General features: G+C 36.8%; 2 protein-coding genes and 2 pseudogenes across 6 annotated transcripts; 2 read left to right on the forward strand and 2 right to left on the reverse strand.

The window, feature by feature from the left end:
* Positions 1 to 33277: 33277 nt before the first annotated feature.
* Positions 33278 to 33492, forward strand: LOC148118776 (Nuclear RNase P; annotated as a pseudogene).
* Positions 33493 to 452958: 419466 nt separating this feature from the next.
* On the reverse strand, positions 452959 to 954701 carry Fstl5 (follistatin like 5). 4 transcript variants are annotated; one of them, XM_085682502.2, is made up of 16 exons: positions 954261 to 954700; positions 889365 to 889503; positions 827216 to 827246; positions 756582 to 756830; positions 683688 to 683884; positions 665888 to 666008; positions 622731 to 622897; positions 589849 to 589969; positions 552234 to 552395; positions 548364 to 548498; positions 530348 to 530374; positions 525477 to 525595; positions 506848 to 506997; positions 495287 to 495394; positions 491206 to 491330; positions 452959 to 455501 (listed from the first exon to the last, which is right to left on the reverse strand). In XM_085682502.2, the coding sequence occupies exons 2-16, from the start codon at positions 889488 to 889490 to the stop codon at positions 454799 to 454801; spliced, it is 2541 nt and encodes an 846-aa protein (XP_085538628.2). In that variant the 5' UTR covers positions 889491 to 889503; positions 954261 to 954700; the 3' UTR covers positions 452959 to 454798. The 4 variants fall into 4 exon arrangements, with proteins under 4 accessions (XP_085538628.2, XP_048280725.3, XP_085538629.2 ...); XM_048424768.3 differs by having other exon boundaries at positions 827216 to 827249; XM_085682503.2 differs by lacking the exon at positions 530348 to 530374 and having other exon boundaries at positions 954261 to 954701.
* On the reverse strand, positions 765584 to 774115 carry LOC146890101 (NHP2-like protein 1 pseudogene; annotated as a pseudogene).
* Positions 954702 to 1046722: 92021 nt separating the features above from the next.
* On the forward strand, positions 1046723 to 1122025 carry Golim4 (golgi integral membrane protein 4). 2 transcript variants are annotated; one of them, XM_048424449.3, is made up of 16 exons: positions 1046723 to 1047565; positions 1089766 to 1089840; positions 1091202 to 1091251; positions 1093145 to 1093198; positions 1095283 to 1095433; positions 1096793 to 1096875; positions 1097831 to 1097914; positions 1102778 to 1102933; positions 1105553 to 1105873; positions 1107237 to 1107493; positions 1108330 to 1108412; positions 1109686 to 1109795; positions 1112754 to 1112921; positions 1113244 to 1113312; positions 1119757 to 1119828; positions 1120210 to 1122025. In XM_048424449.3, the coding sequence occupies exons 1-16, from the start codon at positions 1047379 to 1047381 to the stop codon at positions 1120357 to 1120359; spliced, it is 2070 nt and encodes a 689-aa protein (XP_048280406.3). In that variant the 5' UTR covers positions 1046723 to 1047378; the 3' UTR covers positions 1120360 to 1122025. The 2 variants fall into 2 exon arrangements, with proteins under 2 accessions (XP_048280406.3, XP_048280407.3); XM_048424450.3 differs by lacking the exon at positions 1097831 to 1097914 and having other exon boundaries at positions 1046724 to 1047565.
* The last annotated feature ends 31408 nt before the right edge of the window (positions 1122026 to 1153433 follow it).

Here is a 1153433-nt window from a genome sequence, read left to right on the forward strand (position 1 = left end):
ACATTCATCCTTCCTCCCTTCCCCCCATCCCGGTCAACCGAGCTTTCTCCATTCCTCCCCTACTCCCTTCTCTCTAACCCTCTCCCCTTCCATCAACCCTCCCACCCCCCCCCCATGCACCCAAGGTTACCTGGGACTCTTGACTATTTCCTACCTCCTGGCGGATAGGTAAATAATCTTCATCAGGTTCGTCTTCTTATTTAGCTTCTCTAGGATCACGAATAATAGGCTCAAAGACCTTTAATTATGGTTAGAATCGACTTATGAGTGAATACATACCGTGTTCCTCTTTTTGGGTCTGGCTTACCTCACTCAGTAAAGCGTTTTCTATGTCCATCCATTTGCATGCAAAATTCAAGATGTCATTATTTTTTACCGCTGAGTAAAACTCTAATGTGTATATGTTCCACACCTTTTTTAACCATTCTTCTATTGAGGGGCACCTAGGCTGTTTCCAGGTTCTGGCTATTACAAATAGTGCTGCTATGAACATAGTTGAACAAACGCTTTTGTAGTATGTTTGGGCATCTCTAGGGTATATTCCCAAGAGAGGAATTGCTGGGTCCTGAGGGAGGTTGACTCCCAGTTTCCTGAGAAACCTCCACACTGATTTCCAAAGTGGCTGCACAAGTTTGCATTCCCACCAACAATGGATGAGTGTTCCCCTCATTCCACATCCCCTCCAGCATAGGTTATCATTGGTGTTTTTAACTTTAGCTATTCTGACAGGTGTAAGATGGTATCTCAAAGAGGTTTTGATTTGCATTTCCCTGATCGCTAAGGAGGTTGAGCATGACCTTAAGTGTCTTCTGGCCATTCGAAGTTCATCTGTTGTGAATTCTCTGTTCAGTTCAGTACCCCATTTTTTAATTGGGTTAATTAGGGTTTTAGTGTCTAGTTTCTTGAGTTCTTTGTATATTCTGGAGATCAGACCTTTGTCTGATGAGGGGTTGGTGAAGATCTTCTCCCAGTCAGAAGGCAGCCTTTTTGTCTTACTGACAGTGTCCTTTGCTTTACAGAAGCTTCTCAGTTTCAGCAGGTCCCATTTATTCATTGTTTCTCTTATTGTCTGTGCTGCTGGGGTCCTACTTAGGAAGTGGCCTCCTGTGCCTATATCTTGTAGACTACTTCCCACTTTCTCTTCTATCAGGTTCAAAGTGGACAGATTGATGTTGATGTCTTTAATCCATTTGGACTTGAGTTTTGTGCAAGGTGATAGATATGGATCTATTTTCATTCTTCTACAGGTTGACATCCAGTTATGCCAGCACCATTTGTTAAAGACGCTTTCCTTCTTCCATTGTATACCTTTAGCTCCCTTGTCAAAAATTAGGTGTTCGTAGGTTTGAGGGTTAGTATCTGGATCTTCTATTCGATTCCATAGGTCGACTTCTCTGTTCTTATGCCAATACCAAGCTGTTTTCAATACTGTAGCTCTGTAATAGAGTTTGAAGTCAGGGATAGTAATGCCTCCAGAAGTTCCTTTATTGTATAAGATTGTTTTGGCTATCCTGGGTTTTTTGTTTTTCCATATAAACTTAATTATTGTTCTCTCAAGGTCTGTGAAGAAGTTTGATGGGATTTTGATGGGGATTGCATTGAATCTGTAGATTGCTTTTGGTAGAATTGCCATTTTTACTATGTTGATTCTCCCAATCCAAGAGCAGGGGAGGTCTTTCCATTTTCTGGTATCCTCCTCAATTTCTCTTTTCAAAGGCTTAAAGTTCTTGTCAAATAGGTCTTTCACATCCTTGGTTAGAGTAACCGCAAGATATTTTATGGTGTTTGTGGCTATCGTTAAAGGTGATGTTTCTCTGATTTCCCTCTCCGTTTCTTTATCCTTTGTGTATAGGAGTGCCACTGATTTTTTGGAGTTGATCTTGTATCCTGCCACGTTACTAAAGGTGTTTATCAGCTGTAGGAGTTCTTTGGTAGAGTTTTTGGGGTCACTTATGTACACTATCATATCGTCTGCAAATAACGAAAGTTTCACTTCATCCTTTCCAATTCGAATCCCCTTGATCCCCTTATGTTGTCTTATTGCTATTGCTAGAACTTCAAGCACTATATTGAAGAGGTATGGAGAGAGTGGACAGCCTTGTCGTGTTCCTGATTTTAGTGGAAAGGCTTTGAGTTTCTCTCCATTCAATTTGATGTTAGCTGTCGGCTTGCTGTATATTGCTTTTATTATATTTAGGTATGATCCTTGTATCCCCAGTCTCTCCAACACCTTTATCATAAAAGGGTGTTGAATTTTGTCAAATGCTTTTTCAGCATCCAATGAAATGATCATATGATTTTTTTCTTTCAGTTTATTTATATGATGGATTACATTGATAGATTTGCGTATGTTGAACCATCCCTGCATCTCTGGGATGAAGCCTACTTGATCATAATGGATGATTTTTCTAATGTGTTCTTGGATTCGGTTTGCCAGTATTTTATTGAGAATTTTCGCATCGATGTTCATGAGTGAGATTGGCCTGTAATTCTCTTTCTTGGTTGTGTCTTTGTGTGGTTTTGGTATTAGGGTGACTGTAGCTTCATAAAAGGAGTTTGGCAGTGACTTTTCTTTTTCTATATTGTGGAATACATTAAGGAGTATAGGTATTAGCTCTTCCTGGAAGTTCTGGTAGAATTCTGCATTGAAACCATCTGGTCCTGGGCTTTTTTTGGTAGGGAGATTTTTGATAACAGCTTCTAGTTCTTCACGACTAACAGGTCTATTTAGATTGTTCACCTGGTCTTGGTTCAACTTTGGTATATGGTACTTATCTAAAAAAATGTCCATTTCTTTTACATTTTCCAACTTTGTGGCATATAAACTTTCGTAGTAAGATCTAATGATTCTCTGTATTTCCTCTGTGTCTGTGGTTATGTCCCCCTTTTCATTTCTGATCCTATTAATTTGCAAGTTCTCTCTCTGCCGTTTGATTAGTTTGGATAGGGGTTTGTCAATCTTGTTAATTTTCTCCAAGAACCAGCTTTTTGCTTCATTGATTCTTTGAATTGTTTTCTGTGTTTCTATTTTGTTGATTTCAGCCCTCAGTTTGATTATTTCCAGTCTTCTACTCCTCCTGGGTAAATCAGCTTCTTTTTTTTCTAGAGCTTTCAAGTGTGTTGTTAAGTCTCCAATGTGTGCTTTTCTGTTTTCTTTAGGTGGGCACTTAGTGCTATGAACTTTCCTCTTAGCACTGCTTTCATTGTGTCCCATAGGTTTGAATATGTTGTGTCTTTGTTTTCATTATATTCAAGGAAGACTTTAATTTCTTTCTTTATTTCTTCCTTGACCCAGGGGTGATTTAGTAGTTGACTGTTCAACTTCCATGAGTTTGTTGGCTTCATGGGGGTACCATTGTTGTTGAATTCTAATTTTAATCCATGGTGATCTGACAAGACACAGCTTTTCACTAATATTTTTTTGTATCTGTGGAAGTTTGCTTTGTTACCAAGTATGTGGTCAATTTTCGAGAAGGTTCCATGAGCTGCAGAGAAGAAGGTATACTCTTTCCTATTTGGGTGGAGTGTTCTATAGATGTCTGTTAAGTCCATTTGATTCAGTACCTCCAGTAAATCTCTTATTTCTCTGTTAGGTTTCTGTCTGATTGACCTGTCCATTGGTGAGAGAGGATTGTTGAAGTCTCCTACTATTAGTGTGTGTGGTTTGATGACTGCCTTGAGTTCTAGAAGAGTTTCTTTTACATATGTGGGTGCCTTTATATTAGGGGCATAGATATTCAAGATTGAGACTTCTTCCTGATGAATTGTTCCTGTTATGAGTTTGAAATGTCCATCTCCATCTCTTCTGATTGATTTTAGTTTGAAGTCGATTTTGTTAGATATTAGAATGGCCACACCCGCTTGTTTCTTAGGTCCATTTGCTTGGAAAACCTTTTCCCAACCCTTTACTCTGAGTAGGTGTCTGTCTTTGTGGTTGAGGTGTGTTTCTTGTAGACAGCAGAATGTTGGATCCTGTTTTCGTATCCAATCTCTAAGTCTGTGCCTCTTTATAGGTGAGTTGAGACCATTGATATTAAGTGATATTAATGACCAGTGATCGATGACTCCGGTCATTTTTTTGGGTAGTAGCGTGTATGTGTTTTCCTTCTTTGAGTTGTGCTTGTGGAGGGTCGCTAAATGTCTGAGTTAATGTAGGCAGTGTTGGGAATGTTGGATTCCTTGGGTTGTGATTTTCCTTCTAGTATTCTCTGTAAGGCTGGATTAGTAGCTACGTATTGTTTAAATTTGTTTTTATCCTGGAATATTTTGTTTTCTCCGTTGATAGTGAACAATAGCTTGGCTGGGTAAAGTAGTCTGGGTTTGCATCCATTGTCTCTTAGTTTCTGCAGTACCTCTATCCAGGACCTTCTGGCTTTCATGGTTTCCATAGAGAAGTCTGGTGTAAGTCTGATAGGTTTACCTTTATAAGTTACTTGACCTTTTTCCTTTGCAGCTTTCAATATCCTTTCTTTAGTCTGAATGCTTTGTGTTTTGATTACTATATGACGAGGGGATGTTTTTTTCTGATCCAGTCTATTTGGTGTTCTGTATGCTTCTTGAACCTTCATAGGAATATCGTTCTTTAGGATGGGAAAGTTTTCTTCTATAATTTTGTTGAGTATATTTTCTGGACCTTTGAAATGCAATTCTTCTCCTTCTTCTACTCCTATTATTCTTAGATTTGGTTTTTTTATTGTGTCCCACAGTTCCTGAATGTTTTGTGATGAGAATTTGTTGGATTTGCTGTTTTCTTTGGACAGAGTGTTTAATTTCTCTATGGTGTCCTCAGAGTCTGAGATTCTTTCTTCTATCTCTTGTATTCTATTGGTTAAGCTTGTTTCTGAAGTCTCTGTTCGTTTACCCAGATTTTCCATAGCCAGCCGGCCCTCGGTTTGTGATTTCTTCATTGACTCCATTTCAGTTTTCAAATCTTGAACTGTTTCTATTACCTGTTTGATTGTTTTTTCTTGGTTTCCCAGAATTTCATTTACGGATTTACTCATTTCTTCAAACTTTTTGGTATATTTCTCTTCCATTTCTTTACTCATTTCCTCAATTTTTTTGTTATACTTATCTTCCATTTCTTTACGGCAGATTTTCACCTCCTGTTTAATTTCCTCTATTATTTTCATAAAGAAGCGCTTAGAGTCAATTTCTTCTATTTCTTCTGGCGTAGGGTGTTCAATTCTTCTAGTTTCGAGCTCCCTGGATTCTGGCGGTGTCATGTTGCCTTTCAGGTTGTTGGAGGAATTCTTGCATTGGCGCCTGCCCATCTCTTCCACTCTGGATGAAACTCCTCAGCACTTTCTGGATAGAACTCCTCAGCACTCTCTGGGTAGGACTTCACAGCACTCTCTGGATAGAGCTCCTCAGCCCTCTCTGGGAAGAACTGCTCAGCAGGGCAACAGGGCTAGCTGGTCTTCCCAGGACTCAGGAGACAAAGGGCCCGCAGCAGTGGGGGGAGGGGAGGGGTCCCTTGGAACACCAAAGACCCTGCTGCAGATGCTGGGGGGGGGGCTGTGCTCTCTTCCTGGGCAGTGGTGAGCACCCACTCACCTCTCTGGGAAGAACTGCTCAGCAGGGCAACAGGGCTAGCTGGTCTTCCCAGGACTCAGGAGACAAAGGGCCCGCAGCAGTGGGGGGAGGGGAGGGGTCCCTTGGAACACCAAAGACCCTGCTGCAGATGCTGGGGGGGGCTGTGCTCTCTTCCTGGGCAGTGGTGAGCACCCACTCACCTCTCTGGGAAGAACTGCTCAGCAGGGCAACAGGGCTAGCTGGTCTTCCCAGGACTCAGGAGACAAAGGGCCCGCAGCAGTGGGGGGAGGGGAGGGGTCCCTTGGAACACCGAAGACCCTGCCGCAGAAGCTGAGGGGGGGAGGGCTGTGCTCCCTTCCCAGACAGGCAGGCAGGCTGCCCAGGCTAGCACCCACTCACCTCTCTGGGAAGAACTGCTCAGCAGGGCAACAGGGCTAGCTCTCTACATTTTCTTCATTTGGCTTTGGAAGCACTACATGAGAGAAATGCATTCGTGTACTGAGCTTTCTAGTTAGATCATGGCTTTGTACACTATAGAAAAGTACCGTGAATAAACATGATTAATAAGGGACTAGAACCACTGAAGTAAAATCTTTGCTAAACTGAGACAACTGATGCTGGTCACCTATAACTAAGGAATTAGCCGTGATTAAGAAGAGATGAAACAATTTGAGAAGTGCTTTCTCTGAGTTAGCATGCAGAAATTGCGTTCCAGTGGTGGCTAGGATTGTGTGTCACCCTGGCAGCTGAACTTTGTAGAATGGAAGTAACCCAGGTGATACTGGTTTTGAAGGCATGAAGAGGAAATGAAATGCACCAGAAATTAGCACTTTAATATTCAAGGAGGGTCACTGGAAACATGCATACTCTATAACAGTGCAGTCCCCAGGATTGAACGGATCCCAGAAAGGATCAAGGTCCCGTACAACCAAGAAAGCCTTGGAGGTGCTATAGGTCAACCCTGCTGCCACAGAGATCCAGCATTTTGGAGAAGCCAGTAAGATATAGCAGCAGTGGTGGCATGAGACTGCCAGAGTTTAGAAGACAAGTTATGTGTTCTACAAAGGATGAGGCTGAGATGTGACCCAAGACTTTTAGAGAATAACAGAAAATCATGAGTAAATTCCAGATGCTGGACAGTGTGTTACTTACACCCTAAGATTTTGTCTTAGCTTTGATTTGACTGTGACTGTGTCCTGGTACTTCCCTCTTAAAGCAAGAGCCTATTTAATTTGATTTTTATTTTACATAACCCAACAGTTGAGAAAGTTCACATTTTAAAAGACTTTGGATTTTAAAAGAGAGTATTTTAAGGCTGAATTTTGAAGAGTTTGAATTTGTAATGATTACATAACTTTTAAAATTTGGAATGTTTATATTCTAAAATGTTGATATTAATGCATGATCTTGGGAATAAAAAAGAAACAGGGTTATGGATTAACAGTGATATATTTGTTTGTCAAGTTGACAAAGAGCCCACTATTATGGCTAGTTTTATGTCAACATGGCATAAGCTAGAGTTATCGGAAAGGAAGGTGCCACAATTGAGAAAAATCCCTCCATAAGATCTGGCAATAGAGCATTTTCTTAGTTATTCATGAGGGAGCACCCTGACAATTTTGGGTAGTGCCATTTCTGAGTTGGTAACTCTGGGCTACATACAAAAGCAGGCTGAACAAGCTATAGGAGCAAGTCAATAAACCTTACTCTTCCAGGTCTTCTGCTTTAGCTCCTACCTCCAGGTTTCTACCCTATTTTAGTTCCCGCCCTGACATTGTTCAGTGGTGAACAGTGATATGGAAGTAGAAGCCAAATAACTCTTTCCTCCCCAGGTTGCTTTGGTCATGCATTTTGGTCTCAGTGTTTCACCAAAGCAGTGGCTATTCATGCATTCAATACACAAGGATAAAATCATACTCATAATTTCTTCTGGTTTTTATTTGTTTATTATGGTGCTGGGTGTTAGCAGTAGTTTCTGTCCAACCTAATCTTGCAATCATTCAGTTCCAAAGAAACACACAAAAGGCAGGAATAATCGTAAACTAGATGGCTTATTAGCTCAGGCTTCTTATTAACACTTACATCCTATATTCTTGTCTATGTCAGCCATGTGGCTTGGTACAATTTATCAGGGAGGAATTCCTTGATCAAACCTGATTTTTATTAACCCAGGAAGAATCCACAGTCTCTCATTTCCTGTGGAAACTAAAGCAAAACTCTTTTCCAAAGTAACATATCTTATGATTAAATTTTGAAGTCAAAGCATTTTTAAAATAAATATGTTTAATTAATCCAGCAGCATTTATAATCAAATATCTTTTAGCAGCTGTTGCTCCTTCCTCAGCAGTCACATAATTCAAAGACAAAACAATAATACACAGTATACAGATTCTCTGTATATTTTCCATCTTTATGTAGCTTTATTTTAAACTCCATTTCTTTTACTTTTATTCTCTCTTTTTTTTTAATGACAGGATTTCTCTGTGTATCTTTGGCTGTCTTGGAACTCACTCTGTAGACCAGGCTGCCCTTGAACTCAAAGAGACACACCTGCCTCTACTTCCCAAATTCTAGGATTAAAGGTGTGTGCCACCACACCCATCTACTCTCTCTCTCTCTCTCTCTCTCTCTCTCTCTCTCTCTCTCTCTTTTAAAGGACTTTATCCGTTTTCTTTTCTCTCCCAAGTCTACATATATTTTTAACATACTCTAAACTGTTTAGAGAGTTTTTTCATCTGAATCTATCTTTTCAACTGAATATATCTCTTTTTCTGACCACATGAGTCTTTAATTTGCTAAGTGATAGGCTTAAAGCCATGACTTTGACAGCTGGATTCATCCCATTCCTTAGCTTTCTGAGAGTGTAGTTTTATGGCAGAGTTACTGGCGAGAGTCATGTTTATTGCCACAACTCTATGGAGTCTCAAGGTTCCTTCCTCCACCAAGAAGCATGCTGTCAGCTATTCAAAAACACCATTTAAGAGCTATGTGGTAGAACCTCTTAAAAGGGCTGCGAGGTATTTGCTGCTAAACCTGAGTCAGGCAGACTCTCTTAAATGAGGCACACTTGCTTCTAGCAAACAGAGCCCACCTGGGAAAATGCTGCTACCAAGAAGCTGTGCTTACCTCTGTTCTTTTGTGTCTATAATCACTTCCAAAGCTCTCTCAGGTTGTAAGTGGATTTAGATGTCCGTATTGGTGCCATTTGTTGACAGAGGCTTCTGGCCCACCCAGCCCCAGTGCCATTCACTCCCAAAAAAACACACCGAGGTCTACTTTAATCATAAACTGGTTGGCCTATTACCTCAAGCTTCTTATTAACCCCTACATCCTATATTTACCCATAATTCTTGTCTGTGTCAGCCATGTGGTTTGGCTCCTTTTATCAGTGAAGCATTCTCATCTTGTTTACTCTGCTTCTGGGTTAAAACTGCAGACTGAGTCTTTCTTCCTCTCAGAATTTTCCTGTTCTTCTCTCCCTGCCTGTTTTTCCTGCCTTGCTACTGGTCAAATACCATTTTATTAAAATGCAAGTGACAAATCTTTACAGGGTACAAGACCATTGTCCCATAGCAGCTGGGGATTAAATTCAGGGCCTTTTTTCCATGCTAGATATCTGATACCCTTGTATTCCATCTTCAGTCCTTTCCAGTCCACTGTTGGAAGGCTCCCTACTGACCCTTCTCAGATACATCAGGGATTGCTTTAAGTAGAGCTCTAGAACTTACCACTCCAATTCCTTTCCTTTTGAGCCCCCTTGTCTTTCCTTCAGGTCCCCACTTGCTCTCCCACTCCTGACTTCTAAAATTCACATCTTCACTGTTCTACATTAGCCTTGGAGGCATCACCTTATTGGCTGTTTCAGTCAGTAACAACTTTTACCCCTACCCTTTATTAATGTCCTTTAATGATTTCATGCAATATAATATTCTCTGTTAACCATTATTCCATAAAAAAGAATGTTTTCTGATTATTGTTTCAGTTTTTGTGTATTGTATTTTTATTGCCAATCCATCTAGAGATGCAAATCTAACTGGATTAAGCAGAAATTCTGTCTATAGTTATTACTGTCTTTCATAATGGCTCCACTACATGCCCACTCACAGTACATAAGAATTTGTTTTATTCAATAGATATACTAACATTTTTCCCCACCTTTTGATAGAGGTCATCCTATGTGGAATTAAATGATATCTTTATGCTTTTGATATTTGTTTTCCCATTAGTGAGGATGACTATTTTATGTACTCATAATCCATTTACATTTTTAGAAATGTTTTTCATGTCACCTGTGTGCTTTTAAATTGAATTTTTTGCTTTTGACCATCCATTTGAATTCCATATATATCCTGGTTATTAATTCCTTGTGGGATAAATGGTTGGCAAGTATTTTCTCTCATTCTATTAGTTGACCTTACTCTTGTTTACTTTCCTACACAGAAGTTACTAGGGTTTATATATCCAATTTATATACTTTACTTATTGTTTCTACTTTCTAGTCGTGTGTGTGTGTGTGTGTGCGCACGTGCGTATCTATTTATGTATAAAGACTATGTAAAAAGATGCTATAAAGTTTTTCACTTAATTTTTTAATTAAGTGAACAATTAAAAATTCCATTTATTTTAAATATTCAAACAGGAACACTGCTGTTACATTCTCAGGTAATATTCCCTCCTTCTCAATGAATTTGCAATTTTCAGAAGAGAGAGCTTTGCGGTTTGGGGACCAGACACTTTTTACATTGTCCAGTACAGAGCTCAGTATTTATCCTAATAATGATAACTTCCTTAAAATTATATTCGTAGTTTCTGCTGATTTGTAAAAAACCTTTGCATTCAGTCCTTTCCCAGTCACTGGAAGATTTGTCATGTTTTCTGCTCCATTGAATCTCTCACTGTGAATAAGAGCAGTCAATAATAACCATGGCTTAGTTTGAATTCCGCTGCCTGGAAATTTCATATGCTGAATGAATTAGCTCATTACTACATCTTCATTAAAGTTCTCAGTACACATGTAGAATGCTACTAGGCTCTTTTTCAAAAATAAAACCTGAAAGTCTCGTCGACCTCTTTTCGATAGCCATAATTTCTGAAACACTGTGAGCTGGGCTTTCTCTGTCTATGTTCCTCACGGTATTCTGGCCTTTCCCTTGCCATTCTCTCAGCATCCTACCCACAAAGCTTTGCTTACTTCATTTGAAGATTGTTTTAGCTCCAAATTCAAACCTCTTGCACATTCGTACTGAAGACAAGTTCCAAAGGTCTGTAAATCTTATGGACAGATTTATTTTAACAACTCCCCCACTTCTTGGTAAACAGCTTTCTGTATTAGCTTTTTCTTTTTTCAATTTTGTGACAGTGAGAAGCAATGGACAATATAACTCAAGAAGAAATGGGTTTATTTTCCCTCATATTTTGAGAAAACAGTTCATCTTGGTGAGGAATTCATGTGGCAGGAGTGTGAAGCATCAGATAACATTGTAGCCCATGGTCAGAAAACAGAGAGAAATTCATAATGTTGTGCATGGAGGCCTCTCCTTTTCATCCAGTCAAGACATTCCACTCTGCAGATGGCATTGCCCATACTCAGGATTGGTCTTATTTGTACAATCAAACATTTGTAGAAATAGTGGTCTATGGACTTTCTAAATCCCATGAAGTTGACAGTTAACTATCAAAGCATTCTTTAGTTTTCTCTATTTGTAGAATTTTTGAATATCCTCATGCTTTCTGATTTTTATCTCAATGTATCAGAGAATGTATCTGTTATGATTTGATTTAAAAATTCCTTGCACCTTTTTGTGGCCTTGCATATAAGCATTCCACTTTCTGAAAGTGATACAAGGAATTCACTAAGTGTTGAATGAAATATTCTATGAGTGGTTTTCAGAAATTTTGAGAATCTATGTCTTCATTACTTAATGAGTTTCTTATGGGTTAAAAATTAAAGAATCACTATTTTAAAATCTGTTCAAAAATTATAAATCTTCTACTTAGGCTATTTAACACAGCTATTTGTGCCTGCAAATTTTCCAAATGTTTTGAATTTCTTTGTTGTTTTATTCCTTTGTTATTGAACTTGTATTTTATTTGCTTGCCTTATTAAGGGTTGAATCTTTGCTGCTTTCTTATGAATTCATTCCTGTGTTGAGATCTATGCTTGTACTTGCTTTTATGATGACAGCTAGCTTTAGATTATTATTAGGTGTAGAATATCTTTAGACATATTTATAAAAGTTGGTGCTGTTTACATATCTTAACCCTTATCATGTAAGTTATGAAAGTTTATACGTATACTATGTGTTCATTTAATGTTTTAAATCAAAGAAATTTTTTTAGTACTTTTGGAGTTTTCTCTCTTCCTTACTTTCTTTTTCTTCCTTCTTAATTTTAAATCAAACTAGGTTACTTCAAAAGATTTATTTTTTAGTTGGGAAATTCTTTTTCATACTCCATCTAATCTGTTTTTGAGGTTCACACTATATTTTTTATTTGTTTTATTGATTTTTTTGGCTCTAAAATTTTTGTTTGGCTCTCTTTTATGACCTCTATACTTTTTGCTAGACTTTTTTTATGAATTACTTTCTTGAGTTATCTTTGCCCATTTTCCTGTGTTCCAACAAGGACAACTGTGATTCTGGTATGAGAGTCCTCTCTCAAGTTAAACTTTTTCAATGGCTTCTTAAAGAGTATATTTTGAATGAGATGCTTTACATTAGTGTGGAGTAGGCACACAAATTCAATCTTGTATTAATTCTTCAGTCAAACAGTATCAATAGCCTGGACTTCTGAGTACCTTTAACTTCTGATGTTGATGAAGGTAGCAGAATGATATTTCAGTGGACACAGGTTTTGATGGGTGTATTCTTCCAAAAGCTATGAGGTGAATGCTGATCAATAGTCAAACCTAGTCCTTCTGAAACAACTGCGTGTAACTCTGAAAGACATGTCTTCAGGAGTTTTGTTGACAATTTCCTTTTGGTTTTGCACAAAGGGAGTGGCAGTAAATAAATCATCAAATTTAGAAGTTTGTCTCTCTTCCCTAGGTGGATGCCAAAGAGGGGGAAGAATCAGTCAGTTCTGGAACAGAAAAATATATAGATATAGAAGAAATGCCTCAGTGTGTAGAACAGGCCAGTTCCATCTGTTATCACAGCAGTTAGCAGAGATACTCTAGGGAGCATTGTCAGAGGAAGAGTAGATATTGTCAGAATTGGTCTCAAGATTGTAGGCCATACACATTGTGCTCAAAACCTGTGCTGTTGTGATGGTCTCTGTGAGCATAGTTACTAAAGTCCCATTCATTCATTCTGACTAGTTAAATATTTCAGATTATTACTAGTGTGCTTATGGGGGACCAGGGAATGAGAATTTGAAGAGGCTTCCACCTCCTAGGGCGGTATGGACTGCAGGAGTGGCTCTGCTCACAAATTGGTGCTGTAGAATCATAACCTTGGTTCTGTCAGTTTAGCAGACAAAATATGATTTCAGCCCTGAAGCTTAGATACATTGAACATTCCAAAAATTCTACTTCTGAGGTCCAACCATGTCACAGCTGTGAAATTCGCCTGTAGCGAGAATTTCCAGTGTACATGACATTGGCATTTTCTGGAATCTCCTGTTTGTTATTGCCTATGCAATGAGTAGGACTTCGGCTGGGGAGCCAGGAGACCTGGAAGTACTTTACTGCATGCTGTGTTTCCCTGTTTATTTGACATCATGAGACTCTGACTTTCCTGAATCCCTGGACTCTCTGGATGAGTTCCAAGGCTCTCTTTCACCCACTTGTTCACCACTCATTTATTATTATACTTTTTCTTTGAAGTGATTAGCACTGAGCATCTCCATTAACCTGCCTTGGAATTGCCTCATTGTGATTTATGGTTTGTTTGTTACAGTACACTTCACGTTTTAAGAAGTGTTCCTTTCTCAGTTGTAGATAATCTAAAAGGAAGGCTTGGGCATGATGCTGCATGCTGGTAATCTTGATATCATTTTAAGGATGAAAAGGTGCAAGCTTGTCTAACATTTACAAAAAGGTGCAGTTTGGACAAGACAGCAAACAAAGCAAAGAATGATAACTATTAAAATTATGAGTATTTTTTGCTTCCTAAATTATAGTTTGTTCTTACTTATCACATTTTTGAAAGCTTTGAGTTGATATGGTTGTGTTCCTGCTGTGCTCTGATGACATCATCTCCACTCTCACCACTTCTGCAAAACCAAAGACAATGAAAGTCCACATATAAACCATGTGGTGATGATACACACCATTAATCCCAGCACATGGGAGGTAGACACATCTCAGTGAGTTCAAGGCCAGCCTGGTCTACAAAGTGAGGTCAGGGCAACCAGTGCTATAACATAAAGAAACCCTGTCTCAGTGTAACACTTAATCTCAGAACCTGCTTAACCTGGATTCCATATCCCGATGGCAGTTTATCAAGTTATTTACATCTTTTAGTCCTGTTCTCAGCCTTTCAGTAAGGCTAACCGTGAGAATTGTTTGAAAGATATTACAAGAAAATTAGGTTGATTTACTCTGTTGCAGCAAAGCCTCAGAAAGATCACAGACACGAGCACTTTCTGGGTCATTCTGTCCTTAGAAGAGCTTATACCTGCTGGAGAGCATGTAATCTCCATGAAAGCCATGAATTCAGATTCTTAATCATGGCATTATTATAGCTAAACAGGAACTTTGGGACAACAGAGATCATAGCTCGACTGAGAGGCAGCTCTTTTTTCTTCTATTTTCACTTCTATTACCAGTCATTGTTATTGGTTTTGCTAACTTGAAATGTAAAATTGTTATATCTTTCTTCGAGCAGGTGCCAATCTTTCTGTGATAAAGCATATGCTTCTTGTCAACGGACAACACAGCTTGTTTTAACTTCTGTGCTATTTTCCCCAGCTCTGCTCTTTCTAGATAAACATTTTCATTTCTAATTCTGGGGTATAATACCCTGACAAATACAGCTTCTGGGAAGAAAGGCTTTATTCAACTCACAATTTCAAGTCACAGAACATCATTTGGGGTATCCAGGCAGAAACTCAAAGAACTGATCACCTCATGCCCACAGTCAATAACAAAGAGAACCAACCTATCCTTGGGTTTTGCTGCCTTCTTTCTTTCCTTTTTAATATAGCTCAGGAACACAAGCCTGGGCAGTAGTGTTGTTCACATGGAATGGTTCTTCCTCTGTTGAGAACAACCTCAGCAGATATGCTCACAGACCAACCAGATCTAGACAATTCCTAAGTAAAGCTCTCTTGAAGGATGATTCTAGGCTTTTAGTTGACAGTTGAAAGTTATCAGCAAACCAGATATGATAATGAATTAGCCTATATCTTCCCTGTAGTTTGCAGTTATTTTGTTTCTTGCATCTTGGTCTAATAGTTTTAAATGTACTTCTCTAGGTGCTATTGTGTTTGTTGAATTGATGCTCTGCCAAATTTAATCTGTACTAAAAGATTTTGCATGCTTTAGTTTTCCAAGCTTAGATTTTACTAATATTCTCTGGGTACAGTATTTACAAACTATATGCACACGTAAAGGCTAATAAGTCTTAATTCATTTCCTTAGTTAATTTTAATTGATTTCTACATTTTCTCATGACTTCTGAAGTACATTTTATTGATTATTACAGCCATGCAGCTAGGGAGTTTAGCTGACATAGTATTTTCCTGTAAACTTTTAAAGGACTTTTCTTCTTACTTACATATATTCCTGTCCTAAATATTATAGCCCATTTGGGGAATAGCCTATTTTGCTTTCATGGTCCAATACTTTTCTGCCCTTGGCTATGGCAGAATATTACAGGAGCATCTTTCCTGTACGCATATGTTTTGCACTGATTGGAATGTAGGTGTAAAAACTCCTTAGAGCTAAACAAACATGCTCTGTTCTTCATAGTAGCTCCCCATTCAAACATATGTGTTAAAAAAGAATCATATTTTGGTGGGTGAACAATTACTCCAGACTCAGTATAAGGGATTTTCTCGGGATTGTATCCTGTTTTGTCACGTTTGCTTGTTGTCTATTGGAGGCCTGCTCCTTTCTGAAGGTGGATGATGGGGTTGGGTCTGTGAAAAGCTAGGAGGAGTAGAGGAAGGGGAAAATGTGGTCAGAAATTATTGTATGAAAGAAGAATCAATTTCAACAGAAAAGAATCACTTATCACCTTGTAAATGATTATCTATTGCCAAGTGTCCTTTTCTACAAATGAAAGATTCTATAGAGGTTTACTTCGGTCACACTAAAAGCTCTCAGAATCAGTTGTTGGCAATTACATTGATTCATATTTCATCTGTTTTTGAGTTTTTCAGTTGCATTTAAATCTATCTTTTCTATCTAAACTCAAATGATGCCTCGTTGTGCATATTGTCTTTCAGTTTAACAAGACCAGAGGGAACAGCGCCTTCTCTAGGGCAAACATTTGCTTCTGATACAAGTTTTAATTATTATTTGTCAGGAAATTTACACATATTTTAGGGGTCAACATGTACACACACACTCACACACACGCACACACACACACATACACAGAGTTTCATAGGCAAACTATTTATTGTTAAAGCTTCCCCCTTCTTTTTCCTATCCTATGATCTCACCATCACTGGTAGTGGATTTGCATTCATATTTTTTACATTTATTTTTGTGTGTGTACTTAAGAGAAATAAGGAAAGTAAGAGGGGATGGAGCATGAGAGAAGTAGAGGAGTGTTATTAGAGGCTGTTTGTTTGTTCCCGACCACCCAGACTCGAAATAACCACACAGAAACTGTATCAATTGCAATACTGTTTGACTAAGCTTAAGCATTTTGACTAACTTTTATATGTCAAAGAGAGGGGTGAAAGAATAGAGGGAGAGAAAAGGAGAGAGATTTATATAAAATAGATGCAGATATTATCCAGGACTGTGGGGAAGGCTTTCAGTGATCACATATGACTTTTCCATGTGGGTTCTGAAAGGTTCTACATTAAGTTTAAAAAACTTTATGAAATTCCATGTGGGTCCAGAGAGGTTCTACAAAAAGTTTAAACAACTTTAGAGAATTCCAATACTTATCAACATACAGCACAATACATTTCACAAGTCCTGCCAATTAGAATTTGTTATCAAATATGTTCCATTCTGAATACTTACCATACACTTTTATGTACAAAAAATTTTTAAATTACATATATTAGTTTGCAAATGGGTAAGTATGAGTTATGATTCTAGGTGTGCCTTGCAATGTTTATAGACAGCTCTGATTACTTCTACTGCATTTTCTCAACATACACTACTTCATCGTGGAATATTTCCTCTAAATTAAGAGGAAACTCTATTAGTGAACCTCATGACTGAGATGAGTCTGGTGGACTGAAATTAGTTTAATTTCATTTACTTAATCATCGCTGTGATGCGAGATCATTTGAAGTGTACTCTGTTATGTATAGAGTTTCTACATTCCTTCTCAATTTCTCAATCCTAATGATTATTTTTCATAGGGTTCTTTTTGTATAGAGAAGAAAAGCTGGCTCTAATTTACTATCTAAATCTTACATTTTAAACTTACTTAGTAGCTTGCTTAATGTGTAAAATATTTCCTTGATTATAAGTATTCTACTTGTTCTAGTATGTAGCTACTTATTATTTGCTTTTTGTTGTGTTTTAGATTGAACATATTGAGTATAAAAATACGTTCCTCTTCAAGTAACTAGAATAATTTAAGGTAGTTATTTGATACTGTACACAATGAATATTTGGTAAGAAAATAAATGGGATTGAAAAGTATTGAAGTTGGATCCTCAGAGTTAGAGATACCGATAGAAAAATGACAGATAGTAAGTAGGCAAATAGAAAGATGGGTAGTAAGATATGTGATACATAAAATAAGCAATAGCCAGTAGAATTTGATTATGCCTTAACCAGTAGATAAAAGGTAGATATAAACTAATAGAAGCATAACAGATGACAGATAGACTCTTCCACTGGGAACTATTAGAGGCATTGTATTTTCACAGGACCACATTACCTTGAATTGTTAGTGGGTCATACAAGGGAACTTACAGTAAATGTCTCTGAATTATTCAATTCTTTTAGATATCAGCTTATTTGTATTAATTTCATATAGATCATTGTGAAAACAGATCTCACCAATATTTTTTCTCAAGTAGCTTTAGTCAGTTGCTGTTATTCATCTAAGTAATTTTTAATGATTACATTTTCAGTTTTTTTCAGAATTGAATTGTTAATATTTCCTTTGAAATCCAAAACATTTTCTAATATAGAATACTGCCATTTTTGAGAGATTATCTACTGCTGCTGTACAAAAAGTAACACTTGGGAATCAAAGATGATATTACTTAGTGAAAAATTTTGAAAGGATTTTTCACATATAGCTAAGTATAAATATTATATATATTTAGTATTTTGTGGCAAGATATTTTCATTGGAATTTTGTCCTGTATCGCACCTAAATAGCATGATACACTGCCATGATATTTATTAATATTTCTTATCCTGCAACTTGTAATATGTCATGATGTAAAACACATACTACAAAATTCCAGGCTAGTTTTCAATAGCATACTTTTAGTATCAATTAGTGAAAAGAAAATGGTCAAATCTCTTATGAAATTCACAACTGCACTTTCAAATTAAACTATAATCTCTGAAATTAGAATATTTCTACTAGTAAAATTGTTCAAATAATGTTTTTATGAATATCCTCTTTAAGCATGTGATTTCTGATACAGCTTTGGTATATAAAAATATATTTAATTGCAAGACATAGTGTTAGTTTTTTTGACCTTGTTGTAGGCATCTTAAACTTACTTAAGAAAAAATAAGAAAGACAAACAATTTAAAGTTTTGTTTGCAAAAAATTCTGATTCTAGTAGTGCTTAACTGAACATCTTGAAAGACAAATTAAGTTGGTGTACTTCTCTAAAGGGAAAAATTACAATGCAGTGTGACTGGCTCAGACCTGCTACCCTCAGAGAACTACATAATGTTCATACACAAAAAAATGACTTGTTTTACTGTATAAACACCAATACCTTCTGGTGGTAATTTCACAGATTAGAACATTTATATTCATAGCGATCCTCTTGTTTTTGTCTGAATTGTAAGAGATGATTATGCCAATTATATTTATAATATTCTCCAGTTTCAAAGGTAAAGTCCTATCAATGAATTTCATATATTTCAAATTTTATTAAAATTTTGATCCTCATATTTCTAATAAAACATAATCCCCTTGGTTCAATCTCTTTGTAAATGAACACATAGTGAATCAGAAGTGCCATGGAAGAATCATTCGCTCTAGCTTACCTTCTGCTTTGTTCTTTGTTTAAAGTTCTTTCAAATGCAGTCCTGGAAGTCCTGCATGTGTATGGCGTTGCTCACATCAATAATAATCAAGAAAATGTCTAAAAGGCTCTCCCAGTATGTCTGGTACATTTTTGCAATTGAGGTTCCCACTTTAAAAACAACTCTCATTTGTGTCAAGTTGACAGAAAAAAAAAAACTAAGCAGATATTGTCAAAGGTGTTGTTCTGGTTTCTCCTTTTCTGCTTCCTTTCTGTGTTTGTTCCTTCCCTTGTGATATTTCTTGTGTTGGTAATTTGGAAATTATTCTCAATTTCCACACTGATTATATTTGTCATCATAATTTCCAACCTAAAATACCTCATTCAATTTATTTTCAGAGGCTGTAAAGAGAGCATTAAGAATAAAATATTCAATGTGAGCATATATTGCATCTATATATGTTATATGTAAGAAATAGTTTTATAAAGATGATGTTAGTTGTCTGTTCCCACAAAGAAGTAATCAACCCAAATATAGAATATATAAGTACTAGGACTGCTGAAACACACTGGTTAAGAACATTTAATGTGCATTTATGAAAACTGGAGTTCAGAATTGAACACTCATACAATGTATATAACTGTAGTTATTAAGGGTCTTACCTTCTCTTCAGGCCTCCTTGTGCATATAGATGTGCCGAAATGTACACAGTCCCACAGACGTGCACATACACACAGGTAAATAGCTTAAAAATAAAGAAATTTCATGCACAAACTCTGGACGTTCCAATTACTAAATATCTGGCAGCAAACATTTGATTCCTTTGTTAAAAATCAACTTACAGTAATGAATTTCATATCTTTAAAATGTATTAGAAGGCTAATACTCTGATTATAAACTACTCCATGTCTCCATTTATAAGAATGTGAAAAAGTTTAAATGGGAAAACTTCTCCCTACGTTTCTAAGAATTTTCCACAGAGGGAGAGAAAATTGCCGGTGGTCCCTTGGTTTCATATGTAATAACAATGTACGGAGGATGTGATGCCATGAGTATCTCTCATGAATTCTTTGTGCTTTGGCAGCAAAGCAATGGACGTGGCCACAGCTATGAGAGAACGCTTTTAGTAAGAGTTCCAGGTAGATTTTCAAGCTTTCTGGAAAATTTTCTGGAGATTCGTGAAATTTATGTATTTAATGTCTGAATACAGTGACACTTCATATTTTACAATGGTTATATTGCAAATATTTTACTCAGAAATTGGAAAATTACTTCCTGAAAGGTCAAGGTTCCATGTCAATTATATAACTGTCATATTAAAAATATCAATCAGCATCTAAGGATGTAAGTAACAACTGAAAGGAAGCTCAGTGAGGGGAACACATTTCTGCTGGTTGCAACTTAATACTTTCTATTTATTGGATCAACTTAATACTTTCTATTTATTGGATCAGCTCAGAATTTCAAGCAAGATATATAATGTGTGTGTGTGTGTGTGTGTGTGTGTTGACATTGTTTTATTTTGATAGAGTTTTATATAAATGCTGCACATCAGCAATTTGACCAACCTCATATATTTATACTGGTAAATATTTCATCATGAAGCTACTGGTGTTTGTACAGCTCCTGTGAATTAACGGCTTGTTTCTACTCAAAATATGAACCATTAGCTAATTGAGAAGGATTTATATAATTAGAACCCTGGCTTATGGTGCGGTTGCTCTTTAAAATTCTGAAATAAAATCCATTTTAACTCATAAAAGTTTTGCGTTTGTCTATTAAAAGGGTATAATATCTATAATTAACTAGCTAAGTACCTCATTTACATGAAGAAAAATGCAGCATTTTTGTAAAAAGGGCATTGCATGGCATTTCCTCCGAGTCGAAACATTTCGTCATGTAAATAAGTTTCTCAAGGTTGGTGATGTTCTCAACCTGTTGGTCATGGTTGCTCATGACCCCTTTGGGGGTTGAAACAACCTTTTACAGGAGTCACTTAAGACCATAAGAAAACACAGAGATTTACATTATGATTCATAACAGTAGCAAAATTACAATTATGAAGTAGCGAGGAAAATAATGTATGGTTGGAGGTCACCACAGCATGAGGAACTGTATTAAAGGGCCAAATAATTAGAAACGTTAAGAACCACTGCTGTAAAGGAGGTGAAACATTCCAACCTCCAGGGAGAGAGTTATGCCCTATGATATTCAAAAGGCATCTCTGAGGAACGGGAAGTAAACAGCTCAATAGCCTCAAGGAAGACCCTGTAGCTGATCCAATATACTAGGCCTTTATACGTAGGATTATTTCAACAGTAAGGACTGCTTAGTGAAGCTCTCGAGTTATCAGGACTTAATGTAATGGGAGAGACAACCAAAGCTTCTTGCAAAGGCTCAGAATAACTGAGCTCCCTGAGAGAGGCTCCTACCTGGTGCAGTGTTTAGAGGAAAGCCAGGTTTTCAGCTACCATCAGTTGTCACCAGTGCTGTGGGAGCCTTCTGGCAACTCATCTGTCTTTGGGTCATTTCTACTCCTGTAAGCAAATTCTCAGCAATCTTATCTATGTTACTCCAGCACACCCAGTAACTCACACAGTATATTTTCACGGCTTTGGCTTCTGCTCATTTCCTTATCTTGACTATATATTTCTTCATGTCTCCTTACGAATCAAGTCAAAAACACATGTGCTAAATGAGACAAGGATAATAATATGATTTTGAAGACATATTCTAAGTGTAAAGTTGTTGTAAAGTTGCTTGTTCATTCCCAGCTGCTCAGCCCCAAAATACTCACAAAGAAGCTCTATTATTTGCTATTCTGGTTGGCCAGTAGCTTAAACTTATTTCTGGCTAACTCTTATCTTAAATAACCCATCTCCATTAATCTATGCATCACCACGAGGTTGTGTCTTATTGGGTTAAAGTTCCAGCATCTGTCTCCAGCAGGGCTACTGGCCTTCTCGCTGACTCCGCCTTCTTTCTTACAGCATTCAGTATAGTTTTCCTTACCTAGTTCTACTCTGCACTATCAACAGGCTAAGCCAGTTTCTTTGTTCATAAGAGCAACACAGAGACAGAAGGACCTCACACACCATAAAGTTAAGGTAATGTGATGATTAGAGAAAAGATTATGTTGAAAATATTCAAAACCATTTATTCCAGTTCTTTGGAATATAAATGATGTTGGTGATGGTGGTGGTCACTCTACAAATTAATCAGACCCTCTTATTTCTGTTTTAGTGGTAAAATGGCAACAGCTTTCTACCCGACTGCTCCTTCAACCTTCACCCTCACCTATGGTTCTCACTCTTCTATGAGCTCCAACATTTGATATTTCATCTGAATGAGGCCATGTTACGCTTGTTCTCCTGTGTCTTGCTTAATTTACTTAATGTAACAACATCAATTTCATCCAAGTTTTCAAATGGAAAGAAAAGGTTTTATTTCTTTTAATTAATGACTACTAAGACCATGGTGGATATAGTTTTGCTATGTCCATTTATCACCTGTCAGACATGCGGGTTCACCAGATTTAAACACTACATAACATATTCATCTATGAAAACTGACTAATAGAGTGTGAAATTTTATGTATCAATGAAAAGTAAATTGAATTTTTTCTGAGAAATTAAGTTTATAGTAGAGAATCTAATCTAGTAGCATTGGCACTAGGGGTGTGTGTGTGTGTGTGTGTGTGTGTGTGTGTGTGTGTGTGTCACAGAATTGATCCACATTACTTCTGTAACAGGGGTTAAAGAACAAATCACAAATACCTTTCTGATTGCCTTCCAGCCTCCCAGATTGCATGTCAGCTAGTAGAAAAACAGCATCACTTGAATCCTTTCCTAGTGCTTTACTCTGCATATTTAAACACAGTATACCTTACATGTAAGATATAGAATATATATGTGCTAATGGAAATCCCTTCAATACAAGTAAGGGTGAAGAAATGTTTATCTTTTGTGTTCTGACTAGAAGCACACACTTATCTATTCAATTGCTACGTTCAGGTTTTTTTTTTTCTTTAGAAGCACTTTCTTTTGACAGCCTAGTTACATTTTTCTCTCACGTTGTCACTGCAGGTCCTGTGTTCTATGTGCCCTTCAGCATTATCCTGCCACAAAATACTTTGCTGGAAATAATGTCAGCAGAAAAAAAACCAACCAAACATAAGGCACATATATATAGCATGTGAGTAGGTTTCCCATATGTGTTAGCTCATATACACACATAAATATGAGTACATGACCCATATGTGTGAGCATACATATATACATACGTACAGGTGCATCTGCATACACATGTAAATGCATACACACGTGTGAGTGCTGATTCAGGAGATGATCAAAATCTAGCCAATAAACATGTTCTCCTATATAGAAGACAGAAATAAACTTGTATTTCACTACTGAGTATCAGAGGAATAAGCTTCACACCTGATCACTTACTCCAGTAGGGGATTGTTTCAGTTAGGTTTCAGTCACAGGAACTTTGAGCTGTACCATAAAGTAGAGGGCTGGATAGAAGATCAAGATGCTAAGAGTGTGTGATGCAGTTTATTTGCAGACAGAGCCACCTGCAACCGATGAGGAACAGGAAGCAGCTAAAGGCTGCTGATTCCTTGCTTTCAAACCCTAATATTTAATGCTGGGTTTTGCACTGTTTCTCAGCAACACTCATAGCTGGGTTATGAGCTAAACAGAGGTGCGGAGAGAAGGGATGTCTGGCACCGACTCATTTTCTGCAACTGAATTTTCCCTGGAGCCACAACAACCTTCATAAAGGAATACTGCTCCTCGCCTGTGCCACCTTATATGATTTGCCTTGCTGTTTTGACTAAGCAGGAACTGGCAGCTTATAAAAGGAAGGCGATTTGGGATAGCTGCATTTTATGCCAGACTCGGGAATTCACAGTACAGATTTCAGAAACCGGCCCTTGTCAAATTGTCTTCTTACGCACTCCTTTCAATCACAGTTAGCCTCAATCTAAAGACAATTACGGAAGCAGGCCAGCTGTTACAGGATGGATCGTTTCTGTAACACAAGCGTACTGCTGTGCTTTCTTTGCTGCAGAGTCCAGCCGGGCCAGAATGCTTCTGTTTGGAAGAATGTGGTGGATTCAATATCCTCAGGCCTTCGACTATGATTGTAACACAAGTGTCATGGGCACGGAAGGCAAGACACGACAGAGACAAGCTATGGGTGCTATTCGACTTCCCCTTCACCAGGGCAGGACAGACAGTCCCACAGATGACTGAAGATAGAGCACCCGCTCAGTCATAGCTCGACTCATGGCAGGCTTGTCATTTGGCAGTCAGAGGAAGCTAATGCATGGTGTTGGATTCTGCACTAAACTCGATCCCTCCTGTTGTGACCTCACTATCTACAGGGCAGTTGGGAGGACAGGGTTGGCTGACATTGATGTGCTTACTGACTGACTCATCCTCTGCTGAGGTTGCTCACTCTTGAGCATTCTTACAGACTGCAATAAGTCATTCTCCAACAGGACCAATGTCTGGAAATTGTGTGTGTGTGTGTGTGTGTGTGTGTGTGTGTGTGTGTGTGTGTGTGTGTGTGACTGATCAAACGCCTGTGGAATATTTCAGACCAGTACTTTTTGTTGTTTGTCCTTTTGCAAAAGCAAAACAATAACAAGACAGCAGGTGAATTCTGTATAAAATATGGCCACTTGCAGTCTCTCTTTTTTTTTTCTTCTTCAGAACTTCCTTTAGTCAAGGACAAGGACCAGAACAAAAAGTAACTATAACATGGTGGCAAAATAGCTCTATATTTCTTTCTTCATCATTCAACTGTCGGAGTGAATCCTCTATGATGCAAGAGTCTGAGGCTGAGAGGGAGAATAGACATTGGGGATTTTCTCTGTATACTGTGTGATGTGTGCTTATGTCTTATTGGCAAAGTTAATCTCTGAAAAAGTAAGAAACTTTTACTTTAAATTTTGGTTAATTGAAATTACTTGGACCATTATTGTTTGATACATTTTAGACTATAAAATGTAAGTGAACCACAGTTCCTATAGTGCACGTCTATAAATCACTCCTGCAACAACGTTTCAGGGAACAATGCAGAAGAGGGAGCAAAAACAAGTAAGAGCCAGAGGATCAGACAATTTTCTGTGAGGTCTCATAGTAAGAAACTGCATTATGAGCTTTACCATAAACTCTTTCTAACATGACTGTTCAAGTGTGAGTTGAACAAGGATGATATCAAAAGACATGGCAAAGCAGACAAGGAAAAGTCCAAGAAAATTTTATTCTGCTGATTTTATCTTAATGCTGCTTAAATTCTCTAAATATATTTTATTGTTCTGATTAATTAAGATTATTCAACAGATTTGTATTGGGTTATTTATCTTAATCTCCTATTTTGTCCTAAATCAGACGGTAAAGGTTCTAAGAATCCATATGACTTGAAATCATCAGAGGTGTTTGCTTAAGGTATCTCATTAGCATATATTAACTTTAAAAATGGGGGGGCTTGATTCCACAGTGTAAAATATGGGATATATTTGCTTATATTTATAATCAATGCCTTCTTTTTGGCCACAATATACATAATAGTCCCTATAGTTTCTCTTTGTATGTTTTTTTCTAGCTTTTATACATCAGAAATAATATGCAAAACTTTTCTTTTTGAGTGTGGCTTACTTTTCTCAATGGTATACTACTCCATGCATTTTCCTGAAAATGTTAGATTGTTTTATTTTTAAATATTACTCAATTATGTCTTTCTGGCACGGTTTATCTATCCCCTCGCCCCTGCTACCTATCTGAGCTCGTTCCTCACTTGGATATTGTGAACACTCACCACAGACATCGCGACCCATGGATGTCTGTTGTATGCCGATTTTGATTCATTCATGTATATTCACAAAATTGCCCTCTTAATTCCTTAACAAGTCTATTCTCAGGTCATCGAATTCTTAGTTTGCTGTTTCTAGATGATGAGGTTCAGCTGCCCCTGCTCTGAAGTTTCAACCCAGTTCTCTTACAAATGAGAGCTGCCGTAGGAAATCGAGAGCCCTGCAACCTGGAGAAAGAAACCTATGTGTTCATTGTTTAACATTCTCTGCAAATTATTGTTTCTAAGCATACAAAATGGATGTGACAGAGTCCAAGTGTTCCACACATATTCTGGGTTCTGTGCACCTGACAGTAGACAGTAGGGCTTGTCTGGTATACATACATTAGATGTTGATTTGGAATTTTATAAAAGCTTTGGGATATGTATTTCAATCCCTACCACATTTTTCTCAATGATACTTTTATATGATGTCATTTATTTAGAGACAACATCAGGAAATACAAAAGAATAGTAAAAAAAAAGTCCACATATGAATATCGAGAAAAAAACTTAGAAAAATATACGCTATACTTTTTTCTGAAGATAATTTCTATTATTGAACACACAAAAGGAAAACATCTAGACAATATATAATCTCACTACAGTTATTTCTAGGGAAGAGCGCCACTCTGTTCTGAAGAGGAGTTTCTGGAGGGAGTGGATGAATAAAGCCAGAGAACTGCCAAAAGAGGTCGCAGGGACCTGCTGAAGCAGAAGCTACACACAGCTATGAATTGCCCCTTGTGGATGCTGGGAACAGAACTCACATCCTCTAAGAAAGTATTAAGCAGCACCTTAGTAACTGAGTTATCACTCTAGCCCCAAAGATATTGTTTAAACTTTGTATTCTATCTACAGAGGAGCTATCAGTGGAAAACATATTGCTTTGAATTACCTTTCCAATAAATTTATATATAAGATATTCAGAAATTAAATCTAACAAGGAACAAGAATAAGAGCAGTGGATATAAGAATAGAGCTTATCTTTTATATTCAAGGTTATTTATTAAATATTTGAGTAAAAATACTATTAAAAAATAAAAATAATAGTTACAAGTAGGTATCTTTATATAGAAAATAAATATAAACAATTCTTATTAGTATTTGAATTTTAAGAATAGGCAAATATAATTTAATTGACCAATGTTTTATTTATTTTTGCTAAGATGTAAATTTTAATTGCTGGAAAATAGAACCTAGCCATATAAATGTATGAAAATTTAGGATCATTTTCAGCAAAGAATACACCCCCTTCAATTTTACCTGCCTGTATTCATGTTACTTTTTTCTTTTATCAGATGTAAAATTACAAGGAAAGAACTAAATAGTGCATGTTTCATATGGATATAAAACATCAGGAAGATTGGATATGTAAGTGATGTATTTATGTATAAGAACAAGAATGTCAGGAGGTCATCCATCGCTAAATCAGCTGGGCCCATGATGTAGGACAGGGTCTAGGGAAGGACCCTGACTACTACAGTTTAGAAGGGCAGAGTGTCTGCACTGAGACAGAAATGGAGCTTTTATTTTAATCTTTAATATCTGTGAAATAAGTACATCTTTCAGTTTTAGAAAAGTGCAAGCAAAACAATACAAAATTTTATTTTTTTTGAAAGTAATTTTATTAAATTATAAAAAGTTTCCATTTACGCCCCTCCTCCCAACGCCCTCCCACTCCCCCCCTCCCTCTCCTCCTCCCTCTTTGTCCCCAAGGGCAGTCAGGGTCTCCTGCCTTAAAATCTATTTTAACATTTTAAAATAAGGGTTTATGTTTCTTTTGATTTAATGACACTTATGTCCCTACAATATTACTGAAATTGAAATGAAAGCATGTTTCATTGTGCAAATATTTACAGTGACTTTTTTGTAATTTGTGTCTTTTTCAATGTATCAAGCAAGGGATAGAACATCATAGAATAGAGTTCATTCCCCATATTTAATCAAAATTAGATTAAGGAAGTAATGGGCATATGACTTTACATAGAATGAAGAAGACTAGTTAAGTCTACACTGCTTCTGCTTTCTCTAGATTAAACTGGTTATAGGGCCTATAGCCAATTTTGAATATTACAAAAGAATCTCTTAACTTCTTTCAATTAACGTGAAACAGCATTTGCATGCTCTGCTGAGCCCTGGATTAAATGCCTAGACACATTGAGTTCCAAATTAATAGTGTTTCAATACTCAGAAGTAAGGCAGGCGTTGTGATTGCAAGAAGCTGAAAGTACATGCAATTATTTTAGCTTCCTCTTCATTGGTTTTACAGTTATTAGGTCCATAGACTGAGAAGCTGTGTGCTGGTGGCAAGTGGCCACCCTCTCAGTTTCACCTGTGTTGGAACTTATTTCCACAGATTTCTTGACTTTAAGGTATGGTGAAAGTTTAATTTGAAACATAAACTAGATTAACATTAAGAAAAGAAAAAAAAACCCTAAAGTTTTCAAAACAAAGCTATACGATTTTACACTTGATTTCTAATCAACATTTAATGTATGTTAAGTAGATTATTTCATTTATCCCTCACTTTGAAATCTTTATCTGACAGCAGATATTTTGATTGCAGACTTCAAGTACTAAGAAAAGAACTCCCAGCTTGCTGAAAGTACTGACACATATCAAAAGGCTTCAAAAAAATCCTGACAGTTTGCTTAAAACAAGTGGTGATTGCTTAATGTTGTTTCAGTTGATAATCGCATTATGCATATGTTTTAATGCATTGAAACTATCTCATTAAATATGATGCTAACAGGAATAAATTTACATATCAAATATAAAGTGAACCTATAATTAAAACATGGGTAAATTCAATATTAATAATTTAGATAAAAATGTGTTTGTAGAAAAATATTTTTGTAATTATATATTTTCTTCTTTTAATTTAAAGGGCTTAATTATTTTAAAAATTTACACATTATAAGTCCTAAAAGAATGAATTCTTGATTGAGCTTCAGATACTGAAATGCTTTTAGATACCATGTCACATTTCTATTTATAGAAGCCCCACTAATATTTCTCTTGCATTTCATCCCTCTTTCAAACTTATATTTTCATTTTTCATATGCTGTAGTGACATCTCTATTCCAGATGAATAGAAAAGGAATGCAAAATATCGAGATGAGCTCTCATCTCCCTCGGAACACTGTCAAGGCTTTCCTCAACAATATTGCCTTCCTAGTAGTCAAAGACAGACATAAAGTCAAGACTTGCTTTCTACAATATAATATAACTCTACTAAGTATATGAAAATATAGGATCTGAAAATAGTTCCTAAGAAAATTCTGATATTCAAGACAATCTCATGGCTAGAATAAAGTTACCCATTAACAATGGTGTTTAGTAAGTGTTCTAAAAAAAGGGTAAACAAAGAAAGAAAATCATATTTATTTTCCTCAAATCTACATGTATAATAAACTTTACCTCAATGGCATACGAAGGAACAAAATGAAGTAGATGCTGCAATGATTCTACAAACTATCCTACAAATATTTTTGAGATCTAAAATGTAACTACATTAAAATCTTATGGGATGAAGGCAAGATTTACTCATCATCCTATTTACAAAGAATTTAAGTATTTAGGTTATAACAATATTAAAGTTAGGAATGAATTTAGTGGAATAAGAGTTCTTCCTTAATAAAATAGATATGACAACTATAGTCAAAGACTAGGCACTTAAATGCATAGAAACAGGGGTGAGTTCAGTAAGAAAACAGCTTAACAATAGGATGCTGTGTTCTTCCAGACAATGCTAATAAATATAAACTAATAATTCTAAAACTTAAAGATGCAACTCACATCTCTTCAATAAATAGTATATAACATACTTCAGCAATCTCAACTTTATTATAAGATATGATTTTAATAATATCAGTTTCAAAACATGAAGATTCTAAATAAGTGCACTTATTAGGACTCTGACTACTTTTTCATTCACTTATGACCCCATTTTACCCTAACTGAAAAAAGAAATAAGAAAATAAGGCAAAGAAGTCACAGGAACTCTCTGCGGTTATTAAATAACGATTTTTGAGTAATGAGTTACTACAAAAGGAATCCTTGATTATTGTTTTCAACAACTGCTAGGGTATAAGTTAAGTTTTATAGAGAGATACCATTTTTCCCTGTTCTGAAGCATTAATCCTTCATTGTCTTAAGGCAAATAGAATAAATAAGTGTATTATTTACAACTGATAAAAATATCACCATGTTCACATAATGTAACAAGTGGATAAAATATTGTTATTTCCAATGTTTGTGAACCATTCACCTTATAATATCTGAAAAAATCTAATTTAAATATCAAAGGCACTTGAACATGTTCTGATTAGTCTTTTATTTATATTTTGAAGTGGTTTTATATTTGCAACATGGCCATATTTTCTAAATATGAGACATATTTTGTAGATATCTGCATTTGTATTTCCTTTTAAGAACCTTCAGATTCCTTTGTATAATACTAAAATAAAATGATAAATTTATCTAAATAATTGGATTTTTGTCTTTCATCAGTTACTTAAGCAATTTACAGAAGTAAGAATTTATTTGGTTTAAAATTCTAGAGTGATAAGAGTCTATTATGGCAAGCAATAATAGACAGTATGACATTATGAATCATCAGTCATAATGCAAGAGCAGAAATCTGAGAGACTATATCCCAACCGCAAACTTGAAGCAGAGAACTAAACATGCCATGAAGCTCCCCATCCTCAGTCTGTCCCTAGATGTTCTGCTCCTTCGTCAAGACTGTACCTTCCTATATCCTGTCAAAGTACACCAAGTACACCACAAGCACACAAAATTTTCAAATGTATGAATTCTGAAGGGGATTATTTCTTACTTAAAAACCACATATCAGAAATTATAATCTTTCCTACATTGGACAATAAATTTACTAAATTCCTTTGTTTTTTTTTCTTCTTTTTTTGTTTTTTTTTTCTCATTGTAAGTACGACCTAATTATTCTTTGAATTTCTTTCTGTGTCTGTTGTGATGTTCATTTTTTCTTTTCTGATTTTGTTTAATTAGTTATTCTCTCTGTCTTTTAGTTAATTTGGATAAGGTTTTGCCTACCTTTTTGATGTTCTCAAAGAACCCATTTTTTGTTTCATTGATTTCTTGCTTCTATTTAATGATTTTTAGGCCCCAATTTCCTTATTTCTGGCCTTCTACTTTTTTGAGTGTGACTGATTCTTCATGCTCTAGAGCTTTTCTGTGTGTTGTTAGTTGCCAGTATGTCCTATCATTGTACACAGGCAGTTAGCAATAGGAACTTTCCTCTTACCATCACTTCCATTGTGTTCCCTAATTTTGGGGATGTTCTGCATTCATCTTTAGTGATTTATAGAATTTCTTTAATTCCTTTCTTATTTTGTCATAACCCAGTAGTCATTCAGTAGAAAGTTGTTCAGATTTCATTAGTTTGTAGGCTTTGGTTATTTCTGTTGTTTTTGAACTCCTATCCACGATGGCCTGATAGGATGGAAGGGCTTAATTTAATTTTCTTTTATCTGTTGTGACTTGCTTTATGTAAGTATGTGTTCAATTTTCAAGTTAGTTACATGAGGCACTGAGATAAAGATATGTTTTTTTCTGCTTATTTAAAATGTTCTATAGATATCTATTAGTCCATTTGTTTTATAATGTCTACTAACTCCAGTATTTTTTGACTTTTGCCTGGATTATGTATCTTTTGGTGAGAGTAGTGTATAGAAGTCTCCCACTATCAGTGTTTTAGGGTCAATTTGTGATTTAAGCCTTAATAATTTTTTTTTAAAAAAATTGTGTTTGCTCTTGTGTTCAGAACCTATATTAAAAATTGAAATGTGGTCTTGGTGGATTTCTCCTTTAATGGAATTAAAGTATTCTTTCCATATTTTTTTGATTAATTTTGATTCAAAGTCTATTTGTTACATATTAGAATGGATACATATTTTCTTCTTAGGGACATTTGCTTAGCAAAGCTTTTCACAGCCCTTTACTCTGAGATAATCTCTATCTTTGATGGTGATTTGTGCTATATAAAGCAGAAGTTTGGATTCTGTTTTCATATTCATTTTGTTAGATTTTCCTTTTATTGTGGAATTGAGTACATAGATATTGAAAGACGTCAATAACCAATGATTGTTAATTCCAATTGTTTTATTTTGGTATTTTGGTGTATATGTGTGAAAGAGTGTGTGTTTCTCTCCTTTTTGTTTTGTGGATGTGAGATTATGTATGTGTTGTGTCTTTATGGATGTAGTTAACCTCCTTGAGTTGTGGCTAGATTTGTAGATAGATATTGTTTAATTTTGATTTTATCATGGAATACCTAGTTTTCTCCCTCTATTGTGATTTAAACTTTAACTCTGAATAGTACTCTGGTTTGGTGTATGTGGTCTCTTAGAATCTGTATAACATTTGTCCCAGCTACTTTGATTTTTAGAGTCTCCATTGATAAGTAAGCTGTAATTCTAATAGGTCTGCTTTTATATGTTACTTAGACATTTTCCCTTGCACCTTTTAATATTCATTCTTTGTTCTGTGTTGGGAGCCACCTGGAGGCACAGGTGGTCCTGCAGTTTGGAGGTAGCCACGTGGGGCTGAGCACCCTTGCCTGCACCCTTGCTTGCACATGCTCAGACCAGCAGAATGGCATTAACCAATCAGGACAGCGTTCAAGCCTCTCCACCGTTTAAAAGCAGCTGCCTCGGGACTCTACTTGCTCTCTCTAAGCTTTCTCTTGTCCCTGCTCTATCTTCCCTTCCCCCAATTTTCCTCAAGGGAATGCTCCGAATAAAGACGTGACCAGGGAAGGAATTCTCGTTTTTAGTGGCGTTCATTCCTGCTGGTCAGGATGCGCGCCGCAACTGGTGCTCGAAACCCCGGGACGCCGAGGGACCCTGACAACTACGCCGGGGGACCCTGAGAAGGAAGCGCCCAGCAACGTGCTGAAAGCCCGGGAGAAAAAGCTGAGATCAGACACCAGGACACAGAGAGCCATGAATTTCAGAACTCTGAACACGTGGAGCGGTGAGTGACGTCAGTTAAATCCTCCAGAAAGGGGAGGGAAAAGAATGGAAAAAGTATAGGCCTAAAAAGAAAAGAAAATACAAAAAAAAAAAATCAAAGTTAAGGTATCTGAAAGAAGGTACAGAAAGCAACGGGGAAGAAAAATCCCTTAAGTTCAGTGCAGGAGGAATGTAAATAAAAACAACAGCAAAAAAGGCGAGGTTTACGGTTGGGAGATCCGCGGCTTCCTCCGTCCGTACTCGCTGTTAGAGACTCAGAGGTAACAGTCTCGTAGGGAGGCGAGTTTGATCATGCGTGAAGACTGCCTTTCCTGTTCTTAAAGAGCCACACAGCTTTTAGAGGTGATTTTCGCCTAATTTTGATAAGAGAGCTCAGTCTCTGGCTCTCACGTACAGAAAACTTTAACTTTGATTGAGGAAGTAGCCAGCGGTGGTGGCGCACGCCTTTAATCCCAGCACTCGGGAGGCAGAGGCGGAAGCTGCGTGGTGAGCAGCAGCGCGCTAAAGACCTAAGACGGAGAGGGGCCAAACTCTGAACTGCGTTTCCATAGCAACATGGGCGGGCGGAGGAAGCTCATCGGCAGGACCACGTGCTGAGTGCTCGTCACTCCCCGGCCCCTGGGAAGGTCTGAGACTGGGGCCCCCCCGCGGCCCTAACCGGGCCCTCCACGCCTGCGCGGGCAGACCGGGCAGGAGAGGCCCCCCCTCGCCGGAGACTCATGGCCGGCGGTGCGAGTTCATTGCCTGAGGTGAGGCAGGGTGCACAGATCGCCCGCGGAAACACGCACGGCCCGGGGCGGGGCCATGCGGAGCGCACCATAATGGGCCTCAGAGGTGGAACTGTGGCAGCCGCTGCCGTCCACTGCTGCTGCCTCCGCTCACAGCCACGGTCGCCAAAAAATTCAGTCAGATAAAAACAGTTGTCGCCAAAAATTCAGTCAGATAAAAACATTTATCCCCCAAACATCGTCCCTTTGTCAGCAGGAAGTAGTCAGATCGATTGCCGACACCAATTCTCCCTCAAAGAACTGGTCCTAATTATCATAATAAAGGCGCGTCAACCTGGTTACCATTACCTATTGCCTCTGGCAACGGGTGGAATAAAACAATGCTACCTAGAGGTTTTTCCATCTGAATAGGGGAGCTGGAGAGATGGCTCAATGGTTAAGAGCACTGACTGCTCTTCCAAAGGTCAGGAGTTCAATTCCCAATGACAACTGTTTTGGTTATTAGACAATAGAGGGGGACTACCAGTGACAGCTTCCCCCAGAGAAAGGATTTCTCTTGCATTCTTTACACTTAATTTTTAATTCAAAATTTTGCTGGTACAGGCAAACAAGATTTGCTTTTTGAAACAGAGACCTGCAAGTCTCTAAGTTCAAAACCAGCCTACTTCCAGTACTGATTGTGCTGAATTTTTACTCTGAGATTTTTAGTACTCTTAAATGTTAATTTGGGAGGAGAGTTTTGTTTATGTTTTTCTAGGAATGCTGACATACATCTGGATGCCAGCAAGACTGACAAGAGAAATAAAGAAGAGAGATGACCCAGTGGATGCTGAGTGTCCTGCTGTGGAAGATTCGTGCGGAGGCAGCAGAGATGACCTTCTGGGCGGTGTCAAGAGCAGCTGTTTCACATCATCGACTTGAGCAACACCCTGTGCAACCTCTTATCTCTTAACAATTTTCTGACTGACTCTATTTTGCCTTTTCCTTCCTTAGGAATGGGTGGGAGCAGAGATATTCTTGGCATGCTGTGTCTAGTTGGAAGTGCTGTATGTCTTTGATTGGTGTGCTACCTGCTAGCCCAAGTGAGGTGGGACAAGGTCTTTGTGGCACTGGCCTTGGCAGCCTCGGAATGTGTATCCTCACCCCAAGTTTGGCTCTCAGCCTCAAAAGAGCTCATAGGCAATTAGCCATGCATAGCCTTTGTACCCTCTAGGGACCAGATAGTCCCACAAAGCACGGAGGAAGGTATGCATTGGCGGAGGGTGTGTCTTGTTTTTCTTTTCTTTAATCGGTCCACACATCATGAGGTGGGGACCAGATTGGAAAATAGTTTTGCCTTATTGCTCTTAAAGACAATAATAGGGGGAGCTGTTGGGAGCCACCTGGAGGTACAGGTGGTCCTGCAGTTTGGAGGTAGCCACTTGGGGCTGAGCCCCCTTGCCTGCACCCTTGCTTGCACATGCTCAGACCAGCAGAATGGCATTAACCAATCAGGACAGCGTTCAAGCCTCTCCACCGTTTAAAAGCAGCTGCCTCGGGACTCTACTTGCTCTCTCTAAGCTTTCTCTTGTCCCTGCTCTATCTTCCCTTCCCCCAATTTTCCTCAAGGGAATGCTCCGAATAAAGACGAGACCAGGGAAGGAATTCTCGTTTTTAGTGGCGTTCATTCCTGCTGGTCAGGAAGCGCGCCGCAGTTCTGTATATTTAGTGCTTTGATTATTATGTGGGAAGGGGACTTAGAACTTAACTGAAAGTAGAAAATAGTTTCTAAGTCTTTGATCTGGGTTTAGTCTCTTTTTTTATTCTTAGGTTTCATCTTCTGAGAGTGACCAGATATCCTGGATGTTTTGTGTCAGGAATATTTTAGATTCAACACTTTCTTGGACCGATATAACTATTTATTTTATTGTATCTTCAGCACCTGACATTCTGTCTTCCTTCTCTTGTATTCTGTTGGTTAAGTTTGCCACTATACTTCCTGTTCACTTAATAGAATTTTCATTTCCAGTATACCTTCAATTTGTCTTTTCTTTGTTGCTTCTATTTCCATTTTTAGATCTTGAACAGTTTTATTAGTTTCCATCAGTTGGTTGTTTGTTTTCTTGTCTTTCTTAGCTTTTTAAGGAATATATTAATTTCCTCCATTTTTGCATACTTTTCCTTGCATTCTTTAAGGGATTTATTCATTACTTTTAAAAGTACCTCTATCTTTTTTTAAAAAAAAATTGATTCAAAGGTCTTTTTACTGCGTTCTAGCTTTTTTGGAATATTCTGGTCATTCTATAGTAGGATAGCTTGTTTCCAGTGGTAATATATTGATTTGCTTGTTGTTGATTTTGTTCCTATGTTGGCATTTTGGTATCTGGGTTTGGGGTGATTATACACCTAAGTGGTTATTTATGAATTTGCCTTTGTTGGATGTGTATTTTGTTCTTTCTTTTCTGTTTCATCTCTGGTCTTTTGGCCTTTGTGGCTTGTTGTAGGCAGGGCTTCTGGTGGTTAGCACAGTATCCTGAGTTGAAGGCTTGGACATGACTGTTGGAAGGAGAGCTGGGATATTGGGGCTAGTATCATGGGTACACCAAGAGAGTGGAGGAGGTCTGTGGGTAAGCAGCCTATCTGGTCTCCTGTCCTGCCTGGGGAAGCATGTGCTTAGGCAGGTGATATTTGCTGGAGTTGGTAGATGGGACACAGTGATGGGGGTGAGGGAAAACTGAGAACTGGGCTTGTTAAAAGCTAGACATTGGAAAAGGTCCAGGGATGGGTAGCTACATGACCTTCTAGCAGGTATGGTCTGTGGTTGGTTACAGGGTGTCTGTTCAAGGGCACCAAGCAAGTGGGGGGAAGGTCCATGAGCTGCTGGCCTACCTGGTCTTCTTGGAGGCATAGTCAATGGTTGGACAAAAAGTGTCTGGTGTTCTGAAAGAATATTATTTAGTTATCTGTATTTTAGCACTAAAGCAACTTAAAATTTTTGTATTCAAGAAAAGGTTTAAAGTATGGCATTATGATAATACACAGATTTTTCCAACTACTTGGTTTAGATCAGAAGAATACAAATTACAAGTAGAAGAGTAGACCACAATGATAATTCCTGAACACTGAAAGATCAATCAAATTGCCCTTTCCTTTTACAGATTATCAAAATATAATCAGCATTAAAAATTTTTAATTCCCAGAATATGCTAGAGTACCTGAGTAATCTATGCCTTTGTATTTTTTTCTGATTCCTTCATTTCCATTCAGCATATAACCATTTTTCTGTCAATATATGTTAGTCTGTTTTTTCTAGAATTGGCTTCAACTGAGAACATAGTCACTAGGTAGTTTTGTTGTTGTTGTTTGTTTTTTGGCACTCTTTCTTCTGTTAGCACTATCATTTGTATATTCATATTTTTGAATCCAATAACCAATTATCTATAGTCTAAAAGAGATATAGACTAATCCAGCCATATATGTGATAATATCCATTGAGATATTGAACAGAGTATTTATTAGAATGACTAAAAAGAAAGCCCTGTAGATTCTCTCAAGAGGGTAAAAATAAAAACAATTCTTTTATCAGTTATTAGCAAGAACAAGGAGGAACTCATGTATCACTGGTGAAATTATAAGAATGGAAATTCAGTTTGGTAAACTATTTGACAGTTTTATAAAGTGATCTATTCTGCCTACTTTCTGAGATTATTTTCCTACTGCTATGACAAAAGTGTTCTTACAAGAACAAATTATGGAACAAAGGCTTTATTTTGACTCATTTCAAGGGCTAAGCCTATCATAGCAAGGAAGCCAATGGTGAAAGGGCTTGACGTAGCTGATCACAAGAGCTGTTCTGACGTAGTTCAGAACATGGAGGCAGAAATGCTAGTACTCAGCTTTCATTCTCTGTTATATGCAGTTCAGTATTTCAACTCAGGTAATGATGTCACCCACTTTTAGTGTGGGTCTCCGCACTTCTAATTAACCCAATATGTATGATCTCTCATTGGCAAGGCAAGAGGATAAGCAATCTATCACAAGCATGCCTGGAGATTAATTCCATGTCAGCCCCGGCTCCTGTCAATTCTATAATTAATACCATCACACCTTCATTATATCTTTATCCCATTTCTATCTATTTACAAAAGAAAAACTAAAGCTTATTTTCATTCAAACAAAATACAAGACTCTTTAAATTTGAACCCAAATCATATTACACACTTATCAAAAGTAATACATACAAAACAGCTCATGGACTCAAACAGTGATTGAGTAATGTGGTAGGCGATATGTGAGGATTTAAATTCCAGACTTATTGTTTCAGTAAAATACAGTTAGTCTAGCCTATCTTATGCATTAAAGACTTTGAGAAATTGACAATATTATTAGTTAGAGTTGAAAAGCTTTATTATTGTAAAAAATATAAGAACAATTTTTACCTTAAAAATGAAAGAGAATAAAAGCTGAAGTAAAATGAAATTTTCAATAGAAATCTCCACTTGAATCCCCTGAGCACTTTTACAAAGATCCTCACTTCCATTTCATACTCTTGCCAATTTTACTAGAATGCCTGTCAGTAGAACCCATGAGACTACACATAGAGAAGCAGGACAGCTGATGTATTAACCAGACACAATTATTTTCTTTCAGTGGAATGGTCTCCTCCATCAGCCCCAGATTAATGTAATTTTACTTTTGATATCCAGGAGTGAATAAAATGAAGATATATTTTATATAGAGAAAATAATTCAAAGATAGATTTCAGGAATAATATGTAGGTTAAATTATTTTATGTATTGACTTGGCACTTTTAAGTTTAAGCTTTATAAAGAAATGATATTAGCTGATGTACTTTTTTATATAGCAAATATTATTTTTTGTAAATTATTTATTTATTTGTTTATAAAATTTCCACTTCCTCCCCTCCTCCCCATATCTTCCCATTCCCCCCACTCCCTCACCCCCCCCCCCCAGACTCCCTCTCCTCTCCAGTCCTAAGAGCAGTCAGGGTTTCCTGCCCTGTGGGAAGTTCAAGTTCCTCCCCTCTCCCTCCAGGTCTAGGAAGGTGAACATCCAAACAGACTAGGATCCCAAAAAGCCAGTACATGCAGACGAAACAAGACCCAGTGCCATTGTCAATGGCTTCTCAGTCAGCCCCTATGTCAGCCACATTCAGAGACTCCGGTTTGATCAAATGCTTGTTCAGTCCCAGTTTAGCTGGCCTTCGTGAGCTCTCATTAGATCAGTCCCCATGTATCAGTGGGTGAACGCATCCCTCGCGGTCCTGATTTCCTTTCTCATGTTCTCCCTCCTTCTGCTCCTCATTTGGAGCTTGGAGGCTCAGTCCAGTGTTCCAATGTGGGTCTCTGTCTCTATCTCCATTTATCGTCAGATGAAGGTTCCCTCTGGTCCAACCTTTCTTGCTCACGTTCTCCTGCCTTCTGCTTCTCATTTGGACCTAGGGAGTTAAGTCCAATGTTCCAATATGTGTCTTCTCTCTATCTCCATCCATCGCCAGAATAAGGTTCTATGGTGATATGCAAAATATTCATCAGTATGGTTATGGGCCAAGGCCAGTTCAGGCACCCTCTTCTCTGCTGCCCAGGGAACAATCTGGGGACCTGTCCTTGGGACTGGGAACCCCTCCAGAATCAAGTCTCTTGCAAACCCCTGCTCTTGGATTGGGAGAATCAACGTAGTAAAAATGGCAGTTCTACCAAAAGCAATCTAGAGATTTAATGCAATCCCCATCAAAATTCCATCAAACTTCTTCACAGAACTTGAGAGAACAATAATCAAGTTTATATGGCAAAACAAATAACCCAGGATAGCCAAAACCATCCTATACAATAAAGGAACTTCTGGAGGCATTACCATTCCTGATTTCAAACTCTATTACAACAGTATTGAAAACAGCTTGGTATTGGCATAACAACAGAGAAGTTGACCTATGGAATCGAATAGAAGACCCGGATATTAACACACAAACCTATGAACATCTGATTTTCGACAAGGGAGCTAAAGGTATACAATGGAAGAAGGAAAGCATCTTTAACAAATGGTGCTGGCATAACTGGATGTCAACCTGTAGAAGAATGAAAGTAGATCCATATCTATCACCATGCACAAAACTCAGGTCCAAATGGATTAAAGACATCAACATTAATCCGACAACATTGAACCTGATAGAAGAGAAAGTGGGAAGTAGTCTACAAGATATAGGCACAGGAGACCACTTCCTAAGTAGAACCCCAGTAGCACAGACAATAAGAGAATCAATGAATAAATGGGACCTACTGAAACTGAGAAGCTTCTGTAAAGCAAAGGACACTGTCAGTAAGACAAAAAGGCTACCTTCGGACTGGGAGAAAATCTTCACCAACCCCTCAACAGACAAAGGTCTGATCTCCAAAATATACAAAAAAACTCAAGAAAGTAGACTCTAAAACTCTAATTAACCCAATTAAAAAATGGGGTACTGAACTGAACAGAGAATTCACAACAGATGAACTTCGAATGGCTAAAAGACACTTAAGGTCATGCTCAACCTCCTTAGCAATAAGGGAAATGCAAATCAAAACAAATTTGAGATACCATCTTACACCTGTCAAAATAGCCAAACTCAAAAACACCAATGATAGCCTATGCTGGAGAGGATGTGGAGTGAGGGGAACACTCATCCATTGTTGGTGGGAATGCAAACTGTGCAGCCACTGTGGAAATCAGTGTGGCGGTTTCTCAGGAAGGTATGAGTCAACCTCCCTCAGGACCCAGCAATTCCACTCTTGGGAATATACCCAAGAGATGCCCTATCATACTACAAAAGCATTTGTTCAACTATGTTCATAGCAGCACTATTTGTAATAGCCAGAACCTGGAAACAACCTAGGTGCCCCTCAATAGAGGAATGGTTAAAAAAGGTGTGGAACATATACACATTAGAGTTTTACTCAGCGGTAAAAAACAATGACATCTTGAATTTTGCATGCAAATGGATGGAAATAGAAAACGCTTTACTGAGTGAGGTAACCCAGACCCAAAAAAAGGAATATGGTATGTACTCACTCATAAGTGGATTCTAGCCATAGTTAAAGGTCTGTGAACCTATAATTCGTGATCCTAGAGAAGCTAAATAAGAAGGTGAATCTGAAGAAAGTCATATAGTTATCCTCCTGGATATTGGAATTAGACAAGATTGCAAGGCAAACTTGGGTGCACGGGGCGTGAGGGGTGGAAGTAAGGGGGGGTGGTTAGAGAGAAGGGAGAGGGGGAGGATTGGGGATGGCTTGGGGGAATGGGATGGGGGGAGGGAGGAAGGATGGATATGGGAGTAGGGAAGTATATATCTCAACTAAGGGAGCCATTTTAGGGTTAGCTGATGTACTTATATACATATTATTATTCAATATACTATGAAACAAGAACGTAGAACCATTTATTTATTCAGAAATTGATAAGTAAATATGAAAATCATGCTCGCATTTTTATCACATTCCCTTTGTGAATGGCTAAACATAAAATTTGAATTCAATTCCATATGCTCCTATACTCTCAGATAAGATTAAAAATACATTAATATTTTCTCAGGGATCAATCTTAAATATTTTTATATCGGGGATGATTATTATTTTTTCTTGACATCAAATCTAACCAAAATAAACACAGAGACTTTTCCTGCTGATCATATACTTTTAGGGAATTAAATACTGAACTCTAAGCTATGATTCATTGTATTGTATTGTTTTGTTTTTTAAATTGAAACCTGTCTATGCCATTTCTGCATAGTCTATTTATTACAGAAAACATACTTAACAGCTCTATATACTGTCTTTTATTTGAAGACTTTATAAAATCTACTTCAATAGTTTCTTGCGTCTTAGTTTCCTCCAATTGGCAGTTAGATTGAGAAATATCTGGCTGGATTTGGTTCGTTTTTTAGTTTCAAAGGGGATGGAGGAAGGCTTTGTTATTGTAGGAATGGGCCACAGATTATATCTGTCAGTTTGTCTGTCGGACACACACACACACACACACACACACACACACACAAACAAACTCACTTACTATTTTCTTTGTCTCTTAACCACATGGTACTTGTGGGTGTATGTGTCCTTATGTATATATTTCTAGGGAAGATTACAGGTTCTACGTCTATGTCTTTTCCTATTTCTTTTTAGTGAATTAATCTTAGACAAGGTCTCTTAATGATCCTGGAACTCACCGAAGGTGTCAGACTGTCTAGAAACTGACCACCAGAGATATGTCCTTCTCTCCATTCCCAGCTCAGGCATTCCCAGCTCATTTGTGACAGATGTATGCTACACCTGTCTCTTTCTGTGTACACTGGGGCTCTAAACTTTCATTTCTTCTCCAAACCATCTTCACAGGCTTTTCTATTTGATTTTCCTGTTGCTTTGGTAGTAGAACTCAGGAATTTTAGTCCTATGACTGAATTTTGCAGGTTTAGAGTGATAGTGTCCTAATTCTGAAGTTACTGTCTCAATGGTGAGTTTCAGTATCTCTAACTTGACTTAGGAAACATATTTCACAAAGGGATAATATTTCCTGTTGGCATAAATGTTTAGAAGAAATTTTACTCTGTGTGTCATACAGTCATTTAAATTTTCACGGTAAAGTTTCTGTTTTATTCTCTAAATCTGGTGCTCAATTCTGGCTGGCATGGAATAATTGCTATAAATTGCAATGTCACCATTCATGTTTTTATGCCTCACTCACATTTTGCTTATAAGTAGAAATTTATTTCTCTTTCCTTCCAGTTCAAATGTATTAAGACATGGCTTAATTTTTGCCTTTCTTGATTAGTTACTTAATGTGGAGAATGTGGTCTCTAAATGTTAAGTATTAACCTACAGTTTTGATAATTTCTAGGATGCTTAATTTTCATTACTTGATAGTGTCATACATCCATATGATGGATAGATTTGGTCCCTTTCATATAGTGTCCTTCCTGCCCTCATTCTCCTCAGTCTCTCACTGAAGTTCTTCTGGCATAAGAGTCCCCCTCCTCCTAACTTGCTTTATTTTATGTGTGACCACTGAGTTTAATTAGGATTTCTTGCTTGAATGCTCATTAAAAATTATTTACTGGAGCAAGGGTAGATGCCCAGTGAATGCACAACTGTAGAAAACAACCTCATTCCCTGGCCACTACTACTGGCCAATAAATCCTCAGGAAAGAATGTTTCCTGTTGTTTCATGGGTACCTCCTTCATCCATTATAAAATGTATGGATCATGGTGATATCTGGACTGTTGCTAAGGGCCATGTGTGTGTCCGATGTCCTCCTTTAAGGAAGGTCTGTATTGATGTCCTGTTGGCCACATTACCACCAAAAGCCAAGCAATGTCCATGGACTGGGCTGCCACCTGAAGTCAAGTTGACTTTTATGGATTGTGCTCCTGCTGAGGGCCATGCTGATCTGGGAGGTCGTTGCTGCCACCCGAGGAAATGATGATATCCAAGTCCCTTCTGCCACGGGCCATGTCTGTACTTGTGATCCTGCTGTAGCCCGGGTTTGTGTTGAGGTCCAAGTCCTATGTTACCACAGAAGTTAATGTGGATATTCATGTGCTGTGCCTTAGGCTGAAGCTGCTTTGACGTCTGAGGACTGTTGTCCACCAGGCAACATATCTGGGTCTGAGGTCCTACTGCAGCTGTGGTCTACATTGACATCCATGGCCCACATTGCCACCAAAGAACATTCAGGTGTTCATGGTCTGAACTGCAGCCTGAATCCATGCTGCTTTAGGGCTCGTATTGATGGGAATGGCCTGTATTAGTATGTGAAATCAAGTTGATTTCCATGGTCTGGGCTGCCTCCAAGGGTCTTGTCTGGGTAAATAATCTTACTTCAGCTGGGATCAGTGCCCATGGTTTGTGCTGTCACCAAGAATCATGGGGAAGCCCATGATCTGTGTCCCTGATGACTTTAACAAGCAAACAAGCTACGTTTGCAATTATAGTGATGATTGCAGGCATACTGTTGAGAATGAGGGACAAAGAAAGCCTACTTGCCAACCCTTACCCTCAATCTGCACTCAAAATAGTACCTGCTTAAATAGGAAGTCATCTCAGGGAACACTTAAAAAAAAACATAATGAGGATGCTGAGGTTAACTTTCCAAAATTGATGGCTACTGGCAAGGGTATGGGGAAGGAATGACTCGGTTTAGTTTAAGGGGCAGGCCAATGAAAGTTTGAGTATGCTCCAGTGAGCAAGCCTATCTGTCTCTTACCTGCCCTTGCTCCTAGTTGTACCAGCAGGAAGCCATGGTCTCCCACAGACCACTGCCCTAAACCACCTGCAGTGGCTCACTGCTGCCCCTCAAGGAACTCCACCACAGTATTTTATCATTACAAATACATCCTTAAAAAGATACATAATGACATTGCTGTTTATTCCAATAAAACAAATGTTTTATTTAAAAATCTGTAATCATATAACATTTAAGTTTTGTAATTTATTTCAAAAATCTTTTGATGTGGCATATTTATATTAACTTTGAGACTATCTTTCACGTAAAGACTTGCTACTTCTCTTCTTGACTTCACAGGTTTCCTCTCTAATGTGCTGTAATTAAAAACCACAGAAGCAAATAATGGACTCCTTCCAATTTCACTTCGTGATTGACAATTAAAATCACCAATGGTGAATTTCTGGGAGTTCAGGGGGTTGAACAGATCCTTGCATGTTCACAGTATAATTCTTGATTTAATTTTATTTCAATATGCAAAATTTATACTTAGTAAAACTGTTTGGGTTTTTCTCTGTCTATCTATCTATCTATCTATCTATCTATCTATCTATCTATCTATCTATCTATCCATCCATCCATCCATCCATCCATCCATCCATCCATCCATCCATCCATCCATCTATCTATCTATCTATCTATCTATCTATCTATCTATCCAAAATCCTAGGAGTTCTGCTCCTCCCACTCTCCTATGTATCCAGTCATTCTCCATTTATGTAAAATTCTCATGCATATATCAGAAGTAAGATCTTGTCTCATAGAGTTCTTACATATCATTCTATTAGGAAATTTCAATGATCTGAAGACTTACCACTTAGGGATATGTGTCACCATTCTTTGTTCCATTAAATGTTTTATTTCTACTTCTGTTTTAAAAATATTTTTACATTTACCTGATCGCTAAGGATGTTGAGCATGACCTTAAGTGTCTTTTGGCCATTCGAAGTTCATCTGTTGTGAATTCTCTGTTCAGTTCAGTACCCCATTTTTTAATTGGGCTAATTAGAGTTTTAGTGTCTAGTTTCTTGAGTTTTTTGTATAGTTTGGAGATCAGACCTTTGTCTGTTGAGGGGTTGGTGAAGATCTTCTCCCAGTCGGAAGGTAGCCTTTTAGTCTTACTGACAGTGTCCTTTGCTTTACAGAAGCTTCTCAGTTTCAGTAGGTCCAATTTATTCATTGATTCTCTTATTGTCTGTGCTATTGGGGTTCTACTTAGGAAGTGGTTTCCTGTGCCTATGTCTTGTAGACTACTTCCCACTTTCTCTTCTAACAGTTTCAAAGTGGTCAGATTAATGTTGATGTCTTTAATCCATTTGGACTTTGAGATACCATCTTATACCTGTCAGAATAGCTAAACTCAAAAACACCAATGATAGCCTATGCTGGAGAGGATGTGGAGTGAGGGGAACACTCATCCATTGTTGGTGGGAATGCAAACTTGTGCAGCCACTGTGGAAATCAGTGTGGCGGTTTCTCAGGAAGGTAGGAGTCAACCTCCCTCAGGACCCAGCAATTCCACTCTTGGGAATATACCCAAGAGATGCCCTATCATACTACAAAAGCATTTGTTCAACTATGTTCATAGCAGCACTATTTGTAATAGCCAGAACCTGGAAACAACCTAGGTGCCCCTCAATAGAGGAATGGTTAAAGAAGGTGTGGAACATATACATATTAGAGTTTTACTCAGCAGTAAAAAACAATGACATGTTGAATTTTGCATGCGAATGGATGGAAATAGGAAAGGCTTTACTGAGTGAGGTAACCCAGACCCAAAAAGAGGAATATGGTATGTACTCACTCATAAGTGGATTCTAGCCTTAATTAAAGGTCTTTGATTCTATAATTCGTGATCCTAGAGAAGCTAAATAAGAAGATGAACCTGAAGAAAATCATATAGTTATCCTCCTGGATATTGAAATTAGACAAGATTGCCAGGCAAACTTGGGTGTACGGGGCGTGGGGGGTGGAAGTAAGGGGAAATGGTTGGAGAGAAGGGAGAGGGGGAGGATTGGATATGGCTTGGGGGAATGGGATGGGGGAAGGGAGAAAGGATTGATGTGGGATCAGGGAGGTGTGTATCTCAACTAAGGGAGCCATTTTGGGGTTTGCAAGAGACTTGATTCTGGATGGGTTCCCAGGCCCAAGGAGAGGTTCCCAGGTTGTTCTCTGGGCAGTGAAGGAGAGGGTGCCTGAACTGGCCTTAGCCCATAACCATACTGATGAATATTTTGCATATCACCATAAAGGTTCATCTGGCGATGGATAGAGATAGAGACAGAGACACACATTGGAACATTGTACTTAACTCCCTAGGTCCAAATGAGAAGCAGAAGGAGGGAGAGCGTGAGCAAGGAAGGCAAGATCAGAGGGAACCTTCATCTGACGATGGTTGAAGATAGAGAGGGAGACCCACATTGGAACACTGAATTGAGCCCCCAAGGTTCAAATGAAGAGCAGAAGGAGGGAAAACATGAAAAGGGAAGTCAGAATCGCAAGGGGTGCGTTCACCCACTGATACAAGGGGACTGGTCTGGTGGGAGCTCACCAGGGCCAGCTGGACTGGAACTGAATGAGCTTGTGATCCGACTGGATTCTCTGAATGTGGCTGACATGGGGGCTGACTGGGAGACCATTGACAATGGCGCTGGGTCTTGTTTTGTCTGCCTGTACTGGCTTTCTGGGATCCTGGTTTGTTTGGATGCTCACTTTCCTGGACCTGGAGGGAGGGGGGAGGTACTTTGACTTCCCACGGGGCAGGAAGCCCTGACTTCTCTTAGGACTGGAGAGGGAGGGGAGAGGGAGTGGGGGCAGGAAGCCCTGACTTCTCTTAGGACTGGAGAGGGAGGGGAGAGGGAGTGGGGGTAATGGGAGGGTATTGGCAGGAAGGGAGGAAGTGGAAATTTTTTATAAATAAATGAATAAAATATATACTTTTACAAACATGTTTTATTTATAAGCAGATTTGTCCCCTTTCTCCTTTTCTTCAAAGGTTTCTTTTCCAACATACAAATATATGTAAGTACATTAACAATTCATGTTTATTTTTAATCTCATTTTTCTTGCCATTATGTCTTGAATCTTGATGCTCTTTAAGGTAACCTTTTACTCAAGCTTTGTTACTTCCAAAACCTATCACTGGACAAGATGCACACACACACACATACACACACACACATTTAAACATATATACATGTAATACACACACACATATATATATATGTAAACATTATATGTTGACATGCACAAGAAAAAATTTGTGACTTAGTTTATTAAAGGATGCCCACAGAGAATACTCCAATATTAAGCATATATACAATACAAACATAATTTTGCTTCAATTTATGAGACAATTTTTCTAGATTCATGTCTGTTAATCTCTTCCATGCCAATGGCTCTATTACTTTGGTTTTACTTCATATAACAGGTAAAATAAGAGAAACATCTTTATGTCTGCAAATGTTAACAAAAATTGTCCAGACATGTGTTCTATTTAGAAATTTCTGTTTGATATCTTTTTATGTCTTGAATTCAGATTTTTTCATTTATAAAATAAATGACCATAAAACAAAACCACATATTTTTATTATAATCAGTGTGTCACTGTAGATAGGTTGTTTGTGGAAAGGAAATCAGCCTCCTTTAATATCTTTTGAAATTCCTATAAATTTTGTATAGAAAGTAGCCAGTTTTCTCAACTGATACTGAATTTGTATAAGTTACTTCTTTAAACAGTATGAAACAGGAGATATATTCATTAAATTGAAGTTGCAAACAATTCATTCTTCCATATAAACTCTTGGTGTGCAGTTACATTTTGACTTATGTAAATTGCCAAATCAACTTTTCTTGAAGAAGATTTTTTTAAAATCCTTTCTCATAGATGCTACTTAAAAATACTTCTCTTTTTTTTCTACTTATCTTTTTCCTTCTATACATTTCAACTAAACCAACAGGATTTTTGTGTCTGTTGTGACTTTAATTTTTATATTAATTTCAAATGCACTGAAACCATATTTTGCAACTATATCTCTGCTGACTTCTACTTACAAAAAAAAGTTGACAAAACTATCCATTTAAGAATTCCATTTATGGGTACATTAAATAAACCATTATAATAAGTCATCTTATCAATAGTAAATGGAAATATTGTGAAAGACAGCCTGAATTCAAGAATGCTAAAGAAAAGGATTCTTCATAGAACAATGCAAATACTTTATCAGCTTTGGACAATTGCTTTGATTAAGAAATAAATAAGTAGATTATCCAACACCCAAGGAAATAAGTATGTTTATTCCTTATGTGGAAAAACACAGAGATCCTTCTCTACTGGTTAGTGTAGCTGAAATGTTGACTATCTGTCTTATTAGGGTTTCTGCTGCTGTTCTGAAACACAGTGACCTGAAAAGCAAGTAGTGGAGGAACTCGTTTATTTGGCTTATACTTCCACATTGCTCTTTAACACTGAACACATCAGTACAGGAACTCAAACAGAGCAGAGTCCTGGAGGCAAGAGATACAGAGGCAGCTGCTTACTGGCTTGCTTCCCCTGACTTGCTCAGTCTGCATTTTTTTATTTAAATAACATTTTTTTCATTTAATTTATATACCAACTACTTTCCCCTCCCTCCTATCCTTCTGTCCTCTTCCATTTACCATACCCCTTCCCCATCCACTTTTCCTCCAACTCCATTCAGAAAGAGGCCTCAGGTGGGCTTGCACAAAGCGTGACATATCAAACTGGGCAGTACTGAGTTCCTCTCCTTATGTCAGGTCAGGTCAGGACGTGGAAATCAAGTTTGGGGAACTGGCTACCAAAAGCCAGCTAATCTCCAGGGAGAGGTCCTGCTCTCACTGTTAGAAACCTTACTAGGAGACCAAACTACACGATTTTCACAAACAGGTAGGGTTTGCATTGTAATAGCAACCAAGAATACCAGCCCAAGGATGGCACCACCCACCATAGACTGCCCACCTTCATTGGCCACTAATTGATAATGCGAGCAACTCATATTATTTAAAAGGCACCCCAAATTTGTAAATTATAAAATAATAAACAGCAATTCTAAGGCACTGAAGTATTAAAAATATGATTGACAGGTTGATGGTGGATAACAAATTACTGGCTAATTTGTTGATACCATTGAAATGCATTTTGGATCTTATACTATTTCTACCTACAGAGATACTTCTCAGTTCATAAAAGGGCCATTTTTCCAATAAACCCAGTAGAAGGCAAAACATCATGATAAAAAATTCATTTAGCATCCTTAATATCATAACTTAACTTAGTATATATTAATGTCCTCAGGACAACTACTTTATCTACTACTAAGTTTATTCTATAACAATTATGCCACTGTATGCAATTTGTTGACTGCTATACTACTGAAAATAAGTGAATATTATGGTTGCATTAATAATGACGTTGCTGTTCCTTTCTCACATATTGAGGTATCTTAAAGGGTTTTCTTTATTTTTGAAAACTTACACATATATACAATGAAATATGACCATAAGCATCTTCTGTGTACCTGCAATCATGATCATTTTTCAAATTCAAGTAATTATTTTTTTGATAACCCAAAAAGTCAAATTAATGTTGTCCATATGTGCCTGTGCGGGGCCACCAAGTGGAGTATTAGAAACCTACCATTGTCCACATTCTATAAAAGAAATTTTTCACCCTTCCCACAGCAATTTTGACTATTCACAGGTCCTCAATAAGAAAAGAAACTTGAATCATATATCTTATCTATGCAAAAAAAATAATTGCTCCCTTGATCTTGTTCAGACAATCATGGCTGCCGTGCATTTGTGAGTACAATACCCATGTCACATGCAGAAGACAGCATTTCACAGTCCTCCCTGCATTGTCCAATTCTGACATTATTTCCCCCTACTCTTCCTCTGTGTTCTCATATCCTTGGTGGTAGGGTGTTAATGCACATTGCCGATTTACTTAGAAGACTCGGTCTCATGGTCTCAACATTTTTACCAGCTGTGTATCTCTGCACTGACTGCTGCCCAATGCGAAAAGAGGTTTCTGTGACCAATGTGGAGAGCAGCCCATGTTTAAAGGCATACACATATAGACTTACTAGGACATTTAAGTGCATATTCACTTAACAACTTAACACTAGTAGTTACTACCCTAGTCCCCATTGCCTTCCTCACTATGGGCTTTTGACTTCTCAAGCCATGGATAATAACACCAGCCACGAAATCCATCCTCCAATGGAGAATGGCAAACATCCAATCATAGTGTGGGTAATTCTCCCATAACAATTGTGACACAATTTCACCACGGGGCACCTTACAGTAATATGACATCCAGCCTGTAAGGGGCACCTTACAGTAATATGACATCCAGCCTGTAAGGAAGAATTTGAAGGGTCGGTGTAAAATTGATCTAATTACATCCTGCAGCTAAAATATACACTGTCTTTGTCAATAAGGTCTTTACCATGCAGGTTACATTGGGTACCAAGGGCAGTGGCACCAACTTGTGCTGCCTTGGAGGTCTCACTGAGCAATTACTCACAGGGAATATTGCATACCTCTTAACCAATGTTTTCATTTGGATAATTAAATGTTTAAATGTTATATACAGTAAGATAGTCCATTAATAATTAATTTAGCTCAAAAAAATCAAAATTTAAAAAAATCGAATGATGCGAAACGGCACAGATTGGGAGACTTAACTAGGCATTCGGGGAGGAGGGGTTATACAGAAGGAAAGAGGCGTATTTAACAGAGACCTTAGAGCCAGCTGTGGCAAACCTCCCTTGGAGTCATTAGTTAGGAAACATGAGAATCTTTAGACTGGTTTGCCATTTTTCTGGTTTGCTGTGCTGGCTATTTTAATGTCAACTTGAAACAAGCCAGAGTCATTGTGCAAGGGCACCTCAGCTTAAATTGGCCTATAGAAAAGTCAATAGAGCATTTTATTGATGGATGATTGATGTGGGATGGCATTGCTTACACTGGCAGCACTGTGTAAGGAGGTTGTTCCTGGGTAGAATGCAGACTGAGCACAAATGTCTCCATAGTTTCTGCTTCAATTACTGCCACCCGGTACCTAGCTTGAAATCCTTCCCTGCCTTTGCTCAATGATGGAGAATTATGCAGAAGTGTAAGATAAAACAATTCCTTTCCTCCCTAAGATACTTTTGACCACAGTGCTTTACCACAGCAATAACTAAGAAAGATGCCTTCTTGAAGTTAAAGGCAAGATCCTCTTGCTGAATATAGCACACAGTTTTTACACAAAATTTTACAGTATCTACCTGGAGCTGACATGAAAGTCTTTTCCCTGTAGACTGCATTTCTTAGGATCAGAAGTTCTTATGCGACTTTAGAGGGACAGGGGCAATTTATAATCATACCTTCCAGAATATGCTTGTGAAACATGACTAGTTGTCTAGAAAGATATTCCAAATGGTGTAATAGCAGCATTTGTATCTTGGTGATAAATAACTGTTGTCTAATTGCATTTAAAACTGGACTCAATGGGAGAGAATTCATGTTCAATACTCAATCCTTAGTGAGTAGAGAGATCACAGACCTTAGCAGAGAACCCACTATTGCCATTTTCCTACATTAATGTAACTTCTAACTGTACTCTGAATACTCATTCTTTTCCCCACAGCTAAGTATAATGCTCAGACTTCTGCAGAGAAACTTCGTTCACATCAGATAGAAAAAACTATAGAGATCCACATCCAGTCAAAACACGGAGAAGAAGTGTCCAGGGGCTACTCATCTTCTCCTGATACACATGCAATTAAATCCTACACATAGGGCTCAGGAAACACCACAGAAGAAGGTTCAAAAGTCTTTTAAGTGCCAAAGAAACAGGGGGAGTGGTGATAGATATTATCTCCTAGACACAGCAGGGGAAATGTGCCAATGAACCTTGATCAAAATGACTCTTTAAATTATGTATTCAATTTATGTTCCAGTGTATGTGAATGAGAGTTCACAAATTCCTACCCCAAGATGAAGAGCTATATGTTTTAAATAGATGGTGAGAAGGTGAATTATTTTCTTTATAAATATTTCCCAATTAATCTTGTCTAACTTTAAATTAGATGTACTTATTAGTATAGTAAATGGTCAGTAGGATATAGGCATGTGAGTGTGTGTGTTTGTGTGTGTGTGTGTGTGTGTATGTGTGTGGTATGATTGTCAATATTATGAGTGTGCAACAAAAGTAAAGTAATAATAAAAATAAAATAATATATAATTATAACAATAACATAATAATTAATAAGAAGACATGAATTTGTGGGAGGAGAGACATGGGAGGAGTTGGTTCCAAGACAGAAGGGAGCAGTTTAAATGCCATAATCATACATGAAGCATTAAAAATGTGGGTGAACATATATATATATATATGTATATGTATATGTATATATATTGCTGAAATATTGCTAAATTATTTAGGGAAATCAATCAAGTAGTGAAATGAGAAATGCTAGTAGTTCTAGACAATCCATTCTTATTTAGCTATCATATATTTGTTCCATTCAGAAATAATGGGAAATACAAAAGGCTTTCAGTTAGAGTAAAGAATTTTAAACAATATAATTGTCATAATTATCATGATTACAGTTTAAAATTGAAAACGCTTTTGCAAAACAAATAAAGATTTCTGTGTGAAAGTCACACTGTCACTTTTGGGAGTAAATTTTAAGCATAATGCGTGTAGCATTGTAAAGTATCTGTTACTCAATTTATAAAACTTGACCCTTGTTTTTTTCTCAGTATCTTCCACCCTGATACGAGGAGAGGAGTTGATTTGTATAGTTAAAAACAAAATACATGCTCTGTAATTAACACTTTTCTGTGGAATGAAACTCTGTATTCTTTTAATGAGGAAAACTTTTCATCAATATCCTTGGGGAACTGTAGGGTCTTCCTAGACACTGAACAAACATCTTATTCCCTCAGAAATCTATTAACCAACGTGCAAATGCAAACACCTGCTAATACTAATCGTCAGTGAAGTGCTTAGGGAAGAAAAGATTTATTTTAAATTTATGAATGTAATGGGAATGGGATCATAAGTTTTTCCATGTTTCATGGATTTAAACTTTATTTTATATGTTCTAAACCATAATTCAAAGTTGCATATAATTTGTAAAATTGCATATGTTTGTATATGGATGTGTGCATTATCTAAAACACTTGGACGTGTAAGCTTCCAATTGAAGCTTACAAATTTTGTTTCATTTTGTAAAATATATATATATGATATGAAATATTTTATACACATAAATAAGATGTATTTGTATATATAGAGATGATTCATTTCCTCATTCAAATTAAATGAGCACTTTTGAAAAAGAATAATTATGTTTCCTAATTGAGTTAATGTATTGACAAATTTATACATGTTTTGTTTTAACTTTATGTTAAATATACAAAACAATATAAAAGGAAATTTTGTGAAAAAGGTAAATAAAAATTAAGATGGAATAGTGAAACTAGTAATAAACAAAACTGACAACAGATTTAAAAGCCTATTTTTTAAGAAATTAAAACTCACTGATTCATCTTATTAAATATGATCAATAATGTTATATAAAGCTATCTTTTAGCAAAATAACATTTTAATAAAAATGATAATATTTTTGCTTTGTCACTTTATTGAAATCTGTTTACTATTCTTGATTTTCTTTCATATTCTCTCTCACTGTCTGTGTCTCTCACTCTCACACACACATACATCTAAAATGTATATCTCTAAATATTTATATAGGAAGAAAAATGTGTGATATTTTCCCTATCTTACCATATTTATATCTCATGCTTTCTCACCATAATTGTCTTTATACCCATCCATGTCAAATACAGACCAATATATATAATATGTAAATTTGGATTTTGCTTATGAGAAGAAAAAAGTGGCATTTGCCTTAAACTCTGTATTATCTTATTTAGCTTGAATAATTTTTTAGTTATCATAAATAAGATATGTAGGTCTGTCGTGTGCTAACATTGAGTCCACCTAACATGTACCAAGGGAATAGTGCAAATGGATTGTGGAGTAGTTTCATTTTAGCATTTAAAGTTCTTATCATAATTTTTCCTAAAAAACTCAATTTTATTAACTTTTTTCTATGTGTGTGTGTGTGTGTGTGTGTGTGTGTGTGTGTGTATACAAGTACATGAAATTAGGTCTAAGGTTGATGATGAGTGTTTTTCTCTACCACTATTCACCTTATTCTTTTAAGATACGGTTTCTCAGTGAACCTGCAGCTTTGGCTGTACAGTCTGAACTGAAAGCCCTTGGGATCTACTTTCTATGTCCACCCACCTCTAGGGTTCCAATTGACACTGCTTCATTATGCATTTTACACAGGTGCTATCCGACTCAGGTCAGATCTCATTCTATTAAAACTGCATTGTAATAAAAATAAATAGATGGAAGAAAAAAGTTCAATGACTTTTAAAGGCAGAAATATGTTTGTATTGAATAATTGTCATGTAATTTTATAATGGAAAACGTGCTGCAAAATGCACATTAAATTAAGGTATTTTATGCAATTTGTGCAGAGTACTGAATTAAGCATGGGAAAGTAAATTGCAGTGAAAAATACCCACAGAAAGCAAAATTCACGTGTGAATAATTATAGTCAATCATTTAAGTGATGTATTAATTTACATGCCAATGCTCTAGGTTTCCATACCCTCCCCATTCATCCACCAGCTCAGATCTCCCCTTGCCCTCCCAATCTACTTCTTTCATTCTCAACCCTCCCCCAAATGTGGCCCAATTCCATTCATAAAATCTACTCTTTTTCCCCCTCCAAGGTCGATCCATGTGTCCCCCAGTATTTTCCTCTATGCCTATCTCTTTTTGTCTATGAATTGTAGTTTGTTTACTTTATATTTAATGGCTATCATCCATATATAAGCAAATAACATAACACCACATTTATATTTCTTGGTCTGGGTTTCTCATTCACGATGAATCTTTTCTACTACTGTCCATTTGCAAACAAATTATATGTTATCATTTATTTTAATACCTGAATGATAGTGCACAGTGTAACTATACTATTTTTATCTCTTCTTCTTTTGAGGAGCTCGATGTTGTTTCCAAATTCTGACCATTTATCATAAGCAGAGCAATCAGCAATGAACTTAGTTGAACAAGTGTCTTAGTGATAGGATAAAGCATTCCTTAGGTATATGCCCAAAAGTGGTACAACTAGGTCTTGGAGTAGATTGATATTTATCTTTCTGAGAAATGGCCATACTGGTTTTCCTAGTGGCTGCAAAATATTCCTGTCTCTCCAGAAACGGAAGGGTGTTCTCCTTGTTGCACATCCTGGCCACAGTGAGCTGTTATATGTATTATGTTGTTATCCATTTTGAAAGTTATGAGATGCAATCTCAAAGTGGTTTTGACTTGAATTTCCCTGATAGCAAATGGTGATGAATATTTCTTTAAGTATTTCTTGACCATTTGAGATTCATATATTGAGAAATCCCTGTTCAGATCTGTACTCCCTTTTTAAAATTGGATTATTTGATTATTACCAAGTTGTATCTTCTGATAACTTCTTCAATTTTTTTCTTCAAACAATTTAAATTTTTATCATACTAGTCTTGTATGTGCTTGGATAGTGTTACCCCAAGTTACTTTATATTATTTGAAGATATTGTTGTTTTCCTGTTTTCTTTCTTAGTCATTTTTTTACGTAGGAAGGTTAATAATTAGTGTGATTTAATTTTTCATTCAGTTAGCTTGCTGAGAGTGCTTATCAGCTGTAGGATTTTTCTGATGGAATTTTTGAAGTCACTTATATATAATATCATATCATCTGCAAACAAGGATACTTATATTCCTTCCTTTCCAATTTGTATTCATTTGATTTTCATCAGTTGCCTTCTAACTCTAGCTAAGGATACAAGTGTTATATTGAAGAGGTATGGAAATAGTGAGAAACTTTGTATTGTTCCTGATTTCAGTGCGATTGCTTTGAGTTTCTCATCACTTATGTTGATATTGGCTAAGGGCTTGTTGTAAATGCCTTTATTATGTTGAGGCATGTCCCTTGTACCTCTACTTTTTATAGGTCTTTTATCAAGGAGGGTACAGGATTTTGTCATAAGCTTTTTGAACATCTATTGAGATGATCATGTGTTCTTTTTCTTTCAGTTTGTTAAATATAGTGGATTACATCTATTGATTCTCATTTACTGAACCATCCCTGGATCTCTAGGATAATGTTTACTTAAGGTGAATGATATTTTGATGTGTTCTTGGATTTAGTTTGAAAGTCATGTATTATTTTGCCTCTATATTCAAGTGGGAAATTGTACTCTAATTCCCTGAATACTCCAGTGAATACTTGTGATCTAATATTCAAGGACAATTTACACTGGTATAGATTTGTGTATAATGATACAAGTTCAAACTATATTTGTTATTTCTGTCTACAATATTTGTATACCTATGCAAAGTTATTTTGTCAGATTTAAGCATGTATGTTTCTGCCTCTGTTTAAGGCATTTGGTATATTTTTTAGGATGTACTTACCGTATTGCATTATATTTTTCTATCTCTGATTAAGATACTTATGCATTGTTACATTTTGAGGTCTTTGTCCTCATTTACTGCACAGTTGTATACAGATTATTTAATATTCAATAGGAAGTCTTAGTCTTTAAGTTATGCAGGTATTAGGTATTATAGATCAATAGTCACTCATGATTGTATTTATAGTCAGATTAATTATAGTTAGTTAATTTATATTCTTTAGATACATATTTTTTCTTTTGTTGTGGTTGGAGACTTTGAACAGTCCTTCTTTAAATAAATTTTATAACTCTGCTTAAATTGCTTATCTGATCTTTATTTTGCTTTGGTAAATGGTACCTATCAGGAAGTCTATCTGTTTCATTCAGCTTTCACAGTTTGGTGGGTATAGGTATTTAAAGTGTGTCCATGTGATTGTCTGGATATCCTCAGTGTCTGTTGTTATGTCCCCATTTAATTTCTGATCTTATTAAATTGGATATTCTCTCTCCATCATTTAGTTAATTTGGATGAGGGTTTGTTGATCTTACTGATTTTCTCAAAGAACCAAAAACTTGTTTCTTTCTACTATTCTCTCTCTCCCTCTCTTTTTATTTCAGTCCTGAGTTTGATTATTTCTTGCTCTCTATTCTTTTTGGATATGACGTCTTCTTTTGTTCCAGAGGTTTTAGATGTCCTATTAAGTTACTATTATGGAATCACTCCAGTTTTTGTTTGCTTGCTTGATTTTAATGTAGGAACTCAGTATTATTAACTAGAATCTTAGAACTGCTTTCATGTTTCAGCATGTTTTTTGTTCATTTTCATTGAATTTGAGAAGCTATTTCTTATTTCTGTCTTAACCCATTTTTAATTCAATACAGGATTGTTCAGTTTCTATGAATTCATTATTTCTATTGTTACTGTTATCTTTGATATCTTCTTTTAATTAATGGGGATCAGCTATAATGAAGGGTATTATTTTGATTTACTTTTATTTGTTGAGCAACTTTGTTTCTGAGTATGTGATCAACTTTGGAGAAAGTTCTATGAAATACAAATAAGAATGTATATTATTTTGTGTTTGGATAAAATGTACAATCTATATATGTACATTTGTGACTTCTGTCAGCTCCAATATTTCTTTGTTTAGTTCTTGTCTAGATGACCTATTTATTGGTAGTTTGGTATTGATTTCTCCTGCTATCAGGGTCATTATGTGAGTTAAGCTGTGGTATATTTCTTTTACAAACACGGCTGAGGCATAAATGTTAGAAATTGAAATGTCATCTTGGTAGATTTTATTTCCACATTTGATGAGTATGTTTTAAACCTTGCTATCTTTTGTGATTAGTTTTGGTTTGAAGTCTATTTTGTATGTTATTAAAATAGTTATACAAGTTTGTTTTCTAGACACATTTTTCTTGGATTAGATTTTCAAACACTTTATCCTGATGTAATCTCTGTATTTGATGTTGAGGTGTGTGTCTCAGATCAGTTAAAGGGTTGGCCCTGTTGAACAGCTAGTCAATATGTCTCCACTGAAGCAGAGACACCATATCACAGCAGACCCAGAATATCCAACATACCTGAAGCCCAAGTATGAAGTGCCATGCAACTTTTCAGCCCATTTGTCAGACTTTGTGATCACATCAAGATTAATATTGGTGTATGTGGAGATATTCAAAGTTGTTCTATGGGCATTTCAACTTTATGTGATCATTTTTATTTCAAATATTAAGAATAAATTGTGTATTCCATATGGGGAAACCATTTAAATATCTAAAACATTCAGTTAATAGTGTAATATTTGCAGTAAATTTCAAAGATAGCTGAAATATATATATATATTAATAGAATATTGTCTTAATTTATAAAAGACCTCATGATCAATTTCATTAGACTATATTTTAAACTTCTCTCCATATTTATAATATAGAAAGATTATATAGGACATAAATTTTTAAAGCATATTTAATACATGTTATGTTTCTGCAAGGCACAATGTTGAAACAAATCTGTCACCAAAAAGAAACTATACATATCATTCTAGTGATAATAACTAGGAAATTAAGACACATGAAAATTCCTTATGCTTCATAGATGGATAAATTTTTGAAATCTTATTACAGCCTATTTCACTAACAAAGAGTAATATTAGATATGATTATCATGGTAAAACGAATTTGTAAAAACATACTGGGAAATCTGGTATTTATTGAACTTAAAAATGTCTTAATCAAGTCTAGGGCAGCTCCACAAATAGTATTTTCACAAAAGACTTGCTAATGTCTATGCGCTAAAACACATGCGAAAGACTAAGCAAGTAAGTGTTCTCAGAAATACAGTGGAAGAAATTTAAAAAATACCTTAGCATCCATATATACTTCTCTCAATAGAAAGCATCCTTTGTTTAAAAATGGTCAGCCATTTTGATCCACCACATCCACATACCATGCTTAATTCCTAAAATTCTAATGTTGAGCAATTCCTAACACCACAGACACTGTGAGCATTAATGTATGCATAAATTTACAAAGCAAAATGACAGTAAATTAAAGTCTGATGGCTGATGTGAAAAATGAATATAATATTCATGTAACAGTGTAGTGATCACTTGATATATGTGAAGGAGTGACTGAGAGGTGTGTAAGTGCCCCAAGAGGGAGACATGGTACTGTAATTCCACACACAATGTTAGTAGTTCACTTCATGCATATATGATATATATATGTATATATATATAGTTGATAAATATAACTTTATAAAAACTGTGTCAAAGAAATTTTTAAAAAATATTCCAATTAAAGCTTAAACAACTATCACGTATATTATTTAAAGGAAACAATTTGCAACAAAATCAAAATGCCAGCAGCCCTGTCTAACAATCCCATGTTTTTCATAAGATGTTAAAACTTGATAGTTCTAATTTCTTAAAAACTTGATGGTTCTAATTTTGTAAAATCAAGGATTGTTATACTATCCCATGAACATAAAATCTGAATATTTAGGTCCTGAATATTTGTTATTGCTGGATAACAAGAGATTCCCTTGGATGACACAACATTTTCATCTACTCTTTCCAGATTTGGAACCTATGAAAGACTAAAATACGGAAACAACTGAATTCCAACTTGGTGAAATATGGGTGAGGGTTTACTTACGGGACCAGAAATGACTCAAACACAGCTGCATTACCAAATCCCACGACAGCACAGGTGACTACTCACAAAGACTAGGAACCCTGAATAAGCTGCGTATCCTGCAGACAGCTCAGAAATTTGGAGACTGTCCTTTGCAATGTTTTCGTCTAAACCCCTCTTCTAGGCAGCTCCTCTGGCTTTTGTTTCTTCCAGGAAGCTGGTGTGTTCTCAGATTCTTTATTCCCGCTTTAGTTGTCAGAGAGTGACTCTCATAAGTCTTCATAGTTTACTCTGGAAGGAAAGGACTTCTTTATTGTTTATTCTGGACGGAAAGGACTTACTGAATAAGGTCAGTTTCAATGATTCCCTGAGTTATTTTGAGTAATTTACCTCCTGGCTTAAGGAATTTCCCTGCAGTATTAAATGTTTCAATCTCAGAGCCAACAGCTGCACAAACCCCAAAAGATTAACACTGTTAAGCCTCTATCTATCACAAAATAATGAAAATTTTAAGCCCTACCTTGCAGACAAGATAGAAAAGGAAAACACAGAAGAGAGCTGAATGTATAGAGCAGGGACTTTTGATCAATCTTTGATTGTGCAGTGAGATCTCAAAGGCTGTGTTTATTGGTACTACTTACCATTACTCTTAAATGGTGCTGCATTGCTTCATAACCAAAGCTTCTTTTTTCTATTTTTTGTTGAAAATAAATTCTTCTCTCATATAATACATCTCAGTCATGGTTTTCCCTCCATCTTCTTCTCAGAGGCTCGTCCCCAAACAACCCTATCTCCCAGATTCACTCTCCCTTCTCCCAGATATACTCTCCCTTCATTTTCCTTCAGAAAAGAGCCAGTCTCTAAAAGCTATCAGCCAAACATGATGCAATAAGATACAATATGACCTGGCTGGAACTATGGCTCACAGGTTAAGAGCACTGACGGCTCTTCTAGAGGACCTGAGTTCAATTCCCAACATCCATCCGGTGGCTCATGATCATTTTTTAAAAGATCTGCTGCCCTTTTATGACATCCTGGCATACACGTGTATATATAATACATACATACATACATACATATACAATAAGACAAGGCACAAACTCATTTCAAGCCTGCAGTCCACTGGGAAGAAAAGGATCCCAAGAACAGGCAAAAGAGTCAGCAATACCCTACTTTCATTGTTAAGAGCACCACAAAACACCAATGTAACAGCCAAAAATATATGGAGAATAGATGGTGCAGACCAATACAGCCTCTGTGCTTGTCTAGACAGCCTCCGTGAGCCTGTAAGATCCCTGATTAGTAATTCACTGAGACATGTTCTTCTAGGTTCTTTGATACCCTCTGGTCCTACAATCTTTTCTCTCCCTCTTCTGTGAGGCTCCCCTAGATCCAAGGAAAGAGAGGCATCCATTGGACTCTCTCACTCCAAAATTGTTTGGCTGTGGGTCTCTGTCCCTGCTTCTATTTGCTGCTGAAATGAGACTCACTGATGATAATTGTGCTTGGCATTGATCTATGAGTATAGCATATTATATTAGGAATTATTATTATTGTTGTTGTTGTTGTTTTGAATAGTCTTGTTTGATTCTATCTTAGGTCTATGGGCTATCTATGCTTTGGTTCCTGGTCATCCTATCAAGTGATGGGCCTAGGGTCCCTCTTATGTCATGGACCTTTAGATAAACTAGTTATTTGTTAGCCACCTGCATAAGTTTACCCTCCCTCTGCTGCTACCATTTCACCCACTACATTCTCTTTCCCCAAGACCCACTGCTATTCTGCTTCCCTTCAGAATAGAGCCAGTATCCTGACAAGACAGCAAGATGCAGTAAGACTAGGCACCGTCATATGAACACTGGACAAGGCAAGTCAGTGGGAGGAAAGGAGTCACAAGAATAGAAAAGAGTCAGAGACACCACCGCTCCTACGATTAGGAGTTTCACAAAAAACACAAGTTAACAACTGTTGGTGGAAGCCACTTATTGGTTCCCAGATGCTCGGCAGCTCAGACCCAGAATAATCACACAGAAACTGTATTATTTGAAACACTACTTGGCTCATTAGCTCTAGCTTCTTATTGGCTAACTCTTACATATTAATTTAACCCATCTCCATTAATCTGTGCATTGCCATGTGGCAGTGGCTTACTCGGTAAAGTTCTGTCCAGCTCTGGCAGGGCTACGTGGCTTCTCTCTCACTCTACTTTCTTTCTCTCAGCATACAGCTTCGTTTTCTCCACATAGCTAAATTCTGCCCTGCTATAGGTCCAAAGTGGTTTCTTTATTAAACAATGGTATTCAAAGCATACAGAGGGGAATCCCACATCAAACAACCATAACATATGTGGAGAGGACTTGTCTCAGACCTATCCAGAATCCTTGATAGTCACTTTAGTCTCTGTGATCTCTTGAACACTGCTCAGTTGATTTGTGAGCCATGCTCTCCTGAGATCCTTGAACTTGCTGGCTCCTACAATCCTTCCTCCCCATCTTCAGTGGGATTCTGTGACCTGAGTCGAATGTTTGGCTGTGGGTCTCTGCATTTACTCACATCAGATGTCAAAGGAAGCCTCTCTGATGACAGCTGGACTAGGTACTAAACTTTGAGTTTAGCAGAATATCATTACAAACTATTACATCAACTTATTTTTTGCCAACCATATGTGTTTGGTTCTACCCTAGAATTCTAGATTATACAGCTACTACTTTCTGGCCAGTCAGGCAGTGTTGTGCATGGGCTTCTTCTCATGACATGGGCCTCATGTCTGATCAGTCATTGATTAGCCACTCCCAGAAATTCAGAGTCAACATTGCCCCAGCACATCTTGCAGGTAGGACAGGTGGTTGGTTGAAGGTTTTGAGACTGGGTTAGTGTCAAAATCTTGCCACTGGCATCCTAGCCTGGATACAAGAGATGACTGGTCAGTCTTTATATCGTCCATTACAAGGAGTCCTCTTTAGGTCTTAGGAAGTTATGACTGCACAAGGTTTCAACATCACCCCCCAGATTCACCCAATTTCAGTTCTCCCTCCATATACTATTTCCCTCTGTCCCTTGCACCCTGATCTGATCTCTGCTGTTCCCATCCTCACCAGCCCCTCAGTGCACAATAAAAATAAATAAGATAAAAAGCAAGATAAATCTATTCTATTTTCTATTTCCCTGTTCTATTTTCTATTTCTAATTCTTCAATTAATGAACATCTAGGTTTTTTTCAGTTTCTGGATGTTCTAAATAAAGCCATAGTGAACATAGTTGAGAAGAGACATGTGGTAGGGTGGACCTTCTTTTGCATATATGCCAAAGAGTTGTGGTATAGCTGGGTCTTGAGGTAGATTGATTCCCAAGTTTCTAAGAAACCACTATATTGATTAACACAGTGACTGTATAATTATGCACTCCTACCAGCAATGGAGGAGTGTTGCCCTTGCTCAAATTCACCACCAGCATGAACTGTCACTTGTGTTTTTGGTCTTAGTCATTTTGATAAATATAAGTTGGAATCTCAAAGTGGCTTTGATTTGGATTTTACTGATATCAAAGTGTGTCAAATATTTCTTCAAGTATTTTTCAGACATTTGAGATTTCTGTTGAGAATCCTTTTTTATATTTTTCTGTTTAAATTGCTACCCCACTTTTTAATTGCATTATTTGTTTTATTGATTTCTATTTTCTTGAGTTATTTATACATTTGGACATCTTTATACATTAAACATCAAACAAATGTGGAGTTGGTTAAAATATTTTTGAAATATGTAGACTACTATTTTGTTTTCATGATGTGTTCTTTCCCCTACAGAAGCTATTCAGTTTCAGGAGGCTGCACTTATTAATTGGTGATCTTAGATCCTGTGTGATTGATGTTCTGTTCAGAAAGTTGTCTCCTGTGCCAACTAGTTCAAGGCTATTCCCCAATTTCTCTTCTATCAGGTTTAATGTATTTAATTTTATGTTGAGGTCTTTGATCTACATTGAGTTCAGTTTTAGATAGGGTGATAAGTTTAGATCTATTGACATTCTGCTACAGGATGCCATTTAGTTATACCAGAATCATTTGTTGAAGAGTCTTTCCTTTTTCCATTTTGCATTTCTAGCTTCTTTGAGAACAATCAGGTGTGCCTAGGTGTGTGGATTTGGTCTTTGATTTGATTCCATTGATCAATGTATCTGTTTTTATGCTAGTGTCATAAAGGTATTATTACTATGTTTCTGTTGTACTCCTTGAAATTATAGACAATGATGCCTCCAGATATTCTTCTGCTGTACAGGATTCACTTAGTTGTGCTGGTTTATGTTTGTTTGTTGTTGTTTTGGATATTTTTCCATATGACTATGAGTTCTTTCTTTTCAAGGCCAATTAAGGGCTTGGTTTCTAAATGGAATTGTGTTGAGTATATAGATTGCTTTTGGTATGATGACCATTTTTGCTATGCTATTTCTATCAATCCGTGAGCATGGGAGATCTTTCCATCTTTTAATGCCTTCATCATATTCTTTCTTTACAGACTTGAAGTTTTTGTGAAACGAGTCTTTCGTTTGCTTGGCTAAGGTTATTATCCCCCCCCCAAATTTTTTATTTTTTGTGGCTATTTTGTAGTGGTTGTTTCCTGTTTTATTTTTTTTAACCTGTTTTTCATTTTTATATTGGAGGGCTTCTGTTTTTGCTTGTTTTGTTTTGTTGGTCAATCTCGTATCCAGATATTTCTAAAAGGTGTTTATCAGTTTTAGAAGTTCCCTGGTAGAATTTTGGGGATGCTTAAATATATTATTTTAACATCTGAAAATAACAATACTTTTTATCTTCTTCTTTTCCAATTTGAATCCACTTGATCTCCTTTGGTTGTCTTACTTCTCTAACTAGCAATTCAACTACTATACTTAATTATTATGGAGTGTGTGAAAAAAGTCTTGTTTTTGATTTTTTTTGGAATTGCTTTGTGTTTCTCTTTATTTAATTTGATAATGACTACAGGATTGCTGTAAATTGCCTTTATTGTTTTGAAGTATATTTGTTGTACCTCTGATTTTTTGGAGACATTTATCATGAAGTGGTTTTGGATTTTGCCGAAGGCTTTTCAGCATCTAATGAGATGATGAAAATGAAACACAATTAATAAAAACTCAGATTGAGAGATATTGGGGTTCAATCTGAACCCTAATTTATCACAAAGTGGTTTTTGATTTTGTCAAAGGCTTTTCAACATCTAATGGGATGATGAAATGCAACATAATTAATAAAAATTCATAAAGAAATTGGGGTTCAAAACTAAGACCCAAAAAGAAAAGCATCCAGCCACTAATTCTTACTTTGACCTTAGTCTGAAATGGCAATCCTGCCTCCAGAAATCTGAGAGTGATACTGTGTGTTGAGAGTATCCTCCCATTTTATAATTCGCTCTATGGCTGAGATTAAAGGTTTGCACCACCATTATTTAAGGCACGCACCACCCAGTTTTAAGGACAACTAGTGTGGCTTTTGGGATTAAAGATATGTGTTACCATTACCTGCTCTGTAAGGTTGACCAGTGGGTTGTTTTTTTTTCCTCAGATCTTCAGGCAAGTTTTATTTATTAAAATACAATTGAAATGACACTATATTCATGTGTTTTTTTCTTTCACTTTTTCCTTATGGTGGATTATGTTGGCCAATTTTCATAGATTGAACCATCATATCATCTCTGTAATGAGCTTGATTGGTCATGATGAATATTCTTTTTGATACATTTTTTTGATTTGGCTTACAAGAATTTCATTGAATATTTTTGCATCTAAATTCATAGGTAAGCTGGTTTTGACTTCTCTTTCCTTGTTGGATACAAGTGTGACTATGGACTCATAAATGAGTTGTACAGTATCCCTTTTGTCTTTCCTTCAAGGGATAGCTTGAGGAGTCTTATCTTAACTGCTCCTTGAACATCAGTTATTGGGGATATCTTGGGATGCACTTAATGACTACTCTAATTGCCCTAGGGTTTGTGGGTATCAATTTCTTCTTAGCTCCAGCCCATAATATTGCTTCTTCTGTTTCACTCTTCTAATGTAGAATCCCCTGCAGAAATGTAGCAATATGCTCTGTCTCTGGTGGGAAAAAATGTTACTTCTGTTCCACTCCCAAGGGAGTTTGCCGGCAGAGGTGTCAGTTGCTTCCGCTGCTCTCCTCCTCCAAGGTAGTTTCCAGCAGAGATTCTGCTCGACATTGACACAAGAACACCTGTGTCCAAAACTCTTTCAAGAGATTTATTTGGGAAGGAGGCAAGGAATCCAGGAGAGTGGATGCTTCTGCATAGGTGGAGAAGGAAAGCTGCCTAATGTACAGGCAGTTGGGCTTTTATAGGGCTTATATGGGGCAGATGTTATCCAGAGAGAAAATTTTCAGGCAGGGAATTCCACAGATTTCGAGCCTCCTGAGCTTGAACAAGCTCAAAATGGCTAGATTTCATGTTCAAGGATTAGTTGGTTTTCTACTCTGGGACCAATTGGTTTTTCTGATCAGGGATTGGTTGGTTTGATGTTTAGTTGGTCAGGGACAGATTCAACTCTGCTTTCACAGTCAAAGTCTGTTTCCTTTAATGGTCCTTTTTAACCTTTTGGCTCTATTGTCTGGGTCAGGTTGTGTTTCTTTTCCTGGCTCTTGTTCTAGGATCAGAGCAAGCTTGTTTGGCTCTAGTTTCAGGATCAGCATGTGTTTCTTTGGTTCTGGTTTCAGGGCCAAAAAGTTTCTTTCACTTCTCTGGGTTCAGGGTGGAGTGTATTTCTTTCACAGTGCCTGAGTTGAGGGACAGGGTAGGTATCTTTAGCTGGCTTTGGTTTCAGAGTCAGGGTGGGTTTCTTTCACTGGCTCTGGTTGGAGGGCCAGAGTGAGTTTGTTCCACTGGCTCTGGTTTCAGGGTCAGAGTGGATTTCTTTGGTTTGCCCTTTTACCTTACAACATATTTACAAAGGACAGAATACAGAATAAGGTGTGAAAGATATAGAGCTAAACATCATTTCTTTTTACAAATGTTTTATAATTAATGAAGTCACAAAGTTACCAACCAAATACTTAATATTTAAAAATCTTTCTATTAGAGACTGCTTAGAATTAGATCAAACACTGTGTGTAACAAGTTGCTTAAGATACCGAGAATTTCATTAGAGTTTTGAAAATTCATTTAATAAAAATGGCACTGTGATTTGTTTCCCTTGAAGTTGAAAATCTCTTAAAACATAGCTATATAAATATTCACCCTATTAAATGTCTCAAAGACTTCTAAATTAAAAGTATACATATTTTGAAGAAATAGAGTAACTATCAAATCAGTCTGCTATCAATCGTGAGAACTACAGCAGAGAACTGTGTGCACAATATGCTGGTGTAACAGAGATACGAATATTATGAAAGCAACCAACCAACATTTTATTATATTTAAAGCCCACTCAGTGAGGTTAAACTCATGTCTAACACTGCTAAAGAGGCCAATAACCTGAGAATGCATAGGTCATGGACCAAGAGGAAAACCTACTATCATTGTTCTGATAAAAGAACATAGCAAGACGTGATGCCTACAGGTCAAAAACTATGCCCAAAGATCAGTGAGTTACTCAGCCCCCATTAGAGAAAATCATTCCTGAAGTAGGTGGTTGCTAACACAAATGAGCACCCCTGGACAGAGTGCAGAGATTGAAACTCAGTCCTTAACGTGTTATCTTTATCAAAACCTTCCCTGAAAAACTCAGGCATCTATGTGGAAGAGAAGGTGGAAGATTTTTCAAGCCAGAGGTGACGAATGACTCCGGGGAACCAATCTCTTTCTGGCACAAAAGATTGATAACTTATAAACTAACAAAGACTGTGACAATATGCCTGAAACATGCACAAGATCAAATCAGACATAAATCCCACCATGAAGAAGCAGAAGTCAACACACTGTCCTAGCCCCTCACCCAGAAGCCATCTGTAATCTGTACTGGCTGGGGAAAGGAAGAATCACCTTTCTACTCTTTCTCCAATAGAGACTCAACTGGCTATATTAACTACACTTCAAGGTAGGCCTCGGGCACAGGAGCACATGGCCAACACATAATAGACTCCATGATGCGTGTGTGTGTATGTATGTGTGTGCGTGTGTGCATGCATGCTTGTGTGTGTGTGTGTGTGCTTCTTGTTTGGGTTTCTTTTTGGTATTTTTGTTTTATTGAGTTTCTTTTTTCTTTTGTACTGTTTTTTTGATTTTCTATTGTTTTTTGCTTTGTTTTTTGATGGGGAGAGAGAGGGCATAGTATGAAGTTACATGCTTTGGGAAATAAGAGGTTCTGGGAGGATTTTGGAGAAGAGAAGATATACACAAACACACACACACAAACACACATATCAATACCTCTGTTTTGATTGTATTTCAGGCTTTCTCTATAGTAGAGAATTGGGAATAGTGCTATAATCTATAAACATGTTAAAATCCATAGGGAGGAAAGCCATATGCCCTAGTGGACAATGTAGTGATGCTGTTTTGCTAAATTTCGTTAGACTGTGTTCTAAATATTTATACGTATATTGGTATATTTGTGCTGTTCTCAAACTTGATAAGAGAAGATTCTCATTGCAGAGGGTGAGGGTTAATGTAGATCCTCAAATCTCTTCAAAATGCCTACATTAAACACCGGTGAGTGCTTAACTGTAGATGAAAGACCTAAATCAAGAGCCCATATCCCCACTCCATAGTTCATGGAAACTTTGTAGAAGAGGAGGTAGATAGAATGCAGAAAGTGTGAAATGGAGAGAATGCTGGGAAACTTTATTTACTAGGCCTTGTAGCTTTGGATACACATGTACGTTGATCAGTGTGGAAGACCAAAACTTCCGGATTGGTCTGATAAAACAGAGTGCCAAATGTTCCTGGCAAAATTGTGGTTAGAATAAAATGGGTCTATTATAAACATGCAGGAGAAATATGAGCATCCACGCTTATATGTCATAATGATAGTATCTATTTTCATGGAAAAATAGGTGTAATTATAATCACAAAGCCTATTACAATACTATCAAATAGGTCACTGAAGAAGATAATGTGAGAAATCAGGTGGAAATACATGACTTTATTGTACAACAAAAATGAATGCAAAGCACTGTGTCATGGGAAATTACAACTTTTCTTGGGATTAGACTAATTTGAAGCAAACAAAAGAGTAGTATTTGAGAGATGTGTCGTACTTAAGAGCACTTACTGCTTTTGTGAGCGGCCAGGTATAGGTTCCAAACACCTATAGGGTAACTCACAGTCTTTAACTCCAGTTCCAAGGGACAAAGTACCCCCTTCTGTCCTATGTGAGAACGAGCCTTGTACATATTTGGTGCATAACACCTATGTGCAGGCATAAATTCACATGCATACAAACTAAAATTTATAAAACTAAATTAAAATTAACAGGTATCACAGAAAAGCTGAGATGATTCTTTGTCAAAGGAAAGAATCTGAATTCCTTTTGGCAGAGTTAAGCATACATGTGCCTTCTTGTAAAAGACAAAAATAATATTCATCCAGGAAAGATACTTGTTCAGATATAAATGAATAACTTGGTGTTCAATACAATGAGACTGGGAACTGAATGCCCTTCACTGTTGTAGTAGGCTGCTTTGTTGTTTCCCAGTCACCTGGCAGGTCAGACCCAAAATAATCACACAGAAACAGTATTATTTGCAATACTGTTTGGCCAATAGCTTAAGCGTATTTCTGGCTAACTCATAACTTATATTATATCTTATATCATATATCATATCATATAAATTAACCCATCTCCATTAATCTGTGTATCACCACGGGGTTGTGGCTTACCAGGTAAAGTTTCAGCATCTGTCTCCAGCGGGGCTACATAGCTTCCCCCTGACTCCGCCATCTTTTTCTCAGCATTCATTTTAGTTTTCCCTGCCTACCTCTGTTCTGCCCTGCTCTGCTAGAGACTCAAAGCAGTTTCTATATTAACCAATGACATTCACAGCATACAGAGGGGAATCCCACATCACTTCAAACAAGCTAGAAACTCTTCAGTCCAAGAAAGTACACTCCCTGTCCACACACAGTGCACTCAAAAGAACCTGCTTCTGCATCTGTAGTAAAATGAGACTCAAACATTCTGCCTCTTACTTCCTGCTCTTTAGGGCTTTTACTGTGATTGCATACTCCTCTAAAATCATTTTAAACTCATATATTTAGAAGGGAAATGAAAATCAATTAGGTTTATTTTTACATACATGGAAACCCTCTAACAAGAAATTGAAAAGCTTAAAATAGACTACAGTTCAAATGCCTTCCAGAGATGTGACCAGCAAGAATTTCATCTGCTTCAAGTGCTTCAGTCTCACAATGTGAAGAGGTTCATTTTCATAGAAGTCGCTAATATGTTTAATAGTATATGTTTAATCCATTGAAAGCATACGTTTTTAATATGTTCATTTTTGTCTAAATATTGCCTGTAGAGGCAAATATTGAATAAACTTGAAGAATAAAAACTAAATATAAAAAAATGTACATGATCAATAAACTATAATTACATATTCATTTTAGTAGGCGTAATTATATTTTTAAGCCTAAATGATACTTATAGAAATTTAAGATGACTCAGTGGGTACAGGCACTTACCATCAAGTCTGATGACCTCAATTTGATTCCTGGACCACATATAGTAGAAGAGAACTGACTTCTAAAAGTCTCCTCAGACCTCCACATCCTTATAGTGGTATACCAACACACACACACACATACACACACACACACAAACATGAATAAACCATAAATGAAAGAAATAATTTTAAAGGATAACTAAAATGTGTTGATAGGAATATCTACTACTGGCTCTGGGGCAGCACTCAGCATCTGATGTGCTCTCAGTGGCCCTTCTGCTAGCTGGACTGCCCCCACCCTCTGCTACACCCTATTCCCCCATATCCATCTGGCTACACAACCCCCACTGACCTCATCAACTTCCCCATGTCCAGTCCTACCCCCAAACTGTAGAAGACCCCATAAGCCCAGGCACAGCGCGCACCTGTCTGAAGAACAGGAGAGTGACTGGCCTCCAAGCTGAGCCGCTCTAATCTCCAGACCCCAAACACTAAGGTACATCCAATGCCCTCTCATCTCAGCACTAGCAAGGTTGCTGGGCTGAACTGCAACTCTGGTGGGATATCAGATTTCCGGTGTTGTCTGAACCAGCCTGAGAGCAGTGAATGCCCCTTCTGCTAGCTGGTCCCCTTCCAGCCACTGAATGCTATTCTGCAAAGACCCACTCTGCTACCCAAATTACCTATTCATTGAAATACTCAGAAAGCAAAAGAGTGAAAGATCTGTATGACAATAATTTCAAGTCTTTTAAGAAAAATTTGGAGAAGGTATTAGAAGATGGAAAGATCTCTAATGTTAATGGATTCTTTTAACATAGTAAAAATGGCCATTTTACCAAAAGCAATCTACAGATTCAATACAGTGGAAATCAAAATTTCAACACAATTCTTTACAAACCTTGAAAGAATCATACTCAACTTCTTGTGGAAAAACAAAAAACCCAGGATAGCTAAAACAATCTTGTCCAATAAAGAAAACTTCCGAGATATCACCATCCTGGATTTCAAGTCCTACAATAGTAACAAAAGCTAGAGTAATAAAAGCAGTATGATATTGACATAAAAACAGACAGGTAGAAAAATGGAATCAAATCAAAGACCCTACGTAAATCTACGTACCTCTGAAACCCTAATTTTTGACAAAGAAGACAAAATTATACAATAAAAAAAATAAAACGTCTTCTTAAACAAATTATGTCAGAATAACTTGTTGGTATGTAGAAGAATATTAATAGATACATATCTATTTCACTACACAAAACTTAATTCCAAGTGGATCAAAGAACTCAACATATATACTCTTACACTGAACCTGATAGAAGAGAAATTGAAAAATAGTCTTGAATGTATTGGCACAGGAGACAACTTACTGAATAGAACACCAGTAGCACAGACACTGAGATTGTCTATTAATTACTGGGATTCCAGGAAACTAAAAACTTCTGTAAGGCAGATAAAACTGTTAATATAACAAAATGACAGCCTAAAGTATGGGAAAAGATCTCTACTAACCCCACATCTAATAGAGGATTGATCCCCAAAATAATTTAATTTAACAAAAGCCAGTTAGAAACAAGTCAAACTAAGGCCAGGCTTTCATAAGTAACAATCAATCTCTGTGTATTTATTTGGAAGCTGTGTGGACATTTCCCAAAGAATGTAAAGAAAAAAATTCATCTTATACCAGTCACATGGCTAAGATCAAAAGCACTAACAACAGCTTGTGCTGGTGAGGATGTGGAGCAACTCCTCTGCTTCTGATGGGACTTAAATTTTTCCAACCACTTTATAAGTCAATATGGCAGTTTCTCAGAAAATTGGAATCAATCTACTTTAAGATACTTGTATTCCACTCTTGGGCATATACCCAATGGACATTTAATTATACCTAGCACAAGGACAGTTGCTCAACTATGTTCACAGAAGTGTTATTCATAATATCCAGAACCTAGAAACAATGTAGATGCCCTTCAATCTAAGAATGGATAAAGAATGTGTAGTATGTTTACACAATGGATTATTACTCAGCAGTTAAAAAAGATGACATCATGTAATTATAAGGTAAATGAATAGAATTAGAAAAAAATCATTCAGAGTGAGGTAGTCCATACCCAGAAAGACAAATATGACATGTAGTCAGTCACTCATGTGTGGATATTAGCTATAAAGTAAAGGATAACCATGCTATAATCCACAGACCCAAAGAGATTAGGTGACAAGAAGGACTCAAAGGGGGATGCATGAATTTCCCTGAGAAGGGGAAAGAGAAGAGATCTACTGGGTAGACTGGTAGTGGATGGAGATAAGAACACGAATCTGACTGATGGGCGGGAAGAGGCAGGAGTAATGAAAGAGATGACTTGATGAGGGAACATTTCCTGGTCAGGTAGAAACCTATTACAAGGGAAACACCAATGAATCTGTAAGGATGCTCCCAACTAAGACTCCTAGCAATAGTCGATAGGTAGCCTGGACTAGTTATCTTCCGTAATCAACTTGTTAACTACCCCAATTGCCATCAGAGAACCTTTGTTCAGTAATTTATGGAACAGATTCAGAGATCTATAGCCAAGCACTGGGTTAAACCTAGAAAGTTCTGTTGAGGAGGAAGAAGGAGTATACACACGAGGGGGTTAGGGTCATCACAAGGTAACCCACAGAAGCAACTAGCCTGCTCATTAAAGCTCACAGACTATGGACCCTTGGCTAGGAAGCCTGCATGGGAGCTGCCTAGGCCCTCTGTATGTGTGAAATGATTGTGTGCCTTGATCTACTTGTGGAACATCTGGCAGTGGGAGTGGGGCTTGTTCCTAAGCTTTGTCTGGCTTTTGGAAAACAGTCCCATATGCTGGGTTGCCTTTTCCAGTCTTGATACAAGAAGAGGAATTTATCCTACCTCAATTTGATGTACCATACTTTGGTTTTAATGGGAGACCTACCCCTTTCTGGAGAGTGGGGACAGAAAGAAGGTAGAAGGACAGAATGGAAGGGGGAGGGAGTGGAAATAAGAAAAGGAAATGGGAGGAGGGGGAGTAGTGGTCTGGATGTAAAGAAGATAAAAATAACAATTAATAAAAAATCAATTACTTTTTTGCTAAATAGACATTCATCAAACTGCCCTCTAAATTAGACCATTACAGCTCTCAGACTGCATCAGATATGCTTATCTGTGCCCTAAATAATGCAGAAATACACATCTTGTCAACTACAGAAAATAAGTGTGGGATAATAAACCAAAAATGGGATATCAGTATCATATTCTTTCCTGTAAAGTGTCATGGTCCACCGTGAGAAAGTAGAGAAGAGATTGTAAGAGAATGTAAGAGATTGTAAGAGAATGAAGTTAAACAATGCCTCTGGGCATGTCAAAACTATTACCCTCATAAAACTTGGGTTCCCTATCAAGAGCAAGACTGTCAACAATCTAGCATAGAGTAAGAATAGTTACATAAGCATCCCCACCTCTAGCTCAAGAGTTACCGGCAGTAGGTTGCTGCAAGGTAATTGTGAACTCATTTTCTTTAAGGATGTGGCCTCTGATTGGTTGAGCACACTTTACTGGGTAACTCCACAACCATGAGAATATGGTTGGCACTAATTGGAGTTATATAGTTTATTTTTTTGATAGGATAAGACATTCCTAGAAAATTTAAGGTAATTTTGTTGCTCTCAGAAGAGTTAAGAACAGCAGTATATAAATATGATTGAAATGTATTGTATTAGTGTATTGAAACAAGTATACTTAACTAGAAAGTTGAGAAAAATATTTATATCAGTAATCAATTTTCACCTATCACTAAACTGCCATAAAAAATTGTCATCAACATCACCCTTGCAGAAACTTGGAACTGGTGAGATGTGAAGTCAAATAAAGACACGCTACCACACTGATGTACAGTGCATGAGGATAGTAGTGATAGCTGTTGAAGAAATATGTGATAAAACACATCTTAGGAGGAAATCTCTAGCTAAAACAGGCACAGATGCATCATGCAATAAAATCTAATAATCAATTCTGTCCTCTCATTCCCCAAGTACTCTAATAGGGGTCTTCTATCTGTTTAGAGCGTACTTTTAAAGCTCTGACATAAAACAAATTTCATAGAACCTGAAAGCAAAGCATACCTGCAAATTCCTACACATTAGTGAAATTATGAACAGGAATGATATTCACTCACAATATATGAACTAGTGTTCTTCCTAGTATGGTAATCCTAGTGCCTAAGGAGTCCTTATAAGTCATTGTATAATCACAAAAAGTACATACAAAAGCAAACAAAGAAATAACAAACAGAAATGCACTTACTTCATGGGAAACATCTGGAATTTTGAAGATGCAGTAAGTAAAGTTGAAGAAACCAATTTTCTGAGAGGCAAATATTTTCAGTAAGACTCTCTCTTATAATAAGTGATAGATTGATATTTAGAAACATACTCAAAGGAGGTTTGGGTTGCTCTAGGGGAAGTGAGAATAAGATCATTTGTTTCATTTAGCATTGGAAAGTACTTAGTATGACAGAGCAGACAGATTAATCATTCTCATCTGATATGGCTAATTTCACTTTTGATTTAGCTAAAAAGTCTGGAACAAATTAGTCTTTCCATGGTTCAGACCACTCTTTTAATAAAAAAATAAACCACTATAATTTCAGTGTTAACAATTTTTAATTAATTCTATACATTCCAAATGTAGCAACACTCAGCATTGCTCATTTTACGGTTAGTGACTAATTCTCAAAGGAAAAATTAATAAAAGTTTAGAAGAACTATACAATTCTTTGCAGCACTCACATATATTTGACACATTATTTGTAGGTGTACAGAAACTGGATTTTGGTGGTAAAAGCTCTTACTGTGAAAATGTGACTATTTAAGGAAAAAGTTAGATTCATACATAAATTTACATGAAAACTAAGCATCAGCACCAAACAGTTCCATTTAGAGTGATTACTTTTATTTATTGTCCTTGTGATATGCAGGTTATCCAACATTAATACTTTATTATTGCTGCTGTCAGAGAATGTCTCAGTACAACAGGAATTTGGGGCAAAATTTTAAACTCTTGACTTTCCAACTGACTGTATGTCACTCCACACCAACAAGGTAATGGTGACAGACAGAGAAAGTTTATATATATGAAAGATATATAACTTATCTTTGTTTGTTAGATATATAAAACAGACATATATACATATATGTAAACACATATAACAAAACTATAGAAAATACTGCGCATTTATATACAATGCAGATGACAGATAGAAAACTCAGTGGCATATGACCTATGTGGGAAGACAGAAAGTAAGACAAGTTTAAGAGCAAAATTTGAAGTCAAATATTAATATTGCTGCCTTTATTGTGATAGATAAACTACATTTTAGGCATTCCTTAGCTTTTCAACTTTAAATGAGGTTCACAGGACACCTTTAAAGTTCATTATTGCTAAGGTACTGTGTGGTACAGTGTGAGTACTCAGCAAATTATAGATAATGTTAGCTATTGATAGCATCAAGATTCTTATACCAGTTTGGTGGTATAATCTTATGATGACATTGCATTGAAAATTCTGTAAGTAAATGTGCTGATGCAAAGGAATACATGTGCAAATCTCACATACTTCAGAAAATTTGTTTCCACTTTCATTGTATTATTGACTCAATATTCATTAATTCCATTATCAACATTAAAAATGTGGTAACCAATGAGAAAAGAAACTATTTAATTAAGAAAAATTTGAGGAAAATATTTTTGGCTCATTAAATGTCAAAGATTTTTTGGGGATTTGAAACTGCTAATGTCAAGAAGATGCAGCCTTCAGTATTAAACTGATTGCCTCATTGGGCTTAACTAACTGTTGGCCACTGAGAACAGTGAATACATCTTTATAATGTTTTGCTGGGACATTGACTTTGATCATCCTTACAAATCATCCCTAATTTCACTTGGCATTAAAATAATCTTAAAGATGAAGTAAAACACGTTTCTTAGTTTCCACCTTCTAATATTATCCTGGGGATGAGAATTACTCAGTAATCTTTGGAAATTTATTTACCAAGCTGTATTTTTTCCAACGTCTTTACCATAATGTGGTTTCTGCTTTAAGAGCACTAATCTGAGCTTCATAGTTGCTTTAAAATGAACAACTGTACTATAATGTGACAGCAAAGGGTCAGGTAAAATGCATATGATGAGCCAGGTGCTAGTGGTGCACACCTTTATTCCTAGCACTCAGAAGATAGAGGCAGGTGGACCACTACGAGTTTGATGTCAGCCTGGTCTACAAAGTGAGTTCCAGGACTGTTACATGGAGAATCTCTGTCTTGGAAAAAAAAATCATGTGAATAAAAACTGCTGACCTAAAACCAGATTTCTTAGTAGCACTTTTTTTTTGCACCTATTACAGAATCTCTGAACTATGTATCTAAATATAAATAAGTCGTATTCAAATTCGACATCTTAATGATTAACAGAGAAAGAGAGGTCAAATTCATGACTGAATATTTTCAGAAGAAAACATTCCATTTAATTCCACATAGAACAAAACGTTAAGAACAAATTCCTCCTAAATCAAAATAAATTTGCATTGCTTAACAATTGTTCTCTTTTCTGCTCAGTCACATCTGCCCTTACTATGCACAAGCCAGGCCTGGATACAATTAGACAGAGAACGTTTCTTTTTTTTTCTTCCTGTGACTTCTGCAATTAGCTCAATATTCACAAGTGAATAAAGTGAAAATATTTAATTATATTGTCACCCTTTATTGGGACTGTTAATGACTACCACCCTTCCAATTTTGACAAGAGGTGTAATTTTGTCGGCCTAGTTGGCTAGCAGACCTCTGCCTACAGTGATGTTCTCGTCACACTCTCTCGCGTGCTCCCTAGAAAGTAACAATTATAGTTAATAGAATATTCATCATTATTGCAGAGCTGGAACTCTTCTCTACCATACCACTGCTAAGATCTGAAGCTAACATTTGCATTCAAATTAACCCTAGAGGGATTAAATGACAGTCTTCAAATCCTAATGCAGCATGTGTATACACCTAACTTAATACAATCGCAATTATTGATTCAATTATTTATGCATTTCAAACATGCCAATGTTGTCTTAACTTATCCACTTAGAATAAAGTCAATATGAAATGCAACTAACACATTAGGTTCAATGAAGTTATGCATAAGTTAAATAAGATGAAACTGACTTTGCTTTCTTTTCCAATTTTAGCTGTCTTCCAAGTGCATTCTCTGGCAGATAAATGGTAGGTGGAGCTATAGAGTGAACATTTGAGTCTCATGCTGCCACAAAGTTCAAGCCCTACTCTCTCTTTGGGTGTTCTATCTGATTTCCACTGCTTTGAACCCCTAATGGTAAATGGACAGATTAAGTTCTCCCACCCATGAGCTAAAAAGGCTCCATGTAGCCTTGATTCTAAGACCAGGTACATTGAGGACTCGCTGGTGATACTGTTTCCTACCCCAAACCTCCATTTGAAATTAACTGATTTATAAGCCAGGCATAATGTCTTCCCTTAATCCCAGTGCACAGGAGGCAGAAGCTTAATGATCTGCATGCATTTGAGGACAGCACTGTCTGAAGAGTACAGTCTAGGACAGCCAGGCATACATAGAGAGACCCCCCTTAAATAAGCAAACAAGACATAAAACATGACTGACCATACACAGTATCAATTCATTCTACCTTTGAGAAAACTTGGAATTCTCTCTTGTTGGTCCTCTAAGAATCATCTTGAGAGCAAGCACCTGTCAGTTCTTCCTTCCAATATTCATTTCTTTTTCTTATCATTTAGTATGAGTCATGGAGTTTGCCTTCATGATAGAGAAATCAATCATTTGTTACTCAACTTATACTTATTAGTTTTAGGAAAATTACAAAATGACGGTTGATTTTATTTTTTTTAATCTATTTTCCAAAAGTTATGCGTGCAACGAACAGGCTCTTTTTCTTTTTTTTTTTTTTGGTAAAACAAGCAGGTGTCTTCAATGGGCAGATTTAACTTTAACAAGAGTTACAAAGCTGAGATGTAGCCAATGAGAATCATCAGTGCAGCTTAGGTAGTTTCAGGAGGGCCTCACAAAAGGATGCAAATCTGCATCTAGCAAGACACCATGTATCCAAAAATTTCACTTAGGTACATTTAGTGTGAATTTTATGTCATTGATGCTGGTATCTGATCAGATAAACAAGGATTTTATGTGTGTGTGTGTGTGTGTGTGTGTGTGTGTGTGTGTGTATACGTGTATGTGTACATATGTGTGTGTGTGCATGTTTAATTTTGTTGGCTAACACACCTCTCCTATGGTGATGTTCTCATCACCACTCTCCTGCATGCTTCCTGGAGAATAACAATTAAAATTAATAGAGTATTCATTATTACTTAAGGAATGAAAAAAAATGGAACTCTACTATACCTTGCAACTGTTAAGATTCTCACTTTTGCATAATCTTCTCAAATTTGCATTTCTTTTCTTTTCTATGCTTGCCAAGATTTTCTATATTCTGTGTTCTATCATATATGTTTATTTATATAAGCGACCTTCCTCTGTATATCACATCTCTAACTTGTAATGTATACATGTATACAATGATAATGCCCGTGAAATTCTCACCTTCTCTTAGATTCTACTTTCTTACTTTCCCCATCTCCTCTTCCAATTTTCTGTCTCCACTAACGTTAGCTTTAGTTTAGGGACAATGTGATTAAGAATTATTTCATTAGTAGTTCAGTATTCCAATTATGTTCCCAAAGTTATAAATGTGATTACCAAAATTGTTCTTAGATTTAATTAAAATTCTTTTAATTGATTCAAATATCTGAGGCTAGAAATACTCCTAGCAATTAAAAGTGTGTCCTGCCCTCACAGAGGATCCAGGTTCAGTTCTAGGCAATCACAGAAAGAAGTTCAAAATGGCCTGAAATTTCAGTTCCAGGGGAATGGACACATATGCCCTGCTAGTAGAACTATATCCATGTGAACATAGCTAGATACAGGCACATATACACATGGTCTAAAAGTAAAACGCAAAATTCGGAAAACATAGTATGCTTTATGATATTATTATTTTATTTTTATTCATAGTTCTCTGAATCAGAGAGAAGTCATGTAGCTCCACTAGAGATGGATGCCAGAATTTTAGCCAGTAAGTCTCAGCCACATGGCGATACACAGATTAATAGAAATGGGTTAAATTAATATGTAAGAATCAGCCAATAAGAAGCTAGGGCTAATGGGCCAAATAGTCTCCAACATGGTTTCTTTCTGACTCTTCCCGCACTCAGTTTAGTTTCCCCTCCTACCTCTGTTCTACCTTATCAGGCCACGTCAGTTTTCTTTATTCACCAATGGTATTCATAGCACACAGAGGGGAATCCCCCATCACTTTCCCGCCACTAGCCATCTGCAGTGGACGGGAGAGCTGGCCCTAAGGTCAAGAAGGTAGGAGAATCGGCACTGCCCTCCCAACTGGTAGCAGCGCTTAGGAGAGCAGGCAGTCCCTGCACCTCCCTTGGGCTGCACACTAGAGGTGACCTTGTTGGTTGGGGTACAGGTGCACTAGGCCTGTGAGTGTGAGACTAGGTGAGTTGTCCCTGTCCCATCCCTGGTATGCCTTGAAATTGCAAGTGTAAGGGAAATATGCCAACCCCACCCCTTGCCTCCTGTGGCAAGTGGAAGAGCTGACATTGGGCACAAGAATGGAAGAGATGTTCAGCAATCTGGAAAGAGGGCCCTGTACCTCATCTGGCCAAAACAGTAGAGCTGGCCCTGATGGTGTAAGTGTGGCTGAGCTGGCCCCAAGGGTGTGAGAGTAGACCTGGTCCTTCTCTTTGTGTTTGCTCTATCATGCGAGCTAGCTGTGGCAGTGTTAAGAGAGCTCACCTGGGTGGTGACAGTGAGAGAAAGCTGGGAAGCTGACCAACCCAGCTGCCATTCAGGTTGAGACCCAGGACTAGGAGGAAGTCCACCTGAAACCCTACCTCATCTGTGAACTGCTGACAGATGTGATGGGGAAGAGGGTGAACATCCAAAGCTACAGGATCTCCATGACACAGGCAACAATAGAATATCCAAGAGGTATCCCAGTGAGGTCCTGTATGGATGGTTTAGGAAACCAGAGGCCACAAATCAGACCAATGAGTCATTGCTACAAACACTCACAGGTAAAGATGTATGAACTAAAGGGTACTCTGTGTGACATACTGAGCCACACTAGAGCTGCCAGGCTGAGATTCTTTTATTTGTTTGTTTTATTTTTCTAATTTTTGCTTTATTTTTAAATTGTTTTTTTTTTGTGGGTGAGATTAAAGGGCAGAGGGCAGAAGTGAGGGAAAGGAGAGTGGGATTGGTATGAGTGATATCAAATCCTGAAAAAATCAATAAAAGGCTTAATTTTTTTTTACACTCTTTAACACAGACTGTCCTAGAACAATATAATCCCAACTGGTAATAAATTTTCAGTTGTCCTCCTGTTTCAGCCTCTCCAGTGCTGGGATTTATGGCGAAATCCACCAGGCGGAGGCCAAGATTTTATAAAATATTTTTATATTTTAGATGAGAAATGAGTTTCTGAGAATCATCAAGAAAAGAATGGTATAGTCTCCATTATGAAGAAGCATGTCGGGAGAATATACTGTGAGACCCCTGGAGTTGAATCAAAATAGTGTGAATGGTAGTCATTAGAAGGATGGAAATGAAATAAATATAGTTCTTATGTATAAATTTTATTAAAAAATTAAAAAATAAATTAGAAAAAGTTTATAAACTTAAACTAGATTTCATCTTTTACACTGCACATTATTCCAAATTTTCTACGCTGACATACACTGACACTTGTCATTCAGTTATGGCTCCATACAGTATTCAGTATAGTAAACAGTTTATCCAGGTTTATGTCCTCCAAAGGATAGACAAATGAAAACATATCCATATCTATCACCCTGCAGAATATTCAACTAAAGTGGGTAATAGATCTCAATATAAAACCAGATACATTGAACATAGTCCCTCCACTTGGAGCTAAGGATTCCCCATGGAAAAAGGAGAGAATGAAATGAAGGTGTCAAAGAACATGGAGGACACAAAAGAACATGACCCATAGATTTCAACTAAGCAGAGCTCTTAAAGGCTCAGAGAGGATGAAGTGGCAACCACAGAACCTTAATGGACTTCACTAGGTCTCATCATATATGTTGTAGTTGTGGTATAGTGGTAATTCATTTGCATTTTAATAAATTAAGCTTGCCTGACGATCAGAGAGTAAAACATTCCCTACTAGTCAGTCTTAAGATCAGGTAGTGGTAACACACACCTTTAATCCATAATAGCCACAGTAGTTTGCCATAGAAATCAGGCAGTGGATGCCCTTAATCACAGTGATGCATGCCTTTAATCCCAGCCTTAGGGAGAATTATAAAATGGGAGGAGACAGCTCTCACTCTCAGTCTCATTCTGAGATTCCTAGAGGCAGGATCGCCATTTTTAGACTGAGATCAAGGTAAGAGCCAGTGACTGGCTGTTTTGCTTTTCTGATCCTCGGATTGAACCCCAGTTTCTCACTCTGAGTTTTTATTAACCATGCATTGTTGTGGAGCTTGTTGCTTTTGTACTAATCCTTACAGTAGGAACGGGGGTGTCTCTGACTCTTTCATCTTCTCTTGGGACACTTTTCCTCCTACAGAGTTGCCACACCCATATTAATTTGAAGGGTTTTTGGTATTTGTTTTTTTGTTTTTCTAGACATGTTATCTCTGTGGAATAGCCCTAATATCCGGGCTATTCATGGGAGGCCTGTTCTCTTTTGAAAGGAAACAGGAGGAGTGAAACAGGGTAGAGGGAAGGTGGGGTGTGAGAGGATGGAAGGGAATCAAGGGAGGGGAAACTAAGTTGGGATGTATTGAAAAAAAATAAAATTAAAATTAAAATAAAAAATAGGTTTCTAAGAGATATCAACAAAGCGTAACACAATAAAAATATAAAAAGATAAAACTAAAACCAGCACATTTCATTTGGAGACAGCAAATCAGCAAAAATATAAAAGACAAAGAGAAGGCACAAAAATTAGAGAACCACTTGCTCTAACACGCAGAAATTCCATAAAAATAGTAAACTGAGAGCCATGGAATAGGGATTGAGAACCTGGAGCAGATTCTTGCAGGCCCTGTTTATTCTGCTTCAGAGTCTTTGAGTTTGTACGAGTTTTGCTCATGTTGATTTAGAAGGTCTTGTTATCCTGTCCTCCATTCCCTCTGGCTCTTAAAGTCTTTCCAGTTTCTTTCCTGTGGCATCCGCTGATCTACTAGGAAAGGGGTTTGCTGGAGACATTTGATGTAGAGCTGTGGTCTGCAAGGTCTGCCCCCCACTTTCTAGTGTCTGGATGAGGGACTGTGTAATTTTTCCAATCTGCTGAAAGAGGAAGCTCCTGTAATGATGGCCGAATCAAGCACTGATCCACAACTATAGCAGAATATTATAAATAGTCATTTTATGTTTTTGTTTGTTTGTTTGTTTTCTTCAATGCAATAGTATTTGGTCTTAGCTTAGGTCTCTGAGCTATTTGGTTTCTGGTTCTTGGACACGCCAGCAGTCTTGGGTGTGAGTTTTCAACTCATGGATCGTGCCTTAAAAAATGAAACATAATTGATTATGCCCTCAAGCTATGTTCTATCATTGCCCTCCCAAATTATGAAGGCAAGACAAATTATGGATCAAAGATTTTGTGGCTCTGTTAGTATTTATGCTTCTCTTTCGGTAGACTGCAAAGTACGCTCCTGTATCAAAGACATTAGAACGGAGGAGTGAAGGTTCTATATAGGTAACAGCTCTACATGTCTCTGTGTTCAATGAGTTGTGTCTGTGTTTTCTTCAACAAGACAGACTTACTGGGAGTTTTTGGAGAGTAAACTATTGTCTTGGCAACAGCCTTTGTTACTTGGGGATTTCCATGGGACCCCGTTGAAAAATATCCCAACTGAATGTAAAACAATTCTGATACTAGAACTCAATTTTTTTGATAAAAGATGACCAATAGTGATTCTATCTCCTTCACTATTTGTAGACTTCAACAGCAAGGCACTCAAATATTTTGGGAAGTTTCAGCTGCACTAGTTTCCATACTTCACCTCAAGTGCCCCTTACTTCTAGTTACCTTTCCACATATTTTCTCGCTCAACATGTTTTACCCTCACTATCCCCAACTGAGGGATGAATTTTCATTTGAGTATGTGCCCAGCCGTGGTATAGATGGATCTTGATTTGGATCAATAATCAGCTTCTAGAGAAACTGCCCTCTTGGTTTTCTTAGTGTTTGCAAAAGTTTGCACTTGCAATGAATGAGTGTCCCCCTTATTACACATCATTGTCAGTGTGAGCTACTGGTTGTGTTATTGATCTTAGCCATTCTGACAAGTGTAAATTGTAATCTCAAAGTGTTCTTTATTTGCATTTCCCTTATGATGAAGGATATTGACTATTTCTTTAATTATTTTTCAGCTACTTGAGTTTCCGCTATTGACAATTCTCTGTTTAGATCCGGATCCCAGTTTTTAATTGGATTATTTGGTTTTCTATTATCTACTTTCTTGGGTTCTTTATATATTTTTAATATTAGCCTTCTATTGGATGTAAAGTTGGTAAAAATATTTACTCATTCTAGGGGACTGTCACTTTGTCTGAATAACCATGTCCTTTGCCTAACAAAAGTTTTTTTAGGTTGAAAACACAGGAAATAAATAACTTCATAGCAACAAGATCAAACAAATACAGTACCCCCCACTACCACAAGCAATAGAAACAACGAAACATCAGGAATTAACAATCACTAGTCATTGATAACTCTCAATATCACTAGACACAATTATGCCTCCCTCTCAAAAACAACAACAACAAGAAAACACAGACTAATCAAATGGATGCATAAGCTGAATCTGCCCTTCTGCATCCAAGAAACACACCCCATCATCATGAGTAGACTTTACCTCAAGGTAAAGCGTTGGAAAAAGCTGTTCCAAGCAAATGGACCTAAAAAGCAAGCTGGTGTAATCAATTTGATTTCTAGCAAAATGATTTTAAACCAAAACTAATATATAAGAAAAGGTACCACATACTCTTCAAAGGAAAAAATTCACTAAGATGGCATTTCAGCTCAGAACATCTATGCCCCTAACACAAGGCACCCAATTTCATAAAATACACACTACTACAGCTTAAATCGCATATTGAAGCTCACACACTGGGAGTAGGAGACTTCAAAAACCCACTTTCACCAACAGACAGTTCATTCAGACAAAAACTGAACAGAAAAATATTGACACTAACAATTGTTGTAAACAAAATGGATGTAAAAAGTATTTATAGAACATTTCACAAAAACACAGAAGAATATACCTTCTTCCCTGCACCTCATAAGCTGTAATACATTTTAATCTGTTGTAAAATTGACAGATTCTTTTAACAAACTATTTCACTCTAGGTTAAATTATAATATTGCCATCAATTGGGAGTTTACTATTTAATGGTTTCATTTAATACAGTATTTTATAATATCAACAATTTAGATTTTTTATAGAACATAATTGTTTTTTGTTTAATTTTTCATAATTCCATTCTTATTAATTACATGATAATATGATTTTTTATAATTATATCTATTTATACATCATTTATCTAGCTCTTTCTTCTATCTACCCACTATCAATCACACACCATATATACATGTATGAAAAGAAGCAAAACTAAAAATTATACTAAAGAGATTTCTACCCAGGCATGATGGTGCACACCTTTAGCCGCAGAACTTGGAAGGCAGTGTCAGGTGGATCTAATTGAATTTGAATCCAGGCTGGTGTACACAAAAATTTCTAGGACAGTCAAGGCTACAGAGCAACCCTGTCATGGAAAACCAAAAAGAAAAAAAGAAAAGCATGTGTATATGTACATATACATGCATTCCATATTTGTATATGCATGAATTTACATATATATTTATCTCTCTAAATTCTGATTTGTAAACTCATGCTTTGATGAAGATTTGTACACATTTATATCAATTCTTTTTAGAGAACCCATCATAATTCCAAATTCATAATATATTTATAAATCTTGCTCTAAATATCTCATTTAGATACATTCAAATTGATGACTTTTATCCTGAATTTCTTTGTTTCTACAAACCATGTCTTTATTCTTATTAGTCTGATAATTTTGGGCATGCACAAGTGATGGAGTTAAACGGCTTCAATCATAAATCATGACTGAATCAACATTTTCATAATACGCTATCTTTGTACTATCAAGCCCTATTCTTTCACAGTTGAATATGCTTGTTTTGTGGCCAAACTTTTTCTGAGGAGACACAGCACATACATATACTTAACAAAATTTGGGAGCTCAAAATCGACCAAACTACACGTTACTACCAAAGACCAACTTGGTGAACCAATGAGGTTTATTTGGGGTTATATTGCTTTCCGTTTTTATTTAATTGAGTAGATGTTTCTTAAGCAACTGCAGTCCTATCAGCAGTAACAACTCCTCAGCCACCACCAGCAGCAGCTTGATTGTAATGGCCATGCCAGGTGGGAATTCTGTTTTCTAAAGCACAGGCTCTATCATGACAGCTGAAAGAAACTTAATCTAGATTTCTTTCTCTCTTTAGAACACAACATTCAAAGATAGAGGAAATTATGCTTGCTCAGAGCAACTGAATAGCAAGTAACTAACCTTCTCTCCTAGCTGGAGTCTTGTGATGGTGCCCTTCTACTAAGCCCCCACTAAGAACCCTAGCTATACGTGGTACCTCCCTAGCACTTACTGTAAGCTAGTTTTTCACTCAGCCTCCTGACCCCAGGTTAATTTTAATCAAACAAATGTAACATGTCTTTGAATCATTAAACAAATATTTCACAGCATAAACATATATAATGCATCTTAAATTAATATCCCACAATAGAGTTACTTAGAGGAATATGTTGAGAGGTTACTTACAGAAGAAGAAATGACTCACAAATAGCAATCCTCCCAAAGCCCACCCCAGTATGGGAGAGGGCTCACAAAAACTAGAAACCTGGAACTCACTGCATAGACTTCACACAGCTCAACAAGTTGAAAAGTGTTTGTTACAGGTACTTTTCCAGGCAGTGCTTCTAGTTTCTACTTCTTCCAGGCAACTGGTCTGTTCTCAGAGTCTTCTTTGCAGGTTGGCTTGTCTAACAATAATATTTAGCTTTATTGCTACTCAGGGCTGTAGGATCCTAGTGAATCTGATCAGTTCTTGAAACTTCCTGAAGCTTTTTTGAGTTGTTTGCATATCCTTCTGCTTAAAGAGATTTCCTGAAGAACCAAATGCTTATTTCAGTGGGAACATATACAATATTGCTATAAATTTTATTCCGTTTTTTGAAATATGAGATTGTAACACAATTACAACAGTCTCTCCTTGCCTTCCCTCACTCTAAACTCTCCCATATGACCCTGCTTACCCTTCTTCATATTAACAGACTCCTTCATTACTAATGTTATTGCATACATGTGTGTATATGTGGAAGAGAGAGAGAGCCTTCTTGCCTCTGAAGCAATTGTGAAAAAGAAGGTGACCTCAGTACCATCCAGTGGAGACATCAGTTAGGAGTGCTCTCTTCAGATAATCCTACATGCATCATGCAGGACAAAGAGAAGCCAATTGAAACAGTCATAAGATGATAATTCAGGTTTATAGATACTTTCATCTCAGCAAAAAGTCAACTCACACTGAAATACACAATACTATCAATAATAGGTTAACATAAAGTGAACCTTTAGTTAATTCTTAAGAAAGAATGCTTTTTAAAAAATGAACTGTGTTTTCAGTGCAAAATAAAATCTCACAAAAAGCTATTCTGTGATAATAGAGTAATATTACATCCTTGAAAACGAATTGTTTAAAAGTGAGGAGAGCAATGTTCTGTAGAATTGGCTCTTAGATATTACCAATTAGCAAGTATTTTGACAAGGCTTCTGGTTCCAAGTGTTTTGGGACACACTTTGCTATATGCTTCAGAAATCTCTTTAGCATGATGAATTGAAACAGTACCCTCAGCCTGCATGTTTTTATTTCTTTTAAAATTCATTTGGTAAATTAACAGCAGTGGGTATATTGTGCGAAGTAATTAGTTTTGGAGTGTCCTGTCAGTTTTGTTTTTAATGCCAGTAGTGTGAAAACCTGCCACATCTAGGTAATAAGCAGTTTCTTACGTTTTCTAAAGAACGTTATCAAACTCTTAGTCTGGAAGCTCTATAATTTTAAAACAACTTGACTCTTCTAAGTCATTAGGGAGCACTTAGTTCAGTAGGTCAGTAATTCATGGCGTCACAGGCACTGCTGGCTGAGTGTGGTTAGAACAGTGTAATTTACACTTGGGGAGTAGTTCCTACACCTGGAAGGATCTGAGCCACTACCTATTTAATTGACAGGAATTTTTAAGATCGAGATGGAGCACCCTAGTTTTTACATGAAATGAAAATTGGAATTAAATTACCTCTTCAAGGTCAGAGAAAAATTAATCAATGAAGGAAAACAGAAAATATTTCTCCTTGATGTAATACTTAGATGAAACTGCTACTTAATCTGACATGATTCCTGTGGCTGTTATTCTGGGCCATGTCTTGGTTCTGGTTTTGAAAGACACAAGTTAGTTCAGTTTTATTTGGGGGATTCTGGGGCCTATTTCTCAAGTAGATGGTGACTTGAGCAGTATAAGTACTTACTTTCTAACTCTGGGGGGTTAGCAAGAGAAATGACAATACATTGTATGTTTTGTGACTCTTTTGAACAGCCCTGGCCAACAATTTCAGAGGGGGTTCTCATGTCTGGTACTGGGGGTTTTATTATTGATTGTCTATGGCTTTTGGATAGAGAACTATCATCAGCCCAAACATGACTTGTACAGGATGACACTAACTAACAGACCAAACTGGAGAGGAGACTTCCCATGAAGGCTCAAACTAATGCAAAACCTACAGAAAACTGAGTAAAGTTGAGAGTAGGGAAAGGGGTAGGTGACCCTACCAAGGAAAGAACACACTGATGATGTGCCAAACTCTTAGCACTGAAGCATAAAGAAGCCACGTTATATGGATACAACTAGTTATACAAATATAATAATTAGTGAAAATCTGGGAAGGCTTTAATTTGAAGGAGAGTGGGGAAGGATTTGAAAGGAAAAAGGGAATTTGAAAAATATTGCAATTAAATTAAAATCTAAGAAATAGACAAAAAAGACTTTAGATATATCTATTACATTTTCTCTTTATGTAAGAATTGAATTAAATTGTGATGCCAGCAAATTGTGTACAAGTCTTTTCTTATGTCATTCTTGACTGACTTGACAGGTACTAATAATTTGATTCATATGATTGGTTTCATGAATGCTATATAGTCAAGTGACTTTCAACATTAAAAAATACTTTTTCTACTCTTTAACATCAAATAAAAAAATAGGCTTAATTTTTGAGACTAAATATTTAATTTTATGCCCTATATTCACGCTGACTATAACATATTCTAACTTTAAATATTAGGTGGAAGTACAATGAACTAAAGTCAAAAATGATTCAAATATTTCATTTCCTATTCACAGAACTTTGCTATGTATTTAAATTTACCTCTATCATTTGATATTTTTTAGGTTTACATAAACAAAGACACACACACATAAAATACATAGGTGAGCTCACATGATTCATATCATATAAGATTTATTATACTATATTATAGAAAAGTAAAAACATAATGAAAAACAGAATACAGTGATTATCAGAAATAATCCTAAAATATAAAAATCACACTTAAATAAAAGCAACAAAACTACTTCTACTAAGAATCCATGAGTGTAAGAATCTTCCTTAAGATGTAGAAAATACAGAAAAACTTTAAAATATCTTTTCTTTTGCCCATTGCTTTAATTTTATGGAGGTCTGCTGCATTCTCTCAAAAACATGGAAAGATGTTTTACTAACAAGAGCACCACATTATAAAGATAAAAAAGATAATATTGAACTTTCATATATTCTCGAGATCTGAGCAGGATCTCTGGTGACACTATAGAATTCCTAGATGACACAGAATACATTATCACTGAGATGAAACTTTCTGAAATACTTGACAGTTACTATGTTCATGAATAAGGTCAAGGATATGGCAAGAGACTTGAGACATTCGTTTTCACAGTGGTGCAATGACACTAGATGTCTGTTCCTTGTCTGCCTTTCACACAGCTAAAAATCCACAGCTATTCAGAGAGAGAGAGACACACACAGAGAGAGACGAAATTTAAATTTTGATATCTCTTACAAAAACACTGTATTTGAGGGGCAGGTAGAGAGAAAAAACATCCAAACTGAAGCTTTCCAACAACTACTGCACAAGTAAGGTATTTGCCATGAAGACGCAGTTGTGTTTCTATACAAATGATGAAAATAAGATGCAAAAGTTAGTTGAGAGAGAAGCAGGGGTACAAGGAAGAGTCAGTACCTTTGGTGGAATGGTGCAGGAGAATTGTCTGTATTCTGTCAATCATATTTTAAATAAATGCTGATTGGCCAGGCAGGAAGTATAGACGGGAAAACCAGACAGGAAGTACAGGTGGAGCAAAGAGAACGATACTATTCTGGGAAGCAGGAAGCTCTCTCTGCCACTCCTGCCCAGATCACCAAAAAAGCAACATGTGAGCTGACAGCTGGAAAAGGTACTGAGCCACATGGCTAACACAGACAAAAATTATGGGTCACTGTAAGATGTAAGAATTAGTTAATAAGAAGACTGAGCTAATGGGCCAATCAGTTTATAATCTTATGGAGTCCTGTGTGTGATTTTCTTTGGGGCTTGCTGTCTGTGGGGTGTGGGCAGGACAGAAACCCCAACAAGCCTGCCCTCATGTTACAGTGGAACAAAGCAGAGGCTTGTCGTCATTGCTAGGAAAGGCAGGACAGACACTCTATTCCATTTGGGGCATGCATAGTCAAAAGACAACTTTATTCTACAAGGTTCTAAGGTTCTAAATGCATAGGAAACACTCACCAAGAATGTTATTAGAACAATGCTTTCAGAAGGGAGCTCCCAAAGATAGAACTGCAAGTGATAACTAATAAAATAATCGACTAAACAGTCAGCATTTAACTGATAAAAGAATTAGAGTGTCTTGATATGAAAGGGACATATACAGGAGAATATTGAAGAAAGTTCTCTAACACCTAAGACTACCTATTACACACTCCACCAGTGAAAGGCTTTTATGTCTATATGCTCATTTACAGCGATATGATTTTACTGCCTAGAATGCAGTGATAAAGCTGTACTCAGAATATTTGGGAATGACCAAAAAATGTTGGAAACCACCAAAAGACGAACAAATATGAATAATAAGTTGTATAAATATTCTGCTATATAATAACTGTAAAAGTTACAAAAGGTATTCTTAGAAAACGTTCAAAATAAGCACAGGTATATTCAAGAAATAAAAATTTTTTGGGACAAAAATAATTATAAAATTGTTAAAATAGGGACATGACATGTGAAGAAAATATAATAGAAACCAAAATAATCAGAAAAAGTATGTTCATTAAAATTCCAGATATAATTTTAATGAGATAAAGAAATATGGATCAATTTTTAAAGCAATAATGACTATTGTTCCCCCAATTTAATAAAATACAATAAAATTATAGATAGAAAAGACCCAGATAAAGATGAGTATTTTGAAAAAAACCACACCTTACTCAAGAGTCTGGAAAGTAAAGTTTTATATATGGAAGACTTCTAAAAGTATAAAGGAAAGCAGAAACTTTACATGGAAAGAAACTGGACTGAAGACACAACTGTCGGCGCATAAGAAATTTTGGAAACTAAAGAATATAAAACTTTTAGAACATATTGAAGGTAATGTGTAAGAGAGCAGAGTAATATATTCATCAAACTTCTTTCAACATTCACAGAAAATATGGACTTTTTAAAGAGAACACCAACTGGGAAATTACTCTGCCAATATGCCTACACTGTTTAAAAAAGTGTATTATTGGCTAAAGACACGGACATGTGATCCACAGAAAAGAAGCGGAGAAGTGTATAGTTGGAAGAAATTATGGAGGGAGTGAAGAAAAAGATTAATATATATCAACTTATTTTATCTTTAGAAAATAATCTGAGGTATATAATACAATATAGAATTAAATGAATGTTAACAGATTACTACAAAAATTAAAAATTTTCTCCTTTTAAATTGGACTTTTTTAAAATAAGAAGAGCCTAATTTTCAACAAAGCAGGTTTTATCATCAAGATCTACATAGTTCAAAAATTATATCACTTTACAAAAAGAAATTCAACATTTACATCAGCTAAATTGAATACAAGGTTAATGTAAAGGTTAATGATGAATGTCACATGTTCAGATGTCAGTTATGTAAATTAAACAAGTTTACTCTTTGCTTTAAAATTATTTATTTTATTGCATATTAAGACTCACCCTAGTTTTTCAATTTCTCTTTACAAATGTGTATTTCGGTTCTTTTACACACATTCTCATACAAACTGACAATTTAAACATAGATTATCATTAGTCACCAAATCATAGGACTGGTTATGTTGTGATACTTCTAAAATTCTGAATAAATCCCAGACATGTTAAGCTTGTAGTGTAAGAATAGTCCATTGAACATAATAGACATACAATAAATAGCCACTTGGAAGTTTCCATTAAAAAGGAACACTTCCAAAATGAATATTTTGAGCCCTATTTAGTGTCCTAAGTTTACATCTACAGATATCATCACATAGATTGCCTTAGAAGAACTAAGTATAATTGAATTCATAATATAAATTTAATAATAATTAAATTTAAAAATGACTATTGGAAACTTTACAATATTCAATTCTAATTAAATATTTTTCATATTATCAAAATGTATTACTAACTAAAATTTGAAACATATTTCATATATGCTAATTCATACAGGCGTAAAATTTCACATTTTATCATGCTGTAATCTTGATTTATGTGCAAAGAACCTGATATTTAAAATGTACCCTATTCCTAATGTTAATAGGAAATACATGTCTAATTGTGGACTTTTAATCATATCATATTGCTATTAAAATCACTGTAAGTTCAGTTCCCCCCCCCATTTAAACCCATAATTTAAAAATGAAAGATAAAATAATTAAAAATTTTGACATTCTAAAGCAATGCAACTTCTCAGACTTGTTGAATAAAAAGTTTTTTATTAAGAAGTTTACTAACTGAACGACCATTGTCTTATGCCTGAAATTTGTCCTTATACAGTAATTAAGTATTCTCTGGGATACTAGTGTCAATACACACTGAAATATAAGAATCAGAAGTTCAAATTAGACTAAAATACATTGTAAGTGTTATATTAAGCAATTAGTTAGCCTCCAAACCCACCTGTGCTTTCTTAAATTATGCATCTCCAAGTACACAGTGCTCCTTATTGAAGGACCTTCAACTCAGCACATGGGCCCAGTCTCCTGATAGAAACCGTTCATCACTCCTCACATCTGTGTGTCAATGATGATCTTTCCATCACTAAGCATTAATAATACAATAATATCTGACTTTTGTTCATGAAATTAATTCTCATAAAGACTATTCATCTCCTCAATGCACTCAGATTTTAAGTCTGCCACATTACACATTCACCTGGAGGCACAGAGACTTCAACAGCTATTGCCTTCCATTTTCCAGCACTCACTAACCCAATATTTTGCTGAAAATAACCTCCACCTTAATTATTCTTTATTGACACAATCTCAAATTCTTTTTTTCTGTTCTACACCATTCCCAAAATAAACTCTCCGCCTTACTAATATTATTCAGAATGTCATTCTCTATATCCTCTGTTCGTTTGATCAATTACTCTACAATTCTCAACTCATTACATTCTCATTTCTTCCTTACCCATTACTGAAATTAACTTTCTCTTGGTATTCATTTATTTCTTAATTATTGCTACATTGCACCAATCTTAAGGCATTGTGGGGGTGAAAAGCCAATGGAGTGAGGATGGAACCTTTGAACATATATTTAATACTGTATATGGAAATATATGGGAAAGGATTTACAAAAATAATAATTTATTTAAATGACGTCTATAAATCAGATAGTATATGGAAAAATTAATCACTATAAACTCTGTTTTACATATATTATGTTTATAATAAAAGACATTATTTTTAAATAAAGATCCAATGATCATTTTTAGATGAATTAGAATCATATATGTAAAATTTCATAGTTTTTTGGGATAAGAAATTCTTTAAATTCCAGAACTGCTCTTAGAACCCCAAAATATGGTTTTATAAACAAATGTGGTTAATGGGTAATTTGGTAGAGAAAAAAAAATACTATTTTATTTTACATATACTAATTGTAAAAAATATAGACTAATATTAATAAAATATTTCATATATATGCATATATGCATTTTTCAATATCTGTGCTTGTGAATGTCTGGATAGTTATCTTTCCAAATATTTGTGCAGATACTTCATGCATATCTAAGTTTGCTGTGCATCCATTCAGAAAAGTATATGGATGCCTTATAAATACCTGTGTGGTTACCTGAGCTGTCACCTGTATGGATGCCTAAGTAGAAACCAGAGAAGTTACCTTGTGGGTACCTGTTGGGAGCCACCTTTTTGGATGACTTCAGCCACTATAGAGCTGCAGAAAGTTTCTATACATTCCAGGTGAGGAGCATGAGGATTAGAAATCTTAGGTAGAAGAAACAGAGATGAAAGAGGAACACATAGACACAGAGTCATAGGATAGTATCAGAAGAACAACTCAGTGCCTGCTGCATATTGAGTTCTGAGTTCACACGCATTTATTTTTCATACATTTTTATACCCCAATGCTAAAGGGGAAAGAAGGCAAAAGACTGCCTTAACAGGATACGAAGCACAATTAGAACACTTACTTGCTCTAATACTTGAAACATCAAGCAACTAAATCCTGAGTTAAGCATTTTGTTGTTTAGGCAATGAACACACCCTAGACCAAGTATCCTGAAGGCACCAACTCCCTAGTTCAAACCTTATATTTCAAAAGAAATAGCAGAAGTATGCTTGAACTCTCTGACTTTTGGTCAGAGTGGAGCAGATCTACGCTATGGGCCATCTTAATGTCCAAAACACCAAGTAACCACACCCTAACTCAGGGTGTGTAGCCACACTTGCTGTCAACAACTTTGAGAGAGCAAAATAAACTCAAACTCTTTGACTTTCAGACAAGGTGGAATAGGCTCACATTGTTGGGTCTTGGCAGGTACCTGAGTGGATAACTATATGGATAACTCTGTGCAGCTGCCTGTCTGAGTAATCATGTGAACACTTGCATGTAGATACACATGTAAAGAGTATATGGATATTAATCTAGATATTTGCTTCTTTTTACCTTTCTCTCTGTGTGTGTTTTTGTGTTTGTGTGTGCATGTGTCTCTGTGTGTGCATGTGTTTCTGTGTGTGCATGTGGTATTGTGTTACTAGTGCTTTCCCTCCTTTGGCTTTTGTTGTGGGTGCTGGGAATCAGAGTCCAGTCATTCTGCTTGGGCAGCAATCACTTCCCTGACTAAAAGGTCCCCCAGCCCCTGCCTTTGCAATTATTTAAGCATAATTTAGCTCCTCATGGAAAGTTTGTTTCAGTAATGTTCCTTCTTATCTTCTCATGGCCTTCATATAAAAATGATCTCTCATTTTCTACAGGAATGTATCAATTATTATATAATATCTTACATTCTGTGTAACATGACAGGGGCCGGCTTGTTGGGGTTTCTGTCCTGCCCAGTACCCCACAACTGGCAAGTCCGAAGAAAATCACGCACAAGACTCCATAAGATTATAAACTGATTGGCCCATTAGGTCAGGCTTCTTATTAGTCCTTGTAACTTACATTAATCCATTATCATTATCTATGTTAGCACATGCCTCTATACCTTTCTCAGCTGGGCAAGTTACATGTTGCCTCTTCAGTGATCTGCGCAGGAGTGGCAGAGGAACCTCCCTGCTTTCCAGAATTCTCCTGTTCTCATTGCATCACCTCTACTTCCTGTCTGGTTTTCCCGCCTATACTGCCTGCCTGGCCAATCAGCGTTTTATTAAAATATGATTGACAGAATACAGACAATTCTCCCGCATCAATTCTGCTTTGGTAGATTAAAATAATGTTAAGCAAGTAAAACAATCACAAATTTAATATAGGGAGAAATGCTATTAGAAAACTTCCATGGTCTTAGGAAGAAAAAAGCCTCTTTATTAGTGACATTGTTTTCCAAAGTCAGATAATATGGGGATATTGCTATTGTCTGTTTTATTCTACTTATATTTGAGCTATACACAATGTTTTTGTTTTCACAGAAGGACAGGTATAGAATTTGCAAGTGTTCCTTTGTTTTTATAAAACTAGTGATATTTTCCTAATAGTTATACAACAGTTGAGAAAATCGTTTTCGTAAAGATTGTTGATATAATTAAGTATATATTACTTATTAAGACATAAAGAAACAATGGATGAGGTCAGTTCAGACTTTACATTGTCTTTTGTGGAGCTCAATTTAATGACAGCATAAACCTAATTAGGAAATGTTTTATAAATGTAGAATAAATGCTTGAGTGTGCAGTGACAAAGTTATGAATAGCAAGTCACACTAATGACTGTTGTCTAAAATTTACAGCCTGCCATGTTTAATGCACACCAGCTGAAGAATAGGCAATCCACAAATATCATTTGCCTATAAAAGGTGATTCAACTTTAATCCTCTGAATTGAAATGTGGTGAGCCACACATATTAAGCAAACTGCTATAGTCTATAATTGAAAATAGAGTCATGAATTCAAAAGGAAACATTCATTAAAAGACAAGGAATGGTTTTATTGAGAGAAAATCACTTTTAGTATTTTTAGCAAGCTCATGAATTTGTTAGCAAAATTAAAGCATAGCCTGGCAATTCTTGTCTGATGCATGTTGCTCTTTCTTCCAACCATTTTGAAGCATTAATTTTCTTGGCTCAATAATGATTTACCCAGACTCTTTGCAGCTAAAGATAGCTATTCAGTCTAAACCAATGAGATGTAAATGAAATCCTGCTGTGTAATTTTGGGAAATCATTTGTAAGACAGCTTAAGGCTAGGACAGCATAGATTATTTTAAATCAAAGGCAAAGGAGGAAACAAAACATGCTACTGCTAATCATAGAAGTCTCTAGATGCATACATTACTATTCTCCTGCTCTTCCTGCCTTATCTAGTATTTCTAATCTATACAATTTCCTGATTTACAAGTACATTTACAAGATGACCTAAATGAAGGTGAAAATCAATGGTGGAATAAAACAACAGAAAAAAATGAGTTTACTGAAGAAATTTATGACATTATGAAATTTGCATGCAAATGGATAAACCTAGAAAAAAACACATCCTGAGCAAAGCAATCCAGAACCAGAGAGACAAACGTGATAAGTTCTCATTTATAAGTCAATAGTAGCTGTTATATAAAGCATAATCACACTACAATCCACAGACAAACAGAATTTCTATATAGATAAGAGGCCTAGAGGTGATGCAAGGATCTCTTTGGCAAGGGGAAACAGATTTTGCGAGTGGACTGGTAGCCAGTGGTTATGGGAACAAAAAGGATCAGGTGGGAGAGAAAGTTCTGGAGGGATGACAGCAGAGACTACCGAAATATTTGAACATTTAGAGACAATGTGGAAACCTAGAGTAGTGGAAAATTCCTCAAACCTATGAGAGTAACCCTTGCAAGAACTCCTAGTAATGGGAGAACCAACTGATGTGGGATGCATCTCTGTATGCTGTGAATGCCATTGGTTAATAAAGAAGCTGCTTTGGGCCTATTGTATCGCCAGAAAAAGGCAAGGAGGAAAATTCAAGAAGATAGAGGAAAGAGGGAGTAGGCAGAGTCAGTGAAAAGCCGTGTACCCACCGGAGGAAATAGATACTAGAAACTTGCTAGTAGGCCATGACCTCATGGTGATAAACACATTAACAGAAATGGGTTAAGATGTAAGAACTATCTAGAAATATGTATAAGCTAATAGGCCAAGCAGTAGTGTAACTAATATAGTATCTGAATGATTATTTCAGGTCTGAGCAGCTGGGAAACAAATAAGCCATCTCTGCCTACAACCAGCCATCTTCTGTAACAAGACAAGGCTCACAATGGAGAGACTAGAACACCAAAACAGCCATAAAACCTAGGACCCATAACCAATCACGCCTCATAGTTGTGCTGAGGCATTAGTGGCAATGAGCTTGTGAGAATGACCAACCAAGGAGTGGTCAAACTTGAGGCCCCAAGCCACAAGGATCATCTCATGTCTAGCTCTCTATAGAAGGAGTCTTTTCTCCAACACACCAGATTTGTAAGCAGAGACTGTGCTATTGTTTCCTAGATGCACACTCCCCAGTAATCACTTGTATTGAGTACAAACTGTTTGGTCGATGGCTCGGGTTTTATTATTTATTTATTATTACTTGCTAGCCCCTACATCCTTAATTAACCCATTTCTATTAGTTTATATTTTGCCACGGAGCTTGTGGACTCATGGCTTCTTACCTCACCACATCTTGCTTTCCCAGTACCTATATGACATCTCCCTGATTCTTCCTTCTCTCTCTTTCTATCTCTGTTCAGATTTCTCACCGAGCTTTACTTGGCTAAGCCATTCGGTGAGACGGCTTTATTTAACAACCAGTAAAAGTCATGGTTATACAGAAGAATATCCCACATCAACACTCCCCGGAAGGCCAAGATCTAGAAGCTAGATAAATAACTCAATAGACAGAGGATGTAAACAAAAATGAGTAACAGAAAAACTTCAATGAAATTATTCCTAATAATATTCTGCTATACTCATAGATCACTGCCTAACATATTTGTCATCAGGGTTGCTTCCTTTAGTGGCTGATGGGAGCAGATGTATTGACCCAGAGCTAAACATTAGGAACTCAGCACAAGAGGTGGGTGCATAGAAAAAAATGTAGAACCCAGAATGATTGAGGACACCAGGAAAAAAAGGTGCAAAGAATCAAGTAACCATGGCTCATAGAAACTCACACACACTTAAGGAGCAATCATGGAGCCTATATGAGTCTATGCTGGGCCCTCCACATAAATGCTAAAAGATTTGGGTTTTCACTGTACTCAAAACATTGAGAAAGGGTGTGTCTCTGACCCTTTTTTGTGGGATCTTTTTCCTCCTACTGGGTTGCCCTGTCCAGACTGATAGATGGGTTTATGCCTAGCTTTATTTCCTATTATGTTATGATTTGTTGATATCACATGGAGGAGGCCTGCTCTTGTCTGAAGAGAAACTGTGCATCTGGGGAAGAGGGGATGTGGGGTTACTGGAAGGAGAGGTAGGAAGGGAGGCTATGACAGGGCATGCCTGACGCAATATCAGTAATATCTGATTTTAAAATAGGCAAAATATCACATTCTATGTGGATATCTGCATAGATAACTCTATGTATAATTCTCTGTAGATGCCTGTGTGAATAATTGTGTGTACACCGTGCTATTTGAATTCAATACAGACTATAATAAACATTCATGTAAGAATAAAAAAATAAAAGAAATTTGCAACAAAATCCAATGCAGCCTCCATTTGTTTACACTATAATGTGAGATACAAAATAAACATCGATTAACCTGCAAAACTATAGTTAAAATTATCAAAGTCTCATGTTGGTATGTAATAAAAACTGGTTTATGGTTTAAATTGCTTGCGAAAATTTGTATATAGAGAGTAAATGCTCAACTTGGCTCCAGTTTTCCTATTTATTTTGCCTAAAATATTCATTGATCCAATTGAACTATTTTATTTTTGCAATTGAAAATCCAATTTAGCATTTGAAGCCTTACATAAATTTTCCTATTTAGACTTGTTGATACAAACCAGTTCTTTATTTTTCTCTGAAGAAGTCAAATAATCGTTTTTGTTGGTCAATTTTAAATCTTCTTATTTTATATTATTACTTGTCATTCTCTTGCAGATTCCCAAAGTACTAAGTAAAAAACCTATTTGCATGTAAAAACTCAGAGCTTTCCATATAATCATCTTAAATTATGGTAGTTGTGTGGAATATATGAGTGTATTGTAGTCACACACTAGTATCACATATATTCAGGACTTAATATAAAAGAAAGAGGGGAAGCACACTTTAGTTGTGGTTGATTTATTGGATGAATTCAATTAATAGAAATATTGAGTCAATACATTTTCTAGACCTTGTTACCTGTATAAAATATAGGCTCCCTGATAAAGATTCTCGTGGGGGTGTATTGTCAAAAACATCTTATTTTAAAGTAGAAAAAAATTAGCAGAGATGTAGTTACTTAAAGAGTTGTTTGCTGTAATCTTTTTGAGTTTGTGCCCCTGGAGGTATTTTCACATGATCATGAACTGATCCTGAATAACAATGAACTTTCCTTTAAGAAGTCTATTAGTGACCAAACTTGGAAATTTTTTGTTCCCTATCCTTTCTGTGTCTGTGGATTGTAGCATGGTTATCCAATATTTGGCAGTTAATGTTGTCTTATGAGTGAGTACATACCATCGTTGTCATTCTCGGTCGGGGTTATAGCACTCAGGATGATTTTTTTTTCCAATTCCATCCATTTGCCCTGAAATTTCCTGATGTCATTGTTTTTAACAGGTGATTAATTCTCCATTGTGTAAATGGACCACATTTTTTTTTTCATAAATTATTTGGTTTAGGGACATCTACATTGTTTCCAGGTTCTGGTTTATACAAATAAAGCTACTGTTAACATAGTCAAGCAAGTGCACTTGTAGTATGATTGAGAATTTTTTAAATATGCCCAAGATTCATTTGGCAGGGTCTTGAGTCAGATTGATTTCCAATTTTTTAAATAATCACCATATTGATTTCCAAAGTGACTGTGCAAATTTGCACTTACACCAGCAGCACAGAGTGTCCCACTTGATCTACATTCTCTTAAGTGTGAACTGTTGCTTGTGTTTTTGATCTTATCCATTCTGAGAGGTGTAAAATGGAGTCTGACTCATTTTGATTTGCATCTCCCTGATGGCTAAGGATGGTGAACACCTAGTGTGTTGCAACCATTTGAAATTCTTCTGTTGACAATACTTTGTTTAGGTTTGTACTCCAATTTTTCTTATTTATTTATTTAGTTTGGTTTTTCAAGACAGGGTTTCTCTATGTACCTTTGGAGCCTTTCATGGAACTCACTCTGTAGACCAGGCTGTCCTTGAACTCACAGGGATCTTCTTGCCTCTGCCTTGAGATTAAAGGTCTGCCACTTCCTAGCTGATCTCCAGTTTTTAATTGGATTACTTTTTTGATGTCTAGTATTTTGAGTTCTTAATATATATTTGAGATCATCCCTCTCAGATGTGGGGTCGCTGAAGATTTTTTCCATTCTGTAGTTTGCCATTTTGTGCTATTGATAGTATTCTTTGACTTATAGAAGCTGTTCTGTTTCACAAGGTTACATCATGAATCGTAGTGTCTGTGATACTAGTGTTAAATTCAGGAAGCTGTCTCGTGTGCCGATGTGTTCATGGGAATCAAAGATCTTCTGAATGGACTAGGGGTCTGTGGACATAGGAACTTGAAGGAGTTGGTTTGTGGGTGGGCAGAGGGGTGGAGTGCTGAAAGAGATGACTTTCAGAAAGAGGGGCTTTATGGGATCAGGTAGAAGCCTAATGCAAAGGAAACTCCCAGGAGTCTACAAGGACAGCCCCAGCTAAGACTCCTGACAACAGTAGGGGCATAGCCTGACCTGGCCATCCCCTATGATCGGCTGGGTGACTACCCTGGTTTTTCATCAGAGAGCCTTCCTCCAGAGACTGATGGAGACAATTCAGAGACCCATGGCATAATTGTGGATCAAGCTAGGTTAGTGCTGTTGAGGAGATGGTTTGGGGACATCACAGTAAAACTCACAGAAAAGGCTCTCCTGACTCATAGGAACTCACAGAGGTTGAATCAACAAACAGCTACTCTGCATAAAACTCACCTAGAGCCTTCGCATATTTGTGACAGTTATGTGGCTCAATCTATTTGTAGGACTCCTGGCAATGGGAACAGGGATCGTCTATGGTGCATTGATTGGTTCTTGGGAACTTATCATGCTGCATAGCCTTGTCCAGCCTGAATACAGGAGGAAGTGTTTGGTCTTAATTAAGCTTGACACGCTAGCTTTGCTGATGCCCATGGGAGGCTTGTGGCTTTTCTTCTGGAGGAAGACTGGGTTGAGGGGAGAATGGAGGAAAATGGAAGTAATGAGTTTGAGGGAAGAAGGTAGGGAAGGCTGGGATCTGATGTAAAATAAATAAATAAATAAATAAGGAAGCTAATGAGTGCAATCTGGAAAAAAATAAAAGGAAGTCTATTAGCTAGTCAAGGCTTTTGTCACAATGCTCGAAAAATGATTAAAAGGGCCTTAAAATAATTGGAAAATTCACTAAGGACCTATTCTATGGGGAAATTACAGCATCTTTTAAAGAAGTATTTTGTTCTGGATTAAAAATCCAGAGCTCTTTCCCAGCTTGTGAAAATGAGTAAGTAAAACATCTTTCTCAATTGGATGAAACTCGTACAAGTCTGAGGAAAGATTTTTCTTTCATAGTATCAGATTGTACATACCGTAACCTCATTCCAAGACTGACCTGAACTAAATAATAGACTGTTCTGTGAATACGGGTCTTTGAGTTATGGCGTAAACAGACTCCTTTCTTCTCACTATTTAGGAGGTCATGATGCTTAACAACTCTTTGGGCTAAATCCGTAAAAGAGCTGTCTTAGAAGCTTGCATTTTCCCCGTCTTTATTTCAGTGTTACTGATAAAATATATGCAGAATAAGGAACATATGTGATGCCTTGATATTTGGAGTAATTTTGCTGTATTTTAATTCTACAAAATTTTTTCTTTGATCAGATTTTAGAATACTACTTTTGAGTTCCTTAATCAGATATTTAATTTGTATTAATAGTGATAAACTTAAATATAATCAATGAGTAAAATAATAGACAGGCATTCAAAAAGCTTTAACTGAATGATAATAAGCATATCAATACTTAGAGTTAGTCATACATGAAAAATTAAAATAAGTCAAACTGTTAAATTTAAATTTTTTATTTTGAGAATTTTGTGTATGGGCATGTATTTACATCACTTCCTCTCATTTCTTCCTCAAACTCTCCCTGAAATTCATGGTCTCTTTTTATGTAATTATAAATGATTTTAACAGAGAAATGTGAAAAAATATAAATTAAAGAAATAAGGATTATCTATGATTCTATTTTTTAAAAAACACGCTAGGGGAAATGTGAAATATAAATTGATTAAAATAATGGAAAAATAAGGAGATAAACTTATACTGTTAACCACCAGTGATATAAAATAACAGGAACATTATAAAATAAACAAAGAAGAAATTTTGCAAATTACCATTATCAATAATGAATGTCATTGCAAATATAATAGACAATAAAAGATATTATAAACAGATGTCTAGTAATGTCTTTTGCACATTGGTTAGAATGGAAAAATCTAGAATACTGGTAGATATATAAATAAGTTGAGACTTTTGAGGATGAAATAGGTGTATCTTGCATTTTAAACTCAGAGAAAAATATAATGCAAGTTGAGTGTGATTTTGTTATTTTTCAATGGATAATTGTGTTCAAAGTCTTGAACTGAGGGTGCTGTTTTCAAAAAGGGAGGGAATATTTGGGAGTCAGAATCTAGGAGGGACTCCTTTGGTGGCTGAATGCATGGCCCGCAAAGGCTCTGTGTGGCCAGACTACCCTCCTGTGAAATGCTTCTCCTTTCATTTGCATATGTTTCTGTCATGATTTGTCACCCATTATTCTATCCAGAGATCAAGACAATTTTGATTTCTAGTCTTCAATTTATATCTTCCAATACTGTAGGTAAAATTAACATTGATTATCTGTACTAATTTGATTCTTTTCTTGTGTGATAACTTATTAATGCATATATTATTCATAGATGCACATCTTTCCATTAAATTTTACAGAAGAAATTATCCTATTATTAAATATTATCTCAACAGCTACCTGCTTAGGGATATCACTCAGTTATCTCAAATTTGAAGAATTATGTCTATTTGTTTTCCTCTTTTCCTCTGTTTACCTTTTTATCCTTCGCTGTATATCTCTCACACTTGGAAATAAGCTATGGGAGGTAGCTACAAGAACTGTTTTGTTTATTGTTATATTATTAATGTGCATAACACACTGATACATAATGAAATCTCAGTTGTTCCTCAGTTAAGTTAGGTATTTACCACTGACAGAGTTATAATAAGTGATCATTAACACCAAAAGCAAAAGTTCAGTAAAAACTGAAAGGCATATGTGTGTGGTTTCTTGGAATCTGAAAGAAATGAGGTTCAGCTATGTAAGAAATATGGCATTACAAAATCCATTTTTTTCATAGGGCCACAAGAGTTACAATTTATCCTAATAGGTAGTATGTCATCAACAATCCTACTCAAAAGGGCATGAACTTTCCCATGTGTTTTCTCTTTAAGTATAAATCAAACAATTGGTTTCACTTTCTTTCTTTCTTTTTTTTTTTTTTTTTTTGACTTAGCACTCTTTAATATCAAATAGAAACCTTTTTGGTTTCACTTTCTATACATAAAAATACTCATCAGTCTTATACCAATCTGAACAGTTCAAATTATTTACAGCTAATAAATCTTGAAGTTAAATTTATACATCAAATTTTGTAAGACTATTTGAAACACTTGAGAATGGACACAAAACTACAAGTCAATTGTGGTTTTTTAAAGAAGGCAAACTATCTTTTCTCATTATACATACCAATCCAAATTCCCCCTCCTTCCTTTCCTCCCATTCCGTCCCCATACTTCCCACACCACCCCTATCCATTCTTCAGAAAGGGTAGGCGCATTGCTTTGGGAAAGGTCCAAGGCCATCACTACTATATGCTGAGCAAAACATCCATCCAAAGAGAATAGGTTCTCCAATAGCCAGTACAAGTAGTAGGGATATATCCTCATGCCACTGCCACTGGTCCCTCAGTCAGTCCCAGCCATGCAACTGTCAACCACATTTAAAGGGACTAGTTTGGTCCTATGCTTGCTCATTCCCAGTCTGGCTGGAGTCGGTGAACTCCCATCAGCATAGGTAGACGGTTTCAGTGGGTGTACCCATCATGGTCCTGACCTATTTGTTCATATTTTCATTCCTCCTACTCTTCAACTGGACTTTGGGAACTCAGTCCAGTGCTCCAATGCAAGTCTCATCCTCTGTTTCCATGAGTTGCTGGATGAAGTTTCTATGGTGATATCTAAGACAGTCATCAGTCTGGCTACTGTTTAGGCAACTCTCTCCTGTATTGCTTAGGGTCTTTGGATGGGGTCATCCTTGAGGATTCCTGGGACTTTATCAAGAACCAGGTTTCAAGCACACTTAAGGAAATGTTCAACATCATTAGCCATCAGGGAAAGGCAAATCAAAACAACTGTGAGATATTATCTTACACCTGTCACAATGGCTAAGACCGAAAACACCAATGATAGCTTATACTGGAGAGGATGTGGAGTGAAAGGAATACTCATAAAATGCTGGTGGGAATGCAAAATTGTGCAATCATTTTGGAAACCAGTATGGCGGTTTCTCAGAAAATTGAGAAACAACCTACATCAGGATCTAGCAATACCACTCTTGGGCATATTGCCAGAGATATTTAATCATACTACAAAGACATTTGTTCACAGCAGCATTATTTGTAATAACTGGAAACAACCTAGATGTCCATCAAGTTAAGAATGGATAAAGAAAATGTGTCATATTTATATATGAGTGATATTCAGCAGTAAAAAAAATGACATCATGAATTTTGCATGCAGATGGATGGAACTAGAAAACACCATCCTGAGTGAGGTAACCCAAAAAATGAATATGGTGTGTATTCACTCCTAAGTGAATACTAGCTATAAGCAAAGGATACTGAGCCTATAGTTCATGATCCTAGAAAAGCTAAGTAGCAAGGTGAACCCTAAGAAAAATATAGAGAGAGCTAACTGGAAGGTCTGAATAGAGAAGATCACCTTACAAAATTGGGAACATGGGGGTCAGGGGAGAAGGGAGAGTGGAAGGGGAAGAGGAGGGAATATGGGGAGGGTGAGGAGAACTTAAGGGAAAGGGATAGTCGAGATGGAGGAAGGACAGAGATGAGAGCAAGGAAACAGATATCTTTATCTCCTGAGTAAATTGGGAGCATGGGAACCTTGAGGGATGGGTTAAAGGGGGAAGGCAAGAAGCAGGGAGAGGAGCTCAATAAAAATCAATAAAAATTATGAAAAAAAGAGGGAGCCATATGAGGCTTACAAGTCAAATTTATACAGACAAATTTTACAAACACTTCATGGTGCACACAAAACTACAATCGAAAATTTTGTCTTAGTTTTTCTATTGGTGTGATAAATACAATGGCCACATTTTCCAGACAAGCCAAAGCAGGAACTCAAGGCAGGAACCAGGAGGTAGGAACTAGTCAGAGTCCTCGGAAGAGTGCTTCTTACTGGCTTAATCTACATAGGTTGCTCAGGCTCCATTCATATGTACCCCAGAAAAATATCCTGTAGTTGGGCACCCCACATTAATCATCTATCAACTAAATGAATAATTAATTAAATAGTTAAATTAATTATAAATTAAATCAATTAATTTCACAGGCTTGTCTATAGCGACACGGGGACATTTTCTCAATTGTTGTTCTTTCTCCCCAAATGATACTAGTCTGTGTAGAAGTGGACATACAAAGTAGCCATAACAGAAAAGTAAAGCAGAGAGATAGTTGGAAAATTTGAATGTGAAAAAATGAATTATGAACTTTCTAATAACTTACAAGATGGTCACTCAATGAGATTAGTAACCATCTAGGTTACTCATGAGTAAGAGTTCATCTAGGGAATATAACTGTGACAGTTGTGAAAAACAGACAGTTTTATACATTCAAATCAGTTAATGTATAAAATGTATTCTAGAGTAATACTAGTTCATAAAAATGTTTATCATATCCTTAAAGTTAGGAAATATAATGTATACACAAACAAGTTTAAATAATAGAGTGCTACCTGATTTCTTTGCAAATAGTACTAATTCAGTAAATTAAATGTCTCTGTACTCTCTTCCCTAATTATTCTCTCAGAAAAAAAACTAGAGTTAAAACTAGGTCTATAGAGAAAATTGACCTTGCTGCTCCTATAGAAAACTAGAGTCAGTTCCCAACATCAAGTTCAGTAGCTCATATCGACTTATAACTCCAATTCTGCTGGTCTGATATCCTCTTCCGGACTTTATAAGTACCCACACACACACACACACACACACACACACACACACACACAGAGAAGCACACTCAAAAGTAAATAAAAATTAAACATTTTAGATAATGTATTCATGAAAATTTAGTAGTATAACGTACCATTAACAGAGGGTAGGTAGTTTGGGGGAACTTTACCAAAGGAAATTATTCACTTCAAATCTAGGCTCTAAGTGGAAAGTGGCCAGTCTTACTAAACTATACATTTTTGTAAATATTCGCATGATATTAAATTACTGGTAGCATTATATTCATGGTATATCATGGTTAAACATCTTTGATTTTAGACTGTATCACTATGGTGATATTATTGAGAATTATGTTGAACAATTAACATAGTTTCTTTCTTTTGAATTAAATTGTTTTGCCATTAATTTTAATACAAAGTAGTATTACCTTGATAACTTGACTACTAGGCTGTCACAAAATTTCTTCCAACTAGCTAAGTGATGATGGTTAAAAGTCAATAACAAAATGCCTGTTCCCACACTAGAGCTCTCTATTGATGAAGGTGGAAGAATAAGTTCAAGTTCTCAGCATTTCTAACAGACACACTAGAATAATTATTTGTGTCAAGCATCTCTTGTAAAGGCTTGTGCGATCATTTCAGAGAGTTCACTCACTTCTTGTTGATTTTTTTTCAGTGTGAAATGACTGGACAATTATTTGAAAGGAACCTCAGATACAAATGTAGCTACTGCATTCAGGAAATATAAAGCCTGCAAAATAGCCAGACATGGAAATGTTTCTAAATATGAATACACACACATACATACATACACACACACACACACACACACACACACACACACACACATATATATGCATATATATTTCTGTGAGTGCAGAAAAATGTTCCTTCATGTGAAGACAATGGTGTGCTATCAGATTTTGACTTCTAAATATATGTTTGAATCGTGACAATAATTTAAGTCTGGAACAATACTTACAACAAAAACTTTAATTACTGAATGTTTCTCTTTATTACACAATTGATATTTTGGTTAATCTTCTTACAGATATGCCCTCTCTCCTTAAGACTTTTTCAAAATTCTATTTGAAACATGGAGTTTCAAGTTCAAAAGTAAGAGACTAAATCGCAGAAAAAGGTTGCAACAAAGTACACACTTGGAGAAAAGTCAGGCATGGTGTTACAGGGCTGTAATCCCAGCATTAAAATACTGAGAAAAAACAGAATTAGGAGATCATGGACAATCTAGGCTGCCTGAAACCTTGTTTCAAAAAAAAATTCAAAAACCTAAAAGAAATTAAAGATTATTTTGGGGACACAGTAAATAAAGTGTAGGTGCAACATAATGTTTTATGTACCACTTTGTCATTTGTTCACTTTGTCATTTGTTCCCTATAAAATACATACTTCATAACATTGCAAGATCCTAAGGAGAGTAAAGATGTGGAACTATATAGTCACTTTTATTTTGAATTGAAATAAAAACCACCAATAACTATGGATTTTTCACACTATTTACAAAAAATATACTTTTGGACTTTAAATAATATGTAAATAAACATATTTAAATATTTAAATAATCATATAAGAAACTAAACTGTAGCAGGAAGGATGAACATACTTAAGTTATTTTAAAAATAAAACATTAGACCAGCTAGCCCTGCTGCAGTGCTGAGAAGTTCTATCCAGAGAGATCCTTCATCTGGCGATGAATGGAGATGGAGACGGAGACCCACATTGGAACACTGGACTTAACTCCCTAGGTCCAAACGAGAAGCAGAAGGAAAGAGAACGTGAGCAAGGAAGACAAGATCAGAGGGAACCTTCATCCGATGATGGATGGCCATACAGACGGAGACCCACATTGGAGCACCGGACAGAGTCCCCCAAGGTCCAAATGAGGAGCAGAAGGAGGAAGAACATGAAAAAGGAAATCAGGACCGCGAGGGGTGCGGTCACCCACTGATACAAGGGGACTGATCTAATGAGAGTTCACCAAGGCCAGTTGACTGGGACTGAGCGAGCACGTGATCCAACCAGATTCTCTGAATGAGGCCGGATTCTCTGAATGTGACTGGCCCGGAGTCTTTCTGAAAAGCCATTGACAATGACACTGGGACTTGTTTCCTCTGCATATACTGGATTTCTGGGATCCAGTCTGTCTGGATGCTCACCTTCCTGGACCTGGAGGGAGGTGGGGGAGGAGCTTGAACTACCCACAGGGTGGGAGACCCTGACTGCTCTTGGGGATGGAGAGGGAGGAGGGGAGGGTATTGGGAGGGGGGCGGAAATGGAGACTTTTGTATTTTAATAAACTTTGAGAAAAAAAAATAAAACATTAGTTTCCATCATTTGGTGTGGAACTCTTTCTCCATCTTTGCATGATTCTTAACTTTTTGCAAAGGTATTTTGCAATATAAATGTCTAATTAGAATCTTGTTGGTTAGGTTCCATCATCGGTTGACATGACGATTCTTTGGTTATGTTTTACATTTTGTAATGCGCTTTGGCACAGGATGCTTACTTTAGTGAGACTACGTATCATGACAGAATCATCAATGTCAGTTCTGCCTCTTATTGCTGGGATAGCTTCCACTAGAATGCCGTGTGCAGTGACAGGGCGGAAGGAGATGGTGAGTCGTGACATGCCTTGGGATGATAGATTGATTTTCCGAGTGTGCTGCCACGACTTCGATCTCGGAAATCTATTCTAAAGAGAAAAGAAGAAGTTATTTTAGAATTCCACTAGATTATGTATCTTTCTTGTTTTTATTTTTATTAAAAATGTCCACCTCCTCCCCTCCTCCCATTTCCCTTCCTTTCCCCCCACTCCCCCTCCCCCTCCCTCTCCAGTCTTAAGAGCAGTCAGGGTTCCCTGCCCTGTGGGAAGTCCAAGGTCCTCCCCTCTCCATCCAGGTCTAGAAAGGCGAACATCCAAACAGATTAGGCTCCCACAAAGCCAGTCCATGCAGTAGAATCAAACCCCAGTGCCATTGTCCTTGAGCCCTCCTTGTCAGCCACGTTCAGAGACTCTGTTTTGACCACATGCTCCATCAGTCCCAGTCCAGCTGGCCTTGGTGAGCTCCCTTTAGAACATATGTATATTTCAATCTTTATAAAATACAATGCTTGAATTATTTGTGGATGATTAAAATGCCAATTTTACTTTATTTGGGGACTTATTTTGCTATGCCGTTTGGACCTGAGATTAACTATGACCTGTAGAACCATAAGCCAATGCTTTCACGTGTTTATGAATACAATCTGTACTGTGCAAATAGTAAGTGTTCATGCTTTGTCTGGCATTTTGTATCAAAATATCAGGGAAAGAAACCATATACAGGTGATTAATGTGTCATCCACCACTGATAAATGTCAGCTTTCTTGCACATGAGGTTATTTGGTATTATTATTTAAAAACCACCTCTCTTCATTATACCTAAGCATGAATGTTAAAATCCAGTAAAGATTGCCACTTACGGGATGTAGCTGTATGAAACAGATTAATTCTGCCAACATAATCTTTATTTATTGTATTAGGATAGTCAATTTTAAATAAAAATAGCTTGCTTTTCCAAAGAGTATTATTAAAGACAGCATTTATAATCTGTTCCTCTTATTTTGTATTTAGTTAATTTTTTATTTTTTTATATATCAACCATTTTCCCCTCCCTCCTCTACACTCGTTCCCCCATCCCAGATTCATAAAGGCGCAGGTTTCTTATGGGCTTGAACAAAGAATGGCATATCATGTTGCGGCAGGACTGATCTCCTCCACCTGCATAAAGTCTGGGCAAAGTAATCCAGCATGGAGACCAGGTTCTCAAAAGCCAATTAAGCTCCAGGCACAAATGCTAATCTCACTGATAGCAGCTTTACAAACAGATCAAGCTGCACAGTTGTCACACAATTGTCTATTACTCTTAATACACTTGATTAAGAAAGTTGAAAATATATCCCATTTTTGTAAAAACATCTATTATTACATATACTTATTAGATTATTACTATCAAATTTATTTATTACATGTATTATTACATTTATTTATTACATTCTTATTATTTATTTATTATTACATATATTACGTTTATAAAATAAGGATATTGACATATAACTCTAAACACATTTATAGTAAATTGACTTTAATAAATCCAAAAGTTAACTGTTTTACACCAGTGGAATGAATTCTGTCTCCTTTCTGGAATCAAGAGTGAGTAATGATGCATCTAGCAATGACCAAGAGGAGATTGTCATTGCCACTTTCTTTAGTGTTGTGAGGTTCTGCTCTGATGTCCTCCTATCATCTTACCTTCTGCTGCATACAAAATTGAGGAGAACTGGAACTTTTAATTGAATGACATACTGTTCCTCTTTATTTCACCCACTATGGTTACATCTAACCTTAGCTTGATACCCATAATATCAGTTTTTCTTCTTTTCTCCAAGAAGAGTAACTCAAACTTCCATTTTTTTCCTCCATACCTAAACCATTCTGACTTGCAAGCTCCCTCTTCTCAGTCAAATCCAAACTGTACAGTGCAGTGAGCTCTGACCCTCCAAGGACGGAAAGGGAAATAAAATAGCACTTCATACGTATGTAGCAATTGTGTGTTTACTCGTTTGGTTCTCATTACTCCTTCTATCCATGAGTATGGAGATATTCTTACTAGGTTGCTTCAAATGTCCTTACACAGGCAATACCTACACTGGTCTATGAGGTGAAATTTTCCCTAATTCTTAAGAATCTGACCTCTTACTGATTGTAGATTTATTGATCAGAACAGTGCTATAATAAGTCACAGAAATGCTGTATTTTTCCATATATATTTTTCTGTACTACCTTGGTCATGGTAAGGTCACACAATAAATCATGCAACCTATTGATTCAAACACAACTCAATTAACAATGGCGGTTTCACAGTCACAGTTTGTTGGGAGCAATGAACCCGCAGATCCTGAAACAACTTGTTTTTCCCAATCTGAGTGCCTACAGCTGCTCTGAGCACGAGACCCTCAGGAGTTCCTGATGGCAGGGGAATGGTTTCTGGTGTGTTTGGCTGGGACGTGGCTATACCTATATAAGCTGCCGCTGGACACACTAAAGGGGGCATTCTTGAAGCATTCCTGTATCAAGGATGACCCGTGTCTCTCTCTGTCTCTCTGTGAGTCTTTGTGTGTGTTTCAATCTCCAGCCCCTTGCCTGGTTCACGACCTGTATGGTGGCACATAGAGCACAGATGGGGCATAGAGCACAGATAGGGCATGGTGGGCCACCACAGTCATCCAGTTCTACCAGTGCCCTGTGCAGACGTAAAAAGTACTCTTTAGAATGACACATATAAAGTCACATCTTGCCTTCTGCACAACATGTGATCCCTTTGCTACGATTTGTGATTACCTTTATGAGTACCATGGTGTCTGATTCAAGAGACATGGTTTAGAGGACAATATTTCTTTAGCTGGAAACTGCTGTGGAGACATATTTTAATCCAGTCTCTTATTGGCACTTGGAAAGTAAATGGATTAGTTGATAACATGTTATAACTTCTGATATAGTTCTGACATTATCTGCAAAGTGTCCTTAGTATCTTTGCTACTGTCTTAGTATAAGTCATATCAAATGTATCTCACTTCAGAAAATATCTCGTGACATGTTCATAGTTAAGAGACCTGTAAAAGCTTTAGGACTCTCAGCAGAGAGCATTTCCATAAGGCTTAACCCTGGCCCCAAGCATTCTCTTATTTTACTGGTGAAATTTCCTCAGCACGTACTGCCTGCTTATCAGACTGTGAACTTTGTGTGTTTTAGGAGTGGAATAGAGTGTTCTTCTATAGAAAAGCAGAAAGTTAAGATCCCTTCATTTTGTATGCATGAAAGCTGCCACAGCCACAAAAAAGAAGGGAGGCATGCTCTCATTCCTCCTGCTCACAGACAATTGGTTTCTTCATCCATGTTTATTGTTTTGGAGAAGAATATGTTTGCAATCTCTTTCTAGGGAGTTTTTTAAATCCAATGTAAACATGATACATACATACATGCCTCTGAAGCTATTGTTGTCTGCTTACATTTTAAATAAGATAGTTCTTGCTGATTCTGTCCAAGTCAAATATGCTAGTTAAATGTAGATCTAATTAGAAGCATCCTGTATCTTTCAAGTCATAAATATTATCACTGATTTCTTCAACAACTCAAATAATTACTTATATTTTGCATTCAGTTACTAGAGAACAGTTTGGTTAATGTTTCTCTTTCTTCTATAACATAAAGTAGTTAAGTTGTCAAAGGCAAGAGATCTAAAACTGCTTATTAGATTTGTTTAAATGTCAAGAGTCTCACTATGAGAATTGTGCAACAGAAACTGATCAAAGATTTCATATGCATTGCAGAGTGTCCTGGATACAGAAAGATTAATTTAGGCAGTGCATAGCAGGGAAGTATAGGAGTTCTTTCTTGGGTATAGTTGGTTTATATTTTTTGCTTTATTGTTACCAAAACTTCCCACTAAAACAGTCAATGTTAGTATATTATATATTTTATTTAGAAAAGAATTATTTTAAAATAATTTCTTAGACAATCATTTTCATTTGTAAAGACAACACGATCAATTAGCCATAGTAGTCATTGTGGGAAAAAAGAGAGATTACCTTCTCAGCCATGCCCCTTATTTGCAAACTTTCATATTTATTGTCTTTTTTTCCAAGCAGGGCTTCTCTGTGTAACATTTCTAGCTGTCCTGAAACTAACTCTTGTAGACCAGACTGGCCTCGAACTCACAGAGTTCTGCCTGCCTCTTCCTCTCGAGTGCTGGGATTAAAGATGAGTGCCACCACTGTCCAGTCTATTGTGTTTTATATGTAAGGATAGACAACAATTAACCATCATCATTATAGAAAAGATATAATTTGTTACGACGAGTTTGGCTTCCCAGTCAATTCTCCAAAAGTATATTTTTCCACTTGGTATGAAAATATAGAGGTGTTTGAAATTCATCTAGTATATAGCCAGCCTCTTGCTCAAGACTTAAAAATTCTCCTATGGGAATCAAATATCAGTCACAGGCTAAAGAATAATTTGTGTTTTGAGGGTGTTTCCTAGGCACACAAATATTCTCAATCCAGACCAGATGTATACAAGACATTATTGCTATAGCCTTAAAGTTCAAATATTTTCCATGTCCATGTGTTTAAATTATCTTATATGCAAGATTTAGGACATGTACAGTGTGACCTTTTGTGCCCCTGTAACACTAAGACAGAATCCAAAACAAAGATATGTTAAAAGGGTTATTGCCCATCATAATTAGTCAGGCTTAGTTTTGATGCTACTGTTTGCTTGCTTTAAATAGTTATTAAAGTCCTCCAGCGTTCAAATATAAGAGATGGTAGGGTATGGAGAAGAGTCGGGATTGTCTTCAGTCAGAACTCATTTCATTTTGGAATATTCAGGCCTTCTTACTGGGAGATTCAGTGAGATGCTGGTTTTTAGAAATACACTGTGATTGCTTCGCCACACATCCGAGGGATGAAAGGCAGTCTCAGGCTTTCCTTCCTCTAGTCGTCTTTTATATCCAGGGTGAAAAGACTGGAGCAGAGCCTTTGTGGAATATGTAAGCCTGGACAAAGTCACCTGCAACAGAGTATAGAAAGACTCCTTTTACTGTTATATATACTGTTTAATCTTAGATCAAGTTCTGAGGGGCAGGGACTCTGCCTTAGAAACCAGAAAAGTGTTTTCTTAATACACAGTTGTACAAGTTCACTAAGCTGAACTTAGCTTTAAGGGACAGCCCTAATTAAGATCAAACAAGAAGTAAAGCTGTCCCGTTTAGATGCTTTACTTGGAAACTTTAGTTTCTGCTCCTTTTTTATGATTTCCTTTTTTAGCATGCTGAATTTGTTACTGAAAACATAATTTTCCTACGGTAAATTCTACAAGGTTTCTTCTCCTACTTTATCCAGATATTTTAACATCCTTCTCTTCCAATTCCAAAATGCCTTTATCTCTATCTTTAGAAAACAAATTCATATTATATGAATCTGTTTTTTCTGTAATGTATGATGTAATTTAACTATATTATTCATTTTCTTTAAAATGGTAGACCTTCACCAATTTTGTCCAGAAACTCTCTTATGTGATCAGTTTCTTAAGATTTGTTTATTGGTATAGTTACTGTGGAGAGACTCATTTTTTTTTTTATCTTAGATGCCTGCCTCTGTCCATTTACTGGAACATGTGTGTGTTCCAGTTGTTGCTATTTTTGTATTTGAATCTGTGCTACTAAACTGTTGGTATGATCCCCTTGAGAATTCTTTGTGTTTCCACTGTGAATGTAGCTTTGTATTCAGCTTTCCTGTTGTAAATTGCCGGACAAAGTTATTGGATTCCATTCATGTAATTGTGGAAATTTAACAGACACAAAATCTTAATTTTGATGCAGCAAAAAAAAAATCAGAATAAAGTGAAACAAATAACAATTTAAAACAGCATAAACACATGCATTCACACATATAAACATCTACAGAGACACACATAAACAAAGCCCATAAAAATACAAAATTGGAAACCATAATGTACACAACACAAAGGCCCAAATACAGAAATATGAGACAAAAATATCTTCAAAATTACATTTGTGTTAGCTATCTATGGCTGTATATTGAGCCTGCCCTTAAATGTGGTTTGTTTACCAGTGAGACTCTATTGGAGAAACTAAATTTTTCTTTATGAGTGGTTGTCAGTTAGAGAGAGTTCTTGGTTAGGATTTGGATATCACGTCCACTGCCCCATTCAGTGCTGGGACCATATCAAGCTGGAACCTGTGTAGGGTTTGTGTGTTCTGCCACAGGCTCTGGAAGTTCCTATGTGCATTAGTCCTGTTGTGCATGGAGCATGCTGGTTCCTTGATGTCCCACATTTCCTCTGGTTCTTATCATCTTTCTGCCTCCTCTTCAGAATAGTTCCCTGAGCTTTTATGAATGATTTAAGGAAGATATTACATTTATAAATGAGCATTCCATTTATAAACAAGTGTCTCTCACTTTCTGCAGGTTCTCCAGCTGTGTGTCTGCTTTAGCTCCCAGCTGTCGTTCTTTGCAAAGAAGTATTTTGGCTTTTCCATTTTCCCCCTGAGTTTTGGTCTCCCTGATTAGCATATCTTCCAAATTATTTTCAATGTTTTTTGCATAGTCTTAAATACAAAAGTCATTGCATTTTTATTCTGAAAAGAAAAAAAAATCCTTGAAATCCAAGGAAATCCGAGACTCACTTGTGGGGTCTTTAATTTTCTTAATAACGAGTTTAAAATGGAAGCTCAAATGTGACTTTATTAGAGTTTGAGAAAAAAAAAACAATAGAATAGGAATTTTGTAAATCAACAGTATTTATAAAAGAGGAATGAATTTCCAGTTAGGATTAAAGAAAGCAGAGAGCTGCGTGATGGAAAACCCAGGGTGCTCTTCAGACAGAAGGAGTGAGGGAGGGAATGTTAAGGGAAGCAGGCTTAAGTTTTGGTAAATCAATATTGAGTGATTTAGCCAAAGAAAGGAAAAGAAATCACACAGTGTTCCATGACTCTCTCTGTTCAGTAGTAGAGAGTGTTAAAGTTGTCAACTTGTGCCTCTGCCTAGCTTTGAGGTGGATGCTATTGTTGTTATCTCTGGTCCTCATGCATGCACAGCAATCTTTTACTTCCTGAACAATCTCTCAAGGGAAAATGAGTTTTTATTACCTCATTTGGCATCATTATAGCACACACTGTGCACTGGCATTCCTCTTGCAAAAAAAAAAAAAAAAAAAAAAAAAAAAAAAAAAAACAACTCCCATAGGTGCACGGTCCCCAGTCAAAGCCTTTAGCAGCTGATCTGAGAAAACTGGTCTGGTGTGGGATTTCCCTCTGTAGGCTGTGAATACAAGTAGTGAATAAAGAAACTGCCTTGGTTTGTTGATAGGGCAGAACTTAGATAGATGAGGAAAACTAAATTGAATGCTGGGAGAAGGAAGGTGGAGAAAAAGTGAAGCTGCCCCTGGAATAAACATGCTGAAACTTTGCTGGTAGGCATAACCTAGTGGTAATGCACAGATGAATGGAGTTGGCTTAAATTAAGATGTAAGAGTTAGCTGATAAGAAGCTAGAGCTAATGGGCCAAGCAGTGATTTAAGTAGTAAAGTTTCTGTGTGATTATTTCAGCGCTAAGCAGCTGGGAATCAACAAGCAGCCTCCTCACAGCACTAGTCTGTTGAAGTGGATTGTATTAAAAATTTCTAAGATGTTAGGTTCCAAATTAGAGCAATTACTATAGTCATGAGCAGCATAATTTAGTTAAAGTTCATGATTTTTCACAAATTATCCTTGGATTGTTCAGAAAGATGGCTTGGTGTTTTTCCATTGGTGATGATGCTGCCCAGAATTTTCTTTTGTTCCGTATGTGTTTAGAACTGATATAATAAAAGCACCACTATGAACTGTACCAGAGTCAATTTTCTGTCTCCTATGTTACAAGTAGCGTTAATTGATCCAAGGTGGATGTGAGGACGGGGTGTCAGTATCAATGTTGTAGAAAAATAAGGAACAGGCAGGGGAATTCTAGAATGTTTGCCTTAGTTACTTTTCTATTGTTATGAAGAGAAACCATAGCCAAAACAGCTTTTTAAAAAAATATTTAACGAGGGACTTCTTTACAATTTCACTGGGTGAGTACATGCCCATCATGGCAGGTTGCATGGCAACAGGCAGAAATTTCTGGTTCTGTAGTGGAAGCTAAGAGCTTAATTCTTGAGACATCAACCAGTAGACATAGAGGAAAAAGAGGAATACCATGTGTTTTTGAACCACAAAGCACACCCTCTATTGCACACCTTCTCCAATAAAGCCATACCTCCTAATATTTTCCAACAGTTACACGAACTGTAGCACAAGTATTCAAATACATTAGTCTATTTAGGCCATTCTTATTCAAAGAACCATATTATCCATGCTTAGAAATTTTTATTTATAGTTGTATTCCATTTAAAAGGTTTTCTTTCATCTCTCCTCTTTACAATTGGGCATCACTATTCATTGTCCTTTTTTTGTTCAAAACGATGCAAATTAATCTGTTCATAATATTTTTGCTTTGTGATTGTATGTTTTGTATTCAAAATTTGGTAGGTGATTTAGCAACAAAGCAGTATTAAATAGATGCATTTTCTAAGTGGGGCATGCTATCAACCAATCACCATATTACATGACTTGCTATTTCAGTTGCAAAGTCATTAAAACTATTGCTAAAACTATAAAATTTGATGGAAAGGTTTTGAAACTCCAAAGCCATACAATCCAATAATTCTAAGATGGGTTTTTCAAAATTCACCTAGCTATTTAAAGTAGTAGTATTTTAACCTTTCTTCAAATGGTACACAAAAGAAAACTCCTTCACACCATAAGGAACATAAGGAAAATCATTCATCAACCCCACATAGTGAGTTCCTTAGGATATAAGCTTTACACTATGGGATGAGCAGTCTGCACAGTGTCACCAGAAACTCTCAAATCGTGAACTCATCTATTTTTCACGTATGTGAGGCTTCATGAGAAAATAAAACATTTTAGGATGGTGATAAAATATACCAATCCATATTTAAATAATTCCTCTACTACTGATTGAATTCCTTCCAAAGTGTCTCTTTCAGGACTATTCCTTCTTCCCAGACATCCTAATTTCGTTTTTAAACAAAATTCAGCATTCATAATTTGTTCACTGAATAATTTTCCTAGGCTTCAGTTTCCCATATTTTCTTAAATCTATTTAGAATGCAGGGGAATATTTCTTCAGAGGGTCACCAACACTTGCGGCCTCAAGTCTTGTTCTGGTAGCCTTTACATGAAACTGTTCTCCTTTAGCAAAGGAAAGTATTTTAGGGTTAATTTGTACAAGTTTCTTACCGACAAAGGACTTAGAAATTCTAGCATATACAGTAAACAAAATTTAATATCCACTCTCCTAATTGATAGCCATAGGTAGGAGGTAAATTAGTTTTGTATTCCTCTTGATATTCCGATAACATCTGCAGCCTTTGCAGTGCTCTGAGGTAATTGAGAATGACTGTACTGTTGGAATCACCATTGGCCAGGAATTTCATGATCTGATTTTGTACTGTCAGTTGTACACAAGGTTCTTATAGGAAAGTCACACTCAACTCCAAAAGATAAAGGTGGTGTCTGAGAGCATATAAATTAATTATCTGAATCATAATTCTCTTCCTCTGAATCCACAGCTTTTTCCCCCTTTCTTCTGCTGTGCAATCCTTTGGAGAATTCACTTTTCATCATCACTGTTCATTGAATCATGCAGAGCCTTCTTCTCCCAGGCAGTTTGAATGACCCACTTCTCTTCCTTCCCTTTTCTTTCTTACAATGATGTGGCCAAAATCACATGTAGTATACTATAGTGTTCCTTGTCTTTTTTCCCCCTGCAATATGTGGCCAATTTTCAACCACTGAGATGGGGTTATTTCTACAGTCCCTTCCAACCAGTGGAATTTTAGTATATCAGGTGTGTTAAGTCCTGTAAAGGTTTGGCTAACAATACTTATGTTTCCTGGATCCTGGATCCTCTTTTGACAGTACATGTATTTGCAGTACACTTCAAAGTTTCCTTAAAAAATTGTAATGGATGCGCATGTGGTTTTTGTTGTACTTCTTGCAAAGTTTTTAAAATACTTGGCTTGAATGTCCAAATTCTTACTTCTTCTTGGATGGACTGAACATAGTGATTTGTCAATTACTATGCTGTTTGGAGTCTAGTTATGTTCAACTAACAGAACACCTTCTATAGGTAGGAGGTTCTGCTCCTAGTCTTGGTGAGGAGCTGTATCTCCTCAATAACCATGCCTATTGTTTTTTTTTTTCGCTTCTACTATTTAATAAAATATTTAAAAGGCTTGACTGTCTGGATGGATTGATAAATGATAAAATTAGAAAAACAGTCATTTTCTCTATGCTTCCAAATAGTAATAAAGTTCAAATTGAAAAACGTGTGCAAACCTAGAATCATCCTATTGGCTGTTCATTCAAAGATGCAGCTGGATAGTGTCATACAGAGTATTTTGCTGCTCTAAATCAGAAAGTTTCCGGTTGATTCTTAAACATCCTTTTCTCTTTTCACATGGTAGAGACAGCCCAGACCTGGCAATGCCTTCCTGCACTATGGCCCGTGGCGGTACAGCAGTTGGTAATGCTTCAAGTTCAGCAGGCATGGTTAGGGATGTAAAACACTGAAAAAAAAACTAATGTCTTTATTTTCTGTTTGTTCTTGACTTTAGATTATGAAATCTTGTCTTCCCTCCTCTGAAATATCATGTTAATACTTTCTCTTTTCAAATCTTCCTTCTTTAATAGCATGATACCTAAATATAAAACATTTTATCCCATTTTTCTGAATTATAAAAATGAATTCAAGTAATCACATTAAGAAATGCAATTATGAGCAAGAGGAGCAACTCAAGATGTTGTTTTTTCATCTATAAGCGTGAATGATGCTTTGCACGTAGATTATATATCTTTCTTTTCCACTAATAAAAACACCAAGTCCAGAGGCCCCCTAGACAATGATGTTAAATACATTAATAACTTCTTAGAATACTGATTTTTGTTTTAGGTAAAATCTGCTGCTGACCTCACTGGCTTTAGAATCAGTACATAATTAAAAATGAGTTGGAATTCTTGAAACAAACAAAAAAATGAATTCAAACTATGGAATAATTTGATAATTTTAAGCGATACCATATAACCACTTTTCACTTCACTAGCATCTTGCTGTATTTACGCAATCTCTTCAATTGTACAATAATCCATCAAATCTCTCATATACAACCAGAGCTGTAATCTGCTGAATTCATGAGCCTTTAGTGTATCAGATATCATGCTCATGTTAATTAAAATAGCCATCTATCCTGGAAATTAAAAAGTAATCATCAGGAAGTTGAAAATTAAACAAAGAAAATGATTATTATTCAAGTGAACAAATCTCTCAAAAATTACAAACCTCTATCCAAAAACTGAACAAGAATCCTATCCAAACCTCAAAAAGTATAAGTTGTTCACTTTAGTACTGCAAAATGACCACAAGACTGTTTGAATGAACAACCATCATGCCTTAAATGTGGAAAAAAGTAAACTATGATATAAATTTAAGCTATAAAATATGCATTTTTCCAAACAAATGCTCAAACTAGATATTATGAATTCTCAAGCAATGGAGCACACAATACACACACACACACACGCGCGCGCGCACACACACACACACACACACACATACACATACACACACTTATTGATGACCCTCACACTCAGACCTAAACAAAGACCCATGGTGCAAAGAACTAAAAAAAAAAATAAACTAGCTTCTCTTCTTTTCTTATCATTACCTTCAGACAACTGGAAAACAGATGTTTTTTGAATTCAGAGCTGTGAACTCTGTCTGTGTGTCATCTAGCACAATATTCTTAGTTAAGGATATGGGTATGAAACAAGCGATTGAAAGCTACACCATTGACCCTGTCACCTTCATTTCTAAAACTAAACAAGCTGGCAAGAAAGGAAGCCTCTTCAGGTGTAGCTGTTTCTGTGTATTACAAGGAAAAGAACTTCCTTTGTCTTTTAAAGGTTTGTTTTTTCTTCAATTGTAGTATGACATTTTCCAATTTTATTTTGTATATGCATGTGCGTAAGCACATAGTATACTGCATGTTTGGAAGTCGCAGGACGACTTGAGACATTGATTATTTCCTTCCACTCCCTGGAACCTGAAGATAGAATTTAGGGAGTCCAGCTTGGCAGAAAATGCCTTTACCCAGTGAGCCACCTTGGCAGCTCAGCTCTTTTGTAATGAGGAATGGATCGGCGTATGGAATTCAGAAAGTACTGTCAAATGTCGAGAGGCATCTGTTCCTGAGCAGTGAAGCAAATGCAGCCTGGTCTAAGCAAGTCACAGTCATTCACCTTTCAGGTGTGGTCCCGGGATCAAGGTTTCTAAGTGTGAACTGAATGGATATTTAGGAAAAGGCACAGGGTAATCTACAATTCTGAAACCAGTTACACTGAAACCTGCCCTCTAACATTCTACTAAGCATTTATAAAGCCTATTGCAATTATTTCTGAAACTATTACCAAAATTACCCTGAAGAATGATTTACAGATTGAAACGGAGTTATCCTGAGGTATGATTAAATAAGGACTGGGAAATAGATGCTCATTTTACAAAGAGTATACCTACTCTTCAGTCAACTTCTTATTGACTTCTTTCATAGCACTGCCTCACCTCTCTTCTTTCCTCCTGGTGCTTCTTAAGAGACTTTCCAAGACAAACTTCTGGAAAGATATCCCCTTGATGAAAGAATATCACTGTGTTCGTGACACTTGCACGCTCACATCTCACACTGAGACAGTATATTTGGAAACGTTGGGATATTATTAAGGTTAAGAAAGTTTTTTGGATACATTAAGTGTTTCTACTCTTTTTGCTTCTCTCCATATTTAGTTTTATTCTATGTCCAATCCATTAAAAACATTTATACTTTTTTTTCATAATTTCCCCCTGTATTCTGCCACTTTCTACAGATTTCTAATTTGATGATTTCTACCTAGTGCTTGGTTCCTCAAGTCGGGTTTACTTGGGAGCTCATTGTGAATTGTCTTTTATTATAAATCTCTGTTTTCAAAATTTCTTGAAGGCGTATATATTTCATCAACAAAGTACATCACTAATGGTATTTAATGTCCATTTCTTTTTTTTCAGGTGATGAGTTTTTTTAATTAATTAATTTATTTATTAAAAATTTCCACCTCTTCCCCGCCTTCCTTTTCCCTCCCCCTTCCCACCTCCCCCTTCCCACCTCCCCCTCCCTCTCTAGTCTTAAGAGCAGGCAGGGTTCCCTGCCCCTTGGGAAGTCCATAAAGGTCTATAAAGGTGAGCATCCAAACAAACCAGGCTTCCACAAAGTCCGTCCATGCAGATCACCATAGAACCTTCGTCTGGCAATGGATGGAGATAGACAGAGACCCACATTGGAGCACTGGACTTAGCTCCCTAGGTCCAAATGAGGAGCAGAAGGAGGGAAAACGTGAGCAAGGAAGCTAATGTCCATTTCTTTAATGAACTTCAGTTTTTAAATATATTTCTATTTCCCTTCTACTAAGAATTTAATTAAAATTTCTACTCATACTTTGAATTCATAATTTTTAAACTGAAATTCTTAGTGCTTGTTGTGTTCATTGAAAATAGTTGACATTTGTCTTCTGTTGAGCATCATTTAATATAAGATATTAGAACTCCTACATTGGGAAATCTTAAACACTTTTAGCTCTTTTTCGTTTCTCCTATAATATTGAGGTTCACTGCAAGATACTGTTTATCTTGCTAGTGGTATCTTAAGTGAGATGTGTAAATTTCTCTGACACACTGAGAAAGTATTTTCCTTTCAGAGATCCTCTCTATATCAGCAATATCAACATGTACACTTTTACTACTAATCACTTATCTCCTTCTCATTGGCATTATTTTGTCATGGAGGGAAGGCATAGGTCTGACAGAAGCTGTATTTTCCTAGGACTTTTTCACATAAATTTTCATACCCTCTCTTTAATTTTAAGTATGATCTTCTCCCATTTAAGAGCTCTTTGGGTACTTTTAGGTTGTGAAATCAAATTTATTTCTTTGTAAGGTTCCTTATTCCTAGATTAAAATACAAATTACTTGCAATTTAAAACCCCATTACTTTTGTTCTGATGTATATTATTTTGCAGCATCTTGTTGTTTTAATTTGTTGCTTTCATTGTTGTTTAATGGGACACAGAACAGAGCCTTGAACATACAAACATTCTCCTATTAAAATAGAGCCCCGATACTTCCCATCAACATTCAACCTACAAAATTTTCCCTCTATTGAAAGATAATTTTACAGTTATTCTGGTGAAGTCAAAAGGAGCAGAGAGAGATGGATATTTATAGTTTGTTATTGTCTACTAGAGCTGCATCTACTGCTTCTTTTATTGACTATGTTATGAAAATTCAAAATGTACATGCCTTTGATGTTTTAAAAATTGATTGTCCTCAGTGACTTTGTTTTACTAATTTTGTCTGCCTTCCAGTTAATGAATGGAAACTAACAATAATGAACATCTTTTACTGACATACGATGGTGCCCACTACTTGAAGAAAAGATGCAAAATGAGGGTTTAAAACATCATTTCTTTGCCTTCCAAATTATACTAGGTAGGTCTTAATAGTAGCTGGTTTTCTAACACTTGAGAAATTCTACTTTTCTGTCATTAATCAGTTTAAATTAGGTAGCACTTTCTAAGATTAAGAGCTATGTTATTATGGGAAGTTTGTGTAAAAGTGATGAACAGTAGATATTTACGGGTGGAATGAACTCACAGAAGAAACTATTAACTGTTGTAAGATTAAATAGTGTGGCAAAATGTAGTGATAGGAAACATCTGGAAAATCCTCAAAAAAGTCATTTGACTCCACTCTAAGAAAATAACAAGATCCAAGTGATGCAGAAAACAATCCAACCATGTTTTATGAACTAACTATAAAAGATGATAGTTCTTTCTGAAAAAAAATCACTTTATTGGTTTTTTTTTAATTTGGAATGTGGGAACCAAATTCAAAAATCGATATGTTGCATACTTTGATTTTGAAATTGGCAATCACGTGCAGATGTGTGCTGAGATTACAGAAAGAAACAAAGAGATTTCAGTGGAATAGAGTAGATTAAAATGAACGTGATGCGAATGTTCTGGGAATTGAACCTGGGACCTTTGGAAGAGCAGCCAATGTGCTTAACCTCTGAGCCATCTCTCCAGCCTCAACTGCACTATAATTTGAGGTCAGGTATTGTGACAACTCCAGTCATCATCTACTGATGACTTATTTGGTTATTTCTGATTTTTTTATAGGTCTATGTAAATTCGTGGGTGGTTTTTATAGGTCTGTGAAGTATTTTTATGGAAATTTCACTGAATATGTAGATTACTTTTGATAATAAAACCCAGCCATTTTACTACAAAAAAAGAAAGAAAGAAAGAAAGAAAGAAAGAAAGAAAGAAAGAAAGAAAGAAAGAAACCAGAGAATAACATACAATGGTTTCTATTTCCGAGAGAGACAATAGTAGCAAGTGAATTTATCTGGGGGGGTGGGGCATCCTATGGGAAGCAGACCTATAGGGGTGAGAATTGGAAGCCAGCTGCACTCCACAGCTCAGCTGAAGTTAGGAGCAAATTAGGGAAATTGCTTTCCCTCGCATATGTCCTGCCATTTAGTGGGGGAACATAAGACTAGATATGTAATTGAGAGAGAAGCCCCAAAAGCTAAGATGTTGAAGCAGAGTTCAGGGCTCAGCTGATACTAGTGAGAACCACAAACAGCAAACTGCATCATAATTTTCTCCCCTGCTTACATACCAGGGCCACGACCCATCAGCCTCAGGAAAGACTTGTGCCAAAATACCATCTGGGTGGGACCAGGAAACAGAAAACACATCATAGCCAGAGAAACAAGGGGCCGAATTTAACACCAGAAAGTTTCAGTTATTATTAAGGTAAGTGAGAATAGGCAGCAAGTGTTCCTCTCTATCCCTCTAACACTATGCTATCAGAAGTATTAAATTTTTGTTATTTTTATTTAATTATATGATCATTAAGCTTTCATTGGTGTGTGATATTTCCACATAGTCAAAATAATACCATACTTTATAACTAACTTTATGTACATTGAATCTATTTTTCAATGCTTGTCTCTTAGGATTTAGACTGAATGCACATTTTAATATGACTTTATCAATTACATATATCTGAATACTATCTCACATGTAAAAATTATTAATGCATGAATCATTTTTATAAATTTTGCTCTTTGTCTATCACAATAGAAGTTGCAGTCTCAGTTCAACTGTGTTCATCATTCACAGGCCTACGAAGGAGCGGCAAGCATCTGCCCTGACTGTATGTTTTGAGGTAGGTTGTTTCCTAGTTTTCTGAGAAATCGCCATACTGATTTGCAAAGCAGCTGTACAAGTTTGCACTCCCACCAGCAATGGAGGGGCGTTTCCTTTACCCCTCACCCCTCTACAGCATAACGTGTTAGCAGTGTTTTTGATCTTGTCCATTCTTACAGGTGTAAGATGGAATCTCAGAGTGGTTTTGATTTTCATTTTTTCTGATGGCGAAGGATGTTGAGCATTTCCTTAAGTGTCTTTCAACCATTTGGGATTTGTCACTTGAAAGTTCTCTGTTTAGATCTGTACCCCATTTTTTTATTGGATTATTTGTTCTTTTGAAGTTAAGTTTCTGGAGTTCATTGTATATTTTGGAGATCAGTCCTCTGTCTGATGTCGGGGTGGTGAAGATCTTTTCCCAATCTCTAGGCTGCTGTTTTGTCTTGTTGACTATGTCCTTTGTTTTACAGAAGCTTCTCAGTTTCAGGTGGTCCTATTTATTAATTGTTGCTCTCAGCGTCTGTGCTACTGGGGTTATATTTAGAAAGTGGTCCTCTGTACCAGTGCATTCAAGGTTACTTCCCACTGTCTCTTCTAAGAGTGTCAATGTGGTTGGTTTTATGTATAGGTCTTTGATCCTTTTGGACTTGAGTTTTGTGCATGGCAATAGATATGAATCTATTTTTTCTTCTACATGTTGATATCCAGTTATGTCTGCACCATTTGTTGTATATGCTTTCTTTTTCCATTTTATGTTTTTAGCTTCTTTGTCAAAATCAGGTGTTCATAAGTTTGTGAATTAATATCTGGTCTTCAATTTGGTTCCATTGGTCTCCCTGTCAATTTTTATGCCAATACCAGACTGTTTTCATTACTGTAGGTCTATAGTAGAGTTTGAAGACCAGGATTGTGATGGCTCCAAAAGTTCCTTTGTTGTACAGAATTGTTTTGGCTTTCTTGGGTTTTTTGCTTTTCCTTATGAAGTTGAATATTATTTTTTCAAAGTCTGTGAGAATTTTGCTGAAATTTTGGTGGGCATTGCAATGAATCTGTAGATTGTCTTTGGTAAAACTGTCACTTTTACAATGTTAATTCTATCTACCCAAAAACATGGAGACATTTCCATTTTCTGGTGGCTTATTCAGTTTTTATCTTCAAAGTTTCATCTTGTAATACAAGTCTTTCACTTGTTTGGTTAGAGTTACCCCAAAATATTTATGTTATTTGTGGCTTTTTGAAGGGTGATGTTTCTCTGATTTCTTTCTCAGCCCATTTATAATATGTATAAAGGAGGGCTACTGATTTTTTCTGAGTTAATCTTGTATCCTGCTAAATTACAGAATGTGTTTATGAGTAGTAGTAGTTCCTTGTTTCAATTTTTGGATTATATATGTATCCAAATATATATATATATATATATATATATATATATATATATATATATATATAATGATCAGCAAATATTGAGAATCTGAATTTTTTCTGATTTGGATGCCCTTGATCTCCTTTTTTCCTTATTGTTCTAGCTAGAACTTCAAGCTTGTCTTGTTCCTGATTTTTTTGGGGTCACTTTGAATTTCTCTCCATTTAGCTTGATGTTGGCTGTTGGCTTGATGTATATTACCTTTATTATGTTTAGTTATGTTCCTTGTATCCATACTCTCCCCAAGACTTTTATCATGAAGGGGTGTTGAATTTTGTTAAAGACTTTTTTGGCATCTAATGAAATGGTCATGCGTTTTTTTTTTCTTTTAGTTTGATTATTTGGTGGATTAAATTGATAGATTCTTTCTTTTTGTTATTTTTGTTTTGTTTTGTCTTGTTTGAGACAGGTTTTCTCTGTAGCTTTGGAGTCTGTCCTGGAACTAGCTCTTATAGACCAGGCTGGCCTCAAACTCACAGAGATCTGCCTTCCTCTACCTCCCAGGTGCTAGGATTAAAGGTCTGAGCAACAACTTCCTGCCTATATTGATAGATTTTTAGTATTGAACCATCCCTACATCTCAGGAATGAAGCCTACTTCAGGATGACGTTTCTGATGTATTTTTGGATTTGGTATGATAGTATTTTTAACAACCAGTAATCACTTGCTTATAGAACAGGTAACACTACATTTAGAAAGACATCAATGACTAAGGAGCAAATAAATCAAGACACTTACACACTTCTTCGTCAAGTACATTAAGTATCATCTTTTAACATTTTATTACTCAAAACTTAGCTTACTTGTGTATCAGCATGATTTTTTTCTGATGTAAATTTTTTTTTGTTTTCATTATGTTTATAGGAATTTGCCTGCATGTATGTATGTATATACCTAGTGCTCGCAGATACCAGGAGACGTCATTAAGTCCCCTGAAGGTGGAGTTACAAAAGGTTGTATGCTTCCATATGGGTGCTGAGTAACAAACAGGTTGTCCACAAAATCAACAAGCCTTCTCAACTGTTGAGCCACATCTTCAGCCCCATAATTTGACTGCCTGATTGTTTGAAATGAATATGGTGTCTTGTATCTGTTAAAGAAGCACTTTAATATACACCAGACTCTTTTTCTTAAATGTAATTCATTAAAATTTTGGAAATACAAGAAATTAGAAAGGTTAATTAAGATTTTATTATATTACCAGCCTATGTCACTAAAAGAATAGATATTATATGTTAATATTTGTAACATAATTATTTCTTATTGCTTTTATGACATAGGTATCTACTGACCTATGTGATAGACAAAAATGATTGTATAAGACTTCTTTTAACTTTGTTTTTAATTAGGTATTACATAATAATTTATGACTGCAGCCTCAGTGTATTTCTTAAACAGAGGGATTTAGTAACTAACATTCTTAGTGAGTGCTTGCTATCGATCACTACCATTGTGTCCTTTGTAGTAAATTGACTTTATCTTGAAATTCTTTTGAAAATACCCTTCTCAGATCTTATAGCTTTAATCAATACATCAGCCTTTGCTGTCAAAACATCAGAAAGGAAATCAAGTGGAATTGCATTTTATCAAGGATAGAAAAATAATGGTCACAAAATTGGTGCCAATTATTGTGTTAAATTTTCTTATTACAATATACAGTTCTGAGCTCTTTAAATAGTTTTCATTTAGTCTATTCATCACTAAATTGAATGCAGTAAAATTCAAAAGAAATGATGCGTAACGAAGGCATTTACTCAATTGACTTGTATTGCGAGACCATGTCTGTAGATATGTATACAGGTTTTAGTAGTTAGCTTTTCTTTGGTTTGGTTATTAGAATCAATAAAAAAAATTGTTTCCCTAATACCACAATTCTGATCTAACAAAAATGAATAGGCACAAAATTCAATATGCTGAAAAATAACATGTTTTCATGTCTGACTGGGAGTTATTTTTATATGATCAGATAAGTTTGACTAGGAAAATACCACCAACCTTCACATACCAGCGAAATTTTCCTGAAGAACAGCAAATAGTCATGTAAAATATTTCCATTTGGGAAAGTATTTATATTTTCATAATTTCAGACATACAGAAAAGTTGTAACAAACAAAACAATAACTAAAGTACACACAAGTCTTTTCTTCTGCAGCAAATAACTATAGAGATACATATGTGTGTATGCCTTTGTTTTTTATTTACTAAAACCAAAATCTGTACTTGAATGCCCGAGTACATATGGATTAACAGCTTCTGGGGTAGGGAGACTCCGTTATCCTTAGGAGTGTGGTCCCTGAAAGGTATACCATTCTCCACTGGATGAGGCAACACCCGAGAGTATATCCCCATCACAAATTAATTTAGAGCCTGATCTTTGGAATTATTGCCTTTTCTGTTAAATATTAACTCTCAGGACCCAGGATGACAAATAAATATACAAACTGTTTAAGTAATAAAAAAGGAGAGCAAAAAACCTATTTACTGAAAATTCTTGTCTTCAGAAATGTGATTTTCCGTTTTTATGATCCCAACTATCTGGAAGACTGGAATAGCAGAATGACAAGTTCAGAACCAGCCATGGCTAATAAGTATAATCCTCTTTCAAAACAGAAATAAGGAAACAGACTGAGAATGCAATTCAGTGGTATAGTACCTCCATTTCCTGGGTGATGACCTAAGATCTAAGCCCTGTATCACAGCAGGAAAATAAAATAAAACTTCAAATGTAGCTTCAAATTCTCAGCCTTTCATCTCTAATGTGGGAAATTATGAGAAGTGCTGATTGCTTGCTTTTCTCTTGTAACTAAAGCTGAAATCGCATTACCTTCATAGCTGCTTTGAATTCTGTGTATTCATTTAAAATATTTTTATATCTTTTCACCTTTTTCTGTGGAGGTTTGAGCTCACCACTACTCAACACAGTTAGAGCAACAAAACTAGGAAAAATGAAACAGTGTCACCTGTGTTGCTTAAAAAATCAGAATTTTAACTGACATCACCTACAGGAGCCAGAACAATGTACAGGAAGCTGTACCACTACATTAAAACATCTCAGCAGATGCTACCATCTACGATGATTTTGAGATAGAGGGTCTACTGATGCCCTCCCCCATCAAATGTTATCTTTATAAAAGCTTATGGAAGGGAAGAAGCTGTCACTTTAAAGTAGAGTTGTTGGGTCCAACCTCATGCTGATGCCCTGCTAGTCAACATTTATAGCTGTGCCATGTCCAGAACTCAACATTTTAAAACATCCTAATTCTGTCTATGTGTTTTGAAAGAACCATTTCAACAATAGACAAATTGTTATGGGTAACTAATGAGATGGTTAAATGCAACAAAGCTATTCTTTGATCTACAGTTTTATGACTATTTTCATATAATATCTGTATCATTTAAATACAAAAATATTTAAACTATAACAAAAAGTATTATTACTTGCAGTAAATCTCTGTAAATAAAAGAAACAAGTCTTTCTTAAACAATTAATGGTCTTTGTCTCAATGGAAAGGCACCGGAGAATATCTACTTACACTCTGAACAAATGTTTATATAAAGAAATCAAGAAAATGGTCTTCATTTGAATTATCTTCTAATTTTCAAACCCACATGTATTTTTTTATAGTTTACAAGTTTTGGTAGAGATATTTTAAATTCAAGAACATTCTTCTAGAGGAAAATTGCTAGTTACCTCTCAAAATTATCTCCTACATAGCATGAAGGTCAAAGTTACTATTACTAAAACTTCAGAACTTCTTTATTACTGATTTCATGAAAGTATTATCTTGTTTCCTTCTCATCAAATACATACTCTAATTAAGTTATTCAAAGAAATTACTTGTCTAATTTTAACAAAGTATTGGAAACCTCTGTCTGCAACTTCACGATAAAAATAGAGTTTCTTTGGGAGATGTGCTATGTGCGCATAGCAACTGTGACAAGTCTTTTCAATCAACACAAAAGATGATGTTTCCAGACTGTAATATCATTTTATTATGTACTAAAATGTAAACTGGTGATTACTCTGATAAAGCCTTCTAAATTAAAGTAGATTAATAGTTTATACTATTCTATTCTTAGTTCTTAATTGTCATTAAAATCTGTGTGTTTGCTCAAAAGCAGCATTTAAAAATTTGAATATAAGAGAAATCAAAGCACACTACAGATATTTTATTCTAGATATTAATAATAGTCATTATAATAAATAGGTAAAGCAGGCAGTTATTGTGTGAACGTTATAATTTTTTGCTGGTAGATATTTTTCACGCAAATGCAGATAAAAAAGATGATTTGTTTTATTTTCTTTTTTTTAAGTAATTTTATTAAATTATAAAAGTTTCCATTTCTGCCCCTCTTCCCAACACCCTCCCACTCCCCCCACTCCCTCTCCTCCTCCCTCTTCGTCCCTTAGGGCAGTCAGGGTTTCCTGCCCTGTGGGAAGTTCAAGTTCCTCCCCCCCTCCCTCCAGGTCCAGGAAGGTGAGTATCCAAACAGACTGGATCCCCAAAATCCAGTATATGCAGAGGAAACAAATCCCAGTGTCATAGTCAATGGCTTTTCAGAAAGACTTCGGGCCAGCCACATTCAGAGAATCCGGCCAAATTCCGAGAATCTGGTTAGATCACGTCCTCGTTCAGTCCCAGTCCAACTGGCCTTGGTAAACTCTCATTAGATCCGTCCCCTTGTATCAGTGGGTGATAGCATCCCTCGCAGTTTTATTTTCTTAAACCTCACTGAAGTGACTGCAAGTTTTATTTTGATGATATGTGGTCTTATAAAAATAGAAGAGTCAAAATAGTGAAATTACTTAAACAATTAGGATGCGTTAATTGTTATGTTCGACAATAATGCGTTGCATAGTACATTAATTGTCATGGTGGGAAAATTAACCAAAATATAACTGCTGAACTGCAGTACAAGCTTGGTCTGCATTCATTCACAGAATCTCCCCGTATGTTTCTTGGGAGAACCATGGTTAACATAAACTACAAATAAAATAAACTAAGAAAAGATATCTTTCTGTGACTTCCAAAATCATAAGCTTTCATTCTGTGTGGATAGTAGACTAGGGATGCTTTGGCATAATCACCTCGTAACTCAAGGGAGCAAGGTAGTGAATGCTCAGTAGTTCCTGGGAAAGTCTGACTTGTCCATAGCTCTTACATCCTCTCTTGGCTATCAGGGCCTACAGCAAAGCTTTGGCTTTTGTCTCCATACTCCAGCTTTTCTTCTAGTTGTTCTTATGCCAGTAAGAAGGCAAAATCCCTCTTGATTTTTGGAGAGTAGCCAATCTACTAACTATTGTGCTTTCTCCAACGTAAGGACTGTGATCATGGCCACAGTCTTAAATTAAACCCACTACTAGTCAAGAGACACTGAAAGCAAAGCCTCACTACAGCATTAATGCTTCAGCACTAAAAATTAAAACCGAGGAAAAAAATTGGAAACTGAAAAAAATTCTAATGTGAAAAAGTAATTGAAGCCTGTCACAACTAGCAACAACCCATCAGACCAAGAAAGAATTACGAGGAAATAGAGAGTGGAGAGCAATGCATTTAGAAGAAAACACCTGTGACTTTGGTGATATTATAATTAAAATTCTAAAAAAAACCCAATAAAATAAAATGAAACTTTCATGAAAAACACAGTATTTATTATACTATAAATTAGAATACTTAGTATCAAACATTTTGAAGATATATTTTCTGAAATTGCACCTTTGAAGAATAGAGTAAAAAAATTCAGCTCAACCAGGGCCTGGTGGATCACAGCTCTAATCCCAGCCCTCAGGAAAAACTGACAAGACAGCTGTGATACTTATGTGAGAGAAAAAGTTACATTTGGGTTAAGTTTCTCTGCCAGCTTATTTTACACATTTCTTTCTTTTCAGAGCAGAACTGTGTTCTGTGATACTTTTCTCTAAATAGAGTTACTGTGAAATCATAACATTTGCAAGAAAATGGGTGTGCTTGGAAAGTACAATAATAGAGGTGATCTAATCCCGGAAAGTAAGCCAGCACATTTCCCCTTATTTGTAGAACCTACCCTATAAGGAAACATACATACATACATACAGACAGACAGACAGACAGACGGACAGACACATATACATATGTGTGGTTGGATACATGTGAACATATGGAAAGACTGGTATGTGTGATGTAGTAAAACAGTAATAACTGGGACCAAGACAAGGTCATATTTGGTGATGAGGAAGAATGGGATGTATAGCCTAAGGACTGTATGAAGCTAATGGTTTTTCTATTCTCTACTCTACAGTAGATTTTTCTTTTCATTATTTGTTGGTGGGAAAGTGAAAATATAATTGATAGTGCAAGTATAAAACCCTAGTTGAAGCTCAGTTTCTTAACTATTTAGTCTATGTAGTTCACTGACATACAGAATTTGGGACTAGACAACTGCTTAATTTTCATCTGTCCCTAATAGTCCTGTATTAAGAATTGTAAGATAATTGAATAATGTGGCTTGAGTTTTCTCTTTTATATGTTTTATTTTCAAAATTGTAATATAATTGCATCATATTTTCATTTCCTATTATCTCACCCCCCATGTACCCCACTTTCTTTAAAACTTATGACTTTAATTTCGTTAATTATTTAACACATATGCATTTTAAAATACATATATACAATCTACTCATTCAATACTCAGTATATCATTCAAGTACATGTGAAAAGCAATGACAGCTTAACTTTAAAGTTTATATCTTACTTTGTATGCAATAATTTATATTATACCACATAGAAAATAGCACAACTAAAAAGCACTATTATTTTTATTTAAACCTGATATCCATACATGAAATTGAGTTAATAATATATTCAACATTTTGTAAATCTATTGAGTTTCCAAGGCAACTAATCTTTATATTTTTCATTCAAAGTACAAAAGCTTTTTGCAAATTAAAGACATTATAACAGTACTTTCATAAAAAAAACCAAGATGATTAAATTGTAATTTTTATACCCACTTTGTTAGATGCCAGAACACAGAGAGTGTCACTCCACATAAATTGCAACATATTGTGAGAAAGTATAACAATTTTTCTTTACCAGATTATATTCACATGATATCTTAAAATTAAATATGTATATCTTAAATATATATTACCAGTAATATATATATATATATATATATATATATTTAAAAACACACACACACATATATCTCCAAAGAAAAATTCCAAAGATAATTTTATCCAATGGCCATTGCTTTTTAAGTGGTGGTTTATACTGAAGAAAGCCAAAAATATAAAGTACATAAAAATTCATATTTAATTGTAGCCAGTGGTAGTTTTGTGCTAATGTAGTCTCAAGATCCTGGAAGAAGATCTACATTTCCAGGAACGTCTCCAGCTGTTAGTTGGGCTCTCAGGTAAGCAGGACTCATCATTAATCTTCCAGTTCATTGATTCTTTTCATATTTTATATGATCATATTCCTTATTTCTGTTAGGACCCATGTACTTGCAGAGTTTCCTCTGTACATAAAAGTTGTTTACTTTCTGTCTGCTTGTTTCTTTTGTTTTATTTAAGAAATAGATGCCAGTGTCGGGTTCATTTAATTATTTATCTATTTATTTATTTACTTACTTTACTTATTGGAAAAATTAAAAGTATTCATTTACAATGCAAAACAGTTCTGCAATAAGTTCTGAATATTAATGGTAGTTGTGGGAATAAGAGTAAGACTTTAATCTATAACAAAAAAATTAGAAGATGAAGTAGAGGGTTATTTTCAAAGCAAAAAATATCCTGATGTTGTGAGAGTTATCTCTGTGTGCTGTGATTACCATTAATGAATAAAGAGACTGCTTTGGACCTATAGCAAGGCAGAAGTTAAATAGGCATGGAAAATTGGACTGAATGCTAGGAGAAAGAAGGGCAGAGTCAGAGAGACGCCATGGAGCAACCAAAGTCATACATACCAAATCTTTGCTAGTAAGCCACAGTCACATGGCGATATAAGATTAATAGAAATGGATTAAATTAATATAAGAGTTAGCCAATAAAAAGCTAGAGCTAATGGGCCAAGCAGTGTTTTAATTAATATAGTTTCTGTCTGATTATTTCAGTTCTGGATGGCCGGGACGAATAAGTGACTGTCCACCACCATCCTCATGTTATGAACTCACTAAGGTTGACCAAGGCAAAAAATACTTATTTTGTCATAAGAAATATATATATATATATATATATATATATATATATATATATATATATATATATTCATATATATATGAAAACATATATACATGTTTTCAAGGGTATAGAGCATTATGAGACCTTTAAAAAGAGTCAAAATGTAATAAATATTATATTTGTAAGCATTATTACATAGTGATATTAAAAATCCAGAAATTAATAAGCAGTCTATATACTATAGCTTATATAAAAGGTAAAATTATATAAATTATATTAAATAGTAGTAACATTGGTTCAGTCCCTTCAAAAGACTAAAATTTTATGATTATATATATATAATTATCAGTTGTGAATTTAATGAGTCTATCAATATAATATTAATTAAAAAATAAAGCCCTCCAAATATTCTTTAAAATTTTATAGAAATATGTATTTCACTATATGAAATCATGATCTTTTCTATTTCTCATGCCAGTAGTATAAGTAGACTTTTAGAAGCATCAGAATGGTTTAATTTGTAAGGAATCTAAATTAAAATTCAGTAGAACATGTGTGATTTTACTTTATTTTTTAAATATTTTTTAAATATTTTTTAAATAGCAAAACATTGTACATGTTTTATTATTGTGCATCTCAATGGCATATTAGACAGCATAATTTGAAAAGAAGAAGTGTGTTTGTGGAAGAGAAAATGTTAACACCTCTAACACTTTCCATCATGTTGCTTCAGTCTTTGCCTAGTCAGGCAAATGTTGTTGACACCCAAAACTGAAAAGGTCTGAGATTTGTGAATAAAAATGTTACTAAGTCAGCCACAGTAGCAAGCAGACATGAAAACAAAACACTATGTATATTTATTTTATAGCATGTCATATAAAATGTAAATACATACATACACACACCACACACACACACACACACACACACACACACACACATATATATATATATATATATAAATTATTGCAGTATGGTCTTAAACACATGATGGTTATAACTTTATTGCTAGTCATAAGGTGTAAGCACACATTAATCAGGGCCTATAGTGATTATGGTTTAGTAGTATGAGGCTATATGTCACTGCAATTTTCATTCCTAAGGAAGGAATTTCCAAAAGTCAAGACTACCCAATATAGACACAGGTTCTGCAAACTGGAAGGCAAATCTTACCTTAAGGAAATTTCATTCACTTTAATAATTATGAATATTGGAATGTGAGAGACACTGATTCAGACAAAGTTGAAAGGGTACCTGAAAAGTAGGCATAATATTTCATCAAGAAATACTTCTGAACTCTTCCACGCATTGGTCGCCTGTACCTTGAGTACAGCTGGTTCATGATACTGGTTTGTTTCAACGATTAATCTTTTTAAAATGTGACCAGAATTTCTAAAATCTAGAAAACAAAAGCATGAGTTTCTCATCGATGATTATGTCTCTCTACAGATGTATAATTGTGTTCTAGTATTTGAAGATTCATCTAGTTAAGCTCTTCTATGACAATCCATGTAAATAATCAGGTAGCAACATTTTAGCAAGTAAGACGACAACACAGAAACAAAAATCAATAACATCGGTAATTTTAAGAACTCTGAATTAACATTGTTGAAAAGACAGGAATGTTTTATTTTGTTTAATTATTAGAATCCTGATTTGTTTTCTTTTTGATTTTTATTGAGCTATACATTTTTCTCTCCTTCCTTCCCTGCCTCTCCCCTCCCCTCTTCTACTCTCTCCTGAGGTCCCCATGTTCCCAATTTGCTCAGTAGATCTTGTCTTTTTCTACTTCCCATGTAGGTGAGATCTATGTATGTCTCTCTTAATGTCCTCATTGTTGTCAATTTATGCTGGAGAGGTTGTGGGGAAAAGGGAACACTTCTGCATTGTTGGTAGGAATGCAAGCTGGTACAGCCCCTTTGGATGTCAGTGTGGCTATTTCTCAGAAAATTAGGAAACAGCCTTGCTCAAGACCCAGTAATACCACTTTTGGGTATATATCTAAAGGATGCCCAGTCATGCCGCAAGAACATGTGCTCAACTATATTCATAGCAGCATTGTCTGTCATAGCCAGAACATGGAAACAACCTAAATGCCCCTTGACCAAAGAATGTATAAGGAATCTTGATTTTTAATAGTGAAACATTTAGTTATATTCATGGAAAAATTGGACATTGTAAAACTGACTTGTTATTTGTGGATATTAAGGATTATTGTTAATTTTTAATTTTTTTGAGAATTTCTTACATTAGTACTATATTTATATCATTTCTGTCCTCCTTTTTCAACTTCTAACTTGTTTGATGATCCCCCAGATAACATTAAATTACACATATGCATATAAATTCTACATATTTATGCATATAAATTATATATTTATACATATAAATTATATATATGTAAGCACAGAAATTTTATGGATATATTTAAGGAAATTTAGTTCCTTAAAAGTTATGTACAATATGTTCAGTCATATGCACTGCCTCTAAACTCTTTTCAGATACTTCCCTTTTTTCCTTCCGACCTTCAAAGAGGGGAGGGGTAAGAAAAACAGAATATTCTAGAAAGTATGATCTTCCAATGGAATTTGGTGCACATACCGGTAACTACAGAAAACTACCTTTCTCTCTCCCAACAGCAAAAAGACCAATAGGTGCAAGGCCAACACCCATCTCCTAGCTGAGTTCTCAATATTCACAACATGATACCAGTAGATGAAGCTGTTAAATGAAATAGGCCAGTTGCAGCGAAACAAACAATTCAGAGTGCCATGAAAATGAAGTATCCAAAGTAGTCAAACCAAAAAATATTCAACATAGAATGTTAGCTCGTAGGGTCTGAGCGAATGGGAACCTGCTTTTCATCGGTTCCAAATTTTCAGTCTTACAAGGTAAATAAGTTCCAGAAATAAGCGGTACAGTGTAGTACCTGTCCCTGGAATGCCGCCTTCTGCATGCAAATATGGGCTAATCATGTAGAGGTTGTGCACACAATGCTGTAATTGAGAAGTGAAATTACTTCAAACTGGTTTTCTTCAAAAATTTGTATTTTAAATATCCAAGGACCACATTGTTCTGGGTCAAAGAAATCTGCAGCCTTTAAAATGAACTATTCATCAAGTTTGGAATTAATTAATTAATGTTAGCTTTCTCTTCTAAACCCAAAATCATGCAGGAAGAACGTGATACTCAGGTATCCTGAGTGTGGTTCTGTTGAAGAAGGAAAGGTCCAAGCAAGTACATATTGTTCTAGCGCCCTGAAGTTTAGGGCAGTAAATTCATACGGGATTGACGGGAGTGAGAAGCCAAGAGGGAGAGCTTAGTTATGTACATAACTCGAGGTGAAGGAATGAAACAGGAATGATTCCGCATTTAGATTAACTTGGCTCATAAACATCTGTTTGCTTTATTAGCAAGAAATTCTGAATAACAATTTCTATGTGTTTTCACACTCCAGTTCTGAAATTCATAAAACCCAGTCACCTCAGGGTTTATAAACATGCTTGTTTGGTATACATATGACACTGTATTTCCCTTGGTTTTCCTAAACACCATGCAATACATATGGCCAATTTGTCATTGTATTCCTTTGGCTTTTCATCTACACACTTGAGGAAATTAATATCAAAATACTATTTTGTTTTATAAGTTTTCAGAACAGTAATATTTTTAGAAGGCCCTTGTAAGCCTTTTGATTATAAGATTGAGAATCAATCCAAATTTTTCCGGAATCAAAGGTCAGGTGGTCTCTCCTACATATTGAAGCTTACAAATTATTTTGAGTAATGATACCAACCAATGCTTTAGTATATGAATTATTCTTTTCTGTTCTCCTCCATTTCTTAGGGTTAATACTGTAGGAAGCTCCAAAATATTTGGACTTAGAGAAATTTATCAGTACAACAAACAGTCTTTACATATGTTATTCTTCTAAGAGGTGTTATGGACAAAGTAGATTGCAAATCACCTTCCCTAAGAATTTCTCTGGCTCTGCAAAGCAGAATATATGTACATCTTAGTGTTTAATTGATTAATTAATTAATTCTTAAGAATGATACACAGAATTGTGAATCTGCAAGTTGTAGATCTAGATTTATTCACATTTTTTTATCAGAGAAGTTCATGGTATAGTGGGGAATCAGAGGAATTAGATATAATTTATGAACCACAGGTACAGCACCATCAATTTTCTGTCTCATCTTACACTGTTTGGATATCAGCAAGGAAGGGCATAAAATCTCCATGGGTTCAGCAACTCCATTGACAATGACATTATCTCTCCTTTCACGACAATAAGTGCACGGTAGGAAAAGTATGTTCAAATCGATGCCCAGAGTTAAAATCAACCGACAGTATAACTTGATAATGCTAACGTAGAACCAAACAAAAATATGGTTTTAGAAAAAGTGAAAAATCTGTCTGATTTTTTGTTTTGATGGCTGGCCAGATAGTTAAGAAATCAATAAGTCAAATTACATGAGGACCTAAACAAATGACATAATATAGTGCTAATGAGAGATGACAGACTATTATCATTTTATTGTACCTAATGGCTTTCTCCCTCTCGCACTGCAGAATGTCTGAGTAACTGCAAAAGTTAAGAAATGCCAGTATGATATTGGCAGCTTCTATTAAGTCTATAAAACTTCTATTAGAATTCTGTCAGTCAGTGTTCTCTCACTCTGTAGGGCTGGCAAATATCGTTTTAATTAAGGATCTGGAGATGAGAGCAGAAAAGATTAGTGAATTTATTATTATGATAATCATTGTCATATTATAGCTCTTGGCAGTTGGCAATTGTCACAGTAATAATTTGTAATTATTGCTGTGCTAATTTGTTGCAGGAGAGAAGAAAGTATATCAAGCTCCTACCAATATCAGTTTATGATGGACAAAGAGTGAGTACACAGCAATTCAGCAGACGTAAAGTCTATTATGACTAAAGAACTTAGGACCCAATGTAAAGCTCAAAAGAACACAAGAAGGGTCGAAGCTATAGAATCTAGTTTGGAACACAATGATTAGTGGATTGCAGAGGATGCTAAAAAAACAATATGGGGATCAAATATGACCTAGGTTAAGATTCACAGTTGTTAACTAGATTGCACACCCAATGACACCAAAGCTGCCCATCCTGGGAGAAAGCCCAGTCTCTCCTGGTATAGGCTTCACAGGTGTAGGAGATTTCACAAATTTCAAATCACATGGGATGCTGTAGACACAGCCAGGAGAGCTGAGCTGCCATGGGTGGTGTATATGACCCTCAAAGAAAGATTGGGAATAGATTGAGGAAGAAAACGTCTCAATCCTACTACACCTTAGTTCTCTCTTGAATATCACAAATCTTTCTATTGTAATTTTAGATACAGGAATACTTTTTTCAATAAAAAGAACTCAATCAATGAATTAATTCTAAATGTTAAGTCCAAGCACAGGAGAAAAACATGGAAAAAATCAAGATAATATGAAGAATGGATAAGTAAAATGTGTTACATTTACAAAATGGAGTAATACACAGCAGAAAAATTAATGATATCTTGAATTTTGCAGGAAAATGCATAGAGCTAAGAAAATATCATTTTGAGTGGGGTAACCCAGACCCAGAAAAAACAATTATCACATGTACTTACTCATAAGTGGTTCTTAAACACAAAGCAAAGAAAACCAGCCCACAAATCACAATCACAGAGAACATAGACAACAATGAGAATCCTAAGAGAGACATGCATAGATCTAATCTACGTGGAAAGTAAAAAAAGACAAGATCTCCTGAGTAACTTCGGAGCATGGTGACCTTGGGAGAGGGTTGAAGGGGTGGGGAGATGCAGAAAGAGGGGCAGAGAAAAATGTAGAGGTCAACAAAAATCATTAAAAAATTGTCTTTCTCCCAAATTGTTAATTTCATAGTAATATCTTTTAATAAGAACAATATCAGTGGGTTTCCAGTGAAACAAATTAAAAGAATAATTATAACCATGTTTAAATAACCCAAAGAAGACATAGATTAACATCAAATAAATCAAAAAGAGAGAGGAATGGAAAAAAGTAAACCAAGATGTGAAAACAAATTTCAACAAGGAAATAGGATTTCTGAAGTAAAGTCAAACTGAAACTATTCTGTAAATGAAAAATCTCAAAAATGTACACTAAAAGCTAAGTGGAAAGCATCATCAATATAATGTATGATTGGGAAAACACTATTACATCTTGACAACAATTTCCAGGATTGAATCATTCAGTAAAGCTCAATAAATTTAAAATCATTGGTACAGAAGAGATCACTAGGAAACCTTAAAACACCAGATCTTTTCATTATGAGCATTGAAAAAAAAAATACCAGACCAGAGAACTTAGAAACTATTTTCAAGCAATTTATCGAAGAAAATAAGCCAAATCTAGAGAAAATGATGCCCTGCTACATACAAAAATCTTATAGAATATCAACTAGAGAAGATGAGCAAAGAAGTTCCACATGAAATATTATATATCGAACACGGAAAACATGTAGGAAACACTATTGAAATCTACTAATGAGAAGGGTCACATAGCTTGTAAACGCAGGCCCATGGGAGAAATAAAATCACCAATAAACAGTAGTACATGGAGAGATATATTCCAAGCTCTGTATGACAATTTACAGTCCAAGCTATTACATTAAGAAAAATGTTATGTATTAACAGTAAGTGATAAATCACATTTTTCATGATAAAACTGGCTGAAAAAATATGATACTAGATACCAGAAGGAATATTTCAATATGAAGAGTAGAAGAAACAAAAAAAAGTTGCCACAGAGATAAATGAGTAATCAAAAGAGGTCTCAAAAATACACTAAATCTCAAAAAAACACAAAGTGAAAGGAATTAAGGCATAAGTTTAATAACTCTAAGTATTAATAATCTCAATTTCCCAAGAAAATGAGACAAACTAGTAGATTGAATTTAAAAACAATATTCACTACTGGGCTACATTGAGAAAATAGTCCCTCATCACCAAAGGTAAACACCATCTTGATATGGGATTCCCCTCTGTATGCTGGGAATACCATTGGTGAATAAAAAATCTGTTTTGGCCTATAGTTAAGGTAGAACTTAGATAGGTGGGGGAAACTAATCTGAAGTCCGGGGAAAAGCAGGCAGAGTTTAGGAGAAGCCATGGAGCTACTGCTGGAGATAGACACACTGAAACTTTGCTGGTAGGCCATAACCTCGTGATGATCCAAAGATTAATAATGGAGATTGGTTAAATTAAGATGTAAGAGTTAGAAAATAAGAAGCTAGAGCTAATGAGCCAAGCAGTGATTTAAATAATATGGTTTCTGTGTGATCATTTCAGGGCTGAGCAGCCAGGAAAAAAACAGTGACCTTCTTACAAGACCACATCAGGGCAAAGGATGGAAAAACTCATTTCTAAGATAAATAAATAAGAGATGGTGGTGGAGTTTAGATACCAGTGATTGCTCTCATTCAATAATGGGGCCCTGCATAATCAGAACTCCTGAGCTTTCTGAACAGACTCAAACCTGGAATTTCAATGTGCATTTACTAATTATAAAAATATAGGTGGCCAAGTGCACAGTGGTGGGGGAATATATCAAAATGCATTAAACACATGCAATGAAATATTTTCTGTCATGAAAAAAGAAATTCTAACATGCTCTACAACATCAATGAATATCAAGGACATTACTCATTGAAATAAACCAGTCAAAAAGGAGCACATATGATCCCACTTATAAGATGGGTCGAAGACCAAGACTAGAACAACAGTGCCAGGAGTTGGAGGAGAAAGGCATTGTTTAATGAACAGAGTCCCCTCTGCATGATGAAATGTTAGAAGACGAATTATGTTGACTTTAGCACAATGCAGGTGCAGTTAATGTCACTGAGCTGTATATTTAAAATGGCCCAGGTGATAAGTTTTAGTTATTGTGTATTTTATTACAATAAAAAAAGTTGCAAACAGAAAAAAGCACAAGCTTAAATCAGGATCAGATAAGCAATTTAAACAGAGACATAGATGCAGTGAAATTGTCTTGCAACCAAAATATGTATAAGTCCAGATGGTTTTACTTCAGAATTATGACAGATTCTCAAAGGAGAATTGATTTCAACACTCCTCAAAGTATTTTTTAAGATTGAAATTGAAGAAACATCAATAGTTCTATTTTTAATTTTACACTTATCCTGATAAGTAAACCAAATAAAGACCCAACAAAGAAAGATAATTGCATAATGATTTCCCTTATGAAAACAGATGCAAATTTTTTCAATAAAATACCTTCAAACTGAATCCAAGAACACATCAAAAGATCATCCACAGTGATTAAATAATCTCCATCTAAGAGACATAGGGATGGTACAACATATATAAACTGATGAGTGTAATCAACCACATAAACAGTCTGAAAGACAAAAAGTACACGATCATCTCATTAGATGCAGGAAAACACTTTGACAAAATTTAACACTTTTTCCTGATTAAAGTCTTGAACAGACTGTGTGTTCAGTGGAATACCTCAAAATAATCAAGACAATTTACATTAAGGGCACAGACTGCATCAACCCCTATGTTAAGAAACTCAAAGAATTTCTGATAAATTGAGGAATAAGACAAGGTTATCCACACCAGCCGTATCTATTCAATATACTAGGAACCTTACCTAGAGCAATAAAACAAACGAAGGAGATAAGATGGATGCACATAATAAGGGGATGATTAAAAGTATCTTCATTTGCAGATAATTTAATTTTATACAAAGTGACCCAAAAATTAAACCAGAATATGCCTATAGCTGATAAACACTTTCAGTAAAATAACAGGATACAAAATTATTATGCAAAAGATCAATTGCCCTCCTATAAACAGATAACAAATGAACTGGGAAAGAAATTGGTAAAACAATACCTTTCATAATGGCCTTGATACACAAAATATCTAGGAGGGGGTAACTTTAATTAAGCAAGTGAAAGACTTATATAATAAAAAACAGAGCATACGCACATAAAACATTAAGACATTGAAGATATTGAAAAAAGATATCAAAAGGTGGAAAGACTTTGCATATTTCTCATAAATGTTCATTGATGCTCTGTTCACAAAAATCAGAAATTAAAAACAGATTAGATGTCCAACAGTGGATGAGTGAATAAAGAAAATTGGATCAATTCGCGCGATGGAGCATTGTACAGTAATTAAAAGATAATGAAAATATGAAATTTGCTGGTAGATATATGGCATTAAAGAAAAAAGTGTTCTAAGTCAAATATGCTATGTATTTGCTTATGTGTGGATGTTAGCTGTTTTTTGATAAGCAATCTGTATAACCACAAAGGTTAGATGCAGAGGAAGGGGGTAGAGGGCCAGGACAGATCACCCTAGGAAGAGGAAATAAAACAGATAGTTACAAATGGACAAGGAGTGAGGACTGGAATGAGAGGATTGAAATAGAAGAAGTGATAGAAGAGGAAGGAAAGGGGGGAAATACAAGGATGGAGAGCTAAAACTCAGTGCTATCTGAAGGTTTTTATGGAAACCCAATATAGTAGAGGTTTCCTAACATATATGAAGGCAGTCTAAATTAAATCACCAAATGATGAGGGACATATAACCCCACTCTGGCTTCTATTTTTCACTAACTGGAACATCTTGTATCTGGAATGGGTTACATATAACCAAATAGTTGACCAACTGGGCCACAGAAACCCCCCAAACAACCCAGGATACACCCAAGGCTACTGCTTGCTCTCCACAAACTGACTACTGAGCACTGTTTCAGAAGACAATACCGACATAACTCATCAACCATGGAGAAGTTGAGCTGGTGCCCACCTACAGCCTACACCCTTTCTGAGTAATGACCATAGCACTGCAACATACTCTTAAGACAACTAGAGGAGAAAGATAAACACAAATCAAGATACAAACCTTTTGATCTACAATGATGATGTGTCTGTAATATACTCTAGCTCCATAGTTGCACAAATTTTGTGGAATAATCAACAAAAATTTGAATGGATTTTGTTCTATTCCATGAGATGTAAAGCACCTCTCACACTCCTATGCTGGCCAAGAACTTCAGACTAGATAGACAAGAGTCCTAGTGGAAAAAAAGTACTACTTTCTGCCACAATAAAATGACTCCTAATGGTATTCTCCTATGCACATAGATTAGTGCCTTGCTCTGACATCATCAGAGAAACTTCCTCCTGCTGTAGAAATTGAGGAATACAAAGACCCACAGTCAGATAATGTGCAGAGAATGACAAACTCAGTCCTAAATGAGATGTTTCCATTAAACACCTCCTCTCAGGGATGCAGGGAACACTGAAGAAGAAGAAACAGAAAGATTGTTAGAGACAATGTTTTCTTTAACTGATCTATGATATAAAAAACAATTTTAAAAATAAAAATCTGTGGATGAAAACAGTAGAACACATCAAATTGCTAGGTTCCCTTCCCATGAGTCATGGTAGCTCTAGGCACATCTCCTTACAGACTCAGACACATAAGAAGGAATACACACTTGTAGGATAAAAATGCCCGAGAATATATAGACACACACACAAACACACACACACACACACACGGAATAATAAATAAAAAATAAGATTTGCCATATCTTATTCACCATATACATTTATAAGATGCTATTTTATATTCCATGCAACTAAAAATTCTCTCCAAATAAATGTGTTAACAGAAGCTTCTTTTTGCCAAACTCTTTCTCGGAAGTCTATAATTAATATCACAAACAAGACATAATTGGACAGCTTAAAAAGAGAGACCTGTTGTGATGTGGAATTAATTAACAAGAAATTCTTTTCCTTGTTCATCTGAAATTACTAGGGAATGATTTGATTCAAATGCAGAATTATGTGATTATGCATAAAATGTGTTTTCCCAAAGAAGGTCCAAGTTACCCTCCAATAATACAGGGAATCAGTTTCTGAGTGAGCAAGACTCCAGGGCTTATATTACTCATATACAGCAAAAGCTTCTCTGACTGGCGGTCAGCTTCACACAAGCTGATGCAGCTGTCATTCTTCTCTCCATATTTTTACTATAGAGAGAACGTCAGCACAGTCTCCTTGGCTGTGCTGTGAACTCTGAGGCTGACACTCCACCCCCACACGAAGCAAGCTCTTTCTGCTGAAAGCTTCTAATGCAAAGATTCTCAGGGTTAAGGCTGTGATCTTTTGCTACTTTTCCAAAAAAAAAAACAACTTGAAAATGCCTTTATAAAATCTTTTCATGTCATATGAAAGATATTTATTCCAATTTGAAAGTGTTCCCACTTACTTTCATGTGTATTTATTCTAAATATGAAAGTACTGTGCATGGTAAAAGTAAGGGTGGGTTAGTGCTTAATGTTATTCAGTGTTGTAGATTTGTACAATGTGGTCACTTTCACAGCTGAAGGGGGAAAATTGTACATGGGTGTCTCCTTTGTGCAATTAATAATATTTACTATTACAATGATCATTACTGTAGTCATTTAATCTAATAATGGTAATTAGATTAAACATAAATATTTATTAGCTTGACAGTTACACAGAAGAAACCACAAAGTTTATACACACCTACAAAGATTATTAATATCTCAATAATTACGTGTTAGTGTTTGTTTGCAAACACTTCATAAAGTAGATTTTATACAAATTAAATGAAATAAATTATTTAAAAGTTATCACTTACTAATATAAATGAATTTATTAAATTATAAATTATTAAATATTTTCATTTTATAGAACCAACCTGTGCGTTTTCCCATTCATATCCTTGGTAGCAATAATAGAAGGGGAGCTAATGGATATTACTGGGAACTTTTAGACAGCTTAATGATAGTCAGTGGATATTTTGAAACGTTAACACTAGCTTTAATATGTATTGTCCTTGATAGCCAGTTTTCCTCCCTTGTAGCATCCTATACATTTACGGGGAAATTATTGTTAAACAAAAAGTAAACATTTTCTCCCTAGGTATTTAATTTAACAATATTACAAACAGAAACTAAGCTGTTTGGTTCTATACTTCGGCTTATAAAAGAAGTGCCTCAGGCAACAGCTCTTTTGCGCATGGGAAGGGCTGTAGAGAGCTCTATCATATATATCTTGTTTGCAAGCAAGATGAATTAAGAATTCAGCTGTATTAAGATCCATGTTGCCATAATATAATAAAAATTCTGAGAGTCAACACTAAGACTGAGAAAACCAGCTTTGGAAATTACATAAAATTGAGTTACTCCAGAATAAAAGAAGGAAATAGAGCACAACGCTATAATTCATACCTTGTTTTTGAAATCTGATTTTCACCCTCCTCTTGAGATAATCTATAGTCTAACTAAAGAGGCCTCACTGTGATGATATTAAGATGGAACAGAAATAGTACCTGGGAAATGTTCAGTTTCTCATAGAGTCTTCACTGTACAAGAAGACCTGAAGGGGTAAAGTTCTGATAGGGGTAGATAAAGCAAGTAAGCATCATGGTAGGCATACAGTTCCTGTACACTAAGTACACGTTCTCATGCTGTAAACCTAGTGCCTGATTACTCAACTGACGCCACGTTACTTACAATTAATAACATGCCTGGGCACCAGGAACAGCGATGCACACACGTAACCCCAGCACTTCAAAACTTGAGGCAGGAAAATAAGGAGTTGAGCTAAATTTAGCTACTCAACATGTTCAAGACCATTTCCAGCTGGTCACCATGGGGGTGCTAGCCTGTCCAGGGTCAGATTTTCTGACTTGGTCTAAATGCAGAGATTTCGAATGCTAGAGCTAAGATGCATGCTTCCTTCTTTACGTGAGTATTTTCATGTTTACTCCCTCCTTTGCAGTGAAATCCAGCACTTATAAATGTCTTTTGTTTATGTATAGCTTTGGATTTGTTCTTTTTCCATGAAATTCGTATTTTGAAAGGTATCATCAATCACAGTTTCTAAATCAACTCAGGCTTTCTTTTAAATCAATAAATGAATAAATAAAAATGAAAATAAAATAAAAATAAAATTCATCCCTGTTGTGGTTTTTTTTTGGGAGGGCAGGTAAATTTAAAATAAACAATGGGAAATCTGGTTTTGTTATTATTAAAATCAGTTAACATAACTCCATTACAGATGATCTGTGGTAGTCGGGTTTGGTTGTATGCACCTGTGGTCTAGGCTGCCAAGCCAGAGGCAAGAGAATGGATGGAGTTCAGGATTACAGGTCACACCTGGTAATAACAAACCAAGAACCTCTGTTGTGATTTGGCTGTAATAACACGTGGTGGCCAGCTAGTGGCGCTGTTTTGGTTACAAAGGGTTAAGTTAAGCCTTTGTAAGTGCTTTGCTAAAGGCTGATTTCAGGAGTTAAGAGTCGGCTTAAGATGCTTACTGTCAGGAGTTCTTTCATTTATAAAGAAAAAAGTAACTTATACAGCCCATTACAGAAATGAAGAAATAATTTAAAATCTTCTGTTGGACGACACAAGATGTTTTTTTGTTGTATTTTTTTCTGAGTGGTATATTATGGTTTGCCTAATTAAACCGGGTAATTTCCCAATTGTATCCACCAGTGTTACTTTCCTTTTCTCCTCCTTCTTGTCTTCTATCTCCTGTTCTGACTTGGTTTGGGATTTAAATACACAAACCAACAACAAAATCTATTTTACGAAGTAGCAAATTTCCATATGGAATTTTCATACGTATTTTCCTTTGGGTTTCTTGTGCCACCTTCTTTCATTAATGTACAACATTCACCGGTTTACTCCTTCCAATCTTTTCTCCTGTCCTTCCAATATCTTATGTTATGTTCCGTCCTGGAGAAAATACCCGAGAACTCTAATACCAACCCACACACTTAGGCCATAAAGAGATATAAAGAAAATTAAAAAAAAAAAAAAAAAAAAGAAGCTACGTGTTTTTTGTGATTGTCTGGTAAGCAACCGAAACACAAATCAGTGCCAGCGAGATGAATCAAAACAAACTGAGAGAAAAACTTCCTCTTTTGCTTGGAAAGTTGCTATATGTTTACATGTCTTGGACATTTATTTGACTTACCATTTTGAAGCGTGTGGAGATTTACACTACCAAGGTGGAAGAAATCTCTAATCTTATGAATAAACTGTTTTCATTTTTAACCCAAACATTTTATACTACTTAATGACTTCTGAGTTGCTTTAGTCCATAAACACTCGGTCATCAATTATGGGAAATGTACACAAAATGCATTGTTAAATAAGTTAAAATTTCATTTAAAACCAATAATTATAAAGAAACCCTCTGGCAGAAACTCAAATTAATCCATAGTTCATATTTCTTTAAATTTCAATATGGTCAAATTACCCTTTGCCCTTGAAACTGTGACCCATTGTTTAATCCAGTCAATAGGTGCAAAGTACTAAACTTTTTTGAATTAAGACTAAAACCCCAAGTTCAATTAAACATCTCTGTACACCGTTCTGCAAGAGTAAAACTTGCCAGTTTTCCAAAACACTTGACTATGTAATCATTTTCTTGGAACCCTGACTCATTCCTTTCCTTATCCCTGATGTCATGGGCAACACCACCATTAACATATTCAGCAGTGGGCTGGGAGATGGAAGAATCTTTTGTTTTCAATTCCTTCCACTAGTAACCCTTTGACCCTGTTAATCACAGTGACTGAAGTGGTTTTAAAACTACAGATCTTGCTGATTCTACTTATATGACATTCTATTTTTTTTAAAAAAAAAAAAAGTTAACTTAGAGACAGAGAGTTCCGTAGTGCAGAGTTTGGGTGGAGAGGAAGGAGCAATAGGGCAGAGAGAGCTTTCTATGATATGGTAATGATGGACACATAACATCTGACACAAAACACACAAGCTGTGAAGCATAAAAATTCTTTTATAAAACTTTTTTTGGCATGGTGGCACTTTTTTTCTCCTTTCATATAAAATCCCATGATTGGTAGGCAGATTCAGAATGATTGTGTGTTCAAGGTAAAGCTGAGCCACACCACACTGCGAGATTCCATGCCAAAACCTAAAAAGCTTTTGTATTTAGTAACATATAAGTAGTAAAGTTCTTACACAGCATAAAAAGCCCCAAATTCAAATCTCAGCATTGTAGGCATTGAAGCCTAAGCCAAGCTATAGGCCTTTGTGCCTATGATTGGTTAAGAATTGTAACAATTGTTCTATACCTACCTAAGATATTAATAATAGAAGGAGCAGAGATATGGAGCCACAGGGGACTTGAAGAATTCAAAGACTCCTTAAAAGTAGATTTATTATAAAACTAAAATTGTTTAAAGGTAATAAGATTGTTTGTGAACCCCATGATCTTGTATCATTCCTTAGAATCTGCAGATTCTTAAGGCCCCCTGGCTGGATCTCATACCTTGTCCCCTACATACATGTACACACATGAGATACAAAGTGTCTTAGCTGGGTTTTCCTGGTGAAGAAAGATCAATTTATAAATTTGGTGGTGAAATAAAATGAAAAGTCAATTAAAGCAATTTGCCTCTCATCTTTGTTGATCATCTGAGAATGATGTTCCAGAGCATGTCATCTCTCAAAGAGAAAGTGACTATTCACCCACAAAATATCTGTTATATGCAAAAGAATATGTTTTTACAATAGAGAAGGAATTGACCATAAAGTAGCATAGCACATCATCTCACACTAAAATTACATTTTATTATTATATACAAAATATACATTTAAATATATAAAATATAATGACATATAAAATTCATTAGTTTTAGTATAAAAACAAAATTTCTGTGACACTGATTAATCTGTCTTATTATAACACACATATATATAATAAATATTACATGCATAATTTGAGGTAGGAAATTAAGAGTCTAAACTCTGTCTGGGTAAACAAGGAGATCTTCACTCAAAACTAAAAAAATGAATGAATGAATGGTAGCAAGGTTTTATATAACTTATAGTTATTATATAGTTATAAAATATGTAAGGCTACAAAATTTTAATATGAAAAAATAAAACTGTTCAATAAATTTGACACGGCATTACCTTGTTTGCTGCCCAACCTTGAATTATTGTTGCTGTTGCTCAAATGTCTCTTAATCTTGAATACATATTTGAAATATGTGCATCATTATTTGATCAAATGTACTATCTTATAGTATCTTGAAACATGTTTCCAAGTTTTACAATATACCTTTATTCGGTACATACATAGTAAAGGAGGCTTCACATCTTTCAAATATACGTTTTAGAATTCCATATTTAATCGGAGACATTCGAATAGCATCTTCCTGAATATTCAAAGGGAAGAAAATAGGCCATGTCTTTATCCAGGCTCAAGTTACACAGCACAGTGAAGACATTGTAAGTTTCTGCTCCAAATGCAGAAGTCGGTTCTTGCTGTTAGATAGGATCCATAGCATCGCTATAGTGGCCCATAAAGCGGACAGAATAACAACAGACGCTTTTTTTCTTGCTTCACGTAAAATGGAGCAATAAGTATGAATCACCCTGGCCCCCTGGGAACTCTGCTTGCTGAGGTGACATTCTCTTCCATTATAGTTTCTGCAGGTGTCTTGCACTTCTTCATGGTATAAACGCTAGCATAACTGTCAGGTGGTGGAACCGCTAAGAGATATGGGGTTACTGAGATTGATCACTTTAAGGTGACTGGGGATGCAGGTACTGACAGGTTTTTGTTTTTGTTTTTGTTTTTGTTTTTGTTTTTGTTTTTGTTTTGTTTTGTTTTGTTTTTTGCTGAACCTGACTTAATCAATTAGCCACATAAAACACTCTCCATAATTCCCTGCCTCAGCTTTGGGCCAGAGGCAATAGGACAAAAACAAGCAAACTATCAAAAACAACAAAAACTAAAACTTTAAAAATTTTGACCTAAAATAATACTTTTATCTCAAGTTGATTCAACTCAGTAATTCATTTCACTAGCAGAAGCTGTTTCAAACATATATAATTGTTATAATAGGGAAAAATATATTCTGAAAATTCTCTTTCCTATATATATCACATATTCCTAGCACAATAAGCATTTATGCTTTTCCTAATCGGAAATGATATTATGTTATAGTAATTTATTGTTCTTAGGGAATGAAAGAGAATAAACATATACTTTATTTTAGAAAAATACAGATAAGAAGATTATTGTGTATATGGGTAATTAAAACGTGCTCTGACTTTCAGGTCTTTCAAAACCTCAATGAAGACACTTTGCCCGAAGCATATGAGTGCACTTCAGAATCTCTGGGAGAATACAGCTTGGCTGTGTTGCTTTGTTCTCTCACAATCAAGCTTATGAGGGACTTCACAGGAGGCCCAGCCTGGAGCCAGGTATGGTTTGAATGCCTGCCGTCAGAAGCACAGTATGGTAGTGTTCATATCACACCTGGGACAGATGCTCAATGGGATGAAAAGCATTGCTAGAACGTTGTTTTATTTTAAAAGATATATTGAGCTCTCTGTTTATAGTTAATCTGAAAAACTGCATGTGATGTTCCCAAGTCATAGTTATAAATCCCAGAGCTTCTGTGCATGTTAGGATATACTTAGACAATTAAAGTTATGAAGCATTTGTTTTGTCATTATCCCTGAATGAAAAAGTACACAGGGACACAAAGTGACTTCATTTTTATTTTGCAATTTTGATTAGGCTAATATATCAACTGACAGTATTATAAAGGTGATATGTCATCTCCATTGTTGTATCTTAATACAATTTACTCATACCCACCTAGAGAAAGCCACCAGTAATGCTGATTAGTAACATTCTACTTTATATACTGTTCTGTGTACTTTGTGTTGGATACAAATCTATTCATACTAAATGTGATGAGGAAAAAAAATCACAGCCCCCAAAAAAGAGTTTTGCTTGGGGAAATATTTTCTATATAGTTATATAAGGGACTTATTGATTTAGTCCGAGCCTGGACTACTATATTTGCAGAGAATGTTTTCGGGAAATTTTTTCTCATCTCATTATTTGTGATATCATGCTTTTCTTCTACAGCACATTTATATTCATAATATGAAGCATCCCACACGCTTCCATATCTATTCTTTGGTGCCTGTCCCTCTTTATTGCTTGCTTAATGAAATCATCCCAGAAGCAAGCCTAGCTGACTAAGTCAACAAAGGTTCACCATGAAAATGACTTACAAATTCAATCTGTGGCCATGCCTGCAAGCAAGATGAATCTAATCATGCATGCATCTGTGTTGGCAAAAGGTGGGAGTGCCTGTGGACTCATAGAATTAATTGCACAAAGAAACCTGAAAATATTATACAGTTCACTATAGAAGACAAACAGAGATAAAGATTTAGGGTTTGTACATAGAAAGTATTTTAATAGATTGTATAGATTTAGGCAAATTTATTTGGGTAATCATCTTCTATGTAGAATAAGGTATAAAAATATATGGAATCATACAGAATAAACAATAAAGTTTCAATTCCAAAGCCTACTCCTAAAAATCAATGCTGAGAGACCTAAGTTGGTCACTTACCAGTGAGTCTCCAGAATAAAATAATGATAAAAAGATTAAGAGATTCTTGTTCCATTTTTAGTGCTTTATACAGAAGAATGACATGAACACATGCCCATACGACACAGGAGAACTATAACACCTCAGGCCAAGAGCTCTTCAGAAGAGTTGATGAAAATTGCTGGTAAGCACTGTAGAGAATAAAGGTGTTACAGGAGAAAATTATAATCACTAAATTTAAAGTAATTTCTGTGATGTGCTATAAAATTATGTACAATTCAGTTCCGTTTTATCCAGTTGACCTTTAATTAAGGAATATGAAAATCACTTCTGATAGAATGCTTTTGTAATCTTCCATACATGGAATATAGGAAAGAAGCACAGAGACATTTTTAATGCTCATTTATCTGAGATGCAATTACTGGAAAAGATTAGAGTCATAAGAAATTTAAAAATCATTTCATATGACTCTCATGTTGTCTCAGATTCAGAGAACAAAATATTAAAGTCTCCAAACAAGGGTTTTATCACAGATAACAAGAATACCTTGGAAACAAAAACATAAATTAAGGGACATAGAGAGGAGTTGTGTGAAGCATGTGGACTAATTTGGACATGAAAACACACGTTTTAAAGAAGTAGTTCAAACCCATGACTGTAATAAATCATTATTTATATTAGAAACATCAAAATTTACACTGAAAAATTATTCATAAAGACATTGTCACACCTGAACAATAAATTTGATACATTATAAAAAAATTTTTGTAAGGTTAAAAATATTTTGTTGTAGCCTGGTGGTGCATGCCTTTTATCCCAGCACTTGGCAGGCAGATCTTTGTGGGTTCGAGGCAAGGCTGGTCTACAAGAGCTAGTTTCAGGCCAGGCTCCAAACTACAGAGAGACCCTGTCTCAAAAAACCAAAAGAAATTGTTGTGAGTAATAGAAATATTGAACTAAATATTAAACATGAAAAACCAGTTTCCACTCACAGACATATACACCAGGATCAAGTAGTGATACAGAAAGAATCAAAGAAGACATAGAAAATATGCAATAAGGATCCAGAGACAAGGGCTGTAAATTCTGGTAGAAAGTCATGACTTGTGTTTGAGCCTCACCACCCAGTGATAAAGCTTGGCAAGAAGATCATAGGGGATACAAAGAAATAATTCCTTGGGTTGAGAACTCCTCAGGGTAAGCAAATGAGATAGACCTATGATCTCATTATGAGCATGCATATACATATACCTTCACCTTTATATACTAATTATATATATAATGCATACATGCACACAAAATACAGATACCAAGTTCATCAAATAGACCAGATGCTCTCAATGTTCTTCTAGGAATATGTGTGAAATTTGGATTGGCACCACATGAATTCAGAGTTTTTGTTTATTTGATTTGTTGGTTGGTTTTTGGTTTTGGGGTTTGCTTGTGCTTTGGTTTTTTTTTGTTGTTGTTGTTGTTGTTTGCTTTTTGCCTGTTAGATGAATTGACTTTAGGCATTTTAGATCATAATGGAGAGGGATGTGGCTCAGTGGGAAGAGTGTTTACTCATACTGCATAAGTCCTGGGTTCAATCCAAAGCGCAGCATAAACCAGACTCTGAGGAGCATGCTGATACTCTCAATACTTGGAGGGAGGCAAATGGATTAGGAACTCCAAGCCATCCTGAAACATAATCAATACAATGATGAAATTAGCTATCAAAAACATGTTATAAATAAATTATTATTATATAAAATATCACAAACTATATACACATGTTATTTATGATGAATTTATTGAATCTACCTCCATAACCATACATCATCATAATTTGTGTAGAGTTGATGATAGCTGACACAATTTAAAGTTTTCTAGGTCACAACTTTTCCATATTTGGTGTCCCCTCATTTTAATGAAGTCTGAAACATGCATCACAGTAGCCACTAAATGCACAACATTATCTGTAGCTGGAATCCAACATGCAGCATCTTTCCTTAGTCTGACGAAAAGCTTATATGGAAGTTCTCTGGATATTTCTGATAGAATGAAATTACATTCAATGATGGCCATCATTTTCTCTTTTCTGCTTAGGAATTACTGTGGCTTACAGCATTCATGAGTTAGCAAAAGAGAGCCTTGAAAATAAAGTTAAGAGAATCACAGAGAAATTGATTCTGAGCAGCATCCTTGTTGTCCTATTGAATTATCTAATCTTAAACAATCTACCTCATAGTGTCTGTTCTGTGATCTTACAATCAAACAAAATCTTATCTCATTTACTCTTGTTTTTCACACATCATATATGTTTTTCTTGAAAATATCACCATCATTGGAAAATGAATTGCTATTAACAACTAATTCCCTGGGTTCTAAATTCTTACATAAGAAAGATAGGGCTAGGGATACAGAGAAAAGAAATTTGACAATGGTAATTTTTTAACTATCAAACAAGAACCTAAGTACATCTGTTTGATGTATAGGAAAGAAGAAAAAGGGGAAGAAAAGAGCAAGAAATCGATGTGGGAAAGGAGAAGCAGGATAGGAAGGCAGGAGATTGCTGTGGGAACTCCTTCACCCAATAGGCTTTATAAAACTGCCCCCCTTTGGTAGTGATCTCATGTACTGGAAATACAGATGACAAGCCCTTGCAGGCCTCTTGGTTGCTGGATTCAATTCCAGTTCACAGCACACACAGAGAACGGCAGATCGCAACATTTTCTGTCAGTTTATCCCCGGATAAATAAGCCTTTGCTATACTCCATTCCAAGCTACTGCGGAACTCTTTTGTATACAAACAAATTGGCACCCACCATCTGGGCCATGGGTCCACTTAAATCATAAAAACAGTGTAAGAAATAAAGAGGGCTTCTAGACTGACAAAAAAGGTAATTAAGTGAAGCTTTTTGGTAGTCATATTTTTTTTCAAATAGGCTCTGTTTGCTGGCCATTAGCAGAGAAGCAGCTCTTTTCAGAGCCAGCCCTCTGGTTCATGCTCGTCTTGTTACAGAGCATTAAAATGAGGTCTGTGCACAGTGTTTTACAAATTGTTTAATGGTGGGGTAGACTTGCTGCATCCCTAGAGTTGGGCTGGTGATCATGGCTTGAAGAAGCAGTGAACATCCCTCTGTCATGTTGAATTGGGCAGAACAAGCACTCAGGGCCATGGAGTTGGTCCTATCAATGTCTGCTTAGCTTTTTAATATTAAAGAAGGCATTCCTGGTGAAAAAAAAACTATTGCAGGTATGCAATAAAGACAGATTCAGAAGAAAGCAGGCTTCTGAATGGGTCACAGTGTTGGATAAATGTAAGTAGACTTGGGAGGCATAATAAAAAGAATATAGACTGCTATAAAAAGAAACAGTTTAAAAATAAAGGAAAGGCTTTAAAAAAGAGAGTAAAAGTAATATAAAAGAGGATAGACAGTCATAGATTAAAGGAGTAAAGAAAAATAAGCCACATGAAGATGGAATATACACAGAGATTTTGGACTATGCATATTATCATACTTTCTTTGAAATTTTTTTAACTGCAGAGACATATTTGATTCTCGGATCTGCTAAGCTAAACCAACATATATATTTTAAAGGTATCTTAACTTCAATATTTGAGTCAAAGGATATGTTGCTTTGGAAAAGAGGTTCTGATTCTGTTTTCACCGAAGTTGAGAACCTATGGATTCCTTCCTTCCAGGCTAATGTGGTTTGATGGAACAATAGCCCCCAAATATCTATGTGAAACCTAAAAGTACTTTGCCCAACAAACAACAGCAAGCAGCTTGTAGAAAACAACACCCAAATTCACAAAATAATTTATTATAAATGTTTGTTTTCATTTAAAGGGGGTTTATTACAAGTAATTAGTAGTCACAGTCAATTTCTAAAAAGTGATATGGGAGATATGATATAGAGATAAATACTTTGTATTGGTATGGAACTTGGTTATTGATACATATTTATGATTGTTTTTGTTATACTGTGTATAATTATTTCTGTTCTTGTTTGACATATTATGCTTGTTCAGCTCACTAAAAAGATAATATATAATGAAGAAACATAGATTAATAGGTAAACATTTATAATAGTCAAACTTGTAGTCATATTAGTTAGGTTTTCTAGATGTACAGAGACATATTTCATATGGATAGGTATTCTTCAGACACTTCAAAGAACTGTTGAATATGGCATTTAAATAAGTTAGAATTCTGTTGACATGAGACACAATTGCTCCTGGCAACACTTATCTATTTCTGAGTCAATGTTGGGCATCAAAGACACTCTACTTGGAGCTTGTCTTCTTCTCAGCAAAACTGGAATTTGGGCAAAGAATTGCCCCTGCCCTGACCACTGAAAAAATCTATGGTGTCCAGACTGGACAAGCAGGATGTAAGCAAAAAGACTGCCAAACCTTTCCAAGACATGGTAGGATTTTTTTTTTCAAATTTTGCTGCCTCTGAAAATGGTCTGTCAGTTATTCTAGGTCTTAGCTAAATTTGTTTGCCCCAACATTGCAAATGAGCCTTTAGATAAACCGTTGTCTCTGTCATTTCTTGTACCCTTTGGAAGTTGCTTGATTGCAATTCCTGTTTACTCAAGTGATATTATTTCCTTTCTCAGGTCTTTGATGGGGTTGAAGACTAGAGAGTCATAGCTACTTTCCTCTAGTGACTTAGCTAAGGCATTTTTAATATAAGACTTAGATTCCTTAGGATAGGATAACTACGGAAACATTTAGCATGTTTCTTGTTTGATGTTGTTCATGCTGGCTGTAATTCTAACTCTATGTATGTTTTTGCCTCTTCTTTTCCCTGGAAAATACTTGATATTTGTTCTTATTGGATTAGGCTTAGAACTTTTTTTATTAGACAAAAGAGGAAGGTGCCATGGGAACTCCTTCAGTCAATAGTCTTTAAAATAGCAACGCATGCAGGGCAGTGGTGGCACACGACTTTAATCCCACCACTCAGGAGGCAGAGGCATGCGGATCTCTGTTAATTTGAGACCAGCTTGGTCTACAAGAGCTTAGTTCCAGGACAGGCTCCAAAACTACAGAGAAACCTTGTCTCAAAAACAAAAACAAAAACAAATAGCAACCTATGTTGAGTGTGATCTCATGTACTATAAATGGAGATGAAGAGTGTATACGGGCCTCTTGGCTGCTGGATTCAGTTCCAGTTCAGAGAAGTGTCTACACTTCAGAGAAGTCACTACAATTTTGTGACTTTATCCCCAGATAAATAAACTTTTGTTTTAATCCATTCCAGGCTATTGTGGAACTCTTTTGCAGGCCAACAGGAGAAGCAATGTCACCTGCACACATGTCCAGAGGACACTACAAGTGCTTAAGTCAGCTTCCTTTACTCTGAGTGTGTTCTACTTTTCAGTAATCTGTATTCTGACTAAGTGAATAGTAGTCACTTGCTGTGAAATAAAGGGATAATTTAGTTCATCTTTGCATGATGACAAGTTGTAGCTTTATTGAGGGACATAAAAGCTTAAAAACAATCTTAATTTAAGGGATTCATAAATTCCTTTTATATGTTAGTTGTAAACATAGACTAAAATCTTTTATTCAACATAGTTGAAAAAGTTTTTTGTCAGTCTGGAAATTATATTAGCAAACCTTGCCTAATATAAATTCCATATGAGTCTATTGGTTAAAGAAGGTGGGGAACATATACACTTCAGAGTTTTACTCAGTGCAAAAAACAATGACATCTTGAATTTTGCATGCAAATGGATGGAAATAGAAAACGCTTTACTGAGTGAGGTAACCCAGACCCAAAAAGATGAATATGGTATGTACTCACTCATAAGTGGATTCTAGTCATAATTAAAAGACATTGAGCCTATAATTCATGATCCTAGAGAAGCTAAATAAGAAGGTGAACCCAAAGAAAATCATATAGTTATCCTCCTGGATATTGGAAGTAGACAAGATTGCCAGGCAAAAGTGGGTGCATCGGGGTGGGAGGTGAGGTGGGTGTAAGGGGAGAGGGGGAGAGAAGAGAGAAGAGGAGGATTGGGGAAAGCTTGGGGGAATGAGATGGGTGGGATGGAGGAAGGGTAGATTTGGGAGCAGGAAAGTAAATATCTTAATTAAGAGAGCCATCTTAGGGTTTGCAAGAGACTTGACTCTAGAGGGGTTCCCAGGTCCAAGGAGATGTCCCCAACTTCTTCCTTGGGCAGCAGAGGAGAGGGTGCCTGAACTGGCCTTGTTCTATAGCCACACTGATGAATATCTTGCATATCACCATAGAACCTTCATCTGGCGATGGATGGAGATAGAGACAGAGACCAACATTGGAGCACTGGACAGAGCTCCCAAGGTCCAAATGAGGAGCAGAAGGAGGGAGAACATGAGCAAGAAAGTCAGGACCGTAAGGGGTGCGTCCAACCACTGAGACGGTAGGACTGATCTAATGGGAGCTCACCAAAGCCAGCTGGACTGGGAGTGATGGAGCATGTGATCAAACTGGACTCTGAGTGGCTGTCAATGAAGGCTGACTGAGAAGCCAAGAACAATGGCACTGGGTTTTGATTCTACTGCATCGACTGGCTTTGTGGGAGCCTGGTTTGTTTGGATGCTCACCTTTATAGACCTGGATGGAGAGGGGAAAATCTTGGACTTCCCACGGGGCAGGGAACCCTGACTGCTCTTATGACTAGAGAGGGAGGGGTAGTGGGGAGGGGGAGGTGGGGAGGGCGAGGGAAAAGAGAAATGGGTAGGAAGTGGACATTTTTAACAAATAAATAAATTAGATTCATGCATATGGTTTTTATGCAAATGAGCATTTCCAAAATGTACCAAAATGATTAATATTTTTTGCTATATTTCCAACACAATGGCACCATTAATAAACACTTATAACGACATAAATGTTAAGTAAACTCTTGAAGTCTCGGTTTCCTCATCCATAAAATGAAGTGGTTTTCATAGTTTCAAAGTTCTATTCCTCATCTCCTCAATTTGTTTTGCTCAATTTCTGTATATATAAATTCTAATTAGAATAAATATCTAGAATTGTTGTATCTTGAAATAACTTCATGTATTTCCATCACAATGACAAAATATCTGAGCGAATAAGCTCCTAAAGAGAAAAGGATTACTTCGTATAACAATTCTGTAAGTTTCAGTTCTATTCATTAGGGCATTTTTCTGTGTTTAGGACGAGGAAAAAGCAAACTATTGAGGTGTAACTATCTTCTCACTTCCCAGTAATAAGGGAACAGGAAGAAAAGAGGGGCCAAGTTCTCAGAAGCTCTACAAGGTATGACCTGCAAAATGTAAAGAATTCCCATAGGCCCCAACTTCCAACAGAACTACTGCACTGCAATTTCCATGTGTTGAGAATATACTTTGAACTCCTAGACCTTTGGGAAACACTTATGATCCAAGAATAGCCCCCCATCACCCTCTGTAAGGAAGAGAAAAAGTGAATACCTGATTTGTACTCATGGTACAGTACATGATTTGATGCCAAAATAATTTATATCAGCAACTAAACTCTGTTTACCCAAACCACCTAGGTAAGAGAGGAAGGTTGAAATTAAGATCTTATATTTAATATTTTGTATTTAAGAATTTAAATTATTTTATATTTAACAAAAATAAGTACTTTTTATATTCCAATTATTTATCTTCATTTTAAAATCAACACTTAATTTTGAAAATAAATAAAACCTAACAAAAAATAATACCTAACACATTCTTGAATGAATAAATTAATGAATGAAGATAGGGGTAAAATGAGAACATTGACATAAAGAAAAATCAATTTGAATGCGATAATAACAATCATTTTTATTTTCAATTGTATATTTCTTAATTTTTAAACTTTTTCATACAATATACTGTTATATTTTTCCTCTCCTATAACTCCTCCCAGATTCTCCTACCTTCTTCCTTTCCAACTTCATATTCTTTGTCCAAAAACAAACAGATATACAAAAATAAAGCAAAATCTGAACATAAAAGATAAAAGAACGTCAACCCCTAAGAAGAATAAAAGAAAGTATACACACTGAAAACTGAATTTGTTTTACTTTGTGTTAGCCAACTACTCATGGATATGGGATGTACCTTAGGGTGTGGTTGATATAGCCAGAGTCACTCTACTGGAGAACACTGATTTCCTTTTTCCAGCAGATATCAAGTACAAATAGCTTCACGATTAGGAATGAGACTGATTACATTTCCCCTTCTCCCGGCTGGGATTTGTCGGGCTCAGATTTGTACATGTCTTCTGTGTGTGGGCACAGTCCCTATTAGTTCATGTGTGTAACAGCCCTGTTTATCCCCTCTCCTTGATAAAGAACTGAGTCTTGAAAGGAGGGCTTTGATAAAGATATTCCTTTTAGTGCTAAATGCACCGTGAACGCTAATTGTCTACACACTGTCCACTTCGCTTTCTCAGAGCTGGGATTCTGCCTGTCCTGAACCTGTACAAGTCCTTTGAGTACTGCCACCGTTTCTCTGAAATAATATGTCCATCTGTCCTGTTGTTTTTTCTTGGAAAACACCTTTTCCTCAGGGTCATGAATCACATCTAGCTCTTAGAGTATTTCTCACTCCTCTTTAATGTATATCTGAGCCTTGAGGAGAAGAAACCACCGCACCATGCATTGTGCTAGAACAGCACCTGAATTCTGCAACCTGATCTGCAGGCTAAGACAAAGAGACTTGGCATGGCATGGGTTTTTGAAACCTCAAAGCCTTCCCACAGCAGCACACTTTCTCTTTCCTCTAACAAGGCCTCAACTCCTAATCTTTGCAAACAGTTCTAGTCCCTGGGAACTGAGCATGTGTGTATATAGTTCATGGGAGCCATTCTTGTTCAAACTAGCATAAGGCCTGAGGATAATATAGATGGAACTTGTGGTATACCAATTTTTAGCTCTTTGAGAAACCTCCACACTGAACTTCATAGAGGGTGTACCATCTGCATTCCTACGAACACTGAATAGATATTCTCTTTCCCCACTTCCTTTCAAACATGTGCTGTCATTTGTTTTAATAATCTCGGCCATTCTCCTGGGGTAAAATGTCATCTCAAGGTAGTTTGACTTCCCTTGATTTCTCAGGATGTTCAACATTTTGAAGTGTTTCTCAACCATTTATCTTTCATTACCAGGCCTCCTTAGCCTTATTTCCCAGGAAAAGGTGAGAGCACTAACCGCCTCATTCCAAAGACCTACAGTGCAGGACAATCAGACAAGATGGGATGCCAAGTCAAAGCAGGAATTCAGTTTATTACTGTGAGCGTCAGCTTGTATAGGTAAGCAACATTGTGTGATGTGGGGGTACTTCCAGCCAATGAGAGACAGAGAAGCCTTCCCTCTGGCTGAAGGGGCATCTACCTTGATTTTGCTGTCTCATCCTCACTTGGTAGCTTTGATTATCCGTCAAACTCGTGCCAGGCTTTTCTCTGTTCTACAAGCCTCAAAATAATACAAGCCCTGAGATAATGTTAGTCAAGCATTTCATCTTTTATGAATTCTCAGTGGGGCTGGAGAGATGACTCAGTGGTTAAAAGCTTTCCCTGCTCTTCCAAAGGTCCTGAGTTCAGTCCCCAGCAACCATATGGTGGCTCACAGCCATCTGTAACGTGTCTTAGTACCCTCTTCTGGCCTGCACTGTATACATAATAAATAAACAAATATTAAAAAAAGAATTCTCAGTTTACTTTAATTATGTGCTCCATTTCTAAATTGGGTTATTCCTTTTGCTAAGTTTTTGTTGTTGTTGTTGTTTGTTTGTTTGCTTTTGAATTCTTTTATATATTGTAGATAGTAGTACTAAATGATATGTATAATTTTAAACGAATTTTCTCTTATTTGGTAGTTTACTATTATTTTATTAGTACTATTTTTAGAGCCTTTTAAGATTTCTGATATTTCATTTTTTAGTTATTGTCTTCAGTGTCTTCCCCTTAGTGGTACTTCCAGATGGTCCATTCCTGTGTCAATGAATTCAAGGCTATTTCACATTTTCTCTTCTTTCAGATTCAAGGTGTCTGATCTTTGTTGATGTTCATGTACTTGAGTTTTGTGCACGATAATAGACATTGATATATATTTATTCTTCTATATGCAACTATCCAATTAAATCACCATCACTGTTTCCTTATATCAACACACTCATATGTATTTAATATTATTGGAAATTTTCATAAGCGTACAAGAATCTTGAAAAGTCTCTTCAATATTATCACACTGACTAAAGAGGAAACTACCTTTTTAAATATCAAGGAAGCTAAAACATTGGACAACGACAGTATCCTAGAAGTCTTTCTTGTATCTTGTTGACATTGACATTTCAGTTCTCTACAACAAATAGCAATTGTAATAGTAATTTTGGCTTTTACTTTTGTGTTTCATTTAGGTTTTGACAAGTATTATTGTATCATAGGTAGCAGAGTCGTGACTTAGTGTTTGTCATAGCAATTTTGCTTCTGAGTCTGGAAACAGGCATTCTAGCCCGCTTCTGGTTATCTTATCAGGTCATTTCCCTTGCATTCATCTTTAGGAAATCTATCAAATTACATTCCTTCTCTGCTTTCATTACCATCCATATAGCAATATGTACCCACTTACAGATATGCCTAGATGGATAGAGTTGTTGTTCAAATCCCTATAATTTCACCGTTAGATTTTTAATTCATTTTCCCCGTAAACAATATTTATAGCAACCACAATAAAGTTCATTAAATATCTCCCCCATACTAGGTCACTCTTGAACTACTGTTATTAATAGTCACCACAATGTTTTCTGTAATCACATGTGTGCATAGTTCTTCTTGACTAGACAGCCCCCCTCCTCATTGGCCAGTGTCTTCCTGCCCAATTATTCATTCTTATCTTTCATCAGCCATTACCCCTTTAAAGGGTCCCACGATCAGAGGTGCTCTCATCCTTCACATCCTGCTTCTGTAATTAAAACTGCTCCCTCTCATCTACCAAATGCGAGGCCCGCTGAACCATTTCATCAAAATTTGGCACAATAGGAATTAGAGTTTAATGCAATCCATTATTTCTTTCAAACTGGAATTTAACAAAGCAAATTGGGAAGAAAGAAATTCCCCAAGCTTTTTAATGAATGAAAAAATCTAAAGTGGCTTTTATACTGCCCGATAACCAAACTATATATATTTGATCTACTGATTCCCCTGTGACCCTAAGTATTATTTCACTTTTTGCTTTTTCCCCATATTCCTTCCAACATTTGCAATCCCATTTACATAATTTCCAAATCAGTTTACTTATTTTAAAAGCTGAAGACTCCAGTAAAGAACATCAGTCCACTCCAAACACTGCCTATAGTTTTAAGCCAGTATCTGCTTAAATATAATGTAATTCTTGCCTTGGTAGAGTGATGATGTAATTATGTAGCTATATATGTCAGTTGTATGCTCTTTAATTACCTATTCAACTTTTCACTAACATTTCTGTGCCCCCTCCCATTTTACTAAAGTGTTTTTGTTTGTCATATATTATTTCAAACAATGTTGAAACATTTAAACCAGATCTTCTACTTTAAACAAAACATTTAGATCTCCCTTCTTTAACATTCTGATTTGTCTTTACGGAAAAACTTCGAGTAGTCTGATTATCTAAGGAAGAATATCAGTTTCACGTTCTTCTTCTAAACTGCATATTTAATTTGACTTAACCAAAGAAGTTCTCCCTGATTCAAAACGGTAATTCTTAGTTTAGCAAAATTCCATTAAATATATGTGGCATTTGCCAAAGTCATTTTTGACTATTAGTGACATCCACCCCTTACTTGACAGTCTTCCATTTTGAATATCCTCCAGAATAAAGGTTGATCCAGTTTTGTCTTCGTTGGTGATTCACTCGTCAGTCAAACATTTTTACTTGGCTGCTTTTCAGGGATATATGCAGTTGATAGCCTTTTCCATATAAACTCATCTGTGTAATAATCTTATGCATGATGGTCTTTGTAATCACAGAAGACTGTACTGTCACCTCGGATTCATGTGGTTTAGATATACCACTCACAACGTTCAGACAAAAATTTGTCTTGGGCAGATCTGGGCATACAACCCAAAATCTCATGCATGCTAAGCGTGTACTCACTGTTCTAGTGAACTGTATCACCAAATATTCATTTGATAGTTGTTAAACTTCTCTTACTGGGGCAGAGAAAAAGTTTGTAAGCTTCCCTATAAATATATTGATAATTCTTTTTGACAAATAAATGCCATTTGATTGAAGAAAACTGCTTATCTATTAAATTCTTTGAAAAAGATACACCATGCATCAGATCTAGAATTCCATAATATGAACAATCTTTGAATGTATGTGAATAGGTCAGGAAATATACAAATTATTTAATATTCCGAGTAGAACAACAAATTTAATATCCTATAAAACTCAGCAACACATATCATACATACCATTTAAAGCCAATTGATGCTCTTTTTCAAATTAGTTAATCAGTGGTTCCACAGGGAGAGAGCATGGACGCTGTCTGTGGATCATTAATTTAGCCAGCATGACTCTTAATATAATTGAGATTGAAAAATTTGCTTACAATTAATCAGTTATTTTCATAGACGGAATTTTCTCAGTAAACATATGCCTAGTATCCTAATACTAAGTTTGCAAAGGAAGAGTGAGACTATGACAGGAAAGATGCAAAGTCTCTCTTTTTTATTTAACTGGAAATAAAGAATCTGATTCTACACAATTACGGTATTGAATAGTGGTCATGAGAAGTAAGGAGTGCTAAGGGCAGGGAGGTTAAGTGAATTTATCAGACACAAATGTTGCAATATTTAACCAAAGGGCTGTTAAATATGTTTTAGGATTCGACAGCACTGTCTCCTGCCCTCAGTGATAGAAAACAGAAGGGATCTGAAGCTAGATGGGAGGCATTTGAGGTCCAGGAAGATATGTCCTTGAAAAGAAATTGGTGTTTAAAATGTTGAAGAGCAATTCATATGAATGTGTGCCTAGTCTTTCTTTAGTGGGTTTGATCATGTAATGAATTAATATTCTTTATTTATCAAATCAGATGATTTGTTATAATTAGTTTGACATTAAAAGGCTAATTCATTATTAGAGACTTTATTTATTTATTTAATTTTTTATATTTTGTGATGTTCATGGTGAGATGTGAACGGATGTCTACCACTGACAGGGAATAGGCAAATGACCATAAAGAATCAATCTAAATTTTTCTTAGCCCTGGGATTAAATATCAGAGTACAGAAGGCTTAAAGGCAGCTGTATCCTTGAAGAGTCCATACCAACAATAATGGCAGTTCAAGAAAACTATCTCCAAAGGACCTTACATTACCTGTGGGCAGATTAGGTTTTATTAAGAATTCCTGTCCCAAACAATGGTTATCACATGTGTAACCTTTAATCATCATTGTAAATTTTGTAAGTTTGGGGAATTTCCAGAAACTTGTAGTTTTAGGTAACTCCCTGAGTCTTGACCATTATATTTAAACCCTTATTATTGTTTATCTGTTATTTTTATCTTGTAGAGGTGAATTTGAAAATGTAAACACAGATACAACAAAGAAACATGCAGACCTTTGTCAAATTAATCCCAATATTCTTTATTTATCATTTGTGGATCTGTGATTTTCCTGATGCAAATGAAAATGATGTATCTATATAACATAGTGTAGGTAATTATAGATAAGAGGCTTGTATTTAAGTGAAAACATGGGGAAACCCCATGACAGATATGTTCAGAAATATCTCAAATATATCAAAGTTAGCCATTTGTGGAAAGCATGATATTCAGTTAAAATGAGGCAGTAGAGCAAATCAACAAGATCCTGGGAACAGTAGAATGCAAAGGTGTCTTTCTTCTCAGAGTCAGTTTGAAGTCAGACCACCTAACTAACGATAAGGAAACCCAGTATCCTGTAAACATATCTTGTAATCCTTGCAGGCATATAATTATTATTATTTTCATATACAAATATTTTATATAAAAATAAAATAACCCAGGCTTAAGGCTCTAAAGTCTGTGACCTTGAGTAGGACCTCACTCATTCCTTTAAATATTCAGAATTCAATGCAGAATTTACACTAAGCGTACCCTGCCTCTGACATCTCTGTGAACCAGAGTTTTACCTAATTGGTTGTAATTCCCTCAGGTGCCGTCACTGATAAAACAGCAACATCAAACTCTACTATACTCAAATATTGATAATATTGATTTTTATTTGAACAACGAAGTGAGGTCTCTTTTAAGGAAAATGCACCCACACTTGAGTGTGTCCTACTTCCTGCAGAGCATAGTTTTCTTCTAGCAATCCTAAAGATTAATCCTTAATTAAAATCCCATTAACAATATCTGCAACTCTACTTCAGGGACTGGCTAGGTTTGATAAATTTTCATCACTGAGCTGTGAATGAATCTTGATTCACTCTGAACTAAGGTTCCTAAGTCCCGGGGGAAACTCCTCAAACTGCAGAAGAGAACACTAGGAAACTGTGTATCCTCCATGTGTGCCTCAGAATGATAACAACATCCCCTCGGGGTGCAGGGATGCTGAGGATCTACTTGGGTCCTTCTTTGTTCTGTCATGACAGGAGGAATTAAAAGAAATCAACTTAATATGAACAGACATAACAGCCAGCTCAGCCTCCCCTAGAATGTGCTACTCCCTTCTCATCTGATTCTGTTCCACCGGCATACGCTATTTCCCAGTAAGCTCTAAAAAACGGAGATTATAAAGATGCTGATAGTATCGACACTCTATAAATTCATACTAGAAACACATAGACCACGTAGAAAAGAGAAAGGAAAAGTAATTCAAACAAAAGGACAGAGACTGCCATGTGTTCCATTTCATGTGAACAAACGGGGGACTCTTTTCCTGAACTCTTGGGCAGATGTAGTGCCAGGTATTTGACGCTTGCTTGGGGACTCTGTGGAAAGTCCCTAGGTTTTGATATGCGTTAGATCCAGCTGAAGGGTCCAGATGGGGTGTCATAAAGGATGAATGTCCTCACTGCCCTTTGCTCTTGACTGAGCTTGTTTCCATCAAAGCTAAATGTGGTCCGGTTTCCTATGGCTTCAAAGGTTTCCATGCTGTATGTGTTTGTGCAGTTCCTTGAAGTTATTTCAAACAGTCCTCTGAACCAAAGGTCTTTGCTCCGTATGGGTATCATGGAAAGAAGCATGTCCATTGCTAGTTAAATGTTTGTTTATTGATTGATTGATTGAGACTGTGTCTCTTCATGAGTCCTTCCTGTTCCGGACCTGCCCAATTTCCAAAGTGCTGAGATTGCAAGAGTGAGTCACATACTCCGACTATTACTTCCTCTTAATTTTAATGGCAAAAAGAAAATTACTGTTTTTGAGAATTTAAGACCTAATACTTGAGTGGGAGGACTTAATTTCACACCAATAACGACCATTTATGTCGTTAACTTTCTCAAACACATTAAACTGCATCTAGAGTTGTTGATGTTCATATGGAGATTTTTATAGCTAATTTTGTGTTAAGTTGGCACAAGCTCGTATCTGATAAAAGGGAACCCCAATTGAGAAAATGTCTCTGTAATACTGGGCTGTACGTAAGCCTGTAGAACACTTTCTTAATGGAAGAAGGGCCAACCCATTGTGTGGTACCACTTCTGGCGGGTGGTTTTGGGTTCTATCAGAAAGCAGGCTGAGCAAGCTATAGGGTTCAAAAGCCAGTGAACAGCGCTTCACCATGGTGACTGCCTCCGTCATCACTTCCTGCCTCCATTTCTGCCATTTGTGCTCCTGCCCTGACCCTGTCAGTGATGAACTGTTAGCTGAAAGTGTTAGCTGAAATATTCCCATTCCATCTCATGTTTCTTGGGCCATGGTGTTTCATCACAGCAATAGTGACCCCAGCCATGACAGAGATTAAGAGCAAGGATGCATGTAGAATGTACAAAACAAAACAAAACAACTATTCAACACAGTAGTCAACCAATGCACATAGTAAATGTCTCCCAATAGAGGTAGCAATTGTCAAGCTTTGAGAATGACAACATTTTCATTAAAATGGAAGGAGGAAGTCTCAGAAACTCTGAGAGAAGGTAATAGAAATATTTTTTAAGATTGAGGAAAACTTTACTCGGATTTCTTGTCAGTAGATTTTGCTGTCTCATTGGGTTTTATATGGTTTACAGATTTAATACCTTTAAATTGTCAGACAATAACAATGGACTTAAAATATTTGACACATAGCGATGATTACATTTGACACTCATTTGCATCCAAAAAAGGAAAAAGATAAAGAGCTAGAAGGAAAAGATGAAAGTTGAAAGGGGAAAGAAAAAGAAAAAGGGGAAGGGAGGGAGGAGTTGGTAGGAGGGAAAGAGTGGAGGGAAAATGCCTGGGTCATCTCCTCAGTCTGGCCTCTTCACCATACAGACTATGTTAAATACACACATTCACATCGATTCCATGGCTATAGCTATGGGCTATGACTAAATGGAAGTTAGATACCCAGCTACTAGCCTGTAGTCTTCTCTGAAGCACACACCTCAGCTTCTAGGACAAAACACCTAAATAGGGTGCATAGAATCATCTGTGCTTGAAATCATTTGGCTCTGGGTTTCTTCATCTCTAGGGACTCAGAACAACTTTTATCCCTTTGCTAAAGAAAGGCTTGCTTTGAATTTTTTTAAAAGCATATAACCTTGTCTCCAAGAAAAGGCTAAAGCACTTTTGTGTTCTTTTGTGCCTTTGGCTAAATTCAAATACAAAGTGCTTTACCACCACACAGCCTGTGGCCAGGAGTACAATTGCTTTGCCTATGGCTGTTCTTAAGAACTTACCTTACTTCACCTTTGGAATTTTTAGATGTCAAGCTGTGTACCACTTCCCTGGGAGCCAAGGTTCTCATTTTTACCCTCTATTTTTATTTGGGACTAATATAGGTTCCTTTCCCATTTATTTTCACCCATGTCTGAAGAACAGATTTATAGGATTGAAAATTTCTGCTATTTCAAAGGCTCCTCTAGTTGTGCCTAAGCCTGTGATTCGTCTTCCATTCCTTCTTTCTGCCTCTGTTTACGAACAACCTTCTCTGCACTTTTTTCCTGGGCTTCATTTATTGTGAAACCTAGGAAAAGAATCAATTTTTCAAACAAATCTTTTCTATCTTCCCTCCTAACTTCGATAATGCCACCCGAAGGATCCAATTTATCCACTTAATATCAATCCACATCACAAGATCAATCCACTGTTGTTCTATTTTCCTTCCCCAAAGAAGACTTCATCTTTGCCGAGACACACCTCATACTTCTAACCTCATAAATTTCCCTGTGGAACAGATAGGGAAGATTTTGCCTCCTAGATCAAACATTTGGATGTGTTGGTAATATAATATGGAGTAGTTTATGCTGAGAATGCCAATATTTTTTCAGCGAAGTGATATAATTTGGAAAAATCAAAGATTTTCTTATAGTCAGGAAAGAAAGGCACAAGACAGATGTCAGAGAGAACAAGTATATTTATTATCCACCATCTATAAAATAAAACACACAGTAAAGTTTCTTTATTAGTTCCAAGCTACAATGGATAGGTGTTTGTATACACTCTACACTGGTATTTGAACTTTAAAAATTACCATAATGCTTTAGGGCTTTGTCTGTATATATTTGTTAAAAAGTCCACAGATCTCAACTTTTAAATATGTAGTCCATGAGTATGTTTGTATGTACTTATTACTTGAAGAAAATTATTTTCTTACTCTTTCTATGAAAAGCATGTAATTAGCATGTTTATAAGTATGCATGTTTACACAAGTCTACATATCTACAAACAATTTTTTTCCAAGCTATCAGTGTAGTACGAATTAAAAGAAAACAAAACACTGAGACAGATACTGGGTCTCAAGCTGAACATCAGAAAAGAAAAGCAGCAAACGACTGGAGAGACCTTTTACCTCTACCAAATCTTCAGATGGAAGAGAGACCCTGTTTCCAGGAATCCTCAGACTTCACAATCCATGGATTTCCTGTCTCCTCTGCTTTATATTCCTCTCTCTGCCCAGCCATACCTCTCCTGTCTCTACCTACCTAGTGCTGGTATTAAAGGTGTGTGACTCCCAAACCCTGGGATTAAAGTTTTTCTGGATTGTTTCTGGATTGATCTTGTGTAGCCTAGGGTAGCTTCAAACTCTAGAGATCTGTCTTCTTTTGTCTCCTGAGTACTGGGGTTAAAGGTGGGAGCCACCATTCCCTGGCCTCCAGGGGCTTAGCTTTGCAATCTGATCTTCAGGCAAGCTTTATTTATTAAAATACAAATATAATCTCACTACATATCTGTGTTTGATTTGGCTTCAAAGTTTACTTCAAAGTCTTTCTATTTTATATTTTTTGTAATGTTTAGGTGTAAAATATATCTGTATTGTCCAGAGATCCAAAATTTATGATTTTTGAAAAGCTGATCATGGGAATTTTTGTTTTCTCTGCTTTACCAGTTCCTAACTTATCGCCAATGAAACTCATCATTAGAAATATGATTTGATGAATTTTTAAATACTGAATACATTTAATAAGTGCATTCATTGTGCTTAAATGTGTAGCAAACACCATTAGAAACATGGTAGAAGCACCGCCATTATCCAAACAAGGCAGAGTCTGCCCTGTAAAGTCAGAAGCCTCTGCTCATATGTGAAGTAAGCATTCATGGTGGAGTTCACTCCACTGCCTGTGGGTAATTGTATCACTCACAAAAATGCAGAGAGATTTTCTCTACCTGGAGATGAACATTGAGGAAAAGAAGTCATGCTTTTTTTCTTTTATCTTATTTCCTCTCTAATAAGTTTTAATGAAAATGTGGCTGATTATATAGTAATGTTATTGTTTCAATATTAAAACATTTTTATTTATAAGTCATAGATCAAAAATATGAACACAGTGTCTATTGATACATATGCATGCATATGTTAGTAATACTCAATCAATAAAAATAGACTATTATAGTTCTTTGTTTTAACTGGTGTCTATTTATTTCAAACTTCCTACATTGTGTTGCTTTACATTTCTGCAGATAAAAATTAAGACAAGATTACATTGTTTAACACAAATATTTACCTCTTATACTTGATTTTTATATGGAAATATTCTGTAACCTTTTTCATAACAAATTGTATCTAGGGTGGTTTTGTTTGTTTGTTTGTTTGTTTGTTTTTTAGGGTGGGAATGAGAGTTGAAACCAGGCCACTGTGTACATTAAATCCTCCCTCTGACTAGATGCCATGAACAATTTTAATTGACTTGTTCTTCCTACGTGGTGTACTCCAATTATTAATGGTGTCTTAGTTAAGGTCTCTATTTCTGTGAAAGAACACCATGATAATTGCAACTTTTTAAAAGAAAAAACATTTAATTGGGGATCACATACAGTTTCAGAGGTTTAGTTCATTATCATCATGGTGGAACATGGCATTGTGCCAGAAGACATGGTTTTGGAGAATGAGCTGAGAATTCTACTTCTAAATATGTGGGCAACAGGAAGTGAACTGTACGCCACACTGAACGTAACTTGAGCATAGCAAACCTCAAAACCCTCCCCCCAGTGACTCACTTCCTTCCACAAGGCCATACCTACTCCAACAAAACTGTAACTCCTAACAGTGCCATTTCCTATGGGAGCCATTTTCTTTCATACCACCATTAAGGACCTTATCAGTACATTGAAATTTTTCTTTGGAAGCACTTTTCATGTCTATAAAGTTTAATTTTTCTTCTGTTCCTGACATTGCTGATACTGAAACAGAGCCAAGTTTTTTTTCTTTAATACTATTTTGAAGAGTGTACCTCCAATCAATATCCATAAACAAGAAGCTTTACAACCACTATGTCCTTTTATCTTTGCTTTATTAACCTTTAAAGAAGTAAATCTATTTGTGGTTAACTTATCAATTAAAAACAACAAATATCTACAGTATATTATTGTTTAATACATGCATTAAACCTTCTAAAATCAACTAAAACATATGGGAACCACTGTATTACATTGGTATGTAGGAATCAATTCTGCTCCCATGGTTTTCTTCTGGATGTGGAAAATTCAAATCCATGGCTTCAATTTCTACTAACCATGGCAACATTTGATTCATAGTCTACCATGTAGAACTCATTAGCTGTTTTGAATTTCAGATCTACTTTCAAATTTGAATTTCTGGTTAATTCAGGTGGCTAGGAGTTCAGTTTCCTGGTGTCATTACCTATATGTCACTTCCCCCAGAATGCACCGGTGTATACAAGATTTGTCACTCATGCAAATTTTGCACTGCCTCCCTCTCCAATTCATTCATTGCATTACTTAGAACATGAGTTTCCAACTTTCCTGATGCTTCAGTCCTCTAATACAATTTCTCATGTTGTGGTGACTCCCAACCATAAAATTATTTTGTGCCTCTTTCATAGCTATAATTTTGCTACTGTTATGACTCCTAATGTAAATGTTATTGAAGACAGAGTTTTGCCAATTGGGTTGCAACTCACAGTGTGAGAACTACGTACTAAGAACTGTATCAAATAGACTAGATCAGGCTTTTGGTTTGTTTGTTTGTTTTTTAACATTAGATAATTTCAATTGTGATTTCTAACTTTATGTTTCAAAGGTTTTCATAAGACTATTTTACAAAAAGACTGGCAAAATTAATTTTAATTAATAAGCATTAGTCAATGAAAAAACAAAAAAAAATCTTAAGTGTTTTAAATTTGATTTTGGAAAAAGATTATATACTACTAAAGAAACAGTCTGAAGTATACTACATTCAGTATGTAATTTTTTGTCTTATTTTGGAGAATATTGATATTATATAAATTATGATTTTTTAAATTTTTAAACAATTTTTATAATTCTTTCTTGTTGGATTTCATGTCTCTTAAGTTGTGAGTTGATCCTTCAAGATGCAGGGATCTGCCTGTCTCTGTCTTCCCAGTATTAGAATTACAAGGATGTGTCACTGTGCTCCGGTTTTTCACATGGCTTTGGGAGACTGAACTCAGAATCATACTTTCCCTTTAATCTCCCTATTGACTGAGTCATCCTCCCAACATCGTATTTTCTGAAGCACCTTATACTGACCGTTACCCTTGACCAAGTGGCAAGCATTCCAGTTGTCCTGATATTCAGCATTGCTATAGTTTTTTTTTTTAATTAATTAATTTATTTTTGGGGCTCTCATGTAAGTAGCCACTAGGAAAGATAACCTTCTGCATCAAATACCTAACTGAAGAGAAATATTAGGTTCACATGTCACAACGAGGTGAGATACAAGGAAGAGGCGCAACAAAAATGATTTAAGAAAAAGAGGCTTATTAGAATTTCAGAAGGGCTTGAGTGTTTCCAAGTGGTAGAGAGCTCCCAGCACACACAGAGAGGGACAAGTGAACACAAGGGACAGGATTTGATCAAAAGTCTACTCTCCAGATTGTCTCCATGTCTTTGGAGATTGGCAGGCTTTATGGAAAATATAAAGAGAAATGAGAATATCTACTGTCCTCTGGTGTCCTCTTTTGGGTTACATGTACGGTGGCTGTGAAATTGGTTGAGTTTGAAGTTAGTGAGAGAAAACACCCAAAACAAAACTTTTCAGGGCGGGACAATTTTAAATTGACAGAAGTTGATGATATGCATCTAGGTTTTAAAGTTAGACCTAAAGTTGAAAGGTAATAACTATAGCAAGCAAGCTAAGGACAATTACCATCACTTCCTTCATTCATGCCATAAATGTCAAAATTTGCACCGTCTACTAGCCGGTTTCTCTAGCATGACCCTGGCAAGCTTAGAAGCAGTACATTCACACCAGGATATTTCTGTTGACTTGTGAAAGACGTTGCCGTCTCAGTGATAAATTTGGTAACCGTGTACACAAGTCCCCACGGGTTATCCTGTTTCTACCTCCCTTCTCACTGTAGGACCACTAGGATTTTACACTTGGATGCCACTTTGTCTGGGCAATAAATTCTGAGACTCAAACTCAGAGCCACAGACATGCTTGGCAAGTATTTTACTCGGGTCTTCTCCCTGGTCCCACTAAAAACTAGTCTTATCAAGATTGTTAACTTATCTTGCTATATGAACTAGTCTCCAATTCAGTTATAAAATAAATGTAAGAGGGAAATAAAATATGAAACTTTTATAAGAAAGCATAAAAAGTACAAAACTACCTTTCAAATCTTTAGAGAACACAAATGCAGATATGATCTGAGAAAACACAATTTATGAGTGAGAAAATGTTAAATGACCTAAAGTGAAACAATAATCTACTCTTTTAAATCATCATAGAAATTAAAATTATAGACTAAAATATTTGTAGCATATTTGATAATGTTTTTAATAGCTTGTGAATAACTAATAATCATTACTGAAGAGGTAGATAATCTACTATAAAATGGGTAAGTATTTGGAAATAACACTTCATACACACATGCATAAAGAATGAAATTATCATACACAAAGAAAAAAATTATAAAATATGCTTAACTTCATGAATCTTTAAGGAAATAGTTGTTCAAATACACTGAAATATATTGACATGCTTATTAACATAATTATTACTTTAGACACTATTAATATTAACTAAATCATAGAGAAATTTGGTGACAATGAAAGGTATCTCATTTGATAGCAGGGTACAAAGTGTATAAAATTCTTTTCATGTTTCTGACAAGATATCTGACAAAAGTAAAGAAGAAGAAGTATACAATGCCTGAGGGTATAACTCTATCAATTTGGGAGTTGCGTGAGAGATAGAAACACCCTGCAGAAGTGGGGGAAAGACCTTGCATATCATCTTGGCTACATCTTTGAGCATTAGGGAGCTGGGAACTCGGGAAGAGATGGAAACAGATGCTAGCCTCAAGACCCTCAAGAGTCTATTTCTGGTATCAAGAAAACAGTTCCAATGGTTTTACAGAATCTTAAATGGGGTAATAAGACTAGGATTAAGTGTTTGCGGTCATGAGCATAATGAGAATAGTTTATATTCACATTCTAGCAGCCTTTTGTGAGGGCGGAGTACTGACTGTAATAGAATTCAAGGATTCAGACATGCTAGACAACTAGTTCTCTGCCACTGAGCTCCCCTTACGCTTCTTGAGACAGTGTTTTACTGGGTCGTCCTGATAGCCTTTTTAATTTTAATGTATATACTTCTCTTAAACTATAATAAGGTGAGATATATTGTTTTGTTCAATAAGATTATAGAAATTTGACAATTTAAATATAAAATTATAAAGGAAAGACTCATTCTATTTCTAGGTAAATTGAAGCAAAAATAACTATTATGGTTTGTAGTCATTGTCTACTTCTCAGTCAATCCAGAAGGAAGAATCGAAAACTGGTGACCATCTGAAGGTAAATTCCACCTCCTGTAGAGCCAAAACTCAAATAATAGCAGTTCTTACCATAGAGAAATTGCAGAATAAATACATTTATATGAGTGATGCTCTTAAAATCACATAAATAATGTCATGACTTTTAACATCACCCTGGAAATAAAACTCATATATTTTCATGGCTACTCCATTTCTATACCATTCTTCTGCTAAAATTGATCTTTGCAAGACAGAGGAAAGCAAAAAGCTGGCCTCAACAGAATCAAGGCTATGGCAGAGAGTACAACAAAAACAAAGTAGCAATCACTGAAGGGATTTTCTTTTAGCAATCCGTATTTTACTATTCTATTAAAGAGATGTAATTTCTTTCATAGAAATTGGTAAAACAATGGGGTGTGTTAGAATATAGAGAATAGTTGCAATATTATAAATGTTTTGAGTTTAAAAAGAAATTTTTCTGATGTAGTCAATAGAAATTGCTTGGCACCTATGATATATTATTTATACTGAACTTCCAAATTACCAAGCTGAGCAGGAATCTTGATATTTTTTTTGTTTGTTGTTATTTGTCTGTTTGTGTGGAAGAGTGAATACTTTCTAGGCATGAATTATTCTGGAAATCAAAACTGTAAAGTAAACATCTAACTGTTGTATTAATTCTTGTTTTATTTCACTTTGTCCTTACTAAAATTAGAACAATTAGCTAGCTCAAGCATGTGTCTGTTTATTTCTCCAAGCATCCTTGAAGACCTTCATCAATGCTGCATCGTAAAAACAACTGCTTCTCACAGTGAAGATGGATGAATTAATATAATTAATATGGGGTCTAACTCACTTTGCTTTGCTCTTTCTCTATTTCTCTTTCCTGTCTTTCTCTTTCTTTCTTGATAGGTTTGTTTTTTGACAGTTCACCGTTCATATTCACCCCTCCCTACCCCTGGCCACCCCAAATTCGCCTGTTTTCCTGCCCCCACCGCTGCCCCTGCCCCCACCGCTGCCCCATGGTACCTCCTTCCACCACATCCAGCCTTGTGAACTTTTACTAGAACTTTCAAGACAAATTGTGCTCTCTTTCTAACATTGTCCCTTGTATGGTAGAGTCACTTGTAACCAATGCATCACAAACTTTCATTTATATTAAGCAGGACATTTATTGATATCAGAAAACAGTTGTGAATGGTTACTTATAATAGAAAGTGTTAAATAACATGTATTGCCTTATAATATAAGTCAGTCATTCAGGCCAGGGTAATTTATGATGATCACTACTTTTTCAGAATCCGTTTAGTTCCTTCCTGTTCAATTTTTTTTTTTTTTTGGTTCATGTTTCAAAGATCTTCCATACTGATTGGAGGAGTTCTTATGCTCTCAGGGTTTTTGTAAAGGGGAGAAGAACATGCAATGGCCTCTAGTTTTCAATGAAATTTTTAGTAAGTTTTTGGCTAGGCCACTTGAGACTATATGTCCAATCATTTGGCTGTTCACTGATTTCAGCAAAAACTTGCAAACTAAAGAGACAAAGAGACCCTGGATATGCATGAATAACTTTCCACTTCCCCTTCCTCAATTATACTGACTACACATCATCCTTGGGACTCATTGTCTTTTAACCTACTGATTTCATTTTTTGGCATATTCATGATAGTTTGACAGTTCTGCATTTAGCACTAATAGGTAGAATCACCAGGGGTATCTATGGCATGCCCTTTTTTGTATCTCACTTCTTTGGCATGTTTTCTGTCTTACCATTTTGTCTCATTTGTAGAAGAATAAAAATTGTCTATTATCATTCATTTTTTAAAAAGGAGATTCTTAGCAATTTGCACTGTTATTAAATATATGACATATCCAGAAATCACATCTAACATTAGTAAATTATATCAACTATTTTTTCACTGTTCTGTTATTTCAAATGGTGAGGATTAAATACCAATTGCTTCATTCTTCACTTTGTAAATCATAATGAATCTCCTTTTCATTATGACAGCTCCTTAAGCATCATTAGTGGAATCTTGTCTCAATAGTTGCTGGGGTATTTATTCTTAATTCTAACTCTGAAGGAAACTGGGTTAAAAGGTAGTACATCTGCATGGAGTTTTCATGAATATTCTGCTGTTGCAGCTGTTATTCTAGGGAATCACATGGTAGATCTGGGTATGGTGGCAGAAACCTTTAATCCCTGCACTTGGGAGGCAGAGTTAGGCAGGCAGACCTCTATGAATTCAAAGCCAACCTAGTCTACAAATAAAGTTCCAGGACAGCTAGGGCAAAGCAGAGAATCCCTGTCTTGGAAAATAAAAACAAATTAAACACACACACACACACACACACACACACAAGAATGGCAACAGATGGAGAAGAAAACTGATTGCCTTTGAGTTTTTAATTTGACATCAATCGCTAATCAGATTCTTAGGGCAACATGGTATTTCAGATTCACCATATGCCTATCATCAGGTATATTTCCATGAATACTGTGGACACAGGAGTGAGAGTTACTAACAGTGTTTGGCTGCTGATGTTCTAAGTAGCGCTATGTTCATCTGGTGGTCCTTTGGAAGACGCTGTCAGGTATTGCCAAACTGTGCCTTGACAGAAGCAACAGTAATGATGTCACTCACTGAGTTTCTACCTGTTGAATTTGGTGGGATTTTGGGGTTTATGCAGGTCAATTCTATCAGAAAAGAAACTTAAAAAAAGAAAAGAAAAGTCAAACAGAAGACAAGGTACAACAGGATGATGTCTCTACATTGTGATAATAAACTTTGTAGATCAAAAGGACTAAATCAGACATATTCTTTGAAAATATTCTCTGGTGGGATGGGAATGTGACTTTGTTGGTAAAGGTATATATTGACAAGAGAGAAGATATTATTTTCTGTGTACACACATGATAGAAGAAGAGAAATAAAAGTTGCATGTTGTCCTCTGATATGCCATGACATGAGTATACACACACACACACACACACACACACACACACACACACACACACATGCATGTGAACACAAAAAGAAACACAGAGATAGAAACACAATATTTTAGCTGACACTGGTAGCTCTTTTAATTCCAGTTCTTAGGAGGCAAAGGCAGGCAGATTTCTGTGAGTTCAAGGCCAGCCTGGTCCACAGATTTCCCCAAAAGGCTCCAAAGCTACACAAAGAAATCCTTCTTTTAAATAACAAAAATAAAAGAAATTCCATGTGTCTTAAATGTTCCTGTAGATAGACACATACAGAAAATAACATTTTATTTTTATAAATCATATTGGTACATTTATGTTCTCTCTACTTGGTCTTAACTGACTTTCTTAAGCATTTATAGTGATGAAGAACTGAAGCCATTAGGCACTCCGTTTAGCAAATGGAAAAACATTTTAACAAATTCTTGAATTGACTTCAACTTGGCATTGCAAGAGCATTTGAAGTGCATCTCCACTATCTGTACTGAAGGAGAAGATGAGGATGCAGGATTTAGACTGCGTGCTCATTTGTGGGCTAGTTCCTCAAATCCTCCACTCAGTAGAGTTTAGGGAAAGTGAGATGATTTGAGAATCTATGAATTTCTCTGGTGCAAAAGTGTTTTTGGAATAAAATAGCACTGTCCTGTTTGATATATTTTCCGTTGAGGCATGAGTAATAAACACAGATACATGGAGAGAAGAATTTTATATCAAGTTTTAATGAAAGGTTAATTACTTCAGCATCAATAAGTCATTTACTCGGAAAGGTATTCTAATTCATAACTGCAAGATTTGATATGCACTTCTTTTTATTAAAATGTAAGGAGAGAGAACTCAATAAAATCAAACATAACATAGTTATTAATAGCTTGATGATTCTTGATGCTAAGAAAGTGCTGTCAAAACAGAATTTGATTTCAGATGACCTTGGTCAAAGTCAACGAGTACAGCAATTCAATTAACTGCTACATTAGAGTAGTAATGAGTCCACTTTATTACAGGGTGTAACATCCAGAAGAGACAAAACCCAAGGGTCCAGTTGGTAAGTCTGTCACGGAAGCAGCAGCAGAGTACAAGAAATGCAAGCCCCTTAGAACCTGGTGTAACAGGTGTCCTGATGCAGCCCTGAGTTATTGCACCTTTACAGAAAACTTCGGAACACCTGAGATGTAGGGATGCTGCTAATAGTTTCTTTGTCCGTATGTAAGACTGCGAGGCCGTTTTGATACACAGGACCAATTGTCAATATATTTATGCTTTCTTTCACTTTTTTCTTTTCTATTTTTTTTTTCCTTTTTGTCTGCAGCCCCAGATAGTTTGGAACTTTCAATGTAGCCCGTAATAGACTAGATCAATTTGCAGTACTACTTGATCGAAGGAGTAAAGATCATTTTCCCCATGTTTTTGCTTAGTGACATTTGTATCGTGTGAAGGCTTGCTTTGTTTAATGAGCTTATAAGAGCCTTGGCATTTGCTGGCAAAGAATGAGGCACAGTGATGTACTTTAGTCACTTACAGTGCCCTTAATTACTTCCCTTCCTTACTTGGATGCTTGAAAATTTGTGTTTCGTGTTTTTTTTTTTTTTTTGCATTTTTTGAGGCAATACGACTTGTATCTTTCTCAGACTGGTCTTGTACTTGCTATGTAGAGAAGGACTACCCTCAGACTCTGATTCTCCAACTTGCACCTCCCAACTGCAGAAACTGAAGCAAACACAGCTGTGTCAGAAGTATGTAGTACTGAGGATTGAACACAGAGTTCCATGCATGCTAGGCAAACACTCTACCTTGTAGTGATATTTTGTTTACTTTTTAACAAATAAAGCTTGCCTGCCAATCAGAGTGCAGAGCTAAACCTCTAGAGACCAGGCAGTGGTGGCACTCACCTTTAATCCCAGGACTCAGGGGCCAGAGGCAGATGGATCTCTTTTAAGTCAAGGCCACGCTGGGTTACACAAGACTGAATCTGTTTAAAAGAAAAATAGAGCACACACAATGGCGATCCCAGCACAGGAGGCAGAGACAGGAGTGATATGGTTGGGTGGAGAGAGGACTATAAGACAGAAAGAGACAGGAACTCAATGTGCTCTGAGGTTTGGTGGAGACAGTTGCTTTCCAGAGTTTAGTGGAGACAGCTGCAGTCTGACGCTCATCATCTCTGCAGTCAGAGGACAAGGTCTGAGGAGACATCTGAAGACAGGATCGCCCCTTTGGTCTGAGCATTGGCAGAGGGAAAAGGTCTCTCTAGAGGCTGACTGCTCCGCTTCTCTGATCTTCAGCATCAGCCCCTGTATCTGATTCTGGGTTTTTATCATTGATACCAACTAGAATTTTGCTACACTACAGGAATACATGCTTCTATATAAAATAAAGAAGATCAGATTTGCCAGAAATAAGAAAACAAGTGAAGTAGGAATTCCAAAGATTTATCATGAGTGGCAAAATAAGAAAGAATTCACACAAACTCAGCAAAATCAGAGTTCAGCTCTTTCCAGCTTGGGTTTCTCTGCCTGCCCTCAGTGTGGCCAAGGCCTTTAGGATGGCTATGTCCGTGCTGACTCAGTGAGTTGTGAGCCATGAATTCGCTAGTAACAGGTAGTTGATATTATTGATATACTGTGTTAGAATAAGTCTTCCTCCTTTATTCCTTTCTTTGTTTGTTACAACTAAAAGAAACAAAAGCTTCCCTTTTCCTGTATACATCTGGATTGCATATGAATAGCTCAGGTGATATTTATAGTTAGTAACAACAGAATTAAACAGAGAAAGAAAATCATACCCCCATATAAATGCTTAGTTCATCACAATATAGAAAACTAGTTGATGGAGGAGGGTTATCTGTCTATTGTGTTATTTTCATTGGTCAATAAAGAAACTGCCTTGGCCCTTTGATAGGACAGAAAATTAGGTAGGCGGGGTAAACAGAACAGAATGCTGGGAAGAGGGCAATGAGGCAGACGCCATGGAGCCAGCCACCAAGTCAGACATGCTGAATCTTTTCCGGTAAGCCACCACCTCGTGGTGCTACACAGATTTTTAGAAATGGGTTAATCAAGATGTGAGAGTTAGTCAGTAACTAACTTTCTAGAGATAATGGGCCAGGCAGTGTTTAAATGAATACAATTTGTGTGTTGTTATTTTTGGGGCGAAGCTAGCCATGCAGGAGCCGTGTGGGATGAAAAGCAGGCCTGCCCGCAGCCCCTCACTACAACTAGTCCTGCTGAAATATTTAATGTATTTCATTGTTCTCTTACTCCAATGGGAATAAAGCATCCTAGCATTCCCTGCTGTACCTCAGTTTCCCTCACAGCCTGGACTCAAATACAATATAGGCAGAGAGTTGACTGCAGAATCCCATCTTGTCTATTTTTTCTTGGCCTTTGTAGGTCAGAGTGTTCCTAGCACAGTGATGGCCTGTAGCAAAACTGTACTCCTGTAGGCTTTCTGAATGAAGCCTCTTTCCTTTTGAGATGAAATTTGCTCTACAATAAAGTTTAGTCTGATAAAGATGCAAAATATTTCATCGATCACATATGATTCTTCATGAGTAATTCATGGCGTCTTGTCAACAGTCCTTGGTGACTCCACAGCATTTCAGAATGGTTTGCCATCTGTCATTCTCAACTCATTGCCAGTTTGCTATACCCCATATATTCAGGACACTGCAAAAATAAGTCTCCAGGCATTTTCTGTTTTCGTCTTAGTAATGACAAACCGAAGACATGTTTATTTTATCAAAATGCTAACCACTTCATTTATGTACCTACATATATGTATGTATGTATATGTCTATATAAAATGAATGCATACTTCAGTCATGCATTGCTTAAGATTTTCTTATTCTTGAAATAGATGGGCATAAGAAAGTAAGGAGATAATTTGCAAAAAAAAAAAATAAATAGTACGAATCAATTTAAAAAGCCTTCCGCTAGGTGAGAAATATCCGTTTCAGGTGAGGATGCCAATGCCGGAATGGCATTGTGAAGAGTGAATGGAAGAGTGAGAGGCCCCCAGAGATACCAGGTGGGGATGCAGAAACTGTGCGCACTGCCATGAGCATAGAGTTTAAGTCCAGTATATGGAAGCAATAAGCTTAGTCCTGGGGGCTCCGAGGAAACACGGATCTGACAAGGGCAGTTAGTGAATACTGAAGGCGATGTCTGAATACAGATGAAGCAGTTCCAGTACTAGGACTGGATTACTGGCTAGAGACAGAATGCCCCGTTTGAGTCCAAGCTGAGAGTTTTAAATTATGTGATTTTTAATGCCGACCAACAGATTTCTGTTCCTCACCTGTAAATAATGAATACTTTCACCTTTAGAGTTGTTGTAAATGCTTCACATTTTATTTTATTTTATTTTAATGCAGCTTGTTTTCTTGCATGTATTTGAATTTAGACTGACCAATTGGTACCAGATAAGCAATAGGAGGATTCTTCCCTGAGGAAAACCCCTCCCCTCCTGGCAGAATTTCTTAGTTGGTTGCAGTTCTTTTTAAGAGTTGTGTCTCATCAGATTTACTCTTTCTACATTGACAAGACTATTAGTTTCTCTCTTGTTTAGGCAGACATGTTATTAGGACCATTACACTGACTAAACAGACTGTTGCTATATTTTATGTATTCAGGAATATATATCAACAATTAAAAGAAAAAAGGCCAGAGGTCATGAATTGGAGAGAGGGCATGTGGAGAATACATAATAGGGTTTGGATGGAGGAAAAGAACGAGAGGGAGGTTGATTAATTACATAATAATCTTACATTTTTAAAAGCTAAAATATTTATTTCTGGAATATTCTGTCTTCTAAATTTCTGACCCTGTTTACTGGCTTCTGAACATCTGCCTCTTTCTTTCTGTATACATGTATGTATATATGTGTGTGAGTGCGTGTATGTGTGTGTGTAGTTGTGAGTCTAGACTTTAACAGCTGAGCCATCTCTCCTGCCCTTTCTGTGTATATAGATTTTAAGTCCTTGAACATTTCTGCCTGCTGTCTCGTGATCTATTTCTTCATTTAAATTCTCTCTGTTCAAATGTCAGATCCTTAGTTAATCCCTAACTTAGTAAATCCCTTCATTTAAAACAAAGCCCTTCTTACCCTTATCTCTCTCTATATTTTTATATCTCTGTATGTTTCTTATTGACACTTTTCATCATCACTTTTCCTTTTCAATTCTACATAACCTGGAATATTCTGAGAAAAGGAACCCCAGTTAAAGAAATGCCTCCATCTGATTGCCTGTACACAAGTCTATGAAGAATCTTCGTAACTAAATTTTTGATGTCGAAGGGTCTAAACAGTCTATTGTATTTTAGAAGTATCTAAACAGTCCATTGTGTGTGGTGTGACTCCTGATCAGGTGAACTTGGTATGTATACGAAAATAAACTGAATTTTAGGAAGTCCTTAATTTCTCCATTTATTTCTTCTTTGACCCATTGATGCTTCAGGTGAACATTGTTTAATTTCCATATGACCCTCACCTGAAGAATGATTAAGGAAAATGTGGTACATTTACACAATTGAGTACTACATGATGGAAAAAAAAATAATGACATTTTGAAATTTGCAGGCAAATGGATGGAGGTAGAAAACATCATATCAAGTGAGGTAACCTAGACCCAGAAAGACAATTACCATATGTACTCACTCATAAGTGGTTTTTAAACATAAAGCAAAGAAAACCAATCACAAGCCCTGAGAACATAGACATCGAGGACCCTAAGAGAGACACACATAGATCTAATCTACATGGGAATTAGAAAAAGACTAGATCTTCCGAGGAAACTGGGAGCATGGGGACCTTGGGTGAGGCCTGAAGGAGAGGAGAGAGGCATGGAGGGGAACAGAGAAAAATGTGTAACGCAGTAAAATCAATTTAAAAAAAAGAAAAGAGAAAACAAATTGACCAAACTATAAAATGTTAGCAAGTAAGAAATGTTTCTTTTTGGCCTTGGTTTCAGACCTTGTCTTCAGATTTTAGCCTTGATATTGTGATCAAGTTTCCTTGGTGATGAACAGAACTGTGTTCATCATCAATGAGCTATAATCTGAAATAGTTCCTTTCCTCCACAGGTTACTCTAGTCATAGTGTTTAATCACAGCAGTGGAAACCTAAGACAAGAGCCAACATCAGATTGTGAGTTTATGACTTTTTCACCTTAGTCTCTGTGCTGGAAAATAAGAAGCTGTCGATTTTTATCTTCACTGTTCCTGTTGTTCACCACTTCAAATCCTTCCACATAGAAAACGCGGAACGGTGCTTCCTGAAGGGAAGGCGGGATGCAGCCAAAAGACAGAGTCTGGGAGCTGCAGGAACATGACAACAGCTGTCACTGAGGCCTGAGACAATGTGATCATAAGACCAGAACTGGATTAAGAAAACAAAGAATGGCTCCTCCACTGTCTTGCAGCTCCAGTTACAAAGTATTTGGTATTAGATAACCAATCGATGCAATTGCCCTGCCCTTCCTTGGAGAACACTGTTCTTCCAACTCCCAGTGTTCCTCAGTTGGCCCCCTGATCTGCCCCCATCCACTTTGATATATCTACTGGTGTTTTCCTTGTTCAGCTCAGTTTTAGGCAGTTGTCTTGGTGAAACTTTATGGTTGTGCCCTCTAATATTGCTAGAAGACACAATTTCACAACAACCCCCCAATCTTCTTACTCTTACAATTTTCCTGCGGCCTCCTGATTTCTGCCAGCATGCTCTCACTGCTAATGCCCAAGCTAACATTTTGTTTCCCACATTCGGGATGTGGATAGTAGGAGACAAAAATAAACACTGTAATGCATAAAAAAAGTATGTAACTGAAGAGAAGAAGGAAATATGTTAAACATATGTTGTCAATATGTAATTGGGATATCAAGACTTAATGCGATTAAACCATAATGTTATTGACTTCACATATTCATCCATGACAACATAAATGATTGTTACTTCCCTAAGGATCATAATGCACTTTATTTCACATCTATAGGAGAAACATTGGCTTGTGGTGTTTTGTGTAGATAATTATATGTAAATTTAGTTAGTTATTCTGTCAGCTTTCTAACCCTGTAAAAACAAAACCAAAAAAAATATTAAAAAGTAATCTTAAAAAATAAACTTCTTTGGTTCACAGTGTCATTGCTTTGGGACATAGTCACTTGGATTCATCACTTTGGGCTTGACAACACATCGTGACAAACACTGATGACAAAAGAAAAACCAACAAGCGAAAGCCCACTTGTTTAATTTGGCTAAGAAAAATAGAGAGAGGAAAGACTGGGATCCCAATTTCAATCAAGAAAGTGACTCCACTGAATGACTCAACTTCGTTCTACCAGTCCCGACCTCTTCCCATAGAGCTGATAGCCAAGCCTTTATTAATACATGGCTCTTGGGAGACATTCCATGTCTATGCAATATCTGTTATACTTGCTGCAATAAATGAAGATAACAGTATAATTAAGTAAATTTGAAATTTGGTTAATTTCTAATATGTGAATCTTCACCAAGTCTGTGAAAACTGGTATTTCAAAACTAAATGTTAAACTTAGTGAATTTACAATACTATTTGTGTTTGAACTTCTTTTTCAGGATGCTTGAAAGCTTTAAAAAAGGAACTAGAAATGACTATTAATCCACCTGAAATTTCCTGGACTTTACCTGTCTATAAATGAGTAGCATAAACACTTGTTTCCTTTTCTCTGATTTCAATCTTATTTTAACAGAAATTACAGAAAGTAATAGAAATTCAAATAAATCCCATTATTCACTCTTACAGGGAATAATATCCAATAATATTTGCAGTCAATAATTTTCATTGCATATTCAGAAATTGCTATGGATCCTCTGCCATCTGATTCCTAGTTAAAGTACTGGTAACCAACGTTTTTAGCACAGGGACCAACCTCACACCACGATCAGGACAACAGGCACAAGACAGTCACAGTTCCTGGGCTCCGAGTCTCTGTTTTAGGCATCTGCTGTCTTTTGCAAGCAAGACGAGGAGCACTGCTGGCCCTGTCTTAGTCACAGACCTTTTCGGTCCCTCCTCTGACAACTTGGAGTTTGAGATAATGAATGTAGCTCTTGAAGCAGGAAGGAGAATGGCAGTAGGGTTTGAATGAAAGTTATCAAGAACTGACAATAGGAGCGAGAGACTCTGCATGCAGCTCCCTTTATAGCCTTTGCAGCCCTGGCAACTGAGATGGAAAATCTGCGTGGGAGAATGAGGCACCAGCATGCTACCTTACCGTCCTGTGGCTGCTCAAGATTGATGGCATTTTGTTCTTCTTGAACCGCACGTGGGATGGATGAAAAGGGTATGTGGTTTGCTTAATGCACTAGGTTAGTATCTTGATTTATGAGCCACACAGAGCTTTCCATCAAAGTAGCAGAAAAGGTTTTGCTGCTGCTTAGAGTGGCATTCCGACTTTTGTCTAAGAATGAAATGTGATTTAAAGTGTATCGCCTTCTTGATGGAAAACACAAACCCCTCCCCATGGCGTAGTTTACAACTTATTTCAAATAAGTCTCTCTAGTTGGTTTGTGGCAAGTATATTTTCAGATTTTAGAGATTTATTTTGGTTCAGACACTAACATGGAGAAATAATGGCTGTGTTCTAAAAGGGAGGTATTTCCTTTTGCCTTTAGTAAGGTAACAGCTTAGCAAGGGGATAATGTTCAATAACTAAATGTCCACTCTGGTGGACAGAAGTTGGCTCACATAGAGGAATTCAGCTGACAGACAGCATAGTGAATGTAAAAATCTAAAGAGTGATAGTCTGAACATTGCAGGTTAAATTTTTAAAAATGATTAATAATTAAGCAGGAAGATTTCTAAGTCTTTTACATATAGCTAAGAGACCAGAAAGACCAAATACACAGACACAGACACACATAAACACACACACTTAGAGATGATTAAGTTTGCACACTGCCGCATTCAGCAAAGTGGCATATACAAACATACAAAATCAGTAGTTTTCTTATATAACAATGACCACCATACCATAAAAACATCAGGGAAACAAGCCCATTCAAAATATTACACACATCTACACAAACATGTTGGAGTTAACCTAAGGAAACCACAGACATCCACAATAAAACGTTTAGAACACCGAGGAAAGCAGGTAAGGAAAACATAGAGATGGACAGACTTCCCATACTCTTTGATCAAGAGAGTAAAGATTACAAAAATACATTCTACCCAAAACAACTTGCATATTTAATGTAATATCAATCAAAGTTCAAGGACCATTCCTCACAGATATAAAAAAAGGAATATTAAATGGTACATAGAACTACAAAACACCAAGGATAACTTAAGCAATCTTGATCAGAAACATATTTTATATAAATATTTGAGTAAGAAATTCTTCTAACTCCTATTCTTTCTTTTCTTTTGATGAACCAATGAGTTTTATTGATATTAATTGCAGGAGTATAGGTGAGGGTTGCTTTTACCAGCAGAAATAACTGAAAGACAGCTGCATCACCAAAAGTCCATGAAAACATGAATGATATGGCAGCCAGGAACAGAAACACACAGCATAATTTTAAGGTGCATCAATGTCCTGGATAGGTGTTCTATCAAGGCAGCTATGTTGGTCTGAGTCTTTTCTACACAACTTGTCTTGTGTAAGACTGTCTCTCAGCATATTTATATATGATTGGAGAAGGTGGAACCTAGTGTATCTGGCTAGTTTGAGGGGCTTCCAGGAGCTGTTAGGTTATTTGCTTCTTGAACCTTGAGGAGGCTCACCTTAGAATGGAATATTTTAACTCAATACAGAATTTGCTGTGCTTTAAAGAGCTTCCTTCCAAGATGAAATCTTTCATCTCATAAGAAACAATATACTAAACTAACATTAGGGAAAGAGAGCATTATTTTGAAGGTAAACAATGGTCCTGCATATTTTATTGAAACCATGACAGGGGAAATTTCTCCACCTTGGAACAGATATTTAACACATTTTAATGACCTAAAAATATGCTAGTCATCAGTTATGAAAAATACATTCAGAATATCACTAGAACATCTTTCTAACTGCAAACTTAATCAATCCTGCTTGCAATTTTGTTTTTAATGTTATATGGCACAACTCCTATTCTTAATAATTAATTATATTTTAAAGAAATAGACATCATAAAAGAAGCTTAGCATATTGACATACTTTTTGCCTTTTTATAAAAAGACTTTTATTTATTTTTTTTATTTATTTATCTGAAACTATTTTCCCTACAGCCAAGGGAGCAGGTAGGCTAACTGTAGAGCATCACCTCTTCCTCCTCTCCTCTAAATCCATTCCCACAGTCCCAGGCTTGGAGCTGTAGCTGACCACCTGCTGCAGCCTCCTCTCTGGCTTTGCCCCCACCTCCAGTGGGTTCAAAGATCCTCCTTTCCTACTTCTCTCCCCCACTCAGAGTTTTATCCCAGTCTGCTACTCCAGACAGCATTCCCTGGATGCAAACACTCAGTCCAGCTAGGTAGTTGGCCTGAAGACCCTCACCTCTTCTTCTTTCCTCTAATTTCACCCCCCAAATCTCACCACCAAATCTCACCACCTGCTGTGGCCTCCCTCTTCTCTTGACCTCCATTTCCAAAGGGTCACACAGGTCTCCTCCAAACTTCCTCCTCTCTCATCTGCATTACCAAAGCTGACAGGCATTATTTAGGAACTGGCTAACATGTTGTGGATTCCCCTAACTCTCTGCACCTAGGGGACTAACTAAATTCTGGTGGAGAACCTCTGCTTTGGACCCTCCTGTGGATGTCCTCAAATCTGCTTTCAAAAGTATCAGCCCCAATACCTAAAAGGTCATTTTATCTGGTACTCCCATTGATCATGCCCAGGAGAATCCCAGAATTCCCTGCGGGCAAAACACAGCCAGTACAGTCTCTTTAGAACCAGAGAGGGTCGCAGGAACCAAGGGACAAAAAATCCACCCAACAAAGACAAGAACAGACATCAGCACCTAGAATGACAATCTTCTCAAATTCAGGTACCTAGACTCCAGCATAAAAACACAATAACAGCCATGGCAGTGGGAAAGAGCACAGAAACCTTATCACAGTCGGTTCTGAGTGTTTCAATGTAGCAGAAGCACAAAGCAAAAGCCTTAAAATACCCTAAAATAGGTCCTAAAAGAGAAAAAATATATGAAAACACAAACAAATAATGGAAGAAAATGAATAAAACAATTCAATATCTGAATTCTATATTATCAATAAAGGAAGCCCAACTTCATGAAATATTGAAATGAAAATTTAAGAACTCAAACAGAAAACTGCATCAGCAAAATACAAGAGATAGAAAAGAGAATCTGAAGACAAGGTAGAAAAGGTAAATACTTCAGTCTAGTATGCTAATTTAGAATATACTAAATCTAAATGAATTTGGGCCAAAATCAAAGGAAATCAGTAAGAACTATGGAAAAAGACAAGGAACCCAAACCCAAATGTATAACTACATGATAACAAAGAGGCACCATAACAGATGTCTTAGGGTTTTTACTGCTTGTTGTGACATAGCAACATGACCAGAAGCAAGCTGGGGAGGAGAGAGTTTATTTGACTTACCCTCCCATATCACTGCTCATCACTGAATGAAGTCAGGAGAGGAACTCAAATAACGCAGGAACCTTGAGGCAGGAGCAATGCAGAGGTCATGGAATAGTGTTGCTTACTGTCTTCCTCACCATGGCTTGTTCATCTTGCATGTTTATAGAACTCAGAACTACCAGCCCAAGGAGGGCACCACTCACAATGGGCTGGGCACGCTAACATAAATCACTAATTAAGAAGTGCCCTTATAGGCATGCCTGCAACCAGATCTTAAGGGGGCATTTTCTTGAGTTTCCCTTCTCTCAGATGACTAGCTTTTGTCAAGCTGAAACAAAACGATTCATCACAACAAAAATAAAAATCAACTTTGTAAAGATAAATAATTATGAAGAAAATTTCATAATTACATTTAATCATAGGAATAAAAGTGATTATATTTTTAAAGTTTAGCTGCTGAAAAAAATGTAGGAACACTATGAAGAATCATTCAATTTTAAGTTTAAAAAACAGCTTAATAAAGACTAATCACAAAGAAGCTTCCTTGTTCCACTTTTTATATTTCAATTTAAACAAATATTTAAGGAAAACTATTTATAACTTCCCTATAAGACTATAAGTAGATAAAGACCCATCCCTACATTGTTTGATTCACAGTCTGTCAATATTGCATTGTCAAACTCCTCAGTACAGAAGATGAGAGGAATGCATCTTCCTTTACTTTGTCAAATGTTTCTTTCCTACCATCTCCTCAAAGATTTTCCCCAGCACTCCGCACTCCACCTTCTTTCTCTCTCTATTTAGAACAGAAACAGGAAAATTAGAAAATAATAATAAACACACAAAGAAAGGGAGAAAATATTGCTAAAAAATCCATCAATCGGAAATCTTAAGATAAAAACAAAAGACTAGTAAAACTAAAAAAAAATTTCAAGCAAAATAATATTGTACGAAGAAAAAAATCTACAAAAATACTATTAAGTTCATTTTGTGTTGGGAATCCCTTGCTGGGCATGGCCCTGCACTTAGGTGTTATATGCAAGCCCAAGGATACTCCATTTGAGAAAATAAATTTTTATTTACATGCAATTATCAATTGGAAAGCTTTTTATTTAGGGATGGGAAGTTGTGTCCACTCCCATTTCGCTCCCGACACATCTGGCTTGAAAGCATGCAGACTCCATGCAAGCTGCCACAGTCTCTTTCCATTCACAAAACCCTTAATTTGTTCTATAAGATGAATTTGATGTGTCCATTCAATAGAAGTCTGATTTGCTTCCTTCTTAGTCTATCATTACTTTGATTAAATTTTTAAAAAATGAAGCTAGAGTGCTGTGGCTGGTTAGTGCATGGTACTTACATGGATTTGACATGTTTCTTTTTAATTTTAATGCAAAGAACACACTGTGCTTAGCATAATTGTTCCATCTAGTCCTTGAAAATAGCAGTAATAAATCAATAATTTACTGTCAGTATTTTTAAGACTTGTTACTAGAATGGCAATCATTTTGCAGTGGAACTTCACACATACATGAATATATGGGAAGCACAACCTAGACTGTGTGGATAAAAACAGAAGGCGGCACAAACTTGGATGAGTAAGGCAGGGGAGGGTGGATACAGGGGAAGTTAGGAGGGGTGAATATGGTTCAAAATTCACTGTTGAAATTCTCAATGAAGTAGTTAAAAACATGCTGACATACTGAAGAAAGATAAACTTAAAACTAAAACGAAACACATTATCCTGCTTCTCTATCTCTATACAATTTAGAGATTTGTTTTGATTTTGAAATTATAGACTAACCCCTTATTTTAAAGCAGTTCATCCCCCTGTGTAAATTAGATCAGAAATTTTCATGGCTGTTAATTGTTACAATGCTATTAGAAGAATGAATGCTACATTTAAGGGATAATCATAAGGAAACTCAGAAAACTAATGGTGATTGTCACTATGCCTTAAACCCATCATCTGTTTGTTTACACAGCTGTCATTGCAACAATTGCAAAATATATCAAGTTCATAATCAAATTACTTTTGTTCAGGGTGTTGCTTAAGTACTGATACAGGTAGGATGATGGTATTCAGAAAATGATTGCCTTGACACATTATTAAAAATAATTTCTTTGTGCCGTAGTAGACGGCGAGTACTGTAACAAGTAAGTTATAAACTGCTTTTCGGTGTGATGCAGAACTTTGCAGATAATCCTGATTAATGCTGGAGGAACTCTTTGTGCTGAGTACTCAAATATTGTAAGACACGTGATGGTAGGCTTGTGTAATGCAGGCAGAGGCTCCACTGCTAAGCTCTCGCGTCTCTGCTTTTGATTAGCTGTGTGCACAGAGCAAAGGACCTAATCCTAGTCACGTTTTTTTTTTTTTTACAAAATGCATAAAATATGCTTCTTACATGATTTTTGCAATCATCAGAAAAACAATAAGAAAACTTACTTGTGCAAGAGAAAAGATGATGGGTGCTCTCGAAATAAGAATCAAAAGACTGAAAATAAGATTTAGATTTATTTAGATGCATGCATTTGTTTGCTCCTATTCATTATAATAGGCTAAGTTTAAAGAAGCAGAATGTATGGTGAAGAAATTTATTCATCCAGTTTGCACTGTGATTTGTTTGATGAAAATGCATATTGTCTGTAATTTTACTTCACCTTCAGAATAACTCAATCATGCTGTCTCTTCTAGCCAGCAGTATGCCGGCCGGCTTGCTGTTTCCAAACTGCACTGTTGATCTTCTTTCTGTCATGCCCCAAACTTTTCCTTCTTTGGTGTCTGAGCTAAATTCGTGATTTTACAAGTTCTTGGTCTATACTAGAAGATGAAAGGTGCCTTCAAGTAGGTGTTCACTTGTACACAGCGTTAGCTTCCATAAACTATTCGTTCAGAAACTCACCCACCGAGCTCCTTGTTTATATGTACAGGGTTAATTTCCATCCGTGCAGTCCCGTCATCTCTGCACAACTGTCACTTGTGAATACAGCCCCCTCCGCTCTCCTTTTAGGTAAAGGGAGCCATGGAAGAATGTCTGTGCATCCAAGCTTTGTATCACTCTCATCTTCCTAATTCTAGCAATTTTTCAAACTTCTTGAAATTATCTCATTATCTATTCTAGCCAATATGTTTATATATGACAATTTCCTTATATCTAACATGTATAATTCTGTATCTCTGAACACATAAACAATTATATTTGTATTTTTCTATCAAGTGTCTGCGCACATGTCAATCGTCATCTTTCAGGAGCCATTAGGGATTATTTCCATGTTTCCACAGATTCCATACTTTATGAGTGCTCAAGTTTCTTATAAAAATAACAAAATTTGATTACAATCTGAACATATCATTCTATGGAATTTTTAAATATTTAATATATGGTTTCACACTACGTGCAAATCTGGATTTGCACATCTTTCAATTTATCTCTCTAAGCTTCCTGAACTACAACACGGGTTTCATCATTCATATTTTCTATAATCTCCAAATTGCTTATAATACACAGTCTAATACAAGTGAAAATGAGTGGTTTTATTTTTTTTATATTTTAAAAAAGAAATTCATTTTATATGCCAACCCCAATCCCTTCTCCCTTCCCTCTCCCGCCCTTCCTTCAAAATGAATCGTATATATTAAAACATTCACAAATCTTAAAACATAAAAATCATGTAACATTACTTTTATGTCAAAAATACTCTATTTTATAAAAACGTTCAATAAATTTTGAGCTATGCAATCCTCCAAACTCATTTTTCATTTTGTCATTATGAAAGAGCTGACAATTCATTAATTTCTTAAGAGTGTTATGATGCCCTTTAATTATGTCAACTCCATTGACGTAGATTTCACACGTGGCTGAAAGCATCCAGCCTGTGATGTTGCTTTTGCTCAGAGTGATAGCAGCATTCAATAGTGTGGCTAATATCATGATATGATTAGCATTCAAGATCTTTTTGTTGTTGTGTAGTCTACTTAATTACTTTCTTATTTTCTTTCTCTAACTCATTCTCATTTCATAAGATGTATACTTATCAAATATATACATTATTATTTTGATTCCATCACTCTGGCCTGTTCATAATGGAACTTCTGCTTTAAAAGCCCATTCTACCTAGGTACTAGCCTAACATTTCTGACAGATGAAATGTCTGTATTAGCTAAGAATTTTTCCTGCCCTCACAGAAAATGGCGAAGACAGCCTATCTCAATAACATAATGGTTGGATATGCATTTACTGGAACCCCGGCACAAACATCAAGAAACCCAATACTCTCCTTTCCTGTGAACAGTAGATGGCGAGTTTGTTAGATTTATAAAATTATATTACTTCACATATGGTACAGGTTTATCGATATTTTCACTTGTACTTAAGTAAAAATGAAAATTTGTCACTGCAAATCCACATTAGATCCTTTTGGTCACTATCAACCTAGCAGCAGCATTTCCACAGACCGAGTCTACTTACTGTTCTCTGTGAGGGAGGAAGGCTTTGTGTTTTACTTTGATGCTCCATAATGATTGGAGTAGATGCCAAAGATAAATATCCTCTGTTCTCCAAGAGAGAGTAGTGGGTGCTATAATTTTATATAAAATTTTGAAGTACGCGTAATTGTTTCAACAATTTAGTTTAAAAAATGTTTTATTAGAAATCTTCTATTCTTTAAAAGCAATAGTTTTTTAAACCATTTGTGAGATGTAAAATTTGGCAGATATTATGTATCATGCTTTGATTAGCATTAAATAAAATAAACTGAAACTTGATGTTAATTTTATTAAACTGTCTTTTTCTTTTCATTTTGAGTATAATACTACATTTAATTATGTTCATCAATTTGAACAACTTACTGGAATAAATGCTCTCTGAAAAAATTAAAACTACATTAATAAAATGAATCTTCTGAAAAATTTTATAAAGAACCATTATAATGGGTTTCAGTAATGAAGCAACAGCAAAATAGAAAATTGCTAAATAGTGAAAAGGTTTAATGAACTGGTAGTAAAGTGACTAAAAATGTCTGTTAAAAATAGAAAAATTATCTTTTTCACTAATGCACTCAAATAATTGAAATTTCATCACGTAAACATGGTATTTTAAGAATAGAATGTACTAACATTCACATTAGACTTCAGATAAAATTGTAGTTAAACTTTATAAAGGGTATATATAGTATATATATTTATATAAAAATAATTTAAATATTCATGGATTTTATCACATTATTTCAAAATGCAGAAAGTACCTTACATGGTAGAATGTACAGAATTGTCTAGTGTAAACACTTACATGTTCTAATGTTAATTGATGTCAGAATGTAAATATTTTATAATGTATATACATCAATAAAATTTCATCATCATTATTATTATTAAAAATTCATTATATTACTAAGCTAATTTTTTTAATAAAGGTTTCTCTGTAACTTTGGAGCCTGTCCTGGAACTAGCTCTTGTAGACCAGATGGCCTCAAACTCACAGAGATCTGCCTGCCCCTGCCTCCCGAGTGCTGGGATTAAAGGCATGTGCCATCTCGCTGAACTGTTAAGCTAAATTTTGAAATAGGGACACAGATATTTATTTTGTTTACATGAGAGATGCCAAGAGGGAAGAAAAGCAGGAACCTGGAGCCAGGAACTGGAGGAGAGACTCTGGAAGAATGTTGCTTGCCGGCTTGCTGGCTTGCTTCTCATGGCTTGCTCAACCTACTTATACCACTCAGGACTAACTGCCCACAGGTAGCGCCACCCTAGTAGACTTAACTATCTTAATTACTAATTAAGAAACTGCACCCAGATACTTGCTCACAGGCAATCTTCTAGAGGCATTTCTTAGAGTTGCTATTCCTCTTCCCACGGACCCTAGATTATTTCGGGATGAAAAAACAAACCACAAAAAAAAAAAAAAAATTGAAAAACCAAAACAGCAACAACATACAAAAACATCAAGACACACCTTCCTGATTAATCGTAAGATTCTCAAAAGTAAACATTTTATTCAAAATATCTTCTTATACCCATGTCTTAGTTCAGATATAATTTGTAAATAACCTCTAATAACCTCTACATGCATGTACACCCAAGATTTCAAATAAAGAATTCTATGCTCTTTCAGGTCTGTCAATTAGTAATGACAGTGATAGTGAACATGAGACTTTATCATTTTAGACCCTGTGTCCATTAGGATGAGTGGTTTAGGAGATGATCAATTAACTACATTTAAGCTCAGACTCCTAACATGATAGAACCTGTGTCCTTATAGCCCATGTTCCCACATCTTGCCACTGTTCCTCCTACATGGTGGTATTCATCTTCCACCATTTTGCTTCTCCAAGTCTCTTGGGATTTCTGGTATGACCCACTGTCTTTTTAAAAACATCTTACTGTTCCAGTTAGGCCTTTCTGGGTGATCATTCATGTTACATCTAATCTTACCAAACTTAAAGCTGCTAAGTATTTTAAGATTGCAAAGGAATTGAAGCATTAATATCATAGTTGAAAATAGAAGGTTTCATGTCAATTCCATGATTCAAAGCATGCATAGTTACCTCCAATATGCTTGTGTATCAAAGTAGCAAGTATATATTACCTTTTCATTCTAATAATAGTCTTCTTAATATTTATGAGGTTTATATTTAGAGAAACACTGAAGATAAATTGCACAGGTCCCATATAACATACTCCATTTTTTCCAAGTGATGTTTTAATAGAATATCCTGTGTGCATGCTAAATAAATTTTCCTGGAGCATACGTTGATACACTAGACAGTGCTACAAACCAGCATGGAGAGACTAGAAGTGCAAGCTGTGCACTGAGACTTTACAGAGAGCAAGAGGGGTGCTCAGAGGACACACGTGCAAAGTGTGCAGTCAGAGAAGTCATGGTGAGTGCAGTTTCATCTTATTAAAGGAATATGTAGTTTCCTACCGAGAAGCCGACGTTACATGTAGCAATACCTACAAAAGCACCACCATGCAGAAATACAGGCATGCACATCATTTGCATCCAGTCAAAACTAAGAGCAGTTTACATCAAATCAAGAATTTTTATGAATTCTAACGAATTTCACCAAAATGAAGTGAGAAATTTATTGTCGAGAAAATTGGCTGTGGAATCTCTGAAAGGTCAGAGAGCTCTCTTCACACTTTTTTCTACAAGCCTAAAACTGTTCTAAAATAAAGCTACAGTGGAAATTTCTGGTTTTTTTTTTTCTGGTTTTCTTTAACCTGAGATCTGTTTTCGTCCCTATCATTTTCATTTTGCCAAATATCATCTGAACGGAGCCATACAGAATGCAGCTTCTCAGAGAACAAATGTGCCTGTAACACTCATCCGCGACTCTGCCTCACTGGATAGATTCTCCTTGGATGCTGGTGCTCGGTTGCTCTCCTTTAATCAGCTGCTCACTCAGTGAAAACCTTCCTGCTTCTTCCAGTTTGTGTTGCTATGTACAGAGCTGTTTTAAACAACCATGTGCAGATTATAAACGGAATGAATTAGAATGGAACTTGAGTGAAATTGCTGCATCATGAAAAAAGGCTAATTTTAGAAGGAAGTGCCTGTGTTCTGCACGTTTGGCCTGATTTGCATTTCCTCAGCTATATTCCAGATTGCATCTAATTGTGTTATTATTTGAGTGGTTCATTTGTTCATTTTAATTAGATTGTCTATTTTCTTAAAATGCTCTTTTAAAAATCTCATGTCTTGGGTTGGGCATGACAAGGCATACCTTAATACTCAGGAGGCAGAATCTAAGGATTTCTGTGACTCCTGGGAAAGCCAGGTCTATATAAAGAGTTTCAGGAAACTGTGTTTCTCAGACACAACAGGAGGGATGAATATGTGAGCTTACAGATTGTGACAGTATGCGTAAGACCTACAGTAGCATGAGCCAGGCAAAATTCCAGCATGGAAGAGGGGAAGTTAGCATAAAGTCCCACCTCAAACTGAGGATTCAGTAGAAACTGACTGTTTCTAGAATATGGAGAAGACATCATCCCACATGGGGTAATATCTGGCCATTTTTATCAACAAATTTAGGAAGGGATAGACAGATAAAGAAATACAGAAGCAGAGAGAAATGCAAAGTTGAGCAGTATGAGGATGAGGAGGAGTTGAGGAGTTGAGGGCATGAATATGACCAAAATATATTGGAAAATTTCAAAGAATAAAATAAACATTTTTTTAATAGCAAAAGGCTGGCTAAATAGATTATTGGTGATGAGGAAAACCTCCTCAAACCTCAGCAGAGAAGTTTCTTATTGCAGTGGATAGGAATTAGCAGAGAAACCAACAACTCATCAACTTGTGGGAAATAAGAGACTTTGAAGGCTCAGCACTAAGTGGGATGCCTACATCATATCCCTCTTCTCAAGTTTTAGCGATCTATGTGGAAGAGAGAGATGAAAGATTCCAACAACCAGATGTGTTAGATGATTTCAAACTGGAGTGAAATTGCAGTATCAGGTAAAAACCTAAATTTATAAGGAAGAGACTATGTTCCACACATCTGCACCAATTTGCTCCTCTGTTGAGGGCTGTGTGATACACTGTTCTATGGCTATGGTATTAAGTCATTAAAAGTCATTTTGTTATTATAGCCATTTAGTAAAATAATAGTGGTAGATTTCCAATAGGGACAATAACCTATCTAGCTACCGGTTCTTGGCTTCATCATCAGTGGGATGGGATCAAGCTAGTGGAGTGGGCCTTAAATGTATTAAAAATGATTTTATAATAATGGTTCCATTATTGAACCAGTAGGCATATCCCTTCAGTCAGGACTTTAATGTAACGCTTGGAATTAGTAGATATGTGAGCTCACTGGTTACTTCTCTCCTGCAATAGAGTATATAGCACCTTCCAGTAACATGAACACTAACCAGTACAGATGAAGCTTCCAGCTGAAAGTCTGATAGCTCTTCCATGTTCTATGACTCAAGTATGTTAAAATTTCAGCAGTGGCATCTGATACCATAAAATTCCACAAGGTGACCCATAGAACATTCAGGGACCTATAATGTTTTCAGCAGTGGCAGGGTAGTGTTGGGGTTTTACAAAATTTTTCTTCTTGTGCTGTTGTTTGATTTTTGTACATTTCCACCATACACACATGCTATCATATAAATCATTTTTGTTTTGTATAAAAATTATTTTTAACAGTACCTTATTGTGGTTTCATATTCTAATTATCAGTGGCTGATATAGAATAAGTCAGTAGATTTATGGAAATTGATCCTGTGTCTTACAAATTTTTATACATGTTCATTATTTATATAGTTACAGTGTTTTGAGGAATTTTCTACAAAGACATAACAATATATAAAATTTTGTCTCTGTTTCTCCCTCTACAAGCTGTGTGTGTTATTCTTATTTTTTAATTATCATATTAATAGCATGTTTGAGCAGAGAAATAAGTGACAGTATTCTTGTCTTCCTCCCAGACAAGATAGGACCACTTCCAAGCAGTAATCAATCTGATGCTATCAATAGATTCGATTTAGAAATTCCCTAATAATCCAAAGAAGGCTTCTGTCTACAAACACTGAGATGAATTTTTAATTTTTTACTCTTTTTATTGAAATATACTTTTTTTCATATAATGTATTATTATTATTGTTTTCCCACCCTAAACTCTTTCAAAATTTTTCCTATGAAGTCAACCATTGAAATCCATATCCTTTCTTTTTTTTTAGAAAACAAACTGATTAAAAAAAAGGAAAAAATAAATCAGGTATTTATTTTTTTAATTAAATAAGACAAATAAGATCAAATACAATAAACATGCCTGATTAGGATAAAGCAAATAAATAACCAGAAAAACAAAGAACTGAAGAAAAGCTATAAGAAATATATATAGACATAGAGATACATGCTTGGCACTCACAGAAATCCTCTATAAGCACAAACTCAGAAGCCATAATATTTAAACAAAGACCAATAGGTTAAAAGAAAACAAAAAAGAAAAAGAAAAAGAAAGAAAATATCCAAGCAAATCATTATGCGACAAACAAAACTCCAAAAACACCACTGAGTTATTTTCAGGTTGGCCATGTACTGGTAGGAGCAGGGTAAGACCTTAAGAGGGGTTTGCATACTCACTGAAACTCAATAAGAAAAAAAACTATTCTTTTCTTTTTTGGAGTGGTTACCAGTTGAAGATAGCTTCTGAGTTCAGGATGGAGGTTTGTGTCCATTTTAGTTCTCAGTGCAGGGACATCATCAGGTCCAGACCAGTGCAGGCCTTGTGCATTTTGCCCCAATCTTAATGAGTCCCTGTGTGCTGTCCACCCTGCTGTGTTTCAAAGGCCTTGCAGCCTTGATGGCCTGCATCCACTCTGGCTCCTACAGCCTTTCTACCTAACCTTCCACCGGATTCCCAGCGCTGTGAGCGCTGTATACAAATACCTCGTTTCCAACCATGTGTTCCAAGGTAACTCACGATAGGGGAACAAAACAGTTCCTTTATTTATCAATGGTAATCACAGCATGCAGATGGAAATCCCACATAAACATACAGAAAAACAAAAAAACCCAGAATTGCTAAAAACAATTCTGTACAATAAAGGAACCTCTGGAGGCATTGCCACTCCTTATTTCAAACTCTAATATAGAGTTGTAGTAGTAGAAAAAACAGCTTGGTATTGGCATAAAAACATGCACGTGAACCAATGGAATCAAACTGAAGACACTGACATTAATTCATTCAACTATGAACACCTGATTTTGACAAAGAAGCCAAAATTGAACAATGGGAAAAGGAATGCATCTTTACTAAATGATGCCAGCATAATTAAATGTCAACATGTAGAAGACTGCAAATAGACACTTAACTGTTTCCATCCACAAAACTCTAAGTCCAAATGGGTCAAGGACCTCAACATGAATCCACTTACCTTGAACCTGATAGAAAAAAAAAGTGGGAAGTAGCCTTGAATGCATTGGCACAGGAGACCACTTCATAAATTTAGTCCCTGTAGCACAAACACTGGGAGCAAAAATCAATAAATGGGACCTCCTGAAACTGAAAAGCTTCTGCAAAGCAAAGGACATGGTAAATAAGACAAGATGAAAACCTACAGACTGGGAAAAGATCTTTACCAGCCTCACATCTGACAGAGGGCTGATCCCCGAAATACATAATAAACTCAAGAAACTAGACATCCAAATATAAAATAATCTAACTTTAAAATGGAGTGCAGAGCTAAGCAGAGAGCTCTCATCAGATGAATCTCAAATACTATATTTTTTAAAATAGGTCTTTTTATTGAACGTGATTTTTTTTGGTGTTCTGCCTATTAATACGGTGAACTCTGTTATTGGATTTTGCATACTGAACTTGTTCCTAACTATAAACAGAAATATTATCTATTTTTATTAATATTATTTAGTAATTTTTTATTTATTTGTTTATAAAAATTTCCACTTCCTCCCGTACACCCCATACCCTCCCATTCCCTCCAATCCCTCTCCTCCTCCCCCACACTCCCTCTCCTCCTCCCTCTCCAGTCCTAAGAGCAGTCAGAGTTTCCTGCCCTGTGGGAAGTTCAAGTTCCTCCCCTCTCCCTCCGGGTCTAGGAAGGTGAGCATCCGAACAGACTAGGATCCCAGAAAGCCAGTATATGCAGACAAAACAAGACCCATTTTCAATGGCTTCTCAGTCAGCCCCCATGTCAGCCACATGCAGAGACTCCGGTTTGATCACATGCTCATTCAGTCCCAGTCCAGCTGGCCTTGGTGAGCTCTCATTAGATCAGTCCCCATGTATCAATGGGTGAACGCACCCCTAGGGTCCTGATTTCCTTTTTCACGGTCTCCCTCCTTCTGCTCCTCATTTGGAACTTGGGGCCTCAGTCCAGTGCTCCAATGTGGGTGTCCTTCTCTATCTCCATCTATCGTCAAATGGAGGTTCCCTCTGGTCCTGCCTTTCTTGCTCACGGTTCTCCCTCCTTCTGCTTCTCATTTGGACCTAGGGAGTTAAGTCCAGTGTTCCAATATGTGTCTCTGTCTCTATCTCTATCCATCGCCAGATGAAGGATCTATGGAGATAAGCAAAATATTCATCAGAATGATAATGGCCCAAGGCCAGTTCAGGCACCCTCTTCTCTGCTGCCCAGGGAACAATCTGGGGACCACTCCTTGGGCCTGGGAACCCCTCTAGAATCAAGCCTCTTGTAAACCCTAAAATGACTCCCTTAGTTGAGATATATACTTCCCTGCTCACATATCCATCCTTCCTCCCTCCCCCCATCCCATTCCCCCAAGCCATCCCCAATCCTCCCCCTCTCCCTTCTCTCTAACCATCTCCCCTTACTTCCACCCCACAACCCCTGTGCCCCAAGTTTGCCTGGCAATCTTGTCTACTACCAATATCCAGGAGGATAACCATATGATTTTCTTCAGGTTCACCTTCTTATTTAGCTTTTCTAGGATCACGAATTATAGGCTCAGAGACCTTTAACTATGGCTAGAATCCACTTATGAGTGAGTACATACCCTATTCCTCTTTTTGGGTCTCGGTTACCTCACTCAGTAAAGCGTTTTCTATTTTCATCCATTTGCATGCAAAATTCAAGATGTCATTGTTTTTACCTCTGAGTAAAACTCTAATGTGTATATGTTCCACACCTTTTTTAACCATTCTTCTATTGAGGGGCACCTAGGTTGTTTCCATGTCCTGGATATTACAAATAGTGCAGCTATGAACATAGTTAAACAAATGCTTTTGTAGTATGTTAGGGCATCTCTTGGGAATATTCCCAAGAGTGGAATTGCTGGGTCCTGTGAGAGGCTGACTCCCAATATCCTGAGAAACCGCCACACTGAATTCCACAGTGGCTGCACAAGTTTGCATTCCCACCAACAATGGATGAGTGTTCCCCTCACTCCACATCCTCTCCAGCATAGGCTATCATTGGTGTTTTTGAGTTTGGCTATTCTGACAGGTGTAAGATGGTATCTCAAAGTTGTTTTGATTTGCATTTCCCTGATCGCTAAGGAGGTAGAGCAAGACCTATTTGACAAGAACTTTAAGTCTTTGAAGAATGAAAATGAGGAGGTTACCAGAAAATGGAAAGACCTCCCCTGCTCTTGAATTGGGAGAATCAACATAGTAAAAATGGCCATTCTACCAAAAGCAATCTATAGATTCAATGCAATCCCCATCAAAATCCCATCAAACTATTTCACAGACCTTGAGAGAACAATAATCAAGTTTATATGGAAAAACAAAAAACCCAGGATAACCAAAACAATCTTATACAATAAAGGAACTTCTGGAGGCATTACCATCCCTGACTTCAAACTCTATTATTTGAATGTGCCTTTTGGCCATTCAAAGTTCATCTGTTGTGAATTCTCTGTTCAGTTCAGTACCCCATTTTTTAATTGGGTTAATTAGAGTTTTAGTGTCTAGTTTCTTGAGTTCTTTATATATTTTGGAAATCAGACCTTTGTCTGATGAGGGGTTGGTGAATATATTCTCCTAGTCCGAAGGTAGCCTTTTTGTCTTACTGACAGTGTCCTTTGCTTTACAGAAGCTTCTCAGTTTTAGGAGGTCCCATTTATTCATTGATTGTCTTATTGTCTGTGCTACTGGGGTTCTACCTAGGAAGTGGTCTCCTGTGCCTATATCTTGTAGAATATTTTCCACTTTCTCTTCTATCAGGTTCAAAGTGGTCGGATTAATGTTGATTAAGATTAAGATGAATTAAGATGAATTAAGTCTTTAATTCATTTGGACTTGAGTTTTGTGCATGGTGATAGATCTGGATCTACTTTCATTCTTCTACAGGTTGACATCCAGTTATGCCAGCACCATTGTTAAAGATGCTTTCCTTCTTCCATTGTATACCTTTAGTTCCCTTGTCGAAAATCAGGTGTTCATAGGTTTGTGGATTAATATCCGGGTCTTCTATTCGATTCCATAGGTCGACTTTTCTGTTCTTATGCCAATACCAAGCTGTTTTCAATACTGTTGCTCTGTAACAGAGTTTGAAGTCAGGGATGGTAATGCCTCCAGAAGTTCCTTTATTGTATAAGATTGTTTTGGTTATTCTGGGTTTTTTGTTTTTCCATATAAACTTGATTATTGTTCTCTCAAGGTCTGTGAAATAGTTTGATGGGATTTTGATGGGGATTGCATTGAATCTATAGATTGCTTTTGGTAGAATGGCCATTTTTACTATGTTGATTCTCCCAATTCAAGAGCAGGGGAGGTCTTTCCATTTTCTGGTAACCTCCTCATTTTCTTTCTTCAAAGACTTAAAGTTCTTGTCAAATAGGTCTTTCACTTCCTTGGTTTGAGTTACCCCAAGATATTTTATGCTATTTGTGGCTATCGTGAAAGGTGATGTTTCTCTAATTTCACTCTCTGCTTCTTTATCCTTTGTGTATAGGAAGGCAACTGATTTTTTTGGAGTTGATTTTGTATCCTGTCACATTACTAAAGGTGTTTATCAGCTGTAGGAGTTCTTTAGTAGAGTTTTTGGGGTCGCTTATGTACACTATCATATTATCTGCAAATAACGAAAGTTTAACTTCATCCTTTCCAATTCAAATCCCCTTGATCCCCTTATGTTGTCTTATTGCTATTGCTAGAACTTCAAGCACTATATTGAAGAGGTATGGAAAGAGTGGACAGCCTTGTCGTGTTCCTGATTTTAGTGGAATAGCCTTGAGTTTCTCTCCATTCAATTTGATGTTAGCTGTTCGCTTGCTATATATTGCTTTTATTATATTTAGGTATGATCCTGGTATCCCCAAACTCTCTAACACCTTTTTCATAAAGCGGTTTTGAATTTTGTCAAATGCTTTTCCAGCATCCAAAGAAATGATCATATGGTTTTTTTCTTTCAGTTTATTTATATGATGTTTGACATTGATAGATTTGCGTATGTTGAACCAGCCCTGAATCTCTGGGATGATGCCCACTTGAGCTTAATGGATAATTTTTTTATGTGTTCTTGGATTTGGTTTGCCAGTATTTTATTGAGAATTTTTGCATCAATGTTCATGAGTGAGATTGGCCTGTAATTCTCTTTCTTGGTTGTGTTTTTGTGTGGTTTTGGTATCAGGGTAACTGGAGCTTCATAAAAAGAGTTTGGAAATGACTCTTCTGTTTCTATATTGTGAAATACATTAAGGAGTGTAGATATTAGCTCTTCCTTGAAGTTCTGGTAGAATTCTGCATTGAAATCATCTGGTCCTGGGCTTTTTTGGTAGGGAGATTTTTAATAACAGCTTCTAATTCTTCATGACTGACAGGTTTATTTAGATTGTTCACCTGGTCTTGGTTCAATTTTGGTATATGGTACTTATCTAAAAAATTGTCCATTTCTTTTACATTTTCCAATTTTGTGGCATACAGGCTTTTGTAGTAAGATCTAATGATTCTCTGAATTTCCTCTGTGTCTGTGGTTATGTCCCCCTTTTCATTTCTGATCTTATTAATTTGCGTGTTCTCACTGTCATTTGATTAGTTTGGAGAGGGGTTTGTCAATCTTGTTGATTTTCTCCAAGAACCAGCATTTTGCTTCATTGATTTTTTGGATTGTTTTCTGTGTTTCTATTTTGTTGATTTCAGCCTTCAGTTTGATTATTTCCAGTCTTCTACTCCTCCTGGGTGAATCAGCTTCTTTTTTTTTTTCTAGAGCTTTCAAGTGTGCTGTTAAGTCTCCAATGTGTGCTTTCTGTTTTCTTTTATTGGGCACCCAATTAGTGCTATGAACTTTCCTCTTAGCACTGCTTTCATAGTGTCCCTTAGGTTTGAGTATGTTGTATCTTTATTTTCATTAAATTCAAGGAAGACTTTAATTTCTTTCTTTATTTCTTCTTTGACCCAGGGGTGATGTTGTAGTTGACTGTTCAACTTCCATGAGTTTGTTGGCTTCCTGGGGGTAGTATTGTTTTTGAATTCTAACTTTAATCCATGGTGGTCTGACAAGACACAGGTGGTTACTAATTTTTTTTGTATCTGTGGAAGTTTGCTTTGGTACCAAGTATGTGATCAATTTTCGAGAATGTTCCATGAGCTGCAGAGAAGAAGGTATATTGTTTCCTATTTGGGTGGAGTGTTCTATAGATGTCTGTTAAGTCCATTTGATTCAATACCTCCAATAGGTCTCTCAATTCTCTGTTTGGTTTCTGTCTGATTGACCTGCCCATTGGTGAGAGAGGTGTGTTGAAGTCTCCCACTATTAGTGTGTGTGGTTTGATGACTGCCTTGAGTTTTATAAGTGTTTCTTTTTCATAAGTGGGTGCCTTTATATAAGGGGCATAGATATTCAGGATTGAGACTTCTTCCTGATAGATTGTTCCTGTTATGAGTATGAAATGTCCATCTCCATCTCTTCTGATTGATTTTAGTTTGAAGTTGATTTTGTTAGATATTAGAATGGCCACACCCGCTTGTTTCTTAGGTCCATTTGCTTGGAAAACCTTTTCCCAACCCTTCACCCTGAGCAGGTGTCTGTCTTTGTGGTTGAGGTGTGTTTCTTGTAAATAGCAGAATGTTGGATCCTGTTTTCGTATCCAATCTCTAATTCTGTGCCTCTTTATAGGTGAATTGAGTCCATTAATATTAAGTGATATTAATGACCAGTGGTTGTTGACTCTGGTTATTTTTTTTGGGGTAGTAGAGTGTATGTGTTTCCCTTCTTTGAGTTGTGTTTGTGAAGGGTCGCTAGCTGTCTGAGTTATTGTAGGCAATGCTGGGAATTTTGGATTCCTTGGGTTGTGATTTTCCTTCTAATACTCTCTGTAAGACTGGATTCATAGCTACGTATTGTTTAAATTTGTTTTTATCCTGGAATATTTTGTTTTCTCAGTTGATAGTGAACGATAGCTTGACTGGGTATAGTAGTCTGGGCTTGCATCAATGGTCTCTTAGTTTCTGCAGTACCTCTATCCAGGACCTTCTGGCTTTCAAGATTTCCATAGAGAAGTCTGGTGTAAGTCTGATAGGTTTACCTTTATAAGTTACTTGACCTTTTTCCTTTGCAGCTCTTAATACTCTTTCTTTAATCTGAATGCTTTGTGTTTTGATTATTATATGGCGAGGAGATTTTTTTTTTTTGATCCATTCTATTTGGTGTTCTGTATGCTTCTTGAACTTTCATAGGAATATCGTTCTTTAGGTTGGGGAAGTTTTCTTCTATAATTTTGTTGAATATATTTTCTGAACCTTTGATCTGCCATTCTTCTCCTTCTTTTACCCCCATTATTCTTAGATTTGGTTTTTTATTATGTCCCAGATTTCCTGAATGTTTTGTGATGAGAATTTGTTGAATTTGCTTTTTTCTTTGGTCAGAGCGTTTATTTTCTCTATGGTGTCTTTATATCCTGAGATTCATTCTTCTATCTCTTGTATTCTATTGGTTATGCTTACTTCTGTAGTCTCTGTTTGTTTACCTCGATTTTCCATATCCAGCCAGCCCTCGGTTTGTGTTTTCTTCATTGCCTTCGTTTCAGCTTTCAGTTCTTGAACTGTTTCCACTACCTGTTTTATTGTTTTTTCTTGGTTTCCCAGGGTGTCGTTTACAGATTTACTCATTTCTTCAAACATTTTGTTATATTTCTCTTCCATTTCTTTACTCATTTCTTCAATCCTTTTGTTATACTTCTCTTTCAGTTCTTTAAGTGAGTTGTTCATACCCTGTTTAAGGGACTCTATTGCTTTCATAATGACACTGTTTTCCACTTCTTCCAGAACAGGGTGTTCAAGTCCTTCTGTAGTATGATCGCTGGGATCTGTTGTTTTCATGTTGTTTTTCAGATTGTTGGAGGAATTCTTGCCTTGGCGTCTGCCCATCTCTTCCTTCAACTGTTCTCTAGTGGATCTTCTGGTACTGGGTCAGGTTTCCCCCTCTGATAAATCTTCTGCTAAAGATCAGCTCCCCTTGCTGGCCAAGATTCTTGCTGAGCTGATGCAGGGCCTACCTTTCCACCACCGGCAGGCAGGCTAATGAAACACAGCCACTCCCTTCTGCCGGGGTTATACTTCCAGCCCAGTCCCAGCCTGCAAGCGGGCTGAGCTGGGTGTTTTTATTGCTCCGGGGAGGAGGAATGGAGAAATAAAGGAAGGGGTTCCTGGATGAAAGATGGGATGGGCTAGGAGGCAAGAGCGCTTAGCCCCTGCAGAGTGGTCAGGGAGTCAAGGGGGACTGGGAATGTCTGAGCTCCTCCTTGTTGGGCTTCTGCCACGGGTCAGAGCAAACTCACCCCAATGATGAATCTGCTGCGAGAGGATCAGTGCCCCTTGGTGGCCAGGATTCTTGCTGAGCTGATGCAGGGCCTACCTTTCCACCGCCAGCAGGCAGGCTATTGAAACACAGCCACTTCCTCCTGGTGAGTTACACTTCCAGCCCACTCCCAGCCTGCAAGCCAAGCCGGCTGCTATTATTTAGTAATTAAGTAGGTATTATTTTAATAAGACTTTGAGTAAATCAATGATTGTATTGTTTATACTTTCTCTTATAGTTATACCAGTTTGGTTTTCACCTGAGTTGTTATTGACATCATATAATTAATGAAGAATTTTTTTTTGTTTTTGTATTGCTTTTTGTTGGAGAGCATATGCAACATTTTATTTTTTCATAAATGTTTTATAAACTTACACCAACCTAATGTAGACTAATGTACTTATTTGACATTTATTAATCTCACTGAATTTTTTTTCTATCTCACTCCATTTTTATTCAATTTAGAAAATGGAAACTCATCAGTAGTGACTGAAAACCAAGCAGAGTTTTCCCAGTGGGCTGATGCAGAGAGGGGGACAAAAGAGAGGTGTCACTGAGAAATATAAGAAAACTTTTGGGAGTGGCAATTATGTTCAATATTTTGACCATGATGGTGATTTCACGGCTGGGTGTGTTTGGATGACAAAACTTATCTAAGTATACACTTTATGTGTGTGCAGTTTGTTGTGTTTCATCTGTTCCTCAACAAATTTGTTAACCAACATTACAGCCACCAAAAGCACTTAGCCACATATTGTAGGGGGGAAAGAGTGCACAGATATCTCAATAGAAATTAGGAACAGGGGGAAGTTACTAAAACGGTGAAGAAAACCATCTCTGATCTATGCGACACCACTCAAATGTCATCCTTACAAACAAACAAACAAACAAAAAAAAACAAAATTGGGAGAGAATTCAAGGGGGCTGAGAGCAGTTCAAAGAAGTAATTATTGAAAAGAATCTCCTTCATTTTGTCAAATATGCCTTTTTTTGCTTAAAAATCTAATGCAAACAAGAAAATATTCATACAGGGATTGGGAGCCAACACAGAGAAACACCACCAGTATTAGAAGATATTTATAAACATTATTCATCAGGTAAGAGGTTAATTTCCAAAATATACAAGGGGCCTAGGACCCAAAGCCACAAATGTTTCCAAAAACAATTTAAAAGGGTGAAGGGTATGAATGACATTTCTCTATAAAAGGTTATAGAGTTTGATGAACAGATACAGGAAAAGGCACTCACGAAGTACACCAACCAAAAAGGAAATGCAATCCTAGACCACAGCGAGATATCACTGAATATTTCTTAGGATAGCTATTTAATTAAAAAGACAAGTACCACTGCATTTGTGTAGAAATTAGAACACTGGTCCACTGTTGTCAGTGATGTGAAGTGCCTACTCCTGTATTCATTGTAGTAGTTGCAATCATCCCTATACAGAAATAGCCCAAATGATTATGGATGGAGTATGTGAAGTATGGCATAAACATAATTGAGTATTATCTAGCCCTTTCAAAAGAAAAAATGTGTATTATTTGCAATACCATGGATAAACCAGAAAGACATATTAAGTTGGTTACAGAAGGAAAAATATTACATGTTTCTACTCATATGAATTATTGAAAACAGACCTATAGATAGCTTTCATAGAAAATAGAATAATGGTCATAGAATAATGGAGGAGAAGAAATGAGATGTTCAGTAGCTATGAAGTTCCACCTACACAGGATGAATGTGTTCCAGAGGTCTGTGACACAGTGTGGAATCACTAGGGGCATTGTCTTTCCACAGACAAGGAAGGGAAGGACCCAGAAAACCTGTAATATTGTTGGGTGTGTAGTTGACATATTGAATCTCACTGAATTTTATAATCAGTGCAGTATTAACAAGAACTAAGTTGAGCAGTAGACAGGACTGAGCTATTGAAAGTCAGCGGATTCACTTAAAGCATGAGTACAGCAAATGAAAGTCGCAATGATGCCTGACTGTCATCACTTAGTGCAATGATACACACAAAACACTGCTAGCCCTTAGAACACATCCATGCTTTTAATGGATGTTCTCCTTTCCATGGTTGCTGGAGGAATCAGTATGTCAGCACAGAAATTATATAGTTTTTTTCTTTAAATAAAAGTTTGTAGGCCTGAAGTTGTCAGTAGTGTTCCTTCATAACAAGTTTTGACTCATTTTAAGGCTAGGAAAAAGTGACTCGTGTCAATTAAGTCCTTCTAGTTGCTTATTTGTCTTTTCTTCTGTGTTGCACTAAGTGTAATTTAAGAGCAATAGTAATTGCATTGATTTTTTTTAAATTAATGACAATTGGACAGTGCAGATTGGTATAACTGATCAAATTCCACATTCACTTAACATTTTTCTACAACCTAATCACTAGCAGTAGCAACAAATTAGATTTTCATCTAAAACAATATTTTCTGTCTTTTTCCCATCCTATTAATATTTATTCTGATATACTTTGAAGCCATTTCACTACATAAATATTTAGAATTACAATGTATATCAGAAATATTCACCTCTTTACTGCTTGATGTCTCCTAATTATTATTACCCATCTTTCACCATCTGAAAACTGAGATGAAATTATTACAGCTATGCCTGTTATCTTCTCTAATGGAAAGGTGGCATATATTTCTACATTATTGATTAGGCCATGTAAGATTATGCCTCTCATGTAAGCTTCTTACAGAACCTACATAACTTGATGTAACTCTTTTTTTTAAAAATGAATGGCCGCTATAGTTAATTCTGTGTAGATAGATGCTTCATTTTACAATGAATATTCATGAAATAGAAATACCATCTCATGCCCTGTTGCTTTAATTCTCTCTTTTTCACCATGTTATTTCTTCTAGCTTTTTAGACTGAAGTTGCTCACTTTATGATTTCCCTTGAATTCTCTTAATATATCTATTGTGCTTTAAAATTATTTGGTATATCTTAAATTTTCAAATAATATGTAATGGTGATGGTCAATATTCATTGTGAACTTGACTGAATTTATGATTTTTTAGGAGATACATTCCTGGGTATATCTGTGAGTGCTCTAAGAGAGGCTCACCTGAGAAGATAAAGGCCTACTGAGGAGCTGTGCAGTACCTTCCAGCTGGCAGCCCGGATGGAAGGACATGATTTTTCAGGCAGCTTCTGCCTGTTTCATGACTTCTGGAGCACATGTATCCATTTCTTCGTTTCGTTGTCACTGCCCTCTGGTGACATCAGATCCAGCTTCTCTGAACGGGCAATACAGACTCAGTACCGGAGACTCACCCAACTGGTAACTTCCCAGTTTTCAGCCTCAGATTGTAAATGTTGAGGTATCTAATTTAATAGCTGAATAGCTTCACTTATATCACCTCAATGACTGGAGTCTTTCTCTCCTGGCATATTTCTTACAGTAACAGTACAAGGCATAGTGTTTCCATTTAATAAGAAAGTCCACCCTAAATGTGGACAGTCCCATTCTGTGAACTAGGTAGAAGAACTCTGGAAAAGCAGGCGAGGAGAGAGCATTCATCACTGATCCTGATTTCAAATGCAATGTGACAAGTTCGCTTAAGATCCTGAGGTCATGCCGTGCTCATCATGGTGGCCTGTGTACCCAAATAAGCATTTTCTTCCTCATATTGTTTTTAGGAAGTGTTTTTTTTTCAGCAACAGAACAAATAACTAATTCAATGGCTATTAAAATAAAAGGCATAAATCTACTCCAGAATAGTGTTATACCACATGCAGTACATGTTGTTTTCACCAGAATATTACAATTTGTTCCTCCACTACTTGTAACCCTGCTGCTTCTGTTTTATTTGCATATATTCTTTAATCTCTCATGAAGCACAACTAATAAAATCTCAGAGAGAGAAATTGGAGTTCAACCTGAAGACCAGAAAAGCAAAGCAGCCAGCCACTGACTCTTACCTCAATCTGAGGCTATAATGGTGATCCTGCCTCCAGGAATCTCAGAATCATAGACTGACACTAAGTCCCAGTTTTATAATACTTTGTAGGGTTGAGATTAAAGGTGTGCACCACTGGGATTTAAGGCGTGCATCGCCCGTTTTCTGTGGTAAACTATTGTGATAATTGGAATTAAAGGTGTGTGTTACCACTACCTGGTCTGTAAGGCTGAATAGTGTGGCTGTTTTACTTTTCTGATCCTATTTGTTGATATATTAAATTTATTTATATATTAAAATACAAATGAAATGCCACTTTAATTGAATATGCTGGACCCTCTGTTTCTTTAAACAAAGACTTTTCTTGTTGATATTATAAGGATTATATTATAAGGAGTAAAGCTATTTTACTTTACTCTACAGTGTATGTTCTCTGATGTAGTCTTTCATTGACGTTTCTTCTTACTGTCACTTTAGTCTCCTTGAACAATTTCTATTAAGATTTCCTGTACATCAGATTTGCTAAACAATAATTCTGTCCTTGTTTCCTACAAGACGATTCTTTCATAACTCTTTCTGTAGGATCACTTTGCTAGGTTAAAAAAAAATCTAATGTGATTTTTATTTGTTTGCTTGATTTTACATTCCAACCACAGTCTCTCCTCCCTCTTCTCCTCCAAGTCCACCCTCACATCCCCTCTCCCACCTTCCCCTGTCTATTCTTTCTCTTTTTCTCTTCAGAAAGGCCAGGCCTCCCATAGATATCAACCTGTCATGGTATATCAAGTTGCAGTGAGAATACTCGAAATATCTCTGCCTATTTTCAGTTTCCTTAATGGCTTTAGACGAGGATATTCTGGTGCTTATTTTCTCTGCTATGTATTGAAAGGGTCATGTCATCTTCATTCCTCTTTACTCCACTTTTGTTTTTTTGTATTTAGAAGATATGCCAGACATTTTCTTCATTGTTGCATCATTGCGATCCATCACGGATCGTGTGGTGAGCAACACTCTGATATTAGGGCCAGGTAGTGAAGCTCCTCTACGACAGCAAATGTAGAGAGCTAAAGGCTTCACCATCCAGCCCCAGTGGTCTCCAGCTACAAGGCAGAGCATATGTCATAAAAATCCACAACCTTATAAACCAGCACCAACAAACGGTGGCCAAGTGTGCATATATGTGGTGCGGGAAAGGCATTTTGAATTTATTTCATTGCAAAAGTTATAAGGTCTAGTATGTTTCTTTTGTTTACTTTTGTTTGTTTAGCTTTCTTAAAGTTCAGTATATATTCTGCTTGGTATTCTTGGGGCTTCCTCAGCTTGTGATTTTATTTATATGCTTCAACTATTATTCTTTTCCCCTCCTACTCACAGCATTTCAACTGTACTTATATCATGAAAATTGAAGTGTACTATTTCACTTGAATGGAAATTCCTCCTGCAAACTCAGCTCTCTACAGAGTCTGAGAAGATTCAGTGGCATTTATTTTATCTAAAAATGCTGTAAGGATTCAAATCATGTCCTACAGGCCCATTATACCCCAGAGCACCTGTTCATATTTTGCCACAGGTGAGTTCAGATCTTGTCAGTCTTTCTAGTTATCAACTTACTTTTAGTGTATTAATTATTCTGTATTTTCAAATGCTATTTTTAAATCAACTCACAATTCTGTTTTCTAACCATCTACTGAATTATAGTGTCCCACATTAATATTCATGAAGCATCAAATGCTGTGCTCATATCATAATAGAATTGACACAACAACTGATTTCTACATTCCTGATGAGTCATATAGTTCTTATGTAAGTAAAGCAAATGCTTATCTATAAGAGGAAATTTTATTGGCCTCTAGGAAATAATTTTAATTCCAGAATAGTTTTCTTCAAACTGATATGTGAAACCACTTTCATGAGAGATCGATCTTTGATACCCAATGTGAAATTTTCAAATATATCTTGGAGAAGTAATAAGATGGGTTCAGTTTTTCTAAAGCAAAATTAAACATCAGATCCTTTGAAAGCAGTAAGAACCTGAGAAAATGTGATGGATCAGGTAAACTGCAAAAAAAGTGAGCAAATTATAAACTTTCTCTGAATAAACATAAAATGAGCACCAGCTTTAATTTAAAACAACAAATCTATAACTTTATAAAGTATCTCACAATTAGAGAACAAGTCTAGATATGCTTCACAATGAAAGTGATTGCTAGCCAATACCTCCAGAAAAATCACTGAGCTAGTCCTGATAAAAAGTTAATGATTAGTTCATTTCAAAAGCAAAAACACAAGCAAATGACAACTGATCCACCTGACATTGCACAGGTGCCAGAAACATGTCTGTAACTAAAGTAAAATTATATTAACTTTTATCTGAAGTCTTATTCTACAAAAATCACTTTGCTGATCTTTTATTTTCATCACAAGAATATGGGTCTTAAGTTATAAAAGCAGAATGTAGCAAAATTTGTTCTTCATTGTTTGGACTCTGATATGAGGCTCGATCTGAATTCATAAATTGAATTATGTAATCTAGAGCACAAACTCTTATTTAGAGGTGATAAACCGATCACATTACTTTGGTTATTTTCAAAAATGTGTTACTCATATGTAATATTTTAAACTTCTGTAGATTTTGAAATTGAAGAAATTTAATGTTTAGTAGATTAAAAATGTTGAAGGCCAGATATGTGGAAAAGCAATGACATATTACTGAACAATAATTGCGCATTAGCAAGTGTTTTAATAAAAGTTTTTATAAGTTAAATTAATTATAGAAGAAGTCTCCCAACATAATTTAAACAGACACAAAAAAGATAAAATATCTAAAAACGCTTAATACAAAGGTTCTTGATACAATGACCCTCGGAAAACAAAAGAATGTGTTCACCGAGAACAGAAAAACCTAGATGATTCCTTAAAGTGTAGTTTTCAATCCTTATTCAGCATGGAACAATTTATTCTGCTTTTAATCGGTGATACTAAAACCAAATATGCTCATATACTAAGGTAACTAGAATTCCCAGTCGAGAGGCATATGGCTGATATTATTTTTTTTAAATATTTCTTACGTGGTTTTGGAACTACAGAGATGATGCAGCTGTGAAATGCCTGTCCCTGAAGCATCCAGTTCTGTAGCACCTGAGGGAAAGCCTGGTGGGTGGTGAATCTGTAACACTAGTGCCAGTACTAAGGAACTGAGATGGACATATAGCTGAAGCTCACTGCCTAGATTCTCAAGTCTAATGAATAAAGCTTTGATTCATTTGGAGATTTCATCCCAAAACTTATAATGATGGGGAGCTATCAAGGAAAGACACCAAACATAGGCTTTTATACTTGGTATGCACACATCCATACTAGCAAATACATGTAAAACACATACACACTACACCACACACAGCATATTATATATAACATACACTCATAAAATTAAAATCAGTAATTAAGAAATGAATAGATTTGGTGTAGGAGGTTTTTCTGTCTATATGTTGCCTTCATTGGTTGAATAAAGAAAATGCCCTGACCTTTTGATAGGACAATACTTAGGTAGGCGGAGTAGACAGACTAGAATTCTGGGAAGAAGGGCAGACAGAGAGCTGACAAGGAGCCACCAGGTCAGACATGCTGAATCTTTCCCAGTAAGCCATGACTTCATGGTGACATACAGATTATTAGAAATGGGTTAGATCAAGATGGGAGGGTTAGCCAATAAGAGGCTACAGATAATGGGCCAGGCAGTGATTTAATGAATACAGTATCTGTGTGATTATTTTGGGTGTAAGCTAGCTGGGCGGCCAGGATGAAAAGCAGGCCCACTTGTTCATGTTACATAGATTCAACTATTCTAGTTGAAATATTAGAAGATCAACGAATGAAAAATATGTAAAGTACAGACATAAACTTAATATATAAGAGATCTTTTACCATGAATCAAGGCAAACTCATCAGTTTTTCAGAGTAAAGTAGAGTTGAAAGTATTAATAAATGAACATTAATCTGACCTAACTGCACATAAAAACTAAACGGAAATAAATACTAATGTAAGTGAATTACCAAAACTAGAATATTTCTGGAACTAAACATATCAAACAAATATTTATGATCACAATTTTGTCAAATATATCAAATGATGTCAGTTATTTTTTATTGTTTTTATTGCGCTATATATTTTCTCCACGTTCCTCCCTCCCCAATTCCTTTCTACCCTCTCTTGTGATCCCCATACTCCCTATTTACTCAGGAGATCTTGTCTTTTTCACCTTTCTATGCAGATACATGTACATCTCTCTTAGGGTACTCTTTGTTGTCTAGTTTCTCTGGGGTTGTGGCTACAGTCTCAATTATATAAATATATCATTTATTGCATAAAAGTAAAAACTAATAACTTGGAGTTTATATTCATTTGTTCCCCTGGCGTGCAACCACAGTTGGCTTAGAAGACTTTCTCAAAGTTTATATAATATAATTGAAAGGGCATGTAAGGTCAATGAATAGTTTGTTATTCATTGCTGGTATGCCTACACTCAGGACTGAGCATCATATGAGTGAATACAGCCTAGGGTCTCCGAAAGACCTTCACAAATAAGGGTTTTCAAAAAGAAAACTAGTGCTGAGTGTAAAGACGCATGCTGTGGCTCTTGAAAATTATGAACTAATTATTTTGGAAACAAATGGGCATTTAGTTTCTGCTAAAACAGACTTTCTGAGCTTCAGCTAACACAGCTGCCCCAGATTTTGTTAGTTCATTACAGTTATAAACTTCCACAGAGTCTCTGTTATTGATGTTGGGACCTTGCTGCTTGGTCTCTGAATATCCATCTATATTTAAGAATGAGGAATGTTTCCTAAGCAGCGGTTAGAAAGTGAAATTTGGAGATAAAAGGGGGAGAAGAAAGCTTTGCTAACTAACCTGTTTAAGCTGCTTTGCGTTTTCATTAATCTCTTGGACACAGGAAGTGGTAAAAGTCTCAAGAGCTGTAGTGTTCAAAAGGAGGCAGGGTTTCCCTTGCTATGTTCCTATTTGCAGTAGTGAAATGAATACGTATGTTGGGAAGGGAGAAAGGACAGTTTGTTAATCTGGATTAAAATGAAGAAAAGATGAAGCTTCATCAATTGCAACCAGACAGCCTAGTGTTGCAGGGTAATAAGATGCCAACTCTTAGTTTCTGTATATAAAATGAAAATTTCACTGTGTACACCCAAGTGGCAAACACTATGTGACCCAGGAAGTGATAGAGCCAACTGATATAAAGAAACTAATTCTATGTAATCACTTCCTAAAAGATGTTTAATATTGACTCAGAGTCCTAATGAATATGAGAGCATACATTAAATAACACTCATACAAGGCTCCACCCTTCAATGATTGCTGAAATAGTAAAAATTTGTCAGTCCCTTTGAGAGGACCTGAAATGCTATGTAATACCAAGTGATCAGTCTTAAATAGAAATAAACACTAAAAATACTCAGAACGTTGCTTTATTTTTTTCATCTTCACCTATTATCTACCTGTCTCTTTGTCTATGTTCCTAACTACCTATCTATCTATATAGCATCTATCTATGTATATCTCTCTACCTATCATCTATTCTTCTTTCTCTCTCACTATGTGTTTATAACAACAATGATTAAAGAACTATTGATTTTAAAAAAGGACATAATTTTGGAAGGGAATGTGGAGGTGATATAGGAGGACCAGGAGAAAGATAAGGATACGCAGAATAATATTAACTATTACTTTTTATTTTATTTTTTCATGAGATTAAAAAAGGGCAAATGGCAAAACAATAAATTAAAATTAAAAAGAAAATCCAGAATGAATTATGTAGGAAATTGGTAATGACTTGTTCTTTCATTTTCAGGCTTTTAAAGGTTGAAATCTCTCTAACTGATGTCAATTGGTAGCAGGGATAATGACTGTGAAGTGGGCTAGTCTTCTTTATAAAATTTAAGCTGTTAGAGGCAGGCAGATCTCTATGGGTTCGAGGTCAGCCTGGTCTATAGAGAGAGTCCCAGGATGGGCTCCATAGATGCTAGGAAACCCTCTTTCTAAAAACAAACAAACAAACAAACACAAACCAAACAATCAAAAAGTAAACCTGTGTCAAAACATTGAGTGTAAATCTGAGAAAATAAGTAGTTTGCTTAGGGAAGCAGCTGCAATGCATTAGACTTCTATGCTTGTATTTCTGAGAAACCCCAGTAGGAGAAATACTCACTGACTTCTGTGATTGTAATTAGGGATTAAATGCAATACTGACTCAAAAATTAGTACTGTGCTCTTTGCTTTTCAATTCGTAATACCTGAAAGTATTTTAAGTTCAATATATTAGCTAGCAAAATATTATTAAAGTTGATAACAAGAGTTTCACGTTGAAATAATCTATTAGAGTTTAATCAGAAATGGTTTATTCATTGGCAGATGAAAATATTGACTCTTTATGATTCTGTAACATAAGAAAACTCTTGGAGAAACAGATCAGCTTGCAATTCCAGTAGGAAACATATCTATCTCAATAAAGTTAAGCAAGCCCCCCCCCCCACTAAAAATACTTAGCATAGGACACATAAAACAGTAGACTGTATATCTTATATTTAAATTCTTGGTGTAAATGTATATTGCCTCCCATGGAAATATAAATATTTGCTGTTAAAATTGCTCACTGTTGAATTTCACAAGAATTCAAAAAACACTTTTCGAAATTGTATTAATGAGAATATCCTTTCTCTCTCTCTTGGCAGTACCATGTCTTTCTTCATATTCAGGACAATGCTTGCTGTTTTGGTGAGATTACTACCAAATGATGTGATTTGAAATTCCATGATCACAAACCCCCTGGAAAGGAAAGAGGCTTATTTCACCCACCGTTCATCTGTAGAAGCAGTGAGAGCAGGGACCCTGGTAGAACCCTGGAAGCAGGTGCTGACTCAGAGGCCATAGAGACACAAGTGTTGCTTACTGGCTTTCTCACGGTGGCTTTCTCAGTCTGCATTTTTAGAGAACCTTGGGCCAAGAGACCATAGTTGTCACCACCCACAATAGAGTGAGTAGTCCTCCATGCCTCACTAATAAAGTACCATACACCCAGACCGTAAGAAGGCATTTTCTTCATTAAGTCTCCCTCTGTTCTTGATTACTCTAACTTGAGTCAAGCTGGCATGGAATTAAGCAACACACAATGGAGAGATATTCTATATCAGAAACAGCAACAGCTATATTTGTGAGTCAGAATGTATCTACGTCATTAATTACTACCAAAACTCAATTATGCTCAAAAGTATTAAGAAAATTTAGTCATGATATCAATTAAATAGCACTAATCTCTAAAATTATTTCATATTTTAAATATTTTTGAAGTTTTACTTTTAAATATTTACTATGATTTGACTGTGTCTTCTAAATCTAAGGATTAATAGAATTTATCTTTAATTAGTGTGTTTATGATAGTTAATGTTGGGTCCTTCTGGCAATAATTTAAATTAGAAGCTGTCACTCCAGCACACCCAGTAGAGAGACCGGTGATCTCACAATTGAGGCTGCAAGCAGAGCCTGGCTGTATAAGTTTGTGTTTCTATCGATTTTGGGGTCTGACAGAAAATGTTACAGTTCCAAGACCTGACTGGGCTACAGCGTGAACTTAAAGTCAATCTGTGCAGCTTATTGAAACTCATCTAGTAAAAATTTAAAGCTGATCTATTCCAAATGCACTGAAGATATAACATGACTATAAGAGTTGACTTAAAATATGCAAGGCCCTGCATTCTATCTCTGGAAACTGATGAAAAAGAAGCAGGAAGAAAGAGAGAGGAAGGTGATAGAGAGAAGGAGATGGAGAAGGAGAGGGAGAGAGCGAGAGAAAGCATGGAGAAGTTCTGATTCAGCATGTGATACCCTGAATGAACTTTGCAAAATGAGGCCTCCTGTTGCCCATTGCTTCATGTACCCCATTTACAAATCACAGATTTATGCACTAAAGAAACTTCTACCCTTTAGGAAAATATCTCATTTGTTTCTGAATGGAAAACAGAATAAGACTATATTCATTGTCACACATTTTATCTCAAGAAAATAACATGATCTTTAATGTCTCACTTACAAAAATGAATATTTCTACAACTACTAATAATTTGAAGTTATTAATATTTTGGTAAAACTAAAAGGTAACAGCATGCTTATTTTATAGGTTAGTAATCATTTCAACAATAAGGGAACAACTTTTTTAAAAAAGACACTGAATTTAAAAATACTTATTTCAAGACATACATCAAATGAAATATTTCTTGATTTTTAAACATGTTGCTTCAAAATTTGTAACTGCATTGGACCTCTCAAACACGATGCTGTTTGTAAATTTTATTAGCAATGTAAAAGAAGAGTATTTGACCATTATTCCAGAAATAAGACTTTGTCTAAATGTATATTTATTGTTATCTTACACATTCTATCTCAAAAAATAGATTATAATAAAAATTAGTTGTTTCAAATAACTAATTTATATACTTTCTAGTAGAAGAAATAGTGAAAATAATAGGTAGGTGTTGCCTAAACAAAACCTAAATAAATCCTACATGAACTGAAAGCATTTAACTTAAAGATTAGACTAAGATATTTTGTGTTTTCTTACAAGAGTTTAGATACACCATTGGAAACTGTAGTCATTATAATATAAACAGTATCAGCATGCCTGAGGATTGTTTTGGAGTTTATCTTGAAATCACAAACTGAATAGGTATTAGCCGTAAAGGAAAAATACCAAAAAAAAAAGAAGAAGTAAATTATTTAAACTGTTATATAAAATCTTAAGATGTCTGAAATATCTTCTCTAAAGAAAATTATAAAAGTCAATTTGTCATTGAACAGTGTACTGAATAGCAGATAAATCTTCATGGTCATACAAAGGATAGTATTTGATAATTTGTTAGTATAAATTATTACTCTTATTTCTAAACTTAAACATTTAATATTTCATTTCCGTCATTACAGACAAGGAAACCATCCATATTCTGACTTGAAGAAGAGTTCTAATGATTCATTTTTAAGAATCAAATACTCTGTAGGATACTGGTAACTACCCTGTTGTAACGGAGGCTCAAACACAGTTAAATCTTCTTGCCTTTAAAATAATTTACAAGTGCTTTTCTTTTTCTTGATTTAATTGTTTGCCCTTTCATCTTTTACATAAGAGGTACATTATGACTCTTTTTTTTATTATTAAATTATAAAAGTTTCCATTTCAGCCCCTCCTCCCCCCACCCTCCCACTCCCCCCACTCCCTCTCCCCCCATTATGACTCTTATATTTAACCAGAAATGTTTTCTCTGAAGGTCATAGTTAAATTTATCTTTGAGCCTTCTATTGTCTCTGTCTCCCTCTCCGCTCATTTTCTGAGTTTTTACAGTTCCTTATGCATTGATGACCCACTGAGTTGGTGGTTCCCATGAGATAGGATTGAGGGGTTTTCATTTCATGGATATTGGGTTTTGCCTCTGCTTAGCACCCAAATAGCTCCCTCTTGAACTATTTAAAATTAATGTTCCTGTTTGGATTTTCATGGGTTTTAGCAAGGAATGGTCTCAAGGCCCACGTCACTGTGGGCTCAAGCTTGTGTTTACTAATTCTTTTTAGAAAAATAATCTCCTTACAGAAACCTTTGCTGATAAATGCCGCTTTCTGTGTTGTACATGAAGGTTGCTTCCCTCCCTCAGAGAAGGGAATCTTTCTCCCACAGAGGCCATTTCTTCAGAAGTGTTTGACCTTGTAGGGTGTCCAGAAAGAAAATATTAGGCAGGACAGCTTTCTTCCTGTCCTCAACTCTTAGATGGCAAACCCTTGTGTTTGGTCACCCATGTGAATCTTAGATCCCTAAACTACACACAACAGATAATAAGGATAGGTATACCTTTTCCTGTTGATACATTCCACTAGTCAGAGCTTGACTTCCATGGCTTGGAACTTTTCTCTGGAAAGCAGTCAACTTTAATGTTCTCTCTCTCTCTCTCTCTCTCTCTCTCTCTCTCTCTCTCTCTCTCGTAATTCTTTCTCCATTCACAGTTATCTTTAAATCCAATGAATTATTTTACACACACACACACACACACACACACACACACACATCTATATTTGCAGTGGCATTGCTAATTTTGCATCATTTGTGTCCAGTGAAATTAGTTACTTCTACACCTCAAAGAAGAATCACTATTTTTTTCATGTATTGGCTGACATATTAGATTGAATGACTCCTAATTTTATTCTAATTATTGTTGTGGGAACTTCTTCAGCTGATATCTTTTAAGATACTGGCCCACTTCGGGCATGGTCTCATATACTAGAAAGGCAAATAAAAGCATGCATGACCCACCTTCCTGTTGGATTCAGTTCCCAGCATAAGCAGAGGACTGTGGATCGCTACCCTTACTGTGATTATATCCCAAATAAATAAATCTTTGTTATACTCCATTCCATGTTATTTTGGAACTCTTTGGTACAAATACAGATTATATTGATTAAAGATCTTCCAGTTAATTGACTGCCTACCTGTTTCATAGTTAAGAACATGGTTACTTTACTAATGTGAACATTTCCTGAGAGTCAAGCAGCAGGTACAACTATAGATTTGTCAGATGCTAGAAATTGAAACGATTACATATGAAGGTTAATTAGATGTCATGACTCACTCCCTATCATGCTTTGACCACATATTTTGAAGTTAAAGATTTTATATTCAAAGTAACACCTTTTGGAAATCAGTGAATCTTCATGTCAACTTTATGAGTGGAATGGTCATAAAGTAGAATCCTCATGTTTTCCCTACTTTGGTATTATTAATGTAAGATGAACAAATGTTAATTTTGTTTAGACATTTGTTTTACCTATTAAATACATTTTGGAATTTCAAAGATATTTTGACATACACATAATTATAACATAATAGTTTTATTGCATTATTTAGTATATTTTTCTTTCTTTTTTATGAGAAAGTAATTTTATTAAATTATAAAAGTTTCCCTTTCCGCCCCTCCTCCCAACACCCTCCCACTTCCCCCACTCCCTCTCCTCCTCCCTCTCCATCCCTAAGGGCAGTCAGGGTTTCCTGCCCTGTGGGAAGTTCAAGTTCCTCCCCCCTCCCTCCAGGTTCAGGAAGATGAGTATCCAAACAGACTGGATCCCCAAAGTCCAGTATATGCAGAGGAAACAAGTCCCAGTGTCATTGTTCATGGCTTTTCAGAAAGACTCCGGGCCAGCCACATTCAGAGAATCCGGCCACATTCAGAGAATCTGGTTGGATCACGTCCTCGTTCAGTCCCAGTCCAACTGGCCTTGGTGAACTCTCATTAGATCTATTTAGTGTATTTTTCAGACAAGAATGCTTAAAATGAATTTCTATAGCACATTTCAGTTAATGTCATTGTAAGCTATAACTCTCATGACATGTAAGAGGCTTCCAGAAATAACACAACCTTTAGCAATATGTATCCTTTTTGACCAGGATCATCTATCACTCCTTCTACTCTCTCTTCAAGTTCTTTGTCTAGCTCTGTAAAAAAATGTAATTGCAATTTTGATGAGTATTCCATTGAATTGATAGGACATTTTCACAAATACAGTAATTTTCAAAATCAGTATTTTAAGATTTTATGAGCATGGAAAGTATTTCTATCTTCTGAAGTATTCTGTAATTATAATTCTCAGTGATTTTTAAAGTTTTCATTGTAGACGTCTTTCATCTCTTTGGTTACTTTTCCTAAAAGATATATCATTTAGTGTTTTGTGATAGATTCTAAGTTAATTTTTTTCTTGACTTCTTTGTTGCTACATATAAAATCTAAGAGTTTTAAAATTTTGAAATTGTATTCTTCTGGATTTCAGTATGTCATTTTTAGCTCTAAGAATATCCTGATTTAGTTTTAAGCATAGGAAGTCGATATTTGGAACATATACTTTTACACTTGTGATAATTTGACTGATTTTTCTCCTTTTATTAGTATATAGATCTTCTGATGAATTTTAAAAAGAAAATTGATTTATTAGAGATAAATATATAACCTTGGTTCTTATAAGCTTTTCATTTACTTCATAGAGTGGCATTCCTCTTTTTTCTTGGAGTCAGTATAAATTTTTGCTACTGAAGTGTTTTTCTATAGACTATAAAACATTTTCAATTCAGTCAAGTAATTGGTGTTTATTTATCAGAGTGGAGAATTAAGAATATTTCCATTTAGGATTAGTACTGGGATGTTTATAAATACCTATGGTATTACGGCTCATTTTTTTGGCTTAGTGGATTTCTTAGTTTAGTGTTACTATTAAGGTTTCAATCATTTACTGTGATGGAAGTGTCGACAGATACCATCCTATCGCCTTTTTGTTTATCCTTTCATCTGATGATTTTTTTCTTTCCTGAGTCTTTGTGGTTACTGTTTTATTTTTCTTTATGTTAAGGGTTTCTTCATGTATCTTTTGCACTGCTGGGTTTCGGAAGGGGGTAGTGATTAATTTCTTTACTGTGTGCCTGCTATGAAATGCCCTTATTTCTCTCCTCTTTTGAAAGATCACCATGTGAATTAGGCAATCTTAGTTGAAAATTATGTATTTTAGTCATTATAAGAAAGGAAATACTTTTCTATTATATATTTTTATAAAGTGTCTTTATTTATAATTTGGATAGGTTAACTGTCACATGTTATTGAGAAGTTTTTCACTGGCTATTCCAACTAAGGATTCTCATTGTCTCATATAATTGTCTGTTTATTTATTTTTCTTGATATTTGGAATTTTCTGCAATAATTGAATTGATGTATTTCTATGTGTTTAGCTTTTATCTCAGGTCTTTCTTTTTTCTCAATTTTTGATGTTTCTTCTTTCTCAATTGTCAGATATTTTGGTGTTCCTCTTGATACTTTTGTTTTCTTTTTATGGGTTTTGAATGTAGCATTGACTTAAATTTTCCTGCCATATTAGACACTTTTTCTCCTGTCTTACCTAGTCCATGCTAAGTCTATAACTTTACATTAAATTTAGTTTTTTTTAAACCTCACATTGCTGGAGGCTGTGGGAGTATACAACAGGTAACAACTAATATTCAACAAGTAAACCTACCAGATGAATAACTCTTTGATGGGGACCTCACTTGGAAAAAACAATAAGTTCACTGAGTGTAAATGACCGGTTGTTTCTGTCTATAGCTTTTCTTATGTTCCACTATGGGTATTTTCTCCACTGCTTGTGTGTTTATTTCATGAAAATATTCTATCTACTGGGCACACATATAGCTGCAGATGGTTAGGAAGAATGATTTATTCACAAATTGTATAATTTTGGTAAATAAAAATAATACTACGACAAAGACAGGTAATTTTACACTTCAGAACAAATTCAAAGCAAACTAGTTGCCACTGGGGACAAATCCACAAGGACAAATTCCCAGAGATTTGTTACTGGATCAACATCAGACATGAAACAATATTGACAGACAGAATCCCCTGCAGCAATGAACTATCTGTACATACTCCTAATATCAAGGTTCAGCCCACTGTTTATTGCTTAAGTCCTGAGTTTCAATGTTACATTCTTTCTGCTGTGGGATAATGCCCTTTTATCTTGTAAAGATTTGTCACTTGTATTGGTTTAATGAAACGCTGATTGGCCAGTAGCCTGACAGGAAGTATAGGCAGGGTGATGAAAATAGGGGAATTCTGGGAAGAGGGAAATCTCAGTCTACTGTGGCCACCCAGATGCAGAGGAAGCAAGATGAGACTGTTACATTGAGAAAGGGTACCAAGCCACTTGGCTAAATATAGGTAAGAATTATGGGTTAATTTAAGTTGTAATAGCTAGCAAATAATACAGCTGAGCTCAAAACCCAAACTGCTTGTAATTAATGTAAGCCTCTGTGTGTTTCTTTAATACTGAATGACTGTGGGAGCAGGTGGACAAAAGCTTTCATTTGCAAACTACTTAGAGCTATATCCTTAGTCAAGTGTTACTCACTGAATGGTCAGTGTGCTATCTCTAGACTAAGAGAAACTGTGTGATCAGTATGACTCTGTTATTTATTGTTTACTGAAGAAGTGCTATGTGGTCCTAAAAATATGATTCATATTTTTCAAGAGGCTTTGATATAGAAAGAAAAATGTGAGGTGAGTGTGTGTGTGTGTGTGTGTGTGTGTGTGTGTGTGTGTGTGTGTGCTCTGAAAGGGGGATGTAGCAGAATGTGCAGAGTGAGAAGTGTGATGGAGAAAGAAGTATGAGAAAGGGTGAGTGAATGAAGGACAGAGCATGTGGGAATATGAGAGTGATGTTGTGAGTGACTGGGTGAATAAGGGAATGGTTGAGTGCATGAATGCTGTAGAAGAGAGATGTAGCAGACATGTGAAGAAAAGTAACCGAGTAGAGTGTATAGAGGAGAGATGTGTGGAGAAAAGACAAATATCTGGATGTAAAGAGATGTAACTGTATAGAGAGATTGCCAAGAAAAAAATTATTTAAGGTTGAAGTAAAACAGAAGGTTACCATCAGGAAAGTGTGTGCTTGTTCCTTTTTTCTTAAGTTACTATTAGAAAAAGTCTGTTTCCTTATTTACCCCTTAGATAGAAAAATCGAGCCCTGTGATAGAGAAGAGGATTTTTCTAAATCCTAACTACTCTGTAGGCATTTGTTTTGCTATACTGGGTGTAGTCCTGAGAGCTGGCCTCCCAGGCTGCGGTATCATACTCCTTTTTTTTTTTTTATCACTTTTCTTCCTGTATTTCTCAACCATTATGCTGAGTTTATCCCATATGTTGCTGGATTGAATATCATTATCTTAATAATGTCACTATCTCTTTGGATAATTCATTTTTTGTTCCTTCTGGAATTCATTGATTATTTGCGAAAGTACAGTTTTTAATTATTTGTCTAGCATTCCCACTGTCATTATCTTTGGAGTAAATAATCGAGAAGTTACCTCATTATGTTCCCATGTCATGGCATGCATATTTGTTTATTTTGAAATACTTTCAATATTTACTCTGAGTTTTTCTTAGTGAGTAGCCTACTGATTAGCTTGATCAAAAATACACCACAATAAGGAGAGAACAAAATTCTACACTAAACTTAATAAGATACAGAAATACACTTAAATTTTATCAGAACCCAATATCATACCAACAATGATCATAGAATAAAAATGTCAAAAATGGCAAAATTATAATATATAAATAGTATTTGAATCAGTTAAAGGGGTAAGAAAGGAAAGGAGAAATAGATTAAACAATATTAAATTTGATTTGGGCTTCCCCTCTGTATGCAATGAATAGGTATTATTCTAATTAGTGAATAATTAGCTGCTTTGGCTATAGGAAGGGTAGATAATAGGTTGGCTGGAAAACAAAACTGAATGTAGAAAGAAAAAAGGCAGAGTCGTGGAGATGCCATGTTGCAGTCAAAGGAGTACACCTGATCCGTTAGTCAGTGTTTCAATTAATATAGTTTTGTTTGGTTATTCTGGTCTGGGTGGCCAGGAAACCAAAAATCAGTACTATTCACATAACTAAGAGAAAGAATTATAAAGGCTGTTGGAATATAATGGCGGGGAGAAGGTAGCAACATATGAAATATAGATATGTAAAAATAAACGAGACAGCTAGAATGATAGGTCAACCAGTAAAATCCTTGTCATGCAAAGACATGTAGCTCACTTTAAACTTTAAAATCTGTGTAAAAGGACAAGCCTTGTGGTGAAACATACTTTCAGCAATGGAGAGGTAGAAATGGGTGGGTATCTAGGACTATAAGTAAGGAATTGTAGCTACAGAGTTCTCAGTCTCTACAGCAGTAAACCTGGTGGGATGTCAGGATCCAAAGCATTATCAAAACCATCAGACTTGAAGTTGAGCTCTATCAGATGATAAAGCTAAGGGGAAGTGATAAGGTCTGCATTAAATCATATGGGAAGGGACTTGCTCCTCTTGTACACATTATTGTTTCAGTAAACTTCCTGCCAGATTACTTTTCTTCCAATTGACTTTCCTTCCTGCTCTTCACCAGTGTATCAGGGACCTGTCTTCAGGTTGACTTTAGGATCTCTAACATGAATTCTTTGTTCTCAAGTCCTCATTTAACTCAGTTTGGAAGACTAAGTTTCTGTTCCAAACGTCACCTTGTTACAACTTTCAGAGACATGGACTGCGATGTACTGGTTCCATAGTTGACCTTTACATTCAGAGTATCATTGTCTCCCAAAACGTCCCAACTGGAATAAGACTTGCTTGCGAGGTGTGGGTATTTATTATTTAGATAAGATAGTGAGTCACTCCTCGCCAAGGCCATCTGGTTTACCTTTTTCACTAGGCTTTTGCCAGTCCTCCTTGAGTGTGATTCTCAGTTGAACCCTGTGCTGCTTCAATCTTTGTGTGCTTTGTTCTTGTTTATGGGCATTTTACAGCTGTGCTCTAACTCCCTATGAAATCTTTGATGTTTTTCTTTTCTTTGTTGGAATAGTCCTTCTGTTGTTATTCTGTCAGTTCTCTTTCTTTCCATCACAAAGAAAGTGTTTCTCATCCACATTGTACCTAAAAGTTTTTTCAGTTTGTATTCCTTTAATAGATATAACAGGGCTAGTATGAGAACCATGCTGACGTTATTTTAGTGCATCTTCGTAGACGCTGATTTAACTTTTAGATTTAAAGTATTTTCTATTTCACTACTTTCAAGTCCATATGTCAAATTTCCTCCTGCATCTCCAACATGCCTATGTTATGCTAATTTGGTGACTACATTAAAATGAAGATCTATATATCTTTTATTTTTACTTACGTTGATTTATGAACCTTAACTAAAATACACTTTCTTTTCTCCCCTACTTTCTTTTTTGTTATTGCTGTTTTTGTTTTGTTATGGTTTTCATTTGTTTGTCTGTTTCTGAAGACAAGGTTTCTCTGTGTAATATTGGTTGTCCTGGAATTCATTCTGGAGACCAGGCTGGTCTCTAACACAGAGATTAACCTGCTCTGTCTTCCAAGCACTGGTATTAACGGTGAACACCACATCTGCCCAGAAGAAAAAATATTTCAAATGAAGAAAAGAGCTTTGTTCCTCACTGAATTTTTTTTCACTATGTTTGTGTTTTCTATAGCTTTATATTACATTTTGCATACATGCAGTTCTATTCATAATTTTATTTTATGATAATTATTAATTTGCTTATTCAATGTGGAATAATATGTCTTACTGTTTCTTTTGTAACCTCCCTCTACTTTTTTTAAAACAAGAAATTGATTAAAAAATAAGAATTAAATAAAGGTTTCATCTTTGTGTCTTTTGCTAATTGACAATATAAATTAGAAGTAAATTATTTAAAGTTTGAAATTTGGCATTGTTTTCAATAATTGAAACATCATTTTCTGAGCTGTAACTTGCTTCTGCTTATAAACAATATTACTCAACTATTCAATGTCACATGTCATGCCCTTGAGGCATGAAAACAGTGAGAGAAATAATGTAATATGAACAGAGAGATTATTAAATCATAAAAGCATGTTTGGCTACATATTTGATTATTACTGATGCTTAGCCATGTATTTATCACTTTCAGTCATGTCTCTTAAAACAAAATAATTCTCCAAAGCAGCACAAGCACAGTGATATTTGCATGCACATAATTATTTAAATATGCTGTTGGACACCATCTCTGCATTCACTTAACTTCCTTAGAAAACTTGTAAAATAAGTATTATCATTATCTTACTTGGCAGAGATGACAACATTTCTTCATAGGTGTTGTAGTTAATTAAACTCTGTGTTCTTACTTTTTATCTAGATGTCAACACATCAGTTGAGAGTTAGGGAGGAAAAAACACAAGGAACAAGAAATGAAAAATATATACACTTGCATTATAGAGGTCAGTGACTAGCATAACAATTTGGTTGAGTATAAAATGACTTTTAAAAACATAGCTTTTAGGCTTCGTATGTTTTCTTTATAGCCTTGTCTTGATTGAGGCTCTCAATCAGAAAATATATTATAATCCAAACAATTTGAACTGAATCATATTTGTTAGAACATACTAAATAGATTATGGAATTGGTATATTACTGCAGAAAAAATATCAAAGTTGATATTCCAGAATGTGTTCTCAAATCTACAATGAGTAACAAGGGTGGAAAAGGACTTGATTGCCCTGAAAATATTAGGATGGGCTGGTGAAAGCAAGAGATTTCTGTTATTAAAGATGTAAATGGTGCAAGCAACTCAGTTCTGAGCTGCAGTGCCAACTACTTCCTGTTCACTGACAGAGCTATTCTTCTGTCATTAAACTGTCCTTGTGCCCCGGTCTCACACCATGACTGTGTTCCTTACAGCTGATTTCTGCGAAGTAGACTAACCACCCCGCTTTTCTCACAAGTTATGCTAACAAAACGCATGTTTTGCTTCCTGTTCATTTCTAACTGAATTGTGCTTTTCATATGATTACATATGATAAGAGACCTAAATATTACCCACAGCTTGAAGTAAAATGAACTGGGAAATTTTGATTTTGATTTCTATGCTTTCTAGGGAAGAGCAGTCACATCAGGAGAAAATCTGAGTAGATCTTATATGAGTAACACCCACAACTACACTAGACTTTATTACTCCTCTCTTCCTCCTTTATCAATTTAAACTGAAAAAGCATTACATAATTGAGTCATCTTTGTACATAGCTTTAAAGGTTATACTATTCCAACAATGAAAAACTTAATTGTCTGTTCTAAAAATCAATGTGAAAATTAATAATTCATTTTGTATGACTACAATAGAAAAATGCATCACTTTGGTGTTCACTTCCTTTTTAAGTCACTCTATATGACAAGGCACATCAGCTAAAGCTTCATACGAAATTCGTACACATATGTCTGAATACATTAATGGTAGGCAATGTTGACCACATTTTATAGAATTAAACAACTTTGTTCAACAAATTGTAAAAAATGGGAAAATTTCATATTATATAAATTGCCTTATGAATTCAATTTTTCAAGAAATGATGTATAATATACAAAATGCTATAGTTACCATTACAGTTAAATAACTATAAGAGTCATATTCTTTTATTGACTTCTCATAGGCATGTAGATTAATACGCAGGAGAACAGTGTTTGAAATGAATTGCTAGAACAGCTGTTTTTGAAAAATACCAACAAACAAAACCCATAAAATTTTATAGTTCGAACAAAAATTCTAGACTATGGTGTTATATAAAATGTAAAATTACACCCTCAATCACACTTATAAAATCTCACCATGACTAGAATTCTTTTTAAAATGGAAGGGCCTTACATGAGTGTATTAAATGTGTGTGATCACAATCAAACTCGCGGAATAATCAGCCTATACAGAAGGAAGGCTACTTTGACTCACAGTTTTGTGGCTTAGATAGCATGATTTATTTGTCACAGAATTTGAGCCTGTCACCCAAGGCCACAATGTGTGGCACAGCACAATTCTGAAAAGATAGAAGCTGTGGAAGACTTCATTCCTCTTCACAAAAACAGCAGGTGAGAGGGGGCTGAGGGCCTCACAGTCACCTTCAGCTCACCTATCTAAGTCCTACAGGAGGCTCCACTGTCTCTCAGTAATAACACTCCATGAGCTATCGTTCTATGCTGTAAGAAAATACCATGGTCAAGACAGCTTAGCGACGAACATTTATTTGAACTTATTGTTCCAGAGACTTAGTCTGTGATAGCAAAACAAAGGCATGGCAGGAGAAGCAAGAGACTGCTGGCTCACATAATAAATGTGAAGCATGAAGCAGAGAATGAACTGGACATAGCATAAATCTTTAGCCCTCCACATCCAATCTTAGTGACATACTTGCTTCAAAAACACCAACCCCCGCTAAACCTAAGAAAACAGTGCCACCAGCTTGGGACAAAGCACTCAAACTCTTGAGCATAACCTCATTTGAACCTCTACAATTGCCCTGGGGACCAAGTCGTGATGTGTGGGATTTTAGGAACTCTCCTACCATAGCAAAGAGCCCACAACTGTAAATTTTGCTTTGTCATCATTTTTCTCTTATCATTGAATAAATTGATAACTGTTACTTGCTTTTCTAGTAGTTTATGATTTCTACTCAAAATGGCTAATTTTCAGGGTTTACAGACCTACAGAATTTGTGAGTAGAAGCCAAATATGATTATGTTGTTTTATTATTTTATGTGTATGAGTGTTTCACCTGCATGTGTACCACATGTGTGACTGGTGTTTGTGAGGGTCAATATAGGGCTTCAGATTCCTAGGACTGGGGTCATATATCACTGTAAGATTCCTTGTGGGTGCTTGGAATCAAACCATAGTCCTCTGCAAGAGCAACAAGCACTCTTAATAACTGAGTCAATTCTCCAGACAAAGCCTATCATGTTTGGACTGCTGCTTAAATACATAGACAGCAGGACTGCCTCCATAGTCTACCTCATGTGAAAATCAGAGGTGCTTGGGTGACTAGAATACAGCTAAGTGTTGTAGTGTTTATTGCCTGTATTTACAATGGACCTTAGCAAAGGACTAGGCCAGGCATTTAGTGAGCTTTAAAGTAGGCAAAGTGTACCTCCAACACTTCAGGTGAAGCCTTCATTCCTGGCTATCAGTTAGGATATTTTTGTTTATCTAATTACTTCCCCTTTTAGGCACTATAGCAAGGGTAATGTGATAGTGGTAGCTATACCTGCTTTTAATTGTTTTATTTTTATTTATTTGTTTAGAATTTATTTATTTATTTTATGGTTTTTCAAGACAGGGTTTCTCTGTGTATCTCTGGAGATTGTCCTGAAACTCACTCTCTAGACCAATCTGGCTTCAAATTTACAGATATGTACATGCCTTTGTCTTCCATGTGCTTGTGTTAAAGGTGTTTATACCTGCTTTTAAATGTCCCCAAAGACCACATAAAGTCAGAATCTATGTCATTAAACTACATAAGAACTCTTCTTTGGATTCTTCTTGTATGACTGTGGTCTTAAAATGTCATACGTGAAATCTAAACTGGAAGTAGAAATAGATTTTGCAAAATGACAGGATTGGAAAGATGTGTTTGGAAGCAAGAAATTTGTCCTCGAAATTAACTTGAACTTTCCACATTTATTTAGGTCTTTGCATGAATTCTTCTTGATAATAGCATGCTGATAGTTCCGTGATTCTTGTAGGCAGTCATATCAGATAATGTTTAACTTTTCATTGACAGGTAAGGTTTTCTAACGTCCTGTGAAAAAATCTAATTTTTCATTATCCCTCAGGAAATGACAGCAAGCTCCCTGCTCTAAAAGCATCATTCTTTGACTTTTTTCATCATTTTGTTTTTGGGGAATTATGTAGAATGTACTCTGATCATAATCATGCACCTTTCCCAAATCCATAGAAATTCAACTTATTTGCCATTCCGACTCACCCAATTTTTTTCCTTTCTTTTTTATCACCCATTCAACTCAAATTTATATTTTCCCTTAAGGGTATGGCCATTCACTGAAACATGGCGTGCCTCAAACATGACCTAGGCAGGGATACCTCCTTCAAGAAAGTGACTCTTTCTCTTCCAGTAGTTGTGGAATAATTCTTCTGTACCCTATGAAGATGTGTCTTTGCCAAGGAAACTTATGATTGGCTTAGTAAAAAGCTAAATCACTAATAGCTAGTCAGGAGGTATAGCCTGTACTTCTGAAGAAAGAGAGTTCTGGGAGAAAGGCAGATATGTCAGTTAGATTCAGAGGGAGAAAGATATACAGGAGGAGAATTAAAAGCCACTAGTCATGTTGCGACACATAAATAATACAAATGAGTTAACTCAAGTTATAAGAGCTAGTTGAGACAACCATAAGTTAAAAGGAAGTTTTCATAATTAATTAAAAAAAATCTCCATGTCTTTTTTTAAACTGTCAGACCAAAGAAAAACCTATCTAAAATAGCTAAGCTCAATGAAGGAGAACAAATTCGCAGAGCTTGGCTTTGCTATCACATTGTGATTTGCTGCCATCTACAAAGAATCCTTCAGGCATTTTAAGGCAGTGGCTGACTGTCAGGGCAGATAGAACTGTCTCTATCCACAGTCATACCTTCCACGGTGTAAATCCTACATAAAAGGTCGAGTATGGAAACAGATTGAAAAATCTTCTTGAAGTAAATTAATTTGTCTCTTAATATTAGAGAGCATAAAGTTCAGCAATGAGTTCATAAGTTTAAAGAACTAAAACCAATTTATTGACATGGCAAACCTGACAAAGTTCACAGTGTATCAGAATTCTAGGCAGCGAAATTATGCTCTGGTCTTCCAAACTTGTGTCTTACTGAGTTAGAAAGCATATTTCCATTTCTTACTTTTAAAAATAATATTAGTTCATTAAAAGCCAATACATTAGCTTGTACGATTGAAACTGTTCAAAAGTCCATATTTTTACTCAGACTATACATGTAATACAAAATGTTTCCCAAGATGAACAAAAAAGTCATTTAACAATGTGCCTTATCAAAATACAGAAAATGAGCCATTTTCAAAATAAAAAATTTGAAACATACCACAGAAAGGGTATAAAAGAAGTAAAGTGCACAAAGCGAAACAGCACACACTTCAACAACGTGAGCCCTCCAACAGCCTCATCCCCTGGCTATCCCTCAGATATGTTTGAGTAAGCTTTAAGTACTTCACTCTAAGACAATGTCTGATGTAACAAGGATCTTTGAATGCTTCCTTTATATAGTCAAGCTACTTTGGAATTATTAGAAAAGATATTTGTATCTCTTTCCTTGGTAACCATCATAAAATTCTTTATATAAAGTATTCAAAGAGATAAAAAATACTATCGATGAGATAACATTCAACCCAAGGTTTCTTTCTAAAGTAAAAAATATCTTTTTGAGACCACCTTATCAAAGAAGGAGGGTAATGGGTGATGCAGGTAGACCTACAAAAATATAAGGTAACGCCAAATAAAGAAGGTCAGAAACTACATGGGGTATTTTCAAGTGTGCAGACACATCGATATTAATGATAAACTTAATAAATCTGGGATAAACATATCTTAAGATAAAAGACAGTGATTGTTGAGAAAATATATATTCTTATTTTAAAATTTTTCTATTTATTACATTTGCTCTATTCTGTCTGCATGTATGCCTGCATGCCGGAAGAGGGCATCAGATCTCTTTCTATGTGATTTTAAGCCTCCATATGGTTGTTGGGAATTGAACTCAGGAACTCCGGAAGAAAAGCCAATGATCTGAACCTCTGAACCATCTCTACAGCCTGGAAAAATATATTTTCTAAGCATCAGTCTCAGTAGAAGGGATAAATGGACACTATTCAAAAACATTAATTCTTCATATTCATGTGTCTTCTGTAAGAGATGCTGCTGGTTCTGGAGGGTAAAGCAACATTACTGACTTTGTACTGTAAGAAACATTGTAAAGACAAATAATAAAGTAGTGACTCAAATTCATAAAAATAGAAGCCAGGTTCTTGGTTAGTATTTCTATTTCTGGGATGAAATACCATGACTAAAGAGCAAGTTGGGGAGGAAAGGGGTTATTTGGCTCACATTTCAGATCATAGAGCATAACTGGAGGAAGTCAGAATGGGAAGTCAAGCAAGGTTGGAACCTTGAGGCAGGAACTGGTGCAGAAGCTGTGGAGGGGTGCTGCTTACAGGCTTGCTTCCCATGACTTATTCAGCCTACTTTTTTATAGAACTCAGGACCATAGCCCAGGGATTGCCCCACCCACCCTGGGTTGGGTCTTCCCTCATTCACCACTCATTGAGAAACTGCTTTATAGCTGGATCTCACAGAGGCATTTCCTGAACTGAGGCTCTTTCCCTTCTGATGACTCTAGCTTGTGTCGTGTTGAACGCCAGATTTTTAGAAAACATAAAAATTGCTGCTACACTGGGTAGGAAAGTTTAATTGCATTTCTTCAAAGGTATTCATCCTGATGGATGCCCTTAGCCTCTGAAGATTCTCAAGCACAGTGTACTGACAAGAGTCTTCTTTCCTCCTTTAATTCTCTTAAGTTTAATGTGAAAACTTGGGGGATATCTTCATTTAACTGAAAAATAAAGAAGTCAACTCAAATTTGCTTAATGTTAGCTGCCATAGGCTTATAATAAAATAAATAAAAGATTCTGTTAGACTACGGAGTAATCCTGGTTTCAGTTAATTACTTGAAGGATTGAAATACTGAAAGTTATTATTCTTCTGCCTCATGTGTGGTGAGAGGAGAGAGAGAGAGATTTATTGTTTTACTCCTTGACTTCAGAAAGCCATTTTAATGACAATTCTTTGCATCTGCATTCTTGTTCTTGCTCTGTAGACTTTGATAATTTTTATTAGGTACTTGGCTCAATGCAGTAACTGATAACCTAAAAAAAAAGAAGAAAGAAAGGAAGAAAGAAAGAAAGGAAGGAAAGAAGGAAGGAAGGAAGGAAGAAAGAAAGAAAAAAGAAAGAAAGAAAGAAAGAAAGAAAGAAAGAAAGAAAGAAAGAAAGAAAGAAAGAAAGAAAGAGAAAGAAAGGGACTTACAAAAAATTGTCTGGCAGACAATTCCAGAGCACACAGTCCATTGGATCAGAGGAACTGTGTGGGATAGAAAGAGGAGGTGACTGATCACACTGAAGTTCCAGATAGGAAGCAGAGTAATGAAGGCTTGTGTTCAGTGTTCAGTTGCTTGGTCTTTTACCCTAAGAGCAGACTCCAGCCCTTTTTGTTATGATTACATTTAAGATGGGTTTTCCAACCTCATTGAACATAATCTAGATTGTTCTTCACAAACATACTTAGAGATTTGTTACTTTAGTAATTCCATATCCTAACAAATTGTTAATATAAATCAATAAAAGTCCATCCTTCTTAACTTGTCATCCAAATATATCGATTTTATAATAAAATAAAATCTACCAAGGTAAAATTAATAGTAATACATTGAGATTCAACAAAATAAAGATACAGAAGGAAAATGAAAAAGTTAAGGCACAAAAAAGAGAGATCCACTTTTGCTTACATTCAAGCATCCATACAAAACACTAATCTGAAGTCATAATTAATATATATGCAAAGAAAGCAGTGTAGATTCATGCATTCCCTAAGAATACTGCCTCAGTCTCTCTGAGTTCACATGTGTTTTGATTATATTGAGTTACATGGTATTGTATCCCTGTGTCCTCCATACTTTATGGTTCTTACACTCTTTCATCCCCACTCCCTCAGGGTTGTCTGAACCCCAAGGGGAAGAATTTCCTGAAGACACTCTGTTTAGGACTGAGCCATCTAAGGTCCCTTCCTGGTCTTCATAATGTTTCCTTGTGGATCTCTGCATTTCTCTTCATCTGCCTGAGGAAGAAGTGTCTCACATGATGACTGAGTAAGGCACTGATCTATAAATATAGCAGAATATCTTTAAGAGTCTTTTTTATTGCTACCACACATATTGTGGGTCACCCTGTGATGTGACAGATATCACTTTTAAGTTGTAACCTTCTAGCCCCTCTCCCAGTAAGCTCATAGTCATTATAGAATGCAAAACTGAAAAGTACAAGTTCGAGGGTTCCCATAGTTTCTAACATTTTAACAGTAAAAAATGTAAAGCGTCTTTGAGTCTTAACTGTGAGTACCTATCAACTAAAATCAAAACAGAATGAATATAAGGGCCTTACATACTTCTAGTATATATTAGTGAAGAATAAGTATCCTTACTCCAAAGTATGGGGCAAAATATTTTGAACTATGTAGCTTGTGAAGGAAGATCTTAAGTAAAGTTTATTGCTGAAACCAAGGTGGGCTATTCAAAAGAAGATTTGATAAACCTGAAAGTCCTGCTTTAGATACGGACAGTAGAAAAGTTATACTTAGGGTTTAACTTATTGGTTTGACGTCACCAATAAAGACATCACCTTCTGAAAAATGCAAATTTCTTTGATGGCTTTTAATAGTTCTAAACAATAACCATGCCATAGGTTTAAAGGTATTGTGCTTTGAAATTTCCTCTGCAAACTCATTAACTCATTGCTTTAAAATTCAGTTTCTGACAAGTTCTCAGTACACAGGCAATCATAGTCTTTGCTAGAATATAAGATGAAGGACCTCTAGCTCAGTTTTGACTTCATTTTTTCTAACTGAATTCTCATGATCCAAGACACACCCTGACCTTTGCTGAACATCTGTCCTTCCACACTGCCATCAGAATGCCTCCAGAATTCCAAATTCTTCCATCCATGTCCTTCCCACAGAGCAGTTTCAATGCTTGAGAACCACATAGTCTCGTTTAGTACAGCAACAACCTTATGTTTTCATGCCAAAATTTCTGTATTACTTACTTTTATTAATTCTACAATAAAATACCTCACAAAAGAAACATAATAGAGGGAGGATTTCTTTAATATATAGTTCTAGTCTGTATCTTCTGGGAGAACATGGAAGATATAGAGATTAGAATACATAGTGGCTGGTCACATTGCAATCATAACTAGGAAACAGACAGTGGTAGAATGCTTATGGTCCACTTTCTTTTTATATTTGGTCTGGGTTTCAGCCCATGGGAAAACGATACCCACATTTACTGTTATTCATTAATCTAATCTAAATTTTCCTTTAAATCTAAATTTAAAACAGGGGATTGTTTCTTCAATGATTTTAGATCATATCAAGTTGACAATTATTATAAACCATAGCTAGTTGTTACTTTCTTTAAATAAGATCTTTTTCTTATTTTTGACTTCTTATCATTTTATTATACGATTTAATGTAAAAATTTGTAGATTGATAGTTATTTGGACCTTATGAATCAAGGATTTTGTATGTAACATTCAATGAGATATAAAGAAATATCTATTTACCCAAGAAAAAGATAATACCTTAGACCAAATAAAGGATTCTTTCCTAATATCTTTTTTGAAACAAATGATATTATTAGAGATATTTTAAGGAAGCACAGACAGTTATATAATAACACGATCCTCCAAGTAAATTGTTTACCTTTTAATAATGGTGCCTTGTGCATTTGAATTGCTTAATAACTTTTATTTACTAGTCTTTTAGATGTTTTGCTAAATCTGTAAGACATTCACAATTTAGCACTACATCTTCTATGTAATTTTTTATAATCATAGTATGTCAGTGTAACAAAGAAAGGATCTGGGTTCTCACCCTATCAGAAATAATGGGATGGTGAAGTCAGAACTAATGGGGTGGTAAAAGTAATCTTTGTCCATTTTCATTCTTTACATATAAGTGTCAGTTGATCTAGGGACTCAATGTCTAAGATGCTTTACACACACACACACACACACACACACAGAGAGAGAGAGAGAGAGAGAGAGAGAGAGAGAGAGAGAGAGAGGGAGGGAGAGAGAGAGATAAGGATGAATATAGCCTGAAAAGTATCCCTTGCTTGCTGAACAAATATTTGATTTAGCATACTATAATTTATGTTCATTCTCTATTAGTAAACCTGAATCTGCCTTTTGAAATGACTTAGTGTACTGTGATATGAATAATCTTTGGCTTTACAAGCTTGCACTTCACCTAGTCATAGAGTATTACCTTCATGTTGTCAAGAGAATCTTTCTAACAGTCATCTGATAGCTGCACCCTGGTGGTGTATATAAACCCAGTATTCTTGGGTCTAGAAAAGAAATGTTCATAGAATACTCTAAGTGTCAACCTTTATAACAAGCTTAATTTAGTTCACCTGTAACACATCTTGTCTATATACATTAACTGTTGCCAGTTCCCACTTATTGAGTGGGGTATCATTAATTAAGAAATGTTGTAACCCTAGGATGTCTCATCCCAAAGGTGTTTTATTATTGCTAGAAGTTTTGCATTTTAAAATGGAAGTCTCTGGTACTGTTGCACAACATTAACATGTCATGGTCACCGTAGTAGGCTAACAGCTAGAATAATTCCCACCCCATGACATATTCATTGTTTATAATTAATGGCACAGTGAGAATCACTTTTTATCTTCCTGTTTTGTCCTATGTCACATATACTTTAAGGACATTGTGAGGTTCAGAAGCAGAAGACCTGAGACTCTGTCTGTCAGTCTTTACTAATTACTCTGGCTTGATGTTAATCTTGCTTTATAATTACCTGGATAGACTCATTTGCCTATTTTTTCGTTTCACATACACTGAATTTTTTAAACTTTGCTTACCAGCAGACTAAAATTTTATTGTATGTAGTAAAACTACATACAATAAAAAATAATTTCAAGTGTTGTCCAAATAGAAAGGAAGGGTAAAAGCCTTAACGAAATGCAAGCCACATACAATAAGAATAATCCAGTCTATAAGTAATTGAAAAATTATAGAGATTATTCCATTAGTTGTCCTCTCCTGGAGAGTCCAAAGTTTTGTGCCTAATATAGCTTTTGCCGAGATTTGAGAGAACTATAACTGTCAAGTATTCAACCCCATCACTTTTCTTTGGCCCTGCTTCTCTAGTTTGGACAGCATTGTGTAAACAGTCCAAACAAGGAGTGTTTATTGTCCAAATGTCTAGCTTTTGTCACAAAAATTGCAAACTCCATGTAGAGTTTCATCAATGCCTACCATCATTTTTTGAAGTGGATGGTGTTGCAAGGAATAGACATATCTCACGTCATGATAAGTCTCAGTTATTAAAGCATTTTAAATGTCATATTCTGAAGTTCTTCAAAGTGATTGAAGATTACCTATCTATCTAAAATATATCTCTGTGTGATCTTGAAAACATAGCTAAAATTTCAATAAATTTGATAGTATGGGTGACTATTAACCTGTATTTCTTAATATTTTAGTTTGTAAAGATAAATTTCTTTTTATTATTTATTTATTTATTTATTTATTAAAAATTTTCACCTCCTCCCTGCTTCCCTTTCCCCTCCTCCCCACCTCCCCCTCCCTCTCTAGTCCTAAGAGCAGTCAGGGTTCGCTGCCCCATGGGAAGTCCAAGGTCCTCACCCTCCATTAAGACAAAAAGACAAAAAGGTAAAGATAAATTTCAAGGACTAGAAATTTACATTACATTGTTAAATAGCAGTATAGGTGCAATATCTTAAATAAAAGTAGAAACTCATGTATAGTGTGTTCTAATAAAAATAACCTTAAATTTGTATCAATATATTAAATATATCATAAAAGGAGTAAAATCATACATACTTTATAACAAGAGATCTTAAATTTGTCTCAATATACAAAAATTAAACATTAAACATTAAAACAGCAACCTAGACATTAAAATTGACCTAAAATCTGTCCTACCTATTAGATATGCTGCGGCAATCCTGTGGGAATGGCCAGTTAATGCCTAATTTAAATTGAGTCCTGCTTCACCAGGGAGAAACAATGCTCACCAATGCTTGGATAACTATGCACCAGAGAATGGATAGCCCAGAGACAGGGAGTAGAACCAAACAGACAGGTCAAACAGAGAAATTATTCCTAATGATATTCTAATATAATAATAAATAGGTGTGTTGACCAATTATCAACACAAGACACAGAGACTTCCTCTGACACAGATGGGAGCAGAGGCAGAGACACTATGACCCACACAGGGACTGACACTATTAGAAGGTGTGGCTTGACTAGAGTTGGTATGAGCTTGTTAGAGGAAGTGTGTCAGTGTGGGGCAGACTATGCTCTTTGACACAGTTCACTTCCTGTTACCTGTAGATGAAGTTGCAGAACTCCAAGCTCCCTCCCCAGTACCATGTCTGCCTGCACATCACCATGTCCACCATGATGATAATGAGTTAGACCTCTCAGCTGGAAGCCACTACTACTAAATGTTTTGCTTTATAAGAATCCCTATCCTCATGGTGACTCTTCACAGTAATAAAAATCCTAACTAAAACAGACCCACAGCCAGACTTTATATGAATAATATCTAAATTTGATGTCTCCATCGAGTCTCTCACCTCAGAATTTGGGGAATCCTGAGCAAGAGGGTCAGAAAGATTGCAGGACTGAGAGACTATGGAGGACATTAGGAGAATGTAGTACGTTTAATCAACTAAGCAGTGCACAGATGGACTCACAGGGTCTGATGTAGCAACCATGGTGTCTGCAGATGTCTGGACCAGATTCTCTTTGTAGATGTTGTGGTTTTCAGGTTGCGTGTTTTGTGGAACTACTAACTGTGGAAGCAGGTGCGTGTTTGTCTTATTTATGGTCTCTTGGAACTCTTTGCTCCAATTGGGATTCTTTGTCTAGCTTCTGTGTGAGGGCTTTTAACTTGTTTTCTTGTGTTTTGCTTTGTGGTCTTTGGCTGTTTTCTATTGCAAGTCTGCTCTTTTCTGAAGGAGCACAGATGGAGAGCAGCTCTCGGATAAAGGAAGGAAGTCAGGAGGTGGGAGAAAATGAGGATGGGAAAACTCTTGTTGGTATGTGTTGCGTGAGAGAAGAAAGTATTTTTTTTATTAATTTATAAAAATTTACACTTCCTCCCCTCCTCCCAATACCCTCCGACTCCCCCTAATCCTTCTCCTCCTCCCTCTTCAGTCTTAAGAGCAGTCACGGTTTCCTGCCTGTGGGAAGGAGAAGAAAGTATTTTGAATAAAAAATAGATAATAACTTCTAAATAGGTCATGAATTTAACAGGGAGGTGTCACAGGGAGTAAAAGGAGGGAGAGAGAATAATGGAAATGCTATGTACAGAATTCTCAAAAATAAATAATATTATGTAGAGATATTACTTTCCTTGTCTGCATAAAAGTTATCATGAACTTAGAAATAAATGTGTTGTATGACTGACTTCTTATTTTAATGTATAAGTTATCATCTTCATTAAGTTCTTAAGCCATTTTTTTGGTGTTAATAAGACACAGTTACAGACTGGTTATGACAAAAGAAATATATTTATTCTGGTTCATGATTCTGGTCAAGCATCATTATGTAGTACCAATCCTATTTTTCAGAAACTTCCATTAACTCAAGAACTAAAGACTGGAAAAACAGGAACACATCTCCTAAGGCTTCTGCTTTTCTCTTGAAATTAACACTGTTTAAATACAAAAAATAAAACTATTGAATTTGTCTCAGCTACTTATCAAAGGCCCCACTTCTACATAAAATCCTTGGATTGAATTTCTACCATCTCAGGAACTCACACAGGAGATTTCACTCCCACTTGAGAGTTGGAGAAACAAAGCAAGAACAATAATGCCACAAAAAGTTCTTCTGCCAGTCAGTGATAGTGCCCACCTTTAATCCCAGCATTCAGGAGGCAGAGGCAGGAAGATCTTTATGAGTTCAAGGCCAACCTGGTCAACAAGAACTAGTTCCAGGGGAGGCTCCAAAGCTACAGAGAAACCCTGTCTTGAACTCCCCCCTCCAAAAAGTTCATCTGTTAAATGAATAATTGCTTATTTTATGGAGCATCTTTTTTCTTTCTATAAAGTATATGTAAAAATATTAAATAAGTGTATTGTGAATAGGAAGTCATTAGTATGCATGTTGAAAGTATGCACTTAATAAATGTATTTCCTTACCTTTTTTTATGTGTTTGTCCCTAATTTTTTGAAACAATATGTAGGTTACATATACAGTTCTTTCTCTAGTGTGTATATTCCTGGTGGAGAATTCCTATAGTTCTAATAGTTACTAGTAATTTTAAGGTACTATCAGTTTTTATAAAAGAGAAAAATGTATGAAGTTTCCAGGTGTGAGGGAGGCAACCTGACTGTGTCTTATGAAAAGTGAGCAAAGACAGCGCGTCAAGAAGTGGGTTTTCTGAATGGCACGTAGAGTCGCTAACACTCCCACAGTCACTGGTTAGAAAATTGTGGAGCAGTCACTCTGCAAGATAATTTGCAGTGGGGCAGGCGATTGAGGAAACTCTTTGAAAAGTAATGAGAAATCATTATGGGGAAAATGTAGGAAAAGAAAAACGAGCCAAAATGTGTTGGAGCTGACACTCCATGGATTCTGTATTCTTGTAGTTTAGAAATCAATAGCAATTGATGACCCTTTTCTGTTGTTGACCTGCTACCCTTATGTGTTAAAACAGTCCCAACACTTAAAATTCTGGTATGCACAGAAGCACAACACAATGCTATTGATTGCATTTTAGGAAAATACAATCCTATTAAAACTATCTTTATTATAAAACTAAAATATCTGGCATTGTGAAAAAGAAGAAAATTCTAAAATATTACTAATATGGGAGTAGGTATGTGGTGTTTTCTAAATCGGCACTGTTTTTAAGAATCTCTTTAATGGTAAAGAGAGAATTAAAAATGTAAATAGATTATACAGATTAGAATTTTCAAGGCAGAAAAATTAAATAAGCTTACCAGAAAACAGAGAGCATTTATTATATCCCTAGACACCTTAGAACCAATTAAATGTGTCTGAAGTTTTTTATTTCTTTTTCATTTAAATTTCCTATTACAATATACTGCATTTGCATGATTCAAAATAAAACAATTAAACATGTAAATTGAGGAAAAACTTTCAGAACTTTCTATATCTAATATTTCTGTAACAGATGATTTCCTTTTCTGCTCTCCAATATAATCTTGTTAGGTTTCTACTAATAGGCATATTTGTACTCCCTCAAACGGTTTAAAAAGTACTTCAGCCATTTCATTGTTTTAGTTGATTATGGAAAGCTGATGAAACATTCTTTGCTCTTCCATTTTTTGTTGTTGTTGTTGGTGGTGATGTATCCTTGTTTTGCTCCTGTCTGAATTTATCTTGTTTCACATAGCTCCTTTGACCTTTCGTTAGATGGTTAGATCGTTAGATTCAGTTCAGTGCTTGTTCATTGCTCCATTTTGGAGAAAGAAAGGAGAAGTATTGGGTTTCTAAAACAATGATAGTCATTATTCTTGCACCAAAATTTCAATCCGACTATTGATAAAAATCACCCAATTCTTTCTTTGACCTATGATCACATATGCAATGTAATATCCCCAACTACACACAGAGTAATGAGGTACAAATTCCATTACTAGGTGATCATTAGGATCACCTTCATAGATACCAGGAACTTTCCACTGAACCATATGTCACCCTGAACCCTGAATGCCCCAACAATTCCAGCCACATCTCCTCCAACACCTGATTCCCCTCTGCTCCCACTCCCATTCTGCCTACCCTCAATCCTCCCACAAAATATGTTTTCCAGTCCTGGGGAACCTGAGTCCTTTCTACACCTCTTCTTTTTACATAACCTCTCTAAATCTCCATATTATATCTTGATTATCATTTATTTAGTGGATAATATCAACTTGTAAATTAATACCATATTTGTTTTGTAGGTCTGCTCAGATTGATACTTTTCTATTCCATCCATTTGCCTGAAAATTTCATGATGTCATTTCTTCAAAAAAGAAATAAAAGAACATAGTAATACTCTATTGTCTAATCTAGCATATCTTATTGATCCATTCATTTGTTGATGAACATCTAGTTTGTCCAGTTTCTGGTTAATGAGAATAAAATCACGGTGAATATATTGGTTGATCATGTGATTTTTGTGTATATGCCCAAAGGTGATGATACAGCTGCGACTTAATGTAGATCAATTCCCAAGTTTCTGTGGAAGTGCTACAATGATTTCCAAAGTGGTAGTAAAAGTTTTCACTGTAATCACAATAGAGGAGAGTCTCCCTTCCTCTGTATTTTTGCCAGCAGGAGCTATCATTTGTGTTATAGATCTGACAGGTTTAATATGGAATCTCAAAGTAGTTTTGATTAACATTTCCCTGATGACTAAGGATGTTGAATATTTCTTTACATGTTTTCAGACATTTGAGATTCCTCTATTGAGAATTCTCTTTTCAGATTTTGAACCCATATTTATTTGGAATATTTATTTATGATGATATCTAGTTTCTTTGTTCTTTATACATTTTAGGTAAAAGTCCTCTATTAGATGTGAAGCTGGTAAAAAGAAACATCCCATTCTGTATTTGCTGCTTTGTCTTATTGATGGTATCCTTTGCCTTACAGAAACTTTCAGATTCACGAGGTCCAATTTATTAATTGTTGATGTTAATGCCTATCTTACCAGAGTTCTCTTCAGAAAGAGTGTCCTTTGCCAATATGTTCAAAGTTATTCTCCACTTTATGTTTTTTTTTTTTTTATCAGATTCAGTGTATTTGATTTTATGTTGAAGTTTTTAACCCACTTGGACTTAAGTTTGATGCAGGGTGATAAATATGGATCAATTTATATTCTTCTACAAGCAGACATCTAGTTTGACCAGGATGATATGTTGTAGATGCTGTCATTTTTCCAGTGTGGATTTTTTGGTCTTTACAAAAATCAGATATCTAGAGGTATGTGGAGCTATGTTTAGGCCTTCAATTAAATTCCACTGTTGAACATATCTGTTTTTGTGCCAATACCATGTGGTTATTATTACTAGATATTTGTAATACAATGTGTAATCAAGAATGGTGGAACATCCAGCAGTTCTTTTATGATTCTGGATTGTCTAAGCTATCCTAGGCTGTTGTTTTTCTATACGAAGTTGAGAATTTTCCTTTTCATCTCTGTAAATAATTATGTTGGAATTTTAATGAAGATTGCATTGAATCTGTAGAATGCTTTTGGTATGATGGCCATTTTTATTATTTAATCCTTTCAATACATAAGCTTGGGTTATCTTTCTATCTACTGATGTCAATTTCTCTTATATGCTTGGTTAGAGTTAGCTTAAAATATTTTATATTATTTGGGACTATTTTGAAAGGTCTTGTGTCTGTGATATTTTCCCAGTTCTTTCTGTTTACATTTTCTGAAATAATTTGAGAAGTATTGGTGATAATAATCCTTTGAAAGTCTGATAGAATTCTCCACTAAAATAAAGTCTGGCTCTAAACAATTTTTGGTTGGGAAATTTTAATGACTGCTGCCATTTCACTAGGAGTTATAAGTCTATTTAAATTGTATATCTGATCTTGATTTAACTTTGGTAAGTAGTACCAAATGATTATGAAAATCATTCATTTTTCCTGGATATTTCAATTTGGTAGCGTACATGTTTATAAGGTATGTCCATGTGATTCTCTGGACTTATACTGTTGTTATGTCTCCCTTTTCTATAAGTCGGTTTTTGTCAGGACTGTTGGTTCCTAAATAAATAATATGAAGGCATTATTTGTAAATGATTAACCAATAGCTTAGGCTTATTACTAACTAGAGTTTGGGTGGAATATTCTATTAATGTCTGTTAGGTCTATTTGTTTTATATTGTCTGTTAGCTCAAGTATTTCTCTGTTCAGTTTTTGTGTGGTTGTTCTAGCCATTGGTGCATGTGGGTATTGAAGTTTCCCATTATCGGTGTGTGAGGGCCAATATGATCAAAGCTGTAGTACAGTTTCTTTACAAGGTTCAGTGTCCCTGTGTTTATAACATAGATGTTAGAATTGAAATGCTATATTGATGGATTTTTCTTTGATTAATATGAAGTGTCCTTCCCCATGATTTTTATTAGATTTATTTGAAGTATATTTTGTTAGATATTGAATAGCTACACCAGTTTTCTTCTTAGGTCCATTTGCCTGGAATATCTATTTCCAACTCTTTACTAAGATATAATCCTATCCTTGATGTTGAGGTATGTTTCTTGGATGAAACAGCATCTTAGATACTGTTTTGACATCAGTTCTATTAGTCCGTGATTTCAATTGGAGAATAGAGTCTAATGATATTGACAAGTATCAATGACCAATGATACTTATTCCTGTTATTTTGTTGTTGATGTTGGTGGTGGTAGTAGAAGTAGTATGGTGTAGTGTGTTGTGTTGTGGTGTGTGTGTGTTTGTGTGTGTGTGTATGTATTTCCCTTCCTTTTGTTTTGTTGGTATAAGAATATTTACTTCCTGTGCTAATATGGGTATAGTTAACCTCCTTAGCTTAGAGTTTTTCCTCTAGCACTATCTATATCTGACTTGAGCTTCTGAAACCTGAAAGCCTACCCCCATGACATACTTCTTCCAACAAAGCCACAACACAAATTATGCTACTTATTATGTATGTATAGTAATCATTTTCATTAATTCAACCACATTTTCCTGTCTAGCATTCCCTCAGTTTGTTTGTTTTTTTTAACTTATTGATTCAATTTATATTTTCATGTCTTGAACAGTTTTGCTTTCTTCAGCTGTGTGCTTGTATTTTCCTCACTTTCTTTAAGAAGTTAAATGATTTCTCATGATTGTTATTTTTTTTGGGTTTCTTTAAGGTATTTATTCCTTTCTTTCAATAGTTTGCATTTTCCTGGATTTCTTTAAAGTGTTCATTCATTTACTCTTTAAGGACCTCATTTCCATATGATCTTTTTCTTTCTCTGCAACTATGTTAGAATATTCAGGGCTTTCTGTTTTTGGGTAACTGCTCTACTTGAGATATATTGCCCTGGATACTGTTCATTTCATTTTTGTGCTGTCATCTTGGCATCTGGGTTTGGGATTATTAAAAGTTTTATTGTTGATTTCTGAATTTTTTATTTGTTGGGTGGGTGATTTCTTCCTTGGATTCTGTTTTCCTCTCTGGATATTCATAGATTATGAAGGCTCTGTTTGTCTGTTACAGTGCCTGTTGTAATCACAAGTAATGCCTGTTTCTGTCGGAGGCTAGGTAACTGGGAGGTGTTGGGCAGAGGAATGGAGGAAAAAGTCATTGTGATCTGTTGGAGATGGGGTCAGAGCGGAAAAGGATGTAGAAGTAGGTTTCTACCTAGAGAACTAGGGATAAGAATAGAGGACTGTAACTTATGAGCAGTAGAAGAAGTGTTGGTCTGCTTTCAGCCTACTTGTCAGGGGGTTGAAGGATCCATGGGAGGTGTGGGTAGGAGTAAAGAAAGCCTGAAGGTGATATTCTGTTGCCGTGCTAGGGACAAGACTGGGACATTGGGTCTGGAGGACTAGAGAAAGCACCTTACTACATTTATCTTCATACACAGAGATAAGTGTAGTGATCACTTCCGCTTATGTTTACAATAAACGGAAACCATAACACAAACTCACAACATGACACAATGAAAAGTTTAACAGAATATGCAGAACCGACCCTATTGGATACATCTAGATCACAGATCCTGAATCTGTGGCTCAAGGAACATCAAGAGAAAAAGGGGCGGAGGAGTGCAAGAACAAGAGGACCAAGAATTTGGCTGTAAAATAGCTATATAAACAAGACAAGAATAATGACAATATCAATGGACATGGTAATGTGAAAAAAAGGAAACTACATGGAGTTCTAGCACTAAACCAAATCTATAGGTAACTAATGACTGCAGGGATGAGCTCCCATATTGGTATTCCAGTACAAAGTAGCCTTCTCTGGAACCATACATACTTAAACAATAAATTGGACTTAGCAGGGAATATTTATAATTTGCACATACATATATATATATATATATATATATATATATGCAACAATAATAACCAAGATTGTGGCTATCAGTTTGAGACTGAGAAGGCATTAGAGAATACCAAGGTTTTGGAGGGAAGCAAAGGGGAAAACAGATGTAATTCTATTTTAATTCATATTTCATAAATAATTACAGTGAAATCATATAGTTCATGTTGCCTCTAGAAAAGTAGAATGTGTTGAGTGTGTTTATTCATGTACATAGCTCTCATGGTCCTCATTTTCTTCTTTTCACTTATCTATTTGTGTATTTTGTTTATGCAAATTTAAAAAGATACCGTTGTGTGTCAAATATTGCTCGAGAAACTGTATATGAAATCTTAGTCCTTGTGAGTTAACATTATAAGATAAATAGAAACTTATAAGTAGCATCAAGTAAAGATTTAGAGAATTGGAAATGTAGTATTGTAGAGAGTTGCTAGTATTTTGCAAAAATACAAAGCTTGAGATATTTTGAGTGCCAAATATTTTCAATCACACCTAATTTAAATAGATAAAAATAAACATAAAAAGTAGGGATTAATTTGGTTTTATGTAAATTAATTATTGATCATAAATACTTTAATATTTCTCTTTGCATTGAAATGTTTATGTTCCTGTGATATAGACTTTTTTATTTTTTTAGAAACAGGGTCTCATGTTTCCAAGGCTACCTTGAAACTCAACGTAGCTAACAACTCACTAAAGATGACATTTATCATTCTGACTCCTGAGAGCTGGTATCACAGTGCGCCTACACTCCATGCTCAGTTTTGTGGTGCTAGAATCTAACCCAGAGTTCTCATACATTTGGCAATGACTTTATCATAGGACGTTTTTCCTTAGCTCTAGGAAGAGAGATAATTTATAGTAAATATGGCCTTTTATATGGAAATAATTTTAAAGAAAGAATAGACAATGACTACTTTAATATATTGCAAAATTCAGTTTGTCCTGCCTCTTCTTCTTTTCTATCTCTCTCTCTTTCTTCTCTCCTTTCCTCTCTCCCTCCCTCCCTCCCTCTTTCTTTCTTTCTTCTTTCCTTCCTTCCTTTCTTTCTTTCTTTCTTTCTTTCTGATTATGTTTCATTTTATTCATCATTTCTGTTCCTGTCTCTCTTACACAGTCCCTCTTCTCTGACTTTCTATTTCCAGATATTTCCCCTCCCTTTTCTTCTCCTTCTTTGTCATCTAGTATCTCTTCTCCATTCCAAATTCATTCCCTTATTAGTGAGTTTCATTATAGCCTTAGGACAAAGATTGACGACAGTTTTTCAGAAACATTCCCTAAAGGTATTAATGAATAGCTTATATTCTGAGCTTTCATTCCATCACCTGTGGACAAAGGCAGTAATAAATCATTCTGCAAACAGTAGACTGAATAAAAGACAAATACAAATTCAGCTAGGATCAGTACCCTGGGGTTCCCTATGTGTCTTATAATTAACCTTCAATATAGCTCCTTTGGCGTCTAAAATTAAACTTGTTTATCCAAAGGAAATAAAACAATGAAATATAAAAATTATCATCTAATATTTACACCAATTTTTTCTTAAATATAAAAGGTGTGTGACAGTTAGGTGACACGGTCGGTTACCACTTGAACTCTAACTTTGCAGTTCCACAGCACGGAAGCAAATCCAGTCAAGGGACTGTCGAGCTGCATTCTTCGCTTAGAATCTGTTCTACCCGATTAACAGAAAAAACTCATTTTTCTCTTTCATCATTCGGCTTCTGCACACTGATTATTTCTACATTAAAAGTTGTGCATTGTTTTTATGTAAATTTATGGATGACTGGTTATTTAAATTTTTCATTGTAAAACAGTTTTTTCATTATAGCACAAAATTTCAACATTTAATGGGTACAATTGGTTTCAAACTGATGTAGTAATGATTGATACTATTATTGTAAGCTCTGATTTCCCCAAAAGCCCTAAATTTGATTATCAATATTTTCCAAATATCTATTAAACACTTTCAGAAAGATCTATTCAGATAACATTAGCACCATTTATAACTAGTTGAAACGTTACTATTTTGAAGATAATTGCTAACATAAATACACATGATAATCATCCTGATACTCTCTGTCAGGAGGCAAATAATTTCAATTTCACAACCACAAAAATATACAGCAAAGGAGCATTGTTATTTTCAGTGCATAACTCTTCGCTACGTTCTTTAATATTACGCTGCTTTTCTCCCAGATAAACCAAAATTAGCAATCGAACAACAACAAATGTTTATTTTCTTCACTTGAAACTTTCATTTTCAAGACCAGGAGTGCAGCTCAATGTTAGGTTACATAAAGCTTTGAATTCATCCTATGCACACAGGAGTAAAGTGGAAAGAAAAAGGAACAGGAAACTCTGTCAGTATTGAATAGTAAATATGAGGATACTGTTGTAATGACTCCTAAATCTGTTAGTTGAATAACAAGTTTGAACTTATTCTAAATTATTTATATCCAGATTTGTGATTCAAATCTTACTGTGACTATTTTAAATGAAGAAATTAGCTCATATATTTAACTAATATCATAGAAGTGGTACGTTTGTCATAGGAAGTGTGATTGTAAATATGGCAATGAAACCTGTAGAAAAAAGACTTATTTTCTTAATAGACCACATGCATGTGTGGTGCCAGAAATCATATGAGGCATTAGATAAACAGCCAGATGAGCTGAATTGAAAGAAATCTTTCTAAACCAAAGATAGAATAGTTCTAATATGGAGAAGTCAGCTCTAATTGATGAACTCAAATGAACCTAATGATAAAATGTTAAATTTATTCTTTTTTATCTTTAAAATATTCATTCACCAAAAGCACAGAACTAATAAGAGCAATTAATAAAAAAGGGGACTACATGAAACTGAAAGGACACCATTATTAAGAGAAAATGGCAGGCTACAGATGAGAAAAAATTATCAACTTCATAAATGATAGAGGGTTAATATCTAAAATATATTAAAGAACACACATACCAAAAATAAAATGGACATCAAGAAAACAACTCAATTAAAAATTGGGTTAGATATAAAATAGAAAACAAGGGTTGAAAACACTTAATGAACTATTCAACATCCTATATCATAAGATATTGCAATAAAATGTCTTTCAGACTTCATCTTAAACTACTAGAATGATAAAGATAAATAAAACAAGTAACATCTCAGTTTGGTATGGATGTGGAGTAAGGGGAACTCTCATACATTGCTACTAGGGGTGTAAACGTGTACAGTCACTATGAAAATTATTCTGGAAGTTCCTCAGGATGCTGGGACTAGACCTACCTCAACATCCAGCTACATCACTCATGAGTTATACCCAAAAGATTTTAAATCATATTACAGATACACTTGCCCAAACTTGTTCATTGCTGCTCTATTCCTAAGAGCCAGAAATTAGAAAGAGCCTTGATTCCTATCAATGAATGAATGAAGAAAAAAAATGTAATTCAGCTATTTAAAAAAGAAGCAAAATCATGAAATTTTCTAATAAAGAGATAGAGCTAGACAAAATCATCTTGAATGAGGTAACCAGACCTGAAAAGACAAATTTGGTATACATTCACTTATGTGTGAATATTGGAGGTTAAATCTTTGATAAGCAATCTATAATTCATATAACACAGATGCTAAATAGAGAATACTGGACTGTGGAAAAGGGGAGAATCTTTCTAGGAAGGGGATGTATAATCAATAGATATGGTTGGAGGTGGAGCAGGCACAGACTGGAACAGTCGAGCAGATGATGAGGGGGATGCAGCAAGGAATAAGGGTGGGAGTATGGTAATGGACAGCTGAAACTCAGGGCTATTTGGGGGGGGTGAAATAAAGACCTAATAACCAGAAGCTTTATAAAACATATGGCATAAAAGAAATATAAAGTGAATACCAAATAATAGAGGAGTCAAAACTCAACTAGACATGTTGTGTTACAAGTAATACAGTTGTTGACCAAAGGGGCTACATGGAAACTCCAAACAAACCCAAGCCATTGGTAAGGCTATTCGTTGCTCTCCACAAACTGATAATAAGTTCAATTGCTGGAAAAACAACCTAACACTCATATAAAGCATTGAAAAAGGAGAAAGAGAGCTGGTATCTACCTAGAGCTTTCACTTCTACTAACTAGTGTTTATGGTAGTGGAAGGTGCTCTGCACACTCTCAAGGGAAACTGGTAAACACCAACCCAGTTATATGTTTTTTGACCTACAGTGGTTGCCTGGCTTCAAGATACACTGGGATAACAGTGGCAAAAATATTGCAGGTAAAACTAACTATCATCTGACAAGATTTAAGATCAATTCCATGAGATGGAACCCATGTTCAATGTTGTTCAGAAGACAAAGAACTTGCCTAGACTAGATAGGTTATGAATCTAGGGCAAAAGAAAGTATTACTATTGTACTAAAGGATAATATTAATAAAATACATTTGTAACAGTATTCTGCTATACTAATAGATCAATTTTTGATCAAACATAATTAGAGAAGCCACCTCTTGCAGTCGATAGAAACAAATGCAGAGATTAAACAACTGGACTGTATGCCTACTAGACACATTGTAACACAGCCAAAATGATATAGCCCCATCTTATACCTCTCCTCAAACAACAGGGAAGTTTGCAGAAGTAGAGACAGAGTGTAAGAGCCAGTAAGGATGGAACACACACGTATGCACACACACACACACACACACACACACACACACACACACACAATACTTTCTAGAAGCAATGGAATTGATGAATATGTGAATTCATAGAGACTAACAGCATATAGAGGGTCTACAGAGGTCTAAACCAGGTATAAGTTCCACCCACCACTGAGTGATAAAGTAGATACAAACCCCCATCCCTAAACTAGAAGTTGTCGCCAATTGATAACTGCTCATGATGGAAAAATTATTTTTCTCCCATGCAGTCTCACTGGGTTTGCCCAGGGACAGACTCCATGCCCAACAGCAAATGGCCAACGAAACAAACTCTCTGGTATTTAAGAGAGTTTTATTGTCTTTTGATGCTTTATCGGAGGATCTTCTTTCCTTCCTTCCTTCTTTCTTTGCTCTGCCCCCTCTCTCACTTTACAGGTCTTTGGATCACCTATATGGTTTTACAATATGTGTTGTTGTTGCTGATTTTTAATTTGTGGGTGTGTTTCTTCTGTTTTTCCTTTGGTTCTTTTATTTTCTTTTTTGTTTTTATTTTGTCCTGCTCAAGTTTGTTTTTTTATTTTATTCTTTTTTCTTTTTTTAAAAACGGATGCCTGCTTGTTTTCTCATTAGAGTGCAGGAAAAGGTATAAATTTCGGGAGGTGGGAAGGTGGGCAGGATCTGACATAGGACAGGCACAGGAAACTGTAATTGGAATCTTGCGTATAAAAAATTATATTCTGTAAAAATCATAAAAATCAAGTAAAAATGTTTATTCTCAACATGTCATGAAAGCTGCAAATGAACTATACCGCTTAACAAAACTAGAGTAAGCGGTTGATTTTTCAAATCATTTCAGTTTCCAGAAGTGCATATATACTTTACACCATTTCACATGAGTATATTCACGTAGATGTTGTAAGATATCATTAAATAATAAGATTAGCGAAACAAGATAATGGATTAAAGATAAAAATCCAGTAGTGCAAAGAGAAAGAAAGGTGACAAGAGTATACCCTGATGCACAACAGATAAGAAACAGCTGAAACTCCAGGCAACAGACACTTCCGGTCCAGAAACCACTGCCATTCAGATTGAAACGTACTTAATACAAACCAATCATGTTCTTCTTTTAAGCTAGTATGAATGCCTATTTTGGTTGTTTATTTCTCGAATAGCAAGGAGTGGAACAAACAATCCTGAGAACTGTGATACAGAAGTTCCCAGGATGAACGATTGCTAAGTGACCACTCCCAAGGGTGGCCAGTCTAGCAGAGGTACAATTGCCTGGATGTCATATTCCCTGAGAATTCTGTGGTTTCAATTTCACCGTCCAATACATCTAAGCGAACAACAAACTTCAAATTTAAGTATTTGTAATGTGCTGACACTTAAAATGTTTAGTACGTTGCAAATACTTTAAATAGCAGGAAAAAAACCACAGAAAGCAAATATCTTTGTGGACAGTGTACAGAACAAGGTTTCACAGTTTTCTGATTCACTGTGTGAAGCGATGTTAATCCTAGGCAGTAAGAAGATTCAATCTTGAGAATAAACTGACAGCTGTTAATGATACAAGTAAATTTGTTCAACTTCAAAAAGCTTGCATATATCAGAGTGTTTTCCCATACATTATGATCTCTGCATAGAACTTATGTGTTCTACTGAAGAAGCAATGATACAACATAGCCGGAATCAATGGTAGACACATGTGAATAAGACTGAGTGGAGACAATAAGATAAATGTTTTCCCATTCTCAGTTTGGATAAAGCTTAGCAGATGGATAGTGGCCGTGGAGACCTGTTTCTGTGACACACCTTTCACACATTATATACACTCACTGTTACCTGCACACATTATATACACTCACTGTTACCTGCACACATTATATACACTCACTGTTACCTGCACACATTATATACACTCACTGTTACCTGCACACATTATATACACTCGCTGTTACCTGCACATATTATATACACTCACTGTTACCTGCACACATTATATACACTCACTGTTACCTGCACACATTATATACACTCACTGTTACCTGCACACATTATATACACTCGCTGTTACCTGCACATATTATATACACTCACTGTTACCTGCACACATTATATACACTCACTGTTACCTTGCACACGTTATATACACTCACTGTTACCTGCACACATTATATACATTCACTGTTACCTGGACAAGTTGTATGCCAGAAACTAAGTTTGAAATATTATTTTTGTTGGTAATATTGTATGATTCTTAAATATTTCTAATTTTCTCATGTGATGTTTTCCTTTGATACAGAAAGGGGGATGTTATTGAGATTTATAACAAGAAAATTTTGGAACTGATAAGATTAAAATGCATTATAATTTATAATTGAGTCATGGGTATAAAACAATAGTTTCAAGAAAAAAAGTAGATATAAGTAAAGATACCACTATGAAGAATGGATGCTCATATAGTATACCAATAAATACATGCCTGATTTGAATGACTTAGCTCCAGTTAATGACCTTAATTTAAGTAGTATTTATCCAGATGAAAAATAATGGCAATAAAATTTTTGTTAAACAGGTAAAGGTATTTAAAATCAGTCCCCACCTTTCCCTATGTCTTTCTTACCCCAAAATATTTATGTATGATAAAATATACAAATGTGTGTATATAAGAGTACACCCACCCACCCACATATATTTATATATAATGCTCAAACATTCTTTCTTAAATAAGCCATGCATAAATCTATAGTGAAACATAACCATGTGTCAGTTCTTGCATTTATATTTATGTGAGAGTTTATATGTGAATGTATGTGTATGTATCCCATTAAAATAAGTGATGAATAAGATTCAGTCTTGATTTTAATTCTGGAATAAGTTCCTTAGAGAACAATAGGTAGATTGATTGGTAGTAGATTGATTCATACCTCTTATTTCACAAAAGGCTTTAAAGCATCTGAAAGGTGAGGAACAAAAGAAGAAAAAAAGCCTGCTTTGTATAATTTGAAATATTGGGTAGAACTGTTAAAGATACAACAGTCGGGAGGACAAATCAGTGTGGCTGAGGTAACATATAAAGATAAATTTTAAGAACTTGAATTAGCTAAAAGTTATGAATAGAGTTAACCAGTAATTAATCCAGTGGTTTTAATGTAAGTTTATTATACCTTTGGTTTAGTAGTTATTCAATATAGCCTAATTATTCAATGAACTTTATTTGATTGCTTTGGAGAATGTTTTATATGCACTAGAAACTTTATGTGTATTCTGGTGGCATATTGTGAAGATCCATTGGGTTAGTGTTCTTGATATCATTTTCCTACACCTAATATGTCTAGTTTTTAATCAAATATTTAAGAAGTCTATAATTTATTTTATTATGTATTTCTTCTTACTGTTTACCTCCTTTTTATTTCATGTATCTGAAGCTTTTGGTTTGAGTGTCTTGCATACTTAAACTTTATTCTTTTGTAAAATATAATAATATTAAGCCCGTGTTTGGTACTACTCTCTGACCTGAAATCCTTCTATCTGATATAAACAAAATCACCTTATTTATCTAATGTTGAGTGTATATTTGGCTAGTTTCATTCTATTTAAAGTTTGTGATGACTTAGTTCCTGGAAAATTTTGTAGATGTACATTAAGCATTCTGATTACCCCCTTTTCCAAACCTATCTCATCACCCTACTATTTATCTAAATATCCATTCTGCACCAGCTGATTGTTTCCTTAGTACATAAATTTAGACTGTGTTTCATGGTCCATTTACATAAACAGAGCCATCTATATAGACCCTGGACTGGAACTGTCCCTTTAGCCTGGTGAGATAATCACTGTGTATACAGCTGAAGGCCGTGACATTTTCCTTCCCTGAATCTGTCTACAGGCAATAGTTTACCAGTAAGTGGTAAGGCCCTCCGAGTCACTTCTCCATATGTTCCTGACAAGTCATGGGTTTGTTCTTGGACAGACCCAGTGCAGGGAAAGTTAGTAGCAGGGGGGGTGTCTTTAATTGCAAAGGCTATGGATTGTCAAGAAGGGGGTCTTTCACAGATCTTCTCTTGTCTTTTTACACCGACTTCTGGAATGTTCTTTGAACCACGTAGAGGGGGGTGTAAACATCTTATTTAGGACTAAGCAGCCATCCATTACTTTTTGCTATATTTCATTAAAAAGAGGCTTCATTGACCAAGACAGAGAGCACTGATTGTCTATAAAGTTTACAGCAGATATAAACATACACACACACACACACACACACACACACACACATGCTAAAATCCAGTTTTTTGTTGAAGATGCTTTCTTTTTTCTCCACTTTATAATTTTGGCCTTTGTCCTAAATCTGGTGTCTATCAGTGTACATATTTATGTCTGGGTTTTCAATTCTATTTCACTGATTCACTTGTCTGTTTTTATGCCAATACTGTGTGATTTATGTAATATAAGAGCTTAAGTCTAGAGTGGTAAAACTGGAATTTCTTTTTTTTGTAAAAGATTGTTTCAGGTATCCTGAGTTTTGATTTTCCATATGAAATTGAGTATATTACTTTCAATATCTATAAAGCACTGTTCTAGGATTTTAATAGGATTTGTATTGAATCTGTACATTTATTCTGATAAGGTGGTCATTTTTACTATATTAATTCTACTGATCCATGAGCATGGAAAATCTTTCCATGTAGACAACTAAAGGAGATCATGAGGATACAAAATGGAAAGGAAAATATCAAAGTACCATTATTATTAGATGATAAGCTAGTATACATAAGTGACCCCAAAAATTCTACCAGGGAACCCCTACGGCAGGTAAACACCTTTAGAGAAGTCACTGGATACAATATAAACTAAAAAAAGTCAGTATGTACAAGATACACACACACACACACACAAATAATAATAAAAAAATCTTGTTACTCTAACCAAGCAAGAGAAAGACACAAATGACAAAAACTTCAAATCCTTGAAAAAAGGAATTGTAACAGTTCGTTAATCATGATAGGTTTTATTTACCAAGTTGAGGAGAAGAAAAGACCAACATTAGACTAGCAAGTCAGATTTTCTGACACACTCAATTCTTTATGTGGAGGCATCCTCAAGGACATTTCCTCTTTGTATGAAAATTTAAAGTAGTTTTGGAACATACAGTTCTTTGCTGTACATTCATTTCATTTAATTTTTAAGCATTTAGTTTATGCATAGAACTAGAAGATTTTTGTAGCTATCTTTGAACTTTAGGGACATGTACTTTTAGTCAGCTGCTTTATTCTATTATCTCCTGTTCTTTGAATCAGTTTTATAACTACATCTTAACCACAATGGTATTGTCTTCTTTGGCATTTTGTTTTTGTTGTTCAGTTCCTCTAATTAAATGTTTTTTTTCTAATATTGTAATTTGTATTTATAATTTTCACTTGGCTTTCTGAAGTGCCTTTCATGTCTTTCCTCACATGTGGTCTCCTTTACATACTTACTCATATTTATAGCTCATTTAACCTCCCAATTGTATCATTTATATTATTTATTAATCTACTTATAGTCACCTTTTCTCATTTATAAGTCACAATTCCCTGCTTCACAGAAGACTACTATATTTTTGTTGGACATCATGTTAAATAAAACTTAGTGATTTCTTAGTTTTTCAATTTGTAATTATTTTTAAATGTATCAATTTTATACATTAAGAATGTGACATTTCGGTACATTCCCTAGCTCTTCTCATAACTGTCCCTCTGTTTTCCCTGTCTCTATTTATCCGTATGCTAGATTTAAATTGATATTTTTTAATCACCCACTTACTGGGAAGAAAATAGAGTACTTGTATTAACTTAAAGATTTATGTGTATTTTATCCTTTGTTAAATTATTTTCAGATTAGACTGATATTCTGCTCTGTATGTATGTGTCAGTTTAGTCTACTGCTTATTCTAGTGGGAATGTTTATCTCTGTGCCTAAGACGTCTGTGTATCTGAGATATCACTGTGAATATCTTACGTGATCTAGTAACAGAATCTACCCACGTTTGTTGATAACATTTTTAATATATTCCTAACCTAGATTAAATCTGTGGATTAATGCTTACAATGTGGTTTCCTAAGTGTTTCACAGGCTTGCAGGTGATAATATAGCAAAGTAGGAAGACAGGAAGAGCACACATTTCCTACAGGTGTGCCTTATCTCTCTTGGGAACAAAATCTTGTTCATCCTACTGTTCAATATCATAACACAGCAATTTCTTATAGATCTTTTTTCTAGCTTTTCCTTGGTTTATCATAGGAATGTATTATTCTTGTTACTGTCTAATAAAAATATACCACCTTCTTCAGACCTACTATATACATTACGTTTTCGAGTGATTTTAATCATAAAATGTATTAATATGTAATGAAGCATCTGGGTCGAAAACAATATTTCTTCACAGTGTCCATTTTCACTGATGTATATTAAATCTAATATTAAAGAAATATGTAAACATGATCTAATTTCAAAGGTGTCTATTTTTAAAGGGACCTAACTTTACAGAAATGAAACTAAAATCCTTACGTTTAGCATAAACTCAGACACAAAGATGTGAGAGCATCTGGTACATAATGTTTTTGACAAAAAAAATAAAGTATGTTAATAGTAATGCTTGCAAAATGAAGTGAAGGGTAATGTAGGCGCTAGCAAAACTAAAGTACATAAGGGGAGTAAGGTGAAACATAGCCAGACTATTTATTCACACAGAAAGTTTTATCTATTCAGTAACTGACAGTAAGACAATTTGTTATATGAACTTAACACTCAGTCATTTCCCTTTCTTTTTGTCTCTTTTATTTCCTCTCTCTCTCTTTCTCTCTCTCTCTCTCTCTCTCTCTCTCTCTCTCTCTCTCTCTCTGTGCCTTCTATATTTTTTCCTGGTTAAGTAGACCTAACTGAAATAAATATCAGTATGTACTATTAGACTGCATAGTTCTCTAAAACTAAGTTGTTTGTCTGGGCTGTGGTCAGCTATGCAGATTTCACAGCATCTTGACACAATTGCTGAGGAAGGAAATTCCTTAGCTCTAATCTAACCCAAGCTTCCTGGTTTAAATCTGATGTTAAGAACTTGACAATCCCACTATTTATATAAATATGAGAAAAAAAGATGGCGCTGCTAATGTGGTGAGCTCAGCTTGGGCATTTTTCAGGTGAGTGGAGACACTTGGAAGAATTTTGTGACAAGAGTGGTAGAAATGCTTGCCTGAATCAGTGGGAAACAATATTGCATGGCAAAATATAGACAGGTACACAGGATAGCAGGCCATAGTCAGGTTCATTAGGAAGTGTGTTATTTATTCCAAGATTTTCTCTATCCTGGTTGTGTAACATATCCATCATTCTAGTGGGAATTTACCACTGTGTAAAAACTTTGAGCAACCAAATCACTTCAAATGACTTTACAACTAAAGGAGAAGAAAAGTCCTACATATTTATTTAAGTCTTATATTTTTCTATCTTTATCGAGAATTTGGCTTGATATCAATTTTTCAGATAATCAGAATCTATAACACAAAGCTTGAAACCTGGCTCAGGAGTTAAGAACACTCACTGCTTCCCCTTCTGGAGATCTGGGATTAATTTTTAGAAGTCACACGGCAACTCATAACCATCTATAATTTCAGCCTCAGGAGATCTGATTCTTTCTCTGATATCAGTGAATACTGGGAACACATGTTGTACATAGATTGATATGCAGGCAATACACTGATACACACAAAATAAAATCAAAACATTTAAACTTTAAAAGAACTATAATCCAATATATCTTCATAATTGTTCTATGATATGAGAGTTTTGTTCATCTTCACAAGTGTAGCAATAGATTTAGACACACTCTACATTCCAAACATAGCAGGGTTTTCTTTTGGGCCACCAGCCAGTTCCCTAATCATGACACAGAGACTTATTGAATGCTCAGTTATGAATGCTCAACTGTTGACAGAGGTCTTTCTGTCCTGTCCGGCCCCACAGTCGTTCATCCCCAAAGAAACACACAGAGGCCTACATTAGTTATCAACTGGTTGGCCTATCAGCTCAAGCTTCTTATTAACTTTTTTCTTCAAAGTTTATTAAATTATAAAAGTTTCCATTTCCCCCCCTCCTCCCAACACCCTCCCACTCCCCCCACTCCCTCTCCTCCTCCCTCTTCGTCCCTTAGGGCAGTCAGCGTTTCCTGCCCTGTGGGAAGTTCAAGTTCCTCCCCCCTCCCTCCAGGTTCAGGAAGGTGAGTATTCAAACAGACTGGATCCCCAAAATCCAGTATATGCAGAGGAAACAAGCGCCAGTGTCATTGTCAATGGCTTTTCAGAAAGATTCCGGGCCAACCACATTCAGAGAATCTGGTTGTATCACGTCCTTGTTCAGTCCCAGTCCAACTGGCCTTGGTGAACACTCATTAGATCAGTCCCCTTGTATCAGTGGGTGATCGCACCCCTCGCAGTCCTGATTTCCTTTTTCATTTTCTTCCTCCTTCTGCTCCTCATTTGGACCTTGGGGTGCTCAGTCCGGTGCTCCAATGTGGGTCTCCGTCTGTATCGCCATCCAACGTCGGATGAAGGTTCCCTCTGGTCTTGCCTTCTTTGCTCACGTTCTCTTTCCTTCTGCTTCTCGTTTGGACCTAGGGAGTTAAGTCCAGTGTTCCAATGTGGGTCTCCGTCTCTATCTCCTTCCTTCGCCAGATGAAAGATCTATGGTGATAACCAAAATATTCATCAGTATGGTTATGGGCCAAGGCGGTTCAGGCACCCTCTCCTCTGGTCAGAGAACAATCTGGGGATTTCTCCTTGGACCAGGGATCCCATTTATAATCAAGTCTCTTGTAAACCCTAAACTGACTCCCTTAGTTGAGATATATTCTTCCCTGATCCCATATCCATCCTTCTTCCCTCCCCCCCAATCCCAGTCCCCCAAGCTTTCCCCATTCCTCCCCTACTCCCTTTTCTCTAACCCTCTCCCTTTCCAACAACCCTCCCACCAATCCCCCATGCACATAAGATTATCTGGGACTCTTGTCTATTTCCAATCTCCAGGAGGATAACTACATGATTTTCTTCAGGTTCACCTTCTTATTTAGCTTCTTTAGGATCACGAATAATAGGCTCAAAGACCTTTAATTATGGCTAGAATCCACTTATGAGTGAATACATACCATATTCCCCTTTTTGGGTCTGGTTTACCTCAATCAGTAAAGCGTTTTCTATTTCCATCCATTTGCATGCAAAATTCAAGAAGTCATTGTTTTTTACCGCTGAGTAAAACTCTAATGTATATATCTTTCACACCTTCTTTAACCATTCTTCTATTGAGGGGCACCTAGGTTGTTTCCAGGTTCTGGCTATTACAAATAGTGCTGCTATGAACATAGTTGAACAAATGCTTTTGTGGTATGATAGGGCATCTCTTGGGTATATTCCCAAGAGTGGAATTGCTGGGTCCTGAGGGAGGTTTACTCCCAGTTTCCTGAGAAACCGCCATACTGATTTCCACAGTGGCTGCACAAGTTTGCATTCCCATCAACAATGGATGAGAGTTCCCCTCTCTCCACATCCTCTCCAGCATAGGCTATCATTAGTGTTTTTGACTTTAGCTAATCTGACCGGTGTAAAATGGTATCTCTAAGTTGTTTTGATATGCATTTCCCTGATCGCTAAGGATGTTGAGCATGACCTTAAGTGTCTTTTGGCCATTCGAAGTTCTTCTGTTGAGAATTCTCTGTTCAGATCAGCACCCCATTTTTTTAATTGGGTTAATTAGAGTTTTAGTGTCTTGTTTCTTGAGTTCTTTGTATATTTTGGAGAGCAGGCCTTTATCTGATGAGGGGTTGGTGAAGATCTTCTCCCAGTCAGAAGGTAGCCTTTTTGTCTTACTGACGGTGACCTTTGCTTTACAGAAGCTTCTCAGTTTCAGGAGGTCCCATTTATTCATTGATTCTCTTATTGTCTGTGCTACTGGGGTTCTACCTAGGAAGTGGTCTCCTGTGCCTACGTCTTGTAGACTATTTCCCACTTTCTCTTCTATCTGGTTCAAAGTGGTCAGATTAATGTTGAGATCTTTAATCCATTTGGACTTGATTTTTGTGCATGGTGATAGATATGGATCTACTTTCATTCTTCTACAGGTTTACATCCAGTTATGCCAGCACCATTTGTTAAAGATGCTTTCCTTCTTCCATTGCATACCTTTAGCTCCCTTGTCGAAAATCAAGTGTTCATAGGTTTGTGGGTTAATATCTGGGTCTTCTATTTGATTCCATAGGTCGACTTCTCTGTTCTTATGCCAGTATCAAGCTGTTTTCAATACTGTAGCTGTGTAATAGAGTTTGAAGTCAAGGATGGTTATACCTCCAGAAGTTCCTTTATTATATAAGATTGTTTTGGCTATCCTGGGTTTTTTGTTTTTCCATATAAAGTTAATTATTATTCTCTCAAGGTCTGTGAAGAAGTTTGATGGGATTTTGATGGGGATTGCATTGAATCTATAGATTGCTTTTGGTAGAATTGCCATTTTTACTATGTTGATCCTCCCAATCCAAGAGTAAAGGGGATCTTTCCATTTTCTGGTATCCTCCTCAATTTCTTTCTTCAAAGACTAAAAGTTCTTGTCAAATAGGTCTTTCACTTCCTTGATCAGAGTTATCCCAAGATATTTTATTCTATTTGTGGCTATCATGAAAGATGAAGTTTTTCTGATTTCCCTCCCAGAATCTTTATCCTTTGTGTATAGGAGGGCAACTGATTTTTTGGAGTTGATCTTGTATCCTGCCACATTACTAAAGGTGTTTATCAGCTGTAGGAGTTCTTGGTAGAATTTTTGGGGTCGCTCATGTTTACTATCATATCGTCTGCAAATAATGAGAGTTTAACTTCTTTCTTTCCAATTCGAATCCCCTTGATACCCTTATGTTGTCGTATTGCTATTGCTAGAACTTCTAGCACTATATTGAAGATTTATGGGAGAGTGGACAGCCTTATCTTGTTCCTGATATCACTGGACTGTCTTTGAGTTTCTCTCTATTCAGTTTGATGTTAGCTGTCGAATTGCTGTAAATAGCCATATTATATTTAGGTATGATCCTTGTATCCCCAATCTCTCCAACACCTTTATCATAAAGGGATGTTGGATTTTGTCAAATGCTTTTTCAGCATCTAATGAGATGATCATACAGTTTTTTCTTTCAGTTTATTTATATGATGGATTACATGAATGGATTTGCATATGTTGAACCAGCCCTGCATCTCTGGAATGAAGCCTACTTGTTCATAATGGATAATTTTTCTAATGTGTTCTTGGAATCGTTTTGCCAAGATTTTGTTGAGAATTTTTGCGTCGATGTTCATGAGTGAGATTGGCATGTAATTCTCTTTGTTGATTGTGTCTTTATGTGGTTTTGGTATCAGGGTAATTGTAGCTTCATAAAAAGAGCTTGGCAATGACTCTTCTGTTTCTATATTGTGAAATACCTTAAGGAGTATGGGTATCAGCTCTTCTTGGAAGTTCTGGTAGAATTCTGCATTGAAACCATCTGGCCCTGGGCTTTTTTTGGTCGGGAGGTTTTTGATAAGTGCTTCTAATTCTTCGTGACCAGCAGGTCTAATTAGATTGTTAATCTGGTCTTGATTTAACTTTGGTAAATGGTATTTATCTAAAAACCAATCCATTTCATGTACATTTTCCAACTTTGTGGCATATAAACTCTCGTAGTAAGAGCTAATGATTCTCTGAATTTCAACTGTGTCTGTTGTTATGTCCCCCTTTTCATTTCTGATCTTATTAATTTGAGTGTTCTCTCGCTGCCATTTGATTAGTTTGGCTAGGGGTTTGTCAATCTTGTTGATTTCTCCAAGAACCAACTTTTTGTTTCGTTGATTTTTTGGATTGTTTTCTGTGTTTCTATTTTGTTGATTTCAGCACTCAGTTTGATTATTTCCAATCTTCTACTCCTCCTGGGAGAGTCTGCTTCTTTTTTTTCCAGAGCTTTCAGGTGTACTGTTAAGTCTCCAATATGTGCTTTCTCCGTTTTCTTTAATTGGGCACTTAGTACTATGAACTTTCCTCTTAGCACTGCTTTAATTGTGTCCCATAGGTTTGAGTATGTTGCGTCTTTATTTTCATTAAATTCAAGGAAGACTTTAATTTTTTTCTTTATTTCTTCCTTGACCCAGGGATGATTCAGTAGTTGACTGTTCAACTTCCACGCGTTTGTAGGCTTTCTGGTGTTAGAATTGTTATTGAATTCTAACTTTATTCTGTGGTGATCCGACAAGACACAGGTGGTTACTAATATTTTTTTGTATCTGTGGAAGTTTGCTTTGTTACTGAGTATGTGGTCAATTTTCGAGAAGGTTTCATGAGCCGCAGAGAAGAAGGTATATTCTTTCCTTTTGGGGTGGAATGTTCTATAGATATCTGTTAAGTGATTTGATTCATTACCTCTAGAAATTCTCTTATTTCTCTGTTGAGTTTCTGTTTGATTGACCTGTCCATTGGTGAGAGAGGTGTGTTGAAGTCTCCTACTATTAGTGTGTGTGGTTTGATGACTGCCTTGAGTTCTAAAAGTTTTTCTTTTACATAAGTGGGTGCTTTTATATTAGGGACATAGATATTCAGGATTGAGACTTCCTTCTGATGAATTGTTCCTGTTATGAGTATGAAATGTCCATCTCCATCTCTTCTGATTGATTTTAGTTTGAAGTCAATTTTGTTATATATTAGAATGGCCATACCTGTTTGTTTCTTAGGTCCATTTGCTTGGAAAACCTTTTCCCAACCCTTTACTCTGAGTAGATGTCTATCTTTGTGGTTGAGGTGTGTTTCTTGTAAACAGCAGAATGTTGGATCCTGTTTTCGTATCCAGTCTCTTAGTCTGTGCCTTTTTATAGGTGAGTGGAGTCCATTAATATTAAGTGATATTAATGACCAGTGGTTGTTGATTCCGTTTATTATTTGTGTGTGTATGTAGTAGAGTTTGTGTGTTTTTCTTCTTTGAGTTGTGGTTGTGAAGGGTCACTAGATGTCTGGGTTATTGTAGGCAGTGATGGCAATGTTGGATTCCTTGGGTTGCGATTTTCCTTCTATTACTTTCTGTAGGGCTGGATTTGTGGCTACGAATTGTTTAAATTTATTTTTATTCTGGAATATTTTGTTTTCTCTGTTGATAGTGAACGATAGCTTGGCTGGGTATAGTAATCTGGGTTTGCATCCACGGTCTCTTAGTTTCTGCAGTACCTCTATCCAGGATCTTCTGGCTTTCATGGTTTCCATAGAGAAGTCTGGTGTAAACCTGATAGGTTTTCTTTTATAAGGTACTTGACCTTTTTCCTTTGTAGCTCTTAATATTCTTTTTTTAGTCTGTATGTTTTGTGTTTTGATTATTATATGGTGAGGGGATTTTTTTTTTGATCCAGTCTATTCGGTGTTTTGTATTCTTCTTGAACCTTCATAGGAATATCGTTCTTTAGGTTGGGAAAGTTTTCTTCTATAATTTTGTTGAATATATTTTCTGGGCCTTAATCTGCAGTTCTTCTCCTTCTTCAATCCCTATTATTCTTAGATTTGGTTTTTTTATTGTGTCCCAGATTTCCTGAATGTTTTGTGAAGAGAATTTGTTGGATTTGCCGTTTTCTTTGACCAGAGCATTTATTTTCTCTATGGTGTCTTCAGAATCTGAGATTCGTTCTTCTATCTCTTGTATTCTATTGGTTATGCTTGATTCTCTAGTCTCCATTCATTTACCTAGGTTTTCCATATCCAGCCGGTTCTCCGTTTGTGTTTTCTTCATTTCCTCCATTTCAGTGTTCAATTCTTGAACTGTTTCCTTTACCTGTTTGATTGTTTTTTCTTGGTTTCTCAGGGTATCATTCACGGATTTACTTATTTCTTCAAACTTTTTGTTATATTTCTCATCCATTTCTATACTCATTTCTTCAAACTTTTTGTTATACTTCTCATCTAATTCTTCAAGGGAGTTATTCATATCCTGTTTAAGGGACTCTATTGCTTTCATAATGGCACTTTTTTCCACTTCTTCTGGGTTAAGGTGTTCAAGTCCTTCTATTGTAGGGTCGTTGGGATCTGGTGTTTTCATGTTGTTTTTCAGATTGTTGGAGGAGGTCTTGCCTTGGCGTCTGCCCATCTCTTCCTTCAAATGCTCTCTATTGGAACTTCTGGTACTGGGTTAGGTTCCCTTGTTGGGCAGGGACGTCACTGACAGAATGCCCACCTTTCCTCAGGCATGCTATTGAAGCACAGGCACTCCCTCTTTCCGGGACGCACCTACAGCACAGGCCCAGCATGCAAGGCAGCTGACCTGGGGAAATTTTATTGTCCCAGGGGGAAGGGATAAATATAGGAATTTGTACCTGGATGGAAGCTGGGATGGCAGGTGCGAGAGCTTGGCAGGGTGGAGCCAGCACTGCAGGGTGACCTGGGAATCTATGGGGTCGGGGGAAGTCTGATCTCCTCCTTGCTACGCCCCTGCAGCAGGCCCGAAGCAAACTCACCCCTCCAACGGTCCTCTGGATGGAAGCTCCTTATTAACTCTTATATCCTACATTAACCCATGATTCTTTTCTGTGCAAGCCACAAGACTTAGTACCTTTTATCAGCGAGACATTCTCATTTTGTGTCCTCTGTGTCTAGGTGATGACAACAGACTGTCTTTCCTCTTCCCTGAATTCTCCTGTTTTCGTCACTGAACCCATATTTCCTGCCTCTTTGCCTTGCCTATACTTCCTGCCTGGCTACCGGCCAATCAATATTTTATTAAAACAATACAACTGACAAATCTTTACTAAGTATAAGACCATTATCCCACAGCACTCAAACTTGGATTATGCTCATTTCTGGCTAGGTTTCTTTTTTTCTGTAACTTAAATTAACCTGTTTCTCTTCATGTATGTTTTGCTCAGGGGCTTTTTACCTTTCTTTATGTATATCCTGCTGTGTGTCTGCTGGCTGGTGGATGCCTGACTTGCCATGGGCTTTTCCCTCTTTTCTCCCTCATTTTTTCCTCTACTTTCTCAAGCCTCGATTTCTCCTCCTAATTTTTTTTCCCTGCCTGCCACCCGCACCTTTCCCTCTTTTGCCTAGTTAATGGCCATTCAACATTTTATTAGACTAATTATATACTTTTGGCAGGCAAGGTGAAACAAATGCAATGCACCTTTACATAGTTAAAGTAATATTACACAACATAAACAAATGTAATACATCTTTGCCTAGTTAAACTAATATTCCATAGCACTCATACAAACAAAACAAAATAAAATAAAATATTTAACATATGAAAGAACTATAACTCAAGATATTTTCAAAATTGTTCTACCGTATGATAGTGTTGCTCATCTTCCTTAAAAGAAGAATAGGTGTAGACATAATCTATATAAATTCATCCAGAGTTTAAGTATTCTGCCACTATACTTTTGGAAAGCATTATAGACTTGATTTTGCCTCTGTGTGGATGCCTGCTCCTTACTGAGCTAGTGGATTACATGTATACCAACCTATTTTCCCATTGTGAGTCCTTCCGTATCATGCTCTCTTACTCAGTCTGCCTCCCATTTCTACTGCAGTGGGGGCCTGAGTATCTGTTAAACTCAATTATTGTGCTAAAGGGTTTTGTGTGTGTGTGTGTGTGTGTGTGTGTGTTCAGAGCTGCTACTACAAAACACTATTTTTTTTTGTCTAGATCAGAATTCTCAACCTGTGGATCACCACCACTTTGGCAAACCTCTGTGCCCAAAAGTATTTACATTATAATTCATAACATTAGCAAGATTACAGTTTGAAGTAGCATGAAAAATAATTTAATGTTTGGGGTCAACACAATATAATGAAGGTAATAAAGGGTCAGAGCATTATGGAGGTTGAGAATCACTTCTCTAGATATTTCATTTCCCTATTGTATTTCCTCTCTTAGGGTCAACATTAGTTAATAAATTGAGTACAAAATGTGAAGCTTCTCATAGGGTGATTGAAAGAGCTTCTCTGAACAGATTCCACTGAAGAAGTGTCTTGAAGAATGCTCTGAGCTAGACAATTAAGATAAAAGAAACAGTAAACCAGAGATGTGAGACAGAACCACTCCTGATGCCTCGGTGAGAACAGCAATGGGCCTAATTCTTTGCTCCTAGGCATAAAAACTTGACAAGAATATAGTATAAAATATCTCCTTCAGTAAAATTCTTAAACCGTTAGCTTGTGCACCTTCATGCTGTGGGATGTCTGTCTATGCATGTGTGGTACATTTTTCTGCTACGAATGAAATTTATTTTGTGCTTGCCTAAACTGGAAATAGCTAAAGCTATGTGGAAAGTGTGTATCTGCTGGATTGATTAAAATATTCCAATGCTATAAGACAGACCCTGACAGCTCTGTGTCTCATATTCATTGACCAAAAAAGTTGGCTTAACCTTGTCACATAAAATTTATCATGACTGTAGTTCTAGTGGAGAGAATTTGTCAGCTATCTATAGTGAGGAAGCTTCTACTTCTTTTATATTTGACTTCTCGAATACTCAGAAAGAGAGAGGAAGGGAGGGAAAGAGAATATTTCTATTATGTGCCAATTGGAGATTAAAAAAATTTACTGGAGGAATAACCCAGAAGCACCTTTCAAATCATATATAGGGCCCAATTATTCTAAGAATTATTGAGACATGTTTGCTCAAAACAAGAAGACAAATTAGAAGAGAGCTACTTAATCTCAGAGACAATGAGCCACTATTGGAAATTCTATTAAAGCTCCATTTGGATTTTTCTGAAACTAACAATATTTTTCAAGGTATAATTATGTAGTGAACAAATTATATTGGCTCTTTCAGATTTTTTATTTACTATTGATTGTTATTCAATATACATTCTAGAAAATTATATTATAAAATATTCATCCTAAGTAAAATTAAACTGAATATTATTTTATAATTTTACATGATTAATAGTCTCTATCTTTTATTATTGTAAACAAACTCTTACTACTACTGGGTAAGTTTGATTTTGTTAGAACCAAATTGGGTAGGATGTAATAGCTGTTATATCTGACTTTACAGTTTATCACAAGCCTTCTCAGTCATACTGTGTTCCTGTTGAGGGTTACTAGAAACACTCTGCTCCAACAGACACTCAGAGAGTTTGCATCCAATTAAACTTCTTTGTTCAAGTGCAGGTTAAATATATGTAGACAGCATATCAGAATTTTTAGACCTATTACAGAACAAGATAACAGACCATGACCCATCTTCAAATTAACCCAATATTAATGACATAAGTTTTCAATGACATAGATAGATTTTATAAAAATTCCATTGGAAGGAATTTTTTTAATTTGGCCCATATTTTAATGAACAGTTAATAATAACCTTAATATTTAGGTTATATCTCTAAGAAATATCCCAGGTCAGGCATGAAGTAATGTAACACTAAGTACGGCTCAGAGTTGTAGGAGCGAATTTTTCAGTGAGTGATTACTCAACTCCTAATAGTTCACCTGTGGCTGTGGGGAAACTATATCCTTATTATAAACAGCAGACACCCAACTCCTATGAACAGCCCTTGTACTATTAGAAACTGAATACACTGTAAAATTAAAAGGTTGAGTATTTAACAAAGTCTTAAATTGCATTTTCCTTTTTGGTCATCATATTTTTATGTAGTTGGATTCTCTGTTTTTGAGTTTTACTACAAGAGTTTAATAGAAACCTTGTCACTCTTTCTCATTGGTTAGAACTTACATAGCTAAATATTCAGTCTCATTACCCTCAAGGTCTACCTTGCACAAAACAGTAGAACAGCGATATTTAATTTTTATTTGTTTTGTTTAGCTTGTGTGAGACAGGATTTCCCTTTGTAGCCCTGACTGTCCAGAGACTTACTCTGTAGTCCAGACTGGCCTCAAAATCACAGCAATTGACTGGCCTCTGCCTCCTGAGTGCTAGGATTAAAGACATGTGCCAGGATTTTAAACCACAGCGTTCTTTGGAATATCGTCAATCTTGTAGTTTTTAATAGTGTGTTCATTTTTTAGTTCATTCTCATCAAAATCTCAAATTCCTAGTAATATGTATTTGAATGCTCTTGTTTTTCTGAAGAAGATGTGAACTTTTTATTGGATACCTGTGCCTTTCTGAACCTTCATTAGAATCACCTTGGGTGCACGCACCTGTGAATGTTTACCTTTTTGTATAATAAATTCTAATTATCCTCTAGCTTCGACCCATTACCCAACTTCCAAGACACTTTCACAAACTTATTTGTTAGGGTACTATCGCATGACTTTCTTAGGTTTGACTGCCATAACAATATTAAATAGATTGAATGGTTTGAAAAGAGAGATATTCACTTCTCACAGTTTCAAAGACTGAAAGGAAATTCTATGATCAAGTACTAATAGTCTATTTAGCGAGGACCCTAGTCCTGGCTTAAGGAGAGATACCTGTGCAAATGAAAGAGATGGATAGAGAGAATTAGAGAAAGGAGATGGCGTAATGTAGGATGTGAAGAAGGGGGGACAATAAATGGAAGTGAGAATTTACTATGACTTCCTTCTCGTAAGGACACCACACAGATCCTTGTGAACACCACAATCATCTAACTTTAATTATGTCCCAAAAGTCCTACTCAAACTGGACAATTTGTGATGGAAAGTTTCAAGATAGGAATTTGGGAAGACACAAATTTCATTTCATAATGTTCAAAGAATAAAGCAGATGAAGTCGGATGACATGGAGAGTTCAACTTAAAATGGTTGCAGCTGCTAGCATCCATAGGAATGCAGAGCCGCTCCAAGGAGACTGAAAGTCCCATGAAGGCCCCAAGAGGAGACTTGGTATCTCCTGAGTAAGTATTCCCTAATGGTATGAAAGGGTATAGGACATTGGCACTACCTGCATACTTCAAGCACAACATCTGGACCTGGTGAGCCAGGCACCAGGCACTGAGGGCAGAGAGGTATGCAGCAGCCTGGAGCTCATGCAGATCCTGCGTCAGCAAGATCACCATGACTCTGGAACAGCAGACTACCCAAGACTAGTCTCAAGAATGATTTAATATTATTGTACTTTAAAAGATAAAAACCTTGAACCAGACCAACTATTCATTGCCATGAGTATTTGCACATAAAGCTATTTGAGAAAAAAAATAAGTAGACTGTATGACACTGTAGTTGGCAATATCTCCTTGGCAAACAAATATGTAATGGAGATGTGGGAAAGGGGAGGGTAGGAGCAGTGTGTCTGGTGACGAGAGGCAGAATTAGAGATATAAAGGTATTGACAGGTGTGGGAGAAGTCTGCTGTGCCCAGGAGGGCATGTCTGGGGAGTAGGTCTGGCATGGTGGTATGGAGCAGTGGGGAGCTCATGAGGGCTTTGCCTTGGAACACGCTGACCATCTGGGTGATAGCACTGGCTGTGAACAACTACAGGACGTCTGAGATGAAAATTGTTCATTGGGCATCCTCAAAAGACCTCCATGGTCCTTGTGCTGCTGGAGGCCATGTTGGTGTCCTTGATTCTTGCTCCAGCCCCAGGACACATTGATACCTGTGGTCTGTGCTGTCACCCGAAACCAGAGGATTTTCTTGGGCCATGAAAGGGCACATGGATGTTTGTGATTCATGCAGTCACCGGAAACAACATGAAAGTTGACAATCCACACTGAGGCTGACTTCTTTTATTTCAATATCAGTGAATGTAGCCTCACAGATGAGAATGAGAGACATATATGGGTTCTGTGACAACCTCTTCTCTCCACCTCCACACACATAAGAAAAACAGTCTGAACAGGATGTCGTAGAAGGGAACTCTTAAATTGATATAGGCTTGCTGAAGTGTAGCTCTTTATAGTTGATGGCACCTGGTTGGGGTAGGACAAGACTCAGTTTGCTGTTGCTTTGTTTTTATTTTCTAAAGGGCTGGACACTGGGAGTTCCCATATGCTCCAGTGAGTATATGAGCAATATAAATTAGATTTGATATATATTGTCTCTTTTTTCTCTTCTCCTTTTTATTTGTGGTCACAAGGGTGAAGGGATGGACCTGGGAAGACTGGGAAGTGAGTACAATCAGAGTGCATTGTGTAAAATACACAAATAACTAATAAAATATTATCTTTGAAGAAAATGATACCTCCAAAATTTAGAAATGAATTTTTACAATCATAGAAGTCTCTACCCATTGAAAGTCTCATTCAAAAGTTTGTGGACATTTTTAGACAAAATTCAGAGAACTAAGTTTGAAGCTTTCTACTAGGAAATCATTTAAATTAAAATTTTCTGATGGTGAACATTTCCTTAAGTGTCTTTCAGCCATTTTAGATTCCTTTGTTGAGAGTTCTCTGTTTAGGTCTGTACTCCATTTTTTTATTGGATTATTTGTTCTTCTGATGACCAATTTCTTGATTTCTTTGTATATTTTGGAGATCAGACCTCTGTCTGATGTGGGGTTAATGAAGATCTTTTTCCATTCTGTAGGCTGTCGTTTTGTTTTGTTGACTGTGTCCTTTGCTTTACAGAAGCTTTTCAGTTTCAGGAGGTCCCATTTATTAATTGTTCCTCTTAGTGTCTGTGCTGTTGGGGTTATATTTACGAAGTAGTCTCCTGTGTCAATGCATTCAAGTGTACTTCCCACTTTCTCTTCTATAAGAAAACATTATTTTGAGTAAGGTAACCCAGACACAGAAAGACAATTTCACATGCACTCACTCATAGGTGGTTTTTAAACATAAAGGAAAGAAAAACCAGCCTACAAACCACAAGCCCAGAGAATTTAGCCAACGATGAGGACACTAAGGGTGACTTACATAGATATAATAAACATGGAAAGTAGAAAAAGACAAGATCTTCTGAGTAAATTGGGAGCATGGGGACCTTGGGGAAGCACTGAATGGGGAGGCGAGAGGCAGGGAGGGGAGAAGAGAAAAATGTAGAGCTCAATGAAAATTTAAAAAAAGAAAAAAATTCTGATGGATGGAAATAATAGTTGACAAACTCAAAGATTCACAGAAAGGTTGATATAAATAAAAATAAGTGGCAAATATAAAAGTTTGTTTCCATTTCACTTTAAATTGTAGTTGACTAGTGAAGCAAGAATAAATTCTTTTGAGGAATGGAGCCACCAAAGGAAAGAGTATGACAAAGCCATCCATCTTTATTCAGCAGGTTCTCAGGCTGTAGAACCCACGTCTCTTTCCCACAAATTGTAAAAATGTCATTAATAACTAAGACTGGCTCTTCAAAGCTTAAAGTTAGATTATTTCACTGTACACTCTTTTCTCCCCTCCCGCCTGCCATCTTCCCCTCCTTCCTTTATGTTCAGTAGCTAGGAATACAACTGGGTACCACTATGCCAATATTTTCCACATTTTTGATATAAATATTTTAAAATGTGTGTCTTGTTCTCTTGAAATTATTAATTATTAAAATTTCAGGTCCTGGGAAGAAAATGTATTATATTCTCCAGTGGTTTTGTATACACTGGAAGAAGTATGAAAGGATGTCTTTATAGAGATACTGACATAGATATATTCAACAAAACAGGAAGGAAGACCTTTCCACTAAAACTACTTGAAAAAAATTACTGTAAAATAAAGAATATAGTTAAAGAGCATCCAGAGCTGTGATCTCCCTTTGCTTTTAAAGAATGTGCATGGGAAGGGATTTGGTGTATACAGAGATGATCATGGATTAGCCATAAAGGCTTGCTATGTCCATAAATGGTCTTGCAAAGAAAATATGCAGTCAGTATCAACTTGCATAGTGCTGAGCTTCTTTGATGATCCAACTGTGAGCAGAGTGTCTGAGATCACTAAATGGCTCTACTTGTGCTATTGATGGGAGAAAGTGCATGGCAAGAAGAAAGACAACAGAATAATTAGCATAGGCACATTTTTCTCCCAACTCATTGAGAGCAGTTAACTGGAATATCTTTATTCTATAAATTCAGTTATAGGTTAATTATTTTTATGTGGATTAGTACTTGTTTGTATGTATGTGCACTGTAGCTATACAGGACAAAAGAGGATGACAAATCCCCTGGAACCGGAGTGACAGATGTTCATGAACTGCTATGTGAGTGCTAGGAACAAAATCCAGGTCCTCTGCAAGAACACCAAGTGCTATTCGCTGCTGAGACATCTGTCAAGTCCCCAGGTTAGCTTTTTTTATTATGTTAGAAAAAAATACCTCTATGAAAAACATTTTCAAAACTATCAGAAAGGGAGAAACAACTAATTGCTTTCTTCTCTTCTTTCCAGGAGATACTCAGTTAGTGGTTTCATCTCTCTTCATGTTGTCATCAATAGTGTTGGTCCGGTTTCCAGGGAAGTGTGAGATACTATTAAGCAGTATATTTAATCATATTTATTTATAGAAGCTAAATGTGTAATTAACATGTCCAGAGGTGGTAAAGTAGGTGTTGACTTCAGCCTATTAAGTGTCATCTAATCAAATTCAAGAATTAATGCTCCCAGCAAGCAGAGTCTCTTGGGGATGGATTGGCTAAGGTGTGAAATGGAGAGACAGATACATTGGAAATCATTCCTGTACCAGATAATAGGCTTTCAGGTTGTTTCTCACTGTAGACAAGCCTAAAGGCCCCTTGGATAATAAAAAGTAAAGAAACGATAAATGCACAGCCTTCTTGACTTCAATCATTATCTAATAATCTCCCATTTCACAGTCATGACCCACTTGCAATTATATCCCACATGTAGGTGATCACATTACTGGATTTTGAAAATTATATTTAATTAGTATGTGTATGATTCTTTATTTTGTACCATCTCTCATTACTGATATCTGCCGCTGTTTTTTTGTAATCCTATAAATATAGTTCATCTTTAAGTTTGTGGGAGTATTCTTCCTTCAATTAGACATTTATGGTGGAGGAATACTAAAATGAAACATTTCATTGGAAAGATCATTAAGTAACTCAATTTATAAGCAAGACTAAATGCTTCTTTCATAGCATGGATATGAGCACTAAAAAATTTTCTTACAGATGTATTATTACTGAAATAAAACAGAAAATATATGTTTAAAATAAATTATCCCTAACTTGAAGCACAGGAACCTTAGGAGACAGAAGGTTATTTAGTTTTCCCCTGTATGACTTGTAGCACATTAGCTGACTTTGATCTTCAGAAGCAGCCTTTGTTCAGTGAGACAAATTAAGGAGCTAGAAATCTGTATAGGAAAGGTAATTACAAAATGGAGAGTTTTAAATAATTCCAAGACAGATATCTGTACAAGTCTACGGCAACCATTGATCAAGAATAGGATTTTGATCGTAGGCTGTTTCGGTTTGAAGAGGTATGGTGTAGAAAGACTCATGTGTTTGAATGTTAGGCCCATGAGAAATGGCACTATTAGGAGACGTGGCCTTGTTGGAGTAGGTGTGGACTTACTGGAGAAAGTGTGGTTCTGTGAGTGCAGGGTTTGAGGTCTCATATATGCTCAAGCTACTAGTAAAGTCTCTCCTTCTATTGTCTGTGAATCAAGATGAACTCTCAGCCCCCTTTCCAGCACCATGTCTGCCTGCACGCCACCATGTTTCCTCATGAAAATAACGGACTCAACCTCTGAAACTGTAAGCCAGCCTCCATTGCATGTTTTCCTTATAAGAGTTGTTGTAGTTATGGTGTCTCTTCACAGTCATAGAAACCATGACAATGACATATGTGTAAGAAAATGATATCTGTTAATGATAATCAGGGTACAAAAATGTTTTTAACCTATTTGAAATTTTGCCTTCTACCTAAATTTTTGAGAAAAGGAGAAAGTTAGTACCAGTAACAGATAATGGTAGTGGGTTAGTCTTCTTTTTTGGTGCTCTGAAAAAACTTTCTAGCCAAATCACCTTGAGGTGGGAAGAGGTTATTTCACCTTATACTTCCAGGTGAAAGTCCGTCACTGAGGGACGTTATGATAGCAACTCAAGGCAGAAACATGGAGGAAGTAGCTGAAGCAGAGAGCAAGGAGAAGTACTGCCTATTGGCTTGCTCTCTGGCTTATGTTCTCTGAGTTTCCTCCATTCACAGCGCAAGCCCACCTACCCAGGTGTGGTGCCACCCACAGTGGACTGGGCTCCTCTCACATTGGTCATGAATCAAGGTAGACTCTAACAGATGTGGAAACGAGCGGAAGCTTCTGGGCAACTCCTCAATTAAAGTTCCCTCTCTACAGGTGACTCTAGTTCATCAAGTTGATGGAACCCCACCAGCAGAGGTGTTGCGTCAGCATTTTTTCATGCAGTAACCCTTACCTCTGTATTATGACTAAACTTATCTGTTCTGTCATTTTAGTGATAATTTTGAATGACATGTATGACTATAAATCACTGGAATTAGACCATATTATATATCTTCAACTGTAACTTGCACACTATGCCCTTTGTCTGCATATTCTACTTTATCCCTCAGACTTCTCAAGTAAAATCCTGTTCCAGAAAAATAATTCCAGGTATCTACTCTCATACCTACATAGCAGCATCATTCTCTATGTTTTCAGCATATCTTGTGTTCCTATATAACATATAAATCTTAGAATACTGTTTAATGCCCTTCAATTAAAGCCTAAGACTGTGACTTAAACAAACAAAACAATGTATTTCCTTTTATATGTTTATATATCCTGGATATTCTTCCTAAGCATACTTGCTGCACATTTATGGTCTTTTATCATTAAATATCCATGTATTTTTGAACTGTATATTTTCAAACCACTATATGATTTTTATGCGTTTTGGAAGACAATTTCTCATGAATTTAGTTTCTGAAGTTTATAAAACACACATTTGTTTTGTCTGTATTTGTTTCTACAAGCCCTATAAAATGACATTTTTATTTACAGAACCTCCATTATTTCTGACGAGTAGATAGAACCTTGTGATACTGTTTCTTGGTATACAGCATTTTCTTTTCTCAGAATTTTTCCAATTATCTTTGATTTCCAGTTGAATTTACATGAATATGTGTTTTGATTCCTTTCTCTCATGCTTAGGAAATTGTTCTCTATTACTTCTCAGAATGTTCAAGCCTGTCCATAGGTTCATATTCTGGAACTCTTGTTCTACATAGACCAAATTGGTTCACTTTATCCCTCAATTTCCAACTGTTCTGTATATTTTTATTTCAACCTTATTTTTCTCTGTCATTTAGCTAGTATCATTTCTGTGAACAGAAAAACACAAACATTTATTCCAGTTATTGTAAATATCACTTCTAGAAGTTTCTCCATTTTGTAGATGTTACTTCCATGTGTCATAAAATGAACTAGTAATTTTCAATTGTTGGAAAACCCCTTTATTTCCATGAACTGATAAATAGGCTTAAACTGGTTGTCTGCTATATCTAAAAGAGATATTTATAGTTTGATTTCTACTGATTTCTTATTTATTAACTGTTAGTCACACCATACAATTTCTTTACACAGTTAATACTTTAAATTATTTTGTGATAAAAATTATGCATGAGGTATTGTAGAGTCTCAAGATAGTACTAAATTTTGAAGCACATTAATTTCTTCTTGCAGAGCTTAATTTCTGGATGGGTACCTCATCCTCATAGAATTTTTGTTAGCATACTTTTGGATGGATTATGAAAAACTGAAGTAAATTTAGGTACTTTATCCCTCTAGGTTCTATTGTGTAGCCTGTTCAGGAACTGATTTTTAGGTGGGGTAGGATGGATTGACTCTAACTTCCTTTTTCTAAATATTTTTTTTTATTATTTTATATGCCAATCCCAGTTCCCTCTCCCTCTTGTCCTCCTGCTTTCCCAGTTTTCTCCCACCCCACCCCCATCCATTTCTTAGAGAGGGTGAGGCCTCCAACAGAAAGTCAAGTTGGTCATCACTTGAGGCAGGACCAAGGCTCTCCCCACTGTATTTAGGATGAGCAAGGTATCCCTCCAAAGGGGATGGACTGCAAACACCAGTTCATGCACTAGGGATAAATACTAGTTCCACAGCCAGAGACCCCACAAACTGCACAATTCGCACAACTGTAACCAACTTTCAGAGGGCCTAGTTTGATATTATGTAGGTTCCCTAGCTGTCAGTCGAGAATCAGTGAGCTCCCGAACTCGGATCAGCTGTTTCCGTGAGTACACCCATCATGGTCTTTACCTCTTTGTTTATATTATTGCTCCTGCATCTCTATGATTGGACTCCATGAGCTCAGCCCAGTGCTTAGCTGTGGATCTCTACATCTGCTTCCATCAGTTACTGGATGAAGGTTCTATGCTGTCAATTAAGGCAGTCATCAAACTGATTATAGGGGATTGGCACTTAGGACATCCTATGCACTATTGCTTAGACTCTTAGCTGGAGTATCCTTGTGGATTTCTGGGCATTTCCCTAGTGCCAGGTTTCTTTCTCACTCCATAATGGCTCTCTCTATCAAGAAATCTCTTTCACTGTTCTCCCTCTTTGTAATTCCCCCAAGTCAACCTTCTCAATCCCTCGTGTTCTCCTCTTCTCTCCCATTCTACCCTCCCCCACAATATTCTCACTTTTTTCAGGAGATCTGATCTCTTTCCCTTTTACAGGGGGATCCATATATGTCTCTCTTGGGGTCCTCCTTGTTTCCTGACTTGTCTGGGGTTGTAGAATGTGGGTTGGTTATTCTTTGCTTAATGTCTAATATCCACTTATGAGTGAGTACATACTATTTTTGTCTTTCTGGGTCTGAGTTTTCCTCACTCAGGATGGATTTTTCTAATTCCATCTATTTGCCTGCAAATATCAAGATGTCATTGATTTTACTGTGGAGTAGTACTCCATTGCATAAATGTACCACATTTTCTTTATCCAATCTTAGGTTAAGGGGCATATATATTGTTTCAGGTTCTGTCTCTTCTGAAGAGTGTTGCTATGAATACAGTTGAGCAAATGTCCTTGTGGTATGAGTGTGTATCTATTGAGTATATGCCCAATAATGGTATTGCTGGGTCTTGATGTAGATTGATTTTCAATTTTCTGAGCAACTGTCATACTGATTTCCAACATGTCTGTACAAATTTACACTCCCATCGACAATGGAAGAGTGTTCCCCTTACTCTACATCCTCTCCAGCATAAGCTGTCATTAGTGTTTTCAACTGTAGTTATTCTGATGGTATAAGATGGTATCTCAAGTCATTTTGATTTTGCATTTCATTGATGTGTAAGGATGTTGAGCAATCATTAATGTATGTGGAGACTAGTTTTTCATTTACTGACAGCCTAGACCTGAATAATCACACAGAAACTATATTAATTACAACACTGATTGATGTATTTGCTCAGGCTTCTTATTAACTAAATCTTACATCTTAAATTAACCCATTTCTATTAATCTATATGTCACCATGATGCTGTGACCTATCAATAAGGTTCCAGGGTGTCCTTTTTCAGTAGCTATATGGCATCTCTTGACTGCATCTACTCTTCACTGTTTCTCTCCCAGCCTGGCTATATTCTGCACTGCTATAGGCCAAATAGCTTTTGTACTAACCAATAGTAATAAAATATATTCACAGCACACAGAGGGGAATCCCACATCACCTTAAATGCCTTTCAGCCATTTGAGATTTCTCTGTTGAGCATTGTCTGTTTAGATCTGTACCCCATTTTCAATTGGATTATTTGGTATCTTGAAGTCTAGTTTCTTGAGTTATTCATATATTTTTAGAGATCAGTCCTCTGTCAGATGTGGGGCTGGTGAAGACCTTTTCCCATTCTGTAGGCTGATGTTTTGTCCTATTGATGATGTCCTCTGCCTTACAGAAGATTCTCAGTTTTTGGATGTAGAATTTACTGATTTTCGATCTCAGTGTCTGTGATACTGGTGTTATATTCAGGAAGTGATCTCCTGTGCCCATGCATTCAAAGCTACTTCCCACTTTCTTTTCTATGAAGTTCAGTGTAGCTGGATTGATGTTGAGGTCTTTGATCCATTTGGACTTGATTCTTGTGCATGGGAATAAATATGGATCTGCTTAAATTCTTCAAAATGTTGAAATACAGTTATACCAACACCATTTCTTGAAGATGTTTTCTTTTTTCAGCAATAAAATTTTAGCATCTTTGTCAAAAATCAGGTATTCATGTGTGTGTGGATTAATATCAGGGCCTTTGATTCAATTCCATTTTTCCACATGTCTATTTTTGTGCCAAGATGTTTTCATTACTATAGCTCTATTATAGATCTTGAAGTTAGGAATGGTGATACCTCAAGAAGTTCCTTTATTGTACAGGATTATTCCGGCTACCCTGTATTTGTTGTTGTTTCATATGAAGTAAAATATCATTCTTTCAAGATCTGTGAAGAATTGTCCTAGAATTGGAAGGGTATTGCATTGAATCTGTAGATTGCTTTTGGTAACACACCACTTTTTTTCCTGGGGTCTTGACTGGTTAAAATATCAATAAGATGATATTGATGACATGTCTCTACTGTGGTTGTGTTGGCTTATGTTTAACATAATGTTTAACATAACATTATGTTATGTATTATGTTTATGTATTGGCTTATGTTTATACTTTACCCCAAACTCTAGTGTTGTTGCTGTATGAGACTCTTGCATTCTTGTGTTATATATATGAATCCTAATTCGTAGGCTTTGGGCTCTGAGGAAACCTCACTCTTGTTTCTGGGAGTACTCTGTACACAGCCTGTCTGTGGTGTCTTTATCCACAAACTATAAGAGCTTGAGCAATGGTGATCCCATGTGTCCCTCTCATCCCCGCTTCATCACTGCAGTTATGATTAGAAATCAGCTTGTTTAACCAGCAGATTTGTCCTGGCAGAGAGAGAGGTGACTGTGGATCTCATCATTTCAATTTCCACAAAGGTCAAAGTTTGCATTTTTGTTCTGTCTAATGGATATGCAGGTTATGCAATGATAATATGTTTTGTCTTTTTATTAGTTAGAGTAGAGGATGTAGGCTATTGTTACTTTATCATTTGTAAAAATGAATCACAGTATCTCAGTGTTGATTTGTAATAGTGGGTTTAATTATGTAATATCGACTTTGAAAAATATATTTATAGTTCACATAATAACAGGACATAAAGAACTGGTATTCTCATTTCGGTTTTCCTAAAGAAATGTATCAATAAATGATGTTTAAATTTGTGTAAAATAGATTATGTTAATCAAAAATCATCTGGGAATTTTAAAACATTATGCATATTTCTCATTTATTAAAGTAAAACATATATAACCACAATAATACCAGTAAGATAAATTATTATCTTTTATGACAGAAAGTTACTAGATCTTATCCAACACTGACAAATACCAAATTTAACCCACACATAAATCATAGATGGTAGAACAACACAGATGAAAGTGTCATTCTCCTTTCTAATATGTTTTCAAATATTATAGATTAAAATATATATAAAGTATATCTATCTCTATGTACATACATACACATAGAAATGTGTATACACATAAGTATATACATATACAATAAAGTATATGATATTAAATAAATCAGAATATACCGTCTGTCTTCTATTCATCATTGATTATTGATTGATTTTAGGTTAAATGTTAAAAAATGCTGTTGGACCCCACACGACTATACAGTGAATGCACAGCTGGCAGAGCAATAGACAGGCCCACAGGAAGTGTGTACGCACATGTCCACATAAAACAGCCCATTCTGCAGAGCTGTGGGAACACTCGTCTTTTGGAAAAGTCACTGTCATATCTGTGGAAACCTTGTGAAGCCATGATTCTTCCCTTCAAAATGGGATTCATTCTCATAACAACTTGGTATCTTTCCACAGGGACAAGGGAGTGACTTTGTTCCATTCCCCCACATCAGGAGGCCTTGGAGGGAAGGTGTTCACTCTTTGTCCTAGCAATCAAATTTACGTATTGAGTCAATCCCACAAAATTACCTGATAACAGAACACATAGAAATTTTTATAGAAGACAGGCACTGAGCAGGAAGGCAGCATGCCCCATCTTTGCTCACAAACAAATATGTACATCCCCAAGGATGATTATCACAAAAGAGATTAGATGAGGAGAATGGTTAAATCCAGGATTCAGGACTATTAAGTAACTTTATCTAATGGTTTGAAACCTCAGGTACTTCCCCTTGAATGCTGGCTCTTGCCTGAGTCAGGCCACCTGTCCCAGAGTACTGTTTTGTCAGCTTCTTCTGGCCCCTTTTTGTGATTTTGATATGCAAATAATTATTGTCCTTGTCTATAGAATTTTCCAACTATGTTTGTAAAAGTCAGAAACCTCATGGAGATCACATTTTATTCTTATTTCTTCTCCTTCTCTTCTCCTTATTCCTCCCTTATTTTTCTTCTTCTCCACATCCCTTCCCTTTACTTTTTCCCCTTGCATAAAAAATAAAGAACATTCAGAGTTAATTTTTCATCCTCAGATCCTTGCCTGCCTTAAATATCTAATTCTCAACCCTGAGAGGGTACTGTGGCTATTACTCATGGCCCCCAATAAAATGCCCCCTTTTATTTCTTATTAATGATTTTATATAATTTTAAGTGAGTAAATGAATATCTCATTTGTATGTTCAGAGTGTTAACAAAATCAGTCTAACATTTAACAGAGGACTTGACTTGTATTTTTTTTATTTCTTTTATTTTGTTTTTTTTTTAAAAAAAGAACAATTGTTTTTTATTTTACATACCAACCCCAGTTCCCATTCCTTCCCTTCCTGTCATTTCCCCCACCTACCCATCCCACCTCATCCCCTATCCTCAGAGAGGAAAGGGCACATTGCTTTTGGGAAGATCAAAGTCCTCCCTATTATATCTAGGTTGAGTAAAGTATCCATCCAAAGAGAATAGGTCCCCCCCCCCAAAAAAAACAAGTTCAAGCAGTAGGGATAAATCCTGGTGCCACTACCAGTGGCCCCACTGTCTGCCCCAGCCATAAAACTGTTACCCACATTCAGAGGGTCTAATTTGGACGTACACTGATTCCTTCCCTGTCCTGCTGGAGTTGTTGAGCTCCCATAAGCTCAGATAAACTGTTTCAGTGAGTGTCTCCATCATGGTCTTATTCTTATTTCTTTTCTCTTATTCTTACTTCTTCCACTCTTCAGGTGGACTTTGGGAGCTCAGTCCAATGCTCTGATGTGGGACTCTGCCTGTTTCCGTCAGTTGCTGGTTGAAGTTTCTATGGTGATATTTAAGATATTCATCAGTCTGACTACAGGACAAGGCCAGCTCGGGTACCCTCTCCTCTATTGCTTAGGGTCTTAGCTGGGGTCATCCTGTGGATTCCTGGGAATTTCCCTAGTGTCAGGTTTCTTGCTTGCCCCATAATGGCTCCCTCAATCAAGATATCTCTTTCATTGCTCTCAACTCTGTCCTTCCCTCAAGTTCTCCTTACCCCTCCCCTTCTCTCCTCTTCCCTTCTGTCCTCCCATCTCCCCCTACTCCCATGCTCCCAATTTTGTCAGGTGATCTTGTTTTTTTCCCATTTCCAGGTGGATCTATGTATGTTTTTCTTAGGGTTCACCCTGTTACTTAGCTTCTCTAGGATCATGAACTAGGCTCAGTATCTCTTGCTTTACAACTGGTATCCACTTATGAGTGAGTATATACCATGTTCATATTTCTGGATCTCAGTTACCTCACTCAGAATGCTTTTTTCTACTTCCAACCTTTTGCATACAAATTTCAAGATGTCATTGTTGTTTTACTGCTGAGTAGTACTCTAATGTGTAAATGTGCCACATTTTCTTTATCCATATTTCAGTTGAGGGGCATTTAGGTTGTTTCCAGGTTCTGACTGTTACAAATAATGTTGCTATGACTTGAATTTTTATCTGAATGTTTTCCAGTAAATATTTGAACAGAGTGTATGTATAAGGTTATGGCCTTTTCCATATTTCTTCAGTAGACTGAAGACACTTATAAGCCACTTCTTCAAAATTACTCAAGGCATACAAGTGGTGCACTTGTGTGCCAGACAATGTTTTCCAAAAAAGCTCTCTGCTTTTCCAATGAATTAATATTCTATTTTAGAACGATACCCAATATGTATATAGGGTTACCTATTTCATTTGCCTCATTGATAAGAAGTCATCTTATAAATGAGACCACTGATAATAGGATACTACACAGAATAATTCAAGAGACTGTATAATTTTAAATTTCATATTCTTCATCACCATCAGTTGGATGTGATACATGAAGCTTAATGGTCACCTTGGGGTAGTTCATTATCAATTATTGATTGAGATTGTTTGCCTCTGAAAAAGGAAGTAAGCAGGGAATCCCAGGACAGGGTGGCTTATGATGTCATTTGGAAGATGGCAGACTGACATGTGCATCAGAGTAGAGTTCTGAGTTAGTAACAAGTGCCCTAAATATACTTATCCTACACTGTGCTATAGTTATATTTTGTAGAGGACCGCAACCACATTCGCCATTCCAAGATGGCGCTGACATCCGGTTCCACCGCCTGGTGAACAGGATAACGCGCATGTGTTGGTAAATTTCCAACGCTGTAGTCCCTGCCTCTCCCGAGGCGTCATCTGGGATGATGGCAGCTGACCAATCTGAGAGTGACACGTCCGAGGCGGGGACTGTTTCCTATATAAGGGCTGGGTTCGCCTCGCTCTGGGTCTCCACCATGTTGGCTTATGCTCTCGCTCTCAAGATGCATTAAAAAGCTGTTCTGCAGAAGGATCCTACGTGCCCTGCGTTGTTCTTGCTGGCAAGACAGTAGTGCGGGACAATATTTATATAGTATTTTACCGAATTTGGCCACAGGTCAGTGTACAGGATAGTTTTATATAATGTGAAACAACGTAGAGTCACAGGAGTATAGGTAGCCTGATTTGAGGGGAAAAAGCCGCATAAGATCAGGCTGATGTCAGGTCTCTAGGACATTACTTAATTAGTGATTTACAGGGAAGGTTCCACCAATTGTGACTGAGGTCACCACTGGGCTGCTAGTCCTGGGTTCTGTAAGAAATCAGCTGATATAGCCATAGGACACAAGTCAGTAAGCATCTCTCTGTCCTTTACATCAGCTTCTGTCCCCAGGTTCCTGCCCCACTTGAGTTCCTGACATAACTGATTTTGATTGTGACTTGTTATATGGAACTGAGTGGAGTAAACTCTTTCCTCCACAAGTTGCTTTTGATCATGGTGTTGCATCACAGCAATAGCAATTCTAACTAAGACGATCATAAGCACTCTACTATACAAAATGAGCCAGCATTTTTAACATCCTGCTATTTGCTATGCATTGTACTTTCTTCATACTTTCTGAAGTTTATCCTTGCAGACTTGCTGACACTGTACATTATTCATAAAGTTTTAGCATCAGAATTTAAGTAGAAAGGTTCATTTTCCTAAGATGATTCTTGCTTAGTTTTATTTCACACCACTCTACATTTTATGACACAATATAAAATATCATAGGACGGTAGCATCCATGAATCATTTAGTGTCCTAGAATATACGAACATAATTGTAATCTAAGACAATAGAAGACACATAAAAGAAACTCTCAGAACTCAATGAGCATATCTTAAATCCCCAAAATATTTGTTGCTCATAGAACTCTTTATCATGGTATAATGAGAAAGAGAATGTACAATGTGTAATTCAATAATCATCTGCATAAAAAAGGCAGAATTCACACTGAGATGGTTATTTAATAGAGGAACAACTCCTACACTTAATATGCACAATGCGTGATATATTATTCAAGGTACCCCAGTGTATTTCTCTTTGGTAAGACACATTTTGCTTTAAAATTTGTCTGAGTTCGTCTGCAAGGAATAGGTAATTAAAACTGAAGATGCAAAGCTTGTTCCCATCACGAATCATACCTTATTGCAATGCACACTTTTAGATACACATTTAAAGTGTATCCATCATAAATTTTTATGTTGTACATGAAGAAAAGTGGTTAATATTGTAGGTAGGTAATAACTTTATAAATTATATGGAAATGAATGGCACAAATGTGCTAGCTTCCTTTTATTTTAGAAATACACAGCAGTTCAATTCATCAACCGCAGAGATCCTCCTCCTTGCTTCATCATTCAAAAGTCCTCCTCCACCTTTAGCGTTGACGTTTATTAATAAATAAATAGGTGGAAGATAATATTTAACAATTATGCAATTTTATCCTTGGTTTTTGGAGTCTGTAGACAATTCTTTCAGCAACCATTTCGTGTAACAAACAAATTTCTTGTTCCTTACTGTTTTTTTGTTTGTGATGAGTTTTTATGTCCCAATAAACCTCTCCACTGATGCAATAATCCAAATAAGACCAAATCAAATTGAATTAAAAGAAAAATCCTGGGTTAAATGGATACTAACGTTCCTGGGTGGCCTCCCAGACCCTCAGGAAAAAGATGGGGCGGGGGGGGGGGGGAAGACCAGGAAACCATGTGTTTGTTCTCTGGGGGTCAGTTTAAATATCCCATGGGGATGGTCTCGACTCTCTCTGGGGGAGAGGTCACCATTTGGCATGCTTTCTCAGAGGTGAACTCTGGACTGAGGCAACTCCCAGAGGAGGGGGCTTGGGATGGAACTTCCACTGGAACATTCCATACTCTTTGGATATATGGATGCCAGGGGTTGTAGTGTGGCCTTAACCCAAACATTACAGACTTGTTGGATACATGGATACCAGGGGCTGATGTGAAGTTTTTACCCAAATATTCCAGACTGTCTGGGTAAAGCAGTGCCTGGGGATTGGGTGAAGCCTTAACCCAAACGGTTTGTTTCTTTTTGTTGTTTCCTCTCCTAGAGTTTCAGAACATGAATAGATTAGTCAGGAATAGGGACTCCGCTGAGAGATTGCTGAGGGAAATGGAAGCTAGGTTTGGAGTATTAAGCAGTGTTGTGGGAGAGAATAAAGGCTGCTGTCTACCATGCGTGTGTACATAAACAAATGATCCTTTTTCACAGATACAGGAGCTCAAAATGTATATGACTGGCCTTGGGTGAGGCAGGAATGAATTTTTTGCCCTTCAGGCTACACATCCTAGGGCCTCAGCCTTCTCTGAGCAGCATCTTTACCACTCAGGACACAATATTTGTTGTTTGCAAATTGCTGAAGAGCAACTGGAAATTGATGTGATGACTCATTACAGTAAAACAAAATTTGACCAGAAATTGTTGCGGAAAGTTATGAGCATTGCTTTATTTATATGCCGAAATTTAGTTCTAGTCCTTGTAATAAGGAGATAAGAAAGGCCATTTTCTAAGATTATAATAAAATTTTAATGAGGAATTAATTTTAAATGTCTTTGATTGCCTCTTAAAAATAATAAGCTCAAAATGAATGTTAGTTTTCTTTCTCTAAGATTCACTAACATAGCTAAATAATTCCTGATGTAATCATGGGGGATTCCAAACAATAAGACACAAACTGGAAATTGCACAGACAGAAAAGAATTCTTTAGTAAGGACAAAAGATAACAAGCTCCATTAACTCAATACAGTGGTTTGAATGAGAGTAACTTCCCCTTACAGGCTCATTTATTTAAATGGTTGGTGAAGCATTTTTGGAAGTCGTAGGAGGTGGGGCATTGCTGGAGAAAATGCATCATTGGGGTGGGTTTTGAGGCTTCAGAAGCTCATGTCACTACTCCCAGTTCTCTCTCTCTCTCTCTCTCTCTCTCTCTCTCTCTCTCTCTCTCTCTCTCTCTCTTTGCCCCTTGCTTGTAGATGAGATGTAAACTTTTAGCTACAGCACCAGGTCTGCCTCCTTGCTGTCATTTTTGCTACCAGACAAGTCCTGTCTAGATTATTTTATTTTCTCCTTACAAGAATTAATCTTTCTGCATATACTATAATTAATGGATTTTTCTTCTATTTTCACTTTAATAAACACCAATACAGTGATCTGTATAGTCACCAGCTCTGTAAAACCATACATCTATACTAATAAATAATCTCTTCTTTTTCTTGTTTTAATTTCTTGCTGAGGGACTTTTGGAAATTTTACCTCAGTGTGTTCACTGAAAATCTGCATTGTGGAATTCTGCCTCTAAGGATTACTTTTCATCATTTTCCTACGCAACACTAGTAATACATAGCCAAGGGCCTTTGCTGCAAGTCATTTCACTGGGCTAAAGGAAAATCTTAGAAAATTTAATATCTCTGAAGAAGGGGGAAAAAGAAAAACTGGAAAAGAATTGAAAATTTTATAAGGAAAGTATATTCACCATGAGTCCATAAAACAGAGTGTAGAAATCAATTAGGATATTTTAGGGAATCCTGAGGATGAAAAAAAGCAAAGAAAACAGCAAAATAAAAAATGGAAGTGTATGTAACTATCTTTTAGCCACCTGGCATAGAATGCCAAGACTCAACTCTGCCATGGATTCTGACTACTAACATCTTCATGTAACAAAGATAAATTTCATTTTGTCTGCTTTGGGGCAAAAAAAGATACACAATTACACAGTGCAATTCCTAATTTTGGATATTTGATCACTTTTTATCTAAAGATCACTTACTTGTAAAAGCTTCATTATAAATTATTTTATATGCTCTTTGAGGTGTATGTTTTTCAATTTTTCCAAGTTTTACAATATAGGCCTGTATTTCTCAAGAACGTGAAAATATTTTAGTAGGAAACATGCTATGGAATGCTTTATAAATCTGATTGTATTTTCAGTTCTAATACTTTCATGAAATTTTATATTCAGGTAGTGGATGTGTGCATAAAATATATTAAATTCTAAATGCATATTCTAAGTTCTAACTGTGTAGAATTCCACTGACTTGCGTAGATTTTGAAATGTGTGATACTCTTATTTTGATACTCTTGTTTGATGTGTGATACTCTTATTTTCTTGAAATTATTTACAGTAACATTTATGAAATTTTAAAAGAAATAGATGTTATGTTCAATTTTTATTCTATTGTAATAGTCTCCAATCAAGTACTTCCCTGTTTGACTTCAAAAGTTTTTTTTTTGGTTTTGACATTTTATTACAAGATAATTTTTCCAGATTTGCATTCATTGTAAGAGCTAAGAAATGACAATTTTTCAATAATTAAATATTTGAAAATAAACAGGAAGAAAACAGTCTGACAATGAAAACTGCCATATGTTTGGGAACTTTTAAAATATCCTACATGTCTTATAATCGCCGTCATTGCCTACGAGCAAGACAAATGACTCAGGGGTATACTTTAACAAATATATATTATTTTTAGTTGCTCAAATACCAGGGATACTGTAGTACTAATAACCATGAACACTTTAAAAGCTTGGTTCAACTATGCGAAACCCTAGATGTTCATATTTCTGCTTCACCTATTACACCAGACAATACATCTGTAGACATTGTGTGGCTGTATTTAAAAGATGCTTCTCTGTGACTGTGACTGTCAAATAAACTACTCTACTCACCACAGTATAGCTCAGCAAGCAAGGCTTTTTTGATCTTACCTTCAATTTCCTCAGAATGTAGGAGTATATTATAATACCAAGAATATATTATGTATCCACTTTAATATTATGATACACTAGAGAGTACAGGATATTGTTTCATCTTGGACATCACTGTCAAAACCAGACAAGTTTTACTCTTTTTGGAGGTGATTTTATTTCTTGAAAGATACATGTGTTAAATAATTTGTCTGAAGGTAAAGATAATATAATCTCAATTTAGCTGTTCTGAAAAACAATGTTATTGTAAATCATTATTTCCTTCAAGTAGCTTATATATGCAATATGTAAACCTCACTAGTGCTGATTCCATTTAAATGGTTTTACTTTACAAGAATCAGTCAAAAGGGAAATAGAAGATAGATGTTAAGAAAGAATCAGGTTCTAATAACATTTGGTTAGGATATCAATTTACATACTTTTGCCTGGAAAATACTATCAAAATGAGTATGCATACATTCAACAGTGCCCATAATAAAAACAGTTAAATTACGTTAAAAAAAATTCTGGGAGGGATAATTAACTCCCTAAAGAAGCACTTCGCGTGTTCATCATTGTCTCTATTCCCATCTGTTTCAATATGTGTAAATATGCCTTTTATTCCATGTTAAGAAAACAGAGCTTCCTGCTCACTCTGGAGAGTCCCTCAGCTTGTCAATAATTTTTCTGAGATCTTAATGAGAAGCTTTAAATTTCAGTAAAGAATGCTTTTCCTTTGGGGAGCTCATGACGAGCTTACAGCAATTCACTCTCAGACAGTATTTCAGAGCACCACTGAGACAAAATTCCCACTAAGTTATTTTCCTAAAGAATTCTGTAATGACAGAGAGCTGTAAAGAATTGTACTGATCTTAATAGTATGAACTGACTCTTATCAACCTTCAAAAATATTAGCATAATACCACTATATTGTTTAATCACAGATGCTACTTTTATTCTTTTCCATTTATCAATGCATCAGTCAAAAATAATTAGGCGAAAGAGCCCACGGATTTTATTTGTAAACTAAATTGTGATGCACATTTTTATATTCGTGAAAATTCTTTGTTTGTACTCTTTGATTCACATATTGGTGGGTGAATAGCTTTTGTGCCCCCAATAAACCTTTCCACCAATGCAATAATCCATGTCAGACCAAATCAAATTGAATTAGAAAAAGTCCCGGTATAAAGGATATCAATGCTTCCAAGTAAACTTTCAGCCCCCCATAGAAGAGACTGGAAAGGAAAATTGGAAAAACACGTTTGTTCTCTGTGGTACAATCTCAATACCCTGTGGGAGCAGTCTTGAGCATCTTTGGGGAGGAGTCATTGTTTGGCAGACTTTCTCAGAGATGGAGTCTAGACTAAGGCAATTCCAGGGAAGGGGGCTTGGCATGGAACTTCCACTGGTACATTCCATACTCTTTGGATATATGGATGGCAGGGGTTGTGGTGTGGCTTTACCACAAACATTCAAGACTCTTTGGGTATATGAAAGCCAGGGGCTGGAATGAGGCTTCCAACCAAACATCCCAGAATCTCTGGAGATAGGGGTGCGGGTTCAAGCCTGGCTACTTCCTGCGGGCATAGGGCAATGTTGGGGAAGATGGGAGTTGATGGACTCACAGTCAGCGGGAGGTGTGGTTGGAGAGGCACGTGGTTAACGGCCATTCTGGAGACCTTAGGCATCTGTTCCTTGAGGGAGATGAGAAGTCAGGTTGCTAGGAGAAAAAGCAGATTATTATTACCGGTCCTATAAATGGGGCTAGTCATGGGAAGGGTGATAAATTGCCATTAAAAAAAATGTGATGGAGAATTGCCCTGATTGCACAGGCAAGACAAGGGTGAATGAATGAGATGAGAGCAAATACGCCCTTTAAAACCAGATTTCAGTTGCTGAGTATGTGCCTATTTGAGTCTGGAGAAGTGGTACTAATGGTGAAGTCCCAGAAACTGGTGCAAGTGCTGGCATTATCTAGAGAGTCCTTTGAACGCTGTTCTTGGCCCAGACAGTGGGAGGGAGACCTATAAAATATGCTTGAAAGTGGGTGGAGTTAAAATAAGACTGTTAGTTTTTACCAGACCTGATTTTTGATACAGCAGCAGAATGTTTCCCCAGGATCCTGTAAGTATCTATAAAACAACTGGAACAGGTTTACATCTTGCTGTCATAGCAACAGGCTATGGCTTTAGGTTAAAAGGCATGAACATTTTAAGAGAACAATTAAAGGAAATTGGAAACTCTGAAGATACTTTTGAAACCTGTTCATTTTGGACTATGAAGCCTGCGAATAAGGCACACCTGTCTGTACTTTTAGCAGTGAATTTGCCAGAACCTTAAGTCACCAAATTCCATTAGACAGTTCTAAGAGGGCTAAGTAAATGAGCAGAAGCAAGACAGCTTTTTTAGCTATGCAGGCAATCCCAAGTCTCTCCATAGTCTTTGGCCAATACCAGTCTTAGAAGCAGTACTTGCCTGTAGCTGATGAGCTCAGGAGGCTTATAGATTTTCTTGTGGGGGTAGCGTTCATTCTACCTGTCTTGGCTGGATGAGACAATCAATCCCCCAGTTAAGTATCCAGGAAGTTGATGAAGTAGAAGACAACTTTTTGCTCTTTGCTGTGTGGGTGGTTTTGCCATATCCAAAGGCCAACTTCCAGGTGGAAGGTCTTCTACAACCATGCATCTTCTTAGAGGAGCTATAGGATACTGTCAGAGCAGGCCTGTCTTTCTGTCGTAAGCAGCTCTTTTGTTAAATGCCAAACTCTCAGATCTGTCAAGGCACTTGAGAATCAGGGTACCACTACCTGTTCGGTATATCTAAATTAGACATAAGTTAAATTTGGACATATAGTTTACCCAATCAGTTACAGCTTACCAATGTCAGTGAAGGCAAGAAGATTAGAAGTAATATTTTAGTAAGCCAACGTATAGTGAAGGCAGAATGTCTCCTTGGTATATGCCCAGCACTCGTGGGTGCTCTTATCAAAGATGGCGCCGAGGTTTTCACTTTGACCTCAACCAAAAACGATGGCTATGCACATCTTTGCATTTTTCCAGAGCTGTTGTAATCTGGAGTTATAAGTTTTACAGATTTTAAACCAAGCACACATACACACATAGACATAAAACAAGCATATTGTGGCCACATTATTTACACATATATATTAACAGACAGACAAACAAAACTTTTTCCAAGAAACTATGTAAACTGACCATTTTAAAAATTCTGGTGTAGGTTGCTGAAGCCAGGCCAGCACATAGGTGATCCAAGGGCCAGATCAGTAAATGCTCTAAAGGGGAACAGAAACGTAAGGATCTAACACCTATGCAGTTTTAGAGTGGAAAGACAGGAGGAAAGGATCCTTTGTAGGGAGAATCTCACCATGACCAGATCACATGTCAGAAATGTAGATGATTAGCAAACAGCTAAAAGAAGTGGGAAGTGGATGGGGAGGAGGAGAAGGAGAACAGGGGAGGAGGAGAAGGAGAACAGCATCCAGAAACCATGGGCAAATAGGGGGAGAGTTGTTTACTTGTTCTCATGGGGGCAAAAATTTTTAGGCATTAAGGGAATATGGTGTCAGATAGCCTCAATTTAAAAATATTTTGCAAAAGGCAGCCCAAGGGCATTTGGAGATTAGGCCTCGAATTGTAGGTACCCATTTTGCAAGGTCTTTGCTGGGACCCATAGCCTAATTCAATGTGTTCATTGTGGTAAACTTTGGGTCATATAAAACAGAGTCGTATGTGAAATACCTAGAACAGGATGTCTCCTGAAAAAGGAATCCTGCAGGGACGAGGCAGGTCATTGTCCTAGTCAAGTCAGGTGCCTGGCAAGGCTGCATCTTCCCAAGGACAGTCCGAAAATCACGAGTCCCTGGACCTAACGCAATGATTTGGTACTCAGAACTTACCCAGATGAAGCCCATCTTAGCCTGGCAGAGAACAGGTGCAGGGAAGGATGTTTTCTTACTATGTGGTACTGGTCCAGTGAGAAAAATAATCCCTTGGTGGAACCTCCAAGATGAAAAGTTTTTGCTCCCCAATAAACCTCTCTGCCAATGCAATAATCCAAAATAGACCAAATCCAATCAAATTAGAAAAGGCCCGGTTTAACGCATCACAATGAACTTCGAGTGGTCTTCCAAGCCCTCAGAGAGGAGACTGGAAAGGAAGACTGGAAAAACATGAGTTTGTTCTCTGGGGTACAGGTTCAATACCCTGTGGGAGCAGTCTTGAGCATCTCTACGGAAGGGCCATTGTTTGGAGGGCTTTCTCAGAGGTGTAGTCTGGACTGAGGCAACTCCCAGAGGAGGAGCTTGGGATGGAACTTCCACTGGAACATTCCATACTCTTTGGATATATGGATGCCAGGGGTTGTGGTGTGGCCTTAACCCAAATATTGCAGACTCTTTGGGTATATGGAAGCTAGGGGCTGGGGTAAGGCTTCCAACCAAGGAGTGGGAAAAATAAAATTCTTAGAGCCCAATTTTGAGTATTTATGTCTAGAAACACTAATATAATTCAATCAGACTTTGCTTTCACTTTTTAAGCATTTAGATACTACATTATTTCTGTATTTCCTTTGTATGCACCAAATAATGTAATATCTAAGACTGACTTGATCTAAAGAACTTCTCTTATAATAATAATAATAATAATAATAATAATAATAATAATTTTAAATTTATTTTATGTCAGAATTCAAACACTAAGCCTTTGCTAAGATATTTTCTGATAAATTTGAGCTCATGGAAATGCAAGTAAATGCCCATTAAAAACAGAAATTATTAACATGGATTCTTGAATAAGGTTATGAAATTCTACTCAGAGATATAATGGAAACTGTCTACGTGGCCTGACTCAGCTCTTAAGAGTTAGTTATACTCATTTAGTAGTTTTATGCCACTAATTGATTGGGGGGGATTTCAATACAATCTTAATTAGAAAGATGCTTTAAGTTACGCTGCCATAATTATACAAACATTTAAGTTCTTGAAACCTGTTTTTACGTAGTCCAGGTTGGACTTGAACTTGCTATTTAAATGAGAAGGACTAAGGATCCCTCTGTATCTTTCATCTACTGAGATGACATGTGTGCAGTACTGTTGACCAACTGATGGGCATGTGCATGGTAAACAAGCACTCAACCAACTTAGTTATACTCCTAACCTGTTTATATAAACCTTTTGAAGCAGAGAAAACAAACCCATGATAGACTCAGAATATATAGCTCTAATGATAGGCACTGACTAGGAGTAAAGAGTAAGATGTTTCTTTGGTAACTAAACAGACATTTCATAAGTTTATAACTGGATCATGATATACTGATATATTCATTAATATTCATTAGTCAAAAGTCATCATTTTTCCATGATATGTCTTAGTTCTTTATATGTCAATTTTCCCTAAATATTTTTACATATCATATTAAAATGCCCATTTATTGCACCCCTCCCCCACCAAAACCGTCCACAGCAGCAGGGCAGCAGGCAAATCTCCTGTGGTGAGTCCACTCCACCACCATCACCAGCTATATCAGAGGACCCAGGAGACACAGACCCCACCTGCACAGAAAGGAGAAAGAAGAGAGCTTCAGCTCTCCAGGTTGGACAGCCACACTTGCTAAACCCTAGCTCAGAGACACTTCTCATGTCCCTCCCCCACCCATCCAAGCCCCAGCAGAAAGTCAGCAGGAAAGTCTAGCTCCACCATCCCCAGCTGCATCAGAGGAGCCCTGAGGCACAGCCTCCCCCCTCAACTATACTAACTGGTGGAAAGCTGTATCATAGAAACCCAAAGGCAAACATCCATGAGCAATGATTGGAGGAAGAGTCCCAACAGCCAGTCAGTAGGCAAGACTACCTGTGCAAGCCACTGGACCACAAGCCCCAGGGGCAACAGAGGCCACCGAAAAACACAGGCTCCATCAGCATCCCCTGAAGCATAGACACTACCTGCACCAATTGGAGGAAGAATCAACACCTGTATCTACAATTACGCCAAACAAAGATGGGAAGAACGCAGTGTAAGAACACATTCAACATCAGAAAGAACAATATGGCACCACAAGAACCTAGTAGTTCTATAACAGCAAGATCTAAACTTACTAACACAACAGAAGAAATACACCACAGCAGAAGAAAATGATCTTAAAAGTAACTTTATGAAGATGAAGAGGCCCTAAAAGAGAAAATGAACATCAATAATAGCACTGGGACCTGTTTCTACTGCATGTGGTGGCTTTTTGGGACCCTAGTCCATTTGGATGCTCACCTTCCTAGGCCTGGATGGAGGGGGGGGAGGACCTTGAACTTCCCACAGGGCAAGGTTCCCTGCCCTCTCTTAAGGAGGGAGAGGGAGGGAGGAGGGTGAGTTGGGGAGCAGGAGGGGAATGGAAGGAGGAGAGGAAGTGTAAATTTTTGAATGGAAAATAAAAAAAGAAAAGAAAATACAATACAAAATTAGAAGAATCAATTTTTTAAGAAGAGATAATTTTTTAAGAATGCCTTAAAAACTTGAAAATTGAAATAGAGGCAACAAAGAAAACATAAGCCTAAGGAATTCTGGAAATGGAAATTCTGGGTAAACAAACAGAAAGCATAGACGAAAGTGTAACCAGCAGAATACAAGAGATAGAAGAGAGATTTTTCATGCATTAAAAATATTATAGAGGAGCTGGTCAGTGGTGGCATACTACTTTAATCATAGTACCCCAGAGGCAGAGGCACACTGGTCTCTGTGAGTTCAAGGTCAGCTTGGTCTACAGAGACAAACAATCTGGACCAAAAAGAAGGTGCCCTCAAAAGATAATAACCAAAACACTGAAAGAGGATAAAGAAAGAATATTAAGAGCTTTAATAAAAAGAAAATGCCAGGTAACATATAAAGGTAGACCTTTCAGAATTACACCTGGCTTCTCAGTGACTATGAAAGCCAGAAGACCTGAACAAACATTTTGCAGACACTAAGAGATCATGGAAACCAGCCCAGACTACTATACCAAGTGACGTTTGCAATCACCAGAGATGGTGAAAACAAGATATTCCTTAAGAAAAACAGATTTAAACAATGGTTAAATTTAAACTCGTTTAAATAATTGATGTTAATTGTGGAATTAACCACAATTAACTACAATTTCAGCCCCACAGAAAGTGCTGAAAGGAAGACAACAACCCAGGAAAGTTAGTTATACCCACAAAAACACAGGCAATAGAGAATCTTACACTAAAAAATCCCAAAGAAGGGAAACACAGACACACTACCACCACCAACAATAAAATCAGAATATAGCAAGAACTAACAATCACTGGTCATTAACATCTCTTAATACCGATAGACTCAAGTGGTCTATAAAAAGACACAGGCTAAAGGAATGGATACAAAAACAGGATCCATTCTTCTGCTGCATACAAGAAATACACCCCAACTCCAAAAACAGCCATTACCTCAAAGTAAAGGGTTAGGAAAATATTTTCCAATCAAATGAATTTAAAAAACAAGGTGATATACCTATCCTAATATCTAACAAAATAGACTTCAAACGAAAATTAATCAAGAGAGATGGGAATGATATTATATATTCATCAACATTATTCATAATGGCCAGAATCTGGAAACAGCCTAGATGCCCTCAGCTAAAAAATGGATTAAGAAAATGTGGTACATTTACACAGTGGAGTGTTATTCATTGATAAAAATCAGTGACATCTTGAAATTTGCAACCAAATGGATGAAACTAGAAAAAAACATAAGGAATCAGGTACCCTAAACACAGAGAGACAAACGTGGTGTAAAGTCACTCATAAGTGTATATTAGATGTAAATCAAAGGATAACCAGGTTGCAGTCCACAACCTCTGAGAAGCTAGGTAACAAAGAGGACACTAAGAGAGACAGACATACATGCATGGATGCCCCTAGGAAAGAGAAATAGATAAGATCTCCTGAGTAAATTGGGAGTGTGTGTGTGTGTGTGTGTGTGTGTGTGTGTGTGTGTGTGTGTCTGTCTGTCTGTCTGTCTGTCTAGGAGGGGGTGAAAGGGAGAAAGGAAGAGAAAAGAAGGGAATAGAACGGTTGAGTTGGGGAGGGACAGAGAATGAGAACAGTAAAGAGCTACCTTGATAGGGGGAACCATTATAAGTTTAGGGAGAAACGTGCTGCCAGGGAAACTTCCAGTAGTTCGCAAGGATGACCCCAGCTGAGACACCTAGCAATAGTGGAGAGGGTGCCCAAATTGCCTTCCGCTGTAATCAGATTGATGACCACCCTAATAGTCATCATAGACCCTTCATCCAGAAACTGATGGAAACAGATGCAGAGATCCATAGCTAAGCACTGGGCCGAGTCCAGTCAAAGATGGTGAAGAGGGATTATATGAGCAAAGGGATCAAGACCGTGATGGAGAAATTCACAGAGACAGCTGACAGGAGTTAGTGGGGGCTCGCTGACTCTGAACTGAGAGCTGGGAGGCCCTCTGAATGTAGGTGACTGTTCTGTGGCTTGAGAAGGCTATGGGGCCACTGACAGTGGGCCCAGAATTTATTCCCAGTGCATAAACTGGCTTTTTGGAAACCATTGCTATGGAGAAATACCTTGCTCAGCCTTGACTGAAATGGGAGGGGCTTGGTCCTGACTCAACATAATATGGCAGACTTTGTAGACTCCCCATGGGAAGCCTTACTCTTTCTGAGGAGCAGATGGGGGGTTGGGTGGGGGGAAGGTTCACGGGAAAAGAAGACAGACAGGAGACAAACTGCGGTTGATATGTGAAATAAAAAAAAAAAAACTTACATAAAAAGTTTTTAAATGTTCATTTATTCTATTGAGCATAGAATAAATTTATCATAAAAGTCAAGCAATGGATGAGTGCCCTGAACGATCAGACTTTGATCTTGACGCTCCGCTGCTTGCTATGTGTCTGGTGATCACTGGTTTTTGTCGCTTTTCTTCCTCATAACAATCTCCGCTTGCCTTCATTTGCACACAAAAGTGGAAGAGAACATAAGCCCTGCCTCAAAAGAGTTGAATTGAGAGCTCTTGGAGAGCTGGTTTAATTTGCCTTTTCATCCATAAATCGTGAGATAGAATCTGCTAACCCCTCCATAAAGATTAACCTACATGGGGAATTCATTGTTACTGACACAGAAGCTTAGGGCAGTCTGACTTTAGATTCAACCGAATCTGGAGAGTAAAATGGTGATATTTAGACTAATTTCCCTTTCCGTCTACCAACTACGGTTTCTTTGCATTTTGTTCTTTTTTTCTGCTACGCATGAGTCATGCCAGGAAAGCCGCTGATAATCTAGTTACTGGCACAGGTATTTATGTTAAAAACATAAATCTTCTCCCTCTTTTGCTCTGATCACCTGGATATCTGATGTGGAAATCCTCTATAGTCATTTCATATGCTGATGAGAGATGATATGAGTATGTGCATGTGTGTTATATTTTATATATATATATATGTGTATGTAATTTATATATCATACCTCCAAAATACATATGAACAGAATTTCCCAGTAGACAATACTATACCTATGTTAAAAGTTATGCAACTGTGACTGATTACAAATACTGTGAAAAGTAAAGGGTTCAGAGACAAATTTTCAGAGGTTATATTCAGTATCTCTAATAGGCGTTCACTGCCCAGTTCTCCATTTGATCTAACTTCCTAGTATAAATGTTTGGAAATGCACCACAGAGCTAAGAGTGTGGTCAGATAGTTTCTGAGGCCTGTATTACAGATCTCTCTACTCTGAAGTCATCTGCTTTCCTGCCAAAGGACTTCAAAGGTGCCTTTGAATAAGGATTTCTTTTGGTCTTTTACTGTAGACACTTGGGGAAGCTTTCATCATACTTGAAGATGTATAACCTTAAATATGTTCTTACCTGTGGTTACTCATGTTTGCCTCCAGAACAACTCATTTTTGAAGTATTGCATGGACATACACATGTATGTATATAATTATGTATATATACATACACATATATGTCGGTTATATATATATGCATGTACAATATGTATATCTATACATCTACAACACAAACACACAATTATAAATATAATACATCAGTTAAACCTTTATTAGTAAATTTTCAAGCAAATTACACATTTAATTTCTCTCTGGTTTTATTTTTTTTAAATATATTTATTTATTTATTTATTAAAAATTTGCACCTCCTCCCCACCTTCCTTTTCCCTCCCCCTCACCACCTACCCCTCCCTCTCTAGTCCTAAGAGCAGCCAGGGTTCCCTGCCCCATGGGAAGTCCAAGGTCCTCCCCCCTCCATTCAGGTCTATAAAGGTGATCATCCAGACAAACCAGGCTCCCACAAAGTCAGTCCATGCAGTAGAATCAAAACCCAGTGCCATTGTCCCTGGCTTCTCAGTCAGCCCTCATTGACTGCCACATTCAGAGAGTCCAGTTTGAGCACATGTTCCATCACTCCCAGTCCAGCTGGCCTTGGTGATCTCCCATTAGATCAGTCCCACCACCTCAGTGGGTGGACGCACGCCTCATGGTCCTGACTTCCTTGCTCATGTTCTCCCTCCTTCTACTCTTCATTTGGACCTTGGGAGCTCAGTCCTGTGCTCCAATGTGTGTCTCTGTCTCTATCTCCATCCATCGCCAGATGAAGGTTCTCTCTGGTTTTATAAATTTACTTAAACTTTTGTGTTTCAACTGTTTATTTTATAGATATAGTAATATTACAGTTAATTAAAATCTGTTTCATGTTTGTGCTCATAGCTATGAACTTTAAACCTATTTTGAAGCCTATAAATGAATCATAAAGCCATGGTATTAAAATGTTTCTGAATGTCCATCATGCTAAATAAGCCTTACCTCTTGGGAGATTACCCATTTAATGATATAAAAATAGACATGATATCCCCCATACATGTCAGTTTGAGAAGATGCATGTAATCAAATTAAACAGTAAAAATCACAGTACCCTCTAACAGTTATGACACTGTAGCTACAAAATTGTTAATTGGCTGCTACTGCCAAAGAGAAAGTTGGCCAGTTAAATTATTGTCATTAAGTTCACTATCTCCCAAATGTCAGACATTGCATTTTAGCTAAAGCTTGCCAGATAGAGGTAGCTATCAGGGTTTTAGACTTCAGAGATCTCAATGGAGTCATTTTGATTTCACTGTGGAACGTGATTACTTATCCAGAACAATTTGAAAGTCTAGAGACCTCAGTAAAAACCCTTTCTCTTTGGTCTCTTTATAGGGTTGCATATAAATACAGAGCCACTGTGATATTTTGTTTTATGTTGTATTAGCTGTGGATCAAACAGGTGCGTCCCACTGAGCTCTTCGATTACATCTTGATAAAAAACTAAGAGTTCTTCACCAGTACACTTCAGACCACAGGTAATTTCCTTTGAATCCTTACAGAGTCCAACAATTTTACACTCCTCACTTGAGGGAGCCACTTCTGCTGTTAAAACAAAACAAAAATAAGGTACTAAAAAGGAATTCAGTGCCTGCCTTACTTTCCAAAGTTACTTACATCCGCAGCTTGCTCCAATCGAACACAGAACAGATGTAGAGTCTAAAGACAAGTCAGCAATCAAATATTTTCTAAAGCCTTTTTCCAATACCCTTGTTCATTTACTGCAGCTTGCCCTATGCCACTAAGCATGGAGAAAATAAACAAACAAAAATCAAATTAGATTGACTACATTACTGTAGCCATAAAAGACAGTGTTTATTGGCAAAGAACATGGAAATTTATTTCTATTTGCTTCTAGAAGCATGCTAAAGAAATATAAGCTTGCATTTATCTGTGAAAGAATCTAAAATGTGTACCAGTACTACCCATATTCTACTTTATTGTGGCCTTTTACAGTGCGAGGCATGATGAACAAACTTGTTTACTGTGAAATACTGCTTGCTCTGTGGCTTCTGTATGGTGAAGAAAGAATACTGGAAAATGGTTGAACAGTTGCACTCTCTTGTGCTCCAAACGATCTATGCTTTCTGGACCAAAGTCCCTTATAATTAAACAGTTGACTTATGACAAGTTAAGATAAAAAAAAAACTGAAGTATTTGCTTTTATGCAAACAAAATTATTATTAATCAAAGTTTTGCTTTGAATCCATGCATTTCTTTGTGTTTACATACAGGGTAGTGATTAAAACAATGCTTATCCATCCACATGATAATGCTCTGTTGTGTGTCCTTTTGCAGAAATAATGAAATGCTAATTTTGTTTCCACCAGATCAAAAGAGTTGCTTTCCTTTTTCTGGACACATATTTACTTAAAGGGGAGAGCTAATAAAATAAGTGATGTTTACCAAATGTCTATCAGACATCAAATATATATATCTGATATATATCTTTGGAAGGTTTGCATGGAGTTATGCTGCCATCAGGCAGAGCTCAGATGGGATCTAATCTGTGTGATGACCTTAGGCAAACCACCTCCATTTAGCAATTTATATGAAGACTAAAAATATCATCAGTGACTTTTAGGGATTTCCATAATAGTTAATTTAATTAACTTGTAAATCTTAAATATAAAAAGATACTCAGTAAAATACCCACTGTCATTACACCTTCTTTCTTTGTTTATTCTTCTCAGAAGGTTAAATCATTCAGCCATGTGTGACATGCTCCTGTTTTGATAAGGAAAAAAAAAAGAAGAAGAAGAAGAGTCCACTCATCCATGTTACTTTAGGACTGGAGAACTACTAGAGATCCTCTTTGGCAGGATCTCAGTCTGACAATTAAAACATCACCTCAGAAGGGAGCTTGAGATCAACATTTGTTTTAAAGCTGGAGAGCAAACCAACAGAATACAAAACCTTTAATGTCAACAGCGGCCCTGAAGGGGCAGAAAAACAAGAGGAGAAGGAATGCCAGGCATTCAGAAATGAAAGGCATGGAAGTAGACGAGCTCACCATTGAAACTGTAAGCAGCACCTGTATGGAAGGCAGAGAGAGTGTGAGCACCCACAGGGTCAGAGTAAACAAGCTCGGGGCTTTGGCCATGGTAGAAAGAAGGGGAAGAAAGGTTGGAAAAGGGAAAATTATGCTTTTATTGACTTAGAGCTCAGAAGCAAGACGCAGCTGTGACAGAAGGGCTTTATCAGCAACTGCACCGAGGAAAGGACTTCAGGGATCATGGTGACACACAAAAAAAGTCATCCAGAAGAAAATAAAAGCGTTTATTCTGGAGGCAAATATGGGTGACCATGTCATGAGAGCATATATCTGAGTTCCCTGAATACCATCTGCCAAGGTGCTATCATTTTTGTTAAGGTTTCATAGTGGAAGAACTAAAGGAAATTATCAATCAAGACTTTTTAACAATATATATTGATAAAGATATCAAGGAGGAGAGTTACAGAAAAGTAAAGGAAATCATTCTTAAAAGCCTGAGATTTTACCTGACTCCATTTTTAACATTTGAGTTAGTAGAAGCCTGGTGTCTGTTAGTGTCTTCACAAGATAACTAAAGGTTACTCAGAACATAGATCAAACACAAGGTGGACAATGAAGAACAACTAAGTGAAAGAAGATCATCCCAGATAATTAGACTCCCAACCTATAGCATTCTCTTTCCCTAAAATCTGAGACATTCTGTTAAATTAATTAGTCATGTAAATTGTTTAACAAAGATTGTTCTTTTTAAAAAAAGATAATTCAGCCCACAATGAATAAGCATATATCTCATTAAGGGAATAGTTCTTCCTCCCATCTTCTTCAGAGAAGTCACCCTTTCATGAGAAATTTCTACTATATAAGTGGTTGAAATGCATAGATTAGCATTTTTATTTGTTTTGAAATTGTATCTCTCTCTGCAGCCCAGGATGCCCTAAAGCTTACTATTCTTACCAGAATAGCTTTAAACTTGCAGTGATCCTTCTGCCTCAAACTCTGGAATTACAGGATTGCAAGCTGGAGTCACCCCATGTCCTACCTCCATGTTGGAGATGAGGGACAACAGTAGCAATTTCTCCTTTTTAAACTCCTTGGCAGGTTTTAAATGCCATGTTTCCATTCAGAGCCTGAGGTACAACTCAGGTCTTATTCTTTTGTTCCCCAATCAAATAACAATCAGATTAAAGATAAATAAAGTAACATTTCCATCTTCCTAGAAGGAAACATTTTCTTTTAGTGGGCTTCAGCACCCGCTCTTTCAATCTCCAGCTTCCTCAGGATCACATGACTTAGGTCTTAAAGAGATGATGTTTGCTCCAGTCTTTAACTCCATACTTCAAAACACTAGGAGAACCGTTGTGATACTTTTAATTTCTTGAAATTTTTGCATTGTTAGGGAAGTAGGTTCTAAAATCAATTTTGAAAGCTGGAGGTAAGAGTCAAGTCTATTTCCAATGTTTTACAGTTCTCTGAGTTGTCTAACGAGCTGCCTGTTTCGTAAAATGCTATCGCTAATGACAATGCAGTCACCTAAGTGTGATGGCGTAACGGTGATCCTACACTGAATCTCTGGAAGGAAAAGAAATATTCAAAGGAGAGATGCTATGCAACTCTCTTCTACCAGACCATTGTTTTTCAAATGTGTTGAAATCAATGTGTTGATCAGTCATTCATGACTTGGGACTTTGATGCTGACCCCAAAATTAAAGGCTCAGTTAATTTTCATCCCATTCCTGAGTCACAAAACAGAGGGAGCATGGCTAGTTAGTGACAGGCCCTAGTGGAAATCATGGCCATCTGGAACCAAGTAACCTCATTCTCTAGAACATAGCCCCTGAATAAGGTGATCTTTAAATTAGCCTTCCTGTTCCTGTGTAACACATCAAGAGACAGATAGCCGAAAATAATAAGCCAGCTTGTACCTTCTACCTTTTTCCTCAACAGCATCTTCTAAACTCCTACAGAGAGATGCTTGAGTGGCACCATTCCCCGAGGTTCCTCCTGACCTATGAGACTTTCTCTTTAACTCTGAAACTAGCTGATTTTGTGTGCCCTCGTGAGTCTGCTGCCTTCATTCTGTCGTCCATGTGAAACAGCACAGGTAATGTTAGTGCAATTCTGGATTCTTTGAAGATTTGTCAAACGACCCCCAAACATTAGTACAAGTGCCGGTCCATCTGCCACTATCATGTTAGAGATTGGATTATGCCATCTCTCTCATGTATCTTGCATACCCAACTGCCACTAAGAGCACCTAGTATGCTGTCACATCATAAGATTCAGGTATAAGCTGTCTCTTGTTGGTCTTTGTCAATCACTTAATCTCCTATTTGGGAGTGGCCAGAAATGTTGGCTAACTACAAACTTAGTTCTTGTTCAGACTGATTTTTACTTGAAATGGATAATTGAGGTGTTCCAGCCAAGACCACTCAGGGAAAACAAGAAGGTCTTTCCTCAGTCTCAAACTCAAACTGCCTCGTCATGAATGTGTACCTTCAAAAACATCTCTATCTCCCTACGTTCTGTCCATTATTCTCTGAAACAAGGGTGCTCCAGAGATTTCCTCTGCAATACTGTCTTGTGTGGCCTTGTTGAATTTCCACTAACCTCCCCTGTGGTATTATGTCCAATAATTTGAGGGTTAGGAACTGTCCCTTTCTAACATAAAACAATGGAATCCTTCAGCAGAAACAGATGTGTTCTCTTTCTCCAACTACAGGAAAAGAATCAGTGTATTGATTTCTTAATAGAAAATTTCAGACCTTCAAAATCCCATAGTTTCAGGTGTGCAGATGGTGAATATAGCAGGTTGGTTTTTGTTAAGATTTTACCCTAGGTTGCTTTACCTAACAGTAGAAAAACTGCAGGAAGAAAATTGTCATTGTCACCCTAAGACTGGATCAGAAATAAATATTTCTTGATCATTTAGCACATTGAAAATGAGTATTAGAAATCTCTCCCTGGGTCCCTTCATTGTACAAGGAGTTGATCTGGAAGCTTTCGTTTGTATCTCTTTACTTTCTATACAATGACTATCTCCATCTTCCCTTGGTACTAAAAGACAACTTATAGTACTCTTTCTACTTTATCAAATACATTTTTCTCCTGATGGTGACTCAAAATATCTCTTGTAGGTTGTCTATAATGTTGGCTTGAGAAATTGTAACAGCATTATCTGGATAAAGTAGAAATTCTGAGTCCTTTCCTTTCATAGCTTGCTGGTACCAAAGCACAACTGTGCTGGCATGCCTGAGTCTAATCAACCCCCAAGAACATTTTGCACTAAAGAGTGGATCTTCCCATGGTTCACAAATAGTGGGAAGTCAGAGAATACCTTGAACTCCAGGTAACAGAAGAAGAATGAAAGCCCATCATTTTTACTTTGGTATTTTACAGCCAGGAAAATTTTAATCAAATTCTATCCCTGTTTCTTCTCCTGTGGTATACATACTCAGATACCAGAAACATTTGGACCCTATATCCAAAAGAAAATATGAATGGTGCTTTACTTCAGCAAGTCTTGGTCAAAATAACAAATTAGGAGATGGGGCAAATGACCCATCCAAAGGGATGATATTTTGAGTATGAAATAAGATGTTTAAAAAAATGTATTGTTGAAACCAAAAGTACACAGAGTCTGTCCTAATTGTCAACAGAACCACTATATATTGGACTATCCCTAAGAGTGAAGGCCCAGAGGGAAAAGAAACAAGTTCATTCTGGTCCAGTAAGAATAGAACTTAAGAGGCACAGGGTCATCCTAAAATATGTCTACCTATATTTTTATATGTACCCAGGTAATTCTGACAATGGAGGAACAAGCTACAGTTATTTTGTCAGAAACAGGAGCATTTCTATCTCTTATGCACTAAAATTCTGGTCTTCTTCCCAATAGTGCAACCCTGGTAATGGTCCCAGAAAAGCTAATGACTTTCTACCACAATGTTTTAGTTTGAATGAAAAGTGTACCCAATGGGCTCATGTATTTGGAAACTTGGCTTTAGTTGGTGATGCTGTTTGAGATAGTTATGGAATTTTTCTGATGTGTACTCTTCTTTACTAGAGGAAGAATGTCACTGGAGGCAGATGTTGAAATTTTATGATCTTTCTCCATTTTCTGTTCTCTCCAGAAGAGAGAATTTTCCTCTTTGTCGTCAAATATTAGCCATCTTCCAGGTTCTGCTGCCATGATTTTTCCTGATTTATGATGGACATTACTGCTATGTTAGACTTTCCATTTGTAACCTTACACTAAAATATGTAATTTTATCCTTTTAAAGAATGTTTCATCATAGCAACAGAAAACCAAATAATACATAAATACTTAAAGTAGAATGATTACTATGGTAAATTTGACTATCTTATTATTTGAGTCTTGGTTTTCATGGAAGAATGTGGATGACATTGGAACTTTAGACTACAAAAGCAATTAATGAGCAATTCTGTTGGAAGCATGAGATAGAGAATTGCAGAGAGGAATGCAAAATCTTGAGGAGCGTAGAGAGGAGTCTATTGGGTAAAGGGTAGAAGCCGTTCATGGGGTATTTTGTCAAATAATCTGGCTACATTCTGCCCATTCTCTGAGAGTTTGTCTGAGTCAGAATTAGATAGTAATTGACTGATTTCTTTGCGGAGGAAATTTTAAATGAGCATAACTGTGAATCGATGGCATGGCTAACACACTCATGTAAGTCAACAATGAGAAAGAGGAACACGTATGGCAGAAACCGACTGAAAATGTGCAGTTTGGAAAGGAAATGGGCTCCTGGAAATTAGGAATTTTTCACAAACCATGAGATAGAAAAAGGATGCCATTGTAAAATATTATATCCATTGAGCCTTTTGCTTTGCACTGGGTCAAAGGGAACTCTGAGGAAAGACACTACTCAGATAAGGCTCTAACTTGTCTAAGTGGGAGATTAAAGTGTTTTTTCTTAGTATAAAACAGATATACAGGGAAGTTTTTGTTTTGTTTTGTTTTTCCCAGAAACAGCATAGAGAAGCTGCTGGAACTGTGGTCCAAGGTGTACAGGCTTCTTATCATGCTAGCAGCCAATCTTGGTAGTGCTGTCCAATTGGTAGTGGATTTGGAGATAAGAAACAAGTTAGCATACAAGAATAGAGGGATATTCCCCAATGGTTTCAAATATACACTTGGACCTAACAGCATATGGCGTGGTCAGAATCTTTGCAAGAAGATCCTGAGAAATCACAGTGTGGAGCGCTGAAGGCTGCGGTGGAGACCTAAGATATTATTGATGGCGTAGATGTTACAGTGTTTCAAGCCGAGTTGTTGCATACACAGTGTGGAACAACCTGAAAGACTGAAACCAATCAAACAAAACCCTATAAAACAAAGAACTGAACAGAAAACAAAATAACAAATATTCCAGGTCTGAATATGGATGTGGTGAATATTTTACTACCCACAAAGTTCTTTGTTCTCTCCCCTTTCAAAAGTAAGTAGAACTGTCTGGCCATTAAATTTTCACATTTATGCCTTTGGTTCATGACATTCATGAGTCATGAGATCGCACAATAAGGAAAAAAAAAGACTTCTAACACCTATAATTGCCAATTTGACCGAACAAAAATAAATACATTTTTCCTTTACTGATATCTACTCCCTAATTTTTTGAAGAGCAGGAAAATTGAGGTTGTGATTTTTATGAACAGTGCACATGGATCTTTCATTAAGTACATAACCCTGTTGTTGTTAAAAAACCAACTATCAATTACAGCAGCACAGAAAGATGCTATTTGGACAGTTCTGTACTTGCTGATCCAGAACAGCAATGCACTCCATTTTATGCGTACCACTGTGCACTGGTGTGGCCAAGTACACAATGCCTACTACTATGAATATCCTTTATGTTTTTCAAACAAGAACGATATTTTCAAAATAGACCTATTTTAAAATGATATATGATTGTGCATTGAAACCTTCATTAAAGAAAAGAGAATTATAAAATTATGAGAAATAAAATAATTTGCCTTAACTTATTCATGTAATTAAAATAATTTGAATCCAATTCTGTAAAGCAAGTTTCTGTTTAATTGAGGCAATACTCTCAACTACTTCTCATTTTCTGATGTCTGCTAAATAACAATTCTTCTCCTACTATGCATTTTGTTGTGAGCATGCAGAATATAGACTTTAAGTTTAATGCATATCATAATAAAATTCTCATTTAATGGCTACTACCAGTACTTGCTGGGTAGAGTATATAAATGAAAAATTATTCCAATTAGTTTTCAGGAAATCTGTAAACAGAGTTAGTACTACATTTTATATGTTACTAAGAAATTCACAGAGGTTAAACATTTTATTATGTCAAGGCAAGCAATGTGAGGAAAATTCATTATTCAAAACCATGTCTACTGAACAGTAAAGCTTTTTGATATGATCACCAAACAACATTGTCCACAAACTGGGTTCAACATAGTTAATCCCGTGCCTTTCAGAATTACTTCTGCAAGCATGAGCTGCCCCTTCCCTGTACTCTGAGATAACTTACTGGTCATAGAACATAGTTACTACTTCTAGCTTTCATCGTTCCATTAGCAATATTAAAGATGTGAAAACTGTAAAGGCAAGTCATTTTCTACTTGTTGTTGTTTCTCCATATTATCATAGCTGCTAAATTGTCTCAGTTTCTGATACTTTGAAGTAGAGTAACCGGAGGTCTTTTTAGGCAAGGAAGATGGATTTCTGGACCTTTTACAAATTGATACATCCAAAGAAAAAGACAGGCTCATTTTTGAGCATACTATCACCTACAAAGAATGGGACAGAAATTTCTAACCATAAATAATATCTCTAAGAATTCTCAATATAGTTAGTCGTATTTCACAATTTATACATCCCAATACAATACATACAATAAACTTACAGTAAACCAGCATAAAGTTGGACATGCCAGTCATCAAAATCTTAAATGCTTGTGTGAAAGAACTAGAATGTGATTTTTTTTTGTCAGTACAACAGACTCTTTCACTCAGTTGAGAAATCTTAGAGAGAATATGCATTGTGTGGAGAAAGTTGGTACTGGTGCATTCTAGAAGTCTTCATGGGGTTAGGATTGTGGACTGTAAAAGTGCTGATAATCACAGGCTATATACCTCACCAAAGAAAATGCCAATGATTTCCTAATCAGTTCATCATATCTTCTATTTAATAACATTGGTGTAAATCTAATAGGTCCTGCTAAATAATGGAAATATGATGAAAAATATGTTGGAGCATTCAATAAGGAAAGGCATAGAAAGACACAGTGTTTACTGTAATTACCCATTATGGGGCTCTAATCTTATTTATACCCATTATTTAAAAAATGACATTGCATCCAAAACGTGTTAACAGAAAATTAAAGTTAAATGAAGTATGTAGGGAATGATTTAGTATGATTAACTATTCTAAAATTCAACTGAGTAAAACAATTAAATATGTATACATACATTGTTGTGCTCATATCTCTTATAACTTCACATTAATTAACCAACCTTAAACAAAGATCATAAATACAGCTACACACATAAACTGAATAATGAGAAGGGAAAAAATGATGCATATTTTCATTGTCAGCTTTAAGAATAACTTTTTGACCAGGCAACATTGGCATATGCCTTTAATCCTCACACTCTGGAGGCAGAGAAAGGCAGATCTCTGTGACTTCAAGGCAAGCTTGGTCCCCAAGACGTAGTTCCAGGACAGCCAGGGCTGATACACAGAGAAACTGTGTATTGAAAAACAAACAAACAAACAAAAAAAGAAAGAATAAAGAATAACCCTTTGAGGTAGTAAGAGGTCACTCTTTGTTCTGGCAGCTCAAACCCAAAATGACCATACAGAAACTTCATCAAATCACTGATTGGCCCATTAGGCCCATTAGGCCCAGGTAGGCCTACAATCTAGCCTTGTTCTTCAATATCCCAATAAAATATGTAGATAGTAGAGAAAATAAGAAATAGGTTCAATATACCCATACTGAGAAGAAAAACAAACATATCCAGTCGTACAATACCCCATGTTCTAACTTCTGGGTACCAATTTGAGATTTGCATTTAGATATAGGCTATGAATATGTATCACTAATTAGTGCTGAGAATCCTGGCATCCCACACATCACTGATACATCATTGCCTCCCTTCCAATCTCTCCAAGTAACCTGGTATGTTTTCAGAAATTCTTGGAAGATAAATTTATCTTCTTGTTAACACTAGTTTCATCATTTTCCTTTCCCAACATGAGATACCTGGTGGAATTCCAGTTCTTTGGGTACCACTATGTGTAGCGATGTTTGTATTTTAATAAATCAAACAATCTGAAGGTCAGAAAAGCAAAGCAGTCAGTCACTGACTCTTACCTCTACCTCAGTCCGAAATAGGAATCCTGCCTCAATGAATCTCAGAATGAGATTGTGAGTGAGAGTTGTCTCCTCCAGTCTTAAATTTTTCTCCAGTGGTAGTGCTGAGATTATAGGTGTGCACCACTACCACCCGATTTCTATGGCAAGCTAGTGTGGCTACTGGGATTAAAGGTGTGTGTCACCGCTGCCTGGTCTATATGGCTGATCAGTGCAGTTGTTTTACTCTCTGGACTTCAGGCAAACTTTATTTATTTATTAAAATAAAAATGAAATATCATTACAACTATGTCTCAACCATTTGGTAGTCAAAGGGAAGGCTGCAAGTGTTCCATTCGATTAAATCCCTTCTTGCCATGATATTGGCATCCTTGGCCACAGTATTATCAAATGATTGTCACAGATTTTGGGGGTATCTGTATCATTTTAAATGTCCATGATTCTCTAGAAGATAGGATGTGGTGGTTTAAAAATTATGGCCTCATAGACTCATATGTTTAAATGTTTGGCTCATAAGGAGTGGCCCTCTTAGAAACTGTGGCCTTGTTGGAGTAGATGTGGCCTTGTTGGAGTTGATGTGGCCTTGTTGGAGTAGATGTGGCCTTGTTGGAGTAGATGTGGTCTTGTGCATCATCCACTGTTTTGTTTATATTCTGTTTCTTCTATTTTATCTCTTTCTACTTGTGTTGTAAGATTTCGGGGGGATAATGTTATCAACACTGCAGGAAGAAACAGATGTAAAGATAAGTGACTGAGAAAATTAAGATAACAAACATGAAATGTTATGTTTTCCTCATTAGTTACTTGTCTTTGGTAAAGCTTACAGGTGAGACTAGGTATATCTGATAGTTTTGCCTGCCTGTTTTCCCTTTTGTAATATACATAAAAAGGTGCACATAAGTCCTAAGATGTGTTGGCGCAACTTCTGTATGTGTGTGTGACTGTCTAATTAGATCAGTATACCTATCTCCTTGAATTCTTATAATTTCTTTCTTTATTTTAACTATCTATGCTTAGTTAATTCAAGTTTCCAATCATATGGAAGGTGAGCTCTACAAAACAGATAGCACTGAGCACTACACCAAGTGATGCCTTTTCATATTTGCACTCCCAGGGACCTGCCTGTGACTTGCCCTATTGAAGAAACAAATGGGCTTCACAAGTCATAAGCAGAAGGATATGACTAACATAAGTATTTAGTATGTCCTTTCAATTGAACAGCTCCATTTAGTGGACTACCTGTAGCCATGGATGTGTGACACTAAGGGAGCAAGAGGATTGTATAGAAAACTGAAAATAGAGGTAGATGTTTTAGAAGAATGGGGCACACTGTTGGAGTAGTAGGTAATTTTCTGAGAAGCTAGGCAAGCAGAATGTAGTCCTCTGAATAGAAGTGTCTCCTAAGTCAGGACTGTTAACTGTCATTTCTAGGTAATAACAGCCACACCGATATCCATAGATGAGATTGTCTCAGTGGGAAAATGCCAGAAAAGTTGTGAAAAATATTGGCTCTGTTCTCTACTGCCCATTTCTAAACAGTAGCTACTTCACACTAGAATAGTGATATAAATGTCCACCAAAGGGGAAAAAAATGAATGTTCAAATATCAGCCTTGAATGAATTAAAATCCTAAAAAATTTGGAATGCAAGGATTTTGACCATGCCAACTCCCTGCTTTGAGTCATTGCTGATGCTTACGGAGCTCTTTGCTTTTCTGTAGTTGACTCCCAGTGTCTGGGCTACAAGTGCAGCATCCAAAGACTCATTGTGTTTTACCTTCTGTGCTCTGCTCCCCCTCACATCCCTGCAATTATGTAAGCTGGCTAGTATTTAATGGAAAAGCTGGAGCGTCTCTCGTGCACTGGTTCCATCTGAGTGTAGCCATAAACACACATGCACCTTTTGTGAAATTAGCAAAAAAAAAATTCTTGTCTCCATTCAAATTTCATTAATAGCTGGGACACTTTAAATTCTGTGAGTAAGCAATTGTATTTTTAACACAATCAAACTCAGCTGAAACTTCCTTTCTTACATATTGAAATAGGCTCACATTGCTCATAATTAAAAATAGGTATATTTAAAAGAACTTGCTGTGATTGTTAATCTCCTGTCCAAACGCCATGAAATGAGTTATTTAATTCCACCTGCAAGTGCTTCTCTCTCTTTTCTCTCAATACTTCCCTCCTGTGTGACACTCCATTCACATCCTGCCTAAAATATAAGAAAGAAACAAAACGCAGCACCCACTCCTTTGTGTATGTCTTTTGGGTACTTCTGAAGAATCTGACGGCAATTCTAGTAAAAACTTCTTTCTTTGTACTCCATGTTATTATGTCTCTCTTGGAATCAATGTAATCTTAAAACCTCTTCGGTCTTATTTTCATGTTTTTTCTATTGTCTAGGTTTTAGTACTCCTTAATTTAGATTTCTTTTCATTTGGCATAAATTCTAAAATTTCAATGACTCCTCTATTTGTCATTTTCAAGAGACTTTAGCTAAATCATTTATTTTAATTGACAAATAATTATGTATATTAACAGAGTAAAACCCAAAATTGTTTGCTTTGGTGCAGGTGCACATTGTGCAATGACTGAATCATGTAACTAACATCTCCTGCCACTGCATATACTATTTGTTTCATGGTAAAAAACATTTTAAGTCTATTCTCTCAGCTATTTTTAAAAACCTTAGAATACCTGTGGTAACTATGCTGTACAAACAATTTTCAGAACTAACTACTTCTAAATACTTGACCCCACTTAAACAGCACTTTATTACAGCCACTCTTCCCTCAGAATATGCTAGTTACCCGTCTGCTCTCAATTTCTGTAACTTCCACGTTTTTGCATTCAACAATTAAATGAGTTGAGAATATGTATCATTCTCCAGCATATCTCCCTGACATAAGCCTTCCCTGCTCCCCTCAGAAGTTTGGAAATGGAATTACTTCATCTTTTATGATCTATCAGTTGTCACTCAGCTGTAATTGGACCCAAGAGAATGGAGGCGATAAATGAGGCCACTAAATCTCATGTGGGAGCCAACTTTATTCAGAGCCTCAAACTATTTATACTCTGAGGTTTAAGGTCACGTGAGTAAAGTATGAGTTCAAGCTGTTTACAAGCAAAAGGAAAGCACATGGCAAAACATCATTTTAAGTAGAGGCATATAAAGGATAGTATAAACATTTAGCCGAATAGCATCAGCTAACAATGATGAGCTATCTCGAGTAAAGTCAATCCTGTCCACTGCACTGGGGAGGAACACATAAACACATGCTGAGAACAATTCGGTGTTTTGAAGACACTGAGTTCACAAGACTCTTGTCTTGTTTTCTTGGAGTGTATTCAGAGCACTGGGAATTCTCCTCACTTAACTTCATTTCTGTACCATGTTCTGACATCAGTCACAACTGCAGTTGTTTCTGTGTCTTGGCTGCCATCATTCAAACCTACGAGTCACTTCAGATTACAACACTCTCCGTAGCACAGTGCAGGAGCATTCTTTGAAAACAAACGTAGGCACGGGATTCCTGATAACAGTGAATCTGTTTTAGACCAGTCAGAGGATATCTTTTCTGAGTGATTTTTCAGAATCTATTGCCTGAAATTGTTTTTCGTCTTTAGGGTAAAGTGTCACTTTTGTCCAAATTAGTGAGTTGAAATTAAACAAGATATTCTAATGAAAAACACTTGAAAATTAAGTGCTTAAACTCTTTCTTGTCAGAAACTTGGGGGTTTTAGAGTTGTTAAGTATATTTTGCCTCCCCCAATGTGTAACATCTTACAGTGAGGATTGGTAGTGGGGGAACCATTTGTGAGTTATCTCTTGGTTTTATTTGTTATATCCTCTACTTTCCAGCGCTGGAAGAGTAGGCATGCTTGCCTTCCTCTAATTTATAATGGCTTCATGCATGCTAGGTAACACTATACTAGTTGAGCTTAGTCCAGTAAAAGTGTTTTGAGGAATTAAAAACATCAGAGAGTCTTACTGGCACATTTGAAAACATATTATAGTAAAAAAGATTATTACTTGACTATATGGTACTTCAGCTGAAACTCCAAGGCTTTTTATGAATCAGTCAAAAGATGAAAATATATTATACGATGTTAGAAAGAGTGAGAGAAAGTAAGGGTGTGTGTGCATGTTTTTCTCACTCTTACAGTGCTTATAACCACATTAACAAGCAATGCATTCCATATGCTTAATTTGTTCTTCTGGAAATAAGCCACAATCCAAATAGAGATTAAAAAAAAAAGAAAAAAGTCACAAAATTGAATATGAATTTTGGTTAGTTGGCAATAACAACAAAAGACGTACTGAAAATAACATGGAAGAGCCATGTAGTAGAGCTGTTTCTACTAGAACAAACCTTAGTGGGTTCTACCCTTTCTATGAGTTTTAAAGTGGCTTGTTTATTCATTGCTGTCACAGTCATTCTTAATAGTCGATAACATTTTTCAAATTAAAACATGTACAAAGTCATATTATAAAACCAAAATATATCTTAATTTCTAAGAAATATAGGAGTAACTCCCAGATTCTTTGCTTTTAATATCAGTTTAATTTGAAGAAGCAAATGTCAGCATTTTCTATCCATCACACAAAGTTTCTTTTTTTACTTTCCATATGAAAATGAAATATTTTATTGAGTTTATTAATTATATGAGAATTCCAGGTGTGCCAACATTTATTTTAATACTATGATTGTCACCATCCCTTTAAGGTTTCTGACAGATTGGTATATGTATGCTAGAACCTGATTCCATTCTATTTAAAGTGTTACAAATACCATCAGAGATTAGATTTAAAAAAAAATACTTTTGAACTGGAGTTGTTAAAGAGTTAAAGTTATATGTTTACTTTTCAATGAATTAGCTTATATTGCAGGTATATTTTAAACATGTCATGTAAAAAGAAGAACACTAGCAGAGATTCATAAAAAAGGTAATAAATACACTTTAAGTGGTGTTTATGGGTTATTATTTAATATATTTTGTAAATCAAATGTTATATTGTTCATAGTGAGAAAAGTTTGGCTATAATTTTGGTAAATAATCATTTCAAAGCTCAGTGTCTGGAGACAGAGAAATGCCATTAGTTTGTTGTTTAGACTCATCAGAAGAAAACAAATGTGTGTGGACTTACAAATTTAAAAGGACAAAATGAAGGAAAAGTTAATGTTTGTTCTGAACTGGTGACAAAGACATAAAGTACAGCAAAGAAAGCACTGAGGGCGGTATCACAGTTCCAGTCTGTGTTTTCTTCTTTATTAGAAACAAAATTTTATTTCTCAATAAATGTTCCATTATTCAGTGTCAGGCATTATCATTAAGTTTCCAACAGTTCTGAAAAAACAGGGTATTAATTAGTACTCATATTTTATCAACTGTATCCTATACTTTAACTAACATGCACTTAAACTAAGACCGTATCAACTGTTTAATTGTTCACTTTTTTAAAGAGAGCCTCTATTCTTACACAAGTGCAAACTCAGACTCTTCGTGAGTGCAGCATATTAGAGTGATCAGAGAGCCCTGAGCTCAGTTAGTGTGTGTATATATATATATATATATATGTGTGTATCTTATAGTATATATTTTATACTAACTGTATATATAGTCTTTACATTATTACACATTTTTATATTATATTATATTTATTATAGATTATATTATATTTATTAACATAAATATTTTATTTATATTATTATTGTTTAGAAGAAAAATATTGTCAATAAACACTCTAACACTGTGATCACAACTTAAAATCCTTCATTCAAATATGAGTTCTCAGTGGATTTTATTTGCATTTTTTAGTTCAATCTGATAATGGGAAAAATCTACAGAAATTTCATACAATCCATGCCATACGACAATATCTTTCTGATATTCTTTCATTCATCACACTTATATTTCTAAAAACTCTCCTTTGATAAATTGATGGCTTCCACAATCGAATGCTGAAGATGCACAGGGTGATATTTCCAAAGGGCCAATATCTATTTTTTTAATTTAAAATTAATAGATACTACATAAAAACCATCATTGTTTTAGTCTAAGATGACCCAGTTTCTCTTATAGGACCCCCCAAAAAAAATTAAATTGGAAGAACAATGAATGAATATGGAAGCGTCAGAGAGCAAGTTAAACTGCAAATCCCAAAAGTATGCTCCTTCTCCTTGATACCCACCAGTTCTTATTTTGCCTAACAACAAACAGAAAGCCACAGGAACTAATGGGAATCCTGACTTCTGGAAGCACTAACTCCCTCTCAGGATAATCCATTAGCACTTAGAAATGTACAAGGCTAATCTTTTGTTTTCCATAATTTACATACGTCTTTCATGCAAATACGACTTTTATTCTCACACTTCTGCTCCATTAACTACACACAGAGTTATTGCTGACACCTGCTTTTCTTAGAAAAATATCCCTGTGCCTTAGATTAAATGAGACATGTTTCTAGCAGTCATTGCTTAAATGTGTCAAAAACCTCAACAGAAGCACACTGGCAGCTGATTAGAAAGGTATGATGGGAAAATAGACCTAAGATGTAAATTGTCTTTCTGTGTATGGAATACATGACAAACGAAAAAAATCAATAATATACAGAAACTAATATTATTACTATGTTTTTACCATTTCAGGCCCAAGCTGACATTATATATGAACCTCTAATTACCATGTTTTGCTTAGTTCTATATCTGTATACTGTCATTTTGTCTTGGCCTTACATAGAGAACAACCATGTAAGAAGGAGAATAATACACTTTTTGTACTCTGGCGTTATTTGAGCTATATTGACTACAGTGACAATACCATAGGGGTAGCCACCTATCTCAAAGCAAAACAAAATATAAAAAGATTTAAAATTAAAAAAGGAAATCATGTAAATGTAACCATATATGAAAGAATGATGTCTGGGAAGCACTGCCAACTGACAGGGGCAGCATGGCAATCTAACCATCTAAGGAGGACTCACCTCAGAGGGCATCCAAGTGCGACACAGGATTCTAAGAACTGGAGAATTTGCATGAGTCTGGATGAGAGTGAACATTCAGGCCTGTCCATTTTTGTAACCTAGGTCTCTACCCTAGATATCTCTTCTACAGATCAAGCAAAATACAATGTTGTCTTCACAGGTAACTATGTCGCTCCACTCTTGCTCTGCACTGCTTTTTTATTTAAAAAAAAATCATGCTGAGGAGGCAGGGTAGATGACATCTAACTACTGCCTGTAATTTCAGTTTCATAGAGTCCAACATGCTTAATCTGCATGCAGGTGCCCATGGGCTCACTTGTGAAGTCAGGATCAGCAGAATGACAGTGGGTTTCTCATGAGAAACTTTTAAAAATGAGAAGGATAATCATTTCATTGATTCAAATTGTGAAAGACCACAGTTGTCAAAGCAGACTACAAAAACCCAGCAAAACTGTCACAGTCAGTGAATGAATATATATAATAAAAATAGATTAGGTAAACTTAGCTCTACAGATGATACCGGATGGACTTTTTAAAATTAATTAATTAATTAATTAATTAATTTAAAATTTCCACCTCTTCCCATCCTTCCATTTCCCACCCACTCTCCCCCCTCCCCCTCCCCTTTGCTCTCCAGTTTTAAGAGAAGTCAGGGTTCCCTGCCATGTGGGAAGTCCAAGGCCTCCCCTCCATCTTAGGAAGATGTGTATCCAGATTAGGCTCCCAAAAAGCCAGTACATGCAGTAGAATCAAAATCCAGTGTCATTATCATTGGCTTCTCAGTCCACCCCCATTGTCAGCCACATTCAGAGAGTCCAGTTTGATCACATGCTCGTTCAGACCCAGTCCAGCTAGCCTTGGTGAGCTCTCATTAGATCAGTTCCACAGTCCCTCACTATCCTGCCTTTCTTTCTTATACTCTCCCTCCTTTTGCTCTTCATCTGAGCTTTGGGAGCTCAGTCCAGTGCTCCAATGTGGATCTCTGTCTCTATCTCCATCCATTGCCAGATAAAGGTTCTATGGTGATATGCAAGATATTCATCAGTGTGGCTATGGGAGAAGGCCAGTTCAGGCACCCTCTCCTCTGCTGCCCACGACCTACTTGGGGAAATCCCCTTGGACAACTGGGAACCCCCCTAGAGCCAAGACTCTAGCCAACCCTAAAATGGCTCCCTTAGTTAAGATATCTTCTTCCCTGCTCCCATATCCACCCTTCCTCCATCTCAATTATCCCATTTCCCCAAGCTCTCCCCAATCCCCACTTTTCCCTTCTCTCTCCCCATCTCCCCTTCCCTCAACCCACCCCAAGCTCCCTGCTCCCAACTTTTGCCCGGCGATCTTGTCTACTTCCAGTATTTAGGAGTATAACTATATGTATTTCTTTCGGTTCACCTTCTTATTTAGCTTCTCTAGGATCAAGAACTATAGACTCAATGTCCTTTGTTTTATGGCTAGAATCCACTTATGAGTGAGTACATACCATATTTCTCTTTTTAGGTCTGGGTTATCTCACTCAGTAAATTGTTTTCTATTTCCATCCATTTGCATGCAAAATTCAAAATGTCACAATTTTTTTACCACTGAGTAGAACTCTAAAGTGTATATTGCCACACATTCTTCTATTGAGGGGCACCTAGGTTGTTTCCAGGTTCTGGCTATTACAAATAGTGCTGCTATGAACATAGTTGAACAAATGCTTTGTAGTATGATTGGGCATTTCTTGGGTATATTCCCAAGAGTGGAATTGTAGGATCCTGAGGTATGTTGACTCCCAGTTTCTTGAGAAATGACCACACTGAATTCTAAAGTGGTTGCACAAGTTTGCATTCCCACCAACAATGGATGAGTGTTCCCCTTACTCCACAACCTCTCCAGCAAAGGCTATTGTTGGTGTTTTCGAGTTTAGCCATTCTCACAGGTGTAAGATGTTATCTTAAAGTTGTTTTGGTTTGCATTTCCCTGATTGCTAAGGAGGTTGAGCATGACCTTAAGTGACTTTTGGCCATTTGAACTTCTTCTGCTGAGATTTCTCTGTTCAGATCTGTACCCCATTTTTTAATTGGGTTAATTAGAGTTTTAACATTTTGGTTAGTTAATATGGAAATTCCTTTGCATATTACAAAGAATTTACCTAGTAATAACAAATCTTTATGGTATGGTGCCAAGGAGGGCAATAAATGGATATTAAGAGGCTAATGATGGCACGTGATAACATGGCTCTGGGTTCCCAACATTTCAGTCTCTCTAGATCACTGATTTTCCAATCAGTCAAGTCCCATTTTAACTCGCAATCTCTTTCCAGGTACTCTCATTTTCATACCATTTCTATATCTAGAAATAAGTCATAGAAAGCAGAGAAAAATACACACATACAGAGAGAGAAAGACAGAGATAGACAGACAGAGCCACAGAAAGACAGAGATGGGACAGACAGAGACAGATAGTCAGACAGGAAAGACAGACAGACAGATGACAGATGGACAGACAGACAGACAGACAGAAAGACACAGAGAAACAAAGATGAGACAGACAGATAAAGACAAGCAGAGACAGACATCAAGCACACAGACAAACAGACAGAAAGACAGAAAAACACAGAGACAGAGACAGGGACAGAGAACAGGGAGTGAGGCCAGGCTATAAAACCTGAAAGCCCACATCTAGGGTCATATTTCTCCAACAAGGCTCCATCTACCTCCTAACAGTTTCATAAATTTCCCCAAATGAGTCCATGACCATCATAGATAATTAAATAATAAAGTCTGAAACATTTCTTAATCATTTTCAGTGCATCTTAAAATTGTATTGTTTGCTTTTTTTCTATTGCTGGACATGTCTACTTAAACCACTAATATATGTGTGCATAGACATGTATATTGCAGGTATAGATTAAGACACTATAAATAATGTTTGTAAACTGAAGTAAACTTTCTTAAGACATTAACATAGTATCTTTGTGTCTATTAAAATCACATAAGTCCTTAAAATAATATTTTCTAACATAAAACTATTTATTGTTCTCATAGAGTATAAATGTTATTAAAATATGTGATTTAGCATTAACTATGTGACTTAGACAGTAATTTCATTCCAAAACAAATTCTGAAAAAGAATCATTGTTTCATTTTTCTAATAGTCATGGCCACAGAGAAGTAAAATGGTCTATGACAATCAAAACACCTATAAGTAATTTACATCCAAATTTCTCCTTTTAGGCTAAAAGATTTTTCATAAGCATTCTTGATATATGAGGGCTAAATCCAATATTTGTACTAAGGCAATGATATATTTAAATTGATTGTTGTATTTGTTTATCAAAGAACTTTGCATTAAATTTCAAATTACAGTGGTAATATTTAAAGTCTATATAAGCTTATGAAGTGTATAACTGAAGTCTCTATATTATTAAATCTTAAAATAATAATAATTAGTTTCTAACATTTGTAAGATAAAATTTAATGTATTATACTAAGCTGCAAATCTATTGCCATTCTTTCCCTAATTCTGTCTTTCAAACGCAAGTTTTTCAAGGTTATTTTCTTTCCTAATTTAAATTGGGATGTAAAAAGTATTATTTTAAAAAGGAATCTGGTGATATTTGGTTAGCCTGCCTAAAAGCCAGCTTTGTCTCTGTGAATTGGAAATGCACTATCTTCTACTGTGTTTAGGTCTAAAGTTGTATCTTTAGAAGTAAAGATTTTAGATTGAGAATTGCTGACTGCTATGGAAGAAGGTATTAGATAAACAATCTAAATATAAAGCTGAAGGACTATTGACATGAGTACATCTATAAAATATGATCTGAAGCATGTGTTCTTTATCTTGCTGCAAGACTATTTAAATGAAAACCTGTGTGTGCATAGTCTCCTTGTGCTTATGTATCTGTATGATTTCTCTGGTTCAGTTTTGGTTTACCGGTAAATGATCACATGGTTTACTACTGTTAATCAAGTCAACATTCCCTTGAGACAATTATAGAACTAACAGTATAAAGCAGAAAACAGAGTCTATTTGATTTAATAGCCTTAGAGAAGATATTATTTCAGTTAATGTTATCTTAGATATGATTCTCAAAGTGGTCCGAGCAAATCTCTACTCCTCTGGATATTACAGACAATAATTGTTCCTACTTCAGAAGTTTTACCTTCAAGTACATTAACTCTAACTGGGAAACAGGCCTCTAAGTTCTGCTTTCCCAGAATCCAAAGACTGTGAGAATGATGCATCTCTATGCTTTCAGCTTTTCTTGAGTAATTAATTTGATTAAAGAACAAAAATTGTGTTTTATCAATGCAATTGCTTATAATTTGTAATGAATGTATTAAGCCTATGATTAAAAAAACAAATCTTAAAAATAATCAGGATTCTTTCAAACTTCTTTTTCTATGAAGCTCTTACTGTGTTATACAAGAGCTAAATTTTAACTCTGATCATAGTAGTTGTACAACTGATCTTCTGGGTGTTCAATGATCATGCTTAAAGGTCAAAGTCAATCATCACCTCAATGGTCACTTATCCCACACTCTCAAGTCATATATGTTCAAGGGGAAAGGATAAGATGGGATGCCTCTTACATGACTCTGTAGATGATTCAAATAAGTCATTGGTCCTCTTTATCACAGAAACCTTTGGAGACTAAGAGATTGTATATAACCAGAACACATTCTATAAGAAAATAATCAATAGAGAAGAACAAATCCATGTTAATTAAAAATCATATAACAGTATTTCTTTAATGCTGAATGAAATTCTGTTGTAAATATATATCATATTTTCATTTTTCATTCATCCATTAATGAACATTCATTTTGGCCCCATTTTCTTGCTGTTGTGAACAGAGCAAAATAAATACAGATATTAAGTGTTCTTATGGTCAGAGAGTATTTTTAGGATATGCTTAGGAGTAATATAATTGAGTAGTATGGTAAATCTACTTTTATCTCATAAGAAATCTCTACACTACATTTCCACTATTTTGTATACCCCTCGACATAGATTAACAGTTATCTCTGCCTCATATCCTTATCAGGATTTGGAGATCCAAAGAACCTATACACTCAGGATAGTAATGTTAAGTCACCAATGTGCAAGTTTAGGGCAAATACTTCTCACACCTAATACTTCCTTTTGATGTTTAGAAAACAAGGATTCCTTGTTGAATTTCTACCTCATTGAATTGAATGAGAAGCACATCAAAAAAATTATAGAATTTAGACACAGAAAATTAATTAACTGCACAAAGCAAAACAACAACAACAACAGCAAAATAAAATCCTGGGAAGCAGGGTCAAGGATCTGCAGGCATTTATTTATTAAGTTGCTTTCTTCAAAGCACCCTCTAACTCCAAGTGTGTATAAATTTAGAGTTTTCTCCGCTTTTAAACACGTTTCTTTCTTTCTTTTTTTTTTTTTTTTACAAAGATGTAATTTCTCTTTAGAGGTTGCTTTCTATGTTCACAGAGCATTAAGGTTTTGATCAATCAAAGATGTTAGAAGAAAATGTCTTTTTAATGTATATTTTTAAAATGTGAGTTCATTCAGATTTAGGATTGACTTGGTTTGCTTTTATAAATATTTTTGCTATATTCCATCAAATATATCTTTAGTTAGCTCTTATTCATTAATAATATTTTGTGTAAAGTTATTTTCTGTTCCTAAATACATCTACAGATAAAATTATCTATTATAGGCTATGAAATCTAATAAGGTATTCCAGAAAATGATTCATAACTTTTCCATGTGTTGATACAAATAATAATTATGGTATATTTTAAAAATTAATGAAATTAGAGAATATTAACTGTTGATACATAGCCATTCTAAATCTGTACTGAGAGAAAGAAATGTACCTAAATGAATATATTTAAGCCTGTACCACCACATAATACATCAACCAGATTGTGGTTTTAGACCATTTCTAAATGAGTAAAGATACATTATTCATATATATGACAAAGAATACGAATATAATATGAAATATAACCTGCAGAACCTCACATCATTTTAAAAGAACATAGAAAGTAAGACTACTTTTGTAACTGAAAAAAGAAACCTTAAAATCTCAAATGACAAAGTACTTACTTTATAGCAGTTAGTTTCGAAAATTAAGGAATGAAAAATGAAAACCTTCTTATCTATCAAAGTAATTATGCTCATAATAAAGACAGAATATGAAAGCAAAGATGTTTATGGCACCAACCTTGATATAATGGGTGTGCAAAGAGCTTTAAATAAACGTTATCATCATGCTTTACACAAATACTGATTTATCCTAACACCGTAGTGCTATAAAAACAGCACACACCTGAACGCCACTGTCAATTACAACACTGTGTGCTTGAGGAATATGCACAGAATGATCTGCCCTATTTTTATTGCAACATTAAGTCCAAAAGGAAAAACAAATCACAAACAAGATGATTTTAATGATGTGTGATAGAAGAATCACAAGGCACAACATGTGCAGATAAATGTAAAATATCTTAATGGAGAAGGACTAGCTAAAACAATGTGGGTTTTTTTTAAGACTCAAATCTGTACACACACACACACACACACACACACATATATATATATATATCAGTTTTAACTGGTTATATATTTGTGGGTTTTATTTGTTTTAGGGGCAGTTGTATAAGTTTATATGATACTCAGGAGTTAGTTCTTAACCACATTAACTGTATAGAAATATCTGAATGTGGTACAGGTGCCTGACACCAAAACATAGCTCCTCATTGATGAATTCACATTCTCATTGCATTTTATGATAAGGGTTAATGATTATGGTACAGAACATTCCTTATTTCTTTGGCCCAGATGGCTTTGTTGAGCCTGGTATCAGCGCACACACTTGGAGTTCTGACCTCCTTCATAGCAAATCTTCAGCTTTCCTCAGGTGTCTAAAGAACATTTTTCTCATGTGCTTGTGTGTGATAAAGAGGTCTTGTTTGTTCTAGATGCTGTTTTTTTGTGTGAATCATTCTACTTGTCCCAATTTGGAAAGGCAAGTCATAGTGTTTTATACTGTGTTTCTAAATGTAAAGAAATAACCATAAATCATCCCCCAAAAGTTCTTCACCAACCCCACATCAGGCAGAGGTCTGATCTCAAAAATATATAAAGAACTCAAGAAATTGGTCACTAAAAGAACAAATAATCTAATAAAAATGAAGCACATACCTAAACAGAGAACTATAGGAGAGGAGTATAAAACGGCTGAAAGACACTTAAGGAAATGTTCAACATCTTTATTCATCAGAGAAATGTAAATCAAAACAACTCTGAGATTCCATCTTACACATGTAAGAATGGCCAAGATCAAAAACACTAATGACAACTTATGCTGGAGAGGTTGTGGGTTAAAGGGAGCACTCTGCATGGGTGGTGAGAATGCAAGCTGGTACAGTCCCTTTGGATGTCAGTGTGGTGATTTCTCAGAAAATTAGGAAACAACCTTTCTCAAGATCCAGCAATACCATTTTTGGGTACATACCCAAAAGATACTCAGTTATACCACAAGGACATGTGCTCAACTGTCTTCATAGCAGCATTGTTTGTCATAGCCAGAACCTAAAAACAATTTAAATGCTCCTTGACTGAAGAATGGAAAAGGAAAAGGTGATGCATTTCTACAATGGAGTAGTACATAGCAGAGAAAAATAATGACATCTTGAAATTTGCAGGCAAATGGATGGAACGAGAAAACATCATACTGAGTGAGGTAACCCAGACCCAGAAAGACCGTTATCACATGAACTCACTAATAAGTGATTTTTAAACATAAAACAAGGAAAACCAGCCTACAAATTACAATCCTAGAGAACCTAGACAACAATGAGGACTCCCAGAGAGGCATACATGAATCTAATCTACTTGGGATAATGTAAAAGATAAGATCTTCTGAGTAAATTGGGAACATGGAGATCATTGGAAAAGGTTGAAGGGGAGGGAAGAGGCAGGGAGGGGAGTAGAGAAAAATGTATAGCTCAATAAATTCAATAAGAAAAAGGCCAGGAAAAAAAGCATTATCCCAAAGAAAACTGAATTTACCAAGTTCTGTAATTATCTACAATATGACTTTCAATAACTTGTTGGCTTCTCTGTGACACTTTTTTCTTTTAGAATCTAAATCATAAAAAATTATATATAATATGTAGCATTTGTTTCAATATCCTTATTTTTCTATCCTGTCCTATGCTAATCTAGATATATACTGAGTAAAAGACAGATTTGGCTGTAAGGAGACATAGACAAATGTGTCAATGTTTACAAAAAAAGTGTAATGTATGCAGGGTCCTGTGAGTTCACCCTGTTTTTGTGTTCAGGAAGAAAACCTGGATAAAGACTGTCAGCCTGTGTCAGGGTGTCATTGTAGATAGAATGCTTACACTCACCCTTAGAAAACGGTTTCAGTTTTAGATGAGGAAGGAAAAGAATGTCAACCTAGCAGAGAAGAGATTTGTGATGCCAGAGGACATGAGATTGCCAGGTGCGTGTTGTGATGAAAAAGATAAGAGAGAAGTAAAAAATGAGACATGGCACCAAATCCTAACTCTTATCCATAGAAAGGTTGAGGCAAGTGGCTTATGGATTCATGGATGGCTTGGACTATCCATGAAAGAGAAAGAGAAAAGAAGAAAATAAAAGGAGAAAATTGGTATATAACAAGTAGAATTGCACTAGCAACATGAGAGTTGGAATGCTCTAAGGTAAGCACACTAAGACTGCGACTGGAGACTGCTTTTGGAATAGTTAACATGCATTTGCCTTTCAGACAATACTTTGCTTATCTGGGCAGAATGGATGAGCATGCAAGAAGTACAGAATAGGAATCAAATGTAGATGTTTAAGCCAAATGAGGATGAGCAATCAATCAATAAAATATAAATTAGAAGGTGAGTGTGCAGCAAAAAAATGTAAGAAGGTTCCTGTGTGTCCAGGCTGGTCAGTGGGCATAGATACAACATTCATGGCCTAGATAAATATAGGCACAGTGAAGATTTGGGAGACAGAAAGTTTGAGATTGAAATACATTCTGTTTCAGTTGTCAATGAGACATTTCAGTGAAAATGCCAGGTAGACTTTGCCTCAAAAGATGGAATTAAGTTTAGATTTGCCAGTGCTGGTTCTTAAGGATCGGTTGGTTTACTTTCTGTGACTAAGACAAATATCTGAGATGATTGAAAATGAAGGAAAAGTTTCAGTTCCCATTTGAGAAGTTTCTCTTTATAACTGGTTAGTAGGCCTTGCTGCTTTTGGCCTGACATGAAAGAAACCTGCTCACTTGACCACAAGGAAGCCAAAGAGAAAACAGGAAGTAACTGGTGTTCCACCATCACCTGCGGTGGCACATGCACTCGGCCTAAAGGCCTCCTGTTGGGCCCTAACTTTTGAGTATCTAACACTTATTGAGAGTTAGCACCAGCTAAGGACTATTATCTAACATTCCTTTCAGGACATCAAAAGTCTAAAATACGGCAATATCGTAATCAGCCACACACAGCTTGAAAATTACTTCCTACTGTACCTCATCACCAGATCCTGAGTATTTGGATTGATCCTATCCTGGGTGGAAACATAAAAAAAGAATGGTTGTAAGCAAAATAATGGAGGGAAAACAGATAAAAATAATCACACAGGTTATCTTTGATAATTAAAAGGTGTTGACGTGGTTCTAAATGCTAAAAATGCTCATTATTTGTCACAGCTAAATCTAAAATATAGTTATGTAAACTCTAGTAAAAGTTTATACTATGTACAAATGAATAGATGATGTGTATATAGGTATGTATGTTCATATATTTATTATACCTGAACTAGATTGCTTCAAATATATAAAATAACTAAAAGGGAAGACAGTTCTAGAAGAGTCATAAATTATTTATATCTATATCATATAAGAATATATTATGAAATTAAAAATGTAGTTATCATGAGTGATAGGAGGATAACTTTAAAGCAACTTGAAAGCATATTTGAATAAATCAGACTGTCGTTTACTTTCTTCAGCTCACTATAAATATTTTCTATCCTATTACTCCAGCCTACAGACTAAATTGCCACATTTTTCCATTAGTGAAATTCTTCTTTCTCCTGTCCACTTCACCTAATCCAGACATCTTTGAAACACACACTGGCAAAAAATTTCAATCAACTGTCACAAGTTTCAAACGTCTCATGAATTCCTTTTATAGAAAATAAAGATGTTTCTTGCATAAAGAGTAGTTCACATAGTCTTGGTATGCCTTTGGCTTATTTCTACAAAAGGAAAATGTGCTTCTCAGGTATTATATGAACATTTTTTCATAATGTATATAGAATGAATAGAACAATAGAATCTATACCTCTGCATAAGAGGCTTTTATACGTCCCAAATGAAGATTTGCTCTCTTATAAACAACAAATGATTATTTTATGACTTAATAGCTGTAGCCATCTGAGTACACAGCTTCAATAGCAGATGAAATCAGGCTGCTGGAAGTCTTCAATCAAGAAAAAAACCCAGAGTCCTGGGGTCATAAAAAGTGCAGTGCAATTAGGGTTTCCACTGGAGAAAATAGCGTAATCTAATTCCATTTACAAATAACAAAGGGAACAGTGATAGTAATTGATCATCACTCAGTGCTAAGGAAATACATCACAGGGAGCGAGCAGAAATACTAATGCTGGAAGGCTTGTGTGCTGGCCTACTAAACCACTGTGGGTTTGGAACTTCGAATCTGCTTGCACTTGGTTTATTGCTGAAAAATAAAATCAAATTATTGAAAATTAAAAATTTTAAAAATCTCAGGTTTATTGATGTGTAACAGACAGAACTATGCATATTTGAGATGTATAATTGTTGACATTTGTGTATATTTGGAAGTGATTACCAATATCAAGCAGGCTAATATATGCAGTGCTTCAGCTGTTTACCTACAGTGTTCATGTGCTTCTGTCATGAATCCTTTAAAACATGTCTAGAAAGTCAACATACTGAGAACTCACTTGCTTCCTTCCCTGCTCCTCCTCCTCTTCTTTTGTTAACATTTTAAAAACAAGTTTATTTTAAGCGTCAGCGTGATGCACAAGCATGATAAACTAGTAGTACAGATATCAGACAAGTGAAGATCTTGAAGAGAACTGATACCTTGAAAACCAACCTGTCCCTTGGGTGGATTTGGAAATTTAGAGAAATATTAAAAAAATAAACAATAAAGAAACAAAAACTAAAAACACCCTAAAACAGAAGAACATAGTTTGACTTGGACTGCCCACTATGGACAGTGCAGACACTGGAGGGTTTAGTGACCCGTTATACTTGATAAAACAAGACAGTGAAGTCTGTGTCACCAGACATACAGGATGATTCCCCTGAAGACATGCTGAAATTTAGACTGCATGATTCAGATCCTCTGGAAAACAGAGTGAAGAAGGAACCCAGCTGGCAATTGCTCATGCCCAAGTGAAGGCCAGGTCATGGGACCATCTTAAAAAGATGCCACTAGACAAATTTAGAATGGTCAACTCCCAGAAAACTGACATCACCAAATTCAAGAGAAGATAAAGCAAAAGAAACCCCTTTCTTATTGATGAGGACATCTAGTACAGTTACTTAAAAAGGCAGGCTTCCAGTTTCTGAAAATACCTGTAATCCATGAATCGCCATTTTGTGTGTGTGTGTCTACCCAATAGATTTCAAAATGTTTCTGAATAGAAAACTGTATTCAGATACTGCTAGCCACTTCCTTTATAACTGCTAAGGTATGCAAGCAACCCAGATGTCCTTCTGTGGATAAATGAACAAACAGACCCCGTCAATGGTGTTCAATACTTGACACAAATGAGATATAGGGCAGGAGTGATGGCATAGGCATGCAACCCAGTTACTTTGAAACTGAAGCAGCAAGATTACACCTTCAATGCCAGACTGGGCTTCAATATTAGTTCAAGAAAACACTGAGCATTTATTAAGACTTTGTCTTAATGAAAATAAAAAAAATACTCATGTATATATTCAAAATGTTTAAAATTTTTTTTGTTTGTTTTGTTGATTCTTTAGTAATTTCACATCTTGCACCCCAATTTCACTCATCTCCTAGTCCATCCACATCCACTCCTCACAAAGGAAAGCTAAAAAACACATATTAAAATAATATAAAATAAAAATTAAAAATAAATAATAAAAATAAAAATAAGAATAGCAATATCAATTAAAAATAAATAAATCAGAAAACAAAAAAAAGCCAACTAAGCAAGTTTATCAATAGAACAAAGCAAAACAAAAAACCAAAGAAACAATTCCCTCCTCTGTCTTTGCCATTTCTCTATTGCTTCTTCATTGTCTTAGTGGCACTGGAAGCTGCAGTGTGTCATACAGTGGACACTTTTGTCCAAGCAGCTCTACTTTCAAATTTTCATTGCCTAGTGTGGTTGGGTTGTTGGTCAGATTCAAGGCTTTTTCCTTCTGGTACACCGTTAATACTGTTCCCTTATGGAGACTACTTGGATACCCTGCTGTTGCCCGAGTCATGAAGATTGTCATCTGCACCAGTACATATATGGGGTAGATGCCACCTCAAAAAAAAAAAAAAAAAGGGATGAGGGTGGCCCTTGGGTTCATCCTACCCACCCAGGGCAAATTGTTTCAGTGTTCTAGGTGAGCCTTGTGAGTGCATCTTCGATTCTCGGTCCTCTATTTCCTTTCTCTTAAGCAGTAGTCCACCAACATGCAATAAAAGCATCTCTAAAACCTCACCCTCATAGCTCCTAAAATTTTTCCATGGAGTTTGCAAGATAAATCCAGAAGACACTGGTCAGCAGTGATTTGGTAATTTGTGGCTTTCAACTCACTAGTACCTCAAATTATAGCCCGGCAGAGGCACAAAAATCTCTGTCACTATTGAATACTGTCTTTTCCCTCGTTAACAGTAGATGATATACAGTCTTAGAAGGCTTGTTTTCCATACGATGAAGCCTAAGTTTCTTGAAAGTTACTACGAAGATCGACTGAAACTTTCACAGATGATCCTGTCTCAAAGCACTCACTGTTGTGTTTTGTATAGACATGAGTCATCACTCCAGTAACTAGCTTCTAGTTAGCTTCTAGTTGTCTTATTGTGACAATTTTGACATTAACTGGGAAAACCCTTATAGTTACCTTCCAATATTTGCAAGATGAATACTATCACAGATATTTAATATTATTCTTTGTGCCAGGTACATATTGGGGTACTTCAAAAGCACAATATAACTTTCTGCTACATTTACACAGGGAAAACAAATTTAAATTATTGAAATATTACCTAATTTTATTTATTTATACAGGTGGGAATTTTGCTTTTATATTATTTGGGTTTTTGAAGCCACGTTGCTACTCCTTGGGCAATTTTGCATGCCCTTTCTTTTGGGACTGTCAAAGTTTGTCAGAAAAGCACATGAAATACATAATAGACTCTAGTGCATTGAGATGCTTATAATATTCATCTTCACACAGGCATATGAAATCCTTGCTAAAGTGCAAACAGTCTGTGCTACATGAACCTGTGAATGTTAGTTTTAGTATGAAGAATTCCTAACCATTCTTTCAAATCATGTATCTAGTTGTCTGGCTATCAATCAGTCCACTCATGTTTTCAGCTGGCACAACAACAAAGCTGAATTCCAGTCTCTGGACAGCAGGACACATCCATTTAATCTCTGTCAAAGAAGACATTACAATTGATTCTCACAGTGAATAGTTTTCTATCTTTCAATCCTGGACCCAAATACCATGCCTAATCCCCATACCATGCACATAATTCTAGAGCCTAGTGCTATAGATCACAGTATGTGATGTTTACTCTTTGGGTCTCTATCCCCAAACAGGGTGAATCAGCACAGTGGTGAGCAATTCCTAAAACAAGGACTGTTAGCCACATTTGGAGTCCTTAAGATATTTCTGCTGTATCAAAGCAAAATAAAATCTTAAAATTGGGATTTTATAATAATATACTATCAGTCTGCACATAAAAAACATTACATTTTAAACAGTAGTTTATTGAAGTACGCAAGAAACTGCAGTGTATTGAGGAATTCCTAGTGCCCTTTCTAGGCTTTGGAAGAAACGAACGAAAACAAATCTGTTGAGGAGTTAATCTAGTGTGCCATATCCTGTGTATAGTTGAATCAGAAATTTACTAACTGAAGAGTGAAATTTCCAATGACACACACAATGTTAAGATTTACCATAGTTATCTTTGTGTAGTGGTCAGAGGATAACAAAAACACGTCTGTGCTATTTCCCGACAGGTTCACTGCAGAGCAATGACTTTTTTACACCACCAGTATTGGAATTCTTATCCCATGAATTAGTAAAACGGCAATTACGGTCTTTTCTTAGAAAGTTCTGAAGAGGAGCAAGAAAGCTAGGGAAAAAAAATATTTCAAATATAACTCTCATAGAAGTATACCAAAATATAAGAAAAACATTATATTTTATAGCATTTTTAAGCCTAATTCTCCTAAAGGTATAAAACCACTTTGTCTTGCATTTAAGAAATCTATATGAATATTGAAAGTTTCATTCAGAGATGGGCTGTAGCACAGTGTCAGAGAAGTTGTCTAGCGTTCACGATACCCAATAACAACACAGCGCTGCTTTCTGCAACCCTGGAAAGGAAGAAAGATGGGAAAATTACTTGGCCAACAAGATGTTTTAAATAGGTAAAGATACTCTTCACTCGGTCTTAGAACCGAAGTTTTCTCCCCACGATGGACTTCGTGAAAGTGTAGGGATTCCTACAATTTACTTTTTCCTCCCTTCATCCACACACATGTGCCATTGATCTATGACCCCCAAGAAAGCTAACTAAATTAATGAATAAATAAATAAAAATTTTAAAGTAAAAAGTACTATCCAGATCATATCTTCTCTTTTTATGTGTGCCTTCCATGTTTCCTTGTTTCCTTATTGCAAGTGTACTGTTTATTTTTCCAACATCTAGGACTTTCTTTCTTCTGGTAAGTTTCACTGGTTTTCTGTTTTCTAGTCAGAGAACCTCTTCCATTCATTAGCTAGCCATTTAGCAGAACATTTTTTCTGTCCTTAGTATTTCCATTTCTCCTTTTAATGTCAAGGAATTTACACCTTTAAAATTAGTTCAACTACACTACTGCTGCACACTCAAAAAGATAAAGGCCCTGTATGTTCAGTTTTATACCCATATTCTATCTTCCCAGTGGCATGAAAAATATCTAGACCATGATTATTTATTCAACACAGCAGAACTATATACATTAATAAAAACAGCATAGTTAATTATAACTGTACCCTCTGTGAATCATTTCTGAGCAACCTCTTTTCTACAAAACACTATCTCTTCTCTCACCCAGTATTTCTAGTTAAATTGGCCTAGTTTAAACATTTGAAAATTATTTTTCTGCAATAAATCAATATAAATTCACTAATAATTTATTCAGTGTTCATACACATTTTGTTTTATGGTTTGATCTCAATACAGTGACCTAGCTATTTACACTCAGTGTTAAATAACTTAAAAATACATCTTACTCATAGTTACAATATAGAACATGAATGGGAATGACTGGTTCTCACATAAATTGTCATAAATCATAAACCATAGTCATGCATAATGAAATGTTATGACAGAGACAGCAAAGAAGTTAAATGAGGGCCTGACAGCATTAGAATTCAGTGACAGGTGGCAGAAAGCTGGAATATGAATTAGAAAGTCACTCTGTAAAAAAACAATAACCATCTTTTGTTTAATGAAAGATACCTTAGTCTATCTACAGTTAGAAATGAGATTTATTGGAAAGATGCACCATGAAGGAGTAACTGAGAAAGCTAGAATTAATGATAGGCTGTTAAAGGTATTGCATTTATAGCAAATCAACTATATGTTTTTTAGTAAACATGGTTACAGGAATATTATGAGCATCCCTGTATCTGAAGGGAATAAGAGTTGACTCCATATCTCCAGCGTCCAAGTCTCTACATATGCTTCTGTATTTTGCCCTAGCAATTTCTGACTTTTAAGTCTTACAATAAGGTTGAAGATTCATTTAGGCTTAGTATTTGTATACAGAAAAAGAACTAATTCAGTGTTTTATGCATAACCTTGTGTTTTGAATACCACTGGTTGGAGAAACTGTCTTTTACCCAATGTCTTCTTTTGACACTTTCATCAAAAGCTGTTTGTAACTGTGTAGTTAGATTTTTAGGGGGTATCTATTCTATTCTATTGATCTACATGTCTTTTTTTTTCTGTCAGCACAATGAAATTCATTACTATGGCTCTATAATGGAATTTGAGAGAAGATATTGTGGTATTTCTAATGTCTCTCTTTCATGTTGGAATTGTTTTTGCTGTTTAAAGCCTTTTGTCCTACCACAAGAATTTTAGGACTCTTTTGCAGTTCTGATTGAGTATAATTGAAATTCTGGTGCATCTAACTTTTATATCAATTTTAATAATATACCTAATTCTTTTCTGATCAATAATCATAGAACTTTTCCAACTTCTAGTATCTTCATCAGTTTCCTTGGTGTATAATGTTTTTATAAAATAGGTCTTTCATGTATTTTGTCGGTATATTTCCAGAGAGGTTTTTAGTTTGTTTGTTTCAAAGTTAATGTTAGCGAAATTTTCCTGGTTTATTTCTTAATAATTTTGTTATTCTTATACTTACAATAACTATTGATTTCATGTGTATTTCATGACCTGCTTATTTATTGGGAGGCTGTTCATAATAACTAGGAAATGAAATCTAGATTTTCATCAACAGATGAATGGGTAAAGAAACTAAGTACACACAAATAATGGAACTGAATTCATCAGTAAGAGAAAATTAAATCATGAATTTTTTAGGAAAATGGATGGAACTATAAGTTGCAGTGTTAAATACAGTAACCCAAAAGAAGAAAGACGAAGACTTCTTCCTTTCTCTTGTGAATGAAAGTTCCCAGAAATAGGCTGCAGATTCATTTGGAACTTCGGCATATCTGCTGATTGAAATTTCAGTGACTATTGAGAGATGCGAAAGCAGAAGATCCTGAGCCTCATTACGATTTATCTTGTGCTGTCTTTAGCCTCCTGAATAGATATTCTGTGCTTACCTCTGTGTGGGATCTAACATTCTGTGTGTCACACATAAAAACCATTTACAATGTATTAACAAAACCATACTTTCCACCACTCAAAAGTCTAAGGATGCCACCATGTAGTCTTTGAAGCCTCTGGCAGAGGATTCCTGGCTTTTCTTCAACCTACATATTTGATATTTCCACCACTGCATTTACAAAGTGCTTTTATTTATGATTGTCTTTGTTTTGCTGCTGCAAAAGCATCAAACTGTTACCACAGTAGAGCATGGAATACGAGGAAAATAAAATCTGTGTTTCCAGGCTATTTTCATACACAACTGACTCTTGAGCAAACGACCTTTGAACACTTTTGTTTTTGATCTAGAAGTTCTGTTTTTGTGAGGTCAGTCCCTAGTGTTGCTTCCAGATAAAGTAGTCCTGTGTTTCAGTATGATTGTGTGTGTGTGTGTGTGTGTGTGTGTATAAACTACAAAGGAAACAACGAGAGAAGAGAACACATTATTGATGAAAGAAGATCAATAAGAGCATAATGGAATATGTAAAATATATAGGCAGAAACAGGGTCTATTTGGGCATACAAAGATGTATGAAAGATCAAGTGAGGCGAATGGTAGATGGAGAAGAACAGGGAATACATATATGTGTGTATGTGCATAAATATACACAAACGTGTATGCATATATATGTTAAATATATATGATATATGTGATTAAAGTTATCAAAATTAAACTCATTAATTTGTTGACTAACTAAAACTCTCTTAAGAAAGGGAAAAGTGATTACTACTTGGACCAGGGGTATTGAAATATAAATGGTCCATTCAAAGTAAATTGTTGTTTTCTAAGAAGTAATTCAGTGATGGAATCAGTTGGAAATGTTATGTGTAAAAGTTATTACTGAGACAAGTGAATAGAAAGCAGTGGTGGAGAGAATACCAGAAGCTGACACATGAACACTAGCAGCCATGGGAAGACTGACGGTTCTTATTTTACCTGGGTTTCATTCAATCAACTAAGCAAGCCCTGAAAAACTGGTCTGTACTACAAGAAATTGAGAATGGGACATACTCTATTAATGACCATAAAAAGTCAGTAAAGACCTCTACCCACAGCACTTTCCCCTTTCTTCTTTCTCAGAGGCTGGCAAACCTCCTCCTGCTATCCCCATGAACAAAGTATCTCTGTTATTAACTCTCCATGTGTCTGTTCCATTCATTGTGAAGAGACAGCAGAACATTGTAGCTTCAGTTTCTGCCTTCCAGGTTCTGTTCTATGCCTGGTAGATGATTAAAAGCAAAATTTTACCACTTTTCAAATATTGGAAATGAGGCCAGCAAAATAAGAACCTCTGTCAACAAGTTGGTGGCTAATGACTGTACTGGCTGGATTTGAGTATAATCTTGACACAAGCTAGAGTCATCAGAGAGGATGGAATTCCAGTTGAGGAAATGCCCCTACGAGCTTCAGTTATAAGGTATTTTCTAAAATTAGTGATCAATGGAGGAGGGTGCAGCCCACGGTGGGTGGTGCCATCCCTGGGCTGGTCTTCCTGGGTTCCATAAGAAAGCAGGCAAAGCAAGCCAGGAGGAAAAACCTCAGTAAACAGCATCCCTCCATGACCTCTGCACCAGCTCTTGTTTCCAGCTTCCTTCGCTGACTGAATTCCTGCCCTGACTTCCTTTGGTGATGAAGAGCAGTATGGAAGACTAAGTAGAATAAAACCCGTCCTCCTCAACTTGTTATTTTGGTCATGGGGTTTCATCACAGCACTAGGAACAAAGACAAGGGCTGATAGAATGAAGTTACAAATTCTTGTACAAATCTAAAGGAAACCAGAGCACCAGCAGTAAACTTTTATCCAGTGCAAATAGGATTAATCAACGCTTGTTTCTCTAGCTTTGTGTACTGTGTGTGTAAATGCCTCTGTTCCTTTTGGTGAACCTCTGTGCATGTTTTCATGGTCTATAATTCAAGAGCTTTGGGAAGTTTTGTAGGGAAATTAAAAGATGTAAGGGATTCCCTGAATTGAAATAAAAATTGCCATTTAATAATGCTATTTGGAAAACCTGGTCACAAAAGTGAACAGCCCTCTAACCCAGTAACTTAAATAAATAAAATGCTCGAATAATCATCTAAAGTGGATTTGGAATAGTCTGTTTTTCATCATAGTGTATGTAGTATGAGATGTTTTTACATAATTACTTGACTGGATAAAATTTAATCAAGTGAATTACATGTGTGGTATTATTTATTCTACTGGCTTTGCTTCCATGGTCTGTCAAAAGAGAACCTGGTCTTCACAATGTGTCAAAAGAAATCCATGTTCTTTGAACCTAATTGAAATAATAAGGATTTGTATGAGGAAACTAAGAAGAGGGCATCGAACTCCCTGTTTGTTTTGAACCAACTGCTCCAGAGTCACTGGTGATGGCAGAAATGTCAACCATGGCAACGAATCTCTGAGTAAATTTTGCCAATGTGGTTTTACTTCTTCTACTCCTCCTACCCCAGTTTTAAGGTCAGTAATTATGAGGAATTCCTCGGAATGCAAGACTAGCAGCACCTGGTTCCTTATTTGCTCATCTGACCTCACCACCATTGTTGTCGCTTGTGGATGTCATTTCATGCTTTGCTGATGCCTATCCTCCTAAAGTCGCCACATGAAATTATGAATCAGAAAGTGCATGTGTTCTAGCTGGAACATAATTCACACAGCACTACCGTTTTCAGACTGCTTTCCTTTGTGAGCCCTTGTTTATTTTCTTTTTCCCTTTTAGTGAAAACAGATTCCTGTCTCGTACAATATATCTTGATTATAATTGCCCCTCCCTCTACTCTTCCCATCTTATCCCATCCACCCTCCCTTCCAGATCCACTCCCTATCATTGGAAAGAACAATTTCTAGGATATATCAAAATAAAACATAGTAAGGTAAAACGAAAGTCATCACATTAATATTGGAAAAGGCAAAGTAACAGAAGGAAAAGAGCTCAAGAAAAGGCATAAGAAACCCACCTGTTGCCACACTCAGACATCCCATAAACACTAAACTGGACGCCATAATGTATACAAAGGAGAGCTGGTGCAGACCTGGATAGTCTCCTTGCTTGCTGCTTCAGTCTCTGTGAATTTATATGAGCTTTTTAAAGTTGTTAATCAGGACTTCTCCTGGCATCCCTCTTTCTCTCTGACTCTTATTTCTTTCTGCACATCTCTGCAGGAACCCCAGAGCTCTAGGGAGAGATATGATGGAGGCATAGATCTATAAGTATAGCAGAATATAATTAGGAATCGTTTTATCATTACTGTGCTTGTTTGTTTGTTTGTTTGTTTGTTTTAGGCTAATGATTTACGAGTTAACCCTAGGTTTCTGGGATAAGGCACATGGGATAAGGTGAAGAGGAAGACCCAAAGGATGCTGGATAGAGAGCAAAAAGGAAGACTGTGGAATCTTAGGTATGACAATCACACAAGCATCTAGGAATAACTGGAGAACAGTAATAAGCAGCAATGCTGGGGCATAAATGCTGCTGCTGCTGCTGCTGCTGCTGCTGCTGCTGATGATGATGATGATGATGATGATGACGATGATGATGATGATGACAACGACAATAATGCTGATCAAGTGTCTGGTCTATCATTTCTGGTTCTGTTACCTAAGTCAAGTTGAGTGTGAGCTTTGTCTAGTACATTGGGACTTAAGTCAACTCAGACTTGATTTGGTTCGTTAGCTTGTTGGATTACTCAGACAAGCTTTGTGGTACCATTGTCCTAACATATTTTTCAGGTAGAACAGCATTGTGGACCAAAGTTTTTGTGCCTGAGTTGGTGTATACTTTCTCTTTTGGTAGCCTACAGAGTATCTTGCTATATTAAATATACTGGTACATAGAAATGAAGGTTCTATGCTTACAACAGCTCACTCTCTCAAGTTCAATGAGTCTTGAATGTGCTCTATGAATTATTTGTCAAGTACTTGCTTAGAATGGCTCACTGGTGTTTCCACAGTACAGAAGGATCTACCCACAATGAAAACTTAATCATGAAACCTTTAAATTTAACTCAAATAAAATATGTCAGCATGAAGAGACCAGCCAAAATAATGAATTTCCTTGATATCGTTGAACTTTAGTCTTATAAACTCTAAACTATTAAAATATGTTTTGTAATGTGACTATTTAACTTTTTAATTAAATTTCACAATCTGTTTAATCAGTAGCTGTACTATGATTTGTGCATGTCAGTTAGCTCTGATATTTTTAATTCAAAGTAAATACATTACAAAAGGGATTCAGTTTTTAACATAAGTATGAATTTGTGCTAAGTATTCATTGACCATTACAAATTTCAAAGGTCAATACATGCCAGTACAAAAAAAATCATTCCCCAACCCATGACTATTATTCTTTCTTTAAATATCAACAAAGCATAAACAAAGAGTTTATGAAAAATGATGTGTTGACCCAGCCTTGACATAAGAGTATCTCCATAGATTTCAAACTTAATGTAAAGCAAACTTTCTCTCATAACAGGAAAGTGATTGGCACTTCAAAGGACACTGAGAAAATAAATGTCCACACTTATTTTCCTATTGTTTCTGGAATGTCTGTTCCATGGGGAGTAAAGATTTTGTGCAGATAATTATGCCTTCAGTTATTTGATGTTAATAAAACTCTGTACATAAATATGAGGTGATAAGAGTATATATTGGAATATTAGAGAAGGGGAGGGAGTCTGTGCATAGTAATCTAAGAAAGAGTGTAAGAGGAGGGCAAAAGAATGTGAACGTGATGAAATACAATGTGTGGCATCAGCAGAAATGCAGTGTAAGTCTTTAAAAATCCCACAATTCTGTTAAGTATTCAAAATAATAACTTCAGGGACAACTTCAGGAAATGTACCTTTTAATAGCAAAACTATTCTAAATTCCTTTTGGAATTGTTCACTTTTAACTATCATAAAGCATGTATTAAGATATAAGATTCAGTACATAATCATTATCATCATAGAACCGTGACTTCCCCCTAAACATACCTATTAACACTCACAATTGCTATAGTAATAAGAAAGTAGCCAAGACTGAACATTTTCCTGTACTTTAAAACCGGTCACTTAGTTATGAGTTTAGTTGCAAATGAATCTTTTATAATGCTCTCTAAGGAGCTGAAAATGCTTCTGCTTTTTGTCTTTCACAGGTGAGAAGCTTCAAGTGTTTCCCACCGTAATTTCACTTGAGCCCATTCTAACCTTTCAAGCAGGTAAAAGGAATTTGAAGAGCTGTGTTATTCATCATTTAGCAAGAGTTAAATGTATATAACATTGAAAAATGAAAGTTTAATTTTATTTGCCTTAAAAACTCTTAATGGGTCTTTATCATAGTTTATCAATTTACCTAATACAGGCTGTATTATTAACATATTTATTATTCTGTCTTTGATTTCAAGTAAGTTTTGTTAAATTAATATTCATTCACATTTGGAAATATTTCCTTACATTTATGAATAATGAAGGGAAGTAACACCTAAAGTAATACACGGTTTTCTAAATTATGAGCAATCTACTTTGAATGGCAAAACAAAATCCAGAGATTTCTGTGACTTATAAAAAACAAAAAATTCAATTCCACATTTAGAGCTGAAGAGTCAACAAAAATAGTTGGAAGTGTCACTGCCCCCTGAGGTTTGTATACATAGTGTGTAGATTGCTGTCATCTAAGTTGAGTGTTCACATGACAAAGGAGGAAAATATATGTAAAGATTATAGTTCCATTCAGAAGCTCAGCCATCATAAGTTAACCCGTCTCCCCAGGTCTCATCTCTTAATTCCATTAATTTGAGTGTTAAGATTCCAACACGAATGTAAGTAGTCATATTCAAATTGCACAGGACAGGACAGTGGTGTAGAGGCAACTCAAACACCATTGGTCTGTATTAGCTAGCTATTATCAGGGATGTATAAGAATTTATGTCCAAAAAGTGATAACATTTAAGCATTACCATCATGTTTGTATATTTATAGAATCACTGTGAAAAAATGAGAGATTATTTTGAATACCTGATTATACTTTTGAAGTAGACTTAGTTGAGATTTGAATTACTTTCCTAAATGGATCTGTGTATTTACTAAACAATTTGTTTCAAGGGTTTTTTCTTTTTTTAGTGAGCCCAAAAGTTGATATGGTTTGAATAATAAACTATCTTTATGTATCAGTCAAATCACAGACACACTCCTACAGGTACTCCTTGTCAATAATTAATGTTACCAAATGCATATGCAATGCAACCTATATACAAGGACAAAGATTAATTTGGAAAACTGTGCATTCAGAGAAAATCAATTTTCTATTGACCTAACAACATCCTTGATTTTTTTCTGAACTTCAAACAAAAACTTAATTTTTCTTCCTGCTAAATGGCTAGGACCTCTTTCCTATCATTGCATTTACAAGATATATTTAATTAACAAGATTGTTAGGTGATAATTTTTCAGTGAACATTTTGTCTTTCAATGGACTCCAGAGTTTTTGATTAAAGAACATTGGCAGAGGTCGAAGGCTGATTCAATAGGGAAGAAGACGCTATAGAATCTAGAAAGAGTTTTGCTTTGCAGTTACATATGTTTGCTGTATCTCTCATTTGCTTGTAATCCAAGGTAAAGAAGCTGCAAAGGCCCAATTTACTCCATAAACCTGCACATGACAGGTTTTCTATCTGTGGAAAACAGTATGCATCATTGTGTGGTCCACTCTATTCAGACCAAAGTGATAGAATGTTCAAATCCCACCCCTGTGGCCCACATCCGGTACCTATGCTAAATGACACTACAGGTGCTTACTTGTCCTTTAGAGAGAGAGGTTAAAAGAATCAGTGTTAAGAAGTTCTGCCATCCCTTTCCAATCCAGAGATTATACATTTCCGTTTGGAATATACATCTTAACCCCCAGATTTAAAGACAAAATTGTGAGGAAATGTTTCCTTGCCAGAGGTCTGTGTTGAAAGGAAGTCACTATACAGGGACCAGCTTAACCTGTGCCAAACTGCATTCATATCGAAAAATTATTGGGATTATCAAGGATTCAGTGTTTATAAAATCAGATCACCAGTACCTGAAAGTCTCTTGAAATTCTTGAGTTTCTCCATATGAAAACTATAACCTACTTGATGTATAATCAAACTAAATCCTAAGAAAATTGTACAACAAATATCTAACCTTCAGAAAATGTAGATTTTATCCAATCATGATGAGTAACCAAACTATCATTCTGCCTGGTAAGTCACATGTCATTCAATGGCTGAAATCAGAGTCTCTACCATTCCCCTTTCTGACTGTTTTAGCTGTGAAAATTTCTGCACCCAAAGTTGAGTAGATTCTTCATTAATGATACATATATAAGCATGATTCAATCATATATATATATATATGTGTGTGTGTGTGTGTGTGTGTGTGTGTGTGTGTGTGTGTGTGGTCTCTATCTCCACATTACTATCGCAAAGTCTCAGGATAAATATGTTTTCTTATTTTATTTTCTTATTTCTCACTGGAGATTTAGCATACACGTTCTTTATTTAGAAGATTTGAACATATAACTGTTAAGAAGAGTGTTGGAAAAGGAACAGTATCCCCCAGTCCCCCTGCCCTGTTGAGAAGAATTCCCAAAGACACAGAGAAAGATGAAGAAAGATAGATTAAATCAAAGGCCACTTGTCAGGACAAGAGAGTCTTTTCAGCAAAGATCAGCACAGGGGACCTGAGATTCCACTTTTCCTCTACTCTGTTCCCTATTGCCTAGATCCTCCTGATTCCCACATTTAAAATATGCTCCCTCCCTTCTGTTTCCTTAGATCTACTTTAAATTAAAAGTTTCTTTATTTTTCCCATAGGTCACTTAATATTTTGTGACTGACCTAATGATTCCATGTGGTTAGGAAATCATATTGCTTTGAAGTCAATGAGTCCTGTTATTTTTAAAGTGAAGATCCAGTAAAGCTGAAGGTCACTGTTTTTTAATAGCTTGTCAGGATGCACATACATGCAGTCACAAAAACATAGTTTAGATTGTCTTGTAGGACTTTCTACTCCCAGCTCCACCATCCACTCATGTCTGTATTCTACCTAGCATTAACAGGGTATATGGTTTTTGCACTGTATTTCTTTACATGGTATAGTGGTCACTGTCCAACTCTTGAAAATTCTGCTGCTATTTATCCCAAGCAGAAGTTAAAAAAAAATTACTTCTCATTATTTTTCCTTCTTTGTGACTTTTTTTCCTCTTAATTACTTTATATTTTTAGTTAATATGACAAGCCAATAGGACAGCATGCAAAATCAAAAAAACATAAATCAAAAGCAGCTACTAAGTTATAAATCCTTGACAGTTGGATACAGTACTCTTTATAAAATAAAATACACTTTTTATTGTTCTGGTCTTGAACCTCACTTAGTCAAGATGTGACCTGGTTATTGAGCACTAACCTGGCCCAGAAGGAAGAAGACAGGCCCAAGCATGGCTAGGACTGAACAAAGGTCCAGAGCAGCAATAAGTACAATGGGAGAAGAACACTAACGAGATTGTATCACTGGACAGTTTGCTTATTCAAAGGGAGACAAAGACACTTACACACTAGGATGAATGGCTGGTTAGATTTAAGTGGTGGTATGCCATTGGTTTAGGCAAGAAAATTGAGGATGCTTCATTTGCATACTAATAGGCAACAAGGCCAAGGGAAGGAAACTTATTAGGTCATATAGAAACTCCAGCCCAGTATGTTTAGGCTATCAGACAAGCAGCAACAAGTCCCTGTAGCCTTGGCAATATATGAGCTAAATGATTGCCACCTGTGTTAGGCATGTCTCCATTCTGAGAAGCCTAACTGCTGTGGTTTTAGCTGAGCAAGACGGCAAGAGCAACCAAACTCCTGCGTAGCACAATTTCTATTGGGTCCTGATAATAAAAACCCAGAGTCAGACATAGGGGAAAATGCTGAGAGATCAGAGAGATGAAGGAGAAAACAACACTCACCTTACCTACTCAACTTCCCAGCCACAAAAAGAATGAGCTCCTGCCTCCTCCTGCCTTACACTTCCTCTCTCTGCCCAGCCATATCACTTCCTTTATGTCTGTGCAGACCTCCAAACCTCTATGACTAGCTCTAATGTTTAGCTCTGCCCTCTGATCTTCAGGCATGAGAAAACTGGGGTTCAAGCATTCTTTGACCCCATCTTAGCTTCTGACCAGACCTGCATTGTTGGACATAAATTCTGTCAGTGCTAATAGTCACTACCACCAAAAAAAAAAAAAGAAAAAGAAAGAACACAAAAAAGGCATTTAAGTACCAAATCCAAATCCAAGCACTGTGGTTTTCAGAGCAGTAATTTATTTGAGATAAGTTAATTTACCTTGAAATTATACAGTTTCTCCTTTTAAATTGAGTCCCTCACACATATACATCACTCTGATTCACAGATATAGGCAACTGTGTGGGCAGGAGGGTGACTCTGGTTGGTTCAGAGTCAGGTAATATTCCAATGTCTGAGGAGCTTTAAGAATCTACCTTAATCAATAGCCACATCAATCTCTCCTAAGTACTTACAAGAAGTTAATTACTCACATAAAGATCAGACCCTCATAATCAGTCATTTCAAGTCCTCGGGTCATTCCTTGGATTTAGAATCACTGGATCTTTTGTTTTGATCTAACGTCACATATCCTTCTTCCAGCTTAAAAAGATCTTTTCAAAATAGTTGTACTTTAAAAAATAACACAAAAAACCCCTGGCTTTTAAGTAATCTGCTCATCTACCGAAACCACGTTTGTGAATAAAACATTAGTAAATTTGAGGTCTACTGTCTTCTACAAAAGACCAACCACAGAATGAGCTCTCAGATATATGTTCTGGTGCTTGCCACACCAGTAAGACATCTCCCATTAAGTTCTGTTCCTACTAGTTGTTAATGAGTTTGTGGCCATGCAACTTTATAGAGGCATCGATCCACCAATGCTGTACAGGTAAGGCAACAATGCTTAGATTCACAGGATTTCAATATTTTTGCACGGAGGCTATTGTAAACCATTCCTTAGGGTTGCTCGGTGCTATTCTCTGATGCTGAGGTATTCATAGTATGGGTCACCTGCCTGGAGTCACATAGTCAGTCTATTACAATGAAACACACATGTTAAACTACTTAGCCCCATTGGGACTGCTCATCCAGTTTACAAACCACACAGGTGCCATTAGGCAGGTTCAGAAATATTTGTGATTTTACTCTGTTTTCTGGGTACAATTTGAATACCAAAGTTGATATTGTGTTGGTTTTGAATATGTGATCATTAATTTTGCATAGCCAAGAATTTTTACATAACATAAAAACACATTAAGTAATATACCAAGGCTTGTAAATTATAGATTTGAATAGTGAAAACTAAAAACCTTTGGCTTTACTTAAGCAAACCTAACCAAAATCTCCAGGTTTTTTATCCTTTTAAGAGTCATAACACTTTACTCCCTATGTTGACTTATACAAACCAGAACCACACAATTTAAAGCCTTTCATTTATATAACCAGCAGTAGGTACAAGAGGCATTTTCTTTTTTTCTGAAATTCCAGGTGGTTTATAGTCTCATTATGTCAGATGATCTTATTTTGATTTATATTTGAGATTTTAGAAATTATACATCAGAAGGAAGAAATATTTTCTGTAATGAATTTCCTGGTATAATTTTCAAATGAGAACTACTACCCTACATTTATCATGTGGAATTAAAAAATTTATGTAGTAGTTCAGTTATACATTTTATTTATCTAGTTATCCCATTTGGAAATATGAATATATTATTAAACCTAAGACAATAATTACATGGCAACCAAGTGTAATGAAATATAGTAGGTACTTAGAAAATATTTAAATACTGTTGACATTTGTTTCAGATAATTTGCAAACAAGGTCAATGAATATTTATCATTATTTTCTGAAGTGCTAATTTAAGTGTTTTCCCTGAATATCTTTAGTTTATAAACATCAATAGCCATTCTAGTAAGAAAGCTTTATCCAATTACAAGTTAGTTAGAAAGCAATCTCATGTAAATAATTGTTTCTTTCCTTTGTGGGTCCTTATAGTACAATACTCCTGGGCAGAATATGAAATGCAAAACATAAAAGTAATTTTCATATATTTATTAATACAAGATGTACAAGTTTATTTAGCCTCCTGTTCCTAGTTGATTAATACTTGTTTTCTCAGTCTTGAGTTGAACAGTCTACATTCATGATTTTTTTCAACAGGCATAGAGAAATACATGAAGAAAGTTCAGGAACAGCTTGAAGAATCGAATTGGTAGAAATGATATAATTTTGGACTATTGAGCTTCTGTAGATAACAGATAGAGTAAGGAGAATGCTGTATTTCAAAATCACAAGCAAGTCATGATGAAAAAAGTATATAACTATAAAAATGCTTGTGTGACTTTTAAGTAGTATAATAATGATATATGCATACTGTATTTACACAATAAAATGAAATCAAGCTATCATGTGTTGTGTGATTTTTCCTCTGAATGCTGTGATTACCATTAATGAATAAAGAAAACTAGCTTGGCCTGATAGGGTAGAACAGAGCCAGGCAGGGAAAACTAAACTGAATGCTGGGAGGAAGAAAGTAGAGTCAAAAGAGAAGCCATGTAGCCCCACCGGAGCCAGACCGAATTTTAACCAGTGAGTCACTGCCACATGGTAATACACAGGTTACTAGAAATGGGTTAAATTAATATTTAATTATATTAGCCAATAAGAAGCTAGAGCTAATCAGCCAAGCAGTGATTTAATTAATACAGTTTCTGTGTGATTATTTCTGGTCCAAGTGGCTGGAACCAACAAGCAGCCTTCCTCCAACAATCAAGTTATGAATTTTTCATAGATGCTCAATCCAGAACCAGGGATAATCATTGCTTAATCTAGTGTCAAATTTCCTTTATTTTAAAAGATCTCCATAATAAAATGCAAAAGTTAGAGAATAACACACTAAATGTATGCATTATTCAATTAAAAAATTTTAATTTAGGGATATCTTAAATCTTGTAAGGATTTACTCCACCTCCACTTTGAACATAACCTTGTAACTTGATTTAACAATATAGAAGCATAACAACCCTGTGATAAATTAGCAGAGACTCCCAAAAATGTCATCAGTATAACCAATGAATATGGAAACCATCCCCTTAGGAAAGAAGTAGACATCATGATTCTACAGGGAACAGGAAATGTTAAGATCCTACTTGTTTCATCTAGGGTATTAGAAATTTGATTTCAAGTTATGATTCCATTCCATCAAAATAAAATCAGATATTTTTATGTGGATAGGAGACAGAAAGAAAATTGGACTGTCTTTAAAAGTCACAGTTATAAAGATCAAGTTAAATAGCAACACTGCAATACAAATAGTTTATCTATTCTATGCATACATACACACTAAAATGTTTATTGCTTCAAACGCTTAGATCATTACTTCAGCATAAAATATTGAGTGATTGTTTTAACACAATTGTCATGGAGGAATGGGTGCTGCTGAGAGCAGAAACACACAGGAGCGGTTTTCTCTCTTTCATGTGTGATATGCTAAGCTGAAACATGCTACAATGAATACTACAAAAATGCCAGCTTCATGTAACTTCCAGCTATGGCAGAGGCAATTTACTGGCAACAGAATGATCAGCATCTTAAGATGACATGAACTCATAGAGCTCTAAGTGAAGCAGCGGGGTCTTGTCACCATTTAACACAAAACTTTTTTTTTTTTCTGAAGAAGTTTCTCAATACATGCATTTATACAGGATGATTTTACCTCACCTGAAACTGATTAAATACTCAGGTATCTGGTCTATGGACTGCTTTTTTTTATGACTCCAGACATGAATTTTAAAGTAAAGATAGCTATTATAGACTGAGTATTATGCTCAAGAAGTTAAGACTTTGACTGTTGTTATGAATTCACATGCAATTTTGGGTTACTTTTCCATTTCAACCTGGTTTGACACAAATCTCGTTAGAGCTGTATACTATACAAATACCCACTTGAAAGCCAAGTGAATCGATCAAGTTACACTTATAAAAATTGTAATGAAATTTATATAAAGTTCTCAGTCTCATATAATTGAAATTCATGCTCCCTTTCTGATATTAATTTTATTCCTATTGAGACTTTTATATAAAGTATATCCAATGAATAAGATAAAATTTTAGCTTCATTTGTACTTTCATTATTTCATAATTGAAAAGCATTTAAACACTTGCACTTTTTAGGAATTTGTATTACATATATACTCATGTGATAGTTCCAGCCAATAATTCCATTATAGAATTTAATATTTAGCTTGTGTATTACTTTTATATTATGTTATTGTACAGTACTTTAGGTAAGATTGAATTTATTTAGTACACTTACCTTTTGCGATTTCTTTCAGCTATCAATGAACTTGTCTCATACATTTCAAAGCTCAACATTGTGGCATACATGTCAAAGGTCCCAGGTATTTCTTGACATATGCCATAATAGTTTGATCAGCTACTGCTAAATTTTCCATGTAGCTTTGTCATATAAATTTAGGGTTGGTGTTTGAGTTGACTGTTTTATCTGCTATAGCATTGAGTACTCTCATCTGAAGTCATGAATGCTAAAGTTTTCATGTCAAGCGAAGCCTCCATGGCGTTCCCACTTCTGCTCAAATAAAGTTCCATAATAGGTCACCTTTTCAAAAATACTGTGAAAGATGTATATCCTACCCACGACTCAAAAATTCCATCATGAGTAATTCTAAATACACTTTTCTTATATACATCAGTCTCTCAATTGACCTTCCAGCAGGAGCTTCCTTTCACTGCATCTTCAGCCCATTAAATTAAAATGCTGATTGGGATTTTCTTGGCACATTTCTGCAAATATTGCATTTTTACTTCTATTTTCATAATGTCCACAACTGTCACTTCAACCTTTTAATAGTGGCATGGTCTAAAGACACGGCATCACCCAAATAGTCTGTGTTTTGTTTACTAGAGAAAGCCTCCAGATTAATGGTGAAACTGCAATCAAGAGAGATATACAAATGACTTATTATATATTGCAAAAGTTGTTTCCTAGGACTTTGCTATAAGAAATAAAAATGGGAGTGTTTTAAAGTAAAATTAACGTATACTTGAAACTAACGTCTGCTTATAAAATGCATTAACAAACATTAATAAAGATAATTAGATCATAAACAGAAAATGTGACTTGTATGTCTTTATGCTTTTTATTACTAAAAACACAATTTCATGAAATAATCAATGTAAAGCTACATTGATGACTTACCATAGAGAGCGATGTCGTTTGCATGATACAAACGAGAAAGGGTGGAGGAAATCCATCTTCATAAGATGAAATGGTATACTTGCCCCTTTCATCGAAGCACAACACAGAGACCTGGAAGGAGGGCATTGACACAGGACTTTCCATCAACTGAAAGTGAAGAAAAAGAGCAGCATTCAGTGTGGTACCGGTGTTAGCAGGAGAGGCCATGAACAAAAACAACAAAGCAAGCAAACAAAAGAGAAAAAAACGCTCACTTTTTGACATAGGGTTCCATTTCACGAAGACCTGTGTTACCGGGTGGCCCACTCCCTCTCTGAACAGCAGTGTCAGGAAACAACACAAGGGTTATGCATGTGACTGCTAAGAGATTCTTTCTGACATAAGCTCTTCAACAACAAAGAAAGTGAAGGCAGAAGATGTTTCCGTTCCACTGAAGCCAGGATAGCTCCTGAAAGGCTTCAATCCTCTGTCTGGTTTGTATTTTCATTGTACACCTTAAAGCTAAAAGGTGGGGTAGAAAAGCAAGCAAGATTGTAGAAAAGCAAAGGTGGCAGTCAGCATCTTGTTAAGAGCAACAAGCCTTTGTTTCTGCCATGCCCCCAGGTCATTGTTTTTCAGGTAGCATGCCAAGTCGTGCTTGGCAAATGAGCAGTACAAGCAGTGATTTAAAGAAGTAACTAAATAAATCAGTATCTAATAATTGGTCTTTTCTTCCTTAATCTACCTCAGAACCATTTGCTGAAACATGGCCAGCAGAATAATGCTAGGCTGTGAGAAAACATGTAAGCAGTAGAAACCTGGTAGGGGGCAGAAAGCTCAGGAGAATTTAGTACATGGTAGGGATCAAAAGCAGACAGAGCTAGCACTGGGAACTGGACTCCTGAAGAAATGTTCCTGACTGTGACAGTCATTTGACATCTCCTTTCAAGGAACAGGCTGGCTTGGTTTGCAGCATCTTAATGTCTGTGCTCCTTGAGAGTTGGAATCTGCTATATTAAATAATTATATTTATGATATTTCTTTTTTCTCACGCTGTTGACTCTGTACAGTTTCCTTCAATATTATTTCTCTCTTTTAATTTTTTGTTTATTTGATTGTTGAGACAGGGTTTCTCAGCGTAGCTTTGGAGCTTGCCCTGGCAAATGCTCTGTATACCAGGCTGGCCTTGAATTCTTGGAGAGCCACCTGTCTCTGCTTGCCCAGTGGCGGCATTAAAGTCATACACCACCTCTGCCCGACTCTCTTCTACTTATTCTTTTTAGTCTATTAATAATCATTAGTGTACCTTTCTATTTGACTTTTCCACTTGGATCTACAATAACAAATGTGTACTACACACAGTGCAGTCGGTCCCTTTGCCTTCTAAAATAATCCACGCTTAATAGATAACTTCTTCATATCTAGCCGTTACTGTACCTACACAGTGTGCCTATTATTATGATTCTAGCCAACCAGCATGACTGGCATTTCCAGGTTCTAGGACCACGCATGTGCAGACAAGACTTCAGGCAAAATGCCTAGCCACCCCGGGGACTTTGCATGGCCCACATGAGGCATGGTTGCATCACTTACATATGATGAATCTATGTAAGCTCTTGCGTGCATGTGTGAGCTCCGTCATCTGCATATGACATAGCTATGTCATTTCCCTGTGCACATGTGCTAGGCAGCCTTCAAAAGCTGGACATGCGATCTTCAGACCTCTTTCTGCACATGGGCTTCACCAGGCATGCACATGTCTACTCTAATAAACACCTAAGCGGGTTTATTGCATGTTTCATGCTTCCTTCTTACTTGCACCAGGTCATTTCACCTACCCTTAAAAGTGATTATTATTGGAAACAATGTCCTTAGTCTCAAAGAAGTACTGAGGATGGAGCCTAGGCCTCTGAACACCAGTCTAACGTAAGTGTAAGTTTTATAGTTCTATTATTATACCCAGCAAATGCTCAATATGTGGTAGCTATTTTTACTGCTGTTTTCATCACTTACAGAGATAAGAAGAGAAGATCAGAAAAATGGAATAGAGATGCTTTTAAACTACTTCCAATTATCCGTGTTATCAGAGCTTTCTTGAATCCTTTTTTGTCAGTCTTTTTTAATATTGATTTTTTTATTTATTTTACTTACCTACCAGTTTTTCCTATCACCTCTCCTCTCATTCACTCAGCCCATCTCCTTTCTATCCTCCTTCCCATCCACTACTCCTGTGTCTCCATTCAGAAAGGGGTGAACATCCCATGGGAGTTAACAAAGCATGGCACATCAACTTGAGGCAGATCCAAGCTCCTCACTCTGTATCATGGCTGAGCAAGGCAACCCAGTTTGTGGAATGGATTCCCAAAATACAGCTCAAGTGCCAGAAACAAGTCCTGATTCCACCGCTAGGAGCCCCACAAATAGACCAAGCCACACAACTATCACACACAAGCAGAAGGGCTAAGTAGGTCCCATGCAGTCTCCTTAACTGCTCATTCCAAGTCGGTGAGCTCCTGGGAGCTCAGGCCACCTGACTCTGTGGGTTCCCCATTATGACCTCCCTGGCTCATATAACCCTCCCTCTACCTCTTTAACAGGACACCAGGAGCTCGGCACAGTGCTTGGTTGTGGATTTCTGCTTCTGCTTCTATCAGTTACTGCATGTGTACTATCTGATGAAAACTAGGATAGTCACCAATCTGATTACAGGAGTCAGTTCAGCCACCCTCTCCACTATTACTAGGAATCTTTGCTGTGGTCATCCTTGTGGATTCCTGGGATTTTCCCTGGCACCAGGTTTCTATTAGTATCCTCATCCTGTTCTCAACCAGTCAAACCCGATCTCTCATGTTTTATACTCACCTTCATCCAAAAACTTAGGAAGCATCAAAGAGTACAAAGAAGTGAGTTTGGTGGAGAAAAAAAAAAAAAGAAAAAAATCCAGGAGACCAACACTGAACTGTCAAAGAAAGATAAAACCTGAGAGATGTCTAAGTGAACTTCTATTGACAATTTTTTACATATTAGCAGCTTAACAAAGAAGGAGATCCTGTTCTAAAAAAAAAAATTCTAAGGCAAAGCATGATTTATCATAATATTTAATTTGATTTAAAATCTTTGACTTCATTGTTTGAAAATTTTATGGTAGTTCAAGATATCTCAAAAATAGCACTTGCTAATTTTGCTTTTTAAATTTAATCATAGTTGCAATTTAAAATAAATACTGTTTTGGTTTTTGTATCCAAAAAATGATAATATCCAACAAAAACCTTGTGTGACTTCTGAAAATTTATGTTTCCAGATCCCTGCATCCCCAGATATCTGTTAGCCATAGGTACTTTGCTGTGTAGAAGAGGTGTGCACAGCCTGATCCCACTCAGAAATAACACCACTACAGTTCATACACCTGATTCCTCTTCACTCCTGCAGAGAAATCTCTACCGAGGTAAAGTGGAGGAAAAAAGGCAAGGAAGAAAGGTTAGGAAAAAAAAAAAACATTTTTCTTAGAATTCCTTTAACAAAATACAAAGATTCGGAATCTAGAGTCAGCAGACAGCAAATCCCTCTGTAGCTTCCTTTATCCTCACAGACAACAGGGGAGGACGAAAGTCCCCAAATTACTCTTAGTACATAAGTATAGACTCGAGATAAGAGCAAGACTTCCCTCAAATCCTTACTGAGAAATTAATGATCAGCGTGAAAATGAGGCCATTTCCTCTGCAAGCCAAGTCAGGAAGCTATTTCTTTTCACAACAAAAGAGCAAAGTGAACTGGGCACTAAGTACTCAAACTTCATGTGGAAGTTTTAAATGTCCTTCAGGGTCATCCTTTTTTCACTGAAATTTTGAGAGAAAGAAAACAACTGAGAATATCTTCCTCCCATGATGCTTTGAGACATATTGAATTGCACACTTCCATTTTAACTTTGTGTCTGGCATTTTTTTAGGTTTATATAGAAATAAGATCATTATTGCATAGCCAGAATTTATAATTAGTAATGGAAAGCTAAAATGTTTGCCAGTTTTAGGATACAATATAATAAATGAGATTGAGTAACCTTTACAAAATTTTAAGGGAATTTAGAAATAATCTTCTATCCTAAAACTGTAAGAATTTGAAGCTAGAAAAGTCTATTGCTTTGGAATTACCTTAGCAATGAGCAATGTAATCCAAATTTTCTATTCTAAAGCATTAGTCTGTATATTTCTCAAAAAATCATGTAATATCTTAGTCATAAATTACGCTGTGACAGTTTTCATTTTGTTATCTTCTTACCTTGTGGGCCATCTCATTTATAGATTTCTCTTTAGCCGCTAGGGACATGGCAGTGGTCAGGATTAGGAGCACATTTTAACTTGAACTTTAAAAAAAAATAACAATTCTTTTTGTTTTTCTTTCAAGACAGGGTTTCTCAAGCCAGGTGGTGTGGCGCAAGCCTTTAGCCACAGTTCTCAGGAGGCAGAGGCAGGTGGATCTCTGTGAGTTCAAGGCCATGCTGGTCTACAAGAGCTATTTCCAGGACAGGCTCAAAAAGCCACAGAGAAACCCTGTCTCGAAAGAAACCAAACCAAGCCAAACCAATCCAAAAAGAACAAAGAAAAGGTTTCTCTCTGTGTAGCTTTGGAGTTTGTCCTAGAGCTTACTCTGTAGATCAGGCTGGCTTCAAAATCACAGAGATCCACCTGCCTCTGCCTCCTGAGTGCTTAGACAAAATGCGTGAGCCACCACAGTTGGTTACCGATACATTCTGATATGTCTTGTGTTGTATTAATGAGATACCTGAGCTTGGATTCTTTATAATAATTGTCATATAAATACATGCTGATGCTCCCACCTGCAGGGGATGTGTATTCATATTCCAGGGTAGCAATCAAGGCCTCACTCCCTTTGTTGTTACTGTCTCAGTGTAAGAAAAGAAACTGTTAAGTCTGAAATAATTTCTTTTTCTTTAGAAAATTTTAGAAAGAAATTCTCTCTTTAGATAAAATATACAAACATAAAGTTAGGTCTATACTTAGTGCCCAAATGTTGATTATTTTCAGCTGGATTTTGAGCTACAGAGCTCATACGTTGTTTTGTTTAAGTGAATCAGTATAAGATCTACGTGTAAGCAACACTGACTCATGATCTTCAAACTTAAAAACATTTCTTTTTAAAATATAAAAATAAATATTAAATGTTAAATCACAGTCAAAGAACATAAGCTTAGCAGGGAGAAAAACCGGGTTTGATTGTAGATCTTGGTAGCTGTCTCTGCTTCCATTCTTAAGGCTGACAAAGGTGTTTCCATCTTAGGTCCTAAAGTCTGTCTCCTGTTTTTATTGTCACTATCAAACGAATAATAAAATTTGTTTGATTAAAAAAAGCATCTTAATATTTTGAAAGACAAGCTTGGGCAAACCATATAATTTAACACCTGTGTTTATCTGCACCTTTGTATAATATACAACATTTAGAGAGTGGACAAAAATGATAACTCTTATATCTATCTATTTGATTACTCTGATCTAGACCCTTCTAAGACACTCTTCCCAAAAGCTGATGAGGATAGATGGTAAGAACACACCTTCTTTAACCCCTGTCAGTGGCTTTGCTCCTACATAGGAGAGCTACATGGGAGATTTATGCTGCATGAACAAGTGAGCATGAACATCCATTAGACATTTCATTTTACAGAGGTTGGCAAAGCTTGCTATAAAATTACAACCTACACCACTGATTGGCTGTTTTGTGTTCACTAAATAGAGGACGAGGTTGGTTGTAAACTTTACTACAAATTAGATATCACTAAATTCTTGAAAAATAGAACATATTTCTATTTCTTCTGCTCCTGCTGACTTGAAAAATAGATAATATTTGGATCAAATGAATTCAGAGTTCATATCAACTGCTAATTCACATGGGTGGGTGCAACACACATATTGTTAAGACAAAATGAACATAAAGGTCCTTGTCTTTTGCTCTTTCATTAACAGTGTTTGTTTAGAAAAACTTCAGCAGTATGATTTGAAAGAGCTACATGATTTTGTTGACAAAACATCTTAGACCATGTAAACAACAATGGCAGGTCAAGTTACATATACAAAAAAATAAAAAATCCTTTAGTGAGGGTTTAATTGTATACCTCTTTATGGAGATACTTTCACATATAATTCTATCAACCTCCTTTTTTTTAAAAGCAAGTTTTGGAAATGTCTTACTCATTGTTCTGTTGCTGTAAAGATACACCATGGTCAAGGCAACCCTTATAAAAGAAAGTATTTTATTTGGATCATACTTACTCTTTCAAAGGCTTAGTCTATTCTTATGGCAGGGAGCACGGTAGCAGGGAGGTGTGGTGTTGGAAAAATAGCTGAGAGCAGCAAGGTGATCAGCAAGCACAGAGAATGAAGCTGAGCCTGGCATGGGCCTCTAAAACCTCAAAGCCTACCATCAAGAGCACGCTTCCATCCATTTGCATGCAAAATTCAAGATGTCATTGTTTTTTTACCGCTGAGTAGAACTCTAATGTATATATGTTCCACACCTTCTTTAACCATTCTTATATTGAGGGGCACCTAGGTTGTTTCCAGGTTCTGGCTATTACAAATAGTATTGCTATGAACATAGTTGAACACATGCTTTTGTAGTATGATAGGGTATCTCTTGGGTATATTCCCAAGAGTGTAATTGCTGGATCATGAGGGAGGTTTACTCCCAGTTCCCTGAGAAACCGCCACACTGATTTCCACAGTGGCTGCACAAGTTTGCATTCCCACCAACAATGGATGAGTGTTCCCCTCACTCCACATCCTCTCCAGCATAGGCTCTCATTGGTGGTTTTGATTTTAGCTATTCTGACAGGTGTAAGATGATATCTCAAAATCGTTTTAATTTGCATTTCCCTGATCGCTAAGGAGGTTGAGCATGTCTTTAAGTGTCTTTTGGCCATTCGAAGTTCATCTGTTGTGAATTCTCTGTTCAGTTCAGTACCCCATTTTTTAATTGTGTTAATTAGAGTTTTAGTGTCTAGTTTCTTGAGTTCTTTGTATATTTTGGAGATCAGACCTTTGTCTTATGAGGGGTTGGTGAAGATCTTCTCCCAATCAGTAAGTTGCCTTTTTGTCTTACTGACAGTGTCCTTTGCTTTACAGAAGCTTCTTAGTTTCAGGAGGTCCCATTTATTCATTGATTCTCTTATTGTCTGTGCTACCTAGGAAGTGGTCTCCTGTGCCTATGTCTTGTAGACTACTTCTCACATTCTCTTCTATCAGGTTCAAAGTGGTCAGATTAATGTTGATGTCTTTAATCTATTTGGACTTGAGTTTTGTGCATGGTGATAGATATGGATCTACTTTCATTCTTCTACAGGTTGACACCCAGTTATGCCAGCATCATTTGTACAAGTGAGGTAACCCAGACGTAAAAAGAGGAATATGGTATGTACTCACTCATAAGTGGATTCTAGCCATAGTTAAAGGACTTCGAGCCTATAATTCGTGAACCTAGAGAAGCTAACTAAGAAGGTGAACCTAAAGAAAATAATATAGTTATTCTCCTGGATATTGGAAGTAGACAAGATTGCCAGACAAAACTTGGGTGCATGGGGGGGGGGGTGAGAAGGGGTGGATGTAAGGGGAGATGGGTAGAAAGAAGGGAGAATGGGAGGATTCGGGAAAGCTTGGGGGAATGGGATAGGTGGGATGAAGGAAGGGTGGATATGGGAACAGAGAAGTAAATATCTTAATTAAAGGAGCCATTTTAGGGTTTGCAAGAGACTTGATTCTGGAGGGGTTCCCAGGTCCAAGGAGAGGTCCCCAGATTGTTCCTTGGGCTGCAGGGGAGAGGGTGCCTGAACTTTCCTTGTCCCATACCCACACTGATGAATATCTTGCATATCACTATAGAACCTTCATCTGGCGATGGATGGAAATAGAGACAGAGACCCACATTGGAGCACTGGACTTAGCTTCCAAGGTCCTAATGAGGAGCAGAAGGAGGGAAAACATGAGCAAGGAAGTCAGGACCACAAGGGGTTTGTCCACCCACTGAGACACTGGGACAGATCTAATGGGAACTCACCTAGACCATCTGGACTGGGAGTGATGGACCATGTGAACAAACTGGACACTCTGAATGTTTCTGCCAATGAAGGCTGACTGAGAAGCCAAGGACAATGACACTGGGTTTCAATTCTACTGCATGGACTGACTTTGTGGGAGCCTGGTTTGTTTAGATGCTTACCTTTATAGACCTGGATGGAGAGGGGGAAGACCTTGGACTTCCCATGGGGCATGGAAACCTGACTGCTCTTAGGACTTAAGAGGGAGGGGGATGTGGGGAGGGGGAGGGAAAAGGGAAGTGGTTAGGAGGTGGAAATTTTTAATGAATGAATTAATTAATTAATTAATTTTAAAAAAGAAGTAAAAAAAGAGCACACTTCCTCCAGCAATACCATACCAACTCCAACAAAGCCATATCTCCTAATTCTTCTGGTTCTTTCAAACACTTTCACTCCCTGGTGATTAATCACTCAACTGTATGAGCCTAAGGTGGCTGTTATTTCTCTTAAAAAGAGAATAAATTCAGAAAAAGAGGTCAAAGGAAAGGATTGAACATAAAAAGGGAGCTAGAGAGAGAGAGAGAAAGAGAGAGAGAGAGAGAGAGAGAGAGAGAGAGAGAGAGAACCATAAGAGACATGATTTAGTGTTTCCATAGTGACTCTTACTATTAAATATTTCTTTTCAATTTCCATGACTGGCATCAGTCTGGGCCACTTTTTTTTAAATAGTTTGAACTGAAGGATGAACTAGGTCAATGAGTTGCTTATCCTAAGCAACTGGTCTTTTACAAGGCAGTTTATGGCACAGTGGATATGTGGAATCCCTTAGACTCAGGTTTTAGACAGGTACGTACTACTTAACATAGCACAATTTAGGTACATGCTTAAGGGAGTTGTGTTCAGCTTTTAAAACTTTTTTTTTCTTTCAGCCAGAATTCAATCAGTGAAGGAGAATTATATGACGGTTTTCTCATGACAACAGATTTATGAGGCAAGTTTTTTAAACTTCTGGGACAAGCTGAGAGATCAAATATTAAAGAGAGAATTAGAAGAATAAAATGATACTGTGTTTTCAACCTGAGGAAAGAAGCATGCTCAGGGAAATTTACAGAGAAGACAACACATGGATAGAATGGTCCTTAGAAAGTAAGTGATGCTGGTTCTCATTTCTCTAGGTCCTTGGTAAACCCTTTGGTAACAGGCCTGCTGTCGGTGGGCTCAACAACGACAAGGACAGCTGCCATTGAGGAATGCTTTTGCTATTACACACAAGTCATCACTGGAGCGTCACTTCTGTTTTCCAAATATTACACCCTATCAGTTTAACCAAGTAAAATTTATTACTGTACAGAGAAAGGGATTATACAACACAGGGTGCTAACTAGCTTGATTGCACAGTTGAACACACAGCATCACCTCACTTTTAAACACTAAAAATAGTTGTTACCTGAAACTGCCTTTGTAGTGGAGACCAACTGAAGACAATGACCACATTTTAGAAGGCAAGGGAATGAAAAATGATGCATGTACAGTAGAGCATTGGAACTGAACTGAAGAATTTAAGACTCTAAAAATTTCTTTATAGAGAGGTGGCTTTTTATCGTGACTTTGAAAGATTGGGCCCTAAAAACTGACTTTTTGGGAAAAAAATTCAACATCATGGAAAGAAAACAAAAATGATTGAAGAAGAATATTTTTCCCAGGACACATGGATAAGAAAAGATCTTTCACCAAGCATTAATAAAAACTTAAACAAGAAAACAGATGTTAAAACAACAGACAACAACAACAGCATCAGTAGCAGCAAATGCACCAAGTCCAGTAAGAGCAGGGAAGCTGAAGGAAAGTAGCAGGCAGCCCTGGGGCTGACACAGTTTTAAATATCATTGGCTAGCATGGGAAACAAGGCAAATTCTAAAAGCTGAAGAGCAAAACTAAATGCCAGGACAGCAGAGGTCCCGGTCGCAAGAGCGCTATTTTTTGCAAACATTTGAGCAGTTGTTAATAAATAGAAGAAACAAATAAACAAGATGCTGTTTATGAGTAGATATGTGACATTTATATATGACTATATATATATATATATATATATATAAAAAACATATTATTCTTAATCTTTAATTCATGGCCATTTCCTTATTGTATTGTTATAGACTATTTCAGAATTAGCATATATTTACTAAGCAGAATCTGGTAAGTAATTCATTTGTTGTTAAAACAAGTACCCTGCTGATACTATTAGAAACAGTTAAAAATACCCTTCAGCAGCTGCCACATTGACCTTTGTCGCAGTCAGCCGTGAACTGGTCACAACGGGTGCCTGTTCTAACAAGGGCTTTATGTAGGGTGCTGCGTAGTTCCCAGCTGTTCTTTCACCTTCGTTTATCGTCACGGTTGGAAGGTAAAACACTGTATTTATAGGTAAAGATCCTCACAAATACGGTTTCAATACAATTTGCAGCCTAAATAAATAGTGCTTTCATGAGGTTCGAACATTTTCTTGCACTCTCAGTGACTGCACACAAGATCTCACTATATGTGACTATTTGTAGCTAGCTATTTAATTTGCCTGAAGTTTCGTGGATGGAAGCTCAAAACAGAGAATGTTCTGACATAACACATGCAAAGTTATTTACCATAAAAGTATCCTGCTTTTCAGCCAGTATTACCACCCCTAGACTACTTTATTAAATTCTTCTTCAAGGAAATAATTGGCATGGATTCTTGCACTGGTTTCTTAAGCTATGATGCTTCATACTCTAAAAGCTTTGAGAAACAATCATTTAGGGCATTGATTATAAAAGTTATAATCTTTGCTTGGTCAGAGAGGAAAATGTGGTGTTACACTGTCGGAGTTTTAGGAGACCTTTTCTAGAGGGACATTATACACATCTACTTACTGCAGACCAAAAAACTATACCACTTAAATCCAATTTGATGAAGTAATTAATTTGTAGAAAAGGCTAACTGGAGAATAATTTATTGGTTACCTTCAGGATCAGGGATGACTGAAAACACCTTCTTCACTGCAGAGCCCACACCAGCATGGTCAAAGTATAACACAAATGGGAAGCTGGAGCTCTCTGTAGCCCCTACAGGTGGCTTAGCAGATCCAACTTCCTCCTCTCTACAACTTGTCTGGGAAACTTCTCTCCCAGGAGTTTGTTTCCAGAGCCTGTGGTTGAGGAGATCTATTGAGTTCTGAAATTTTCGCTTTCCCAGAAATGAAGTCAGTTTATTTCTCAAGTCTCACAAAACTCCTCTTTAACACAAACAGTAAAAACCCAGAAACAGATACTGGCGTTCAACCTGATGATCAGAAAAGCAAAGCAGCCAGCCACGGGCTCTTACCTCTGTCTCAGACAGAAAACTGGTGAGATCCTGTCTCCATGAATCCTGAAGACTCCATACCTCACACTCCACACTCCACATTCCACTCATTTCTTGTCTCCCCTTTATATTCCTCTCTCCACCCAGCTGTGTTGCTCCTGTCTCAGCCTCCCTAGTGCTGTGATGAAAGGTGTGTGATTCCAAGTGCTGGGATCACCTTTGTGTGAGCTCTGTTTCTCTTTTAGACAGACACGAACATCTGTAACCCATTGTGGCCTTGAACTCACAAAGATCCATCTACTCTGTCTCCAGTCTCCAGGAATTAATGGTGTGTGTTACCACTCCCTGGTCTGTATGGCTGACTGTTATGGTGGCTTTGCTCTCTCATCTTCAGGAAAGCTTTTTTTATTAAAATACATATAATATACCACTATATTCCTCTCTCCTCCTTCCTGGAGGAAAGACTATAGAGTAGAGTGAATGATAGCAGTACATTTCAAACTGCAAAGAAACTTGAAAAACCAGACATATGGGCTTGCTGTAAACTTTATATGGCTTTATCTCAAATTTCCAAAATACCATTTGCTGAATTTACAATTACGATAAGGCATGTGTGTTAATTTTTGAAACATGCCTAAAAATGATTATTAGTTATATTCAATATGTATACTTGTAGTTATATAAACATTATTTCTTGCCCAGAATAATGCAGCTTTTTGACTTTGCAAATTTGAGCAAGAAACAAATTGAGAAAATAGAACTTAATTCTTTATATTTCCCAACCACTACAAATACTTTTTCATGTTTAATATTAATGGCATAGCAATATGATGCTGTTGCTGTTGGTCACCCATATTTCTTTTCAGATTACAGTGTTCACATTTGCCTGCTTTTCCTCAACTAAAACTAACCATGGTCATAACTAAATATTTCAACTGCCTTTGTCCTATACAAATTAGTGCACACATTAGCAATCTCATACACAGCAGCTGTCTGTTTCTGAGCTCACCGTGCTGGAACCTCAGTGTTCAACATAGAACATTTATCTCCATGGTAGAGAAACTGTTTCCTCTGTCAGTCTCCTTTGCCCATTCCGTTACCATATCCACAACTATGAAACAAGGTCTCAGCCAGCCTCGACTTCCTTCCTAGCCTAATTCTCAGCTCCCAGCAGTAAATTAAAAAATGGAAGCTAATAGCAGCCCCGCTGCTCCTCTCCCTCCTCAGAGGCCTTCACCTGGTTGTGACCTTGAGCAGTGGCTTCCCACAATCCTACTCTCCTATCTCTTGTGTGTTTCCAGGAGTTGATCATCACTGGGCTGTCACTGTCTTGCATCTCACCTAAATTAACAAGTTTTTCAGTCATGGAATGCCTGCAGTAGCCCAGCTAAAACCACACTGGCTTGTACAAGCCAGAAAGTTTGCTAGGCCCTGATTTCCTGCAAAGTATGTCTTTCTCAGTCCTACCACCTCCTTGGTCCTTGAGCTCTTCCTCTCCTCCCATGCCCCTCCCTCCCCACTTTAGTGCCTTTTCCTCCCTGTTCTTATCGTGGAACTTTCCTTGTCTGAATATTTCATACAGGCATAAAGTGAGAAACCATCCAATACAGTAAATCGTTTCCTCTCTCAAACTCCTGCCCAAACTCTGATATTAAAGTCAGGTTTTTTTCTTTTGGGCACAGCGACAAGATTTCAGATATCCTCATCTGTTACATTCCTGGAATCTCCTTAATGTTACTCTCTGGAACAAGATAAGCAGCCTTTCAGAATTTTTGGAAACCTACTTAAACATGATCTTCTGAGAGGTATCTTCTTATTTTTGAACAACAGGAGGTGAGAGCTTCCAGGCAACTAAATAATTGTCAGCAGATAGTATCAGACTATTTTACCTTCTATAAAGAAATGCATGCTGATTACAGGGCCTCTCAAGCTGCTCCTCAGGCACACACACTTTGAAACTGCTAATTTCTCAGCCAATCTTCCTGACCTGCTATTTCAATCAACAAGTATTTCTGAAAGTATTACACAGATCAAAAACGAGACAGAGATGCATTAGATGATCTTTTGTGTGTGATACCTGCTTCTTTCATGTGGTTTCCTTCTGAGGGGAAAATCCTTTCATGAGGCTTGGAGTGCAGTCAATTATAATAAGTGTGATTTGTGCTTACATTTTGGCTTTATTTTGCAAGACAGGAATTAGTTCTGAAGGAATAGCAAAAGGTAGTTTAAAATTTTTAAAAAGAAAACATATATTTAAGAAAGATATGCAAAGTGAATGTGTATAGTTAAGCATAAATATTTAGTCATCTTACATGCATTTGCATAATTTAAAAATAATCAACTATAACTCCTATTTTCTTGATTTCATTACTATTTATTTTATTTCAAATACTATCCTTCATCATGCACTTAAATTTTACTGAAAACAATGGAAACATTAGAAAATCAAGTGCGTCATTCCCTAAGTATGATATCTAATTTTAAGTGGTTCTTCTGCTTTTTTTTTTATAAGAAAACATTTAGTATCCATATTTGGCAATAAGTCTCTCTTTGGGTATTTGCAGAATCACACTTTGGGGAACATAGAACAGAGTGCATCTGCAAGTATCACACATAAAAGTCACAGGGTCTGATCACCAAAGTGACGAGTGTGACCAACACAGAGAGGGAAATGAGATGGTATATACCTATTCCAGACCCTAAAAAAAGTACTTTAGTATGTCATCACATTTATTGGAAAAGTAGCTAATCCTTGTTTCGAATGCAAACTATTGGATATAAGTCCATTAATTTCGAAATACCTTAGTGCCCCAGGATGACTTGCCCCCAAGATTCCACATATAGTTATATAAAGCCAAAGAAAATCATCATTTTTCTAAGAATCTGAAAAAAGATTTAGAAACATTATATAATATTATATATACACACACATATATGTATAAATAATATAATACATATTATAATACAATATAGTATTCTAATACATATTATAATTTATTATAACATCTAGTCATCTAATTCAATGTGTGATATGCATATTGAGTTTTACAATAACACTCTAAAATGCCACACACATCTAAAATATATGGGCAAAAGAAATCAGACTTGGTAGGTTAAAAGAAAAGTGTGTGTGTTTCTATGTATTGATTGAGTAGAAAAGGGGTATTAGATCTCAGAGACGTTGGCAGGAATGTGTATGTGATCCAAATCCAGACAAGAAAATCATCAAGAAACTCAATTTTAAAAAATCAATAAAATACTATAGCTCTAAACAACAAAATTCAAGGAATCCATATTTCAGGAATTGGCAGATTTCTAAATTCCATCTCTTTTGACTTCTTATATTAAATAGAGCATAAGAAACAAGGTCTCTATCAAAACTTATGGGACATGTATGTAGAATTGAACACTTCATGCGGAAAATGTGCAAGATATTCTTCGCAAATTGTAAAGCACTGTGCTTTGTTACTATAAAAATATTAATACAAAATAAGAGAAAACCAGGAGAACTCTTGATTTTCAATTCCAGTTCTTAAAAACCGAAGTTGAGCAAATAAATTACACTTTTACTTTATATATTCGGTATTTCACAGACACAAAAAGAATAAATGTTTCATCTGGATTAGATAACATTAATAGATTCTGTTGTTTTCTTTGATTTGGTTATATGTGTCTGTGTATGTGCAAAATGGGAATCTCCAAAGCATAAATGAATAATAAATAAATAAATAGGATATTTTAATTAAATATTTTCAACTGATTAGGAAACTTTATGTAGTTAGAGTGCATTCCCAAAGTTTGGCATCCTCCATGTCTATAGACTGTTTTCCCCATTTTCTCCAAAATAAAACATCTTTTGCTGGAAGAAATGTGTAGCTATAGAATTCAGGAAGTAGCAAAAGTGATAACGGTCATAGCCTCATTGCTAAAACTTGCACCAGCAAGTTTTTGGTGATGTAGCCATCAAGGATAACACATGCTTCTGTAGGTAGCCAATAACATATGTTCCCAGCAGTGCTTCTTCTCATAAGCTCTATATGTGTATAGATAACCACGATAAATTTATTAGGGTGGGAAACTAGACATGGGTGAAACTATTCCTTTATTTCATCAGTCTCCTATCTTGGGTGAATATATTTTCAATGTAATATTCTTGAGAATACACTAGTATATTCCAAGATTCTACATACCTAATTCTATCTATTTCAATATATTCTGTATTATTGAATGAAAAGATGATGTATTTGAACTCAAGATTAGTGAAATTCTCAGATATTCAATATACCAAATTGCTTTTAGAAAAGAAAAAGAAAAATTCTAAAAGTAGCTGGTATATAGTAATGTATAATGAAATATATATATTCATTTTTGAATATGAATGTATATGTTAAGAAATTTTTAAAAAACAAAAATATGAATCAGACTTTAAACTTAAGTTCAACGTAGTTTAAATTTGAAATATACTTAATGATACATGTCTATTTTAACATGCCATTATAAGTAAAGTACTAAATATATATTGTATCTCTTTTATACATCCTAAAATCAAGTAAATAAAATATATTATAAATGCACTTATATAATAAATAATGTAACAACTGCAAGATTTACTACAGCATAATATAAATATTGATTATGAAGAAGTCAGATTTCTTTGGGCAAATGTGACATATGGAGAACTAAGAAAAAACTTTTATGGATATCAGAAAGCATAAATTCCACTGACTATGCTGTTGAACTTAAACCTACATTCATATTTTTTCTATGTCACAATCCTATGTTCCTGTAAGTCTGAGCCCTAAACTACATAGGTAATGATTTTCTTTTTTTTTCCCTTATTTATTTATTTAAAGAATTTCCACTTCCTCCCCTCCTCCAATACCCTCCCGCTCCCCCCCCCACTCCCTCTCCTCCTCCCTCACCATTCCCAAGAGCAGTCAGGGTTTCCTGCCCTGTGAGAAGTCAAAGTTCCTCCCCGCTCCCTCCAGGTCCAGGAAGGTGAGCATCCAAACAGACTAGGATCCCAAAAAGCCAGTACATGCAGAGGAAACAAGACCCAGTGCCATTGTCAATGGCTTGTCAGTCAGCCCCCATGTAAGCCACATTCAGAGAATCTGGTTTGATCACATGCTTGTTCAGTTCCAGTTCAGCTGGCCTTGGTGAGCTCTCATTAGATCAGTCCCCTTGTATCAGTGGGTGAATGCATCCTTCTCGGTCCTGACTTCCTTTTTCATGTTTTCCTTCCTTCTGCTCTTCATTAGGAACTTGGGGGCTCAGTCCAGTGCTCCAATGGGAGTCTCCGTCTCTATCTCCATCCATCGTTGGATGAAGGTTCCCTCTGGTTCTGCTTTCCTTGCTCACGTTCTCTCTCCCTCTGCTTCTCATTTGGACCTAGGGAGTTAAGTCCAGTGTACCAATATGTGTCTCTGTCTCTATCTCCATCCTTCGCCATATGAAGGTTCTGTGGTGACATGCAAAATATTCATCAGTATGGTTATGGGCCAAGGTCGGTTCAGGCACCCTCTCCTCCGCTGCCCAGGGAACAATCTGGGGACCTCTCCTTGGGCATGGGAACCCCTCCAGAATCAACTCTCTTGCAAACCCTAAAATAGCTCCCTTAGTTGAGATATAAACTTCCCTGCTCCCATAACCGTCCTTCTTCCCTCCCCCCTCCCATTCCCCCAAGCCATCCCCATCCTCCCCCTCTCCCCTCTCCCTAACCATCTCCCCTTACTTCCATCCCCACACACCCGCCCCCGTGCACCCAAGTTTGCCTGGCAATCTTGTCTACTTCTAATATCCAGGAGGATAACTATATGATTTTCTATAGGTTCACCTTCTTATTTAGCTTCTCTAGGATCACGAATTATAGACTCAAAGACCTTTAACTATGGCTAGAATCCACTTATGAGTGAGTACATACCATATTCCTCTTTTTGGGTCTGGGTTACCTCACTCAGTAAAGCATTCTCTATTTCCATCCATTTGCATGCAAAATTCAAGATGTCATTGTTTTTTACCGCTGAGTAAAACTCTAATGTGTATATGTTCCACACCTTTATTAACCATTCTTCTATTGAGGGGCACCTAGGTTGTTTCCATGTTCTGGCTATTACAAATATGGCAGCTATGAACATAGTTGAACAAATACTTTTGTAGTATGATAGGGCATCTCTTGGGTATATTCTCAAGAGTGGAATTGCTGGGTCCTGAGGGAGGTTGACTCCCAGTTTCCTGAGAACCCACCACACTGATTTCCACAGTGGCTGCACAAGTTTGCATTCCCACCAACAATGGATGAATGTTCCCCTCACTCCACTTCCTCTCCAGCATAGGCTATCGTTGGTGTTTTTGACTTTAGCTATTCTGACAGGTGTAAGATGGTATCTCAAAGTGGTTTTGATTTGACTTTCCCTGATCACTAAGGAGGTTGAGCATGACCTTAAGTGTCTTTTGGTCATTCGAAGTTCATCTGTTGTGAATTCTCTGTTCAGTTCAGTACCCCATTTTTTAATTGAGTTAATTAGAGTTTTAGTGTCTAGTTTCTTGAGTTCTTTGTATATTTTGGAGATCAGACCTTTGTCTGATGAGGGGTTTGTGAAGATCTTCTCCCAGTCAGAAGGTAGCCTTTTTGTCTTACTGACAGTGTCCTTTGCTTTACAGAAGCTTCTCAGTTTCAGCAGGTCCCATTTATTCATTGTTTCTCATTGTTTCTCCTATTGTCTGTGCCACTGGGGTTCTGCTTAGGATGTGGTCTCCTGTGCCTATATCTTGTAGACTACTTCCCACTTTCTCTTCTATCTGGTTCAAAGTGGACAGATTAATTTTGATGTCTTTAATCCATTTGGACTTGAGTTTTGTGCATGGTGATAGATATGGATCTACTTTCATTCTTCTACAGGTTGACACCCAGTTATGCCAGCATCATTTGTTAAAGATGCTTTCCTTCTTCCATTGTATACCATTAGCTTCCTTGTTGAAAATTAGGTGTTCATAGGTTTGTGGGTTAATATCCGGGTCTTCTATTCGATTCCATAGGTCGACTTCTCTGTTCTTATGCCAATACCAAGCTGTTTTCAATACTGTAGCTCTGTAATAGAGTTTGAAGTCAGGGATGGTAATGCCTCCAGAAGTTCCTTTATTGTATAAGATTGTTTTGGCTATCCTGGGTTTTTTATTTTGCCATGTAAACTTGATTATTGTTCTCTCAAGGTCTGTGAAGAAGTTTGATGGGATTTTGATGGGAATTGCATTGAATATATAGATTGCTTTTGGTAGAATGGCCATTTTTACTATGTTGATTCTCCCAATCCAAGAACAGGGGAGGTCTTTCCATTTTCTGGTATCCTGCTCAATTTCTTCCTTCAAAGACTTAAAGTTCTTGTCAATAGGTCTTTCACTTCCTTGGTTAGAGTAACCCCAAGATATTTTATGCTATTTATGGCTATCGTGAAAGGTGATGTTTCTCTGATTTCCCTCTCTGCTTCTTTATCCTTTGTATATAGGAGGGCAACCGATTTTTTGGAGTTGATCTTGTATCCTGCCACATTCCTAAAGGTGTTTATCACCTGTAGGAGTTCTTTGGTAGAGTTTTTGGGGTCACTTATGTACACTATCATATCGTCTGCAAATAACGAAAGTTTAACTTCATCCTTTCCAATTCGAATCCCCTTGATCCCCTTATGTTGTCTTATTGCTATTGCTAGAACTTCAAGCACTATATTGAAGAGGTATGGAGAGAGTGGACAGCCTTGTCGTGTTCCTGATTTTAGTGGAAAGGCTTTGAGTTTCTCTCCATTCAATTTGATGTTAGCTGTCGACTTGCTGTATGTTGTTTTTATTATATTTAGGTATGATCCTTGTATCCCCAGTCTCTCCAACACCTTTATCATAAATGGGTGTTGAATTTTGTCAAATGCTTTTTCAGCATCCAATGAAATGATCATATGGTTTTTTCTTTCAGTTTATTTATATGATGGATTATATTGATAGATTTGCCTATGTTGAACCAGCCCTGCATCTCTGGGATGAAGCATACTTGATCATAATGGATAATTTTTCTAATGTGTTCTTGGATTCGGTTTGCCAGTATTTTATTGAGAATTTTCGCGTCGATGTTCATGAGTGAGATTGGCCTGTAATTCTCTCTCTTGGTTGTGTTTTTGTGTGGTTTTGTATCAGGGTAACTGTAAGCTTCATAAAAGGAGATTGGCAATAACTCTTCTGTTTCTATATTGTGGAATTTATTAAGAAGTATTGGTATTAGCTCTTCTTGGAAGTTCTGGTAGAATTCTGCATTGAAACCATCTGGTCCTGGGCTTTTTTTGGTAGGGAGATTTTTGATAACAGCTTCTAATTCTTTGCGACTAACAGGTCTATTTAGATTGTTCACCTGTTCTTGGTTCAACTTTGGTATATGATTCTTATCTAAAAAACTGTTCATTTCTTTTACATTTTCCAACTTTGTGGCATATAAACTTTCGTAGTAAGATCTAATGATTCTCTGAATTTCCTCTGTGTCTGTGGTTATGTCCCCCTTTTCATTTCTGATCTTATTAATCTGCATGTTTTCTCTCTGCTGTTTGATTAGTTTGGATAGGGGTTTGTTGATCTTGTTGATTGTTTCCAAAAACCAGCTTTTTGTTTCATTGATTCTTTGGATTGTTTTCTGTGTTTCTATTTTGTTGATTTCAACCCTTAGTTTGATTATTTCTAGTCTTCTACTCCTCCTGGGAGAGTCTGCTTCTTTTTTTTCCAGAGCTTTCAGGTGTGCTGTTAAGTCTCCAATATGTGCTTTCTCCGTTTTCTTTAATTGGGCACTTAGTGATATGAACTTTCCTCTTAGCACTGCTTTCATAGTGTCCCACAGGTTTGAGTATGTTGTGTCTTTATTTTCATTAAATTCAAGGAAGACTTTAATTTCTTTCTTTATTTCTTCCTTGACCCAGGGGTGATTTAGTAGTTGACTGTTCAACTTCCATGAGTTTGTTGACTTCCTGGGGGTAGCATTGTTGTTCAATTCTTACTTTCATCCATGGTGTCTGACAAGACACAGGTGGTTACTAATATTTTTTTGTATCTGTGGAAGTTTGCTTTGTTACCGAGTATGTGGTCAATTTTTGAGAAGGTTCTATGAGCTGCAGAGAAGAAGGTATATTTTTTTCCTATTTGGGTGGAGTCTTCTATAGATGTCTGTTAAGTCCATTTGATTCAATACCTCCAATAATTCTCTTATTTCTCTGTTAGGTTTCTGTCTGATTGACCTGTCCATTGGTGAGAGAGGTGTGTTGAAGTCTCCTACTATTAGTGTGTGTGGTTTGATGACTGCCTTGAATTCTAGAAGAGTTTCTTTTACATATGTGGGTGCCTTTATATTAGGGGCATAGATATTCAGGATTGAGATTTCTTCCTGATGAATTGTTCCTGTTATGAGTATGAAATGTCCATCTCCATCTCTTCTGATTGATTTTAGTTTGAAATCGATTTTGTTAGATATTAGAATGGCCACACCCGCTTGTTACTTAGGTCCATTTGCTTGGAAAACCTTTTCCCAATCCTTTACTCTGAGTTGGTGTCTGTTTTGTGGTTGAGGTGTGTTTCTTGTAAACAGCAGAATGTTGGATCCTGTTTTCGTATCCAATCTCTAAGTCTGTGCCTTTTTATAGGTGAATTGAATCCATTGATATTAAGTGATATTAATGACCAGTGGTTGTTGACTCTGGTCATTTTTTTGGGGTAGTAGAGTATATGTGTTTTCTTTCTTTGAGTTGTGTTTGTGAAGGGTCGCTAGCTGTCTGAGTTATTGTAGGCAGTGTTGGGAATGTTGGGTTCCTTGGGTTGTGATTTTCCTTCTAATATTCTCTGTAAGACTGGATTTGTAGCTATGTATTGTTTAAACTTGTTTTTATCCTGTAATATTTTGTTTTCTCCGTTGATAGTGAACAATAGCTTGGCTGGGTATAGTAGTCTGGGCTTGCATCCATGGTCTCTTAGTTTCTGCAGTACCTCTATCCAGGACCTTCTGGCTTTCAAGGTTTCCATAGAGAAGTCTGGTGTAAGTCTGATAGGTTTACCTTTATAAGTTACTTGACCTTTTTCTTTGCAGCTCTTAATATTCTCTCTTTAATCTGAATGTTTTGTGTTTTGATTATTATATGGCGAGGGGATTTTTTTTTCATACAGTCTATTCAGTGTTCTGTATGCTTCTTGAACCTTCATAGGAATATCGCTCTTTAGGTTGGGAAAGTTTTCTTCTATAATTTTGTTGAATATATTTTCTGGACCTTTATTCTGCTATTCTTCTCCTTCTTCTACCCCTATTATTCTTAGATTTGTTTTTTTTATTGTGTCCCAGATTTCCTGAATGTTTTGTGATGAGAATTTGTTGGATTTGCTGTTTTCTTTGGTCAGAGCGTTTATTTTCTCTATGGTGTCTTCATAATCTGAGATTCCTTCATCTATCTCTTGTATTCTATTGGTTATGCTTGTTCCTGAAGTCTCTGTTTGTTTACCTAGATTTTCCATATCCAGCTGGCCCTCAGTTTGTGTTTTTTTCATTGCCTTCATTTCAGTTTTCAATTCTTGAACTGATTCCATTACCTGTTTAATTGTTTTTTCTTGGTTTCCCAGGTTATCGTTTACGAATTTACTCATTTCTTCAAACTTTTTGTTATATTTCTCTTCCATTTCTTTACTCCATTCTTCAATCTTTTTGTTATATTTCTCTTCTATTTATTTAAGTGAGTTATTCATACCCTGTTTAAGAGACTCTATTGCTTTCATAATGACACTGTTTTCCACTTCTTCTGGAACAGGGTGTTTAAGTCCTTCTGTAGTAAGATCGCTGGGATCTGGTGTTTTCATGTTGTTTTTCAGATTGTTGGAGGAATTCTTGCCTTGGCGCCTGCCCATCTGTTCCTTCAGATGCTCTCCAATGGCTCTTCCTTCCGCTGGGTCTTCTGCTACAGGATTAGTGCCCCTTGCTGGCCAGGAATCACTTTGCCTGCAGTCCTACCTTGCTGCAGGCAGGCTATTAAAACAAAGGAACTCCCTCCCATTTGCACTCACTACCCTGTCCTGGAGGCGCCCACACAGGTTGAGTTGCAAGATTTTATGCCCAGAAAAAGGGAGACAGGAAAGGAAGGGGTTTTTGGCTGAAAGCGGGGATGGGGTAGGAGGAGAGAGGGTTTAGCTGGGGTAAGTTGCCCCTTCGGAATACCCAGGGAGATAAGGATGGTGGGAAAATTGTGTACTCCCTTACTGGGCTTGTGTGGCGGGTCAGGAGCACACTTACCTCTCCATTGTATCTTCTGCTACCTGGTAATGATTTTCTAAACAAAATGTCACGAATGTGTGGTCTCAGGAAGAAATTCCCTATTCTCATTTGTAAGAAGTAGTACAGATGGTCTTGAAATGCTGAAATGATGTATGGAGGGAAATGAGAACACTCAGCCTGGAGCGCAATAAACAGTGTTTAGCTCCTTTTCCCAGTCTCCACACAGCAGCACTGGAGCAGTTTCCTAGGGACCATCTGATGGAGTGGGGGGATTGCCGCATCCATCCTTTATAAAAGGTACTGTCACAATTGTTCCAAGTGACAACCACCAGTTCCTAATTTTCCTGACATCTCCTTGGTATTCCCTACTGGTTATCTAGATTTGAAATTTAATTTTTAAGCACTTATGTGCATTTGCATTTTATGACAGCCATATTTTTAAATCATATCATTAACATGGGATAGCTGCTCAATGTGCTATGTGTTCATGTGTTCATTGACTGAGATGGGATTATGTTATGTAGGGCCTCTATTCATTTCAGACTATTCAATTAATTATTTTTTTTCTATTTTCCTTGGTAAGAAGTTATTGTAGTGTTTTGAAAGCTCTACCTACAACAACATATATATGTTTCTTTATAAATAGGAGTTCAATTTTAAGAGAATGTTGTTATATGGATGACAATGAACATAATTTTATGACTACACAATAGAAAGGGGATATTGAGTGTAGAAAAGCCAGAAAGCCGACTCAATAGAATGTGAGGAGAGATTTGATTCAAGACTCAATGGTCACTGAGCCATTTAGCAGTATTGAGTTTCATTTGTCATCAAAGTTCACCAAATAAATCACTTCTTCCAATCATGAATTTTTAACCACTGTATGTCCGTAAAATGGATTAATATAAACCACACAAACAAAACCAGTATGATTAGTATTCTGAACTCTAAAGCACTTGAACCACAAATATTAGGAAAATAAATATTTTAAAAAGATTATACCACAGAAAACAAATTACCCCAAAACTTCTCTGACAGAAAAACCACTAGCCACAGCCTGCTCCTACAATTCAGGATGTATTAGTAATTTACTGACAAGAAAACTATTCTAAACTTTGTGTACAGAACTGTATAACTTAGAAAGAGAATTTTTTCTCTAGATATTGTTTTCCTATCTACTGATTAACAGTATTAAAGCATAAAACTTATTATTCTTTAATGTCTAATGTGCCTATATACACAGCTAATTATTAGACTAATTAATTTACTATTATGTGACTGCTATTGAAGCAACCCCCAAAACTGATATATAAATTTAAATCAGAGACTACTTCCAATTATAGGTCTATTATAATTGGTTTTGTTTCACTTTACAAATTTAAAAAGCATGAACAACATAAGGAAAACCTTTCCTTATAAAATCCCACATCATATACTATAGATCTCAAGCCAATATGAACACTATGTAATGTACCCAAATAACAATTATAGGTCTTTATATACCTAATAAACACATTTGTTTTATAATTTCAAAAGACTGTATCCTTTAGAATACCTTCAGACTTCCAGAAATATTGAGATCAACTGACTCTGTGAGATATTTCCACTTTCTCCATATCTCTTCAACATAGCTTTTGAAGTTTTAGCAATAGCAATAAGACCACAAAAGAAGATCAAGGGGATTCAAATTTGAAAGGCAGAAGTCAACCTTTTGTTATTTGCAGATGATATGATAGTATACATAAGTGACCCCAAAAACTATACCAAAGAACTTCTACATCTGATAAATACCTTCACTGATGTGGCAGAATATAATATCAACTAAAAAAAAAAATCAGTAACCCTCCTATACACAAAGGATAGAAAAGCTGAGAAGGAAATCAGAGAAACATCACCTCTCACAACAGCCACAAATAAAATAAAATATCTTGGAGAACACTAATCAAGGAAATAAAAGACCTATTTGACAAGAACTTTCAGTCTTTGAAGAAAGAAATTGAAGAAGATACCAGAAAATGGAAAAATCTCCCATGCTCTTGGATAGAAAGGATCAACATAGTCAAAATGGCAATCCATTCGAAAATAATCCTATTTGAAAGCCATCTATAGATTCAATGCAATCCCCATTGAGATATTTCATGATCTCTTAAGATTAGTGAGCGAAGATCATCATTTTAACGATATTAAATCTTCCAATCCATGAATATAAAATATCGCTTCGTTTGCATAGAAGTTTATTTCTTTAAATTTTCCTTCTAGTTTTCAGAAAAGGTTTTTATCTATTTGGCTAAATTTAAACTTAATTGCTCAAATTTTTAAACTGTTGTAAACTCATTTTTTCTCAATAATTGCAATTGCATTGAAGGTATGCATTAAGTTCATTTCTTAACATATTAACCTTGTATTGTCCAATCATTTTTTCATACTTTTTATTTTAAAAATACTTTACATTTTATATATGAACCTCAGTTCATCCTGTCTCCCCTTCTTCCAGCCCCCACATCTCTGCTATGAGCCATAAGACCATTCAGTAATTAATCAGACTCATTTTATAAGGTCGACGCATCAGAGCCAGGAGCTTTGTTTGGATGATTAGGCAAGGAATGTTGGAATTATTGCCTTGTGAATAAAGTGGCGGTTTCTTGCTGTAGATTTCTTACTGTAGCTTATCCCCTTCTGTTACAAATTTGCAATTTATCTCCCACAGCTCAGTACTATTTGATCATTTACTGGACACATTTTTCCCTATGCATTTGGGATTTACTGATTACATCCCCTAAGTATGTGGGAAAACAGTCACACAGTTAAGAAATCTGCTTCCCATTACCAGTTCTCTGTTCCTTTATTCAATATAAACACAGATCTCCCTTCCTGAAATTATCTTTATTAATAGGCATTAGATCAGAGTTTAGGGTACAGGCACATGTATACCATAGAAGAGACTCTGATATATCCAAGGACATAGAATTGCTACATGCCCAAGGCTGTTGATTCACAGCTGCTCAGAGAGAAAAAATTAGCATGCCCTGGTTTTACCTCACTTATAGTTAAGAAAAGCAAACATCTAAAACTAACTTTGCATTAAAAGATTCCCAAGTCCTCATGTTCACTTTCCCCTCAGTTTACCGATCATTGTAGTTCAGGAGATTTACTGTTTGTGTCTTGCTCGCAGGAAAAATAATTAACCATTTACCCACAGCCCAGAGGAAGGCAGACCTCCATTGGTACCTCTGATAGGCATTGAGGCCCACATCTGATAATTTAGGAGTTTCCCTCCTCTTTGCTTCAATTGCTTAGAGGAATAGATGTCAACTTCGGATCTAAAAGTCCCTCAGAGCATTTGGAGTAATGTGCTAGTGGATCAAAAGCCAAAAACTTCCTGTGTCTGTTTATGTAGGTTTCCTGGTTACTCTCTATGCCTGCAAGATTTTGTGGGTCTTTGTAGCTGGGTAAGAACAAAGAGAATTAACAAATGCTAGAGCAGAAGTTGGAGCAGAAGTCTCCTAGAAATTATCAAAGATAGGAAAATGAAGACGATATCTAAATTGAATCACCAAATAACAGGGGAGAGGGAGCTCTAACTAGATATCTCTTGTCACCAAATGGAAACTCTTGTGCCAGTAATGAATTTCATCTAACTGAATCATTGACCAAATCCATGGAAATCCTCAAACAACTCAGGCTATTGACAAAGATATTTGTAGCTTTTGAAAAATGCTATTTAAAAAAGTGCTGTTACTAAAGACATTACCTTTATAACTCATAAAACACAGAGAAGTTGAACTGTTCCTACTTAGAGTCATAAACCCTACCTATTAGTTAGTGTTCATGGTAATAGAAGAACTCTGTTGGCTACCAGAGAAGAAAGTAAACACCAAGATACAGACTCTTCATTCTACAATTATGATCATTCTTTGAGATACAATGGTGAAATAGTGGCGAAACAGTTTTGGGAGTAACCATCCACTGTCTGATTGGATTTAAGATCCATTCCATGAGATGGAACCAATACCTTATACTGTACAGGTGGCCAAGAACCTGAGACTAGTTAGGCTACGAATTTGAGGAAAATCAAATACTACTGTTATGCTAAAGGAGCATAGCAATAAAATGACTCATAACATTATTCTACTATACCGACAGAGCAGTGTGTTACTCAGCTATCATTAGAGATTTCTCATGCAGGAGATGGAAATAAGACCAACAATGGAAAATATGCAGAGATGGAGAAAATTGGAACACTCAGTTGTAACTGAGGTATCTTTATTAAAATTCTTCCCCTTGAAGCTTAGAGAGCTAGATCAAAAAAGAGGCAAAAAGACTGACAGAGCCAGAGAGTTGAAATACACCAAGGAAACTGCCTTCCACATCCAACAGGACAGGACTAAGTATTTACAAACTCACAAGAGAGTGGAACCCAGCTAGTTAGGGATCCTCTTGCTGAGAGGTGAAGTGGACACTCTCTGTCATCTTTAACCAAAAAGCAATCACCAATTGGTGACTGTATGCAAAGGAAAAATTAATTTCTCAGAGAGGCTCATTGAGTATACAAACCATATTGACGGAAGATCCCATGTCCAATAGTAGATGGCCAATTCAAAAAAACACTCGATGGTATTTTTGGTAAATTTTTTTCTTCTCATAAAACTTTGTTTCTGCATTTTTAAAAAACCTAGTTGGTCTTTTGCTAGTGTATTAATGTTTCCTATATATTTTCTGTTTTTATAGGCTTTGTGTGAGTGCATGTGTGTATAGTTCTGTGATTGTATGGTTTTTTTTCCTCTTTTTTTTCCCCCGTCTGTTTTCTTTTCCTTTTTATTTGCTTATTTATTTTCTAGGGAGAGAAAAGACATGTCAAGTCATGTGGGTTGAGAGGATCTGGAATGAGATGAAACATGGGAAACTGTGATCAGAATATAACGTGAAAAAGAGAAGTTATTTTCACTTAAAACATTTTACAAACAGAAAAAGAACTGTCTTACGGTTACTAGTGCTATGATGAAACATCATTACCAAAGCATCTTGTGGAGGGAAGACTTTATTTGGTGTATTCTGCCATATCACAGGTCTTCAGCAAAGGTCAGTACAGGAACTCAAGCAAGGCAGGAACCCACATGAAGGAGATGATGCAGAGGCTACAGAGGGGTGGTGCTTATTGGCTTGTTCCTCATGTCGAGCTCAGTCTGCTTTCTTATAAAAAGCAGGACCAAACCCAGGAGTAGCACCACCCACAATGGGCTAGGCACTCTGCCATCTATTACTAATTAAGAAAATGCCTCACACTCTTGCTTCCAGGTTTTTAATAGGAAGGCATTTCTCCACTGAGGCGCCCTCTTCTTTGATGACTCTTGCTTCTGTCAAGTTGGCATAAAACTAACCAGAATATTTTCTTCTTTTTAAAATCATAGTTTATTTTTAAAATTTATTTATTTATTTACATATTTTATATTGTATATCCTGGCCACAGTTTCCCCTCTCGCTTCTCCTCCCAGTCCCTCATCCCCTCTCTCTTTCTATCTCCTGTATTTACTCCCCCTTCATTTTTGTTTAGGAAATGGCAAGTCTCCTGTAAGAAACAACAAAATATAGCATATCAAGTTGCAGTAAGATTAATCACCTCCCAGTGTATTAAGACAGAAAAGAGAGCCCCAGCATGAGCAGTCGGGTCCCAATTGCCTTTAAAAGAATGAGGAGTAGGGTACCAAAAGTGAGTAAAAGAGCTAGAGACAGTCCCTGTTCCCACTGTTAAGTGTCCCAGAAGAAGACCACACTACACAACTGTAACATATATGCAGAATGCCTAGGTCAGTCCCATGCAAGCTCCAGTTCAGTCTCTGTGAGTCCCGTGAATCAAGGTTAGTTGAGTCTGTAAGTCTTCCTGTGGTGTCTTTCGCCTGTCTGGGCCCTAAAATATTTTCTCCTCTTCTATCCTCTTCTAGAGGATTCCCTGAACTACACCTAGTAATTGGCTAACAGTCTGCATCTGTTTCCATCAGTTGCTGGAGGAATCGTCTCTGATGACACTGGGCTAAGCACCAATCTGGTTACAGAAGATAGTTCCGATTATGTATCTGTCATTGCTAGGAGTCTAAGCTGGGGTTTTATTGTAGATTCCTGAGAGAATCCCTTGTGCCAGGGATTACCTGACCCTAAAATGCAGCGTCTCCCCATTCCAGTAGTCTCTGACTATACTATTTCCGTCTACCACCTTCACCCCCACAATCTGATGGCTCATACTCCTTTTCCCATTTGTACTCAACAAAGAATATGGGAAATAATCTTGAAGGCATTGGTGCAGGAGACAACTTCCCGAACAGAACACCAATAGTTTTGGCACAAAGATCAACGATTAATAAATGGGACCTCATGAAATTGATAAGTTTCTGTAAGCCAAAGGGCACTGTCAATAGAATAATATGACAGCCTACAGAATGGGAAAATATCTTCCACCAACCCCACATACAGCAGAGGATTGATTTCCAACCTATATAGAGAAACTATATATCAGAAAATCAAATAAATGTGGCACATTTACACAATAGAATATTATTTAGCTGATAAAAACAACAATGCTAGAAAATTTGAAAGCAAATGAATGAAACTGGAAAAACATCATCTAGAGGGAGGTAACCTAGATTAATAAAGATAAACATGGTATGTATTCATTTTTGATTTGATATTAGCTGTAAAATAAAGGGTTACAGTGCTACCATCCACAGATACAAAGAGACTTGGTAACAAGGAGGATTTGTGGATGGACAACAAGATCTCCCTGGAAAGCGGAAATATCAGAGCATTATCTTTTATAAGAATTGCCAGGGTCATGATGTCCCTTCATGGCAATAGAATGGTGACATAGATGATAACTATTACTGAAAGCTTGAACAATTATCTCAGATTTATCACTTTATTTAAATAAAGTGGTTAATCTGGTGCACAATTGTAAAGGCTTTAATCCATGACCAAATAATCATTGTTTTACAAAAGAAACATCATGGCAAACATAGGTAGTGGAACTGCTAAACTCATGACTAGGAGGAGAAAGAGGAACAGACCTGAGCATGTCTAGAATAACATAGCATGTCACAATAAAAGACCACATGCAAACTCTTTAAAATCACCTCCTGCTACAAACATCACCCTAGAGAAAAAGCATTAACTCCTTACTCTGCAAGGTCCTGTATAAGCCTCATCAGGCAATGCCTTCTTACCAGTGATCAGCTTCACAGTTTCACAGATAATCATGTACTATAATCTTGCTAAAGGGATGCATTATACTAATTCTTACAGACCAGAGCATCATGCATGTATTCACCTCAATTTCATCACCCTAAAAATGGATATTACCTTTGCCTGAGTATCACTCTGTCTCCTGCATGTTAACATTTCTCTATATTCATTTGCCTTAATTTTTCTTATTTTACACCCCCCTGAATCTCTCAATGCCAGTTCCTTCCTAGGTTTCTGGCTTTTTAAGTCATATACTATGAAGTATATCTTTGGAACTGTATAACTACACCTTTGCCCATTGATCAGGGAAATTACAGTAAAATACAGCTTTGTACAACTTGATTGTTGTGAGGGTGATCAACATCTGTCCAGTAACCAAAAAAGAAAAATTCATGTTATTCTGAGAAAAATAGTTGTGTTTTTTGCCAACACAACTGCTTTACAATTCCTGTTGTTCCACATTTCCAATCACATTTCTAGATTGAGAAAAATAGTTGTTATTTCCAGAAAAGTACTGTATTACTCTCCTTCTTCTCAGATGACACCACCTCCCTGTTAGAATCTTTCCGGTTCCCATGGGTCTTCCCTAGAACACTGTTTATTTTCTTTTAAGAAGTTCAGAATGTAACTCCTGTTCATTACAAGGTGATTGAAGGTGATACTCTGTCAAATTCTATTCATTTTAGATAAGCTATCTCTCTCAGAATTATAATTTTTAAAAATAAACATGGCTATTTCCAGCCTGCCACTCAAATCTTCTCTGAGAGTTTCTTTTCATTGGTAGAGCATGGCCCTGGATAGCTTTTCTCTTTATTTTACTATTTGATTTGTTCATTTAGGCAGAGATTTCAAAAACAACTACAAATGTGGTAGGATGAACTGTTCAAATATGTAGATTTCATTTTTTAAAGGTTTTGGACATCGGTGGCTTTAAAATAACACATTAGCATGAAGATAAAGCTACTAACCATTAATAAGACAGATATTGAAGCTTCAATTTCAATTGAGTTTTGGATGAATTTAATGTTACACATACATTATCACACCATTTTGAATGCAAATGGAGTTGAAGGTGCTGAACACAGAAAAAATTTTGAAGTGTAAAAGCTCATGAGGTCACATGCTATATGCTTTCTACTATGGGTGGAAAATATTCTCATTTCTCAGTTTCAAGGCTAAAGCTTCTAATTCATAACTAGAGATGAGATGAAAGCACTCACTGTATATTTTTGATCTTACCAAATCAATACTCTGTGCATTTTCTTGACTCAATAGCTCAATTTAGACATGCAAGCTATTGATATATGCATGTATATATAATATAACATCTCTTATAATTACCTAAATTCTATAATTCACTTATTACTAAAAGTGAACCACAAAACTCTTATAGACCAATTTTATGTGACTGACAATGAACCAGATGTTCATATCTCTTACTGATCTTCTTCATTTCTGCCTGTTTACCTCAACACTTTGCTTCTCACAAATAGAGTTCCTGCAAACAATACTTACTGAACTATAGGGAAAAAAAGGTCATTCTTTGTTCTTCAGATTTTGAAATGATTCCAAATTTCTAAGATTAGAAATCCGGTTTCCTACTAAAAAATTTGCCTTTATTTGTTATAGCATTAACAATTTTTCTCATAAAGATATAAAATCAGAGATAATTATATGAAATTGAATTCTATATCCTACAAGCTATGTTTAGAGCTACTATTATCTTTAATATTCCCCTATAAACACTAACATAACCAAATCAAACTCTATTCTATAAATTGACATTCTCAGATGTAGTATTTATTGATCTGTGGCTCAGGCTAGACAAATATGCAAACCATAGTAAAAACCATAAAGTTCCTGAAAGAAAACCATCTATTAGAATTTTTGTCTTAAACACTAGATTTTTAATCTTCATTAAATCACTTAAATTATAAGTAGTTTACAATTTCTTACTCTTACTCAGTCATCAAGAAAAATTATCATCCCCTAGGCACTTACAAATTTTATGGAAGTAAAAAAAAATTCTTACTGGGATGTTCGTTGACAATCACAGCTGTCTTCTAGTGTCTTTTCTCCGATATAATTAACTGTGAATTTTCCAAGTCAGCAAACCTTATCTAATTATTTAGTTAATCTATAGTTGTAGCAAAACATCTTGTGGGTCTAACAACTACATATTAATCTATTTAAATCAGTTCTTCTTATCACCAATATGAAATCATATCACACTTGCCATTATAACAATTTATACTTCAAGATTCTCATATATGAATTAAGAATGTAGTGATCATATTAACTTCACAAATTTTGCTGCCCATATGTTTCAATACTCCAATACTCCTAAGTATTGGACTCCAATACTCCTAAGTATTGGAGTATTGGAGTATCCATCAGAGCATCAATAAGTTAATTTACCAGGAGACATGCCCTTAAACACAAATGACTCTCCCCACTTAGAAGTCAGCAATCCTCAAGAGATCCTTAACGTAATAGGGCTTGTGAGACCCTAACCCTTTCATACCAGAAGGTCTACTGTTACAAAAAAATATCCAACAATTCAGGAAAATTATACTACACAGCCAAATAGGGCTAGTTCATACATGATTGTCTGGTTCAATGTTTGAAAATCATTTAACTCAGCTTGTCTGAATATTACAGAAGAAAAAAATCACATGATTACACTGATAAATGTGGAAAACCCACTTGAAAAAAATCTATAGGCATAATAAAAAAAAAGAGCCAGAATGAAGTTTCTTTAATGCTGTGGAGAGTACCTGAAAGAAATCTGGGTCTAGCATCACATTTATTGCTAAGAAATGTGAAACTTTGTGACCAAAACCAGGAAAAGACAATGATGATCCTCTTACTGTTTTCAGGCTCATAAGAACAGCAGTATTATATGGCAATTCCCTCATATAAAGCACCTCACGTTAGAGGGGAAGCTTGCTAAAAGACAGGATGTTTCTAAGGGAGGTAAAACATTGCATCCTAAATAAAAACTCTTAAACTCAAGAAGTAAACAACTTGATAGCCTCAGAAAATCCCTGAAACTTACCAGACTCTACAGACCCCTCTCTCCCCAATATATTGAAACAGTGAAATTGATGCGAAACATTCTCAGAGCAGTTGGACTTCCTTGAAGAGGCAGATCAACCAAACTGCCTAGAAGAGACTTGAGTAAGCATGGGACACAGGAAAAGAAAAGATAATTCACACTTTGAGCCACTTGCAGGATACGTAGTGAGCTATGGTTTTCCAGCTTTCAAGAGTACCACTCATGCTAGAGTGGTCAATTAATGACACCACTCTCTTTGAGTCATCTTTTTCTTGTAAGTAACCTCTCAGCCATATTCAGTAAGTACTCCTAACCAACTCATTGACTCATTTGGTCTTTCATTGGCTTTCTATGTAGGGTGAGCAGATGTCTTCTCATGTCTGCCCAGGAGTAGCAGCACACAACAAACAGTAGTGCCAGCCATGGGGTAAGTGCACTCACTAGCAAGGAGAAAAGATAGGTAAGTAGGCAAAAGTACTCCTTCTTTTTCCTTAGATCTATTTATATCTTGGGCTATTAAAGCCCATGACAGGGAAAAGTGCTTCTCACTTTGTTAATCTTTCTAGATATTATTTTCACAGATTTTTCTAGAGGCTTATCTCTTAATTAACTCTGATCCCATCAGGGTGATGACTTAGGTTACCTATCCCAGTGTTCATGAAGGTATAATTTTATTGGATCACAAGTTCATTCAAGCATGAGGGAAGTAAGGACACAATTTCACTGATCAAAGAGTACAGAGAAAAAAATTTCTTAGCACTGTTTTGAGATGCAACTTGAAAGCAGCTAAAATGGTTTCCCCAGATAATACAAAGACAATTCTGTGGAATTCACATTTGGTAACCTCAACCCATGTTCCTGGGTGTGTCTTGCCAGTTCTCTAAAAGTCTCTCTGTTAATCTTGTGCTTTTCTTTTTAATATGCTTCAATTTTGCTCCATACTCTCTTGTCTTTAAATTCTTTTCTGTGATAAACTCAAAGCTCCAGTTTTGAGTAGATGCCACTAAATGATAAGGGAACCTTTCAGGCTTCTTTTAACAGATCTTGGTAATGTCTCCCAATGCACATCCACTAACAAAGTGTGTAAAATGTGTTTATAAGTTTATCCAAACTACACAGTCACAGGTTCCCCTTGCTGTGTTGTCTCTGTTGACACTTGTTCTCATGGTAGCTACGGATTCATCCTGCCCACATCACTGCTGCCTTTAAATAATCACAGGATGTCTAGCATCAGCAATTATCAGTGAGGATATAACAAAACAGAAACAATTCAACCAGGTAGGTGAATGTGTGTGGGTGTGTTACACGTAACAGAAACTATACTTCTAACAAACAGAAACAAACCAGTAAAAAGGAAATACCTCATTAAAAATTAAGCTAATCATTGGTGAAGTACAACCTGCAGCTTTTTAAAAATTAAGTCAAATTTCATAGTTCCAAATAAAAATTTATAGTCAGTAAGTATTTAAGGAACAAAGTGATGTTATGAATGAAATCTCTCAGAGGTTCAGTTTCAATATAAGGAATCTATCCCAGACTGTTGCTGCAGTCATCTGGCTTCATTACTTCTCTTCAAGGTCTTCAAGAATGTTTAACACTAAGTTTCTAATCGGCCATATACAGCCATCCCTGAGGAATCGTCACAGCCTATAGACTTACAAGGACTGGTAAAGCAATACTTCCACCTCACATAGTTTAAATATGCTGAGACAACCCTGCAAAGCCATTTCATTATCTTTTCAAATATGCACATATTTTCTTGAACTGTTGAGAACAAACATAATGTGAACTCAGTGAAATTTCATTGTTTGTTTTTACATGTTACAGTCTTTTATATAAAAAGTCACTCTGCCCTTGAGTGACTGCACTGTGGGACCTTATAATCTTTTATGCACTTTTTATGATGTAATTTATTTGCTTCTTTGATAAATATTTTTACTTTGCAGAAGATAATATGTTAGTAAAGCCCAATATGTTGTAGAATCACTCTATTAAATCATAGGCATCACCTCACATACTTATTTTTTGAGAACATTATTACATTTAAAATATATTCCATCAGCAATTGTCAGGCACATGGTTTATTTTTATTGGTAGTAATCTTCCTTTTCTATGAATTTCCAGAATTTGTTCTTCCTGTCTGGACAAAGCATACCCTCTAACCAGTGATTCATCTACCACACACTCCAGGTCTAACTGTAGCAAAGGTCATTCTATCCATGACTACTCTGAGTTTATGTTTTTAATATTCCACAAAAGTGGGGTCATGTCAAATTCACATAGCTATGTCATATCTATTTTCACTAATCTTAATGTCCTCCAGTTTAATCTCTTTTATCACAAACACAAAATCTGTTTCTCCTTCAAGCTAAAAATGTTCAATAGGTATCTTACTCACATGTCTAATATTTTTATCTGAGAAACTTTTATAGTTTCTTCAATAGATGGTGTACTAAATTACATCTCCATTACTAGGGTGTGTCTATTAAAGGTGTGGTCCTTAGATGCTCAGGTTGGAGATTTAATGGATGTGATGGAGACTGTTACAGGACCTTGTAAAATGTTATTAGAACTTTGGAGGAGTGCAGGGCCCTGGCTTCCTTCCTCCACTATGCTTTTTGTTTGATAAGCACAACACTTTATTTCACCTATTCCAGCCACAAACTCCTTTGGTGACAGTCCTGCAATAGGCTGTTCCATATTAGGCTATAACCTCTGTACCTTGTGATTATTATGGAAATGCAGCACTCAGAAATGCAAGTGTTCTCCTTTCTCTGTATCCTTGTTGGTACTTATTATAACTTGTCTTTTGGAGAAAATCTTTGAATTTTTAATGATTACTGATATTGAACATTTTCTCCAGGTAGACATTGTGTGTCTATTTTGGGATGTGAATTTTCATGCCCTTGCCTGTTTTTTTATCCAATCATTTCTTTTCTTGCTATTGTGTTGAGTTCCTTAAATATTTTGAATATTAACATGATCACATATGTTTACAAATGTTTCCTTCCATTCCGAGGTTGGTTCTTCACTCAGTTCATGTACTTGATCTGATGAATCTTTTAACTTGATGCTTTCTCTCATTTTCTTAAAATAAAGTTATATCATTTCCACCCTTGCCCTCTAATTCTTTCTTCCAATACTTGTCACCTCCACTTACTCCCTCTCAAATTAATGAACTCTTTCTTGTTATTATTGTTTTATATACATACATACATATACACACACACATACACAACTACATATCTAAATATGAATATAACTGTTAAGTCTGTTTCCTGTTGTGTGTACATACATAACTTAAGGATTGACCATTTAGTATTGGAAAATCAATTGGGTACTCATTTTCCTTTTTAGATGTCTACAGTTTTTTATCTAGTAATATATGCTTCTATGATATTTACCCTTTTCCATGTTGACTACTCTGAGTTTATGTTTTTAATATTCCACAAAAGTGTTGGGGGGGGTCTTATCATATTTATATAGCTATGTCAGATCTATTTGCACTAACCTTAAAGATCTACAGTTTCATCTCTGTTATACAAAGAAGCTTTGAAGAAGATGGGGGCCATCACAGAAAAGCAAAACTGGCCAAATTACAGAGGACAACTGATTATGGGGTGCTTGACCCTAATGGATGCATCTACAACAAAACTCATGTCCCTGCCACTTAGGATACATTGTAGATGTGAAATGGAGAAGATTGTAAGTGGCAGAGAATAAAATCTGCTATGAGAGTGTGTCTCCTTGGAGAGACACAGAAGTTGTACCAATGGTATGTTAACCATAAGGCTGTCTAACAAGTCCTAAGCAAGTACAATATAGTAATTCATTTATTTTTATGAGAGCAAATAGTCACCTATGCTCCTGAGGGTACATCCAAAACCTACTGACCAACAGTAATCTCAGGAAGATTATAGGCTTTAACAAGTCTTTTCTTTATGGGGTTCCGTCTTTTTATTTGCTCCACATTATTCTTAAGATATAACCCTAGTATATTTTATGTTCCGTTAAAGAGCTGTTCTGTCCTGACAATACTGAGGGGCTGTATTATGCTATATACTGAACAAATTACCCCTACTAAAACTCAGGAAATGTTTCTAAGAAATTGACCAGCTCTAAGGATTTATGTCGACATTTAATGTACAAGTAGAGCCTAGTATAATACTTCATTATTTACAGAATGTTACAATGCATTCAATTAATATGTCTGTTAATCCTAGTGAAATCAAGTAACAGAATATTTCTCTGATCAATCAGGGCTACTTATAAAACCTGGAATCCAAGGTTTAAAAGCACTTAAATAGTTTTTCTTTTCTTAAATGATTTTCTTAAATATTTAACACATATTCTACAACAAAGAACCTGGGCAGGAAACCCTGACTGCTCTTAGGACTGGAGAGGGAGTAGGAGAGGGAGGTGGAATGGGAGGGTATTGGGAGGAGGAGGAAAAAGTGGAAATTTTTATAAATAAATAAATAAGTAAAAGAAAAAAAAAGAATATAAAGTCTTTATTGGGGAACTTTTTGATACTTTACTAACCCTATTCTGGTGGTTTTCTTGATCTGTTTGCATTTTAATTGTGCGTGAGGGAGAGTATATGTATGTGCTGTGTGTGCACGTGTGACAAGTAGAAGACTGTGCGTGCCCTTTTCTTACAGGCTCTGACATATTCCCTTGCGGTAGTCTCTCTCTAAACTTGATGCTAGTCTGGAAGCTAAAAGGCCCCCAATGATGTCACTGTCTCCAGCATCCAAGGCACTGAATTTGCGCGTACTCGCTTTCATGCCCTATTTAGGATTTGAATTTAGTCTCTTTGTGATTTCATAGCAAATACTCTTAACTTCAGAGCTATCTTCCCAAACTCTAGAATAATCATTTCTTGAAACATTTTAAATTATGTTGATAAAATATTTGAATTGAATAAAATTCATTTGAAATGCCTCATTAGGAGGGAAGGGGTAACAACACTGAATAACTGAGAAGATTCAAAAACAATATCTAGTCAGGAGATTCACCACTGATAAGTTTTGACCTTGGATAATCTTATTTCTCTCTGTTGTCATTTTCTCAGATATGAAAACAAGACTCTATAATGAGATTAACCTTGAAGTGTGTTGTTTATGTTGAGATGCTTCAAAGGGCACTATTAATCCTTGGAACTCTCGTGACTATTTTTCTCTTGATACACATATATTTCCATATTATTTTGACCACTGTGGATTTCATATCATTTAAGAGAAACTTACTTTATAAATAACATAAGTTATAAAGCTGCACGTCACCTTGTGATAATCTACATTCATTTCTTTGCTATTTTCTCCATGTAAAACAATATTTTTACCAGTCCTTTGCTGTCACCATTATACTTGTATGCAAAAAATTCATTGACATTGATTGCAAATATCAATGTTATTATGAGACAATTAGAAACAAATAAGAAAACTATTTAGTGTATGCCTCAATTTGTATAATATTTTGTTTTGTGTGGCATATAATCTTGGGATCATTCCCATCACAGCAAAAACCTATAGAGACAAAATAAATAAATAAATAAATAAATAAATAAATAAATAAATAAATAAAAGCTGATGTTTTGAACAAAAATCAATTTGGCTGTCCAGTAGTGCCCTGTATATCCTGTACTATTATTTGCAAAAGGAAACATAATTATTTTGTGGTATGAAGAAGTAGTTAGCACAGGATATTTTGAACTTTTTGTTTTAAAAATAGTGATGTCTATTAACACCAGTGCTCAGACAGTATTTCTGAAACAAAATAAAGTCATACAACCCCCCTCCATTGAGTATTCAAGACAGTCAATCATTGCAACTGGTAAGAATTATGGATGAGGAGAGAAAGGCAGTATCTCGCAAAGATTTTAGAATAAACAAGAAGCAATACTCCAAGAAGCAATGGTGAGTTCTCCTAAAGGGCATTTGTCTATTTCACAGTTAACAATCTGGAGCAGCATTCCTCTGCTCTATCAATCAAATTTAATATCACCTTTCCATAAGAAATAGTAAAAGTAAAGCAGAGGGTACCAGCTCACAGTATCAGAACAGACAAAGATTTTCTTGGGTGTTTTCAGTCATTAGAGGATGGGAAAAGCAAAATGAACAAACACCCAGAGAAAAAGTATTAATGAGGATCAGGCGTAAGACTGATGCCTTGATTCTAGTTTGTCCGGGGAATAAAATGTCATGAATAAAATGTGTATCTGTGATGTAGGAAACATTAAAATAGTCATCATGGAAAATTAGACTGTTCTTTTAATGCTATACATGAAATGTCTTTCAAAATATATTCTAAAACATATTTTGATTTTATATGTTTTTCCTTGATGTTGGTATTTTCACTTTGCTTCTGTAAAGGGTTACTTCCTGATGTTTGATGTTTGGGTTGTACCTGACCACCGAATGATATAATATTCATAAACATTAAAATACAGAAGAAAAAATATTTCTCATTGAGATTTATGAATTTAGGAAAGAATAGAAACAAACATTTGCTAAATAAGTAAATATTAAGAAAAGGCACAACAATTAAATAAAAAAACATTTGTTACATTTTATATTATATATGTAAATAATATATGCTATATTAGCACAAAATTGAAGTTCATTTAAGTTTAAAAACATTTGAAAAGCAAAATTACAGATGTAAATTTATGGGAAAGTTACAAACGTTTTAAATAATTACTTTGATACATACATATATATATATAATTTAAATGTCTTTAAACTCTTCTACAAGTATACTTCTGCTAGTTCCTTTTTACAAGAAAGAAGATGGCTTTAAAGAATATAGGGTTGAAGTGATCAGGGTAAAAATTATATACAACTAGCATTCTCTCAGATTACAGTTTCCAATGAGGTAAATGCTTTTCTAAATAGCGTTCAAGGTGAAAGTAAATGGTACAAAAGAAAAACTTAAATAAAATGAAGTATGCATATAAATCTCAGCAACCAAGGAGATTATATTATGAACACTAGTATCTTTATAAGCTCTAGACTCTCATGTATACGGCAGACTTGAACATATAAAACCTTTCTTTTCCTTTCCAATACTGCCCATGTATAGCTTGTGCTTGCCTTCCAGGATGTTTCTGGCTTTCATATATATATATATATATATATATATATATATATATGTATATATATACATATACATACATTTACATGTGTGTGTGTGTGTGTGTGTGTGTGTGTGTGTGTGTGTGTGTATTGGAGACTGCACACATCTTTCCACCACTCACCACCAGCTATCACCATCATGTAATTGCCTGTCTACCATGTGGCTGCTGACAAATTGGGTAGCTTCCTACTTCCTTCTCTATTTCTCTTCTTGGCAGCTTTGCATTCTACTACTTGTTGCCCTGTTGTTTCTCTCTCCTACTCTACTAAAACTGTTTGTCTTCGTTAGAGTTTTCATTGCTGTGAAGAGATACCAGGATCAAGACAAATCTTATAAAGGAAAAATCTAATTGTGGCTAGCTTACAATTCGTAAGTTTAGTTCATTATCATCATGACAAGTGTCATGCAGGTAGACATGGTGATGGAGAAGAATCTAAAAGTTCTACATTTTGATCCATAGGCAACAGGAAGTAGTATAATCACTGGGTATTACTTGGACATATGAGACCTCAAAGTCCATGCCCACAGTGACACCTTTCCTCCAACAAGGCCCTGTCTACTCCAAGGAGGCCACACCTACTAATAGTACCATTCCCTATGGGGAACATTTTGTTTCAAACCACCACACTGTTCTTAAGTTCCCATAGAAATCTCTTTCTAAATTATTTATATTAACAAAACTAACAACACAAAAATGAACCATAATTCATCTATTAAGTAGGATCCTTGGGAAATTTCAATATTTTAGAGTCTATCATTTTAATAGTGTGATAGCCAAAGGGAAGGACAAGGCTGTCTATACAAATTCATACTTCCTCCATGATAGTTACCATTCACCATTCTTTGATTGAGACCTGAGTTTTGAAGTTTCAGAGTATGCATTTTTTTTGTAAGAAATATGTCTATACCTTAAACAGATGTAAGAAACAATTTATATTTTTGGTTGTGAGCCTTTTTATTGAGACCTCTAAGAGTCTAGCCCCTTTCTGAACATAAAAAGAGAAGGAGTAGATTGGGGAAAGGAGAGAGAGAGAGGAGGTGGTAGAAGAAGATAGGAGAAGAGGAGAGAGGGAAAACTGCAGTTAGGATGTAAAAATAAATGAATGAATTTAACTAATAAAATATGTAAGTAAGAAAGGAAATAAATAGAAAAAAGAAACTGTATATTTTATTCAAAGTTTATAGACATTCATTAGTGTTACTTAACCATGGTAAGAAAAATTTCTCAGTAACCCTTTGACTATAGTGACTTTTAGAATGTCAGAAAAAAGTGACTCCACTTTTGTTGTAGGCTTTGAAACACACTCTTTCTAAAAGAATGAAAAATGTTGGGGTGTCTTCAGTTTGAAGAAGACTTTCTTGGCTCTTAGTGAGCTTCCCTTAGGAACTAGAGTACTGAGATACATGGTAACCACTAAACCAAACCAAACCAGTGAATTTTAGGCTCTTGTGTCACAAATTGGCAGAATGAAGTTGAAGGACCCCCAGCAGGGGTGATTCATTCAGAGATTACTATAAATTCAGAACTGGGAGATTAAGAAAGTAAAACGGCAGAGCTCTAGTATAAAAGGAGTGACTCACTGGAAATGGGATACTTCTGACGGAATTAATTAAGGACTTTTAATTAGAATTGAGTCAGGAACAGGGACAAAATGCTGGGTGGAGATACGCAGGTCTTTCTAATTGGCTGGACCATAAGGTGCTTACTTTCAGTATCAGTAAAACCCTCACAAACAGCATCTTGTCTAGGATAAGAGAAGACAAGGAATCAACTATCGCCTGAGATTCCTGGCCTCCAGAAAAGAAAGCCTTAGCCTGTTGCTTTAACATACCTCATTTGTCTGACCTCTTTCAAACTCCTAGTTCTGGGATTACAGAAAGCTTCAACCCTGGTTAGCACTGCCTTGTTTTAACTCTGACAATTCTCCTCTATTTGTCTCTAAACAAAAGTTTCTAAAGTCAACCCTATTTAGTCTGCTGGTGGATTTAACCTGCTGGTAGATTGATCTTGATTTTACTTCATCTAAAGGATAGTATTTTCCCTAGTTGGTCTCTCCTTAACCTATATTTGTTGGGGTAATTTCAGTCACCAAGTGATTAGTCCCAGCAAGCATCATTATGAACAATTTGTAAGTAGTTAAGATATATAGATGAGATAGTTCTTAAATTGGGCTTACCCATAGTCCATTCTTAGAAATCTTGCATGCCCTGTGAGTAATAACTGTTTAGGATCTTTCTAAAATCTGTGCTTTTGAGGAAGGCTAACTGGACACAGCTACAGGTTCACAGAAACAAGTAATAGAAGCAAATACTGAAAGAAAACCAATCTGAAAACTAAATATTTTTTAATATTTAATATTATATAAACTATATATATTGCCAATATAATCCTTAAGTGAACAGGGTCTAATCTCTGTTTCATTGTTGAGTACACAGTATTAAAGCATACCCAATTTTATCCTGATTGAAGATAATAGTTATGATATCCTAATAGTTAGGAACATGTAGACACAGGCTGGGGAAAGTTAATAACACCAATAATTCTTATTTCAATGACAAGTAAGCAAAGTGTTCTTCTAAGCTTTTTATCTTTGAGAACATACATATTATAACAGAGACATATATATATATGTATATATACATATATCATGTAAAACAGTCAATAATATTTAGTAATTGCAAGGAAGCACACAGGAGTTCTCTATGCACTAATTTTGCTTAAACTTTTCAATCACACTTTAGAATCTTTGGCTCATTAGGACAATAGGTGATGAAGGATGCTTTAAAGAAATCCCATACTAACTCAGAATTGAGTTCAATAGAAGGTTATTTATTTAGGGGAAGATTCAGAGAATACAGTCCTCTGTCTGAATGAAGAACAGCAACTGAATCCAGCAGCTGGAAGAGAGAGACCAGATGTGCGCTTTACTTTGCCATATATAGTTTAAGAGCCTACCCCCAAGTGGGCGTGTAACTTAAAGGCTACTGGAGGTTGACATTTCTACAGCTCCTCCCGATTTTGTTTAAATAAGAAAGTTCTAAGCATAATACAAAGTTATATAAAATAAGAACAAATATTAAGTATAAAAATTAGAATTACAGCCAACATAAACAATATCAAGCAAAAAACATGTAATAAATGTTTCACTAATTATCCTATCCTAAAGAGTTTAAGTCTTGTATAATAAATAACACGGCCAAGTCATTCAAGGAAAGTAACTACAACTCTCTGGTATTTGACACCAACAAAGACCAGAGGATGGAAATAATATTACTTGAATAAACAACAAGAGAAATAAAGCTATTTCCAAAAGGTGTAGTAAATGACAGAGCCACAATTTTCTAAATGGACAGATAAGTATTTCAGGTGGATAGGAATGGAAGAAAGAAAGGCAGAGTCAGAGAGAAGCCATGTAGCCCCACTAGAGATGGACACCAGAACTTTAGCTGGTAAACCACAGCCACATGGCAATACACAGTTTAATAGAGATGGGCTCCCTTAGGATGTGAGTTAGTCAGAAATATGCTTAGGCTATTGGCTAAACAGTATTGCAAATAATATAGTTTCTGTGTGATTACTTCAGGGCTAAGCAGCTGGGATCTAACAAGAGGCCATCTTAATACAAATAACACTGATGAGACAGGCCTTTAAATATTTAAGTAATGGTACTAAATGATCATTAAGAGACTCATTTGGGGATGTAAAAGTGCACATCATATATAAATAACCAAGTGTTTATTTCATCAAGACAAGTTGATGAAGACCTTATGAAATGGAAGATTGTTCATGGGACTGTTTTCTTTTTCTATTGTGTCACCTGTATGATAATGATTAATAATAGTTGAAAGAAAAAAAGAATCCCTTCATCGTTTCATACATTGACAGTCAATACATATTATGTATTTTAAAAATGATAACAAACGCCAACCTTGATGGCATACCTTTTTAACCCCTGTACCTGAAGCAGTCTTAGATGGATCTCTTTGAGTTCTACATGTTCGAGATCGGCAAGACTTCAGACTCTGTCTCAAAAATAAAGTAAAGTAAAATATAACAGAGCACTTATCACAAATATTCTATGAGTTAAATATGCATGTCTTTAACTCTAAATATTTTTGGATGATACATAAAATTCAGACACACAGCTCTATATGTCTTTATTCACCAAAAACTGGGGTTTTGAATATATCACCTAAGTTTCTTTTCTTATAAGTAGCCATGTAAAAGACATTAATGTAGGTGGTTTGAAATGGCACATCACTCTTAGGATGATTGGAAGGTCATCTCATAGTGTGAAGGACAGTTTGAAGGATTTAGTTCTACTGAAACAATCGATTACAGTGAACATGTATGCCAGTCTATTTTCATTAATAATTTAAGGGGATATAATATACTGACCCACATTAATGATTGTCTGCTGTTTAATCTAAAGAAGAGCAGTCACAGTCTAAATCTGCATATTGTGGATATAAGGACATACTCCTTGCTCCATTATATTGTCAAAACTGAAATTCCAAACGTGGTTATAATATGAATATATCCAGAATTTCAAAACATTACAAGCAGGTTTCAAGAGGGTGAATATTGACAACATAATTCCTGTAAAAAAGTTAATGAAAATAATATTTCAGGACAACTTTATTCATTCAATTCTTCAAGAAGTTTTCCTATACAAATTATAATGAAAAAATTACTAATAAGACATCCCTTTCAGGACCTATTCCCAGGGATCACAGATCCTGACAGTATCTTTAAGCACCAGAGAGCCTAGAAATAGGGGACAGTTGCAGAGAAACAGTTCTACCTATAAAAGCAACACATATATAGAAGGACTTCCCACACCACATGCACACACACACACACACACACACACACACACACACACACAGGACAGGACAGTCATACATAGGAACACACATCTGTCTATAGTTGTCAGACAAGCCTTAGAAACCAAGTGGCCTCTTCCCTTGAAGCTTCTGTTCTTAAGTAAACCACAGAAGTCTTCTGGCTCTAGCAATGCCGGGCCAAAGAGAACCATCTCAAAATAACGAGTTGCTGTCACTCTTCAGCATGGCCAAGGAACAATGAAATGGAATCCTGGGAATGGTGGCTGAGCACCTTAACTGATGCAGCAGGCCAGCAATAAAGCTCGCAGAGAAGGATTGGAAAAGGAGATTTCTCTTCTGGAAGCTGAGAAACATGAACTGATTTGCGAGGACAGCGACGGGAGAAGCGATCCTGTATTGCAGAATATTATAGATAGTCTCTGACACAGATGGCAGCTTTGTGGTACCTGATGAAGGGGTCCCACAGGAACAGCCGGAGTATTGAAGAGCCTGGACCACTAGAGCAACATCTGGATTCTTCACTCATAAGTATGCACTTAACTGTTAAATACTTCCTGTTATTATTCTTAGAGGGCTTACTGGCTTCTTTTCATAAGCAAAGTTCGGCTCTTCTTAAAAATGAACTTTGTTATTTGCCATCTCCCTCCAAGTAGAGTCTTCTCTGATGAGGCCTTAAAAAAAGAAGGATAATATGCAGAGAATAAGAGACGGTGAAATGCTCAACCCTAAAGGAGACATCTACATCACAAACAGGAGGGTTGTGTGTGTGTGTGTGTGTTTGTGTGTGTGTAAGAGACTGAAAGAGCTGAAAGAAACTGATAACCAGTAATAGTGAATAGCTACAGTGAAATCGATTTTCCCAGACAGGACAGGACAAATATACACAAAATTCATAGTGGTTGTGACTGAATATAAAAGACCTGCAGATGGAGAGTCAGTCTAAATAAATTTCCAGCAGGGACAAGGTAGAATATCATGAAGTCCCACACCTAGGTGAGGAATGATTGACATTTGCTGATTAGCTGAAGAGGGAGTGTAACCTCTCTTCAGGGATGTTGCCTTTAGGAAGCCATCCATTCTCTAGTAGATGATAGCCTTTACCCATTTCATATTCATATAGCACAGAGTGAATACAGTTGGGTTAAAAGGGCATGTAGGCCTGAACTGCTGTCAAGGGCCATGCCTGAGTATGTGGTGATGGCTATGACATGGTTAGCACAGGGATCATTGGAAGGAACCATGCTTTGCCAATCTGGACCTGTCCTTCACTGACTCTGGAGTCACTCACTGGTCCTTCCCTCCTTCAAATACTGCAGCAGATGAGCTAGCCATAACCATTATTTTATATAAGAGGAAGGCCTGCTTATTCATCCCGGTAGCCCGGCTAGCTTAGCCCCGAAATAACCACACAAAAATTGTATTAATTAAATCACTGCTTGGTCCATTAGCTCTAGTTCCTTATTGGTTAATTCTTACATCTTGATTTAACCCATTTCTATTAATCTGTATATCACCACGAGGTTGTAGCTTACCAGCAAAGATTCAGCATGTCTTACTCTGACAGCGGCTCCATAGTGTCTCTCTTACTTTGCCCTTCTTTCTCCCCGCATTCAGTTCTGTCTTCCCTGTCTACCTAAGTTCTGCCCTATCAATAGGCCCAAAGCAGTTTCTTTGTTAACCAATGAAAACATCATAAAGACAGAAGGACCTCCTACACCAATTCTACTCTATTCTTTTTCTGTTCTGTTCCTCTACCCTGATGCTTCTCTTCTTTTATTCCCTTATGGCTTTCTTCTAACATTTTAAAAATTTTTCTCTTACAGCTTATGTACCCCTGCAAAGGTTTCAGGCAATATAGAAATTACAATGTATTTACCTTCTAATTTTAAGTGACTAATTTACAATGAATACAAGTTAAAAACAGCATGTTTTCCATATCCCTTACATGATTAAATATTTTGCATGCTACAAGTGAAAAAAAATTATCCTCAAGGACCCACATGCATTCATGTTCACACAACTTGTTATAGATAAACAAAGTGTGGCAAGCAATGTTGTTCTCTCAGTCAGTTCTTTTACTGGAAGGCTGCATTTTTTTGAGATTGAAGAAAGAATAAATCACATTATTTATCTCAAAAGGTAATCTTGTAAAAAATCTTAAAATAATTACATATCTAAACTTTTATATATGAAAACAATCAGTCATTTTCATTTTATGTCGTCAGGGTGCATATCCACTCATCAAAAGTTTTTTTTTTTTTACTCATATCAAGAAGCTGGGAACAGAAATGAGTACAAGGATTTAATGATCACTTTTGGTCACCAAGCCATCCTAGCAAGAAAGGTACTCCAGCTAGAAATAGCCAGGCTGCTGGTGCTTTTGTTTCCCTGACTTCAATGAAACCCTTGCTCAACTATTAAGTATGACATTCTAAACTTTAAATTGTGCCCCAAGATTTTCTACTTCAGAGTCATTAATCAAAACACCTTAACCTAATGTTAAGCTATTATCTAAACCTTTGTTTTGCTGTGGTGTAACTGAAACCGATGAACACATTTCCCAACATTAAGATTAAAAGAACTTGAGCTAGCTTCTAAGACTTATAATTAACCTACGTCACAGTCTAGATTGCTCCTGAATAGAAACTCATAAGTCTTAGCTGGAAGATATTTTCTTGTTCCTACTTTCTATCCTCAGTAGCCCCTGCTTTGTCAGGAGCAGAGCAGCACTATATCTTACTTTTGCCTATACTAATTTTTCCACTAAACTAACCTCTACCATAATCCCTTACTTTATTTGTCAGATATCTTTAATCATCAATATTTGAGATAATCACACTACAGTAAATGGAGTGGGGATTCCTCCTCACACCCATTCACACCATGCCAGATATCAAAGAAAAATGGCAGTGATACACATGTAAAGAAAGACACAGCAATATCAAGAGATATTCTGGAATCAAAGCCCTCAGGGCCTCGCCTGTCAGTGATTCTTCCATCAGTGCCTTACATTCTAATAGGCAAAACTCCCAGATTCAAGTGCCACCTGCTGATCCTCTGACATGACCAATTGTATGCAACCTAATGTCCACCAAATCTCTGAACTTCTGGAGCACACGAAGGAGACAAACTTCCAGATCCAAAACAGTCGGAACTCCATGACACAGGACAACAACAGGATATTCAAGAGTATTCCCAGTGAGGTCCCATTACTGGTGATATAGCAGAAACTAGAAAGCACGATCCAGACCAATAACTCCTGGCAATGAACATTTGCAAGTGTAGATGAACTGGATAAAGAGGAAATTGTGAGTCTCAACCGGCCACACTACCACATCCAGATTAATATTCTTCTTTTTTTTATTTATTCTTTGTCTTGTTTCTTTATTTTGTTTGTTCTCAGGTTTTTCTTTAAAATCCAGTTTTGACTTTTGGAAGAGGTTTCAAAGGCAGAGGGCAGATGCTAGGAGTTGGGGAGATAATTGAAATGAATGATGTGAAATCCACAAAGTCTAACTAAAAGTAAAAAGTAAAAAAAAAAAAAAAAAGAACTAGTAGGCTTGTTTTGTAGTCAACAGCACGGTTTGTGGGGTAAAAATAAATGCAGCACTATTTGTTAATAAACAAAACAAAGGAAAAACAAAGGAATAAATGTAATTAAAAGAGAACAGCGGTGTATTAGCATCTATTTGGTTCATCTGGAGAAGGAAGAAACTAGCTATAGGGCTCACCGTGTGACTGCTGATCAAACTGGCAGTGTGAGAAGATGTTTTCATGGAAAAGATATATACGTAGATACTCAATCCTCAACCACAGAGACCCTGCTGCCTCTGCCTCCCTGGAGCTCTATGTGTTAAAGGTGTGTGAGCCACTACTACCCCACTAAATAATTTTTTTAGAATAAGTTTATGTGTATATGTCTATCGCCTACACATGTGAATATATATATTGACCTCTGTTCACAGCAAGCAGCATGGTTACAGAGGTTACGGTTACAGAGAGTATGTTGCAATCCTTAGATATTTGAAATAAATAGCTGAGTGAAAATGTGGCATTGCTCTGATTTTTTTTTCCCCAACTATCACCAAATTTTTATATAGTATGCTTTTGGGAAAATGAGATACAGACAGTTTTGTTTGTTTCTGACTATGACATCTTGTGAAACTTGTCTATTTCTCTGTGATTTGAATGGATATCAAGTTCCATTTTTGGTGTCTTTTAAATTACACTCAATACATCTCTACTCAGGTCTCCTTAACCTCTGGGGACTTCTCTGACCTCTTAAGCCTTCTGCTAGGAGTTGGAAGTACAGTGTGAAGGTGATCATGCTGCCGTATCATTCCGAACCTCTAGCAAAGGCAGTGATCAGGAAAGGTCAGCATTATCTTTGGATCTACAGAGCAGCTCATAGCTCTCTATTGGTATCTGAATACTTTTCCAGCATTCTTCTCTCTTTGAAGATGAAATTCACTAGTGTATTCCAAAACGTAATTTTTTTCCTGAAAAGACAGTACTATGATTGAATTAATCAGTATTTAAAGTAGTTAGTTCTTCAGCTCTTCCTCATTTGCTTTGCACTTAAACCATCTATATTGGTTGAGTTCTGTAAAATGTGTTATCCACAACTGAGATTGCTCAACACTTCATGTATTTGTATTGATTTGTGTTTAGGGGCAGTTTATAGCATTATGTATGTACAACATAGGTATTTTGTGACAGATGGTTCTGTAATGCATGCTCTTTGTGGAATTCGAAGGCAACCACATTTCAGCAATTAAGAAGCCAAAAGGGAGCAAATTACTAGTTATTGATTATGCAGACACACACATTTTAAATTAGACAAGCTGACAAGAGCAATTACAACATTCGGTAGTTCAAAGAATGCAAAGTGATATGAAAAGTGGACGTATGAGAAACAGCACTCCCCACTCTGAAATAACAAAATGTTTATTTTGTTTATTTTATCATCCTTCAGAACTTAGAGTCAGCCTCAACAACGGCAAAATACATTAATATAGGTAGGAGTGCATCATCTGCGTGTATCTATGGGCAGCACATGAGTTCCTGTTGCCACAGGGATCAGAAGAGTGTGTCAGATCACCTGGAATTAGAATAATGCATGGTTGGGAGCTACCATGTGGATGCTGGGAACTGAACCCAGGTCCTCTACAGAAGCAACAACTGCTCCTAACCACTGAGCCATCATATGTCTGCATATTACATATACATATATTATTGCTATTATCAATGATTATTATATACACTTTTAAATGTAAATATTTTTATTCTTGATTCCAAATATAAATGTCCTGCTTTCCCCACAGGAAGGGTACTTCAGAGACTTATATTGTATAATATTTACCAGCCTAGTCTCTATTACTAAATTCTTATCCTGCTGGAATAGGGATCCCCTCACTTTCCTGATGGCCTAGTCTCTACTATTAAATCTTTATCCTCCTGGAGAGGAGATCCCCTCTGTTTCCTGATTGTTGGGCTCAGTCGTGCACCAGACTGCCTGTAACTTTTCAACCTTATAGTTGCCTGAAAACCCCTAAACCAGTAGGCACCAGCTGCTGGCAGGGAAGTCAGGAGACTCATGCCTCTGCTCAACTGTCATTCTTTGATGAGTCATGAACATGAACCCAATTCATCCAGAAATGGATAATTATTTATTTAGCATTCATTACTCAGGTGTTTTTTCCAGACCACAAGAAACAGATTAAAATTTACACCTCACTGTTTTCGAAACCATTCTTAAGTTTAATTCTTAAATTCTAAATTTCTTTAATTCTTAAATTCTAAAGAACTGGAAGAAGCAGCAAGATAGTACAGACAAGGTATTTTCTGGGGTTAAGCAAGTCATAGCAAAATAAGTTGATATCTGATATCTGAATATTTTTGTTTCTCTGTATAAAACATTTGACAGAACCCTACTGGCTCAAAACCACCAAAATAAAAATTTAACCTTCCCTATCATTCAGCAGATGCCCAAATGCTTAAATAAAACAACAGCTTCCAAATTCACAAGGCTTGTCAATTGCACAGTTACTCCAAAAGATAAAGTCAGTCACAAAGGAGTAGTTGTCAACTGTCCAGAAAGAGTCCAAAAAGCTCCAAGGTGCCCCCTCAACACATAATGCAAAAGTATCTACAGGGAGAAACCTACCAAAGATAAAACTTTACTGAGCTCCTAACACAAAAACCAAAAACTGATTTGTTCTCTGTAGGTTAAAAGCAGCTGATGCTGAGTGAAGCATGAGGATTAAAAAATCCTTAAAATGAACCGATTGCAGCAGTTATGTGAGAATGGGGAGTCCTCTCTATCAGGTCCAACTGCTGCAAACAGCTGACATCAAAAATGTGGGGTTTTTTTTTCTGGCATGACTTGAAATCACTACCACATTCTATCAGTATGAGATTCTTGGGAGAAATTTCAATGTATTGGGAATCATGGTTTCAATGGCCCGATATTCAAACATAATGATGCACAGTTTTACTGTAACCTGTCTTAATTCTTAGCAGGATTGTAACAAGGTTCAAAAAAGTACAGAAAAGACCAGGCACATTTCTGAACATAAATATTTGTGTTTTAAGCCATTGCTATCGTTGGATTGCTATTGTCATTTGCTCTGTGTTTATGGCTTCATTGAGATACTATTGGGGACAGTTCACAACTGTAACCCTGCATTCCAGAGTCTGAAATTTGAGTTATATTCTGAGACCCAATCAGAAAAAAATGAACACAAAAATGCTTTCAATGAAAATTTTTATATGTTATGGTATGTAGCATGAGGGGCCGGCTTGTTGGGGTTTCTGTCCCGCCCGGTACCCCACAGCCGGCAAACCCCAAAGAAAATCACAGACGGGACTCCATAAGATTATAAACTGATTGGCCCATTAGGTCAGGCTTCTTGTTAACTCTTATAACTTATGTTACCCCATTATCCTTATCTACGTTAGCCACACGGCTCAGTACCTTTCTCAGCTGGGCAGCTTACATCTTTCCTCTCTGGTGGTCTGGGCAGAACTGGCAGAGGGAGCTTCCTAGAATACTCCCAGTCTCTTTGCTCCACCTCTACTTCCTGTCTGGCTTTCCTGCCTATACTGCCTCCCTGGCCAATCAGTGTTTTATTAAAATATGATTGACAGAATACAGATAATTCTCCCGCACCAATTGTATCTGTTATATTCTATGTACATACATGTGGACATGTCTAAGAATGCCAGTATTCAAGTCTTGATAATTTATTTTCATCAGTAAAATGTGTTCTGTGTGCATACATATTAGATAAACACACATACATGTGATTAAATTGGTTGACTAAAATAAAAATCCAGAAATACCTTTTAGTGATTGTGGCTCATCTATAGAGAGTTTATTCTTCTATATAAAATCAGTTATTCTTACCTTCCTATTCTATTTTTCATCATACTATGCAATGACAAGGCCCATTTTATATTAGACAACAAAAAATTCAGAAAGGTAAGTTTAATATTAGCAGCATTTAGAGTAATGCATGTGAAGTTTAATCTAAACATGAATTGTGTCAAGAAACTATATTTCCACTAATTTAGCTTTTTTAAAATCTCTTATTGAGTGAGTTTTTTCTTCTTCAACTGTGGATTCCTTCATTATAGAACAAGAAGCTAAAGAAACATTCTAATTTGTTTTAGGACTAGTTAAAACATGATTTACAATACAATTATTTTTATATAGATGTTATCTCTCATCCATGCATACACAAAGAACTAGAAAAACCACTTAATAAAAGATGAAGCATTTTGGGGGTAAGCTCTTAATCTCCTTCTCAGTGTTGATATATCAAGGAGGAAGTAGCTACTGAAACTTGACAGTCATTGTTGATGGTCGACTTCTCAGCATCATTTAGAAGAAATGAAGATATAAGGTGTTATAATTCTAATTGTCGTATAGTCCCCTCCTTTAGAAATATGGGATGGTCACCGGTACATTTAATATAGAGTCAATAGTGTCATTGAATTCTTAAGTGCGAAGAGCACAGTTGGTGTAATATTGTTTATTGACCTCACCATTCTGAACAATTTTAGAATAAATCTTGCTGACAGAAGTTTGCTAAAGAAAATTAGCAATGACAGTCTCTGTAATCATCCAATATGAGAAACAAAGATATATTGCACTGAATTCTCAAAGATGCCACAAAACACCAGTTATACCGAGCTTGTAAAAGTCTGTGACATGCAAATAGTAAACAATACATGACTTCAAATAAGAACAAAATAGCTGTGGGTAGAAGAAAATACATTGCAGGTCAGTTGGGTATTTGTGCCTAGGATGACAAAATTTGTATTGATATTGAAAATTTCTAAGACTGCATTCACACTACTTATTTATCTTTAAAAATAATAAAAGAATAAATTTTGGAAAATATGTCTTCTATACAAATTCAACTTAGAGTAGTTTGTCTTTGGGTCACAAAATAGCATGTCATCCCCTCTCAAAACTTATTTCAGTTTTTCCAATGTTATAGAATTACTAACATTGTTACATATAAGGTGACCAGTAATTGCATTACATTGTCATATTTATGTTGTAATGAGGCTGCTAGTTAATTTCCAGCCATGCAGCCACAAAATAATCACACAGAAACCATATTATTTGCAATACTGTTTGTCTAATAGCTTAAGCGTTTTACCTACCTAACTCATAACCTAAACTAACCCATTGATATTAGTCTGTGTATCTCCACATGGCTGTGGCTTACCAGGTAAAGTTATATTGAGCATCTGTCTCTGATGGGGGCCACATGGCTTCTCCTCACTCCTCCTTCTTTCTCCCAGTATTCAGTTTAGTTTTTTTTTTCTGCCTGCCTAACTTCTGTCCTATCAAAAGGCCAAGGAAGTTTCTTTATTCACTAATGATATTCACAGCATACAGAAGGAACTCCCACACCATATTTACATATTTTTGGCCTTCAAATCATGTGAGTTTTCTGAATGAGAATTTCTATCCTCTGTTTTCACACAACTTTGACTTCTCTTGCTGCCTTACATGCTCTAGGCACTCCAGAGGCTGCATTTCCAAGTTTAATTTTCACTGACATTGTTTTTAATTTTCATTTTTTTAAAAATGGAAAAAAATCTGACCTTGAAAGTACAGTAACAGGAGTTATTGATTATGTTACTTTAATTCACTTAGCCAAAACAGAAATAAACAACTTACTAATAATTATTTATTTTTAACACAATAGTAAGAGAAATGGTTATATTTCAGGACTTTGATTACCATTCTACCTCCTATTAAAATTCAAATCATACTCTAATTTCAAATGTATCTGAAGGGAATTTGAAGTTTGAAAATGCTAGCTATAGAGCAATCATGTTTATTAAAATATAAAGTCACTAAATAAAAATGAAAGTAAACCACATTAGAAAAACATTGATAATGTGAATGTGTTTTACTTCTTAGAGCATCCTGGAAATTAATTACCATCAGAATTTTTGATCTTTATATGATACTTTGAAAATCTAGAAACATAATCACTTATAATTGATACCTATTTTACATGTTAAGTGTCTATGTGTGTGTTTGTGTATTTATGTGCATGTATGTATGTGATTATGCAGTTGACAGAAGTTTCTGTCCCTCCAGGTCCTGCAACCATTCAGTCCCAAAGAAACACACAGAGACTTACATTAATCCTAAACTGATTGGTATATTACCTCAGGCATTTTTTTAAAATTGATTTTATTGAGCTACACATTTTTCTCTGCTCCCTTCCCTGCCTCTCCCATACCATTCAACCCTTTCCTGTAGACCCCATGCTCCCAATTTACTCAGGAAATCTTGTCTTTTACTACTTCTCAAGTAGATTAGATCCATGTATTCCCCTCTTAGAGTCCTCATTGTTGTCTAGGTTCTCTGGGATTGTGATTTATAGGCTGGTTTTCCTTACTTTATGTTTAAAAACCACTTATGAGTGAGTACACGTGATAATTGTCTTTCTCTGTCTGAGTTACCTCACTCAATATGATGTTCTCTAGCTCCATCCTTTTGCCTGAAAATTTCAAGATGTCATTGATGTTCTCTGCTGTGTAGTACACCATTGTATAAATGTACAACATTTTCCTTATCCATTCTTCAGCTGAGTGGCATTTATGTTGTTTCCATGTTCTGGTTATGACAAACAATGCTCTAGGCTTCTTATATCAACTCTTGTATAATACATTAACCCATAATTCTTGTCTGTGTTAGCCACATGGCTTGGTACCTTTATCAGTGAGGCATTCTCATCTTGCTTCCTCTGCTTCTGAGTTATGACTGCAGCCTGACCCTTTCCTCTTCCCAGAATTCTCTTTTCTGGTTGCCCCCACCTATACTTCCTGCCTGGTTGTTCCACCTTTACATCCTGTCTGACTACTGGCCAATCAGTGTTTTATTAAAATATACAAGTGACAGGATATAACACCCTTGTCCCACAGCAGTTATACCATAATGTGTTTCTTGGGGATTGACAGCAAAGACCATTACCCACTGAGACATTTTATTAATCCTTGTTTTTCTTATTTTTTTAAAAAAATTGCCTGCGATACAATTTGGAAAATAAGAGTAAAGAGTATATTAAGTGGAATACCTGAAGCACAAAAAATAGAAAATTTTTACATTCATACATTCATGACATCTCTGTTCCAATCAATTTTCTTTCTGTGATAAAGCATTCTGAGTAACAGTGAATCGGTAAGGGACAGATTTATTTCATCTGAAGGTTACAGTCCATCATCAAGAAAGACAACACAGAAAATTAAGGCAACAGCTTGAAGTAGATATCGCAGAGCCACAGAGGAATTCTGCTTACTTGCTTGCTCAACTACCTTCTTATGCAACCCAGGACCAGGTGTGCAACGTTGGCACTGTCTACAGTGGGCTAGGCCCTCATCTGTAAGTTATCAGTTAGGAAAATGCCCTCAGACACAACAGGTCAATCTGATGGAGGCAGTTCTTCAATTTGGGTTCTCTCTCTCCTCCAAAATGTTAAGTTGACATGCAAGGTTAGCTATCACAATTACCCAAGTTTAGAGAGAGACTATGGACGGACACATTTCAGAAAGAAGGGGATATGATCTTATGTCTTGACTTGGAAAGTAATTTTCAAATCCAGCCATACAAGAGACTATTGTGATGTGATCGCTGATCTTAGCATTTTGGGCGTGTGGAAGGTAAAAAAGGAATTTTGAAAGCTGCCTGGGCTACATCTTCAATTTGAGGCCAGCAGTCCTTTCTGTGTCATGCTACTTGGAATTCTGGAGAAATGAGCTAAAACTTAAATACTTTGCATAGTGTAGTTAATATCTTATTTTTATTCAAAATGAAATATAAAATTTTTCTTAAAGAAAAATGTAGATTCTCCTGTGCACTTCTTTGCTGAGAGTGGTAATTTGTCGAAGAGAATATTACCTGCTACTCACGTTCTCCTCAGGCTGAAACACTACATAAATGAATCAATTTTATACATAAAACATCTTTCCAAACTCAAGCATTTGCCCCCAAAATATTTTGGGTGATAAAAATAGAATTATTTCCCTGAGGAAATAGAAAATATATTATCAAGAGGCTGCATGAAACATGGATACAACCCCATTTCTTCTTCCTACATGCACAGAGAAATCACATGGGTGCCAGGCAGGTAAAGTCACACACTGTGACTGATTCCTCAATTGTGAGTGAATTTATTGAATATGACTTTTCACCTTCACTCATGAAACTACAACAGAGACTTTTTTATGTTTTTATAGTTGCTTTGGACATGGCCCAATGCATCTATTAGAGTAGATATTGAAAACTCAGGTCTTCAAAATGAAAAAAATACCTAGATAAAGAGAATAAAATTACAGACATCTAAATGACCTTAGTCTTATGGTCAGATAATGGATAGTAAGAAAAGTTGTTTTGCTAGTTGTATATCTGAAGAAAAGTGTTCTTATTTATGATATGGCAAAATATACAGTGAAACTGTTATCTGGAAAGAAAAAATCAATGTACCGACTAAAACTGCCTTGAGAGACAAGGAGTAAAACACTATGGTGTGTTAGCTACCATTAGCATCTTTTACTAAGTTACTCTAAGAGATTCAAAAAAGTAAGAAAGAACTTCTTTGTTTTACAAAAGAAAGTGAATATTGAAATAAAGAAAGCCAAGGAGATTGGAAAGCCAACAGTTACTTCTGGGAACCAGTAAAAGATTTCAGAACTGTAGAAAACTTGATGATAAACAGCCAGCAACACTAAGTCAAATGCCTTCACCTTGAGATAGGCTTTGTGTGTTCTAGCATTGATGGGTCTTTGTGATGTACAATTCTGATGTGATGTTTGCATTCACACTGGGTATGTTATATTCCAAAGCGTCCTCGAAAATAGCTCAGAAAACTAAGAAAAATTATAATTTATACACATAAAATATTTTGAGGACAAGATGTTTCAGATACAACTCATAATAGACATTAATTATGCATGAATCCGTAGGAAAAAATGTTTCAGTGAAAGGTAGTATCTTGGTTCCTTCTGCGATCATATAACACAATGTCTGAAGCTGGGTCTGTTATTAAAAACTAAAATTTATTGACTCTTCATTTAGAGATGGGAAGTCTCAGATCAAGGGCCTGAATTTGTGCTAAATCTCTGTTTGCTCCTCTATGGCAAAGTGCAAGGCTGGGCTGGGTGTGTGTAGGTGGTTGAGAGAGTAAAGCAAATGGTGCTGAAGTCTTTATCAAATTATGTTACCACTGACATAATTAATGATGCTGGCCAATATGTGTAGGTGGGAATCTCGTGGGACTTCCACTATGTCTGTGTTATTTTAAACAAAGAATTGAGCAGACATGGGGAAATGGTAATGGAAGTATGGGTTTATTAGACCTGAAAAGGTAAGTACAAGTACATTGTACAAAGGTTGGCTTGAAAGGCAGGTTGCACACAAGCTCAGTTTTTCAGTTCCTAGGATTTTTGATTACACAGGGAAGGGAATAGATCTCTGAGGGTTGGACCTTTATCTGGCTCTCATAGGTGATTGATTCTTGTTGTTTGTTGGAAGGTTAACACAATCCTTGGGGCAATCTGTGACTGACCAAAGAGTATTTTTTATCCGGTTACTGTGTTGCAGAGTTAACTTTCCAGTGACCCAGTCATGTGTGGCTGAACCTCCCTTCCTGCCTTACTTTGACTTTGCCTGCATAGCATACTTGCTCAGTAAGCCCCATGTCCCCAAACTGTTTTGTTGGGAATTAAGTTTCCAGGGCTGGTATTTTGAAAGATATATTCAAACTGTGGCTGTAGTGACTCACTTGGTCTTTATTTGCTTTGCCAGTTCTAAAAATATAGTGTCAAGACCCATAGAGAATAGCTTAGAAAGACCTTTGTGTATTTTATATTCTTTGTTTGATAAGGCAATGATAAGGTTTGCAACTCTATATTGAGGTTTAACAAGGTACACCTGAATGTTCCCACGTTATCAGGCAATTTTTAACTCAAGAACTTAGAACTAATTTTCTGTAGGATAACTATTTCTGAAATGGAAGGTTGAACTATTAAACATTTTTAATTTTTATTTTTAAGGAGTTTTTTACTCTTTTCTACAATAGCTATTCTAAGTCATCATAGATCTTTCTTAGAAATATAGCAACACAATTTTCATTTATCTCTCCTTTAAGTACATGTGTTGATCAAGAGTTTTACAAAGCTGAACACAAAAGCATGAGAATGATATTATATTATTTGTGATTTACCCAAATAGGAGATTTTAAACAAGTTGATGAATTATTTTTCACTACAGGAAAAAGAAAAGAAAGAGTCGGAAGTTTGACATTTTGTGTTGATTCTATGCTTGTCTCAGATCTGCCTGGGTGTTGATACACGACATGCTTCCTTAGCCTTTTGGTCCCTGACTGTATTATTTATATTTGTCCCCCAGGTGTAGGTAATACCTGTAAATATTAGTGTGATAAAGTGTTTTATGAGGTCCTCTTAACTTGAATCTTAAAGATAATATAGAGCCTGAAGGTGGGTCTTTATTGAAGGACAGTTGCATGAAAGGAAAGTGTCTATGTTGTTAAAGTTGGAGAGCTACAACAAAGTAAGCACACTCCAGTAACATTCACACAGGTGGCTAATATCACTATTTATGAAACAAAGATAAATGATACTCCATAAAACCTCACTGTCTTTAAATCTCAATTCTCATAGTGCTTAGCATGGCTTTCTAAATGTTCCTTATAATGTGCCAAATGTTCTTGGAATGTGCTTTCTGTAGTCAGAATACCAGGGATGAATGGATCTCCCCTTGCTAAAGTTGAAAAAAGTTTTTTTGGGGAACTCCAACCATCTCATGATTAAGTAACATGATGATGAGAGTGGAAATAAAACCGCTGTAAAGTGCTCGAGCTGGTGAAGGATTTGATTTTTGATAAACACAGAATGAAGAAAAAAGGGGGCAGCATCTCAACATTTTTTAGGTTTATGATGTGATTGTCTCTTTAAAGTTTCTATGTCTAATAAACATCCAGAAGAGTTAGAGGAAATACATATGTGTTTTAATCTGCATGAAAAAGAAAAAACACAATAGTAATAATGAAACAAAGACATCATGAAAACCTCCTGTCTGTGGACGTTATCAATGTAACACACACACACACACACACACACACACACACACACACAATCCTTTTGATGCTGTGCTAATTTTTCTATGCTGTTTTCTCTAAGCTAGAGGAGACCATGAATATGTTCCGTCAGAGCAGCGGAGGCTACTCCAGAGGACCAGGTAGTTCAGCTCTGACTATGAACATTATTGCTTGGATGTTTATGGGGGCTCCACTAGTGTTGCTGCCTGTATGTTAAACACAGCACTTCTTAGTGGTACAGCTTCCTTTGAATCAACTGTACAACCGCAACAAATTCACTAATTCACCAAGGTGGATGTGGAGGGAATCCTTTCCTGGGTATGTTGGTAGCCTTTTTATGTCAGGTAATACATACTTATTTGCATCTACCCAGGGCAAGTTCTACAATATTTATGTATGTATGTATGATATATTTACATGCATGTTACATATATATGTATATAGATGTAAATTATACAGACACATCCACAGAGACAATTAGAGGTTTAATGGGACATATTTTAATGGACTCAATATGTTTAGTAGTACAGGAGATTAGAACTGGACTTATTGCTAGATTTTTAAATTCCATAATATTATTGCTATTTCTTAAGTTTGCAGTACATACTATGGTTACTTTGGGTTTCAAATTTCCCTTTTCTTATTGAATTTTTTTCTCTTAAAAAATAGATTACATAATGTTATCTCAAGAGTTCCAACACAACAGCTGAAGTAAAGAAAAAAAAGCTACTGAAAGTTAATCCCAAAGTATATTTACAAAGAACTATTTTTCATCATTATAATACATCTTACGATTGTTTCGGCAGAATTTTGTAAAAATGAAAAAGTCAGTGAAAAATAAGCCTGGGGAATTGGGATGCAATAGGCAGGACTCGTGGAACAGGGAAGCATGTAGTCATTTCTTTGTTCTGTGTATCCCATCAGAGGGTATTCTCTATGAAGAAGACTCCATGACAGGAAAGATGACAGACAGGTTACATGTAACATGGCTTAGCTGGCAGGGAGACGGGAAACCTTCCCTGTGTTGAGATTGCCATCTATCAACACTTTTGGAATACTGGCTGCTCTGCCAGGTACAGAGTCCAACATTAGGCTCTCTATGCTTCACTCTCTACCATATTCTAGGTAAGACTACAGCTCCTTGTCACACAGAATTTCTGGCAACATTGCGATATCTCTGACATTGTCAAAAGTGGCATTCATTGTTTTCCTGATGCCGCAGGGTGATGGGTAATGAAAAGTCCCCAGACTATCTTAATACAAAATATACAGTTTTAATAAACAGAAGTAAGACTTACAACAGCTTAAACCAGAATCCAAAGATCCGTCTGGACGCAGGAGCCAGGCGAGAGAGAGCTTGCTAGGTTTATAGGCAAGCTTTAGCCTAAGGGCGGCATGCCCCCAAAACAGAATGTGATTGGCTGAACTCCCCTATCATCTCTCCCTTTTTTCTAAAATAAGACAGAACCAAACCAAATACAGCTATATACAATAGAAGCAAATAATAAATATAAAGTTACAAACAACAGACAATGTTAAGCAAGAAACATATAACAAAAGTTCTGCTAAACATTCTATCTCAGGGAGTCTAAATAATGTAGATGGTAACTACAACTAATGATGGAGGAGGGTCAACTGTCTATGTGTTACTTTCATTGGTTAATAAAGAAACTGCCTTGGCCTTTTTGATAGGCCAGCCCTTAGATGGGTGGAGTAGACAGAACAGAATTGTGGGAGAAAGAAAGCAGAGGCAGTCAGACACCATAGCTCTCCTCCCGGAGATGGACCCCGGCTACACTCATCCCCGTAAGCCACAGTCAAGTGACAACACGCATTAATAGAAATGGGTTGAATCAATATGTAAGAGCTAGCCATAAGAGGTTATAACTAACTGGCCAGGCAGTGTTTATATGAATACAGTTTCCTTGTAATTATTTCGGGTAAAGCTAACCGGGTGGAGGGCGGGGACACAGCCCTCCGTTCCATTAACATTTTCCTAAAACTTTTCGTGCAGTGGTGGGGGTGGAGGTGGCAACAACCCTGTGTTCATGGATTTCTCTAGTCTTGTCACATGTTTGTCAGCCAGAAACAGCTTCGTTATTGTCAACCAGGTTTCAAATTTAGTGTTAATCTTAATGATTAACCAAATTAAATTAAATGCTACAGCAGTATCACTGGAATAAATAATAGCTTTATCTGTGTGTCCTACTGCCCCATCTCCTCTCTTGTCGGCAACCCTTCCAGAAAGGTGAGAATCTAACAGACGCCTTCCCATCTTCTAGCTCTTTTGGATTCAATGAGTTGCTTCCATTGGGAAATGCTTTCCTAATTCATATGCAACCAAGCTATTTTTTTATCTGCTTTTACATGGTCTGGCCCAAGGAACCAACAAAGCAAGAAATTTACCTTTTTCATGGTCAAAGGCATTCTGTTTCCTGATTGGCATAATAATAAAATTATGCCACAACGCTTTCCTATCGAGATTCTATTCCTCAGGAATTTTTGCTGATCTTCTGGACTAATGCTGAATTTTTCTGCTTCTCTGGAGACGGCAACTTCCTCTGTGTTCTCATTGTACATACGTGTGTCTCTCTGGCGCTCTTACTTGGAACTCAGGAAAGAACACAAGATTTGTGTAGTTCCTATTTTTATCATGGATTTGAATTTGTGTTTGTTTCTAACCTGGAGTTCTCAGATTTCCTTTCGCAATCAATGTGAAGAATTTGAGAGGACTTAAATTCTTCACTCAGTTGCTCCACAGTATGTGGGACAATAAAGACCTGAGAGGAAGTTATTGAATTGACAACTTCAGCTTCATGCTAAATTAAAGATAACTGTTCCTCTTTTATTTCTTTTTCCTGAATGAGGAAGTTCAGATCATTTACTTACTGTTATCAAAAACAATCAACATTGAGGCACTAAGTACTTCCCATGTAGATAGTTGCTCAGCAACAGACTTTTCAATTTGTTTCTTTGGGTCCCTTTGATCTACAGCCAGTAGACCAAGTGTTCCTTGTGAACTGTTGCCTTCTACATCCAACGAGGTCCTTATAGTTCTGCCTCTTCTCATTTCACAGAGAGGCTCCATCTGCTATCTCATGTGATGTTTATGAAGTTTGTCCCGTGGCGAATCTCCTTGCCTTTGCCCAGATTACTCAGTACAAGCTCAAGAGAACCTATTTTAACGTCATGCATGCTGAGCTATAAATCTCAGATCTTTGTAACATTTTCTGAAACCCTTACCTTCCAAAGGCTTCTGGACCTTTTCAGCTGAGGTCTTAAGCTTTGGATTCTCTCTGGGATTTTCCTCTTTAGCTCTTTTATGTTTATTAAATGTCTTGTCATTATTTTTTAAGAACAGTTACTTGGAATCTCTTTGTTATAACAATCTAAATGATAGTAAGATTATGTAGATAGAAAAATTATAAATTCCTCTACCTATTCAAAATAAATCATTTTACTATTAAAAATATACTGTCTAATTATGCTATATGAAAATATGTTCGAAATATTTTGTCAAATACTGAAATGTTTTCTAGTATGTTAAATTTTTCTTTTCTTTGGGTTTTGAGCATCCCAGTGTCTTATTTGGTTATATGTAATATTTTCCTTTTATCCATTTAAAATTGCCCAAAAGCAGAGTTTTGAGTTTAGTATCAATTGTTTCTAAGCCTCAAATCTGCTGAACCTTCTACGAAGTTAGAGTCAATATTTGTCCTCCTCAACTATATTTCACACATAGTTGCAATATGCAGCTGACTTCCAGGCCTCCATGAGTTTATTTTTATTTTCTGAGCAGGTAGTACATTTTTCTAATGTTTATATTTTATGTACTGCTTATACTAGTTTTTAACTTGTGCTGTGAATAAAAATTCTCTTATAAACAAATGTGCTACTGTGGAAGAGGTTGGATGAGGTGCCTGGAAGGAATATTCTGATATTTATTGACTTTATACATTTTCATTGTAAGCTGTGGCCATTAGAGTTGCTGTATAGAGCATCAAGCTTGTCATTATTCTCCTGGTTGAAGTCAAAGTTTCTGAAGAAATTATTATCTGTCCTTATGCATAATGTAACTCATCTCTCAAATTGTTTTTCTTCTGTTTTATTTTAAAAGGAAACTTTCTTTATGTGCTTGGCTTCCTGCTGTTTGCTAGTCTGCCTAAACAAAAAAAAAATGAAGCTATTATGAGTTTAATGGATAAAAGACACTTTATTCTCCCTGCTTCCCTAGACCACTGGATATCAATATTCCTGGGTCAGGACCACCCATTCAGAAGCCTGCTTATCAACACCCTGAGTGCGATTCTGGACCTGCCCACTGGTCATTCTGAAAGGCCATATTCACAACATGAATAAATCAGGAAATGTTCTTTGCAGCAATCCCACTCTTTCTGGAAAAGAGTGTTTAACAAGCTACGTGTTGCTGTGACTTCACAGCTTCTAAAAATTGTGTAACTTGCGGGTAATATTGACAAGATATAGAATCAGAAATAGATAAGACTCTTGGAATATCTGTGGAGGATTATCTAGGTTAAATTAACTGAGTTGGTAACTCTTACACATGTGCAACTTGGTGTATTGTACACAGTTCCCAGAAAGAAGAAAACTAGCAAACCCCAGAATTAATTTCTCTCTGTTCCTGGCTATGACTTCAATGTGAGCAGCTGCCTGGAGATCTTACCATCATAACATCCTCCCATAATAAATTATTTGCTCAGACTATGATCTAAATTAAATAATCCCTTTCTTCATTTTTCTTTGTTGGATATTTTGACAAAACAAGACAGGTAACATATATAATACCTGGAGAGTATTCACTGATTAGGAAAATATAAAATATTTTTACATATAGACTATAATTGAAACAAGATGGCAAAACAGAAAGAACTGTCTTTTGGTATAAGCATTTCTTCTACTTAAGAGTAACATTGGGTCAGAAATTATGGCCCAAGTCTGTAACTGCACAACTTGAGAATATTTGTTCCCACCATGATCTCAAAGCAAAGCAGGACTTTATCAATAGTGAGGTCATATCTTTTAAGAAAAATAATAATTATAATGGCATTTCCCCACAACTTATTCTAATTTGTAAAATATAGTCACACTTAGATAGTAAGTATTTAAAATATATGTGACTTTTGTGTTCAATGAAAGTACTTGACTGATATGCTCACCACTTATAGTTTATAACTTATTCAGTGAAATCTGTGTAATTAATGTATGATTTAAATTTTGTTGGGAGGTAGAATGGTAATCAAAGCACTGTATTATAATCATGTCTCTTATTCTGTTAAAAATAAATAAATATTGGTAAATTAGACAGGATGTTTTGTTTCATTTTGTTATTTCTCTCTGTCTGCTCAATAGAGTTCACATGTACTATTTGTCTCGCAGCCTGCTTCACCACTGACACACAGGAGAGTTGAGTCAGAGCCAACGTGGGCATTTCATTCTTTCAGAATAGCTTTGTGAATTTGCTTAGAGTTTCAGCATTGATATTCCTTCTCTAATTAAAATATTATCTTTCTTTTTTTTATTTTTTTGAGAGAAGGTTTCTCTGTGTAGCCCTGGCTGTCTGGGAACTGATTTTATAGACCACATTGACCTTAAACTCAGAAATGCCACTGCCTCATCCCTCTGAGTGCTGAGATTAAAGTCCTGAGTCAAGATACGTGGCTTGATTCTTTTTTATTTTTTTTAACTTTTCATACATATATCCTAGAAGAGTCTATAAATTGAATGCTTTTTATTCCTTGCTTTGGATTGCAAGCACATCAACAGCTTAGCTAAGCTATATTGTGCTCACAAGCCACTAACTCACTTCCCCAATCACAAGTCCACACTGCTGGTTTTTATTTTATGATCCTCAGTCACAATCACTGAAAATATTAGTTTTCAATGGATCTGTCTTCTTACTCCATCCAGACAGCAGGGGCAACAAAAGAAAGGAAGTCTGCAGGGAGCAGGAGGCAGAAGTGCCTTCACTGCCTGGTATTCTTGTCACAAGGTTCCGGAGCAGCTCTTCACCCAGCAGCAGTGGTTGATTGCAACTTCTATGTGCATGTTCTTTCCGTGCACCAGCATCATTGACAACACCTGGTGCCATTATGCTCCCCTACTCCATGGAGCCTGGGCTCCTTTTCTGGAGGCCTGTTTCAGACAATTTTCATCATCATAATTCCAACATGTTCCCGTTGTTCCCAAAGGCTTAAGGCATGGGTTCCTCTTGAAGCTGTGTCCTGCTGCTTACCTTGCTGCTGTCATTATAGAATTAGTTTAGCTTATTCAGTTCTCACATAGCAGATTTTCTGTTCAATCCCTTAATTTCTAACACAAACATAATTCCTATTCTTCCTGTCAGGTCCGTCATTTACTAGTTTTAGGATTTTGAATGAGTCTATATATATTCCCATACCTGCTTCATCTCTAAATTGGAAATTTACAAGCAACACAAGTAAAGATCAATGTAAAACCAGCGATTAAAAACAAAGTACTTAGTATGGCATTATAATATGGAAATTTCTGCCAGCTAATTCTATAGCTATTATGTCTGTGGTTCCGTTGAGTAGCACAAAGACTATTTTTCTAACCAAAAAATGCATTCAACAATGCACATGTAAAAAGCTTCTCTAAACTAGAAATAGCTGTCCATAAAATTGAAGTATCAATGTTTCTGATAACAACTTCCTTTGGCTTGCCTTGCTAATTGAGTGGGAAGAGCCTCTGAATTATCATTTCATGCCTCTGGGAAACAGACACAAGGAAGAACCATGTGAAAACCTTTCCATTTCATTTCCCCTGCCCCATATGCCCTTAAAAGAAATATGAAGGTGATAATAAAGGCATGAAGGATTTTAGTGCCTTTTACTACTGCATGCACCTAGTACCTCAAGATTAATGTGTCCAATGCTGTTTGTTTCATTTAGATATTTTTTTTTCAATCCCTTAGGAATAAATTCCTATTCTTTTCATTTTTCGACATCATTAGTACTCTTTCTGTTTGGCTGAGATTCTAAGGAAAGCAGGATGATTATCCAGGTAAGAACATAAATTCTCATGATTTTTGAGTGTGACCATAAAATATAGATGGGAAAAAAACCCTCAAACACTTAACTTTGGATATGGGACTCTAGTTACAAAGTATATTTTTTAAAAGTAAAGTATATTTTTTGAAAAAAATGTCAATATGCTACATCTTCCATGGCAGAAAATAATTCCAGAAAAGCAGGATACACGTGACTGGCAGAACAAGAAGAGATGACCCCAAGTGGAGGGACCCAATTCTTTCAGAAATATAAGAAAGAACAAAAAGAGTGGAATTGGTATGAACAAGTACGGTGACAATATGGTAATATTTGTGAGAGGTATAATTACGTCTTTGCTTTTAATCCTGGGTGAAATGGGATCCTCGCTGGAATCAATAGAGCACCTGTCTCTCATGATGACAGTCAGCTGCCACAGTAATAAACACCTCTCTGTGATTTTCCCTGATTCTAGCCTTCATTTCTACTCCTTTTCTTCTATATGATTTTCTTGTCCATTTTATCTATTTATAAAATTATTCTTTGTATTTTATTTATCTATTTTGTTTGATACAGAACCTCTCTAAATTGTCCTGGCTCTCCTGGAATTCTTCTGACCAGGCTGGTCTTGAACTCAATCTGCCTGCCTCTGCCTCGAGAGATCTGGGACTAAAGGCATAGAATGTCACACCCAGCTGTGTTCTCTATATTTTAAAAAAAATTTGGTTCATGAAATTTAATAGCATTTAAATTGCCAAAAATATAAACAGACAAAACATGATCTCTCAAGATATACAGTTTTTAAATGACCAAGTATTTCCCGAGAACACCCAGACTCTCCAAAGGGAAAAAAAAACTAAAAACAAAACCTAGTGGGAGGAGATAGTTACAGGGAAGTTACATATCTGTTAATAAATTTGCCTCAGTCCATCACTCTGGAAGCCCCATTTCCAGCAATATTACTCTGAAATTTGCTCTTTTAAAAGCTTTCATACATTAAAACCAAGGAAACATTAAGAGTTAAGTCTATAAGAATAATGGGAGAAATTGTCCTGCTTCATTCTCCACTGTTTTCTTGCATTTTTTAAACAAAACTCGATTCATCAATTTGAGAGAGGGCAGAACATAAAAGTAAAGGATGCTGCCATAAAAGTTGGAAATATGTCTTCAATAACAGCTTCTGGGGCCAATCTGCATAGCAAGCTCTTGGGTGTTTATCCTGCATGAAAGCTAATAAATCTATTTGTGATAACTCCTAAGAGGAAATCATTTTCAGAAAAACAAATCCAGGAAAAAGCTATTGTCTCAACAAATCCAAATGACAAGGGCTGTAATCTGGCAACGTTTGCAGTTTGAGGGATATAGCACATTTTGGATTCATAAAAGTAATGGCTCATTCTGTGTGGCAAAACACACTTCATCGAAGTCCATCCTCTTGCCCTGTGATATTTAGGACTATGAACAATGCATTAAGTGGAGAAAGATATTACATTATAAATGTCCATGGATCTAGTCATTCTACAAGAAAATATTGCATTGTTTAGCTTTTCCTTTTTATATTACTTTATCAATTTCATTTTATTCAAAATAGAACATTTCTATTAATGTAGCTCAGATAATCTCTGATACCATGACCTTTGTTTGATAGCACTGCATGCCTAAACAATGTATTTAGCTTTACATTTTCCAAGCTGTTTAGCTTTTCATGCATGTGCTTGGGTTAAACACACTCTCCAAATTCCCTTAGGAAATCTGTTGATAGACAGCTCACTAATGCTATTTCTAGTTTTATTTCATGGAATATGTATCAGGGGCTTTAATAAAGAATTCTATTCCATTGATAATCACAATAAAATATAATTATAATTTGGTTAATTTTATTTTTGTGATGTGGAAGATAATGCTGTATATTGCCTTACAATGTGGAAATTATTTATTATATTTCTTCAGTTCCCTTTTGTGTTTATTGCTGAGATACACACTGACCAGCGTAGAAAAGGAGAAGTTGATCAGCTTTGCACTGGGGTTGACCATCTGAGAATAAAAACCCAAGACAGGCAGAGTCAAAATAGCTGTGGCAAAATAATGTAAAGATCCTGAAAGATTAAGGCAATGTTAAAGAAGAACAGTGTTTTGTAAACAAAACCTGAAGATGAAAGTTATAGCAGTTTGAGACTAGACAGCCTCCTCAGCTGTGTGCTGTAGATAATCACTAACAATTAGGTAAGTTCAGATTCTATTCCTGGTGTTGCTGTAGACAGAGTTTGTCATCATCCCTACAGTGGGCACCTCAATTCACACTGTACAGCATCTAGAAACAAACTTAAGCCTCTGAGGCATTCCCTCGCTGAAACCTAGCTCTCTGATTTCTGTCGTATTCTCCAACTCCCACCTCCTTACCCCATTCCTCAATCTTCTAAGTATTCTCTCACATGAATCTACTACAACTTTTTCTGCTGAAGCCAAGTTTCCTGTGTCCTGACTGTCAATTCTAGAATTTTCTGAGTGTGGAAATCTATGCTATATTAAATAGACTACCCAGTCACCTTTCTTTCTCAAACTTTCCTGAATAGAATATACTCATACTTGATATTCAACACCATTCCTCTGAGTTTAAGGAGAAAATATAATTATATTGCTTAGACAAAGTTTTATTTAATGCATAGGTTAATAACATATTTGTTACATTAAATGTTAAAGATACTAACATACTTAATGGTGGTTTAGTATAATTACCAATAAGCCTTTAATTATTTTTTGTTTATGTTTTTCTAAATTAAATATTTATATTAATTATTTGAGAATTTCATACAATTTGTTTTAATTATACTCATATTCCCAGTTCTTTCTTCTTGTAAACTCTTTCAGATGTACCCAACTTCTCTACCACCCTAACTTCCTATCCTCCTTACTTTGCTTTTGGTAATTTGTGCTTTCTTTACACTCTTTGGAATGGGACCAATTCCTGGAATACATTAGATATGCCAGGTGCGGCATCATTAATTAAAATTGACTTTCTTTCTCACAGGAGCCATAACCTGACATGCACCCTCAGAAAAATGGGTCCGGAATAGTGAGATGTTGAGAGGGAGGACTTAGGATGACAAAATAAACAAGACATAGGTTGAGACCAGGATGTGTTACATAAGCTAATAACTTATGCCAAAGAACGTTTAAGTACATCATCTTATATATTATTTACAGGGGTAAAATGGGCAGCATTGATAGAAAGCTAATTAAACAATGGTTAAAAGAAAACACAGGATAACTCAGACACAGCTGCCTTAAGAATGGCAAACATTTTCTATCGTGAAGAATTAGATGCCCAGAAACAAAAATCTTAATTCTTTCAAAGCTGTGGCCTCTGCCCAGATTTTGTCCTGTCCCCAGGAAAGGACTCAATTAGTATTCCCTTACTCTTTCATCGGAGCTTTTGAGAAAACCTTGGATTGTCCTGTTTCCTAACAGTCAACCCTCAACAGTTCTGCTGCCAGAGATAGAGACTCACGAGACCTTCCTAACACCATGTAGACTGACTTGGTCTTGTGTTGGCCTTGCGCAAGCTATGGCAAGTACACCGATACAATAACCATTTCTGTGACTCCAGTTCTCCCTGATTTCTGGTCTTAATCTTTCCACCCCCCATTCTGAAATGGTTTCTGAGCATGAAGAGAGTGTCTTTGAGATGTTACATTTGGGTTTGAAGACCCTGCTGAAACTTATTTGCTACACTTTGGTCAGTTGTGTATTTCTGTATTAATCTCTCTCCATTGTTCAATTAAATTTCTCTGATAAAGGCTGAGAGCTACAAAAGCTGTTCTAATATCTGCACAGACAAATACAGATTTGGAAGGCAGTTTGCTACAGTGTCCGTTTAACAGAGTGATAGTAGGAGGTTCACCTCTGAACCATGGCTTCTTGATTTGATTTATAATAACAGGCATATGCTTCCCTGTGTACTTCACAGGACTCATTAATGTTTATGATTGTTGACTACTTGTTTCTCACAGAAGCCTGTATGGCATCTTCTAGTACCATCAAAACAAGATAAGAAGCTTCCTGTTCATCGTCAACTTGATGATTTTTCCATGACACTGATAAAAGTGTGAGGTATCTTCAGCATAGGGTCCTATCATTAGTTTCTGGCAGATGTCTAAGAATAATGGAAATGTCCTCTATTGTTGTAGGGGTCTCTTGGAAAGTTATTGACAACAGCTCCTAAAGAGTTATCCAGCGCCACCTGGCATTAGACATTTTAATTGCAACATATTGCTTCTGAGATGAGATAGCCCCTCGCAGGATTACTGAAATCAAATTCTTTTATAGAAAAGATAGGATGTACAACACTATATTTTTACATGAACTTCTTAAACATTCTTATTTTTACTTACTTATATCCCAACCATCTTCTGAGTCTCACCTTCCCATTCTTCTTTCCACAGAACGCCCTCTTTCCAAATTCTCCTTTTCTCCTTATGACATTTGTTTTCTTTCATTCCACTTAAGATCTTTCTTCTCTTTGATCAAAATACTCTCGTTCTAGTTTCCTGAATTTGACAGTAACTCTAAATTAAACACAAAAATCTTAAGATCCATATATGAGTGAGAACATGTGACATTTGCTGTGTAGGATGTGGGTCTCATTATTCGGTACATTTTCCAAATCCATGCTTACTTGAATGTTTTATAATCTAACCTTTATTTATAGAACATAAAAATCCTTATGTATAGGTACCACATTTTTATTATTCATTCATCAGTTGATGGACACCTAGGCTGTTTGCATGATCTAGCCATGTAAAGCACATAGAGTGCATATCAACACTTATGAGCATGTGTCTTTGTATAAGGAAATGGAGTTATTTGGATATGTGTTTAGGCATGGTATATCAAGGTAATATGGCAGATCTATTTTTGTTTTCCTAAGGAAACACTGAAGTGATTTCTATAGAAGATGCATTAGTTTGCACTTATTTCTATTGATGCAAGCAAAAAAAAAAAAAAAAAAAAAAAACAAGCTTTGAAAATGCTATCAACCCATCATATAAAAGTCTGGAATCACTAGAAATGGATGCAACACATATCGCCATATTAAAGCCTCTCTTTGGCAAATCAGCATTATTACAGTAGACAGAGAAAAACAGAAGTGTTCTGAGATGAGGATTAAGACAAAGGCATTCACATACACCTATCCTATTAAATACAGTGTTTGAAGGCCGAGATAGAGTAGGAGTTCCAGTACAGAAGGAAATAAAAGGGATACAGGCAGTAAAAGATAATGCTCCTTGCTGGGAGCAGGACTCTATATGCATGAGGCCCTAAAGACTGTACTAAAAAATACATTTAATAATAATTTATTTAGCAAAGTAGGAGGTTACAAAATTATCTCCCAGATCAGCAACCTTTCTTTGTACCAAAGACAAATAGACTAGTATTTAAGTCAGGGAAATTATCTCACTGACAATATTCTTAACATAAGAGATATTCTGAAATAAACCTAATCAGAGAAATGAAAGGGCTACACAGTGAGAACTTTCAAAATTGAGGAAGACACAGAAGTTTGAGAGATCTCCTGTGCACAAAGATTACTATGATTAACATATGAAAAAGGACATCCTATCAAAATCAATCCATAGGTCCAACGCAATCCCATCAAAATCCCAATGTAATTCTTCATGGAAATTGAAAAAAATATTCTTAAAATTAGTATAGAAACTCCCAAGATAGGCTAAAAAATCTCCTGAAAGAAAAGACAAAATGCTGGTGGATGTATCACTACTCTGGACTTCAAGTTAATACTTACATAACCATAACAGCCTGGTACTGACAAAGAAACAGTTACTTTCTTCAATGGGCTATAACAGTGGACCCAGACATAGTTTCACCCACTCATAGTCTCCTGATTTTTGACAAAGATGCCAAGAACACAAACTGGAGAAAAGTCATTATCTTTAACAAATGATGAAGACAAAACTGGATATCTAGTAGAATGAAATGTGTTCCTTTTCTCTCAACTTGCACCAAACCCTATTCCAAATGCATCACAAAGCTCAATGTTAGGCCTAAAGTTCTAAATCATCTAGAAGAGTCGTGTCTCTATATTGCTTTAGGATTTAGGCTCAGATTAAGACTTTCTGAATTAGGTACCCAGAAACTAAGACCAACAATCAACAAGCGTCGATTTCCAAAATTAAAAAGCTCAGTATTTCAAAAGACACTGATAATGACTAAAGAAGCAACCTAGAAAATGGAGAATATATTTTTTCTAATTATACATCTGTTCATTTCCATTTCTTAAAAATTATGTGAACTGGACATGATTAACTCCTCTGATTATAATTAGCTTTGCCTGAAGTTCTGTAATATTGCCACAGAGGGACTCTTTGTTCTTGTCTTCTTAAACGAATTTAGACAAGAGACACAGTTTAAGAAGAAGTGTATTTAGCAAAGCAAAGCAAATATTCTTAACAGAGGTTGAACAATACTTTTTCAAAGGGGAGCAGCCCCCAACGTGTTCCGTACTGGGGACTTTAAAGAACTTCTTGTATTAATGTAAGGCTCTCTCTTAGTTCTTGAACCAACTTGCTAAAATAGTCTGACAAGTCAAAAAGTCTTATGTATTTCTAAAAGAATATTTTAAGTGCTTCAACAGCTTTAAATAACATTTTTCTATTAGTGACTCTATGTGTTCTCTCTAATGAACCCTGCTTTTATTATTTCTTATACTAATTTATGAAATTTTTATAACAATACATTCACACATGCATGCAGGTAATAAATATCACATTCCCAAATATGTTTGGCCAGTTCTTCCTTTACGGTATTTCTTATATGATCCAAAAAAAAAAAGCAACAGCAACAACAACAAAAAAATGAACAACAACAAAAAACCCCACAAAAACATCAAAAATAAAATGTCTAAAATTTAAACAAGATTTTAACAAAATAAAGATGATTTGAGGATGAAGCTCCTTAGGACACACATGAGTAAATATCCCTACTCCTTAACTTTTGTGTACTGTGGAAACATCCATGTAAAGCTTAAAGATGTTTAGTCACAAAGTGGCATTCCGACTGTGACTTTCTTGCTTTCCTCATACCTAACTACTTTTGAAGACTTCTCTTGTTCTCATAATTGATTTTATGACTATCTTTGAAAACAACTTGAAGTCCTAGGGTTACGACATTTTGTTGCTTTTTAAGGTGAAGTTTATATGAAAGACTGGGGTTAGGGGTTTTTCAGTTAGAGTATTGGACTGCACAAATAACAAATAGGATTTCAGTTTCCTTTAAGAAGCCAAACTCCCATTTTTACCATTCATGTATGTCTTCGACACCATAGCGAATCTTTGTAGAATACAATACAGATTAGTGATACATTGAAGTGTATTAGTAATACACTAACATCAGTGTTATTGCCAACATCAGTATTGGTCTTGAAATGCCAAAGGAAAGAGCACACCTTGAGAGGAAGCTCTATGAAACGAATCAGTTCAAACCCTGAACTCTCTGCCTCTCGTGCACATTTTCCCTTTTTTTCTCATCTAACCTGATGCTTTCGTGGCTCTCTATCATGAGGTGATAATAGGGATTCATTGGAATATGTAAAAATTCTTATGTAAACAAGCAAATGTAGGTCGCTTCTCTCTTAGAGTAAACTGGTGCTAAGTAATGGATAATAATTTTAATCTGTGACCAAATTGTAGGAAATCTATTTTATAGGAGCAAATTAAACGCATTCCTGTATGAACTTTATTGCTACGGGAGCTCCCACAGTTCACGAAGATAATGATTTAAATCCTTAGTTGCCTTTTCCCTTACTTTCCTATTGCTCCACTTAGGCACTCTAAAATGAACCTTATTCAGTATTTAGAAGTTTAAATGACGACCTGAGTTTTCTTGTCCGTCTCCTCACCTGTGCTCTGTGATGCTGGTCATTTTTCTTCTAGGTGTTGCCCTCAAAGCTCTTCTTAAGGGTCCCCTATAGAAGCTGCCATGACAAGCTCACTTGCTCAGTCTGGTTTCCTCTGGTTATCTGACCCTTCTTGCTGCCCTTCACAGTTATGAGGAGGGTCCCCTGAGAAGGGCTTTAATTGTCTCTCTGAGCTCAGAATCTGAGCAGCTGAAAGACAAAGGGCATTCAGATGAATGGTTTCAAAGCTAACAGTTACTGAATGCATTGTTTCTTCTTTCCTGATTCATCACAGACACCTAGAAGAGAATCGTTTCTGTTTTTTTTTGTTTGTTTGTTTGTTTTGTTTTGTTTTTTAGTAATTAAATAGTAGCTTCTAGGTTAAGTTTTCTTGTACTGAGAACTCTTTTCTTGTGATCACTATTTATTATTGGAAAAATTTATAACTTTTATTTCATTATCTTTTTCTCTTTCCTTTTTTCGACTTTTCATGGTTTTTATAATCAAATGCAGAAGTCTGGTTCATTTCAGGTGCTTTACTGCTGAATCAGTGGTAAGGGACTTCTTCAACTTTTGGGTCTGTTGTCTGTGATGACCAGGTGGTAAAGACACCTTCCACAATGAATCTTGAACTTCACATTATCCTGGTTCTTCTTGATCTTGACAGATTTGTGTGTGTTAGTATGTGTACGTGTGAGTGTATTTGAGTGTGTGTGTGTATAAATTTAGAGTTATCACAAATCACTTAGATTTAGAGATATCTTAGAATTAGAGATATCTGTGATATATCTAAATCACTTAGAATTAGAGATATCTGTGATATATCTATGATGCAACAAAACTTATCCAGTAGTTCAGAATCTTTCAGTTTTCAATACCAGATACAAATTTTCTCTTTTCATTCTTAACCAAAGAGAAAGTCTATTTTATGGCTCAAGGCTGTGTTACAATGTCTTCTCAAAGACGTTCTTTAAATTATGTGCATGCTACCCATCTTGTACTGTTTAATTTATAAACATTATCCTTTTGGCTTTGTGTGTGTGTGTGTGTGTGTGTGTGTGTGTGTGTGTGTAAGGTTTTATTTCTAAAACTCCCATATATGTTTCGCATCGAACTTTTACTTTCTTTTTATACATCGTAAAACGTTTTCTGTCAAGTAAGTCAATGCACGTAAAATAACTGAAAATAAATTCAGATCATGTCTACTTACTCCCTTTTAAATACTACTCCTAACACACTATATGTTGCTTCTGTTTTGTCTGCTTTTGAGAATTGTAGCCTACTACACAACTTGCCAACTATCTGTCAGTACATTTCACTCCTTTCATTTCCTTCCTTTTGTGAAGGCTCACTTTTTCTAAAGCCATCTTTTTATTCCATTATGGAAATGGGTTTAAGAGGTTTTAGCTGCATGTGTATTCTGTTGTGGTCTCAAGTCCCTTCCTGAGTGTAAATTAGGGATTTAGAGAAGAATGCAAGCCCAGGAAATACACAAAATGGGACCAGCATGCTTAGCAAGCCTGTCTCCTAAAGGGCTTGGTTTACATTAAGGGAAAAAAGAAAAAGCAGGATAGATAACAGAATCCTGAGAGATAATCTGCTTTGTTCTTTGCCTTCAGGCAGTCCACTATCCATGTTTTGCAGGACAGATATGTTATCATAATCACTCAAAAGATAATATTCGTGGTGCTTCTCTGCAAACTCACACAACCTGTTAGGATGCTACACAGCTGTTGTTCCCTCATCCTCCCAGATATAATGAGTCTCTTGGATGCTTTCTGTTTCTTATAAAGGCTCACATGAGGAAATCAAATGATTTTCAATACGCAAATATTTCAATGAGTTTGCTATTTTACTCACTTAAAATGTAAAGGACAGTCTAATTCAACTAACATATAGTTCTGCAGGAGCTCCTTCAGCTCCTTCAGCAAATAGCTGCTGAGATACCAGCCCATTGGGGTGTGGTCTTGTTTCTGACATTTGAAGTCTTGATTTTTGAAATATAAATATATAGTCTCTCTTAAAGTGGGCAAATATTATACTTATGCATATTACATATACATATACTAACTACCTTATTAATTTTGTATAAAGATTAAAAGTACGGATGCATGTGAAAATATTGAGAAACCCACCAATATACTTCAGTTGTGAGACCTCTCCTTTCTCCCTTTTTTATGGTTCACACTGAGTTTTCCTTATGTAGCTATTATTGCATCTGGAGATTTACGCCGTCTCTTTTGCTTTGTTTTTCATCAACTCTGTCAATTACCTACAAAATTTGAAGTTAATATTTATGTTTGGTCCTACTTGCAATGGATAACTCAGAGCAAATTGGTAAGGTCTAGTTTATCATTTCTGATTATGTCTGATTCAAGTATGAAAGTCCAGCATATTACACTCTAGACTAGAGAGTAATGAGATGACCTGTACTCCAAATATAGGTCAACCATATTACAAATACAACAGTTTAGGAAGCAGGGACCATCTTGCTTCCTAAAGGACAAGAATGTCTGCTATTCATGTTTAAACATTTTGAGCCACTCACTGCCCAGGTTTGTAAACATGTTAACTATAGGAGCCAGCCATGATAAGCTAAATAGAAACAGAGCACCCAAAGGAAGTTCTTTACTTCCAACCATTATCACCTGCCAGTGTAGGACTCAGCCATCAGTTTATTGGAGGACCGAGTCTCAGTAGTTTACCCTGAGGCAATAACTGTTTGAAGGAAGAACCACAAACTGAGATTACCTAAGCACCACCCAAGAACAGACCATTCAAAGGAAATGCCTAATGTACCAAGCATTGTATATAGGATCACCTGCCAGCACACTTACCAGGACACCCCTAAACAAATGTCAGCCAATCAGGGGTCCTGAACCTTAGAAACCCTTCACCCCCACCTTTCCTACTGTAAAAAACCAATTCTAACTGAGCTCAGGGCTCTCTGTTTATTCCAATACATTGGACATACAAAAAGACCAAGTTTGCAAACTTGTGTAAAATAAAAACTCATGGGGAGGAATTGTGTGTGAGGCGCTGAGATTTGCACTTAATAACATGTCTTCTGGGAGTGCCATCATTCACCTAGGCAGGATGCTTCTGTTCAAACTGTGTCTCTCTCTCTGTCTCTCTCTCTCTCTGTGTGTGTTATGATAGACAGCAGGAGTTGAGACCACAGATCTCATGGTGGGGTCAAACACACCATCAGACAGACATGGGGAGGAAGTTTATTGGGAAAGGGAAGGGAGTGAGGGGAGAGAAAAGAGAGAAAGAGAAAGACAGAAACACAGACAAGACATAAACCTGTCTTCTCAGAGAAAAGGCCGAAAGAGCAGGTGTGGGCAGAACTTGTCTCTTAAAGGAACCTTTTGTAACTGCATACAGACTTTGTAGTGACTTGGCAGTCATAGGACCCTGGGTGTATCCTGCCAGTGACAGAGGCCAGCATAATGCCTGAAGCCAGATTGTGTCTCTTTCTCTCTTGGTTTCTCTCTGTCTCTCTCTTTCTCCCTCTCTCTGTGTGTTTATAAACTAGTGGGTTTCCATGAGTTTTTTTTTTTAATCTATCCATGATTTTGATCAAGTCAACCCACTTTTTCGTCTTTCAAATCCCAGTCTTTTCACTTAAAGCTTCAGACCTCAGTATTTTCCCACTCACGTTTCATGTCAAGAACGGTCCTCTATTATTGTAACTGAATTTTGATTTTGATTGGATGATTATTGTTTCCTGAAGCATGATTAATAAAAACTCAGGGCCTCCAATTAAGAACACAGGTACACACTCCTGGTGGCTAAACATGCATATATACATATACACACATAATAAGCAAAGTGTATCTAAGATGAGTACAATTTTGAAACACAAATACACAAGTTCAAATTTGTTTTTCAAAATCAGCTACAAATAAGTTGTAGGTACTTATCACTAATACAATTTTACAAAACACATCTTCTCTGTTCCTTAGTTTCTTCATTTCTAAGAGTACTTTAATCATAGTGCAATCCCTCGTAGGAATTTTTAAAATCAGCTTGTTTAATGCACACTCTTTTTAGGCAGAACATCATTTAATGTAATAAGGACACAGTAAGTGTATAACAAAGATGTATCAGCTTCTATCTTATTCTGTTCCTAATAATCTGAAATTTGACAACTGATGATGTGATTAAGTTCTGGCACACATGCAGGATTGAAAAATCTGAAATGAGATGAGACTGCATTCTCTCTAAATGCTCTAAGCAAAAATCTTCATGCGTCATTCTCAGACAGTGCTACCTAGCATTCTCTGCTTCTAGCCATATCACTGAATCTCTAGCCTCAGATCATTTTTCCTGTTTGGACAACTGAAAACATCTTTCCTTGCGCTATATTACTCATAGTATTTAGTGTTTACAAAATAACCTAACATATATGTTCTTCATCTCAAGCTTCTTAATTGTTTATGCAATGGCATATATTTTCAAAATATAAAAACTACTAATTTTTTTTATTCTGGAGACTAGGACTTGACACATTTTTGTAAACATTATTATAGGGACAGCAAAAATTGCATCCCACTACTTGGTTTTTTAAAGAACTTCCTATTGTTGGCTATGTTTTCTTTATCCTATTATTTCTCAGTTATAGTCATTGCAGTGCTGACCTCTATGAACCAGGGATGTTTAGGTACACTTTGGTACCAATCCACACTGCAGAGGGATTGTCTTCATAGAGCCAGGCTAGTATTAGCTCATCCACTGCCAAGTAGCAGACTGTCATCCGTCCTTTAAAAGGAGTATAAACAGCAATTGCATGGGATCCTTGTGTCCCAATAAGATGGACACTGCTGGTTAAAGTTATCCCAACTGGAATCTTTATGGTTGATAATTGAAACACCAGAGAGCAAGTCTGGTCTGCCATTGCAACACTACAGAGAAAAGAAGGATTCAAATCTAAGAGTAGCCAGGGTTACCATTTCAAGAGCAGCCTATCGCCTGAGACCTGGTCTCAAAATTCTTAGAAAGGTAAAAGAGAACAGGAGTAAAGCTTAGTGACAGAGCCCAGACACCAGACGCAAGGGTCAAGTCCTCTACAAGGCAGAGTGATAAAGGTAAATAAACACCACAGAAAGATATGTGAATCATTACTTGAGAAACACCCATTTTATTTGTACTTTGACATTAATACTTTCCAAATTATATGCCATTCATCAGTAAGGTTTCATCAAATTAGAAATAATTTCATTCATTGTAATTTTCTTTCAGGAACATCTTAGATATGGTAATTTCCTGTTTTTGTGCCTGTTATCATATGTCATGTGTTTATTCCAGTCCTTTCCATACAGACAAGTGCATTAAATCAACAACACAATCTATCAGAGCACAAGACGTGATTGTCACAATCTTTCTGCAGATTACACCTTTTCATTTGATATTAATATCATGAAGGAAGAATTTTCTTACCGTTAATGAATTTATTCAATACACATTACAGTGCATTGAAATTTTCCTAAGTGCAGACTCTTCCAGAAACTTTTTTTCGATGCACCTGAGAAAAAGTCAGGACTGAGATCAATGACAGTCTATTCTATAGAGCAGAAATTCTGGAGATAGACATCGTGGATTCACACTCTAGCCTTACTTAATAATTGTGTCTCTGGCTTTGCAATATCCTTGTGATACCTTTCGAACATCTAACATTGTTTCACATTTCACATTTCCTTCTGTATTAGCAGAAAAGCATCTGTGGTTTCTGGTCAGCTGCCCTCTTCAACTAGCAAGGGCAGGTAGTCATACAACAGCAAAATTAGTCATAATTTATGAAACGCTGTATGACAGTAATCACCATGCCACTTTGAACATATTTTATGCTTGGAGTTTAAAGCCCTCATTTTTTGGTCTTTCATGACTGACCCCTAATATCTGCCCAGGGTGGCTGCAAATTCTGTGTTAGAGTTTAGAAGTGAAGGCATAGGCCCAAAGTTGTAATCAAAGCTACCTCGGTCTTCCGAGTGCAGCTATCAGGAACAAGGGAAATGCAATCACTTTTTTGTTCTTTCTGACATTGTAATGTAGTCTAACAAACAGACCACTACGCAGTGAGAGTATAGGCTTCATGCTCTGCTAGGAATTCAGCTTGACATGGTAGATCTTCATGTATCTGTCACAAGATATAATCAATCCAATCAAGCCTCACCTTCCTTGTCTCTACCTCCATTTCTTCATGACCCTGGAATTCTCCCACTGAGATTTCCCCTAAGTGGATTATAGTTGCCTTGGAAATTCATTTAAGCCATATTGACGGAGCCAGTTAAGTAAAGGTATTTGTGAAAAATAGTGGTAGAGGTTTCAGAAACTTAACAATCCTCCTATTCTAAGGATGGTAACCATCTAAGAATCACCTCAATTCTCCGACATGCTTCCATAGGGCCACCTGGGCTCTGTCTTACACAGATGTCATTGTTTAATCAATCAGAAGGTATAAATGTCAGAAATCAAATATACATTAATATGTTGTGCTCATCTCTCTAGAAGACAGTAGAAGTTACAAAGGACAGTTTATTTTTAATAAAATATTTGGTAAACTTCGGATATCACAGCATTAGTCAAAAAAAAAATCAAAGTGTACCTAGGCTATGCAAAAGAAGAGCTTACCCTAAAAATAGGCCCTGTCTCCTGGCTACCCCTCTAGTCTAGTTATACAGATGAGAACTGAAGGTGTGCTTTATGCTTCACCCCGATACATTGTTTATGCCAATGGGAGACTATAACCAGAACCACTGTTAACTGTTTAATACTAAAACATGGCTAGGGTATAGTGCTTCAGTTAGATCTCAGCAGCGAAATGAAGCTTTGTCGGGTAAGGATTTGCTTTGACAGTTTTCAGAGAAGTATGCAAACACCATAATGTTGAGTCTTGTTTCATCAAATTCATGGAACATATGTGTGACTCCCCAAGAACCTTGGACTACCAGACACTTCCCTGAATTATGCTCAGTAATCATTCAGAGTCCTTCTTGGAATATTACCTATTCTTAAGTTAACATTGTCTAACATCTGAATGTCATAGTTTAACGATATAGTCCACTTAGGACTACCTTGTTACCCCTTTTGTTACTACAGATGACAGTGAAGAACTGTCACTTGTTGCCACTGCCCAACATCATGTGAGGATTATTGCATCTAGCAAATCTGAGGAATAATTAACATTTAAAATTTGGATAGATTTATCTCTTTCTCATCATGGTAAAGTTCAAAAGTTTAAATCAAATTATTAAAGTTGAAAAAATATCTTTATATACAAGGCTAGAGTCAACAGAGCATATGGAAGACCTGCACCAGGTTGTTGGCTCCATCAAAACAAGATATTACTATAAGCCATGCTTCCAAAGAATAAGACAAGATCCTGACCACTGTATCTTGAGAATCTTCCTTGCTTGTTATATTCAGCATCTCAGGCTGAGGGATTGAGTACACCATTCTCTTTGAACTCAAACATTCAAAATTAGAGAGCTATATACTCAAGTATCTTTTTACTGGGATAAGAGTTTCTTAGATAAACTGCAAAGCTATGATATCCACCAATAATTTTATTTTTTAATTTGTTTGTGTTTGTTTCATTTTTGGAAAATATGATTTCTTTTAATATATGTTGATATATTACAATTTTCCCTCTCCCGACTCCCACCGGATCATGTCCACCCCAATCCTCACTCCTTCTTGTTTGAACTCATTAGAAAATAGACAAGTATATAATAATAATAATAATAATAATAATAATAATAATAATAATAATAATAGTAATGGGGAAGACAATGAAGAGGGACAAAGAAGAAGTAAAAACTAAATAGGACAAAAACACAAAGAGAAAAAGAGGAGCCCAGGAAATGGTACAAGAACCTTATAGACATGGAAATACACACATTCATCCAAACAGAAACACTAAAACCACACAAAATTAGAAATCATAAAATATAAGCAAAAGACCTATAGGGAAAATACCCAGAGAAAAGATTATGAACTAACCCAACCAAACAAACAAGTCTACAAATACCATTGAGGTTGTATTGTGTTGCCCATCTACTACTGCATGTGTGGCTTGCCCTTAAGTGTTGTTTGAAAACACAGTGAAACTCCACTGGAGCAAATGAATTTTTCCTTTCAAATGGTTATCAAGTGGAGATAGCTTAAGGGTTAAGGATGGGGCCTTGTGTCCAGTCCTTCTATCAATGTCGGAACCTCATCTGTTTTAGAACCACGCAGTCCTTGTGTATGTTGTGGTATTCTCTGTGAGTTCATCTGTCCATCCTGCTGTGCTCTGAAGGCCAGTTCACCTGGTGTCCTCCATCTCCTCTGTCTTTTAGAGATAAATCTTTCTACCTCCTTTTCTTCAGCGCTTCCTGAGTCTTGAAGTGTGGGAATTGATGGAGACAGCCCACTTAGGACTCAGTGTTCTAAGGTCTCTCACATATTGTACCTTATCTAGTTGTGGGTCTCTACATTTGTTCCTATAAGCTGCAGGAAGAAGCTTCTGTGATGATGGTTGTGTAAGAATGTGATCAGTGAGGAGAGCATAATGTCATTAGAAGTCATTTTGTTGCTACATTCCTTCAGCAGAGGTTCCCCCTAGGTTCGTGACCTACCTAGTCTCAGATTCTTGACTACCTGGGCAGTATCAGGCATACATTTCAGCTCAGGCAAACATTAGATCCAATCAGATAGTGGCTGGTTACTCCCACAGCTTTAAATGAATGTTTTAAACACAATATTTATTAACAGATCCTCTGTGAACAAATTATTTGCAGGGAATCTTTTGTAGTATCATTTCTTGAGGTTCAACTCAAGGGGGAAAGCTGTTTTATTGCTTCATGATTTTAATGAAGTAGGAAATGAAATTTGCCCTTGGGAAACACTCAGCAACCTAAGATTGAATAGACAGCAGACAGCTTATAGAGAAGCCATTAGTAGCTATGGAGAAACCATCCATCCTCTCTTGAGGAATACCTTGCCTTTCACCATTCCATGCATGCTTCATAGTTAGAATGGAGAAAAAAATAATAGAACTATAGAAGGAGAAACGGCAGAGCACAGAGAAGAGATATGGGAGGGAGCAGAAGAACATCTTTTGAAGTTACCAGAAATGGTGCTAGAGGTGAGGGCAGGGGCTTTCAAAGTGACAGAGCTAAGGTAGATATTGCAATAGTTTTCTTCCTGGCTCTCTGTCCTTTCTGGTAAGAAAGTGCCAAAAGCAGGGAATTTGTTTCTTGTTTATTTGTTTTTTGAGTTACTGAAAATAGTTTCTTTCCTTATTGTAACATGGGGGTGCTGCTTGTTTGGACTTCTTTCCTGCCCTGCCCCCCAGATGTTTAGTCCCAGAGAAAAATCACACAAGAGATCTTTACAAGTTATAATGCTGATTGGCACATTAGGTCAGGCTTCTTATTAACTAATGCTCACATCTTGATTAACCCTTTTTTCTGTTCTATGTTAGCCATGTGGCTCAGTACCTTTTTCAGTGGGACAGCTCACATCTTGCTGCTTCGGTGATCTGGGCAGGAGTGGGAGGAATCAACTTCCTCCTCCCCAGAATTCTCCTGCTCTCCTTGCATCATTTCCACTTCCTGTCTGGTTTCCCCGCCTATACCTCCTGCCTGGCCAATCAGCGTTTATTTAAAACATGATTGACAGAATACAAACAATTCTTCCACACCTCCTTATATGATGCATCCTGGTCATAGTTTCACCTCCCTCTACTCCTTGCAGTTCCTTTTCACCCCCTTCCATATACGCCCACTCTTTTTCTATCGTTCAATAGGAAACATCAGGCTTCTCTGAGATAACAAGAAAACAAGACAAAATAAAGTATAATATGATACGGCAAAACCATCATATCAGTGTTGGACAAGACAAACCAACAGATGAAATAGACCCCCAACAGAAGGCATCAGACTCAGAGACCCACTTGTTGACACATTCAGGAGTACTATAACAACACAAAATTGAAGGCTATAATATAAATGTGGAGGATGCAATGCAGACTTGTTTAGGCCTTCTACGTGATGCTTCAGTCTCTGTGGGGTTGTATGAGACCTGCTCGGGTGATTGATAAAAAACTTCTCCTTGTGTTCTCCTTACCTACAGCTCTTACATTCTTTCTGCCTCCTCTTGTGTGTGGTTCCCTGATTTCTGAGGAGAGGGATTGCATGGATATATCCCATTTAGAGAAGAGTATTCTAATGTCTCTCTGTTTCTCTCTCTCTGTGTCTCTCTGTCTCTGTCTCTGTCTCTGTGTGTGTGTGTGTGTGTGTGTGTGTCTGTGTCTCTGTCTCTGTCTCTGTCTCTCCCTTTGTGTTATTTCTGGCTGTGGATCTCTATATTTGTTCCCATATCCTGCAGGAGGAAGCTGCTCTGTTGTTGGTTGAGTAAGGCATGGTTCTATGAATATAGTAAAATATCATTAAGGATATTTCAATCACTACTATTTTTTAAAACCAGTAGCATTTGGTTTTACTCTAGGTCTCTGAGCTATCTAGTCTCTATTTTTTGCTAAACCGAGAACTGTTGGGTTTAGGTTCCATTTCACAGAGTGTGTCTTAAGTCAGATCCTCTTTAAGAGTAATATTTCTATTAACTGCTGACTCATCCCTCCAACACTATGGCCTGCTTTTTGTTACTTTTTTTTCTTTTTTCTTTTTTCAGTTTTGCTTTTTCTTTTCACATTATGTAAAGCCAGTACCTTGATAAGAGCCTCACATTAGCTATTTAAGAAAAATCAAATTAAATCAAAAAATTGCCGGGATGTCCAGCAGTTAGGGTGGAGGTAGAGTCAGTCCAGCTGGCCTTTCCCTGCAGCTGAGTGGGATGGTGAAGGTAGATGACCTGAACCTCCCTCCGAGCCACCGAAGAGAACCACTGAGTCGGGAGTCTTGTCGAAGTAGGATCTTGTTTTATTGCATCAGGGAGGAATTTATATAGGGTTGAGATAGGGGTTGGGAGTCTTGGGATGGGTTTAGGTGATGTAAGGAATAAGGGTTAAAAATATTCTGCCATGTTGGTGGCTGGGCAGAGGTGAGCTTAGTTCAGGCTGTGCTGAGTCACTCATATATGGAAGTCATGGCCAAAAGACAGGTGACCAAACTAGAGGTAGGCTCAGGAAGTTACACTGGGCTTCAGACCCGGGCCTCTTGAGGCCCAACAATCAGTGAAATGACAAAACGTACAGAGAAAGTTTGGAAGATGAAGAAAGCAAAATAGCTATGAAACTAATTCCTCTCTTGAGTAAAGTCACCATAACAGTGACACCAGCTCATTTCTAAAGTAAAAGTCAAGCCATTGCTTCAAAATTATACTTTTGTTGATTCCTCCAAAGTGTGATAATTTGAGGGAAGCTATAGTACTGCAGCCATCTATGTTCCTGGTAGTAGACAATAGGCAGCATTTATTAATTTAATTGAATTAAATATCAAGAAACATTCTGCCTTGCAAAACTGAATAGGTGCATCTTAGTCTCTGAAACAACAAAATCATGATGCTGCTGTTTTTTAACGTTTCTGCAAAGCAGGTAACATTAGGAATATGTGCCTGTGGTTTTAATAACCTGACAATGACACTAATTTGATCTCTTAAGTGTTTTCCTTCATAATCCCATTACTTGTGGAAAGCCTTGAAATCAGTCTTGTCATGGCTACTGCCACCCACTGCTCGTCAGGCACACAGGAGTTGATGGCTTTGTAGACAAATCACACTGACACCGAGAGTTCAATCGGTTGGTTCTGGAAATTGTCTCTTCTAACTAAATATATTCCTTACTATGAGAGTCTTGTGCTCCAGTTCCTTAAGCTATAGTTTGCTTTGTGCTGATAAAATATTATCAATATGAACAAACTGAGAAAGAGGAAACACCGGGTCACAGAAGCAGACACACACTTTAACAGTAATTCCAAATCTACAGAGAACATATAGCAAGGCAGGGCTTTAAAGTATTCTTGATCTTTAATGTTCAAGACAAATTTGAAGTTGTAGAGGTGACAAGTCAGGATTCCACAGAAGAATAAGAAATCTACCCATTAGAAATCTTATTTGTTACTTGTAAACTAAGTGTTACAGACTTTCACACTTTTTGGTAATTGATATATTACACATGTAGACATATGCTCAATTCAGTTCATACTGAAATGCAAATTTTAAAATTCACTTACTAGCTTGGAAGGCTGCTCACACCTGTTATCTCAGTACATGGGAGCTCGAAAAAGGGAGACCATGAATTCAAGGCTAGCTTCAGTTGTGTAACAAGACCACGACACTCTTGCATATCCACGGTGATACAGAATTACATAAATATCTTCAGCATGATAGAATGACTCCAGCTAACATTTATTTTCCTTCATTTTTATATTTATACAATTTTCTTTGACTGTGCAATATATTAAATTGATATAGCAGACAAAAATAGAAATAAATGCTTATTACTATTATAGTGGTCTTAGACTGAGTAAAGTAAAAGACTGCATATGAATGCAAAAATTTAATAAAAATTCCAATTTCCTTTTTTTTTAGTCAGAAAAGATGTCTATCCTTGATGTTAAAATACATTTCTTGCCTTCAAGAAAAGAATGGTTACTTTTTTTTTTCACCAATTTGGTTACTCTATTTCTTTCTATTGGGTAATTGAGACCACAGATATTGAGTGATATTGATCATAAATATTTTTTGATTCTTGCTATTTTGTTGGTGTGTGTGTGTGTGTGTGTTTCCTCTTTTGATTTACTGTTCTGGAATTATTTGTCCCTTGTGTTTTATTGAGTGTGATTAACCTCTTCCAGTTGGAGTTTTCCTTTTAACCTTTTTTTAGGGCTGGATTTAGGTAGATTTTGCTTAACTTTGGTTAAAAGTTTGAAAATATTTATTTGTTGTGTTTTCTTGGTTGTAATAAACCTTTTTAGGTTGCATTTTCTTTCTAGCACATTATGTAGGATTAGATTTGAAGATAGATATTGCTTAAATTTGTATTTTTCACGGGATATCTTATTTTCTACACCTACTGTGATTGGATGCAATTGCTCTATATTATAGTCTGGGGTGACACCTCTGGTCCCTTAAAGTCTGCAGAAAGTCTATCCAGGCTTTTGCTGCTTTTAGAGTCTTTATTGAGAAGTAAGGCATAATTCTAATAGGTCTACCTTTATATCTTACTACGTCTTTTCCCCTAGCATCTTTCAATACTATTTCTTTATTCTGTACATTAGCATTTTAATTATGTGCCAACGGGCCTTTATTTTCTGGTTCAATTTATCTAAGGTCCCGTCATAGCTACGAAAGAATCAGTGGCCCTCGTGGCCTATCACTGCTGAGAGTGGTAGAAAGGGGCAGTTTCTAATTTGGACAGCTGTGGAGGAGAAGGCAGCAACAATTTAAAAAAGAGGGCAACGTGGAATTCCGATGAAGCTACGTCAGCAAATGCTTATTGACCGCTGGGCACTTCAGTGATTAGGAGAAGTTGGAATGCTGCTGGTCCAGAGACTAATTACAGTTTATCTCGGGCTATCTTTAGCCTTCTAAATTCCTTGCATGCCTCTGTGACTGATCTAACATACTATGATTAAAAGACAAAAAATATTTTTAAATGTGCTCATTTAGCAATACCTTTGTTTTCCACGAATAGAAAGCCTAAGGATGCTATATGACACCATGTAAGGCCTCCATCTGAGATCTCTCCACTTGGCTCTTACCTGCTTCTCTCGGACTTCCACATATGCACCTGAAAAATGCCTCCGTATGTGACTTTTTTCATTCTGTTACTTTCAAAACTTCATGAAATTGCTACCAAGTTTAAACTTGGAATTTGCAGTACCTTAAATCTGTATTCCTGGGCCAAGGACACTCATATTTGGCTTCAGAATAAGCTATTTCTTATCTATTTTTAAGGTGAGAGCTGTGTTTTTGTGTTGACCATTTTAAAGAGCATCAGAACTCGGTAGGAGTGGCCTTGACATTTTCATAGTTTACGATAGAATGAGATTAGCTAGCAGGGTTCTTTTTGGTTATTCCTTTATAAAAATGTGCTGTTAAGCTGTCTTTGCCTGTAGGTATGATGTCCAGCTGCTCGGTTACACTGATTGCTGGCTACTTTTGGTATTGTAACAGTACCCTGGGTGGTAAATTTTTCTATAGTCTGTCCAAATTGAATTTCAGCCCCTCTGCAAGGGCGGCTTTTGAGGCTTAGGTTTGCACTTCATTCTGTTATGAGGAGTGGTCTTTCCAGCTGTCTCTTCACCTGATTCTCTGCAGCAACAGGAGTTGGCATGGAATTTGCTTTGTTGTTTGCGTGGATGGATCAGCCTCCACTTCATTGTGTAAGATGAGCTTCTTCGTTGCTTTGAATAGTGTCCATGCGATTCGCAGCACTCTCGGTTTCCAGCTGATTCCTAAGCTGATGATGGAATGTGAAGCACAGCGCCTCTTCTGCGCTCTGTGGTAGGCGAGCTGGGAACTAGGCTCGAGATTTAAACACATACACACAGAGAGACACAGGGATGGACACAGGTCATCTTTGAAACACGAAGGGCCCTTTCTTGTGCTCCAGGGAAGCTTATATAGGGATCCTTAATTTATAGCCACACCCCAGCTCTTGGGATTTCCAGCTGTAAAACCCACCAGAATTCACTCCCCTGCCATCAAGAACTCCTGAGGGTCTTGTGCTCAGAGCAGCTGCAAACAGGAAAAGAAGTCATTTTGCTCAGTTCACTCCACCAGGCAAAGGGTCTGAGGAGGGCAAAGAAAGTCAAGGGGCCAGGGGTCTGAGTCCCCAACAAAGGAATTCTCTGTTGTATGATCTGCCTCTCTTAGACAAAGTATCTGGGTACTGCTCTAAAAGTATGGGTGAGGAGGGTTACTCAGTTTGTAAAGAGATAATCTCTCTAGAGGAGAACAACTGTAAATTTGAGTTGTCCTAGAAACTGGTATTCTGACTTACCTCTCCTCCCATGAACCCCTACCTTTCAAATATGTTGATGTTTCCATCAAGGCTTTAATATTTTCAGTTGACGTGAGTATATTTTCTGCCATCTTAGACCCCTGTCCCATGTCAGGTATTATTGTTTTCCCTATATGCAATTTAAATCAAGTAGGAACTGTATCCAACCTGGTTAATAGCTTGCCCTCTATTAGATATAATAACAAAAAAGAAGTTGTTTTTATCTAATAAGTTCCAGAATTACTTTTTGATTAGTATGGTGACTTTCAGGAAGTATAGACAAGAATATTGCTACAAGCTTAGAACCAGCATGAGCTGTTTATAGTGAGATTCTTGTCTGAAAAAGAGAAAAATGAATTCCTTCTAGCATAAGATGACAAAGCTATATGCTCCAGAGCTAAGGAGAAGACCCACAGGAGGCATTCCAATATCACCGGGGTGTCAGAGCTGGTAAGAATCAGATTATTAGTTAATTATTGCCTTAGGCTATTATCAACCTGGCTTATTTCAATTGTTGTCAGTATTATTGGGAACTAATTAGAAGTTGTCTCTCTTATGTCTCACTGTTCACCCTCACATCTATCACCTGATCATGTGAAGTTTGTCTACCTCCAGAGCTCTTTGGTTCCCAGCACTTTTTGCTGTTATTTTCTTCTGTGTCTTTTTCTTCTGTACCTGGCATAAAATATACATTGCTATGTAATTTTTACAGTTTAACAGGATATTTGAAAGCAATACTGAAGGAACAAATGGAATGAAAGGAGAAGGACATGATTACTCCTACAATGTAGAGAAAATCTTTATTGTAGATGTAAGAGAGAAGGCAGGCAGAGGGAAAAGTCCAGGTTGAACATGGCTGGCAGACTAAACCAGATCATAAAAGGATAGGGGGAAGAGCCAGGGTCAGGTTGGGGGAAGGGAAGCAGAAGCCCAGCCCCTAGAAAGAGAGTTTTGGAGTAGGGATACTGGTGGGAAGTACTGAGAGGATCCACAGGTACTCAGTGATACAAGGAGAGCAGGCCAGCATCTACTTTGATATGCCAATAAGTACCTCTGTTAGCCATTATCCTGGGACTTTTTGAGACCTAACAAATATGTTTGAAAACAGAAATTCTACACTGCAATAAAAATGAGAAGTATTTTAAAAGTAAAGTAACATGCCACAATTTTCTGAGAAAATGTCTCTTAGAACTGCAACTACAATTATCTGTACATTTACTTAGTTCTCTATTGGAATCTTTAAAAACAATGTTATTTTAGGGATAGTGATTTTTACTCAAATATTTTTATAATAATATTATGATAATACAAATAAAGAAGAATGACTACGTGGAGAGATGGGTTCACTCAACCTCCATCTTCCTGCGTCCCATCCACATCCATTTCTCTCTCTCCATTTAGCAAGGAGCAGGCCACCCATGGTCTTGAACAAAGCATGGTATACAAAGTTGAGATAGGACCAATCTCTTCCTTCTGTATAAAGGCTGAACAATATAATCCCACATGGGGAATAGAATCCCATAAATCAGCTAAACCACAGGGACAGGCCCAGCTCTGATGGTTAGGAGTCTTACAAACAGACCAACCTACGCAACTGTCATACACATGGAGAAGGTCCAGTGTAGTCCCATGCAGATTCCTTAAGTTGGGTTCATGTGTTCTCACTAGTTCAGGTCACATGTTTCTGTGGGTTCCTCCCTAACCTTGACTCCCCTGACTTGTACAACCCTTCCTCTCCCTCATCAACAGGATTCACTGAGATCAGCCCAGTGCTCGGCTGTGGATCTCTGTATCTGCTTCTATCAGTTACTGAGTAAGGGATCTCGGACAGCAATTAGCGGAGTCACCTATCAGATTAGAGTAGATGGCCATTTCAGGCACTCTCTCCACTATTGCTGGGAGGCTTAGCTGGGCAAGTAGGTTTTTAAAGAAGTGGGGAAAACCTTAAGGAAGTGGGTCAGGCATGTATATCCCAGGCAAAATAATACAAGAAGGGTTAAAGCTCAGAGCTGGCATTACAGAGCATTTCAAAATAAGAAAAGTGGGCTGTGAGATGGTTTAGTAGGTAAGAGCACAGACTATGCCCATCTCAGAGTGTGGTTCCTTTCCTAGGACTCACATGAACTTGAGTTTCAAGAAATCCAACACACTTTGCTGGCTTCAGCAGCCATTGTGCACATGGGTGTGGTCCACACACAGAGATGTGTACACATATACACAGAAATAAGCTAAAAAATAAAATAAAATTTTTGAAAAACGAAGAAAAGGAAAATGACTGCATCAGAAACTTGAGCTACAGGTGAGTTCATTACTGAAGAACTGGTATGATACTGTATAATTTTGTTCTTTGCCGACAATTTAAGGTTTGAGGTTCAGAGAGGAAAGTCCTGAAGGACAGAGGCCATTATTTCTCATCGAACATCCTTGTCATATAAAGGGATTTTTACTTTCATTATAGACCCCATAGCCTGCAGCTCTAAATTTAAGTCTGTCCTTTGGCAGCATGGCGAGAGGTACCACATGAAGAGAATAGCAGATAAAGCCTGTTTGCTCCAAAAGAAATTGAGATTTTGGTAGCAGTCAGTTAAGAGGAAAATGGTAGGGTAAGAGGGCAGCAACATAAAACAGAGGTCAAGTCAGTTTCCAGAGAGAGCCATGGCAAGTCACGGCGAGGAAAGTATGTCAAGTAAACTCCTAAGACTGAAAACCACCCCAATTGAGCAGTTTAATGTTATTGGAGGGTCCAATCTGTTCCCCAAGGTATTTGGAGAAGGCAGAAAGATTGTAAGAGTCAGAGGTAGATAACAGTAAGGATCCACTGTTTTTCAGATGCAACAGAGTGATCGCACATATGAATTCACAGAGATTTTAATAACACACTGTTGCTCACTTGGGCATAGGGACTTGTGTAGGATGTCAGGTCTGTTTCCTGCAACACATCTTGATAAAAAGAAGTGAGTTGTCCTAGTTTCAGAGCACGCCTTGTCTTTCTGTGGAGAGATCTCTAAACAAATTCCTCATGTCTGAGGCATGAGCCTTCCAAACAGATAAGGCAGCTCAGCCATGGTCTTTATGAAATGGTGAAACTCTCACACCTATTTCCTTTGTCCATGCTCTCTCAAGGGCTGAATAATTCCCTGTCCTCATTGGACATTCGTTGACTGGTGAGCCTGCAAGGCACCATCTCAGAAAGGTTCCTGATAATTTTGTTGACTGAGTTTTATTTTTGTATTGAGTAGGGAAAAGCTCTCCTTGCGATCAATAAGAGATATTTCATTCTGCATTCAGAGCAGTGTAGGACTTGATTTGTTTTCTGCAGTCTGTTATGCCAATTTTCATAGCAAGAACAGAGACCAGGTCTCAACATGATGACTCTGAAATGCTATCTGTGAATAGTTTTTTAAAGTATGTGCTTATTTGTTTCTACCTATACATTACTTAAGTGATTGGAACTATTCATTTTTCAGTGTATTGGTATTTATATCTTTGCATTGCTTTTCTGAGTTGAATTTGTGTTTGTATTATCAATGGTAAATATGTATTAGCATTTTTGAAAAATATCATGGAATTGATTATACCTGCATGGATTTATAAATATGTGTTTATATTTATTTGCTATAGTTTGGTAGTAAATAAGCTTTTTCCATATATATTATATGTAGCAAGAGAGAGAAAGAAAGACTTGATAAATATTAGAATTTAATTCTCTAATTTAACAACTACGTTCTTTTTGTCTGAATATACACAAATTAAAGACCGATATGTATTCAGCTGTTGTAATAAATACACCTCCACAGTATTTGGTGGATTTGCATAAAATGAGCCAAAATAAAATATTTTGTCATTATAAATAAATATGATAGGCATTATAAAGTTGACATGGTACTGAAATAGCTTAAGAAATGTCAGGTTGACCTGAACCTGCACTTCCTCTCCATGGGTGCCACATCTGTAAACAAATGTCCTCTGTCTCCTCTTGATGAGGAGCTTTACAATACCAAAGGACCCCTCCTCTCCGCTGAGAAGCAATACTGACAGGTAAAAGCAGTTTGGTTCCTGTAGACTGATTTTGTGTAATGTTTTACAAGATCAAAGGTTACATTGTAAAGACCCCCCTCGTCCCCACCAGGTGTGATGTAACTGCAGCTTTTTACTTTAAACACCCTGTCTTCTTCTGTCTTGGCAACAAGAGTCCTTCCCAGGCATGGACCTTTTCTTAGTCATCTGGCTAGAAAACTTTCTATAAACACAATGTGGTGATCTGCAACTTTCTCACATGAATGAATTCATTGGAGGTGCCATCAGAATCTCCCATACTGCCTGGAACCCAGGTTCACTCTGACTTTTCCAGACCAGGGAGAGGCTGCAGAAGAGGTAACCCTTTGCAGATGTGCCAGAATCCTGCTGCTCTCTCTGCCCTAAATAACTATTTTGTTCCCAGACACCAAAAAGGCTAAACCTTTCTGAAATTAGGGATCTCAGGATCCATAATTTACCTAGGAGGTAAATTTACCCTGAATTTACATCTGGTTAGGAAGGCAGATTAGGCCTCTAGAGGAGTCATCTGAGGCACTATAATGGTGAGCCTCTAAGAGGAGCTTGCTTTCTGGGGAGAAATCTTTGGGGAGTCTTCTTATGTAGAAGGATAAGACTCTGAGGATACTTCTTTGGGAAGGAAGATCATACTTCTTGGCAAGCTTCCTTAGCGTTGAGGAGGATAGACCCATTAAGGAGCCTTCATCTGGATAAAAGAAACAGACCTCTTGGGGACCATCTTTAGAATTGAGGAGGATAGACCGTCTGATAAGCCTTGTGAGGGTTTTGGGAGAGAGTCATGTCTTAGTTAGCGTTTCTATGGCTGTGAAGAGACACCATGGCCATAGTAACTCTTCTAAAGGAAACCATTTAATTGGGTAGCTTACAATTCACAGGTTCAGTCCATTATCATGATGGTGGGACATGGTGGTGTGCAGACAGACACGGAGCTAGAGAGGTAGCTGGGAGTTCTACATTTTGCCCAGGCAACAGGAAGTGAACTGGGCATGGCTTGAGCATACATGTGACCTCAAAATCCAACCCCACAGTGACACACTTCCTCCTTCCTCCAACAAGGCCATGCCTACTCCAATCAAACCCCACCTCTTCATGGTGCCACTCTTCATGAGTTTATGGAGGACAATCACATTCAAACTACAAGTATAACAAGGAGCTATCCTTCATTCTCTGCAGTAAGTTGGGATGGCAAAAGTAGAGACCCTGGGTTCCCATTTCTGCCTCTCATGAGAGATCTGGTTTTACTGTGGCTGAGTAGCTTGCTAACCGCGTGACTGACTGAGCACACACTGGGCAAGCTCTGCCCAGAGAGTTACGTTGCTGCTTTGTTATTGGTGTTTCTGTCTTGTTCTGTGCCCTCCCTTGTAACATGAGGGGGCCGACTTGTCGGGGTTTCCGTCCTGCCCGGTACCCCCCCAACCGGCAAACCCAAAGAAAATCACATACGGGACTCCATAAGATTATAAACTGATTGGCCCATTAGGTCAGGCTTCTTATTAGCTCTTATAACTTATGTTACCCCATTATCCTTATCTATGTTAGCACATGGCTCCATACCTTTCTCAGCAGGGCAGGTTACATGCTACCTCTTCAGTGGTCTGCACAGGAATGGAGAGAAACCTTCCTGCTTCCCAGAATTCTCCTGTTCTCATTGCCCCGCCTCTACTTCCTGTCTGGTTTTCCCGCCTATACTGCCTGCCTGGCCAATCAGCGTTTTATTAAAATATGATTGACAGAATACAGACAGTTCTCCCGCATCACTCCCTCTTGTTAGTTTTCTGAGACAGAGATTTGGACTGCTTCCCTGCTCTCACCATGACTTATCCTGGCTTCACTAGGTCTGTCTCATTACCTCCTTCTCTCCTAGCGCCCCAGCTGGGCTGAGCACTTTGCACTCTAGTTAGCTGTACCGCAGCCTCTCTCCCTCTTTGCGGCCTGGAGCATTCTTTACACGTGCTGTCCTCGCTGTGGCTGGTACTTGTTACTCATTCTGTGTGTTTTCTTTGTTATCGGTGGTTTTCCCAATTACGCCCCTTCCCCCAGGAAGGGAAATTTCCAGTCATACCAGACCATACTCCTGAAGTCACCTTAACTGACTCAAAACCCTGCACACACCCCCAACACGGAATCTGTGACAGGTTTTACAATGGTTCTTTTTCTTTTCATTGCCATTGCTTCTGGGCTGGTCCTATAACTTCTACTGGTTTGAATGTTCTGGCATGGGGCCCACCCAATCTAAGCCATATTGTCTCTGATGTGTGCTGAAGAATCTTTCCTAGGGGATTGAAGAAAACTATTGTGTTTCCTTTCCCGAAGACCATGTAAAGCTTATGGGCCCTCCTGTAAAGTGGAATGATCATCTACAGCTTCCTGAGATTGAGCTATTGCTCCAGTAGTCTGAGTTAAGATGTAGGGAATTCCAGGGTACCCTGATCTGTCCTCTTATATAAATCAGTGGATAACATTGGTTCAACCGTGTCCCCAACCTAGCTCAGAAAATTTTCTTTGAAAAATTACCCCCACTGTTCTAATTTCTAGAAAACTCCCTGTTGTCTCACCTCCCCACCAACTGCCTGCCCCATGTTATCAATTTTTAGAGTTCAAGGATGAGCCTCCGGTTTCTCTCCCCATTCCCTAAAGCCTAGACTCTAATGTCTATTCTCATCTTCCTTGTCTTCCAGACACACCCTGATCCCCAGATGGTTTTGTTAGTTAGTTAGTTAGTTAGTTAGTTTTTTTTGAGACAGGGTTTCTCTTTGTAGCTTTAGAACATGTCTAGGAACTCACTGTGTAGACCAGGCTGGTCTCTAAACTCACAGAGATGTGCCTGCCTCTGCCTCCCTAGCGCTGGGATTAAAGGCATGCACTACCACTGGCTGGCCCACCTAGATGTTTTTATGACCTTGGCCACTGGTTCACATGCTGGAAGACTACACCACTGGGAGTAAGCCTTCTGATCAAACACCATTAATGGCACCCCAGTACTTGCTCTGGTTCTTGTGCATTGAATAAGTGTCACCAGTGCCTTATGACAGAGATTACAAATTCAACATTAAAGCCCACTAACTTATCACTGAATTTTTAAAATGGAAGCCTCTGTCCCAGTTGGCAGACAACTCCTTTGAAAACTAAGTACCACCATCACTTTACTTCCCAGAAGACGAAACTTTCTTTTGTGACTGTCCAGTAGCCTAAGCTATCTGCCCCTCTCTCTGAACAATATCTCCCTCTTGGTTCATCCTTCCCAACCATTTCTTGTGTTTCTCCCCAGCTCTCTACCTCTTAGTCCCGCCACAACCCTACTACTCAGCCTGCATTTGCCCAGAGCCCAAACATGGTCAAATCCCATCCCCCTTCTCTAAAAGACCACCCCAGGCCCGTGGGGTGGGAATATAAAGTCTAGTCATGTAAAACTTGCAAGATAAGGGCCCAGTTGGAACAGGATGGCTCTTAGCACAGGGCACCTGACTGTTGCTGCAGGGACCACAAAGCCATAGCTGTTGTGTGGATAGGAACGAGGCAACCTCTCCCAATTCTTTACTCAGACCAAGACCACAGGTCTTTCATCAGTCTTGCTAGCCTGTGAGTCCCCACCTCACAGTGTCCAGAAGTCTAAAGCTAGTTTCTTTGCAGGAAAACCCTTAGCTATTGCACAATTGATAAAGCCAAGATTGCCTAAACAGAAAATACATTTTCTGGATGACATCTCAAATAACAATACTAAACCACATTTCCTGTGCTTATGTAGGGCCAGAAAGTTTGTGGCCTTGAATTTTATCATCTGCTCATCCCTAGTTCTAAATAAAACACCCTCATCAAAATCACTTTACAATTTTACTTACAAAAGAAAATTCTGTAAGACAAATAAATAAGTAAAATATCTTATGTATTTTTAACTTTTAATTTTCTTAAATTTTCTGCTCTGCTTGCTCTTTCAGCCTTGCTGCAAATTTCATCCATTGAGGAAGGTAACCTAGAAAGGGTGGCATCATTCAGAGAACCATTGTAGTTTTGATTGTGGGCCAAGTTTTCAGTGACTGATCCATCCCTCCACTCCATAGAGCTGCTCACCAGACTCTAAGTGCCGGTCTCCAGAGGCCCACACTCAGGCTTTAGGGGTTGACCCTGCCCTTTTCTTAGATGCATCTTTGTAAGGAAAAAACTCACTAACATTTTTCTAGCCCAGATCACGCCAAAGTCTTTTCTGCATTATAGTCAAGGGTCAGATTTACTTAGTTGGCTAAAGCTGGCACTTCCTGTGGATCCTGGCTTGCAAGGGTGCTAGATTCCCCCCAAACCCTGTTACCTATGTTACATTATAACACATATAGGATTTATTCTTCCAGAAAGAGAGGAATATTAATCATAACTTAACATGAGGATTCCTGTACTATCAGTTTCAGATTTTACCTCTCCATGAAATTTATCCGGAGAGATTGTGGTTGGAGGAAATGTTAAAACATACTTTTGAGAGGTGTGGTTTCCCTGTTACCCTTCCTGCAATGTCTAACGCGAAACAAAAGTACTGACAGGTGACATAGCCCTGCGTGAGCTCTTACAGGTGTGACTGGACTTTATATCGCTCTCTGATATGTTAGTATTTGTGAACAGTAAAATTGTCCTCATATTTTTCTTATGTTACAAACTTATATAATGACTTGTCAGACGCAATTAAACACATTCCTTCACTGTGTAAAAACTTAACTAGTGAATATAAAATTCAGATGAATTAACTAATACTTAGAAGAAGTCTCCAAAGAAGGTCTGAAGGTGGATCTGGCACTTGCTGTAATTCAGGAACTGAATTCTGTTTGTCCAGTCTGTCTGTCTCACACAGATGTAATGGACCAGACAGGAATGGGTGTTGGAAACAGCACCGACTTGCTTTGCATGCTGCCGCTTCTCCTGGTGCAGCCATTGTTCACTCCAATTCAGTTTCCTTCTCATCTGAATCCTCATTCTCTCTCCCTCAATCTGCTTCTCCTTTACACCTTTCAGGGTTCTCTTGATCTTCCCAAGCCAGGTCTATCGCAAGGTCTATCATCGTTGCTGTTTTTTATGATACTTGTTATTATGCTGTCGTGACAGATATGATTCCTCAATAAGGTTTCATTTAGTGGACATTTTAATGTGATTGTTATATATGAAAAACCAAAAGCCAGCATTCTTAAAAATAGCTATCCAATCGATAGCTTCCTTCTACTTTCCTTTCTTCCTTTATTCTCCTAAAGGAAGTTTTTAAGCGCTGCTCTCACTGGGATTTCTTCTGCGTATACTACTATTATTGTTTGTTTTCGTATCTGTATGGTTACCTCTACACACAGAGGCCAGAGTTCAAACTAAACTCTCCTTCCCCTGGCACCATCCAGACATACAAATTTGAGAAAGAACTTCTCTAGAGAGCAGTAATTGGGATACCCTGAATGGTATATTTGGCAAGTACTTTACAAACTTAGTCATAACCCAGTCCTGAAAATATTGCTGAGCCTCTGCCATAGTCAAGTCTTTAAGGGGTTTTTAGTCTGTGCCTCGGTCTCAGAATCTGGCTGTAATACCTTCTTTCCTTTAGCTAAGTCTCCTTTCCAATAACTGTCCACTTCCTGTGACCGACTCTGCTCAGGGGCCTTCCCACCTCATGCCCTCCTTTTTTCTCTGTTGACCATTTTACTCTCTTCATAGCTCTAACTTATCCTTTCTTCTGTTGACTGTTACCCACTAAAGCTGTGGGCTCTTTGTAAGGCAGGGTTCTCCTGATTATACTGCTTTTCCTTCACCTTTGGATTCTGTGCAGCGCTGTTGTGGTGGCAATGTGCAGGACACCTTTAGTCACTAAGAGCAGAGTGATGCTGACATCTTGTCAGGTAGCTCTGCTCTGTCTTTGAAGAAGGAAGTGTCAGTACCACAGTAACTGAAACATAAATACGATGTGAGCTTTTTGCTAGGTTTCCGCATCTGTATTTTATCTATTCTGCTTTAAAAGAAAGAAAGAAAGAAGGAAGGAAGGAAGGAAGGAAGGAAGGAAGGAAGGAAGGAAGAAAGAAAGAAAGAAAGAAAGAAGGATGGAAGGAAAGAAAGAAAGGAAGGAAGAAAGAAAGAAAGAAAAAGTAGTGTCGATAGCATGATTCAGGAAGATAGCACTTGCTCAACAAAGCGAAGGCCCTGGTTGCCTCAGTGATGAAAAAAATAGAGCTGAATTTGTGTATCTAATGTATATATAGATACAGGGAAAGAACATTGCATTTGAGTTTCCTTTTGAGAACCTATCCTGACATAATTCCTTTATTGTCTGAGACATTCTGAAGAAACAAACATCACAGGACACAGGTTTTGGAACAAACACTAAATAGTGCAGGTGTGACAGAGACAGTACAGAGTTTCCTCCATCTGGTATTCTTGCTGAAGCCCTTTGAGGATGACAAGAATTTGACTTCCCCAACTCTGTTCCGGGACTTGAGGTCAAGACATCCCAGGCAATTTATCTTGTCTTCTGTTAAATTGCTTGCTTGTGCAAATATCCACATCCAGATAATTGCTTATCTTATTGTCTGTTAAACCGCTTGTTTGCACAAAGCCTCCCCCTGAAGCTTCATAGAGAGATAACAGGATATATATTCCTGCCTTTTGCTCTAAACACTAAGGCCTACACTGGGGCCCATAATACCTGAGTGTAGTCCCAACAGGTTGGAATAAAGACTTTCGTTTGCCTATACACTGTGTCTGAGTGGTCTTCTCTGGTGCGATCCCCATAACATGGGATATAGTAAGGTTGATATTTTATGAAAAGATGAAGTGAAACTTTTTTTGGTTAGGCCTCCCTTCACTTTCCTTCCATGCCCTCTCTCACCATCATTTTTATAATAATAGGGGACACCAAATTATTTATGGAGGCCAGGGACGCATAACATGTCATGCACACTAAATAATTTCTGGGTACACAAGCAATAAAACATAAGAGGTTTATTCTTTTATCAAGCAGTGACAACAGACGGCATCCACATGGTATAAGCTTCTCAAGAAGGATGTACATGTACGGACAGACAGACTCCAAATCGTTAACACAAAGACATTGCATGATTCATGTTCACAGGGGAGGGAGTTACTAAAGAGTAAAACAGACTCAGTCAGTAAAAAGATAAGCTGATTTTTGCTGCTTAGTAAATCTATCTCCCTTAATATTTCCTTAAACTAAGAAGAAATCTATTATCACACAGCCCAGGGTGCTATATACACAGAAGAGAGTGCACGCTATAAAATTCCAGATTTCTATGCAGTTTTACACAGTTTAAACGTGAGTAAAATTTGCATTTCAAAAAAGATCTTATTGGATTACCTTCAGCAAATAGACATTATTTCAATAGCTCATTAGGAGATTTAGCAACAGTGATAAGAAGAAAAATAAGTAGAAAAGTTTCTCAAACCATTACTAGTCCCTTAAATAGTTTTCTCCTATTCCAATAACCCAACTTTTTGGTATTAATCTATTTCTACTTGTCTCCTATTTTCTCCTTTAGTAAAAAGGAAGAAGGCAGTCAGTTTTACTTCTCTACAATATCTCAAGAGGCTCAGGTGGGTCACAGCTAGGGCACACGGTAAGAGACAAGGTACTTTAGGATATGAAGGAGTAAAAGTCATTTTGAAAAATGATGACGGATGGGCCTTTTTGATAGATACGTCTGAATAACAAAAGCAATGGAGAAGTTCACCTCCACTCTCACTCTCCACCATTGCCTGATCTTATCCCGTTTCTGTTAAACAGCATCCATCTTATAAGGATCAACCAAGGGAATGACTGTGCGACAGAACACTATGGAGAGGAGTTCCAGTTCTGTCGCACAGTCAGTCAGTCTGCCTACCAGCAGTTCTCTCTGTGCGGACACAATCATGCTCCTTTCCTAAACTGTGCAAGTTCCTGACCTATACAACACTGGGGTACTTAAAAGGGTCAATCCTGGTAAGAAAGAATGTAACCTCGGTAAGCAGTTGAATTCCCAGATAAACTTACACTGATAACATAATGCACTCAAGTTAATGAAAGTAAAATGTGTACACAATACATTGCAAAAGGTTTAACCAACACATTTTCTCTCCCTTCCTGTCCATTTTCTTTAGCAGAATGCACATTGTACACTGTGCAGTGAATGCTGGATTGTTTCTCATCAGTAGACGGCCCAAGGCCAAATTATGCCTTCACGTGACATTTTATTGAAGGTCAAACAAATGCCTGAAGGCAGGATTTGGCGCAAGATATCAACATTTCTTAATGACCATCGATTCATAGCTATGAGGTTGCCCAATATGCAGAGTTTAGCCTTCCTTTTTCTCCTATGACATTTCCTTCAAGGCACAAAAGATTATAAACAGTTGACGGGACAGAGTATTTTGAGTTGAGAATTTTAAGGTTCCACAAGACCTTTTATTTCAGATATAAGCATAGCAAAAGGACAGAGAAAAAAAATAAAATGCCTTAAAAAAATGACATGATGCTTAGGTCATCTGAAATTCCCTGCAGTTTACTTTTTTAAAAAGAATTTTAAATCTCATTTTACTGGTTTAAAATATAGTTACATGTTTGATTTTTGTGAGTACTGTAATTTTTAATTAAACATTGTGTGAAATGTTCCTAATTTGTCATTATTATTGTAAAAAAAATTCTGGCTTAGTTGGACAAACAGAGTGGGTTTTTACTAAGATATAAACTTGGAAAATTTAACTAGTAATTGAAATAAGGATCATGTGTAATGTACTGTAAAACTATTCCTCCATGATTATGTAACAGGGCTCCTTAGGCATCTCCAACCCAAACAACAGTATTTCCTTTCTGAACTTCGGTGATCTCACAGTTTAATTTATTAAGGCGACCATCCAGAATGAAGAGAGAATCCTTAGAGGGGGTCATGAGGTACTGTCCAAACAGTCCACTGCCTTGGATGTGCCTGTTCTTCTGACTCCAGGGCCAGTCTTCCGCCTTGAGGGGTTCTTTGAGACTTTTGATCATCTTAACCTTCCCAGAGGAGAGCTCGACAAAGAGCACGTCGGTTTGCTGACTTGAGCTTCCGTAGATGTTGTACTGGTGGGCTTCCGTGAAGGATGGCTGGAAGGCCAGGTCAGATATGTGCAGGTTGGTGTGAATCTCAAAAGCATCCAGGATCTCTCCTCTGATGGTGATGTACTGGATTCTCACGAGCCCTTTCACGTCATTCACGCTGACAAGATAGTGTCCATCTGGCGAGATGTAAGGGGTGCCTGTCACGTCACCATTGAAGCCGATGATTGAGTCAGTCACACTGTCCACCACGAGCTGCGGGGGAAGCGTTCCAGTGACGTCAGGCTTGCAGCTAATAAAGTAGTAGCCTCCCAGATGGGTGTATGCCAAGGATCGCGGAATGCACCTTGAATCTCTCAGGTTGATAGTTTTGATGTAGGACATGGTTTCAAGGTCAATTTTGTGCAGCGCTGCTTCATCTTTGTGAAGAATAAATCCAAACCTGAAAAAATAAAACTGAAGTTAGAAAGGAAGTGATAGAGTTGTGGAAGAGAAGGTAGAAAGATCTTAAGAACCTGACGATCAGGGACTTCACTGTGAGATTGTGTCTTCCAGCAACATCAGAAACTATAGCCATCAAGTCTCTTCAACATGACCACTAAAACATGAACTGAACAAGAACACTAAGGAATATACCAAATTGCATGAGGAAAAGTCCATGACGCCTCATCCGTACACAACGTATTATAGACAACTGAGCAAAGCTGTGATTGGAAGAGGAGGTCCTCCTCATGTAAGAACACACCAGTTGGCTGTCTAATGACAAATGGTCAGCCCTGAAAATATATGTAGAAGTAACATTGTATGGAAATAACTTGTCAGTTTTGAGGTATATATATATATGGGGCATATCACATATATGCATATATGTGAAATAAAAAAGATAGAAAATAAATTTACACAAGGGTAGTGAGGAGTAACTGTAAGCCTTGGGAGGAAGGGGAAGGAAGGTAACAAGTTTACAATTATAATACAGGATCAACATAAAAAAAGCAAAGCAAAAGATTTTGCATGCTTGCACTATAAAGAAATCTGAATGTATGTGAAAAAAAATTAACCTGCGTAGTTTAACTGGTTTATTTGGTAGGTAATATGTATGAGTAAAATTGATTAAAAGTAGTGTTATGTATCAGTTAAACCATGAAGCTAAAAATTAAAGTCCAAATATCAAGAAAGAGTTGATAAAATGTGTATAGTCCTATGTATATAGTTTAATCCTCCAAAACAAGTAATCTCTGTGAGATTCAGAGGTACACAGTGCAGATGTACCAGAGAAATGAGAAAGAGAGATATTGAAAAGGTAGTGCCCACAATTGTAAATATGTTGGGTCATCAGTTGCAATGTGACTTTCATTAAATAGTCCTCCTCTATTTATACACCCTGATTTACTTACAGAGAAACTCAGAAAGTTTATTCAACCTGACTGAAAAAAGGTACAATTGCAAAAAAAATAAACAGTAGAAATTTCTACTGTAATCCAAAAAAGTTTTATGTATTTACTCAACAAAGCACATTGAATTTCTGTAAAAAATCACATTTTTCATTTTAATAATCATGTAGAAATGAGCAATACCTGGAGGCACTCTCTACTTGGAAACCTCCCGACTATACTGGCATGTGAATCCCAGAGAGGCATTTCAAACTCACTTTTACCTTCTATTTTCAATCCCCAAGTCTCATTCCAGGCCCTGTAGCAGACCACTTGCAAGGAACTGTCTTTCTTCTCTGACTCCACTACTCCTCATGGCAAGCCCAATTTTTCTCATTTCCTGTCAACCCTCTCAGAAACTGCCCCCATGTAGCCCATACCCATACCTTTGTGGCATACACTGGGCAGGAATTCCGAAGCACTCCCTACCAAGTAACCCATAGTCCCCACACATTCCCAAGATGTAGAGAAAGAAAGAGAAACCAAGTAATGTAACACCCGCCCAACAAAGACAAGATAGATATCTATAAATATCAAGTCAAAACAAGAGTTTCAAGAGCAATTAGAATCACAATGAGAGGGTAAGACAGGATTAAAAGACACGTTTTTTTTTTTTTCATGCCATATAGTTGTATTAACCATTTCGTAGATTTTCTTTTAGGGAAAAAAATGAAAAGATATGTTTACTATCACAATAGTTTTAAACTTGGATACCTAGAAGATGATACAAAAACTTTATCATTACCACCCAAGACAATATAGCTTCATGAGAACTCAACTACAGTAGGCCTTGAAAAATGCAATATATATCTGAAGTCCAAGACAAGGACTTTAAATTATAAAGAATGATCACAAATAAGGAACCCCGTTGACTGGAATTGGCATTTAGGTACAATGTGAACTCATCCAGTACTTAACTACACACCATGTGTAGTATCCATATTGGCCTGATGGAGGAAATGGAAAGGAAGTTAATATACTGTGTCCTCCAGAGAAACTTTATTCAAGCAGTGGACACTTATACTTGTAATCTCAACTTTCTAAGTGGGGTGTCTGAGCTTCTGCACAGACAGAAGAAGGGATAGATGTAGTTACATTCCTGTTTTGACTACTAAATCACGCTTCTATTATGCTGGGAATTTTCTGAAGATTCTATATTACCCTGCATCCCAGAAGGAAAGCACAATTTACAATTCGAATAAAAGAGAGAGCAAAATAAAGCAAGTGCTTGCAGGTAATGGAAATCCAGCCACAGGGATGGGATAGCCAAGTAACATGGGACTGTATTAATAAAGCTGTTACATGCCAGTTCCTGAGAAGACGGAGTTACCTGCAGATTTGTGTTTTGTGCAGATCTCTGAATTTGATCAGAAGAAAGAGTGGTTTATACACAGATCTACATATAATGAGCTGAGAGTGGAAACAATATACTGGGGGTCTCATTATTTTTTATAGATATTTTTTGCCAGGTTTTTCATTGGTACATTAATAAGAAGTCATCTATCTTGGACTTGAGAATAAACTCAAATAAAGAACAATGTTCATTCACCCTTGGTTCCTCTCTGAACTCAACCAGCAAACAGTCCTCCAAATGAATGAAGCCACATAAATAATAAGTTGTTCAGTGATTAATTAAGAAACTACAGAGCATGCTGTAGATTGCTTTGTAAAATTATAAAAGAGTGAAATAGTTTTACATAGAATAGCATTTGAATGTATTCAAAAGAAAAAGAAAAACAATAAGACACAAAAGGAGAAGTATCTTTTCCTTTATATAAATAAAAATGTAAAATCACACCAATATCCACTTTGTAATGAGACAATACAAAATGAGAAATTCATATTAAATATGAGCAAGGTATTGAGGTTATGGATGACAGAAAAGAATTAAAGTAAAAAAATAAAATATGTATAATAAAAGGGTAATTTTAAAAATGACTAATCATTCTATGTTATGAAATAGGTATAGCTAAATATAAAGTCAAAAGAATTGTCATATTTTTCAAGACATATATCTATACACTGGGTTGAATCATGTGGTCCAACCATTTGGTAAATTTTCTAGGGGGAAAAGGGAATTGAAAAAAATCTGTTTAATGATATTTTCCTTAAAAACATCAATTTACTAATTTTATAAAAATAAGTAAATAAATATATGTATACAAAAATACATGCACTACATATTTAGGTTTACACATACACTATACTCCACTGAAAAAATCCGAAGAACATCAAAGTATTTTTTCTAAGTGGAAAATATTGCAATCATTCAGAAGTAGATTTGTATCTTATATATTAATGTAAAAACATACTGTAAGTGTTATTTAACATTATAGACAAGATGCAGACTACAAGCATACTATGGAAAGCTTAACCCTAACATGATAAGAAAATGTGTATTTTACACAAAATGAAACCCACAGAGACAGCTGACCAGAGCTGCTGGGAACTCATGCACTCTGGATTTACAGTTGGGGAGCCTGCATGGGACCAAGCTAGGCCCTGTGCATGTAGGTGACAGTTGTGTGGCTTGGTCTTTTTGTGGGGTCCATCGCAACGGGACCAGGATTTATCCCTGGTACATGAACGGGCCTTTTGGAGCCCATTCCCTATGGTGGGATACCATGCTCAGCCTTGAAAAATGGAGGAGGGACTTGGTCCTCAACTTGATACACCGGGTTTTTCTGACTTCCCACGAGAGGCCTTACCCTCTCTGAGGAGTGGATGGAAGGGTGGTGAGCAGCAGTTGTGGGGAGGGGAAAGAGGGGAAGAGGGGAGAACTTTGGTTGTTATGTAAGATGAATTTAAAAAGAAGAAAAAGAAAAACAGAAATCATATTCAGTGAAATCTGAAAGAATGGCAGAAATATTGACAGGAAGACATCAATATTCACCTACATCATTAATTAGGGAGAATTACAAAGTAAGTTGACTAAGTAAACAAGTGCTTATTCCCTTCCAGTGAAAGACATTCATGGCCTGTAACATCAAGATTCAAATTCTATAAAGAATTAGGTGAAATTAAATCAATGGCAAAGAATTTCATGAATTTGCTGGCAATAACAGTAGAAGATGACAAGATTGAGAGTCACTGTTGATGTGGATGAACTGATGTTCTCAGATACATTTTTAGAAGTATAATAATTTTAGGCTTTCTGGAGAATAATTCAGCATATTCTTTTTATATTTAAATATATATTTTTATTACTTTATAAATAATACCATTCTAAATTTCCACTTCCTTCCCTCCTCCCACTTTCCTCCCGCTTCCCCACTTCTCTTTCTTTCTCCCCCTCCAGTCCTAAGAGAGGGCAGGCTACCCTGCCCTATGGGAAGTCCAAGGCCCTCCTCCCTCCATCCAGGCTTAGGAAAGTAATTAAGCAGCATATTCTTGTAAAAGTTCAATGGGTGTGTGCTTTAAGAAAGCAATAATTATTCTCATTTCTTTTTCTTAATAAATTCTTACAAGCACAGCAATGACTTCAACAAAGATTTGAAGGATTTGTTTTTAAATCTAAAGATCAGAGGAAAGAATGAATTATATATCAATGAAATTCTATACAGAAGTTATAAAAATCATAATATGTAGTACTGACAGAGGTATTTACATTTTATTTTAATACTCAATCATTTTTTTATGTGTGTGTTCCTGAGTATACAACATTTGTACAGAAGCCTGCAAAGATCAGGAAAAGGTATTGGATTGCCTTGATTTGGAGTTTAGGTAATTGTGTGGTGCCATGTGGGTGTCATCAACTCAACCTGGTTCCTCTTCCAGATCAGTAAGTGCTCTTCAATACAGTCATCTCTCCAGACCCAGATGATGATTTTTAAATGAATACAATCTATATTGGAAAGAATATTTTTTAAAGATTTATTTATTTATTGTGTATACAGTATTCTGCCTACATGCATGCCTGAAGGTCAGAAAAAGGCACCAGATCTCATCACAGATGGTTGTGAGCCACCATGTGGTTGCTGGGAATTGAACTCAGGATCTTTAGATGAGCAGGCGGTGCTCTTAACCACTGAGCCATTTCTGCAGCCCGAAAGGAATATTTTATAAAGTACTCGGGCAAAGTTTCTTCAATAATTGATCTCAATGATAATTCAAAAGTTGCTATTGCTCTGAAGATAAAAGTTCTATGTGTCCTTCAGAGACATAAGAAATTTTTGATTATTACTGTATTCATTTCTGAATCGTTTGTTTGTTGCGTTAGAGGACCCAAATACATAAAGAAAACTTTCACAGCCAGGCAGGTGGTTCATATCTTTATTCCCAGCAACTGTGAGGAAGAGGCAGGTATATCTCTGTGAGCTGGAGGCCAGCCTGGTCTACAGAGCAAGTTCCAGGACAGGTTCTAAAGCTACACAGAGAAACCCTGTCTCAAACAACAACAACGAGAGAGAGAGAGAGAGAGAGAGAGAGAGAGAGAGAGAGAGAGAGAGGAAGAGAAGAGAAGAGAAGAGAAGAGAAGAGAAGAGAAGAGAAGAGAAGAGAAGAGAAGAGAAGAGAAGAGAAGAGAAGAGGTTCATGGGTTTTGGTGTGGGTCAGTGTTAAAGTGCTTACCTAGCACTCATGAAGGCCTAGATTCCATCAATACCCAAATGATGATGTTGAATAGGATGTGTGTGTGTGTGGGGGGGGTGTATGATCATATTCAACCTTGTTATTTGTCAGATGAATATAATTCAATAAGTGAGAAACTAATTTCATTTAACAAATTAGGAGTATGTGTTAAAGTTGCTAAAAAGTGGAATTTTGTCCCACTGCGAATGACACATTTACTTGCTTGTAGACAATAACTAGCAATTAGCATGAAGGATCTTTGTCATGTTTATGTACCTTGTGATAGTAACTCATTTCCTCATTAGCCACCCTGAGGAGATAATGTACATTCAAAACGCCATTATGTACAATTGAAAAATTTGGTAAGCAACTTAAAAGTATAAGCATGAGTGAACACTTACAAAATGCTCATGTAGTCATGTAGTGCTAACATACCTGGTAAGCTGCTGTTAATAAAACGTTCATTCTCATTTGTTTAAAATTATATAAAAATAGAGTAATATTGTGTGAGTCGGATAATTAAACCTTTAGAAATAAAATAAGCAAACCTATGCATGAACTGAAGAGAAAATTGAGTTTAATCCTGGTCATATTCAGAGACTGGATCAGACTTGCTATGTTTTATTTGTTTCAATTTTATAGACTTTGTTCATGGGCATGGCTCTATGTCTTTTTTAAGAAACTCTATATATAGAAAGTTGCTGATATATTATCAATCTTAATTCAAATTAAAACTTTAGTAGTTTTAAAATTATCCACCATCAATTTGCACTTCATTAAGATCATGTAGATACATGTAGGGATGCCTCATGATGCTTCAATAAGGTGATTCATACATGCAAAGCCTCACATTCAGACATAAGTATGCTGAATTAATTTTGAGTGTCACGATATGCTTACATATTAAATAATAAAAAAGTTATATAGGTACAAATATTATTGTGATGATGACCTGCATATAAAATGGGGAGCTAACCGTGTAGCTAAAAAGGGAGTAAAAGCTAATACTAGACTGAGTGTCAGTATGAAGCACTTCCCCCAGTGATAGCATCGAATAGTTTTCAGAGCGGAATTAAACTCAAGCATCACCAATAGAAAATGCCTGTGTTTGTGGTTCTCATAGAGACAGGACACATTCATAAAATGCTGTGGTGAAATGAAAACAAATGCTTTCCTCCTAGTGGGAACACCTCTTAGAGTAACTTAGGGATGGCAAATCATTCTTATCTAAGTATTCATTTTTTTTCAAAATTACACATAAATGTAAAATCATTTCTCCCCTTCCCTTTCCTTCCTCCCATCCATGTCCTTCGTGTTTCTTAATTTTGTGGCCTCCTTTTCTTTGTTATTTGCACATATATATGTATTTGTGAAGATTTGAAATAATACAGCCGTCTGAATACAATTGATGTCGTTTGTATGTACATGATTTCAGGACTGATCATTTCAGATGAAACACTCTTTCAGGGAGCTCATTACCGTGGAAGGCTTGTATTCCCGATCTCCCTCGTCCTTAGTTGCACATGGGACTTTTTTATGCATTGAACCCTAAACTTTTTCTATGAGTGCTGTCGTTGTCCAACTCCTGTTCAGGTTGTCATCTTGGTGAGTTGCTATGGATGTACTTTCTCTGTCATTTTCAGGAGACTTCATTTTTGAAAATTTGCCTTGAAACCCATCATGTTACTAACCCTACTTTTGTACTCAAAATTGTACCTCTCTGGACTTTAATTTTTAAAAGCATTTGAAGAACTTTCCTTTTTAATCTATTGCCTGAAATTTGATGAGTGAATTGCAAATTTAAAATAAAGTATTCTGTTTCTGTAATATTGGAAAAGGTGGAGCTCTGCTAAGCCTGAACTGAGCTGACACTGCAGCAGAGAGAAACAGCGAATTGTAAAGAGTTGAACTTCTGTGTTTGGGAAGGGGCCTTTCTGAACTCAGTAGCCTTTCCCTGGTGACCCCTTCTCTTAATTTCCCCAATGATACAATGGAAAATGTATGAAATACTATCAAGATGGTTGTAGAATAGAAACCCAAAATGTTCCTGATATTAATGCTGTAAATCTCCCCAAAGACTATAATCTCATGGATTTAATTTCTGTTTGTATAATGGTTGATTGTGCTAAGTCCCAGAATACTCTGAGAATAAATTAATTTGAGAAGCCTCCATGTTTTAAGTAATGTCACTGCTTTGAAGGTTAAAGAATACATAGTTAGTATTGATAACAATGAGCTTAAATTGGTTGTAGTTCACTTGGAAGGAAGCCTTCCTGCTGCTATTCAGAAATATTAGAATTCATGCTAATGAATTTAGAATTTTGTAATGACAGTCTCTTTCTTTGTATCTTAAATTGGCTTACATTATCTTATAATTGTTTTATTTATATTAGACTTTACTTAAAATATTTTGAAGTGATAAAAATATATTTATGTATTTCTGAAAAGTGTGCATCAATTATGAGCAGATGGAAGACACAAAGAGTCTGCTTCTGAAGAAATTTGGTCAATAGGATGGACCTCACATTTGTGAGCAAGGGAGTAAAGGAAGACAGGTCCATTCAAATGTAGTGTCCAGAAAACAGTGTTCATAACAAAAATGAACATGTTAACAAACCACAGGAAAAGTCTTATACAAAATATATTTCTTAAAGTTCATTCAAATTAAATCATTTTAAGAAAGAAATAGCCTAAATTGTTGACATCTATTTTTTTAAATTTTTAACTCTCTCCTAGAAGTATCTAATGAGCCAAATCTTACTGGTTGTTGATTAAGACATTATTACTAAGTTGAGAAGGTTCTCTTTGAAATAAAACAGTGTTGTGTTTTCTTTTCAGAATGTATTCACAGCATTTAGGGGTTAGATAACATCTTTCGCTTTGACTCAGTGGGACTGATAGGCTTTATTTTGCTAGGAAAAGATTTGTATTCTCGTCCTTTCCTCAGCCTGCAGTGTTTCTTCTTGTTATCTCTTTATATTTGATGGACACCTAGGAATTTGGTCTTTGAGCTGGGACAAATCAAGACTCATTTAGTGGCTGGTTCCACCATTTTTTAAAGGGATTTGCAAATACAGACTCAAAATCTTCTTTCTACACAATCTTTCTATGTACCCTTTCTTGAATATCACGTTATTCTGAAATATCGAAATAGTATTTGGAACTTCCAGAAACTAGTAGTAATTATTAAATATAAATGAAAATCAAAACATTGACTCATTGTGACAAGAGCTTTGAACACTTCACCATTCCCAAAGAGGGAAAGCATTGCCTCTTTGTAATTTCTATAGTGTCCTGTTTTCCAGGTATTTGCAACTCTTGTATTCTCATACTATCTTTGTAAAATTAACACAGTTTTTTAATATTTGAAAACAAAGAAAGTTTACTCTAGATTAATGAATTTCATAAAACTCTTCACGTACTAGAAGTTCTGCTAATTGTTCCAGCTGGCTTTTTCTAATTTACCAGGATTGAAGTGATTCGGTAGGAGCACACCAGTTTCTGCTCCCTTCAGACTAGTCTCTGACTTTACTCTATTACTGATCTGTGTTCAAAATCCATTTCATGTTACTCACTTGAGTAAACAAAACTGTAATGGGTTAATAATAAAGATTTGGATATTGAGTGCATCTTTTGTTCTACCCTTAATATTTAGAATAACCACTTTTAATGCATGAATAACTGTCCCTTGCATATACAGTGTAGTGATATTTCATTTGTATTTTAATAAATAAAGCTTGCTTGAAGTTCAGAGAGCAAAACAGTTATATTGATCGGCCTTACTGACCAGGTTGTGGTGACACACACCTTCTATCCCAATAGCCATGCTAGAAACCAGTCTGTCATGGTGCGCACATTTAATCCCAGCACTAGAGAGTAATATAAAATGGGAGGAGACAGCTTTCACACACAATCTCATTCTCACATTCCTAGAGGATGGATTGCCATTTCAAATTGAGAGAGAGGTAAGAGCCAATTGTTGGCTATTTTGTTTTTCTGACCTTCAGGGTGAGCCCTAATTTCTGTCTCCGTGCTTTTATCAATTGTATATATATGAACATACAAATGAATACAACTGGAAATTCAAGTACATTTTAATTGGTAACTAATTTTGTCCTCCATATGGATTTATGAATGACTTGAGTGTGTTTGTCTGTTACAGATATGGGTTTTAAGTTTTAAAGAGACTATGCCGACCTGGGTTATTGATGCCTGTTTTCTCAGATACTTAAAAATGCTCTGTTGTCAATCTGTCTTTGAGTTTTGGTCTCTTACCTTAAAATGTTTACTTTCTCTGAACTTTGGAGCTTACTTTTTTATTTATATTCTATCTAAATAATGGCTCTTTGGTTCTTTTGCAATAACACATAATCATCAAGAATGAGAAAATATGTATACAAAGTCTAACATACATTATAGGTACTTAGTAAATGGCAGCTATTATCATTAATAAAAATAATAAAATTTCAAGAAAATATGATGAAATTACAAAGACTGCAAATATCAGTGAATAGCTTGTTCTAGCCTGGAATTTAGACCATTTTCCTGAGAAAGTCTGCATCTGCAAAGAAGGATTTAGGGGCTCAACTTTCTCCTTATTCCATTTTGTTACATGTTTACTTTCATGGCTCATTTAGTATTTTATAGTAATTTTGCATTTTTGATTACACAAAAGAGATATGTAGCCAATAATGCAACATACACAGCACTTCAAACGCAAGCTGCTAATTACTTTTGACATTGTTTTTAATTTGTGTCTACAGTGGGCAGGAGATGATGGATGGCCAGTTTGTGTAGCTTATTAATTTACAGCCATAAGAAACGTTTCTCCTTTACATATTTAAGTATGTGTGACAGAATTTACATTAATTCTTAGCATATACACATAAAAATTTGTTGATGAGCTTTTTTCCCCATACCAACTTATCAACACCAATATATAGAGTAGTATATGATTTTCTTGAAGTATCACAATCTATTGCAATAAATAGCATCATAACTACTCTACTGGAAGAAAACATTTAAAGCCTTGTGTGATTGTGGGTCATCACACACTGTTCTGATAAGGCTTGGTGTGCTGTCTGATTGATATGTCGCAATGTACCAAACACTTCAGAGAACCGACTAGGCTTCCGACCCTTCACCCTGTGCCTTTAATGTCTTTGTGTTGAAAGTCCATGTTTCCTAAAAGCTTTTGCTATTAGTTTTTGTTTCTTTTCAAGAATTTTACCCTTGCCTTCATTTCTGCTGCCATGTCAGTACACTGGTGACTAGGTAGTTTATGAAGGACAGCACTCTGGAGGCTGGGATATCCAGGAAAAGAAGGACCAGTCTATATTGTCTGGTGGCACCTTCTTGGTGAGACCTCACATGGTGTCATGGTAGAAGACAAAGAGAAACTCGGTCCCTCATTTACTGCTAATCATGAGACAGAGCCCCATTGCTCAATCTTAAACCTCCCCAAAGTGCTGCATTGAAGTTCAAACTGCAGTGAGATTTTTGAAGAGCACAGAACAATCAGTCAAATCATGGCAGTGTCCCAGTTTTTGTCTGCTTAATCTCAAATATTGTCAGAGATTCTTATCACTTCTCTCAATATGTGACAGCTCTAATTACATAAAAGTACTATTTATGTCTCATTTAATAACATACCCTTCTTGACCTTTCATTTTTCTTTTTAATTGTAATCAGTTCAAAAACTGTGCTAGAGGCTAGCAATCTACCACTGACTACTCTTAAGTATTTTGCAGATAAAGACTGAAAGTATGGGCCCAGGGCTGGGTTTTGTCTGTTTTCAGATATCTGCACATGCTAAATCTTGGTTTCTCCCAATCTAAATTCCTCCTTGGTAAGGAGAGAGTAGCAAGGTGATCTCTTACAATTTTTGAAGACTGTTAATTCAATCAAGTATTAGCGGTGTCTTGCTTATACTACAAGTTAATTAAATAAATATGTTAAGACACTCATGAGTTCATGAATTCCTTTCCTTCTGTGATCTTAATATTGTATTAGGTACAAACTTCCTCTAGGAGGAAATTATACGTAATCTTTATCTTTGTTTAAATTACTATTGCTCTGATGAAACACTGTGATCAAAGGAACCTGGGGAAGGAAGGGTTTATTTCAGATGACACTTGCATACATTGCTGTTCGTCTTTAAAGGAAGTAAGGACAGAAACTCAAAAAGGGCAGGAATCTGGCGACAGGAGGTGATGCAGACATGAAGAGGTGCTACTTACTGGCTTATTCATCAATGCTTGCTCGGTGTGCTTTCTTATGGAACTCAGGACCGCCAGCCCAGGGACAGATAGCAGTACCCTCAATGGGCTGGACTGGGTCCTTCCCCACCAATCACCAAATAAGAACATACCCTACAGACTTACCCACAGCCTGACCTTACTGAAGCATTTTCTCATTTGAGGTTTCCTCCTCTCCAATGACTTTCATTTCTGCTAAGTCAGCACAAAATTATCCATATACTCTTGTTTAATATGAAAGTCCTTCTCAGGAAATGAAGTCAAGAGTTACACAGCATGGGTCAGATGGAGAAGTGGGAAATAAACACACGAAACAAGACACGTAGCATGTTCTAACAGTACACGGAGTTCTTGAATTGCACTAATGAAAGGTGCGATGTAGATCTGTTTGCTTCAGCTCCTTTCTAAGACCCTGAGAGGTGAGCCTCGGGCAGGCTTATCCACAGAACTAGCTCTTTCCAGCACTGAGCTCTATCAAAGAGCAATCATTGGGATGAATGCATTATTTCTCTTAACATCTTCCAGACAGCCTGAGACATTATGCTTCATTACTTTGAAGGGCTTTTGCAGGGTTCAGGGATAACTTGCAGTCTTTCAGGAGAATGGACTTCAGAGCTTCAATTGCAGTGGATTATCAGCTGTGTTGGGAACACATCACCCTGTATTCACTGGTATGTGTTTCTTGTTTCATGGCCTCTTTCTGTTTTACTTGGGATTCTCTATTCTTTCTAAACCACATATATATTTAATTGACTGTACACAGAATACACATAGGTTTTCTGAAAGTGATAGGCCCTTTTTACTCATCATTCTTTGAGTATAGAGGGTTTTGAAGTACAGTAGGAAAAAGGAAGGGCATACCGAAAAACAAACAAAATACTCATGAAGGCAGGAGGTGAAGGTCTAGTTTCCCAAGCACCCTCTTGAGATTGAAGCACTTTCTCGAAAAATGGCTCTTTGCCAATGAACATCAGGTTCATTCAAAATTCTGATCAGCCCCTGACCTTTCACCAAAAAGGAAGTAATCCCAGTCCTACCTCTTTGAAGGCCTCTCTTACAGCCCCTAGAATGACAAATATGGTGCCAAAGGTTTTGCCCTTTACTCCTCTCTGTTCCTTGAATAGAAATAGTTAGGTAACATTCTGAAAGCTAGCCCTCAAGGTCTATTTAATTATTTTTCCACTGATTCATTCCTGAGACTAAATACAAAGTTCAACAATCAAATTTCACTATTTGACAATACTGGCTAACATGTTCAATCAGGACTTACCAACTCACCCTAACACAGACACCCCCTTTTTTTTTTTTTCTTAAAAGCCCATTCCTCAGAGAAAGAAAGAAAGAAAGAAAGAAAGAAAAATGAAAGAAAGAAAGAAGGAAGGAAGGAAGGAAAGAAAGAGAGAAGGAAAGAATGAAAGAACAAAAGGAGAAAAGAAAGAAAGAAAAAAGAAATTGCTGTTGCTACTGCTTCTGTCTCCCTTTACCTGATCTAGAGGCAGCACCCTCCTCCCAGGGTAGTACATCTCTTTATGCTGAGAATTTGATATTTGGCTGTGTCCTCTACAGACCCTTATGTGATGTGGGATTCCCCTCTGTATGCTGTGAATATCATTGGTTAATAAAGAAACTAGCTTAGGCCTGTGCAGGGCAGAATATAAATAGGCAGGGAAAACTAAACTGAGTGCTGGGAGAAAGAAGGTGGAGTCAGAGAGATGACATGTAGCTCCGCTGAAGACAGATGCCACTCAGTAAGCCACAATGTCCTGACAATACAAAGAATAATGGAGATAGATTAATTTAAGATATGAGTTATCCAGAAATATGCTTAAGCTATTGGTCAAACAGTATTGCAAATAATATGGTTTCTGTGTGATTAATTTGGGGCTGACCAACCAGGAACAAACAAGCAGCTCTCATATAACTGCTTGGGCTGCCCACCCCACATTGGTTCTGGGACTTGGGTCATGACTTGGATCAGTTTAAAGGACTCCCAGCCCATTGCTTACATTTTCCAGTACTAATCAGTGAATTTTCCCTTATTACCCATCCTAAACCTTCTCTAAAACAACTGTTGATGACTGTTGAGTGTTGGCACCTCTGTTCTGCCTTGTGGGGGTGAGAATAGTGCATTCTACCAAGCCCTTCAGTGGTCACAGTGAATGCCCTTCGATTGCTGTTAGGCAAATTCCCTTCAGTTCTACTTGAAAATTGGCTGGCAATTTTTGTTATTGGTGGCCTCTCTGCCTTAATACATTGTCTGCTCCTAACAGTCTGAAAATTCTGTTGTCAGGTCTTAAACTTCTCCTCAAACCGACTGTGCCCTCACTCTGTAATAAGGCTTGGATGATGACCCTTCTCTCCCAGAGATCTCTCTGCTCATTCGAGATCTTTGAGGATGTCCACGATTCTTAACCCTGGTACCTGGTCACCATTATTAGCAAAGAAGATTGCTGTTTCTATCCTGACTTAAAAGTCTAACTCACTTCCAAATTACTGGTGCATCTTAACACTAAAAAATAACTCTTATATTCTATAGAAAATAATAATAATAATATAAAAATCTTGATAATTTTGTGGGTACAAGGTCTGAAGGAAGGAGATACCCCTCCTCATCCTTCCCCTCTTTAAGATGCTCTGTACCTCTCTATGTCCCTGCCTTAAGCCTCTATAGTCCCTTACACTCACGTCCTGCCCCTAAAGTCACAATGCGAGCCTTGAAAGAGGGTGTCAATGAGGTGGCACTGCATACTGGTAGAAGGTTGCTTCTGTGACATTCGGTTCTGCTGACCTCGTAGGCAGAGGAAAACGATGAACAGAAATAGCAATGATTCCGTTGAACTTTCTGGTTGTCGAAACCACCAGGGGACCACTTTAGGTACTTAGACTGATTAGCTTTAACTGTAAACTTAACAGAATGTAAAGTCTGCTGAGGACAGAGATTCAGTGTGGGATTGTTTACACTGAGTTGAACTCTGGGTGTGCCTATGGGAGAAAGCCTTAAGTCAGTTGATTAGTTGATGTAGGAAAGCCCTGCACACTGTGGATTCCTAGTCCTTGGTTCCTAAATTGTGAGACATTGAGCTGAGCACAGTCAAGTAAAGGGACATGTATACACTTATTTCTCTCTGCCCTTGACTGCATATATAAGCTGAGAAGCTATTTACACTTCTTAGCCTGACTTCCTTCCCATAGAGTGTAAACTGGAAATTTGAGGGACTGACTATCCCCCTTTGGCAGATGTTGAATGCAACTTGTGTCTCATACACCAGACACCCTCTTCTTAACCTCACTTGTGATGTGGCTAATGGGTCTATAACCTCATGGATGGTACCCATAGATCATGGGTGTTTTTGTATCTGCCTAGAGATAGGGGTCACTCCCTGACTGTCTTACCCACTGATCATTCAGCATAATAATACTTGCCTGCTTGCATTAACTTTCCCTCATGTGCTTTACCACATGCAAGAAGAATTCTTGGCCTGAAGGCATAAGAAAGAACCCCTAATGGTCCTGACTGTCACCACATTGATGGGGCTAAGAGTGGCTGGGACTGTCCTGGGCACCTCATCCCTGGTGATTTTACAACAAGAAATTGGAATAATTTGTCACAATTTACAGTGACCTTAGAAAAGACAGAGACTGCATTACATTATTTACAAAAGTCTTTGGATTCCTTAGCAAGGGTAACCTTACAAAATAGGAGAGGCTTGACTTGTTTATGGAACAGGGAGAAATTAGCAGGGCACTTGGGGAAGAATGTTGCTTCTATGCAGACCATACTGGGATAGTTATAAGAATGCTAGATGAGTTAAGAAAAGATATTGATTCATTTAAGTCAAGGACCCCCTATGAGATCTGGTTTAATTGGTCCCCATGGCTTACCACACTCATCTCTTCCCTAATTGGGCCAACGGCTATTTGTTTATTGATCTGTCTTTTTGGCTCATGCATTCTCCAAAGGATGAAACAAACATTGCAAAAACAGATACAACAAGTACAACTCATGGTCCTTCGAATACATTATGATAGGCTCGATACATCTCACCCCACAGATGAACTCTCAATTTGAAGATATCCAGGCTAAAACTCCAGATAGGCATGGCCCTGACCCATACTTTCTTCCCGGTGGGCTATTCTGGATTGGTGACCAGGGTAGGGGTTGGGATATAAAACAAAAAAGGGGGAGGTGTTGGGTCAAAATAATCTCAGGGCCTGTACTTGAGGCCTGTAGGACAGAGAAAATCCTGGCTCAAGTTTGAAGCATAGTCTCAAAGCTGCCAAGTGGGAATGAGACCACAAAATCTAGGTATACACCCCTCAAGTCAGAAAGAGGACTTGGCTGTCTCTCGTTGGCTAGGAGTACACCCACATCACACGATGTCACTTAACTTATATAAGTGACACTCACAGTAATAAGCTGAGTTCCTGCTTTTACTTGACTCCGTATTGCATCTGACTGTCCTGCATCATAGGGCTGCTGATCGGGTGGGTAATGCACTCACGTTTCCCTGGGGAGTAAGGCTCAGGAGGCCTGGCACTTTAACCCACACAGTAAAGGGAGAGAACCAACTCCATCAGGCTATACCCACAGACGTTGGCACATGTACATACATACTAAATCACAAGAACAACAATGACAACAAACATATATGCATATATCTGTAAGCAAATGAAAGTAAAATAATATTACAAAGAAAACACTGTTCAGGAGGTTTTTTTTTATGTGTAATACAGAGAATGGAACTCAGACCTTGCATATGTGCATCAAATCACCACTAAGCTACAAACTCAGTCCTTACCTTTAATAGACAAAATCTCAAAGCTCCAGGTGTTCTTGAGTTGGCATCGTAGCACAGGAATGCTTAGAACTCACAATCCTACCTCCATCTGCACAGTATGATTAGAGGTAGGTGTCACATTAGAGCAACACTTGTCATCACAGCAAATGAGAGCCTGTGGAAGTCTTCGAGAGTCCTGACCATAAACATGGAGCTTTTCCTCTTGAGTTAATGGTACTCATGCATCTCAAATTATTTATTTTTACTATTTATAATACTATCTGAGAATATTGTAAAAGTTAGGTAAGTGGGGGACTTTAAGGGAAGAGAAGGGAGGACGCCTGAGATCAGATGTATACCTTAGAAATACCAGCATGTTTCTGAGTACCTAGGTTTCCACAGAAGGCCTTCGAGCTGCCTGTCTAACTTGTCATTGCTTTGCTCAAACAGACTGTGTAATAAGAACAACAGACATGATTTGAGCATCCCTGCAGGACTCCTAAATGCTGCTCCTCCAAGTTCCCTAGAGAATTTGTTTTATTTTTCAGAAATAAAGCATATTTCTTGCTTAGAAAAAGAGTATAGAAGAAGCCAGAGCATTGCCCGGGAATGGGCTGGTGGTCTGAAAACATTACAGTACATTACAGTCCGATCACAACTCCACTTATCTATTTGGAGAGGCATTTATATTGTTCTTATTACCTAGTACCTGCTAAAGCTTTTTATGGAAACCACAAGGAAGAAATAATTTTTATGCTCCTTTTAGTTTGCTATAAATTCAGAAACAATTTTGCTTGAACAGCTGATCTGTGAATTAATAATGAGAGACTATAACTGGCTTCCACTACAGTATGTCAACCACTTCCTTTGTGTTTAAAAATTGATGAAGCTCAAAACTCCATTTCTTTACATGAAACAGATTTCAAAAGCATATTGGGTAATCACCACTTCTCTCATATGGAAAGTTCTTTCCAAGCTCATGTCTTGGCTTGTAAAAATGAAATAAAAACAGCATTCAGCTCAATATAAAATGTGATAATCCTCCTTTAAGGACTTCTAGAAAATGCTGTCTTGAGAAATCATGCCAAGAATTACTTCGAGTAAAAATGCCTCATGTTCTGTCTGGGAAACATTGTCTATCTAAAACCAACAGTTTAGAATCTGTTTTTAAGAAAGTGAAAATAGATTCTTTCCTCATACAACACATTCTAGCCACAGTTTCTCCTCCTCTATTCTTCCTTGCCCCTCCCACTGCTTACCTCCCCTCTAGATCCACTTCCTCTGTTTCCTCTTCAGAAAAAAAAAAAAAAGGTCTTCAAGAGAACACAGCCAGACAGGGTAAAACAAGACGCAATAAGGTAAGGCAGAATGGTATGATTAACTTCCCTCGACCTTGCACTTGCTCCTGTGTCTTCTTATTTTTGCATGTTTTATTTACATTTATTTTCTGCAACTGAGAAGACTTCATTTTTTAAGCCTACTGTAGGTTCCATTCACTCTGGAACAGGTAATAAGCCTTCCATCTCAGAACAGGACAGATCCAGGGCAGAATTAAACACTTGTTCTCGTGGGACACTGATGTCAGTTGTGTGTAGTCACACCAGCAGCTGAGCCAAGTCAATTTGAAGATGCCCCAAGGCAGTAGACGGGGCTTGTCTCTTTCCAGTATTTTATACTGTGTCTCAGCAAATAGAAGTTGAGTAGAAACAAGGTTTAAATAAACCTGAAACCCTGTCCTTATCACCCATAAAGAAAGAACATTTTTTTAAATAAACAAGTTTTTAAATTAGTGAACAAAATAGAGTTCTTTGGTGGTGGTATTCCCATGCATCCTTTATCCTGCTGGTCCTCTTCCCCTATCCCTGAACTTCCCAGTGCTCCTGTTTCTTACTTGCTAATGTCTGTGCTCTGTACCAGGAGCCCCCTCTGCTTTTATGCCACATGTAATCTATTACACTCTATTTATTTTCTTCTCCTTCACTACTTAACGGCTATATCTTAACTCTCATGGTCCCACTTATAGTTCCATCACCAATGCCCACCTCTCAATACATACACACAAAAGTTAAAATATAACATCTGTATAGGAAGGGAAGGATACAGTATTTAGCTTTAGGTGCCTGGGTCGCTGTGATTAATATGATAATTCAGATTTCTCAGAAAATGTCAAAAAGTTGCATATTGTGTATGTAACACATTTTTGACAAGAACAGTTATTAAAGTAGTGTTGCTTTAATTATTTTATCTTTTGAATAAATGGCTAACATTTCTCAAAATACTAGTTAAGCGTTCACTTAGGATATAGATCACTGTGTTAAGCAACATAATGTTCTAGAAGTAACTAGTCTATGATGCTAGAGATTTGGGGAAGGGGAAAGTTCCCACGGAAACGAGTGACGTCACTGACTGAGTATATTTAAAACTTCTACCTCCTCTTCTAAGTTTTCTTAATATTGATTCTTCAGATGACTTTATCAACTTCTTAGTTTTCCACTTTATTTTCCTTTTTTTTCTGCTTCTTCTCTATCTTCCTCTAGGACTCAATTTTAATCTGAGTCTTTGCAGAAAGATATTCTGCACATGAGATGCAATTTCAGGAAATAAAAATTATAAGAAATTTAATTGAAGCTGGAAGTTTTAGAGGCAAACACTAAGGTTATAAAGAAGTTGTAAATAGAATTATTTTAAAATACCAAAACTGTTATTATATTAACATCCATATGTTCACGTTTAGCCTTGGACATCAGGTACATAGAAACTTGACCTGTAGATTTCTGGCAGAATATTATTGAAATAAGTCAAGACTGGAATTTATTAATATTTATGAGTCTTCAGGGATTTGCAGGTTATGTAGATCCAGTGGTAACATACTTTCTGCACAAAAATCAGATTTGCATTCCATTTCCCACACCCAGATTAAGAAAAACCTGAGCTGGTGCTTTCTGGCCCACAGGGTAGCCAATAAGTCAGCTCTAGGTCCTGTGGTAGGCCTTGTATCAAAATATAAGGAAAGGAAGCATTGAAAAAGAAACCCAACTTAACTATGGCTTCATATGTGTATACCCACAAACTCACACACACCTCCACACCTCCACGCACACACATGCACACACAGAGATGTGCTTGGCAGCATGGTAAACAACTATTTTAGAGATGACACGGACCTTTAAAAACTCTGTATTTCTTTTTTAATGGTACTTATTGTCCAGGGATTCCCATTCCACAGAATGCGTGCCCATTCTGAACACATGGCTAACTCTGGCAGCTGTGTGCTGCCAAACCACACTCTGAGGAGGAGACGGCTGGATATTCCTGGCTGAGGCAAGCGTAATACCCAAGAGTTTGCTGTGGAGCCGGAGGACTTTGGAGATGATCTGTTTCAATCCCTTCATTTTACACACAAATATCTTGAGACCCAGTGAGATTAAAGGATACACCTGAAGTCACACAGTCATATTATTGAAGAGCTTGGATTAGATCCTACCTCCCTAAGTTCTATTCAGTCAGGAGTGAGGTGGTCAAGGAGAGAATTTCAAACTTACTGTGGGATTTTTATTTCCCAAAGAATCATTTGTTGCTCAGTGAAAAAATAAGGTTATTTAGGACTCTTGAAGTTTCTACAGTGAAAGGGGTTAAGTACAATTGAACTGATGATTTGTCTATGCTGAGTCTCGTATTGTCTTGTATGACATCTAGTTTGTATGTACACAGTCTTTCCTACACATAAGGATTAAGTATAAAAATAACAAGGCACCATGCATAGTGATTTTAGTTAATGAAGTTTGCTGGCTCTTGCATAGCAGTCAAGTTTATTTTAATGTTGTACCCTTACAACTTTAATATCAGAAAGCTTAAATACAAAAGTATTGATAGGAAGTACAATATAGTAAATTCTGCAAAGGCATTAGCATATGTCTTGATTAAGCACTTAGAATAAGCCTTTGGCTGCTGAAATTGTTCCATCGGTTACATGTACAGAAGAAAAGTTGAAAGATACTTTGTAAATGCCAGACACAATTTTCTGGGTTTTTAACAAACACTAACTTTGGTGTGCAGAAACGAATAATGGTCATTCAGTGCCCAAACTATTCTGAGTCACTTTCTGGGATGCACCGTTGATCCCTTCCAGGCTGAGGACATGATTCACATAAAGGGGCTGATTTAATTAAAGATAAATACATTGATGTTTTGGAGTTAACTAAAAACCGAGAGCTTTTATTCAAGTTTCTGGACATGCACTCTCTAATACCTTCACATGCTCGTCGTTTCATTCTATAATTCTTCAAGAATCGTGGTAGGGATACTGCTTGTGCCACGTTTCTGAATTTTCTGCCATGAAGGTGCCTCATATCACTGACAACTGCTTGCTACCCTTATGTGGCACTTCAGGATGTAGCTTGATGTTAGACTCCTACCAGCTCACGAGGAAATGAGGGACATTCTGCATTCCAACACATATGTGATTAAGTTTAATTCTATACCGAAATACTCCATTTATAGGGATAATCCTTTACAGATTTTCTTCTGCATGCCGAAAACTGAAATATTTTAGAAATGTTTCAATTCCTAGCCTTCACAAGAGGGCTCAGGATGGTCTGTAGCTCCAATTCCAGGCAATCTAATGAGCTTTTAGGTTAACATGTGATATACGCCCATAGAGACAGCTAAAGTACCTCCCTGCACACACTGTGTACTAAGATTTAATTGAGATATTTAGCCTAGTCAGAATAATCACAATTATTCATTCTTTTTTCTTCCTTGCCTTTGTCATTTTTGTTTTTCTCTTTTTTGCTGTTTCCTCATCTAGTCCAGGATTAACGCCCAGGGTTGTGTGCACGTCACACAAGAGTTCTACCATTCACAGTTACTCAGGCTCCAGCTCTCTTTTAGGCTGTTTCCCTCTATATTGTCATCTCTATGTTTCTCCCCCTTTCTCCCCCACCTCTCACTCTTCTTCCTCTTCCTTCTCCACCTCCTTTTATCCTACCCTTCTTTGTCTTCTTCCTCTGTCTCCTCATGCTTCTTTCTGGGTATGGGCTGGGTGCCTGCATGCCATTGTAAGCTATCTTCAAACCCATTAATCACCAATTCTAGCTTCCCAGAGAGACATTGCCTGCCTCCATGAGCTCCCAAGATATTAATTAATACGGAAAAATAAAAAAGCTTGCACATTGCTGAAAAATATTAAAATTGCTTGTAAGTAAGTCTTTAGTATATTTGATCATTTCATTATACTCTGAATTTGTAATATCTGTGAGGCAATGGGCTTCACATATATATATATATATATATATATATATATATATATATATATATATATATATATATGAAAGACAGCGAGATGTCTTAATGGAAAAAATCCAACTCCTACAGGTTGTCTGCTAATTTTCACAATTATACATGTCCCGCCAAACAAACAATATGCCAAATCTGAAAGATTTAAAAAGGCTTGAGAGAAGGCTCACTGGTAAATGAACTTAGTACGAAGACTGAAAAATGTACTTCAACCCCTCTGACTCACATGATAGATGGAGAGAAATGATTCCTGCAAATTATCTTCTTACAGCCACATAATTAATAATATTTGCATGTGTAGACACACACCATACCTAAGTAAACATAAAATTAAATATAGACATACTACATATATATATATATATATATATATATATATATATATATGAATAAATAGTATGTGTAAAATACCACGCTGTCATGAGAGTTTATACAGAATTACAGTTCAACACCAACACGATGTTTGGAATAAGTTCCACAGGTTAAACTATTCCAGGAGAGATACTTAAGCAAGAAAGCCTGACATCAGCTAGTCACAACAAGCAAATTTTTGGAAGTAGATGAACAGAAGTAAAGGGAGTGGCATTAAGAAGACAAAATAACAGGAGTAACTCAGTCACAAATGCTCTTAAAACCTTTGAAAGCATTTTTTTACACACAATCCTGCAAATGCCTCTATTTCCTGTTGTTTTTTCCCCACCCCACCCTCAACTGATGCTTCTTGCTCCTAGTTTCACCTGCTCCCATTCTACCAGCAAAATATATGCTATTTCCTCTTCCCAGGGATATCCATGTGTCCCCACTAGAGGCCTCTTCTTTGGGTCTGTAGATTGTAGCTGCTTATCATTTCCTTAACAGCTATTTAACACTTATCTCACAATCACTGATACTATTATAAAATCAGAGCTAATAATATGATTCTAAATGTATTCTAAATTGTAAGTGATAAGGAAAAGAGACAACTTGGTCATACATGCTGGTGAGGTGATGCACTGATATTTGCAGATTATGTGCAAGTAGAAAAGTGAGTTGGAAGTTAGATTGTATGCAGGAAAACGGAAATCACCAAGAAGAGGTGACATGATGAGAAGTGTCACATGAGGTTGTCAGTTGGTGTGAGGAGTCAAAGAGTGGCTTCGATAATGCTCAAGAAGAAAAGAGAAAACTGGGTGTGAAGAACCGAGAGCTTCTAAAGAAGATTCTTCCCTTCATCTTTCTAAAGACGTTGGTGAAGGACCAGTATCCTTAGAGGACTCTACGCAAACCCAAGAAAGGCAAACAATTTTGCCACACATGTTCACAAGCATCCAGGTGGTTTAGAGGCAGCTGAGTGCTTCTGAAGGCAAGCATGAATAGAGATGACCCTGAAAGCCGAAGCTTGTGGAAGAATATTTCATTCAAACAGTTGACTATAAAATACATCACTTTAACCACCAGAAATGATTCTCGGATCTGGTATGGCGATTTGAGGTTACCTCCATTTATCTGCAAGTGGGCCAAAGCATCGCAGTCCTGTTTTCTGCCTTATGTATTTAATGTCCTGGAGAGATAATCACAACTGCCACTCAGGAGCAGGTGAGCATCTCATTATACTAAATCGTGAATGATAGAAATGAAAATCCAACTTTATCCATTTTTAATGTGTTGCCTTTTCATTTACACCTTTATCTCTTACTGATGGTTTCTTCAGAAGGCAATCTAATTAGCATCTCATACAGCTACAGAATAGAGTGTTTGCCATGCCTCACGATGAAAGTATTTCTGAAGATTTAGGAAACATGAGGGGATTTTTTTTTAGTTATATAATTCCTAAGAATAATTGACAGTATACTTGATTTGGATCAAAGTATATCATTTATGTATAAAATGGAATTAATAAATGCAGTTTTTGTTTAGTGATTAAACTTCAAATGCTTGATTTTTAGACTAATTATCATATGTGAAGCAATACTGTGAAAGAGACTATGTACTCTGCTATAACAGATGGGAAATAAAAGTCTATGAATTCCAAAATTTTCCAGAATCTTGAAGTCAACTTGTGTCTTCTCTGAAATTTAAGCCAGTGATTGGGTCTAAGTGAGTACAAATATGGATATCCATAGTTGTTTTTTAATACATTGACAATTATCAAGGTTGTTTTTTGATAAGGTTGAAATAATAAATAGGAATTTTCTTGCCTCTAGAGTAAGATAAACTATAAAAACCACATATTATAATCACTAACTAACTTCACATAAAATATTCTATAATCTATAGAGCTTAATTGAACCAATGTCATTTAATATGAAACAGTAGTTATTGCACATTAACAATATGTATACATCAAAATAAAACAAGTTTCAGAAGTTTATCTGATGACATAATAGTTTCAACATGCCTTCCTAAAACAAAAGAAAACAAACAACCTCCCTCCCCACACATTAAAAAAAAAGTTACTTTGTAAATTAGATATTATACCGGGCAGTGGTGGCACATATCGTTAATCCCAGCACTCAGGAGGCAGAGGCTGGCAGATCTCTGTGAGTTCAAGGCCAGCCTGGTCTACAAGAGCTAGTTCTAGACCAAGACAGCCAGGGTTGTTACAAAGAGAAACCTTGTACTGACAAACCAAAAAGAAAACATATATATATATATATATATATATATATATATATATATATATATATATATATATATATAAAGAAAAGGTGGGTGTGGCTATGTGTGTGGGTGTAGATATGTGTGTGTGGGGGGGTGGTAAGCTGGAATCACCAGCTCCAGGTGAAAAACAAAGTCATTTGGAAGACACTTTCTGAGTTCCCAACAGAGTATAGACATTTTATTAGATTTGGTTTGGTTTGTTCTTCGTGTTTTGTTTATTTGTTTTTCTGTTTGTTTTGTTTTCAAGACAGAGTTTCTATGCATATACTGACTGTCTTTGAACTATCCCTGTGTCCAACAGGCTGGCCTCGAACTCAGAGAGATCTGCCTGCCTCTGCCTCCCTGATTGAGTGCCAGGATTAAAGATGTGTGCTACCAGCCCTTGGCTTAGGTTTTTATTTTATAGATCTGTCATTTAATTGCCATACAGTGCTGAACATACTATTTAATTTCTTTGAGAATTTAGTACCCATTTTATGAAATGAAAAGATTCTGGTGGTTTTGATGAATAAAGGCTAAAAACACAAAGAATAAAAGTTTGCATTGCAGATTAGCCCACAATACCAAATAATTAGGATATAGGACACCTGTTCTACACAAAAACCTGACGGTGTCCTCTGTTTACACACGTAAACCCAGAAAAAAGGTATGTTTTGAAGCAAACTAAAACTTGAAGACTTTTATATCTCAAAAATTAAGTCATTTATGCACCAAGTGATGGCGAATGCTAGCTGTCTCTGAATTAAGAACTGTATATCTCCTAGCTGGGAACATTTTCTGAGAATGCAGAGTGAAGGTGGGTGGTTTCTCTCCTCAGAAACATCAAGCCTTTGCAGAAGCAGGTAGGGCCAACTTGGATGACTGCAGTCATAGAAAGCTGTAAGATGATCTGCAGGTCACCTAGCCATGCCATGCCCATTAGTTATTTTTCCTTATGTGTGGAAAAGAGAATGTTCAGAATGTTCCACACCAGTGACAATGAACATACTGTGTTGAGCATGGATGGAGTTTCTAATGAACATCTACTATACTGCCAAGATGTTTATTTTCATAAAAATGCATGCCCTCTTCAGAACTTTATACGGGCTGTGTGACATTCATTTATCCTGAGTGCCCAATGAGAATAGTACCACATAACTGTAATTATTGATCCTGATTTTCCTCATACCCACAGAAAATCTCCAACAACCTCGTTCTCCAGCTGAATGGGGTTCCATCTTATTCCCTTATGGCATTCTGAATTTCTGAAGAACATTTACCCCACTGCCAAGATGGGTACTCTCATAAAAACAAAAGTATGCCTCAGGACTTTCTAGATATCCCATTTCAGTGATTATTTTGGAGATTCGTGTTTTTGACACATTTTCTTCTCAGCCTCAAGGAAACAAAAGAGTCTCCATCAAAACTTTATTTCAACTCACTAATGACTTTTTAACCTCAAAGGCTCTGAGGTGAATTACTGTAGGATCGGTGTATAGTTTTAGACCAGAGGATATGTTGTGCCATGCAGAATGCAGAAGTAACCGTGAGCAATAATTTTGCATTTTTGATGCACCTTGACTCTCTATTTAAACTGAATAGCTTGTTCTGAGAGTGTTTAAACATTTATATTCCTAATCCTAACTAATTAATACATGCGTGTTTGTTATTTGATAACTTCAATGTTGATATTAAGAAAAAATAATCCAGTCTTTGTCAGAATTCTCCCATGTCATCATTGTTACACAAGCTTCCACATAAAGAGCTCTAATCAGATTTAAGACACTTGGGGAAACTGTGACTTGCTTTCTCTAATACCAATATTAAACCCTTAATTAAAATGAACAAATGAACAAGGTTTCTCAAGCCTTATAGATTTGTCCTCAGTGTTGTTGCTGCTGCTAGAACCCAGGGCTTTATATTTACTAAGGATCTCCTACCTCAGAGCTCAAATCCCAAATGCTTTATACAGATTGTGGGATAAATCTTTCCAATGTCAATTACCGAAGCCATTTCATTCATTGTCTTCCCATTTGATATATTTCTTTTTATGAAAATAAATTTCATATTTTGCAGAAATATTAGCCATAAGCTGATAGAGTTATGACTTACTTATAAGCCTAATCTATCATTTCTTATTTTATAAACTGAGTTGATTTGAAATAAAAACTGAGAAACCAATGAAATATTTACTTCAGTATATTTTGCTTTGAACAAGGAAAAAAAATCTTCACAGAGTAGATATCTCCTAGGGAATTTTTAGAATTGAATGAGAGATATAAATCTCAAACAAGCCATCTAGAATATTTATAATGAAATCAACTTGAGTTTTAAAAAAGCAAGATTCTCTAAGGCTTAGAAGAACTATATAATATTCTCAGTGTTTAAGGTTTTGTCTAATCACAAATTCTTTTCATAATCTAAATGAAATAAGAATAGAACCTTCATCCAGCAACTAATGCAAACAGATTCAGAGATTCACAGCTAAACACTGGCTTGAGTTCCCAAAATCCAGTCAAAGAGAGGTAGAGGTGATAATATGAGCAAATGGGTCAAGACCATGATGGGCTTACCTGAGCTAATGCAAGCTCACTGACACTGACCTGACAGTGGAGAGCCAGCATAGGAGCAAAAGGGATCCCTTCTGAATCTGGGTGACAGTTGTATGATGTGGGGTTCCCCTCTGTGTGCTGTGAATACTATTGGTTAATATAGAAACTGACTTGGCCTGATAGGGTAGAGGAGAGCTATGTTGAAGAGAAGCCATGGGGCCACCGGAGATAGATACTGGAACTTTAGTCAGTAAGCCACATGGTGATACACAGATTAGGGGAAATGCGTTGAATTAAGATGTAAGAGCTAGCCAATAAGAAGTTAGAGCTAATAGGCGAAGCAGTGATTTAATTAATACAGTTTCTGTGTGGTTATTTTGGGAGTTTGGGCAGCTAGGAAACAAACTAGCATCCACCTTACAACAAATTGGCACTTCAACATGGTCAACTATATCCACATAAAACCTGAAAAAGCTTGAAAAAGAACTCTAGACACACACAAAGTTTAGCCACTTCTTTTCACCTGGTGGCTTAAGAAAGGTCTTGTGACTCCTGACCCACTGTTTACCCCCAATGAACACTTTGCGCTTTCTATCATCACTTCATTTTCCTGATAAAATGTGCTTTCTAATTTTCTAACAGAAATTAGAAAAGTAGTTGTGAATTTTTACAAGCCTTATAGATTAGGGACCAAGAAAAAGAAAACCAGCGACTGCATCAACATTGCTATAATTTAAAAGTCACTAAGAAAAGTTCCAAAGATAGTATGCCTCTATGCATGGTTGCACTCTTGAGTTAACTCCAGTGATCCAAATATGCTCAGTACTGGCTGCCACCCTAAAGTGTCACATAGATAATTCCTGCTGGCCATTTCTTTCCCTGTTCTGTACATAAAGTCACAGAGAAAAGTCCAGTAGATCTCTGTCTCTATCTCCATCCATCGCCAGATTATGGTGATATGCAAGATATTCATCAGTGTGGCTTTGGGACAAGGCCAGTTCAGGCACCCACTCCTCTGCTGCCCAAGGAACAATCTGGGGACCTCTCCTTGGACCTGGGAAACCCTCTAGAGACAAGTCCCTAGAAAACCCTAAAATGGCTCCCTTAATTAAGAAATTTACTTCCCTGCTCCCATATCCACACTTCCTACATCCCACCCATCTCATTCCCCCAAGATATCCCCAATCCTCCCCTTCTCCCCTCTCTCTACCCATCTCCCCTTACATCCACTCCCACCCTCCGTGCACCCAAGTTTTGCCTGGAAATCTTGTCCACGTCCAATATCCAGGAGGATAACTATATGATTTTCTTTAGGTTCACCTTTTTATTTAGCTTCTCTAGAATCACAAATTATAGGCTCAATGTCCTTTAATTATGGCTAGAATCCACTTATGAGTGAGTACATATCATATTCCTCTTTTTGAGTCTGGGTTACCTCACTCAGTAAAGCGTTTTCTATTTCCATCCATTTGCATGCAAAATTAAAGATGTCATTGTTTTTTATCACTGAATAAAACTCTAATGTGTATACGTTCCACGCCTTCTTTAACCATTCTTCTATTGAGGGGTACCACCTAGGTTGTTTCCATGTTCTGGCTATTACAAATAGTGCTGCTATGAACATAGTTGAACAAATGCTTTTGTAGTATGATAGGGTATCTCTTGGGTATAATCCCAAGATTGGAATTGCTGGGTCTTGAGGGAGGTTGACTCCCAGTTTCCTGAGAAACCGTCACACTGATTTCCACAGTGACTGCACAAGTTTGCATTCCCACCAACAATGGATGAGTGTTCCCCTAACTCCACATCATCTCCAGCATAGGCTATCATTGGTGGTTTTGAGTTTAGCTATTTTGACAGGTGTATGATGGTATCTCAAAGTTGTTTTGATTTGCATTTCCCTGATCGCTAAGGAGGTTGAGCGTGACCTTAAGACCCACATTGGAACACTGGACCAAATGAGGAGCAGAAGGAGGGAGAATATGAAGGATGTCAGGATCACGAGGGGTGAGTTCACTCGCTGAGACGGTGGGTCTGATCTAATTGGAGCTCACCAAGGCCAGCTGGATTGGGACTGATGGAGCATGTAATCAAAATGGACACTCTGAACGTGGCTGGCAATGAAGGCTGACTGAGAAGCCAAGGACAATCGCACTGGGTTCTTATTCTACTTCATGGACTGACTTTGTGGGAGCCTGGTTTGTTTGGATGCTCACCTTTATAGACCTGTATGGAGGGGGGAAGACCTTGGACTTCCCACGGGACAGGGAACTCTGACTGCTCTTAAAACTAGAGAGGGAGAGGGTGGTGGGGAGGGGGAGAGAAAAGGGAGGTGAGGAGGAGGTGGAAATTTTAATTAATTAATTAATTTTAAAAAGAAATCTCCAGTAGACTAATGTTATGACTTAGCCCACCATACTTATTTTCCTGAAAAATCTCTGTGCTAATCAGATGTTCAGACAACTATTTTTCCATAAAAATATATTGAGTGTTAATTACCTTAACCACTGTGGGAGATACTATAATGAACAATTCATTATCCTAATTGTTAGTGACAATTTGGTTTAAAAACACGTACTGAGAAACAGTATGAGACAAAAGTCCTACAAAATGACATAAAGTATCTTTGTGTTGGGCATTTACTGCTGGGCATAGGGACTACCTCTAAGAGTGGTTTATTTCCTCAGTGAAACCTCAGAGAAAACTAAGTATCCATTTGGGAGTACTTATTCATTTTTGATAGCTTTTTGGTTAGGGATGATTAGAAAGTGTGTTCACTTTCTCCATTGAACAACAATGAAATCTGTCAGAAAAGATTAATTAAAAATTCTTTAATGGAGTTTCTGGCTGCATATTTCAAACATTTGAAGCACTAAACATTGTTTTGTTTTGTTTTAAATACAAGTAAAGTATAATTGAGAGAGTCCTGGAATTGTAGGGAATTACTAGATAGCTAGAACATTGTAACTAAAGAAGTAATAAAAAGTGTGTGTGTGTGTGTGTGCTTGCTCACATGTGTGTGCATGCATGCGTGCCTGTCTTCCACACATACATACATACACAAGTGCTCATGCACAGATGTACAGAGCTTAAGTGTTCACATACATAGCATCACTGAACTACAGGAAATAGTGTTAAAATAGTGTTGAAAATAGTGTTAAAATAAAAGTATGCCCAGTGATCATTTAAAAAAAGCAGATTGAAATCATAGATCAAAGGCTAAAGAAGAACATGCTTCCGTATTTGAAAAAAGAAGATGTCACTACCATTTATAACATCATGGAAGCTTCTGGAAAAGTAAACTTGTTCAGGTTAGTATGCCTGAAGGACTCTAGTCAAGGTATCCCTGAAATGCTTGCACACTATTGTTTATTGCTATACTAAACATCTTAAGTAGAAAGTCCAAACAGTCTAAGAGTTCATCTATTGATTAATGAATAAATAAAATGTGAAACATATGCACAATGAAAATTTCAGTCAGAGAAAAATGAAAAAAATGAAATTTTCATGAAAATAAATTAAAAGTTATGTCAAATGAAATAAACCAGTCAGCCAAATGGCATATTTACCATCATATGTAGACTCCAGATATGTATGTGTGTGTGTGCATTTTTATTTGTGCGTGTGTGCATATGTGTATAGGCATATGTGTGTGGGTGGTGTAAATCATAAAACTAGAAAGGAACGCAGGAGCAGAAGGAAGTGAACTTATGTAATGGTGGAGATGGTAGTGACCCAAGGATGAAGGGGAACTATATTTTGGGAGAAAGGGACCAAGGAAGGGAGATGAGTGGACAGACCAGGCAACACAAGCTCATTTAACCAAGTCTATGGGTACACATGGACAAAATGCTTACAGGAAGTTCACTGTTGTGTATGGTAAATTCAGAAGTTAACTTAAAAATGAAATAAAATGAAGTTATCCAGTATTTCCAAATTCCATGCTTTGAACACACAAACACAATCCCCCTCTAAAAATAAACCTACTGGAAGTTTTGCAAAGAATAAATTGCAGATGTGGGTGTATGTTAAACATGTATGTATGTATGTATGTATGTATATATGTATGTATGTACCATTTTATTAAACAATTTATAAATAGCTTGGCCCTTGGGGTGTGGTGAGCTCACTGACAGGTTCTTCCAATTTAAAGCTGACTTCTGTTTGATCTTCAGAAATGAAATAAAGAAGTATTCTGAACTCATAACTTCTCAGTATTCATTTTGAGAGTATCAGAGTTTGGTGGTTTACTTCCTTTAGACACATTTTTGTTTAGCTTTTGTTATCTTATTTCTCTGTATGAGTTGATTAGTTATCAGCATCAATGAAATAAGAAAAATATTGCACTCAATTGAGGGTTTTTTATGAGATTTGCATTTAAAAATAATTTTGCATTTCTTTTTTTCTTTCTTTTTTGTTTGTTTTGTTTTTGCTGTTGTTTGTTTGTTTGCCTGTTTATTCTTGAAACAGAGTTTCACTTCCTAGCCATAGTAGGCCTGGAAATCTTGTAAACAAGGCTGGCCTTGATCTCACAGAGGTCTACTTGCTTCTGCCTCAGAAATGTTAAAATTAAAGGCTATAATGCCATCCCTTGAATTGCCTCTCATTATCAGGAGATGGAACTTTCGTCCAATGCTCTTGGACAACATATCTTCTCAATTCCTTTTGTGAGAACATATCAAATGCCAGCTGCCAACTTGAGTGGGAACATTGTGCCTCCACACCCCTGCTCCGTCTCTGACAAGAAAATGCTTTACTGATCTATGTCTCAGTATACACATATACACATGTGTACCTCTCTCTATATATATAATTTTGCTCCAACATATTTCATAGAAATGAAGGGGAATGATGTACTTTAACTTCCACAGAATGTTTATTTTCCCTGCAGGAGAAATATTTTCTCCTTGGAGGAGTTTTAAGGGAACATATATCAAACCCAATGTCCTCTTAACCATTTCTTTGCTCTAATTGATAACAGGAAACGTGCAGTGTAGACACTCTCAGACAGCAGGAAAGAGCCTCCTGCTTCTCACTTTAGGTGTTGCTGTGTCAGCTGATATGAAGTGCTGACACTGGGATGGGTTAGACTGTGGCCCATCTGAGACTTCACATGTCTTTAAGGTCTTATTGACTGTTTGCTCCTCAAACATTTCTATGTACACACTCACAAAGGAATGCCTACCAACTAGCCTTGTTGGTAGTTCTTTCCAAAACTGAAGGGTCAACCAGACTGAGGAATTCAGTCCAGAAGAGCATCATACTGGAATAGAGAGAGGGAAATGGGGGGAAATGAGAAAAGCGCCTTTCTACATGAGCAATAGTGTGCATTCGCTTGCTCTACTCCGTGGGTCTTGTTCAGAGCAATGTAATCACATGGAAATTGAATTTTCAATATTCTGTTTTGATCTGTGTTCATGTTAAGATCCCCTCAGTCAAATTTGCAACTCAATCCTCGATCAAAGAAAGACACCTGTGCCTGGGCACATGCACATTAAAACATTGCATGAAGACAGACACTTGTGCCTAGACATGTGCACATTAGAACACTGCATGGAGAAAGAGATGAGAAAAGGAAGGAAAGTGGTGCTACTGCCTCTGTCAATCCTCACAGGATTTGCTTTGAGTTAGACACGTAATAACATTCGAACTTTCCCGTAACTTCTAGGAATGTCCTGTGTCACCTGACATCAGTATATTTAGTATAGTAAGAATAAAATTTCTACTTGAACTCTAACATGGAGAACTAAAAGAAAAGAAAGTCTCCTAAACAGCCTGAGATTTCAAGATTTTTTTTTTTGGTATGTTCAAATAAACTCTCCGAATTTTATGAAGTTTAATGTCTTTTATAAACAATGTTGATAAAAATCTAGTATAATAAGTGACATCATTATGGTATTTCATCATGTACATTTAAATTTTGTAACACGATATATTGTATTATAGATATCAAAAGTATTCAAGCACACACATGCACACAAATAGTTATGTACATATTATGTCACATGTGTCCATATGTATCACAGAACTGAAAATTTGATGATCCTTAAAATTCAAACCTATGAGTATGTATTTCACTATATAAACTAAAAGGATTAAAAATACAAAGGATGTATGCATACTGAAGCCTTTTTGGAGTCAAACAATCATATCCATTTTGGTATTTTAAATTCTTCCATCTTGACCTACCTTAGAGACAAGAATAAATATGCCTAAAGATTATATTTACAGAAACAAAATAGGTGATGAAGATATGGGGCAGGGGTTAAATATATGAATGAAGCCAGAGCAAGAAATAAATAGACTTTTAGCATAATTATATCCAACCCCAAAGTAATGCTGTTTACCTATGTCAATCGTGAGTTGTCCAGACAGCAATCACTGGACAAAGGAGTACTCAAGCAATATTTCATATCAGTCTTTAGAATGAAATGAATTGTATGCTGCAACACAGTGACAATAGTGTTGCTGATGACAGGAGTTGCCTCTCCATATGCAGAAAAACAAAGTCTCACAGGATTTCTATAAATTGGTCACCTGAACTTGACGAAAAAAAAAAAAGCAGCAGCCAATGTCAGAAACTATCAATACCTACAAGGACGATGACTGGCAAGGACAAGCAGTGTTGCAGTGACCAGCAGGTGATCCAACACCAGCAGCTCGCAAAGGAAGTCAGAGCTGAATATGGGGAGAGGGACTTCATCCCCCCTAACTGGGCTGAGCAGTGCATATGCAGCCTGTGATCATCTCTCTGACTGTACCGAAGGGTATTCACAGAGAGCAAGACTCCACATTGACTGGGCCCAAGGCTTGCATGGGGTATTAACTCCAGCTGCATAAATGTTCTTAGGGTTTTTTTTCCCCCCCTACTTTCTGCCATAAGTCCCGTGGAAAGCCGGAAGAAAAGAAGCTTAACATTGCAATCCTTTCCTTGGGACTCAACCCGGGCTCGGGATTTCCTGCCATTATTCTCCAATCCATGCAATCCATGTGGCCTGGATGTTATGTGACACGGAGAAACCCAGTATGTCTGAAAGACAGCTCTTCCCCACGCCAAATCATAGGACATGTGTCGCTTTTCTCCTTCCCTTGACAAACACAAATTAAGCATCCCTCACTTCTGACATTAAGAATATAAGGTCCTGACTCTGGCCCAGGTGTGTTCCAGACTTTAAGATATCAATTATATGAGGTAAAGATGATGCAATTGGGGAATAAAGCAGATTAATGACATGCCAGGGCAGAGGAAGAAAGTCAATATCCATCAAACACTCATTATGTGCCACGCGCTGTTCCCGAAGATGTGGAAGTATATTTGAAACACAAAAGTGAGGAAGCACTGTCAAATTATGAATACACAGATCACAGAAATCCAGTCCCAACACATTCACACACGTGGGAAATTCACTTGACAATTTATTCCACAAAATTGGTAAAACAAATCATGTTAACTCCCACGGTGCTTCAAGTGTGGAATAAATTCTAGTTGTTTTTAAAGAAACTGTATATAAACAATTTAATTTGTGAAACAGGAACAATATTTTTGTTGTTGTTGTTATTGATTAGCATTATTGCAGCAGTTGGAACAATTACTTTGAGCTGAAATATAGGAAATTTGATGATCATCTCTGTTCAGTAAAATTGGGTTCTATGTGGAGACAGGATTGTTATAGTTAATGTTTACTCTCCATTACTTCAATTTCTTACAGAGCACAGACTAGGCAGTCATGTATGTCAATATACAGTCCTAAAGGAATATAAATGCTAGAGCATTAGAAGGATCATCAATCACAACTTTAAATTCATTTCAATAATGCACAGCAATGAAATTAAATGATGTCTCTGGCTATAGATAATATTTGGTTGTCTTTCTAATTATCATGAGCCCCCATGATCTGCTATGTGGAAATTCTTCTGAGCCTAAAAACACAATTTTATGACAATATGTCAACTATGTGCAGTAATCCAGAATGGCTCAAAAGGCTGATGTGAATGCCGTCTGCGCAGGCGAGCATTTCAACCACTGCTGTGGGGCTTGTTCAGATACCATTCTTTGAGTGAATGTTACCTAAACACCCTGTAAATAATTGGATGGAGAGAAAAAGTACCCCTTTAGTAAGATTATGCTTCAAACATTTCATACGAACTTATTGTACTTCCTAATGGGATTTCATATTGATCTCAACATAAGCCAAAACTGTGGTATTATCAAATACACTGAACAGACATCTGACCCTGTGGTTCTTCCTTGTGTCGCATGACAACACATGTTCTCTCCATTTGAGACTTAATTCATTCATCCGAATGATTTCATTTTTTTTTTAGGAAATATACAAATTTTATAAGATCATGGGGGGGAAACTGATAATAATTTAGAAAAGTATCAGAGTTAAATTGATTCAAATAACAAAATACACCTTTGCTCTTAGAAGTTTGTTCATTAGGCATGAAAAGAAATTCATGGCGGTAAGTTCCCCACGAGTCCTGATAAATTGCATGAGCACATATGAGAAGCTAAAAATCACATGTGACTATTACTTGCACTTGTTTTATAAATAAACTGCTTCTTGATTTTTTTTTTGTGTGTGTCTTTTATTAAGATTAGTGAGAAAACTTTAAAAATGGGTCATTCATCTTAGCGCTTACCTCATATGGGTGATAATAAGTGTCGTGGTGGGGATGAAAAAATCATCCACTCTGTCAAACTGCTTCCCAACTGGCTGTGTGTGGATGGTGTGGTGTGGTACATTCCCACTGGCCAGGGTTATCACCTAAACACAATACACCAGGTTTAGACCAAAGCAATGTATAATATGAGGCTTAATTTCTTCAAGATAAATACATTTGTATGAATAAATTGCTTTTCTTTTGAGAGTTGGTATCTGAGTAGCAAATTGTGATCCATAATATGTAGCTATTTTTTTTTTGATTTTTGAGACATGGTTTCTCTGTGGATTTGGAGCCTGTCCTGGAACTAGCTTCTGTAGACCAGGCTGGCCTCGAACTCACAAAGATCTGCCTGCCTCTGCCTCCCAAGTGCTGGGATTAAAGGTATGCGCCACCTCTGCCCAGATATGTAGCTAATTTCTGAGAGTAAACGTTCTGCAAAGAAATATTGTGGCATATAACTTTTGCACAAGACAGACACCTTAGAACTTAACATTCTCAGAACAGCTCTGATTACTAAGAGACACAGGATTACAAACACACGTATGCAACCTGTGCATTGCAGAAGCCATGAAAATAGTAAAATAAACACACATATAAAAAAATTACTATGGCATACTTCTTCTCTAGAGCAAGGATAGCAATAAGACCATGAAAAAAAGAACAAAACATGGCATCACTTTACCTTTTGAAAACCTTAAAATAAACAAAACTTTGTTTTAAAAATTTTTACTCATTTTAAAAATTTATTTATGTGTGTGTATGTGCATGTTTAGGTGTGTGCTCATATTCATGTGTGTGCTACATGCCACAAATGTGAGAATGAGAGGACGATATTGAAGGGCCAGTTCTACATAAAATATGATTATATTTAAAATATTTTATTCCCCATATTCTACAATGTGTCAAGTTTTGGAGTCCCCTTTATTCTTCCTGTACCTTGTCAGTGTTGAAAGAAACAATTATTTAATTAAAATTCTGTTCAGATAATGAGGATGCAAAGGGCTAGATAGTGACTGAGCAACTAAAAGCACTCGAGGAAGGATGACCCGATACATGTACATGGGAGCTTTCAGTGCTTAATTAATCTCAAGACACTAACATTTGGTCTCACGAGAGCCAAGACATGACATTCCAAAGTCTGACTGTCTCTTTGTGTTTCTATTTATCTTCTATCTATCCATATATCATCTATCTAGCTATCTACCTTCCTATCTATATATCCGTTCATCCACCCATCTACCTATCATCTGTTTATATATATATCAAGTCAGCCACAATCATATATCTTTTTATAGATATAAAGATGTGTGTATATATATTATATATATAATCTTTCTGCAATCTTCCTTTCTTCAATCAGCTTACCCTTATATTAAAATAATTTCTTTCTCATGTGAACTATTGTGATAGAAACTTTCCTTCTTCTTACTTTCTTCCTTTTATTTTATGTTTTCAGATATTTAGAAATTTGTTTTAAAATCACTATATTCTATAATGTAAAGAGTTTTATTAGGTATTCAGAGAAAAACAAAGACGTCACTTTTCTTTGAACAAATAGTGTGGATAAAATTATTTAGGATGTCTATAAAGTCTTAGAGAGGGTGATCTGTATGATATTTAAGGTTTTAAATAAAAAATTTTGTGTCTATTTCAAAACTTGTTCTTTTAATTCATCTGAGTAGCTTAAATTAAAAGAGAAATGAAGTAATTGATTAAAACAAACACAAATAGCAGCAACAAAAATTATATTAAAAACACTTGCTATTATTTTTTTAAGAAAAAGTATTCAAGCTTGTAAAAGTATTTCTTAAGTTTTAAAACCAATTAAAACAATAGCATTAAAGTATTTTGTAGGCATATGCGTGTATATATATATAACACGAATATATATGCATATATATTATTTTGTATGTATGATTTTTGCTGGCATGCATGTACATGCTCCAAGTGCCCAAAGTGGCCAGAAGAGGGAATCAGATATCCTGGGACTAGAATTGCAGATGGTGTAGAATGGCCGTGTTGATGCTGGAAACAGAGCATATATACTTTAGGAAAAAAGTCAGAACTATTAACCATCTCAGAAATACATATTTTATAGTCACACATGTTGGACATGTTGGCTTGTTTTGTCTTGTCAAGATTAGACCTAAATATTGAATCTCCAATAGTTAGGAATATTTCCTTGTCTGACCATATGTCACTTTTGAAGTCTTCCACTGTGAAGGGAGCAGTGGTATTGCTCAGTCTCTCTCCTGATGTGGGATTCCCCTCATTATGCTGTTATTATTATTAATGAATAAAAACTGGCTTGGGGTAATAGGGTAGAAAAGACATAATCAGGGAAACCTAAACTGAATGCTGGGAGAAAGAAGGGCTGAGTCAGAGAGACACCATGTAGCCCCAAGGGAGACAGATGCCGGAACCTTAGCCGGTAAGCCACAGCCACGTGGCCATACACAGATTGATAGAAATTGGTTAAATTAATATGCATGAATTAGTCAATAAGAAGTTATAGCTAATGGACCAAGCAGTGATTTAAACAGTTTTTGTGTGATTATTTTGGGGCTAAACAGCCAGAAGACCAATAAACAGCTCTCTGCTCCTAAATCCCTTCTTGTGATGAGCAGAGAGGTTTTACTGGACTTAATGAGATGTGTCAAAAGTGACTGTGAGTTCTAGTCCAAACGCTAAGTAAGTCCCCTTGAGTTTCTACTCTTGTCTTCTGAACATGCTAGACTGTGCAGATATCTGGCTTGGGGACAGGAGCTCAGAAAGAGGCGAAGCAAGTACTCCAAGGGCATCACTGCACGTGATGGACCAGGAAATGAGCCGGTGGGACAGTGGTGACTGGAGCCACACTGGCATATATAGATCTCACCTGCATATAGCCCAAATGGCTGCTACTTCACAAAAGTAGATGACTAGTTCAGCTTAAGTCTAGAGTACTCACAGTTTAAACTATGACGTTTTAGAAAGGTCGGAGTTGTAAAATAGGGAACTGGAATGAAACACTGTGTTTCTGACATTTGAAATGTCACCATTTCTAAATATAAAATGAACTATCTTTATCATAGCTTATTAAATTAATTCATCTCAAGAGTTCTAGCGTTTGAATAAAATTTGAAAAATACTCAGAAATGTTTAAAAGACTGTTAGTGACAACTACTTGGGAATCAAAATGCTGCATCTAACCTACCTTATTCAAATATGCAAAAAGGTTGGTGGCTTAGGGTTCTACATTATTGGCATAATCCAGGTAATCCTGTGTTTGCAGGCAGTGTGAGGAAGTAGTTTACAACAAATTTCCAGCACCCACCCCTCTTCTGCTTAACCTTGTCTCTGAGGATCTGAGGGCTGCGGCATAGGGTCACAGTCACCTGATGACTCTCTTCCTCTGCTTCTGTAAAGTCATTATGTCAATGACCTCAAAAAGACAATTGTCCCAAGACTAACACAGCACATCCCACAATGAGAAGTAAGCCTGAACTCATGATTACCAAACTCTAGATGCTAACGATGATAGAACAACCTTTACCGTGGTGCTCAGATTCTTTGCTCTCTACCTCAAGGCCTCACTGGGAGTACTGAAGCAAGGGCACAGTGCAAATGTGTCCTTACCTGTCTATTAATGAGTGGATGGTTACTGAGGATGTGGCTCAGTTATATCACTAAACCTTCTCTGGTATGCATGCTTTGCTCCATCATTTGAGGTTCTTGACAGAAATTGCCAGTACATTCTTATAGTTCAGAGGTTCTGTTACAGCAACAGCATACAGGGTAAGGTAAATTATAAGGTTTCTTTTTCTAATGCCATTAATTGTTTACTGTCATTCATTTTTACCATATTAATGGAATCTTTAATAAATATTATCTGTGATCATCCTGGTCTGCAATAACTACTTGAGTTTTAGACATTTTGTTTTCTTGTTCCTATGCATAGACAGCAATTGAAACCACAGTTCCAATAAAGAAGAATGTCAGTTATACTGCCATGGACATCTCTGAGATACCTAAAGGTTTAAAAGTCGTCACTTCCTCGGTTCTCATGCCATGTTACCTGTAAAGTTGGTGATGTCTTCTCCATGCTGCCCCAGCTCAGCACCCAGACCTGGTCATGTGACTTGTCATAGTGTAATTTAACTGGTACAGGATCTGTGCTCACTGCCTGTAATCAAGAACAATGGAAAACATCATAACCACTAAGTGGGTCCACAATTTTGGAGAACGAGACTGTACTTCATAAACCAAGACAGCCATGGAACAAGCTCCTTGACCCATTTTTCTGTCCTTCTTGCTTTGAATGCTATTGCGAGAGAATGTTCTTTCATGTTTTAAGGCTATTTTGAGTTGATGAAATACTAAGTTCAAGTAGAAATAGGCAATATTTGAGAAGGTACCAGGTGAAAAAAAAAAGCCTGAATTTTCATTAATGAACTTCAGTTGCAGCATAAACACATAGAAAGAAACTCCTAGATTTGGCATTATAAAAACAATTAACTAGTTTTATGACTCATGATATGGCTATTATTATTTTACATAACTACTTTGGATCAATGTCAGATGTTGCATTTAAAATGTTGCACGCATTAATCCATAACTTCTTTTTGTGAGCAACAAAAGAGATGGCTTTTATCAGTGAAATGGTGAAAAAGCAGGAAGGGTCCTTTGGCTTTTCAGATCTTCTCTTATATATTTTAAACTTGATGTATATGTGGTTGTAACAGCCTTGTTTGCGTTCTGTCTGAAATAGAACAATTATCAGGTCACAGACTGTTAGAGAAATAGCTCAGTGTAAAGAACAGCAACAACCAGGAAAACCTTTTAAATATTTGGTCTTTAAGAATATGGTAGGACGATTGATGGAGGCTTGTAAATGTTTGCTTAAGATCAAGAAGAGATTCTAATGGGAATTTCCACTTTGATAGAACTTAGACACTGCTTTTGCTGTGACAAGGCCTTTTCTAGCTAATACCATCCAGGGATGTACAGCCATCCACAGGGGTAAGGAAACCATGGCTGTCCCATCAGAGCTCATCTACCTCGTGTACATGGTACTGTACTATTCTCATTATGAACACAACCTCTATGAACACAGATGCTCTGCCTAGGTCCTCCAATTTATACTTTATAGATACGAAGATTTGGGAGACACTGCTCTACTTTGTAACATGAGGAGAAACTCAAAAAGGCTCCTACATCCGAAGCTGTGTGTCTAGAAGAAGTACTATATACAGTGCAGAGCCAGGGAGACACAGGATGCATCGTGTTTGAGAATAGTTATTCTAAAACCCTTCTAAATCTCTTAAAATAGCAAGACCTTAGTAAGGCATTGAGCTTAATTTTCTCATAAAATAGAACTAATAATTCCTACTTCAAAAATTCTTGTGACTATTAGAATAGGCAATGGATATTTGTGCCCGGCAAATATTAAGCACTACTGAAATACTATTACAGCAACTACTGTAAGAACTCAGCTATTTACAGCTTACTCACTTGGTAGGCTGTGTCCTTAGGAAGCTCTTCGAGAGCCCCTGGCTCCACCTTGTCGTGCATATATGGGTGCACACTAGTAAGTGTTGAGTTATTTTTATGATCATGGTATTAATAGTAAAGTGTTATAATAATCAAGATATTGGAGAAAATAAAAGAGTACAATGTCTTTCATTAAAAGACTTACAGAATAAAGGGATTTGTGTGGACTTAGTTTAACTTGCCATGTTTATTTGTAGCTGGTTACCTCCCTGAGAGGTTTCTGTACGCAGGCTGTCAGTGAAAGCACTTCTGCTCTCAGTTCTCGCCATCAATTCCAGAAAAAAAATTCTCACATGTTGAATCTTTACAAAATAGCTGTAAATTTACTTTGAAAATTTAATTGTTCAGAAAGCTTGGATATCTGTTTTTGAGAAGTAGTACTTAGTATATGTATTTATTTATTTACCAAAAATAAACCTGTGAACCTGTAATGCATAATATAACTTAAGAGTGTCTGGACAGTTTGTAGGAATGACTGCCAGCATTCCTGGGAGAATAAGCAACTGCAAAATTGTGCAGCATGTGAAAGTTAATTTTTGCTAAGAAAATTATATTTGTCCTATTTACACTCTTCACATGTTTTTATGAGTACATATAGGAAAGACTTTTTAAATTTTAACTCTCCTAATAGACTTATGGAGGGGTGGGTTCCATTTTTTGCTTTCATTATTGGTCCTTAGAAGAAATGGTTTTAAAGTATAATAGAATTCTCCATCAAATGATATAAACAAATGTCTGGGATCGCCTACCCATGGCTTCTCATCCTCTAACTCAAACGGGAGTTCATGCAGTGGATGCCACCTGGAGGGTCTGAATGCTTGACGCTGTGACGTGACTGCATTTCCAAATGTGTCGGGCCACTTTCGTATCTCTTTGGGATTCATGAACTCCATAGGACTGGAGGGCCACAAAGTTGATATTCCTTCCTGCACATGTGACCTTTCGTGTTTATTTGTTTCTAAGTTCAACCTACCTCTTCTCACTTCATGAAAATGATATTTGTTAAAAGACAGTGATTTGGACGGATGCCTGGAATGTGGTGTACCAGCATATGCTTATCTCCCACGTTCAGCCTGTGCTGAATTCTACTTTGGGCTTTAGCATGATTTACATTAGTCTATAGATATTATTTTTCTGGAATTGTCTTTTGTCAGACTCTTCCAAATGAAACCTCCAGAAGCAAAGAAATATCATAATTCAGGAGAGAACCCTTCTTTAAACAAAAATGAGTGAACCAACCACAGTCACTTAATGAATTATTCTGACTAGGCTATTGTAGGTTAATTGTTTTTCTTGACAGTATACTAGGTTTTCTGAATATCTACTTCTCTGCATCGTCTGATCTTATCAGGAAAATTCTACTGCAACCCATTGTCTGAAGTTCTGTTGAAATATTAACCTTTACCGCAATATTTTCAAGCAGCAAAGCCTGTTATTGTCCTACATGTGCAGGCTCGAGAATGACTTGTCGTGTAAGTACTATGCTTAGTGCTACTGTGCTGTGCTGAACTAAATTTATCTCCTACTTGTTTTGTAAACATCACTGAAAATACAAAATAGGAACAGTAAAATAAAGGATTCCATTGGATGCACTGTAGCTTCATATGGGCATCAACAGATCTTTCTTCTTGTAATATTATAAAACAGTATTGAAAGGCATATATGCTTTGAGGTTAAATTTGTTTTTACATGCATTTATGTCTTTGTTGACCTACAGAGAATAGTATTCATATACCTCAATGATAAAATGAGTCATCGGTCTTTCTTGGTTAAGTACAACAAATGCAAAAAACCTAAGTGTATGGTTCTCTTATGGAAAAGGTGCATCAGATTCTGTGAAGATGATTCACTTTCTTAGGGAGAAACAATGACAACAGCAGCAAAACACAGAAAAAGGGCTGAGACTTGACATGGGGAAACAGCGGAGCACAGCTTGTTTACCAGTCTGACAAGGAGAGTACCAGCTGGCTAATTAAGTGAACCTAATTTAAACTAATGATGTAGATTCTCAAGATAATGCGCTAATGGCTAGAGGAGCCTGCTGATGATCCCAAGAATACTCCCGAGGTGTCACACTAAGCCTCTTCTGCACCCAGGCAGAACCGAATCTTGTTCCACAGAAAATGAAATGAGGTCAGTTGTTTACTAGTTAATCACCTATAAAGCAAAACATCATCTGTATGTCACTCTAGAAAATATCTGAAATAATTCGACATTTATAAGAATATGACATTTAGAGATACTGTTAAATTTTTGTTCCTTTATACTTTCCAATACAGATAAAAATGACGTCGATGGTTCTACTGAAAGCAAGCGTACAGATATTTCCTGATTGTTATCAACTTCAGAGCTAAGCTGGAAATATTTATATTACAAGAAACTAGTCCCTTTTGTAAAACTATTGTGTATCAATATAACTTAAAGTGGGAAAAATTTGTAGTCATCAAGTATACGTTTATTATGAGTCCATAAAATGAGATAATGCAAAAGAAAAGGCCAGACATGTGATATCATAGATAGTATTAAATTCTGGAGACTATGGTTGTGGTTGTGCACACTTACAACCCTAGCACCCTGAGGAGGACACAGGAGGATCACCGATGCCTGCATAGCTTGAGCCACATGGCTAGATCTTGTCTCAAGAACAGCAAGGCCCGGATCTGGATCTCTGAAGCAGAGACACTTAGGTTGGCCAAGGCCTTCGTGTCAACCCTAGCCCCATATAAGTTACAGTGATGTACTTGAGTCAAAGCAGAAACCTTGAGGGTCCCATTTAATTAAGTGTACTGACTTTGTTGTTGCTAACTCCAGGGACGATGCCTTTGATTCTGGACTTCACTGTTCCATTCACCAGCAGTCTAATGAATTCTCTAATACTTTCTGTTGTGTTTAGGAGACAGCTATTTTCAATTATGGTTAATGTTTTCTTCTAAGTGTCCGACATAAGGGATAGAAAAACACAGGGATACAGAAAAGAAGGATAAAGAATTTGAATTTTGGAAAATGCAGGTTTCAATTAGGAGCTTTCTAGTGGTCAAAGACACAAAGGATGGAGTTTGCATTGCTTTCTTTGTACTGTATCGTTCACTATAATCTTTGCATGCTCTGTCTTTGGATAAAGTCTTAGGCAGAAATAATTTATTTTACTTATATTTTGTTGGGTAGCAATATTGTCTTTAAATTTCAGCCACATGGATTATCACTCAAACAGCATATTACTTGATCCAAATCTATGAAATCAGCCTTTTTAGATTTTTTATTGAATTAGGAAAAAGCATGGGAGTATTTAATAGCACAAAAGTCAAATCTCCAGGATATCCACAGATTTTTTTTTAAGAATGCATGTTCTGACAGTCAAATCTACACACTGCTAAGGTAATTTAAGACAAATATAAAGATAGATAATATCATGCAACAGGTAATAGGATTAAGAAACTCATTATCTGAAGATATGAATGAGCTAAAATTGTATGTGGAGAGCGATCAGAGGGCTTAAATGAAGTCAAAATTATGCAACATTTTATTTGTTTTTAATAAGAAACACATGCATTCTAGTGGTGTCCTTAAAATGAAATGGCGAAGATTTAACTTATCTGGGTAATACTTGCCTAGCAAACTCAGGACCCTGAGTTCTATCTCTCCTACTGAAGAAAAATCAAGGGGGAGGGAAGTAATTTTGAGATTATTTAGAGAAACAGGCCTTAACATATATTAGAAAGAGTAAAGTATACACACACACACACACACACACACACACACACACACACACACATATTCACTGAAAAAGGGGATTGGGCAGGGAGGTGACTCAGTGATTAGGCAATTAAATTCCCTGTTATACAAAGAAAGAAGTTAGAGTTGGGATTCCCCAAACCTCATAGCTGCTGGGTGAGTGTCAGTTGCTTACAATTCCAGTCTTGCTAAGCAGAGACAGAATATCACTTTTCAATGAAAGAATAAATACTCCATTATCTAATATGCCACATTTTCTTTATGCATCCAGTGACTGAAGGGCATCAGTATTGAGTCCTTGTCTCACTTTCAGTACTGTGTGGATATATACAGACACGCCATTTCTTTGTTACATAGCAATGGCTATTTAAATTTTGGCTAGTCATGGGGCTTCATTCTCTGGTTGCTCATCTGTGTACACCTCTACTAGCATTGTGGAAAAGTTCATGTTTCAGTGTATTTTTGTCAACATAGTCTGCTTGGTTTAACGATAAGTGTGAATTGAACCTCCTTGCAGATTTCACTTTCATTTTCTTAAGGCTTCATAATAAGAGGCAATTGTTTTCTCTGCTTACTGGCTGCTTACATATATTCCATATGAAAATGTACATTCAAATCCTTGGACTAAGTCAGGTCTATTTCCTAATTTTTGTTTAGAAAATTTCTGCAGGTTCTAGATATCAATCTCTATTAGAAATATTAATGGTTACTTCATATCAACTGCTGTGAAATCTTTAAATATTTTCTGCTGTCCATTCTGTTTACTAATTTTTAATTACCCATGGCTTTGCATTCTTATACAAGATGGCATCAGAAAATCTATTGTGCTTTAGGTTCATGCTTGATTTCCTCTAGAAGATATATATATATATATATATATATATATATATATATATATAATTTTCATCTTTCATTTTCATCTACTCTGGTCTGTGGTGATGGACAAGGGTACAACTTAATTTAATTCTTTCCTGCATGAATATCCACTTGAGTAAAAGTTTAAAATATATTTACTGAAAAATTCTGATAAATTATTTCAAAAATAATTTGTGCATGTATTTGGGAAATCTATGAATTATATTCTATTTCATTCATCTATATGTCTCTTTCTGAGTATTATTGTTACTTTATATAAAGTTTATCAATAAGAAAACAGATGTCCTCCAATTTTATTCTTAATTATTGAAACACTGATTTGGCTGATTGCATTGTCACAAAAATTTTAGGATGTTCTTTTCTATCTGTCTTATCTCCTTCTGTTCGAATTTTGGTTCAAATCCAAGGATCACTGGATCTGGAATTAACATTTAATCAATATAACATCTTCCAAACCATGTATGATAGATATATTTCCATTTACTTATTTAATTAATTTTGGCAAGAATTTTCTTTATACACATTTTCACCTCACTTGTTAGTTTTAAGTGTTTTATCATTTGGTTCTATGCCAACCAAAATGTTTTAAATTATCAGATTATTCACCTATAGAAAATTTTAGTAATTTGAGACTTTTGCCTTTATCTTTGACCTTCAAAATAAGTTATGCTATCTGACTAGGCATCTCCAGGAATATTCCTCTCACACTTTACTCCTCTCCTAACACTGGCCATGTTCAGTACTTTATTTTTATGACGATGCTGGATATTCAAATTCCACTTCTTGTACTTGCACAGCAAGTAAGCCTGCTTTTGCTTTTCTTTAATATTTCAAATCTTCCATATCACTTAGACCCAATGAGATACTTACTAACCGACCAGTTGGGAAACCTTTGTCTGTATTTCTCTTACTGCTTCTAAGGACCATTCAGAATTTTATAAGGCATCATGGTACTAGCTACTTTGAACTCTTCCTTCGAGATTAATGAACTCCTGGGTATTAGTCTAGTGGTTTTCATTGACTAAAAAATGTTGACCTAATATTTTTCTAAATGTTCTAACACTTCATTTCTGCTTCTTTTGCTTTTGGAATTTTCACTGTCAATGTATATATTAGAAGAATGGTATCTCTTGGATCTTTGAAGTTATATTTATGTATCCTTCATCTATTTCCTTTCTTTTCATTTCCTCAACCATTTTCCCTTTTTTCAATTCAGGAACAGTATTTCCAAAAATGTTATGCCTCCCAAAGCCGAACAGTAATTTGTAGAAATATAAAACATTAAATACATATATATTTAATGTGTGTGTTTGTGTGTGGATACATGCATACTGTGTCTCATGTGTGGACGTAGGAGGAGTAACTTGTGAAGGAAGACTGTCCCTCTACTAGTGGGTTCTGGTGATCAAACTTAGACATGGTAGCAAGGGTCTTGACTCATGCATGTCTAAAAGTTTTTACAATTCAACCTTAAACAGAAAAGCTATCATGTTGAAAGTTAAATTTTAATATGTCACAGGAATACTCACTTCTTTTCTCATTAGCACATGAAATCATTCCTAATAAAAGCAATTTCACTTCCAATCTAAATTTTAGTTCATTTTTATGATAAAATATATATTTCTGCAAAACAGACAAAGAACCAATACTGGATGTGTCTTCTAATTTTTTCCAGCAGATTAGAATAGTACCCAAAGATTTGTTTTCTCTAACTCAGTCTTTCAGGAATGGGGCTTCACTTGCCCATCACATGCTCCTCTGCAGAAGCCTTCAGGTTTGTTCTCTTCCTCCACTCAATGATTCACCTGCTTTTCCAAGATGGTTTTGCCTTGATGTGGGATATTATGCCTGCACTATTATTAATTCAGAACTGCTTTTGTTATTGTTGTTTTAATTTTGCTTAAAGTTCTGTTACATTTATTTAAAATAATATTTAGAAATTTTTAGTGTTTATTTCAATCTGAGCAAATTTTAGAATATCCTATAGTATTTTTAATTTCAACCTTGATTATAATGCAAAAATTTAACATCTGAAAGTAATTATTCTCAGTTTAAAAATCTCACATTAATGTAGAATTATAAGAAATAATACCACCAAAGAAATACTTTTGTAATTTTACTAACATATTCATTATAGTGTTAGTTAGATATTTTAATTTTTTCATAAAAGTTAACCACTAATACAAACACATGCTGTTTTAAAATTGTTTAACAGTATGTTTCCACATTTTTCTTATTAAAATTAAACACTTGCACATAACCTTAAAAATAACAAATTAAATAGCCTTTTTATATTTTACCTTGTATATTGCATGCGAGTTTTTGTATTTATAATTATGTACATATACTTACATATACTTGCGTATAAAATGAATTTGTATATATGACCAAATATATATAATTGTACAAATATATTTGTAATTCAATATACCATGTACAACAAAATAAATAACACAAATATATAGCTAGTGGCATTATTTATACTAGTCAATTTTGAATATACTTTATTGCTCATTAATTTTAAATTGTTAGAACATAGATTGATATAAACGAAAACGAATGATTTTAATTATTTGTGAAAATTACTGTCACATTATCACAAACATTCAAGTACTGAATATTGAAATTGTCCTTATTGCTTTAGAGGAATTAGAAGACCAGATTCTAATGGTTCTGGCTGCAATATAGAAGCCACTTGATCAAATCTGTGTGTGTGTGTGTGTGTGTGTGTGTGTGTGTGTGTGTTTGAAATCAAGTTAATTAACATATATTACTTACTTGCTAACACTGAGCATATGTACACTGTGACTCAAGGTTAAAAATAGTTTAACTCTAGACACATCAGAATCCTTTTCCTGAAAAACACCATTCTAGACAATTTCTTTATGTGAAAAAATTACCATATGCCAGTTAGGAACATGCATGTATATTACCAAATACCAGTTAGGAACATGCATGTATGTTACCAAATACCAGTTAGGAACATGCATGTACACTGAAAAAGTCTCTGCCAGTCTGTACCTACAGAAAACTACAAAATGCCTTGATAGAACCATTTAAGATTATACTTAATTTTACATTAAGTACATTAAGTGAATATACAAATATATACTCCATAATTACAAATAATTAATTCTACTCAATTCCTTACAGAAAAAATAATAATACAAACAATCTACATGAAATTAGAAACTCTTCTGCAATAGTAATTACCAGACCTGGGAGCCAGAATAAAATAATGCATACTTTTCATTTCCATGCATGTCCAAATACGGCAATAAAATGGTGAAAAATTATATGCAATTATATTTATGATATGGTTATTATGAAGGAGTAATAATGGTATCAATACTTCAACAACATAATCATAAGGAGAATCCATTTGTACTCACACATAATTTTCTAATCTAGTTGTTAAACTTGAGGCTGAAAACTCTCCTCATAGTTCTGTCAGAATCTACTTTCTCTGTTTTAGAATTTCATGATTTTTTTTACAATTTCCTTGCATTTTATAACTATAACAGGAACTTAGAAAATAATAATTCATGCGATTATTGCATAGCATTTGGCCATTTTTTTTATCCATTCCTTCTATTAATTTTTAATTTGGCATCATTGTCTGAAGGCAAAATTATATAAATAATAAGTGATGTTGGCTTTCTCCACTTTTGAATATCTAGTAGGAAATATATCATTGATAAGTGTCAGTCCCTACTTAAAAATAAATTTAAAGACCAACTTGATTAGTCTCAGATCATGCTTCTAATTTTAAAATTCTGGCAAAGAATCCTAATCATTTCAGACCAAATGCTTATAATTTACACTGGCCTATTTCAGGGTAAATCAAAATAAAACTACTCTTGTCAAAATTCATTACCCTCCAAATCATAGGCAAATGAACTTTAACATACATGCTATTTGTTCTCACAATAGGTAAGAAACCATTTAATTGGATAGCCATTGATAAATATGTGAGACTAGATGTTTTAGAACCTTTTCATAGTATTAGTTCAATATTTCAATATCTGTTCTCACATCAGAAACTGAATCATTAGACTCAATGTCAGATGGGAACGTAGATTATGGCAGGCCCCAGAGCCTTGTATTAGAACCAATTCCATTCATTTATTTAAAGTCAATATATCTTGCAATAGCAAACAATCCATGAGTATAACATGAATTGATGAACGATTGGCTGGCTGGATGGATGGGTGGATGAAACCATGTGAAAGGGTTAATAACTCAATTACTCATTTTTTCTTTGTACTTCATAGCAATTATTATTCTTTTAGATATGAATCAAAATGTGTGGGTTATTTCATAGCAATATTGACTATAAAACTTATCTATATATGTAAAACTTATCTATACAAATTTGCCCCCACTGTTTCTAAGGCAGTTTGATAGTAGATAGGAAATAGATAAATGTGGCTCTTTATATGCCAGGGTTTACTATAAATGCTTTACCTGAATGAATTTATTTTAGCTTCAGTATAACTTTAAAAACACAAATAGTGAGCATGTGATCAAACTGGACTCTCTGAATGTGGCTGACAATGAGGGCTGACTGAGAAGCCAAGGACAATGGCACTGGGTTTTGATTCTACTGCATGAACTAGCTTTGTGGGATCCTGGTCTGTTTGGATGCTCACCTTCCTAGACTTGGATGGAGGTGGGAGGAACTTGGACTTCCCACAGGGCAGGGAACCCTGACTGCTCTTAGGACTGGAGAGGGAGGGGGAGAAGGAGTGGGAGTAATGGGAGGGAAATGGGTGGTAGGGCGGAGGTGGAAACTTTTAATAAATAAATAAATTTGAAAAAGAAAGTAATACATATCTCACATTGCTAACTTAGGCTTTTTATTTTCTTGTACCGTGACCAAAGATGTTACTGGCCCATGTCTAAATTTTGGAGACAGATTTCCAAGATACAATACCTACCGTGTATTATTTTATAATTTTATAATTATATTTAAACAAATTGCTTAATAGCAATTAAGCATACAAGATTAAGAGCTCAAACTTGGTGGTTCACATGGAAACATGAGCTAAACATATTGTGATGTCATCATCATGGCGCTATCTATTAAAGATTGCCTTCTGTATCATTGACATATGGACCTGTTTTATTCTTTATAGTGATCTAATAGTAATAGAAATTTCAATTGGTTACCAAAAATGATTTTTCTGTGTGGGATAGAATAAGGAAATAAAAAAGGCAATTAGTCATGTTAATATTATATGAGTTCAAAATTGAAATATTATAAAAGATCTTAAAATTTTTCCCCTTAATTCACTAGATGCAAAGAGAATATAGTTGGAAGAAAACTTTGAGAAGACATAAATGTTTTTAGTTATCCAAGTAATGAAAGAAGATTTTAGTAACCAAATGTCAGTAAACAAGTTAGGTGGTAGAGACTCTAGATTTATGCAAATATATCTTTTAAAGCTCAGTTTCAAAAGTATCCATTAATCATACCTGAACAACTTTTTGGGACTGCACATCAACAATCAAGAGTCTATCCAAAGTTGGCTGAGCAACATAAATGAACTTGTCTTTGACATTAACAGCGGAAGCCCACACACATCTCTGCACTTCATCTTCTTCATCTTTGGGACAGACTTCATCCTTTATTTTAAAAAACAGAAAAAAAAGTTTGCCTCCAATATTATAACATGATAATGGCAGTATCCTGAGTAAAATTAAAGTTTAGTGATTTAGTACACTTAACATGAAATTTTCAAATAAAAAGGGCGAGTCAATGGAATGCAGGGCAAATTTAAGTTCATTGCAAATGTATAGAAAAGAATGTAAAGAAGATTTCAGATTTCCAGGTTAAGTGAAGGAGCAGAAAAGAAACCACTGAGATGATTTCTCATTATTGTGGAGAAGGTCTTATTCTGAATATGAGTGAGAGGAAATATTCACAGGCATGTAAAAGATTCCAGAGCATAGAGAAAAAGAATCAGATTAGACATGGCCAGGCCTAGGGAGTGAGAATCACAGAAATAACAAGAAAGAAAGTAGTGATAATAGCCAAGGCATGGGAAAAACCTTGCCATTATACAGAGAAGAACTAAGGGTGTCTGGGATGAGGGAAGCCTGAGAGCAGCAATAATGTATATGCGTGATTAAGGGCTGAAGGAGCCTGGAGGCTAGCAAGGACTTTGAGACGCTAAAAGTTGTCACATGTGTATGCCAATAGAGCAATACGTCCCTCTGCCAGAGGCAAAGATAATGACTACCTTTTGCCGACATTTCAGAATTCTAGAGGAATGTTGTCTTTTATCTAACCACCAAACTATTTCTATTGTCCAACCTGAGCTGAGACTCCACTCTACTTTGGACAAAGCCAGTGGGCTTGCGTTTTTTGTGATGGTAATGGGGGTACTCTTAGGACATGACACCCAGTTACTGATTTTACTGGGACAATGCAAACCCTTTTCATCTTTAACCACATGTTTATGGAGTCAACAGTTTAACAAAAACATAATAAATTTAATTTTCTCCCAGGATGATCTCCCAGTTTCAAATGTCTTTAACAGAGCAAACATAATGTAAAAGTACATTTACTTTCTTTATATTATTCTTCCCCTTTTCTTAATTGAAAATGGAATTTTCTCTCAAACAATACATCCCAATCACTGGCTCCCCTCACTTCACTCCTCCTAGCTCCACACACCCCCCTCCCTTAGGCCCACAACCGTTCTTTAACTTGTTTAGAAAAGAGTAGGCCTCTAAGAGGTGACTGCCAAATAGGACAAAACAAGACACAATAAGACAATGCAAAAGCCATCAAATAGAGGTTGTAAAAGGGTACCCAAAAGTAGGAAAAGAATCCCAAGAGCAAGTAAAAGCATCAGATACACACCCATCCCCAATGTTAGGACATCCATAAACCACAAAAGCACCAAGCCAACAAGATAAAATGTCAGCAGCTGCCTTATTACACAGCAGCTCTGAGTATGCACAAACTCACAAAACGCTGATGAATGACCATTGCAGAGATTTACCTGGGTTTTCATTTAGGGCTAATAATTGCTAACTAATCTGGACTTGATGTGGGATGTCATACTGTATATATGTTGCTGTATTGGCTAATGAATAAAGCTGTTTCAGTCAATGACTTAGCAGAGTAAAGCCAGGCAGGAAATCAGAGTAAAAATATAGAGAAAAAGAAGGCAGGAGTCAGGTCAGATGCAGAAAGCTGCTGATGAAACAAGACATGTAGAAAATACTGTATCGCCATGGCCAGTGATATATAGAATAATAGGAATGGGTTAATTTAGGATGTAAGAGCAGCTTGAAATATGCCTGAGCCCTTAGCCAAACAGTGTTTTAATTAATATAGTTTCGGTGTGATTATTCGGGTCTGGGCAGCCAGGAAATGAAAGCACAATCTCAGTCTACATGGGCTTTCCTTTAATTTGTACACTCTAACATACATTATCCAATCCCAAATGAATTTAGCATACCTGTTTTCTTCTCTAAATCATACAAAATAACATTCCTTCGATGTTCCATTGCATAGTCTTGTTTAAAAGGATTTAGCAAAACCAATTATAGTAGTGACATCAGACATGTGTGATTATATTAAATATCCAATAATACAATGGTAGCACAGCCATTGCAGGTAGTTTACGTTTGTCTTAAAATTTGCAATATCGTGAAAATACCAGAGCACTTGATAATGAGGTATTCGTGGTCTTCTGTTTACATTTTGTGACATCAGGTGAAACTCAAGGGAGACACAGAGCACCCACCAGCTCAAATCTGTTCAGTTTGTCACGTTCACAAACATGCCAGCTCCCTGTTCTTTAAGGCATTCCTTTGTTCAAAGAACAACCTGTTAAGAACCTGCAATCCCAGCAGTCAGTTTGAATGATACAGGTAGTTCTGGGTTAGGAAAAGAACATTATTTAATAGCTTGCAGCTCAATGGTTGTTTAACAGTGGGACTATAGAGAGAGTCACGGCAGGTTAAAGAAGGCACACAAACCTGGAGGCAGAACCCGTTTAAAATAGTTTAGTTTTGAAATTTCACTCATCAGTTCAGAAGAAACCCCTGGGTAACTTTTCTTCAGAACCATACTGAATGTCACTGACAAAAGTCTAGTTTTCTTGAGAGATAAACAGCAAATAAAGTATTTATGAAGGTACAAAGAGTTGGGAATGATGTTGGACTTGAAGTTGATGTCTCAGGAAAGGCCCTGAATATAAGGAAATTGTTTACAGATGTGTTGCCCTTGTGTAAAATCGCCCCACTAAATCTGCAAAAGGAATACATCGTGAACGCCCTGACACGGAGCTGTCAGCCAAACAACCGCCAGACCAGGAGCAATTTCCACAGTTGTTGCTTCCGAGTGATTCAACAGTAAACTAAATTGCTTTACTTGAAGATTGTTTTCTATTTGTATGCCATTCCCCAAAGGCACCCCTGGCCAGACTTGTAATCATTTTTAAAAGGCCATTAGGAACTTCCTCACAGACACCTTGAATTTGCTTTATTTTGCTTATGCCATTATTTCTGATTAAAGCCTGCTAGTTTCCATTTAATGACAGCACCTCTCATTTTCAGATCAAACATATTAATACCTATATTTGTGGGTAGCAATTATAGAGAAATATTATTCACATGTATTAAACATTTAATGGGAAAAGACAACAATAACAACAATAAAACAGCAATTAAAATAACATATGCTAATAGGATAAGAGTCAGGAAAAATATAATTCTAGTTCAAACTTAGAACTTATTCTGGCTGGGTCATTTCCATATTAAATCCTATATTTCATGTATATCTGTTATGTCACCCCAAAACACTAAAGGTCTAGAAGATTTATGCTGGCTATGGTAGAGGATTTAATTTTGGAGTTCAATAGCATTGTTGATACCTCCTATATGGGACATTAGTAAGTCAAACTGGAAATTATATTCACTTGTTCTAACTTGGCAATTCATCATTGTACTTTTATACTGTTTATCCATCACAACAATTTGGCCTCAAAAGTCTACTTTACCATCTTCTCTTTTATTCTGCGTATTACTACCTAAAGCAGATCTTGCATTACTGCCCTTGGGAAAGACACTTTTATTCTTTCATTTGCATTAAATACTTCCATGATTCCAACACTCAATGAGTTTCTGCTAGTAATCTGTCTTCCTTTGTACTTCTTTCTTTACCTCCTTTCATTTATTTTTAAGACAAGATCTCTTATATCCTAAGCTGACTTGCAACTCTGTATGTAGCCAATGATGACTTTGAACTCCTATTCTTCCTGCCTCTACCTCCTGCCAGTATGTATATATCTGTGAGCTACTGTGCTTACTATGTGTTGCTTAAGATGGAACCTAGGGAGTCATGGTTATATCAAGAACTTTACCAATTGAGAAGCATGTCCAGAGCCCCAGAGTCTTTCATTGCCCTCTCTCTGATCTTAGGATACCTACTCATGTTCCCTGCTTTTAGTAATGTTTACAGTGTGTTTCCTCCTCAGAGATAAACAACAAACTATGAACAACTTGATTGGATCAATTTGCTTCTCTACTCCAAACATGCATCTTACTTTATTCAGATCTTTTGAGAATATTCTAGTAATACTTGCTTTTCCTGACTGAGGATTTTCTGCCACCACCAACACTGACAGAAAACAATCCACGGGTGATAAGGTAGTTTGCCTCAACAGGACTCTGTAGCCAGTGCTTGTTCCAAAGTCAAGAGTGAGACCCACTGTTTATTTTAAGCTTTTAAAGGCACAAATAAATTGGTAAAAAGATTTCCTAGTAATAATTAACTCAATGCCATGTGCATAACCAAGCTTAAGACATGACTACATTGAAACTCTTCATAAAATACACACATTCCATAATGAGAAAATCTATAGATTAATTGAAAAAGAAGACTCAAACAAGCTAACGGTTGGGATCTGTGGGAGGATAGAACTAGAGATTGGTTGAGACAAACAAGCTTAGGGTATGGGTCTGGGAAAGTCAGTGTATTCTAGCCACACAGAGAGCACAAACATTACCAGGCTATTTGTTATTCCTGTCTGCCCCAAGCCTTCTAGGTGAAAATTGTTATACCTCTCTCTCTTTGAAGAGAAACCCTGTGCACTTAACATTTGTGGCTCACCTAGTGCTTATCTGTGAACCCAAGGGCCTCCATGTCTCCTAGGTTTCACCTTCTGCCCCAGTCCATCAAACTTAAAGCTAGTCCCCTGTGTTACCTTCAGTAAAGAACAGTCTTTCAATCTGGGACTGATGGAGCATGTGATCAAACCGGACTCTCTGAATGTGGCTGACAAGGAGGGCTGACTGAGAAGCCAAGGACAATGGCACTGGGTTTTGATTCTACTGCATGGACTGACTTTGTGGGAGCCTAGTCTGTTTGGATGCTCACCTTCCTGCACCTGGATGGAGGCGGGGGGACCTTGAACTTCCCATAGGGCAGAGAACCCTGACTGTTCTTTGGACTGGAGAGGGAGGAGGAAGAAGGTAGGGGGAGAGAGAGGGGAAGGGAAATGGGAGGTGGTGGAAATTTTTAGTAAAAATAAATAAATAAATAAATAAATGGAAAACAAAACAAAACAACAACAACAAATCAGTCTTTCAAAAACAACAGAGAATTTATGATTTCAGATTTGAAAGTGGGAAGATCCGGCCGTGAAGATGGCAAATAGTTTCCAAATGTGGTCAGTGACTACATAGGGTGACCCAGAGCATGGTTTCACTCCAGCTCCAGAGGAGCTTACACATGCCACTCACCTGTGCATACATCCTGAGCACACACATAAACACATTCATTAAAATAAAATGAACCTTTAGAGAAGAAAATAAAGAATTTTAGTTCTTTAGCCAGAGAGGCCTTGAACTTTCAGTCTTCTGCCCCAGGCTCCTACGTATCTAGGATCACAGAACTTGATAACCAGGCTCATATCAACCACTACTTTTCATTTCTTGGACAGCACTAAGTTAGTAGCTACTCTAAGCCTAATATGGCACAGAGCTTTACTTGTAAATAAAGTATAATTATGGGAACATGCTTCATCAAAGTATTGTGTTTTCAAATCTCCTTATGATGTTTCAAACACTTATTTTCTTTCATTACTGAGAAAATCAGGGGCCCGTATGTGTATTCAGTTTACTGTCCTTGTCACTAGTGTTCAGGAGTTAAAGCTGTTTTCTTTATCTATTGGAGAATAAAATGAAATAGAAAGAAGACATAATTGAATAATGTGTAAAGCATGCATAGGATTCCGTTTTCTGTAAATAGAGTGTCCCCGAGATAAAGTCACAAGGACCCATTTATTTAAGAGAAAAATTGGCTACCTTTCTGATACAATGACCATGAGTACTTGGGCTGCAGAGCCTAAAACTCTTGTCTATGAAGAAAATTTTGCTGCTATCTGACTTCACACAAACCCTACTCTAGTTATGAGGTTAATTCTTAGTTAAATTCTCTTTGATCCTGGTGACTTTATTTTTGGCTAATTGTGGAAAGCCAGAGCTCAAATCTGATTTCCTTGATCCATTTCCTCTATGCTACACGTTCATTCATCCTGAGGACAACTACGATCAGATGATGCCAGACTGAAATTTGTGGTTATTATTTTTCAGACCTCCTTGCATTTAACTCTCTTCAGAAAAACTGTGAAGTATAATAGCACAGAACAAACATTGAACATAAAAAAGAATAATGTGGTGAATACTTGAATCAAAACTCAAACCAAGAAAAGGTGAATTATTTGCCTATGTGGTCATAGATAGGCAAGTAAATTAAAAGAGAAAATAAGGTTGGTTTATGTTAGGGAAACTCAAAAAAATAAAAGGAAAGAAAGAAAGGAGGGAAGGAAGGAAGGAAGGAAGGAAGGAAGGAAGGAAGGAAGGAAGAAAGGAAGAAAGGAAGGAACGAAAATTAAGATACCAGTTCCATAGAGTATTAGGTGCAAAGGAACAGAAAAAAAATTGAGAATTAATGTTATTTCTAAACACACACACACACACACACACACACACATATGTAGGAAGAGTTTGCATTAAAATAGCCTGACAAAAAGAATTAGGGAAGTTTGAGCTGTAATATATGAAGACCGACAGAAAGAGAATCAAGTGTGCTGAGACTAATTAAAAGCCACGCCAGATTCTCTCAGCTATAAGGAGGGGTTAACTGGTGGTCTGAATGGTCCAGATAAACACTGTTTAATTCAATATACACAGCTGTGAGTGAGGAAGATGGCGTTAGGATTATGACCCACCGCCATTAGTGGTACATGAGATGTCCTATAATGTACACAAATGATCTTGAACGCTGCATTAAGCAGAAACATGGGTTCATCCCAGAGTATACTGCAGACAGGGAATAAATGAAAAACTGTTGGAATGAAGGGGCCAGGGTCTGACATCCTAATTAGCAGGTACACATAAGCACTTAGGTTGAAGGCTTGCAAGCCGCTGCACAGGGCTCTTGCTGCTTGTCAGTAGCTGGCGAACAGAGACTGGATTGAGCAGCTTTGTCTTATCTCCTTTTTGTGCTTTTCCATCAAGCAGCTTCCCTAGCTCCGAGAAATCCCTCCGCGGGCAAGAAGGAGAAGGAGAATTGGGAAACCTGTTCTTCTCACTGCTGACAATTTATGGGTCACTGTGGTCCCTGTTTCTTAGCGCTGCAGGCTCTGCACATCACAGAATAAAGACATGGGACACTGTGTTCCATTATGCACTAACTACTCCTTCTTAGCACATATGTCGTATAAACTGATTGTATTTGCTGATCCCAATAACCTTACTAAAATCATTTTATTGCAAAGAGCTTTCAAATAATAAACAGCAGACAACTGGACTGATGTATCCCTCAAGCCAGCAGTTAACCAAACCCAGTGTTTAAAACTAGATAAACCTCTCTATATACAAACATTAATTATGCAGACATCCACAAAACATATAACCCAATTTGTTATCTTCAATAAGTTTTCTTACTCTCAGTAGATTTTATTAAAAATCAAATAGAAACAATAATTTTCCTCAGCTCTTAAAACCACACCACCCATTTTCTTAATCAGTGTCTTTTCAATGAATATTTGGTTGCTATAGTCCCATTTTCTGCACGTGGACCTTCTATCACAATGTGTCTCAAGGATTTTCTTGCCTAGACTTCCTCCGAGTTTATATTTGTGCCCAACAGTTTGACAAAGCCATATCCTGTTGGACCCAAATAAGAAGATTAGCCTTTGACACATTTACTAAATATGATAATGAAGCACAGAATTTGGGGCATAAATATGTGTTACCTTACTCATGGTAGATAATAAATGGATCAAGGATGATCCTTCCTTGTACCATCTTTTCAGTCACTGTCTTGGAACTCCAATTCTACAGCAGAAAACCATAATGTGGTCTCTGCACTGCTGTCTCTGAGAGCCCTATCAGTTACTGAGCTAAAAATAACCTAGAGTTTAAGACAGCTGTTTAGAGCCTCCTGCAGTCTTGACTAGCGCAGGCTTCAGTGCACATTATTGGATTATCTGGAGGATTTCATTTGGCCAAACAACTTACTAACCAAAAGCAAACAAGGAAAGTTAGACTGGGCTCCTGCGACACAATTTCCTACTTTAAAAAATGTGTGTTCGATTCACAAAACGTATATATAACCAATGTGATCAAAATTTGATTCCACTGATGTAAATACAATACTCCATTTATACTTGGAAAATCGTGTGATAGGTTACAAACTTTTTTGTTGGGTGATTTTTTTTTCAATTTCTCATAAGTAAATGTGGTAAAATAATCATCATTTTAAAAATTGTATCAGAATATTTAGTTCTGCTTTATAATGGAATCTCTTACAGTCCTTTAGATATATTTGTATATAAAACTCTGTGTACAAATGTATATAATCTGCCTGAATAATTTATAATTACTACAGTTGTAATTTTTTTCCAATTCTGCTTAGCACAATGATTACAATTTGCATTTAAAATAAACTATTAAAAAACTTAGAACCAAAGACGTTTTGTTTTTCCTCTTTGCTGTGGATGAAAACCCAAGGATTTGCCTACATTAGGCAAGAGCTCCATCACTGAAATATAACTAAGTCTCTGAGAATACCACACTGGTTTTCTAAAACAATAAAAGGAACTGAGATAAGAGTAATTTCATCCATCCTCTAATTGAAATCAGTGCTTACAACCCAAGCACTATCCCACCCACCCCCAAAATGGAAAGCAATGAATTTGTCACATTCTGTTAGAAATTTCATTAATGTCAGTGTAAGCCAGAATAGTTTTAGACATACAATTTAGGGATTGTTTTTCCCTTAACTGGTGCTACACTAGAATACTATCTTATTGTATGATTTTGATTTTAGAATATCAAAAGCACAAAGATGACACTAGAAAAAAATTCTTACGTTCAACCTAATAAGAATACATTTGTGTAATTTACTGTCAGTGTTAAAGTTTGGCAGAGGGCAGCGTGCAGGTAGAAGCCAAGCTGGAAAGGGAAAGGCGAACAATCAGCCTGGAGGCTAATGACGCCCAGGTGGAACACATAGCAATACCCTTATATTACTTGTGAAATACTTTTCATAAGCCGTGATTACCTTTTTAGCGAAATGCATATAATAATGTTTTCCATCAGACAGAGTCATTGTGAGGATTAAATAAAATCATGTTTGTATTGTTCAAGTAATCAGTATAATTCACCTCTGTTTTTTTCAGGTAGAATTTTCTCTGGGGACTGCACTTCATGAAGTTACATACATTTGTTTTCATTTCCCACCATTGTTTGCACAGGGTTGGCTGCATGCAGTCAAGACTTTCTGAGTGATTTTCCGTGTTACAAATACAGATTTCTCTCTGTCATTGACTATTCTGATTAAGCTTACTGGGACATTTCTCATTTACTCATCCAGATTTTGATAAGACTGAATTCAATTCATATCAACTTTTTTCAATTCATGGATGAAAATCAAAGGTGTCGAATGACTCAATTGTATCTAAATGCAAAATGTTTATCAAAAATTTAAATCTATTTGGATAGCTTATATAATAAATAATATAGTTGGATATCAAATACCAATAAAATAAAATGAGAAAACTGGAGACATTATATGTAAGTGCAAATTAGATGTCATTCCAGTTCTCCTAGATGTTGCAAGAAATTGAAATTTTGGGTTAGGCAGGAGCTCATATGGCTGAGAATCCCAGGGACAGAAATATTGTGTCCACAGACATTTGAAGGAGTGAGAGAGATCAACCTAACTCTCAGACGAAAGACTTCAAGTTACACATACAAGCAGAAGAGAGTAGTTGGCAGAATGTGTTGAAATGAAAACAAATACCAAAAACTCCACTGAGATATAGTAATTATGGTAATTGTCAATAACTGTGAATTAGGTAGAACCTGGAGCTTCACTTTCAAACAACTTAAGAACTAGTGTGAACAATTGGAATTAAAAGACTCTGTTTAATTTTGCTTCTTAACATAATGAAGGTTTTTTTAATTACAAAGTAGTAATAAATTTGTTTTATGAAGTGCACTTAGCAAAGTGGCAAGCAAAGAAAAAATAATAGTGAAAATCTGTTACATCATAACATACACACATCCTACTGTCCTATTCTTAAAATAGTAGAAGGTTGATTATAATCACAGTGCCCAGGAAAAGCAGCCCGTCAATTTGAAATACTGATATTCCTTTCAGATATATTGTTTGCCTTAATAATTCTGCAAAGAGAGAACACAAACTTCAAACACAGTGCGGACCCTAGTTTTATTTGTGTTTGCAGAAACACTCCAACTAACTTTCAATACAGTCTTAGGACTAAAGAGATCAATAAAACATTGATTCCCTAATTATATACCACACAGTATGATTTTTCTGACTTTGAAAGGTGGCCCCTTGGATATTTGGCAGTCTACCATTCTGAACACAGACAAGATCTGAACTGCTGTGCTCCCTTCGCCTCAAGTCTATCTTGGGCTATTCACTTCCCTGATCCAACAGTGCTGTAGCATTGTTTAAAAATTGACAGTAGCTTAAATGTGAAATAGTTTAGAAGGAAAAATCTAGTCATTCCAAACATTTAAAATGACTTTGATTTGGATTTAATTCACCCTGAATGCTGCATCTCATTTGAAGTAAATTATGTCTCATCATTATGAATTCATAAAAGAAAAGGGGCAACAGACTTTTCAGAAAAATAGTTAACATGGAGTGTGAGCTGAGGCCTCCTTCCCCTCTAAGCTCTTCTTTGTCAGGATGGCATTGAGTCACATGCTTTCTATAGGTTTCTCTTTTTGCTGATTTAGTTGTGAAAAAAAGATTCTCCTTGATGTGTAGACTATGTATATCTACGCATCGTCAGTGAGATGGAAGTGTGGATTGAGTTCCTTGTCGATCTGTTGACTCATCTCCATTAGTTAGCCCATGTAATACCACTCAAGCACCCCACTTTGATCCCGCAGCGCACAGTGTCAGAGGCAGATGGTGCCCATCATCTGGATGGGTTTCACCCACGCTCACATATTGTCTAGCTAGAAGCGCCTGATGTGGAAGACAGGCTGCTTCATTCTTTGAGTCTGCTACTGTCTGAAAAAAAAATATATCCTGTCATAATAGAATTATCTCCACTAGATTATAAATCTATCTGCAGACATAATTATACACATTTCTATTTTAAAACCTGACTGTAGTTTACACAGAAATCTGTGCCACATAAAAATGCTAATGAGGAACAATGCATCTGATTAACCTTTTTTTTTCCCTAGCATCAGTGATGGAACCCAGAGCTTTACACATGTGAAGGGTAGGGAAAGATTAAAAATAATTTTACATTTTTCTTAATACTTATTGCTTGATTATATTGTTTTTGAAGACAAAGCTGGAATCTTACAATGTAGCCCTTGGTTATCTTGGACTCATATAATGTAGATCAGGTTTAGCTCTGAAATTCCAACAGTCATCCTACCTCAGCCTCCTGCATGCAGAAAATGCAGTAGCAAATTTTGCTGTGTATATGGACAGAGCCCACAGGTATGGGTGCATTCTATCTTGACTAAAGGTCAGAGAGTTGAAACTTACTTCTGTTCCTTCAAGGTCATTGTCAGCAGTTCAAATAACAGAGCAGAGTTTGTTCTCAAGGTCATTGTCAACAGGTGTGGCTAATATCCAAAACTGGTGTTTCAGGTATTAAGAAGTAGATCTGCTTCTACCTCAGAGAAAAGTCTAAGAATCCAACTAGGTTCCCACTCCCTTAGGGAGATAACTATGGATTCCACCCAGGGAGTGGTTGCCTACAGAATGTTTTGATTCAGGGTGTGAGCTTTACTTGTCTTACTCTGGCAACAGAATATTTAACTAAGAATATAGCCCATAATCCTTCATTCCTTGTATCCTGTGAATGCAGTTTTTTATCTTACTCCTACCTATTGAGGTCAGGGTATTTAAAAAAAATGGAAATTAAATGAAGGTGATTTCCATTTTCACTGGAACTTCCTCCTGATGCTATCCTATGATTCTGTTTGTTATTTTTCACTCACATCTTTGTTATCTTAACTTATTTTCTAATTCCCATGCTCCTACTTTGGTAAGTGGTATCCTTGGCAAAGCTGGTCTCTGAGAGTATATTTATTGTAAAAAGATAATATAAAAATTATATGCAAGTATATTCATTTTATCCATTAGAGAAAATATGAAATAAGATATGTTGCATAAACCACACTTTAAATTATCTTTGAAACATTAAATTTGTAAAATTATTTCAGTTCATAAGTGTATCAAATATTATAAGGAATTAACTACAATGAAAAGGGGGCTACAGATATAAAGATTTTTGAGCACTGTCTTATAATTTTCCTCTTATCATAAAGACCACATTTTTCATCTTAAAATAAGGTTTAAACAGAAAGCCTTGAGTTTATGAGCATGGCATTTAGAGATGAGCAGGGGCAGGTAGTGTCTGTGGACACCAAGCCATGTTTCCAGCCACTGAGCTGTGTTGCCTGTGATGCCATTACCTTCATCCCATTTTCTGTGCAGTGGTGAGATGAGACTCAAAACAGAACATTTTTTGTATGGCCCCAGGCCATTGTTTCCTGCTACTAACTCTTATAACTTCATGATAGTGTACTTTCCTGATCTTGGGACTGATATCTCATTCAGAGGGCATTCAGCGGGATTATTCTCTTCAACATGCTTTACTCATCTTCCTCTAAGAGCAACTGCCACACTCGCACAGCCGAGTGATTTATAGCTCATGTATATCCTCCTCTTTTCTCTTCAAGACATAATCACCTCAAAACTGGACACAATGAGGGTTCTCAGTAAACATCTATGGATTAACAATTAAATCCAGTTCACTTAAGATATGCAAAGAGCTCAGTTTTTGAGAAGTTTACCCTAGAACACAATGAATGGATAAGGGCATGGGGTACAACACACAACAGAATACTACACAGCTCTAAAAATCTTGAGAACCTCTTGTTTATTAGGAAATAGACATAACTTCATGTTGTTATGTTTAGTGAGAGAGTCCAAAGTGAGTCAGAAAGACAATGTGCCACAGATTTCTCTGACATAGAAAAGTAAAATCTGATATTTAGCAGTGGAGATAGAATGAGAGGGGCAAAAGGAAAGGGAGCTTGAGTAGAGAAGAGATAAACGGTTCATCAGCAGGTACCCAGGGGAAATGAAATAGTAGCAAGACATTCTGGGGTGCTGTTGAAAAGCACAGTGAATATAGGTGATTTTAAAACCCGAAAAGAATTTTTAACTGTTATTTTAGCACAAAAAAATATGTGAAAACATGTATATCTAATCTGATATAAACATATTGCTATGACTACATATATTAAAACACCATATTGTGCTGAGAAATACACATCATTTTATGTTTTATGTACCTTCTTAAAATAAATTTATATATAAGAAAACAAGTTTTAGTTTCATCTGAAAGTTCCTAGATGTCCTATCTGGAAAGTCTTGTAGTCACCTTTTTGACTTATCCACTATAAATTTAGCATTCACAATAATTCAGAAGTTGCTATTTCTGACAAGTAAAACTGAAACAGAAATTTGTGTGTATGTATTGTTTTATAGCACCCTGCTTTTTACATGTGTATTTACATATGAGAATAGTATCTATTGTAAAATTTTGCCTTCTAATCTTTAAAAGTAAATGAACAGTGTAGCTAATGGTACAACTATGCTATACTTTAGCATGTTCTGGAAAAAATAAGTGCATCAATAACATTTTGAAAATTACATGGTAACTGCTTAAACATGATCAACAAAAACTTTAAAATAAATGAATCAACAGTCAGAAACTGATTTCTTCTGGGCAATGAGTCAATGACTATTTTAGGTAAGATCAGTGAATTTTAGACCTCCGCCACTGGCACTTATTAGGTGACTGTATCTTAATTTCAGTGAAGAAATTCTATTGGATAATTATTATGTATATAAAAATTTAATGCTCAATATTGAAAGTTTTGGAATATCTACAAATTAAAACATTTAATAAGACTAAAACTGTTAATTTGATGATTTATCTTTCCATTCCTGAAAAATTCAGATGTTTGTAACCTGATAGAAATTTCAGTATACTTTAAAGTGAAATAATGACTGTTTAACTAAAATGATCAGTTATCAAAAACATACTGATGTAAAATATTTAATAGTGGTATTTCAAAAGACATGTGCCGAGGGAAAAAAATTTAATTTAATATATAAATTGAAAACTGGACATGAGGAGACATGGTGGAACAAAGTATTATTTCTTAAAAATAAACAACAATAAACTTTTATTTATTAACAATAAATACTGTATTTTTATTATATGAATAAATAAACTCCATAAAATTTGTAATTTAATATATATATATATAGAGAGAGAGAATTGTACTGCTTTTTATTTCATGTGTTTTTATGCTTAATAATGTCTGTATTAATATTTTCAATCATGTAACAACTCTATCCTTTTAAAAAAATATAGTGAAAAATTCAAGTTAACTTTGAACACACTAATTATTCTGCTCACAGTCATATACCACAAAAATATGTGAAAACATGTATATCTAATTTGATATAAAAATTTTGCTCTGACTACATATATTAAAACACCATATTGTTCTGAGAAATACATATTATTTTATGATTTGTGTACCTTCTTAAAATAAAATTATATATATTTATAAGTTGATAATACTGACTGTTTTTAACAACAGCTCCTAGAAGAAGCCTTAATATATTGTCTTCTAGAACCTTGCTGAGCCTAATACACAAGAGAGCTGCAGACCTTCATCAGGACACTGCTACATGCTTTAAACCCTTAAAGTCACCCTAGTGGGGGCTTACAAATACATGTGCACCAGAAACATATAGCAAGAGTGTGGTAACAGCATGAATGTTGAGAAACATCAGAAGATCTCTATACAACTAACACTTCAAAAAACAGCTGCATAAATGTATTTCTTTTGAAACAGAGAGAGTAATCTCTGAAGGACTATTTAGAAGGCGTTTCTATTTCTCTCTGTAGACAGTTCTTTGCATTTTGCCTGATGTCACTGTACATATAAAAGAACAAAAGTATAAAAATTTATCACTCCACAGTTCTGCAAATTAAGCCCTGCTTGAGCAACGCCCCACAGAGACAGCACTGTGCACAGCAATGTCCTGAATGTGTTTTCCAGAGTGCATTGCAGTGTGGATGTAGAAGAGTGCCCACTGGTGATTCCTGGAGGTAAAGTGTCCACACCACATTAGAGGGTTGTTGTTTAAACAAGTATTGGGGTACCTAATATTGAAAAGTAGTAATTGAGTTAGAAACAGGACAAAAGGGAAATTGGAATTATCACTAGGAGAGTTGGTGAGTTGGTTCCTCCTGTGGAGAAACATGGGCTGCTCCTGCTCGTTGATTTGTGTCAATCTTGCCCCATACTGGTATCGCACTAAGGATCTATTACTACGTACTCTCTGTATTCTAGTAAATTTTTAATACTAATTTCCCAGGGAAAAATAATCTTCAAATGAGGGAGCCATGGGTTAAAGTACAGGAATCTTAGAGATTTGTGTGAGGGGAGCTAAAAAAAAGACTGCAAGTTGAGTTTTGCTTCTCAGAACACTTAAAAATAGACAGTTAACGCAGAAAGATATAGAACCTTTGGTCCATGCTCTAGAATAGTTAAGCATGGGCCATTTTCTCAAAACTGGGCCAGTAGTCATAGTAATGCCCTGGTTTTTGTAAGACGAGCAGCTAGATCCAAAGAAACTTACATCTGTAAGCACTGAAGGTGATTGAATTAAAAACCTTTAAACATCTCGTGGGTGGTAGATGAGATTGGCAGTCCTTGAAATCCGAATGAATGAACAGTTGGTAGTCTGAAAGAGTGTCAACGATTTCCCCAAACCTATTTCAATTTGAGTATGAATCGGTAAGTCCAAAAGAGAAATATATTTACTGGACGATCATACCCTCCCTGACAAGATGAGATCCTGTGCAGAGCTAGCATAAATAAAGCAAGGGTCCTGCCTACCGGAGATACAAAACAAAGGACGAAATTCAACCCAAGAGATGAAGGAATAACACAGCTCACTGAGCGCATCCTCACCTGAGCTCTCCCAAAGTCTGAAACCTAACGCAAGCTGACGTTGCACCAAAATTGAATTTTTATTTAGAGCGAGCAAACAGTGCCCTTTGAAGAATTTGATGGAAGGTGCGAAGTGTATCAGTCCTTATCTACCCTTTACTGAGCCACTTCCTGTGTCGGGAACTGAACTGTTACTATCTTAGCGCCGAAAATGACTTTGAAAAATATCTTATCAATGTTTATTCTTTATTCATGAGGAAAAAAACGATTCCAAAAGATTTCTCCCCTACTGTTTATATCCAAGAGAGTTATCCTCTAAAATCAGATAAGACAGATTTAATTTCTCGACTACAAAGAAAGGATGTCTTTGCACATTGAAACAGTGCCTCAGATCTTATCATCACAAATTAATAGGCACTAGAGATTAAATTTATCCCCTAAAACCTCAGTGATAAATTATTCTTGGAAATGTTTTTGACAAACAACAAAAGAAAAACACTGTTGTAGTGAAATTATAAAGCAGGGATTAATGTTAAAGTAGGGAAGAAATAAGATGCACCCTTTTTTAAAGTTAGACAAGACCGAGTGACTCACAATGGTTTAAGGCAATGGAATTTTGTTAAATTGTTTCACTATTACTCTTTGCGTTTATGTATAGCAGTTTTTGAGCTTGTCATGGATGCACACCTCATCATACACTAAAGGAAGAACAAACAGTAGTGACCAACTACATTCCCCTGACCATACTTTGAGGTTCAAATGCTGGGCCAAATCCCAACATAGATAAGGAGAAGGTGATTACATAGGTGACTGACCTCATCTAGTATGGTGAGCATGTCTCAAAACTCAAGTGTCCAAACACAGACAAAATTCTATCTCAATAATATAATATTGAAGAAGGTTCTACATTGACATTCAAGATACACATCACTCTGACTACAGGGCAAGGTCAGTTCGGGCACCTTCTCCTCTATTGCTGGAGTAGTCATGTTTGTGGATTCCTGGGAAATTCTCTATTTCCGGGTTTCTTGCTAGCCTCATAATGGCTCCTCAATCAAAATATCTTTTTCCCTGCTCTCATCTCTGATAGAAATGGAGGCAGAGGCCTGCATCGGAGCACTGGACTGAGCTCCCAAAGTCCAGTTGAAGAGTGGGAAGAATAAGAATATGAGCAAAGAGGTCAAGACCATGATGGGGACACCCTCTGAAACAGTATACCTGAGCTAATGGGAGCTCACCAACTACAGCTGGACAGGTCCAAACTAGTCCCTCTGAATGTGGGTGACAGTTGTATGGCTGAGGTAGATTGCGGGGCTACAGGGAGTGATATCAGAATTTATCTCTACTGCTTGTACTGACTTTTTAGAAACCTAATCTCTTTGGATGGATACCTTGCTCAGCCTAGATATAGTATGGAGGGCCTTAGACCTTCCCCAAAGTAATGTGCCTTATCCTCTCTGAGGAGTAAATGGGAGGTGGGGAGAAAAGGTGGAGGGAATAAGAGGAGGAACTGGGTTGATGAAAAACCAACAAATTTATGTATAGATGAACAGAGATGGAGGAAAGAAAGGGATGGGAGAAAGGGAAGGTATGGAAGAGAAAGAGGGGAGGGAGAGAGAAGGGTAGGGAAGGAGGGAAGGGGAGAGGAAGACAGGGAGATACTGAGAGAGAAGGAAATATGGAGACAGACAAGAAGACAATTTCCCTAATGAAATATTGTCATGTTACCTAATTCTTTACTCTATTCCTATGAACTTACTTAACAATTAGAAACTTGAAGTTGTGGAATATCACAATATGCACACACAATGGAAAAACAATATTTTCTATCTTTAAACATAGAAAAACACTTCATGTAGTGAATAATTATTTAATTCAACACAACATCATGTGTTCCTCATTTTATGACTGTATATGCTTGCTTTTCATCTGTGGGCATTGCATTCAGCTGTGAATTGCTGTCCTCATAAATCAAAATACAGTAGCACTACTGGCCTCTGATGGGCTGGATGAAGATAGAAAATCCAGTTCTCAATCACAATCTTAAATGTCTTCTTTAGTCACATGCCATGGTCTTGTCAACTTTAAATATGAGAATAAGGAGTGAATTTTATGTGAAAGTACGATTGTTAGATTTTAAATAATCACATTTTGAGTGTTTAGTATAAGTCTGAATTTGTGTGGGAGAAGATAGGTAAAATAAGTTTAATGTTGAATATCCAAAATACATACATCCTAAAAATTATCCTATTTTCTTTTACTTTCTTAAAAAAAAAGATACTTGAAAAGGCTGGAGGTGTTCTAATTAAGTAGCCTGAGAAAATTATTGAATGTTGTGTTCATTGTTGAAAATTTATCTCTATCAAATTACTTATAACACAAATTTAAAATTGTACAATAAGATCACAATCTTAGAATTTCCTTTCCTCACAAATTTTACATGACTATATGCTATATTGTCTTTCCAAACTATAATTTTATTTATAGAAGTTCTTTGAAGACAGCAAAGGAACGCTTCGGAGACTTGCCTGAAATCCAAGGAGCTTTTCGCTGGGCTTGATGTGTCTCTGAAACTCACATTCCGTGGGCTGGATGACCTTGATTCCATCTTCGTAAAACACATAGAACATGTTCCCAATGCCCAGACCTTAAGAATAAAACACATTTCAAAGTCAAATAGAATCATCAGAAACCTTTCAACATAACTGAGCACCCATTATCTTCCTGGCACTGCTGCATTGAAGAGGTTGCCTGATGTTGATAAAACACACTACCTCCGTGCATGAGACATACACAGGCGTTTTCCTGGCCTTCCTGCCAGACTTCTAGTTCTACTCTCAGGCTCCACACCCATGGGGAACAAAATAAATTTCTTTATTTATACAAATACTTATTTATAGAACTTAAGTCATATTTAACCTTATAAATGGGATGCTACTAAATATAAAGTCATAAATTTTAGACATATTTAAAAGTATCTCTCTCTCTTCATTGATGGGAGGAAAATATATTCAAAGATTAATTTGGACTTTATGGTTTTTACACTTCATCTTATAGCACATGAACTTACATTATGTAATAACTCATATGTGTTAAAATGACTGAGATTATTTCAGCAATGATATGGTAACTATACTTCCAGAGAATACCACATTAAGAGAAGATATTCCTAAACAGTAGCAGAAATGACAAGACTTACATGCAAGTCATATTTGTTGCAAGAAGTTTCATAAGAAAAAATCATTGGTTGTCAGCTTTAAGCTATGAGTATACCTGTGCATAACAGAATATAAATTTTATATATAAGCCTTAAAAAAGATTATATCTATAAGGCTTAAAAAGATTGCTACTTCTGGTTTGTACTAGTCAAGACTAAATACTAATATATGCTATACACTAATAACTATCAATTTAATATTTCAGTTCCTGTATATTGATGTTGTAACTTACAATCAAACATACACAAGTCACACTGCGGTATCTGAACCATGTAGAAACCTCTGGAATATTTCATGCTTTCTACAATGCTCCTCTCAGTTTTGAAGGAATATCCTTCTACCCCAAGCTGCTCCTGAGCTACCATCATGAGTCAGAGTACATGTGAAACTGGCAACTAGTTGCCATCTAGAATATCTGCTAATTTTCTCGAACTATTCCCATCCCTCAACCATTTTTATACTTTCATTAAGGTTTATTTAACCATATTTTTCAAACTACATACTCAATAGGATCCCATTCTGAGTTACTGAATTGGTCCAATTTCTGAGTTGAAGTTTACTTGGAAATACCTAATTTATCCAAATCACACATTTAAGCCTGAAACTCTGTTTCTTACCTATAAAATATGAATTCACACCAATAATTTTATAAATCATAAAATGTATCATAGGATACCAGCCACAGGTAAAATATAAATAATTTACTACCTGGGGTTTACTCTGTTTAAATTTTCTACAGTAGAAAAATAATTCCTTGGTGTTTATAAAATCACCCTGAAAACACTCACATTTGGGCACAGAATTATAACTGTGTAATCACTACCCATATTGGATTTAAGGGTAAGAACTGTACCATACAGCTATTGTGAGAATCAAATGATATCTAGGGATACAGAATTAAAAAAAGGATTGGCACACAATAAGATTTTAAGAAGCAGTAAATGTTGAGATTCAGTGATGTTATCTCTCATGGAGAGGACACACACTGCACTTGAAAGCTCAGTTCATCATTTTGTTCATTTTCCCTCGATCCTACTTTGGTTGCTCAGTCTGTGCTAAACTTCTGTCTTCTCTACAATAACCAATTTTATATATTCTTTCCAAGGAATTCATGATCCCACGAAAATTTTAATTTGACTTACTATTAGAACGTTTCTCATCCTTTGTCTTTTCAGATTGCCCCAAGAGCTTTCTGTTCATAATCTTACTGTAGTAAAATGTCATTCACATTCTCTAGATCACTCTTCCACAAAGAAGTACGATTTTCTTGAAGGCTACCAGGTGTGATATCATCTGCATCTTCAATATTCAATTCATAAGCAGATATCTAAACTAGTGCCTGCTATTAAGCCCATTATAAAGATATTTGAAAAATAAAACCATCCTGTGCCTGCTAATCACTTTAGAAAATGTAATATTTCAAAAAATGATGTGTTCTTTATACCTCAAGAACACCTTTACTTATTTTGACTACTTAGGCTGAAGCTAGGGAATTTTTCATGCTAAGTATTTGCTCCAAAGCAAAGGTATCCCTGCCTTCATAGTTAACTCAAAGAAGTTAACTTCTACATACTCAGTGTTTTTCCAAGTGCTAATAATGTGCATGCATATTAGGAATAATATTTGTAAACAATACATATTGCCATCAAGGCAGAGTGGTCATGGTTCTCAGAATAAAGAATAATTAGTTCTACAGTTTTCAATTATACTGCATGATAATGCATATTCAATGTTACAGTACATTGCAAACATCCTGGGGTTCAGTGAAAGCTTCTGCCTTGCGAGTTCTAACAGTCTTTTTTTCCTCTTTCATTTCTCATGTGTTGATGGAGACAAACACCTGCATTATGTCATTCCCAAATCAATTGTTAATCTAGCTGTTAGTCTGGAAATCAGTTCATGATTATCTCAGATTCTTTGGATTCTGTTTTCTTTATATACCATGTATAGAAGGCACACACATTATTTCTAATCTGTACTGAACATTTAATTCAATACTAATGCAGTTAAGGACATATGATTGCAGTGTGTACTCATATTTAATCCATGGAGGCATAACAGTGATAGAGTGAATTTGAACCCTGTTATCTCTGATGTTAATTATGAATAGTATATACGTGATGAATTTTATTCCAATATGATTTGAGCCATTTCTGGATATTGGGTACATATTTAAGCTAACAGGAAAGGATCTTGTAGTGATCCTTTTTCTGGATTAAACTGTCAAATGACCTTAGTATATATAACACAGTCAATAACAACGTAACAATTTAAAATCCTATAATGATTTGTTAATCACAATTGTATCTTTGAGTTTAAATAGTTATGAAATATTTCCTTAATTAACACTATACTTCCATTTTCCAGTGATTATAAATATATTTGCATAATATATTTATGCATACACATATGCAAGATTTTCAGTATACATTTACATGTTACAAATAAAATCTCCTTTAAGTTAAAAATTAATATGAGTTTTTCTCTCTTGAGTAGAATATTTTCTTTTCTGTTTTTAAATGTTGCCATTATTTGTATCATGATTTTGCTGCTAAATCTGTCTTTGGACACTGAGAACAATTATAGTAATACTTAAAAATAAAGATTTTATTATGTTTACTAAAGTGGCACCTGCTATATACAAAGGCCTGGGTTCAATCCCAAGAATAACAAAAAAGATGTCTTGCATATTGTTTCATTTTTGCTGTAAAGACTTCTGGAAGTGATGGTGTCCAATCTTTTACAGACACTAGTAGTACAGGAGTGTGGATTACTTCACTATGAGTGCACCAATCAGAATGATTTACACTAGAGTCCCATTTTAATGGCTACCTGAGATGAGCCATTTGGTGGATAATTATGATATTAATATCACATGGTCATTGTGCATCAAATATTATAAATTAAAAATGCTAACATTTATAAAAGTTAGAATATATGGACTTTTTCATGCACTCTATGATGATTCCTATAGCACAGATTTGGAGAGCAAGTGCTCGGCATGTATGATTTGCTGTGAGAGCTAAGGGATAAACTAGTCCATTTAATTATTCCTGCTAGAACCAAGTCTGTGGTCACTGATCTTCTGTGCAGAAGGAGGTGCGCTTTCCATCACAATGATGGATTGAAACAAGTATTTCAGTGCTCAGAGAAATACTTATTTGTTCTCAAGAAGAAATGTGGTATAAAGAAACACTCAAAGTCAAGTCAGTGAAGGTTTTAGTCTAACTGAGCTTTGTGCAATTGAAGGTGAAATATTCAAGCTGAATAGAAGAGGGATGTGGCCAATAAAAGTTAGAAAAGAAGATCATGAAGAAGGTTCGCAGAGCCTAAGAGAGAAAGCCAAAATGCCCCCTCGCTGGTAGCAGAAGTGAGAAGACATTTTGACTAGTGAAGAAGACAGCCAAAATTGTGTTCCTGAGTTGTCTTATATAACATTTATTCAATGCTGACTACTGTTTTAAAAGCCAAGAGCAGCCCCTCTGAGTACTTATTTTAGGAATAAATATGAAGATTAATACAAAGTGGCAGGCCTGTGTTCTGTAATGAAACTGTTTGATTTATGCTTCATTTTAGTAACTCGTTTTATACAAAATATAACCATTTCATAAGATAGTTGTATAATTATTCTTATACTGACTTAACCAAGGTTACCATGGAAAGCATGGTAATTTTAATTGCTTTTACTGTTTTGACCTGCTTTTAAACATTTAAAACAATTTAAAGATATTATAAAGAGAGATTTTATTATTAATGAATCAAAGTGACCTGTATTTAAATAAGAGTACCTATATTTTATATTCTTTAGTTGTGTGTGTGTGTGTATGTGTGTGTGTGTGTGTGTGTGTGTGTGTGTGTGTGTGTGTCACAGCATGCCAAAGGAGGCAAGAAGACAATCTGTAGAAGTTGGTTCTCTCCTTTTACCCTATGTGTCCCGGGATTAAATCAGGTCTTTAGGTTTGGTTTCAAGTTACTTTATCCACTAATCTATTTGGTTGACCTATTTAGGTGATAAATATTTTAATAACGCCAGGTATATAATAGAAAATTGTAGTATAATCAAATTAAATTTTGAGTCACAGTGAAAATAAGCCAAATATTGAAATAAATGATAGTTCGCAAATACAGTAAAAGTCAAGACAAAAAGTCACAACAATATGAAATATCATTTAATTTAGTACCTTCTTCTCTCCATAATATGTTGGCTACTGCAGCATGCCAAAAAAGAAAGAGAAGAGAAAAACAAGTTAGGAAAAGTTAGTTGATCAGTAAAATAAATAACCACTGTGGAGACCAAAATCTAGAAAAGAAAGTGTCTATGCATGGGGAGGTGTACTTGAAAGACTTCTGTAACTCAGTAAGTGGTGTCGGCTTGAGCGGCTGCACGTTTTTGAAACAGCCTAGTTTTTGGAACAAAGACTTTGTAACATACTAAGAATACTTTGATATCCTTAATTGAGATGTCACCAATAAAAAAGTTGTAATTTTCCCTGTTTTTACAATATACAATGTTTCCCCACAATGTGAACTACCTGCAATGAAGCAGGACTCTAGAAAATAAGGGATCCTGAATATAACCTGCAATTTTTATGTACTATGTTCGTTCATTGTTTCAAACCAGACATTGTAGCACGATTAATAAAAACTCAGAGACAAATTGGGGTTCTATCTGAAGGTCAGAAAAGCAAAAGAGTCAGTCACTGGCTCTTAGATTGACCTCAGTCTAAAATGGTGATTCTGCCTCCAGGAATCTCAGAGTGAGACTGAGCCTGAGAGCAATCTCCTCCCATTTTATAAACCTCTCTAGTTCTGGGGTTAAGGGTGTGCACCACTACTGCCTGGTTTCTATAGCAAACTAGTGTGGCTGCTGGGTTTACAGGTGTGTGTCATTGCTTCCTGGTCTGTAAGGCTAGTCAATGTGGCTGTTTTACTTTTCTGATCCTCAAGGAAGCTTTATTATTTATTAAAATACAAATGAAATACCACTACAAGACACAATGATAATATATGTAAAAATATTTTCTGGGTCTGGGTTACCTCACTCAATATGTTTTCTAGCTGCATTCATTTGCCTTCAAACTTCAAGATGTCATTTATTTTTTTACTGCTGTGTATTACTCCATTGTGTAAATATACCACATTTTCCTTATCCTTCTTCGGTCGAGAGCCATTTAGGTTGTTTTCAGGTTCTGGCAATTATCATATGTACTCACTTATAACTGGTTTTTAAACATAAAGCAAATAAAACAGGCCTATAAGTCACAATTTTAGAGAACCTAGATGACAATGAAGACCCTAAGAGATACGTATATGGATCTAATCTACATGACAAGTAGAAAAATACAAGATCTCCTGAGTATACTGGCAGTATGGAGACCATGGGAGAGAGTGGAAGGTGAAAGTAGAGGAAGGGAGGGAGCAGAGAAAAATGTATAGCTCAATAAAATAAAAATATTTTGCTGATCTAAGGACACACCACATATTTGTGAAGAATAGGTTCATGAAATATTAAAATGAGACTGAACCAATAGACATTTAAAATATTAGAACAGAAGTAATGGAAATGCCATTTTCTTTTTTTTAAATTCAAAGTTAACAGTTTTTATATTTTTGCCAAATACTAATATAAATTAAAAGAAAAACTAAGTGACAGAAATTACTTACATATATAACTATTTTCTAGGTTTTCTCAAATCAAATCAATATATGTGTGGAGCCAAAACTACACATTTTATTTTGCTTGTTTGTTTTATTGAACCGTTGTCTCACAGGGTAGCCCTGATTGGCCTGAAACTGATCAGGTAGCCCAGTCTAGCCACAAATTCTCTGTAGTCTGCCTGCCTGCCTGCCTTGGATATTCGCATGCTGGTATTACAAGTGTAAGACACATTGTTTAGGTAAGAAAGTCTCTAAGAAATGGGAGTGATATTAAGTCACAAACATTCAATATAAATACATATAAAGTTAGTCAATCAGGGTAGTTGCGTAGGAAGATATAACATAAATTATGACAAATTCATCTTCTTCTTCTTGAAAGACTAAAAGACACTTTATAAGATATTGTTCATGCCTGAAATCTATAACATATTGGTGATTTCCTGTTATACAAAATATGAGCACACAAAATACTGTGTTTATTAAATGTCTACTTGTTTTCAAGACTGGGAATGAAAATATGATATAGATAGTAATCATTCCGGTATTATTACATAATTTTAAAGTGTACAAAGCAGGGATTGGAAGTGCAGATCACTGGCAGACCAACCTCTTAGTACCCACACGCTATGACTGATACTACAATGTGTATAAAAACAAAAGCCTTTGACTCTAATTACTCCAGCCAAATAATTAAGATCGCTCCCTGTCATATCTTTCCAATGCTTTTTGTCAACATTTCTATGAAATGTACATAAGTCAAAAATGACGTTTATGATCTATTCATGACTATATAAAATAAAAATAAAAAATTTTAGCATGCTTATTCATTTAAATTAGCATATCTAAACTGGTTTTCAGATAGTCCATTTTAGTAATTTTCAGATATGGATTGCTATCACTTAAAATGTAATTTGATTTTTTTCCCATTTATCAAACTAAATTTATTGCATAGATTAAAGGATCGGTCAAAATGATTGAGCTACACAAAAATCTGTTAGTCATGAAGATATGTGCACTGCATATGTAAGGTGCATGAATGTATGCTAGGGCATCTGTGTTTTATTTAGTTAGTTCCTCCAAGTGTTATGGGGAACTTCAGCATCTTTTGATTTTGATTTTAGTTTATAATTGCATAATTTTACCTTCTGTTTCCTCCTTTCAAGCCCTTTCTTACACTTGTTCTTTCTCTCTTTCAGATTTATGTCTTCTCTTTTCCATTAATTGTTGTTGCATGCGTGTAGATGTTTATGAATATATTCCTAAATATAACCTGCTCAATCTACATAATTTTATCTCATGTATGACAAGTCAGAGATGCCTTTTAGTATTGCATAATCAATTGATATACTCTTCTCTGGGGAACTTTTTCTACCAATGGACTTCCTATATGTTCTGAACAGCATCAATAACTGCTGGTAGAATTCCTCACTGAGTTGCTTCAGGTAGGTGATTTGCTATTTCACTTTGCACAAATAAGTATGAACAAAACTTATTGAATACTTAAATATAAATTAAAGCACATGAATAAACTTGAAAAGTAGTGGTCTGATAACATGTTTGCCAATCATATAAACAAATGTCATACTCACACGCCCACCGCATTAATTCTATAATCATGGCATTATTTGTTTGTTTATTTATTTATCTATAAATTTATCAGATACTTAAGTTTCAGCATGGCTTTATCTAGCCATATGTATGTGTGTATAACGCATGGATACACACATTCAAACACAGGAAATGTGTCCTTCAAAGCTTTGTGAAAATATTTTAAATGTTTTTGTGTGTGTCTGTGTGTGTCTGTGTGTATGTGTGTGTGTGCCATGAAAATGCTAATATATCTGAAGGCCAAAATGGGGCATCAAAACCCTAAGAACTGGAGTTTGACATGGTTGTCTTCTGCCTGATGTGGGCATTGACGGAGCAGCAGATGGTCTGAGCATTAGAGCCACCACTTCAGCGTGCATGAACTAGCAAGATGAACCTGTTTGGATGCCAACTCTCACACCCAGTGTTATAGCTCCCTGAATCTTCTACCAGAATTCTTCACCTAGCATATTTTTGGTGAGCAATTTGTTTGTTTCATTATAACATAGTCTTATTATATTATCTATAGATACCCTGTCTATAAATAAGAGATTAGATTAAATAAAATTTTCACATAACATTATGACTTAAATTGTTCTGAAATATAACATAAAAGTTATCAGTTCTAAAATCCACTGGACATTAAGCTTTTCAAATTATGGACCTCACAGTTCAATATTTAGTTACAAAATAACTTGAATATAAGATTGTTTTAGAAGATAATAAACACACTCTATTGGAAATGTAGATCAATAATACAGAAACCAGATATTGGTATTCATGTTTTATTATTAATTCTATTACCGATTTGCTTACTTTATATATTAGGAGCCTATCATTCCCCTTACAGTGATGGCTCCCATATCCATCTGCTCTATGAGGAAGTGAATTGGCAGAATTGGGGTATTTTAAAGGCAGCATTAGTAAGGCAGTTAACAACATAGCATTGTGCTCTAGTGCAGAGCATCTGTTTCCCTTGTCTGTGCCTATGTATTTGGGTTTCAGCTCAGCATGTCTGTTCCTTGCCTTTCTCCTTCTCTGAAAGCTTACAATTTTTTTTACCACTGCGAGACATGTTTTTTGATAAAGTGCATTTTTGTGAACATAACATTTAAGCTAAATGTCTTATTGTCTGCTTTCCTTTCAGATTTAGGAAAATGACTTCACATTTACATTACCAAGTAAATGCAATAAGACAATCTTAAGATAAAAATTTAATGTATCTAAAAATCTGTATGGTTAACAATATAGGACAAGAGCTTTATTTGAATGCACATATGGGAAATAACATGCGCTGTTTTTAAATGCTATGTTTAGGCTAGAAACTATATTAACTCTGTCAAGTTCACTGCCTGCCACATGCCTAATGCAAAGACCCATTTCAAATAAACTAATTCTCTTTTTACCCTGAGTGAAGGCAATTCCCCAGTTTCTAGAGTTTCATCCTGTGTTTTATAATAGCAGACAAGGCTGCAGTGTCCAGTGTCTTTATAAGGAGATGATCATAAAGAAGCCAGGAAATGATGGCCCCAAGTTTAACGTGATGTACTGAGATAATCCAATTATTGGGTTGGGGGTATTATAATAGGCATTACAGAACTATGCCAGGAAATGGAGAGTGGAAAAATACAAACACCTTAAGCTTGAACAACAGATGGAGCAGAGAAATATAACTAAACCCTGGAAAAGAAGAGTCTATGCACTTCAAGAGTGGCATCCATGACAGAGTTTAAGTCCCTGACTATCCAATATAGGTTTTCAGATATTGAAGAGAAGTCCATTACTGATCACTGCATAATGTTAGCTTAGAGTTCATGAAAATTTTAAAATAAGAAATAATAAAGCAAGCAAAGAAAGTCTACTATGGGTGGTGTGGGAAAATTGTCTGTATTCTGTCAATAATGTTTTAAATAAATGCTGATTGGCCAGGCAGGAAGTATAGGTGTGTCAACCAGACAGGAAGTAGAGGCAGGGTGGTGAGAACAGGAGAATTCTGGGAAGCAGGAAGTTCCCGCCACCATTCCTGCCCAGATCACCAAAGAAGCAACATGTGAGCTGACAGCTGAAAAAGGTGCCAAGCCATATGGCTAACATAGATCAGAATAATGCGTTAATATAAGCTATAAGAGTTAACAAGAAGCCTGAGCTAATGGGCCAATCAATTTATAACCTAATGTAGACTTTGTGTAATTTTCTTTGGGACTTGTCGGCTATGGGGTACCGGGTAGGACAGAAACCCCAAAAAGTGAAGCTGCCCTTCATGCTACATATGGGCAATTAAGGGCATGTGATTAAATTCCAAATGAGGAGAGAGCTGTTGCTTTGTAAAAGTAGTAAAGCCCAAGTGATCAATAGCATCACTAAATACAGAGGCTATATCATGGTTGTTTCCAAAAATGTCTAACTTATTGGTTTGGAAAAAATACACTGTGTTTCATTGGTATGACTGGGCAGGACCTGACCTGCAGCCACTTAATAAATTATATGGCTTTAATGTGGATGAGTGGGTCCAAGCCAGAAGTCCATCAAGGTATTATGTGGTGTCAGCAGGCATGAAGTCTCCTACACAACATTCTACCATGATTCATTCTCACTTGGAAGACTAAAATGAGCTTTGGAGTTAGTTTCTATACAGGCTCACTGATAATACTGGTCTCATGATGCTGGATGATGGCAAATAGTCTGAATTCTTCACCATCCTGTGGAGGCCCCAAAATGTGAGCCCATTTCCACCTCATCCAAAGGTCAGAGAGTTGGAACTTACCTCTATTCCTTCAAGGTTATTGTGTTTCTACCTCAAACAAAGGTACCATCTAGATTTAGATCAGAGAATTCTGCTCTCTCAAGGTTATTGTCAGAAGGTATATATATATATATATATATATATATATATATATATATATATAATCTTGAAAATATAGTATTTTCAAAAATAGAGAAGTAGACTTGTTTCTCCTCCAAACAAAATCTAAGAATCCATCTAAATCCCTACTCCCTTAAGGAGATAACAATGAATCCCACCCAGGGAGTTCTTTGCCTACAGAATGTTTTGTCTAGGATGTGAACGTGACTTGTTTTGCTCTAGCAACAGTATGTAGTCTGCAACTTTCAACTGGTCTGTTCATTCCCTTCTACTATGTTAATGCATTTTTTTTCTTTTTATCTTACTTCTACCTTTTGGGGTCAGTGGTATTTTAAACAATTGGAAATTAAATGCAGGTGATTTCAGTATTCACTGGAACTCCCTCCCAATATGATCCTATGTTTTCTGTTTTATTATTTTACTCGTTTCTTTGTACGCTTATTTTTCTGATACCCACACCCCTATCTGTCAAGAGGTGTTTTTATCGAGGCTGGTCCCTGACACTGTCCCTCTGCTCATGACCATTCAAGTGTTCTTCTATCCTGGTAAGGAGCTTACTCTAGAATGAATTTTCTGAAACTCTAAGGCATAGGTCATAATGCCCCTAAAGTGGCTTTAAAATAATTCTATTTCCTGGCTGGGCAGCAATGACACACACATTTAATCCAAATCACTTGGGAGGAAGGGGCAGACAGATCTCTGCGAACTCAAGGCCCATGTGGTCTATAAGAACTACTTCCAGTACGGGCTCCAAAGCTACAGATAAGCCCTGTCTTGAAAAAACAAAAAATCTAAACTTGGGCATAGAAATATAGATGACATTAGGTAATCAAGTGTTCAGCAAGTCACCTTGGACCTACCTGTACAAGAAAAAAAATTCAAGAATATGTTACAGCTAACACCCAGCAATCCAGATTATTAGCACCCAAACTCCTCTAGACATGGAAATTCTGACTTAATTACTGTATAGAAATATGAATGAACTTTCATAATTCATCACTCAACTAAATTGCTTAATTGCATGTAATAAGTGCTAACATTAGTAAATATGCATTGGTGAGAAGAGATAAACTGGGAGAAATGCAGTCCTCTAGCGTGACTGTAAACCACGTCATCATGTGCCAGAAGCCAAGTGGCTTCCTCTTGTGTTCTCCACATCTAGAAAATGCACAACAGAAGCAGAGAAGTAAAGTTAAATGATTATAAAATATCTCCAGTAGTTGGCACGTAAACAGGTATTTAATAGTTCCTGTCTATGAAGATATGTACATCACAGAAAAAGACTCAAGATGCTCTAACTAATAAAAATATTTCAAAAGTGGAACACATTCAAAAAGTATAGTGTAGTCCAACCGTATGTCCATCTCTATTTCTTACTATTAAAGAGATAAAACTATCAAAGAAATAGAAGATCAGTTGGATGCTAATTAGCACATCTGCTAATTAGGAAAAATAAAAACTCTTTGTTTCTCTTAAACTGTTGCAGGGACTATAGGATTTTAAGAAGACAATTCTTTTTTATTCTGGTTCCAGACAGGTCTTCTCTGCATAGCCCCGCCTCCCTGGAACTTGTTCTATAGACCAGGCTGGCCTCAAACTCAGGAACTCAGAGATCTGCCTCCGCTGCCTCCCAAGTGTACCACCACTGCCAATATAAAAGACCATTCTTTCTAACACTATTTATTATTGAGCATGTATTTCAAACTCAATACTATTTAATGTACCCTTAACAGCATAATTAACATAGTGATATAAAAATATAATTTTAATATAAATATATATAAACAGTATGAAAATATTAAAATATATCTATTATTTAAAGGAAATGGGCATTCTTAAAAATCATTTATCAAGATAAATACAGATTGTTAGATATTCTTGGGGGAAGTTTTGTGATTTCAAAACAAATAAATTAAATAGTGATGATCAATCATTCTGGCAAACACAATTTATACTTTAGTAAAATTATCTTAACATTACAGTTAGAAAACAGGACAGATGTATGGGTACAAGGTCAACAAAATATGAACAAGATAATCTCCAAAGAAGGTTAGAAATATGGCTTCCGGATCATTAACAGACACAAGATAATAACTAAAACACATTCGATGTCACACTGAGTGCCCTGTGCTCATATGGGGAAAAAAGTGTCTTATAAAAACACTGATTCTAAAGTAACCTTGATGAACTTCATCCTACGATATATTGAAGAAAATGTATTGTAAGATTGTGACGAGTTAGTATTGGCTTTATGGGCATCAAATAAGACAAAATTTTAGAAGTGTTTAGAACAGACCTTAGAGTATACACAATACATGAGTATATATGTATGTGGATACCTGTAAGTACAACACATTTACTTATGTTTAGGTCCATACATGTTTTTAAACAAAAAACATGTCCATAGAACACATCATTAAAGACAAATTATTTGGCTTGTGACCTAAATATCAAGAAACTAGAGGCAACAACATGATTTTTGCAATAGTCAAGGATGGGCTCCGAAGCAGAGGATAACTAAAATGTACAAAGCTGTGGGTCCCATTTATAACACATAGAACTATTTAAATATAATTATCTAGATTTTTTTTAGATGGTTCACAGATGCATCTTGGGACTGAGGAGGCAGAGGCAGGGGAACTTTAGAGACATCTAAGGCAAGCCTTACCTATTCGATATTCCCTGTCTCTAAAATCTGAAGAGAGAGGGTCTGGGGAGATGACGAGGTGGATAAGGCCCTTGTTCTGAAAATATAAGGACTGGAGTTTGGATCCCCAGTGCCTACATTAAAATCGGAAGATAGGGGGAAAGTTTGGCAATGCAGCTCAGTGGAAGAAGTCTTAAAAACACGCATGAATTCTGAGTTTTGTCATTAGAACCAAAGAGGGTAGACCTTTAACTTTGGGGCCATTAGTATATAGAATGTCTGGAACACATTGGCTGCAACTCAGCCAGAGTATATTTATTTTCCAGCTGGGATCAGAGAGAACAGCATCCAATGTAAGCTCCACAAACCCCTATATTGTATTTTCCTATATAAACCTGTGTGAAAAACTGAGCAGGAAAAACCGGTCCAAGTCAAGGTCAGTCATGGGAATTTTAACTCAAGGTGGCCAAGGCCAGATGAAGCTTCATCTACATACATTAATAATAAAGTTGCATATGGATTTTAGAGGTGACATTCTAAGCACATGGAATGTTGATATCTAAGATTGAATAAAAAGAGGACACTTTTGTCCCTTAAATTTGGATAACAACTTAGAGGCCGTGGCTTATATTATTATCTCTTGTCTTAACGCTTGAAATATTAATGCTACTGCTACGTTAGACCAATATGTCTAATTGTTTCACTGGAAAGTGAGCATTGTAAAAGGGCCAAAGCAAGACCCTTCCCTGTTCTTCTGGAGTCCTTGCTGCATCTCTGCACCTCTTTGCCTTCTATGATGCGAAACAATAGCTAACAAGAGAACTACTACAAGAACAATGCCCGCGGCTCCATGTACTCTCAAAATCAGAGAGGGATCAGAACCAGCAATGGCAGCCATGACACTGTGGCAGCAGCCATTATGATGATAGACTAGAAGGGAAGCGGGTTAAAGATGCTTAGCAGAGGAGATGCCATCAGAGTAACTATAATCAATCAGCTGTGAGGAGAGAAGTTTTGAGAAAAAGTGTTGATGTCTACTGTGAAAGTTTTCAGTGCAGTCTCCTGAAAACACACAGACTAAAAATAAAACATTCCCAAGACTGATGGATAATATGTAAAAACACTTGCCCTTATATGTATGTACATACTTTCCTAAAATCGAATATTTCTCACACTCACACTACCAGAAGGAAATTACCTCATTTTAATAAAACTATAAATCTTATGCTCATGAAGAATATTTCATACTTGAGGAAGAATGTGTTGCATAAATATAAACTACAAAAAAACTTAGGTACTTTGAGAAGAAATAAAATATCTAAGATTTAAAGTAAAATATTAAACAGTTGCTGTACCTTCTAAAATTTGATCAACTAATTTATAAAAAGGCTATACTTTAACATAAGTTGATATTAAGTATAAAATAAATAAAATCCTTTGTTCTGTAAGAATATCATATGCAAAATGTGTCACTGACAATTTTATTCATGTAGCGGTTTTTATCTATTATTCAATGCAGAGCAGTAATGGTAATTACAACTATATAAAACACCTGAGCCCTTTGCATATGTTTGGCACAGTCAAGTGTTTCAGATCACCAGATACCCTAGATACTTTATTAGCAAATGTCCTCAATGCTGTTAACCTACACCACAGTTAATTCTAAAAACGTAAAATAACATAGTCAAGATCCAATGGAGGAAGCCAATAATCGGAATCAATGCAATGGCCTGAAAGTCAGTGGATGTGTTGGCTAGTCACTTTTCTTGAGAATTACACAGAGTTCTTTCAGGTGGAGTTCTGAAGTCAAAAGTACTCTTTTACACTTTTTTTTTGCCCAAGTCACATAGGCACCTGTAAGGTAAATTATGTCTTAGGCTTTGTCACAGCAGGCTCTTTATGTGTGTGTGGGGGGGAGGGGAATTCAAGTTCACAATGAAGCCTGACGACAAAAATCAAGGTGGAGAAGAGCTAACCCACGCGGAACATAATTCATGCATGACTTAGATGTCCTTCCAGAAGATTAGTATCCAACATTTCATGTGTAATGCATGAATGGAAACATCTGTGTAGTTGTACAAACAGGGTGCAGAGGAATCCTCCTGCCTGGAGCAGCTCTCGCATTCCATTCTTAGCAGAATCAGATATGCTGGTGGGTGATCCGTGGTTTGTTCACACTCACAGAGGATTTGTACTCAACACAGTCACTGCATAAAAAGTCATAAGCCAAAAGGACACTAATGTGCAGTCTGAGCTCTCTGCACATGGTTAATAAAAATGTGTGCTTTAGGGTGACTTTTCAGAACTCTGAGGAAGTTTTTCATTTCAACCTCTCCCCCTATCTGGCTATTGCAAAGACACACGTATTTTATTCTTTGTAATTTTACATAATATCTCTCTAATATTTTTTCAGATAAACTTTAGAGAATTATGAAAAGCTGTGATTATACTTTTTAAAAATTAAGCACATGGTTATCTGATAAGAAGTTCAGTAAGCTTAAGGCAGGTTTTGAAATTATAGAATCCTAAAGGAAATATCACCATTATCTCAGTACCATCAACAACATTTTAATGCTTTTAAAAATTATCTAACCAAGAAAAATAAATTATTTTTGTGGTTGTCATTAGAAAATTTTCAATAATTTCAAAGTGCAAATAAATAAACACAAAATTTATTTATGATATCGTCTAAGAATAAATTTATATCAATTTTGTTGTGTAATCTTTTGAAAAATTTAAATATAACTTTAGAAATATAGTAATATACTTTTTCTGTATATGTCTTTAAATATAAATACATGCAGACTTGCATAATTAATTTTAATAATAACTGTGTGTCCCACTGTAAAGCTCTACACATTTATTTAGCTATTTCCTTACTGGTGAATGTTTAGGTAGAATTAAATACACAAACCCAAGGTTCTCATTATTGCTCTTATTTATATTCTGCTTTTTTGCAAAGTTTACACAGAGACTTGTATATTTACCAATTTTTTAGACCCTGGCAATGCTGAAGCATACATAAACAGTCCGTATATGGCAGTTCTGTTGAACTTGTCTGTATTGCATTCCATGATCGAAGTTTCATGAGGGATATTTAACAAGGCTACTATGTAAAAGCTAATTTGATTAGAGTACCTAAATTTACACAAATAAAATAGCTAATTAAGTAACAAGTATGGTTTGTGAAATATGGCATTAGAAAGTATAGTAGACCTCAAATATATAACAGATTAATATAAACTTCAGTGAATCAAATAAAACAAAAACACTTTCCATCTCTTTTTGTAGTAGCATCATGACTTTTTAGGTTTTCTTTTCAATTTTATATACCAGCACCAGTTCCTCCTTTCTCCCCTTCTCATGCCCTCCGTACCTCCCCCATCCCACCCCATGTACTCCTCAGCGTGAGTAGGGCATTCTTTGGGGAGTCAATGAAGTCTGGTATACCAAGTTGAGGCATGACCAAGCCCTTGTTCACTGTTTCAAGGCTGAGCAACGTAACCCACCATAGGAAATGGGCACCAAATAGCAAATTCATGTACCCAGCATAAGTCCTAGCCTCACTGTGAGGAACCCCCCGAAAGGACACATTTCATCTTTATTTGTCATGAGCACTAGTGATTTTCAATTGTCCACAATTGCTAGAAACCTAACTATTTAATGACAATCAGATCATATACTACCATACTGCATGACCAAGTACTATTACTGCATATTAGAAATAGATTCGATTAATATAACTGGAAACAATATTATTTTTTACATTTATAGGCTTCAGACAATGACTAATGAGGCCAATAATTTCAGCATGCACTGGTCAGCAGGTTAAAAGACTTATTCTACAATTTACCTCAAGGATGTGAGAATGGTGTGCAAACAACATAGCATAAACATTTTAGCTTATGAGAACAAAATTCTACAGAATAGTAAAAGCTTATAGACCATTTCTTTCATAGTATACCTATAATGTTGAAACATTCATAACAAGTATAAAATGTGCAGTTTTAGAAATTTTCCAACTGAAATGCTCATTTTTCATTGTGCTTTAACATTAGTATAGCACTTCTACTGAATACTGTACAAAATACCTAGTGAGAAGTAGCTGTTCTCCTTTATTAGCTTACTTCAGTTGCTTGCACATGCTTGTTTCTATTCTAGTATCTGACTGAGGTGCTGAGCACAAAGCTGGAAGCACCCATTGAAATGGGCTTGCAAACTCCTTACTAGTCTTTCCATTTCGGGACCTTCAAGAAATAAGAAACAAGCTAAGGACTGTTTTACCTACCCTAATTACTATTTGATTAATTATAAATTTAATTTCACATGATTATATTATTTTCATACAGACATTCACAGATTTCATTGAATCCATACAACCTTCCTTTTACATATTTCTCCTTTCTCACTAATGGTTCATTGTCATGTTTGTAATACCAGAATCTGCTCTGACACCAAGTTTGCATTGACATATTCAGATAACGAGAAGTTTTAAGCCAAACTAATACTCTCTTCTTCTTATAAAATAGGCAAATACATCAGAAGACTTTGTATAATTTAAGAGGTTTTGCAGAGTTGAAGAGAGGATTCAGAGATAGTAGCAGCTTACTGTTCTCAGAGAAAATATGAGTTCAGGTTCCCAGGAGCCATTCTGGGCAGCCTGCAACCAGTATTTTGTACTTCCACCTCCAGAGGATCCAACTCAGACTTCAGACTACTGTGGGCACCTGCACTCATATCCATATCGGTGGAAATAATTCATGTAAATAAAAATTTTGTACGTATCTAAATATTATAAAGAAACTATAATCTTCAATAATATTCTTAAGGTTTTTAGAACAAAATGACTGCATTTTGATATATTTAAAATATGCTTTTATATATTTGAATGTTTATATATATTTAATACAAACAATTAATGTTTTATATATTTAAATGATATAACTTAAGTGACAGCTATTAAAAATTTGCATAGTCATTTACAAATTTTAACATCACATGTTCAAATGATTTATTCATGCAAGTAATCTTACTGTAGAATTTAACACATTTATGATGTGGGATTCCCCTCTGCATGCTGTGAATATGTTTTATTATCATTGGTTAATAAAGATGCTGCTTTGGGTCTAATGCAGTTCAGAACAGAGCAAGGCAGGAATTCCAGGCAGTGATAGAGGAGAAAAGAAGGCAGAATCAAGGAGATGCCATGTAGCTGCCAAAGGAGACAGATGCTAGAACCTTACCAGTAAACCACGAGCCTTGTGGTAATATACAAATTAATAGGAATGGATTAATTTAAGATGTAAGAGTTAGTTAATAAGAAGCCAAGCTAATAGGCTGATCAGTGTTTTAATTAATATAGTTTCTGTGTGATTATTTCAAATCTGGGTGACCAGGAAATGAACAAGCAGCCTCTCTGCCTACACATTTAGAATATTCTTTAAAAAAATTGTTTATTTTACAGACCAATCACAGTTTCCCCTCCCTTCTCACTCCCCTCTCTCTCATTCCTCCCCCAACCTGTCTTCTACCCCACCGTCCATTCCTCTTCTCTCTCCATTCAGAAGGGGTAAGGCCTCCCCTGAGAATCAAGAAAGCATGGCATAGCAAGTTGAGGGAAGACCAAGTTCTTCTTTGATGTATCAAGACTGGGCAAAGCATCCCGCCATTGGGATTATAGTATGAAAAAACATTAACTTTCTTAAAGGAATTCCTAATATCATGATAGTCAACTCATCCTATGGAGAGCAGCATAGGGACCAGAGTGGAAGAACTATTCCATGGAAGAACTATTCCATAACAACGAACGGTAGCTAATGTGTGTGTGTGAAGGGCCGATGACAGATGAGAATACAGATTTAGAACAGGCCCCTAACAGCTTCAGAAGTACTATGACACAGTTAGTATTACAAATGAAATCAGAAAAGGAAACCATTTGGTGAGTGATACTAAGATGATTGATTATCTACATTTAAAACTTATTTCATTTCTACAAATAAGTGTTCTCTTCAGGAATCTAAAATTATGCATCACAATAATAAACTTTAAACAATAATATTAACTCATGTAATCATAGAAAGTCACTTTGATGTATTTAACTTTTATCATGATTAAGTAATAATCTAATATCTCCAACTGAAACTCACTGACAATGGAAAATGAAATAACATATAACATATACATCATCATATATATTTATTATATTTAAACCACAATATGCTATTTAAATACATTTACATCTGCTGTTCTACCAAGTTCAATTAGCTGCATTAACCCCAATTCTTACTAAAATCCTGGCCAGATGTGATGTAATGCTTGCTTGGTTTTATGTGGCCTGTAGTTTAAACACTCCCTATGGCAGACAGATTGCTCATCATGTACTTTAACCCTGAAGGTGAGTCTTTGTCAGCTGAGCACTACCAGGAGTAGAGATTTCAAGTGTCTGGCAAACGCAAGATGTCTTCTTATAAATAGTCTATGTCGCTTGTCTGAACCCACACATGTGCCTCACACCATCCCCCTCTTTCTAGCTACAACCATCATGCAGCCCTCTAGGACTCGGCCACCGAATCTTAGTTAACATAGTTTCAGGTTATCAGTTAGGGGTCTTTCTTGGTAATGCTGATTTTCACTGAAAAAACATGCAGTGAGGTTTGGTAACAAAAACGAGTTCTGTACCTCAAAAGACTGGCGTAGAGGGCAGTTGTGAGTCATTGCCTATCTCATGCTTTTCATTAATTATTCTCCCAACAGTCTCACAATGCTGAACAGTTAACTATAAGGAAAAAGTGATGATATGTAGGAAATGGTTGAATTAGTGCTACAAGGCTGTTGCTAAATAGAGTATGTATTGCACAATTTATTGAACAACCAAATCTTTCTCCAATGTTCTACGGTAAGCATGAGGCTCTGTACTACTGCACATCTTCCAGAATGAAGCACAAGATGAAACACTGCCATCTTCAGTGTCAGTCAATATGAGGTGTTTGGACTTGCAGGTATCACTTTGGCTATGTCTGTGACATAGCTGGTTTTTTTTTTTGCTTTTATTTGAAATATTTCAATATCCACAGCAGAGGAAATAAGAGCAGAGTTTGTTCTTTGTAAATATGAAAAGAAATATTTTAAATATGTCTTCATACTAATAGACATAATTGTGTGTACTCAGATCTATGTGTAACCTTGTTTAGTTTAGGTTTATCAGCATCATTCAGAGCAGAGTCTCTGATTTCCATCAGTTACTGGATGTTCCAGAATTTTATTTAAAACAAATTCGTGCTATCAAGAATATAGAAACTATTCTAAGAGAGTTGGAGTGAGAATGCAGAGCGTGTTCCTAGAGTGAGAATGCACAGTGTGCTCCTAGAGTGAGAACACACGGTGTGCTCCTAGAGTGAGAATGCACAGCGTGTTCCTAGAGTCAGAATCCACAGTGTGCTCCCAGTCTGATAAGAATTTTATATGTAATGTCTAACCAAACTTTCTCAGTTTGTTCATTTTTATTTCCTGCTACAGCAGAAGAATTAAAGCTCAAAGTGGGCACACGCCATGTTCAAATCACAGAACTGTCCGGCTATTCAAATACTCTACTAGTACAGAATTGATTCACTTTCAGTTATACCAGTGTGTGCGTGTGTGTTTTCATATTTTTAAAGGAAAAAAAAGCTTTCCAATAACTTTTTTTGGGCAAGTTTTTATTATTCTCTTAAATTCTTTCAAGTAGAAAGAGAAAGGCTGTGACAGACAGGTGCATGAATGGTTCTTTTGGCTTTCTAAAAATGTAGATATCCCACTGCAAATGCTCAGTCTAAGTTTCTAGGATGAACCGGAAGTAAACCTTAACAGGGATAACCAGAAGCCCTCCTTCTCCTTGGAGTAGTCTTTACACAACTGCAGCTTTGTTTTGCTGCACACTTTCAGGACCACAGAGACCTATCACATTAAGATGATTACATTTTAAGTTGATTGAGGACCAGTGCATGGTCACATATTTTTGTTTTGCATTTTTCTATAACCATAATAAATAGCTAATATAACTACCATAACCACATTATAAAATGGTATTTTATATTAATATCATAGACATGGCCCTGATAAGAAAATCAGAAGAATGAAGTCAAATGTCATGAGTACAATCATAACGAATAAAAAGCAAGTTGTCAGTTACCTATAATTAAATTTTAAGAAAATATTAAGAAGTGATAATTGTTAGGAAAAATAAAAGGAATAAAGAAATTATGACTTTAGGTTAGCAGTTTGGCTTTAATTTTTACTTTTATAACTTAAAACTTATCTATTTAAATATTCGTTTATGAGAATGTTTGCCCTTTCCAGAGACACTATAGAAAAATTTTGCTGATTGACAGGTCTGGGTAGGCTCCTGCTTGTATGTTCCTACTTACCTGCAATCTTTGATGTAAGAGAGAGTAACAAGACTCTTTGGAGAAGTTTCTACCTCCATCAAAATTAGGCTCAGAGAAATAGGCCCCAAATGAGAGTTCCAAAACATCAGAAACTTTCAAAATTTACACTAGTCAAAAATGATCAGCGAGCAAAGGTGACTGCCTGGTTGAGTACACGCAGTCTACGTCATCACACAGCCATGCCATGGTAAATGTGATCAAGAAGATTGCTGCGCCGTTGCCTGACCTTTACTTAACATAGACTTCAGCTGCGGCACTCATGTGCGGTTTTCATCATTTCCTTTCTATATCCGCTGTCATGACACAACACAACGAAGAAGAAAATTCACCATATTGCATCACACAATAGAGAGAAAATCAAATGTGATCATGAAAAAAATGATAAAAAGTTTAAAGCAGAGGATACTCTGTTCACCAAATGTCCATTGGAAATGTGCAAGCGAGTATACATGAAATAAGCTTTAAACGTTTATGTATGCCACATTTTTATCCTAAATCGAAGTGAGTACCATATGGCCCACGCCGTGATGACAAAGGATTTTTATTACTAATGGACACCGGGGCAGGGAGAATCTGCTGCAGGGGAGGTCACAGCTCAGCTGCTGCTTCGATGGCCGCTCTGTCACTGGCAGATTCAGAAAGAGGCAAAGTTCAAACCACACATAAGCACAGCAATGATTGTGTGAGGACTTAAATGTTACAGACTGCTTGGAAAGGGGACTGTGCAATAATTTAACTTCTCACTTGAGTGCCCAGGAAGTCAGTGTCTGGAACATCTTATGTGCATTGGCGCACTGATGCTCGTCCTGGAAGGAAAACGGCATCAGCTTTCAGACATCTTCAAGTCTATTTAGAGTATTTTAAGATTTCTGTTCTTCATGAACACATTTTTAAAAATATTTTTATGTTCTGCGTGTGTCACAAACTACAAAGGACAAGACTGTAAAATGTGTAGTGTGCATGCGTATATATGTGTGTGTGTGCGCGCACGCGTGTTGGAGGTTTGGCTCAATACATACGGGTTTTCCTAGCAGAATCTTCCACAAAAAGAGAGGAGATGTCTTCATCCACGCCCGCTTCATTCCTAGCAATGCACGTGTACGCTCCAGTGTCTTCGTAGCGCACATTGCTTATGTGGACCTCACTGCCGTTAGCTGGAAACAGAAGGCAAACGAGATTTGTAAAGGGCGGTTTTAGCTTTGGCACTGCACGTTCTGATTACACGGTCAAATATCTCACTGCGCTTGTCCTAATTAAACTCTTTCCTTCCTTCTCCCATATTTGGAGATGTGCCTAATTGCTCCAGAGGTTCTCAAGTGTTTGTGCATTGTGTTGTTGCTCCATTGATAAGAGCTCAGCACCAGCAAATGAGACTACATTTTATACCATCTCCTCTTCCTGAATTCATATGAAACATTTATTTGTAACTATTGTCTTATTGATATATGTATTTATATTTAAAACCAAAAATTGTAAACTAAGATTTTTTTTAAAGAACAAACAGCAATAGTCTTGTTCACTTAAAGTACCACATGTGAAAATCTATGTCACGGATTGAATAGATGCTATCAGCAAGTCATTAAGATGCTATCATCTCGTTAAGAAGAGTCACTGTCATGGATTAAGTGAATTATATCAGTAATTCTCATTAAAGAAGTTTACAGTGTACAGCTGTCACTCAAGCAGCCTTATTAGATATTTGAAAATATTAAAAAACAGACAGGCAAGTAATAACTTAATTGTCTAAAATTTTCCCAAAAACTTACCTTAAATAAATTATATGTAAGAAATATAAACACCACAAGTATATTTAAGATTCCAAATCTTGGTGAGAGAATATTTTAATCTATCTAATCCTTGAATAATAAGTTGAATCTTTTAACACCAAAGCCAAGGTGTAATGAATTATGTATGACAAGCTGGACAAAAGCTAGGACCTTCACATATGTTATTAGATAATCAATACAAATGCAATTTAATTATCAGATGAAGAGTTTGAAATTCATAGAATGAATTCTTACAAGTACTCAAGTTCAAAGGCTTGAATTTTTATGAGAACTATGTACTTCTAAACATGTGTTCTAAACTTGCTATCGTGAGTTTTATCTCTTTTCTCCCCTTTTCATTTTTATGTAAATGTCTCTCTGGTGTCAGGTATCTAGGCTCCATGTTGCTGAGTCACACATGCAGCAATGCAGCATATAACGGATTGGAACCAAACTCTATTGTGGCAGGTGAAGGATAGGCAAATTGGTGTGGTTCAATTAGAGAAAAAAGTGTTGGTTGTGACATAAAGATTGATGAGAAGGGAAGAGGTTTCTTCTCCCACAAACATCTATCAGAACATGTGGCTGGAAACTGGAATGCCTCCCATAGGCTTCTGTCATTATCATTTCTAAGCTCACCAAAGAGAATGTTTTTGATTCTTCTTTTCCAAACACGTACAGTTCAAGCTGCCGACCCAGCCCAGGGACGAGTTTGAAGATTCTTCTCTTAGTTCTCTATATATCTGACACTGCCGAACATGTCCCTCATGTTAACGTTTCCTTTTCTTCTCTAGTATCCCTGGGTGTTCTTCCTCTTTCTTGAATTTGACTCTTCTTCCACCATATGTCTGCACTGGTATACTAATAAAATGTCTAACATGTGCTATGGTGAGATTTTATTTCTCTTCATTCATGCATTACCCTATAATGCGTAGTTACCCAGTCTGTTCATAGACTTTGACCCAATGTACAAATATTAAAGGACACATGTAGATAAATAAATATTTAAATAATCACAGTATCAAACTATCATCATGGACTACATTATCCATAGCGCATAGTTTTCTTTCTCGTTTGTTGCCTTTCCTACTCTTATCTAACATTTGGACTTATTCTTCCAATACTCTCTACCTACATTTATAACTATCATTGATAATAACTCTTTTTATGGGGCTACACTTTTTATGTTTCAGATTGGAATGAAGAACTCTTATAGTCTATCTTGCTGATATTCCTGGAAGCAGGCGGACACAGATATGCATAATAAAGGTTACTGTCACAAATGTATAAGATGCCAAGAGTAAGTGATGATTGGAATTTTCTTCATTCTATTTCTATTAATTTGATTAGCCTTTCGTGCCTAGGTTACAAGCTCTGAAATGTAAGAAGCAAGCATAAATAGATAAAGGTGACAGTGTATACCTGTCAATTACTTATCTAGTAAAATCAGATTTTTAAAGTTCAAAAGTTGTTTTATAGATTTGTAACTATTGACATAAACCAAAGTTTGAAATGTTTTGCATAAAAAATGCTGATTAAAATTATCTACTATGAAAAAGAAATAATAGGAAAATTCATGTTTGTTAAAATGATAATAATAAAAATGGATTGATATTTATCAATACCATTTGAAGAAGTTTACAAGGGACAATTGAAGAAATAATAAGGACTTTTATGCTCATACATCGTCATCCCAGCACAGTAAATTGTGTTATAAAGCACATCAGATTTATGTACATCTTTAAAGATATTAGAGTCAACAAACCATACTTAACTGCTTTTTTATTACTTAAATTACTTAGCCTTATTAAAAATCAATCACTTTCAGTTTCAGCTAATTTGTGATCCATTTCATCTATATAACAATTGATTAGTCGTCTGTATATATTGTCATATTAATAATTGAAAAATAGGCTCAAACTTCTTCCTACATCCTGCTTTGGGTACTTAAAGGTAGGCTTTCCAGCCCCTAAGCAGTTAGTCAAACTTCCCATCTTCCTTTACAAAAAGCTAAGGAATCAAAGACCTGGAGCAGTCAGGCCAAGCTCCAGCCCCTGATTTCCTGGTGCACACAAGTACATCTTCCCAAATCCCTAACAAATAGGCCCAAACTTCTATCACCTTCTAGTTCTTTATAGAAGCAGGTAAGAGTTCCCAGGCTCTGATCATTCTGTTTCAAACTTCTGCAGATGGCTGGTAAGTGCTATTGGAACCTGAGCCTCTAGACCACAGTTCCAGATTTCCTAACACCCTTGTACATGCAATGGACAGGTGAGCAGCTCCCAGACCACCAAACTCTGTTCAATCTGTCCACCCTACCAACTCCAGCTGTAAAAATTCCAATGCAGAAATGAAAATAACATGGGCATCTAGGACAAAAAATAAAATGTCTGCCAAAATTTACTAACCCTATGATAAGGGAACCTAGTGAGAACTTCCTGGAAGAACTTCAAGAGAAGAATTCCAAAGAATGATTTTAACTATGTTAAGAAAACACAATTATTCTCCAAGTGAGGTTTTCTACTGAACTTTTCACTTTGGTACATTTAGGTATATCAGTTTAGTTTTTCTGCAATGATGCTATCTCTTTTTTACTGAATTATATTTTCACATATTATACTAAAATTCCACAACTATCAATCCAGACTATTATACTCAGAAAAACTGCAATTAAATTAATGGAGAGACTTTTTAAAAGAAGCTTTTCTATGATAAAAACAAATTAAAGCAATTTTTAATCACTAAGTAAGTTCTAACTCTACAGAAAATGCTAGAAGTGATACTTCAATCTGAAGATAATGATAAACACACTTAAGATGTCACAGGGAATAAGTAAACAATTGGAGAACAATTAATCAAAAGAAGTGTATAATTAAATATTGTACTTATCACGAAAATAATGGCATCCTATATTAATCTCTATGACAAGACTATTATTTATAACAATAAACATATTAGAGGAATGTATCAGCTTTTTCTTAGATGCAACCGTGTTTTAATATTTCCAACAGTTGCTGAAATAACTCATTATTTTTCCTGTGATTTGTATTGCAATCTTTTTCTAAAATTTAATATAAAAGATCTGCACACTCATTGAAGGAAAATAATGTAAGAAACGGGCACCTTGAAGTGTGAGCTGTTTGGAGAGCTTTGGTGTAATGTCAATGCCATTCTTCAGCCAGCCGAGCTGAGGGTCTGGTATGCCCTCAGCATGGCACCGAAGACTCGCAGTTACCCCAGGTTCTCTGGCCTGACTCTCTGGATACACCCGGATGACTGGAGGAACTAAATGGGGAAGAAAAAATTGGTAAGTGATCAGCATTTACCGTTTGATCTTGGAAAATGAACCAAAATTATAAGATGATCCCTTATGAATTATTCATTTTCATTAGGCTGTATAATTAGTTTCCTGGTATAATTCTCTACTAAAATATCCCTGGGTTGCTTGGGGAAAGGTAATTCTGGGCCTATGTCAGAAAAAGTACAGTTCAAACATGGGCTATCGTGTTTCAGAAACTGTAATCTTGAAAATATAAAATTTAAATAGGCTCCCACTTTCCTACTACAGGATGACTTATGCATTAAATTAACACATAAAAGCATTATAAAGAATTAAAACCTTTTAGATTCAACTATTTAAATAACTATGTAGTTAGAAAGACATACTCTTCCTTAAAACAACAATATAGAGATTAATAATATTTTACACATAATAATATACTAAAAACACACTATTAACAATAAGTTTTATTAAAAACATGCAAGACTTTATACTAAGCACTACAAAACATTGTTGAAAGTATTTAAAGTAAATGAAATGTAAACTATACTATTTTCATGATAAAAGAAACAAAGAATGCATGTGAATAACTGAGTATCTAATTTTAATACTGAATTTGATGGCAATTTCTTAGCTATGGCCTCATAAACACAAACAACAACATAAAAATAAATAAATTTTTAATTGAATTAAAATTTTGGATCATCACATAACATTGTCAGAAGACTTGGTTCAATTGCTAGGACAAACATGGTGGTTCACAAACATCCAGTTCCAGTTTAAGGGAATCTGATATTCTCTTCTACCTCTGTTTGAATTAAACACATAGATATCATACATACACACAATACATACATACATGGAGAGGAAACACTCTTGCTTATAAAAGAAAATAAATAAGTCTAAAGCAATAAGAACAAATGGAAGGAAGTAAAACTAGAAAACAGCACTGTCTATAATGTGTTTGACACAAAATATGGTACTTCAATGACATTCTCAGAATACACATTAATAAGAAGCAGGGTATAGAGGTGCAAGTTTGTAATTGGAGTTTATTTAGACTTGGAACTGAACCAAGTCTTCTGAAATAGTAACCAGTACTCTAAGCCACTAAGCTGCATTTCTTAACCCTCTTTTATCTTTCTTGACAATGTTATGTGATGATCCAAAATTAGAATTAACAAGAATTATCATTAACAGGTATTAGCAAGATATTTATGATCTAGGTTTTCTTCAGAGACCTAAAACAGGTTTAAAAAAATAGTTCAAAATAAAATCCACTTCTCATATTAGGGGAAAGTTCAAAATACAAATGAACATCAACTAATGACTAAACCACAACATGTGGGTTTCATTTTTTTACATAATACAACAATATCTGTAGGGAACTTAAAGCTCTTAAGGGTACTACAACACAAATGTTGAAGTTCTGATACTAAGCAAAATCAGCCTGACAGGAAAGGTCATAGACAACAACAGTCAATTTGTATGAAGAGCATATGGGTAAATGTGTTGAAACAGATTGACAGAGAGCTTGAAGGAAAGAACAGAAGGAACATTTACTAATTAGATGAGTATAAGGACTATTTGGGAAGAGGCACTATAGGATTAGATAGATGGGCATACAATGTTGTATCTCTACAGTAGTATGTCACTGAATTTACATCATATCTGGCTTTCTACCAGAATCAACACAAATAGCATAAAATCTAAAAATGTATTAGAACATTCACTTACATTTAATCTACTAGCAAAAAGCCCTTAAAGGCTGATATATTGTTTCACTGAAAGAAGTAATAACACTAGGCCAGAGCAGGCCTGAGGCAGCAAACTCCACAAGAGCAGAACTGAACCAGCAACCTGGGCCAGCGTGGGCCTGTGAGGGTGAACTCCATGGGAGCAGGAGCAGATCCAGACCAGGGACATTTGCAAAAGCAGGACTGGGCCAGAGACCTAGGCTGGAGCAGACCTGAGGCGGCCACCTCCACAGAAGCAAGTTCAGGGGAGTAACCACTGAGCAAGTGGGCCAGAGCCGGAGATCTCTGCAGGTCTGGGTGTGAATCTGGGACCTTTGAGGTAGTAGACCTGAGCCAGGACACTTACTGGTCCAAACGTGAGTCTGGGTCCTCTGAGGGAGTACAGAGGTATCAGAAACCTGTGCAGGTTCTGGGTGTGAGTCTGGAACCTCTGAGGGAGTGGGCCTGAGCCAGGTCCTCTACAGGTCTGGGCACACCCCACACCCAAGTCTGGTACATCTGAGAGAGTAGATTAGAGCCAGAGACCTTTGCAAGACTAACCCCAAGCCAGGGGCCTCTGCATGAGCGAATACAGACTAGGGAGATTTACAGAAACAGGTCTGAGCCGGCACCCTAGGCTAGAGCAGTCCTGAGACAGCAAACTCCACAGGAGCAGAACAAACCCCTGGACCGCTGAGCGGACTCCAGGAATGCAGAGCGACCAATGAGGTAACTAGAGCGATGGAACTGACTGCACTATGAGGAAAAACCATCTGAGCTTTGGGTCCACTGGCACCTGGAAGATTAATCACCAGAATCGCAGAAACCCCCAACCACACAAATTAGAGGAAAAGATGAATAGTAAAGGTGAGAACAAACACAAGGCCAGTAAAGAGCAACACAACACCAGTAAAATCTGTTGACTTTACAACAGCAAGACTTGAACAGCTGAATATAGATGAAGCAGAAGAAAATGACCAAAAAAAAAAAATAACTTCAGAAGAATGTTTGAGACTCTGTTGTTTATTAAAATCTGATTTACAAGGAAAATATCATCATTCTAGATCTTGTTGACACTATAAACCCCACGTAAATCACACACAAGATTTGGTGATAAGGTCCAGAATGTAGCTACTATCAAACCTGAATACTCTTCTCTTTTTTTGGTGATTCTCTAGACATTTAAGACGAGGCAATCACCAAATGCAACAAATATAATACAGAGGAATCAGAGACGACCTTAGAAAGGGCTGTAGGCTAGACTCTGTTGAAATTGCCTTTAGCATTCTTAAACTTGGAAACCTCAGAGATATCCAAAATCATAAACACAGGAAGTAGCTGAATCCTATCCCCTCTGCAAATATAATCTAAAAAATATTACATAGGCATGTTGGGGAATTAATATCTAGTTATCTTTTTTAACCACTGATTACAATGTAAATAATCTGTTTTGGTGTGTCAGAAACAACTCTAAAGGCCAAAGTGTCACATGCAAATTTAAATTTGCCTCATATATCTACCACTGAGTAGCTTTCACAGCATTTTATTTTGTTTAAGTTGAAAAGCAAAAGCTTTTTAAAAAGGTGTGCTGGAACACTTGGGAAATTCGTACAAAATGCCTTTGAAGCACTCACACCCCATCTCCATTCTCCTAACAAGCAGAGTGTCTGGAAATGAGCTTTTAGTAAAGACTTACATAAAGAGCCAGAAGGGAAAACAACTCTTAATAAATATTTAATAAAAGAAAGTGTATCTTTTGACAGAATTTATGACCAAAATGAGAATCAATACAGTCTGCAGCATTTCTCTCAGGACAGGAAATAAGAGAGAGCATAAACATATTAGAGAATTAATTTTAAAGAGTAACTATCAATGAATTCAAAGAGAAAGAAAGATTCTATATAATTCATATAAAATGTATAGATTTTATGTAGGCTGCATATAGCCACACTAATCCTGACTGGCAAAGGAAGGGTTTCAAAGAGCTTCAATTTTTCCTGCATTGCTACCGGCGTCTCAATTACCAAATACTCTGAACTGAGAGAAATGAAACTATTGAACACTACATCTTCACCATTGAAGTTTAATACACAAATCAAATGTGTTTCGAGAAATAACAGATACCTGGGGAAATATACATCTCACTTACACTACTGACATTAAGTGGTGGTGGTGGTAAGCAACAGAATCTGAGGTGATTGGTCTAGCATTTAAAAACAGTTCATTTCTGAGATCTATGTTTAAAGTATAACTGTTTAAAGGATTGATGGCAACCTTAATTCAAAAACTGATAATTCCCCAAAAGAATACTTCAAATCCTTTGGGACATTCATTTCTAGTAAGGAAGACATAATAAATTTGCCTTTTCTTTTTAACTCTTAGTACATATGGAAGGGATCTTAAATGTGTAAGAGGGTTTCCATGGCTATATAAACATAACACAAGCTACATCCATCTGAAAGGAGGGATCTCAGGGGAAAGAAACATCTCCCTAAGATTCAGCTATAGGACATTTCCTTAATTATTGATTGACGGGCTGGGCCTGGCCCATTGTGGATGATACCATCCCTGGGCTGGTGGTCATGGGTTTTATAGGAAAGCAAGCTAAGAGAGCCACGATGAATAATCAGTGTCTTCTACATCAGGTCCTGAATCCAGGTCCCTATCATGTTTGAGTTACTGTCCTGACTTCCTTCAGTGATGAACTACAACGTAGAAGCATAAGTCAAATAAACCCTTTCCTTCTAAGCTTGGTTTTGGTGTCAGTGTTTCATCAATAGTAGTAGTAATCCCAGGACAAGTTTTTATTCAGATTAGATTGAGCGATCAACTTTCCTGCACTGACACAGGCTTCCAATACTGTACATAAAAGTACGTTTCTCAATATTCTCCTTGATATCCATTTTTTTTTCACTTTTCTTTCTTTTCAATTCTTTGGAGAAGGAGGCTGAGTCAGTTTTATGACTACATCCTTCTTGTACCTTTGTTTGGCCCCATACTTCTAATCCTCCTGCCTCAGTCTCGTGAGCACTGAAATCATTACCATCTGTGGATTCAGTGTTTCCTAATGATATTTGATATCTCACAAAAATAACTCATGACTTGTTTAAACTGATTATTTCCCACAATAATGCCAAATAATGGACTGGTCAGATCGCTCAGTCTTTGCTTCACAAGTGTGAGGACCACAATTATATCCACAGAAGCAACCTAAAAGTAGGGCAGGTATGTGATATCATACATATCACATCATGCAGGTATGTGATATCATCCCACCACTTAGGAGGCAGAGATGGGACTCTGCTCAGTAGACTTGAAAGTTGAATTGTAAGAACTGATGAGTTAAATGTTTAACAAGAAAATCTGCAGAAAATATGGAATTCTTGATGAAGACACTCACTATCACTTTAAAGCCTTTCCACACACATACCTTCATGCACACCTATGCACATAGATGTACCTGCACATGTGATACACATATGTATAATATACATACACACATACATGAAAAAACAGTCAAGTAAAAAAATACAAAATGATGCAATATTGAGTACATATCTAAATTTATTTAATAACTGGGTTAGTGTTCTTAAAATAATCCACAATGCATAACTGAATCATTGTAAAATAAAAGGGGGCACAAATGATATGAATATATGTTTTACACACTCAAAATTTTTAACAAAACATTTGATTTGTTTGTTTTGAATATTTAGGCTAAAAGATTAGCAAAGCTTATATTACCACTGACCTTTTGTTTTCTTTCTTTTCTGAATTAACATGTTGACGTGTACTGAGTTCACAGTTTAGAAATGAAACAAGGAAAAAATAAAGTGTTTCTCACCCAAATGCTTGTTATCCAATCCTGATCATAAAATATGTCTCCTCCTATAGTTCTACAAGATTCAACTGATTGGTATTAAAACTCCAATCTAGACTTTTAGTTGTACTATCTATGACATACAGAAAAATATTAAGATATATTAAAATTTTTATTCTAAAGTATCATCATCATATAAATGAATGCATCTATAGAAGTTTTCAAAGAATTCCAGTAAAAATTTTCAAAGAAATTGGGTAGTCAACTGTTTAGCAAAGATAAACATTAGCATATAAATAAATTGGAGAAAAATAATCAAAAGTTGTGTAAGGGTTCACATACTGTAAATGCAAATAATAAGATACTGTAAGTGGGTAAATAATTCATTAAAGAGTGTATGAGACATTTTCATGAGTCATCCAAACTTTAATATACAGATGAAACTCTGATACTCAAAAGGTACAAACTTAAAATGTAAATAAAATAAAGTACAATATTTATAATATATTTACTTAAGTCTTTCTGGAAATTTTGCTATTAATATGAAATTTTCCTATGAAAATTATACTGTATTCAGCATAAGTAGTAATAAAATTGTCAAACAGATGGGTCTATTCTAAAAGTCTGACAACTCTCATTGTATTTGGACACACAAGTGTCTTCCTCTATGTTAGGAAAGATCCAAAAGAAAATTTTCATCCTAATAACTTTTCTGAGCTAAAAGTAGAAAATTTCTAATGATAAGATGTTATCTTCATAACCATAAAGATGCTTCATAACCTTAAAGATAAACACATTCTGTTTGTATTTTGTCTTAGAAGTTACTGCTCTTTGCATGGGCAGTATGCAAAAAGCAGAACCTGGGTGCACTCTCTGAGAAGGAATTTAGCTAGAGACAGAGATCCAGACCAAAGTGATGACTTCATTCCCACTGGTCCATAGTCAGGACACTGATTACTTTTCATTTGTTCAATGCCCTTATCTTGCTCTCTTGCGATGGATTCTATCACAGCTCTCCCACAAATTATTCAAACAGCTGCAACTGTGAGAAAGGATTCTGAGAAAGCTTGAGGGCAGGACCATAAATGTGTCTGAACTAGTGCTGATTCACAGCGGCATCTGGATTGCTCTGTTTGTATTATGACTTTCTTTGTCATTAAAGCAACTTTCCTATGAAAAATTACAGACTGGGCTTAATAAATATTTTAAATGCTACCGAGTCAGTCCAATGCCTTTTGTCTCTGACATTATTAAAGCCATCAATTTCTCTTTAACATTGTCCCAAAGCAGTCTTTTTATATTCATGAGATTCACACTGCCTCTTGTCAATATTATAGAGCTCTCTGAACACATTACTTTGGTTTCCATGAACGGATAGGCTGTAACAAACGTTGAAGGTAAAGCATCAAATTAAGATCAGTATACATAAGGCTATAATCTTTTCTGAGATTTGTTTGTTAGGTCTTTGTCTTCTATGCTATGCTGAAATATCACTCATTTCTAAGCTATTTGATGGCAATAGTTTGTCTCAGTTTGATTAAATTGGATCTGATCTACTCATTCTTAATGCTGTGGATGCTTTCAAACTCTAGTTTCTAAGTTTCAAAAGCTATTAGTTTCAGAAACTCTTCCTGAAATACACAACACACACACACACACACACACACACACACACACACACACACACTCTCCCTCTCTTCTCTCTCTCTCTTTCCCTTTATTTCTCAATGAAGACATTTTTAGACAACATGTAAGATTTTGTTTCTCTGAACCTATAACAGAAAATATTAATGAAAAGGAGAAATATTAATGAAAAGGTACTATAGCCTAGTACCGTTTTTATTTTATTTTATTTTTGATAGCTTCATCTTTAACTGACTTACATATATGACTTAAATCATTCATTTGGGAGTCTCAAATTACTTATTTGAAAGTGTCCTGGCTAAGCTTAGTAAAATTTGAAAGATTTTTTTCCACATTCTGGCATGTTCTAAAGAATAAAATGTACAATTATCTAGAATTACAATGTTGCACCATCAGAACAGGCTTCAATGAAAGCCATCTGTGAGATCAACAACAGCCTGGGCTCTATAAAGAGGTACTGGCTTTGTCCTGTTTAACTATTTTCAGCAGGACTTGAGGTGGGTTTATCCACAAAACGGAAAGAGCAATTGAGAAAGCCCCATCCATAAAAATGGACTGTGAGCAAAAACGTAGGGGTTTTCTTGGCTAATGATTGCTGTGGCTGGACCATCTGTGGCAGTGCCCATAGTTGGCCCTGAGTTACATAAAACAGCAAGATGAGGCTCATTTGTAGTGGCACACGCTTTTAATCCCAGCACTCGGGAGGCAGAGGGAGGTGGATCTCAGATCTCTGCGAGTAATATAGTTTCTGTGTGATTATTTTGGGTTTGGGCAGCCTGGCGGGAAATGAACGAGCAGTCTCTTACTACACTAAGTATTAACACTATTTCCTGTTTTCTAACAAAAACAGAGTAGAAAATAAAATAAAAACCCTGCATTTTACCAATCAGTCAAACATAAGCACTTATCCCAGAAAATGTACTTCTTGTTCATAATATATATATTATTATGAACATAATATATATGTATATACATATATATATATATATATATATATAATTGTGTTAACCTTTATCTATAGTAGGATGTAACTGTGACTAATGTAGTCATCTTTCAAAGGGTGAATGATCGACAAGCGAGTGCATATAAACCAGGGAGCCAAAGTAATCACCAATAGTAGCACAGAGATTGAGTGAGTAGCCACCTGCTTTCTGATTGGATTTAATGCCCCACTCCACAGAAGGAAATTCCTGTTTGCTACTGTTATAATGGCCAGGCCCAATAGCTGGGAAGTTCACAGAGGCCTGATTTATTACTATTACAATGGGAAATGGACGCATTTTCATTATCACACTGTTTTCTTGATTTGTATCTCTGTACTGATAAATTATTCCACATTCCAGATTTTATCAGAGGAATTGCTTAATGTGATAAGAAGTAGTTAGTGAACTAATGCTTGAACTCACAGCAGCTGTCCATGTCAATACCAGACTTGCATAACAATAAGACAGACATTTTAACATGGGGATGGAGGGGCGCATGAGCCTTATGACCAACTGAGGCTTCATTAGGAGTTGTAGCTTCTGAGAGGAAATGTCTGTTTTCTTTAAAGACATAGTGTCTGTAAGTCAACCACATTCAGTAGATGGCCTCACACCCTTGATTACAGGGGCAATACGAACTTAAATTTGTAAGCTATTGAAAAAATAAAGGCATGAAGTTCAGAGGGTTGAAAAATTTGAGTGTAGATCTTGAAGTAATTACTAGTGGAAATAGTAATAGATGATTATGATCAAAACACATGAAATTTAAAAAGTAATTAATAAAATGCTATATTTATAACACATCTACTCTCCTAAAATATTTGATATTTCTTCACCAATTTGGCTAGAAAGCACATACCTGTTTTTGTCAAATATTACATAGCAAACTTAGATATGTTAAATTCACAATTCATAGATTTAAAAAATTGCTTTATGTCAATTAAAAAGAGCCAACTTATTTGGAGAGTCTTCTAATCCATTACAAATTAATAATCTAAAAATTTAAAAAAGAGACACACAAAAAAGATGTAGTAGGTGCTAAAAAGAAAATACTATAAAAATATTACAGATATGTTCAAACTAAGTGGGTAAAAATGAAACCATGAGTCATCCCTCAGTATACAGTTATTCCTTGCTTATCTTTTTTTAAAAAAGAAAATAAGTATTAAATTAACTTATCTGCAAAATGATTTTATGTATTAATCAAATTGATATTATAAAATTAACCAGAGTTTGATTAAATTTAAATGCAAATTATTACATTTTATTATAAATATCCCCATACACATACATCATTATTAGCTATATGCATGTATCTATACCTATATAAATATATGCACATGTCTGACTACATACAAGCAAATTATTTTAACATGTTTCTCATATTTTGACCTGATAAAATAATAATTTAGAATGATAATCATAACAGCAAAGAATGCCTCACTTGGGACCCTTAGACATACAAATGTCAAAACATGAATTGTCCTTACTCACAACAAAACTGCAGTTTTCAGTTTTATCAATAGATGGCAGACCATTTACAATATGTTTTACTAAAAATAACAGTATTTACTCAAACATCTCAACTGATAAACAATATAGTTGATGTAAACAAGTGATGTAATAAACTTGATGTATGTAATCTTCTCTGTCAGTACTATTTTTCCCATCTTTGACTTACCTATGCACTACTTTATTCTATGTATTAGATTCATTTTTCAAAATATCTCCTGCAATATAAAGTAGTTTTATATACATTTCATCATTCTTAAAAGTCTCACTACTTTTAAACCATCTTTTTTGTCACACTATATTTGAGAATTGATTGAAGACATTTTTATAGGATAGATAACCATTGTGGATTTTAGTAGTTGTCATAGAAACTTGTATATTTATTACTCATTATTTTGTATCTTAATTTATTTTATTTGATACAGGTCTCTATATATCCTGGACTGTCTTGAAACTCTCCTTTTAGACCAGTAAGCTATCAAATTCCTGGTCTTTCTGCCTAATCCTCCTGGGATTAAGACAATGGCTTTTTTTAATTTGAAATAACTACTTTTCTTCAATCAAAAACTGAATTGTTCAACAGAACTTTAAGAGAATAAATAATCTATTCATAGTGACGGAAGTATACTGAACACCACAAATGGCACACATGTTAACCATCATTAACTCAAAAACATGATGGCAAACATTTACAGATTGTTTTAGTAGATTTTATGTAATTTGTATATACATAATGAGATAGCTGAGGGATCTCACCCAACTATAAATATGAAACTCAGTTATGTTTACTGTAATTCATCAGGATGCCTGAAAATAACTTCATACAAAATGTTCGGTGTGTCTCACTTTCGTCTACAACTCATCACACGAGGTTAGGTGTGAAATTTTCCATGTGTGCAGTATGTCAGCATTGAAATGTTGCAGAAGCTGGAGTACATGAGGCTTCAGGGTTGTGTGTTAGCAATGCCCTGCTTCTGTTTTGTTCTGTTAGTCATACATGGAATGATAGACAGATTGCATTTAATTTTGAAGCATATTTTCACATCTCACTTGGAGTGGTTCAGCAGAAGAATCCCACTTCCCCTCGAGAAAGCTATCTGAAACTCTTATGCACTCGCTGACAATGCACCAGCAGCAAAAACAAACAAACAAACAAACAAACAACCCCCCATATCCTGAACAACAATAAAGCCATCAACGCCTTCTGTCTATTCTGACGTTCCTTGTTACTTTGACATTCCATGACTGTCAGGATCATCACATTCATCAGATTAGTCAGAAAAGCAGTTCACTTTTTCACTGGATCAATATGAAATTTTTGGTTGGAAGTGAATTGTTTAGGGTTAGTTTATCTACAGATCTCAACTAAAAAGACGGTCCTTTGTACTTTATGTAATCTCAATAAACAATAGAACAAATTCACACACAATAAAATAAAATTTTTGTCATGAAATTGTGAAAAAAGGAAAAAAAATAAAATTCTGCAAGGCTGAAAATTTCCCCTGACATCTGTAATTATTTATCTTTCTGAGTTGCAATCTTGCTTATTAATAGAAAACTTAAAGAAGTGAGGGATATATTCTTAGCACATTTTGAGTCAGCATTCTTTTTCAAATTGTACATTCTTTCTGAATTTGTTTGTCATCTAAAGCTTCAAAAAGCTTATTGAAGAGCACATTTTTATTTGTACCAGCCAAACAAATATGGTTACATGGAATGGACCATTTATGTTTTAGCAAAAGTCATTTGTTGATTATTTGATATGCTGAAAATAGTTCAATTAATAACATGAGATTCCTAGTTCTCTTAAATATACAAGGAAAAACAGTGACTTTGGGGAATAAATGTATCATTTAAATCTAATAACAAATCTACATGTACATTAAAATATAAGGTGATGGTAGTATAATTTTCAAATTGAATATTGATTGAATAAAGAACTATGGTGGCAATTATCTAAACTGAAAGTGATTACTTTGATTTACAGTGTTTATTGACATGTTTGAGGAGAGAAATAAAATATCAAATGATCTCACACAAATAGTGTGACATCAACCAAAGGAAATAAGAAGATCATTTATTCCGAAGAATGTGCACTAATTATTTTAAGCATTCTTGTAAAAAAAAAATCCATGTACAAAGTCTTGAATCTTATGAAATCTCATTAGAGTATGTGATAAAAAAACATGGAAGTATATTTAGTAAAAATGTATTAAAGAAGAATAAAAATGTATTAATCTGAAGAACTCATAAAAGTCTGTACATTTTAAAATGTGTTTCCTTGTCCCACAGTGTCAGAAGACAGTCTATAACTGACGAACTATGGCAGAGGGTGGTCTTTTTCTCTATATGCTTAAGTTCTGTATCCATCTATTGGACCACAATAAATAATTATATATATATATATACATATATATATATGCAAAAGACTAAAGTCGTTTACGGATAAGCTTCAATAAAGTTTTTTAATCACATGAGAATTAATTACATGAGTGTAGCTACCGTTTGCTCTAACTCCATTCATTATACTAGTGTTTTGAAACTTAAATGTGTTACTGTAACTACTTTGACTTGAACTACTATTCAAATAACATACAGAAGAAATATCCAGTAGGCAAAAAGTATGAGATCTTTCCACCAATAAAAGCAAAGCAAACCAAGGACACAAGGTAAATACATTATTAGTTTAAATGAAGTGAAATTTATTTTTAGATTATAGGTATTAACAAGTGCAGATGCAAATTGCAAAGAGTGCTTAAATTCTAATTAAGCTATCTTGTGAATTTCCTCCTGCTAAATCTTTAAGCTCAAATCGGCATCATTACCACATTAACCTCCTTTGACTCTCTTGTTACACAAGTATCGTTACATTAATTACTCTTTATGCTGTTCTTAAAGTGTTGGCTACCTCATGATTATTTTAGAGTTTTCTCATTACTTCTAAACACAGTAGCAATTTACCCATGAAATATTCTTGTAGAATGTTGCATACTAACCTAGTAAATCATATCATGCTAATTTAAATATATCTCTCTAATTATAATTAGGCTATAATCTGAAGAACAAATGTGTTACCAAAATATCGAATCAAGGCTAGGAACCTTCATTTGCCCCAAGTAAAAATAATTCTGGCTTTAAGAAACCAAGTATAAGTTAATCAAAGTGGGAACAAGGTAATGGTATCTATGAATGAGATGCCTGCCTGGAAAATCTGTTTTTAATGACAGGACTGCATGCATGTCTCTGGCTTCATTAGAGGGCTGTCCTTATCCACCCAAAATCCTCAGAAAAGGAGAGAAAAACAGATCTCATTAGTCTACTGTAGGGAGAGTGCACATGAGCAGCTCATGCTTTTAGGTCTGCTTTGTTGTCCTAACAAATGCTCCTGATGCAGCTGAATCTCAGCCACGAGGACTGCCTAAAGCAGCTCAGGGATTGAGGGTGATCCACAGAGTCGGCAAACTTACCACTCAATTGACTTTTCTATCTGCGGGAGTAAACCTTAGTTCCCTGAAGCTGTGGAGGGGAGGGGCTTAACTGTCAGGGGACAGGGAGAAAAAAGGGAAACACACACACACACACACACACACACACACACACACACACACACACATCTCCAATATGTCATGATCTCATCTGGGGTGCTGATGAATGGCAGACCTTCAGCCGGTGAGAGAAAGTGAAGAGGCAATGCAGAGTAGGCAAACGACTAGACAGTCAAATAGACGTTTCTAAGTCCCAAAGTTGAGTTCTTCATTTTATTTCTCTATCTATTGCTTGTTCTATTCTATTCTTGTTTTGTTTTGTTTTGTTCTTCTACCCTGATGTTTCCCTGTTGTCTTTCTTGATTTTTTTTCTAGCTAACTTTATTTTATTTCATTTATTTACTTTTTGATTTTAGAGACTGTAGCTTTGGAGCCTGTCCTGGAACTCGCTCTTGTAGGCCAGGCTGGCCTTGAACTCACAGATATCCACCTTCCTATGCCTCCCAAGTGCTAAGATGGGATTAAAAGCATGTGCCTGGCTACTAAATTAATTTTCTCCTTTACAGTTTATATATCCTAGCAAAATACTTTAAGCAGTATAAAAATTACAATGTAGTTGCATTCCGTTTTTGAAGTGAATGACTACAATGAATCCAAGCTAAGAAAAAGCATGTTTTTCATATGCCTTACATGTCTGAACATTTTACATCATTAGAGGTGGAAAACAAGTTGTCCCAAGAACATACACTCATATCCAAGCAACTTTCTTATAGATTAACAAAGTATAGATGGCCAAAGTATTTTTCTCAGCTAGTGTATTAGCTGGCAGGCTGCATTTAGTGGTTACAAAGTAAGGATCGATCTCTTTATTATTTATCTCAAAAGGTAACTTCACAAGAAATCTTTAAAGAATCACAAATCTAAACAATCAGTCAGATGTACTTTAGATCCTCAGGGTGCACAACAACTCATCAACAGTTTTCTTAAACCAGGAATCTGAGGGCAGACATAGGCACAAGGAATGAGTTATCACCCTTGATCACCCACCCATCCTAGCAAGAAAGGTAATTCAGCCTGCAACAGGCAAGCTGCCATTGTTCGTGTTCCCTGACTCATTGAGTTCCATGTTCAACTATTAAAAGTGTGTCTTTATAAACTTAATTGTTCCCCAGGATTTTTCACCTTAAAGCCATTAACAAAACAAAACAAAACAAAAACCCTTAACTTTACCTTAACTCATTATTTAAAGCTACGGTTTGCTATGATGCACACCGAGACCAATGACCACATCTCCCAACACTAAGATTAAAAGAACTTGAGCTATCTTGGCTTCTGGAACTCAATTATTTTTCTTAATCATTAACCTAAGTCTATCGGGTTCCTCAAGAGAAACCCTTAAGTCCTAGTCGCATGACACTTCCTTGTTCTTATTTTCCCTCCTCTGCAGTCCCTGCTTTATCAGGAGTGAGACCATATCCTGCCTTTACCTATATTAATTTTTCCACTAAACTAGCCTCTATCAAAATCCCTGACTATATTTATTAAAAACTCTCTATCATCAACTTCTATTTAATCTAACATGATTATTATATAATCATTGCTTCAGATGAAAAGTACAGCATAAGAGGAAGTCTTCATAATAACCCACAAGTAAAAATGCCCAATAGAATGGGATATTTACATCTAAGGCAGTGGGGATCTGCCCACATCCATTAACATCATGACAGATACCAGAGAAAAAAAAATGGTAGTGGCCAACACATAAAGGCACAGTTGTAACAACAGACATTTGGAGCAAAAGCCCCCAGGGCCTTTTCTACCCTAAATTCACCCATCAGTGCCTTGCATTATGGTGGGCTAATCTCCTGAAGTCAGGTGCTACCTGTTGCTGCTCTGACATGGTCACAACATTAGCTAAAATAGCCACTATGTGATGAGGTCTCTGGTGGGCAAAAATGCCTGTGAGTCTTCAACACCAGCATCCACAGTATAGGTCACATTTGTCTTTGCTATGATTTATTACTGTGTTTTGCCCTTACTTGGTTATTAACTTAACAACAGGGAGAAAATAGAGTTATGCTATTTTTTTAATCACTGCACACAATGTATTAGATTTTTGGAAAACTGACAGGCCAACGTGTGGTTGGTAAGATAAAATCAGAAGAACCTGGGGATTTTGAGATGGACTCTATGACAGTACACTCCTTGCAACTGATTATTTTGGACTATGCCAGTGTTAATTTCTATATCATTCTGTCTTAGTAGGTAGCATTAGACCTTCTTAAGCAAGGGCTAATTACATTTGTTACCAGTGCGGATCATCAGATACTTGACAGAGATATCTTGCTGCCAGGACAGTCACCCAAAGTTCTTTCATAATGTTGCTTACAATATACTTTCTGTTTACTTAAATAACATATCCTTCTGGGGTCTTTGATGGAGTTGAAGACAGATAGTTATAGTTTTTCTTCATTATGATAAAAATAAATTATACTTGAGGTTTTAGACTCTCAAAGAATATTGTAACTATAATTCTTGCTTTATAACTTTTGTTATATGTAATTTTACTATGTCAAATTTAAAACTTTCTTTTTTATTTAGACAGAAAAGGGGAGATGATGTCAGATCCCCTTCTGTATGCTATAAGTATGATTTATTACCATTAGTTAATGAAGAATCTGTTTTTGCCTATGGCAGGACAGAATATAGCCAAGCTGGAAGATATATATAGAGAGAGAGATAGATAGATAGTAGATGGAGTCAGAGAGATACCATGTAGATGACGAAGGAGGAAGATGCCAGAAATTTACCAGTAGTCCACAGCCTAGTGATGATATATAGATTAATAGAAATGGGTTAATTTAAGATGTTGGAGTTATCTAGAAATATGCCTGAGATATCAGCCAAACAGTGCCATAATTAATAAAGTTTCTGTGTGACTATTCATGTCAGGGAGGCTGGGAAACAAATAAATAGTCTCATACTAAATAATGAAGTATAAACAAACTTTTACTTTGAAAGATTTGATATTTCAAAGATATATTATTAAACATTTATACAAATTGTAGGTAAAATTGCACAAAATATTAAACAAACAGTCTAAAGTTCTGATATTTCTGAAGGTATTCCAAAGTGACACTGATTGCAGGGATTGTGTGACGTTTTCCTCTAGACCTAAGGGCACATGAGTAGGAAGTCTATTGAATTGAGAATTTGAGGCTAGGAACTGCCAAGATAAAATATACAAAAAAAGAAAGAAATCTGGGGAAGAAAATAATGGATTCTGTCTGGACACAGGTTGCACACTGTTTGATGAAAGCAAAGCCCTTGGGTGGGATTTGCCAAATCACTGAGGACAAGGTGGAAATATTTGCTTGAACTGTGAGTGCTTTTGGCAGGCGGATGTAATATTTTCCTATCTCTCACTGTGACAGTTCCCATAGGACAACAGAATGAGACACATAGGTCCAAGCCTGAGCTAGAAAGCAAAGCATCAATAAAAAGGAGGAAGAAAATTTCTCACAAACTTCCTTTCCAAAGGGGGGAAAAAAAAGATAAGTTACAGATTCAAAAGATGGCTAACCTGCTGGAATAGACTGATCTCTCCAGAGAGGAAGAATGGAAGAACTAAGAGAAACTGAGCAGTATAAGGAAAAAAAAACAACAAAATATTAAACACAACAAAACAGCACAAGGCATTGAACATTTATAACTCAAGACAAGACCACATCACAAGCTATCAGTAAGGAGTGGGATTGCTGTCATCCCAGGAGAAATGGTCTCCAGAAACATTAATCATAACTTTGGTTTCAAAATCAACCAAAGAATGTATACCAGCTCAGATTTCACAGGAATTTACTGTGTTCCCTGTGCACCCAACTTCATAAGCACATGGAAATCTATGATAATATTAGATACAAAACTGTCTGCTCCCTAGAGACACCATCTTCAACAAATAGTACTGGTCAGTCAGGATGTTTGTATGTAGAAGAACCCAGATAGACCTATATTTATGATCCTGCACAAATATGATCTTTTAATAAACAAAAAACCTCAACATAAAGTCAGGTACACTGAATCTGTTAGAAGAGAAGGTGTGGAATGGTCTTTAATTGAGTGGTACAGGAAATTACATTCTTATCATAACACCATTAACACAGGACTTAAAATCAACAGTTAATAAATAGAATCTAATGAAAGTCAAAAGTTTCTGTAAGGCAAGGATGCTGTCATTTAGAAAAAGTGGCAGGCTAGGTAATGAGAAAAGATTTTCACCAACTACACAGCCTAGAGAAGTCTAATATTCAAAATAAATAAAAACTCAAGAACTAGATATAAAAACCTAAATAAATAATTTTAAAAATGGTACAGATTTAAAAAATAATTCTCCAAAGAAGATACTCAAGTAGCTAATAAACACTTAAAGGAAAGTTCAACATCCTTAGCCAGCAAGAAAATGTAACTCAAAACTACTTTGAAATTTTATGTTACACTAGTCAAAATGGTCTAATTAATAAAACACATGATTATGCTGACTATGATGTTATATAAGGGGAACACTTCTACATTGTTTGTGTGGTAGCAAAAATGTCCAACTACTATGGAAACCAATAATTGTGTGTGGAGGGGTTTCGTGACAGATGGGAATTGTTGTTTTACTTCAAGATCCATCTATACCACTCTTGAGTATATGCTCAAATGCTGTCACATCCTACCACAGGGAAACATGTTCAACTGTGTTAGTTGCTACTCTGTTCATAAGTGTCAGACATGGGAATCAACAGATGTCTTTCAATAGATGAATGAATAAAGAAAGTATAGTTTATTTACACAATACAATATTCTGAAGCTGTTAAAAATAATAAAATCATGAAAATCACTGATTAATAAATGGAAATAGAAAAACATCATCCTTATGTGAGATAACCCAGACCCAGAAAAATGAATATGATATGTTCACTTATGTCTAGATATTATGTGCTAAGGAAATGATAATCAAGCTACAATCCCTATAAAACAGAGGTTAGGTATTTAAATGGGGAAGAAAAGAATATCTTCAAGGAAAGGGAAATAAAATAGATAGTTAAGGATGAATGTGGAACTGAGGGTAGAATAAGAAGATCAGGTGGGAAGGGCAGTGAGGAACAAGGAAGTAAATTTGATGAGAGACAGCTAAAATTAAGGACTAGTATGGAAATCTTAAACAGAAGCTGCCAAAAATATATACATATACATATATGAAGGTAGTCTAAATAAAATTGCCAAATAATACTGAAACAATCCCAATGGAGACCTCTTGTCACCAAATGAAGTTTCTAATACCAGAAATTATATCTATTAGAGTTGTTTGCCCAAGAGGCCCCTTGGGAACCTACTAAGAACCCAGATTATTACCAAGAATGTAGGTTGCTTTCCAAAAACAGTTGGCAAAGCCCCATTGCTGAAGACAACATCTATAGAAGTCATTGAACATAGAGAAATTGAGCTGGTGCCTCTAAAGAGCCTTCACCCCTACTGACTCACATTCATGTTATTGGAAGGTACTCTTCATGGTACTAACAGAGAAATGGAAACAGTAACTTAGGCACAAACCCTTTTATCTACAATATTGTTCTGCGTGAAAGATGTATTAGTGCAATGGTAGAACAAAGCTTGTAGGGGTAACCAATCTGTATTAAATTTGAATTAAGCCCTCTCCATGAGATGGAACCTATTCCTAGCACTCTTTGGCGGATAAAGAACTTGAGACTAGAAAGCCAGGAGACCTAGTGGAAAATCAAATAGTACTGTATTACTTAAAGAACAAAGCAAAACAAGACTCCTAGTGATGTTCTGCTACACTCATAAATCAGTGCCTTGCTCAACCATCACCAGAAAAGCTTCCTCCATCAGATTGCAACAAATACAGAGATCTAATATCCAGCCAATATACAGAGAATAAAAAACCTTGGTATTCTCAGACATAATGGGATGTCTCCTTCAGATCCCTCCCATCAGAGCTTAGGGAACTCTGCAGAAAACCCAGGCAAAGTGTTAAGAACCAGAGGGATGGAGGACACCAAGGTCAAATTGATAAATATGTGTAAATGAAAGGTACATTTTATCCTGTAGACTTTCACTAGAGGAAAAAAGCACTTAAGTGTAGGCTGCATGCCCAGTACTAGATTGTCAACAGAAAATGAACTCAATGGTATCTTTGGAAGATCCTTCTCTCATAATATGATGTCAAGGATTTTTTTTTCCAATTTATTTATTTTTATTTTACTTTTTTCCTCTCTTTTTAACCCACTGATCTTTTGGGCATATAGTATGATTTTAAGTTCTTTAAAGTATTTTTACAGGACTCTTGATTGTGCAAGTGACAGTGTCTGTGGGTCTACATGTTTCTTAAGATTTTTGTTGAGTTTTTTTTTTTACTTTTATTTGCTTATGATATGTTAGCCTTTTCTTTTATCTATTCTACTTTATTATTGTCTGTTAGATGGCTGATTGTATTCTAATGAGAGAGAGAAAGAAGTTGGGTCTGGATGGGAGGGGAGGTGGGGAGAAACTGGGAGGAGTTGGGGGAGGAAAATTGTAATCAGAATATATTATGCGAGAAAAAAATCTATTTTCAACAGAAGGATGAAAAAAGAATGAAGTCCTTTATCATGTGCAAAGAAGTCTTGATGAACATATAATTCAGTGTACTGCCAGTTCCTTATGATTGCTATAAAAGTATATTCAAGGGCCAATGAGATGTTTCAGCAGGTCAAGCATTTGGGGATCGTGGCTGATAACTTGAGGTCAATCCCTAGGACACCCTGTAGAATGAGAGAACCACACTAGGAAGTCGTCCTCTGGTCTCCACAAATGTGCGTGACATTCGTGCAAGTTTCCACCATAATACACACACACGCACACACACACACACACACACTCAAAGATTTATTGTCTTGAAATAATACCATTCTTTACACCATGGAGACCCAAAATTCAAATTCACTTTTAAAAACTTAAGTTAGATACAGGCTTTGTTTATTTTATAGATTCCAGGAGAAATCACGGTCCTTGTAATTTCTAACTTGTTATACAGTCTTGCTTTGGTGGGTGTGGGACCAGCCATCTGTTTGCGTCAACCTCTTGTTGTTCCATCACATACCCTATGTCCTTCTTTTACCATCACTCCTGTTTGAAAGGAATCATGGTTTTGAATTTGTGTAATTATACATGGAACCCACACGAATAATCAACTTAATTGCCTCGATTTAAGAACCTCCACTTTGCTTCCTAATGTAACATCCATATATTTAAGGGAAGTAGTGTGGGCATCCTTTGGGAAGATTGTATCACTCTTAAAAACTTCAATCTCTCTCTCTATCTCTCCCTCACTTCCTCTTTGTCCCTGTCTCCCTCTCTCTTGTCCTCTCTCCTCTCTCTCTCTGCCTCTGCCTCTCCTGCACAATTTTAGCAACGCTTTTTTTTCCAAACTGAAAACTATTCTTGTGTTACCACAATATTTCATTTTTTTCAATAAGCTGAAAGAAGTAATGAAAAAGGCAGGTTATCTTTTATGTAGTGGACAAAATCAGTTTGCTAAATCATTGCTCACTTTTGCAATTTTTTGTTCAAAGTGCTGTTCCAGGTAAGGAAGTTAGAGGAAGTAATGGGGTAAGAAAAACTAGAAGAGGGGGGAGGAGGAATAAGAGGAGGGGCAAAATGAAGGGCCTAAGGAAGAAGAGTGGGGAGAAAAAGGGAATGGGAAGGGAGAAGCAGGAGGAAGTGGAGAGAAATGCCAGATCAATACAGCACCCATTAGCAGACAGGTAGCCAGAAGATAATAGAACATCTGCAAATGATAAAACTGGAAATGGTCTATCTAAAACTCAGCATCCAATGGGATTATCATTGAAGAAATTATAATTAAAAACACATGTTGAGAAACAAATTTTGGAAGAAAAATAACAATGGTATGCCTAAATTTCAAATAATTACAGAATGTTGGCTAGGGTAATGGAAAAATTGATAACTCCAATTATCACAAAAGGATGAGGAATAAGATAAATTCTAAATAAAGTTCTTGTGGTTTTGTTTCGTATATAAAAAGTTCCCTAAAGTTATTTGATATATGGTAAATTAAAATATCATATTATGTGGGCTATACCTACTTACAAATAAAATATTTAATAATAGTATTTCAAATAATACAAAAAAGAAAATAGAAAAATGAAATTAAATACACTGCTTTAAGGTTTATAGAATTATACATGAAGTCGATAAATATTTAAAATACTTTTCAAGAAGTTAAGTTACATCTTTAAATGAATCTGAGTTATATCCAACTAAATTATAGAGGGGTATGGTTTAGATAGCTAAAATTAATAACAATAAAATGGAAATATAAATTATGTAGAGTTAGGCTTGACAGCAAGTAATCCAAGTACCTGATGGCTGATAGAGGAGAATTACAAATTCAAGAAAACTTTGGCTATATACGCAGTCCCTGTTTAGAGCGAATGGTAAAGAAATAAACAGGTAGTCATTTCAATATAAGGTACTGGACATTGATAAAAGCATAGACACCATCATTTGGGGAAAAAAAAACAGTAAGATGAGTGATGCTTCAAGTCACTGAGGAGTGATTCTGGATAGAGATGCTTCAGTCACACTCAAGCCTTGTTTTTGAAGCATGTCACGCTCAAAGGGAACAACACGAGGAATTTAGGAAGTACTTATACCTTAATCCTTGGGCAGTTTTCATAGTTTACAGGGGCAAACTATTTTAATTTAATTCTTTAGAATTTAAGTCCTCTAATTTTAATTTTGCAGATAACTAATGATGATGAAATTTGCAAATTGCATTTGAGAATCATTATATTCTTATGAAGAGAAACTTTCTGAAGATGTCTCATCCAAATTGAGCCTCATCAACATTGTCTGACCCTGGCTAGGACATATTTAGTATGGAGAGATGGAATATTGCAGAAAAAGAAGAAAGACTCTTCTGGGGATCTTCAGTCTCTTTTAAAGGCCATTTGCCATCAGCCATGAGTCTGACCTAACATCCTCAGGACTATTAGGTAAATAGTTCTTTGATAAGTCCTCAGACCTTGCTGACCTTTAGTCTCCACCTAACACAAAGCTAAAATTTTCATAGTACCTGAAGTCCCTCATACGGTCTATTTACCTCATATATTCTCCAATAAGTTGGGTAAATATATTTGTTTATGTACTTCCTATTGATCTATGACTACAAAAGCTCTGTAACCACTTGCACATGGTAGCTTCCATTCAGGTCACTGGAATCCATGTTTCTTGACTGTGGTCCCTTGCTTGGCTGTGAGTAAACTTCACCTGACTCCATTTGAATCAAGATGTGTGTTTTGATTTCGATTTTTGTGCAATAATATTGTCTATTTAGAGTATGTAGATATTATGATATCAAATATAATCATAGAATAAATATTTAAATTGTTTAAAATATTGTGATGCATTACAAGTGGACATAGGCTAGCACAGGAAACATGTGATGGGTATTTCCAGATCTCTTACTATTACACTGTTCCATTATGTTTTGAGACCTTCCAGAAATATGTTACCATTAGAATTTTCCAGGAGGAGCAAAGAAAAGGCGAAAATAAGTATCAGATAAAGGACTTCCCTGTGTCTGTCTATGCTCAAAAACAAAAACAAGGAAAGAAGTTAGTCTCCAATAGTTTATTTCAGAGGAAATAAGATAACCAAAAGAAAGAAAATGGTTTTACAAACACCATTATGATGGCCCAGAAGAACTTGATTCTAGTGTTCTCTTTCTGAAAGGTCGTGTCGAACACACTTCAGAATTTCCACCTGCAGGAGATGGAAACTAAACTTCCTTCCAAATGACGAGTCCAGCCCTCGGGAATGACTGCCCAATCATGTTGCTTCTGCTTTGAGAGCAGCTGATAGACATTTAGGGAATGGTATAGACACAGACTCTGGCAACAAACAGCTGCAGGTAGTGGTTGTTCTCCAGCATTTAGTGCCTGAGCTAGACAAGGAGCCAGTTATACAGAACATCTTTTCCAGAGCCTTATCAGGGAGAAGAATAAGACCTTCCATCATTGATAGCAACTACTGTGGGGTAACCACTCTACTACATACCATAAACTTAGACATTCATGCTAAGATTCTATTCCTCGGAGTAAAATACCTTCAAATTTTATGACCAAATATAATAGGATATTTGTTAAGACATAGATGAATATTGACTGCACATGGAATTGCTGATCTAAAGAGAGGAATCCTAGAATTCACAATTTCGGGTATTTTGTTTTGTTTGTTTTTCTTTTCAAAAAGGACCAATAAATCACCAAGCCAGAAAAGCCTCTCATTGCTATTTTTTATTAACTCATTATGTGATAAGGATGATGCAGAGCCAGGTGGCTTCTTTCTTACTGCTTCCTGCACCTCAGAGCTTTCAGAAATACCTTATTCTTCTCTGAACTTTGACCATGTAGAAAGGTTGGCAGGGCAGGGTTGTTCCTGAAGACAAGTCTCCATGCTGCTCTTTGTACAGTAGCAAGTATAGCTCCAGAGAGCAAGGATCAAACCCATCATAGTTCTTCATTCAAATTCCCTTGTCAGTAGTGAAGATTAGATTTCAATACCTCTGTGCCTGGATTTCCTTTTAGACATTTTCCAATTTTGATGGAGAAAAGTACAAATGTTTAATATAAATATTTTATAAAGCCAACAATTCTATTCAGAAGTTTTTGACAAAAATGGGAGAAATGAATTTGCTTAATATTATGCGTGAGGGCTGAAATGTGAATGGCAGTGCAGTACCAGCATACATAAAATTCCATTGTGAATATACACAAGCATTTTGCCCAGAGGGAAGAATAAACACTGATGACTTTTAAAATTTTCAAACATTCTGTATTGTAACCTTAAGATCTAAAGGCAGTTTGCTTTATGTGAAAAGAAAAATAAATGCATGAAATGAATTCCACTGTAGATTCAAAATCCTTTGATAGAAACATAATGCTTTTTCAAACAAGGACACAGAAACATGCTTATATTTTAACCATCTAATTCCACATTGTCACAAACGAGCCATGGCTATTGGTAGACTTGTATTCTGTCAAAACCCTGAGAGATTTAAGTTAGAATGCAATTCAAAACCCTCAAATATTCTAATATCTGTTGTGGTTTTCAGGGATGGTCATAATAATAGGTCATATATTTGTTTTCCATTCTTAATTGATAGGTTGATGGGTGTACTATTTTAAATTGCACATACTAACATGATTTCTCTAAAGTATTTTATTTTTATTTTACTTTTTGGTTTTAGAAAAAATTAACAGAGAATTTAATTTTTTCTATCCAGGGATATATTGAACCCACAAATGCACTAACTGCTTTGCATGCTGCTAAATAATCTTAGTTTTTTGCCATTGTCTGTCCTTGTGCCCAAATATTCTTTTGTTATTGACCAATAGTAACTAAGTGATATCAATTTTCCTATATTCATTTATGTAAAAATTACAGGTATGCTTTAAGATAGTGTATCAAATGCCAAACACAGCAAAAAAAACCCCACAAAAATAAATAAATATTTAAAAATTCATATACACTATAGTATTTTTAATGATTGTTATTATTTTATATATCATTAAAAGACATTGTTGGACCCTAAAGTCCAATTACCAAGGAGGAGCTGCCCCAAGAGACCATTCTCACATCACAGTTGATGTAAAAGCAAGAGGATTTAATTCTGTCACAACAGGGTCCTACAGCATTTGAGAAGCCAAAAAACCCCAAATGACTGTCACAAGCTACTTTTAAAGAAAAAAGCCATAGAAACAAGGGGGAGGATCTTGGGGGTTGTTTCTCAACTATTAGGATTGGCATATTCCAAGGTCTACTAACAATAATTGGTCTGAGCCAGGGCTGGAGAGAAGTTGCCAGATCAGGCAAGGTAAGAGGGAACATTTGAGGGTCACTTTGACCCCCTTTCCAGGGATTGAGTCAAAACATCTGTGGACATCTGTAAGTTTTCTTGTCCCAATTCCAAGAATGGAGCTCTATTTGGAGAACATTCACAAGGACTCAGGGAGATGGAAAGTCCCCAACATTTCAGTAACTGCATGTGTAGTTGTTAGGTTCCCAGGGGAGGGGGAAAGCACTAAGGCTGAGAGGCCTCAGAAATGGCCTCAGAGTTCTACAACATTATTTAATTACTTCTGTACAAAGTACTCCCAGTTAACAGAAGCAGAAGCCTTTTTGCCAAGGAAGACTTGTAATATTTTTTTTCATTCTTTCTCATTCATTAAAATTTTGTTGGTAGAATACTTAAATATCACAAAATTATAATCTTTTTCAGGTTAATGAAAGTCAATGAAAATTATTTTTAGTGCTTTTATTAAAGCCCCTGTCAGTGTTTATCCACAGGCAGAGCACCATTTCCTGTTCTTCTATCTTTAAATTTTTTTATGTTCTAATATAAAAAGAATTTCCAAGGACATTTTGAAATATATGGGCTTCTGTGAGCATTAACACCCTGAAATTTCTACTTGGGAATATCCTGTATGAGCCACCAAGGTGCCCCTGTTTACACATCTAACTAAGTACGTCTCTACCACCTATGATTTCTCCTCATTTTTGTTTTAGGGAAGGGAACTAAAATCCCAACTGCTGTACTTACATTTCACTTTCTACTCTAGCTGTTCCAAAGAGGTAAAACATAATCTTTGAAAAGTTTTTATTGTACAAGTTTGTGGCCCATAGTGGCTGAATTTGATCAATCAGAATGACTACATACTATGTTGCTTTTCTTGGATAAGGCTAGAACCAGCAAATAATTGAAAACATTTGAGCTTCTGAGTTGCTTAGGAAACCTGTGCTGGCTAGTGTTCTGTCAGTTTGATACAAGCTAGAATCTTTTGGGAAAAGGGAATGTTTGTTCAGAAAGTTCCCCTACCAAAATTATCTTAAGGGCAAGCCCTTGAGTCACTTTCTTCATTATTTATTGCCGTGGGAGAACACTTCCCTATGTGGACGATACCAATCCAGGGTAGGGTGGTCCTGAATTATTAAAAATAAATAGGCTGAGCAAGCCTTGGGGATCAGGCCATTGAGGAACTCTCCTGCATGACCTGTTTATGTACCTTTCTTTATGTTGCCTTCTTGAGTTCTTGTTCTGACTTCCCCTAGTGACTGATTATTACCTAAAAGTACAAGATGAAATAAATCTTTGCCTCCTCAAGTTGCTATGGGTAGTCAGGTTTGAGCACAACGAAATCCCTAAGTAAGATAAAACCTCACTGGCCCGTAAACCATTTCTTTCATACTTTAAACTGTTTGTTATTAGCAGATTTTTCCAGATGTGTGGAGAGAGTGTTTGAGTCCCACATGGCATATCTTTCTCCCCAGTACCTCCTTCTATTAAGATTTGGCTAAAGTGAAAATTACAATTAACTTCATTGTTCACCACATTTCTGTGACTGCAGTTCTGTCCCTACATTTCACATGGCCCGAACCTTGTAAAAATTTTAAATGTAGTTTTGTGTGCCTTTTCAGCACTTACCAGGCAAATATGATGCTTGCTAAATCTACATGTCTTCATGCTCTGATTTCTAGTTTGTAGTCAAGAACAACAGAGGAAAAGAAAGTCCTGGGACAAGGACCTTCTCAATAATACGTCAAGCTCTGTTCATTGTTGTAAGGACATGTAACATGTGTTCTAAGGACACTACCCTGGCTCAGCAAAATAATTATTTTCTTCTTTTCAAGCCACTTAACCACAAGCTCTTATTATACTTCATTTCTCCAAAGAACTCAAAAGCAGTGATCATGCTTTTCCTGAGCTGACATATTGAGTATCCTCACCCAAAGTTTGTTTTCTCCCGGCCACATCACACAAGAGTTTACCTCCCAAAGACCAATCTACAATTATATTAGCAGTTTACAACTTTTGTTTAAATTATTTATTATCCTTTCTCTTAAGAGCTGCCTGCTGTCCTGGATTATCCATGTGTATGTAGTAGATTATACATGTATTTTAAAATCATATTCCTCCCCTTGAACTTGGCTCCCTCCTGACACAACTCTGTTATTTGTTATATATTGTTCATCAGTATTCACGTTGAAGGAATATTATCATTGTGAAATTAAAATGTATTTCTATTTCTTATAATTCACAATGTACCAATTTAATCATAGTTTATTACCATCAGTAACGCAACAGTGATTAAGGGAGCTGACTGAGTGAGTGAGAATTTATTTAGAAACCATGAGGGCATTAAGTGATGGAGGTGCACAATTTCAATCCCTGCACTCAGGAGTTGGGAGATCTCTATCAGTCCGAGGCTACCCTGGTCTGCAGGGCGAGTCCTAGGACAGGCTCCAAAGCTACACAGAGAAACCCTGTTTCAAAAAAACAAAACAAAACAAAAATAAACAGATAAACAATAAAAACAAAAAAAGAAACCATGAAGGATTGTGTTTCTATTCCAAAATAGGACCAAAAGACTATGTGTAGGCAGCTTTAGCACCACATATATAGCCTTAGTGTTTGAATGCAGTACAGAAGCAGGTGAATCTGTAGATCACCCTAGTCAGTTTAGCCAAGTCAAGAAAGATGCTTCTCACTTAGTGAAGTGACTTTGCCTCATAATTAATGACTATATAAGTAAATAAATAAGCAAGCACAAAAATAAGGAAGAGGATTATGGAAATAGAGCTGTGGATGAAGGATTTGCTGTGCAGGCCAAAAAAGGTTTCGTGTTCTACAGACTCTAAGAGACCACAGATGCCAGGGCAGACTACTATACTCAGAGAAAAAAAATTCCACAAAATATAACAGAAATATATGTAGTATATATCTATCAAGCCAGCTTTATAGAAGGTAGTTTAAGGAAATTTAAATCTTAAGACATCAACCACATCAAAGAAAATTCAAGGAATAAACAATCCCAGAAAAGTACTTTTTTTAAAAAAAAGGAAGAAAAACACATATCATAATATCAAAATAATAGAAATCAATAAACGTTGCTCATTGATAACTCAATATTAACAGACTCAATTCTTCCAAATAACAAGATATTTACTAACAGATTGTATTAGAAAACAAGATCTAACTTTCTGCCATATCGAAGACACATGCCTTACCATTAGGAATAGCCATTGCCTCATGGTAAAAGAATGGAAGCAGTTATTCCAAGAAAAAGGAACCAAAAAGCAGACAAGGGTAGTCATTTCAATATCTGACAAAATAGACTTTAAACCAAAACTAATCAAAAGGGATAGAGAAGGACACTATCTTCTAAACACAAAGGAAAATAAAATCCACCAAGAGGATATTACAACTTTAAATATTTATGCACCAAACACAATGGCACCCAGGTTCATAAAAGAAACATTACTACAGCTCAAAGCACATATTGAAACTTACATGATCATAGTGCATTGCTATGACCGACTACTCACTTGTCACTAAAGACAGTTCATTCAGACCAAAGCTAAATGAGAAATGCTGGACTTAAATTACATCATGAATCAAATGGACCTAATAGATATTTGTAGAACATTTCACTGAAACACAAAGGATTATTTCTTATCAACCCACAGAACATTCTACAAATTTGAACACCTACTTGGACACAGAGCACATATAGACAGGTACAAGACTAACAAAAAATTCTTGCATCCTATCTGGCCACAGTGGATTAAAGCTCGATTATCAACAAGTATAGAAACAAAAAATAATATACAAACTCAAGGAACCTGAACAGCTCCGTTCTGAATGAAATATAGGTCAGGACAGAATTAGTAAGGAAATTAAAAATTATTCAATTGAATAAAAAATAAATTTCTAAATAAAACGCTGACAGTACAAGCATTACAAATAATAATAAATGAGAGCTCATGAAACTAATAAAATTCTGTATGTTAAAGAACGTAAAAATTAAGATAAAGTGGCTGACTAAAGAATGTGAAAAGGGCTGCACCAATTACAAACCCACTTCTGGTGGGAATGCAAATTTGGGAGGCACTTTCCAAGAAAGTATGAAAGATTCACTTAAGATATAGCTAGAATTTTCTTGGGCATATATCTGAAGGACTGTATGCCACTATATATAAACATGGTCATCTTTGCTCATTGTTGTCCTTATGGTCAGCCAGAAATTAAGAAGAGTCTAGATGTCTTAAACAGATGAATGGTTAAATAAACTGTGGTACATTTATACAATTAAATGTTTTCAATTGTGAAATAAATAAATAAATCTTAGAATTTTCAGGAAGACAGATAAAACTAAGAAAGTAACGTAAACAAGAGAAAGGAAAAGAAATTCATTTAAGTAAGGAAACACAAACACAAAAGAGAAATAGTGAATATATTCGCTTATCTCTGAATTTTTGCTTTTAAGACTTTGATAAACATGCACAATCCACATAAACACAGATGGTTTTACTATAGAGTAATGGACTAATCAGGAGTGAATGACAGCTCTGAAAGGGGAAATAGAATATATTGTTATGGAGAGATAGGGTGCAGACTGGAACTGAGGATCAAAAGGGGAAGGGAAAGAAGATGATAGAAGAGAGGAAATGCTGTGGGATAATGTTCTTGTACACTGTAAAGATCTGTGACTTGTATTAGTTTAATAAAATGCCGATTAGCCAGTAGCCAGGCAGGAAGAGTAGGCAGAACAGCCAGACTAAGAGAGTTCTGGAAAGAGGAAAGGCAGACAGTTAGTCGCAAGCCACACAAAGAGAAAGGAAGATGAGAATGCCTTATTGAGAAAGGTTCCAAGCCATATGACTAAACATAGACAAGAATTATGGGCTAATTTAAGTTGCAAGAGCTAGTTAATAATAAGCCCAAGCTAAGAGGCCAAACATTTTATAATTAATATACACCTCTGTTTGTTTCTTTGGGACTGAACAGGTGGACTGGGAAGGACAGAAACTACCATCTTCAAGGCAATGCACAGAGGCACAACTAACACTAAGAACCGTTTGATGGGTCATATATAAACCTACTACTGCAGAAACTTCTTAAAATATATACAAACAGGAAAAAATGTAAATGCAGTTGCCAAATAATGAGGAAGAAAATGCCTCAGATAGATAGACTTTTTTGCCACCAAGTGAAATTTCCAGTAGGAATGGGTGTTCCTATTTTAGGTGCTGGCCAATGGGGACACATGGAAACTACTCAGGATATTCCCAAGAATATTGGTTGTCCTCTATAAACTGATGATGAGACCATATCACTGAAAACAACATTTACATACTTTATTTAACACAAAAAAAATTGATTTAACTAGAGTGCTTAACTAGAGCCTCCACTCCTCCTGACCAGTGCTCATGGAACATGAATGTACTCTGCAATCTTCTAGAGGAGAAAGGCAACCACCAACCCAAGTACAAAACTTGCTATCAACAAAGGTGACCTGCTTGCGTCATAAGATGGTTCTACAGTGACACAAACAATGTAAGAGTCACCAACAACTATCTGATTGAATTTAAGACCCAGTTCATGAGGTGGAATTCAGGGACCAATAACCTGAGACCACAATAATCTGAGACCACATAGGCAATGAACCTAGGGGGAAAGAATACTACACATACTACCGTTCTGATAAAAGAACATAAAAATCAGATGAATCCTAATAACTTTCTGCTGTACTCATATTTTAATCAGCCATGATCAGAAGCTTTTCTGATGGGAACAAATACAGAGACCCACAATTGGACCATGGGTAAAGAGTAAAAAACTTTGAAACACTCAGTTCTAAATGTGATAACATCATCAAATCCATCTTCTTGTTCTCAAAGAGTAATGCATGAGGAAAGGAAGAAATTCTAAGAGCCAGAGTTGATGGATAATGCCAGAGAAATTGTATCTTCCAGAAATGAACGCACAGAGACTGGAGCATCATGCACAGGGCCTGTACAGTTTCAAGCCAGAAGGGAACCCTGCATGCAGAGGAAAAATTAAAAATAATCTTCCATACCTAACCTAAAGACTATCAATAAATGACAACCACGTACAAAGAAAAATTAAGTGTTCTCCAGTGGCATTTCACTGGGTATATAAACTTTACTAAAGGGTAGGCCCTATGCTCAGCCAACATAGCCAACATGAAACAAATTCAATAGTGTTATGTGTTATTGTAAATTTTCTGTTTTATATTATTTTATTTTAGCATCTTTCATCTTATTCGTTTTCCTTATATATTATGGTTTCTTATTTTGTGTTTCTTTTTTTTTTGTGTGTGTGTGTGTGTGTGTGGTATGTGAATGGATTTTTCTGTATGTGTTTCCATGTGTTTGTTTCTTATGCTTTTTGATGTTTTGGTTTTTATTTTAAAATTCTAATTTGTTCAACTCTTTTATTTGCTGTTTTGTTTTCTAAACTAAGAGGAAGAAATAAGGTATGGATTAGACGAAAGGGGAAATTGGAAGGATTTGACAGGAGATGGAAGAGGGTAAGTCATGCCAGAATATATGTTGTGGTTTTTCAATGAAGCCATAATAAATTTTTTAAAGCCTAACAATAAATAAATAATTGACCTAACTGAAAACACAATGTCACCCAACAAACAAAAACACTCAAGCAAATAAACAAATAAGGTGGAATACTAGGGAAATAGTTCAGCTAATCATATATTTGCTGTGCAAATTTTAAAAAGTGTGATAAAATACCATGGCCAAAAAGAATTTATAGAAGAAAGAGCTTATTTTATCTTTATGTTTGTATGTGTTTGTGAGTGTGTATGTGTGAGGCAAGGTCATAAAATCTATAAACCTTCCCCTAATTATGTACTTCATCTAGCAAGTACAGATGCACACATACATATACTACATAAACACACAGAAAGTACACTGGTTAACTAGCTGTCACACACACACAAGCACACACACACAATTTTTAAACAGTAAAAATCTATGTTTAAGTAGTCAAATCTAGCATTTAAACTGTATAGCACCATCCTATTTTTTTTTTTTTAGCATAACAGAAATTTTACATCACGATACAGTTTTCATTACATCAATCCCATTCAGGAAAATTTTAACACGGGGAATTTAAAGTGGATTAAAAGTAATTGGATGAGTAAAATGCTGGTTTTACTTCTAATTCGATATTGATTTGAGAATCTACATACTTAGGAAAGGGGGGAGCAGTTATAATTTTATACATACGGTTAAGGTTGATAGTACATGAGGATTCATGATGGATGTCTCTTTCCTTTTCAACCATATTCCATCTTAGAGAAAAACTTGACATCAGAGAACAAATGGTTTATTCACAGGGTAGAATAAAACAGGGAGCATACGTGGTGGCTGGGAATGAGTCCTACCACATAGAAACCTACAGGGACACATGCTCCCTGCTGCACATTCTCCAGCTTGTCTGGGAATACCAACTGCAAACCAAACATCCGGAGTAGCTGATGTAAACTGGGGTTTTGTACTTTTGATATTTTAAAATATAGCTCTGAAGTAAATGGAATATGGACGAGACTCATTAAAGAAGAACCAAGGGGCTAGGCTGAAATATTAATGCTGAGATTGACAGTAAGTCACATTAAGAGACAAAAATTAATTGCTAACAATGCGATGAAGTAGAAAATCTGTGCTTTAATTATAAAAAAAAGGTGTAAGAAAGTTCAGGGTGCTGATCTGTCAGATTGCTTGAAGCCAATTACTTCTAAAAAGGAAATGAGGGTGGGTCTTATTGTGTCTGTTACACTGGGCCTAATATATTCAGACTGGAAGTAGCCACAGCACTGATTCAAGGAGAAGAATGGCTCAGATGTTGCTCCAGTTCAAAGGACCTGAAAATCCAAGAACATATATGATTGCTTGGTTTTCTTCACTGTTTAACCCTGGAAGCTGACTTCAAACTAGACCCAGGGCTAGTGTCCTGCTTAGTTTGGCCCAGAAACCACAGTCTAGATGCGCTACTCTTGCATGTCAAGGGGCATCACACTCCCCATGTTGTCCAGCTTTAGTTTACTTTTTAGCATCCTTTTAAAAAAAAGACCTAAGTTCACTTCAAAATCTCAGACAGTTGAGGAAGAATTGAATTTCAGAATCACCTGCATTCATCTCCTGAGTGCTGGCATAGGCATGCACCACCCCAGTTAGTTCATTTTGTGCTGTACACAGAACCCAGGACTCCATGCTTGCTGCATAAGCACGCTGCCAACAAAAGCTAGACCCCAGCACCATTTTTTTCAGCATTTTAGAGCATTTTTAAAATGATGTTCCTAGATATTGGTTTCTTCACACTCTGTCTGTCCCTTGGCATCTTTTTCTTCTTTGGAATTTTAGTTCCAAGGCTCAGATCTCTAACTTCACATCCAATCTATACACATTGTTAGGTGACCTAATCAAGTTTGAGCTTGATTTGATTAAAACTTTAACTGAAGTACCTGAATACACAACTGTCTGTCAGTCTTCTCTTGACTTTTGCATCAATAATGATGCCTTCATTAACATATTCAAAGTTATCTCACCCAGTCTCTTCAGGTACTCTTCCTCATTGCAGGCTCTCCCTACTCCTCGCTCACATCTCTAAGACCTGTTTTCACTCATCTTCACACTTATCTGTGACTTCCAGTGACAGCAGCAGGTTTCCTTTTCACCTTTCTCCAAACCTGACCCCTACTGTATTACTGCACAAGGACTTATTTCCCACTGATTACAGTATCTTAAGCAGTCATTTATTTGAAACAAATTAAAATATCCCAATTCTCTGCAATGAACAAGTTTATACTTTTGAAGGACATTTAGAAACCAAACACCAGTCAGAAGGTAGCCTTTTTTGTCTTACTGACAGTGTCCTTTGCTTTACAGAAGCTTCTCAGTTTCAGGAGGTCCCATTTATTCATTGATTCTCTTATTGTCTGTGCTACTGGGGTTCTGCTTAGGAAGTGGTCTCCTGTGCCCATGTCTTGTAGACTACTTCCCACTTTCTCTTCTATCAGGTTCAAAGTGGTCAGGTTAATGTTGATGTCTTTAATCCATTTGGACTTGATTTTTGTGCATGGTGATAGATATGGATCTACTTTCATTCTTCTACAGGTTGACATCCAGTTATGCCAGCACCATTTGTTAAAGATGCTTTCCTTCTTCCATTGCATACCTTTAGCCCCCTTGTCAAAAATCAAGTGTTCATAGGTTTATGGGTTAATATCTGGGTCTTCTATTCGATTCCATAGGTCGACTTCTCTGTTCTTATGCCAATACCAAGCTGTTTTCAATACTGTAGCTGTGTAATAGAGTTTGAAGTCAGGGATGGTTATACCTCCAGAAGTTCCTTTATTATATAAGATTGTTTTGGCTATCCTGGGTTTTTTGTTTTGCCATATAAAATTAATTATTATTCTCTCAAGGTCTGTGAAGAAGTTTGATGGGATTTTGATGGGGATTGCATTGAATCTATAGATTGCTTTTGGTAGAATTGCCATTTTTACTATGTTGATCCTCCCAATCCAAGAGCAAGGGAGATCTTTCCATTTTCTGGTATCTTCCTCAATTTCTTTCTTCAAAGACTTAAAGTTCTTGTCAAATAGGTCTTTCACTTCCTTGGTCAGAGTTATCCCAAGATATTTTATGCTATTTGTGGCTATCGTGAAAGGTGAAGTTTCTCTGATTTCCCTCCCTGCTTCTTTATCCTTTGTGTATAGGAGGGCAACTGATTTTTTGGAGTTGATCTTGTATCCTGCCACATTACTAAAGGTGTTTATCAGCTGTAGGAGTTCTTTGGTAGAGTTTTTGGGGTCGCTCATTTATACTATCATATCGTCTGCAAATAACGAGAGTTTAACTTCTTCCTTTCCAATTCGAATCCCCTTGATCCCCTTATGTTGTCGTATTGCTATTGCTAGAACTTTTAGCACTATATTGAAGAGGTAAGGGGAGAGCGGACAGCCTTGTCTTGTTCCTGATTTCAATGGAATGGCTTTGAGTTTCTCTCCGTTCAGTTTGATGTTAGCTGTCAGCTTGCTGTAAATAGCTTTTATTATATTTAGGTATGATCAAACTCTAATTAACCCAATTAAAAAATGGGGTGCTGATCTGAACAGAGAATTCTCAACAGAAGAACTTCGAATGGCCAAAAGACACTTAAGGTCATGTTCAACATCCTTAGCAATCAGGGAAATGCAAATCAAAACAACTGTGAGATACCATTTTACACCAGTCAGATTAGCTAAAGTCAAAAACACCAATGATAGCCTATGCTGGATAGGATGTGGAGAGAGGGGAACTCTCATCCATTGTTGGTGGGAATGCAAACTTGTGCAGCCACTGTGGAAATCAGTGTGGCGGTTTCTCAGGAAACTGGGAGTCAACTCCCTCAAGACCCAGCAATTCTACTCTTGGGAATATACCCAAGAGATGCCCTATCATACCACAAAACCATTTGTTCAACTATGTTCATAGCAGCACTATTTGTAATAGCCAGAACCTGGAAACAACCTAGGTGCCCCTCAATAGAAGAATGGTTAAAGAAGGTGTGGAACATATACACATTAGAGTTTTACTCAGCGGTAAAAAATAATGACATCTTGAATTTTGCATGCAAATGGATGGACATAGAAAACGCTTTACTGAGTGAGGTAAGCCTGACCCAAAAAGAGGAATATGGTATGTATTCACTCATAAGTGGATTCTAGCCCTAATTAAAGGTCTTTGAGCCTGTTATTCGTGATCCTAGAGAAGTTTAATAAGAAGGTGAACCTGAAGAAAATCATGTAGTTATCCTCCTGGAGATTGGAAATAGACAAGAGTGCCAGAACCTTCATCTGGCGATGGATGGAGATAGAGACAGAGACCCACATTGGAAAACTGGACATAACTCCCTAGGTCCAAAGGAGAAGCAGAAGGAAAGAGAACGTGAATGAAGAAGGCAAGACCAGAGGGAACCTTCATCCGAGGATGGAAGGCGATACAGACGGAGACCCACATTGGAGCACCGGACTGAGCCCCCCAAGGTCCAAATGAGGAGCAGAAGGAGGAAGAACATGAAAAAGGAAATAAGGACCGCGAGGGGTGCGATCACCCACTGATACAAGGGGACTGATCTAAGGAGAGTTCACCAAGGCCAGTTGGACTGGGACTGAACAAGCACATGATCCAACCAGATTCTCTGAATGAGGCCGGATTCTCTGAATGTGGCTGGCCCGAAGTCTTTCTGAAAAGCTATTGACAATGACACTGGGACTTGTTTCCTCTGCATATACTGGATTTTTGGGATCCAGTCTGTTTGGATGCTCACCTTGCTGGACCTGGAGGGAGGGGGGAGGAACTTGAACTTCCCACAGGGCAGGAAACCCTGACTGCTCTTAGGGATGGAGAGGGAGGAGGAGAGGGAGTGGGGGGAATGGGAGGGTGTTGGGAGGAGGGGTGGAAATGGAAACTTTTATAATTTAATAAACTTTGAAAAAAAAAAAGAAACCAAACCCCAAATGTGTGGATATATATATATATATCCAGAAGACTCAACACTAGGCCTCCAAATTCATAGCTTGAGTTTTCTTTTATGAATGCAGGCATGCATGCCAATCACACCATCAGCCCCTCAAAACCCGCCTCTGCTTTGTTTTATAGATCACAAAGTAGACAAATATTATTTATGATAAAGTATGAAACACAGTACTAAAAACACATCATACAAAATATTCTATGTCAAGTCAGGATAAATCTGTAATAAAGGATTTTGATAAGCTTGTTTGATTAATACTCCAAACCACTGAATAAAGCATCACAGTGTAAGACATGTTTCACATAAATAATAATGCAATTAAAAAAAAAACTTAGGCAATAACCCGTATTTCCCAGGCTAGTCTTATAGGTAAAAATGCCTTTCACTCAACTCCTAATTTGGTTCCCTCTATAGCACAGGTGTTAGAGTTTCAACTGATACCACGACACAAGGTAAGAAGGAGTTTTTGGTGGTGCTAATAAGAGTAACCAAACAGCTGATCTGATTTAAAATTCTAAATTACTAATTTTATTGATTTCTAAAATTCATATTTTTACGATGATTGATACTTTCTACCAAAACCAATAACTTCAATTTCCTATCCTTTAAAATGTTACTTTGTAATAGTTTATAACGACTAAATTGTTACTAATTTCTAGTTTTAATTCACTTGAGGACTTAAAAAGTAAGTGATACCACACTAACAGTAACTTTAATAACTGAACTTTAGAACCTTGTTGAAGATAAGGTACCGTGCATTCAAATGTGATATTATCAAGTGGAGTAAAACTGTTGACAGTAACAGTCTTCTTACCATTCACTTGAAAGATGTGTGTCTGATGGACATGCTCATATCCATCTGCATAGCAGGTGTAATTGCCCATGTGGACTGTGGTAACCTTGGTGATATACAAGGACCCATCATCGCCAAAGTCCTAGAAAAGAATATAGATCACAGAATTGGAAACTTGAGAACTCATTTATATTCAGGAGCAAAATAAATATATTAAACATTTTTAAAGGATCTTAATTGTCAATGTAAACATGAAGGATGCTGACTTACCTTAATATTCCTTTAACATATTCTCCCTTTAAAAGTGAACTCTCACTGATAAATATGACATTCCCACATTAATTTTAAATACATGAATTAACAAAGTATACTGGTATAATTTAATTTTATACTTTGAATTTTAGATGGATAAAGCTCTATCAAGAACTTATCTTACAACTAAAAATAAATTGCTGATTACATTTTAGTCTGATAATTATTCACCAGTTTTTATATCACTTAGAAATATAAATATAAAGAAAAATACCTATTAAATTACTATGCTCTCAGTGAAAACATTTATAGTCATATCCTGAGGCATGATATTTTGTTTTATTTTGTTTTGTCTGAGGGACAATGAAGATTAAATCACATCCTCAATCATGCTAAGCATGAACTCTGACATAATACTAAACTCTCAGCCAGGATTTAATTTTTAAAAGTTGTAATCTACTACTGATCATTGAATAAACAACCATGCCATTTGGTATTCAGCAGAACAAAGGCATAACCATTCCTGAGGAAGCATATTAAAACCTCTCCTTTGTTTATTACAACAGAGTCCAAGCATTATCCTTGGAACTGCAGGGTACAAACTAGAAAATCTTCTCTTTATATGTCAATGTGTGCAAAATGGGGAAAACTGTTAAATCTGTTTTTCAGTTCTTGGGAAAAACTGCTCTAATAATCTCCAGAATCTTTATTAAGGCCCGACTGCCTGATCCCTGTGAGATGTCCTTTTGTGGGCATTTGGGCCTCTCTTCCTCTCACCTTTGTGCTTCTGAGATAACTTTGAATGAGCTTAAACTCATGCTCCCTGTGAACCTCACTATCTTCACGGACTGGAGAGAAGGAAAAGACTTCAAGCTCCCCTGTAGGGAAAGGTCTCTGTGGGGACATTCTACAGTTTTCAGAATCTTATGTTTTCATGACTTTGCTTTACTTAAACAAAACAGGTATCACTTTTTTTAAAAAAAAAAACAGTTCTATCACATATTCCTTTGGAGAAAAAAATTACAGGAATTTTTAACATGATATTTTCTTGAACATAGTATTATTTGAGATAACAGTAGATTGAAGCACATTTTTAAAAGCAAAACTGAAGAATGGGACAGCCACACACCAACTGACACTTGAGTTTTGATAAGGAAGTTAGAACTATACACACAGTGAAAGAAAGCATCTTCAACAAAAGGAGTGGGCCCTACTGGACAGGAGCATCTTGAGTGCATATGCATTCCCTGCACAAAACACAAAATGCAACTCCAGATGAATCAGTGAAGCCAATACAAAAGAAGATACACTGAGTCAGAAAGAGGAGAAACTGGGGAATTCACTGGCATTAAAAAAAATACCTTTCAAACTGAACTCTGGTAGCACAGAAACTAGGAACAAAAATTAATGAATTGGACCTCATTTGACTTGTTGTAGACCTCTCTGTCTCAAGCTTCCTTGATTGAAGGAAGAGAGCAGCCTCCTCTCTGAGCCTTCCAGAACCTCTACATTCTGTCTGTGCTGAGTCCTTTCAACTTCACACTGTACTCCTACAGCAGTAGGCCTAGAGTGGAGAGCACAATCTTTTCTACTTTAGTTGCCTCAGATGCGTTATCGATAATCATTTTTCTGGTATAACACAAGTTTGGGGGAGCATTTAGTGGGTTCAGCATACGCTTTATGAACAATTTCTCTTGGGAGATGCAACATACATATGCATGGACTCACATCAAATGGAACCTCATGCACAGATCCCATGATTCAGTCTATGTCCAACGACTCTGAGTACACGGCTCTCTGTGGGTAGATACTGAACACCATTGTGCTAACTTTGTATCATGTTGTACCATAAAATTCCACTTTACAAGCTCCAAGAAATAAACTGAATTTCGATTTGTTTTCGTCAATCCTTAACACAATGATAATATTGTAGATAGCCCAAAAAATGACACGAAATGAAACAATAAAATATTTTAATAATACTTATAAATAAACAAATAAATAAATAAATAAAATGAATGTCATGAAACTGAAAAATCTTTTGTATGGCAAAGGACACCATAATTTGGACAATAGATATGATACACACAGAATGTTTACCAATTAAACATCCAATATTGGATTATTATCTAAAATATTCATAACTAAAAGACTGGACATCAAGAAAACACTTTACCTAATAAAAATGGGGTGCATATATAAGCAGAAAGTTCACAAAAATGACGTACAAACGTGTGAGGAACATTTAAAGAAATGTTCAGCATGTTTAATAATCAGGAAAATACAAATAAAAACTACTTTGGTATTTCAGCTTATGTAATGCCAAGATCAGTTTAATAAAAATCACAAGTCATGATGGAGAGGCTGCGGGGTAGAGGACAACTCACCCATTTCTGATGTGGCTAAAGTGCTTTACAGTAGTATTTCTTTGGGAAGCTGGAAAGAGCTCTACCTCAAGATCTAGATATAACACTCTGGAATAGATCTCTAAGAGATGTTACATTTCTAGAAATATCCTTGTTCATCCCTCTTCCTTGATGCTCTATTCATAACAGCTATAAATTGAAAACAGTCTAAATACTCATGGTTGAATGAACAGATATAGAGAAAAAAATCACTCTGAGTCAATTCAGACTCAAAAAAGACAAATATTGATACTCTTATATGTAGATGTTTGCTTTTCAGCCTTCAATAAGCAGGATACAATCCATATGACCACAGAGTTTATGTATTGAGTAAATGTCTAGTGTGAAGAGTGTGATCTCCCAAGGAAGGGGAAATATAGTTATGGAGAGGAAGGAGACATTCTGGAATGTGAGGAGTAAGCATGCAGTGGAGGGAAGCAAGTATAAGGGAAGGAATCCAGGGAGGGGTAAAGGTGACACAGAAATTATGGGAGTAGTTAAACAATTTGAGAAACGTACCAAACAAAGAAGCCCACCCATGACACTGCCCAGAGGGCCAGGATGAAGAGGTTGGACAATCCAGAGACCAAGAAGAGAACCAAATGTTACAGGAGAAAAAGTCAATGAAATGAATCTTAATGATATTATAGATTGTTGTCTGGTCCAAATGTCTTCAGAGAGGCTTCACCTAGCAACTGATGGAAACAGATGCACAGACCTACAGCCAAATATTAGGCAGCACTTGGAAATTTCATGGAAGAGGGAAGGAAGGATTGTGGGAGTCAGAGGAGTCAAGAAAGTCCAAAGAATCAACTAACTTGATGTTTAGGGGCTCATATAGACTACTGCCGACCAAAGAACTTTCATGGGACTGACCTAGGAACAATGCATGCCTGCCACAGTGGTGTAGCTTGGTCTCCTTGCAGGATTCCTAATAGTAGAAACATGGGCTATCTCTGATTTTGTTGCCTGCTTTTGGGAGCCTTCCCTCTTACTGGGCTGCCTTGTCCAGATTTAATAAGAGAGGAGGTACCTACACTTACTGAAATCTGATGTACTGTGATTTGCTGATATACACGTAAGACCTGCACTTTTCTAAAAGAAAAAAGGAGAAGTGGGTGGTGAAGGGGTAGCAGAAGAAGAGGACATGAGGAAAAAGAAACTGTGATCAGGCTAGAAAAATTGATATAATGATAAAATAATAATAATAAATAATAGAAGTAGAAATCTGACTGCTCTCTTTCTCTTCCTGCTGAGTTAAGTGATTGTTGCCCCTCACATTGGCTCTCACCACTGTGATCCCACAAAGAAGTCTTCAACAAAGTGAAGATGAGGTCACTGTAATGCCCTTGAATTGTCAAAACTGTGAGCCCTTTCTCTGAAGATTGTCTCAATAGATACTTTATTGCAGTGACAGCAAATGAACTAATGGACTAATGCTCTTTTCAAAAATTGTTTACTTATTCACTTATCCCCCTTCTAATTTTATTATTAGTACTTTCATGTTGATATTCAATTTTCTAATGTGTTGCTAAAGTTTTAATTCATACACAGTATTTCTGAATGTAACCTGGAGAGTCACCATTACCTGTTTTTGTAAAAGTGTAATTAACTGTATCAACACTATATGTCCAAAGAATACTTTTTCTTCAACGTTTAATTTTTAGAAATCATTGTGTCTTTAAGATCTTAACCAATATTTTTAAAATAGTGTCTAAAAGTTTTTCTGGTATACTGACAACATTATCTGTATTTGTGTTATACGCATTTCTGTTAAAAATAGCTTCACTCAATGACATATTAATAGAAATAAAGAAAATCACTGGAAGGATATTGAACCTGGGCTTGACAGTGACCAAAAATATTTTTTAAAAAAGACAGAAGTAGTGTGGATAAGATGGTTCTGAAGACAAAGAACTCATAGGTAAGAGATACTGGAGTCCACAAAATTGTCTTCTGGCCTTAATATGTGTCCTCTCACAATGAAAAATACAACAACAACAGCAATAATAGTAATAGTAATGAATTACAGGAAGAGATAAAATGGGAAGTAATAAAACCAGAAAGGAAAGAACAGAAGGATGAGGGAGGGGAGAATCAGGAGCAGAAAGTCAAGATGAAATTAAACAAATTACACAATGACAAAAATACTAAAATACTTTCATAAGTACAAAAAAAGGACCAATGCCTTACCATCATATCATATAACAGCATTCATCTATCATTTCTACAACTTCCTATAGCTGATACTATTGCAGAGGAAGTCTCATGAATTCTACTAGTGTGGGGGAACATGAAGTTCCAGCCAAAAGACCATGTTCAAACTCCCTGCTAATACAGTCTCTATTAGAAATGTGGCTTCAGACAACAGAAGTACAGGAGGACAAATGAGAGAGACAAATAACAGAGACAAAGGCTATTTTAAGGGAATGGTATGCAGGTAGTTGACTTTTCCAGGGTTAACAGGAGAAAAACAAAGTTTTAAACAAATGTAATGAGAAACATCAGAGCTAAAATATTTGCAGAATAAGAAAGAGCAGGAAACAATTACTAGTGATTTAAAGAATCTTATTTCTGGAGTAGATGAAGTAGATATGTATATGGGATGCTTATATGCAACTCATTACAAAGATGTTAAGTCACAGAAACCATATCAGAGCAAATACGTTCTTTCATAAAACAAAAAACTTAATCTGACAAGGGAGATAGAGGATATACCTGATGTTTATAATCACACTTACATATACGTATATTAAACTCTATGTGACTTTTCAAAGTGCTGTCCCACATTATTTTCTGTAATTATGTTTTCAAATTCCTTTCTGAACTTCTCTAAATCTTGATATGGACAAGTGTTTCTTGACATATGTATCTACCTGCAAAGGGTTAACTCTCTCTCTCTCTCTCTCTCTCTCTCCTCTCTCTCTCTCTCTCTCATTTCTAAATATCTTCCCAGCTTTATGGGGCCGTGGAAGCATGGTTTTAAAGGCATATGATCAATTTCCCATTACTAGGTAAAAAATATTAACTTACAGTGTCATATTGCAATCTCCATTAATCTATAAAACAAAAATTAGTTTACATTTTTTATTTAAATTTAACTCTTGAATTAAAAAAAATCTCCTTCTTAAATCAACATGTACATGATGCCTTCTGTGTGTCTCTGTTCATGTTTTCTCTTTTAATTTTTCTAAATACAACCAAGGATCTTATATCTATGGGCTTCTTCAATACATAACTGTACAAAAACATCCATTGAACAGATTTTTCTAATAATGCAAACTCTAATATCAAATCGCACTTTGAATAAAGTAAGGATCCTCTCAATATACCTAACAGTCACCTCAAATGTTTGCTGGGCACTTTAGTATCTCAAATACTATGTTGTATTTTTATTTTTAAATATAGAAGATCATCCTTTGTTTACCCCTTTCAAGAAGGCGGTGTCACTAGTTTCATTTCACAAATGAAAAGGTGGAAATACGATGCTGTGTAACACTGTGGAAGTCTTCAAACTGGGTTCTATAATTTTTACCATGCTTTGTCCTCTTCATAGCCCCCGTTAATTCTAGCTTCAACATAATATTACCTATTGCTATTTTACATGGACATCAGAACTATGCTTTACCTTCTTCTGAGTGTCGCATCTCTAATCTTTTAAACTACTACATTCTCTGTACTTTTCTAATCTAAGCAGTTCCCCCGAACTCTGTGATTTTATTGCTCAGTCATGGTTGAGAGCTATGGTCTGAGATCAGACACTCGGGATCCAGGAACAAAATACGTTCTCATTCTGAATTCCATTACAGCTTCACAGCCTGCCAGACAATATACCCACCGTAAGTAGATTAAATCTTATGTGCCCCTTCCCAATTATAAAGTAGCCTCAAGCAGGGATGTCTGGGAAGAGCTGGTGGGAAAAAAATTCCAGATCATGTATTCTGTTGAGATTATCACTCATATTCATTTCAAAGCAATGCGAGCAGAGAAGAACATATGCAGTACACTTTCAAACTTAAGAGAATTCTGATGGCGGCTCCCCACTGGCTACAGTTAATCAAATAAGGGTAACATCAAAACACTTAACAGTCAGCGGATTATCAGCACTGATAAGAGCCTACAAGAAAACAGTGTTCCAGTATTGTTATTCAGAACATAAAAGCTGCACTTTGGGCCTATATTTCTTCACAAGCATTGTTTCGCTAGTTATATATAGTTAAAGAGATAAACCCAATCTATTGAAAAATAGTTTCTAAAGCTAAATTCAGTTTTATTTTTATATTATGATAGGAGCTTTTAGTGGCGAAGATTTAGCATCTGTCAAAATGTTTTAAGATTTCTAGAATATATATATATATATATATATATATATATATATATTATAGCTTATTTGAAAGAGAACCAAGGGGTATCTAAGAGTGTTAGATAGAAGAAGGGAAGAGAAAAGCATAATTTTATTATAATCTCAAAAAATGAGAAAAATATGTGCTAATGAATAATCAATATCTGTTTCTCAATATTTCTTTCTGCATTATTTAGTCATCCCCGGGTCTTAGTCATGAACACTGACTAATGCTGCTCACTTCACAGTTGGCGTGCAGCTCGCTGCTTCAAATAGGCACAGTGCTCAGTGAGCATGCAAATGAATTAATCAATACCGTCATTATAATTACTGTGTTTTAGCTCCTGCTCAATTACTTGGAAAAATATTAGTAACAAATAATACTTTAAAAACCATGTAGTTAGCAATTAAATTTGATTTTCATTTCTGAAGAAGTGAGATACCATTAACAATGGTTAGTTACATTTTCCAGCATTTCTTATACAATAGTTTTGAGGATGTTTCTGTCACTATATGTATTATCATGTACACTGTACTCCAATATACTATTTTTTAAAATCAGATATTGCATAAATGCACATATTATTTCATTGAATTATGTCAATATTTAATTTACAGGTTATAAAAATTCAATTCCATCTCATGGCTCATGTACTTACTTTTCTAGGTTAAATCAGTTCAAATAGTCATGAAAAGTCTGGTTTTCTAAGCTAGTAAAGATTCGTAGAAAGCAGGAGACTGGGGGATGAGAGATAAAGAACTTGCTTCCTCATTACACAGAAAACAGTGTAAACCTCAAGCTAGGTCACTGCCTAGCAGCCTAGCTGAATAAACAGGAAGACACTGTTTTTCCTTACATGCTTTATCTAGAAAGAACACTCTTTTTTGTTTGTTTGTTTTGTTTGTTTGTTTTGTTTTTCAAGACAGGGTTTGGCTGTAGTTTTAGAGCCTGTCCTGGAACTAGCTCTTGTAGACCAGGCTGGCCTCGAACTTACAGAGATCCGCCTGCCTCTGCCTTCCAAGTGCTGGGATTAAAGGCAGGCGCCACCACCGCCCAACTGAAAAAACACTCTTAAGTGTCTCTGATGTGGAGGAAACGCAGCAGAGCTCTTGAGAAAATGTTCTCCCAAAACCTTCTTTTCGTAGTAACTGCTGAGAAGCAGTTATCTCTGGGATTGAAACACACCACCCTACAGGGAATCTCCTTCAACCAGAAGACAACTGATTCTCTAGGTGCACCTCTTCCAAGTGAGAAAAATAAAACTGTTGAGCGTATCTTTCAGACAAGACAAGCTGCTAGGAAGACTGAGAACAGACCAGCTCCCAGGGAGAAGCACGAAACAGCCAAGCTGACTACAAGAGGTTTAGACCAACTGATCACTTAAAAAGAACACTTTCCAAACTTTTTGAGCTGCCTGCAAGCTGCGCAGTGTACTCCAGATTCCCAACTTCTGTGAGCTTCACCCAAGTTGAGGTGGGTTTGATGATACAGTCGGTTATGCGTCATTCCTTCTCCTGCAAATAACCCTTTGCCTATATCCCTATAAGTAATCCCAGTAAACTTCATTGATTCACCAAGTAGGGCTTCAGAAGCATCTGTATTTTGGTCTGTTATGGGTTTCTGACACACTAGGTCAATTGTATACACACACACACACACACACACACACACACACACACGTATACTTTTACATATATCTAATTGTATGTGTGTGTTTGTATATATATATATATATTATATATATATTGTTCTGATAGAAGTACACTGTTCATTTTAGAATATAAACTGAAATATATATATGTATATATATATATATATATACGTTCAACAGAAGATTTCAATTTCAATAGCGAAAATTTGAGCTTGCTACACATTTTACTGCTGAAATATATACTGACTTGCTGAAATTTCTTGCACTGAAAAACAGATATGATGAGATTTTAAGGATATGAATTTAATTTGGGGAGAAAGTCTAGCAATTAAAATTCCTGCCATGCAAGCAAGCGGACCAGAATTCTGCCTTCAGGATTCAAGCAAGAGCTTGCGCAGAGACACAGTTGTTATTCCAGCATAGAAAGTCAGAAATGGGAGCAAGCTGACCGGTGATACCAGCTTTATGTCCACATAAAGTAGTTGGATTAGGAGAGCTTACTTTAAATGGTATGGTGTAAGACCAATGAGGCATCATTTGTGAAACCAACTTTAAAACTCCTCATACCTATACACATCCATGTTCCTGCATAGACATGTGTATCCACAAGTATGAGAGAAAGGAAAGCATGAACATATATGTATCTCATGTACATACTCATGAAAAGATGGAAAATAAGCAATGAACACCATCCTCTCTTTCAGACTACATTTATACAGTTAACATTACACAACTGTAAAACATACTTCTGTATAAGTGAAAGCAAAATATTCTGTAATCACAACACTATAGTACAGGAATTTATGCTGGATGTTTAAGTAAAGATATCTTAGGGGTAGTGCATAGTATCAAAAACTCATTTGCATGCATGTCAGTCCAGCCTGTGCTAAAACTCTTAAAACCTATTGTACCCAATTACAACTCATTGTCATTTAAATCCGAGTGCCCAGATGTAGTAGTCTAACTGATGTGAATAAACACAACCCAGATTGCTACACCAATAGCAAACTGATATTCAGATAGTCAGAGCCACTCCCAGCAAGGAAGTGGGGCAGCTCCTCAGTGCAGAGAGAGTCTCCTCCACTCAAGAAAACCCCGACAAGACATTAAACAAAGACATGGAAAGAAATGGAAACCTGCTTGTGGCTGGGAAAAGAGAACCTGCTTGTCCACTGATAAGTAAGTTTCACACACTAAATCCATTTCATCTAAAATGTGTTTCACTTATATGTTAGTTCTGCAATGAACATTTCTGTATCATGGCTTATCAGTGGTAAATTCAGGTAGTTCAATTGAAGTTAAATTAGGAATACCATGAAGACTATACAGTATAACAATTCAATGGCACACATGAAATTTCAGGCTTCTGGACTAAGAAACTCATTAAGTTGTACAACAAATTAAATTGACAATAAGATTGAATTATCCTTATTAGAAGAAATAACTTTTAAAACCATAAGGTACTGGGTACTGGTATATTTAAATTTATACTGCTTGTATAAATTACATAAGTAATACATACTATTATTCTACTTCTGAAAACACACAGTAATAAACACACCAAAGCTTGAATTCATTGTGTGCAAAACTTTGTTCTTGAAACCATCATGATATGGAAAAATCCTTTATAGATAAAATGTAAATGTCTTTTAAATATTCTCTTTGATCTTATTTAAGAATCACTACTGCTATTGTTTTGTCACTTATAATATAATCTGCGTAATACTTCTACCAGAATGTCAGTGGGTACTCTTTTACGTGTATACTTTTTCTAGCTAGGCTAGTTGTGATGTCTGAAGAGAGGACAAAGTAGGACACTAGTAAAACTTTATAAGGTGATTGAATATATATTGATACTTGAGAACAATTCCATGAACCTTTCATTTTTGTCAAAGAGAATATGTCAAAACTCCCCCATCTACAAAAATTAAATATTTATTTTTCTTCACCAGAATTCTTCACATTTTCTTCTTCTTAATTCCTTCAAAATGGCATATTTTTTCAGTATTTTTATCAGCTACCTAATATGTTCTCTTCTCTCCACACAAATTGTCAGTTTTCCCATAGTGACAATGCTAAACTGCACCTGAGCCCCCATATCTGGCTGTATTGTTCTGCGTCTCAGTGCCAACATTTCTTGTAACTGTTGCAAACAGCTGTTTTGAAATAATAGTTTGTCTTGGCACTGTTTTATTATCCTTGCTGATATTTTCCATAATTGTTTGTTAAATCTGAACTTACATCATTTTGTTTTTGTTTTTGTTTTTTAGCTAAGTCTCTTTTACTTATTTAATTTACACTGAAGAAGAGACATAAGGAGATTCAAAATCATCTGAGTCATCTGCACATTGCTGCAATAAGTATACTTAAAATCTTCTTCTGTGTTGATATTTTCACCAAGAAATGATCACTTCTTTAGCTTAGCAATAAATCCATTACAACTAGTAAACAATACAACAAAGTGTATTGGCTCATTAAAAACACATGCCAAGAGCTTCCTTTTGTGACATCCTCCTTTACAAACACAGAAGTCGTTGTATCATGGACAGAAGGTTAAAGCAGATAGGGAAAAATGTAAACAGACAAAATTTACAAGACTAGCTCACACCCATTTCCACCCTAACATTGTTTTTGATTGACACAGCTTTTTTCTTGGAATATTTAATTAAACGTTGATTCTTAAATCCCATTCCTAAGCCTCCTTTAGTTTGCTCTTGTCACACCCATCCAAGTGTCATTCTCCCACTGGGAGACAATCCTGTCTGATCTTCTTGTGTTCCATTGTGAACTGCTCTGTACAAAGGAGATGACAGAGCTTTCCACTCCAGCAGGAAACGCAAGCTGTAGGAGAATGTTGAGTTTGAGAGTAATTTGAGTTAATCAGACTTTCTGCATTTTTAAGAAAACTGCTCACTTCTCAAAGGAAGCACATAATTATTGTTATTATCTACTGTGGACATTAAAAATGAGCATATTTCTAAGAAAGAACATAAATCTAGAGTATGTTAAAACTATAATTATAATCTAATGTCCAAGTAAAAATCCATTAAATACACAAAGAAGGGAATGTGATTAAACTTGAGAAAAAAAAAGACAAACCATAAGTCATTATCAGTAAAAAAAACAAGACAGTAGATGATGTACCTATTTCTGTAAGTAAAGTGGGATACAAAAAAATACAGGTATAAAGAGACAACACATAATTCAAATTAAAATATATGTAAATTATAAATTTGAACAGTCATTATATGAAACATCTTTGAGACAGAAAATGTTGGTCATGATGTAAGGAAATATTTACTTGAAAGCAAATAGAATCATAACTCAAATAAATTATTTTCACAAAGATAAAATTCAAAAGAAAATCAAGAGTGCTCTAGCTAGACCAGAGGAAAATAGCAGCACTGAATGAAAGTAATTGAAGTGATAAGGGAGTAATCAAGAAAATAGAAATAGAAATAGTAACACTAACTTTAAATTTGGATGACTGCTTTAGAACATGGGTCAAGAAACTTCACACAATTTAAACTGAGCAAGCTTGTGTGGTAACTACAGAGGTTTTCTGCTTGGGCAGCAGGTCAATGGCCTGAACTCAAGCACGTGATCCTGACCCACCCTTCTACTTTCCAAATTCTGGGATTGCAGGTCTGTGGCATCACGCCGGCTAAGAAACAGAGAGACCATAATAGCTTCTAATATAACTTCTCAAAAATGACTTCTTCCATCCGTGTGTTTGTGATTACACTATTCTTCCAAAAAAATATATTCAGATTGAGAAGTTTCATAGGAGAATCTTCATAATTAATAAACTTTAATTATATACTGTTTTCACAAAGGAGAAGAAGAGGGGTTGGCTCAGAAAATATACATGAGGCTAAGAAAATATTGACAATATAACATGACTAAAAGCTGGAGAGATTGAGCAATGGGTAATGCATCAGGCCCTAAATTTAAATCCCAGGAACTAGAATATTCTGGGGATAGTATCCTCCAGGTGACTGTAATCCAGTACAGAAGTGGAATGGGAGGCAGGAAAATCAAAAGTTTTCTGACTAGCATGGTACGTGTAGTCATAAACAATGAAAGACTTTGTCTCAAGACAGAAGACAGTGCTGATGCCTGATGACTTTCTCTGACCCTCGCGTGTGTGCCATGGTAGCTGTGCACCGGCACTGACACATATGAACACTTTCACATTCTCAGACATAAGTATCATACATACAAAAAATTATAAATGACTGAGCATTCACTAAAATAGAAAAAAGTTGAGTTATTATTCATGAATACAGACAATTAGCATTTAACTCAATCTTAGCATTTTGAATTATAATCTATCTAGGTAATAATACCTAAGGATAATATTCTTTGACCAAGCATGGTTATAGCAGCAATGCAAGATGACTTGATAGCTTGTAAATCAAGTGCTAAAATTTATGATGCTAACCACATCATACTCACTTAATTGCTGGACAAAACACTATGTAGTTTTCTATTCTTGCTAATGGAACCATTGTCTACACTCCAGGAATAGAAGGTAAGTATAAGCATCTCATTCTGACAAGGGCCATTTTGTACATGACCCCCCATCATAGAAACTTTGTTTAATCCAGGAAGCCAAGGTCAGTTTATGTCATACAAAAAACCGCCCACAGTAAAAAAATGAAATAAAAATTGAAAAAATTTTGCATAACTGATAAAAAACTAAGAATTTTGACAGAAAAAGTAATTTATATTTTTCACATACTCAGATTCAATTGCATAAGCATTATCTGCCACAGGTAAATTCCAAACACACAATAAACATGATACTTTATTAGGGCCTATACCTGTCAGCTTCCTCTGGATATCTGTTAAAAGGAATGATAGGGACTAGCATCACTCCATCAACATCTGTGTAATTTCTAGGAGGTGCAAGGAGAAAGCAAGAAAGGGAAGAAGAAAGAGGCTAGGGAGAATGTGTAAGAGGAGAAGAAAAGAAAGGAAAGTGTTAGGAATAAAGAAAGGAAAGAAGGAAGGACCCTCACATCTGTATCAACGTATAAGAATTTGAACTAAGGCAATTTCATCAAGAAACTCTTTCAACTAAGACTGTTTCAAAAATTATCAAGAATACATTTAGCCAGCACAAGCATGACTTCGTAATATAAATAATATTTAGAACAACTGCTTGAGGGTATGTTTTAAACAGGCAAAACTTTGAAACTGAGAGCTTTGTTACACTTAATAGTTTCCTAATAGACGTTTTAAAATGACAACTCCAAAAAGAATGTTTAAATGCAGAGATGAATGTAAATAGGCATACTTGAAGTTGTGCTCTTCCTTAGAGTAATACCCACCAATGAATAGGATCTATCATAATATATTGGCCACCTTATTATTTTCATAATAAATTATATCCACTCAAAATTATATATGAATGAATTCTACTGTCATCACAATGTCATATGTACTACCAAGACAGCAAAGTTATTACAAAAGACAAAATTTGTTTTAGTACTTTTAAATTATAGCTATAGATATATGTTCATAAAATTTAAATTATATTTTTATAGAGATATAAATTTTAACTTCAAAATTTGTATAGTATTAAATTGAAAATTTTTGTATTTAAGTACTTTAATATGAAATATTCTTGTACTCCATGGAAAACATGGTGTGATTATTGTTATTTATTGAGATTGCTTACAATTCCCTTCTGGGTTAATGGGCTAACTATTTGTCAGAAGTTTATCATGAATGTTGTGGTTACAGTGAGCCTATTTCCTATGTACTCCCGATGATACTGCTCTCTAAATTAGTTTTATGTCAGGCACATTTCATCTACAGAAAGTCATTTTTGATGCTGGATGCTCTGCGAGGATCCTCCAAAGTTTCCTCCTTGATTACACTGGCAAAAATCTTGCAGGTAACATCAAGCAAACACTTGCTAAATAGATAACAATCAGGATAAATTCAACATGGCCATTGGATGATTTCAAGAGCTCTAGGTCTCACAGAAGAATCACTCTATTTTTCTGTTCTTTGTTGTCATTTTCATCAGGAGGATGAAGGTATGCTTGAAGAGCTGGTCTACCACTGATTGAGTGTTCTTAGTGGTGATCTATTAACATTTGGTAGTGAACCTGGGTCATCATCTCCACCGGGATCCATTACAATTCTTTCAACATGCTTTTTTATGGTCACAGGTTATTTGCTAGTTTCAACATCCATCTCAAATATAGCTCTGCAATTTAGTTAAAAGTATAATGTTTGGATTGTTGCTCCTAAACCCGAGATGACGGGCACAGGACTGAATCCACACATGGAGAAAAGAATGACAAAGGACAAGGTCTTTCAAGGTATGTTATAAAGGGCTGTAGAAATAACTCAGTAGCAGAGTGCTCGGCTAACATTAGTGAGACCCTATTTTCGATCCATAGACTACAGAACACTTGACTTGTGTAGTAAATGAAGTTTTAGATTTTTTAAAAAATCGAGTACATTAAGATTTTTAAAAATTCAGTATAACCATTTTGTATGGTATTATACTAATATGTATAATACGTTCTACTTCAAAACAAAAAAAGCCATGTAGTAATTAAGACAATAGAACATCATTTGCTTCTTTTCAATAAAAAAACAAACAGAAAACTCGTAGAAAGAAATGATTCCTAGTGTGCACCCCGGTGAGGAGGAAGCTCACGGTGCTAGATGAGGTCATCTTTCCAGAGAGGGTGGGCAGCCTTCTTGCTAGTGATTATGATGGCTGTAGCCAGCTCAACAAAGCCCTTGTATTTCAACTGAATGGTTCCTCTGACCCCTTGTGAGAAAGCCATAAGGATATGACTACTGCAAAACTGACCCCAACTCCCCTACCCTTTGCTTACCACGCAGTGGCATGGGATAGGGAAAGACACCCTTCCCCAAGGGCCCATTGCTACCCAAGGCCCACTAGAGCTGGCCCTGAATTCAAGAGAGGAGAGAAACTATCCGTGTCTGTCACCTGTTGCAGCACAGGGGAAAACAGGCTCCTTTATCCCACTTCGGCTGTATGCTAAAGCTGACCCCCGTTGACCATGATGCAGGCAAGCCTACCTTGCCATCATGAGAGTAAAAGCACTGACACTTTGATCTCTCCCCCACCTCGTTTGCATTGCGGTGGCTTGGGTGAGGGAAAGATGACCTCCTCTTGCCACCTATGGCAGTTGAGAGAGCTGGCCACACAATCGCCAGAGTAAGAGAACTGGCTTTGCCCCTCCTACTTACAGCACACAGAAGAGACTCCAACCCACCAGGGCACACACTAAAGCTAACCCTGCTGTCAGAGGCATAAGTGAGTCAATTCTGTGGTTGTGCGAACAGGTGAACTGGCCCAGCCTCCCTCGGAAGGCCCCCTACAGCAAATGCGAGAAGGAAGGAGTTTGCACCTTGCCTGGGCAAAAAGTGTAGCTAAGACTGGTGGTGTGAATGTGAGTGAGCTGGACCCAAGGGCCTGAGAGAAGAATAGGCTTCTTGGATGGGCTAGCCTAGGCAGTGATGGAGAGCATGCGGGGTGGGGGTGGGGTGAGGTGGGTTGGGGGATGGGAGACAATGGGGGAAAGCTAGCAGACTAAGCTCAGGACTGGGGCTGGGAGTTGGCCCACGCCAACATCCACCTCATCTATGAACTGTTAGGACATGAGAATAAGATGAACGTACAGATCGAAACCTACAGGATCTCCAGATACTGGAAAAACGGTGAGAAGTCCTAGGTGGGCTGGTGGTGAAGAACCCAGTGACTGCCCATTGTAGACGCTGTGACAGTGGACAGAGGCCTTGGAGAACCATACTGATGACTCATGGGGATGAAGACTTCAGATGAAGAAGAAAGGACTAAAGGGTGAAATGTGTGTGTGACTTACCAGGCCACACCACAGCTTCCACAAAGAGATTCTTCTAGAGATTCTTCATTTTCCCCCTCCTTTCTTGTTTCACTTTCTTTACTTGTTTTAGTTTTTGATTTTTCTTTTAAATATTATTTTGTTTGGGGGAAAGGTTGCAAGAATAGAGGGTAGATTTGGGGAAATGGGGCCTTGATGTGAAAGCCACTCAAAGAATCAATTATGCATGTATGTGTGTATATATATATATATATATATATATATATATATATATATAATATATTATGTATGTATATGGAGAGAGAAAGTCTTATTGTCTTATTGCAATATCCCAATATGACTTGTGACATTTAATCTGTGCTTGTGCCTGAGTACATAATTTATTTTATGTTCATTTATTTGTATTTTTTTGAAATTTTGAGATAGGCTTTCATTTTTTTCTCTCAGGCTAGTCTCAAACCCATAGTTCAGCCTCTGCTGCACATTCTCAAGAGTGATGTGAATGTTGGCCTAAAACTGCACACAGTCTACCTAAATATACATTTTATCTTTATAAATCAATTTTCTGAGCATTTGAAACTGCTGCGTAAACAAATATGTGTTCACAAAATGTTGTCGGCAAATCTTACAACCAGTGAAGCAGGTGTTACAGTGAACCCTGTGAGCTGTGCTGTAAGGAGCCCTTGGCCATAATTATCAGCAACTACAGCTGGAGTTGCCTTAGAAAATACTGGATACAGTTTTAACTTCTTTCTGATGGCCAGCAGCATACAATACTCTCAACTAATGAGATACCAGAATAACTTACCTTAGAATAGAAATACATAGAAACAATAGCCTTCAAGTTTTCCTACAGGAAAACCTACAGACATTGATTTCAAAATGGGTGTGGGAGCAAACTATCTTATAAATACCTCTCCTTATACCTGCAGACTAGTACAGCTCCCAGTCTTCATCAGAGAGGTGTTGTTGTGCAGTGGACAGTGATTAATACTGAGAAAAATAATAAAATAAATGGAAATTTATATATTGTGAAAAACATATGTTATAATTATATTTGGTCACTTCCAAATACAATTTCTCACTTAAAATTCTGTTAAGCATATTTAAATTTAAAGTTCAAAAATGTGATGTGACTGTGCCTCTATATTGTGAGCTTTAATATTACTATCTCATAAAAATCTTAAGGAATTGTTTTTGATAGAGAAACCTGTCAAGGATAAGGAAGTTTTCCTATTTCATTTCTGGTTTTGTAGTGCTGGGTATAGAACTTGGGGTATTGGGCTTCCTAAGCAATTGTGGTATAACTGAGTTAAGGTTCAACACAGTAAACTAAAAATAAGCATTGTTTCTTCGTGTCATCATTGCTGCTGTCTTTCTTCTGAAAAATTATTTTATAATGTGTCTCAGACTAAATTATAATTCCAATCCTTCTGGTGGTACCACTTGAGTAAGGGAATTAACTGGCTGGACTCTAGGCCTACCCAAATTAATTTCTTTTTATGCTGTTTTTTTTACAGCGTTTATAATCAAACATTTTATATGTTCAACCCCAAGTGCTTCATCCAAGTCTAAGCCAAGTATTTTAGTGGCTCCTTGAATGGAAGTATTTTTTTATATAAACTATCATGTATTTACATTGATCAAGGTTAATGCTGTGTTGTTAATGCTGATTAAGCTTAAATTAGTTCCCCTATGATATTTAAGCCATTTTACAATAATACACCTGAGTATTAAAGTGGAAATCATCTTTTGTGAAAAATTAGCTTAAGATGTGTTACATTTATCTATGCTGTAGAATATTTGTTTAATGATGCAAAGATGAGTTGCACCCTTTTATGCTCCATGTTTAACTCCATAAGGCTCTCTTAGTTTGCCTGTCTAAAACACCTGATTGGCCAAATAAAGAGCTGAATGACCAATAGCTAGGCAAGAAAAAGGATAGGTGGGGCTGCCAGGAAAAGAGAATAAGTAGAAGAAGAAAAAAGAGAAGGATCAAGAAAGGAGAAGAGGATGCCAGTTACAAGCCAGCAAGCCACATACCCAGCCATGAAAGACAAAGAGATGCATATAGAATAGAGAAAGGTATAAACCCAGTGACAAAAGGTAGATGGCATAATTTAAGTTAAGAAAAATTGGCTAGAAATAAGGCTGGGAAATCATAAGTAAGACTAAATCCCCGTGAATTTATTTGGGAGGTGGACAGTGGGCTCCTAAAGACTCAACAGTTAAAAAGTTATGCTGAGGCACCCAATGGGGGTCCTGAATTTCCAGTCAGGGCCTGAGAAAGCTAGAAAAAAAAAACAAGTAAAAAAACAAAACAAGCAAACAAAAAACAAAAGCAAACAAACAAAAAACCAGGCAAGACTCTTTGAAAGAGTTGTTGCCTTACAGTAAGCCCTTCAGCAGCCAGCATATTAAGGTTTTTAAAAAGCCAAGTAAAAAACCACCAACCACACCATAGGCATTGGAATTTTAGAGCTCTGTGGGGCTAAATGCAGTTCCTGGTCAAGTGTACTTTCAACTTACCTGCGAGTTTTAGGCTTGGCTTTCACAAACCCAAGATGTGGGCAGATTCAGCCACTTATGCCATGGAGGAGGTCCTAACCACTCTGCTTATCTCATGTAGACAAAAAAAAGAAGAAGAAGAAGAAGAAGAAGAAGAAGAAGAAGACTAGAGATACACGGTAAAGACAGACAAGGTGGAAGAAAACCTCTAAATAGGTTAATGTGTGTGAGTGTGTGTGTGTGTGTGTGTGTGTAGCAATGTAAACTATAAAAAAGGATATAAACAGTCATAGAAAGAAATAAATAGTTAAAAAATAATGGAGTCTTTAAAAAGAAAGCAAAAATATTATAAAAACGTCAAATAACAATGGAAAATTCTCAGGTAGTATGGATCCTATATGGTATTGTGTTAATTTTGAATTTTCTATTTTCTGATAAGGAAACAACAGCTGTTAAGAGACATGGGACTCAAAAAGAGACTGAAGAAATAAACAACTTAGATATTTTAACTATGTCTTCATTATAAAACAAAACTCAAATAAGTTTGTATTGCTCTGTATGAGAGGTTTAGCTTTTATTTCCACAGGAAACTAGAGGTTATGCATTCTCTCAGGGTTGACACGAATCAGGTAAGATTTGGGAAGACCTTCTGAATTTTGACAGGTGGGATATATCAACAAAGTTTATACCTGGTCTGCCCAGGATGTGGCCATTATCTCTAGTTTCTCTGGAACCCCTAAAGATGCTTTTAGCCACAGACAATAGAAAGAAGTCTAGAGAAAATGATGCCCAAATTTTCAAAACTTTGGGTGTAATCATTTTTGGTTATTTGTTGGGTTATGGATGTTTGTCATTTAGGGAAATATAGGAATACACAATAAAAAAGACAACTATTATTATCAGATATTTTGCAATGGCCTGGATTTTTGCAATTTGATACAAATTTAATAATATATTTCTGTTATACAGTATATATGCTTCTAATCTTGTTTGGGATATTGTGCTTATGCAGCTCATTTAAAAATACAGAGTATAAATAAGAAGTAAGATTAACAATTAATATATAATAATCAAACTTGTAGTCACATTAGGTATGTTTTCAAGACTAAACAGGTATATTTTAGACAGAGAGATGTTTTCAAACACTACAAATAAATATAGAATATGATATTTAAAGTATTTGGTTTATATGCAGATTTTCATGAGAATGAGACACCTCTGCTCCTGGCAACAACAATCTATGTCATAAAAGCATATGAAGTTTTCTTTTGCTGTGTCAAAAACTAGTCAGTTGGACAAGAATCTGTTCTTCTTTTGACTGACAGTCTGTTGCACAGAATTCACAAGTGGGACACAAGAAAAAGACTGATTTTTGCCAAGACAAGGCAGGACAGTCCTTTTAGATTTTTGCTTCACAGAAGAGTCTGCCAGATATTCTACAGGACACAGAGGAAAGTAGCTAATAAACTTGGTCAATACAGGGTAGGACAGTCCTTCAACTTTCCTGGTGTACTGAAAAGTCTGCCAGATATACTAGATGTGTAGGACAAAAATATCGCAATATTACAGAGGAACTTTGAGTGATTAACCAGGCAGCCAGATGTCTCTGTTTTTAGGTAATATTATATAACTCAGGAGTCTTTGATCAAGTTAAAGACTAAATAGTTGATGTTATGGTTTTCTGATTTCTGACAGAGAGTAAATTAGGTATAAAACTGAAGAATCACTAAGATAAGATAGAAAATTGAGCATTTTCTCTGCATTTGCTAAGTACAAATTGAGTGAATATTGCCAATGTAATTCTTATTTGATAACTGTTTTTCTTGTATACAGTTTTAGAATGCTAAAGTTAAATCCTTCCATTTTTATTTAGACAAAAGGGGGAAATATTGTGAAATAGTAGCTTAAGGTCTGTTACATTAATTTATGCTGTGGAATATTTGTTTAACTATGCAAAGATCATTCTGTAAAGCTGTGCTATTTTGCCTGTGTAAAACACCTGATCCATCTAATAAAGAGTTTAACAACAATAACGAGGCAGAAGAGGTATAGCCAGGGCTGCCAGGCCAGGATAAAAATTAAGAGAAAAAGAGAAGAGAAGAAACAAGAGAATGAATAGAGGAAAACATCTGTGGCACGGCCAGCCACAGAGTAAGCAGGAAAGAGAAGTATATAGAACAGAGAAAGGTAGAAGCCCAGAGGCAAAATGTAGAAGGAATAATTTATGGTTAAAAAAAAACTGGCTAGAAATAAGATAATCTAAGGTTGTGTGCGTTCATAACTAAAAAAGTCTCAGTGTATTTATCTGGGAGAGGGTAATGGACCTCCAAAGACCAAAGAGTTAAAAAAAAATTACAACTAACTACAATCAACTTAAGTATATTACAATTTATATATAAATTATGTAAAATATTTTAAAAGATTGTGGTTTCTGTTTGGTATAATCATAAAATTGAAAACAATGAAACAGATTAATAATACTATATGCAAAAATGACTCATTTTTTAAACATCATATCTACTGTAAAGAAATAAATGAAACTAGGATGAAAAAATTCCCACAGAATTAAAATAGGAACACTTTGGAACCAACAAAACCATCATATAAATCTAGATGTAACTCCAGTCCCTCTTTTTTTTTGGCAGATAAATATTTTCACTATTATTTCCATATTCTTCTTGAGAAAAGAAAGACTGACACCACCCTGGTGTTTTTCCTGTGATAATTATATGCATAATCTCACTGTTCTATACAGTCCTTTCTACATGTTTATTCTATATACTTAATATGTAAATGTATACTCTCAAATTTCCAATTACTAAAATATTCGTTTTTATAAGTAATAACACATTAACAAAAAAATTAAACTTAACAGTGAATTTCTAACAAATCTAATTGTGTTTTTATGGGAAATAGTATATACCATCCAGAAACATAATGGCATTAATAGAAATACTCAAGGAAATATAAAAATAGAAGATCTACTTTAAAAATTAGGTGTAATGACAAATTATCATACAATACAACATCATGGTTAAATTACTTCATATTTTTAGGTTAACCAAAGATGAATGGCAGCCATAAGCCTCTTTATGTGCAAAGAAGTGCCAAAAAGGACATCTAAAATCAACTTTAGACCATTAAATGTAACATTAAATTTCAATGAAATTTAACTTTAACTTGACAATGCACATCAATTTGAAATTTCCATTCCTAGGTAGTAATTCTCTCCCTTCATTTTCCTAACAGGTTGCTGTTGGTGAGCTTATTCTTTTGATCACACTTTGCACTCTACTGTAGCCTTGTACTATCAGTGTAACTAAGAATGACATAGAACTTCTAATCACTTTGCCTCTACCTCCTCAGTGCTAGGATTATAGGAATGTGCTATCACATTCAGTAAATACCAGATAATTTCCGGTGTCAAAATGTCATTATTTTCAGTAAATCACTAGTTTTAATGCTTTCCTCTATTATATCTCATAGTGAAATATTCTGTGTTGCTTTTTAAGATAATAAACAGAACTATTTTCAATTTGTATTTATTTTTAAAATTAATTTAAATAATTTTATATTAGTAATATAGATTTGGGCTTTGTTAAAAATGATCAACCTAAAAGACAAAAGTGTCTTTATATATTTGTGTGTATAAAAAGTGTAAATAAATATAACTATATAAATATTTTATATCATATAAAACAAGTATGAAAAATATATATAGTCTATATTCTTTTTATATATATTTTAACGGTAAAATTTTGAAAATAGTTCTTTCTTAATGTTCTACGCATTAAGATTACATGGAATAGTTATCATATTCTACAAGTAGAATTCCTATTCACAGGTTGTAGATGCTTGATGTAACTAATTAATTCTAGTCATTAATATAAACTACAGCAGATATTCAGAAGCACTTTTAAATAGCTATAATACTCTATATTGGGTAAACAATGTCTTAAAATTATTGCACACAATGGTGATTTTATTCTTCCTATATGTTGTTTTTCTAAACTGAAGTAGTTGCTGGCCTCAGAATTGTTTTTGTCTCTACAACCTAAGAATCTGGTGAGCTGTCACCTTGGTGACTGAATCTCTAATTTTCTCTTCATGTGAGAGCTCCTTCAATTGCATGTGATCCACTTTTAATAGATTTCAATGGAACACGTCTCTTTAAATGAAAAGAAACTATGTGACAATCACTGTGAACATATTTCAGAAATGGAAATAACTTGAGAGTGATCATGTATAATCGAAAACACATTCTTACCTACACCTGGCATTGAATGGCCGGAGTCTCTCGTACATTACATTCCTTTATTTGACTTCTCACCCTGCCTCAGATTGCCTCAGATGTGATGTACACAACACAGAGACCAGGCATCCTTGTATCTTTCGATCTCACAGGAAGAACTATTCATTTTCTCCACTCAGTTGATGCTACCGTTCAGATTTCCATGTATAAGCTTTACCATCTAGCTCTCTCAGTTCCCAGTTTATTAAATGTTTCTCTCATGAAAGCATATTAATTTGGTGAGATGCCTACAAATAATAAATAGTAATTTTATAATAATAATAATAACACTTAAGCAAGCGTGGGCCCAGAAACTAAGTAGATACTTCCTCAATGAGAAGATACAAATGGCATGAAATATGTGGACTGCTGCTCAGCAACCTTAATATTTAAGAAACTGCTAACTGGGATCATAAGTAGAATCAGTGAGATGGATCATAAATGAAAGCACTTATTGCCCAAACCAGGAAACCTGAGTTCTATCACTGCCATCATGCAAAGGGGGAGGAATATAATTGACTCCACAAAGTTTTCCTTTACCCTTCACATGAGCCCCATATTGCATGTACCCATTGACACATCATCTAGACATAATAACAAAATAATAGTTATAATAATAAAATTTAAATCATGAGCATTACTTTCTGCTATAGAATTAATATTACCCAACATATAGATAAATAAAAATATCAAGATTAGTCAAAGATATCAATATACTGGAACCTATGGGGACCCTTGGGTATAAAAGGTATCAACTATTAATGACAGGATGTAGGTTTTACAAAAAGTATAAAATAAATTATCATATAGGCAATCAATCCTACATGGGGAGTATATTGAAATATTTGTAATCACTACCTCAAAAATATATTTATATGTTCATGTCCATTTCAATATAGCCAAAGAAAGAAATTATTAAATAGATTAAAGAGAGATGACAGACCATTTTTATGCTTATAAAGCAACATTGATAAACCTGAAGGTCATTATGCTTAGGGAAATAAGGTAGTCACAAAGAATAATCTCCACATGATCCCACTTTATGAGGAAGCTACAAAAGTCAAGATCATAGAAATATAGTGTAGAATAATGGTCTCTGTGGGCTGTGGGAGGGAAATGAGTTATTACCAGGGGTCTGTTATGGAAGATAAATAAGATCTGGGGCTGTGCTATAAAATAGTGTGCCTATTGTTAACACGACTTTATTGTACACTTAAAATTTTAGGAAGATTGATCTCACACTACATCTTTTCTCCACAGTGAAAAAGAGAAAAGAAAAAAAGGAAGCACAATGGGAATTTGCAGCCTTCCATACTTCCTTTTTCATTCACATGATTTTAAAAATGACACTCAAACAACAAAGCAGGACAGAGAAAATGCTCAGATTTGTAGCTGCTGGCATTTGTGTAATTTCAGCTTATTTCTTCTTAAGAAAAGCAATACACAATGGTGAAAAAAATTCTGGAATAATCCCTCTGGAAGCATGTAGCATCACTGCAATTGAGACACTCTGTACAAGGTACCTTGGTATTCTCATTATCAGGCAGAAAGAATATCATCTGTTGATCAGTTGCTGCCTAAATTCTCACACACTACATATTTTTCACAGACTAATTGGCTCCTGAATGTGCACATGACAGAATGTTTTACAGATAAAGGAGTGAGAAGACAATGTCTCAGACTACATGCGCATCTGCCACAACTTATGAACAGCTGCAATGGGATCAGAGAAACCAATAGCGCAGGCCAATGAGAGTCAATAAAACATTAGCTACTAAAGTTGGGAAAGAAAATAACTGAATCCCAATGCAGTCTATGCTGACAGGTGACAATCAGCAGAGAATCAGAAAACAGATATTCAGTTGCCTAGAGGCACGCATTTGATCTGATTTAAATTCTGAAAAACCGTCCAGGGAGTGATAGACAGTGAAATCTGCACGTGAGCCCAGTGTTGCAGTGGTACTTTACTACATCTGTATAATTCTTTTCTGAAACCAAACACAAAGTGATTTTATTCTTCCTGGTGAAACAGTATAAATTCTAGTTAAGCTAGTTTTATTTGATAGATGAATTAAATTCAGGGCCAGTGGGGGAGGGAATTATACACAGGAAGAAATATCACCTGCAAGGCAATATGGGAGGGGGAAAGGAGTTTTAAGGAAAGTCATGTTCAAGAAACCAAACACATCAAAAAATAAGTTCTTGTTCAATTTAACATGGAAATAAGTGATATAGTGATGCTAAGGTTTAATCCAGATGGCTAATCATATTTAACCAATTTAGAAAACAAACTAAACAACAGTGAAAATTAGAATAGTATGGGTTCTTTTAGATATCTTTGTTTAGAGTGCTCAGGATTTCTTGTTGCCAACAATTTTCTATCTTCCACTTTGCTTAATCTTCAAAGAATGGGACTATTGGAAAGGATTAGAAGGTGTGGCCTGGTGGAAGTCTGTCAGTGGAGGTGGAGCAGGGAGGGGTGGGTGACTTTGAAGTTTCAAAACCCAAAGCCAGGCCATTTTTGTCTCTTTGTGCTGTCTGTGGATCTAGATGTAGAGCTCTCAAATGTGTCTCCAGCATCATGTCTGCCTGTATGCCACCATGCTCCCTGCCATTGTCAGAATAAACTAAGCTTCTAAAACTGTGAGCAAGTCCCAATTAAACAGTTTCTTTTATAAGAGTTGCCATGGTCATGTTGTCTCTTCAGAACCGTAAGACAATAACTAAGATACTCATATTTCTTGCTGCCAAAGGATTGTAAAGCTAAAGTTTGTTTAGTCTCATTGAACTTTTCACAAGCTACAGGCTGTTGCTCAACCACGATGACATCGCAAAGAGATTAATTTTCTATAGTTATCGATATTCCCAAGATTCTTTGACAAATATGGCTTCCAGAGAGGCTCAATCAATACAGGTAGAACTCAATGGATTTTATTTTATTTTTGCTTTTCTTTCTTTGTCTGTTTTACTGGCCTGGATCTATCTATCCCTTAAGAAAATACTCAGGCTTTGTACACTATTAAGGCAGCTCATCCTAGGAGGGACATGGTCTCCCTTTTCCCAGTGAATTTGAAATGGTCTATAGCAGTTCATTTCATCAGGAAATGACAGACGTGACAGACATGTTCTTTCTTTCATGTGTCCCTTAAGTATCTGAGCTTTATTAACCAGTGCACAGCAAAATATAATTTAAAGCATTTTCTTCTTAAGAATTAAAATATGGAGGCTGCAACTGCACATAGCAGACCAAGAGGTGAGTGATCAGCCAGCCAGCTGGGCATGACACTCTCTAGGCCCTCAGTACCAGGGCAAAATTCCAGGGCTCTCCCACACCTGCCTCAGCTTCACTAGCCAGCCAGTAGGCAAGCTTCCAGCAAATAGGCTGTTTCAACCTCCCCTCCCCTCTCCATTGATTGGACCCTGTAAGGAGCAAGACCCATGCCCCAAATCCACCCTTCCCCTGCTGTGACCTCAGAGAAATTCTGAACCATAGACTGCAGCTACAGAGTGAACCTAGAGAATGGGCCAAGAGAGACCTCATGTGGCTTCCTGAGACACAGACAGTGACTGCATACAGAGGAAGAGCAGCTCCCTAAGACACAGACACTAGCTGCAAGGATTGGACCAAGAGGCAAAGACACTACTGGCACAAATTGGAGGAAGAGATGGGTAGGAGCCAATGAAAAAAATTCATTCAACAACTACAAAAAGCAGCTTGTTAACACCAGAACACCGTGGTCATACAACAGGAAGACTTGATCATTGTAGCTCAGAAAAAGCAGAAGAAAATGATCTTAAATATAATTTTATGAAGATGGTAGAGACACTTAGAGAGCAACAAAAAATTCCCTTAAGGAAATGAAGGAAAAGACAAGCAAGAAATTGAGATAGATCAATAAATCTCTTAACGAAACTCAAGAAAATTAAGAAAAAGCAATCAAATAGGTGAAGGAAATAGTTCAAGACTTGAAAACTGAAGTTGAGGCAATAAAGAAAACATAAACTAAGGGAATTCTGAAAAAATGGACTATCTGTTTAAATGAACAAGACCTATGGATGCAAGCATAACCAACAGAATACAAGAGATGGAAGAGAGAACCTCAAATGTTGAAGATACTATAGAGGAAATAGATTCATCATTCAAAGAAAATGATAAATTCAACAAATTTTTAACACAACTTATCCAGGAAATCAGGGACACCATGAAAAGACCAAACCTAAGAATAATAGGAATAGAAGAAGAAGAACTCCAATTCAAAAACACATAAAATTAAATAAAATCATACATGAAAACTTTCCCAACCTACAGAAGGATATGCCTATGAAGGTACAGGACTTACAGAACACCATTAGATTGGATTAAAAAAAATGTCCCCTCACCACATAATAATCAAAATACTAAATATACAGAATAAAGAAAGAATATTAAGAACTGCAAAGGAAAAAGTTCAAGTAACATATAAAGCAGATGTATCAGAAGTACACCCAACTTCTCAATAGAAACCATGAAAGCCAGGAGGTCCTGAGCAGATATGCTGCAGACCCTAAGAGACCACGGATACAAGCTCAGACTACTATACTCAATAAAGCTTTCAATCACCATTGAGGAAAAAAATCAAGATATTCCATAACAAAACCAGATTTAAACAATGGCTATTCACAAACCCAGCCTTACAGAAAGTACTAGAAGGAAAACTCCAACCCAAAGAAGCTAATTGTACCCATAATAATACAGGCAACAGATAATCTCACACCAGCAAACCCCAAAAAAGGGAAATACAAAACACTATCACTGAAAAATGACAGTAATTAACAATCACTGATCATTATTATTATCTCTTAATATCAATGAACCCAATTCATCTATAAAAAGACACAGGTGAGGAGAATGGAAACGAAAGCAGAATCCATCCTTCTGCTCTATAGGAGAAATACACCTAATCCTCAGAGACATATTTTGATGGAAATATGGTTTGATGGAAAATGATTTTTCAATCAAATGAACCCCAAAACAAGCAGGTATAGCTATCTTAATATCTAACAAAATTGGCTTCAAACTAAAATCAATCAGAAGAGATCGAGAAGGATATTTCATACTCATCACAGGAAAAATCCACCAACATGAAGTCTCAATCTTGAACATATATGCCCCAAATACAAGAGCACGCACATATGTAAAAGAAACATTACTAAAGCTTACATTGCACAACAGACCATACACACTAATAGTAGCAGATTTCAACACCCCACTTTCCTCAATGAACAGGTCAACCAGACAGAAACTTAACATATAAGTAAGAGAATTAACAAATGTCATGACTCAAATAGACTTAAAAGACATCTATAGAGCATTTTACCCAAACACAAAAGAATGTACCTTCTTCTTAGTACTTCATGAAATATTCTCTAAAATTGACCACATACTCGGTAACAAAGCACACCTAAGCAGATACAAAAGAATTGGAATAAACTCCTGTATCTTATCGGATCATCATGGTTTCTAGTTAGAATTCAAGAACAACGCTAATTGCAGAGAACCTACAAACTCATGGAAAATTAACAGTGTTAAATTAAATCATTCCTGGCTCAAAGAAGAAATAAAGATATTAAAGACTTCCTAAAATTCAATGTAAATGAAGACACAACACACCCAAACCTATGGGACACTATGAAAGCAGTGCTAGGAAAAAATTTCATTGCACTAAGTACCCACATAAAGAAAGTGGAGACAGCTCTCACTAGTGACTTAACAAAGCACATCTGAAAGCTCTACAACCAAAAGAAACAAACTCACCCAGGAAGAGCAGATGACAAGAAATAAATTGAGGGCCCCAATAAATAAAACAGAAACAAAGAAAACAATGCAAAGAATCAAAGAAACAAAGAGTCGGTTCTTTGAGAAAATCAACAAGATAGACAAACCTTTATTCAAACTAATCAAAAGACAGAGAGAGAACTTCCAGATTAACAAAATCAGAATTTAAAAGGGGGACATAACAATAGAGAGTGAGGAAATCATTAGGTCATACTACAAAAAACCTGTCTTTCACAAAATTGGAAAATGTAAAAGAAATGGACAGTTTTCTAAATAGGTACCACATAACAAATATAATCAAGACCAGGTGAACAATTTAAATAGAACTATAGCCTAAAAAGAAATAGAAGCTGTCATCAAAAGCCTCCAAAAAAAAAAAAACACAGAACCCAATGATTTTTTTGCAGAATTCTACCAAAAATTCAAATTGTTCTATGCAATAGAAACAGAAGGAACATTGCCAAACTCTTTCGATGAGACTACAGTTATCCTGATACCGAAACAACATAAAGACTCAATCAAGAAAGCAAATTAAAGAATAATCTCTCTCATGAACATTGATGCAAAAATACTCAATAAAACACTGACAAATAGGATCCAAGAACACATCAAAAAATCATTCACCATGATCAAGTTGGCTTCATTCCAGAGATGCAGGACTGGTTCAACATACAAAACTCTATCAATGTAATCCACTATATAAATAAACAGAAAGAAAAAAATATAATCATCCCATTAGATACTGAAAAAGCATTTGACAAAATCCAATAACCTTTCATGCTAAAGGTCTTGGGGAGATCAGGGATATAAGGAACTTATGTAAACATAGTAAAATCAATATGCAGCAAGCCAACAGTCAACATCAAATTAAATGGAAGGAAACTCAAAGAGACTCCACTAAAATCATGAAAAGAAAAGGCTGTCCACTCCCTTCTTATCTATTCAACATAGTTTTTGAAGTTCTAGCTACAACAATAAGACAACAAAAGGAGATCAAGCAGATACAAATTGGAAAGGATGAAGGCAAACTTTCACTGTTTACAGATGATATAATATACATAAGTGACCCCAGGATTCTACCAAAGAACTCCTATACCCGATAAACATCTTCAGTAAGGTGGCAGGATAGAAGATTAACTAAACAAATTAGATCTCCTATATAAAATGATAAAGAAGCTGAGAAATAAATCAGAGAAACATTACCATTTACAATAGCCGCAAATAACATACATTATCTTGGGATAACACTATCCCAAACAAATGAAAGACCTGTTTAACAAGAACTTTTAAATCTTTAAAGAAAGAAATTGAAGAAGACATCAGAAAATGGAAAAATCTCCCGTGCTCTTGAATAGGTATGGTCAGCATAATAAAAATAGCAATCTTACCAAAAGTAATCTACAGATTCAACGCAATCCCCATCAAAATAACTACACAATTCTTCATAGATCGCAAAAGAACAATAGTCAGCTTCATATGGAAAAATAAAACCCCAGGATTGTCAAAACAGTCCTGTATAATAAAGGAACTTCCAGAGGCATCACTATTGCTGACATCAAGCTTTGTTATAGAGCTACAGTAATGAAAACAGCCTGGTACTGGCATAAAAACAGGTTGATTAATGAAATTGAATCAAAGACCTGAAAATTATTCTGCACAACTATGAACTCCTGATTTTTGACAAAGAAGCTAAAATTATACAATGAAAAAAAGAAAGCATCTACAACAGGTGCTGGCAACCCCATATTAGACACTGGACTGATCTCCAAAATATATAAAGAACTCAAGAAGTAAGACATCAAAATATCAAATAATCCAATTAAAAATGGGGTACAGATCTAAACAGAGAATTCTCAACAGAAGAATTTCAAGTGGCTGAAAGACACTTAAGGAAATGTTCAACAGGGAAATGCAAATTAAAATGACTCTGAGATACCATCTTACACCTGTCAGAATGGCTAAGATTAAAAACACCAATTACGACTTATGCTAAAGAGGATGCAGAGTAAAGGGAAAACTCCTCCATTGCCAGGGGTAATGCAAACTTGTATACCCATTCTGGAAATCAGTATACTGGTTTCTCAGAAAATTGAAAATCAATCTACCACAAGACCCAGTAACATCACTTTTGGGCATATACCCAAAGTATGCTCAACCATACTACAAGGCCATTTGATCAACTATGTTCATAGCAAGATTGTTCTTAATAGCCATAATCCAGAAACAACCTACATGCTCCTAATCCGAAGTATGAATAAAGAAAATGTGATACATTTACATAATGGTGTCTACTCAGCAGTAAAAAACAATGACATCTTGAAATTTGTAAGCAAGTGGATTGAATTGAAAAACACTATCCTGAGTGAAGTAATCCAGACCCAGAAAGATGGTTATGGTTTGTACCCACTCATAGGTGCATGTTAGCTGTAAAGCAAAGTATAAGGAGCTTGTAGTTCTCAAACCCATAGAAGCTAAGTAACAAGGAGAACCCTAAGAGAAGCATCCATATATCCCCCTGGGAAGGGGACATAAACAAAATTTTCTGAGAGAATTGGGAGTGTAAGGATGGGGGGAGAAGGGAAGGAGAAAGGGGATGTGGTGGAGAATAAAGGAAGGGGCAGGAGAACTAGAGGGAACACCGGATGGTCTAGATTGGGGAAGGACAGAGTCAGAGAACAAGAAAGAGATAGCTTTATTGAGGGAGCCATTATGGTGCTAGCGAGAATTCCAGAACTAGAGAAATCTCTGGAAACCACAAGGACGACCCCAGCTGAGACCCTAAGCAACAGAGGAGAGAGTGCCTGAACTGGCTTTGTCCTGTAGTCAGATTGATGAATATCTTAAATGTCACCATAGAACCTGCATCCACCAACTGAAGGAAGCAGGTGAGAGAACCACAGCAGAGCAATAGGCTGAGCTCTCAAAGTTCAGTAGAAGAGAGAGAGGAGTGAGAGCAAGGAGGCCAAGACCATGATGGGAATACCCACTGAAACAGTTAACCTGAGCTAATAGAAGCCTTCCTATTCCGGCCTGATGGCAAGGAAACCAGCATAGGACCAAATAAGCCCTCTGAATGTGGGTGACAGTTATACAATTGGGGCAGACTGTTGGGCCATTGGCAGTTGCACCAGAATTTATTCCTACTGCTTATTCTGGCCTTTTGAAGACCCATTCTCCCTGGAGGGATACCTTGCTCAGCATAGATATAGTGCAGAGGAGCTTGGTCCTGCCTCAAAGCAATTTGCTGGACTATGTTGACTCCCTGACTCCCCTTGGGAAGCCTTATCCTCTCTGAGGTTAGGATGGGTGGTAGGATAAAGGGTGGGGAGGAAGGTGGAGGGAGCAGGAGGAGGGGATGGGAAATTCATTTAGCAGGTAAAATGAGAAATTATATTTTAAATAAATTAAAATAAAATAAAAATTTTAAATGCATGCAAAATTGGGCTTGCATGACTGTGTTACTGGAAAGCATATTAGATGTGAATTTACTAGGAAGGCAATTTGCATTTTAAAACTAAGGAGATATTTATAAAAATGTTATGCTAATGTATTTCCTGACTAATACACAACTACATAATCTTACTACACCAATAGAAATGATTTGCACAATTACAACTGATCTGTTGGGTACCTACCAACTGGTAGGATGGATATACAACCTGCTAATAATTCTCCTCTACTCTGTATCCAGTATTCATTTATCTCCCTAGGCACAACAGAGCCCGAGGTAACACTGCAAAATGCACCCAATGGACAGCATCTGTGCTTCACATACTCACATTGATGTCTTCCAAATCTAAATTATTTAGGACAATATTGTTCCTCTTCCATATGATAGGGGGTCTCAGGGCTCCCACAACGGCACAGCTCAGAACAGCACTTTGTCCCACAGTGGCTGCTGTAATGACCACTCTCTGTTCTTCAGGCAGACTCAGCTGGATCACCTCTGCAATAAAACGTATCAGTATATTGGTAAGTAGGTCATTTTCCAACATTAATTATTATAAAGTTTATGAATATGAGTGATTTTGGCTTTGAATTTGAATAGCAGAGAAAAAAAGCTTTCAGTAAAATGAAGAAAAGAGTAAATTGTTTCCAATTAAAGGTCGGAATGATATTTCAATTTAGTTGATTGACAAGCGTCCTCATGAGGCGATGAACTATTAACCGCGAAATGAGTATCAAAAGGAGAGTTACACTAAGCATGGCAGATTGCACCTGAAAGAGAAATAAATTATTTAACCACCAATTGCACATGTACTGTGTCATCCTCATTGAAATAAAAATGATGTTGCTTATTGTCTGATGAATTTGTTCTGTAGGTGAGGTGAGATCATTGCTGGCCAGCTTCAGAGAACAGTTGCACAGCTACGTGGGCAAACTGCACCATTAAGTTGGAAAATATAAACTGTCTCTAAGAAAATGGACTTATTTGGGAAGTTGGAATGGGAGAGGAAAAATGAAAATATGCTCCAAATTTTACCAACCTCATAGTCATGAAGTGGCATTATGTCTGTTCTCGCTGAGTGCTGGTACAGTAAACATTTTCTGTTCTTGGAATTTTACACTTAAACATCTCTCTTATCTAGTACTTATATGTCTGTCTGGGATTATGCAGTCATGAACACATTGTTGGAAAGGTAAATGTCACTTTTCTTTTCTCAGTCAATCCTTACCATCTACGAATTACCATCCATTGCCTGAAGAGTCATCATTAGGATAACTGAAACAGTGTTCCCATTTCTGCATCCTCCTGGATATGCCCTGTGGTTCCTGCTTATTGTTTAGACTCTTATTCTGATGACACACTATGTTTGAATATTACCTCTTAAAGTCCTATATATCACAATCAACTGTTTGGGGTTACAGATGTTTTATGAGATTGAGTGACCCTCATTATGTCTTCTAATTTGAACCTGCCTGCGTAGTAACAATTCCTCCCTAGACACCTCTCATTCAAGGTTTAAGTTTGCTTACACCTCTTCTATTAACCTTTTCTCTCTAGAAGGAAAAAAAAAGAATTTCATATGGCATAACCATTCAACAAATAGATGTCTGGAGTTTGCTTTTACCATCAGTCCAAGGCATATTCTTGCCTTGAAAGACAGGAGCTGACAGAAGGCCTACACTCCCTTAAGCACACTCAAGTGCTAATATTAAGTGATTTGTGTGAAGACAGTACAGTCTCATACACCACTAACCAGGAAAGTCAGAAACAAACTAGATTGCTATTCTATTACAGAGTACCTTGTCTCCAAGACAGGAAGAATTGTTATTTAGGCTATTACCATTTTTCATTATCCAAGAAGTGGGCAAGATAGTCTTTAAACCAAAAACCCCTATTACAGAGAGTTTCAATCCAATATCCTATTTTGTAAATTACATCAGAAAAATCTAAAAAATAGACCACAATTACCTTGCCGAATCATTTGTATAGACAGTTTATTTTTTCTCAATAACATTGACTGATACTTACTTTTATTTTGTGATGTTTCCTGAATAGTAAGAGTTCAGAGGACATTTCCATCTGTTTTAGTTGATATATATGCTGCCCTATGTATACATGCGTATATTTATACCCACATATATAAACACACCTCTATACACCTACCCATATGGTGAAATTCATATATACAAAGAAATAGGCACGAATAAGTGTTATTACATTGATTGGAACTAGTATACTTTGAAATTTTCAGAGAAGATCCCAGCCTTCTGCCTGGAACCCATACCCTCCCCTCTCCTTTTTTCGGGGCTTAAATTCCTCCATCTCAGCCGGGGTGGGCACCGCGGGCCAGGTCAGTAGGTGAGTGCAAAGGGACTGGAGTCCCTTTGTTCCGATAGCCGGCCTGCAGCAAGCCAAGACTGCAGGCAGGGGCACCTCTGACCAGCGAGGGGCTCTGATCCTGTGGAGGGGTAAGTGTATTGTTCCTGACCGCCACACAAGGCCGGTTAGGGAACACACAATATTCCCGCCATCCTTATCTCCCTGAATACTCCAAAGGGGCAGCTTCCCCCAGCTAATCCCTCTCTCCTGCTACACCATCCCAGCTTTCTGCCTGGAACCCATACCCTCCTCTCTCCTTTTTTCGGGGCTTAAATTCCTCCATCTCAGCCGGGGTGGGCACCGCGGGCCAGGTCAGTAGGTGAGTGCAAAGGGACTGGAGTCCCTTTGTTCCGATAGCCGGCCTGCAGCAAGCCAAGACTGCAGGCAGGGGCACCTCTGACCAGCGAGGGGCTCTGATCCTGTGGAGGGGTAAGTGTATTGTTCCTGACCGCCACACAAGGCCGGTTAGGGAACACACAATATTCCCGCCATCCTTATCTCCCTGACTACTCCAAAGGGGCAGCTTCCCCAGCTAATCCCTCTCTCCTGCTACACCATCCCAGCTTTCTGCCTGGAACCCATACCCTCCCCTCTCCTTTTTTCGGGGTTTAAATTCCTCCATCTCAGCCTGGGTGGGCACCGCGGGCCAGGTTAGGCCGTGAGTGCAAAGGGACTGGAGTCCCTTTGTTCCGATAGCCGGCCTGCAGCAAGCCAAGACTGCAGGCAGGGGCACCTCTGACCAGCGAGGGGCTCTGATCCTGTGGAGGGGTAAGTGTATTGTTCCTGACCGCCACACAAGGCCGGTTAGGGAACACACAATATTCCCGCCACCCTTATCTCCCTGAATACTCCAAAGGGGCAGCTTCCCCCAGCTAATCCCTCTCTCCTGCTACGCCATCCCAGCTTTCTGCCTGGAACCCATACCCTCCCCTCTCCCTTTTTCGGGGCTTAAATTCCTCCATCTCAGCTGGGGTGGGCACCGCAGGATGTACAGGCGGTGAGTGCAAAGGGACGAAAATCCCTTTGTTCTAATAGCATGCCTGCAGCAAGCTAAGGCTGCAGGCAAAGTGATTCCTGGATAGCAAGGGGCACTAATCCAGTAGCAAAAGACCCAGCGGAGGGACGAGCCATTGGAGAGCATCTGAAGGAAGAGATGGGCAGGCGCCAAGGCAAGAATTCCTCCAACAATCTGAAAAACAACACGAAAACACCAGATCCCAGCGATCTTATGACAGAAGGACTTGAACACCCTATACCGGAAGAAGTGGAAAACAGTGTCATTATAAAAGCAATAGAGTCTCTTAAACAGGGTATGAATAACTCACTTAAAGAAATACAAGAGAAATATAACAAAAAGATGGAAGAAATGAGTAAAGAAATGGAAGACAAATATAACAAAAAGTTTGAAGAAATAAGTAAATTCGTAAATGATACCCTGGGAAACCAAGAAAAAGCAATCAAACAGGTAATGGAATCAGTTCAAGAATTGAAAACTGAAATGGAGGCAGTGAAGAAAACACAAACCGAGGACCGGCAGGATATGGAAAATCTAGGTAAACAAACAGAGACTTCAGGAACAAGCATAACCAATAGAATACAAGAGATAGAAGAACGAATCTCAGATTATGAAGACACCATAGAGAAAATAAATGCCCTGACCAAAGAAAACAGCAAATCCAACAAATTCTCATCACAAAACATTCAGGAAATATGGGACATAATAAAAAAACCAAATCTAAGAATAATAGGAGTAGAAGAAGGAGAAGAATTGCAGACCAAAGGTCCAGAAAATATATTCAACAAAATTATAGAAGAAAACTTTCCCATCCTAAAGAGTGATATTCCTATGAAGGTGCAAGAAGCATACAGAACACCGAATAGACTGGATCAGAAAAAAACATCCCCTCGCCATATAATAATCAAAACACAAAGCATTCAGATTAAAGAAAGGATATTAAGAGCTGCAAAGGAAAAAGGTCAAGTAACCTATAAAGGTAAACCTATCAGACTTACACCAGACTTCTCTATAGAAACCATGAAAGCCAGAAGGTCCTGGATAGAGGTACTGCAGAAACTAAGGGACCATGGATGCAAGCCCAGATTAATATACCCAGCCAAGCTTTCATTCACTATCAACGGAGAAAACAAAATATTCCAGGATAAAAACAAATTTAAACAATACGTAACTACTAATCCAGCCTTACAGAGAATATTAGAAGGAAAATTACATCCCAAGGAATCCAACATTGCCAACACTGACTACAATAACTCAGACATCTAGCGACCCTTCACTAGCACAACTCAAAGAAGGAAAACACATACACTCTACTACCCAAAAAAAAAAAAAATGACTCGAGTCAACAACCACTGGTCATTAATATCTCTTAATATCAATGGACTCAACTCACCTATAAAGAGGCACAGAATTAGAGATTGGATACGAAAACAGGATCCAACATTCTGCTGTTTACAAGAAACACACCTCAACCACAAAGACAGACACCTACTCAGAGTAAAGGGTTGGGAAAAGGTTTTCCAAGCAAATGGACCTAAGAAACAAGCGGGTGTGGCCATTCTAATATCTAACAAAATCGACTTCAAACTAAAATCAATCAGAAGAGATGGAGATGGACATTTCATACTCATAACAGGAACATCTCATCAGGAAGAAGTCTCAATCCCGAATATCAATCCTGAATATAAAGGCACCCACTTATGTAAAAGAAACTCTTCTAGAACTCAAGGCAGTCATCAAACCACACACGCTAATAGTAGGAGACTTCAACACTCCTCTCTCACCAATGGACAGGTCAATCAGACAGAAACCAAACAGAGAATTAAGAGATTTATTGGAGGTATTGAATCAAATGGACTTAACAGACATCTATAGAACACTCCACCCAAATAGGAAAGAATATACCTTCTTCTCTGCAGTTCATGGAACCTTCTCGAAGATTGACCACATACTCGGTAACAAAGCAAACTTCCACAGATACAAAAAAATATTAGTAACCACCTGTGTCTTGTCAGATCACCATGGATTAAAATTAGAATTCAACAACAATGCTAACCCCAGGAAGGCATCAAACTCATGGAAGTTGAACAGTCAACTACTAAATCACCCCTGGGTCAAGGACGAAATTAAGAAAGAAATTAAAGACTTCCTTGAATTTAATGAAAACAAAGACACAACATACTCAAACCTATGGGACACTATGAAAGCAGTGCTAAGAGGAAAGTTCATAGCAATAGGTGCCCAAATAAAGAAAACGGAGAAAGCACACATTGGAGACCTAACAGCACACTTGAAAGCTCTAGAAAAAAAAGAAGCTGATTCACCCAGGAGGAGTAGAAGACTGGAAATAATCAAACTGAGGGCTGAAATCAACAAAATAGAAACAGAGAAAACAATCCAAAGAATCAATGAATCAAAAAGCTGGTTCTTGGAGAAAATCAACAAGATTGACAAACCCCTATCCAAACTAATCAAACGGCAGAGAGAGAACATGCAAATTAATAAGATCAGAAATGAAAAGGGGGACATAACCACAGACACAGAGGAAATTCAGAGAATCATTAGATCTTACTACGAAAGTTTATATGCCACAAAGTTGGAAAATGTAAAAGAAATGGACATTTTTTTAGATAAGTATCATATACCAAAGTTGAACCAAGAACAGGCGAACAATCTAAATAGACCTGTTAGTCGCGAAGAATTAGAAGCTGTTATCAAAAATCTCCCTACCAAAAAAAGCCCAGGACCAGATGGTTTCAATGCAGAATTCTACCAGAACTTCCAGGAAGAGCTAATACCTATACTCCTTAAGGTATTCCACAATATAGAAACAGAAGAGTCATTGCCTAACTCCTTTTATGAAGCTACAGTTACCCTAATACCAAAACCACACAAAGACACAACCAAGAAAGAGAATTACAGGCCAATCTCACTCATGAACATCGACGCGAAAATTCTCAATAAAATACTGGCAAACCGTATCCAAGAGCACATTAGAAAAATTATCCATTATGATCAAGTCGGCTTCATTCCAGAGATGCAGGGCTGGTTCAACATTCGCAAATCTATCAATGTAATCCATCATATAAATAAACTGAAAGAAAAAAACCATATGATCATCTCACTAGATGCTGAAAAAGCATTTGACAAAATTCAACACCCATTTATGATAGAGGTGTTGGAGAGACTGGGGATACAAGGATCATACCTAAATATAATAAAAGCAATATACAGCAAGCCGACAGCTAACATCAAACTGAATGGAGAGAAACTCAAAGCCTTTCCACTAAAATCAGGAACGCGACAAGGCTGTCCACTCTCTCCATACCTTTTCAATATTGTGCTTGAAGTTCTAGCAATAGCAATAAGACAACATAAGGAGATCAAGGGGATTAGTATTGGAAAGGATGAAGTCAAACTTTCGTTATTTGCTGACGATATGATAGTTTACATAAGTGACCCCAAAAACTCTACCAAAGAACTCCTACAGCTGATAAACACGTTTAGTAACGTGGCAGGATACAAGATCAACTCCAAAAAATCAGTGGCCTTCCTATATACAAAGGATAAAGAAGCAGAGAGGGAAATCAGAGAAACATCACCTTTCATGATAGCCACAAATAGCATAAAATATCTTGGGGTTACTCTAACCAAGGAAGTGAAAGACCTATTTGACAAAAACTTTAAGTCTTTCAAGAAAGAAATTGAGGAGGATACCAGAAAATGGAAAGACCTCCCCTGCTCTTGGATTGGGAGAATCAACATAGTAAAAATGGCAATTCTACCAAAAGCAATCTATAGATTCAATGCAATCCCCATCAAAATCCCATCAAACTTCTTCACAGACCTTGAGAGAACAATAATCAAGTTTATATGGCAAAACAAAAAACCCAGGATAGCCAAAACAATCTTATACAATAAAGGAACTTCAGGAGGCATTACCATCCCTGACTTCAAACTCTATTATAGAGCTACAGTATTGAAAACAGCTTGGTATTGGCATAAGAACAGAGAAATCGACCTTTGGAATCGAATAGAAGACCCGGATATTAATCCACAAACCTATGAGCACCTAATTTTTGACAAGGGAGCTAAAGGTATACAATGGAAGAAGGAAAGCATCTTTAACAAATGGTGCTGGCATAACTGGATGTCAACCTGTAAAAAAATGAAAGTAGATCCATATCTATCACCATGCACAAAAATCAAGTCCAAATGGATTAAAGACATCAACATTAATCCGTCCACTTTGAACCTGATAGAAGAGAAAGTGGGAAGTAGTCTACAAGATATAGGCACAGGAGGCCTCTTCCTAAGTAGGACCCCAGCAGCACAGACAATAAGAGAAACAATGAATAAATGGGATCTACTGAAACTGAGAAGCTTCTGTAAAGCAAAGGACACTGTCAGTAGGACAAAAAGGCTGCCTTCTGACTGGGAGAAGATCTTCACCAACCCCTCATCAGACAAAGGACTGATCTCCAAAATATACAAAGAACTCAAGAAACTAGGCACTAAATCTCTAATTAACCCAATTAAAAAAATGGGGTACTGAACTTAACAGAGAATTCACAACAGATGAACTTCGAATGGCCAGAAAACACTTAAGGTCATGCTCAACCTCCTTAGCGATCAGGGAAATGCAAATCAAAACCACTTTGAGATACCATCTTACACCTGTCAGAATAGCTAAAGTCAAAAACACCAATGATAGCCTATGCTGGAGAGGATGTGGGGTGAGGGGAACACTCATCCATTGTTGGTGGGAATGCAAACTCGTGCAGCCACTGTGGAAATCAGTGTGGCGGTTTCTCAGGAAACTGGGAGTCAACCTCCCTCAGGACCCAGCAATTCCACTCTTGGGAATATACCCTAAAGATTCCCTAACATACTACAAAAGCATTTGTTCTACTATGTTCATAGCAGCACTATTTGTAATAGCCAGAACCTGGAAACAGCCTAGGTGCCCCTCAATAGAAGAATGGTTAAAAAAGGTGTGGAACATATACACATTAGAGTTTTACTCAGCGGTAAAAAACAATGACATCTTGAATTTTGCATGCAAATGGATGGAAATAGAAAACGCTTTACTGAGTGAGGTGAGCCAGACCCAAAAAGAGGAACACGGTATGTATTCACTCATTAGTGGATTCTAACTATATTTAAAGGTCTTTGAGCCTATTATTCGTGATCCTAGAGAAGCTAAATAAGAAGATGAACCTGATGAAGATTATTTACCTATCCACCAGGAGGTAGGAAATAGTCAAGAGTCCCAGGTAACCTCGGGTGCATGGGGGGGTGGGAGGGTTGATGGAAGGGGAGAGGGTTAGAGAGAAGGGAGTAGGGGAGGAATGGGGAAAGCTCGGTGGCCTGGGATGGGGGGGGAGGGAGGGAGGATGAATATGGGAGCAGGGAAGAATATATTTCAACTAAGGGAGTCATTTTAGGGTTTACAGGAGACTTGATTATATATGGGATCTCAGGTCCAAGGAGAGATCCCCCAGATTGTTCTCTGGACAGAGGAGAGGGTGCCTGAATCGGCCGTGGCCCATAACCATACTGATGTATATTTTGCTTGTCACCATAGATCCTTCATCTGGCGAAGGACGGGGATAAAGTCGGAGACCCACATTGGAGCACCGGACTGAGCCCCCCGAGGTCCAAATGAGGAACAGAAGGAGGAAGAACATGAAAAACGAAATCAGTACTGCGAGGGATGCTATCACCCACTGATACAATGGAACGGATCTAATGAGAGTTTACCAAGGCCAGTTGGACTGGGACTGAACGAGGAAGTGATCTTACCAGATTCTCGGAATTTGACCGGATTCTCTGAATGTGGCTGGCCTGAAGTCTTTCTGAAAAGCCATTGACTATGACACTGGGACCTGTTTCCTCTACATATACTGGATTTTGGGGATCAAGTCAGTTTGGACACTCACCTACTGGACCTGGAGGGAGAGGGGAGGAACTTGAACTTCCCACAGGGCAGGAAACCCTGACTGCCCTAAGGGTCGAAGAGGGAGGAGGAGAGGGAGTGGGGGGAGTGGGAGGGGGTTGGGAAGAGGGGCGGAAATGGAAACTTTTATAATTTAATAAAATTTACTTTAAAAAATAATAATAATAATAAAAAAAATTTCAGAGAATTCTGGATATATAAAGTTTAAAATATTAAAAAGAGAAACAGTATAAACATAATACATATAGATGTCATAAAGACTATTAATAATTCCCTATGTTTATTCCTGAAGTATAGCATCTAAGTTCCTCTTTAAATAATAAAAAAGAAAATAGAATCTCTAATCTTAATAGCATCATACTACTGTTGGATACTTCATTACTTAGAATTTAATTGCTATTAGGTTACCATGAAAATCTTTTCATCAACTCTTTCATAAGAAATTGGTATGCCATTTGAGGTAGTTGTCATATATTATATTTTAATTGAATAACATGATCCTCTATAATAAATACTGACAATGAGTTAGCCTTCCAAACTGCATTTTAAAGAGAACTTATAATTAGAAAAAAAGAATTACTATTCAGGCAATAATAATATTTACAGAAAACTTTTTTCTCTACAGCTTTACTTTAATTTATTTTAGAAACTTTTAAATTATTAACTAAAGTTATTCATTATCAACTAAAATTATGAAATAATTATTTAGGTGTTAAAGAAAAGTATTTTGAAAAATTATTTAGAATTTTGCATATCCCAACTACATTAAAGAAATTTTATTCACAAAAAGAATCATTTTTATTGAAACTGATGCAAATCAGATCAATAGGTTCTTCCCTAGACAAAGTGAGCCAAAGTTCTTCGATCTAGGAAGTCACATGTCCATCTTTAGTCTTTTTCATGTGATTCATTTTCCAACATTCATAGTTAAGCATTTTGATTCTTAACTTGCAATAAGAACACTTTAGTGGGAATGAATGATGTACTTATACAAACGTTAAATGTATAATTATCATATCCTATTATAGTATGTATGAATGAAGCCATCATTCACTTTAAAACTCTTTAAATTTTATGAGAATAAGGTGTGATCAGGTTGTGTGTGTGTGTGTGTGTGTGTGTGTGCACATGTGTGTGCGTGTGCCGATGCTCAAGAGTATTTTAGTGCTTGGAATTGTAAACATAACAAAGATCCAAAGAAACATAATCTTTTATCTCTATGTTCTTGAATCCATAACGATGATGGCATTCTTTGTTTTCTACCATTCTATCTAGAGTCAGATTTTGGTAGTGATATGCAAAACGTTGCTTGCAGTAATATGGCAGTCATCTTTGCTCTCTCTCTAAGCCTTTGCTGTAGTGAGAAAACATTTGAATGAAATGATCTTTAAGACAAAGCATGTGTAACGTGTTGCTCAGAAATCCTGTGGTCTTTTATGGTGACACATTTCTGTGAGGACCAGGCTTGGGCAGCTGAAGTAGGAGGAACAAGTTTAATTACTTCTTGAGCTCCACAGTGAGCCTGCTTAAAACAACAACAACCCTTCCCCACCCCAAAAAAACCAACCAAACAAACAAACCACCACCACCAACAACAACAACAAAACACAAAATACTCTTGTTAAAGGGAAACCTAAGTGGAGTACACATAAGAATGTTTTGAGAAATTTGTGTATTTTATTGACTCATGAATGTCTCATCTTCCTAACAGCTTTCTTTAGTATGCAAGGAAAGAATATAACGCTCTGATGATGCTGTTTCTAACCTCATATTTTGAAGATTTTGAAGACATGCCATTTTCACTGTAGATCTTTTTATTTTATTTTCTGTTTGATAATTTAGCAACACAAAATCATGTAAATTACTAGCTTACTGTGGGTTACTATGTACTTTTTCTTATCTTCATGACTAGAATTATAAGAATTATAAAAATGTATTTTCAGGCTGAGGAGATACTTGTCATGCAATCAAGAAAACATTAAAAAGAAATGCTACATGAGATGACCTATGCCTGTAACTTCAGAGCTGAGGATGGAGACAGGGAGGCTTCTTGTTGTTGGCTCGTCGGCCATATTTCAGTGAGACAGAAATAAGATGGACGGCTAATGAGTTAATACACTTGAACTTACCCTCTGTGCAAATTATATGCACACATGCATTTTGGCACACATGCATGCACATGTACATGCTCACACACACACACACACACACACACACAAAATACTATCTCATCTTTCCTATTTTACTAAAAAAAGGTACTTTTCTCATACAATATATACTGATTACAGTCTCCCATCCCTCTACTCTTCCCAGTTTCTCTCCACCTGCCCTCCCATCAGAATACACTCCCTTTCTATCTCTCATTAGAGAAAAAAAGAAGAAAGAGAGAGAAAGAGAGAGAGAGAGAGAGAGAGAGAGAGAGAGAGAGAGAGAGAGAATAAGGGACGGAAGGAGGGAAAAAGAAAATTTGGTTTCTAAGATTCTAAAAGATAATGACAAAATATGACAAAATGAAATATAATAAAATAAAATAAAAGCTAGATTGATGTTGGACAATACAAGGCAACAGAAGGAAAAGAGAAAACTCACAAGAATTAGAGACTCATTTGTTTACACATTTATGAATCACAAAAAAAAAAATACTAAATTGAAAGTTGCAATATACATGCAGAGGCCAGATCCATGTAGGCCCTGTGTTTTCTGCTTCAGGCTTTGATTAATATATCTTCAAAATAAAATAAAGAAAAAAAATTTCCCCCAGAAGTAAAAGTTCAAAGGACAAATCTGGTCTAATGCCACTGCTATCTAGAATTTGTTAACTATTCATTCTAATAGAGACTATGGTATACATAAATGCCTGAATGTATATAAAAATTTGTAATTATTAGCTAAGCAGTTGTGGTGCACTTCTTTAATCCCACCTCTGGAGAGGCAGAGGCAGGCGGATCTTCGTAAGTTCAAGGCCAACCTGGTCTACAAGAGTTAGTTCCAAGACAGGCTCAAAAGCTACTGAGAAACCCCATCTCATAAACAGAAACAACAAAAATATGTGATTATAGAAGGAAAAGAAAATATTAACATGGGAATTGTGGTGTCTATAAAAGGAGAATGATGATAGTAAGTTTGAATTAGATTTTTAAATCATGAGAACTGGACATCTTTACCAGGAGTGCATTACATTATTTATGTGTCTATTTTACAGTAGTGAGATATAGAATCCACTGTATATCTAACTTAGTGATACAGTAGTCTCACAAGGTTAATTCCCTGAATATACATATAATTTCTATTACATTGAAACATAAAATAAGTTAAATCAGTGATATATTTATTAACATCCCCTTCTCCTTCCTTACTCTAGCAAAAGACACCTGAAACAAATACTAATAACATAGCAAGTAGGAAACATCAAAAAAGAAAATTAAGTGTTCTAGATGGAATGAATATGAATTAATCATTCTCATAAAGAGAGTGCTGTGATGACTCAATAGCCTGATTCTAATTAACTGTGAAATTTAAATGATATTTATGTCAAGAAACGAAAGAATAAAAAAGTAAATACTCATCTGACTTAGATAGACAAAAGTATGCACTAATTAATTACAGTGAAGTGTATAAAATTGTAGACTAAATGCATATAATATATATATATATGTTGCCTTATAAATCAAAAAATAACGAAACAAAAGAGTATGTAGAAATTAATTTTTTGGCTAACAAAGACTAGATCACATGCTTTATGCATTATGCTTTATGCTTTATGCATTCACTTCAATGGAAGAAATAAGCGATGACAAAAAGAAAGTGTGTATGTGAATAAGTTTATGCCCACAGAGGCTAGAAAAATGTATGTGATCTCCTGGGGCTTAAGTTATAGGCCGGTACCATTCACTTGGTGCTAAGAACAAAACTTCGAGTCATTCACAAAAGCAAATAAGTGATCTCAACCTCTCAGTCACTGCCACTCCTGCCCCACCCTGCACAGAGACTATTTAGTCTTAGAGACCTTCCTACCATGTCCCAGGAGGGAAGTACTGTCACTCACAGCAAGATTGCATCTGGAGCCATATTTCTATTTAATTGATGTCTACGTAGCAAAATAGAGAGTTAGTAAAGAGAACAGGCGATACAAAAGAACGTTTACAGCATAGAATGGATAAACATTGGAGAAAAGGTGAGGCTAATGAAAATGAGTGCATGTCAAATCCTGAAACCACAGCCAAAAACATAGTAGAGAAAATGAGGCAAGCACAATATTTGAAATCAAGTTTTCTGTCAAAGTAAAAAATGCTAATGAGTGAATTGAAGAAGCTGCTTTGTCTCAAGCAATGATAACAGAAACTAAAGGAATCACGTCCATAAAGTTAACAATATAATTAAAGAAAATAAGAAAAATCTTACGATTCTATTAATATATAAATTGCCTATTCAATAGTAAGATGAGCAGGCCAAGTCATAAACAAAAGTAGAAACATGACAGGGGAATAATTCCTTTGCAGTGATGATACAGATTAAATCCCATCTCAGCATTTTTATACACATCTAAATTGAGAACAAAATAAATATATTTTCCATAAGAAGAAATGAGGAGCAAATGCAGGGATGAAAGAGGTGATGAGGAAGGAAGAATCAGAAAGGAAAGAAGGGATGGTGTAAGAATAAAGAAAGAGAAGGCAAAGAAAAGGCAGGAGAGATGGAGGGGGGGAGGAAGGAGATAGAAGAGAGGAAGCAATGGAAGGTAGGAGTAGTTGAGAGAGCTCGGGAGAAGAGGGAGGGAGGAAGGTGGGATAAAGGAGAAAGGGGGAATGGAAGAAGAGAAGGAAGGGCTGAGGGAGCTGCAGAGGAACTGAGTCATGATCAAAGTCAGCAGAGCTGTCTGCCATTGGACCCTGAAGCTGTTCCTTCTGCAGATTATAAATGATTATAGCTTGGAAGCTCAAACTTGAAAAAAGGAATAAAAAACAAGAGGGCATAAATTTAAGAGAGAGCTTGGAATGGTGGTGGAATGATACGGAAAGGAAAATGTTGGAAATAAAATATATAAGTATAAAATATAATTAATTTTATTAATTTTAATAATTAAAAAAATACTTTAGTCTAATAAAAGACTGTGAGAAGAATTATAACTAAACTTTCATCTTTCAAATGTCATGCTTTTGAGCACTTTTATAATCTTGGCTAAGGAAGAGATTTCTTAAGAAGTCTAAATTTTATTCTGTTTATTAAATCATTTAAAGACACTATTAAGAAACCAAATCCACGAGTCACTGAGCAGATGTACTGCTCAAAAATATAACAAAATCTCACTGAAAATTGAATAATGATCTCCTACAGATGATTGCAAGCTGTTAAATAATCAATAGGACTAACAAAAAAATGGAACAAATGTTCATGAATAACTTTAAGGTGCATGGCTCACAATACTCTTACTAAAGGTGGTGCTTAGCAGTTCATGAAATCAGGGGAAGGAATGCTCAGCCCAGAGCCTACCAGACTGGCTTGTAGTTAAGGTTAGCAAAAACAATGGTTGAGAAGTATATGGAGATATGCAAACTTTAAATACCTTAAACACGAGTGCAATTCATCTATACACTGTCTTTCTCACTCAGAGATGAAGTCAAGGCAAACGTGTCTATGTAGGCATGCTTCCCCAAACAAGTCATTCTCATGTTTTACAGATGCCTTGAGTTACGGAACTGAGCAGGAAAGTTTAGGCCACAGGGCAGCTTAGCATAAATTCAATGCACACACACTTATATATTAAAATATCCACACACACAAAGTCCATGATGAAAAATATAAATTCTACTGACAATGCAGATGGAAAATAGCATGAAAAATATTATCACCTGGGCAACGTGGCATTGTTGTGACCTCAGTTTCATTTCTAATGAATTTAGGGGCTTTCAGTAGATTGCTGTCTGTTTCTTTATGTTTCCTATTTTAAAAATGGACACTGTACCTAAACTTTTAAGATCAATGTTAAGATTAAATATGACCGTGAAATGCTTATCAAGGTAATTTCTTGGCCTGATATTCAAATGAATTACAGAAAGTAAAGCTGTCTTTACTAATAAAAAGAAGTTGATACATATATGGGTTGATATGGGCACTAATTCATCATGTTTATGAATATATTATTTTACATTCAAAAGTAACATAATTTAACAAAAATTAATAAATCACAAGTACAGCACTCAGCCGCAGACCACAGGCTTCAGAAGCTCCTTTTTGGTACTCATCTTTCGAGCTAGGTGCTCTAGGGATTATTCTAAAATGTACATACCTTTGCAAAACACACTCAAAATCGTAATGATCCCTATTCTACAGTAAAAGAACCTTGTAAAACAACAGAGCATTGAAACAGCCAGTCATCTTTTCCCCATGTGATTTATTTCAAAACAACATATTGAAGAAATTTGATAATACATTCTAATAAGCTGTGGAATATTAAACATGTAATGTTTCACACATAAGGTGGTTTGAATCTGACATGGACCTGTAGGCTCATGTAAACACGAGCGGGTTAGCACTGTTTGTAGAACTTTGAGAGTCTTTGGAATGGGTGCTTAACTGGAGCAGATCACTGGAGGAAGGTTTTCAAAAACTGTATTCCTCACGCATCTGTTTCTCTTGGTCAGTCAACAAGATGCGATGATCCACCTGGCACTCACAGATACAGACTCTGCCACTCATACTGGTATTTTCCCACGCAATGAAATAATAACAATAGCAATGGAAAAATCTCTCAAGGCTTTCAGCCGAAATAGACCCTTCCTTCTGTTGACCAAGGTTTCTGTCCCACCCAGTCCAGCAGCTGTTCATCCCAAAGAAATACACAGATGTCTACTACATTAATTATACCCTGGCTGGCCTATTAGTTCAGGCTTCTTATTAACTCTTATAACTTACATTAGCCCGTATTTCTGTCTGTGTTAGCCACATGGCTTGGTACATTTTATCAGCAAGACATTCTCATCTTGCTTCCTCTGCAACTGGGTGACAACTGCAAACTGAGCTTTTCTCTTCCCAGAATTCTCCTGTTCTCTTTGCCCCACCTCTAGTTCCTGCCTTGTCACCCTACCTTTACTTCCTGCCTGGCTACTGGCTAATCAGCATTTTATTATAATAATACAAGTGACAGGATACAAGATCATTGCCCGACAGCTTCTTTTCTTTTGCTTCTGTCAGGTATTTGGTCAGGACAATGAGAACAGTGACAGTATGTTTTACAATTTTTACTCTCATTGAAATGGAATTCATATGCATCCCATATGAATGTCTGTGAACCCAGTAATATAGTGGAATCTACTTTAGCAGATCATAACTAGAAGCTGCCCTAATTCACAATGAGAAAAATTTAGCATCCATTTGGGAAACCATTTCTGTAAAGGGAGTGCAAGCAGTTCATTCACACCCACTTCAAAACTGCTTAGTGCCTCTGTGCTGTGTTAGGAACTCTTGCAGGCACAAGGGAAGAATTTGATCCTGTGTGTGTTCATTCCTGAAATTCATTTTTCTTCTTTCTTTGCTCCCCCCCTCTCCCTCCCTCCTTCCTTCCCTCCCTCCCTCTTTCTCTCTTTTACTCTCTTTGTTTTTAATTACAGGCAAGCAAAGAGGTAATTTCTACTCTTTCTTTCATGTGGTGAGATAGCATTTTCTTATATCAAGTTATGCAATGCCTTTTATATTGTTGTCTAATTAAAAGACTTCTGTTAAGAGATTGCTATGTGCCTAATGGCAGACTTCAATACTGAGAAACTGGACATGAGATCAGAGCATTGACTTTCATAGGCAGCCAAACAGAGTGTGTCTGTTTAAGAGTTTATAGCAAATTGATGTGAAGGCCCTGGGAACCAAGACCAGCCTACTCATTTCTGACCCCTCCACCCTGGATTCAAAGATGGGTCTCAGCGATGCAAATGATGAAATAAATTTAACACTTCAACCAGAATAAATTAGGCTATTGAGGGTTGACTGAGCTAATCAAAGTGCCAAGGTTACACTGGAGCATCACATCCTTTACTGGCAGTGGGAAAGCATTAGTCACAAGCATTGGCGGGGACTCTGGGAATCTCCTTGGGGCACACAGACCCAAGGCTTCAAAGGGTTGGTGAATAGAAACACAGTAATGGGAGTGGACGATTCCAAGGTGATAAAACTGATCTGCTGGTGATCTGATCTTTCAACACTAGGATCTGAGATTTTTTTTTTCACTTTCAAGGGTTTTATTAAAGGCTACATGTGACAAATTCTTGGATCTCTGCAAACTTTTTTTCTATGTGCATCACTGCATGTGTGCAATCATAACTTTTATTTAGGCACACTGCAGAAGAATTGAGTTTTTTTATTTTAAAAATTCTTTTTACTTGTTTTTTAGTGGCTTTTTCATTTCTGCAAATATTCCAACTATGGTTGGTAAACCAGGCCTAAAGACCAATTCTGGCCTAGAAAGCTGTTTTCCCACCCTTCAACCCACCCTGGATTTCCTTCTTCTCTGTGACTGCTTTGAGCTAAAGGAGCAATAGATAAACATATGCAAAGCCAAGAGTAGGTACTTCCTGGAGCAGATGCAGCCCATTTAGTGAACAGTTTCTATTCATCTGTGTTTATTTAAATAGGAACCATTCGATTCTGCTCATTCTTTATGACTGAAGTGCTACACCAAGCTACCTAGAGAGGACAAGATTATCCATATGCATGTGTGGGTGAATTCACAAACCACCCTTCCCAGCCACCAGGCAGCATGCCCTGCACAGCATGGACAGCTGCTACACCTCTCCCCACTCAGCAAGCAAGAAGGGACGGCTTGCTACTTGGCAATGCTTGCCCGGCATTCGCCAGCTACATCTTGTCTCTCTCTGATGTATGGAACAATGATCCTTTCTTCTCTTTTCTTGATACCCTTCATACTACTTTTTAGGCAACATTCTCAACCCAACAGAAAAAGAAATGTTAATTATTCCAGGCAAATCATTTGTACTGCTAATCTGAGACTGGGAACACGGTTAGGTCTGCTAAAGAGCATTCACATGTTAATAGGGCTCATTTTAATTTAAATATACGCTTACCCACCAAATTTTGAATAGAATACTTCTAAAGGAAAAACCTCCTCACTTTCTGTGGCCACTTCCTAGAACTCAAAAGGATCAAGATCTGAAGAAGATGTCCTCAGTAAACTCCAGGCCCTGCAGACAGTTTTATTCCTAATTCTAGGCTCCAGCTACAACCTAGGACATTTTTACTTTAGGAAACATGCCACTGTCAACCTTTGGGACAACTTTGAGATACAAGGGTCTTATCTTTTGACACTTTTATTATTGTTATTCGGTATTAATTAACTAAACTATGTGAAGCTGTTTCGATTCCTTCCAGGGTTTCACATACACCAAACAAGTACTGTACAGCAGAACAACATCACTAGCTCTGGATAGTTTTGTCATCCTGGGGTATCTTTCCCAGGTGATCCTGTGGCATTCTGTGAAATTCGATCACTGAGGGCAATGGTGCCTGCATTTTCTGCATCGGATGGCAGTGGTCCTTCCCAAGTGATCATCCATCATTAATGAACAGCAAACACCAGTGACCCAATATGCTCACCAGTCTCCCCTCACCAACAGTTCCCCACAGTACTCGTACACTCGCCAACCACAGCGGTAAAAACCCCAGAAGCCTTTTAGTGTAGCACAGTCTGCTGTCCTGATGACCACAGTTTGGGATCATCTCACCACAGCGTCCTATGGTTCATTTCATCTGCTGGGCCACTTCTATTGGCAGTAAGTAAATATGTTCTGTTTCTCAAAACTTACCATTGCTGTTTCTTCACTCATTCTACTTGTGCTTCAGAGGAAATTTACAAAGAACCAATGAGGAACCAGGAACCTTAATCTGTGTCCCATAAGTCTAGAAAGGCCCAGGACACATAGAAATACAAATGTCCACAGTTATTTTTACCTTTATAGATTGGCAATACGGTCCACAAAATAAGGACAGTGTTTTTTTTTGTTGTTGTTTTTTTTTTTTTTAAATGTCAGGGGTTTATGTACATTTTTGCCTCCATTGACAGAGGGGTAGAAGCCATTAGTATTACTAGACACTCATTTCAGAAATATACATGACTTTAAATAAATTTAGATGTCTCACAACATTTCAGTGAAGTCTAGAATAAATAACCAATGAATATTTATTTTAATTTTTTTTAAATATAAACATACAGTACAAAAAAAATCAGGTATGGAACCAGAGAGATGGCTCAGTGGGTAAAACTTTTTACCACTGAAGCCAGGCAACTCGAGTTCAGTCCCAAGAACTAGACTTCTGGCCTATCTACCTATGCTATGAAATACGTTACTGCAGCACATGCATCATGTACACAACCCATAAATGTTTTAGCAGTTTAAAAATGTAGATGGGACTATATTTCATGACTGAGTAGTTCCCCTTTAGAAATTTCATCAATCTAAACAAATATTTTATCTTTGAATTTGTTATGAAAATGTCAAGTCATGTTCACTAAAAGCAAATTAACTAATAATTTCGGTAATTCTTATTTGACTAATTCTGAAAATAAGAATCTAATAAATGGAGGGCAAAACATCTCTCCAGTGTTCCATTATTACCCATTTAGTAAAATCTAACCCATATGTTGGCCACTTGTCTGTGCTAAATAGTTACCAGGAACATGGCACAACTATCAGTGAGCCCTTGTGGCCCTAAAGAGCGTGAAACATCATGAGTAATACAGCTGAATAGAAATATTTTATAATATCCATTTTCTTTTTATAAAAATTTTCACTTTTAGAAACAAGGATTAACTGTATTACCACTGAAGCATGAAATTGAATGTATTAATTCCTGAGAAGGAAAATTATTAGCATTCAAATTACATAATAAGTTGTAAGTTTCTGTTATACAATCAGATCTTACTTGTTGCTTAAAAATGTAAATGAGTTCTAAAGGAACATATCTCAAAATGCAAACTAAAAATCAGCCTCTAGTTATTCTAATGGATGCCATCTTATAGAGAACAAAAAACAACGACACAAAAAAGCAGTATGCTAAACAGCAAAAATTAAAAAATTAAACTTTCTGACTTTAGGAATTAAAAGAATGAACCACCATTCCTGTAAATTTTCATAATATTTTCTGAGCATAAACTATGACACATATTTTTTTCTGGTATGAAGAACTGCTCTTAAAATTGAAAAGGCAATGCTCTCACTGAGCTTATATTCCAGAAAATAGACATGACACTATACTGGGAATTAAATATACTTTTATTCCAAATCCCATCTTATTATTGTCATTGAATCAAATTTAATTTCAAGACATTAAATATAACTTCCTCATGATGATTCAAAAGATATTTAGATACATTTCCATTTAACTTTTAAAAACTGTCTCTACATAAGTATTTATTTGTGGAAATAATGTTAAAAATGCAACTCAGATTTCAGACTAATGAGCTAGTGCTTTGGAATTCCAACTCTCTACTGGTCCTCAGGTATGATGCTATATGCAAAGTCATATTTTATTTCTCACATAACATTCTGAGCTCTGAATCTAATCAATGAGGTCACGATAGAGAATGTCTCCTTATCCTCAGTGTACACTATCTCAATTCAAACTATTCTTTATCCTTTCAAAAGCACATGTGCTTACTTCTTCAATATCTGCATTTGCTGCTCTATACAAAGCCTGTGAAGTTAAGAATCACACTAAAGAGGCTGGAATGGCCCAGTGATAAGAGTACTCGCTTTTGTAGAGCACTTGAGTTTGTTCCCAAGCACACATACGGTGGCTCACGCTCACCTGGATCACCATTTCTGGGGAATCTTTAGCCTTCTGACATCTGTGGGTACCAAGCATGTTTGTGGTGCACATACTTATATGTAGAGCAATTTCTCATATACATGAAATAAATATATCTACCTTTTGAAGATTAAGACCAGATATTTAACATGCTTAATAAAAGAGCAATTCGAACCAAAAGATTAAAAAGTGGAGGGTTGGGGGTTGAAGGGGAGGGGAGAGATAGGGAGGGGAGCAGAGAAAAATGTAGAACTCAATAAAAATAATAATAAAAATATTAAATATAAAAAGTGGAGAGTTTAACATTTCTTTTTCATTATATTTATATATTTACTTATTTTATATTTATTTTATTTTGTATTTATTTATTATAAAAACTAGGATGTGTTAGAGATCATCATTTTCTGCTTACTATAAATTATACTAAACTTTATTAGAAATTACACTTTATTCTTAAGTATTTTCCAGTAACTATATTCCACAATGAGAAATTATGAGAAGGAATTTAGTAAATTATATAGTTTCAAACATATTTTTGAATTTTCCAGGAAAGAAAACACCTAAAAAGACATTTTGTCAAATAAGACATTTTGAAATATTTAATTGAAATTTTTTGAAAGCACAAACAATGACATTATAAACAACTGAAAATGTAAAATATTAATAGGCCAAAACCAGAAAAACAAACAAACGAACAAAAAATACAGCATTTCTCAGTAGGCTAGACTGTCTGTAGGTCTCTATGTGGCACGAAGGAAAAGGAAACCAAGCACATTAAATAACCACAGGGATGTGTAACGAATGACAGCCATGTGAGGAAGCACGTAAGAACCAAGCTGAATTATTGCTTCAGCCACAATTCCATTATGTGAAACCAACTAGGGAAATCAATTAGTGAAATGGCTAAGTAGAGGCTTGGATTCATGAACGACATAAAAATAGTCATTTTTATGTTTGCAGTCATGTGCATATGTGTATGTTTAAATTAGAATCACCTTTATGTAACAGAAGTTATCCCACTCAAAATGTTTTAACTCTGGAAACTGAAATAAATACTTAAAGGTGCCTTTCTCCTTTTGTTTTATTTCATTGTTTTCATTACGAAAAGAAAGCAAGTAATCACAGAACATCTCTGTATGTGAGAAATATAAAATTTGATTAAGAGACAAAGTGATGAACTTCACAGCTCACTGCAGATTTCTTTCTAGTTTATTCCTAGGTCTGGTGGATGGTTATTGATGAATTCTAAACCTGAGAAGCTCTGTGGATAGCAGGATATCTAACAAATTTCCCAAGCATTGTGGCATTGGTACTGATTGGTGAGTACAGGTGGTGATTAGAATACGGCCACAGCAGATCTGCCCAGGCCAGATCCTGGAAAAAGCTAAAATTTTCTCAAAAAAAAGTTAAATTATTTTTTATGATTTCGACGACTGTGCTGTTTGAACTATGCATCTTTTAGTAAATATTTTCCAAGGATAATAAACCTAACAAAATAAAGCACATTCCTGTGATCATAAGTTTGCCTCATATTGTTTCATCTTAACTTAAAGGTCAAAGTTAATATTTTAAGATGCATGCATGTGTTGCAAAATTGGTTCACTAAGTAACAGTAATCTTATTTTAAACATTCTAATATGACTGCATCTACATTAATTTTGGAGATGGGGTTACTTGATTTTCTCCAGAATGAGAAACAGTAACATAAAATGTTTTCTCTAGCACGTATTTGCTTTCTGATGCGCTGGCATACTCTGGATAAGTTAGTGCAATGTTTCGGGTAAATTAGAAAATGTAGGAGAATGCTCAGAAGTTTTACACAAGAATTCACAGTATTATGACTGAGTGAACAAGAACACCTTTATAGACCTGGATGGGGGGGGCTTGTACTTCCCATGGGGCAAAGAAGCCTGACTGCTCTTAGGACTAGATAGGAAGGGGGAGGTGTGGAGGGGGAGGGAAAAGGAAGGCGGGGAGGAGGTGGAAATTTTTAATAAATAAATAAGAACTGAACAAGACTAAGGCAGCCCAAAACTTGGAATGATAGGAAAGGCCATTCCTTTCTGAGAAGCTATTAACAATTGTTGACTTCTATGGAGACAGAGTATCCTGCAGGGATCCAAAGACCCTTGAGAGATGCTAGCCATTCTTCAGTAAGTGATCTCATATGCATATAAACAGCATTAAATTGTCTTAGTATATTTAAAACAAATAGCTTATATATGTGAGAGGAATTATTGCAGGGTAAACAGGAAATGGTGGAAGCATCTGAAATAGGGACATTTTTCAAATCCATTAATTACTGGTGTGAAAAGTTTAGACAATAAAAAGAAAAAAAACTTGTCAGAATTTGCTATCCATTCGTCTGTCCATCCAGCCACCCACCTACCCCACTCACCCATCCACCCATTCATCCATCCATCCATCCATCATCTATCTATCTATCTATCTATCTATCTATCTATCTATCTATCTATCTATCTATCCCTATATATAAATTTATGACATGCTTTAAGTTTTGTCAGATGTATGTGAATATGTGTGATATACATGTACATATATGTAAATGTATACCCTGTATGTGTACATATATGAATTAATCATAATCATGCACATAAAAAATGAAACTTTTAAATGACATGTATTTTTCTAAACATACAGCTTGTTATTGTATGATGAGATGTTATACAGTATCTCCTCCAGATACTGTTTTGGCATGGCTACACTTCTTACACCGTCCGTTATGATTGTGATGAAGCACATTTAGCAAGCTCTAATGCCTCTTGTTCGTAGCAGTATTACTGAAATAATTCCTATCAAATATCTTCTTATATATGAAATAGAAACATAATAAAATATTATTTTAGCATTTACACTACGAATTAGTTGTTTGTATAAAAGAGTGAGCAAAAAATGGTTTTATTTTCTCAGATTCTGAAGTTTAGAGTGGACTTGGCAGTGTCGACAGACACATAAGATCTTTCCTCCCCTCACTCTCCCCTGTTACTCTCCCTTCGCCTCCTCCCTCCTTCCTGCTCTTTGTCTGTCTATCTCTCTGTCACACATACATACATATAGAGAAACAGAAACAAACTATACTAGCTAAGACATTTTCCACGTGTCTTAATTAACCTTGTAGCTTTTTGAGTACCTTTGTGATTCTCATCAATTTATTTTTAATTAAAATTAGTGTCTCTTATTTTTAACTCTATTTCCACAGTTAATTTTAAGACTTAGTGTTTAAATGAGAGAAAAGCACTGTACTCACTCTGATTTAGGTCAGAATTCAATTTTGTGTCTCTTGGGCAATTGTTCTGCTCTAGGACTTTTAGGTTCCCTCATTCCAATGACAAATGTACAAAGTTATGATGCTGTGAGAGAGCATGGGTAGAGCTAACATGGCCCACGGGTGGGATATGGACCTACTATTCCTCTGCCTCGACTTGAGGGAAGCACCACGTCTCTAACCTTCCAGCCTCTTACATATGATGGAGATTCATGGAGACAATATTTCTCATATTTAGAAATATGCTTTATACTTACCATTCCACAGAACATTTACTCACAATTAAGGGATAAAGAAAATTAATAGAAGATAATTAATCATCTCCTCAGTACAGACCTTTTCATCTTTTACACCATTTTCTAATGTTTATGCTGGACTCAGGAAAATTCTTTTTCTCTCTTTCTGAAAATAACAACCATTTCATCATAATCATTTTGCATTAAGATCTTTAGACTGTGTAGATTAGCAGTTACATCATATTCAAATAATAATTGACTAATTAAGCCCTATATCTTTAGTCCTAATATGGTCAATTAATTTAAAAATATACAAATAAAGCCATGAAGTATTCATTTCTTTTTATTTTTTATTAGATTTTTTTTTAAAAAAATACCAATCCAAATTCTCACTCCCTCCTCTCCTTCCATTCATTCCACACATCCTCCCATCCCATCCCCCTCTATTCCTAACAGAGGGTAAGGCACTTTGCTCTGTGGAAAGTCCAAGACCCTCCCTACTATATCTAGGTTGCGCAAGGTATACATACAAAGAGAATAGAATCCCAAAGAGCGACAAGAAGTACTTGACTATTTTTTTTATGGGGGGAGCTTTTATCACGACACGTATCTATGGACACTCTGTTCACACCATAGGGTATATTACTGTTTTATATGTCAATATAGCAGGCAAAAAGTGGAATTACTTTTAGCAGAAATAAAATTGTTTGCCTGAGAAAATTCTTGTTATTTTTCCACAATAAAAATACTGATTTCCCCATTCCATGTGTAAAAGTTTCCTCACACAATAAAGTCTGTAGAGAAAATTGTTGTTTATAATACAATGAGTTTACAGAGTTTCATAGACTGTGCACTGAGTGCCTAAATACATTTCAGAACAGGCAAAAAGAATTTGAAATGGGCCTAGTTTGACTTGTGTTATCCTGTGATTTAAAATGCATTTGAGTCAATTGAGTCAATGCATTACCAAAACTATATGAATGGGTCATTATCACATCAGTCATATACTAAAATAATGTTTTGTGTTTATTTACATGAAATGTACTTAAATTGAATTTCACATGCTCTCTTTTTCAGTTTTATATGGTAAGAAAAGCTAGACTAGACATAGACATCCTGAAAGTTTTATACAAAAGCATTATTTTTTTGGGAACTTTGTTATTAAAAAGTCACGTAATCCCTCCTCCCTCTCTTCAAGTGAACTCCTCAAGCTTGGATCAATGTTTGGCTGTGGATCTCTGCATCTGCTTCCATCAGGCAATGGATGAAGGCTCTATGATGACAATTAGGGCAGTCACCAATCCGATTACAGGAAAAGGCCAGTTCAGGCAGCTCTCCACTATGCTAGCAGTTTTAGGTGGGGTTAACCTTGTGGATTCCTATGAATTTCCCTAGGACCAGGTTTCTTCCTAACCGCATAATAACCCACTCTATCAAGATATATCTCTCATTACTCTCCCCTCCATAATGCCCCCAACTCAACCATCCAGATTCCTCAAGCTCCCATCCCTCCATACCTGGGTAGTGAGAGCTCACAGACTTTGGACAGACAGCTAGGGAGCTGGCATGGGAACAACTTAAGCCCTCTGCATATGGGTGACAGTTGTGTATCTTGGTCTTTTGTGGGGACCCTAGAAGTGAGATTAGGACCTGACACTGATGTGTGGCCTAACTCTTTGGAACCTATTCCGTATAGTGAGATGCCTTGTTCAACCTTGATGCAGGGGAACAATCTTGATCCTGCCATTCCTTGTTCGTTTCCCAAGGGAGATCTTACCCCTTCTGAATGGAGATGTAGGAAGCATGGATGTGGGGGAGGAGATAGGGGTAGGGAACAGAATGAGAAGGGGAAGAGGAAACTGTGGTTGGCATGTAAAATAAATTAAAAAATAAAAAGATTCAATCAAAGCAGAAAAAATAAAATTTCACATCTGATAAAGTTTATGATTATAAAGTATTCAATTCATTGCATTCCATGTGTTCACATATTGTACAAACCAACTTATCTATAGTTTCAAAGCTTGTGATGACTTAATAGGACATGTCTACTAAGCATTCAACCCTGATCCTACTGCTCATACACCCAGGGGACACTCATCGACTTTCTCAATCTGTTCAAAAACCTGATCAAAATCATGTACATTCAGTAAATCATCTCTTTGTCATTGTTTTTCAGATCACAATTTTTATAAAATTTACCTAAATTATAGCTTAAATGTTCAATTCATACACAGATAGTTGGATAATGCTCATATTGCATTTATATGCTGGAGATGCATATAAATTTTAGGTGAAAATTTTGTGCATTTTTACATTTTTACCACTTTTGTCAGGACTGTTATAAACTTTAAAGAACAAGTACCTTTTGAGTTTTTTCTTAATTCCTGAGGAATAAATAAAGCAAGGAATTGCTGACCATCTGGTAATGGCTGAAAGTTTTTAGGAGCCCCAACATTTCTTCACCATATGATCTAGTTCACTTTGCCACTAGCAAAATTCTGGAGCTGCAGTGTCAGTGCAGGCTTGCCAAACTATTTTCTATTTTTGACTGCAGCAATCACAGCAGGTGCACAGTGCTATAGAATTTGGAATTTGAATTAAACCTCTTTACAAAATGAATGATACTTAACTAGTTTTCAGGTGGTTGTTACACTTGCATTTCTCCTTTGGATGTCTATTCAAGTAATTGGCTATTTTTCTTTGGGCTGAATGACCTTTTATTAACTCCATACACACACATACTTATGCATATGTGTATATATGTGTGTGTGTGTTGTTGTTGCATACACAATTCTTGTCACAGGACTAAAAGTGTAGCTTAGGGCAGAGGCATGTGTGTTGTATATCATGGGTGAGAGTCAGAGATCAATTTTAAGCACTATCAAAATTCCTTAATTCTTTATTTAATATTAAACCAAATATTAATCCTACTGTATAACATATTAATCTAGAAGCTGATCTTGGGAGAATGCGACACTTTTTTTACAGAATGGCACCCAACATGGATAACTGCATCCACATAAAGTCTGAGAGAGCTTGGAAAGTAATTCTAGAACAAAATAGCAGCATTACAGGTGGTTTCTTGGTAGCAGCAATTTCTTGGGTCTGCTCTGCTTGCTAGAGGCAAGCAAGCGCTGTCATCTAAGAGAGGCTTCCTGACTCAGCTTTAGCTGTAAAGCCTTGCAGCTCTTTAAAGAGGTCCTGCTAAGAAACACTTAAATAGTGTTGATGAAAAGCTGACCGCATGCTTTTCAGTTTTCAGTCATAGCAGGAAAAAAGCCGTGCCATTTAAAATGCCAGGCATCCTGCCAGGGCAAACTCTCTTTCAGATAGGCGGTCTGACTACAGATCATTTGAGTGTGGTTTGTGAGCACACTGCTGCAGCTTGCTTGCTTGCAGGGACATTAAAATGCCATAGAATTGTCTTCCTGTTCACCCTGCATCACCAAGTCATGGCAACAGTATGTACAACAACCTGCAATGGATCTAAGAGATATTCAGGAACCATCTGAAATGGTAAATTTCTCAAATTTTACTAACCTTCATTTGTCACAGAACCCCCCTCACAACAAATCATATTCACTGAAATAGATATTTCTGATAACACATGTCAGCTAAGTAGATGTTCTGTGAAAGCAGAGACTTCCAGGAGATGCTTACTCCAGCACGTCTGTAAAATTTTATCTTGTCATATTGAGAATAATAAAGAAAACTAAAAGTAAATCAATGAGAAAGTCTGGAAATCGATAAAAAGAAATGAAAATCTAGAGTTAAGTCGAAAGTGAGACAAAGTGAACCAAAAGAAGGGAATAAATGTTTCAATAGGCAGCTTGAAATTCCAGAAATTGATTAAAGAAAAGTATTTATACTTGTTCATCAAAATAATGACAGTTTATATATGTAAGCAAAAAATTTTTATTTTTGACTACAGTTATTCTTAGGTGTGATTTACTAGGTTTTGCACATTTTTATGTGCAAAAGGAGCAAAAGTCTACTGAAAATAGGGAAGGGATACTTAAAATCATATAGAAATTCTGTGATATACACTCTAATTTATGTTGCTTTTTCTACATATATGCATGAATTTTTAAATGTATGCAACATTCTATACATTTTAATATCAATAAGACAGAAATAATTTTACTGAATACATCTTGTAATTACAAAATCTCTTAACAAGGGCATAATTCGCAATTTCTTATTGCTTTCTCAATTTCCTGTTCACAGCTTTCACAAAATAACAATGCATCTCAAGACTGATTAATTATTCCAATGACAGCATATATATATATATATATACATATATATATAATCTGAAATAAGATTGAGTTAATCTTATATTCATCTGTTTACTTTAGAATGTAAGATTTAAAAAGCTTGAACTCACATAATCCTTTAACCTAAGACACTGCATGTTTAATGAGTATGCATTGTGTACCCGTCCATAATTAGATGCATCATGCTGTTTGCTATTGTTTGTAAAAGGAAAAGAAATATTTCAATGAAAAAAATTATTTCAAAGAATTTCAAGTTTTATTTGGGAACTAAGTTCCCAAGGGGATTAAATTATCCACAATGTCAAACATCTTCAAGACAGATTGACTCTCAGCAACTTTCTTTCCACTGAGAGTTATAAGTTTCTCATAAGAAAAGAGAATCCTGACATTTCCAACAGTGTGGATGGCATTGAAGAACTTTATGCTAAGCGAGATAAACAGACACAGAAGGGTAAGTATAACATGATCCCACTTAGGAAAAGAATCTCAAATAGCCAAAATTACAGACTCATCAAGGATAATTTTGATTGCCAGAGGTAGAGGGCTGCACAAAAGCAGAAGAAAAGACTTAGGTGGATCTTTGAGTCATGTGAGACAAATCAATCCCTGCCTGATACTCCCTATAAAGTATGCAGTACGTTGTTAGCCATATTGCAAATGGCTTTTTTCCTTCTGTGTGTTGTGTTCAATTCCAGAGAGGGTGAGGCCTCCCACTGGGAGTCGACAATTGATATGACAGAGTTTGCAACTTATAATTATATTAGTTTTTTTGTAAAAAAAAACAAAAACAAAGCACAAAAGAACTTGAATGTGGAAGAAGACAGGGTGTGGTAAGTGGAAGAAATCCTGAGTGAATGTGTAAAGGCAGATAAGACCCTGGGTGAATATGTTCTCTTGGCATTGGAACATGCAGTCATAACAATCACACCAAAGTCTCGGATCCATGTTAATCGCAAAGCCTTCCCCAGTTGATGCACAGAGTGATGGAAAACCCTTCTTCTGGTCCGAGTGAATGCATTGATTGTGTATATAGAAACTACCAGCCACAGCTGCTTCCCCTGGGATGACTGCAGTCTGACACTACTGTGCTGTAGAGACTTCCTCCCAAGATTAGCTAAAGTCACCTCTTTATTCATCTATATAGAATAAAACAGCCTTCTCCATTCTGAGGAGATTGGATGTATATAAAAAATACTTTGAGATTCTGGGTTTTAAAATATGAAAAAGTGTAGATTCTTAGCTCATTTTTTAATTGTTTTGGGATATATTTTTTCATTATTGTGGATCAACATATGACCCTTTGCATCATAGAAATAGTTCTACCACAAAGTTATTTTATCAGTAATTTTGAAATTGTATTTGAGTCAGCATCTGAGTGAAGTACCCCTATAATCCTTTAGTTTACTCTTAAACTAATAGTGTGATTGTGTTTCCCCTATCTCATTCTATTTAGTGACTGGGATACTAAGTAATTATCACTCTTTTCTTGATGAATTTTCATTAGCCAATGAAATTACTAAGAAGGAGTCTGGGGAAAATATTCAGTTATATTGGAGATACTTATGAAATCCATCATGTTCTTCATTCTGAGTGCATACTCATCTCCAAACTCATAAACTTGCACATATTGCAACTTGAATGTCAGTCTATAAAGATAGTTAATCTTTTTCACATATTAAACTGCTCAGACTTCAACAGGAAATGATGGTTTCATACTCCTCAAGCAGGTTTCTTCCAGTTTCTCAAATTCTCTCTGAGTTATTCCAGTGAGGCATTGGTGCACATTTTGCAAACTTTGACCTCGTAAGTTACAAGTAGTTCAATTATGTCAGAAAAAAAAAAAACGAGCGAGGAAGTAAAGTAAAGAATCTTTACATCTAGACATGCTTTTCATGGTAATAAAGAAACTTAATAAACATACTTCATTCTTCCTCTCTTTTTCTCTCTCATATGTGTGTGTGTGTGTGTTTATCTTTTATCAAAGACTCCAGAAGAAATAGTGAATGTTATATTAGTTGCAAAGCTCTCAAAGACAGATCATAACCAGGTATCATTTGAAGGATGAACCAGGGGTCAAAGTAATTTAGTTTTTAAAAAGACACAAAGGATATCAAGCAAATTACATTATAATTATGCAGAGATAGTATCTTCCTTTTATGTATAATATAGATGCAAATATAAATGAAAAGACTTTTAAAATGTATTTCTTTTTCATTTCACTTCTCTTCCTAATGACACGACTAGCTTCTATTTCCTTGCCTTAAGGAGAATGTGGATGTCTGGGATTAGTTCCCAGAAATGTTAATATTACTTTATTTTCATTTTCTCAAAGCTACTAAAACACAGCTGGGAAATTAAATGCAAATGCAAACATTTTCCTTAGTAAAATTTTTTCTTCTTTAGCAAAAACCTCTTACATTTATTTGTTTTAATGATGATTTCTATTCAACATTTGTCATTATCTTTAATGAATTCACAACATGGATTTGATTCAAAGTGAATAGTTGGGCCATCTAATCTTTTCAGACTGCTGATTCAAAGCTGTCTCAATTATAGAAATCTGAGTAGCTCCTACTCTACAGATGAATTGCCTTTGATGCTCAACTCACATTCCTTGTATCTCCTTTCTCTTCTTTATTTTAGGTGATGTTCCCTGACTGTATGTCTCTAACAACTAATATTCTGATGTATGTAAATTGCAATGATATATATTCTTATAATGACACTACTGATCCATCTATATGCAGAACGAACCCTGTGGCACTTAAAAAGCTATTTCCTCCATCTAGAGTTCTAGACAATTTCCATTTTAATCATTCTCACAGCTTTTATACCCTTAAATAGATTGAATTACATTCTTAACCAAACTATTTTGAAATGGCATATCTCACAAGGCATGATTGATTACCTATTATTACCAGATATGCTAAATGTCACCGAATAGACACCATGGATATGTTAATCCTTCTGGGCAACTACTCTACCATGAATATTTCTTGACCTATTCCAGTAAAATATATCTTTATTAAATATAATAAGAAATGCCTGGAGCTTTTTATAATGTTATCTATACATTTGCAAGACCCAACATCATTTCTTCAAAGAAATTATATAATTTTTAAGTACAGAAATCAGCAATATACAGTCGTCTTAATGCCAAGCCAAACAGCATATTTCTAAAGGAAAAGCACATTTCTCATACCTAATGTGCATATTTTAAATGTATTTTGTTTGTTAAATTTTCATATAAATAAAATGTCTCTATATTAAGCTATTTAGCCAAATATCAGTTTGTATACTTATATTTGATTAAATGCTTCCTCTTACAACTAAATTAATCGTGAAGGTAAAAATGTCTAAACCACAGTTTGGAATAATACATAATGGATTTGCCAAGTTCATATATTTCCCACTGACAGTCAAGCTTACTGAGCTTAACTAAGCAATCATCAGTGTCTGACGTAGGCTTTTTCTAAATAAGCAGTTACTCGCTCACAACTGTACTCTACATCATCAAGGGTCAACATAAAAAACTTTAAGACTGCACACTGTCCTTAGGATGGTCTAGATATTTTGATTTTATTTGCCTTTATATATGGTTCCATGAAATGCAGTGAATGGGGCTGCCTGAGCAAGAATTCATCTGGAAAGATGGGAGCAGTATCGAGATCTCCAGCATGCACATAAATTATGGTGGCTTTGGCGCCTCAGCAATAATGAAAGTAATGAAAGCACATAGAAGGCAGAGAGAGCTGCTCCCCCAAACAAGCTACGTGAGCCCATGTAGACATCAGGCCTTCATATGAAAGCCAACACATGTGAGCCCACAAAAGTGGGAACATATATGCTATACCGATACAATTGAAAAACAATATACAGAAAAAAGGTACAATCTGAGGTGGGAACATAACTCAGTGGCAGAGGCCTAGTGTCCAAAATGGCACAATTAGGACATTTGCTCAACTATGCTGATAGCAGCATTATTCATAATAGCCAGAACCTGGAAACAACCTAGATGACCCTCAACCAAAGAATGTATAAGGAAAATGTGGTTCATTTTTACAATGGAATATGACTTAGCTGTAAAAAAAATGATCTCATGAAGTTTGCAGGCAAATGATGGAACTAGAAAAAAAATTATTCCAAGTGAGGTAACCCTGACTAAGAAAAAAAAACATGGTATGTACTTTCTCAAAAATGGACATTAGGAATTAGGTACAGGATAACCAACTTATAATCCACAGCACCAGAGAGGTTATAAAACTAAAAAAGCCCAAAGAAAGATGCATTAGTTTCCATCTTTGGAGAATTGATCACCAGATATACAGTCCCAACTACACCAATCAGAGGAAAAGATGGCTAGACAAGGCAAGAACACACTCAACACCACAAAGAGCAACACAACACCAACAAAAACTAGTGGTCCTACAACAGCAAGACTTTAACACCCAAATACAAATGAAGCAGAAGAAAAAAATCGTGTGGAAAATTCCCACATGAGTGAGTTAACAGAGCAATTGAAAACTCTAGAACAAAAAGAGGCAAACTCACCACCCTGGAAGACTAGATAGTAGGTAATAATAAATTTGAGAGATGAAATCAACAAAATAGAAAAAAGAAAACAATATAAAAATCAATGAGACAAAGAGTTGGTTCTTCTAGAAAATCAACAAACTAGACAAACATTTATCCAAACTAACTAAAAGGCATTGAGCAAGTATCCAAATTAATAAAATCAGAAATGAAAAGAGGTAAATAACAACAGGCATAGAGGAAATGCAGAGAATCATTAGGTCATAATTTCAAAAACCTGTACTCCACAAATTGAAAAACATAAAGGAAATGAACAATTTTCTGGATAAATATCTTTAAACAGGCATATACTATAAAACTTTTTCCACTAAAATATACATAGTAAGAAAATATACAAGTCCTAATCTGTTAGTAAAGATGTGAATAAAAGTGAGTTTGTAAGACGGATATTCAATTAAGTAGACTCATTGATTCTTACCTATACATAATTGTCTATAGAAGGCATGGCAATATCTACATTGAAGGATAATAATAATGCTCATCTTTAAAATTTATTTTTATTACAGTGCTAATAGAACAATGCAAATTAACTTTCAAATCATATAATCATAATATATAAATATTTATACGTAAAAAATCTTATGATTATGTTTTATATATATATATTCATAACTGTGTGATTGTGGCACAGTTCTTTAATTCTAGCACTCAGGAGGCAGATGGGCTGATCTCTATGAATTTGAGGCCAGTCTGGTCTCCAGAGTGAGTCCCAAGCAGGACAGGCTCTAAAGCTACGAGAAACCCTGTCTCAAAAACTCACACACCAAAAAGATAAATGTACCTGTGTGCTCGAGCCCAGCTTCAGATGGCAAAGGAAACAACATCAATCATCTTATCCACAGGATTCAGTAATGGATACCATGTCAATGATTTCCCACAGAACTACACAGCAGAGTTAACGTTAGGAACATTTAAAATATTTTGAATGAAAAATGTTTTTAAGTGGAGCAACACAGGTGTGCAATGGTTTGTTATCCCTTTCAGATATCTAAATGGCATTTCAAACAGGTTTTAAAACTCTTCTCTAACAATGTGAATTTCTATGCTATTACCTCCAGTCTGCATTGCTATACTGCAGTTCAGGTACAACTAACCGTTTTAGGCAACTTACTGTTAGCTCAACTGAGAATATCTTCAAATTCCCAGGAGTCAGTCTCAAGAACATCTTGAACTAACCATCTCACTCAGAAGCCTCTCTTCAGAAGCAAACGCTGGGGTCTGAACTACGGGGAGCATATACTCAGTTCTTCACTTAGAGAGTAGCATGGGGTGCCCCACTTTCATTTGTCATAAAGTAAAGAAACATGAGCCATACCCCTTCCCAACATGTCCAGCCAACCAAGAATATTCACATGCAAAGACCTCAAATTATTTTTCTAAAGTTTGGGTACAAATCTTAGTACATAGTCTAGTTTGATGTAGGTGAGCCTTGACTTGTTTCTATGTGTTGCTTTCATTGGTTAATTAATAAAGAAACTGCTTGGCCTGATAGGTCAAAACATAGGTAGGCGGAGTAGACAGAACAGAATGCTGGGAAGAAGAGAAATGAGGCAGACGCCATGACTCTCCTCTCCAAGACAGGCGCAGGTTAGAATCCTCCTGGTAAGTCACCACTTCGTGGTGCTACACAGATTATTAGAAATGGGTTGGATCAATATGTAAGAGTTAGCCAATAAGAGGCTACAGATAATGGGCCAAGCAATGGTTAAATGAATACAGTTTATGTGTTGTTATTTCTGGGTGTAAAGCTAGCCATGCGGGAGCCAGGCGAGAACGCAACCCGCTGATCCTTCTACACTAGTTTTTCATCACCATGTGTTTTCCACCCCCCACAGTGCTCATAAAATAAACATGCTGCTGTTCCTTTTCCTTCTGTTTTTCTGTAATGGAATTATAAGTAAGAACTGAGACAGTGGGATTATTTTACAATGCTGAGCGTGAGAGGATTCAAGTTTCTTGAGTTTTAAGTATGTGCTTAAGAATAACTCTGCCTTTATACACAATCTTTCCAGTGGAACAACCATAAAATATACAGCCATTACTATTTCATCATGTCCAGTGATAAATGATTTCTGCCACCTTTGAAAATCTACTTTCAATGATCTGAAAACTCATAAGAAAGAATAGGTAGGTATTTTAGGCAAAGGGATGTCTGAGATATGAAAGTGTATAAAAACATTTCCTTAGTCATGATGTAACATGTACATTATAGCACTTCCTTGCAACTTTTAAATAAATGTAAATAAATTTTTACTTGTATATATACAAGTATCTCTTTATACAGGCAAACGTTTTTAATGAAGAGAGCAATAACACAGATCCAGATTGAAAGAGAACACCATGGAATTTCAGGAACAAATACAGACATCCAATGCTCTTGTGCACCACAGAAAAGATTCAGTGGTTAAAGGAACCTCTAACAGCATATTAGACAGCATGGACTACTCATTCTCTATGGTGGCTATAAAGTTTCACCCATGATTTCCCGTACCTGTTAGCACATGATTTCAGCCTAAAATTTCAAGCTACCATTAGTACAATGTATGGGTGCATATCATTATTTCTTTAAAAAAATAAATACACAACAGTTTTTTATGGTAACTGTGTGAACTCAGTTTCCAAGTATGTATAATTGTGTTTTGTATTCTTAATCACCTTGACATTAAAGCAATGAATTTTTGAGGAATATTGTTTTAAGGTGTGTTACATTCTTTTATGTGGTATTTGATTAATTCTGTGAAGCTGTGATTTTTTACCTGTCTAAAACACCTGATGGTCTAATAAAGGGCTGAATGGCCAATAGCAGGTGAGAGCAAGGATGGGCATGGCTGGAGGCAGAGAGTATAAATAGGAGATACAAGAAGGAGCAAGCAACCAGGAGCAAGAAAACAAGACTTCAGGGGCCAGCTACCCAGCAACACAGAGAGCCATGGAAAAAGAAGTATAGAAAGATATACAGAAATAGAGAAAGATAAAAGTCCAGAGACAAATAGTCAGGATAATTTAAGAAAATCTGGCAAGAAATCAGCCAAACTAAGGCCAGGGATTCATAACTAAGAAGGAGCCTCCATGTGTGATTTATTTGAGAGCTGAGTGGCTGGCTTCCCCCAAAAGTTAAAAGAGTAAGAGCAAAAACATCACACAATAGATGTGCTTCTCAAAAATAGAAAGGGCCCATTACTGTGCTGCAAACTTTGGCTCTAGAATAGGGTATCAAAGGAATTAAAAATATAAGACTTTTTTTCAGAATTTAAAGGTAAAGAGAGTCTTTTTTTTTATCTCATTTACAAAAATGTAAAATTGGGAATAGTATTAAGTACCTGAAAAGAAGGCTGCTTCTAACAGAAAGGTATGTTTTCTCCTTTTAAGTTGCTGAACAATCACAGCTCTATATTTATAGAGACTATATCAAGAAGGATTAAAAACAACAACTAGTACTATTTTCTACATCTGCAACTTATATGTTTTGGAAGGGATCTGAACACAAAGAGGTTATTAGGAGAAGGAAACATTAGTCACTCTTATTTGATAGGAGAAAAATACTGAATATACCAACTAAAATATCATGTTTAACTCTTTATGTACAAATAAGCTATATTTCAAAATTTTTACAAATTTGAGGAACACAAAAAGTTAACTACTACAGTTGGAGAACAGCACACTACAGGAAGTTATTAATTCACTATACCCTAATGATGATACAACTAAAAATAATACAAAGGTTTTAGTGCCAAGTTGCAGCCTCTGTTAATGCCCAGAATTGTCCACCTCAGGAAAAAGTCCCAGCTGGCACCACCTAAAGCAAGACTAAAGAACAGTTGCTGAAAATGTTGAAGCATAGTTATGTGTCATAGTCTTACACAACTTACAAATTTCTTGCCTTAGTGAAGAAAGCCCTATCCACACACTGTTTGGATACAAAACTATACAAAATGTATATACAAAATGCAGCAATGTCCTCTGTTTAAGGACTTTCTGAGAAATTGTTATCAAGATTGCGAGTCTAGAAAAGCCAAAATAACAATGATTTTTCATAAATAAAATAAATAGCACGTCATATACCATAGGAAAGCAAAGCCCAGAATATTACAGTGCAGTAGGTGAGAAGTAATTTTAGGTAGATGAATTTTTATGACTGACAAGATACATGACAGGACATAAATTAGAATGATTGATCAATTCACACATAATCCTTTTTATTTAAATTTCACTGAGTCCAAAAGTAAGTGTCTTTCTTTTTCAATATTTGTACAACATGAAGAGCCAACATGCTAAGAATTAAAGATGAATGTTTCAATTTAAGTAAAGGAGAAACTGATGGGTCTGATTGTGTCTATTCTAAAGCTATGTAGAAATCACACTAGTAGACACAATTTCTTAATGAGAGACCTGTCAAGTGGAGGATGTCGGGGATGGGAATACAGAGAAAGCTGCAGAGGCGAAGCATCTCAAACAGATTTCTGTATATCATCTTAGAATGTAAAACAGGAGGGCAAGGTGGAGGACAGACCCTCTGAAGTGGAGAGAACCTAACATTTTCGTTCTATTTTAAATCATACTTCACATTAATATTACTTCTCTTGTGCCCTTTATGGTAAGAGTTGTCCCCACCAAAAGATATGTTTTTTTTCTAAGCAAGAAAGCCTTGGAAGTGCATGTGGGAACCATTCTGCTCCTGCAAGTTCTAAAGAATTCAGAGAGACAGGAGCCAAATCACATGACAAGCTCTTAGAAGAAACTGTGAGAGTGATGCTTACCTAATCTGGGATTTCTCTCTGTATGCTGTGATTACCATTAATGAATAAAGAAATGGCTTTGGACCTATAGTAAGGCAAAACTTTGGTAGGCAGGAAAGCTAGGCTGAATTCTGGGAGAAATAAGAGCAGAGCCAGGGAGAAGCCATTAGCCCTGCCAGAGACCAGATGATGGAACTTTAGCTGGTAAGCCACAGCCACATGGCGATACACAGATTAATAGAAATGGGTTAAATTAATATGTAAGAGTTAGCCAATAAGAAGCTAGAGCTAAAAGGCCAAGTAGTGATTTAATTAATACAGTTTCTGTGTGATTATTTTGAGTCTAGGGCCTAAGCTAGCTGGGAGGCCGGGAACCAATAAGCAGCTTTTCTCCTCCAACATTTACTGGTCAGGGGACATCCACGAATACTGAGATTATAAATAAACATGTTCATTTCTTGTTTTATAGTAAGCTGTGTCTTAGAAGAATTAACCTTCCAATTCATTTGATCCTTGAGGTTGCTACAAGGTTTCACATGGCTCTATCTGGGCTTAGCTTATAGGATTTAAATTAATATATAATGCAGTAACCCCTAAATTAGGTAAACTTAAAATTGTACCTGGTTTTCTTTGTCCATGTACAAATCATCTTTCATAAATAATTTGTAATGTCCTTCACAGAGGCTAATTCAGTAATCTTAATAGACTTATTTTTTTAATTTCGATAGGAATTTCAAACAGTCACAAACAATACTGTAGCACATATATCAGAAAGTGAACACAAAGCGAGGACACAATAGAAATCATCCAGCTCTTCAAAGAAGAGAAAAGAATATTACCACCAGCACCCCACTTGTGTAGTACAATAAAGTTAGGCTAATGAGAAACTAGAGAGTAAGAGGGGGGACAGGAGCATCCTAAAGTGCTGAGGGTTTGCCCTCCCTTTCTCTCCCTCAGAAGCCACAATCATGATGACTCCAAAGCCACACATAAACTTCAGCTGTCTGGAAGTTTTCTAAATACAGTCATGTTCAATGCATGCTTATATGTGCAGCTCTCTAGTGAACCTTACTGTTTTTTCAAGTTTCTTTAGGTCCCCTCCCAATCACTACTACTACTGCTTCTATTTCTGACTCTTTGCTGGAAGTTATAGGGCCAAAATTATCAGGGACTTCTTCACTGGCAAATTCAGTGACTGCCAAAGCAGATATTCTTGCCTCAGGACTAACCTTGGAAAATGTTGGCTAATTCATTATTAAAATGTGATATTTTGTTTCTTTAATTCCTACCTTCCTATGTAATTTTCATTTTTAATTCATGCTGATAATGACTTGTGACCTCTCCTCTCTGTACTGAAGCTTGTACTCCTGAGTTTTACTTTTAACTTGACATTCCCAGGGCAGGAATCAAATTTTAAATTGTATTGTCTGTGACATCCCTCTATATTAAAAAGACATTTGGAGTCTGTTTTTTAATAAATGGATTACCTATTATGAATGCACAATTTTATTTGTGATAACTAAACATTTTTATAGTGAGCATCTTTTTAAATGCATCTTTTTAATCTTTTTCATAGTGTTATACGCACTTTGTCAGTGGTTAAGATTGACGGCACAGGTGACCCTGGCAGGCCCGATGGTGGGTGGAAGACAGACACATAGGCCATGGGGAGAGAGCTTGGACATGGAGAGTTAATTTAGAGGATCTTGACAGGGCATAAGGGTAATGGGGTACGAGAGAAAGAGAGAAAGAGACAGAGAGACAGAGACAGAGAGACGGGGGGGGGAATGGAGACCAGCCTGTGTCAGCTGGGAAGATTGGACAGAGTTTGTCTCTTAAATGAACAGGGTACCCAGGTGACAGAGCAGGTCAGTATAATCGTAATTATAACACCACTAAACTTCAAAAAATTCCAGTGAAGGGAAAGGGACAGCCATTTTAAATTCACATTTTTGTATTAACACCGTTGGTTCTTGCAGTCCATAAGAGTCAATTTCTTACATTTTATAGTTTGATTCCTGCTGCAAATGAAGGTTAAGAACTGAGATAATAATATCATGCAGAGGCTGCTGCTTCATGAGACCACAAAAGATTTAAAATATCTTCCAAAACTGCAGCATTGTTTAGAAAAGTATACCCTTATTCAATCATATGAATATCATTTAAAAATTTGAATTGAACAGCTTGCATTTATTTAACAACATGATGGATCGTTGCCAAATCCATTTTTGTCTTTATTTTCTTTTTAAAATGTGCACTTGATTTATCTTTTGTATTTATATGTATGCAGTGCGCACGCTAGTGTTAACATGTACATGGAAGCATTTGTATGCAGGTTCATGTGGAGACCCAAGGTTGATTTCAGATACATCCATCTATTATTCTTTATATTATCCTTTGACTAGGGGGCCCTTTAGTGAACACAGACCTCACCATTTAGGATTGTCAAGCACTGCAGCATGTCTCCTAATTTTGCATGCTGGAATCGCAGTCAGATCTCCACACCCTCCTGTTCACATGGGCTCTGGGCATCTTTACTGGAGTCCTAATGCTTACACAGCATTGATCCAGCTATGAGTTTTTATTTTCTTGTGGTTTTTGTTGTTTGTTTGCTTGTTTGTTTTGAGGCAGTGTCATGATACATAGCCCAGGCTGGCTTGTTTTGACCTTTAAATTTTGAGTTTTGGGTTTCAAAGTGTGAGCCAGCATGCTGGGCTGCTAAGTGCCTTTCTTACCTAGCATATCTCTATGCTTCAAATACTGAATGTGTAGAACCTTAAGTTATCTTTAATTTTGACCTAAGGGCAGAATCATTACAATAACCCTTAAGATAATGATATTACAATGACTAAAATCCATTACATTAAACTCGTGTTATAATCTACGAGTAAATAGAACCTCATAACGTTGCTTCTTAAAAGTTAGTTCATTATATAAGGTAGCTTACTGACCAGTTAATGGTGTTTTATCACATTTGAGTTTCATTGGCTATTGGGTTGGACTTGTAAAATGTCACTTCTCAGAACAACATACTTCTACATCCACAACAAATGATATGCCAAAGCATGGGATGATCCCTCTGAGAAAAACACGTAGCAATAATGTAGGCAAGATTCTTGTCTGCTGACATGTTCTGATATCATTGCGTAGAATCCTCATGAACTGACTTAAAGCAGCATACTGCTCACACTTATCTGTGTTTCCTTTCTCACTGTTTCACCACCAACAAAGCACAAACATCTTCCTTTAACACTCTTCTCAATGCTTTGTCAACTGTGCACCACTCAGTTATTTCCAGCTCCGGTGACATATTGCTTCACCCATTCTATTTAGCTCATGATTTCTCCTAATGAAAAATGGTTAAGCTTTGTGACATTAGACAGATAATTCATAAAATTTGTTACTAAAACAAAACAAAGCTAAAACAGCCCATCTATCTATTCAATAGAACTCCTATGGAACACACCAGTGCTGGACTACTTTTCCTCAATACTAGCAAATCTTAGGTACCTGCCTTCTTGATTATTTCATTTTTTTTGTGTTCTTTGACCTTGGATTGTCTCCTCAAGTTTAAAACCTCTTAACCTAAGCAGTTCCATTGCTACATAATTTGTAAAGACATTATCTATCAAAGCACCGATGACACTCTAGTCATTATTGTAAATTACTTTTTAAAACCTTCTTCCTTGTATGCCATTATAAAATAAAAAGATGCTGGAATTTTATATTAAATTATTTGTACATATTTTTACCTAATGAATGATCATTTTTCTTTTTCCTTCTACCTCCTTAAGGTCCAAAAGAACAGCTAATATAGTGTGAGAATAGGTGTGCAATGTACATTTTTAATAGTCAAGTTGACATAGTCTTGATAGTATACTCAAAAATTCTCCTTAACCTCTACTGTTTCACGTTCTTTAACTAAACTACAATGATTCATTTCTGTCATTTCCTTATTTTGCAAGGTATATTAGCCTTTTCAAACCCTCTTAAGGGACTGATAACTTACTAAGTCATTTGTCTGGTAAGTTCCCCTTTTCCACATAAAAGAACATTCAATTTGGCTAAATCTTAACAACATAATATACCGTATCTTCAAATATATAACCTCCCGCTACTTTTTTAAGGTATGAGTATGGCTAGTGTCTCTTTCTGAGTATTCCATGTGTGTGAATGCCACTGCAAAGGAAAACCAGTGGATTTCATTGAGCCATCTCACAGAGATGGGGTCACTTGAACCCAGGTTTTTCATAAAAGCGTCAGGTGGTTTTAACTTCTGAGTCATCTCTGTAGCCAAAAGAAATAATATTTTTAAGTAGCCTCTTTCAAAGCAGTCACTTATTAGATGGAAGGAGTTTAGTTCAAAGCAAATATTTTTACATTAAATGTATATGATTTTTTCTCTCTCTCTTTTTTCTTTTGAAGCAGAGTAGGTCTGTCTGTCTGCTGTCCCTCTCTCTATCTCATGTTTGGTTTTCACTTGTTTGGTTCAATGGATCCTATGTTTCTTTAGCACTTTGCAAGCACTTGCTCATTTGATTTTCTCTTGAGCACAGTTCTTTCATTATTTTTTGTTGTGGCTTCCTCGTCCCTTTTAAGTTACTTTTAAAGAATAGTCTGATATAAAATTTATGTTGACTAAGTCATATTAATTTTTTAAAGAAAGCACAGTTGATCTTTCTAAGGTACGTCTAAGCAACTCAAACCAATATAAATTATTCTGGAGTCACTTAGCATAAATAGTGTTTTTTATTCCAGTGAAAGAAAGAAAAATTCTAAAGTTCAGTAGCTCCTGGAATGTACAGTAACCTCGTCTGCTAATTCATTTTGCTTTCCTAATGAAGTTGTAAATGTCACTGCATAAGTAATTAAATTGGTTTTGATGCATGGTGACTACAGGTCAGTATTGCTCCTCCTCCAGAGCAACCACAAAGGGAGCTTTATAAACTGGTTCTCACACCAAAGTCAGTTTGTTACAGGATGCATAGGGAAGAGAGTGTGGCCACAGGGCTGTTTTAGAACAGTAAAAATCCCCTAGTTTTGCATATGTTCTTGAGGAGCCAGAACCTAATTCTCTTCAGTATAACACTTCTCTTAAGAAACAGCTTGTACTTTGGGATCAAGCTTACAGACCATATTGCATAAAGCAACATGAGAAAAAGAGCAAAATGAAATCAAGATTGACGCTGTACTCACGAAATGCTCTGTAGAATTCTTCAAGAGCCAGGTGCTTGTCAGCATTGAAATCATCGTACTGGAGCAGATCATACAGAATACAGCCAGAAAGGTCCTTGTTGAGTTCTTCCTGTTTAATCACCTGCCAATCAAAACAGCAAACCTTCATATTTGTCTCAATATTTCTATATAATAGATTTATAGGTAACAATCCCAAAATAGATTACTTAAAATCTGAAGAATAGTAAAAAAGTAAGCCAACCACAGACAGAATTTTTGTTATTGAACAACTTATTTTAACTGCTATAATGGTGAAATTAAAATACAGGCTTAGAATTCGTCTTAATCTCACAGCATAACTTAAGAAATCTGCACATTTCCTACTTGGCTTGTATTATTTGCTGTATTTACATCAACTCAGGGAGACACCTGCACAGGAAAACCTTGTCCTGTTCCTCATTGACCCGTGTGAGAAGGAAACACGGTTCCATCCTGTCATAAAAAGTGCGACATGCTGTGACTACTTCCTTCTTCGTATTATCTGTGAAAAATGAAGTTAGATTTTGTTTTCCCCTTATGCTGAAACTCTGCCGTAGCTGGGGGATGAGTCATTTGAGATTGGGCCAGACTCCCTGCTCACAAAAGAACTATTAAGCAAATGACTGTTTCCAGGAGCCAGACAAAATGAATGCACCAATGGAAAACAAGTCTACTCAAGCATGATGAGGCAAAGCATCATTGTCATTCTTACTCTCTCTACTCCCATAGACTGAGTTTCAACATTTTTATACTCTGATGATTTTGGCTATTGCTTGTCAGAGAGCAGAGCTCACACAATTTAGCAGACATTCCTATCCATGGTGTGTAGGGGCATTGCCGTGGTCACAATTCCCCAGGCCTTAATAGTCTATCACATCCAGAGGCAGCAATTCCTAGTGCTTGTAGATCAGCCTCAGAATGGTTTGTTGTTTGAAAAGTGATGCAGGGCAATCAGAAAATATAAACTGTGTACTCACCAGGAGTGTACTTAGGTTCTGCCAAAGCCCTTAACAGCTGTCTAATTTATTGCAAGTTAATTTACATTACTCAATTAAAAAAATAAATACAATTATTACACTGCCATTCATTGCTCTAGAAGCGGTCAAAGCACAATCAAGTCATCTAGTATTCACCCAAAAATAATTCTTTAGCATTAAAAAGTAATTAAAATAGTCCCTTTATGTAATACATATCATTAATAATCACCTACAGAATTTCAGGTACCAGCTTTTGTGTGCTCTGACCATGCATGTACATTGTTTTGTCCTTCTTTTTGTAAAACACAACATCTCACATATATTTTGCTATAGAGGTACATATTGGTCCCATTCTCAGGATCCTCTAGAGCATTTAACCTTTATTTTAACTCTTTGTGGGATTGGAGGTTTGGTGACCCAGATTAAATGGAGTGTGAATGACTTATGGGCTCTCTCCGAAGATGGAATCAACATATACCACCAAAGCAGTGTCATGTAATGAACGTATCCTAATTGCTAAACAGGACCTCAAGAAGGTATTTATTCATTTTCATTAAAACTTTATTTTAAATCATACAAATAAAAAAGCACCATATGGAAAAATGAACCACAACCACATTTGATGCATCTCAAGGAACCATCTGTATGTCTGACTAGCCATTCTGAATCTGCAAACCTTCACTTAAACTTTACACTTTTAACTAAAAGCTATGTTCTTTTCAATAATATTAAATCTTTACTGTTTAAGCTGCTATTTGCAAACTGAGATGAGAAGGACATAGAGTTCTCTGGCATAACTGTTCTTATAAATGACTGCTGTAGATGGTGAGTATTATACCATATGTTCTACACATTCTAGCTACAGGGATTAACAATACTGCCTAATGACCGAAGCCATCACTGCTATAAGCCTTTTGGGAAAATAAAACTTTTCCATTTAGAAGCGACAGATCCCTAAGTCTTTGTCCATCTGTTATTGATTAGACCACTTACAGTAGTTTGCTAAGGGCTAGGATTTGGCAGGGAATGGATCGTGCCTCACTGTAGTTTTTCCTGAAGATTCACATTTTGGTGTTATGACAAGACCTGGGACACGGTAACGCCAAAGCTATCAGACATTCCAATACTAGGTGCTCCCAAGTCACACATAAATTTGAAAATGGACATATGAAACATGTATGTTAGGATGTTTTTTTTTTTGCCGTATTCTGTCTCTTATTTTTTCTAATCCGTTGCAAAAACTGAGTTCATTTTTAGACCCAGAAAATGAGTTTCCAACTTTTTGTACTTGATGGTCTTTTGTTTTTTGATTTTTCTAAAGTGGGTCATAATTATGCACTTCAAGATAATGCATATCTATGATTGTTTAGAACTTCTATCTCTGAAAATGTCTACAGAGTTTTGTAAAGTAATACCATAACTCAGAGATTATTCAGTACTTTGTTGCCTTGATATTGTATTATTTCTGGTCTAGAATTTTTAAAACTTTATTACAATAAACTATTCTTCATAAGCTTCCTTCTTTAGTCAATTTCTCAATGGTTAGTATCTAACTGCTTCTCTTATGAAGTCATTCTTCCGGAGTTTCAAATACAACTTAGGATAAGAAAATAAAAAAAAAAAAAGGTCCTTAACTGAGAACAGAGCAAGATTCTTGGAAAAATCACTAAGAGATATTTGTTTGGAGAAATATCAGTTGGATTATTAAATTAATTAATTTTTAAATTTATTTAATTACATAATTAATTTTCAAGAAAAAAATTCACAAGAACTATGAAAATCAGATACTTCATGGAATTAGGAAAATACTGGAACATGTTAGCTTAGTGATAAGCAAAGACTCTTTTGAAGTTGAGAAGGAAAGACTTTCCCACCTAAGCATTTCTAAACTCCAAGTGGTACATCAAGGGAAGGGTGACTTCTTTGATGGAAAGAGATTGTGATGTCCTTAACTTGGAACTCAGAGACAGGCCCAGCATGGAAACACAGGGCTCTACAAAGACGCTCTAGCTCTGGCCTTGTGCGAACAGATTGGATGTAGCTTTGGACTCAACACTGACAGTCAGCGAGGAACTGAATCTACTAGCAATCTTTGAAGTGGGGGACCCACAGAGAAAAACTTCCATATGCTCGATGGTGAGACGGAGGATGAGCCACAGAAGGTTCTGTAAAAGAATGCTGGACTCTCTCGTAAGGAAATGCAATACCAGGCAAACCCCAAAAGATCCTCCTTCAGGACTGTATAAACAGATGAAGCTTCTAGGCATGCATTGTCTGGAAAGGGATATGCGAAGAGTAGAGTAGATTCAGCCTACTATAATGACAATTGAGGTGTAGACCTGAGATTCACCTAAGGAGACAGTACAGATGCCTGTAGTTAAAGGTCCTAAGGTGCCATCCTGCACAGTGCTCTCCTTAATGATCAAGACACTACCTCCACTATCTTTTCTCTGATTTCAGCTAGTACAGTTTGATGAATGACTCTGTCTGCCTTGGAATAGAATAGGTGAGTAAGCTCTGAATTGCTGTGCATCTCAAGACTAGACCTGCAATACTAACACCCAGCAACTGTAAGACACAATGACCATTGAGCTCAAGCCGGTGCCTATGGTTATTCCTCTTGGTGACAAGCTCAGGCTCCCAGCCCTGGAAAGACAGATTTGGATTCTAGCCTACCCTATATCTGCTAGGAATCTCAGACCATGGGTTTTGGTCCTTCTTCTTTATTGTGCTCTTATCAGATGGCTGAGCGTTCTACGGCTATCACACAGATGGAGTGGTAACCTCATTAACCCCAGAAAGCACATATTAGTTTCAGTGTCTGCTCAGGAGAAGAAAAATGGGTAAGTACTCATCCTATTCAAAACTGGGGTATATAAAAAACAAAGGTGTTAAAGGTTTAAAAATATCTAACACTTCAATGTTTATACATAAGAACTTTCAATTAACTATCATATTTCTAAATGGACTAAGATACCAAAACCAACCATAAAGTGTTTAATAGGAGAGGTCTCTGACAATATAAAATAACTGTTTTTAGAAACAATATGAACATCAAAATGTGAGTAAAAATAGTCGAATATCTTGTCGCTTAAACTTAGCAGAGATAAAAACATCTTTTGAATCAAACATAAATCCTGGAACTAAAGACTATACTAAATGAAATGGAAATAATGCAGAAACAAGAGAGAAAAGAATCAGCAAGTTTGAGGACCAATTATATGCAAATACACTTTGAAGAAGAAAAAAAGCAATAAGATAATGTAAAATAATTAAGAGGGGAAGAAAAAGTTTAAAAAGTGATTTGCCAGCATTAGATAGAAAATTTTAGATCATTGAGATTCAAGAAAGACATGATAATGTGAACAGATCTGAAATAGGATTTACTAAAACATCAGATGTAATAACCTAATGAGTCGTACAAATGTCCAGGTTCAAAGAAATGAAAAGTGAACTCAACAGGATCTATTGTGAAATTATCAGAATGAACCATCCTAACATTAGCAAAGGATTCTAAATGTGGAAAGCAAAAGGAAGAAAACAGCCCAGGAGGGGGACCAAATTATTGGAGAGGAGACTTCTTTATAGAAACTTTCAAAGCAGAGAGGTGAATAAGATTGTCACAATACAGAAGAAAGAGCGAGAGAAGAGGAGAAGAAAAAGACAGTTTAAGTAGCAAGTCAAAATCCAGTAATTGAGTCATGCAAAGAGAATTCTGAGTGCTTGTGAGAAAATTCAAAAAAAGAAAAAAAGGGAAAAAAAAGAAAAGTGTCTGGTGACCTCAGTTTCTTAAACAACATGGAAATCTTCTTGAAATGGATTCTCATGTCCTTCACAGGAGTATTAGGTAAGAATGGGTTTACTTCAGATTATTTATTAAAACTGGCTGTTGTTATTTGTGTATATGCCTCTATGGGGAACAAAAAAGCTTGTTTTTGCCATGTGCACCTTGTCCTGGGGATTATGTACAGATTTAACTCATTTGAACTTTACTCAGGTGACTTTTCTTGAGCCTGAGGATTAAAAAGTATTCACTCATAAGTGGATTCTAGACATAATTAAAGGTCTTTGAGCCTATTATTCGTGATCCTAGAGAAGCTAAATAAGAAGGTGAACCTGAAGAAAAACATGTAGTTATCCTCCTGGAGATTGGAAATAGACAAGAGTCCCAGGTAACCTCGGGTGCATGGGGGTGGGGGGTAGGAGGGTTGTTGGAAGGGGAGAGGGTTAGAGAGAAGGGAATAGGGGAGGAATGGGGAAAGCTCGGGGGACTGGGATGGGGGGAGGGAGGAAGGATGGATATGGGATCAGGGAAGAATATATCTCAACTAAGGGAGTCATTTTAGGGTTTACAAGAGACTTGATTATAAATGGGATCCCAGGTCCAAGGAGAGATCCCCGGATTGTTCTCTGGATAGAGGAGAGGGTGCCTGAACCGCCTTGGCCCATAACCATACTGATGAATATTTTGCTTATCACCATAGAATCTTCATCTGGCGAAGGAAGGAGATAGAGACGGAGACCCACATTGGAACACTGGACTTAACTCCCTAGGTTCAAACGAGAAGCAGAAGGAAAGAGAACGTGAGCAAAGAAGGCAAGACCAGAGGGAACCTTCATCCGACGATGGATGGCGATACAGACGGAGACCCACATTGGAGCACCGGACTGAGTCCCCCAAGGTCCAAATGAGGAGCAGAAAGAGGAAGAACATGAAAAAGGAAATCAGGACCGCGAGGGGTGCGATCACTCACTGATACAAGGGGACCGATCTAAGGAGAGTTCACCAAGGCCAGTTGGACTGGGATTGAACGATCCAACCAGATTCTCTGAGTGGCCGGATTCTCTGGATGTGGCTGGCCCGGAGTCTTTCTGAAAAGCCATTGACAATGACACTGGGACTTGTTTCCTCTGCATATACTGGATTTTTTGGGATCCAGTCTGTTTGGATACTCACCTTCCTGGACCTGGAGGGAAGGGGGAGGAACTTGAACTACCCACAGGGCAGGAAACCCTGACTGCTCTTAGGGATGGAGAGGGAGGAGGAGAGGGAGTGGGAGGAGTGGGAGGGTGTTGGGAGGGGGGCGGAAATGGAAACTTCTATAATTTAATAAACTTTGAAAAAAAATTGTCTCATGCTCTGAATAAAACTGGCTATTGCAAGAGACTTCAGTCTGCCTAGTTTTTAGGCTCCATTTTCTAAGGTCCCACTGTTTCTAAGGTGGTTATCACAAAGCATAGCCTATCCTCCTGGGATGGAGGAGAATTTGGGCTAAAGCGCAGTGGGAGAGTGACTTTTTGCCATGTGTAAGGCTTTAAGGTCAGTCCTTAGTAAAGCAGACATATGCGTACAGTGCACACATGCACATACACACACAGTTGCAGAGAGAGAGAGAAATAGACAGACAGACAGACACACACACACACACACAGATTAGAAATGAGGGAGAAAATGGATCACAGATGTTCCCAAAAAATCAGAAACTAAACAAATATCACACCAAGATTTATATAATATGCTAGTAAGAATTTTTCAAAATGAAAGAGACAAGCGTGAGTACATGATAATTAAACTGATATGTTAGGAGAAAGGCAACAAAAGAAGTAAATATGCTACCAAAACTTAAAGTTTGGAGAAAATGTCAAGTACACTTGTAGTTAGCAATTGTGATTTCCCCCTTTTGTTCTTGCATTTTTAAGACAATTTTAAAGCATCTGCCTTTAACCAAAGGATGGCTTCTGTGGGACTTGTGAAAATAGCAAAGCACAATCTAATAGTGCACTCTTCCAGTTTGCTTTCCATAGCTGTGATAAAACGCTGACCAAAGCCAAATTGGGGATTTGACCTGCTCTTCCACGTGGTAGTCCATCATTAGCAGAAGTCAATAGAGAAACTCAAGGAAGAACTTGGAGGGTGCAACGGAAGCAGAAACCTTGGAGAAAGGCTGGTGCCTGGTCTGCTTTCTCTGGCTTGCTCAGCAACTTTTCATATAGCACCCAATGCACAGAGATCTTGGTCCTTTCACATTAATCGTTAAGAAAATGTTCCACAGACTTGCCTATAGACCCATCTGATGGGGACAGTTCCTGAACTGGAGTTCCCTCTTCTCAATCTGTATGGTTTGTGTCTAGTTGATGAAAACAATCAGCACATTGACAAAATAAAAGTTATAAGACACGAGTCAAAACATAACAATGAAGAAAAACTAACCAGAAAAATGACAGAGAAATGGAAAGAAACTTAATACCTGAAAAGTAGGGAACAAAATGGCAATGATAAAATATCATAATAAAGTAATAATAAAGTAAAAATAGAACCAATTTTCTAATTAAAAACCTGAGTGATTAAATGCTTAAAAAATGAACAGCAGGCAAACCAAACTAAAACAACAAAAACTCACATGTTATTTACAAGAAATTATATCATCTCTTAGAACACATATAGATGGAAATACCGAGGGAAAAATATATTCTATTTAAACAGATGTTTTTAAACAAGCAGTAGTGATCATACCTTTGTCTACTAAATGAACTACTCAAAAATCAGTAAAAAGAGAAACATAAAGTCAATTTCCAATGAAAATAAAGTTGGTTCAGATAATTCAAACTTTCAATATAAAGGCACTGAATACCAGAAAGCTCAAGTATATTGAGGCAATACTAACATAGATGAGGAAAATTGTAGCCTACATCACAGGAATAGCAGGGACTTCAACATCCTACATTCAACATCCTAAAATTTTGAGGAATTTAGAAACCATAATACAGCAAAAGGGGAAATCAATAACAAGAATATCTTTGGTTTCATATGGACATTATTGAGAAATCCACACAATTAAATCAAAAATCAAATAAGTTTGAAAGTTTATTGAGACAAACAATAATGAAAAATAAACTACCCAAGCTCAAAGATATAACAACATTAGTACTAAAAGACAAATTTATAGCTGTCACTTACATGAAAAAAAGAGCAAAGGTCTAAAGAATTAGCCTACCATTGTGCTTTAAGAAGCTAAGAAAACAAAAACAAAACTTGAAAATTAGTAGCAAGAAGGCAAGACAAATGATCAGAAGAGTAATAAAATACAGAGAACCAAGCCACACAAAGATCAATGAAGTGAGAGTTGTTCTTTGTATATCTTTCTTTAAATAAAATATACAAATCCTTATCATCACTAACAAGAACAAAAGAAAGACGACAACAGTAACAAAATCAGAGAGATTAAAATTTTTACAAAAATTCACTGCATATCAAGAGTCTATTAAGAAATACACACCCCCAAGTTTGACAAGAAGAATTGAGTAAATTCTTAAACAAGCACACATACACATAATATACCTAATTGACTCATATAATTCATGAAGACATAAAACATCCATTTAACAGTGAGAAGATAGTAATAATTATATCTTCTATTAAAGGAAAACCCATGGTTGATAACGCCACTAGTGAATTCTGCTAAACATTGAAGAATAATACAAGATCTGTCACAAAACTTTGAAGAGGATCTTAATCTTCTATAGCACTTTTTAGTAGGCCTTCACTATGCTAATAACACAGAACAGAAATAAGAGGAAAAGAAGAGGCAAAAAGACACTGAAGGGATGGGGGATGGGATAAGGGATGGTAGTAGTAGGAGAGAGAGAGAATCACTGAAGGCTGGAAGCTACAGATCAATATCTCTACTGAACAGAGATGTAAAGACTTCAATAACATTCTAGGAAGCTCAGTCCAATAATACATTAAGATCACTCACAGGGTTTACTGAACATCATCTGAAGAATTAGAGGAGGATTTATATGTATTAATTCATAGATAAGTTTTACCCCAGGAATAAAATGAAGAATGAATGCTATAGGATTATCTCATTAGAGAGAAAGGACTTAATAAAACTAAGAATCTTTTCATGTTAAACACTCAGAACAAACTTCATATATCAGTAACATGAACCAACACATTTCAATGCACCTACTGTCTAAATCTAATATTCAATAAGGGAAATGGTAAGTTCTGTTCTGTGGTAAATTAAATGTGACAAATGTACCATTTTCTTCACTAAAGTAATACTGAAAATTCTAAATGAGAAAAATCAGGTCTACAGGACAAGGATATTCCAAGAAAGGGGTCACATATTCACTATTAGAAGCAAGATAAACTTACAGAGTTCTAAAACAAAAGTTTCTTTGGAAAAATAAGTCCATCATTATTTCTGGAAACAAAATCAACATCCAAAAAAATGCATATCCTGATTTGAATATTACACTAAAAAAATGTGATGGTGTCTCTGTAAGTAGGTAAAGATGCTCCCTGTCAATTCAAATTTTAAAATTCCATTTAACCATTCCTTTTGCTTATGAACGTTTATTTTCTAATAAAGGTAAAGCAAACACAAACTCGTATACGAATTCTTGCACACTTTCTCATGCACACACCCTTACACATTCATGCATGCTCAGTATTTATGCACCCACACACACTCATGCACATAAACACTCACACACACATTGAAAAGTTTAAGACGATGAGATCCTGAGCCTAGAGAGTAAATGTGGAGAGATGTGGGTTTTTATATGTAGATGTGCTTCTGTTTATTTGCTGGAGAATGTACAGAAACTGTCTTGAGAAGATGTCGAGAGGGGTACGGTTAGGCACTGGTAATTTGGGTTCTCTTCTTCCATCCTGAATTAATTTTCCTAAACAATCATTATCAAGCCATGGGCACAATGGTCTTGCAAGAGTTTAAGCTCAATGCCTCTCTATTATTAAGAAGAGTCATGGAAGTAAAAAATCAAGGTAAATATAATAATTTCTGTACCTAGTAAATGTGTAGATTTCATAAAAGGCTACAAGTCAGAAAACACAGATACCTCTTTCATGAGACTGCACATATTGAGGTATTAGATTCCAATTCCTCATTATCTGTAGCTTCCAGACGTCTGCCTTTCTCTTTCTCTCTCCCACTACTTCCGTCCTCCTCCTCTTCTGCCCTTCTCTCCCGTGTCTCTTTGCCTCTTCTTTCTTTACTTCTGTTTTCTGGCTTTTGATATTAGTATAATGCACAACTATGAGACTGTGCTATAGAAGACTGAGATTCTCTTCAAGGTTTTGTGACTACTGATCTGAAAAGCGTTTGTATTATTCTTAAATATATGGGAGAATTAAACAGTGGTGTCATTAGACCTCGGTTTTTCCTTTGATAAAAGACATCATCATTACAACCTTCATTCTTGTTCCTTTACCCCATCATATGGAGACTTTTTATTTCTTTCATGTCTTTTTTTTGGTACTTCCTTTTTAAAAATTTCTATTCAGTTAATATGAATTGAAGAGCGTGTCATATACTGAAGTACAGTAGCTGAGCAATATGAACAGTCCCCATACTGATGAAATCTCCATTTTAAAGAAGTTGAATAGGAACAGGAGATGGTATAATTAAGTAAGATACTTATAGATTATCATCAGAGCTCTAAGTAAAAATGACTTGGAAAGGCAAAATAAATGATCAGTAGTACAAATTTTAATTATTTAAGCATATGAAACTCATACTATCCTACAAGAAAAAATAAAATCAAAAGAAAATTGTTGAATATTGTTACCTTTGATATTTTCTAGCATGCCTAATATAACACTTAAAAATCAATATGGAGGAGTTGGCACTAGGCTCAGCAGGTAAAGGCACTTGCTGCCAAGCCTAATGACATTACATCAACCATTATACCAACTCCTCTTAGGTATCCTCTGACAATGCATGTCCCAAAAAAGCAGACAAGTGCATATGCACATAAAATAAATAAAACTCAATTTAAAATAATCAATATAGCAGTGGAATATTTTGAAAATTCCCCTGAAAGAAATGTTGATTAAAGGAGTGTTAGTTAAAAAAATAGAAAAAGAAAAAGGAAAAAAGCATTTAATTTTTGAAATTCTATTTGTCCCATGAGGATTTTTAAAACACATATATAAAAAGGTTTCACATTCTAATGAAAAACTTCAAATAATGCTTAAACTAAAATCTCTAAAACTTAATATTCTAGTTTCATGAAGCATATTGAAAACAGCATCTCATTCACACACACACACACATATCGGTCGAGAGCTTTATCTTTCTCTCTCAATTGCTTACTATTCCTATTAATATTACTCTTAAATCTTTACATTGAAGGAATTTCCATCACTTCAAGGCCCTACCTTCTTTATCCGACAACAGTAATATAGACACCTGGCTCTCCACTGAACTATTTTGTATAAATGATAGGATTATACCCCTTTAATCTGAAAATATTTACCCTTTCTCCATTAAAATTCTTTTGTAATTTTTACTCTCGTATGTTAAATGGGATTAATTTCCATAAAGTTCCCTGAGGCCCTCACTTACCTCTCTCTGTTTTCACAGAAATACTTGTATGTTTTCCTTTGCTCAGTTCCCACTGAAACAGCTTTTGTCCACAAGACAAAATAATCTTTACTAATCTCACAATAAATAGGTGTGGTGAGTATCTCAGAATTAAGGAAAAGAAAAAATATAATAGTATTCATCAATACAAAATAAATTTCAATTGTCCCTATATAACTATTTTAATTATTTTTAAGACAAACACTTGTTACATGTAAATATTGCAAAATCATCAATATCATGCCTACCTTGTTAGCTGTAAAAAACTTCCATTTAAATATTTTTACTTTTTATTTAACTTTGTAAGTGTATTCACACATGGTTGTCATTGAGCCAATTGCATTGTAAATCAAATTTATATAACAGTATAATCTAAACGATGTAAAGAAGTAGCTCTTTCTATAATTTTATTAAAAACTTGGCATATGTGTTCATTAGAAAAACATTTTAATGTAATATGTATTTATAATGTGAATTGGCTTATTAAGATGACAGAATCTAAATGGAAAAAAAGCCAATATATTCACTATTGCTACAGTTTTGAACTCATTATCACTGGGCGATGCTATGAAAAAATTCTATGTCATCCTTTCTCTATTCTTACAGATTTATTTTGGTATTTTTATTTGGCATACACACACACACATACATGTATACATATTATATACTACATTCATGTGTCTGAGTGTGTGTCTGTATACCACATACAATCAGGTGCATGAAAAGGTTCAGAAGACCTCAGACTCTATGACTAAAGTTAACAGGTAGTTGGGAGCCACTAAATGTGAGTGTTGTGGCTCTCCCCTGGGTCGTCTGCAAAGGAAGCAAGAGCTCTCATAAAACATCTATCTGCACTACCTAGTCATAGTCCACATAGAATTTACTTTATCAAGAGAGGAAGGCTACATATTTCTAAGCAGTAATCAGTATTTTGCTCGAAATGTCACAGATTTGCTCTTTTACTGATGGTGTGTGGAAAAAAAAAAACTACTAGGAAAAAAAAAAAAACAACTTCAGACAGGAAAGGCTTATGTTGAAAGTAAGTTTGCCAGAACTTGAAGCAACTTGTCACATTATGTCCACAGTCAAGAGGAAGAGAGAGTTGAGGGGATGGCCCAGAGGATAAAGGACAAGTGTGAGGATCAGAGTTTGGGTGCTGGTACACTGATCCCACATAAACACAAAGCAGCTCTGGTCTGCCTGTAATCCCAGCATGTGGTAGCAGAGACAAAATCCACAAAAGTAAACTGACTACACTAAATATGTGGATGAGTCTGAGTTGAATAGGAGATATGCCATGAAAAAAAATGGAGAACAGTCAAGGCAATCACCTAACATACATTTTCACCCACACACATGCACACATGAATACATACCACACACACACACACACACACACACACACACACACACAAATGAGGGGCTAGAAACAGAGAGGCAGATGTGTACAAAGCGCATTCCTAGAAATAATGTCTACTCTGGGAATGACAAAAGTAGAAACTCCTTCAGCCAACAGCTTTAAGAGACCAGCCCGAGTGTGGTCTCTTAAAGGCTATTGGCTGAATGAGTTCCCACAGCAGAGATGGACAGAGGGAGAGCTCAGCTATCTTCTTTTTGTGTACTAATGACCACAGCCCATGGAAGAAAAGTGTACCTAGCCTTTAAACTGGGTCTTTTCATATCAATGTTCCTAAATAAGATAGTCCCTGAGAGACATACCCACGGGAAACCTAATTTAAACAGTCTGTCATAAATTCGTATTGAGGTTTATCTCCTAAGTAGTTGTAGATCCTGTCAAGTTGACAGTCAATACTAGTTAATGTTGACATTCCACCAGACTTGCCCTTCGTCCTTTCATTTGAACAAAATAATTATAGTCTATTACTTATTTATCCAATATTTTGCTTTCCATGAGTTTATTTCGTAATAGACAGCTATGGTCAATGTCACCCTTGCCCGTTGTGTGTGTGTGTGTGTGTGTGTTAGTATTAGAAAAGTTCAGAATGTGACCCACTATGTTACAGTACATTTCAGTAATTATTCTATTTTATTGTTTGTACTACTTTTTTTCCAGTGACAAACTGATAAGCTACATAAAAAGCACGTGTATCCATGGAAGTTTAGAATTTATGCGTTGTTTTAGGCTTCCAGTGGGAGTATATATGTATTCCCACAGGCAAGGAAGCGCTACCCTATAGATTACAGTATAGGAGTTGATTATTCTTCTCTGGACATTCATCAGTTACCCCTTTGGACCTGCTATGGCATACCAGAAAGGCAGGAAATGTTTTGAGGGCACAGGAAAAAACAGGACCCCTTATCTCCCATGTTAATTTATAGTCTCTCGGCATCTGAGATATGAGTTCCAGGACAATTAACAAACTCTCTGTGAGTGCTGCTAATAAATCATTGATATTCCTTTTATATAAAAATATCATGCTAAAATAGCAATGAACTATGCTTGAGATCTGAGCATATACAATGTTAAATGAAGTCTCACTTTTCTCTTTGATATTTTCTAGGAATTTCATAAACAAACTTTGATCGTAATGTAGATATCCGAATTTCCTATGTCTATATTTTGACCTTATCAATTATAATTCGGTCATGACCTTTATACCTCCACGACCTTCCCAGTGTGCCCTCATGAAAGTCTGATTTGAATGTGCCGTACCTAACATCATGCTGTCTGTGTAGTCATGGAGTTGATACAAAGTTTGTATATACACAACTCAACAGGTGTCATATCAAATTTAAGTACTAATCACTATTGACATTATCAGTTCGTAGATAATGTGAGAAATTGAGGGTTGAAGTGACTTCCCAAATTTTACACAGGAAATATGTAGCTTTGTAATCAAAGTTCTTGATTGCCACCTTACAGTCATAAAAATCAATAACTCAAAAACATTGCAGGAATTGTTCACTTTAGGCCCTAATTCCTTTGTCAACAGACTATTCTTTTTTGCTCTTGGGAATATACTATATTAATATTTATTGACACTTAATGTTTAACATTACATTTGAAACTCTTCTACAACTTCAAATGACAATGGCAAGTCTTGCCTGTGGTCTAATACCTATTTTATTAATTATATGGAATATCATTCCATTAAATATTTAAGACTTTTCTTTAAATTCACATTTTTAGTTGGACATATTCTACATACCAAAACAACACACGTGTATTTATTATCACCCCTGTTAAAACTATCCTTAAAAAGGGGAATTTGAATGTTCATCTCGGCAACCAGTCAGTTCATTATAGATAACATTCTTCTTCCTGCTAATAAGTTCTTAACTGTGATGCTTTCAAGTTGTTAACTGTAATCTTGTCATCTTCAATTACTGCTTTTGATTGTGAATTTTCTCTGAAAAAGACAAGGCTGTGGCTGCTGATTCACTTTAAATATGCATGAAAAACTCCAGAGTATAACTTCGCTATAGACTGTAAGGAAAAAAATGCATGCAGACAGATCCCACTATTCATAACATCTCAGAGAGAAGTTATAGACTTCAATTATTACTTTTAACTGGTCTAACTTAGAATCACTTATAACTTGTATATCTTATAGTAATGTTAAATATTATTCTGTGCAAATGACCTATAAATTATTCACAGATAAAACTGAAACTTATTTATTTTGCTTCTTAAAATTTAATTATTTTTAATTTTTATGTTATTATAAAATATCTTTCTAAACTTTAAGTAAATAGAATACATATTAAGCGTTGCAACACTTGACATATAGATTGCTTAAAGAAAAAGCTAAATCCTCAAAACAATAGGTAAAAGCTTTTAAAATGTACTTATTACATATTTTCCAAGAAGCCCATATAACTTTTTTTATTATTATCATAAACAACAAATGGTAGATGAGATATCAACACTTTCACTATATACCGCTAGTGATGAAGATACTAATGTGTTATGGAAAGATAAAAAAGGAACATCACTAAAGGGCCTGTGAACACTTACAAGTGGATGTTAGCTGATAAGTAAATGACTATCAAGCTACAATTCACAGCCCCAGAAAGATTAGGGTAAAGAAAAGGGATCTAGGGAAAACGTGGACCTTTTTGAGAAAGGGAAGTAGAAAATTTCCCTGGAGATTTGTGGGGATGGGAACAGAACGGATTAGAAGCGGAATAGAGGGAGATGAGGGAAGAGACAGTTGGAATAGGGGAACATGGTGACGGTGGTGTGGAAACCTAATGCAGTAGAAACGTCCTGTAATCTATGAGGATGACCCTGGTGAGAACTCCTCGTAATGGAGGATATGGAGTCTGAACTATCCGTCTTTTGTAGCCAGGCAAGGATTCCAGAGGTTGGACAGGGTTATATTCAGCTGAGTGTCCGAGGGAAGGAATGCCCCGGAGATTCCTAAACAACTAAAGATCACTCTCTGAAAACTGACAGCAGGTCCCATTGCCAAGCCACATAGCTTATTGAAGTTAGAGGAGGTCTCCCTGGTGCCCATATGGAGCCTTCACTCCTGTGTTCTAGTCTCTTTGGCATGAGAAGGTATTCTGCAGGTTACTGAAAGAGAAACCTGGACAGCAACTCAGCCACAAAACCTACAACCTGTTCTGCCTGCAGGATTTGTTCGGGCAATTGTGGCACAGAATTTGTGGGGAAGGCAAACCAATGTTTGATTTAACTTGAAACCCATGTCGCAAGGGGGAGCCCATGTACTACACTGCCTTGAAGGACCAAAAGAGAGGCTAGATATCAGAGAGAGTTAGGGTGTAGGACCAAAAACAACTGATCAAAAAAAAATTCAATGAAATGACACAATGAAATTCTGCTATACTCATAGATCAGTGCCTTGCCCAGTTGTCAATCACGTTATCAGTGAGGTTTCCTCCAAGTGCAGATGGAAGCAGGTGCAGAGACCCACAAGCCAGATAATATGCAGAGAGCCCTAATTGGAGAGTTACATTGGTTCCCTCCTCTCTGAGATAATAGAACCTAGCAGAGAAGGGGAAGAACGTTCCTAGGAATTAGACAGGATAAAAAACACCCGGAGAACATGGCCTACAAAATCAATTATTCAGGCCACACATAGACTCACAGAGACTGAAAGGGCAAACACAGGGCCTGAATGGATCTGTACCACGTTATTTGCTTTGATGTTATGACTGTTAGCTTGTTGGTTTTGTGGGACTCTTAAAAGTGGGAATGGGTTTTTCTTTGATTCTGTTGCCTGCTCTTGAGACTCTTTTCCTCTTATTGGATTGCCTTGTCTAGCTTTGATATGAAGACGATTGCATTGTTTTATTGGATCTTGTATTGTTATGCTTGGCTGTTGACTCTTGGGGGATTATTTTTTTCTGAAGAGAAAATGGAGGGGACATGGGTCTGGGGGAGAAAGGGGTTCAGGGAGTAGCTGGGAGAAATGGAGGGAGGGGAAATTGTGACCATTGTATTGTATGAGAGAAGAATCTGTTTTCAACAAAAATTTTAAAAAGAGACAACTCTATATTCCAATTGGATAGCCTGGAAAACTGGATAAATGTTTCAAGAGTATCATTTAACAAAGTTGGCATATCAAAACATACCTAAATTTATAAGGGCATTGTCTCACCAATACCTAACATTTCAAACTAAAAAAAAAAAAAAAAAAAAGATTAGATTAAGATGTACTCTGTTAAATACCTGAAATATAAATTATAACAAATTTATTTTATAAGTTAGAAATGAGTACTTTCAAATTCATACAAGGGACCTGCATTGCTCAAGTATCAAAGACACACACAAACAATAAGACAAAGGTAATAATCTTGCCTGAATATTTATGCAACATTAAAGCAAATGAAGAAACATTGTAGTCAACTTCTTGATCAGCTTAAATTAAGAGCTGTATTTCACTACAGCATACAACACTGTCATCACCACCATGTGCTCATCCTCTGCTTTAAATACTCCTAATACACATCTTATACATTGGCAGAAAGTGAAAATTACATACATTCCAGAATAGATCAGGAGAAATCTTTTAAGTTCCATAACGTAGCTTATAGTTTGTTTTAGGTACAGAATATATCATATTTCTTTTAAACTACAAAATACAAAGTACTTTGATAAATGCTTCTGATAGATTAGTTAAGCCTCTTTTTGTTTTCCCCTGTGGTTATGATAATAGAAGCCCAGCTTACACATACTTAGTGGTGTCCCAAGTTTTTAGCTTTCTGAGTCAAGTTCAAATTTTGTATCCCAGGCTGGATTCAATACCACCATCCCCCTGCCTATACCTCTATAATCAGTTAGGTAGTCAAATAGTGATAACATTTCATTTCCACTATTTTGGTATTATGAATAAAATATAATATTCTATAGAGTAAATTCTAAGAAAAATAAAACTATCTGCTATACTTAAGCAATATATTTTATTTAATTGTTGGTCATACCTGAGTTAGTTCATTAATATCTACAAGTCCATTACTGTCTGCATCAAAATGCTTGAACATTTGATCCACCAACAGCTTCTTCCTAGATATGTCATCACCGTTAGCATTCTCATTTTCTTGTGTAATGTACTTTTGATTTTGTAAATCTAAAAGCATACTTTTCATCTTGCTGTACTCAGTGGCCAAGCAGTTGTCTCCTGTAACAAAAAATTTGAGTTATTTTTGAATCAATCTTATTGAGAAGAAATTATTGTATTAATATTTAAAAATTGATGTTATATGATTGATGTATGCAATATTTTTTTAATTTTCAATTTTGCATACTTTAAAACGTGGAAAAAGATAAACAAACTGTTCCCAGGGTGATGGAAAGCTTTTGGGCAAGGTGACAAAATTTACTGTCATTTTGTTTTTCCTATGAGAAAGACATTAATATTTTCAGAAACCCAGAAAAAACATATTACCAACTGGCTTTAGAATTTAAATTAATTGTCTCAGTTTTTATCCTTATACTACAACTCTCCATTGATAAACACAAAAAATGCACAAAATAAAGATCAGGGACTGTCACAATGGTCCTGTTGGTCAGAGCTCTTTCTGTCACTGTAGAGGATTAGAGTTCAGTTACTGCCCCCCATACCAGTTAGTTCACAGCAGCTGTTACCCTAGCTCCAGAGGTTCCACACACTGTTCTGACCTCCACAGATAACCTCACTCAGTTGCACATATGCACACACACAGACATGCCTATAGGTAGACATAAAACAAATCTGCTTCTTAAAAAAGAAAATGAAGTTCGCATAAGAAGGCAAAGAATTAGAGTCTCCCTGATTTTGCACTTCAACTCATTTGGGCCACAATAATTGTACCACATTGGGCAATATTAAGTTAAATATATTTAAAACATTTTGATCTGTCCTAAAAAACTATCCTGCATTTCAGCCTGTTTGTCTATATTTAACAGTTTCTCTCCCCATCTGAAAATATCCTTAATAGCAGAAAGCTCAGTTAAGGATCTGCATATGTGACTTTTCTTACTGCCTTGGTAGGTATCCACTTTCTTCCTTTTAAAGTACACATATAATAATGTGTTTTCATTTTATACCGAGAAGTTTTTATTCTGCAAATCTCATCTCCAAGTTAAAATTAATTGCAATACAGATATTAACACATTTTCAGTATCTCCTGTGTATAAATCTTAATAACAAGGGCATTAGAATTAATTGAAATAATTGAATATGTAATGTTTCTCATAAACACAAAACAAAAAAATTAAAACCAATAAAACGGCTCTGGTATCTTTATATAATTATTTCACCAAGGATTTGGCTTCACATGTCCTTATGATGAAGCCTGTATAAGTATAATATTGAGATAATTCAAACTGCTGACAGGAAGCATGACATAAAATGTACTATAAAATGACAGTGATTAGTGCAATTATGAATGAAAACAGTAGATTCTGTATAAGATGGAAACTTTACAACTTATTTTTAGTTAAAAACCTAGCTCTATAATTGAGTTGCTTTTGACAATTAGGCTTGACAGCACTGACAATTTCAAAGGAAGATTCTTAAAGATATATAAATACACGTCTGAGAAGACTAAGGTTGAAAAACAGTATTTTGAAGTTCCATTGTCTTTCAAGACAAGATGGGAAACAACCTATTCTCGAGGAAAAAAGAGTTCTTACTTTTCTAAAGGGCAGTAAAAGGATTACTGTGGAGACATCTTGGTGTTTAGTAATCCTGTCAAAAAGTCCCTTTTCACAATGAATAAATACATGGGGTGCCATACAATAAGTCAACTCTGCATTGTCTGTTCTCACTGAAGAAGAAGAATACGAATGTTTCCATAATAGTAAAGAACTCACTGCCAAAGGAGTGCAGTGATCAAATATAAATTTGATAGCTAGCAATTTTGGTGTCTGGAAGAACAGCACAACAGCAAGGCTTCAGGCATCTGTGTGGTGCTATGCATATGTGCATCCCGGGAGGAAGGAAGGCAAAGCAGAGCCAACCATTCCAATAGTTCTGGCTTGGATTTCTGTAGAGACTGAAAGACAGGCTAACTTACTCAAAACAAACCTGATTGTTTAAATGGTATTTCAGTTAGTCTAGGGCAATGTGGGATAATTTTGTGGAGGTTATATGAAGGAGTTTCAGCACAAAATCTATAAACTCTCTGCAGGTCAGAGGATGAAATGTGGGTGTTTGCAGGTTGAGTAAAGAGTACATGTAAGAGGAGACCGCTTGTTCTTTTCCCACCTCCCAGACCCAAATAGGCACACTGAAGCTATAATAATTACAACACTGTTTGGCCAATTAGCTCAGATTTCCTATTAGCTAACTTTTATATCTTAAATTAATAAATTTTTTCTAGTTTATGTATAACCATGTGGCGGTGGCCTACCGGTAAGTTTCTGGCATCTGTGTCCTTCAGAACTGCATAGCATCTCCTTGACTCTGCCAGCTACTCTCTCTACATATTTCTGTTTGGATTTCCTGCCTGGCTTCACTCTGCTAGGCCATTGGCCGAAACCCCTTTATTTATCAATCAGTAAAAGCAACACATACACAGAAGGACATCCCATATCATCACAAAAGGGAAATCAGATTATCAGTAAGTGTATACTGGAAGGAAGAAATAAACATGACATGAATTTTAGTGAATATTTACAGTTGAACTATATACATTTGAAATATCTTTACTCTTAATTTTAACTCTAATTAAAGTAATGCGGGGACTAGAAAGATGGTTCAAAGGTTAAGATCATGTGCTGCTCCTGCAGAGGAACCAGATTTAATTATCAGCAATCCCTTAAGATGTTTCACAACCACAAATTGCACCAGTTCCAGAGGATCAGACATCCTCTCCCAGCCTCTGCAGGAAAGCCCACTCATGTGCACATACCCACCTATGAAGACAGATAGACTTAGCTAGTTTTTGAGTACCAGCCGTAGTATCCACCGTGTTGGGCACATTTTAAATCCAATTAGAGAACCATTATTTACCACCAAGGTATATGTACCATTATTGATCCTGCAGGGTTATTGTGCCATTCTGGTCATTGATGTAGTATGAAGACCATTACAGGAAACTACAGCAATCAAAATACTGGAGACCTGTTTAAATAATTTGTGGATGAACACTTCACATCTTTTTTCTGCACGTTGATCAGTTGTTCCTGTGTTAAATATCTACTGTGCAAAGATATCTTTGATAAGGTATAAAAGCTGTGCTAATCTATTGATAGATAGATGAATTCAGAAGGCAGCTTGACACTGTGTCTATTTAACAGAATAACAAAAGTAGGTTTACTTCTGGTATTGATGAGTTCCCATGGCCGTGGGGTTTTGGTCAGATTTACACAAACAGGCATGTAATTTCTCCAATGAATAATCCATAAGTCCAATCAGAAATCAGTTTGTCACTGTCATAACATTCTGCCACTATTGTACCCATTGGCAGCATGGTAGAGATTTCTCTAAAAGAGGCGCAATAATGACTAGTTTATTGAAAGAAGAAAAGACAATAGCTTTTTTCAGGTAAAATTAAATGTTGAAGTCTATTTCTTGAAAAATAGTCACATAGCCTGACAATTCCCAATTAGTCGGGAGAATATGGAAGAAAAAGACCTTGCCCTTTTCAAAAAACAGAAGTATTCCAAATAAGCCAGTCAACAATTTGGTTTTATATCATCTACAAAGAATGTGTGGTTTCGCCTGTACATAGGAGAAAATTAGTATTTTTATTTAAAAGAATAATACAAGTTCATGTGGATGCAAAATTCTTTGATTTGTTGTTGACTTGTGTGAAGAAAATGTCTATGAACTCCGTTTGCAAAAATTACTTCACCATAACTCATACCAGGGAAAACTGCTATTTCATTACCTTGGTTTTATTCCTGTCAGTATTGTTATAATATTATTAGGATAAATTTACAAGATATTGACATAAAAACTTCCCTAATTTCTAATATTCAATTCACAAATAAATAACATAAGAAGACAGCTTTGGTTCTTTCCATTTTCATGTTTCCTTTCAGATGAAAATGAACTACAGGGCTTTGAATTTAAAGTCAGTAATCTTCAGAAGTTTATTGCAGACTACTTCCTGAAGATATTTTTGAAAGAATGTCTAGATTTCTATTTTGAAAAAATTAAAAGAAGCCAAGTTTTCATTGTGAGTTATACTCAATATTTCTTTTTTTTCTTTTTTGTCTCTTACTTAAATTTCCTGTTCATCATGGAAGAAAATATTTTTGAAGGTTACATATAAATATTTCTTATTTTACATATATGTGTATCTACATATTAATTTAAAATATGTAATATATCATTGACATGAATTTTACTTGATTTTTCTAGGCTTACATGAAATAAACAAGAGTACTACTTTTACAAGTTACGACCAGTCTGTCATTTTGATTTGAATGCTTTTCAGGTATGATTTCTAATACAGTTTGGTTAATGTCAAAAATACTCAGATATTAGAGAATTGTCCTTTAAAATATTGATTGTTTATATCACAACTTTCTTGCTTATCTTGGAGATATTTTACTACCCCTTACATGGTACATAATTTAGAAATGGAAAGTTGTCCTTGACTGTGGATGTTCAAGTGAATGTGAACTAGCAAACATTCAGTTACCATTTCTCAATTCATTAAAAAAACAGCTTTAAACATATTTGTAGATTTATTTCCATGATTTTATTGTGTGTGTGTGTGTGTGTGTGTGTGTTTGTGCTCATATATATTCAAGTAGATGTGGGAGTACATGATCATCCATGTGCATGTGGCAACCAGTGGTCAACGTCTGGTGTCTTCCTTAATCCTTAATCACTTTACTCTTCTGAGACAAGTTCTCATACCATAGCCTGACCAGAGTACCTGGCTATCAGGTCTCAGGGATCCGTTTGTCTTTGCTTCCCCAGCATTGGGATTACATGGATGCTGCTCTGGGACAGATGGTATTTTAATCATAATAGCTAGTGTTAAGACTTGGGTCCTTGAGTAGGGAATTAAAGTATGGAACAAACCTTCTATTTCCATAGACCCCCGAAATACTTTAAGCTATATGGGTTTGTGATTTTGAAATTTCTCTGTACTAATGACATCTGTTCATTTCTCTTGTAATCATGAGAGACAAAATAAATTGTTAATGTGTTCTTTTTAGATCTGTTATATATATATATATATATATATATATATATATATATATATATATATATATATATATGACAATCCTTAAAGCACTAATTTAAACTCATGAAATATATATCTTTTTGAACAGAGGTCTGATAATGGTTCAAACTGCTTTGATATCCGTAAACATAATTGACATGCATGCCTCATGACAGGAGTAAATTTCTATTAATGAATTGTCTAGCTCAATATATGCATGGCCTCAGAGAGAACAGCCTAGAACACAAGAAGAAAAGCCTAAGGAAAACAAATAGAGTTTATTTTCATCTTTACAGTCTGGAAAACTACGTAAAATATGTTTTACCTAACATATATAGAACCCACTAAGTAAACCCTTAACCATTTAAAAGAGCTGTCCCGTGTGAATTGAGAAAGGTGTTCACCTCCGAGGAAACAAGTCTAGAGCAAAAGCTCTTCAGGTGAAGAGTGAAATCTCACTTCCTCATGACGTACAACACTGCTCTTGCCAGTGCATCACAGATGGCATTCCAGGCCCACCTCCTGCCCCAGCTGTGTATGCCTTAGAGCAGAGTGGGGGACCCAGCAACCCTGCCCTCATACTGTTATTCAGGCCTAAGAACTCTAGGCTAACTTCTAACAGGGATGCACGTAACTATTTTATCACAATGTGCAGTTTCATAATCATAAAATAAACTTGCATGTATCCAGAAAGATCATCTTACTTTATTTGTTATAGTGATGAAGCATATTGCAAAAATGTGAGCTTCTTCTTCTGTTTGTCCGTTCTGTACCATTTGGTTAGGTTGTTTTTCGTTTTAGCTTATTTTATTTTTGTTATTATTTAGAAGTCCGCTTATTTTCTAAGGAGCAACAGAAATGCTGTGGATTCAGATGAATGAGGAGATGGGGAGGATCTCGGAGGCTTTGCATGAGGGGAAACTAATCAGAATACACTGAATGAAAAAGAATCTATTCCTAAAGAAAAGGAATGAATAACAAGTAAACCCAGAACCAGGCTTCACAGAAAATAGTGACCTCTTAGTTCAACACCACAGTCTCTGGCGAAGGCACACGTCAGTCATTGCAGTCTTTCTTCCAGAGCATGCATTTTGTATTAACACTGGAGGGAGGAACTCCTGATTCCACGTTTGCTTCCTGTCGATATCTGATCAAAGCTTCCCAGAAAACAGACAAAATTTTGGCTGATAGTCAGTACTTGATTCAGAACATGTCTCTCAGAACAAACCCATGTCTTTGGAAGGATGCCAGATTAGAAACCAAAAGGGGGATTATATAAGGCATGGCCTTCATTTCCATCACATTTCAATGATTTTTAAATCTTAAACCGTTTTCCCCCACTGACTTGGATACTGTGAAGCAAAGAAAAAACTTAGCACATGATTTACACGAAATTTCAAAGCATTTCAAAAGTCCATGGAAATAAAAAAGCAACAATAAATTAACATTTACAGTTTTCAGACTGTTCATACTGAGGACCGGACTCATTTCATCAAGAACATATTGCCCTCAATTTACTTACTAAATTATGGGAATTATTTAAAAAATTTACAATTACAAATTATCTGGAATTACTAATTAAAAAAATCTACAGCCAGTACATTTTTGAAAACCTTTTTTTAAAAAAGAAAAGGCTAGGGGTAATTATTTAAGTCTTTCTGATCTAACCTGTCAAACTGAAACAGAATACAAAGACGGGGTAAACTCTGGGTGTGAGGAAAGCAAAGACACTCCCATCTACCTGGATTCATATGGAAGCTTCTCCCCAACATCGTGATTCTTGTATAGTGAAGATTTTCTGAGGTCCCCTCCATGTGGTCAGCATTCCTTTTATATAGAGGTTTAAATCCATTAAAATATCCATGATTTTTTCATAATGTTTGTGTATATTCTTATTACTTTCTAAAATATTCGCTGGTTATCTCATAAGTAATATAAATTCAATATAACAAAATAGACAGCAAAAATAAACAAAAAAAACCTTCTGTAATCCAGGAGAACTGTGCTTTTACATTAACTGTAATAATGTCCAGTGAGCATCAGGAACTACTCTATTACCTCATTCACCAACAGGAGGAATGGAAAATAAAATTCCTTAGGATCTTTGCTATGAAATTTGAGAGGCACCTAAGTAAAACAGTTGCAGCTATGGTAGACATGTAATTGTGAGTTATTCTTGTGAAGCCAATACATATGATTTGCTGTGTCAGAACTTTTCTCTGAGAACTTATCCTCTATTACCTCTTTGTGCTTAAATCTAATTTAAAAATTTCTTCTTAATGAATTCCAAGACTGATCCGTATTGTTTTGAAATTCCTTCCTATAGCTAAGATTCCTTGTGCTTCCACAGATTTCACTTGAAGCTCCATTCAGCCCTTAAGGATTGAATTAGAGTTAACTCTTTCCTTCCTTCCTTCCTTCCTTCCTTCCTTCCTTCCTTCCTTCCTTCCTTCCTTCCTTCCTTCCTTCATTCTTTCTTTCATTCTTTCTTTTGTTCTACTTTAAAAAAAATACCAATTCAAATTCCCACTCCCTCCCCTCCTCCCACTCCTTCCACTCACCCTTCCACACCACCCCCTCCAATACTAAGAGAGGGCAATGCACCCCACCCTGAGGAAAGTCCAAAGCCCTCCCTACTACACCTAGATTGAGCAAAGTATACATCCAAAGAGAATAAGATCCCAAGAAGCCAGTTCATGCAATAGAGACAACTCTCAGTGTCATTATCAGTGGCCCCTTAGTCTGCCCCAACTGTCAAGCACATTCAGAGGGACAAATTTGTCCCCATGTTTGTTCACTCCCATTCCAGTTGGAGTTGGTGAGCTACCATTAGCTCAGACAAACTGTCTCAGTGGATGACCCCTCATGGTCTCGAATTCCTTGCTCATACTCTCACTTCTTCCACTCCTCAAATGGAACTTGGGCACTCAGTCCAGTGCTCTGATGTGGGTCTTTACCTGTGTTTTCATCTGTTGTTGGACAAAGGTCCTATGGTGATATTTAAGATAATCATCAATTTGACTAAAAGGCAAGGTCAGTTCAGACATCCTCTCCGTTGTTGCTTAGGGTCTTAGCTGGGGTCATCCTTGTGGATTTCTGGACATTTTTCTAGAGATGGGTTTCTTGCTAACCCCATAATAGTTCCCTCAATCAAGATACCTCTTTCCTTTCTCTCATATCTGTCCTTCCTCCATTCTTTATCAACTGAGTTGATAAACTCCATTCTTTATTCTGAGTTCTTTATCAACTATCCCATTCCCTCACATTCTCCTCAATTCTCCCCTTCTCCCCTTCATTCTACCCCCTGCCCCCATGCTCACAAATTTTGTTCAACGATCTTGTTTGTTTCCAATTTCTATATTGGTCTCTATATGTTGTGCTTTGAGTTCACCTTATTACTTAGCTTCTCTAGGATCATGAACTATAGACTCAATGTCCTTTGTTTACAGATAGAATCCACTTATGAGTGAGTACATACTACATTTGCTTTTGGGGGGGGTCTGAGTTACCTCACTCAGGATAGTGTTTTCTAAGTCCATCAATTTGCATGCAAAATTCAAGATGCCATTGTTTTTTACTCCTGAGTAGTGCTCTAATGTATAGATGTGCCACACTTTCTTTATCCGTTCTTTGGTTGAGGGGCATCTAGGTTGTTTCCAGATTCTGGCTATTACAAATAACGCTGCTATGAACATTGAGCAAATACTTTTGTAGTAGTATTGAGCATCTTTTGGGTATATTCCCAAGAGTTGTGTTGCTAGATCCTGAGGCAGGTTGATTCCTAGTTTTCTGAGAAACTGCCACACTGATTTCTAAAGTCGTTGCACAAGTTTGCATTCCCATCAGCAATGGATAAGTGTTCCCCTTACTCTACATCCTCTCCAGCATAAGCTATCATTAGTGTTTTTATTCTTAACCATTCTGACAGGTGTAAGACCGTATCTCAGAGTTGTTTTGATTTGCATTTCCCTGATCCCAAGGAATTTGAACAAGTCCTTAAGTATCTTTTGCTTATTTGAAATTCTTCTGTTGAGAATTCTCTGTTTAGTTCAATACACCATTTTTTTTAAATTGGGTTATTTAGAATTTTAATGTCTAATTTACTGAGTTCTTTATATATTTTGGAGATCAGTCCTTTGTCTGATGTGGGGTGGGTAAAGATCTTTTCCCATTCAATATGTAACCTTTTTGTCTTACTGACTGTGTCCTTTGATTCTCAGTTTCAGGTGGTCCCATTTATTTATTGCTGCTCTTATTGTCTGTGCTACTGGGATTATATTTAGAAAGTGGTGCCCATGCATTGATGGATACTTCCCACTTTCTTCTCCATCAGGTTCAGTATGGTCAAATTTATATTATAGGATTGATTTCTAAAGGACATCGGTTGTTTGGTGTCATATTCTGTAGTTATACTTATGAATTGTCTGGTACATCTCTTATTTGACTCTGTCTTAAGAAAATCTAAGATGTTCCTAGCACAAATAAACTGTTTAGTTTGAAGAAGAAACTGTATAACATTTAGCAATAGATGTGTAAAATAAGATTTGTTTATTTCCATCAAAATGGTGCAGGATATACTTTCTAACCTTTTAACTTTAGTTAAAAGATTCTCCCACCTGCATACCTTGCAAAATACAAATTGTCATTCTTCAAAATACATATAAATTATTGAAGAATAAAGTTGATCAAAAGATTATATGATAAGTTTTCAATACTTGCTTATAGTTGGATTCTTGAATATAAATTAACCATATGAAGTTTGTTAAATATTGATTTTGGTGAAGACATAATAAAATTGCAATTGTATAAATTATGTTATCTGATACTTTTTAAAAGTGAATCAAGAGTTGCGGAAAGAATTGGATTGAATATGATCAAAATGCCTTATATGAGTCCTCCAAGAATTAGTTTAAAACATTTACCTCTGTTTTTTATTGTTAAGATTCATTCATTATAATCATTACAATAGACAATATCTTCAGCATAACTTTTATTTTGTGCTAGTTATTGAATTTGCTTTGTGTGTTGTCAAGCTGGATAGTATTGTTTTTATCTACTCTGTTTCTGAGGGAGTATGTCATCATTTTCCTTTTAGCTCTTCTAAAATTTATGTGTCCTTTTCCCTTTAAAGTACTTGTCCTTTGTTTGTACAAAGGCCTACTGCAGATTTGCCTTTTACTCTTTTCGTTCTTTTTGAGAAATTTGTTTTTGAGTTCTGTTTATTAATGGCTGACACATCTTTGTGAGGTTGCTATTTTACTTTAATTTTACTAGAGCATTAATAAGAAAAGAACTCAATTTTTAGCCTCAGTCGACTCTCCCCTATTCTGTCTTCTTAATTTTTACTTCTATTATTTGTCCATCAATACTAAGACTAAATAAGTTAACTTAAGGACTTTTTAAAATGCACTTCTTTTTTTCTAGCATTACTTTCCTAACGTTTTAAAACTTCTTTTTGTTTTTAATCTTGCCAAATATTAATTCAGTTTCTACATTACCAATACTTTAAATTTGGTGTATTTTTAAATCTTTAAGCCATTAATAGGTTCCATTCTTCCCCATGTATAAGTGATATTGTGTTTTTTATTAGCTTATTGATTATTCATTTTTATTGTAGCTGCCTCAGATGCTTTGGAACTCTTGGAACTTGACTTTACTTACTGGCCAATAAATCATTTTAGAAAAGATTTAATACTGTCTATTCAGCAGGATAATGGCACAAAAACTTAATGAAAATGCATAGTAAGCATAACAATTCACTCCATTTGGTTAAATATGCAACCATGTCATAAAAGCATTATGAATTGGATACTTCACTGTCCTGAAAACCAATTTACTATATTTAGTTTAGTATTTAATTTCACTAAAATCTTCTGTTTTGTTAATTTTATTTTACTCACCTAAACACTTTTCTGCCCATGAACTATTCGTTATCCTTTCATGAAAAATGGCAAATTTTCTCAAAACTTTAAAACTGAATTACATATAATACAGTCAAGAAATTGAAGCATTCTAATAACAATTATTCATTATAAAGTTCATAGGGCACCTACAGAATGGATTTTCAAACAAAAAGGAGGATCCTGATAGTGCTTTATAAGTACTTTGTCTACTAACAGACTCAAGTAGACCTTTGGTGACTATAGTACACTGAAAAAGACATATTCTTTGCCATTAACAAAAATTCTACTTGATAATGCTTTGGTATTCTGGTTTTGGAGTTCTTTTTTTTCCATTATATATATATTTCAAGTAAAGCCAGTAGTACTGTTACGATAAAATTATACAAATAAAAATATATTTATGCTCACTTTAATTCCATTTTTATCATTTGAATTGTCTTTTATATATACTTTGACAGATTCCATTCTCCATTCTTTCCCTTTCAAATCTTCTTATATTTCCATCCTTTTTTTTCTCTCCCAATTCCTTGGTTCTCTTTGATTTTTTTTAAAACTCACTGAATCCACTAAGTGTTCTCAGTATGTGTATGGTTATAGAATCATCTACTTGAGAAATCATGGAAACGAGAGATTTTGTCTTGCCCAGCCACCATCTGCCAAAAGCTCTCAGCTAAAGGTGGTATTTCATGAGCCCCTATCTTATCCACTCTGGGCTTTTTGGCTGGCTTAATATTCAGGTCAAATATATTCATAGTAGTTGGCTTCAATACCCACTTTGAATATATATCATTCATATATAAAGGAAAAGATAATTAATAGTGCTAAATGATGTCATAGATCTAATATACTTAATGAAAATCTACAGAAAAATACATGCAAGCACTAAGTAGAACAAATTTTTTTCTCAATAGCCCCATGGAAATCTCACTAGAATAGACCACATATTGACACATACAATATCAACAAGTGGAGAAAAACCTGATAAACTTCTTATACTTTCTAGATTCAAATAAAATAAAGCTAGGTATTAGAAGCAGTTGGAAAATTAAGAAAATAGATATGATTATGGAGATTGAACAATGCAGTACTGAATAATGCTCTGCCTCAGAAGAGGCAGAGAAGGGAGCTAGAAGGGAAGTAGGGACAATTGGAAGGAGAAGTAAGATGGGAAATTTTGGTTGGGATATGATTAACTATAACTATATCTATATCTATCTATCTATCTATCTATTTATATATATATATATATATATATATATATATATATATATATATATATATGATAAATTTGGAGGGGGAAAAACTAATTACAAAAGACAGCAATGGAACTTAGGAAACTGTAAAGACATAACTTCAAAAATAATCTCTCTTCTTCCCACTTGGAAAACCTAAAGAAAATATATTAGACACTTAATGAGAACAAGCCAAAGTTAAGCCAAGATCAGATGAAAAAACTAAGCAGACACTTCACAAGACTAAAAGTCAAAACAACAATAAAAAAAATCTTCCCATCCAACATAACCAAAATAACAGCAAAACCAGGTGTATTTACTACAGAATTTTACAAGAACTTTAAAGAAGAACTAAAACCAAAACCTCTTGAACTATCTAAAATACAAAGGAAAAACTGCTTCCAAATCCCTTCTGAACAGGAATTCCCCTAGATCACAGCTACATCACAGTTTTTCTGTTAAAAATCTCCAAAATATATATATATATTTTTAGTCAAGGGATAATGCCTACCTTTAAAGAAAATTCAAAAACACATGTATCATTGTGTAATTTATTTCTTAAAGTATATAAAATGTTTAAGAGTAACAAACTGCCAAATGTGCATTAAATAACATATTTTCAAACTGTGCAAATTCTCCTATATTTTCAACTGAGATAGAACTGTCATCCTCCTACATGTTTCATGGTGAAGATTTACAATTGAAACTTCATGAGAATGCAATTTTCCTGAATTAATTTTTCTCAGACATAGAGACAGTATCTGGGAGTAGGAAGTTCATCTCATTAAGATACAATAATGTATTAATCCAGAATGTACCATGAAAATTATTACATTAAGAAAAATATGAGCAATTTTCCCACAATTACTTCCTAAAATAAGTCATTCTTCAAGTGATTAAAACCAATAAACTATCAACCTTAAGGTCACTGTTTTCTTTCTTCAAATGAAGAAATGAAGCATAGAATGTTATGGTTAATGCCAGTTGTCAGCTTGGTGGGATTTGATATCATTGAGAAGACACGCTTCTGGGCTTGTCTGTAAGGAATTTTCCTTATGCTAACTAAAATGGGGAAAGTCTTTGCTATGCTTGTTTGGAGAGCTAGACTGAACGACAAGGCAGAGACCTGAGAAGCCACATTCTTTTCTTTCTGATTCCTGACTAAGTGCAATGTGACGAACAGTCGAGCTTCCTGCCACCATTTCTTTCTCAGCATTGCAGATCATCATTTCAAATTGTGAGCCCAAATAAACTTTTCCTTCCTTAAGTTCTGTCTGGATATTTTGTTATAGCAATGAGAAAATGAAGTGATACACAGACGTTATGTAATTTAATAAGAGTAACATATATATATATATATATATATATATATATATATATATATATATATGTATATAGCTGGAACTTAAATTCAAGTGCTGAGGCCTGGAGACTGTTATTGTCACCATCTATCAGAATGTGTTTCAAAAAACATGAAATAATGATATTCACAGTCATATTGGTGTGGAGCCACAATAGCAAATCAAATATTAGCATTTCAGAAAGACATTTGTCCATTTTAGAACACCATTATCATAAAGAATGACAGCTAACTTTAAACATGATTGGTTATTCAAAGAGTGATTAATGTCTTATATGGAAGTATCAATTAAACATTTTATTTTTCATCATATTTCTCAACTTGATTATGATTCAACTTTAATTCCTAGATATTCTCTCTGATGATCTGGAAAAACTGTTCTTATTTCTTAAGTAGAAAGCTAGGAATTAAATCCTACATTACAATTTCCTCTACGAGATCAATTAAACATAGCAAATAAATACAATATTAAGGCACAAAGTCTTTTAAACCTGTGTGAAACACATCTTTGAGTCAACTCCAAAAGAAGCATTGTTACAGATTTCCCTTCTCTTTGAGAACCCAAGAACAAGCTCAGAATCAGTCTTTCTAAAAGACTAAGACAGAAATTGCATATTTAGCAACTTGTTTTAGCCAAAAGGTACAGTACTAATTCAGAAAGTATCACAAAATTTGGTAGATTAAAAAAAAATGGACAATTACCAAACATACTTGCTGACCTAGTTTGTTGTTCAGATGATAAAACAATCTAGTGTTCTGAGTATTTTAATTTTCGCAAGAGCCTATGTAATCCTGGATAAAAGACTTGGTAATTAATGTACTGCATATTTTGTCATATTTTAAGTTGACTGTCAAAGTTATGAGAGTCTATCGGCTTTTAGTTTCTGTTGATAGTACCCTAGATACTTTGAAAACCCTTATGAAATCATGATGATTGTTTCACTACCTGTTTGCAAATTTTATCAGCTGATGAAATAATGTTACAATTTGTGAGTCATGAAAACAAACAATGAATAATGTTCCAGTTCCTAGTTCCAGTCAAAAATAACAACCATTATAAATATACAAATATTTGCAAGATTGGTTCGTTCGTTTTTGCTTTCTGTTGTTGATGGAGAAGTGTTTCTGAGGGGATAAGAATGGTTCAGCGTATAAGGAGAAGGTTCAATAGAAGATATGCTTCCCTGGTAAGCCTGAGGATCTGAGTATGTTGTTTCAGAACTCATGTAAAACTAGACATGAACAACAAGAAGAGAGGCAGAAACTAAGGAATACCATAGAAGTGCAAAAGTTAGCTATTCTGTCATACACAGCAGTGAAAGAGGTGGATTGAAAGCAAATGCCTAACACTAAGATTAATCATCAGACCTTCATATTCAAGAGGTGAAGCCAGCAAGTAAGAGACCACACACAGGAAGTGTGTGACCTATCTATACAGTCAATGGCTGGACAGGAAGAGATTGGGCGGGACAGCCTGAGACAGACAGGATGCCAGGATGAGAAAGGGCGGGGTCAGGAGACACCAGCCGGCTGCTAAGAAAGCTAGACTTGTAGAAAATGAGATAACAAGTCATGAGCCACGCAGCAAAACCTAGATAAGAAATATGGGTTAAATGTAAGAGTACCTACTAACAAGTCTGAGCTATCAGCTAAACATTTATCATTTATATTAATTCCCCAAGTCATTTAGAAAGTGACTGCCAGTTATTTGGGAGCAGGCAGCCAGGACAGAAAAACTATGCCTGGAGAAAAATGAAAAAGTGTCACCCCTGCTTTGTAGGGAGGTCACTCTGTTTTATCACTCTAGGTTCGTAATGAGAAAACAAAATCCAGTACTCCTTCCAGACAGTGCAGGTCCCAGACTGAAAATCCCTTATTCAGCAAAGTTCAGCTTTAAACTTTCTACAATCAGAGTTTTCAGGAAGGTTGATATATACTTCTAAGATTGTGCTGAAAAATATCAATTTTTACTGTGTTGCCTATAAATATTTATAAGTATCTTACTAGCCAATATGACATTTTTAAAACAGCTTTTCGAGAAAAATGTCTCCACCTAGCAGGCATTCCATCAATTTTCTTGAGCACCTGATGAGCTGTGAATGAAACGCGTGACGAACAGATTAAAGGGAACTTCCTGTTGCGATTCTCCTAATATGCTTGCTTCCCTTTCATAAACCTATAACTTCATTTTTAGGCATTCTTGGATAACAACTGGCTCTCATGTTACACAATACTCCGCTATTATTATTATTATTAATCTTATAACACGATATGATAATGAGTAAAATTTTCAAAGATCTGTTAACTACATACAGTTCAAACATAATTTTGGTGATGTGCAAGTCTTATTAAATTAATATTTATTTATTTTCATTTTATTTGTGCGTTTACTTGGTATGTATGTACATCACATGTGTGTCTGGTACCCTGCGAGCCCAGGAGATGGTATCATGTTCTCTGAACCTGTAGGTACAGATGGTTTTGAGAGAACATGCGGCCACTGGCCACTGATAATTTAACCCAGGTAGAAATAAGGGCAGGAGGTGATCTTGAAAGCTGAGCTACCTCTTCAGCCTGCACAATGCTATGCTTTAAAAAAGAAGAAAGCTATTATTGCTGATACTTACTACTTTTTGTTAGGAAGAAATGGTTTATTTTTTCCTGAAATCAATGGCAATTATACATTCTACAAAAGGATGTTCTAGAATGTAGTGATGCTCAATCTAGTAATTCCCTAACTAGTTAGCATGTAGGCACTATGTGTGCCTGTAGGGAGGGGTCTGTCAGGATCTATCTTCAATTTCTTGATTATATTTATGATTATGCAGTCCAGGTTGATCATTGTCCAGAAGTTCTGCTAAGTTCTCACTCTGCTCTTCTGAGTCTGTCTATCAGGTTCAGAAGAAAAAGGTAAGCTCTATACTGCACAATCTGGCTGCTGCACAATTTGCTCTTTGGCGATACTGAGGAAGCATTGCTGCACTTTAAGTAATAATGACAGCTTACTAGGTGCTGTTACTCCAAAATCCTCTTCAGTTCAGGGACAGCTGCTGTCAGAGCATGAAATGAACAGAACATAAACACTGTGAGTGAGCAGAAGCTTTCCACAAGCAAGGAACAAGAAGATAAAACATGATTTTTATTTGGATCTGTGTTAAGGTTCACCATACAATCAAATAACGATCTTTTAACTTAAAGACAGTGCTTCGTAGAATTTGTTCTCCGGCAGTAGGTTGGAAATGCATCTTCAAACTTCATAAATCGCAACCTTTGTAAATGTTTTCATGCGTTTTGTGGTAATAATATATAAACAGGAGCATAGTATAAAGTAAGTAACTGAATTAGAAACTCCCCTCCCATGGTGACATAGCATCTAATATATGATTTTACTTTGTTTATAAATTTAGAAATGAATTAATCATGGCTTCTGCATTAAGTCAAAAGTTATTTAAACTTTCTTATTTGATTAACATGTAAAATGGCATGCAGTATTTATCTCTGGTTTGTGATTCATTAATTGAGTGAAATTTATCTTATAGAACAGTATGTTTCAAACCGAGACTAAAAAATCTATATAAAATGGTTCATATAAATAAAATATTGTCATTGATTAAATATACCAGCACATTTTGTGTTTAAAAACTGAGTTGACCTTGGTGAGCTCCCATTGGATCAGTCCCACCGTTTCAGTGGGTGGATGCACCCCTCGCGGTCCTGACTTCATTGCTCATGTTCTCCCTCCTTCTGCTCCTCATTTGGACCTTGGGAGCTCTGTTCAGTGCTCCATTGTGGGTCTCTGTCTCTATCTCCATCCATTGTCAGATGAAGGTTCTATGGTGATATGCAAGATATTCATCAGTGTGGCTATGGGACAAGGCCTGTTCAGGCACCCTCTCCTCTGCTGCCCAAGGAGCAAGCTGGGGACCTCTCCTTGGACCTGGGAACCCCTCTAGAGTCAAGTCTCTTGCCAACCCTAAAATGGCTCCCTTAATTAAGATATTTTCTTCCCTGCTCCTATATCTACCCGTCTTCCATCCCACCCATTCCATTCCCCCAAGATCTCCCCAATCCTCCCCTTATCCCTTCTCTCTACCTATCTCCCCTTACCCCCACCCTACCCCACCCCCATGCACCCATTTGCCTGGCAATCTTGTCTACTTCCAATATCCAGGTGGAAATGTATGTACAGAATGAAGCACTTATACACTATTAGTAGAAAGACAAACTAGTCTAGCCACTATATAATAATTTCTCAATTAAAATTATCTTACATATTACCTTACATATTAATATCTTAATATTACATATTACCTCACCTGTGTTCATTCACAAGAATCTAAGCCAACTATCACAGGTATTTGCACCTCAATATTTATTACACTGCTATTAACAGTTAATCTATGGAATCAAGATAGATGTCAAGTATTAGTAAAGTGGATGATAAAAACATAGTGCATAAACATAATGAAATGTTAATTAGCCATAAAGGAGAGGAAGTATTTTATTTGTATTAAACTTGAGGCAACAGAAATTAACCATATGTGGTGAATTATGCAAAATTCAGAAAAATATCAAGTTTTTCTCAAATATTTGGAGGCCCTTTCTTTCTAAGAACTGCCAGACCACACTGGTCTGGGAATAAGGCAAGTAATCACAATTTTCCTTCTGATGCTGCACTGCAAATTCCCCGGTCTCATTTCAAGCCATGTAGCAATCTAGCGCAAGGGCCTGTCCTCCCTCTCAGACTCTTCTCCTTGGATAATCTTCAGATACTCAAGGAACACCCAACTTTCATTCGTTCTGTGGTTTCTCTCACAAAACCTTCTCTAGTAACCCCATTTCCTTTGCACAAACCACTAACATGTAAAAACTTTTCTAACCCTGAATTCTCAGTGATAACATTTGTCAGGGACACAGAAACAGTACCTTCAAGATAATCAAGACCCACCAGAATGTCCAAAGGTCCAGATAGGGCAGCAGAAACCAGAGAATAGAATATAACCCAACAAAGACAAGACTATACACCAAAACCTATATATGAATCAAACCAAGTCCAGATGCTTAGACACTATATGTAAAAATATAATCAATTCCATCCAGAGCAATATGTCTCTACCAGAACCCAGCAAACCTACCCACAATATGTTATGAGAAAAGCAAAATAGCTGAAGCAGAAGACAAGAACTTCAAAATTGCTTTTATGAATATATTCGATGGCTTTAAAGATGATTTGAATAACCTATTAATAAAGTTGATGAAACACGGTGAGATGAAGGAAATAAAACAGTTCAATACATAAAAGTGGAAATAGAATCACAAAAGAAAACTCAAAATGAAGTAAAACTGGAAATGAAAAATCGAGGAAGCTAAATAAACATCTCAGAGGTAAACCTAATAAACAGACGTGGAGATAAGGAAGGGAGAATCTCAGGCATTAAAAAATATAGAAGAAAAGTATAGTTCAATCATAGAAAATGTTACACATAAAATAGACCAGGTACAAAATACCCAGGACATCTGGAACACTGGGAAAAGACCAAATTTATAAAAAATAGGAATAGAAAAAGGAGAAGAAATCCATATCAAAGGTACAGAAAACATTTCTAACAAAACCATAGAAAAAATAGCCATAATCTAAAAAAGGATGGACCTTTCATGGTTCATGAAGTATACAGAACATCAGACAGACTGGGCCAGAAAGAAATTCACCACTCCACATAATAATCAAAACACCAAAGGTACAGAATAAAGCAAGATATTTAAATGCAGCAAAAGAAAAAGACCAAGTAATGTAGAAAACTTGACAGACACATTACAGTAACACCTGGTTTCTCACTGGAGACTTTAGAAGTGAGAGAGATTTGAAACAGATGTTCTCGAGACTCTCCAAGACCACAGATGCCAGCTCATATTAATCTACCTGGCAAAATTATCAATTAAAATAGATGGAGGAAAAATCCATGATAAAATTTAATCAGTATTTATGAATAAATTGAACTCTACAGGATGCTGTATAAGAAAACTTTAACCAAAAAAGATTAACCACATCCAAGAAAACAAAATAAACAAATAATCTAGATCAAGAAATTAAAAGAGGGGAAAAAAACCTCACACATTAACAGCAAAGTAAGAGGAATTGAAATTAGTATTGTCTTGGGATCAATCTCCAGCTCCTAAATAAAGACACAGAAATGTATTATTGATGATGAATGCTTAGCCTTAGCTTAGGCTTGTCCCACTAACTCTTTTCACTTAATCTAACCTGTTTCTCTTCATCTACATTTTGTCTCAGGGCATTTTACCTTTATTTCATTCTGAGTGGCCTACTTCACTGCTTTCTTCTTGTCTGTCTGGTGGGCTCCTGCTATCTCCCTTGCACTTCCTTTTTCTTCCTCCTTTCACAAATCTAAATTCCTCTTCCTAATTATTCTCTTTGCCTGTATGTTCTGCCTATACCCTCTACCTAGCTTTGGCTGTGCAAATTTTTATTAGATCAGTCAGGTAGTTTAATCGGCATGATGAAATGGCTGCACTTCTTTACTTAGTAAAACATTTTTTCTGCAATATAAATAAATACAACACATTTACATAGTTAAACAAATGCAACACATTTGTGCAAAGTTAGACAAATATTTGACAACAAGGAGTTAATAACCACTGCTCATTGATAACACTCAATAGAAACAGATTTAATTTCTTAATAAAAAGACATAGATTAGCTGATTAGATTCCAAAACTGTATTCATCCTTCTGCTGCATCCAATAAACACACTTTACAATCAAATGTGGATATCACCACCCATCCACTCCTAAGAGAGGGGAAGGTTTCCAATGGGGAGACAACAAAGTCTGACACTTCACTTCCAAGCAAGAACAAGGCTCTCCCCATTATATCTATGCTTGGCAAGGTTTTCCTCAAAAATGAATGTTTTCCAAGATACCAGTTCAAGCACAGGCGCTAAATCCTGGTCTCACTGCCAGTGGCCCCGCAGTCTGCCCAAGCCTCACAACTGTCCCTCACATTCAGTGGACCTAGTTGGGTCCTATCCAAGTTCCCCGACTATCAGTCCAGAGTCAGTGAGTTCTCGCTAGCTGTTTCTGTGCGTATCCCCATCATGGTCTTGACCCCTTTGCTCACATTATTGCTCCTCTCTCTCTTATGCTTTTCTCTAGTAGATTGGCCCAGTGTTTCTCTGTAGATCTGTGAGATTCTATGATGACAATTAAGGTAGTCATCAGTCTTATGACAGGGGAATATCAGTTTAGGCATCTTTTCCCCTGTTGCTTAAGATTTAGCTGAGATTTCTTGTGGATTCTTGGGAATTTCCCTACTGTCATGTTTCTCACTAGCCCTTTGGTGACTCCCTCAATCAAGATATCTCTTTCCCTTCTCTCCCTCACTGTCCTTCCCCCTTCTTGAGCATCCTGTTCCCTGTGGTCTCTTTCTCCCTCCCCTACTCCCCTTCTCCTTCCATCCTCCCTTCTGCCACCCATACTCCCAATTTTCTCAGTAAAACTTAACTATTTCCTCTTCCCAGCAGGATCTATATATGTTTTTATTAGGGTTCTCCTTGTTACCTAGCTTCCCTGGGATTGTGAACTATAGGTTCCATTATCATTTGCTTTATGTCCAATATCCACTTTTGAGTGAGAACATACCATGTTCGTCTATCTGGGTCAGGATGATTTCTTTTTCTATTTCTATTCATTTCCATGCAAATTTCATGATGTCATTTGTTTCTTACCCATTGAATAATACCTCATTGTGTAAATGTACCACATTTTCTTTATACATTCTTTGGTTAAGGGGCACTTAGGCTGTTTCCAGATTCAGGCAAAGTAGGAAACATTCATAACTGAAAAACACTAAAAAAAATTTCTGAGATCCTTAGTCAGTAGATAAGTTCAAATCAAAACTACTTTGCAATTTCATAATATTCCTGTCAGAATGGGCAAACCAATAAAACAAATGACAGCCCATGCTGGTGAAAATGTGGAGTTAGAGGAACACTCCTCCACCTTTTCCAGCCACTATGGAATGAATTTAGCACTTCCTTGGGAAACTGACAATAGATCGACATTGAGACCCATCTATTCTCATGTATATACTCCAAGGACTCTAGATCCTATTATAGAGACAATTGTTCAGCGACGTTCATTGCTAGTCCATTCATAATAGCCCAAATTAGAAACAGTCTAGATGTCTATTAAATAATGAATAAAGAAAGAAAATTCAGTAAATTTACAAATTTACTCAGCCATTAAAAAAATCAAACCATCAAATTAACCAATAAACTGATTGAGATGGAGGTAGAAAACAATCATCCAGAGCGAGATGATCAAGACCCCCAAAGACAAAAAATGGTATGTATTGTCTTACATGGGGATGTTAGCTTTTAAGTCTCCAATATACTGGTGCCATTCCATATAACCACAGAGGTTAGGTGTAAAGTAAGGTGGTAGGGCAGAGGAAAGGGTAACCCTAGAAAGGGGAAATAGAACAGATAATTATAGATGGAAAGGGTGTGGGGATACTGGAGTGGGAGGGTCAAATTGAAAAGAAGGGAGAAGAAGGGAAAAAGGAAGGGAATATGGGGAGGAACAACTAAAACAAAGTGCCATTCTAAGGGTCATATGGAAATTTAAAAAAGTAGAAGCTTCACAAAATATATACATACATGATAGAAATGTAAATTCATATCACCTGAACAAGACATTTCTCACCACCATGTAAGTTTCACTTCCAGGACTAGGTTACATCTAGCTCCGTTGTTGGCCAAAGTAGCTCCATGGAAAACCCAGCTTACCCATTCTAAAGGCAATGATATAGGTTGCTCTCCATAATTGATGATAAGGCATAAGTGCTGAAGATAAATCTCTATAGCTCACTAAGTATGTAGAAGTCGAGATGGTGCCTACCTGGACCCTTCATCACTAATGATGCCTGTTCATGGTGCTACACTACAGAGGAGAAATGTAAATCACTGGGTTTGTAGCTACACTTGTTTTAACATTTTTTCTTCTGTAGTGCATTGTTTTTGATTTTATAACTGATGAAGAAGGGCCTAACCCAATGTGAATGGTACCATTCTTAGGTAGTCAGGCACTAGGTACAAAAGAAAAGAAGCCGAATGTGAGACAATATTGAGGCCACATCCATACTTAAAAGATGATGGACATTTCTCTTTCATATACTGGGGTATGGCTGGGTGACACTTATGAGACAACTATAAAGAAGAAAAATGGAAAGATGCAATTTAGAAGCCTGGACTAGGGGCAGGTTTTTTTAGTGAATGAATTTGTTTTAGAAATGTTGAAGTTAGACAATGAAACTAAATAAATGGCTCTGGATGGATGTAGTCAAAGGATACAGGCAACCTGAGTCTATCTTGTCACCTGGGGGAATATGACTAGCCCTATGGAGAAGTGATTTGATTTTAATATGAGCAAGGAAAAATGTCTATTAATTAAAGTTATCGCAATGGTTTTGTAATGCTTAACTTTCACAGAAGCTGTTACAGTTAAAACTATATAGATTGTAAATGATTTTGAATGCTATTATGCACAACTTTATGTTATATACCTGAATAGATGCCTACGAGTATGTATTCATGTGTATATTTTAAATTTGAAAAGTATAATCTTATAAAGTTAATTTTTATGAGCAAATTTGCAGAAATATTAAGTTTTCATTTTGTGATTAGGCAATAAAGGAACAAAAATTAAGCAATTTACTTTAAAGATTTCCAGTGAATAAGAGGAATTATGCCAGAACAATAGCCAATCAAGAAGTAAACAAAGGAAAAATTACACTTTAAGCACAAAATCAACATAAATAACATGATGATGAATGTACAGCACTTAACTAGAGAGTACATAATCTACATTCATTCTGATTTTTTTGTATTTATTATTTTAATTATTTCTTTTGAATAGAAACAATCCCTGGTCTCTTTTCTCCCATCCAATAACAAAGACCCTGTAAATGATGAGAAAACAAGAATCCATTTGGCTACTGTGCAAAGACCTTAACAGCAGGTGATGACAATAACGCTACCTTGTTGTTATATGGTTAACATCTGTGCTTTCTAAATGATAAAGTAAATGAACATAATGGATACAGTCTGGGACTCACAATTTGCCACCTGCCTTTGTCTAAGTAGACAGAATGTGTCTTCCCATCACACAGACCAAATCTCAAAGGCATCTTGCCAGTTCCCTATGACTATGCATCCGTGGCTGGGCATCAACACAGTTGTGCTATTTCAGTCTCGAGGAAAGAAGAGTGTTTAAATTGAGCAAGATAAAAGGCTAAATTAGCACGCTGCTACACATCTGGATAAACACCACCATGACACTATTATCCGTTGAGATTTAAAAAGCAATATTTTGGAAAATTGAAAACAAATACCACCAAACTGGAAAAGCGACAAGAAATGTATAGGTTTCTTAGATAATGACCTATCAAAGTTAAACCAAGATCCAATAAGTAATCCAGCCCTAGTGAAATAAAGCAGTCGATAAAAGTCTTCCAAACACAAAAAGCACAGATTAGATTAATTCAGCACAGAATTATACCAGACCTTCAAAGAAGAATTGACATGGAAACTCTTCATATTATTCTTCTAAACAGAAATTGAAATAATATTTTTTAATTCATTATATGAAGATACCCTAATACCAGAATGATACAAAGACCTAACAAAAAATGCAACAAAATTATAGATAAATATCCATTATGGAAACAGATGCAAGAGTTCTCAAAATGTTTGCAGACCAAATTTAAGAAAAACAGAAGATATTAAAAACTTATTTAATAAAGGACAAGAACCTGTGGACTTTATGATTAATATAATAAAAGTAAAAAAGCTTTTGTATTTGGCAAATAATGTGATTTTTTTTCAAATAAAACTATTTTCATGGTTCCTTATGGTCTTTGGTTTTACTTAAGGGAAAATCTTGCTCATCCATTCAGAAATGTTGTTTTGTATTTTTAATATACTGAGAAAATTTTAATGGGGTTGTATTTAGAAATACGCAGACCTGCTACATAGTAACAGAGATACTGTGGTTCCTCAAGTTGTAATTTATTTATTCATAATAGATGATCAACATGGAAGAGTAAAAGGCAGAATTGTAGTTAGGGTAGTGTTTATTGTTCTTTAATATTACAAGCTTGTGTTGGTCTACTTAAAGAATTGATTAAGAATACAATTTTTGAATTGGTTAACAAATATTTAATGTTTCTAATAATTACTATTAGAGTCCTAGGATCTCTATTTATTTTAAGAGGGGCTAAAGGGAAATACTTCAAATTTATTACCTTAAGATGGTCTTAACTTCAAAATGAAGGTTCTGATTTCAAAGTATCATAAACACTGTACATAGAGGTGTTTTTGAGTCAAAAACACATAATGAGATGCAGTTGTTTCTTGAGATGTTTAGATAATAATCACTCCACAGATTCTTCATAACGAATTTTTGAACCTAGATAATACAGTAAAAATGAGTTTTAAAAATAAAGAGAATAGCATTCACTCAAATTATTTGAAAATAGTGAAAGATCAAAAATACATCTTTGGCCCTGAGGATTCTGTGTTTTTATTTTAATGAAAAAGTCATGTTAAATAACTGTGAGTTATTATATAAACATAATCTTGTGATGAAGTGAGTATTTGAAAAACTTACAAACTCACATGTGCATCCAGAAGATGAAAAGAGGCTCTCAGGTCTTGTCCCTGGGTAGCAATAATTTTACCTTTTCCTTATTTATTCTAAAATGCAATAATTATAAACATTAAAGTATTTATTTTTATAATTAGAATTTTACTCAAGAAACTAAAGATCTTCTTCTCTCCCTGATCTTTAGAATTTGTGAAGAAAAATCAAAAGAAAAATCAATGAATTATAGAATCACTTTGAAAATCCAAAAATACAATAAACATGCACAAAATATTTGATGAAGGTCATTTAGAGATTTGAATGAGACTAAATGTACATTTTACACCTATAAAGTGAATTACTATTTTTATTAGTATATTTATATAGTGTATGTAATATGGTTTTATTTACTCATGAAGCAAAAATGGCATACTTGACATTCAGAACACTTCTTTCTTATAAAATCAATGTTTGATGTCCTGATCTATCATAAAACTGTTAATATGTCATTGTGGGAGAAAAGCAATTCTTAATATTTTGACTTGAGATTTTCATGACTAACATAGGTGTCATTATAACATTATTTTAATAACAGTTTGTTACTTTTCAATTTTGGAAAGGAGGAATGAATTTACAAAAACATATCGAGAATTTACAAATTCATAACATTTGTGAATAATATTTCAATAGAAAAATCAAAGAAAAACTTTATCAAATTAGTAAAAAATAAGTATTAGAAATGAAAAATTATTTTTGTTGTTTTGTCTCTTCATGTGTGCAATATAAATATCATGGATTTTTTTATTTGTAAATTTAACCTATGGAAGAAAAAATATTAAGAGATAATGTTGATGTGCTATACAAACTTTCGAACTGGTTCACTTTATTAAAATGCACTTGTTTACTCAAGACCCTTCTGTAGACACTACATACTTGAGTGGTAGAACATGCAGCTATCAAGATGGCCTGGAACTGGAAGCTTCATCTCTATTGCACAGTTTTCAAAGTGCTAGTAGATGATATGTCTGCTATCAGAAGAAAATCTGTAGAGGCTGCTTGTTCATTTCTGGTCACCCAGACCCAAATAATCACACAGAAATTATATTAATTACAACACTGCTTGGCCTATTAGCTAAAGACTGCTATTATCTAACTATTACACATTAAATCAACTCATTTCTATTAATCTGTGTGTTGCCATGAGGCCGTGGCCTACTGGTAAGTTCCAGTATCTGTCTCCTTTCGCAGTTACGTGGTATCTCTTTTACTCCATCTACTATTTCTTTATATATCTTTTGCAGCCTGGCTATATTCTACCCTGCTATAGGCCCAAGCTGTTTCTTTATTAACCAATGGTAATAAAACATATTCACAGCATACAAAGGCAAATCCCACATCAAGAATCATCAGGTTTTCCCAACAATGAATATCACAAACTACAACAATTGGTCTGTATGACATACGCACTAATATAAAAATAACATGGTAACATTAAATTGTGTTTTTGACTGAGCTTAAGTCTTCCTCCAAAAGAGAAAACCCACATTCTTGTTAGGCCAAGAATCTGTGGCTAGACAGGTATGGGCCTGTAGGGGATAGCAGAATTTCATTATCTTGCTAAATGGACATAGGATTAAACTGTCTGCTAATGATTTATCATTATGCTTATAGGCAATGTTTCTCTATCCTCATTGAGATGCTTCTATTTGCCACAAATGGTCCTTAACACAGACCCACAACTGGTCACGAAGCAAATAATAAAACACTGAAGAATGTCTAATACTAAATGGAACTTCTATGTCGCAGCCCTTCTTCTCAAAGCTCTGGGATCATTATGGGAGAGGTGGCTGAAGGATTCTAAGAACCAGAGGGGCCGGATGACTTCGGGAAACAGTTTCTTGTAGACACACAAATAAAACATACTCCAGTGGAAGTATATTTATCAAATTATAGACAGCATAAATAGCACCTGACAAAGATAAAAAAAAATAAAAAAATCAAGAGACTTAAAGTTGGGTAGGTAGGGAAGTGAGATGAATCTAGCAAAAATCTCAGGAGGGGGTGCCCATTGTTTGAAATCCTCAAATAGCTAATAGAAAAATTAAAAATAGAATGACTCGTTGCCAAAATATAAATGTAATTATGAACTGAAATGTGCAGAATATACTCTAAAATATATTTTGACCAGGTAGAAACAATAATAACAAACATCAAACAAATTTATTATATTAAAAAAGTGGAATTTATATTGAGGTTGTTAAGAGAAATTTTAGTGTGATGTGCCTCTAAAGATGGTAGCATTTCAGGATGTAAAATATTCTACAACCTCAGTACTTTCTATAATGTTGCTATTTAGGATTGGCCACTGTGTTCTCCATAGAAATTCATTAAGTAAATTAGTGAGATTATTTCCTTCCACAGTGTTTTGAAGAAGAGAAAGTGACTTTTATTTCGTCTTTGAAAACCATGACAAAGGATAAGAACAGCAACAGCACCTAGTGAGGACAAGTGGAAATTTGTGTTTTCAAGATGTTTGGTTGAAACGGGAAGGATTGAGACATCAAAGAAAAGGAAGTCAGCCTGCAGGCACATCCCCCTGAGTCCTCTGCACCTCAGAAGCTAATCAGGGTTGGGGCTGGTGATTTCGTGGATAAATGCTGGATTCTATGTGACATGTCTACATATATATTAATGCTCATGCATGAAGTATGTACGCTACATATACTTAAATAGCTATATAGAGGTATATATATTTACCTCATGAGTATGTATATACCTCTTAATAGCAGTGTGCCTAAATAAACCTCTTATTCTGATGCTTCAGGAACTAATTTTGGAATACAGCGTATGAAGTGGACAGAACATATTGTTTGTTCTCTTGGTTTGCTTTCCACTGACTGATCTTGATGCTGGTGAGGTAACAGTACCACCCCATGGACATGAGGATCAGCTTCCATCTGGGCATCTGTTCAGACACAATATGTGTGAGAACTGATTGCATCATCTTTAAGATTGTTTTCTTTAAAAACACTCATGGATCTTTCCTATGACAACTGAAGGAGTTCTCTTGTAGAGTAAGGATACCTTGTTACAGTACAAATTGACAACTGTTAGCAAGTTTCAAAAATATGGGGCCAATTTTCATTTGAATGTATAGTTATTTTGCAGATTGAAGGTTCAGTCTCTCTGTATTCTTGGGTGTGATCAGAAAAGATTTTAATGAACAAAACAGACAAATTCCAAGTCATCTTCTAGGTTTACCTTAATAACTTCAAACATCTGCACTTTACAGTTTACTTAGTTACCAAGAACCAGTTTTGAGCTTTAAAAAGTCCTTTAAAATAAATACTAACAAATAATTCAATGTTTCGTCCTTTTTGGTTAAAGAAGATCTAAAATGAGAAAAAAAGAATATCTAAAATAAACAGAAGTATACTAACAAATATGACATCATAACATTTGCAGGTCGGTATATCTGGTAATTGAGCAATAGCACATTGTAGTGAACATAATCTTTTTATTTCATGTTTATCACCTAATCTTAACTTTCCTGATTTTTCTTTAATATCTTTATGTCTCTCCAATCTTCCACATCAATCTACTATTTAAATTAAATATCCCTCAATAATCATGCAAAATGTGAGCGTATTTGTTTTAGATGTATGATTTCAAACCATATTACCTGTTAATAATTTTGAATCTGTATCACAAATTTTAGCATCAGTTAAATTATTAAAACATAATGGCAGTAATATCAATGGGATTTGTGAAACAAACTTTTGTACGAGATCATATTATAGACAACATAACTTATGGATATAGTTTATTTACATTAATACTGAAAATGTCTACTTTAGCATTTGTATGTTTTCTTATTATTATTATGCCAGAAATGGTGACTGCAAATGCTAGCTAGCAGTTTCAACCATAGTGTGGACAGGAAATCATTACATAGATTTCTATGAATGGGACTTTATAATGGCTAACCAGCCCTGAAGGTTTTATATTTTCATTTGTTGCATATTTATAATTATTTATTATCCACTCTTTATGTGGCAAGGAACTGAAACCTAGGTTCTCATACAGCAGAGGCAAGCACTCTAACACTGTGCTACACTGTCTAATTTACCACAAAATTCAAACATACCCAGTGTGTTTTATTTTTAATTTACAGATAATACACTGAGAGATTTAAATTGGGGTATTTACTAGGTAAAAGATAGGCATACATGAAGGGAGTCTTAAAACAAGAATTCTCTGACATAAAGATAATACCACAGAATAAAATGTTCACAAATTCAAGTGTTACGTGCATTGATGATGGTGAATTTTGGTCTATGATGGAGACAGATATGAACTATTTAAATAAATATAAGTACATGTGTTTATTTAAATGAACCAAAACTAATTGTAGTTAAAACATGAATATTCTAATGCTACATTGTACCCTTCTAATATTTCCAATACCTCTTTAAAATATTTGACAGTATTATGGAATTGTATCTTTGAAATAATACATAGTAAACTCTGGTAAGTAAACATTTAATGTTCAAATAGTCGTTTTGTGTTATTTCACCATCATATTTTATATAGAGGATATAAGTGTTAGAGAATATCAAAATCAGAGTAATATAAAATTACATGTTTCATTCAAAATATTGAAAGTTGTGTTAAGAATAAATAAGGAATTATATAATAATAGGACACAGGATTTTAGTTTGATGGGTACAATAGTCTGATAAAATTTCAAGAGAAAGCATTGCTAACTTCACTTCACAGGTTAGGAGGTGAGACAGGGCAATGATTCACTAAAATCCATACAGGCAGTTAAGTATCAAGTTGAGAGTTAATCTGCACAGGGCCAGAGCAGACTCTTCTGGAAAATGGTTTAATAAACATTTACAGCTAAAGGCTCATCCAAGGTAATCCACAGTTACTTTTCTGAAGTATATGTATGTGTGTGTGCTTCCTCTACATACATTTTAGGGGCTTTATATTTATTTCTTATTTTTACATAGCAAGTCACTGTGTCTGTCTTGGAACTCAATAACTCAATAAGTAGCCTCAGTTTGTTCTTAAACTTCTGTGTGAGATCTTCTGCTAACATACAAAGTGTTCTGGTAAAAGTTGTGTACCACCATGCCCAGGTTTTCAGAGAAATTCATTTAAAATTTTTTGAAGTAACTTACTTACTTACTATCTATTTCCAGCTATAACTTCAACATTTTAACTATGGCATAATATTAAAATCAATTTCAAAAGTGACCAAGAATTTCAGAACTTAAAATTTTATGTTTTGTAAATTTTAAAGAAAATAGTTTGTAGCATAGAAAATTTCAGTAATCATGGGATATTGAAATATTTTACTATTTATCAATGGTGTAGCCTTTTCAGAAATTATCCACAAAATGATCTAAGGCATAATTAGACTTCTCATAAATAAACAGATACTATAATATAATCATCAGTCTAATAATTTGCATGATACTAACTACTGGATTACTAAAGCCTTGATTTGGGTTGTCAAAGTTCTTACCTTTGAAATTACATTTGAGATTACATTTTCATTAGTTTAATCTTTTATCGTTTTTCTAACCAACGATATTTTAAGGCTATCTATAAGTAAGCTTCAATAAGGGACAATTTTATCCCTTTTTCCTTTATCCATTTCTTCCTACCTTACATTTTGTCAAGTAAGAATAAATGCTTTTTTTGAACCTTGACTTAATTAATATGTTAGTCTACAAAATATAACTTAATTTAATAATTAATATAATTTAATGTAACATTTGCATTTTCTAGACGCTATTCTACCATCTGGAATGAAGGAAAAAGTTCTGTTCTATGCCATCATTACAGAGAATCAACCTCTTTGTATGTTTTTTACATGAAAACTGCAGATTCTAATGAAGGAGGAAAGGCGATTGATCAGTGCTTACACTATTGAAAAGCAAGAGAGAGATCACGTTTGTTTCCATTCAATTCATTTAGGTGTCACAGAGACATCTTAGTCCATTAAGTGGAATGCATAATGATCTGTGCTCAAGTAACCTTGCAAGACTTGTGATGAGAACGGACAGAGAAGATAATATGAATATATGGTCAGGGAGAAGGGAGGAGAAACACAATAAGGAACTTCATTTCCCCTTCTCTGATACATGCACACACAAACACGCACACACACACACACACACACACACACACACACACACACATTTTGATGATGTTTTCTCCACTCCCCATAGCAACCTTTCCATTTCTGTCTATAAATTAAAAATTACGATACTGAAAGTTGTCCTCAAGCAAGATTGGGAATGTCCTCCAATACACTAATTCTGAAAAACTTTTAGTTGATCATCTTTATAGCATTACTGGTATCTAATGGCTGTGGGTCATGCATACAAATTGGTGTAGGAGTTCCTTCTGTTTGTGTGTTGCTTTCAATGGTAATGAATAAAAAAAAAACTGACTTGGCCTAGTTGATAGGGCAGAATTTAGGCAGGGGGGAGGAGACAGAACTTAATTCTGGCACGAAGAAAGCAAGAGTCAGAAAACCGTCACGGAGCCGCCAGAATCAGACAAGCTGAATCTTTCTCAGTAAGCCACAACCTCATCGTGATACACAGATGATTAGAAATGGGTTGAATCAAAATGTGAGAGTTAACCAATAAGAGGCTAGAGATAATGGGCCAGGCAGGGATTCTATTAATACAATTTCTGAGTGGTTATTTCCGGTGTAAGCTAGCCGGGCAGCAGGGACGAAGCAGGCCCTCTCTCAAAAAAAAAAAAATTGTAATCTAGATTGAATGGGGAAACTCCATTATTGAAAAAAAATTGTCAGCGCCCTAAGTGTCCACAGTGTTCAGCTGAGAAACTCTCTAGGAATCATTCAGTGGCATCCCAGGCTCTCCCTGTGGCAGTCTTAAAACATCAGCACACTACAGTCCTCTCTACACATTGTTACCACTTATACATTGCTTGTAAATACACAATTTTAGCTTAAATTATATGTTCGTGAATAAGGTATTGATGTAATCATCTATTCATGATCTATTTATTATCAATCCATTTTCTATCATCTATCTGTTTATCTTTATGTCTTTCTGTCTATCTATCTATCTATCATCTATCTATCTATCTATCTATCTATCTATCTATCTACTATCTACTATCTATCTATCATCATCATTATTATCTAGCTAGCTAGCTAGCTAGCTAGCTAGCTATCTTTACTGGTTTTACCAAGCTATTTCTTCTTCTTTTTGTCTTCCTCTTTACTTTATCTATCTTCATCTGATATCTGTTCTACCATTGCAAATGAAGATGCACAGGAAATCTCTTAAGGAGATATCAGTGCAAAAGGAAATATAGGAAGTCCAGGATTTAGTGTACACATATATGTTTCTGCAAGCCATTTTTATGAATAAAACATAAAAGTCACAAGAAAAAAAATCATCTGAAGGGTGTATAGTACACACTGTATAATATAGGTGAAAGAAAAGTTGTATTTTTTGTTTTCTGGCTCTGATTTTCTGTCAGTCTTTCTGAAAAAATGAAAACTGCTTAAGAATGTTCTTCCATTTATCAAAAGTATCAAATTTCAGTAATTCCATAATTTAGAAATTTCATTTCCACACCTATTTTCACAATGTGTCTCTTCATAAATTTGTAAAAAAGGAAAAAAAAGAGACTCTCATGTTGCAATGAGATTTCAATAGGAAATTCTAACCATGACTATTTTATTTTAGTGACCTTCAGTAACACAAGAATTTTTCTCTGTTGAGCTATGCAGAGATCTACAATATATTTGGCACTCAAATTATTAAAGAATAAATAATGCCATTTAACCTTTTAAATTATTGCTGATATAAATAATGTGATAATTCTCATCCAAGATTATTAAGGCATAATTAGATATAGCAGATTAGTATTGAATGTATTACAGATGCTAAATATATATTAACTAATTTTCTGTCTTTATTTGCCAATACTGTTCTGCTTGGAAGACATCTAATGCAGCTGAATCTCAATCAAGTGAACTAAATGGGTAAAATTTTCCACATAAATAAAATAAAGCCAAACAGAATGACAGTCATGAAAAAGGGAAAAAAACTTGTTTATACAAAATGGCTGAATAATATGCAAATGTGTTTCAAATCAGTAATCGCATTTTCAGATTAATACTCATAAAACTATATTGTACAATATTGCTCCACTGGCATGGACTTCTTATTAGCATGGCATATATTTTTTCTAGCTGATAACAAAGAAACAGTATTACTAGAGTATCTAACAAGTTTTGTCATGTAAGTAATATTCAATGAGACCAAAGACTGTGAAAATATAATGATTTTCTGATCTTATAATTATAGTGATCAGCTCCAGAGCACAATATTATACACCCTAAATAATTAGCATTGCCTTTCATAAAGCATCATGAAGTCATTTCTTTGTCCATCCTACATCCTGGATTCAGATAAAGGTGGAATGCCTGACATTTTTAAATTTTGATTAATCTGTCACACAATCTCACCAATATTTTTTGTAGTTTTGAATGTATAATTAATAATAAATGCTTTCAGATAGTATATTTCAGTCACATTAGTATGTTACAGAGAAATATTCCTTGCAGGGGCGACTCATTTTACTACTAAAGCCATATGTCAGCATGTTCTGAGTGACTGGCAAATTTTATATCTGCTTGGTTAATTTTACAGTCTTTTATTCTATTGATACAGGTGTAATATTTTCCTTTGTAGTCATATGAAAAGCCCTTATATTGATTAACCATTGATGTTGCTACTTTGTCTCTTAATCTATGTCTTCTTATGTGGGGTTTCTATGTGAAAAATTATTTGATTATTTAGAGTTCTATTTAATAAGATTTTGTTTCATTAGGAATGTCAGCTAATAATATTACAGTGTGCTGATAAAGAACTTTATTTTGTTCCTTCCTATGCCCTGGTGCCCAAGAGATGATATTATCAAAAACCCTCTTTGCAATGAGTGCACTGCTGAGAGTTTCCCAGGGGCACATAACATGGTTTAGAGCTGAAATCCCTGCAGATTGACTGGAATTATTATTCATAGGAATACTGTCTCCTTATCCTCCCTACTGCTAAGATTAAGACAAATACTTTTTTGTCTCCTTTGAGAAACGAATTCACTCCTATATTAAAAGTGAGAGTCAATCCCACCGGGACTCGTTTTTACATGAACCTTTGCAAACATAAAACCTTATTTCTCAGTACTTGGCTAGTGCAAGCAGATACACTGACACTTTCAAAGGTTTCCCCCCTCCTTTAATTCCCACTATTGTTTTGCATTTGATCTAAAAAGATTGTGCTTTTTTTCTTAATTTCAGGAATTAGCTGACATATTGCGTCTGTGTTTTAGGTGCTTTTACATTTTCCGTCTGGTAATTAGCTGCTGCATATTGTAGTCAGTGCCACAGCTGAAGAACCTTTTTATTGTTAATGACTATATTGTAAAGCTGTTAGAATTATTCTTAAACCTCCTGGACAACTGAAATTAACTTAGTTCAGTGGAGTGCCATGGCACTGGGTGTCTCTGTGCAGTTGTTTCTAGAGACAAGGTGAAGACGAGACTTTTGTTCTGACTGGTGTATTGAATCCTAGGAGGTATTCTGAGGAAAACTGAGGTATTCTGAGAGGTGGGTTCTGGCTTGAGGACAGAGATCACCCCTTATGGTATTTATTATGAGAAGGTCGAGAAGAGAAGATTTAGAACATATAAAGTTAAAAATTTTAACCTCAAAGCCTGTGAAACAAGATTTTGTAGAGTAAATAAATAATAAAACTAAAAATGGTTAAGCAGTTAAGACTTAAGCAGTTAAGGCTGCTCTTGCAAAGTACTGGGGTATGATTCCCAGCACCCAGATAGGAGTTCCAATTCCAGGAGATCAATGCCCTCTTCTGTCTTCCTTGGGAATGCTGTACACATGATGCACAGACACAAATCCAGACAAAACATTCAAATATAAAACAAAAATTGAATCTTTAAAAATACCAATCAATTAACTAATTTGTTAAAACACAAGTTTTAACCTATAAATCATTGATGTGCAACAGCATTCACAACTTGATACTAAACATTGGCAGAGAGGTTGTTGATCACACTTTAATTTAATATTTCATACTATTTCATTTATTTATTTGTTTATTTTACATCCAAATCACAATCTCCCCTCCCTCCTCTCCTCCAAGTCCCCTCCACCTCTCCAATCCACTCCTTCTCCATTTCTATTCAGAAAAGAGCAGGTCACCCAAGGATATTGACAAAATATGACATATAAAATTGTAAGGAGTCAGACTAAGCATCTTGCCTTGTATTAAAACTGGGCATATTTAACTTTTTGTTCTTCTATTTTCGAGAAGGATCAAATTAGAATTAATTATTGTTACCAATAAACTTTTGGAAATAGGATTCCAAAGTGTCTCAGAAACAGCCTAAATTTTAATAGCAATGTATAATAATTACCTAATCACATAAATGAGGATTAAATGGGCATATAAATCTTGGTCTCATTCTTACTAAGTTTTGTAAAGTGTAGTTTAAGCTGATGTTAAATTTATGTTCTAATATTTGCTAGACTCGTCTGTTTTGTTGGCTGTTTGATTTCTTCTGGTGGTTGTCATCACCATAGAGTTCTAACTATGCCAATGGAAAAGGTGTACGGACTGGGACTGTCTACTCACAAGGGGAGCAAATGTTACTGAGATTGACTTTTGCTTTTACAGGAGAAAATCATCTTCTCTTTTAAGGGCTTGGTGAAGGTCTGGTTACATTGCAGGCCCAAGAGATATAGTCTAAATAGAGAGATGCTGCATGGTCAGCTAAAAATGCAGTTTTTTAAAAGGCTTTTTCGCTGTTTGATTTGTTTATCTTTCCTAATTCCCTGGTTCTAAATATAACATCTTATCTGTAGATTCACTTAACCAGAAAAGGTTAGTAACCATGCTAGCAAGTAATCATGGGTTTCATATCATGGCCTCCAGGTGACTGATTTAACTTCCTGTCTAGGTCACAATCTTTATCTGATTATTTAAAATTTCCATTTGATAAGGCTGCTTGAGGCAGAAATCGTCGTTGGTCTTCCAATGTTCAAAATATAATTCTGATATTTGATACTTTTTATGAAACCATTTTCTGTTATATTAAGGTCCTTCTTGATCAGCCCTATGCTCTTTCAGCCTCTGGCTGAATGTTTTCCAGACTGTGGATCATCCGTAATATTTTCTTTCTTTTTTTTATAAAACCTAAGCCAGTGGTAATGGGCTTTAAGCTGATCACTGTCTTATCTGAAATTGTTTCTCTTTAATTCGGGATTTTCTCAAATCACTGCTGACCTACTACTTGGAAGTCACAAATCTCCAACTAATTCCTGATGTGGGGGATTATTTAGTAACTCCGTGCACTCATATAGTTTTGGGTACCTCTTTTAACAGCATGATTTTTTCCTCCTTGTCTATTTTTATGTACTGTATGTATGATTATCCTAAGAGTATTATTTTGAAAATAGAAAAAGAAAACATTAAAATCAACTAACATTTGTAAATCCAAAATGAGTTCTATGATTATGAAAAACAAAAATGATAAATTATGTATAAGAATATTATATCTATGACATTTACCACTTGAATGCACAAAAAATTAATTTAAAAGGCTTCTTGAATATATATGTCTCATCCACAATTTTTATCTCTACTGAATTTTCATTTTCATAACTTATCATTTCACAAAATCGTTATTCTTCATTGCTACTGTTTTCTGATAGATTTTAAAACTAAAGTTTGTTAAGTAAGTATTTTTTATTTTATTTTACATCAAAAAGTTAACCCAATATGTCCACACAATTTCATTTGAATAAGTAGTGAATTATTGATCTAGGTGGGATCACTGCCAAATAATACATAACGAATTTTGTGTAATGTTAGCAGAGGCTTTATTTTTCTGTTTCAAGAACGTGCGACTCAGGATAGAATTATTTCACACTACCTCGCATAGCTACAACTTGAAAAGCTGGAAAATGTGAAACTTAAGAGTGTCATAGTCCACACCCACAACACTTTGATCACTGTTCCTAAAGTTTTGCGCTTTGATGATTACCATTAAGGGGTTGATTTAAGTAGAATCAGAAATATGTAGAGGAACAAGCCTCTGTCATTTAACGTTCAATAAGAGGAAGGTATTTAAGTGAGTGACATCAATAATGTACTTTCATGTTGTATGAAACTATGCCCTCGTTCCATCGTGCTTCCTAATGGAATGGTAACTCCATTGCTCTAGCTAGTCCTACCTTCCTTAACAAAGTGTAGCTCATTCTAAGTAACTTAAGATTCAAACTGAGATCTTACTTGGTACTTACTTTAATGAATAGAGAAAACAAAATCAGCCATTTGTGATGAGGAAAGTGCCTCTATGTAAGGACTCACACTCAATAATCGTAGGCTGTTTTATCATTTATAGCTTTTCATTTAAATGTATTTTATCTAGTCCATCTGAGCATAAAGTTGTAAACATTAGTGAGATACTATGTGATGTTTTGATACACATATATGCTGTGTAATACTTGAAATAGGTATCCAAATACCTTTGTCAGAAATGAAGCATAAAAGTCATTATAGTTTATGAAATGAAAGCAGGGATTGGAAAGTAATGGTATGAAACTCTTATGAGTCAGAGACAGGAGACTCGTGTGTCTACAAATCTCTACAACTTTCTCTATCTTATCTTATCTTTATCTTACAGCATAAGTATATAGCAGGTACCTCCCTGAATCTCACAGACTTTGCTCACAGTCCAGTGTAAATTATTCTGTGCTCCATGTAAAAATGTCTTCTTTACTTCACTGAACTTTTTTTATGAAATCTGTTCAATATTTTTAAAAGGAAGTCACACGTTTCAAATTAAGTTCAGTATTTGCACTCAGAAAGCAAAATTAGAATTGCAAATCTTATAAAATATTTTACATTTTGATTATTAATCTATTTTAGTAACTTTGCTTGAGAATGATCGTATGTAACAGAAATAGGTTGAAATATAGGCTGGGATGTTTCTGAACAGAGATATACTTTTTTCTATGAAAGAAACCCAGAATTCAACAACTACCAAGGATAAAAGAGAGCAAAAATTAATAATTGCAGAAGAAAGAAACCAACAGAATATCCTCACAGGGGAAAAGTAACATCTTCATTTAAGTATGTGCGTAGATGAAGGAGTCATTTTTTCGTATTTGCCACATTGTCATCACTATTTCCACGTACACTAGTACGAATGTTTGCGCGAATTGATGTGTGCTTAAATCATTGTCATGTAGCTGAAATGACATCCTAGGGGCAAGTAACTTAAAAAGCATAAAAAAAATGTTTTGGCTCATGGTTTGGTACTTTCTCTCAAAACTGAGCTGCTCCTTTATTTTGAGCACATCAAGGAAAGAACATGTGGTATAACAAACTAACAACATCTTGAAATGAGAGAGACGTGATCATCAGGAGAGGTTGTCAGGATCCCTGTCAGGAGTTAGGACTCACTCTAACTGACCCATGGCCGTATACTGCTATTTCATCATCTGCAGGTACACTTAGTGTTATCCTGAGGACCAAGTTTCCAGCACATGGACTTCTGGAAGAAGCTCATCCTACGAAGTAACTAATGGATTGACATGCAAAGGACCTTCATTGAGTCACTATAGACCTTAATTCTCCCTCTACTGTGCTTCCTGGTTGTCCAGTGTAATATAGTGGACAATATAATGCCAATCACATTTGGTTGATAATCAAAAAGCACAGACACAATTTGAGCAATATAATTTAAAACACTTTGTAAAAAGATAAGTATAAATAAAATAAATTTCACTGATGTGGGATTCCTGTCTGTGTGCTGTGATTATCATTAATGAACAAAGAAACTGCTTTGTCCTGTTGATAAGACAGAACTTAGGTAGGCAGGGAAGGTGGAACTGAATTCTGAGAGGTAGAAAGCAGAGTCAGAGAGACACCATGGAGCCGCCAGAGACAGACGCAGAACCTTGCCGGTAAGCCACTGCCATGTGGCGATATACAGATTAATAGAAATGGATTAAATTAATATAAGAGTTAGCCAATAAGAAGCTAGAGCTAATGGGTCAAACAGTGTTTTAATTAATACAGTCTCTGTGTGATTATTTTGATTCTGGGCAGCCTGGACAGACAAGCACCCTTGCTATTACAGATGGCCCTACTATAACACTTCAATCTGGTTGAAATTAAATTACATTTTTATAAGCCATGTTGTCATTTGGCTAGGTGCTTCTTATGCAATCCTATGTAGTATTTAGTTATTTGGAGAATTAACAAATTTAAAAACAAAAGACATTTTCAATGAAAGATTCATTTAAAAGTATTTACTTAATATTGCACATTTTGAAACCTCTTCATTCATTCCAATTATAAATCTCTAGAGCACTCATTACTACACAGCCCAGGGTACTTACCACATACTATCCAGTATTATGCAAATAAGAGCAATTCATAATGAATCTTATCACCAGAGGATTCTAGAAGTGCTAGACATTGAGAAGAGCTGCTTCATTATATCCCTTCAGGTTACTCTGTACTCTTTTGAAAAAAATGGCTTAAAATAAATACTAAATAATTGCATGTTCAGCAACAACTAAAAGATGTATTTTCTTATATTTTTACTTTTTTGCATAGTCTTACATAGAGCTTGAGATGCCATTGGCTTGCATTTTCTTTTGTATGTAAATAGCCTTATGCACGATTAATGTGATAAACAAAGGCACACTGTGAGTGAGAAACACCCAATTTAAATTTACAGTTAAGAGGCGAATTTATAGTTAAGACTATTTAAATATAAGAAAGAAACCAAGAGAATTTTTTTTCATATTAGTGAAGAGATTACCCATACTTTAAAATCTGATGCTGATAAATGCCTGAGTTTGAGATTCCAAACATACTCAAAATCAAATTTCTGCCATTGATTAGACAAAAGTCAGAGACCAAATCTGATGCATTATTCCGACAGTCTTTTCTTTTTATAAAGTTTGAATGGTTTTGTAATTATGTAATGGAAGACAGCCACAAGAGTTAGTAGTTTACATGACAACAGGGGTTTGACAGAGAGAAAATCTTGAAAAATTTCAATGTAATGTTATAGTATTAAAAATGTTATTTAAAAATTTGAACTTGAAAAGTTTATAGTAGTTTTAAAAAAGTAAGTTTAATTGTGCAAAATCATTTCAACACAATTTAGCAAATTGAACCAATGCGTCACAAAGAAAAAACTGACCTTGGCCTATAACCATACTGATGAAGATTTTGCTTATCACCATAGATCCTTCATCCGACGATGGATGACGATACAGACGGAAACCCACATTATAGCACCGGACTGAGCCCCCCATGGTCCAAATGAGGAGCAGAAGGAGGAAGAACATGAAAAAAAATCTCAGGTCCGCGAGGGGTCCGATCACCCACTGATACAAGGGGACAGATCTAATGAGAGCTCACCAAGGCCAGTTGCACTGGGACTGAACAAGCATGTGATCCAACCAGATTTTCTGAATGTGGCTGGATTCTCTGAATGTGGCTGGCCCGGAGCCTTTCTGAAAAGCCATTGACAATGACACTGGGACTTGTTTCCTCTGCATATACTGGATTTTTAGGATCCAGTCTGTTTGGATACTCACCTTCCAGGACCTGGAGGGAGGGGGGACGAACTTAAACTTCCCACAGGGCTGGTAGCCCTGACTGCTCTTAGGGATGGAGAGGGAGGAGGAGGGGGAAGGGGGGAGTGGGAGGGTGTTGGGAGGAGGGGCGGAAATGGAAACTTTCATAATTTAATAAACTTTGAAAAAAAAACAAATAAACAAAAAAAGTTATTTAAAAATTTGAACTTGAAAAGTTTATAGTAGTTTTAAAAAAGTAAGTTTAATTGTGCAAAATCATTTCAATATAATTTAGCAAATTGAACCAACTCGTCACAAAGAAAAAATAATAACTAAGCAAATGATAGCATTTTATTCATATTTATAAACATTAGGGAATAAATAAATTAAAAAGAAAGAAGATATATTCATTTTTCCTCCCTCACTATTACTTTGTTTGGTAAAGCAAATACTGCACTTTTAAGTCTGAGTAAAAAGTGCTCTGAAGAGTTATTGTTATAGTGATATTTTTTAAAGACCACAAAAACAACTCTACTGATTTTACTTTTGTTTGCTTCTCATTTTTTTGAGAAATGTGTATTTATGTATGTGTCTGTCTGTAAATGCTAAGAGGTGGTTTTAACACATCTCTGTTGAACCAATATCCTTACTTTTAAAAGACTAAACTTAGACTCCCCTCTGTATGCTGTGTATGTGTTTCATTATCATTGGTTAATTAAGAAGATGCTTTGTCCTATGGCAGGGTAGAATATAGAAAGGTGGGAAATACAAGCAGAGATAAAAGAAGAAAGAAGGCAGAGTCAGGCAGATGCCATGTTGCTGCCAAATGAGAAGGACACCAGAATCTATCGGGTAAGCCACAGCCTCATGGCAATACACAGACATATAAAAATGGGTTAATTTATGATGGCAGAGCTGGACAGGAATATGCCTGAGTCATTAGCCCTGCGGTGTGTAATTAATACAGTTTCGGTGTGATGATTCAATTCTGGGTTATTGGGAAACCAAAGCACAGTCTCCATATACATAATGGTGTCCAAGCATTTGGCCCTACCTCACATGGCCTGCCGTCACCCACTTGGGGTCAGTAGAAAAGCAGCTGAGAGCACGCCTGGCACTCAGCGCCCCCTCCTGGACTAGTAGCTGGACGGGGTCTGCCTGGCATGCAGAGGCAGGAGAACATGGCAGATTCCTGCCACCATACACAGAGATATTTCCAGGCTGCACAACATGCTGCATGGCAAATTTAGCTACTAAAAAGACAAAAAAAATTTATGTGCTACATGCTACTTCCCAGAATTGAGGTGGTGAGCACAACTCCTACGCAACATTTTCTAGAGCTGAAGATAAGTGTACCCTACCATACTGAAAGGATGAGAGAAGCAGAGCCAGATTTCTTGGACACAGCGACCACACGACTTACCATTTTCAAATGCTCCCTGTCTCAAAAAACCAAAACCAAACAAACAAACAAAATAATCAAACAGTCTGCTCGACTTTCTGCAGAACACAGAAGAAAGTGACTGACAAACTGCCAATAAAAGTGAAACAGTCTTTTAAATTTCCTGCTTCAAGGAAATGTTTGTCTGATAATATAGGCCTATAGGCTGAGGATGGATGTCCCAATGTTACAGCAGAACTTTGGGTGACTGTCCAGAGAGTTAGATGTCCCTGTCAATTCTAGAGTTTTAGAAGTTGCTTACAAATGTGCTTTCTATTTACTTAGGCAATATTATATAATTATAGGGTCTTCAATGGAGTTGAAGACAGATAGTTATAGTTTTCCTCAGTTATGATAAAAGATCAATTAGTTATGAAACTTTCCAGATACAAAAATAGACTAAATATTGTAAGTGAAATTCTTGCTTGATTCCTATTTTGTTATATGTAATTTTACTATGTTAAAGTTTAAGATCTTCCTTTTCTTTTAGACAGAAGGTGGAAAATGATGTGGGATTTCCCTTATGTATGCTATGACTATGTTTTATTTCTGTTGGTTAATAAAGAAGCTGCTTTGATCTATGACAGGGTAGGATTTAGCAAGGTGTTAAATCTAAATAGAGATAGAAGAGGAAAGAAGGTAGTCGCCATGTAGCTGCTGAAAGAGAAGAGTGCTAGAATATTATGGATAAGCCACGGCCTCGTGGCAATACACAGACTAATAGAAATGAGTTAATTTAAGATGCAAGAGTGAGCTAGGAATATGCCTGAGTCATTGGCCAAACATTGTTGTAATTAATATAGTTTCTGTGTGATTGTTCAGGTTAAACGGCTGAGTAACCAAAGCACAGTCTCCATTTACAGATAACCTCACAGTATGAAGGGTACTGAAATAACAAATGGCATAGTTTTCAGAATCATTTAAGAGTAAATTACTTGGTTAACCAAAAGTCTTCCTAATTCCTCACTTTTCTTTTAAAGAAGCACTACTTCTTAAATATGTACACAGGAGCTCTTGTACAGAATACCTGTGAGACAAGTAGTCAAACAAAGCTAATGTCATACAAGAGAGAAATGAATGAATCACTAGGTGTGTTTTGAAAATGTCTTAGTGTGTAGCCTCCTATGACATGCTTGCCTATGGCAACTTCAGATTATCTGCAAATTAGAATATCAGAGAAACCGTCCTAGAAAAAACTGACATCTAAAATAAGATGCAAAAGAGTACCCTAAATATGTAACTGGAAGACAAAGATTTTAGATCAGCCTGCAGTGATGATTGAACATAGAATCAAATTTAATTTGTTGTTGGTAGCTTTTGGTCTATGTAACAAAGGACCAGGAGTACTTTATATAGAGAGAAATAACATTTATGTGTGAGAAAACTGGGAAGAACCTGTGACTACAAACTCTGGCTGACTGACTGACAAGAATGTCAAGGCAATGGAGTTGGAAAGTTAGATTATTGCGAGTCCAGAGCCAAACTTTCTTAAGGCACCTTTAACCCCTTAATAATAATTACTCTCCTTTGTGGGTGACCTGACATCTATTGTGACCATTACACATAATTTGGTAAATATATAAACAAATCTCTAGTTTCCATCAACTCAAAGGCTAAGCGTGATGTCACATAGCATTTAAGGTTTGTAACAGATTTTTACCACTTGTAACCTGCCCACCTGCTCAATCTACCTGTGTATAGGAAGTGTGTGTTTTATGGCTATCTATGCTCTGTTACTGTAAAAGTTCATGAAATTGCTGACTCACTGAAACTTAACATTTTGGGTGATGCAAATCTATGTTGCTTTGCCACTGGCCACTCATATTTGGTCTCAGAATAAATTAGGTTTTGTTCCTTCTGTGAGTTTTACCTGAGATCAATTTGGCTTGTGTTTAAAAAAAAATCCATCTGTTGCTGGCGAATTAGGTCATTACAATAAGTAAGTAACCAGGCTAGCTCAAGAGTAATGGTTAAAGAGGGGAAAACTTGCACTATAAGAAACGGAGTTGCGAAATCCGGTAGGTCTGGTGGGCACTGTGCACAGAGGTCGCACACCTGCATCTCCTGGTTTTTCTACCTGGGCTCCAGGCAGCCACACCCTAATCAGATGTGATTGGCTGAGCTTTCCCATCAATCTCTAATTGATGAAATATTGCTATTGTTCCATGTACTGTAATAATAGTAGGCAATACATGGCAGAGAAACATTGCCATAGCAAAGAAAGTGAAAGGGAAAATTTTCTGGAAGCATCAAGGTCACCAATTTATTAACCAAAGCCCTCCCCCCAGGTCCTGTACCTCAGCCCCTACCCTTAATAACATAACTCTGGGCTTCTTGTGGACAATTACCACCAAAACTATAGCAGTTTACTGACAGCCCTCTCTAAAGTGGTTCTCAACCTTCCTAATGCTACAACCCTTTAGTACAGTTCCTTACGCTGCGGTAAACTCCAACCATAAAATTATTTTTGTTGCTACTTCATAACTGTAATTTTGCTAGTGAGCAGTGTCTCAGTTCCCAAGACCACCAGAAATATTAGCTTATAGAAAAGTAGCAAACCACAGGTTGAGAACTGCTGTTCTAAATGGTGATATAAACTAAAGTTTGTCTCAGGAACCTACTGAAAATTTTAGACATGAAAAGTCCAAAACTCTTTCATTCATTCACACTCATAACCAGTAAGCAGCATTAAAGATAAATCTGTTCTATGTTGTGCCGCAATGCTCTTGCACTGACGAGGAAACGGTATTTTTAAAGTTATAACTAAACTTCACGGTAGACTGCAGCAAAGATTACATCTCTAAAACAGCTCTTTTCCCGCTGAAAACTCCAACACGAGTCATTCATTCATCAGAAGGCTCAGTGTATTTGAAAGGTCAGTCACCATTGGGAAAGTGTTATATTCCTTTACCAGAAGAACAAGGCATGGACTCTGTGAGTTATGTACAAGCATGAGAAGTTTAATAGTAAAACAAGTCACATATGCCTCTACCAAAAATTCCCAGGCTGTAAACACAAGGATTCTGTTACACAGTCCCCTCCAAACTTCATTCTGTAAGACATGATTAAACACTTCAGTGTTTAAACATATTTTCTTGGTCAACCTAAGCCTTAATAAAGCTAAAATTACAATTTAACATTTTGCTGATTTGGTGCTTGACAGATGGTAGACTGTAAGATGTTTCTGAAGAAAGTCTGTCACTGAATGCTATAATAGAAAAAGAAGATATGACTTACAATGTGAATCATAGTTAGTACTGTATGTGTCAAAACTACCAGATAATTATTGAAACATATATAAAATTAATTAAACATCAAGACTTTTGACCAAGAAAAAACAGTAAAAGCTATAATGGACTGGGCTGTGGTGGCACATGCCTTTGATCCCAGCACTCAGGAGGCAGAAGTAGGCAAATCTCTGTGAGTTCGAGGCCAGCCTTGTCTACAGAGAGAGTTCCAGGACAGGCTCCCAAAGCTACAGAAACACACTGTCTCAAAATAAAACAAAACAAAAAAGACCCACAAAAAACAAAAAAACAAAAACGCTATAATGAAAAGTTGCTAAAAACCCCAACTCAGCTATCAGGAGATAGTTGCTGAAGGATCAGAGAAGCAAAGCAGCCAACCACAAGAGTTCTTACCTCTACCAATGTTCAGACATAAAAGGCAAGCCTGTCCTCAGACTGCAGCCTCAGACTGACTGCCTAGATGGCATCCTCAGACTTGCTAAGTCTTACTACTACTAAGACTGCAATTAGATCCCATCTCCTACTGCCTTATATTCCTCTCTGCCAAGCCATATCACTCTGTATTCACTTCCCTACTGCTGAGATTTTAGGCATGTGATCCCAAGAGCTAGAATCACCTTTGAGTAATTTCTGTTTCTCTTTTAGACAGGATCAACTTTGTGTAGCCCAGAATGGTCTTTAATTCACATAGATTCCTTTGCCTTTGTCTCCCTAGTCCTGGGATTAAAAATGTGTGCCACCATGCCTGACCTCTAGTGGTTTTGCTCTGCACTCTGATATTCAGGCAAGCTTTATTTGTTAAAACAGAAACAAAAATATCACTACATTTAGTTTATCAAGTACTATCAGGCTTTGTTCATTAATATTGAAGCATATCTTCTGGACTGCTTATGATTTATTCCACTGGATTGCATTTTTCTTCTATAGATCTATATCTATCTATCTATCTATCTATATATTATAGATCCATCTCTATCATCTATTTATCTCCTTTTCTTGTACTAAAGAGCACACTTACTTTGCCAATTTTAAATACTGCACAGACTTTTTAATCTTTCCTTACAATGTTCTGTACAAAAGATAATGCGAATTTTATTTTCTAGAGCACTGTTCTTTTATAGTTTATAGCATTTCATATTTAATATCTCCTGTACTTATATATGTGAAAAGGAAAACAAAGATAATTGATAGCATTACTTGTTAAATATAAATCAGTCAGATAGATATACAGATGCATATACCAATCCTCCAATTAAATTCACTTTTTTCTATAAGACCAGTCATTGTAAAACTGAATACTGTGGGGATTCTACAACATAAAAAAATGCTCAGCAAAAACTATAACACAATCCACACATTTAGCAATTAATTTCTCTTGTTTTCTTGAATTATAATACAATTACATATCTTCCCCCTTCTTGTTTACTATTCCTAGCCTCCTATATATATATCCCCTTACACTCTTTCAATCGTGGCTTCTTTTCACTAATTGTGTTTTACAATATATCTATACAATTTACAAAGAAGACACTAAAATCTATAAAGAAAGACACCTCACTTCAAAACCCAATACTCAGGTCATCAAGATGATTGGGTATATTTAAAGCTCTTGCTTAGCACTTTGGACATTCTCCGTTTGCTCACGATGTAGTTGGACATACGCACTGTATGCATATACCCATGCATTCTGATCTCACAAATTCAGCCAAATCTTAAATGAACAAAATAAATGTGAAAAACAAATACTCCACTCTTGTGTACTTATTCTCATGCTAAGTCTCTTTTTCTTTCCCTTCATTTATTAACCAATCTCCATAAAATCTAATTGAAAGCTCCAAGAAATAACCAAAGTTACATAGTAACTTCAGCAGAGATTGATATTCATCACAGGATTTTTTTTCTTCTTTTGTCACAATGAAGCTCAATCCTCCAGCCACATCTGAAGTTAGGCACAGGGAGGTGATTGAGTGGAATAGTAATATGTGCCATTTTCAGCTTGGCCTCTTAAGACCTACCGAGTTTTTTCTTACTGTCTTTCTACTGCTGAATGAATAGGATATATTTGACAAAAAATATAACAGAAATGCAAGATGGAAGAAGCTAGTGTCTCTGAATTCAAAAGAACATGGTCACTTAAAGCTAAAATCAGAGGCAAAAATCTAGCAGATGTAGGAATAGATGCTTTCCTGTATTACATTTGATCTAAAAATTCTGCATTTTACCAAGTAAGGAGGGGCTCATATTATAAATAGCTTACCAAGGAATTTTAACCATGGTAGTTAAATACTGGTATTTAATCAGAAATTTTATTGTTTTTTTCTTACTAATACATTAGGTGTCTTTATACAAACATAATGAGTATGCAAATGAACAACGGATGATGGTAATAGGAAGCTGTCTTTGATGCTATTTGAACTTTTATTATCACTTTGTTGAAATAGATGTATTTAATAACCAGTCATAATTTGATTCAAGGGTCATGAAAATGTGGGCTGTATTCTTAATGAACAGGTGGGTTTTAGGGGTTTATTTTGTTTTGTTTTTTCCTTGATGCTACTCCCGACTTGACAGCTGTTAACATTTAGACTGTGTTAGATACTGTAACTAATCTGAGCTAAATAATAACTTAAATAAAAGTTTAATAATAATTTAGAATTTTAAAGTGATACATTTTCTCTTAGTGCTGTTTTATCGTCAATAAAATTTATTCACATTTTAGAATATGATCAAAAGTCATTTTTTTAATTTTCTACCCACTCTTCCACTCAAGTCTATTTTTTACTTGATTGCCTATTCTCCTTTTCCATTGTTTATTATAAACAAACTGAATGCTTATTTTGTTATTCGAGTTTAAAATTACGATTAACATTGTTAGTCAACTGAAAATACAAGATGACTTCTCTTTTATGTAATTCACTATACTTCTATTTTCCTTGACTTCAGAAAACAAATAAAATCGAGAGGAATCATTGAAAGTGGGCTTACATTTTCTAATTCTTATTTTATATAATCATTATATGAATAACACAACATTTCTTCTTTGTCAGAAAACATAATAATAATATCAGTTGTATCTTCCCATGTAAATTATTGTCAAATATTTGTGGGCTCAAATATACATTGAGTACATCATTTCAAATAGTTATATCAGGTTCTTGAATTTTATGAATTAAGGCAAAAACGAGCTTGTGGTGTTATACATAAACCCAGAAATTATCAAATAAAATTATATTTACTACTAACTGCCATTTGCACATATAAACTATTGCTAATTCTAATATAACGGTAAATAAAAGTTCTCATAAATGTTCTGATATCTAGAGTTATTAGCCTAAGAATTTAACACCTGAAGAACAATCTGCTAAGTGTAAATTTCTAAGATTTTTATTTGAAAAAAGTTGTTATGAACTGCAAGCATTATATGATATTATTTTATGTCTTATTTTCCTTTTCACTAGAAGTATTCAAATCCAGAAGTGCATTTTTAAAGGTTTGTCCTTATGTATTTTAATGGGTGCATAATCCATTTCTGTACCTTACAATACATGAATAAACACTGGTTTTCGGATGATGCCATCTGCTTTTTTTGCATCATAGGTAAATTTATACTTCGTTTTACATAGAAAAAATATAAATATATTCCCTGTACATCCATTTACCACCTGGTTAAGCACACACATATAATAATACTCCTGCACATGTGATCATTGACAACCCATCTGAGAAAAAGCACAACCTCGATCTAAAATGATGAGCATATAAATGTACTTTGAACCACTAAGTATAAGTAAGACGATTATGTACCATCAGCATGGCAAGGATCACAATTAAAAGTGCAAATGACTAAATAAAGAATGATTCCTTTAGCAGTTGTTTAAATTGAAGACAGATAGTGGAACCCCAAAGACATCATTAGCTTTTAATATATTGAGATGGTTTTAAAAGTCTGTATTCCATACTAATGTTAACACTAAGCTTATTTTACTCTAATTATTCTACTGGTTTTCATGTCAAGTTTCTAATGGGCTCTTCAATGCCAAATGGAACTATCCCAGTTACTTTCCAATTAATAGAATGATAGAAAGAAAATGACTAAAGTAATTCAGCTAAAAAACATAAGCAAACAATTTCTGCTCTCTGATAACTTAATGCCTCTGTGTAAACACTGTGTATTTCTGTGGTCATAACAGAGTAATTCCTAAAGACCCAGCAAGAGCTCCTAAGACAGGGCAAGTGAACACCGTGATGTTTTTGTTGTGTTATTGGCAGTAATTAGCAATCATTATTAAGAATTTGCATGTTCTAAATTATCAAAAACAGTTTCATTAATAGAATTTTTTTCTTTTTCTAAAATTCAATAATCCCAGTGACTAAATATTTTATTTTAAAAATTTTAAATATTTAGATTAAATATTTTAATTTTGTCCCAGATTGGTAGATGAAGCCAACTGTTTACTCCTCAAAAATTAGTATTAGATACATTTCCCTAGAGAATTCCAGAAGAGATAGACATATAACCATCAGAATAACAATAGATAAGCTTTCTATTTGTACGTATGAGATATTTTATAAAGTAGCTGGAAATGGAAGCTACTCTACAGTCCTGTGCCTAGAATTCCAAACCTAGAGCTTATTAACCACAAATTAATTCAGTGTTATACACATAGATTAGGAAATTTAAATCTAGAAAGAATGCTTGGATAGACTCCCACTGACCAAATAAATATGGTTTAGTCAGACCTAACCTAGAGTTTAGTTTCTTCTCTAGCACAATGTGATGCTTTCTCATGTGACCTTAGAAAACAAAGAGAGATGTGTGCAGGTTTGAGATCATACAGTTCCTTCTAATCCATTCTCATGTCATGACAGAATCATCACATCTTATAGCATTTGACCAACTAACAAATACACATAGATTATTTTGGATATAAATAAATGTCTGCATATGGAAAACCTTGAAAATGTGTCTTTCGTGATTCGCTTGTGTAGTCATACCTGCATATGCAACACTAATTTTTGTGATGTGTATTTGTGTCATGTCCCTTCTTGAATATGTAGTTCATCATGAATTATTTAAGAATATGCATAATGTTTTCAGTAAATCTGTCTTGCTTTTGTTAGCATTTTTCTAAATCAAATAATTTAGACAAAACAATTATATATTAATAAATCACATTTGTCTGGTGATCACCTTTTCAAAAAGCAGTGCTTTGTGATATATTATTTAAATATCCAATGAATTCAACTATTAGATAAAGTAGGTGCCGTTATTATTTCTACTTATCAGATAGGAAAATCTAGAATTGAAATTGTTCAATGTAAAGCTAACATTAACAGTGGAGTGAGAATTGGGGAGTTCCTACTGTAGGAGCCTTGTTTTAATCTGTTTGCCATACTGATTTTAATTGGTTCATTTGAAATCAGGTTAGTTATCCTTTCTACTGTTCAAAACGATTAATTTTAAAAAGGCATGATCCTTCTATTGGTATTGAATTGTATGGCTGCGAATCTGCTTACAAATAGTAGCAACACTTGAACTATAAAAAACACAAAAAGGAATTTATATTCTGTTTTGTTGAGTGGGCTTTGCAGGATTTATTGTTGCTAGCTATGTTTCTATTCATATTCAGGGCAGACTACAGCAAGCAGTACAAATATATTACAGTCGATGTTTAAAAAGTACTTTAAAATAATTTTAGGTTGGAGATAGTCAATAGTCACTGAGATAAATCATAAACACACTCACACAAAAATGTTATGTCCAATTATATAGAGAGTATATATTTTTATACAGATATTTACATACATACATACATACATATATGTACATATACATACACACATACACATAGAAAAAATGATGGAAAGAAAGAAAGAAAGAAAGAAAGAAAGAAAGAAAGAAAGAAAGAAAGAAAGAAAGAAAGAAACGTTTTTCAGTATTCTGCTACAGCAGCACCCGAGAAAATTAACTTAAAAAGAAAAAAACTTTATTTTGGCTCATAGTTTTGTAGGTTTCTGTTCATGATCAGTAGGCCTGTTACTTTCCGACTTGTGCCAAGGCAGTATATCATGGTAGGAGCACATAGGACACCAAGTTTTCATCTCATTACAGCAGAGAAGTAGAGAGAGAAGAAGAGGAGGGACCGGGGTCCCATTATCAAGGAAGGATGTGCTTCCCAGTAACCTAACTTCCTCCCACTGGTTCCTACCTTTTAAAGGTTTCACCCTTTTTCAATAGCACTGCATGTGACAAATATATACATCTCAGGAATCACTAAATAACAAAATATATCAGGCCTTAATCTTTGCAAAAACACTACTATGGTTATGTTTCACATGACACATGGTTTTTTATGTACTAGTCATTGACCAGAGGACCAATGACTTTATGTCCAGTGAAATCCCACTTCTACTTGAAAGGTGAGGAAACAATGCTATTAGATTCCTGTATATGATGTCCCTTTAGATTGCTGAAGACGTATCAGTGTCAGGGGCAAAGACAAGGGAGGGGCACTTCCTTCCTGAACCTAATCAGGAACTAGTTATTTAATTCTTAACTAAATTTATAGCAATAGATTACATGATATAATGAAAAAATTAAAAATCCTGTTTTGCAGGATAGTTAAATAAAGTGATACATGGATAACCTAGAACACGTGGCATGACCTTTAACACAAAAAAAGAATCAATTGAAGGAAAATATGCTTCGGTTTCAATAATTTTTAAATTTAACTTTTGTGAGTGGACTTAATCCTTCTTGTATTTTATATTATGTCATTCACATTTAATAAGTTGCCATTGTTAATGTTTATCTAGTTGAAGAATGATATCTAATTAAGCCAAATGATTACTGGCTATTACTAGAGAGACAGCTGAAGCTAGACTCCGTCAAACACATTTCTTAGACTATTGTCATACTGCTTTGCTAGATCTTTTCCTAACTGATGTCAGATTCCAAGATCTACTTTTTGGCCGTCTTCTTTATTCAATATTTTTCTTCATTAAGCCCTCTGGGGATCACTCTCCTCATTTGAAGTGCCATCATTTTAACTAGTTTAAGAGGCACTGTTCAATAGACTGGCCCCAAGTGTTCTTCTCAAATATAATTTTCATTTCCTGCTGACTGAAAGGCATAATTTAATTTTTTACGAAAAAGAAAAAAATTCCTATCAAAACCATTACCTCTCTCTTTGGTAGATGTCAGTAAAATGACAAATGCTTTGTTAAATCATTTCTTCATTTTGTTACATGAACCTAAGCTTTGAAGATATAGTTTATCAAAATGTGATTATTTTAAGTCCATTACAAATTTAATGAAATTCATAGTATAAAGACAACAATCTTGCAAGTATTTTATTGAAAGCCAGATAGCTCTGTTTTGGACATATCATTAGATTTTCACACATAAAACATTGCACATCAAATTTTACTGAATGTACAGAGAATTTGGAAGTGTTAAGTTTAATACAGTAGTCTCTCCACAGGAAATGACATGAATTCTCCCAAGAATTCGCTACCAATATTTCTCTACATGTGTAAGAAGACAGATTAACCACTAACTGAAGATCAACCTCAAGGACTAAAAAGTGTCATTTATCCTATAGTCACTCTATGTCACCTCTGTCATTGGTCATAATGGCAACCAAGCCACAGTTGTGTTAAGACATCAGATAATACATTTCTTTGGCTGTCTTTAAAGCACACTAATATAACACTGTATGGGAAAATTTACATTGGTGTACAGATTCAAAGTATAACTGCTGAAATTTAAATTTACTCAGTTTTCTGTAGGAGCTGTGGGTGTGACAATTTAGACTGAGCTCACAAGGTCCAAATGAGGAGCAGAAGGAGGGAGAACATGAGCAAGGAAGTCAGGGCAATGAGGGGTGCGTTCACCCATTGAGATGGTGTGACTGATCTAATGGGAGCTCACCAAGTCCAGCTGGACTGGGACTGAACGAGCATGTGATCAAACCGGACTCTCTAAATGTGGCTGTCAGTGAGGGCTGACTGAAAAGCCAAGGACAATGGCACTGGGTTTTGATTCTACTGCATGGACTGGCTGTGTAGGAGCCTGGTTAGTTTGGATGCTCACCTTCCTAAACCTGGATGGAGGGGGGAGGACCTTGGACTTCATACGGGGTAGGGAACCCTGAATGCTCTTAGGAATGGAGTGGGAGGGGGAGTGGGGGGAATGGGAGGGAAATGGGAGGTGGGGAGGAGGTGGAAATTTTTAATAAATAAAGAAAAAGAAAAAAAAAGACCCAATGGATGCTGTACTTCCATCCTCACGCCAGCCTCAGCTCTTAGTTGTTACTGGATTGGTCCTGGACCGTGGGTGCTATAATGAACGTGATGGTTCTGCGTCTGACCACAGCTGAGTTACAAGTATCATTGGCTGATGTAGGAGGGTCTTGTTTCTATCTTTTGCTTTCATTGGTTAATTAATGAAGAAAACTGCTTGGCCTGATAGGTCAGAACATAGATAGGCGGAGCAGACAGAACAGAATGCTGAAAGAACGAAGCAGAGTTAGAGAGCTGACCACCATGAAGCTGCCAGGTCAGACATGCTGAATCTTTCCTGGTAAGCCACGACCTCGTGGTGAGATACAGATTATTAGAAATGGGTTGAATCAATATATAAGAGCTTGCCAATAAGAGGTTGGAACTAATGGGCCAGGCAGTGTTTAAAAGAATACAGCTTCCGTGTAATTATTTCGGGTAAAGCTAGCCTGGCAGCGGGAAGCGGCCTGCTGCTCCATTATAATTACAACAATTGGCTAAGATTATTCACAAGCTCACATCTTCAAATTTTTTAGGAATTGATAAGGAGAAAAGGGAAGTGCTATACTTTGAAAATTCAGACCAAGAGCAAATACAAAAATTATCCCACCTATTTTTTTCTTAGCACATAAAATTTTATTGTGAGAACTATAATCCTTCTCAACAAATTAAAGAATACAAGTATTGTTCAACTTACAAAAGAAAGTCATTTCATTTGGTTTTTTATGGAGAAAAGAAACTTTTCTTATTCAGTAAGAACTCAAATAAAAAGCACACAAAATTATCACTTATCACACACATACATATTTACTCAACAAAATTGCTAAACTAATAATTATTTGCTGATTCAAACAAAGTAAATGTACATGTCAATTCATGTTAGCAGAATGTTGGTGGAGCCTCAGCCAATGGTGATGGGGGCTCAATATCTGGTGTGCATACTTTTCTTTCAAAAGAAGTCATTGGATTTGGGTTGTATTTGGAAAATCAAAGATCGTCAAGTAGTACTATTGAGTCTAAATTTAAAAAAATGGTATGTAGAAGCATACATATATTTTATTATAGATTAATATGTATTTATAAATTACTTAAATCTTACAGATTGCCATTAGTTGATTATTGCATATCTATCTTAGCAATGAGAAGTTGGTACAGAATTGTTTTAATGAAACTGATAAATAAAAGTTTGGTTAAAGTAAGTTATTGTAATGGAATTAATAGTTTTATTAAATAATTTCATGTTTCTTTTTTGTTTTTGTTTTAAGAGAGGGTTTCTCTGTGTAACACTGTATATCCTAGAAATATCTATACACACAAGGCTGTTCCCTAACTACCAAAGATCCATCTGCCTCTATCTTCTGAGTGCTAGGTTTAAGAATATGCACCACTACTTCCCTGCTCTCATGTAGCTTCATTACATGTTATTTTAAATTACATATGCAACATCATTATAGATAGTATTGGTACCAGATCTGACTTTGATTTATGATAGGATACATCTACAGGACAAACTCACCTGTAATTGGTATGCTTGATCAAAAAGAACATGGCCAGAATATGCTCACAGAGGTACGTTGCTGCTAAAGTAGGCATTTTGGTTTCAAGATAAATTGCTTATTTTCACTGTGGCTATAATGCGAATGAAAAGCTTCATTATGGCAAAGTACGGTCAAAATTAATCCATATGTGTTTTTCTAAAAAATTAAGAAATAGTCAAAATATGTCTCCACCTATTAATGGAATTGAAACTTGCAGATGGGGCCTCACAGGTACCTAAGAAAGATGGGCACAACCTCAGTCAATAATCCTCATACCTATGGAAATCCAGTGGCTAAAAAGGCAGTTTAGACTGAGATTGGAAAACAGAAAATTATATGGGGCATTTACAGCACAGCTGAAAAGTGAAAAAGAAGGAGAAAGTCCATGTCTTTTTTAATGTGACCTCATTAACCCCACTTGTACAAAAATGTTTTAATCTGTGAGTCTAGATTCTAAAGTTAGAGTCCAACATACACAACCCTGTGCCAAATTCACAAAGTCATTACTTCTAGTGCCATAGATGGATGAGCATAGATATGCATTTCACACAGAGGAAAGGAAAAGAAACCTGAGTTCAGAAAAGATGAGATACATGTAAGTCCAGAAAGAAAGTGACAAGAAAATAGAGTAGGATCTGTTAGGTTAGATGACATCAAGAACGTCATGCATTCTTACAGCAGCAAGAGATTAGACGAAGGAGAGAAACCACATCAGCCCTCTGGAGCAAGGTCAGTTAAAAGAGAAGAACAGTGTTAAATAGCTATGTAAAAAAGAAAGTTTTGGAGTAGTTAGACACTTGTTACAGTTAAGCAGGTACATTAGTCTGACTGAAAATAAAGTTGAAACACACATAACAGTTCGTTCTCCCTGGTCTTTTATAAAATGCTATAGGAATGACATTCCAACAGGGTCCATGCCTTGTCACTTTTCATAAAAGCATAGTGTTCTGACAAATTTCTGTCACATTTCCTACTGTTAGGATGTGAAATGTACCCCAAACATGTAATACAAACTTAATTCCAGGTTTTTATACTAGTAGGAAGTCATAAAGTTTTGAAAGAGTAAGTGGAAAGGACTTATGCCATTGGGATTATAATAATGGTAAATGTAGATTGAGAAAAATCTAGCATCACTTGGAGTATGTGCTTTCAAACAAGCCTGTGGTGGCCCTCCTTATTATGTTAATTGAGATAGGAAGACCTGCCCACTGTGAATGGCCACTGTTCTTAGCTGGGATTCAAGATGGACTAAATGGTGAACAATGAGCACCAACATGCATTCACTCCTCTGCTTTCTGATTGTGGATAAGATGACCAGCTTCAATCAGCTCCTGTGACCTTCAGGAGCCTATGAAAGTGAAGGCTATCCTAGATCTGTGTGCTAAAGTAAACTCTTAAAAATAACTTAAGGTAGTTTGTTTAGCCATGATATTTTATTACAACAATAGGAAAAATTCTAAGATGGCATGTGTCCTTGAAGGTTTTGAAATCTCTAGGACCATCTCCTTTCTCTTGTCCTTGCCTTTCCACCTTGAGATGTGGCATCACCCCATCACACATTCTAAACATGATATGTTAAACCTCAACATGTCCAGACCAACAGAACCAATAATAGATGGAGACTTATAAACTTTTAGTCAAAGTAAATAATTTCCTTAATATTTAGTTTATTCTGTGGTTCAGAAATAACATATTCTCCAATAGTCTATGTGGTAAAGGATTATTCTTCATTTGTTTGATCAAATCACTGGAAGGTGATTGTACCATGAAGGCTATTTAGTCAGTGGTTTATTCCACTGATGGATCCACAGTTTGATGAGGTTACTGATATGGCGGAATATAGAAGGTGAGGTTAGAGGATGAGGATAATAGGTAACTGTAATTTGAAAGGCATATAATATTATCCCAGACGCCTTTCTTTCTTTCACGTACTTTCTGAGCATTGTTAGCAGGACCCCACACCATATGTTTTGCCACCATAATGTTTTGGGATACCCCTCTGTATGCTGTGAATATGTTTTATTACCATTGGTAAATAAAGAAGCTACTTTGGCCTACAGCAGAAGAGAATATACCTAGGCAGTAAATCCAAGCAAAAATAAAGAATCAAGGAGAAATGGGGTGACAGAAAAACAACATGTGAAGTTAGAAGCTTCAAGCCTAATGGCCAAAATATAAAATAACAGAAATGGGCTAATTTAAATTGTAAGAGCTAGTTAATAACAAGCCTGAGCTAATAGGTCAAACAGTTTGTAATTAATATAAATTTCTTTGTGATTTCTCAGGACTCGGAGCTGGGACTGAAAGCACAGCCTCCTGTTAACACCATAACATTCTGAGTTCCCTCTGGCTCAAAGCAATGGAGTCACATGAGAGTGGGGACAAAACAGCAAAAACATGTGCTGAAGTGAATCATTGTTTTTAAATTATGTCAAGTATTTTGTCACCTCTTTGAAACATCAACCAATAACTGTCAATTTTCTCAGATATTCCTTTAAACCTCAGAAAACAAAGGCACAGTCCCTAAATGGGAGGATGAAAACATGTGTAAGGCAAAGTGTATTTGGGGGGAGGGGGCAGAGAGGCCTTGTCTCTCAGTACAAAATGCAAGTATATTGAAGTTAAATTGACAATAACCATAACCTGGATTCATATTGTTTGTAAGATAATACCGACATATATGATTGAGGCTTCCACTTATTTTTGTATTCTATAATAAAATAACTGGAATTACATTTAAAAGAATAACACAATTTTTATATATTTATAGATGTTCTTTATGTGGATTTTCATGCCTGTGGTTGCCAGTAGATGTAGACTCAGCTGTCAAACATTTATAGAAGAGTCGGTTTGAGTGTTTACTGTGGAATCAATGAACGAAAGCTGTTACTATGTTGTAACTAGTTCCCTTTCAGTTGGGGAGAATGTACTAATGTGTCATGTAAATGTTTCCACTTGTCAACATTTCTAAAGGCCAAAACATGTGTTATATTACTCAAGAATATTTTTCCTCGCAACTTGAAAGAAATTTTGACATAAATTTAATTAAATCCCAAAATGCTACTGTTATGCTTTGTAGACTGTCATCTGAACTAAATACCATACTTATTATTCTGATTCTAAATATAAAAAGCATACAAGTTTACACATTGCTTAATATTTCACATGAAGTACTAGTAATGAAAGTTCAGGCATATTTTCCAACATAAGTAAATCTATAATATATGCTCTCTTGGTTTACACACTTAGTTTACTTTGCATACAGTTTTACTATGATTGAGTTGAACTGTAGAAAGAACAGTCAGGTGACCTGAAGATTAGTAGGTCAAGATCTCTCTCCCTCAAAATGTGAGCATTGGTTCAAGCCTACCATTTACCATTCTAGATTCTTCATCATTTTTACATTATATATATTATAAATGCATGCATCATCATTTTTACATTAAATGTATTATATATATATGTATATATATATATATGAAAATTTATATTTCTTCAATGTCAGGGAAAGTAATAAACATCCTTGTAGATGTCTACAGTTATTATAGTTATAAAAAATTGAGGATATCCATTACTTTTCAAAGATTAATCAATTTTTAATTTTATGTGTACGTGAGTTTTCCCTGCATTTATGATCATGTGCAATACATATGCAGTGTCTACAGAGGCCACACGTGAGCATAGAATCATTGGAACTGGAATTACTAATAGTTGTGACCTGCCCTGTGGATGCTGGGAGTCAAATCTCAGGTCTCTGTAAGAGAAAGAGAACTGCTGAACTATTTCTCATCCACTATTATTAAAAATAATGTCCCCTTATTAAAACAGCCCTTCATAACCATTAAAGCTATAGAAAATTCACATACATGGTGAAAAGCAGAATTAATTCCCCATCAGTTTTATGGTATTTTATTAACATAATTATTGTTGTATATAGTCCCCCTTAAATTTGAAACACAATCAAAATTGTAAATTGCTAATAAAAAAGCAATGTCTATGACTGATTTTTGACTCCAATGTAGAACTTGAATACGACAGAAAAAATATTTTGTTTAACGTAAGAAGAGTGTCCTTTGACATCAGGTCATTTAAATGTTCCTAAGAGATGTTCATCGAGCATGTTTTTTAATATTGGGATATGTAATAGACAATTAGTTGATTCACCAAGCCATTTATTACCACAAAGCAGGTTAAAGTGTAAACTTCATGTCTCAATTTTTGAATAAAACCTTATGTTATCAGTTTTGTGAAATAACCATTCTGTATAATATGAATGTGTATTAGTCTCATTGGTGAATAAATACCTGACTTTTCTGTAGCTGGGCAGGAAGAGAATGATCAGGAAAGCAAAACTTGGAGGACACTGGGAAGAAGAAGGTCAAAGTCATAGAAGTCATCAGTCAGAGGGAGAGAAAGGAGGATTTGCAGGAGAGAAAAAGCTATGAGTCTCAGGGCACCACATAGAAGAATAGAAATGGATTGATTTAAGTTATAAGAGATAGTTAGTAATAATCCTGAGATATTACCTGAGTATTTCTAATTCATATTAAGACTCTATATTGGTTATTTGGGAACTGGCAGGCAGGAAAGAAAAGACTGCCTACATATGGCACCCAAATCTCAAGCACCAAATCCATGTAAGACCTGAAAAAGCTGTAAAATAATTTCCAAACACACAAAAAACAGAGACAAATGCAACTTCTTGGTAACCTCTTTTTCTCAGGTAGACTCTGCTTAGAGTCTTAGCAAACAGAGATAAAACTCCTTTAAAAGGAGGCTTCCTGACTCAGTGCTAGCAACAAAAATGGTCCAGCTCTTTTAAGAGGCCCTGCTTCCGAACACTTAAATGTGGCTAAGCAGCAAGTAACTCACTACTCAATGGCAGCATGGACGCTGAAACACTCCAGAGTCGAGGCGGTAAACATGGCTCTTGTGGTACCTCCACCATGAAGCCAGGTTCTCAGCAACCAAAGTGGTGCAGTCAGTCAATAAAACACAGGCTGAGGTCCTAGTCATGCTGCTTACCAGTTTAAAGGATCATGTGCTGAGAAAAAGATTACAAATAGACAGTAAAGACAGATTCCGACAGAAATAAAAACCTCTAAATGGGTTTTGACAAATATATGAAGGCTTAGAAGAGAAAAAAGAAAGGGTATAGTCAGTCATAAAAAAGAAATACATAGCTTTAAAATGATAAAGTTCTTTAAAATGGAATAAAGCACATGAAGAAAAAAAAGTCATGCAAAGGTGGAAAATGCTCAGAGAGTCTGAATCCTATGTATTCTTGTGTTGTCTATGATTCTTTTGGCTACTAAGAGATCCTGGATTATAAAGATGCTAGGTTAAACTAACTGATATAGTAATATTTAAACATATCTTGACTTCAAAATTTAAGTAAAAAGGTATGTTGCTTTGGGAGAGAGATTATACTTTTATTTCCACAGGAAATGAGAAGCTATGGATTCATTCCTGGTTAAAGAAAGTCAGGTTTGATGAGGGAAGAACACCTAAAGTTCTAACTATAGAAATAAAAAAGATATATCTGGACTATAACTACAAGATATGTAATGTATGTTTTATCTGCTCAAGCAAAAACAAAAAAAAATCATCCTTAACTTACTTGTACACACCATATATTCTATACTTGTTTTATATGTTACCTTTAAACATTTATATATTTTGAGAACAAGGAGCCAAAAATGAATGAAAATAGATGGCCCAGGTGACCTAGCATTTCCAAATGCCTCTGTTACAGTCTCCTCAAAATTCTGCCATCAAAAGAGTTTCAAGGCTGCTATCAAAGATGGCTCAGCCTCACAGACCAGACTACTCCAGGCTGGACTTCATTTTTAATCCTAATTATCTGAAGATTCCCCCAAAGAAACCAATGCCCCAGACAACATGAAGTAGTCTAAAGAATGACACCCACATTCCCAAGAGATGGGGTACGGGTAGGTTTGGATTATTCAATGAATTATGAATGTTTATCATTGTTTGGGGTTCGGTTACAAGGTGTAATTGGTAATGGTCAGAAAAAAGCTGAACAATGGAGATTAGTTTGAGGAATCTTGTTCTGATAAGAAAAAGAGGGAGATATAGAAATGAGAGGATAAAGAGGTAGATTATTCAATCCACTTTAATCCATAAAGCAACTATTAATCCCAAAATATCTTACATTGGTTTGGATTTTGGTTTATTGATACAAACTTAAAGTTATTTTTACTAAGAACAGATAAATAAATGAATGAGAGCATTCAGAAATGAACGCATAATGTATAACACAATGTAGAGATGCATAAATCACCTTTGGTCTGCAGTGACCCTTCAGTCTTTAACCACAAAACATATATTCCAAGAATCACAATAACTGACTAAAACTGTCATTTGTTGATGTTGGATGTCCTTCTGTATGTGTGTTGCTTTTATTGGTTGATGAATAAAGCTGTTTGGGTTAATGTTTTAGCAGAGTAAAGCCAGATGGGAAATCCAAACAGAGATATAGAGAGAAAGTAGGCAGAGTCAAGGAGATATCTTGTAGCTGCTGAAGGAGAAAGACGCCAGTCAGAATCTTACTCGGTAAGCCACAGTCTTGTGATGATACACAGATTAATAGAAATGAGTTAATTCAAGATGTAAGACCTAGCTAGAAATATATCTGAGTCATTCACAAACAGGGCTATAATTAATATAGTTTCTGTGTGATTATTCAGATCTGAGCAGCCAGAAAATGAAAGAGCAACCTTTGCCTACAATTAGTGGCATATATCTTATTTTTCTATAATACATATCTATGAAAAATTAACTTATAAACAAAGTTCAATATTGAACTTGGATTAACTGATGATAAAGAAAACTTATGAAAATGCTATTGTGAAAGTTATATAAGTGTGTATTTCTTTCTCTTCAACAATATTTTAGTGTATTGAGCTGATACTCCTTATGATACAGGAGTTTGATGTAAATGAGGAATGCACATTCATTTCCTGGCTGCCTAGACCCAAATAATCACACAGAAAATATATTAATTACAACATTGTATGGCCTATTAGCTCAGGCTTCTTATTAACTAAGTCTAACATGTTAAACTAACCCATTTCCATTAATCTACATAATACCACGAGTCTGTGACCTACTGGTAAGGTTCCTGCATCTGTTTCTTTCAGCAGCTACTTGGTGTCTCCCTGACTCCACCTTCTTTCTCTCTGTATCTTTCTTTGGACTTCTTGCCTAGCTATATTTTGCCCTTCCCTAGGCCACAGCAGCTTCATTATTAACCAATGATAACAAACATATTCACAGCAGATAGAGGGGAATCCAAAATCAGCTGGCACATTGCTTGTCTGATGATAGGAAGTGCGATAAGTAGCATAGACATTAGGTCTCAACATTTTTTTTTTATCCTTATTAGGAAAACATTTTTCTCATTGAAGGAATCTCAGTGTCTCTGTCCTTCCTATCCTTTGTAGGTAGAGGCTGCTTGTTTGCTTTCCAGCTGCCCATATCTGAAATAATCACACAGAAACTATATTAACTAAAACACTGCTTGGCCGATTAGCTTAGGCTTCTTATTCACTAATGCTTACATCTTAAATTAACCCACTGCTGTTACTCTGTGTATCGCCGCAGAGCTGTGGCTTACCAGGTAAAGTTCTGGCATCTTTCTCCTTCAGCAGTTACATGGCATCTCTTTGACTCTGCCTACTCAGATTCTGCCTATTCTCTCTATATATCTCTTTCTGTCTGGCTATATTCTGTCCTGTAATATGCCAAAGCATCTTTATTCATTAACAAGTAAGAGCAACACACATAAAAAAGGACATCCCACATCATTCATCTCTGAATGGCTAGTATTTACGACTTGTGGGAAGTACTAAGCGAAATAAGAGTTGCATGAATACAGTCACTGCAAACACCTCCATAGTTAGTGTGATCACTAGGGGGATCACTAAATTAGTAATAGATGCATATCAAATTTTATGAAAGATAAATGAAACAAAAAGGATGATTCATTTTCTGTCCAGAGAGAGCAAGGTGATCCATAATGAGAGATTTGCTCAACCTCCTCAACTTGTTAAGCAATTTAAACTTATAAAGTTATTTTTTCTGGGATTTTCCATTCAATATTTCATTGAAGTGGATTATGCATACCTGAAACTGTGGAAAGAAATAAAAAATAACATGAGTGACAGAAACCTCCTGTGTGTGCTAAAGATCACTTCAAAATGCGTCTTAAAGTAGGAATATACATAAAGAAGAGAGTGTTTTCCTTCTTCCCAGAGAGAGCTAGAGAACATTGTTTGGCATCCTTACTATCTTTTACTTTTAAAAATTCGAATCTTTGCTAAATTTCATTTTTTTGTCCTTTGGGTGCCTTAATATAAGCCACTATTCCCATTTAGAGAAGGAATACACAAAATGTTCTCTTTGTGAGTTTGTAAGTACTGGCATCACAGGATTGCAACAACTGTGGGAAATCCTGCTTGATTCTCTCCCCCCACCCTTCATGTGAATGACACCTGCTTTCTCCCACCCAATACGAAATCTTACTTGATCTCCAACCTTTTCTCTCAGTGCCCGGTTTATGTCTCCCACGATTTTCTCCACTTCTCAAAACTGCAGCAACCTTCTCCACAGGTATTTTCAACCAAAGATAAATTTATTTCAATGAAAAAAGAACTGTTGCACAAAGACACTTCCATAATGTAAAATGCACATAGCTACGTGACCTTGAGGGCACCTGTTCCCTTTTACAGGTGTTCTGAGGGGAATGAATATTCTTTGCTATGGATTCCAGCACAGACTCTCTCTTCTTGAATTATCTCCAGCTTGTATCCCATTACTCCCTTAACTCCTTTTTTGTTCTAATGTGACAGGCACTGTTGATGGTACTCACTGCCACCTTCCTGTTTTTACTCAAGAAACAATCTAATGTATTTGTAATCACATTTCCTCGGGGCTAATTTTCAATATGACCTTAAGCTTTCCAAATTAATGTTCATTTCCCAACTCCTAGTCTAACCAAGTTCAAAAACACTTAATACAGTGCACAATTCTGTCCATTTACAAATTTTCTGTTTAAAAAATTAAGAAATGTCCTCAGCATTGTCGTAGTGTGTATCCTGTACTATCATAAACATAAAGTTATGTCCTATGCTGGTTTTCTGTTATCCTCTGAAGTATAAAGGGCATCAAATTTTTATCCCAAACTCTGTGATCTTCTGAGTTTGCTCTCGTTTCCAACCACATTTCGGGGACAGAGACGCTTAGATTTGTACCTCTATCAATGTGTCTCTAATTCCCAGTTTTAGTCCTCCTGCTTCAAGCTCTCCTTCGATGTCCTGACTCACGTCCTAATGGATATGGGAGCAGGGAAGTAAATATCTTAATTAAGGGAGCCATTTTATGGTTTGCAAGAGACTTGATATTAGAGGGGTTGCAGATCCAAGGAGAGGTCCCCAGATTGTTCCCTGGACAGCAGAGGAGAGGGTGCCTGAACTGGCCTTAGTCCATAACCATACTGATGAATATTTTGCATATCACCATAGAACCTTCATCTGGCGAAGGATGGAGATAGAGACAGAGACCCACATTGGAACACTGGACTTAACTCCCTAGGTCCAAATGAGAAGCAGAAGGAGGGAGAACGTGAGCAAGGAAGTCAGGATCAGAGGGAACCTTCATCCGATGATGGATGGAGATAGAGACAGAGACCCACATTGCAGCACTGGACTGAGCCCCCAAGGTCCAAATGAGGAACAGAAGGAGGGAGAACATGAACAAGGAAGTCAGGACCGCGAGGGGTGCGTTCACCCACTGATACAAGGGGACTGATCTAATGAGAGCTCACCAAGGCCAGCTAGATTGGGACTGAACGAGCACGTGATCAAACCGGATTCTCTGAATCTGGCTGACATGGGGGCTGTCTGAGAAGCCATTGATAATGGCACTGGGACTTGTTTCGCCTGCATGTACTGGCGTTTTGGGATCCAGTCTGTTTGGATGCTCACCTTCCTAGACCTGGAGGGAGGGGGGAGGAACTTGAATTTCCCACAGGGCAGGAAACCCTGACTGCTCTTAGGACTGGAATGGGAGGAGAAGAGGGAGTGGGGGGAGTGGGAGGGTATTGGGAGGAGGGGCGGAAGTGGAAATTTTTATAAATTAATAAAAAAAACATAAAGATTAAACTATTCAATGGCATTAAAACTATAAAAAATAATTCGGTAGTTACATTATTCTTAAATTATGTAATTCATTTTCCAAAATCTTAAAATTTAAAAAAAATGACAATAAGAAAATCATTCTATATTGAAAAAAATAGCAATTCTGTTAGTTTGCCTATATTGTGGTTCCAGCTAAATATTAGTAATAGCTATTTAAAATGTATGAATCCCCCACTGTTTCACATCTATCTATTCATGGTTCTACATCAGAGTCTAGAGAGGAAATCTTTTATGGAGATTTACAAGTGTGCGATTTAGATTAGGGCAAGAGAAAATATAGTGGAAAAAATGTATTGACAGCTAATATCCAGATTTCACAGCATAACTTTAGAAACCCAGTTTTCAAAATATTAAGTAAGCATATTTTGATTAGAACTAGTCGTTAGGGTGATTACCATGTAGAAAATACATTAGATGTGGATGATCTATTTTAATACATGCTACAAAAAGTATCAAACCTACTGTAACTGTGATTGATAAATCACTACATATAGCACTCAGATTCTTATTCTAAAACTTACTCCAAGTCATTGATTTCAATTTATTTACACTGATACTAACTAATATGAAGACATTTTTATTTAATTTTTATATTTGTCTTGTTTCTTTTGTTTTGTTCTATGGACAAGTTTTCCTGTTATTAAGACTTAAGCCTTTAACTGGCTAAGCAAAGTTTTGACAACCTTGAACTGCTGATTCTCCTTCCTCTAACACTTAAGTGTTTGAGATTGCAAATATTTTGGTACCATAAGCAAACTAAATACTTTATATATATTTTTTCTTAACCTATGTCAAAGGACCAGCATTGTTAATTAGTCATGAAACATTTATATTGTACTGGGAAGTAGCTAGCTTTCTTTATTGAATACAATTTTGTGTAAAGGTATCCCTTTCACATAACTATGAGCAGGAAAAAAATGCAAAGCTATTCCCTTTAACATTTGGTTTTAATTTTTATCTTTGAAAAATTTTCAAATGTTATCTGAAATAGCAGTGGGACTTTAAAAAGCAATTTGATAAAAGAATATTATTTTAATGTAATTAATAGACAACAATTCTCAAACTCAGTTTTTGGAATAAACTGAGTATTTGGAAGTTTTTAGGTGGGATGCGATCAACTATTATTTTCATTATCCCAAGTTTAAAAGACACATGTTAAAATTAACCACATTGAAAGTAATCTTTTTTAAAAAACAACATTCTTCACTTTGTAATATTCTGAAGATTATACCAGTGTTATATTTGACAAATGAAACAAGATAGTAATAAAATGAACATGATAATAAAATGTTCATTGATCAATGATGACCGACACTATGCCTGAACAACCTCAAGGTAGACATATTTTTTAATTACTCAAATGGTTTTGAGTTCTTGTCTTCTTTAATATTATGCTCACGACTCTTCACAAAAAGTTCACACAGTAGTAAAACATAAAATATGAAGTAGTAAGAGGCAATACTTAAAACTGGGAATTAGGTAATTTTTAAAATTATGATATAACAAATAAAAATTCCATAAGTATTTGAAAGTTAACCTTAAATTCATAAATAAAAAATGGAAAATTTTGAAAAATTAAATATGAAAAACCTACTTCTTAATCTTTGATATTTTTAGAGAATGAAGAAAATTAAGATAGAAAAATAATATTTTAACTATCCAATAAATATTCTCTTTGTGATATAATTTAAACTAATTATTTTGTACTTCATGAAAATTATAAAATTACTGATTTCATATGGCGTTAAATAAAAAGTATGTTCTCAAACTTGTTCAACTTTTTTCTGTGAATATTCTAATCAAAAATCATAAAGTTTACTATAATCAATTAGTTTATTATATCCTGGGAAATTTGGGTTTTTTGATATTCTGTCCCTCCAAAAGGTTAGACTTTCAACCTAAAATATATGTGTGATTTCACATGTAGCTGTCAATTCAAATCAAAGGGGCACAGAGACTGAATCTCTGGTGATAAATTCAGTATTATTCTACCACTGTTTGGTTCAAATGGCCAAGAATTGCTAAGTATATTATTTCTTCTCTACCAAAAAAAAAAAAAAAAACCACTCAAGTAAGAGTCACAGAATCCCTTGATTCTTAACTGAGGTCAACATTTACTTTCAATTTAAATTGACTCACTAGGGTTAGGGTTAGGGTTAGGGTTAGGCTTAAGGTTAGGGTTAGGGTTAGGGTTAGGGTTAGGGTTAGGGTTTCTCCCTGTCTTTATGATCTGGATTTTGTGCCTTGGGTCTCATGCATGCTAAGCAAATATTTATCCAGTGATCTGTTCTTCCAGGAATTGTAATGTATGTAACATATTTGTTGAAGAGACCTTATCAAAGTTCCTATGTATGATTTATTTAGTCTAGATATCATTTTAATTTTAGGTCATTTTCATCTTACACTAAACATCTATATATTGTGAATCTAATATCTATAAATGACAGGTAAATACATAAAAATGTAAACTCTAACAGGTACATTACAGGTGTCTTTAATATCATTACAGGAACATTGTATTGAGCTAATGTAAAAATGAGTGAGGTAACTGTTTGATATCAACAAACTCAGAAAATTTTAGCATAAATTCACCAAAAAAGTTATGAAATCAAGAATTTTTAATGAGTGCTAAGTGAATTCAGAGAAGCAACAACTTCTGATTGTCAATTTGAGTGAGTTTGCAACTATATAATATCCTATGCCATTAATTTCTCCATGAATCTGCATTTCAGATGACTAATAATGAACAAACAAGTAAACAAATAAAAATCTGCATGGTAGTCCTCCAAGATTATTTTTTCTTAAAATGGAATAAGATAATTACTAAACATAAGATAGAAGCTTTCTGAAGGTGTACTTTGCAAAAGAAAGGCATTCTTACTATATATGGAAAGTAGCTCATGATATTCACTGATGTGGTTTAAAATATCATTCTCCGTCATTTCAACTGTAACATCTGTAATTCTTTGATTTAAAAGTCATGATAAAACATATAAAAATGGTTTGGAAATGCCTGTTCAAACTATGAAAGGATAAACGAAACAATGTGAGATTTCTTTCAAATAGTGCAAAGACAAAGTTAACAAAGAGATCTCCAAGAGCTTACTGTTTGTGATGTACATTTAAGTCACAGAACTTAATGTGCTTTCATTCCAAGCACAGAAAATGGCTAAAGGGTTTCTATTCAATTGACTTTCTCTTAAGAGGTTTAACTCCCTCTTTGTTTTGGCATAGTTTGTATCTCGGTTTTCACATTCTAGCTAACTTCTACACTCTGAGCAAGTAAATTCCACTTTGTGTGACAGACTGACCAAGAGTCAAGAAATGGTGTTTGTAGGGCTAGAGTAAATTGATGTCCTTTAGAAGTCCCTTAAAAGAAAAATGACTTTCAGGCAAGAGTCTTGTAGTACAGAAACAAATAGCAAGGAATTGGGTAAAAATATAGCATTTTAAGTTGTGTTGAACATGACTACAAAGTAGAAGATGCCAATCAACAAATGCTCTACCTTATAACCAACCAAAATCAATGTTTCCTGATGGAATGAATGTAGATGACCTAAATCAGAAAATAAATGTGTTCATGAGATATTGTACCTATAGCTTCACAAGTCACTTATCGCTAAAGAAATTTTTGGTAAAATAATTAATGAATTTCATTTAGTAAATACTATGATTTCTACTGTGACATTTCAATATTTAATAATAAATAATAAATGAGACACAGGTAACACTATACAAAATATTTAATAAGATATGGTATTAACCCACATTCTAAGTACAATCTAAATCAATCAACCAACACATATGGTTATGCTGATTAAATATATTTTGATAAATTAAATTCAAATGCTTAACATGTTCCTGCAAAACTCAATGTATTAAACAAAAAGTAATAACTCAAAATCAAACAGGTAATCAATAGTGCAACTTATACCTTCATTAAATATTAATTATTTTCTTGAATAGTTCAATATTTTATGACTTAGTATTTTGTGAAAATTATTAATTCACACAAATTAGCATAAAATAACATGTAGATCCCATGTGCCCTTTATGCAACTTCTTCCAAGGGCAGCATTATTCTTACAAAGGTACTACATTAGAACTAGGATTCTGACTCTCGTCGAATTCCTACACATGACTCAGATTTACTCGTGTATTCACACTTTTTTGTATATATTTTTGCTGTATTCGACTGCCTGACACATGACAGTCTCCTTACTCACTTCAATAGTCAAAATGATACAAATAGTAAAGTTCTAATAAAACTTAAAAGGTGGATTTTTAAAGTAAGGACAATGTTTTTAAAGCAAGGATAAATAACATCTTATTCTTTGTGTCATAACAGCCATTGTATTTCCTGTATTCAAGCCCCTCCTTAAAAGTGCTGTGGCAGTTCCAAGGTAGGCTCCAAGGCTACACAGAGAAACCCTGTCTCAAAAAAACAAATAAATATATAAACAAATAAATAAAAAGACAAATATATTTATTTCTGTGGAGAGCCAATACAATTTAGTAAAAATTATGATTTTAGGATAAATTATAAGCTTATAAATTTTGTTATTATAAAAATAATTATAGTCATGTGAAGCAAAGGAAAACTCTTTACCTTAACACCCTGACTATCTAACAGAGGAAAAAATGGGAAAAATAAAGGAGTCTGAGAGGAAGGAATTGAATGTGAATTTCAGCCAAACATATTACGTCAATGTATGCAATTCTGAAACAAGCAAAATGTTTACTTAAAAATTAACATAGATTGGCTAATAGATGTTTGTTCATTTTTTTTGATGTAAGGCTTTTGCAGGTGTTAATTTTTAGTCTCAAAATACAAAATGCATTGCATGATTGATTTGTTTTGACTTGATTTGATTTTGCATTTGAAGCATTTAATTAATTACAAGGTTTTTAAGTTGTGAACTTGATATTTTAATTGTTTTTTCCAGTGTAACATTGTAAGAAGCAAGGTAAATGATTAAAATTCCAGAAAAAAAAAAAACTTCTAATCACAGCATCTATTACAAACCATCACAATAAGGGCTGCTTCAAAGAATGGAATCTTACTCCACATCTCAAAGTGACAACATATCACCGCTAATGTGACAAGTAGTTTCTGCTGTTATTTATTTACTCTTTCTATGCTCAAATAAAGACATTTTTAGGAACTAACTGTTCATTAGACTTAATTCTAAAACAAACGTAAAATCCTCAACTTCTGGGAGCTAGAAGTATGCTAAATCTGTTAACTCTAGATAAAATAAATGGGATTTCAATACTCTATAATCAGATTATTTTGAAGCATGCCTAGATTTGATTAATATTCATGTTGAATCTAAAGGACAGAAGCTTTTCACACAGTCTTTGAGTGATGAATTCTGAAGAGACCCAGGTTATTGTTCACACATTTCATGTAGATTTAAATATTTGGAGTCATTTTAAATAAGCACTCAGTTATCAGTAAGAACACAATTTACATGTGTTTATCTTCTAAAATAATATTTAGTCACATCTATCTATATGTCCAATTGTACATGTCAGGTGAGCAGAATCTCACCTGGAAATAGAATATGAGTGCACATGACTTTTTCAGGGGTTTTGGTTTGTTTCCCTGCACCCATACAGTCACCCAGTTCCAATGTATCTGAAAGACCTGGCTCTTGTGGACACTGTAAGCATACAAATTTGCATATGTCAACATACACACATGCATGAACACATGCAAACACACACATGTTATTGAAAAAGAATAAGACAAGAGCTTAATGTCCTTATTCATTTATATATTGTATACTATTTACTTAAGTTTTTAATAACAGTGTGGAAGCCCAAATTTTGTTCTATCATCTTAGATTGAAATGACAGAATACTCTTCACTTTCCAAGTCTAACATAAAGAATTAAAAATGGAAAACATTGATTGAATCGAAAAGGCATAGAGATGAGTTTTAATCCGTAACAGTGCTCATATAGTAAAGGAAAAAAAATCTACTGTGCCAAAACTCTGCTAAATGTCCACAGGTTGCATTGCATAAATAGAGTATTCTTACTCTTTCCCATCGAAAATATTTTGCTTCTAGAAGTCACAATGACCAGAGCATATCACATTTTATGCTATCTTAAAAGTGTCCTGCTATCCTTTTTTGTCTCCTTGAAATACATTTTATTGAAAAATTATATTAAAATTGATAGCTTTCAATCATTAATTTTAATAAGTTAGTAAATGAAGTGTTTCAATATATTTTAGCCAAAATTCAAGAATGAAATGACCTGTAATTTCTATAGTATGAGCACAGTTAAGGAGCATTTTGATTAACTGAGATGCTTGGAGTTCACCAACCTTCAAGAATCAACTTGATCCATGACCTGTTAGAAGATGAATGTTCTATACGAGACTGTAGAATTTAAATAAGATTCATAACACTAAAAAGAAAATATTTCCTCCAACTTAAATAACCAAGCAATAAATCACGGTATAAATAAGTGATGCCTTCTGATGATTTATCTATAGAACATGTTAACATGGCAACTTCAATTACTAATCCAGAAGTACTATTCCCCAAGCCATCATTTAAATTGTACGAGTGCAAACAGTAACACTTTAAAATGTTAAACCACCGTGGCTTCAGATTTGCTAATTGAGTTTCTTATGACTTTATTGTTACTGAAGTGGGTAATTAGAGGTTCCATATAATTTGAGTTGTGTACTGCAAACTGAAACTATTCTGTAGATCAAGAAGAAATGGGAAGCTGCGACAACACTGCTTGGCATTCCCTGTGCCTTCGACAGCCTTCTAGGTGTTTTACAGTGGAGAGATTCTTGCCTGCAAACTAAACTGGCTACCCTCTGTCCCTATAATAACTTCATGATTGGGAAGCCATATGGTGCAATGCTGAATGTTATATTAAATTGTGAGTCAGATTTTGGCCAGCTTTATGCTCATAAATGAATATCAGAATTATACTCTTGCAAATTTCCGTACACTGCTGCTTCTTGGTTATGTTAAGCTTATTTGATCCTTTTCCTTTTTTAGACACCTACAGAGATAAAATTATGCCTAATTTTAATCTTAATGGCTCCAATAGATAAGAGGAAAGATAGAGGGCTATGACACAGTGGGCCTCGCCTGCTCTTACCTTGAAAGAAGCAGTCTTCATTATGAACCATGGTTATTTTCTGCTTTTTCAGGCAGGCAGCTCTGTGCACTTCGCAGTGGTTTTCATAGAATTCCCCATCAGACCCACAGACCGGTTTGTAATGCTGCTTACAAGCTTCCATGCAGGCACACTCCGCATGCCTCGTCTCTCTGCTGATCACGCAGTGCCTCCCCAAGCCGCAGAACTTATTTTCACAGGATCCAAAAGGGCCATCCTGAATTAGAAATTCTGGAAATGAGAAAGAAAACAAATGATGTGGTTCTCTTGTTGACATAACCACTTCATTTCAAAATATCAGTTGAACAATGTCTATAAACTATCAAAGAAATCCAGAGTACCATGACACAATTAACTAACTTATAACAAAACTCAGTGAGTAACCATTTCAAATGCTGTCAAATTCTTCTCTGGTTTCTCTCCTCTAGCTCTGTCCTCTCTTTTCAGAGTACATTGAGATTTGAAGACTCACTATTATTATTGTTATGTACAATTTTAACATTTTTGAAGATTTTATGTAATGCGTCCTGACTACTCTGACCATGCCCTCTTTGCCTCCTCTTGTCATCCAGGCTCCCTACAAGTCTCATGTCCATGTCTGTTATTTTTGTTTTATGACCCTCTGTGGTTATCCAGAACTGCCCATGAAACTGCAAGTTTGGAGTTGTTTTTTGAAGTCTGATTAAATATACTTAATACCATTATAACAATTCCAAAAAAAAATTGTAAGCAGAGTTCAAAGAGTATCTTGACTAATACTAAAGAATTTTACAAGTATAAAGCTTTTTTGTTAGCTATTATTTTTGGCCCTTCAAAATGAACTGCCATCAGACATATATAGAGTTGAATAATAGTTTAAAAATTAGTTTGATATTAAAAATCAAGTTCATATATTGATGCTGGTCAAATTTAAATCAGGTAATTTAAAGTTATACAAGAACATACCAATGTCAACGGCATAGTAACAAATGGTAATCTAACTTGGAACATAAATATGCCAAACCAAAATTTGGAGGTGCATAGCTTTACCTCCTGAGTGGCAGCTAAGCGGAGGCAGCCATAGTCTATTCAGTCATAGACCCTGTCCTTGTTCAAATCATGTCATGTCCAAACTGAATAGCAGCTCATTACAACATGCCCAAATACCATAGTCGTTTATTGGTGGTCAATAAAGTAATTTCTCTAATTTGTTTCTGCTGGATCAGAAACTTTTCTGACCTCATTGCAGCAGAATGCTTAGCTTTTGTTGGTTCTGAGTGATACAGAGCTCATACCATGTAGTAGTGTGGTGTTTCTTTCTCTGGGAATAGCATGCTCATTCCAGCACCATCTTTAATGGTGCTTTGACTACCTTGCTCAGTAGTCATGGCAACCAACTGAGCAAAACAGGACAGAGAAATGGTAGCTCAGCTATTGGCAGTAGGAGGGAGGGAAGCAGGATTCCAGCGAATACTCCACCCTCCTCTTACACATGCAAGGGATCCTGGAAGATGCTAGTTTGTATGCTATATTAATGTGGGATTCCCCTCTGCATGCTATGAATATGTTTTTTTTTCGCCATCGGTTATTAAAGAAACTATTTCAGTCAATGGCTTAGTAGAGTAAAGACAGGTGGGAAATCCAATTAGAAATATAGAGAGAATGCTGGTTGAATCAGGGAGATGCTCTGTAGCTGCCAAATTCAAAGCCACCAGTCGCCAGCCAGAATTTTACAAGTAGAACAGCCTTGTGGTGTAATAAATTAATAGAAATTAGTTAATTTAAGATGTAAGTTTTATCTAGAAATATGCCTAAGCTATTGGCCAAGCATTGTTATAATTAATAGAATTTCTGTATGATTATTTGGGTCTAGGCGACCAAGAAGTGAACGAACAGTACAGGTCAAGGTCTCAAGAAAGGAAATGGGTTGGATATGAAATTACCCTGCAGAATGATTTTTGTTAGGACTGTGAGCCACATGGTGAGGTTAGAGAGGCTACTGTGGTTGGGTCTTGAAGTGAGAGGGTGTAGAGAGGACATAGGAGTGATATAACAGCAGACAAGCATCAGAATTCTGAGGGGGGGGGGAGGGAGGGAGGAAGGAGGGAGGGAGGAAGGAGGAGAGGAGGGAGGGGGGAAGGCAGAGAAAAGGGAGAGACAGAGAGAGCCCTGCTTTCATTGCATTAGGATAGTCACCCTGTATTATGACAGAGGTTTGAAAAGAACTGAACTGTCATTTCCATTCCCAGAAACTATGAAAATTTTTTACTTTTCTACATTTCATGCAGTGTCAGAAAGTGTCTGCCAGATAATTTAGTCTGGCCTAGTCTACAAGTCAAGGGACATGAATGGCAAACTTGTCTTTCGTGGACTAAAGGACTGGGCTTGCTTTTCCTAATGTGTCCTAACTCACAGCAGAGGTCTGTAGGTTGTTTGACAGACTGTCAGGGACAGGACAAGGGCTGATTTCAAAGAGAGAAAGAAGGCAGCCACACTGTCTGCAACCTAACACTGGATAGAAAGAGGAAGGGCAAGTAAAACGGACAGCACAAAGTAGCTTCATTGAGTTATCATCCCTGCTGTGAAGTAATCATAAATTGAAGCAATTGTTTAACACTCACTTCTCAGACTATATGTAAATTCTCATATGTTTATAAACTCTGTGGATCACCAAATAGGACTTTGGCTAAGTTATTATTGTGATTACTCTTAGCTGCCTAATCTTGGGTAAACAGGCATTTATCCCTATCTTCCCAGGAAAGATAACTAATTAGTACCCACTACTCAGACAAATAGTTAATTTATCTTGCTGAAATTTTTCTCTTAACAAATGTAGTACATTGAAGTAAAAAAAATCTAAATTTACATCACATACATCTATAAAATAATGAGTGATTTGAATGTAAAAGTAATAATAACCTTATATTAGTGTGTAAGCAAATTATCAATTAATATTAGGTCCTAGATAGCTATTATTGCAACAGGGCAATTTTTCAGCCATTACTATGTTTTAGATACTTGTACATCTTTTTTATTGCTAAATATGAAGAGTTATAAAGAATGTGCTTATTTATTAAGTGAGAGCTTATAAAAGAGTGATAATTTGACTTTTTAGTAAAACTGAGGCAGCTCTTGGAAACCTTATAGTTTCTCCTTGGCTAAGTTGTGATAACAGGTATTGTTACTATCTGGTACACAATGTTGTTATAACTGGTGGCACTATTTGTACCAATGTTTTTGTGATAAGTGGCACTACCTATTATACAAATGTTGGTGTGACATGGGTGACTATCTGGTACCAATGTTTGTGTCAGAGTTAGCACTCTGTGGTGCATGAGATAGTTGAGTATCTGGTACACCAATGTCGGTGTGATAACAGATGCTACTGTCTGGTACACCAATGGTGGTATGAGGATTGGAACTCTACAGTACATGAGATTGTTATAATAACAGATGACTATCTGGTACTCTAATGTTGGTTTGGTAACAGGTGGCTCTTTCTGGTACATTGAAGTAGAGGTGTGTCTCCAAGAGTCTGTCTTTCTAAATTCTTGCTTTTACATCATGTTCTGATTTAAAGATTTCAACTAAAAAGCTGGCTACTTTGTATACATCAATAGAATATTTTACAAGTCTAGTTAGAAATTCTTGCTTCCTATTGTTGATACACTTAAAAAAGAAATGCAATTAATTTATATGAAATACAGAAGAAAGTTTATTAATGTAAATAAAAAGCAAAGATATATCTTTTTACAGCAATTACCAATAACTAATGTTAAATTTAAGTTTCTACTGATGTTACATCAATTAAATCTGGTCAGCATGTCAAAGATTTTTTTTTAAGTATAATCAGATAGTGAATTTGACCAATTTAATTAAGAATTAACTTGTAATTTGATAAAGTAGCATTTGTTTTTCCAACAGTGGATTATATATTTGCATCATTTGAGAATTTCTGTGCCTTCCTAAAATAACGAAATATTCAAATTACAAACAATGAAACAACAAAAGCTAAATGTCACAAAGAAAGCAAAGTTACACAATATTATATTAAAGATGCTTGTCCTAGATTCCCAATCATAATTTACTTCTGTTTAACAGGTTTTTATATTTATTATACATACATATATATATATATTTATGTTGTTATCATATATATATATATATGTTGTTATCATATACATAGATAACTGAGTGAATTTTTCAAAAATGAATTTTTTATAACTGTAATTTGTAATATGGCTTGTTCTGGGATGAAAAAAATTGATAATTTCTTCAAATGCTTTACAAAGGGAAAAAGATAATACTTTAGAGACAAAGATTTAGAGGCCTGGTGAGGGGCACCGAAAAGATTAAAAGACACAGCACCAAGGTGATTACCATAATTCACCCAACACAGGTGAGGTACTTAAACAAGGAGCATTCAGAAAGCTGGCAATGCTAACATAAGGAAAAAGACTGAATCGAGGCTTAAAATGATAATAGGGGGAGGGGGAAACAGCAGATTAAGGTGAGCTGCATTAATTATTGTGTGGAATATAGACATACCATTTAATTAGAGCCATTTTTCATACACTTTCTCCTAGCATATGCTAGGTTAAAGTATAAGATGTATTTATTTATTTATTTATTTTTAACTTTATTTTTTTTTATTAAATTATAAAAGTTTCCATTTCAGCCCCTCCTCCCAACACCCTCCCACTCCCCCCACTCCCTCTCCTCCTCCCTCTCCATCCCCTAGAGCAGTCAGGGTTTCCTGCCCTGTGGGAAGTTCAAGTTCCTCCCCCCTCCCTCCAGGTCCAGGAAAGGTGAGAGTCCAAACAGACTGGAGCGCCAAAATCCAGTATATGCAGAGGAAGCAAGTCCCAGTGTCATTGTCAATGGCTTTTCAAAAAGGCTCCGGGCCAGCCACATTCAGAGAATCTGGTTGGATCACGTCCTCGTTCAGTCCCAGTCCAACAGGCCTTGGTGAACTCTCATTATATCAGTTCCCTTGTAAAGATGTATTTAATAGCAACTCTAAATGACTAACATTTTAGTCATAGATGAAGGCTCAAATCATTGTTTTTAAACTGTATTTTTGTCTGGCAAGATATTCTACTAATAAAACAAGAGGCAACTAACAAATTACACTGAGTCTCTCAATACAATAATCCCTTTGTTTACACACATCTACTAAAGCACAATTTTAATCACAGTTAATGTATGTAAAACACACTTAGTTGTGGTTAGATGTACTGTTCACCTGCATTGACAAATCACACACTGATAATGCTCAATTTAAAAATATGCACAAAGTCTAAAACATTCTCAACTATTTCACACAAAAACTAATTTTTACTTATATTCTTTAAATTGATCTTTTAATCTACAGTTGGTTGTTTGATTTTTTTTCAGATAGGTTAATGCGACAAAGACATTAAAATCTAAAATTTTATATTACCAATCTGACCTAAGAATGGAATTAGTGAGCTAGTTAAATGTTCAAGCCTCATTTTTCATCAAATAACATACAATTTAGAATTTAGTATGTATTTCTTAAATAAAATAGAGAGAAATAGCAACAAAGTTAATACTGTTACCATGCAGCTACTGAGAAGATACTTTATACATGGCCCTGAATGTGTCTGGTTTTGGAATATTCGATTAAGAAATATAGTGATTATGATTATGAATGATAATTTGTTCACGGATTTGACAGTAGGATATTTGAATAAAATTGTTTTAACAAATAAGTGTCTTCCCCAACAAACTGTATTAAAAAGTCTGTTGGAACTGGGTAGGTAGTATATGCCTGTATTCTGGAAACTCTAGAAATGGAAGTAAATAGACATTAAGTTTTAGGCCAACATGGTCTACATAAAAATCCTATTACAACATAAAGACACAAGCAAGGTACATCAAGGAAGGTTTGGAACTAGTGTGCTTCAAAATAAGATTCCTAAAATTGCCAAGAAATTCTTGCACAATATTTTTCTCAGATGCCAAAAAGTTAAAAATAATTAAAAATTCTTTAAAAATTAACCATTCTTCTATTGAGGGGCACCTAGGTTGTTTCCAGGTTCTGGCTATTACAAATAGTGCTGCAATGAACATAGCTGAACAAATGCTTTTGTGGTATGATAGGGCATCTCTTGGGTATATTTCCAAGAGTGGAATTGTTGGGTCTTGGGGGAGGTTGACTCCCAATTTCCTGGGAAACAGCCACACTGATTTCCACAGTGACTGCACAAGTTTGCATTCCCACCAACAATGGATGAGAGTTCCCCTCTCTCCACATCCTCTCCAGCATAGGCTATCATTGGGAACCTTCACCCGTTGATGGATGGAGATTGAGACAGAGACCCACATTGGAGCACTGGACTGAGCCCCCAAGGTCTAAATGAGGAGCAGAAGGAGGGAGAACATGAACAAGAAAGGCAGGACCGTGAGGAGTGCGTTCACTCACAGATACAAGGGGACTGATCTAATGAGAGTTTACCAAGGCCAGTTGGACTGGGACTGAACGAGCACGTGATCCAACCAGATTCTCTGAATGTGGCCGGATTCTCTGAATGTGGCTGGCCAGGAGTCTTTCTGAAAAGCCGTTGACAATGACACTGGGACTTGTTTCCTCTGCATATACTGGATTTTGGGATCCAGTCTGTTTGGATGCTCACCTTCCTGGACCTGGAGGGAGGGGAGAGGAACTTGAACTTCCCACAGGGCAGGAAACCCTGACTGCTCTTAGGGATGGAGAGAGAGGAGGAGAGGGAGTGGGGGGGAGTGGGAGGGGGTTGGGAGGAGGGGCGGAAATGGAAGCTTTTATAAATTAATAAACTTTTATAAAAAATTCTTTAAATATTGGAATAAAAGAAAAGAGAAACAAGAAATACACAAAATAGGGGAAGATTCAGAAGTTTCCATTTCCCTAATTATATATTTTGAGTTAGAGTCGCAAGCATCCATTTTCGTGACAATCTGCCACCCACATATAGAAAATTTGGAAACCAAAGTAAAATTTTGTTTTGTATATTATAATCTCATGGAATTCATAGCCAGCGACACATGTAGCAAACTACAAAGCCTTCAGAAGATGGCACAGTGTGACCTTCCAGTGACTACTGTGATTACTGTCTGCATCTTCTGTTGTGGCACTGTTAGGCTGGCTAAGAATTTGCTCCAGTATCACTACTGAAGACAACCCAATGGAGAGAACATCATCTCTACCTTGAATTTGTGACAGTCTCCCTATCCTATTTCGAACAACATATTTGATCTTCAGTTAGTTCTTCGGTAGTATTTTTAAAGACAGAATATGCAGGAGTGCAGGGAAGTCGCATACAATCTGCCACCACACGGGACACACAGGCTCCTCAGCTTCAGCATATGGCTTTAATATTAAACCAAGTGCTGCACCATGAAGTCAGATGTTTTCATTAAGAATGATTCTACACAACATTTTCTCCCTGTCCCTGGTCTCCTGAGCCCCTAACAACCTCTGGTCTCCATGTTTAGGGCTTTCCAGAGTGTATCCCTTATCTCTTGAAGACTTTTTATCATAAAGGGGTGTTGAATTTTGTCAAATGCTTTTTCAGCATCTAATAAAATGATCATGTGGTTTTTTCTTTCAATTTATTTATATGATGGATTACATTGATAGATTTTCGTATGTTGAACCAGCCCTGCCTCTCTGGGATGAAGCCTACTTGATCATAATGTGTAATTTTTTGGATGTGTTTTTGGATTCGGTTTGCCAGTATTTCATTGAGAATTTTTGCATCGATGTTCATGAGTGAGATTGGTCTGTAATTCTCTTTCTTGGTTAAGTCTTTGTGTGGTTTTGGTATCAGGGTGATTGTAGCTTCATAAAAGGAGTTTGGCAATGACTCTTCTGTTTCTCTTTTGTGAAACACATTAAGGAGTATAGATATTAGCTCTTCTTGGAAGTTCTGGTAGAATTCTGCATTGAAACTATCTGGTTCAGGGCTTTTTTGGTAGGGAGGTTTCTGATGACAGCATCTAATTCCTCGTGACATACAGGTCTATTAAACTGTTCACAGCGCTACACTGCTAGTTCACTGATAGTTGGTATTTCAACAGTTTTTATTTTTTTCACATAAAATAAAATCTACATATTTTTCTTTATTAAAATGCTTAAGAATAAACAGCCCCTTATTATGTTCTTCATGAGATTAAAAAAATGCATTTGACCTATGCTGTAGGACCCAAAGAGTAAGGTCTCCCACAGCGGGCGTCAACTGCTCCATGGAAAAATCCCCATTCACCACGGAAAGGATATTTTCTAGATAGTAATGTCTCGCTGTATATCCCAGCCAAAGAGCCACAATTTCCCTCAACTCCTTTATTCTGTCACCAATACACTGACCCTTGTCTTTACATCTCTTCAATATCGAGGAAATAAAACTCACTAGCTGTCTCTAGTACCTGCAGAACATCTGGTTGAATTGTTGTTGCCCTGAAACCTCCAGGAGGACATTTGGAGTAAGTTGCATTGAGAATACAGGAGAACACTAAGGAATGGTACTTTGGCATAAGAATAATGTTATTATACTCCTCTTTCCATGATAGGTATGAGGGGAACTGCCACCTAACGAAAAATCTTGAGTCGTGGTGGCATTTACAGAGAACCTGTGTGCAGAGGTATGAGTTCCTGTCATCCTGCTCCGCACACATGATGGAGTTTGCAGATGAAAGTAGACACCCTCTCTCCCTTAGATTTCTCTGGGTTCTTCCTGGTGTTAAATGGTGTTATTCTTCCTCTCACCTGTCTTAAGTAGCAATTCATCTTCCTTTTTAAGGATGACGAAAAAATGTGTTGTTTTTTTTTTTTATAAAAAAGGCGTGGGGGAGAATGGGAACAAAAATATCACTGTAAAACAAAAATACTAAAAGCAAATGTAATACAATATTAAAATCAATATGGCAGAAAACACTACGTGCTAACAGACAATATGAGATACAATTAAAGTGGGAGATGACAGGAAAGGGCAGCAGCCACAGGCCTACATCAAGAGCTTGTCAACATGAGTCTGAATGGAAAGGATTTGCCACTTCTGCTGAGAGCCTCCTTTGTGACAGAGGAGGTGATGACAGGCCTAGAGATCACACAGGCACAGATACAGAGGGGACATTCTCGTCTACCCACAGCAGTGAGAGATGAAAGATGCTCTCTAAGGGCTCAGCACCTGATGCCATCACCATGAACTCAAAGATGCTTTTTCTGAGGGATTTTGTGGCCAAACTGACTGTTTTCTGAAGCTATATGTAGAGCCACATGACTGCTGAACAAGGTCAAGGAGCTTCTCGGTGAAGTGGGCAACTGCAAGGGTCTATGCCTTTGGATTTACTCAAGGCTGCATTGCACAGGCCTTGCTGTGATTCAAGACCAGTTCCCTTTAGATAGGCGGAAGTGCTGCATAGGGATAATTTGTGTTTCCTTTTCTATTTATCTGTTTCTTTCTTTTCTTTATTTTATTTATTCTGTGTCTTTTCGTCATTTATCTTGACCTCATTCATTCCCACATGCCTTTGCATCTGTCTTCTGCCTGCCCCAACTAAAGCAAAATTTCAGAGGAAAACAAATAAAAGGTAAAAATAAATGGGGAAGATTAAAAACCTCACCATGGAAGCTGCAGTGTGACGCAGTGAATCATGCAGGAAAGCCCTTTGTCCGTGTATCTTTACCCTCAAGTAAGTGCTCAGAGTAAAGAGTCATTAGTCTGGTTTTAGGTCTCCAGATTCACCTTCGCTGTCAGTTCTGAACCCTCACTGGGACTCTGCCTGGATATCCTATTGTTACCCTGTTTTGTGGAGATCCTGCCATAGGGTCTGTGGGTCAGGTCCTTTCATGTGCTCCAGAAGATCAAAAAGATGAGGTGGAATGTTGGGGTGGGTCAAGTCATAACCAGGGATCTGGCCCTGGGTAGCTGTAGGGTTGGTGTGCCTGCCAGCTCTTCCCTGTCCTCACAATCAGGGTGAGCTCTCCAACATTGCCCAGACTTATACACCTCTTACAGCAATGAGCAAGGGGTGGGGGAGTTCTCCTGTGTTAATGCCTTCAGGATCAACTCTCCTCCACCTTCACCATTAGGCCTGCTCTATTGCATTGCCCTGCAAGGGACAGGGTCACCCTCCCGAGTACTGCAGCTGGGGAGTGCTAGGGAGAGCCCTTCTGCTCTTAAGACCCAATATTTATTTACTGACTTTATGGAACCTATTCTCTGTGGAGGGATGCCATACTCAGCCTAGATAAGTGTGTGGGGGGGTGGGCTTGGCCATGCCCCAAAGCAATATGCTGGACTTTGTTTACTTCCCATGGGAAGCCTTATCCTCTCTGAAGAGTGGATGGGGGTAAAGGTGGTGGGAGCAGGAGGAGGGGATGGAGTGGGACCTGGGATTAATATGTAAATTGAAAAAAGACAGTTTTTTATTTTTACATTTAATTACTTTTTTCATTGTAATTATTCTTGTATTACATAAAGATCTGTTCAGAGAAGCACATTATAACATTGAGAATATTCCCATTCATAATGTCTAACTTAGTTCTTAAAAATGGCTTTTCTATACACCTTTTATCCATTCTGGTGGGTACTACTAGGGAAGGACAAACCAGACATCTTAGAACTGGGTAAGCAGACAAGACATGATGATGATTTGTTCTTTTGCCTTCATGGGAGCAAAGGAAAGAATATGGGAAAGACAGTGTTGTGAATTCAAAATCCAGAGAAATGCTATTCAAAAACAACATTCTAGAGACAGAATTGATGGCACGGAGCAAGTTTATTCTTGGGTCTACAACAAAAGTAACACTGGGGGAAGCTCTTTTATCCCTTGAAATACAGCAATTTTAGTACTTCATGTGCATCCGTTAGACAAAAAATGAGATCCATGGGCAGTGAAAACTAATGATGTTTGCTGGGCAGTATCTGTGTTGCCCAGGCCAAGAAGACAGTTTCTAAATAAATAAATAAAAATTAAAATAAGAAGATAATTTACTGACTCTAATGAGAGTGAGAGGACTCCTATTGTGTGATTTGAAAACGTATGTTCTCACAAATTTGCAAATCTAAAAATTCAAAAGTAAATTAATTTGTAGACACGTGAGTCTACCAAAGTTAAACAACAGGATATATAAACAGAATTATCCAGATATGTAAAAAAATAAAATTGTAGTGGTAGTTTTAGAAAAGCTATATTAAAACAATGACAAAATCCTAGTTCCCGATAGACTTACAATAAATACTACCAGATCTATGAAGAATAATAAGACCAATGATCTTCAAATTGCTCCACAAAATGGAAAGAGAAAGATCACTCCTGAACTCTTTTTTAAAATCCAGTATTACCATGATCTGAACACTAGAAAACAGACACAAGAAATAGAAAAAACTTAAATGAATGCTCCAGAGGAAATTACAAGCAAATAGTTTTAATTGAAATATCTCAAACTACCCACAATTCTTCAGGGATGAGTATCCACAAAGGTCAACGATTCCTGAACGCTCCATAAACGCCACACAGTGTCACTTTACCCACCTATTGATCAACAGTCTCCACCCATCACTGAGACAGTTGGCAAATTTTATCCACAACTATCACAAAATCTGGCTTCTTAAACAAACCCAGACATACCTCAACAAACTGTTTGCTGTTGGACATTTGCACAAGACTTTTTCAAAACGTGCATCAACTCTAATCTCATTCCCAGTATTTCCATCACTTGAATAAATTTAACTTTGGGAATTGTAAAAGTTAGAAAATAATGCAGATTTTTAAATCTCCATTTTCTCTGAATATATGTATGTGTACACTGTGTGTGTGTGTGTGTGTGTGTGTGTGTGTGAGAGAGAGAGAGAGAGAGAGAGAGAGAGAGAGAGAGCCAACTTTTCTTTAATATAGAGTGTTGAAGCCATAAACACAATTTTGATCCTTTTAAAACTTTTGAACCCACTATAAAGTAGTGATTTAAAAATAAGTATGTAGAGTTCTGGAGAGTATAACCACCAAATAGAAACAACCTGTTAAATAAATAAAGGAAATTTATTTAGTGGTTCTTTGAAAGTTGATTCTAAACATTTATGTGAGTGAGCTGGAAATATTCTGTACTGAGCAGGTTCTCTTTGTACATAGATTTCCAAGTACCTTTCAGTATAAGACTTACAGTTATTACTAGAGTCTTATTGGATCAGTCATTAGAGTACTAGCTCCCTAACAATGCACAATCATGTTAGGAGTCTGGAAGAGTTTACACTTATAACCGTAATGGGAAACAATGAATTTAGAAGGCAAAGAGAATCCCTGTCTCAGTGGCTTGTCCTCCACAGCAACACAAAATTTTTCGCAGCTATAGCATTAGCCTCTGTGTTAAGGTTCCAAGGAATAATGCGAGTGATCTCTTGGACACAATATTGGGAGTTTATTAAAGAGCATTTGCTTATGTCAACCACAATGAAACTTATAGCTGAGGACATTTTCCCAATGATCTGAAATACAAAACCATGATTTACATTGTTCCTTCTTTGCTCATCCTTCTCTTCATCTCCCTCTCCTTTGATAGGCTGTTTTTATGCAGCCCATACTAGCCTTGAATTTACAGTCATCTATTATTAGCTCTACCTCCATCATAGACTTCTTTAAACTGGAGTTGAAGGTGTGAACTATCACTACAAAGAGTGTCTTTCTCTTTATAAAGAGATGGAAGTTGACGTGAACTTGACAACTAAAAAAACCCTCCCATGAGCCACGAGGTCAAAATAAATATGTAAACCATGTGAAATAAGATTAAGCAGTGAGGACAAGTACAGTAGAAACAAAGCAAACAGTTCTGTAACTTACTGACTTACACTCAGAACTTAGACCAAAGCTAATCTCTAAAACAAAGCAACAAATGTCTTAATTAAAAAGTAGAATGATCTACTTAAATTTATTTTGAAAGATACTATCCATAAATAAAATATCCAAATTATTGAACAAAATTCAAATTAAAAAATATATGGAAAATAAATAAGTGAACATAAAACAAAATATAGAAAAGAGAAAATGTCAGCCCATACGACTGTCATTTCCTGAATTTCTAAAGCCAAATAATAGAAGGTCCAGATGGGCAGGGAAGAAAAACAGATGGTAAGAAATAATTAATAAATGATTAAAGTATTTCCCAGAACAAAAAAAAAGTGGGTTGCCAAATTTAGAGACTTCACTCAGTACCCAGAATGAATGAATTATAGTATACATTTATCATGACATACTTTGAAATTTAGAAATAATGAATGTATAGAATAGAATTTACTACAAGTTTGTAAAATAAGGAAAATATATTCATTCAGATCAATTGAGTCAATTTGATTACATTTGATTTTGTGGCTACAATAGAATCAAACAGACAGACAGACAGCAGACAGACAGTCCACAGGTCTAAATAAAAAAAAGATCTAGTTCTTCGGTCATTTTCGCAGTCTCTCCACAGGTCTTCCTGCTACAACAGGCAAGTTATTTCCTACTTTCCACAGAGAAACTCCAGCTTTAACATCCTCCTCCCTTTTGGAATAAAACAATTCTAAACACACAAACAAACCTCACAACCCTCTCCCGCCATATGCCTGTATATCTTCTTAGTGTTGGCTACACTGCCACCTCTTCCAGCCAATACTACAAAACCCTAGACTTTAAGATCTCGATGTCCATTAACAGGTGAGTGAGCAAATTAAACACTGTAATAAATCAACAGCAAATTCAAAGGATCATTCACCTTAACCAAGATGGAACTATTCTGTGTTGCAAGTCGATTCATTATATCAATAGAGAAAATATCACATAAATACACCAAAGTACAGAAATCACATGGTGAGCATAATAGATGCAGAAAAAACTTTGATAGCACCCCTTCTTAATCCTAACATAATGGTATTAAAAGAAACATAGTCCCAGAGAATGTTCCTACTATAGGCAGGAACATGGAGTCGGGTACTGAAGCAGAGACCAAGGAAAGCTGCTTACTGGCTTACCCAGACTGCTCAACTACTTTCCTTACACATCCCAGTCCCACCTGGCCAGAAAAGCGCTGTCCACACTGGGATGGGCCCTATTAAATCAATGAGCAATTAAGAGAATGGCCCCACCGACCTCTACGCAGACTAATTTAATGGAGGCATTTCCTCATTTGAGGTTTCCCATTGCCATATGTCAAGGTTTGTGTCATGTTTGGAAAAAAAACTAAACATCACAGAAAGTAGCAATGAATGAAAACCTGGATAGGGATGAGAAAGTATCATATAAACTTTATATGATACTTTATATGATAAAAAATGTCATATAAAAGTACAGGGCGAAGAGAACTTCAGTGGGAAAAATCCAGTCCATCACAAAAATCAAAAATAAAAAGCAATGCTGTATTATCTTTACCTAAGCTACTAGGTATGTCTAAGTCATCTAGATTGTTTTGATGTAGGCAACTGTTTGCTAACTTAAAAGGGTAGACACTCATCCCTGTGTTTAAAACATCTGGTTTTGGAGGGAGGTCACTTGACTTTGAACACCACTTGATAAAAGTCCTGCCTAGAAATTTAAAATCATTACATTAAATTCATTAATGTGTTTAAGGAATATGTAAGGAATGATGTCAAACTTAGCAATAAAATGGTAATCAGAATACTTTAGTCTCCTTGGGGATAGAAAACAGAACTCTATTGCTAATCTTGTGGCTAACTACAGTTATAGTACATAATTTAGCCATCACAGTTGAAGTAGCCATTAGAACTAGTTTTTTAGTGACATCAGAGATGGCTCAGTAGATTAGGGCATATTTTTTATGGCTGAGGACCTGAGTTTTATTGATCCCTGAAATCAACAAAATGGAAGGAGAGGACAAACTCCTGAATGATGTACTATGATGTGTAAGCAAGCATGTACTGGTTCACACACACACAAACATACACACATGCATGCACAATGAATAAATAAATACTTAAGTAAACACAAAAAGATAAAAGATATATCATTTTTCTTAAAAGTATGATATTAGTAATAATTTATCTTTTATAAAAATTTTAATTGAAAATAGATTCCTCTTTCATCTTGATCACAGTTTCAGCTCCCTCCACTCATCCTAGCTCATCTGACACATACTCTCTCCCCCAGATCAACTTCCCCTGTATTTCATCTTCAGATCTTCAGCAAAGAGCAGGCCTCCAAGACAGGACAGCCAAAGATTTCAAAACAAAACTCATTAAGTCAAGAGAAAATCCCAGCTATACAAGATGGACAAGGCAACCCAGTAGGAGGTAAACATTTCAAAAGTTTACACTCCCACTGCTATGAGTCCCACAAAAATACCAGTCTAATAACTATAACATATACTCAGAAGACCTGATTCAGGCCCACTCAGACTCTGTGCTTGCTTTCTCTTCTAAATAATTTCAGATATATACGTGCCTGAAATCTCTGAAGACTGTTGGATCAAAGGATTGTTTTGACTGTCTTTATACACTTAACATATCATGTATTACATCATGACCAATCAAAATACACCCTTATAAAACATACTTTTAAAACACGGTTGCTCAGTGTCAGTATTAAAGAACTGTTATGTTAATCTGAAATGCAATGAATGTGACCTGAAGTATGGCTCTGAGGTTAAGAGGTTATACTGTTCTTGCAAAGAGCCTAGTTCAGTTTCAAGCAATCATACTGAGCAGTTCACCTGGACTTCATCCCTGACTCCAGGTCACCTGCTTCCTCTGGCCTCATGTGGACTCACATGCAGACCCTAAACATAAATAAGAAGACAAAATAAAGCTCTAAGGATAAATCTAAATAATGAGTCAGGAAGAGTTGTTAGAATGTTTGATATCCATTTCCAGGTGACCATTTCTCCCTTCAGCTCTGGCCCAGCTCCCAACATTTCCTTCTTTGCGAAGGAGTTTCCTGAAGAAACTCATTTCTTGAGGTCATTGTTTGTATAGTATGATAAACTGATCAAAGGATACAAAAGTCTGAGTAATTTCTGTCTTTTCCCAAGCCAGTTATACACATTTCATTTTTTTTTGTTTACTTCTGTGGTATGCCTGTCTCCTTTACTGTCACGCAGATTCTGTCATCCTATCTCATTCCACTCCACCTCACGAAGATTAAAAGCATAGAAATAACTTCTGAGTCCAAATCTTTTGAGTCACCTTGGATTGCAGGCACAGAAAGGGATTAGAACTACATCCACACAAAGATGAGCCCTCAGTGCTACACAACCCTAATGAGAACAAGAACCTGTGAGGGCAAAGTCACATCCTGAGGCATATGTGATAAGAGCTTCCATCTGGGTATGACAACCTAGGTGACTCTCTGCAGGAACCCAGCAGAGAGCAAGCGTTGCCACATCTTGTTCGTGTTTGCTGGATTATCCATTATCTCTAGTTCCTTGCCTCAGTCTTTCATCTATTATAATCTGTAGGTCAAATCAGTACTCAGAAGATTAAATTAAGGTTCATACCTTTTTTTTAACCATTTCCTTCCCCAGTATTCCCACATTTCAAGGTCTCCCACTGCTTTGTATCATTACTCATCCTTGTGAATGTTGGTATGCATGGCTAAGCCTAGAAATTGGGAATGCCTGTGGAAGCCGGAACATGGCATCAGAACTGGATCCACACTTACACGTAAGCTGAATCGTGGGTGCTAGAACTAGCACACTCTACAAGATATGTAAAATATTGAATTTTAAAATATTTCAAAACATCAGCTTAGGGAATATCACAGAAGAGGAGGCAGGAAGAATGTAAGAGTCACAGGCCCAGAAAATCTACTATTTGTGTCTCCTAGAAATGACTGGAAGAAGAGCTACATCCCTGATACCTCAAAAACAGGACAGCCTACATAAGATCTGAACAGTGGCCGATGGCAATAATTATGCTAACTTGACATATAAAGATTTCACAGGGCCCCACCTTTAGGCAAAGAACTATAGGCAATTAATTCTCCCTGTAAGAGGGAGAACAAATCTTTCCCATGGATTAACCCACTAATTGGTTATCTAATACCAAGTGGTCAGTCCTGTTATCATATACATATATAAAATAAAAATGAATTGAATAGATTATATTTACATATTGATGTGCCTAAACACACAAATATTAGACAATGATAATCAAATAAATAGGTATTTATATTTTATATTATAATTATATTTTAATATTTTTAGATTAGCAAAAATTCATATTTTCCTTAGTAAAATTAAAATGTATAGTTTAATTATGTAACCACCCCTCTTTACTGCTTTAATGGATTGTTAAGCTTTTTCTTCATTAGGGTTTCTACTGCTGCAACCGAACACTATGATCAAAAAGCAAGTTGGGGAGGAAAGGGTTTATTTGAATTACACTTCCATATTGCTGCTCAAGAAAGCCAGGATAGGGACCCAGGAAGCAGGAGCTGATGCAGAGGTCAAGGAGATGTGCTGGTACAGGTTTGCTTCCCCAGGCTTCCTCAGTCTGCTGTTTGACCGAACCCAGAACCACCACCAGCTTAGAGATGACACCAACAGTCATGACCTGGGCCCTCCCACACTGACCACTAATTGAGAAAATAAGTTACAGCTGGATCTCATGGAGGCATTTCTTCAACTGAGGCTCCTTTCTTTCTTATGACTCTAGCTTGTGTGATGTTGACACACAAAACAAGCCAGTAAAAGCTTTATGAATTCTCTGGTTTGTAGGGTTTCTTTTTTTAACAAAATTGAAAAGTAGGAGTTTCTGTTTCCCTTCCCCTCTATTTCTAATAACTCAATTACATATTTGTTTGCTGCCTGTAGTTTGCATATCAATAACTGAAACACTCATTCTGACTATTATCTCCTCTGGTGTTTAGTTTTAGATATGTTCTCTTCTTAAATATTCAATGTAAGAAATTCACTAATCCTTCTATTTTATTTTTTTATATTATGAAATGTGTTTTTCAATTTAGAGGTATAATTTACACCTACTTGTTTGTTATATATTTCTAATTAACACACTAAGTCTTTATTCTAGTGATTTGAATATATGAAATGAGTTATGATGTCTCTACAAAGTTCATAGTTAATACTTTTATCATCTTTGTCGTATAATAGTTTATTTTAAGCAATTGTTACTTCTCATTTTTATTCTACTTTTCTGATTTTTTTATATGACAGGTAAATTTATTCTTTACTTTATTTCTTCTTTATGTTTTTGTTGTTCTTTTTTGTTTGTTCGTTTAATGAGGCAAAGTTCAAGTATTCAAAGCTGACCTATTCCTGAGTCTGCCTCTAGAATACTGGGATTGTATGTGTTTGCTACTATACACAGTTTATGACTGCTGATTACTGGCTAAATAGAAGCCATTGGAAATTGATCTAAGGTTCTTTATGCTTTTTATTTAAATATTTCTACACAATTTTCTACAAGAAAGAAAGTTACTTAGAAGCAATTTGATGTATTTTGTATACTAAACATTTAAACTTAGTTCATGTGGTCCAGAATTGTCATTAATTCATCACTATATTTGACCTAAGTGACAATTCAGGAATTCTAGCAGTGCTTACTACCCAGGTTGGGCAATGTTTTCTCTACATGGGAGGAAAGGTATTGTTCCAATTCCTCAGTGGGAACCAAGGACTGTGCCAGTCAAATCTTTCACCTGATTGCTACCCTCCCCGCTTCAACCCCATCCACAGGGCATTTTCTCGTTTTTACTGGAAGGCAGTGGAAGAGGGATTAATGATAGACCAGATACTGGAAAAAAAAAAAAAAAAAAAACCCTGCAAACCCTGGAGTAAGACCTGCTGGTGCTCTCTTTTCCCCCTCTGCAGTTCTTTCCAAAGAATGTGTGCTTTGAACTCTCACCGCCTGAGCCTCCACAGACTCTGTTCAATTTGAGTAGAGAGAAACTGCTGCGCTATCCCTCTGTGATAGTCTACAAACCGTCTAATCCATTCCCCGCAGAGCCACACATCTCACGTGGGTGATTGCCTTTTCTGAAGGTCACTGCCCTGTCTTCCCTGAAGTCTGCATCTTACAAAAGCTTTCATATATTTGGCCTCTGTTTTGTAAGCTGCTTCCTTAGGAGAAGAAATCCTCCATCTAAGCTAGAAACCCAAGTATTTTGAGAAATTGAAGTTTGATTTTCATAAAAACAAACATGTTATAAATAGTGGCAAAGCATGTTTTCGGTAAAATATAGTTTGATAAAAATGTGTGCACCTGACTGATTCTAGGATGCATATTATAAATTGCAGAATTTTATTGTATGGTTAGTGTGAAACTAAAATCTGACAATTAATTAAAATCACTTTACAATTTGAATCATGTTACCTCAGATAACCCTCTCTTGCTCAACTTTAGTTCAACTTCACATACATTCCACTCACAGCACCCTGCTCCTAGGCATTCTGAGTTCACTCATGCCGTTTGTCTTCCTACAACCTTCTGTAAGCATATACAGATACACATACAGCAATGAAGATCTCAGACCGGCACATAAGAAAAAAAAAAGCAGTAAATCTTTCTGAATCAGGATATCTTCAGAGTATAAAAATACTGATTTCTGTTTATTTTCATGCAAATATCAAGATTTTATTTTTTATGGATGAACAAAATTCATTACCATTTGTATCATGTTTTTTTAAAATCTATCTATGGATAGATATATAAACTTGCTCAAGGTTTTAGGACTTTTAATAAAGAGCAAGAAATATTGATCTGCAAGAATTCCCCTGGTACAACTAAGTTTTTATTTGGTATGGTATGAGGAATTGTTGGATAAGTCATATATTGACTTTATTTTTTATTTATTTGTTTAGTTTTTTGATTTTTCGAGACAGGGTTTCTCTGTAGCTTTGGAGGCTCTCCTGGAACTAGCTCTTGTAGACCAGGCTGGCCTTAAACTCACAAAGATCTGCCTGCCTCTGCTTCCGGAGTGTTGGGATTAAAGGCATGAGCCACCACTGCCTGGCTTGACTTTATTTCTTAAATTGTAGAAACATCCTCATTGACTTCCACAATGACTGGAGTAATTTACATTTCACTAGCAGTGTGATGAGGTTCCCTTTGTCCTCACAATCACCAACATTTGACATTTTTTTTCTTGAGGAATAGCATTCTGTCATTCTGATGAGTATGAGAAGAAACGAATCTATTTAAATTTTAAATTTGTGTTTACCTAGTGCTTGAGAATACAGACTTTGTAAAAAACACGTATTTACCACTGTTACTCTTTTGAGAGATTTATATTTAGTTTATTAGTTCATTTATTCATTAGAGGATTTGTTTTTGTTTTATGTCTTTGCAAAGAATAGTTTTTGTTAATTTTGGAAAAACTTGTTGTAATTCTTTATGTAACCTCCAAACTAAAGTATCACTGGTATTTTCTATATTTTTCCATACATTCCTTAGGGTGTCTTTTTATTTGTTGATAGTATCTTTTGCTATACAGGAGATTTTTAATTCTAAATAATTTAATTTGATAACTAGGGGTTGTTTCCTATAACAGTGTACAGTAGGCCATTTAACTATTGTTATGACGCCTCATGAAAGGATTTCTAAGAATTTTTTTTAAATGCTAAAACTACCTTGGATAGAACTAATCTCTTGACCAACCTTAACTTCCTATACAATGTGACCCTAAGCTAAAGGTTAACTGCCTAACCTTTAACGGTTATCTCTCAGCTTCTGCAAACAATACTTGCTTTCTGTGTATGTCACAATTGCATTTTGTGTGTGTGTGTGTTTAAAAATCCAAGTCAATTAGAAGTAGGGGAGACTACTTCTATACTGTTTGAGACAGTCCTATAGGCAGTAAATAAAAAACACCATTTAACACATGCAGGCATCTTAGAAATTCTCTTCAGGTGCCTGGCAATGACTGGAGTCATCCTCATATGTCACTATTTAGTAAAGCATATTACTGCATTAGTTTCAATGTTTCAGGTCCTATATTAAGGTCTTTTACATTTGTGAAATATTTATCTAAAAGATGACAGGAATGGATCTTATATCATCCTTTTTGCATATGAATCATTGATTTTCCCCAACATTATTCTGTGAAGAGGTTCTTATCCAGTTTAGGTTATTGACCCTTTATGAAAAAAATTAGGTGGCTGTAGTTGTGAGCTTATTTCTATTCCTTTGTCCAGCTTCACTGTTCTGTGCATCTGTTTTTGTGCCAAAGCCGCATTATTTTGTCATATTAGTACTTCATCAGATTCTGAAGTCAGAGATTATTATAGCCAACAACATACCTTAGGAATGATTTGACTATCCAGGGTTTTCAATTCTTTAATGAATTTTAATCTTTTTATTATTTTGAGAATATCAAAATTTAGCAGAATTGCATTGACTCTCACATACTCATGGGTTTTGGTAGCACAGTTTCCCAAAATGAATTCACCCAAATCTTGTAAATAGAAGTCTTCACTAAATTTAACAACGATTTTTAGTTACTTTCTTAAGTTTCTTCAGGTTTTCACAGTACAGGTTTCACCACCTTGTTTAGATTCTCTTCCAAATGTTCGAGCTCTTTTTTCAGCAAATAAAAATGAGATACTCAGAGTACTCATTATTGGTATATAGGACAGCTACTAGCTTTGTGCACTGGATTAGCATACTGCAATTTGCTTCAAGTTTCACATTATCTCGGATTTTCTCAGATGAAGTAGTTTTTAAGAATAAAATTATGACATCAACAAATAATGCTACCTTATTTTCTTTTTTCCCCATTTGTTTCTTCTTGATTTCTATCTCTCATATCTGAATCAAAACCTTCAACTATATATTGAAGGAGTAACTTCTAAACCTCGTTCCATATTTTAGAAGAAATTCTCTCAGTTTCCCCTCACTTAGTTTAATGTTGGCTTTAGAATTTTAAATATAACCTCTAAGTTTAAAATAAGCACTGAACATTAGGACAACTAATTTACTCAAACAGCTACTAATGATATATATCAACTCTATATATATAAGAGTTGATTAACCATAAGAGATAATTACTTTAGACTCCAATCTCACAAATATATATGCAATCCAGGTAAAATTTCAGGAAAAACACTCAAATGTAAAGGACTACATAGATCAAATAAACTATAGAATATTTTATCCAAAAGCTTGTACACATATATCTTTATTAGCAGTATATCAAATTAGATGATATTTTGATGTAAATATTAACAAATATAAAAATTGTGATAATTATTTATAATCTATCTGATCACAGTTACATACAATATGAATAGAGAGACATAAGCCAGAATATGAAAAAAATCAATCAAAATTTTAAAAGTGAATTTTTAAAAAGTGATACATTTCAAAATACATGCAAGTTCATGTAAATTGTTTAATAAACTTTCAGAATTCAGTGGGTCATGAGAGATATATGAAGGTAATTTTCTTAAATTCCTAGGATCAAACAATATGAAAAGGCAGTAAAAAATGATGTCCTGAAAGATGCTTTCAGACTTTGACTTGCACACTGTGGCCTGCACTGGCACACACACAAGTGTAAATAATATTTATTTTTTAAAAAACTTAATAAATAACCTAATGATGCACTTCAAAAATCTTAGAAAAATAATGTTAAGTCAAATATTGATGGAGATCAATAATAAAGACCATTGGAGAAACTAATTAAATGAAAAAAAGAAAAAATTCAAAGAATTGATGAAATAAAGAAAATGATTCTTAGTAAAAATAAACTCTTAGTCAAACTAACCAAATTATAAAAATGGCAGGAAAAGATGAATGTCAGATTCAACTAACAGGAAATAAAATCAATCATCAAGGAATACATTGAAAACTTTATAGTCAAATATACTGTAAAATGTAGAATTTATACATAATTTTTATACATGAATGACATATAATATAACAAAATGATATAAATAGCTTCAAAAGATCTTAATAATCTATGGAACTTTGTAGTTTCTCAATGAAATAAAACCTAGGATTAGGATTTTTAGCTATTTAATTCCATAAAACCATTAAAGAATAAATAATAATGCATCTCAAGTAAAGGAAAATTTACTTTTTAAAAATTTACTTTTTAAAAAACTAATTTTAAAATTCCATTGTTACCCCAAAACAAAATATTCATAAAAACGTGGGCAAAAATTTGGAGTAATTTTGCTGATAAATATTCAAGCAAAAATCACAATAAATATTTACTAATTCAATTCATGATATAACTCATGAATTATCTTGAATCTAAAATAAGTACTTGAAAACCTTAGCATAAGTATTTGAAAAAAAAAGGGCTGGACAAACTTAGTCATAAATAAGTACAGATTACAAAAGGTTTAACAGTTTTCCTCACCCCAGTCAGAATGGCCAACATAAAGAAATTAACAGACAGCAAATGCTGGCAAGAATGTAAGAAAAGAAGAATCCTTATACGTGGCTGATAGGAGTACAAAATGCTACAGCTATTGTTGGAATTGGTATTAATTTTCCTCAAAAAACTAAAGCTAAAGATATTATATTTTCAGCTATACTACTGAGTATATATCTGAAGACCTGTTAAAATCTGTGTACTGTACAGATTCTTGTAAACCTGTGTTTTATTTAAATACTATTCACAATAGCCAGCTTTTTAAATGAGCCTAGATGTTTCCTAATAGGTGAACAACCAAAGGTGTGTGTGTGTGTGTGTCTGTGTATGATGTGTGTGTGTGTGTGTGTGTGTGTGTGTGTGTAAATATATATAAGTGAAGAGCATCCTATTAAGCGGAATAAGAACAGCATAATAAGAGAAGTAATGAGATATTTTATTATTGGATTATGACTTACTTTACAAGGTACAACTTATGCTTAAAATGTTTACTGGCCTAAAAATGTGCAATTTGGTAGATCATCAATCCTAGGGAAGAATCTACCACTACTACTCAACTAGAAGTATACAGTATTAAACAAGCTACCAACAAAATTTCTCTTGCTAGGCCCATGGGTTAGTGCCTATCACAATGCTCATGACAGAGCTTCTTTTGCAGAGATTGTAATAAACATAGAGACCAACAATTGCATAACAAACAGAAAAGACAAATTATTTTGTTGCTGTTGTTGTTTTGTTTGTTTTAATTAGGACTAATAGGTATTCCCTATTAGTCATATGAGACAGACATCTATTTCACAACACATTCCTCCAATGTTCAGAGTTCATCATAGAAGAAAAAGAAAGATATCTACTACAAAAACAAAGGATTTTAGAAAAGAAAACTGGGAATGCTATTCATCTATGACACATTTCTCTAATTTTCTGTAAACTCTATGAGTACAATTGCTACTTAGTCACATTTCTTTGCAGTTTTGGACATCAGTGAATTCTATGTAACACACACACACACACACATATATACATATAAATATATATTCCCACATATATATGTGTATTTATTTTACATATGTACATATACATATATATACATATTCTAAATTCGTAGTCATTTAATGAAGATAAAAATTTTAATATTTCATTCCAACAGAAAAAATGGCATTTGCACAGGTCATTTCACTGACATATTTTTAAATTTGTATCAAATTAGTAATGAATTTTCATCGTCTCCACTGCACTCCACAGAATGTTTCTGCAGTTCCTTCACTAAGGGTCATGTCTTCATGAAGATTGCCTCCCATGTGCCTTTCCTTTCAAACCACGGCGCTACTCAAAACTTTACACAAAATACGAGAGAGCAGTGGTTTGTTATTTACATCAGAAAATCTTAGGGTCTCTCAGGTAAAAGGAGAGATTTAATAGAATCTAGGGTTACCTACTAGAAATGACTGCCATGGTTTATTATGTTTCTGTTATTTTAGAAAGTCATGTGATATTATGGGTAGGTTTACTGTTTTCTACTAAAATGCACATATTATAATTTGTAATGTCTGCTTCATTCTTATTTTGTAAGTTTTAACAGTGTTTGACGTCTTCTAGAACAAAATATAATAGTGACGGAAGTTTGTGGAACATGAGATTTTTTGTTTCTATTTACAACAGTTATATTTTGAATTAATTTCCTCCTAACTTTGCAACACATGCAGTCACAATTCCATGTAATTACCTCCCTTGGATTCTAAACAGTATAATAAAGTTTTTTTTCCAATGAATAAGGCCCACTTTAATTGTTTCATTATGCCATTGCTTTGTTGGATTCTAGAGGGAGATAATGCTTCCTTAATTAAAAGGGAAACATTTGCAGTTGATTAAAAAAAGCACAATTTCCCAAAGCATTACAAAACCTGAAAATAAACACAATTGTTTGAGTACTTTTTCTAAAGTATCTTCATTCTTTGGAATATTAGCAGTTATTACGGTTCTCTAGTCATGCCATCTCTCTTCCCTTCATCCTTGATTTAATTTCCGTGCAAGAACCCAGATTCCTCTAGAACTTATTTTCAGAATTATTGCCACATGCTTCCTGCTACAAGCTCTTCCAGGAACTCCAAATACCCAGGACTATGGATGCTTAGTCTCTTATGTGGCTATGGGAATAAGATCATCTTGAATCCCATTTTCAGGTAATCTTATGAGTTCACAGAGCTTCTAAATCTTCTGCATGGAATATAAATGGATTTTTCCTACAATACAAAGCAAGGAACTATTAACTTGTATTCCTTTTCATTTCTACTACAAATTGAGTTGCAACAAATCACATAGTGTCATGGTGTTCCCAGCAAACAGGTTGATATTTTTTCAACTACAAGATATGAAGATGAGAAGGAACATGGCCTACTGATAGGAGGCCATCATTTTATTATTATTATTTTGTTACTCTTTAGAAAGAAAATTGGTTTGTTAATAATTTAATTAACGAAATTGTTTTCAACTAATACATGGATATAAGCATTTTGTACATAAGAGAAGAGAATGTGACATCTCAACACATATATACATTGTACAATGCTTAAGAAAATTAAGCCTGTTTCTGCAAAACACTGTCATTTATTTATGGTGAACACTCACATATTCAAATTCATGATAACAATAACTTTATTGCACACAGCTTGTTGAATGCTGAACACAGTGCTCAGAAAGACTTTCTTTGGTGTATTGGGTTATGGCGTTAATGGATGACAATGGACGATGTTATCAGTTCTTACTAGTATTCACATTGAAAATTCATACTAATTGTATGTGTGTTTGTGAATCTGTGATTTACGTTCACAAGGATAACCAAGCTCTAATATGCTCTTGAGAAGCAAATCTTAGAACTTTACTAAGGAAATATCACGCTTGTTCTGACTCAAGCTCGAATGTCTGAAACTGTGTAAGAAACGGTTTGGGGAGCCTAACCTTTCAGTCGCTCTGACGCTCAGTTTACTGCTCTACAAGTATATCCATTCATTCTGATTTTTATGGATATAAGTTGTTCATTCTAGGTTTTAATATGCCCCTCGCTTAATACACTAACTATAACAAAAACATCAAACATGTTATTCAGAATAGTTTTAGAGATATTTTGACAGAATTTAAAAAACATTCTAAAAATCCTGGATTATTGGATAAGCTCTAGAGAAACCCTCATAGGCTGTCAAAATCTCTGTGGGCTCTATCCGGTGGACAAGACTCTATCCGGGTGACTCTATCCGGGGACAAGTCTGTGCAAAGTCATTGAAATTAATTGAGTTTGAGCTAAAAGAGAAAAACAAACAATCACAAAAACAAAACTGATGTATTGGTGGCTTGAAGAAACGACACACGGGATATGATTATGTACCACAGGCAGAGTAGGGCCATCTGGGAGCCGAGACTAGCTTGAAAGAGAAGAGGCCAACTCAGTTGGCATGTACTATAGATGATAGATAGATAGAAAGATAGATAGATAGATAGATAGATAGATAGATAGATAGATAGATAGATAGATAGATAGATAGATAGATAGATGACAGACAGATAAGGTATAGATATGTGCTTATATGAACCTTAAAAGTAAATTTGTACAGATAGATAGATATGTTAGATATGTGTGTGCTCATACATGTGTGTGTGCGCTTGTTCATATGTGTGTGCATTTGTGTATGAATGCATATCTCTGTGTGTTTGTATTTGTGTATTGTATATATAGTTTAAGTAAAGTTAAGATACACCAAAAAGCCTTAGATTACCTAACAAAAAACCCAGTGCTGGCATAAGAAAACTCCCTTAGAGAGTTTGATCAGGGAGTCCAAGACACTAACCAAACACTAGAAGTTATTTACACTGCCCAGGGATGCCTCCCACAATCTTAAGGTAACCACTGCTACAGAAAACACACACACTTCAGAGACAAGACTTGGAGGTATTGACCTACAAGCTTCCTTGAATACAATCTCTCATGGGTGATATACAAAGTGCAAAGGGAGAAAAACATCAGTTGACCAACCCAGATTTAAACCTATGAACCACAATTATGACCAACTAGGCAAGAAATTACCAATGATACAATAGTATTTCTTTTATCTTCTGGGTAAGCAACAGTTGTCTAATTGTATTTAAGTACCACTCAACTGGAAATAATAAATACATTGTACTGTGAAGAGAACCAAATATTCAGGACTAGAGAGATTGCAGACCCTAGAGGACACAATCGCTGCAATATTCCTAAGCCAATCATGACTCTAACTACATTTTCCATACTGTCTTTATAGGTATAAATTATATCACAAAAAGTTCTTTTGGCAGAAGATAAAGACTTTTGCAAAGACCCACAACTGGTCTAAACACAGAGATACAGTTCCCTGAGATACAGTTCCCGGTGGAGTAGAGTTGTTGAAGAGAAGAGAAAGACTTTTGGTGTATTTATAACTTTATTCATTAACCCACTAATTCTATAAGTTGTGAATGTAATAATTTATTATGCTATACATCAGTTTATCTCAATGTGAAATGTACTTTTTTCTGAAACTTAAGCGACAGACAAACTATGGTCAGGGTCTGACAAAAATGATAGAAACATTGAGACAGATCTATGTCTTCATTATTAGTTAAGTAAAATTAATATGCACTGCACATTGAAAATATAATCACTTTGAATGCAGTCATTTTTACTGTAAACTTATGTAAGTGATAGAATTAAAAAAGAGATATAAAATCCTCTAGAAATTAAAATCACTTTATTCACATCAAATAAATGCATTCTAAATGCATTACTTTTACCAAGAATTTACAAAGGGTCATAAAGAAATATAAAATCTTTAATCGCTATAAATGACAGATATTTTCCATTAAGAGTTGGACTTTGTGGAACTGCCAATGTGTCTCAGCAGTTAGGTTGCTTGCCTTTAAAGTTTGAAAGACAATGCGTGTTTGATTCCCAGAAGCTATATAAACTGACAGCACAAGGCAGTCCTCTGATCTTCACACAAAAGTGGAGGTACATGCAGACATCCTCACATGTACATATGTTCAATAATAATAATTATAATATAAATTAATAATAACAATATAAATGCACAATATAAAGTTTGGGGTGGTTAGGAGAGATATGACAAGTCAATTATTGATCTATTTAATATTTTAATATCATTCCATCTACATTCTGACATTTTCTTTGAAGGCAGCACCACATATAACTCGTCAAAACTGTCTCTTGCATATCCATCATACAAAGCATTTGGTTTACAGAGAGTCAATAAATTCCCTATCTTTCTAAGCTCTCTCTTATAATTGTCCCTCAGTCATGTGCTTTCTCCAGTCTTCTTTGCTAGTGACAATGGAGTCGTTTGCTACAGTGATTATTTCTCTTGTGTTGCATAGTAAAAGAACTTTTCACAAGAGTAATAACTGCAAAATATTAAGTGCAAAAATTAAATAATCTGAGGGTAGTAGGAAAAGGTTCAGCAATTAGACTCCTTATTTCTCTGTCATGAAGACCCATGGAAGTGGTCGCACTGTTGTACACAAACTTACACATACAGAGGCAGACAAACATTTTAAACAATAATAAATCAGCAAATTTTTTAAAAAGAAATACCTTTTTGGTTCAGGGTTTTAAGATGTCAAGTTTTTTCTCCTCTCAATTGTCTCTTTATAACTGTAATTCTCTTTCTCTCTCTATTTTTATTTTATTTCTTATCATTAACTTTTATTGGTAAAAGTTATTGGTCTCTTATTTGCCACAGCCACAAAACAGAAATTGTGAAAATTCTTGGTCTTTTTACTTTCTAATGTACACCAGTTTCTGGCTGTGAATATGGCTGAAGAGGCTGAACAGTTTCCTAGCATGAAAGAAGCTCTGAAATCCTTCTAAAAAATGATAAATATAAATGCAGAATAAAACACTGCTGCCATTTCCCATAAAGAGCAAAAGCACAAAAAGAACTTAATATTACAAAGAGTCGGGCATTTCCTTCAAGGCAGTTTTATAAAATGTAACATATATTAGACCTTTTCCTTTTCTGCAAGATTCAGAAGTTAGCTTTCAGTTCTAGAATGCACATTTACTGAAAATCTGGGAGGAACATATTCAATGCTCCTCCCTAGTAGATGCAGATATGATATCAGAACTTCCTCAGCTGAGGGTCACTGCCAAGTGCAGCGAACACTTCAGACTGCTATGTAGATCCATCAAAAGATAATGAAAACGCTTTGCTGTTATAATTATGGTCATCATTTCCCACTCAACATTTCAGTAAGAAAACAGAGTATAGACTTCCAGGGATTATCTCAAGAAGCACTTTACGTTTTGATAATTTGCCACCAAAATTTAAGACTGTTACAGTATAATGCCATTGCTCTCTTCTGGGTCACCTTTGTAACTCTGCTGGTGTAGGGTGGGTGCTATAAAATCCGCAGGCACTCACAGATGTTACAGGCATATTCAACACATTCCTGCTGTTTTCCCTATATCCCTATAATTTCTGTAATGACATACGCATTCTCCACACAGGCACACGATGAGCCCTTCTTTAAAACCCTGAGTAGCACAGACACTTGGGTATCTTGTCTCTTTAATTCTTGAGCCTCATTTTACTTTAGTGACTAAGTTTTCTTTCTCACCAACCTTCATTCTAAATATCTAAATGTTGACATTGAATGAACTTTTAAAATTAATGTATGTTCTATATAGTTAAACTCCACATTTATATACTAATTGTGAGCATAACTGATTTATGTGAAGATATATGGACAGTATAGTCATCCCTGAGAACACACATATGGGTATCATTATACATACTGAATAGAGTACACTTAGAGACATATATGCATAAATATATACTTATATTTATAATATAAATGTATCAGTGCATAAGTATGTAAATTTATGCACACAATGGCAATTAATGAATAAAGAGATTAGGAATTTGAAAGAGAGAGGAAGTGGCACAAGGGATTACGCAGAGGGAGTAAAGGAAAGGAGGGTGTTGTATCACAATCTCCAAAATAAAAATAAAAATCATGGACACTATATACTTTGCTCTAGTTTTCTTTAGAAAGTTGTCATATGAAGAGTAGCTACATTCCCATGGATCTTTAATTATTTTTCTATCTTGTCTGTTTGCTTGATCTGACAACAGCTGCATACTTCGTACTATTGTCCACTGGGTATGAAACAACCATTCATATGAGAGAAAACTATATCCTTCATGCAGCTTTTGAATACAAGAATAATGCTTCAATAACACTTGACTTAACTTGTGATATGCAGCTAAATGGATAATTTATATTGAAGCACTATGCTCTTCTATATTCTACTATGATTCTTTTTATAGAATAATTAAGACAAGTTATAAAAAGATATGATGTAGGCTAGAAATAATTGCTTAACATTAAAAGTCCCAGGTACATTTTCCAGAACCACCACTCCAAAAGAAATAAAAGTTTTAAAAGAAACTGCCACTTTCTTTATTTATAACTAAATTTATCTATTGATTGCTTGTGAGGATTATGAGGTAAAGAACCTTAGTGTTGTTTACAGTACTCAAATTGTATTGAAGCTAGATAAAATGAATTTATCACCATGAAAAGATGTAACATTATTTTTGAAAGCCTTTATGATATCATCTTATTGAAATTCAGTCAGATAGCTTGTAATTTTAATTAAGAACATGAAAGATGGAAGAGAATATCATTATAGCAAATGATAAATTCATCCAGTGAAGTCTTGTTCTTGTACCTCTTGTGCTTACAAATGTGGATGGAATAGATGGAAAGCATCTAAAAGTTTACATCACGTGTAAGCTGCTCAGAGAAAGGCCTATCATTCATGCCACTTTGACATGCTACATTAGAGGTCATCAATAGGCTTTCCCCCCATAATCTGTCAATCTGACTCTCCTGTCTTTGTGACTGTTGTTGAACAGGTATTAAGAAGCCTTTTTGTCCCCACGAATTTCTGAGTGGCAGACAAAAAGCACCAACATTGCCTCCAAATGACGCTAACTTTCTACTCCAGTTGTGGGAAAGCTTTAATAGAAACTCCCTTTGCCTTCAGACCTTGAAGTTTTGCCACATCTTGCAATTCAGTCAATAATATTCCTGAAACTTATTTACTGGGTGTATTCCTTTGCTGTGTATCCAGTCTGCTTAAGTTTAACTTTCCTTTAAGGAAACAATATAAAAAGAGAAGAAGAAAGGAGAGGGGAAAAAAGACAAAGAAGAGGAAAAAAAAATAATGTAACCAATCTTACTCTTCCTTGAATTTCCCATGATCAGTTTTTACAGCCTAAGATGAACACATAACTTTAGTATTAAGTTAATGTTCTCCTCCATCACTCCTGACTCTAATTGTGCGTGTGTGGGCATGTGTGTGGGCATGTGTGTGTGTGTGTGTGTCTGTGTGTGTGTGTGTGTGTCTGTGTGTGTGTGTGTGTGTGTGTGTGTTGTGTAAAAGCAGTCAAAGACTGGAAGCTACCTTCATTAAAGACAACAAATACCATATAAATATCCGAAGGAACATGTGGATGTAAGTTGACAACACCTGTGTGTGGATTCAAGTGCTAGTCTAGGTTTTTTTTTTTAAGGTCAGTAAAGTAACTTCTATTCTTATAAGATTATGGTAGGGTGATTTTCCCCAGGAAGGAGCATATCACTTAAATTTCCCATTGGGAGATATATATGGAATATTTGTAGGGAGAAAATGGAAGCCAAAAATTGTAACTGAGTTATAACCTCATAGTAAGATTTTTATGATGTTTAATAATTATAGACCAAATGCTTCCAATAGAATAGGCAGTCTTCAGACATATACAACAGAAATAAAGAAACCGGTCAAGCCACATCCTAGACTACGGACAGATAGAATACACAAGAAGAAAAGTGGAGAATTTACATCTCGGCTTGCTCTTTGTTTAAATTACTTCAAGAAGAAGATTTTTTTTCATTACTTAAGGTCTTGTCAACATAAATCTCACAAAATGCTAAATATTTCTACATTATTCAATTGTAAGGGTAGAAATAGAGAAAGGGATCTTAAAGAATGTTCCATGGTACCCCCAGTTACTTGAGTATAACCATAATCCGGAACTGTCAATTCCTAAGAATAATTATTTGAATCATTCCTGTGGCTTAAGATTAATATATATATATATATATCACTGTCATGCTTAGAGTTCTATAGATTAATATACAATTTAAAGATGACTAACATTGATTAAAATAGAATATAGTCTACTCAAACATCCACAAAACAAACATTTCCTTTTTTATTTAAGTTTATTTTAATTTCAAATACCAGCCCCAGTTCCCCTCCTTCCCCATTCCTTCCCCTTCCCCACACCCTTATCCCATGGCTCATCTACTCCTCAGAGGAAGTAAGGCCTCCCTTGGGGAATCAGTGAAGTGTTGTGTACCAAGTTGAGACAGGCAATTACCTCCCCCCTATCAAGGCGGTGCAAGGTGTTCCACCACAGGGAATGGGCTCCAAAAAGCAGTTCATGCAGCCAGGATAAATCCTTGCCCCACTGCTGACCCCACAACAAATCAAGCCACATAGTTATATATGATTTTGGTTCCTACAATCATGATCATTACATTCCTTTCTTTACAATCAGGTCTTTGTAAATCCTGTGTAGAATTATGTTTTAAAAATCCTTATTTCCTGCTAAATTACATTAAATCGTCTACAGAAAATCTCTGTAGATTATTAACTAACCATGGATTTTCTTATAATATCTATGGATGGAATTAGAAACATTGGTGACATGTTCACTGTGACATCTGTGGTTGTGCATATCTGAACAGCTACTGTGGGCTTTAGATATCTGTTTATTTCAGTCTCAGTTTGAACTTCAAGGAAAAATAACTAATATTGCTGTGAGTGTAGGGCTGACCTGGTTTACATAGTGAGTTCTAGGACAGACAGGGCTATGTAGAGGGACCCTGTCTCAAATTAGAGAACAACAAAAGACATTCTTATGGTATATTATCATAAAATAAAGAGTTAGATTCCAACAAAACTAAAATAATAGACATAACGTCTCCCTCTTTTTTCTTCCTGTCTCTAATATGTTTCTTAAGTGACTTCTAAATTGATTTTTGATTATTTTCAAACTGTTATATTTTAGAATCAAATATCCCTCCAAGTGGCTTACATTAACAAACTTATTTCCCAGTCTCTGCTTCTCCTGGGAGGCGCTGACCTCTATGATGGTCTAGGTCACGTAAGATTACTCTTGAAGGATGCTATGTGAGTCTTCTCCTATTCGGGTTTGCTCTCTGACTGTCACGAGACAAGCAGTTTCTTTTGCTACACAGTCTTGTCATGATTTGCTGCTTGGAGAGAGAGACATGATAACTGAGCTGACACATCAAAACTGAAAGACCCAAATGAACTTCGCTTATGAGCTGATTCATCCGGAAAGCTGACTAAAATGCAAGGAACACTGTCACCAGGGTTCATTTCTTTTCCTCTCAAAGACTGAAACAGGTTTTAATGTTTGTTAGTTCAGTTACTAACATTATGGAAACTCATGAAACCTCCATTAAAATAATCTGTGATGAGTTACTTTCTAAAGTAGGGTATGATAGCATAAAATAAATAAATGCAAAAATCAAGTGTACTTTGTTTTTAAAGTGTATGTGATTTATAACACGAATTGGTGATTTCATCAGTTGTTCTATTATGTGTTGCAAATATTTATCACAATTTCAGTTTTGAAATAAATAAATTTTCAAATAAAATATATTGACTATATAATTAATTCAAAAAATTTTGGAATAGATAAAAGCTTATAGGTGAACATAATTTCAAATACACCTATACTGTCATAACTATATGCAAACAGTATTACATTTGGATAACACAGAATACATTCTTCTTAGGTAAATTGCTTGTAAAATTTTCTTCAGGAATTATAGTTTACAAACATTTTAAGCATGTATTCTTATAAGCTTATCTATGCTTCACACATAATATTTTAATTCATATGCATGCATTTATGTACTGCTATAATATTTATTCCATTATCTGTGGTATTACTTCTGAAATGGCTTTTCATAGCCTCCTCATATTATTAATACTTGTTTCTGTCTTACTATTTAAATTATATTCTCTGTGGATCACAGACATTTTACTGTGTTGATGGTTTGTTTTTGTTAAGAATACTACTCTAACCCCAAATTAAGACTTATCTTTAGGAAATTTGGTAACTAGGCAGAGAAGATAAGAAACTTTAAACATAAGGAAGACTAATATTTCTAAAGGAACAATTTATTATATAAAAAGAAAAGTCAATGGGCTTACGAAAGATAGGAGAAAAACTTGTACGCAGTCAATGTCTCAGACAAATGCTGCCCTATTTGCTACATGTTCTCAATGAAGAGCAGGCATCAAATCTCTGTCAAATTCACTAAAGCAAACACTGAGTTAGAGAGCTCTCACCTTTAACTTTGCTGAGAGATCACAAAGATGTGGACTCCCAAAACCATATCAAATTTATTTTGTAGTAAGTCCAACTTTACATTTTTCAGATTTATCAACTTAAACACACTCTCTAAGTTTCACATTGGTAATATCACAAATTTTGTAATAAACTACGCAATGAATGTACTTTGAAAATATTTTAAAAGCAAAGTAATGAAAAGAATTCTAGGATGTCTTCACTGGCAAAACCCATTTTTATTCGGTGAGCTGTTCTAGGATAGGAGAAGAACTCATAGTCAGAGAAATACTCAAGTCAATATCTCAGACAAACGCTGACATTTAGATTTGATCTTCTCAGTGGAGGGCATGAGCCACATGTCAGCCAAATTTGTTAAAGCAAACACCGAGCTAGAGAACCCGTACCTTTATCTTGTTTGAGAAATCACAACGATGTGATGAGCATGGTCACAATTATGTGAGTTTGCTCACCATCATGTAAAAGTGGAAGAAGAGAACTAACTCCACAGATTTGTCGTATCACCTCTGTAAAGGGGTTGTGGCAAGCCCACTACTTCATTTCTCCATCATCTCCACCCCTCCATTGAATATCCGTTCATTGTATTGTCAATGGTAGCTGCAGTGTGTCACATAGTACACACACACACACACACACACACACACACACACACATGCATTAAAATTTAAAATAATGAGAGATAAAATATAATTGTTGTATAATATCTTAGAAGCTGTATACATTTCGTTGGGTTCTCAAAAATTAGGGTATTTAATAGGACCAGGATAAGTGGATAAGTTTCGCCTGATGAAATTATTGTAAGATTTATCAATTTTCATAACCTGTTGAGCACAGTGATAAAGATCAAACAGAATTTCATATAGAGCTCAACAAGCAAAGGAATTCCAATTGCATTGAAGCTAATAGAAAAATTGGGGGAGGGATACTTTAAAAATATAAGTTGATACAAGACAAAACAGTAACAGCAATAGAATAGGCTGTCCCAGAATTATATTGAATAGCCTTCAATTATCCTCAGAGCACCACTATAATTTCTAAGATAAAGTTATTGCATAGAAAGTAAAACTTAGAAATGGATTATGATTTAAAAACAGTGACAGTATGATTCCCATTTGAAGTCATTTTAGTTCTATTAAAATATCAGAAACCTCCAGAAAAAAGAATACCTTCAATACACACATTCTAAAGATTAAATGAATTGAGAATAAGTTGAAATTTTTGAAAATGTATTTACATGCATAATCCACCACTTATGAGCAAAGAAGTTATTTTTAAATATTTAAAATTTCTCCTTTTCTAGCTACTTTTAATTAAGAAATCTAAAATACTAAGTCTTTTTAACTTAAAGTTTCAGTAAAACTAATTATAAAAATGAAACAATCCTTTACAGCAAGTCTTTGAATTATTAGGGGATTATTCAGATAATTTCTTGTGAATGCAAACAAGATAATCATAAAAGTGCAGATATCGAGTATCCTTTCCTTCAAACACTAGTGGTCATGCATATTCAACAGAATGCAAATATTGACTTTTCTGATAGCAGTAGGACATATTGAAAAGGTGTCTGATGGGAAATAATAATCATTCTGTATAATATGGCAGTGACCTTCATACCCCATAAGCCAAGTGTATTCTACTTGAACAATTCCAGCAACTTAAGAGATAAAACCCAATCTAGAAAAAGGTAGCCTGTACCAAGCACAATAATGACTGCAGAGAAATAAGCAAGCCCTGTGTCTGTACATGATCCTCAGGAGGTTTCTGCAGGAGAGGTCCTCGGGTTGTAATTGACACTACGAGAATGCAGTACATGAGAAGGGACGATGATAGAAATGTCAGCAACTGTGTGCTGAGCGCTGCCATCTGTTAACCCCTGAAAATAATGCTCAATTGATATTTGACTATTTATTATGTCTTTTAAGGGACATAAATAAAACCTCCATGGTTGAGAGCAAGAGATAAAAACCAGCCAAATCCTGCAGGAAACCTAAAGGAACACATCTCCTTTAGGAAGAACTTTCCCTCTGGGTACAGGATTGTTTGTTACAGTAGCCTAAGGCTGTATTGATGATGTGGCTGAGTCTAATCTATTAAGAGGCACCTGGACAGTTTTTGACTGAACCAATGGGGCTGATCACTCATTATCCTCTCCTTATTTCACCCATGTTTCTATTTTAAGCCCTTAGCAGGTTAAAAGATTGTCATCTTCGGGGCACCTATCATGTGTGTGACCACTCACCTTTGAATCCACACTGACGACAATACAGGAGCTCTAACCCCTCTCAATTGTCTGCCTTTGAATCAATACTGAATACGATGCAGAAGGTCTACACCACTCTCAAGCCCCATCTTTGAATCAATACTAAAGACTATGCAGGAGGTTTATACCTGACTTAAGCAACACCTTTGAATCAACACTGAAGACAACTCAGGAGGTCTACACCCCACTCAGGCCCCATCTCTGAATTAATAGTAATCTTCTATCTAACTCCCATTCTCTATGAGTCATGAATTTCATTCTTTGAATGTGGAATAAAAGAACCCATATGTCAGCCACTGCCTCAGAGACATTTGATAGTCTGAGTTTTATGACCCTAGCATGATGTGGGATTTCCCTTTGTATACTGTGAGTATGTTTTATTACCATTGGTTAATAAAGAAGCTGATTTTGATAACGACAGGGCAGAAAATACCAAAGCTGAAAATACAAGCAGAGATTAAAGAAGAAAGAAGGTGAAGTTGGGAAAATGCCATGTAGCAGCCCAAGAAAGACAACAAACCATGAGTTTCATGGTTAAATATAAAATAATAGAAATTGGTTAATTTAAGATGTAAGAGTTAGCTTGAAATACATCTAAGCCATTGGTCAAACAGTCAGATAATTAATACAGTTTCTGTGTGATTATTCAGCTCGAGGTAGCAGGGAATCAAGAGTGGAATCTCTCTTTACATAAGGGTGCCCAATGTTCGGCAACATACATCCGCATAAAGTCTAAGAAAACATGAAAAAAGGCTTATAGTCCCACAAAAATGGGAGGCAATTGAATCCTTTTGATAGACACATTTTTCCAGGTAGGCTCTGTTTGCTGGCAGTGAGCAGAAGCATGGCTCATTTGAGAGACTGCTTCTTGACTAAGCATTAGCAGCAAAAACTATACAACTCCTTTAAGAAACAGCTTCCTGGTTCATGCTGTTGGCACAAATGGTTCTGCTCTATCAGGAGGTCTTGTTAAAGAAAAACTTGAATAGGGTTTGTGGGTAGCATGCTGCAAGTTACTTGTTGGTGGTATTGACCAACTGCATTTGACAACTGAAGTGGTAAATATGGCTCCCAGAACTAGCAGTAAACAGACCTCTCCCATGTTGGAAATTCGAGTAGGTAAAACCAAGAGCCAAAGTGGTTGCTCCAGTCCTGACCACGCTTGCTTAACAGTTCACAACAGTGATCAATAAAGGATTACAGATACACAATAAAGACAGATTCAGACAAATGTAAACCTCTGAACATGTCACAGTGTGTTTAAAAAAAGTTTACATGCTTAGGAAAAAATGGGTATAGACAGTTATAGAAATAGCTTTAAAAATAAAACAAAGTCATTAAAAAGACAGAAAAGCAATATAAAAGAATAAAGAGAGTCATCAATTTAAAAGTAAAGATAATAAAATAAATACTGAAAAGTAATGGAGTAAAAAAAAATAAGCCAAGTAAAGATGAAATATACACAAAGAATTTGGGTTATGTATATTATTGTGATTTCTTTATACTTTTGACTTCACAGAGAGATTTGATTCTGGGGTTGCTAAGCTAAATCATATACTTATTTTATAGATATCTTGACTTCAAAATTTGGTTATAAGGATATGTTACTTTGGAAAAAAATGTTCTAATTTGTTTACACAGAAGATGAAAACCTATGGATTACTTACAGGCTAATGTGGTTTGATGGAACAAGACCCCCCCAATAGGTCTCCATGAACCCTAAAAATGCTTCATCCAACAAACAGCATAAAGCAGTTTCAAAAAACAACACCCAAATTCTCAAAATGATCATGTATAAATGTTTTAATTTAAAGGGAGTTGAATATAAGTGATTAATGGTCACAATCAATTTCATTGTGGGATGTGATATAGAAATGAATACTTTTCATTGGTATGGATCTTGGTCTATTGATACAAATTCTGTTACACTGTGCTTTTCCGCTCTTGTTTAAGGTATTGTGTTTGTGAAACTCATTTTAAAATGTAATGTATGGTTAACAATACAGATTAATAGATAGTAACTTATAATAGTCAAACTTTTAATTATGTTAGTTAGTTTTTCTAGATACATTTCAGTAAGATATATAATCTTCAACACTTCAAAGACCTACACAATATAGCATTTAAAAGATTTTAAGAACTTGAAACTTTTTCAATAGTGAAACATGTCTGCTTCTGACAGCACCAATATACTTCAAGAGGATGATGGGCATCAAAGAGGCTCCTTATAGACTTTGCTAGACAATTGGGCAAGAAATTGATCTTATATGGACTGCTTGATGGTATGCTGTATAAACTGAACAAGCAGGTCCCACAGAAGAATAACTGCTGAAGTTGCCTAAAAAAGATAAGTTAGTTCTTTAGGGTTCCTACTTCATGAAAGAGTCTGCCAGACATTCTTCAGGACACAGAAGAACGTGACTGATAAACTGACAATATAGGCTAAGCAGTCATTCAAATTCGTGCTTCATGGAAAAGTTTGCCAGATACTATGAGCCTCTAAGGTGAGTATAAATGCCCCACTGTTACAGTAGAACTTTGGGGGACTATCCAGGCAGCAAGATGTCTCTTGTCAATTCTAGAGTTTTTTGAAGTTGTTTACTGTGTACTTCTGTTTACTTAGGCAATCTTATATCCTTCTTGGGTCTTTGATGATGTTGGAGACAAATAGTTATCGTTAGAGCTTTCCTTAGTTATGATAAAAGATAAATTAGATATGAAACTTTAGACTCACAAAGAAATATTGTAACTATAATTTTTACCTGGTACCTGTTTGCTTTATGTAATTTTACTATGTTAAAGTTAAATCCTTCCTTTTTATTTAGACAGAAAATGGGAAATGATGGGAGATTCCTTTCTGTATTCTGTGAATGATTTATTACCATTGGTTAATAGAGATTCTGTTTTGGCCTATGCCAGGGCAGAATATAGCAAGGGAGAAAATCCAAACGTAGATAGAGGAGAAAAGAAGGGGAGTCAGAGAGATGCATTATAGTCATCCAAGAAGCAAGGGGTATCAAACCATGAGCCTTGTGATAAAATATAAAATAATAGTAGAAATGGGTTAATTTAAGATATAAGAGGTAGCTAGGAATGCAACTAAACAATTGGCCAAGCAGTGTCATAATTAATATAGTTTCTTTGTGATTATTTATCCAGGTTTTAAGAGGCTGGGAATCCAAAGAACAGTCCCAATCTATGTGAGCACCCAAACCTATGCTCACTACAAATGGGGAGAGGTTTATATTGAACTTGATAACCCAAATTTTCCCATACCGTTAGAACCACTGATTTTAGGTTCACGATTTCCATGTCATAAACACAGACTTATTAAACTTTAAGTACCAGGCAAAAGCAGAGTTAGAGAAGATACAATGATGCTTCAGTGGCTGAAGGAGAGACCAGAGATTGACTAGTATTACTTAAATATGTTCTAAAGATGGAAATGGGGCAGGGTACTTTGAATCTCTTTGTCACTTTTCTCAGTGTGGCCACATTGAATAAGGCTGCTTTTCCTGTTTTTTCGTGTCACTTTGGTTGCTGTGACCTACAACAGCTTATGAAAGATGTGTGGTTGAACCTGACTTGTCGGGGCGCAGAGTGTGACCACAAGTCCAGTAACACAACTTTTAAAGATAATATATATTGATAAAGTTATGATTGCAGCAAAAATGAAAAGAAAATAAAATTTAGTGGATATTCTTATAAAATATTAACATTTGGGAACATAAATTATATTTCCACAACATGAAATTTTTTTAGTGTAAGACATTAGGAAAGTATAATGTTGTATGTAGTTCAAGAATATATGGAAATGCCAGGAATGCCACAAAGAAAGACATTTCAATATTTTACTAAAGGTGCAGCATTTGCTCCTTCTGAGCAATATTTAATTCTTTATCCCTATGAAGCCCCATGATGCTACCTAAAAGTAACCCAAATAAATGCATACCTTCTTCAATATTTTTTGTAAAGGAAATGTGTAAGAGTAAGTGTACATGACTTACAAGGCATATGCTCACCCTACATGTGTCTCTCATATAGAGGACAGAGTGCCACAGCTTCTGTCCAGCTATTAATAATGAGGCTGCATATCTAAACAAATGGAAATATGCTTGGAAAAAAATGTCCCCAAACATGGACCCAATCCCAGCATTAATTTCACATCAAACTGTATTATAATATTATCGATTCTTAAATGTGGTTACAAGATCAAACTGAAAGAGCTATTATGATTTCATCCTGGAAATGCCATGTTGTAATTTTAAATTATTTTGCCTTTCTTTTTAATGTAAATTAATTCACATAAATCACTAGTTTTTCTGTCATCTTGATAATGGTTGTCATTTTATAATTTTCATTTAATTTTTTATAGCTGGGGTAATCAAACTCAGAAAAACTAAAACAGAACTCAAATACTGAAGAATTAAGAAGTGAAGAAATGCCATGGTCAGGAATATCCCTCTCTGATTTTTCTCCTGATTACTTCAGTATTTGTGATGGGAAAATATGATCCTGAAGAAATACATTTTAGAAAACATTATTAAGACACAAGAATAATACAAGCCTTCACACTATTATTTGATCAAGATGATCTCTCCATGATGCATTATGTGCCAAGAAAGATACCTGAGTGAGGAAATGCAGCGGTAACTGAGTCACGTGGAGCCTTTTCTTCAATAGACAGCAAGTAGAATAATTGTGTTATACAGAAAGGCTATGATGAAAGAAAAGGCAGAGGCTGTGGCCGTGGCAGAGGCAGTGGGTAGGAAGTTCTAAGAGAACAGAAGCTTTCAGTTATAAGTAGGAGAGTCAGAATCGTGCTTGCAAAGAAGTTGAACTTCTGCTTTTAATCTTTAGAATGAATCCCAAAAGTGCTTCTCCGTGAGGACAAGTCTTCCCCTGGTAGAGATATAACATTCCACTTGACTCCTGGCAATCATCCTTCCTAGGATGAAAGTATAGCAATTGTGACATCATATCATTCCTCAAATTTTGTATGAGTACAGTGAAAATGAATGTAAATAATGTGTTTTATAATTATATATCATGTTTGCTTTATAATCTGCAACACTGTATGTGGATATATTAAATATAACAATTATTCCAATCTATTCATAAGGAAATGTATAAGAAACATATGAACATCAATTCCTCATGAGTCTAGGCAACCTGTCTAGAATCCCTAAATATTTTCCACACATTTAGTAGGATTGTAGGTGATGGTGGTGAACAAGTGTTCTACTCCTTCCAATAACTAGAGTGTCCATATAGTCTTGCTTTCTAATTCAAAGCAAATCACTACAAATGATGCAAATGTGATCTCTCCATCAGACATATGTGTTTGTGAGCATTGATGTGTAGAGTTCATGCATACAGGTTTCATGTATGTAGCTATGAGTATAGCTCAGTATTTGTACCACTCTCTAACAATCAGGACTGTAATAAGGAAGAGCTCCTGAGAATCTAGATAGTGACACACAAGAATCAAGAGTTTGACAGCCAGTTCCATCTAGAGCAGTCAAGTAGAAAAAACCTGCCCATTCTGTGTTAACCGAGAGAACAGGTAGGTGTGCTTCAAATTGCCTTATTTGACACAGACTTTGTCCAGAATAAAGTCTGCTGGTTCTTTAAAAATTTACTCTAATAACATTAACTTCATAAATCTTTAAATTATGAATCATTTCCTTCTTTATGGCATACATGTACTCTGAAGCCCAGAAACACATTTCTCAAGATCCTGACCCTTTCTTTGACATATGATCATCCACAGAAATTGGTGACCTGTCTCTTTTTTCAAAATTCCTAAAATATATACATATATAAAAGGCCTTAATTGGTGTCACCATAAATGGAGGGTACACCATCCCTACCAGATCTTATGTGCTACTAAAATACCTCCAGCACCCTGCAGGAACAGTTTATGATAGGTTATGTCTTTCTGAGACATAAGCTATAGAGCTGCAACAGACACCCCCAAACATTACAAGATAATGCCAAGTCTCAGGGAGATATGAAGAAGAAAAGGCAGGAAAACTGTAAGAAGAAGAGATAGTGGATAACTTAAAGGAAACAGTGCCTGGATAAAGCAGGATTGATGCCCATAGGAATTACCACAGACTGTAAAAACATACACAATATCTGAAGAGGTTCAGTGTCAACACAATTCCATAACACAGGCAAGAGAGTGCTAGTCAAGATGTAGACATCGTTTTTAAGAGAGAGAAAACCAGCTTCTTCAGAGGAGTAGCATTGTTTATATGAAGCACATTCCAGGACAAGTCTCATACGCAGAAGTTCTGGTCAATACAAAACTGCATGTTCATTTGGTTTGTGTATGTGTACTTTCTTGTCCTTGTTTTCTCCTCTTTCTTCTCCTCATTCTTCTCTTTGTTCTTCTTTTTTACTTTTTCTTCTCTTTCTCTTTCTTCTTCTTCTTCTTCTTCTTCTTCTTCTTCTTCTTCTTCTTCTTCTTCTTCTTCTTCTTCTTCTTTGTAACCTTCAATTGTTTCTGATTATTATTATCACAATTATTATTATTATGAGAGAAAAATATAAGGCAAAGTTGGCATGGAGGAGAGACAGGACTTGGAGAGGGAAAGAAGAGTATCATGATATATGTAATAAAATTCTGAAAGAATAAATAAAAACCTTTGTATAAGCCTAACAATTGACAATGGCAAACTCCTCTGAAGAGGTGACTATAGAAATAAATGCTGCTCTGTGCAGATAAAAGTTGCAGACATGTTTAAAATACAGACAGAAAATAAGCAGCAAATAATTCTTTAAAAAATGAAGTTAAACTTCAAAAATGTAATATTAGCATTAACTTGATAATACTAATTTTTATTAAGGAAAAACAAATTTATTCTGAATTTAGTCTCCTTTAGTATATAGTAAATCTCTTTCTAATTATTTCTATATAGTAAATACTTCACCATCCATTAACATATCTGCATTCACCAGCAAAAAGATTATCTAGGAATGTCTCATAAGAAAAAATCTACACTCTTCTGGAAAAATTATGCTAGATTATGCATTCACAAGTGATCTAATGAGTAAGAAACTACCACCGAATTACTGCTGTGAGGATCTGTAAATTTTATTCATGCCTTAATCATATTTCAATTTTAAAAATGCAAACCTTCAATAGATTACATGTTCTTAAAATAACAGCTGATGCAGGAGAATTGTCTGTATTCTGTCAATCAAATTTTAATAAAATGCTGATTGGCCAGACAGGCAGTATAGGCGGGAAAACCAGACAGCAAGTAGAGGTGATGCAATGAGAACAGGAGAATTCTGGGAAGCAGGGAGGTTCCTCTGCCATTCCTGCAAAGACCACTGAAGAGGCAACATGTAAGCTGACAGCTGAAAAAGGTACGGAGCCATATGGCTACCATAGATAATAATAATGGGTTAATATGAGTTACAAGGGTTAACAAGATGCCTGAGCTAATGGGCCAATCAGTTTATAACCTTATGGAGTCTTGTGTGTGATTTTCTTTGGGAGTTGCCGGTTGTGGGGTACTGGGTGGGAACAGATACCCCAACCAGCCGGCCCTCATATTACAGCCTACTGAAAATATAATATAAACTACTCTCTCAGAGGTGCTTCCTTCACCAATTCCCACAGATCAGTCATGGTATGTTCTGCTATACGTTAAAATTAGAAAACATTTTAGAACTTTACTTTTCATCTCATTTCCCAACTAACACACTACCAGATTTTAAAATAAAGTAATTGTTCTTGCTGATTCCACAGACACTTTAAAGTGAGCCTGTTCTGCATAACTGAAAATTGAGACTTCGTTGAGGAGAACTGATCTACTGGATTTGAAGGGTGGATTATCAGCAGAAAACATGTCAAGGGGTTTGACAAGGAAACATGAGCCAGGCTACATGCTTAGTCTCCTTGCTGCACACAAAGACAAAAATGTCCATGAGACTGAGTATCTCTCCTTTTAAATCTGGATATTAATAATAAAAAAAGAACCATCTAAAGTTTTACAAGACCTTTTAAAGGTTTACTTTATACACGAATGACATTTTTTGTTCACCTGTTCTTGGTTCAACTTTGGTATATGGTACTTATCTAAAAAAGTGTCCATTTCTTTTACATTTTCCAACTTTGTGGCATATAAACTTTCGTAGTAAGATCTAATGATTCTCTGAATTTCCTCTGTGTCTGTGGTTATGTCCGCCTTTTCATTTCTGATCCTATTAATTTGCAAGTTCTCTCTCTGCCGTTTGATTAGTTTGGATAGGGGTTTGTCAATCCTGTTGATTTTCTCCAAGAACCAGCTTTTTGTTTCATTGATTCTTTGGATTGTTTTCTGTGTTTCTATTTTGTTGATTTCAGCCCTCAGTTTGATTATTTCCAGTCTTCTACTCCTCCTGGGTAAATCAGCTTCTTTTTTTTCTAGAGCTTTCAAGTGTGCTGTTAAGTCTCCAATGTGTGCTTTCTCCGTTTTCTTTAATTACCTTTATGTTAAATGAAATAACAAGTTAAGGTCACATACTTTGGAAGTTGTGTAAAATATTCCCGATGATGAACTCTGATGTTAGGGGTAATGGGAATCTGTATTTTCAAGTGAAATGTCATTACTTCCTCAAGAAGGCTTTCACTGTAAACTCCACTACAGGAGGTTGTAACAAGAGCATAAAATAAGTCAGAGCCCTTGACACAAGCCACAACCCTTCGGTAAAACTGAAACAATAATTAAAACAGAAATAAACATCAAAAAATGAAGTGAAACATCAAAGACATAATATTAGCCTATAATAGTAAGTTAGATTAGTAAAAATCATTTTTGACTTTTCTCCTTTAGTATATGGCAAATCTCCTTCTCATTATCTCCACACAGTAAACATGGAGAAAATATTGGGTCAAGGATGAGATGGAGAAAGGGATATGGGGGACAACAGAAAGAGGGAGATAAGAGGAGAGAGAAAGAGGAGAGAGGAGGTGAAAAGGGGGCAGATTCGTTCGGACTTCTTTCAGTGCTGTGAAGCAGAATATTAAAAAAAAAATTACAGTTAGGTGGGGAAGTGCTCAGAGGATAATTCCATGGTTAGTCAGTCACCGATAATACCAACAGCTGCTGCCAATATCACATCAGCCTCAAGCTCAGTAATTTACTAATGGTGAAATAAATCCCCTCCGCTGAAATCATTTTGTAGCGGTGATTTTGGGTGAGTGAAAGGGAAAGGCTATGCCCTTGTGTCTCCCATCAGATATTAAGCATATACAAGGAACCAGAAAACTCCTAACTATCAGAGTACATCTGTGGGGTGATATGGGTTGTGTGATCATAAATCTTGATTGTAAACTTTGAACGTAAGTCACGCAAATAATTGTGTACATATTTCAGAAACAATAGGCAGTCTCTGTCGTGTCTCATCGTCTTGTAAAATTTAAGACTAGATCTTGTGGATAATAACTAGTTCCACTTTTATTTCATTAAATCATCAATGAATTTCTCCTATAGCACGGCTCTGCCTATTCAGAGGTGAGCTACATAACAACATATTGGCAATCCTAGTGATAAGCAAATGCGAAATGCACTGTACTCCTATTTTCCTTTAGACGTGTTTTTTTTTTTTTGTATTCATGAACATTAGATTGTGAGACATTATTAGTAGAGAGAATCCACAATTTTACTCACAGATTTTTGCCTGTCCTACTCCCACATATATTTACCCTTGCTGTGTGCCTGCTATCCTGTCTGCCTTACTCATTCTCATACTCGGAAACATGACGGAAGCATTGGCGCTATTACCAGAGATGATCAGCCCAGACGTAGTACAACTTCAATTAAATGTGTCCCATTTGTTTCTGTATACTTGCTCTTTCTGCCAGTCCACGTTAGTGATTCTGACATGCACAGCAGAGTAGAGAGGTGATGGATAGAGTCATGTGCTTGAATAAAAATGCAAGAAACTGTGTTCACTAGAAGATCAGTAAAGGAAGGAAAAAATACTACAAAGCTTTAGAGGTGAAGGGGCCTGCGAACCTGCTGGAGGAAGGAAGGGGCTATTACAGACTTTCCTCCTTGGTTATGGGAAGATACACCAAGACTAGTTCTAAATGCCAAGCTCAATTCAAACCCCTTTCTGTAAACTGTCACTTGTACAGAAAAGGGAAAGTGGCTAAAATTGGTTTTATACTGAGAAGCTCTCTCTCGCTTTCCCTCTGGGTGTGCATGGCTTCTCCTGTTTCTATTTACAGATCCTGAGTGAATGTACAAGTCATTTTCATATGTTTATTTCAGATAGCATATATTCACGTGCATTTACAGCACCTTCTGACACTCATGATGAAAAGTTGGCAGCTTCACATGCATCCGAAGGTTAGCCGCCATCATGACAGAAGTGAAAAAGACACTGGATGGGACATGAGAAGTCGTAGTCAGGGATACAAAGGATGGTGAGGAACCTGATTGTGCCTTTAAGAGGACTAAAATTATATTTGCATATTTTGTTTAGTGGACTCAATCATTTTTATTGTCTACAATATTGACAACATTAATAAGAATTAGAATTCTTTCCTTCTATTCAAAGTTTTGTTAATAATTTAGTTTCCTCATAAATTTTGGTGAAGGTAAAGAAAATACGTAATGAAACATCATTTTTAAAGATTTATTTTTATTCTTGTGTGTGTGTGCATGTATGTGTGTATCCCTGTACATGTTTGTCACATGTGTAAAGGTGGCTGCCAAGGCCAGCAGAGAATGTGTGAGCCTTTGGAGCTAGATTGACATGTGATTGTGAATTGCCGGGCATAAGTGTTAGAAGTGGAATATTTAGGTCTGTGGAAGAACAGCAGACACTCTTAATTGCTTAGCAATTGATCCAACAACAAATATTATTTCTTTAGTAACAAGAAAGGTAGCGCATTATCTAAATCCTAGTACTATCTATTATTCTAAATATCTTTTTAAAAGACAGCAAAATTATTATCATGACTGTGTGTGTGTGTGTGTGTGTGCGTGTGTGTGTTGCCTAACTTTTGGTTTACAATGCTTTTCCATGGAGTCTTTTCAATATCACAAAGATAATAAGCTGTTTGAAATGTATAAAACCTGTAGCCTTTTTTTTTTCCCAGGAAACGTCTAGTGGCCAAACCAATGAAATAATCTCCTTGTACTGAGTAGGGATAGCTCAGTATTTAAATTATCTCATCAGTAATAAGACTTTTCAGTTCAATGCTAAGTCATGTTTGCTGCTCACACTTCATACTACTTCTTCTTTGAGTTGTTCTGACTTCTGGACAGATTAACTCAGCCTTATCACATAATCAAGTACTAATTGATTCAAGTGGGAGGTTTCATTGTTCTATGAAAATCATCAACGCTTGGTGACATATAAGTTACTATTTAAAAAAGGAAGGAAAGAAAGTAACTGCTGCTCATTAAACTGAGGCTATTATTTGAGAAGGACCACAAGGAACTATAGCATGTTTAATGCCACTTATACTAAATCATTTTACAAAATCAATATTCTTTGAAATAAAATACACAGGTAGATAAGATAAGCTTTGTGTGATTTCCAGAAATTTTGTTGTTGTTATTATTATTTTGTTTAAGACTCAGATCTTTTTCTGAGTTTGGTGAAACTTACATTGTGGTTACATGTATCAACCTCCCATGTTAACTTTGCAAAGACTGCAATATCACCCAACTATTCAAAAAGTAGAGAAGGAGGGTTTATAAAAGTTGACAGACAAAAAGCTAAAAATGCTTGTAAAATCCTCAGACTTTAACAATCAGTTTATGGTCATTTGTCTTTAGCCCAGGTCGGCACAGACATCAAAATCTAACATAGAAGTGAATGTTGACTTACACAGATGGCCAGTTCCAAGAAAAACAACTTCTACTGTTAAACTTACTACTGAACAAAATAACAAAGGGCTCTATTTTCTACTCAACTACAGAACCCTAAAAACTGTTCACAAGGATAATATCAAGTAACTTTCTAACTACAAAATATTTTTCCTTCACTCTCAGCCATGATATTCTCTCCCTGGGAACTTACTTGCTGCTGTGTTGAAGTGAATTTTAATAACTTTGCTCTTTATACCTTTGGTACATTTTTGCCACCCACATGCCAAAAAATAGTATAGACTCAAGAGATAAATCCCTGCCCTTTCAGTGACAAATACTTCTGAACATGTCATTGGTAAATGTGCTATGGTTTCCTTATAAAAGGGAGTGCTACAGGGTCATGAAAATAAAGGAAACATAGCTTTAATAAACATACATAAAAATCACTAAATTATGGTCACAGGATAATATGTGTTAATAAGATTCTGCTTATTACAACTAAAACTCAAAATTAAGCAAGCATCATAATTCATGAATGTTGTCAATCCTTGAAGTGAGTAATAACCAGACTATGAGAGACACTTAAGTGTATAAAAGAATTTCATGAGCTCATTGGTATCCTGTTAATTGTTTGGCTACACTTTACACTGAGACAGTTTATTCATATTCTTTGACTGAGCTGGTTCATTCTATATTATATACTTATAATAGGCTTTCAATAGAAATTATGAAAAAAACCTGTCTTTGTTGAAATTTTTGTCAGCTTGAACCAGACAGGATTATCTAGGAAGAGGAACCTTCTATTGAAAAAATTTCTTCCAACTAGGTTGTTTCTTTGGCAATTCTGGGAGGTATTTCTTTGATTAATGACTGATATAGAAGGACCCAGCTCATTGTGGGTGGTGCCACCTCTGGACCGGTGGTCCTGGGTTTTATAAGAAAGCAGTCTGAGCAAACAATGTATGAGCAGCCAGTAAATGGTATTCTTGTATATTCTTCGTTTCACTTCCTGCCTCCATGCGACGCGCTTCCTGACCAGCAGGAATGAACGCCACTAAAAACGAGAATTCCTTCCCTGTACATGTCTTTATTCGGAGCATTCCGTTGAGGAAAATTGGGGGAAGGGAAGATAGAGCAGGGACAAGAGAAAGCTTAGAGAGAGCCGGTAGAGCCCAGAGGCAGCTGCTTTTAAACGGTGGAGAGGCTTGAATGCTGTCCTGATTGGTTAATGCCATTCTGCTGGTCTGAGCATGTGCAAGCAAGGGTGCAGGCAAGGGTGCTCAGCCCCACGTGGCTAAGCCAGGTATGGACTTGTATACCTCCAAACTGCAGGACCACCTGTGCCTCCAGGTGGTTTCCTACACCTCCAAGTTTCCCTAACTTCCCTTCTTGATGGACCTTTACTGTGATCTTTACTATAGCCATATAAATCTACCAAAGACATAAATAAATGTTTATTTAAAAGATATAATCAAAATGTATTAAATATTTATTGAATATATTTTGCTGAAATTTAGACTAAATAAATTGTATAGATTAATCCAATGTATAAGAGCAAAAATTCTTAACTAGTGTTTATTCTGATCTGTATCAAAATGAAACATGTAGTAAAAAATATAGTATAAATAATTCAAGATCATAGTAACAATCCATTCCCAAAATAAATGGTGGTATGACAAGGCTTAGGTTTATTGATGTTAGTATCTAATGATTAAACTTGTTTTAATGTTTGTATTTTAGTTGTTATTAATCTGAAATGCTTAGAAATCCCTCATTTTTGGTTAAGAATGAGTATCATTTAATAAAAAATGGTTATCTGGTTATTCATGTTTTGGTATAAAACCATGTTTTTAAAGATCTACGGTCTGGAGACTGTGAGTTACTCATGCCGCTCTTCAGAATATTGCGACTCTCTAACAAGAAATTTCTCTTCAGACACAACGGCATGATTGCCGTGAAGTATTTCATGTTAATCAGGAAAAAGAAAGGAGTCATTAAATATAGTTTTTATCTGTCAATGAAACAGACTTTACCTAAAGCACAATAAACTCGGTAGAAAGTTGCAGATCTTTGATGCCTTTTAATGTTTTCGAGTAATTTTTTTGTTCTATCAGAGATGAGCTGCCAAACTAGCTTAAATTGCATAATATTTTAAAGATAATAATTTACATTATGTAATTTTTATTAAAAGTGTTTTGTCTCCCTAAAAACAATTTAAGTGCAACATTTATTCCTCTATTTAACTTGAGTAAAGATGTTTGATTTGAAGCATGGGAAATAGCTCATTGGGAAAAGGTGCTTATCCGAAGACCTGAGCGGTCCTGAGCAATCACACAGTGGAGGGAGAAACTTCCAAAGGTGTGAAGAAGCATGCTAACACACACACACACACACACACACACACACACACATGCACATTAATCTATGTAAAAAGGAAAACAGTTTCTAAATATTTTATTTTATTGTCATAGAAAAGAGTACTTTCCTGTTTATTTTTATAAGGAGAAACATGGTTAGATAGAAATAAACTACTAGTTAATAATATATGTGTGTGTTAAGGCCTCTTAGAGGTATCATCCCTTTCACAATCAGAACTGACACTCTCATCCACCTTTGACGCTAACATGGCACACAGCCTTGTTAATCTGACCCATGAAAATTAATGAAATATGTATATGTCCAGCATGATTGTTAGCAGCAGTGTTGTAGTAAGGTTTAATTTAGACTTCACTGTAACATCTCATCACAAGTCTGATATTATTTTTAATCATATGCTCAGATGGAGAAGCAGGGCAAAGGAGTGTGCTCTGAACTAGGTGATGACCTTAATTGTTAATGAAATGCAACGGTTTTGTGAGGAGCCAGAAGCAAAACATGAATATGATAATCGTTCCAGCAGAAGTATGCATAATGCAGAGGGTCATAATTATAAAGCATGCTGTGTGGAAAGCACACTTGGACTCACATTTTGAGGTTATATAAGGACTTCCCTTTATGTTACGAGCAGACAATATTTAATAGAAAGTTATACAACTTATTATTAATAAAATTAATAATAATTTTATTAATGTAATTAATAAAAGTTAGAAGCATTAATTCATGGCTAGTAGACAACAAGTGGCATAAATGACACTAGCCAGGTACAACCAAGAAAATAGATTACTTTTATTTCTATATTTCATCAGTAGTTTTGTCATATTTTGTATTTTCAGTTTCTGCCTGTGCACATTGTAAATTAGTTCATCAACTCAAAAAATCCAATCTAAAACTCATGGAAAGCAAGGGAAAACAGGTTTCAAAGAATGCAATAGTCAATGATTAAGGTATTTGACTCAGGTTTTAGATAACTTGATTGGGTTTTTTTGACAGTTTTATGCATTTCACCACCCAATCTGTGTATTCTCTCCTATCATATAAATCATCCACCTTTCATTGTTTTCCTTTTTATTACACAATAATGTATTATCTATTCTTGTTTGAAACTATTTATTCACTTGATGGAAATTTTATATCTTTTCCAATATCTCTAATGATAAATACTCCAATGAAAATTTATATAAAATATTTTTCATAAATACATATTATTATTATTATTTTTACAAGATATTTATTAAGTTATTTGACTCAAGTTTTAGATAACTTGATTGGGTTTTTTGACAGTTTTATGCATTTCACCACCCAATCTGTGTATTCTCTCCTATTTGTTTTTGTGAACTCTTTATATCTAAATCCCCCTCTCTTCTCCACTCCATGTTCTTTTCTACCTCATCATTTCAATTTTCCTAGATAATGAGTCAATAAACACTGACTCCTGACATTTTGGTGCACTCATGGGTCAGTACCTTGCTCAGCTATCGTCAGAGAAGCTTCTTCCTCTAGCAGAGGGAACAAAAGCAGAGACCCACAGTGGGACAATGGGCGAAAGTGAGAGGCCTTACTACTCTCAGTCCTAAATGGGATGTCCCCAGCAAATCCCTATGCTCGTGTCTCAGAGAACCCTGCGGAAGAGGAGAAAAGATTGTAAGTCAGTGGGGATGGAGGACATCAAGGGAAAAAGCCCTTCTAAACACAGCAGGACTGACACATGTTCATACTCATGGAGACTGTAGCAGCATGCCAGCGTCTGCACGGGTCTAAGCCAGGTAGGGCTCCAGAACGGAAAGGGAAAGTGGACACGGACTCCAATTCCTAAGCTGAAGGTATCTCCTATTGATAAGCACTACACGTAAGGACGAATTCCATGCCCCACAGTAGCTAGTCAATACAAAACAAGCCTCGTGAGAGTTTTCGTTGTTTGTTGTCTCATAATTCTTTGTCCAGTCATCTTTATTATCAATATTATTTTCCTTCTTACTTGTTTTTGCATATACATATATATATATATAGTTATATATATACAAATATATTACAGTTTCCAGTTTAGTTTTTTTTTGTAGGATTTCTGTGTGTGAGAATTTGTGTGGCTCTGCTTCTCTACATTTTTATTCTGCTTTTTCTTTGACTCTTTTTCTTTTTGTTTGTTTCATCTTATTCTCAATAATTTTTAGTATTTTATCCTATTTTTTAATTTTTGATGCACTTTCATATTTTAATGAAAGGGAGAAAGAAAGAGTGTTGTCTTGGGTGGGTAGGGGTTGGGAGGTACCTAGGAGTAGTTAGTAGACTGTAATCGGAATATATTATTTGAAATAAAAAAGAAAGGAAGAAAGGAAGGTCTACCAACTAATAGAACTCCAAGTGCAGATGGACTTACTACTAAATTCTAGTAGACTTATGAAGTAAATGAAAACCAATGATTCTAAATATGAGGTTACACAACTGAATTGTACAAGAGTGAAATGCTTTGAGAATGTGCATAGATAAATATAAAAACACCAAATACAAACCGAATCTAATACCTTTCCAGCAATGTTTGCTCTTGTGATTCTTGTGGAATCACCACTGTAGCCTTGGACCAGACCACAAAACATGAAGACTTTAGAGTGTCCAAGTCATTTCACTATGTAACATCAGCTAATGAAGAATGAGATTCCTCAGCACAGTTTCAAGACTATTGTGTACAATAGGAACCACAGTGATTTTACAGTGCGTACACAGAAATATATTGCCTTAATGTTTGAAAACAATTATTTTGATACTTTGCTACTATCACTACTGAGCATATAAGTACTATTAGAATGTTTGATTTTTAAAATTGCATATGTTTAATTTCACCATTCAGGAGGCAGAGGCAGGAAGGTTTTTTGTGAGTTCAATGCCCATCTGGTTTATAGAGCAAATTCCAAGACAGCCAATGATACACAGAGAAAACCTGCCTTAAAGAAAGAAAGAAAGAACAAAAGGAAAGCACTACATGAGATGCTAAATAGAGTCTTATGAAGATATAATTAAACGAATTTTAGATTAAGACAGAATTTCCAACAGTTTTTAAATGCTTTATTATATCAAAGAAACTGAGAGAGTGTCAGTGACAAGAAAGAGCATAACAGATATTTAGCCTTCAGAATTAGCCTTATTAGGAGAAAAAGCCTCATAATTATGGGGTCAAGATTATGCCTTGAAGTCTTTGTATCAGAGACATTAAGAGATCTTAATAGGAGACAAGGACTTAATACCCAAACCATGAAGAGCAGCTTCATGGAGAGTAGTAGCTTAAAATAAGGATAAGTGAGGCATGCATTACAGAACACATGATGATAAAATCTGCATAAGAAAGAATATTCAGAGATATGATGTCCATGCCAAGAAGACAGGGAATTGATGGGAGTATAAATAAATTTATCTTTCAGCTCCATGGCAGAAGGGCTTGGTTTGATACACCTCACTTCCCACTGAGAACTAAGCTCTCTGGCTTTCATAGATGGAGCCTAAGAGGTACAGAGAGGACTGGCCTGATCTCTGAGATTAGCAACAGCTAATCCAACAGACCTCTAATTTACTTCACCATATATTTATGCAACATGACAATTATAAAATCAGAGCATCATTTAGCTGGGAAACACTGAACAATCTACCTTGCAGTATCAATATTCAGCTAAGATTAATTCCTTATGCAAAAATAGAAACATATTATTTGTGTACAATTTTACCTTCAACTTTTATAAACCATTAGATTATACTTACACCGAAATGTTTTAAAATAGGTCTCACCATGTCTAATAAGTAAATAGTTTATTTGCATTCCAGATTTATAAACCTATGTAGTCAGGGTCACTTTTTAAAGAATATTTTATTTCATTTACCTATTATTTTAAGCAAAAAGGAAAAAAAATCCTGGGAGAGAAAACATTAAGAAATAATAATTGTAAGTGTGCAGAATGATTCCAGTCTGCCACTTTTTTCTTCATGTGCTCAAATCTTAATTGAGCATGCCCAGCCCCAGAAGCTTACATCACAAATTGAGCATGCTCAGAAAAGCCAAAGACTCCAAAGTGCATTTTCTTATGAATATGAATAGGTTTCCCCAAAAAACTCTGAATATCCCATTTTCAAGGGAGAGCCTTGCCTTGGTGCTGATCCCCTGTCCTAATCCTTTGCTCTTTCTTGCGTTGGCATGGAACTTAATAAAATCCAGAGTCACATAGCTCAGGCATGGAAATACTGCAATTTAGCAAACTCCTGCAACTCTACCTAATGTTAGGAGACCGAACATAATGTCAAAGCTTTTCCTATGATAAAACGGCATTTGATATTTCCAGGTTTTATTAGAACACACCAAAATATGATTAATGTTCTCTACGCCTATCCTATGAGATGGCCCAAGGATGCAGAAACTATGTTAGATTTGCAGCGGGTTCTGTCCACACCTAGTTTCTACTAACATTTGAAGAGTAATTTAAATAAGACAAACAGCAGGAAAAATAAAGAAGGTGTCTCTGGGTTTCTCAGGCATTTCTGAGTTTTCTAACTTCCAGCATGCCTTTTAGTGATTAAGCTAAATACTACAAGTAGTTTAGAGTGGGAGCTGCGAGCTGCAGAACGGTCGAGACTGAAGCAGCAAAATGAACGCACGACACGTGTTCATCAAAAGTTATGGTCCCCACCTTTCCCAAACGAATCCCATGTAATCCTCCTAAACGTTCCCAGTTACTGAGCTTCTACTAATGCTAAATTGCCTACGTCTCACAACTTTCTTCATCTGTTCTTCCCACTCATCAATTAGTCTCCCAGACTTTATAGATTCTGACTTCCTTCAGTAAATCTTGAACTCTGCTCCTTGGGCTGCCCTGTCCACACAAGGAAGCAGTCCCAGTGAAACTGAGGCCCATATTTTGTTCTTGGCTTAGTCTCTCCCCAGGAGATAATACCACAGAATTTTCTCATGGTGGCCCTCTGACTGCATCTAGTACCTGCACAGCTTCCATTTTTAGGTGAAAAATATTTGCTGTTTATATATCTCAGTTGTCTTGATAGTATAAGACACAGTGTTATGTGTAGGATAATATGAAAGAAAGTTGGGATGTACAGTCTTATATAAGGGCAAGGCCCTTGATTCAAAACAGAGAGTTAGACAGGAACTAAGACTGAACCAATGGAAAGGAGACTTGGAACAGCCTCCCAGGCTACAGTGACCTGCAGTAGTGTAGGAAGAAAAGAGAGACAAGAGTCTGTTTTGCTTTCAGAGAAGGGCTGAAGAGGTCTGCAGGCCTGCAGAGGCAGTGTTTGGGTAATGAGCCATGTCTTTGCAGTCCTCAGCCTTAGGAACTGCACCCAGCAGTGAAATTCAAGCCAACTTCTTTCCCCTATTTGGCCCATTGGGGACCTATATGTCAGAGTCAATAAAGCACTGCATGTAGTATATAGCAGCAGTGGAAGCCAACTTCCTGATGGTACGGGATAGAATATCTGCACTTTATTCACACCATGTCAATGCTGGAGTTCTTCAGGGAGAAACTCCTAGACTTAAACCATGTGCACGCTGCCTTGGTCCAGGCAATTCTTGCATTGCTCTTTGTATTTATTCATGAATTTCTCCCTCTGCAGCTTGGTTCAGTCATACACTGAAGCTTGTTGGAGGTCTCCAGCGAGTACTCAAAGTGCTCCATGTACTGGCCGTCTCAATCGTAGGGAAGATTGTTTATTTATTCATCATGACCTATTTACAAATATTTCCTGTTTCACTTTTGTGGAAATGGCACTTGCAGAGTAAACTAGAACGATATAGAAATGTCTGGCTTGATTTTTATTCACTTATAAATGGAGTGTTCCTCTGAACGTGAGATGATGTATACTATAAAACACAATAACTTTCAAATACCAAAGAGCCAATTTTATAATTTTACTTATCTAAATATGTATGCAGAAATATGTTATCTTATTTTTTAACAGATTTTGTTTTTGTAAAATCTGTAATTTTATAGAAATATTAAATGATGCATATGTTATATATACTGTTAAATATACATATAGACATATAGAACACATACCATCATAAACTGAAATTAGATTCAGATTTTATTAGCATTGACTGTACATCAATTGCACTCCAACTCACAAGGAAAATGTATCCTATATTAAACATATAATAAATAAATACATAAATGATTTATCCATATTTCTCATGTAAATTAATATCCTGGTAAGTTCCTCCCATAACTAATCAGGATCTGGAAAAGAAGACTTATGAAATAATTCACATTATAAATAAAACTAATTGGTAGGTAGGGAAAGATAATAGAGTTTAGACAAACTGCACTGGACTATTACCTATAAAATTTAAAGACAACATCTGATTTTTGAAAGCCCATGGAGGGACAATGCATGGAAATACAAGAGAGGATGCATTTATGCTAAAAATCGTAGTGTAAAGGACGAATCATATTCAGAAATACTGAAGATTATATTTATAAAGTGAACATTAGATCCAACTTAGAACACTGAAGGGAGTGGAAGAGAAATGAGAAAACTCTTCATGTCTCTCATTGCTGGCAAACAAAATAGAAAAGGATGATCTCAAAAGAAAAGAAAACCATAATCAAAATTTCATACTGCAATTTGGTAAGCTGCATGAAACAAAAACTGAGACACGGACCATTGTCCTAGCTCCAGTCCTTATCACCTACACATCCAGGGACAAACACAGCAATAACTCTTAAAACTGTGCGGAAATCCAGCAGACACCCACCCGAAGGCAAACTTAGCATATGCAAATATGTTCCGACAATAAAAAAATGCAGGATGGGAGAAAACACCTTGAGACAGTAAAATAAGAATATCCAACTACAAAAATAAATAAAGATGTTGACTCTGACAGTGAAGCCCTTGTATAGAAAGGATTACCACTCCAAACACAAGGAAGGTGTGTGATCACAAGGGATGCCTTGCCCTGAGGGGTTGGCACAGACTGAACATTGGAAACACCTTCTGGAGGGCTCACCCTTGCTCAGAGATTCAATCCAGTAGGTAAATTTAAAAAAATGGGGAAGGGGAGAAAAACCAGATTACAGTCCACAACTCCAGAGAAACTAGACCACAAAGAGGACCCTAAGAGAGACATACATGGGTCTACATAGGAAGGAGAAAGAAACAAGATCTCCTTAGTAAATTGGGAGCATGGGGTTTATAGGAAGGGGCAGAAGGGGAGAGGTGAGGAAGTGTATAGTGTATGGAGAAAAATGTATAGTTCAATTAAAACAACCAAAAAATTAAAAAAAATAAAAAGCATTAAAGTCAGCTTATATCCAGATGCTTCTGATCTCACCTGTTTGAACTCTTCAGAATATGTAGCCAGTAACTGTATTTTTAAAGCAGAGAGTGAGAGGACTTTTTGCACACATGACAAGAGTGAAGAAGAATTTATAAAGCAAATTGTGAGGATCTCTTCTCAGGAGATCTCTTCAGAATTCCTGAAAACCAGCAAATCACATAATTCTATAGTTCAGGCCAATAAGATACATTACCAGTCACAAAGATTATTAAATGCAGCTAAAATATCTTTAAAAGTTAGACTATAGGAATGAGGTTCAAATGAGGCCAATGAGCAAAAAATATGAAACTATGGAGGTTTCAGACCTAAATGAGATGACTATATCGTCTCCCCTTCTTCTGAATCTCACGGTCCATTGCAGAAGAAGGTGTGGAAAGACCATAAGAGTTCGAGGTGGTATTTAACTACAACAAAATGTGTTTTTGCATTTTAGACTCAAAAGGGAATTTTCACATATGAACTCACAGTGGTTATAAAAGAATGCACAAGACCTGCCCCAGACAAATTTTTAGGTGAAAAAAAGAAGAAGAAAGAAAAGGGAACAAAAAGGAAAAGAAAAGAAGTGTTCATGAACTTTCATCCCTAGTTGAGGAACTCCTGGCAAAGGATAGCAGCTGACAGGTACAGCTTAGGTTCAGGGTTTACAATCAGTACTATTTAAGTCCTCACTACTCAAAGTAATTACAGTCTCAATGTGGAGCCGATCAACACTTCAGAATATTCTAGACAGCACTAAAAAGAATAACCCTAAATTTATATTTTCCTAACGCTATTATGATATGAGTTCAAGGCCCTAAAACTGTCTGGAGAAAAAAACAAATTGGAAACATTCCATTACTTAAGTTAAAAAACAAACTACCTACATTTAAAATATCAAAACAGTATTGTTCATTCCTAAACTACAGCAATAAAACAGAGTGAAGAGATTAGCACTCACCCTACATAGCTATCGCCAACTACAGTTTCAGAAACGTGATACAACATAGATCGCAGAACACAGGCTTTTCAATAAAGGATGCTGAGAAAATTAAACATCACATGGGCAAGAGTATAAACAGACTCCTGTTTCTTGCCACTCAAAAGAAGTTATCTATCATGGATTACATACTGGAAGGTAGAATAAGAACGGAGAATCTACCCCAGGAAACCATAGGTAATATGGTTTGAAAACCATAGGTAATATGGATTGAAAACAGACATAGAAAATCTCCCCCACTTTTTGCAACTTTCTGATAGGATTTAATAAGCTGACAGAAATGTTTTGATATGTGGCAGGAACTGATAAATAGTCTCCACAACATGTTTTGGGGGAAAAAATAAGGACAAGAAAGCAAATCCCAAGCCATCACTCAGTGATGTACCTGTAATGATCTAGGAACATAACTCAGCATGAGAATGCTTGGTTGCCATAGGAATGACTTTCCATTTCATCTTCAGCACCCTAAATAAAAACATCATGACTGAATTAATCGATTTTATGTAGAGAAGGCAGCACAACATATATTATTTATTTACAACCAAAATATATTTTGTGTTATATGGGAGCATTTTACTAAAACAAATGTAAAATTATAAAAATTCTCTGTACCAAAACTTTTCAAGAAAAAAAGTTTAGGAAGTGGGCATTAAAAATTAAGAGATAATATCCCGAGTTACTCATGGGAAAAATAGCAAATTGTACAGTAACTGCAGAACAATTACTGCTTTGAAAGTCTAAAAGTCACAATATCTTCAGAAATCACTCTAAGTTAGATCGCTGCGTGCTTTAAGTAACTATGAGGAACTTTGTTGCTAATCCTGCTCCATTAATAAAATGAATAATGAACATAGCCTGCACATGGCATGGAGTCCTTTGTGGACTTATGAGAATCATGAAAATTAGCATATTTGGCATGATTCTGAGCCAATGGGAAGAGTTGTAGGGTAAAATAAAGAGACTGTTCTTGACGATCACAGTGTATAAGAAACCTTCCCTGATCTTTAAAGGCTGTTTAGTGGCTCTGTGGAAAAGCTAACTTTTCCATGTCATGGAAATGATTTCAAGGATCACTAACCTAGACTGGTGTTGTCTTTGGATGACTGCTGTATTCTACTAAGCATTGCTGTATTTACATAGGCTTATAATCAGCGTTAAAGTTTGAAAGAGAGATATGTGTGAGCCACTGCTGTGTCTGACTTTACAGTTTCTTACACTTTGTTCCCATGCGGAACTGACCAATCTTATTCTGCCACATATCTGAGTACTGAATGTGCTACTAGTTGTTTAGAGGTCCTTGTAGGTGAGCTTGCTTTCTGGAGTCTTCCCCAACTACCAAGGAATTCCCGCTTTTTTTTTATTTTAATACGGTTTAATTGAAAGATAATTAAAACATGTTCCTAAATCATTTTCCTTGTTACAGCCTTCCCTTCACGTATCTCCCAAATGCACACAACACACACACACAAACACACACACACACACACACACACACACACACACACACACGGGTGTTTTTGGTGTTTGTGGATATTGTCTCAGGGCTGAACACACTGTATCAGGAAAATTGAGTTATCACCGTTACTTCATCCTTTCCTTTTTCCTTACTGGATTGCTTCTAACTATAGACCTAGAATGGAATTATGATTTGATTAGAACCCCAAGCCATAATCAAGAGAGCTCACACTACTTTATTGATGTAGAAGACATTTACTAATGAGTAGAGAACATTAAATATGGACGGGTTAAAATCTGACTGGAAAAGTCACTAGAGAACTGTCCTCCCAACGCTCTGCCGCCTCTGCATTGCAAGGACTGAATACACAACGAAGCTGTCCTTTTACATGCTCACTTTCAGATCCACTTTGACTCCTCACTGCCTCTGAAAAGAAAACAATTGTTCTACTAAAATATGTTTTTATTCCAAGGGCGACTCCATAGAAGATCCTGCTTGTAAGACTCTGATAAGAGAAATTTAAACCACACCAGCAAGGCCAACTCCAAAGACTCCACGGCAAGTGGTTTCTGGTTCCTGAGGCTGAGAAACCTGTGAAAAGAACAGCATCCTAACTGCTCTTAGAATGGTTGTCTACCGATTCCACCACAAAGCCTGCACCAGGTTTTGAAAAACAGAAGTGCATTTAAGAATCTATAAAAGTATGTGTGCTAGAATTCTTTTTTAACTTTTGGAATCATAATTACTTCATTTCTCCCTTTCTTTTCTTCTCCAAAATACTCTCCTTGTTTTCTTTCAAAGTCATGTTCTCCTATACATTGATTGCTATTACATACGTGTATGTATATATACATACATATGTATACCTGAATGTAGCATTCTCAGACTGCATAATGGCACTTGTATGTATGTTTTCATGGATGGTGACTTCATTTTGTATAAACAGTTTCAGTCACTGTTCTCTGCACTGAAGAACACAGTTTCTCCAATTCTCAATATTTCTTAGTTGTATATAGATCTTTATGTAGGGTTGAGGCCTCCTGTGTTTTCCCCTATTCATTTAGATATGCCTACTGGTATCATCATTACAGTAAAGAAGAAACAAAAGATGAGATCATTGTAATAAACCAAAACCAATGAAAATTCAGACTGGCAGAGCCCAGTCTCATCAGATTTCTATTTTTATAATAAAATTCCAATAAAATCAGTTTACAAAGTAAAGGGGAGTATTGGGGCTTATGCTTTTGTAGATTCCACTTGATGAGGGACTGATAAGTCACAAAGTTTTGAACTAGAGTGAGGGTACATATCATGATAGGAAAGCGGTGGAGAAATAGTGATCTAGAGAAGAGAAGATAAATATAAAGTACTAGGGCCCTATAGTTCCCTCTGATGGCACGCCTCCAATTCTCTAAATACATTCTTCTGGTTGAACACCTTACATGTCCTACTACCTTTCAAGTAGCGTCTTTCCTAGGACTAAACCTTTAACTTGTGGATGTGTGGGGAATAATTGATATTCAAAGTATAGAAATACATAAAATATTTTATTTCACATGTAGATAGATACATGGATAGTCAATAAAAGTTACTTGTCAGTGTGTAGCATTTTTATACATTCCAACAAGTAAGTTTTCTGGCTACTTAAAAGTTGAGCTTCCTGATCTGAGTGTAGCAAAATGGCGAGGCATTGACTCTCCTGATTTTCATCATTCTGTTTGGCCACAGCAAATGAAACAGGTCTTTTCTCTGATAAGAGAACTTCATCTTTCCCTCCGGGGTCATAGTTTTGCATTCCATTGCTATGATAAAATCTCTTGACAAAGGAAACTAAAGAGAAAAGGGGGACATTTGGTTCACAGTTCCAGGTTATATTCCATCACTGGGTAGGGTAGTAAATTGAAGCAACAATCCCATGACATCCATGGTCAAAGCTAAGAAGAAGATTTTAAACATGCACTCCTCAAATTCCTTGTCCAAGAAACGGTGTCACTCATACTGTGCAGGTCTTCCCAACTCAATTAATATATTGACCATAATCCCTCCATAAATGACAACAAATCGATTTAATCTGCACAGTTCTTCAATGAGACTCTCAAAACAGGTGATTCCAAACTGTGTTGGTAGTCAGTTAAAGGTAGTCATCAGCAAGCACAAAACTATGAGACTAATTTTTTAGGCATGCAGAAATCTAAGATATCTTTCCAGTCCATTGGTAAATTCATGACTGAACTTCAAGATTATATAATACAAAGGGTTTGGCTGCAGAACAGAGCCAAATGCCCTGAGGTTCTTTCTATTTACTTTTGAAAGCCATCCATTTCCCAGGCCTGTGTATGGCCTTACCGCCTGTGACTATCAAAGTCTTCCAATGCACACTTACCAGACTAGCAGCTGCTCCCAACTCCAAAGCTAAACACGTCATCAGATATTATCTCAAGCACAAAGCAGAGTTTCCTGGATTTTCTGTGGCCCCCTTTGGTAAACACTTTGACTTATGTCTTTATTTTATTCTCTAACTAATAAAACCCCATGTAGTCATGTCCATTGTAGAATATGGCATTTGAGTAAATATGAATCTATATTCCTGGGCCATGGTCACTCACATTTAGGACCTGAATAAACTATCTATTTCCTTTGCTATGATAAGTGTGGTTTTGTTTTGACTTAGGCATAAAGTTAGTCTAAATAGTCATGACTAACTTGAGTTATTAGGACCTCAAACTTTCTAATCATTAGTAGATTAGATTTCTACAAATGTGAAACAGAATAATTAAAATGATGAAAAACCATAAAGGTTGCTAAGACTGGACTTTTCATTGCATGTATTTTTAAATTGTGTATGAAACAAGATTTTCTAAAAAATTATAAAGTACTCAAAAACATTTGCTATAAAAGATTTTTGGATTATTATACATCATAGAGTTGAAGAGTTCATAGCAATCATCAGTGTGCCAACGATGTTGAAAATCGAGTAGTTGCTCAGTCGAAGTAGCAGAATACTTTAGTCTAGACACAGCTCTAAAAACCTCACAGCCACATAGACTCTCTGATACTGAGTTCATACTGTCATCCTGAAGAAGCTGGATCTTCTGCTAGTAGATGACCATGGAAATAAATACACTTGCTCAGAAACATGAGGCAAAGGCAGACCCGTACACAAGCCATTTCCCTTGGACCCTGTTCTATCTATGTTACCTGTGGAAGGTACCACACATAGTTAGGGCCAGCTTCTCACTTCAGTTATTCCTTTCTGAAATCCTCACAGCGGCACCATAGCTGTGTTTCCTAGATAATTCTAAATCCAGTGAAGTTGACATTCAAGATCAACCACCAAATATGGTTATATTTAAAATGCCAACGACACATTTAATAACATATGGGTAATAACACATATAATCTAAGATAATCTAACAGAACTTCATTTTACTCAGTGCGTCAGAAAGGTAAATGCTGTACCTCATTTAATTCTGAGGCCAGCACCCTATGGGATATTAACATTAACAGAAGACATACTACAAAGATGATAAATAATTGATTAATGTAGCAGAAATCAAGCCTTTTTAAAATGTGAGTCTAATTACTCTAATGCTGTGAATCATGATCGCTATTTCCTGGAAGGTGAGAGATAAGGGAAGGGATCATTGATTAAATTAAACACATGAAATATGGAATTAGGGTGAGGTAAGCAACACTACATGAGTATGGAGAGAACTTGCAATGGCGTGATGCAAATTTGAACCACATATACAGTTTTTTTCTTTGCATGGGGATTTATACACCAATAATTTTAGCAAGTTGCCATTTTAGTATAATGTATATATTTTGTTTCCTTTCACATTATGTAAGATTCTAAAATATTAACATAAAGGACTGAAATAGGAATGTATCATAATTTCTAAAGGAGAATTATTACATATTTGACAAACTGCATCACAAATTACCTAAGCTGCCGTAGCTGGACAAAAGAGATTTAGTTAACAGCAGAGAGAAAAACTAAATATAAGATCACTTTTTATATAAAATGTAATTCTCTTTATTTCAAAGAAGCTCAGATACCTCACTAAACATTCAAAATTGATTATATTAAATGTTAAAATCTTGGGAAGCAAAAAATAGATACATATTCCAAAATCACAAAATAATATACTCCTTTTAATAAAATAAATGTTATTTTTAATGTCCATGGAGTAGCAAAGAAAAAAGGAAAGCAAAATGGATAATGGACTATAGAATTTTCTCTTTGACCTATAAAACAAGGACTCTTGTACAAAACAAAATCCAAACATTCAGCCACATAACCATTTCAAAATGTTCTTTCAAGATATTTTTTATTGCAACAGAAATAATTTTTCACACTAAATATATAAAACATCAACTAGAATTTAAGTTTCTTATTGAAATACTGGCTTGATGAAGAAATTGAAATACAATAATCACTTTTAAAAATAAAATCTCTGTGGGAAATCACTTCACTTATTTTTTTAAAAGTTCATAATAAAAGAAGCTTTTAAAGCAAAAGTCAATATTGATAGAGTAGTGTATTCTTTAAAATGTATTGAATCATGAAAATTCTCAGTTAAATATCTAAAATATTCATTTATTTTCATATGAACAATTAAATTACTAAGGAGGGATAACTAGCTATTCAGGGTCTGTTTCCACAACATCATCAGTCCTGTTATGTTTGTCTTTTTCTATTTTTTTTTCATTAGTATCAGTATTTGTCGACTTGACAGGATCTAGAAATATATAGGCTGTAAGTTTCTGCACATATCTGAGAAGAATTGTTTGAACTAACAAAATAGGCCACACCACAAATGTGGATATTACCATCCCAAGGACTTGGGTCCTGAACTAAATGAAAAGGAGGAGACAGCCCTTGTATCAACATTCATCTCTCTCGGCTTCTTAACTGGAAATGCAATTGTGAGCAGTGACATTACACCTCAGATGCCACGTCTTCCCAACCGTGATGGATTTACCATCCAAATGTAAGCAGAGCAAACCTTTCATTCCTCCAGATGTTTTGGTGAGATATTTCACTGTAACCAAAAGAAGCAACTAGTAGAGAAATTACTGGGAATTGCAATGTTTTACAGGATGGATGTTTATCATAATAAAATTATTCAAAACTCATACTGAATTATAAGATTCACAATATCAGATGTGTCAATTATTTTGTTATCATGGGATAAATTGTGCAAATTTTTGCCATAAAAGTGAATGGTACATAGACCAGTTAAATTACAGGTCAAGGACCACAACATATAGTTTGCCAGCACAGGACCTGAACAAGATTAGGATTAAACTGCAGTGCATTACTGTCATTTAAAATAGTACTTTTACATTATAAATATATCTTCTCCCCATTTCTCTTCTTCCCTTCAAATCTTTCCTTCCTCTCTTTCATATGTGTGGCCTGTTTATTTTCGTTATTTTTACATACATATGTGCGTGTTCTAAACATATAAAAATCAACCTGCTCAGTATAGTGTATGTTTTCATTCATTAAGTTGCCAAGTACTTAAGAGAATTTATGTTAATTACAACTTGGTCAATATTTGTAACTGTGACATTATGGAAGAATATCAGAAAACAGTAAAATCCATATCTTCAAATTTTGAATATAGAAAAAACATTTCTAATTAAACATAGTATATTTCCCAATGTGCAACTAATAATTGGTTAAACAAAATGTGATTTATTTCAAATAAAACACATATTATGATATTATTATACATTATTTATTTAGGTATGACTTTTCTATATTTTATCATTTTAATACTAAACCTTATCTAATAATATTTGATTGATGATTATATTGATGCAGTACAAACACATACTTCAACACAGTATCTGAGGTTTGTTAATAATTAAACAAATAATTACATTTTCAAAGAAAGTAACTTAGGGCTCAATATCTCTTCATTGTAGGATGTGGTGGTATGTTGTTTGTCTTGAACAAATAAAGCTTGCCTGAAGATCAGAGTGCAAAGCTAACCACACTTGTTAGCCATAGAGACCAGTCACTGATTTAACACATCTTTTTTTCCTCAGCATTCAGTAGATATAGACAGATGGGCCTCTGTGAGTTCAAGACCAATCTGAGTGAAACAAGACTGAATTTGTCTAAAAGAGAAACGGAGCCAAGCAAAGGTGGATCACATCTTTAATCCCAGCACTAGGGAGGTGGAGACAGGAATTGATATGGCTGGGCAAAAAGAGGATTAAATGGCAAGATGAGACAGGAATTCAGGGTTCAGTCTGAGGTTTTGAAATACATACATACAGTCTGAGGACTTGTAAAGACAGTCTGAGGATTTCATAGAGGTCAGAACTAGTGGCTGACTGTTCTACTTTTCCAACCTTTCAGCTTTCACCTCCAATATCTGACTCTGAGGTTGTTTTTTAAATTAAGACCAATTAGATTTGTGACACAATAGGATATTAGATTATCCAAAATATAACTAATTGCAAAAGAAATACATCTTTTCTTTCTACCATTCCTTGATGACAACACAGTTGTTCATTTAAAAAGAGGAGGAAAAGAGCTTATGGTGAGAGCCACAGGCTCACATGGTGGATGGGCACTTAGTCATTTCACTTACAGAACAAAAATGAAGATGGTGTTCAACATTTAAACACTTGCAAACTCTCCATATATCTTTTAACAGGTGTTTTAACCTAAGTGAGCAATTTAAAGCTTTGTCAAGTTAGTATGAATGTTATTTGTGATTATTATTGTGATTCTAGAATTAGCTAAATCTTATTCAAAATGTTACAGTTTTATGGTCTATAAAAACATTTTTTTAATTTGACATGTGCAAACTAATAACAAAATTAAAAAACTTCTATGAGAATTCTTTGTATATCTTAACTAATTTGTTGTGCTGTTTATTTTAGAAAAAATCTTCAACATGAATTATTTCCTCAGTATTTTCACAAAACCTAATGGACTTTAATGCAATATATGATATGATAAATTGTAAATAATATCCCTATGAAAGAGTGTTAGAATTCTCTGACTACAGTATTGATTCTTTAAACTTACAGCACTGCCATGAATTCTGTACTACAATCTTCAGTACAGCTTTAAGCATGAAAGACTATCTTAAACAATTGTAAATTTCCAAAATTAGAAATTAAACACAGATTCACCCCTAACATATTAAATATAGAAAACTTATAATTTAAAGCTACTTAAAATTCAAAAGAATGCACTTGTCAGTTAAATTATAAAAAGACATAATTTTGGAATATATAAAAATATTATTTTCCATAATATTTCAAAGGAAGATCATGTTCTATGATTATTAATCTGTTACACAGTTATAAGTTTGCAAACATTTAAAAATTTACTTCTATGTAAATAAAGAAAGTAGACATCAAGTTTCATTGGAATACTTTGTGATGTGTTTGTTGAGGATCACTGAAAATATTAAGTTAGAATCATTACATTGGTGATCTCATTATGAACAAAACCAAGCACAACTGCAGAAAAATTAGATTAAATCCCTCATCTGGACTTAATTCTGTATAATGAGCTTGTTTGGATAGATAAGATTAGCCATTAATAAGGAAGTCAAAAGAACTACTAGGTGAAAATACATTGTGAAAATTATTAAGATAAATTACAATGATTAGCTTCTAAGAAACATAAGCTATTTAATTTTTAAAATTATTTAACAACTCTTGATAAGCTTTAGCTTCATGCTGTGTTGTTTGCTTTTGTTTTAACTAATATTGACACTATAAAACCTATTTTTCAGAAGATGACATTATTTCTAAACCCAAGGAAACAGCAATCCTTTCTAGATGAAATAAGAGAATTCTAGTGTCAAAATTCATCTCTCATTTACATGCAAGTCAGTAATTAAAAAAAATCATCCTGTGTGTATTAGTTTTGAATCATATGGCAGCTAAGAATGGGGGAAGAGCTGGCAAACATCATCTCAAAATTTTATTATACTGTTAAAACATACTCCTAGACAATGCTTGCTAAACATAATTTCTACTTGAGATGGTGTGATTTATATGTCCAGGGTAATAAAACATCAAGAAGAATGTTTCTCTAATCTTATTTCTGCTTCAACAACAGAGTTACAGATATGATTTAATGTTAACCTGATACACTGAGGCAGGAAGATGTGCAATCAGTATGCCAGAAATTCATGTCATTTGAATGCATATCAAACAGCACATCTTAGAGCAAAAATTCTTACTTGCACCACATAAATGCACACCTTCAACTAACATTAGTTTTTTTAAAGTTAAATATGTATAATAATTTCACATACAAAATATTCTGTACTTCCTAAAGCTAAAATTTATTAGGCTTCTACACTGCTCAGTTAATAATCAATATAATCTACTTGAACAGAATGTATCACACACACACACCATTTTTACTTATTGTTACTGTAGACAAAAAAATATTGTAGAAATATTGTAGGAGTAGACAGTTGTTGAAAATTTTCTAAGTAGAAATGTATTTGGAGTTGTTATTCAAAAGACAACATTCGCCTTAAGAGTTGGTTAATTAGTTATGACCACAAGCTGCTCTCCCAAAACACCTGGTTGTATTCCCAGCACCTACAAGGTGGTTCACAACTATGTGCAAGTCCAGTTACAAGGGATCTGCAATCCTCCTCTGTCATCCATGAGTACTAGATATGATAGTACTACATTCATAATGCATAGACATACATGTAGGCAAAACACTCATGCACAGAAAAATAAATTAATGATTTTAAAAGGTTTTTAAGAAAACTCACTGTCTAAAGACACTAAGGAGAGTGTATCCTTCTATCATGTCAGGAACACATGCTAGCTTGCTTAATTGTTAATTTTAAATTTTTATATTTCTGAAAAAGAACTCTTCCTATAGAAGAAGTATGGAAGAAAACAGCATGCTTGTATTTTCCTGCGTGGTCAAGATTGGACTGGTATGCATTAGAGAATGTGGAGGAATACAGGAAATCACAAAGGTAAAATAAACATCAACACATAAACAGAGAAGCCATTAGAATTAACCCAGGAAAAATCTGTGGTTTTCCTCATTATTATCAGGAAGAATCCTTAGGTTAAAAAAATACAACCATGGAGTAACTTTTAGTATTGAACAATAAATTTCAAAACTAAGAATGCATCTATAGTGAATTCTACCTTTTCATAGTAGAGCTATTTCATGCTCTGTCATTACCAATTCAGACACATAAACAAGTATCTTTTATTATACATACAAATCAAGTAAGATAGCAATTACCAAATACTAGGATCTCTATGTGTATTTTAACAATTGTCACTTGTCAATATAGAGAGGTGACAAAAAGCTAAATAGGGACAGTGGTTGGGAAAGGGATTTCTTCTGGACCATATACAGAAGAAAAAAAATTATATTGAGCTAATCAGAGCATCCTATGAAATAAAAAAGACGATTCCAACAGAGAAATCTGCTGGCCACAGAGAGTCACCAGCTGCTCAAATAGTTTTAGAATTAGCTCACAAATTGTGAACTATCCTTATTTCAGTTGTATTTTCAAGATGGTATCACATCTTTTTTTTTCACCTTTGAAAGATTATTTTAAAATATTTGCTTCTTACCTTTGATTCTTGAACTTTCTTGACTTTTTTCCTGCTGAAATGAAAACAAAAATATGTCAAAATCTTTAAGTATGTTTTTGACACTTTAACACAAGAGATTATCATCAACATGAGTCAAATGTTTTTTATACATATACCTCAAAACATAGTTTTAGAAATTATCTATCAAAGTAATAATAACTCTCTGTGTGCACGTTTCTCTATGGAACCCATACATTCTACAGATAAATAAAGAGCTAGTGAAGACTTACTCATGCCTCTCTAATATATTCTTATTTCATTTAATCTCAATATATACCCAATAATGTTTTCCAAATTTGATTTCAGCTCAAAACTAATCATAAAGTGTTGGCAATGGTAAATATTTAAGAATAAATCTAGAGAAACCTCTCACTAAAATGGTATTAAAGCTTGTTCAAATAGCTTTAGTTTAACTTAAATTAGAATTGGTCTTACTTTAGTATTAACATTGACAATTCTTTTTTATTAAAACCTTGCTATAGTCAAACCTGTCCATCAACTTTGCATCCTCTTTATTAATTAGCAAATAACCTGAAAAATTGAGCTCATTCAAGTTTTAAATTAGATATTGTGTAATCTATAACTTCTCAATTAAGATTCAAACAGAATTTATTGTCTTTAAAATTTCAGGGTCCCATATAAAAAATTTAAAACATATCTCAAATAAAATATCAAATATATTATAGATAGATAGATACATAGATATCTAGAGAGAGAGAGAGAGTGATAAATACATAAATGCCAGTCAAATTTTGCTCTAATCAAACTCAAGGAAATCTCTGTCAACAAATTATATACCCATACATACATATGTCATATATATTTATATATATATGTATATTAATGTATAACATATGTATGTGTGGTAGTTGGAAAATGTATGGTTCTCATAGATTATGTGTTTGAATGTTTGTCCCATAGAGAATAGCACTGTTAGGGGTTGTGGCCTTATGGGTTAGGTATGGCCCTGTTGGAAAGTTTGTCACTCTGGAGGTGGGCGTTAAGGCTCTATATGCTCAAGCTATGCTCAGTGTTACATAGTTGCTTCTGCTGCCTGCAGAACAAGATGTAGAACTCTCTGCTCCTTCTCCATCACTATACTATGTCTGCCTGCCCAGCACTGCCATGAAGATACTGGAGTAAATCTAAAAACTGCAAGCCACCCCTAATTAAATGTTTTCCTTTTAAGAGTTGCCATGTTCATGGTGTTTCTTCACAGAAATAGGAATCCTAAGAAAATGTATTATAATATTTATGATAAAAAACTGATAATAAAAATAATTTTCTAGATAAATATGAATCAATTTATATTTTGATATAAATATAAGTATACTTTATTTATAAATAGTTGACTTAATGCTGTGAATTTGAAAGATGCTTATATATTAAACCTCATGTAAGTCTTTATACTAATAAAATAATGTAGTTTTATCATTATGTAGCCATTTCACATGTGGATGGTTTTATAAACATAATTTTATACAAGACTGTCATGTACTTTGAGCATAGTCAACCAAATTCCTCCTCATCTTCCCTTGTGGTATTCCCATGGCTTCTCCAGTACAGTCTTGCTTCTAGCTTTATTTACTATAAATAAATCATTTCATGTATCTATATAAAATATTGAATCCAACACTGTAAAAAGCTAGTAGTATTTGTGTTTCTGTAACTGCTTCATTACACTTAGTATTATGCTACCCCGTGGCATCCATGATCCTGCAAAGAGCATAATTATGTTCTTCTTATGACTCTATAAAATCTATTGTATATGTACACAACACTTGTTTATCAGTTTCTTTTTTTTTCTTTTTGGTTTTTTGAGACAGGGTTTCTCTGTAGCTTTGGAGCCTGTCCTGGAACTAGCTCTTGTAGACCAGGCTGGCCTCGAACTCACAGAGATCCGCCTGCCTCTGCCTCCCGAGTGCTGGGATTAAAGCCGTGCTCCACCACCGCCCTGCTTATCAGTTTCTTTTTTATGCATTATACATTTAGGCGGTTGTCATATATTTGGGATTTTGAAAAATGTGTAGTAAACATGTATATACAAGTATCCCAGTGATACTCTTAACTAATACTCTTGGTACATATACCCAAATGATGTGTTTGATGTGGTAGTTATAGTTTTCATTTTTCTGCTATCTTTATACACATTTGTGTTGTATCTAAGCTAATTTTAATTCCCACTAGTCACATGCAGAGTTTCTGTTTTCCCTGTTGAGCACTAGCATTTATTTATTTATTTTTACTTAATATACAGCCATTCTGACTAGGGTAAGTCAAAATTCAAATGTAATTTTAATTTAAATTTCTCTGATTATCAAAAATATTGAATATTTTTTCACATTGACGGATTATTGCTATTTTATATTTTGAAAACAAAATGTTCATTTCATTTACTCATTTACTGATTGAAAGATTTAAAAAGTGTTTCTTGACATTTGACTTTTAGAGCTCTATTTTATATGTGTATTTACGTATATATGTATGAGTTTATACCAGCTATGAGCCCCATATGATATACAACAGGCAAAGATTTGTTTTTCCATTCCAGTCTGTTTCTTTCGCTGGGATAATTTCTTTTTCTCTGCAGAAGCTTTCTTTTCATATGGTCCCATTAGTACATGCAGTTACTTCCCAGGATATTGGAATCATACACAGAAAACTCATGCTTCTTCTACATCCTCATGTGTTCTTGGTTTTCCTCCAGATTTTAAAATAAAATAGTTGTTACACATATTATTTGATTTTTGTGTTATATTTTGCATGGGAGGATTGTGATCTGATCTCATTCTCTTAAACACAGAAAGCTGCTTTCCCAACAACTTTGTTAAAGAGACTCTTTTAAATCCAATGTCAGTTTTGGTGATCACTGTCAAAATTCACTGGCTGTGATTAATTGTGTAGTATTATCTCTTTGGTGTCTCTTTTATTCTATCAATCTGTGCATCTTTCCTTGCTGTTTCTTTTGCCAGTACCATACTATGTTAAGACTGTGTCTCTAAAGTATAGTTGATGTCTTCATCATTGTTCATTGTGCTCACAGTGGCTTTAAATTCAAGGTCGTTTTGCTTCCTTATGAAGTTGTGAAGTTATTGCTTTCTTATCCTCCTTTCCTTTTGGAAAGAACAATACTGGAATATTAATAAAAATTTTCTGAATCTAAAGATTGCTTTTTGTACTACAGATATGTTCGCAATATTGAATCTACTGATCCATGAACAGGGGTTGTCGTTTGATATTGCATCATTTTTAATTTCTTACTTTGTTGCTTCACTTTTTTCACTGTAGTAAGTTTCTACAGAAGTAAGTTTTTATAAATGGGAATACCCTATAATTCAGTGAACTTTTTCTTTCACCATGTCTGGAACAAATAGACATCCATTGTGTTCCTAAGAAAAGTTCCCACAAGAGACAAAAACAATTACAAGCGTATTAACCATCGTGTCACTGTATTTTCCAAAATATGAGATTTCTGCTATAACTGGATGAGGTCATGTAGACCGGGTACAGTAGAAGGTGCTATCAGGGAGGTAACGAAATATTTATGGCTTTGAATTTCAGTCTGGGAGCATTAAGAGCATTGACCACCTCTTCTAAAGATAGTATTATTATCAGAATGACATTTAAATGCAACCGGAATCATTTTATGTCATTTCTTTAGAATAGTTTGAGAAGAGTAAGGATAAAATTAGAAAGTACGGACCAGGAATGTGTTACCATGGTAGCACAGTGGATGGTATTAATGGCATAGTATGGTGTGACAGTGGATGTGGAGCATGTGATCAGTACTGGAACATTGACTACTAGACTAAATTTTGGACACGTGACTCAGAAGGGGCAAGAATGTTAGCAGTGGAATGGGATTGTGCTAGAATGGAATTCTTCCTAGCTAGATAGCTCATTGACTAAATAAACAAGCATCTTAATTTCCTCGCTTATGTTCTAGCACTGTACACTCAGTCTTCTTCTAATTCTCTGGTTGTTCCTATCAGATATTCATAGTGTCTCTTCCTCATTTTGATTTTCTGACCTGACTTCTTCAGTTTTCAAACTTCTACAAACTTTTGTGAATTTACCTGCTACTTTGGTTTTGGGGACAAAGCTTGTTATAAAACTTCACAGAGTAATATTCTGTAGTCAACTGCAACATCAGACTTTTTTCTAAAATGTCTACGTGCAATCTTTACATCTGTGTATCTAATATGGTAGTTGGTTGATCACGCCCAATGGGAGTCTTGATCTTGCCTTTCTTGAACATCCTACACTAGGTAAAAGTATTAGCTCCAACATTCTTCTTAATCAGACTTTGAGATTTACATCTATCATCCTTTCTTTTGAGAATTATTAGACATCAATATGTTTTGAGTTTATTTTTAATGTGGAAATGTAACTATGATCCTATGCCAAAATCCTGATGAAATGGAAGTCATGCTAATGCATTGCCCTCAGCCATCAAATGCCTGAAACTAAGGATCACAGAGAATGAAGAGTTTCTCGGACATACAAGATGGGGGAAGGGAAAGCACTAGTGCCCATCAGAGAAGAAAGGGCTTTACAGGAAAAAAATTCACATAGTTGTAGTGACTTATTTCATAATACTTGTATTATGTATTAAGATTTTATATACATGTATATATAAAATGAATGCATAAATAAATATATCATATGTATATACCATATATATGTATAAAAGATATAATATAATACTATAGAATATGCATGCATGGTATGTAATGTATATAATATATAAATTATTAATATGTACATGTATGAATATATACCTTGCTATGTGTGTTATATAATTTCATGAATTCTGTTTTCTGTTTTCTATAAAATGCTAATAATGCTGTAGCAATTGTGGAGAGAAGTAGTAGTCTTTTTTTTACTTAAGCAAACCACAACTGAATTTATCTTCCCTTACTAATTTCTGCCTCATAACTTAAAATACAGTGAAACAAGTTAACATGGTTTCAAAGAACACAGATCTAAACATCTAGAATTCAGGGGAGAATATATCTAGAAGACACATAAAGTTGACACCATTAGCCTCTGTATAAATAACTACAGTCTTTATGCAGAAAAGACATAAAATATTCTAAAATTAAGTATTCAAAAGTGGGAAAAATATAAAGTTTAATTATCCAATGAAAGAGAATGGAAAGAAAGAAAATTGTAGAATTAAAAATGCTGAGAGCAAGGAATCATAGACTCCCAGGTAATGCATTATTTATGAAGTGAGTTTTCAATTGTATAGATTCTTCTCAGAGGTCAAGTACAATTATCTCTTTAAAGCACCCATTAGAGTTATTGAGCTAGGTGAAATCATTGCCTTCAGATAAAACACTATTTTGTTTCTCTTGTGGGTTTAGACATAGTTTTGGAATTACTCAAGTAAAGAAAGGGATACTATTAAATGCACACACTGATAAAAATTTCATGATAAAACTACCTACTAAAGAATGATTCAAGCTTTGTGATTTATTCACACGGATTCTTGCCTAGTTTTCATTTGGTTCTATGATGTTATGATTATTTCTGTATTTATAACAGTAGAGTTTTTAAAAAGTCTAAATAATAAGAAGAAAATAATGTAGAAGAGAGTGACAATGCTACTGATTCTATATTATTTTACACAGAATAAATAGAAAAATTGTGATAGAAGAAAGACCAGTTTTGTAACACGACATGTGGGAGTAAAGAAAAAAACTGAGGTATTCGGATCTGATTAATTAACTAAACAAATTCAATACAATAATTTACTTTATGTAATGAGAGTAGAAATAGCTCAATATTGCAGGTTGAATGGTTTTCCAAAATTCAAGAAGCTGCCAATAATTTAAATACACTATTTCATGATAGTATAAGAATCTCACACCACACAGCTTGGTATTCTTGAGCCAATCCTAGCGGAATTCAGCCAGCATAACTGTATGATACTTATCTTTAACTGATATTGTATAATGACAAATCAGTTAAGTAGTCACTGACATAATATTTTACTGTACAGCACTATAGTAATTCCTGTTTTTAAATCAGTTTTAATATTACTTCAAAATATTTTGATATGTTAATCAATTTTAAACTAAGAAATATATTTTGTCCACCTATTAAATTTAATAATAGGAACACCATTGACTTTTTACCTTGTCTTAAATATTTCTTTGAAAATTTTCAGAGTATTGTAATTTGATTACATATAAGCATGCACTATGAAATCTACACGACGGACTGAGTAACTAACAGTACTTATGTCAATTCACCTTTAATGATCTCACTTTCCTGGCCAATTAGCTCTTAGCCCTTATCTTTCTTCCATTCTTTCTTCTCCCTATCCCTTTGTTGATGATACCTTGTCTTACATCTTTGGGAGCATCTTTATTATAAGAAAAACATACAAAGCGATTTGACAGAAAGCTAGATTCAGAAGAATCACATGGATATTGTGGTAGCTTGAATATAATTGTCCCCTATAGGTTCATAGCTTTTGGTACTATTGGGCTTTGTGAAGAAGGTGCAACATTTTTAGAAGTGTGCTTCAATTCACTTCCTGCTGCCTGCAGTTCAAGATGTGCAACTCCCAGAACCATGGCCCGTTGGAAAATATCCAATCACACTGTGAATCCCGAGTTTGCATTTGAATCAGATAAAATTAACCTTGGGTGAAGAGACTGCATTATCAACTAGTTAACAGAAAGTAAGCATAGAGTACCAGAGGGCATCCAGGAGAGCTAGAGAGACACAGGAAGTAGTAGGGCGGGGTTTGGAGGGGCTCAGCTTTTTGTGGTTTGGTGGAGCATAAACACAGGTCTTCCATAAATGCCAGAAAGGTGAGAGGGTTAGGTATTGTTAAGTGTAGGCAGTGAAGGAAACGATGGAAAACAGAAAACTGGTGAAATAATTGAACAAGAGGCCATGTTCCAGCCTCAGCAGGCAGAAGAACTTGGCGGTTTCATGCACAAGTGTCCGGGTTTAGAGGAAAGGATGGAAGAAATGGGTTATAGAATAAAACCTAAGACAGATATCAACAGGAATTAATTGTGTTTTATTTCAAATACTTTTTTGGCATTTAATAATGTTCCTGTTCCACTGTTTTCTGAGGAAGGCCTTCTATGGATCTTTAGTTACAAACAGTATCTCTATGACTTGATTATCATAACCAGTTTGCATTCTTCACAGATGGTACCACTCCATTTAATGATATGTTTGTACACATGCCTGTTCATCTTAGTGGAATGGTGATTTGATGCTAAGAGGACGTTTAAGCCTCCACTTATATACCCTCAGGATGTAGGTAAGCAACCACTAGAAAGCAGCCTCTATTCCTCACAGTCTCTGTCTCTAGAATGAGGCAGTTGGAGGACAAGAAGAGGTACACACATGCACACACGCACACACGGTAAGGACATAATAAAATATACTAATCAATGACGAAATTATATGCTGTCTGCAGTAAATTCATGGAAATCTGTGTGTAGCCTTTTGTAGTTGCATGACTTAAGGTAAACAATGAGCAGTGAGAAATGGGAAACCCTTTAAGAGAAGAAATTGTAGGGGAAAGTAGCTTCCTTACACAGTTATCCCAGGACATAGCATTATGTCATAGGCTCAGAAAAATAAACCACTTTTTTCCCACAGATGGATCCTAACTCCAATCATCCAATTTGCGTGTTCTATCAGGAGTACCTGTAAAAGTAAATAAATTAGAAATGGACTATGTGGGTTTGGGATGTCTTAAAGGATGGGGGTATTCCAACATTGATGATACAAAAACAGTGTAGAAATTTGAGGGGTGGAACATTTAAGTAGGAGAGAGAGAGAGAGAAAGAAGAAGAGGAGGAGGAGATGCAACAGAGAACATTTTTGCTTTTTGGACTCTGTAATGCATGAATGTTCTTGGTCTCAAATATCTAATAGTGTTTAACATCATAAAGGAACTGTTGACATCCAGATCAGAAAATTTTTCATATGGAGGGAAGAAATTAAATGGTGATATATTTTCAGGAAGACACAGAAGCACATATTAAACATAGTAGATGAACAAAAAAATACAAATTGATAATAATTCACTAAAAATATATACATGTCTTATAGATATGCATTCTTCATAATGAAATTCACAATTCTTTGTCGTTTCTTTTATAATTTTAGATTTAAGAATTAAAATTATGATGAAAGGGCTGGGGAGATGGCTCAGGGGTTAAGAGCATTGCCTGCTCTTCCAAAGGTTCTGAGTTCAATTCCCAGCAACCACAAGGTGGCTCACAATCATCTGTAATAGGGTCTGGTGCCATCTTCTGGCCTGCAGGTGTACACACAGACAGAATATTGTATGCATAATAAATAAATAAATATTTTTTAAAAAATTATGATGAAAAAGAAATATCTGAGATCAAATTTTAAAATAATGATATTTCAAAATTCTAATAGTCAGATTTTCATTATTATTTTTTGATTTAAATATGAAGAGACTATAAAGGTAAATTCATTGGATGAGAGAATTATATTCTATTTTCTAATGAAAATTCATGCTAAGTATTAGAGCTGAATCTATCTCTACGATCTCAATATTCGATAAGCCTAGCAATCATTATAATAGCTTTGCAGTGTACTTTATGAGTGAGAAATATAAGTGTTGATTTTCTAGTATAAATAAGCAATTAAAGAATTTGTAATAAGTGAAAATACAAATCACTAATTAATGAATTTGTTATGGAAATTAGTGCTACTGCATGATTTTAAACTCATGCATTCATATTATAATTTCTTCTATATTTTATCTTTGTAAGAAATTGAGTTGGAAATTTATTGTTTGCAGACAGTTGGTGAGTGTTAATTGTTATAGCAATAAAATCAAAATCATTTGTTTTTCAGTATGCCATAATTGGGGATACAGCATAGCTAATATCTTTTCTAAAGGTTACTAAAACAATATAGTATTGAGAATAAGAATTGCAAAAGAGTGAATCTGTACTGTGATGTATAAATTATTAATTTGCTTTGCAAGATATCTCTGCAAGACACATCCCCATTACCTCCTCCAGCTCTTCCCAGATCCCCTTTCGTCCCTCTCCCAGCTTCTAACATTTCTTTTACACCTGCAACCTATTGAGTTCAATCAGTACTGCCCATATGTATCCTCCTCCAAAAAACCCCCCAAATAATTGTCATTGTTTTTGTTTACCCACCAGAATTTGATGGTAAGACTGAAAACATCAGTTTTTTTATTGCTGAAAACATCACCACACACATTGAACCTAGGACCTAGAGAACCCAAACTGGTACTTACCTAGAAGCATTTGCCTGCTGGTTAGTTTACATAATACTAGGTGCTACTATGCAGACAGATGGAAAAGGAAAGCCATTGACAGTCTTACCCAACTGTCAACCTTGAAAACTACAAAGTTTATAAACTTGATAAGATGACACAATAGTAGCCTGAATATCATGGAGCTGACCTACAGTATTTTCATTGGACTCAAGACCTGATCCTCAGGAAGTAACTCGTGGTACAATAAATCTAGCCAAAAACTTATTGTTATGAGGTCACAGACCCTGCAGAAATTAACTTTCCTTAAGTGTATTTAAGCTATACACTACCTCAGCACCTCCGCTATCACCTCTTATCAGAGAAGCTTCGTTATGTAGCAGATAGCAATTGTGCCTTCACAACTGATCAAAGTCCAGAAAATAAGTGACTTACAGATGCTAATGAGACTTTCAACACTTACCTTTCCCACCTGAAGTTCAGAAAATCTCAAAGAAGAAGTTTAAGAAAGGTTGTAAGAAATAGAAATGGGAGGGAATCGCTATGAACTAATGGCTTTTGGATATAATAGCAATCACTAAATCACATCATCTGGAGACACCTATAAAAGATTTGTTCAATAATAAGCCAATTAGAATTCAATCATGGAGAGGAAAGGTGCTCACAAGGCCCCACCACACACTCAGGATAATGACAGTTGGTAGGCACTGGGAGGGAAGTAGGGGAAGGGACAGAGTCGGTTTTCTTTTGTGTTGTCATCCATGGTGCAGTGACCATGGTCCAATGGATGTTGCCCTGTGCATACATGTGAATGAGCAGTGTTATTTGGACTTGTTTGGAAAGGAAGGGAAGAAACAAGGCTGTAGAGACTAGAAGGAGCTGAACGTGGGGAGCCAAAGGTGGATGGGATTAAAAACTTTATGTATGAAATTTCCAAACAATAAAAAATTAAAATATTATTTATTCTGCCCTCCATGTGTTCCCAAATACAAAGTTGTATGAGTGTCTCTTCCTTTGACAATATCTCATGTAGTTGGGCTAGGACAATCAACGACAGATATCAGCATAATTTCCGTGCAAACCATTTTTCCCACTTTAGCAAACCAGCCATGAATACTTGCCCTTGTAGTCCTCAAATCAACTGTAGCTACCAAAGATAATGAGAATTTTAGAATAAGTACTACGATCATGCTCAAAAATTAACATTATGGAAACCAAAGAAAAACAGATAAAAATAGAAAAGAAGAACTCAAGCTAAATTAACCTTCACTATAATTAGAATTCTGTGTATTAGACAAAGAACATTTTAAAAATACTAGAAAATATGTCATGACTAGTTAATGGATATGGGTTTTTAAGTCAGAATCATCAAATGTTTCCCAACATTCCAGACATAGGGAGAACTAAGTTGGGAAAGAAAGAAATCAAACAATCAACAAGTAAAGACAGACTTGTAAACTTGTAATTGAGTCTGTCTCTCTCTCTCTCTGTTACTGAGAACCTTGATTTAATTCCTAGCACCTACAGGGCAGTTCACAACTGTCTGTAACTTGAGTTTCGAGGGGTGTGATGCTGTCTGTTCTTGCCCAAACGCATCAGCACAAAAATGGGAATAAATAACTCTAAAATAAGTTGAAGTAAATATGCAGCAACAGTGTGGCATGTTTGGGATAGAGCAGAGCAGGAGGAAAAGACCTGAACTTCAATCCCAAAATATTGCTTTTTGATAGGAAGATATAAATATTAATAATGTTCATAAATCAGCAAAGAATAAATAATTACATGTATTTAAGTGGAGACATCTGCTGTGAATTTCATTATCTCAGAGAAAAATATGTTGGTACATGGAGATATTTGATTCCGTGTGTCTTCAGAAGAGTATGATTAAACTGCTGCTTCATATTGAAAGTCCTTTGTGTAGCAGGTGGCAAATAGGTCATGAGGGGATGGAGCATCCAGATGGAGTGTCTGGCCCATCTGCCTGCTAAATACTGTGGCTGAAGGGAGCTGACAGTAGCTTCATATTTATCTAGAGTTTAAATTCTGCAAACCTCATATCACTAAGTCATAGGGTTTTTTTTTTGTCTAACTAGAAAAGTTTTCTCTTTCTTCCATTTAATCTAGCTTTTTTTCTCTAGAGCTCCACATAGGCAAGTCTGTTAATCTGATATCCCAGCCCTAAGATTTATAAATTAAAATAAAAATGTTTTTAAAATGTTTACCCAGTATTATCTGGTATAATCTATTTTAATAAATTCATAGATTAATATTTCATTTGATCTATATTTTTACATTATGCAAAGTATAAAACAGCATGCAAAATTAATATAATTTCAATTATGTTGTTTTGCTTAAAGAAGCAATAAAAATATAGCCACGAATGTATCAAGTATTCTAACCAAACTTCTTTTTAAAAATCTAGGGTAACTCTAACCAAACAGGTGAAAGACTTGTATGATAAAAATTTCAAGTCTATGAAGAAAGAAATTAAAGATGATATCAGAAGATGGAAATATCTCCCATGCTCATGATTCAGTAGGAATGTGATAGTAAAAATATCTATCCTAAAAATGCATTTTGTAGATACAATGAAGTTCTCCTCAAAAATCCAATGCAATTCTTACAGAACTTGAAACAATTCTCACCTTCATGTGGAAGTACAACAACAAAAGTGAGATAGTTATAACTATCCTGTATAATATAAGAACGTCTGGAGGTATCACCATCAGGGAATTTTATGGTCTACTACAGAGCTATAGAAATAAAAACCACATGGTATTGGCATAAAAACAGGTGAATCAACATAATTGAATTGAATACCCAGACACAAATCTACACACCTAGGACAACTGATTTTTGACAGAGAAGCCAAAAGTATGAAATGGAAATAAAGAAAGCATCAACAAATGGTGCTGGTATAAACGGATGCTGACTTGTAGAAGAATGCAAATAGAAATGTATCTGTCACGATGCACAAAACTCAAGTACAAGTAACTCAAAGTAACATAAAAGCAGGCACACTGAACCTAATAAAAATGAAAGTGGAGAATAACCTTGAATGCATGGGCACAGAAGACAACATTCAGAACAAAACACCAATAGTTCAGGCACTAAGACTGACAATAAATGAACCTCACGAAAGTGAAAAGCATCTGAAAAGCAAGGAACACCATCAATCAGACAAAGAGGCAGCCTGAGGAATAAGAAAAAAATTCAACCAACACCACATGCTATAAAGGTCCAGTACCCAAAATATATAAAGAATTCAAGAAACTAGTTATTAAAAAACCTATTAATTCTATTAAAAATAGGATACATAGCTAAACAGATCATTCTAATTAAGGAAATAGAGAATCTCAAATTGTGGTTTTAAAACATTTTTAAAAATATTCAACACCCTTAGTCATTAGAGAAATGAAATTCAAAACCACACTGAGATTCCATTTGCTCCACTGCCTTTATCAAAATAGCCGGAAACTGAAAACAACCTCGATATTCCTCTGCTGAAGAATCAATAAAGAAATTGTGGTACATTTACACAATGGAGCATTACACCGCAGTTAAATAAAATAACATCTTGAAATTTGTAGGAAAATAAACTCAACTAGAAAAACTCATAGTGAGTAAGATAACTCAGACCCAGAAAAACAATTATGGTATGTATTCACTTATAAGAGGAAAGTGACTGTCCAGTAAATTATAATCAAGCTATAATTCACAGACCCAGAGAGGTCAGGGTCGGTGGAACCATGGATCTCCCTGAGGAGAATAGAATGGATTCTGAGGTTGTGGACTGGGACTGGCATGGAAGGGAGCAGGAGGAATCAGACTGAGGCAGGGTTGAGGGAGAGAATGCGGGGAGAAACCGCTGGGACATGGGGGGTCATTTGGAGGGCAATGTGGAAACGTCCTGAAATCTCTGATGGTGACCCTGATATGAGCTTCTAATAATGGAGGATATAGAGTCTGAAATGACCTTCTTTTATAGCTTCCAGTGGTGGGACTGCATTGCATATGGTTGAGTTGTTGGCCAAAAGGGTCCCTTGTAGATCTCATCCACCCAAACTAATGTTAGGACAGAAAGCCAGGTTGCTCTCTGAAAACTGACAGTGTGTGGTGGGGGTGGGAGAAGGTCTTTACTCAGGGCAATTTCCATACAGCTCCTTGAACGCAGTGAAGACAAGCTGGTGCATGTGTGTAGCTTTAAACCATACATTCTAGACTCTGAGTGAGAAGATACTCTGCAGGCAGTACTCAAAGAGAAACCTGTACACCAGCCCTGCCACTAAACCCTTCATCTACACTCTGTACTGACTGCAAGATGCACTGGAGCAATGGTGGCTCTGAACACATGGGAATGAACAAATGTTTGGTTTAACTAGAGGCCCACTCCTTGAGAAGGCCTTAGGAGCTACACTGCCTGGATGGCCAGCGAGTAAAGACTGGATGCTCCAGACACCTAGGATAGAACAAAACACGACTGGATAACAATTTAAATGATTTCTAATGCTATTCTGCTATACTTAGAGGGGTGCCTTTCCCAATCATCATCAGAAGGCTTCTTCTGGAAGCAGATGGAAACGGGGGCAGAGACTCACAGCCAGACATTATGCCGAGAGAGAATCAATACAGGAAGTGTCCATCGGGTCCCCCACCCTCAGAGTTCAGGGAACCCTGTGAAAGATAGAGAGGAAAGACTGTAGGAGTCAGAGGGATGAAGGATGCCAGAAGAATATGGTCCACCATATCAACTAAGCAGGGCTCCCATGAACTCAAAGAGTCTGAAACGGCAAGCACAGGGCCTGCATGGGTCTACACCAGGATCTCTGCTACCTGTATGGCTGTTAGGTTAGTGTTCTTGTAAAACTGCTAACAGTGGGAGCAGGTGTATCTCTGACTCTTTTGCCTCTCTTGGGACTCATTTCCTCCTCTTGGCTTGTCTTGTCCTGGCTTGATATCAACTTTTGCCTTGTTTTATTCCTTGTTGTGTCTTGTCTTTCCTCTTGGAAAATTGCTCTTCTATGAAGAGAAATAAAAGGTAGGTGGATCTCTGGACCATGGGAGGGGGAAGGTAAGAGGAGTGGAGGGAGAAGGAACAGCGGTTGAAGTGTGGTGTATAAGGGAAGAATCTTCAAACAATTGTTGTCTTTTATTTCATTATATATCAATGCATTTGTATATTTTAAAACTATAATGCTGAGAGTAATGAACAATGTCTCTGAACGCACATTATGAAAAATAGTGGGATAAGGGAATATTTTTAGGACTTAGTCAATCACATATATAGAGATACTTAATTGATTTCATTTCTACAAATATTCGCAGCAGAGTATAGGGAATAAAATATATGAAGTTGAGGGTGGTAAAAGATGAATGACCCATATACATGTCATATATGTGATGAATCCATATCAGTTTTGAAAACAGAGTAGCAAAACTAGACTGGGAATATGATTTACCTGAGTCATTGATTCATAGTCAAGCAAAGATGGCAGATGGAAATCAGACCAGACTCAGATTTCAGTTTTCTGGAAATGAGACTAAATATGATCCACTTATCCATTTTTAAGCTACCATTTGTTCTGACAAGTATCTGTTTAGGAAAATCATGAAATGGTCATCTGAACTATCATGAAATGGATTTCTGAACTAATACAAAGAGGACAGAGTTCTTTGTTCTGAGTGAACAATAGAGACTAAAGAAAATTAACTGCATTGGCCTTGCTCAAATGCAGAATGGAAAAGTGTGTCTAACAGTTACTAGTGCTAAAATCAGTCCTTCATTGTATCCCAAAAATGTCATCACTGAATTAAATAAGTAGATTTTTAATTTTGACAAGAGTAATAAAAACCCAGAGATGGATATTAGGTTTCAACCTGACGGTCAGAAAAGCAAAACAGCCAGCCACTGGATGTTACTTCTACCCCAGTCTGTAAATGATAATTCTGCCTCCAGGAATCCCCAGAATGAGGTTGACTGGCTATTTTGCTTTTCTGATCTTCAAGTTGAACCTCAATATCTGTCTCTGGGGTTTTCTTAATGATGCTACATTTAATATTTGAGCAAACTTTATTTGCTTTTTTTTTCCTTTGGAGACAGGGTTGCTGTGTATCCCTGGCTGTCCTGTAACTTGCTTTGTAGACCAGGCTGACCTCAGATTCACAGAGAACTACCAGCCCCACTGCTAAGATTAAAGGTGTGTGCCACCATGCCAAGCTGAGCAAGCTTTTTTAAAAAGTTAAAAATCTCACAATATTCAAAATGATCATAAATAACTACCAGATGAGTAACAGATATTTGAAATCATCGCCCAAATGTCTAAACTGCTGCAAAGAAAAAGAAAAAAAATAAATCTAAATTTTGACATAACCTAATATTGTCTGGTATTTAATGCCAGCCTATGCAAAGTGACATATTTTTAATATAAAAAGGCGCTACTCCTGCACCTAACGCTGAGGGGACATGGGAGAAGTGGAGACAGAGAGGCTATAAGCATCTGCTGTGATATTGTGTCTCCTATGAAAGAAAAATCCGCACCCATGATTCTTCAATAATGATGGCCTAGACAAGACCTGAGTGGTGTAAACATTGAAACGCCAAAGGAGAAGGAGGAACATTCACAGGGTCCCATAGCTAGACAAAGAGCTATAGCAACTAATGACTGCTGGGAGAGGGAGAATTATATTCCCAGAGGACGAGCCCTAAATTTGTTAAACAATAACAGGTGGACTATTCTTAAACAATGTACATATAAGCAATACCAGACTCAGTAGGTTGTATTGCATATTAATGTTAATGTATATGTAATATATATGTATATGTGTGTATGAGTGTATAACAATAATAAGCAAGAAAAAGTTGCCAATAAGCAGATTGTATTTATGTATATATTCGTATTTGTCGATAGGCATGCCTGTATGCATATACATAAAAATGTAATGCATACATATATGTGTGTGTGTTTATGTATCATTAATAATCAAAGAAAAAGTAAAATTGAAAATGTATAAGGGGAAAAAGGGGAAGAGATAATGGGATAAAATGAAAAGAGGAAAATTGTGTAATTATATTTTAATTAAATTTTTAAAGCTATTTTTGAAAAGGAGAAAGACATTGAGGAAGCATGGACAATTTTTATACTATTTGTCTAATATTTCTCAGAACTGAAATATTAAATAGTACATCATCCACATTTGTGCATTCATTCTTACTTAGAAGTACCATAATTATGTTACAGCGTGTAGATGTTTAATTTACCACCCTTTTGGCAACTGAGTCAAGGTTTGCGCTTGCCCCTGCTTCTGCTCTCAGCGACCTCCTTCCTGCAGCCAAGTCACAGATGCTGAAGGTCACACATGTTTGCAGAACAGCACCAGTCAGGAACGAACATGTAAAGCAGACCAATGCACTGCTGGTGGTCTTTAGAAGTACTGAAAGTGGTTTTCATTTTATAATGAAACAGTATCATATTAGTCTGCACATCAGTGCACAGTAACAAAGGTCGGAGGAAATCAAGAATCATGGTGGAATAAACACGCTGATAATAGACCTTGAGTAGCAAGAAAAGGGAGATATCTGGAAAATACTCCATTGAGTGAGGAAGCCCAGGTCCAGAAATTCAAGTATTTTATGTTTTATCTCATATGTGGATCAGACCTTTTAGCATTATTTACATTGTGAAAACTGTAAAGGACTGGGAACTAGAAAATGGCCAGACTGTGAGAGAAAAAAGACATCAGGAGAGGTTGGATGGTAGCATTAATGTGATGTGAAAACAGAAGGGAGACTGGGAGTGAGGGAATTTAAATAGAGGTAGATTATGGAATGGGAGAGGAGGAAGGGTGTGGGGTGGGGTAACCTAAACTAAGGAGGTATGATGACGAGCCACAATAAAACCCATTACTTCATAAGTTAAATTATTATGTATATAGGAATATAAGTGTATGTATACATATACAGACATGTATATCACAGCAATTAATGACAAAGGAGGCCATGACATTGAAGTAGAGAATGGATGGGTGTATGTGAAGGATTGAGGAGAGGTAAAGGAGATGATGATGAAATTATAGCATAATCTCAAATAATGAAGGAAAAACTTTTTAAGGCCAATACATAAATAATAAGCAGATGGCTAGATAACAGATGACAAGTGGTGACAGATGGATACTTCTAAGAAACATAATTACAAACTAATTTGAATTGGTGTACTGCGCTGATGGATAATGTCAATGCCAGAAGCCATGGGTTGTTAAACAGCATCTCCAAGTGCAAGATACCTTCCTAAGAACTGCTGGCCAAAGTGGCTGCCAAAACAGTACAAGCTATTGATAATTCATTTAGTTCCTCACCAAAAAATGAATGGTAACACCTAATGAATGAATATACCACACACAATAGTTACAAAATAGAGTGAAACCATTCTGGACCTGAGCTGACATTTTCTCCCTAAGGCCTGGAAGTTGTTGTGCAGGCACAAGAGTGAAGGAAAGGTCTTTGGCTCTAGCATGATACAGTAACAATCTGCCTGCTGGTGTAAGAATGGCACTATTATCACAGCGGTAACCAATGAATGATTTTCTTGGATCAGAGGCTTGGTCCACACGAAGGAATTCATACCGGGTACTGTGGATTTGGTAAAAGGCTCATGGCTTCAGACGTTATAAATACTAGGGGTGAGACTACCATGTTGTTTAACTAAATGGGGCATGTTTTCAAACTGCCTCTTAAATATTTATGGTTTTACCTACAGACAAGTACTCCCCTCAGTCTTCAAATAACAAATAAGCTACTATTTGTAAATAACAGCAGTTAATGTAGAGTCATGGCCACTCTGGGTGCTCAGAACAATAACTACTGAATTCTCATCCTTAAATAGGAAAGCCTCTTAACCCTTTCATAGCTCAGAGAACACCTCAGAAGAACAGAAAGAATGTCAGGTCCATACAATGGGGATGATAAGAGTGATATGTCATCTTACGGACATGGCATGGGCATGGCATTCGTGAACTCACAGCAACTAGACTTGTCTGCACAAACTCAAGCCAGTAAGCATTTGGGGAAAAGTGGATCATGTGGATCCATCCTGCCAAGGGGAGCTAATGACAATTAAGGACAGCTGGAGGAGACAGTGTTTTCAGTGATGTATTCACTGATGAGCTTTTCCTGCTCCGGTAGATACACTAGTGAAATGCCATCAAAACAAAACATAAAGACATGAAAATGGACTGAAGATTCTTGGGGGTGTGGCTTAGCTTGGTGGTGCTGTGCACGAAATACGAAAAGTCAGAGGGACCATAATGACAAGACTGTGTTACATACATAAAAGATTGTCAACTAAAAATTAACCCTTAAAAAAACAAAATGATAATTTTGATGATTAACCTTGGCAGTCAACTTTAACACCTGTCAATTGCAATTGGAGTTTACTACTTCAAAGTATGTGAACTTCTATCAAGGATGGTCTAGATGATGAGACTTTTGGTTATGCACTGGTGTGACTAGAGATGTGGACAAATATTCTGTGTACTTCTGATGGTGCTTCTTAGTCAAATAATATTTAAATAGGTAAACCGAGTAGAACAAATTGCCATCTCTGACATTGGTTTGACATCACCCAATTCCCAGAAAACCTAGAGAGAGTGACAGAAAGGTTGCCTCTCACTATTTAAAGCTCAAGGAACAAGAAAGAAAGGAATGGAAATGTTGCAATACCCAGTAGACTAAGAGAAATACAAAATGCTGCCCTCTGAGTAGGAAAAAGTTGTTGTTCACATCAAATAATAGCAGCTGTGGTTACCTGCACAAGGTGAGCACAATATGCCAATTAGAGCACCATGGGGAAGTGATCCTCAAGCCTCCATCTATATCATGGAGCCAGTTGTTGTTAAGAGCTTTGGGAATGTGTGCTCTAGTAGGTTCTTCATGTGCTTATGAGCAATATTAATTGGACTCAGGGGATTATTAACAAAAACATAAGTTAATGAGGAAAAATAGCTCAGAGGGATATGGAACATGGGTACTATGGGAAATAGGAGGAGGCAGGGGTTGGTGTAAATGACTAATAGACATTGTGTAACTATATGGAATTTTCAGAGGATAAAAATAATATTTTAAAAATGGCATAAGAAGCCTGAATTTTAGCCTACTGTATGTGATCTGTTTTAGAGATCTGACTCTGTAAGTCGTAGAGGGTGACATTGTCCCATCCTGAGTTTCCAACCCGCCAGTTCTCAGATGAGATCTCCTAATCAGCCCTGTTGGTTCTCTAGCTTGCCAACTACAAATCTTAATACTTGTAGGATTCCATAATTGAATGATCTAGCTCCATAATTTACATGATCTAACAGGATTTTTCCTGAAGAATTTTGTCTAATAACATATGTAAGAACCTCATACCCTTGGCAAAGGCAGTAAGTCTTCATAAGAAAAATGATATGAAAAGGATCACTTTCTCCCTAAAATACTTTACTACTCTGATGACAGCCAATCCTAATAATATTGAAAGGACAATTCTTCATCCACTGCTCCTTCTTTGCATATTCATAAAATATATTAATATGTATTCATGATTTAAGATAATTCTATCTCTCCTAGGTAAATTGTGAACGTGGGGATCTTGGGAGAGGGTTGAAGGCGAAGGGAGAGGCAGGGAGGAGAGCAGAGAAAAATGTAGAGCTCAGTAAAAATAAAAAAAAATCTTTTTTCTCTATTTTTACTTTTCCTACTTAATTTAAAAATGCATACCTTTCTATTGCGTAGTGATTTTTCTGTATAAAAGTCTTGCTTGTTTTTTTTGGTTCACTGTAGTTCATGACTTCTATTGTTTTGCTGATTTTTCCCATATCCAGCTAAGACTGAGAGCAATATAAACGCTTACTGTGGACTTGTGCTAATCTATGGTTCTTTTAACCCATAAATTTGTACCTAGTTTATTTGGAAATTTTATCAGTAATTAACTTGAATATTTCAAAATATTCTAGTGTCTTGTTAATTTGAATTTTAATATTTTACTAATAGTATTTAAAATTTTTAATTGTCAAAAGATTGAATCTAATCATGACATAGAATGTGATGATTTACATATAAATAATTACTATAATTAAACTAATTGATATATTTATGCAAGATTTATAGAAGTTTTGTTCCTTATGAATGAACTTCTATATCTTTGACTAACATGCCCTTTTTCCACCACATCTCTAGACTCTTTTACCTACTCAGATTTCATTAATTATTTTGCAGGTGTATAAATGAAACATGTTTACATATGTATATATTTACATATTCTTAAATATAAGCTGCTCAGTCTATATAATATTACTTATACATATGTTTTCAAGACTGACAATTTGATATTTGTTAACCAATTAGCGTACTCTTCCCTGGGGAAGTCTATTTCTCATTCTCTTAGAATTCTCTAACTCCATATAGTTCTGTGTAGGTTTGAAACCTTGTGGGGTTTTTCCATATTCTTTAGCATGTCTATTGATGCTGTCCTTGTTCAACCCATGTTTGATAAAATAGTAGCAGTCATTTGTACTTACTTAGTTTTCAGTGATGAGGGTCAGTTTAATTGACAACATTTCAATGAAGAAAACAGTACGTAATTCATTAAGGAGCATATCTAATTGAAGTTTTTAATGATCACTCACCTGAAGGACCAAAGTACTTATTAAAGCATAGCCTTCCTTTTCTATCACCTAGCATGCAACAATAACAAAAAAATCACTACCATCAATAATCAATTATGGGCATTCTTAAAAAATTTGAGTTCACCTAAAACATAAGAAAGCTAGAACTATGTTGGGAAAAATGTTCTAAAATCTGTTATGAATACTTTAAGTATAAAAGAAGGTATAACTCTTCAATTAACAGATTATTTTAGAAGTAATTATTATCAACTACTACTTTAATGAACACGTATATGTGTATATATAAGTATATATGTATGTATTTCAATATATGCAAATAGTTCTCAGAAAAGGCCCAGATTTTATTATTATCTAACAAACATTGGAATTTTTGTGGGCCAAAACAGAGATAAACATTTCGATCATCTTTCTAAAACTCAGCAGGCAGAAGATGAAGTACGTAAGTACGTAAGATCCAGAGATATGGTATAAAGATGTAAAATATTATTATCTAGACTCCCACAATCATTGCACTCATTAAATCATAACAACTGCAGTTATATGCGTCAGGCCCAAACAAGACAGGACCTATAAGTTGAAGAAAGGGGAAGAGCTTATGGGGCTCTACGCTTCACCTCTGAACTATTGGTTGTGATAGATAGGGAAGAGGAAGAACCATGGTCCTTAGCTGTGTATTCACCGCTGAATCCAGCAACCTCCAGTGGATAACTCCAAACTCACAGTCACACCTATGGCCCTGCTTCATCTCAGTGGATGACAAAACAAAGAGACACGAACATGAGAACTATATATGGAAAGGAGAAAGGTAAACAGGAAAGGAGGAAGGCCAGGCCTGAGAGCAGTGCTTGTACGTTTTTGTACATACAAGAAATTGTCTGAAACAAACATAATTTTAAAAGTGGGTAATGCTCAAAACACTTTGAAACAAGTTGCTCTTTTTTGGGGGGATATGATAGTAAATAGTTAGAGTCAAGATATATTCAATTATGGGTTGCTTAATATTTAAACTCAGCACGTGTAGTTAACTGTATGTACCCATTTGACTGAATCATACAATGTCCATGATTGTTCAACATTTTTATAGACGTTTCTATGAGGGTGTTTATGGGAAGTTTATGATGTCATTTTTAAATTGGTAAAGTAAATGCTGCTCATGATTCTTAGTTTTGTGGACCCAGTCTATTCATTTACAAGTGTGAGAGTAGAAAAAGTATGGGCATTCCTATTCCTACTACATTTTAACTAGGATACTGGTTGTCCTCTACCATCGTTAGCTGAAGCCTACCTAGGCTCTTCCTAGGTATACAATAGTACCCTCAGTCATGTAGGCTTCAAATTTAGGGTCATATCCTGCTGGTGCTGGAGAAAAATACTCTATTTCAAAATGACTCATTAAGGAAATATTTGTGTCTTAGTGTTGCATTGATATGAAAAGACACCATGATCAATGCATTCATTATGCAAAGCATTTAGGTGGGGTTGGCTTGTACTTTCAGAGAGTTAGTCCGTGATCACCATGGAAAAGGATGGCGTGGCAGGCAGGCATGATACTGAGAGATGACATTCTGCATCTCAGACAAGAGCCAGAGAGAGAAGTAGAGAAAATGGGTCTGATATAGGCTTTTGAAACCTCAAATCCCACCAGCAATGCAGCAAAGCAAACTTCTTCCAACAAAGCCACACCTGCTCTAACAAGGCCACATGCCCTAATTCTGCCTGTACAGGTTCACTCATAGATCAAGCACTCAAGCATATGTACTAGGTGGGAGGGGGGCATTCTCATTCAAACCACCACAATTTGTTGCTTACTGAGTTGTTACTAATAAGAAATTAGTAACTCACAAATGTAAACAACTAATGACACAAAGATATAAAGTAAACGCAACACATTTTGTGCTTTGTTTCTAACTATTGCAAAGATAAGAGAATTTGAAATCAAATTTCACTTTATAAGTCAAGAACCTCTAGGAAATGGGCAGCTTTTATTTGTTTGCATGCTTGCTGGTTGTTTATTAATAAAAATTACATATCTGACATTTGGTTACAATATAAAACTTTCATAAAAATAAGTCCTCAGTTCACTCTAGAATTTTTTTTTATTTTTTGAGACAGGATTTATTAATCAAGATAGACATAATGAGAAAGCTTGTAGGGAAACCAATGCTTCGTAATTTTAAAATGCTCTCTTTTTTTTCTATGCTAAGCAGACAGAGAACTAAATATTTGCCAACTACTTTTCTTTTATATTTTACTACGAAATGTTGTCATTTTTGCAAGCTTTTTTCTGAAATTTTGAGTCAATGAATTTTCAGAATAAGAACTATATTGAGAATTTTGCATTTTTTAGCTTAACTGTGGGATAGTGATATCTACAACCCAACTTTGCATTTGCCTCTCTCTCTCTCTCTCTCTCTCTCTCTCTCAATTATTTCTTGAATATGAAAATCTACTGCAGTATAAAAGTCAGTTGGATCATCACAATTAGCCTTCAGGAAATCAGATGTATGGTATACAAGTACTTTCCAGTTTTATGTGATAGAAGTTATGTGAACAGTGACCAAATAATCTCAAGACAGAAGTGTTTTTTGCACCACTTAATGTTTTATATATTTATCATTTCTTCTTTCTTAAGCAGATTTTTAAAACATGTTTTATTAATTACAGATTTATTTTCATAATGGTGATTATTCATTCTTCTAGGAATATTTAATGTTGTTCAATGACATCATTCTCAGTAAAGAATACAAATTGATTTTTATACTCATTTTGAGGCTTTAAATTTTCCTAAATTTATTAGTATGCATTTTCTCTCAATGACCAAAGTATTTTCAGTTTAGACTTTATGATACAATATGGAATTCAAATGGCACTGATAAATATGTTACCATAATGAATCAATTTGTCATCTGGCACCACTAATAGTCTGCAAATAAACATTTGAGAAAATTGTATCAGATATAAAATAGGCATTTTGAAGGCACTTTTGCTAAAGATCATTGAATCCTCACTGGGGTCCCAAGTGGGTCCAAACCAAAACCAGAACATACACAAGGCATCTTTGGATGTTTTGTATCTGTCTCTGTCAATAGTTGGTCACTTGCTTACCTCTGTACACCCAGCCTGTCAATCACTCCAGTGCCTTTCAAATGTATTTTACCATCCTTCAAAGCACAGTGTTAAGTCATTGCTCTAACCCTGGAATAGCCTTGAACTCCAGGAAGAGCAGAACCTCTTAAAAGATCCCAAGCCTCAGATAAAGTAAATTAATTAGGAGATCAAGATACGTACAGCCTGATGCTGGAGTAAAGACCATCTGAGAGCTAACTTGTTCCCCTCAAACGATGATAATAATAAGAACATTCTTTAAAAAAAGAACACTTTTCAAAAGGATGAACAATGTAGCAATGTACTCCTTGAACAAGGCTTCTCTAATATATATGCATTTTATTTTTTTAATACTTACCCCATTTCTCCAAACCCAAAGCTAATGTCATTTCTTTAAAGATGGACTAGGGATCACTAGACACATTGTTCCTCTTCCCAGTATAGACACACTGATAAATGTGGTCATTAATTGACATATGGAGATGGGTGAATGAGCTGTGGTAGTTTGAATGTAATTGGCCCCCATAAGCTCATATGGAATGGCACTATTAGGAGCAATGACCTTGTTAGAGTGGGTATGGCCTTGTTGGAATATCCCTGTTGGGGTAGCTTTGGGGTTTTCTTAGGCTCATGATACCACCCACTATCTCAGACCACTTCCTGTTGCCTGCAAGACAAAGAATTCTCAGGTACTCCAGTACCATGTCTGCCTGCATACCTCCATGCTTTTCATCATGATGATAAAGGACTGAACCACTGAAACTGTGAGTCACCCATTTAAATGTTTCTTTATGAGAGATGCCATGGCCATGGGGTCTTTTCACAGCAATAAAAACTTTAAATAAGATATTAACCTAGCTATCTAGTAATTAGACATTTTCTCTAGGAAAATATTCTTTTATGCAACTCTTGATAATTAACAAATTACACCAATCATACAGCAAACAATCTATCTTTCTGACTGTCTGTGCTGTGTACGTGTGTGTGTGTGTGTGTGTGTGTGTGTGTGTGTGTGTGTGTGTGTGTGTTGCAGAATGACAACCAATATTTAAGGAGCCACAGAATAGTTCACAAGGTTGCAGAGCCCTGGTAAGCAGATAACTGATAGAGACATATGTAGAGTACACAATGAGGTAAGAGAAGGTCTAAAGCACTGGCTGGGGGTTGGCTAAAGATGGCAAAGTTGCTAAAACTGCAGAGCCAAAGTTGAGCTGTAGAAGAAAAATGCCATGTACCTTGGAGGCTGCAGGTACAGCCAATACCAAGAGCCTTTACATTCAGCTTCTGGGTAAAAAAAGTCAGCTATATGAGAGCTTTAATAGTTTTCTGATTTCAAGGACTGGAGAAGCTGCAGGAACTTTTGTCTTTACATGCTAATAAGAATCTTTCAATTTTGCTGGTAGCAAGAGAAACCCATCTTCTGCATCATGAGAAAATGGCTAAACCATTAAGGACAGAACAGAAAATTTAAGATTCAAGCATTTTCTGGTATATCATTACATCCCACCTACCCCATGCAGTGTGGAAATAGCCAAATAGATGCTGTCTTTATTACTGAGGAATAACCACCATGGTGACTGACTAATAACAGGCTGCAAAATCTGTCATTCTTATGCAAAACTAGGCCACCCTAGGACCCCCATTGGGGATAATCAGGACCCAGGTTGCAACCTCTCTGCAAATTAACTACTTCTCCTGCACAGTCCTGTGCCCATTATTACCGAAAAAAAAAATAGTTTCTCAGAACTTCCCCAATAAAGCACTTCAAATTTCAATCTTAGCAGAAAACCCCAATTGTGGATATATCGTATAGCAGACAGAAATCAGTCATGATTATTGGTAGCACAAGCACTGTAAACAAACTTACTGAAAAGAAGCTGCATCTTCCAATAAGCCTCCTACAAAGCCCATTAACTAATGAGAACTGCAGTGGTCAAAGTATGGAATATTGCACTTCCAAGGCACATTATCTTAGGGCATCGCCAGTCCTCTGCATCATCATTTATTGCCCTCCTTTTGTGTTACCTAGAATCTTGGTGAGCATTAGATACATCTTTTGGAATTTACAAGCAAAATACTTGTTTCCAACAAGCAAAAAGAAAATCATGCCGTCAGATATTTTCTGGGACCTATCACGGACATTTCTCCTCTTTGCTTTAGCCAATACTGAATGTTTCTCCCGATGTGTTTGAAAGTGACTCATTGATGACATTCTTGTTTGTTATTGTTGAAACTGCTTCTACATGGAAACATGATATTTGGGGTAACCTAAATCTGCGTGCATGGACCACAGTCACTCAAAATTGGCACAAGAATACACCATCTCTTAGTTCTTTGATTTAAGAGTTGTATTTCTTTTCATTTGTAGCAAAACCACAGGTGCTCTTCAATTCAATTAGAATTCCATTCGATAAACTCATAATACCTTCAAATTTCATTTTATATGCCAAAAATACCTTATTTTGGACCCATTACACTCCAGAGAGTTCATGATTTCCCATTGTGGTAGCATTGACCATAGAGAAGCGAGACACTGTAGCTGAGTGTTGTCAGAGTGGCACGTTGTGTTACATGTCAGTTCCAGAGAAAAGATCAAATATCTAATCTGAAGAAGAGCTCTACTGGTTTCATTCCACTTCATCCCACTGCCAAATGTTGGCTGTACCTGAGCCTAGGTTTGGGACATTGAAAAAAGTATTGGAGGATTGAACAAGTGCAGCGCTGCTGTTGGAGCTGGAATGTGAAGTGCTGAAACACCAATGTGCTAAAACATCAAAATCTGTGGTGGGGTATACATAGTTCTTCTTAGTTCTATGAGATTAATACATATTTCTTAACAAGGAAATAATTGATTTCTTTTCCTACACTGTCTTCTCAAAGGTATTTATAAAAATGTGAGGTTTTAGAAAACAAAGATAACTATTTACATTTATAGTAGGGAATAGTTTTTTTCTGGGGGTGGGGGGTTCTTTCAGCTTTATTATTAACTAGCTACAGTTTTTGGTCCAGACTTTCACACATTCATTTTCTTACTTTAATTATAAATGGTTGATCACTTCAGAAAAAAAAAATTAAAACATCATGCCTCTTTACAAAAAGTCATTCTTCTTTGAGGAAGACAAGTGTGAAGCTACAAGTATAATACAAAGGGTAGGCAGGGGCTGTGATGATGGACAGCCTCTGTCTCCCACTCATGAACACATCCCAACCTCAATGTCTGATGCCGTCTGAGGAAATTGACTCATATTTTTTCACAGTCACGTGTGCTTTTCAAAACGAGAAAAGCGGGCCAATTAGATATCTAAGCAGGTGAGCACTTGCCAAGCCTGATGACCTGATTCCCTGAGCACACATGGCCAAAGGAAAGAACTGATTCTGGCAGATCTTCCTGACTTCTTTCCAATGCATGCAATGAAACACAGACACACAATAAGCAGCAAAATGCAGAAATAAGCATGCGTGTGTGCATGCACACATGCGTGTGTATGTACGTGTGCATGCGGGAATAGTTTTTTTTTCTTGTCTTAATTCTTTTCCATTAAAACTTCAAGTAGTGTCCCGCGCTACCGTCTCGCCAGCAAGAACCACGCGGTACACATAGGATCCTTCTGCAGAAAAGCTTTATGTCTCTTGGGAGCTAGAGCATAAGCCACATGGCGGAGACCCAGATAAGATGGAATCCATCCCTTATAAAGGAAACAGACCCCGCTTCGGACGTGTCATTCTCGGATTGGTCAAACTGCTCCCAGTCCCAGGTGAAACCTCGGGAGTAGGCAGGGACGCAGCGGTAGAGAGTTACAAAGCACGTGCGCTGAGATTAAAGACGTGTGCCGCCACACCTTGGGGTCACAGAGGTCAATCTCTACCTTTGTTCCTAGAAGCAATGGAGAATGTGGTCCGGCCCTCCACATATCCCCCTTTTTTTACTTCTTTGCAGAAAGGCAACTCCCTAGGAAGGTAAAGATAGAGGTCGCACTTCCCAAAATGAAAACATAAAAATGGGCTTACACGGAATCTGTCCCTAGGCTCATGACACCTGGAACCTATCCGGCCTGCCCTCTGCCATTTTTCTGGGAAAGGGAATATACAGCAGAAAACCCTTAAGCAGAGCGACTTATCTCTCAGAGAGGGCCATTCTCTGTGCGATGCTCTTCAGCTCGACAACCTTCAGGGCTAGTAAGCCAAGCACTCCACCCTGTGCAATGGACCATTGTCCTAGGGGTGCAGGAGCTGGTTGGCTTAAACCTTACTGCTTTAACATAGATAACCACACATCAGTAGAGGCCCCCTGTTCCAGGGCAGCCAGCGCTTGTGCAAAAACCACTTTGTCCCTCAGACTTTGGGATTTGAGTCAGCAGACCATCCAGAGGAGAAACACTATTCCATAGCAGGACCGTTCCAAACATTCCAACCCCCACCCATTCTTTGAAGTAGGGGATGAAGGACACAATCCAGGACTGGAATCCTTTGGCCAGGCTTATGTCCACTCGCGTGGAGTTGATTGTCACGATGGACCATCTCAAGGAGGACAGCAAATCATCAAAATTTTCCTGCAAGATACAAAGACAATTCTCGGGACAAGTTAGCCACTTTTATAAAGTTCTCATATGGTACACTGGTCACACAAAAGGCTGGAGTTTTCCATACATAGCCCAATTGGGCAAGCTGCCATAAGCTATCCACCTGTTCTTTATTTTACCTCTAATAGATGTATCTATGGTAGCCTGTTGATTCAGGGCTGTAGCCACTGTGGTAGATAACTGATTGAGGGTCTTTGTTTTTTATGATATAGGCCGTGCTGTCCCAGTGGCGCCTAGGAAAAACCCAGGCCCTGTTTGTTGATATAAGGTTTAAGATTTATTGGCTCCCGTATTCCTTGCCAGTACGGTGGCCTCGGGTTCCAGAGCCCGCCCGCCATCCAAGGGCTGTGTGCGGCCCTGGACCTGCTCACTGCGCGGCTCCCCGTGTCCCGCTGTGCGGCTCCGCCTGTCCCAGGCCAGGAAGTGGCGGCTCCACCCCCAGGCGCCCCTGCCTTCCCCGCGGGGCTAGCCTAGTTCTCTGAGGCTGTGTTGGTGGCGGAGTGTGGCGGGAGCCGACCGAGGCGGCACAGGCCACAACATCTCAAGGTCCGCGCCAGAGCCGCTGCGGCTCAAGGGGCCAATGGGAGAGGCGGCGAACAGGGCCGCTTCCCTACTAGCAAACTCTCAACACCTGTGCCATAGCAAAAGCAGCTGTAAACAAACTCTCACAGACCCAGCCAACGACCCAATCACTTTAAAAATCTAAGGGCTTTTTGCATCTACCTCCCTGTGGATCCTGAAACATTAGATTTAAAACCAAATAGTTGTAAGCTGCCATGTGGTCACTGGGGAATTGAACTCACGACCCTTGGAAGAGCAGGCAGCATTCTTAACCCCTATGCTATCTCTTCAGTTCCTTATTCAGATGGAAAATCTCTCGGGCTAGTAGCCAGCATTGTTCGCCCCGCCCGTTGCCCCAGGCTGTTACCTAGGATCAGCACAGCTTAGCTCAGCCAAGCGGAACAGAAGCCACTCCAGCCTCAGAGCCCCTCACAGTTTCAGGCACATTGCAAGCCTTCTGACCTGGCAGCTTGTGGCACCTCTCTCATTCTCAGTACTGCTTTGACACCCTCCAGGCCAGGCACCGACTGAGCCTGCGCAATATGCCTCCCACCATAGCCACAGAGCAAAGCTCCGCTCCAGCCGCCCTCCAGCCCCAGCTGCACCCACTCCGAGCCCAAACCGGTGCACGGAGCAAAGCTGAACTCAGAGAAGCAGGCTTGAAAGGACCTCATTTAATCTTTAAGGGAATTTGGGCGTCGTTTAGTCTCTTTGGCTGCTTCCTGCTGTTATTGGGCCGCTGAATTTTAGGGGTATACATTACAACATTTCAGGAGGTCTCGGTGATTCAAACCACATAAATCCCAAGTACACCCTTAGGCTCTCCCCCTCCGTGGAGACGAAAACAGAACCTCTCCCCCACAACATCACACTCTCAAGCCCATGCCTTAAATCTAAACTACCTTTTTTAGCAGCTCCCAAATTCAAATATCCCTCTCCTGTCCAGTACACAAAAAACAACACGAACAACACAACACAAAGCCTTCGACCCTGTAAATCAGCCTTCTCCCCCATCTCCACTCTCCCAAAATCACCGGGAGGTCCTTTTTAACTTATTTTTTTTTTTGTCTCCCCCATTCTTTACCGGAGGGTCCTTTTTAACTTATTTTCTTTTCTGTCTCCCCCATTCTTTACCGGGGGGTCCTTTTTAACTTATCTGGGTGCGCGCACAACCTCCCACTGCTGCTCAGTTTCTGATATGCTCTCTGGACTTTAGAGCGTACCTCTCTAAGCTTGCATGCCTGCAGTTCTGAATCCTCCTTGTGTCCAAGGGGTCTCCGGTGGTGCAAAGTTCTTCTTTTTCCCGGGTTTCGGCACCAGATGTCCCGCGCTACCGTCTCGCCAGCAAGAACCACGCGGTACACATAGGATCCTTCTGCAGAAAAGCTTTATGTCTCTTGGGAGCTAGAGCATAAGCCACATGGCGGAGACCCAGATAAGATGGAATCCATCCCTTATAAAGGAAACAGACCCCGCTTCGGACGTGTCATTCTCGGATTGGTCAAACTGCTCCCAGTCCCAGGTGAAACCTCGGGAGTAGGCAGGGACGCAGCGGTAGAGAGTTACAAAGCACGTGCGCTGAGATTAAAGACGTGTGCCGCCACACCTTGGGGTCACAGAGGTCAATCTCTACCTTTGTTCCTAGAAGCAATGGAGAATGTGGTCCGGCCCTCCACAAAGTAGGTTATGGCCAGCTTGCAGTGTTTGAGTGAAAATGTTCTCCACATGCTCCTATGTTTGACTATTTGGTCCCCAGTTTATGGCACTGTTTGGAAAGGATTAGGATGTGTGGTCATTTTGGAAGAGATGTGTCACTGTAGGTAGGCTTGGAGATTTTTAAAACCCATGTTGTTCTAGGTTACTTCTATTTCAAGCCTCACACTTGTGGATCTAAGCACTCTTTACTATACTAAGCACTCCTCTACTGTTCTAGCAGCATGCTTGCCTGTCTGCTTTCATGTGCCCTGTCACTATAGTTACAGATACTAACCCTCTGGAATCATGAGCCCATATTTAAATATTTTTTATAAGATACCATTGCCATGGGCTTTGTTACATGAATAGAAAAGTAACTATGATGGGATACTACAAAAGATTTGGGATTGTAAGATATGGGTCCTTAGCAACGAGATCCTAAATTCTTTAGTGTTAAATACTGACATAAACTAGTCCCTTACATCAACATTTAATCACATCCATTTACATGAAGAGTGAAATCAAGCTTTAATGGGTGAAATGACTGCTAGGATTCAAGATGAGATTAAAATAAAGAATAAAAATATGGGACTGAGGCACTGGGTGATTTAGTTGCCTGACAAAGAAAATATTCTAAGAAAAGAGATTACATACTCAAATGAAAGTATAAAACCAACTTAAATAATACATATTGCTCTAAAATATCTTCTATTACATGGACAGAGTTGATATTGCAAAATAATCAGTGTTGGAACCAAATTTTATGTCAATATATGCATGTATATTTAATTTATAGCTTCCAAATATCCCTTAAATAAATTGTGTACCAAAAAATAGAAGTGGGTCTTTGAAAAATAATATTTGGCCCAACTGGATATATTGAGATACAGTCACAGACTCTGACAAAATCAGTGTATCTCTTTGGTCTGTTATAACAGAATGTCTGAAACATTCTTTTGTAGGGAAGAATAATATTATCTGCTGGGTTTGGAGACTGGAGAAATTACTTCCTCTGCCCTCACCCCTCCCACAAAAACCTTAGGACAAGACAATTGTAGTTTCATCATCCCCTGGGCAAAGAGAAAGGGTGAGGGAGATTCAATACCACTTTTGGGCATATGCCCAAAAGATGCTCAATAATACTACAAAAGCCTTTGTTCAACTATGTTCATAGCAGCATTATTTGTAATAGCCAGAATCTGGAAACAACCTAGATGCCCCTCAACCAAAGAATGGATAAAGAAATTGTGGCACATTTACACATTAGAGTAGTACTTACCGGGAAAAAAAATGATATCTTGAATTTTGTATGCACATAAATAGAATTAGAAAACACTATCCTGAGTGAGGTAACCCAGGCCTAAAAAGATGAATATGGTATGTACTCACACATAAGTGGATACTAACTATAAACAAAGGACATTGAGCCTATAGTTCATGATCCTAGAGAAGTTAAGTAATAAAGTGAACCCAAAGAAAAATATACACAGACCTGGAAACTGGAAACAGACAAGATTGCCTGACAAAATTGGGAGCATGGGGGTGAGGGGAGAAGGGAGGGAGAAGGGGAGAGGAGGGTAAGCGGGAGTTGAGGAGAATTTTAGTCAAGATGGGGGAAGGACAGAGATGAGAGCAAGGAGAGAGATATCTTGATTGAGGGAGTCATTATGGGCTTAGATAAACCTGGCTCTAGAGAAATTCCCAGGAATCCACAAGGATGACCCTGCTTAAGACCCTAAGCAACAGAGGAGAGGGGGCCCAATCTTGACTTACCCTGTATTCAGATTGATGATTATCTTAAATATTACCATAGCACCTTATCCAGCAACTGATGGAAACAGAGGCAGAGACCCACATTGAAGCACTGGACGGAGCTCCCAAAGTCCATTTGAAGAGTGAAAGAGATGAGAATATAAGCAAATAGATCAAGACCATGATGGGTTTACTCACTGAAACAGTCTACCTGAGCTAATGGGAGCTCACCAACTCGAGCCAAACTGGGAAGGAACAAGCATAGGACCAAACTAGTCCCTCTGAATGTGGTTGACAGTTGCATGGCTGGGGCAGACTGAGGAACCACTGGCACTGGCACCAGGGTTTATCAATGCTGCATGTACTGGCTTTTTGGGAGCCAATTCTTTTTGGATATATACCTTGCTCAGCCTAGATATTGTAGGAAGAGTCTTGAACCTTCCACAAAGCAATGTGCCTTACCTTCTCTGAAGATTAGATAGGGTGGGTGGTAAGATGGCATGGAAGGAGTGGATGGAGTGGGAACTTGGTTTGGTACTTTTTTTAAAAAAATCTAATAAATTAAAAAAAAAGGTACACAGCCCTTTCCTTAACAAAGCGATCACTAAATACATGAGAACAGATCTTTAAAGAGGTCAACACCATCAGAAGTTAAAAATTAAATACTACAACTACATTGTGGATCAAATTTAAAACCCATGAACTTTGGTATATACATGCTAATCATAGCAATGGATTCAATCATATAACTTCTTACATGCTTAATGTTGATGTAATAATCCGACTTGAGATCACAACCAATGTAATACATATGTGTGTGTGTGTGTGTGTGTGTGTGTGTGTGTGTGTATTTTGTTGGAACCTCTAAGGAGCATAAAAGCTCAGTGGGAAAAGAAAATTCCTGTAAAATAATTTAGATCAACAAAATCCTGATAAATTTAAATGAGGATGAATTTTAAGAATAATAGTCAAGAAAGGAAGAAAAAGATAATATTGTGTTGTATTGCCAACTCAGTCGTAGTTATATGTGTTATGTGTTTATTGTGTTTATTTTAAAATGACTGCTAATTATTTTGCTTGATTTATTGTCCAAAGAAAGAACGTGCAAGAGAGTTTTAAGTTAAATAATACTGAGTGTCTCAAACATCCTCGTTTAGTATGAAAGACTAAAGAAAAAAATTCAAGGTGGTAGTTGATGTGGAATTCCCTTCTGTATGCTGTGAATATCATTGATTAATAAAGAAACTATCTTGGGCCTTTGAAGGGAATAGATGTAGGTGGGGAAAACTAAACTGAATTCTAGAAAGAGGAAAGCAGAGTTGGGGAAATACTTGTAGCCCTGCCAGAGACAGATGCCAAACTTTACCAGGTGAGCCACAGCTTCGTGAAGATACACAGATTAATAGCAATGGGTTAAATAAAGATCTAAGAGTTAGCTAATTAGAAGCTAGAGCTAATGGACAAAGTAGTGGTTTAATTAATAGTTTCTGTCTGGTTATTTCAGGGCTGAGCAGCTGGGAACTAACTAGCAGCCTCCCTACCACAAGGAGTAAACTACAATAGGCTTTCTTTTAGTTACACACTCAAGATGTTTAACAATATTCCCAGATAGACCAAACCATAAAAACTTTATGAAGGCATTGGTGACTGATCACAAGAATCCTTAAAATGCCTCTTAATTATGCCAAAAGCAGGAAGAACCCCTAAATTCTTGATACAGCACCTGTGTACAAGGACTAGTCGACCACTTGTCTTAGGTTGATTGTACTAAACACATTCGTACACGGAGTAAGTAACATTTTCCCTTCTAGAATAGACAATAATCTTCAAATACATCTGTGGGAGTTTTTGTTGTTGCTGTTGTTGTTGTTGTTAGTAATATTTTTGGATCTGTCTCTTTATTTCATATTTACCAAATGCCTCATTTAACACGAGAGACAGCGCACAGTACAACTGATGGACCAAGTAATTCATTTTCCAGCTAAAAGTGTTATCGTTGTGGCAATGGAATGAGATTGTTTGGCTGAGAATTCCAATAACTAAAAGCACTAGCTCTCCAAACGGGATTAACCACTTAGTGAATATAAGGTGACAGTTCCAGTTGAGAGAAACAAGCCCTCAACTTTGTTCTACAGACTGGTAGGTGCTATAAATTCATAACTAACGTGCAATTTTTACATATTCTATAAAATGAGGGTGAAAAAGGAATGATGGGGAAAAGTGTCTCTTGCAACTCTACTTAACCTATTTTCAAGTTTGGTTCACACTTATTCTGACATTGAGTCATGCTATTTGTGCATCAGAGGACACACAGAACTATTCCCAAGTACTTGGTATTTGATTCACCACTGGACAGGGTTATGACTTAATGTAATTGAAGCACACAGAACATGAGGAACTGTCTAAAACTCAGGCAATTCTCTGCACTCATGCATATTTCCAGATGTGTTATTAAATACTCATAGAAAGTGAGGGAAATCTAATGGAAGAAAAACCATCTAGACATTTATTAGTTTCAGAAAAATTGTGGAGAGAATATAGAAAAACAATAAAATTCTAGTGGATGATTATTATCTAGGAAACACTCAGTGAAGGATCATTTAAGCTTTTACTGTGACCACTTAAGATTCTTAAGCATTCTCTCTAACCCTCTCCCCTTCCAACAATCCCCTCACCCCCCCTCCCCATGCACCCGAAGTTGCCTGGCAGTCTTGGCTACTTCCAATCTCCAGAAGGATAACTACATGATTCTCTTCAGGTTCACCTTCTTATTTTGCTTCTCTAGGATAACGAATAATAGACTCAAAGACCTTTAATTATGGCTAGAATCCACATATGAGTGAATACATACCATATTCCTCTTTTTGGAATTACCTCACTCAGTAAAGCGTTTTCTATGCCCATCCATTTGCATGCAAAATTCAAGATGTCATTGCTTTTTACCTCTGAGTAAAACACTAATGTGTATATGTTTCACACCTTCTTTAACCATTCTTCTATTGAGGGGTACCTAGGTTGTTTCCAGGTTCTGGCTATTACAAATAGTGCTGCTATGAACATAGTTGAACAAATGCTTTTGCGGTATGATAGGGCATGTCTTGGGTATATTCCCAAGAGTGGAATTGCTGGGTCTTGAGGGAGGTTGACTCCCAATTTCCTGAGAAACCGCCACACTGATTTCCACAGTGGCTACACAAGTTTGCATTCCCACCAACAATGGATGAATCTTCCCCTCTCTCCACATCCTCTCCAGCATAAGCTATCATTGGTGTTTTTGACTTTAGCCAATCTGACGGGTGTAAAATGGTATCTCATAGTTATTTTGATTTGCATTTCCCTGATCGCTAAGGATGTTGAGCATGACCTTACGTGTCTTTTGGCCATTCGAAGTTCTTCTGTTGAGAATTCTCTGTTCAGATCAGCACCCCATTTTTTAATTGGGTTAATTAGAGTTTTAGTGTCTAGTTTCTTGAGTTCGAGAGAAGGCAGTAGGGGAGGAATGGGGAAAGCTCGGGGGATTGGGATGGGGGGAGGGAGGAAGGATGGATATGGGATCAGGGAAGTATATGTCTCAACTAAGGGAGTCATTTTAGGGTTTACAAGAGACTTGATTATAAAGGGGATCCCAGGTCCAAGGAGAGATCCCCAGATTGTTCTCTAGACAGAGAAGAGGGTGCCTGAACCGGCCTTGGCCCATAACCATACTGATGAATATTTTGCATATCACCATAGAACCTTCATTTGGCGATGGATGGAGATTGAGACAGAGACCCACATTGGAACACTGGACTTAACTCCCTTGGTCCAAACGAGAAGCAGAAGGAAAGAGAACGTGAGCAAAGACGGCAACACCAGAGGGAACCTTCACCCGTTGATGGATGGAGATTGAGACAGAGAACCACATTGGAGCACTGGACTGAGCCCCCAAGGTCTAAATGAGGAGCAGAAGGAGGGAGAACATGAACAAGAAAGGCAGGACCATGAGGAGTGCGTTCACCACGGATACAAGGAGACTGATCTAATGAGAGTTCACCAAGGCCAATTGGACTGGGACTGAACAGGCAAGTGATCCAACCAGATTCTCTGAATGTGGCTGGATTCTCTGAATGTGGCTGGCTCGGGGTCTCTCTGAAAAGCCATTGACAATGACTCTGGGACTTGTTTCCTCTGCATATACTGGATTTTTGGGATCCAGTCTGTTTGGATGCTCACCTTCCTGGACCTGGAGGGAGGGGGGAGGAACTTGAACTTCTCACAGGGCAGGAAACCCTGACGGCTCTTAGGGATGGAGAGGGAGGAGTAGAGGGAGTGGGGGGAGTGGAAGGGTGTTGGGAGGAGGGGCGGAAATGGAAACTTTTATAATTTAATAAACTTTTATATAAAAAAAGATTCTTAAGCAATGACCTTCAATTCCTCATTGTTTTATACTCTATAAATGATGAACATCTTAGCCAAATCCCTATAGTATTTGTTTTCTGATTTTCAACTTTATCTCACCTAGATATTTCCTAGGGTACACAGGTAATCTAAGAAGGGGGATAGAGTATATCTAGTTGAGTTTCTGCAGCTAAATCAAGCAAAGAATGTTAGCCAGAGAAGCAAGCACCACACTACTACCAACATTCAGTGTGCCCTTCTGATCGTGTTAGTGGGGAGACATGGCTGTGGAGATGAGGGAGAGAAGCAGAAAGATGATAAAGTCTCGTCTGTATGTACTCTAAATGACTTTTAAAACAAAAACAGAGAGATACCAATGGAAATTGTACTTAAATGTTTATGAGCACATAGATTTTTGTTATACTTTTTTATCTGCTATCATATGTGTAATGTTTTAAAGCCTATAAAATAAAATAAAAAACATTAAGGACAGATTTATGCTTAGTTGACTTTATATTTCTATATGTAAATGCACTGATATGTTGAAAATTGTCTTTCATTTTTAGAAATATTACAACTTCAAAGCAGAGAATGGCAACATCAAAGCATTTTAGATTCCCAAATGCAAAGTACATACAAGAAAGAAAGGCAGCAGGATTTGAAATAAAAAGCATAATTAGGTTACAGAAGGAAGAATATCTAAGATATTTCTTTATATTTTGATTAATAGATTTTGGCATGACCTAGTAGAGTTGATCCAGCTGTAATGTTAGACTATGCAATGAAACTTAGGAAATTTCGGTTGATCTTAGGAATGCATCACATTGATAGCATAGATAAAGTGCGCAATTGCACTTTAAGAAAATAGGAAGGGATTTCAAAAGGTCAGGTTTGATGATAGCTGACAGAAAAAGAAGTGTGTGGATTTATTACTGAAAGTATTAAAATCAAGCAAAAAATAAAACAGATTGCAGTTAGGTCAGCTACAATGGTCTTCCTAGACTTATTTTGTGCTTAATGGTTTTCCATGGGAGCATTGACCCACTCTATCTAGGACAAAAGCACTGAGCAAAATTGCTTGAACCAACATGGTATTGAGAATGTTTTATGTTTGATGGATTCTTTATGCTACTAAAGATTTGCTTCAAACATATTGAAAATGGTTTTACTTATATCTTGATATTTATTTTTCTATATAAACCATGTGTAGATTTATTCTGATACACACACACACACACACACACACACACACATATATATATATATATATATATATATATGATGTGTATTTCAACACTGACAGAGATAATTAAAACCTCATGCACAGGGCATAAGTTTATTGCTAGTTTTAAGGAAGAATGATCTCACAGTGTTCAAAACCCTGTAAAGACAGAGAGCAGAAGCTCTCTAAAGTCCACCTATGGAGCTACTTCTTCACATTTATGTAGTCTTATGACATATACTCTGTAAAAACAGTACCTATGTATAATTTAGTTACTTATTTTTCAGTGTTCCACCATTTTCTTGTATGCTATAATTTTTCATTTCATTACAGTATCTCTAAAATGTTACTTTTTTATTCTCTATATCACTAACTTGAAATTAAATCTGGCCATAATCCCTATGCTTTGAAAATTACTCATGTGTTCTGCTTCTTATTAAAGATTTTAATATAAAATTGACAGCTTGTGTAGTAATTTGAGTATTGGGCTCTTTAAACACAGTTTCTTTAACAATAAAGTCCTAAATACATTGACTAATAGGACCCTAGTGTAATTAAATTCTTAAAATTTAAAAATATGTTGCATACATAACATTATTAAGTTGTGTTGCTTTACACAAAATTATTCTGTGAAAATTATGCCCATGGGATTTTTTTCTTGCTAAACTGCAGGATAAAATTTCTGAGACTAAAGTAAACCATTTGTTTGATTGAACTGGAAAGTACCTTTATGGCAGATACTTACCTGGCCTTGGAATAAATTTCATTTTAAGATGCATGCCAATTATTTAATAATAGACATGTAATCACGCCCCTCTATTGGCAAAGCTCATGAACTTGCACTACTGAGGGTAATCCAAAATACTCCTGGGTCAAAGATACCAAGAGAATCTTAGCCAGCTACAGTTCCATAATGGAAAATCAAAATGCACAGGGTAAAACAGATCCCAGGGGAACTCTGAGTTCAAGGGGCCAGGAAGTTCTCTGCTAAAGAAGTTCATCAGAGCAAGAATCCAAAGATTGATTCTTCCTTATCTCTGGCCTTGCATTTGGCTAGTCAAAGGTCAATTTGCAAAGTAATTATCTTTGTCTATAAACAGAAATAAGATCAACAATATGCAGGAAAAAACAAACCAAGGTCAATACTTTATCTGTGCCCTTCCAAAAGCAAAATATACATGAATAACAAATAGAATAGATACTGTCTTAGTAGAGTCTAGCTGTAGAAGCAGTAAGGTGGTTAAATTATCACTATTAGTATCTTCCCTTGCTTCTAAAAAGAGTTTTCTAACAGAAATCTGTTTAGTTAACAACAAAATGAAGTAACATAGTAAACAAGAGCTCATGTGTAATATGGCATCTTGCTCACATATATGCCAAGAAATACAAATACAAAATGCAAAAAAAATGCATTCAGGAAGAAAATTACATCTCTCACATCTTCCCTCATGACAAAACACACCACATATGCACACAGACACACAAACACACATGCAACCACACACACACACACGTAACCATATACACACATACCCAACCACACACATACACACACACATGTGCACGCACAAGCTTACCTTAGAAAAATTTGCAAAAGTATGTATTTCGATGATCTATAGAATTCAGTAAAAAAAGAAAATCACTCCAAATAAAATCTCAAATAAGTGGTTAAAATATTCTTCAAAATTATTTTGACCTACAATTCTTTTATAAGATTTGAAGTACTATATTGAACAGAAATGAAGAGAGTGGACAGCCTTGTCTCTTTTTCTGATTTTAGCATAGTTGAGTTGAGTTTTTCTTCATTTAGTTTGATTTGGCTATTAACTTGCTGTATATTGTCTTTATTATGTTTAGGCATGTTCCTTGTATCTCTGATATCTCCAAGACTTTTACCATGAAGTGGTGTTGGAATTTGTCAAAAGTTTTTTTCAGCAGCAAATGAGGTGATCATGTGGTATTTTTTTTCAGTTTATTTATATGGTGGATTACATATCTGATATGAACTCTTCTTGATCATGGTAGATGATCTTTTTATGTGTTCTAGGATTAGTTTTCTAAGTTTTTTATTATTTTGTATCAATATTCATAAGGAAGATCAGTCTGTAATTCTTTTTCTTTGATGACATTTTGTGTGGTTTGGGTATCAGGGTAACTATGACATCAGAAAACTCATTTGCAATGTTCCTTTGTTTCTTTCTGGGGAGTAATTTAAGGAATATTGACATTACCTTTTCTTTGAAAATCTGGCAGAATTCTGTGCTAAGACCATCTAGCCCTGGACTTTTTTTGATTGGGAGACTATTAATGATTTCTTCATTTCTGGGGTTTATAGGTCTATTTAAATTTTTCATCTGATCTTGATTTAAGTTTGGTAAGTGGTATCCATCTAGAAATTTGTCTGTTACTTTTAGATTTTCCAATTTTGCAGAGTACTTGTTTTCTGAAGTATGACTTATTGAATCTTTGGATTTCCTCACTGTCTGTTGCTATATCCACTTTTTTATTTCTGATTTTGTTCATTTAGATATTCTTCTCTCTCTGCTTCTTAGTTTGGGTAAGGGTTTGTCTATGTTATTAATTTTCTCAAAAAGACATTTCTTTGTTTCATTGATACTTTATATTATTTTCTGTTCCTGTTTATTGATTTAAGCTCTGAGTTTATTTCCTGCTATCTACTTCTCTTGGGTGTGTCTGCTCTTTTTCTAGAGCTTTCAGGTGTACTGTTAAACTACTGGTACGAGAATTCTCTAATTGCTTTATGTGGGTACATAAGGCTATCAGTGTTCCTCTTAGAACCACTTCCATTGTATCTTGTAAGTTTGGAAATATTGTGCATTCACTTCCATTGAATTCTATGAAGTTTTTAATTGTTTTCCTTATTTCTTCCTTGACCCAATGGTAATTAAGTATAGAGTTGTTCAGTGAAATTTTCTAAACTTGCTCAACCGTCTGCGCTAGTCAGCACAGTTGAATTCTTTTAGTTGCTCAGCAACAGTGATTTCAGAAACATTCATTTAAAAAGAATAATCATTGCAGAAATAACACATCACCTTTTTACATTTTGAACAAAATGAGTAGACATTGTACTTTACAGTATTGATTTATTATAGGCACATTAAAACATAAAGAACATATGGTTTGTAATTGATCATTTCCTTTTACACTAATGGCTAAGAAAGTATAAAATCCAGTAATCATATCTTAGGGATATGATCTAATTCCTGTTGGATGAATGTTGTGAACATCACTTGACTTAAGGAAATGATAAAATGAGAGGTGCAAGCTGATGACAATGTATTCCTTTTTCTATAAAGAGTTTTGCATCAAATAGACAAGTTTTCTCATTCAAATAATTAATGGTAAGACTGTGAGCTTGATTTAAAGGAGATTATGGGAAAAAATGAAGTCATATTTTTAAGCAGACATTTACAACTGGTAAAATGATTATAAGCTGAAATACATGAGGATCAATAAGAAAACTCATGAAGTTGACTACTTATAAAATTAATTTAAAGACTGTAGAATACTTTTTACCTATAGGGAACGATTTCAAATTATCAAAAATATTACGTAGCAGAACTTATAAAACACTTAAATTTAAACCGATCACATGGAGTATCAGTACTGGAAGAGTATGATACATGGAGACAGGAACAGAGGAAGTCAGCTGTTTTATCTTAGAAAAAAATTACATTTATTATAAGAAGATTTTTATAGATGTGAAATGAACATCAATCACTATTAACTTTTTACATTTGATTAAGAAAGAGTTAATTGTAGTGCAAGAAATTATTCTGAAATTTTTCACAAAAATTATATTTGTACCCCCAAGATCCAAACGAGGAGCAAAAGGAGGAAGAAAATGACGAAGGACTGCGAGGGATACTATCACCCACTGATACAAGGGGTGGGATCTAATGAGAGTTTACCAAGGCCAGATGGACCGTGACTGAACGAGCATGTGATTCAATCAGATTCTCTGAATGTGGCCGGATTTTCTGAATGTGGCTGGCCTGCAGTCTTTCCGAGAAGCCATTGACAATGACACTGGGACTGGTTTCCTCTGCATATACTGGATTTTTGGGATCCAGTCTGTTTGGATGCTCACCTTCCTGGACCTGGAGTGAGGGGGGAGGAACTTGGACTTCCCACAGGGCAGGAGACCCTGACTTCCCTTGGGGACAAAGAGGGAGGAGGAGAGGGAGGGGGGGAGTGGGAGGGCGTTGGGATGAGGGGCGTAAATGGAAACTTTTTATAATTTAATAAAATTACAAAAAAAAATTATATTTGTAGAGGGAAGAAAAGAAAACATGACGAACAAGCAGAAAAAATTCTTAAAAGTGAATTATGGAATATCTTGGCTCAATCAGATCCTGCACACCATTCAAAAACTTCTAACAGAGTGAGGCCACCTGATCCTCCCATCCAGTTATTCTTGGCAATCCTCCAAATAGCATTTGAGTCCTATATCCAGAGCCAAATATAGTCTGGCTACCTCTGCTACTATGACTCTAGCCTCTAAAGTCTGACTAAGGCAAGGTCTATTCATCTTCAACCTCCAAGCTCCTCTTGTATCGACAATCCTTCCTGTCTATCCAGATCCACACTATTTCGTGCTAAGATATAACTGGGTGAGTTGGCCTGATCCCACCTCTTCTCACCCTCTCTCCAGCCTGCATATCAATTCCCAAACTCCAGGTCTGAACATGCATGCCAGTCCAACTTCTATAACCACCCGACTTCATCCCATCTATGCCATATCCAACCTTAAGACAAACATAACCACACTTCCTGTATGCCTCTCCTACCCTACATACTCTGTTCGTATCACCCACAAAACTAACAGTGGAAGTCACAGGCCCAAGTATCATTGCAAAATGCAAACATATTAGATATCAAGGCGATATTCCCTACATACAGCAAAAAAATACAACAATTCTGCAGAAATGTTCACCAATAAGAACTACCTGTTGAGCATAAGACACAAAATTTTAAAGAGCATTCATAAACTCATCAAAGAATTCATGGAGTTTCAACAAATCACCTTATAATCTGCTTTTGAGATTCCTTCCCTCCTTTTTGGGTTGCTTTGTCCAGCATCAAAGGGGTTTACCTTGACTTATTGTGTCTTCTGACATGTATGACTATCATCTCTTGAAGACCTGCTTTTTCCTGAAGAAACAAATGGTGGAGAACTGGATCTGGGGTTGAGAAGAGTGGGAGTGAGGCTGGAGAGGTAGAGGGAAGGAAAACTGTGGGTGGGATGTATTGTATGAGAGAAGAATCTATTTTTATTTAAAACAGAGCTCACAAAGATACATCTTGAAGGACTTAAAGAGAATGAATATTAACTGCCTAAGTGACACTCAATAAATCACTAATATCAGGGTGAGGGACCCAATGACATTTGATAATAGAATTCAATAGATAGAAACATTGATGAGAGCTAAAGCCTGAGTGCAGATGTGAGTGAAAAAATTATATCCCAGGGCTCTGATCAGATCTCTGCCTGTTTTTATCAGCTGCTGGATGAAAGTTCTATGGTGATATTTAAGATATTAATCAGTCTGACTACAAGGCAAGTCAACACCTCTCCCCCCCCCATCTATTTCTTAGGGTCTTATCTGGGGTCATCTTTGTGGATTCCTGGGAATTTCACTAGAGCCAGGTTTCTTGCTAACCCTATGATGGCTCTGTCAATCAAGATATCTCTTTCCTTGCTCTCATCTCTGTCCTTCTCCATCTCAACTATCCCATTCCCTTAAGTTATCCTTACCTCTCCCCTTCTTCCCACCTCTTGCCCTTCTAGCTCCCTTCTGCTCCCACCCCCGTATTTCCAATTTGGTCAGGTGATCTTGTCTATTTCAACTTTCCAGGTTGATCTGTATATGTTTATCTTAGGGTTCACCTTGTTACTTAGCTTGTCTAGGATCATGACCTATAGGCTCAATATCCTTTGTTTACAGCTAGTATCCAATTATGAGGGAGTTCATACCACATTCACCTTTTTGGTTCTGGGTTACCAAACTCTGGATGATGTTTTCTATTTCCATCCATTTGCATGCAAAATGCAAGGTGTCATTGTTTTTTTACTGCTGAGTAGTACTCTAACGTGTAAATGTGACTCCCCCAAAGTCTAGTTGAAGAGTGGAAGGAATGAGAATATGAGCAAAGAAGTCAAGACCATGATGGGTACACCCATTAAAACAGTCCACCTGAGACTCACCAACACCAGTCAGACTGGGAAGGAACAAGCATAGGACAAAAGTAGTCTCCCTGAATGTGGTTGACAGTTGCATGGCTGGGGCAGATTGGGGGGCCACTAGCAGTGGTACCAGGATTTATCCCTACTGCTTGTACTGGCTTTTTTGGGAACCTATTCTCTTTGGATAGATATCTTACTTAGCCTAGATATAGTAGGAAGGGCCTTGGTCCTTCCATAAAGCAATGTGCCTTACCCTCTCTGAGGAGTGGATGGGGGGTGAGATAGGTGATAATTGAAGGGAATGGGAGGACAAAAGGAGTGGGAATTGAGATTGGTGTGTATAATTGGTGTGGGAGAATTGTCTGTATTCTGTCAATCACGTATTTTAATAAAACGCTGATTGGCCAGGCAGGCAGTATAGGCGGGAAAGCCAGACAGGAAGTAGGGGTGGAGCAAAGAGACTGGGAGTATTCTGGCAAGCAGGAAGCTCCCTTGCCACTCCTGCGCGGACCACCGAAGAGGCAGGATGTAACTTGCCCAGCTGAGAAAGGTACTGAGCCATGTGGCTAACATAGATAATGATAATTGATTAATATAAGTTACAAGGACTAATAATAAGCCTGACCTAATGGGCCAATCAGTTTATAATCTTATGGAGTCCTGTGTGTGATTTTCTTTGGGATTTCCCGGCTGTGGGGTACCGGGCAGGATAGAAACCCCAACAAGCCGGCCCTCATGTTACATATAATGAAAAAAAGATAGTTTGTTTTCTTTTAAAAATAAAAAGAAAATGTTAACCCAATTAGAAAACTTGAGGAGAAACCTCAAGAATGAGACAAGGAAAAAGCAGCAGATAAAGTGGAGGCTCTAGATAAAATAACCAAATAAAGTGAAAGACAAATGTAAAACACAGCATAGGAGCATGGAAGAAATCTTCAAATTATAGACATAGATGAAGGAGAATAATCTTATCAATGTTATAGGCAAGATTTTCAAGAAGTTGTAGAGTAAAATTTTCACAAACTAAGACATACCCACATAGATCCAAGAATCACACAGAATAAGAAATAGGAAAGACCAGAAAAGAAACTAGCTATGGCATAACATAGTTAAAATACTAGTCAGATCCAGGGAGAGAGAGAGAGAGAGAGAAAGAGAGAGAGAGAGAGAGAGAGAGAGAGAGAGAGAGAGAGAGAGAGAGAGAAAATTTAAAGCTTCAAATAAAAAAACAAATAAAAATAAAACCACAAGTTACATACAAAGGATAACTCATGAGAACAATGGCTGATTATTGCAGAAAACTTTGAAAGCCAGAAGAGCATGGAAGAATGCATTCCAAGTCATAAAATACTAATACCGACAACCTAGACTAAGGTACACAGTAAAGCTATCTGCCGTCATTTAAGGAAAATGAAAAATTTCCATGATAAAAACAGCCCTAAAACATTATATTAGATAGAAAGAAAAAAAACTACAGAACATATACAAAGCAATATTTCAAGATAAAGAGGGGAATGAGCAGAGCCAAGAAACTGCACTATTTCTAACGATCAGGAAAATGCAAACCAAAAGCAAATTTGAGATTTCATCTTTCCCTAATCAAAGTGGAAGGATCAGCAAATCAACCAAAACCAAATGCTGAAGAAAACATTTGGGGAAAAGGATCCTCATTCGCTGTTAGTAGGATTGCAAACTGATGCCAATACTCTGGAAATCAGAGAGTAGAATTTTTAAAAAGATAAAAACAAATCTAACCCACGATCCAGCTATATTCTTCACACATACTTTCTCAGCCATGTTCATTGCTGCTCTGTTCACAACAACTAGGGGATGTAAATAATCCAAGTGTCTTTCCAGTTGTTAGTCAGAGTTGTCCAAGAGACACCCTAAACATTATAAGCTATTACTGTTCTTGGTGTCGTTGTTTCGTTGTTGGACCAATGGGGTGGGAGAAGTTAAGTCGCTACTTCTAAAGACACCATGCACTTCAGACCCCGGACTCGGTGGACCTGAGCAGGATTTGATCCGAAATCTTCCTCCCTGACAATAAACTTCTTTCTGCTCTTGTAATAAACCTGAGCAAAAACAATGTGTGAGAGAAATAGGTTCATCTTTGGCTTACATTTTTTGTTTATCTTTGAGATTGTCATTAAATCAGAACATTTTTCCATTCCCTTTTCTACCTCCAATCCTTTCCATATACCCCTCCCTACTCTCCTTCAAGTTCACGGCCTCTTTTTTCAATAATTATCACTGTATACATATATGCAATTGTACATACATGTATATTATTAAATATAACCTGTAAAGGTTGTAAAATGTTTAATATGTATTTATGCATGTATGTATATTTTCAGAGGTGACTGCTTGGCACTAGACAGTCATTTTATCATTTGATGTTCTGTTCCCTAGCGAGGACCATCTCTCCGGCTCCCAGCTTTACTCTATTGCCTGTAGTTCTTTGATTACACCATACATTGTTAATGGAAATTGGGGCAGAAACCTGAAGGCAGGAACTGAAGTAGACACTATGGAGTAATGCTATTTAGTGGCTTCCTTTCCGTTACATGCTCAGTTTGATTTCTTATTTAATCCATGATGACCTGCCCACAGGTGGCATGGTCTACAATGGATGGGTTTTCCCACATCAATCATTAATAATGAAAATATCCCACAGACATGCTCACAGTTCATACTGACAGAAACAGCTCTTAACTGAGGATTCCAATTCCCAAGTGGCTAGTTTGTGTCAAGTTGTCAAATTGTAGATTTTCATCAATCTGTGCTACAAATATCCAATTATCTAAAGAACTAGGTTAAAACAAACAGCAAAAAAGATGTTGAACTGATTATAGAAAATGTATGTACTGGTAGTTTTATTATATAGTTCACATCCCATATTGCCCCTTCTCTCTGTGTCTCTGCCTCTCCTTCCCGCCTCTAAACTCCCCATGTGTGTTTCGTTTTACCTTTTGTGTTTACTAGTCTTTCTTATATACTGGAAATTGTTAGCTCAATTATATCTTATCAGATAGTATACCATATAGGATTCCATGTTTTCATTCTCCGGGCAGGAGAGAAGACATCATAAAGATGTGTGCTTCTTCCACTGATTATCAAACTCCTGAAACACTAGACCCGACAGAATTAGAGTCTTCTCAAGTAATTTAGAGTTGAAGGGGTGGAAAGGCTGAAGATTTGTTGTCAAGGGGAAAAAGAACGTGTCTCTCTGAAAGAGATGCGCACCATTATGACAACCTACAGGGACAAAACACACGACACAAGAATGAAAACAAATGATGTGTGGTGACAGGGAAGAGTACACAGTGATACAAGTGACAGATTGGTTACTTGCATCGCTTTCAAAGGTTTGTTTTTAGTATTTCCAACTATGGATAGCTGTATGTGTCTTCATATGGAGGTCAGAGTTGACAAAGCCTCTGGAGCTGGAGTTACAGAGAGTTGTAAGCTACCATGCAGGTGCTAAGAATCAAACCAATTACCTATATCTGGAGAGTACCAGGTGCTTTTAACCCTAAGCTATCTCTCTAAGCCCCTCAAATGCACTCTCTGTCTCTACTTAAATCTTAACCTAGGTCAATGACCAAAGATGGATTCTGAACTAGTTGGATCTTTGTCTCCTTTCTGGAAACAGTGATATTATGATATGTGGGGTTTTCTTAAAGTCCTCTGTTACAGTGTCATGGATATGTAGTGTGTGATATTATTATCTTTAAACATTAAAGCTTATGTCTCTGTAGGAACATTTAGAAAATTGGTAAAGTCTAAAATGATATTATTTATTATTACTCTTTCAATAATGCATTTTGAGTAGCTTTTATACTTTACTCAAATGTACTTTTCCCAAAGGCCTTCTTTTTGATTTCCCGATGTTTTACCAGTTTGAGAGCCATGGATTTTTTTATTCTTCCAAAGTGAAAAACGTTTTATTCCTGAGTAGTCAACAAAATTTCTATTGAAGAAAATTCTAATACTGTTTCATATTATAAAATGAAAATATTTTAGTAATGTCAATAGTTGAGAAAAATTGGGTCAACGATATTTAATAATGTGATTAAATTTCCAATGGCAACTGACATTCCAGTACCAAGATTTTCCTTGAGCATATGAATATGACTGCTTTAATATTTGAAAGTGACAATTTGTTGGTCATGGAAAGATGAGTATTCGCAGCCACAAATTCTTAATTCATCCCTGTACATAATTTGAAGTGCTAAATTTCAAGTAGTTACATGCCATGCTCATGCTGAAGATATTCAGAGTTTGCAAACCTCTGATGTTTGCATTTGTCTCAGTCATTTACTGTTATAGTTCAGCATGAAGGAAGCAAACCAAATCAAAGTTTGAATACGAGAATTTTTAAAGGAAAGTACATTCAAATTCAAAACATGTACAAACTAAATATGGTAATGATATTAATTGAGACTTATTTGAGCTTCTATAAAGGATTGTAAAAAAATTATGTCAATTAATGAAATTATGTTCTACAAAAGCACATTTGGTAACTAAATTGGTTTATAATTTCCCGAAAATTTTTATAAGCATGGGAATTCGAATTATAGTCACCATGAGTGATTAAAAATATTTTCCTCTCAGGTATAAGGGTGAAGTTATTTTTGATGTGAGGAATAAAATCCAAAGCTCTGTGTATGTGGTGGACAAAGAAACACAGGCAGAGCCTCCTGAGCACTGATTAAAGCTAACTAATGTGTCAAACTTCTATCCTTCAGCTATGATAGATAACATGAGACCCTATGATGTTAGGGTACATTTACAAAGGCATAAATTAAATATGCCATCATTATTCTGATTTGCAGATTATTGCTAGCATATCTTAAGCATGCTTCTCAGAGAGTTTCTATTATTCTTTCATTAGTGTGAAGCAAGAAGCATATCACAAAACATAATGTTTTATAACACAGGTTCACAGTATCCATACATAAATCTCAATGTATGTGTGTTTATGTGTGTGTGCAACCCCCTATATATATATATATATGTATATATATATATATATATATATATATATATACACTTAGCTTAATCACTGGTGAAATTTGTGTAACATGGCGATAAACTATACTTAATGGAATCATTAGTGAAATTTCTAAGATATATTCAGCTCAAGTTGCATCCACATAAGCTACCTAGCAATCTTTGTTATGTTACTGTTGTTAGTGCTGATCTTAGATTATGATGATACATACACTCTACCACCCTGTCAATGGTTTAGAACAAATCTCACAAGATGCTGCTTACCTTTCACAAATGATCCAAAAATTTGAATAACACTTTTGGCAAGGATAAAGGATAAGAAAAATTAAGGAGGAAAAGAAATGGGAAAGAAGCCCCTCATGATAGAAACCTGGTTTCTGTTTCGAACTCAAGTAGACTTTCAAACCCCTAAATGGAAAGAATGATATGAATGTGCCCTACAAGGATGAAGCTCATTTATTTTCTGTGAGATATATCAAAAAAGAGTGTTGACCACAGAACCTTCCTCTGGCGACAGATGGAGATAGAGACAGAGACCCACATCAGAGCACTGGACTGAGCTTCCAAGATCTAATCGAAGAGAATAAGAAGGGAGAAGATGAGCAAGGAAGTCAGGACCAAGAGGGGTGCGTCCACCCATGAGACAGTGTGCCTGAGCTAATGGGAGCTCACCAAATCCAGCTGGACTGGGACTGAGCGAGCATGGGATCAAACTGGACCCTCTGAATGTGACTGTCAATTGCGGCAGACTGAGAAGCCAATGATAATGACACTGGGATTTGTCTCTACTGCATGTACTGGCTTTTTGGGATCCTATTCTCTTTGGATGCACAGCTTCCTAAGCCTGGATGTAGGGGGCAGGGTCTTGAACTTCCCACAGGGCAGGGTACCTTGCCCTCTCTTAGGACTGGAGGGGGCTGGAGGTAGGCTGTGTTGGGAGCAGGAGGGAAGTGGAAGGAGGGAAGAAGTGGAAATTTTGATTGGTATTATTTATAAAGTAATAAAAAATAATCAAAGAAAAATCAAAAAGAGTGTTGAAGCAGTTAGTAAGCTATCCTTGAAGCCAGGTGGTGTGTAACCATTAAAGTTAATGATACTGCTACTATCTTCAGTGAGTAAACTGGACCAGCATACTCCACAAACCTTATCATTTCATTTACAAAGAAAATTAAGACAGAAAATATAAATAAGTGAATTCATGTTTCTATTTGATTTCTAAATGCTACTTATATTATAGAAGTTTTATTTCTAAATTATCTTTAAATGTTTCTATTTTTACATAATATATACACCAAATTTCTAAATATTTTTCATTATTTGATACAATATAGAATTTCAGTGTGGTAGCTAATACTTCCTTATGCTCTTCGTTTAATATTAAGTGCTGGGAACAAGTACAGGACTGACCATTGATCACACATTTATGCTCTTTTTTTAAAAAGAAGAACTTGAAAGCTGGACAGTGTTGGTGCATACCTTTAATCCCAGCACTCAGGAGGCAAAGGCAGGTGGATCTCTGTAAATCTGAGGCCAGCCTGATCTACAAGAGCTAGCTCCAGAACAGGCTCCAAAGCTACAGAGAAACTCTGTCTAGAAAACGAGAGATAACTTGAAATAAGTGCCCATTATTCTTTATTTCTATTGGAACTATCTTTGATGCTGTGTTTTTACAGTATTTTGTCAATGCTACAGTTTACATTAAATATCCACATAGCAAGATCAAGAGTAACCTAGAAGAACAGGCTCTGGGCATGTCTGTGAGGCATTGTCCAAACTGAATTCATTAAAGTGAGAAGATGCACCTTAACTATGGACAACAACATTTCAGCACTGGGGTATGAACTGGATAGATAGGAAGAGGAAGAGGTGAGCATTAGAATTCATGGCCCTGCTTCCTGACTGCTGACCAGCAGGTTCATGCTTTTGCCCCCATGCTTATCCACAGAAGCAAACCCTTCCTTGTCTAAATGGCTTCTGTCTGGTTGTTTTATTTTAGGAACAAGACAGCACATCAACTATGTTAATAACTGATAAAGCTAGACCTTACTGTAGAAAGCTATTCTCTCCAATAGACTGAACGCCCTGATAATACTTTTAGAGAAGTGTTGGCATTTCTTGAAAGATATTTCACAGAAGAATTTTTTTTGGCTAACCAGATTTTCCTGAAGTGAAAAACATCTAAGAATACAAGAAGATTAAAGCAGTTACAAAGTCAACAAAACCAAATACACATGCAAAATTAACGTAAGCACTGTCATATTTGGATGGCTTTCATTTGTGTTAACTGGGACATCAAGTTCTTAATCTATTGTCAAGTTTTCACACCTGTGCTTCTAATTTATTCTGCTGCTGAGTGACACTTGATATTTATTTGGTGAGCTATCTTTCTCATAGTATTATTTAAATTGTTACTGGGGACTTAAAGAAGGTACCAGTTCATTGGCACCTGCTAAACTCTTCAGGCCTGAACCTTCACCATTGAAACACAAGACTGTTACCAATCAAATACAAGATTTTATAGAAAGAAACAAAACCAATACACGGATGGCATACAGAGATAATATATTAAATCTGGTATCTACATACAGAGATAATATATTAAATCTGATATCTACCTACAGATATAATGGAATCTAGGCCCTGACACCAAACCATAAAACAACAACAACAACAAAACTCAAAAACTTGAAAGTAGAACTTTACAAAAAACCACTTCAAAATTTCACAAAATAGAAAACAATGAACATAAAGCAATGCTTTATTAAAATTTATCATATTCACCAAATAAAAGACACTGTACAGAAAACAAGTGAAAGTATCTGAGAAACTTCTATAAAAGGCACCCAAAAATGGTATCCAACATATAGAAGGATCTCTTTACATTCAAGGAAAGAAAATACTAAAATTTCACTTACAACATAGTCTAAAACCTGGTTACATATATTCATGAAAGAAGACTCATGGGGACAATTGGCCTAAGAAAAGATTTCAAATGTTTGTCATTTTTTGATTAAACATTAAACAAAATAACAAGATACAACTACAGAATAAGTGAAATCCCACATGCTGTAAAAGGTGTGGAACAATAGATCTCTACTACATTGTAGGTAGTTCTTTGAAAATATAGCTTGACGATTCCTTTCAAAGGTGAATGCGTGCTTCACCAGCAATCATGAGCCAGCAACCATGCTGAAAATACCCATGATCAAGCATAAACATATAGACTGATATCTACATCAGGTTTCTTCAAAAAGTATGAACTGAGCAAACAAGGTATCCCTCAGCAGGTGATTATATACATAAAATGTGTGCAGACAGACAATGGAACATTATTTATATCTAAAGCAGAAACACACCATGAAGTCATAAAAATCTATTTGGAAATATTTACTGCTTGGCACTATGTGAAATAAACCAATATGTACAACCAAGTTACTGTGTGATCCCATTTATATAGAAGGTAAAATTATGAAAAGAAGAGCTACCTTTAGACAATATGAATAGACAGAAAGCAGAAACCTAGGTTATGGAAATATGCTGCTTATGTTACTTCATCAGAGCTTCCTTCCCATGGTTTCAAACCAAGGCCACAAACAAATCTTTTTGCAAACTATGGCCTTTGGGGGATAATCAAACATCACTGGATGATTGTAATAAATACACCACTCTGTCCCACAGCTTGAATAACAGAAAAAGGCTATCTATGCACAAATGTGAACACATAGGAATTATTTATTGTCTTACCATTTTTGCTGTTAATCTACAATGACATTTATAATTGAAATCAATTACTAAAACACTGTGATAAAAATAAAAAAGAAACAAATAATACAACCATGATTTCTGAGAAAACTTTGGACTGACTGCTCATTAAATAGACATTTATTATTGAACATCTCTATCATAATGCCTGACAGTTCCATCTGTGAAGAGGGTCCTATATTTAATCCACCCAGTTGGTAAATATATTCTCAGCAAGAATCCTTCAGCTCGACACCTTTAGTCTAAGCCTGTTTTCACAGCTAATTGCCTCATTTATTTTCCTGTAGACAACTTACCATAAAGCAACTTTGTCCTAGCTATCCCTAAGAGACATTTGCCTTATTATACATTTCAGTACATATTGAATCATATTTTCACTGAATCATGTTTTCAAGTCAATTCATTTAAGATGATCACTTCACTAACAGTCATTTGATGGATTAACATATCTTCCAGAGGATTCAAAAATGGAATCGTTTACTCAATTCTATGCATGTTCTAGGCACTTAATAAATATGTGTGGCAATAATGTGTAAGTGTGCTTTTTGTTGGTAAAAGAATACATGCAGAAAAGTATTTGCTTGAGGCTAGAGTATTGAGCACAACAGGAAGGTGAAAACGTGGATTCTAGTTTGTTTACAGCAGCTCCCTGCGTCATTTTTAACAAACAGTGTGGGTTTCAGCCCTTAATTGTTCTACCTGCACTGTGTGTGTGCTTGTATGTGTGTGTGTGTGAGTGTGTGAAAATATGTTTATACAACATGCTTTCCATGTATTATTATAACTCTATAAACAGGAAAGCTCAATCATAAAGAATAAGTTAGTAAAAATAAAATCACTCTTTCAGTGATTTTTATGCTACAAAGTTTTTAATCACTTAACCATGCTGACTATAAAGCTCACAAATTGAAATTTCTTTGTATTTGTAATACAGAACTTCTGTAATTGAATTCACAATGAAATATTTTTTCAAGAATTAAAGATTCAAGAAATAATATATAATTCATCTACACATTAAAGTAATGACTGAAAATTCCAACTTGAAACTTAATTAATTTTAAAGATCAAAATGAGTGTGTCTTTACTTATTCTCCATCATAGCCATTCTTTCATGTATTATGTCTACACACACTCTCACACACACACACACACACACACACAGACACAAGTATCTTCATGGAAATTGTCTAAGTAAAAACATAACTCTTGTTTTATAAGTGTGTGTTGGTATAATAAGATCAATCAACATACATTGAGATGAGTTTTTCTTTACACAACCAATGTGATCTTGCATCACTATTTCCACATGCAAAAGAATGACAATTTACTCTGAAGGAAGTTAAACAAAAAATATGAAGGGAAAATAAAAGCAGTGACAATGTATTTTACAATACCCATGTCTTAATACCCTAGTGATCACTGATCAATGAATGCTCTCAAAGGACAGAAAAGGTCATACTCTACACACACACACACACACACACACACACACACACAGTGAATTGGCAAAGAAACAGAATTGTGACTCATGTCTTTAGAAAAACATGTATTTGTGTGGGGCAAAACTATTTTATGTGCACAAAGTTATATATGATGGAATACATGGAATCCTGACAAGCAAGTTGAATTTTAATGTGCTGTGTGCTTGATTTTCTTTGACTACATCTTAGCTTAGTACTAGTTGGAAATAAATAGAACAATAATTTATCACATAATTTTGCACATTAAACATTGAATTTTTCAAAGGAAAACGCTACTTTTTCAAGTGATAGATATTCTTAAAACTTTGAGGAATATATTCTAATGTCAGATCACAGAGGTCAGAGAACCAATGTTCTGTAAACCATCTATTACATTAGAATCCACTGCCAAGGGATGAAAGACAATTTTCTGTCATAGAGCCTTATCTTGAGAATTTCATACTATAGAAAAACATGCTTGTGGGTTGTTTTTTTTTTTTAGTTAAACAAATTGACTTTGATTATCAAATGCCAAACAATTTTTTCCAGAGGAGCAACTAAACTTTGGTTAGAAATAATAAGCAACATTTCCAAAGCTTAACATAACACTATTCTCTTAAAGATTTTAAGAGGATTTTCATGAGGAATGAAGAGGAATGAAGCTGTAGCCACACAACTGGATTTTCAGTCAACTTCACCTACACAGTGCTTAAGTTTAAACAGATGTATTAAGTGTTAGTTCTAGCTTGCTGATGTTTGGGTCTCAAAGTGTTTTGGAAAATAATCCAAACATGACTTTTTGTGTTCCTACAAATCTTATAAACTGAGTCACTTGACTGACCATCATCTAATCTAGGCTACCTGTTCAGGCATGTTCTTGATCAAATGAGAATCCCAGTAAAGAAACCTAGTTATAATGAAGATTACTACAATACTAACTGATTGGAACTTCATGGTTGTGTTAAAGAACTCAATAAGTGCTCTGGGTTTCCTTTAATAGTTTCTTTAGTAATCATTCATTTCCCCCTTTGGAATCTGACATTACGTTACTGTGGATATCTGTTAAAAGCCATTTCTGAATTGTTCCTTAGTAGAACATTAGCTTGCACCAATTTCAAACAACACAATCATCATATAGTCCAAATGCTGGTACTCTGTCTACTGCCGTCGCTGTGAACATTGACGCGTTCTTTGTCTCTAACACAAGAGATGACCACATCTGTCACAACGTGTGGAACTATGTATTCTAAAAACCCATTATTATCTACAAAGTGAATGAAAGGAAAAAATCTCAGATCTTTCATGGTTTGTGACAGTATGAAAATATGTTCATTGAACAAAGCTTTCTACATTTTTCTCTGACCTCCAGTTTTTGAAAGAAAAAGAGGATCACAGAGCTCAGAAGAATTCCCCTCTGTCAGCAGTACCACCATTATAACATCGCTTTTTATCTTTTAACACGAGAATAATAAAATTCAGAAAGTATCTAAACCTATCAATAATCCAAGCACAACACATTTCTTAAAGGCTTGCTATTCTGTATGTTCGTTTTTCATCATTATTTACATGTTTGACAGAACTTTTGTGCACTTAAAGACCACAACTAGATATGCCAATAAACATAGATAATGAAGCAATCGCTGCCACTGAGCTACTAAAGATACTGTTATTCTGATCGTCATTATTTTTCTGTGTGTCTGTGTATGCTGAGAATTCTTTCCAGCCACCCTCTCACAACTAAGTAGAAATGCATTGCTGTTAGCTGTAGCTAGCAGACCATACATCAAATCTCCTGAAGTTATTCATCTTGCATGACTAAAGACTAAGCAAACATAAGCAAAACTCTTAGCTCAGCAAGTGTTCCACAGTCCCTTAAACTAAGGAGGAAAACATTTTCTTGTTTTTGAATTTGAGAAAAGTTTTCACACTATAGCTTAAGATGGTTTGAAAATAACTTTATCCCACAGCCTGGCCTACAACTCATGCCAATCTTCTAGTTGTGTGTAAAAAGAAAAGTTAATGAGAACCCATGATACTTCTTAAATATACTTTTTCGATCAATAAATATTGTTTGATTATTATTGCTTTGGTTGTATAACCCCAGACTCAATTTTGCACAAACAGAAGATTGACTAGTAAAGGCATTAGATGAAACTAGGATTTATTTCATTAAGGGAAAAAATAGAATCATTATTTTGCAAATGCAAAGTATTTATTTGAAACAAATTTAAGATTTAATAATATTCACCCTTCTTATATGCATCAAATAAATTTATCTATTCAATTTAACTAGTACTCCCCTTAACATTTTGTTAGCTAATTCTTCACAGTAACTTTTTAACTTCTCTAAACCCTGACCCCAGATTTTCTTCCAAGGTATGGTTCAAATTGTTTCCTAACTTCAGAAAAAAATACCAATTTTCATTTTAACAATCTCTTTGAAATCCCCTGTTAGTGTAACACTGATTGCTAAGACTTACCCATAGTCTTCCTATTAGGAAAACAATGGTCGTGGTATGTTTAGAGGTCCATGCATTTAAGCCCTGGAATTCTGAGTTTCCTTTTATGTTTATCTTTTTCCCTAGACGTCTCTCCTGCTTCTTTCCATTAGGCCACATCTATCAGTGTTAGTACAAAGGCAAAAGACCAAAAAAAAAAATCATCCCTTACAAATCAGTTCTTTGAATTATATGGTATCGTTGTGACCAGCAACACTCAAGAACCATTACATTTCACACCGTCCTCTCTTCATTCACACAGTGATCCTCATGGAGAAGCACTTTGACTTTGGGGAAAATTATAGATCAACTTCAATTTGCCAGGTTAGCTGGAAGTGACACTCTGGTCAAAGAGAGATACAGACACTTAAAGGACTCTCGGTGTTCCCATTAGGGATGCTCAATGAATACTATGGTCCTCGAACAGAATTCCACCAGACAATGCAGTGACAGTGTGATCAGCACTATAGGTAGGGAAGCAGACAAGACAGGTGCTGACGCGAGGAAGATTTCTAGTCAGACAAGTAATATGCTTGTTGATATTTAGAAACGTCAGTACATAAATATTACAGGTTACACAAAAGAGGCTACTTGCTCTGAGATATTATATCTAAGCAATTAATGGGTGGTGAGTGCAGGGGGATAAGAGAAATATGAAGATGAGAAAAAGTCAAAAATGAAAATGAAACAAGTAACCAAAAAGAAACAAGAAAAAAGTATTGCACAGGAATTATGTGTAGTAGGCATAGCAAGGAGTTCTAGCTTTGTCTTTATTTGTGAAGAGAAGCTGAGAGCACAGAGAGATGACAAACAAACCCCAAATTCAATGATTTAACATAAAAAAGAGCTTGTTCCATGAAACCATAATGAGCAGGATACATTACTCTTTGTGATTTTTGGACAGACTGGAAAGTTCAGTGTTTGGCATGTGTCATACTATAGGGTAAAGGAGAGTTCTCGGAGACTTTTCAGTTATTAGCAAATATTCAGACAAATATTTGTCTGAAAAATAAAAACGTGCCTCTGTTCCTAACTCACTGCCACAACACTACTCTGTTTTATCCAAGACAACTTTCTTTTCATTAACATGATAGAAAGGGCATGTAGCCACTGAGAGGATATTCAGCAAGGAGATAAGACATTATTCAGTGATAGAGAAGAGATCAGAACTGAGATTCTAACGCAGTGCTGCCCCACACACTACAAGTCACATTCTTTCATGGCGTGGGAAGATCAAGAGATTGGCAAGGGTAGAATATTCCTAACATTTCTAGGTAAGTGACAAAGTTTCTCCAAGGATTCTGTTCTCCTCTTCCTGTTTGCTTGTATAGTCAGTCTCAGGACTGTCATGGAAATTGTAAACCATTATAGCACTGCAAGTGAGAAATTTACTAAGGAGATTAGTTTTAAAGATGCAGTAATGAAACTGGAGGATGAACAGAGGACAAGATGGCAGGCAAGTGTATTTGAAGTGGTGTTCTGCTGCATCTAGCATCTCCTTTTTACAGAAATTTACCGCCATGCAATCCCACTTTTTCAAGGACCACAGGGTAAGAATATGGGCAAAATTGTATACACATGGCCCAGAGTTCAAATACCTACGAAAACGTTCGTTTTGGTAAAATCTGTATCAAATTATTTAGACTCTTTTTTAAATTTTTCATCTGTAATTTTGGGTGGCATTAAAACATTAATTTTCGTAAAATCTGTTTCAAATTATTTAGACTCTTTTTTAAATTTTTCATCTGTAATTTTGGGTGGCATTAAAAGAAACATATTCTAAACACCTATGAAATCATGTTCCCTTATCTATAAAATAGCAATAAATCTATTTCTCCCATGAGAATGTCCATAAAATTAAAGAATCTAACACAGGTGATGAAATTAACAATATAAAGAATGGAGGCAATTAAAAATAAAGAACTAAACATAGAAAATAAAGGGGAGTGGTCATCACATAATAATGAATATATAGTGACAACATTTACATCTGGTGCCATATGGTGCTCCAAGTGCAATAATTCTAAAGTGGTACCAACATCTCAAAGTTAAGGAATTCTTCACAAGGCACATGAGAATCTGTCCTTACTGAGCTATACCTATAATGCAGATTTCTGATGAGAAAGTCATAACCCGGTGATGTAGGAGAGTCTTCTATCTATCTGTTGCTTTCATTGATTAATTAATAAAGAAACTGCTTGGCCTGATAGGTCAGAACATAGGTGGGTGGAGTAGACAGAACAGAATGCTGGGAGGAAGAAGGCAGTGAGGAAGACGCCATAATTCCCCTCCCCAAGACGGATGCTGGCTAGACTCATGCCGGTAAGCCACGACCTCATGGTGACATACAGATTATTAGATATTTGTTAGTCAAGATGTTAGCCAATAAGAGGCTGAAACTAATGGGCCAGGCAGTGTTTAAAAGAATACAGTTTCCCTGTAATTATTTCGGGTGTTAGCTAGCCGGGATCCAGGCGGTAGGATCCCAGCTCGCTGCTCCTTCTACAACCCAGGTGATTTCTATTTCTCCTATTGAGTTCATGCTAGAAGGCTGCCCTAAGCCAGGCTACAGCCACCATCAGGAGAAACTCACTTCAGAAAACAATTTGAAAATTCAGTTGTTTTGTTTATGAAGGAACAGCGTCAATAGTCTAAAGAACAGACAATTCTCTCAAGCTAGTATCATGTTACTTGATGATCATTATCTCTCATTTTAGGAAGCATCTGTCCATCTTCTATCCCACCTTTTTATTTTCCTGTCTCGTTGATGATGCCTGTTGCTTTCTGTCACTCTCAGGAGTTCACCTCTCTGAGTTGTAATAATGTCATTCAAATGAAAAGGAAGAGCAGTCCTGTTTCCAAGACTACATCACAATTAAATGGCCATGTATAGGAAAATGGCTTGTGAAAGAGTGCACAATATCTATGTCAAAGAATATACATAATAAATAAAAGCAGATCTTTGTGGGCTTTGGATGTAGTGATTGCTTTTCACAGTTCCTGGGTGCTAATGAATTGCCTCGGATGATGCTGCATAAATGTAGTGGGATAAACACATCAGTAAAACACACAATCAGCTCTCCCTCAGACGTATATTTGTAGAGGATAATTAAGATTTCTATAATTAGCATGGCAACACACAATCAGCTCTCCCTCAGACGTATATTTGTAGAGGATAATTAAGATTTCTATAATTAGCATGGCAAGTTTATTGTTACTCATTTTTTACTGCGAGATGCAGACAAATGAATTTTAATCACATTTTTGATACATACAGCTGGAGATGATAAAATATGTATGCCTTTGTTCATATCTGGAACATTTCAGTATGAGCTGACAAATTAATCCTCTTTGCTTGTGTCACAATGTACTGAATATGTAGGTTGTCTTAGTTTGCTTTCTCTACTCCGATACACACTACGACCAAAAGCAACTGAGTTGTTATTGGACTTAGATGTCATGGTCACAATTGCTGACTGAGGAACTCAGAATGGGAGCCCAGGAATGTAACCTACAGCCAGGCACTGGAGCCGACACAATGAAGAAGCACTATCTACTGTCTTGCTTTCCATTTCTTCTTCAATTTACTTTCTCTCACTCTTTTTTAAATACCCACTTTCACACACACACACACACACACACACACACATGCGTGCGTGCACACACACATACACAGGTAGCACATACGGGCTTACACACATACAAACCCTCACTAGGTGACTTTTATATGTAGTTTAATTTTAGAGTTGAGCAAAGCTGTTTAAAACTGATGTGTTTCAATACAATTTCTGCCCTGCTTTTTAAATACCAACAATCATATATCATTTCTAATGATTTAGAAATAGAAAGAAAACAAAAATGTTAAGATATAATAATTTTTGAACATGTATGTTATTCTCAACTTATTTCACTCAATTATATCTTTTCTTTAAAAATGGGTTAAATTGCATATATAAGTATATTGATCTTTTAACATATAAATTTAAAGAAAAACATTCTCATAAATGTTCACAGTGATGCCCAAACTGTGGTCTTGTATTTTTCAGAAAAATAATGAGCTATAATTAAGCATTTTACCCGTCAATTCTATGTCAGAGGTTTAAAACAACAGGGTCTCATGTGCACACAGTACCATGAAAGACATAGATATAGTTTCCGACCTCAAGACATATGTTTTAAAGCAAAGAAGCAACACAAAATTAACATTTACTAGATATGTGACATCATAAGATAAACTTGTTTGTTTTGAAGTTGAAAAAGTTGAACATGAGAAAGTATTTGCCCCCAAACAATTCTTTTTTATGTTAAGGAATCTAAAATAATGATTTTTGTTACAAGAAAAAATTCAACATTTCTATTCAAGCTGAATTTTGCAAACATGTGTGTGTGTGTGTGTGTGTGTGTGTGTGTGAATATATGCTTTTAGAGATTTAGATAAATATTTCATTTACACCTTAAAACTCTCTAAGATATGTAAGAAAATAATAGAAATTAACTGACTGACTCAGTCTTAACTGTTGGTATATAAATAATTACTTTATATATTATGTTTTTAATTAATAACTTTATTTTTTAGTGAAGTGCACATGTGTGTGACCTTGTCATTTTGTGCACGTGTGTGTGTAATTGCCTTAGAATCCAGGTGAAGATGCTAGATCTCCTGGATCTGGGATAAAAATGGTTGAGGGTTGCCAGATAAACCAGGAACTAACCACAGGTCCTTTAAAGCAACCATATGAGCTCTTAATCATTAATCTCTCAGCCCGACTCCTACCTACTGCAGTAAGTTTTATAACCACACTACATCTATTAAAAATCTGACATTATTTTATTAAGCAAACTGTAATTTTTCACGTGCTGATATTTCCCACTTTTAAAACTAGATTGTTTTAAAAATAAAAATTGTTGAAAGCATGTTTGGAAATCAATGGTTCTGAAGGAATAATAAACTAGACTGGCAACTCAGCCATACCTTGTGTCGTAATCTCATAAGAGGTTGGTAGGATTTAATGCCATATCCTGATTCTTTTGTTGGCCTTCCTTCGGACTCCAGGAAGATGAATCCAAGAATCAAAACAGCTGACCAGGACTTAAACATCCTTATTGTTTACCTGTCAAAATTAGAATTTTGAAAATCAAAGAAAATACTTTATATGATAAAGAAATATATCAAAAAATCAATATCATTAAGAAATCCTTACACATTGAATCAGAGCTCTCTGGTGTCTGACTATATAATAAACAGATACCTCTAATGAACACTACTCTCTTTTCATTAAAAAGACCAGTACTTTGTTAAAATCAGTCCCATAAAATATAAAATAAAAAAGTATGATTTGACAAAAAAACTCTGGAAAAGTTCAATAAAAGGTAGACTAAAAAGGTAAATAAACTATGATTACTACTCTAAATGTAGGTAATACAATTATAAATATACTTATAAACTTTAACTCCTCTTTAAGAATAAAGATTTCTAATATTTTAAGATTTTACTTATTTAGTATGTATACAGTGCTCTGTCTGTGTTTATGCCTACAGACAAGAAGAGAGCATCAGATCTCATTACACATGGTTGTGAGCCACCATATGGTTGCTGGAAATTGAACTCAGAACCTCTGGATTAATAAGCAATGCTTTTAACCACTGAACCATTTCTCTAGCCAAATATAGCAAGCCAAGAGTCAACATCAAACTAAATGGAGAAAAACTCACAGCAATCCCACTGAAATCAGGAACAAGACAAGGCTGCCCACTCTCCCCATATCTATTCAATATAGTTCTAGAGGACCTAGCTAGAACAATAAGACAAAACAGATTGATCAAGGGGATACAAATCAGAAAACAAGAAGTCAAACTCTCACTATTTGCTAATGACATAATAGTTTACATAAGAGACCCCAAATTTGTACCAAGGAACTTCTACAACTCATAAACACTTTCAGTAATGTATCAGGATACAAGATTAACTCAAAAAAATTCAGTAGCCCTTCTTTACACAGATGATAAAAGGGCTAAGAAAGAAATCAGAGAAACATCACCCTTCACAATAGTCACAAATAGATAAAATATCTCAGAGTAACTCTAACCAAACAAGTAAAAGACCTGTATGACAAGAACTTTAAATCTTTGAAGAAAGAAATTGAAGAAGACACCAGAAAATAAAAAGATCTGTCATGCTCTTGTGTACATAGAGTTAATATACTAAAATGGCAATCTTAATAAAAACAATCTACAGATTAAAAGCAATGCCTGTCAAAATTCCAGCAAAATTTTTCACAGACCTCGAGAGAATGGTACTCAATTTCATATGGAATGGCAAAAAACACAAGATAGCTAAAACAATCCTGTACAATAAAAGAACTTCTGGAGGCATCACATCCCTGACTTCAAACTCTGCTACAGAGCTACAGTACTGAAAACAGCCTGGTATTGACATAAAAACAGACAGGAAGACCAGTGGAACTAAATATTAATTCACACATGTATGAATATCTGATTTTTGACAAAGAAGCAAAAAATATAAAATGGAGAAAAGGCATATTTAACAAATGCTGCTGGCATAACTGGATATCAACATGTAGAGGAGTGAAAATAGACCCATATCTATCACCATGCACAAAACTCAAGTCCATATGGATCAAAGACCTCAACATAAAGCCAACCATACTGAACCTCATTGAAGAGAAAATGGAAAGTACAATTAAACACATAGGCACGGGAGACTCCTTCCTATGTATAAATCCAGTAGCACAGACACTTAGAGATACAATTAATAAATGGGACCTCCTGAAACTGAAAAGCTTCTGTAAAGCAAATGGCATAGTCAACAAGAAAAAACAGCAGTATACAGAATGGGAAAAGATATTCACAAACCCCACATCAGACTGAGTACTGATCTCCAAAATGCATAAAGAACTCAAGAAATTGGTCATCAAAATAGCAATAATCCAATTTAAAAAAAAATAGAGTACAGACCTAAACAGAGAACTCTCAACAGAGAAATCTAAAATGGCTGAAAGACACCTAAGGAAATGTTCAACATCCTTAGCCATCAGAGAAAGGCAAATCAAAACAACTCTGAGATTTCATCTTACACCTGTAAGAATGGCCAAGATCAAAAACACTTAAAGTTGCCCAGGTTCCATCAAATAAAATAGTGTAAAAAAAGTTTCCTCCTCAATATCCTCAACTTTAGAGTAATGTTCTGAAGGGAAATCTGCTTATATGAATCTCAAAATGCACAACTGAAAGAAGCAATTATAGAGACATACAAGGAGTGCAGGTAGTTCAAAAAAGATGCCAATAAATATCCCAATGAACTTAGAAAGAATAAACTTCTGACTAAAACCAAGACACAAGCACAAATGGTTAACTGATATAATGAAGACAGTTTACGATATGAAAAGTAAATTCAATAAAGAGAAACACTGAAAAATTCAAATGAAATGAATTTGTACATAAAAATTATAATAAATCAAATAAAAAACTGGGTTGAAATTCTTATCAAGAAAATACATTATATAAAATGCAGAATAGCAAAAGTTGAAGATAGAGGATAGGAATTAGTTTTTCATAGAAAATCGTAGATTTTTTTAAATGAAACCTTATGAAGATAAAATTCAGAAACTTTGGAAAACAATGAAAAGTCTGAACCCATGGGCACAAAAAGAGAATAATTCTAGATCAACAATGTAGAATATATGTTTTTACAATGAAGATGTTGCCTTTATCAGAGGAGTTTCCCATGACAGCAGGTAGCACTTAATTCAAGATCCCAAAATATTCAAAAAAAAAAATATGAGACGAAGTGATGGTTGCATGTTCTGCCCAAATGGGACGGTGTAATGTCCCCAATCTAACCCTTTTTTTTTACTTTTTTGTAAATTTTTATAGTTCTTTGAGAGTTTTGGGTTTCATACAATATGTTTTGATATTATTCTTTTTTTCAAGAATATTAAACTGGATTTATTTCACTAGCACTTTTTTTCTTTTTTCTTTTTTATTATTATTATAATTAAAAATTTTCACCTCCTCCCCTCCTCCTGTTTCCCTCTCCCTCCCCCTCCCCCGCTTCTCCTCCCTCCCCAGTCCAAAGAGCAGTCAGGGTTCCCTGCCCTGTGGGAAGTCCAAGGTCCACCCCACTCCATTCAGGCCCGATCTAACTCTTAGAGAACATTGTGGAAGAAGTGGTAGAAACAAGGTAATACTCAGAAGATAGGAAGATGGGCTATGGAATTGCATCTTCTTAGAATGATACAGGCATTTCAAAATGTAACTCTGTTCAAGGAACATAGCAAAAAACGAAGTGGGAAGCTTATAAGAACGAGGGATGGATCTACAACACAACGGTGTCTCTAAGAAGGAACATGGCCATTGCACTCAAGAACTTTAGTATTCATTGCTATCAACATTTCAACCTGGAAGAGGCTTTTATAATGTCATTTACTTTCGTGGTATAGCCACAGATACAGTCTTTCTTTGACTGAATAATTTAACACCTATGCTAATTTACTACAGAAGTAACTCCAATTAATCATAGTGGGTTACACAGAAAATGATGATCACGTGGAAGTAGGAGATGAACTTGTTGAAAAGAATCGTGTCAAAGGGAGGGGGTGGAGTGAGGGTTTCTATTGCTGTCATGATAAATGATGGCAAAAGCAACTTTAAGAGGAAAGGATTTACTTGATTGTCATATCATAGTCCATTGAGAAAAGTGAAGACAGGAACTCAAACAAAACAGGGAACTGGAGATAGGACATGGTGTATGGGATATGGAGTGGTGTTGCTTACTGGATTGCTCTGTATGCCTTGTTCAATCTGCTTTCTTACAGAATCAAGGACCACCAGCCTAGAGAAGTCATCACGCACAGTAGCCTGAGCCCTCCCACATCCATCACTAATTGATAAAATGCCCTACAGCCGCTTCTTATGTAGGTAATTGTCTCAGTTGGGATTTCCATATCTCAGATGACTCCAGCATGCATCACATTGACATGAAACTAACCAGCGCAGGTAGGAAGGATGAAATTTTCTAAAGTTAATTATAAAATATTGTAATTGTCAAATAATCTAAAATGGGGAAAATGCCAAAAAATACAGGAGAAAATATTTCCTTGCAAGTATAAGACACAGCGGGCCATGTTTTTATGGAGGTAACATCTAGGTCCGTTACTTTGCTTCAAAATTCAAATTTGTACGATTTGGATTTATTTATACTTCTCCAGAACTTCATTTTGAAAATTGTGTAAAACAAATAAAATAGGTCTTCTATAGAATAGGAAAAACAATATATAATTTAAGATATTAAAGGAATTGTTCTATTATATCTGTGATTGGAGAAAAGCTGTCAAATGATGGAAAACTGGTAATCTCATCAGATGTGGCAGTCAGGGAAAGTGGTTTTCAGACCTAGCTATGGTGATTTCAGCTGCTTCTCTCTCCATTGTTGTAGGGGGCTGCTAGTTTGTTCCCACTGCTGAGCCCCAAAATAACCGCACAGAAACTGTATTAATTAAATCACTGCTTGGCCCATTAGGTCTATCTTCTTATTGGCTAACACTTACATCTTAATTTAACCCATTTCTATTAGTCTGTGCAGTGCCACATGGTTGTGGCTTAACTGCAAGGTTTCAACTTGTCTGTTCCCAGTAGGAGCTATATGACGTCTTTCTCTCAGCATTCAGTATAGTTTTCCCTCCATAGCTTTATTTAACCCTATCACAGGCCAAGGCAGATTCTTTATTAACCAATGGTATTCACAGCATACAGAGGGGACTCCCACATCACTTCATCAAAGCACCTCTTAACACTGCCTTGGGAAAAAGGTAAAGTTTCAAGGAGCTGGCATCAGTACCTCCATTTGGTCTCTGACAATGTCACACCAGCCTTGGTGACCTCTGTTGACATTTTCTACAACTCCTTTAACTGGTTGCTTATTCCAGGCAGGTTATCATTCCATTCAAGTAAAAATAAAAGTGGATTGGTAGTATCGACAGTGTGCCCAGGAACTTCATCTTGGTCAAATCTTTGCTGTACTCTAAAGCAGGAAGGAAGACTACTGGATCACTAAGACCTTCTCCCTTACTGGATTCTAGAATTCTGTGAGTCAGAGGGCTTGCCCCTGTGAGTCTCGGTGTATAATTCAAGTTGAGCCATTGGTCTAATTATCTACGCTGACACATCGCTTCTGAGTAGACTCATAGACGTGTGCAAGTATATGGTTGAAAGGACTTGTGATTATCTCTTTTTACAGTTTATCCTAAGGTGATTTATAATCTCTAGCATAATGTATACAAGGGAGTAACAAATAGGTTTCAGGACACAGGAAACTGGAATTCACCAAGTACATACTAGAAAGAAATAATAACCATGTTCTTGGTTTTTATAGATCACATAATCCACATATAAGATGGGAAAGAATGTGTCTGAAGAAGAAAGAAAATTCAAAGATGAATTTACAGATATGTTTAATCCAAATAGAAGGTTAAATAGTTCTAGAAGTTAAAGAAATTTAGGATAGTAAAAAGGCTATTTTAGGAAAAATGATAAATGAAAATTTTATTGCAATAGAATAACTCGAAATCACAACCCTTGTCAATGTTTGATACTCTGTGTAATAACTGACTTAGTTTTTCATCTGTATTTAAATGAAAAATTAACTCAGAGACAGGAATTTTATTTATTTATGTGAATTAGAGAAGAAGTTAACACAGGGTATATGTTCAGTAAATATATTTGAATAAATAAATGGATAGTGATTAGTAATTAATTTAAAATCCATTAAGGGGCTTAATATTCTTCACTTCATTGAAAACATTTGTTTAGGTTGACAGTGAATCCAGCTAAGAACTGAGTTGCTGCACTTGTAAGATTTTTTTTTTTCATTGCGGCACACAAAACAAGACTTTCTGTAGGAGGTTCCTTTGAAGGACTCCCTTCCCAGGGCAAACAGGTTTTCTTCTTTGGCACATTTATAAATTTAAAAAAAAAGAAAAGAAAACATTCCTTGCATACGGTAGGCAAGCTCTTGTTGTACCATTCTCATCATTCTGCCAACCTTAATCTCACGCGGACATGCTGAACTCTATGCAGTCCTGCAATTTAGAGCCCGTCTAAAAAGTGCTGGGACGTTCTTCAAAGAACCCAGTCTTATGAAGCGACATGCATTCACCCTTTAGGCGGTGGAGTCTCGTAGAAAAGATATGCATTCCACAGCGTCTCACCTGCTTCAGACATTCAGACCACCCAACGTCATCAAAAGCAAAAGCTACTTAGCGAGCTAAGAATCTCTGCCTTCTCTGGGATAAGCAACAAGAGCAAACAGAAAGGGAAGTAGACCACATCTGTCCTACTAGACAGACGTCAGTGATACTGCACAGTATTTCATCCTTGAAATAACAGTGGGATAGTTTGATATTACTTCTCACACATAAGTTATATATAAAGAAGACATTTCTAGGTGATAAAATGCCCCAGTTAAGAAAGTTAGTTACTTTTCAAGGGTGCATGCATGACCCAAACTAAACTCAATGAAGTTTTACTCATGCTTCCGTTCTATAACTCTACTTTTTATTCACATGATAATGCTTCTGAAAAAGCCCCTTGCAAAAGAAAAATGTATTTCTCATTACAGAACACTTTGGAAAGGGGGTTTTCTTTTATACTAGCTGTGGATTTAGGTAAATGACAAAACAAGATACATCAGAAGGGCATAGCTTTGGGATTGTGTCCAAATAGGGTAGGGATTTGCTTGAGCCCATGTTGACAGAGCTTTTCTTGGTCTGAATTCCGTGTTATTTCCCATGATAATTGTCCAGATACTTTCCTTTGAAGTTTTCTGGGCTGAAAAATATAAACTGTTCAGTATGTCTTTTTCTCAGCATGTGAGAGTAGAAAAAAAAGATTTAATTTTGAGTAAAAAAATATAATTTTTTTAATCCCACTATTTTTTCTATTCAAAAATTTACACTTCCTTCCCTCCTCCCATTCTCATCCTGTTTCAGTGGATGGACCAACCCCTTTATTCCACGTTCAAAACATGAATATTTACTCCAAGGACAGCTTAATCATTAAGTTAAACAAAACTGTCCCAATTACAGTTGATTATACCTTTCAATAAACAGATTTATTAGAAACTGAAAAGAAAAAGGGAGCTAAATTTGGATTATAATATTCATTGCTGTTTTAAAGACAGACTGTATGGTAAATGCACAGTCATTTAAGTTTGTACTAAGGAAAAGCATTTTTGTTGACTACTGTTAATGTGTTTACAAAGGTATGAGAACTCTGACAAATAAAATTCGTGAAAATATTGTGTTATTAAAAGCACGTGATGTGATAAATGTTTGTTTTCTCCAAACAATTAACAAATTTTACAAGGATAGAGAAATGGCACAGAGGTGAAAAGCAATTAATTCACAAAACCGACAACATAAGCTTGGTTCCTGGAACACACAAGGATAGAAGGAGAAAAATGACTCCACAGAGCTGTCTTTTGACCTCCACATGTGCACTATGGCACATGTACCCAGAAACATCAATGATAGTCATAAATAAAAAATGATTACAAATAGATAGATGATAGATAGATAGATAGATAGATAGATAGATAGATAGATAGATAGATAGATGTGGATGGATAGATATATAGATGGATGGATAAGTATATATGTGTAGCTAGGTTAATTCATGCAATTAAATTCAAATGATATAGTTTATTAGGAAAAGATCAAAATTTAATCAAGAGTAACATTGTTCAACACAGAACATGATATCAGTTAGCAGAAATGACATGCAATCCTTACTTCCACACATGAGTGAAATGATAGTCAGTAAGGAGAGTGCATATATCCATCACACAAAGTGGGTCTAGTGGACCTACCTATTCTGATTTTGGAACCCCACTACTCAAATGCACCAACTAACAAGTACCATTTACTCTGTAAAGACTCAAAGGAAATATCGAAATGCCTATTAAGGGCATTGCTTAAAATCTACACAACTCTGCAATCATAAAGCCATTCAAATTCACAGGCTTCTATCAGTCTTATATTATAAATTAAATGACTGAGCTCATTGCATATTTTCCCCATGGGAGATTTTAACAGATTGAAATAATAAAACACAAATTAATCAAACTAGCCATAAATGGCTTTGTTTCATTGATAGAAAGATGATGATGATGGTAGACAGACAGACGGATTGATTGATCGATAGGTAGGTAGAGAATGCATAGACGATGGATGTTTAAATAACTATATACACATATACATATGTGTTGATAGACATACATATATGTGTTATTATGTAGAAATGTACTAAGTTACACACAACTAGATATGGTTCAAATTGTAATTTGAAGCCCTCAGAGACAACTGTTAAACAAAATGAAATTTTGTATTTAACTAAATTAATAAAGAAAATTTTAAGTCTGGATAATCTTGAAACATACTGTAGCTTCATATTATATATAGTAAAGTCTCACTTTGGGTAGTTTTATACAAAACAAAAGACAATGACTCATTAACTGTTTCTCAGAAGAGGTCCTCAGGCTTCTCTTTGATTTCAACCGTAATTGGATCATTAAAATAAAATATATTTAGCCTCAAATGAAATTAATTCTAATGATGGAGCAGCAAATTTCTTGCCTTGAACACACAAGGCCTGAATTTGGTCGACAGTACTGAAAGTAACTCTGTATATCTACTTTTAAAGGATTTTCAGTTGACAGTCTTAAAAATAGGCTTTATTTAACTTGTTATGTACCTTATTAAAACAACTGTAATGGGTTTGATCTTTATAATAAAAAAAAAAACTTGGTGATTTTTCAAAGGTGGTTTAAGTTTGACATTGTTGGTTTAAGATATGCTACATGTTAATACAAAATGGTTGAGTAAAATACATGTCAACATGGGTCCAAGGCAAGGTGGCACATGTCAGTGTTCTGCCAGTAAACCTTGCTCTAGAATAATGACTCACTTACCTGTGACAGTGGACAGAAGAAACTATTCTGATTTTGTAAGAAATTTAATTCATGCATTTAAATTTCTCTATTCTAATTTCCTTTCACACATGTTTGAATTTAAGCCATTCATTCTTGCTGTAGAAAAACTGAAGAGGCTTCTTCATAAATATGTTCCATTTCTGGTCAAATGCCCACACTACTTAGCAGAAACTGACGGTAGGGCAAAAGGTGAGAGAGCTTGAATCTAAGCAGCTTGTCTAAAACTGGCCTTGATGGTCTCACTAGCTGATAACTACCCCGCATACTTGTCTATCTCCCTTCATATTCACTATCCTATTGACGCCTTAAATTACATTATGTTCCCATGGTTCCCATGTCCAAGCCAAGCCTCTTCTTGTAGTCCTCTTTGGCATTTTCCTCTATCCATCTCTTATTTTAAGGTGAAAACTGATGAAAACATAGTGTAGTCAGAACATTTGTCAGTATTTTTCTTTCACATTTTATTCTTAAAAGAAAACTATGAGAAATGAAGTGAAAGTAGAGAGAAAGTCTTTGTCTCTTTGCAGAATAGATCCAAAGCAGACATTATCATGCAAATTAGAACTTCCCATTCAAACGACCGCCGCTATATATTTTCTCCAGCACAGTGTGGTTCTACCTCATTGAGCATCTCACATGTACTCTGTGGGAAAGAGTTATTGCCCTACTTTGTATCTGAGCTGCATTCAGATGTGCTTGATATGGTATGAAAAATGATGTTTTAAGAGTTGTAAAATAATATATCATATGACCTTGAAAATCTTGCCTTGATTAAAGAAACGAAGAAATCATTACAGCCCTTCTCTTCTGTATCCATTGCTTTTGACCATGATTAGCACTTAAGATGCAAATTAAGGAGGAATACAGCTCTTAGGACTGACTTTGCTTGAAATCCCAAAGGTGCTGTGTTACACATTCTATTTGCTATTAAAGAATCACTGCCATTCTGTCAAAGTCAGATTTCAGCCCAACCTGTATAATAGCAAAACCTCTTACAACCTGTGCTCCTTAAGTCTAGGACAGTGTTTATTATCAAAGAAAAAAATGTCAAGAGTTTTACGGTGAAGTGCTACACAGGGAACTACTTAATTTTCTCTCTATTTAAATCTAAATGTCATGGGGAAAATGGCCTAATCACGGACATTAGGAGAGTTTCAGAGGCATTTGAGGTTATTCTCAAGAACCTGTAGGGATTATAAGAAGGGAGTTGAGAGCTAGTGGTGGTCATTACCAAAGTATTTCCTAGATTTCCTAAAGACGTGAGTGTGTCAGCTGTGCAAGCAAAGGGAGAAGATAATGAAGATGCTCCACAGTGAGGTGTCCTATGTCACACTTCTAGTGTGACATAAAGGGTCATGTGGAAAGTAAAGAAGAAACCAGCCCTGGGAGGAACCAGCCAAGTCAGCAGAAGCTTTGAGTGCATTCTTAATACTCTGAATAAAGCAGGCTAGAGTAACTGAAAATTTCAAATATAAAGGCCAACACATCACCACCAACCTCTAGAGCTATTGTCTTCGTGCCAAGTATTTCTGTGGCCAACAGCAGCGAGTTGTGAAGAACACGTCATGAGCAACTGTCACTGCAATAGGTGATGGTTTTCAACAAGCAAAGCTACTTTATTTCATACCATTTTTTTGATTAATTCTATATTAAATCACAGGAAAAATCATGTTAAGTTTGAAAAAATTAAAAACTAAAACAGGGATCTGGAGAGATGGCTCAGTGCTTGAGAGCACTGGATGTTCTTCCAGAGGACTCAGGTTCAGTTCCCAGCACCCACACAACAGCCCACAACTGTGTGCAACTCCAGCCCCAGAGGATTTGACACCCTCACACAGACATATATATATATATATATGTGTGTGTGTGTGTGTGTGTGTGTGTGTGTGTGTGTGTGTGTGTGTGTGTAAAACCACCAATGTACATAAAGTAAAATAAAACAGGATGGAGACATGACTCAGCCATTCAGGGTGCTTGCTACTCTCTCAGAAGACATGAGTTCAATCTCCTGTACCCAAATTGGATTGCTCACAGTGGCCCTAAGTGCAACACCAGAAAATTTGTCATCTTCTGTCCTCCATGGCTATCCACATGAATGAGTCCTGTACACACAGACACATATACATGCAGAAAATATTTCATGTGTGTTCAGTCTATATCCAGTAACCGGTTTCTAAGTGGCATATTGCTATGCTTTGCACAAGTGCCCTCAACCCAAGATTCCATATTATAGGAGTAAGCAAGCATTTCTGTCAAGAAGTCATACTTTCCATCAACATTCCTGCAAGGATGAATAACTGAGTAAAACTTAAAAACCTATGACGTTAGAATGTTACAGATCCAATGTCTACTTAGAATTCATACTGGTCTGTCTTTAGTTGTCCAAATAGCTGTCCTTTGCCTACTTCTGTGCTTAACCTAACCTCATGTGACTAACAGATAAAACCATTTGGAATTTATTTACTTAACATAACCCTAATTTCAATCAACTAAAATGCTAAAAATATCATCAGACAGCATTTATTGACTATAGCTGACATTTCCCTTGATTTGTTATTACCCATCTAATTAATGTTTTCACCAATATATTTGAAACAAGTCTTGTATGACTGTCCTTGTATATTACTGAAAAAAAAACTTTATCAACATGTTATGACATGGAATGTAAAGTGATCTAAATCTGTGTTCTCAGACCATGGTCATGCTTGGCTTCAGAATAAACTATCTCTTATCCCCTTTGAGATGAGAGCTGAAATTTTTGGCAGCACGGGGTTTGCTCCAGGAGCATAGTATCAGAATGTGTTCTCTCCCATTAACATATGAGATCTATTGCAGGTACTGAGCCCATGGAGGCTTTCCTCAATAGGAACTGTAAGGACTAGGCTCTTTCACTGACTCTCCTAGGTTTAACATGAGATGCTTGGGCAGTGTGTGCACTATCACTAATACCATGCTCCATCAAGGGGGATGGAATGAAGTTTTTTTTATTATTATAATTAAGTTAGTTGTTGCAGGTGCAGGTACTTCCTTGTAGTAATGCAAACCTGACTATCTATGTTTCAAGCAACGTGTTTGAAAAGTGCTCTGATCTACAACTTTCTTTGTTCTGCTACTAAAAAAAAAATGTCAAACTGTTAAGATTTAAGAACATGTGATTTGAGGTAGCCTAAATCTGTGTTTTCAGGTTATGGTGATTCATACTTGGTTTCAGAATAACTCTTAACCTCTGCCCTACTCAGACTTAAGATGAGACCTGCGAATTCACCACATATCAAAGCGTGACCATGAACTTCTGGTCCTCCAGCCTCTGCCTCCCTATATAAAGGATTATAGGTGTGTGCACCAGTTATCTTACTTCGGGGCCTTTTGTCTGCGAGGTCCCTGACCAGCAAGGGGACCTGAGCCTGTACCAGACGATCCATCGGAGGGGTGAGTGTGTTCCTGACCCATGGCAGAAGCCCAGGAATCTGAGCACAGACATTCCTCAACCCCCTAAACTTCTGGGTCAGTCTGCAGGGGCTTCTCTCTCCTGCCACTGCCCCTCTCTTCCTATCCCATCCTAGCTTGTGCCCAGGCTCCCCCTCCCCTCTTCCTCCCTTCTTTGGGGCCATAAGATCTCCCAGCTCATCCTGTTTGGGCGCTGGTGGGACAGGGTGGTGAGTGGAGCACAGTCCCTGTGCTGAGGACAACCTTTCAGACAGGTGAGTGAGTACCATCCCGGGATGGGGCAGAACATCCTGGAAAGGAGCACTGGGCCCCTTTAGCTCCTGCTGCAGGGGCTTCTCTGTTCCACACTTCCCTGCCCACTGCTCACCACCCCCCACCCCAAGCCTGCCCTACTGTCTGTGAGGTCCTTGGCCCAAGAACAGGTCCTGCTCCTTCACTGAGGCTACCCACCCAGAGGGGTGAGTGCACACCCACCCTGGAGGGAACTGCAGGGCACCTCCAGCTCCTGCTGCAGGGGCTTCTTGGCTCTGCACAACTCTCCCCTCCCCCTCGAGTCCTTCCTTTTGTCTGCGGGGTCCTTAGACCTCCAAGAGTCCTGTCCATGTGATGAGGACAGTTCCTGCTCCTGCACTGAAGAGATCCACCCAGAGTCAGTCACAGCAAAGGTTGGACCAAGACACCAAGACTCTCCTGGCTGCATTTGAAAGTAGAGATGGGCAGGTGCCAATGCAAGAATTCCTCTAACAACCTGAAAGGCAACATGACATCACCAGAATCCAGGGATCACGAAACAAGAAGAATTGAACACCCTACTCCAGAAGAAATAGAAGAAATCGACTTTAAACGGAACTATATGAAAATAATAGAGGAACTTAAACAGGAGGTGAAAAACTGCTGTAAAGAAATGGAGATAACAAACAAAAAGGTAGATGAAATGAATAAATCTCTCAAAGATACCCAAGAAAAACAAGAAATCCAAGAAAAAGCAATCAAACAGGTGAGGGAAACAGTTCAAGACTTGAAAAATGAAATGGAGGTAATGAAGAAAACACAAACCAAGGGAAGGCTGGATATGGAAATTTTGGGTGAACAAATGGGAACTGCAGAGACAAATATTACCAACAGAATACAAGAGATAGAAGAAAAAATCTCAGACACTGAAGATACTGTAGAGGAAATAAACTCACTGATTAAAGAACAAAACAAATCCAACAAATTCTTAACACAAAACATCCAGGAAATCTGGGACACCGTGAAAAGACCAAACCTAAGAATAATAGGTGTAAAAGGAGAAGATTTATAGCTCAAAGGCCCAGAAAATATATTCACCAAAAATATTGAAGAAAACTTTCCCAACCTAAAGAAGGATATTTCTATGAAGGTACAAGAAGCATACAAAACACCAAATAGATTGGATCAAAAAAAAATCCCTTCACCATATAATAATCAAAACACAAAACAGGAATATGGTATGTACTCACTCATAAGTGAATTCTAGCCATAATTAAAGGACATTGAGCCTATAATTCGTGATCCTAGAGAAGCTAATAAGAAGGTGAACCCAAAGAAAATCATATAGTTAACCTCCTAGATACTGGAAGTAGACAAGGATGCCAGGCAAAACTTGGGAAGTCAGGATCACAAGGGGTGCGTCCACCCACTGAGACAGTAGGACTGATCTAATGGGAGCTCACCAAGGCCAGCTGGACTGGGAGTGATGGAGCATGTGATCAAACTGGACACTCTGAATGTGGCTGGCAATGAGGCTGTCTGATAAGCCAAGGACAATGGCACTGGGTTTTTATTCTACTGCATGGACTGACTTTGTGGGAGCCTGGTTTGTTTGGATGCTCACCTTTATAGACCTGGATGGAGGGGGGAGGACCTTGAACTTCCCATGGGGCAGGGAACCTTGTCTGCTCTTAGGATGATGTAGGTGGGCCTTCTGTTATGTGTTATTTTCATTGGTTAATAAAGAGACTGCCTTGGCCCTCTGATAGGACAGAAAATTAGTAGGAGGAGTAAACAGAACAGAATGCTGGGAAGAGGGCAATGAGGAAGACCCCATGGAGTCAGTCACAGGTCAGACATGCTGAATCTTTCCCGGTAAGCCACCACCTCGTGGTGCTACACAGATTATTAGAGATGGGTTAATCAAGATGTGAGAGTTAGCCAGTAACTAACTCTCTAGAGATAATGGGCCAGGCAGTGTTTAAATAAATACAATTTGTGTGTTGTTATTTCCGGGGTTAACTAGCTAGCTGTGAGGGAGCTGAGCAGGATGAAAAGCAGGTTTTCCCGCAGCTCCTCACTACAGAGTGGCGCTCCAACGTGGTAACTAACTCCACGTAAAACCTAAGAGGGCTTAAAAAGGAGTTCTAGACACAAATATAGATTTTAACACAGCTTTTTGCTGTTCGCTAGGGTGTGCTGCAGAGAAATTTTCCTGACTCAGCATCCTCAGCAGGAAAAAACCTGTGCCGTTTTAAAACGAGGCTTCCTGGGCCCTGCCGCTGGTGCAAACTCCGGCTATGAAGCATTTCTGGGCCCAGACGTTTGTGTGCCCACTCAGGGTCAGGGAAGTCACTGCCCAGGGTGGGGAGGAGAAGCCAAGAATGAAAAGCAGGCCTGCCTGCAGCTCCTCACAACATTAGGACTAGAAAGGGAGGGGGCGGGGGGAGGAGGAGGGAAAAAGGAGGCGGGGAGGAGGTGGAAATTTTCAATAAATAAATAAATAAATTTTTAAAAATAGAACTGTTTCTAAAATATACAGAAAGCTAATGGCCAGCATTCCAAATTAATATCACCTATGGAAATATTGGCAGATATTTCACTAGAGAAATGGTGCGGGATTACTAAACATGTGCAACTCATTCATTATCATTAAGCATGATCACCTGTACAATTCACAAATAAACTGCTAAGTGATTATTATCAAATCCTTAAGAGAGTTAATATTTTAAGATATACGTTAGTAGTAGTAGTAGTAGTAGTAGTAGTAGTATTTGGTAGCAATCACTAATGGGAATAAATTTCCTGTTGAATTTGAATTAGATGATAACCTGGATATTAATCATACAAGGAACTAATAACAAGAACTCTAAATAAAAGCTATTGGCATATGCCAAACTCAGAGATTTTACATACATACATGCATACACACATGTCTGTATGTATGCATGTATGTATGTATGTAAATTTTTTGAAACAGTTTCTCTGAATAACTTTAGTGCCTGTCCTAAAACTATCTCTTTTTGACTAGACTCACCTTAAACTTAAAGAGATCTACCTGCCTCTGTCTCCCAAGTTCTGGGAACAAAGGCCTGCACCACCACCACCTGGCTATTTCTCTTAAGATAGTAAACAGTGCAGGGTGTGGTACCACAGGTGTTTAATCCCAGGGATGGGGGACACAGGCAGACTGATCTTTATGAGTTGTAGGCCAACCTGGTTCTAGAACAGAGTTAGTTCCAGGACAACCAGAAACCCTTGCCTTGAAAAACAAATAGAGAATAAATAGTGTCATAATAAACCAAAAAGTGATGTTTTGAATGAATCATTAAAAAGCTGAGGAGTCCATATAAGTTCAAAAATTAGTAAACAAAATTAGTGCTACTGCTAAACTAAATTTACTCTCTGGGTCACAGTGAGTAAATACTAATGTATCGATGATAAATGATTAGAAACAAGAAATAAAAATAATCTAGAAAACAGGAAAAAAAGAATTTTACTTTTAATGGATTTCTCAAGCATGTTTCTCTTACCTCAATATTTTGTCATATATAATAGAATGAATGATTAATATATCTTTTAAATTTGCTTAAATGTCTAGAGCTATTCTTGTCAAAACTTGATTTTTTTCTTTCAAAGGCACAAATTATTTATTTTATTTATTCTGACTTTCCTTAGTAAATTTTTATTCTTTTTAGATCATAGTCCTTTTTCAAAACAATTTGGATATGTCTAATTTTTGTGTCTGCTGACCTTTTCTGAATTCTATTTTTGTGGTATGAATTTGTCTTACTTGCTTATTCATTTGTTTGTCTGGGAAATTGTGGAAGGGCCATGCGCCTCTGTGCCTGACAGTCAGGTGTTTTTCCGTGGTTGCCTTTCTCCCCTTCTGGGGGTCTCTGCCATGTGGCCACGCTGAGTACCTCAGGGGCTGTGCCTGGGCTCAGCCTGCCTGTTTAAAACCTGCTATGTTTGCTTTATCAATCTTGTTCAACACAAATGTCATCTGAGTGAGGAGATACCTTTCTCCTTAGATGAAATGAACACAAGCGCTGGACTTGTATTTGAACAGTTTCATTGTAGCCTCCTCCAAGGAAAGGCATACAAAGTTTTCATTCTCATTTTCTCAAAGGCTGTCACATGGAACACTGCTGTGCCGACCTCCCCATAAATCCTCAGCTGTTGTCAGCTGCTCTGGCTTCCTCAGAAATTATGTTCCTACTATTCATTTTCTGTGATTCGTCTGTCATTATTTTATCTTTTTATTTTGCTACAGCCTCAAAGGATTAACAAAATTATTAGAATATTTTTAAGTCACACTTTCGCTCTACGAGATATGTGAGCATACTGTACTTTGATTGACAAAATATAAGATCTTTTTTAAATTTTTTATTCATTTTGCATACCAACCACAGTTCCCCCTCCAATTCCTCATCCTGATCCCCACCCCGAGCCTTCCCCCCTCAAGCCATCCCCCATTCCACTCCTCAGAAAGGGTAAGGCCTCCCATGAAGAGTCACTAAAGACTGGTATATTGTTGAGGCAAGCAAGACTCAGCCACTCCCTGCTGCTTTAAGGCTGAGCAAGGCATCCCACCATAGAAAATGGGCTCCAAAAAGTCACTTCATGCACCAGGGATAGATCCTGGTCCCACTGTCAAAGGCCCCTCAAACAGACCAAACGATGCAACTGTCATCCCCATGCAGAGGGCCTAGTTTGTTTCATGTCACCCTGCATGGGACAAAATATAAAATTGTTAAAGTAAATGCAAAAGATAATTGAAAAATATTGTGGAAAAGTACAAAGAAATTTGGTTACAATTACAAAATGCATACTTATATGTGGGAACAATTTGTTTCTTTGAATGTATTTTCAAAGATAAATCAATAGCATTTTTTAGTTGAAGATTCTTCTTTGAGACAAACGTTTATAATGGTCACAAATTTCTAGGATGAACTGAGAAGTGGAGGAGATGCTGTTAGGAACTGCTGAGGTGGCTAGGTCATGAAAAGGCAGCCTGCAGAATGAGACTGGTGCCCTTATAACTAAGATGCAAGAAAGTCTCCTTCACCTTCCACCATGGAAAGACACAGTGCGAAGCCTTCTCCTATGACAAAAAGTAGGATGACACAGAAACCTAGTTGGTCTTTATACTCAGAAGTACTATTTCTACCATCTCTTCTCTCCCCATGTTAGCAGCGCTGACACACTGAGATAGAGCCCATCTAAACAGCATGCAAGGTGCCATAAAAGCTGTAGAGAATATCCAGAGTAAGCAGACAGACAGATATGCTGGCATTTTCTTAGCTAAGATCTTCTTAACAATATATTCCATCATTTATTATATCGTATTTATAAAGCATAATATTTTAAAAGGTGACAGGCACAGTTCAATCTTGTACAAAAGGAGAGTCATATTTTGGCAGTACGCTATCTCAAATTAAGTCTTACTACAGTCCTTCATTCTTCAAGATTACACACGTTTAGGCTTAATTAACCCACGTTTGTTAATGTGAAGATCTGAAAGTTTCACTAAGGTGAAAGTTTCACTCTTTATGCATAATGTTAACAATTTACTGAATATCATTTGTGCTTCAAGCTTTAACAATTTCTCTACATTTGGAATAAGTTTCTGTAAGCTACTATGTTATTTTGAAAAATAATACATATTTATTTAAACAGAAACCTTTGATTTTATACTTACACAGCAAGTTCCTAAGGTATAAAAATCTACTGAACACCCACTAATCAAAATTATCAAATGAATATTGCTTTCAGTTCGCCCTAGAAAAATGAAAGAAGCATTGTTGTGCATTAGAGAATTTTATATTTCCAATAATACAATACCAGAGCCTGGGTTAGTTAGATGAACAAAGAAATTTATTTTGCTCTATTACTCTGGGACACAACGGAGGGCTCCATTTCAGGATGGTTTTCTTGAAGGCAAAACCCTACAGTAACTCAACATCGTATAACAAGGGGAAAGGGGCACACGTGTGCATCCTGTATCTCTGTCTTCTTTTAATCTTGTCAGTATCCTGTAGGACTGCACTCTCATGACCTTATCAAACTTCATCCCTCCGCAGAGCTCCCCTCCCATCTCTATAACACAGAGTTGAATTATGCTTCTAACCTTTAACAGCTCAAAATGGGAACAACACTCTAACATGACTTTCAGAGGGCATGAACCATATTCAAATTATAGCTAACATATATCTATGAAATCTTTCAAAACCATCATGAATATGCTTTAGTAAGAAAGCATTCTAACTGATTTGTTTTGCCAACAGAATAAAATAGAAAAATAAAATGCTCTCATATTTGGCTTGACAATTAGTAAGGACAAAATTACCCGTTTTTATAAATTTACAATGCAAATTCTAACTAAAACTATGCAATTATCACAGATTTTCATATTCAATAACTTTGTATATAATTCTCAGAAATATAAAGACTAGAGGAGGTGTCAGTCAAACAAAATCATCTAATAAGGCTACACAAATGAACCACAATATTTAAAATGTGCCCTGTTTTTTAGAATGTATCTTGTTAGAATTACAAGCAGGTTTTAGGAAGGCAAGAAAGTAAGAGCACATCCAGAATGCACAGATGCTAAGGAACCCTCAGTCCACCCATTGCTGAACGTGAGTCACTTCCAGAAAGGACACCATTTTAAGGAACTTAAGTCCTTTATAATGATTATGTTCTTCTCTTGAAGCACTTAATAAAGACTACATGAGAAAAGTGTCAATATTTGATAGGTGGTAACTTTTTAAGCTTTTTTAAAATTGTTTTTACTGTCTACATGGTTTTATTTTTAAAAAGGACTAGTCCTAAATGCATCACAAGTTGCATCATTGATAGAACCATGCATCTGAGAACATTAATCTTCAAAAAACTCAGACGAGTCCAGACACATGGGCACTCTCTGTAACTGAGGAGGATTCTGCAGGTCTTAATACCTGTGGTCTTTGCAGACAGAAGCTCATTATCCTGACAGCACTTCTTTTCTCAAATAACTAGAAGTTAGTGTTAAATAAGAGAGTAACTTGAGTGGACAGAGCTTTTAAAACTCTACCTTTTTATATTTATATATCCCTCATATACTATATCAACAAGACCTATTAAAAAGTACTTCCTGGATATTGCAAGATTTACAGAGTTAAAATACTATAATAATGTTTTAAACACATAATGAGTTATTATGATAGATACCATACTAAGTGATTCATATGCATAAATAAATTTAATTCTTACCAAGAAAAACCAATAGGATTCAGAAATATGTTGTTGGTTAGCAAAGTTAACTGTGCTGACAAAAGATTTGAAGTCTTATTACTTATAATAATTTCCACCTTCTCCCCTCCTCTCATTCCCTCCCCCTTACCTCCAATTCCCCTCTACCTCCCTCTTCAGTCCTAAGAGCAGTCAGAGTTCCCTGCCCTGTGGGAGGTCCAAGGTCCTCCCCCCTCCATCCAGATCTGGGAAGGTGAGCATCCAAACAAACTAGGCTCCCACAAAGCCAGTCCATGCAGTAGAATCAAAACCCAATGCCATTGTCCTCAGCTTCTCAGTCAGTCCTCATTGCCAGCCACATTCAGAGTGTCCAGTTTGATCACATGCTTCATCAGTCTCAGTCCAGCTAGCCTTGGTGAGCTCCCATTAGATCAGCCCCACCTTCTCAGCGGGTAGGCACACCCCTCGTGGTTCTGATTTCCTTGCTCATGTTCTGGACTGAGAACTGACTCAGTTCTCTGGACTGAGCTCCCAAAGTCCAAAAGAGTAATATTTCATAACCTGAGTACTGGCTTTGTTTTCTCCTAACCAGAAAGAATTCCTAATTATAAAGACAGGTCCTATTGATAAAGTTAAGGGTCAGAAACAAATATATGAAGATGTACATGTGTTTGTATATATGTATATATGTATGCATGTATGTATGTATGTATATACATACATCCCAAACCTCCATCATTGAAAAAATGTCACACACTGTAGAATCTTTAAAATCCAGTCTATTGTAATTTGAGGTGGATCTGAGGTGGCCAGCCTGGTCTATAGAGTGAGTTCCAGGACAGTCAGGGCTACACGAAGAAAACCTATCTCAAAAACTAAAATAAAATAAATTAGAAGTACTTCTAAACTGTCTTGTATTGTGCCTGAAACTTGTGCGTTTAAGAAGTTTTAATAGGGGAATTGCTATAAGTTTGAGACTGGTCTGGTCTACATAATTAGTTCCAAGGAATCATGAGCTACGGTGTGAGTCACGTCTCAGAAACAAATAAAAACACCCCTCAAAACTTACAAACAAGGAAACAAAAACCAAGAAAAACTAAAGCATTAGAGCAGAAAAGTGGTGGTCATAGAATTCTAACCGCTGCACAGAAGGGTATCATGCTGGACCTAAGATCTTCAAATGCAGTTGAGTTTTCTACTGCATCTGTGATTCTCTAATTTGTTTTAGAGGACGGAGTGTCAGCTCTACAGAAGACAGGTGAGCAAGTGTAGCTGAAAGGTTCAGATCTTCTCAAGGCCATACAGGAAATTTCAAGGTCACCTTACAAACTAAGCTGTTCCAGGCCTGTTGGTACTGTTCTACAGGATACACAGAGCATATCCGTTGCTCACTGAGGGTGTTTTCTCAGTTCCTTATGCTTTCTTCTTTTTTTCTTTTTTTTTCTCCCCTCCCCTTTCTTCTTTTTTTCACTCACCCTAATTTTAATTTTATTTTTTAAAGGAGGGAGACACTGTGTGCATCATTTTAAAAAGAAAATATATTTATAAACACCACTAACACTATATGCCTTAAAATACCCTTATCGCAGACCGGTTCAATGTTAACAGTTACCTAGTGAAATATTGGTAGGAGAATTCAGCTAGGCCTTGTATTCCTTGAAATAATACAACTGCAATATTTGTCGACTGCTGCTATAAAAAGATACTGCATTGCTTCTGCATCTATGGAAGATATTTTGAAACAATAAAGGACAGAAGCAATTCCCATGCATAGACATGCTCTGAGTTTCACTGATTTCTCACCTTCAGTAGAAAGTGGGTTTGGTGCTGGCACTAGACAAAATGGCTAATCCTGAAAGCCAGAAATCTGTGATGAGCTCCGATAGTAAGCTGTATTGGGTAAATCAGTAAAATGCCTTTGGTGCATTAATGTTGAGTACATGCCCAAAGTGGAAGGTCGTCAAGTTTCTTAAGGTCTAGAATCCTTATCTGCAACATATACTTCCCACAATTCTTCATCTCTGTTACATGGTTTACTCTCACATGTGTATGCAGATGGTTGTCTGACATATGAGAAAAATCCTGTAAACTTTACATGCTGTGTTACATCAGAATGTACAGTTTCAAAGCATGTAAATTTAAAAAGTGAGACCTAGACAGAGATGTACTCAGTACCACAAAGTAATCAACTTTTGCAGTATGTGAGATCACTGTCCGCACACTTTCTCATCTTAGAAAGTGTTTATCAATCTAAAATTGGTTGATGACTAGTAATTATGCACTATTTTCTCTTAAAGGGCATGAAATATGTTTTGAAGTATTAATTTATTTGTGAAAGAAACCTTGAAAAGAACCTTAATCGCTTATGGCTTTCTGGAGTGTTTTTAATAATGTGATGACATTGGAAGAAATGAATTTAACCTTTCCTCATTTAGCTCTTGCAGATTCGGATCCCATGGTCCCACTCACAAGCCCTAGAAATGGAGAAAAGAGGTATTATCCTACGGAGTTCCCTGGGGAGCTGTTTTAATAGAACAGAATCATGACTGATGAAGTCATTTTCCCATAAACGTTCACAGCTCGCTCTCATGGAATGGCCATGTTTGCCATCACCATTGCGTCTAATGTTTATAATCAGTGTTAACACAGGAAGCTTGTACAGCGAGCCAGGCAGTGTTTTTCTTCTGTTGTTAACTAGGCTTGTTATTACAGTTTCCTCGATTTCCTAAAGGATTCATGTACATAATCGTGTAGCTGCTAAACTCCTGGGAATTGAAGCTCTTCTACATTTGGAAGCATTAGCATCTGCCAACGCAAGAACTACACAAATTACAGTCTGACTTCCCACTCTTTGAAAACTTCGATGAGCTCTTAGCTTCGTGGATGCACATTGTCATATAGAAGGGATTCGGGCAATTACCTTCTTAACTGGAACATTACAGCAACAATTGGAGCAACGAAGGCCTCCACGTGGGCTTGTTCAGGTTTTGTTAATTTTAGTTGTTTGAACAATTTTGTTCAACTTTTTACACTTATCACACTACTAACCTGTAAGCAGAAACCTTCCATCTCATACAATAAAAATCATTTGAACAACATATATTATAATTTCCATTTTTCCTTATTGTAAAAAGTCTATGCCATCAAGGTAGACATTTATTCAGATATGTATGAGCAAAATGCATAGATGAGGGATGGTATAGTTATAGATCAATTGTAGTCCCACTGCTTGGAGGGAACGATGGTGAGTATTTTGGCTAATTTACCTGCCTACTCCATAGAATTCTATTTCTGTGGCTGATGTATGCATTTATTGTTAAATTTAATAAATAACTAGATGCATTTATATGTATATTAACTTTTTAAATATGTAGCTACTATTGAGCATTCCTAGCATCATAAAGTCAGAAATTAAATTTATTTATTTATCATTCTAACACTCTCTGGCATAACATCTAGTACATTAAATAAATTGTGTGCCTAATTTTAATCTGAATTTTAATTTAAAGCAGTAAATTAGACTTTCGCGACAAACAGAGTTTTTCAGAACGACTTTAATGATTTTGGAGTTCAATAAACATTTCTATGGTCAGAAACTTTTAGTTTAGATCTCCATTATTCACTGTTTACCTGAGTATTAGTGTACTCTTATATACTCAGTTTCTATACTTGTGGTTCTCTTTCTTAAATCAATATAGTTCACAATTCCAAGATGTAGGTGTGATCACCATGCATCAATTTCCACATTGTTTCAACATCTCAGAAATGCAAGTTAAGACCCACACTTCACTCCCTTTTCCTCCACACCCCCTAGAAATTATCTCGTGGAATGTGCAGGAGTAGTCAGGCTGAAACAAGCTTGTCCTGAAGACTTGTGAGAGATTCTATTTACCAAACATAAGGGAGGAAATTGAAAATATGTCTGAAAGAAAAAAACTACACAGACTAAAAGCAGAGCAGATTTAGGTTTCTACAACCATACCATTGAAGATAGGCATTCAAGTATTCCCATATAAATGATCAGGAACGAGGAGGAGATTGGTTAGAGTAATAAACAAACAAACACAGACAGCATTCAAGAGTGACAGATTGGATCCGTGTTTAGATAAGTTAGAAAAGTACTTAATATCATACAAAATATTCAGACTGTACACATACACACAAAACCAAAGAACATATACACACAAACACACACATGTGCATACACACACACACACACATCATTCACATAATTGCAAAATTATATATTTCTTTACCCCAATCGTGTTTTTTCAAAAAAAATTTAAGAATACTGAATAAATTTTTTGACTGATATGAGGAGGAAAAAAGCTAAATCAAACAAATAAAAATTAAGAAAATCATAAATGTCTTTCTACAATAAACCAGACATACCAAAAAGATGATATTGTTTTCAGTGTATTGAGAATATCTAACAATAGATTCTATTTTTTTCATTCCCATGTTAAATACAAAAAAGGTTTATGATTTGCCCAAGTGGTTACACTAGCTACTTTTTGTTGTTGCAATAAAGAACCACTTTGAAAACTGACTTTGATAAAAAGAATTTGTCTTGATTTGTAATTCTAGTGCCACACACAGAGGATCAAGTCTTCACACTAAACAATATTCTGTCATGGAACAGGAATGGGTGGAGAGCTGGTGACACCTGGAAGCGAAAGAATCAGCTGGTTTTAGGCTCCAATTTATGGTAAGAGGCCCTCACCCAGAAGTGTATGGACAGCATTGGAGCAAACTGATTAATTTAAAAAAAACAAAAAAGGAAGACAAATTCAATGGAGAGAGATGAAAGTGGGTCTGGGCAGAGTTGGGAGGGAATATGATCAAAATGCATTGCAGGAAGTTCTGGGAAATTAACAATAAATAAATAGATAGATGATAGATAGATAGATAGATAGATAGATAGATAGATAGATAGATAGATAGATAGATAGAGATGGATGGATGGATAGATAGATAGATAGATAGATAGATAGATAGATAGATAGATAGATAGATAGATAGATGGATGGATGTGAATAAATAAATAAATGTAAATAAATAAATGAAAAGACATAATCAAGCTTGAACTATGAAGTAGATATGAAAGAGCCACATATAGTGAGTACTAACTAAAGTTTAGAAATGTACTACTGTCCTAATCAAGAAAGGAGACGGGCTGAAAATATACTTAATATTTTCACAGAAATTATCACAAAATTACTTGTGGGTTCCAAAACATTTCTATATAGATATTTAGTTGCCCCTGAATGCCAAACTCATCAAAAACTATTTGGATCACAAGAAAGCAAATTCCAATATTCAAAACTACTGTGCACAAAAACTAGCATCTAGTAGATTTTTCAAAATATAAATTATAATAAACTCGTATTGGGCAGGATAGTTACGATGTAAAATGACCTGTAAGCCTAGGTCATTTTGTGAATGCAATAAGCACAGGAAAATAGCTACCCCATGATCTAATGTGTTCAAAATCTGAAAGTACTGATGTCAGGAAAGTTTGGGATAAATGGTAATGATTAGTATTGGCTGTCAGGGAAGAAGGAAGCTAATCAACAAACTAGCGTACCGTTGTGTAATAGGATTACTTGATAACAAGCAGGTACTGTATTTTCCAAAACTAGAGGATTCCAAAGGTTAGTGCTACAAGGAATATATAAATATTTGGTGTGGTACGTTTGATATAAGTATTTCACTTGGCATCAGTAAAATGAGGCATCACTGGTACTATGAGCAAGTTTTAGGCTTTCAAGTAGAAAGTAAAAATTTTACTGATGTTTTTGATAGCCAAAAAGCGAGATTGTGGAAGCAGAAGTGAAAAGAAAGTTGAATCGATCACTCATCACATATACTGACAATGCACATAATAAATATAAATGTGAATCTTCCCATTCTTCAACGTAATGATAGACGAAGAAAATAAAAGTTACCTCCAATCTGAATTTGAAGCTGTTTTATGAGAAAGGTTGGTATTATAAAAGACATCTTAAGAGTTGTGGAATTTTAATTAGGCACTTAACTGGATTCATTACCTTGATGAGCATCTATTGTAATATACTCCACTGGCAATTAAAGGAGAGTGATTCTGATACTGGAGGTCATGCGGGTACAGTTAGTAAAGAAATACAAGGTGAACCTCACCAAAAAAAGCTCATCTAATTTTAAAAACCATGGAAACAGCATGAAGAGTGATCATTCTTATTGAAATATCTTTTACAGAAAATAAGCATTTTAAATGTATTTGCAATTCTCCATTATATTAGAATGATTTGGAGTCCTCCTGAGTGTCATAAACTAAGTCTTTCAAACACACAGACTAATCCTTGTTTTTAACAAACTGGTTGATTTTTATACATATAGAAAAGCCCAAATTCATTTTTGTTTTTAAAAAATGAGAATGAGGAAAAAGAATCAACATTAAGAAAACTATTATTCCTCTAGAGCTAAGTTTTTTGCTAACTCCATAATGGCTCCCCCAATCAAGTTATCTCTTTCCTTGCTCTCATCTCTGTCCTTCCTCCATCTCAACTATCCCATTCCCTCAAGTTCTCCTCGCCCCTTCCCTTCTTCCCACCTCTTCCCTGTCTACCCTTCCTTCTCCTCCCACCCCTATGTTCCCAATTTTGTCAGGTAATCTTGTCTATTTCAACTTTCCAGTTGGATCTATATATGTTTTTCTTAGGGTACACCTTGTTTCTTAGCTTCTCTAGGATCGTGAACTATAGGCTCAATATCATTCATTTGCAGCTAGTATTCACTTATGAGTGAGTACATACCATATTCATCGTTTTGGGTCTGGGTTACCTCACTCAGAATGGTGTTTTCTAGTTCCATCCATTTACATGCGAAATTCAAGATGTCATTGTTTTTTTACCACTGAGTAATGTGTAAATAAGCCCCATTTTCTTTATCCATTCTTTGGTTAAGGGGCATCTAGGCTGTTTGCAGGGTCTGGATATTAGAAATAATGCTGCTATAAACATAGTTGAACATATGTCTTGGTAGTATGATTGAACATCTTCTGGGTATATGCCCAAGAGTGGTATCCACAAGGATGACCCCAGCAAAGACCCTAAGCAATAGAAGAGAGGGGGCCCAGACAAAACCTGCCCTGTAGTCAGACTGACGAATATCTCAAATATCACCATAGAACCTTCATTTAGCAACTGATGGAAACAGAGACAGAGACCCACATCGGAGCAGTGGACTGAGCTCCCAAAGTCCAGTTGAAGAGTGGGAGGAATGAGAATATGAGCATAGAGGTCAAGACCATGACCCACTGAAACAGTCTACCTGAGCCTTTAGGAGTTCACCAACACCAGCCAGTCTGAAAAGGGATAAGCATAGAACCAAACTAGTCCCTCTGAATGTGACTGTCAGTTGCATGGCTGGGGCAGACTGAGGGGCCACTGGCAGTGGCACCAGATTTGTTCCTACTGCTTGTACTGGCTTTTTGGGAACTTATTCTCTTTGGACGAAACCTTACTCAGCCTCGATATAGTAAGGAGGGCCTTGGACCCTTCCCAAAATGTGTCTTACCCTCTCTGAGGAGTGGAAGGGGAGTGGAGTGGAGGTGTAAGCAGAGGGACTGGGAGGAGGGGAGGGAGAGGAAAAATTTTAAAAATTTGAAAAAGAGGAAAACATTGTATTATTGTTCTCTTACTTCTATTGTACTCTGGGTTGGTTGTGGATAGTTGCGTCTGCTCCCATCTGATTCTGGAGCAGGGCTCTAATGTCTCTGGGGTTGTGGACTGTAAACTGGTTATCCTTTGACTTATTTCTGCTACTCACTGAGTGAGTACATATTGTATTTTAATTTCTGGGTCTTGGTTACCTCCCTCATAATGTTTTTTACTAGTTCTTTCCATTTGCCTGAAAATTTAAAGATGTCATTGTTTATCACCACGAAGTAGTACTCCATTGTATAAATACATCACATTTTATCCATTCTTCTTTTGAGGAATATCTAGGCCATTTTCGGGTTCTGGCTATTATGACTATTATTGCTATGAACATAGTTGAGCAAATATCCTTGTGGTGTGAGTGTGCCCTTTTAGTATATGCCCAAAAATGGTATTCCTGGGTCCTGAGATAGATTAATTCCTAATTTTTGGAGAAATCACCATAATGATTTCCACAGCAGCTGTATAAGTTTACACTCCTACCATTAATACAAGAGCGTTCCCCTTATTCCACATCTTCTCCAGCATAAGCTGGTAACAGTGTTTTTGATCTTAGCCATTATTATTGCTCTAAGATAGTATCTCAGAGTTGTTTTGATTTGCATTATCTGATAACTAAAGATGTTGAGCATTTCCTTAAGTGTCTTTTTGACCATTTGAGTTTCTTCTGATGAGATTTCTGTTTAGATCTGTATCTTTTGTATTAATTGAATTATTTAGCATTTCGATGTCTAGTTTCTTGAGTTCTTTGTACATTTTACAGATCAGTGCAAAGGGGTCAAGACCATGATAGGGAAACTCACGAAAACTGCTGACCTGAGCTAGTGGGAGATCACTGATTCCGGACTGTCAACTGGAGACCCTGCAAAGGACCGAACTAGGCCCCCTGAATATAGGTGATAATGGTGTGTCTTGGACAGTATATGGGACCATTGACAGTTAAATCAGGATCTAACTCTAATGCCTGATCTGACTTTGTAGAGGTCATTCTATATGGAGAGATACTGTGCTCAACCTAAGCATGGGGGAGGGGGAGGAGAGGAAGGAGGAGCTACTGAGATTTGTATGTAAAAAATAAATGAATAAAATTAATTATAAAAATTGTCCATTTTAGGGTAAAACATTTTATTTTTGACAGTAGATCAATAAACTCACACTAATATTTTTATGAAAATGTTAAAATTAAAATAAAGATAGATATCAGCATGTTTTCTGGAGAGGACTCACAACCTTTGTTGTAACATCAATGTTATTCCAATTAAAATCCTAAAGAGGAATTTTTTTAATTGTTGTTTGCTAATTTGTTTTTCAGTATTGAAGCAAAGTCCTTCCACATGTTATGTAATTGTTTTAAAATTAAACTGTATCTCCAGCTACTTTTTCTTTAAAACAAAAACAAAACAGAAATATCTTAACTTGGACTTTCTTTGAACTTTATAGGCCAAGTGTATCTTGAACATGTAGTTCTATACCCAAACCTCCTGCTATAACTACAGGTTTCTGGAGCAGGCCAAGCTCTGGAATGAGATTTTACTTGAAATCAATGAAGTTATTTTGAATTACATATAAAGAAAGAAATTGCTGAAGAAAATATCATCACTTTAACAAATGATGCAGAAAGGAGATTAGTTTCAGGAGGCCAGATGAAGCTAGACTTTGCATAGAATCAACTCCAAGTGAACCAAAGACCTAAAGAAGACTAGAAACTCTGAAACTGCTAGAAGGAAAAGTAGAGAAAATATTCTAAGAAATAGATCAATGTAAGGACTCTAGTTCCTCAGAAAACAAGCATGGCTGGAGACTTTTCTCTGTCTCACTCAGTCCTCCTGGACTGTTTTTTTTTTTTTTTTTTTTTTTTTTGCCCTTCTGCCTGTCCCCTCACCCACTTATAAAATAGTCATTTGGAGGATCAATATTAAGATAATTGTTTTGTCAATGTCTTAGAATTCTTACTAGTTAGTGTTTCATATAAATTAACCCATTTCTAATAATCTGTATATCGCCACATGCCCTGTGTCTTGCGGTCATTCTCTGGCATCCTACCCCTCTGGTAGCTGCTAGAGTCTCCCTGACTCCACCTTCCTTCTCCCTATATCTCTGTTATGATTTCCTACCTAGCTATACTCTGCCCTGCCAAAGGCCAAAGCAGCTTCTTTATTAATCAATGGTAACAAAACCTATTCACAGCATACAGAGAGAAATAACACATCATCCAAGTCCAATAATAGAAAAGTAAGGGGGAATGGCTTCTCATGAAATCAAAAACTTTGTGCAGAAAATGAGTAGCCTACAGAATGTGAGAAAACCTTGATAACTATACATCTCACAGGGAATTACTATCTAGACTACACAAAAATTAAAATGATAACAATAAAATAATAAGTAACACAAAACAACCAACCCAGTCAAAAACAATGGACTAAGTGTCTGCCCAGAGGATTCTCTCAGGGAAAAAAATATGAATGCATGAAAATAACAAAATGCTTAAAATCTTCAACACCATCAGTCACATAAAAGCTGATTTGCTATTGCATTTCATGTGAATTATATCGACTATCGTCACAAAAACAAAAAATCACAAAGACCAGGGAAGATGTGGTGAGAAGGGGGCTCTTACTGGCTTTGGGTATGAAAACAAGCTGACAGGGTCACTATGAAAATCAAAGTAGAGACTTCCCAAAGAAGTAACATAGAACTACCCTAAACCCACTAGCCATTCTGGGCATATTCCCTAATGACTTTATAAAGTATCCCTACTTCCTATCCATCTTTATTCCAACTCTACAATAGCAAGGATATAGATTCATTCCAGATGTTCACCAATGGATATGTTGATAATGACTATGTATCCTATAGATACAACGAAATTTTTTTCAGCCATAAAGAAAAAGGAAACTATGAAATTTGCAGAAAAAGACAGAACTGAAAAATATATTCAGTGAAATAATAAAACTCAGAAAAGAAAATGTGAATTTTCTCAGATGACACTCCTATTTTCTAATTTTTATGTAAGTTGTTTATTTGGAAGTCAGTGGCTAAAAAAAAAAAAAAGAATGAAGAGCGAGCCACAAGAGGAGGAAAAGAGGAGGAAAAGAGGAGGTTAGCTAGAGGGGAGTGGAACACATTATATGAAAACTGAAGATAGAGTACTACGTGTGAAAATGTTCAAGAAGATAAGAGGTGAGGCAAGGAAGAAGTAAGGTAAGCCAATGATGCACTAAGGGCCATAATCAAACTTAACCCTGGTAAAGCTAACTTAAATCCAAAGCTGCTTCCAGAAGCCACACTTGCCTGCTTTAACTGGTTGAAGGTTTTGTAGATTTACAGAATAAACTTCAGTCTTCTTCATTACCCATAATGCATTGTCATCATTCTTTTCTACCTGAATTGCTCGTTCTAAGAAATCCCTTCCTATCCCCAGACCTATTCTTTTGTGTGACTCACTGAGTTTAATGAGATTTTCTTGCCAAAGCATGAATGGGGAATGATTTCTTGGAGCAATGGCAAGATACCAATGACTACCTTAACAGATACATAAACACTGGGAATGAATCGTTATGCAACAAGCAGCTAACTTTTTTTTTAAAGGACCAATAATTAAAAACACAACACCATGAAGCTATCATTGGACACAATCTCTTTAGAAAGTGGATATGTGTAGGATTAAACACTCACATTCTTAGAAATTAAGAGAGATTTATATCCATATGTATGTAAAAATGAGTACTCAGTTATTTATAGTAGCTCTGACTTTTTCTAGAAATAAAATAGGAAGCCACTGGAGAAGCTGGAACAGAAGTATCCTGCCCAAGGGGATTTTATAATACCTCCAAAAGTGTCATGTCGGTACCTAAAGGAAGAGGCAAAAGTAAGGAGGTTAATATTCAGAGAAAGAAAATTCTAAGAGAAATAAGGAAAACTTCTTGAAGGACAATAGCATGAATGTGATAGAGCAATGTTTGGTGGGATTAACAGAGTATAATTACTAAATAAACGTTAAGAGAGGCGTAGAAGAAAATTAGGGAGGAGGAATGGCCACAACACATTGAAGTATATTAGAAAAGCAAAAATATCTTAAAGACAAGTTAGAATGTTGATCATTATAATAGGAATATGTGAACCATCTCCATCTATGACACTTATCAAGAGCCTTATTATGTGTGAACATAGAAAGAAAAAGCAATTCCTTTGAGACCTATTGAATGGTATAATGTTTTCCTAAGAGCTGAGATCCTCTAACACTTGTTAAAAGGTAAAATATGGAAGTATAAGCATTGTCTCTTTACTTGTACGCATACTTTCGTGAATGGTATTTGAACTCTGCTATTTAAGCTTCCTCTGCTTCAGCCTTTATCTATTATGATCAGGAATTCCTTTGAAACTCTTTTAAGACTGTACAATTTTACACATATAGTCAACGTGGTGTTTTGACACACATTAGGCTGTCAAACAGTAAAGGCTAGAGTATTACAAGAGCTTTAATGAAAAAACTATGCCAACCATTCCTTTATCTCACATGCTATTCCCAGTAGGTGTTTCCTGGGAAGATCTCTCCATATGCAGGCCATGGAAGCAGGTAGGTTAACTGCAGCTGTTCACCTCCCTCCCCTCCTCCAAATTCAATCTCCCAGTCTCCCCCCTCCATCCAACTGCATGCCACCTCATGCAACCTCCCATTCCTGATGCCCTCATTGCCAATGGATAGCATAGATATTTTTCTTCAGCTTTCCTTCTTATTCATCTCTTTGTCCAGCCTACGATTCTAGTAGGCATTCCCTGAAATCCCCTGTCAGTTCTGCCAGAGCAACAAGTAGGCTAGTAAAGCAGGTAGGCTAGCTTCAGATCATCACTCTCCCTCCTCTCCACCAAATCCAATCAGTCCTGACCCCTTCTGTGCAGGAGACTACCTGCTATGGCTTCTCCACATTCTCTGCCTCTATTGCTTGGGAACTAAACATCACGGAGTTACACACTGCTTTTTGCACTCAGGTGGACCACTTCAAATAGCCCACACCTTTTAGCCCATAGCCATTCCTAAGAAACGTATTGTACACAGAGAACCCAGTGGCTACAACTAGTACTCTCCCAGAAGCATTCTACACCAGGTAACACACAGTTAGCAGACTATCCTGAAAACCAGAGAGGACAACCAAGGAACGAAATACCACACAACAAAGACAAAACCAGATATCAGCACCTACAATTAAAATCATCCTAAAAGAGATCCCTAGATAACACTGTAAAAACACAATAATAGCCAAGATAATATGATTCAAATAGTTCTCATATACCCTGGGCCTTGAAAAATGCAACATGATTAAAACATAAAATAAAAAACCTTAAAATATCTTTTAGACATATAATAGAGAATGTTGTACAGGAAAATAATAAATCTATTTTAAAAATCTATGAATATAAAAACATTGAAACTAAATGAATAAAATAGTCTAAGACCTAGCAAAGAAAAGCTAAATTGAAATAAATAAATAAATGAAAATTTTAGGAAATTGAACAAGAATCTCAGAAGCAAGACTTACCAAGAGAATACAAGACACTGAAGAGAATATCTTGGGCATTAAAGATAAGACAGAAAAACTGGATACGTCAGGCAAATAAAATGCTAAATGCAAAACAATCTTGATGAATTAGACTTTATACCAAAGATGCAAGAATGATTAAAAATACATAAATTGGTAAATATTGTGTATCTTATAAATAAACAAATATAAAAACAGCAGGAAGATCTCATTAGATACAGAAATGGTCTTTGACAAAATGCAAAATACTTTACAACAAAAGTACTGAAGATAAGAGATATAAGGGACATATCTTAACATGGCAAATACAGTTTATAGCAAACCTAAGACCACCATTACCCTAAATGGAGATAAACCAAAAGTATTTTCACTAAAATCAGGACCAAGTCAAGGCTGTCCCATTTCTCCACACATATTTAATATAGTCCTTGACATCTTGGAAGATCAATAAGACAACTGAAGATGATCAAATGGATAAAAATAAGAAAAGAAGAAATCAAAGTATCTTTATTTGCATACAACATGAGAGTACACGTAAGTGACCCTAAAAGTTCAATCAAGAAACTCCTATAGATGACAAACACTTTTAGCAAAGACACAGAACACAAAATTCACTCAAAAGAAAAAATCAGTAGCCTTCCTATAATAAATGACAGAGGGACTAAGAAAGAAATCAAGAAAACAAAATCCTTTACAACCTCCTAAATTATTTTTGAAAACTCTAACCAAGAAGGTGAAAGACTTATATGGTTAAAATTTGAAGGCACTGAAGAAAGAAATTGAAAAAGGTATCAAAAGATATAAAGACTTCTGATGCTCATGAATAGGAAGATTAATATAATTAAAATAGTCTTTCTATAAAAGGTATCAGAAAAATTTATAGATTAAATTCAACCCCCATCAAAATTTCAAAACAATTTTTCACAGAACTTAACATGGCATTTTAAAGTCTCATATGGATACACACACACCAAAAAAGAAACAAGGGAGCTATAAAATTCCTGAAAAATAAAACAGGATGGTATTGGCATAAAAACAGACACTTGATCAGTGACATCGAATTGAAGGTCCAGACCAAATCCACACACCAATGAATATCTGACTTTTGATACAAAAGCCAATTACACACTGGAACAAAGAAGAAAAAAGACAACCACATCAACTAACGCTGGTCAAACTGGACAGACATGTAAAAGAATGCACATATATCCTTTCTTAATACCCAGCATAAAAACACAACTCGAAATGGATAAAAGACCACAACACAAGGAAGAAACACTAAATCTGATGTAATAAAGAGTAGAGAATAATCTGGAAATTATTGTCACAAAAATATTTTCTGATGGTATGGGCACTAAGAACAATAATTAGCAAATTGGACCTCTTAAATAGAAAGCTTATGTAGGGATGAAGACCCCATAATTTGGACTCTATAGCAGGCTAAAGAATGGAAAAGAGGTTTTTGCCCATACTACCTCCAATTCAGAGTTAATATCTAAAATATACAAACAGCTAAAGTACTGGACATCAAGAGAACAAATAACATCTGAACAGAATATTCTCAGAAGAAGAAATCATATGAGAAGCACAAAGAAAAACGTTCAACATTCTTAGTCATCAAGGAAATGAAAATCAAAACTACTTTGAGATTTCATCTTATACCAGCCTGAATAGCCAACATTAATTTAAAAAAATACAGTTATGCTGGGAAGCATGTGTGGAAAGGAAAAATCTCATTTATTGCTGGAGGGAATGCAAACTTGTACAGCCACTATAGAAGTCAGTGGGTGGTTTCCTCAGGAAGCCGGTACTAGATCTACTTCATGATACATCTATACAACTTGTAAAAACAAGCAAAGGACTCTATATCTTGCTACAGATCCAGCTGCTTAACTATGTTCATTGCTACTATCTTTTTAATAGACTGGAAACACACTAGTTGTCTACCATTACATAAATGGATAAAGAAACTGTGGCACATTATAGAATAGACTGACACTCAGCTGATAATAAAAGAAATCATGAAGCTGAGTGGTAGTGATGCACAACTTTAATCCCAGCACTCGGGAGGCAGAGACAGGTGGATCTCTGTGAGTTTGAGGTCAGCCTAGTCACAGAGTGAGTTCCAGGACAGGCTTCAAAGATACAGGGAAAACCTGTCTTGAAAAACAAAAACAGAAGGAAGGGAGGGGAGGAAATAAAAAAGGAAGGAAGAAATGAAGGGAGGGAGGGAGGGAGGGAGGAAGGAAGGAAAAGAAAAGGAAAAGTCATCATAAAAATTTGCAGGTAAATGGATGGAGATAAAAAAACCAACCTGAGTTAAAAAATGGATGGAGATTAAAAAAAAAACATACCCAAAAGGAAAAAAATATGATATGTAATCACTTAAATGCTTTATCTGTTTTATTTTTATCAAAGGAGATGTCTCTTTGTATTCAAATGAGGAGAAAGAAAGGGTATGAATTTTGGTAGGTGTGGAAGTAGGAAGGATCTGGGAGAATTTGTGGGAGAGAAACCCATAATCAGAATATATTATATTTTAAAATATTTTCCAATAAAAAAATTAATAGTTAAATAAAATAAAAACAAATATATGGATATGAAGAACTAATTTTAATGTTTATTAATATATACATATATATGTATGAAGATGCATATATGGCGATATATATATATAGGGATATATAAGAATGAATGTAGTATACAGAGTAAAGAAATATACATGCATTAAATTATCAACACAATTAACATTTCACGCTAATAAAATCTGTAATAAATATTATTATCAATTTAAAATATATTACTTTTTCTGTTTTTTTTTAAATTTCAATATTTACCTGGCCTCTGTCCAGAATAGGTATAAGACATGCATAATTTTTAAGGTGCACAAACTTTCTAAATCACTTTACACAGTTTACAATACTTAAGTTTAAACTCTTACATTTTTAACAGCTCAAATGTTACTACATGTCACATCAAGTGCATACAACTACCACATATACACACACACTCACACAGACACACACATAGACACACACAGACATACACAAGGACATACACAGACACGCACACTATTTAAATAAACCTCTACATCCACACTGTTTCTAAACTGAAGAACCTTGTCTAAAGCTTTTGTATTTTGTCAAAACTGAATAACACTATTTTCTCATGGCATTTTACCTTTTATCAGAAAAATTAGTCCTGAGGAAAACTTAAAACAGTAGTCTTCCTAGGGTACTGTGACTACTTGTAAAATTCAATCATTGTATCAGAAAGAAAAGCAGCAGAATCTAAAGTTTCCATTGTAGTTAGGTCAATGCAATCAAAGCCTCTGTGGTCAGTAAGAAGGAATTGCCTACCACTGGTCTGTGGGAGACAAACAAAGTGAGCTCTAATGTGCTCCAAAGCTAATGAACTTTAAGACATGCAGAAAACGATCAAACTCAAATGCACACATCAGTGATTTATATAGTTACAACTTAATTATTTGGGAAGAATTTCCATTTGTGTTATATGTTCTATTATCGATGTAACTCTATTGCATTGCCTTTTATATTTGCATTTTAATGCACTAAGAGGATTTAATTTGAACTTTCCTCCTACAAAGCTATTCCAAATGACAATTGATTTCTCAGTTACTATTGGAGTTATACTATAGTTACCATAATTGAACATGTCAAAGTAATTACGTCACATACAATCTTAGAACAGAGCACATGATTAGAACAAACCAAAATCAACTTAAAATTTTAAAATCCTTGTTGGTTCTAGTGGTGATGACACAGGTACATTCTCCATGATGGGACTATGAACATCCAGAATATTGTGGGTCTTTTGAAAGAAAAATAATTTAGTGCAAAGCTTCACTTAAGAGAAGTGAATTTGATATTTTTCGGCATGTTGTATAGCATGCTGACTATAAACAACAAATTTCCAGAGTTCTCGTAAAAAAATATTGAAAACTAGAGGTGATAAATATGTTAATTTAATCTAATCTTTGAACATCCTATTTTCAAAATCACAGCAACACTTTTTATTCCATAAATATATACAAATATAATTTGTAAAGACATTATAAGAATAAAAAAAGAACAAATGTGAAGACCCATAAGAAGAAGAATGAATGGTTCCCTCACTTCATTGGTTTGTCTCACCCACCCACACCTAAGGCAAGTAATTCCTGGAAACCAACTGGTCATTCAAGATAGGGAATCAGTAGGCAATCTTTACTGTCCTTTCTGTCCTAAAATTCCAATTCCACACTCTCACTGCCAGCCTATGACAAATCATTTACAGGGGCCTGTTTTTCTTCTCTTTCGCCATTCTTTGGGGACTCCAAAAATTCCCCTGTTAAACTCAACTATCCTTCCTTATGAGAACCCACTCAGTCGCAACCAATCTTGCCAATACTTGTATGTAGCTCCCAATACCTAGAAACATGTTCTACCTGTGACCCGAGTAGTCACTCTTGACAGGAATCCAGAAGCATGTTCACATTCCATAGAACCAATAAGAGCAACTGAAACCAAGAAACAAAGATCCACTCAACAAAGACTAGGTATCAAAATTTAGTATCAAGATCCATTACATACCCAGATATCTAGACACCACCATAAAAACACAATAAATTTCATCCAGAACAATATGTGTGCCCTAGAACCAAGCAACCCTACATGAATATAGCATGAGAAATACCACATAACGGGAGCACAAGTAAAGGAATTCAAAACATTATTATTAATATGCTTGTTACTTAAAGAAGATATGAATAATCTATTTATAATATCAGCATAAACAAAAAGTGTAATGAAATGTAGAAAACTGTCTAAAACATGAAAATGAAAATTAAGTCAATAAAGAAAATAGAATAAAGAATACACAAACTGTTGGAAAATGGGAATGAAAAATTCAGAACTGGAACAGGACCTTCAGAGGCACACAGAGAAATGCTTGAATTAATTGACATCATTCACCAAATGAACCTAACAGATATTTACAGAAGATTTCAACGAAATGTCAAAGAATATACCTGTGTTTCAGCAGCTTATGAAACTTTGTCCCTATACTCAGAAACAAAAAAGTCGCAGCAGATACAAAAAGTTTAAATGAAACCTTGGTTCTTATCTGAGCACCACAAATTAAATTCACCGATCAACAACAGCAGAACACTTAAAAACTCATGAAAACCCAACAACACACACTCATTGGAAAGTAGGTCAAGACAGAAAATAAGAAAAAAAATTGAATGCTTTCTAGAATTGAATGAAAATGAAAGGACAACATAAATGAATGCATGGGTGATTCTGAAAGACAAGTTCATAGTGCTAAGTGGCAACATGAAATAGAATGATCTCATGTTACCATTTAATAGTATACCTGAAAGCTCTAGAACAAAAGGAAGAAATAAGACCCAAAAGAGTAGATGGCAAGAAATAATCAATCTCAGAACTGAAATAAATAAAACAGAAACAAATAAACAGATACAAAAACAATCAATGAAGTTTGCCCATTCCATTGAGAAAATAATTAAACTGAAATCCTTAACCAAATTAACTAAATGAAAAAGATGGAAAATTAAAATTAGGAAATTTAGATATGAAATCACAAAGGATACTAAGTAAATCCAGATAATCATAAGGGCATATTTTTAAAAACTTATAGTCTACCAAGTTGGAAAACACAAAAGAATAATTTTCTCAATACATACCGTCTCCTAAACTAAAATCAGTATCAATCAATTCAAACAAATCTATAACACACAATGAATTAGAAGTGGTGTTTAAATGACAACAACAATAAAAATAGCCAAAGACCTCAACATAAGACCAGATTCACCTAGTCTGATAAGAAGGAAAGTGAGAAATAGACGTGAACTCATTGACAGAGGAATAGATTTTTTTTTAACAGAACAGAGATAATTCAACTAAGATCCACTAAGATTAATAAATGGAAATACATTAAATAGAAAAACTCTTGTATGGAAAATAACACCATAATTTGGAAAACATGGAAGGCTACAGAATGGAAAAAGAATTTTACCAACTACACATTTGAACTAATACCCAAAATATATAAGTAAATCAAAAGCTCAATACCATAAACCAAATAAACCAATTAAAAAATGCAGTCAGACTTAAACAGAATATTCTCAAAGTAAAAATACAAATGACTGGGAATCATAAAAGGAAATGTTAAAAAGTCTTCATTATCAAGGAAATGAAAATCAAAACTACTTTGAGATTTCATAGTACTCCAATCAGAATGGCCCATATCATACAACAAATGCAGCTTGTGTTGGCAAGCATGTGTAGAAAGGGTAAAGCTCACCCACTGCTTCTGAGAACGTAAATTTGTACAGCCACTATAGTTATTTGTGGTTCATTCCCTCAGGCAGCTGAGTATAGATAGATCTTGAGGTAGATCTACACCCAGCCCTTAAATCTTTGATAAGTAAGCTACTAACCATATAGGCACAGAACAATATACCATTAGGGACAACAATGGAGGTTTGGATCACCTTAAGAAGAAAAAAATAATAGAATGTTCTGTGTAGAGGTGAAAACTGGAATGGGAGAATCATAAGGAGGAGAATGGAAAAAGTTTGTTAGAGAGGGAGCACAGAGAGAGACAGCTAAGTCAAAGGATCATTTGAGAGCTTTGTGGAAATCTAATTGGTTAGAATCTTTCAAAAATATATACAAATATGAATGTGATATAAATGGAATTGCTAAGTAATAGGGAAGATGGAACATCAACTAAATAGCTCTCGTTACCAAATGAAGCCTTGTGTTCCGTGAGTTATATCTAATCAAGTTATTGGACAAATGGTCCTCTTGGGAATCCCCAAACAACACAGGTCCCTAGCAAGGCTATTTGTTGCTCTCCAAAAAGTGATGGTGAGGGCCTTTTCCTGAAGACATCACTCATCACCTGTTGTAGGAGGCCACTTGTTTGTTTCCTGGCCACCCAGACTCCCAAAATAATTATACAGAAACCATATTATTTGCAATACTGTTTGACAATAAGCTTAAGTGTATTTCCGGCTAACTTTTATGTCTTAATTTAACCCATTTCTAGTAAACTGTGTATCACCACAAGGCTGTGGCTTATGGGGTAAAGTTTCGGCGTCTGTCTCTAGCAGGGTTACATGGCTTCTCCCTGACTCTGCCTCCTTTTTCCAGCATTTACTTTAGTTTTCCCCACCTTGCTCTGTTCTATGCTATCATGCTAAGCCAGTTTCTTTATTAACCAATGATATCCACAGCATACATAGAGGAATCCCACATCAATCACCCACGCAATACACTGAACATAGGGAAGTCCAACTGATGCCTTCCCTAAGCTGTTATTCCTTCTGACTAATGTTCATGGCACTGCAAAGTACTCTGCATACTATTAAAGGAAAAAGGCAAATACTAACCCAACTACTAATTCTCTGATCTCTTGTAGTGACCTGCCGTGCTGGTGCCAGAGTGACACAAAGCTTAAAGGACTAACCAATCAAGAGCTGATAGGTTTTAAGACCCACTGCTTAAGATGGAATCCAGTCCCAACACTTCTCAAGGGGCCAAGAATCTGAGACAAGATAGTCCAGGGACCTAGGGGAAAATGAAATGCTGCTATTTTGCTGAAGAAATGTAGCAATAAAATGACTCTTAATGAATTCTACTGTACACAGAACTTAGCGTCTTCCTCACTCATCATACTCCCGCAACTCATTGATAAAAATGCCGGAAATCACAGCTGGACAATGTGCAGAGAGGTAAAGACCTTGAGTGGTTTGTTTCCTAGCAGTATTTCTTTATCAACGCATTCCCTTCAGGGCTCAGAAACCACTGCGGAAGAGGAGGAGGAAAGACTGTAAGAGCAAGAGACAATGGAGAACACCAAAGACACAAAGCCTTCTGAGCACGCAAGGATCAACTGACATATGAACTCACAGAGACGTAGCATGCACAGGGCCAACTCATGTCTGGCCTGATGGGGCTCAGTTCTGAGGGGCTGAGAGCAGAAGTGGACATAAGGCCACATCCCTAGGTCAGAAGTTGTCTCTAATTGACAACTACTCCCAAATGAAAAATTAATTGTTGTTGTTGTTGTTGTTTTTCCAAAAGAGTCTCACTGGGTATACAAACCACTTCTTAAGGGCAGGCGTCATGCTCAGCAATAGATGGCCAGCACAAAAGAACTTGGGTATTTGGGGATTTTTTTTTCCTCATAATACTCTGGCAATTTTTTTCTCCTTTCTCATCCTATAATCATTTTGTTTATTGACATGTTTACAGATGATGTGTTTTTAAGGGGCTTCTATTCATGTAATTGTGTGTGTTTGTATCTGTATTTCCTATGTTTTTTCTTAGGCTCAGTGTGCTTCTCCTCATTTGTTTGTTTGGTCCTATTCGTGTTAGTTTGCTTGTTTTTAATTTATTTTTTTCATTTTTACGTGATTGTTTTCTTTTTTCCATTACAAAAGATGCATGTAAATTTTCCTTAGTGTCAAATACTCAGTTTAATTATTGATGCTTTGGCAATACTGGTACAGAGCAGACTACCACTCAGATGGTAGTCTGGGCATAGGAACAATACTTCCCTAGGTTCATCAGTGAACTCAACCTGTGACATGCTTTCTCCAGCTCTCCCGGGCCAGCACTACATGTAGTGCCTTTTTCCGGTCAGCTGTCACAAACCTGTCAAAACGACTTTTTTTTCTAAGCAAAGTATTAAAGGTCATTCAAAACACAAATTACAAGAAAGCAAAATAGCAGGTGCTGCTCATCTGCATTTTCAAATTACTAATCTAATCCCTTCATAGAGGAAAAAGCAAATAAACTACAAATATACTCAACTGATTCAAATTATTAGAAAGTTGATGACTTTTTGAGTGACCCAAACTTAAAGGACATGATCGAAAAAAAGTCTAATACAACTTAAATATTGCAAATTAGGATCACTCCAGTGTCATCAATGAGCAAGTCAACATTCAATTTACATTTTACACTTACCTTTCTAGTAGCTTTATGGAAAAGAAAAATATATTGGTGTATTTTGTGACTTTTCCCTGAAAGCAGAATGTCTACTTTCTCTTAGTTGAGAAAAAAAAGAAATACATGATAAAGTAACTGCTTGGGTCTCTTTCATTGTACACTGACTGCTCCGAAACATCTAATACTCTTTTGTTATCTAAATAAAATGCCTCTAAAACAAAATAATGTTCTGTTTCTTTGGGAAATTCTGATACAGTTGAGTACTAAAAATGGAACTAGCCAAAAAGCTTTGCCATCATACCTAGCAATGTGTAGCAAAAGACAATTTGGCTACAGGTCCTGAACTGAACATTCTGAAATTTTGAAATTCAGTTATATGAACTTAATATTTTTATGATTTTCTGGGTGTTCATTTACCTCCTTTCAAAAAGCATAGAATTGCTTTTCTTGCATCTTTAACCATGCATGTTAGTTACAAAAACCGGAAAAGCAATCGGAAAGAAGAGAAAAATAACTTGATACCAATGATTCTGAAAACTGCTGCTATCCAAGGAGACTTTTTTCTAATGAAAGGGAGCAAGAATAAGTGTTGCTTTAGGTGACTGGGGAGGTGGGTAGGATCTGAGAGGAGCAGGGAAAGGAAAACCATAACCAGAATATTTTGCATGAAAAATTCTATTTTGAAAGTAAGGAAAAAGAAAAGTTAATGAATGTCTATGGAATGATGAATCAACCCAGAGGCCTGAAGAGCTGAGGGTGTAAGTAGGTATTACTGTGATCTATTTCACTGATTGATTTCTTAAGTATTTTCTTATTTTCAGATTTTTTAAGCTATTGATTGATTTTTCTTAGCATGTTCAATAATAAAGGCTGTAATATTTCTTGGCAGAGCAGTATCATACATTTGTACCAATGCATGAGAAAATAGGAGACACAGTGATAGATTCAAATTGGAATCACATTTTTATTACCATCTAAGTTCAAGTTATCTCTTTATCCTGTCTTGGAATAGGCCTTCTCTGGAGTTTAATAAGATGTTTCAACTGTATTGCTGTCTTCCTCCAACTATTTCAAATTGATCTATACCTATAAAATTAATGTTTGATATATATTGATTACTTAAGCTAATGAAAGGCATGTTTCTAGTAGGTTTACCTGGTCAGTTAGCATAATTTTGTTATCTGTGATGAAGTCTTGTGAGTTACCTTGAATCTAGCAAATTTCTGCGCAATTTTTAAAGAAAATTGGTAACTAAAACAGGTAAATACTCATATAGTATCTCAGTACAATTCCAGAAAACATTTAAAAATAAATAAATAAGATACACATTTTACATTTAGTATGATTATTATTGTTGCACTAAAGTTCTTCTATGCCCGGCTTTCAAGTTCAGTCACCATAGCCCAAATACACACAATTCCAGGATTCTGGTGTATTATCAAGGCTTCACATATCAATACACAACTATATTAAAACATTTATCTTCATAATAGGTATGCAAATTCCAATGGATTGAATTGTTTTAGAGGCTATTTGTACATTATAACACATTATAAAACTAGAACATTGCACATTTCAGGCTAAGCATGGTTAAGTTAGTGCCTATTGACAAATGGAATGAGCATTTATATGGTTGGCAATTCCACAAACTATATTTGTGTTCATTTTCACATGCAAACGTGTTTTTACAGCCCCACTCACAATAACAGCATATGAAACTTCTCCAAGTCTGAGTGATTTATGACTCTACCTGGGTCAGGCATTATTAACTTGCATTTCACAAAGAAATGATCTGTCAAACCATTTTAGAAAGGAATGCAGCTTATTTCATCTGAAATGAATTTCAAGTGCTGTAATGATTGCATAGCATAAACTGGGGGAAAATACCACATTTGTAGGACACCTAAAAAAAATATGGACATAGAACAAGCCAGTAAACAAACAAAACAACCATTAAGGTTACTTTGCCTGAGCTTGTTTGAGGAAAAATAACAGAAAGTCAGAAGTAGAACCTCTCATTTGTACAATGCACCATCCCTGTAAAAAGCTCCCACAAAAAAGTAATTGCGAGCCACAGAGTGGTGGCTCATGGGTTTAGTCCATCACTTGGGAGGCAGAGACAGAGGGATTTCTGAGTTCAAGGTCAGACTGGCCTATAGAGTGAGTTCCAGGACAACCAGAGCTGATGTACAGAGAAGCCCTGTCTCGGGGGGAAAAAAAGAATTATGAAAAGATCTCCCCACAATTGAAATGGTTGAATGTGTCTGATTAGACTTACTCATCGATCTGAAAGTGTGGAGAAATTAAAGTGAGATCCATACATTATTAACACTAATTCCACATGAAGTGAAATGAATAGTTATCTCATTTACAGGTTATATAACTAGAAATCATAAGAGTTGAATTCTATATTGGTTTAGCCAATTTTCCTTCACATTTGTATCATCTATGTTATATAGTACATATATACACATGTAGGCTTATATGAACAAGATGAAGTTTTAAATTTTTAGAAACGCTATCTTCTGATATTGATGTGTAAGACAATTTAAATGCCATGTTGTCTTTAATAGCTGTCATTAAGATAAAATATTTTCAGTATGCCAAAAATGGAAGTTACAATATTTTATTCATTTAGTAATAAGACTTGCACAAAGATTTTTCAACTTCTAAGAAAAATGCCAAACCACCATGTTCACTAACAAGCATATGGAGCTAAAAAGCCAGTTCAAATTTCCCTATCAATAAAATTGCAGTAAGAAACTGTGAGAATGCCATAATTCCACTCCTGCATACATGAGTTGTCACAGAAATAGCGCGAGACGACTACTCTCCATATTCAAAGGTGGCCATGGCCCTGGGATATTTACCCAGTTACTCAGCAAAACACATGTTGCAGTAATATAGAAGAAGTCAATTAATTTAAAAAGTAACACAACAGAATGAAATCTAATGAAATGCTACATAAGGATGTAATAACACTTTTACAAGAAACTATGTAAATAAATTATTAGAAAGAAGAGAAGGTATTGTGATAAACTCTTGTAACCTCAACAAGGAGGAAGCTAAGGATGGAGGATAATGAAGTTCAAGACAACCTTACTTCACTGAGAGCTGGAGGCCAGTCTGTACCTTTTAGCTACCCTTTCTCCAACAACCAAAAGAAGCAATCATTACATATGACATGTTCTGTTTCTAATTCGTGAATCATGCAACACAGTAGGTAATTGTGCAGCATTGTATGTTTTCAACTGAACTCTGAGAACATATTTAATACTTTCTGATGGAAGCAAACTTTAAAATGAAAAGTCTTTAGATTGAAAATGTTTTCTATTTTGAGGAAGACTTTTGAAGCACAAGCAACAAAGTCTCAATAAAACCTAACCTGAGGTATTTGTTTCCTTGAAGATCATGGGTGTGAATGCATCAAATAATTGTAACAGATTCAGAGGATTTGCCTATTTAGCTTTGTGCCCTTTATTTTAAAGTTTAGAAAGTTATGGAATAAAACATTAATTAGGAGTGCTGGCTCCCCCCGGCTAAGCCCTCCCGCCTGCCATCCCAGCTCCCATCCAGGTACAAATTCCTATATTTCTCCCTTCCCCATGGGGCCATAAAATTTTCACAGCTCAGCTGCATTGCGAGCTGGGCCTGCATTGTAGGCACAACCCGGAAAGTGGGAGTGCCTGTGCTTCAATAGCCTGCCTGAGGAAAGGTGGGCATTCTGTCAGTGAAGTCCCTGCCCAACAAGGGAACCTGACCTGGTACCAGAAGTTCCAATAGAGAGCATTGAAGTAAGAGATGAGCAGACACCAAGGCAAGACCTCGTCCAACAATCTGAAAAACAACATGAAAACACCAGATCCCAACGACCCTACAATAGAAGGACTGGAACACCTTAACCCAGAAGAAGTGGAAAAAAGTGCCATTATGAAAGCAATAGAGTCCCTTAAACAGGATATGAATAACTCCCTTAAAGAATTGGATGAGAAATATAACAAAAAGTTTGAAGAAATGAGTATAGAAATGGATGAGAAATATAACAAAAAGTTTGAAGAAATAAGTAAATCTGTGAATGATACCCTGAGAAACCAAGAAAAAACAATCAAACAGGTAAAGGAACACAGTTCAAGAATTGAAAACTGAAATGGAGGCAATGAGGAAAGCACAAACCGAGAACTGGCTGGATATGGAAAACCTAGGTAAACGAACGGAGACTACAGAATCAAGCATAACCAATAGAATACAAGAGATAAAAGAACGAATCTCAGATTCTGAAGATACCATAGAGAACATAAATGCTCTGGTCAAAGAAAACGGCAAATCCAACAAATTCTCTTCACAAAACATTCAGGAAATCTGGGACACAATTGAAAAAACCAAATCTAAGAATAATAGGGATTGAAGAAGGAGAAGAACTGCAGATCAAAGGCCCAGAAAATATATTCAACAAAATTATAGAAGAAAACTTTCCCAATCTAAAGAACGATATTCCTATGAAGGTTCAAGAAGCATACAGAACACCAAATAGACTGGATCAAAAAAAAAAAAAAACATCCCCTCGCCATATAATAATCAAAACACAAAACATACAGATTAAAGAAAGAATATTAAGAGCTGCAAAGGAAAAAGGTCAAGTAACTTATAAAGGTAAACCTATCAGGCTTACACCGGACTTCTCTATGGAAACCATGAAAGCCAGAAGATCCTGGATAGAGGTACTGCAGAAACTGAGAGACCATGGATGCAAACCCAGACTATTATATCCAGCCAAGCTATCGTTCACTATCAACGGAGAAAACAAAGTATTCCAGGATAAAAATAAATTTAAACAATACGTAGCCACAAATCCAGCCTTACAGAAAGTAATAGAAGGAAAATCGCAACCCAAGGAATCCAACATTGCCATCACTGCCTACAATAACACAGACATCTAGCGACCCTTCACAACCACAACTCAAAGAAGAGAAACACACAAACTCTACTAGACACACACACAAAAAAATAAAAACCGGAATCAACAACCACTGGTCATTAATATCACTTAATATTAATGGACTCAACTCACCTATAAAAAGGCACAATCTAAGAGATTGGATACAAAAACAGGATCCAACATTCTGCTGTTTACAAGAAACACACCTCAACCACAAAGATAGACATCTACTCAGAGTAAAGGGTTGGGAAAAGGTTTTCTAAGCAAACGGACCTAAGAAACAAGCGGGCGTGGCCATTCTAATATCTAACAAAATTGACTTCAAACTAAAATCAATCAGAAGAGATGGAGATGGACATTTTATACTCTAAACAGGAACAATTCATCAGGAGGAAGTCTCAATCCTGAATATCTATTCCCCTAATATAAAAGCACCCACTTATGTAAAAGAAAAACTTTTAGAACTCAAGGCAGTCATCAAACTACACACACTAATAGTAGGAGACTTCAACACACCTCTCTCATCAATGGACAGGTCAATCAAACAGAAACTCAACAGAGAAATAAGAGAATTACTAGAGGTAATGAATCAAATGGACTTAACAGATATCTATAGAACATTCCACCCAAAAAGGAAAGAATATACCTTCTTCTCTGCAGCTCATGGAACCTTCTCGAAAATTGACCACATACTCAGTAACAAAGCAAACTTCCACAGATACAAAAAAATATTAGTAACCACCTGTGTCTTGTCGGATCACCACGGAATAAAGTTAGAATTCAATAACAATTCGAACACCAGAAAGCCTACAAACGTGTGGAAATTGAACAGTCAACTACTGAATCATCCCTGGGTCAAGGAAGAAATAAAGAAAGAAGTTACTGGGAATCGAACTCAGGACCTTTGGAAGAGCAGGCAATGCTCTTAACCACTGAGCCATCTCTCAGGTCCTGAGTTCAATTCCCAGCAACCACATGGTGGCTCATAACCATCTGTAATGAGGTCTGGTGCCCTCTTCTGGCCTGCAAACATACACACAGACAGAATATTGTATAATAAATAAATAAATATTAAAAAAAAGAAAGAAGTTAAAGTCTTCCTTGAATTTAATGAAAATAAAGACACAACATACTCAAACATATGGGACACAATGAAAGCAGTGCTAAGAGGAAAGTTCATAGCACTAAGTGCCCAATTAAAGAAAATGGAGAAAGCACATATTGGAGACTTAACAGCACACCTGAAAGCTCTGGAAAAAAAAAAGAAGCAGTCTCTCCCAGGAGGAGTAGGAGATTGGAAATAATCAAACTGAGGGCTGAAATCAACAAACTAGAAACACAGAAAACAATCCAAAAAACCAACGAAACAAGTTGGTTCTTGGAGAAAATCAACAAGATTGACAAACCCCTATCCAAACTAATCAAACGACAGAGAGAGAGAACACTCAAATTAATAAGATCAGAAATGAAAAGGGGGACATAACAACAGACACAGAGGAAATTCAGAGAATCATTAGATCTTACTACCAAAGTTTATATGCCACAAAGTTGGAAAATGTACAAGAAATGGATTGGTTTTTAGATAGATACCATTTACCAAAGTTAAATCAAGACCAGGTGAACAATCTAAATAGACCTGTTAGTCGCGAAGAATTAGAAGCGGTTATCAAAAATCTCCCGACCAAAAAAAGCCCAGGGCCAGATGGTTTCAACGCAGAATTCTACCAGAACTTCCAAGAAGAGCTGATACCTATACTCCTTAAGGTATTTCACAATATAGAAACAGAAGAGTCATTGCCAAACTCTTTTTATAAAGCTACAGTTACCCTGATAGCAAAATCACATAAAGACACAACCAAGAAAGAGAATTACAGGCCAACCTCACTCATGAACATCGACGCAAAAATTCTCAACAAAATCCTGGCAAACCGATTCCAAGAACACATTAGAAAAATTATCCATTATGATCAAGTAGGCTTCATTCCAGAGATGCAGGGCTGGTTCAAAATACACAAATCCATCAATGTAATCCATCATATAAATAAACTGAAAGAAAAAAACCATATGATCATCTCATTAGATGCTGAAAAAGCATTTGACAAAATCCAACATCCCTTTATGATAAAGGTGTTGAAGAGATTGGGGATACAAGAATCATACCTAAATATAATAAAAGCTATTTACAGCAAGCCGACAGCTAACATCAAACTTAATGGAGAGAAACTCAAAGCCATTCCATTGAAATCAGGAACAAGACAAGGCTGTCCACTCTCCCCATACCTCTTCAATATAGTGCTAGAAGTTCTAGCAATAGCAATACAACAACATAAGGGGATCAAGGGGATTCGAATTGGAAAGGAAGAAGTTAAACTCTAGTTATTTGCAGACAATATGATAGTATACATGAGCGACCCCAAAAACTCTACCAAAGATCTCCTAGAGCTGATAAACACCTTTAGTAATGTGGCAGGATACAAGATCAACTCCAAAAAATCAGTTGCCCTCCTATACACAAAAGATAAAGAAGCAGGGAGGGAAATCAGAGAAACTTCACCTTTCACGATAGCCACAAATAGCATAAAATATCTTGGGATAACTCTGACCAAGGAAGTGAAAGACCTATTTGACAAGAACTTTAAGTCTTTGAAGAAAGAAATTGAGGAGGATACCAGAAAATGGAAAGATCTCCCTTGCTCTTGGATTGGGAGGATCAACATAGTAAAAATGGCAATTCTACCAAGAGCAATCTATAGATTCAATGCAATCCCCATCAAAATCCCATCAAACTTCTTCACAGACCTTGAGAGAATAATAATTAATTATATATGGAAAAACAAAAACCCCAGGATAGCCAAAACAATCTTATACAATAAAGGAACTTTTGGAGGTATAACCATCCCTGACTTCAAACTCTATTACAGAGCTACAGTATTGAAAACAGCTTGGTACTGGCATAAGAAAAGAGAAGTCGACCTATGGAATCGAATAGAAGACCCAGATATTAACCCACAAACCTATGAACACTTGATTTTCAACAAGGGGGCTAAAGGTGTGCAATGGAAGAAGAAAAGCATCTTTAACAAATGGTGCTGGCATAACTGGATGTCAACCTGTAGAAGAATGAAAGTAGATCCATATCTATCACCATGCACAAAAATCAAGTCCAATGGATTAAAAACCTCAACATTAATCTGACCACTTTGAACCAGAAAGAAGAGATAGTGGGAAGTAGTCTACAAGACATAGGCACAGGAGACCACTTCCTAGGTAGAAGCCAATTAGCACAGACAATAAGAGAATCAATGAATAAATGGGACCTCCTGAAACTGAGAAGCTTCTGTAAAGCAAAGGACACCGTCAGTAAGACAAAAAGGCTACCTTCTGATTGGGAGAAGATCTTCACCAACCCCTCATCAGATAAAGGCCTGATCTCCAAAATATACAAAGAACTCAAGAAACTAGACAAAAAAAACCTCTAATTAACCCAATTAAAAAATGGGGTGCTGATCTGAACAGAGAATTCTCAACAGAAGAACTCCGAATGGCCAAAAGACACTTAAGGTCATGCTCAACCTCCTTAGCGATCAGGGAAATGCAAATCAAAACAACTATGAGATACCATTTTACACCGGTCAGATTAGCTAAAGTCAAAAACACCAATGATAGCCTATGCTGGAGAGGATGTGTAGAGAGGGGAACTCTCATCCATTGTTGGTGGGAATGCAAACTTGTGCAGCCACTGTGGAAATCTGTGTGGCGGTTTCTCAGGAAACTGGGAGTCAACCTCCCTCAAGACTCAGCAATTCCACTCTTGGGAATATACCCAAGACATGCCCTATCATACCACAAAAGCATTTGTTCAACTATGTTCATAGCAGCACTATTTGTAATAGCCAGAACCTGGAAACAACCTAGGTGCCCCTCAATAGAAGAATGGTTAAAAAAGGTGTGGAACATATATACACTAGAGTTTTACTCAGCGGTAAAAAACAATGACATCTTGAATTTTGCATGCAAATGGATGGACATAGAAAACACTTTACTGAGTGAGGTAAGCCAGACCCAAAAAGAGGAATATGGTATGTATTCACTCATAAGTGGATTCTAGCCATAATCAAAGGTCTTTGAGCCTATTATTCGAGATCCTAGAGAAGCTAAATAGGAAGGTGAACATGATGAAAATCATGTACTTATCCTCCTGGAGATTGGAAATAGACAAGAGTCCCAGGTAACCTTGGGTGCATGGGGCGGGGTGGGAGGGTTGTTGGAAGGGGAGAGGGTTAGAGAGAAGGGAGTAGGGGAGGAATGGGGAAAACTCGGGAGACTGGGATGGGGGGAGGGAGGAAGGATGGATCAGGGAAAAATATATCTCAACTACGGGAGTCATTTTAGGGTTTACATGAGACTTGATTATAAATGGGATCCCAGGTCCAAGGAGAGATCCCCAGATTGTTCTCTGGACAGAGGAGAGGGTGCCTGAACCGGCCTTGGCCTATAACCATACTGATGAATATTTTGCTTATCACCATAGAACCTTCATCTGGCGATGGATGGAGATAGAGACAGAGACCCACATTGGAACACTGGACTTAACTCCCTAGGTCCAAACGAGAAGCAGAAGGAAAGAGAACATGAGCAAAGAAGGCAAGATCAGAGGGAACCTTCATCCGAGGATGGATGGCGATACAGACGGAGACCCACATTGGAGCACCGGACTGAGCCCCCCATGGTCCAAATGAGGAGCAGAAGGAGGAAGAACATGGAAAAGGAAATCAGGACCGCGAGGGGTGCAATCACCCACTGATACAAGGGGACTGATCTAATGAGTGTTCACCAAGGCCAGTTGGACTGGGACTGAATGAGCACGTGATCCAACCAAATTCTCTGAATGTGGCCGGATTCTCTGAATGTGGCTGGCCCGGAGTCTTTCTGAAAAGCCATTGACAATGACACTGGGACTTGTTTCCTCTGCATATACTGTATTTTTGGGATCCAGTCTGTTTGGATACTCACCTTCCTGGACCTGGAGGGAGGGGGGAGGAACTTGAACTTCCCACAGGGCAGGAAGCCCTGACTGCTCTTAGGGATGGAGAGGGAAGAGGAGGGGGAGTGGGGGTAGTGGGAGGCTGTTGGGAGGAGGGGCGGAAATGGAAACTTTTATAATTTAATAAACTTTGAATTGAAATTTATAAAAAAAAGAAAAAAAACATTAATTAGTATTTAACTCTAATCTATTTGAACTAAGCAACAGAATTTGAGAACTCAGCCCTTGCCATACTCCTCTGGCAAGCACAAAATTTAATTTATCTGTTGATGTTCCTTCAAGATTTCTTAGACATTTTTTAAAGCAATGACCCAGTGGGGAGAGTTATATATTGAGAGAGTAAACAGCTGCTGAACCACAGTGGGTTTGTCATGGTTTAAATACATGAAGCCCATGTACACAGGACAACAGGATCCAGCCATTCCAAAAGAAATGCTACAGCTCCCCAGATGTTTAAGTGGTGGTGGATTTCCCAAATCCATTCAGGGTTGTTTTGCATTTGAAAGCACCTTTTTTCTTATACCTGAAGACTATTTTTGAAAAAAAAAAAAAAAACACAGTGGTACCATAAAGCTCATAACAAAATACTCCTATTGCCTTCCTCAGCTCTCTCCACTGATTTAGAGGCGGGATGTTCGGCAAAACATATATAATTAACGGGATGGCCAGGGGAGTGCCAGCCCAGAGAACAGTTCTCACAGCTGGAACACAGTTGTCTCCAGACTTCATCAGCTATGTTGTGCTATTCATGTACAGACAAAAGGCCTTTCACCTTCTTCCAGCCTCAGGAAACAAAGAAACAGGGCACTTGTCAAAAGAAAATGAATGGTTTCAGAAAGTGTTTATTTCCAACTGTTTTTGTGAAATGTAAAGGCATATACTTAAAGTAAAGAAAAAAGTTTCCAAAACTTGTTTTCTTTTTTTTTTTTATTAAGGGTTTTAAGCTCAAGGAACTATAGCATTATGAGAACTCTTAACAAAGGAAATAATCAGGCAAAACTTTGGCACAATTTTGGGGAGTTCTTTCAAGTTTAGCTTCTTGCAAAGGCAAGAAAATAACTTTTGGTATCTTGCCAAGGAAGAGAAAATAAATGTACATTTAACCAAGACATTTATTTTGTAAACTCTGGGGTTTTTTAATTTAACATTATTTCCTTTTGTTTTCCCTTTACGTTGTTGCATAGTACAATATTCTCCAGGAACAGAATTGCATAGTAACTTTTATATTCTAGTTCTCAAGCATGTGAGCAAACTTCAAATATTCTAGGCATCTCTGTCTCCTTCATAATGTCATCTGGAATACTAGAGAGATCATTTGAAATGAACACTGGGTTTGAAGGAGTATTGTTCTTAGGCTATGTAACCTTCCCATTAAAACACAAAATTCTGAGCAACTTCACTATGTGATTCAGGAAAAATCCACATTTATCTTCAGATATTCACGTAAAGCCACACAGCGTCACCGTAACCTGGACAGATCACGTGAGAAATATCAGGCATGGAAAGAAGAACTTGTTTGGGCTCAATGTTTCATTTGCAGTCTACAAAGCTTTGCTCTGTTTATTCCTGGTGCGCAGTCATTTAGAACATGATCAGAACATGACCACAGCGTCATGACTGTTGGCAGCAGACTGCTGAGGTTGGTCACTGAGCCCTAGAGGAGCAACAGAGAGTACACACAACGGAGAGAGAATAACCCCAGTGACTGACCGCCTCTAGCCAAGTTCCACCCGGAAACATGTGCAATCACTTCAAAATACCACCGCCAAAGAGGAAACAATGGTCAACATCTGAGCCTGTGGGTAGTTTTCATAGAAATTTCAGTGAAATGTACGTTTTAAAATTTTGTCCTTGCCCCCATCACTCTCGACAAAGGTTGATAATGGTCATTTCATATTGCAAAATAAATACAGTAGTCTAGGGACTTTTGAAGATACATTCATAGAGTCTCAAGAGTTCAATATTGTTCCAACATAGAAGTCCAAAGATGCTTTGAAGGCAAGGAAAACTGTGCATATTTATGTTACGATGGTGGAGAGCAAACACCCCTTGTAGAAAAGGGGGACTTAAGAGTGTGACCAGAAGTAACTGGAAAAAACTAAACATCCAGCCAGGGAAATACTATATTATGTATCTCCATATTCAACTTCCAGGACACATGGTATCGTGATATAAACTCCAAAGGATCTGAGCAGCTCCGCCCCCAGGTTTTTGCCATTAGCAGTTTACAAGTCCTGTCTCCTCCTTCTGAGTGTGGCTTTCCCTTCTGAGTCCCTGGGTACCTGATAACTGCTGATGGGGAAGCTCAGCCAGTCACTTTTGCCTAGGATGTGGCCGCCTGGAGTCAGAACTTCGGGTGCTCGCCCCTTGTTCTCTCTCTCTCTCTCTCTCTCTCTCTCTCTCTCTCTCTCTCTCTCTCTCTCGGCTACGTATGGTGCTCACCGGGCCTGGGTCGTGTAAGTTTCTCCATTTTCCAATTATTAAACTGTATTCGTTGTTTTTGAGCTGGTCTGGTTAATTCTAACTACTGGTCGACCACGTCCATCAAACTGCAGATGAATCCTAGAGAAACAGTCTCCCAAGCAGATTTATATGTAGTGAACCCAGAAAACATCTCCAAGAAAGTTTCAAATGACTTCTTTCAGATCCTAGATCACATCCCTAGAAGTCTAGCCATCTTTTAAGATATGCTCAAGGCATCTTACCTACTGTACCAGTGCAAAATACTTGGTTTCTTTCCTTTTCTGCCCCAACTTCACCCAGACTTTTCCAACCAAATCCCAAATGCATCAAATCTTTCTTCTCGGTATCTGCACCTGATTCCACTGTAGAACTATCTAAAAATAGCCAGAAAAAACCTAAGCTGAATGGCATGACATTTCCCTCACCCATATTAACTAGTCTGTTACATTACATTAAGCCTGACACAAAGTCTAGGGACATGAGAAAAACGTAGATGCATTCTTTTCACAATGTAATAAGGTAATGTGTATAGTCTTTACTCCACTCTCAATGAGCCTTTGTTCTCACTGCTTTCCCATGTGCAATCTTTACTTTCTTTATTTCTTTTGCCAAGTTGGTCTTCTGAGCTCTCCCTCAACTGTCTTAAGCACGGTAGTTTAATTAGCATTATCAAGTTTCTCCAGCCTACACACCTTCAAACTCTTAGAATTTTCTCCCACAAATAACCTCTGAAGGCTTAAGACCCATTCTGCCAGCGAAGCAGTGGTGGAACGTTCTTTTAATCTCAGCAATCAGGAGGCAGAGGCAGGCAGATTTCTGTGAGTTCAAGGCCAGCCTGGTCTACATGAGCTAGTTCCAGAACAAGCTCCAAAGCTAGAGAAACCCTGTCTGAAAAACAGATCCATACTGCCAGGTTTACTCATAGCAACAACACCACTTCTGTTATCAGTGTATTTGGTTATTGAGAGCTTGCAGTCACCACCATGAATGTACAATACAAAGAATGAAACTATAATTTTGGCTAGCGGTTTCTGAGGTTTCAGTCTTCAGTGAAATAAATGGGTTCAAGAACACAGCAGTTAACCCCAAAGTCACCAGTAGATGAGAGGCAGGGCCCACAATGGACTGACATACTCCTTTTCCTTCTTCCTTCATTAAAACCACTAGCCTATGCGACAGTGCGCCCACCACATTAGTTTACATTCTGCATAAAGAGACCCTATGACAGGACCAAAGGTGTGTGCTTTGATAGATAGATAGATAAATAGATAGATAGATAGATAGATAGATAGATAGATAGATAGATAGATAAACTATTTTGATGTACCCAAGGGATGACCAACATTATCTATCTCACAAATTTCCATTACTGACTTTGGTCAATTTTCACCTGCTTCCTTGAACATAAGGAGTTGCTAGGCTTCCTACTAAACTTCCTTGGCATAAGAAGAGTTGTATGCTAGACCTCTTGACCCCAGCTTATCTTCTTTATTTTCTTATCACCTGATCTCCCCATCGGGTCCCTGTCATTGAAGAACAATTTGCTGGTTCCAGTCATCAAATGAAATGAATAATTACCATGAGCCTTCAAAAACTTTTCAATAATAGAACTCTTACCAGTATCTTACCAGTATGTACTACTTTACAGAATAGGACAGTTTGTGGTATCACATACATTTAAACATTCTAATTGTACATTCTTTTCTACAAGGAGGTGTCCTGTATACAACATTCTTCAGGGTAAACTTAATATACTATTAATTTAAAATGTAAATTGATTTCATAATAACCAACATCTCAAGTCCCCAAAGTGTATTAATGCCATTTCCATTAGAGTCAAGCTTAATTAAATGCATCAATATTTTTTAGAAAATAATATTTCAAAGAACGTAAGTGCTACGTGTGTAAATCAGTGAGAGGCGAATAATTAACACTGACAGGACCTGGGTTCCTTCTCCAAGCTGCAAATCAATCAATTAATTAATAAATCAACCAGTAATAATATTATTGACTTTGGGCAGAAGTTATCTAATGGTTGCCTTGAAATGCTTCTGAGCTGTATTTAAGATAACTTCTTTCTGAGGTTGTAATCTTTCCCTTCAGCAATTTTTTCCTTGTTTCAGCTTAATCATAGCAATTACACACATGGGGGTGTGTCCTTTGCGTTTATTGATTTGTTTTTATCCTGTCTTTCAGAAGGGACATTAGAACAGGTACTCAGCCTCTGTCGTTCATGCTCAATGCTTGCACCTAAGAGATGCCTGCTTGGTGCCTGGAAAGTAGTTGCTGTGGAACATGGTCCTGAATTTAACTACACTCTGATAAATATGATCTGAAATGTCTTCAGAAAATTATCACTTACTTAAAATTTAAAAGTGATTTATGTGCTAGACAATCTTTGTTAGCTTGTTATCCAGGCAAAAATTTCTGGTATTTTAAGTAAATTACAAAATATATGAATGCAATATCATTTTTTACAAAACTGATGTTTATAAAAAGCAAAAATTATAGGCAAATTATTTGCTAGCCTATAACTTAATAGTAAAGAAAATATCATCATAGACTTGATAAATTTTTATTTTTTCAATGCAGTATTTCTCTGTGAAACAGATTGAGAAAAGAGAAAGATTGGGTATCACAGCAGTGAAGAAGACTGCACAATTCAAGAAGCAGTCTAGTCAGATACATTAGGCTGAGTTCTAGTTTGAATCTTCAGACCCATACTCTTATATGCAGACAGCTTACTTTTTGAGTAGTTAGAATCCCTGACTTACTTTTATATAGCCCAATTAAATGAAGATGAACTGATATCATCTTGATGGTTAAATGGCAAAGAGAAAGCAGGGGATCATAACATTGCAAAACCTCAAGTTAATAGGAGGATCCCTATAGTAGTTGAACCTGATCTAATGAAGTAGGTCTAAACTAAGGAAATAAGTCATTTCAGTATTCTAACAGCCTACTAGAAGAGGATTCTGTGAGTTTGGGGCAGCAAATAAATAAATCATGAAAACGATCAGGTAATATCAATGGAGACTTGGCCTCAAATGAGAACTCAGCTTTGGCTGAATATTTGCAAAAGTCTAAGCTGAGAATGCAACTAAGCCTTATCCTAACTTGCTGTTCAAAACACCAAGATAAGGAAAGACTAAATTAAATACCATTAGATTCTTGCAATTTTTATCCAGCAGTAAAATCAAAAACATATGCTTGCTCCAATTTGTACCTTTGTGATGGCAGTGATACATTCGTTGTAACAAAACCAGGAAGACTGGGAGAATCTCTTATGAACACAATAATCCTAGAGCTCTAAGAAGATGACTGAGTACAAAACAGTTGGTGAAAATGTTGGAATCCTTAAAACTACAATAGTCCAGAAAGCAGGCTGATTTGGAGGAAAGCACTCATTTTGTTTTTCTTTGCACAGTTTAAGTGAATACATGAAACAAATGAAAGTCAGATTGACCACTTGCAAGATTCAGAGCCAATTAGGAAGAACAGGAATTAAAGACACGCAGAGAATTTCAGTTTGACATCATACAAATTAGAGACATGTGGATGACTCCAGAGCAACCCACCATTTGAGTTCCAACCCCAATCACAGAAAGCCTTGAAGACGTCTAAGAATTTGTTAGCAGAGTTTGATCACAATCATCCAGTAATGGAGCAACTTTCAGTGGAAAAAAGAATAGTCACAGTCTCAACTCCATAGACAATGAAATTCTTTAATGTTTGATCTCCATCTACACCTGGGATTTTTAAGTACATGAGATGAAACCATATCTATAGATCACTGACTATATATATATATATATATATGGTATAATATATATATGGTATAATATATATATGGTATAATAAGTGTCATCAAATAATTTAACTGCTGTTGATACTATTCATGGTTGTTATTGCAGGAAATGAGATTTTTGTAGAATGTCAACGTATTACCGCCTGAATAGTCAGTCTGAGTCAGAATAAACATGACAAAAGCAAAGAATACAGAATGGAAATTATGAAAAGCTACATGAAAGGTGGGAAGAAACTTTAAGATATTTGTTTTGAGGAGGCTGGAGAGTTGGCTCAGAGGATAAGATTCACTGGCAGCTCTTCCAGAGGTTCTGAGTCTACTTCCAAGCACCCACATGGTAGCTCACAATCATCTGTAATGAGATCTGCTGCCCTCTCCTGACATGGAAGTGTACATGCAGTAGAAATATTGTATACACAATAAATAAATAAATCTTAAAAAGCAAAAGATAATTGTTTTGAGAACAGTGTATGAGAAAAATGTGTAATGAACTGATAGACTATGGAATTAGGAAGCGGGGACACGTTAGCGGTGATGATATGCTAAATTTGTGGTATTTCTGCTACTGATGTGAACTAAGAAGTAAAATGTCCAGAAAAAGCCTCTGAAAACATATTGATGGAATTCAAAGCTGGATAAGAGCTAAGGATTTGCAAGTATCCCTGAAAGGAATAATTTTGCTCTGAATAAGGGCTTCCCGTACTACTAAACAGAGGAGGCATGAGGTTGATTCAAATGAATGGTAGATGCCGTTGGGTAAAACTTCCAAGACTGTTGATTTTTTTTTCTAGTAGGTTCACTTTTAGAAACACTGTGTATTAGACCAAAAAAAAAGTTCTATCATCTTTCTGCTTTGAGTTTTCTCTACATCTCCACAAAAACAACCTTACAAAGTAACAACTTTACAAAGTGTTCTTATGACCTCCTTTGGGATCCATTTGGTCAGACAAGTATAAACTTGGGTAATGAGGATGCCTCTGGGAATGTGATGCAAGTCTGTGGCTCACCTGAGAGCTGGGCTGGGGTTACACCAACAGAGGTATCTTCTTCACCTGAGCCTTCTGATCTGAAAGCAAAGAGCCCCAGCTAGCGGTCACTATGCCCCTTTACCCTCCTAAGGAACTCAAAACAACTGAATGTGACGCTAAGCTGTGTAGCACCCACCTAAGACCTCCCTATTTGAAATTGTACTTCAAGGCTGGGAGGTTTATCTTGATTATTTCATTTGTTCTTGCAGACTATTAAAATTTTGGCAACTTGCTGGCCTGAAGGTTTGAATATGACTAGCAGCCTGCAAACATGGATTGCTTAAGGGGGCCGAACTTCCTGTTGTACTTGTACTTGAATTTTGTCACCTAGATAGGAAAAAATAATGGATTCTTAAGAAACTAATTACTCTGTTCTGCAATTTCTTCTTGTGCTAGAGATAAAATGGGAAGCAGTTGCCAATTTTAATTCATAAATAGTCTGTGAGATCAGACGATGCAGTATCCTTAATAATGTTAAATATAGAGAAAGATTTCTGCAAGAACTTTGGGAGCATGGACGGAAAAGTGTGCATAGCAACAGTAATGTTTACAATAATTTCAACTTCTAAAGAAATACCTTAAGGAAATAATGAAAGTCATTCACCGTAGTATGTGTAGAATAGGAACAAACATGCCAAATGATCAAGTGACCATGTACAGACATGTATAGTGGTTTGGAGAGCCTAGTTTTTTGGAAGATCTTAGCTCAAGGTGAAGCTACTCACCTTCCCAAAACGCACCATATCTGTACATAAAAATAATGATACACAAGGAACAAATACATCTATGTACATAGATATTTATACACATGAAGTTTATGACTCACAACCAGATGGCATGGAGGAAACCTCTCTTGTATGGTATTTCTCTTACAGGAAGTAATGCTCTAACTTTTTTATTAAAAAGATCTGGGAAATGTTTGATATGCGCTTCTAGGTTTTATATGTAAAGTAACAATAGTGAACACCTTCACAATATTACATAATGTTGACTTAAGATAAAGAAAAATATATATCTCTTAAAACACTTGGATGGTGTCGTGTGTCATGTGTGAGTGTTCTTTCCAGATATGAATAAATAAGACCTGCCTTCAAAGCTAAATATCAACAGGTAGATTGTAGGGGAGCACCAAGAGAAACTACCATTAGCATCTCCGAGGCTTTGTCTTTGAAACATGGAGGGCTGACCTTCTTTTTCCCCAGTGAGATTGCTCAGACCTTAATTGATCCTGGCTTGTGGCAGAAAACTACAGATTGCAGAAAATGTGAGTGCGTGGTCACAGGGAGCTTGAGGCATGGGCCTGTCATGTACATAAGGAAATTACAGGATTTTTATAGACTAAAAAAGGTCTTCTGGTTTTTAAAACAATATTGAATGTCGAATTGCTGGAAACAATCCAGTTCTGAAATCATAGGTAAATCGTCTTCATTTTAGCGTCTCTGAAGAATGTGGTTTGTGCATATATTTTAATTGCTACCTTAAAACTACTTAGCAAGGAGCATACATCTGGAAAGTATGTTTGCCTGAACTGTCAATTATAATGAGTACATTTTTAAAAACTAAGCCACAAAGTATTTCTAAGTCTTCTGTGTTACCTGTGCTATGAGCCAGCTGCAAGTTAGAATAGTATTCTCTGTATTCATGCAAATGAACTAACTAAGCACTATCTTTACTTATAGATTTACATAGTATGAAATCAAAAACTAATTTGAAGTAATATATTAGTGAGCTGGTTTAAAAGAAAGTTCAAAGTTAAAATAAGTTTTATTCCCCAAACAATATGTAAGAAATAATCATATACAAGAAGAAAAAGTAATTCATATTTTTTGTAACATTCAGGCTATTTTCCTTTAGAAGTATATGACTTATTATCAGAAGATGAAGAAACCCATTTATTTCTATAACTATTTCTTTTACATGCAGTAATTTTCAAATTCTTTATCAGAAGTGCATTTCCTCAGACATCTATGTTACTTCTTCCTTGTGCATACATACTCTCTGCTTTCTTATTTCTTCAATATTTAATTTAGCTGCCATTTACTCTAAGAGCCTCTGAAGAACATTTTCATCCAAGACCAAATAAGTGAGCAATCCCTTTCCTAAAGCCCATGTGTCCTTAAGTAAACCAGTCTAAATAAAACTGATAAAAATTGGAAGAAAACTTTGCCAGCCAAAAGCATACATTTTATTAAGACCCATTATTTTCATTACTTCTGTATTAAACAGCATGTCCTGAACTCACATCTTTCATATTATCATCTTGGCATATTTATTGCACTCCTGCAAAGATGTGAACACGCACATACGCGTGCACACACATACACAGTAACTCTCATTAAAACAACCCCCATTGACAATAATTCTTTCTCTTTCAGAAGACTCGTGTTAAGACTCACAGGAACCCTGAGATTACCAGAACACTATTCCAACCCTCATAACAGCAGTAATTGGTAAATAGGAGATGATATAAACCACAAAGGGATCAATTACTTGGTTGTTTTTCTACTGGTTAAATTGGGGAACTGGTGTATTTCCTCAAGGGACCATCTAGCTCACCGTAAGGAAACTATACCCAGAGGACATTGGTGGCCTCAAATCAGAGGGTGAATAAGATTGTTTAGAAGGGAAAATTGACCACCTGGTTGTCAAAAGGATCACTACTACAGAGAGTGCTTTTCCTGGCCTATCAGTTCACAACAAATTTTTGAGCTTTATATTACTATATGTGCTACTATTAGCACAGTAATTTGATCAAATATGAAGGACTAACTACATGAGTTAAGACTTTGTAGTCTCATTGATAATCCTTGTGAACGTAATCCTATGTTCAATCTCAAAAAAATTCATAGAATTTTGTTACAGTTATATGAAAAATATTAAATAAACCATGTAGCAATTCCTTTTTAATTGATTTTTTTTACCCCAATATGCCTTAAAATCTTGAAAACAACTTATAGAAGTAATATGATGTATAATTAAATTACTACAATAATTTATACACTTGCCAAAGATCATCAATTTAAAGCAAGCAGTGATGCATTTGCATAGTCTATGTAATGACATTAATTATTACTAATTTATATATATTTATATATATATATATATATATACACACACACACACACACACATAGTGCTTTGGTTTTAAATGTTGCTTTTTATTTTCATGAATAAGTTCAATTTCAGTGTATGATTGCTTTTTTCTGGAAGAGCAATCAATGAATTCACACATTTAACTGTCTTCTCGGTTTCTTTAAATCTGGCAATTTTATTATCTTATAGTGTGCATCATTTTCTTCGTTGAAATAAGATTTTCTAAATGCAATGTTGGACTCACTATGGAAACCCAATTTTCTTACCTCATAACTAAGATATAGAAGCTAAATGTATATAAAATCAGGGGTTGCATCAAATTGTCCTACTGGATTAACTTCTCAGTGACCCAGAATACTGTGATTACCATTAACCTATTAACTTGTATTTAAATATCTCATTGTGGTAACAATAACTTCACCTGTAAGAACACCAGATATTGGTGAGATTACCATCATCTGCATAAGGACAGAAAACTTTCTGCAGACAGAAACTAATGATATCTCAAAAACATTGAAATAAATGTAAGTTTCATGTGTGACAGCCTTCCTAGCAAGTTGTAGAATCAAGGGGTGCCTGAATGTCTCAAGACTAATAGATTTGAAAATAACCACCATTCTACTTGAAATTACTTGTATGTCTGGGTATCTCTATCACTATAATTAATTTTTAAAACAAACTTTATGATGAATAGTAATGAACAAGAATTAAAATAAAAAGTCATGTTTATCAAAACTTCCTGACCACTTCATGTGACTTATTTATTACATATTGTGTATGCATGCTCAAATTTTTAATTATTAATGAACCTTTAAACGCAAGATCGGATGACTAACATGAAACCTACAAAGAACCTTTATTAAGGGAGAAATAAGAAACAGCTTAAGAGGATTTATTTCTGATCAGGAGAGTCTGGAACAATACACATTTCTTATGGCAGTCCCTCCTTAAAAGCTCTGAGGTAAATAAAATGAAAAATCTCTACTCAGATGAATAAGTTGCAATCATATGCACCAAAACTTCATCCCAGTAACTCTAATGTAACTGTGCAAATGTCTAAGGCATTGTACAATCCAAAGATATGGACTTAACTTACTACCCCCTGATGTTCTGCACAGCATACCCTTAGTGAGCTAAACATGAAGCATTACACTTCACCTACTCCAATTAACACAAGACATCTACTTGCAACCTGATCTCTACCTCTGAAATGTAAAGAAGCAAGCTCTGCCTTTTTCCCAGGCACCGTTCCCCCTTCATCTCATGTCACTGAATGGCATAAATGGAAGATAACAATACCATTTCTAAAACAAACCTCACATCTATATAATGCATTCATGAACACTATGTTCCCATAGCAAGAGCTATGGGAATACCAAGTAACTTCCACCATTTAGTAGTCTCTCACTATGAATAGTCTTGTGTGGTGCTTTTCCACGCAGAGTTCTCCTTTCAAAACACAGTGATATCACACTGCCAAATGACAAAAGGAACATAGCTTCAAACGAAAACCTAAGTAGAGAAATGCTCTCTGGTGAGCATGCAAGAGGTTAAAAATTGATGAAACGGCAAGATGACTTCTCAACCCCAGACATCCCTGCTCCATCCAATCACCACAGCAGTCAAGACTTTATAATGTAAGCTAATACTATATTATTCAATCAGTAAATCTCATTTACATTCACCTCTGAACTGAGGGGGTGGGGAGGGATGACATCTACTAGTCAATAGCAGAACAAACAGTCTCCAAGTTGGAAATTCACACGACCTTGGGTGTGAGATTCTTACAGAGCCAGTTTTACTACTTTCATTTGCATCCACAGCACAACAACATATGTAAATGAAGCCAGCAAGGCAGAAATATCCCCATCCCTCCTGTCTCCCCTCCAAATCATGCTAACAAGCTCAGCACTTTGCAGTCCATTTTTTTGGACATGGGAAATTATTTATTAACCCAATAGCAGGTCATTTGAATACGTTTTAAAATTACATTCATTTTAAAGAACTTGGATAATTTTATGGCATTCTTACGCACATCTGGGGGCTTGATATTGAACATTCAGTAACCAAAGCCATACTAAAAGTGTTCGTCTAAAATACTCATATTGATAAAGACAGATGTATCATAAAATGAACTTCACAAAAACAAACAGCTCTCAAGTTCTCTAACACTTTAATAATCACTGTCTTCTGTATTATTAGAACATCTCGAATTGTACCAAATTATTATTTTTTTAATTATTGCCAAAGTGCAGTCTCAAATTATAGAAATCAACAAAACTTATTTTTAAATTTCTGCATGGCTCTCTGCGTTTCTCACCCCCTGGCAATCATTTATAACAGTATTCTATTCTTACCTTATTTTAAGTGAGAAGAAAAAAGTCCCCCAAAAGGATTCCTAAACGGTGTGGAAATATGAGTCACAGTTTTAAAGATTAAAAAAGAAGAAGGAAAAAGAAATAAAAGATCGTCTTAGGTTGAAAAACAAAATCAAAATACTTTGAGCAAAAACTACAGAAATCTCCAAAGTCACGCCTGAGTGGGCGCCCAGCTTGCAAGCATAGGAGTCTCTCCCACGTCCGAGTCGCACTCCTTTGTCAAGTTAAATTGGGTCCTGCTGGTGAAGCGGGTCCCACCAAGGCACAGAGGGTTCCTGTGGGCGTTGCCTCCAGGTGCCCGAGCAGGCGATCTGCTCTCACCCCGGGTTCAGCACCGACACACTGTGGACAGCACCAGCTCCGCTCACGTCCAGTTTGTCTCAGTCACTGAACCAGGCTGTTTCTCGCGCCTCCTCCCTCCGCCAGAGCCAGGCTGCCTGTCAACCCCGCTGTGCCCCGCCCCCACATCTGACGTAACTGGTTTGCATATCAACTCTCCAGGAGGTGAGGGGCGGCCCCTTGACTGGGCTTCTGATGGGTTCTGCCACCACAATCCAGAGGACCAGATCCAGGCTCGAAATCAGCGTTGGAATCGGCATTGTTGGACTTGACGCTGCGCTCGGCGAACCCAGCAGAAACTAGAGGCTGTGGTAGGGTCTGCGCCTCAGCCTTGGCTGGGACCGCGGCTCCCGGGACTCTGTGACCGCACAGCGAGCTAGGGAGACGTGGTTGTCTAATCAGGGGCTGTGAGGGAAAGAACTGAGGACCAGGAAGCTTCCAGCCTGGCCCCACACATCAGACCCTTTTGATCTTCCAGACCAAACTTTGCTGTTTCTCATTTGGTTGCGGACAGGCACCTGATTCAGAGTTCTGCTCCTCCGTTCTCAGTGCTGTTGGAGGGAGTCCCTGCTGCAGAAACTTGTCTGAGGGGGAGAAATAAATAAATAACTGAGCTCAGGAAGAATATTTGAAAGCCTGTAATGCTCAACATCACTCGGAAACAGATATTTTAAATCACATGACTGTTCCCTATTTAGCTTCATGGAGTTGGAGATCCGGGGTTTTAAAGAATCATTTTAATTATGTTTTGTTTTAAAGCTCTCAGTTTCAACTCCCGTCGCCAAATCTAGAAACTTGTGCAATAGTTATTGTCCAATACATCACTTGCTGTATGAAAGATGGGATAGACCGGAAGCAATGTCATGGTTCTTAGCCGTCCTCTCAGTGTGTATGATCTTCCTTGTCCCAGCGATGCTCCAAAGAGGACTTTGACAGAGGAAAGCCGCCTGTCATGTCAAGTTGACAACAAGCTCCAACTTGTAAACAAACACTCCTGAATCATTCACCTACACATAATGCTAATTGCACAAAAAGAACAGAATGTGTGAAACTAAGCCTGAGATTTTTTTTAATTGCATAAAGCTTTTTCATTAAGATGTGTATCGTTTTAAGAATTCATTCTATTTAATGTGCTGTTTTCCATCAGACTGCACAAGTGTGCCATGGTCTTCCAGGAATCTAAGCTAACTTAACACTGGTCCCACTACTATGTTCTCAGCAGCATTAATTAGATGACAAACTTGAGTTTCCTGGGGAAACATCTTTAACACACAAAGACAATAATTCTTTCATTCGGAGCAATCTGCCATGTTTTGTTCTCCTTTGGCAGCTACCAACTTTATGTTAATATACAAATGACAAATGTTATTTTGGACTGCGCATTATGTGTACACAAGCACACACACATACATGCACACACACAGGTCCATGCACACACGCATGGGCGCACATAAACACACACACACACACATTTGCTGTAGCTGTTCCCACTGGACTTTTAATAATAATTTCAGAGACCATGGCAGGAAATGAAAGGTAATGTGTGGGAGCAGGTGGATATTGTCAATTACAATTACAATAGAGGCAGCTGAATAGCCTGCCCTTAGGCTAGCTCTGGAAAGAGAAATAACCCAGACGTGACTTTGATGTCCTGCATGCTATCCTGTCAGAGAAGATTCGACAGTTAGCTGCAGAAATACATAGGATAGCTTATATATTCTTGTAAAAGTCCAATGAAACTTGTGTTGATTATTTAATCGGCATTAATTTTCAATCTCCTCCAGTACTCAGACTCGTAAGCTGTGAGTCCAACGGCAGCAATCATAAAATTGTTCAAAGACTAAAGAGAGTGAAACTGGGTAGCTTCCAAATATAAACGCGAAAACTAATTGTTCTCATTGTCTCTAAAAAAAAAAAAAAAAAAAAAAAAAGGTGGAAAACAGCAAAGCAGAGAGAGAAAAAACCAGCAACAGGGAGTAGCATCATTTTGGCAAGTGTGCACAGAGAAGCATGCACAGAGCAAACCCTTACAAGTTCCACTGCCTCCTCCTCCCCTAGAGCACCCCAGGGTTGCTTTGTTTGCTTATTTGTGGTTTTTAGGTACCAGTGAAATGTAACGACTTTCAAATTATTCTGCTACCTTCTTGATTTCTGTATTTGTATGATTTGAATTCTGTTACATATCTTTTTTTGTTAATTTATAAAGTCAAAAAGCCAGAAATTTCTACTTTACCATCTACAATTTCTTAAGAATTGTAGTTTCATCACGCAGTTTCTGCTGAATAGGATAATTTTGCATCTGTCTACTATGTTTGTGAAAGCAGACCTCAGCATAAATAGGCTAGGAGACAAGGGGAGGGGAAATTTGAATCAAATAGGATGTGAGACAGAGAAGGTTGTTTCATCTACCCAGGGAAAAGTAAGAAAACACAGAATGAGGCCTTCTGACTAGGCATTTATTGCAGAAGCATATCAATATTATGTGTGCTCATATGTGGTCATAATGAAGCTCAATGTATAATGGCTTATGAGGTCAGCTAACTTTAGACTCCTGGAGTATTCTGTTGGTTCCAAATCATTTTTAAATTGTAATTATTTTAGTGTACATAATATACAAAATTATAAATCAATTATAAATTATAAATCAAGGCAGTGATTTATTATTGACACAAGCTGGTGTCATCTGACAATTGGGAGCTGCAATTAAGAAAATGTCTTCATCAGTTAGGCAAGCCTGTGATGCCTATTCTTTAGGAAGGCTTGATGTGAGAGGGCCCAGGCAAAGAGGGGGCAGCCACCCCAGGCCGATAGTCATGGGGGCATAAGGAAGCTGGCTGAGCAAGCCATGAGGAGAAAGCCAAGTCCCTGTAATGCCTCTGCATTAGCTCCAGCCTCCAGGTTCCTGCCTTGTGACTTTACCCCCAACTTTTCTCTGAGATAGACTACAGCTGCAAGCTGAAATAAACCCTTTCCTCCCCGAGTTGCTTTTGGTCCTGTTGGTGTTTATCACAGCAAGAGAAGGCAGATTAAGACAAGTTCTTCCTGACACCTGCTGCAAATGAAGAGGAGGCTTGCTGTGACAAGTGGCCATCTAGTATTCCTTTCTCTGTGATCTCTCTTAGTCCCAGGAAAGAAAATAGAACAAAGCAACGAGAAACCTCATATCCTTAAATAATCAAAACATCTTTAATTAAGAGTATTAATTGCTAGAATCCTCGCATACCTACAATGTTGCATCTACATAATGATGTTATCTCCCAATAACTAGCTTAAGAGCGCATATCTTCAAAAACAGATGTTATACTTAGTGGCTAATTTTGTTAAGAAAGAATGTTTAAAATTATGCGCTTGTATTGTGGCCTTTTTTTTTTTACAGCACTCCCATTTGTTAAATACAACATACAAACGATTTTATATTTGGCATTTGAAAATTTATTTTTTCTTCTGTTTTTTCTACTGTTGCTTCCTTTTCCCCTTACTTTTTACTTTTTCTTCCAAGGGGGAGTTTAGGTTCTGTATTTGAGTACTATTATATCCTAATTCACTATTCAAATAGTTCACTAGTTATATGTATTGTGCCAATAGGAGTCTTAAATACAGAATCATGTTACTGAACAGAATATGGGTTTAACTTAGTGTTGTGTATGTGGTAAACATCTTTACCTAACTGAAAAATGAAACCATAAATGTATTTTTTATATTTGTATGTAAAATGGGTTGTTATAAACAGATTTTCAAGAATGTTTTCTTTAAAATAAAGACATCCAAGTTTAAAGGTAAGAATAAGACTTTCAGAGCTGAGGACATGGCTAAGCAGGTGAAGACACATGTCACCAAGCTTGAAGACCTGAGTTCAACCCTTGTTACCCACACAGGGCTCAGAGACAACCGGCTTTCATAGAGTGCCATCTCATCTTTACCAGTGCCGTGCACTGCACTCCCAAATGAAGACCTAGATGAATGTAATAAAAAATGAGTTCCACCAAATTAAACTTCACTGCTATAATATATAAAGTTGCACATTGGAAGCTGGTAGATCATCTTGCCATTATATCTATTAGTTTTATAGAGTTTATAACTACTACATCCTTTTTCATGATATCACAGAAACTTCCAAAATATGTTACAAATAGAAGTCATTAACAAACTTGTCTCTCCTGTCTACCACAGTATAGGGTTTTCATTGGTTTTGGGCAATAGATTTTAAATATTGACTTTTTGAAAAAAAACATATCGATATTTATTTTTATTATATGAACGTTTTGCCAACAGGTCATGTGTGTGAGTGGTCACATGTGTGAGTGGTCCCTGTGCGGGGATGGGGGTGTCAAAAGAGAGCATCACATCCTCTGGAACAGGAGTTACAGTGGCTGCGAGCCACTGTGTGGTGCGGGAATTGAATCCAGGCACTCTGCAATAGCAGCCAGTATTCCTAAACTACTAAGCCTTCTCTCCAGAAGCCAAAATATTTACTGATGTGTGTGTGTGTGTGTGTGTGTGTGTGTGTGTGTGTGTGTGAAAGAGAGAGAGAGAGAGAGAGAGAGAGAGAGAGAGAGAGAGAGAGAGAGAGAGAGAGGAGCATTCTCACATTCACACTACACGTGAGGGAGTCAGAGGATACCTCGCTAACATAGAGTCTTTCCGTCTACCATGTAGCAAGGGATCTAACCCAGGTGGTTAGGCTTAGCACCAATCAACTTTTTTCACGAACCTACTTTGTTGGTTTTAAAGTTATCTTGTAACTGATGTTTTCACTAGCACATAGAAACGTACATTAAGCTCCTTTTGTTTGTTTGTAATCATGAATTTATCACCATTCCAATACCTCTCATCAAGGATCAGAAGCTGTTCTTAGAAACACGATGTTCAAGTTTGCATAGACCAATCAATGCAAGTACCGACTTTAATTTCTAGTGTGTAAATAGGCCTTTTCAAATTTCACAACAACAGGAGCCAGGGTAAAGGATGAATAAAGTGCAAGGGCACAGACTGGCGCCAGTCCGCCCTTAAGCCATAGTAAACAGAGAAAGAAGGGCTTGTGATAAGCAACATTGCCTAACTGGAAAACTTTAATGAAATATTGGGACTGAACTTTAAGTATAAATTGGCTCATGCTCATCAACAATGTGGGGTGAAAGCAAATTCAGAATTATACCGTATTCTGAACAACTCAGAGGACCACAAAGAACTGCAGTCAAAGGCAGGAACCGCAATCAGCAGGAGGAACCACACATGAGCATGGTTTCCTGACGGTAATCAGTAATTGCATGCATTGATCTTCTAATACTCCACCTAGCTTCCAAAGGGAGGAATTCGGAGCTTCCCCAGGACTCCACTAATCATGCTTGAGCATGGTACAGAGTACTTGCTTTTTCCAAATCAGGCGGTGACAATGGAAACAAGCCTCTAATGACAGTTGATATCTATCAATATAACTATATACAGATTTCTCAAGCACCCACAGATAGTTTCACAATACATTGCTCTATTAAATGGACTATATGAATTGACATGCTTAATTAGGAAAGTATTTTATTGTAAGTATAAAATAAAACAATTTAAATTATTTTTATGTCTGCATATTTTTTTAATTTTAAGATTGGCTTATTAACAGAATGCTATATATGCACAAGAGCATAAACACAGATGATTTAGCTATTTTAAAGATGAAGTTCTATCTTTAAAAATAGTTCTATTTTGCTAGATGTATATGTATGCAAATATTCATGAATAACGTTTATGTAAATGCTAAATGTCATCTATAAATCAAAATCTGTAATTAAGATTTCGTCTTGTATCATGTTTCTATTTAAACTCTAATAGTTACATAGAAAAACAAAAACAAAGCAGTTAATTCAATAAATATTGTACAATTCAGCCTCATCCGCTTTCATGAAAATTATTCCTACAGTTATGTTTATGCAACACAATAACAACACTGTTGGGCATATTTATGAAATTAGAAGTAATCAAAAGGATTGCTACCATTCTTTCAGTTTTGAAAATCAATTTTACAAAAGTTTTCGTTTCCTTTTTTGGCATTAGTATCAGAATTTCTGGAAATAATTCATAATTTGGTAATCTTAAGAGTCTTTAGAACGTAAAAACATGTTGCGAAATTACCATTTCACGAGTGTAAATTGAAACTATGAGAACAGCGAATGAGCTTGATGTTCAGCCACGGGCGAGGAGTGAAGTTCCCATGTTTGGAGCTGTTCTCCCATCTAGTGGTCAAGTTTAGTATTGCAAGAGTGGATTTAGGTTAACACAATTCTTTCTTGTATTACTAAATAATTGTTAAAAGGTGTGCTGATGCGGCATAAGTTGAAATCACATGGGTCCCAGCACCAAGCAGGCAAAGTTAACAGGGTTTCTCACTCCAACCCGCTGGGAAACGGAAATTTAGTTTTCTCCAATGGATTCTTACTGGTTGTATTAACCCACCTCAGGGATGATTGGCCAATAGAAAGAGAACACAGTGGTAATTTTATAGCATTTTTGTCTCACTTTGCTTTGCTTACACTTTTTTATTAGTCTTTTGTTTGTTTTTCTGTGTTTTTATGGGGTTCGTGTGTTTCTTGCTTTTCATTGTTGTGAGAAATGTTTTGTATTTATTTTTTGTCTGTCAGTCTGCTTGTTCTAAGGAGATAAATAAGGATAAAAGAACGTAACATTGGATGAGCAGGGAAGTGGGGAAGGTCTGAGAGGATTTGGAGAAGGAGAAGATCATGATCGAAATATACTGTGTGAAAACTTTTTAGTAGAAATGTTTTTAAAATATGTGCCGATAAAGAGATTTAAAGTGAAATTTTCTAATATTTATTATTGAATTTACAGTATTAAATAAATACATGAAACAATGGGATGATATGGGAATTGGTCTTATAAAACACTGGTAATATAACATTATCCATTTTAACGCCTTCAGATTTTATTTTAAATACTGTTCAGAAAATATTAAACTAAACATAAGTAATAAACTAGCAGATCAATATACCAACGAGTTTCCCCCAACATTTTATTTAAATTTTTGGATTTTATTGGGAGACCAAAGTAACTTTTCTCTTAAATGTACTTAACATTGCAGTCTGAGAGAGTAGGATGGACAAGGATATGGACATCATAGTTGCATGTAGATTGTTTGTGTAGATTACTATTGTAAATAAGTGTAATGCTAAGAGTAGAAATAAGATAAATATTTGAGCTCTTAAATTACTCTACCTATCACAATGACTATTGCTTAACAAGAGAGAGAAGGCTGCATTTGGGTGACAGTTGTGTAGCTTGGTCTTTTGTGGGGTCCCTAGCATTGAGATGACAACCTGTTCCTGAGGCATGAGCTGACCCTTTGGAACCTGCTCCGTGTCGTGGGATGACTTGACAGTCTTGATGTAAAAGGGAGGAGCTTGGTCCTGCCTCAAGTTGATATGCCATGCTTTGTTGACTCCCATGGGGGTCCTTACCCCTTCTAAATAGAGACGGAGAAGTGGATGGGTGTGGGTAGAAAGGAGGTGAGGGAGAGGACAGGAGGAGAGAAGGGATGGGAAACTGTGATTGATATGCAAAATAATAAATAAATAAATAATATAATTATAAAAAGAGAGAGAAACAAATGGTAACGGATAAGAAAAAAACTTGCACTGCAAGTTTTATAATGCTATGTGGAATAATGTGTATTAATTAATATATTAATATGTTTATAAATAAAAACATAATGTAAAATAATTTAAGTCCAAATTAGAAGTATTTAAAGTACAGCAAAAAATATTACAGGTAAAAATTATGCCCCAATCTACAAATTCTAAAAAAAAAAAAAAGTAATAATCCAGTTTGGCAAAAATAGGCAAATATTGTAATTTTTCTTTGTTCTTTTCTGATTTCCATATACAGAATATCCTTATAGCGCATATGACCCAGTCTTTACAACAAAATGGTATGAGGACTGTCTAGGTTGGCTTCACCATATCTGATGGAAGAGGTAAAAGTCATAAAGCCCGCACAGTTGCTTGGCAAAGATCCAGCAAAGCATGGCCACCATGCCGCTTTTGGTTTTGATCTCTACCTATTGCATATTTGGGGGACTTTTAATATTTTTAAGATTTGGGGATATTGAATTGATGGAAATTGTCTTATGCTTCATTTGTGCCTCCTTCTAGGGGAACTGCTTCTAAGCTTCCTCGGGAAAGTGCTGAACATACCACCTCTCCTGCTTGTCGTGTGATGTCCTTACCTACTTTGAAGATCTTAGAGATTGTGACACTCATAAAGAAGACAAAGGTGTCTTTATGAGGCTATGAGATATTCTTGAAACATCTGTAACTGTGCTTACTTAGGAACAAGATAATCAAAACAAAGTCAATGTTAAAAGGTCAACAAGATTCAGTGGACTACAGAAGTTGGCCACAGATCAGATTACAAGTCTCTTCCCATTATACTTTCAGGCAACTGTGTGGCATATATGTATGTTATATATATATGCTGGCTATTTTGTTTTGGTCTCCCATCCTTAAAGCCACAATAACTTCTAGTCTGATAACAGGCTGCCATATGCCTCTAGATTCTTAAAAACTGGGTTATGGGGTTGATGAGTAAAAAAATACTTATAAAGGATAACTGTTTATCAATGATGATTAAACTTAAGAGAATATGAATGTAAAAGATAACGCTGTTCTGTCTCAGTTTTTCAATGACGACTAAAAGATGAGCAAGAGGAAGTGAAACACATGTCCAACACCGAAAATTATGTGATCATGTTCTTGGAATAACACGAATCTATCTCTGCTTAATGGATTCTGTATAAATAAAGAAACATTCTGGCTGCTAATCAATAGGCTGCAGGATTCTCCCAACCACCATGCCTGACTCACTTCTTCCCTTGCTGACAACTGACATCCTCTTGGGACCTGTCAACTGTTGGTGCTGGCCCCCAGCATAGGAGAAAAGTGCTGAAAGGCAAACGAAGATGCTTTTGTGACTTCTAGAACTCTTACTCCCTGCACCTGTGCATTGCTGGTGAGAGTACAAGCTGGTACAGCCCCTTTGGATGCTGGAATGGCAATTTCTCAGAAAATGAGGAAAGAACCTTCCTCAAGACCCAAGAATACTACTTTTGGGTATATATTCAAAGGATGCTCAATCATACCACAAGGACGTGTGCTCAACTATGTTCATAGCACCGTTGTTTGTCATAGCCAGAACCTAGAAACAACCTTCATGCCTCTCAACCCGAAGAATAGATAAGGAAAATGTGATACATTTACACAGTGGAGTACTACACAGCAGAAAAAAATGATGACATCTTGAAATTTTCTGGCAAATGGATGGAGCTAAGAAACATATTGAGTGAGGCAAACCAGACCCAGAAAGACAATTTTCATATATACTCACTCATAAGTGGTTTATAAACATAAAACAAAGAAAAAGCAGCCTACAAATCACAATCCTAGAGAACCTAGACAACAATGAGGACCCTAAGAGAAATGTACATGGATCTAATTTACATGATAAGAAGAAAAAGACAATATTTCCTGAATAAATGGGGAGTGTGGGGACCATGGGAAAGGGTGGAAAGGGAAGGGAGAGAAAAGGAGAGAAGCAGAGGAAAATTTATATTTCTATAAAATCAATTAAAAAAAACTAAAAAGAGAATTCAAATAAAAAAGGAACCCTCACTCCCTTAAGATCTAACTTTCACATTTACTGTCATTGATTTGGACAAAAACAGGCCAACAGTGCCACAACAAGGCTTCTAAATTGTAAAGCAATCGACTGGGTTTTCATACAGTATGTGGCTCTTTGGAATCCACTACTATTCCTCACCTCATAAGCCTACCTTCCAGCCTGTGAGCAATTTCAGACATACTCTTAGCTCTAGGGGTGGAACATATTCTGTAAGAAAATTTAGAAAGTCTAGTATGGGGAGCTGTGAGGTTGCTTCTACTGGAGACTAGAATCCCATTACAAAATTTATCCTAAAGCGTCAACTGCTACTTCCATGTAGTATTGGATCCCACACATCCAATAACTGATTTCTGAACTTGAAAGTAATGTGACCTTTCCTCTGCTTCCATACATGTGATTTTCAGCAGCTAATTGGATATACGATACTTCCTATTATGCATCTAAGAATGACCACAGAGTATCGGTTCTTCTGCATAATGTCATTTGCTCAGTTGCATAATTTCAGCCATTAGTCACCGCTAGTGATGTGTGTGTATATGTCTACATATATGTCCACACATGCATGTGTGCACATGCCTGTAGATGCTGAGGTTGAGATTGCGTGCTGTACTCAAACATTTTCTACCTTAATCTTTGAGCTGGGGTCTCTCACTGAACCTGGAGTGATATAGATATGAATAATTTGCATTGGTATGGATTTTAAGGTCAATTTTGTTATATGTATATGTATTTCTGATATTGATTAAGGTATTGTGATTGTGTAGTTCATTTTAAAGATGTATTGTATAATTAGGAAATATAGGTTGTTAATGGATAATCATCAATAATAATCAAGCTTGTAGTCATATTAGTTAGACTTTCTAGATATATAGAGATATATTTTAGTTAGATAGACATTCTTCTTATCTTTCAAAGACTACAGAATATGACATTTTAATGTTTTAATAACTTAGGGCTTTTCATGACAATGAGACACGTCTGGTCCTGGCAGCACCAGCTACTTCAAGAGGAAGATGGGCATCGAAGAGGCTCCTTATGAAGTTGGTTAGCCATTTGGGCAAGAAACTGCACTTGCCTGGACTGTTGCATAAACTGGACAAAGAGAACCTGCAGAGAGAGGACTGCTGAACTTGCCTAAAGAAATGTCTTCTGGATACTATGGGCCTGTAGGCTGAAGATGGATGCCCCAACAGTACAGAGGAGCTTTGGGTGACTGTCCAGGCAGCGAGATGTCTCTGTCATTTCTAGAGTTTTGGAAGTTGCTTACTTCTTGTTTGATTAGGTAATATTATATCCTTCTGGAGTCTTTGATGGAGTTGAAGAATAAATAGATAGTTATAGTTTTCCTTAGTTATGATAAAAGATAAAAAGATATAGATATTATAACTGTAATTCTTGTTTTATAACTGTTCTCCTATATGTAATTTTACTATGTTAAAATGAAAGCCTTTCTTTTTTGTTTTAACAGAAAAGGGGGAAATGATGGAGGAGGGTCTTAAGTCTATGTATTACTTTCATTGGTTAATAAAGAGATTGCCTTGGCCTTTTTGATAGGCCAGCCATTAGGTGGGTGGAGTAGACAGAACAGAATTGTGGGAGAAAGAAAGCAGAGGCAGACAGTCGCCATGACTCTCGGAGACAGCCGCAGGTTAGAATCCTCCCGGTAAGTCACCACCTCGTGGTGCTACACAGATTATTAGAAATGGGTTAATCAAGATGTGAGAGTTAGCCAATAAGAGGTTGAAACTAATGGGCCAAGCAGTGTTTAAAAGAATACAGTTTCCATGTAATTATTTTGGGTAAAGCTAGCCGGGCGGCGGGAACGCAGCCCGGGTACTGGGCAGGACAGATACCCCAACAGGCTGGCCCTCATGTTACACTGGAGCTCACTGCTTCTGAGTAGTATGGCTGAGTACCACCGTGCAGGAGTTTACACACAGGTGAGGAAGTGTTAAACACAGGTCATTAGGTTTGTACAAGCAACTCTCTTGAGTGAGCATTCCCCCCAGCCTTCTGTATTACTTCCTTAAAACACTAAGTTGGTCTATTTGCTTCATATTCTTCTACTCATTCAAGCACAAATTGTTACTATTGACTAAACATCTGTCCCAGTGACTTTTCTCATTTCCATGACGAAATACTTGAAAAAAGTATCTTGAAGCAAGAGGTTTATTTTAGTTCGTTTTGGGACAATACAGACCATCATGATAGAGAAGCCATGGCAACACAAGTGGGAGGCAGCTGCTCACATTGTATCCTTGGCCAGGAGGAATGAAGAGGTCCCTGGGGTGCCTCAGCAGGTAAAGGACATGTTGTATGAGGTCTGGTTTCATTCATTGGACCTCACAGCCGAGGAGAGAACTGACTGCCGCACACTCTCCTCCGTTGTTCACACATATGCTGAAGAATGCATGTGCCCACACTCACACATACATAGTAACAGTTTTTAAAAACTGGGAAAGGAAGAAGAAATGAATACCAGTGCTTTGCCCCCCCCACCACACACACAGAACCACACACCTGCACTCAGAATAGGACCATAACCTGGGAAGATGTGGCAGCCAAATTCAGAAAGAGCACGCTTTTCCAACAAACCTCTCCTAAAACTCCTTCATAGACATCATCGACATGCCCAGAGATCTGTTTCCATGGTGACTATTCCAGGGAAGCTGATGATAAAGACTAACCATGACAATATCTAAGAAATTTCATTGAGAATCCTATGACAAGAATAAAGTAGGAAAATAGCTTTAAATGAGATAACGTCTCATGATGAGCAAAACTAGGTCCTTTATAACCATTTCTTTTGCAGCCAAATTATTTAGACCATGGATTTACAGTGGGGTGGGGAAATTAAGTTTTCCAATACTGAAAGTCAATTAGGTTCAATATACTAGAATTAACCCAAATCTGACTAAAACATAGAACTATGTGCCACAATACCAAATTTCTACACCTACCTATATTTCAAAGTGTTTTTATTCAGGTAAACAAAATGAGTATTATTTAAGAAATTCCTTAGACAATAAACATAAAGAAGAATTATCATTCCAGAGGTTCAGTCCATGGTTCACTGATTTCACTGCTTTTGGCTTTGGATTGTATAAAATAAAAATGCCTGTGCAAACAGTCTGAGAAGGGAGGATGGCTAAACTATACTTTGTTTTGACTTTTTAGAAAAATATATGGTGAAATTCATCCCCAATATTTAAAAAGAATGTTCAAATTCTAGAAAAGTATCTTTCAAGTTTCATACTCTAAAATAAAAGACATATTTTAAAATAAAATTCTTAAAATAATTTAGAATTATAAGTATGGAAAGATAGAATTTCTTAAATGCAAAGTTTTAAATTGTCCTTGAGAGATAAATTATGTGTAAGATGCAGTAGTAATTTGAGACTAATAGTCACAGGTGTGAATAAGGTGTAATGTGTAATTAAGAAGACTAGTCTTGCTCTATTGTCTTACATGACGAAGCCACAGTTAATAACAAGGTTTTATAGCAAAGAATTTTAAACTCCAAAATTCTCCAACTAGAAACATTGTCTTGTTATTGAACACAGAAGGTACATAGAAATATGATATCAATGAACATATTCAAAATGATTCTGAGTAGTTATAGTCTTTATTTTAATTAAACTTACAAACTTACTTCAATGACTACACAAAACCTACATATAAATGGAATTTTCAAGTTATGTTTCAATATATGTTTATGTTGTGTAATGTCTAAATCAGAATTAGCATGTATGTATTCTCAAATACCATTTTTTTACACTGACGCTTTTAAATACCTTCTTCAAACTCTTCCAAACATACAATGCCTCCTGATACTATCGCCCATCTATGGCCAAACAGGAGTTCTTGCTTCTTTCTGATTATAACTTTCTACCTTTTGGTCAACTTCCCTCTGTCTCTCTGAGCCCCCCAAAAGCACCATACAGTCAGGATTAAAAGAAACAGAAGGGAAATAGGAGGAACAATCGAAGACTGGCAGGGAGATGGGGGAAGATAATGCGAAGGGAAACAGGAACAAACTGATGATGGGATGAAGAACAAGAAGAAAAACAGGAGAAAGAGGATAAAAGAGGAGAGAAGAGAAATAAAGAATAAGAAGGAGGAAGCTTCCAAGAGAAGGAAGGAAGAAATAGAGAGAGAAATAAGATTTAAAAGATTGAAGAATTTCTCTTTAAGAACGCACACATCTCAGGCAATGACATGTTTGAGAACTTTATGAGTTGTCTATAGGGAGAATATGTTGTAAAAGGATAAATATTTCTGCACTACAAAATTTAGATGTTATGCACATTCTACTTATTTTGCATAAAACAAAAATTAAAGTAGGCAACAATTTGCAGGAAGAAAAATGTAGAACAAATGTAATATAGGTGTCATATATAAACATAATCATATTTAAATTATTCTCAATGGTGCATAGCAATTACAAATAAAAACACAGTGTTATGAAATTATTTCATAAAATGTTAGCCCAAAGAATTTTATAGCATCACGGATTTTACAAATGCTGTTTAAATTATCGAAACGAATTCTGTGAGGACATTTTAAACTGAATAAATAAGAGTATTCTGTTAGCCAGCCGAATATAAGAAATTAAAACTTACAAACAAAGAGAAATATGTATTTTAAATTGAGTCCTGAAGATTAATATGTCCTAGTTGCTATATCTATTTCTTGAAGATAAAATACCCCAACAAACTGTACAGAAGTTGTGTGAAGAAATGTTAATCAGACGCCCTAGACTCTAGTGGATCCCTATTCAGCTATTTACCATTTTTGATTATATTTTAAATTTTCTTACTTCCTTTTCAGTTTTAAATACAAAATTATACACGAATTATAATAAATGTTTGCTAAGTAGAGATGTTTACCCATGATTTATAAATTCTACTTTTATTAAATTTCCTTTTCCAAATGCTTGTTTAAAATACATAGTTACAAGTAAATGTTCTTACTAACGTAGTATACTAACAACTTGATAACTCACCATATAAATGCTGCAGATATAATACTGTTGGTAGAATGGTTGCCTAAAAGATACACAATCCTGGATTTGATCCCCAAAACCTCATAAGCCAGGTGTGATGCTGTACACCTGTCCTCCAAAAACTTGACAGATGGAGGCAGGATGATCAGACGTTTAATTTAATACTCAACTTTGTAGCAAAACTCAAGGCCAGCCTGGGAAAGATGAGAATGAATGTCAACAAAATAAATTAAATTTACTTTATAAGTTATAACAAATTGGTGCGCAAATTTAGAGTTTTCCACATCTCTAGCTATTCTGATTATTCTTTTCTTTGGGTTACTACTGATCAACTGTTGACTAAAACAGGAGGACAAGCATGTGCTCTGATGACAAAACCACGCTACACTGCACCACTAACACGGTTTTCATTGCAGACGTTTTGTAGGTGTCTTCAGGAGAACTAATGCGGTTATCGTCTGTTCCTGCTCTGCTTAAAACTTATCTAGAAGTAGACTAATATGCAATTTCTTTTCTTTTGATTTTTTGAGACAGGTTTTCTCTGTGAAACAATCTTGGCTCTCCTGGAACTCACTCTGTAGATGAGGCTGGCCTTAAACTCACAGAGATACACCTGCTTCTGCCTCCCAAAGGCTGGAATTAGAGGCATGCTCCACAACAGCCCGGCCTAAAATGGAATTTCTTTACAAGATATTTTGGGTACTAAGTGTATTGTTTAATTTGATTCTAATTTTGTTACTGTGATGAAATACTTTAACTGATCATGCAATGTTGGTATGCCTGTCAAATGAATAAATTCCATTTTACACCATTGTTTTACAGCTTTATGTATCGCTAAATCTAATTTGTCAGTATGTGGTAAAAAGCAATTTTCTATTTGTATTCATGAAAATTATCTACCATCGCCAGCTTTGGAAGGTAAAGAACTGGTTTCATAAACTTTATATCTGCTTTACTTGGGTTCGTCTACAAATATTTTTTTCATCTTAACAAATATACAAGTCAATTTGCCATCCATCTTAATCTATTATCTTCATTGTGAGCATATTTTGAATAGCCACCTGTAAATATAATTCTAGCAATATTATCTATGCTTAGGTATAACTGTATTTTTCTGCCAACCTTTTCATTTTCAGCACTTACTGCCCCATTATCATAAAATATTTTAATTTGCCCTTCTTCTTCTGATATTTAAAATTAAGCATCATGAGAGGTCATAATAGGCTTTAGTTCATTTGACACCTTTAAGGTTCACTATATAGGTTTTAGTAATGTTGAAGCTTGCTTGGGTTTTGTCAATGTGTTTCTCCCAGTGAAATTATAATTTTCTGAGTGCTCATGGCTGGAAGTTCTTGTCTTTCTTTGGAATGATGAGGTCTTGCCATGACTATACCAGACTGGGTATATAAAGCATACTTAGTATGCTTTAATAAAAGTCAATCACAAATCATGAGTTAGTCATATAACTTATTTGATTTGGATTTTTGCACATTGAATCTCTGGGTATTTACAGTTTTTCCTATTTCATTTGTACCACACAGCACAGAACAGCAACTTTATTCATTTGATCCATAGGAGCTGAACATAGCACAGCTTTGATCACTTCCATGTTTTCTTTCTTTCTCAACTCTTGTAGGCTGCTATGACTTTCATTTTTTGGAAGAAAAATGGGGTTACAGACCTTACTTAAGCAACAACTATTTCTTACTGTGCCAAGTGCATACTCTTACTACAGTTTCCAAGCACTTAGTGTGTGGAGAATAAATCTCTATGTCAAAGCAAATAATTATATATATTCTTTTTTGAAGGATATTATGATACCATGACACAGTGTATACAGTTACAAAAATACATATCACTTGTCATAGTAAAAACCATTTTTCTTGACTGCAGAAATCTGGGCATGTTGCTTTGTCCATAACACTGGGCAATAGAATTCTTAATGGTGTTTGATGGGACAGGTTTATGAGTTCACTTCTGTAGACTGGGAGTTGATATTTATATTGGTTTTTGTATTTTATATATTTAATTTTTAATCAACTTTAAGTATATTATCCAAAATAATGTGGAAGGCATTGTAGGAGTTGTCCCATTTCTTCTTAGCTGTGACAGAAATAAGGGTTATAAATTGAGCATCACATTACCTGAATTTTCTGAATTGATGTTTTAATTTTGATTTTATTTTTATTAAAGTGTAGTAGTGTTAATCTGTCTCAAGCTCTTAATTTAATAATATCATTAAGACTCTAATAAGCCTTTTAAAAAACATAGACCTACATTTGCCTTTATAAAAATATCCCAGCAGCTTTTGCATCTGGCACTGTCGTAACAATGTCAGTGTTTCCAAAGACATTTATGTTGCTATGTGTTGAATTTCTCTCTATCTCAGATTTGCTCTGGTTTTTCACTTTTCATTCTGACAGCTGAGTACTTAACTAACCATTACAATTTTCAGACTATTTATCTACTCACATGAGCCCCCATTTTCACAGTATATTTTGAGTACATATTTGATTAGAATGGCATTCAGTGATTGCTTTCATTAGGGTTTTGTTGCTATGAAGAGACACCATGACAATGGAAACGCTTATAAAGGAAAACATCTAACTGGGGACTCCCTTGCAGTTTTGAGGTTTAGTCCATGATTGTCAGAGCAGGAATGTGGCAGCATACAGGCAGACATGGTACTGGAGAGGCAGCTTGAGAGTTCTCCATTTGCATCAGCAGACTGCAGGGAGTGATGTTTGAACCACTAGTCTTGGTTTAAGCTTCTGAGACTGCAAAACTGATCCTCTAGTGATCAACTTCCTACAACAAAGCCACATCTACTCCAACCAGGCCACACCTCCTCTTAGTGCCACCCCCTATTGGCCTATGGGGTCACTGTCATTCAGACCACCACATTACACACCTTGGCCCCCATAGGCTTAAAGTTGCATCATAATGCAAACTGCATTTAGTCTTTCAGAATTCCTCATAGTCTATCCCAGTATCAATACTGTTTAAAAGGTCAAAGGTCAAAGTCTCCTCTGAAACTCATGAATTCTCTTAACTGTAATCTCCTCTAAAATCAAACTGAAAAATCAAATCTCATAATTGCAACATACAATGGCATAGAATATGTATTCCATTCCAAAAGGGAGCGTAGTGATGAAATATTGGACCAAAGCAAAACCAAAAACCCAGATGGGCAAACTGCAAACTCTTCATCTCTATGTCTGATGTCAAAAACACCCATCAGATCTCCAACAACTTCTTTTAGATTTCCTGGATGCAACATACTTCTTTCTCCATTCCCTGCTAGCAACTCTTATTGACAGATATCCCATGGGTCTGGCATCTCTAACATCTTAGGGTTTCAAGAAAGCAGTCTCTGCACCTCGCCTGAGCAGCACAGTAGAGCTGACTTTGGTGGAGGCACAGGTGAACTGGCCCTGAGGACCTAAGAGAGGGATAATTGGCCATGTCCCCTTACCTGCCATGTGATGGTGAGGGTGAGGGAAAGATTCCTCCCCATCCCTGTCACCTGAGGCAGAGGAAAGAGCTAACCCTCCCCCTTAACAACTGTGGCACTCAGGAAAATGGGCCCTAAACCTCATCTGGACAGTACAGTAGTGCCGACCCTATTGAATGGTGTGCAGAGCTCACCCTAGTAGTGAGCACAAGGGAGATCTAGCAGCCTGACCAACCCTGCAACTACCCAGTCCCGGAACTATGATTATATGAGTTGGTCCACCTGTTGGCCCAACCCCATCACTGATTTACTGACGCATGGGAAGGAGCGTGTCCTGCAGACCCAAACCAGCAGTATCTCCATGACACAGAGCAACAACAGGGTATCTAAGAGAAGTCCTAAGGAGCGCCCAGTATCAATGGTGTAGCAGAAACCAGAGTCCTCAAACTGGACCAATGAGTATTTGCAACTAAAGATATATGGATAAATGGTGTGTGGGGGGGAGTAACAATCTTTAGGAAGAAAGGAAAAAATGGGTCAAAAGAGAGTAAGAATTGATTTCATGGGGTCTCACATCTTTGATATCTACAAACTAATGTATCACATGGTCAAAGTAAAAACAAGATATGTGCATTTTCTCTTTTATCTGTTGAGGGAAATCACAAAAACTGTTATGTAAAACATTATGCATCTGAAAAGGATTAGGAATCCTCTAAACAAAAATTTGATCTCATTTGATGTTATGAAGCAGGTTTTATCGCATTATGTTTCAGCCAAAAGTTCTTTATTTTTTAATTAGTCAATATAGTTTATTTTAATTTTTTACATTTATTTTATTTTTATTTTTTAAAAAAAGAAAACCTTTTTTTCATTTTGCACACCAACCCCAGTTCCCACTCCCTCCCCTCCTCCTATTCACTTCACATCCCCTCACCCCATCCCACATTCACTTCTCAGATAGGATAAAGCACATTTGCTTTAGGGAAGGTCCGAGACTCAACTCTCTGTCCGCACAGCTGTCAAATGAAATGTTTTCCTGTGAGTCCACATCGATTTACACATTACTAAGATGTTTGATACAAGAAGCACAGTCCAGAAGATCCAAATATTTCAATATAGGAAAAAAAACCTGTTTGCTATCACTTTGTGACTTAGTCTTTGTTCATTTGTGAGTTATTGTACGTTTATGGTTTCTCTAAACCTCTGCATTACAAGAATTAACATTTTATGCGTTGTGGATTTTTTTTACCAGTTTAAAATGTAAAAATCATTTGGATTTACTTCTTTCAATAATGTAAAGAAAAATATAATGAATTACAGAACTTTCCTAGCTTAAAAAATGATTTGACAAAATATAGCACGCCTTCAGGGTCAAAGCATTAGATAAAGTAGGAATTTAAAAGGTCTTCCACAAACTTAGAAAAGAGTTCTTTGAGTTCGAGAGAAACCTGGTACTAGGGGAATTCCCAAGAATCTACAACAATGATGTCAGCTAAGACTCCTAGCAATAGTAGAGAGAGAGCCCAAACTGGCTTCCCCTATATTCAGACAGGTGAATACCCCAACTATCATCACAGAGCCATTCAAGTCTGAGGACCTGAGTTTGAATCCCAGGTCACACATGAAGCCAGGTGTGCTGGTTTGCATCTGTAATTCCAGCGTCACGTGCCAGTATGAGAGCCAGAGACAGGATAATCCTGGAAGCTGACCCACAGGGCCCCTACTTGGTGTATGCAACAGCACAAAAGCAATCATGTTTAACACAGATTAAACATCTTTCTATTAAAGTAAGATAGGAGAAACTTTAAAAATGCCTGTTTCTATCTCTTCTATGAAATATTGAATTGGGTGTTCAACTCCACGAAATCTGGAGGTATAAAGAAGGGCGACTTGGACAAAATAAAAAAGAATAAAAACAGGAAAGAGACTTTCAAATTAGATGTTCAGATGGCAATAACATGGTAATATAACAAAATATCTCAATACAGCTTTACACCTAGTCATCCAAACAATTGTATTCTAAATACTACAGAGAAATACTGAGCATTTGTTGATGACCTTAGATAGATGAAATGTCGTCCAATGTTCACAGATAAGAGCACAATACTGCTCAGATTACTGTATTTTTTAAATCCGTGTACATAACCATCAGTTGTAAAATCAAACCACCTAATCTCAATATGCACGTGAAAGTCCAAGTGAACTAGAATGCAAATCAAGTTTAAGATGAACAAAATAAGTGAATTCGGGGACCCTGATATTGAAAGTGACTATAAAGCTAAAAATCAGACAGCTGGGTTCTGAATAGAAATTAGAATACAGATCAATAGAACAGGACTGAGATTCAAGGACTGAATCTTTACAATTAATGCCAATTGATTTTCAACTAGGTAGCAAGGGAGTTCAGTATGGAAAGAACATTTAGTAAATAGTGCTAGACAGCTATAGATCCATCAGTAAACAAATGAAGCTGGGTTCTTATTTTCTAAAATATGAATAATTGAGCTCAAAGCACACAATTCACCTAAATGTAGAAGCTAAAGCTATCATATTTTAGAAGAAAATAGAAAAAATTTTCCTAACTTTAGCTAAGGTCAACTTACTTTGGGTGGCTTAGACATATTACAGAAAGTACAAATGACAAACACTGCCAAACAAATTTCATCAGATTGAGCTGTTGGGGACTGTGGATCCCCAGACCCTGAGTTTCCTGTGAGCCCCTGCCTATCAGAGTAAACAACTTGTTTTTCTATGCTTGCAACTGCTCTGAGCATCAGACCCTCAGGTGTTCCTGAAGGCAGGGGAGTGGTTACTGGTGGGCTTGAAGCTGAGAGTTAGGGCGTGGACGTTAGTCAAGGAGACCATATATAAGCTGCTGTGGAACACAATAAAAGGGACATTCTTGACACCCTTCTCTCTGTATGTGTCTGTGTGTATTTCAATCTCTAAGCCCTTGCCCAACTCGCAAGCCATACTGTAAAGCATAGAGCAGGCATTGTGCTACAGTGAGCAACAAAAAAAATTGTCTTCAGAGGACAAGAAAAGTTATAATTATATAAAGTAAAAAATATTGCAAAAAATAATCAGAAATCTCATGAGATTCTTCAACAGCCATAACTAAATTAACAGACAAACCAACCAAAAAATGGGCAATAGGTTTACAAAGACCTTCTATATAAAAAAAAGATACACAAATAATGTACACAAACAAAACACACATGCGCACACACACACACACACACACACAAACCATTTGGTTATTGGAGGAATTTTGCCATCCGTCCTTTTGCCAGTTTTAAGGGGCAGCTTGGTGCAAAGGGGAGAGTTTTCCTTACAGGATAAGTGACCAAACACCTGAATAAGAGGCCAGGGCAGGGCTAAGGATGTGCTCTCTTGGGTGTAGATGAGTTTGGCAGCAAGCCAAGGAGCACTCATGACTGGGAGCTTAACTCTTATTTCCTTTAGAAACAAAACAGCAGTAGTGAAAATGGCGACCATGTATCAGTTGGTCCTGCTACGGCAGCAGTTCTGTTCTGTTCTCCATGTGGAATACTTTGATTCCTGATTTGTCTGTTAAGAAGTTATACATGACCCCATTTGGTTTCCTTCATATTTGATAGAGTCACTGGCAAAAGGAACATGAGAATCTCAGAAGTACACTTCACACCCACTAATACGCTGATAAGGAGAAATCAGAACTTTCATATATTTGCAATGGAAATACAAAACTCCCATCCACCTTAGGAAATATGTTGACAGTGACTCATGCATAACATAGTCCTACTCATACTCCCTTAGTATGTAACCAAGAGAATTAAGAACACAGCCTCAGGCCAACATTTGTATACAAATGTTTAAATCAATAGATTTTAGAAATGGTATAAAAGTAGTACCAAAGTTAATAGTTGATGAGTTGGTAAAACATCGTACATACATGCATACACACATACATACAATAAAATATCACTTGAGAATGAAATAATTCAAAATCATCTGGGCAGTGATGATGCACGCCTTTGATACCAGCACTGAGAAGGCAAAGGCAGGTGAGTTTCTACGAGTTCAAGGCCAGCCTGGTCCACAGAGCTAGTTCTAGTACACACAAGGCTGACACAAAGAAGCCTTGCCTCAAACAAACAAACAAACAAACAAACCCTATATCAAGTTACAAGGATAAACTTTGAAAATGTTGGACTATGTCATTAGGAGTCATGTTAGTGCCTTTGATCCGCCTATCTGCAGGTTCCTGTACTGACAATGTTGCCCAGTATAGGTTTAATCTAGTGGAGCAGCCTTAAAGGAATCAGAAAGTATTTGGTTATTCTCATGACATCGCTGCTACTCGTCTACATGTGGACATGTCTTGCCAGTGCAGATACAATCATGCTAACCGAGTTCATTTGGGTAAGATTGCTGATTATTTGTTTCTTCATGCTAGCATCTGCTAGAACAATGAGCACTTGCCTGTAGGGATAAAGCTTCCAGGCCAGTCCCAATCTGAGAGCCCTATGCACCAACAAACTGCTTTGCATACAGAATTTATTTTTGGGGAGTGGACAATACCCCATAGTTCTGAATGGCACACTCAAATTCACTTAATTAAAAACTTACAATGGGTGATGTCTGTCATGTACATACTGTATATTAAGAACGTGCTTAAGAAAAAGATAAAAATATAATCAAATGTCTATTAACCTGGAAATGAATTGAATTTGGAAAATGGGGGATATTTTAATTATCAAATTTTCAAATATTAACAAAAGAAAACTTGAGACTCGTTTACTCATGTTGAACAGTAGGAAATTTGAATCACGGTGACCTATTCAGGAAGCGGCTGAGCTTTCCTTTCTTTGCTCTTTGAAGCCCTTCACAGTTTTATTTAAGGCTGTTTACCCAAGGACTTTCCTGCTGCTAATGAGTGGTTTGCTCATATTGATCTTTCTGAGATGGTATTTTATCTGATATGCTAAAGACCTTATTTCAGTTGCTTGTGCTCCCAGGGTTAGCGTAATGCAAATGTGAAGCTAAGACATCTTTTCTAAATCTATTGTTTTCCCTTATTCTTTGGCTAATATGATATGAATTATGCTTTTTAGTGAAGTCTATGTGTACGTTGTCGTTCAACAAACATTTGCACTAAGACTTAAAGATTAAAAATGTTATAGAAGCACAAACATTTATATAATAATTATAGAGGACTAAAATCTAGAGTACAAATGTATATGTATATCACTCTACTCACTATAATTAAAAGTGTTTTGTAGCTATTTAAGTTTTTTAATGTATTTTAATGGGTTATTCAAAGCTTGAATGGAAATTTTCCTTTAGTGCCAAGCAGAAAATAATGCAATATATCTGTTGCTAACCTATGCAATAAAATACTCATTAAAATAAAAATCTTAAGAGACAAATATTTCAAAATAACCCTGATGGCTGCTAACTTTCAGTCTTCTTTGTTCATTTCATATACTCAGTAGGAACATTTACCTCAGTGAGCAGATATCCACATCTACACACCCATCCACGTCTACAACCACGTCTGTGCACACAAACACAGAATTTTAATAACAGAAAATTCAAAATAGAATCTTTCCCAAAAAGTCAGTGTATGAGTTAGATTTTTGTTCTGATTTTGGTCTTTTAGTCTGTTTATTAAATAGGCATGAGCTAGGGTCAAATGAGAAAGAGGGAACTTTAACTGTGAAAATGACCTGCAGGCAGGACTATGGTTCATTTTCTTGATTAATCTTTGAGGTGGGAGGGCCCAGGCCACTGTGGTTGGTGCCACTCCTGGGCAGCTGGTCATGAATTGTATAAGAAAGCAAGGTGAGTAAGTCATTTGGAGAAAGTCAATGAGAAGTGTTCCTCTACAGTTTCTGTTCCAGTTCCTGTACACAGGTCCCAGTCTGCTTGAGTTTCTGTCTTGATTTTCCTTAACGGTGGACTATGATCTGTGACCTGGATATGTAATGTAAATAAATCGTTTCCCTGTAAGTTGTTTATGATCATGGTCTTCATTACATCAGTTGAAACAACAATAGGACAGAAATAGGTACCAAGAGCATGGGACATTTCTCTCATGTGCTTTTATACCTTGAGATATTTTGTAACAGAAAGGTGAAGGATTTTCAAGGTTTGAGGCCGGAAAAGTTGGAGCTTTACAAGCTCTTGTAGGAACTTAAGGATAACGCTGAGAATGATATGACAGTGAAGCCCTGGCTTGTGACTTTTCAAAGGAAAGTTTGAGAGCATCCAAAAACTCTATAGAGACTGTTTGGTCACAAATCTGAAGTAAGAATCTGTAGAGTCTAGTCAGCAAGATCTGAAGATTCAGCCATGATCATCAAAAGACCAGAACTACTGAAGCACATGTCTTCCATTACTAGGACAACTGATGCAGGTCAGCTGCTACTGAAAACTCAGCCATGACTGTCAAGAGACCAGCCATACAGAGACAAAAGCATTTCTTAAGGGCCTATAGGCGGTCAAGGCTGCATCACAAACTGGTATCTAAAGTTCATAGTGTGTAAGAGATCCCCACAAGGTGTTAGTTTTGAAGGCATGAAGGCGTCATAGAGAGCAGCACTATATTTGATGGAAATGTAAAGAGTAGATGTCTTGCCTTCTAATTTTAGTAAAATCATTTTAGTATTTCCTCCCTTGATAATATTTGTCATGTATAACACATTGTATTTTTATGTGTTCCCTCAATTTCTAGTTTTTTTAGAATTTATACCATGAATAGATCTTGTATTTTGTGGAGTAAAAGTCTTAATTCATTGCATCTCTTGAGATGACCTTCTGATTTTTACCAGTGAATCCATTTATGAGATATATTGCAATTTTTGATTTATGTATGTTGAACTCCCTTGTATATAGAAATAAAACTAACTTGATCATGATTAATGATCCTTTTCATGTGTACTTGATCAAGATTTACCAAAATTTTACTAAAACAGTAGTGATCTGTGTTCATCAAGGAGATTAACTTACAACTTATTTTGTGCCTTCATGTTTTTTATGAGGGCAATACTGGCTGAATAAGAAATATATACATAATATATTAAATAAGAAGATAAAGAGTAAATAAATAATAATATATAATAAAGCATTTTAAGATTTTTGTAATCTAGTCTGATGAGCATTGGCACTGATTCTTCTGAATCTATCTGAAACTGAATGTTGATTATTTGGAAGAGATACATATATTTATCATTACATTCATTTTAGCATCCATTCTTAGAACTATTAACTTACCTCTAAGGACTGCCTTACTTATATCCTACAGATTTTGATGTAATACGCTTTAATTTTTATCACATTTTAAGAATTTGTGTTTTATTCTATAATTTTTATTGAAAATTTATTTTTTTTCATTCTGATTATCCCCAAACACTGGCCAGATCCACCCCACTTTGCCACTGACCTAAATTCATACCCTTTCTTTCATTCTTTCATTAAAATAAAAATAACCATCTTAAACATTAATAATAATAAGATAAAATTAAAAAAAACAAACCATTATGGGACAATACAAACAATAGAAATATATCCAAAGGAAAGAATCAGAAACATACATAGACAAGGAGACACCCAATTTTTAGAGAAACTACCTAAAAACATTGGGAAATATGACTGCTATGGTAAACAATCAAAAAAGCCGTGGCAAAATATTATGAGACAAAGAAATTCCTAAAATGTCACTGAGTTCATTTTAGGTTGACCATCTACTTTTACACATCGAGACTATCCATAAGAGGGGTTTTGAACGCCTTGTGAGATTTTGTTGGAGAAAACTACTGTTTTTATTTGAATGCAGTTATCAAAAAGAAACAGTGTCTAGTCAGGACTAGAGGCTTGTGTCTACTTCTCCTCCATCATGAGGACCCTATGGGTCCCAGACCTTTGCATGCCAAGTGCAGGCTGCCACATTCGCTAAGTAATTTCCAGTGTTGGCATTTGGTCTTGTCTTCATTGAGTGTGTTTTCTGTTTCTTGATTTTTGTTGTCCTTTGGGAAATCTTAGATCTGTGTTGTAGCTATGAATTGCATGGTAGGGAGTGCTTCTAAGTCCCTGCTAGGTATAGTCACTGATGGTCCCAGGTAGATTGTGTTTCTAGGTATTGGGAGCTGATATGAAGGGTTTGGGACAGCCTCCTAAAAGGGCAGAGGGGTAGAGAGGATCCATAGGAGGAAGGACAGCAGGATCTGCCAGGAGTATCTGTGGAGTCCCCAGGGAGTGAAGAAGGAAAAGACAGATAGTATGCAGACGGTCTGCTACAGGACAGGAGATAAGAACGAGAATTTGGAATTGGAGGAGGAGATGGAGAGTGAAGATTGCCTACCTGATTCCCTAATCGGAATGTCCAGAAGATTCCCAGGGAAAGTGTAATATTAAAATTAAAAATCTTTCTTAATTTCTTATGTGAGCCATATGTAATTCAATGGTGTGTCTTTTAAACTTTATGACTTTATATCATTTTTCTTGTCATTGATATCTGTCTTTATTCCTCTGTGGACAGTGGGAATATAAAACTTTCCTGCAATTTTTGTTCAGAATTGTTTTGTGTCCTAATATGTGAGATATTTTGGAGAAACTTCCATAATATGCTGAGAATGCATGTTCTCCAGCGTTTGAATGGAATATTCTGTAAGAATCTCATAAGTCTATTTGATTTATAAGTTACTTAACTCCAATTTTTCTCTATTTATTTTCTGCCTAGTTGGCCTGTGTGTTCACGGGAGTTGAGCATTGAAGTCACTCAGTAATATGTTGGATTCAGTCCATGACTTTATATTTATTTGTCTATGTTTTATAGTATTGGCACACCTGTGTTTGATGTGCATATATTTATAATTGTAATGTAATCTAGATATAGTGTTGCTTTACAGGTATAAAGTGACCTTCTTTATCTCCTAGGACTAAATTTTATTGAATGTTTATTTTGCCAAGTACTAGATAGCTATGCCTGTTTATTTATGAGAGCTTTCAGTCTTCCTGTGAAAACTGACTTCTTTTATATGGTAATCATGATTTGCCCTTTTCAGTCCCCGCACTGTTATCGTGGAAGATTAAGAGAAGGGAGAAATGCAGAACTCCTGTGTTGTGGGATATTTATACATTGTGTGAAGATGTGTTGCTGTGATTGGTGTCCTAAAAACTGAAGACTAATAGCTAGGCAGGAGGGTATAGGCAGGACTTCTGGGTAGAGGAAGAACTTTGGGAGGAAGAAAGGTGGAGTTGCCAGCCAGACACATAGCAAGTAGGATGAACAGTATGGAGAGGAGGTGATGAGCCTCCTGAAAAAAAAAAATGTAGATTAAAACATATGGCTTAATTTAAGCTATAAAAACTAGTTTGGAACAAATCTAAGATGAGCTTATATAAAGCTGACCTTTTATAATAAATAATAAATCTCTATGCAATTATTTGGGACTGGTGGAGGAAAAGAAAGTCCCACTACATACAGCAACCAACGTGGAGGCTGAAATATCCAAACATAGGGCCTGATAAAGCTAAGAAAAGTTCTGGACAAGGAGCTGTACATGGCTTCCTAGGCCTGTAGTCTCTCAGGCTGGCTGATGCTCAGCATACAGCAGTGCAGCTACCAGCTGTTCCTGCAGGCCTGAGCCATTCACCTGCACAGAGCCGCGTGGTGGATGGACTGGCCCTTCAAGTCTCGTTTCATGCAATCAAAGAAGCTACAGATGCACAGAAAGCCAGATCCAGACACAGAAAACCTATAACAAAAAAAAAAAGGTCCAGTATGCCTACAAAGGTGTTTAGATGCTGAACACCAAAAGGAAAATGGATATAAACAGTGATGGAAAAAGTAGTTTAAAATAGTAAAGGCTTTAAAGAGAGAGTAAAGTAACAGGAAAAGTAAGCTACATCAGGATGGGAAAGACTATAGCACAGAGAGTTTGGAGTTTAGATGGTGCTTTGTTAATTTAATATAACTGTTGTTATTTGAAGATGATACAATAGTATATATAAGTGAACTCAAAGACTCTACCAGCAAACTCCAACAGCTGATAAATACCTTCAGTTATGTGGCAGAATATAAAATAAACTAAAAAAGTAAAAGCAGTAGCATTCCTACATACAAATGATAAAGAATCTGAGATGAAAATCAGAAAAAAAATCACCTTTCAAAATAGCCACTAATAACATAAAATATCTTGGGGTAACACTAACCAGAGATATTAAAGACCAATTTGACAAGAACTTTCAGTCTTTGAAGAAAGAAATTAAAGAAGATACCAGAAAATGGAAAGATCTTCTGTATTCTAGAATAGGTAGGATCAACATAGTAAAAATGGCAATCCTACCAAAGACAATCTATAGATTCAAAATGCAATCCCCATTAAAATCCCAACACAATTCTTCACAGACCTTGAAAGAGCAATAATCAACTTTATATGGAAACAAAAACTCAGGATAGCCAAAACAATCCTGTACAATAAAGGAATTTCCATCCGGAGGCATCACCATCCCTGATATCAAACTATTACAGAGCTACGGTAATGAAAACAGCTTGGTATTGGCATAACATGGATTAAAGAACTCACAAAACACATTAATATAAGGTTTTTATCATTAGCCAGACTGGACAGGAAAAAAAAACCCAAGAAACAAGACAAAATAGGGATTATACTAGCTCCCTCCTCCCCGGCATTTTTATGACATTTTGAAAGAACGAGTCTTAGAAGATTTTTAGCAGTGATGGAACACTTACTTGGCATGCGTGAGGCTCTGGATTCAATCCTCAAACACTTGGAAAAATACAATGCTTCTAGTGAAGCTGGGTGGCTCAGAGACATGGTGTAGAACAAAACACCATTCACCAAAGGGGAGGAAAAGTCAATGAAATGAAACTATTCCTAATGATATTCTGCTATACTCATAGATCATTTCCCAGGCCAATTGTCATCAGAGAGACTTCCTCCAGCTGCTGATAGGAACACATGTAGAGACCCACAGTCAAACACTAGGTGGAGCTAGGGGAACCCTGAAGAAGAGGGAGAGGAAAGCTTGTAGGATCCATAGGGGTCCAGTACTCCAGGGGAACATGGAGCATAGAATAAATTAAGCAGGGTTCATTTGGGCTCAGACAAAGTGAAGTGGTAATCATGTAGCTTGCATGGGGTGTGAGCTAGGTCCTTTGCATATCTGTTATGGTTATTAGCTTGATACTTTTGAGAGACTCCTAACAGTGAAGAGTGGCAGCGTCTCTGGCTCTTTTGCCTGTTATTGGTATATTTTTTTTCTCCTACTGGGCTATTTCATTTAACCTAGGCATAATGATTTATGTGAGTCTTTTTGCATCGTGTTATACCATGTTTGGTTGATATCTCTGCGAGGCCTCCCTATTTAGAAGGGAAACCAAGGAGCAGTAGCCTGGACTTGTTAAAAAAAAAAAAAAAAGGAAAGAAAAGCAAAAGAAAAGAAAAGCCTTCTTCTGTTCCAGGCCCCACTCAAAACCAGCAGCTTTCTGAGTCACTTGGAATATGGGGTGAAATAACATACCCAAGTGAGGAATGTGCTGTCTCTAGAATCCAAATAGGCTCACCAAACAGTATGCTTCTTTCTTGGTAATGGGAGGGGCCAGATGCAATAATTTATCCTTCACCTTAGAAGGAATATCTTTGCAAGTCTCAAACCACTGGACTCCTAAGAATCTCAATGAGGTAGAAGGTCCTTAAATTTTGGTTGAGTTTATTCCCATCTTCTGATACACACATGTGTTACCAACGAGTTCAAAGTGGTTGCTAACTCCTGTTCACTTGGTTCAATCAATATTATTCCTACCTCTAATCAAGGTACTTACACATTGATTACATTTTGAGGTCATTGCCTTCATTTGCTACACATTTGTTTACAGATTATTTAATATTCTGATATAAAGTCTTAGTCTTTAAGTTATATAGGTATTAAGGGTTATAGATCCTGCCTCGAGGTCTAGATCACAGGTGTGCCCTCTATTTCTGTACTGTAGTTCATTCCAGATATAGTCAAGTTGGCAACCAAGAATTGACATTACAGATGTTTAGCCCAGAATCGTTTTTGGTCCCCAAGCTTACTATGACTCAAAGTTGTGACTCTACCACCTTTTCTACAATGTGGATCTTAATACTGATTACAAACTGTGGTAATGTTGATGTGCCTAAAACCTTTATCTCTTTTTATAAACTAAAAACAACTTGTAAACTTTAGGGATTCGACTTGGATCCATATCTCACAAGGCAGAGGGACTTTCGGTTAAGTACTCCTGCCAACAAACAGCCTAAATTTCCCAGCCTACTGCCTCTTTTTGATGGTGGGATCTCTCCCTATTTTCCTGGTCTTGGTACTCCCCTCCCAAAACTAGCAGGACTATGGACCTGAAAAGTTGAAATGTAGACCCAAGATAAAATTTTTCCCTAGAGAGGAATGGAGGGGAGCTGAGAAAAATATATAGCTCAATATAAACAATTTAAAAATTTCCCCTAAACTCCTTAACTTAACCTTCTTCCCATAATCTATATCAGTCCCAGCAGATTTCCATGCAGCTAAAGACTGCAAACTGTTACAAACTCAAACCAAGGTAATTCTGATGCAATTTCCCACCAGCCTGAACCTCTGCATCCCAGGAGACTCCAAAGCAGCTAGCCACATAGGGTCCAGCCTCACTGATTACTACAATGTGGCCTTCAGTTCTCTAGCCCCAGATGATCCCACAGCAAAGTGAAATAGCCTTCCTTCTCTTCCTGCCCTTGGCCAGAGTTCCAGCTTTCTTGGGTTTCCAATAACCTTGCTCCAATGTCAGCAGGGAGTAATCACAGGAAAGATTGTGTTGCTAATCGTTTACTGTCAACAAAAAGGATGGAATGTTAGGTCTCAGACCCAGCACAAATAACTCACTGTGGTGCCTATTTAACAAATCAAAGTGAACCCAGCCATCAGGTTCTCCCAGCATCCCTCAGTTCCTACCTGTTGTTACAAGGTCCTTCTGGCTGGCATACCCCTCTCTCCCCACTAAATTTCTCCAGCCCAGGGACTGGCTTGACCTTCCCCAAGATGCCCTCCCCTATATAACCCAGCCTTTTTGGTTACTTGGATTTCTTTTGTCTTTTGACCTTTATTCTCCTGACTCTTCCCCACTCCCCTCTTTCCTCTCATGGCCTGGCTCAGGATCGTGTTCACCTAGTCCACTATGTTCCCAAATGTCCCTGCCTGTGACTAGGGTCTCCTTCTTATCTACAATGAATCTTCTCCACCATAAAACAAGCAACCAAAAATGAAATTCTTCAGTTTCCCTTTATTTTAAATAAAGCTATATTTCCAAGGGGTAGGGAAAATACAAAAAGAAAAAGAAAAAAGAAAAGTGTAGGGAGACTTTATCGACAGGTAAAATAAGACTGGAGAAATAGGACAATAGGCAAAGTACTAGCAGCCGAGGAGTGAGGGATAGAGTTCAGACCCCCAGCTCCAATATAAATTCAAGGTAGATGTGGGGCCTGCATTTAATTCTAGCTCTTATTAGACAGAGACCAGATTTCCAGAGAAAGCTCACTGGGTAGATGAGCCCTATCAAAGGTTCTGCTTTTACTTAAGAAACTTTATCTCAATGAATAAGGTAGGGAGTGAAGGACAAAATTCCTGTAGTCAGACTGAGGTGTTTGTACAAACCTGCCAACCATGTGCTCCCATACATGATCATCATATCACATACAGAGACACACATCGAAAGTCAGTAATAAAGTCCAATTAAATAGGACTAATATTCTTGGGTGCGATTTCTGAATTTTTAAGCCATCCTCTGTTCTACTTTGTTACAGAGGTTTTGAGAAACTAATTCAGACTTCTTCGTAAGATTGGCCATGCGGTGCCACTTAATTGGCTTGATGCTCTTTCTTTATCAGTTTTAAAAGTCAGCCTATGAAGTAAAGGGTTTCACTGTGACATTTCTACAGATGAATATCCTTACTTTTCCCTTCCCATGCTACCATTTCCTGACCTCTGCCTTATTTCTCACTTCTCTGCTGCCCCCTTCCACAAAACCCCTTCTACTTTCATATCGCAAGCATTTATTACCCTTTCCTCTGTTGCTGAAAAAAGAGATCCTGTCAAGCTAAACAGCTACACTAGGGCATAACTGTAAACAGATAAGAATAAACACAAACTTAATTATAATTCATTGCCAACTTAACTATCTTTGGTTCTCTAATTAAAAGAGGAAGGAAAGGACTCCCTGAGGAACATAACAAAATATTAATGGTGAAATGATGAAATTGCATTGCTAGCACACAAGCATAAAGCATATATGTTCAAGCACATAATGACTATCTGATCATTGTAATTATTAGGATGAACCTATATTTAGGAAAGTGACACCGGAAAGATAAGGTACTTCTCACTGTTGATATCAAGAGGGATAAATCAAAGGAACAAATGATGTGCAAATTTTAACACACATCTTACTTCTAACCTAAATATAAAATGAGAAGACAGTGAAATAAAAAAGAGACACAGCTTACCAACTATTTAATGAAAAATAATAGATAAAGAAGCAAGAACATTCTTAAGACAATCAGATGTCAGAGATGGTAGGACCACTGATAGTCAGTCTCATTGCTACATTGGCAAGGACTGTAGAGGAGGAACACAAATAGAAGTCTCCAGAGTTCAGATGGTTTGAGTCCCTCTCTCACGCGAAGTAATAAAGTGAATTTGAAAATACCATTAAGTTTGATATTTCATTCTGTGCCCCGTAAAGGATTCTTAGCAGGCAGAGAAAGCAGTGGAGATTGGTGAGAAAACAACTTAAATGCCAAAAAAGCCCTCGTAAAGACTGCCTGATATGGATATAAATTACCCAAGTTTCAGGAAAATAAACAGCAATTGAATGAAAATGAAAAATTCTAATGTGAATGTGATGTTTACACTTCCTGTTGCCTACTGTCTAGTTTAAAATTTGTATGCATGTAGAACAGACCCACAAGAAAATAATTGGCACTTCGGTGTGAGACTGTTCTTTTCAATTGAGGAAACTATAGGAAAAAAAAATATTAGGTAACATATTTCATGCAACGATTATACTGATTCATTAGACCGCAATGCTGAGCCAAAACTTATAACAGAAAGTGATCAGGAGGCTTGGGCTTCTACAATCTCACACAGCATCCTGCCTTTCTAACTGCAACACTGGCAAGTTTTTGACAAAGTTGTTTCTCTCAGTGTTAATATTAGCAAACTGGACCAAAGTCCTTTCTACCAAACTGAAAAGTAGTTTTGGCAAATCTGAGCATATTCCCACTACATATGATAGAGAATAGAAGAAAAAAAATACTTTGATTAGACCAATGTCCAAACTCTTTTATTAACTGGTTGTGGGCCTCATCGTTTCTCCTTACTATGTGAAAGTCAGTGTCTTCACGTATGCAACAAGGCTGATGAAATTGTGCTGTACCTTCCCACAAGAGAAATGACATTTTAAAGGACTGGCATTTAAAGGACAGCATCATTCCGTGCTTACTCCTATTGCTAAATATTTGTCCATCAATCTGTCATCTGTCTGGCTGTCATGAACCTCTCAGACTATCATCTAATAGTTCAAGATTGTAAGATATGCCCAGGCAAACAATGAATAGTTGATCTTTCCAGTTCTAGAAACTATTTGAAGCTTGACAATTATGTATTTTATTTTGTTCTGTTCAAAGGTCATCAGACAATATAGCATACATGTGCGTTTATACATACTTGTGCATATCATATGATATATATGCCGTAGATATATGCTATATGTGTAGTGCAAAGTCACAATATAGCATACTAGTTTTGAAGGCAAGAAGTCATCTAAGTTTCACTAAGTATGGTGTAGCCATGGTATTTTAATCATCATAAAAGTAGTTCATTTTATAAATTTTTCAGTTTCCTTTAAATTTTATAATTGATACAGATTAAGACTTTCCTTCAGTATTCAACAACAATAAGAGGTTCTCATATAAGAGAGTTAATTTAAGGATTAAGGAATTAAATGTGCAAATGTTTAAATTAAATGTAAATAATGCTGAACAATATATAACCCACTGTTGCTTTATTTATCACTCATATATTTATAATATCAATTACAATGAACACTAACCAATCTTGAGAACTGCGTTTTATTAAATATATATATTTTTGCTTCTTGTGCCCAGCTCTAAAGTACGCTGAGAAAACCTTTATTTATTATGGTGCAGTGCTTTATGAACAAGAATTTAAAAATATTAACTATAATTATCCTTGCTTTAAGTGCTCTTATTAGTGATTTTATCTTCATTATAGTAATATAAAAATCTTGAAACACTTTTTCTCTTCCATTCACAGTACTATAATTTCTCACTATGATCAGTTAGTACATCCTTTAAAAATCATTTATAATATAATTTACTTAAGAATTTCACCTTGTAAATCTGATATATTGCTGTATCATGGATTGAATACTTTACTTCTTAAATATTATACTTTTCATTTTAAGTGCTTTTTATCTAGATCTTATATAAAAGATTGCTTTTATATTTTTCATCGGTATCTATTTAAAATGAAAGGATGCTTATGGAAAAATAAGAAAATATTGTATAATAGTGTATAAGATAAGATGCTCTAGATGTGGCTAATGCTACATTTTTTTTAAAAAACGAGGAAGCATGAAATAAATAAAAAATCCTCCAAGTATAGAATCTATGAGCAAGAGTTTATTTTCACCTTTTTTTTTCATGTTTTTGAGATTAATTAAAAAAAAAAACCTGCTTGTAGGATTTCCATATTTCACCCTAGGTAGCTCATTTTGACATTAGGATGATTCTTCATTTTCTATCTTCATCCTGTATAAAGTTTAGTGTAATCTAATTTTTAACATTACTCAAAAAATGGCAGTCTACCAGAAAGGCTAAGTAACAAGGAGGGCTCAAGGGGGAATACTTAGATTTCCCTGGGAAGGGAAAATAGAATAAATTTCAAGGAAGACTGGGAGTGGGTAAGGGTGGCAACAGGGGAGATCGTGTACAGGAAGTAGAGGAAGAGAGTACTGGGAGAGATGACTTGAACTGGGGGTCATTTGAGGGAGAGATATAAATCTAGTGTAGTAGAAACTTCCTGGAATCTACAGTGTGACCCTGGCAAAGACTCCTGATTATGGGGGGTATGCAGCATGAACCAGCCATCTTCTGAAACCAGGAAAGGCTTCCAGCAGACCTGGGAAACCAACCCAGTTACAATTTATCATACATGCAAGATGGGGGCGGTGGTGAATGGGGAGGGGTAAAGAAGTCACAGAATTTGTGGGAGTGGTCAACCAATGACTTGTCCCCAAGAGGGAGCCCATGCCTGACACTATCTGGAAGGCCGGGAATCAGAGGCCTGTTAGCCCAGAGACTTATAATAGAATCAACCACAATGACAAAAAAAAAAAAAAAGGAAAGAAAGTCAATGAAATGATAACTAATGATATTCTGCTATACTTGTAGACAATTATGGAGCAGAACTGTAGAAACCAGAAGGGTCCTGGGTACCACAAGAACAGAGCCCACACAATCAGCTAAGCAAGCATCATAGTGTTGTGGGAGGTCCTTCTGTCTATGTGTTTCTTTTATTGATTAATGAATAAAGGAACTGCCTTGGCCTGTTGATAGGGCAGAACGTAGGTTCATAGGGAAAACTGAACTGAATGCTGGGAGGAAGAAGGAGGAGAGAGGAAAGAAGCTGCGGAACCACCGGATATAGACATCCTGAAATTTTACTTGTAGGCTGTGACCTCGTGGTGATGCACAGATAAATGGAGATGGGTTAAATTAAGATATGAGAGTTAGCAAAAAAGAAGTTAGAGCTAATGAACCAAGCAGTGCTTTAATTAATACAGTTTCTGTTTGGTTATTTTGGTTCTGGGCAGCTGGGATGAACAAGTGGCTCCTTGCAACAAATTGGTGCCCAACATGGCCCAACAACCCTGAGATTAAGAGTCTCATGCTCTACCAACTGATCTATCCGGGTTCTACTACTCATAGGGGCTCACTGAGAATGACGGGACAATCAGGAAGCCAGTCTGGGTCTGACATAGGTCCTCTGCATATATGTTATAACTGTGTAGCTTGGTGTTCTTGTGGGACTCCCAACAGTGGGAGCTAGGCTGTCTCTGGCTCTTTTGACTCCTTTTTGGACCTTTTTCTTGTACTGGGTTGCATTGTCCAGCCTTACTATAAAGGGATATGCCTAGTCTTATTGCAAGTTGATATGCAATGTTCAATTGATATCCCTTGGGAGGCTTGCTCTTTTCTGAAGGAAACACGGAGATGGAACTGGGGCAGAAGGGAGGTGAGGGAGGGGGCTGATTGGGAGAAGAGGAGGGAGGTAAAATTGCAGCTGGGATGTAACATAAGAGAGAAGAAAAAGAAGCAGATTTTAAAAATACAATCTGAGTTCTCATTAAATGTAAATGTTTATGGAAAGTTTTAGGTGAGTCTTTGCCACATGATGTTAGTGATGCAACAATTATCTTCCAAGAAGATACAAATATGAGGGATAGGAGTAACTGAATTCAACACTCCTGGGTGTCCTTTATCACTGTAAGCTTGCGATTTACATTATATTCATCATGATCATTTGATTACCGGCCAGCTGGTATATTAGATAAGGAAACTGACTGGCCTCATTGTTGGATTCTGGCTGTTTGTAGTCTCTCAGTTGCTCCCCCAGCTTCAAGAACCCTGTCGCACCTCTGGAAGTTCCTCTCTCAAGGTCAATCTTTTTCTCCCCTACAGATTTTCATCAGAGTGATTAGATAACTGGTGCAGTCACACTACATGGGCATTGCTGCCACACTCACTATTAACAAATGCCAAGTGAGGAACGAACGAGAAGGGCCAGCATTTGAAGATCTGATTCTTGCCCATGCCCAGTTTCCATCTGGGTCAAGCAATAAGACTCCTCAAGGAACTATTCTTGCTAAGACACAACTCAAACTGTGCTTTCATTTAAAAGCATATTTAGACAACACTAAGACTTCTTACATATGACATTTGTTCATGGAACGGCTTCCCCTTAACCAGATGCTTTCTCCCTTCCCTCTGTTATACTGTTTTCTGTTACTAGAACAAATACCCAAGATAATCGGTTTGTAAATAGAAGAGATTTATTTTGGCTTTGTCTTTAAGATTACCACCCATGATCCATTTATTCCATTGTTTGAGGGCTCAAACAGAGACAACAAATCATGCCAAGAAATGTGTGGCAAAGCAAAACCATTCACTGAATGGCTCAGAAGCACAGGCTATGGGGTAAAAGTGGCTAGAGTCCCCAAATACCCATCAGGGTAAAATCTGACCTAAAAACTCCTCACTGGGTTTCAACTCGCAAAAGTTCCATTGCTTCTCAATTAGCACCACACAGGGGAACACATAAGTGTTCAGTACCTGAACTGAGTAACATTTAAAGTCTAAACTGGACAACATTTTCTCCCACACCTCATGTCCTCCTTGACTGGCTGATTCTCCATGGTATTACTGTGATATGATGCATTATTTTAGAAGGATTCCTGATGACTCTCTTCATGTTGGGCTACGTCCCTCCTTCTCTAACTCACAACAGATGTTTTGTTATAAAGATGGGACCTTCTAATGTCTCTATTTTTTTGGAGCACAAAAGATTATGGTCTATTCATCTATGCTTATTTTTAAACCATTGAGCTAAGTACAATAGCACACGTGCATGATGCTATTGTGGTTTATCTAGGATTGTCATATATCAGTGATGACTGATGTAGTACAAGCTACTATGGAGTGGAGTTATAAATTATCCCATGATAATGACTTTTATCATTATTTTATGGATCATGTAACATACTTTTTCTTCATTGAGGATTATTTTTACTGCCAAAGAAGCTCATTCAAGGGAATATGATTTCTTATTATACATCTGAATATTTTTAGTTTTTATTTTGTTCTTAAAAACGAATGTGAGAACTTACCATACACATTAATCTCAGAGGCTTGACATAAAGTCTTATTATATACAACCCTTGCTGTTATGCACATTGAACTGTGAATTGATACAAATACAGCAAGAATGTGCTATTTGAGGGAATTATGATAATCATAATTTCAAAATTGGGTTTTCAGTTGATAGTGCTCTTTCAGCAATTTAACACCTTGAGAATCTTATTTGGTCTGTGGCCACTTGTCAAAAGTTAGAAGTACTTTATTTACCTCTGGAAAAATCAGATTGTCTATCCCTGCACTCGTCTCTAAACATCATTTATTTGGTGACCTTGACCGATGTGAAACTTGTTGAGTACACCACAAATTGGTATTAGAGTTAGAAACCAAAAAGATGGATTGTAGACAGCAGGTCATTGAAGCTGATAGGAATAATTTATCTTAACAGCATGGTAGAATGATCACATCCTGATAGGGTATATGAAATGCTCAAAGATGAATTTGAAGACGGAGTCTAGGAAAATTAACCATTTCCAAACTCAGAAATGCTTTCTTATTTGCATATATTTTCTCCAATCAATTAGCACTGTTCTTTGGAAAGCATGGCAACAACTTTGCGCCTAGTGTAATAATACGGAGAATTACAAATAATTGGCTAAAATTAGAGACTGTTTGCAGGTTCTTCTGAGTAAAGTACTGTGGAGTATGTAATCTCTCTTACTTAGGTTATCTATTTTGAAATAAAAAATGTACAAAACTCCAGTATTGTCATTTCTTCCTGTTGTTTTACCTCTTTCTTTATTTCCTTTTTCCTTTGTGCTATTTTTCTACAAAGAATTATAGTACCATTACAACATGGTCACTGCAGTAAGCAGAAGAACATTAGAAAAATTTTGCATGATATAATTTACCATGTCATTTTAAATATAAATTTATCCTATTATGTTCTAAAAAGTTTTTTTTCTTACCTGTTCATAAAAAATGTCAGAGAAAATGGTAATCTTGTTAAGAGGACCAAGTTCTGTTTGTAGAAAGCGAAAAGCACAAAGAAAGGCATGATTGTACATGCCTGCAATCAGGAAGCAGAGATAGGGGTTCATCACAAGTTTGAGATTGCCATGGTCTTCATAGTAAGCTCTAGACCAGCAGAGAAATATGAGAAGACTCTGTCTTGGAGTAAGCTAACAAAAAAGACAAAAACAAATGAAATAAACCTCCAAGCTGAAAGACAGGAAAAAATATCCACAATTATTTTATATTAGTACGTATTTATACTACTATTATATTACATAATTCACTGTACATAGTGGTGGAGTTTATAAAGACATTTCACTGAAGAGTATCATGTGCTATGACCATTCTCACGCTCTCTCTCACCTCCTGTATTTTGATAGTTTCCTTCCTCCCTTATATCTCACTTTTGCCTGAAATTGTGTGTGTGTGTGTGTGTGTGTGTGTGTGTGATTTTATGAATCTACAACACCTCCGTTCTATACATGAGAAAGCATATACTATTTGTTTCTTTGTATCTGGCTTATGCTTCTTAACATGATCATCTCCACTTACATCTTTTTCACTGAAATTACATAATTTGGGGGCTTTGTAGCTAAATAAAATATCCCTCATTTTCTTTATGGATCCATCCTTTGACAGACACATAGGCTGATTCCATAACCTACTAAACTTGGATGTGCAAGGATCTCTATGACATGCTTATTTAGACTCCTTTGGGCATGTATTCAGAAGTCATATTATCTTTCCCATAACACAGGTTAAGGTCTCCTTTATATCTATTAACCTGTCCCCCAAACTCCAACTTCACCAGGATTTGTTGTCTTTATTGAATGATAGTAGTGATGACTGACCTGAGATGGAAATCTAAGGCAGTTTTAATTTGCATCTCTCTGTTGACTAGAGATATTGAAAAGTTTTGCTTAGATCATGAGTCAGCCCCTTTAAAATTCTAGCCACTTGAATTTGGCCAAATATCGTTGACTAAAGAAATCAGGCCATGACTCCTTATTACTACTACTGCTGACACCTCTCTCTCTCTCTCTCTCTCTCTCTCTCTCTGTGTGTGTGTGTGTGTGTGTGTGTGTTGTGTTGTGTGTGTGTGTGCACTTGTGTGTGACAGTTAAGAAGTTCTACTGCACTATACACTAACAGTTGTTAGGTTATAGTCCTTTCCAAGACCTTTGCCATGTGGGCTATACTGAACACGATGTACAACATTATCAGAAGCCATGGAAATATACAGCACATGGCAATTGATAATTGATGGAGATAATCCTGTCTAGCAAGGCTTACAGGACCACTGACTCTGAAAAATGGTTACCTCTATTCGCAAATTCTTTCCACTTCATTTCTTCCCTAGAATGGCTTTGGATGTTTTCTCACTGCTTGTGTCTTTATCTCATGAAACATTCCATTTGCTGGGCACACATATCTGTGGGTTGTCAAGATGATGGCTTCCCATTTATCCATATAGTTTTGATATATAGAATATACACGGGGCATACTTCATAACTGCATCGATTTGTCTCACAAGGACTGTGGACACTTAACAGCAGGCCTTGATCTTTTGCTCAGGCTAACTGAACATAATTAGCACACTTTCGCCTCAGAGCAAGATCAAACTAGACTAAAGGCTTTTTGTAAATGGACCTTCAGTTTAAACTTTACAGCTATGGACAAGGTCAGAGCCTCAGATGTCCAATCAAGGTTACTAAGAAAAGCATGCCAATTCTTCACTTGCCAGTCTACCAGCAATGGATCTGTCTTAACGTTGTCATTGGGCATTGTACCTCTCTTTGCTACTTCGTTTCTTTAAATATGATAAAAAAAAAACTTATGAAAGAATATGGAAGGCACAAGATCTTTGCACTCACAGAAAACATTAGGGAAACCAAGAATGTTAAGTATGCGTGGGTGTTTCCTAAATGAAGGAGACGTATACCTGCATTCCACCCAGAAAGCTGGGAGTGAGTGAATATTGTTCATAACCTGGTGACCTTTGCTATTTGTAGAGCTAGACCTCACCCAAATTCCCCAGATGGTTTATCCCAGACTCTCCCTCCTTAGACCTTTATCTTTAGTACCCAGTTTAAAGAACCCATCCTTGGGGACAGGCCACATGTACTTTATGTTCTTCTGACGTCTACGCTGAGTCAGAGACCACAGTAGATCCTAGGCCTGTAAGCTATAGAGTCCATCTTCATGTGCTCTGCAAAGGAGTCTATATAGTCGTGCCTTAAGCTTCATTGCGCATCTGGCATTGGAATGATTGTTGCCTGAAAACTTTTTGCCCAGATTGAAGTGTGTTTAAATATGTTCACAGTAAGCCACTTAGCATCAGATTCTCTAGAAGTTTGGTTCAGCCTAAATTGGACTGAGCCAAGTTTTTATTCTTACTTCCTGGGTCATTTCACTACCAATTATGTCACCTGCAGTGGTCCCCACAGAAGAGATATTGACAGGCCTCAGAACATCCAACAACTCTATTTACTATGCATTCCGTCTTTGTCAGATAACACGACCTTATGGCAATCTTCAAGCTGACTAAAGATGCATTGTGCCTTCTTCCCTCTTCTGCTCAGCCCAAACTAGTCATTCTGTTTCAGGGACTAGACTTTCCTTTTTATTTTTTCATTTGCAATGTTTTCATTTCTTTGAAGAATTATTTTTATATTTAGTCTGGAGTTCTTCAATGCCAAGTATTCAACTTCTTTTCTAATGATGTCAATGTTGGGGTCACTTTGGTTCTTTGCTTTTCTTTTCCTTATAATGGTTATATTGGTATGACTTTTAATATGCTAATAACTTGGAGCGGTTCCCTAGAGTTTATGAATGTTGAATTATGGGATCAGAATGCTTTTGCAGTTTTTTCAAAAGGAGATGGTATTGTTATGTTGTGAAAGCTATGTCAAACACAAAATCTCCCAACTTTGGTGGGTAGGAACTCAATTTTGTCAGCCAGAATCATGTTATTGAGTTGTGCTCACACATCAGACATTGGATCCCAAGTTCAGAGTCTGACATTTATCCCCTGGTTTGTTCTCTGTTTAGAGAACTTCTGGTCACTTACAGTTGACACAGACTATTCAAGCACTTCTCTTGGGTCTAGCAATCTGAAATACAGCAGCTGAACTTTTATTTTATTATTTTAACTTATTATTTAAAACTATTATTTTAGTCACTATTATGGTTTAAGTAAAAAATGACACTGTTCCCTGAGGAGCGCAGTGGCAGAAACACTGCAATTCCCCGAGGAGCGGGTCCCAAGACCATGGTGGGCCACAAAGGCAGCCAGTCCTGGGCAGGGAGCCGGGTGGTGGGTGAGAAATTGAGACAGATAGGCACACCATGCAGAGTGAGGTTGGATATTTATTTAGTGCGTTATGGAGGTGAAAAGGAAAAGGGGGAAGGGGAGAAGGGAGAAGAGCAGAGAGGCAGAGAGAGAGAAAGGGAAACAGAGAATGGGGAGGAGAGGATCCATGGCAGCAGCTACATCTTTGAAAGACAGAAGAGGAAGGGACTTGGACTGCAAGCTGGAAGGAAGATATCCTGCCTCAGTGGTGAACAGAGGAGGGAGTGGGCAGGACTTTCTCTTAAAGGGATAGGACAGACCATTACAGTCACACTTACTAAAATATAAAACATCAATTTCTTTCTGTGAGTTTCAACTCTCTCAAAGTTTGCCTGTATGTAATCATTCGTCAGAGCCAGTCAAATGGCTGTAAGATGTATCAGAGTAATTTATTCTCATTTTAGACACTTGCACAGTTACCTGTGAAAATTAGTTTATTACTACTTATTACTTATTGTGACTACTGGTGTCATGAAGACTAATAAAAAACTATCTAATTAAAAATAATCTGTTTTGATAATATTGGTGTTTTTGATAATAAGGAATGTTGATAATGATAAAATCTTAGATGTAGAATGGTTACTTGACATGTCTCTGTTTATTATATATATATATATATATATATATATATATATATATATATATATATATATATATATAGCTTTAGGATTTCTATTGCTGTTAAGAGCCACCATGACCATGGCAACTCCTATGATAGAAAAGATATAATTATTGCTGGCTTACAGTTAAGAGGTCTAGTACATTATCATCATGACAAAAATCATGGTGGCATCCAAACAGACATGCTTGAAAGGTAGCTGAGAGTTCTAAATGCAATTGGCAAGCAGCAGAAAGAGAGAGTGACACTGGGTCTGGTTTGAGTTTCTGAAACCTCAAAGCTCACCCCCAGGGACACACTTCCTCCTACAAGGCCACAGCTCCTATGAGCAGCACTGCCTTTGAGCCTATAGGAGACATTTTCATTCAAACCACTACATACACTTAATGCCGGACACACTTTATAAACTCTGACAGAAAGTCTTCATCAAACACTTTCAAACAATCATATTAGCCTATATTTTTATGGTCAAAATTTTTATTTTTGAGGAGGTATATATATATATACATATATATATATATTATTTATTAAAGATACTTGTTCTTTATTATATTGTCCTTATTTGATTTTTGTAAATCTTATTGAAAGAAGTTGACATATAAACTAAATATTTGTCTACCTTAGAAATATCTAACTTCACACCACTATGAAAGTTTAGTACAATGCATAATATATACCAAATACATATACCAAATGGTATTCTGTATACATTTTTAGAACCAGACCTCATTCTGAAAATACATATGAAACTGCTTCATTTAGTATGTATTGTAGTTTAAAATAGCTTTAATATGCTTATAAATTGTATACTGATTCTCATAATTTTGGTTTTTTATTGAAATGCTAAAACATATAACCTTTTTCAAATACCAAAAAAAACATAAAATCTTTTTCAAATACCAAAATCAGTTAAATATCTTTTAGGAATAAAACCAAATGATCCTCATTTTCCTTAGCCATATGAATATTCATATCATCTTACATCTTGCACCTGTTGGTAATTTGAAGTATTCTGATGTCAGGATGTTGGGATTGTCAGCTGAAAGAGCTTTTCTCCTTGCTGTGGATAGTATTTGGCCATTATAAGGCACAAGGTTTTTTTGTTGTTTTTATTGGCATGATAATGACATTGACTAGAAACATTCTGTTTGAGAATCAAGTTGAATACTTTAGCAAATCTCCATTGCAATATTCTGTCCACCTTTCAATGTGTGACATAGGATAGAGATTTAGTGACATTTCTTGTGACTTTTGCAGTACATAACATGTAAAATAATGGATCGGTGCTGGATTATTTAAGATATTTTACAAGAATTTTAATCAAATAATGTGCAAAAAATGTATCTGCTTGATATATATATGCATATTTGTGTGTGTGTGTGTGTGTGTGTGTGTGTGTGTGTGTATTTAACTAATCCTTTTAAAGACTTTATTTTCTCCTCTGAACCTGGAGAAAAAGTTCAGCAGCTCAAAACATATATTGCTTTACACAGGATCTGAGCTTTTTACCAAAAATGGTCAACTTGTATGATTCAAGACCTCTGACTTCCAAAGACACTCATGCTTCCATGCAGACAACCTCATACAGGACACCCATGCTCACAACACACACACCACACACACTCACACGGAGACAGAATTTAAAATAAAATACATCTAAAATCCGTTTTGAAAAGAAAGTAGATGAAATGGTTTTGTTCTTAGAATGTCACCTCTGTAAGGACATACACCAGCTCTATGTTGACAAAAAGAATGACAAAGGGGTTGTTTTTGGAAGAGGAAGTATGAAAAAGAAACCCTTTTGAGTACATTCAATCCTGGTACAATCAGAGTGTAAATAAGGGATGGTCATCTTTTGGAGTTATCACACTGAGGTTTAGGAACAAAGTCATTCATTTCATGCATATCATGTTAGAGAGGTAGCTGAGAAAAGTACTGAGCTAAAAAAAACTTTATTTCTACCCTTACAAAATACTATCAACAAACATGTATTTGTTGATACATGGGCAATTTAATTGGATCAAAAAATCCTATAGCAAAAAATAGGGATGATTTCCGGCCATGTGAAATCTAATGTTATATATAGTATACAGAGCAATTGGATATTAAGTTGTGAATTGTAAGTGGTGTGATGGAAAAGTGAATTATGTAGTCATGTGACTAGAGCATGCATTTCAGTCTTAGCTTTAGTGTATGAACTGAAGGATAAACAGAAACCAGCCCAGGGCAAGGGCAAAATTTTCAGCCTTTCAGTGAAAAGATACCGAGGTTTTGTCAGGCTAAGTATGGCATGCTTTAGAAACTGTCATGAGTTATCTTTGCAATTAAAAAGAGAGAGAGAGACAGAACACACAGGCAATCAACCTAAATGATGCAAACAACACAAGAATTTCAAACCATATTTTTGTCTGACCTTCATTTATTAAGTTATGAAAAGCTTTTTGAGTTTTCAAAGAAAAGGGGGCATGGATCTACTTTGATGCTGTGTACTGCTATCTCCCTCTGTCCTTCACTTGGTGCCACAATCTTCATGTTTCCCACAGGAAGAATTCAGGCGAAACATGCATAACACAAGGTAGAGGATAAGTTCACTTTATTACAAGGTAAAGTGGTGTTTGCTCAAGGATAAGATCAGGCCAAAGTCAAATGGATCATTGTCACAACTTCCTCAACATTCTGCTTCTTAGCACCCCTGGAATGGATGCCTTTCTCAAGGTTCATTTTTCTATTCAATAATTGAAAGCCCCATTCCATTCTTTTAAGCAGGAAAAATGTAACATAGTAGATTATAAGGAATTAACAAACAAAGGAATAAAAATAAATTTATAAAAATAGACATCTGTAGGCATATTTATCCATGCAAGCATGTGGACCCCAGAGGCTAATGTCAGTATCTTTTTCTACCTTATTTTTTGTAATGGGTTCTCTCATCAAGCCTGTAGTTTACCATTTAGCTAGACTGCCTTGTAGTAGCCTTTCATTTGTATTTTAATAAACAAAGCTTGCCTGAAGATCAGAGAGTAAAACAGCCCCAATGGTCAGCCTTACAGACCAGGCAGTGGTTAACATACACCTTTAATCTCAGTAGCCAAACTAGTTGCCATAGAAACCAGAAGGTACATCTCTTTAATCCCATTTGTGCACACCTTTAATCCCAGCCCTAGAGGGGAATATAAAATGCTAGGAAACAACTCTCAATTTCTGTCTCATTCTGAGATTCCTGGAGCCAGGACCGCCATTTCAGACTGAGGTCGAGGTAAGAGCCAGGGGCTGGCTGCTTTGCTTTTCAGACCTTCACTGCCTGACCAGGAAACCCAAGGGGCCTGCTTGTCTCCATCTGGCAGCAGTGAAATTTCATAAATGCAGTGCCATACCTAGCTTGTGTGAACACCAAGGATCCAAACCCAGGTTCTTATGCTTGCCAATTTACCCACTGAGCCATTTCCTCCTCCTCAGCTATAGATTCTTCCCTTCCTTTGCCTATTGCTATTTTTAACTAGCAAAATTGCTGTGTAAACAGGGTCACAGAAGTGACCCAACGCCTATTTCCAGTGGAAAGATAAAGCCTATCTCTGCTCTATAAAATTTCCCAGTCAGAAAGGACAAAAACATTTATTGTCCAGAGACTAAGTTCTGCCGTCCACAGAAATCTTTCATTCACAGGGACAAACCCCCTGAAATCCTTCCTTTTGGAAAATGAGGAGTTTTGCCTTTTCTGTTCTTTATTTTGTCAGCTGGTGAAGAGGAGGAAGGATTCCATCCTCAGTGGGTTTCGAGTGTATTGCTACCTATCTACCCACACTCCAATGTGACCCCATTTGATGCATATAATGACCACAGTGGAGGAACAGGTGCATGTATAATAGAAACTCATTAGGAAGCTATTCCCATCAGAAGAAACTTCCTTGCAGAAATACTGCAACAGTATAGAGATACTGCAAATGAAGAAGTGGATTTATCTAGAGAGATTCAGCAAATGGGATAGAGTGGAAAGTTCACTCTCAAGCAGGTTTTCATTTTGAATAGAAAGCTTTCCAGTCTATAGAACAAATTTTACAAGACCTGGCTCATAGGTCTATAAACACACTACTTAACTTCCCCATATCCTGAAAATTCAGAAAGAGCAATTGGCATAGGAGAGTAGATTTCATGGTTTGGCCAAACCATGGCAACAGGGAGACCTATAATTTACTTCCTTTCATTCATGTGGTCCCTTTACAATTTATAGAAATCCAGGAGACGGAGGCTTCAACCTATGCTAATTTAAGTATCGGATGGGCTGTGTTTTCCTTTCCTGAGGAAAAGGTGGCATAGCCCGCAGATCCCTTTTCTACTTTTTCTCTGGTTACACAGGCAGTAACTTACTCAAGATTGACTGAGAAAAATGGTCTTCTAACAATCCCTCTATTTTGGAAGAGACGCCAGATTGGGGGTTGTGAAGTATAATAGTATAACCACACACTCCAGACCTGGATTTCTTTGTTCTTAGGTTCATTACTAAGGAGGAAAGAAAACATTTTATATAAGATCTTCAGAAATACCTTAAAATTATAATTCCTGCAAGCCTGTTAAAAACACCAATTCCCGTGTTGAAAAATTTCTTTTTAGATATATATCCCATTTTAATTGGATTATTTTTTTTTGAAGTCTAGTTTCTTGAGTTTTTTTTTCATATTTTGGAGATCAGCCCTCTGTTGGATGTGTGGTTGGTGAAGATCTTTTCCCATTTATTCTAAAGGTTGGCAGCTGGCCATTTTGTCAATTTGTCCTATTGACAGTGTCCTTTTCCTTACAGAAGCTTTTCAGTTTCGTGAGTTTTATTGCTGCTTTTTTTTCATTTTTTTTTATTTTCTCGAGACAGGATTTCTCTGTAGCTTTGGAGCCTGTCTTGGAACTTGCTCTGTAAACCAGGCTGGCCTCAATCTCACAGAGATCCACCTGTCTCTGCCTTCTGAATGTTGGGATTAAAGGCATTTGCCAGCCCTGCCAATTGTCAATCTTAATGTCTGTACTGCTGACATTCTACTCAGAAAGTCATCTCCTTTATTACTATGTTAATCCTACCAATCCACGAACATGGGATATTTTTCCATCTTCTGATATCTTCTCTAAGAATTTCTTTCCTCAAGAATTTAAAGTTCTTGTCACACAGGTTTTTCACTTGCTTGGTTAGAGTTACCCCCAAGATATTTTTTACTATTTTTAAATATTTTGAAGGGTGCTGTTTCTCTGATTTTTCCCCTCTGTCCATTGATTGTTTATAAAGAAATGTTCAGCATTCAAGTGCCCACAAGTTCAAGGTTGTTTCCCACCTTCTCTTCTATCAGGTTTAGTGTAATTAAATTGATGTTGAGGTATTTGATCCACTTGGACCTGACTTCTGCACAGGGTCATAGGTGTGCATCTATTTGCATTGTTCTACATGCCAACATCCAGTTATCAGCACCATTTGCTGAAGATGATCTTTTTTTTGCCATTGTATGATTTTGTCTTCTTTGTCAAAAACCAGGTGCCCATTGAGGTGTGGATTATGCCTGGTTCTTTGATTTGATTCCATTGCTCCACCTGTCTGTTTTTATGCTAGTATCATGCCACTTTTATTACTGTAGCTCTATAGTAGCACTTGAAATCAGGAGGGGTGATACTTCCAAAACTTCTTCATTTGACAGGATTATTTTATCTATTGTGGGTTTTTGGTTTTTCCATATGAAGTTGATTATTGTCCACTCAATGTCTGTCAAGAATTGTGTTGGAATTTTGATGGTGATTGTGTTGAATCTGTAGATTGCTTTTGGTAAGATGACCTTAATTTGACTATCTTAATTCTACTAATCCATGAGCATGGGAGATCTTTCTGCCCTCTACTCTCCAATTTATTTCTTTAAGGATTTGAAATTCTCACCATACAGGTCTTTAACTTCCTTGGTTAGAGTTACCCCAAGATACTCTATATAATTTGTGGCTACTGTGAAGGATGTTGCTTCCCTGATTTTTTTCCTGTCCATTTATCATTTGTAAAATGTTCAGCATCTGTAACCATTAGGAAAATGTAAATCAAAATGACTCTGAGATTCCATCTTTCACCTGTTACAATGGCTAAAATCAAAAACACAAATGACAGCTTATGCTGAAGAGGATACAGAGCAAGGGAAACACTCCTCCGCTGCTGGTGGGAGAGCAAGCTTACATACCACCTTGGAAATCAATATGATAGTTTCTCAGAAAATTGATCTACCTTCAGACTCAGCTATACCATTTTTGGACATATCCCCAAAGGATGCTCAATCATAACCACAAGGACACTTGTTCAACTACATTCATAGCAGTATTATTCATAGTAGCCAGTACTTGGAAACAGTACAGATTCCCCTTAACTAAAGAATGGATAAAGAAAATTACTATATTCACATAATGGAATGTTACTCTGGTGTTAAAAACAATGGCATGATGAAATTTGAAGGCAAATAGAGAAAAATCATTCTGAGTAAGGTAATCCAGACCCAGAAAGACAAGCATGTAATGTACTCACTTATAAGTGGATATTAGCTGTAAAGGATAACCATGCCACCATCCACAGACTCAACGTGGTTTAGGAACAAGGAGAGCCCACATGTAATGTACTCACTTATAAGTGGATATTAGCTGTAAAGGATAATCATGCCACCATCCACAGACTCAACGTGGTTTAGGAACAAGGATATCCCAAGATGGGACACATGGACCTCTCAGGGAAAAAGGAATAGAGGAGATCTTGTGGTGGACTGGGAACAGGGGAAGATGAGAATATGAGGAAGTGGCTTGGGGTTGGAAGGAGGGGAGAATACTGAAAGAGAAGACTGTGAGGAGGGGAGCATTCTAGATTCAGAAAAAAAGCTGGTACAATGGATACTCCCAGGCATCTACAAGAATGATCTCAGCTAAGACTCCTAACATTGCTGGATGCATAGCCTGAACTGGTCATTTCCTGTTACTTGGCAGGAGTTCCAATGAAAGGATTTGTACTCTAGCCCAGCCACACAACCTTTGACCTACAGTCTGTAGTGCTTATGGGAAGCCCAGGGGATTGGTGATTACCTAATTGTCATCAGAGAGCCTTCATTCAGTAACTGATGGAAACAGATGCAGGCAGCAACAGCCAAGCTTTGGGTTGAGCTTGGGGAATCCTGCTGAAGAAAGGGAGGAAGGAATGTAAGAGCCACAGGGGTCAAGGACATTGCAAGGGAATCCACAGAAACCAGCAACCTGGACTCATAAAACCTCACAGAGTCTGGATCAAGAGTAGGGGACCCTAAACTGGACCAACTTAGGCCCTCTACTTGTAGAACTCCCAATGGTGGGAGCAGTGTCTATCCCTAAGGCTTTGGCTGGCTTGTAGGAACCTGTTCTTCATGTTGGGCTGCCTTGTGCAGCCTTAACACAAAGGAAGGCTCTTAGTCTTACTGCAACTAGATGTGTCATGCTTTGTCACTTTTGATGTGGGAGTCCCCTCTGTGTGATGTAATTACTATTAATGTTAATGAATAAAGAAACTCCTTGGACCTATAGCAAGGCAGAAATTAGGTAGGCAGGGAAAGCTAAACAGAATGCTGGGAGAAAGGAGACATAGTCATAGAGATGCCATGGAGCTGCCGCCAGAGTTAGACATGCTGAAACTTTGCTGGTAAGCCACTGTCACGTGGCGATATACAAATTAATAGAAATGGGTTAAATTAATACAAGAGTTAGCCAATAAGAAGCTAGAGCTAATGGGCCAAGCAGTGATTTAATTAATAAAGTTTCTGAGTGATTATTTTGGTTCTGGGTGGCCAGGACAAGCAAGCAGCCTCCTCCTACAACACACTTCTTTAATACCCATGGGTGGTCTTCTTCTTTCTGAGCAGAACCAAAGGAAGAGTGAATTTTGGGGACGGAAGAGAGCGAGATGGAGGGAGGGAACAAGAGGAGAGGAGGGAGGGGAAACTGTGGTTGTGACGTAAAATAAATGAATAAATTTAATTAATAAAAAAGTCTTTATCAAAATTCTTTTTTAAAAAGACACCTATTTTATAAAGCATGGAATATGGTAGACTAATAACCCTTCGGAGAGGTACAATGTCTCTTTACAATATATCTTCTTCTGCTAGGACTTCGACACAAGACCCTGGTTACACTTTCACTAAGACTTTTTACCGTTCCTAAATTGCTGGTGTAATTTGAATTATAGACAGTGAAAAGTGTTTTGAGAGATTCAAGAGATAAGTAAAGGAGTCCATTTTCCACACATGATGAAGCATGAAATAAAAATCAGGGGTGGAAATATAATATGATCCTTGAAATGATGTGTATAGCAAAATAATACCTCTGTCTATGGCAAATATACTGTAGACCCCAGTATATGCTGAAACTGTGGATCATAGTTGTCTGTTCTCTCTGCTATTTTCCTCTATATCAATAAACAATAAAATAAAGCAATTGTAACAATATATTATACCAGAAGGTCTATAAATGATATATCAATCTCTCACAATATTGTATTGTATTCTACCTGAGGCAGGATGTAAAGACAAGGAAAATTAAAGGGACATGGGAAGAGGAAAACCATCCCCCTTGAAGTCTGGTTCAATTCTCTTGATAACTGGGCACCTATAATTTCAGCACCTACAGAGACAGTATTCCCTTCACATAAGGATGCTTAAGGCCCAAGCCTATGTGATCTTTGAGCACAGTTTGTTCTTTTGCAATGTGCAAACCTTTGGTGTTCTGAGAATCCCACATACAGAACAATGAACTTTGTTTATACTATAACCACATCTATACTCCTGTGTCCACCCTTTGCAACGTAGACTTTTATAACTTTACCATCTGTAATCCTATTCACTGTACCTAAGGAACTACCATACGTTTTATTTATAATCCTTATTACATCTTTAAGATGTAACTTCAGAAGCCATCAAAATCACACAGAGTATAAGAACATCTGAGCACAGCTGTCTCTTGAGGAATCCAATGCCAAGATTGAGTGTGTATGCTTCCTTCTCCGGGAGCCTTTTTCTATTATTCCCCTGCTCAAATCCATGTGAAATCTCACCATATGAAGGTCTGGCTGAACTTCATGCTTACTCACCCTGAAATTCTTTTTCAAGGCAAAGTCCAGAATCTGACCTTCACTGGAGAAGAAGTCATTGAAAAGAACCCAAGCTACAATATTTTGCAGTATGAGCTGTGTCTCTGGTCCATACTCCATTCCTAATTACCTCAGTTTCTAGGAGAATAATGAGCCACTCTTTTGCCTTTAAGAGAACCATTTGAGATCCTGACAAGGTGAGCCAATTCTAGACTCACAGCCATAGATGTGAGCATTATCTGGCAGTGTATCACAGATCTATGCCATGTTATAAATGACTGCTTTTATGAATGCCATGCTCTGATTCCTATTCTGATCCTTAGATTTCCTTGTAGACTTTCTAATTGCCCTACTCCAACAGCTCTCTGTGAAGACAAGAGGCTCCATCTTTCCTGATATCATATTTCCAGTTTGCACTCACAACCTCAAACTTTTCTTCTCATGAGACCCCAAATGAAGGGGTTTGCCTAGCTTTCCAATGCCATAATAGATAAATCTAGATTTCAAGGTTCTCAGTTCATGAACTGCAGAAAGCATATCTATTGTGTATACCTAACTATGTATCTACACTATCATAAAAAGATAAAATGGGGCACACTAAGAAAAGGCACACTGTGGCTAACAAAGAGGGAAATTACCCAGCTAAATGTGAAAATAGAAAAAGAAAAAGGAAACAGCCAATACCACGGACATAGCTGTATTAGACAGGCCGGTGGTGATTATTACTGGCTGGACACTGAGTATGTGGATTCTGAGTCTGAACCCTGTACAGGCCATCATTATTTAGCTCAGGCTGGAAAATCACTGGGAATTTTCCAGGGAGAAATATTGAAGGCCAATGACATGTATTCCAGATGGGGAGTTCAGTATAAACCCCAGGTTTCTGCTCACTGTTTTTCTCTGAGTTTACCTTGAAAAAGAGCCACCAGGGAGAAAAAGGAGTGAAAATGTGTTGTTTAGTAGGAAAAGGAGGAGTTTTAATTACATATAAGTATATCCTAAACGACAAACTGTAACTGTGGGAGACATCAGCACTGTTAAAGAAAATCATCCACGGCGGCTGGAGAGATGGCTCAGCCATTAAAAGCACCTGTTGCTCTTTTTGGAGGACGTGAGTTCATTCCCAGGACTCACAGGATGGTTCATAACTATCATTAACTCCGGTTCCAACACCCACTTCTGACCTCTGTGGACACCATGCACACTGTTGGTGCATATAATGACAAGCAAACAGAACACTCGCGCATATAAAATACAAATTTTAAATATTTTTTAAAAAGTCCTGCACTGCTCTGGGGTAAAAGGAAAGGACTCCTGAGGCCAAGACCTGTTGGAAACTTTTTCTCACGAAAATTTAAACAAAGGAGAGAACCAAACCTGAAGATGTTACTGAACATCTTTCCTCATCAAAAGTAGCCAGCAAAGAACCGCTTCCTCAGGAACCAACCTGGAAGGCAAACAGCGGTCACGGGGACCAATCTAAGCCGACTTGACAATGTTATTATTAGACAGGTCAGATGATACTGGCTTTATGGGACAATATGATGAAAGAGTCGAAGAATCGTAGAAGCTTAGGTCAAAGTGCAAGAAGGCTGCTAAGGCGAAGCAATGGATGGCAGCACCGACGTCTCTACAAAGAGGCCTTGAGACAAAGTTATATTAAACCTTCCTCCAAGATAAAAACATTTTTTCTTATAGAGAAGCTCGTGAAGACACGGGGTGACATTCTAAAGAGAGCTGAAGCAGGAATGCAGCTGTCTTTCAGTCTTTTCCGCTCCTCTAAGTTACCCCAATCAGACTTATTGGTTCACCAAGTTAGAGTTCTGGGGAATCCTTATTTTGATCTGTCATCAGTTTCCTATGAGCAGACAATTGTTCATGTCTCTCTACTAATTATGCCACACAACTTTGACCTTGGGAAGCCATCACAGTGAAGCCTGAGTTGCAGCTGACACCCCAGAAAGTTGAAGATGACAAGATCATAGGCTATCCAACATAGGAATTTCACATGCAGAGGAAACACTGTGGTACCCACAGTGGGTCTTACATCTTCCCACCCTCCAGTTCACTCCTGCTGTGGATTATCTAAAGCCATTCGAAGACTGATTTTCAATCTCTCCAAAAAAAATTAATAAATAAATAAATCCCATGTATTTTCCACTGTAGTATTTTCCCTTATACTTGCTTCCAGTCTAAGAACTGGCAAATTAAGTTATATCTGTGTGCTGAAATTGGCTTGCTTTTGTCATAATTTAGAAAAAAATATGTTATGAGATTCTTTCTGACCAGGACTTTGTCCTGGCTTTGTCACAGACCCCCAGATGCAGGAGGAAGGTTATACATACCTTAATAAATTCTGGTACGCTGTCTCATTCTGTAAACTCATTCTAGAGGATAATTTTCATGACCCATGCTTGGTAAACACAGTGTCCTTGTGGTCTCTAGCTCCCCCACCGTGAAATTCCCATGCCCTTCAAAGTTCTGCTCTCCTTTCCCCTGTCCCTCCCTTTCCTCTTCTTTCTCTTCTCTCTCTGCTCCCTTTTGGTGCAGTTCTCTCCAGCCACTCTGCCTCACTAGCTGGATGTTCTTTCTCCATCACACACTCACTTGGGAATTTCATACAGAGAACTCGGGGAAAAGTTAGCATTACGCATCCCTCTCTCCAGAAAATGTCTTTCCACTTTGAAAGACTGCTAAAGAAATTTGGGGCAGCCCCTGAGAAATGCTTCTTTCCCCATATCTCAACTGTCCTGTATACAACCAGACTAAAAGCATTGGCAAAGATGTTTCCACTTTCATCAGAAAATTCCCAGGAAAAACTATGGCTGGCTTTTTATAGACGTCTCAGTAGATGAGGGTCACACACATAATCCAAATATAGCTTCATTACGTCTTAGGGTGGACCTGACACAGAGTTGCCCTGAACATATCAGACCCTGATGTAGGACTTGAGGTGTGGTGTGGGGACACACCTGGTGCTACTATATTAACTTCAGGGAATAAAAAGAGGATGTGGCAAGCCCATTAACTATAATTTAAGGAAAAGTGCAGAAAGTGTCTAAAAGTCTTCCAGATTTTACACTCCAGAGGAGCTGAAACCACGTGCGAGTACACTAATCAGTGCTCACAGAACCAGATTGCATGCTAATGTATATTTTATAAGAAAGCCTCTTCAGACATGAGAAAAATCTATATATTTAAAAAAGAAACTGCACAAGGAACCCCAGATTGACTTCTCTATTTTATTAAACAGAACTTTGCCGGTCTTTAATAACAAGGAGGAGACCTTGTGAGCTGGAGGATGAAACAGACAAGCTGGCACCTGCAATTAATAGAAGTTTCCCTGCCTACCTCTGGAAATCCTAGCGCTCCATCTACTGGTCAGTCAGTGTAGTTTAAGGGAATTAAGCAAGCCTTACAGAAAAGGTGACCAGAAAGGAACTTCAACAGGAGCCACGGGAGCACGGAAGAGACCACCAGGCCTCACAGACATCAGTAAGAGCCGTGTTTAATTGGCAAGCAGGCACACACTAAAGCAAGATTGTCTTTCCCTTCTTTATGACAGGAGGTCAGCTTCATCCAATGACCCCAAGCTCAAGTAAAACCTGAAAAAGAACAAATTCCCTTGACTTTCTATGCAAGAAGGACCCCAACAAGGAAGGCGGTTCCCATCCCCTTGTAGAAGGTTGAGACGCTAAGGCTGTATCACTTCCACATTCTCTACTGCTGAGGATGAGCTCAGATAATTCTACAAGTAACAAAGTGGCAAAGTTAACCATGTTGTGGACCGTGGGCTAATTTTTGACCTCTGATCACCTTCGCCCAGTTTGACCTTTTGGTCTCTGATTGTCCTCTCTGACATTGATGACAATATCGATGCTCCTTTTGACCTCTCCAGCAGCCAAGAGGTCATCTCACTCATTCTTCTCTGGTCCTAAATTTCCCCAGTTTCCTCTTAGATGCTGATGTAATTCCAAATTTTAATGTCTGTTTAAGACTCCTCGAGATTCCACATGATCCTTATGACATTCCTAACACTGAGTCTCCTGTGTCATAATGACCAGAGCTGCCTGCGGCCTCAAAGGCTTTTCCTGCAATAAATATCTTCATCATCAACGGGTTCCCCTTGACACACGGGATAGCTCCTTACCATTCACAGACAACCCCTCCTACCACAAATCATCCAAAGGACTCTGTCATATTTTTCTCTAAGACCCCAATACCCTTAACACGTGAAAACAAAGATTTTGCAGCCTCTCGCTGATGCAGTTCTCCCTATTACACACTGTAGCTCTCTTACAACACCACTATCTTTTAAAATAAGCTAAATGGGTCCTACAGAAAGGTCCAGAACCTGAGGATCACAAATTAAGAGGTTGTCCTAATCCATGTCATAGTTCACATAACACTTACACCCCTCCTCACACTTGGCTCACAGTATTAGATTTTGAGGATGCCTTTTTTTTTCTCCATGCCTGTGTACTTACACTCACAGTTCCTTAATTGCTTTCGAGTGACAGTAACCCTCTAGCCAGGTCACCTGACAACTTACCTTGAATGAGTTGCCTGTGGAATTTTGAAGTTACTTTAATTCTTCTGGACAGGTTATAGGCAAAGCCTTAAAAACCCTTAAATTGACCCCGGAGAGTAGTCTTCTCAAGTATGTAGATGACTTTTTAAGATGCATCCTAGACATACTCTCTACAGAGGAACCACTCTTCCAAGGTTGGCTTCATGTGGATGTAAAGTTACTTGTGAGTATAGCCAGATCTTCTAATAAAAGATCTAGTTTCATGGACTAATGTTAACCACAAAAAAAAAGAAAAGAAAAGAAAAGAAGAGAAAGGAAGAAAGGAAGAAAGAAAGAAAGAAAGAGAAAGAGAAAAAGGAAACCTTTCCAGTCATCACGAGAATTTCACTTTTGCTGTGGGGAGTCCCCTACAAAACAGCCGGGAGCCTCATGATAGTCATGATATAAAGGCTATTGAAGAATTCAGATGTTGAAACTGACGTTTTGACTAACCGCCTTTGTGAGATCTAAAAGGGCAGAGGAAGAACTGTTTGATCAGACTCTTGTAATTACTGGATCGACCTCTGCCCTAGCGATAGCTCTTCCTAATCTTACTAATCCCTCGTCTCTATGTATATGAGCAAAAATGAATAGCACTGTTGAGTAATAACCTGAATTTTGAGACCTCTCAAGTGTCAAGTTGTGCACCTCTCTACAAATTTTTCGAGCTGGTAGCATAGGATTATCTCCATGCCTGGGGGAAGAAGCAGCTGTGCTATTGTGATTGATCAGCTATGGACAGGAATGTTAATTATTGGACAGGGTAGGTGAATCACGTGATTCACTTGTTCTTTGAAACTTAATTCCAGGTCTTTCCTTTAGATCTTCGAAGAATCAACAAGTACCAGACTCCTCTGTCAATCGTCAGAGCTGTCAGTCCAACCTCACCAAGCTCAGAACCTCCAGGTTCTAAGCCCATGTCCTCTCTCCAGCATTGCGCTGAAGAGACAATTGATCTCACCTGACGTCTTAGACCAGCCTTATGGAATTACTTACTTTCCCCAACCTGAGGCTGCCTGGTTCAGAGTGGAAGCAAGTGAATGGTGGTAATAGCACAGAGGTTTTCAGAGACTATGACAGTGAGAATAACAGAAGTCACAGAAGATGAGGCTCCTCAAAGTAATTCCACATCAGTCCCAAAGCAGAACTGTTTGTTCTTCCTGCGGCTCTCTGGTTGGGGGCAGGAATGAGTCTCAATGTATTTTTACCCTGATTCTGCCTATGCTTTCCAAGGATACATACCCATGCCTCCAATTAGAGAGAAAGAGGTCTTCTCTTCTTTTCCCATAATACTCCAATAAACCTGTCCCTGATATTTTGGCCCTACTAGAAGCCATTTAGATTCCAGTTTATGTCACCAAAAGGACCATTCTGACATTTCTCTGAATAACAATCAGTGATCAATAGGCCAAATAGGCAGCTTGGGTTCCACTCTAAGTTGCCTTGGTTCTCAGCTTCGTCTCTGTTGGTCCCTGTACACGCCCCAAGAAATCCAGCAACTTTTAGAGCAGGGCTTTATCGTCTCCTTAATGGGACAGCTGGGCCACCCAGAAAACAAGTTGCTACTCCCTGGATACGTTGGTGGGAAAATTATCATCTGAAATAATCAGCTTAAGGAGAAGAGTTTATCTTGGCTCACACTTATAGTCCCATTGCTTTAGAATCATGCTGCACCATGACTGGAGTACATGGTGGAGGAGTCTGTTAATCTAATGCCTGCGAAGAAAAGAAAGAGAAAAGATCAGCGTCCCACAGATTCAAGGACACACACAGTCAATAATCAAAGCCACACTATGGCCCACCACTGAAGACTCTCTGACCTTCCAACAGTATCATAAACATGAGACAAATGTCATTAATACATAGACTTTTAGGAAGCATTCCAGAACAAAAACGTCTCATTGCATTTCCTTCTCTAAGAATTCAGCTGTTATTACGAGGCTATCCAACTAATCAGACATGTGGAAAGATCTACACGTGTCTCTTATTAATTTCCACATGAGTAGGCTTGAAAGAGAGCCTCCATTCCTGGCAAAGTTTTCAGATGACTACACCCTTGGTCAATAACTCAGTTAAGACCAAATGTCAACACAGTCAAATTTAATCATTTAAGCTTCCTCTGAGATGTGATCTTCAGAAACCTCAGAAACAAACATGTCATGTTTCTACTTACTATTTTCTAAGATGATTTTTTTTACAAGGCTATAGATTACTGGTATACAACAGATCTTGAGAGTTCCAAATCCTGGTGGGGGGGGGGATCAAAACTAAAAACTCTAAAATTGTGAACAAAATTAACCTTTCAGTTTTATAAGTTGATTATCTCAAAAATTTGCTTGTGGAAATATAATGAACAAAGTTAACTAGTATTAGTTTGGTTCTGAGAACAGGCATTAAAACGTAATAGAAACAAACTGTCGAAGTAGATTTAGAAGCAGATAGGCATTTAAGGAAAGTATGTGGAAACGAACCATGACATTTGTAAAGCTAACCAATTTTCTAAAGATATAGCAAGGCTTCAGATCAAGACGTCGACGAAGTGACTTAAAATATCCCTGGAAACTGGAAATGGGGATCTTTGCTCAGATGAGAAAGATGTTCATAAACAATGTCACTAGTGATCTTGGAGATAAGAGAAAATTCCTCAAACGAGTGGTCTAGCCAAGGAGAGTCTGTCGGGCAGAATGAGAACTGTTTCGGCACTTGGTCACCAGTTGGTAGCACTGTTGTGCGAGTTTTGGGTGATGCTGCCTTGCCATTAGAAGTTAAGTCATTGGAGTGGGGTTGGGGAGGGGTCAGGTACTTACAGCCTTACCCTGCTTGCAGTTTTTCCCCTCTGTTTTGTGATAATGCTTTGCGATGTGAGCTCTCAGCTTGCCTGTCACTTCCTGGTGCATTTCCCAGGCATGTGGACTCATATCTTTCTGGAATCATAAGCTCAAACAGACTCTTTCTATAAGTTGCTTTTGGTCAGGATGCTCTATCACAGAGAAGAGTAACAAACTGTCAAACAGGGCTTCGTGACAAAGCATTAAAATGTCACCTATTGGTCTTGATGCTTGTACTAAAATATGGTAAAAGAGACAGTAAAAAGAAAGGAATGGTACACTCCAGACCCTGAATCACTCATATGTGCTTCAATTAGTGTTGGCAAGTCACTTTCCTAAAAATAGTGCTGCCACAAGCAAATGTTTGCATTAAAATGACATTAAATTGCACAGACCTGGATGGAAAAAGTACTAAACATTTTTGTAGTTTTGGTAAGGCAAGTAGTCTTTGAATTCAATACATAGGAACTGCAAAATGAGAATTGGTAAGTAGGACTTCATCAAATTTAACTGTTATCAAAAATAAATATATAGCTGAAAGGACATTAAAGTGTCCTAATAGAATTATTTAAATTTCATGTAAAGAACTTTGAAAATATTACTTATTTACAGTTTTGTTGAACCCTGTGACTGTCTAGAGTGTAAGAATGGATACATATGCTATATCTTTGTTCCCCACATACTTAATGTGTGTTTCTCTTGTTCATGTGAAGAAAGAGTATTCTATTTTTAAAAAGTTTTTATTAGTTCTTTTAGAATTTCATACAATGCATTTTAATTATATTTTTTTATTTTTATTTGGAAGTAAAGTATTTGAGATTTCTCCATACCCTCAACCTTTTGACTGTTTAGTAAGTCTATTTGCTTGTTTAAGTAGTTTCTTTGGCTATTTTAGTCTTGAAGAAAATATTAGATTTACTTAGTGATTTTCTTCCATTTATCCTATATAACTCTTAGATTTTATAATAAGAATTTGCTCTGTTGCTTGTTCCTCCGTTACTTGATAAGTAGTTTTTAATACCTGCTCTATTTTAAGTGTTAAATTTATCATTTTTGTATCATAAGAATGCAGCTTTTTTGCAATTACTACTGCTATAATTTCATATGTGCGTTTAGTAAATTTTTACCTCCTACAACCCTTTCCTCATCCTCTTCCCTCTGCTACTTATTCTTCCCAATAAGCTCCTCTCATATTTTGAAGTTTTATTTGTGAGTCACTGAGTTTAATTATGGTTGTTTGCATGAGCAAGAGTGTTTGTCATAGGTGGGGTTATTTCCTGGATCTCAGGCAACTTGTCAGTGGCTACAGTAGTAAAGAACATGATACACTTTTTGAGGGGTGTGGGTTGACTTTCTGAAGACCTCTGACAAAGGTGGAGTCCCATGTGCCTCTTTCCCAGGCCTGGTAGGATGCTGGTGGTCTCAGTCCTACCTGTGCTGAGTTGATGAATACATCACCGAAAATACTTATTACTACCACTCATTCCCCTTGTTTCCATTTTCATCTTTCTCCACTGTCCCGCGCTACTGTCTCGCCCGCAAGAACGACGCGGGACACTTAGGATCCTTCTGCAGAAAAGCTTTAATGCGTCTTGAGAAAGAGAGCATAAGCTTACATTGCGGAGACCCAGGACGAGGGGAACCCAGCCCTTCTAAAGGAAACAGTTCTCACTTCAGACATGTCACTCTAGGATTGGTCTGCTGCCCATTATCCCAGATGATGCCTCAGAAGTAGGCAGGGACAGTAGTGGAAAATTACCGGGCACATGTGCGTTACCTTGTTCACCTGGCGGTGAAACCAGGTGTTAGCGCCATCTTATGGTGGAGAATGTGGTTGCGGTCCTCCACACTCCACCACCTCCACCATCATGTTTCCTGAGCCTTGGGTGGGAAGGCGGTATGAAGGTCTCCTTTGGGATAATAGTATTTCTCTTTTCAATGTAATAACACCTCAAACTTTCCTTAAGGTTTTAGCACCGAACTGGCTTAATCATATTTTCATTTTCCTACTGCTATTTTGAACTACACAGAAACGTTTTATGTTAAATCCTAATTGCTGAGTCAGCTATTTAACACCAAAAGATCTGTTTCACAATAATTCTCATATTCATTTGAAAGGGGATCATTTTTTCTATACTTACAGTACAACTACATCATTGCCCCCATTCCTTTCACTTGAACATCTTCCATAGACCCACTCACCCCTGCTCCCTTTCAAATTCATAGCCTCTTATTCTTTATTTTTTTCCTTCATCTCTGTAGGGAAATAAGTTTATAAATGGACCTGTTGAGTTTGTTTAGTGTTGTTCATATGTCTGTGTTCTAGGACTCACCACACAGTGCTGGATAACCAACCAGAGGGTCAGCGCTAAGAACTAATTCTCCCTCTAAGCAGTTATCCATTGCCTACAGATTTCATTTAAGGCTGGGGCCCCATAAGCTTTCTGCAGTGAAAGCTGACATGTCATCTGCTGTTTTCACTGTTCAAATCTTGTGTAAGCAGCCATATTATTGAGATGCTATGGATTTAGCTTCCCGGTCATGTTCTGGTTGACACCATCTCATGGCAGCCTTTGTTATCCTCTGGCACTTAGAATCTTTCTGCCCCTCTTACATAATATTCCTTGAACCATAAGGAGGTAGAGGTTTTTTGTACCTTCTGGGAATGGGCACCCCACAATCAGTTGTTCTCTGCATTTTCATCTTGACTAGTCATGGTTTTCTGTTGTGGTCTGTGTTTTCTGTGAAAAGAAGCAAAGAAGCTGAGGGGTCAGAACAGAAATTGCCTGTGAGCGTCAGAAAAAGTACTTAGAATGCAGTGAGAAGTCTAATTGGTTTAATTTAAGAAAGTGGCATTATTGGATTATCCTCTGAGATTTATGACTTTATAACACAGGTGACTAAGTTTACAGTACAGGTATGATTTCCTTCATGGTGAATGGGCCTTAAGCCCAATTAGACAGCTGTTGGTTACTGCCGCAATAAGAGAGCTTTCATTTTATGGATATCTCGCCATGCTGGTCATCATCGTGGTTCATAAGCGTTGTAGCTGGGTTAGGACTATCCAATGTTTTCTTCCTGTAGCAGCTTGCACATCTTCCACTATCATGAAAGATAACCCGCAAGAAGGTTGATTCTTCTTTTCTCCTCAGGGCACAATGTCTTCAGCAATGGGGACTTACCTTCCACCTCTAGGAGGCAAAAAGGGGCTACAGCGGTGGCTTGTGTTGTTTTTATTTTTAATAAAAAGCCATAATTTCTTGTTGGACATGAACACATTACTGTCAAAGGAAAAAAAGATTCCTATGATATTCATTGAAAAACAAACAGAAAGAAAGCAACGCATATTTCCTTCTTTTACACATTGAGAGAAGTAACTTCTTTTTTAAAAAAAGATTTTTAAGTTCATGCATGTGAATTTTCCATTCCTTTTTAAAAACTTTTTTAATTTTGAGATTATAATATAATTGCAACATTTCTCCTTTCCCTTTTCTTTCTCAAAAACCTTCTAATATATCCCTATCCACTCTCCTTCAAATTCATTTCCTCTTTTTTTCACTAATTGATAGTGCAACCCCTTTTTTGCTAGGCACATATGTGTGCGTGACTTGTGCACACACTGCCTGCAGAGGGCGGAAGAGGGCAACAGATAATGAAGAAATTCGCTTGCAGGTTTGAATCATTCTGGTAACCAAGCCTTATCCTCAGCTACTGCAGCAAGAGCTAACTTCTCAGCCCTCTCTCCAGCCCCTCCAGAAACGAGTTTCATAAGCTTCTGGGATGTGTGTGTTATACTGTGTCTGTGTTAGAATTCTTCATGCATTGTTCACTACGTTACCCTGTCAAAAAAAAAGGGGATAATCTCTGAAGCCTGAGATGAATTTTTGTTACTTGCACTTTGTAAGAGAAACTGAGTGGATAAAACTATAACACCAACACAAATGCTGTCTGAAAAGTAAGATTCCATCTTTTTCATGTGAAAAAGGGATGCTCTCAAAGGGAATACAAGCCTATTCTGGTCTACGGACAGCCAAAGATGTAGAAAGCAAGTCAACGTTTCTTCCTTTGGCTTCTTGAAATAAGCAGGTTTGTTTAAGTAGGTTCTGGAACACACCTTACTGAGTGAGTTCTATAAACTATATCATCATATACTGGTAACTATTGGTAATGGTTCATAATACCACTTCAAATATCAATACCCCCAGAAACCTGAGAGTGAATGTGTTAGCTTCACTCCTAAAGAGAAGTGTCTAAGATGGGGCTTCTAATGCTATGCTAGCACATCACTGCCAAAAACAACTCAGGGAAGGAAGGGTTTGCTTTAGCTTACAGTTTATTCTCCATTATCCATGAAAGTCAGGGCAGGAACTCAAGACTGAAACCTGGAGGCAGGACAAATTCTTTCATGCCGAGGCCATGAAGAAGTTCTTCTTACTGTCCTACTCAGCCTGCTTTCTAATGGCATTCAGGACCACCAAAACGGGGTGGTACCCCACACACACAGTGGGCTAGGTCCGCCCACATCAATCACTAATTCAGAAAATGCCCTACAGACAGGGCTGTAGGCCAATCTTATAAAAGTATTTACTCAACTGTGAGTCATTCTTTCTAAATTACCCAAGTTTGTGTCACATTGACATAAAACTAAGCAGCACAGTAAATAATAAAAGCTCCAAGACTTAGCACGAATATTTTTCGGATGATAAGTAAGTCATATTTTCTTGTTGCATGTGAACACAGTTCTGTCAACAGGAAAGAAATCTATTTGTAGACTTTGAAAAAAAATCAGGGTTGAGAATCAGGTGAACAAGATTTCTGTATTGACACTCTGGCATAAGAAGTTCTTGGATGCTTCTCAATGAATGACGATTCTATGTAAGTGTTCTTTCCTTCCAACTCCTCGTACAAGCTCACTACAGCAAAGAGGCCTGAATGACTGCTTCAAAATACAATAATCCGAGAGCATAAGACGAACTTTATCTGGATTCAGTACAAGAGAGAAATGGGAAAACAACCATTCCCTAAGGAACAATCCATCATGTCTTGCTGCATGTGAACATGTTACTGTTAAACAGAAAAGATCCCACATGTGACGGCTGTTCTTGGTTGTCAACTTGACTATATCAGGAACAAACTACAATCCAGAAATGGAGGGCATGCCTGTGATCTGGATCTTGAGGAAAGAAGACAACAAGAAGCTGGAAGATGCGGCCTTGTGATATGGATCTTGAGGAGGGGAAGGCACACCTTTAATCTGGAAAAAACTTCTACTGGAATCATAGATAAGGACAACGGAAGAAGGAAGGCATTGTTTGTTCTTTGTCTGCTTGCCCTGGCCTTGTCAGCACATCCATTCCTTCATTGGCAATGGAACCTGTTTCTTCAGGATCCTAGCATATACAGAAGACCTGCTGGGAAACTCGGCCTTGTGGGACTGAGAAACTACAACGCACCACGCCCGTCTGTGCTCTGTGCACTACCATACAGTTCATGAACCGGGCTAGAGATTGAAACACATAAGACACACAGACAGAGACACAGGTCGTCCTTGATACCAGAATGCCCCAAGAATGCCCCCTTTATTGTGTCCAGGGGCAGCTTATATAGGGATAGCCACTCCCCAGCCAAATGCACCAGAAACCATTCCCCTGTCATCAGGAACTCCTTAGGGTCTCATGCTCAAAGCAGCTGTAGGCACTCAGATCGGGGTGTTGGGGAAACAAGTTGTTTACAAGAAATCCAGGATCTGGAGGTTCACTGTTCCAACAAGCAACTAGGATTCTTGGTATTTTCATTCACAGCTAACCATTGTTGGATTCGTTGGACTGTAGCCCACAAGTCATTCAAATAAATTACTTTATCTACCTATCAATACATATATCTGTATCATATATGTGTGCATATATAGATATACACACATAGAAGATAGATAGATGATAGATAGAGAGAGATAGATGATAGATAGATAGATAGATACATAGATACATAGATACATAGATACATAGAGATAGATGAGAGATAGATAGATAGATAGATAGATAGATAGATAGATAGATAGATGCAGCGCCTAGTGCCTGTCTGTGCTCTATGTGCTACCATACAGTTTGTGAGCTGAGCTTTGGGCAAGGGGTTGGAGGTTGAAATATACAGACAGGGACAGACACACAGAGACAGACAGACAGGGACACGGACCTCTAGTCACGGGTAAGAAGCCCTTTATTCAATAGCACCATGGAGGCTTATATACCCAACAGTCAAGTGGGCCAACAGGTGAAAACCTTATCCTCTGATCCTCAAGACCAAGGCAACAAGACCAAGGCAACACATGTTCGTGAACCAGAGCTGGTAAACAACTTTGACACAGCTTTCAGTAACTCAAATCAGAAGGAAAGTAAAGAGTAAGGATCTCTAGCAGGGAAGAGCAGCTGGAGGCCAGGACACCAAATGGTCCAGAGAAAGAGAGAGAGAGAGAGAGAGAGAGAGAGAGAGAGAGAGAGAGAGAGAGAGAGAGAGAGAGAGAGAGAGTTTTATTCCATAAGTTCTGTCACTCTGGAGAACCGTGGACCTGGAGTTATGAGCAGATGTGAGCCGTCATGTCTCAGCTGAGAACTAAACTCAGACACTTGACAAGAGCAGCAAGTTTTCCTACCCGGTGACCCATTTCTCCAGTTCAAAGAAAAATAACTTTAATAAATTTCTTTAATGTATCTCAAAGGTTGATTTTTTTGCAGTCTGTTCTTCTGATTTGTGATACATTCTTTACTATGGTACCTTTTCATAGAGAAACACTCTTGATAGCTCTGGACTGAGGTTGTTACTTGACGTCTCAAATAGAAAGTAGAAAATAAAGCTGGATAAACCAGTGCAGATGCTTTCTGAGAAATGTGCCTCCTTTTCCTATTACATCTGAAAATGCTATAATCACAGAGAAAAGGTTTTTTTTTGTGGCCTTTGAAAAAGAAAGCAGGAAGGAAACAAGTGAATGTGGGCCCTTTGACTCTGTGAGGGGTCAATATTGTCAAAGATTTATTTGCTTTTATTCATCTATTAACATTTTTGTATGAGTGTTTTTCTGTGCGCTCTCTCTCTCTCTCTCTCTCTCTCACGCACACACACACACAGATACATGTATGACATGCAAACACACTGCTCCATCATGGCCTGCAGACTCTGAAGAGAGCCACAGATCCTGTGGAACTAGTTATAAGCAGTCGTAAGCCACCCTGTGCATACTTGGAAACGAAACAATCATTGGCAACGATACTTATGTATGATTTTTAAGGATAAGATTTAGAATACAGTAAGAAATCAATGCCTGTCTAGCAAAGTGGTGGTGGCAGTTGATTTTTCTAAGGTCCATGACCTTATAAGCCCCAGGAAACAAACTAGGTTTCTAGTAGCCAGTATGATTTCCCTCCTTTGCATTGTTCCTTAAGTCCAACTAGACAGCTGTTGGTTACTGCCAACTTGTGAGTGTCATGCATTGCTCCTTTGCACATATCTTGCCACGCTGGTCATTGCCATCCATAAGGGTTGCAGCTGTGTAGGAGTGTGTGCTTCCCTCCCTTGGAAGCAGGTATAGTATTTTCTGGTACCATCGGAGGTGGACTACAAGAAAGTGGCTCTCAGATCAGATCTAACTGTAGTTATCTGAGTTATGCATCCTAAATGTGTGGTGTACAGCAATAGGGGCTTGATTTCAACCCCTGAGAGGCAACTAAAGGCTGCATCAACAGGGTGGTATTGTTTTATTCTAAACTGTATTCCAAGACCTGGATAAATGAAGTTACCGCCCCCATATAAAGGAAACTTCTCTTTACAGAAAAGATAGAAATCTTATCTATCATAGAAAGTCACTACCGGACAAAACAAGCAGATATCAAGAGATTGGGGGGGGTGGGTCCCAGTCCCAATGGGTACATCACATAGCTCCTGTAACTAGGTCTCAGGGAGCACCTTAGAAGATGGAATGGAAAAATGGTAAGAGCCAGAATTCCAGAAAGTCTCTGTAAAACAGTGCCTCTTCTAAATAACTACATAAACAGTATTTCCTTCAAATGACTACATAAACCAGATTGAAACAGTAGCAATACCCATGGACACGTTAACTCAGATGGAAAAAAATTCCCTTTCTCAGGGTCCCTCTTCTAGACAAAGGATTACAGATAACCATTGGCTTCTGGGAGGAGAATTAATCTTTCCCATCAGTGAGTACCACTGTTGGCCATCCAATGTAAAATAGTCAAGAGTTAACACCATATACACAGAAGCAACAAAAAGCAGACTCATCAAATTTTATATAGATTCATATATATGTATGAGTATATATATGAGTATATATACATGAGTATATATATACATGAGTATATATATATATATATATATATATATATATATGCAACAAATAATTTTAAAAGAGGCTACTGACTTTAGAATGTAGAAAGCACGGGGAGGATTTGATTTGAGACAGCAGAACTAGATAGGACTGGAGGGAAGAAAGGGAAGAGAAGTGATGTAATCTGTTGGGGACTGTGAACCCCCAGACCCTGGATTTCCTGTAAACAACTTGTTTTCCTGTGCTTGCAACTGCTCTGAGCATGAGACAGGGGAGTGTTTTCTGGTGGCTTGCAGCTGAAGGATCCCGAGAGTTGGGGCATGGCCATTAAGTCAAGGAAAGCCTATATAAGCTGTCCTAGAACACAAGAAAGTGGGCGTTCTTGACTCCAGTGGGCTAGTTGGCATTCTTGTTTCAAGGATGACCCATGTCTCTGTCATCTGTGTGTCTCTGTATGTTTCGATCTCCATCCCCTTGCCTGACCCACGAACTGTGCTTTAGCACAGAGCACACAGAGTGTAGAGAAGGCTTTGTGTTGCAATAATCGAGTCCAGTTAAAAGCATGTTTAAAGAACAGAGTTCTGGGCAAGAGGGAATGAGCAATATTAGCTACTGAGCCATTTTTCTTGCTCCTAACAAAAGTCAATTTAATAAGTTCATTCAATGCATATTTTATAAGCAGTTTTTCTTCAAATTCATCATTTTGTTAGTTCCTCTCTTAAATGGAAATGGGCCTATTTCTTACAGGTAGCACAAATACTTTGGTAATGATAAGCCTTCGTTTCTTGTTTTATGTGAATAGGTTACACAAAGGGAAATGAAGCGTAATGAGGCAATTGAACATCATTCCTTCCTTGAGTCCTTGAAAGGAGTAAGTCTAATAAGATTCTTGGATGTACCTCAAAGGCTGGTCTGTTATAAGCGGTCTCTCCTTCCAATTTTCCTTGCATTGTTCACCACTGGTACAAATGCTGATATCACCACTTCAAAAACCAATTCCCTGAAACCTGAGATTAACTTTCTTAGATGCACTTCAAAGAGAAGTTAAGTGAGACAACAATAACAGTCCACACAAACAATTTCTGAGTAATAAGCATTCATTTCTTGTTGGATATGAACATATCTTTCCCACTGGGTAAAGCAGCCATCTAATAGTGAAGCCTTTTCAAAAGCAAATAGATAGGAAGCAAGTTATCATGGTCTCTCCTTTGACTCCTAAAGAGAAATATGCTTAATGCTTTTCTTGAATGTACCTCAAATGGTGGCCGTGCTATCAGCAGTCTAACTTTGCAACCAGCACACAGTTTTACTGTAGGTAAGGAAGTCTATATCCATGATTCAAAAATCAGCACATGGGTAAGCTTAAGGATGATATTGTTAATTGCTCGTCCAAAAAGAGTTAAGTGCACACAGCTATAACACTCAGCACAAGAACTGTCTGAGTACTGAGGCTTTGATTCTTGCTGCACATAAATACATTATTGACAAAGGTACAAGAAGCCTATTTTAGCATTTGTAAAAGTGGGCAGTTAGGAACTAAGTGAACATGCTGCCATCTTTGACTCCATATGTGATGTAGAGTTAATGCATCACCAGCATGATGGTCAAAGAGTGTTTATGTTATGAGAAGTGCCTCCTTCTGGCTCACCATGAGTTCTTTACAACAAGTAAAAAGAGCATTACCACTCCAAAGAGCAGTGCTCCTAGAAGCCTAAGACTGAGTTTGTCAGTTGCACTCCAACACAGAAGTCTCCTTCTTTGGCACTCTGAGAGAAGTAAAGGCACGCATGCTGTGTTAGAAATAGCCATTCATTTCTTGTTGCATATGAACACGTTACTGTCAAAGGCAAAGGAAATTTTAAGTAGCCTTTGTAAAAGCAAACAGGAAGCAATCAAATGAGCTTCCTTCCTTGTCTTGTTGACAAAAGCAATCTTAGTATGTATTGAGAATGCATTCTCTGGATGAGTGTATTACAAATTGCTTTTCTTTCCAATTCTCCATGCAGAATAGAGTATAGGAAAATGCCCTACATTTCCGCATAAAAGGGCAACACTCACAAAAAATATAGACTGATTTTATTAATTTCACTCAAGAAAGAAATTAACACCGAGATCCACAACTGGTCAAGGTGCAGAGAAGAGGAATTTTTGGAGTTCTCAACCCTGCATGAGATGACTTGATTATACTTGTACTGTTCATTTGTATGTCAACGTGATACAAGTTAGCATCATTTAGGAAGAGAGAAATTTTCTTATAGGAGAAAATCCATCCATATATAAAGCAAATGTAGTTGATTTTCTTCATTGATGACTGATGTGGGAGGGCTCGGCACAATGTGGGCAGTGCCACCCTTGGGCTGGTGGTCCTGGGTGCTATAAGATAGCAGACTGAGCACATCACAAGGAGGACGTCAATAAGCAGTGTTCCTTCATGGTCTCCACATCAAATCCTGCCTCTAGGTTTTAGCCTTGAGTCCCTGCCCTGGCTTCCTTGGATGATAGAATACAAACTATAAATTAAAATAAATGCTTTCCTTCCCAAGTTGCTTTTGGTCATGTTTTATAACAAGAATAGAAGCTCTATGGCCGCCTTCCTCCTCCCAAGCTTAGGAATTTTCAGAGACGAGAGCTTGGGAGGGTTTTAAGAGCCAGAGACAAAAGATAGCTGCATAGTGACAGTGTTTTCCAGGTACAAAAAGATGCACATAGGTTCGTTCAGCGATTGTGAGAACATTCATAAGACCTACAAATACTCAAACCAGACAAAATCGCTGCACAGAATGGGGAGCTGGGCTTGTAGCCCCACACCTATCCTAAGAAATTTTGGCATTTTCTGAGAGAAGAAAAGCTGGTTTTCTTTGGTAGGGTGACCCCTGGTAGGTCTACCACACTTCAGCAGTTCCACATCCAAGAGTGTTTGGACAACTTAAATGGAAGTCGATGGGCTAAAAAGCCAGAAAAAGAAAATGAGGACATGAAATTCAGTTGGTTGGTGCATGAGCGTGAACCTGGGAGGAGCTGAGGGAGATGGCTACATATGATCAAAATACATTGAATGAACTTATCAAAGAGTTAATACAAATATCATTTTTAATTAAAAAAGCAAATTAGAAGCAAGCATATATTGAAGTCTTTAGAGACTTCAATGTGAAAGTTTAGTATGATCATTGCACGTATATCAAAGATAAGCTAAATTTTAGGCAGTCTTTCCTTGAAATTAATCATCATATTACCATTCAAAATCAACTGTCCCATAAGCCCAAGACTGATCTTCTGAGTTGTGCTCCCATAAAAATTGTAAGTGTACAAATCTCTAAGCTAGAAAATAAATTCTGAGGTATAATCATACATTTTCCCTGTATATACATACAAAGAAGACTATTGCAATCTTAGAGACAGCAGACAGACAGGAAGAAAGGTGGCTACTTGTCCTTCTTTAAATCCCAAATAGAAGTAAGTTTCATAGGTTTCTAGGGTGTACCTCAATTGGTAGCTGTGATATTATCCATCTTTCCTTCCAATGCATCTTGCATTTTGGTTGAGGGTAAAGGAGTATTAGTGTTACAAATGGTAAAACAGCACTCTAAGACAACTAAGTCTGGTGATGTTAGTTGTATTCAGAAAATAAGTGGACAAAGATCTAACAGCCACCAAAAACAGATCCTGAGTAATATGCCTTTATCTCTTGCTGCATATGATTCCATTCTTTTCAAAGAGAAAAGAAACCTGTTTTGGAAAACAATCAGTTAGAAATCAATTAAATAGGTTCTGTTCTTTGAGTAATTGAAAGAATAAATTCGGTGAGTGTGTTGGAAGTATACCAAACAGTGTTATAAGCAGCCCAAATTTTTAGTCTCCCTTGCATTTTCACAGTAGATAAAGAGGCCAATGTGAGCATTCCAAAAAGTAATAATACAGGAAGCCTAAGAATGATTTTCAGTTGCACTCCAAAGAATAAATTAAATGGACAAAACTTTAACTGCTAACAGTAATACCGCTTGAGTAATAAGCCTTCATTTAATGTTATTGCTAAATGTTACAGAAGCCTACTGAGCATTAGAAAACCTAACAGGAAGCAAGTTAATATGTTGCCTTCTTGACTTCTGGAAAACAGTGAGTTTAAATTGAAGCATCTCTGAGGGAGGCTTGGGGGTAAACTGTCTTTATTTCAATTTACCATCTATTGTTCGCCATAGGTAAAGAACCAATATCACTCTTACATAGAGTAAAATTTCCAGAAGTCTAAAATAAGGTTTGTTACATGTACCCAACGATTAAGTGTTGTCTTAATTAATATTCTATTGCGGTGAGGAGGTGCCATGGCCTTGACAACTTGTATAAAAGAAAGAATTTAATTGGGTCTTGCTTATGGTTTCAGAAAGTTAGCCATTGTCATCACGGTGGAGAGCATGGTTTCACACAGGCAAGCATGATGCTGGAGAAGTGTCTGAGAACTACAGCCTTATCTTTGGGCAGCGGTCAGGGAAAGAGAAAAAGATACTTGGGCTTTTGAAATCTCAAAGCCCACCCCAAGTGACAGACTTGCTCCGATAAGGCCACCCTCCCTAATCTTCCTCATAGTTCCACTCTCTCGTTACTAATCATTCAAATACCTGAGCCTACATGGCCATTCTCAATCAATTCAGCACAGGTAGACCAAGCTCTGACAACGAGCACAAATGCCTTCTGTGTTACAAGCCTTTATTTCCTCCTGCATATAAGCCATTATGGTCAAAAAGGAAGAAGTCTATTGTAGCCTTTGGAAATCCTCTGACTTCTCAACAGAGACTCTAAAAGCCAGATGTTGCGAATTAGGTAGGTACGATAAATAACCAGGCCAACTCAAGAGTAACAATTATACTTTAATGATTATGAGGGGAAACTCACACCACAAGAATGGGAGGTCCAACTTCCTTTTTGTCTGGCTTGATCCGCACACAGAGGGCACAGAGAGGGCGTGCACCTGGATTTTCCCAGTATTTTTGTCTGGGCCCCAGGTAGCCACACCCTAATTAGATATGATTGGTTGATAGAGTTTCCCCATTATCTCCCCCTTTTGTCTAAACAAGATTGACCCTAACCCAATACAACTATATACAATAGGAACAGATACCAAATATAAAATTACAAATAATAAAGAATATTAAGCAAGAAACGCTAACAAAAGTTTTACTAAACATTCTATTTTAAGGAGTCTAAATATTGCAATGAAAGTAAGCTTTGCTAAATCATGAGGAAGGTAACTACAATTATCTAATCTTCAACTCCATCAAAGATCTGAGAAGGGGAACAATATTACTTGAGTAAGCAGGAAGTGCAATCGAAAAAATTTAAAATGTGCAACAAATGACAGAGACAACTGACTACCTGGGCAATCACCCAAAGTCTCATTTGCAATGTTGAAGCAACCAACTTTGGCTAAGGCCTAATGTAACTGACATAACATTTTCAAAGGCAAGAAACTTTTCAAAACTATCTTACCCTGTCTTGGCAGGATATGACAGTCCTGTTTTATCCATTTACAGATAACTCTGTATCTCTGTCAGTGGTTGAGGTATGGGCATTTCTTTGCTCAAAGGCCAGTTCAGGACAAGAAGAAAGGCTCAAAGTGGAGTGTCTTTGGTGCTCAACATTCTCTGGGGAATATATCCAGCCTTGATTTTGTACTTTCCAGGTTCCAAACTGTGAGAAATGTTTCTACTGTTTATAAACTGTTCACTATAATATGTTTACTACAGCAGCCTGAATGTAGTAGGACAGCGCTTGGATACCATTAAACTTGAAGATACAAATTGCTCTAATTCTATAAGTAAAGAGGTGATGACAATCTGTTAAATGATCGGGAGGCAGAAGTATGCAAAATATCACAAATTTGTCCAATCTTCGGGCTCAGGAAATTGCTACCAGAGTGACTGGGATCATTGATCCTAGCTACCAAGAGGAAATTAAATTCTATTACACAACAATAGAGACAAGGAAGAACAAGCTTGGAAGTTTCTTCAGAATTTCTATTTTACTTTATGTTACTGATATTACTATACCCTATGATAAAGATAAGAAGAAGATTAAAAATATGATCTAGTAAAGTCTAGAAATGATCCAGTTTCTTTAGCAAGAAAGTCTTGTATCACAGGTAAAGAAACATGTTCAGCTGCAGTGTGTGCTGAAGATAAAAGAACTACAGACTAGACAACTGAACAAAGAAGATTATCCACAGAGTCTACAGCCACATGACCAGTTACTAGAATGTTCATATGAATTATCGTAAACATCACTTCTTGTTCTGTTACAATATCTATGTGCCATCTATTTATCATTATCAGTCATATACCTATCATCATCACTTATATCATCTATCATCCACTTATAACAAATCATCCATTTATCTATTATCTATCTGTTGTTTTTAAATATTATTTTAAGATATTTTACGTTAGTTTATGCTTAATGATGCAAAGAAGTGTTGCATTCTTTTAGGTTGCATATTTTTAACTCTGTAAAGCTGTGCTATTTGGCCTATATAAAACACCTGATAGCCTAATGAAGCGCTTAACAGTAAGCAACTAGGTAGGAGAAAGGATAAGCAAGGTTGGCAGACAGAAAGAATAAATGGGAGAAGAAATCAGGAAGAAAAAGAAATAAAAAGAGAAGGAGAGGGGAGAGGGGACACCAGGTACCAGCTACTCAACCACACAGTCAGCCACAGAGTAAGAGTGAAAGTAAGGTATACAGAAGTAAGGGAAAGGTAAACACCCAGAATCAAAAGGTAGGTGGGATAATTTAAGTTACAAAATGCGGGCTAAAAATACGTCAAGCTAAAGTCAGCATTTATAAGTAAGAATTAAATCTCCATGTGTGATTATTTGAAAACAGGGTAGCAAGCCCCCCCAAAAATAAAGAGCCCAAAAGTAAAAAAAAAAAAACCAAAGCAATCTGTATCTGTCATTTATCAATATCTAACATTATCTATCTTTTACCTACCAATCATCTGTGTATAATCTATCTATCTATCATGCATTTATCATCAATCTATCACCTATCGATCTAATCTATCATATGTCTATATATCTATGTCTGTGCATCTCTGTATATCATCTATGTATCATCTGTTGTCTATCTATAGCTACCTATGTTTATCTGTCTATCATCTATCTATAATTGTCTATCTATATCTACTTGTCATCTCTCTGTCTATCATCAACCTATCTATGATTTATCTGGGGAATGATTGATATTTCAATTATCTATTGTCTGTTTTTCCATCTGGATATATAGATAAGTGATAATCTATCTCTATTTATCATATATATATGATATATATATATATCATCTAGCTATCTAAAAGATACTATTTGTGCAATACACTAGCTATTCTTCTAGATTTACCCACTTGGTTCTATTAGTCTACATAATTGTATTGTTTTGCTACTTGTTAGTCTAATAAAACCTTGAGGCTGGAAAACTTGCAAGGAAAATCAGTTTATTGAGTTTATCGTTCTTGAGACTGAAAGTCCAGATATTATCATGCCAGATCTTGTGAAGACCTTGTACCACATACACTATGTGGCAGTTTGGGCATCAACATTTCTGAGGGGAAGAAAGCACATCATGAGAGAATGGGAAGAATGAGGGGAATGCTGAGACCTGAAGTACTTTTAGCAACTCATTCATAAGAACTAACTGAAATTCCCATGAGAAGAACCTCGATTTCTTCTGATAACAACTTCCAATGACCTCACATTAGGCTCAACTGCCTGCCTCTTCCATTACTGCTTTGAAGACAAAGATCTGAAGCATCTGAAAACTTGAGGAACCAACCGTGCTTAAAGAGCTTATTTTGCAATGATAATCTTTTCATGCAAATTACTTCCTTGGGATTATGTTTGTAAGTAGATTGCATTTCGTGGATACATTTCTAGAAAGGAAATTCATAAATCAAAGGAGATGAATATTTTATGGCGCTTGAGCGGCACTGTCAGCTTGCTCTCCAGAAAATGTGTCCTCATTTAGAGTTCCATTTGAATCACTGTCTTTTGCAAATACTTTACAACATTAAGCCATACTTAATGCAAACTTTAAAATTATTGGTAAGTGAAAGATTCCTAGTATTGTTTTTATTTCTTTGATTACTAAAGAAATTGAGAAAAATGATTATTTTTCTGTTGTTTCTCTTATGTAATGTATAAGTTTTATTAACAATGTTTTGAAAGCCTATGTAATATTACATAAAATTTTTAAACCTATGTGAATTTTATCTACACAAATGCTTTCTTTTTAAAAGATTTATCACACACACACACACACACACACACACACACACGTATCTGCATGCATGTATGTTCATGCCTGCTGCCACATGGAACAGAGGAGTGAAGCTGGATACCCTGAAATTGGAGGCACCATATGGCTCTTCATTTGGAAGACCAACAAGTGCTCCTAACAGCTGAACTATCTCTCCAGCCTCACACATTTCCTTATGTTTTATTTACATTTCAACTTTATCAGCACTGTTCAAAATATTGCTGGAGAGAAGGTTCAGGGCTTCAGAGCCCTTCACGCACTTGCTGTTTCTTGGTGTAGGAGGTCCTTCTGTATTTGTGTTGCTTTCATTGGTTGAATAAAGAAACTGCCTTGGCCTTTTGATAGGGCAGAACTTAGATAGACATGGAAAAGAGAACTGGATACTGGGAAGAAGGGCCATGTGGCAGACACCATGAATCTCCTGCCTGAGACAGACTTAGGTTAGAATTTTGCCAGTAAGCCATAGTCACGTGGTGATACACAGATTTAAAAGAAATGGGTTAATCAAGATGTGAGTGTTAGTCAATAAGAGGATAGAGCTAATGGGCCAGGCAGTGATTTAATTAGTACAACTTCTGTGTGATTATTTTGGTGTAAGCTGGTGGGTGCCCAGAACAGAACAAAAGGACCCACTCCTCCGGTAACATTTTCTTAAGTCTAAACTTGTAGCGCATAACCACCTGTAAGTCTAGCTCAAGAGTGCAGAACACCTTCTCCTGGCTTCTACAGGCATCTGCACACACATGTACACACACACACACACACACACACATACACACACAGACACATGCCCTTGTACACATAATAAACAATAAATGTAAAAACCAGATTCACCCTCTTTCTTTCTGCAGAATTTTAATATATATTCTTTGTTGTCTCCTCATTTTAGCATTTATTTTGAGTGGGTCTGGTTTTGTAATTAAGGTGGTAATGATCAGCATGGGTTAAAAAAAAACAGATTCCACCTCATTGGCAAAGTCTGTTGACTGAGCAGAAATTTATTCATTGTTTGTCACATGTCAGGCACCCAAGGCTAGATATGAGTACTCGAGGCAGATGTTGGAATAAGTATTAAATTACATTTCAAATTACCTGAAAAGCACACTTGACTGAATTTTAGGAGGGATACTGTGGCTAGAATTTGAAATGCTCCCAACAGGTTCATATTTTAAACACCTTGTTCCCAATGGGTGTTTATGGAAACTCTGTAATCTAAACGGATCACTGGGGCTGGGTCTTTGAAGACCATAGCGAGGCAACAACTTTCAGTTTGTTCTGCTTTCTGATCTACTTCCATGTGGCCATGGGTTGCCACTATGTACTGAGACACTCTGTCAAACCTTCTCCACTCTACTGGGACCTTGTGAAACTGCACACTGAATTATGTCCTTTGTATATTATTTGACTTCAGTTAGCTGCTTTTTCCTAGCAACCAGGAAAATAACTAATATACTGAGAGAGAAGGAGGAATAGAGAAATGTGTGGAGTAGTAACCTAGGTGCTAGGAACCCTGCCTGTTTTTTATATGCTGTGGTATCAGTTAATTCCTTACAGAAAACAGGTATCTGTAATAAAGGGTATGCTCAATAATGTTAAAACTGCAAGTGATATCAATCCACTATTAATTTGGATGAAGAGGATTTGCATAGGTTACTGATAATATTAAAACTTTTATCTCTTCATAAAAGTGTTTCAATGTCTTATGATTAAGAAAATACTTTTCTACATCATTAATCAGATTGTTCATAAAGATACGCATTGCAGTTTTCCCCTTTAACATGGTGGAACATTTGCATAAAATGCACAAGAAAAAAGTTTCACCTGATGATTTTTCAGAGCCCAGTTGCAGCTTCAAAGCAGACTTGCTTACTTTTCTTTGATGGGAACATTGGGCAGATTCTGTCTTTGTGATACTGTCACTCACTTATGCCCCAAACTGGCTATATGTAATTAATGAAACTAAATAAATACAAGTGTCCAAGACTTTAAGCCATCAAGCAAAGTTTTTTTCACTTCTTTTAGGATATATCTTCAGTTTTTTTTCTTGTTAATAGTCTTGAAATAACTTCCTGTAGAGTTTCTAGCATAAAACAAAAATCAAGCCCTACAAGAATGGTCTATACATTGTACTGCTCTTATTTTGTTTTTGTTTTTTTTTCCCTCTTGGTTTCTTTTTAATTGAAAATCATTTTTACACATTGCATTCTGTTTACAGTTCTCCCCCATTTCCTCCCAATCATCTCTTCCCCCCGCCCCCATTCAAACTCCATACCTTGTTTCCCACTCTCTTAAAAAACACACAGGAAAAAAAAATTACAAAGGGAGTAAAACAAAATGAACAAATTAACACACAAACAACCAAAGTTAGAGAACATGAACTGCAAACACACATACACAGAGAACCCATAAAAACACAATATCCGACATCAAAAAACACAAACAAAAGACCAGTAAGGTTTTTTTAAAAAAAGACACACCTAAACAAAGCACTATGAGCTAAAATTTCTCCAAAATACCCTTGAGCTTGCTCTTTGTTGATCATCCACTGCTGTGCATGGGGTCTGGGCATAAATTCAGTTTTTATACACAGTGTGACTCCTTTGAAGGAACTAATTTTCTGTGCTAAGTGAAGATAGTTTATTTGATCAGGGATGAGTACTTGTGTCCACTTCCTTATACACAGTGTGACTTTTCTGAAGGAAATAATTTTCCGTGGAAGTGAAGATAGTTTTTTTGATCAGGGATGAGTACTTGTGTTCACTTCCTTGTCTTAGCACAGGGAGCACATCTGTTTGACCTCTGTAGGCCCTATGCATCCTGTCACATTCTCTATGAGTTCGTTTGCGGTTCAGTCTTGTTGTGTCTGGAAGACACCGTTGCCTTGGTAACATTCATCCCCTGTGGCAATTACGACATTTCTGCCTTCTTTTAGGCATAGTTCCTGAGACTTGAGGGGAGGGGTTTTATGATGACATCCCACTTAGCAGTGTGTGGTCCAAGGTCTCTTGCTCTCTGCACACTGTGGGTCTCAGTATTTGTTCTCATCTACTGTAGGAGGAAGCATCTGTGATGATGGCTGAGCAAGGTAATGACCCATAACCATAGCAGAATAACATTAACAGTAATTTTATTGTTATATTCCTGTAGCAGAAAAATAGTATTAGCTTTTACCTTAGGTCCATGACATATATAGTCCAAGGTTGTTGGCTGTCCAAGCAATGTAAATCATGGGTTTCATCACATGGAGTGGGTCTTAAATCCAATAAAATGGTGACTGCTTATGCCAAAGTGTGTGCACCACTATTGCACCATAATATCATGCATTCAAGTCACTCTCACAGAAGCAAGAGTTTATAGCTGGGTTGGTGGTTACATTTCCCCTCTATTAGTGTGAAGAAGATCTTCTATTATCATGAATGCTAGTCATGGTATTAGACTCTAGATAGGCACCAGCTAGATAACTTCATATTCAATGAGATATGCAAGCTCTGTCAGCAGTGATGGGGCCTTACCATCAGTTTGCAAGGCACAACCAATAGCCTTGGGATTTAGCATGGGTTGCTTTGGGGTTTTCATGGCGCCCTTTGATAGACAACCCAATTAGATTTAACACATTTCTTCCACTACAAGTTTCAGTTGCTGGATAGAGATCAAATGACCCTTCATGTTAGCTATTCCTCCACACATTGCCTCCCTTATCTTCCTCTTCCCTCCCATCTTAATTTAATACTGCCATACCAGTCTCCCTCTGTCTCTAACAATTTATTCAATTTCCCTTTCCTTGGAGATCATCCATTTGCCCATAGTTCTTTATTGTAAGTTCAAGATCCATGGTTTTACTGATAATACCATGCTTAGTGAAGAGTTAAAAGCTAGCATCCATATACAGAGGAATACATATAATATTTGTCTTTTGAGGTCCAGATTACTTCACTTAGGATGGTCTTTATCTAGCTTCATCCATTTACCTGTCAATGCTATGACTTCACTTTTTAAACCACTGAATAATATTCCATTGTGTAAACATACCACATTTTCATTATCTATACATCTATTGGTGGACATTTAAGGTCTTTCCAACTTCTGGCTATTATGAATAAAGAGTAGCAATGAACATGGATGGACAAGCGTCTCTGTAGTAGCATGTAGAGTCCTTTGGGTATATGCTCAAAAGCTATATAGATAGACAATGAGGTCAGTTTATTCCCAGTTTCCAAATGAGCACTGCACTGACTAGTGTTCCTTTTACCCCACATCCTTGCCACCATGGGCTGCATTTGTTTTATTGATATTGTACACTCTGACTGTTGTAAGATAAAAATCTCAAAGTCGCTTTGCATTTCCCTATTGACTACAGTTGTTCAGCATTTCTTCAAGGATTTCTCACTTACCTGTGCTCCATCTTTCAGAACCCTCTGTTCTCTGTATTTCATTTTTAACTAGGTTAACTGTTTTCCTTAGACCCATCTCTTTAAGATATATATATATACACACACACATATATATATACACACACATATATATATCTTATATGATATGGACCTTCTACTGGATGTATAATTAGTAACCATTTTTGCCATTCTGTAGCTGTCACTTTGTCCAGGTGCTTTTGTATCATGCAGAAGCTCTTTTGGCTTGAGACCCCATTTATTAATTGTTGGTCTCAGTGGTTATGTTTTCAATGTCACATTTGGAAACTTTTTCTTGTGCCTATGAATTCAAGACTACTTCCCACTTTCTCCTCTACCAGATTCAGGGTATCTGCCCTAAAGTTGAGGTCCTTGATCCATTTGAGGAGGGTGTGTGTCTGTTTGAGTGTGTGTGTGCTGTGCACACATGCGTGCATGATGTGTTTTCATATGAAGCTGAGAACTGTCCTTTAAAGATCACTGAACAACTCTGCTAGAGTCTTGAAGAGGATTGCATTGACTTTGTGGTCAATCACCATTTTCATTTTGTTAATCCTACTGATCCAAGAGCATGGGGGATCTTTCCATCTTCTGTTATCTTTTTCGCTTTTTTTCATCAACATTTTAAAGATTTTATTATATAAGACTTTGACTTTCTCAGTTAGAGTTTACCCCAAGTTATTTTTATATTTTTGATGCTATTGTGAAAGGAATTGTTTCCACAAGTTCTTTCTAAGTCTATTTGACTTTTGTATATACTGATTTTGTACTGATTTTCTCTTTTTTTAAAGTTAATTTTGTCTCCTGATACATTTCTGAAAGTGTTTATCAGCTCTAGGAGTTTCTTGGTGGAATTTTCATTGCCATTTATATATAAATTGATATCTTAAATATCTACATAAAGACATTTTGACTTTTTCCTTTTCAGTTTGTATTTCCCTGACCTCTTTCAGTTGTCTCTTTTCTCTAGCTAAGCCTTCAAGTATTATATGCTTATAGAGAGTGGGCATCCTTGTCTTCTTCCTGATTTCAGTAAAAATGCTTTGTGTTTCTCTTCATTCACATTGATGATGCTGAAGAGTTGTTGGATTTTGTCTAAAAATTTTCTGTATCTAGTGAGATGATCATATGATTTTTGTCTTTCAACCTTTATGTAGTGGATTGCATTTATCAATTAATGTAAGTTGAACCATTCCTGCATCTTTGGAATGAAGCCTACATTATGGTGGTGTACCATCTTTTTGGTGTGCTCTTGGATTCAGTTTGCCAGTGTTTTATTGGGAATTTTTAATTCTATTTTCAATAGAAAACCCGATTTGTACTTCTTTTTGCTTCCTTGGGTCTTTGTGAGGCTTTAGTATGAGGTTAATTGCGGCCTCATATAAAGAATTGGGACAGGCTCCTTCTGTTTCTATTTTGGGGAATAATTTAAGGGTATTGACATTAATATTTTTGAAGGTCTGGTAGAATTTTGTGCTGAATCAAATTATTTTGTTTGGGTAACCTTTAATTACTGCTTCTATTTCACTAGGAGTTATAGGCCTGTTTAAATTGTTTATCTTGTCTTGATTTAACCTTTTGTTACATCCTATATAGCAAGAAATGCATTCATTTCTTTTAGGCTTTGCAAAGGCTTTCCAATTTAGTGGAGTATAGATTTTTTTAAGTATATCCCCTGATGTCTGTTATTATGTTCCTCTTTTTGTCTCTAATTTTTATTGATTTGGATCTTATTTCTCCATCTTTTAGTTAATTTGGCTAACGGTTTATCTATCTTATTGATTTTCTCAAAGAAACAATTCTTCATTTTATTGATTTTTGTGTTTATTTTTGCCTCTATTTTATTTATTTCGCATCCCAGTTTGATTATTTCTTGCTGTATACTCCTTTGGGATGTTAATTCTGTTTCTTTAGAGTCTTCAGGTGTGTACTACTGCTGTTAATATGAGATCTCTCCAACTCTTTATATAGGCACTTAGTGAGGTGACTTGCCTCTTAGAACCTCCTCCATTGTGTTCCATAGTTTGGCTACATTTCTGTTTAGTTTTTGTCTTGAAGAGATGTCAGTTTGAGAAGAATTGGGTATTGAACTCACCCACTATAACAGTATGAAAAAACATGTGATTTCAGCAGTGTTTTTCTATGAACGTGGGTGCCCATGTGATTGGTGCATATGTGTTTATAATTGTAATATTATCTTCATGGATTTCTTTCCTTGGATAAGTATGTAGTGTCTTTCACTATTTGGTTTGCAGTCTTTTTCCTCACGCATGAAAATGGCTTCAACAGTGTGCTTCCTGGGCCCATTTCTTTGGATTGTCTTCCTCCATCATCCTTTTACCCCGAGGCAATGTCTAGCCTTGACGACAAGGTGTGTTTCTTGGGTGCAACAGAAGAGACAGGGCCAGTTTTATAAACCAATCTGGTAGTGAATGTCTCTTGTTGAATATTTTTTGGGCTCTGACCTGGATTTCTTCTTCCCCTATTCCTAATATTTGTAGATTTAGTCTTTTCATAGTGTCCCAATGTTTTGGGCTTGGAACTTTTATATTTAAATTTTTTTTGTTTGAGGTGTCCATTTCGACTACCTTGTCTTCAGCCCCTAAGATTCTTCCTTCCATTCTCAGTGCCTACTGCTACTGAGGGTTACTAAGTTCTATGGAGATATATTGTCCTAGCTGGTAATGTTTTTGTTTTGTGTCTAGGCATCTGGGATTGATTGTGGTGTGGAAATAATTAAGTGTTGGTACTTTATCATGTCTTTGTTGAGTGCGTGCTCTATTTCTTTGTTGCTCTTGCTTTCTTTGGATCTTAGGAAAGTATGATGACTGTGGTTTGCCTGGTAGGGAGAGCTTCTTCAGGTCAGTGGGCAGCTGAGAGCAATAGAGCTGGGCTAGGATAAAAGCATGAGAGGAGCTTCAGGAAAGACCTAAGGTGATGGGGCTTCTATCCTGGAGGCAGGATCCCCAGATCTGAAGGTGTATTGGAAAGAGGCGATCTTGCATGCAGGTGTGGTAAGACAAAGAATTATTTGGAGAGCTAGGTATGAAAAGACCAGGGGGCTCTGTGTATGAAGCAAGAGTTGGAGACTCCAGTGGATGGAGCTAAGGTGGGAGGAGGGGTTCCTGTAAGAAGGTTGTTATTGGACTGAGCAAGAGAATATAGAGATCATGAAAAAGGATGTATGGACAGTGTGATTCACCTGCCTGAGCCCCTGGCAGTGGTGGACACTGAACATCTAGCGTAGAAAGTGTTTCTGGGTATGGGAAGCTAACAGGAAGAAATGGGGATGAACTAGAAAGGGTGGGGCTAAGAGAGTGCACTAGGATTAGGAAAGCTGAGTCTGCACTAAGGTTTGGGGGAGTCAGTAGGGGATGGAAGTAGGCTTAGAGGAGAGGCCCCTGCAATCAGTCTGCTATAGAGCTAGGGACACACTCGAGAGATTGTAATGGAGGACGGGAAGAAGAGTAGCAATTGCCTTACTAAGTCCAGGTCCTGAGTCATCCATGGTAGATGCAAGGTAGAAAGTGTTTCTAAGTATGGGCAGCTGACACAAAGGAACAGGGACACCTTAGATTGAGTAAATGCAACACATGATGTCGTTAATCTGTCCAACTCTACTTACTACTAACTCCTTTCCCCCAAATCAACAAACATGTCTTATCTACCAGTCAAAAGGAAAATAAAAAACAATGGGAAAATATCATAAAGAAAGCCCCAAACTTTTTTTTAAACTAATGTCTTCCTGAATTTACACTCAGTTTTCTCTCTTTTCAGTTAGAATCTTGAAGGTAAAGCCTCTGCTACTCCTACATTCCCATTACTTACAAACCTTTACTCTTTTTATTCCTCAACTCATTTCTATTGTCTGTATCTCCCATAGATTTAGCTTTGTGATTGTTTTAAAAGGCTTAATTTTTATTTCCTGACAGCAATACACCCATCCCCTTTCTCTCTACACCATCCCTTTGTATTTTTACCTTCTTCTTTTCCTCTTCCTTTCTTTTTGCATTTTATATTTTGTGTGCATTGACATGCATGTGCCATGGTGAATATGTGGTTACAGAGGGCAGCTACTGGGAGTCAATTCTTTCTTCCCACTGTGTAAGTCCTGGGGATCAAACTCACGTCATTAGATTTAGTCTTAAGTGTATTTCCTTTCTGCATCATCTTGTTGACCCTCTCCCTTTTTCTTTATGTCTGACATGCCTTTGCCTCACTAGCTTGTTATGTAAATGAATAATTGAAGGACATAACTTCGACAAAGCAACTCACTGGTTTAAAGGAGGGTCTTCTCTACTGGGTGAATAGGTATACAAATCCTGTCCAGAAGACCACGGTTACACAAACTAAAGTCTATGCTTTTTCTGCTGAGCTAGGTGGAGACCGCTGATGCTCTGATAACAGATTGTGTAACTTCACTCTCTGTTTTAGTTGTGTGATACAAAGGACCAGGGATACCTTAGAATGTGCAAGGAAGAAATTTGGGAGTGAAAAATAATTAGTTGTTTCTATGAAAATTCAGATGAATGCTTTGAAAGCTCCACAGAACTGGTGACTTAGAGAAAAATCACAGTCAAATAAAGTGAAAAATAAGACTACAAAAAGAATAATATTTGAAATCTGGCTTCATTTTACACTGAAATTGCCTTCCTAGGGAATACTCAAGAAAGCTACAGCTAGAATTTGTGAGTGTACATTATGGCTGCAAAGGCTACGCTGAGGTTTAGCTAATAATGGATTCAGACCTGCAAGCAAAGACTTGGCCTCACATTAAAGGAAAACTTAATGAAAGTACACATATATGTTTTAAGGTGTCTGAATGTCACTTTAATGATCTTTGGCTTTCACTGACTCTAATTAACCAACTGTTAGTGCTAATTGCCATGCCAAAGAGGCTGCCTTTCCCAGGAGTCCAGATTGCACTTCTGCTTCGGTTCTTCTTCCTTGAACGATTAAAATCCCCAAATCTTCAATACAGTATTAAAGATATAATACTTTTTCTCTGAAAGTTCCCTGAGAAAAAGGACCCCACTTCATTCTGTCCCTGCATCTACGACTTCCCTTCAGTCCCTCTTCCACATGTCACACACAGTAGCTATTCTGAAAAAGTTGAGATGCAATGTCTACTAAAAATATCGGTCCATATATTGCAATCCAAGAATGAAAAGTCCAGCTTTGATAAATAGAAGTCACCTGTGAATCCCTGTGTTGTGAAATCACGCATTCACAAGTGGAGAAAAGACACTCAGTTAGGGAGTAGCATTAGCACTTTAGTTGGCAAGTTAAGCTTAATTTTCAAAATGTCAGGTGTGGATTTCCAGGACAATCTAGATATGGATAGATGTCACTCCAGCTTTCAATTAGATTTTGAGTCTGAAGATTTGCTTCCATCTTGATCCCTGTGGGTTTTTTGTAGAGCACACAGGAATATTCTTTTTATTTTATAAACTCTAGAACTAATTGTCTTAATAGTTACTGACTTATTCATGATGTAGCGGGTAATGTGTGATTAAATGAGACTTGAACCTGGCACTGTGCATCTCAAGCAACCTTTGACATGCTCCCAAGGATCTTTACAACTGGCAAGCAAAATGTCAAGGACTCAGGTGTACCACTCAATGGAAAAACAATCAAAAAACCCCAAAAAGACAAAAAACAATGACATCTTGAAATTTGCAGGCAAATGGCTGGAACTAGACAAGAACATCCTGAGTGAGGTAACCCAGATCCAGAAAGACAAACATGGTATGTACTCACATATAAATGTGGGACAATAATCTTTTTTCCTGTCACTTGTATTATTTTTGATAAAACGCTGATTGGCCAGTAACCAGGCAGAAAGTATAGGTGGGGCAGCCAGGCAGGAAGTAGAAGCAGGGCAATGAGAACAGGAGAATTCTGGGAAGAGGAAAGGTCAGTCTGCAATGTCACCCAGACACAGAGAAAGCAAAATGTGACTGACTCACTGAAAAAGGTATCAAGCCACGTGGCTAACACAGACAGAATAATGGGTTAAGGTAAGATGTAGTAATTAATTAATAAGAAGCCTGAGCTACTAGGCCAATCAGTTTATAATTAATGTAGGCCTCTGTGTATTTCTTTGAGACTGAATGACTGCAGGACCGGGCAGGACAGAAACCGCAGTCAACATAAGTGGATATTAGATGTAAAGCCAAGGATAACCAGTCCACAACCCCAGAGAAGTTAGGTAAGAAAGGAAACCGTAAGAGAGACATATATGGATCCTCCTAGGAAGGGGAAACAGATAAAATCTCCTGGGAAATTAGGAGAAGAGGGGAAGAAGGGAGAATAGAAGGGGAGGGGGAGAGTGGAGGAGAACATGAGGGAATGGAATGCTCAAGAAGAGGGGAAGACAGTGAGGGAGAGAAAGGAAAGAGATATCTTGATTCAGGGAGGAATCATTAAAGGGCTAAAGAGAAACACAGCACTAGAGAAATGTCCAGGAATCTACAAGGATGACCCCAGCTAAGACTATAAGCCACAGTGGAGAGGATACCTAAACCGGCTTTCCCCTGTAATCAGATTGATGACCGCCTTAATTGTCACCATAGAATCTTCAACCAGCAACTGATGGAAGCAGATAAAGTGAAGCACTGGGCCAAGCTACCTGAGACCAGCCCGAGAGAGGGAGGAGTGATAATATGAGCAAAGGGGTCAAGGCTGTCATGGTGATACTCACAGAAACAGCTGACCTGAGTTAGTGAGAGCTCACTGAGTCTGGACTGATAGCTAGCGAACCAGCAAAGGACCAGATTAGACCCACTGAACGTGGGGGTCAGTTTTGAGGCTTAGGCAGTCTGTGGGGCCACTGGCAGTGAACCAGGATTTATCCCTAGTGCTTGAACTGGCATCTAGTGGCTCATCATTTTTGGAGGGATACCTTGCTCAGCCTAGATATGTGAAGTGTCAGACTTTGCTGACTCCTCCTGTGAAATTTTACCCTCTATGAGGAATGGTTGGGGGAGTGAGGTGGGGGGGAAGGTGGGGGAAGCAGGAGGAGGGGAGGGAGTAGGAATGGGGGTAGCTGTGTAAAATGTAAAAAGATTATATTTAAAAATTCTTAATAATAAGAAAAAGAAACAGTCAAACCCTATGTTGCAGAATCATTGCTTCTCTTTTCTCTAGTTCTTGGTTTAGTCATAGAGTTTAGCTTTTTACCGCATTTTTTCACAATGTTCTTTGTGAGTGTCAGGGTGAGGTAGGATGTATGTGTCTGGGTTCCATAGTGTACATAAAGAGGCCAGGGGACAACCATAAGGGCCAGTCCTCCTCTTTCACCATTTTGAAACAGGGTCTTGTTTTTGTACCTGCCTAAGCCAGGTTAAGCCTGTGAGCTGGAGAAGTTCCTGTCTCTACATGTCAACTCAGTGTAGGGGTGCAGACATTACAACTACATGCTACAGATCCTAATGCTTTTATACAGGTTCTGGACACCAGAGCTCAGTACCTAATTAATGCCTGCGTGACAAATGCTTTAACCCACTGAGCAACCTCTCCAGTCCAGTTTGCTATTGAGAAGGATTCCCTTATGAGAACTGATTGCCCATTACTCCTTCGCCCTCCTTTAACTTCTCACACAGTGAAAAATCGCAAAGATAGCCACTTAGTGCGCAGGCCCAAGGAAGGCACCAAGACATGCCCAGTGGGGTAAACTATTTAGTTATGCCCCAGTCCCATGCCTACCTTCTTGCTTCATTAATCTACTGACACTTACTTCCAGGTCATTAATGAAAGCTTGAGACAAAGGAGTTTCAACATATTTCTCGCGGAACCCTCAAAATGACAGAATGTCTTTATTCCCAGAACAGGTTTTAGAGGTGACAAGAAGTGAGGTGGATGTACTAATTAGGAGTCAGCAAATGGGTGGAGTGGCAAAAATAAAACAAGCAACGAGACACAAAGCGCAAGTTCCTGTAAGAAACAGACGAGAGCTATTTCTGTAATTGTTACATGACACAGAACAAACTGTGAGTTATTGACACTTTAAAGCCATTTGACATTTTGTTGATGGGACTATCAGTTGTTTATTTACTGTCCCATTATCCTTTATCTGTTGTGATAAAAAACGCTCCAGCTAATAGCAACTTTGGGGAAGAAATGGTTTATACTTCCAGGTCATAAGCCATCACTAAGGTAAGTCAGGGAAAGAACGTAAACCAAAACCCATAATGGGTCTCTGCTTGCTGCCTTTGCCCACTGACTCGTGATTAACTAGTTGTCTTACACAAGACAATCTCTCTCGGGATGCTGCAGTCCCTATGGGCTTCACTGTCCTACATCAGTTATCGATAGAGAAAATCCTTCACAAACCTGTCCACACATCAGTCTTTACTAGATTTTCCTCGCAGAGGGCAAGTTTCCAATGAAACTAGGAAATTCAGATGCTAGAAGTTGAACCCCCCAGTTTGTACATGTAAGATGAGCATCCCTACCCCAGCCTGCAAGATGAGCATCCCCACCCCAGCCCATAGCCAGAGCTCATGATTTTAAAGTTGAATACTCAGCGCTCATTTGGATGCTGTTTCTCCAATAAGTTAAAATATATTGAATTTTATTTGTACTAAAGATATTTCAATACAAGTTTTCACGAAAGCCGATTGCTCAGTCTACATTAATAATGTTAGTTAGATTGTTCCAAATTATTCACCACCTGCTTATGCCAAATTTATTTTTCTTAACTTCTCCTCTTTGGAACATAAACAAATTTGAACATCTTCCTTTGAGTCAGAGAACATGCTAATGTTCTCAAATGCTTTCTTAACTCTTCCAGAATGTGAGGTTCTGGTTGTCTTTTTCCTGTCTTAGAAACAAAATGCTAAGTGGGAGAAATCCCTGGGTGTTTGTAATTTCTAATTTATTTGCATACACTGTGAAATATATAATGTATGGATATTTAATTATGAAAGGTTGTTCTTTAAATACTAAAGAAACAAAATAAAATACAACTAACAACACACCTTTCAAGACCAGTGTAAATAGCTCATATATTATAAACTCTACCCAAAGGCAGTGCTATGTAAATTTAATTTATAGGCCCTGGATGCCTCCCATGTTAGTTACTCCAAAGTGCTATACTTATATATTCAAGAATCCAGAGGCAATGTTCACCTTGAAAATGTAATATTAAAAAGACACTGCCATTAGTGACTTTATGTTCTCCTGCAAACCCTTCTTGAATTTGAAATAATGGATAAGAAGTTGATGTAATAACTTCCTTCTCTTTCAAATTTTATGACTAAAATATTGAGTTGTGTTTTATGGCCTTCATTTATTATATTCTGTAGAATCACTTGTCTGCTGTAGGCAAAGAAGACTTCAAGAAACTGAAAGGAAGCGGATGCTCAGAAGTTTGAGGTTGAAAATGAGTGATCACGAATTCATGAGTTTCCAAAGGCTGGACATAGAACTGAATACCACGTGTCATGTAATTTGTGAGCGGACTTACCATGCCTCTCTACCCTAACATTAGTCTGTGTGTGCACGCGTGTCCAGAATAAATCTCATGTTCGAGTCCAGGCTAAGATTATTGCTGAAAATTTCATTTCCTTTGGGGCAGTTTGCACAGGAATCTTTCACAACTTATGAACGAATTGAGTTCCGAGGGACTCTGAAGGCATCGTCCTAATTACTTTCAATTTCTGTGAGTAAAACAGAAAGAGGAAGCTGAGAGCCGTGGTAAATCCGCTAAGACTCGCGTCTGCGGGAGTGCACCAAGGCCATGGAACAAAACTAAGCTTCTCTGGTCTGTTTTCTTTTTAAATTGGGCATTCTTTCCTTTTTCCTGGGACTGGGGATTGAACTCACTGTCAACTACATCCTAGTTGAAGTGTCCTCACAACAAGCCGTCATCCCTAGGTCTGTTTTTTCCTCTTTTGATTTGAAACACAGTCTCTCTCATTTCATCCAGACCGACCTTGGAATTCTGTTGCCTTGATCTCCCTGGTAGCTGGGATTACAGGTTTGTACCACCAGGCCTGGCGTCGATTCACATTTTAACAGAATACAGTTCTTGATGGCATGTTTAATTGGAGTGAGGACTTGGTTTCTACAGAACAAGATGAAATGGGCAGGATTCTCATTGGTTCTCCTGCTGTGAACCACTTACTTTTTATAAGACCTAGAACTATTTAGAGTCAGCATGGTCGTCAAATTTGGTTTCTTTGTTTCGGGCATGTAAATTGAATGTCCTGGGCTATCAGTGTACGCGTTTTGAAAACCGTGATGTGACTTTTTTATTAGCTAAGTGCACATACCAATCCTGCTTATGTTTCACGATGAGACAAATGCCCCAGTCTGTCTGTGTGGCTCTTGTTAACTGATGATTTCAGAGTTGACCTACAAACATCCAGGACAGGGACTGTCTTTAAAACGAACCTGGCTTAAGCAGATCTTCCTTTATCTTAAACATTCATTCCCCATAATTGATGGCGATGACAAAAACCCAGTCAGGGTATCATGAAAATTATGCAGAATGTAATAGGTGCTCCTGCACTACTGATTTTTCTCAGAAATAATGCATTTTCCGTAAATTCAGGTCAAGAGGGGAAACAAAATTCTCATCTCTGCATAACCCCCACTCCACACCCCCCTCATTACGTGGAAGAAACAAACACACCATGGATTTCTTAGAAGTGGTTTGGATGGAAGTGGTTTGGAGTTATTATGTTTGTCTAACTTCTCTAGTTACGGTCTTTTGTTGGCCTCGAAGATGTAATTTTCAAATGTAACTGATGTATTTCTGCCACCATTACGAGAAATACACATCGCAAAATGAATGCATACTCATTTCAGCCTGTAAGATTTGTTTTTAAATTATTCCATTTGAAGCCAGAGGAAACATATGAGATCATTTCTTTCGCTCTGCCAACAAAGTGATTTCCCCATCCCACGAGGACAGTCAAGTGACTTTCAGGGCCCCAGCTTGCTTCCTCTCATCTATGAAGGCGGGCTAGTCTCCCTGCTGGGAGAAGTCTCAGTAAGTAGCCCTGGAGAGATTGTGCCCATTATGCAAAGAACATTGTGTCTGCAACCTGCGCGCATTCTGTAGGCTAAGAAGTGAGCAGGACTTAGCAGAGTGCATGTCCTGCTGTTTGCTGTCCTCGGCGTGTGTAAGCGCTGTATTCTTTCTCCACGTGCATTCCAAGTGCTGGGACACACATGCACACACATGTGCACACGTGCCCAGTGATCATCTTCAAGCCTCAGGCCAGGACAAGTCCCCAGCACTCCCAAGCCGGCTCCTCCGCCTGTCCCCACCCACCCGGGCTCCACGTGGGCGCACCCAGGCGCCAGGCGGCCGCGCGGCCCACGGAGTCCAGGGCCTGCCCGGAGCAGAGAGGGAAGGCGCGGCCCGGGGCGGGACAGACAAAGCTGGCGTCCAATGGAGCCCAGCATTGGCTCCCCGAAAGGAGGGAGCGGCGGCTCGCGCGGGCCCAATGAGGTGGGAGCCCGAGTGGGACTTCCTCCCGGAATCCCGTTGGCCATGATAGCGGGGCCGTGGGTGACACGTAAGTTGGGTGGGAGGTGGCGGACCGCTGGAGCTGCCAGATCAGTGACACCGGCCCACCGGCCCCCTTCTAACCAGACCAGAACAACCTGTCCTCATCTCTCCACCACCCGAGGAGGACCTTGCGCGGGGACGCCGCGGGGAGCCAGTTCCCTTTGTTGGGCGCGCGTCTCCTACCAGTGGTAGCGACAAAGTCCAGCCACGGGAGCCGGCGCGAGGGGCGGGGACAGACGGTGGGGACGGCGGGGCCAAAAAGTGTGGAGGAAGGAAAGCCGGGTAGGCGGCGCGTGGGGACCGGCGGTAAGGGCAGCGGGCTCTGAAGTATGCAAAGGGACCCCACGCGGGCCCAGCCACTCGCGGAGATCCGACGTCACAGAAGTTTGGTGGCCACTTCCCGGGTGGCGTCGATGGCCTGGCGCCCCGCCGTGCGCTGGGGCTGAGCTGCCGCCTCTTCCCCTCTGGCCCCGCTTTTGTGTCTTGCGTCTTCTGCTCATGCCGAGTCCGGCTACTTCCCGCGGTGGCCGCTGCTGAGCCGCCCGACTCAGCCGAGGACCGAGGACACGACGGCGCCCGCCGCCGCCGCAGCGCGGGGCGCAGGAGGGACTATGGGAAACGGGATGTGCTCCCGAAAGCAGAAGCGGATCTTCCAGACGCTGCTGCTACTCACGGTGATCTTCGGCTTCCTCTATGGCGCGATGCTCTACTTGGAACTGCAGACCCAGCTGCGCAAAGCCGAGGCGGTGGCGCTCAAGTACCAGCAGCACCAGGACTCACTCTCTGCCCAATTGCAAGGTACAGTACAGTTAAGGGGACGCGTGCGTGGCCAACTTCGCTCCGCGCTAGTGCTGGGCTGGGAAAGTAGCTTGGCTTTGCAGGTACCACCTAGTGACCTTCTGGAACAACAGCCCGGGGCTGCTGGCCTCTGGGTGGAGGTGACGTCCGGGTTTTCCTTCTTTTCCCCCAGGAGTTCTCTTTGAAAAAAAATACAGCACCAGCCAATGGTCCTGCCTGGCTTGTGTGTGCGCGCGCGTGTGCGTGTGCGTGCATACAACACAGGGTATTTTACCAGAAGCACTTGTCAAAGGCCCAGCTGCATTCTGGGCAAATAGCCCTCCTGCCACATCTGCCAACCCTTTCCCAAGAGGCAAGCCCTGGTTTGTAGATATGGAGAGTTGCACACACATTTGCTAACTGGTTCTCCTTTTCAAGAAAAAAAAGGGGGGGGGGGGCAGTGCACTAGTGACCGGTGAATGGAACGGGCTATCTTGTATTGTTATTATTATGCTGGTTTAATCGGTAATTTGAGAAACGTTGGGCGTGTTGGAAAAGTCCACACTTTAAAAGGGTGTCTTCCTCCGGAGGCCTTTAGGTGATCACAGAGCTCTGTGCGTGGGTATGCATGAATGCACACGCGTGTTTTACAGTTAGCTTGGGGAAGTCAGAGAGAAGAAACATAACATTTCACTTTGCCAGCCACGGAAGACACAACTTGTGCAAGGCGTCTGAAGCTTGGATCCTTCTATTTTAAAAATCCCATTGACTGCAAATTCCCAAGGCCCAAATGATTCATGAGAGAGTGCAGGTCAGCGCTTTGGGGCTCTGGGAAAAACACACTACTCATTGTATATGTTTTTATGAATGCTTTTACCTGTCCCGCTGGTTTGTTTTCAACCCTCATGGAATTCTCTCTCCAACACAAAGGAAGTGAGAAATAAGCACCCTACCTAATCAGTCAAATGATGACTGTCCCTCTTGATAGTACAAATATGGCTTACTGGATCTTCCTGGGCGGATAAGCCAGAGGGGTGTTCCTGACAGTGAGTGTGTGTACACACACAAAACAGATGCTTTTGCCTTAATCCAGCTATGCAGATTTTCTAGTACGACTTTTAAGATAGGGGGAAATGATATGCAGCTCTTTGCTTGGTCTGATTTGTTCTTCCAAACTTAGAAGAAAAGAAAGTATTTTTAGCTTCTCCAGCCTGCGCTGCCCCAGGCAAATGAAAATATGTGGCTGGGCTTCTTTCAAAAGGAAAACCTGTTTTGAAAGTTTCTTAGATTTTTTTTTTTTTTAATATAGGTATGGCAGTTTCTCTGTGAGTTGTTAGTGTGAGAAGGGTGGGTACTGGGCTTGTTTACTTAGAATGCATCAGCGGTATCCCTGTGTGCTTCAGTGTGGGTGTGCGTGTGTGGACTTGCCATTTGCATATGTGAGGGCCAGAGGTGGATATCAGGAAGTCTTCCTTAATCGAGTTTCTCTACTTTAGGATACAGGGTCCCTAATTGAATCTTGGATATCCATATTAGCTAGGTTGACTGACTAGCCAGCTAACACCACCTGGGTTATTTGTGTGTGTGTGTGTGTGTGTGTGTGTGTGTACTCACGTGTGTGCATATGCGTGTGCACCAGCGTATATGTATGTTCCTACGTTGAGGCCAGAGATTGGTGTTCAGTATGTTTTTCACTCTCTTACCTTATTTCTTGAGACAGCCAGACTGTTTGTCTGGCCCTTGAACTCTAAGGGCCCTCTGTTTTCACCCTCCCGGCACCCAGATTGCAGGCATGTACCGCCATGTATATCACCATCCCTGAGTTTTTACGTGCCTCCTAGGGACTGCAACTGAGGTCCTCCGCTTGCACAGTAAACAACCAAGTGGCTGGCTAAGCTGGGCACCCAGTCCCTGAAATCTTTCTTAATTGGTGCATTTTGCCCTTTCCTTTTGGCTGGCAGTGCAACAGTTGCCACGATTGTGGAGCAAGACATGAGTTCACGAGCCGGCTGAAGTTTCTGCCTTTTTCAGAAGAGGCTTCAGACTTGCCCTTAGCAGCATCCTTTCTCACATCTGCCGGCTATTTAATAACGACCATCTTCTGATGGCACGCAGCTTTTGTTTTCCCTTCCCCAGGACAAGGGACTTTTTATCTAGAGGTGCTGTACCCCTCCATACGCAAACCGTTAGAGCATCTAACACCATTCTTTTCTGTTTTATTTGCTTGTTTTTGACATACATGTCTCCGTGTGGGTGTGCGTGAACGTGGAGGCTGTAGGTTGATGCCAGGTGTCCTTTCTCATTTGCTCTCCACCTTTACTTCTTGAGATGGGGTCTTTCCCCGATCCTGATGCTTGATGACCGAGCTAGGCTGACCGGCTTTAGAGACCTGCTGGGCTATCCTCCCTAGCCACTGGGTTACAGAGCAAAACGTAGGTCTCCAGGCTACACAGTAGGGACTTCACAGACTGAGCCACCTCCTGAACCGCCCCCTCCCACCTTTGCTTCTTAAGACTTGTTTAGTTAAATGAGATCTCTTTATTTGGCTGGCATCAAGGTCAGAGTTACTTTTGAGTGGTCTTCTTCTAAAACACAACTTTGGAAAAAGTTGAAGTAAATATTTCTTTATTGAATGGTATGCATTTGTTAGGGGAGCATAGTTGGGTTATCCCCGTTTGAAGAACAGGGTGTAGTCCAGGGTCCTTTGAACAGAGATTACTCTTTTTTTATAATTGTCCCATAATTGGAGCTGAATGATAATACGGAAAAGCTCAAAGACCAGATGATCATTTCTGGAAAAATCCATGACAATGTCGTCTGCATCTATGTATCTATCTATTGTTTGTCTGTCCTATCTATCTATCTGTCTGTCTGTCCATCTGTCCGTCTGTCTGTCTATCTATCTATCTATCTATCTATCTATCTATCTATCTATCTATCTATCTATCTATCTATCTATCTATTTATCTATCATCTATCTATATCTATCTATCTATCCATCCATCCATCCATCCATCTATCTATCTATCTATCTATCTATCATCTATCTTATCATTTACTTTTTATAATCTATGTATCTCTCAATCATCTATGTATATCTAACTCCGATATTAGTCCCTTAATTATACCAAGTGAGAGTCCAGAGATCACATACTGGTTGCAGAAGCAGTTGCAACCTTTGTCCAGTACACTGTTTACATAACATTTGAAAGGTTCTTCTTGCTGCTTTCAAGTGAGCCACATGCCACCCTGATCTGCAAGCAGCCTGCCCCTGGCTAGACTGCCCGTTTAGAGCACCTCGCAGCCCCCACATCAATTAAATCACATCTGCGGGGGTGGAACCCAGGCTTCAACCAACAGTCTTTAAGGCTCCCTAGGTGATTCCAAAGGCAGCCCTGGTTAAGAGCCTTGGCTTTCTAATCTTAAGGCTAAGCTACTTCAAACATCCTCTTCACTTGCTTGGCCCCAAGGGTGTTTTCATTGCTTATCCTGGGCCTGTGATTAAAAGCAGACTGGTTTCTAGACTGTGTTCCAATTCTAGTTCTGCCACTTTGTGTGTGTGTGTGTGTGTGTGTGTGTGTGTGTGTGTGTGTGTGTGTATGTGTGTGTGTGTGTGTGTAGAGTTGGGCCTAATTTTTCTTATTTATCAAATGGTGAGTAGAGTGACTCATTTTATCAGAGTTATTGTGAAAATTAACCAAAATAATTCCTACGTAATCCTGAGTATAAACCTGGAAGACAGTAGAATTGTGTGATCATCTGGTTCCTCCTTTGAGATAGATAATTCATTTCTTGTTGACCTCCCAGCTTGGTCCTGGGCTCAGTTTCGGACTGGATGAGTTTTCTGTGCAGTTATCTACCCTTCTTTGTTTCTAAGTACGCAGCAGGAAAGGAGGTGAGCTGACATAAGCCAGTGCACTCTAGCCTGGAGAACGAATGACTCTTCCTTGACGACGGAAACAGAGAATTAGGATTTGGTTATTAATTAACCCTCTGTGCCACCTTAGACTGGGAGAGGTGTGCCGCTTCGGAGGTGGTGACCGCATGTAGTAAGGTCTGGAAGAAAATGTAAGGAGCACACATCTAAGAAGACAAAGTGTTCTCCCTGCAAATGGTGTGCCACACTGTAACATTAATGACTGGATACCCGTGAAGAAAATGTGTGCAATGTTTCACATACTCTAAATTCAAACAAGTATGCTGTGGTTATTTAGAAGAAAGGAGTTGGAGAGTTTGGTGCTTCTAAGAGACCCCCTTGTTACTTAAGTTTGCTGCCTCTAGGATAACACCCTAGCCTGTCCAGGAAAGTATAACTGGGCCATGGCCTTTTTCTTTTCCATGGCTTCTACATTTACTTGAAAACAAAAGCCCTTCAGTTCAAGCTTGAGCTCTTTAAAGTCCTTCCTCTTCCTTCCTGATGCCTGCCTGACGTATAATTGGTACTTGGGAAACAGCAGGTGTATATCAACAGATGTTCTTCATAATGGCAAGTGGGGTACTGTTCCTTGATACTGGCGAGTGAGGCCGAGGACATCAATTCGTTGTGCTTTCTCCTTGCGGTGTGATCTTGGACAGGTTAACCTCTCCATGGCACTGTTGCTTCTGACAGAGTTGTCAAGATAATTGTCTTATAGGTCTCCATGTGGGCCAGTACCTAGTGTGCTGTGCTGGCTGAGTGGAGCTTGCTTAGGAACCACCACTGAGAGCTTCTGGACTGAGTCCTTCACATGTCTTGATAATTCAGTCCTTAGGTGTGCAAGTATGGACAGTGTTCGGAAGGGATAATCATCTCTGTGTGTCAAGTTGAGCCTTGTAACATCAATTAAGCATGGCTTTGAAATAGCCATTGGTATCAAAGCGTAGCTACCACTTAAAAAGACACGCTTTCCTTAACAATACTGACGTGGTTGCAGTGTGAAATGGGCCTCTTGGGCGTGGGCGTCCGAATAGTTGCTTGTCAGGTGGCAGTGCTCTTAGCACACTGTGAAACTTCAGGGAGTAGAGCCTAACTGGAGGTGGGGCATTGTGTGGAGGGGTGATGGTTATAGTCAACTCTGATGTCGGGCAGTTCTCCCCGCTTTATGGTTTGTGGACTATGAGGAGTCCCAGTCTTGCTGCCCCACCACCATTCTTTCCTGAACATGCTGAACTGTGCTCTCGCTAACTGTGGGGCAAATAAATCCTTCCTCCTTGAAGTTGCTTCTCTTAAGTCTTCTTGTCACAGCACATAAGTAGGCAATTAGTAGACGTTGATAGTTTAACATGTTAAATTCATTCCCCGGTGAAAAGATAAGCTTTTAAATACTTCACGCAACTCCAGGTAAAGCACTCTGTTGCATGTCAGTGATCACTCCAAGAATCTACAGCCGTAGGTCATGCTTGCACCAGCCATCCCTGCAGAGGGGAGCTACTCTGCTTGAGTATGTTAGAATCGTGCACGGCACAGAGACCTCTGGTGTGAGCTCCAGCAAGATGAAAACCCTGTCCTTGACCTTGCTTAGCTCTCCTGTCTTTGCAAAGAACATCATCCCCTGGACACTGGCTGAGACATACGAGAACTGGAGTGAGGGGAATGAGGACCGCGATGACGTGGGCAGAAAATCAGAGCGCTGGAGAAGAACCGGAATATGGGAGAGTGGGAAAGAAGTTACTAGAAGCTGATGAGTGTTCAAGGCATTGCGATTCTTCCTTAAAACTTCATGCTCTTTAAAAAGAGAGAAAGGAAGGAAGGAAGGAAGAAAGGAAGGAAGGAAGGAAGGAAGGAAGGAAGGAAGGAAGGAAGGAAGGAAAAGAAAACCAAGGGAATGAAGAAGGGAGAGTAGCATGTAGCATGGAGGCCACTTCGGTAGAACATTTGATTGACAGTACTTATTAGGCAACAGGATGTCAACTGCTGGATGTGCTGGTCTTCGTCTCATTAGCCTACCTTTTATTACACGTGCGACTAGTCAAAGCTTAAATGAGACAGTTTCTCAGAACTTGTTGCCCAGCTTTGCTGTAATGTTATGACCCTCTTGTTATCTTTGCCTTTTTTCCTTTCTTTAAATTTTTTTTGACCCTATTCTGGGGAAAAAAAGAACATGAAAGCATTTTATATAACAGTGACTAAGAATTGTTGCTCTTCGTTTTGGCCAAAGAGTGTTTGTGTTCCATCATGGCGGGCAAAATGTATTTGTGACTTTTGTTTCTAGGTTATTTGTGGGTTTCATAGCCTTGTTTAGAAGTGAAAGTTCCGTGTGTCTATCACAAGTTCAAAGAAGAATAGAAAAGACTTTGCTTCTGAGCATAAATTTGTTCAGAGAATTTCGGAGCGTATTTCCACATTGAATGGTACTTAATAACCTTTATTGAGTGCCCGCCATGCCAAGGTATTGGGTGCCAAGGTACTGTGTTGAGCACCACTTCGGACTGAAGGAGCAGTCTGGGGTTTGGGGTAAGTACCTTGCCATGTCAAGATGGCATCTAATGAAAGCAAGTGTGGAACCCCAATGAAGCTTCCTGACAGGGTTGTCTCTTCTGTGATCTTGGTGCTTCTCATGTTGAAATAAATGTGTCCTGAGAAAGTCATTCCTACGAAGATTCAAGTAAGGTTTAGACTCAGAGGTTAAAAGGTGTTACTATTTTTGGCAGCATGTTAGGGCTAAGGTCATGGGCCACCACGTGACTTTAGTTGTTGCCAGAGTTGACTTTAGATGAAGAAAATGCTCCCTCAAATAACACCGGATCACACAGTACAAAACTTGCTATTCCTACTCAATGCATTCTTGACAAGCGAAGGAGAAACGCTTGGTTTGATGTTAGAATCTCTCTCTTGCTTCACGAAAGGAAGCTGACTTCAGGCAAGAAACAACCTGGGAGCCAGAATTTGTTTTATGATCTATAATCTTTTAATTAAATAGTCTATTAATTGCCATTTATTATCGTCGTGTACATCACACTTTTCATTTGCAAGGCAGTGGGTCATGTTTTCTTTTCAGAAGTCTATTGTCGGGGAAGGCAAACGCTTGGCAGCTCCCTTGACTTACCAGGTGTTGACTGGCCTGGTGAGAACTCACGTGAGGAGGCCTGCGTGCCTGAGGTTTAAGAATGCAACAAACTGATCAGGTCTGATAGGAACACAGAATTTTGAGATGGGAACTCGCTCACCCTGTGGTTCAAGCTGAGCGCAGAGCCGAAGACCCTGACTTCTCGTTGAAGGCAGCGTTCTGCATCGTCCTGTGCTCCCTGAGGACCACTGGGATGCCTGTGTCAGTTTGGACTCCCATGACATTGCTATTTTTAAACAGTGCTATGCATTGCTGAATGGAATGTTTATGCCCTTTGTTTTCCTTGGCCTGTGAAGGCTTATGCTGCAAGCTTGTCTGTCAGTCATTGCTGATCACTAATAAGCCTGTACTAAATGGCCTCATTGCCTAGAGGGACAAGGCAATGAGATAAATTGCTCCATGACTGTCTGACATTTGGAAAATATTTCTGTTCCTGTTTTTCACACATGAAATGCCACAATGTGATAGTGAGTAGGACATTAAAGACGTGGTGTCATTGTGAAGGATAGGCACTGTAAAATATTTGAATGATATAATTTGCTTTGCATTGAGGATAAGTGAATCAAAAAATTAGAATCACTTTAGGGGAATCAAATGCTCCATCTTCTAGTTTTCACATCGTTTAGCATGCACTTTTTAATTGAGGTTTTTGTTACAAACTGCAGAATCTTCTATAAATAATGATCTTCAAGAGAGCTTTGATGTTACTTATAAGCTCTCTTAAATATAGGTGCAATGGTAAGAGTAAATATAAACAAATTGTAGTTGGACAGATGATAATTATTTGGTTACTTAACTTTGAAGACAGCAATTTATCATGTTTGTACTAGGGTCTTTTTGTTATAAATCTACTTTCTGTGACACCGATTCAACTACTCAGCCATTTTGTGTGTTTGTCTCTCTCTGTGTCGGGAGGGTAAATGTGCACATGTATGTGCCTGTGTGTATAGAGATCATATGTCACCATTGTACTCAAAAAAATTTGCGTGTGTGTGTGTGTGTTTATCCACATGTGTTTTATCTATGGGTATGATGTGTGTCTACATGTGTGTTCCTATGTATAAAATATGTGTAATCTATGGGTATGATGTGTGTCTATGTGCATGTTCATGTGTGAGTGCAGGTGCACACGGTGCCACAGCATGTAAGTAGAGTCATAGGACAACCCGAGGTCTCAGTCTGTGGGGGTAATGTACTTTGCAAAATGATAATGAATGCATGTTTTAGAGTAGGGTGCCAACATCAAAATCTAAAGGTTGGAGCCTGGGCATGATGGCACGTGCCTTTGATCCCAGCACTTGGGAGGCACAGAGGATAGATACCTATGAGATTCAGGCCAGCTCGGGCTACATAGTAAACCCTGCCTCAAAAGTAAATAAGTATAAATGGGAGATGGCCTTAGAATTATGTATGCTAATAAGAGTATTGGTTTGAATCATATTGTCCAGAGAAGTTTGAAATTTAAGGTGGTGGAAGGATGGATGGATAGATAGATGGATGGATGGACACTTTTTTACTGTAAGAAAAAGTTCACTAAAAATTAGAAATGAAGTTGCACAGAATTTTCAGCAGTGCCCACAGGTCTGTGTCCTTGTGTGATCCACAGTCATCTGCAAGAATATTGGGAGTAAAAGTTGTCAAATGAATTAACTATTCATTAAAGAGAGTTCCTAGAATAAAATTATTGAAATGTCACCCAATTTATTTTTATGTTATGATAAACTGTAAGAAAAGGGTAAATTGAGAGGATAGTTGATAAAAAAAAAATCCATGACTTGATGAATTGAAGATTCTCGGTCTCTCTAGACAATGAAATGCTTATAAAATTAAAGAAAATCACCGGAGTTGGATTGGATGGCTGGCTTGGATGGCTGGCTTGGATTGGATGGCTCAGAAGTTAAGAAATCCTGTTGCTCTTGCAGAAGTTCCAGCTTTGTCTCCTCATACCCACATGGCATCTCACAACCATCTCTGGCTCAGGTCCAGGGGATCTGGCATACTCTGCTGACCCCCCGCCAATACCGTCTGCACTCATGTGGCATATGTACACATACTCTGGAACACACACACACACACACACACACACACACACACACACACAGTTAAAGGAATGAAGGACACGACCAGAAAACAAGGTCATACCACAGCACTATCAGAAAACCATGACATTAGATACAAGCCCAGCTTGTAGCCACATAATCTTTCTGGTAAGGTCATGGAAATATTAAAGAAGAATGCCATACAATCATGACCTCCCAAGACTGACACGGATGCTCTCGTTAGAAGTGTCATGAGCTTGAGTCACATTCTTCACAGAAGTTTGGTTTTTGAGAAGTTTTATGGGTGAGGTCGAGGAAAAGGCAGACCTTTAAGAGAACTGCCTCTCATCTGTCCCTGCATGCGCACAGATGGACAGGGCAGGCTCCGGCGAGCAGAGCTTCACAACCTTTCGCAGGACGCTCACGGACGTCTTTGGGAAGACTTTGTCAGGATGAATCCTGTCAGCTTGAGCTGAAGGGAAAAGAGGCAGGCTTACAGGAGAAGAGTCTATAGAGCCACCCACATTTCACTGGCAAGGAAGGCCGTGGCAAACCCAGAGCAGCAAGTGAAAACAGGATGCACGAATTCAAGAGTACAACAGAAAGCCTCTGGGTACAAAATACCTGGAGGTTGATTTGCAGGCCTGGGGACCTAACTGAGTCAGCCTGGGTTTCAGAGTTGCTTTGACTTCCTTATTCCTCACCTTTACTGACACTTCAGAATTCAAATATCTGAGTGTCTCCTGCCTGTCTGCTGAATGTTGACAGTGTTAAGAAATGACCATTTCCCCTTTGGCTTCGAGTCTCCAAAGGAGAGGGAGAGAAAACTTCAAGAGCGTCACCGAAGGATGGTGTCGAAGGACAGCCAAGGAGCCTCACCCACAGAGACTTGAACTCAGATGGCTTCTGAATTTTAAGCCTAGTTCCAGTGGTTCAAGTTTTTCGTCAATGTTGAGAGAGTTTTTAAAAATAGACTAGAAGTTCTATTTAGAGGTCCCGATGATGGCAAAAGACAAATTAAGTAATACTGATGTAAAGCATCGCTTTTATCCAGGGCAAGCACACCACTTATGCAACTTCCTAAAAACAATTCTTCTTATTGTGTAAATTAGTAGTGGCCTCCAATCCTGCGCTCACCTGGGCCCTTTCACAGGACTATCTCAAAACAAACTAGCCAGCAAAACATCCCAGAAATCCAGAACAAATGAGGCACAGTAGAACAAGACTCTTTACGTTGGTTTGTGTTTCCTGCTAGCGGAGGATCAGAAATGTCAACACAACCAACCAAGTCAAGCTTGCTTAGAGAGACAGCATTCCCTTTGCCAAGTGATACCTCCAGTCAGGATGCTGTAAACAACAGAACTATGCTTATTTTGAACTAGGATGCTGGTGACCTGTGAGTGCAGCCCTCCCCACACGCCTCCCACCTCGCTCCTTCTAAACGGTGTTCCTCATGAAGCCGCATTTACACAGAGGATGCACATTGGGGGGAATAAGTCAACTCTCCCATACTTTGTACCTATGTTCCGAACTTGACTCGATCTTAAACTATAGTGCAAGTTACATCACTTAAGCAATGCCACTTAAGCCACAGAATCACATCTATAGTTCTTATACCGATGTCTTCGTGTGACACTCTTAAGAAGCCTATGACTACACTGTGAGCGTCAGTTACTTGGTGCTGGCTCGTAGGTCTAAGCCATGTACCATCCCTTACTTTTGCTTGAAATGCATGGTGGCGACATTTGTGGCTCTTTCTCCTTTGTCCTGAAATTCTTTCCTGTGACAAACTCAAAGCCCCCCCCTTTTTTTTTTTACCTGAGTGAGAGTCTCTGTTGGTGGAGCATCTCAGGTTACCTTGCCCAGTGCTGACTGTTCATCCTCCAAGTATCCAAGATGAAAGTGGAGGTGTCCTAGTAACTGGATCTTGGAAGTCATTTCTCCTCATTCTTCCGCATTCTGTTACTTTCACATAGACTATTAAGTTTCTACATACAAACAAGGAAACATGACTGAGGGATGTGGAGAGTAGAAGGTGAGGACCATTGGGAGCGAGCATAATGTGAGATTTATTAAATTATTGTTTGTTAGCCGAAGCCATCATGAGATGGTATTTATGGAGCTCTGCATGGGTACCAGGCACTGTACTAAATTATTTTCCTTGGATTATCTGACAATGTTTTTGTAAAACTATTTTAATATGCACCACAATGTGACTTTTAATTAAATTTGAAGCTTATTCGCTAAGTGGATACTGAAATCTCACTTTAGAGGGAAAGTATTTGATGTTTAGACCATTCAGCCTTAGAAAGTTAAAATTCTGTCTGATTGCTTGAAGTGTAAGCACAGATTATAGGGTTCTGCAGTAAATATTAAAGGAAGGAACATCACATACCTGGGAAGTTCCAAAGTCCCATGGTAACACGTGTGTGAATATTTGCCCCATCTAAATGTGACTGGATTACATTGGCAGCAGAGAGAAAAACAGTGTCTTGTATGTTCATTGAATATGATCTTCTCCTGCTTCAGGCTTGTGGATTACAGTCCTTGGAGAAGATCTGATTTAATAGAAGCTCTTAGCTTTCTAGAGGTCACTCTAGATATCTTTGGAAAGATATCTTTGACTTGAAGACATAATATGACTTGCATGACTGGCAATTCCAGTTTGTTCATTTACCCCTACTCTGAAAGTTAAGATTCTGTTACAGTCTTATATAATATTAATAAAGTCAAAAGTTCAGCATAAAAGCATGTTAAGACAAAAGTCACTCGGTGTTTTCTGAGTAGTTGTAAAGTCTAAGTTCATTGTTGTGTAATTAAGAACATGTGAGATAAGCGTTTCTGCTTCCCGTTTGACCTCTGTTGAACTTTCTAAATATATTTTATTCTTTCTCTGCTTTCGACTCTCTCAAACGTATCATCTGTTCTTACCAGGTTAACATCTGATGCGTCCTTCGTCTGAAAGTTTTACTAATTTTTAAACCATCACACAATGTACTGGACTTCAGTATAGCATGTTAATAAATATTAAGGTGAATTTCAGGTCTGGAGAGACACACAGGAACCTGTACACACACGCGCGCACGCACACAGCCCTATGAGATTTGAGAAGTGAGTAGATGGTATTTTGTTAAAAGTTGTGACATGCCATATTCCATTCAAGACTCAAGGAATCTAGTACTCCAGTCAGTGAGAAGTTGCTGTTGGTTTTCTGTAGAATTTACCTTAGCACTCCTGCCACACGGCACTGCGTATCAGAGTGGCTATGATACCAGCCGCCATTGGTCTTTGACCTGCTGTGGTGTTAACATGGATAACTTTGGTTCGTCTGGGTATGCAGTCTTTCTTCTGAGCTGTTTTCCTGAAGTCAAAACTGGGAAAAATTCTCTGCGTGCTCTGTAATGTTGTATTGAGTTATGCAGTGTGGCTTTTAGAGAGACGAACATACTATTTTTTTTCTCCTTAGCTCTGTGTTTGGCTAGGGTCCACCTGGCTTATGCTCCAGGATGTTCGGTTTTGTTGAAACTGTCCAACGAAAAAGTAGCAATTAGCTAGCTATGATGATGGTATTTATGAATGCATGTGAGATCTTGTATGTAAATTCCAAGAAGGCAAATCACCCGAGGACTCCACAAGAATGGCACTGCCAATGGGGATCTTTGGGTGGGGCCGAGTCTTTATAAAGAAAGCCTGTCTTGTTCTTACCCGTGGCCTCCAGATGTTCTCAAACCACCTCCCGTTTCAATATAGCTATTGCGTAAGACCGCTGTGAGTGCCTGACCTGTAACCGTCTCTCCCTTAAAGGTGAAGTTCTCAATGTGGGATCTGTGAAAAGTCTTTGAACCGCCTAAAAATATGTGACAGTTCTCTACTGATGTTTCTGTCAAATCCTACAAGAATCAGTGACCTGAAGAAGGTGGAAACCTACTGCTTTAGGGCAAATTTCTCCTCCTCAGGTTTTTAAAGTACATCTTAGAATTTTAAGTCCTCTGTGTTCAGCCCATGAACATGTTATACATGACTTCTGGGAGCCTGAGCCATTCCCGTCCCCAATGAAATAAGAACCCCATTGAGAAATTTACATGCCCTTAATGAACTGACTACATAAAATTGATCAATAATTGCTTACTAATTTAATAGCAATAGTAAATAATAATAAAAGAATTTGAAACTTCATGGAAAATTTAATCTTTCAAGTGATGTTATTTGGCTTGACAACAAACCTCTGTGTTATTACTATTTTAAATTTAGGAACGATGCAAACATACAACAAGATCCCGACAAATTTAAAACCGATGTGTAGGCTGCCTAATTTATAACACTGATTTCTTACTAATAGAATCAATCCTCCGGTTCCATCACTCCCTCATCCTAGAATTTGTAATAGTTTTGACAAAATGGAATGGCTTTCTAGCTTTGACCTCTCTGAGAGCATGCAAAACTTCTCAGACTCTGCCAGGGTTAAGAGCATTCACGGAGCGAGGGATGGCAGAGAACACCCATACATAATCCGAGCATTTAAGAGGGGGACAAAAAGAGGGTCATGAGTTACAAGTTACATCCAATAGTGTGAAATGCATAGCGAGGCTACTCATCTGGAGTTAAGTGAGGAGCTGGTCTCCTTGGAGACCCCTTTCCATTCCTAAGAGCTGTGTTCTTGAACAGTGCTGATGGTGACCCCAACAGAGACCCACTGCCATGGCTTGTCACTTCCTGTTTCGTCTATGCATGAATTCCCCGGAGCCTTCATATGCCTTCTAGGATGTCAGCATTCTTGCTAGGGACCATGTCCTAGGACAGCAAGGGTGAGAGTCCCCGTGGTGAACTCAGTTTCACCATCCTTTCCCTCTCCCTCCAATACATTCTTCTTGATTCAGAACTTATAGGCTTAGAGCATTCTTTAATAATAATCCCCTTTCAAACACCTGTCTGCCCTGCCATGTGGACAGGGATTCAGCTCTTCCTTATAGACAACATTGACTGGCAGGTACCTTCAACTTGACACTGATTTCACAGGGCTGCTTCGAGGCTCACCTCCAACTGAGTGTCCTGCTTATGCTTCTTAACTTCCAAATGGGGGATGTCTTTTCACTTAAATCAAATGGATTGGAAGAACAAGAATATCACTTAGAAACCAAGTTGTCAATACCAGTTCATATGAATAGCATTAGGTTTGGGCCCTACAGTGCTCTGATAATCTCACATGTCATCTTCATGAAAAAAAAAAGATTTTAAAACACAGACATCTGGCTTTTGATGTTCAGTGGAAAAGCCTTCATAATGAATCTGCATCCCTGTGTAGTAAGTGACTGATTTTCTGCTTCCCTTGGCCAATATCCCAACTGCCATTGCTTAGGGTGTCTGCATGGTTGGCTGAGCCTTTGTAGACACCTTCATTGGAACCTCTGTATCTTGCATAACTTCTTTATCAGTGGAGAGAGTGACCCCGAGAGAGGTGGAAGGACAACACTCATTTAATGTTTTAAATAAATGCAACTAAATGCCGTGCACTTTGTGCTTGTCTCCTCTCTCTTGTGTTAAGACATCTTCCCCAAATTGCAGATAGTTGGTTTCTTCTGGGATGCCACTGTGTAAGTCTGTTCCGCTCCGTCTGCTTTATCCATTGACGATGTTTGGGTCTATCAGCTACTGCTAATATGAAGCAGTTGTTCTTTTAAAGGCTTCTTCATAGGCAGCCATTTGGTGGAAGATGATGCAGCTTACAGATTGCCTTTGCAGATTGTCTTAGCATTTCCCTGCTAGTCTTGCAACCCCGTGCGTCAGATATATAAGCACAGGTCTGTTTGTTAGTACAAGTTTTTAAATATGATACAAAGCAAAAGCAGCCAAAACTTAACTCTCAAAACAAGCGTTTATGGGACTTTTAAGCCAACGGATACATTGCCCCTGCAATGGCCTGCATATGAGTGGCTCATCGGCTCACTGTTTACCATTCAGCATACTTGGTTTGTATGTGGGTTTTCAGCCTGTGTATAGTTTAGGAGTCATATAAAATTATTTATAGTGCTTCTAAAACTATTTGTACTTTTAGGCTTAAAGAGCTGGGGAAGGAGCTAAGTTGGTAAAGAGGACCTGAGTTCCATCATCCAGAGCTCATAAAACAGAAAACTGAATGCATTGGAACAGCCTTGTAATCTTAAAACAGAGGAGGAAGAGAACTGATTCTCAAGGTTGGCTGGCAAGTTCCAGTTCAGTGAGCCACCCTGTGTCTGTGTCCATCAGTCTGTTCGTGTCTCTGCATGTGTATGTTTATGTCTGTCTCTCGTGCTCTCTTACTAAAAAAAGGTGAAAGGAAAATCGATAGCTTCTTAAGGAGCCATACCAGGTTGTGCTCTGGCCTGCATATGCACAAACATGCGTGCACACATATGCACAAACATGCGTGCACACATATGCACAAACATGCGTGCACACATATGCACAAACATGCGTGCACACATATGCACAAACATGCGTGCACACATATGCACAAACATGCGTGCACACATATGCACAAACATGTGTGCACACATATGCACAAACATGCGTGCACACAATCACTGGAACACACGTGCACTCAACACACAATAGGACTACGACAGGTTCAACTACCATCTTTCACTAGTTTCCTGAACCAAATTTCCAATGGAAATGTTGGCTGTGGTAGGAAGGATTTGGGGTATAACTGAGCCTTCGAAGTTGTGAAATGCCCCCAAGTAGGTGTGACTTCTATGACTGTGTAGTCACTAGGATGAGAATGTCCTGACATGATTCATGTTTGGCAGATTATTATTATATGGTAAGGTTCTGTAGTCTTATTTTGCTTCATAATATATAATAGGCCTAAAGAACCATGGTGTTTCTAGAACTGACCCACAGAGATCTCACTCTTTATGTTTGTGACCTGTTATTATTGAATTGTATTGGGCCAAAGCTTAAATTACGATAGAAGAAAATTATGTAACAGAGTATTCTTGGAAGCAAAACATCCCATTTAACTTTTTAAAAGAATAAAGTTCCATATTACTAAGAAATATAATGTGGAAAGATCCACCTTATATCTGGAGGACCAGTGATGACTACTTGAAACAGATTCCTGTTGGTGTTTAACGTACTAATCAGCACTTTGTGTGGCCCACGTGTGTGTGCTGTGTGTTGAGGTGTGCACATGTATGCACATACAGAGGCCAGAGAAGTCCACAGAGTGACCATTTCTGCTTTTCAGCTTGTGCATTTATTATTCCTGTCTTCTGTGAGAGTTCTTCATGCATATGTGAAATGTGTGTGTATACACCGGTAGGTGCTTATCATTTTTATGGGTTTATGGCAGGCGTTCAGTCGTCACAGTAGATAACCCTAACAGCAGTTTGCTTGCCCTCTCCGTATCGAGTTCACTTCCTTGTCTCAGCGCTGCTCTTAGGAGACAAACACAGACTTGGTTTGTCGTGGATATTTCCTGTTAGTCATTGTCATACGAGCTTTGAATAGGCAATAAGAAACTGTCTTTTTAATGTGCTTTTGTGAATACTGTCTCCTACGAAAGCTTTCCGAGTGGGAACATGCCTGATCTTGTTAAGCCTTCCTGAATGGAACTCTAAGTCCTTTATCAAACCAGTGGTGACTCCCCTGGAACTCAGGGTACTGAACTCTACCTGGAAGATTGCTGTCTTTAATTGAGTTCCTTAGAAATATCCTGATGGGAAAAGAAAAGACAGATCTAACCTCACTTTTCATATCGTTCATCTTTATTTTATTAACTTACTTTTCCCCCTCCCTGTGCTGGTTTTTGCTTAAATGTTCGTTCAACAGTCTGGTAGTCAGCAATTAGATCAGACTCAAGGAACCACTTCTCTTTAATCCTTTTATATACAGAGGTCTTTCTTTCTGTGCCCTGCAACATTTTAATTACAAGAGATAATTTCCCACTACCATCTCCAAAACTTTTTTTTTTTTGCTTGTTTGTGTGTCTCACCAAGTGACATCTAATTGCTAATGTTATGTAGGCTTATCTTGTTGACTGAGACACTGCAAAACCAGAACCTTTTGGCTTGATATAAGATCTTCATATAATTATATTCACACTTCTGTTACAATACACATGTGTCATATGCATGCATGGAAATGTCCGGATAAACCCATTATTTTATATATTTAATATAAACTATTAAAAATAGAGAGATATGTTGCATATTACTGACCTGTAATATTTTTATTAATAAGATTTTTATATGTTGGTTGCGGAGAGGTATGTGGAAGCCAGATGAGAATCTCAGGGGTCCCCCCTTCGGGACCATCCACCTTGTGTTATGAGATGGTATATTTCTCTAGCCTACGCTTGCTAAGTAGGCGAGTCAGACTGTTCACTGAACCTCAGGAATCTCCATGTCTCTGCCTCCCCAGTGCTGAAACAGGAAACATTGCCACGCTGGACTCTGCCCTCCTGATAAATATGTGAAACTGAAATATAATTACAACATTTCCCCTCTTCCTCTTCTTCCCTACAACCCATCCAATGTTCCCCTTTTGATCTCTCTCAGATTGTGGCCTTTATGTCTTTAATTAGGTATCAGTTTTCCTAAGTATATAAATACAATCTGCATCAGCTTGCTTATATGTATGTTTTCAAGACTGACGGCTTGGTATTGGATAACCAGTTTATGTGACCCTTTCCTAGGGAGGCCTGTGTTTCCTGCTCTCAGTATTTTGTTGTCTATTTTGTTCTTTGTCTAGGGATGGAGACCCTGGAGAGTCCCCTCTTCCCTGTTAGCATTTGTCTTAGTCTGGAAATGTCAGGGAAGCTACACACATGAAGTCTCAACAAGACCTGAGCAAGGTTACCTGGGTTTTTTTAATTAATCAATCAATCAATTAATTTATTTATTTATTTATTTATTTTTACCTAGATTTTCAGGACTTAATTCAGGTCTCCAACCTTGAAAGGTAATGCACTTCACTGTTTTATCCAGCTCCCCGGCCTATTTTTAAGGTTTTATCCTTAGTTAATGAGAGGTGAGTGTAATAATCTCACAACTAGACTAAATGCATAGGTGTTCACATCGAGTTCTTTTGTTTGTGTCCATGCTTCCCACATAGTAGCCTAGGACTTTATAACAAGTGGTTATGAATATAGACTAGGTATGCAGCTTTTGATTTCTCTTTGAAATTTTTGTTTATTTTTCTGTATCATTTTATGTAACCAACATGATTCCTGCTATGTAAATCTGTCATTATTTCAGGGCCTTCTGGCGCTCCTGCCCCTCTCAAGATCTGAGACCTACTATTTGGTCTGTCTGGAGTACTCTTCGCTGCTAATCATTGTTTATTCAGCGCTCAGCTCTGGTCTCCACCATGAGCCTTTCTTTGAAAAGGAAACTTGAAGGCTCCATTGCTACATGACAATTACTCCAAAACATAGTTCTTTCAAACAACAGAAAGTACCACATTTGTTATTTCATGCCCTGTTCTATTTTTTGTTTTGCCCATAAATCTAAAAGTAGCTTTTCTGAGTGGCCCTAACTCAGGATTTTCATAAGGTCACCTAATTTGTTGCCTATCTTTTTCGCTTTCATGGAATTGTAAGGGCTGTCAGGGTGGAAGACTGATACTTCATGTCAGTATCTCAGGGATCAAATTTGGAAAATGTCTAGAATATAGCAGCCCATTAGTACTTTTGATAACTATATGCATGTAGGCTTATTTTATTCTTTTATATCTAAGGTTTTCTTTTGTTATTTTATAGAGAATAGATTTTTTTCATGCAATATATTCTAAATTTTTCCCTGCCCTTACCTCAATACAGTTTCCTTCCTACCTCCCCTCCCATCGAGATCCACCCCTTTTCTGTCTGTCATGAGAAAATAGTCAATAATAAAACAAACAAGTTAATAACAAAATAAAATATAATGAGACAAAACGAAAACATGCCAATTGGAATATGACAAAACAAATAGCCGGAAAGCAAAAGGGCAAAGAGAGAAAACATAAGACATACATGTGGACACTGAGACACGCGTATTCGCAGCCAGAGGGATCCCGTAAAGACACAAAATGGGAAGCCATAGTATAGATACAAATGAACTTTATGGTTTAAAGAAATGCCAGTGCCACATTGTGAGTACAGGACCCTCCAAAGCTGTCGTTGAGTCTGTTTTCTGTGTACTATCCCCTGCTGTGCATGGGTCTATCCTTAAGAGTTGCTGCTCTCCACAGTGAAACACCCTTGTAGGACGTTTTTCTGTTTGCAAGTGGAGATAGCATTTGGGCTAGGAGTAGTGGCACGTGTCCTTCTCCCCTGCTGCTCTCGGTGCAGATGCCTGCTGGCCTTCTGTATGCTGCCGCCGGCTCTGTGGGCTTCAGTCCTGCTGTGTTTAGGCCTGCTGCCTTGGTGTTTTCTATCCCCTCTGGCTCTTCAGTTCTTTCCACTGCCTTCTCAGTAGGATAGCCTGAGTCCAGAGGGGAGGCATTTGATGGACAGAGTCCATTGAGGGCTGAGTGTTGCAAGGTCTCTCACTCTCTGCATATAGTCTGACTGGAGATGGCTGCATGTGTGCCCACCGACTGCAGGAAGAAGCTTTTCCGACGATGGCTAAACAAGGCACTGCTCTGAGAGTGTAGCAGAACTCATTAAGAGCCTTTTTACTGCTACATTCCTTTAGTAGAATAATAGCAACTTGGTTTTTCCGTCGGTCCCTGGCCTATCTAATCTCAGGTTCATGGTCACCCAACAGTTATGGTACAATCTCATGGAGTGGGCCTTAAATCAAATCAGATATTGGTTGGTTAATCTCCCAATCTTTGTACCATCTTTGTCCTCACGTATCTTCCAGGTGAAACACCACTGCGCAGTGCAAGGTTTGTAGCTAAGTTAGTGTTTCTGTTTCTTCTTTCATAGCTTGCAGGGCACCTTTTGTTACCAAGAAGCCATTCTGGAGCCTACCTAGAGACCCCTGCACTATGCGCTAGTCTTCTTGGGACGCTTAATTTGTATTAGGTTTCCAAGTGACCCCCACACCTGTAACCCTAAATTTTATTTACTCCTTCCTATGTTCCCTCCCTTGTACCCCTCTTCCCTCACCCTACCTATTTGATCCTTCCTGGCAGCCCCTCCTATCTCCTCCATAGATGTGCAGAGCTTATGCCTGGGTCTTTGGTTCTATTCCATTGACCAGCATATCTGTTTTTGTGCCAATACCATGCTGTTTTAATTACTATAGCTTTGCAGTACAATTGGAAATCAGGGATGGTGTTGCCTCCTGGGGTTTATTTCTTATTCAGGATTGTTTATGTGAAAGTGGCCCTCATTATATTCGATGTTCTTCATGTAGATAATACTTTGTTCTTATTGACACATTCCTTGATCAGTGTGCCTTTAGAATTAGATCTGTGGGAGATGACTCTAACACTCTTCTGTGTATTCACCAACCTCTCCCTGTCGTGATCTCTCTTTACCGTGATTCATCCTGTAGCCATGAACCGGAAAGTCAAATGACCCGTCTTAATGCAAATGTATGTAAGAACACACAAAACTACCCCTCAAAGTTTCTTTCGAGAAATAAAGCTAAGGGAGATGTAGTCTTCAGTTCCTCTACTCGTGTGTCGTTTTACCTTGCTGTAGAACTAACTCATTCCTTTTTTAATACAATGTTTTTGTTGAGAATTTTATACATTCACAAAACACATGTTGGTCGTATCTCCTCCACCCTTCCCATTTCCAACAGCCTACCACCACACACCCCTCCCAATTTTGTGTATTCTTTTTTTTTTTTTAAATAGTCCAGTGCCTGAATGTTCATGGATATAGGCTCTATTTTTTCTATTTTTAACAACATCATGTAGCAGATAGGTATAGGAGGCACAGAGTGTCTTGCGCTAACAGACATGCACTGGGAAACCAGGAGTATTAAACACTCGAGGGTTACCTTTCCAAAGGGAGAGATGACATATAACCTCTTTTCTGCCCAGAAGGCTGGGAGTAGAGGTAATTTATAGTCTGATGACTTTTGCGTTCTCTGTGTGGCTGAGATCACACCAGGTCTTCCCACAGACCCTTATCATAAGCTTGGTTTTCTGAGTCAATCTATAAAACCTCTCTTTATGGAAGCTGTCACGTGTACTTTTTACATAGAGTGTCATGCCTTAAGCTTTATTGTACACACAGGATTGAGTTAATTATCACCGGAAATTTTTTTTTTCCAAATTGTGCTGCACTTAAATGTGCCTAAAATAAACTACCGGGTGTCAAGACTCTCAGAACTTGAGCCAACACCAGCTACTGAATTGTGCTGAACCAAATTTCCCTTTTGCCTCCCCTGAGTTGATACTCTGCTGGGCATAGTGGTTACAGAGACCATCCCAGACAAGGAATTATTCTCTTGCAGTTTTCTGTTTTACCTTTTGTCTCTGATCCATCCCATAGCTCTATAGTGAGACAACCTCATCACTCCACCATGTTTAAGGCCTATCCTAAGCAACTGTTGGATCTTGCTGACCTTCACGTAAAAATACCAAGTGTTTCTCATAGAGTTGGTATAATAGTAGGTGAGTAAGTTAAGGGCAACATGCTTCTTGGCAATTAATTTAATTATTAAATCAACTGGATTTCATCCTCTAACCTGATGAAGTAGTGAACTGCCTTAGGAAACAGCATCCAAAACACTTGCCTCCTTGTTCTAGGGATGCTCTGCTTTGCATCCTACAATGTAGGGGTGGACCAGGATACGGACCAGGATACGGACCAGGATACTAGTGTTTAAGGCAGCTTTCAATCTTCACGAAGATTGTAAAGGGCTGTGATGGTTAATGATGGTCATCGACTTGATTTCCCGGCAGCAGTATCAGGGGTCTTACTGGGTGTAGAATTCCAAGCTCAGGGCTAGCCATGACATTGGACTTCTTCTTTCCCTGTCCTTCAGAGAGTAGAAGCTTGCTTAACAGCGACGTTGCTCTTTAGCCGCTCCCTGGCGATTATGACAGTTTCATTGTGTTGGCATCCCAGGCGCTGAGAAAAAAGCTATTGAGTGTTTCTGTAGGAGGTTCTGCTGGTCACGGCAAGTTCACAAAGTCAACAAAACATTCAGAGGGAGGGATATTTTTAATTAAATTTTTACACCATCCGTTAATTGCCTCCATTTTCCCACTCCTTCAGATAATTTCTCAGGGTCTCCACCCTCTTGACGCATTTGGGAGTGAAATCTAATGAAGTCAGCATTTTCTTTGGGTCATTAAGCTGGAACGGGTCATCTGCCTGACTGCCTAGATGAGCGTGTCTGCCCCAGAGTCTCATCTTGAGGTAGCCCTCTTGCTGCTGCCACGGTTTCCCTTCGGTTCAGTTTTCATCAGCCTTCAGAATGTGTCGTGATGACTACCCACCTTGAGAATGTGGCATTTGTTATTCTTCCATCCCCCGTGTCCTGGGGACAGTGTTGAGACTCTACTCTTGGCTTATTCTCAATTCAGCTGGCATTCACTGTACCTCTGTTGTGGGTTCGCAAAATGAATGAGAATGAAATAGAGCCTTGCTTCTAATATGAGAAAAAAAAAACCCCAAAAGCACAGAGAGTCTATGTCGAAGATTACAAAAGTCTAAATACAAAATTATGCAAGGCACTACCATGGTGGTATACAGCTGGATTCTATACAGCGGGACTCTTGGTACGGGAATCTTCTTATGGGAGAAGATGGTGAATTTGAGGCCAGTTTGGGCTGCATAAGAATAACGATCTTCCAAAAACTCAAAACTACAGCTAAACCCAACTGTGGCATGAGGCCTTTCCTGGGGAAACAAGTCACAAAGAGGTCATACTTACCCGAGCTTGGAAACCCACAACAGACCAAAGGAATAATGCTAAGTCCAGCGGTGTGTGCCAATGAGTTTATTGAGCTTCTTACAGGAGCATGGTTGAGGAGTGACCTACTGGGTCAGAAACAACTCAAAAGCCACTACATCAGGGAAAAGCTTGCCCCAAGGCTAGCGATGATTCACAAAAGCCTCAGCCGTGAAGTTCTCTGCAGAATTGTCAGGCAGGCAGCTATATATCTGGTCCGAGAGTATCCTCCAGGTCGCTAGACTTTCTCCCCAGAAGCTGAGGTGGCCAGGGACTCAAGGTTGCTAGACTCCCCCTCTCCCATCACCCTCCCCCCACCCCCATCAGCTGAGGTGGCCAGGGACTTCTGGGAGGTGTTTCCTCCTTCCATCACCTTGGGAAGGGACCCTCGAGCATCTTACGTTCCTAACACCTTAAAGCAGGTTCTATGGGTGGAAAAGCTGACAAGTTGGTTAACTGAGTCACTGGAAGAGAAGAGTATTAATAATACTTTATTAATATATGGTGTTAGTTTACCTTTGAATCTGTGTTTGGCAAGACTTTTCTTCAGAGATTTTACCTAAGTCATGGTGTGAAGACCCAGCTAAGGTATAAAAAGCAACTACATGCTTCCCTAGTATTTGAAATTCATGTAAACCTGAGTTCAAGTTTGAACTCTACTATATATATATATATATATATATATATATATATATATATATATATAATTATATAGCCTTTGGCGAGCTTCATATCCTTTTAGCTTGTATCACTGTCTACTAAGGCAAAGACTACTTGTTTTTCTAGAGTTCTGGATAGTTTAAAAAGCAGCAACACTATACATACCACATGATAGACAGAAAAGTCAGTCACTCCCCCCCACACACACACACTTATAGTTGATGAAGTTCAATTGAGGAAAAACCAAACCAACGGGCATCTGTCTACCTTAGGGATGCCCAGTGAGTTAATAACCTCATCTTTCTCTTCCAGGGCTTTCGAGTTGCCCTTGAACGGTTGAACACCACCTATTAGACAGAATGAGCCGCAGGACCCTGACTGAGGCAGTGAAATAGAGATGACATCAAGCTCTAGTGAGGTCTTATGATCTCCCTTAAGGAAAGCCAGTTTAGTGTATTCTAAGTCCCGATGTCTCCAGCTGCATATTTTGGAGCCATCTTTGACTGCCCGCTGTCCCTGTTAATTCACTTTCCTCAGGGATTCTGAACATCAAAGCAACAAAGGCTCAATTTAGTAGAGTATGAGGAAATGGAATATTCTGAAGCGTTTAGGTTTCTGTGTTGAATAGTAAACATACTACCTTCTGTCCCTGGACGGTTTTTGGTCTTAGTGTTTATATAATTCTATTGCATTAGAGTCAGTATTGAAAGTTGTATGACGTCCTTTTTTTTTTTCAAGTCTTAGTGAAAATCCTTAGAAGCTACGTTAGTTACTTTGCTGTCATTGGAAGTAAAAAAAAAAATAAAAAGCTGTTATCAGAAACATTGGTTCTCATGCTGTGTTAATGTAGGTCAGATGCGAAGATTCAACATGTGGATTTTTCTCCTGCGTATAACACTTAACTGGTCTTGTTAATAGACAGACATGCATTTTTCTCTTTCTTCTAAAAATTAGTTGCAAAACGTTAAAGCTAATCAGCTATAGCAAAGTTAGAATTACAATAATTAACATTACACTATGAAATCAAAGCATGATTTGATATATGATGGTTGCATATAAACTGAAAAGATTCAGAACGTTCCAAGAAGTAAAGGGTTGCCAGTGTGTCTTCCACGAGCTGGAACTTCTGTTAGGTTTGAGCGTTTGTTCTACTTTTTATTTACAGAACGAACTGGATATATAGATCTTCTTCTCATCCTAAGTTCCTGTTTTGAATTACATATCTTATTTCCAGTTTAAATGGTTGCAAAATTATGGCAAGAGGTAGAGGACAACAGAAATAAAGCGTGTCTCAGGTTCCGATGTCTGTTAGCGCTCAGCATTGCAGGGCATTTGTTCAGCGTAGGGAGAAGAGAGCAAAGAACAAATCAGCTGGGAACACTTTTATCTTATACTAAGTTCACATGTTAAAAAATGATATTTGTTTCCAGAATTTGAAAAATAGTCACTCTTAAACTGGCATTTAAATAATTTTCTTTGTTTTCTTTACTGGGAATGTTAGGTGAGCAATCGTAATTTTGTGCCCGTTTTTCTTCATGCTCATCATGGCAAAGAACATAAACCTTGCAGGAAAATTATTCATACATTATTAATATTTGAGGAGAGCCATTTCAATATTTGGTGCACTCTTAAATGTATGTATTTCTTATGTATGTATGTATAAATGTATGTATGTGTGTATGTATGTGTGTGTGTGTGTGTGTATTAAATGTATGCATTTTTACCCAGTAGGGATATTTTGCAGAGATATTTAAATTAAGAATGGAAACATAAATTGATAACATCCTCTACTTTTTAGTTCTGAACTTAAAAGAACTGAAAACAGTTTGTGTATTCCTAATGAAACACCAGGATGGAATATATAAATATATTGTGTTAGACTTCATCTTTTTGGATTCATGCACCTATGGACATTTGATAGAAATATTGCCCTCTGCCCCATCCATAAGTGTTATATATATTCTGCATATTGATAAGGTAGAGCTGTCTTTTCTGCCTTAGAGGAATTCTTTATGAGCACTGGCTTTATTTTTTCAATTCTCAAATGTCTGTCATGGCCTCTGATAGCTTCCGTATCAGGCTGATTTATTGGGTTCTGTCGGTATTTTGACAACTACTTTAGATCAAAAGGTGTCTTCATCTTTGGGTGTATGTGTGTGCTGCAGTAATGGCATGCCCGAGGCTGGATAATTTATAAGGTACACAAAGTTAGTTCTTACAGCTTCGGAGGCTGAGAAGTCTGGAGGGGTCTGTATCTGGTGTGGAACTCCATGCTATAGCATGGCCCAGTGGAAGGCAGAGAAGGAGAGAGGTAGGGGATGGAGAGCGAGGGGAGAGGGAGGGAAGGAAAAGGATAGGGAGGGAGTTAAGGGGGAGGAGACAGGGAGAGCATAAACAAACAAAGAAACAAAAACAAGAGACTGAATCTGCAGCTTCGAGTCCTTTTTTACTCACCAAAATTGTGTGCACTAGGATGGAATATTTAAGACCTAAACTCTTTAAAATGTTCTACCCCTTACTGTTATAGAATTCATGATTAATTGGCTAGCACATGCTTTGGGAATAAATTAAATAATATAATTCTGCCATTTATACTCCAATCTCATGTCCTCTCACAGACAAAAATCCATTCATCCCATTGCCATGGTCTCCAATGCCTTTAGATCTTTCTTACGTCAATTCAGAGGCTCCATAGTTCATGCTTTCATCTGAATTAGGAACAGAGAAGGTCCTCTGTGCACAATTTATCCTGCGGAATGTCTCTCTCCAACTGCGAGCCTCTAACACTAAACCAGTTACCTGCTTACGGAATACAATGGTAGATACGCATCCCTACACCCGAAAAGAAAATCAGACAAGAATAGTCAGTCCAAAGTAAATTCAAATCCCGACAGAGGAAACAGCATGAAGCTAACGTAGCTTAATCTCCTTTGATGTCGTAGTCAGCATCCTGGGCACACTGGCAAGAGGTTTGGACCCACAAGGCGTCCTGCGTTCTCGTCGTTGTGACTTTTCAGGGCACACAGTTCTTCGAAGAGCTCGTGTGGTTGGAGTCATGTGTCACAGCCTTCGTAGGCTAGGCTAGTATGCTGTAACTCTCTAGTTCTGGGGACTCATGGGATGCTCCACTCTTGGCCTCCACTGACTCTCGTGGGGCCTCTCAATTCTGACAGTGCCTTTGGAGCAGGTTTTTAACAGGCTCTTGAAATATAAGAGTCACTGTAATGAATCCATAGTTCATGTACGCATACCTTCTGGAGCTGGACCTGGGCTCATTTGAGCCTCGGCCGCAGGTCTGAGGAGCACAGTGCCTGTAGGTGGCCTTGGGCAGTGCATGCTTTATACTACAGATGGTCCTAGAACTTTTGTTCTAAAGTCTCTTAATATTTATACCTATTGCATTGAGGAAATAATCAAACCATTACTGACAAGACTTATTTGTACTTTCTAATATTTTTTTAACTGGGTGACTATGATTTTTCTGAAGTAAAGCTATCTCTCCAGAAATTTGTTTGCCTGTTTGTAATGCTGATTGTGTCTTTATTTAGATAACCGCTTAATGTGTGTTCCCAGGCTCTTTGCTTGAATCCACCATAGGGGAGTCTTGGTTGATATATCTCTGCTAATGAGGGACTGGACTACTTGCAAGCAGAGCAATTTTCATTCCATCATCGAATAAGAAATAAAGGAGCCACAAACTTAACTTTACTAAAGTTAGCAATCAAAAACGGTCCGTCTACAGGGTCAAACAGAAATTCACTCAGTGCATTCTCAAAATTGTAAAGCAAGGGTGCAGGAGGCAGGCATGAGGATTAACTGCACATTGTCTTTCTTACTTGCATTAATGCAGCTCTATCACCTGGGTGACAGATACATAAATGATCGAAGGGTAAATTAGAGGGCAATTTGCCCTTTGTTCCTCGTGTTCTTGATGACCCATATTTGCCACAAGTATTTTAGGCAGAAATGGAGAGCAATAAAAGAAGATCTAAACCATACTGATTCACTGCCCCAAAATGTAATGATTTTTAAAATAATTGCATTTTTTAAGTACTGCAAATATGAGCTAATGGCTCAAGATTGGCCCAAGATCCTCTAATGAGCAGATAGTTGTAATTTCTAATTATCGTCTTCCTTGTTCCCCCTTAATTAGAGTGAATTAAGTTCTTTGTGTACACGCTGGGAAAGACCATGAAAGTATAATTTATTGTGATTACCAGTGACGTGTGTTTTAAAAGACATTTTCCTCCTGAGTACATGGACACTCATCTGCAAATACTTTTAACCTCTTAGGGACAGTTTATCTACAAGGTGATGCAGAAAGAAAGAAACCTTTAGTGGCTGACGGCTCCCTTCCCCTGCGAAATTCTGATTTACCTTTTGTCCATGGAAAAATAATGTAACGTAAAGGAGAAATGTCAAGTGTGCTAAAGAGCCTTTGCTTAAAGGCTTTGGCTATAATTAGGTTTACTGTGGATTGCTTGAAAGTGGATACGTAGCAAAACTGAACGTCAGCTACTTCAACCGGATGTTGGACTGGCAGAATCTGGAGCGACTGAGCTCATTCTGTGCCACGGCTTTCCTGTTTTCACCTGCTTCGCATTTTTTTGCAGCTGTAAAAACAATACACTGCAGAAGAAAGGGGACCACAAGCCACTTAGCTCTCAACATGGCCCCTACCCTGTCGGCTTAGGAGATGTTGCTTCTCCTTAGACTTGACTTTGTTTCTTTTCCTTGCTGGGTCCTTGATCCTTCCCACGCTCTCGTTCTTGCTGAGCTTCGCAATTAGGCTGAAAGTCAAACCGCTTACCCAAGTCCTTTAATAATAATTCTGGTGTTTGTATCTTTGCCTGGTAAGACATCTCAAAGAATAAGAGAATGATAGAGCAAGAGAAAGCCTTAGAAGTCACGTGATAGGACCTTCTATTTTGTCAGTGATGTAATTTGAGGCATTAAATACTTTACTACTTGAATTACATGCTTATTAAATATTAAAGCAAATCTCCGGGCTTGTTTCAGTGCACCTTGCCATGCCCCACGGCCCACAAAAGTCTGCCATTTGACCTGTGAGGATTTCTGCCTGCCTTAGGGAGAAGCACTTCCTGTGATTCTGCCTCCGTATGTGGGCTCAGTCACTTGGCTATTTCTCAACACATGATAACTAGCCTTTCATTTTAAACTTACCACTACCGAGACACACCCGGGAAGAGAGTCTCAATAAAATATGGCATTGTGTTGACTTTGGAGCATGCCTTTGGGGTGGGGGTGGGGAGTTGTTTTCGTTATTGATATGGGAATACACAGCCAAGGTGGGAACCACCAATCCCTAGGCAAGGAGTCCTGAACGGTACGGGAGTGTCGATTTGAGCTGAGCCCAGGCAAGCAATGGAGAATGTATGGATTTTTTCCCCCCTGCTGTTGACAGTAAATGTGATGTAGCGGTTTGAAGTTCCTGTCTTGACCTACTCACAATAATGGAATTATAAGATAAAACAAACCCATTTCTTCCTGAGGCTGCTTTTTGTCAGGGTATTTTATGACAGCAACAGAAATTAAATGGGGACACAATATGTAAAAACTTTCATGTGAAGAATGACTGGCAACTTATAAGCAAAAAAGGGAAAATCCAACAAGAGTCACCCATCCAATCCACTTTCAATTAGAGCAGTTCTATTTCTATGCCCACATCATTTTGTTATTCCTTGTCGGCAAAAGATAATGTGTTTATACATATGTGTGCATGTATAAAACACATATAAAGTATATATATATATATATCACATATATATCACTAATACATATCACAATTTTACTAATATAGAGACACACAAATGGGCATTTTAAGAAGGGTAGTCAGATTTTATTAGTATTATATATTAATATTTAATAGCTTTCAAGTTATTAAACCCATAGGTGACAAACAAAATAGAATGTCTTCTTTGGCCAGAGCCTTCAGTGTTCTGCTCACCTGGTTATTTCCTCTCCTGTTCAAGTGAAAGTCATCAGGATGCTCAAAGCCAGTGTGAAATAAATTATTTCATTAATACGGAGGTTGCTGCTGTACGGCCACCTCAGCACAAAGTGTGATCACCTGGTAAACTCATCACAGGTTAAAAAATATCACCGGTCAATAAGCCTTCAACACACTTACCCCAGATCACAGAGGAGCAAAACAGGACATTGCTCAATGTCTGTCATTCACCCTTGAGGTCATGTAACTTGACTAGGTCTGCCATGGTTTGAATAGGAATAGCACCCTAGCACCCATAGGCTTATATATATGAATAATTGGTTCCCAGTTGATGAAACTATTTGGGAAGGATAGGAAGGAGATATGTCATTTTTGGAGGGTGTATGTCACTAGGAATGAGCTTTGGGGTTCAAAAGCCAACACCATTCCTAGTTACCACCCGCTTCCTCTCTCCCTCTACCTCATGGATGTTGCTTAACATGTACGCCCTCATCTACTGCTGCAGCATCTTACCTGCCTGTCTGCCTGCTACCCTTGTCCCTGCCATGATGGCCATGGACTAACCCTCTGAAAAGTTATGCAAATTTCTATTATCAGTTGCCTTGGTCACGGTGTCTCTTCAGAGCAATAGAACAGTAACTAAGACAGGGAACTTCAGCTCTAGACTTCTAGAAAGCATTACCAGAGTGTTACTGACCTGGGAAATGGTCAAAATTTGAAGGGTTCTGTCCGGTCAATAAGAATATCTTCCCCATAGTTGTAAAGTTGAAAAATCTATGCTTGGTAAGTTGAGTTCCACCGTCTCCATACACACTCTTTCATTACTATCATTATGTGACATCAAATTTTAGCCTCGGGTTGATGCTGCCAATTCAACTCTCTCCCTACTTAATTTTATTCCGGAGAAAACAGACTTTAAAAGGTGAGCTTTCTTAGCTCTGTGCTCAGAACTGATCAGTGTCCGGTAACTCTTGTATCTGGCCAGTGTTATTTTCCTTAGGCTACTCGAAAATCCTTGTTTAATGATCTCTTGGCATTACCTGCCTCTGTCTGTTTTTTGATTTCTTTTTCCGTTTTTTATTCTTAGCATAACCTTTGATTCTTATTAAATACTAATAATGAAATAATTTATTTATATTATTAATTAAATAAATGCTTTATGATTGATATGTAATAATTAATTTATTAATTAATATAAAATATGTAAATGATAAACTATTTATTTATTTATTTAAAAATATTTAATAAAAATTAAGATTTTGTCCTTTAACTTATTTTCAGTAAATTTTATCTGATTTACTAATTGTGGAATGCAGTTGAAAAGAGATCTAGGAGGTCGCACTAGAATGCTGATGTCCCCAAAGAAATAATCCGTCTTTCTGTTTTACTGTCTTGTCATATGCTTTCAGTAGACCCTGCTTATTGGTTTTATTCTACTTCTTTCAAAAATCCCAAATGTCCTTTATTAAATGATAGATTAGATTAAACATTAGAAGTTGCAGAATATAATAGTGTCTGTGTTGGTAGAAATAAACTGTCTCAAATTTAAAGTTTATTTAAATTGGAGTCTTTGAACTCTGTCTTGATATGTAGCCATCTATATACCTCAAATGTTAGAGCTAAAAATTGGCCAGTAGACTGTGGAGCTCGTGTTTTTCTTTGGATTCAGGCATTCTTTAGTTTATATTAGTCCAGTAACTTAACAAACACTCTTTTGTTCTAAAACCTGTTTATTTTGTGTTTGCTTGTGTGTGTGTTTATGCATATGGCATGACACATGTGGGAGTCGGAAGACATCACAGGGATTCCAGATACACAACTGAGTCCATCGGGCTATGTGCCAGGACCCTTTACCCACGCTGAATTATCTTGCTGGCCCCACTTAACAAATATACTGCAGAAAATCACATTGTTCTCCACTCAATAGACTGACATTTTCCTGAGTATTCCCACAATGCAGCAGTAATAACCAGTATATACATGAACTAATGTAAGAAGGTTCTGGACAGACTCGTATAGTGCCCTCAAGGGACAGAGAAAAAGAATCCCCACTGCCTCTCAAAGCCTGGGTGAACTCTCATAAAACTTGTTACAAGCTTTTGTGTCAAACTGTTTGGATCACCAGCCCACAAATAATAACACAGAGACTTATTATTAATTATGAAAGCTTGGGGCCTAGATTTCTCCCCGTCTTCCTCCTCTCTCTCCCTGGAAATCCCACGTATCTTCTCCTACCTAGATATCAGTCCTTCAGCTCCTTATTAATCCAACCAGAAGGCACCTTAGGCAGAGACACATCTTCACAGTGTACACAAATATTCTACACCCAAAGCTGACACAGATCTTGCGTGTGCAGTCACTGGCTGTTCACTCACTCTGTGCATGCCAGGCTGAAGGAAGCCCTCAAGCCTGCTCAGAGAAAGCCTTCCAGAAAGCCTCCGAATCCTCGGATCATCATGGAGAATCTCCTGCAATCCTTTCTAAAACCCACACCTCCTATAAAGACTGTGTCCGTCCTTAAAAAAAGAGAAAGAGAACCCTTGTTTGCTCTTGAGGGGAGTCACCCAGTGATCTCAGCCTTCTACTGTAGAGTCCTTGCCAGCAGTGCAGAAATTAGTGAATGACATGTACCCTTTCCCTTAACCAAGCTCTGCCCGGGATCTCGGTGTAGAAGTCAGTCCTATTCATAGCCCTATGTGTCCTTAGGAAACACTCAAGAAAAGACCCATTTTTTTTCTAGCAATTTAAGAAAAAGAAAGAATGGCACAGAGATATTTGGAAGAGCTCCGTACCTTGCATTTGTTATAGGAACCTAAAATTTCTCTTTCAGAAGTCTTTGGAAACTTCTGCTTGATCAGCCTGTCATCCCAAAGGAGAGATTGCATCCGAAAATGGGACCAGAGTAGAGGGATATAATGAAATTTTAGTCAAGCTGTTGAGATGAACTCTGGGTATCTACTACTAATTTGGGCCTCCATTGTGCCCTGAATTTCTTCGGAATAACAAGGTTTTAAAACTCTTCCCTGGTAAACAGTGGTAGCTAAGCAGTATACACTGCCAGCAAGAATGAGCAGTAGCTGTGGGCAGACCGGGCTTGAATCCTGAGACGTCTGTGCTAGGCCTTAGAGAAGCGTCGTGACGCGGAAACACAAGCTGGGAGTTGGAGTGTTCTGGGCTTCTCTGTGCCTATAGTCCCAGCAAATAGAAAGTGTGACTAAAACTGAGTGCATGGTATGTCCTCCCCTTCCTCGCCCCTAGCTCTGGTTATAAAAGTTCATCCAGTAAATAGTGATTCCATTTTTGGATCTATTTTCTTTCTTAAAAAAAATTATTTCTTCAAGTTTTGGTTCATCTCTGTATTGTACATTGAGTATCTTCCCGCTCATACCCTGGTCCTGCCCTTTTTCTCATCCCTCTAGAGAATGTTACTGATTTTCATGTCATTTAGATAAATAGGTAGGAAGATGATACATATTTAGGTAGATAAGTAGGTAGGTAGGTAGATAGATAGATAGATAGATAGATAGATAGATAGATAGATAGATAGATAGATAGATAGATAGGGTAGATAGATAGATAGATGATAGAGAGATAGGGTAGATAGATGGATAGATAGATAGATAGATAGATACACAGATAGATAGATAGATAGATAGATAGATAGATAGATAGATAGATAGATAGATAGATAGATAGATAGATGATAGATAGAAAGGATAGATAGATAGATAGATAGATAGATAGATAGATAGATAGATAGATAGATAGATGATAGATAGAAAGGGTAGATAGATAGATACACAGATAGATAGATAGATAGATAGATAGATAGATAGATAGATAGATAGATAGATAGATAGATAGATAGATAGGTGAGCTAGATAGACATATTCACATAGAGACAAGATCTCAGGTATCCAAGGTCTCAGGTGTCGTTGAGCTCACCGTGTACACAGCAAAGGATGACCTTGAATTCCTGATTCTCTTGCCTCCACTGTCTGTTCTTCCAGAGAGCTCTACTCCCAGTGCTCGCTGTGTGCGAAGCAATTACTTTGCCAAATGCACTGAGTCCCCAGCCCCCTGGACCTGTATTTATAGTCTGTTTCTAATCATTCACTCGGGCACTTCGGTTTATTTGGCTAAAGATATTTTACTTCCCTGTGTTCCTCTCTTTGCCAGCGGTTGTCACGCGTGCTCACCTACTGGATCAGGTTTTCTTCTTGCAAAATTAGTCCTCTGAAAAGAATTCATTTCACACTAGAATCAGGGCAGAGCCTCTGCAATCCCTGGGTACCGTCTCCGCTGCTTCATTTCAGGCAGCAGAGCCATGTGAGGAAGACACTTGAGCCCAAAATGACCTCATTTGCTGCAGTTAGATATTTATGGAAGGCACCTGACAGAATCTTATTTTTGAAGCTTACAGGAGCATTTTAAAAGAGTGGGTATTTATTCCCGGGAAAACATCCTCATAGTTGCAAATACGAAATGCCTTTGGAAACAAAGCTTTCCACAAAGATAAGACAAAATCAATCTGTCTAGGAGTTGACCAAACAGAAAGCATGACTGTGCTCTTACAGGATAAATGGAGGTGACAGTCATCCTAATTTTTCTCAGGTCATCCTGAGACTTAGAGCAAAGTTTCCACCCAGGATCCTGACACAAATCCTCTTGTGTTAGTATCGAGAGAAGGTTTGTGTTCTCCAGAAACTATGAGAGAATGGAACACTCGGCTTATGTTGGTACTGATGTCACTCACAGATATGACAAGTTAAAAACGAATTATGTTTAGGTAATAGGCAAAGTGCATTTTTCATTACTCAGTTCACTTACATAATTGCAGTAGCATGTGCCATAATGTGACTACTATTTCATACCAAGGTTATGTTGAGTTTTGTAAAAGATAATTTTGTGAAAGTTTCCGCCATGAGTCTTTTTGTTTGTCTGTTTGTCCTGGAGAATTCCTTTGTTTTCTGCCATTAATATAAAGTCTCGATGCTAAAGTTTGTGGAAGTAGGGAAGGTAAGATCCACGTGACAGCGCTGAATGAGACTCTCTGTGTTTGAAAAAGCCCTTCCGTAAATCCCCGGTCAGAAGGGATGATGATCTTTATGCCCACAAATGTTTGGTGTGTTTGAATGGTCATTTGCTTGGTTGGTTTTTAGTTGTGTAAAATTTTCTTGTTCGTGTTTGTTATATACCGTACCGTGTTGCATAATAGTGTATGTTGTGTGTTTATTATATCTTCCCATAACTCACCTGTCCCCATGACTCCCACTTCTATTTGTTCCTTTCGGTAGATTCACTCCTACTTTTGTCATTGTTACATATCTGATTTTATATATCTGCATCTGGAACACCATACTAAATCAATTAAGCCAGTCTCAGAAAGATACATACTGTATTTTCTCCTGTATGTGTTTTCTATATATCTACCTATGTGTACATAGATATATAGATGTAGATCTATAGATAGATATATCAATATATAGATATAGATATGATCTAAGTTTTTGATAAACTATCAAATTACACACTTATCATACTTGAATTAAGTGACCCTTCCACTGAGGATCCAAACCTCCCCGCCACTTGAAACCCTTCCCTTGGCTACCTTACACGGCCTACCACATACATACTGTAAACAGTAGCTCATGACCATTAATTAGTTTGCTTGCTGTTGAACTTTTTATAACTAGAGTTTTTTGATAATTACCTACTTGCTGCCTGGCTTCATTTCTTTTTAAAAATAATATTAATTTATTAGTTTTGATAACTTTAGAAATGTGTTTTGATCATATCCACCCTCGCTTCGCCCCTTAACTCCTCTCAGATCCACGCCAAACTCACGTCTTAGTTTTTTTCTTTTTTAAGTTCCTGACCAACTCGAGTTCGTGCTGCCCGTCCGTCACAGGTGTAGGCCTATCCTCTAGAGTGTGCCTGGCCTACCAAGAGCTGCAAACTTAAAGAAAGCTGACTGTTCCTCCCATAGAAGCCATCAGCTTCTACACAGCACCCCAGGCATGAGCTCATCAACCCCTTCCCACGCTGTGCTAGAATGTTGATTAATTGGGGCTCCTTTCAGGCACATGGAGGAAATGTGACATTGATGAGCATGGGCAATGAAAGGGCAGTTAGAGCAGCCAAGCGCCTGTTCTCACATGCCTGAACTCACAGAAGCTGCACTTTTAGCCACGCTGTGTGACTGGCAAGCAGTTCATTGGAGAGGGTCTCCTCTCTGCAGCAGGTGGTGCTGTTCTTCCTTAGCGGGGAGCAGTGTGGATTTCATAGCTGATTGAGCTCCTGAGCCTTGGAAGTCAGGTTAGCTCCTGAGTCTTGAGCCTCCTTCTTTCCTCAAGGAAGGAATGCTTCAGCTTGGAGCAAATAGCTACCCAACATCCCGATTGGATCTTGTGCCTCATGTAGCCCTATTAATATAAAAGTCCCATCACACGTCTGTTCGGAACAACCCAATGGTTCCCCATGTCTCTGTGGGTGAAAGCCCAAGTTAGAGAGAGGCCTATGGAAAGTGTCTTCTCCCTGTCTCCAAATCTCTGTCTTCTAGGTTGACCATGATCAGATGCTCTGACCTCTGACCTTCTGTCTTTTAGTATATACATGCTTGTGATCTGTTTTCTTTATGTGCAGCACTCTCCTCATCCCTGTAAGCCTGTCAAATTTGGCTTCTGCTGGGTCCTTCTGGAAGAGGATTTATGTCACCTTGCACTTAGAAGAGAAATCTACCTCCCCATCTCTCTCCATGCCTTAAATATCTTTCAGTATCTTTTTAGCTTGCTCGTTCGATTACCATCTAATATAGTATTTATTTTGTTAATTATTTTTCATTTCTGCGTTTCTGTCAGGCCAGAATATTAGTTTCTACAGGGCAGATTTTAAAAAACAACAAACAAACAGAACCTATTTTGTTCATGACGTGGTCCCAGATGTCAGCACAATGCCTGGTATGTAATGTCTACTAATAAGTATTTGTTTGTAACATACAAACCATTAAAGAGCTGGCATTTTAATACTGAACATTAGACTTTCCATCTTTGGTAGATTCACTATATATAGTACCAATTGACAAAATCTCATGAAAAAAATAAAAATTAGATGGCTTGTGAAAATTGACTTTTATGCTTGCTTCAAGCACATCGGTTGTGAAGAAGATCTACTATTTCGTTATAAAATCCGTGCATCCTTACTACTGCGTTAGACACTTTCCTTGTTGATGTGATCAAATGCCTGAAAACAAGCAACTTAAAAATTAAGAATTTAGTTTGACGGCTAGTTCAAGGAGATAGCCCCCATGGTGCTAGAGAAGGCGTGTAGACAGTAACTTCAGGCCGCTCGGCTCAGTGTACATGCGGTCAGGAAGCACTGGGCGGACAATAGTGGGTCTGGGATTTGAAGCTTTTGCTCCTTCCCCTATCTTCCAAAATATTGCCATCTGCTGAAGAGCAAGTGTCCAAACACATGAGCTAGTTGGGCCATTTTACATTCATACCACAACATATGCTTAACCCATCTGAAGGGGGTTTATATGCATCTCTGTAAGGATTTAAAGGACTCGAAACAGCTTCTCTCTCCCTACCTTCGTTAACCTCTCTTTCCTTCTTCTTTTCTCTCCTTCTGTAAAATACTCTGAAGTGGTCTGGCTGAAATCCTGCTGCAGGATAAGAAGATAATTGTATACAGTCTATATACAATGTATCTTTCTTTGGAGTGACTTTGCAACTCTTACCACAGCACATAAACATCTAGTCCCTGTACCTGTCCAGCTAGGAATGTCCTTGGAAATGTCCCTTTGCCCTGTGCAGTGCAAGCCTCCTGTCAACTCTTAAGACTTTCTGTGAACACTCCACCAGCTCAGCCTCTGTTCTTTAAGGGAGCTCACAGATAGGTGCTCCTTCTTGTCCTGTAAGCCCTCCTGCCTACTGTACCATCTCCCCAGCTCTGAGGAGGTTAAGGGAATGAAGACACTATTTATGCTGTCACCTGAAGAAAACACAGCTAGTACCCAAGAAAAGGTTAGCAAGCTGCTGAGTTAAATGTGTGTCTTGTGTGTTCAGGAAGAAGCAAGAAAGCTGTAGGACCAGAGGCCGAACGATAAGGTGAAGCCTCGTGGGGGCTTTGGTTGCTGTTCAGCTTGTGAAGGGAAGGCATGACGAGGCACTCCCTCAAAGTCTGGGTCCTGAACCTACAGGGGAGTTAGATAATAACTAAATGAAAGTGTAAATTATAAAGCAAGCAGGAAAGCTTGTAATGGAAAATATGTGTATTAGCTTCCTGCCACCGTAACAAATACCTGAGACAATGAACTTATCTAGGGAAAAGTTTGTTTTGGCTCGCAGTCTTGAAAGTTCCAGTCTGTAATGCTTGGCCCTGCTTTTTTGGCATGTGGTGAGGGGAGAAAAAAACTCTACTTACTGATAGCTAAGAACATGGAAGTTCCCTTCATAGGATCCTCCAGTGATGAAGAGCCCCCCCTCACTAGGCCTCACCTGCTGAAAGCTCTCCTTCCTCCGCCATTGGTGTTACTCTTGGGTTGAGCCTTTAACACGTACATGGATCACGGGACACATTCAAAACCCAAACCACAGCAGCATGAACTCAGCATGCACAAGAGGAAAATGCTTGGCATTAACAGTATAGGAGTCATCTAAAAGAGAAATCAGGAGGATGGATCTTAGTGTGTGCCTAGCCGTGCCTTCTCCCTCTCCTGGGAGCTGGAAGGTAGGACCAGTGTGAGGACAAGATGGTAGCAGTTACATCCCCTGTCCCTTGGTGGTTTGCTGTGGATTTTCTAAGGTGTTTTATATTCATCTATGTATGAAGTAAAATTGCGAAAGCAAGAAACAAATATATCAGAAAGAGACATCTATAATGCCATATTTGTGTTGAATCCCCGTCTTTTGATCCAGACAGAAAGGGCTTGGTGACTGCCTCCACCCCATATATAGTGAATTAGTATTGCAGGTCAAAGTGGTTCTTTTTTTTTATATGTATACTTTATTGTACATTTTCCCTAGTCCCCTTCCTTCCTCCTTTCTCCCCTTCCACTCTTTGCCTCTGCCCGTCCATACTCACAGTTTACTCAGGAAATCTTGTCTGTTTTTTCCTTTTTAGGTAGATCCATGTATGTCTCTCTTAGGATCTTTTTTCTTGTCTAGGTTCTGGGGTTGTGGATTGTAGGCTGCTTTTTTTTTCTTTATGTCTCAAAGCTACTTATGAGTGAGTACATATTATATATGTCTTTCTGGATCTGGGTAACCTCACTCAGTATATATTTTTTCTAGTTCCGTACATTTGCTGCAGATTTCAAGATGTGTATGAATGAACCACATTTTCCTTATCCATTTTTCGGTTGAGGGTCCTCTGGGTTCTTATTGGCTGTATCATGGGACTAACGAGAGAACGCTGTTGACGAACAAACATGAAGATTTATGTTCAGTCTCCAGCACTCATGTGAAGAGCATGGTGCAGTGGAGCAGTCTGTACCTCTGACATTAGAAGGTCATGGTCATCAGGTGGATCCCGTGGAGTTAGTTCATTGGCAGGCCAGCCTAGCTGAATGGGTAGGCTTCAGGTTCCTTGAATGGTCCTGTCTCAGGAAACAAGACAGAAAGCTATCAAGGAAGATTCCTGGTATCTATCTTGTCTCTCCATGATCATGTGCACTCATACACATCCATAGAAATGTGTATAAAACACACACACACACACTCTCTCTCTCTCAGATTATTAAAAATATCTGATTTTAGTTTTAAAATTACCCAGAAGCATTTAAAACATTATGTTCTGAGAACCCTGTGTATTGCTTTGAATTGATTTGCCCTCTTCTTTTTTGTTACCTGCTGTCTTTCTATAGTCACCCTTTTTGAACTTACAAATTTATTCATTTAAAATTTGCTTACTGACAAGGGTTAAGTGTTCTACCAGTTGAACTCTGTGACTCGTAGCCAAGGTTTGGTAAGATGTTGTACTGTAGTAATATCTGTAGGGGAAGAAAAGAACAAAAACAGAAACATGGGCCATTGTTGGTTCTGCCAAAGAAGCATTGCCCTCTGTTGGTTTAAGAAGTCAAGACATTTGGTTGTGTTTTCTGCAGGGTTTCTGACTGTTGTTTCTTTTAAAACTTTCGGAGATTTATCTATTTCATGTGTCTGAGTGTGTTGAGTGCACATGTACTACAGGCGTGTTTGGTGCTCGTGAAGATCAGAAGAGGGTGTCCTGATCCCCTGGAACTGGAGTTCCCGGTGCTGCGAACCATCATGTGGGTGCTGGTTGCCAAACCTAGGTCGTTTGCAGAAGCAACAAAAGCTCTTAACTGCTGAGCCTTCTCTCCAGCCCCCGCAAGAGTTGCTTCTCATTTTGAACTGAAACATTTTACTCTGAACTTCTGAGAATAGTCTTTCACCCAGAATCGGATGCTCACAGTGTTTCTTTGTAACTTTTAGATGAAAGACAGTGTGTCAATGCCAAATGGCCACGGAAGCTGCTATGTTGTTTTAAACTCCTAAAAAGTTTTTCTTTCCTTTATTTTTTAAGTGGAAGTGAGCTCTCTTTTCGTTCTTTGCTGCATGGAAAATATTACAGCCTCTTTCAACAAGCCTGGGCGGAGATGAGTTTTACAGAGTTTCATTTATTTATTTATTTTTCTTAGGAACTTACATTGTAAATCTTACTTCTGTGTAGGCTTGCATCAGATTCGAGAGTTGGAATGCCAGGGTTGGACCATTGTTTTAAACGTCCGCCACTAGATACGTTTGATGCTGTGAGGTTATCCATTCTGTGCCGTTGTCTGGCTTTCGTTCATCGTGACTGATGCCCTTGCCTTCGGAGTATAAGTAGAAAGATAGAGACAGGTGGCAAGGATTGATTAGCAATCTTTCTTCCAACAGAAACAATAAACTCACTAGATAAATCGCTAGCTCAAAAGCCTGAAAAATACATGCTGAAAGAAGTGTATGTGTGTGTGTATGTGCGCATGTATGTATGTGTTTATGAGTATGTATATGTATAATAGTGATTGTGTTTTTCTAGAAGCCCTTAAAGATTCTATCTGGTCTTTCTTTACAGCATATGAATGTTTATGGAAAAATAGGCTTTTGGCTTCTAATGAACTGAAAAATGGTTTCTTGCCATCTCTTCAAGTGGTGTTTTTAAGTAAAAAGAAATAGGCCAATATTATTGCCAATAGATAAACAATATGCATATAATAATTGCTACAAAAACGTTTACCTTCTCCTGCCTTTCTGGTTCCAGAAATCAGTCAGGGTGGGGATTTTAGTACAAATCAAGGCCACAAAGAAAGGAGACCAGCAGTCACGAGTAAAGGAAACTATGTATGGCAGAGCGGACAGAAAAGCCGGCAATCCCTTCATCAGCAAGGGGTCATGGCAGAAGAGAGAGGAGGAGAGTTGCTGGGTTCCTGACAGCTTTGGCAGTAGCCGCTTCTGTAGAGACAGTTCTTGTGTTGTGTGGAGACAGCTATTGACCAAAGCGGAGGGAATTGTATATAGCCCAGGGGTGCCTGGATCTGATCAAAGAATGGAGCAATGGAATTGGCTTAGCTTGCCGGAGAATGAGATCATAGTTGACATAACGCTGGACAAACAGAACTTGGAGGGTACATCTGCAATTGAACTTATCCTTTTCTCGGCCCTCACTGCCTGCTCAAACCACTCCGCAGCTGAGCCTTCTTTTCCCAGAGAAAGTAGGAGACACATTTGTTGGTTTCTAAGGCTCCTTTGGGAATTTAAGCAAAATCAAATACCCCTGAACTTTTCAATAGCTTATACCAATATACATATGGCATGAGTCTGTTGGTTGTATTGTCTGATCTAGTCTAGTCTAATGTATCGTCTCTCATTCAGTCCGAGGTGACGTGTCTCTCCCTTGCAGTATCTACTTGCTACAGTGTAGTAAGAGCCATGGTGAGCACGGATTTCTCCACGAGTCTGTCTTCCCCCATACTCTCCAAACACCTCTGGCTTCTTCATCGTGGGTGAATAAGCAGAGGGCAGAGAAGGCAGGAGGACCTTCCAGAATGAACATGGGTTTGCTCTCACGGACAGTGAGCCTGGCTTTCTTGCTGGGCACCTTCATGAGGTCTCTGGAGAGTCCCCCATCCTCTTTCACTGTGTCTCTTTTGCGTGCCGACTCCAACATGAAGGAAGTGGAAAGGGATTCTCCCCTTAGCGCAGTCATAACAGCGTGGCGGTTGCTTTGGGTTGAGATTCGGGGCGCACCGACTTTGCAGATAAGGGGTACCGACAGGGAAATGCTCCTCTGGTACTTACCAGGGAAGTGATTGCAGGGAGTGTGTGCGAGGGTGCAAATGCTGTGTGGACTGCTGCTGAACACAGTTGCCCCGGAAGAGATGTGCTGAACCTCCCGTATGTAGTTAAGAGACAGCGGAGGAAAAAGGTTCTGGCTAACGGACATATCAATGTTTGCTAGGAAGCCCTCCCGGGGTTGTGCCCCACAGCCTATGTATAACTTGTGCATATGGCTTGCACAGATTCTGGCTCTTTTAATACGTCTCCCTGTTTACTCTCTACCCCAGATGTCAGACTTCATATTTTTACCATAATTGGATGTGGTTTATGTTTTTAAAATTGCTGTGAGTTTTTCTCTGTACCTTTTAGTTCTCTGACGAATTTAACTCTTCTTTTTCCAGTTGTATACGAACACAGATCAAGACTAGAGAAATCTTTGCAAAAGGAGAGGCTTGAGCACAAGAAAGCAAAGGAAGGTAAGGCAGCCCGGGCTCGTGGCCTTCCATGTGCTCTCACTCTTCTTTGATGGATCATTACTTGACCTAAGATGCTTTTTGCTTTTGTAATTTTTTTTATGCTAAGTCTCTTCTAAAATGAGCCCAAAGCCAGTGCTATAGGTGGGCAGAGAAAGAGCTGTCAATGCTTGGCATGATGCCGACATTTTATACAGGCTCAGCGATGGGGAAGTGGCCTTTTCTCCGCTGGGAACTCAGGTCAGATAGTGAGTGAAAGATGTGTGAGCTTTATCATTAGGTCTTGACTTAGAGGTCTCCACTGCCTCCAGTCCCGTAGAGAAGCCTGTGCATTACAGACTCAAGAGCGGATTTAGCTTTCATTCTGCTTCTGAAGCCTTCATGACGGTCGTACATCGGCTCCCAAATTATTCCCGAAATAATACATGACTTCCCTTCTGTAGAACGTAGCTGTATTTCGAATGCAGCAAACCTCTGTCCACGGTTGCGGTTTGGGAAAACATGCATGGTTTAGAACATGGCACTTTTGATACGCCCGTCTTACATACCTGTAGTGTGTGAGTTGGAACACTACCTGGAATCTTTCAAATGAAACACCTGTTATTATTATTTCATGAAAAATTTCACTGACGCAGCTGTTCAGCCAGAAATGAGCAGCTGATCCTGGCAGTGTTGTTGACTGTCATCAGGGCTTCTTAGGACGGCATGAATGCAGCGTCTAGCTGCCTGAAGGTGTCTGCATTCTTATTTTTTATTTATTCACATTTTATGATTAATCTCGGAATTAGAGCTCTTGTCACCCTTGGTGGACTAGAAGGTTAAGTTCAGGGATGCGTGCTGGATTCTGTGCAATACTCTCTTGGGTTGAACAGACTTGCGAATTCGGAGAAACTTGAAGACTTATCTTTATGGAGTGATTTTATGGCGCCATCTAGTGGATAATAAAGTTTTCAGGGCATAGAAGATGGCTTGTCTTTTCAGTTCTTGAAGGGAGTAGTGTGCCCTTTGGTGGATAGCAATCAATCACCCTGTCTCCAAATGCACCCCCTGCCTCTCAATTTCGAAGGAAGCTTTTCAGAGATATTGTAAGTGCGCTATTAGCCACTTGATTAAAACACGGATTCTGGGGACGCAGGGTTCACAGTTAGAAGGGGAAGCAGAAGACGGCACGCTTTGTCATCTGTTTTCCAAAGCTTTGAGAGGCAAGATGAAATACATAAATCACCAAACAGATTGATTCGAACCGAAAACGTTTTTGCAAGTCTGAGTAAAGTACAGCTTTTTTTTTCCTTCTGAGATGTCGAAAAGTTTTAAAATGGATTGACTTATCACTTTCTCTTTCTGCATTTTTTTATCTTTGCTAGATTTCCTTGTTTATAAGTTAGAAGCACAAGAAACACTGAACAAAGGAAGGGTAAGGCTTTTGTTCTGTTGTGGTGTTTAATTTGTTTCCATGAACCTTGAGAGGGACAAAAATATTACTGTGAAAAACTGTACTCTTATCGGTCACCGGCATTGTATGTTGGACATGCATTTCTGTTACAAAAAAAAAAAAAAGAAAAAAACCTCCAAGAGGAAAACATGAAGCATTATTCATTTGAAACTTACCTTGCCTTGCATCTGGACACGTTATACGTTGATGGTGATTAGTGATGAACTGAGATCACCTCACCATGCTAATATGAAGTGAAGACTTTATTTGGTTGCCTGGTTTGGTTCTGGCCTTTTGAGATGGGTTCTCTTATCCTCAAGAAGTCCCCAGAATCATTGTGTAGCAAAGGATGGCTTTGACCTCCTGCTCCTCCCGTCCCTGCTGCCTTAGTGCTAGAATGACCAGCGTGTGCTACTGTGTGTGGCCAGCAGGGATCATTTTTTTAGTCGCTCCTTTATTTGTTCATGGTGTCTCTTTCCTATGACGTGTCAGACTTCTGTTTGCCTTATCCAAATGCTGTCAAACAGGAGATCTACCTTAGAGCTGGCATTTGCAAGCGTCTGACGAGTGAATTATGGACAGACTGAGTGATGTTGACATTTAAAAATATTTTAAAGTTAAAATTGACTGGAGAAAAGCCAGTCTATCTCTTACACTAGAAAAATGTGTGAGTGTTAGTTGAATAAAACATTAGTGTTTAGGGATTTCAAAATGGAAAAAAGTTTGAAACGGATTTCAAAAAATTGAAAAGGCAATTTCAAAAGTTCTTGGAATTGCCTGGGAGAACCCCTCAGCTTTCAACGCTTGCTTGCTTTGAGAAGCCCCAACCAGACCTGTGTGCACACGATTGTGTATTTTATAATGTAATTTCTTTATAAACTAAAAAGAAAAGAAAAGGGAAGGACAGGCGATGAGATGATAACGCATAAATGTCGCTTATTTTAGGAGCTATGGAAAGAAAACACGGGCACACACCTGCATGGTGACAGAGCACAGCAGGGCTTTTGCTGGGCAAAGATAAACCAGCCTAGGGAACGAAGGGGGGCATGTTCCAGGTGTCCTCAGTATAGTGATTGGGAGTGAAAGCCTAGGATGTTGGAACTGGGGGGCCTGTGGGGACAGCTGCTCCCTTAGACTGCAGGGATGGTCAGGAACATGGGAGAAGAAGGCTGAGTTCGGCCATCACCAACCTGGGTTCCAGCCCATTCCTCCCTCCGCTGCTGTATGGAGTAATCGCTCCAGTTCTGGCATTCGAAGCCCCAGCCATGTCCCCTGGTGGGAAACGAAGGTTACATGAATGCCCACTGAAGTGGAGGGAAGAAAGGTCCTTCTCTTCCTCCCTGAAGACGTGCTGAGTTTGTGAGGTCTGCTCTTAATTGGTCTGTCCTCCGCCCCTCCCACCTGTCCTGGCCCCTAAGCTCTGTATTAGGCATACACTGTGGCTTTCAGAAGTTCATTGTGGGTCTGGGCCTCTAGGCGTCTTTAGATTATGAGAAACAGAACCAAAATATTTCTAAGATCCCTGTCAACTTATCATTGTATGATTCCATCCCCGTTCTTTACATTAACAAACTCTAACAAACCCAGGAGAAAATTGGAACCTTGTTTCTGCTGCTAAATAAAGCAATAGGCGGTCTTAGGAGGTGACCCAGTGGTCGGTGATGGCCAAGTGCATGCAAGGCCCTGAGTTCCATCTTCAATACAGCTAAATAAATAAATAAATGAGATGGCTCTAAAGATAAACTGTCTCTATCGCAGAATTTGTGTTAGCTTACAAAGCAAAACTGAGAATCTTTTATTAAGCAAGTGAAGCTGTCCTCAGCAAAAGGCCCAGATCAGCTATCTTTTGTTGATTTGATTTTCTTTTATTTACAGCAAGATTCCAATAGCAGATACAGTGCACTGAATGTCCAGCATCAGATGCTGAAAGTAAGTAACTTAAAATGCCTTATATGAATGAGGAAAGGCATAGGCAATGTTTGAACTAATTAACCATATATAATGTAAAAATAGAGAAGGTTTGTAGAAAGTTGGCCTAGTATATGTAGTCATAGTTGTCTAAGAATTTTCTATAATTTCAGTGTCTCAGCGTGATTTTTACCTTTATGCAAAAAAGTGGTTAAGTTTTTATATAATAATTAGACTCTCTGCTTTTTAAATGATCTCTTTGGTATCTTTAAAATTCTTTGCTTGGTCTCTCATGGTGGTTTTTCTTTTATCTTGGACAGACTGGAATGTGTAGAACTCAAAAGGTTCCTCTGTGTTGCTAATGTTTAATTGATGTACTTTTATCTACTCTAAGAACACAATTTATTAATTAAGCATCTTCCTTCCTTGGGCCTGGAGTAAAACTTACTATCATGTGTCAGGAAGACCAAAACCACAGAGAGGAAAGCAAGAGAGTTATTGATTCCATCGAGCTGGGAGAGAGGGGTAGCAGAGTCTGTAACATTCTGTATAAACCCACTCTGTGCCCACATAGGCCCTGTGTGTTAGCATGCAGCACCCTGTGCAAACCCACTGTGTGTCCACATCAATTCTGTGTGTTAGCATGCAGCGCCCTATGCAAACCCACTGTGTGTCCACATCGGCCCTGTGTGTTAGCATGCAGCACCCTGTGCAAACTCACTGTGTGTCCACATTGACCCAGTGTGTTAGCATGCAGCACCCTGTACAAACCTACTATGTGCCAACATCAGCCCTGTGTGTTAGCATGTAACACCATGTGCAAACCCACTGTGTGCCCCACATCATCCCTGTGTGTTAGCCTGCAGCACCCTGTACAAACCCACTGTATGCCGTCATCAGCCCAATGTGTTAGCATGCAACACCATGTGCAAATCCACCATGTGCCCGTATCAGCCCTGTGTGTTGGCATGCAGCACCGTGCTCAAACCACCATGTGTCCTGCATCGGCCCTGTCTGTTAGCATGCAGAACCATGTGCAAACCCACTATATGCCCACATCATCCCTGTGTGTTATCATGCAGCACCATGCACAAACCCACTGTGTGCTCCCACTTCATTGACCCTCACCTTATGTGTTAGCTTAGTGTTTCCTATGCATTCATATCAGCAAAGCACACACTTCCTATTGAAACCAGAATCTCTCCCATCTTTAAGAGTGCAGTACTTGACATAAAGCTGGGCATCCATCCACATAACCATTTGGAGAATGTAGAATTTAAATAGCTTGTGACGGCAGTGCAGAATTACAATATAAAATCAAATAAGTAAAAGTTAATTCCAGAAACAATACGTTACTTTCCTCAAAGGGAAGCTAGTTCCCTCTCCCTCTCCATCTCCTCTACACCCACCGCTCTTTCAGACTAGAACACTGAAAATCAAGGATAAGTTCAATAGAGTGGTCCTCTGGGGTCAAAGCCCTGCCTTTGTGTATTTCTACGATATCTAGAAGAGAATTATGTGCATAGTGAACATATTCAGACTCTCTCTTGCCATTATGTTTTTGGCTTTGCCATCAATAGTATTTATAGTGAACTGGGTAGCATGAGCAATCTAGAAATGATTGAAAATATGGTAGTGGATATGTACAAATATACCATAAAGAATCGTGAGCCTTTTCAGATTTTGGTAACTTAACATGGAGTTGTCCTGAATCCTCCCATAAATGCTGTGGAGTCTTGATTTTGCTTGCTAAGTAGAGAAAGTAAACAAAGTGGCTAAGGTTAAGTTTATCATCACCTTTACCTTGTTTCTATGGTGATTTGAATCCAGGGAATACCCTAAAAATCCATCATTTTCCATCTCTTAAACTACCTTCTTACTCTTACTTATGTTTAAAACCAAGGGGAGATTTGTATTTTTCCATGGTCTCAGTTGAAGAGTAAAGGAAATGAAAAGGAATTACACAAAAGAAATAAGCAAAAACCCTACCTGAGCTCACTCCTTCATTAATCCTCACCGTCTGATGAAAGAAAGGCCCGGCGGCCGAGAAATAGACCCTTGCGTGATTCAGGGAACGTGTCTTTGCTCAAGCGTTCTTCTTGCAGAGCCAGCATGAGGAGCTGAAGAAGCAACACAGTGATTTGGAAGAGGAACACCGTAAGCAAGGGGAAGACTTCAGCAGAACGTTCAATGACCACAAGCAGAGGTACCTGCAGCTTCAGCAAGAGAAGGAACAAGAACTCTCGAAGCTGAAAGGTATTTGATAGGGCTAGAGATGTCTTTGTGCACCATGTCAACAAGAGCACACGCAGGTGCTGTACACAGGCGCAGGCGCTGTAAGGTCTGTATACTATTCATTGCAGCCCCATGTAGACTGCAGTACATAAAAGGTCCTCAGTGATGGTCAGTGGTGTCCTGTTTTAGCTTCTGGGAAACTCCACTATGACATGAAGGCAGGATCTTACTTTGTACTTAATTTTTTTTCCTCCAAATGTAGGCATAAATTCTGTGCCCAGGAGTCTGGAGCAGGCAGTAAGGAAGTAAAACTGTACCAGGTGTGGCAAGAGAAAGAGACTGAAGCTCTCCTTTCATGCTTAGCAGACCTTGTAGGGATGGAGCCCTCTGCAGAGGTATCCCTTTATGAGGACAGTTTACCTGGCGTAATCCAGATTTATTTAAGACTTGTCATCCTGACTCATGGATTAATTGTGTCCCCTTTCATTCTCACAGCCACTGCTTCTTCCAAAATAGGTTATATCATCACCCTGCCAGCATTCCCTTGTGTTATTTATATATTGCCATGCAACCATTGGCCTAATATTGCCAGATATTGTTAGATCCATTTTTAAATGCTGTTGAATCCTCAAATGTGGAAAAGACTATATAGGTATTTTTTTTAAAAAAGAAAAAGCCCACCAAGTTTGTACATTTGAGTAGTACTTAATTTGTAAAACACGTGTAATGATAGAATTTCCAAAATTAAAGAGGTAGATCTAGAATTTGCAAGGGAGAGGTGGTAACCAAATAGGACTTGCGGGGAAGGTTTTGGAACCTCACTCTGACTTCACGCTCTCACATTTGAGCTCTGAGAAGACCCACTCAGAGTCAAATTTAGATTAACCAAGAACTCGATGGTAGGAGTAAGAAATTATAGGTTATCGTCAGTTCGGTGGGTTTCTGTTGTCTCTGATTGAAGCACCCTGTGAGAATTATTCATGCTATGGGAAATGAAGCCTGCTCTATGCTTAGCTACTTTTCCTTTGGGAAAATCCTCACGTCGGAGAGCACCTGCCCATTAATTTTAGTCCCAAGGGGTCATTTATCAACAGAAATGTTTCATTGTCAACACCTGTGTGATTAAAATTGCTGCCCTCCTGTGTAATGCATAGCCTGTTTCCAGAGGCTTCAGCCAGTGACACAGGTCGTTTTGCAGTGAGCCTTCGAACCCAGGCGGAGAGCCTATGTGATACAATCTTTTGTTGATTTGGAATATTTTACTGGTAACGATCAAAACCCATCATTGCGTAAGTTTTCATGTTTCAAATAATGGCATAAAAAAATAAGAGAATTACCAGGATTTATGTATTTGGTATGATTGTTCTTGTTATGAAACAGAAACTGTCTATAATCTGAGAGAAGAAAATAAACAGCTGAGGAAGGCGCACCAGGACATTCACACGCAGCTTCAGGATGTCAAGGTAAGGTGCACCAGATGTTTGGCGCTGGGGGATTTATCTCTTTTATTTTGCAGAATGGCTGCAAAAGTCATTCCAGGAAGCTGGAAAGATGATTCAGAGATTCTGAGTGCTTGCTGCTCTGGCAGAGGAACCAAGTTTGTCCTCCAGTATCGAGGCTCACGACCACCAGTGTCTCCAGGGAATCCAGTGCCTTCATCTGTCCTCTGTGGACACGGAACACACAGGCATACATAGTGACCATCACCAGCACTACCACCACACACACACACACACACACATCTGTCCTCGGTGGACACGGAACACACAGGCATACATAGTGACCATCACCAGCACCACACACACACACACACACATCTGTCCTCGGTGGACACGGAACACACAGGCATACATAGTGACCATCACCAGCACTACCACCATACACACACGCGCACACATCTGTCCTCTGTGGCCACGGAACACACAGGCATACATAGTGACCATCACCAGCACCACACACACACACACACACACACACACACACACACACACACACATCATAAACCCAAAATAAAGCCTTTTCTTTTGATTAATTCATTCCCTAATTGATCTGCTTTGCTGACCCGGATTACTGTCATGGTCATTGCTTACCTGGAGTACACCTGGTATTTTTGCCACCTCAACATCATGAACTCAAGGTGACCTAGGGCATCTGAATATTTGTATCAATACTGAACTCGTTCTTTAGTTGGACGACTGCACTTTAAGATAGTTTTAATTTACCAAAGCTGACCACCGATGAAAGGTTTATTTGGGTAGCCCTTTTGATAGAGTTTAGAATACCTTATCAATCGTTCCTCCCTCCAGGAATTGTTATGCCGCTGCAACAATAAGCGAGTAACATTTGGGTGGCCACGCCAAAGAGTTTTTGTTTTGCGACTTTAATTTCGCTCAACGTGTAAACTTCTTTTCTGTGTAGCAACAGCATAAGAATTTACTCTCCGAGCATGAACGGCTTGTAGTGACTCTGGAAGACCACAAGAGTGCACTGGCTGCTGCACAGGTTAGGAGGGAAGCAGCCTTTGTTGGGTCCTTTTCCGGTCTGCTTACTTTTTCTGAATACCTTTATGCATGGAGTTTTTCACCAGGTTCTTCAGGGACTTACTTCTGACGACACTCCTAATGGCAGGGACAGTGCATGCTTTTCAGAGTCACCTAGGGGACTACTACATGAAGTTTGCATTGCTTTTCGTTCATGACTATACTACTGCCTCTACTACGTCCTACATGAAAGGTTCTGATTTTTAATTCACAGCATAGCCCGTGGGTATGGCCCATGTCACTTCTCTGGCCTGTGTCATCTCTTAGTAAATGGTATAAAAGGTTGTAAGAGGCTGACTACCTAAATAAATCATTCCCACCGTTCTTTGCTCCTTCCATTTTTCCCAGTATCCCAGCCTATATGTATATGCTCCTTTTGAGATAAGACTTAGATAGGACTGTTCATGCGACAGAGGAGCAGAAGGGTCAGTGGAAAAGGAAAAGCAAGAATCCCGATCTCCATTTGTTCAGAGAGTAGCGTAACCCCTGGCATAAGCCAGACGCTTGATGTATGTCTGTTAAATGAATAAACAATCAAATTTGAGCTATGGAGAGCTTGTTAAGGTGATAGCTAAGTGAGTGTTTCACAGCTTGAGAGCCGAGGAAGTAGGAGTGCCCTCGTCATTCGCTTTTGCCATCATAAAATTATTAAAAGCTATAATTAATACATATGGCTCAGACTGTTCCAAAGACTCACTTTTTGCATTTAGGGAACTAGTGGTTTGTTTTTTGTTAAAACATAAAAAAGAATTCATTTTGCGTTATAGTCTTTTAAGTATGCTCTCACATTAATGTTTTCTTTAATATTTTAAGCTAATCCTTGTTAATTTCATACATGTATACAACGCATGATGCTGTTCACCCAACATTTCCTCCTCCAATTCCCTTGAACCCTCAACCCCTCTCCCTCCCAACTTAATGTCCTCTCCCTTTTCCCTTTGTCTCACTGCATCCACTTTAGCTGCTTAAAAGTCCGTGGCTGTGGAGCCATATGACAGAGCCCTGGGAACCTTACAGCGGCCATGTTCAGAGAGAAAAACGGTTACCCCGTCCCGGCTGCCGTCAGCTGCCCATCCCCTCCTCAGCTAGGAGTAGGACCTTGTGAGCTGCCCCTCCGTGGGGACCTTTATCAACTTTGCTCCTGAGGGTTGCCACCTGTCTATGAACCGGTTGACTCTAGACACTGTCTTTTTCCTAACAGTTGTCAAGGTTTGTTTTATGTGAGGGTCACAGAGGAAAAGGGGTAAACTGATCTGAACACTGCGCTGTAAGAGCCATAAACATCACAACAAGCAACAACCTGAAAATGTGCAGACACAGAATTAAAATGGTTACTTAATGACCCACACCAAATTCTTAACTGAGCACACTAGTAATGTTACTGAGCCAACACTGGAACTTGCTGTTGTTGTTATATGCATGTTTGTGTGCACATGTGTATCGGTGACAGCCAGAGAGGGTCAAACACAGTCGTCATTCCTCAGGACATCCTGCACGTTGAGACAGTCTCTCGGTGTTCTGGAACTCATTGATGCCAGTCACCCTCAGAAATCCACCTAGTTTCCCCTCCTCCAGCCCTGAAAGAATTTTGCAACAAAAAAGTAATTTTGTACACACACACACACATACACGAAAATATATATAGTTTTCTATTTATTTGACTCATATATTTAACTGCTTTTGTAACTTCATGTATTTTGATTATTGGATGATCAGAGTTATGCCTTACAAGTTGTTTGTTTGTTTTGTCGTAATACATACGTTGTAACTAGTGCACCCCTTAATTTCCTTAATTAGAGTCATATGTCTCATTAATTTGAGCTGAGGTAACAAAATACCATTGACTGGGGGCTTAGACACAACAGATTTGTCGTAGTTCCGGAAGCTGGGAGTCCCAGATTGCAGTACCTCCATTGAGACTCTCAGGATGACTCTCCTCTGGGTTGTTGGCTCCTGGCTTCTCTTATTGTCATGTGGTGGAGAGACTGAGAACGCTTCCTGGATTCCTTTGATGAAGGCACTAACTTCCTTTATGAGAATTCCGCCCTCAGAACCTGAGTACCTGCTCATACGCCAACCTTCCGTTGCCGTCACAAAAGAGTTAAACTTCAAATATGCACATAGTCAGCACATAACGTCACATCACAACATTATCCAAATCTCCAAGGGAGGGAAAATTTGTTATTTCTGGCGTCTACATCTCTTATGCAAAATCCTCCTTTGACATTCTTTCTTGACAGGTTGACTTTTAAATATAGTTAAAATTTTTATTTAATCTTCATAACCTAGGGCTTATTAATGGCTTAGTGGGTAAAAGCTTGCCACACCAGATGTGGAAGGACAGCCCTGACACCCACAGATGTGCTGTGACATGCAGTCACACATGCACACACATACACACCATACACGCATGCACACTTGGCGAGAAAGTTAGAGACAGAGGCTGAGACAGAGAGACACGCATATATATCACACATTCATAACAATAAAATTAATTTTAAAAAATCTTCATAATCGAGTATATACTAAATAATCTAGGAACTGAGATGGAAAGGAACTTAGGTAGTTAGCCTGAGAAAAGTGCCCACCCCTCTAAAATTGTGATTCCGGCGCCTGGTTTCAAAGTCACATCCTTGGTTGTGTTTATGAGACTTACTCAGCAGCTCAGGTGTGTGGCCTCTCCCCAGACCTCGGGAACTAGAATTGCTTGGGCCTGGGGCGATGACTCAGCAGTTAGAGCAGATTGCGCTCTTGCGGAGAACCCAGGTTCATTTCTCATCGCTCGCATCCAGAGGCTTCAACTCCTCTAGCTCCGGCGGATCGCACACCCACTTCTGACCACGAGACTCTTGCATTCACTGTCCGTATATCCGAACAAACACACACCTATGTAAATAATTTAAAAATAAAATGTTCTTTAAAAGCGTATTTTCTGGAGTCGAGACTACGGCCTCTACATGTTTTAATGTGGTTCTTAATATGTGCTAATATCAGAACCACAACCAGGCTACCTTCATGGCTTGCACACCTTAGAGCAGCGGTTCTCAGCCTTCCTGATGCTGTAATACTTTCCTAATGCTCTTAGTACAGTCCCTCACGTTGTGGTGACCTGCAACCACGGAATTATTTTCATTGCTACTTCATAAATTTACTTTTGCTGCTGTTATGAATCAGAATGTAAATGTCTGATATTACAGACAATCTCAGGTGACCCCTGTGAAAGGGTTGTTCAACCCCCAAAGGTGTTGATTACCCACAGGTTGAGAACCACTGTCTTGGAGGAAAAGACAAAGAATGTATGGGATTTAATTTGATACATCCCTCTACAGAAGAGCATTCCTATGGAAATGCCCTTTGTTTTCCTTTGTCTGGTCTCCAAAGACGATTCCTAAATGTCCTGATTGATTTCGGAGGTAAAGGCCCCGGCCAGCTGCATGCTACGTTTTCACATAAACTGTAAGAGAACACTCCTCTGGTACATATTTAGCCCGCTAGCGTCTTTATGCTTTTGAAAACTGGAAGAGACAGCACAGAGCTGGGGAGCTGACATGATCAGTATGGTGCCTGCCATGCAATCGTGAGGACCTGAGCTGGGGTCTCCGGTCCCCACAGAAAAGTTCAGATGTCGAAGCATAAACAGAATTCCAGCTGTGAGTTGGCTGGGGACTTCGGGTGGTTCCCTGAGCTCTCTGGAGCCGTCCTGGCTGAAACAGTAAGCTTCAGGTCTATGAGAAGCCTTTCCTTAGAAAGTAAATAAATAAAGAGGACTAGCGATAAAGTCACCTGATGTGGACCTCGGGCCGCCACATGCATGTGCACACACTTGTATGCATATTTGCACATACCCTGTATACATCTCCTATATGGACGCGACAACAACCACATGCACATTTAAAAAAAAAAAGAGCTTCTCCCCAGGCATGAAAGAACCTGAGTTTTAAGTGTTTTATTTACACAGTAATTCTGGTTTTAGGATGAAGGTGGTAGTGGCGTGAAATGTGTGTATGACATAGGTACTGATTTTTTTTAAACGTTACCGGCTTGTTTTCTCCCTTTCTAGGCCCTTGTTTAAAAAAACAGTCACACATGTCTGTATCTCCACCATCAAAATACACAGACACATCTGTGTGGGAATGCTCCTGTCCTATACTAGTCCCCTCTCACACATGGCCTTTGGCACTTTAAGCCAAAAATACATTCAGAATTGATGAAGAAAAAAAAACCCTTTGTTTCCCCACAATGTCACCGTTCTCTGCTACTGCAGAGCACAGTCTAGAAAACAGTGTTGAAAGTAGCAAATAAGGGACCTGATTTGAGCATAAATCAACTAAGGGGCAGAGGGCAAACATGGAAGAGAGACAGACAGACAGACAGACAGATGACAGATATTCCACTGAATGTTATAGCTCAGGCATACTTTTAATGGGCCTCAATTTCAATGACCATGTAAGTCTTTAAGTCGATTTTAATATAATAAAATGTTGATTGCATAGCTGTCCTTTATTAATGATGTTTATAATAGAATGGTTGACAGAGTTCTTCTTTTGACTCACGGAGCCTGGGAAACTAACATGCCTTGGATATTTTTTCAGTCTCTCAATTCTGATTCTAATTTGCATGTGCTCAGAAATGGTCCAGCATGGCCCGAGAGGAAGACCTATAGTGCATGCGGGCAATCTGCACCTTTGCTAACAACCTTAGGTTTAATGTCTTTCTAGTCATCCAGTGAACCTACAAGGCCGTCTGATGAATTAATTGATGTATGACTGTTGTCTCCTCTCATCAGATTGCATGATTTTCTCCCAACTGTGCTGTTTCTATGCAGACTCAAGTCGCAGAATATAAACAGCTGAAAGACACTCTGAACAGGATCCCGAGCTTGCGAAACCCTGAGCGAGCAGAGCCGCGGAACGTTTCCTATTCCCAGGGGACTCCACAAGGTTACAATGTAAGAGAGAAGCCCACAGGACAGCTAAGAGAGGTGAGAGGTGTGGCCTGGGGTCCCTGGTCTGTGATGGTCCCTGTGGAGCTGTCCAGAGGAGAAATGCTCTCCCTACAGCCCCCTCTTCCTACCCAGCAGATTCCTACAAGTTCTTATACATCAGCATCCCTGGTGGGGAATGTTTCAACTCAGTCTTCTCAGCCTTACCTCCACTTTCCAATTCAGTTAATTTGAGGTTTGGCCTGGGGATTTGTCTTTCTAACCAATTCAGCTAGTCTGTGGGGGGGGGGGGGGCGGGGGGACACACTGATAGTTAAAGCTGTAGCATTTACTGGGAAAAATTTTTCTGGCTTGGTCTTTCTGTAAATTGACATGTATTAAAGGGGCTCTGGGATCTGAATATTTGAGAGCAAGATGATTTCTCTTTGCTTTGAGTAGGGGACAAAATTTTGAATGGCATGAGAATACTATGTGGCAGGCCACTTTGTTGTTAACGTTGATGTAATGGAACTTGATGTAATGCTACATTGCTGGGTCTCTATAGAGCATGCCAAAATCATATTAAGATACCCATGTAACCTGATCATGATCCACTTTTGTCTTGTTCTTTGTGAAAATCAAGACTTGCTTGAGCATGTCTCAAAAGTGGAGCGTCACCGGTGGGATCCTGCTGATCACTCATTCTTACAAGTTACTTGTGTGGGCTGGCAAAATGGCTCAACACGGAAAGACCCTAGCTCTCAGGATTAATGACCTGAGTTTAATTCACAGGACCCAAATGGAGGAAGGAGAAGAGGTGTTCTCTGGCCTCCACATGAGTACTGTTATGTGCTTGGCAGTAAAAGATTGAGAAGTTTTGTCTCCAATAGCCATCTTATGGCGATAATGACGTCAATACCAATGGAGCTGTCAGAGTTGTCCTGTGAATGTTCTTAGCATCACCAGAGCATTCCTGCACAAACAGGCTTGAAGTCCTTGCAACCCAGTTCTTTCTTGGGGCTTTTTATTCAGAAGTTTAGGACAGCAGGATAGAATCACACAGCTGTCCTTGGACCCTTTGCTCTGCTAGACTGACTTCCAGTTCACTGCGTTCACCATCCATGATTCAGAGATTGGTTTGCTCCTACTGTGCGTTGGGGATAGTAGTTATCGGCCCCACCATTCCTCGTGGGGGCAGAGTGGGGATAAATGGCAGGTGTTTGAAAGTGTTAGAGCCCTTGGGAGAAATCTTTTCTACAGGGCAGTTTTAGGGCAAACTTGCCAGAAGACTTTGTCAAAATGTATAACTGTTGAAGTTCCCAGATACTGAAGGAAGAGCTATTCTCCCCACTTCATGATTTACACGCTTGACTTTTTCAAGAGTGATAATTATATCCCTGCTAGCTTCTGAGTAGAACTTCCCATTTCAAACTTCTCGTGGTGTGGTCCCCTAGGCATCTAATTATTGGAAATTAATCTGACCAAGAAAGTAACTTTTTCTGATGAAGAAAAGGGAAAAGGAACTACAGATTTTCCTACCAGTGTCTTTATCTTTCTAACTAATGTAGATCAAAGCAAGGTTTGAAAGTTACAGAAAACATGGCTATGACTCAGCAGATTGCAGAGAGGACATTTTCTCAAAAAAAAATTTTTTTTTCTGGCTTTGGTTTTCTGTATTGACAGTGACACAGACTGCCTTTGGTTTACAGAAGATGTAATAAGATACATTAATATTTTATTGGGGTTGGGAAATTAACTCAGCAAAAATTCTTACCACATGTCTGAGCTCAATTCCTAGAACCCAATTAAAAAGCCAAGCATTGGAGCCTATGCTTGGAATAGTAGTGTGCTGCAGGAAGCAGAGGCAGGAGGGTCTGTGGGGCTCGTGGACCAGCCAGTCTAGTCTAATTTGTGATCCCGAGCATCGTAAGGAGACACCCAGTCTCCACATAGCAGATGGATGGCTCCTAGGATGAACCTGAGGTTGACCTCAAGCTTCCACTGGCTCTCCCAGCATAAACAACTGTGTCTCTGTGCACTTACAAACACTGGCACAAACTGAAATGTTCTAACAAAGAATATTGTGTGTCTTGTTTAGCGGAAACTGTTTTAAACCAGCATGGGTATCTATTAGTAATGTAAGTCCTCTGATCGCTCATTGGTGGTGTTAATGAGAAGGCAACCTGCTCCTTCGTCAACTGACTCTACAGCCTATCCTAGTAATTCCAAATCTCTGTTAAGGAGAAAGCTGACCTTGAAGAAACTTTCGTAAGCCATAAGTGTGAGGTTTGAGGGATTCTGGTTTGTATTGTTTTTCTTTTCGTTTGCTTCTTGTCTGTTCTAAGGGAAGCGGGAGTCAGATCGCTTCTGAGGGAAGTGTTTTCTGGATACACAGTTGCTAGTAGACTTCACTTTCCTCACCAAGGAGCGTTCTCTGAGACAGAATTTTCCCGAAATTATTACTGTCTTTGGGTAAAACAACACAGTGTTCTCTGATGACTTCCGTAGATAGTCATCACACCTGGTTTCTTTTTTTACATCGTGGTTGTGTTTATTTCTAAACTGTAGGATTTTGCTTATGCCGTAGCTCTTTAAAGGTGGTGATAAAAGAAGGATGTCACTACTCCTGAAATAGAAAAGTGTCAGTTTTTTTGTGTGTGTGTGCCGTGTTTACCTTAGGTGTCTCTAAATAACGAGGTGTGGCAGAACCTTGAGGCAGTGCCGAGAAAGACGGAAGAGAAACCTTTCCCGTCCGTGCCGAAGGAAACAGGCTTTCAGGCTCCGGCAGAGCAGAACCAAGTGGAACCCAGAGAGCCCGAGGAGCATCAGGTGGAAGAGGAGCACAGGAAGGCACTGGAAGAGGAGGAGATGGAGCAGGTCGGGCAGGCAGAGCGTCTAGAGGAGGAACATGACCCCTCGCCGGAGGAGCAGGATCGGGAGTGGCGAGATCAGCGGGGCCAGGATGCCGCCCACCTTCTGGATGGCCGCCCTCAAGCTGAGGTGCATGGATACTCCCTAGAAGTTCTCTCTGACGGGGAATTTGGTTCTGGGTAGTAATGAAAGCATAAGGGGACCATGGAAATGCTCGGTGAAGTGCAAGCTTGAGGACCTCGGTTCGATCCCCAGAATTCGTGGAAAAAGCTGGATAGAGTGGCGTGGAGGCAGGCAGCGAGGGACTTCTCTTTCCTTTCCCCAGACTCAGGCCCAACGATAATGCACATGGGTGCTGATGATTTCCTTGGAACTCGGAGACCTTATTTGTCCTCCTGTTCTCTGAGCCTTGAAACTGTGCGAAGCTTCAGCCTTAGTAGGTGTGAAGAGCTCTCTTGCTGCCCCTCAGATCCTCACAAACTTTGTATCCCAGTGCCACGGCCATCCTCCCCTTCGCCTCATGGTCCTCAACTCTGCCCTCTTCCTTTGGCTGATAATCGAGCCTGCGTATTTCAGTTGTGGAGGGAAGGGAAGGAAGATGTGTAACTCATTGGGGAGCGGAATTTTAAGTACTACTGTTTGATTTTCTTTTAATCAGTATGTATTTTCTCTGTATCCATGCATAGTTTATTTAAAGAAAATCTCTTCTGGGGCTGGTGTGACAACTCAGTCTGTAACCGGCCGACCTTGCAAGTATGAGGTTCCGGGTTCAGTGTCCAAGAACACAAATACAAACCAAGGTGTAATTCAGTCGCAATTCTGGGGTGACAGAGACAGGCAGATCCCTGGGGGCTCACAGGCCCTGCCTTAACTCAGCAAGTCCCAGGCCAATAGGAGACCCTGTTTTAAACAAACCGAAACAATCATCCACAAGGTTACATCTAAGGAATGACCACTGAGGTGTCCCCTGGTCTCTACCCATACTCACATCTCTCTCTCTCTCTCTCTCTCTCTCTTTCCCTCTCTCCCTCTCTCTCCCCTCTTCTTCCATAGTATAAGCTGATATTTGACATTTTGTTTAGCCTGAGACTTGCATGTCCATTGTTGGAATTAATTAGCATTCTTGGATCTTTATTCCTAGACAAAGCCTTAACCTCACAAATTGTGCAATTACTGTGGGGTTCCCAAGGGCCAACCAGAACCCATGAGCATAAATTTAATTAAGGGTGGAACTTGTTTTTTATGTTGGGGTCTGTTCCATTTGTGCGGGAACTCCCTGGAAGATGGCCTTCTAGCTGGCAGGTCTACTATGAGACGGTCAAGGCCATTCAGAGAAAGAAGAAAATCACGAGGTATCAGACTCTATATGTAATTGGCATTCACCTGCATTAAGAAGCCCGCCCCGCCTTCTGGATTTGTCCTGACAAGGAATGAAGAGAGTGGCCCAGAGGATCTAACTTCTCTGGCTCAGCATCAGCTCTTTCTGTTCCAGGTGAACCATCCCACCAAGGTAGTGACGAGTTTCCGATCCCCCTATGAGGAGCAGCTGGAACAGCAGAGACTGGCCGCGAGGAGGGATGAGGAAGCCCAGAGGCTGAGAGAACACCAGGAAGCTTTGCACCAACAGAGGCTGCGGGACCACTTGCTGCGGCAACAGCAGCAGGAGCAGCTCCTGGCCAGGGATGGGGCTCCGCAAAAGCGGGCAGAGCACGGGGAAGACCAGCAGCCCCAGCACCCGGAGCAGCTACGGTACCCTGCCCCTTCCCTTGCGGGTGTAGATGGTCCTTCCTCTGGTGTCAGCTCAGCTTTGTGGATGTGTAACCCTGGAACCCGTGGCAAGAGCAGGCTCATATCACTCGTGTAGACACGGTAGAAAAAAATATTGGGCAATTAAGTGCCAGAGCCTTAATTTTAGCATAGCTTTTTCCTCCTAAAGGTGGTAGGTATGGACTAAGAAGGTGGGTTGGTGATAAAGGGCTTGCCCCAGAAACATCAGGACCTAAATTCAAATCCCCAGAGTCCGTGTAAATCTAAGATCAGTAGTACACAGCCCGTGATTCCAGGGCCAGTACAACAGGATGGGGCACGGAGACAAGAGAATCTCTGGAAACTTGCAGCCATATAGCCTGGAGTGTGTGGGGGCAAACAACACAAAGGGGGCCTTGATTCAAACAAGGTTGATGTCAAGGATAATAGACAAGGTTTCCTTCAGACCACTTGGCATGTGCTGTAGTATGTTGGTGCATGCAGTAGCATGTTGGTGCGTGTCTCACAAAACTGACATACACACACATCACACACACAAAAAAATAAACAAACAAACAAATGGAATAGATCTCAAAATAGACTAGCAGACTTAGTTCTAACTTTATTTTGTCATGAAATGACATTTTGCCTCCTAAAGTATGCTTTGAAAGCATATCTGGTATCACTATTATATTTTACTGTGTATCTAAATCTCAGAAACAAGTTATGGTTTATGTTTAAAGTTGAAAACTCCTTACTTATTCCTGTCTTGAAAGATAAATGACCTTTTCCCAAGCCGTGCCTGTTAATTTTCATCTCTGAATTTATGTCCCTGGCAGGCAGCAAGTTAATTACAATGCTGTGGAGAATGACATCGTGCAGAGAGCTGAGGACCAAGGAATCCACGAAGAAGAGGGAGGAGGTGAGACTCATTCGAGGGTGACCTCTCAGTCAGATAGCTCGGTCCTGTCCCACCTTATCGACAAACACATGGTGCAGCGTCAACAGGCAGAGCGCACAGGGCAGCTGTGACTCCCACTTGCGCTGCTGTTACATGTGGTCCTAGGGCTCACAAAAAGATTTAACGCTCTTAAAACTGGTTGAGACTGGCTTTTTTTCTCTAGTCTGCTCCCTTCTGTTGAATCTCATTGTGTGCTTAGTAACTGTTTTTGACAAACAATCGTAGGCTTGCTATTCTTTAGGACATTTCTGTACTTTCTACTTAGCTGGGAAATTGTGCACCCTTGCTTAAATTTATGACAAACATCTAGCATGATGTTTGTCAAACGCTGCTTCCTGTGGAGACAGGGCCAAAGTTAACTCTGCTTGGCCCCTCTGACTCCTACAAATGTTTGATTTTCCAGAAAGTGCCAGAAGAAAAGCAAAGGCATGCATTCAATCAGCAGCCTAGTGTGGTGTTTTGTGACCCTCGGAGTCAAGAAATTGTTGCCTTTCTGTCCCCCGTGGGTCACTTTAGCTTCTTTCATTTGTTATTCAGAAGGCTAAGAGCTGCTTGCTCCCTTCTCGGTTAATAAGGCCCCCTGTGCACTTGCAGCGTGTCAGCGGGCTCCCCTGTTTCTTTATTATGTGCAGACTCAATAACTCTCTATATACTTAACCCTCCCTCTTCTGTCTAACTTTTAAATGATTTGCAATTTTTGTGTACATTTATACGTCTGTGAATCTGAGTACGCCCCCCCCCCACACCCAGGGATATCAAGTAAACTCTTATGTTAATATAAACACAGGATGTGTTTCCTGGCAGCGACCTGTGTGCTTCTCAGTTCACAGTTTTGTTGTCCACTTTTAAATGTCCTAATCTTGGAAAACTCTTTCTGACATCAACCAAAAGTTTAATCGTGTAGTCTTTCTTTTACTGTGAAAGTTTTGACCTTTGCTTTCACATCTGGTGGGGAAACAGCAACCTCTGCTACAGATGTCCCTTAAGAAAGAAATAATGGTACATTCATCCATCCATTTGACTTGCAGCCTGGAGAAGGGTTAGAATTGCTTAGAAAACAAACAAACAAACAAACAAACAAACAAAAGAAAGCCAAAAATCCAGACGTGCCACCACCCAATATGGAGGTGAGGTAGAGTGGTGAGACTCCAGGGAAGCCGCTGTAGGCTGCTTTTTGCAAGGAAAATCTTGCGTGATCCACTTAGGGCTGACTATCATTCCTTTGCTTTGCTAGCCTATGAAAGAGATAACCAGCGCCAGGATGAAGCGGAAGGGGATCCAGGCAACAGGCAGGAACCTCATGAACCAGGGCGCCAAGAAGCTGACCCAGAAGCTGAGGCAGATGTAAGTGTCCTCCGCTGGTCCCCAGGGTTAGTAACTCACCAGGCAGGCAGGAGGAAAATGTGGCTTCTGGCTCCAGATGTGCTTTCTCACCTGACCGAGGAGGGCCTCTTACATAACCGTGTCAGAACAAAACACAAGTGTTTAACTGCAAATCATGAGGTAGGACGTTGCGGGGATCCCTCCAGGAATCAGAGCCAGCAGAGGCCTGAGCAGCCAAGGGATTAGAATAAAACTCGGGAACAGCTGGATTTGCTCAGTTTCTGCCTCAAAACATTCTGAGAGTATGATCCTGTGTTGGTTTTTCTCACACTTTCAAACACGGTAGAACTTTGGGGCAAACGTCTCCATGTGACAATTCTTATCAATAAAGCTTCAGGGATGGCTGAAATTCCCTTTCAAAATACCCCACTCTAGCAGATTTCCCAAGACCTTTATCATAAGACTGAGTTCTGTCAATTGGCAAACAGTTCTCCCAAGGCTTGGACCAAGAGAGGAAGCCGCAGAAGGAGGAATTCTATTGATGCAGGATGCTAAGTCCATGGGGCTTCCTAAGGATGAGTTCTATTCACTGAGAGACTAAACCCAGGGCTAGGGCCTAAACAAGTCTCAGATTTGGGAGGAATTCAGATGAAGGCTGGTTTCTAAGAGAATAGCAAAGGAACGCCAGGTGGTTTGACTACATCTGCTCCAGCCTTCCGAGTGACCAGGTATCTTTCTTTAAGGCTCGATGCTTAGCAATTCTGGTTTCACCAAGCTCTGCTTCCTCCTGTGGGACTGTGAGGACTTGGGCTGGAGGTTGCTCTAGGGATTTAAAAGAAAATGACTTTGCCTAAACCTAGAAGAGCAAACTTGAAAAAGGCATTGAAAAACACAGTGCTCTCAAGGACTGCAAGGAGGGGCAAGCCAGCGTAGTGTTAGAGAAAGGACTTCATGTTTGCTGAGCGTGTTGTGTGGTCTGTTGGCATGTGTCATGTGACTTGGTTCCTACCCAGCTGTCTAGTTACCTTCTTAGTAACAGTGAATAAGGATATACAGCTTCAGATTTGAAAAGAGGTGACTAGGTGCCAAGATAGGGTACACAGTTCAGAATGTAATTATGTAGATGCCTGGTTAGCCTTTGTATTGACTGAGAACAAGACCCTCACCCTTCACCTTGAGCAGTCTAGGTCCTCAACCCTACTCAGGAGCAATGCAAGCAATTTGGAATGAATCCAACATTGTCTTTTGTGTAGATGAGGCTTGCAGTCTATGTTACCTATCTTATTACATATAGATAAATCAATACTCACATTGGGGTGACATTCAATCCCTGATGTTTTATGAGTTCTGTCTAAATTGACCAATGGAACTGGAAGGAAGAGCCAGGTCCTTCACGGTTATCAGTGCCAAAGTCATTCTGGTCATTGCTTGGAGCCCTCTGATGCAGGTGGCATTTCTACCTACCTGGCACTAAGATGGGACAGAATACCTTCTCTTCCCCTCTCTGCGATAGCATTTAGGAAAATATGCAGCTGGAAACCTAGCTCTGAACTTCTTCCAGTAATTGAAGCAGGAACACATGAGGGAGTGAGAAAATATCCCTTGAGAGCGAGAAAGCCAGAGCACAAAAGTCTGCAAGTGTGTAAGAGGAGACGAAGGCCGCCAGTGGGGAAGGGTTCGGTATGACAGACACTTGCGATTAGAATCTGCTGTGGGACTCCTGGCTGGTGGCATCTGATCCTTGACTGACAGCTTTTTGTTTATTGTAGCCAATGCACTAGAAAAGATAGGCCTTTTAACATGCCTTCTTCTAACTAGACATTGCGAGTCACCTCTTGTCCCATTCTGTGTTTATTATTGTATTTGATGTAACATTAGCCCCTCCTCCAACCCTCTCAACTATTGTTTGGGTGGAGTTGGGAATAGAATTTGTATTTCTATTATGAGCTTTTTTTTAATATAGAAGTTACTTAGTGTTGTTTTTCTGTGGGGAGTGGGTTACAGTGCCTTCTTTATCCCCCACACAAATGGCCAATAATTCATTCAAGAGAGCCTATAAGGCAAGAGATTACAAAGTAATTGGAATTGGGTGTGATGGTGATGACTTCTCATTTATACTGAGAGCAGTGTCATTTGCACTTGAAGCTTCCAGCCAGGGCTGTGCAGTAATAAACCACCGGACCCTGCAGGGAGCTCTTGACCGTGCTTAAGTAGCTTGGCGCATTGAAGAAAGAGCCCTTGGTCAGCACAGCACTGAGAGGCTGAGCCCCATCTGTGGCTTCAGCATCTCATGGAGAGCAGTGTTCCCTGGCTTACCAAAGGATTGGGGATGCCCATCTCAGGATGATTGTGACGATGCATGTTATTTAACAGGAGTGCTAGGGGCTTAAATGGATAACTGCAGTAATTGCAATGTCAGTTCATTTGAAAGGCATTTGTGGGACACAATTACTCAGAGCTGCCTTGGACATACCTTTGATGGTGCATTGTCTGATTTCTCCTGTCCCGTTCTAAAGCAATATCGCTCTGCTTCGTGATAGCCCTAGTGGATCAAGAAATTTGGCATGCCTCAAATAGATCATTTATTTCCTGAGAAAAGCATTTGATGTTTTGGGTAGGATATGCAGTGAATACATCCTAGACCGAGTATCCGGTAGGCAGCCACTCTCTATGTCAAACCTTCTATTTTAAAAAAGGAGGAGCAGAAATAGGCTTGAATTCTTTGACCTTTGGTCAGGGTGGAGCAGATGCACGTCTATGGGCCATCTTAATGTCCACAACACTAAGTAACCACATCCTAGGTCAGGATTTGTGGCCACACCTGTTGTGAAGAACTTCCAAAGAGCTCCAGGCTCAAACTCTCTGACCTCTAGTCAAGGTGGAACAGGCTCAAAGCTGTGGTTCCCCGCATGAAGTACAGTCTCCATCTCTGCCGGCATGTTTCCAATGAAGTCTGTTTGTTTTATGAACATTTTCCAGACAGCAGCTGTGGAGGATATCAACCCAGCAGACGACCCCAACAATCAAGGGGAAGATGAATTTGAGGAAGCTGAGCAAGTGAGAGAAGAAAACTTGCCAGAGGAAAGTGAAGAGCAAAGACCAAGGGAGCCCAAGCGAGAGAATGCAGAGATGGATGAGCACTTGGTGGTAAGATGATGCCTGTCGTGAAGAGTGGGTTCAGCCTGAGCATCTTAGTGAATGCCTACTCTGCGGCAAAAGCACGTAGTTGTGTGGGTTGAGAAGCAGTTTGCCACATCAGCACAAAGTCCGGTTTTGGACCCTTGTAGGATAATATGCCTGTACCCCAAGAGTGAGGGAAGGGATGACACACACGCCTTCTAAGAAGTGAACATTCATCATTTTCTGGTTACCGATGCGTTTGCACGTCCACTTTTCATCATTGACCCAGCATCCTGTGAGACGCTTCTCCAGGGTACAGTATCATGAGCATCTCCTTTTGTTTCGACAGATGGCAGGGAATCCAGATCAGCAGGAGGATAATGTTGATGAGCAGTACCAGGAAGAAGGAGAGGAAGAGGTATATGATTGGATGTATGGGACTGGGCACACTGGGAATACTACCTTCAGACAAACCTTGGCTCTGTTGACTTTGACATTCAGACTTAAATGGAATGAGAAAGGGGTGGGAGCTTGAAGAAGTAATGGAGCATGGTCTTTGAAAGACTTAGAAGGTAGCAAACCAGAGAGATTTTAAATGACCTGAAATTTGGAATCAAGAAGACCTCTCTCTGGCAAACGTAGATCCATGTGGTCTTTTGAGTATCTATTTTCCCACATCACAGAGAGAACAAGGCTCTCTACATCCAGGGAGTATGCACTAACACATGTACCTTTCTTTTTGGAATCTTCTCTATGCCTTCTCAGGGAGATCCCACAGAGTGAACTGGGACCCATCTAAACCATGCCAAGTATTTCTAGAAAGTCACCAATCTTTCTTTCAGATCTCTTACTTCATATGAGTGCAGAATCTTAATTAAGCTTAATAATGAGGGCTGGGTCACCTGGCAAGTAAGAGGTCTTGAGCTCAGTCTCCAGCACCCTCCACCTAAAGAAAAAGGGAAAGAAAAGGAAAGGAGGAGGTAAAATGTAAAAGGAAGTGGACTTCACTTGAATTAAGATGCATTTAGATGGAGTTTCTAATATTGAATTTTAATTTGCTTTCCATTGTAGATTTCTGGCATATTACCACTAATGAATCTTATATAAAACCTATCCCAGTATCTTATTCCTCTGATTAATCAGTGAGGATGATGAGGGATTTTCTGTTGCAGCTGCCTTTTTAGTGAACTCTGTGTGGAAGTGTCTTGGAGTTTTACTGCTACAAAGAGAAACCATGACCACAGGAATTCTTTTTTTTTATATTGATTTTATTGAGCTTCACAGTTTTCTCTGCTCCCCTCCCGTCCTCTCCCCTCCCCTTCAACCCTCTCCCATGGTCCCCATGCTCCCAATTTTCTCAGATCTTGTCTTTTTCTACTTTCCATGTAGATTAGATCCATGTATGTCTCTCTTAGGGTCCTCATTCTTGTCTAGGTTCTCTCTGGGAATGTGAATTGTAGGTTGGTTTTCTTTCTTTTATGTTTAAAAATCACTTATGAGTGAGCACATGTGATAATTGTCTTTCTGGATCTAGCTTACTTCACTCAATGTGATGTTTTCTAACTCCATCCATTTGCCTACAAATTTCAAGATGTCATTATTTTTTTCTGCTGTGTAGTACTTCACTGTGTAAATGTACCACATTTTCCTTATTCATTCTTTGGTCATTTCCTCTTTAAGGGCCTCAAAATTTCTCTTAAAGTTAATTTTTAGGTCATTTTCTTCTGCTTCATCTGTATTTGGTTGTTCAAGTCTTGCTGTTGTGGGGTCTTTAGGATTTACTGATGTCGTGTTGCTCTTTGTGGTGTTGCGTGTGTTGTTACCTTGTCTACACATCTTTTCCTCTGATTGGTGTAGTTGGGGCTGTCTGTGACTCTGGTAATCAGCCTTTCAGGTGCCAGGTGTATCCAAGGCTCAGATGGTTGCTCCCGTGTTGCAGTCAGTTTCATGGTTCCAGTCATCCCAGGGTTTGCTCTGCTTCTGTGTAGTTCACTGTCTCAGACCTGCTGTAGCCTAGGTTGCTGGCTCAGCCCTGTTTCTGTAAATGTCCCTGGTATGGATCCACTCCTGTGGAGGTTCCCGGCTCAGGCAAGGTCCCACAAAGGTCTCTGGCTCTGATCTATTCCCTTGGAGGTTCCAGACTCCAGTACACCTGGGCCTACAGATGTCCTGGCTCAGGCATACTCCCTCAGAGGTCCCAGACTTACTGCTGGACCCATAGAGGTCCTGGCTCAGGCCTAGTTCCTCTGAGGTCCCAGACTCACTGCTGGACCCACAGAAATCTCTGGATCCAGTCCATTCTCTCAGTGGTTGCTCCCCTGTACCTGCTCCTGTGGAGTTTGCTATCTCATGCCTGCTCCGGTCTAGGTCACTGGCTCAATCCTGCTCCTGTGGAGATTGCTGTCTCAGGCCTGCTCTGGCCTAGGTTGCAGGCTCAGTCCTGTTTTCATAAATGCCCGTGGTCTGGATCTGCTCCTGGTCCTATGGAGTTCCCCCAGCAATTCTTATAAAGGAAAATTTATAATTTCGGCTGACTTACATTTCAGAGGTTTAGTTCGTTCGTTATTGTCACAATGAGAAGCATGAGAGCACTCAGGCAGACATAGACATTAGTAAAGAAGCAGCTGAGAGTTCAACATCCTGATGGGCGGGTAGTGGGAAGAGAATGAGCCGCTTGGCCTATCTTGAGTTTCTGAAACCTCAAAGCCTACCCAAAAGGACACACTTCCTGCAATAAGGACACACCCACTCCACAAGGACACATGTCCAAATCCTTTCCAGGAAGACTACTCCCTGTGAACTTATGGGGGCCGTTTTCATTCAAACTACCATGATATGTATGATTTGCATCAGGTCAAGACCCCACATTTACTCCCTCTATAGACAAGTCAGTGTTTCCCACGTTAAAGCACTGGTTAAGAGCCACCTCATCATCAGTGTCTTGGAAACAGAAGGCTTTGTCCCTGGGGAGAAAGGACAGGTGAGATGGCAGACATGGTGGTCTAAAGACAGGCTCGGGGAGTTCGTGCTCTGCAGTGGGGCACGTGCACCCTCAGCTGCCTTCATGAATCACTGCCTTGTTCTTTCTGCCTCTGTCAGCTTTTTAGAGCCAATGCTACAATTTGTGCTTATCCCAAGGAAAGAGAAAATGATGCTGCCCTTTATGACCACGGCCGTGCTGTCTGTAACAGGCTTGATCTCTGCATCCCTCCTGCGTTTCCCCTGCTGCTGTTCATCTTCATGAAGACCCAGAGATTGGCTTTTCAAATAGAGCATCGGAGAGCATAGCAGCCTTGAATATTAAGACATTTGCCACAGAAAGCTGTTCATCAGGGCTGCCCTTGTAACAGGATGTCTGGGCCAGTAGTCCTTTGTTTCCTTAAGGAGGCTAAGGGGGAGCTCTGAGGGATTAAGAGGGAAAGGGTTCACCTTGGCTTCCTTTTAAAAATTCAGCAGGGTAGACATAAAAGTTTAATCAGTGTTTGCTGATTCCTTCGCAGCTCTGTAGTGTGATCAGTTAAGGTGAAGGAGAGAAACAAACCCTGAGCTGTGAGTAGTATCTAGGATGGGAAGGGAAGAAAGACAGGACGGAAAGAAAAGGAAGACAGGAAAGAATAGGAATAAAGGCGGAGAGCCTTGTGCTCTTCCACTGCAGCCAGCACCCCTCCCTGCTTCCATTGTTCCTCTCCTTGGTTCAGCTGGACTGCTAACACTGACAGTGAAGCCCCAGGCACGCACGCACCCAGGCATGCAGGCATGCATGCACCTGTCATTTGGGACTACTGTCGACAACTCTCAGAACGCTTTTCTTTCCAGTCTTAGCTGCCTGCCTTGTCCATGGAGCATCCCTTGCACGGACTGTATTGAATTATCCAGCCCTGTGCATTGTCCCGAGGCCCTCCATAGAGGCCTGAAGAGCAGCTAGGAAAAATGAGATGCTGAGCATCCCACAGCGAGAGGAACAGTGAACTAGAAGCCTGGACACATTGCATTGTTTTAGTGTGGGAGAGGAAGGGGACCCCATTCATAGACACACTTTCAAAGTTGAGGAGTTCGATAAGATCTGCTAGGAAGGGTGGGAGGCCTCTTGAATGGGCACAGATGTTTTAAACCTTGCAGATCAGCCATTGTAGCTAACGCTTTTGAAGGACTTTGCCTGTCTCACATGCCACTACCTCCGAATCCTCTCATGCTCAGCTTCTTAAGGCTAGGTTCCTAGCTAGGTACACAGTGGTGTTGGCGCAGGCCTTTAATCCCAGCCCTCCAGAGGCAGAGGCAGGTGAATCTCTATGAGTTCGCGACCAGCCTGGTCTACAAGAGCTAGTTCCAGGACAGGCACCAAAAGAGAAGCCCTGTCATGAAAAACAAAAAGCAATAAATAAAACAAGACAAAAAAAAAAGTGTGGCCTTCTGAACTTATGTGAACGGTTACATACATTTGCTAAACATTTTCTCATTGAATGCTTACAAAAGGACCCACAGCTCTCAGACTGCTCCTGCCTCCAACACACACATAATCACCAAGTGCTGTGAATTTTTATTCAACACTTTTATTGCATGTATAAGAAATCCGAGCTTCAGAGAGGTTAGTTGTGTTTATCAGTATCATATAATTTGTTGTTTATTGTTCAATTCTAACCACAGTTTACTCAGGGCTGGTGTAAGGTTGGCATTATTAAGTCTACCAAGAACTCAAAGTTAATGGGAGGGAGTTCTTGGTGGGAACTAATATAGAAAGAACAAATAGAACCAGAAAGTCATTATGATGTAACTCTTAAATAAAACAATCGACTTAAGATATAGTCATCAATGAATGACATCACTACCTGAACAGAGGTCAGAGAACTTTCTGTGAGCATGGGCTGTCAACATCTGATGTCACTGATCAGGACGACCTTGCTGTAATTAGAACAAACATACACAGGGTGCATGCTGTGGAAATGAAACCAGGAAGTTTTCAGCCCCGCTTCTGAAATGCCCTTGGCTCTTAAGTTGAACCCAAATTTGCTCATACTTAATGTTAGCTTCACTCCCAGGAAATATAAGGACCTGGAGGGATGGCTGAAGGCATACAAGACTGAAGTGCACCAAGAGTTTTTTATTTTATTTTATTTTTTATTTATTTTTTTTGAGAAAAAAGAATGAAAGGAATCCCGTGTTATCCATGATCTTTGTTTAGATTGTGATTAGGACAAAGTACAAAGATTTTTATAACAGTTAGCAGCCTAGTCAGATGTAGTGACATTTCAGATGTATTTTAATAAAGCTAACCCTTTAATGTAGGAAGACTCACAGTTGTGGTCCCTGCACTCAAAAGGCTGTTGGACAAAAGGACCACTGGCTGATGCCAGATTGGGTCACTTAGTGAGTTTCCATGTCTGCCTGGGCGGCAGTGTAATACTTTAATTTCAAAACAAAACACAAAAACATTTTCAAAAGATAGTCAAGAAAGTGTGAGTGTGGGCTAGCCATAGATTTTATATACAGCACAGAGTTACTGAAGCTATCAGATGTGATAACACATTGTTTGTATAGAGAAATGTGCATTGCCAGAGATGTATACCATGGAATGTACTTGCCATTACATGGAAACTGCAAGATGTGTAGAAATTTTAAAACTAATTCAGCAAAAGGCCGAGGCAATGTCTCAGTTAGTAAAATATTTATGATATAAGCTTGAATGTTTGAGTTAGGTTTGCAGCAATCACATTTAAAAAAAAAAACTAAAAATCTTGATAATACACACTTGTAATTCTTCCACTGGGAAGAAAGAGAGAGGAGGGTCCCTGGGGCTCACAGGCCAGACTAGGCAAACAGATGAGCTTTGGGATCAATGAGAGACTGAAAGATTGAGGAAAACACCTGACATTGACTTCTGACCTCCCATTTCTGGTGCACCTGGACACACATGCATATACACATGAACATATACACTATATACACAGGTATATACATAATTCATTGAAGAAGTAGTCATGTCATAGATGATGCAAGTATGGCCATGTTGAGATTAATGGCTATAAAAGTCTTACTAAGTGATTCTCTTTATTGGCATGTTATTGAAGGTTTCCATAATAAAAAGTGTTTCCCCAGCATGCTGAAACAAATCTGTAATCACAGCACTCCAGGAATTGAGGCAGGGAGATTGTGAGCTTGAGGTGAGACCCTGCCTGAAACCAAAGCAAAACAACAAAACCAACCTCACTGTTTCGATAGAAAGAAATGTTTAGAGACAGCCTTTTGTTCAGGGTTGTCTTTCCACAGTGTATGTTAAGAGGTAGAAGACTCCAGTACACACAACCTGTTTTGTAAATAAAGTTTTATTGAAACAGAGAGCCAGGTCCGTCTTTGAGAATCACACTGACTTTTAAATTTCTCTTTTTGACAGTTTCATATATTTATATAATAAATTTTAACCATTCTCCCCTCCATTGCCCTTTCCCATCCTCCTCCCTCCTCCTGCTCCCTTTCCCTCTGGGATGCTTCTTTTCAACGAGTCTTCTTCCTATGTTCACATCTTCCTATTGGGTGTGGCCCACTGAGTTGAATTAGAATTTCTTGCCCGACCATGAGGTGATTTACTGGCGCACGTGCATCTTCTCAGTGCTCCTCCACTGAAGAAAATGGCACCTGTTTCTCCAGCAACCACTAACTGCCGACAGTTTCTCCGGAGGTATACTGCACACTTCCGTACACCTACTGGACAAGTCAAACTTTTGACTTGTATCATTTTTCAGCGTTCATTTTAGTTCCTTTCTTTGTAAAGATGTGCAATTTTGAATGAGTGTCGTAGAAATCGGAACGTTTCACCACACATGCTTAACTGGGAAAGCTTCACTTGGTATTTGTGATTGTGTTCTAGGTCCAGGAAGATTTGACTGAAGAGAAGAAACGGGAATTGGAGCACAATGCTGAAGAGGCCTATGGTGAAAACGTATGTATATTTCTTTGAATGTGAGTGTGAGTGTGTGTGTGTGCCTACATGTATGTATGCCAGAATGTGTGTCTTTGCCTACCCTGCTCTGACATGTCACGTTTACACATGTAAATCGCACACATCCACACAGAGACCAACTGCATATTCTCTGTACCTCTAAGACAATGACAAATTTAGCACGCCGGCCTAGAATTAAGAAGTTATGATAACTGGAACACTGTGAGGCTGTACTGGTGCTGTTGATGAGGTCATTTTCTTCACGCCTTCTCTTCCTCCAAAATGAATTCCTTTGCAGCCTTTGTTGGAGAGCATTATCCATCACAGACTCTACATTCGCTCTTAGTTTGTTGTTTTTAATCTTTTTCTTTTATCTTTTAGGCTGATGATAAAAATAATGATGGCGAAGAGCCAGGAGCTCCAAATGGTGCCCATTCCAAAGGAAGAGAGGAGCATTATGAGGAGGAGGAAGAAGAGGAAGAAGAGGGGGCCGCTCTCGCAGAGAAATCACATCGGAGAGCCGAAATGTAGCCGGACCCGATTGCTAGACTCTGCTCAGCCATCCATTTTTTTCATGCTGCTCTAAAACAAGTCCCGCCTACTGAATTCCTAGAATATTTAATTACATACAAAAGTAAGGGTTTAGACTTTCTTAACTTTTATATTAGAAATGCTATACATTTATATGAATATATTTTGATAACTTAGAACTTCTTTTATAGTCAAGTTAAACATGGAGAAGAAGAAAAACAATAAGACATGCCTTCAAGACCGAATCTCATTCCTCAGAGATGGTGTGATGTTGGAAAAAGTGCTTGGGTTTGGTGGATGTCTCAGCTCGTTACCTTTTTTTTTTTTTTTTTTTTTCTGGCTTCCAGGTAGTCTGCCGTTGATATTGGATAGAAGGCAGGATTGGATTTAGAAACAAAGTGTACTGGAAAACATTGTGCAAATGTCAAGGGAGTGACGGTCTCCTAGTGGCTATTCCTATAGGTTCTTAAATATGGCTCTGATAGGATGTCACTGCCACAGGCTGTCTGGAAATGAGATCCATCTGCGCCTTTGACATGTAACTGCAAAGCTTTTTGTGTGTGAGTGGCAGAGCAAAGACATTGTGGTTTCAAACTTTCAGGTCAGTTAGCAATGCCGAAAGATCACAGCTGCCATGTTCTAGAGGAATCAAGTATGAAAATCGAATACTATTAATACCCCTAGGAAAGTATCTTGGACTTAGCCTTCAGTTATAGAGGCCAAACAAGGGCTGACACACTTAGAAACTGATCGAGTCTGTGTGAAGTTGCTTCCTGGGTGAGCTCCCAGTCTCCATTATTTCTTACCTAAAGTCTCTTAGTTATATTCTCCTTGGTATCCAGTTTCTTCAGCACATATTTCTCCCCTAAGCTCTGTGCCTTGGTATGTAACTGTTTGGATCACAGCTATCGATATGAAAGCATGCAATGCTACAGTTTAATAAGATTATTTTTCAGAACTATGTAGTGAAATGTCTATAGCACTATGATAAGTAAAGCCACTGCACCCTCAGTGGCTTTACTGTTTACCCAGAATTGACCTGCCTTTGCCTATATATAAGGCATTTTAATGGCTGTGAGTAATAATACATCCCTTAGGAGAAAATTCAAAGTGGAAATTTTTCCCATTAATGAGCACATATTTCAGCTTGGATCATTGATATGGTTAAACATGTAGAACTGGGTCACAATTCATCTGTGTGTGGTTTTTAAATGCTACTTCCAAAATCATAAAAATGAATTTCATTTTGTGCTTTTATTGTATGAATGTAATTTTAGTTTTTAATAGCCACAGTCATGTATGGTGTTGATTTTCCCAGCTGAGCAATTGTGTATGTGTGCATAGAACTGTCCCATATTTTTGATTACTAGCAGTCATAAATCAAATCTCATTTTTATGTATAAAAGCCCATTATGTAATGTAAAATGTATAATATTGTACATAATACTCAGAATACAATTATTTTGGTAAATTAGTTTGTATTTTAATGTCCCAGTTGCAGTATTTAATTATTTGAAATATATTGAACCTAGGGTATTAACCAATAAAGACATAAAAAGTGAGGGGTAAGTCTTTTAAAGCATATAATTTCTTAGTGGTTTGTGATCTACAGTTTTTCTTTATAAGAAGAATATAAATTAATGAATTATTAAATGCCTTTGCCAAACTGCTTCTCTTCCTTTCTTTTTCTGCTTTGACTGGCGCTTGAGTTCTCAGCCTCCATCATCTTACTTAAAGAAGGAACTAAGGACTTTCATTGTCTTTAAACTAACTTTGGGAACTACCAATAAGAAATTGCTCTTAAAAAGCATGAGAAAGCCTAAGTGTCATGTTCACAATCCTTGTGAAAATCTCCCCACGAAATTACCAGTCACAATCCCTTCTGGATTATTTCTAACTCCATGTTAGAAGACCATTCTAGTGAGAACTAAATCCAGACGTGATCCTCATTAGTGAAAAGAACAGATGTAAATTGTCAGTTAGATTCATCTTGCCAAGTACACTGTAACTTTTGGTTAGCCAAGAGTCAGAGGCGCGCTGGGGAGATGATTCAGTTGGTTCAGTACTTGATGTCTGAGCATGAGGGCTTGTTATATCCCTAACACCTAGACAAAGAAGCCCAATGCACTGTCGTCTGAGCATTTGAAAGGTGTAAACAAGAGGATCTCTGGGGCTTGCAGGCAATTCAGTGTAGATGAAGATACCAAATGTGGATTTCTGGCTTCCACATACACAGAAGTCAAAGTATTTCATGCCCGGGAATTTATTAGAAGGAAAAGAAAAGCACTCAATGAGGCATGTGTGCTGTAGTATAGCGCAAAAGAACACAGATGCAATGGATCATTATTAGCAAGCAATCAGAGAAGACCTATTGATACAGAGTATCTCCTGAGCCACAGGTACCAGTAACTCCCTCTTACCCAAGGAAAAGGACTGCTGTGTATTGAATGCCTTCACAGTGCGAGAAGTAGGGGCCTGGGTTCTCTTCAATTCTCAGTGCTCCCTTGTCACTGAGGGCATTTCCTTTTAGGTTGATGAAGCGGCCATTGGAACATTTGACACTGCGTCCTCTGAATTTGTCATTTTGTGTGTGTGGCTCTTGAGACGCCTCGTGATCCGTTCATAATAAAGCAGGACTATTTGATGCCGCTTTCATTCAGATATCTTCCTGCAGCTGTTCTGCGTCTTCCGTGGTCCCTGCGTGTGTACTTCCTGACTGCTTTCTCAGTTCGGCTGAGACTGCTCCTTACATCTCCCCCTAAGCACCTAAGCTCCTTACCACCCCTAAACAGGTGCCAGGTATCCTGTCTCTTGTTGACCCTTCTCCCATGTCTCATTCATTTTCTCAGCCCAATTTTCTACATTCCATTCTATCCCCAAAGCCATAATTTTTAAAACTGCATTTGCTTTTACCTTATAAGACCTACTTCTTTTTCTGAAATATGTCTTTTTTCACTAAGTTTTACCAAATAGAAGCATGAAGTTCATCTTTAATGCTGTCTTCCCACTCCACAGGCTACTGCCAACAGTCCTTCTGTCTGTCCACTGTCCTGGTCCAGGCTCACTTGCCAGTATTTCCCTGCAGAGTTTCCTTGCTTCTTTCTTCACTTCCTTGTTCCTAATCACTAAAGCCTGAGCCAGTAGGACTGTACAGATTACCTTACCACTCCACTAATGTGCAATCATTGAAGAAATTTCCATTGCGTGTGAGGAAGCACCCCAAACCTGTTAACACCGTCCATCCAATTCTTCGTGATCTAGCCCCGCCTTAATTCTGGAGCCTAGTAAGTTACTTTTTAATATGAACTACGATAAGTATGATTTGTGTATGTCAAACACATCCTTCTCTGATTTACTGGATAACTAACGTTGGCCCTGGTCTCTGGATGAAAACTGACCAGCAGAGCTGATGGTACTACTTTATCTATTTGGAAAAGGCACAGATACAGGCAGGACAGGTAATTGACTCAACACATATCAGTTTGATTTCTTCTTCGAGACATTGTTATTGGAAGACGATTTCAATATGGTGTCCCCGAGCACCTTGTAACAGAGTTTATCATGCCCTGGCTTTTCAAGGATATTGTCAGAACAAGCAGCCTTCAAAGCTAGAGATATATAGCCCTGGGCCATAAGGTGGGTTTGTCTTCTGGTTTGCCTTCGGGTTAAGATTTGGACAAGTTTGCCAGAAGAACCTTTATAAAACGAGGGATCCCTATGATAGGGAATCATATGTCAGGAGCTTAGAAGGATGGAATATGACCTCATCCCATGACGCTTGGAAGGGAAGGGACTGGCGTGAAGGCGAAAAGGGGAAGCCCCTGCTGCCTTTGATCCAGGTATGCAGAGTTCTCTCCTTTCCTGGATGATTTCTTTGAGTCTCACCTTAGCAGCTCCTTCAGGAACTGACTTTTGAGTTGGAACGTGTCTCACAGAGACTTGTGGTGAGGAGTCACTGCCACACAGCGAGAACCGTAGATATAATACAAGGAAGTTTCAGGGTGGCTGTATTCTCCTAAGACTTTATGAAAACAAAGCTGGGTACCTCTGCATCTACGGAATGCTGATCTATGTGACCCAAACAATGGTGAAAACAGTACTTCAACAGAAAACAGGATTTTGAAGTCTTCAAGTATTATGGATTTCTATTCCGTTGTTATTATCCCTTTCATTTTTTAGTTGGCAAGGACTCAGCAGTATCTGGGCTGCTACATCTGTACACCATTTTAAGTAATTGGAAATGAAATATTTTTGTCCTTTACCACCATCTTGGTTGACCTTGTTCTCCCCATTCCCTGTATGTTCCTAATGGAGCTTGAAATTAAATGTCATTTCTGTTTATCTGTTAACACTTATTTCTGTTTTCATATTAACACATCTACAGCATTGTCCTGAAAGTACATGTCTTATAAAGAACTGGTTCATTGGACAACATGGTCTTGAGCAAGACCAGACAATGTCTTTTGATCTGGTGTGTTCTTTCCTCTCTGAAGATACGTGTCCCAATTATATTTGGTGGCCCATTCACTCGTTACGGTTTTGAGAGTTTGGGGGTTTTGTGGGTATTTGACTTTTGTTAAGTTCATTTGCTCTACTAGAATTAGTCGTGAAAATTCTTATTATTTACGTATTTTAATTTAACACACGGTCTTGCTAAGTTGCCCAGATTGGATCTGAAGTTTCAATTCCCCTCGCTTTACTCCTCTGTTAGTTAGAATTCATGGTCCGCAAGCCCTGGGTCTGGCTTAGATATGTGTATGTGAGAACATGCACATGTCCGTGTGTAGATCCATGTGAGTAGAGGGGTGTACAAGCATGTATACACATGCTGTGGAGTTCCGGGGACAACCTCAAGTGGCGTTTTGTCTGAGTTCTCCACCTCCATGTTTGAAAGAGGGTCTTTTGATTTCCTTTCATTCGCCTGGAACTTGCCAAATAGGCTAGGCTGGCTGGACATTGAGTCCCAGAGACTTGCCTGTTTATTTCGTTAACACTAGGTTAACTGGTGAGTACCACTGTCCTCGCACTTTGAGAACATGGGTCTAATCAAACTCAGGTGCCTATAGCTGAGCAGCGTAGATGTAACCAAGTGAGCTATAGCTCCCTAGCCATACCTTAAACATTTCGATAAATGCAGTCAAAATATCTTTTATATTTCTCAACCCTAGCCAATTACTTTCTGTGATGGTTTCAGAGTTTGTTGAGGGGATCTTCTGGAATCAAGCTTTGCTTCTCTTGAGTGTGAATTTACTTACTGACTTAAGAAAAATAAAATTTAAGAGGAGTAACCATGTGGGACTCAGAGGGCAGATCCTAGAAGGTAACATATCCTCCTCGCTCTGGCTTTTGAATCGCTCACTGTGAAATGCCAGCAACCACATCCCAAGGACTACCCAGAGAGCCTTTGGGGAAGCCCTACCTCCACGCCGACTGGAGCTGATGTTTCCTGACAACGGCGACATGAGAGAACCTGGAGGGAGTGAATCCTCAAAATCCTGTCAAGCCTTCAGATGATGCATTTGCATTGTGTGCCAGGGGAAACTTGTGCAGAACAACCCAGAAATGTCATTTCAGACTCCCCTAGAGTCTGAAGAACTGGGTACACAGCAATAGCTACGGCATCCATTTCTGAGTGCTTTATAAGTCAGAAGGGAATTGGTAGTGTTGACTCTGGCGTACAGCCACAAGGCTAGTGTCCCTGGCCATCTAGCCAGGTACTTAGCGTGGAAGGTGGAGTTCAACCAATGAGCCGAACAAGTTGAAGTCAGTTTATTTGTTGAAAATTGTTAGATGATTTAAGAGATACCTGTAGCCTCTCGACCTTGTCTATACCCTTGGTTACTTTTTGTTTGTTTTACTGTATTGTTTTGTTTAAGAGATTCCAAGCCTTTTCTCCATAAATTGAGATCAAGATCTCTGAGAGAAAAGCCTAGACACCAGTATTTATTTGCTTATTTTTTTAAAAAAAAAAAATCATCCCATGAAGTTGTCATTGCAGGGGCACTATGACTCTAGATGAATAAAGCATGCAAGGCAGCTTCATAGGGGTCTGAATTCTGACTGTAGGGGTGGTTATACCAATCTGTATATGTATTAAAATTCATTGTCCACAATAAAATTCTACTTTTACTGAATGGTAATTGAAAAATCAAATAATGTAGCCTATGCATTGTTTTTGAAAGCCCCAGATGATTAATGTTCAGCAGGGTGCAGTACCTCTATCTGTCCTTTTAAGGGATGGTGTAAGCATTCATAACTTCGGTACATCTCCCATGTGTTAACATCTCCCATTAACTAACTGCCTGTGTATAGACACACCCCCAAACCCTCCTGAGGATGTCTCAAATAGTCTATGCTGCATATTTTACAGTAAATCACAGATCCCGTAACCTTGAGCTGTTACTGTCTCTCGTAGATCCTCACTGGGGAATTGGTGGATACTGCATAGGGGAATTGTTTGAACCAAAATTCCTACTTGTCTCTGCTCTCAGAGGAAAAACACAAAACAGATTTCGTTGCCTCCAAACATTGCTTCGCAACCCTATGAGCTGTGGCTTCCAAAGAACAGCAGAGACTCCCCATAGAAGAATATTTTAGATGTTTAATTTTCTCTCTGACTAGAGCCATGGAAAGAAAGAAATTTATCGCAAAGGTATAAAAGTATGTAAATATGTAATACATGTGTGGTATATGAATTTCAAAAACAATACTCTGCTCGTCTGCATTTCATTGAAGGTCACCATCTCGTAACACATCTGTGGGACGGAAATCATGACTCATTCTCTGGGACGTCCCTGCTTCTTCCTGTGTGGAGGCGAGGGAGCGGTCTTGTCACAGGTGGCTCCAGGCCCCGCTTAGGAACATGACACAATCTTCTTGGACGCCTTGTGCTTGCTTTATCAAGTACGATATTGGCCTATCTGCAGCACCGTTCAGATAGGAGTAAGGGCTGCTCAATCATCTGCCCCGCTCACTCAATTCCGTCACGTCCTTCCCTCCTTCCACATTCTTGTGGGGCGAAAAGCTGGAAATCAAAAGTGATTTCTTATTTTAAAGGCCCCCAAATCTAAATCTGGCTGTGTCATCTTTCTCTTTTGAGGAAGGAAGTGTGGCCGTTGAAGCCTCATTAGAACTTTCAGTTTATAAAATGCAGAAAGATTTCAAGCGAAGTGGAAATTATTTTACCCTCAGGATTAGAGTTATTCCATCTGGGAGAGTAAGAAAACTAGGTAGTTCATTTGACAAAAAAAAAAGCTGAAGAATAATTATGAAAATCTGCCCCATTCATACCCTTAACCTTAAAATAACCAGGCAAATTTTCTTTTATGGTTCTGACTTGTGACGAACTCAGAGCATATATTAGGGAGAAGGGAATGACTGTCTGGGCTAAACAAAAACTACAGTTTCTGTGGACGGGTAACACACGCTGGCAGCCCCGGTTGCTTTCCTTACCCTTCATTCCCTATTGAGACTCCTGGGGCAAATCTGGGGTTAGCAAACTCAGTTTATTTGGATTACTTGCTAGGGAACTTCAAAACTTGTAAGGCACACAAATATATGGCCTGCACACATGAAAATAAATCACTGATAAAGTAGGTAAGTGTCAAAAAAGTAAAATTGCAAGTCTCTAGCAGCTGTGTTTTTGGCCTCTTGATTCTGTTACTTCTGGCAAAAGTCATGAAGGCATTTCTCCCAGCAGCCCTTGCTGCTGCTTGCTCACACACTAACCGCAGGTCAGACTCACAAGCATTTGCTCTCAGTCCAACATCTGTCTGTTCAGACTCAAACCAGAAACTATTTTGAGAGATGGAAGAAAGCATTCTGATTTTAGTGCAAAGGGTGTAGATGTGGGAGGAGTTGGGGGAGAGGAAGCCATAATCAGACTATGTTGTTTGAAAAAGAAAAGAAAAGGGTGGGGTTAAGTTTCTATTTTAGTAAGTAAAAACCCTGTGGCAGTTTTTAGGTTGCAAAAGCACAAGCAAAAGTTGATATGTTAAGGTAACGAAAAGCACAAAAATGCCTGTTTTAGTAAGGATTAGAGTAAAAGACCCTGGGAAAATGGTTAAGTTATACATTTAGAAAAGAAAGTGATGCCAGTATTTAACTTGAGATCAGTTATTGATCAGTTTGGGGTAACGGATAGGACCACAGGATAAAATATCAGCTTCTGTCTTAAAATATGCATTTTATTTAACATGCAAACATTCATGAAAGTTTTGACCTTTGGATATTACAACTTAGTTACATCACAAGGTTAAGGTTCATTTGTCTAAATGCCCTGGGAACATTTCTCTGGCCTTCTGAGGACTATTACAGAAGGTTATAGTGAATGTGAGGGAGCCGCAATAACCTATATTCCCATATTTCATTTTCCCCTTTAGCTGATGAGCTAACTGAGATTTGGAGTTTTTTTGACTAGTCACTGAGATTCGAAGAGTTAAAGCTAACAACTGGGATCAAGCTGGTTGGCCAAGGGGCTCTCTGTCTGGACGAGGCAGGTTTTCCTTCTCCACAGTCCCAATAGAACTAAAGATCGCTTTACTGAACGCTGGTGGTGCAGGGCTAGGATCCTGCTGAGTGACGATCCAGTGGGTACTGACTGCCTAGCAATGGGGAATGAAGATTAGCACCCCATCTAAAATCTGCCCAACCTCCCTGAGCGAAGGAGCATTACAAAGCTATGTTGCGCCAAAGTTCAAAGACCGTGAGCGAATTATGCCGACTTTCAGCCAGCCCATCCGGTTAATACGATCTCAAACTGGAGGATTAACTGTTTCAGCAACGTTATTCTACATTTTTACTTTACAGTGGGTGTTCACAGTTCTCGAAAATTCTGTCCTCCCTTTCCATAGCCTTTCAGTTTCCATTTCTTCACTACTATTGAAAGTCACCCAGGCACCCAGACACAGACTGGGCCAATGGAAGGGAGACCAGGATACCAATAATTGTCCTATCTTCAGGTCAGTGTCTAGAAATGTCCATGGTTTTCTATAACAGGCCCTCTAAATTACCAAATACCTGTATTTCTGCACACGGAGCCGGTTACACAGTGGAGATTGTCCTTCTGACACCACCTGTGGCATTCTCATCACAATTGAGGTGACCAATGATCTATACTTCCCAGCAATGCTGGCTTTGGCCACTGCTGCCCACCCTTCCCCTCATCCTGCTAGACTGTTTTACTACATGTTTACTCAAGGTGTTGTGCTGACCGTGCATTCTTGAATGTGTTCATTTTTCAGATTTTTTTAAAAAAACTTTTCTATGTATGTCTGTATGGATGCCTGTGGACCACTTACATGCCTGACGCCCATAGATGCTAGAAGAAGGCATCAGCTCCCCTGGAACGAGAGTATAAATGTTTATGAAGAGTCATGTGTGTTCTGGGACTCATACCCAGGACCTCTGGAAGAGTAGTCAGTCCTCTGAGCACTGAGCCATCTCTCCAGCTTTTTTTCAAATTTTTATGCTTATATCTTTTTTATATACCTTATTTTCTGTCGTATATTATGTAGGTTTCCCTTCCTCTTTCCCCCTCAGTCCTTTCACCCTCCCCCATCCACTCCTCTGCATTACAACAGTAACGCTAGAAACAAAGCAGACATTAAGCCACCATTTACGTCTTTCTCTATTTTTAGATAACTTAGGATAATATTCTAAGGCTTGATATTAATATTTTTACATAATATCATTATACTGAATTACTTGTTTATGTAGAGCTTTTGATAAACGTTAAGGATCATCCCAGACATTGTTAAATTAGGGCCATGACCACTTTATCACGCAATATCACTGTAACATGTAGCTGAGAACCTGCGAGAAGCACTGATGGCTCCTAATAAAGAGGAAACTCAACAGATGCCATCTGTATGTGGGATGGATGAAGATGAATTTGTTTGCATATACCCCACAGCCTAAAATTTGAAGAGGAAATCATTTTATCATTATACCGTTTCGCCAAGTGCTTCTTGCTGCTGAGAAAATAATAGGCATACCATTATCTTGCATCTGAAAAATTAATGAAATATCATATATATTTAAAAATTTTATTGTAATGATCTCACAAATAAAAAATTTATATTTTCATAGCTAAAAAGGGAACCATTCAGAGTCTTTATCTCATAGTCCTCTTTCCATTCTTTCCCTGTTATTTTCCATCAGGGACACAGTTCCAGAATATCTTCAGTTCTGTAGAAAATACCAATAGCAGGCAAACTTATCCAGAAATTTAAGCGTATTTCATCCCAAATGCATTTGAAAAAAGTACTCAAATAGTAAACATTACTTTTATACTAATTGGAAAATGATGTATTTCTCCGTTACTTGGGAATACACTTAGTCTCTCAGCTAATATTTCTAATATATATATATATATAGATATAGATAGATAGATAGATATAGATATATAGATATAGATATAGATATCAAGGAGAAAGCTGAGTAACTGAAAGTGTAGTTAAAGTTGTCATTGTGTTTAGTGTCTTTTTTCTTTTTATTTCCTTTTTTCTCCCTTTGGTTTTTCAAGACAAGGTTTCTCTGTAGCTTTGGAGCCTGTCCTGGAACTAGCTCTTGTAGACCAGGCTGGCCTCAAACTCACAGAGAGCCGCCTGTCTCTGCCTCCTGAGTGCTGAGATTAAAGACGAGCGCCACAACCACCCAGCTGTTTAGTGTCTTTAGATTACATTTTTGCAATTTAATGTGGTTGTCAAGTTATATTAAAAACAAAATAGAACTATGAATATAATTTTAACCTTTCATTTCAAAATAAAATTTTTAGAGAAAAATAGAGGGATATATGTAATAAAACTAAATGTTTTGTGTAGCTACTATATAGCCTCATGTGATATGGACTTAATAAAGTAATTTAGAAATTCATCATCCAATAAATTTATATTTAATTTATGACTGGATTAAACTCCGCTTTGGAAATAGTTAACAAGCTGTTCTATGATCTTGAATGAATACTGGAGAGAGCAAAGTCATTATTTGGGACAGTCGGTATGCAGGCCTGCCATGCCCTTCATCAAGGTCTCTATGAAATTAATCGTAAGATATGAGAAGCCTAAAGCAGGTTCCTACCAGTCAGGTAGAAAACAACACAGCAATCCATCATTAACGCTAGTGGAGCCGATACACTGTTTCACAAACAGTTCACTGTTGCACAAATGCTTTATCAAAGGAAACATTTATGTAAAAGCCTCAATAAGATATTTAAATAGTGCTTCGAACAAACTCATTTTAGATAAATTAAGATCACATGTGTATAAACAAGGAACAGTGACACTTCAAACCTATGTTGTTTTGCTAATGTGTAAACAAACAATATCTTAGAAAATTTCCACCCACAAATGGGCAAGTATGGAAAGCTGACATTGATGTCCATGTCTGTTTTCTAGCATAGCTGTAGCTGCTGAGCCAGACAGTGACTTCAGACAATATGTTCTTATTCCATCAATGGAAGAAAGACATCTAAAAACCAGGCACCGACAAGGTGGAGATCTCTGCCCTGGCTTCCGGGAGCTGTGGCCACACTTCCTGTGTGACTTTCCTTACAGAGAGATGCCTCACTGAAATCTCTATCAGTGGATTCCATTATAACTTAGTCTTAGCCACCTGTGTCTGCAAAAAATGAATTTTGACTGTTTACCTACTTGAACTGACAGTTTTATATAGATGTATGTTGCTCAACTTTTATCATTTTTTTTTTTAGGAAAAGGAATCAAAAACAACTCAATACTAACTAGTCTTTGAGAATGCTTGCAAAATTTCTGTATTTATAGCAGGAACAATCCCCACATATTTATTGATTTTAGTGTGTCTGGAATACCTTTTTACAGACACCGATCTTTCAGTTGTCTGAAGAAGGACTACTGATGACTATGTAGTCGTGTCTGTTTTGACTGCTTCTAATACCAAAAGAAAGACAGATGATGTAAGATTTGGTGCTTATCAAAAGCTCTCAAAGAAATACACTGCTACGAAGAAAGAAATCTTGGGAGAGACTGTACCCTTCTGCCTAATCACAGGGGAAATTGGTCAACTTCTTCCTCGTCTGTAAATGGCATGGTACTGTCTGTACCTATCTCAGAACTCTTAAAGGGCCTAAGTAAGATATAGAAAAGGTGTTCCAAATGGTGCCTACGGGCCTGAAAACTTGGTATAAATGTTGAATATTATTTCAAAAACATTTGAAAAATCTTTACAAAAAACAAACTTTCTAAAAAGTTTTTGTACAACAAAAGAAGGGGACAGCCCACTGAATGGAAAAAAATCTTCCCCAGCTACACTTCAGGCACGTAATACTCAGAATACACAAGGAACTGTAAAACCTAAACACACACAGAAGCAAAACTGCCAAGCAACAAGTAAACTCAGGAAATGAATAGATTCTTCTCAAAAGAAGCAATGTAAACGGCCAATAAGCAACAACAGGTGATCAATATCCTTTGCCATTAGAAAAAAATAATGTAGTGCTACTTTGAGACATACCTCACCCCAGTGAGAACTGTTATCATGAAAAATAATCTGACGAAATTGCTGGTGAGGACATTATCCACTGCCGGTGGGAATGAAAACAAGTTCAGTCATTGTGGAAATTAATTTGGAGGTTCACTGAAAACTTGCTATGACCTAACTAAGCCATTCCTGGACACATATCCAGAGAAAGCTACATTCATACCAATATATATATATTCCTTTCTAGGTAGCAAGGATACAGCCTAAATGCTTATCAAGAGATGGTGAATGGATGAGGAAAGTATGGCACATATACACTATGGAATTTCATTCAGCTGAAACGAGAAACAGATAGCATAATTTACAAGAAAATGGATGGATTTGGAAAGTATATTAAGGGTTGAGGTGACCAAAGATGAGAAAGACAAAAATCATATTCTCTCTCACATGTGGGTCTGAGTCTGTAATATATGGACATATACAAAGTGGGCGTAAATGGAGTCAAAACATAAAAAATTAGAAAGAACATGAAGAGAGAGTAAGATCAGGTGACAAGGAGGACGGGGTGGGCAAAAGTGCATGGGAGATGTGAAACAGGAAGAGAGTCTGGGACAGATTAGGGGTAGTGAGGAGGTGAGAGGAAGGAGAGCCTATTAAAAGATAACAACAAAATGAAAAAGTAAACCAGTCCCGGTGAGCGTTGAATGGTGATGCTAATATGGAGAAAAACGAAAAGTTCTGGAAACATGACTTCCAAGTGGCTTCTCTGGACACTAAGCAACTTGGTAGTTACAACCTTTTGGAAACTGCAATTGTTTTTCTTTTTCTCTTTCCCTTCCCTTCCCTTCCCTTCCCTTCCCTTCCCTTCCCTTCCCTTCCCTTCCCTTCCCTTCCCTTCCCTTCCCTTCTGTTTCCTTCCCTTCCGTTTCCTTCCCTTTCCTTTTATTTCCTTTCCTTTTCTTTCTTTTTTTTACATAGAAAGCTTTATTGAAAAAGAAAAATTCTGCATTTATTAGTGATTTCCTCTGTGTATGTCTGTGTATCATGTGCCCGCAGTACCTAAGAAGGCCATAAGAGGTCATCAGATCCCTTGAGACTGGAGTTACAGTAGGTGATGAGCCACCACGTGGGAACTGGTAACTGAAATCAGCTTCTCTAGAACAGCAGCTGCTCTTAATCACAGAGGCATTTCTCCAGCCCTGCCACTATTGCCACTTATTGGCAAAAATTATGTACCAATATAAGTGCCTTGAGCAGTTATTTTTGAGGGGGGGCTTGGATATTATAAAGATGCAGTTTTTTGTTGTCTTTGGTTTCAAAGTTAATTATAGTTGGCAAGTAGAGAAAGGCGGAACATAAGTTTGAAGCCTGCTTAGGTTACTTAGCTTGGGTCACATGGAGTATTCTAGGCTAGCCTGTACTCTAGAGTAAGATCCTGAATCACATGGTGTGTTTGAAACCAGCATGGACATCATTTTAACAAAAGCAGAAACAGTAAGCCTATGGAAAATACTTCAAATATTGGGTATTAATGTTATTGGTATGTTTTTTCAGTCGTGTATGGATTTATTTACATAGTTCCCTACATGAGGTAATGTGAGCACATCAAAGTGACAGTAGTCCCAAATAAAATGTGACAGATACGCTGAACACACCTCATTATAGATTTCTGTTTCTAAAGAGGAATCCTCTGCCACCGTTGACTGCACTTCCTGGGCCATCTGCAGGAACAGACAAAAATGTACCACCCAGCGCAGATGCATGAGTGGTTTGATGGTAGTTCCCTAACCTAGACAAAGTTGGTATGCACAATGGCTGGAGAATAGGCAATTGCAAACTCCCATGATTCTGACTCTACTTTTCAGTGCTTGTCAGTGCTCCATTGTTCCTGTTTATTAGCAGTGCAATGGTGATTTAGAGGAGGAAAGGACTGAGTAAATTTGAATAACCTCCAAAGAAAAGGAAGGAGCTGCTGAACCTTGCTTCTGCAGAGCTCAGTTGTAATCCAGTCAATCTGTTTGTTGTTGTGTTCCACTCTTCACTACAGCAAGGTAGACCAGATGTTCCTTAACTCTAATTCAACAGCATCCTCAGCCTAGGCAAATCTGCATACTCATGTTCCTTTTCCATGTGCAGCAATGTGTCTCAACTTCCTTCTATCACACCTGCTCTCTGAAAGTGGATTTTATAGTCACCACCAGAAGAACATCGATAAATTCTCATGCAATTAGAGTAATGGGAGATATTGTCTTAAGTACTAATTAGGAAAGCTTCAAATGGCTCCTCCTAGGGAGCTTGGTGAGTGTGGAGAGAAGAGTGGCTTCCCTGGTGAAATAAGGTTGAGAATGGTGCTTAAACCATGCTACTGAAATTATTGGGGTAGCCAAGTAACTAGGGAACGTGAACGAGGTACTTGTTGGAGACATGGGAGACATAGTGATATGATGCCACAATAAAGATGGACGTATCTTCACATAAAGATAGTTATCTTTGCATCAGTCAGGGCTGCCTCAGTTGTATTTAGTATATTTTACATTACTGTGGCCAAATAACTGAGGAGCAGAAGTTTAAAGGGAGCAGTTTCCTCTGGCTTAGAGTCCAGTGGATTCAGTGGCAGTAGGAGTGTGATGTTGGCTACTTACGCTGAATTCCCAGAATCAGAGCAAGGACAGGAAGTGGGGTATAGCCACGAAATCTCACTGCAGTCCCCCAGTAACCCTCTTCTTCTTGCAAGACTCCACTCCTGAAAGCTCCACACCTTTCTCAGACAACACCATCAGCTAGGGAACAGGTGTTCAAACATGTGAGACTATGAAAGATTACTTCACATTAAAATCACTACATAGTATAAAAGAAGCCACAGCTGTGTTGAAGATTCTTCAAGGTTGATTGACTGACTGAACTTTTGCCATTGTGCAGAGTTGGAATATTTCAGATCTAGAGTCAAATTCTCTTGAGTTATCTTTAACCATTTTAATAGCCACCCATTAACAATGTGTTTCTGAGATAATATCCTTGAGATTACCACACAAAATATGTTGGTTTTGGACATAAAACATATAGGGTTTCAATCGCTGTGAAGAGATACCATGACAATGGCGGCTTTTATAAAGGAAACCGTTTAATGGATACTAGCTTACAGTTTCAGAAGTTTAGTCCATTATCATCATGGTGGGAAACTTGGCGACATGCAGGCAGGCATGGTGCTGGCGAAGGAGCTGAGAGCTCTGCATCTGGATCCACAGGCAACCAGAGGCGGACTGTCTTTCACACTGAGCATAGCTTGAGCAAAGGAGACTGCAAAGCCCACCCGCACGGTGACACAATTCCTCCATCAAAATCACACCTCCTAATATTGTCAGTCACTCTGGGAGCCATTTTCTTTCAAACCACTACATTACTAATGTAAAAGGCCATTAGTTTCTATCAACCTCAAACCTAAGAATGCTATGTTACTAGCATCTGAAATCTACAGCAGAGAGTTCCACATTTAGCTGTAACTGTCTGATGTTTCCACCAAAAATGGAAACTGTACATACAGAAACTTCTGTACATACAAAAACTTCAGAAAGTTCTTAGGAAGTTGGAAGATGGAATTTGGAGCGATCTGAGTCTGTGTTCCTGTGCACAGTCTTACGTACTACCTCCTGAATAATCCATCACTTATTACTATTGGAGCGAGAACAGCTTTATGTGGATGGGTTTATTCATTGCATACTCAACTTATTGTACATACTCTTTGAACCTTTAAGGTGATAATAAATTCCTGCTTGGCAAAGACAACATAGTGGACAGCGTTTCTCCATTATAAGTTTGCAACATGTCAAGGGTCTGGGTTGAACTATGTGAATAGTGTTTTAAAATATTGACTTTGGGAAAAGGTTGAAGGGGAGGGGAGAGGCAGGGAGGGGAGCAGAGAAAAATGTAGAGCTCAATAAAAATCAATAAAAAAATAAAAAAATGGACCTGGAATGCAAGGCTCTGTGTTCATATTCTTGACTCAACTGTGAAAGGAAACTTCATAAAAACCGAAAGGGGAATTGTCATTTCTTCATAAACTTAAACACCTATTGATGATGTTAAATTCTTTAATGAGGAGTGTAATTATGCAATATAAATCCTTGGGAATTAAGGCTTTTTATGATGGCTGATGTCATTAACATTTTAATAACTCTGACTCTAGGAGGAATATCACGTTTATTCTTAAAGATGTTGGAACATCAGGCCTGCTTTGTCTTCATTTTCTTCATGATGACTTTCGATTCTAAGAATTTGTAATTACTGTTTCAGGGAAATGCTATATTGAGAGTCCTCTCCATGTGTGGATGTAAGAGCATCTATATGCAGACTCCCTGGCTGCAGAACTGCCTTTTTTCTCATTCGAGTAAGTGTTTTCAACTTTACAAAATGAGAATGTGCGCTTAATAGCTCTCTTCACCCTCAAGGAAAAAAGTTTTCTAGTACATTAGAGAAGCCGAGATGGCTCTCCTCAGAAGATAAAGAACAAAATTGACCCTAGTTCTCAAGCTGTTGCTATCCAGTAGATAATAGGTCATTATTTCTTAGCCTATTTCAATCTGTTTCCAGAAAGCCTGAATTCACTAATTAAAATTTCTCATGGGGAAGAGGACAGAAAAATGATTTAAATGAAATAGTGAATGAAAGAATAAAACAAGTTCACAAGAAGATAAATATTCTTTCAAGTAATGCAGCACCGTGAAGAGGATGCTGTCTGGTCTATTTTGGACACTGATAAGTTAAGCCAATGAGGGTATGAGAAGGTTCAGAGTAGAGGCCAGTAGAAGGATGTGAAAGGCCTGAGGGCAGTAGTGGGAGAAACCGGCAAAGATCAGTCCACCTTCGGAGAGCAGCTGAGGGCTGGCAGGTACTCCTAGGTAGCTCACTACTCCACAAGCATTTGCTAAGACAGTGAAAGGCTCACATCAATTAGTCCTTCCTTGTTATTCTGTTAATACTAACACATTGAGGGGAAAACTTAATCTGAGTGTGGAGAAAGGATAGCCTAGAATAGTTTGATTGTTCGTAAATCATAATACTGTGAAGTAAAGGTCTACACAGCCACCCCTTTCCTCTTAAGCCAACCCTCAAGATTCAGATTCTTTCCAATTTTAGACAACTGTATTTTGTTTATCTTCATCAGCTGACTGGGGATCAAATGATACAGTTCATTTAGATGTATTGTGCAAGCATGGGGGATTATTATTCCGTAAGGGACTATCACTGATTTCCTTTGCAAACCCGATTCTCAATGAGCAAGTAATGAAACAATTACTTATGAAGGAGACACTGGCTTTCTGAGATGCAATGTACTACATGTTCATTGAAGGTGTGTAGGCTCTTAAGAGAGTCACATGGATGAGCAATTCTGAACTTCTCAGTGAAATAGAGAGTAGACTGGATAACATCTGTATTTATCTATGACTTCTTTAAGAAATTAACTTAGTTGGGATAGGCTAAAGGCATTGGTATGTTTTTAAAGCTCCCTGTTCCTAGTGGTTGATTCTAAAATTCTTTCTAGATGATTCAATTGTTGAGAATCATAATAGGTCAAAGATAGAGTGGAAAGAATATAAGAAGAAGAAGACCTTTATTAATTTGTCAAACATCAACTAAATAGCTAAGAAGTAATGTTCTAGTCACGGAACTGGGTCACACTGATAAATTACAGACACAAATAATGTCTTTCTTCATCTCATTCTACTCTGAAAGATGATAAAGAAATCTTTGCTGCTGTTGTTTCGTTTTTGCTAAGATAAGATAGGCAAATAAAATAAGTATACTTATTGCTTACGGTATGATACTTTGATATATGTTTATGCTACAAATGATTAAAGGATCATATCACATGCTCATCATTTTTTGTGTGTGACAAGCGTGTTCATGATCTTCACCCAGCAATTCTTAGCTGTATAAGACATTAATAGTTCACATATAAAATAAATTCCCCAAACTTACTTCTACTGTCTGATAAAATGTTGTAGACTTTGCCCAACACCTTCTCATTAATCCCAGAATGAACATTAACTGCAACCTCCATTCTAGTCCCTGCTTATATAATCCCAACAGTGTTTAGGCTACACACATAAGGAAAACTATCTTTCTATGCTTGATTTACTTCACTTAGCATAGTGTACCCCTAGTTCACCTATGTTTTTGCAAATGGCAGACTTCCCCTCCTGTTTAAGGATGGATAGTGCACATAATGTATCCCATTGTCTTTGCCTGTTCACTTGTTGATGTTCATTTGTAGCTGAACTGTTGTAAACAATGATGTAATGAGTGTGAGAATGCATGTGTCACTTTGACATAGTAATCTCATTTCCTTTGATTAAATATGCAGAAGTGGGGTTGCTGTATTATACAGTGGTTTTATCCTTTAAGTAGCTTCCAGGTTGTTCTCTATTGTGAATATAATACTCTCCAATCCTACCTGCAGCAAACAAAATTCTCTCTTCCATATTCTGACCAACACATGTCAGGGGATATCTCCTTGTAGCTTCCACTGTAGTTCCCTAATGATCAGTGGCTGTGGTCACTAATTCCAATGAGAATGACCCCATAGGCTTGTGTATTTGAATGCTTCGTCACCAGAGAGCAGAACTGCTTGAAAAGGATCAGAAAGAAGGTGTAAGCTTTATGGAGAAAGTCTGTCATTCTGAATGGGTTTTGAGGTTTCAAAGGCATCCTCCAGGCCCGGTATCTCCCCTGCCCCACTGCCTAGAGATCATATATAAAGGACTCAGCGTCATGCTTGCCTGCTTTCTGCCCTAATGGTCCTGGACTAATCAAAACTGTAAGCCAGCCTCCAAGAAAATGCTTCGTTTTGAGAGAGTGGCCTTGGCAATGGTGTCACTTCAAGGCAACTGAATAGTAATTCAGGCAATGATATTGAATGTTCTTTTTCAGACATTTTTGGCAAATCACATGACTTTTTATATTTCATTGATTTAGAATACATATTTCATATCACTATCTCCAAAATGATTCAGTTTTCATTGGGTTTAATATGAAAGTATTGTGGCATATACAGTTAAACACACACACACGTTATTATTTTCTGTAATGGCAAATAGCATTTTGGTACAGGTTAAATCTGCGAGATCATAGAATGTAATGATGGGTAATCATATAATCTCAGGTTGAATCAAGGAAACTGAACTCTTTACAGGAAAAAAAGAAAGCTTTCAAATTGTCATGAAAATCCCAATTTACCAAGCAGACATTAACAAATATATGTACCATGGCATGGACATGGAAGACAAACAAGCCCATTCCTCCCCAAGGTGCTTTTGGTCACAATGTTTTATCGTAGCAACAGAAAGGAAACTAAGACTATCAATACCATCATCTTCATGACAACAAACCATAGTAACTGTTTTTTCATTCTAACAGTTTATTGAGGTCACATTGTTAGAATGCTGGTTTTCAATATGGTGTTCAAAATATCAGGAACTTTTCTCATTTGTAAACATATACTATAGATAACTATACACACTTTAGGCTCTTAGTAGATATGTGTTGAATGCTTTCATTCAAATATCTGACAGTGTATAATATAATTCTTAATTATCTTTAATCTCCTTTAAAATATTTTATCATTGACATAATATCAATATATTAGGTTTTGTAGTCCAAAGTCATTTAGTAAACAATTCAAGTATTTTAAGGAAATATACCTATTCCAGTGTTGATTAATTAACTTGAAAATAAGATTGGTAATGTTTCCTGATCTGTAGCAATGTTATAGAGTTCTCTGTGTGATTTTTCACTCAGGAGTTTATTAATTAACTTAATTAATTATTTAATTCATTATTAAAGAAATATCCAATAACTGTTTCATATTGATAAAATGAGGAACGTCTCAAATATTTTGGTCAGGGGGTGAGTAGATTCCTGAAAACTTGCCTGGATGGTCTATGTGAGTCTGGAAAGCCCAGTAGATTAACAGCTCAATATCATAATTAAAGAGTTCATCACCTGTTTCAGTTTTAAGAAACCTCATCTTTCAGAATAGATCACAAATGTTCTATCTGTGTGAAAATATCCAAGGAAAGTTCCAAGAGGTTACTTTGAGATAAATGTCATTCCTGACTGCTGAGGATTGGGGTGTTCCAAAGGGTGATGAAAATCAGTCTGAGCTTTGCTATCACCTGATACAGATGGGCTTAGGGGGGTCAAACATTGGAGGAGTGCTGAACCCAGAAGCTACCAATATCCTCCTTAAGGACCCCAAGAGGACTAGGTGAAGCAATAGTTGAAAACTAACAGCATTTTATCTCATTTAGTAGATGAGGAATCTGAGGCTTAGAGAAAAGAGTAATTTATCTATATGCCAAAAGAGACAGAGAGAGAGAGAGAGAGAGAGAGAGAGAGAGAGAGAGAGAGAGAGAGAGAGGAGTTGGGACAGAATTCTGCAGGTCCTAGTAGTCATCTCCTTGTATCTAAAATGTATCAAAATGCATTACTATAGCACCAAACCAATTTCTATGCATTTAGAAAAATCTTAAAGATAACATTGTAAACTTTGATTCCTCTTTGAAATCATTTTTGGCTGAGACAATCTGTTTTTCTAGCGTTCTTCAACATAGACAACACAAAGATAACAGCCCTCTCGGGCCAAATCATTCTTGCACCCTGACTTTAACTTCTTTTTATGTTATGTACAAACATTTTGGAATGCAGGAATCCCAGCCAACACATTACTATTCTGTTATTGTGCATTTTTAATTTTTATAGTTCCTCCCTTTAAAGAAAGGATATTGGTTTTATTGACTAAAATAAAGTGTTATCATTATTTCAAGGCTGCATCAGAAGTAATGGTAAAAAAGAAGAGAAATAAATCAAATTTTTGTGTTCTGCTTTAAATTTCCTTTTGAATATTTTCTGTGAATACAATAATAAAATGCATTACAAATCTTTCGAAGCACACCCTCGGTGGAAGGGGAGGTTATATTTATGTTTTCTTGTTGCTGTTAATAATGGAAATGTTCCAGTGTGTTTCACTTATACACTGTTTGGGTTTTTTAAACTGATGAATCCGAACATGATAAATACGCATATGACTGACGTTATGATAAACAACTCCAGGGCAGTGGTGCTCATTTTCTGGAATTGTCTTCAACAGAGCAGTTCTTCACTCAGCTTTGTATTGAGTTACTCTTTGGCACGAGACATACTTTAAATTTTGTTGACTTTTGGTTATGTTGGGGGAGAAGCCAACGTACAGGATTTTTCTTTAAAAAAGAATGATGGAATAAGAATCTTCGTCTCTCTCCCCCCACACATTTGCAAATTATTTACAATCACATACGAGTGACTGAGTTATATTTGTGTTGAGCAAGCATTATATCCCAATGAACACTTGGGTCAGCTTCGTGAAATCAGCTAGGCTTTCTTGCAAGAGTACATCAGCCAGGCCTGTAGACTATGGACAGTCCCTCATAAGAGGGAAGGGAAGGGTCATCAGACCCTCCCCTGAGGCAGTCTCTTCTCCAGAATATGTTTGCATTCTGTAAACTTAGTTATTAGTAGCTATTTTAAGAACTGCAGAACAAACATTCACTCTTAGCTCAGCACAGAAGTTTTACTTGGATTATACTTCCTCTTTGAACATTTTCTGATGTTTTTTCAGATAACATTCACAAAAAGCAAATTTAAATTCATTCTTAATGCAAGTGAGGTTACTTGGACAGTCTAGGAAAACGCAATTTAGCAATGACTCAGCACTATGAAGGATAACTACAAACCCTAAAATCCCAGGTCAGAGAAGCTGTTAAATGGAATGTTATATACCCGGATAAGTGTTTTTTTCCTATAAAATTGTATCTATTTTTAAAAATTGTTTTATAGAGAAGCAAATGTTTTGTGTGTCTTAAATTGGATGTGTGTCCTGACTTCCATTGTTGTGTGTGTCCTGATTTGTCTCTTTTAGTAGACGGTCAGCTGGGATACCATCTGCCTGCTTCACTGTGACATAGTACTAGACAAATTTCTATCACTCTAGAGGAAGTTGTTTATAATTATTAGTTACGAGAACAACAAAAAACCCACAAAATTCCTTTTATGGTTAGGTATAGCCTTTCATTTACAGAACCTTAAAATATGGATGTTTACTACTACAAAATACATAGCTGAAAGAACCAATCCATGTCTGTCAAGCCCCTGCGAGCTATGACAGATGTCCATATGTCCATACTCTCACTTGCAAAGTCATGGTTTCTAGACTTTTCACATCTTTTTCAGAATTCAATATCCCCTAGGATTGGCATATTCTAACAAAAATGTTATTTGTTTGCTTATAAGATTTGATTTGGTTTTTTTAGATAAGTGTCTGGAAATCATTATAGAGCATAAATAGCAAGATTCTATTCACATAAGTGTCCATGAACTGTCTGCTGTGAAATTATCTTTCTCTCTCTTTAGAGATTAGCCTAAAGCTATGACTATCCACTGGATATGTATTAAGGGGTCTTTAACCAGAGATCTTTGGTATTGACACCTTTTAAACTAAGATTTAGAATCCTCCCCTTTTACATTTGGGAGGCTGTGCCATCATTATTCAGGTAAAACCTTCTAGAAATGTAACTAAAGATTTTCTTTTGGTTAGGTTTCCATTCCTCACTGCTTCACTGGCTTCACTGGCTCTATGAATAATTGTTACATTTTATGGGAACTAATATACTAAAGAGAAAATGTTTAAAAGCACTTGTTAAGATATAGGTTATTTTGGTTCAATGTATAGACAAGGCATCTACTCACATATCTGAGTCCTAACATGTTCTTTCACATTCCAGAATGAGTGGACTTACCCTTACGGTAAAGGGAGATCAGAACCATCAGTCACATCCGCCTGCCAAATACTAACATCCTCAGGTTGACAAACATCCAAGTTCCATTCATAAGCCAACAGCGCTGGAAAGTGGCTGATGAAAATGTATGTGATTGTGTGTAATTCCTCACTGTATAGAACTTTCCCTGATGCCTCCCACAGAAGATCCAGATATGTAAGTCCATGCTTTTCCTCCAACCCCAAGGCCTGAGCATCCTTACATTTTTCTGTGCGCACCTGCTCAGCAGTCAGCAGTCAGCAGCCATGGGCTTAGAAGGAATCCTTCTTGAATAAGCACTGCAGGTGTGCACACACACACACACACACACACACACACACACCTTCTCCTTTTTTCGGCGATTCTTTACATCCATAATCATCCAATCCTTCCTAGCAGCACAGAATCAGCAGAACTTCCTCAACTCTGTTGAACAAAGACAGCTTTGGTCACCAGGCCAACATTTATATAGCACCAAACACATTTATGCCATTGTTCCCAAGCTATATTATTTCACATGCATCTTAAATGTCTGTTTATATTTATTGGCAGCATTTATGTTGTGAGTCAGTCTCCATTAGTAAATACCTAATTTAGATAGTTCTCTTAATCTATTTGATAGCATCAATTTAACAAGCTATTGGATGACAAAATTATAAATTACAAATACTACTTCCTGAGAAGTGTCTGTAATGAGAAATGTATTATGATGTCACAATATAATTTGCAAGAATCTGGTGTGTGTGTAGTACCTCTTGACCTTTCTGGTCCAAGCAAGTCTTGAACCTAAAAGTCTAATCATGCCACCAAAGACAGCTTCTTTCTTTCCCAATCCAACTTCTTATTGTCCAACGTGTCAGCTTGCCTCATCAGTTCCTGAAGCTTTTCCTCACAAGAAGAAGCCCCAGCAAATGTCGAAAAGTGAGATGTGTTTCAGAAGAGTGACACAGAAGAAGGAGGGATTCTTGCATTGTGCTGTGAGCCTTCATCACATCCTTAAGTGGCTCAGTTATTTAAAGGGGAAGAAGCCACAAAGCTGCAGGCCACTCTCTTAAATTTGTGTGCAACTTTGCCCTAATTGCTCTTGACTGCCTAAGGAGTTGGGGGTTACAGGGAAGCACTAAGGAAGCCATCATCCATGACTTTCATCCAAAGCTGAGGACTTTTCAGTATACCTGCTTGGGGATCGCCCATTTGTCTGTAAATAATTCTTTACCCGTGTTCTGTACTTAAGCTCATAGACTTATTGTTTCCACAGGACAAAGTGTGCGGGGACCTACTTTGCTATGTCATTAAGACCTTAATATGAGGAGTTAGGCAGTGTTGACACTCACTCCAGGGAAAGAAATTTAGCAAAATTGGGGCTGTTTTAAATTTATTCTGACCTTCGTTGTCTGATTGTTTGTTTTGCTGTAAGTACAACAATAATGTTAAAATGCCAGTTGCTAGAATTTCATTGTGCTACCTGGATAATGCCATCTGGACTATTTTTATTTCTTCTTTATAGACACAAATTATGAAAAGCTGGTGGTGTGTGGCTGAAGAGTTATGTTATTCCTGAAGGAAAAACCAACTCCACCATTTTAAGACAATTTTAAACAAGCTTTATTAAATATTAAATACTGGCCAGACAGATAAATTCTGGTCAGATCACTCCCTGGAATTTCCACCTGAGTGACCCAGAGTCAAGTGCTGTAGGGCTTCTTAAAAAAATGGACCTATAGGGTTACCATATTTTCCCATGTGGTTTGGCTAATATTTTCTAAGAACTACAACTCCCAGAATTCCAGAAAACAACCTGATCCCTGGGCAAGTGGGACTTATTGGTTAACTTCAGGTCTTACATCCCCCTACCCTGCTCCCTTGAAGTGTATTCTGGGTCAAATCCTTGATTCTATGATGGGTACTTGTTTATATTTGGATCTAATAACCATAAGCTTATTGGCACTCAGATAGGAATTATCATCTAGTTATTATATTAGTTAACATACTGTAAGAGTTAACAGTAATTAGCAGAAACAGAAGGGGCAAAGGCCCTGGGATTGCTGACATCTTTCTAGAAGGAACCTGGACCTAGTTACTATTAGAAGGATGGTACATCAGTCATCTATTTTGTCTAAGGTCTACTTTTTATAATATTTCAGAGTATTGCAAGTTGATAATCCCACAATGGTTTTATAGAAACATTTTAAAGTCATATAATACCTCTGCATAAAGCAGGCCAAATACCATATCATATTGTAGCACTCTTAGTTAATGCATCTACCAGCTGATAAATATGGGCCCACTTTCCTGTTATGTCATTGGCATTATAGATAGTCAGTTTTTTCCCTTTGTCAAGAGAGTTTTGTCTGACTTAACCTTTCAGCCTGATGGGGTCGGGGTGGGGGGACAAGAGATAAATTCTTCTTTGCTGTGACTACTTCCAGCTGAAACTAGGGCATTGTTGTCAGGGCATACAAAGACAGAAAGACTGGTCAAAGGATGGGCATTGGAGCACTTATCAGAAGCATCTGATTAGCTGATCCAGCTGAAGAGAGAGGGGGCAATCACATCGATGGGACTGGCTCATGCCAGCTTTCAGCAAGTCCAGAGCTCAGCAGTTTGCAGTCTGCAGGTGCTGCCTGGATAGAGTCTGTCAGACAAGAGAAAATGTGTTGGGACAAATATAGACTAGGGACAACAGCTAAAATTTCGGAACGTGAAAGAAAACCTTACACTTGGAAATTTCAAGCCCATAGTCCTTGTAATTGGAGAAAGGGAGGAATCTGAGGACCAGAGAAGAGAGACAGAGAGAGAGAGAGAGAGAGAGAGAGAGAGAGAGAGAGAGAGAGAGAGAGAGATCCTCTTCTCAGGAACAAACACGTGGAGAAACTTAGGCTGTACTTATCTGGAGTCCATCCAATCTGGGACAGGTGGATCCAGGTCTTATGACTTCTTCAACTCTTTGAAGTATACATAATATTTTTATTTTACAGTAAAAGATATATTCTAAATCATATATATTTTTGGATGAAAAACTTGGGGTACTGACTTTAATTTGCCTAAATAAAGTGGAGCAATCAACTTCCCCGTGTCTTGCTTATCCACAGTTTGGATCTGGTCTGGGTGGTGAGTCATTGGGCAGTCCTGTCTAATGGTTAGCGCTACAACAGTTCAGGTGGCATAGTCATAGTTGTGTCCATTGTCTTCGTGGAGACCTTGGGTGACACTACTAGAATCTGGGAGTCTCTGTCTGTCATAGTAAGTTTAAATATCTTGAGTGCCATATTCAGAAGATCTCTGATGAGTTTGAGGACCGTTATCTATTAAGTATTTCTGAGCCAAACAACCTTTGATTGTTTTTAGTTATTTATTTTATGCTATACCTTAAAGATACATACAGTTGGCTAAGTAAACTTTTTTTTTCAATTGATTACATTAATACTTAACATGACTATAAACATGGTTTTGAAGATCTCAAAGCATAATCATCTTTAACAGTTTCTAATAAAAATAACAAATTCTAAATTGAAACTCTTTTTGCATTTAGATAAGACTTTTAACTCATAAACACAGTCCACAAAGAGACTGGATACGTTTTTGATCCTTTTATAGAACACAATTACAGAATATAACAGTTTCTTATATGACTCAATTTACCAAAATAGTTTAACAATGTTATCCAAGCTAGGGAGGTTAGACATACATTCTTAAATGAGTCTCTGTTAGCTGTAATAGTCTTTAGGAGACTCTTTGACAGGCTGTTAGGTCACTGTATTGCTGCATCATAAGACAGGAATACCTCAGTCTCTAGTGTTTAGCTGTGGCTCTAATTTTTAACCTTTATGTATGTATTTATTCATTTATTTATTTATCAAGAGCACATATTAACAAAGACATTATAAAAGTACTTTATAAACTTCAAAACGTCCCATAGCTTTATAAACTTAAATATTTTTAAAAGCTGTTCTTTATCTGGGAGGTAGAGAGGTGACTCAGTGGTTAAGAGAATTGACTGTTTTACCAGAGGTCCTGAGTTCAATTCCTGGCAACCACATCTTGGCTCAGAACCATCTATAGTAAGACCTGATGCCCTCTTCTGTCATAAAGTTGTGAATGCAGGTAGAGTATTCATATATCAAATAAATAAATCTTAAAACATATCAAGATTTTTTTTATTTAAACTTTCTGTAACACTCTAAAATTTCCCCTTAAAGAAGTTTAAAATTTCTCAGCTCTGTGCTTTTGCAGTATCAAAATAAAGTACTTCTTTTTAATTTCAAGAGGGACCAACCATAATCTGCAACCATAATCTGTAGAAGGCAAAATCAAGTTCAACAGTGCAACAATTTAGTGTCTCTAGAATCAATATCTTCTGGGAATTCTTATGTTACATAGTTTGGCTGTCTGCAAGGTACATTCTTGTAATGAATACATGGAGGTGCAGTTTTAATACCTCCCTACCCAAGCATTGTTTTTAAATCCTATCTTTTATAGACCTTGTTTTAAGACAGGACAGGGATCATGAATAAATCCTGTCTCAATTAAGAGTTTCTGTGGATACCTGTTGTTTCCTTGTGAGTCCATTATCACATGGTTGCCCTTAATCAAGATGTTGGTGATGCCATAAGACATCCACCTTCTCCAACCCTAGCAAAGATGGCTGCCAGCCACATGGCTAGCTACCCAAAGACGATAGTGAAGTCACATGACATCTGCCCTCTCTAATCCGAGTAAATATGGCCACTCACTACATGGCTGCCTAAAGATGGCAGCAAGCCATGTATTGTTTATATCCCAAAATGGAATCATGCCCCACGCGTCCTTTAATGTTATGTATATAGAGACTGTTAATTAGCAACCCCATGTTATGAGTTTTAAGTTAAGTTTTTTGTGACGGATATTACAGATTTTTACCCATAGAAAGTTTTATAATAGTTTTAAACAATTAAATGAAACCGATAACCCACTTAGCTGCGTTGCTTTGCTCTTTCTTCCCTGCCTCGGCCTTTAACTCCAGACATAAAAATTTTAAAAGCATGCTTGGGTCTGAAAAAAGGACAAGCCATAACCCAATTCAGAGCCAGCTTTTCAAGAAAGTAGGACAGCATAAAAGCAACTCTAATATTATCCATACCCAAATGATAGTTGAATGACTATTACATTAGTTCCAGTGGCCAGAATGCCCAGGGATAAACTCGGAGCCCAGCGGGGTGGCTACAACAGTAACAGCTGAGCTCAACTCAGCACAATCGCGAGAGACAAGTCACATGCAAGCATGCAGCGGCCATATCTTTACATTACAAACCAGACAGACAAAGCTTTCCTTACTCCAGTACTGTTACTTCCTGTTGGGGGGGGCTAGATACGCAATCAGAAAGCCACCTCGGGAAGAGGCTACAGGGTCTATCATGCACAGACCTGCCATATACCATGTCCCCAAAGATCCGTGGCCACACCTCGTGCTCTGGGACGTGAAGTTCCACAGTAATGCCTCATCACCATCTAGACCGAGGCAAGAGGCTGTGAGGTGTGGGCGGTGCCCGTCTTAAAGGCTCCTCAGTTGTGGGCTCTCCACATGGACATCCCGGGCCCTCCTAGAGCAATGCTGGCTTCTTAGTCTGGTTGTTCATTCGCCTTAGTTGCCCCAAGTTCTAACACACCAAAACAGACCAGACACAAGATGAGACACAAAGTCAAAACAACAGAAAACATAGAACCAAATGGCGAAAGAGACAACAGTAACAATTGGTGTTGTGTAGAGGGTTCACTGGACTGAACAGGCGATAAATTTATAGCCTGCTTGTACAGCCCAGACTCTAAGAACCATCAAAGACTGGGCCTCTCTGAGTCTTTCCTGGCTCCCAAATCCACACTGGGCCTATCCCAATCTCCAGCCTTGGGTCTCAGTGCTGTGGAATGCCGCTATGGTTCCTTAGGTCTGCTGTGCTTAGGTGTTGGAATCTTATTGAATGTGAAGGTGCCAGACCTGGGAGTACAAAACTTCATACTTCAGTTCCCAGTCTCACCAGGGGCTCCTTAAGGTTCAAAGTTCATTAGCGTGGACCTGGTAGCTCTGGATGAACTCCCCAATTAACCAGAAATAACTAGTGGTCCCCAGGACATCTTCCTTTGCCCCAGACAGGGGGGCACAGACCTTAGTAGTTCCTCCCGATTCCCAATTAGACTACCCTATAATCAGAATTTAGAAACCAGAGAAAAATAAGTGTCACTACAATTTACCAAAAGGAGGCCTTCCTACGAATGTTTGCCATTTTGGAGCATGTCCAGGGAGCTGTAGTGAGCAGCCTAGATCTAGAATTTGGGGTGGAATGGTCTTTCTTGTATCACTGTGGGGTTACAAAGGTTATTGTGAGATTCACCAGAGAAAAACTAATTTCACCAATTTTAGCCAAATTTGATGCCAGCTTTATTAAATATTAATACTGGCTAAGTAGATGGAGCCTGGTCAGATCCAGTGTCTGGAATTTCCCGTTGAGTGGCCCCCAGACATGTTTGTAGGGCATTTTATTTATTTTTTTCTTTTCTTTTTTTTTTAAAGTAAATTTTATTAAATTATAAAAGTTTCTATTTCCGCCCCTCTTCCCAACACCCTCCCATTCCCCCCACTCCCCCTCCTCCTCCCTCTTCGTCCCTTAGGGCAGTCAGGGTTTCCTGCCCTGTGGGAAGTCCAAGCTCCTCCCCCCCTCCCTCCAGGTCCAGGAAGGTGAGTGTCCAAACAGACTGGATCCCCAAAATCCAGTATATGCAGAGGAAACAGGTCCCAGTATCATAGTCAATGGCTTTTCAGAAAGACTTCAGGCCAGTCTCCTTCAGAGAATCCAGCCAAATTCCGAGAATCTGGTTAGATCACTTCCTCGTTCAGACCCAGTCCAACTGGCCTTGGTAAACTCTCATCAGCTCCGTTCCCTTGTATCAGTAGGTGATAGCATCCCTCGCAGTACTGATTTCGTTTTTCATGTTCTTCCTCCTTCTGTTCCTCATTTGGACCTCGGGGGGCTCAGTCCGGTGCTCCAGTGTGGGTCTCCGACTGTATCGCCGTCCTTCGCCAGATGAAGGATCTATGGTGACAAGCAAAATATACATCAGTATGGTCATGGGCCACGGCCGATTCAGGCACCCTCTCCTCTGTCCAGAGAACAATCTGGGGGATCTCTCCTTGGACCTGGGATCCCATATATAATCAAGTCTCCTGTAAACCCTAAAATGACTCCCTTAGTTGAAATATATTCTTCCCTGATCCCAAATTCATCCTTCCTCCCTCCCCCCCCCCCCCATCTCAGGCCACCGAACTTTCCCCATTCCTCCCCTACTCCCTTCTCTCTAACCCTCTCCCCTTCCATCAACCCTCCCACCCCCCCATGCACCCGAGGTTACCTGGGACTCTTGTCTATTTCCTACCTCCTGGTGGACAGCTAAATAATCTTCATCAGGTTCATCTTCTTATTTAGCTTCTCTAGGATCACGAATAATAGGCTCAAAGACCTTTAATTATGGTTAGAATCCACTAATGAGTGAATACATACCGTGTTCCTCTTTTTGGGTCTGGCTTACCTCACTCAGTAAAGCGTTTTCTATTTCCATCCATTTGCATGCAAAATTCAAGATGTCATTGTTTTTTACCGCTGAGTAAAACTCTAATGTGTATATGCTCCACACCGTTTTTAACCATTCTTCTATTGAGGGGCACCTAGGCTGTTTCCAGGTTCTGGCTATTACAAATAGTGCTGCTATGAACATAGTAGAACAAATGCTTTTGTAGTATGTTAGGGAATCTTTAGGCTATATTCCCAAGAGTGGAATTGCTGGGTCCTGAGGGAGGTTGACTCCCAGTTTCCTGAGAAACCGCCACACTGATTTCCACAGTGGCTGCACGAGTTTGCATTCCCACCAACAATGGATGAGTGTTCCCCTCACCCCACATCCTCTCCAGCATAGGCTATCGTTGGTGTTTTTGACTTTAGATATTCTGACCGGTGTAAGATGGTATCTCAAAGTTGTTTTGATTTGCATTTCCCTGATCGCTAAGGAGGTTGAGCATGACCTTAAGTGTCTTCTGGCCATTCGAAGTTCATCTGTTGTGAATTCTCTGTTAAGTTCAGTACCCCATTTTTTAATTGGGTTAATTAGAGTTTTAGTGCCTAGTTTCTTGAGTTCTTTGTATATTTTGGAGATCAGACCTTTGTCTGATGAGGGGTTGGTGAAGATCTTCTCCCAGTCAGAAGGCAGCCTTTTTGTCCTACTGACAGTGTCCTTTGCTTTACAGAAGCTTCTCAGTTTCAGTAGATCCCATTTATTCATTGTTTCTCTTATTGTCTGTGCTGCTGGGGTCCTACTTAGGAAGAGGCCTCCAGTGCCTATATCTTGTAGACTACTTCCCACTTTCTCTTCTATCAGGTTCAAAGTGGACGGATTAATGTTGATGTCTTTAATCCATTTGGACTTGATTTTTGTGCATGGTGATAGATATGGATCTACTTTCATTTTTTTAACACGTTGACATCCAGTTATGCCAGCACCATTTGTTAAAGATGCTTTCCTTCTTCCATTGTATACCTTTAGCTCCCTTGTCGAAAATTAGGTGTTCATAAGTTTGTGGGTTAATATCTGGGTCTTCTATTCGATTCCATAGGTCGACTTCTCTGTTCTTATGCCAATACCAAGCTGTTTTCAATACTGTAGCTCTATAATAGAGTTTGAAGTCAGGGATGGTAATGCCTCCAGAAGTTCTTTTATTGTATAAGATTGTTTTGGCTATCCTGGGTTTTTTGTTTTGCCATATAAACTTGATTATTGTTCTCTCAAGGTCTGTGAAGAAGTTTGATGGGATTTTGATGGGGATTGCATTGAATCCATAGATTGCTTTTGGTAGAATTGCCATTTTTACTATGTTGATTCTCCCAATCCAAGAGCAGGGGAGGTCTTTCCATTTTCTGGTATCCTCCTCAATTTCTTTCTTCAAAGACTTAAAGTTTTTGTCAAATAGGTCTTTCACTTCCTTGGTTAGAGTAACCCCAAGATATTTTATGTTATTTGTGGCTATCATGAAAGGTGATGTTTCTCTGATTTCCTTCTCTGCTTCTTTATCCTTTGTGTATAGGAGGGCCACTGATTTTTTGGAGTTGATCTTGTATCCTGCCACGTTACTAAAGGTGTTTATCAGCTGTAGGAGTTCTTTGGTAGAGTTTTTGGGGTCACTTATGTAAACTATCATATCGTCAGCAGATAACGAAAGTTTGACTTCATCCTTTCCAATACGAATCCCCTTGATCTCCTTATGTTGTCTTATTGCTATTGCTAGAACTTCAAGCACTATATTGAAGAGGTATGGAGAGAGTGGACAGCCCTGTCGCATTCCTGATTTTAGTGGAAAGGCTTTGAGTTTCTCTCCATTCAGTTTGATGTTAGCTGTCGGCTTGCTGTATATTGCTTTTATTATATTTAGGTATGATCCTTGTATCCCCAGTCTCTCCAACACCTTTATCATAAATGGGTGTTGAATTTTGTCAAATGCTTTTTCAGCATCTAGTGAGATGATCATATGGTTTTTTTCTTTCAGTTTATTTATATGATGGATTACATTGACAGATTTGCATATGTTGAACCAGCCCTGCATCTCTGGAATGAAGCCGACTTGATCATAACGGATAATTTTTCTAATGTGCTCTTGGATTCGGTTTGCCAGTATTTTATTGAGAATTTTCGCGTCGATGTTCATGAGTGAGATTGGCCTGTAATTCTCTTTCTTGGTTGTGTCTTTGTGTGGTT

Source organism: Myodes glareolus, chromosome 20, assembly GCF_982192425.1.
Source record: "Myodes glareolus chromosome 20, mMyoGla1.1, whole genome shotgun sequence".
Lineage (NCBI taxonomy): Eukaryota > Metazoa > Chordata > Mammalia > Rodentia > Cricetidae > Myodes > Myodes glareolus.

Bases quoted from the DNA above. Each gene is read 5' to 3' on its own strand.
- Golim4 (XM_048424449.3), top strand. From the start codon at position 1,047,379: ATGGGAAACGGGATGTGCTCCCGAAAGCAGAAGCGGATCTTCCAGACG. The intron at 1,102,934-1,105,552 runs GTGAGAGGTGTG...TGTTTACCTTAG, and splicing joins CCACAGGACAGCTAAGAGAG to GTGTCTCTAAATAACGAGGT. The intron at 1,109,796-1,112,753 runs GTAAGTGTCCTC...AACATTTTCCAG, and splicing joins ACCCAGAAGCTGAGGCAGAT to ACAGCAGCTGTGGAGGATAT.
- Fstl5 (XM_048424768.3), bottom strand. From the start codon at position 889,490: ATGTTTAAGTCCTGGTCAGCTGTTTTGATTCTTGGATTCATCTTCCTG. The intron at 827,250-889,364 runs GTATGGCTGAGT...TTTTCATTTCAG, and splicing joins TTATGAGATTACGACACAAG to CAGGAAAAAAGTCAAGAAAG. The intron at 506,998-525,476 runs GCAAGTCTCCGA...TTTAAAATAAAG, and splicing joins AAAAGCTCCTTGGATTTCAG to GATGAAGTCTGTCCCAAAGA.